The 1,153,433-nt window shown below is 41.8% G+C and overlaps 3 protein-coding genes and 1 pseudogene across 18 annotated transcripts; 2 read left to right on the plus strand and 2 right to left on the minus strand.

The window, feature by feature from the left end:
- The first annotated feature begins 423,577 nt into the window (after window positions 1-423,577).
- Kiaa1217 (KIAA1217 ortholog) lies at window positions 423,578-920,524 on the plus strand. Of its 13 annotated transcripts, none has more exons than XM_036187450.1 (21): window positions 423,578-423,687; window positions 633,686-633,969; window positions 773,147-773,345; window positions 826,067-826,265; window positions 830,006-830,099; window positions 860,244-861,076; window positions 878,680-878,784; window positions 879,289-879,338; window positions 884,753-884,919; window positions 895,803-895,978; window positions 898,982-899,112; window positions 899,616-899,763; window positions 902,705-903,164; window positions 905,997-906,180; window positions 907,939-908,099; window positions 908,703-908,867; window positions 911,378-911,497; window positions 915,544-915,621; window positions 915,734-917,332; window positions 917,808-917,930; window positions 918,673-920,524. In XM_036187450.1, exons 2-21 carry the CDS (start codon window positions 633,856-633,858, stop codon window positions 919,171-919,173), a joined length of 5,607 nt encoding a protein of 1,868 aa, XP_036043343.1. In that variant the 5' UTR covers window positions 423,578-423,687; window positions 633,686-633,855; the 3' UTR covers window positions 919,174-920,524. The 13 variants fall into 13 exon arrangements, with proteins under 13 accessions (XP_036043343.1, XP_036043338.1, XP_036043339.1 ...); XM_036187445.1 differs by lacking the exon at window positions 423,578-423,687 and adding an exon at window positions 455,657-455,914; XM_036187446.1 differs by lacking the exon at window positions 423,578-423,687 and adding an exon at window positions 455,657-455,914 and having other exon boundaries at window positions 902,705-903,131.
- Window positions 920,525-927,959: 7,435 nt separating this feature from the next.
- LOC118584602 lies at window positions 927,960-929,576 on the minus strand (annotated as a pseudogene).
- Window positions 929,577-957,702: 28,126 nt separating this feature from the next.
- Arhgap21 (Rho GTPase activating protein 21) lies at window positions 957,703-1,081,843 on the minus strand. 4 transcript variants are annotated; one of them, XM_036187117.1, is made up of 26 exons: window positions 1,081,324-1,081,843; window positions 1,080,086-1,080,517; window positions 1,027,601-1,027,780; window positions 1,025,432-1,025,456; window positions 1,001,901-1,001,993; window positions 1,000,069-1,000,147; window positions 997,355-997,409; window positions 992,864-992,893; window positions 989,777-991,667; window positions 981,307-981,465; window positions 981,090-981,192; window positions 978,119-978,155; window positions 975,859-975,984; window positions 973,544-973,828; window positions 971,090-971,154; window positions 970,875-971,011; window positions 970,275-970,417; window positions 969,862-970,017; window positions 969,693-969,771; window positions 969,008-969,081; window positions 968,831-968,920; window positions 965,890-966,015; window positions 965,670-965,711; window positions 965,256-965,361; window positions 963,341-963,372; window positions 957,703-960,164 (listed from the first exon to the last, which is right to left on the minus strand). In XM_036187117.1, exons 2-26 carry the CDS (start codon window positions 1,080,164-1,080,166, stop codon window positions 958,488-958,490), a joined length of 5,871 nt encoding a protein of 1,956 aa, XP_036043010.1. In that variant the 5' UTR covers window positions 1,080,167-1,080,517; window positions 1,081,324-1,081,843; the 3' UTR covers window positions 957,703-958,487. The 4 variants fall into 4 exon arrangements, with proteins under 4 accessions (XP_036043010.1, XP_036043011.1, XP_036043012.1 ...); XM_036187118.1 differs by having other exon boundaries at window positions 1,081,320-1,081,843; XM_036187119.1 differs by lacking the exon at window positions 1,081,324-1,081,843 and adding an exon at window positions 1,080,890-1,081,219.
- LOC118584603 (collagen alpha-1(I) chain-like) lies at window positions 1,080,537-1,083,137 on the plus strand. Its single transcript, XM_036188880.1, has 4 exons — window positions 1,080,537-1,080,641; window positions 1,080,928-1,081,204; window positions 1,081,476-1,082,232; window positions 1,082,324-1,083,137. Exons 1-3 carry the CDS (start codon window positions 1,080,537-1,080,539, stop codon window positions 1,082,201-1,082,203), a joined length of 1,110 nt encoding a protein of 369 aa, XP_036044773.1. The 3' UTR covers window positions 1,082,204-1,082,232; window positions 1,082,324-1,083,137.
- Window positions 1,083,138-1,153,433: the final 70,296 nt, after the last annotated feature.

Consider the following 1,153,433-nt stretch of genomic DNA (forward strand, 5'->3'; position numbering starts at 1 on the left):
ATCCTTTTAGGTGGGTGGCCACCAGAGAGTGTGGTCCAGGTTTAGGGTGAGTCACCTTACAAGATCCAATCAATAAAATCCCTTACAGGCATGCCCAGCTGCTTGGGTTGTAGCTGATACCAGATATAGCCAAGTTGGCAGCCAAGATCACCAATCACAGGAACTAAGGTCTTATTATTGATGGATAGGAATGGGCGTCCACTGAAAACTGTGGAGGAAGGAGGAGAGTTTCATACAAAGAGAGAGGGCTAGAGAGGTAGTTCAGTGCTTGCATACCATGTGCGGGGCTCTGGTCTCTGATCCTAGCACTGAGAAAAGAAGACTGGGTGAGGAGAGAGAAGGGGGTTGGAGAGGGGAAGAGAAATGGAAGAAATGAGAACTGGGGGTTTGACAAGTGGTGCCTGGGGTGTTAGTGAGCAGGGTAGAGATGTGCATGCCTAATATCGTGCTATTACTTTTCTTGACCTTTTGGAGAGGCAGTAGCAAAGTAGATGGTCCATAGTGTCTTTTAAAGGAGAAAGTATGTGGCATTTTTAGATTCGAAGCCATCAGAGCCCCTAGGGAGGTACATTTCTTTTTCCTGAAGGAGAGAAAAACTGCAGTGAACTGTTTAATTATATCACTTCATGTCAAAAGGGTACTGGGATAAATAATACTGGACTTCTTACTGTATATCTCCTTCCCCTTTCTCCAAGGTCTGCTTGTAGCTGAATCTTCCCATTATCTCAGGTTTCAGCACAGCAGGCTGTAATCTGGGTTTCCTAGGCAACCTCAGTGGTTAAAATCAAAGTGATGACAATACTACCCAGTGATATTTCTCTCCTCTACTCAGACAAACTCTTCTAGGATCTCTAATTTCTCTGTTTGACACACTCCTTAAATATCTCAGTGGCCCTCAGTGGAAGTACAGTGAGTTTCTGTTCTAGCACACACCTCTCAGGTTCCTCACAGAAACCTCTCCTTGTCTGCTGAGCCTCCCATTTGGTGACCTGACTCATTGTTCTCTGATGCCCAGAAGGCATCACACAAGTGACCTGTGGCCATGTCCCACTTTATTCACGCACAGCAGCATGTCACCTTTCAGTCAATCCACATGGGCACTCCTAGAGTTCTCACACATCCAAGGTGCTGTAACAAATACGCAGAAGACCTGTTGTGTGCTTTACCAAGGTGAGGACCGTCTTCTCCCGGTGCCCCTGCATCCTGCATGACTCTCACCTGGGCAGAGTATCACTGCCTTGGGCTCTCAACAAGCATGTGTTCACAGGGCACCAGGAAGCAGGATATACAAGACAATGTTTTCAGTACCACTCTCCCTTTCCAGCTGTCAAGCAATGGATAGTCATAACCTTGAAAAGAGCCAGTGAACTTGAATCCTGGTCTCTGGTTTTGGTCCCAGGCATAAAAGGCCTCTAGAACTCAATTGCTGGGGCCCTCCAGATCCCATGAGACTGTCTGGATCCTAAGATGACTAGCTATAACCCCTTCTGCTCATCTAAGGAAATGACTCAGAATCATGCACTCAATCTGCATCATCTCAGTAGGTCTGTGGCCATCTGCTCAGACTTGGTGAGGAAAGACACCAATTGTGGTTTCGGGCATATGGCTTTTGCTATTAAGCCTTATTGTCTACGTTGTTTAAGATTAAGGAGCTATGGAGGCCATGTAACTGAACACACAGTGAAATACTGTCTAAATTTACATTTCTCCATTGATGCCCAGCTAATGAGATAGATACAAAATGGGTGGCACATGCAGAAAATTGTGGCCACAGACAAAATACAAATTATTTCTGAGCTCATCTATTTTTTTCTTCTTTCTTTCTTCTATGGCTTGTGAGTAGCAGGAATAAATCCAAGAAAAATGCCTAGCTGGTTGTTGTTCTCCCACTAAGTGGAGTGATGTTAACAACTGTCCCATGTTGTCTTTGTACAGAAAAGTGATGAAGAATTTGGTGTCCTCAGTCTGTCCAGATATCTGGGTGGGCTGCTTTTGATGCTCATTACAATTCTTGGGCTTGGCTGATGTAAGACTTTGGGAACAGGGAGAAGTGACTCTTCCCATGGGGATGATTTTCAGGGGGTATACAATAGCAGGCAGAGGTAGAGGTGGAATTTAGAAGCATGCTGCTCTAATCTGCTTCCCACTTTCAGACAGGAGTCCCACATAATCACCTAAGGCATTTTCATATGTCTCAAAGATGTCCCTTGGTTCCATATTCTTATGTCTCTTGGACATTATTATTTGAGAAACACTCTTCAGTTTTTAAAACTCAGTTCACAAAAGCTGGGTGGTGGTGGTGCACAACTTTAGTCCTGGCACTTGGGAGGCAGAAGCAGGTAGATATCTGTGAGTCTGAGGCCAGCCCGGTTACAGAGCAAGTTCCTGTATAAGCTCCAAAGCTACACAGAGAAACCCTGTCTCAAAACAAAAGCAAAAGCAAAACTAAAACCACCCCCCGCCCCGAATCTACTAGTTCTTATTTAGTTCTAGCCTCCAATTGCACATGAACTGGGATGTAAAGGAAAGTGCATGGTGTCAGGAAGATCTGAATGTAAACCCTGGATTTCCTGCATTTCAAATCTGAATTATTTTTCCTTCAGTTTTGAAGTGGAGCTGTAAGGCCTACCCCCTACCCCCAGCATTTTATGCATTAAATGAAGAAACAGGTACGAACCTATAATTCAACAATTGCTCTTGTCCTCTGTGTTATTTTCACAAATTCCTCAAGTCTAAGTCATTTTTTATATCAATCCTGGTGCTTACATCGCTGGTGACAGTGACATCAGCCAAGAAAGAATTTGTTATAATGGAGAAATTCTGCAGAACCCGAGTTCCAGTCCAGGTGGACTGAGATTCAGGAGGTGGAATTATTTGCAACCTGATCTGACTTCAGTGAAAGAGATGGATGAGTCACATTCTACAAATGGCTCAAGATAATGACAAATGAAAATGTTCTGGTTCTTAGCTCAAGCTGATTTAATAATATTTGTACAATAACAACATCAAATTCAAAGTATCTTCCAGCAAATTGGACTTTACACAGAAATCCCCTCTCGGAGGTAAGGTCATCCTCCCTGGAGTCAAATTCTGAGCGATTGCTTTGCGAGCAGCCCGCTCTGAGATGCAGCTTCGGGGCAGTTGAAGTGTCCCACCTCCCAATTCTCATGCACTGCTCTTTCATTGGTCATTTTGATACATCAAGGTGTCTCGGAGAATCATAGAGGAAGCCAGAGTAAGGGATTGCTTCTTTGACTGGTATTAGCTCACCTAATTGCCTAGCTGAGCAAGGGCTCCTGAGGTGAATGGTATTGGGGAAGAAAGAGTCAGGTTGGAGCCCCTAGAGGGGTCTTTTAAATATTTGATTTAATTACTACACACATATGTGTTTCGACCAAATTCACCTACTCAATCCCTCCCCTAACCCCATCACTTTTCTCCTCTCCCTCATTCCTTTTCTCTTCCCCTCCCTCCCTGTTGTAGAATATTATTTTAAGGTGTGTTCCTTTTGTTTATGTTGCATTTGTTTAACTCTGTGAAGCTGTGTTACTGTGCCTGTCTAAAACACCTAATGGTCTAATAAAGATCTGAATGGCCAATAGCAAGGTAGGAGAAAGGATAGGCAGGGCTGGCAGGCAGAGAGAATTTATAGAATGAGAAATCTGGGAGGAGAAGAGCTATAGAAGTAGCCATAGAAGGAGGAGGACTCCAGGGCAGCTACACAGCAAATCACGGAGGAAGAAAGAAAGGTATATGAAAATAGAAAAGAAAAAGCCCAGAGACAAAAGCTAACGGGATAATTTAAGTTAAGAAAGCTGGCAAGAAACAAGCCAAGATAAGGCCGGACATTTATAAGTAAGAATAAGTCTCTGTGTGTGATTTATTTGGGAGCTGGGTGGCAGGCCCCCCAAAAGAACAAAAACAACCAACAGCACCTCCTTGCTTCCTTCCCTTCCTTCTCCCCCTCCCTCCTTTTCCCCACCCCAGTACCCACTGGGTCTACTGTGAAACCATCCAGCTGAGCATGAGTAAACTCACAGAGCCTCCACATCCCTGAAGAAAACTGTCTTTCCCTCCAGTAGTGTCAGTTGTCAGTAGCTCCTCAGCTTCTGGTAGGACTTCATGAGCTCTCCCCGTAGCATGCTGGGATTTTGACTGTGCAGTCTTATACATGCAGTCCCTGTTGCAGTGAGTTCGTGTCCCGTACAGTCATTCATGGCAGGAAATACTGTTTGGCTCCACATCTACTCTCTTGGATCTTATAGTCTTTCTGGCCCCTCTTCTGTGATGATCCCCAAGTCTTAGGGTCTTTCAGAGAAAAGCAGGACACGCAGATGCAAGAAACAGCTGCTAGTGAGGCACAGTTACTACTTGAACTGCCAGGACACAGTGCCCATGTTCCCATCAGTTTGGTGAGAAATTCTCCCTCTCTTCCTCTGTTCTCTCTGTTCTCCCTCTCTCTCTCTCTCTCTCTCTCTCTCTCTCTCTCTCTCTCTCTCTCTCTCTCCCTCTCTCTGTGTTCTCTCTCTCTGTTCTCTCTCTGTTCTCTCCTCTGTGTTCTCTCCTGTTCTCTCTCTCCTCTCTGTTCTCTCTCTCTGTTCTCTCTCTCTGTTTCTCTCTCTCTGTTCTCTCTCTGTTCTCTCTCTCTGTTCTCTCTCTCTGTTCTCTCTCTCCTCTCTGTTTTCTCTCTCTCTCTTCTCTCACTCTGTTCTCTCTCTCTCTCTCTCTCTCTCTCTCTCTCTCTCTCTGTGTGTGTCTGTGTGTGTCTCTCATCTGAGAAGTTCTTGATTTCCTTTATTCCTGAGGAATGTTTTCCTTGGGTCTAAGATTAGAAATCACCAATTCTTCTCTTTAAACAATTTGAAAACAAAATGTTAACACATCATTCAAGCTTCCATGGTGTCGGATATAAAGTCAGGTACCATCTGAATTATTTTCTACCATCTTTTTTCCCCCCTCTGGGATGTTTTCAAGACTCATTTTCAGAACTTTTCATGCTATATTCTGGTATGCTCAGCTTCCCAACTTTGAAGTTTATGTCTTCTCTTAAATTCTTCTGGTGCTATTTGACCCCCACCTTTCCTCTCTTCCTCTGAATGCTCATGCCATGATCTGTGCCTTCTTACACTCCTCCTGGTTTCTGGGGCTTCATTCATTGGCTATGCTCTAAAGACTGGGCAGTGTCTACAGCTTTGTCTTTCCATTTGCTGGTGTGTGTCCCTTCCCTATGCTGATGAGCCAGCCCCCACTTACACCTTTTATTTCTCTTGTATTTTTCAGCTTTAGAGTTTTCGTTTGACTTCTTGTACCATCCAGTTTTTTTTTTTTTAAACGGAATCTTTGCTTATCTTGTTAAAGTTTTCTGTATTTTTTTTTATTGTATTTATATTTTAAAAATCTGTTCTTTGAGGCACTTTTATTTTGGCTGTCTTAAACATCTGCTGATAGCCAGGTGTGGCGGTGCATATGTGTCAGTATTTCCAACATCTTTTTCATGTGTTGGTTCCTATTGATTGTATTTGGCCTTAGGTTTGAGACCTGCTTGCTTTTTGGTGAGCAAGGCAGTATTTTGTACTAAAATCGGGATGTTTGGTTTGTGTTAGAAGGTGCTGTGCTGTGTTTGATGGAACTCTTCCATTTTAGTTGGCAGTTTTTGACACTGTGCTGGCAGAGAGGGAGAGCTTGTGGATTGAACTGCCAGGTGGAGTGGGGTTGGCTATTAGGCTTCTGTTGACACCTGCAGGGGGCACGCCTTGTTCTAGTGGGGCAGGGGAGAGTGTTGCAATTGTGAAAGTGCAGTCAGCCTCTTCCCCACCCAGTCCTGGTGAAATTTCTAACTCTCCATCTCCTCGGCATCCTATGATATTTCTCACCACAGTATATTCTGAGGTTTTATTTATTTATTTTTTGACACAAAGTCTTCATATGCAGTCTTAATATCAGAATCCTCTTGACCCAGCCTCCCAAGTGGTGAGATCATAAGCCACAACTAAAAAGTCATCATTGTATCTAGGCTAAGGCCTTCCTTGTGAACTTTCTAGTTTTGCACTTATACCTTCTTCCCCAGGGGCTAATTATTTCATTTTTTTCCAATGGGGAGATTGTCCCCATGCTCTTCTTCCTCCATGGCAAATTTTCGCAGCTCCAACTATATTTTCTTCCAGCTGTCTTCCACTGTTTTCTATTCCTCCTACTGTTTACCACAACTCACCTACTGTGTGCCTCAATTCTCATTCTTTATTCTTGGACTATACACTTCTATTCCGTTTATTTTCCTCACAGAATTTCATTTTCCAACACAGCATAAATAAGATCAAGTTACAGTGCAGAAAAGCAAGTCTGTGTACCTTGAGCTAAAGTTTCTTCCTGTGCTCCCACCGTGTGTGTGTGTGTGTGTGTGTGTGTGTGTGTGTGTGTGTGTCTCAAGTTTACTGGGAAGGGGTCAATAAGGAACTAGCTGAAGAGCTGATTTTTAATACTAAAATCCATTTCCTCCAAGGAAAGGAAATAGTGCAAAAGCAGTTAGGTCCTATTTCTCTGTCTCAGCCACTTGGTTGGTGTGATGGCAATCAGAAGCTATAAATAGGTCAACTTTGCTAGAAGCATCTTAGAGAAACATCAGTAAATGACTGCTTTGTTTATGGTGTTTTAGAAATTAGCATGCTGCAACAGAGTTTCTTCTTTAATTTCTCTTTGGCAAATATTCTTCCCTGGAAATTGTCACCCCTTTATCACTCTCTTGGATTCTCAGAGGTATCCTTTTAATTAATGCCTGTCTCCCCTCTCCATATACTCTTAGACTCTGGATGGCAAAATGGGATTTAAGTGATTGATTAACAAGTTCTGCTAATGATTTTGATTAGCTCTATTTGTTTTGCATGTAATTATCTTCTCTCAGCAATTAGAATTTAGTCACAGTATTCATACTTGATATAATTTTGGATAAAGATTTCCATAATTAAATTCAGATATATTTATAATTTCCAAGCAATTATAGAACAATTTATCAAAACCTATAGCAATTCTGTATTCTGACACACACAAAAAAAATGTTTTGTTTTAAAATCAGAAGAAGCTGTGGCTCATATAACTGATAACACAAATTGATTATGCTTTTAAAAATCATGTTTCCTGATAAATTATTTGCAGAATAAAAGTGATATTAATATAGGAACAGTAACCTTTTCTTCAGAGAGACTTGGATGGGCTGGCCTTTTGAATTACTGTATTGGATTCATCTATTTTTTGAATCCCAATTACACCATATCTCTTGTCTAGAAAAAAGAGCCTGGTTATCCTCATCTGCCTCTACTCATGGTCTTCAAGAAAACACTGTATTTCTGGGCTACAGTAGCCAGAGACTGTCTAGGAAGGCCTGCCTTTATCCCCTTAGGGGAAATGAAGTGGATATCTGGATTTATTCAGTTCAGCTGCAGAGCCAGGGTTAGTAGGGCTTTAGCTGGTCCATCCTTGACTCTCTGAGCAGCCACAGAGCTCCCAGGTCCTCATTAAGAAAGGCAGAAACACCAGGTGCACAGGCTAGGATGGTTTTGTGGGAAGCATGGTTCCTTCCCTTCAGGGCCAATAAGGCTAATGGATACTTTGGCATGATGTCAGCAAAGTTCTGTGGTATATTGCCCTATAAACTGTTTTCTCTAGCTTCTTCAAGATCATCCTAATGGGCTATGCCTTTCTTTTGGTTAAAAGCCTTTGAAAGAATTGAACTACATATTCCTTTACTCATATTTGCTTATCAATGACACTCCCTTTGGAATTTGATGAAAGCAGTCACTCTAAAATTTTTACACGGTTAATAGTAGATCTTGAGTGATCCAAACAAACTCTCACTGTGACACAAGAGTCCCAGGATCCACATCTGTCCTACAGGGGCACATGTTTGATCTTGTCACCTGGCTCTGGTGAGTGGCACCTTATAATCCGGTAAAGAAGCTGCCACCAGGGGGCCCATCAAAGTCAGCCCTAATATTGCGGTCTCAAGTTTCTACTCTTTTCCACTTGGCTTTCCCACAGTCTCTGCAGCCTGTGACTGCTGATAAGCCCAGTGGGGCTGGAGGTCAACAATGCAGGGAAGGTGTTAATTGTTTAAGGATCAACATGGCTTACCATGTACATCCTCTAGAGTGTGTGTGTGTGTGTGTGTGTGTGTGTGTGTGTGTGTGTAGGGGGGACCCAAACATTGGGGTCTCAGTGGCTGGAACAGGAATGTTCCTTTAGCCAAAACAAACAAACAACAGAGGGTTTGCTGGAGGAAGCTGACAGATTTTACTTATATCCTATTTCTAAACTTTGAATTTCAAAAAGTGATGGAGGAAATCAGCTCTTAGTTACTCGGCAGGATTCCACTCAGCAGAGTCTCTGCTGATGTGACCTCCTCTGAGCGGGATAAACCATGCAGCTGCACTGTGGAGCTCTGGGAACCAGCAGCTTGGATCCATGCTCTGTGGTGTCTGTGTGGGCATGTGGCCTCTTTTATCCTAAATTAAGCTTCTCAACATGGAATTATCCATCCCACACACTGACGCCAGGTAAATGGCTGATTCCTAGTACAAAAACAAGCCCTCCTGGTTGCTGCCTAATCCATCGCCACCACACAAAGTGGGAATCCTTGCTTAGCACTATGTTCTCGGGCTTGGTGCCATACCATTTTTAACTTTAGTGATCCTGTCAAGGAGACCCTGAGGCAATGGGCGTTGCCTATTTCTTTCCTTTCCTTTCTTTCCACAAATGAGTTGGAGTACTTGCTACTTTTTCTGATCATTGGGACAAAATCCCCGACAGACACACTAAAGGGAGAAGAGACGTTTATTTTATTTATTTATTTTTTTCTGGCTCATGATTTCATGAAGTCCAGGCCACATGACAGTGAAGATGTGGTGGTCAACCAGTTCTGCTGTCATGGTTCTTTTGAATCTCTTGGTTCTCATCTTCTTGAAGGCAAGAATTTAGTCCAAAGACATGGCCTGAGCAGAAGTTCATTTAACAAAACCAAACTAAGTGAATACTACAAAGAAGGACTGGAATGGGGGATCCAAGCAGGGATCAGCCCCATAGATTCGATGCTGGAGATTTAAAAGAAAATTTCCTGAACATCTATGAGGTCTGTGGCGTGTTCATGTGGTAAGGGGATCCCTTCCCAAATTGTGGGAGACCAGATTTTCCCTTTTGGCTATTTCTACCCATGATCCTCTAGAAAAAGTCTACAAGAAGTAGGGAGGGGGTTGCCAAGACAACAGTACAGGTAGTATAATAAGGTCAAGTCAGTTGAGGATGCAGATCTTTTGTTAATGTACATGGGTGGGAAGATGCCCTGGTAATTTAGCTTCTGATGTGGTGGGGACACCCTAGTGGCAGCTTAAGGCATGCTTAATAACAAAGGAACACTCTGACCTTCAGAACACACAGTTACTAAGATTCACTGGCAGTTTTCCTCATATCTAGCTCCGTTTTCTGCCTGCTATCCTTGGTAGTCGTGTGAAGTGGAAGTCCCCCACATATGGGCAGATCAGCAATCAGAGAACTGGATCAGAATCAGGACCATGTTATAACTCTCAAAAGGGCCACCCCTAGTGATCCATTTCTACTGGGATCCTGGTGGGTCAAATGATCACATTCACTGTTTTCTTTCTGGTGAGGGAGATTGGCATACAATTTAATTTCTCTAAGATTAATTTTTCTCAGTTGATGATGCAGATCATATTAGTAGCTACCTCCTAGGATTTTTTAAAGAGGATTAAGTGAAATAAAGATCCTAAAATGTTGAACAAATTATCTGTCTCATAGCAAATGTCCTGCTGTTAAAACTGTGATAATTGTTATTAAAAGCTAGATTCCTCATCTCTGTTGGGGAGTATGAATTAGTAGAACCATTTAGACTAAACTGTTGACATGCTAATGTCTTACTTATGTTTGTTCATTTGATTTTTTGATTTAATTATTCTACTTCCAGAAATTTCTTTTGAGGAAACAGGACACAAGGATATATTTACAAGGAATGGATTTTTTTAATAGAGTCAAAAGTGGAAACAATTGAATATTTCACAGTGAAGGAATGGTTAAAATGACTGCTTGTATAGATTTGTGCTGTTCTCAACATTGGTCAGGGAAACCTCTTTTTGCAGTGAATAGTGGTTAATGTAGAGACTCATATCTGGTCAAAATGTCAAGTGTAAGCAACTGTGAGTGATCAGCTATGGATGAATCATCTACATGAACTATCCTCTTGGAGGCTCAGGGCACATTGCAAAAGAGTTGGTGAAAATCTGCAAGAGCTGACAGATGGGAAGGGGACTTCTGGACATGATATGGCTGCTGCACACAGCAGCTCAGCACCTGTGGCTGCTGCACAAAACTTGCACAAAATGAATGGGGACCCTTGGCAGATGAACTATACAGGAGGGAGAATCATTCTTTCTGGGGTAATATGGCTGCTTGTAGGTTGCTTAACCCCAGAAGATGGCCTCACACCTGTGTGTTTATGAGCAACAGTCACTGGACTCAGGGTTATTAATAACAAAGAAAGAGGACATGAAGTCAGAGGGAGGAAGGTGTGGGTACTAAGGAGAGTTGGAGGGAGGTAATGATGAATATGATCAAAATAAACTGTATAAATGTATAAAATTTCAAAGAATAACTCAAATAACTCTCTAGCATTTCATTCAGGACTTACAAAGTATGATAAACAGTAACCATTGATGATCAGAGGGATTGCCTGCACTATGTGTTTTTATTAATTAGTGTGCTTTAAAGTTTTTCTATAGTTAATAATTTAGCCCATTTAGAAACCTCCTGGTATTTATTTCTGACATTTTCTGTCTTTTTTTTTTTTTTTTTTTTTTGGTTTTTCCAGACAGGGTTTCTCCATGTAGTTTTGGTGCCTGTCCTGGATGCTGGATCTCACTCAGTGTAGACCAGACCTTGGCCTTGACCTCACAGAGATCTGCCCCGTTCTGCCTCCTGAATGCTGGGATTAAAGGTGTGCACAACCGCTGCCTGGCCATTTTCTGTCTTGATACATATGATCAAGGAACCATATGACTCTTCCTGACCTCTGTGTGCAGGGGCTCCTCTGAAAGCCAGGACAGCAGCCACCGAGAGTTCAGTTTGGATGAAGACAAGCTCAAGTAGCAAGTTTCAAACTGTCTCTGGAAAATGGTGGCACACAACTTTTCCTCGGCAGTCAAGTCTGCCTTAGCTCTCCATGCCAGTCCAGGTCCTGCCTTTCTGGGGGGTATGTAGGAAAGATTTCTCAGGGGATGTCGTGTCTCATTAAGTTCAGAGGCACAGTTAAAAATGAGTCTTCCTTAGCTCATGCCAGTGCCCACCCAAGGAGTCAGAGTTACTGATGAACAGCAATGGTAGAGATGATTATGCTATTCAGCAAACCAGAAGCTTCTGCTGTTCTATAAATCCAATTTAAATTTCATTAAGAGAGAGAGAAAGGAAGGAGGAAATAGATGCTTGCTCTCAGCTGGAAGGATAGCCATCATTTCAGATTAATTTAGAAGCGGAAGTGAACCTGAGGCACGTAAGTTCAAGCCTTTTTTTTAAAGGTCGAAAATTAGCTGGTCAAGGCCATCTGGCTTTACGTGTAATCATGCATCAAAGATCAGCAAAGCTTGTCAAGGAACAGAGACGCAGATCTGGGCATCATTTCCACACTACGCACAAGGGGCGGGGATGTGGGCCACCAGTGTCACATACCTGCCAAGCTTCTGTGCAACAGGGGTACCCTTCTTCTCCTTTCTGGTTTCCTGAGTTTTCACCTGAAAAGTGAAAGTGGTATAACACTCTGCCCTCCGTCTTTAACAACTCCAAGTCTTTTGTGGGAGTCACTAGTTCCATGTTCAAGCAGGTAGACTTGGTAGATGTGTTTGGCAGACATCTGGCCTCCTCAAGAAATGGGCAGTGGTGCCATGGCTTGTTCAAGGAATGAGAATGAGAGTCGGGTCAGGTTGCACCATACATAGTTTGAATATCTTAAGTTCTCTCTGAAATTCACATACTGAAACTTCCAATTTTCTGTATTAGTTACTTTTCTTGTTGCCTGACGAGAATCAACTTAAGGGGAGAAGGTCTTGTTTTGCCTTGTAGTTTAAGGGACTAACACCTATCATGGTGGGAAAGGAATGGCCACAGGAGGCAAGGGCGTCTGGCCACATTGCATCTATAGTCATTATCTTAGTAACTTTTCTACCACTGTGAAGAGATACCATGCCCAAGGCAATTTTCAAAAGAAACATTTAATGTGGGGATCACATTTCCAGAAAGCAGTAGATCCCATGACCATCATGGCAGGGAGCATGGCAGTAGACAGACAAGATAGACAGGCAGAGTGCTTACATCTTGATTAACAAGCACGAGGCAGAGAGAGATAACTAGTAATGGTGTGTGGTTTTGAAACCTTAAAGCCTAGCCTCAGTGACACATCTGCTCCAACAAGGCCATACCTCCTAATCCTTCTCAAACAGTTCCACAAACTGCAACCAAGTGTTCAAACAGATGTACCTACAGGGGTTATTCTCGTTCCAACCACCACAGTCAGGAAGCAGAGAGTAAACAAGAAATGAGGTTAGGCTATGAAACCTCTCAAGTCCTACCCACAGAGATCCACTTCTTCCAGTGAGGCATATCTTCCTGAAGTTCTCACAACCTTCCTAAATGGGACCCCAAGACCAACCATGAACTGAGTGTTCAAGCACATGAGCCTATGGAGGACATTTTATATCCGAATGATCAGAGTTGTTTTTAGGAATTTAGAGGCTGGAAAAAAGGCTTAGCAGTTAAGGGCACCTTCCTGCTCTTGTAGAGAGCCTGGATTTGATTCTCAGTGCCCACAACTCACAACACAAGCTCACAACTGCTGGAAACCCTAGTTCCAAGGCATCCAACACCCTCTCCTGGCTTCAGAAGGCTACTGCACACATATGTGCCTACAAACTCACTCAAACACGACATAGCTCAATAATTCAAAACAAAACAATAAGAGGTGGTGGTGCTGGTGGTTGGAATGAGAAATGTCTTCCTTAGGCTCAGGCATTTGAACAGTTGGTTGGTTACCAGTTGCTGCTGTTGTTTGGAGAAGTTATGTGCAGCCTTGTTGGGGGAAGTCTGTCACTGGAGGCAGGTTTTGAGAGTTTAAAGTCTTACACCACTTCCAGTTCACCCTGTCTACATTGTGCTTGTGGTGGAGATGTGATCTCTCAGCTTCCTGCTACCATCCCTGCAGCTTGCTGTTATATCTTCCCACCATGGTGGGCTCTTACCCCTCTAGATCTATAAGCCAAAATAAACTCTCGCTTTTCTTACATTGCCTCTTTCATGTACCTTCATGCAGCAATAGAGAACAGTAACTGAAACAGGGGTGACTACTTCAAGAGTGGTGGAGCACTAATAGGGATCTGCAGATAGCAGAGGACTAGAGCTATCCAGGCTCTTTGGCCATTTGACCCTTCTAGCACATAAGGATGGGCATTCAAGGTATTATCTTGGAGGCAGAAATCAGATCTTCACCAGACATTGAACCTGCTGGTGCCTAGCTCTTGGACCTTGCAGCTTCTAGAACTGAGGAATACATTTATATTATTTATATGCTAACCATCTAAGACATTTGACTTGAGTAGCACAAGTGAACAAAGACAGGAAATACTAGAAAGGGTCACTGGGAGGGACACCTGAAGAGAGACTGATAGTGAATCATATGTAAAATAAAAACAGAGAGGGTAGAATCCTTTAAGCAGTGATGGTAGTGGGAGGGTGGGGGGGGAGAGAGGAACAGGAGCAAGAGTGCTAATAAAAATGAAGAGTGTATGAAAAAGCCATACAGAAACCCCCAAATGATCTTGTAACCAGATTGAAGAATTAAAGAAAAAGAATTAGGAGATAGTCTACATGGCTAGAAAATGCAGCTGCAGAAGCTATGGCTTACAAAACAGAAATCCAGTGCCAGGTTGGGACAGATGGGTCAACATATGAGTTGTTGTCCGAGGAGGACCCAGAGGCCCTCCACGCAAACAATATGAGCTCTTTCCACTCTACACCAGAACTAAACTAGAAGACCCTGTTATTAAATATAGCAAACAGTTTGATTATAGGGAAATCAAGTTTGATTGGAACTGGAAATTTCCTCCTAACTGGCTAGCAGTCATAATACCAGAACATGCTATGCAGGATGCTAGGGTACAAAAGGCATCAATAATCTTACCCAGATACTTATTTCTATGAACTGCAATGCCAATTTGCTAAGCAAAGTGTGCCTATCTGTGCAACAGTGGTATGACGGGGAATATAACCAACTACCTTCTGATTGGATTTGAAGTCCAATTTGCCTGAAGGAATCTGTGCCTGATACTATAAAACACATGGCTGAGGAGGTCTTAGACCTCTAGAGTAAACTAGGTTTGTTTTTAGTTAAACTCACAAATACCGCTCTCAGCCTTAGTCAAAGAAGGAAGCATCTCTTTGCAGTACATGGCAGAGAATACAGAAGTTCCATGGCGCCTCAAGGTGATAAGAATAAGAGGTGTTTCAATGCTTACTCTAATAAGATGTAACTTCCCACTAAGGTTCAAGGGACATTGAGGGAGAGGGGGCAGAAAGAATATAAGAGCCAGAAGATAGAAGGGATGTGAAATACCATCCTCTGGGCACAGCATAGCTATTGTAATCATAACATACATTAGCTGTTGATTCCTATGCTGGGCTTATCAACAGTTAATCATGGGTAGAGGATAGACTCACAGGCCCTACTTTTCCTGCTGAACTAGCGGCTACTTTGTAGATTCAGGGAAAAGGGAGTCAATGTCTTTAGTCGCATGTCCACTGGTAAGCCCACCAGGCACCAATGGACACTTCCAAACACATGGTTACCCAGATGACCCTGGTTAAACTCAGTGAGTCGCAAAACAAAAGGAAAAGTCGTGAATGTGGGCGTCTTAGTTGTTTTCTATTGTTGTGATAGAATACCATGACCAATGAAACTTGGAAAAGGGAACATTTAATTGGGTACTTCCTTCCAGTTTCAGAGAGTTAATCCATGATCATCACGGTGGAATACGGGCAGCAGGCACTGGAGCAGTAGCTGAGAGCTCACGTCTGATCCATAAGTTAGAGGAGGCAGAGTAAGACTGGGCCTGGCACAGGCTCTTGAAACCTCAAAGCCCAGTCCCAGTGACTACCTTTTCCAACAAGCCCACATCCACTCCAACTAAGCCACACCTAATCCTTCCCAAACAGTTCCACTAACTGGGGCCCAAGCATTCAAATATATGAGCCTATGGAAGCCATTCTCATTCAGACCTCCACAGTGGGAAAGGGTTTTTAGAAGGAGGAGGGGTCAATGGAAGGGAGATGGGAGAGGATGTGGGGTGAGTATAGTTGAGAATGAATTATATACAAATATACCTATTAGATGGTTAAACTAATTCTCAGCTTACCATCTATATAGATTGATTATAAATATATTTTATAGATTATCAGTATATATTATTGATACAAGTATTGATCACATATCAATGTTTACTGGCTGTTACTTATCATTTATTCCAGTCATCTCCAAACCCAATATTAATCCACATCATTCACTGCCCTAGAGAGAATTAAACATCCTTTTTTTTTTTTTTTTTTTTTTTTTTTACTATACAAGGAAAGGGAAATTGCGGCATTCACAAGAATATGTTATAAGGAGTCCAGCTGTGTATTAAAGCTTGACTATACCTTGACCAGCCCAATGGTCAGTTAAGTGGGAAGCCATCTAACATGGACTATTTGGTGTTACACAGCTTAATATTCAGCTGTGCCTTGTTATGAATTTCTTGTGCTCACAATTCCCATAGAATATGTTTGTGTTTGTGTGTGTGTGTACACTTCCTGCTTGGGCCAGTACTTGGATAAGGTCATGTGGCAAAGCCAAGCAAGCCATAGATGCATAGCTTTGTTTCTTGTGCAAATGAAGCTCAGACCATCCCCTTGCCTCCAGGCCTAGCAGCTCTCCAGAATCAAAAGGTGTTAGAACCTTGACAGATTTTTCATTATCATTCCCCCTGAATATTTCAATTAAAAAAAAAAAACCTTCATGTTTTGCTTGAGTCACTGGAGAAATGAAAGGTAGCATCTAAAGCTGAACACGCTCATATTTTGCATAAATTTAAAGTAGAGCCCTTCTCTGATAAAAGACAGAAACAAGGCCATAGACTAACACCACTCTTAGAAAAATTCATCAGTAGTCCTGTTCCAAGACTGCTTCCAATTATCTCATGTCCTTTTTGGTTTTAAAGGACAAGGCTCTAAATTAGGAACGGTACCTTCCTGTACGAATCAGAACATTAATTGCTGCCATTTTTACATGCTGCTGAAGTGTCTATGTGAGATATGATACACACTTCTACAAGATGTCTGCATGAATTGTACTATCTTTCCTTTGCATCAGTACACTTATTAAATAGATGGTGGTCACTTCATTTATTTTATTAAAACACTATGAAATTATGAGCATTTTATTGGACATATGAAAATCTAACTATACTTTACTTATCAAACAATATATTGAGATATTGAAAGGAAGGGATCAAAAGCCCTTGGAGTTTTCTGCTGCCTTTTAATTCTACTAATAAGGAAAGATTATTATTTTATTTAAATATAAATTTCTGTTACTGAGAGTTTATGTGTAGCCAAAGCCTTCCCCATATCATCAGGTCCAAGAATTTATCTTCCAAGTGATCGATCTTTATTTGGTTTCCTAAAAAAATGTTACATTCCTGCATTCCTTTGATTACTATGGTTTAGAAATTAGCACAGTTGTTGGGTAAGTTACAATAACTCTCACCAAGAGTCAGAGCAAAATGCTACAAAAAAATGCCCTGTGGGTGCTGTGAAGTAGCCAGGAACCCACAGGGATGAAAGAATTAAGTGTTAGTTATGAAGCATGGTTCTCCCATTGGTCAGAACTCCTTTCAGTTTCTGCTGTGGGTTTCAGGGTCAAATTAGCATATGGATCTTGGAAGTAAAGTAAGACTAGATAATGAAAAGATGGTGTAAGCCAGGTTTGATGTGCACATCTGCAAGCTCAGACCTCAGGTAGCTTAGGCAGGACTATTGCAAGCTGGAGGGTAGCCTGGGATGAGCACGACTTTGCTTTGAAACAAACACACAAAAACTAAAACAAAGCCCAACAAGAGAAGGAGAGGAGCAGAAAGTAAGAAAGGAGGCAGGGGAAGGAAGGAATTTAGAAAAAGAAAGGAATGAAGGAACGAAGGAAGGAGGGCGGAAGAAACAAAAGGTGGTGTGTGTACTAAAATTGACATTATATAGACTAAAGAGGAAGGAAACTCACAACAGCACCCATAGAATTACAAGGAGTAATGCTACGTGAAACAAGTCAGCATCAAAAGATAAATGCAATATGAACTCATATTTGTAAATCTAAAAATGTCAATCCCATGGAAAGAGAACTGGTAGATACCAGAGTCTAGGGCTGGGGAGAGAGGATTGAGGTGAAGAAACTCATTGTCTAAAGAGTTAAATTTTTAATGTATACTGTAGGAATTCAGTTTAGTGACCTATTGTACCACGGTGAATAATAATACTTATTTCATAATTGCTAACGTATTTTTAATGTTTTCACCATATACACAAAAAGATAAATTGATAAACTGGGTATATTCATTAGCTTGATTGAATTTTTATATAGTTTCACAGAGATTAGAACGTATTGAACCCCACAAGCATATAAAATTACTGCTTATCAATTAAAAACTGTTTTTTAAAGAGGGGCTGGCAAGATGGCTCAGAGGTTAAGAGCACTTGCTCTTACAGAGGACCTTAGGTTCAGTTTCTAGCACTCACATGGTGGCTCATAAACACCTGTATCTCCAGTTCCAAGGGATCTGATACCCTCCTTTGGCCTCCATGGCTACTGCACACATGTGATTCTCATACATATATGCAGGTAAAACACTCATACACATTAAGTATATAAATAAGTTGTTGTACTTTCAAAAATATTTGAAAGAGGTTGAAGTCTCTAAACTACTTGTGGACAGTGCCCTGGCCAGATCAGTTCAAACAATGCCTTCCATATAGTTCCCATAAGCAATCTATTGGTTGAATGTAATGAATCTCTGCCATAAAGCTGGGTTTACTGAGTCTGCATGTCTTTTTCCCTGTACATACACTTTCATGATGAGTTCAATAAGAATTATACAGTTGCTACATGAATATGGGGTTAAAAATGGGAATTAATGGCATCCGGCTGGAAGAGGTTAGATGTATTGGTTTCATCAAGGGGTGTTCTCACTAATGGGACCAAATTATTTGGATATGCTTAGCTAGGCCCTCAGCTTCACTTCAAAGACTTCAGTGACTCATCTTGCTCTGAATTTTCAAGCTGGCCAACTTCTTTAATGACTGATGCATTCTTTATTTAGACATGCCAATATATTTAATCATTTCATGGTGAAATTCTCCTGGCCAGGGATCCATTCTGTCTCTTTAAAATGATGGTCATCATTCATTAAAATTTTATGAGTATCTTCCATTTGATAGGCTCTGAACCCTGCATGGAGCATGCAGAAGCAAGACAAACAAGCTACACAGGGTCCAAGGGGTGAAACCACAGCAAAACAAGCAAGTGCAGCAATAGGTGAGAGTGTTTCAGGGTGAAAAGCCGCATCACCCCTAGTCTTGGGGTCCCAAGAGATCTTCCAGATGAAAGAGATGCAAATTTGAGGAATGAAAGAGGGGGCAAGGAAGAGTAGACACAAATCCGGTATTCTCGGTAGTGGAAACTTCCTGTATGAAGGACCAGAGGGGCAAGCAGGAGCTCTGATAGAGAGCACAGGTGGTAATAGCTAGTGAGCTTAGCAAGGACCACATCAGGTAGGCGCTTACCGTGCCTGCAGGATAAATGTACTCTTTCCTATAAACAATAGGGGAGATTTTGATGATTTTACACTAATGATGATTTGATTTTTTTTGTTTATTGTTTTTGTGGTGCTGGGGATGGAGCCCAGGGATTTACATGTGTTAAGTATGGGTTATGTGTACTGCTGAGTTTCATCCCAGTACTGACGACTAGTTTGCAGTTCACCAAGATCATGCTGGCTGTGACATGGAGAAGGGATTCAAAAGAGTTATAAAGGGATTATAAAAAGTAAAGGACCATGACCTTTCAAACAAGAATGGATAGTGGGTAGCAACAAGGAAGATGAAGAAAAATGAAGTTTTGAGATGTATTTATGAGAAAGAACAGACGGAACTTGATGCTTAGATGAGAGTGTGAGGTAGAGACAGTATGGAGTAGAAAGTGATTCCAGGGCTGGAGAGATTCCTTGGCGTGTAAAGCATCTGAATAAGAGTGAGAGCCAAAGTTTGGATCATCAGCATCTATGTAAAATCCAGGCATGGTTACCCACCTGTAATCACAGAACTCAGGAGACAGATGTCCCAAGCAAGTTGGCTAGCTAGACTAGTCAAAGTGGCAAGCTCTGAGTTCACGTTAGAGACTTTTGCCTCAGAATATAATGGTGGAGATTGATTGAGAAAGACACTCAACATCAAACTTTAGCTTCCACACATACATACCTACATGAACATGCTGACCCACATACATATGTGCACTCACATGTGAACACATCACACACACACACACACACACACACACACACACACACACACACACACTCTGTATGTTTTGCTGAGCCAGAGCATACCAGGTCAAGATTGGATATGGAGAGAAAATGAATCCAGTTCAAGACATGTTGGTTTTGAAGTTATTTGAATGCATAAGTCCTTAATCCAGGAGAAACATTGGGGCTAGAGAGAAAAGTTTGGAAATGTTATTTTTTAATATTTATTTTATATATATATATAGTGTTCTTCCTGCATGTATTCTTGCAGGCCAGAAGAGAGCCCCAGATCTCATTATAGATGATTGTGACCCACCATGTGGTTGCTGGGAACAAACTCAGGACCTCTGGAAGAGCGACCAGTGCTCTTAACCTCTGAGACATCTCTCCAGTCCCTGGAACTGTTATTATACAGATAGCCTTTGAAGTCATCAGATAAGATGAATTCACTTGGGCAAATTTGAAGAGTGTGAAAAGAGACTAGGATTAAATTCTAGCTAGACAAAGAGAGGACTAAGAGGGAGAAGGAGATGGCTGGGATAAATGGGTCATTCTATCGCCTATCTTTCCTGCCGATCTGGTTTCTAGAGCCATTTTTCTGTCTAAATTTTTAGAACAGCTTCTCTGGATAAACATTGTGAGGCAAGACTTAAAGATTCATGAGACACAGTGAGGAGAAAGTGTGAGAAGGGACTGGGTATCCAATCACCTTGCCACCACCTTGTGATGGGCAGTAGGAAGGTCAGAGTTACTGGAAGTCTCCATGGGGACTTCCCTGTACAGGCTGCAATGACACATCAAATCTTGGACCAGTCTACACACAGAAAGTGTGTGTGTGTGTGTGTGTGTGTGTGTGTGTGTGTGTGTTGGGAAGGGTTCATTGCTTTCCTCTTTCCCAATTTCCATCCCCCACTAATGAAGATAGATAGCTCTGGGTATATTCTGGGTGTATCAGTTATGGCTTAATGATGTGCAACTATCCAATCTGGTTTAAGGAATTGACTTAACACAACATGGAAGCTGGTTAACTGTCTCTGAAAGATGGCCCTATGATCTGATGTAGGCACTTCAAATCCACAAGAAGGGTGGTCTTTAAGATGGTTCATGAACAGATTAGTGGCCACAAGGATGATCTAACCTGTGTGTGTTCTTTTTGCCTATGATCTCCACAAATAGGATGGTCCCATAAAAGCCAAAGGTAGGTTGGTTCAGTAGGCAATTGAGACAGATGTTGCTTCCAGTAGAAAAGCCGTTGATCTACAATGTATGCCAATGTATTGTGTGGCAGATTAATTTCTTCTATCACCCAAACCCCACAGGCATCTCCTCCATAGGCTCTGGGGTTTGAACTCATCTACTATTAATCTCCCCAGTGGTCCTCTTTCCAAAGCTAAATCTTGGGAGCCCTGGACCAGGTGCCAAGTTAACTCTCTCTATTTCTTGTTTCATCTAGCCTTTATAGTGAATGCTTCAGACATATGGTAGGAGAAAAACAGAAACCAGCATGCCTGGAACAATTGTTTGCTTGACCTTTAGCAGCAGCAGGAAAAAGGCAAACGTATCAGAGAATCTGAGGAGGCCAGTGAAACATAGCCCTATGTGAGAAAATTTATCGCATAATGGGACTTTCAGATTTGGAAAGAAAATATTTCAAAACTGGGATGAAAGACCCCACAAGGCTTGTTTTTTGTTGAGCAAGGACACTTAATACTTCTGAGACCTTTCTCTTAAAATTTACTGATGTTCTATGTGTTGAAGTCAGAACCCTTAGGATCATGTTCATGCAATGTCAGGGCACCTCTCACACATGCTCTCTGCTGCTTCTGTGAGAGCTATCAAGTGTTAAATCATTCTAGTAATGTGTTAGATTTTTTTTCCTCCTTTCATTTTAAGGAGAAACAAGTTCCAGATAGAAATGCTCTGTTGCAGAATACCATCAAAGATGGCTAAGTGACAATAATAATGCTTGGCTCAGAGTTAATGAAGTGCCTGCAATCATTTGATTATTGAAAATATGAGTTTATAACAATTTCTCTTTGTTTTGCAGACTGTGCATACACACATTCCTAACATGGGCTTTGCAAAAACACACTAGAAATAATGAAGAGGAGGATGGTCTCTGCTGTTTGGCATTTCCGAAGTAAGGATTTAATGTCAAGGCTGTAGGTCTTCACAGATCCATTTCTGTCACTGAGCAGCTCCTAGTGACTTTCATTCTGAGTTCTCATCTGAGATGGATGACAATAAATAAATACCCTATGGGACAGGGCACTGCTAGGCTGGGCTGTGGATTGTGCTCAACTTTAGCTGTCTGCAGTACCATATACTGCTTTTTCATTCAAAAACTATTATCAGGAAAACAAAACAAAACCCCCCAAAAGATAAAACCCACCAAATCGTAACAAAAATATATTGTATGAAAAAATTGTAATACCCACCCCCTGCCCACAATTGTCAGAATTCATATGAGTCATAGTGATTTGTGATATGAATGATGTGAAATACTGACAATTTATTTAAAAATTGAATGATGTGTGAATGTTCTACTTTATCAATCAAATTTGATATGCCCATATGTAATTACTCATCACACATAATATGGGATTGATGTCACCTAATATTTAGAATATTCTAAATGGTTTTGAACCAACATTATAGTGATGGGATTGGTTCAGTTGGTTCATAAGGTGTATCTGGGTTACTAAGGATTGATTAAAATTTACTTACTAACATTGCTTGAAATAATCTTTTATGTTTCTTTTGTAAATAAAGGGGATTGAACCTAGAGCTATGTGCATACTAGGCAAGCACTCATCCACTGAGCTCTACCCTGATCCCTCTTTTGGACTTTTAAAAAGATATGAGACAGAGCCTCAGGAGGTCTCCTAGTTTGACCTTGAACTCACTCTGTAACCCAGACTGTTCTTGAACTTACAATCCTCCTCCCTCAGCCTCCTTCACCACTGAGATAATAGATCTTGGCCACAAGACTGGGCCCTAATTGAGCAGTATCAAGTGATCAATTTTTCTACTGCTGTGTCTTGTGAAATAAGACAAGTCATGTAATAATCTCAGAAAACCAGAGAGTGGGAATACCATGGGAGACTTGGAAACTGAAGGTTGTTGATGTCTACCCTGTGTCTCAATTTATACATCTTTAAGCACCCTCTAAATGTTAGAAAAGACCCTTTAGATTGACAGCAAATGACTTGACAGAGATAAGGCTCACAGAGTGGACAATGAGCTTTTGTAACCAAAAGTTTACAAAGAAATAGCCTGCATGGCTGAATTCATACTCTCAGTTTTCCATGTGTCTCATTAACACACACACACACACACACACACACACACACACACACACACACACACGCACGCACACACACACACAAATTTCCACCAAACTGGAGCCGCTTGTACATCACTCTTGCTTGCTAGCTCCAGTAAAGGAGACCCAGGGAAAACCCTGTGGGGTTATCACTGATATGCCCAGCTCCGAGCCAATCATGAACGTGGTCGGAGGATAGGAATTAGCCAGCTTACATTGCTGGCTGGCAACTATGCTAACATTTTTGCACTGGGACAAGAAAGCTGAAGAGCAGTTATTTGAGCTTATGGTTTTGGAGGTCTTAGTGCATGGCTGGTTGGCCTTGTATCTGGGCCTACGGTGAGGCCTCATGAAATGGTAGAGTGGCTAGTAGAAAAGATGCTTACCTCATGGGCAGATGGGAAGAAAAATCCAAGAAGAAAGGCATAAGGCCACACCCACATGCAAAGACACTCTCCCATGGCTTCTTTCCACTAGGGTCTACCTCTTATAGATTCTACTACTTGTCATTAGTGCCAGGCCAGAGACCAAGTCTCTTACACATGACACTTTGTGGGATACTGCAGATTCAAATAATAGCAGCAACCCTCGATTTTACCCTCAAATAGGTCTGGTGCTTATCCAGCTCTTGAGTAGGGTGGAGGTGGGCAGGGCTCTAAACCTGTGGATTTTCAAGTGATTAGACTCTCTTTGTTGTTCTCTAGGAATCCTCAGACCTACTTCTGATCATCTGAGCTTATGAAGTGACTTAGGGTGGTAGGAGGTCATTTCAGAAAGGTTAGTGATGTGATTGGAAAGTTGGGACTTTGGACCACAGGGTATCAGCCTGGATTCCAGGAAGAGGGACAGAGAGTTCCTAGATACTGGGTTCAACAATATGAACTATGATTCAGTAGGTCACTCCTATATAAGAAAACTCTAATAAAATCCTGGGTAGCAAAGTTAGGGCAAACTTTCTAGTCGAAAGTCCCTGAATATTGTCACACCTGAATGTTGAGGATGATGAAAGACCTCCCAGTCCTTACCCTATGCTTCTCTGGTTCTAATTTATACACTTCTCTGTAGTAGAACCATTATGAAATGGTTATGTAATGACATTTGCCCAAGGTGTTCAATCATAGTTTCTGACTTGAGGATAGTTATTAGAATTCCTGAATTTGTAGCCAGCAGGTCTGACTTAAGAGAACCCGAGGACCTCCCCCAATCTCAGCCTGAAAGGAGGTCAGATTTGTGGGTACTGCTCCCTTAGACTTTGAAGTTGAATATATCTTTACAGTTGGAAGACTAGCAGTCTTGGGGACTGTGCTCTTAACCTTGAGTTTGCCCAATTCTTATATCACTGATGGGGTGGAGGAAGTGGTTTCTAATGGTAAAAAGGCTGGATAGACAAAGATAAAATACCAAATTAAGCCAAGATAGACGTTCGATACTTATATTGAAGTGGTATTATCTAGAGATCTTTGAAGAAATGCTTCTACAAACCCTTGGCATAGGCAACATGGTGTGTTTCTTTGTCTTTTATTCATGGTGATGGAGACTGGACCCATGGCCTCAGCACATGACGGCCAAGCACTATGACATAGAACTGTATCCCCAACCCAGTACATTGTGTTTCTTCTCTGCCGGCTGGCCATCATAGAAATAAAAGCAATCAGGTTACTAGTTATTGAGAAGGATTCATTTATATGAACTAGGGATTCAACATGAGCATTGCACATACTGCATCTCTGGACTAGATCCTCCAAACCCGTAACATTTACTTCCAAACAGTCTTTAATAACTTGTAATTATATGCCTGCTTGTCTCTGTGTATGGGTACGTGAGAACAAGTGCCTGTGGAAGACAGAAGTGTTGGATCCCTCTGGAGCTGGAGTTGTGAGCTGCCCACCACGGGTGCTAGGAATTGAACTGAAGTCCTCTGCAAAGTCAGTCCACCTTCCTGACCACTGAGACACCTCTCCAGCCTCCTAAACAACCTTTAATTTTTACCCCAAATTGCAGAGCTTCAGAAAGGCCTGTAGAAGGCTTCTTGGTATCAGTTCAGGTAGGACAGTGAGACAAGCAATTGAGCCTGTAGTCACCTTTGCAATAGTATAAGCTGGAGGCCAATATGAGGAAGATGTGCAGGTTGTACCTCTGCTCCATTTCCCGGGAGTAGAGGGGGAGAGGAGGAGGGTAAGGGTGGGTCAGGCAGATGAGCAAATGTGAAAACTCTCTTTCTATTGAAAGACAGTGAACAAAAGTTCTTGAGTTTTATAGAGAGCAAATGGCTTACATTAAACACTGAGTGAGACCAGAGAAAGCTTTGAGTCTCCCTCAGCCTTCACATAGTAAGGTGGTATTGGCTGAGTGCCAGATCAGCATCCCAGGGTACCTTCCTCCGCTAAGACTTCCCATTGGAAGCACCTCTGCTAGGGATATGGCTCTGTAGGAGAGCATGTCCGGCCAGGAGAGGACTTGAGTCCCCAAGCATAGGTGCCACCAGGGAACACATTGCACTGGCTTGTATGGGGCAGAGGGTAGCTGACCCTCTTCTTTGTGAGGCCTTACCAGCTAAAGCCTTTGAAACACAGTAGGTGCTCAGTGAGTTGTTATTGCTATTGAAGGACACATTGGTGGGAGGTAGAGCTGCTAGAGACATGCCACGGGATGTTCTATGGGACGTACTGTTACCAAATGTTGGAGCAGCTGGCACCAAAGTTACTGTGTCCCAGCTATACAACAGCCAGCCAGTTAGCCAGGTCTCCAGTGGTCTGAACACTGAAAATAGAAGAACTGTGAGATGTGGTAGGAAGTTGATAAATGGTGTGGAAAAGAAGAAAAAAACCCTACTGAAATGAACAAATGGTTCTGAGCTGCTTGGGAAGGGCCTGTCTGTGCTGTCTGCAGGACACTGCCACTTTATAACCCACACTCCTGTCAGTAGAAAGCCGATTAGGCTATCGACACCGTCTGCCATTTGGCCTTTAGGCTCATTCATAATGTCATGGTCACAATATGCTGTGTTCCCCTTGGTCAGTTGAAGATATATCCTCCCATCTGCCTGTGGCATCCTCTGGTTTAAGCAGAGGCTCTACCCATGCTGCTCTCCCATCTGTCCTGTCTTTTTGTGCATTTGCCCATGTCAGAGCTAGAACCCACAGGTTCACGCTACAATGTGAGGAGGCCACAGTGCTCAGCATTAACCGTACATGACAAGATTAAAGAGACAATATCTTTAAGCTAGGAAAATCTTATAGGTTAAATGCTTCTTGAAACTATATATTTTTACCTTTTTTTTTGCACATTATTGCCAGGAGGTTGGTTCTTTGAAGTCAGGTGAACAGTCTGATGGAGTGCATTTTTTCCTCTAATGAATTTGTTTTTAAAGAAACAAAGGTTGTATTGAAATGTCTTGAAGAAGCTTCCCAAGAATCCAAGTTATTTAAAACTCACCCATTAAACATCTGAAGAAAAGGTCTATTACAGATTTGTAAAACCGATTAAAAGCTCATTTTTGAAGGATGGAAGGGTTTATCACACAATAATTTCATTGCAGTATATCTCTACAAGTGTCCAGTGTTATAAGCAATTTGCTCCACAAATGGACAAGCATTCATTCCTGTGTATAAGCATGAGTCTATCTTAGATCATATCATCTTTTCATTAGCAGGAGATATGAAGTTGGTGAAGCATTATTGCTTTCCAGCACACAAAACAATGCTGCTACAAAAATCAATCACGTGAGGATTGTCCTAATAGCCCAACAGCTCTGACAGGAGGGAGGAATAGATATAGCTACCCTCCAGTGCACAGCGGAACGGTGAACACTTTGTTAATAGCCCCAGGGTCAATTACACAGGCATATGATTAGATTGGCGGCTGCCAAGCCTCAGTTGGAGCCAATTAGAATTTACCAAAAATGATAAAGGATGAATCCATGAAAACAGCACTAGATTTATGGAGGAAGGCAAACACATCATTGAGCCAAGAATAATCTTGGTGGATGTCCTTTGAAAGAGATTGGTAAGCAGAGAGCCGGATGGTTCTTCCACAGTTGTGGCAATCTGAGTATTTCTCCTGCAGTATTTCAAGCCTTCAGTGCAAGGGAATTAAATTAGTCAGATTTAGTCTATACCACATGAGAGCACAGTTCTGAAAATTGTAGTCATTATTAATTTTGTTCTAGAAGCAGCCTTGCATGAAACATCGAAGTGATTTTTCTTTTCTTTTTGCATTTAAACTACAGGCAAACACCACAGATTGCTACAGATGAATGCTAGTGAATTTTAGGAGATGGCTCAGCCATTTCTTTTAAAGTCAGATATTCAATTGTGAAAGATGTTTGAACAATCTACTGACAGATCTTCATTAGGTTGGTGCAGTCAAGACAAGTTACCACTCCACATAGTTGACACTAATCTTGTTTTTGCAGTCATGATTGGCTTGCTGAGGAAAATCTGCACCCCACAAAGCTCTGACTCTGTCCGAAACAGCACCAAATTGAAACACCATTGGCTTACTCAGCAGCATCCAAACCCACAAAACAAGTAGGTCAGATCAATCTGAGACTCTGTTGCCTCAGTAAATGGATGTGCCCTCTTTAAAGCAAGGGGCAGTGTTCCAACACAATTATTCCTAATGGAACAGCCTGAGAAATTTCCTTCACATGAGGCTGTTGGTCAATCTGGGGAATCTGTGGCAGAATAAATATTCAAGCACTCTTCAGAGATGTATTTTCCTACAAAACATTGGTAACCTATGGACTGTATGCAGCTAACTTTGTTTAAGACAAAGGGGAAAATGATCTCAACCCAGCACAAAACTTGTAAGCGTGCTTTTGCATCCCCGCCCCCTCAGTTCTTTGCAAAGGCATTGATTGCATATGCCAGATGTCCTGAAGCAATAGCCTTGTTTTATGTGTTTACAATAAATTTTATTAAGGGAAAAGTTCCAAGTGACAGATGTCACCAATGAATGTTCTCACCAGTGCAATGAAGACACAGCTCTTAACTATACTATTGTTGGGTAATTGTAAATGAAAGGCCAGTTCTGTTAAAATTTGACAAGACATGATACTTTTGCCATTTAGGAAGAGACTGAATTTCTCAGGTAGAAAGACATATACTTTTACCCACTTCATATCCAAACCTCTTTGAACATAAGATAGTGCTTGAACCTAATAAAAGCTCAAGAGATGTTCAGAATGACTATGGTGAGAATTTTCCTGGGGAGGCATGAACAAATATCTCCTTAGCACAGACAGTTTCCCAATGATAGATCAAAGCAATGATTTCACCAAGGTCCAACTTAGAAAACCAGTAATTGCATTGGGTTACTTTATTTACTGGAAGTATAGGTGAGGAGTGACAGATGCATCACCAGAAAGTCCTCATCAGTAATGGGTAATGACTCACAACAACTGCATACTGGAAGTTTCCTGAATGGCTCACAGGTAGCCCAACAAGTTGGAGACTTGTTCCAGGCAGCTCAGCCATTGAAAAGAAATCTCTTTTCTTCGCAACAGTCCCTACTGTTTATATAACCTTGTGGTGGGAGATGTCTTATGAATCCTGTAATGTTCAGGAGCTTCCTAAGACTTGTGAATTGTTTATTTCCTCAGTCTTTAATGAGCTTTCCTCTGGGATGGGATGCTTCAATTCTGAGGAAAGGCTGCATCACAGTGACTGTGACCTATTTTGCTTTTATGAGATTGTTTTGGTTGACAGAAGGCAAAATTTGGGGTATTTGACATAAGTCATCAGAAATAGTAACAAGCCTTAGATGTGCTTCCAAGAATATACAAGCTTTTAGTGAAAAATTGGAAATTAATTCTTTCTTCTTAAAAATAATTATATCCCTTGCAGGTACAAACTATTAGAGTAGATGCTGTAAGTCACCCTGTGTCAGCTTCTGTATCACCTTACATGGCTTAGGTTATGGGTAGTGCCATCTCTTTTTGATCAACTGTAGATGCCCACTTAGGAGGTCAAACATTGGCAGAATGCTCTAGAAATTCAGTCATTACACCCTCCTAAACACAGAGCATGTGATAAAACTTACTCCATTAGATTGAGTTAGAGGGTATCATCTCTAAGGACATGAAGAATGCCTTTGGGAACTTTTATTTAAGTTATCTCCAACACCTTCTATACAATTTGTGTTTAAAGAAGCCTTTGAGCCACTTAAGGATCATATACTTTTTTCCTCCATTGCTTTTGTTTGGAAACATCAGCACATCATTTTTTTTTGTCTCAGTAGCCACTATTTGTCTACATCAAATATGAATATCTTTCTCTTGGCATCATGTCATTATATGTTAATATTTATTACTGATGATGTATCCCCAGTGCTCCAGTTCGGATAAAAGTATGAGTTTGTTAAGGATTCATGTTAGAAGCTTAGTGCACATGTGTTAATATTAAGATAAGAGGATGGATTTAGTGAGAGGGCCCTTGGTCACTGGGGATACTGTCCTAGGGATAAAGGTAGCCTTTGTGGGTCACCAGTTAGTGACTATAAGAGAGCTGTCCTAGCTTCTGACTCTGCTTCTTATCCTAGCACTTGATATCTCCAGCTCACATATACTCCTTCCATGATACCATCTGCTATGACTATACACAGCCAAGGGAAGTCCTTGTTAGAACCTGCATCTTGTTATTTGGACTTTCAGCTCTTAAACTGTGAGCTAAATAAATCAATTTTCCTTCCAAGTTTCTTATCATCTGGTATTTTGTTCCAGAAACAAGAAATAGAACAATAAACCTATCATCCTACATGTGGCCAATTTCATAGCCTCACTATAGTCATTTCCAAATTTCCAACCCTTTTGATTTTCAGGTACCCATTTAGATGGTGCAAGTGCTCTTATATTTTTGCAGTGATAACTATTTTCTAATGTTTCATATGCATATGAGTATTGAACACATTGAACTGAATACAACAGCCAAGTCTGATTATTCACTGGTATTCAGGGATAATATGGAGATGAATAGTACTGGAAATATCTTTCTGAAGACACACCCTTTCAGATAGCATCTGATGAAATGCTTCAAATTTATCATAGTGTGTTAGGGACAAAAGCAGTTCATTTTCCCAGAGCCTCTTCATCTTGTCATAAAGTCACTAGGACACAATAAGTACATTCATCATGGAGTGATTAGAAAGGTTCACTTTGACATTTCAAGAGAGGATGGTTATAAGCATTCTTTCTTAGAGATGCTGAAGATCAGTGAATGGATCAGCTAGGCCCAAGGAGCTACTAGAAAGTGGTACTTTGTTATCTCCAAAGTTAGACTATTGAATCACACAATTAGAGACCACTTCTCTATATTATAGTTACAATTTTGTTTATATCTTATAAACAAACAGAATTTAAAACCTTTGTGATCCATTGCTTTATGTGGCAGTAAACTTTGCTATTGTTTTATTTTAATTGGAAACATTCCAACAGCTAAGTATAAATAACGTAATATAATAAAAATGTACTTACTTGACCTCTTCAATTATTAATAATTTGCTAATCACTCTTCATTTCTCTAATCTTTCCCCTACAATATTTTAAAGCAGTTACTGCTTCATACATAATACCTCAGGCTTTATTTCTATTAATAAGATCTTTTTCTCACTATATTTGAATTTTTTCTTTGTTTTGTGAATTTTATGCATGTATACAATAAAATATGAATCATATCTTGTCCCAATATCTGGCCCTCATATCTCCCTAAGGGTATTCTCTGCTAATGTCATATCTGTGGTGATATTGTGTTTCCCAAAATATTGTGCACTCTAATAAATTTATCTGGGGTCAGAGAATAGAACAGCCACTAGATATAGAGGCCAAAAAAATGGTGGCACACACGCAATTAATCCTAGCATTCCAGAGGCAGATATCCGTCTGGATCTCTGTGAGTTCAAAGCCACACTAGAAACAGCTAGGCGTGGTAACAAGAGCCTTTAATTCCAGGAATTGATGGCAGGGAGCAGAAAGGTATTTAAGGTGTGAGGACAAGGAACTAGAGGCTGGTTAAGCTTTTAGGCTTTTGAGCAGCACAGTTCAGCTTAGAGGCATCCAGTCTGAGGAAGTATGATCAGCTGAAGAATTGGCAAGGTGAGGTAGCTGTGGCTTGTTCTGCTTCTCTGATCTTTCAGCGTTTACCCCAATACCTGGCTCCAGGTTTGTTTTTATTAATAAGACCATTTAAGATCTGTACTACAGTTTTCTTTTTATTTTGTTTTAATGATTCACTAAGTTCAGTTAGTGCAGCTGAGAAACTTCTTTTGCAATGGGCATCAGGAAATAGAAAGGTGGAACCAACCCAATGCTGAATGTAAAAGTCTGAGTGTCCAGTCAGGCATGATGGCACTCGCCTTTAACCCGAGCACTTAGGAGGCAGAGACAGGCAGATCTCTGTAGCTGGAGACCTTCTCTTCAGTCCCCGCCAAGCCCTGTTAGTCTGACAACCCACTCATAAAATAAACACACAGATGCTTATATTATTTAAACTGCTTGGCCATTAGCTCAGGCCTATCATTAACTAGCTCTTACTCTTATATTCAGCCCATTTCTATTATTCTATAATTTGCCACGTAGCTTGTGGCTTACTGGTACCTTACATCTTCCTTGTCCTGGTGGCCACTGGCAGTGACCCCTTCTCCCTTCCTGTTTTCTCAATTCTCCTCTCTGTTAGTCCCACCTATATTTCCTACCTGGCTACTGGCCAATCAGTGTTTTATTTATACATAGTGATATCCACAGCACTTCCCCATTCTTTTTTTTTTTTCAAAATGGAAGATTTTAACTTTCATATAGTAAAGTTACAGATAACAAAATGGCTATCAAGTAAGGATTACAGTTATAATATCTAGTCTATTTATAATAACTAGCTTATTTGGCAAAATTGAAGAAGATATACTATCTATCTTATATTTGTGAGTCTAAGGTTTTATATCTAACTTATCTTTTATCATAACTAAGGAAAATTGTAACTATCTAGCTTCAACTACATCAAACACCTCAGAAGGATATAATATTACCTGAGAAACAGGAAGTGAGAAGGACACAAGCAACTTTTGGGAGTCTTGGCAACAATAGACAGAGACAGCTGGCAGCCTGGACAGTCATCCAAAGTTCTTTTGTAAAGTTGGGGCATCTGTCTTTAGCCCACAGGGCTAGAGTCTCTCAGTCACTTTTCTCAGTGTTTTGTAGAATGTCTGGCAGTTTCCTCTGCAAAGCAGGAACCTGAAGGACCATTTTGCCAATCAAAGTTCAATGGTCACCTTTCTATGGGTCCTGCATGTCCAGTCAATCAAACAGTCCAGGCAAGAACAGTTTCTTGTCCAAATGGCTATTTTTGTCAAGGTGAAGATAAACTCCATATGGATTGTCTTCGATGCCCATCCTTCTTTTTGAAGTAAATTGGTGCTGCCAGGAGCAGACATGTCTCATTGTCCAGAAACTCTAAATTTTTAAAGTATTTTAAATGCCATATTTTGTAGGTCTTTGAAGTATTTGAAGATTACCTATCTATCTGAAATATACCTATGTATACCTAGAAGACTTAACTAACATGGCTATGAGTATCATAGAGGACTAATTATTAATCTATGTTTTAATTATCCATTACAATATTAAATGAGCTGTACAAACATAATACCTTAAACAGAGTAGAAATATACACACAGTATAACAAAATTAACTTCAAGTTTGTATCAATAAACTAAAATCTATACCAATGTAAAACATTTTAAACAAGTTGTTGCTCTTTAAAAGTAGGTTAAGAAATTTACCCTTTTATCCTATCATATCTATATCATATCTCATTTTCTTTTTTAGAAAGAGATTGTATTTATAATCAACCTGTTTTAAATAAAAGTATTGGTTTTTTTCTGTCCCACACCAGAGGGCTCTTTTGATTTGGGACATAAGAATCTCTTAACCTTCTTCTTCTTCTTCTTCTTTTTTTTTAAATCAATATGTCTGGGTTTAGAGAAGGAGTGAACCAATTCCATTCACAAAGCCAGCTTGATATATTTGGGAAATTGGGCGTAGTTTCTCTTACTACTTCCTGCTCTAGGGAGGTGCTGTATCTTATGGGGATACAAAGAAAATTTTAGGATTATGAAATAGTATGTGAGAGTGTATCGTCTGAGCCAGTTGCCTTGAAACTGTTCTGGATGTTGGATCACCTGGGCCATGGTGTCAGTGGAGACCTTTTAGGGGGTCTTGGCTGGTCGAACCTGATATATTTTAATCTGGAACAAATATATAGCCTCTTGTTTTTTGTGGAAACAAAAACAGAGCCTCCTTTCCAAAGCAACATATCCTTAGATCCAAATTTTGAAGTTAAGGTATCTTTAAAATATACATATTGTTTTATAATCAAATATCTCTCTTTAGTTAAAAATCCCAAAGACAACACAATCCAGATTCTCTGTGTAATATCCATCTTTATGTGGCTTATTTTTATACTACCTTTACTGTCTCTTTAATGACTTTATTTTTAAAAACTATTTGTTTATATAACTGTGAATATATATATACATATATATGTATTTCTCTTTCAAGCCTACGTACATTTTTAAACACATTGTAAAGCATTTAAAGTCTAGTTTCATCTGAATCTGTTTTATTGTGGATCTATTGTTTTAAAGTACAGCATTACTAGGGCTAAAATAGCAGCTTTGGTTGGTGGCTACGCCTACCTCAGCTTCCCAGTATGGTGGTGGTAGTTTACCGCCAGCTCTGGGAGCCACCATCAACTCTTAGAAACACTGGGTCTATGCTTTTATCAAAGCAGCATGGAATGATCTATTAGTATTTTTGGATAATAATTTTTTTATTATCTTGTTTCCTAAGTAGACTTGTCAGTGTCTTAGATATAGACCTTCAGAGTAAAGTTCAGACACATTTCAAATAACCCTCCTCTGCAACATTGCATGTGTAATAGGCTGCGCCCATTTCCCTGGTTCTGGTGTGTTTCTCTATAAGGTTTTGAACACCTAAGTAGGTTACCTGGACAAACTTCCTTGGTTGGTCAGTGACCTAGTTATACACCTACAGCCTTGTGTAATAAACCCTTAATATTTACTATTTGGTTGTATTTTCATTTTTAAAATCCCACTTTTTATGAGATAAATATGTTCTTTTTTTGTCATTAAAGAAAACTTTCATATATAACTTTTATTTCAATAGATTATAGTTATATGCCGAGATTACATTAACACAATTTTCCCATTTGACATGTTTGCATAATTTAATATTCAGTTGTTTGTATGAATCCAAAGTTTAGTACCATGATGTTTTATCATCCATTTCCATTAACTTTTTTCTACCTCTCTGTAAGAGGACATTGTAAAGAAATAGTAATAATGGATATCCTTCCTTAAGTGCTACTTGGTTACCAGCCACAGCCCCAGACTGCCCAGTCCTAGGCTTCCACAGACCAGGATATGAATGTCTGAAGATCGTAGAGTAGTCAGAATATCTGTAAAGTGATGGTCTCTTAGAGGTGATCTCTGTCACCTTCTCCTAAGAAGCCTGAAAGCCACCACCTTTGCAATTTCTACATTGCAGCAAGGTTTCCTCAAGCTAAGTGCTTTCGCTCTGCTGTCTAAACTTGAGGCAATTGCTTATAAAAAAGCCTGAGCTCTTTATGTGACATATTAATGACATCCCAAGAAAGCAGAGAAACCAGCACTCACCATGATTGAAAAATGAAAAATGAATACATATAAACAGGAGTCGGAACAGGGTCGGTGCCATGGGGACATGCTGCTCTTGACCAAGATCATTACAGACAGAGAGCAATAGAGGTGAATAATCCCACAACCATAATAGACTTTTTGCCAGGTAGTAATGTATAGTAATTGACTAATTATAACTTTTTGACTCTTTTTGGTAGTTTGGACTAATTGATATCAATCAAATTTATTTATATACATTTTCTTTTAAAAATATTTTAAAGAGCTTGTTTTTATTTCTAACTGTGTTTATAAACTGGGGTTGTATATGTGAGTACAAGACCTGCAATGTCTAGAAGATGATGTCAGACCCTGTGGAGCTAGAGATATAGGTCATTGTGAACTGCCCCAAACTGGATGCTGAGAACTGAACTCTGGCCTTCTGTAAGGGTCTTATGTGCTCTTAACTGCTGAGCCATCTCTCCAGTCCCTGTACACATTTTCATATCTGAAGGTTCTGTTCTGCCACTGTGAAGGTCAGCTTCTGAGACAGATGATCTAGACCTTCTTGGTGTCAAATGAAGCAGAGATGATGCTAATGCTCCTTACATACCACCTCCCAGGTATGGAGAACAGTTTTTCAAGAATCAACTGCTGTGCTGTACTAGATCACATTCACAAGACAGTCGACTTGAAGACCTCACATGACTGAGCAGCAAAGTCACAATGAACTATGTGATTATTTATATATTCCTTCCTTACCTGCCCACTTTAAACAGGACCATAACAATGGAACTTCTGTCATCTTCAAAGTAATGTGTGATTGTATTTTTGTTATATGATTTTTATCTTTCTGCAAAAAAAAAAAAAAAGTCAAACGCATGTTCCACCAACACATATAGCAAATAATTCAAGTCAGCTCTTTTTCTCTATTTCCCCCAATGTAGAGGAGCAGTCCTGAGGGCTGGGGCATCATAGGTAAGCACCTCCCTGCTTAACTATACTCCCAGCCTGCAAGTGAGCTATCTTTCTGCAGCTATTAAAGTAGTGGGGATTTAGGCTGAAAAGGTTAGACTAAAGCCTCTGAAATTTGCCCAATTTTCTGCTTGCATCAGTGTGGGGACTCAGCTGTGTGTGGAGTTAACAACTCATGCCCGAGTTTCACTGAAAGGAACTTCGGGGATCATGTAGTTTATGTTCTGTCTGGAAGCAAGACCAGCAGGAATTCAATTTCTCAGGGGATTGGCAATGGAGCATCCTTAAAAATAGACTAAGGAGATGCTTTTATTTTTATTTTCACTATGGTTATTCCCCTCTCTACAAGTTCTATATTCATGTTACTCTAGGCATCTATTCTGCCATTTATAAACCATAAAGTTTTCTGTGTCATGATTCTGAAGATGATTTTTAGATTTGTTTCTGTTGTCTTTTTCTGCAGGGCTCCCTATAAAGTATGTCTACAAGAAAAACAAAAATTAGGAGCTGTGAAAAATGAGAAGTGTGTGTGTGTGTGTGTGTGTGTGTGTGTGTGTGTGTGTGTGTGTGTAGGAGAAAATCAGGAGTTTTGAGGTTGCTTTCTTGATTGCTTTCTGGAAATCACCAGTAGCTTTCTTTTGCCCTCCTTTCTTCCTCTTCTTTTGGAGTAGTTCAGTCATTTTATACAATTTTGTTTAGATAAAAGGCATGTAAAACTTTCATATGCAGAGGAAGCTGGGTAATGTTGTAGACAGGTTTCCTTGGGGGCTTGAAGGAGGGTCTCAGAATTACCAGGTTTTGTTTTTTTTTTTTTAACTTTTCCCAGGTTAGCTGCCTAGGAAGGGGAGGCAGGATTTGAGGACATTAAAAGTGATGCACATAGGCAGGGTCTTTCCTACAGAAAACAGTTCATATTGCATTTTGCCACCAAAATGTTCTGTTGTAAACATTTCCTCCGTCCAGAATCTTCTCTTCCCTTTCTTCTTTCCTTTCATTTTTGGTAGGAAGTGGCTGGAGTCTAAGGAGACATGCTGCTGTGTGTCTGAACTTACCTGCTTCCCCAGGGAGGCTAAAAATGCCAGGCACTCATCTCCCCACCAGCTCCTCCAGTGAGGCACGAGAAGGAGTTGGTTTGGTCAAGACAGTGTTCGTAGTGTAGTGAGTGACAGGCAACAGTGTGGTGGGCGGCTCCACTCCCCAGGGCAAGGGTCCCAGAGGCAGCCTTCTGAGTACAGAGTTGGGTAGGGGCATAACAACAGCAGAGGGCCCTCCCACAGGTTTGTGGGACTTCCCCCAAAGTCTTTCCACCTCGATCCCTTTAGACTCCCACCATTCCGAGTGGTTCAGAGCTGGAGACTGGAGAGCTGGCCTCACATCGGCTCTCTCTGAGGTTTAGATGGAGGGGTCTAAAGTGTAGGTCTATATTTGGGGAGGTTCCCGTGTCTATCACCCCCACTCCTCTCATTTCTCTTCCTTTGTCCAAATCAAACCCAAGGAAAGTGATGGGATTACTAATAACTCAGAGAATGGAATGAAATAACATCGTTTCTTTTGCCATGTCATACTTAACACGCTTTCAGCATTGGTGTCTTCCTGTTCTTTCATGGAGACTAGCTCCATGGAACAAGCTCCATGTGTTCTGGGGTCTTCAGCAGCCCTTAGTCACCTTCTCTGACCCCTCCCCCCTTATCAGACCATTGAATCCTTTTTCCCCCTCTTTTTTCTTGGTGGTGAAAACTAGCATTCCAGGACTGGGGACGGCTATTACCTCATCAGGCACTCAGAGACACAGCCTCTGAAAACGAGAATATAATTTATCAGTGTGTTCAATGATTCTGAAAAATTCACATATGCTTGTGTTTCAGCCCCTCTAATGAGAATGTGTCAACTTCAGTTAAATTCTTCTATTCCTATGCCCTCTCCCGACTGAGCTGAAGTGGCTATGTCTCAGAGAGGAGCCTTGACTGCATGGATAGACTCGCTTTACAGAGATACTTTCTCATCCTAAAGGATTTCTGGGTTAGGGACAGAGTCCTCTTTGGTGGCCAGAAACCAGTGTATCATGCCAGAAGGAATATGACAACATTCTAGCATCATTATCCACCACTGGTTTGGGAAGGAAAAGGAAAGGGTCTGTGGCAGTGTCTTGCAGGGTGTGTGATGTAAAGGCATGCAGGACAGGCTGGAGCCAGAGGCCAATGCAGAACAAGATGTCTCATTGTCTAACAGCTCCCAAAGAAAATGGCATTTCTTATAGCTCTCTGCTGAAATGAAGGTCAAAGCTTCTGGTTTGGAGACAGTTTGTGTCCCAGGGGGTGTTGGTGGGGCGGGGGCGGGGGAGAATATTATACAGCCACAGATCCGTGCTGTCCAAGTAGATAGTGACACACATCAACAGGCAAGAATAAGTATTAATGTTCCATGGAAGGAAAAGGGTTCTCATCTGAAACCAGCAAGCATTGTGCTTTCGTATGAAAGAGGAGCCTAAGGATATGAGAGGGGATTTAGTTTGATGCAAACAGCTTTTTCTTTTTTTCCTTTTTCTATCTATATACCCCAGCTGCCTTAAGGGTGAAAAATATGTATGGAATGCCACATAGCAGGAACAGAGTGGAGTCTTCTCCTTAGGTAGCTGAATATGCCCTCAATGGGGGACAGTTGGTGTCTTACTGTGGCAGTGGTGGCAGATGCAAGAGTTCAGAGAAAATGAGGCTCAGTGGCCACTCAGCACTCTGAGAATCTCTTCCGATGTCATGATACTTTGAATGTAAAGCTACGATCTTTTGCCTGGTGCCCTGGGCTGAGATTTTCCTGTTGATTTCTTCTTCATGGGCAATTTACATTTTACAATTTGTGTTGCAGGGACACACACATACACACACACACACACACACACACACACACACACACACACACACACACACACTCTTTATTTTCCTACTTGTTGAATTCCTGTACCACATCTGCCAGTCTCCTAGGAAGATTTTGTAGTCATTTTCTGCTTTTATGGGGACAGCGAGAACCTATGAGTCCTCTTCAGAAAATGAAATGATCTTGTGGCTTACTGGATTAGAACTCCATCTATAGTTTCCTTCCCATTTGCTCCCGTCTTCAAAGGGTGTCGGATTTTGATGACTAGTTCCCAGGGTTTGCTGTTTAGCAATAACCCAAGGAAGTCTGAAGACCGTTGGCAAGTTCTGTAATTACTAATTTTTTTTTTGAGACAACATTTCTCTGTGTATCCCTGGCTGGCTCTATAGACCAGACTGGCCCTGAACTCAGATCTACCTGCCTCTGCCTCTGAGAGCTGGGATTAAATGTGTGTGCTACCATGCCCTGCTAAATGACTAGTGTTTTGACAGCATGCCAGCTACCTACATTTTTATGTCCTAACCCAATGACAGGCTGTTCATAGAAAACCCACTGTGTGCCAAGCACAACACTAGGAGTATTAGCTTTAATGTCTTTCTGGTAAGCCATCTTCCTTTTGATGCTATTGCCCTCGGTTTAAGGATGATGATGAGGGCATTAGTTACATAAATTCTGGACCCCAGCTGCTTCTTGCTCTAAAGCTCTGTTTCTGTTTTGTATCCGAAACTCTGGGAGCATCCTGCTGGCTTTATGAGTTGATTAGTGCATGCTCCTGACGTAGCTTCCTGAGTGCGTTCCCGTCAAGGCAGTAGCATCTTACTCCAGATTTGTAATTGTTACCTGTCCTTCTCAGTCCAGGCTGTTTGGTTCTGTTCTCAGCGGAGCATCAGAGTGGCCCACCGCTGGGGGACAGGCATCACCAGGGATTTTGTGTCACAAGCTGCTGCATGGCACGGGGTGTGCTCCAGCTTCAGAGGAACAACGCGGGTTTGGGTTTGGGCTCTCTTTTTTTTTTTTACCACAGTGAAGGAATGATAACAAGAGCTAACTAATTCATGTTCCGAAGAGTTGCTTGACTCAAAGCCTGAGAAGTGTGTGGATACAGCCCGACATCAGTTTGAATCCATATACTGAAATGTCCAGGAACCACTCAAGTGTGTTAGCCTTCAGCACCCAGAATTATACTGTTCCAGTGAGGAGTTAGTCAACAATCCTTTGAATTTTGAAAATGTTTGCCACAATACTGTCAAATAAAAGAACATGTGCACAAAATGTATGAAACAAGAAATTTAAAATATGGGTAGAGCATACCAACAATTTAGGAAACAATTATAGCATTTAAAAAATTAGATTTCCAAAAATGATCATACACTTTCCCAAAATACAGTCCTTGGGACTAACCCTCCAAATTGTCCCCTGTAAAATAGATGCTAGTGACTGTGGGAGATAGGGAACCTCTCTTTTTTTCTTCGAAGGTTAGAGCAACAATCAGTACTGCAGTAAGAAATCTCAGTTTTCCTTCAGCTTTTTATTTCTCAAAAGTACTTGACCAAGGACTTGCTGACTTTTGTTTTAATGTCTTCTAACATCCTATAGACCAGCCTTTAGGACCCTCTGGGTAGTTAGAATAGTCCCCTTTCATGTGGAATCTTCTGTCAGCGACTGAAAATTCCAATCATGTAGTTGGTTTTTCTGCAGGGCAGAACCTACAAAATGAGCATTTATAGTCGTAGCAAACACACATTTGGGCTGGTTTGCATGTGTTCACCTTCCCACAGACCAGTTTGTAACCTAGTCCCCCTTTCCTGTGGTTCCTGTTTTCAAATTTCAGCTACCTTTGATGAACTCTGGTCTGAAACTATGCAGCAGAAGAACCCAGAAACAAACAATTCATCTATCTTGAAATGTGTGCAGTTGTGAGTAGTATTAGGCTCTTGGACGTCTTGTTCTCTATTGCTTGGGATGTCCAGTGTGCCCATGCTGTACTCCTCACCTTCAGCCATGTAGTACCACCTTGGTTAAGGGACTAGCCATTTTAACCCCACAGTGTCCATGTTCTTATTACTCTCGTTCTATTTGATAATAACCCTAGAGTGCAATGGTACTGATCTGGGCAGATTCAGAAATGCAAAACAGAACTCATGAAGTGCTTCCTTGAAATGAGAAAGTGAGAATTCTTGACTCAAGAAAAACACACCACACGCTGGGGTTGTTAAGGTCTATGCAAGGATGAATCTTCTATCTGTGAAACGGTGCAGAGGGAAAAGAAAAAGACAGACAGCTTCGCAGCCACACCTCACACTGTTCAAGTTACAGCCACAGCACATGGTTAAGTGCTCATGGAAAAGGCACCAAGTTATGTGATTTTGTATTACTGTTGTTTTAGACATCCACTGAGAATCTTCCAATGTAATATAGCAGGAATACAAATGAGAATACTATGATTTGGGTCAGCTTCTCACCCACCCTTGCACTCCCTGAAGTTGGAGAGAGGGATCCAAGGTCAACCATCTTTTTTTCTTATCAAACACAAGAGCCCTGTGTGTGGGTAGTGGTGGTGGTGATGGTGGGATGGAGGAGTAGACTGAGTCTTGGTAAGTTGCTTAGGCTGGCCTGAATTCTTTGTATATCCTAGGCTGGAGCTGACCTTATGACTTCTGTCTCAGCCTCTTGAGTACTGGGATTAGAAGCCTACATTTCTGGCTTCCTATTTACTTTTATAAGGAATTTAGTATGTTTTTTTTTTTCTTTTTTACAAAAGTCACATGTGCACTTTCTTCTTAAATGGGAAAATTCTATGTTTGAGCAATCAGTTTCTTTGCCTTGATTTCTTTAGGTCTATTAAATAAGAAATAAATTTGTGTCTGTTGCAGCCTATTATATTTCTCTCTCTCTCTCTCTCTCTCTCTCTCTCTCTCTCTCTCTCTCTCTCTCTTTGTGTTTAACATGTGTGTGAAGGTACATGTATGTGCATGTATGTGGAAAGCAGAGGTCAACCTTGGGTGTCAAATGTCAAGCACCATCCTCCTTGGTTTCTGAGACAGCTTCTCACACCTCACATCCTCACCTAGAGACTATTGATTATGCCAGGCTGCCTGACCAGAAAGTCCAGGAATCTGCCTGTCTCCACCTTCCCAGTGCTGAGATGACAAGTGTGTAAAACCCTGGGATTATTTTTTATGTAGGTTCTGAAGGTAGGACTTGAGTCTGCATGTTTTCCAGGTAATTACTTAACTGACTGAGCCATTTCCTCAGCATACATTACTTTTTAAAAGACATGACAATTTCATTCCATGTCCTTATAGCTTTCCCATACTCTGTTGTCTCATTCTTTGAACCATCACAATTAGACTATAGACTTTTAAACTTACTATGAGGCTCCTGTGTCAGTTTTCATTAGGACTTTGGCTTCTGTAACAAGCTTCTAAATGGAAAAGGTGACAGGGCAGAGAATAAGGAGGCTCTACTTGTGCACATGTAGAATTTTAAAAATGAGTGTATACCTTTCCATGTCCCTAGAGGCTTCAAGTGGATCAAGATTTCATGTGCTGATGGTCTAGTCTAGTCTTGGCTTCTTACCAGCTTTCTTCTAGGACTTTTCCAAGTATTCAGTAGTGTACCAGGCCTGTGTTATGCTGTCTCTAAAGTGTATTCTCCAACCTGGAGTACTGCACATACTCCCTGTAGAGCTGGCATGGGGACAGGTTATCATGGGGCTTCTTGGTATCTCATTCAGCTTAATGTACTTGGGAGTGAATTTGCTTGTCAGGGAACAATGGATAACAGAAAGAAAAGTCCTCATTAAATTTGGGGTCTAAAAATAGTTGCTTTTAATCACTTCTTAAGATAGAAGCATTCCATCTTACCAATGAACCCATACACGCAGGCAGGCTGACATTTGGTCATCTTCTGATACACTTGCAGTCTATGTAGCTGCTGCCATTCAAAATCAAACAAATCAAGCATGAAAACAATTACCTAGAGAAAATGTATTTTTTCACAAGCCCCTTCCTATAATTCCTAGTATTATTTTTGTTATAGTAAAAATACTTTAGTTTTCAGTTAGATTTTGCTCTGGAGATAGTCATGACCATGTTGTCCTAGCTTATCAGTCAGTGGCAAGTCTTATGATATGCTCATCAATATTCTTCTCAAAGTGCTATCCATGCCTGAGCCTGCTTGCTACCATTTTTACATATAGTCAAGTTGATTAGCCAGCCCCAAGTTCACGTAGACTGCATAACTGAGAGAGAATATAACTTTGCCAATGTCAAGGTTACTGAAACTTGGAATCTCCAACTAAATCAATATTTATATACTACATGGTAGTGTAGGGGAGATATTTGTTACCACTGACTTTCTTATATATGTTGCATAAGTTTGAATTTTGATTGTCAGCTTGATATCAGGGTAGGTGAAACACACCTGTGGGTGTATCTGTTAAGATGCTTCTACAGATAATTAGACCTTGAGAGCTCTTGCCCAATGAATGAGTGAATGAATCCCCTGATAATAGAGTGGCATTCTTGATGTGGCAAATGTAACAGATAAGCCTACCAGGGTAAAGTATGCCACTGAGGGCATGTCCTTAGGGCTATATTTTACACTGGATCTCTTCTATACCCCTGTTTTCTCTTGTTCCTATATTCTAAAAGTAAAGAAGCTGCTTTGTCACATGCTTACACCACACAGAACCAAGTAACTATGGACCCATTGTTCTGAAACCATTGCTCTTAATTAAATCATATCTTCATTTAGTTGTTCCAGCAAGTCATGGTGTCACAAAAATAACTAAAACACTGCTGCAGGGACTCTGAGATGAAATTGTGTCTGTGACACATTTATTAGAGTTTTTGAGATCAACAATTATGGAAGGGAAGAAAAGTTGCCATTGGACAGATGGAGGCATTGGGCAAGATATAGTTGCAATAGTTGATCCAGGAGAAGCTCAGACTCTGGAATGGCCCTTAACAGCATTCTGGTTGCAGCTAGCAGGCCTTCTGTAGACTACTGTATTGACAGACCATCAGATTGGTCAGTCTCAGAAAATACATGACTTTGAGTGAGGGTCAGCAGTTGAGGCAGTTCTAAAGGTTCTGAGAGCTGAGAGCCTTCTGGCAGCAGAGCACCATGCAGCAGGGGACAAGAACATATGACTGAGTGCCCACCATAAAACTCTTCAAGGGGAAACCAGTGTCTGGAACTGCCTGTAGAGGCACAACTGTGTCAGCACAGAATGTCCCACTTTGGAAGAAATATCAGTGGCAATAGCATTGCTTTCCATGACATGGGGATAGGCATGGCATGTCTGTTGCAACATTAACTTGTCTGGAATGTTAGGAAGGACAGTTTTGAACATGGAGAATTTAGTCATGGTGCTTCAGCTTGGCCTTGGTGTTCTGCTGCACTGGGTCTGGACACCTTCCTCAGTAGGATTCTCCCTCTTCTTATCTTGCACCATCCGCTGCTTCCATGACCACAATGCCCCACTTCATCCTCCTGCGTCATCTTCCCCCTCTGTCCCATCAATCCTTTAGAAACATCTAACATTGTTTTATTTTAAATAATATTTTAGTATATGAACATAATTTTAAGATTCACTATATTTCATTTTACCCGTGACGATAGAGTTCTGAGAACAGAGAATGCTGTTGAGTTTTCCCTTCATTCCTGTGAAAGCTGTCAAGTGCAGGACTTACGTGTGAACCACGGGCCTGGAGTTTGGACTTGGCTAAGGCCCTCTTGCTGTACCCACTGGGTGAACAATTAACTCTCTTACATCAGTTTCTTCACCTGCAAAGACAAATAGAAACAGTAATTTTCAGGTGGTTATGAGAGTCAGAATGAGTTATTAGTGACATGTTTAGAACCACACATTTGGCAAACGGCAAGCATTACATAAACATTTTTAGTTTTGTTTTGAGACAGGATCTTACTACATAGCCCTGGCTGTCCTGGAACTCCCTAGGTAGGCTGGCCTCAAACTCACAAGATCTACCTGCTTTTGACTCCTGAGTGCTGGGATTAAAGACATGCACCGCTATGCCTAGCTTTTAAAACATGTTTCTTCTTAGAAACTAATTAAAATTGTCACATGCTCTACATTTATGGCAGTGGGATAAGAAATTTACACTGTTAGTCAGAAACTCGACTAAGACAGATATTTTGTTTTATTTAATCTTCACAAAGCTTTACAATGCACCACTCCTGGTCTTCTTAGAGATGTGTGTCCAGAGTTTAAACTACCTATCATCATAGGCTAGAATCCCAAGCCGAGTCAGCCTGGCTTTGGGGTATTTCTTCCATTTCTGTTTGTCCCTCATTCTCATTCCTGCTGGTGTGATCTCCTCTTGAAGCTGTATGCTGATTTTCCCTTTTCCGATGAGAAAAAAAAAATGATGTTCTCAGAAGTGAGACACACCAGAATCCTTATGTCCCACAAGAACTTATATCCCTCTGAAAATGTTCTTTTCATTTTGTTTCTGCTCATACCTAAAATAGAGTAACAACATAAAAAAATGACCCAGCAATATCATTTACATGATAATTTTCCCATGCTATGAACTTTGTCCCTGAAATAATACTTTTTATGGAAAACAAAAATCAGTCTGCTTTTGTTATATTCTTAGCTGTAAAAATTACTCTTTACAGATGTTATTTGTGTTTAAATTACTCAAGAGCAAATATTTCTATGCAGAAGCAAGTCCCAAACAGAGAAAGTTAATTCATAATAGGTCAAATTTTGATAGTAAAATAGTTTGGTCAGAGATTACCATAACTACAAATTGCTATCTCTGCATGTTTGTTAAAGATGTCAAGTGTAATTAATTTGATGGACCCACAATTCGACACCATCCATTAATGGGATTTGCAGAATACATTCTTGTGTGTTAATTTTCATCAGACCTGCTCTGTAACGATAGCCTTTGTGAAAGTAGCTGTTTCTTTCATTTGTTCAAACCTCAGAAAACCTATTAGGAGAAAGAGACATAACCATTTAATACACATTAGCTTAATTCATCCTCAATACATTTCTATATGGGGATGCTTATTGGTTCCTTTAGTAAAGACCCAGGAAGATTTTGTGTTACACACCATGAGGTCTCAGAAAAAAAAAAAGATCTTTTTGTTGCCTTTTGTGTACAAGACTGTTAATGTATATGTACACACCACATCTTCTTGTACATGTGTATGCAGAGGGTGGGGAAGACAGAAGACAAATAGAAATAATGGAATGAACTTACTGACTACATATTCCCCATCAACACCAGTGGTCAGAACCCTTAAAGGTAGTATATTGTTTGGTCTTGTTCATATTTAATAAGAGAAGAACACCAACTTGAGTAAAACAACAAGGAGCAGAAAGAATTGGAGATGGATACATGTGAAAAAGAATATTCCAGAGAAACATCAATGCTGATCTAAGTCATAATTTGAAAAAGAACCTTGACCTCCAACCCTGTGCCTCTAAGAGCCCCCCCCCCCTTCCTGACACACTGGCCCACTTCCTTCCTTTCTCCAGCCCCACGATTAGCACTTCCTGCTCAAACCCCCAACTCCAGTCTACAGGAGCCATTAGAAGTAGAAGAGTTGGAGATGGTCTCACCACCAATGTTCAGAATGGGCAAGTGAAGGAGGAAGCTGGGTCCCAATGCAATGCAGAAAGCATGTGCATTTCTGATTAACCCACTTTGATCTCTAAATTTATTCCCAATGATTTAATTGTAAAAGTGCTACAAATACTCTCCATTATTTTTGAAAGTAAACTCCAGTAACAATCTGAGAGAGAGAGAGAGAGAGAGAGAGAGAGAGAGAGAGAGAGAGAGAGAGAGTGTTTGTGTGTGTGCATGTATGGACTGGGTCTAAGGACCCAATAGCCACTGAAATAGTTTGTGTAAGAAAGTATCTCACCGGCTTCCTAACAATGAATTAAAAAAAACCCCAAATACCTATATACCTATATCTATATCTATATGAAATTGTGAAAGAATAAATAAAAATATAATATGGGCTTAACTGATGGCTGAAGAAACAGGAAATATATAATTGGAAGAATCTCCGACGTGCCTCCAAATAAGGATATAATGAAAGAGCTGCAGAGATTGTATAAAATGGGGGAGGGTGCTTCATCATTGCGAGATAATGGATTAAGTCACTAAGTATCTGTGAGATAATGGATTAACTCACTAAGTATCTTACAGCTTGAACCTACTGCAGCTTTTCTTACTCCTTAATGCCAATTAACAAACATTTCCCATGAGATACAACACCTAGTAAATATGTGTGTCCATTTGCTAGTTTGTAGCTATACTTTCTCGTGTTGGCACTACATATATGCATGGAATGTCTATTACATTTTCCTGCCACAGAAACCTGTATGATGGTTAATATGTTAAGTCCTAGTTCTCATGTTAAACAGGGAAACACCTGACTTTTTTATATATCTTTCCATTATATTTAACTTTCTTTCTATATTATGGGGACTTGTGCTAAGTGACATTTTTCCATATTTACATTTTTGTATCTTCTTAAGCCTTTAATTTATGTGTAGTCATTATCTAAAGAAAAAATCCTTGCTTACTTTCTTGGCAAGGTAAGGTCACTGAGGAAAAGCTTGCTGTTTCTTTAATATTTCTCTACATAATTGGATCTATTTTAGCAGTGTGAGCTATTGCAGCTATTATGAAATGAACAATGGAGGGTGGCCAATTATTCCAAAGCTGTATTTAATGGCTGCTCACCTTGCACAGATATCTCTCTTCAAAATCAACTGCAATGCAGCATGTATCCCCTGAACCATCTGAGGTAGATGGGCCACCATTACAGCATCCCTCTGAAGTGTAGTATCAGACATCAAGAACCTTGGACCATCTGTCCTGTCATCAAGCTTTTTGGAGTTCTTGGTCAGTTGGATTTTCAGCTGTGAGGTTTTAAATGCAGAATGATGGTTAGGAACTCTATCAAAGCACTTTTGTTAGTAAGTTCTGCTTATAAGCCATTTCTGATACAACCTGCATATTCCGTGTAAATGAATCAAAGGAGCCTCGTAAGTGGCTGAGCAAATAGCCATATGTGTTAGGGGAGCATGCCATAGTAAGAATCTCTGTGGAAGGTGACAATGGTTTTATAATCAAACTCAGTTTTAAGATAGCAAGTGAAAAATTGCCCATGTGGACACTTTGAGTCTAATAAGCCTGCCACTGCCCGCTAAAGCCTCCCAGGCTATGTTACTGATTTTTTTTTTTTATTATTAAGGAAGATAGTCACTTGTGAGAGATGGTTATGTCCAGCATTTTCTTCTTCATGATCCCCACTTTATTAAGTACTGTTTCCTGAATGCATGAGGCCCCTCATCCCTTCTTCATATGCTACTTGCCCATGACCCAGATGCTGACATTTCCTGCCTCATCCCCATGTGTTGAGATGGGCCTTCATTTCTTTCATGGCGAGTTTCCCTCTGATAGAGCCTAGTGTGGTGAGAGATATTCTGATGCAGCTGTTCATAAACTGTGAGATGTTGGATGAAGTGTTTCTCCCCTTGAAGCATCAATACGTTCATGTGTAAAATGGGTGCATCATTAGGGGCACTGAGTAACAGTGATACAGGGTAAGAAGCATAGCATTTTTCAAGTGGCCAATATCATGTCTGGAAAGTTCAGGGGATTAATCATTGAACTGCAGTGTAACTGACTTATCTATCGATCTAAACAAAAGTACCTTTTACTTTAGTGAAAATCTAATGAAAATGTCTAAGCACAATAGAAGGAAATTTAAGTTTTATTTGGAGAAATTAAGGTATGTGAATGGAGTGATAGTATATATATATATATATTTAAAAAGAGTTCACACACTGAAGATTTAAAATCTTCAAGAGTCTATGCAAGTCAATCTTGATAGGCTAATTATCATGTTGACCAGTTGAAATTAAAATGCATACATATAATTATTCAAAAGTATTCAATACCTTCAAAATGGGAAGAAAGGGGAAGGAGATTTGTTTTGTAAAAGTACTTCTACCTTTTGAAAAACTGTATTAACTGATATTGCAACTGATAACTAGACCCAGGAAAAACAGTATTAACTCCCCAAACAGATTCATGTATATCTTGACCTAATTTATGGTAGAGTAGATATTCTATAACAGTCAGGGAAGTTACAATCTCTTTAAATGATTCTGAGACAAGCAGGTATTTAAATGGAAAAACATAAAGATGAACACTTTCTCTCCCCATAAGCAAAATAAATTCCAGGGTAGTCATAAACTAAAATACAAAAAGAAAAAAAAAGCACTTTATATTGTTACAGTTATAATGACTTTGGGCAGGTTTTTAAAATATGATATATAAAAAGGTTGGGGGCAGGGAAATGGCCCAGTGGGCAAAGGCTTTGCCACACAAGTATGGACATTAGTTTAGATCCAGCACTCAGCCTAGCCAAATCAATGACGTCGGGGTTCTGTGAGAGATCCTATCTCAAAGAATGGTGTGGAGAGTGACTGAGAAAGATACCCAATGTTAGCCTTTAGCTTCCACACACATGTGCATATACATATGAACATACATGTATAACACACATACACAGAGGCAATAAATGCTATAACTATGTTCAACTTAAGCCAGCTTATGAAAAGACTCTATTAAGAATGAGCATGAACACCTGGAGCTCCACCTGGGGCCTGGCTGAGGATCTCTGCGTCCACTTCCATCAGTTATTGGATGAGAGTTCCAAGACGACTGTTAGGGTGTTTGGCCATCTGATCACCAGACTAGGTCAGATCAGGCTTTCTCTCGACCATTGCCAGCAGACTACAGAGGATATATCATTGTGGATTTCTGGGGAACTCTCAAGCACTCTGCCTATTCCTGGTCTCATGTGGTCTTCATTTATCATGGTCTGTTATTCCTCATTCTCCCTTTCTGTTCTTGATCCAGCTGGGATCTCCTGCTCCCCTAAGCTTTCTTTCCCTCAAATCTTGCCCTTCATTACTCCCACTGTCGTCCAGGTTGTTCATGTAGATCTCATCCATTTCTCTGTCATTGGGTGATCCTTGGGTCTTTCCTAGGGTCCCGTTTTCTAGGTAGTCTCCCTGGAGTTGTGTAGCAGTCTAGTCATCTTTGTTTTACATCTAGTATCCTCCTCAGAGGAGGGTCTGCAAGAGCGTGAATTGTTGAATCCAAGATTGCAAAAAGCACAGGGACAAATAGCCAAACAAATGGAAGCACATGAATTATGAACCAAAGGCTGTGGATCCCCCAGCTGGATCAGGCCCTCTGGATAAGTGAGACCATTGAATAGCTTGATCTGTTTGGGAGGCATCCAGTCTGTGGGACCAAGATCTGTCCTTAGTGCATGAGCTGGCTGTTTGAAACCTTGGGCTTACACATGGACACTTTGCTCAGTCTGGAAGGAGGTGAAAGGACCTGCCTGTACTGAATCTACCAGGTTTAAATGAATCCCCAGGGGTGCCTTGATCCTGGAGGACATGGGAATGGAGGGGAGGGGCTGGGGGGAAGGTGGGGGTGGGGGCGGGGGGGGGGAGGACAGGGGAACCCATGACTGATGTATAAAATTTAAAACACATAATAAAGAAAAAATTATTTATTAAGAAAAGGATGAGCATGAAAATACAGAATACAAAAATAAGGTACTTGCAACATTACTAAGAAACTTATACCCACGAATCAATATTAAAAAGATAATCTAACATAAATTTCACAAGATGGAAGGCCAAAAAACCAATAGGAATATGTGAAGATGCTCATTGTCATCAAGGGTTAGGAAATTCAAGCTTATATTGCACAAGGATCCCAGTATAGATTGGCACAAAAGAAACAAAAAACAAAGAACTTGGCATCAAGCCTTGGCTGAGATGTGAAGTATGAGACCTCACATCCACTGTTGGAGGGAGTAGAAATTAGTACATTCATTTTGGAAAACAATGAATAGTTCCCCATAAGATTGAAGCTTAGCAAAGTTAATGACAGCAAAATCCCACCTCCAGGTCCTAACGAAGTGAAGTATTTGTATGTTGGGAGGCACAGAGAAGAATGCTCTAAATGGAATTTTGTCAACAGTCTTAAATTGGAAGCAAATCAACTACCTACCAACAGCAAAGCAGCCATAGCATTAAGTGGATGGATAAATTGTGGCAGGTTAGTGTGCTGAGATTTTTACAGTGATTTAAAGACGTGCTTTTCACAAGCTTCAGAAATGAGACATGAGTTAAATGAAGCAAGGCACAAAAGAACACATACAATATATTTTTAATTATAATTAAGCTGAAAAAAACAGGAGAAACTGCACTTTACAAGTGATGACACCTCAAAGAGAAACTAAGGAAGCTAGAATAGGGCCACAGTGAAAATCTGGGCAGTGGTTCCTTAGAGAGGAAGAGAACTTACATGAGAAGAGACATGGTGAGGACATTTAGGGAGTTACCAGTATTCCATTTATAACTTCAATACTGGTTACAAGCATATTTGCTTATACTCACACATTTCTCTGTATATTTGAGTGATTTGTATTTCCCTGTTTGTACTGACCAAGTTTGAAAAAAAAAAAATACACCCACCAGAACAGGAATCATGTTGGTATGATCTCAGATTCCAAAATAAAGCAGAGAATTACTACCCAGCCTCTGTGCTTTGAACATGAAGCCAATGTCATGCTGACATCTTGAACAGCCTTCCAGGTGATATTGACAAGCACTATTTAATGTTCAATAATACAGGAACTTATCCAAACGAAGTGCTTGCTATGTTCTAGCCCGCCCCCGTGCAACCCTGTAGGGCAAGCATCACTGATCCATTTGTAAGTGAGGGCAACATTCATTCCTGAGTGATCCCAAGTGAAACCTTGCTCTGATTGTGTGAGTGGCAGGGATGGATTCCAGCCAGCATGATTCAGATGAGCTGTCCAGTTGGCTTTCTGCTTCACCATCCAGTTTTCCTTGTTGCTTACTGATTAGACATGGCCACCAACAGCAAGATGTTGAACATTCCAGATGACTACTGTGCAGGAAAGTCTCTAGAGCATGGAATTCATTCATCCTTAAGATATTTATGGGATAAGTCCTAGGTTGGGCTTTCTGATTACAAAAAGGAAAAGAAAAGCCCTTCCCTCATGGAGCATCTGACCTGAGAGAGGTAAATAGACAAACACAACCAGTAGCTTAGGGGTGTCACACAAAGGAAAGAGGACAGAGGTTTGACACTGACTTTCAAACTACCACGATTCCAGTTTTTCCTTTGCTATCTTAGAAGGTGCAGTTCTTCTTGGTACCCAACTTCCTGCCCTCTTCCCTCATCTTTTCTCCTCTGCTCCATCTTTGGTCATTTCCTCCAGGCTCTCTACCTAGAACATACTTACCTTCTAGTGTCTGGTCCATGTACATCATTTTCTGTAAGTCTCCAGCTGCTTCCACAAGGAAGTGAGCACACCTTATTTGATATCCTTCCAAATTTTATTTATGCCGCTTTTGGAGCCCATTGAAGAGTTAGGCTTGTGTTATAATTATTTATGTGCTTGCTTTATCTTCTGTGATAGAGTGCAAACTCCTTCAGCCCAGTGACCATGATTGATTTTGGTTTGTGCTCATCACAAAGGCTAAGGAATGCTCTCAGAGCACACAGCACTGCTGAGTACAGGTCTACAAATGAGGGGAGCTGAGAGGTATTTGGCAGCTACCTGCCAAACCTTTGGTGATAGGATGAATCTTTTAAAGCAAATGTATCATGAATTTTGTGACAAGAAGAATAAATATAGAGAGAATGTGTGGCTTGGTGTGTATGAGTACCTTCTCTTCAAGTGTTAGGATCTGAGTTTCAATCAGTAGCATCCTGTAACTCCAGCATCAGGTGCCTGAGACAGGTTTGGATCCCAAGAGTTTACTAGCTAGCCAGTCAAGCCAAAATGACCACCTTCTGACTCAGTGAGAGACCCAATCTCAAGACAATATGGTGGAAAGCAATAGAGAAAGACACCTGGAGTGCTTTGTGTACACTATCATGGACACTCATGGGAATGTAATATACACATGCGCGCGCGCACACACACACACACACACACACAACTCATAGCTCACAACATTTAACATCTATGACTTATTATAGTGGAGATAAAGACTTTGACATGTGCCTCTTGATGTAGTCTAACATGTTCTGAAATCTGCCGTCAGCAGTATTATGACATTTAGAACACAATAGATAAAAAAATACAGTTTACTTCTTATCATTCACAACTGTTTTATGTTTGCTTAGTGATCTTGAAGAACATCATTAAAATTCTTCCAATATCTTCAATTGGCAATTTTCTCTATTTGGGTTTCTTGATAGACTTTTTGGTATTTCTTTATGATAGCCTTTTCTCTATTGGAAAATTTTCTAGCCTCTACAGATTGAATGAAAATCTTTGAAAGGTTGATGACTTTTAAAAACCTCTCCTTGAAAGTACTTTTTAAAAAAAGATTAATGATAAATGACTCCCAGGGAGCTCAATTGTGTAGTAAGTCAGAACCTTAATTTAAAACTCTCAAGTTAACCACCTCAGAGGTGTCCATCCACACAAGTGGGAAACAGAGAAGATGTGGTTCTGATGTAGGTCAAAGACAGACTAGCTCTACCTTAGTTTGCTACTTCCTCCATGGTACCCAGGACAGCTAACACATTCTCCCTGTGGCCATTGGCATTTCCTCTGAGGTTTATCTTTGATTTTCTTATCTCCTCAGCCTCCTGATCTACAGAGCTGTTGCTGACGCTGTTTCTGGAGACACAGCTAGTGTACCTTGTTTGTGGAAAGGACCATGGCTGACTACAGCCTTGGCATTCCCAGGCTCTGGGACTCAAATGGATCAAGGGAGAGGTTTTCAGAACCACTGTCACTCTGGTGACTGTCCTTGCAGAAAAGGTATGGGATCCTTTGAACACATTCTCTCTGTGAGTTCCTGCTGCTTTGATCCAACAACGATACAGTTTCAAAGCTGCTCATTCTAATACATCTGTTTGTAAATGTCCACCAGTAATAACAGAAAAGCACTGATTTCAGGAAATCAACACTATTAAGCAATGCTCTTATATTTTCCCCTTTTTTTTCTGACACTACAGAGGATCATCTTGTAACACCCCACCATGACAGGTAATCTTGCCTGTCACCCTGACTGGTTAAGAAGACCCTCTATTAGTAACACACTGCTGGATATGTTTGGGAGATACTTAGATCACAAGACTGCTGATCTAATGATTAGATTAATTCCTGATGCATTCATATTATGATAGTGTTGTTGGAAAATGGTGAAAAGCATCTGGGACTTAGCTGGAGGAAGTAGGCCACTGGGATAGTGTCTATAAGAGGCTGGATCTTTTCCTGCCACTTCCTGAGTTTGGGTTCACAATAGAGTGGCATATTCCTCTACCATATACTCCTTCACTTCAGTCATCTGTGCAGGTGGTGAGGACAAGTAGTTGGACCTCCCAGACCGAGCCACATAAGTCCCTCTCCATTAAGTATTTTTCTTAGAATTCCAGGCCTCATGATAGAGAAGCAATTAATCTTCTCACATAGATGGTTACCTAGGATGACTCTGCCATGACATACTTGTTGCTTTCTTTCTCTGCTGCTGAATCTAATACCATTTTCTCTGTGTGTTCTTGTTTCTCTCTGTGTCGCTCTACTTTCGCTTTGCCTAGGCTGCTGCTAGCCCCCTGTGTAGGTGTCATACACAAAGTCTCTAAGGAAGGGAATCTAGTCAAGGCCCACCAGTCACTGTTCTGGGTGGAGTGCTGCTGGCCAGCCAAGAAAGCTCTGTGGAGTTGAGTGCTTGACTCTCTGGCTTAGCCACCTATGGCCAGGAGGGCAGCTCAGGGAAGAGGGTTTGGTATGGAAATGGCCATGACATGACAGCCACAGTCAGGGGATTTGCATGACAGTTGAGTTGCTCTCTCCTCACAGCTATTCATCTTTGGGTCATTGCCAGGCTTTAGTTGAAAATCTTGTTTTCTCCCTTTTTTACATGGCTCTCCATTTCAAATTTTCTCCCTCCCTTCAGTTACAGGGAGATGATTTCCACACTAAACACTCAAGAGTCCCTACTGCCTAACCTACAGTTACAAGTAAAACAACATAGCATGCATTTAGCCTACTCTATGTCAAGAAAGCCAATATAAAATTTGGGGACAAATTGGCACATCTGAACGAATCCTCTTTACTTGTCAAATGCTTCCCAGAAGCCTTAGGGATGGTCCCTTTGCCTCCTCTCCCAGCTGGGAAATTTTAGTTATAGAATCAACTCAACTGGAAGTTAAAACAAAATTGTCCCAGACTCCTTCATTATAGAATCTCTAGGTATTTTTTTCCAAATTGCAACCATAGTGTCCAAAAGGACATGCCTTGGGATACTTTAGAAAACAAAGTTAGTTGTGCTTGGGTCTCACTACACCCCTGTGGAACAAAGAACAGAACTCTGCCAGCAGGCTCTCAGAGGCCTGTTAGAATTGGCTCACCATTTCAGAGGGTTCCAGGCTGTCTGCCATGGTAAGGAAGGCAGCATGGAACAACTCAGTTCATGACAGGGGAAGCACGTGGTGGACATTGTTCACATCACAGAAGACCAGGAAGCATAGAGTACGGGTGGAACCTGGAGCCAGGCTATCATCTTTGAAGGCCTGTCCCTAAGTGTACATGTCATCAGCCAGTCCTTATGCCCTAAAGAATCCACAGCCTCTCCAAACTGTACTGTCAGCTGAGGCACACAACCTACTTGAGACATTTCAGAAGCAAACTACAACATATAATAAATAGTTGGTAGATCCTGACACAGTCTCTAAGAGGAGCTTCCATTTATGGTTTTTGCACTTATAGGAGCTAGTTTTTTTTTTTTTTTTTTTAATTTACAAAGGCATATGTTAGCAATTACATTTTGTGGATGAGAAGCTGAAATTCACAGGAATTGTGACCTGCATGGAGGTCAAAGACCAGTAGTTATTATTAAGGGGATTTACATCAAGGCTCCATGGCCCCGATCTCTGCCTTTCTGCAGATTTATTGTCAAGGCAGTGAAGACAGCTGAGAGGGAAGGAAGTATTAGTGCTTCAGGGCTCTATGACCTTGCACACCAGTGGACACTTGGAAAACTGGAGGCCCCTGCCTGTTAGGTACATCACATACATCACCCAGTGCTGCTCAGTTGCTGGATTGTCTGATAAGAAGTGAGAGGCAAATTACTAAAGAAGTTAGGTGCTTGCTAAAAATTGCACTTATCTTACTTGATAGCTCTTCTTTTGAAAGAGCAGGATCTTAGGGGTTGGGAGATGAACACAGTGGTAGAGTGTTTGCTTAGCATGCATGAAAACCCCAGGTTTGCTCCTCAGCAAAGAAAAGAAAATTAATTCTTTTCAAAAGGCAGGATCTACTTGATGGATTTCACGAGAAATATCCAAACCTCACTGATGTATAGTGAAGAGCCAGCAGAAAGTTGCCAAGCACGGAACAGAGGCAGCTAATTTTGAAGTTTTGTTATCATCTGCAAAACCAGAGGGGTGTTTACAGGAAGCATTGCTTAGTGTGTAAAAATAAGTTTTTAAATAATTAAGACAAATGCTAAAAACAGCTAGGCAATAAACCCATCTTAATATTTTACTGTAGTAGTTTCCGAACGTGACTTATGTGCAGACTGTGTCCTAATTTGGAGTCTCAGAATCTCTGAGCTCACCTTGCAGATCACTTATCAAAATTAAATGGTGACTACTCCTAAGCACACTAATTTTTCAGAGGCTGCAAAAGGAATGATAATCAGAGAAATCAACGCTGTGCCTCTTCTGAATGAATTCTCCCTGGAATATGCTGTCACCTGTGTATTTGTTGTAGTAGTCATGAGACAACAAAAATTTTATTTGAGATGATGTAGTGAAAAATTTGGGATGAATAATAAGAAAATAAGGGTTTTAGCTTTTCACTGTGGGATGTGGTCCTCTTGGGGAAGAGGTAAAAGCTCCAAGTAGTTAATTATTGATTAGGTTGCAGCAGGATTGTGAGGATGGTGATTCAGCAAGAAGCGACCCAGTGCTTCCTAAGGCTGTTTAAGCACATTATAAAGCCTGCTTACTTCTAAAATCATCTCAGAGACCGTGCAGGTGAAACATTACTGTCTGTCATTAAACATTGAATTTCAATTCCACCACAACTAATTATGCCCCAGGTAATTTCTCTTAAAATATACATTATCTGAGTGTCTGCTCAGAAGGAAGGGTTTTTTTCTCTTGATGTACCAAGATCTTATTTGTGTGGGGCTGTAACACTGAATCCAGAAAAGGAGCTGTCTTTTGAGTTCTCTTGATGAGAGCTTTAAGTCACTTAGACACGAATGCCATTCAGTAGATATCAACATGGGGACTTATACCAGTTTGCTTGGGTATGTTCGGTTAATGTTTTTATGTGTTTCCCATGTGGCTACAGGTAAGTGGGTCAACTTACATCAGATTCGGTAGATTCATACCCTTCTTCTACTTACAGCCGAGGATTCCTCTGGTTATCTTGTGATAGCTTGAGGACCACTGGCATTAGTCACTCATGGGGCCTGTGACTTCACTGACATGTATTCAACTATAAAGGAATACCTGTTGTGTTTCTGGAACAATATCTGCACTTATTTTCAAATACATTTTATTGTTTCTCCATGGTGGAAGGGTTTAATTTTCAATCTAATATTCAAGGACCTTGATGATCATTATATACAAGTTTATGAGGTGATTTGAGTATAACTTAGTACTGAGCATGACACATCTGAGAATGGAATTTTTGTTGTGAAAGGTCCTCTATAGAGAAGCTGACTGAAATCACAGTTCCTGCTATGGTTTGGGTAAGTGTTCCCAAAACCCACGTGTGAAAGGTTGTTCTTCAGTTTCAGATGCCATTGCATAGTAATAGTACCTTTATGAGGTGGGAGCTTCATGGGAGATCTAAGGTCACTTAGATGGGGCTTGTGGGAGTCTGTTTTCTTTCTCCTTCTTTCCATTCACATCTCAGGTGCCATAGGTGAGCAGCTTGGCTGCCTCGTGCATTCCCCACCATGATGTGCTATCTTTCCATAGGCAAGGTGATAGAGATGACCAACCATGGACTGAATCCTCCAAAGCCAAGACCCATCTCTTCATGAGCCGACCCATTCCTCCATGAGCTTACCCATCCCTCCATGAACTGACCCATCTCTCTAAGAGTTGACCCATCCCCCCATGAAATGACCCATCTCTTTAAGAGCTGACTCATTCCCCCATGAGATGACCCTTCTCTCCATGAGATGACCCATCTTTCCATGAGCTTACCCTTCCCTCCATGAACTGATTCCCTCAGATATTTGTTATAGCATCTACTCTAAGAATTCATCTTTCCTGGGATTTTTTCTATTGTGAGGTACAAAAAAAATGGCATTTTAAACATTCTGCAAGCTCATCTATTTGGGATTTTTAAAATTTGCTTGTTTTGTCTATACCAATCAGTTCTATTTGAAAGAACTCAAATTTAGAAATTTATGTGAAATAAATGATAACCTGAGAGCAATTGGCTTAAAGTTAAAAAAAATTTAGATCATTAACAATAATTGATAGTGAAAGGAAATAAATTCAAACATTTCTCAAGGCAATAGGCCTGGCTGATAAGTTCTGCAAAACCCTTAAGTAATAGATAATTACTGTTACTGAAGAGAATTTAAACCAAGCAGAACTCTTTCTTTTACTTTATTTAGCTAGCAAAACCCCAAAGATAGGCATGGCAAGAAAGAAAAATAACCCAGTTTGAAAGTATAGATGCAAGTACATAGTACATAAATAAAATATTAATAAATCAATCCTAGTGATATATTAAAAATACATGATGAGCAAATCATCTTCATCTTATGAACTGAAAGGTGATTTGGCATTTTGCTTCCTATTCATGGAATTTACTGCATTAACAAATGAGAAGATAGATTAAACTGAATCTTCCATCGTAATTATTAAAACACTCTTTATAGACCAAGAATAGACGAGAACTGACTCAAACCCCCACAGTCAATCTGAATGTGAGACAATAAAAATGTTTCCAATGTCACTATTCAAAAGGCAAGAACAACCTCTCACTGCCACTAGGAAATGTTTTATAAAGGCTCAAAGTATTGGAATAAATCAAGAAAACATTACATAAATAATCAGGAAAACTATTAGAACTTGCAAGAGAATTAACAACTGTCCTAGGGACTATGACCACACAGAAAAGATAGCAAGCACTATGACCAGTTAGAGAGGAAGAAGATGAAAGGACATTATTCGAAATTAGCAACTGTGCTTTAAACACTAATATGAAGTGAATTATGAATAAACTAAAAAAAATGGCAGGATGTAAGTCAAAATGCGTGTATGCAGTATGTGCTTACCTATGTGTGTGTATGTATGTGTGTGTATATGGTGTACATACAATCAGTCATCCATAACTGGGGTTGCCACATTACAGATAGGTTAACTGTGGATTGAGAATATTTTTTTTAGAGAACTACCTTTATACTGAACATATGCACAATTTATTTTCTAGTCATTGTTTCCTAAGCAATACACAATAACGATAAAACTGACATTTACATAGATGTGGGCATTTCATGTAATCTAAAGATGACTTACAGTAGATATTCAATATGATTGAGGTGTCAAATTTGTCTTAAATTTATGGATCATTTCAAAACTATTGTAAGTAAAAGTTTACTATCTTAGTAAACATTTCCATCAGCATTTTAGCTAAAACAGTGCAGAAAATGAACAACAATGGTAAAAATGTTCCTGAGAAAGACAAGAACAAGGGAAACACACATTGAGTCTGTAATAAAATATTAATAAAAGGATATGACATTGGCACAGATGACCACAAGAGTCGGTGAAACTCGATAGTCCTACTGCCGTTGCCTCTGCGCATGGGGATCTGCGTTTTGCCACAGGTGGTCTTTCTTGTTGGAGGTGAAGGACACACAATTAAGTAAATGTTTTCTGGACAGTTTCCCATATTTGTGAATAGAATGAGTCGGCGGTCACTGTGAAGCTGACACAATTACAAGAGGAAGGCATAGGTCAAAGCAATGGCATTCTAGAGAGGTAGCCTGTTGCTGTAAAAATAGGAAGACACAATGATGAAAAAAAAGATAAATTATCAGAAGAAAGCACACGTTTAAAATACTAAGTGAAGAAGGCCTGCCTAGAAACAGGAATTATAGAAGTATAAAATTCAATTGAGGTTACATTAAATTAATAAATAAATATATACATGTGTGTGTGTGTATGTGTGTGTGTGTATGTGTGTGTGTGTGTGTGTGTGTGTAAGTGTGTGTGTGTGTAAGTGTGTGTGTGTGTTTATGGCAGCATAAGAGGAATTAAGATGCAGTAATAAGATTGAGAAAATGCTTGAAATATATTTTACAAGCAAAAATGAGTATCCAGAACATACAGATAAATAAGATAAAATTCAAAATAACTGAAGGATATGAACAAGCAACTCAGACATATGGACAGATGAAAATGTCCTTAATTGCACAAGTGATGAGGAAAATTCAGACTAAAGCTTTAAAATAGATTTTTAATCATTCAACCATCAAAAGTAGAAAGAACACCAACCCCAAATTTCTGTTGAGAATGGAAGAAACCACACCTCCCTATAAATGCTGTTTGCTTTGGATCTGTGCATTCTCTTTATAGGATTCAAATTTTCAGAAACACTTATACATACATCTTGGGACTTATACACAGAGATGCTTGACCAATTGCCTTTGTTTCTGTTCCTGTAGTTGTGATAAAATCCCCTATCCAGGACAACTGAAGAAAGAAAAACTTTATTTGGCTGATGGTTCTAAGAACATCCCATCACAGCAGGGACATAACTGCCATGGGGTCTTGAAAAACTGGTCACATCCCATCTCTAGTCAGGGGCAGAGAGCGGTTGATTAGCACAAGCACGCTAGGGCCCTGGCTTGCTTTACAATCTGATGGTTCAGAATGCAAACCCAGGGAATGATGCCTCCCACTTTTAGGCTGGATCTTCACACATCAGTTAACATAATCAAGACATTTCCCCCAACAGACCAGCTTAATCCAGACAGTTCCTGTGGAGACTCCTTTCCCAGGTGATTCTAGATTGTGTCATATCAACAATTACAACCAGCCATCCCAGCAATATTTCATAGCACAGAAAGTTGGAGTGATGCAAATCTTCAACAAAATGTGGCATTTGTCATTTTGTATAATATAATGTAGCCTTTAAAATAGCAACGATAGAAAATCACATAGCCACAAAGCCCATAGCTAAAACACTCCATTGGTAAATCAGTCCACACATGAATATATGTAAATAGCTATGTGTGTTTGCATGGATGTAAATTCACAGAAAAGAATTGACAGGATTCAGGAAGTATAGCCAACAGAGGCTGTCATAAGTAGACAAGAGAAAAGAAGGATTCTGATATTTCCTAAATGTACCTTTATTTCATGTCACTTTTTATAAGGAGTATACACTGATATTATTCTAGTAGTAAAAACTATAAAATCACACAGAATAGAGCATTTTAGTTGTACCTAATAGTCCCAAATAGCCATGAACTGCCACCTCCCCCTCTCTAAGTTCAGTCAGTAAGTACTGCTGACTACCTGGTGGGTGAAGTCACATGATCCAGCTGAGCACTGAGGTACAAGAAGCCCCCAAGAGGAATGGTAGATGCAGCCTGGAGAAGATACTCCCCAAGCACACCTCACTGCAGACCTGTATCTGCATTGTATCAAAATGGTAAATAAGGAGCTCATAAATCAACAAGGCAGAAAATTAAATGAAAAAAATAAAGAGCAGAATCACATCTAGGATGGGAAAGGACCTGTAAAACCCACTCCTCAGAAGAAACCACAAATGTTGCCAAAATTAAACTTTTTCAGAACTGTGGAAATTCACCAATGGTTTTTCCTGATCCAAGGAACATCTGAAAAAAAAAAAAAAAAAGCAGCTGCATTTTGGAAACAACAGTGAGCTTTGTGACATTTTAACTTGCCCTACCCCTTCACCCCAGCTCCATAGTAGCCTTGAAAATTAACAGCCTTGTAACCATGGTAACTGAGAACCAGCAGCCTGGCAGAACCAAGCTGGAGCAGCTCCCAAACCTCTGTCCCCAGGGAATCAAAACAACTTGACCTGTCTGACCACTGGTGTCCAAGCTGCATTCTCAGGGTTCATCTCTATTTGACCTGACTCAGAGTCTGCTCCATGTGTTCAGCTTGTCTCAAGGGTGTTTGTCAACAACGATCAGTTGAACTTGTTTGATACTGGCGGTACCTGGAGTGGGTACACAAGCTGGAGTACTCAGAAGGCTGATTAAAAGACTTCAAGGAAATTCACACAATGAATCTACAGGCAGCTTGGAAAGCTCTTATATAATCTAGAGCATCTAGAATGCCGTGTGTGTGTGTGTGTGTGTGTGTGTGTGTGTGTGTGTGTGTGTGTGTGTGTAGCATGGTTGCACACATGCTCAGTGAAGACCTGAACAGACCTCACACCACTGCCTCTGATTTACACTGAGGCCCTGTCCAAACAGGAAGTGAGGTCTGAGGCACAGTGATACCCTGCTGAAGCACTGGAGATGTACTGGAGCCACATGTACAGAACCCTCTGGTGAAGGCCAGGAAGCTGGTTCGTTCACAGTACTTAAGAAGATATCCATTCCATCATTAGGACACTCAGCACAGGCCTTAGTGGCTACATGATAACAAATGTGGGCTTACAGAACCAGGCCCAAAAAGCTGTTAAGTAAACAGTTACCAACAACCACCAGCAAAGTGATAAGCTGTGTGGGTTGGGGTGGTTTGCTTTTCTGAATAGCACCATGCTTTTGTTTTAAGCATCAGTTTTTCAGCAAAAACTGTAAATGAAAACAGAAACAAGAAAAGTGTGGCTTATATACAGGAGGACGAGAGCAAACAATAGTAATGGACACTGTGCTAGCTTGTCAACTTGACACAAGCTAGGGTCATCTGGGAAGAAGGAATCTCGATCAAGAAAATGCCTCCATAGCATTGGCCCATAGTCCATAAGGCACATTCTAGATTTATGACTGATGTGGGAGGGCCCAGCTCACTTCAGGCAATGCCATGGGCTGGTGGTTCTAGGTGTTGTAAGAAAGCAGGCTGAGCAAGCCACGGGAAGCAAACTATTAAGCAGCGGGAAGCAAACTATTAAGCAGCATTCCTCCACGGCGTAAACTCAGTTCTTGCTTCCAGATTCTTTCCCTGTTTGAGTTCCTGATTTGACTTCTGTTAGCAATGGATTGTTAGCTGGATGTGAAAGATGAAATAAACCCTTTTCTTCTCCAAGTTACTTTTGGTCATGGTATTTTATCACAGCAATAGAAACCCTAACTAAGACAGTAGCTGAGAAAGCCCAGAAGTTAGATATAATATGCAAACATTTAAAGTCATCTATTAAATATGTTCAAAGAGTTCAATGAAATCATGTCTAAAGAATTCAAGGAGCTAGGTATGCTGGCCCATGCCTGCAATCATAACACATGTGGGGCAGAAGCAGGAGGATGACAAGTTTGAGGCTAACTTGGCCTATATAGTGAGTCTAAGACAAGCCTGGGCCACATAGAGAGAGTTCTTTTCGCAGAGCTAAAATTCAATGGCTTAAGTGTAGCTAAGTGGTAGGTCACACTTGCCTATCATGGAGAGGGCCTTGAGTTAGATTCCTAGTACTGCATAGAAGTTAAAGAAGAGGAGGAGGAGGAGGAGGAGGAGAGAAGAATTTAAGGAATGAATTGGAATGATATTACACCAAATATAAAAGATTACTAGAAATAGAAACTATAATTAATAATAGAAAGTCTGGAACTGAAAAGTAAAAAATAATTCAGCAGGTTGGCTCAGCAGAAAAATCTGAGGTATCAGAGGAAAAGAAAATTATGGAGCCCCAAACCAGATCAATTGAAATTATCCAATCTGAGGAAGAGAACAGTATAAACCCAAATAAACAGGTACTTAGATTTCTTTTAATTGAAACCATCAACATACGAACACATGCATTTTATACCAAAAGTGCTCCAGAAGGATGATAGAAAGAGCTGGGATGCAAAACATTAAAAAAATAACAGTGAATGGAAAATACCAAATTTTTATGAAAATATTAGTTGGTATTTATGAGAAGCTTAGGAAATTCCAAATAGGAAAAGCTCAGAGATCCCAACATAACATTTAGCAGTTAAAATTCAGAGAAAATCTTGAAAGAGTAAGGAGAAAGCATGAGTGACCCAGCACATACAATGGGATCCCATTAACATTAACTGTGGACTTCATACCTCAGACTATGGCTTATAGATGTCAGTGGGATGGCTTACTCAATTACTAAAAACATTGTCAACATGAAGTCTTAAACAAGGGTATCTATCCTCCAAAAATTAAATCAAAATCGAGACATTTCCAGATAGGCAAAATCTGAGAGAATTTGCCACTGCTATACCTGCCTAGAGACATTCTCAGGCTGAAATGAACACACACTGGACACATTCATATAGAAATAGAGAACACCAATCAAGGTATTTATTTAGGAAGGTATGAAAGCCAACATCAACAGAGTTTTGTTTGTGTATGTTTCTTCTGCTCTATAGTTAATCAACGACCACATAAAGTAGTTGAGAAATGGCTGATGGACTCACAGTGTCTAGAAATGCAATTTGTTTGACTACAGTCACGTGAAAGGAGAAGCTGTGGAACTGTGTTGGGTGGGTTTTCCTGTCCTTTTCAAATAAGTTAATGCCAATAAATCAGACCCTAAAATAATAACAAAGATATAGCAAAAACAGTAAGCTAGAGTTGTCATATAATCCAACAACTTTTCTCCTAGGTACATAACACCCAAAGGAACTGAAAACATGTTCATAAAAAGCTTATATACAAATGTAGAGAATGCACAGAAGAGGAAATAATGTAAATGACCATAATAATGAATTAAGAAGGCTGCAATATCTCCCTATAATGGAATACTATTCAATAATAAAAAAGAATGAGATACTAATACATGCTGCAATATGAATGAACCTTGAAAACATGATTAGTGAAAACACTAGTTGCTAAAGGTTATGTCTTGCATGGTTTAATTTGAAATATGCACAGACTAAAAGTGAATTGATAATGTCCAGGGGTTCAGGTGAGTACAGGAAGATAAGGAATGAGTTTTTAGTGGAATATGATTTCTCTGGGGATCAAAACAATGTTCTGAAATTAGATAATGGTACACCTTCTAATAAACTAAAGCCCAACATATTTACACTTTAGTGGGTGACGTTTACAGTGCATGAGTTATATCTCAATAAAGCTGTGCTTCGAAAAAGAAATGGGCAAAAGGTTTCACAGGTGCTTTATAAAAGAGCACATATAAATGGCAGTACACTTATGAAAACATGCTGTGTGTGTGTCATTAGTCATGAGAAAATGAAAACCACCACACACCCACCAGGATGGCTAAAATTAACAATACCCACTTTGGTAACTGCATGAAGCAACTGAGACTCTCATATGAGCCTGGTAGGATTGGAAGATGGTACAGACACTCAGAAGAAAAGTTAGCAATGTATCCTAAAGCCAAAATGATTCCTGCCTCCAGATCCAGAAATTCCACTCCAAAGTGTATACCCAACAGAAATGAATGGAAACAATTATAAAAAGATATGTACAAAAGTAATCATTATAGGTTCAATAATAATAGTAAGAACAAAATCCAGAACCTTACCCCAACCAGAGAATGGAAAAATATATGGTAGTATATTCATGCTCTTGAGTCCTGTTAGTTATGAAATATGCATATATCTAAAAGGCCCTTAAGACACATATTCAAGATCAACCTACTACAGATCTATATCTCTAAAATTTGAAGAAATGTTGGTTAAAATATTTTGGGTATTACCCTTGAGGTGGTAGTAGTAAGGGCTGATGGGAAGCATCCTAGTTTGCTTGTTGTTTACCTAATGAAACACTGACCAAAACCAACTTAAGGATGGAAGGGTATATTTGACTCACAGGTTACAGTCAATCATCAATGGCAGCTAAAGCAGGAGCTCCAGATCAGAACCAGGCGGCAGGAACTGAAGCTGAGGCCACAGAGGAGCTTTTCTTTCAGGCTTGCTTTGCTGGCTTGCTCAGACACCTTTGTAAGACACCCCAGGCCCACCTGCCTGGGGATGGTACCCCCCACAGTGGGCTGGGCCCTCCTAAATCAAGTAGCAATGAAGAAAATGCCACTCAGACATCCCCACGGGCTAATCTGAAGGAGACAATTCCTTGGTTGAGGTTCCCACTTCCCAGGTAACTCTATTTGGTATTCAGTTAACAAAACTAACCACCATGGGTTGCTAGCCTATGTTTGCTCTGGACCTATGAAAATAAAGATTATTAAATTAGTTGATGATCATTTAATTCTAAATATTCATAAAACCAAATTATGGTCATTTATGGGATCCATGTTTCACATAAATTTTGACTTTTCTAATTTCCAGGGGTTTTTTTTTAGCTATCATTTAATTATTAATTTTTACTTATTTGCATTTGAGTCAGAAAGTATGGTCCATGTGGAATCTATTCTCAGAAGTCTGCTGTATATTTGTTTATGGACCTGTGTGACCAACATTTATTCATTAATATTTGTCTATGCTTAAAGTTAGTATGCATTATGCATCTCTTGCAAGTAGTGCTCTCTGTCCACGAGGCTAAACTTGTTAAATGTGGGCTTTAATATTTTTATCCTTTACAGCTTTTCACTTGCCAGATCTCTGTATGATTGAGAGATACTCTGAAACTGATACTATAATGGTAGGATTATTTATACTTAGAGTTCCCCAATTTTCACTTGAACTCAAGCACTCCTTCTTCAAAGTCATGCTCATTAATCCTAAGGCTGTCTCATTGCTCATATTGGTATGGTATAATAAAACTCATTTTCTTCTTTGGCCCATCCCTTTTATTGAGCGTGGAGGATAATTTCAAACTTGCAATAGAGTTGTAAAGACAGCACATTGGCTCTGATGACCACTTCTTCAGATTGCTCATTAAGAAGGCTCCACATCCATCTTCACCCTTTCTTCCCTCTCTTTTTATTTGTGGGGTGCCTTCTTTGAAAAGAAGGGATCAGGGTGGAAGAATATGGGAAGAAAGGGGATAAACCCATATTCCTTTTATTATTAATCTGGTGATCTGGTATATATTTCCTTTTCTTTTTTCTTCCTTTTTTATTTGAGGCAAGACCAAAAATTTCTATAAAGCTCAGACTAATCTTAAGTTCTTAATTCTCCTGAGTGCTGAGATTATAGAAATGTCCACCATACCTGGTTTATATGTAATATATATATATATATATATATATATATATATATATATATATATATATCACTGAAGTTTTGTTAGACTAATGTTTAAGTGTAAAGTATACCCCACATTAAGACTTAATATACAGCATCTTATTTACCCCTTCCACCCTAGGGTGTATTTTTTCCTTTGTACAATTCTCCCCTCCCCCCACCACCCAGTTAGGGTCTCCTCGTGTATCCCCAACTGGCCTAAAAACTCACAGAGATCTGCCTACCTCTGCCTCCCAAGTGCTGGGATTAAAGGAGTGCCCCACCATGCCCAGCCATGAGCTATTCTTTTCCTTCCTTGCCTTCTTCCACATGACAACTTTGGAGGTTAAATGGTCATTTATCTATTGAGCTCTACCCATGGCTCAGTTTTGTTCTCTTAGAAAATGAAAGTGACAAGAACCATGTGTAGTAGTTAATTCTACATCATTGTGATCAAAACTCCTACAAGATCATCTTAATAGAGGAGGATTTATCTTGACTCGTGGTTTCAGAGGATTTAGCCCACCACTGTGGGGAGAGAATAAGAAAGCACAGGAGTTAACACTATGGTGTCTAGGAAGTGCAGTGAAGAGGGGTACTAAAACAACCAGGGCAAGACAAGACCTCTAAGAACACTCCCTCAGTGGCTTACTTCTCCCAAGACCCCACCTTTTATCTTTAATACTTCCTAGTAATATATCATGTTACCAAAGGACTAGTCCATTCACCTGGTCAGAGCCTCTGTAATCTAAAATTCTTTGGAAATGTCCAGCATCTCTACAGGAGTATTTTTGCTTATCTCTCAGGCAATTCTCAGTCTAATCAAGTTGACAATCAAGATTAATGCTCACAGCAGGGTTTGACACATTGACAAGATATTTGTGGCTAGTGTTAACACCAGGTGTGGGTTGATGTAAGCCTGTAGAAAATAGTAGAGTGCAGATAAACACTGCAGCTAGTGTATACTTGTTTGCTGTAGGAAAATCACCACCTGTATGATGGGAGAAGTGTGTCATTCCTCCCAATTAGAGTACTATAAAAGATTGGCAAAGTATGGATGCTACACCTCTATGTGTTAAAGTAACCCAGACTCTTTGACTGCTCTGTCCTAAATCCCATGTGAGTGACAGGGCTGAAGAAGGGGAGTGTTGGGTAAATGCTGGCATATGCAATAGAATAAAGATGCTATGCCAATTACATATGTTTCATATTCTTAAGCTAAGGAGACATAGTACATTTAAAGGCCAAATGAATCTCCTGAGTCTAACTGCCAACTCATGTCCACAATTGAGTCACTCACCTCCATGGTGCTTGACTCTTCTTACTTGCAAGAATCTCTTCATTAAGAACAGTAGACCTTGCACGTAGCGGCTGTTAATATAACACTTATTTTATTGACAGTTTTTGGATGTTGTCTGTCAGAAGGCCGTTCATCTCTTTGCTCTACTACATCATTCTAAAGAAGCTAGAATCACTCATAAATCCAGAGCTGAGCAGTGCCATGCAGCTCGCTATGATACCCGAGGCAAATGACTTAACCCCTCAGTTGGAATGGGGCTGGAGGATCCTGCTCCTTCCCCTTCTCTCTAAGGTGCCATCACATGGGACATTCAAATAGGTTCTTTCTAAGAAGAGTCAGCACTGTGCACTCTCCCCCTGCATCTCAGCTTCTCTCAATTGCTTTCTTCCTTGAGATTACAAAAACATTTTAATGAACTAAACAACAATGTGTAAAAAGACTTTACGGAGAAGACCATTTCATAATGTGCTGTACAATTTTATACTATGGTGTCTATAGGAGTGAGGCAGATGTATGAATAAATTAAGTCTACTAGATTACACTAGGAAATGGTAGAGACTGTGGGGAATGAATTAATAAAGTATACTGGATCACACTAGAGAATGGTGGAGGCTGTGGGGAATGAATGAATGAAGTGTACTGGATCACACTATGAACTGGTAGTGACTATGAGGGAATGCATGGATGAAGTGTACTGGATCACACTGTGAACTGGTGGGGACTGTGAGGAATGAATTAATAAAGTCTATTGTATTACACTAGAGGATGGTGGGGACCATATGAATGAAGCCTACTGGATCACACTGTGAAGTGGTGGGGACTGTGAGGAAATGAATTAATAAAGTCTACTGGATCACACTAGAGAATAGTGGAGCCTTTGAAGAGAAAGAAACCTGCTCTGAGGGAGTCGCCCCTTCCATGCTCTGGCCAATTGCTGCCATGAGTAGTAATGTATGTCCAGAGCAGCTAGACAGTTTTCTGGTTTTCCTCCAAAAGACATAAATAAGGGCTGGCTTCAGTTAGATCTTAAACCTATTTCAGATTTTGTTTCAGAAGTTCACTGCATGTGAACAAGCCATCCCAAACTGTTCCCCTCAGCTCCTGCACACTGCCTTACAGGCTGTGCGTGATATTCGCCTTATTCTCTTGTCTGTGATTAAGTAAGTATAGCAGGCTCCAGATTTGAATTCTCATCTTTCTCATCTAAAATATCATTGTTATTAGCTACTTTTCTGTACTAACAATAAACAAAATTCAATAGTAAGAGTTTTAGTTCAGTAAGGGTGACATTCAATTAATAGGCAATCATTTGTCTGAGAGTTAGTCTATTGTGGAGTATTTAGTAGTCTTTATTTTGTGAAAAATGGTGGTAAAACATGATGCATCTTTAGAAGCTTATTGGAAAGTGGAATAATGAATACTAAAGAATAATAACATAGGAATAAGTTTACGATAATAGCACATACAAGAGACTTAGAGAATGGACAGATCCAATGACTCAGACTTCCAGAAGCTTGTGTATGTGTAGTTCCTGAACACAGCTGAATCCCACTTCTTTCTTTGTGTAGAGATGACATCTATTTGATCTTTCCCTACAGCAGGTTGTGGGGACGATGGACATACGCAATAAATCAGGCCTTGGTGCCATCTGGTAAAATGAAAACAGTTATGCAGATCCCCACTTCCAGGACAGCCGTTGGACATAAGGAAACCTGTGACTTCAGTGTTCAGCTCAGAGTAAGATGGGTAAAAATACAATTGGGTAAATGTAGGTGCTGAGAAAGACATCTCCTAAAAGATGAGACAAAAACATGGGAGGTAGCTCAGTGGGTAAATTGCTTGCTGGGCAAACAGGAGGATCCAAGTTTGGATCCCTAGCAATCATATAAAACCTGGGCATGGTGGTACACACCTTTAACCACTGCACTGGGGAGGAGAGAAGGCAGGTCTCTAAAGCTCATGGTCAGCCCATCTAGCCAAATTGGTGAGCTCCACATTCAGTGAGAGACCTTGTCTCAAAAATAAAGTGGAGAGTGATTGAGGAGGACATCCAACCTCAACTTCTGGGTTCCACATGTGCATTCATGGATGCATGTACACACACACACACACACACACACACACACACACACACACACACACACTGAGAAATAGCACAAGGCTGATAATGAATTTGTTTCGCAATTAGAAGGAAAGGAGCTTATGCCCATCAGATTTGAAAGTTTTATTTTTATTTTTTTATTATTATGTGTTTTAATTTTATACATCAGCCATGGGTTCCCCTGTCCTTCCCCCTCCCACCCCACCCCTACCTTCCCCCCAGCCCCTCCCCTCCATTCCCATGTCCTCCAGGACCAAGACACCCCTGGGGACTCAAGTTATATAGAGAATGTTCTTGAAAATAGGAAATGGCTGAGTTTCATTTCTCAAAATATTAGTGGATGAAGAGATGTGTGCTAATTCTTGGGTTCCATATTTATAGCATGGTATACATGCTAGTACATGTGGCAATGAAATAACTCTACTTAAATGACTGTATTCATTTCCTAGTATGGCTATAATAAAAGTATCAGAAACTGTGTGCTTTAAAACAGAAATTCATTCTCTCACAGCTCAAAAGACGAAAGATTGCAAGCTGTACCAGTGTTGTGTTACGCCTCCAGGCTATGGGGAGGAGCCCTTCCTTGTCCCTTGTCCCCTTTCTTGTCCTACAGGTTCATCACCCCCATCTATGCCCTGTCTTCATGTGGACTCCTCCTTCCTGAGGACCTGTGATTTCAGATCTTTCTTTCCTTCCAGGGAGGGCTGCCATTACATTCACGGTCCACCCGATTTAGGGTGAACTCCTGTTCACTCAGCTATCTTCACAGGCAGGATTTTCATGTCTCAGGACCACACATTCCACAGCACCCAAGGTTAGAATAGATATGTTTGTGGGAGTGGTTATAATGGAGCCCACAATGGATGTAGCTTGCACAACTATATAAAAGGCTCATGAAAGTGAAATAAAAATTGAGTTTCCAAAGGGCTTCTGTTATATGAAAAATGGACACAGCCATGAGTGGGGCTCAAGTCGAAGCATCCATAGAACATAAGGGGAACAATGGTTACAGAGCTGAAAGATTTCTTCAAAATGCCTCATTTTACACATGAAAAAATATCTTTTATTTCATAGAAGTTTAATTTAGAGATACACTGTCAACTTTTTCCTTTTGTTATAGCCAGTAAGACAATTTCTGAGTCCAAGGTCTTAATATTCATCAGTATTACTTTATGGTTTTTATATTTTAATTTTTGTGTGAGTCACAATTCAAAGTACTAATTAATATTCACTATTTAATTAGCTCATTATTCATATGCCAACTATAAGTGCCATAGTAGTTTTCAAACTACTTCAATTTATATATATATTATATATATAGTATGTGTATGTGCAGGTGTGTGTGTGTGTGTGTGTGTGTGTGTGTCTGTGTGTGAATCTGTGTCGTATGTGTACAGGCGCCTGCAGAGGCCAGAAGAGACCATCTGTCCATTTTGTGTCTCCGGCACTTAGCTGATCTCTGACCTTTTATTCTCCGCATGTTTGTTTCCTTTGTTCTCTCCTACATCTTTCACCCCAGCTTTCCTGGTCTTATTTTTGGTAATTTCAGAATTATGTAACATAAAGTCTTAACTTTTGTTTTAATTTTTGTGGGAAATTCCATAGAAGCTTCCATTAATGTCTTTTTGTTGATTATATTAGTTTTTATTCTTTTAAATAGATTCTTTATATTACAAAAGAACATAATCTCCTATTCCTTAGTTTACTGAGGCTTTTTTTGTCCATAAAAAGTGAATAAGAATTTTATCAAATAAAGTTGTGGTGGTCATCAATATGTTTGATTTTTCTTACTAAACACAGTTGAATAGTTAATTATATAAGTGGATTTGTAAATTAGCCTCACTCATGAATGATTGGAAATAATTGAAGTTTAGATTGATGAGACATGGGTGAGCAACATTAGTTCTTTATTTGTTCAAGTGTACTTCTTGTTCTTAACTTTAACTTGTTAATGTAAATAAATGAAGCAATAATAATTTTAAATTTACTAGGGGGCATTTCAAATTTTCCCTTCTTTTATCATTACACAGGTAATGAATGACTTTTCAAACCTTCCATGACTAGAGAGAGATCTTGTTTCAAATTATATAAGTATATAGCTTTTCGTTTTCATTATTATTATTATTATTATTATTATTATAGTTTATTTCTTGCTATAATTTTTATCATAACAAATTTGTTGGGCTTCTGAGTCAATTCTAATATTTTTATAATTCTGTAGATGGAAATTTCTCTGGTCCTGCCTTGCCCCATGGTTCAGACAAATCTCTCCCACCTGAGGTCCCACAGCCACTTATAAAATAATCACTCAGAGGCTTAATATTAATTACAAACTGTATGGCTCAAGCTTCTTGCTAGCTAGCTCTTATAACTTAACTCAACCCATTTCTATTAGTCTATTTCTTGTCATGTGGCTTCGTGGCTTACAGGTACTTTCACATCTTACTTCTCCTGGCGGCAGCTCACAGCATCTCTCCCGCCATGTTGGGGTCAGGTAAAGTGAGAAATCCATGGGAGTCTGCTTAAGGAGTATTAAGGGAATTTATTAGGATATAAAATTGAGGAAATACATGAATACATGAATACAGAACAGAGTAGACAGCTGAAGTCGTCTTCTGATCTGACAGGGAGCAAATCTACCTGGCACTTCAGTCACACTAGGAAGCAGTAAGCAGGGAGAAGGGACCTTGTGACCTCTCTCCCTTTCCTTTTAAGAGGTCACATACAACATCAAGAAGCACTGCCTCCTTTGGGCCTGTATCACCCAAGGTCATGGCGTGGGGAGCAAATACCACTACATACTTCCTAGAAAAATCTCTTTCTACTTTACACCCTGTTTCTTTTGCTCCTTGGATTTGCTGAATGGATTAAATTTCTTTGATCCTTTTCTCTAGTGATTTGAAAGTTACACAATCAATTGCCATTTTACTGATGATTTTCTTTACATTAGCAAACAATTTAAACTTAAATTTTTGTTTCATATTCAAGAAAAAAATCCATGCTGTCCACATCATCTCTCCCTTTTTGCAAAGGTAAAAGCCAGCATGTGTTATGGTTTCTTTCTCCAGTACTTCTCCTTTCCCTTTAGATCCTTTATATGGGAGTTTACAGCTGTTCTTATGAAGTCTTTAGATTTTCATCTCAGTAGCTCCAGTATTTTTGAAATTCTCTTCTTTTACTTTTCATTTCTCAGTGTTTATAATTGCTTTATTCTTACAGTCAGAATAAAGCATTATTTTAAAATTCACTGTCTTTGATGTCATCCAGTAATACAGGATATTATTCTGACTGTAAATGTTTAATTGTTATACGTAAAACTGAAGCCTTTTTTTTTGTCATATTCAGCTCTCATCCTAATGTCTTCTGAAGAGGCTATTACTATTATGAATTTGGCACAAATTATTATGTAACTTCCCCTTAAAGGACTGAACAATATAAGTTGTAGGATTTTAATGGCAATATAAATTGACTTTGTTCTTTTAAACAATGTATACCATAGTATAAATATATCATAATTTATTCAATGATTTCTTATTTTTAGACATGTAAGTTATTACTATTGTATATATTACAAACAATATTTCATGTCCCATTTCCTGTTCTCAGGAAAGTATTTCTTTGGATTATATATCAGTTATATACCTTTATTTCAGTGTATAAACAGTAGTGCATGTTTTCTAAACAAAAAAGGATTTAGTAAAGAAATAAAATTTTGATAAAACCATTAGAAATGTTGGAGATGTGGAAGCCAAGGTATTCTGTTGGAATTTCAGCTTCTATTTCAACTGTTGAAGTGGTCCCAGGAGCAAGTGTCTGCTACAGCCACTGCTGGCAGAGTTATAGCCTCTACCACTAGCCATTTCTAGAAGCCAGATGACTGGATGGTGAATAGCAATGCTTGGCCACTGCAAACCCCCTTTCAGGTTAGAGTTTCTCATTTCCCTGCATTGTTGCAGAGGGAGGTGTGTGCCTCCCTTCTACTTCAGAAACAGCTCGTGGAAATACAACTACTTTATGTCCAAATTTATGTCCTGATACCTAGCAGCAAGAGATTATGAGAAATGGAGTTTTAACTTCTTAATATTTCCAAGGAGAAAAATAATGAGGTTGAGAGAGTCAAATTACCCATTGCAGAATGCCTTTCTGGACTCAGTGTCCGCAGCCAGGTTTTTGCACACATGAAACTTTCTAGAAAGCCATGGCAACAAGTTACTTCCACTTAAGCATGGAGCATCCTCAACTTTCCCAAAGAAAAGTCCTAAGTCCCATCAAATGCTGTATCCACACCTACAAGGCTCACTCCTTTTCTAGGCTAGCCATAAACTTACCTTAATGTCTGTAACTCTAAAACTAAATAATATAAAGCGACTACCACCTTAGATAAACAATGAAAAATAAAAGGGAAAATTCATTCATTCAAATATGTCCAAGCAAGACATAAAAACATGTGTAGCTACTATCATAATTCTACTCTTGCAACGGACTATAAAACCGTAGTTCTCTTTGCACATCACCAATCTTGTGAATCAGTTTCCCCTCCAGTCACAATTTATTGTGTATCTGAACACAATAGGTTCCCATCTTGGTGAAAGTAAAGTCTAAAACAAGAAGAGCAGAGACATAAAAGAGTAGCAATTCATTACCTGCAACAGGTAAGGACAGTGTGGAAGTTATTTCTAAAGCAATGCTCTCCTCAAACAAGGAAAGCATGAGGATTTTATTCTGGGAGATTATACATATTTCTATAGGAGTTGCTCCATTCATGAGCATGCTCAGTTAAGGAGAACACTTGTGAACATGCTCAGTTTAAAGTCAACTTAAGAGGAAAAGGTAACAGACATATCTGGGGACATGCTTACCTCAAAGTCATGAGCTCATGATTAAAAAGTTAAAATAGTGGACAGGAATTCCTCTGGGCATGTTTAGCTTGTATCCTAAAGTATTAAATAAACAAAACATAAAAAACAACAACAACAAAAAAGCTGGGTGGTGGTGGCTCTCACCTTTAATCCCAGCACTTGGGAGGCAGAGGCAGGCGGATCTTTGTGAGTTCAAGGCCAGCCTGGTCTACAGAGCGAGATCCAGGAAAGGCACAAAACTACACAGAGAAACCCTGTCTCAAAAAACCAAAAAAAAAATAAAAATAAAAAAATAAAAAAATAAAGGGCATCTTCAAGGTCCAATAATATTTTGTTTGTCCCAGAAAGTGCCTGACTTATTTAGTAGCTAACAAATGGTCAGACTTGTGTTACTGCAGCAATTCAAGCCTTCACTCCACACACTCTGATGTTTTGCAGGCTAATCATGGATTTGGACCTCTGAAAACATGAGCAGAGATAAATCCTTCCTTCTTCTAAGTTGTTCTATCAGGTATCTGTCACAGCAGTAGGAATTATGACTAAAACAGACACAAAAATACATAAGACATGACTATTCCTCATTGCCACTTTCTTCTCCAGTAGTAAACATTAGCATCAGATTCGCTTCCAAAACACACACATACATGCATGCCCATATCTATATTCTGTACTATAGTGATTTGTTAGCATTTTTACTAAGAGGAGTATTAATGTACACTTGTGATAGTTTGTGTTCATTGCCAACTGGATGGGATCTAGAATTACCTAGGAGACAAGCCTCCAGAAACACCCATGAGGGATTATCTAGATTAAGGTCAACTTTTGAGAATGCCTATGAGAAACTCTATTGTCCTTTTGACTATTAGCCCAGCCTGTAATGGCTGAGCCATCCCTTCAGCACCTGGAATTCTCTTGATTAAGGTTAATTGATGTGGGAATGCTAGGACCACTACCTGGGTGGGAATTCTGGGATATTTTAAATGGAGAAAACTGATGAACATTAGCATTTGTCTTTCTCTGCTTCTTTTTGGGGGGGTTATGGATGGAAGAACTGGATCTTATTATATAGCCCTGACTGACCCAGAACTTGCTATAAATACCAGGCTGGTTTCAAGTTCACAGAGATCCTCCTGCTTCTGCCCTTCAAGTGCTAGCATTAAAGGAGTACACCAGTGCCTGCGCTGTTTGTGGCCTACTGTTTCAAGCTCCTCTTGCCTTAATCTTATTGCCATAATGCTGTTGCACTGTGAATGGAAATAAACCCTTTCTCCCCTGAATTGCTTTTGCTGGCTATTTTCTTACAACTGAAAAAGAACTTAAAAGGACAGTTGACCCTTTGTCTTTAATAATGCATTTCTCAGGTATCCCAGTTAGATCATCCTCTTCTTTGGAATAGTGGTTGGAATAGTTCCAACACCTTAATATCCAGCATGATTCATGGACAAGAGGCAAGCCAAACATGGAGGCCCCTTAATGTGAGCACTGGAAAGCTGTGTGTCCAACAGAGTTGGAAAATAGACTTGCTTTCACATGTTAGTGCTGAGTTGTTTTAGAAAACAATTATTTTTTTAAAAAAAATTACTATTTATTTATTTAGAGGAAGGAAAGGAAGTGTAGTGTGTTCATGAGTGTAGTTTGTGTACTAGTAGTCCTTAATAAAATGCTAAATGAAATTTTTAAAGGAATACAGCCACATATAACATATATAACACTAAATTCCCTTTAGTTTTGTCTTCAAAGAAATGATGATCTTAATAATGATATCCTTTTAAAATATGTACTTTAAAAATGTTATGTATGTGAGTGTTTACCACATATAAGTGTGTGTACCATGTACATGCCTGGTCCCATAGGAGGCCAGAAGATGATGAGAGATCCCTTGTAACTAGAATTTTATTTAGTTGTGTCCTGCCATGTACAAGCTGGAATCTGAACTCAGGTCCTCTGCAAGAGCAGCAAGTGCTTTTAACCACTGAGTCATCTTTCTAGCCCCCACAATGGTATTTTTATGGAACACATGAGCAGGTAGTTGTGCACACACATGCATACACACACACACACACACACACACTCATACTCTCACACACATTCTCTCTCTCTCTCTCTCTGTCACACACACACACACACAAACACACACACACACACACACACACACACACACACACACACACACGCACACACGCACGCACACACACACACCAAGTTCTACTGCTTAGGTTAGAGAGACTTACTCAGTTTGTAATAGGTTCAAGTTTCTTAGTCACTGAAGCATTGCATCGTCAATTTTCATTTATTTTTATTTCACTTGGAGGTGGATTGGTTCCAAACTTACCAAGTCACACATTTAAAATAATTAAAAGTTTCATATTACAAGAGAAAAATACTCTTTCCTCCACCTTGGACTGTGTCCTTCTCTACACTCATTGATCAGCCTAATACTGAAAAATAATAAGCCAAATGGCATTTCACATCTAACTTGCTTATCTTAAACATCCAAGGTACAGCTTAGGCTTATATCCAAGCTCTTGTTCCTGGGGTTCAACTCTTAGGAGGGGACACTGAATTAACTTAAGAGCTTTAAAAATTACCCTACAAATAATATTTACATATTTGTAGTCTCTTAAAAGGGTACCATGTTAGAAACATGCCCGAATACAAACAGGTAAATCGGGCAGTATGGCTAGGTAAATGGAGAGATGAGCTTGGCTCTAGAGAACACACACTCAAGGACAGTAGGTGATGCTGCTAGTTTGAATGAGGTCAAAGGAGCCTATGGATTCTTTCCTGTAGACTGTTCCTCCTGTATCCCTTCACTTCCCATATTCATATATTACACCTGCAGATGAGCTGTGCTCATATACTTATTTCTTGAAATCTAGGTGACAGAGATTCCAGAAGTCTATTCTTAAAGAATAAAAGTGTAGACATTTTGTAGAGGTGGGAAACTCGTGGCTGGAAATACTTTACTCTTAACATGAAATGGAGAGACTATTGATGATGTCAGAAAATTCCTTTCTTCTATCCCCAAACCCACACTGCATTGCTTTTAGAGAGCAAAGAGAGTCTGGAAAGAATGTGTTCTGATGAACTGATGAGACCCTAGAGAGACAGAGGCCTCTGAGCTAAGCGAAGTGCCCAGGCTCACAGCCAGTGAATGGCAGGGCTAGAGTCTCCAGGCTCTCTTCCTCTAGTCCTGACATTAATGAAGTGTATTCCAAATGATCAGCAATGACCATAAACTTGATTGATACATGGGTTCAGAATATGCATTCTATTAAGTGGTGACATTCTAGGTCTCCTAAGGATTCTCTTTGAACAAAACAATCAAGTCATACAGCAAAGGTCTTAACTAGGGTAAACTTGAGTAGAGCTGAATATATTTGATTTTTAAAAAATGTTTTCTTTCTGTGATTTCCCTTGTAACATATTCTATAATAATAATGTGTGGTCAAACATCCAAGCATTCACTCTGCTGCATGATAATCTGATGCTCTGGGTACAATAAAATGTTTCATCAAAGACAATTAGGAGTTTATTATAGTTTATCTGAAAAATAGTGACTGGGGAGATGGCTCAGTTGGTAAAATGCTTGCCTTGCAGCATTAGAACCCGTGTTTGGTCTCCAGAACCTCCAGCAAAAAGCTTTGTGTGCTGGTCCTTGCTTATCCTGGCACAGGAGGGGTGGGAATAGAATCCCTGGGGCCCACAAGCCTGGCCTATTTAATAAGCTCCACACCAAGGGGAGACTCTGTCTCAAAAAACAAGGCGGGCAGTACTTGAGGAACAATACCTGAGGTTGAACTCTGGTCTCCATACACATGTACACACACATACCTGTGTATCTAAAACATGTGCAAATACACATACATGAACATTCAAATACACACGAAATTGGAAATCTGTAATAATCTTGAAAGTGAGATAATGGCTGCATCTATATTCATGGAGTTGTTTGTATTATGCATGCTGAGGTTTGGAATGATTAGAATATTGGAAGTAAAACAATTTCCTTGAAGATATATTGTCCCATTTTCTCACCTATATCTCTCCATGTTCTTCCACTGTACTTAGAAAAAAGACAACAGTAACTTGCTGGTACACTAATTACCACATGAAGATAAATATTGGTGTTAAGGACTTCGTGTTTGTTTGTAGCAAAACCAAAAGTTTTGGTTCTGGAAATGAATTTTCACATATTAATATGCATAGAAGGCCAGAGTTAATACTGGTACATAGAAACAGTGATTGCATCATATTGTGCTGGGAGCCAGAGACATGAGGAACTTCAGACTTTCAGAGAGATAAGATATTCCACAAACTGAGCAGTGTCTCCAAGAGAATTTTGCTCATCAATGGGAATGCTTTGACATTTGCGAATCTAACCCAGCTAATATACTGGCTACAGGATGCCTGAAGAGTAGCTAGTACTAACTGGATTTTCATTTTCACAAATTTGAGTTAAAATTCCATGCATCACTGGATCTTTTTATTGATCCACAAAGCTCACAGAAGGGTCCAAACTTTTGATATTACTATATGAACTTGTCATCTACAAATGTGGCAAGCATATGTGATCCCTGGGTCACAGGTTGGGCCTTCCTGTAAGAACAGTGAATCATAGTGCATAGATGAAGTTGTGATCAGCATGGTAAGGAGTATAGACTGTCTGGTTGCAAAGAAAGACTAATAGAATGGTGGATGATGTAAGGTCCCATGGTAACATGGGAAAGGTTAGAAACACAGCTGGAGCTTATGACTGGGGCTAAAGGGAAGGAAGTCAGGATGTGTGTGAAATAAATATTCATTTATAAAGGGAAGGGATGTGTTAGAAGTCTTAACAGGCAGCTTTAATTTTCTCCAAGTAGCAATTGATGGAGTACCTACCAAATAGAGAGTGGAAGATAAGCAGGGTGCTTGGGAGATGTGAAAGAGAAGCAGGATTTGTTTGAAACGACCATCTGGGGACTGACCAGTGATAAGTTAAAGAATTTTCTAGTAGCAAGACTCAGGTTATAGCTAGAATTGGAGACTAGGGCTCTGAGAAGGTGCTAAAATACAGCTCTAGAAATTTCTTTGAGTATGAAATCAGAGAAGGTGGATCCTTAGCAAATTCAGAAATTGGGCATCCCAAACAGTCATTGCAAAATCCTGGTGTAAGCAAACAGGGAACCAGTGTCGGAGAAGCTCAGATAATCAATGAACTTCAGTAAAAGACTCAGAGAAGTAAATTATGTTTTTGTTCAAGAGTAGAAATGAGTTGAAGGCCCCAGAGGCACAATAGTGACTGCAAGATCCAGAGACAGACCATGGTAAAAACAAAATCAACATATGGTCATGAGAAATGGGGTACTATAGAGAACATCTATATTAATGACAATTGATATGGCAAGATCTGGGAAAGGGATCAGGCCCATGAGCCAGGTGTTATGAATGAATAGAAGGAACTAGGAGAACCTCAAAGGGATTGCAAAGGAGAAGGAAGACGTGTTACAGTAAGAAGGCATTAACACTAAAAAGAACACTTGTGTGTGTGTGTGTATTGGGGATGGTTATATTTGTGTGGTATATGTATATGACATATGTACACATGGATACACGCATACATACACACATTCACACACACATACATTCACACACACACACACACACACACACACACACACACACACACACACCAGAGGAGGCTATTGGGTATCCTCTCTATCACTCTCTGCTTTTTCCCTTGAGATAGGGTCTGTCATTGAAACTAGAGTTAGGCTGGTGGCCATCAAGCTCCAGAGATCTTCTTGTCTCTACCCAACCCCCTTCTACAGCACTGGGGTTACAGGCACACATGTAGCCAAGCACAGCTTGTTCATGTGGGTGCTGGGGATTTGAACTCTGATCCTCATACTCGTGCGGTAAGTTCTCTTACCTAGTGAGCTACCTGTCTAGGTCTCCAGAGTGTGTTTTTTACAGAAGACAGAAATAATGTCAGCTGTACCTCCTTTCCCTTAACAACACTGGTGAGAGATTCAGTGTCCAGTGATGGAAGGATATGGAGTGGGTATTCAGTGACTAAATTAATGATATCACAGGGCTCCTTCACTGGGTTTTGTTGTACCCAGAGTCCCTCAAAGACCATCAAGAGACCAAATCTGATGCAAAAGCAAAGAGTCTTTGTATTGCAAGTTACCTTAGGCCTGTCTGTCCATCTGACGCAGCAACAGAGCAGGAGAGACCCTGAGTAGCAATGGGGCAGGGGCTTTATAGAGGTAAAGCAGGGAAGTGGGTGTCTGGGGTCTACAGACTACATAGGAACAGACTCAGGACTGGTTTATGCGAGTGTCAATCATGTTAGTAACTTTTAATTGGCTAGGGTTAATTGGGGGTTACAGTTATCCATTTTGGAGCAGGCCTGGACAAGTCACAGGCTTTGTCCTTGAGCTGCTGTGGAGGGTGGCTGACTGACTGTGGGGGCTGCCTCAGTGGCCCAGGCTTAGTGTGTCCTATCTCCCTGTCCCTGCTGGCAGAGGCATTGGTGATTAATTGTCTTTTGTTCATGGTCCTCCCAGAAATTGCTTGCTCAAGTCTCAGGAAGCTGAAATTGAAGTCTAATCTCTGAGAGCAGCCTGTTAGGGCATCTACTTGGTTCTTTCACTTTTGAGGTCCAGAAACCTCTAAATTATATGGCAATGAAAACAGCCATGGGAGAGAAAAAAGACAAGACAGGGACACAAACGAGGTTTTTATATGCTGAGAAGTTCACTTACATGATGCCTGGCCATTTTGATGACTTCAGGAAGGACCTAAGTGGGGAACCAATGTTGGACCTTTCAAATCTCTTACCAGTTAGATGGGGTTAAACATCCCCCAGTGTGAAATGATTGGATCTGGAAGTTTTTCCTCATTTAGAAAATGGCTATTAAAAGAGGTTTGTGGTCTGCTTTTTGGACCATCTTTAGAAGCAGGATAAATTCTCAGTGGGCTGGGAGAATCATATGTGTGTGCCTACCTAAGAGAGAAGAATAAATTATCCTATCTTACAAGTGCTTTTATATTCCAGCGCTTCTGTGAATCTAAGCCAAATTAGCTCAGATTCTCATGCATTATAAACATGGCAGGATGTCATTACAACGTTTTGTGAGAATTCAGAGTAACATATTTTATAAACCTTAAATCAGAGAATGTGGTCCAGCCATAGATGTTTTCTAATATCTAAATTGAATAATATAGAATTGTGTTTGATTAATCATCGACTGTACTGCCTTCATAGAGTAGGATGGAATAAATTTAAAATGGGATTGGCTTGGAAAAATCTAAGATATATGACCGCTGTACTTGTGAGTGGGGATAATTTGCCAGGTGGGTATTTCAGTAACTGTGCCTTTTTGATATATTAAACATATTCTGATCTAGGGCAGAGAAAGGCCAGTGAAATTCCTATGGAGTTATCCACATCCAAGAAATGAAAGCTATAACTCTAACTGGATAATTTAGACTTGTCTTCTCTACTTTCAGATTCTTTGGTTTTACAGCAGTTTCTTTTTTCCCTCAACTGCTTAGAAACACATTATCTTACTTAAAATGAGAAACCCATTGGGAATAAGCTGCCTCTATTTCCAGCACTGTAACTCAAGCAGAGTCTTTCATTATCCAAGTGAGAAAGAAGTCTTAGCAGACTTGGACACAGCTAATCGTGTTCCTGTGAGAGCTGTATGACTCTGCACATTAGAAAGCTATATGAGCATTGTCTAGCTAGGCATCAACATGCTTTTAGGGGTTTGTCAGTAGTGTGCTGGCCCAAAGTAGAAAGAATAAAACCACCCATTCAAGTTGCCACATCTTTACTTATTCTTTCTGAAATTCCTGCAGACACTTCAAGAACTGCTGCCTCCTTGGTGACAATTTATTTTTGTAAGAAAAGAATCTCACAATTCAGTTCAGGTTTGTTGTACAGCTGTAAAACAAAATCAACCAACTAATCTAGAAAAATCTTGGTATTTATTGGAAAGTGTTAGTTATTTAGCAGCACTCTTACCCTGAGAGGAACACGTCCCAAACACGACAAATCCACAAAAGAGCTGTTTATTAATATAGGATAGGAAGAGACAGACATGACAGGCCTGTGTGAAACACACATGTGAATGAGAAGAGGAGAGAGAGGAGAGAGACCTGTGCAAAATGGCGCCGGCTTTTTAAAGAGTGGGCTGCGCATGCGTACAGGAACGCATGTGGCTACTCCACGAATGCATGTAGATTACATGGCCACGCACTCTTTACGCAACCATGTAAAGCCACGGAGTCCCAGTCCCGCCAGATGTTTGACCCAGAAATGGTTATTTTGAACTGGAAATAACTAGGTGGTCCACCGGGCAAGCCCAACCATGTGGACATGTGATTTCCTATCATTCCTGACTTATTTTCTCTTAAAAAAAAAGAAAAAAAGTGTGCATGAGTGGGTATTGGGTGCCGTTTCTCTCAAAGACTGCTTCAGGCTGAATGGTGGATGTTGATTGATTCTTGGGGGGAGATGGGGAAGCTGCCTCCTGAAGTCCTGGGATGAAGTCCTGCAGCTGTGTCCATCCTTCATGGTGTGGCTGGTCCTGGGATGAAGTTCTGTCATGCCTTGTTCTGCAGCTGTCTGTCCTTCATGGTGTGTCTGGGAACCTTCTGTCTGACAGGACACTGGTAACATAAAAGCTTAGAGAAAACACTCATTATTATTTTATTTTTGGAGTTGACACTTATCTGAGGTAGATCTGGCCTGTCCGGATGGAGACATGTTAAAAAGGTGGCTGTGGTGTTTTAGTACTCTGCTTAATTTTTATCTGAGACAAGCCTTATTTAAGGTAGTTTATTTAAGGAACCTGTTTGTTTTGTTAGTTTAGCATTTAGGAAACACAGGTGAGCACGTTGCTGAGTATTGAACAGTGATAGATTGTTATATCCTTACCTCCTGGATATTTTGATGGTCCCTTTTGCTGATGGTCCCTTTTGCCTCTGGCCCTGTGTGGCCCTAGTTGGGAAAGGAAGGGGTGATACCTTATTCCTCTGGAATTGGTGACAAGGCAGTGGATCCTGGTGCCCTCTGGAGCTTGAGAGTGCAAGAGAACTTATTTTTTTGAATTAGGGACAAGGCAAAGATCATGGCCCTGTCTGTATGCACATGAGAAACACAGGCAGTAACCTTAAAGTGAGACAATGAGCTCTTAGTTGGAAATCTTTCTCCTTAAGTAACTCTGAAAGTACAATTAAATCTGGCTGTCCTCTGTTCCCGACAATAGAAAGTAGTGACATCCTAAAACTCCCAGGACTGAGTCAATGGCTCTGGTGTCCAGTAGGAAAAGAAACTGATCGCTTCCCTGCTGAGTTCTGGGTTCCCTGCTGTGTCTGTAGCCAAGCCTAGATTTGCTGGAGGTCTTAGCTTGATGTACCCATGCATCTTGGCGCCTGGGGGCAGTCAGCTGACTGGTTGTCTTTCTAGGCAACACTTTTAACAAGGCTGTTGGTGGCCTGGCAGGGCATTTGCTAGCCCATGGCCTTTTTCACTTAAAACAGGGACCCAACAGCTTTCAGGAGTCAGCTAGTGCCAGCACTTGGCAATTTTGTTTTCAGGCTTTTATCTCTTCCCTGGAACACCTTAAATGCCACAGATGACTCTTTTGCCCGTGGGGTCAGGATCCTTGCTCTCCAGATACTTAACTTTTAGCTGGGAACAAGAGGTGGATTTTATCTGTGTCCTGAATTTTTTCCTGACGATTGCTGTCTTAAGGACAGCTTTTGGAAGATCTGCCAGTAGGCAGACTGTAAACCGAACCTTTTGAAAGACTTGCCTGAGGCTATAAGCTTTTTTTGTGGGGGGGGGCTTAGGAGCCATCCTGATTATTGTAAACTTAATTGTTTAGATCTCAGCTGCTTTTAGACCTGTCTGTGCTTCTCAAGGCAGTTTGAGAATGAGTGGGTGGAGTCAAGGTGAGTTAGGGTCTTATAAACCGCCTGAGCCCATGCATTTGAGCCCGCCCATCGCCGATGTGGAAGTCAGACAGAAAAGGTTACACGTGGCTGACGCAGAAGTGGGAAAGGAAAGAAAGGGTTTAGAGCTTTAGCAGAAAGCTTGGAGATGAAGCAACTCTTATTTTCCCATTTGCTGGCTGAAGAACCTGCTACACTGTTATGTGGTTAGGTTTACCGGTACTGCAAAGCTGTTAAGTGGCCAGATTTTCCGGTACCTGCCCCATCCGCCAATGTAAGTGGGTGGTATCCGCCCTTTGTCCCAATGCTGTAGCTGAGTGGAAAATAAAAAAATGAAAAAAAAACAAACAAACTGGGATCAGACTTCAACTCAGGCATCCTAAGAATGAAGTAAGATCGAAGATCAGCTCAAGTCCCCCTCCCCCTACCCCCCCCCCCCTTCTTCATCAAGGGATGGGAAGAGCTGCGACTTCACTGCCATTGGTCCACCTGGTAGACCCCAGATGCCATTCTTGCTCCTTCTCATAGGGAGCAAAAATGTGCCTGCCTTGCCAGCACAGCCTGAGGACAACCCCCAGGATTGTCTGTAGCAAACATATAGCTCAGATTTCAGCCATTAGAACAGCAGACTCACTGTGAAAAATCGTGGTGGTATCAGTAGTGGAAAGCTGTACTTCTCATGGCTGGCCACCACCTGCGGCGGCCAGCTGGAGGTGTGTGCTGGTTGGCGGAAGAATCATAAGCCATGGTTACCTTTCTAGAGCTTTATTGAGAGAGAGAAAGCTAAGATAAAGAGCAACTCTTTCCATTTGCCTGTTCACTGGCCAAATTAGATAATTCCCGTAAAAGATTGGGATTTTTTGTTATTTTCTAAAGCATACTTGGGCCATCTCTCAGTACTGAGATGGATAAGCTTAGGAATCTTTAAGTAGAGCTTCAAGAAGACAGCCTAAGGGAGAGGAAGTACTGATCAGGTTCGAAGCCTTATTTCCCAAGTCTGCAGCAGAGAGGCAGAAAAATAAAAAAACAAACGTGATCGGGAGCCAAGACCTCCCAGAGACCGAGGATGGATCTCGGGCACAAGCCTGCCAGCTGAGAAGCAGGGGCCCACTGTGTGAAGCAAGGACTCCCCAGGAGTCCTTAACTTCCAGCCACCATGTTGAGCACGGAAAAACGTGCCAGCTTCACACAGCCCCAGGACACACCCGACGGTGGTGGTCCTATCTCGAAAAATATCTCAAGCTGCAGACATGGGAGATGGCTGGAAATTTAGGCCTGCGATAGGGGCCGACCATGGCCAGTGAAGACCGTGGCCGGGGGTTCCCCCAGTTTCAAGAATAACCAGCGAGGCGCCACACAACGGTCGTTCTCAGATTCAGGAAACCATTTATGCTAGCCGAAAAGGGGAAAACTCACCAATCAGAGGAGCGGTGTTGCATGCAGATTTGTGCAACCAGGCGAATGGACAGTGGTCTGTCGTGTACAGAGCAGAGTCCCTGGTCTGTGTGGAGCAGAGTCCCTGGTTCCTGGGTTTCTGGGCGCAGGGCGTCCGGCAGCACCCATTCCATCACAGCACCAATGTTAGTTATTTTGGCGCTCTTACCCTGCGAGGAACACATCCTGAACACAACAAGACCACAGAAGAGTTTTTATTAAAAGAGGATAGAGAATGTGACAGGCCTGTGTAAAACACACACGTGGTTAAGGAGACAAGAAGAGGAAGAGAGGAGAGAGACCTGTCCAAAATGGCGCCAGCTTTTTAAAGAGTGGGCTGCGCATGCGTACAGGAACACATGTGGCTACTCCACACATGCACTTAGATTACGTGGCCACGTGCGCTTTATGCAACCATGTAAAGCCACAGAGTCCCAGTCCTGCCAGATGTTTGACCTGGAAATGGCTATTTTGAACTGGAAATAACTAGGAGGTCTGCTGGGCAAACCCAACCGTGTGGACATGTTGTGATTTCCTATCAGAAAGTCCATGAGGTGAAGATTTGTAGGTCAAAAGGTCAGGTGAAAACTCTTAACTGGTGATATAATGAGTATCACCTACTAGATATGGTCAAGATCTTTCCATGTTGCAGAAGCTTCTTGATGGTGTTTTCTAAAGTTGGTGGACATGAAGAATGGCAGTTAAGAGCTATGGTTCAGGGTTCCTGACTATGAAGACATTATGAAATTCACAGAACTCATACAAATACCCCACGTTAATGACACTTTAGTCTATTTTCCTCAGAAACACTGTTAAATTCTCCACCAAGGTATTTATTGTATGTATGAGTATATAATGATGCCATTGAGAAGGAGAAATCTCAGTTTAGAGAGTGAGAGAACAAAGGCCATAAAACAGGGTGGCATCTTTAAAGTTTGGAAAGAATGGGGCTGGAGAGATGGCTCAGTAGGTAAGAGTACTTGCTATGCAACCACGAGGACTTGAGTTCAAATCCTTGGCACCCATATAAAAGCTCGGCATGGTCACACATGTGTGTACCCTCAGCACTGAGCAGAGAGTCTCATAGATAGAGCCCCAAAGCATGCCAACCAGCTAGCCTATGCCACACAGTGAGCTTCAGATTTAGGAACACCTCATCTCAAGAGAGTAAAGTTTAGAGTGACAGAAGAATATACATGATGTCATGTTCTGACCTCTATATGCATCACATGGAAGTGTGCACAGACATCTATAAGAACAGACACAACACACACATACATATTAAACACATACACTCACTCCCAACCCCACAAGACTATAAAGCAGAGTCCTAGGTGACCTCAGTGGGGCCCTCCCAGAAGTCTTCCAAGAACCCCTCAGGCACTTGGGACAGCTATCTTGGCAGGGGCATGGTTGCTGGGACTCTTTCCACAGCTCTTGCTCTGCAGCTAATAAGTGCTTTGGGTAGAGCCTTTGAAAAGCTTATGGAAAGTGGGCATTTAGTCTTCATCTTTCAAACCTTCACTTCAAATATGCCTGTGTCAGCAGCATTAAAAACCCACAAACTCCACTAATTGCTCTCCATTGCCAAATTTGGTTCATACTACTAGTCAAAAAGTTCATGGCCAATGGCAGCTAACTACAGTTTCCTATGGAATTCTACTTCCTGCTTTGAATATGTTAAGCCTACAACCATTCTAGTTTTGTTTTTATCTCTCCTGGACCAATATTCATGGCTTTCTACTTCATCTGTCATTCTCCCTGGGTCAACTTGGTTATGCTAATCTTTCCTACTTTTCAACTGAGCAACAAATTTAGCTCATCTGACTTAGTCTAATACAAGAGTTTCCATAAAGTCCTGAGAAACTCTGCATTTTCTGTGTTAGATGTGGTGGAAAGGGAGACTGGGTGTGGGAGGGGTTCACCCAATTTCAATGTCGTTGTATATTATCATCATATTTTTGCTTCTAATGCTTTGACTTTTGTGGCTAGAAAGCATAGTCTTTGCCTTGCCTTCCCACCAGAAGGAACGGAATCTTATTTCATATGCAATTTAAGAATCTAGTAATGGGCTTCCAACTCAGAAAATACTTACTGAAGGGGCAACAGAGTTAGAATCCTCTTCCACCCTCCCAAACCCTCACAGGTCACACTGTTTAGCAACATGCTCTCCCTGCCTTCTCTGAGGCTTGAGATGACTTGTCAGGTGCTTAGTCATCAGTATCACCTGTATAAACCCCAGAGGAAAAAAGAAAGCTGAGAAGCCTCCCGGGGGGCGGGGGGGTCCAGAGCAACCCATAATGGATTAGGCACATCCTTCAGCCTTCTTCCTGTGTCCCATTTTCACCTCAAAGGGACAAAATCACCATGCAACCCAAGAATGAAGGCTTCAGATAGAATGGATGGAGTCCTTTAGACGATTCTAGATCCCACTCTTTTCTCTGGGAGCACTTTTTAAAAAAATAAAAATAAAAGCCCCAGGAGAAACACTGACGGAAAATCCTAAAGTCCCTGTCTGAAGCACCTACTACTTACTCCAAGCCTTCAGTTGGAGTGAACCTCTCCAGAAGCTGCCCTCAGACCTGCACTCCTTCCTTCCCATCTGACCCTGGTCAGATGCTCTTTGTTTCTATTGCTGTGATGAAACACCAAGGCCAAAAAGCAAGTTGGGGAGGAAAGGGTTTATTTGGCTTACACTTCCATATTGCTGTTCATTACTGAAGGAAGTCAGGACAGGAACTCAAACACGGCAAGGACCAAGAGGCAGGAGCTGATGCAGAGGCCACGGAGGAGGTGCTACTTACTGGCTTGCACAACCTTCTTCTCATAGAACCCAGGACCATCAGTCTAGGGATAGCATCAATCACTAATTAATAAAATGCCTTACAGCTGGATCTTATGGAGGCATTTTCTCAACTGAGGTCCCTCCTTTCAGATAACTCTAGCTTGTGTCAAGTTGACATAAGACCAGCCAGCACACACGCCAAATGTCACCTCCCTGCTTACAGATGTTGTCACAGGTGTTTTACCCACAACTGTGCCTCAGATCTGCTCTGTTTGCCAATAGTTTCCATCTCTCCGTTTGACCTAGAAAATCCTCAGATCTGCCAAAATCCTGCCACTACACCTATTTTTCTAGAACTCTCATATTGAATGCATGAGACCCTGATGTGGATGGGCTGGTCCATGCCACATGATAAAGACTCTGGGCAAGCCATACCACGTATCTTGAAACTATGTCAGACAGAGAAGATAGCAATCAAACACAGACAAGATGTCATCAGAGGATGGCATTTATAAGTTCTTTTTATGTATTAGACTTCACATGCTCTGACTCATTTTGATTTCCTCCCAGCATTCTGAGGCAAATGTCATCAGGTGTATTTGCAGGAACAAAGACAGGCATGAGTCCTGTGGTGAGCAAGGCTCATACTGTTAAGTTCCAATCAAGGGACCTCTTGCTCTTAGTGGCTGCCTCAGCTGTAAGGCACCCCTCACTTCCAAGGAGAGAGCTAAGGGGGACTCATCTTTCTCTGGTGTACCTGGCAAGAGTTAAGCATTGGTAAAAATCCTGTCCAATACTACTAAAATCAATATTAATAATAATGCATTATTGTTGGAAGCACATTTTCTGATGTTCATTTTCTTTTTATTTTTCTTTTTATTGTATTTTTAAAATTTTATAATTTAATTTAATTTTACATATCAGCCACAAATTCCTCTGTCCTCCCTCCTCCCTCCCCACTTGCTCTCTCTCCCCATCCCACTTCCCACCTCCTCCAAGGTCAAGACTCCCCTGGGGATTCAGCTCAACCTGGTAGATTCAGTCCAGGCAGATCCAGTCCCCTCCTCCCAGGCTGAGCAAAGTGTCCCTGCATAGGCCCCAGGTTCCAAACAGCCAGCTCATGCACTAAGGACAGGTCCAGGTCCCACTGCCTGGGTGCCTCCCAAACAGTTCAAGCTAATCAACTGTCTCACTTATCCAGAGGGCCATGCCAGTTGGGGGCTCCTCAGCTATTGGTTCATAGTTCATCTGTTTCCACTAGTTTGGCTATTTGTCCCTGTGCTTTTTCCAATCATGGTCTCAACAATTCTCAATCATACAATCCCTCCTCTTTCTCGCTGATTGGACTTCTGGAGCTCCACCTGGGGCCTGGCCAAGGATCTCTGCATCCACTTCCATCAGTCATTGGATGAGAGTTCTAGCATGACAGTTAGGGTGTTTGGCCATCCGGATCACTAGAGGAGGTCAGTTTGGGCTTTCTCTTGACCTTTGCCAGTCGTTGATTGTGGAGGTATCTTTGTGGATTTCTGGGGACCTCTCTAGCACTTTGCTTCTTCCTATTCCCATGGGGTCTTCATCTATCATGGTCTCTTTATTTTTTGTTTTCAGTACGTCCTGACCACAGTTGTCCCTCCCTTCACTCCTCCCAGTAACCAACTCACCTCCCCACCTCCATTGTTATCCACTCCTCCTCCATTTTGACTCCTTGACTGAAAGCCTTTGGACATTCTCTTGATGCCCTGGCTGTCTTAGGCAAAATGACCACCAAGGGCCAGTGAAAATAGCTCAGCAGGTAAAGACACTGGGTTACAAGAGCCTGGCAACCCAAGTTTGATCTCCAAAACCCACATAAAGGTGGAAGGAGAGAAACAGCTTTACAAAGCTGTGCTCTGACCTCTTCATACATGCATGCATACTCACTCAACACACACTCACACAAACACATATAATAATAAAATAACATTTAAAACAAGGACTGTCAGTCAAGCAGCCACCTGAATCATCCTTTTGCCAACACCCACTATTTGGAACTCTGCATGAGCACCTTGGGGAAGCTACATAATGATCAGAATTGTTTGTTCCAGCTCCTGGGGGAACACAGCCCCTGCTACAACTGCTTTATTTCAGCTCCTGCAGGTATAGCCCCAGCTATAAGGGCTTTAAGATGATTGTGCCTGATTTTCCCTGCAACCATTTCCACCTAGGCAAGATAGGACATATCCCCTGGTGGCCTAGCAGGACTATTATGACAGGTACAAAAGGAAAAGTGCCAGGACTAGTGTCAGCACCAAATGAATGTTGGCTGTAATTTGTGCAAGGAACCATTTTCTGGCTACCTAAGCAGGCTGTGCGGCTCATGGACTGAACTGACTAAGAGACACCCTCTTACGCTACTTCCCTCTATGAACCTTAGATCCAATGCAAGACTTCTCAGAGCTGGACATTTTATAAACCTATCTGTCTGTCTGTCTGTCTATGTCTTTCTCTGTCTGTCTACCTATCTATGTATCTATCTATCCTATCTGTCTATCCTATCTATCTATCTGTCTGTCTGTCTGTCTATCTATCCTATCTGTCTATCCTATCTATCTATCTATCTATCTATCTATCTATCTATCTATCTATCTATCTCTCTATCATCTATATAATCTGTCTATCTATCTATCTATCTATCTATCTATCTATCTATCTATCTATCTATCCATCCATCCATCCATCCATCCATCCATCCATCCATCCATCCCTGTTATTCGCTTTTGTGGTATGGGTAGCAGAATGGCAGTGGCAGTGATGATGGAATGGCCAGCAGGCCAGGCCACTAAAGTAGCTGCTCTGACAGTTCCAGAAGTGGTAGAATGGCCTGACAAGGAGCCAACAGCAGCTGAAGCAGCAGCAAAAGTTTAGTAGCTGCCTCCTGAAGGGGTCACAATCACCATGGAAACAAGATGCAGCAGAACAGCTTATGGGAGTGACCAGAGCAGGAACAAGAGGGATGACAGAGGTAGAGAGAGATGAGAGAGGACAGAAGGATAGAAGTCTGCATAGGGCCAGAGGTCATAAACTGAAGGCCTTGGTACTTGGAAGCGTTCCAGAGAACTGTCGTGTCTTCAGAACCAAGGATCTCAGATACTCTAGGCTTAGTACCTGTGAAACAGGCCTTTGCCAAGGACTGAGAAACCCCTATACATAGGCCCAGAAGCTAGAGCTAAGGGCTTACATAAGAGCTGGAACACTTGCTACCACAAAGCTAAGTGGCTCTGGTACTTATATCCTTAAAAAGGGCTTTAACATTAAGAGGGTGCCACCTGTTGCTGCTCCCTCCTGTCTGCTGCCACTGCTCCCTGCTACCGAACATAACACAGAGGGCTATGCAAGCTCCAGAGGCCAGCACTGGAAGAACACTCCTCACATACCCACAGTTTCTGTCCGGGTACAGCCAGCATACCACCAACACCAGGGTGGTCAGCACACAGCATCTGATCATAGGAGGGTAGAAAGGGCTCACAGGGGATGTGGGAGATATGGGGATGTGTTCTAACTCTCCATGGCTCAGATGTCCTCGTCTGTTCATTCACTGGAAGAAAGCAGCACAGGCATGACATCTGTGTGACTCCTGCAATGGATCTTCACACACTAAGGATGTCAGCTAGCCTCACTCATTACAGTGTAAGAAGAGGTATGATGAGTTCTGCGCCTCCATGGCTGCCTCACATTGTTTGTCTAGTCTTGTTAATGGAGATAAGAAAAATAAACTGTGGAATATTTCATACTCTATGCTGTGCTGCAGACTAGCAAAAAGCAACCAAGAACATAATGATGACTTGATGACCTAAAGTCAAGAAAGAAAGGAAAGAAGATAGCTAACTAGTTCAGAGTGCTTCCTAGGAATTTTTTTTACAATGTCTACAATACACAAAAGCAGATGTTACAAAATTTTAGGCACATGTACATATGTGATAAACCTTTTCATCACATGGAAATAAGGTCCTGGAGAGATGCTGAACAGTTAAGAATGCTGCTGTCTTAGTTATTGTTCTATTGCTGTGAAGAGACCCCAGGGCCAAGGTTATGTGTAAAAGAAAGCTTTTGATTAGGGGCTTGCTCGCAGTTTTAGAGGGTTAGTCTTTGATCGTCACGGTGAGGAGTGTAGGTAGGCAAGCCTGCTGCTGGAGTAGTAATTGAGAACTTCATCCTGATCTGCAGGCAGGAGGCAGAGAGAGAAAGAGAGAGATGGGAGCCTTGTGTGGGCTTTTGAAACCTCAAAGCTTATCCCCACTGACATTCCTCCTCCAACAAGGCCACACTTCCTAATCCTTTCTAAACAGTCTACCAACTGGGACCAAACATTCGAGTCTGTGAGCCAGTGGGGGCAATTCCCATTCAAACCACCACAGACTCACATTGTTCTCGCTAAGGACCTGGATTCTGTTCTGAGCACAGAAGTCAGGCAGCTCACAGTCATCTGGGACTGCAGATCCAGGCGGATCTGATACCTCTTGCCTTCACAGACACCTGCAGTCACATGCACATACATGCAGACATATGCACACAGCTACAATTGCAAATGGAGATGAAAGGTGATTAGTATTAAAGTCAGGATGATGGTTATGTTTGGAAATAAAACAGAAACCTATATGATGAATCAGGTAAAGAATTCACACAAAAGTACAGCAGAATTGGTAATAGTTATTCTAGTTCTTATTTGGGGAGGCAGGTTGACATTTGTAAGTAATACGTGGAAACAGAATAGAGCACCCCACAGCAGGTCAAAATGGAAAGGCTGGGTGACAATAACATGTGAGCTACATAACAAGTGGTTGGGCCTTGTTCAACCCTTATATAGTTCAGCAGCTGTCAGTGCTGTTGGTTAATATTGGAGTTTTCAGTATGAACGTGATAAAGGACAACTTGTCACTAGTCAAAGGCTAGACGTGCATTTTTTTTTAAATTTAACTTCTGAATCAGCATAGGTGAGAAGAATAGAAAGAAAAGAATCAAAAGATAAGAAAGAAAAGGATTTAGACAAAAGATACAGAAATAGAATATATGTATGTACATCATGAATTCATAATGAATACTCCAAAATATAGGCCAATAATAATTTTTAAATAGTTTTTTTGATTCATTAATTAATTTTTATGTGTGTGTATGTATATGTGTGTGTTTGCATGGTGTGAATGTGCAGCTAGAGGAACTTGTAGGAGTTGGTTCTCACCTTCTTCCATCATGTGGGTCCTGGGAGTTGAACTTGGGTCCTCAGTATTGGTTGAAAGTGCCCTTATCTACTAGCCCAATAATCTGTTTTTGATGTCGTTGTAGTTTGAATCCCCCTACATAGCCTTTGCAGGTCTGAGTTTATGGCACCTCTCTTCACCAGGCTTATTTGTATTAAACTATCATTATCAAGTCCATGGGCTTGTGCACTAAATGGACCAGAATACAATTAAAAAAAAAAAAACAACAACAAAAAATAACATGCACCAGGATGAAGCAACAGACATTAGAAAGTCAGAAATACTTTGCCTGCAGGGATCTTGAAAATCTTTAGCCCTAGCACCTGTGAAATTCACCTCCCACTAAGCATTCATATGAAGCTTTTTAATATTGGAGCTTCATGAACTTTTGCATAGGGCTGCAGCTATGGGATGCCATTCTGGGAGCTTTTCATAGGACTGCACTCAGTATTGGAGAATCTAAGAGCTGACTTCGCTGAAATCAGAATCAATATTTCCCTGTCTTTGGTGACATTTACTCGGCAATTTCATAATGTCACAACCAAGTTTCTGATACAGACTGAGACTCAACTGTTTGCGGAAACAAATGTACACCCATTACAGTGCTGTGACTGTTTTAAAACCACAAAAATGAATGGAAAAAGAGCCGTAAACTATAGGCATTTTTATTTCATGTCTTCTTTTCAGGAGAATAATGTTAGCAGTCACTCTGAGCTGCAGAGACATGCAGAGCATCTTTCCTTCTCCTGGAGCTAACAGGGCTAGCTCTCTTGTCTAGCGGATTTGAAAATCAGATCGGAGGTTTGGTTTTGTTTTTTTCATGTTGTTCTTTATCTTTCTACTCAAAGTGGCGTTCTTACAGTGCCCATGGCAAGTGGACTTTTAATTGTATTTTTATCAGAGTAAAGCATGTATAGAATTGTTTCCTTTAATTATGACATCTAAGAAGAGCTCGCTGTACCCCTTCCTGTCCCCATGTTCAGTCTTGTAGAAGCATCCTCTTCTTCTGAGATAAGTGCCTCCATCATTGTAAATACTGATTGTTTTTTTCAGTTTTTGACATGGTTGAATTTCTGATATGAAAAATGAGAATGTAAAATTCCCCTAAGATCACCCTACTCCTCAATGTTCACCTTCACCCACCCTCCAAATGTATTTATAAATGTCAATACAATAATTAGTTAGTGTTACAGTTTTGTATATACTTATAATTTTGATAAACTCATTGAGCAATGTTAGGGTTTTGGCTACTTATTTCTGAGAAAAATCTTATTCATAATTTTCTTCTTAAAAGAGACCTCTTTCCCTTGGAGTTGATACTTGTTTCACTTTTATTTTCTTCTTTTAAAAATGTTCCCATTGTGAACTCTTCTCAAACTTTCTAAAAGAGCTCTAGAACCCACACGACTATGACATTTTCTACTTGCAAAACAGCAGGTAACCAGCCTATTCCAGGTTGTTTTCCTTGGTGTGATGACACACAGTTGCTTCCCAAGAAGCAATGACTGAAAATTGGCAAGCAACGCTTCTGAGACCCTGAATGCTGAAAATCATGTTTATATATGTGCATGCTTTGATGGATTCTCTGGGTATGGTTCCAACTCTTCCTCATAGTTCTCAAGGCATTATTCTATCATCTTATTTTATCAGGTTTTCTTTGGGGCCACCAACCAACTCTCAAATAAAGACACAGGGATTTATTATTAGTTGTGAATGCTTGACCCTTAGCTTATGCTTGTTCTATGGTGATGTATTATGTTCTCCAATATACTGTGTCCCCCAGTAAAATTTATCTGAGGATCAGAGGAAAAAGCCAGCCACTATAAGTAAACATAGAAGTCAGGCAATGGTAGTACATGCATTTAATACTGTCACTTGGGATGCAGGGATCTGTCTAGATCACTGGGAGTTCAAGGCCACACTGGATACAGAACCAAGCATGGTGACACATGCCTTTAATCCCAGCACTAACCATAGAGGAATGGAGGTTTGTACAAACAGACAGGAAGTGACAGAGCTGGGAAGGAAGAAGTAGCTGGGCTGAGAGAGCCAATGAGAGAAGAGAACAGAAAGGCATATAGGCATAGAGATATAAGAAGCAGGTCTTTTTGGAGACTGAGGTGTCAGTGAGGTGAGGTGAGGTTAGCATGTGGCTTTTCCTATTTCCCCAATCTCTCAGGTTTTCACTCCTATATCTGTCTCTGGGTTTTTATTTATTAAGACCATTTAGCAATTCTTCTACATTGTCCCACTCACTCTTATAACCTAAATTAACCTGTTTCTCTTCATCTTCATTTTGCCTCAGGGCTTTTTACCTTTCTTTCATACTGTATTTCCTATTTCTCCTGCTCTTTCCATGTCTGTCTGGTTGGTGGCTTCCTGGCTGGCTGGGCCCAGGAATCTTCCTCTCTTTCTCTGTCATTCTCTCCTCTTGAGCCTAGATTCATCTTCCTATTTATTCTCTCTGCCTGCCAGCCCCACCTATTCCTATACTGACTAGCTATTGCCTATTCATCTTTTTATTAAGCCAATTATGTGCCTTAAGCATCAAAGCAACACATCTTTACATCATTGAGCAAATGCAGCATAAACAAATGTAACACATCTTTACCTAATTAAAGTAATATTCCACAATAATTCTCCCTTTTGTCTAAATAAAAAGAAAGGTTTTAACTTTAACATAGTAAGACTATATACAACAAGAACAATTGTCAAGTGAGAATTACATTTACATTATGAAGTCCATTTGTATTTAGCAAATTTAAAGAAATTACTCCATTATTTATCATATCTTGGTGTGTATAAAGTTTTGTGCCTAATTTACCTTCTATCATAACTAAGAAAAAAACTGTAACTAAAGCTATCTAGTCTTCAACTCCATCAAAGATCCCAGAAGAATATATTATCTGAGTAAACAGGGAGTTTATTAAGCGCAAGCCACTTCTAAAACTGTAGAAATTATGGAGATATCTGGCTGCCTGGACAGTTACTCAAGGTTCTTCTACAACATTGGGGCATCCATCTTTGGCCTACAGACCTAGAATATCTGGCAGACTTTTCCATGAAGCAGAAATTTTGAAGAATGACCCTGCCTTGTTTTGGCAAAGTTCAGTAGTTGCTTTCCTTTGTGTTCTGCATGTTCAGTTTGGATGGTATGCTTTCAGCAGTTGAGGCAAGGACAGTTTCTTGCCCAAATGTCTAGCTTTGCCATATTGAAAGCAAACTCTATATGGAGATTCTTCAATGTTCATCATCCTTTTATGAAGTATATTGGTCCTGCCAGGAGCAGACATGTCTCACTGTCAGGAAGAGTCTTAGGTTAACAAAACATTTTAAATGCCATATTCTATAGGTCTTTGAAGTTAGAAGATAATCTATATAAAATATATACATATATATATATATATACATATATATATATATATATATTTAACCTTGAAAACTTATCTAAGTTTGATTACTATATATAACCAACTACTAACCTCCATTTCTTAATTATACATTACATTTTTAAATGAGCTGCATAAGCACAATACCTTAAACAACAGTAGAAATATACATACAGTATAACAAAGTAACTTTAAATTTGTATCAATATACTAAAATCCCCACCAATGTAAAGTATTTGAGGTTAATAGTTGTCTTTTTTAACCTATATTCCTATACCCCCATGAAACGATGATGAACAACCATTACCCAACAAATGACCAAAAGCCATCCACTCCACTCTTGGGAATATGAGTGTTTTGTTCCTTGACTGCTTCCTGTTGTCTGAGGGCAACAGCATCTTTAGGAGACCCTGAGAACATTTAGACAAAGGTCAAATCCCAGGAAAATTAGTTGTAACATTTGTTGTCCAGGCTCAGAACTGTTCTCATGCAGAAGGATCAGTATATACATTACCTGTCTTGTAGTTTTTTCTTTATATCTGTAGTCAAGATTTTCAGGTCTCCTCTAATCAAATCTGATCTCTATTAACCTTGAAGGAATCCATAGTCTTTCATTTCCCATGGAAACAAAAGCATAACCTCTTCCCTAATGCAATACATTTTCTGACTTCCATTTTAAAGTTAAGACATCCCTAAAGCATCAAGATTGGTTTAATTTAGCAATCTCTTTTACAATCTCATGTCTCTCAGCAGCTGTTATTCACTTACCAGCATTCAAAAAATTCAAAATCAATACAACACCATATAGAATATAGACTCTTTGTGTATTTCCCTTCTTTACGTGGCTTTCCCCTTTATATTACTTTAGTCTCTCTTTAAAGATTTTATTATTTTTAAACTATTTATTTTTTCCTATGACTGTCTATACCCATTTTCTTTTCTTTCTTAAGCACCTATGCACATTTCTAAATATCTGTTTAGATGTGTTTTTGGTCTGGACCTGCTTTACTGTGCGCTGTAGTGTTCTCTGATTACATGAACCAAACCAAACCAAACCTCAAACTTGCATATGGCTCTTCACTGGTGGCTGCATCCACCCTGCTCAGGTTAGTGAGATAGGAGCTTTATGCCCCATGGGCCTGGCTGAGAGCTACATTCAGCTGGGAGCTGTGTCTAACCCAGGGAGCTTGAATGTACCACCCCAGCTCTAGGAAGTTGGTGCCCATACTGTGGCAAGTGTTTTGACTTAGCATACTGTTTCTACTTAAAGTGCCAGCAGCTCAAATGCTTGCTGTGTGGCAGAACCTCTTAAAGGAGCTGTAGCTGTTTCTCTCTCTCTCTTTTTCACTTTTCTCAGGCTCTATGTGGAAACTTTGGCCCCACATTGCAACACCAAATGCATCAGGCTTTCTCTTGGGCCACCAACCAGCTCCCAAATCATGACATGGACACATATTAATAGTTACGAATGCTCAGCCTTAGCTTCTGTTCATTTCTTCCTAGCTCTTATAACTTAACCTATTTTTCTTCATCTACCTTTTGCCTTGGAGTTTTTAACCTTTCTTCCATTCTGTATGTCCTTCTCTATGTCTAGCTGGCTGGCAGCTGCCTGGCTAGCTGGCCCCAGGCATCTCCTTCTTTTTCTCCCTCGTTTTCTCTCCTCTCAAGCCTAGATTGCTCCTCCTACTTATTCTCTCTGCCGCCAGCCCTGCCTCTTTCTCCATTGCCTAGCTATTGCCTGCTCAGCTTTTTATTAGATCAGTTGGGTGCCTTAGGCATCAAAGCAACACATCTTCACATCATTGAACAAATGCAGCATAAACAAATGTAACACCTCTTTACCTAATCAAAGAAATATTCCACAACATCTTATGATTTCTAACGTCTTGTATTATGTCATTCTCATTATTTAAATATATACAGCCCTTTCTCTTTGGGAGCTTATGGCTTTAATTAATTTCTGCTATTTTTTATTTTCATTATTGTATGTGTAAGTATATGCATGTGTGTGTGTGTGTGTGTGTGTGTGTGTGTGTGTGTGTGTGCCTATGCCACAGTGTTCATGTGATGCAGAGGACAACGTGCTAGACAAAACTAGTTTTTTCCTTCCACTTTAGGTTCCAGGGATCAAACTCAGGTCATGAGGTTTGTGAGGCAATTTCCTTTCTTCATTGAGCCATCTTGGTGGCCCAGTCCCTGGTATTTTAAATACCCATAATGATACATTGGTTGAGTCTTTCTCATTTATTTTTTTCTGGGTACATAATTTTAATTCTAGAAATTACTTTGTATTTTTATCGTCTAAATATCTCTAGGTAGTTTTTTTTTTTCATTTTTGGTGCACTCTTTATTTGGATGTGGGGTTTTGAATTAATTATGCAATTTTGCAGAATTTTTCTTTATTTTTGGCTTCAGTTCTACTCTCTAGAAAATAAGCCTCACTTTATCTTCTAGCCCTTCTGATACTGTTTATTTTATCTTTGCTATACTTAATTTCCAGACATTTTTAATTGCTTCCTGTTTCTTATTACATTTTTAAAAATGGAATTAATATATTCTCACAGCCCTTTGAGGGTATCAGATGAATGTCTTTAAATTTTCTTCAAGTTGCCGGATGGTGGTGGTGCATGCCTTTAATCCCAGCACTCAGGAGGCAGAGCCAGGTGGATCTCTGTGAGTTCGAGGCCATCCTGGTCTACAGAGTGAGATCCAGGAAAGGCTCAAAGCTACACAGAGAAACCCTGTCTTGAAAAACCAAAAAGAAAAAAAAAAAAAGAAAAAAAAATCTTCAACTTTCTACAGTCTCTCTCCTTTTTTAATTGAATTTTATTCCTTTCACTGTTTGTATTACTCTCCTTGTTTCATGAGTGGCGTTTCCCTTAAAAGTATAAGCTTCTTGGTTGAAACTCAGCTGCAACTAAATAGGAATTTTGAATGTGTATGTGCTCTCAGGACATGACAACATGGGCATCATGCTAGTTTCGTAGTCAAAGCCCAGTTGTTCTAGAACAATTTTCTCAAATGTCAGTGTATGTATATCCTCTCTTCATCCTCCGCTGGTTCTTTTTATATCTCAAGAGAATATTTCTCTAGTCTCTACCCTAGTGAATATGGCTGCTTGCCTACATGCATGGAGCTGAGTCATGGAAAGGGGTAGGTGTTTCAGTAGTTTTTGATTTACATATGGTAGGGCGCACTCCTTGGCATATAGCTTTGTATTGAATCCTGGCAAATGCAGAGTCACAAGCCACCATTATAGTCAAGGAACAGAACATCTCTGTAGTCCCTGGCCTTCCCCCTGCCCTGTTCTAGTTCCCACTCCGTTGTGATAAAACACTCTGAACAAAAGCAAGTTAGCGGCAAGTAGGTTTCATTTCAGCTTACAATTCCAGTTTACAGCATATCATCGAGGGAAGTCAAGGCAGGGATCCAAGGCAGGAATTTGAAGGCAGGCCTGCTTCCTATTCCATACAATGTTATCTCTGACTACAGAACTCACTTCACAACCAAAGAAATACAGCAGGAACCACAGAGAATGCTGCTTGCTAGCTAGCTCACAGCTACCTTCTATTCAGTTAGCTTTCTTACACAGTTCAAGACTACCCACCTAGGGATAGTGCCATCCACAGTGGGCTGGTCCCTCTTACATCAATTAACAATCAAGGTAATCCACTACAAGACTCACCCACAGGCCAATCTGATCTAGACAATTCCTTAATTCTCCTGTCAGATGATTCTAGGTTGTGTCAAATTGACAGTTTAAAATAACCAGGACATTTCTTCATGATGATTTTGGTTTCCAACATTTTATTTGGGTCCTATCTATTTGTCAACAGCTGACCCTGTTACCATCATTCCAGTTTCTCTTTTCTGAATGTCATATGCATGGACTCAGTTGCCCTGTGCTGCTGTATTTGGTTATTTCCCCTCGGCATAGTGCAGTTAAGATTCACCCATCATGCCACATGTATTAGCAGTTCAATCCCTTTCTTCCTTTTTTGCTAAGTAGTATTTTGTTACATTATCAAATACCACACATTCATCTGTTGAAGGGTAAGTGGACTAGTTACAGTCTTTAATGATTATGAATAAGGTTGCTATAAACATTTCAGACAGACTTTGTATGAGGATTTCAATACAGCATTAGGAGAACGATTACTAGATCACTTGGTAAATGTACATAGTCTTAAACTTTGTATGAAAAAAGGCTGTGTCCTTTTAAATTTTTATTAATGCTGTGCTAGAGTTCTAGTTGCAACTAGTTCTTGTGGAAGTTCTGATATTACATTCAGTATTATTACAATGTGTTTCTCCAACTTTGCTCTACGTGTGTGTGTGTGTGTGTGTGTGTGTGTGTGTGTGTTGTATGCATACATGCACATATGTATGTGGTTGTGCAAGCATGCTTATTTGTGTAGCACATGTGGAAGCCAGAGGCTAAAGTTAAGATGTCTTCCTCAATCACATCACCATGTTGTTTTTTGAGACAGTGTCTCTCACTGAACCAGAAACTTGGCTAGACTGGCTGGACAGTGAACTTCAGGATCTTTCCATCTTCACCACTCACAATACTGGGGTCACAGGAGTATGTTGGTGTGCCTGGCTTTTATGTGGGTATTGGGGTTTGAACTTAGGTCCTTATGCATTCACAACAAACACTGTAGCAGTGAGCCTTTTCTCTAGCTCCTGCTTTGCCTTCCATAAATTCTCTTGGTTTCTTTTTGCTTTTCCACAAACATTTTAGAAGCAGTTTGCTTGTGTCTATCAGAACTCTGGGATTTGGGTAAGGATTACTACATGTGAGACTGGATCCTCTTCTAGACATATAGCTAATGGTAGAGGGCATTCGGGTACTACTTCTTAGGGAATCCCTGAAACAGTCAAGAAAAGTTGACACTAGTTGTGAAGCTAGCATGCGTTATCTCACAAATTTTGACTTCAACACTATATCGTCATGACAGCGACCAGTGTAGCACACACTGTTTTTCAAGACATGCCATATCAGCCAGTAAAAAAGAGTTCCCCTGAGAACTATAGGTAACTTTGTTTATTGCTTACAGCCCATCTCAGTTACATTTCAGAAAGAAAATGCCAACTAAGTGGCCTTTCTGAACTGAGAGAGGCAGCTGAAAATCTAGAATGTGAAGAATAGGACACCAGACAGGAGAAGCCCACACAAACAGAACACTGGAGATCTCTTGGGAATATGTTTAATTTTCTACAGAGTTCTGCACTACACATGCATTCAAGAAAACAAGTGAAAAGCCTGCTTGAACAGAGTAGAGTGAATAGTACCTACTGCCACCCGCCAAAATGGAAAATATACTTTGGGAGTACTGGATAGAGAGTCTAAAATTCTTGCACAAGGAGAAAAGACAAATTATCCTTATCTGGAGCACTGTTTGGAACATGTCTGACATATAAGGAAAACCAGATCTAACAAATCAAGTGATTTTTACAATTTAACTGCATTTGAGAAGAAAACTCAAGAAGTGTATGCATACACAAAAATGCCCATGATCAACAAGGCAAAATTCTTAACATCTGATACCCAACAGAAAAGTACAACGTATACAAAGAAATGAGAAAATGTTACTTACAATAAGTAAAATACTTACAATACAACTAGAAATTCCATCACAATGGGACAAGAACTGTAACAGATGTTGGAATTAGCAGAGGAAGACATGAAGAGTTATTATAACAATATCCCAGATGTTCAAAAACTGAGAGAGAGAATTGTATGAACAGTGGTGAATAAATAAAATCTCCACGTTTATGAAAATAAAGCTGAAATACCCTATTAAAGTGTCCATCAGATATGATTATTAGTACATTAGACAGTGTCAAAGAAATAATCAGTGAACTTGATGATGTAGCAATAGAAAGTATGAAAATGTGAAAAAAAGGAGAAAGACAACAAAACAAGATGCAAAAGAAAAAGAGAATCAATCGTTCATGTGTAGGATCATGTCAGCTACCATACATAAAACAGGTCTACAGGAAGAATGGAGTGGATGAGACAGAGAATATTTGAAAATGAACTCAAGACACAAAAGACATGAAGATGATGCACAGGCAGATCTAAATTTTCTAACTATATTAAGAAGAAAAATCTCTTAGAAGAGCTGGATTTTTTTTTTCCAAGACAGGGTTTCTCTGTGTAGCTTTGCACCTTCCCTAGAACTCACTTGGTAGCCCAGGCTGGCCTCAAACTCACAGAGATCCACCTAGCTTTGCCTCCCAAGTGCTGGGATTAAAGGCATGCACCACCACTGTCTGGCAAGAGCTGGATTTTTTAAGAATGATGTTGAGATGGGAGGAAGAAAGACAAAGCCTATAGCCTAGAGGAACAATATAAGCAAGAAGAGGTAGAACAGTATCTCTAAACCACACCAGGAGAAGTTATGAGATAAGAATTGCATATGTAGTGTAAACAACTTTTGAATGCAAATATAAAATAGAGACTTTTTCAGGCATACAAAAGGTAAAAGATTTCATTACCTACAGAGACACACTGTAAGAATTGTTAAAGGATGCCCTTTAGATGGAATAAAAATACCAGGTGGAAATCGGGATAAACACAAATAAATGGAAAGCACTGGAAATAGACTGTGTGTATTTGTGTATACACACACACACACACACACACACACACACACACACGGTTTAAAACTGAAAGAAAGAAATACTATTCTGAGGACAATTATAGTATATATATGAACATCAGATAAACTAGACTACAGAGTAAATAATTTATGCTGGATAAAAAGTATCTTTTAGAAATAAAGATTCAATTCTTTAAGAGACTATTAAAATATCCTCAGTTGTTATTGACAAGTGAGTTTCAAGGGGTCTGGAGAGATGGCTCAACATTTAAGAGCATTTGATGCTCTTGCTGAGGAACCAAGTTTAGTTCCCTGTATCCACATGGCTTACAACTGCCTGTAACACCAGCTCTAGCAGATCAGACACCCTCCTCCGTTCTCTGTGTGTACCCTCACACACATACACATAGACACAGACACACAGACATACATATAAATAGATACAAATAATATTTTTAAAAGAGTTTCAAGATACATAAGGCAAAAAAGCTAATAGGATGCCAAGGAGAATTAGACAAGTCTACAAATGTGGTCATAGAGTTACTACAAATGTGGTCATAGAGTTAAACCTAATTGCTAGGATGAATACATAGAATATCAATAAAGATATAGAATGTTTGAACAACACTATCAACTAACTTGGCTTAACTGATGTTTGTAGAATGCAGTGTTCAAACAGCAGCAGGATTCATATTCTTTTCAAATGCACATGGAACATTTGTCAAACGAGATCATTTTTAGATCATAGAAAAGTCTCAATAACTTCTCTGACTGCAGAGGAATTAAATTAGTAATCCATCACAGAAAATTCTCTAAAAAAAATTCCAGAACATTTGGAAATGATATAACTTTATTTTTAAAAGTTTTTAGAGAGGCAGAAGGTAGGTACCTATTGCTGACATCATGCACTTTGGACACAGGAACCAATGGACCTGAACTGAATCTAACCTGAAAGCCGCCTCCCTGAGGACCAGCTCTCGTGATACCAGAAGATGTGATGCAGCTTCCAAATGAAGGAAGTAACCAGCAGTTCTGCCCAGCTTGGATGCCTATGAATGACAACAATGACCAGCATGGCTCAATAACCCTAAGGGCACAACAGGGCACTTCCTTGGTGCTAACTGATAGCTCTCTAATTTGACTTCAGTGCCACTCAATAGGAGGGAAATAATTTCTGGTTTTGGAGACCTGGCCAACTACTCAGGGCCAGTGAAGTCACAGAACTTGGATAAGGACCGACAACCACCACTTGACTAAACTACCATCATCCCTAACTACAGTCTGAATATCTGTCCTTACTTCCACAGCTAAGTGCAGTCTTCACCCTCATCAAGGAAATTTCTCTTGGCAACAGATGGAGACCATTCCAGAAAACCACAACTGATCAAAATGCAGAGTGGTGGATCCTAGTTCCAACTAATACATCTACAATGCAACTCCTGCACCTAAGGTTGCAGGATCATTGTGAAAACAAAACAAAACAAAACAAAACAAAACAAAACAAAAAATGGGGGAGGGGGGAAAAGATAGTAAGGACAAGGGAAATGGGAAGTTTGCCATGAGATTCTGTCTCCCAGAAACATTGGAGAAGCTACACCTGTGAAGTTTCACCAACATGACTGCCTGAGTGTGAGCTGAACAAGGAAGGCACTAACAGACAAGCTAACATGGAAGGGGAAACGCTCACGAGGCCTCAACCCTACACAAAGAACTAGGGGCAACTAAGGAATGCTGAGGGAGGAAGACATAGTCTTCCCCAGGGAGGAGCACACCAATTGGATGTACAACACTAAATGGTCAGCACCCACCCCGAAAAAAACATGCAAATAATTAACATTATACAGACTGAGATGATTGTATTTATATATCTAGGCATACACACAAATAATTAAAGAAAAAGGGGCCATGAGTTTAAAAGATTACAAGGGTGATTACGTGGGAGAAGTTGGAAGGAGGAGGGAAAAGGAGTAAATGCTGCAATTATATTCTAATCTCAAAAATAAAAAAAAATACAAAAATTCAAGTTACAATTAGTATATATTAAGATTTTTATTAAATTATTTCAATAAAGTTAAGGTTTAAAGTAAAAAATAAAGAAGCTTTAGTTAGGATTAACTTAAAGATCAAAAAGAAATTATAAAATGTTTTTGCTAAATGAAAAATAGAATATGAAAAGTTGTGAGATGCTATTAATGTACAGACTGGAAAAACATTTATAGCACTGAATGTCTGCATTAATATTAAATTACAAAATTTAAATTATTGACCTCAGATCCTACCTTCAGAAACTAATGAAATCAGAGTCAATTAAATTCTGAGTAAACAGAAAACAAGTAATATGGTAGAAAACAAACAGCCGAAAAAAAAGTGACTCAAAGTCTGACCCTTTGAAAAGATTAATACAATTAATAAACTTCTAGACATATTTGTCAGGAACAAAAATGGAAGACACAAATGACCAATATCAGGTATACAATAATCAATGCAGGTACAAGTTCTGCAGATGCAAAATGGATAACAGACACATGTTATGAACAACTTTATGCCAGTATATTAAGCATCTTGGAGAAAATAAATAAATGCTTAGAAATCTCAAAATGCTAGCATTTGTTCAAGAAAAATTATGTGTCTGTTGCAGTAATTGAATATGTAGTCAAATCTTCCCCTAAGAACACTCCAGGTCCATATGATTTCATTGATAAGTCTTATTGAACAGTTAGTAATGAAATAATACAAATTCTTCAGAAACTCTTGCAGAAAGTTATAGCTCATTTGATGTGGATATTACTCTTATACTAAAATAAACAAATATAGTATATAAGGAAAACCATTGAGCAACATCCTTTGTGAATGTACATATAAAATTCTTACCCAAATTTTAGCAAATCAAATCGAATAATATAAAAATAATCATGTTTTTATTCCACTCATGAGTTTTCCACTTTAGAATAGTTGGAGGAATGGCTTCACAGTTAAGATAACTTCCTGTTCTTGCAGAGAACCTGAGTTCAGTTCCCAGTACCCAAATTGGGCAGCTTGTAACCACCCGTAATTCCAGCTCCAGAGGACTTGACTCTGAGTTAATGACACATTCTCTGATGTTCCCTTGTAATGCTGGGTAATAGACTTGACAAGCTTCGGTTCCTGGAACCCACATGAATGATCATGAAAGTAAACAATGGAATCTTAACCATGCCCTTGATTGGTAAAGCAATGTTGGCCATGCCTGCTAATTTTTAGCTCCCACTCACCTTATGTTCTTTCCTACCCTTGGATTCTCATTCTGTGAGTCTTTACTAGTGAGCTGCATCCCATGGATTCAACCTGTAACTTTGGTCTAGTTTTTTATTTATTTATTTTATTTTTTATTTATTTATTTTTTAAATTTTTTTTATGATGTGTTTTAATTTTATACATCAGCCATGGGTTCCCCTGTCTTCCCCCCTCCTGCCCCGACCCCTACCTTTTCCCCAGCCCCTCCCCTCCATTCCCATGTCCTCCAGGACCAAGGCATCCCTGGGGATTCATTTAAACCTGGTGGATTCAGTACAGGCAGATCCTGTCCCCTCCTTCCAGGCTGAGCATGTGTCCCTGTGTAAGCCCAAGGTTCCAAACAGCCAGCTCATGCACTAAGGACAGGTCCTGGTCCCACAGCCTGGGTGCCTCCCAAACAGATCAAGCTATTCAATTGTCTCACTTATCCAGAGGGCCTGATCTAGCTGGGGGCTCCACAGCCGTTGGTTCATAATTCATGTGCTTTCTTTGGATTGGCTATTTGTCCCTGTGCTTTTTGCAATCTTGGATTAAACCATTCACGCTCTTGCAGTCCCTAGTTTTTTTAATCCACTCAGCCAGTCTGTGTCTCTTTGTTGGTGAGTTGAGGCCATGTATGCTTAAGGTTATTATTGAAAGATCTTTACTAATTCCTGAAAATTTGTTAGTTGTTGATGGTTGTATTGTTTGTTCTTCTCCTTTGTCCCTATTAGTATCAGGGATTGGTGGTTTACAGGGCTGGACATTATAGATTCCTTCCCATCGCCTTCATTTATCAATTCATTTCAAGAAATTTATTCTTTCCTGTGTTCTCATGATTGTGAATTTGAATTTTTATGTGGGTGTATTGTTTTCCCTCTTAGGATGTAGAGTGTCATCAAGTGTCTTCTACTGTTACAGCTAGCTGGTCTTGAACTCTGTCGCTTTGAATTTATCTTGAAATGTTCTTATTTCTATGTCCATTGCAAAAGATAGTTTTGCTGTATATAGAAATCTATGTTGGCAGTTATTTACTTGCAGGGCTTAAAATACATCATTCCAGGGACTGAAGAGATGACTCAGTGGTTAAGAGCATACACTGTTCTTGCAAAAGGTCCAAATTTGGTTCCTAGCACCTGTGTTGCATAGCTCACAGCTACCTGTAACTCCAGCTCCAGGCGCACTTGCCCTCACAAATACCCCCACACATAATTTTTAAGATAATAAAAATAAATCCTAAAGAAATATCATTCTGTACTTTCCTGGCATTCAGTGTTGCTAATGAGAAATGTGGTGTTATCTTGATATTGCATTTATAAGTGTGTGTCTTTTCTTATTACATTCATATTATTTTTGGCTTTAATAGGCATCTTGATTTATGTCATGGAGAGGTTCTTCACTGGGTAAGTCTATTTGGTTTCTATGCCTCTTCTATATGCCTCTTGTGTGTGCATGTCTATTCCTTTCCATAGATTTTGGGGATTTTCTTCTATAATTTCGTTGAATAGATCCTCTACCCCTTTCCTTTTTCATATCAGTTCCCTCTTCTTTTCTACAAACTCTGGGGTTTGCTCTCTTTCTGTTGGGTGTTTGGCTGTCTTGGGCGTTGTGGACCTGCCCATTGTTTCCTTTGGATATCTGGTTGTAGCATTCCTTTGATTTTACCCCTTATCCCTGGTCACTTTTCTTGTTTGTTCAAATCCATTGGTGGTGCTTTCTATTGGATTTACTTGACTCATTTAGTCTTTCATTCCAACATTTTTATTTATTTTTCCTCAAAATGATCACCACCTTGTTTTGTTTTCTTCCATATTTGTGACCATCTATTTGGTGTTTTGTCATCAAATTTATTGGTTTTTTTTTTTAATACTGCTAATTTTCCTCTCCAGATCCTGTATGGGATTATTCTGGTTTTTAAAAAAATTATCTTTAAGGACATTGATAATTTATACTAGTAACATTTTAGAATCTTTTTCTGGCATTTTGACCTATTTCAGTGTGTTTGAATTCCAGTAATTGAGCAATTATCTCTTGAAGGATTTGTGATGCCTTTTTCATGTTCTTTGTGTTTCATATTTCAAACATTCATCTGTAGTTTTGGGTATCTCATCTCTTCTATTTGGGGATCTTATTGAGTGGTGTATTCTTGAAGGCTTAATCCCCAGCACCACTCAGAAAGGAAAAAACAAACTGTAATATTTGTACCATCACACTCAACAAGATATAGAAATAGGCTCAAAATTAAGTAATGTCCACTAATATTTCACTAATAACTATAAAATAGAACACTGAAAAACTGATACAGAATAGTCTGGGGGTTGCGATGATTTGAATGAGAATGTCCCTCATAGTCTTGGGCGTTTGAATAGTTGGTCTCCAGTTGGTGGTGCTGTTTGGGAAGGCTTGGGAGGTGTGGTCTTGCTAGAGGAAGTATGTCATTAAAAACAGTCTTTGATAGCCTAAAGACTCATGCTGGTCCAGTTTGTTCTCTCTGCTATGTGCCTACAGTTTGAGGATATGCATCCCAAGCATCCACTATTCCTGCTACTTATAGCCATGTCTCCCTGTCACAAAAGACTCTCATCCCTCTGGAACCAGCAGCCCAAATAAACCCTCCTATAAGTTGCCTTGGTCATGGTATTTTATCATAGCATTAAAAAGTGACTAGTATAAAATTAATATTATTTACATTTACAGTAGATGAATAGTAAATTGAGATAAAAGCAGTAGATAGGAAAAGGAGAAAGTAGAGAAGTAGGTTAAGCAAAGGAAATATATAAATAAAAGGGAAAATGACATAATAAATAAATGAAAAATGAGAAGTGGCATGGAAAATAATGCTACAGAGGGAAAGAAAAAGGAGCAACAAATTAGAAAAAATAAAAGGCAAAATGATTTCCCATCAATTTAAACATTCACCAACAAAATTAGATAAATATAAAAAGGGGGTGAAAGAGCAAAAACGATCAAAAATTGTACAATAAAGTAAAAAATACTACAAACAGTATAGGATGAATAAAAGGAGAAAATGCAGGAGACAAAGAAGTCAATGAGAAAAAGCCAATGACTAGTAATGGGAAAAGTTTAAATAAAATTAAATGAATATATCAAGGGTAATAAAAAGGTGAAAGCATTTCAAAAATAGGATGAAGATATTGCTGAATGTGTAGTAAAATGCAAACAACCAGAAGCTGGGTATCAACCTCAAGGAAAGCCGCCATGGTGGTGGTTTGCCTAACTGTGGCCTCTTGTCTTTCCTTTATCTTACCTGGTATTGGAACCTGAATTGGATGAGTGACTGGTGTCTGTCAGAGTCCTCCTCACTTTAGTAGCTTTCCTTCTTTGAGTACCAGTGTCCTCTGCTGGCCATAATTAGCTTTGCAGTCCTCTGGGCAGGTCGTCTCACCTCAGGATATTTCCAGATCATTCCCCCAACCCCAAGCAGCTAATGTTCTAGCTGGGACAGGGGTTCTCCAAGTGTGTTGAGAGTGTGAGAAACTATCATGGCATTGAGATCTCTACAGATACAAAACCTGTCTTCATACTTTTAAGAGACCTAAGTTCTAAGAATCTTGCTGGAAGGATGAAATTGTGGTTGCCTGTGGACTTTGGATCTTCACAGCCATGATTGACAGGCGAGTCTGTTTAGAGATTGATTCACCCACTGAACTCAGGCTCAGATCTGCCCATACTCCAGGGTTATCTCAGTGGATGCTGTTTGGTCCCAGCAACCAAACCTGGGCCTATCTTTCACTATCACTTCCTACTGCTTGCGTGTCTTGTCAGCATTTGATCCATCCTCTCTCCACATCAATGTCCCAAGGAAGTCCCTCACCTCGAGCCTGTGGTAGATTAAATTTAGGCTTCCTGACTTGATGTTTTTCCCTGTTATCATGTACCCAGGATTAAACACCAGGGTTTTCTCACAGTAGTGCCTGGCCATGGTCCTTAGTCATGTAGAGTGACAAATGAGGTTTCTTTCTAGGTTGACCTGTCTGGTATTGAGAATTACTTGCTGTCTCACCAAAGTTCACACTGAAGTTGAAGCTTGTGAGGGCTGTGGACTTGTCTTGAGGCTAGGACTGACAGTTTTTCCATGTGGTGGGAATCCCACACACACACTAGGGAGTGGCAGGGTACACACACACACACACACACACACACACACACACACACACACACACACGGGAGCAGTAGGGTTGTAGTGGCTTTGGGTTTGGCTTATTTCTTCTGCAGTATGTCACCTGTCTCTTCCTCTGCACTTTTCAGGGACCCTGTCTCTACCTTTGTGATCCTCCAAAGTTCCTTTTCTCTTCTATCTCTTGGGAATAGAGTCTATCTTGTTTTATCCTGACTCTTCTCCTTTACTGGCTCACATGAAGATAGCTCCTCATCTGCCCTCTGCTGAGATCAGGCCATGGCCTGCCCAAAGTTACTGGATTGTGTAAGACTGGCTTTTCAGGCTGTACCTTGCCCAAGAGATTCCATTTTATGAGGAGCTTTTGAGTTTGAGGATAGAGGATGACTCTGCAGCTTAGTGGGCATATAAACAGTGCCATCTGTCCAGCACCACCCACAAGGCACTGACTGATAAATAACTTATTGCTAAAACTAGAAAGGGTGCTACCCTATAAGTTTGTCAGAGTAGACTGGGATGATAGAAGCATATGGGCATAATAAAATCATATCAGCCAAACCAAGTCCAAGAACTTGTCAGATTGTACAAGATTGTGGGATGAGTGTAACACACTCACCTGGGTCCCCTAAGTGGGAGTACATCTCAACTCAACTGTTGTCATCTCAGTACCCAGTGTGCTGTAAACATTGAGAGACCTGCAGGCAGAGGACTCCCGGTGGTCTCAGAGGCCTCAGTTGGCCCTGCCTCTACTCTTGATGCTGCTCTGCTCAAATTGCTGTCCGTTTGTCTGCTCTCCAGCTCTCTGGACCTGCTGTCTGGTCATTTATTTGTCCCGTGCTTTGCCTCTGTGACCTCTCCAGTTCTTCCCCTTACTTCTATAGCTCAGTTCAGCCCTGAGACTCAGCTCAAACCCGTGACCCAACAGCAGCTGGACACAACACCATCAGAATTTGCTCTTATCCCCATGGAGGCTCTGGCGGCATTCTTGTCAGCTTTTCATTTCTGCTAATTCATATCTGTAAGTTTGGAAAGTCTTTGAACTCTGCTGTGGCATCTCTAACCCTTTGTATCTATTCTTTATCTTACATATATACATACATATAGACATTAGATTGATTTACTCTTGAATGTGGAATGTGTGCTGTGGGAGTTAATCTTAGTACATAGGGTTGGAATTACAAAAAAAGAAATCTTCTTCCTCAATTAGCTATCAAGCAAAGTGGGACTAACCAGGAAGTTGATGCTAGAGAAAATGACAGACCTTGTGAATTTATTGTCATTTAATAAACTCTGGCTTTGTGGGAACACACACACACATGTTTGTCTATGTTTCTGACATAGTGTGTTCATGACAGCTTACTTGAAAGATTTTTCTTTTTAAAAAAGACAATTTGTATGACCAATTTATGCTAATATCATGGATGCAGTTTTGATTTCATACTTGAAGATTTATCAGCACAGCTCATCTTATTAGAAACCTAAATGGCATGCATGCATAAGAGTATTTTAGGAAGTATAGAAAAGAGTGTTTCAAAAAAATTCCAAATTCATTCCTGGTTTTCTTTTCTACTTGCTGGATGACTTATCTGCAACATCTATGTATGATGCCACACTTAGGGACAAATTGAATATAACATTTCCCTCTAAGATAAGGAATAAGGCAGAGCTGTCTATTCTTACCAATTCTGTTGAACAAAATATGTCATTTCTGTACAACTAGACATGGAAGAGAAATGAAAGGTATCAGAATCAGAAAGCATTAAGAACTGATTCTGTTCACAGATGACCTGATTTATCATAGGGCAATATCTGATGGACATAAAAGTCACTGAAATTAATAAGTAAGTTTGTAGATGTTGCACGATACAATGTCAAAGTATAAGAGTCAATGTATTTTGATATATTATCAATGAGCCATCATCTTCTAGACTATCGTCACAGAAGCCAGATGTTCTGAAGTTGAAATTAAAATTCATGTCATTTACAATGCATAAAAATTATGAAATATCAGGGATAGATCCAAGCTGTAACATGACATATCTACACACCCCAAAATTAAAAACTACGATGGGAGCAATTTTAAGAGGTCTAAATAAAACAAGGGATGCATTGTGTTCATGGGTCAGAAGACTCAAATTTATTAAGATATCATTTCTCTCCAGTTTGATTTATATATTCAACATAGTTTCAGCTGGAAAAATAAGCCCCAGGACTAACACCACACAGACAATTGGTTGGAGGAGAAATTACAGCTATAGTTATTACCACACTGCATGCCTGTTTTGATGGGTGCTTGACTTTGCAAAGCTGTCAACGCTTCAACCTTCCTTCAACTGTTCCTGATGCCAGCACTGATTCCATTTGTAAAGACTGCTTACAACCACAGCCTTTCTTAGAGGCATACAGTCTTTCCAAGGGTCCTAATTTGTTTCCCTGTTGCTGTGATGAACACCATGATGATCAGCAACTCTGGGGAAGAAAGGGTTTGTTTGGATTACTGCTCATAGTTCATCATTGAGAAGGAAGCCAAGGCAAATTCTCCAGGCAGTACCTTGAAGCAAAACCACAGATGAACACTGCTTACTGACTAGCTTCCCCTGGCTTGACCAGCTACTTTCCTTAGAAAATCCAGGCCCCTCTGCCTAGGGACAGTGCTACCCACAGTGGGCTGGGCTCTCTTGTATCAATCATTAATCAAGTAAGTCCCACAAAAATAGGCCTGCAGGAAAATCTGATGGAGGCATTTCCTCGGTTGAGGTTCCCTCTTCCTTCCCAGGTGACTCAAGTTTGTGACAAGTTGCCAAAAACCTAACCAGCACACCCATTAGTAATATAAATACCCCACACAGAGAATAATTTCTCATTTATCTACCTGTACTCTACTGCCAAAGAGTCTAGGTGCTAGACATGGTGGTACATGCCTTTGCTACAGCCCTGAAGAGGTAGAGGTAATAGGATCATGAGTGTGAGGTCAGCTAGGGTTACTTATCAAGACCCTATCTCAAAACAGCAAGAAGGAAACAAGAGATGAGAATTAGTTCCTTGGTAGACTGCTTGCCTATGATATGCAAGGACTTGATTCACAAAGCTGAGTAATAGAATTTTTTTCTTTTGGGGAAAAAAATAAAACATGGAACTTACTAAAAATGAAAATGGCATTCAAAATTCTGGGCAGCAAGGAATTATGACATGCATCCTGTAGAAACCAAATGTTAAAAATCTTTGATATAAAACAATAAGGCTTAGGTTACATGCTAAAAGAATCTGCTAAATACTAAGTATAGCAGTTCTTTCATTATTCCTCAAGAGAGGAAAATCCTGCGTTTTGATCCATGCTGTCTATCTATTTCCATGTCCTCCAGACTCTCTTGCAAAATCATTCCAAAAATGTGTATGCAAGTCACAATTGGGAAGACAAAATGTAAAAACTAAAACTGAACAAAACAACAGATAGCCTAAGAAACACAAAAATCCTCCATTCATCATCTAAAGATAAACTACCTACTTCCTTTTGCCCTGCCTGCATGGGTTCCCCAAGAGTCACAGAGAAAGGAGAGCAGAGACCACCCAAGGCTAGTACAGGCATACAGGACCCCTCCTTGGAAGTCTCTCAAGAAGTTAGTGCTTGCATTTGGGGCTTTTCCTAGGAAATTTTCTTTTCTTTTTAAATGTGTATTTCTTAAGATTTCAGAGTACCAGAAGAAAATTCAGACATCAGCAGCATTGTTAACACGGCTGCTATAATTGAAGGCATTAGTGGTAGTCTTATGGAGCAAATAAGCAAGGATGTTTTGTGGGAACAGCACATTTCTTCATAGGTGCCTGGAGTTTTTTAAAATCTTTTATGTAGATTTTTGTGGATATAGTCTGAAAATATGCAACCAGTTTCTGTAAGCTACCACAGAGCAGGGATTTAAAAATGATTCTCTCTCTCTCTCTCTCTCTCTCTCTCTCTCTCTCTCTCTCTCTCTCCCCTCTCTCTCCTTCCTCTCTTTCCCCCTTCCTCCTTCCCCTCCCCTTCCCTCCCTCTCATGTACGTATACACACATTTATTAGTTGTTTTTTTTTTTAAATAGTGTCCCACTGTGTGATCCTGGTTGACCCAAAACTTCCTTTATAGACCAAGGTGGCCTTGAACTCAGAGAGCCTCCTGTCTCTGCCTTCAGAGTGCCAGGATTAAAGACTCATGGCAGCACACCCAGCAGTATTTGGTGGATTTATGATTCTACACCACAGTCTATTAAAGGACTTAGTCCTTTACCTCCAGAGCATTTGTCTAAGTCTGTTGCTGCTGGTAAAACAAAGCACCTTGAGTGGACAACTTACAAATAATAAAACTTGATTTGTCACAGCCCTGGAGATCAGGAATTCCAAGAGCAATACACTGGCAGCCACAGTGATTGCTGAGGGCTTCACTTTCCTTCAAAGATATACCTTGCTGATTTCTTCCTTTGTCTACAGGGCAAACAGGTTCTTCAAGTCTTCCATAACTACACAGTTAACACTATTATGTAGAGGATTAAACTTTAACCTGGGTTTGGGGGGGACACATATTGGGACCTTAGTGCATTGCAGTTGCTATGGAAGACTCGGAGGTCCAACCCACCCTACAGAGACCTCTCTATGAAGGCAGGTGGCCTCTACTCCGATCCTGGACTTTACTCCGTTCAGAACTATCCTCTTCCTCCTAGCTCATGGTCATAAGGGAAGTAGAAAAGGATCATTGCTTCTGGTTCCTTGGCAGTGTGGACCCTCCCCAGTCTGCTGACCCCCCTGCCACTGGCCCTGCCCCTTTTGCCTCTGGCCTGTTCCACAGCAGGAAGTTAGCAAAGCTTTGATTGCTACGCTTTGGCTCCCTGACCCAAATGGCCCCACATGATGGCTGCAGCACCGTCCATACCTTAGTAGTTTTGGAAGTGTGTGTGAGAGATTCTCCCATGAGTTCTCAGCTTCTTTCTGGAACTCATGGTTTTCCATCGTCTTGTTTCCTAGGTGGCCTAGGGGACCTGGATGGGAAGTTCTTCCTAACTGTAACTGCTGCTGGCCATGCTCACTCTCCAAAGCATGTGCTCCTCTCTTTAGGTTCCCCTCCCACCAGACCAAATCATTGGTCATCTCAGACATAGCCTGTGCTGCACCGTCCCAGAATGTCTTCCTTGTCTGATTTTCCTGGGTGTTCTTGGCAGGGAATTCCCTACTTCCCATGACACATCACTAATGAGGACAGTAGCAAGGCTAGGGACCTGGGCTTTCAGGAAATAGATCTCTGGGCTTTGCTTAGAGTCTTACCTTTCTTGGCTTGGACTCAAGGCAAGCAGGATGAGAAGGTCATTACCATGACAGACATGTATAGTTCTCAAAATCACCCCTTTCTTGGGAAGGCCCAGCCTCATTACCTCCCCAATTTGGGGGAATGGAGTGAATATATCTATATCTATATCTATATCTATACTCCCCAATTTGGGGGGATGGAGTGAATATATTTATATTTATATTATTTATATTTATATTTGGCCACTTGTGGTTTGTCCTCATCACTGGCTCACTCAGTCTCTACATGAGACCTTGAAAAGGCTAAGGCTATCTCCCAAGGGCCTTTTACCTAAAATTCAGGATTCAAGATTCAAGGCATGATTCACTGAACACACACACACACACACACACACACACACACACACACACACACATGAACACATACACACATACACACACACACGCACATGCATACACACGCGTGCACACACACGCACACGTACACGCACACACTTTGTATGGTAGAAGTGTGACAGCAGCTATCTTCCAGACAATTTTGGCTATTTCTGCTGCAGGGAAAGCCAGGGAAGTCATGCTTGTCCTGCATCAGCTCCCCACACTCCCCCTTCTCCACGCCTGGAGAAATAGTAGCAACTGCTCAGCCACAGTGGAAAGGGATGTTGAACTTGAAGCTGCCAGCTGCTAGGGTAGCATCAACATCAGTGAGCTCTGTTCTCTGTTTGCTGGGAGCTTAGCTAAGAAAGAGCACTCTAGCTTTCCCAATGATTCACGAACATCTGGACATTTCATCACCAGATTCTTAAAATAGAGGGAATCCTGTTTCTTTTACTGACCCTTGACTGGCTGACCACCACACCAGCAGATCTTGAGAAGGCAACAGGTCTACATTGAATCGAAAATCAACCACATCAATACAACTTCTTACAAGCATTTCTCCTCAGCTCTGTTATTTCCTTGACCAGCCATGAACAGAATGTCTTCCAATGGTTTCTTTAGAACTTCAGAAGTTGCTGAAGAATAGCTATGTAAACTAGACATTTTATAAATCATTTTATACTTATTGACATTTCCTGTTTTGTATGGGTGAGTGTGTATGGCACATGTGTGATGTATGCACACACATTTGTGGGGTGAACATACTCCTGTTCATGTGCAGAAGCCAGAGAATGATTTAAGTTTCTGCTCTATCACTCTCCACTGTATTCCTGTAAGACAGGGTCTCCCACTGAACCTGGACCTAGGCTGACAGCCAACAAGCCCCATTGAGCACCCTGTTTCCACCTCTCATAGGGTTAAGGTTGTGGGTACATACGGACACACCAGGATTTTTATGTGGATGGTGAGGATTTGAACTCAGGTCCTCACACTTGTGGGGCAAGCACTCTCACTCATTTCCCTACCCCTGTTTGTGAATAATACAGGCTCTCCCTATGTAGTTTAAGCTGGCCTTAAATTCACTATGTACCTGTCTTAGCATCCTCCCAACCCAACTCTGGAATTACAAGCATGCTCTGCCAAGACCAGCATCTTTCCGTCATTTTAATGGGAACTTCCTGGAAGGCACTTGTTCTCACATTTCTCATTTGCCATGCCCTTTACACACAGATCTGAGCATGAGTTCAAGATAGCTCTTTTTCTTTAAAAGCAACTGCAAGTGAAGACAGACACGGTGATTATTTTGGTGGATTGGATAATGTTTCAGATGATAACATCCTTCAAGGTGAGCTGTGTGTACTGTGAAAATGGATGGGTCTTGCTGTGCTGGAGAGAGCCAGAGTGGAGGTTGCAGAGTGCAGACTCTGAGCCTTTGCTAGGGCTTTGCCTCTGTGGGCCACAGTTCTTCTGGGGAACTCCCTCAGGTATTTCTGCAGCAATGTCAAAAGAATTGTATTACACGGTGCTCCATCCAATTAATCCAGAAGACTGAGCATACTGCTGGAGACAGTGGAATTTTTGACTGCAGAAATCTCTGGCCAACGTTTGCACTCTGGCACATTAAAATAACATGACTGCATTGAAGAAAACCCTGAGGCAAAAGCAAGGAAGGCTAGGAGTTCCCTCTTCTCAGATGGTGTGAGGTTTTCTATTTTATGTAGTACTGATCTTTTGCCATGACATGGTTTCAAATGGCATGAGTATTTTGGCCATGTCACCTATCTTCTCAATGATTTAAGCTGTAGCACAGACTTAATTACCTCAGCCTGTCAAATTCATTGCAGAGAGAGGTCAGCAGCCTTGCTCAGTGCAAAGCAAAATGCATTTATTCACTGAGATTTCAATGATGTCTTTGTTCTTTTCTCGAGTTGTGAAGACAAATCACCGAGAGACAGACAGGGTACTGCTTTCCCAGCAAAGCCAAAGCTCAGGTAGCTGTGATGTTGTCAGCCTGTCAGTCCAATACTCAGAATATAGAGGCAGGTGAACTGGGGGATTGAGACCACCTAGATTACATAGTGAGACCTATTCTTAAAAAAATATCAAGGTTAATTTCTTGATTGCTGTAGAACCAGACAAGGAAAGATCAACTAGCTGTTAACTATGACCATTGGTAGCTACCACTGGGTGCAGCTTGGATTGGTGCCTTTTTACTTCACATCTCCTGGAGGACTGAGTGGCAGTGTGCAGTCTACAAATTGTCCTGGATGTGGGGGAAATTATACATTTCCACTTTCTTGCTCAAGCACCTCGTGGATTCATAGACTTTTAAAGATCCTTAATGTAGGTTGGAATTTGGGGTGGAAAAGGCTGAAAGGAAGATTTCTTAGAATAGTTTGCAATGTGAATACAACTTAAGTACCGCCCTGCCATTTCTGTATTACAGAGGCGGGTGGAGGGAAGCTGCAGGTGCGCCTCTTTGCCAGGATCTATAGTGGCATATTTTTGGAAGACTGTATAATGTAGTGCCCATTATACCATAGGTTTCATGAGATAATTACGAAGCACTAAAGCAAATCAGCATACTAAACTGGTTGAATATGCTAGCATTCTAATTTTGTATAGAGGGTGATTACTGTTATTATTATTTATAGAGTTCAGTAAGTGTACATATACTTTATAAATACGTAGGCAGACAAGCTGCTGTGCCTGGGAGTGCCGAAGTTCTAATCATATGATTTGGACCATGTAAGTGGGAAAAAACCCACCTACTCTGTACAAAAGTGAAAGGAGACGACCTGGAAAAGAGGGGTCAAGAAATAAGCGTTTAGAAAGGAATGCTGCACACTTTCTGTCTTCCTCCCCCCTCACTCCTTTGGGTGATGTAGTGGTGATGACAGGGTTTGCTAAATAGCTCAGGCTAGCCTGGAATTTGCTCTGTAGACCAAGCTGGTTTGAAGTTGAAATCTCCCACCCAAGTGCTGGAATTGCAAATATGTGTTCTGATGCTTGGCTTCCAACAAGTGTTCTTTGAGATCTAGATTGAAGTTGCTTTGTACAAAGCAAGAAGAACCAAATTAGTGTAGTTAAACCCATACTAAACTACTTCCCGAAACTTCCTAAGAATTCTACATTCTTCCTATGAGTTTTGTTTTCCCTGCCTTGCTCGTCTCCAAGGAGTTATGAATCAAAGAGAAGAGAGGGAAAGGGTACTAGTCTGTTCTTTGTGGCAGGAACTGAGCAATGTTCAGAGTCCGTTCTGGCTAGAACTTCTTGGCTTTCATCGGATGGATATGAAAAACAAAAGCTTTGCTGCTTACAGCATTTTCTTCACATATAGGTAAATCTATCCACAGGAACATGCATTATAGAAAAACCACTTACTCTTTAAGGAAATCCTACCAGACTCCAGCAGATAACAATAGCTTGTCTCTTTACTGTTGCTCTTCAGATACATACTGTGAGGATGGTCCATGGATATAGGTCACCATACAAGTCATAGTAGGGCAGATCCAGGGACTGGTTCACTGTGAGTACCCATGTGGAAGTGTATTACCACAAATGAACAAGTGTATATGTAAAGTGCTATGATTTTTAATGTAATGATAACAGGTAACTACAACTTTAACCACAGACTTATTGCCAGGCTGTGTTTGTAGGTAGACTATTGATTATCTAATGGTCTGCTAGTTACTCTGTCTCTCTCTTTGAATGTTCATATATGTGATATATGTATGTAGGTGCACATGTATGTAGGTGCATGTGCACATGGAAGACAGAGGACACAAGTGTCTTCCTCTGTCACTCCCCACTTCATTCCATTGAGACAGGGTCTCTCCATGGGCTGGAAGCTCACCATTTCATCTAGGTTGGCTCGACATTCAGCTCCTGGGATTGACCAATCGTCACCCCACAACCCTGGGGTTACAGGGAGTGTCCACGACTGAATTTTTGTTTGTTTGTGAAACTAGGTCTCATTATGTACTTCGGGCTGTCCCAGAACTCACTGTGTAGACCAGGCTGGCTTCAAATGTATAGAGATCCTCCTGCTTCTGTCTCTCAAGTGCTGGGATTAAAGGCATGCACTGCTGTGCATGGCCCAGGGCTGGCATTTACATGGGTACTGAGGATTTGAACTTAGTCCCCCTGCTTGCATAGCCAGCACTTTTACTCACTGAATCATCTCCTTAGCCCTATAATTACCATTTTAGTATAAAATTTCACTAAATTACTCCAAATGTATTGTGTTATTATGCCAATTTTTAGATTTAGCTTGAGTTGTTATTATATCTTTAAAATTTTAATGCCTCAATTAGGACTTTCACTTCTTAAAAGAAAAGTGGTCACTTAGCATTTTGTCTTAGGGGTTAACTCTATCAGGATTAGAGGCCACTACACAAGTAGTTCAAATATAAAGCTATTCATATACCAAGAAGAATTAAATATTAAGAGCAAACCTGAGTCCTCAGAGAAGTTTTATGAAAAGGCTGGTGCTTTGTATCTTATTTATTATGTTCTAAAAAGAAAAATTTCAACAGATTTTTCTCATGAACTCATGTAACCTCTTTAATTAGATAGATTTACTAAAATCATTTTGATTATAATCTATATGGCATATTTTATCTATTAATATAGAAATACATACACATATACAGATATTCTACATAAACATATATGTTAACAATATGCACAAGCTATATATTAACTGGGTTTCAGGAGAATTATTGGAAGCTAAGTATTATGTAAAAAATATTTATTCTTTTTTCTTCTGTTAAAAAAACCTTGATGTTGGGTTTGGGGGACCTTCGTTTAGTTATCCATTTTCAAGAAAGGGTCTTGTTACATTGCCTAAATTGACCTTGATCTTTTTTTCCCTTTCTTTTTTTTTTTTTTTTTTTTTTGTTGTGGAAGGTGAGAAACTGCATTAAAGACCAAAGGAGATTATTCTTCCCAGGAGAAGGGTTCTAGAAGGATAGAATCAAGAGTCTCTGTAATTTTTCCAGTGTGCATTTGCCAGTTTGGTTTGGGAACCTTAATGAATGTGGTCTATCGTGTATGGAAAGACAGTGGGTTAAAGTTGTATTCCCTAGCCAGTACTAGGTACAATGGTACTGACTCCCTAAGAATTCTTGCTTCTTTGTAAGTACAGTTGCATGTGTTTACATAGGGGTAGAGAGTTCATTCACTATTCAGACCATGTAATGTGCTTGGTACTTGAACTGACTGGGTATTGGTGGTCTGTTCTGGGAGCAGTCACAGAACACTGGATTGTGACTTGCTGAATTTGAACTGTGGCTCCTTTCACACTGGTTAGGGAGAAGCTCAGGGTAAGTTGAGTTGACCTTGTCTGCTAACTTAGCAATAGCTACACCCAGCTGAATGGATGTGCTGCACTCTACACCATGAAAAATGTTTTAGTCCACCCATAGTGTAGGAAATAACAGGATTTCCCTTTTATGGCTGAATTGTATTTCAACATATACATGCTGCTATTTCTTTACCCATTAATCTCTCAATAGACATTTAGATTGTTCCTAAACCATTCCTGTTGTGAAAGATGCTGCAATGAGCATGGAGGAAGTGCAGGCATCTTTATGAGATGCTGAGTTCATCTCCTTCAGCTATGTACCTGGAGGATGAATTGGTGGGTCATATGGTAGTTCTGTTGTTATTAACTTTTAAAATATTTTTCATAGTAACTACATCTAATTACATTCTTACCAACATGGTGCAAGTGTTTCCTTTTTTCTACACAGTTGTTATTGCCTATCTTTTTTTTTTTTTTTAATCATAGCCATCTTAACAAATAGAAGATGATATCTTGTAGTGGTGTTAATTTGCATTTCATTGATAATTAGTGATATTGAGCATCTTGACCCATACTCTCTGGGTTTTTTTTTTAGATTTACTGTTAATTTTTATTTATTTGTTTGTGTTAGTGTGTGTGTGTGTGTGTGTGTGTGTGTGTGTGTGTGTGTTATGTAAGTATGTCCCATGTGTGCAGGTACCCATGGGTGACAGAAGAGGGTGCTTGATCCCTTCCAGCTAGACTTACATTTGGCTGTAAGCAGCACAATGTGGATGCTGGTAACCCAACTTGGGGCCTCTGGAAGATCAGACAACATTCCTAGCTGTAAGATCTCTCTCCAACACACCTTCTGGTCCTTTAAATATGTTTTTTTCTTGGAGAAATGTGTGTTTAGGTCCTTTGCCCATTTTAAAAATTGGGCCATTTGCTTATCTGCTGAATTCTAAAGGCTCTTTATAACTTGGGTAGTAACCCATATTCAACAAGTGTAGTTCATAAATATTTCCCCCAGTCCATGCATTGTCCTTTCTTTCTGTTGATGTTCTTTTGTTGTGCAGAAGCTTTTCATTTTGATGTCACTCCATTTATTGATCTTTGCTTTTGAAACTCAAGCTTTCAGTATGATATCCAGAAAATCATACCGGTCATGGCCAATGTCAAGGAGCCCCATGCTCGGTCCCCTTCTTGGGCCTTCAGACCTCATCTTGAGTCTTCTTTCTACTCTCATCCAGTTTTATGTTGTGTTAAGGGTCGAATTTCCTGATTTTGGTTGTGGATCCAGCTTTCCCAGCACTATTTATTGAGTGTCTGTCTAATTCTTGCCAGTCCTCTTGCTGTGTTTGTGGAGCACTAATTGATGACCTGTGTTTGGATTCCTATCTAGTTCTTGGTTTTACTCCACATGTTTCCTGCTTAAAAGCCAGTACTGTGCTACAAGAAAGATTCATCAGTGTAGTTATACTTTGCTCTTTAGAAACAAGCAGAGAAGCTTTGCTAGAACCCACGCTGGATCCCAAGGAAAGCAAACCAGCACCTACTGGGGGGGAGGGGCTTATAAGCTTGGAAGGAAGACAAATATGCAAAGAACCAATCACATCAACACACACACGTGGTTGTCCTCAAGGTGTGCACAGGATGCAGTGAAAATAAGGGAGGGAACTGTGTGTGTCCATCATGTCAGATGGCCACAATTTGCTGGGGGACATGTTAGCCAGGCTGTTGTAGTAGCTGACAGGGCATCGCTAACTTCCTGTATTCAACACATGCAAACAAAATCATGGCCCAGCGTGGAAGGTTCACAGCTGTCACTTCTCAATTTTGTTTTCAAAGCACAATTTGTCAATGGCTTGCTTATTCCCACACTATTAATCTGAATTAGCATTTTCAGGGAACAGTGACTCCTACTGAGAAATTATGCTTTTGAAATGCACATAGCTAGTATCTGGTTATATAAGTCCTTCCTGGTGTCAGCATGCTTTCAAAATTATACCTTAAAAAAATAGGCCAGTTGCAGAAGAACCTGGAGGCTGATGGCCCCATGTCCTTTCCTGCTGTTCCCTTGTTTGCATTAGAATTACTCTGTATCTTTACACTTTAATTATGCTGTTTGTTTGTGGGCTCCCACCTGTAGTTACTAAGGATATCCTTAATTTTGTCTGATTAGCTATATTTCCAATGTTTAAATGTGGGAGTGTTTAAAATTATTAAACCTAACACAATAGCCAAGGTTCCTAGACTCATTTCTGTTCATTAAACTTCCATTGGAGAGTTGGGATTGGAGCTGCTTTGTGGACGTCTGATCCTACTTCAAAATCTTTAGAAAATTGAATATTTAAAAAAATACTTTTAAACTGAGAAATTTTTTCTCTCCTTTAATTCCCTCTTCCTACCCTTTCTATTGAAATTATTTTAATGAGTATGAGCATAGCAGCGATTAAATGGTGTCTAGATTCAGGAAGGAAGACGCTTGCAGTTAAAATTCACTGCCACTCACCAGGGCAAAAATTGCTGGCTGCAGGAGCAGTCACTGCAGAGCGCTCCTGAGCTGGACGCCAAGAGGCTGGCAGCAGCTCTGGCCTGGGCTGGAGCGCATTGCACATTTCGCTCCCACCGGGAGTCCTCAGGCAGCCAGCATGTATCTCCTAGTTGGCCATTGCAGCCTGGAGGAGTGCGAGAGTCCATGGCAGGCGCGCAAAGGTTGCACTACAAATACTCCAGGAATAACCTCTATCCATCCCAACACCAAGGCGATTTCGGACAAGGAGGAAAGTTAGGTGGCTATGGAACTACCCTTGGAGTGTAAAGTCTTGCAGGGTTGCAAAGACAAACTAGTTTCTCCCTAATGAAGCAAGGGACTCTGGCTCAGCATTCTCACCCTCAGCGACCTTTGATCTAGGACCCAGAGAATGAACTTCGTACTCCTTGCCCTTGACTCCTTTCGCTCAGGGTGCTTTCCACCAGTTTCTAACCACAATTTCCCCAGGTTCACAGAAAGAAGTTCGGTGAGAAACAGAGATGCACTGATTAACTCGGTGAAAATTAGCCACCCCCAAGACTGTAGGGAACTAGCAGCCAGAGCCAAGGCTGACAGTTCCCAACTCTACCCAGACTCTGTTACTGGAGAGTAAGCCACTGTCCCATTATGTTGACTTATCTCTGCCTCCAGAGCAGCCTTTAAAAAAAAGAAAAAGCATCTTGTGCACCCTCCAACTTGGGGTGCTTCCTTTTAAACTCATACTTCTCCCACCGCCTTAATTGCTACCTTAATCTGTTTCTCCTGGTCTCATCCAAACTCAGCCCCAACCGGGAAGCGAGCGCCCCCAGCTGTTCACAGAAGCCCCTCAGCACCGCTTTGCCGGGAGCTCAGATTTCGGATCCAGCTGCGGTTCCTCAGCCCTGCGGGGCACACTCTCGCGTGCACACACGCGCACTCACACTCCCGCGTCCTCGCTCGCGGCACCCCACCCTTCGCCGCTGCTCCTCTGTGGGGCGGGAGGGAGGGTAGGTGACGTCAGGACTGCAGTCCCGAGAAGAGCGGCTGGAGAAGGCTGTGCGCTCCGCTTCGCCCGCCCGCCGAGGATGCTGGAGGCGCACTCGGGCAGCCAGGGCTCCCGCGCGCCTCCCTCTCCTCTGCACCCGCTGTCACGATGCGCGCCCGCGAGGGAGCCTCGCCAACCTCCAGGTGAACTGAAAGTCGTCTCCCCGGGAGGACGGAGAGGGTGCTGCAGTCCTGGCATGCACTGAAACTGCAAGTCGGACAGAAACAACCCCGCCGAGGAGTGGGGCGCGCGGCGCCCATCACAGCATCTCCCGGCTGCTGAAGGTGGTTGAGGCTCAAGCTTGCAGCTAGAACTCCGCTCTGGACCCGGACTCTGAGCACGCTTGCCACTGAGAGACCAGTTTTCTCCTCTTGCGCATTTCGCAGCCGCCGCTGGCGTGGGGAATGTGAGCACGGTGGTGACTCCCGGTCTCCCAGAAACAGCTGCCGGTGGGAGAGCGAGCAGAGGCACGGGGGCGGTAGCCTCGGCCCGAAGTAAGTGCAGCAGAAGTTTGCGTCGGTTCCCCTGTCGCTCCCCCTTAGCGAGTGGGAGGCTTGTCTCCTCCCTCTGGCTCCGGGAAACCCGAAGGGAGACTTTCCAGGAGCCCCTGAGTGGGAAAACGATCCTTTCCAGAGGGGGCAAGCATCAGCAAGGCAAAGGCAAGATGCGGTTCAGATGCTGGGGTGCAAAGGGAAGAGACCTCCAAGTAGGTGGGGTGAAGGAGCAGAGAAGAGCCAGACCCTGGAGATCTCAGAAGGGGAAGGATTTCAGAGGATGGAGGGTGGATGCAGTCACACCTATGCTGGTGACCTTGGTGTGCACCCCAGGAGTGTGGAGCCAGGGGATTAGCTAGAAGTCTGCCTGGCTTTCCACTCTGGCTGTGTTGAAGGGCATGCAATCTGTGATAGCTGGAGGGCTAAGAGAGGAAAAGCTAGTCCCCAAACAGCAAGCTGGTGGGAGGGGATGCCCAGAGGCAGGACCTAGGAGACCAGATCAAACTGTGTGGCTGGGGCCATCTGAGGCGCTCCTGCCACCACATAGGCAACATAAATGGAAGGAGGAACAGGGTGTGACGCTTCTGTCGCCACAGTCGATGATGAGTGCTTCTGAAGCCTCAGTCGCTAGATTCTGAAATTCAGCAGCTTCTCTGAGGGTGACAAGGGACACCGGTGAGATGATGGACAGGAGCAGCTCTGGTTCTCTCGCTCTCTTTGCTAGGCTACTGGTTCCTCTGCCCTAGTATTCTGAGCTCCTGCAGATCTGGGTGGCACCTGGTTTGCTTAAAACAGAGACCCTAGGCATTTTGCTCACTTGCTTTCTGGCGGGATCATCTTCCTTTGGTGCCCTTCTCTCTGACGGAATTCTCCCAAAGATGTTTTAATTCTTTAACAGACCAAACTTCTAAATGGTTAAAAAAAAAAAAAAAAAAAAAAAGTTCAGCAAAACTGAGCCCTCCTGGTCAGGGGCCTGCAGAGGGCGTGCTCAGGGGAATTTGTCCACCTCTTCTTAGGGACTACTACATTAAATATGATCAAATGATTTCAGGAGGTTATCTTCTCTGAGAACATGACTATCTTTACCTAGGAAACCAAAATCCCATTGGATTTGATATTGAAAACAACCCTTTGAGGGGAATTAGGGTAGCGAAAAGCTGATCTCAGTCAGATGGTATTATTATTATTATTATTATTATTATTATTTTAATTCTTTGAAAAGGAACCCAATCATTCACCCAAAACACGTTATGGAGTTAATTCTTTTCCTGGTGTTGCATTGAATGCTAGGCAACAGAAATGACTGATGTACGGTCCCAGCTTACAATTGATAAGGAAAAACTTGGAGAGAAATAGATGTTTCATAATGAGGGGCAGGTGCTGCATTTTTAATCTAGTGACTGACAACCCTGCTTTCTGGCAGTGTGGCCCATTGTCAGCTGGACTGTGCCTTCCTCAAAGGCGGGGACACTATCAATCATCTTTGATACCCAAAGGCTGATATCATGCCAAGTACATATTGGGTCAGTAATAAGTACTACAAATGAATACATTCCTGGATGGACTCTTCATAGTTAGAAGTATCCTAAAGGAAGGACACTTACTGGAGAGCACAAGAAGAGAAAAGACAATGAGCCAGAGGGGGGAGGCAAAAGAGGCAGCTGGAGAGGACAGGAGGAGAAGAAGGTGGGGTCCTGAACAATTGAAGATATCTATTACATACACACACGGGGGCAGGGGTGGAGGGCATACATGTGAATGCACAGGTCCATGTACCTGTGAGCATGTATGCAGAGGCCAGGGCAGGATATCAGATGCCATGCTCTATTACCTTTTGCCTTACTGTCTTGAGACCGGATTTCTCACAGAACCAGAATCAGGTCAGCAAGCTCTCAGGGTTTAGTTATCTCTGCCCCCTAATGCTGGATTACAGAAACACACAGCTATGCCTGGGATTTTATGTGGGTTTGGGGGATTTGAACTCAGGTCCTTACATTTGCAGAACAAGCACTTTTATTCAAGATACATATGTATTTGTTGACAAACAAGTTTTGTTTTCCATTTTCTTGCAGTGGAAATCACCAGCACCCAGCTCAATTCTCTCTCTCTCTCTCTCTCTCTCTCTCTCTCTCTCTCTCTCCTTATAAACAACATTCTTAGAGCAGAGTCTCTGTCACCATGTGGAAGCCAGGTTTAGATGTTATGCTGCTAATATGATTGGGACTTCTTAGAACAGTGGGATAGACTGATAAAAGAGTACAATCATCAAAATAATTCCTTCATGTATCTAATAATATGTGGCTTCTTAATATGCACATTTTTTATTGCTTGTATTTTAAACATGTTTAATTCGAATTTGATTAAAAGATTTAAGCCCATGAAAATTTTACCCATGAAAAGTAAACATGCATCTACAAGACTTTCTTCAATTTAATTAATTCAGCCCATATTTATTATTGCTGACATGCAAATTCCAAGGTGAGTGATGAGTACACCCTCAATTATATTGTTTCTATCAGACAACTAAATTTATATATTTTTTAAATTTATTTTTAATTATGTATATGGGTGTGGGTAAGTACACATGAGTGTATGTGCCCTCAGAGGCCAGAAGAGGGCATCGGATCTCCTGGGGCTGGGATTAGAGATGGTTGTGAGTCTCCTGATGTGTGGATGCTGGGAACTGAACTCAGATTCTCTGCTTACAAAATGAGATGGTTTTATATCTATGATTAAATCAGATATTGAAAATTAGAACATATCAATGTGTAGTCCTCTTACTTTTGGACATAATATTTTGTACTTAATGTTACCAACTTAGTGTGCCAACACTGGAAAGAATTTATAATTAGTGAATAGAAAAACACTCTGTATTTTCCATTATTGAGTATTTTACAGTCATTTTATGCCATTATCAGAGTTCTAGAAAGAACATTGTGGTTGTGGATGATTTATGGGAGTTTAAGAATTTTATGCAAAAAGTTATACTTTAGAAGTAAAGGTAAAAAAAAAAAACTAAAAATGGTAGCTGAAATTTGGGGTTCTTTAACCAATCCCAAGCTATTCCTTCTGCCATGAGCATCCGATCTGCATCATTTTGGGAGCTCTGCTTGTCGAGAGAATGGACACTTAAGCAAGTCTGGCAGTTTTGGCAATGCTTGTGCTCTGGGGGAAAAAGTGCATTTTGTGTAGTTGGGAACAGGAAGACCAGGCTTCCACCATTATGGGATGGTGGATTACCAAGGTCAGAGCCTAACTTGACAGAGGATGCACATTCTGCAGGCTCACACTCTGATGCTTGAGTCCCTTTTGCTGTCCACTCTAGCTATGGGAAAGTATCAGGGATATCTAAGTGCAGTGGACATCTAATGGTTTTGCTCCTCTTGAATTTCTCCACCATTCTTTCCAGATCAAGCGCCCTCCCCGCCCCCAGTTCTAAGGCTGGCACCCGCCAGCCCCTCCCTGAAGCTGCTACTGCATTCTCCAGTTCTTTAGAGCAGCAGAGGGCTTGACCAGAGTCCCATAGCTCCCAGTCTCAATGTAGGCCTGATTTGGGGAACTGCAGAGTAAATAAGGTTTGGGTTGGGCCTCCACAGATCTTTTCAACTTCAAAGAACTCAAGTCACCAAGCAAGAAGGGCTTTCTGAGTCATCTAGTCCAAACCCTTCACCTGACAGAAACTCCAAGTTAGAAAAGTCTTCCTGCTAATCTTCCCATGAGCCGTCATATGATACCCATGGAAGAATGGAGCTGGCATTCAGTTCTGTCATAATGCAGGCTTGTGGCCTCTGGAAGAGGCAACCTTGTTCATGGTATGATCCTGTCTTTCCCCAGCTGTGAAATCATGGGAAAGTTACTTTTAAGTTGCCCAACACCTCTGTTTCTTTATGTAAATGTCTGCCTTACTTTTGTAGGTTGTTATCATACATATAGATATATTTGCATAAGCAGTTATTTATTGTTTCCCTCTAGAGTCTAAAGTCTAGACCACAAATTCAAGGGAAGGAACCAAACATCTCCTTACTCACTGCTTACTCAAGATTCAGCACACTATTTGGCAATAATAGACACCCAGAGCATTTGAATTAATGACTGATGGATGGATAAAAAAATAATGTCAAGGAGATATCACTTAGGTAGAAATGGAATCTAGTCACAAGAGTCACACACTCCTGCAAATTCCAAACCGGAAACCCTGTTCTTTCCTTTGCCACCATCACCTATCCAAGTGATGACAAGAGAGTAGATTCAAACCTTCTTCTCCCACTGAGCCCTCCTACTCTCCTTTGATTCTCGTTTCCTGCACCCCAAACTCTTGGAATCATCCTTGGGCCCTCCTTTATTTTGGGCTAGCTTTCAATCTATTCAGATATTCTGCAGCAGGACCATCAGGATGCACTGCAAACCTGACCGGTTGTCCCCACTCCCCCAACCCAGTGGGCTGGTCCAGGCTTCCATCAGTTCTCATTCCTGCAGCGACTCCCTCACTTCTCTCTCTGTTCCAGCCTTGCATTCCTTCACAGTTAGATTCCTCACAGCCAGACCACCATCACCACCACCACCACAGAGGTCAGGTGACCCCTTTGCCTCCATTTTCCTCTTGCAGTTAAAGAAAAAATCTTCACAGTGAACTACAGGTTCTACACCTTATTTCCCTCCACACTTGTGAGTTCTTCCCCTACCCCGGGAAGCTGCTGGTCTTCCTGCTCCTGTGGTAACCATGCCAACTCCTATCTAAGCACTTTTAAACTTGGTCTTTTTGTCTGGAATACTCTTCCCCAGACACCTTTTTGTCTCACCCCTTCCCACCTTTTCTCCAGTTCAGCTCCTCGGTAAGTTCTCTCTTGACTTCTCTACTTAAAATTGTATCATCTAACTTGTTTCCTTTCCCCACATGTTTCTCAGATAATGTAACCAAAAATATCACGCATTTTATTTCTCTCCTTTAGTGCAAGTTCCGTGAAAGTGAAGATTTTAATCCATTTTGTTCCATTCACATCTCTGATTCCTAGATGTGACATAAATAGATGATCAGGAGGTATTTGTGTAATCAATAGGAATATGATGGTAGGTAGCTCTATTGTGAGGTCTTGTTGAGTGGAAATGAAATGCATTTTGAATGTTTAGTCAAGTCTCCAGAAGAAGGTTGCAGCTGTATATTTTGTCCTTGGATTGAAAGTATCACCTTCTGTCACAATAGCCATAGATGTACTCCTTGGGCAGAGCAAGGGTTTTCTCCTAAGAGTCACATCCTAGTTCTTAACAGCAGTGAAAATGGAAGGCTGGGCCAGTGGCCTCCCGGAGGCTGGAGGTGAGTGCCATAGACAAACTGACAAACTGAATCATAGAGGGATTTTGCAGCATTAGTTCTAGTGGTTGCCTGGACTAAGAATATATGCAAAGTGGACAGAAGAACTAGAAAGAGGGAGGGAAGGGAAGGAGGGAGTGAGAGGGAGAGAGATCTTAAATCAATTGGGTGGCTATGTGAGTTTGTTTTACATAATTTTCCTGTCCCTTGCTCTTGGGTCAGATTTTGCTTTTTTTTTTTTTTTTTTTTTTTTTTTTAAATGTGATTACCTTCTGATACTGGCAAATTTCAACTGGGAGATATAGGGCAACATCAACTAACCAATGAACATTATGTAAAAATAAAAGTAAAATAACATGACCCATACAAATCCATTTTAAAAGCAAGTTAAAGAAAGATTTGTTAATTGTAAAATACTATGCTCCAGCTGTTTAAATGCAGGTGATAGGACATTTTAATGGTCCTACCTGAATATTACAAGCAGTATTTTACTTATGTGTTAAATTTTGGTATCATGTATATTTCCATATAAATTACCACCCCAAAATATACAATTTATTTTTACTAGCTCCAGGCAGTCCTGCTTTAGAAATGGACATAACAGATTTAACCCTGTGGATTTATGATGGGTTTGTTTATTAAAGAAAAAATGTTCTGTTGTGCCCATTTTTCATTCTAGAAATAGAAAGAGAGCCTTGGGTATAGAACTTGTAGGTTGCCAGTTCTGTTCTTAGCATGCCCTGTGACCTGTCCAATTTACATTAGTTTTGAGTCCCCTTTTCTGGAACCAGAAAAAGTTACCACAGCAGCAAAATTAGAACCAACAACCTTGAACTATATTCACTAGAAATTCATTGTGTAGCTGTGAAAGAAATGCCAAAAGAATATATCTTCATGGAAAATAGAGAAAAGGAGGAAGCAAGAGAGATGTAGAGATGGAAAGAGGAAGGAGGGAAGAAAGGAAGGACAAGATGGGGAGATATAGATGCAACGGTGATAGAAACAGAGTCAGAAACACAGAGAGACAGAGACACAGACACAGACAGACACAGACACACATATACACAGACAGACATAAACAGACACATACACAGACAGACACAGATATAGAGGCATAGACACAGAGACACAGACAGACAGACACAGACATAGACAGAGACACAAACACAGACACAGACAGACACAGAGACATAGACAGACACAGACAGACATAGACAGACACAGACAGACACAGGCAGGGATAACTCTATGATAAAAACACAAATTTTCATGGAAACAAAAGCAGGGCTAACTTACCTTTCCAAATAGCTGATCCATCAAACTTCTTCTGCCCAGTTTGCAAGCACATTTTTGTTCTGAACATTTCATATGATGAGTTGTTTAGATTTTTGTCCTTGTAGAAACACTATTACATGTGGAATTTAGGTTCCTAGTTGCCCTATGAAAAGCCCATTCAATTCACTGCTGAGCATTATAATAGTATAGTTTGCTTTATCACAGGGAAAAATAATCTTAATATCTACTTAATAAAGTCTTTATTTTTCCTTCATGTTATTCTATGAATATCTAAGTTGGCATTTTTATCTTTTCCCATTTGTGTGTGTGCATACATGCTTGTATGTGAGTGAGTTTCTGTGCATGTTTGCAAATAGCATGTAAAACTTGAGATTGCTGTCCCCAATCACCCTCAATCATTTTTCCTCCTTATTCAATGAGCCAGGATCTCTTAATAAAGCCCAGAGTTCACCGATATGGTCAGTTTCCCTAGCCTGTTGGCCCTGGGAATCGCCTGGTTCATCCCTCCCAGGCTGGGATTACAGGTAGGTCACCATGACTACTTCACATTCATATGGGTTCTGGAGGTCTAGACTCTGACCCTTATTCTTGTGCAACAAACATTTTAACCACTAAGTTATCCCTCAGCCTTCAGCTGGAATTTTTATAATTTGTCTCTTGATTGAGAACATAAATATGTATGAATACACACACACACACACACACACACACACACACATAAATTGAAATACATGTGTTCTATTAAATAGTCACTGTTGAATAACCTTTACTTGCCACCTTTTAAAATCAAGCAAATAAACAATATTTTAAAAGTGCAAACAGATGTAAAATATATTGAACATTAAAGATGTAGACATAATTGAGAATTTGAATTCTTGAAGAGATGACAGACAGGGTAGTGAATGCCTGTAATCTGACCACTTGGATGCTGAGGCAGGAAGGTCAGGAATTTGTGACTAGCCTTGAGCCTTGATGACAAAGAGGGGGTAAAGTGAGCTGGAAATGAGAGAAAGAGGGAGAGGAAGGAGAGAGAGAGAGAGAGAGAGAGAGAGAGAGAGAGAGAGAGAGAGAGAGAGAGAGAGAAGGAGAAGAAGAGGAGGAGGAGGAGGAGGAGGAGAAGGAGAGGAGGAGGAGGAGGAAGAGGAGAGGAGAAAGAAACCCAAGCAAGACAAGTCCTCCCCATCTATGTCCATCAGTGTGCCCCGTGGATTGCAGGGGGAGTGGGGTGCCCCATTAGCCCTCCCCCTCACAATGTCCTTCTGTATAGGACAGAACAAAGCGCTGAGCTTGCTGGAAAGCTGCTGAGAGTTCTGATCCCAGCCTCAGGCTCGCCGGCACCTAGTACCCCTTTGCAGGAGAGACAAAATAATGACCATTTCCTTTTTTCTTTCCCTTCTTCCATTTTTCCTGTTATCTTTATGGCTTCTCCTCCCTTTTGCCCTCATCCCTCTGTCTTTTGGTCCCCAAATGCCTTCCTGCTAAGTGTGACCAGCCTTCCCCCTAGTGGTGATCTTGAAGCTTTCCCTTCATGCCCTGGCTGATGCCAGGCAGTTGTCCCTCCACCCACAAGCTCTACCCCTGCTGGTTCTAGTGAGGCTCACAGCAGTTTGCACGCATCGGTATATGCAGAGTCTGTTGGCCAGTACTCATGTTCATAGAGCTGGATGGTTCAACTGAGAAGGTCCACCCAATGAGGGTGGGGAACCAGAGAGACCGGGAGAATCTGAAGTTTCCTGTCCCAGCAGGCACAGGCATTGGACCCAGTACTTCTGGAAGCATCTCAGCTTTGACTCATAGCATTCCACCTGCAAATTCCATTGACAAAAAAAAAAAAAAAAATCTGCCTTTTGGTTCCCAGGAAGTGCAAAGGTGAAATTCCCTTGTTTTTCTTTAGCAATGTGTTGACTGCCATAGAAACGGCCTCTTTTGTAGGGCTTGTGCGCTTCTGTGTGGCGATTTCGCCTGTAGACAATTCCAACACCTCAGCTGGCTTGCAAAAGTCTTAAAAATGCAATTCCTGTGAAATTATAGAAACTGGCTCTTGGATTTTACTGTTTTTGTTGTCAACAGTGATTGGAAAGAGGATGAGGCTTCCCTCGGCCTCTTTCACTTGAGTTTTTCCAGGGATGGATTGGCAGGTCAGCAAGCTCGTTCTGTAGAGGGCTGGAGAGTAATGAGCACTTAGACTTTGCAGTCCACATTTGGTTCTGTTACACATTATTTTTCTTTAATTCATTCTTTGCCAATGTAACTGCTACTCTTAGCTAGAGAACAGTACAAAGGCAAACACGAAGGCCAGGATGGAGTCTTACTTTTGGCCTATGGGTCTGGATCTGCTGACCTATGGAATAGTATGGCAGGGTGAAAATCTGAACGTCAGAGGATTCAGAGATTGGGGTGGTGTGTGTGTGTGTGTGTGTGTGTGTGTGTGTGTGTGTGTGTGTGTGTGTGTGTGTGTATGTGTAGGAGAGCACATGTTTCAGAGAGACTATCCAGACCAAATGAGATGACCCTCACCTTAGGACCCTTTTGGGTGAGTGTGTTTTCTGAGGCTATTGTGGAAGATAGGAGGGCACAGAGGGTGACAAGTTGGTGAAGAAGAACATGAACATAGTGAGCCCTTCTCCTTTCCTCCTCTTTTTAAGGCCTTACTGGAGATATATTTCACACAGTGTAAAATCCATCCATGTAAAGAATGAAGTTCAATTATTAAGATGTGTCCATAAGATTGTACAACTATCACATTTCATCTCCCCCAGAAGAAACTCCCACAGCCATTAGCTGTCAGTCACCCATTAGCAGCCAATTGCCATTTCCTTATCTTCTAGCTTTCTAGTCCCCAGGAATATAATTTCTGTGTTTGCAAATGAACCTATGCAGGACACAGCTTATGACTCAAGTCTTAGAACACATGGCCAAGGCTTATTCACAGTATAGCATGTGTGTCTTTATTTCCTTTTATTGCCAAGTCATAGTAGCCTTTTGTACCAATATACAAGAATTTATTTATCCATTGGTCAGTTAGTGTTCTGTATTGTTTCCAGTTGGGACTACAATAAATAATGCTGCAATGAAAATTCACATGCAAGTCTTTGTGTGGCTTCATGTTTTCATTTTTCTGAGTACTCCATACTGAGTGGCGTTTTGGATAAAATGCAATCTATATTTAGTGTTATGATGAGCTGCCGAACTGGCTTCTGAAGCAGCTGGCCAGGTTCCATTTTCTCCACACCCTAGCCAATACTTGTGTCTATTTTTTTAATCATAGGTATTCTAAAGGTTGTGAAGTGGTACCATGTGGTTTTAATACAAATGGCTAATGATGTGAAATATCTTCTCATGTTTATTGGATACTTGCATAACTTTTTGAAGAACTGTTTATTCATTATTCAATTTTAAGTTGGGTAGCCACTTTATTTTTGACCTGTGTTCTTTATCTATTCTCCATTCACATACTTCATCAGAGGAAAATAATTTGTTTCTTTCTTTCTTGTGCTTTGTCATTGCTGATGGTTCAATTTGAAACTCTGAAATTTTGACATTTCTATGAAGTACAGTGTATCTATTTTTACTTTTCTCGAATGTGCAAGAAATCCAATTTGGTTAAGTTATATTCCCATGTTTTCTTCTGAGAGTTTTGTAATTTTAGCTCTTGCTTCATTTAAGTCTATAATCTATTTTGAGTATATATTTTAGAATCTGTTTGTCAGTTCCTGGAAAAAATAGCAAAGGTTTTGGTGTGTTGAATTTGTAGGTTAATTTGAGAGCCATGCTGGGTGTATGTGTATGAGTGTGAGTGTGAGTGTAAGTGTGTGTGTGTGTGTGTGTGTGTGTGTGTGTGTGTGCTGGGAGAGATCATTATAAAACTTTATTGAGGGTAGTGAATGGGAGTAGAGAGTTACATCCATGTCTCTGGCTAAGAAGACAGGAAACAGAGTGCAAAGAGCTTTATAGATATAAATCAGAAAAGGCTAGTGACTGGATGAAGAGATGGAGGCCAGTTCCAATGGCCGTCAGAAAATTGCAACTTGAGACCTCATGAGATGCTGCATGATATCCACCCTGCTGAGATTTTTGCCTTTTCTTTCATTTTTATTAATTCTTTGAGAATTTCATAAATGTATTTTTATCATATTCACCTCCAGGTACTCTGCTTAATTCCTCCCAGATTCTCAACCTGATAACTTTGTATGCTCATTTGTAAAAAATAATCTGTTGGGCAATCATGCCATTTGAACAGTGAGAGTTCTTCCAACAGGTACTGAGATTATTTCCCATTCATTACAATGATCTTTAATTTTTCCCACATTATTAATATTAATGTTATATGTCTTCCATTAATTTTGTTTAACTTATTTCGAGTAGTTTATAGTTTTCATTATAAATTAAATTATTTATTTTTTCATTTTACTTTTGATTGTCCATGCTAATATATAGTTATATAATTGTTTTATGTGTATTACTCTTATACCTTGCAGACTTGCCAAACAATTTTGTTCCTTTTGATAGCTTTTTTCGATTTTAATGGGTTTCCTTATGCAAGATCATATCGATTACATGTTGAGATAGTTTTATTTCTTTCTAAACTGGAATACCACTTCCTCTGTCCTTCTTCCTTATTTTTCTTCTCTTTCCTTGCCTTGCCTTTTCTTCTTTCCTTCTTTCTTTCCTTCCTTCCTTCCTTCCTTCCTTCCTTCCTTCCTTCCCCCTTCCTTCCATATTTCCTCCCTCTCTTTCTTTCTTTTGCCTATTTGCTCCAACTATAACTGGGCTGTAATGAATAGAAATACCAAGAGTAGACATTCTATCTTGCTTCTGACTCTAGAGGACAAAGCATCTGGTCTTTACCCTGAGTATAATATTAGCTGTGATGCCTTCTTTCCAGGTTGAGGATGGACCTTTTCTCTTCCTGACTTGTTCAGTCATTTTATCATGAAGTGGAAATGGAGTTTGTGAAATGCTTTTCTGTGTTTATTGAGATAATCATATGGGCTTTGTTCCTTATCTTATTAATATAGTTTATTACATTAATTGATCTTCTGATATTAAATCAACTTCTATCCTCTGTATAAATCACACTTGGATATGCTTGCAATCCTTTATGTATCTTTCTGTCTTTAACTTGCTGATATTTGTTGTGGGTTTTTGTGTTGCTATTCACAAAGGATATTGCTCTTCAAATTTATTTTCTGCTTCAAGGTTGCATTACTCTTCCTGGAGACATGTGAACAAAGTGTGAACAAATGGTCTGCACTCTATATAGGGCCACAAGGACAGGCTAAAGAAATAATTCTCTCCAAGTCCAGCTTGGTAAAGCAAGAGGTTTAATTGGGGTTACTTAGAAGAGCATGGATGAGGACTTAGAGGAGTATGGGTGACTCAAAATCAGCTCTGTTCCTATAAATCATACCCCAGCATAGAGGATGCTCTCCCAAAGCTATGTAAGTGGAGTCTTCCCTTCAGTTAACATTCTTCCTCCTTTATATTTCAACAACATCCCAAGAGAGCATGTAGCTTGGGCAGGATTTCTTGCTGCTGGGTTGAACTTGGCAGCAGGATAGAGCAAGAGGTTGAAGAATCAGGTGAAGATATGATGACATTCCTTTCATCTATGAGAGTGTTAATACATATAATGTGTGACAGTCTCGTGGGTCATCACAGCTGCTCTGATTTCATGGCCACAGCCATGTCATGCCCAGTGGACAGAGTTTCACAACACTAGAGTATCAGGGTGACAGTGACCTCTCTCCTAGTCTTCATTCTAAACACTACTTTTCCAGCCACTTTAGAAGCGAGCACTGTTATAAGAGGGATTGGAGAGCAGGAAGTGAAGTATTCCTGCTGAATCTTTGACAGTAGAATGAAATAAGGGGGCAGACCCCAAAGACCTTGTAGAGAAGACACAGGACTCCTGACCACATAGACAAGGGTCCATTCCTGGGGTTGACATTGTAAAGGGTTTTGCTCTACTCAGTTTGTTTTATATATCTACTTATTCAGAATGTTTAGGAAGAAATGTTTAAATTAAGAAAATTCCTGTTCTCGGAACATAACAGAAAAAAAAAAAAGGATGAGCAATAGCAGCAGAATCGTTACAAATTCACTAACACAATTACAACTGCAATGTGTATGGTAAGAGGGAGTCTCTTAGTTTTGTGAGAGCCTGCAATATAGAGATCTGGTCAGGTGTTTTGGTGGAAGGAACAGCATACTCAAAGATCGGTCTGTGGGAAGAGGGGTTAACCTCATCAGTGGAGCATAGATAATAGGATTGAAGGGAATGATGGGAAGGAAGAGTCTGAGTGGCTGGCTGTCTAGCTCACGTCCGCACTGCTCTCTTCAGGCCACTGCTCTTCCACTCCTAGATTTCCTTGTATGACTTTATTAATCTCATTTTTGTTCCGAGTTTTCCTTATAGAAGGAAATATCGCTCATTATTTCTCCTCTTTCTATTTTATTTTATTTTATTTTATTTTATTTTATTTTATTTTATTTATTTATTTTTTTGCCTCCATGAGACTCCAAATGGAGTCAGGAGGGAGATGTTAGGAAATTGAGCTATGTAAAAATATTTTTAGGGGAATCATTGAAAGAATCCAGGATGGAAAGGAACTTTGGTGACAGAAAAGGAAGTGTGAGGGTGAGAAGGGACCTGAGTGTACCCTGGTCCAGTCCTCTCATTTTATAGGCAACACATCAAAACTCAGAACTGGCTGGTGACATCCTGATAGCAGGTGGCATCCTGGTCATGCATGAGGTGCAAAACCAAAGCACAACTCTCCTCCCCTCCCCCCCCCCACACCATCCCTCTTCCTCAGGCTGAGCTCTCCCACATGAGAGAAGGGAAGGGAAGGCTGCTAGCAGGCTATGAGGTGGAGGCCGTGGCAGGCACATGCTCAGCAGCTGCAGCTGGTCTCCTAGAGCCTAGCTGGAGAACAGCTAGTGCTGAGAAGACTGAATGGAGAGTAAGAAGCACGTACTTCCTGGAGGTTGGTAATGAGTGGATCCCAAGGGCAATGTGAAGAGTTTGTTTTTAAGGAGGGAGAAAGATGGAATGATATATATGCACAGAAGACAGCTCTTGATAACCAGCAGAGATGGAATAACTGAGGTCAGGGCAGAGATGGGGAGTCCAAGCATGAGCTGCAGCAGGTGGGGCGGGCATGGACAATGGGCCGAGCAGAGCTGCAGCAGACAAGATGTTACCTGCATGATGTTGGTGGGAATGCCAAAAGGAAGTGGAATGTGTCTACACTAGAGAAGGGTCAGGGTGAGTTCTCCTCTAGACAGTTGGGCATTCTGGAAGATGTTGTTGGCACTTTCCTATACTTCTGTGGTGTGCCAAGCTCTCAATAGGAGGAACTGTGACTTATACTCCAGATGTTTTGACTAGATGTTGCTTCATAGCTGTGGCCATGCAATGCCTTGACTATCTTCTTCTAGGTATCTAACTGTAGCCACAGTGGAGCAAATCCACACAGAGAGAAAGACAGCTCAGTGGTAGACAGAGAGATAGCTCAGTGGTAGACAGCCCAAAGACAGCTCAGTGGTAGACTACATGCTTAGCAAGGATGGGGCTTTGGATTTAGTCCACAGCTCCCCACTTATGCCCCCAACCCCCAAATAAAAGTGCATCTTATTTAAATAAGCAAATGTTTTGCCTATTTTTCAAACACTGGCTCAAATACTCCTTCTTTGGTGAAGTTGTCTCATTATTATTATTCACACTCAAATGGCATGCATTTTTACTGTGTCTGTACTATACCTTATACATCATCATTATCCCTGAGATAATGATATCCCTGAGATATGAATCATAGAGAAGTAAAATAATTTACTCAAGGTGACAAAGAGGCACTCTGGCTTGACAAAGCAAACACTGGGTGCTACACTGTTGTCTTTACCAGGGGCTACCTGGGCAGATTTACTAACTTTCTCTTTTGCTTACATTCACAGCCCCACTGCTGGGTAAATGATAGATGCAGAATGAGAGAATAAATGAATGAGCTGGAGGAGGGCTTAAGAAAGGAGCATGGCAGGAGTGGGATGGGGCCTTCTGTTACCATCTGCAAGCCGCACTGTTTCTAGGCCATGGAATCCCTGAGCAGCTTCATAATTCAGGCCAATGCAATATCAAGCTTAGCCGTCACATTATTTAAAATTTTCCATTAATCCTTTGGCATGTTCTAATCAAATAATGCTGTCCTCAGTCGAGCAGATGATGAAGCTTCTGCGCTGGCAAGTATTTTGTTCTTTACCACAGTTGCTTTGTTGTCGCTGAGGACATTTCTGCATCTCATATTGATTTAAATATTCAGTTATGAATGTCATGAAGACAGGTCTTTATGGCTAATGAGGATTGTATTGGCTGTGGGCATGTGGCAATTTGAACAATGCAGCACACACTTGTTAACGGATGAGAATGAATATGGAGACTCATTGATCGACTCATAAGGTTTTTCTGGCCCTGTGCTGATAGAGAGTTGAGGACAACTGAGAGGTGAGATTTTACTGTATTTTAGTGTCAAGTGGTGAAAGTATTTTTGGAAAATTCATTATATTTTGCAGACAGTTCAAGCTGTTTGAACTTTAGCTCAAATGTAGATTTATAGAGATATGCCTAGACTTGGGGAAGAAAACCTGTCTTCTCAAGATCTGAATTCAGAATAGATAACTAATGAAATACTTTATCATGAAATAATCTCTAAGTGGTTTGCCACATACCTAATGAAGTGGGAACAAGGATCTCGGGGACTCCATCACTGTTGCCTTTTTCTTTTTCTGCTGTCTGATCAATAAAGCAAACCAACTGAACAGAATTTCTGGCAAGAAAGAAAATACAGCATTTTTTGTGTGTTTGGTAAAATCTTTAGTGCAGAGCTTTGTCAAAGCTACATTAGAATATATGCTTTACTCTCCATCTAAAGTATGACTCTTAATTTTGCTATTTACCTAAATTTGAGCCTCACTGCTCAGATGTGTTTACAGAGAGAGAAGGTGAAGACAGGGTTTTAGGGCTAACCCTAACCATTTGCCTGAGTGTAAATCAGACTAGAAAGCTAGTTCCAGGAGGCAAGCATGGTAGGCAGATGAGTGTTCCCTAAAGATGGTCATAGCTTAACTCCCAAAGCTGGGAATTTACCTTCCATGAGATAAAGGACTTTGTATGTGCAACTAAGGATTCTGAGGTGGAAAGATTAGTCTTGAGTATGTGATTGAGCACAATATAAACCCAAGAGCCCATGTGAGAGAGAGGCAAGAGAATTCCAATAGGAGATGGAGACTGAGTTCAAGGTGACCCAAAGCCATAAGCCAAGGGATGTGAAACATACTGGAAGCCAGAACAGGCAAGGCAGTAGATTCTCCTTTGAGTTTTTAGATGGAGTGCAACCCTACTGAACCCTTGATTTTCAGCCAGTGAGACTTCTACCTTTCCGAACTACTATGAGTTGAGTATAAAATGTTCTCTACAAGCTGTGAGGCCCACAGTTGGTGTGCTATGTTCAGAGGCTATGGAAATGTTAGGAGGTTGGCCTACCAGGTGGTGTGGGGGTGGGGTAGGGGGGTGGGAGGGTGGTCACTTGGGTTGGGTTCTTGAAATTACCTGTTTCTTTACCTCCTTCTTATGCAATGAGGTGAACAGCATCCTCTTCCACACCTCTGGTCCTGTGACATCCCCCCTAAGTACACTGCAATCCCTAGTGATCATAGATTGAGCTCTCTAAAGCTATGAGTCCAAATAAATTCCCCTGCCCCTTAAGTTGCTCAGGTATTTTGCCACAGCAACACACACACACACACACACACACACACACACACACACACACTAACTAAAAGAACACTAGCTATACAATTGCGTTGTTTAAGGATACCAAGCTAATGGTAATTTGTTATAGCTTTGAAAGAAAATGAACACAAAAGGCCTGGGGACCCAAACAGATGTGCTTACTATAGACAACAAGAAACAAAGGAAACTTCTCAAAATCTGAGCACAGAAGGGCAAAGGAGAAGCAACCACCTTCTGGAAAGCATTGTTGTAGAATATTATTTTAAGATGTGTTACATTTGTTGATGCCATGGAATATTTGTTTAATGATGCACATAGTGTTACATTTTCATTTATGCTGCATTTGTTTAACTCTGTGAAGCTTTGTTACTTTGCCTGTCCAAAACACCTGATTGATCTAATAAAGAGCTGAACTGAACAGCAAATAGCAAGGCAAGAGAAAGAACAGGCAGGGCTGGCAGGCAGGGAGACTAAATAGAAGGAGAAATCTCAGAGAAGATTGAGGAGCAGGATAAGGAAGAGGACTCCAGGGGCTAGCCACCCAGGTACACAGCAAGCCACAGAGTAAGAAGTAAAGAAAAGTATACAGAAATAGAGAAAGGCAAAAGCTCAGTGGCAAAGGGTAGTCAGGCTAATTTAAGTTAAGAAACCGCAAGAAACAAGCTAAGCTAAGGCCTGGTATTTATAAGAAAGAATAAGCCTCCATGTGATTTATTTGAGAGCTGGGTGGCAGACCCCTCAAAGAGCAAAGAGCCAAAAGAGTAAAAAAGAAAAAAAAAAAAACAGCAACAAAACATGGTCCAGCTTATACCATGCTCCAACACAGCAAATCAATCACTGCCCTAACCTTCCTAGGACAGAGTGAGTAAGGAGAGCAAGTTTAGTGAGATAACCCAGTGAGAAGAGGTTTATGACCACCTTGAGAAAATATGAAGTGCAATTATCACACCTAGGTGAGTCTCATCAGGACACCAAAAACTAGATTTCAAGTTTGGTCATCTATTGACACAAGTCTACAGCTGCCATGGGAGAATTTCTAATCCCTTCTTTGTCTGATGAGAGGACTTCTTGGTGGACTCATGTGGGAAACCTCATCATCAAAGGAGAGATATAGTTTCTATGCTATCCTCTCTTGGAAAGCCAAGGGCAAACAGTGTTGGGTACTGACAGTATCAGGCACAAAGGAGAAGAGGAGGTTGGAGCAGATGTTTGCTTCTCTATATAGAGAGTTTAAGAAAAGAAGAAACATAACCATCCCTCTATGCCAGTAGTTCTAAACCTTCTAATGCTACAAGCCTTTAATACAGTTCATGTTATGGTGACCCCCAATGACAAAATTATTTCATTACTACTTCATAACTGTAATTTTGCTAGTGTTATGGATCATAATGTAAATATCGGATATGCAGAATTTCTGATGAAAGGGTCTTTCAACCAAAAGGGGTTAAGAATCCTAGGTTAAGAAATGCTCTTCTGTGCTATTGCTGGTCCTGAGGTCTCTGAACCTGTGGGGACTTCACAGTGGCTCACCCATTCCTGCTTGCCTGGTTTATGTGCATCTTAGGGACCTGTTTAAGTTTCCTCAGAGTGGTATAATGAACTCAGTTCAGAAGAAACAGCAGGTAGATATGAAGCTTAATATTAGTGGATAGGTTTAAAGTGATTAGGTAAAAGTTTATAAACAACACACTAGCTATCAATTTTGAACCTATTTCATGGAAACTTTTTCTTGAAGCATTTAACAAATAATTTAAGACAAATTAATGTTTACCACAAGTATCAGTAACTGTTGGGTTTTATTTTTGTAGAACCTTTGAACTTCTGTGTCTACTGTGAAAAACCACAGCTATGCTATTGTTTCTGCTTTTTAAAATATCAGTTATACATGTCACCATTGCTTGATGATTTATAGCTGTTAATACCATTTAATTAAATAGAACAAAAAAAACCCCTCAGTATGCCAACTTTCTCATTGTTCTCAACCAAGTATATTAAGAAGATTGTGTATTCCTCATTAATTCAAATTGTAACTGCCTTTAAGAATATAGACTTGCCTCTGCTATGTTCAAATCAGTCAAGAGAGAGAGAGTTGGTTGGGGTAGAATGAAGCTTGCAGCCATTTACTTCAGTATGTGGCCTCAGAGGACAGAGATGGGGACAGACAAAAATAAAGGCAGGAGGTCAGGAGGTCAGCAGGCATTTCTAAAACCTGAATGCACTGAAGGAGCTACAGGAAAAAAGAAATCCTCATCCACTATTGATGGGAATATAAATCAGTTCATCCACTATGGAAATCAGTATGAAGGCCCCCAAAAGACTTTAAAGTAGCACTACCATATTATTCAGCTAGTCATTTTTTAGCATGTACCCTCCCTGCCAAAAAAGCTATCTTACTCTGAAGTCACCTACATACCCGTTTATCTTGGTACCATTCAAAATTAGTGCAGTTTTTTTCTATGTTTTGTAGACCATATGCCAAAATCAATAGCTGGTGGGTTTGGTTCCCAGTTGGTACATATTTGAGTTTAAGCACAAGGGATTTTGTATTTACCTTTCTAATGGATTAGTCTAGCCCCTTGCCAGGCTGACTAAACTGGTCCAGAAAGGGGATCCAAATACATTTCTTCTTTAAACCACATGTCAGTGAGCATATCCACTGTCCTTTTCATATACACTAGCTTCATAGGAATGATGATTTTACTAGTGGGGACCATTTACATGTGCTGTGTTCAGTTAATACAGAAGTGCTGTCCCCATGTCACCTAATCTTTAAAGGTTCTGCTTAAATTCTGTGTCTAGGAGCCTGTGTTGATTTGCATAGAGGTATTATTATCATTACTAGCTATACTAGGTTATCTTATCTTCAATAATATAATCCATTAAAATATTTTGGTATCTCTAATGAAGTTCAAGTTACTTCCTACTGCAATATGTGATGTGACTCTAGAAGTTCAAGCATTCTAAAGTAGAGTCAAGTTAAGGCTGGGAGTGAAGCTCAAAACAGTGCCTGCTTAATGTGTGGGAGACCTGGACTTTATCCCCAACACTATGAACACAAAATAAATCAACTCCTTATCAAAGTCAATACTATCTCCAATTCTTGTGCTCTTAGGAAATATAACATATTCTTTTCTCAAATCTACTTTCAAGTCTCAGAATTTGCTTCTGAATTCAAACTTGCACTTATAGAAATAGATGCTCTATACTGATTGGATGTTTCATACTGACTTCATGCTTTATGCCTGCAAGTCTAGAATCACGTTCCCTTCCTCAACTCTGCCCCATTCCCTCACTCCTCCACACCTGCTCTTTATTTATTCTGGAGCTATTGCAACGATAGTTTTCTTATTAACTACCACCAGAGCAGCATCTCCTTTCAGGAGACTTTAGAAGGACTTGGGTGCAAGCAGTTTATTAAGGAATTGTTCTTGGAGGAAACTCAATGAGAACAAGGAAAGCAGGAGAAGGCAAGATAGGAAGCTTGAGAACTCAGGCAGGGTTCTGCCATGGGGAATTTCACTCCATTCTGCAGGTGAGGTCCCATTGTGGATTTAATAGAATCCTTCTTATATAAACACACACACACACACACACACACACACACACACACACACACACACACACCGAGTTCACTTTCCTGTACATGCTATGTGTGCTTTCTCAAGAGTCTCTAATCTTTCCTCCAAATGACCCTTGACTGGAAGTATTCCCCACTCCCCGTTCCTCCTCTTCTGATTTCTGGATGAAAGGAGACAACGTCCATTCCAGCTCTCCCTTTGTGAGGACTTTTCAGCAGCTCTAAGGAGGCTTGCACAGTCCTTCTAGCCCTAGGGTAGTTTCTCTTCTGCTGCCAAGCAAGATGCACAGACTCCTTCTGTATCATTGCCCTGCTGCACTGCATCTGTTGACACGACTGCTCTTCTCTCATGATGGTGGAGCAAAGAGAACGGCTTTTTTCCTCTCTCTGTCAAATATATACTATAAACCAAAGTTACTTTAGCTCATCACCTCCTTACTGTTGAGTGTTATGTGATGGAGATGTAACTATTGTGTCAACTTTACTGTCTCTTTGATGTGGTTGTAAGGTTTTTACCATTATTTTATGATTCACCGTATGGTTGCAGATACGTACCAGAGAGATTTAATAGAAGAATTAAGCCAAACTTGATACTTTGGAGGTTAAAACATGTTCATGTTTCTCACATCTACAAATATGTTCTTTAAAAAATGAGGTAGTATTGAATCTGAAGGAAGTGATGATTGTTGGTCTAAATTTTAAAGTCAAACTTGTCTTAAAAGGAAAGCGAAGTTGGTAACTCCTTAGCTTTTACAGCATTTTATTTGAAATAAATCTTTCTTCATTTATCAAATGAGTGTTAAAAAGTCATGATCCTTAAAAGATGACTTCAGTTTCAAGGGGAATGTTTTGTTCCAATTTGCAAGTTGATGGCTATAGTTCTCCTCACCAATGATAATGAAGCAGACATCAAGGTACAAAATATACAAATAGTGTGCATCAGTCTGGAAGAGTTTTTTAAGTCTTTTATCCCCTAAATAAGCCTTGATGGGAGCATTCTGACTAATATTGTACACAAGAAATGTATACCCATACTTCCATTAGATGAGAACATGTCATTAAAATATATGAACATAATAAACTTGGCAAACAAAAAATGAAATGAAACTATGCTCAGGGCATTTGGAAAGTTTCTCTCTCTGAAATAAATGAACAATGTTTTCATTTAAATCCATCAAAAATGAAGCCCAGCTTTACAATATAGACCTTGATTTCAGATCATTGAATTCTCTTTGCATTGGTTTCTCATGCATACATTTTGTGGCAGTTTTAAGTAGATAAACTCATCAACACAGCTCTCTTTTTCCTAGATTTCTCTCATAATAAGTAAATGTATTATGTTTTAAAAATTGAACTAAACTTATCAATGAATTAAGATGCAAGTTCATTATACATGTTCACTCTACCTGTATTTGTAGATGAACCAGCTCTCTGTTTCCTACAGTAAAATTAAGATTGTTGGAATTCCTCAGTATTGTATTTATAGCTAGCTTCTCCATCTTGGGATTTTTTTCCCTGCTAACTCCATCCAGAGCTGAACTCATGGAGGGCTGCTTGATCTTGTGAACATCAATAGGAAAACTGAGCCAGTTTACTTAGAAGGAATCCTTGGATCTGCATCCATGATTCATATTAAAAGGTATTTCTGTGCACATACCAACAAAGATACACTTACACAGCTTTTTTTCTTCTTCTTATTGTTATATTTGTGCTTTAATTTTACACATCAGCCATGGGTTCCCCTGTCTTCCCCCCTCCCATGCCCATCCCTACCTTCCCTCCGTCCTCTCCCCTCTATTCCCATCTCCTCCAGGGCTAAGACTCCCCTGGGGATTCAATTCAACCTGGTGGATTCAGTACAGGCAGGCCCAGTCCCCTCCTTCCAGGCCTAGTAAAGTATCCCTGTGTAAGCCCAAGGTTCCAAACACCCAGCTCATGCACCAAGGACAGGTCCGGGTCCCACTGACTGGGTGTCTCCCAAACAGTTCAAGCCATTCAACTGTCTCACCTATCCAGAGGGCTCGATCCAGCTGGGGGATCCACAGTCCTTGGTTCACAGTTCATGTGCTTCCATTTGTCTGGCAATTTGTTCCTGTGCTTCCTCCAATCTTGGTCTCAACAATTCATGATCCTACAGTCCCTCTTCTTTCTCGACAATTGGACACCTGGAGATCCACCTGGGGCCTGGCTGACGATCTCTGCATCCACTTCCACCAGTTATTGGATGAGAGTTCCAGCACGACTGTTAGGGAGTTTGACCATCTGATCACCAGACTAGGTCAGATCAGGCTTTCTCTCAACCATTGCCAGTAGTCTACAGTGGATGTATCATTGTGGATTTCTGGGGACCTCTCCAGCACTCTGCCTATTCCTGTTCTCATGGGGTCTTCATTTATCATGGTCTGTTATTCCTTGTTCTCCCTTTCTGTTCTTGATCCAGCTGGGATCTCCTGCTCCCCTAAGCTCTCTTTCCTTCGAACCTTGCCCTTCATTACTCCCACTGTTGTCCAGGTTGTTCATGTAGATCTCATCCATTTCTCTGTCATTAGGCAATCCCTGTGTCTTTCCTAGGGTCCCGTTTTCTAGGTAGCCTCCCTGGAGTTGTGTAGCAGGCTAGTCATCTTTGTTTTACATGTAGTATCCTCCTATGAGTGAGTACATACCATGTTTGTCTTTCTGAGTCTGGGTTACCTCACTCAGGATGTTTTTTTTCTAGATACATCCATTTGCCTGCAAACCTCATGATGTCATTGTTTTTCTCTCCATTGTGTATATGTACCATATTTTCTTTATCCATTCTTCAGTTGAAGGGCATCTAGGTTGTTTCCAGGTTCTGGCTATTACAAACAATGCTGATATGAACATAGCTGAGCAAATGCCCTTGTGGTATGATTGAGCATTCCTTGGGCATATGCCCAAGAGTGCTATAGCTGGGTCTTGGGGGAGATTGATTCCCAATTTTCTAAGGAAGTGCAATATTGATTTCCAAAGTGGCTGTACAAGCTGGCATTCCCACCAGCAGTGGAGGAGAGTTCCCCTTGCTCCACATCCTCTCCAGCATAAGCAGTCTTCTGTGTTTTTTTTATCTTAGCCATTCTTACAGGTGTAAGGTGGTATCTCAGAGTTGTTTTGATTGGCATTTCCTGGATAATTAGGGATGTTGAGCAATTCCTTATGCATCAAATTACCAACACAATTTTTCACAGATCTGGAAAGAATAATACTCAACTTCATATAGAAAAACAAAAAACCCAGGATAGCCAAAAGAATCCTGTATAATAAAACAACCTCTGGAGCCATCACAATCCCCGACCTCAAGCTCTACTATAGAGCTACCGTAATAAAAACAGCTTGGTACTGGCATAAAAACTGACATGTGGACCAATGGAATCGTATTGAAGACCCTGACATTAACCCGCATACCTATGAACATATAATTTTTTGACAAAGAAGCCAAAAATGTACAATGGAAAAAAGAAAGAATCCTCAACAAATGGTGCTGGCATAACTGGATGTCAATGTGTAGAAGGCTGCAAATAGATCCATATCTGTCACCGTGCACAAAACTTAAGTCCAAGTGGATCAAAGACCTCAACATAAATCCAGTTACTCTGAACCTGATAGAAGAGAAAGTAGAAAGAAGTCATGAACGCATTGGCACTGGAGATCACTTTCTAAATATAACACCAGTAGCACAGACACTGAGAGAAACAATCAATCAATGGGACCTGTTGAAACTGAGTAGCTTTTGTAGAGCAAAGGACATGGTCAACAAGACAAAGCGACAGCCTACAGAATGGGAAAAGGTCTTCACCAACCCCACATCTGACAGAGGGCTGATATCCAGAATATATAAAGAACTCAAGAAATTAGACATCAAAATGCCCAAAAGTCCAATTAAGAAATGGGCTATAGAACTAAACAGAGAATTCTCAACAGAGGAAGTTCAAATCACTTACACAGCTTTACTTCTTTAAAGGCACCTTTGAAGAAAAAGAATTGAAATGATAGATTTATTGAGTAGAATTCAGTTTACACAGAGGTTCTTTTCTTTGTCACCATGCACTTTAGGTCCCATTTTCTGTTTTGAATACATTTTGACCCTCCTTTGTATGATGAAATTACTTTTGCCATCACCCCATGTACTGTACACGGCATAGATTTGTGTCTCACTAATCATTTTACAAATACATAGAAATGCATGCTCAATAAACAAGCAAGCAAGCATCATGTTGATGTTTCCTTAAGCCCCTGCTGTAGTGTACTCTTTTCTTCATGGCTGTTCTCCAGGAAGGGGTTGCCTACCCTTGCTATCTTCACTTCTTAACTCTGTGAACTCAAAATTCTTCCAGTATTAAAAATGCTTGGCAGCTCCTATGCTAGTGGACCTTGAGATGAAAGAAGCTGGTTTTGCCCTTGGTATATTTCTTACTTGCAGTGAAGCATGGAGTTGGAAATCGGAAAGTCCGCTAGCTAATAACATTAATGTTTCCTGAGTACTTAATGTGGTTCTGGTAGTACTTCATGCAGCCATCTGAATTATCCAGCATAGCCATGCTTTCAGGTGGGGAATTTTATATTCTGGACCATCTCAGGATTTCATCTCAGAACACTACAGCTCTCATGTCCAATTAGATAAGTCTCTGAGAGCACCCCAAATTTGACTATGCATAAGAACAAAGATTAGAGTTCTTAAAATCCAGTCCTCTCAGAGGTGTGGTTATCAGACATGCCTTTTTATTTTTATTTTTAAAAAAAAAAAAAAGCTTCTTACCATGATACCGAATAGGATTTAAATTAAGAGGGTAAAGATAAATACAATGGAAGCAGAAATGGGGATGGGACAGTCCTGAAATGAAATTAGTATATAAAATTAATTCTACTAGGTCTGTGGAGAAAGTTCGGTTGGTAAAGTACATGTTGTACAGTTATGTGTACCTGAGTCCCATCCCCAGTACCCATAAGAAAAGCCAGGCATGGTAGCATGCCCTTGTAATTCCAGAAATGGAAAGGTAGAGATAGATGGATCATTTGTCTAAGCAAAGTCAGCTGATCTGGCTAAGGAGACCCAGAGCCTCACAGCAGTCATCACAGATGATTCCCTGCCAAGGCCACTGAAGTGTGTGCATCCCTTCAAAATATTTTTACCTGATTGTCTTATTTTTGGAATTGTGTTTTAGTGTCAATAGTATTAAAATTAGGCTTTTCTTTCTTTTATCCTATGTCTTCTTGGCTTCCATGGTCACTTGCTTATTAGTTTACAGTTCAGCAGATACAGAATAAATGTACTTTTTGTTTTCTTTTTCTTGGCTTTAGGTCCTCAACAGAAAATGTAGACAAGACAGTCAAAAGAAGGGTCTTTGAAATAGTCCTTCATCTCAGTGTTTATGAGCATAGTTTTGTTTCTTAGTTTTCCTTTCTGAAAACATACAGTTGTGGCCCATAAGGGTAGCAGAAATATTCACAGGAAATATTTGTTTATAAGCAAGTTTTGTTAAGAGGAAATACCTTATTTGGGGTTTAGCAGCTTGCTTTTCCCTTGCTCAAATAATTATTATTCTTTGCTTCTTTTGTGATGTATTAAAAACTTGAATTGGTTTTAAAATTGCATTCATTTTTAGTTACTGATAAAGCCTTTATCAGGAGAGGGGGGGACATGAGTTGAAAGACATTATAATCAGTCAGATATGGGGAAAGTTTATAGAGATAGAAAGCAAAGTGAAAAACATTCACCAGGGATATGTTTAGTGAAACAAGACAAATGATAAGGGCTCTCTTTGTTCAAATGACTATTTTTATATGGTTTTCTTATGGCAATCTCAATACTCATACAGGGAAGTAACTAATAAACAGTTCTGGACACAGAAGCATATGAGAAGCCATGTGATTGGGAAAGAGAGCAAGAGAAGAATTGAAAACTATCAAAAGGGAAACCAAAAGGCAAAGGCATCCTTTCAGGAAAACTATCATTCAGTTTTTTAAAATGTACACACAAAACAAGTATTTGTATTTTTGATGAGTTAAATATAGAATCATCCTATTCCACTCCTGAATAAATCCTCAAAGAATTATTCAAAATACACATCCATATATAAACAGGTTCACACATATTCATAGTGGAACTAGGAACAATGGCCAAAGAACAGAAACACCTAAGTGTCCATCAGAGAATGAATGAATAGAAAAATGTGACATACTAAAATAATAGAAAATTATTTGGCCATGAAAAAGAATGAGGTACTATATCCTGATGAGTATCACAACTTATAATAGCTGAAGTGGTGAAAGGAGCTTATGAGAATGATTCAGAATCGATAATTCCATAGACACTAAACACAGAGTTGTGGTCACTGGAGATGAAATTGAGGAGAAAAGGCTTATGGGGAGAGGTTTGTCCGGGACTAAAGGGACTAGATAGATTGGCAGTTAAACAGCATTGCAAGAGTGGCCACTTTTATATTCTGTGAAATTAATCTCAATACATAAATAAACACATAAATGTCCAATTAATCAACTCAAAGATTCAAATCCATTTTTTTCAAGACAGAAGAATGAGGAGTGGCTGAGGTAGAAGAGTACCATCGTATTTTCATTTTAAACTTTGAAATAACATTTAACTTAGAGAATTATGTGCATTATGTGACACAGTAAAATTATTTAAAATTTTAAGTGTTGGCTTACTATGATTTTATGATAGTGTATGATAAATAGCAATGAAGCCATACATCCTAGGTGAACATCGGGTAAGACACTAGAATATTGAAGTATAATGAAAGCCCTTTTTTCTATAATAAAACAAGTAATTTTAGCTTTAGGTTGAACTTTTGAGACTAAGTTGAATAGATCGGTGTAACAAATGAGGGCTGGTAGACGATAGAATGAACCAAAGTGCGGACAAGGACAGAGGGCTGTGCACAGGCTTCACCAGAGACAAAGGTGGTGTAGCAGGGATTCAAAAGTCAGTGAGCCCTCCTCAGTTTTTTCTCATTTTCTTCAAACACATTACTTCTCTTTCCTTTTGTTCTGTGGGGGTTGGGACAGGTCTGGGGGATGGAACCACGGGCCTTATGCATGCCAAGCAAGTGAACTACATGAGCTACACCACCAGCTCTTAAATATTATATATGTTATAGAAAAAAGGTCCTGTAGTGTACAAAGCAGTATAAGAAGAGTCTGTCTCGAAGCAGGAAAACCCTCCTAAGTCTTGTGGACAAAAATCCAGTTTGAGCACATTAACTACTTTTAACTTGGAATTGCTCTGTAACATTCATAGGTCAACTATGTGGAAGTGGGTCATGTTCCCCAAGGGATGAAAAATCTGCAATTTTAGGTTTGTCTTAGACAAAATTACAATGAAAAGGTATGCATCCCACTGACAGCTTTTTAACTCATCAAAGACCCTAAGAATACTCTTGCATTAGTGACATTAATAAAAGTGTCTGCCAACCTGATTCTGTAGAAGCCTCTGTAGCCTCTATGTCCTATTTTAATGCCCATTAAAATCATTTTTAGAACATGATATCTGAGGACTTTGTAAAACACCTGGGAAATTAGCCAGTTCCCCTGAGCCACTGCCCTTGAAAAGTCAGGTATGATTCCCAAAGAGACTCTGGGAATTTCCACTTAGCACTGGCTTCCCAGCCTGGTTGTCTCTGTCCAACAACACAAACATCAGACCAAATGGGAGGAGACAAGTTAGGGTTTTCTGCTCCCATATCACTGTAATTCAACATCTCCGAGCTGTTCTGATGGACCTCAACCTTCGAATAGCACCTGAGCAAAAGAATAATCAAAGCACCATAGCCTCTTGAAGTCAGGTCCACAATGAAAAATAACAGCTTTTGTTTCCTCGGTTACAGCACATCGATGTCTGCTGTTGCTTTTGTAATATACTATGCTGCATTTTGTGTGTGTGTGTGTGTGTGTGTGTGTGTGTGTGTGTGTGTGTATTCCTTTTCAGTACTTATAAAGAAATGAATAAAAAACTTAAACATTTTTTTGTCTATATATTTTGTGACTGGCATATTGGATACATAAATTAATCCAAACCAATAAAAGTAATTCAAATGTTCTCTGTGTATGGTTAATCTTCAACATAAATAAGTTCCGAAAATTTCCCCTCACTTAGGAATCATATTTTTTTGCTTCTGAGACAGTGGAAGAAATTAACATAAGCAAAAAAGAAATTAATATGATAAATGAACATGCAGGAGTTTCTAAGAAGTTTAAAAATTTATCTTATCCATTAAATTATGCACAATGGAATTTATATCTACTTACAGATTTTGTATAAATATAAAAAAAATTGTTTGACATTTTTCACCCCTCTCTAAGGTACTTTGATCCTCTTTACCTCCTTGTCACCTGTTCTTTTCCTCCTGTCCCTGATCTCTTCTCCAGTAATCCTTTCTATTCATACATCTTTATTCCCCTAGAGTCCACACATATGTCTTTGCAGTTTGGCTTATTTTGCTTAACATCATGATTCATCTGTTTTCCTGAAAATGAAATGATTTCATTCTTTATGGATGAAAATGCCATAAAGAATGTGTGAATGTGGTACATTTTCTTTACCAACTACTGATTGGCACCGAGTGAGTCAATAACACAATGATACAAATGAGAATGAGGCATCTTATTTTGTTGCTTCTAAAAGCATTTTGTTATTCCAATAAAAGTGTCCATTGGTAATGAATGGGCAAAGAGAATTTGTCATGTAAACTGTGGGAGCCCAGCTGGGAGACTGGCTCCCACATTTATGACAAGGAACTCTTGAGGAAAAAGGGATAAGAGATATTTAGATAGACGGGTAGAGAGGATAGAAACAGAAACACAGGGTAGCCTCGGGAAGGTCTGGATCCTTATCCACCAGGCCCTCCTGTCTCTTCTAAAGGGCTATTTATAGGAATACCAAGGGGTAGAGCCAAAAGACCTCCCACTAGCTCAGCCAAGTGTAGAACCTTCCAGTCACCTAGTAACCATGTACATGGTCAAGCAAGCCTCTAATACAGCTCTGCAGGGTAAAGGAAGCTCAGATCTCACTGGTAAACCTTTGTGGGCCTCTGCAGTAAACACAATGGATACTATTAAGACCTTAAAAAGAAGGATATTTAGACATATGCTATAGCATGGGTAAATCTCGAAAAACACCATGCTAAGTGATGTTAAACACAAAATAACATGCTTCATGATCCCTCCTCTGTGAGGCAACTAGTAGTTAGATTCATAGAGGCAGAAAGTAGAATGGCACCTGGACTTGAGGGAGAGGGAACAGGGTAGCTATGGCAATGGGTACAGAGTTTGGTTTTACTGAATGGGAAGAGTTTTGTGGATGAATGATGAAATAAGTGGTGATGATGTTGGCAATATGATGTGAATGTATTTAGTGCTACTGAACTGAACATTTAAGAGCAATCATCATGGCACATTTTATGTAATGTGCACTTTGCCAAATTTAAAATGTAAAAAATTAATATGTGTAGAATTATGAAATTTTTAATTTTCTTCTATCAGGAACAAATAGTTCAGCAGTAAACGGTGGGGCTTCCTAAAGTCCCCATCCATGCCTGATTGTGGATAGGACCATCCTTGTGCAGACCCATTACAGGTATCCGCATCTGCTACAAGTTTGTGGTTGCTATGGTTTTACCCAGAGATGGCATTTTGCAGCCCTTTCTCTTTTCTTCTAGTTGCATTTTTCTGTAACCTCTTCTAAAGTGTTTCTTGATCCTTACAGGGGATGCTATAGATGTTTTTTGGGAGGCTGAACACTCATCTGTCACTTACTCTTCATACCTTGTGCAGCCATGAGTCTACATTTTCCATTGTTTACTGGAAAGAGATCTTCCTCTGATTAAAGCTAAAGGTGGCATTTGTCTGCAGGGTCCAGAGGAAGGAGAGTCTTAAGCCCTCTAGGGAGAACCCTAAGAGGGAAATAGATGAGATCTTCACGTATTTCTTACCAAAGGCTGTTGGAAACTTCATCTGGCATTCTCATTTCCTAGGGACATCAGTCTTACTGTGCATTGAGAGAACTCCAATAGAACCTCAAATAAACAGTTGTCAAGAATCAGCCTGAGGCTCTTCCAGAGAGATGGTCACTGTCTCCCAGGTGTCTGGCTGCATCCTGATAGGGGCATCCAGGTGTTCTTGATGTGAGGCTGACTCTGCACCTATGGCAGCATCTTGCAGCCTCAGGCCTGAGGACAAAAATCCTGGCTTTCATGCTGCAGGTCACGTCCACCAGCTACTGCTCTGCTCTAAGTGGTCTTACAACAGTGACTGGAATTTTGCCTGAGCTGTGAACCACCTCTCTAACTGAATGAGAGTGTGACTGTATACTTCTATGAAGGGAAGGTGTGTGTCTCTATGGCTAAATATGTACGCCCCCTGGCCCTCTTCTGTAGAAACACCAGCAAGGTATTAATGTTCAAATAAAGTCCACCATGCCTTTTTCCCCTGATAGCACTCATTCCCATGTCATTCAGTGCCTCTACTTGCTCCCAAACACAACAATTAAAAGCAAATGGTTTCAGAAGGTCTGGTCCTGAATCTTGAATCTAGCTTTTCCCTTCCCCCTTGATTCTGCCCATCATGTGTTGGCCTCATCCTCAGCCTAGTTGTAGTATAGGCAAGAGGATTTCTCAAAGTCAGCAGGCATCCTGAATCAACTTCATCAGGGCTAGTTCACACACCCATTCTTAACACAGTCTCTGACCAACATGGTACCAACCTTAAGTTATTATTTGGGGTCAATTGGAAATAAAATGGGTCCATCCTGCTTACCATGACAGCCTTTATGCTTATTGCCAAGCATGCCATGCCCCAAAGCACTGGAGATGTTTCTGTTCCCCAGTGTCCCTGTGCTGGTGGGCTTCTTGATGAAGCCTGGCTTCCTACGGTTCCTACCCTTGTCGTCACTGTGAACGGCTCTTCCCAGACTTTATTACTGTGCTTCTTGCCAGCTCTGTTTTCATTTCTTCTCTGATTATTTAATTATCTGTTGGTTAGCTTTGGGGGCCTTGGGAATGTGGAAAACATTATCTTATTAGAGATTTATATAAGATATTAAAATTAGTCTAATAGTAATGGCACATTGGTCTGTCCTAAGGAAAAGAGCATTATAAGTCTTAATGTATGCAGCTGGCGGCTCCACTCTGTGCTTCTCTCATTTGTCTTTGCACATTTATTGGTTCATTCTCAAATTTCTTGCAAGTCTAGAATGAGTCACTTCTAGTTATATTTGGAGTTATGCAAAATAATGTATAATGTGTCTATGTGTTTCAATGCTATTATGAATTTGAATTTTCCACATTGATTTTTTAAAGAGAGCCTTGCTAAGAAATTTTTATTCTTAGATAAGCTAGCTTTGCAGTTTGCTAACTTTAAAAAAATATTCAAATTCAAATGCAAAATGAGTAGATTGGCAAGCTGAAGCTTTGATGACTGTCATATTTTATAGAAGAATTGAAAATTCCTATGTGATTTTACAAAAGGAAAACCTCTTATTTAAATGTTAGGCTTTGCTATGCTCTTTCTGTATATGATTCTGGTTTTATTACTTTTTAGTTTTTCTTGTGGAATGTTTTACTTGTATCTAATGAGTAAATAATTTTCTACATTTCTTATGCTTAACTTTCAAATAATGAATTGTCTACCCTTTTTCTTTTTCTTTTCTTTTTCTTTTTTGACTATTCACTTTATTCTTCTGAGTCAATTCTCTGTCTACATAGCTTCAATTTCTGCTCTCATACCTTGCTCCTTTTCCCCCCTTTTTTCTCCTTTTTTAATTTATTATATTTGTGTTTTAATTTTACACATTAGCCATGGGTTCCCCTGTCCTCTCCTCTCCCATCCCTGCCCCACCTTCCCCCCCCTTCCCTCCCCTCCATTCCCATCTCCTCCAGGGCCAAGACTCCCCTGGGGATTCAATTCAACCTGGTGGATTCAGTACAGGCAGGTCCCGTCCCCTCCTTCCAGGCTGAGCAAAGTGTCTCTGTGTATGTCCAAGGTTCCAAACAGCCAGCTCATGCTCTAAGGACAGGTCCGGGTCCCACTGCCTGGGTGCCTCCCAAACAGTTCAAGCTATTCAATTGTCTCACTTATGCAGAGGGCCTGATCCAGTTGGGGGCTCACAGCTTTTGGTTCATAATTCATGTGTTTCCATTAGTTTGGCTATTTGTCCCTGTGCTTTTCCAATCTTGGTCTCAACAATTCACACTCTTACAGTCCCTTCTCTTTCTCGACAATTGGACTCCTGGAGATCCACCTGGGGCCTGGCTGAGGATCTCTGCATGAACTTCCATCAGTTATTGGATGAGAGTTCCAGCATGACAGTTAGGGTGTTTGGCCATCTGATCACCAGACTAGGTTAGATCAGGCTTTCTCTCTACCATTGCCAGTAGTCTACAGTGGATGTATCATTGTGGATTTCTGGGGACCTCTCTAGCACTGTGCTTCTTCCTGTTCTCATTTGGTCTTCATTTATCATGGTCTGTTATTCCTTGTTCTCCCTTTCTGTTCTTGATCCAGCTGGGATCTCCTGCTCCCCTAAGCTCTCTTTCCTTCGAACCTTGCCCTTCATTACTCCCACTGTCGTCCAGGTTGTTCATGTAGATCTCATCCATTTCTCTGTCATTGGGTGATCCTTGTGTCTTTCCTAGGGTCCCGTTTTCTAGGTAGCCTCCCTGGAGTTGTGTAGCAGTCTAGTCATCTTTGTTTTACATGTAGTATCCTCCTATGAGTGAGTACATACCATGTTTGTCTTTCTGAGTCTGGGTTACCTCACTCAGGATGTTTTTTTTCTCTAGATACATCCATTTGCCTGCAAACCTCATGATGTCATTGTTTTTCTCTCCATTGTGTATATGTACCAAATTTTCTTTATCCATTCTTCAGTTGAAGGGCATCTAGGTTGTTTCCAGGTTCTGGCTATTACAAACAATGCTGATATGAACATAGCTGAGCAAATGCCCTTGTGGTATGATTGAGCATTCCTTGGGCATATGCCCAAGAGTGCTATAGCTGGGTCTTGGGGGAAATTGATTCCCAATTTTCTAAGGAAGTGCAATATTGATTTCCAAAGTGGCTGGACATGCTTGCATTCCCACCAGCAGTGGAGGAGAGTCCCCCTTGCTCCACATCCTATCCAGCATACGCTGTCTTCTGTGTTTTTTATCTTAGCCATTCTTACAGGTGTAAGGTGGTATCTCAGAGTTGTTTTGATTTGCATTTCCCGGATAATTAAGTATGTTGAGCAATTCCTTAAATGTCTTTCAGTCATTTGAACTTCCTCTGTTGAGAATTCTCTGTTTAGTTCTATAGCCCATTTCTTTATTGTACTGTTGGGCATTTTGATGTTTTATTTTTAAATGTGTATGTGTGTATGCCTCTGTGTGAGTGTGTTCACATGAGTACAGTTGACTTCAGAGGACATAAGAGGGTGTCAGAAACCTGGTAACTGGAATAACAGGGAGTTCAGAACCATCTGGTGCAGGTATCAGGAACTAAACCCTAATCCTCTACCACAGCAGTATCCCTCTTAAATGCTGAGCCATCTTTCCATGCCCCCTTTTAACCTGTTTTTTTTTCTTTTCTTTCTTTCTCTTTCTTTAAGTATTTTCCAAGCTATTTTTTTTTACAATAGTATTACATTTATCAACAGTGGGAGATAAGGCAAGCAAAATTTTGACTGCAGCTTGATTAACTTTGCAGGGTTTCTCTAGTTTTATCCCTAAGTATCCCTAAAGATGGACAAGAATGAAGGCTTTATCTTCTACTTTGAGGGGCTAGACCCAAATAGTTCCAAAAGAGATCAAAGTTTCTTTGAACTGTATGTTTCCACCTTAAAAATCAATGCTAATTTTATATTGTCTTCTATGATGTGTGTATAATTAATGATTATGTCAACTCAATGACATAATTGCTTATCATTGAGTTGACTGATGTGCCATTAAGCCATGCCATGTTTACTTTAAAAACTTGCTTCCTGTCCCCACACATAGGAGCATTTGGGTATTTAATCCATGACCTTGGTCCTATGAGAATTAAATCCTCTTCCTCCAATTCTTCCCACTGCTTAGAACAGCACCCCTCCCCTATGCCCTGTACTTAATGACAGTCTTTTTGCAGAGGTCCCTCCCATGCCTCCTCTCCAGGGCTTCTCTTCCTCCTGTCTTCTGCTAACCCACTTGTCTATCTACAGCAGCCTCTGCCCATGTGGACACTTGCTATCTCACTGTTAGCATCCTGCTACTGCTGCCCACCCCATTCCATGCAGCCAGACTAGAAGCTGCATTCTTTAATAAAACAGTGTAGCAGATTCAGATAGTCCTGGGTACTCATTCTGAGAGAAGGCTCGAAGTGGGGAGCTAGAGGTAGGGATACCAGCTGCTATACAGGAAGCAATAAGGCTTGGGTGATTTGATGTTATTATTGAAGGATTGCTTTGGCTGTGTCTTGAATCATACATTTATTTCTCTTTATTTAAAGATGATTATGTGGGCGAATGTTGATTCATGTGAAATTTCCCAAGTTGATGGTTGCAATCATGCATCAGATTTATGAGAAGACATAATTAAATATAATATAGCAATTAAGCTAGTGTTTCCATCCTTCCAAGCAGCACAAAACCTATTGATATAGAATAATTAATGTCCACCCATGATTAGCATGGCTTCTTTGGCTCACAGCCGTGAATCTTTTTTTTCCTACATTCATGGCTTCTATACTCACTGAACTTTTGACTGAGCATTTTAATGTTAGAAGTACTTGGTTACATCTGTTATAAATTGAATGCTATTGGCTTCCCCAAAATAGTTCTCTAACTCTAAACCCAAATTACAAGCAGCAGTGTGCTAATGGGTCTATGCCACCAGTTCCCACCTAGCTGTGCACTAGTTCCCACCTAGCTGTGCACCAGTTCCCACCTAGCTGTGCACTAGTTCCCACCTAGCTGTGCACCAGTTCCCATTACTTGTTCACCAGTTCCCACTTAGCTGTGCACCAGTTCCCACCTAGCTGTGCACCAGTTCCCACCTAGCTGTGCACCAGTTCCCACCTAGCTGTGCACCAGTTCCCACCTAGCTGTGTACCAGTTCCCACCTAGCTGTGTACCAGTTCCCATTACCTGTTCACCAGTTCCCACCTAGCTGTGCACCAGTTCCCACCTACCTGTGCACCAGTTCCCACCTACCTGTTCACCAGTTCCCACCTACCTGTGTACCAGTTCCCACCTACCTGTGTACCAGTTCCCACCTACCTGTGCACCAGTTCCCACCTACCTGTTCACCAGTTCCCACTACCTGTTCACCAGTTCCCACCTACCTGTTGACCAGTTCCCACCTACCCATTGACCAGTTCCCACCTACCTGTTTACCAGTTCCCACCTACCTGTTTACCAGTTCCTACCTACCTGTGCACCAGTTCCCACCTACCTGTGTACCAGTTCCCACCTACCTGTGCACCAGTTCCCACCTACCTGTTTACCAGTTCCCACTACCTGTTCACCAGTTCCCACTACCTGTTCACCAGTTCCCACCTACCTGTTGACCAGTTCCCACCTACCCGTTGACCAGTTCCCACCTACCTGTTTACCAGTTCCCACCTACCCGTTTACCAGTTCCTACCTACCTGTGCACCAGTTCCCACCTACCTGTGCACCAGTTCCCACCTACCTGTGCACCAGTTCCCACCTACCCATTTACCAGTTGCCAGCTATCTGTTTACCAGTTCCTACCTACCTGTGCACCAGTTCCTACCCACCTGTGCACTAGCTCCCACCTACCTATTCACCAGTTCCCACCTACCTTTCACTGGCTGCCACCTACCCATTCACCAGCTCCCACCTACCTGTTTACTGGCTTCCCACCTATCTTTCCTGCTGCATCAAATGTTGCCTTTCCTCAAATAGCAAGTTCAAATTGATGCAACCTTTAAAAAATTAGTTCTTTGAGGATTTCATACAATAGTTTTTTTTTTAATTATATCTATGTTCTTTCTCCAACTCCTCCTAGATGCACTGCCCTGTTCACTTCTTAACTTGAAAATTATGCTTCGGGCCTTTGTGTTCACTCTTTTCCCACTGAAGAGATGAGCCACTAGGCATAGGAAGAACATGGTGATGTGGCCTTTCTCCCTTCATGGTGTCCACATCCCTATCAATTTTCCCCAGTATAAAATAGTTTTAAATTTACCTTTAATTTTTTCTTGATGTTTGCTCTTCTTCAGTACCAATCTGAGTAAAGTTTCTAGGTGTTTTGGAGACCAGTGAGATTAATCTGTTTGTAAAAGGTATGCCTATCAGGGAGAGGGGTAGAGAGGGGAGGATGGTCACACACAGCCTGGGCATAGTCTAAACTCAATAAGTAGCCAAGCCTGGCCTTGAGCTTCTGGTCAATCTGCTTTACCTCCTAAGCATTGACATTGCAGGTCTACAGCAACCCCTTTTACCTCCTAAGCATTGAGATTGCAGGTATGCAATGCCCCCTCACACAGATATTTTATTTTAGTTTGTGTTTGCTTGTTTGTTCTGTCCATAATATCTCACTACATAACGTTTCCCTAGTTGGTTTTCTGTTGTTTTTCTTTAAATTCAGTAGCAGCCCCTTAAACGACTGCTGTCCTAACAGCAATTGCAACTCTGCAACTACCAGCAGCAGTTCGGCCTCACTGGCCATAGCCAGAAGGAAACTCTGTTCCCTAGGCATAGGTTCTATCATGGCTGCCAAAGGAAACTTTATCTAGATCTTTATCCCTCTATAGAAATCAGGATTTAAAGGTTGGGGTGGGATTCTGCTCATTCAGAGAGGCTGAATAGCAAGTAACTAACCTTCTCTCTTAGCTTGCAGCTCCTGAAAAAACCTGGCATCCTCTGCTCAGCCCTCTTAAGAACCTAGCTACATATGGTTCCTCCCTACCACTTCCTGTTAGTTATTTGCTGACTCAGCATCCTGACCCCAGGTTAATTTTATTTAATCAAAACAAATGTAACATGTCTTTGCATCATTAAACAAATATTGCACAGCATAAACTATTGTAACATGTCTTAAATTAATATTTAATTCCACTGTTATTGGTTATTTTTACTTTTATACTCTTTGTTCTTTGGGGAGCCCACCACCAGCTCCCAAATAAATCACTCACAGAGGCTTATTCTTACTTACAGATGCCCAGCCTTAGCTTGGCTTGTTTCTTGCTAGCTTTTCTTAAATTATCCCATCTACCTTTTACCTCTGGGCTTTTATCTTTCTCTATTTCTGTTTATATTTTCTTTCCTTCTTATTCCATGTCTGGCTGAGTGACTGGGTGGGTAGTCCCTTCTTTTCTCACTCCTTGATACTCTCTTACTTCCTGATCCCTCTTTCTCTTCTTCTATTTATTCTCTCTGCCTGCCAGACCCACCTTTCTCCTGTTTTGCTATTGGACATTCAGCTCTTTATCAGGTGTTTTAGGCAGGCAAAGTAACACAGCTTTACAAAGTTGAAGAAATGCAACACACCTTTGTATCATTAAACAAATGTTCCAGAGCATAAACAAATGTAACACATCTTAAAATAATATTCCACAACATTCAACAACACTTTTCTATTGCTGTGACATGATGCCAACTTATAGAAGGAAGAGTTTTTACTTGTGGTTGAACAGTTTCAGAGAGTGAGTCCATGACCATCATGGCGGGAACGTGGCAGCAGGCTGACAGGCATGGCACTAGAGCAGTAACAGAGAGCTTACATCTTGATTCACAAGCATGAGGCAGAGAGAGCTAAGTAGAAATGGGGGCTTTTGAAACTTCAAGGCCTACCTTCAGTGACAAACCTCATTCAACAAGGCCATGCATCCTAATCTTTCTCAAAAAGTCCTATCAAATGGGGACCAAATATTCAAACATAGGAGTTTATGGAGCTGCTCTTATTCAAACAACACAGAGCTCAAGATGGCATTAAACTCATGATCCGTCTGACTCTGCCTTCCCAGTATGGAAGTTATAGATATATAGCACCTTACCTGGCATGCCTTATATTTAGCATTAGTTTTTCATTTTTATACACTTCATTAAATTTTAAAATAAATATAAAATGTAAATATGCATTCATATTTTCAAATGCTGAAAATTAAAGACAAGGAAAGAATTACTCACTAGTCCATCAAAACCATAATCATTATTTCATTCCATTTATTTTACATAGGCTTCTTTTCAAGAATCCGATGTTATCATAATATACATCCATCTTTATATTCTTTTGTGTTTAGTATTTCCATTTTTTTAAAAAATAAAACCTTGTATTTTATATTTTTTACCAGCTTTAGGCTCACAGCAAATTGGAGGGGCAGGTACAGAGATTTCCCATGGGTCCCCTCGTGAGGATGCATGCCCAGCCTCTCTGCTGTCAGTATCTCTGGCCAGAATGGTGGACCTGCCACAGTTGATGAAGTCGTACTGACACAGCAGCATCACTAAGAATCCGACATCTTATACTGGCTTTCACTCTTTGTGTTGTGTGCCCTGTGGACTTAGAAATGTACAGTGACAGGTACCTGGCATGGGTAGTCATCAAGAGTATTTTCACTGTGTTAAAATTCTTCTGTGTTCTGTCTGTTCATACCTTCTCCTAAACCTAGTTTCTGGCAACCACTAGTCCCTCCCCTCCCCTCCTCTCCCCTCCCCTCCCCTCCCCTTCTCTTCCTTTCTTTATTTTTCCTTGAGATGGGGTCTTGCTGTAAAGCGCAGACCAGGCTTGAGTTCACTGTATACCCCATCTGGCCTCACATTGGAGGTGTTACTCTCGACTTGGCTTCTTCAGTTCTGTAATTATAACATACCTGGCTTTTTTTTTTTCCCCTTACCATTGATTTTTTTTTCCTGATCTCATAATGATACTGAACAGTTTCTTTCATGTAGTGGTACCATAACTGTCATACTATCACACCATAATGTGTTACTTTTTGGTATAAATATAAACAGTATGTGTATATGTATGTAAATATACACATAAAGTATGGTACAAAACACTTGATAGTGACAGGTTTGGGCATTTACTGTTACACTTTTATTGTGACTTAGAGTTACATTTTCTTTATTATTAAAAAGTTAACTGTTAAACAGCCTCAGGCAGTCCCTTAGGTGGGGCTCAGTTGGAGCTGATGGTGCTAAGTATGCTATTGACCCTAAAGATCTCGAAATGGGGCAAGATGCCAAGGCAGACGATAATGGCATTGCTGATCTTTGCCATATGTAGGTCTTTCTTGGGCAGTATAACAGTTTGCTTTCTGTTGCTGTGCTCAATAGCATGACCATTAGAACTTGGAGAGGAAAGGCTTTGTTTGGCTTACACTCCCACATCATAGTCCCTTGTTGATGGAGTAAGTCAGCTCCACAAAAGATCCTGGAAGCAGGAACTATAGCAGAGACCATGGAGGGAGGGATGCACTCCATGGTTTGCTCAGTTTCCTTTTTTTATACCCCAGGACCACCTGTCCATGGGTGACACTGATGGCAATGGGCTGGGACCTCCCACATCAATCAGTAGTGAAGAAAATGCTCCACAAACTTGCCTGCAGACCAGTCTGATGGAGATTTGTTTTCAGTTGAGATTTTCTCTTCCCCAATGACCCTAGCTTGTGTCAAGTTGACCAAATACATATATCCCAGGACAGTCAATGTCTGTCTGTTCCTTGGTAACACAAATGTTTGAAAAGTCAAAATACATGATTTTTAAAAGAGGGGAAAGGTTACAGAATAAGGGTGTAAAGAGAAAATTTTTGCATGGCTCTAATTGTTTAATGTTTTGAGCTATTATTATGGGAGTCAAAACATTTAACGAGTTTATAAAGTTAAAAGTTACATAAGCTAAGGTCTATTTCTTATTAAGGAAAGAAAATTATTTCCCACAGATGTAATGGCCTGACTGTGCCATATTTATGATGTACACAGCTGAGCCTAGTCACATGGGGGCTGTCTCATTCCCTCCCTCTCATTGACTGACCCAGAGCAACCCCCATCCTGCAAGCTCAGGCACAGGCCCTAAACAGATGTACCTTTTGTCTTTTCTGCCATATTTTTACTGTATAATTTTGTTGTCTAATTATGTTAGATATACAAGTACTTTCCATAGTGTAGAAGAATATTATTTTAAGGTGTGTTACTTTTGTTCGTGTTGCATTTGTTTAACTCTGTGAAGCTGTGTTACTGTGCCTATCTAAAATACCTGATGGTCTAATAAAGATCTGAATGGCCAATAGCAAGCAGGAGAAAGGATAGGTTGGGCTGTCAGGTAGAGAGAATATATAGAAGGAGAAATCTAGGAGGAGAGATCTAGGAGCCAGAGAAGGAGGAGGACTTCAGGAGCCAGCCACCCAGCTACACAGCAAGCCACAGAGTAAGAGTAAGATTTACAGAAGTAAGAGAATGGGAAAATCCCAGAGGCAAAAGTTAGATGGGATAATTCAAAGTTAAGAAAAGCTGGCTAGAAACTAAGCCAAGGCAAGGCTGGACACTCATAAGTAATAATAAGCTTCTGTGTGTGCTTCATTTGGGAGCTGGGTGGTGGGCCCCCCAAAAGGGTAAAAGCAACAACAACAACAGAGCCTTACAGTTGCCTAATGCAGTGCAGTGACAGGCTACCCAGGTCTGTAGCACAGGAACAATAGGCCATCCCATGAAGCCCAGCACATGGTAGATTCTGCTATTCAGGTTTGATGAGCATGTTCTGTGGTATTCATACAATGTGAAATTGTCTACTGTCATTCTCAAAAGGTTCCCCTGATTCTAAGTGACATCTGCACACCGTCAGTGCTATGATATTTCCTCCAGGCACAGCTGCTGCTGCACCATTCAGGGAAACGTAAGCTTTTCATATGCCAGAAACTTAACATAACATCTTTATTGTTATAGACTCAAATTTGTGGACAGATTTGTTACCTGCTAATTGTAACTTTGAGGAGATATGTGATGATTTGCTTTGAATATTTTATACAGATAAACATGTACATTAAATTTTTACTTTTCTGAATAAGCTACAAAACAAGATTTATTAGAAGTTGGCTATCAAGATTACAAGGTAAGAACTCTTGATGCTGTTTAAATGTTTTAATAATTTGCTCTTTGATAGTATTCCAGCACATGTTCTATAAGATTTTGAGTGTCTACTTTTAGTCATATGGTAGTTGACATTGGTTTTTAAAAATGTACTAATTTATAGCAACCTACTATCTCAATAACAGCATATTAATTGTGAGGTCAATTATTCTCCATTTTTATTTTCTTGCTGCATTTTTCTTTTCTTTTCTTTTTGTTTTGTTTTTCAAGACAAGGTTTCTCTGTGTTACAGTCCTGGCTATCCTGGAACTCACTCTGTAGACCAGGCTGGCTTCAAACTCACAGAGATTCACTTGCCTCTGCCTCCTGCATGCTGGGATTAAAGGGCATTTTTCTTCTGTGAGTGGTTGAGACAACAATTTCTGTACAATAGGTCTAATACTTTTTATCACATAATTATATGTATTATTGGCCACTGCTTGTCATACTAAATATACATATTGTTTCATTCAAATATTTTTATCATGTAGCACTTAAAGATGTTTAAATAGACATTTAAGTAATGAAATTAATCAGCATTATTGTTATCTCAATTTACTGGAAAAAAAAAATTCTTACCCAGCCAGTGCATGACCTGTAAGCCCTCCTATCCTTCCTTCATTGACAGCATTATTCTTCGGTACTTATCATGGCCATTCAGTTAAGTTTCAAAGTTTTTTCACATTTATTTACTTCCCTTTTTGTTCAGTATTGGTACTGAACAGAGTGCTGAACTGGGTAGAGAGCCTCATGCGGGCTAAGCAAGTGCCTTACCAAGCTTCAGCCCCAACCCCACGTACATTCAATTCTTTTTTTCTTGAGAATTTCAGACATATAGACAGTGTGTTTTGATCAACCCTTTTCTCTCCACCTTCTCCCTGGTGCCCCCACCAGATCTCCTTCCCAACTTTATGTCCTTTTTAAAGAAGAAACACTGAAGTTCTCAAATGTGTTAGTCATGTATTCCATTGCCACTTTCACGTATTATTTTAAAAGTTTCTTTCCTGTTGGAAACCAGATTTTAGGTTCTGATCCTTTCTTATCCTTTGTAGGGTGTGGTTGGTGGTTATGATGAGGCTACAAATTCAACTTTCTTTGCTACATGCACAACTGTCACATCGCCATCTATCGGAGAGTCTCTTCCTTTCCTTGTCTCCAAAGCCCACTGAGCTATTTATTCTGTGTCTGCTCCTGCCTTCTGCTCACCCAGTGGTAAAGCCATTACGAGGCCCCTCTATTTTTTCATCGTTTTCTCAGCCTTTATTTTTTCATAGACACTTTAGATTGAGCTTGCCAATGTTAGTAAGAAGTTCTTCTGAGATTTTCATTGAATTCTCTAGAATGCAAAGATCATTATAAGAAAAACTGGGATCTTTATAAAATTGAGTATCCTGACTCACCAGCATGATATTTTTCTATTTAAATCTTAAATGTGGACCCAAGGAGTTTTACAATTTTTCCACACTTGTCTTGCATATAACCTGATATGTTAATTACTAGACTTTATGCATTGAAGGCAGATAGTGTTTAAATCCTACCAGTGCTACATTAGCATTTAAAGGAATTTAGTCTTTTGTTTTCCTGTTTCCCTTGCCCCTCCCATCCCTGTCCCTGCTGATCATTCTTCTGATAGTTTTAATTCGGAACTTTACAATTACTTTGAAACAAATGCCCTCCCTTTCAATACATGCACATTTTTTATTCTTTGCTGGTTACTATAACTGTAAAAATTAAAATTATTTCTATTTGTGAGAATACTATTTTTCTCACAGTGATTAATATATTTAGTTTGTTATTTCTAAGTTGCTATTTAGCCTCAACATCTACTGACAGTTGTTTTCTAGTGAAGTTCCCCCCATATTTTGAACTCAAGGTTCTATCAATTTCTTGGTTTCCTGGAATATACAGTGAGTGGAATTACATACTAAATAAATATATGTGTATATCCCCTACTAGGTATGTTTATAAGCCTTTTTAATCTTCTAGTTATATTTTTATAATATTACTTTGCAGGTGTAGTCCTTTAACATATATTGTCCTGGCATATGATGAATGGCTCAGAAATATTTGCAAAATATTTGAATTATGAATTGCTCCCTCATGTGTACTATGAGCTGCCTTGTCACTTATTACCAGTGCAGAAAAGATATTAGAAGATTAAAAACTGTTCTTCCAGTTTGCTTAATTTTACTTATTTATTTAAATTTTTAATTTCAATGTTTATGTGTGTATGTTTGTGTATATTTAAGTGCATAAAACAATGTGAAAACATTTATATAGTAAAACAGATAATGTAGTCAAAGGAATTGACATATACATTATTTCACAGTCATCAATTTTCCTTCACTGGCAAGACAAGGGATTTTAAAAATCTACTAAACTTATTTTATTTACATTTGATCTTTGATAATTTTATACATGTATATAATGCATTCTGATTCCTCTTGCCCCACTCTTTCTTACCCCCCACATGTCCCTGTTGAACCCTCCTTATATCTCATTCTCAGCCTCATGACTTTGTTTTGTTTGATGACACGCTAGAGTTAATGGGATCATCTGTGTGACCATGAGTCTGGAACAACCTGGTAGGCCCCTCCTGGGTACACAACAGAAGACAATGACGGCCTTCTCCCCATCACAGTGGCTAACAGTTCAGTTTGAAGAGTTCCCTTAGCCTTAGGTGGTGGGAATGTCTTGTTTGGGGTTGAGCCCTCAACCATCACTTATTATCAGTACCTTGTCAGATATGAGCATCTGCATTTATCACTGCTCACAGCAAAGAGGGGCCTCTTTGATTATGTTGAGAGTAGAATTTAAGACCATATTTTTTTTATTCTTTGAAAATTTCAGATATGTATACAATAAATCTTGGTCATATCTTTCTCCTATTCCCTCCTTCCAAGTCATTCTGAAACATTCTCCAACGAATTTCTCTCCTAACATTATGTCCTCCTTAAAAAAAAACAAAACAAAACAAAGTAATCCACTGCCCATACGTGGAAGAGTATAGGGTCATCCACCAAGGCATGGGCAACATAACAATGGCTACCTGCTCAAGAGGAAAGTGACCCTCCCTTAGCAGCCATCAACTGTCAATAGCCCTTCAGTAGAGACAGGGCTGTGAGAGTCCCACCTCTATGATGGAATTTTTAACTGGCTTGAGCTTGTGCAGGCCTTGTGCAGATAGCCACAGACGCTCTGCCCTGATGTCTGCAGCAGTCATGTCATGTCCAGAGGCCAGCCTCTCACAACACTCCTCCTTGGCCTCCAGCTCCTACATTGTTTCTACCCTTTCTTCCTCAGTGTCCTCTGAGTCTTGTGGAGTGGTTGTTCCATCTGTGTTTGGGAATTCATAGTCACTTATTCTCAACACTCTGGACAGTCAGGAATCTCTACATTAATTATTACCCATTGAAATAAGAGGCTTCTTTTACCAAGGTTGAAAGCATTATGTATCTATGGACAAAAACATAAACATTTAGAAGGCAGTTTGCCAACATGCCCATTTAGCAAAACAATATCAATAGCTTCTCCCCTAGGGGTAATTACTTCCAGAGTCACATATTTTGCCCATGTTTACAGTACCTGGCATGAATTCCCACCTGAAGAAAAGGTTTTAAATCCAATGAAGAGGTCTGTTGGTTACACCCACAGTCTTGCCACAGTTGCCCTAGCGGGTACATCTTATTTAGCAGATTATTATTGTAGTATTTTTTAAAAATCTATTTGCTTTTCATTTAGCAAAAATTCTCAAAACCACACACCATCATTACCTGTAACCTTAGGCATTGTTCTTCAAGTTTTGTTTCTACATATTTGCTACTTAAAATCCTTTGGCCCGCCGGGCAGTGGTGGCGCACTCCTATAATCCCAGTACTCGGGAGGCAGAGGCAGGTGGATCTGTGTGAGTTCGAGGCCAGGCTGGTCTACAGAACTAGTCCAGGACAGGCTCCAAAGCTACAGAGAAACCCTGTCTCAAAACAAAACAAAACAAAACAAAAACAACAACAACAACAAAAATCCTTTGGCCCTCATCACCCCATTCCCTCCCTATGCACCAACCTTGGTAATCATTGTTAGACTCTCTATCTTTATATATTTGACACTTAAAACATCCTTCATGTAAGTGGTCTTATACTATATTTTCTCTTTCTTGTCTAGCTTGTTTAATGTAAATTCCTGGGTAATATTTCTTAATTTATCCATTGATGCATGTATGGTGGTATTGCTTTTTACTCTTAGGCTCTTTTGGAGGGCCCTACCACTCAGCTCCCAAATAAATCACACACAGAGGCTTATCCTTAATTATAAATGCCTGGCCTTAGCTTGGCTTGTTTCTTGCCAGCTTTTCTTAACTTAAATTATCCCACCTACCTTTTGCTGCTGGGCTTTTTCCTTTTATTATTTCTGTATATTTTACTTTCACTCTTACTCTGTGCCTGGCTGTGTACCTGGGTGGCTGGCCCTGAAAGCCTCCTCCTTCTTTGGCTCCTTGATCTTTCTTCCTTTCTTCCCAGATTTTTCCTTATTCTCTCTTCCTGCCAACCCTGCCTATCCTTTTTCCTGCCTTGATATTAGCCATTCAGCTCTTTCTTAGATCATCGGGTGTTTTAGACAGGCAAAGTAACACAGCTTCACAGAGTTAAACAAATATAACATAAACAAAAGTAACATACCTTAAAATAATATTCTACAGTATGATGGGTTGAATTAAAATGGCCCCCACAGGCTTATAGAGAGTGGCACTATAGGAGGTGTGGCCTTGTTGGAGGAAGTGTGTCACTTGGAGTTGGGCTTCAAGATTTCAAAAGTTCAAGCCAGGCCTAGTGGCTCACTATCTCTTCCTGCTGCCTACAGATCCAGATGTAGAACTCTCAGCTACCCTCACTAGTACCATATCTGCCTATATGCCATCGTGCTTCCCACCATGACAATAATGGATTAAACCTTTGAACTGTAAGCCAGCTCCAATTAAATGCTTTCCTTTATAAGAGTTGCTGTAGTCATGGTGTCTCTTCACAGCAATAAAACTCAAACAAAGACAATATTATACTGAACATGTATGTGATGATGTATTTATGAGGTGGTGATGTCATTTAGTACATGTGTATGTGCATTTCCACAAGAGGTAGAGGGATTGATTTGCTGTTTTCCATAATTACCATATCAACTTGTATGCCCACAAACTCTGAGCCAAGGTTTCCTTTTCTTTTTACCCTCATCTGTGCTATCCTCACCCCCACTTCTGTGAGTGGATTACTAAGGATTGAAATCCATAGCACTGTGTGCTCAGCATGTGCTCTATTAATGACCCATATCCTCAGCCTTCTCTTGTCCTTTGGGTGATCCCTATTCTAGTGGATAATTTTAGGACTCATTTATATAACTCTTTAGATTTAAAATTTTATGAGCCTCTATTGAACATTTATTTCTGTTCATTAAATTTCTTAGAAGACATTAACCTATTAATTTATGATCTCATTTATTTTATTGGGTCTGGAATGTTTCATACCATTTTATTTCTGATTATTACCTTATCATCCATGCATTTGTAATTTTATTGGTGTGTTTTCTTTTTGGGGTTGTCGTCCAAATACCTCATGGCCTTGTGCATATTTTACATTATGCTTTTGACCTTTGTCTTAGGAACACTCCTCAAGTTCATTGCCTGCTATTATAAGTGGATTTTCTGAATGCCTGCTGATTTTATTCCAATCACTACATGTTTAATTGTCACCCTGTATTCCAACCACTTCCTGTCTAATATAATAATTCATTACACTGGGCTCAAAATGATAATAATTAATTTTCTTCTATTTCTTTAATTCTGAGATGAAAGTGGCAAAGAATCAATTGGGTTTTTTTAACCATTATATTTTGCTTTTGTTTTTTGGGGAGACAGAATTATAAATTACATGATTGATTATTTCAAAACATGGTACTGATCAAGCACCTTTGAGGTACAGAGAACTGCTTCTGGTGGTAGAGGTACAGCAGCAAATAAAACAGGCAGAAGCACCCCTACTCTCGTGGGTGTTCCATTGTATTGGGGATAGAGGATGCATTTACAAATGACATTTGTGCATGAGATGAGGTGATAACTCAAGAGAAAGAGCAAGTGGGGGAAAGGAGAACGTGTTGTATGGGGTGTACCTTAGCCAATGACTCGGAAGAATTCTTGGCAGAAAAGAATTGGAATTCTGAGCCCTTCTTTTTTGTCCCAATATGTGCTCCCTTTGATCTGTTTGAAAACAAAGGGGAAAAAAAGAACAACATCAAGTTTCACATATGTAGAATTGCGAGGAGTTAATCCCTGAGTATCTGATGTTCATTTGAGGGGTAGTAGATTCTGAGGATCTCCATCTAAATATTTCTCATGCAATGTTGTAGCAAAGCAAAATTTTGAAAGTTATCAGAAAAAATAATTAGTCAAGGAATACTTAGAACTATTTACTGAACTGGCAGAAGATAAAAAGAACTACAAAAAGTTGTATGAGGAGTTCTCAAAAAATATAGAGCTCAGAATTAGTGAAGACTCTCAAATTGGAAGAACCTTTGAAAGCCATTGAGATACTTCACATCTGATTCTGGGGAGGAGATCATTTCTCTCCAGAGCTACTGAATCAGAATGAAGGAAAACCAGCAGCACATCCATTTTATCACAGCTGAGACCAAGAACCAAGTCGCTAACTCAGCCTTTGTACATGGCTAAGTATAATCTATATGATTGAGCCCATTGATGAGTATTGTGTGCCACAGCACATATGGATGGGCTCCAGACATGGAGCTAATCATGAAAGCCCAAGCCCTCAGAGACAGTTCAATGATGGGTTACATGGCAGCAAAGAAACACCTGCAAATAAACACTAACCACTCCAGTATTGAAACTTTAGGGCAAAAGGCAGAGGCTGACAAGAATGACAAGTCTGTGAAAGACCACGTCATCTTGGTGTATGAGCTGCAAGCCTGCCTGTCTTTTTGCTTCAGTCTGAAAGATCACCAGACATGATTACAGGGTGTACAGGATGATCAAGCTTGGTCTAGGTGCTGATGGGGGCGATCCTACTATGGTTGATACTAGTGCTGCTGTAACTGAAGAAATGCCACCCCTGGAAGGAGATGATGCCATACCACACATGGAAGAAGTAAACTAAGCTTTGCCAGAAGACCCACATGTTCAATGCTTTCCTTCATTCCTTCTGATAATATATTTTCCAGGCTTTTTGGTTTATTTTTGTTGTGGGAGCCCACAGAGGTTTCCTAGTGAGAGCTGAGCTTGCTTTACACAGCAGGGCTGCATTAGGGGATGGCTTGACTACATGCATGGTCACCAGGCAGTTGGAGTGTTCTGCATTTGGCTGTGCTGGGTGGAGGTCTTTTGCTCCACCCCTTGGCATTCCTTTAAATAGCCCTTTAGCAGAGACAGAAGGGGATGGTGGGTTTTGAACCAGGCCTTCCTGAGGCTATCCTATGTGTCTGTCTCTCTCTTCTATATTTCTATCTAAATATTTCTCACTTCTCCCTGCTCAAGAGTACCCTGGAGGGAAAAGTGGGAGCTGATCCCTTACATTTTATTAACATTTAAAACACTGTCTGGCATGAACACTATAGGACAGATAACATTTCTTTCTATTTGTGATACTATAATGCTATAGGTTTGATTCAACAGGTTGCTAGAATATTTGTTGTAAGACATAGTGTAACCCACTGTTAACTTTGTGGTCTGAAGTGTTTAGCTATCAAGTTGTATTGCTTAGAAGACCAAATCATTTGTCACTGAAGCATTCTGGGGTGTATCCTGATGTTTAATATGAAAAGATTAAGATGGTTTAAGTTTTGTCTTTAAAAAAATGTCATCTCTTATAGTTAATTCTGCATGTCTTAGAAGTAAGAACACAAGCTGAAACAACTCGACAGAGGAATTCCCCATGTGGCTTGTTTTCTGAAGTGTGGAGAACAAAACCCTAAGCTTCTCTAGGCCTTGTCACTCTGCAAGGATTGTGAATGGAAATACAGTGCCCAATCACATTCTGCTTTAAAAGGTAAATACAGATGAGATGGAAAAAAAATAAATGGGAGAGCAGAGTCAGGAGACCCATGCAGAGGCTGCTATAGTGATCCGTGAAAAAGGTGCTGGTGGTGCTGGGTGGTGGCAGCCCTGAAGAGCCAAGGGATCATCTAGAACTGATAAATTCACTGCAGCACTGGAAGCCAGATAAAAGAGCGAGGGGTTGAGGATCATTTCAAGGCTTATTACCTAAGAACTGAAATGAGATGGCCACCTTCTGATTGGGGGGATGCAAGGGAGGATTAGATTTGGAGAAGATGAGGGGTTCCATTTTTATACCTTAGACTAGTTTCTGAATCATGTGAGAAGAGCCAGTGTTTAAACAATGAGATAAGCGGCTGCCATCAGACCGAGGGTTAATTGGGAGGCACCAGTACATAAATGACCTTAAAAAACCAAGACTCCAGATGACACCAAGTGAGGCAAAGGAGAGAAAAGAAGAACTGTGTTGCTACCTCCACCAGTTCAATTCACTTCTGAGTTTTAGTTGATCCCAATTTCCCCCAAATGTATTGTGAGGCTGCTGTTAGATCTCTTTTGTGGATATGTGTGTATTGACATGTGTTGGGTATTTTGCTTTTGAATGGTGAAGGTACAACTAGTCTGGAATAAGACACACAGGGCAAATGGACAACCCTCACCTCATCACGGTTTCCATCTCAAAGTTGTGTTTTGCCCTAAAGGTAATGTGCAAGTGAGATGGAAATCATCTCATTTGTGTTTTGGGATAATGGAGACATCCATCAAGTTCTACTCTTCTCAATTAGTTATGGATTCACCTGATTTCTTCCATTTGGCTGTCTGAGAATTGGCTCAGTCATGGTCATAAGGGACAGATCAAGTCATCTGAGGCATTCCAGTGGTTAATACAGGGCTCCTTGGACAAGAAAACCTTTTTCTATTAGGACAACTAATTATTATCTATAATCCTAGAATTGGCAGTAACCACTCCATTCCTGTATACAGGAAGCATATTGCAAGAGGAGAGAGCGTTCAGAATTCCTAAACCAGAAAAGTAAGGTCAGAGTGGGACAGCATTGTACTCTAATAACATTCTTTAAGGACACTAGATCCAGCCACACTTGACATCATAAAGTAGTGGCTCTCAATCTGTGGTTCATAACCTCTTTGGGGGGTCAAAAGACCCTTTGACAGGGGTCACCTAAGACCACCAGAAAACACACACCAAGTCCTTCTCACCCTTTGGAATCCACAATAAACTCTGAAAGTTCCCTTGAGTCTACTTAAGAGCCTTTGGGTTCAGCAGGGTGATAATCATGTCATGGAAAGCCTCTTGTCTCAACCTCTTGAATGCTGGAATTATAAGTATGAGCCACCATGCTTCAGTGATTTCTTCTTTAAAACCAGCACCAAATTATTCTATGGTAAATTAATCTTAGGGTCATGGAGGTTGTTTAGGAGATGAGGCAATAGTGGTCCACATGAGCAGTGGTACTGTCTGGACCATCATGGCAGCAACAGGTGTTGAAATAAGTACCAGAAAACTGGAGATGAAACTGGAGGGACCTGCTTATGGAACAGTTGTGGGGTCTGTGAATATAAGAGAAGCTGCAGGTCACATGTAAGTTTTCACCAGAGTAATGTCTTTGTGCCATAGTCTAGAGATGTAGGTTGGAGGAAGACTGTGAAAGAGGTCTGTTTGTATGCCATTGTCTTTATCTGACAGTGGACATCTGAAAGGAAATGTCTGCTATATTGATTGGAGAGGAAGCCAGGGCTTAAGGAATGCATGAAGATGTCATGGCCGTAAGATTAAAACCATGGGGCTAGATGAGAGTGTGGAGAGTACAGAGGAGAAGGTGGAGGCTGTGGTGTAGGAAAATCTAGAGGAGGCTGTAGTTAGAGTTTTCCTGCCTGGCCCAGTCAGGACAAATCTCTCTTACCCGCCAGTCCCATAGTTACTCAGACCCAACCAAGAAAGCACACAGAAACTTAGATTGTTTACAAACTGTATGGCCATGGCAGGCTGCTTGTTATCTACCTTTTCTATCTTAAATTAACCCATTTCTGTTAGTCTATACTTTGCCACATGGCTTGTGGCTTACCAGTGTCTTTACATGTTGCTTTCCATGAATTCTCTTCTCTCTCGCCCCGCCTATACTTCCTGCCTGGCCACTGGCCAATCAGAACTTTATTTACACAGAGCGATATCTACAGCAGGAGGCATTGAGAGGGGTGTGGGAGCCCGTTTTTCGGGTTCCTCATGGCTCTACACAGCAGGTCCGCATAGAGGATGATTAGGACCACAGGACTGAGGGCAGGTGTCTGAAATGGTCTGCACTTGTGCTGGGGGAGGAGGTCTTTTGCCCCACCCTCTTGGCATCTCTATAAATGCTCTGGGGCAGAGACAGGGCCTGCTGGAAAAGGTTCCAGGCCCTCTCGAGGAGGCTATCCTGTATTTTCTATCTGTTTATCTCTGCACTATAAATCCTTCTAATATTTCCTACTGCTCACACTCAAGAAAACTCTGGGGAGCTGTGGGGTTGGTGGGTAAACTCCCCGCAGAATGGCACCATGAATAGGGACTAAAGACAAAAAAGAGGAAAAGAAAAAAATAGGGGACGAAAGAAAAAAGGGGGACAAAAGAAAAAAGGGACTAAAGACAAAGTATTAGGGACTAAAGAAAAAGGAAAATAATAGTTTTATTACAGAGTTTTGGCGAAAGTGTGAGTCAGCCCTGCCAGTGGAAAGAGGCATGCCAGTGTTATGTAATATATATATACATATATATACATATATGTATATATATGTATACACACACACACACACACACACACACACACACACACACACCCATATATATGGAGCAGGGGTTTTATCCTCGAGAGAAAAGGAAAAAGGAAAACAGACTGGAAGGATGTCCGATGCTGCAGCACAAAATTCTCTTCTGTCAATATTTTCTATCTTCTATCCCGTTCTCAATTTCTTTCTGTGAAAAATATAAGGCATACTCTAGGAAAAACTTAGAAGTGTAAGAGTGTGTAGAAAAAATAAGTAAGGCAACTAGACAGAAAAACTCTTTAATTTTCTAACTTTGGGAGCTATGAACGCGAACTGGGGAGAAAAACCTTTCTTTGAGCTTTACCATTAGAAAAAAAAGCTCTTCTTTGAGTTTATGGGGAAAAAAAAGTTTCCTATGGAAGGTTTTGTCCTGGGGACAGCTGAAAGGCTAAGTCCAAGTGGCAGGAGAATGTGATTTCTCCCTGAGGCAAAAATGCGGCTGTAAAAAGCCAAAAAGTTTAAAGTTGGAAAGCTTTAGGAAAAGTTGGTCTTTCTCTTCTGGGGAAAAAAAAAATCTTTCTCTTAAACTAAAAAGCTTTTCTTGAAAAATTTTGGGGGAAAAAAAAACCTCTAAAAAGCCTTAATCTTTCAACTTAACTAAAGCCTTTAACTTTCTCTCTCAGAAGGACACAAATTAGAATCACCTGAAGATACTAGCATGGGAATCGTCTGTGATTAGTTCTAAGGGAAAACAACAAACTTAAGACAGCAAAACCTCTTTAAGTCCTTCCAAGCTTTAAAAATCATCCCTGCAATGCAGGAGGCAGGGACAAGTTCCTAAAAACTTCTACTAAGCTCTGTCTCTTCAAGTTAGTGAAAGACAGTGGGTCAAAGTCCCCTGAGGGAAACGCTGGGAGAGTGTGGGTGAAAAGCTACAGAGCCCAAAGGGCAGAAAACCTTACCTGAGAAAAGCAAACAAGCCAAGCTTTTCGGTTATAGCCGAGCTGAGGCATCAAGGGTTTTGTTTCTGAGTGAGCATATCATTAGGAAATCATCCTAACGCAAAGATCCCCTGAAGCATTGTACTCTCGCTTCTGACCAAAAAACCAGAGGCTACTGGTCAGCATTTCTGAGTTGGAGTGCATTTAAGGGATACTAGGGTTCCTGCAGTTGCAAACTTCCTGAGCACAGAGCTGAGGTAGGAAGGTGCAGGAACAGGGGAAGATTGCTAATGAACAAACAAAGCTAAAGCCCGTGGGAACTGCACAGTTGTCCACTTTCCTACAAGTCCCGGGTTGATAAGTCCACAGCTGCAAAAAGAAATCTGAAAAAGCTTTCCTATCAAAAGAGCTTTCTGGGAAAACAGTAAAGCTGAACTGTGTCTGAAGCAGTTGTGCTGCCGAGTCAGAATGCTGTCTGGGGAAAGAGCCCAGCCAGGGCAGAACAGAACTATCCAGGAGTAAAGCTCTCTTTTCTGTCAGAGAAAGCATCTCTTTGAGAAAAGTTTTGTTTCAACTGACTCTCAGTGAGATGGAGGAGTGTAGCTCTAAAGAGTGATTGACTCTGGCATAAGCTCCATCCTTGAGCACCCAGACAAACACAACCCACTGGGGGACTGGGCCAGGTGAAAGCCTGAGGGGAAAACACCTGTCCTAATGTGAGCTTAGATAAGGCAAAAACCTCCCTTGCTAAGCTTTATTTATAAACACGAACCTCAGACCCCCAAACCAGAAACGGACTAAAAGCCCCTACCTTCAGAAGCAAAAAGGCTGTCGCTGAGGCATTGGGAAATGTTTCTGGGGTAGAAGGGATAAACTGAGACCAAACTGGGAACTGACACTCTGAAGAAACAGAGAAGGGACATAATCCTCCCCAGAAAATGACCTGAAAAAGCTGCTAGAATTTGAGGCAGAGAAAAAAGCCCCTACCTCCAAAGGCAGCTAGCTAGCAGAGGTACAGAGCCGCAAACAGATACCTGAAGCTCTGCATCTGGGTGGGGTGCGGGGGGGGGGGGGGGGGGGAGGGACAAGCAAAACGAGAATAAAATCAGTGGGAGAAACTCTCTCTGAAGGAGCCATAGTAAAGCTCTGTTGTAAAAGTTTGTTTTTCACTGACTGGCTAAGGCAAACACAAGCCCTGAGGAAAGTTGTTATCAGAAATGCCAGCCTCAATGCCAGCTAATAGAGGCAGGTGAGGTTCTGATTTGGGGCCAGTGTCTGATGAAGGAGAGACACCTGTTAAAGCCATCTGAGGAGAGAATAGAAATCTCCCAATGGCCCATAACTGAAAACTTAAAACTCTTGGTTTGAATCCTTTGTTGCAAAAGCAAAAACTTCATAAGCAAGTCTGGTAAAAGTACTGTAAGTTGACTCCAGGACCCAAAAAGAGCTATTTCCAATGGAGTCCATAAGCTAGCTCTTAACAGTGAGCTGATGAAGAGAAATGCATTCTGGGAAATGTAGTTTTTCAGCTAAAGATGACGATACTGTCCAAAAACGTTTCAGCTCAGAATGAAGTTTCATCTTAAAGCAATGCTAGAAAGCTTAATCTTACCTCTTGAGAACTTGGATCAGACAAAAAGCAAACAAGCCACTTTAAAATCCTCAAAACAAGGGAAAGCAGTTTATACACTGAACGTTGTCTTAGATATGAAGAAACTTATGTTGAAATTAGTTCTTTGCCTTTTGAACAAACTGCCTGCAATGAGTAATTCTTTGCAAATCTAATAAGGAGACAAGGAAACAGGCATTCAAAAGGAAATGACTGCTTTACAGATGGGAAACAAACTTCAGAAAATCTAGCCATCTTACAAAAGAGTTGTTTCACCTGAAGAAATCAATGCTAAATATCACAGCTGCTAATATCAGGAGTTAAAGCTAATGGAGTGAAAATACTAAATCCTGAAAATGCTTTTTCTCAGAGTAAGCTAATAAAGGATATTTTCATGAAAGAACATCTATTCTTGACTCCTTTGAATAGTAACAGTTTTGGTGAAAATATAGGAACTAACAATCAAGTCAAAATGTGTCATCAAATTCAAGATGCTATTCCACAAAAGAAAGCTTTCATGCTTTGTGGGCCATATTAGAGCTCACTCCAAACTTCCTGGTCCTTTAGCTGAGGGTAATGCGATGGCTGATAAATTAACAAAGATAGTAGCATTAGCCCAAGTGGAAATGGCTCAACAGTCACAAGCTCTTCATCAAAATAGCAAAAGTTTAAGAAAGCAATTCAATATTACCAAAGAAGCAGCTCATCAAATAGTTAAACGGTGGGGGATATGTCAAGTATTATTTGTTCCTCACCGAGGAGTAAACCCTCGAGGTCTTCTTCCTAATCATCTATGGCAAATGGATGTTGCTCAAATTATAGAATTTGGCAAATTAAAATATGTACATGTGACCATTGACACTTATTCAGGATATTTAATGGCTAGTGCACAACCTGGGGAAGCTACAAAACATGTAATTATGCACTGCTTGAAGTGTTTTTCGTTTATGGGTATACCAAAATTATTAAAACTGATAATGCTTCTGGATATAGTAGTAAGGCATTTCAACAATTTTGTACCCAATGGGAAATTGTACATAAAACAGGTATTCCTTCTCCTCAGGGACAAGGTATTGTGGAAAGGGCTCATAGCAGTCTAAAAATACAACTTCAAAAAAATAAATAAATAAAAATAGAAAAGGAAGAAATTTACCCTCAATCACCACATAATGCATTAAATCATGCTCTTTTTGTTCTGACCTTTTTGAATATGGATGTCCGTGAGCAGTCTGCCGCAGATAGATTTTGGCATAGTGGCATCCAAGTGACTTTTGCTCAAGTGAAATGAAAGATCCCTGCTCGGGATCACGGAAGGGTCCCGATCCTATGTTAATAAGGGGTGGAGGACACGTTTGTGTTTTCACAAGAGGAGAATGAAGCTCGGTGGTTACTAGGGCGTTTGGTAAGGAGCGTGGTGGAGCTAAGGAAGGTCAGCTCCAATGACGGTCCTATAAAGGATCCAGAATGAAAGTGACTCCATTAGTGATTCTGAGGTTCTGTCACTGGAAATAGAGTTCGGAGCTGTGCCACTTTTGGCTTTACTAGCTCCTTTAGAAAAATACTTTATATCACCTAATAGCTGTGCAGTATTTTGCAAAGAGCTTTACAACAGCTAAATACAGTAATTTCACCCTCAGGGTGAAGTGAAGTTTTTCGGTAAAACAAACCAAAAGTACTGCTGTAATAGAAACATTTGTCTGAATTGAAGCACTCAGAGGAGCTATTATGAATCTGGGTGAAGGGACAGCCTCTAGTTAAAAACTGTTTACCCCTGACAGTGTATCTCTGCTGGTTCTGGACCAGCTGAGAGAGCTCGCAACTTTGGGGTGTGGCTTTGTCCAGAGAAGGTTACAGTTCCCTAGCAACTAGTATCACAATTGTATAACGACAACACTCACTAAATCCCAGTGTTGTATAGCAAAGCTGACTGACTATAAACTCTAAACTTTAGAAATGATGTATGTACTTTCTGTCTAGTTAAGAGGCTCTAATAGAGATAGTGATAATTAAGAGTAAGAAGTAAGATGAAAATGAGATATGAGTTTGTAGAAATTATTCTGTCTTGTTAGATCTGTGTTAAGAAATCTTTAGGTGTTTGCTAAGTTAAATATATGCTAATGGTAGCCCTATATAAGTTTGTAAAATAGATCTATAGAGTTCCTTTAAGAATACAAGCTTGCAAGAAGTATCTAAGGTGGTCTTAATAAGCTTGTAAGAAGTAAAGATGCTAGTTATAATGCTGTTTAAGAAATAAGATGGAATGATATAAGCATATAAATAAATAAGAAATATATTTGCTAAAGTAGTTCTACTTATTTACACTCCTTAGTGAAACTATAGATGTTAATGTTATATGTGAGTTTGTAAAAATGTGTAAATGTTGAATGTGAGTTTATGCTTAAGCACATGTTATATGAGTTTGTGAAAAAGTGTAAATATTGAGTGTGAATCTGTGCTTAAAGTACATGGTGAAAGAACCTGAGACACAGAAGGTAGTGTCCTAGTAGACTGCAAAGCAGGCAGTCTGAATGGTTTCAAAAGTTCCAGAAGCCGCTAAGAAGCTGAGAATGGCAGACTCCAGAACCAGCACAACAAGGCATCCGCAGCTGAGATCCATGGAAAATCAACACAATACAGAAAAACCTGAGCTAACATAAAAAACGGTGCGGTTTAGACTACTACTGTAACTAAAAAGATCTCTGAGAAGAAAAGTTGCAGAGATGCTTGTTTGAACTAAATTGTTAACTGCAAAGTTTTGGTTGTAAAACGTCTCTTCATATTTGGAAGTGAAAGCCTGATATCAGAATTTACTTTTTTTAACTTTTTGAACTTAAAATAATGAGATAAAACTACAAAAAGATTTTGGTTATGGATTTCTTCATATTTGGAAGGCAAGTACCAGAATTTATCATTTGAATTTTGGGACTTAAGAAATGAAATGAACAATAGTGATTTCATTGCAACAGGACAATTTTGAGTGATTTCATTGCAACAGGACAATTTTGAGTTTACTAATAGTAATGACCTAGAACTTAGGAACTGTTTTCTGGAATTGAGTTTAAAATGAAACTGTTTAAATGAAGAAATTTATTGTTTCTACCTAGAGTCAAGATGCAATTTTGTGTATGCATATATGCTTTATTAACTGGTGATTCATAAATTGTCTTATGGAACTGTTTATGTAAAATGGAATGACTTTTGGAACTAGTCTTGTGTTGCAAACGGAACTGTTTAAACAGAAAAGTTTGGATCGTCTAGGCTTGAGACTTCGCTTAAAAAATTATAAAGAAAAGGGAGAGTTAATATTCTTTACTCTAATTTTAAAATGTCTTATTTGAGTGGATTAATGTTGTTTTGTTAGTAAGAAATGTAAATGGGTATACTAAGATTACTTTAAAGTGTAAAGAGTTTTATTAAGAAACTACTTTTGGATGTTTTGCTAAGTTTCCAAAGTGTTAGATTGAGAATACTGCATTTCAATATGGGTTTTTAGGAATTGTATAAGTTTGGGTTTTTTCTAACTAGATTTCAGATTTTGTTTAAAAAATTATAAAGAAAAAGAGGAGTTATGAGTGAATTAGGGTTGAATTAAGTTTGCAGAAATTATGTTTAACCTATTGGTATTAATGCACCCTGGTTTTGTGGAGTTAAGGAAATATTTAAGTTTGTGAATAATCAGAAGTTTTTCCTATGTTCGGTTAGCAAGAAATTCAAATGATTCTATTAACAGTTAAAGTTGTAAGACTGAGAAAATTGTTAACTATATATAGCACCATTTATGTTAATTCAAATGGTTCTATAAAGAGTTTGCTTTGAGTTGTAAAATTGGGAGAATTGTGACTATATATAGCAATATTTGTGTTAACCTGTTAATGGTAATGATGAAGTTAAGGGATTCTTTAAGTTTGTGATTGCATTAAGTTTTTGGTTTAAAGAGGGCTTGATGCAGCTAAAGACTGCTGTAGTCACCTTGGAACTAATTCAAAAAATAAATGCCATCTTTATCATCCTCTACTCCCATACTGGGAGGTGTAACAGCTATGGAGATTGCTGTAAGCTATTAATGAGTTTTATATATTATGAAAGGGGGACCTGTGGGAGCCCGTTTTCGGGTTCCTTATGGCTTTACACAGCAAGTCTGCATAGAGGATGTTTAGGGCCACCAGACCTGAGGGCAGGTGTCTGAAATGGTCTGCACTTGGCTGTGCTGGGGGAGGAGGTCTTTTGCTCCACCCACTTGGCGTTTCTATAAATACCCTGGAGCAGAGACAGGGGCCCTCTCAAGGCTATCCTGTATTTTCTTACTGTTTATCTCCACAATATAACTCCTATCTAATATTTCCTGCTGCTCACACTCAAGAAAATTCTGGGGAGCTGTGGGGTTGGTGGGTAAACACCCCACAGAGGGGCTTATCTGGAGAGAGGAAGCAAAATTCTAGAAGAGCATACAGGAGCTTGTGACCACATGCACCAGGAATTTCAGAAGTGGGGTCAGCTGTGTAAACACTGTGGGGGCAGCGAGGAACCACAAGGAACTGCAGGGGCTAGTGTCAGCTATGACCTCCAGGCCAGGGTTTGGAAAAGATGTAAGATGTCTGGAGAGGGGCTCATTCTTGGTCATTTGTTCCTACAATATGCTAACCACTAATGGTGTAGAATGAGCAGCAGCTACCCCACTCCATCATCTCTGCAGCGATGTTAAAGGAGACAAGCTAGATGGCCTTTCACAAAAGGCTACACTGGCAGTACCCAAACTGTGGGGGGGGGCAAGGCAGCAAAGCACAGATTGCTGGGAGGTTCCAGTGAGTTCCATTTGGCATCATCTTCGTGCTACGGTTCATTACAACCAACCCAGGAAACCTGAAAGTTGAGCTAAGAACAAAGTTGAAACTATCTCCTGATGGGTCCCAGATGACAGGTAAAATTTAGGAAATCATGTTTACAGTGGCACTTACCGCCAGCTGGCTCAGGATACCGCCTGACACCGGTTTCCACAATTACCTCAGTTTTCTTGCTGCTTTTGCAGATCACCCCTAAGCTGAGCATGCAGGGTTTGAGAAAACTAACCTGAAGGGGAGAGTTCTGTGGCATTTGAGTCTGACACGTGTTAGGCCTGGAAATTCCCAGAGCAGAGTGGGTAGATCATTGTGACATCACGAGTGAGCTGAGGCCTTTCAGAAGCCATTCAGTGTCATTTGCTGTTAGAAATAAAGGAATCAAAAATAGACAATAGGATTCAAGGATGTGACCACACCCTGCTGTGCTGAGAGCCAAGACCAGGAGTCATCTTGCTCACACACGATATAGTTTGTGTATTTTAGAATTGCTACATTTCAGATTATCTCTCTAAGCCATCCATGGTTGTGAACCTCTGTTAATAAGTTACATTTATAAATGCCAATACTGACATCTGAACAAATATCAGTAGTAAAATTCCCATCTCTCATATTTAGACTCTAAGGACAATTTTAACTGGGCTGATATTTGAATATTTGGTTTGTATGACTTTGTTTTTATATATTCATTTTATTCCCAGAAGAAATAGAAATAGAAATGGGAACACACTCAAGGGAATTATTTCCTTTTCCTGGCAGATGTCAGGAAATACTTCAGGAGAAAAAAGGTAGTATTTGAGATAAGGCTGAAGGATGGATCATTTTCTGGTTTAAAAAAATAGGAGCAAAGCATCTGGAAAGAGAACATGTGGGCAAGAACAAGGCCGCACAGATGTGCCTGGCATGCTTACAGTGAAGGCCATGGCCAAATTGGAAGATGCTAGCCTTGGTATTTAGGGCGTTAAAGACAGATGGGCAGCTGTCCTGGGGCAAGATTGATTGCTGTTTCTATGGTGGCTCTTTCATGTTTTTAGTGTTGGCATGACTTCAAGGGAATATCCAAACTGGGGTTGCTCAGGACTAGAGGTTGACAGACACATAAGTGACCCGATGAGCTGAACTAGGAAATTCTTCAGGTGACATTTCTTTGGCCAAGGAAGTCCAGGAGGAGCCAGTAGTAGGTGGCCAAGGTAGAATTTTCAAGGACAAGCTTTTCTTGATCCCTGTTAACTGAGACGGGGTCACAGCCACAGTGCCTCAGAAAAAGAGATGTAATGCCTCTTCTACTATAGCATTAAGAAATATGTGATGGGTACCATGATGGAAGTAATTATGGATGTCTATGCTAGCACTGTATAATTTCCATTAATATCCACTATTAGGAATTTACCCCATATTGCTCGGAATTCTCCAAATCAATAGAACTGCCAGAGAGAAGTTTATTTTAAGGAACCATCTTATATGATTATAGATCTGGAACAATCCAAACTCTATGTCATGGGTCACCAGGCTGTAGCAGAAGGAAAAAGTTGTCTGCTATGAAAATTCTTGTTGTGGGAAGTTGGACTTTTATGTAATAAGGGTTACAACTGACTGTGTGAGGTTTATTCATATTATGGAAAACTGTCTACTTTATTCAATAGTATTGATTCAAATGTTACTATCCTTCAGAAAACATCCTTGACAGACTCCTTTCAGCAAGTTGTTCTCAATTCTCCACACATATACCCACACACTCATACCCACCCATAGTCTCACACAATAAATATAAATTAATTAATTAAATTTTAAAATAAAAAATAGCCTCACAGAAATTTCTAGACTAATGTCTGATCAAATATCTGTACACCATCATAAAGCCAATTCGATACACAAAATTAACCATCACAAACCCTCAAAGACTGAGCTAGGGAAAGCATAGAATTTTTATTTTTCTCCATCTTTTAGCACTGCTAGTGTCTACAGTTACTGGTAGGGGCAAAGGTACTGGGTAGGTAACAGGTGCTTAAGAAACATTATGCAAATGAAGGAATGATGTAGTAAATATATGAAGCCAACTGCTTGAGTGTGTATTATCTGCCACTTTAGCTATTTCCATTTTAGCTAGGAGGTTTGTGCTAACATAATCGCATATTGAACTGCTCAGCATGTCTAATTCGAGTCCCTACACCATCCCAGGCATAAATTAGACATATTCAGAAACTGGTCATAACAGTCCCAGATTGCTGATTGCCATGGAGACAGTGGCAGTGAATTTCAGTGAATGGTGGTTTCCCACAGTCCATTGCAGCACTCCTGCCCTTGTGAGAACCACTAATGAACAGTCTGAGGAATTTCAGCTTCTTTTTGTTCCATGTACGTTTACGTCACTTTCAGAGAAAGAGAGATGCTATATTTTTCTGATGAGCAAAGCTTGTGGAGTTATTCATAACTCTACCTGGCCTACAGATAATTTGTGGCCTTGGAAAACAAGATTGACAAGTGTGGGAGCACTCTTGGAGCCCACTGTGGTTTGAAAAAAAAAAAGTGATAAATTGAAACCTTGTAAATGGACGGCCAGCTAGCCACAGGGAGGTGGACTGGAGAGGAAGTTTGTCAGGCTGTGGGTGTGAATGCCAAGGGAATAACAGGAAGATCTACTTCTAACTGTCTGCAAGTGAGGGCAGAGAAAGCCAGCCCATGCTTAACTTTCTATTTGCTTTAGACTTCCCATTATTTTGTATGGATGTGAATGATGACTAAGGACAACACTGAATGCCATTCAGCATCTTCTTTGTCTTCCATCAACTCTCATTCCAGGCAGAAGTTTGGGCCTCGCATGTGTGCCTTTTTATTATTTTTAATTTTTATTTACTTTTTATGAGAATGTGTGTATGCATGTTCACATGACTGTGGGCACATGTAAATGTGGGTGTATGTGCATATACATGTTTTTAACATAAGGAGAACAGAGGTAGATACAAGTTATCCTTCTTGATTCTACCTGTCTTGACTTCTATATTGAGTCAGTTTTTACCTTGAACTGGGAGACTGCCAGTTTGGATAACACGGCAAGCCACCTTGCATTGAGGATGTTTCCTCCTCCTAAGTGTTTACAGGGATTATAGGTAGGCCACTGACCTAGTTTAATTTCTTTTGCTGTGACCAAACACTGACCAAAAGCAGCTTAGGGAAGGAAAAGGCCTATTTGGCTTATACTTCCAGGTTACAATACATCATTGAAGAAAGTCAAGGTGAGGACCACGAAGGAAAGTTGCTTGCTGGCTCACTCTACTCTTTGGCCCATGCTCAGCCAATTTTCTTACACAATCCGAGCCCACCTGTCTAGGAATGGTGCTGCCACAGCAGACTGAGTCTTCTCACATAAACCATCCAACAAGACAACCTTTTATAGACAGGACCACAGGCCAGTCTAATCTGAGCAGTTCTTCAGTTGAGACTCTCTCAGATGACTGTGGGCTGTGTCAGCCTGACAGCAGAAGCTGAAGTCAGTTAGGACAGCCACCATATCCACTGGGCATTGATAAATAGGCTGGAAATCCAAACTCTAGTCTTCACACTTGCCCAGGCAAAAGCCTTACCCAGTGTGCCATCCCTCCAGCCCCACATGTGTTTTTCTACCTGATGCAGCCACATCACATGGCTGTTGGGGATGGTTTCCTTCCAGCTGCTGTAGGACAGGAACTCTGGAGATGGCAGCAGAGAAGTAAAACAATGTGTGCCAAGGGGAAATCTGTTCATTTGGAGCAGAGAATGTGAAAGACTATAGGACAAGAGGAAGCCATCTGAAAGGTTGCCAGAAAGCTTTGAAAATACAAGGATGGAAATGGAAACAGTACAGGGCCCTGAGGACCATCTTGACTATCTCATTTGCAAAACACCCAGGAGCATGTGTAGATCTCATCTCCTCAGGTCACAGTGTCATCAGAGGAGCTGGCAAGAAAAAAAACACATCTGCATGTTGAAGAGGAAAGTGGCTGGAAGCAAAACTGCAGAAGCCAGCCCTGGGGAGTTCAAGATCAATGAAGGTAATGAAGATGGAAGAATCAGGGGTGCTTTATCCTAGAATTGGGATAAAAATGGCAAAGCAGTCTTTATTCCCTGATCTGATCTAGGGTGATTGGGGATTTTAGGCCAAAGATAAAGATGGGGGCCAGTAATACAAGTTCAGTCTATACAGAGCAGCTTAAAGGAATACCCCCAACAAAGTGGTTAGAAAGAAACATCTTTGGTAGGGCCAGATAAGCCAGGATGGGGCTCATCATTCTGGCCATGTAGATGGGAGTTAGGAGAGCATGTTCCTCATTGTGAAGGGACTGAGAATAAGTCTCAGAGATCACTCACATGTAGTGGGGGGAAAACTAAGGTGTGTGTGTATTTAAAGGCAGTGTGAAGCTTACAAAGGTATTGGAACATCAAGTCTCCAGTGGATTTCTCCAAAAGCCCATTCCAGAACTGGCTGACTTGTTTTCAGTCACTGGGTCCTCTCTCAGTATCCAGGACTCTAACATGTGGTCTGTCTACCCTCACGCCTCATGTTGTCTTTCACTCAGATTCCTCACATTACAATATAACTAGACCTAGGATCATTTTTTTCTCCATTATGAGGTAGTGGGGATTGAACTCAGTCCGGTACAGGCTGGGCAAACACTCCAGTATAGTCCTCTTACACTGGTTTTGCTACCACCCCTATGAGAGCTACCACCCCTAGGAGTAATTGTGTCTGTTGTATATCTGGATTCCCCAATGAAGTCAAATTTAATCATGGCTAGGGTAAATTCCATTGAGAACTCTAAGCCACGTTGACCAGTTTCTGTATGCAGCACACCCTTGCCATTCTTAGTTGGTTCTCAACATGAAAGCCTCTCCAAATATGGTAGCTTCTTTCTGTAGTCAGGCATATCCTGTGCTTACTTTCCTCTGATTCAGACTCCCACCAAGCCCTCTCTCCAAAACTTCAACATACGGTTTTTGAGGACTACTCTCTAGTAAACTAAAATCTCTTCTTTTGCTGCTTTCTTCTGTAAAGACTCTGTTTATACCTGAAAAATTCATGACTATCAAATTTTTACTTTTTTGGCAAAAAACTTAAGTGAATATTTATGAAGAATTTTTTTTCTGTAGCTAGCATAGCTCCAGCACTAGCAGAAACTCAAGGAACAGTGGATGGATGGATGGAGAATTTGCTAATTTGCCCATGATCTGAGTCTGTAGTTGTGTTTAGGCTCTTTGTTTGTGCTGTGCATATTACTATTTACTCCTCTTCCTCTTCTTGATGTCTCTCTGAGGCTTACACTGCCACTACTGCAGCACTACCAGTAGCTGTCTAACCCCCCTGTTATTTATAACTTGAAAGCTGGGATCTCTGATTTTTGTCAGCCTTCTGCTCCAAATACTGAGTGACTTCCATGTCCAGAAAGGTGATCTGTCCAGCATCCAACCTTTGTGTTCCCTAGACCCCTCACTTGCAGTGAGCTATATTATCTCTTCCTGCAGCATCAAAGTGCTTGCCACTTCTTGGCATGGCCTCACCTGTAACATTGTTGCTTTTGTTAGGATGCATCTCTGCTGTGGATATTGCTGTGTAAACAAAATGCTGATTGGCCAGTAGCCAGGCAGGAAGTATAGGTGGGACAAGCAGAAGAGAGAATTCTGGGATCAGGAAGGCTGAGTCAGGAGATGATGCCAGCTGCTGCCATGAGTACCAACATGTAAGATACTGGTAAGCCATGTGCCATGTGGCAAGGTATAGATTTATAGAAATGGGTTAATTTAAGATAGAAGAACCAGATAGCTAGAAGCCTGAGCCATTAGTGCTCACTTCTTAGCTGTTAGTGTTCCTCAGTATTTAGTTCTTGCTCTTTTTTCTGCACCACCCTGTGCCTTCCTCCCCCACCCTCATAGCTTCATTAATCATTTGCAAAGAGATGTCACTCTGAGAGCTGGACAGACATTTCCCTACTGTGTGGATTTCTCCCAAACTCACCTTGACCTTGCACTCTACCTGTTACTCAAACTATCACTTCTTAACATCTTCCCTAGAACTGCTTTGCCTCCTGTGTTCCTTGTTTTTTTTTTTTTTTTAATTTTCTTTCTTTAAACCCTCTGTCTTGTTTTGACCTCCTCCTTTCAAGTCCCACTCTTAAGATGCACTCTGGCTACCAACATTCATTTCCTGGGTTCTCAGAATCTTTTATTGAATTGTTTTCCAGGCCTCCACTCCTACCTTCCATCCAATTCAATAACCCAACTATTATCTTTCTGAAATGAAAATCTGATCAAGAAATTCTCCTGTTTAAAGCTCATTTCTCTACATTGTGCTAATCAATTCTAAACATGTTGGCTTGGAATACAGAACCCTTTGACACATAGCTCAGCCTTACCTCCTCTGTGCAAACTCTCACCATGCCTCTCTCTCCTCACCTCTAACTTGAAGGCTGTACCTGGCTTTAAAATATACTCATTGAATTAGTGAAAGCCTAATTAAGGGCTTGACAGAGGTTATGACTATCTGAGCATAAATATATGTATGTTACATTAACAGCATCTCATCAAAATGTGGCTGTTTACCTTGTTTTGCATTATCATTGATGGGGTCAAGTGCTTTCTTAGCTTAAAGAAATGCAAAATTCATCAGCAGACATGCACCTGGACCTTCCTCCTTAAGCCATGCTGGCCATGAGGTCCTCTCCACAATACTCTGCATGCTATCCTATGCACTAGAACAGATACATGGTTTGGGAGGTTTACTAAATCACACAATTTAATAATTTAGAACAGTGGCGATAATACATGCCGAAGATTTTAGAAATAGAGACTAAGAATATGTCTTCTGAAGTTTGATTTCTCTACCCAGGATGCATTAAGTCCATTCAGTAGCTCTCTCTTGCTTTCTTACTTCTGCGGCCTCTTGAGCTTTCATTTGGAATGGGAAAATACTTGAATTTTAACCTATTTGATCATGAGTAAAGGGGTTAATTTGTGATGGTAGCAAATGGCCTTGGAAATCAAAATTTCTTTGGTTCAGTAAATCTTGTTACAGAAAGCTGTGAAGATATAAATTTATCCTGTTGGTGTCTACAACTATCTTGAGACATCCCCAGAGGCATCTTGTCAGGTTACCTGACTTAAAGATATCCCTTACTAATTATGAGTAATGTAACCTGGAAAAGAGACTGCTCAGGTTCGAATTTTGAAAATGTTGAGATGAGGGGACGCTGTCAGACTTCTACTATACATTGGTTTAAAATATTTTGGGGAAAGTTATTCTTATAGGCTTGGTATCTTACTATTTATTTTGTTTTATGGTGTTGTGGTGTGTGTGTGTGTGTATGTGCGTATGAATATAGTGAATGTGGAGATCATGAGTTGACCTCCTCAGGACCCATGTTCCTCCTCAGGAGCCATTCACCTTGTTTTAGGGCTTGCTGATTCAGCTAGGCTAACTAGCTAGTAAACTCCAGGGATCCGCTTGGTTTCATCTCCTCAGCCCTGGGTTTTCAAGTGTGAGCAAGCATGCTTGACTTTTTATGTGGGTGCTGATAAGCCTCAGGTCCTATTACTCATGATACCACCTGAGCCATCATTTCAGCTCCTTGTGTTGCTGTTGACAATGGATTCTATGCCTCCCTCTGGAGCCACCAATTTCTCAAGCTAGACTCTAGACAGGGGCAGTGAGTGGTCATTTGTGAGCCCTTGGTACAGCCAATTAGGAATAAATTCTCACACTGGCTCAAATATCCTGTGGTTCATGGTTTAATGTCAAGCCCAAAGCAGTTTTCATTAAAAAGTAAAATGAATTTCACTGTAAACATTTTCATTGATTCCTGGAAACTTAGAGTATTATTAATAAATTGGAAATAAGTTATACAGGAAAAGTGAGCTACTTAATTGAAATACTATTATCGTTGTCTTTATTTTGCTTCCTAAGATTTTATATTTATTTCACTTATGCTTTAGATTCCTTTTTATTTTCCTTTAAATGTTTTAGTCTTTATTAATATACAAAGCAGTGAGCTTAATTACAGCAGTTCCACACGTCTGCAATGTTCTTTTATCGTATTACCCTCCTTCTACACTCTTGTTTTCTTCTCTACCCTCATCCCCTTTGTCCTTTCCTCTTTCCAAATAGTCTCTCTTCTACTTTCATTTTTCTTAATTTCGAAACTATTTTTAACTCTTCAGAATTTGATACAATATATTTTTATCATAGTCACTACAACTCCTTCTCTTAACTCCTCCAAGATCCATCTCCACCTCTCTATCCATCCACATAAATATATATGTTATATATATATATATATATATATATTTGTATTTTCTTGGTGTTGCTCTTATTTGTAGGTATGCAGCCATCTATTAGAATCACACTATTAAGGGAAACTGACTCCCTCCCTCAGAGGTCATCAGCTGTTCTTCAATTATCATTGGGAGCTCATGAATGCTTTCCTGTCCCATGGTAGACTCTTAACTGGATTGATCTTGTGCAGATCTCATGCAGTTCCTATGAGTTCATGAGCACATTCGTCCTGTCATACCCAGAAGACATTGTTTTGCTCTGGTCTTCCCTGTCCTCTGACTCTTACAATCTTTCTGACCCTTCTTCTGGAATGGCAGTTGAGCTTTTGGGTTGGTATATCTTATTTGTGGCCGAACACTCCACTGACACTTACTCTCTGTATTTGAAGCACCTGTGAGTTTTTTGCATTAACCACCATCCATTATACAAAGAAACTTCTTTGGGGTCTGAGAGCTACACTAATCTTCAGGTATAGAAACAGGAATTTATAAGGCAGTTTGATACTATGTCCATTTATCAGGACATAATAGTAGTAGGTTTTCCCTGGGAGCCTCTGGGTTCTGCAGCCATGGGTTATTGGTGATATCTATGTATCATGCACATGTTTCCTTCATGAAGATTATCTTAAGTCCAATCAGAAAGTGGTTTATTACCCCCATAACACTTGTGCCATTATTGCATTCATGGGTATATCTTAACACATCAGTCATTATTGCAGTTCACAGGGCTCACAGCTGAGTAAGACTGATGACTCCCCTATCCCAAGCAGCTATCCTAGAACCTTCCACTACTGTGAAAGCTAGCCAGGAGAGAGGAAGCCTCTTGGTCAGTACCACCTTGATTTCTCCATAACCTGTGAAAATGTGGCATCTTCAGCAGTAGGGTCTTACTATTAAAGTTCTTGTGGGCAATCAAAAGCAATGACAATATATGTTTTAGCAATGCCAAAATACGCTCTTAAAAAAACAAAAAAACAAAAAACAAAAAACAAAAAAAACTTTTTTTTTTTAGCAGAAGTCACAAATAAAGTATTTGTTAGTTAATTTTTCCCCTTCAAGTCATACGGGAAAACTTGTACTTTGAAGTGTACAATAATTGGATACTGAAGAATTACATCTGAAACATTGACTATTTTTAAACACCTTGACATATCTCCAATTAAAATAACCACAAGTGACATTTCTTTTTATTTCCATTAGGTGAGAGTTAAGAAGCATGTTATAATTTCCTGGTATCAGAAAATATTGGGCTTTCTCAATTCCCCTTCGGTGTTGTATTTGAATATGTTTATTTTGAAATAATACTTTCTCTTGTATAAAAACATTAGTTATGGCATGTTACTTGTGAATATAAACATAAACAAGATACATTTTATCAACTGTTAAACATATTTTATTCAGTGCCTTTGGATTAACTTTTCAGAAATAATTTAATCACAAGCCTAAGTAAATGACTCTTGACCAAGGTCTTCTGTGAGCCAGCCCTGTACTGAGCTAATGCACTCTATGGCAATCTCATTTGAATCCTACAAGAGAACAGTGGAGAACTCTCATCCCTGGTTTACCCAGAGGGGAGCTAAGTTTCAAGGAAGCTGAGTCCATACCCAAAGGCCACAAAAAGTGGTAGTTACTAGATTTGGAATATCAGCCTTTTGAGATAAGTGGCAGGTGCTCTGTACATTGGTTCTCTGGTTTTTGTTATTTTAGTTTCAAATTGTATTTATATGGAAGCAATGAGAATATCAATGAAAGAGCTGGAGCTTAAAAATAATGTTAGAGTGGTGTTCTGTTCACAGAATAATACTTATTTCATATATTAAAGACAAAGATGAAAGACCACAACACTTCACATTCACATGGTTACAAGCCTTTCCCTTCTCAGCTTCCTTGGCTCTCACTTGCTTACGTTTATGTATTCCGGCTCCACAAGGCACAGGACTTCCCAGAGCCCATTGGCTCTTGCTGCCTCAGTAGCTTCTCTATGGATCATTCTGGGCTCTAATTCTCCAGCTTAATGACTCTCATTTTCAATGGTAGATCAAATCTTTGTATGAGAAGCATTCTGTGCCTCTTTGAGAAGGGATTTCATATTTGGTAAAGAATGATGTCAATAGATGTATTAATTCAAATAGAGGAACCACAGTGGCCCTGGTTATAATAGAATTTCCTTTGTCATCACTTAGTAGCTATGCAGAAAGATACCATCCTGATGGGCCTGGTGTTCCAGGCCTATAATTCCACCTACTGAAGAGACGGGAAGATCATAAGTTTAAGTCCAGCCTAAGCATTTCAAAAATAAATTTTTTTAAAGATTCAGGATGAATAGCTCAGCAGTGGGCAAGTACAAGGCCCCAGGTTCAGCCCCCGGTACCATAAAAGAACATGTCAGGCAAGCTCAGATATGCATCAGGGGACTGTTTATACCACAAGAATCTCATAATTACTAAGCTAGCTGATAACCAAAATAAATGGAGAGCTTTTCACTGTGACATGCTGTATCTGTTTGGTCAACTTCATCCAAACATTTGCTTGTGAATACAGTTGAAATTTGAATAGCTGTCTATCTGCTTCTTGGTTGATAAAGGCAATAGTTTTAGAAACCAAGCATGTGAACAAAGCAGTATGTTTGGGGCTTTGCATCCGGTGTGTACTTGGTGGACCAAATTCCTGTAATATACTTTAGAATATCTAGTAACAGAACACTCACTGTATTGAGCAAGAAATATCCAGACTTGAACCTTCTAGATGAGTACTGGAGAACAGAATAGGAGTCCATTCAAAGATAGCAAATTCATCATTTTACTTTTTTTCTTTATTTTCCCCAAAATAATATCCCTATTGATTATCTTTGTGTTTCATACAATACACCCTGATCATACTCACTTCCCATTCCTTCCAGGTCCAACCTCCAACCCTTGAACCTTCCCCCTCAAAAAGATTATAAATACACCAAACCCAATTGTGCTGACCACATATCCACTAGAGCATGGTCAAATTCCCAGTGGCCAGCCCCTTAAAGATAATTGAATCCTTCCTCTATCACGGACCAGAGGCCATCAACTGAAGTACTACACTTCAGCGTCTTTGTTACCAACTTCAAGTCCTCTCTTCAATAGCTCCCTATATGGACTTTCTTTCCTTTCCTTCCATCCTTTCCTTCCATCCTTTCCTTCCATCCTTTCCTTCCATCCTTTCCTTCCATCCTTTCCTTCCATCCTTTCCTTCCATCCTTTCCTTCCATCCTTTCCTTCCATCCTTTCCTTCCATCCTTTCCTTCCATCCTTTCCTTCCATCCTTTCCTTCCATCCTTTCCTTCCATCCTTTCCTTCCATCCTTTCCTTCCATCCTTTCCTTCCATCCTTTCCTTCCATCCTTTCCTTCCATCCTTTCCTTCCATCCTTTCCTTCCATCCTTTCCTTCCATCCTTTCCTTCCATCCTTCCCCCCTCTCTCTTTTCCCCCCTCTCTTTCCCCCCTTCTCTTCCCCCCCCTCTCATTTTGGTGGTGGTGGGAAGGCTGCCACAGAAGTTTTCAATGTCTTTCATTCTCAGTTATGAGTCAGTCATCTGCAGTCATCAACACCACTATGAAAGTAGTTTCCTTGCCCACAACAGTCAATGGCAGCAAGGATCGCAGACTTCCACATGGTTTCTGGTGGCAGCATGGACTACAGACATCCACCTGGCCTCCACCAGCATTAAATGATTGAGAATGCTCTGTGTCCATAATCTGAACTAATCTAAATAATTAATCAGCAAAAAATAATTTAAAAAATGTTATAGCGACAGTCCATCTACTATGTCCAAAGTGTCTATCTTTAGAACATAGAGGAAACCACAATGTTAACCTGTTCAGATTCTCACTTTTAAGTCTATCCTTGGAGCCTGACAACTCTAACCCCTTCCTAGGCCTTCTGACAAATTCCTACTTGTCTGAAAGTCTTTTGGGGGCTGAGACTTATCTCTCAGTTCTCCACTACTTTCTGTTTCCTCCTCCCTGTCCTTATTAGAGCTACCTTCTTCATATTGTCTCCTAAACATTACTAATGATGGGCCTTTCTACATATCTTCTCTACCTAGCTGTGAGTGCAAAGGGAGGAGTTGTCAGTCTTTCAACGGAGAATCATCAAGGTCTAATATGCTATCTGACCTTTAAGAGACACCCAAGGACATGCATATATAACTGTATATGCAAAGCATGGTTGCACACAGGTAGCTGTGCTCACTTAGAAGACAGGAAAATGATGCTCACCAGGACACCAAAGAAAGGTGACATCATTTGTGTTCTCAAAGGAAATATAATGGATATCCGCAGTGAACTTTCTAGCACTGTATGCCCCACAGAAGGAATCTCTTTATGCTGAAGTCTTACTAGAACTCAAGGCCTAGTATGTTCTGCCTGGGAACCACTCTGGCATTGTTCCATATAGTCTGGCAGGTAGACAACCTGGTCTTCCTTCTTGTGATTGACCAAAAAAAAAAAAAAAAAATCTTGATACTCTGCTCCTACAGCCTTTGGCAGGATGTGACTTAAGCCAAGGAGTCTTCAGTGTCAAGGATATTGCATGCATAATTCTTCTGCCTATCTCCCTCTCCTACCCCTTTACAGCCCTCACATCCCAGGTAGTCTATCCTCCTCCTAATCTCATCCCTCAGCATTATTTTAATTTTAATTTTTTGTCACAGTGTGTATCCTGATGCCTAGCACTCAACTTGTTAGATTTATAAGTGCTCTTTTCTTACTTTATCATTAATATTTCATCTCCAGGCATCTTCTGAGTGAAGGAATTGAGAGGTTCATTGTGTACTTTGCTGAACTTTTTCTGTTATGGTTACTGCTAATTTTTCCCATTTATGATCCTTAATCAGTTGTATTTAATTGCTGTATTAAGAGGATGGATGAAATCAAAGGAAAAGAAAATTTAAAATACCATTAGAAAATGATTTAAAACCACCAAGTTATCAAAACAATAATTAGATACAAAGTAAATTTCATCATCTCTATAAAACTACAGAGACAAATTATATACTGTGGTGCCATCAAGGCTGACATCATGATCCAGATATCTGCAGCTGTGGTCCCCACACAGGCTCTTCTCTACCCAGCTGCTTCCAGCCATGACCCAGATTCCTTCCAGAGATATGGAAAAAATTTGACAAAAAGTGTAGAAGATATCAGATTCTTACAGTTTGGGAAGAAAAATCAAAATCCCAGAGGTAGCCTAAGAACTCAAATCTATATGTAGAGGAAGAAGGTAACACTCCCCTACCACAGAGAGAGAGAGAGAGAGAGAGAGAGAGAGAGAGCGCACGAGAGCGCGAGCAAGAGCATGGCATGTCCTCTTTTGCCACAAACATGGAGTTAAAGGGTATGGTTTAGTCCTAATTCAGTCACAAAGTGGTCATAATAATTTGTCCATCTCTTGTGTGTGTGTGTGTGTGTGTGTGTGTGTGTGTGTGTGTGTGTGTGTGTGTGTTTTAATTTTGTGTCTATGTGTGAGTGCAGGTATACACAGAATTCAAAAGAGGGCAATGGTCTCCTGGATCTGGAGTTACAGTAGGCTATGAGCTACCTGTTATGAATGTTAGGAACTGAACTTGGGAACACTGGAAACTCTTAACCACAGAGCCATTTTTCTATCCCTTGTCCAAATCTCTTAACTCATGATATCTTCAGTGATCATAAAAGCCCCAATAGCACTAAAATTCCTCAGAAAGTGGCATTTGCAGACACTTTAAAAACTGCAGGATGCTTCTCTATTCACACCATATTCTAAGTGTGAAAAGAATGTCTTTCCGGTGCCACTTGGAGAAAGGAAGCAGAAATTGTTTCCCTGATTTGGCACCACTTTCTCATTATGTTTATTTTTTTATTTGTCCCATATTCTTTGGGGGTGGTTTGTATAGGATGAACTATTTTGATTTATTCTGAACACTGTTCTCCCTTTTCAGGTTTAAAGACATTTTAATTCACTGCCTAGACTCTCATGTATGTCCAATAGCTGGTAGGCATCTCCAGATCAAACTACAAGGGTGAGAAACTGAAGGCCCATTTTGCATGAACTTTTTGCTAGAATTTAGATCTTGAGTGGTCCCCAAAGGCCCATGTGTTAAGGTTTGATTTTGTGGTGGTGGCCTTGGGAGGTGGTGGCCTTTGGAATTTGGTGCCCATTGGGAAGTACGTAGATGAATGGGAGTGTGTCTTTGATGCAGACCATGGGACCCAGTTTCTTCCTCTTTTGATCCTTGACTGAACATAGAAATGGCTGTACTGTAGTACACTATGCCACTTTCTGACTTGTTTGCTCCTTTGTGGGTCAGGTTCCCTTTTAGTTGGGTATCAAGAATGTGAGGTCAAGAACCCTTGTTATGATGACTGCTATAGTGCATGCATGTGACAAGGAAAGAAGCCCTCGGCCCTAGTTAGCTTAACTATCAACTTGACACAGCCTAGAGTCATGCAAGAGGAGACTCTCAATGGAAGAATTGCCTAGATTGGATTGGTCTGTAAGTATGTCTCTGGGGAAGCTGTCTTAATTGTTAATTGATGGCGGGACACCCTAATCCACTATGGGTGGCATGATTCCCTAGAATACTATAGTGTCTTGAATAGAAAGTTCTTTTCCTTCCTTTCTGTTACTTTTCTTTGTTTTGCCACCCAAAGTGGGTATGAAACATAGAATTCAAAGCCCTCACTAGCTGTGCTACTTAATATTTCCTGTTGTCAAACTTCTAAATCTTGTCAGTTATTCAATAATTTTAATTTTTTTCAGATTATTCAAGTGATGAATAATTTAAAGTTGGTGTATTAGTCTGGGTTCTCTAAAGGAACAGAATTTATGGAATGAAAACACACACACACACACACACACACACACACACACACATGGATTTATTAGAGTGGCTTTTAGGCTGTGGTACAGATAGTCCAACAATAGCTGTCTACCAGTGGAAGGTCCAAGAATCCAGTAGTTGTCCAGTCCCTGAGGCTGGAGGTCTCAGCTGGTCTTCAGTCTGTACTGGAATCCTGAAGAAGTAGGCTCTAATGCCAATGAAAGAATGGACCTGCCAGCAACAGTGAGAGCAAACAGGGAAAGAACAAGCTTTCTTTTTCCACATCCTTATATAGGCTGCCAGCAGAAAGTGTGGCTAAGATTAAAAGTGGATCTTCCCACCTCAAAAGAGCTGGAATATAATGGTTATATTAAAAAAAGAATCCCTCACAGGTGTATCCAATCACTTGGGTTTTTGTTAATCCCAGATGTAGTCAAGTTAACAATCAAGAATAGCCATCACAAATCACCCCACCCCTTGTCATCTGGACACACAATCTTATCTTCTTACATCATGCTTAATTTCCAAATGAAAACAATAACTACATCATAATTACACCTAACATGATATATCTATCCCTTGTACAACCACAGACACATTACAAGTTTTAGAATAGATGGCAATGTCTCTTAAGGGACTGCCTTAGTTATTTACTGTTGTTATGATGAAATACCATGACCAAAAGCAAATTGGGAAGGAAAGGGTTTTGAGAGGGGCAGGGTTTACACTTCCATATCACTGTTTATTATTGAAAGGAGTCAGGATAGGAACTTCAGCAGGGCAGGAATCTGAAGGCAGGAGCTGATGTAGAGGTCATGGGAGGGGTACTACTTACCAGCTTGCTTGTCATGGCTTGCTCAGCCTGCTTTCTTATAGAACCAAGACCAGCAGCTTAGGGATGGTACCACCTACAATGGGCTGGGGCCTCCCTCAACAATCACTAATTAAGAAAATGCCCTACAGGCTTGTCTATAGCCCAATCTTATGGAGGCATTTTCTTATTTAAGGTTCCCTCCTCTCAGATGATTTTAGCTTGTTCAAGTTGACATAAAACTATCCAGTACAGGGGACATTCTTTTAGTATCTCGAACTTAAATGTGAAAAACCACTGATAAATTCTTGTAATTGATACTACATTACATGATGAAGAAATTGACAAGAGAATACACAAATATCTGTACAAACACTTAACAAAATATGATAAACACTCATAATTCTCATATCTATAATTGGTCACACAACCTTAGCTGATATCTTAGGGTTTCAATTGCTGTGAAGAGACACCATGACCATGGCAACTCTTATAAAGAAAACATTTATTTGAGGTGGCTCACTTACAGTTTCAGAGGTTCAGTTCATTATCATGATGGGAGCATGATAGTGTGCAGGCAGATGTAGTGCTGGCCACATCTTGGCTAACAGGGAACAGGAAGTTGACTGAGACACTGGACAGTATCCTGAACATACGAAATACCAAAGCCCACTCCCACAGTGACACAATTCCTCTAACAAGACCACACCCACTAAACAAAGCCACACCTCCTAATAGTGTTACTCCCTATGAGATTATGGGGGCCAATTACATTCAAACTGCCACAGCTGGTATTTATAACTGCCTTCCTTCCTTTATTACTCATTCTGTATTACTGCCTTCCTTCCTTTATTACTCATTCTGTATTTCCTCCATCCTCAGAAAGCACTTCAGCATGTCTTGGCTTTATTTTTTCTTTGAGTAACCCATACCTTCATTCCTGAAGGGTCTGTGCCCTCTATCATCCTGCCTGGATTAGGATCTTGTAGTTTCCCATTGACTTTAATCATGGGACACAGTAGTATCAAGAGATACCATAAAGAATTTCCTGTACTCCAGACATAATCTTTCTTATTGGAGAAGCAATCCAATTTCCCCTTGGTAATCTGGATCAATTGCCTTTTCTAACACTGTTATTCCTTTCTTAGCCTGTTGGCTTAAGAGCATCAGAAGGCCAAAGTGTCCAGGGGGGATGTTTGAACTTCCAGTTCAATGAACTGTCTGATGTGTCTCCTACCAGGAGGGTTCCCCATTATAGAACCCAAACTTCTAGGTCAGTAAACTTAAGGTCATGGGAACAGAGGCAAAAATTTTCCTAGTGTGTGATTCGGGGTAATGGTGAGTGCAACTATTCCCCTTTCCACCCCTTTATTCCTGGACCAATGGATTCCAGCTATGGGAGAAACTGTCCCATATATTGGACACTAACTAATTCAAAGCATATATCACCTTCTGGAGAATCCCGCCCCAGCCCTCTAGGCTGCTGTCACAAAATTGGCACTGTAACTGTGTCTTTAAAAGATCATTCCACAAGATGGTGGGAAACATGGCAAGATCAGTAGATTCCATGATTGGGGCCCACTGTCACATTTTCTGGCTTTGGTGTGAATTCCTTGGTCAGAAGCAATACTGTGTAGAATATCATGACAATGAATATGGTATTGTGTAAGTCCATGGATGGTGGTTTTGGCAGAAGCATTATGTAAAGGAAAGGCAAATCCATAATGAGAATAAGTATCTACTCCAGTAAAGACAGAGTTGTCCTTTCCATGGATCTGGTCCAATGTAGGTAACCTGCTACCAGATTACCCCAGGGACTTGTATCTCTCTTGGATTTCAAGCCTGGTTCTTATCCTGTCTTACCATAGGTCAAAACAGCTTCTTTATTTTATTTTAATTTTTGCTTTAAATACAGGGTTTCTTCATATAGTTTTGGTGCCTGTCCTGGGTCTTGCTCTGTACACCAGGCTGGCCTCGAACTCACAAAGATCTGCCTGGCTCTGCCTCCCAAGTGTTGGGATTAAAGGCATAAGCCACCACCACTTGGCTAACAGCTTCTTTATTAGCCAATAGTAGCAACGCATATTGACAGTGTACAGAAAGACATCCCACAGTGAGGGATGACTTCTGTGCACAGAAGGATGCAGCTGAAGTGCATGGGTTAGTGGGGATAAACAAGGGGGAATCCCTGAGAAGCTTGGGATGCCAGGAGAAACCGGAGCTTCAGGTGAGCCTTCACCTCAAATGCACCAGCATCTTTCTGGCCTCAGGGCCTTTATGTCTTTCTGGCTTCACACTTCTAACTCTTCACCTGCCAACTCTACTTGACGTGTTACTTTTCTAAAGAACATTCCCAGAACCCGCAATCCAAAAGTAAATTCTCTCCCTTTTACTCCTTTTTTGTACCCTAGATCTGTTTTTGAATTTCAGAGCATTTGCCACCATTGATCAACATATGTTTATCTCTATCTCAATAGTATTTATGTAACTCTCATCTCTCTTATTGGGCAGAGCTGCCTATGGCCAGCAATCATGTCTGATTTTGTTCATTATTGTATTCCTAAAGTAGTACCAGGCATTGATGAAGTCCCTTGATCTGTTCCTACCTACTCGAAGATACCCAACATTTATTCTATAATACAGGAACAAAGGTATACTGGTGAGCTCTCCGATGAGAAAAGTATAAACTGCAATTTTAAGACTTTAGAAATTATTATTATGATCACTATCAAAAGACATGAATGAATGAAAAAAATGATGGATATGTTCAGGGTTAAATCAAGAATCTTTGACTTTCTCACAAGCTGTCCTGGACTGTGAAGGGTTTGAGGGAAAGGTAGCTACCAAACAATACATGTGCTACCACAACCTTTGTCACAAAATCACGCATCTAGTGAGGACTTAGGATGACAAAGACCAAGCAGATGTAACAGAAAAAAAATATATATTTTACTGTAGGAGTGGGAATGTTGTTACACCATTTTTCTATTCCAACTTTCTCACAGGTTTTGCCATAATAGCCCAAGAGTCTAAGATGCTCCATTTCACAATACCAGAATGCACTTGGCTTTGACATGTGCCATTAGTACATGCCACGGGGACTAGGCTTCTTTATAACTCAATGAACTATAAGCATTTATATCCCAGGTGTTAAAATAAGTAATCAAACTTAAGAAGTGACCAGTCAATGTAGAGTTTCCACTTTTGTTAGTGTTGATGGGGGATATGAGGCCATCTGTCTTCCTATGCTCCAACCACCCTCCTCCTTGGTGGTCTTCATAGATCTACATCTGAGGTTACCAAACTGTGCAGATCCCTTTTCACAAGCTGTTGATTCCTGAGTCACGGTTTTTCCTGCCCATTTGTTTAGGCTTCAGCTGGTTTATGGCTTATGGTTAAAGGGTTCCTTTCAATCTAGGCTCAATTTTTATCACCAGCTTACTGGTAGGTGAAGTTTAGTGAGCTCAGGGTGATGACAAGAGAGTTGACTACCTCCACCTCAACAGGAATATTGAAATATTGCTTCATTGGCCAAAAACAATGAGAAAGTCCTTGGAAGAAAGTGAGTATATTATAACATAAGCCTAAAAAAGTTAATATGCAGTGGTCTTTTGGTGGGGGGGAGGACAGAATAGTTTTCTTTGTATTTGCATTATTGAATCTATCTAGGAACTTGGGCATCTCCTACTTTCCTAGGGGTGAGTGGGATACAGAAATTGCTTCTGTATATCTACTGACTTTATTTCCAGGAGCTTGCTAGAATGAATCCCTCTTCCAAGTGTTTGAGAACTCAGTGGAGTGAGGGAACTGATGGAATTAAGAATGGTATTGGACACAGAACACCAGTCACCTTTTAAGGCTACACATAAAAGGTATTTCCTATTCAGTTTGAGGTAACCCTTTAACATGACCTTATAAATGATGATATTATTAATCCAGGGCCCCTTCTTCTCTTCTGTCAACACTTCTTTCCTCTATACCTTGATGGAACTCCAGTGTTTGGGAGCTGTCAAGAGGTATACTTAGGAAGAGCAGAAACATTATTGTCACCAGGATTAGGATGTAGATTCTACACCTCCTTTAGATCTTCTTAGAGATTGTTTCCACCCAATTTTACTGGCGAGGTAGTTCTGATCAAGGAAGGCTGTCTCCTGATATAAATTACCCAATTATTAGAGTTTCAGCAATGCATACTAGAACTTAATTGTTACTTCTCATACAGTATTCCTGAACCACTTCTCCACTTCCCTGAGCTATATTTTTAATTTGAGGAAAGCAAGTAAAATTTAAATATTAGCATAAGATAGAATTTTGATGCACAGCCCTGCAGAACCTATTACTTTGATATAAGCCATTAATTTGTGCATGAAGCATAGTGGTGCTATTGGTGATATTTTGGGAAGTTTATATTAGATAAGCTGCCTGGCTATGGCAGAGCAGGTACAATAGGGAAGCTCAAGGGCAGAGCACTGTAGGAGTTTATTTCTTGCACCATCTTTGTTCTGGATTGGCAGGTGGTACCAACTAAAGATAGCTAATCATCTCAGCACTGATTTCTTTTACTCCACAGCTCTGCCATTTTTTTTTGAGACAAATTTTCCATCAATGCTACAAATGAGTAAAGGGTGTAAAGTATTGCACACATTTACAGACAAGTTTGTCAATGGCTCACACTTATAACATGACCAAAGTTCAGTCACATGCAAGGGAGCGGAGACAGTGTGCTCATGTGGAAGAGGATGAGGTTCTGTTCATCATTATCTCATCTTCTCTACATTTGTTTTCTCTCTTCCCTTACATTCTCTCTGTTCCTTTACAAAATTGTCTCTTCTTTTTAAACTTCTGAATGTAAAGCTTACCATAGAGCTCAATGTGGGGACTTCAAGAAAGAACGTGAAAATATGCGTCCCATCATGTTTTATGAATTTTAAATCATAATGATGCATTTTTAAAAAGTGTGATTTAAATGTTGGTAAATATTAGTAGAGCTCAGTTGATGTGTAAAAATTGAAAACAAAATGTGCCAGATTTAAACATAACATCCGCTTTGCCACCCTTCTTTGGAAGTGTACAATTTAGATTATGTTTAAATCTGGCACATTTTGTTTTCAATTTTTTACACATCAACTGAGCTCTACTAATATTTACCAACATTTAAATCACACCTTTTAAAAATGCATCATTATGATTATGGTGAATATGGTGAAATGACATGGGAGGTAAAAGTTCACTTCACAGCGAGTGGGGTAGGGACAGAGAGGGAAAAGGATGGAGGGAGAAAGAGGAAGGGAAGGGAAGGGATTCAAAGACATTCCCTCAGTGATGCACATCCTCCAACCAGGCCCCACCTTTAATAACTCATTCAGCTACAAAACCATCAGTGAATTAACCTGTTGGTGAAAGTAGCACCCTTGTAATATCATCTCTCAATAGATGTAAAGACCAAGTCTTCAACACATATGCCCTTCGGGGAGACCTGCAGTGTCATTCCCTAACAGTGCATTTCTATTTAGAATGACAGCCTTGAAAATGAGTTAGAAAACAGGACTCATCAGAGGACTTCAGAAGCGTGTATTACATTGATGATGCTATTGATGCAGACTGGAATGTAAAGAGCAGCTTTGGAGAGAGATGATGTGCTTAGTTTATTGTATCTTGGGCTGAAGGTGTCATTAAGATATCCAGGTGCAGCTGTGCAGCAGAAACTGGGAAAAGAAGTCAAAGCCATATCCCATCTTTAGACATACCCCAACTCCTTAAACTACACATGTGCTGTAGCATGTGAATGTTGACCAACATTTCACACAAAATGAATGACTAACCTAGTTTTCTTTCTGCTGCTGTGATAAACACCATGACCCAAAGCAACTTTGGGAGGAAAGGGTTTATTTGGCTTACACTTCCAGGCTACAATCCATCATTGAGGTAAGTCAAGGCAGGAACTAAAGTATAAGGCATGGGAGAATGCAGCATACTGGCTAGATCAATGCTTTGCTACCAGCTTGCTTTTTTATACAGCCTTGACCCTCTTGCCTAAGGATAGCACCGCCCTCAGTGGGCTGAGCTCTCCTGCATGAATTATGCACTACAGAAATGCCCACAGGCCAATCTAATCCAGGCAGTTCTTCAGTTGAGGTTTCCCCTGTCCATATGGACTCTAGCTTATGTCAAGTTCACAATAAAAACTAACCAGGACAATGATTAACACTAATTACCCCCTCTAACTAAATGGACTAAATGATTATGTTAATTCAAGATTTGAAGCAATTTACTCCTGACTCTCAATTTAAGATTTTAAGGTCTCACATCAAACGAGGCTTCAGGGTGATTCGATTCCTCAACTGAAAGTATCACATTAAATATGGGATAAATCTGCACGTTCATCCTTTGATGTAGCTCATTTGTAGAGCCAGGCATTTCCCTCACAGACTTTCTCCTCTGCTGGTCAGTGCCTTCACTCTGTATTTTATATATTCTTGATTTAAGCCATTTCAGGTTGAAGCTTTGTTAACGTCTATAACCATAAAGCTTAATTATCCCACAGGCATGTCAGATAATGTTATGAAAGCAACATTGAATCAAAATGACTTTCACTGAGTCATATAAAGAACTCCGATGGTTTCTTTCTTCTAAATGATTTATTAAATTATAGGGCAGGTCATGTTCAGAAAATAATCAAATAATAAGCATGGAGAGTATGTTGGAGCCTGCTCCAGTTCTCATGAGACTGTTGGTGATGTTGAACAGTTTTTCTCAAAGATTAATTCAATCAGATCTCGTGAGCCTGTGTTCCTGACAATCAGTTCATGAGTGAGTCTCATGCCTCAAAATGCTCCCAAAGAACTTGTTAACAATGCAGGTTATAACTTTATTTATTCTCAAGGAACATGTCAATGATAAATAAATGAGCTTTGTGCAATAATTAGGAATATATTTATTTGAATTTTTATCAGTTGTAATATTCCTATGCCTGATTCATTACTGCTTTATTCACATATCCATTTAGTGTTTTCATAAAATTCCCTCATGTTAAGCTATTTTTCTGAGATGACAAATGTATATGCTGTAAAAGCCATAATTGGCTCTACATATTACCTGGTACTGTATATCAATAAATTATTCATAATAAAGTGATATAATTTTAAGATATTTTATAGGAAATATTACTAGAAAAAGTGCAGTGTAATGAGTGTATTGAATGGATGACTTCATAGTCTTTATATTTTTTTATAGATATACTTTTTTTCCCCCAAGACTCTGCAATAAGCATTTTATTCCTGTATTTGGAAGAGGGTTACGTATCTTATTTTAGACACACACAAAGTAAATGAGTGTTTGAGGACAGGTGTGGCAAGGCCCCAACTGGCCACATGAAGGCCACATAGATGAGCATTCATATACTTATCACAAGGAAAAGTGGAAAAACAGAGCCTGCCATCCAGCTTTATCACTTTTGCTGATGAAGTATGTCTGCTTGGGGAGCATGGTCTAGGAAGTGGCAGGGGGTGTGGGGGGGAAGCAGAGCATCACACTGGCTTTCTCTGGCCTTAAAGCTGGAAGAAGCATAGCCAAAAGTCAAGCATGTTCTCAGTTTAAATAATCAATCCTGGCTGTTTGGGTCTGATTGTTGCCAAGGTTCTGAATTGTGGATTTGTCCTTTTGTCCTTGACAAAAATCATGGGTCTTTGTGAAGATTTGGTTTAAAGCAGACTGGCTTCTTGGAATGCTTATAGGAGATAAAGGGATTAGTTTTCTGTGAAGGTCACTGCAGGTCATGGGTCAAAGTACTGTTTCTTATTGGTTATGAACTTCATATATGCATGTAATATGTTTTGATCAAACCCACCCCCACCCATTCTCCTCTAGTTCTTTCCTTCTTCCCTTACCACTTTCTCCTCCAAACTTTAAAACACAGTTATTTTATGTCCATGAGTGTTTCACCTGCACATATATCGAAGTATCATGTATGTGCCTGGTGCCTGAAGAGGCCAGAGGAGGGCATCAGATCCCCTTGCAGTGGCGTTATATGATTGTGGCCTGCACCATGTGGATGCCAGTGCACTTATCATTGAACTATCTCTCCAGCTTCCATCCCTTCTCAACTTCCTGTATTGTTTTGAAATCCACTGAACCCACTTAGTGCTGCCCACATGTGCATGGGTATACGGTGTGGGTGACATTCATTTGTATATGTATTCTCTTACAATTCCTGACCTCAAAATCATGCTTGTGAATTGTTGAGCATTCACATGTTTATCATTATCCACTCTCTAGTGGATGAACTGGCATCTTGTCATTATGAACATTTCTGCAAGCCATACCATGCCTATTTGTACAGAATGTGTTTGTTTAAACAACATTCCATGTAGCCTAGGCTGGTTTTAAACTCCCGATCCTCTTACCTCCATTCCCCAGGGACTGGGACTACAGGTGTGTACCACCACCACATCAGGTATGTAGAATCATACATTTTTTTCAGTGTTTCATACTCATATTTTAAAAGTAGTATATCTGCTTTCCATTTTCAAAATCATAAGGTGAGATTTTTGTGGCTCTTGTATTTTTCTTTGAGATCTGGTGTATTGCAACTTGAAAAGCACAATATTACTAAAATTACTAGATACTTCATAGGCCTTTAAGAGCAAGTCTAAATGGTGCTAGTTCAGAATCACATTTATCTTATTTAAAAATTCCTATAAAAACAACAACAAAGATCATGATTTCTCCTTCTGGAGAAATGCAATTTCATTCTCTCACCCTTGTCTCCAGTCTTCATCTGGACCTAGTGGGGATGCAGTACATGACCACAGTGGAATGGGAGCTGTTAGGAGCTGCCTCACATGCTCATTATTCTGGACATGAGCACAAAGACCTCACCCAGTGGGGATATTTCAGGTCAAGGCCAGGTGAATAACAGATGCTTAACCAGAAGTTAAATAGACTTCAAGCCCTAAGATGGACCTTTGCTATTGAGTAATTGTCAGCCTGGTCACTTCGTGTTTATCCTCTTAAGAACTGTGGTGTATAGAATCTTAACATAGTAATCACCCTGTGCATGCTTCCTAGGACTTTGATTAGCTTCCCCTCTACTCCTGATGGTGACTGGTGCACATTAATATGGGTACTAGATGTTTATTTCAAGTAAATACTAGAAAAAATAAAAACAACCATGATAGGGAAAGCACAAAGTTGAGATCCCTTTTAATGTAATCAACTGGGTTCTTTTCGTTTGTTTGTTTCAACTTTAATGTATGCATTTAACATATATAACATGATTTTTTATATAGTCATGCATACTAAAATGGTCACTCATTGCAAAATAGTCAAATTAATAACCCTCATTTCAAAGTCACTTCTGTGTATATGTGAATATATTTGTGTCAATGTAGGCGTGGAGATGGTTATGTGGTTATGTGGTTGTGTGGATGTGGATGGGGTTGTGTGGATGGGGTTGTGTGGATGGGGTTGTGTGGATGGGGTTGGGTGAGTGTGTCGGGGGAGGGATGGGTGAGTGTGTGGGGGGAGGGCTGTGAGTATAACCCATGTGGCAGTTCACAATGGCCTGTAACTCCTCTTCAAGAGGATCTGATGCCTTCTTCTGGCTTCCCCAGCCTCATGTGTGCATGTGGAGCATATATATATTCACACAGGTTCACACATATACAAACAAACAAACAAATAAACAAATAGTAAATACTCAAAAATATCTTTCTTCTTATCTACACAAAACAGTATCTTTCACATGCTATGTATATCTGTACTTGTTCATCCTTCATGATTTCAGCTTTGTATGTATTGATCCATAGCCTCCTCTCTTCTGATTCCCACTCTGAACTTCTGCTAACCTTGGTTCTGTCCTTTGATGCTATATAGTCATCTTTTGTTCTGTTTTAGATTCTGTGAATAGATAAGGATTTGCAGTGTTCATCTTTCCATATCTGGTTTATTCCACTTAAGCAAAGTCACCCGTATCATGACATGTGGTAGGCATTCTTCTTTCTACAGCTGAATGAATGATACTGTTGGTGTATACCACACTTTCTTCAACATTCATCCACACACAGACACTGAAGTTTTTTCCTCATTCTAGGACACATGCTGCCTTTCACAGTGTATGTACCTAGATAGATTTCCACCAGCTGTGTATGAAAGTCTTTCTTCACACACTTGCCAGCTCTGTTTTTCTCTTGACTTTCTAGCACTAGCTAACAGGTGTATGATAATGCTTAAAGTGGTTCTGATTTGCATTTCCCTGGTAATTAAAGATACTGAGCATCTCCTCTTATATCATTTAGCCATCTTCATGTCTTCTTTTGGAGATATCTATTCAGGTCCTTCACCCATTTTTAAATTCTGTTACTTAATATTTTGTACTTGAGTTGCATGGATTTTTAAATTGTGTTTTGTTAACATGTTTTTTGACAATTTCATGTATATGTATAGTATATTCTGGTGACTCTCGCTCCTTTTCCTCTCTCCCACCCACTGCTGTGAATGCCTCTTCTTCCCTCTAAGCCCCTTTCTCACCGTCATGTCTATGTTCTTCTTACGTTTTCTCCCAATATATGAGGTATCATTACATTTGGTTATCTCCTTCACTGTGCAAAATATTTTCAGTTTAACATAATCTCCATTGTCGATTTTTTAAAATTTGGTTGTTGTTAAAAAGTCATGATCAGGGGCTAGATAGATGGCTCAGTGGTTGAATGTACTTACTGCTCCTCTAGAGAACCCCAGTTTAGTTCCCAAAATCCACATCTGGTTGCTCACAACCACCTATAACTCAGCTCTAGGAAGATTCCACACCTTTTTCTTGCCTCTGTGGGCATCTGCACATATATGTACCACATACAGAGACACATAAATAAAAATAAACACATGTGCACACACAGACACATAAATGCAAATAAGTCATCCCCAAGGCCATGGGTTTCTTGTGGTTTCTGGCATTGAATTTAGGTATTTAATGCAATGTGCATTGATTTTTGTGTTTAGAGTAAAATATGACCCAAGTTTTACCATATATGCAGATATCTAGCTTCTCAGGATGACTTTTAGAAAAGATGATCCCACTCAGCCCCTTCATCAAAATCATGCATAGCTGTTTTAATTGCTGTAGCTTTTCAGTTTAATTATAATCAGTAAAACTTCATTTTTTTTCTGCCTCCGCATTTTTTGTGGCTACTTGTGTTGGTGGTTCCACTTGAATTTTAGGATTTCTATTTCTGTCTCAGTGAAGGTGACGTGGGTATTGTGATAGGGATTGCAAAATACTCTGTACACAGCTCTGGATCCTCTCAACTCTTGGAGGTTACTGGGCTTTCTAGTCCATTTCTTTCCATTTGATCACTTGTATCAGTATCTGAGACACTGGTTTTCCTTTTTGAGGTTGTTTTTGTCTAGCTTTGTTATAAAATGATCCTAGACTCATAAAACGTCTTTTGTAATAGTCTCCCTGTTCTTTTGTGAAAAAGGCTAAGAAGGATTGGTATTAATTCTTTTAACTCTTAGGTAGAGTTCAGTTATGGAGCTATCTGGTCCTAGTTTTCTCTCTGTTCTGAGAGTATTTGTTATTATTATTATAGTAGTTGTTCCAATCTCCTCATGGTTACAGGTCTACTCTGGCTTTCTGTTTCTGCCTGAACGAATCCTGGTGGGCAGCATATTTCTGTGAATTTCCATGTTTTCCCTGCGCTCTCCAACTTGTTGTCCTACAATTATTATTAATGAGATTATTAATAAGATATTAATAAGATAATTATTAATGAGATCTCTTATTTATTTTTTTAAGAATTATTTTTTATTTAAATTTTTTTATTCATTTGCCTCTCAACCACAGATTCCACTCTCATCTCTCCTCCCGCCCCTGCCCCACCAGGCTCCCTCCGGCTCCACCCCCATCCCTTCCTCCAAAAGGGTAAAGCCTTACAAGGAAAGTCAGCAAAGCATGGTACATTCAGTTGAGGAAGGACTAAGCACCCCCCCCCCCCCCCCCCTCGCATCAAGGCTGAGAAGAGCATCCCACCATAGGTAGTGGGCTCCAAAAAGCCTGTTCATGCACCAAGGGTAGATCCTGTTCCCACTGTCAGGGGCCCCTCAAACACACCAAACTACACAACTGTCTCCTCTATGCAGAGGTACTAGTCTGGACCCATGCAGGTTCCACAGTTGTCTGTCTAAAGTTCGTGAATTCATATGAGCTTGGTTCGGTTGTCTCTGTAGATTTTCCCATCATGATCTTGACACCCCCCCCCTACCCGCCTTGCTTAATGAGGTCTTTTATATATTTATAGAATCTGCTGCAATGTCTCCCTTTTATTTCTGATTTTATTTATTTGTATACTTGTTCTAATTTTTTCTTTTCTAAATGTTAAATTCCAATTAGTTTTTAATTTGAGTAATATAGTTTACACATGGGGTTGAGCAATATGCACAGCATTTCTATTGAAATGAGTTTTCTCTACTTATTCATTTTAAATTTATTTCTTCTTTTCTCATATATTCTATCCCAAGTGCAGTTCCCCCCCTCCACTACTCTCAGTCCCTCCCCCATCTCCCCCCTCTCCCCATTTCCCTTCAGAAGAGAGCAGGCCTCCCAGGGATAGCATCTGAACAATGGCATTTCAAGTTACAATAAGACTAGACACAAACCCTCATATCAAGGCTGCACAAGGCAACCCAGCAAGAGGAAAAGGTCTCAAAAGCAGGCAAAAGAGTCAGAGACAACCCCCCACTCCCACTGTTAGACGTCTCACAAGAGCACCAAGCTATTCATCTATAACATACATGCAGGGGACTAAGTCTATCCAAGCATTTGTTTGAAAATAGAACAATTCTTTCTTCTATTGATCTTTTTCTTGATCTTTTCATATACTTTTTCCAGAACCTGTTGTGTTCATTTCTATCCTGATTACCATTGTTTTATTTCTTTTAATTTAGATTTAATTTGTGCTTCTCTTGATAGCCTTTTTTCTTTTTGAGGTATGATGCAGGTCTGAGGGTTTTTTCCTACATGGGATTTTTGTTACCATAAATTTGTCTCTTAAAACTACTTGTTCTACATCCCCTAGTTGAATCATTATGCTTTCATTTATGCACATATAGAGATTATTTCTATTTTCTCTCATTGTTTCTTTCACTCATTGGTTATTTGGGGGCATGTTATATGTAAAGATTTGTGAATTTTCCTCTTGTTATCAATTTCTAGTTTAATACCATTGTGGTTGAAATAGGAAACCTGCTAAGGTTTAAATATTCTTAGGTTTGTTAAGACTTACTTTGTGTCTTACAATATGATGAATGCTGTAGGACGTTCTTGAGAAAAATGTGTATCTCTGGTTATTGGACAGAAGTTTCTCTGAATGTCTGTTAGGTTCATTTGGCTAAGTATCCATTGAGTCCAAAGTTTCCTTCTCAGCTTTCTGTCTGGATGATCTTCCCATTGTTGAAAGTGGGGTAATGAAGCCCCCATTCTTATGATATTGCCACCTCTCCTTTCAAACTTGTTAATGTGTATTTCATATGTTAAAGATCAGCATAGGGAGACAAGGCCTATTCCAAATCGAAATTCCAGCAGTAAAGAAGAAAAAAGGGAAAGTGAAGTTGAGCAGACAACAATAATTACACCAAAAACAGTTTGTGAAATGTAAAAATCGATCAGACACAAAAATTGCCTTGAAAAGATTTTCTCTTTTTGCAAAAGATATTGCAACTTATTTGTATAACATGGCAGAGAAAGTGATGACAATTGGTAGTGTTCATAGGTCTCTCAAATGTGCATTTAATGAGTCAATAAATGAGCAAAGAGAAATATAAGCCAAATTGCTATTGGAGTTCTGGGAAGAAAGGAGTTTCCTGTAGTTGTCAGATTCTAGAATGGTATCAGGCATACTTGGCCCAGGCCTTGAAAACATGGAAAACATATATAATGTGACTAAAGGCCAAGAAATCGGAATGAAGGATGGAGAAGAGAGCATTCCAGACATAGGAAGGGATGGAGATCAATGAATAAAGCCCATAACTGATTAACCAAACAACTCAGTTTTGATAGCTCACTGTTAGGACTGTCATGACTCTGTACTATAAATTCTGATACTTCAGACATGTTATTTTAACCTTACCTTGTTTGTGTTAGCTATCTCACAGTCATGAAAACCATCAAATCACCATTTCTACCTCTCCAAGCCTTAAAACTTATTCAGAAGTATCCAAAACAGCATTAGTTAAAACAGTGACATTTAAGTATCATAACTCCAGCTTTATTCATTGAACAAGCAAGGAGACAGGCATAGAGGGAGGTGTGTATTCATTAAGTAAAAGCAGCAAGGGCAGAGATCTCACAGAGTCCTAGTGAAGGACTGGGAAACTTAACCGTGGTAAACCAAAGCCTGAAGGAAGAGCTGCAATCGGCAGGCTCACAAAACCCCAACAGCACCCAGACTGATGCTGGTTTGAAAAGAGGATCTCTCTGTGTTCATTTCTTGTAGAGAAAGAGTATTTTCCAGTCATCAAAGCTTAACCTTTACTGACCATGACAGCTCTGGCCCTGTGCTGCTCACAGGTCCTCTATAGGGAAGGGTGGAGGTGGCAATGGGTAAGGGAAGCCATGTTTTCTGTTTTATAGGCATTTTAAACATGTGAAAGTTTAATACCATGATCTTTTCCTTTAACTTTTTCATTTAACTTTTCCAGCTAGATACTCAAATCAGTTTTGCTTCAAAGCAATTCTGCACAAATTCAAATATAATGTCTTTTTTAACATAGTATAGAAAAAGTATTTCCTCCCTTTTATGTATTAGCTCATAATTCTGAGTGCTTGCCAATCTCTTTGATTCTCTGGGCTGACTTAAAGGAAGGTGTCTCTTGACTTACATGGGGTCAGGATTATAGCCTGATAAATACATTGTAAGGTGAAAATATTAAGTCTACAATGCATTCAAGGGGCTAGAGAGATGGCTCAGTGGCTAAGAGCACTGCCTGTTCTTCCAGAGGCTCTGAGTTTGGTTCCTAGCATCAGTGTAGGGCAGTACATGTGGTATATTCTCCCCCTCCCCTACATACAAATAAACATAATCTTTCAAATAAATAAAATCATTATGTTTAATGCATCAGAAACTATACCTTAACCTAGGCTACTTTAAATTTTTAGTTAGACAACACAACATGATACCATATTACATATTACTAAGAAAAAAATCAAAATGTAGAAATCATTTTTAAACTAGATGAATATTACATTTGTGCTGTCATAAAACTGCAAAGTTTTAAGTTGAGTGACTGTAAGTCAGAGATTATCTACATAGAGTTTGGTAAGTGGAAAGGCCTTTCTTTGACCAAAGAATAAAGGGACATGGGATCCTAAAAGATTAGTGTCATGTAGTTTTAAATAAATATGAATTATCAGCTATGTCTGAAACTAGACTGGGCATTAGAGATGCAAAGCAGGTAAGTATCCTGCTTGACAGTCCCAAGCAGGGCCTCACAATGATGGGCCATGTGAGGAAATATAATGATGCAGACAAGTTCTTACCCACACTTGAGAGTGAAGGGTGATGCTCAGAGAGAGGACATTAGGGTTGAGAGTGTTGTGAAACTGGAGGGAGGGGTAAAGAGGCTCACCCATGAAAGGTAGCAGGACACTCCAGCTGTACTGTAAGTATTTGTGAGAAGACAAGATTAGCAGGAATCTAGCATGTTACCCAAGTGTCAAATCCATGATTACATTTGCACATTATGTGGCTAATGGGCTTTTTTGTCTGATGTTTCTTCTCTACACTGATTGCTGAAACAAGTAATTGTTAAGATATTAATCTATTGTAATCCATTGGGTAGGGTACACTTCAGGATAGATGTGTATGTGTCAGCTGTTAGATGTCTACCATCTAGTCACCAGTAATGCTTCTTTTAAATATCTTTTTTTTTAAATCTGAGAAACATTAATATCCCTTTTCTTAACACTTATAGAAATCCCAGTGGGAGAAGCACATGGTTTCTGTGTTGTTAGAGATCACTATACTCCCAGAACTCGCAAGCCTAGGGTTGCTAAGAAGGCTGACAAATTCCTAATGGGGGATATGGCTTCCCCAAGGTCACTCAGCCTGTTGAGATAAGAGTAGCACACTGCTGCCAGAGTTCTAAATCCCCATCCACTTCCCCAGTCTCGGCCTGCATTTCCAACAGAAACTCTGCAGGGCTCCTCTTGTCCTTCGGCTAGTGTCCACTGTGACATTCTCCTTTGCCTCCCTTCCTCCCTGATGTAGAGCTTACAGTTAATTAATGAAAGGTCATGTGATGGATCGTGACAGACGATTTGCCCTCCAATGGGATTTTGATATGTGTTATTGAGAGTGATTAGGTGTGCACATTTTCAGGAGAGCGGTTTCCTGACAGTGCTCATTTGCATGACGAGTTGTTATGCACATGTCAGCAAGCTCTGTAGAGTAGGACTTCTATAGGACCATAGAGGAACCCAAAAGGACATAGGATAAAGCACCCACATTTTGCCCTGTCGTGACTGAAATTCTCAATGATACATTTAAGATATAGCTAACTGGTTCTTTCTAGTCTTAAGATTTTACCTGAGGCTTCAGATGGTCTTAGAACTCAGTGACCTTCAAAAATGAGCTGCAGGTCACAATGGAACGTTTTTATAAGTCATTCTGCTGAGTGAGAGGTCACTATACTCTCAATTATGGATGCAAAGCAAATCCTTCTTTAAATCTCTATGATTCTTAACAGAACTTTGAGGACAAATGGAATTTTTTCCCCTTATCTCTTTCCCCAATTGTTAAACACATACATATTAGAGTGGGTTATTTTACAGTTTCTATGCAATGGGCCTAGTTAAGGTATTAATATTAGAGGCTTGTGGTCACTATTCTTTAATGTATATTTATTCTCTCATAATTTCATGCATATATAAAATGAACTTTAAGGATTATATTCCCATTATCTTTCTTATCTTCTCCCCCTCCCACCAAACCTCTTCTCCCAACAAGGCCCCTTCCTACAGTCATGTCTTTTCTTATGGCTCACTGCATTTAATTAGTGTTGCTTGCATGAGCACGGCTGGGGGTTATTAGCTGAGGCTGCTGATTCTTACAGCATTGGCAACTTTAGATTTTCTTTTTGACAGGATCTTATATGTCCCATGCTGACCTTGAAATCATCAGGTAGCCAAGGAGGACCTTAAATTTCTGATCCTCCTGCCTCTACCTCTTGAGTGCTGGAATTACAAGTATGGATTGCCACAGACAGTATATGCAGTCCTGGGGAATCATTCTCAGGCTTTGTGTATGCTGAGCTACAATGTCAATCCACAACTTGACTTTGATTTTTACCAACATCTCTTAAAAGGTGATCCTGATTTGGGAGGAGTAGGGGATTGAAGTAGAAGAAGAGAAGAGCAGGGTTATGTAGAGCTCAAATGAGAACAATAAAATAAAATTTAAAATACTTTAAAAATAAATAAAGGAGTAAGTAGAAAGAAAGTAAAAGAAAGTTAAAACTTAAACAGAATGGAGAGAAGAATGTAATAATCCCCCATATACACATCACTCAACCTTCACAATTAACAATATATATCCTGTCTTCAAATTCCACCACTTCCCTCTGGCCCTATTGCATTGTATCCTTTTACAACAAACTAAGATGTCCTGAATTATAAAGAGGATTTAAAAAAGCAGGGGAAGGATTCATATAATAAAACACAAATAACATTATCACAACATTAAAAAGTTAAATTCCTAGCCATCATCAAATAACCAGTCAGCTTCCCAGGTTTGTGAATATTGTTTTATAGTGTGAGTACCACTTTTGAGTAAAAGAAAGTGAGTTTATATCATGGGAGGTGCTCTAGGAAATTCTGGGAATTGTCTCCTAAAATGTAAAATTGCCTCACCAGAAATATTGGAAAATATATTTTTTGTAGTTGAGTTTTACAAGGCCCACGGATGGTTATATCAAGATGTCAATGGTGTTATCAAAGGTGAATATCATATTGAGGGTTAGAATTATAGTGGCCAACTTCAGCAATACTGTGTTGTTCCTCCACCAATAAAAGCTGATTTTTCACTCCTATTATCTAGAGACTGGCTTAATGCAGGATAATTTATGTTTCCAATCTTGTATCTAGGAAGCCAGCTACAAGACTCCCCTTTGATTTGCAATTTGAGCTTCATCTAAACCACATTCTATCTGGGAAAAATATCGATGTCTATGGAAGACTGCATGACCTTCCTCTCTCAAAGTGATGAATGCCCTAGAAATGAATTAAATGGAAACTCTTCTGGTGGTCTTTTTATGATATGTTTTATCTTTACAAACCAGGACACTGGAGGACCAAACAAACAAGTGAACAGGTCCAGTGGGGTCAGCAAAGGACAAAACTTTTTACTCTCTGCTATAGCAATCCAGGATGGCTGCATGTCCATCATGCTTTCCAAGCTAAGCTGTACCTTGGATGCCTACAGAAACTGCTATGTGAGAACTACAGTTGTGTCTGGGCATGGTGATGCAGGACTTTAATCCCAGTACTCAGGAGAGTGAGGCAAGAGGATTCTGAGTTCAAGGCCAACCTAAGTTACCCAGTGAGACCCTGTCTCAAAAATTAAAGAGAGAGACAGAGAGACAGAGAGAGAGAGAGAGAGAGACAGAGAGAGAGAGAGAGAGAGGGAGGGAGGGAGAGGGAGGGAGAAGGAGAGAGAGGGGGAGGGAGGGGAGGGAGAGGAAAGAGAGAGACAGAGGAGAGAGAGACACAAGAGAGAGAAAAGAAAAGACAGTTGGAGAGAAGGCTCAGCTCTTAGAGGTTAGGCTTACAACCAAAAATATAAGGAAAGAAACAAAAGATTTATAGGGAGTTCTTTTGCAATGTGAGGGATATATTTTTATAACCTTAAATAGATCTAGCTCGTTATTATTGAAGCATTACCCCCATTTCCCCTTTTAGCCTTTAAATAAGGATGGATGGGGTGACAACTCTAATCTTTGGCCATTTTGTCACTGTACTTTTGTTCTATAGAATTCTTTCCCCCAGACTGATTTGTTCCATGTCTGAGTCATGTGGGTCATTCTGTTTTTATATGGACTTACAGTTTGTTTCTAGGTTTGGTTATTTTACAGGAAGTAGGACCTGTGTGGGAGGAAGAAGTATATTAACCAGGAAAGGTCATTTATACTCCTGATCTTCTCATGGAAGGACTAAGGGTAGATGTGTGGAGAGTTATTTTCTAGTTATTGGTCAAGTATTTTATTCACATCATTTTCTTGTTCTGCTGTCAGAGACCAGAAGTCTGTTCAACTCATCTTACTATGGTCACAAGGAGACCCTCACCAGAGTGAGGGGGACCTGGAGACCCCATTTCCACTCATGCTCAAGCAGCTCACAGATGGCATTGTTAGGTCACCCCAAGTAGCATCTGTCAAATATGCCTGGTACATTTGCCTATGGCGCACCAAGTCCTAACACTTAATGACCAAGGGTGTCTTTGTGATCCAAGAAACCATATTTCTGTTTGTGTCTTCCTTCACCTTTCCCTCCTCTTACTTTTTTTTTCATTTATGACACATTTTCTTCCTGGATAGTTTTCACTACTGCAACACAAGAAACCATCAGCTACATGGTGAAGGTTTTGCACTGTTAAACACAACCATACTGACCATGTTCTTAGCAACAATGCCTTGGCCATCACTCTGCTGCCTGAAATGTGCTGACAGGTACTAACCATGTACAGTTTTGCACATAAAATGTCTGCGCAGGAGCACCTACCATTTGAAGCCCCGTGATCCTGTGGCAGCCATTGCAGTTTTCTTTCCCTGACCTGCCCCCCAGGCTGGGAACAGACAAGCCCACATAATACCTTAGGCTGCTGGCACAAATCCAACATGGGTAATTTAGGCTTCTCTCGGGAAAAGCTCTTTAAGAGCAGAGGAGATGGCTTTGTTTTGACCTTCCATCCCATGGCTCAAATGCAGTGAAATTAACTTTTAATAGTCATTCATCAAAGCCATTTTGACTATTATTATGAAATCATTGCTTTTCAAAGTATGTAACAGCTGGTTAAGAGGAAAAGGGGGGGATGACACTTTCAAATCTTTTTCGATTTAAACAATATCCTTGCACAGAGCAGACATTTTAGATCTTCTGAAAGTTCACTCCCCATGTCGTATTTAATCCAGTCATTTAGAGAGAACAGTGCCAAAAGAGAGGCACTGTGCCTTCTCAACTATTGCCAAATTCCTCCCTGAAAAGTCTGTTTATTCACTGTCCTTTCAAGCTGGTTGTTACTGCTGACCTCACTGTCACTGCTCAGGAGGAATTCAGTGTTTGGGGAAATACCTTTATGCTTATGGAGTGTTTACTTTGGGTCTAACAATCATTTGTACAATGACTGGACTGAGAAGCTAGGTTGGTTAGGAGGGGAGCTGATAAGCTGCTCAGCTTTCCACCTACTTCTATGTGCGAGGGACTAAGACCACTCTTTTTCACTAAAGATGAATAGGCCTATGGCCTTGCTTATGAAAGCAGAAAATGCCATTTGTTAGTGTTTTCATTTAGCTGACAAAATTGCAGTAATCAGTTTTCAGGGAGGCTTGATATTTGTTAACAGCTGTGAGCATTTCATGTGGAAGACAAGCTCTGGGTTTTCTTCTGTCACGTTTCAGAACAAAATTCTAGGTTTCCTGAAGTAAATCCATTTTTTATGTTAGGGAAGATGGCTGGCTATCTCACCACTCTGTTAAGGGATCTGAGCAGATGTAGTAGTGGTTTTTACCCATGAGCTAGATAGGCATCTCGAAAGACAAATTCTTTTATTTTGTTTTATTTTTACTTGTTTACTTTAAAAATATTTTGTTTGTTGAGAATTTCAACAATTGTTGAAAACTGAATGTATTTTGATAATATTTACCTTCAACTCCTCTCCACACCCCAATTCCAACTTCATTTATGAATTGTTTTTATCCAGGAGCCATCGGCTATCTATAGCTTCTCAGTTAGGTGTGGGGGCACATGAATTCCTTTCTCTTCCATGCTGGAATGTTGACTGGCTTGATTTTGTGCAGACCTTGCTCAGGCAACTGTAGCTAATGTAAGTTTCTGAATGCAGGGGTCCTGCCATTTCCAGAAGACACTGAAAAATCTCCAACCATTAACAGTCTTCAATGTAGCATTTATTTTCTTCTGTTAAAGCATCATGACACAGATTGAGCATGTCCAGAGGCACCTCTTTTCAGCATTTAACCTTACCCTGTGTCCCATGCCCGAAATGCATGTCATCTTTCTTCTTGAACTATGACCTTGACTGAACATTCTTAGAAATAAACTGCTTAAGTACTTTCATCTAAAGATATGCATAAGTTCCTGTAATAAAACCACTGAGCCTAGGAGGGGTCATTCCTTTGGAACAGCTCACTCCTGCTGCAGGCAACACAGCTTTCTCTGCTCTTACTTGGCTGTGCTTGTTTTGGCTTCATGGTCATCAAGATGTGGACCCATTGAATTCAGTTATAGATTGTGCCTGTAACTCAGAGTGATGTTATCGTTGTCTCTGTTGAAAACTGACATGCCTCATGTGCTCTGGAAACTATATTTGTTGTCCTTTATCTAACTATAGCCACCTAAAGATATTCCTATTATAGAATACTGAACTTATAAGAGATTGCACAACTTGTTCAAATACATATAGCTAATCTAATTCGAAAGAATGCTTCACTCCAAAATTTAGGCTCAGATTTCCTGAGTCATGAAACAAGTGTGGGTCACATAAAAGCTTGAACATCCTGTGGCCTTGGCCTCATGAATTGCTGAAGAAGATCAAACTCAAAGGTGACTTGCTACCTGCAGCATTCTGAGAGTTTATGAATCCAGTTCTACAGCCAGCCACTGATCAAGCAGGATGTCCTTTCCCCCCCTTATTTGGCCTTTTTCTTAGAATAATGGTCTTTCGGTATGATATAAAAGACAATTCACCAAAGAGAGGAATCAAAATTTGAAGCAGGAAAGGAAGGTGCTTGACTCCTAAAGCCTGAGAACCAGCATTCCACATTCTATTTGTCAGGTGATTGTAATATCTGCCAAAACCAAGGAAGAGCACAGACTTCTGTTGTATGGGGGATATGGCACAGAACTTCTAGCTTTCTAATCTTCTGGGAGGTGCAGTACTTAGAAAAAACAAAATCACATTCACAGAGGCAGGAGGAACCATCACAGTAGCCATGTGCTGTGTGCTCATCCAGCACCACTTTACACATCACCTATAAGAGCTATCAACCCTTGGAGCTTATAATCCTTCAGGGTACTTTTTAATCTTTTTTATTAAAGTTTATTTTATGTGCATGAAGATATCAGATCTTCTGGATTTGGAGTTACAGACAGCTATAAACTGCCATGTTGGTGCTGGGAATTGAACCTGGGTTCTCAAAGACAACACAAGACAGAATGATAGTTTGAGCAGGTAAATGTGCTTGCCCTGCAAGCCTGGTGACCTGAATTCAGTCCCAGGAAACCACATGGTCAAAGGAGAGTTGGCTACCAGTAGTTGTCCTCTGATCTCCAAATGTGTGCTGTAGCACCTGTGTCCAAACACTGTTCTCTCCATCTCTCCCCCGTCTCTCTATAAGAAATGAAAGAAGAAATGTGTCCCGAATTATGAGATCTAAAGACATTAAATCCCACTTGAATTTAACATTTTTCTCCTAGGAACCAAGTAAAAAAGTTTAAAAGTGACACTAGTTCAAGGCTATCTAGAGGTCTGTGGGTACCCCATGAAAGGAGGGAAGACACTTGGCTTCCTTAGGACTCAGAAATGTGCAAGGAACATTGTCCCAGAAGCTTCTCCTTCTATTGCTTTAATCCCAACAGCCAACAACAGACTCTTTGTAGATAGTCTCCCAAGTAGGATGCTATTTGGCTGAAGTGCATAGTCCGCTGGAAAGAGGAATAAGTTGTCAGAGGGAAGGAGGACCAGATGACAAAGGTCTTTCTGTATTAGTTTCCTAGGGCTGTTGAAACAATAGATCATGTTGTGATGTAAAGAGTAAAAGCATCCTGTCTCATTGTTATGACAGGTAGATGCACACTGTCAAAATGGCTTCTGAGGGTCCCATTATCTCTCCTAGCTTTCAGAGGCATGCTGACCATCTTTGGTCATTCTGGTATGCCTTCTTAGTCCTACAGTTTTTGTCTCTGTGTCCCTGTTTCTCTCTAACTTCTTCTGTGAGGATACTAGTCATGTTAGATTGGGGTCCACCCTAATGACCTCATTTGAACTCAAATACCTTAAAGACATATCTCTAAATAAAGTCAAATTTTGGTGTGCTGGGGGTTAAGGTTTCAACCTGTGAAATTTTGAGAGGAAATATTTAACCTACAACAACCTTAAAAACCAGCAATGGAGTGTAGACTTTGAAGTTAGAATTTTTATTAGGATCATATAAAATAATATTGATGAAAGCACATCACAAACTGTGAAATACAGCACAGATGGGAGCCATTCCTATTGTATTGCTGGGCATTTTATCATTGCTCTGGCTGCTTGCTGCAGGAATCCTCAGATCCGAGAGTATTGGAGAGCAGGCTTCTGCCTATAGGAAGCATGGAGATGTTAAAATCATTCTGCCACCACAGGGTTATGAGGAAAGAAAAAAGCCTGGCTACCTTTAGCAGATCCTTTATGATCAAGACCAATTACTGTGGTTCTGAGTTTCATAGGGAATTTCTGCAGAATACTTATGACTTATGAAGACTCACAGTTGCACTTAAAAGGCCACATAAACTAGGAACGCTCTGCTGAAAGACTCCTCACAGCTGCCATTTTGCTTCAGGGAGTTTGAGGCCCCTCCACTCTTTTTCGGAAACTCAGATTTAAAATACAGAAGAGTTTTATGCATATGTTAGCCCTCCAAGAAATGCCTGCCTAGGGTATAAACAAGATAGGTTCTAAAGTAATTTCTTTCTCTTTGTTTAATATATATATATATATATATTTGCCGCAATTTTGTTTGTGTTGAGATCACCATCGGGCTTCTTCAAAATATCTCGATTGCTTCATTATCTATTTACAGCACAAAAAATTTCCCCATCCCACTCACTCACACTTTCTTAACAATAGAAGTTCTAAATTCATTTAAAGAGGAGGGACAGTATCCTTAAAACAGAACAAGTAGCATAATAGGCAACAAGACACTAATCCATACTCTATGGATTTGTTCATCCCTTTATATATATAATGGATTTATTCTTCTGTGGATTCAAGGTGTTCCACAAAAGACCATAAATTATAGCAGGATTAAATAAACAAAAAAGACACAGGAGCAAGGAGAAAACACACCTGACAACATTATCAAACAAGGAACAGGTTGAAGACTTTGAAATACTGAAGCTGGGCATCACACAGTACTCAACTTCTCAATGCCTATATCCTTTTTCCTGAATCACCTGGTCTTTGTGAGATATTAGTAGTCATGAGCACATACCAGAGTATCTTCTCTGAGTCCTTAACTGCAGAAGATTTCCCCAAGTGGAATCCATAAAAAGGACATTATATGATAGGGACATTGCCATCACTGCCCCGTGTAGTTGGACTTTTGTATCAACCCTTGATGAAGCTCAGCGGCATTCAATCTACATAAAAGCTGCAGAGGTAGGGACTCTTGTTAAAACTGCTTACAGATCCAGAACTTGAGGCTCCTGAAAATAAATAAGGTCACTCAGTTAATAAGTGGTAGAATCAGATATAAAACTCCAGCCATCCAAGTTTGGACTGGCCTGAACCACCTTAAAGACCTTCCCTTGTTAAAGCTCTTTAATAATCTGGTCAAAATCATTAAACTGTGTCTCAAGAAAAATAGGCAACCAGGCATAACACCACATGCACTTGCTAATTTTGCAGTGTTCATTTATTCCTTGAAGTTCTTTCTAATAAATGAAGAGCACCAGCTGTGAAGATTGAAGAATCCAAACTCACTCAGGCATTCTTGGAAAGAGTTCTCTCCTGATGGTTTTGTAAGATGCAGAAGAAATCCATAGGTTATAGCCTAGGACAGAAGGCTGGATATAGACTTGGAAGCTTGCAGATGGTGACAGGCAACTCCATGAGCCTGGGTACCATTCAAGGAAGGCTAGTGCCTTCTCAGGAAACCAAAGGTTGGTTACTCAATGTGGAGTCACTCTCTCTGCTCATATTGTGGAGTAGTTGAGGATGTAGAAATGTCTGTGTCTGCTCCAAAACATAAAAGAGTGATGGGGGCCCTGGTTTTTGTTGTTTTATTTTGTTTTGCTGTTACCTACATAGTCACTTACTTGAGAAATATTGTTCTAGTTCCACACAACAACATTTATACTCAGCCACAATGTTATTTATGCTAGCTATTTTGTTCGTTCGAGACAAGGTCTCACTATGTAGCCTAGAGTGACCTAGAACTCCCAATTCTCCACTTCATCCTGAGTAGTGGGATTGTAATGCTGAAACAGTATACTCAGCTAGTTGTCAGCCAGTTTTCTAATGACATGGATTTGGCAATCATAATCTGGATATCTAATTGGATTGCTATAGTGAGTCAAGTTGATTCATATAATTCTCTAAATGTTGGGAGACACTTGACCCGTGTCATAGTTCCAAAGAAGTCAGTGAAGGAAGGAAGGATCACCGAGGTCACAAGACATGCTTATCAGAAGAGTAGGTTCATAATTGGAGGTACTTATTTATAGTTCTCATAAAAAATGTGATGGACTCAGGAAACTCAGATAGTGATACCCCAGTACCAACCTGGTTCTTTTTGAGCTTGAGGCCCGTATTTTCCCAGCTGTTGAAACATCCACTGGGTTAAGATAATTTCACCCCCTGCCCCAGGCACTGCTATCCATGAAAGTGATTACTTGCTAAGTAAGATTCAGTCTACCCACAGAGTTGGCCTACAAACCATGAGTGCTCAAGGCAAGGGTATAAGGACACAGCCCTCCTAGATGTCAATCTAGGACATCTCCAAGAGACCACCTGATTCCAGCATCTCACAAATTGTTGGAGAATCAGCCAGTGTCTGTCTTATTTTTGTTTTGTTGTTGCATTGCCCTCACAGGGGACTGAGACTAAGAGTACCACACAGGGTCTTGCTCCTGAGACACAGAGTCTCGCACAGACATGTTTTGACTTTAGAGTCTGCTTGTCAAGGAACCTGATCATGACACCTGCTTCCAATATTTTTCTTGCCAATTTTCAATCCATAGAAGACTGTCCTTATTTCATGAAGGAGGCCTGAAATTGCCTCTTAATGTCTAAATCTGTTTTTGTTTTCTCTTACTGCTTTGTGTAAGGGAAATACCTTTAATTATGTCAATAAAGTTATGAACATGCTTTGATGTTATGCAGTGGGTTTGTATAGGCATGTGCACACAGCAGGCAGTGATAGGACAATAACTAAAATCTAGAGGAATGTATATGATTATATCAAATCAAAACCATTATGTATAGATCAATAAAGGAATGGTTAAATATAGAAAAATATAGGTTAAACAAAGACATTTTATCTATAAGAAAATATAGATATGGGTATGTGGAGGAAGACTGAACACAGCATGGACACAGATGTGGATTTTAGCTGTTCTGTGGGAACCAAGGTCTCTTTTCCTCTCTGTTGCTGGTTCCTCTCCTGTATTAGAACAGGCAAAGTGAAATTGTTGGAGTGAGGCTCACAGCAACTGCTGGGATTCTTCAGGGAAGGTTATAATTATATGGCACAGATCCACTGCAGAATCCTGCAGGGCACTGAGTAAATCTTTCTGAGCCCTGTCACTTTGCTTGCTCTTTATGGAGGAGTATGTTAGGAAGTTGGATGACACTTCCTTTTGAACATTTGTTCTCTGTGTGAGTGAGGTAGGAGAAACCACTTATTTAAGTGGTTTACATTCTGTTCACATAATGCCTGACAGCCAGGTTTTTGGAATACAACAGTAGATATCGGATTTTTCACTCAGATAAACTTCTCTGATTATTAAAAAGAGATTGTATGCACATGATAATATAAATATGTGTCTGTGCTTAATGCCTTTATCAGTCTGAATTTGGGTGCAAGTTATCCATTAGAGGGCTGAAGTTTTTCCAGTATCATTCATCTGTTTGTCTGTCAGTCTATTCTTCTGTCTACCTGTCTATCATCTATCTGTCCATCTTTCATCTATCTGTACATATGTGACATATAATAGACAGGTACCTCTATATAATATATACTACATTTGTTGCACATTTACAAGTTACTGCCTCATTTTTACAGGTATCAGTCATATATATGGAACATAGATCACACAAATGTATATATGACCTATATGCATTATGGATTATATTAAAAAGATGGCCAGCTTGAATGGACCACAGTAGACCAGTCCTTTTGTCTGCTGATCCAGTTACCATATTGTGAATGAAATCTCAGTTTGAACTCAAGACTTAAGTCCCTGCAAGAGGGCAATATAGGCAAATATTTTTTGAATATCTTTGATCATATAATCATCTAGAGCTTGCTTTGGGGAATTTTGTAGCTATTGAACCCAAGGATGCTTGAGAATTGGTTGTGGGGTGTGTGTGTGTGTGTGTGTGTGTGTGTGTGTGTGTGTGTGTGTATGAGTAGAGAGGACAGGTTTAAAAGGGTTTGTCCTTGCTGAGTTGATTGTGTTCTTCTGTGCCAGTATTTACAGGGACAGAGTTAATGTATATTAAAAAGCAGTGTGTTCAAATTGAATAATAGATAAGAAATGAATGATAAAATGTAAATGACATTTTTGCATTAAATTGGGTTTGTTTGGGAATAGTAGCCTAGCTAGAGATCCAGACAGTAATTTTTCATTGTTTTCAGCAACTAGAGGCTGAGGGCCTCCTGTTTGTATATTCATAAGCCTACCTTAGGATACATAGCTTTGCATTCTCAAGAACTAGACTGTGAGGAAAAAGGTCTGAAGACAAACATCTGGGTAGTTTTTATGTCCAGATTTCAGAGGCTATTACTTTCCTCTGTTGTTTCTTCTGAAATAATGAATTTTTTTGCCAGCCTTATTGAATCTTCTTAAGTTTGAGCCAAGTGTCTTTGCTCTTCTGAATGAGTTTAATTTACACTGCTACTTTTCCTGTTTGCGGACTCTTTGAAGATTGCAATCAACTCGTTTTCGCCCTCACTGTACATCTCTGAGTTATTGATTCACTGGAGATGTATATAGAAATGAAGCTTATGGGCACAATTCCTTTGCTTCCAGAGCTGCTCATTCTTCCTTTCATTTCTCTGATGCTGCAGCAATTTTAACTCTGCATTCACAGGCTCCTGGCCCATTAGCATCGAGGATTTGTTTAGGCACAATGAACTATATTTCCTTGCTCTAATGAAGCACATAAACTATAACAGCTATCTCCACAGCAGGCTACTCTCCCTAAAGAGGGCTGAGCAAATGTTGCCTTAGAGCAGAGCTAAGCAGAGACTGAATAAAGGTCAAGAACTGGTCTACGCAGGACTGTGGCACTGCCATGAAGCTCAGTGGCTTATCAGTGTGTCAGTGACTTCTGTCTGCACAATAGTACCCTTTTGGCATCTTAGATGGATAGACACTTTCATTCTTCTACTTAATTTTTGTTTGATTTAATGGATTTGTGACCTGGATTATGAGGTGACCTTGCTTAAAAATTCTTTTTTTTTTTTTTTTTATTTTAACCCATGGATTTTGAAAGGATCACAGCTTAGATGAAGGTCACAGAATAGGAATAGTAGAAATAGAAACATGGTCTAGAAGCCACCTCTAAATGAAGTATCTTAAAATTAAAATAACAATGAGAATAGGTATGGAACATTTGAGGCAGAAGTCTTGCGCCACTGTGAGTCTAGTACGGCATCTGGAATTAGGACGTGGCTCTAGGACACTTTTTGGAGCCAGAATTACACCTCATTCTGAAGTGTATGAAGTAGCTTGATAAGGAGATTGGCTTCATGCTTCAAACCATTGGGACCCTATTGAAGACAATGTGTTCAAATTTGTATTCAGAAAAACAGGATGAGGGGTCTGGGATGTAGCTCATTTGGTAGAGTGCTTCGCTAGCATGAACAAAGTCCTACATTCAATCTACAGCATCGCATAAACACAGGGTGACACATGTGTCTAATCTTGGTGATTCCCAACCCTGAGAAGTTGATCAGGGTGAGCAGAAGTTCAAGGTCAGTCTCGGCTATATGGTAAGTTTGGGGCCAGCCTGTGCTACAGGGAACCTTGTCAAAAGGAGAGGAAGAAAAGGAGAGAGGGAGGGGGAAGGAAGAATGAATGGATGGGTAGATGGATGGGTGGATGGGTGGATGGGTGGATGGATGGATGGATGGATGGATGAGTGGATGGGTGGATGGACTGGTGGATGGGTAAAGAAAAGAAAAAGTAATAGGATGGATATGGTTAATCTGGTGTGAAACAACTTTCTAGACTTTCATTTTAATGTGTAGAAATGTTCAAAAATATGAAAGTGAAAATTCCAAGTTCAAAGGCAAGAAATGGAAACCCTCAGCTCTCAAAACTAAAGAGGAATCTCAAGGCCAGGAGAGTGAGCAGGAAATGATGCTCAAGTAGACCAAGAAAAAAGTAGTGCAGATGCAGGCTTTACATGCAGGCAATGGGAATATAAAGCCCACGGGAGGCAGTTTGTGCTTTACTTGCAGATCAACATGCTCCAAATCAGGACTTAAGAAGTACTGGCTAGTCCATGAAGAAGCAAATAAAGTTCAGAGAACTGAGAATGAAGTTTTCCATACCTCTGGGCCTAGTGGGAACAATTACACCAAAAAGAAGTTAAGTCTTCAAGCTCTTACCATAGCAGATGTAACATAGGATTTCCTTACACCAGTATTGAAAAACTACCATCGAAATTGGAATACTCCTCTTACAGAGGCATTTCTAACCATTATGTTGATATTCATTCAAGAAACCTTAGACAGTAACCTCCACTGGAAATGAGCTCAAGCTGGAGATATATAAACCAAATGAGCAAGAATAAAACCTGGAAGTAGAGGACTCAACAAACAGTAGGGTGTGGGTTGTAAGAGCTAGCAGTGAGTGAAAGAAAGTCACAAACATCAATATAGGTTTTCCAAAGGTGTTCCCTGAGCTAAAGCCAAGAAGAAACATGGGCCAATGTAAAACTAGATGAAAGTAAGAGCTTTGAAAGTCAGCAACACACTGTCTAAAATCAGAACTGAGATCACTTAAGTAACAGGGGAAATGGGTTGAGAACTAGCCCCAAAGACAACTAAGTCAATAATTAAAATATTAATTTGAGGAACTGATGGTAAATTCATTATAGAAAACTAAAGATGAAAAGTATATGGAAATTTAGGGGAAATGCCAGCTAATCAAGGGAAATCCATGTATATTTAATGCAAGTTCCAGGTGAGAAAATAATGAAAAAGAAGTGGTATTTAGGGAACAATGGTAAGAAAATTCCAGTCTCTGAGTGTAGTTGGAGACCTTCTCTCCAGGCCCAGCCAAGCCCTGTTAGTCCAACAACCCACTTATAAAATAAACATACAGACACTTATATTATTTAAACTGCTTGGCCATTATTAGCTCAGGCCTACCATTGTCTAGCTCTTACTCTTATATTTAGCCCATTTCTATTAATCTATACTTTGCCACGTGGCTTGTGGCTTACCAATACCTTACATCTTTCTTGTCATGGCAGTGGCTGGCAGTGTCTCTCTGCCCCAGCCTTCCACCTCCCAGAATTCTCTTCTCTCTTGTCCTGCCTATACTTCTTGCTTGGCTACTGGCCAATCATCATTTTATTTATAAAGGGCAATATCCACAGCATCTGAGTTGGGGGCACAGTGAGTATTGAATGTAAGCAGATAATAGAACTGTAAACCTACTCAAAACACATAGCTGTGAAAATGTGGAACCACATCAGCATAAAGAAAAGTTATATGCTTACAGAGGGAAAAACAAGTAAAAATAGCAAAGAAGGGTAGTTAGAAAAACAATACTCTTTAAATCTGTAACAAGATATGGCAGAGAAAGATGAAATACTATCTTCCAAGTGCGGATGGAAAATTGTCATTCTAGAACAATATGCCAGGGTGAGATAAAGGATGGAGATGATTTGTGACTTACACAAGGGGAGCATTTACTACATTGACTCCACAGATGAAATATGTCCACCAGAAATAAGGAAATCATTGCAGACAAGGATGGGGAATGAAGAATTTTGTACAAAGGCAGGCAAGTGAGAATGTACCATTCAAAAATGTCTAGCCAGGCATAGTGTCACACATCTGAAATTCCAGCACTTGGAAGGCTAAGGAAGGATCACAGATCATGGCTTTAGGCCAGTCTGGGATACATAGCATGATCCTGCCTTAAAATAAGCAAAGGGAAACATGACCAATAATGGATCTTTGAAGACTAAAGATCAACACTTAACAGTAATAATATGGGATGTGGGTGAGAGAAGGAGAGAAAATTGTGTCCTGTTGTTGTTAGGAGAATTGGGAGACACTAATTTACTAAAATTCAACTTCAACTTGCATGTGAAATTTGTCAAGGTATGCATTGTGAGAAAATAAATAGAATGCAAACTTTAGCAAAAATAGCATAGAAAAAATTTTTTAAAACTTGCAGTAAACTAATTGAACAAAAGAGGGAGAAGCCAAAAACCATCAAGGCTAATTCAAAACATGAATAGCATAGCAGCAGTAGGCTAGACAGATAAATTTATCCCAGGAACTGTAAACAATTCAAACATATGCTTGGAAAGGCATAACCTTTCTCAGGGATCTATAAATTAGAAAGAATTTAACAAAAAGGTCACCAAATTGGAGTTTGATATAAAAAACTGATTGTAACTATATTCTGTGTAGTGGAAACAGTTGAAAATAAATTTAAAATACTCAATATAAAATAGCAACAAAAATCACGTTCTAAGAACTAATTTTAGTAAGGATTTATTTACACAGAAAAATGCTAAATGTTGTTTACAAAAATTAAAGAACTAGCTAAATTAAAGTCTATATCAAATTTGTGAATTTGAGGACTCAATTTTATTAAGAAAAAGATCTGCCTGTAACATCTATAGAGTCAATGAAATCCAATTAGTTATCCCACCATGTGATTTTAGAGAGATTAACAAATTAAATCCAATACTCATATAAAATAGAAGTGTACAAGGATATCCAAGATAGTCTTAGGGAAGAACAGCCAAGTTTAGAAGTAAGATGGAAAAACTTCACTAATGGGCAGGGACACAGTGGAAAATTCCAGAAGCAGATTCTCCACAACTAGTGGCCTAGTTTGAACAAAGAGGCCACTGTAATCAAGTGCACAAAAGACACGCATTGATTTCTGGGAAAATAATCATGAATGTCTACTGTGTACCAAACTGGATTCTGAACCAATCATATGTCCAGATGGCACAACCAAAATATGTATTTGTTTCCTTTAAAGGTAGATCCTTGCTCTGCAGTCCAGGCTGGTCTTGAGCTCACAATCTACTTGCCTTGACCTTCACATACTAGAATTCCAGGTGTGCTTCATCAAAGAGGCTTGAAAACAATACAAGAGAATACATTCTTCATGATATTTGCAAAGAATATACATATATATATATATATATATATATGTAGATGAATTTCTAAACAGTCTTATTAAATAAGAAACACAGAGCCAAATACAGGGTTGCAAGTTGTAGAGATCAGAGCAATAGCCACCAACTAACCTTAGCTTACCACGTCACCATAGCTTCCCAAGAAAGCCTCTTCCTGTCTAACCTGCGCCTTTATTGCCTTCCTGTTCTGCCTTCACATTGGCTCTAAGCCCAGCCACACTACTTCCTCATCATTCCCTGACTATATAGACCTCCACATCTCTATGGTTGGTACTGGGATTAAAGGCGTGTGTCACCATGCTTGGCTGTGTCCTTGAACACACAGAGACTCTGCCTACCAAGTGATTGGATTAAGGATGTGTGACTTCTGTTTATGGCTATGACCTCTGATCTCCAAGCAAACTTTATTTATTAACATACAAATAAAATATCACATTTCATCACAAATAAAATATCATCACATTATATTATATATAATATATAGGATATATATACATACATACATACATATACTTTTCTTTTTTGGCCACCAGCTCATAAAAATTACATAAAGACTTATTAATTATGAAAGCTAGGCCCAGCTTAGGTTTGTTTCTAACTAACTCTTATAACTTAAATTAACCCATATTTTTAAATTGATGTTCTTCCACACACTCATTACCTCATCTCCATTATGACTATCCTGGTTATTCCATGTCTGGCTGGCAACTCTGCCTTTCTTCTTCCCAGAGCTCTCTCTGTCCAGAAGTCACGCTTGTACCTCCTGCCTAGGTATTGACCATTCAGCTTTTTATTAAACCAATCACAGTGACACATCTTCACACAGTGTAAAGGAATATTCTACAACATATGTATATGTATGTATGTATATATATATATGTGTGTGTGTGTGTGTGTGTGTGTATTATATATATGTATATATAAGAAGAGGTAATGACTTTGAGAGAGTCAGGGAACACAAAAAGAGACAGAGGAAATTACGTAAATACAATACACATGTATGAAATTTTCAAAAATCATTTTAAAGCTTTCAGAGAAGGTTGATACTATAAGGGAGTGTAAAGCCAATAATAAGTGTGAAATACTCATACACATATATTCCTTGAGTGTGTGCAAAAGTTAATATTGCCAGTTTAACTGGATCTGGAATAACCTGGAATACAACCCTCTGGGCATGTATGAAATAGAGTTTCCAAACTGAGTTAATTCAGGTGGGACAGTCTACCCTACATTCTGGGGTTCCAGAATAAATGCAAAAGGACAAAAAGAAAGCAATCTGGGCACCCAGCTTTCATCTCTCTGTGCCTCCTGATGATGAATGCAACATGATCAGTGACCTCATTCTCCTGTTGCCAGGATTTCCCAGCCACAATGGACTGCATCCCAAAACCAAATAAAAGCTTCCTTCCCGAAGTTGCTGTTTTTCAGGTATTTTACCAGTGATGAGAAAAGTAATTAATACAAGAAATAGATACTAGGAGCTGAAATGTGGCTATGATAAGATGCTAGGAACCAAGGTGCTGCTATGATAAATCTGATCGTGTGGGTCATTGTATTTTGCAACTGACTTGGAGCTGCAGTGTAGAGAGACCTTAGATGCTGTAAGCATAACTGAATGCACCACTCTGGTGGAAATTTAGATCAAAATGCCTAGAAAGAAATGTGAAGAGCTGAGGCTTACCTCATTTCAGAGGGGAACAAGGACTCTATTTGAAACTGGGCTACAGGCCAAATATTTGAGTTATAGTCTGGCAAAGAATCTGGCTTCATCCTGCCAGTAAACTGAATTGAGAGCCAATTCAGAAGCAATGGGCTAATTTATTTGGAAGAGGAAATGTCAAGACAAGATAGTAGTCAGGTTGCTTCATGTAATTTCTTGCCTGTATTTGGTACCCATGGCAGTTCATCAGAGAGATGGAAATAGATCCACCTCCTAATCCAGCTATACTACTTTTGGGTATATACCCAAAGGACATTTGCTCAATCATGTTCATTGATGCTCTATTCATAATAGCCAGAAATTGCAAACAACCTAGATGGCTGCCAATGAACAAATGAATAAAGAAGATGTGGTACATTAGTACAATGGAATATTACTCAACCATAAAATGAATAAATCATGAAATTCACAGGAAAATGGATGGAACCAGAAAAAATTCATCCTGAGTGAGGTAAGTCAGATCCAGAAAGGCAAATATGATATGTATTTGCTTATATGATTAATAAGCACTCTACAATCCGTGTAACTGTGTGATTTAGGTAGAGAGCAAGGGACTAGAGGGTAAGGATGGATCTCTCTGGGAAGGGAACATAGAATGGACATTTATGGATGAACTGGGGTAGTGGTAGCTGTAATGAGAAGATAAAAGAGAGAGGGGAACAGTGGAGGGAATATGGAAGGGGACAGATAAAACTAAGGGCCATTTGAGGGTTAGTATGGGAAGATAGTATAGTAGAAGCTTCCTAAAATATACACATACATCAATGGTTTGTAATTCCTTGTTCTCCCTTTCTGTTCTTGATCCAGCTGGGATCTCCTGCTCCCCTTAGCTTTCTTTCCCTCAAACCTTGCCCTTCATTATTCCCACTGTCGTCCAGATTGTTCATGTAGATCTCATCCATTTCTCTGTCATTGGGTGATCCCTGGGTCTTTCCTAGGGTCCCGTTTTCTAGGTAGCCTCCCTGGAGTTGTGTAGCAGGCTAGTCATCTTTGTTTTACATCTAGTATCCTCCTATGAGTGAGTACATACCATGTTTGTCCTTCTGAGTCTGGGTTACCTCACTCAGGATGATTTTTTTCTAGATCCATCCATTTGCCTGCAAACCTCATGATGTCATTGTTTTTCTCTGCTGAGTAGTACTCCATTGTGTATATGTACCATATTTTCTTTATCCATTCTTCAGTTGAAGGGCATCTAGGTTGTTTCCAGGTTCTGGCTATTACAAACAATGCTGATATGAACATAGCTGAGCAAATGCCCCTGAGGTATGATTGAGCATTCCTTGGGTATATGCCCAAGAGAGCTATAGCTGGGTCTTGGGGGAGATGGATTCCCAATTTTCTAAGGAAGCACCATATTGATTTCCAAAGTGGCTATACAAGCTTGCATTCCCACCAGCAGTGGAGGAGAGTTCCCCTTGCTCCACATCCTCTCCAGCATAAGCTGTCTTCTGTGTTTTTGATTTTAGCCATTCTGACAGGTATAAGATGGTATCTCAGAGTCATTTTGATTTGCATTTCCTGGATAATTAGGGATGCTGAGCAATTCCTTACATGTCTTTCAGCCATTTGAGCTTCCTCTGTTGAGAATTCTCTGTTTAGTTCTATAGCCCATTTCAGAACAGGAAAAAGCAAAGTGCTAGAGAGGTCCCCAGAAATCCACAATGATACATCCACTGTAGACTACTGGCAATGGTCGAAAGAAAGCCTGATCTGACCTAGTCTGGTGATCAGATGGCCAAACACCCTAACTGTCATGCTGGAACTCTCATCCAATAACTGATGGAAGTGGATACAGAGATCCTTGGCCAGGCCCCAGGTGGAGCTCCAGGAGTCCAATTGACGAGAAAGAGGAGGGACTATAAGAGTGTGAATTGTTGAGACCAAGATTGGAAAAGCACAGGGACAAATAGCCAAACTAATGGAAACACATGAATTATGAACCAACGGCTGTGGAGCCCCCAACTGGATCAGGCCCTCTGGATAAGTGAGACAATAGAATATCTTGAACTGTTTGGGAGGCATCCAGGCTGTGGGATGGGACCTGTCCTTAGTGAGTGCATGAGCTGGCTGTTTGGAACCTTGGACATACACAGGGACACTTTGCTCAGCCTGGAAGGAGGGGACTGGACCTGCCTGTACTGAATCCACCAGGTTGACTTGAATCCCCAGGGGAGTCTTGGCACTGGAGGAGATAGGAATGGAGGGGAGGGGCTGGGGGGAGGTGGGGGCAGTGGCGGGAGGGGGCAGGATAGGGGAACCCATGGCTGATGTATAAAATTAAAACACAAATATAATAAATAAAAAAAGAGTTTAAATTGGAAAAAATACACACATATATGAAGGCAGCCCAAATGAAATGCTAAATAATGGAGAGGATGTCCAACTGGACATCTTTCATTGCCAAATGAAGCTTCCAAAACCAGGAATGGGTTAGATCTAATTGAGGTTTGGCCAAAGGGGTCCCAGGGGAACCATCTAACAACCCAGGCTATTGCTAAGAGTATAGGTGGCTCTTCACACACTGACAGGAAGACCCTATCCCTGAAGATAACACCCACACAACTCATTGAACACAGAAAAGTTGAGCTGCTGCCTACTGAGAGGCTTAACCCCTGTGACCTAGTATTCATGGTACTTGAAGGTACTCTGCACACAACTGAAGGAAAAAGGTAAACAGCCAGCTCAGCTATAAACCCTACAATCAACATGAATGACCTGCCTGCAAGAAACACTGGTGCAATCGTGACACAAAGCTTACAGAGTAACTGACCAATATCTGACTTGAGCTAAGACCCAGTCCATGAAGTGGGAACCATGGACAATGCTGCTTCAGTGGCCAAGAACCTAAAACTACATAGGGCAGGGACCTTGGGGAAAACCAAATGCTACTATTCTGCTAAAGGAACACAGCAATAAAATGACTCCTAACAAAATTCTTCTATACTTATAAATAAGTGTCTTGCTCAGTCATCATCAGAGAAACTTCCCCCCTGCAGCACATGGGAACAAATACAGGGACCCACAGCCAGACAATATGCAAAGAGTGAGAGACCTCAGAACATTCAGCCCTAATAGGGATGTACCCATCAATTCCCTTCCTTTAGGATTCAGGGAACTCTGCAGAAGAGGGAACAGAAAGAGCCAAAGAGCCAGAGGGGATGGAGGAACCAAGGAATCGAGGCCTTCTAGATATAGCAGGGTTGGCACACATATGAACTCACAGAGACTGTGGCAATATCCATGGGGATATTAAGGGTAGGCTGCATACCCAGCAGCAGACGAGCAGCACAAAACAACCTCAATGGCTCTTTGGAGGTTCTTGTCTCCTAATGTTAAGTTGGGGGGGGGCATTTTGGGTTTTTTATTTATTTGTTTTTCTTCCTTATAAGTCCTTTGCATATGTACTATGATAGGATTCCTGAGTGTACAAACATGTGTATCTCCACATCTATATGTGGTTTTGGTGCTCTCTGCGATGGGGAGGGGCTCCTTTTTTTCTTGTTTGGTTGTTTTGTCATATTCTGATTTCATTGGTTTTTCAAAATTATCTTATTATTTCTAAGGAGAGACAGAAAATGTGTGAATCTAGGTGGGAGTGAGGTAGGAAGGTCCTGGGAAGAGTAGAGGGAGGGGAAACTGTAATCAGAATATATTGTATGAAAAAATCTATTTCCAATAAAAGAAAAAAATAAAGTTGAAGGACACAAAAAAATGTGAAGTTTGGCAGGAAAGGGAGTGTGAGCAAAGTTTCAGAGAGAGGATTGCTTGGGGAGCAATTGAAACTGTTAGAGACAGTATTAACACCATTAAAATGAGCACCTTGTGCTGCCTTAGGAGGATAGAAAATTGCTCCAAGTAAAAGACCCCATCCATTGACCACTCCAATTTGTGAGCTTTCAATGTATTCGAAAGGGGAGAGCCTAAACTGAGAATGCCTTTGAAGGGATTCTTTGATCAAAACAACCATCTAGGGATGTGTTTCCCCAGAGACAGCACATAGAGGCTGCTGCATCTGCGGTCCAGGCTTGACAGGCTGCATCTCAAACCGATGGCAGAATTTGGTGGCACCATTCAATTATTACTGGTTTTACAGGCATGGAATGTTCCAGAGTGAGTGGGTCAAGGAGGCTTGTGCCTAGGCCCTTAAAAACTGCTGCGTAGGGCACTGTGATGGAATTGGATCCTCTGCAAGGAGACCCTTCACAGTCATTGCATGGAACTAGGAAGGTGACACCTGGGAAGATTGGAGACTTCAGGATGTTGGAGATGCCAGGGCCATGTGGTGCCCTTTAAGCAAAACCTCCGGCACAAAGCAGATTTGGGTCAAGAGAGAAGTTATGTGTGATACAGACCGAGGGGATAGAGGACAAGGCTACCCAAGTCCTTTGGAGGCCACAATTCCATCCTGAAGCTCAAATTCTGGACATGGAGCTGCAGGATTTTGTGTTAGCCTTGATGAATGTTTGGTCTCACCTGGGGCCTGTAGTTCTATGCCCACATTCCTCCCTTTTGGAATGGGAATGTTTATTCTGTGCTATTTTATATGTTGCTTTAAAAAAATTGTATGAGTTTGTAGATAAGAGATTGCCTTGATTTCAGGAAACTCAGAGTTTGGACTTTTACATAGTGTTGGAACTGTTAGTGACTCTGGGGACCTTTGAAGTTAAACTGAGTGCATTTTGCATTATGAGCTATCCATAAACCTATAAGGACCAGGGGTGGAAAGTTGTGCCTTTAAAGTGCTATGTTGGGTGTCTAACTGATAAGGGGTGGACTTGTGGCAGTTAATATTGATTTAGGAGATCAACCTCTGGGCATGTCAGTGAGGGAGCTTCTAAATTTAGTTAACTGAGGTAGGAAAGCCAGTACTAAAACTGAGTGGCACCATTCCATAGGCTGGAGTACTGGACTGAATCAAAAGTAGAAAATGAGTTGCGTACCATCTTTCATCTTTCTTTGTTTCTGACTATACATACAGAGTGACCAGCAGCCTCACACTCCCACTATCATGACCTCTCCATCATAATAGACTGTACCCTCAAACTGTAAGCCAAAGTAAACTCGCAGCAATGGAAAGACCCTCATTGTCATGGTAACAAGAAGAGTAATTGATATAGTACATAACATAAAATTGATAAATCATGACAAAGGTAACTCAATAACAACTAGTCAAAAGACTTGAGTAGACACTTTATAAAAGAGGATCAGTGTGACAAATAGGTGTTAAAAGTAGTGTTCAACATTATTCATTGGGGAAATAAAATGAAAGCTATAGTGAGATGTGTGCCCCCCCCACAACTGCTTTTTTAAAAGCCATTGGCAGTGACTATAGGTAGCATTAAATATCTGGAACATGTCACTGGTTGAGGGGAAAAGGTAGAAACCACAAATGTCTCCTAATGCTGCATGGGTACATTCTTAGTAACATAGAAGTTCAGAATGTATGTGTGTATGTATCAAAAGACAAATGTAATAATACTTGTTTGAAGAATCATATACCTCGTCTCCAAACAAGGAATAATCCAAATGTTCATTAATAGTTAAATCAATTGCAATACATAAAAAAGTTGATAATATACAACACAGGCCACAGCAAGAGCTTGTGCAAAGTTAGTAGATTAACTCGTGAAAACTCAGTTTTGAGTCTAGGTTTTTAATACATCAACTTTACTGAGAGGATATTCACGTTCCATACAATTCACTTAAAGTACACAATTAACTTATTTAAAAATGTATTCAGTGGACTACCACAGTCAATCTTAGGATACTTTTATTACCCTCTAAAGGAGTTTCAAGTCTATTGCTACCCTCAATACTGTCCCCATCAACCGTAGACTCCAGCAGTAATTAAATAATTGGCTTGCTGGCTTTGTACACTTGCTAGTTCTGGTTCTTTTGTATGGCGTCACATAGAATGTAGGTATTTGTATCTGGCTTCTTTTTCTTAGCATAATCTACTCATGGTCCAAGTACTGCAAAGCATGCATCAATACTTCATTTCTGCTCATGTCAGAAGTGTTCTTTGGTATAGAGTCACAATGTCATCATGCATTTTGCAGCTGGTATATTAATGTATTAGATATGTATTTCTTATACCCATTCGTTCCTTGATGGGTGAGTTGCTCCTACTTTGGGAATATTATAAATAGTACTGTTGTGAATATTCATGTGTAAGTTGTCCTGTGGACATATGTTTTCAGTTCCTTTGAGGATATACATAGGCGTGGAACTGCTGGGTCATATGGTAACTTCATGTTTAGCAATGTGAAGCGCTTCCAAACTGTTTCCTAAAGTGGCCATACTATTTTACATTACAGCATAAGAAGGGTCCCAGTTCTCTGTGTCCTGTACAACACTTGTTATTTTCTGACTTTCTGAATATAGCAGACTGTGGGGATGGTATGGTGCCACATTGTGGTTTGGGTTTGCAGCTCCCTTACATCCTATCATGTCAAGGATCTTTTCATGTGCATTTGGCCATTTGTGTATCTCATGGTCTTTCACATATTTAAAATGACTTAGTATTTTTTTTTTGTTGTTATTAGGTTGTATTGATTCTTTACCTAATCGCTACACAACTCTCTCATAGGATTTGCACCAATGCCTTCCTACTCAGTTTTCTTTTCTTCTCCTGGTCAAGGCCTATAAGGCAGAGTTGTGATGAAATGTGAGGTTTTGTTGTTGTTGATGATGATGATGATAATTCTTTTAAAGACTTAATTGCCAAATTCAGGATCATGCTCCTTAAGGGTTATTTTTTTCCTTTCTTGCCTTCTTTTTCTCCTTCCTCCCTCCCTCCCTCTCTCCCTCTTCTCCTTCCTTGCCTTTACTTTCACTTCATTCCGTTTCCTGTTCTTCCTGTTCCTTTCCCACCCTCTTTTTTTACAGTCCTCCTTTTGAGCGAGTGTTCACCATGTAACCCAGGCTAGCCTTGATCCTGTAGCCCACTTGCCTGTATCTACTAAGTCCTGTGATGACAGCCAGATACCACCACATAACACTTCCTTGAATTCAAAAAAATTGTCTTAAAATTTACTGCTTTTATAACTTTTGTGTTTGTTTTGTTATATTCCCTATTTTAGGTAGATAGATGGGTGGATGAATAGATGATAGATAGATAGATAGATAGATAGATAGATAGATAGATGTAGATAAATGGATACATCTATAGATAAATGGATATATCTATAGATCATTATCTATAGATCATAATATATATGTGTGTATGTATACATGTATATATGTGGATATATACATATATGCATACATATATACATATAGATACATGCACATATGTATATACATACATATATACATACATACACATACCCATATGTACATACACACACAGACTTGTCTTGTCCCTTTTTCTTCCTATAATTACCTATCTTTAAATAAGACCTCATGGGCTAAGTAGTTAAGAATGGATGATGCTCTTACAGAGGACCTGAGATTGGCTCCTAGCACCCATGTCCAGTAGCCTACAACTACCTGTAGTCCTATCTCCAAGGGAATTTTACATTCTCTTCTGGCCCCCACAACCACTGTATGCACCCGGTACACAGACATACTTGTAAGAAAAAACACTCATGCACATTTAAAAAATAAACAGAAATCTAAAAGTAAAAATAAAACAATAAGATCCTCTTATATAATGATTTGATACTATTTTTCTCAATTGAAATTTTATAGTGAGTATCTCCCTGCATCCTTAAAAACATTTGTAGATGATCATCTAAAATGGCTGTAGGGCCCCTCATTTAACATACACCATAATGTCCTTGTCCCTTTTCATATTTGTGCATGTTTATAAACTGTTTTCAATATTGTGATATTACTAGCAAGGGCTAGCTAGCATTGGTATCAACACACCCACTTCTTTCTCTAGAATTGATGTTAGTTAAAGAGGTAAATAAGCGGTTCAAAGAATTCAGCTTTTTTTCTAGATTTAATGTAAATGGTTTTCCAGAGAGTTGTTTGAATTTGTACTCTCTTCCTGTCTCAGTGTCTTTTCATGTTGCTCTGCTAAGATGCTTAAAAGCAACTAAAAGGAGAATGAGTTTATTCTAACTCAAGGTTCTGGGGCCCAGTCCATCAATATGTCACAGACTTGATGAGAACACCTCCACCTTCTCTGTGTGCAGTTCCCTGTGTGCACGCACAACTCAGTTTGCAGCTACTGGATGCTGTGGGCTCCTAGGAATCTATTTGCTCACCAAAGCTGTCACATTTCCATAATTCCTCAGTGACTTGATACTTCACTTGAAAGGTCATAAAACAATGACCAGCTCATTTTCCAGACACTTTTCAAATGAAGCTTTTAAAAAATTTCTCACAGACATGACTTCTGAGCTAATGGTATTTTATTTTAGGGAGAGACAGGAGTAGTTGCAAAACTGAAGGCAGAAAGAATGTATCTTCCTGTTCTCTACTAGGGGTGACTTCCTTGTGGACAGTGACTGAGTTTATCATTCTGTTAGTAGGTGTGGAAAGCACAGTTCTCTGTGTTCGGTATTGGAACCGAGGTGCTTTCTTCTCTTGGGTGGATCTCAGCTTTATCTCAGTTATACACAAAACACTTAGCATAGCTAAGCACATGCTAGGGCCTCCATAGATGTGAGCTATTTCCTACTGTTTGAATCAGACACTTTCCTCCTTAGTGTGACCAAATAACAACTTAAGGAAAGGTGTATGTTGGCTCAACATTCCAGTCCATCTTGGTGGGAAGGCTTGGTAGAGTTCATGACAGCCAAAGCATGTAGTGAAGACTCCTCGCATCCTGTGAGTCAGGAGGCAGAGAGTTCAAGTCAGAAATGAGGTTAGGCTATAACCCCCAATGGTCTGCCTCCAGTGGTGTATATGCCTCCTACCCAAAGGTTCCACAACCTTCCAAAATAGAGCCACCAGCTGAGGACCACCACATGAGCATTTGGCGGATGGTAGACAGTCAACTCACAACACCTCTTCTCTGAGCCCCTACAAGACAACAACTTTGGATGGCCAATGAGATGGCCATTACAATATTGAATGAATATATGGTAGGAAATGTCCAAAAAGTGTGTATGGAAGAAACCTCCCAGTTCTCCATATTTAACAGTCCATGCATACCTCTCCATTTCAGATGAGCTACCTCACATTTGATGTTTTCCTTGGCTCTTATCCACTTAGGCATCTTTAGTGAGCTTTTACTCTGAAATGAACCAGCATTTGCAGCCTGTCATATTTCCATTCTTGCAGGACATTGCTTTTTAATCATTAACAGATAGTCCTCTAAAAATTCATTTTGAGTCTGACTTCAGGGGAAAAATGATGAAGTGTGAAAGCTCTACTGTTGTTCTGCCCCTCAGCTTTGTTGCTGACTATAAAAAAGGAAAGTTTTAGTGGCTTTTCCAGGTCAGGATTTCATGGTTTAAGTAAACTTCTCAGGCTCAGAAACAACTGTAAAGACATATATGTAGCTGGAGACCTTCTCTCCAGCCCCCGCCAAGCCCTGTCAGTCCTACAACCCACTCATAAAATAAACACACAGATGCTTATATTATTTAAACTGCTTGGCCATTAGTTCAGATCTACCATTGTCTAGCTCTTACTCTTATATTCAGCCCATTTCTATTAATCTATACTTTGCCACGTGGTTTGAGGCTTACCTGTACCTTAAATCTCTCTTGTCATGGCGGCGGCTGGCTGGTCTCTCCTCCACCTTCCTCTTCTCCCAATTCTCCTCTCTCTTAGTCTCACCTATACTTCCTGCCTGGCTACTGACCAATCAGTGTTTTATTTATACAGAGCGATATCCACAGCACATATAAGTGAGAATAAGATAATCTTTTCTCCCCAAATTTGTAATCATAATGAGTAAATGAGATACGAGATTGGAAGGTGCCCCAGGAATAATTTTAAGCCATAAGTATTTATTATTATTATTATCATCATCATCATCAACATTATTATTATTTAGGTTATATCAGCACAATCAAATGTGAAGGGGCCAATACTTAGGCACAATTTGATGTCATTTCTCATTTCCTAAGGTATTAAAGTGAGATAGACTATTCTTTGAGGAGCTTTATGTTTTGAATTTCTCACTTTCATATGTGGAAAAAAAAATAAAGGCACTTCATCAAAATCACCTTATATTAAAAGCAAGTTTTGTTACTCAGTTTACAAATTGTAGCTGCCCCAAATTAACCCTTATAAAAGACTGTATTAATTATCTTCACAAGGCAAAGAAACTGTATACTTGTACTTGTGTGTCTCATGTCTAGTGAGGTGGAGTGTGTTGTAGTTATTATTTATCATTGTTATTGTTTTTGTGTGTATGTGTGTGTGAGAGAGAAAGACAGACATACAGGTGAACAGACAGACAGTACAGTATAGGTGGACATATGCCAAGGCATATGTGTATAGGTAAGAGGATAACATTCATGGGTCAGCTTTCTTCTTCCATCATGATCGGGGAGATCAAACTCTTGCTGCCAGGCTCCCAAGGAGCCATAATACAAGCCCTTGATTGAATTTTAAATGTTATTATCTGAAAGCAAATATGTAAAATCTGAATTAAATTTTAGTTATGAAGTCTTCAATGGAATTGATCATCTTGCTGTTTTGGAAATGTTTTGCTGCATAAGCAGGGTACAATTTAGACCCTTAGTCCATGGGCATGCTCCAAATTTTCCAACTAGTCCCCTTCCTTTGGGTTACTGCTTACAAAACATGTGCTGCCTCCCCAGGAGGTAATTTACATAGAAATTAATAAAAGTTAATGACTTTCAGGAGCTCCTTTTTCCTGTGGAAAGCCATATTTGGAGTTAAATTACATTCCTTAAGCAAAACTGTATGGAAGTTATTTCCTGGCCACTAATAATCACATTTCCTTGAGCTATAAAGGTTTTGTATGCAAGGGTGTATGTGTGTGTGCATACATGGTGTCTTGTGCATGACTGGCATCAAATTCAGGGCCTTGCACATGCTAACTAAGCCTTCTCTCACTAAGGTACATGCTCAGCCACTGCAAAGTTTTGCACAATATTTTGAATGCAGCCCCAAGACATAAATAATTCTTTATCTAATCTTAATTGGAAGAACTAGAGTGACTGAGAAGTCTAAATTTATCTAAAGAGCTCTAGAAAAAGGCCTGCTTTCCTACTTCAATTTGAAGGGCAAGTGGGTAGCTAGGTGGTTGAGGACAGGAGTCATGTTCATCATTTGCTAGGGAGACCTAGGCAGAGCAGTAAAAGTAAGCCCCAAGGAGCATCCGTTATACAACAAAACAGGGTACACAGAGATCCAGGAAAAGAGGCGAAAGAGAGGGATTTGAAAAACCAGGATGACTGCCATTCTCAGTCCACAGCATCCACTGCTATTTCTACTGTCAGGAACTCAACATAAGAACGAGGGCTGAGGAATGCATATAGCAGGAATCTTTGTCTTCAGACATTCCTGCATGGTTGAAAAGTAAAATTTAAAAAGTGCTAGTTCATTCTTCCAAAAGCCGCACTCGGAGGTTGTTGCATACCACTCATTTGAAATGAGTTGGAATGGTTTTAATTGGCACTTACCTGAGAGGCTACCTCACTTTCCATTTCACTAGCTTGCTCAAATGGTGCAGTGAATTACTTCCCGTCAGCAGCTGTAAAAGCATGATAAGACAGGATGATGTATACAAATGATTTCTTCTCCAGAAGAATTCATCCAGAAGAATTGTCAAATTATTTTCAAATGGTTGTAGCTCTTATTGAAACATTGCCAGAGAAGTTTAAAGCCTTTGCTGAATTATGTGACATTGCTACTTGGTAGTTCTATCATAGAATCATGGGGTGTTTGGAGCAGGATGTACTTGAGGGATTGTCTCTTCCACAGTACTTACCTTTTCAAATGAGATAAGAGACCCAGAGCACTTAGGTGTCTTGAGTAAACCAAAGGTAAAAAGCACCTCCAGAGACCGAAAAGATCATAGTCACTTACAATTAAGTGAATGAAAGGAGTGTAAAGAAGTCTTTGTAAGTGACAGACAGGACATGGGAAGTGGAAGCAACAGAAGGGACAAGCTGCTAGACAGGGGGAGTGTCTTGTTGGCATTGGTTACACCATTGAAAATAGGTATAGGCTCATGTAAGCTTTAGGCAGAGATGAACATTTTCTAGGAACTATAGAAATGATCCCTGCAAGTAGAGTTTTGTAAAAATGTCTATATGAATTAAATGGCCACACCATTATTATGATGTATTGGGAAGGATTTAAAGTGACCAACTACATCACAACTGTGATATGGCTCAGTGAGTAAGGGCATCTGCCTCCAAACTTGATGACCTGACTTGGATCTCTGAGACCCACATGATGGAAGGATAGAACAGTCTCCTCCAATTTATCCTCTGACTCCCATGTGCATCCATGGCATGTGATCACACTGCCTCCAAATAAATAAATGTAGTAAGAATTCATTAGATTCAATGTGGAAAATTTGGTTATTTAAGATTCGATTCTTATAGCTTCTGATTTCAAGATGTCCTGTTCCCTCACCAAGAACTACCAGTCACCACCATCTCTGTAGGGATAAGATGTGCATTTCTTTGGCAGATGAGAACCGTGAACCTCCAGTTTCCCCAAAGAATCTTCTTGCTTTCTAGAGCTTGTTTTCCCCCAACACTGGCACCAGGCTCAGCTCGGGAGCGTGGCCTCAGTGGCCCTGGCAAGGGCTTGGCATTTGGCATATGGAAGCATGACTAGAAAACTTGTCAGACTCAAAGAAGTTGGTCGTCTTACTAAGCGCTCTTGGCAAGTGTTGTGACCTGGTGACTCTCTTCTCGGCTTGTGAGGAATTTTCTAATGCCCTGGGATGGCTAGGCTATCAGGGATATCACTAAAAGATGTGACCTTAAAATGATGACCTAATACAATATTACTTACATATAAAATCTTTTAAATCATTGTCATTACACTGCTTCATGTAACCTTATTCATATGCATTATCCTAGCTCCTTGAAAACTTGGGTTATTCGCATACTATTAAAGCAATTTTTAAATTTACAAGAAAAGCAGTCGAAGAACAATTGGGCAGCTATTCTGTGAGAAAGAATGCTGGTTGCATTTCATATCCATTCTCTCTTATCCCAGCAACAGAAGCCAGGTGTGTGTCCACTACGATGGAAGACAGCATTGTTCAGGCCCTTTACAGCATGATGGAGCCACCTGACTAGATTTGGATGAAAGCGATGCGATCAGATTTGTTGTCCAGGAGCTCTAAGAGTACTAACAAAGAAGGATGTAGCCTTTCTTTGTCTCTTGTTTTTTCTGGCTGGATTCAGAGTGGGTATATACAACTATTAGATCCATTTGAACCCAAAGGTAATATGGGAAAAGTAGGGGGCAAAGTGTGGAGGGATAAGGGCTGTTGACACCAGGATGCCCCATGCCATCTTTGGACCCCCATTCTGTAGTTTCCTTTAGTCACAGAAAAAATAAATGTCTTTCTTTTTAAAACCACTATTACCTTTAAATCTCCAGATACACTCTCCTAAATACAACCGTAAACAACACATATCTATAAATCACATTCAAAGCACAACCTATGTAGGAAATTCAATCTACAGATCTTGCTAATAGATGCCCTTTACTAAGTACCTTTCTGATGCACCATACATAGGGCTTAGAATGCTTTTGCATCATCGTATTGAAATTTTGGAATCAGTTTCCAAAATTTGGAATCAGTTTCCTTAGATGCTATATAGAGACTTGAAAAGAATACTGGACAAGAAGTCCAGAAGCCTGAATTCTGTGCCACCTGACTCATTTAGTTGATGGGATGTTCTCCAATTAGCATTCCAATCTGTGTTTCTTCCTCTGTAAAATATGAATTCTGGGCTAAATAGTCTCTATAATTTTGTAAGCACTGAAGGCTGCTTCCTCTGAAAACTGGTTCTGGGTCCTACTGGCATATGCAAATATAGTTGGCTCCCCATATCCGTGGATACCACATCTGTAGAGTCAACTGAGTGCAGACCGGAAATGCTGCTCTTAGAACTGCATCTGCACTAACATGTGCAGGCTATCTTCATGTCATCACTCCCTCAACAACTACTATTTTCAATTCTGTTTGATATTGTAAGTAGTCTAGAGATGATTTCAAGTATGCAAGAGTATGTGTACAGGTTAGATACAAAGCTACCCCATTTTATTTGAAGGATCTGAGACTCTGGTGGTTTGAGTATTCTTAGAATGGAAAGAAACCAATCATATAACCAATCATTCTCAGATACCCAGGGACTTACCAAGTGCTTGGCATATGTAGGCTATTGTCCAGCATTGTATTATATAGTATATGTATGTGTTGCTGAGAGGAGAGCCACTTAACTCATTTTTAAGGAATCTACATTTTAATTGTTTAAACACTGCGACATAGAATTCTGAATGACCTGTGACATTTCACTTGGGTTTACCATGTCTTTTGTACTTAGTGTTCTTTCTTTCATAGAGCCCTGCAGATTCAATTTTACAAAGGCCTGCTTGCTCTATGGCTTATAGTAAGCATTCTTTTTTTAATTCTAATTTTTTTATTTAATGTTACAAAATACAGTTCTACCCCATTTATTCCCCATCTTAGACTAATCTGTTGGCTATGATATTAGCCATGCATTCTTTCCCTACCATTAACTGTGCTCCATCTCTCTTTTAAAGCTGCATATCAGGAGAGCAAATGCAATTGTTCACTGAATGCCTCTGTGTTGAAAGAGTTGATGGGACAATTAAATCAGAATAAGGTTTTCTGGAGGAGCTGAGTTTTGATCTAGAATTTCAAGGAAATGATAAATGTTGGTTGCCAGAGAGTTTGGGAGGGTATCTTTAAAGAGGTAAATTGTGTGTACAGAGGGTATCTTAAATGGAGTAAATGGTGTGTGCAATGACTCTGGGCTGGTTACCATCTAACAAAGCAGATGGAGAAGGTGATGGAAGTGGGTCCAGTGTGAGTATATTGGTTTGTAAACAGCTTTAATAAAGTATCTCAAAAAAGGAAGGAAATGTTATTTCGGCTCAAATTTCAGAGGTTTCAGTCTGTAGTGGGCAGTGCTATGGCTGTGGGCCGGTAGTGAAGCTGAGCATCATGAAGGAAAAGATACTGGAAGCAGAGGTAACTACATCATGGTAGCTGGACAGCAGTGAGTAAAGGGTCCAGGGACAAGTTACACTCTATAAGATGCACTCCCAAGTGGCACACTTCCTTCAAATAGACACCATCTGATACCCCATTCAGTATGCAATCACCCATTGTTAATATGTTGATGAGATTAGCATCTTATAGGCCAGTCGCCTCTCAGTAGCATCACTATCTGGGAATCAAGCCTTCAACAAATAAGCTCTTTGAGGTGACTCATCATATTCAAACTGTAACGGTAGGACTTCAAGCTAGTAGGACCCCAGAGCTTTCCTGCCATTTGGTTTCTCCATGACTTAGTCCTTGATACCAAACAGTCCCCTTAAGACCAGACGTGGGAGTAGCTTATCTAGAAAAGAGATGGGTAAGAATATAACTCTGGGGGAAGTAATCTTAAAGATACAGAGCAAGCTTAGCAGAATTATCACTGTAAGAATGTGCCTCCTTGTGCAAGAGATATTTCCGTTTGCATATTTGGGTTTCATGCTTCATTGTATATTTATGTGGTATGGGTGAGATAAAGTTGCAGGAGGAACTTAGAATTGCCTGACTCTTCAAAGGTAAGTCAGCTATGACTTTCCACTAATAAAGTATCTTCATGGGTTTAATTTTCCTTGCTGCTGTGTCTGTGTGCACATATGCATGCACATGTGTGACAGTTAATGGGAGGAGAATAAATAGGTAGCTGATTTATTGCAAGTGGTGTGTTTACCTGAGTGGATCATCAATGGAATTATCAGAAGTGTGAGAAACGGGAGAAGTCAATATATTTTAAGTATCGACTCCAGTTCCAAATTACACAGCACAGACTTGCAGATTCAGGGTAGTCCCTGACGACCAGTTTGGACGTTGTCACAGTAACAAAACACACAGCCATGTGTTTTGATTGAAGAGTCTATAGAAAGCTGCAAATATAGAAGGCTATTTTCAAACTGCAAATTAAATTTACTAGTAGGCTGTGTTGCTTTCCGGAGGAGGTGTGGAGTCGTCTTTCTGGGCCATCTCCCAGGTGCTCTGCCATCTTGTGCATGGCTGATGAATATACACTATCTATGCAGGCTTGTCATGCATATCCACAAAAGAAATTCCAGAGCACATCTTGAGAAATAGAAGAAGGACACCGCCTTCTCACTGGGCCTATTTTATAGAGCTTACTTCTTAGACTCCTTTCATCCACTCCCTTTCATCTATTCATCCACATGTACACATACAATTGGCATAGATTTGCTTCGCAACAATCATAATATATAAAACCATCACAAAGCTTTGTGTTCTGATGTTTATCTGGTTTCAGCTTTAACTTCTCTTGGTGAGGTATAACCCATGTTATGTGAATCAGTCATTGCTGGGTGCCTGTTCTCCAAAAGGTAGCCCAAGAGGCCTGTGTCATTCTGCACTTCAGAAAATCGGAGAACAGAACATCAACTCATAAGTCACTGCTGAGTTGGGTATTGTTTAAACCCTTGCAACAATTCCACGGCAGCATGACCTTCTCCTGCTATCATCAAGGTGACGTGGGTGTCATTCTTCACATCTCCTGAGATTCCTGCTTCTCTTCAGGCTCCAGAATTTCAGATCATCCATCAGACACCCTAGACAAAAATGGAGGTTGGGGACAGAATGCGTAGCTCAATGAACTTGCCACTCAACTCTCAGATCATTTATTTGGAGACACTACTGTTTTCTTGTCTGGAAAGGAGTACTCGCTTTTTGTCTACAACACTCCAAAGCTACAGTGGGATTATTTTTCAGGTTTCTGGACATTTCTATTTTTGACTCTACAACCTAAAATTTTTGAAAAACTAAACTAAATTTTCTGAGAAACCCAGACCTCAAACGTCCTATCAAGGAAAATTAGAGCTCATATTCCTCATTTTACTTCATCCCTATTGCAGAAAAAAAGACACAAATTTGTATTTGAACAGAGCATCTTAAAAGTATGTTAAAATGAGGGTGGATGTAGGAACAAATTTGAATTTTTTTTTACCAGGATAAAATTGCCAAATTTTAAATTTTATTTTCATTTCTTATTAATCTTTAAGTTCACTTTCCAGGTAAAGGGGGAGTCTCTTATTTTTGTTTTTTGAAATGAGCATACAGAGAAATGAGGTTAACTCTATTTCTTACGTGATTTGTTCTTGTTGGTCCTCTTCCCCTACTCCTTTTTCATGTTTCCCTCCCTTTCTCTTGATGATTGACCCTCTCCTCCCTGTCAGAGTCCCCATTCTGCTTTCATGTCACAAGTATTCCATCAGCCTCCCCTTACCTTAACATTTTTTCTTCCTTACTCATGGTGGCATGCACATGTGCACACAAACACAGATTTAAATTCAAGCTTTGCATATGATAGAAAGCATGCTATCTTGTCTTCCTGAGTACAATGTGTTTCACTTAACATCATGGTTTCCAGTCCTATCCATTTTCCTGCTAATGTCAGAATTACAGTTTTCTTTATGGCTCTACAAAATTCTATTGTCTACATAGAGCACATTTTCTTTATCTGTTTATCTCTTGATGGACACGTAGGCTGGTTCCATACCCTGGCTAATGTGAACAGTACAGCATTAAACATGGATGTGCAGATATCTCCATGGTAGAGTCCTTTGGGTATGTATCCAAGAGTTGAATAACTGGATCATATGCAGTTCGATTCTAACTATTTTTTTTCAGTGACTTTCATTCTGATTTCCATAGTGGCGACACCAGTTTATATTCCTACAGCTGCAAAAGCAGGTTCCTCTCCCCTGTGCATTCCTGCTGGCATTTGTTGTCATTTGTTTTCTTGATAATAGCATGTCTGGTCAGAGTGAGATGGAATCCCAAAGCAGTTTAATTTGCATTTCACCAATGGCTGAAGATGTTGAGTATGTTCTCAAACACCCGTTAGCCATTTGCATTTTATCCTTTGAGAACTGTTTATCCAGGTCAGTAGCCCATTGATTGATTAGATGATTTTGGATTGGGGTGTTTAAATTTCTCATTATTTATATAGTCTCAGTTGATTTTTTCCCTGTTCTGTGGGCTGTCTCTTCCCTCTGATGATTGTTTCTTTTTCTGTGCCAAAAATTTTTAAATTAACATGATCCCATTTGTCAATTCTCATGGTTAACTTTCCCAAGCTATGGATGTCAAATTCAGGAAGTATTTGCTTATGTCAGTATTTTGAAGTGTTTTCCTTAGCAGCTGCAGTATTTCAGGTCTTATGGGAAGGCCTTTGATCCATTTTGAAGTGACTTTTGTGCAGAGTGAGAGATATACATTTCGTTTCAATATTCTGCATGCAGACATCCAATTTTCCTAGCACCATTTGTTAAAAGGGATGTTTTTTTCTCAATATGTATTTTGATATTTTGTCAAATAATAGAATAATTAATAATGATAAGCTGGTTACTGCAGCTGTGTCCTCTAGTCTATTTTTTTTTTGGTACTTGTGTCTATTTTATGATAGTGCCATACCATTTTGATCACTATGGCTCTGTAGCGTGATTTGAGATCAGGTGTTATGACATTTCCAACATTGCTGTTTGCTGAGGATCATTTGTCTGTTTAGGTCTTTCAGTTGTGTTGATGGTGTCATTTTGTGTTACAAGGTGACACTTTCTTTCAGGTCCATTTGACTGATGAGTTGAGTCAACAGGCAGAAACTTGTTTCTCAATCATAGTGCTACCAGCTTCATGTTCCACTTACAGTTTCATTATCTTTTGTCGTATTTTGATAAGGAGGCAGAGAACAGTATGACCCTTGATTACTGGAAAATGAAAGATTTTTCTCTCAAGTCTCCAATAAGGACAGAGGGTATGTTGGACAGGTTTCTGTCACTATCGATTAATGAAGAGGAAAACCTTTTGTGTCACAGTTAGGGAAGTTTCAACCTGATTGGTTGACCCCATTGCATTAGACCTGTTGTCAGGCAGCACATGGCAGAAATGGATGGCAGAGCAAAACCATGCACCTCATGACCAGGATACAAAGAAAGATAGAAAGACATCAAGATACCCAACCCATTCACAAGTAAACCTCCAATAACTAACTTCCTCCCATTGTGCCTCCCTCTTAAAGTTCTTGCCACCCTTCACTTGGCTAAGGATCAAGGTTTTAATAATGCACTTTTAAGGAACACCCAAGAACAAACTCTAACAGGGTAATATTAAAAAGCAAATGAAGACGCTGGGCGGTGGTGGTGCATGCCTTTAATCCCAGCACTCGGGAGGCAGAACCAGGCAGATCCCTGTGAGTTTGAGGCCAGCCTGGGCTACCAAGTGAGTTCCAGGAAAGGCGCAAAGCTACACGGGGAAACCCTGTCTTGAAAAACAAACAAACAAAAACAAAACAAAACAAAACAAAACAAAACAAAAAAAAAGAGCAAACGAAGAGGTTGGATCCTTTAGTTTTCCGAGACTGAGGATGAACAAGGTGCTGACGGTGGAGGGACTTGCCTGAGGCTGAGTTTTCATGGATTGCTAAGTGTATTCTTTCATCTGAAAATACGTTTTAAAAATCAGCATAAGTGCCATATGTAGACATTTAGCTAAAAGATGAGAGACAACCTCTCCTTTTAGATTTAAGGAGGCTCTAACTCATATACTCCCAAATTTAAGTAAGGTTAAATAGAATCCATAATTATATTATTTTCCATTGTTGCTTATTAGGGTTTAAGTATAAGATGCCCCACATAAACTAATATGTGAGCACCAAGGTCCTTGCTGCTGACACTGTCTTGGGAGGTTCTGGAAGCTGGAGGAGTTGGGGGTCTATGTAGAAGAACCGAGTCACTATAAACAGGCATGTGGGACTTTCTGACTTCTTCTTGCCTTCCTCTCTCTGCTGTTTGTCCTCAGCAAGGTGAAGAAGCACCACTGTGCGCTGCTCCTGTTGCAGAGATACCCTGCCCAGGCTCATAAGGCCAAGTGACCATGGGCCGCAGTCTCTGAACATGGGAACCAAAATATGTATTTCCTTCTAAAGATTATTTAGGTCTGACACTCTGTCACAGCAATGAAAGAAATAACAAATACACTGCTGTAGCAAATTACCACAGACTGGGGGATTAAGAATCCATTTATCCTCTCTCAGTCTGTGGGTCAGAAGTTTTACATACTACTATGTGACTCACACAGGTCCTCTGCTGACGGTCTTGGGAGACTAAAATCTAGGTGCTGACAGGACTGGACTCCTTCCCGGGGGTGGTGGGGGCATTTCTCTCCCAAGGTCTGTGAGGTTCTTCCTCGGATTCAGCTCCTGAAGATAGCCATGCTGAGGTCCTAGCTCTGCTCTGCTTGAGCCAGAACCACACTCTGTCAGCTCCCTGAGGCTTGCTTGTTCTTGTCCAAAGCCTCCCAGGCACATAATCCTTTCTAGCTCAGAGCCAGCAAAAGTTGACATCCTTTCCATCCTTATAATCTCTTTGACTTTCTCTTCTGCCTTTAGCTAGAGAAATACACTTATTTTTCAGGGCTCATGAAAGCAGAGTAGGCCCACAGAGCTAATCGAGGAAAACCCTCTTAAAAACCACAGCCTCCACATCTCACAGTGTTTTTACTATGTGAGCCAACAAACTCTTATGGATTATGACATAGCCAGGTCTGCTATGCCTTTCTACTGTGTGAAAATACCTTCTTGTAGAAAAATAAAATATAGAGCCTTTGATTAATGTCTTTTGACGTCAAAACACAATGAATGTACACCTTTTACATTCTATTACAACGTGAAACTATTAAATCAACAAAACAACCTTAAGAAAACAAACAAACAAATAAGTATATAATTTCCAGTAAGTGGCTGGCTGGGATGGATTTGATAAGATAGAAGTGATACAATAAATAGCAGAGAAGGAACTAGAGAGAAAAAAGACAAAGAAGAATGGGGATTATCTATTGGTTACAAAGATTATATAATATAATATCAATAGTATACAGAGGACAAAACAGGTGTATGAATAAAGAAAAAGTCCCATGAGTGAAGATTGATTGATACCTCCCATCATCTAGGATGCGTACCATCATTTACAGTGACATATTTCCTAATTTGTCTAAGATAGTCCTCTTGAATTCTAATTGCCCTGACATAGTTATTATCAGTATCTTGATTTGGACAATGTATTTCATGGCAAATCCTCCATTTATAGGGTTCTGTTTGGAAGGGAGATTAACTATCTGCTTTTGGCACATTTAAGCTGTAGTCTGGAATATGTGAGACCACATGGATTGATCTCAGAATCCTGAAAAATGTGTGAAATTCATTAGGGACTGACTTAGATCTCTAAACCAAGTTTCTAACTCCTGAATCCATTTTGTGTTTCTATTTATCTCTGACATTCACAGCTTGTAAGCTCTGTTAGTGGAACTGGATAATGCCTGTGTTTATTTTTTTTAAGTAATTTTCTTTCTCCACTCTTAATATATCATCACGTAACACATAATTTTAAATGTGACACTTTGCTTTTAGAGGAAGGAAAATGAAAACCCTTTATCTCCTAGATGTTAACTCAAAATATGTTCTCTGTTATTTTTTTCTGCATTAAAATGTCAGGTTTTCCTTATCATTTGGGCCCTCTTTAAATACTTTAGATTCTTAGAAATTGTACCGATAGTTGCATGCTGATAACTCTGTATTGATGGGCACATATAGAAAGCCTTAATAAATGAAATAGCACCTGACCCACAAAAGGTTACCTCTGGCTTTAAAGAACTGTGTATCTGGGTTTGGGTTATTCAGTTACATATAAAGCACTTGACTTGCAGTTATGATGTCAGCAGGGATGTTTATTTCATTATAAGATATGTTCAATTTGGGTTTCACTAAAATTTTCATGCCCTACAGATAATTTATAAACAGTATCTATATTATTCTGGATTGCAGTGCATTTAGGACATAGTGAATGAGGTTGCTAACCAATTTATCACAGATAAAAATGGCCTGTGGTACTCTGGTCTAATGACATGGCAGAGAGGTGAAAATGTCACCTTCACATTTAGGCAGACTATGATTCAACTCCAACTTTGTTCTGAGGTACCATGTGACCTTACAAAATGCTCATTTTTTCTAACAAGTAGTATCTTCATGGATAAAACTATGATACCATTAACAGCCCAAGGATGATGGAAGTATGATGTAGACTAACTTTAATAAGAAATACCCACCAGACATTCTGGTACCCTGAGTTGCAAATTGATGAGTTATCATTGCCTTTCCATGTGGAAATATCATTTAGTGTGTCACCCAAGCCCTTCATCCAACCTTAACCTCAACTAGCTAGAGGAATTTGTCTAAATTTAATATCCTCTTGTATCATTCTAATTAGAGTAGAAATTTTTTTTATTATACCTTCAGGTGTAATAAACTTCACTAAGGGAAGTTTAAGTATTCCATACAATAATTTTCCAAAGCAATAACATAAAATACTTTCTTAAAAGATGAGAAACTTTATGTTTTATGACGTGCCTAGAAACAAGAGCCCTGTTGCATTGGTGTTGATTGGCATTTTGATAGTAAATGCTTCCAGTTCAAAATTCTTACCAGGAAGAATTTAGCATCAGTTACTGTTCTTTAAAACAGTAAAAATATCCTTTATGGTACATTTTTCTCTGGAATAAAGTTTTAACACACCACCTCTACCCCCACCAGCCTTGATTGGTATTAGTGGACACAGACTCCCAAGCATTGGCTGCTTCCTGGTTTATGGCTCGTGCCCATGGCTTTTGTCCATGGTGCTGACAATCAGACTGAGGCACTGGCCATACTTCATGTATTTGTGTGCAAAGGAATGGATCTCTGAGACTGTATCTGTTTCTTGTGCCTTTTCTTGGGCTCTTTTCCCTTTGTTTGTTTCGTCCTATTCCAATGTTTTAGTTTTTATTTTATCTGACTATATTTTATCTTATTATCATCCCTTAGAAGTCTGTTTTCTAATGAGAGGCAGAAATGGGGTGGGTCCAGATGGGAGGGGAGGTGGGGATGAACTGGGATGTAGATGTAACCGTCTTGTTAAATAAGAAACACAGAGCCAATTGCAAAGTTAAAAGCCAAGAGGTCAGAGCAATAGCTGAGAGCTATAAACCTTACCCTTCACTGCTGTTCCTGTCCTTCCCTCGGCAAGAGACCTACTTCCTGTGTTTTTCTCTTTTTTATAGACTTTCTGTTCTGCCTTCTCATTGGTTGTAAACCCAACCACATGACCTCCTCATCACTGCTTGTCTGTACAAACCTCCAGGTCTTCTATGGTTGGTATTGAGATTCAAGGCGTGTGTCTCCATGCTGGCTGTGTCCTTGAACATACAGAGATCCTCCTAGCTCTGCCTCCCAAGTGCTGGAATTAAAGGCGTGCACCACCACACCCAGCTTCTGCTATGGCTTGCTCTGACCCCAAGGCAACTTTATTAACATACAAATAAAATCACATTTCAGTACAAATAAAATATCACCATACTGGGATGAGTAGAGAGAGGGGAAACTGTAATCAGGATATGTTATATGAGAAAAAGAGCTCCTCATTCAGGGCACATAAGAGTATTATTTTTTGTAGCCGTTCTCCTGTTCAGCCTCTAGTGCTTTTAATGACCTTGACCTTGCCAAGTGCCCCACAAGTAATCATGTTACTGTGGGCTGTTTGGTGGTGGTGGTAAGGTTTTTTATGGTGCTCACATGCTCACATGCATTACTAGGGATTGAGGCTAGGTTTTTGAGGATGCTAAGAACTCTACTACCAAACTACATTCTCTAGCTTTTTTAAAGAGCATCAGAGCCGGGCAGTAGTGGTGCATGCCTTTAACCCCAGCACTTGGGAGGCAGAGGCAGGCAGATCACTGTGAGTTTGAGGCCAGCCTGGGCTACAGAGTGAGTTCCAGGATAGGTACCAAAACTACAGAGAGAAACCTGTCTCAAAAAGCAAAAAACAACAACAACAACAAAAAATTATCAGACAAATTCTCTCTAAACTGATTAAGTCGATCTTGAACTTGCTCTTCAGCTCAGGCAGGCCTTGAACTTATGATGCTGGTGCCTCAACTTCCTCAGTGGGTAGGATTACAGGCCTGTGACTCCAAATCCAATGCCCTGATTATTATTTTATACACTATTCTTCAGGATGTTTCTGTGAGAGTAACTAAGAATCACATCCCTGCAGTGGTATCCATGTTATAATTTTTTTTTTTTGCATCCAAATTGTGGTTTTTTTCTCTTAGAGTTATGAAAATAGTACATCTGAGCACCAGCTGAGTAGTGCAGTTGGGGCAGGAGGTAAGCCAGGTCTACCCAGGTGCTCAGTGTCTCCCACACTACAGTTCCTCCTCTATTAGAAACAGTGGGTGGTGATGGAGAGCAACTTACCAAGCTCTTTGGTTCTCCCTCAGCCTTCCAGGGTGAAGTCCAGGGTCTTCTCTGCTTACAAGCTTCCTAGATGGCTATGGCTGCTGTGACTAAAATTCCTGGAATCACAAGTAGAGACACACAGAAGCCCAGTGGCAGGATGGAGCTAGGTGGAAAGTAGGATGGCTGCCATGCTAGCAAAGTTGTTTCCCAGGGAAACCAGGAGGTGTTTGGGAGCAGGAAGCCCCTGAAATAATGAACAATGACTGTTTGCTCACAAGCAGAGAACAGACAGAGAGCATATCAAACAAACGAAGACTCTATGCCAAAGCCAAAGGATTGAGATTGAAACCAGATTGTAAAAGGCTTTCAGTAATTTTAAGCTCATTAACTTTTATTGTTTTTTTTTAAGGGGGTGATAAACTGCTAAGGAACAAGATGTTCCTGGGCCTGAGCACTTTATTTTTCTCCAGGAGTGATGTCAAGCTCTACCAGTTTCCTAAGAACAGTGGTCTTATTGTGTCACATCCAATGTACTAGTGCCTCCATGAAAAAGTCACAACTATCCAGATGTGGACTCATGAACACATCCCTTGACACTACCTTGGCAGGTGGGGTGGGTATACATCCTCTCTCAAGACCCTGGTAGCTTCAGGAGGAAACAGCCGAGTTTGGGGAGATGGGATTGTAAGAGACTGCGACACTCCAGTACATCACAGCCACTGGTTTTATTACACTATACACCTGGCTATGCCTTTTGTGAGAAAGGAAATCTGGAACTCTGATTTTTGTCTAAGGAAAAGTATAAACTGTACGCCAAAATAAAAATTGTTTGAGTGAGAATAACTATTTATTGCTCAGTGGGCACCTGGTCTCACTCGTCCCTAGCTTTGCTCAAGTCCTCATCATGACTCATTTGCTTCCTCACCTGCCCCTTCAAATACGCAACATCACTGCATCATTTTATAGATCATGAGGCTGGTAAATGATAGAGCTGGGATCTGAACTTAGGTATGTGTAGCTATTAGGAATGGAGTGTATATTACCCATGCCAGGCCACTTTGAGAAGGAAAGTGATGTCTGATTGCCCTCACATTTTACATATATATCTCACAGCTTTGTGCATGAGTTGAAGTAAAACAACTTTTTAAAAAATAAATAAATAAAATACCAAGAATAAACAGGAAAAAAAGGTATCTCTCTCTTGTATTGAATATTTTTGTGCATAAGAATTCAAATTCAGGCATAAGAAAGTGAAAAAGTATTCAAGTTGGCATGCTCTGGATCTAGAATTGACCATCAGCTTATTCTGTTTCCAGGAGGGTCTTCAGAACACATGAATGGTGGATCTACACTGACTCTCACTCTGCAAAACAATATTGGAAAGGTGACCATAAATTCAGCTGAGTTATGAAAACATGAAGTATGACTCGCTAGATTGATTCTTTTATCATCTAACCTCCCCTGGGACTTAGGTCATGTTCAGAGTTTGAGCTACATCTGTACCTAGTCATTTAACGGACCCTCAAACCTGGAGAGACAGGGACCTGCATTGTCAACTCTACAGTGCAATATAGAGTCTGCTGTGATTAGTGGAGCTCACTATGTGAGAGGGAAGAACTGTGGACATGATGATTGGGAATCCCAACAATATTTAGTTACTGCATGTTTTCTCCTCTTTATTCAAAATATCTCTTTGTGATTTTACAACTTGATGCATGGTCTGATAGAAAACCCAGCTATCTTTTATTTGTTCACTGGGCATCTAAAGGTTTTCATGTCTAAACTCTTAGCCATCTTTATGACATTTGATACGATTCAGTCATTTCATATTTAAATACTACTTGGCTAAATGTCCTCTGTATACTAGGTGTTACAACTTTATTCTTTTTCTATATGTGGTACTTTCAGATACTAAGGGGTTAACAAAATATTGCACAGTTGTTGGGCATTTCTTTGTATTTATAGGGAAGGTTCAGATTAACATGACCTCTTAGTAAAAGAAAATTAATTGAGCTCATGCTGTGGAGCTAAATAAATCAGCGAGAAGAAAAATAGTGGCGTTTACTAGTGGAAGTAATTAGATCAAAGAATTCTCTGTTGTACTAAGTTGCCCCTGTTTGTTTCTGAATGGCTGCTAATGTTTAATTCTCAGGGCTGCCAGATTCTTACTATTTTGCCAACAACATTTTCTCTGTTCCAAATGTTACTGAAAAGCTAATCGGATGCAGTAATTGATTTAACAACAGAATGACTCAATAGTCACAATCTCCCATGTACCACCCTTGTTTTGTGACTTTGTGTGTCAATTTATAGATCTTAAGACAGCAGGTGTCTTTGCTCCCTTAAAAAAGACTTCTCTGCACTCAAATGCATTTGGGGGTGGAACATTTTACCGAGCAAGCCCTGTGCTGGAGCACAAACACAGTCCTCACTGGTGACCAACTCTCTCTAGAGAGAGCTGAAGCACATGGCAATTCCATGCCTGCTTAAAGTTGCAATAATCAAAATGATTTAGCTTCAGAAAAAAACCATGGCTGAGTCAGGCTTCCTGAGAGCTTGGATACCTGCCTGCTGCTGCGAGAAGGGGTCCAGGGTTGTTCTTTGTGAAGCTCTTTCTCTACTTGAATCATCTGCCTCAGCCTCTAGCCCCCAACTTCAGTGGTCAGGTGTGGTCACATCTCTCCCTGCACAGGCAGATGAAGTATGAAATAGAAGCAAGTTAGAAACTGGTGACAAGGTGGCTCACAGATGGGTAGATGATCGATTAAAGAGAGATGGGTAATAGGGCAGACATACAAGCATGCACATTCACATAGTACACTTCATATCAAAACTAGAAGCATCTTCAACTGTCCATAAGCATGGAATGTGGCTAAGAGTTCATGGAAAGGAAAAAATGGGAGTGTAGAGGGGTTAGGAACCTGTAGAGCTATGAGATAAGCCAACTTGTTTCTAGAACTTGTCTTCTTTACTTATTCTTGATGATTTGTAGCTTCCCCCTAAGCAGCAGAAATGAAACCTCTGTCTCTAGACATGAAAATCAGCTTAAACTGGATTTAAGACCAGATTAAGAACCACAAAATTGAACCAGTAAAACTACTAGAGGAAAATATGGGAAAATCCCTATGAAATTGGTCTGGGTAAGGATTTATTTCTTACAAGCCATGATAATCATGGCGCCCTCTTTGGGTGCTTTTGTGAATTGCAGGATAGTACATAGAACAAAGCAAAACACCTTGCTAACGTCTGTTAGGTTTTTTTTTGTTGTTGTTGTTTGTTTGTTTGTTTTTAAAGATATTACAGAGAATGTCAGTGAACAGTTTGATTAAGAGTTAAGGGGATCAAAGTGTGAATGAGGGGGTGCCGCCCACCACCTTCAGCAGTTCACCAGTCTGAGTGATCTCTGAAACCCTGTCCTTTTGGGGGGTTATGCTTCATATCATGGGCATGATGGTTACATCGCTGGCCATTGGTGATGCTCTGACCTTCCTGGAGCTTGGAGAGGATTGCTGGCGATCTCAAAGCTTTGCTCCTTGCCTACATCTTTCTTTTAATAGAACTCTCATTCTGAAGAAATCCAGAGGCCACCAGCTGCCCGGCTTCTCATTAGCTTACAAAAGAGACTCATTCATCCAGCAATTGCAGGAATTTAAGGAGCTATGTGGGGAAAACCATGAGAAACTAGAACGATCAATTACATATACACTCACACACATATTCTTCCCCCTGTCTGTAGTCTGTCTGTATGTCTCTCTCTCTGTGTCTGTCTCTCTCTTTCCCTCCCATGCACACACATAGACACACAGACACACAGACACACAGACACACAGACACACAGACACACACACACACACACACACACTTTACTTTACTAATATACTCAAATATGCTTATTTTACCAACCTTAGGCATTCTATTCAGGTTCTTCAGTCTACTGTAAAGTGGAGATAATTTTCATACCTGTGTAGTTAGATTTTCCTGCCTGGCCCAGTCAGGACAAATCTCTCTTACCCGCCAGTCCCACAGTTGCTCATACCCAACCAAGAAAGCACACAGAAACTTACATTGTTTAGAAACTGTATGGCCGTGGCAGGCTTGTTATCTGCTTCTTCTATCTTAAATTAACCCATTTCTGTTAGTCTATACTTTGCCACATGACTTGTGGCTTACCAGTGTCTTTACATGTTGCTTTTCATGGCGGCGGTAGGTGGTGTCTCTCTCCAGCCTTCTACTTCCCCGAATTCTCTACTCTCTTGTCCCGCCTATACTTCCTGCCTGGGCACTGGCCAATCAGAACTTTATTTACACAGAGCGATATCCACAGCATACCTGTTTTCTGAGGATTAAATGAGACCATTCAAAGACTGTAACCCAGGCACAGGGAGTGATTTCCATTGACTTAGCTGTCCATCTGGGTGCCCCACTTTCCTCTGTAAGAGCTCAACAGGTAGGAGGGTATCTCTTCTGGTTAGGAAACTTCACAGGGCACCAACCTTGCAGTATGGAGGACTGGGGAACGGACTGAATCCCTACAGAACTGTCGCCTCGTCATCTCCTGGTCCAGTTTAATCCTGTGCTTGCCGGAACTAGAGAGCTCATCTCTAAGTGAGTTTTAAAAATTCCACAGAAGTAAATTTGTTGTAATACCCTAGAATATTTTATTACACAGCAAAGTGTAAGTAACAATTTGTCAATCATATCAAGCTGCAGAAAGGCTGTGAAAGGCAATTTGAGTAGAAAGTGTTCTGTGGCAAGTCACTCCTCTTTGTACATGGCTCAGCTTCCTCGACAGTAAAGGTAAATATTATGTTAAAATCCTCTTTTCTGAGTGGATGAGGAACTGGGAGATGTTCTCAGTCATCTTCTGTCTTAACTTACCAATATGTATTTTATGTGATAGGGTACATTATTTCCATCAATTTTATAACTCTGACATCAGCATACACACTGCTTTTTTTATGCCAGCATGGAAGTCAAAATAAATGAATGTTTCAATGTAGGTAACAGTTTTAGAAATGTCACAATAAAGATGTAAAAATGATTTATAGCCATTAATTTAAAAAAATAACTATCATTCTGAAAAATGTTTCCTGGAGTATAAAAGTTTAATTTTTGAAATAGTATTTTAAAGATATAAATGATTATAACTTAAATTTGTACCTTGTAAATTCTGAGTGTTATGGTTTTGGTGGAGTGTTATGGTCTTGGTATCTGTGTCTCCTCAAGGCTGTGCTGAAATCTTGACCTTCACCTGATAGAATCAGGAGATGGGGCCATAGGGAAGCAGGTCATGAGAATAGACTGCTCATGAATAACATTAGTAACTCTGTAAGAATATGAGGGACTGGGGATACAAACTAGTAGCAGAAGACTTGCCTAGGATGTGCAAAGGCCTGGATCTGCCAAAACTGAAGGTGAGGGCACTGAAGGAGCCCTTCACCCCATCCACTACGATTGGGCACAGCAACAAGGTATTGTCCATGAAACAAGAATATCTGTTGACTCTCTTGAGCTTGAACTTCCCAGAACCCAGAACTGTTTGGAATTAGTTTCTGTTTTGTTTTAAAGATTTATTTACTTCTATTTTATATGCATGAATGTTTGTACAACTATATTTATATGTCCCACATGCGTGTCTGGTGCCCATAGAGGTTGGAAGAAGGTAATAGATCCCATAGAACTGGAACTACGCATGGTTATAAGCCACCATGTGGTGCTGAGAACTAAACCTGTGTCCTGCAGAAGAGCAGCCATTGTTCTTAACTGCTGAGCCAACATTTTAGCCTCCAAGTTCCTGTTGTTTCTAAGCTCCCCAGTCTATTGTATTTTGTTACAGCTCTACAAACAGACCCTGGGGCTAGAAAAACAAGTGGAGCTGTGTTAAGTGGAACATAATATTGTCAAGAGTTGAAATCTATTCCTAATTACTCTTTGTAGTCATGATGAAAAGTAAGCATAGGTTTCCTAAAGAACAACCAGGGGCAAAGAGAAGTGTGGCATGGGTTTGGAAAGTTGCTCTTAAACAAGGCCCCAGGGAACTCATAAGTAACTTGCCTGCGGGTGTATAGAAAAAAGAGACATTAGGCACTTACAAGAATTCAATAGCAAACTATTAAAATTTGTTTTTAAAATTCTAGTAGCAGAAAGTGATGTTATTAAAAAATGTCAGTAGATATTGCTGTGATGCAAGAAACTCTGATGTCACCAGGATAAAGGGAGATTTAAATATTTTTGATCCAAACCATTAAATTAAAAAAACAAAACAAAACAGGTATTATAGTACACATCTGTGATCTTATCCCAGCACTGAAGAGGCTGAGGCATGAGTATTTTGACCTCAGGACCTGTCCAAGCTACAAAAAGGCCCTGGCTCAAAAAAAAAGAGAGAGAAAGAAAGAGAGAGGGGAGAATGTAGTGGGCAGTCATTCCAGCCTTGGCCTGGAAGTTCCAACCCCCATTGAAGCTTTGGGAATGGCCACGCCCACAAGGCAGGGCTGAGGGAGGAAGCTGAAGACCCAGGATTGAGAGGAGAGGTCTCTCTTGGTTCCAGAACCCTGGATGCTGGAGGTAGACAGAGCAGAGCTCTCCAGAGAACACCGCTGGACTGTACCACCCCTTTCCCAGACCCTGCAACCTATCCCTTCATTTGTAAGTTACCCCACAAAATAAGCCTCCCTTTTAACTACATGGAGTGGCCTTAATAATTTCACCAATAGGAGAGAGAAGAGAAAGGAAAAGAGAAGAGAGGAGAGGAGAGGAGAGGAGAGGAGAGGAGAGGAGAGGAGAGAAATGACTGGAAGGGAGGTAGAATGGGAGAGAGAAAGGAATGGAGGGAAGGAAGGAAGGGAGGCAGGGAGGGAGGGAGGGAGGGAGGGAGGGATGGACGGACGGAAGGAGGGATGGAAGGAGGAAGGAGATGGGGGATATTCTTAGGTAGCAAATCTCTCTATACCCCTGAAAAATCACTGTGATTTTGTATATGGAATATGCCAAAATACTTGTATAATACCTTAGACATTAAAAAAAGTTTATTAAGCATGCTTTGAACTTTAGAATTCAGGATGGAATAGATGGAAAATGATTCTTAGAAACTGCAGTGAGTCTTTCCCAAGTGACTGAAGTATTTCAAAAGTCCATCCTGAAGCCTGAATTTTATCTCCATAAAATCATCAAATCCATCTGCAGAATCATTGCAGCTGGTTGAAGTACAGGGGCTGTATTTCAAGGCCCAGAACATCAATCATCAGGAAAGAAGACATAATTTTAGACTAAGGGCTTAGGAATTGAATCATATGGCAGAAAACAATGCCCAGAGCTTGCTACTGCTTTCAGTACCAGGACCCCATGATCGGGAGATGCCAGACCTCAAACATTCCTGTCATACTAGTTGCTTGGGCTTTGCTTGCCCTTCCTTAGTTTTCTAATTTCTGACTATGTATTTTTACTTCTTTCTTTAATAATAATTTAAGTGAGGGGCATGGGGAGATACAACAAGCTGTTTTTGAAAAGCCTAGTATCCTGGCTAGTTTTATGTCTGCTCAATACGTTAGAATAATTTTTGAGAAGAGGAAACCTCAATTGAGAAAATTCTCCCACCAGGTTGGCTTTTGGGCAAACCTGTAGGGTGTTTTCTTGTTTAATGACTGAGATATGTGAGCCGAGGTCACCATAGGAGGTTCTAACCTGAGCTGGTGGTCCTGGTGCTAAAAGAAAACATGATGAGCAAGCAATGAGAGCAAGCCAGTCAGCAGCACTCCTCCATGGCCTCTGTTTCAGTTCCTGCCTCCAGGTTCCTGCCATTTGAGCTCCTGCCCTGACTTCTCTCAGTGATGAGAAATATGAAAAGGAACCAGCAAAAATGGAGAAACAGAGTTCAGTGAAGAAAGAGGAAGGAATGGCATCAAAGAAGATGAATAAAGAAAGCATTTCAAGAGGGGAGAATAGTAAGTCAGAGTAGATATTAACACCAAAAAGACAGCTATGAAAATAACAAAGTATAGATCCTTGGTCACCATCATTAAAACTGAGTAATTTTTTTTTAAAGCTCTTTGAGAATGGGGAACATCTCCTATCATCTAGAATGTATTTGCTCCCAGGAGATGACCACCACTCCACCACCTGCCAGCATCTGCACTAGCACCCAGCAGAGCCGTGGCCTTAGGCATTGATGTTTCTTCCCTTTTACTGACCCAAAGTGATATTTATTTCTTTAAAAGCCTGAATAGGCTTTCCCCTTTTTCTGCTTGATTACATTGGTATTAGCAGTAGGAAAGTATGAATGTGCTCTATCTTCCTGACTGAAATTTCTTTCTTCTACAACTTTATATTCTTCAGTAAATGCTTCCTTTATCCCCTGGCCCTCCCTGGCTTCACCATGAGCAACCTCCAAGGCTGTGGCTTTTGCAGTGACATTCTCAGATGGTGATCCCTTTTCTACCCAACTCCACATGCAGCTGAGCTGGAGGTGGTGCAAATCTTTCAACCTATCATCTTGTCACAAAAAGGCATCTCTCCTTCATTTGTAATCATCGTACTTGGCATGCTTCCATTATATTTCTCATTCTTGTCAAATGTTACACCCTTGGTCACTGTCTTAGCTTGCTTTGTGTTGCTGTGATAAACACCATCACCAAAAAGCAACTTGGGAAGGGCAGGGTTTATTGTTGGAGAATATTATTTTAAGATGTGTTACATTTGTTTATGCTGTGGAACATTTGTTCAATGATGCAAAGGTGTGTTGCATTCTTTTATGTGGCACTTGTTTAATTCTGTGAAGCTGTGTTACTGTGCCTGTCTAAAACACCTGATTGGTCTAATAAAGAGCTAAACAGCCAATAGCTAGGTGGGAGAAAGGATAGATGGGGCTGGCAGACAGAGAGAATAAATAGAAGGAAAAAAAGATATTGAGGAGCAAGAGAAAGAGGAGGACTCCAGGGACAAGCCACATAGCCACACAGCAAGCCATGGAGTAAGAAGTAAAGAAAAATATATAGGATAAAGATAAAAGCCCAGAGGCAAAAGTTAGATGGGATAATTTAAGTTAAGAAAAGCTGGCTAGAAATAAGATAAGCTAAGGCCAGGCATTCAAAAATAACCATGTGTTTATTTGGGAGCTGGGTGGCAGGCCCCCCAAAGAGCCAAAGAGTAAAAGAATTTAAAAAATAGTTTATATCATTTTGCAGCTTGTAGTCCATCATTGAGGGGAGCCAAGGAACCTGGGGGGCAGGATCTGAAGCAGAGCACAGAGGAGTGCTGCTTACTGGCTTGCTCCTCATAGCTTGCTCAGCCTGCTTTCATCTGTAATCTAGGACCAGTAGCTCAGGGATGCCACCACCTACAATGAGCTGAGTTCTTCTACACCAATTATTAAGCAAGCAAGTGCCCCATAGACAAGCCTATAGGTCAGCATAATCGAAGCAATTCCTCAGCTTGTATCAAATTGACAAAAGTTAACCAACACAGTCACCTTCTGTTAAAGTCTGGGTCGTGTATCTCCAAAATTCCTGAATATGCTAAATTCCTTAGGTATGTGATCCAGGACCTCGGTGTATGGAAATGGGATTTTTTTTTAAACAGGGCAATTTAATGAGGACATTGGGGTACCCCTAGTCCTATCTAGCTGGTGTCCTTAGAGAAGGAGGAAGTTGGAACACAGACACAGGATGAGAAAGCCCTGTGACAATGCAGTGAGGTGACCACTCATAAGCTGAGAGGAATGTTGGAAGAGCTCAAGTCTGACAATGCATTGGCCTTGAATTGTCTTGTGGTCTCAACATCTTCTTGGCTACAGTCCTAACCTCTCTCTTTTACAAGAGCTCTGGCTGCTCTATAGAGGCACTTTTCTTCTTTATGAGTCTGATACTTGCAAGGAGGAAGGACCTTATGCTCTGCCATCATCTACATGGGAAGAAAAGATTATTCTTAGATTTCTTGAAGCATCCTCTAGATCATCTCTTTCTAGAAATAGTGAAAGCAAAGTTATCACCTCCCCGGTGGGTATGGTTCTTGTGACTCTCCTCCTCCTCCTCCTCCTCCTCCTCCTCCTCCTCCTCCTCCTCCTCCTCCTCCTTCTTTTTTCTTCTTCCCATTTTACAATTGAGTTTATGATATGGGATCAATCCCATATTACAAAATCTGATGTCTTCCAGCCTGCTGAGTTTTATTGAAAGCATACATGTCCAAATGGGAATTTAAAAAGAAAAACATACTTTTCATTGGTACAAATGAGTTTGAAGGGATCCCAGCTGCTGCAAATACAAGTATCATATTAATTGATGCCTTTCCCCATTTTAACCAATGAAATCTCTAAACCTGAGATGACTAAATCCACTAAACATGGAGTGGTTTCTCTGCCCCTTGACCAGTAGCAGAAATTGATTAATGTTCTATTAATGCCTGTTTAGTGCATCTGGCATGTTATTGATCAGCATTTCCATTTCCAGCGACCCTGTAATTGGGCCCCCTTTTTTGTGTTATGGTGACTATTTCAGTAGGATGGTTGTAGAGGGTGCACATGACACCACTAACTCTCTTCATCCCAGGAAGGGTGTCAGTCAGCTTCTCATTGCTGTTACATCAGAGAAACACCTAAGGGAACAATAACTTGCTTAGGCACATGGCTTCAGAGGTTCCAATCAATGGTCCCTTGGTTCCATTGCTTCTGGACAGACAACATGCAGAGTGCAAGGTGGCTCACCTCATAGTGGTCAAGGAAAAGGGAGAGTGAGAGATGGAGAGAAGGGTAGGGGGAGAGGAAGAGGAGGACAGGGATATGATACACCCTTCAAAGCTTAACTCTAGTGACCCAATTCCTCCCCAGGTAAGAACCTCATCAATGGACTAATAAATTGACGAGTCTCTACATTGAATGTTCTCTTAGTCCATTAATGAGGTTCTTACCTGGGGAATCCACTGTGAGTAAAGACCAGGTCTTCAGTATATGAGTCTAGAGGAACATTCTATTCCAAACTACAAGGTCAATATTTTTCTATGTAATGAAATATAGTATCAAAAGTGATAATGTTGGTTGAGTAAAATAAGTATTGAATAAAGAATTATTTTTTCATATAAGAAGCAACACTGTTGATCTTTTTATAGTGCATTTTAGATCATGAAGATTTATTTGGTATGAGTTATATACTCCCTAATGTCTGATGTTTACAGATCACCTTCAATCTTGAAAGAAATTTGTAGAAACAGACATCATCATTGAGACACTACAAAATACATGGGGTTTCTGAGCTAGAGTTAATAGAAGTAACAGTCTGATTTTTCCTATCGCCTAGCTGGCGGCTACATTTTTGCCAGATTCCACTTGAATAAGCAAGTTTCTGTATTAGTTATCTCTCATGGCTGTGATGGAATGCCCAACAGAGCCACCTAAGGGGTGGGGAGGCAGCTTATGTTGCTTCCTGGTTTTGCAGTGGTCCTCATCCTTACTAAGGTTGTGACCCCTTAGTATAGTTCCTCATGTTGTGGTGATCCCCAACCATAAAATTATTTTCGTTGCTACTTCATAACTATAATTTTGCTACTGTTATGGATTACAGTGTAAATAACTGATATGAAAGATATTTGATATGTGACCCCTTTGAAAGGGTCATTTGACCCCCTAAGGGGTTGTGACCCACAGATTGAGAACTTTAGAGGATTTCAGTCCACAATGGTCAAAATAGCAGCTCAGGTTGTGGTCCCTGGAGCTTTGGCCAGCAATCTGGTCTTCTCATAGAGGCATATGAGAAACAGAGCAGCTTATCCACAGTTGGACATAAGCTTCAGGCTGTCTCCTCTAGGGATGTACTTATGCTAGCCAATGTTCATTTCCAGAAGGTTCCATGGCCTTCAAATTCATGCCATGGAACTGGGGCTTGACCATTCAAAACATGAGCCTGTAGAGGGATCTTTTAGATTCAAACCAGAACATTGTAGACTAAATGTCAATATGCTCTGCTGTCAGATGACCTGCATTCGAGCTGCAGTCTCAGTAGTGACTCTCTCTAAATCTATGTGCCATAGAACTGAACCTCTCTGCATATTCACTTCCTCACAAAACAGTACCTTCTATTTATTATGTATCAGTAGGTATTATGATTCTTAATTTCAAGAAGCAGAAATCAGCTCAAATTAATGAAAACTTAAGGCTTAAATATTCTTTTTAATGGGGTATCTTATAGAAGACAAGGATGTGATTCTAGCTAATCTATGGTTTAGGAACACTCTCTCTTCTTCTCTGTATAACTGATTTACTCCCTCTTGCTGTAGACCAGATTTTCACCCATTCTACTTGGCAGGAGCAATGGCCCCTGCTCACAGCACCCAAGGTCATGTCTATCCTACAGGACAGCTGGATTGCTCTGCAGATTCGCAAAGGTAGACCTAACTGGCTGGGCTTCAGTCAAGCCTTACCTTGGGTCAACTCATTGGTTCAAGAAAAAAAAAAAAAAAGAGTGGTGGTGGGTTGGACAGGTAGAGCCCGTAGGAGGACATAGGAGGACATCATTCATCCTGCCCTGTCACTCTTCACCTTATTCTCTCTAGACAGGGTCTCTCACTGAACCTGGTGCTAGGCTGGCAGCCTGCCAGTCCCATTCATCCTCCTGTCTCAGTCCCCATAACATGGCACCCACAGGGCCATTCTCAGGTTTTTAATGTAGGTTCTGGGGAATCAAACTCAGGTCTGCATGTTTGCACAGAATGCATTCTCTCCCTCTGAGCCATATTCCCCATCTTACCCATTTGCTACCTTTAAATAGTGACCTATTACTTTCCTTCAGTACACTCAAGATACAGCTTCTGTCTGTCACTGAATTCATACATAGATATAATACGTTCTGGTCTCACTCACCACTCATCCTCTCTTATCCCCGCATACCTCCACAACCCCTCTACTCATCCCTGCAAGCCCTCTTCCCACTATCATGTCTTTTGTTTTGTTGTTGGTTTATGTCATATTTTAGTCTGGGTCACCCACATGGACGTGTGTGTGTATCATGTATTCACCAGTCTTAAATAAACCTCAAAATTCAATGCTTCTAAAAACTAATCTAGATTTTTCTGTAACATCCATAATATTCCATCTGCCTAAAAATCATAACATTTCATATTTGAATGAACGGATCACCTTTCATGAACATTGGTAGATCACCCCCTTCTTTACCTCATGTAGCCAAACACTTCCATTTTCTTTTACATTCCAATATGTATATATTGAGTTACCATTAGGAAAGCAACTACTGTCTTCCCTGGAGAGTCACATGATTATACCTTGTATACTATACCTCTGTTACAAAGCAATGACATATTGAGATTGTTTGTGGTTACCACATAATTTAGCTCATCCTGATTAATGTCATAATTTGAATAATGTATTTTTCTTAGTTATTAACTTAATGTCCTCCTCCATCACTAAATTATTAGCTCTATTAATACAGGAATTGTTTTTATTTTTACTGTCTTGTAAAGGACTTAGGTTAGGCTCTCAGATCCCAGGAAATGTGGCTCACAACCACTTGTAACCCCAACTCCAAGGGACCTGATGCCCTCTTTTGGGCTTCACAGGCACCTATGCTTATACATGCACACACACACATACACAAACACACATACACACACACACACACACACACAAATGTGTGCACAATTAAAAATAAAATCTTAAAAATAAAATGTGTTGAATGAATAGATGAAACAGATAATGTAAGCTGATTATTATTGATTATAGTCCTTCATAGCTTAAACAATGGTAGAATAGTTGAGTAAATGACACTTCTTTTGTTGTTTTTGTTTTTCGAGACAGAGTTTCTCTATGTAGCTTTGGTGCCTTTCCTGGAACTCACTCTGTAGAAACTCATTTTGTAGGCTGGCCTCAAACTCATAGAGATCTGCCTGGCTCTGCTTCCTGAGTGATGGGATTAAAGGCATGTGCCACCACCGCCTGGCCTGACACTTTTTAATATATAGTTGATAAGATTTTGTCAATAGAAGACATACACACACCTTTGTGATGGCTAGTTTTTGTATCTGTTTGACATGCTAGCATCTTGGAAGAGGGAAACTCAATTGAGAAAATGCCTCCACTAGACTGGCCTGTAGGGGAATGTGAGACACATACACTGAATTTTTTCACAGTCTTTGTTTAGCCCTCATAAGGAACATTCTGGAAATGTTATCAGGCTCAAAGTCTCAAAAACAAACCATCAAACAAACAAATAAAACAAAGATGAAAACAAACAAAAACCACAGCTGAGCTTGACATCTCACTAACTAATTAACAGCTGTTCTTGCTGCATTTTCCTGTCCAGCTTTCTGGCTGCTTCCCCTCTCATCCCCTCCTAACTCACTCCCAGCTCTGATGACCAAAGGTCTCCTGGTGTGACAGTCCTTGTTTGACCTTCCTCTGCCTTCCCAGAATTCCCCTCTAAACTCCAGCTGCTTGCACACATCATCTGCAGGACAGATAAACTGCAATCTTGCTTCCTCTTGAATCTGAACAACATATAAATCCATCCTTCACAGATTGCTGTGAATGTCTCATTGTGTTCTCAAACCAGGAGGCTATTTTTAAACATAATTTTCAAATTGGACTTCGGAAAATGAGGTGGACCAAATTCTCGCATTTACAACAAATAAGTGCCTGAAAGTCCATCCCATTAAGGAGTTTTTAATTAAAAAGAACAGCCCACAGGTGCCTCATTGTTCAAGCATGCTGGATCATTCAGCAGCCTTTGGGGGAAACAGAATAGTTTGCCCCCATGCTTAACATCTTCTAGACAAAATTAACCCTAGCCCAAGAGCAGGCTGGCCATTAGAGGCTCAGGTAATTTTGTTTGAAATGCTCAGAGTTCCTCAGTTTCATTTCTTTAAGTCTCCCAGAATAGTGTTGGAGGGAGTAATCATGACTTCAATTCTTTTATTTCTTTCTAATGCTGTCATTTTAATCTGAATTTCAAAAAAAAAAAAAATGGCAGCTGACAATGCCACCATAGGGGGAAAGCCAGAAGCAGAAATATAAATGGGGAGGGTAATCTCTCTCCTCACTACTCAACTACATCTTCCTGAAAGAAGAGTTAGTTTATATACCCTTCATGGGCTCAGTCTTACACAGGCCATGTGATTGCCTTCCCTGAGACCAGACAGTACTTTCTCTTAATAAATTATGAGCTCAGATAGTCCTATGCTTTAACTGAGAATGGATTTCAGAAGTCAGTCCCTTTTATTTCTCAGGAAAGCAAAATCTTCTTTGTCCCCTCTTGTGACCGCCCAGTCTAATAGAGTTCATCATCAGGTCACTTTGTGTGTTAGTGGAAGAAGATGAGACCACATAGGAAGCCAGAGATGGATAGGAGCAGGAATCAGATGGCCAATTAACAGAGCACTTGATAGAAGCAGGGTTCTATCATTAATAATGATGATGCTTAGCTGTAATTAAAAGGGTTTATGGATTTTTTTCTTGCCTGTGTACCTCAGAGTAGAGGTCCCTCAGCCTGCCTTAACACCTGCATTTCCTGGAGAATGTGGTCTACATTAAAGATGCTAAAACTAGAGCTCAGGTTGCCCTTCAATAGTAGAGTACTTTCCTAGCATGAATGATGTTTTGGGTTCAAAGCCCAGCACCATTTAAATATAAACACAAAAATAAGAATTCAGGTCCAAGACCCAGGAACCTATAATTATGTTTCTGATGCGTAGCTGATTGTAAGCTAGGCTGTTTCTAATAACACTTAGTAGGATTGTTCTCTACCTTGAGGAAGGAATAATAACTTTTTTGCTAGATCCTCACAAATGATCAGATACAATATATCAGAAAAGAAAACAACTTATATTTATGTGTGTGTGGTTGTATTTACGAAGAAAGCTGCAGATGTGATTGGAAACCTACCAGAAGAAAAGGCTAACCTGAGCATTTATGTCTTGTTAAATGAAGTCAGTTGTCAAGAGGGAGGTGGCACATGTAGGTAGGACAATAGGAATGGGTCCAGAAGTATGGTGAACAGGTATCTTCTTTCTTTTCTTTTTCCTTTGATTGCCCCCTGGCTTCTGTCCCAGCTGTGACTTAATGTTGGCACCTCTCAGTTTCATATTCTGAATGAGACAGAAAGTGAAGGGAATAGAGCAGCGAGGCTTGCTGCACCTCCAAGTGCACGGTCCCTTTGTTAGAACAGCAACCTGGAGTCCGTGGGTAGGAGTGGCTGACTACAGGAACTCTGTGCTCTTCCCCACTCTAATGTTAAGTGTCTCTGGAATTGCTTTATCTTTGGCATTGGTTTTGACAGACAGCTGCTGCAAACTCTATCTTACAACAACAGACACTGAACTTTCTAGAACTTACAGACAATTAAGAGCAACTCTGGATGGGAACTGTCATCAGGATTGACTGACTACTTCTCTAACCCAGAGTGAAATAAATGAACATAGTCAGTGTCATAGCTGAGAAACAATAGTGGCTTCCCCTTCCACCAACCTTGTGCCAAAGGGTCACTGCAGGGAGATAGCAGATAGTTATGACGCCTTTAATACAAAGAACAAGTCAGTGTTTACCCAAGGAAAGGCTATGTGCTTTCTGAAGGACTTCTGACTATATGCAATGATAAGCCTTATAGAAATGGCTTGGTTAGGCTTGTGGAAATATTACTGTTGTTTAAGATGAAGTGTCTGAAATAACTTCCCTGGAACTGTTTCTATCTTAGCAGCTGCTACAAAAGCATCTACCGAGGGTCAGGCTTAGTAGATCTTCCCTGTGAGTTAGAAAATCATCTGAGCCTTCAAAGACATGTGTATTTTCAGTCTGTACTCAGTGGAGAAGTGGCATCTGCAGCCATAATATACATTGTCACTTGTGTGTGATAGGGTGAACAGTAGGGATGCACCCGGCAGCCTCTCCTCTTCTATAAGCTGACCTCTCCTCAGCCTCCTCTGCACTGTGGGAACCTAGCAGGGCCTGCCTTGCCTGCTGCTCTGCTCTCTCTGTTCTCTGTGACTTTCTTGATGCCTTTGAGATAAAGGAATTGTTTTTAATCTTAGTACTAAGCTCTAACTGGCTTTGATGATAAATTTTTTTTTTAATTATACCTCTGGTTTCCTAGGTGATAATTTAAAATCATTACTTTTTGTCTCCAACCTATGTAGAAGCTACTCCATGTCACTTTTGTGCCCCCACCCCTGGCTTTAATGTGATTCCATACTCTAACTCCCTTCTAAGTAGTAGGACACCATTGTCATCTGTAAAAAGCACATCGTGTAATGACAATGTGACACATTATCAGATACTTACAAGAAGACCAAACAGGGATAAATAGGTCAATGAAATAGAATTTTGGAGCTAATGATGGTTATGCTACATATTTTCTTTAACCCTTTATTTGCAGATAACTTAAGCATCTACTTTTTGAAACTATATTTTTTTAATATCCATAATAGATAATTTTTTTATAGAAACACTCAGGAAAAAATTAGGCACTGTTACAGTTTGCTTTCATTTTGCTTTGGGCCAAATAAAAGTCAAGAAACACTGCATTTTTTAAATGTTCTTTTGTACTTTCTCTCCTGGGAAAGGGTACACTGACCCTGTGTCACACAAGAAATCTGGGTCATCAAACATCACGGTACGACACATCTTGTTTAATCACATAGTCATGATGACTAGAAGAAGGAAGTTAGACTCTGAGAAATTTCTACTTGGTTAAAGAATGAAACAAAGAAGCTGCTGTTTTCTAGTGCTGTTTTTCAAGCTCCAAGCAGTGAAGTAGATATGGGCTTTCAAGGATGCTTGTGCCTTAATCACTGGAACTAACCATATTACATGGGAAACCCAATTTTATAGGCATTTTAAGGTTATATTTCTTTAATATCTTCAATTATGACTCTATTTTATTTATTTATTTTTTACAGCACTGGGGATTGAACCTAAGTCCTCAACCATGCTGAGTCCCCAGCTTCCCACAGCTAGTGCAGAAGTAGAAGTAGAGAAAGTTGGACATTTGAAGCAGGAGACAGAAAGTATATGAGGACGCTAAGAGCTTAAGGACTGTAAAGAAGTTCCCAGCTAGCAATCAGCAAGGAAGCAGGACCTTTCTCCTATTCCATGTGGGGATGCATTCTCTCCAACACCAGGAATGAGCTTGTAAATGGATTCTTCACTGAGAACATCTCACCTAGATACATGGTTTTTTGTTTTTCTGGCAAAAGGAGGTCATCAAACATGACTCCCATGTATACAGTACAGCTTTATTACTCTTGGTCTTCATTGTGTATGTTAGCTCTTTGTACTTACTCATTCTACATATCTGTTCTTATTAATCCTCTGCCTATCTTGCCATGTTTTCACCTGTAATGCCTATTCTCGGTTATCAACTTTACTACATACATCTGGGATTAACTAAAAACCCAAGTCACTGGACACACCTGTGAGGGATTTTTTAGTTAATTGGAGCATTTGAAGTAGAAAGACCCACTTTAAATCCATATCACCTGAGGTCAGAAGACCCCCCTCTAATCTGAGCCATACCTTCTCATATATAAAGGACAAGGAAGAACGATGCCTTTGTACTTTACCAACTTGCCCATGCTCTCACTGAAGTCCATTCCTTCACCGGCATTAGAGCTCACTTCTTCAAGATTCTGCTGTACATTGAAGACCAGCTGTGAAATCCAGCCTTATGGACTGAACAACTAAAGGATTCTTGGACTTGCTGTTGGTAGACAGCAATTGATGGACTAGCAGGACCATACCCTGTAAGCCACTCTAAGAACCCCCTCTCATAACCCCCATCTCTCTCTCTCACACACACACACACACATTTCTGCTCCTCTAGAGAAGCAGTTCCCACCGTTTCTAATGCTGCAACCCCTTAATACAGTTCCTCATGCTGTGGTGACCCCCAACCATAAAAATATTTTATTGCTACTTCATAACTGTGTTCTTGGTACTGTTGTAAATAGCAATGTGAATATCTGATATGCAATATATCTGACATGTGACCCCCAGGAAAGGGTCATTCGCGACTCAAAGGTTGAGAACTGGTGCTCTAGAAACCTTCCCCCGACTAACATACCACCCCTCCCATTATCCCTTTTTGTTGTTGTAGTTGCTCTCTGTCGGGTTCCTCTTAATGGCTGGGGCACCACAGCTGAGGAAAATCAATTTACTGGAGGAAGAAATTGTTTGGCTCATAGTTTGATGGCTCTTAAATCCATTGAAGCCAGCCCAACAGGTGTGGCATCCCCACAGTAACTGGGTTACTGAATTGATTGTTTTTAGTGTTCATCTTTTGAGGCTTTGGGCAACTCTTAATGCCTTTGACACTATGCCTCTACATAAATGTGCTTCATCTGTTTGCAGCCCAGCTCCAATAGCTGTAATGTCAACAGTCACTTTCCCTCCTAGTTTCCTTGTCTGTGGCCTGGGGAAAGCGGTCCTAACAACTTGAACTTTGTTGGAGAAGGTTTCAAAGAATAAGTCCTGGCTAAATCCTAGGAATTTTTTTACCCACTAATAGGCTCTGATTCCACTCCTTCCATAGGCAGAAGTTTCCCTGTCCCACCAGGTCCCTTGGCCGTTCAGTCCCAAATAAACACACAGAGGCTTATATTAATTATAAACTGTTTGGCCTATGGCTCAGGCTTATCGTTAACTAGTTCTTACATCTTAAATTAACTCATTTCTATTAATTTATGTTTTGCCACATGGCTTCGTGGTGTCACCTGTGTTCCATTACATTTTCCTCCCCCGGCAGCACTCAGCATCTCCGCTGACTCCAATTTCTTCACCTCCTCTCTCTGCTTGGATTTCCAACCTGGCTCTATTCTGCCTTGACATAGGCCATAGCAGCATCTGTATTAACCAGTGGTAGCAACACATATTCACAGCATACAGAAAGACATCCCACAGCCCTCCTCCATCACCAGCACTCACTCAGTGCTCTGGCTGAATGTGTCTTCACCATAATTCAGCGGTGACCATTGTGACTGTGTTAAGAGGTGGGACCTTACCTCCAGCTTCACAGGAGTAACATTCATTCAGAGAGGTCTCTCAGCACCTAGTAGCTCTTCTCCTCTGCTGTAGGATAGCACAGACTTCATTCTCACTTGCTCCTCATGCCCTCAGCCATGTGGGGATCAGTAAGAAGACTGTCATGGGCACCAGATACCATGACCTGCATGGTGGACATCTGGCTTCCAGAACATGAGAGATAACGTTCTAGTCTATATAAGTTACCCACAGCTGTTGACTTTGTTATTGCTTCACAAAGGTACTAAGACACTGTAGCCTACAATTTCAGAGTCACCCCTGATAATGAAAACTTCAAGGCATTTTTCTGAGTCTCCCTTCCACTCATTCCTCCTGCCCTTGCTCCTTCCCCTGAAGCATGGGCAGAGCAACTCATATGGGACTCTCCTTCACTCACACTCGCTGTGCTGAATTCCTCAACCAGCCACTTCATGGCTTTTTGTACAGTTTTCTTAGAGTCCCTTAATGGTCCTTTGGGAATCTCACTTGTCTGTAGTCTCTATAGCCACAAAAACACTAGTGATAAATACACCTGTTTGTCCTACACCAGCATTAGGGGAAGCATATGTGCTTCCCACATGATCTCGAAGGACTGAAGTAGATATTACTGTCATTCAACTTTATAAATAAGGCAGTGGAAACTCAGAGAATTTAAATAATGTAGAAATCCAGCCATGAATACACATCCCTATAATCCCAGCACTCTGGAGGGTGAGGCAGAAGGATCCTGAGCTAGGTTATATAGGGAGACCTTATGCAGAGATAAAAGGAAAAAAAGCAGTAAAAGGTACTTTTGGTGTTCATATGTGTCATTGACTACAAATACAATTTATTCTCTTTTTTGTTTGTTTTTTGAGACTCTGTGTAACAGCCCTGGCTGTCCTAGAACTTGATTTGTAGACCAAGCTGGCCTCAAAGTCATAGAGATCCACCTGCCTCTGCCTCCCGAGTACTGAGATTAAAGAACACAACTGGCAAATACAACTCGTTCTTAAAAGCTGCCTAATGCTTCCTATTTTACATAACACCGTATCCTGTAACTTACCCAGTTATTATTGAGATACTTCACCAGGATCTCTTTGTAGGGTCAGAGTTCCACAAATGATGCCACAATTTAACTGTTCACTAGGTTTCATTGGGCCATGTCATAACCTTAGCATCTTCTTGCTACCTACCAGCAGTGAGTGAGAGAAGCATCCCATTTTATACTCTTATGAGCTCTTCTTAATTATTGCTGATCCAATGGCTAGATAGGCCATTTTGTACCTTAATTTACATTTCCTCGAATATTCATGGATTTGAGCATCTCTTCCTCTATTTAACCTATAGGACTGTCTTTTGTGAATTACATCTTGAGTATGGAATTACATTTCCCACCCAATCAAAGACTGATGCCTTTGGCTTTTGCTCAATGATTTATAAATTATGGGATTTAACTCTCAGTCTCTCCTGTGACATACTTTTTTCCTTCTGTCATTTATCTTTTTTCCTTGTTTTGGAATTATTTAACATTCTAAATTTTTCTCAAACTTCCTTTTCTAGTAAAAATGCTTTCTCCTGCATAGCTGCAGAGATTCCTGTTTTGCTTAAGGACGCTTGTTTCATTTTTTTTTTAATTTCTTAAACATTTAAATCTTTAATTCATTTAGAATTTATTTTTGTATTTGATGCAGGAGATGAGGACCATTTTTTTCCTCACTGGTGGCAGAAAAGTTTATTAAACTTTATAAAATTTTAATTTAGAAAAGACTAAACCATCCATCTTCCTATGAATTGAACCACTGTGTCACGTCCCAGGTCACCATAGATATTTAGATCATTTTCTGAATTTGCTGCTGATCTGCTTGTCTGTTCCTGAGCTGGCTGGTCTAACTGAGGAAATACTGTAAACTTTGCAGACTGTAACACCTACCAGCAGCTTCTCCGGTTAAATTTCTGTGTCACTTAGGGGAGATACATTACTGTGCTTTCTTGATATTAGATCTTCTCATCTAAATAGAAATTGCTTACTTGCTAAACAAATATCATTATGTGCCTAGTTGTTTCAAGTTCATCAAGGCTGTTTGGTATGGGCAATTTCATCATATTGATTAAAAAGCAACAACATAAAAGTAGAGTGAAAATTTAATAGCTTTGATATTATAACAATTTTTTTTCTTTTGTAGGTAAAGAAATTGTTTCTCACTGTATCTTTTTTTCTTTTTAATGTTTTTGTTATTCTTTGAAATTTTTCACAAAAATCTATTTAGATTATATTTATCTCCATACTCAATTCCTCCCCCTAACTCCTTCCAGATCTACCCCCCACGTCCCTACCCCCTCTTTTTCCCCTTTTCTTCAGTTATGATTGTTAGAGGTATACATACATATAAATAGAAGTCCAAACTGCTGAGCTGATTTATTGTAGATCAGCTGTATATTTTTAGGGATGATCACTTAGTATTGAATAACCAGTTAAGGAGATCAGCCCTGGAAAAAACTGACTCTCCCTTTCTCAGCAGGTCAGTAATTGCCTGTGGCTCTTCATCTAGAGGTGGGACCTTGTGAGGTTTCCCCCAGCCACACAGGCATGTCAGCCAGCAATGTCATTGTTCAGGTTTTATCTAGGCCACCAGATTATGGAGATTTCATGGATGTAGCTTCCCCATCATACACAGAGGCCACAATCTCCCAGCAGATGTCTTGGTCGTCTGGCTCTTGTAATCTTTCCAGCCCCTGTTCCAAGCTGTTCTCTGAGCTGCATGTGTAGGGATTATGTTACAGATGTACCAGCAGGGGCTGTCTTATATTATAGCTGTATCAACTGGGGCTGAATTATATTATAGATGTATCAGCTGGGGCTGGATTATATTATAGATGCATCAGCTGGGGCTGGGTTATATTATAGATGTGTCAACTGGGGCTGGGCATCCACTGATTACTTGTATTCTGCATGTTGGCCGGTCTGTGGCTTTCTGTGATGATCTCCATCTGCTACAAAAAGATTTTTGGATTAGGAGTGAGAGCCATACTACTTCCCCAGGCATAAGAATAAGTTTTTTGAATGCATTCAGAACTTAAGCTGGTTTAAGAAAGTGGCAGTAGGGAGTTCTCTTTTAGGTTCAATGGCCTCCCTAGATATGGGTAGTTGGCTGAGTTTGCAGCATCAGGCATAAATTCCTCCCTACTAAGTGGGCCTTAAATCTAATTAGACAACTGTTGGTTACCCCCAATTTAGAAGATGCTGCTACTACACCTCTGGAAATAACTTAAATATCCTTCCATTGAAGAATGGACATAGAACTTGGAAGAATTGAGTTGGAACTGACCTGGAAGCCTCTTCTTTCAGAATTAGTTCTCATAATACCAAAAAAGGTGCATGTGGGAGAAAAGGTTCCATCCCACTCTGATGCCTGGAAACACAATGACCTGCACAGAAAGATAAGCCTGGAGGTCCAGTAGGGACACTCGTAGCTTAGGGGTAATCAAGAGCTGTCTAGTTGGACTTAAAACCTGCTCATTGGATCTTATTATTTGAGAAAGTGTAGGACTCCCTGCCCTCATGCAAGCCTAGAGGGTAAAGAATACCATTTACCCTGGAGAGTTTTTTCTTCTCTGGACCCTTGGCACTGGCTTGATCTTGCCTTGCACTCTCCTTGGATTTGGAATGAGGGTGACTTGGAGTTCTCTGATGCCTCTCTCCTTTGTCTGCCTACTCCTCTGGTATTCATGGCCCAAGAGAACTATTTTCAGGCCCTTGAATTCTGCATATCCAAAAGCCTCATGCTACTGCAGAGGCAAGCAGTACAGAATTCGTGTCCTTGACACAATCCCAGGAAAGAACCTCCACATATTTTTTTGGCTCTGGCCCATGGGCCACTGCTACCCTTTCTCACCATAGCTCCTGGCCAGATGCTTTTCTCTGTGGCTGGGAAAGTACCCAAATATGTGGCTACTTGGTTAAGCCAGGTTTGGCATGGAGGATTGGAAGATCAACTGAGACACAGGCTGAACAGAACCTCTGAAAAGCTTGTCCTGCTCCAAGGGCATGGTGACCCTCCATTCATATTGGCACTGGGCCTGAGGCTGTAGGAAGAGCGAGCAAGAAATGGATTTGACTAAATATCTGGCTTATCTGTACAGTTCTTTGTACAGAGATTTTTTTATTTTATTTTATTTTTAATTTTCTCCATCTGTTACCAAACCAAGACTCTCCTGGCAGTCAGCCTGGGTCAAGATGCAGTGGCTAGTTTCTTGTTCCATTTAAATGTTGGCATGTTCTAATATCTTGCAGTCTAGCAATTGAGCAAATGAATAGCTGTCAGTTCATTCAAGAAGAATGTTTCTCATTTCTCTTAGGACCTATCTCCTAAAAGCTGTCTGTCTGTCCTTCCTGGCAGTCTCCCAGCTCCCATGCCCGCTATACTGCCACGATGCTTGCAAAAGCTCTTCATTGAAGGTCATGGTTAATTTGAAAAAAAAAAAAATAAGTGATCATTTGCTATCCCGTGTTGAGGCTATACTCATACCTTTTTAAAATAGTATTTGAAAAATTATCTTCCCCGTGGAAAAACTAGAATGTCTTTCTAAATATAGGCTATTTCTAATGTCAAGGTTCTGCCTAAGTAAAAGTGCTGTGGGCACTCTTGTCATTGGAATTAAATGTTCTCTGCTGTAAGAAATCATTTCATAAAATCACAAATTTATCTAAGCAATGGGAAGCCCAGGTTGGCTCTTTTGGTTTGTTTTTTTGTTTGTTTGTTTTGCTTTGCTTTTCATTTTCATAGATGTATTTTCAGTCCCGGGTATATGAATTTGCAGTATAATGTGTGAGCATGGATGTTGGTTTTAGAATGAGTCTTAGATATTTTGAAAATGCAGTATAGCCACCTATCTGTTAAAAGTGGTCCAGCAGCTAAATGAGGAATAGATGACTCTTCCCTGTGGGAAGATAGCATATGTCTTGGTTGAGAAGTTGAGTCATGTTTTGCACTACTAAATTGTTAATCATTTGAATAACTTCAGGCCTGCATGGGGGAAGTAGGAAGTGTCCTGTGAAGTGGGCTCTCGACTCCAGTCAACTGACATGGTTTTTAGTGGGTGACCCAAATGGCACTTGCTGGATGTGTGACCCCCCCCCCAACAATTTATTTATACTCTCTGAGCTTCACTTTGATTGACCACAAAAGGGAAGAAGCTACTAGAAAGAAGTTCTAAGCTGCAGCATGGTGCACACTGGCACGTCTCACTTGGCCGAGAGGGAAATCCTTACTGCTACTAGACATAAAATCTGATGTCTGCAAATGAGCCATGGCTGCAACATGGGCAAGCTTCGCCTTGAGAGGCCATTAATGCCAGTCCACCATCTGATGCTGACATTTGCAGAGGAAGGAAGAAGAAATTTGAATTATGGCTGCAACATCAAATTATATTTAGTACATACAAAAAAACTAACCTTGAGGGCCATAGTTAATGCTATCTATGAACAAGGCATGCTGCTGACACCAGGATCTCAAATGTCTGATGTCATTATTTAAATGCCCATGAAATATTCTCAGGGGTGCTGTTTCCAGTAAGGTCCTGACTACTTGGTTTACTAGCCAGCAAATGATTGCTGATATTTTGTTGATACCTGGTCTCACGTTTAAGGAGCTATTCCTGGGCTGATCTTTCCCTTCTGTTCCCTGTGGCCCACTGCCTTCTCTGCTCCCTCTCACATGCAGAGAGAGGTGGACAGGAGACAGTTAATGACTACATCTAAGTGTAGGAAGGTGTCCAGAGGCAGAGGCATCTCCAGGATGTTTCTGCTCTTCTGATTATTTTGCTGCTCACTGCTTCGCCATGGAGACTGTGGTCTCCCGAGATTTGGGGATTGGATTTTAAATTTCATGTTTTTATATTCTAAATTATATTTTCTGTAAAGTGGAGAAACCTAGTGGAAATGACCATGACATTTTCATCTTTTCACTTACTCTCTCTGTCATCTCAAAGGATTTGAGATGCTAGCATGTGAGCATCTATAGTATACTCACTTGCACTACAATTTGGAACATATATTCCAAGTAAGAGCCTGTCCATGTCTAGCTTCCTTGGCCCTCAGCTAATGGCCACTAGTTCTCAGGCCCTGCCCCTTCAGCCTGCAGCCTATCAGAACCAAGCTTTACAAGGGAGCCTGTCTCTTTGCCCACCTTCCAGCTGCGATGTGCAATAGCAAAACTGCTAACCTTAGGCAGCTTTATGAAGGTACAGGTCACCTCCAGCCCCACCCATGACCCTACAGAAGACAGCAGTTCTGTCCCTGTGCTTGGTTCCTGCTCAAGCCTCTGACAGAACTGCCACTTTGATCTTCGGCCACTGAACAGCCCTCAGCACAGGTCAGTTTCCTCTCTTTGAATAGGACTGCCAGTTATCCTCAATCATTGGCTAGAAGTAACCAAAACATCTTCCCTCTACTACCAACTGCTAGAGTTGATGCATTGATGGCTTTCTGAGTGTGGGAATTGACATGTCAATCACCACTCCCTCCATAGGACTGGTTTTTTTGTTTTATCAAGGCTGTAACCATAGCCTCAGCCTGTTTGGGGGTTTCAATAACTCCTATGAAATCTCAGCAATCAGTAATCATTGCTAGTAGCCCCAGGAACCAAGTAACTGGAAGTGTATAGCCAATGTGCCATTTTGCATTTTCCGTGAAAATAGCAGGTGCTACACATCACCAGTGTGCCAGACTCTGTGCTAAGTACAAGGCATACAAAACAGTGACTCTTGAGTCATGTCCACAAATACCAGTAGCTTCCCTCTTGCCCACAATACCAGTAGCTTCCCTCTTGCCCATATGAGCACATCTTCTCCAGTTTTATTCAGCTTTCCTGAGATGGTTAGGTTACCAAATGATATTTTGTTGGAAACTGCATTTGCCCATTTGAGGAAATCAACCAAGCATGCAGCTCCCCAACTTGGAAGAGTTACTATAAGCATCTGTGGCCACTAACCATTGAAGCAGCAGGTGACTGACAGTGGGGACAGGACATGAACATAGCATGGAAAAGTGAACCATGTAACCTTACAAAAGGCAAAAATGCCATGGGGTCAGATGAAAGGGCAAGAATGTGCCCAGGAGGAAAGTTGACAACAAACATAGATTTCCAAACTTGAGGAGAAACAAGAGTCACCCTTGTATGGTTAGATTTTGATCATTGTTATGTTGGGGTGAGAGAGCACCTGCCACTAATGGAACCCATCTAGACCAAGCACTTACAATACTAAGTAAGCATCTACTATCCACTTTACGTGAATGTTAGAAACATATGCAACAAGTCATGGGCAGTTTCTATAGTCCAGTTATCCTGCTTACTGTTTGCTAGGAGAGATCCTGCTGTGCTCCTTCCTACCTGGAGTTTAGCCAGTGTGGTTCACTTTTGATACCTGAAACCGTGTGGGTGTGTCTGATCATCTGTCCTTGAATTTTCCTTCTCTTTTTATATATTTTATCTTTCCAGAGCAAAGGTGTTGCCTCATTTTATTTACATTTCAAATTCTCTCTCGGGTTGGAGACAACCCTTCAAGCTTATCTCTGCTATTAGCTGGCTCTAAAACTTTAGCTTGTCCATTCCTGACCTTCAATTTCCTCACAATTTTGGAAAAGGGTCTCCTCAAACTTTCTAACACACCTTCTACCTCCAAAATGCTACTACTTTGTACCTGAATTTATCCTCTTCTAGATTCCATAATTTAGGTTAATGTCTCCTTAAACCTGAACTATGTTGTACTTATCTGTGGAAGCATTTGGGGTACTGGGACCCAACTACAACCTGGAAAAACTTTGGGTGGAGTATAAACATCAGATTCTGAAAGGCTCAGTAGTGGATTCCAGTGTGAAGCCAGAAGGAAACAATATTTCTCTTCACAGGAACTGTGGATTTTATTTCGGTGCCTCTACAGTTAGTACTACAAATAATCCAACACACACACACACACACACACACACACACACACACACACACACACATACACGTATACATTTATTTGTTTGTTTGTTTATTTGTCTATTTATTTCTCTTTATAAAGAACAGAGGGCAGGAGCCTGATGAGAGGAAAATAGTCAGAAGGGACAGGAAGAGCACTGTTTTGGGAGGACACTATAAAAGAACTATCAGCCAGACCCAAGGCAGGAGGAGGATCACAAGTTGAAGCCCTTCCTGAGCTACACAATAAGTTCAAGGTCAACCTGGGCAGCCTAGTGAGACCATGTCTAAAAATAGAAAATAAGAAAGAGAATTGACATATTGCTCAATGGCAGAGGGCTTGCATCAGGCCCTGGGTTCCAACACACACACACACACACACACACACACACACACACACACACACCCACCAAAGACCAGGATGTACTCTTTCCAAGCTCTGCTGGTTGAATTCAACATTGCTCAAGAGAAAGTGTGGCTGCTTCCCACTTCAACCAGCATTTCAGTTGTAAGTTTCCACCCTGGAAACTGTCTTCCAATGTCACAGCACACAGTATGAAAGCTTGCTCTGGAGTCAGTATTGCTGGGTGGAACTCTCCCTAAAACTTGGGCCACACGTACATCTGTTAGAAATTTTGCCAGGGGTCTATCGTACACATCTCTTCTTTTCTCTCCCACAATCTGCTGCTTCAGGAAGCATCTTTAGCATGGAGTTGGAATCTATATGCTAAGGCTTTTGTTTTGACTGTAAAAGTTTGGCCTTTATTCCAAAGGAAAGGAAAAGTTCATGACTTAAAGGAACATAGGCTTGGGGCTGAGAGTGCCATGAAATGTCCAGATCTTTTTGACAACAGTCGTGAAGGATGATTTGTCATGGGTTAGGTTTGGAGTGAGAGACAGTCTCACTCCAATTTGGAGTGCTGAGGAAGTGGTTTCTGGGTCCCGCATCTGTCAACAGACACCACACTGCTGCTAGGTAATTTGTTCCCACCAGTTTCTTTTAACCCTTACAAGTTCACCATTAAAAACAAAAACAAACAAACAAAAAAGACCGAGGAAGTGTGGTACAACAGTTTCTTGGGTTCTGCCATCTTCAGCTCACATGTCACTGGCTGCTTCCCTTCAGCTAACAAAGAACCACTGTCCCATTTTCCTCTTTAAGTGAGACAGAACTTTCTGAGACCTTGACAGTGTGTTCACTGGCAGGACAGAGTGCCCACTGCCCTTCTCCCAGCAGGATTAGATCAAAGGACCTAAAACCCCACCCACTTGACCATGCTCCACCGCATTGCTGACTTTAAACTCCTGCAGGCTTTTCTGTCTGCAGGAAGAAAACTTATTCTCTGTGTCCTGATACTGAACATCCATTTATTATTTCTAATTTCTCTAGGTTTCCTCCTTTGGGCCCTGAGTTTAACATCTTCCATCCATGAGCAAAACTCTTCTGACAACAAGCAATACTGACTATGGGGTGAGTGAAACAACGGGATAATCAACATGTTTGTGTTATCAGTGTATCTGCCTTGGTATCTTGAGAAGTTAATAAATTTTTCTGGAAGATTTTTATGATTATATTTATAGATTTAATAAGCCATATTTCTTTTGCTGTGTCAGATCTGCACAATTGTGTCTTTAAGAATCAAAGAGTTAATTCTCTTTGATAGCTTTGGAATAAATCTTCACTGTCATAGACCGTAACATGAGATACAAATTGACACTCAGATATCAAAGGGGCTTTTCAAATCTCTTGTCTTAGTTGGCTGGCATATGTTTTGTTATATGTGGAATGCACCCAGGTTCATAAAAGATTCATCCTATGATGTGGATGCTCACAGGAGTGTTTATGGGCACAGCGAAAACCCTGACATGCAGCCACATCAAGACATTGGTTTTCCACTGTTTCTTGTCAGATTCCTGCAGAGTCACCATGGGAGCCAGATTGTCTGGGGCACACAGTTCAGTGACACCAATAGCTAGCACAGAGAAGTTTCCAGGTAACACAGATGCACACTGTCACAGTGAAGGTGTTTCAATGCCCTCTGCTTTTTCTATCCTTGCAGGAAGGCTCTAATTGAAACAAAAAGACCCACTTAGCCCATGACATTAAAGTGCATCAAGGCAAGAGAAAGTGATGTGTATCAAACTGATCTCCTCTTCACCCTGCACTTTATGCAGGGAAGTGTACCTGTGCACTGTAATGTCATTTAGATCACTAACAAAGCAGGGGAGAGCATAAAACAGAAGTATTCTGACTTTGGATTGGTTAGTCTTTCCTTTTTGCTTAAAACCATCAGACTGCTTTTCTCAGCTCATTTACATAATTTTATTTCTAGAGGGATTGTAGGCTAGCATATACAAGAGTGGATCATGGGTCAGTAAATATTGAGTGAGCATCTACTCTGTTCACATGACAGATTCTCTTTCAGAGTTAGGGCTCTCTTAAGTATACATTCTAAGGGAGGGGCAAAATCAACAAACATGTAAGTGGTTTGTATGTTGTAGCAGTGACAGAGTGCTTATCTAGCATCGGCTCAGTCTCCAGTACTTCCAAACCAAAATCTGAAAGGTTTGTCAGATGATGATGAATGTATTAGAGTCAGATAAGTCCAAAAGCATGGACAAGTCACACAGTGATAAGGGACTGTTAGAACAGGGTGTTCAGAGAAAAACTCCCTGGATGTACAGTACTGGGCAGTAAATGCACAGAACTGAGAGTAAGTAGGCCAGCTATCTCAGAGAAAGTGATGGGGTTTGGATCTAACAGATGTGATAAGCAACAAGACATTCTTGGACTATTTTGGAGATAGAAGCAGTGGGGATTTCTTCCATGTTGAAAGTGGGATGTCAGTGGAAAACATGATTGGAATGATTCCACAGTCATTGGAGTACACATCCAAGGGAAGGAGTTCTCACATACCTAGACAAAGAAGACTATAGTCGGAGAGTTTCTCTCCAGGTGCCACCAAGCTCCCGAGGTCCCACAACCCTCATATAAAATAATCACTCAGACGCTTATATTACTTATAAACTGTATGGCCGTGGCAGGCTTCTTGTTATCTACTTCTTCTATCTTAAATTAACCCATTTCTATTAATCTATACTTTGCTACATGGCTGGTGGCTTACCAGTACCTTACATCTTTCTTGTCATGGTGGAGGCTGGCAGTGTCTCTCTGCCCCAGCCTTCACTTCCCAGCATTCTCCTCCTCCTTGTCCTGCCTACCCTATCCTTCCTGCCTGGCTACTGGCCAATCAGCACTTCATTTATTTTAACCAATCAGAGCAACACATTTGACATACAGAACATCCCACAGCAGAAGTCCTCCAAACCAAGACTAGAGAGAGAAGAACTAGGAATTCTGTATTAGAGCTAGGAAGGTGGAAATAGTTACGAGGCACCCAAATGCAGAAATCAATTGGCAGTTGAATATTCAAGTCTGGAGTCCAGGGGGCATAATCTTTAATGAAGGCATACTGCGGAGGGTATTAGCTCTTGGGCAGCATTCAAGCCTGAGGCTAGATGAGACCAAGTAGGCAGCAAGTCTCCAATGCCTACCTTCTCCCTTAAGAATCCTTTAATTGGAATGCAGTAGGTATCACACATTATATCAATGTGTGCGATTTTAGGAACCTCCCAACATGGTCGTACAACACAAAATAAGTGCATCTACCTTAAACAGTGAATGTGGCTGGAGACAGCAGAAATCATAAGCTAGACTGCAGGGCACCCGAAAGGGTACAGGGATGAATGAGAACCAGACAAGAGAAGAAGCTACAGTGAGGCAGGAAGAAAATAATGAAGAAAAAAAAAAGTTCTGAAATCCAGGTACAGCCTGTTAAAGACAATGGAGTGATTAACTGTATCAAATGTCATGAGCAGTTCCCATCAATGGGGACTGAGAATCGGTCACTTTACTAGTGATGTCTGTGGTGACTTTACAGTAGCAGTGTTAGTGCTTTAATAAGATGGTGGCTGGATGGAGGTGAAAAGAATGGGAAGAGAGGGATTGGTGAGGACCCTGGTAAGTCAGTTCTTTTGGTGGGTTTCTCAGCAAAAGGAAACAGAGAAGAGAGGCTTAGCAGTTGTGTTGGAGATCAGAGGTCTTATTTTTCAAAGTGGGAAACATATTGGTACATGTGCATGCTCTTGGAGAGAATCTAGTATAGTAGGGGCATGAATGACAGAGGAAGAAGAGGAAGAATTGGCTAATGATTATATTGAGCATGGAAAGGCATCATGTGTGCACTCAGGTGTCACTCTATGTGGTATCATGGGGAAGGAAAGGCTTGACACAAGCCATTTGTAAGCAGGTGAATGTCAACATAGAGAAGCTAGAAGACACTGTCTTTGGGACTGCTTCCATTTTCTCTGGGAAGTATGAAGCAAGTTTTCAGATAAAAGAGGGGATAGGAAGTAGGAAAGTAGATACTCAGCAAAGTATGAACTCCATTGCTATTGTTTGGATGTTGAATGGCTTCCAAAAACCCATAAGTTAAAGGAATAATCCCTAAATAGTACTATTGAGGCACAGTGGAGTCTTTCAGGGGTAGGACCTAATGAGAGGTTTTTAGGTCATTTGAGACATGTCGCCCTAAAGGGGGACTATGGAACCCTGGTTTATCCATTTCTCTCTGCTTCCTGCTTTGTGATGGACCAGTTTGCTATGGCCCACATCCCTTTACTGCCCTCTGGTATGCTCACCAACAGGCCAAAGTCATGAAAGACACCAGACACCTTGGACTAGAATCTCTAGAGCCATGAGGTAAATAACCCTTTTTATAAGTCAGTTCTTTGAGCTCCTTGCAGTGGTGACATGAAACTGACTAATATATGCAGAAAAGGAGAATGAGCAATTAAATGGCCACAGAAAGATTTGTACAATTGAAAAGTCAGAGGTCAGAGCTTTGGTGTGCAATCAGCAGCCCTGTGGATGTGTCCCAGCTACATTCAGCTGCTTTCCTGGCACTGAAGACTTGAAGAGTCAGCAGTGGCAAGAGTGGGTTCATGGCTTTTCTGCCAAGTAAATAGAATGAAGGGAAGTGAACCAGAGACCTGAAGCTAAAAACAATGGCAGCCATGACATTTTAGTAATGAGCCTTCCCACACATACTAGCCAGGGGGAGCAAGAGAGAGGATCATGTGCAGTGAGAGGTGGCCGCATTAACTGTGTGGAGGTATGCAGAGGACCATAATGCTGAAGATGCAGTTCTAGTCTTTGCTGTGGCCTGAAACAACTGTCTATTTTGACAGAAAGTAAGCATGTTCATTACCAAAGGCTGATTGCACTTTGAATCTACTTAATTAAGTTTTGACCCATTAAAATTAGTTAAGCTATGCAAAAAAAAGACCATAGCTTTGAGCATTAGTATGCATTCTTTCACTTAAAATTATGAAATGAATATATTAGTGTATAATCTAAAAACAATTAGTGATTGCTAGTCTACATCTCAGTAATTCTTCTCATCTAAAGTAATAAATTGCCAAAGACAGAATTAAGCCATCCCTCTCCTTTGCCATCCCCATGGTTTGGGGAAATGGTGACAGACAGCATAATGCATGTCTCTGCCTATCTTGTAAATCGCTTTAATTTTCCTAAATTGCTGGAAAGGGATTCACTGCAGTTAAGGAACTTTTCAAAATCAAATTGATCAAATTGAATTACCTAAGACAGATGCCAAAGCTACAAAATACTGGGCTTTGATACAATTCTACCTAGCCTACCTGAGATCTTCTGCATGTGAATGGGGAGTTGACACCTGAGACCTGACCTAATAACCTTTCATTCTGACATGTTAAAATTTTATTTGTGTGTAGGAGCAAGTGTTTTGTTTGTTTTCTCCCTCTGTGCTCGTCTTCCGTCTCTATTTTATCCTAATTTTTGGCATAGTTAAACAATTATGGGAGGAGGCCATGAATGGGTGCTGCATACCTGCAGTGGGCCTGACAGACCAAACCAGTGTGGAGTTTAGTCATGGTACCAGCATGGCTGGTTTTAGAAGGCCTTGTAGCGGGTTAACTAAGCCATAGCCAACTGCCTGGCTGATTGATTAGGCTGCAGTCAATTAATTTGTTCTCTATGCCTTTCTTCTACCTGTCTATAAATTCTGTCTGATAGTATTATTGGCTGAAGTTCTCAGAGTCTGCTGTAATTCTAGGGGCTATGGGATTCACAAAGTTTGTTTTGGTTTGATTGTTTGCTCATACAAATTCTCCTGAATATAATTTGTCTAAAGAACTTTCATTTTAGCAGCACCATTAAGATTAAGTTTTAGAATACATTTCAAGCCATAGAAAGCACGGTTGAAAAGCCTCTGGTTTTTAGATGGGATGAATTCCCTGTGCAAAATGTCTGTGTTTGTATGTGATTCTCAGGGGGGAATTTGCACCTTCCATGTTCTTACAGTTCCATTCCCTCACGTGTGACCAGCATATGTTTCAGATTAAATTAAAAGCCTTTACTTTCCTTCTGAAAGTTCTGTGGCCAAGAGGAGCCAAATTATTTTACTTTTTGATGAGATTAGTCCCAAGTCCAAAGAAGCTTCCCTTTGGCCTGCGTGTGATTATGAAGCTAATCCTGGACAGATTGCGCATCAACCCTCTGCCTTGCTATTGGGCTCAATGACAAGCCTATGACCCCAGTACCCTAACACCAGAGCAATGTTGCTTTCTAGTTTAAACTATGGTGAAACAGTGCTAACAACAATCCTTAATTTTCAATATTACACACTCCCGAAAATGTGAAAATCAACATGGGAAATTAAAACATAAATATATGTTACAACAGACTCTTATTTCTACAAAGAACAAAAGTAAATCCCAAGTGTCATTTCACTATCTCTAGAGATAAAGTTTCACTGTTTGGGGTGTGTTTCTTGACTTTGTTCTTTTCTAATTAAATACCTTAGTATTGATGTGTGTTCAGTGTAGGCTAGAGATGCAATGTGATGTGATGAACTATGTGTTCCTCATCGGTAGTGTCAGAACTTTATGCCCCATGTTTTCCCTTAATTTCCATTCAGTCATCAGGAAGTGTAATGTCATTTTCACATGCTCAATTCTACCTTTTATGTAGGTGAAGATCCTAATGTTCCCTTAGCATCCCAGTTTGTACCACTTGTATTGATATATGCTCATCTATTGATTGACTTTCAGTTAGGAAATCAATTGTCATGATCATTTAAAATAAAATCTGAAAATTCGCATTCACTACTCAAAGCAGCAAATGGCTGCTCTTAGGAGTCATCCAGGCTCATGGCTCCTACTAAGTCTCAGTGCTGGGATATCTGCTAGTTCACTTTGAATTTAAGCATGTTTATAAAGCTTGTTCTTTGTGACACATCATAGAGATGGAAAAATATCTTCCACTCCATATGCAAATGAGTTAAAGGATGGAAAACTGTGGCCAATGCCATAATTTTCCAATTAATTGGAAGACACTCCATGAAACCCTGGGCAGAAGTGAGGAGACAGAGCAACTGTTAATTGTGTTGGGAGAGCTGATATTTTTAGAATGGATGTCTCTAGGGATAAGTCATGTCCCTTTTCTTTCCCAATGCTTTGCATTACAGTATTTGTGGCTTTAGTTCATATTCAAGACTTTAAAATCACAAATAAGAGGACCGAAGTCAGGTGTGGATGTATTTTCAGAAGTATGATTGTTTTAAGAGCCAACCAAATCATTCCAGCACATACCACATGCAGTGTTCCCATATATGATGGCTCCCCTAAATGAAAAAGTCTGTAGGAATCTAATGGCGCTGAAAAGTCACCATTGCCCAGGGATGTTGTAGACAGTTCAACATCACAGGGCAGTGCTTTACAATACATCTGATGGTGCTTGTGTAAACAAGCATGTCATGCTACCAGGAGTGTCAAAGTTCAGCATGTACAATAAGTGTATCCCTCTTATTGAAGTATTCACTGTAGATAAGACAGAGCATGTGTCAGCAGCAAGCTTATGCATGGCATGTTTACAAGTCTCTTGATACAGTCAAGAAGCTGTCTGGTAGCTTGACCTATACATCAGGTTTGTGTTAAGTATATTCTAGAATATTTGCCCAGTGACAAGTGCCACTCACAATCCATCTCTCAGGATGTATCTTGGCTGGTAAGCAGTGCTTAACTGTGTCATCCTGTGCTCAACTACAGTCTTTGGGGACAGGGGAAACACTGTGATAAGACATTGCCCAGAGGCTTAAGAGCTGAGCTCTAGGTCTAGTCAATATCCCAAACACTCTTCATCTGAGATCATATAACCTAATGGGAGGGCATGACACTAGATAACTGCTCACATTACCAGCTTGTAAAATTTGCATTGTATTGTATAAAGGTAGGGTATAAGGGAGTTATTTTGGCTGTACACTTTGGGAATTAAATTTAATTAAAAGCAATTTCTTGCACCTAATTGTTGGTTCCCATTTACAAATGAAAAATGTCCATTGATTTTTATAATTGACTAAAACCCATTTTTCAAAGATTAAAATTCGTTCATCCTCCACATTTGCTTATCCTTCCCAATTATTAGCATCCCTGATGAGAGGGGTATATTAAAGTCAATGAACTGTGTTAGCACATCATTGTAGCCTAGAGTTCAGAGTTCATCATAGGTTTTGCGCTCAGTATTACTCTTTCTGTGAATTTCAAAAGTGTGTAATTACATCTATCCACCATTGTTATTTTGTACAGAATAATTTTAATGTCATGTAAGTCTGATACTTGACCTGTTCTTCCCTCCCTCCCTAATAGCTGCTGGTAACCACCATTCTTTTGCCTTTTCTAGAATGCAGAGTTGACATTATACAGTCTTTTATTACTGTATGTTGTCACTTAGTAGTATGAATCTTTTCATACCTTTTCATGACTGGATAACACATTTCTTTTTAGTGCAGAATAATATTCCTTTGTCTGAACATATTATAGTTTACCCACTTACCCACTGATGGACATCTTAGCTGCTTCTGAGATGGCAATTATAAATAGGGATATTACAACACTTCATGCACGTTTTTATATGCTCATAGCTTTTCAACTCCTTTTTAAATACCAAGGACTGTGAAACCTAGATCATATGATGAACATATGTTGACTTTTGTAATAAACAGCCAGACTAGTTGTCTTCCAAAATGATTGCTATTTTGAACTGCCACCAGTCATGAGCAACAGTCCTTATTTCTTGTGGTAATATATTTTGTACCCTAATAAACTCACCTGAAGATCAGAGGACAGAGCCAGCCACTAGATTAGACATAAAAGTCAGGCAGTGGTGGCATACACCCTTAATCCTATCATTCAAGAGGCAGAGATCCATCTGGATCTCTGTGAGTTCAAGGACATACTGGAAACAGAGCCAGGCAGTAGTGGCACACACCTTTAATCTCAGTACTGAGAATCACACATGCCTTTAATCTCAGGAAGTGATGTCTGGGCAGAGAAAGGTATATAAGGTGTGAGGAAACAGGAACTCTCTCTTTAGACTGAGGATTTCGTAGAGGTAAGAACTAGTAGCTGGCTGTTCTGCTTTTCTGACCTTTTAGCTTTCACCCTGATATCTGGCTCTGGGTTTTTTTTTTTTTTTTTTTTTTTTTTATTAAAAACCCATCTAAGATGTGAACAACAGTCATGAGCAGCAGTTCTGGTTTCTCTGTGTCCTCACAGATGCTAGGAATGTTGCTGGCTGTGCCCTGGACTTTGTCCTTTCTTATAGGTACACAGTGCTGTCTCCTTGTTTCATTTGTGTTTCCTTGGTGGCATGTAATGTGGCTGGTATTCCCTTTTATCCATTATTGGAAACCCAGCTCTCTTTCAGAACATTACTCTGAAACCCAAAAATGTACTTTGTAAATTCCCAGATATGTCAACTGTGGAGGCATTCCTACAACATTCATGAGAAGTTTACTGTAATCTTATGACTGTGACTTGGCCTTTCTCAGCACAGCAAGCCAGCAAGTCACAGGCTTGGTTCATGTCTTCCTTGTCTTTTCAACCAACTTAGCCTATAATCCACTGTCAATTCAATAATCTCAATAGCACAATCATTTTTGAAGGTGACCTGTCTCTCACCAGTAGCTAGCCAATATCCATAGAAAAATGAAATTCAGGTGCTGTAATATGTAATCTTTTGTTTCTCAAATTGTCTCACTAATTACCTGCCACAGGCATTGCCACACAGTGGAATTAGTAGACTTATCTCTGTGGGCTCACCCTTCACTGTGGTTCCAGGCAGGTCTTAGTGCCTGAAGTACTAGGTATAACATAGTCTGGCAAGTTCTCCAGCGGATGCTAGAACAGTCACTGGCCTCTCTCTGTAGTTACCCATTATCACCAGCACATCTTTCTCAACTCTTAGCCTGGGTGCCTACCTAGGTAGTCCAACTGCTGTTCTCTCAATCCACACTACTCAGTTCTCGCCCAGCTATGGCTTGAATGGCTGCTTTTAGAAAGAGGCATTGCTAATTCCTCTTGTCAAAGAAACTAAATGTCCTTTGAGGATTATAGATCACAGTGAACTTTAATTTTTTTCGTAAAAATTTTAAGATGTACAAGGTGCCACTTTTGCTATGTATAGTGAGATGAGCACTGTGGTCATGAATCTCTTCACAGTCTCTGTACACATGTGGTAAGAACACATCTGATCTACTTTCTTTGCAACATACAGTATGGTATCATTAATGATAGGTATCAGAGAACAGTGTGGTAAAGGAAGAAAATCACAGGAAAATTCAGTTTGAGTCAAGTTTCCAAGCTGCTCCAGTCAAGTCATTAACCCATGTGCTCCCTCACTCCTCAGTTCTTGGCCTCAGCAACTAGCAAGCAGGATTGCTCCCAGGAGCAGTATACTCCCCCTAGAATTTACTCCTGCTAGTACCTGAACCGACCCTTAGACAACACCTCCGCCTTAGGGCAGCTAAGAGAAACTTCTACATGCAGCCAGTAATGGAGAGTGGGTTTGAAGTTGGGAGGACCCATGCAGGGAGAGTCTGAAGGTTGCAATTCAGAGAACAAATGGGAGCAACTGCTCTTGTCTCCAGCTCTTTCACAGAGTTGACCTTTGTAAACCCAAGATAAGAGCTGCAGTTAGTCATTGTGGCTTCAGCATGTAGCACTTAGGAAGTACCTGATAAATATTTGTGGAGCTGAACTGGACAGAGCCATACACTGTTGGACCAGAGACACATGGTCATCAGCCAATGACTGGGTAGAATTAAGTCATTAATGATGGGTTGATGAGGGGCAAAAAGATGGAAATAAGGCTTTCCTTCTCAGATAACTCTGGCACCTCCCCGTTGGAAGCTGTGTGCTGGTGTAAGCCATGAACACAATCAGTTCTAAACCTAGCTCTCTTTCAGACCATGGACAGAGGAGTGAATAAGTTGTGGTTAGTGAATTATTTGTGGGACCAAAGGTGCCCAGAAGAAATGTTTATTTACCATCACCACTTTAGAGAGGTAAAGTGTTGCAGGCTCTGGGAAATGTACCTCGGTGGGCTTCTAGTTCACCTCTGGGAGTGATGGTGCAGTTAGGGCCTTCTGAGGGGGCTATGAAGTCTGTATTGACGAACATAAACCGCTATGCTGATGTTGGCTTATGTTTACCAGCAGCCCATTCTTCAGGAACAACAGTGAAAAGAAACTAGCCAACAGTGTCCTGACTGCCTTCCTGGTACTCAGGCACCCAGGCATTCCTAACTGCTCACTCTGTAGATGACAAAATAGATGGCTTCACTTTTTCCCTAAATGTGCACATCTTTCAAAGTCTGTTTTCCTCGATGCATTCAAATGGATTGTCACCTCTGCACATAATTCTGACCTTACCAGTGAGTTGCTTAAAAAAAAAAAGAAAGAAAGAAAAAAGAAGTAAGACAGAAAGGAAGAAAGAGAGAATGAGAGAGAGAGAGAAAGAAAGGAAGGAAGGAAGAAAAGAAAAGAAAGAAAGAAAGAAAGAAAGAAAGAAAGAAAGAAAGAAAGAAAGAAAGAAAGAAAGAAGAAAAGGAAAGGAAAAAGGGAAAGGGAAAGGGAAAGGGTAAGGGTAAAGGTCTTTCCTTGGAAGACAAAAACACTGTTTTAAGTGTTCTCAGGTTGCACAAGTAGCTGAAGCAGCCAGCTGCTGGAAGCCTTTGACAGGAGGATATCTGACTGGGAGGACTGAAGGACCTGCTGGGCCTTGGAAAAGGCCATTCATCTAACATACTCACTAGGGTGCAGCAGAGAGAGGTGTTGCTAATCTGTTTTCCACTCTGTAACTGTAACTGTTGTACATTTGTTCTTCTTCATGGCCTAATAAGCTCCATTGAGCATAAACATCCTGCGTTTCCTGGGACTAGTTACTGCTGTTCGGCACCTAGGCTGACCCTGTACCTCGATCATTGTGAGTGGTGCTGTAGGGAGCACGAGCATTCTGTATCTCTGTGGTGTGCTGGCTTGATTCCTGTGAGTATGCATACACAGGGTTGGTGTAGATGGATTATTTGGTATTTCTTGTCCCTAAAAATATGACTTCATAAAATATTAGTAGTTATTAAAGTTCTAGGAACTGGAAATCTTTTTAAATTTGTCCAAGGATGTATAGCTAATATTTTAGTCATGTTGACCTTTGAAATCAAATTCTCCAATGGTTGCAGCTGTAGAGGATGCATTTCCCCATGCCTTATCCTGTGTGTCTAGCCACAATGTAAAATATTTGAGGACTTAAAATTAAACTGCTTCTAGGATCTGGACAGAAGGCTCAGTAGTGGTTAAGAACACTTGCTGATCTTTCAGAGGACAAAAGTTCAGCTTCCAACACCCATTTCAGGCAGCTCACAGCCACCTGTAATTCCAGCTCCAGGGGAATCCAACACCCTCTCCCAGCCTTTGAAGCCACCTGGACTCATATGAGCATATCCACACAATGACATACATGCACACACATATACATAATTAAAAAAAACTTAAATGCTTTTAGCTGTAGCATCATGCTCAAGTCCTGATATAACATACTTCAGTATTTTAATACAACTTGTGCAGATCTCCCACTTACATCCCTTGACAGAATCCTTAGAGCTCTACACCACTGGTACAAATGTGCATGCTATGTAAATGCACTATGTTGTTTAGGAAATACTGTCAAGAAGAAAGTCTCTATGTGTTCAGTGTAGACTCAAGGTGGTTTTTAAACTATTTTTGATCAGTAGTTGTTTTAATTCATTGATAGAGAACATACAGATACAGGGAATCAAATGCATTTGTCAGGGAAATGGACTGAGTCAGGAATCCTAGATTTTACACTTGGGATTGCTGCTATCTGTTTTTCCTACCTTGACCCCTGGAACTTAAGTTTTGGTAACTGTAAAAAAACTAAACAAACAAACAACCCCCCCCCCAAAAAAAAACCTAAAGGATAACAATATGACAGTTTTTCTTAGTGATTGTGTGCAATAAAGTATATCAGAGTATTTCTAAAAGATTTAAGGTATTGCATAAGTGTTTTATGTTTGAAGACAAAAATATAAATGCAGAAAATATGTTATAGAAATGCTAGAGGAGGCACAGTGTTTCTAATGTCTAAATCACACTCTTTGGAAAATGTTCTATTACTGATGCTTTTACAGCAAAGGGTTATAAAAATATAAGAGACGGGAACAAAGAGAAGAAATGGGCACAGCAGCAGGCAGCCATTAGTGTGAGTTAGAATGTGTGTGGACAGAGTGTAAGTGGCCCCCTGTGTGTCATGGGGCGTCAGATCCACAAGCACAGAGGAAAAATGCTGAAGTCCATCTGGGAATACAAAACCAATTCTGAAATGTTTTTAATGGGCAATAATCAGGCTATAAATGCTACTCATCTGTATTTATCTTTCTTATCCTGTATTTTCTTAATTGTTGTTGTTTGTTTGTTTGTTTCAATAAAACTCTAACTTTGGGGCATTTGATCCAATTGCCCTTTGAAAGAACCTGAAGCTGAAACTAACCAAGAGCTAGTGTCCATGACTTAGACTCGTTTCACTTCTGGAAAGTACAAAGAAATACCCAGTTACTGACCGGCCAGTGTATGTTATGGGTCTCACATGATCATGTCTTGTGGTGATGGACATGTGAAATGGCCCCTGCCCCATTGGGTCAGGTATTTAAACACTTGGTCTCAGTTGGTGGCCCTGCTTGGCAAGGTCATGGAGCCCTTAGGAGGTATGGCTTGCCTGGTAGAAGTATGACACCAGAGTGGCCTTTGAGAGTGGACAGCTGTATCTCACTTTCAGTTCCTTCTTGCTGCTCTGTGTTCGGGGCTGAGCTTCCTTGCAGGCTGCCTGCTGCCGTGTCTCTTTCCACATTATGGACTCTCCCTCTGGAGCTGTAAGCCAAAATCAGTTCTGTCTTCTGTAACTTGCTTTTGGTCATAGTGTTTTATCCCAGCAAGAGACAAGTTACTAATACAAGTCTCAGACATTTTTACTACAATTTGGGGAATTTTCTTCATAAGAGGAACAGTCTCTGTTTATGGAAATCAGTTCATAAACTGCCATTTTTTCAAGCAGGAAAAAATCTCCAGGTTACAAAACAGAATGCAATCAGGTTTGGGATTGTTTGGAGAAGCTTCCTAGACATTTCCACCAATGTCTGTTGGGATAGCCAAGCTCGATGCAGGGAATTCCCTCTAAACTCTGAAGCATGATCCAAGGCTGACAGCTGCCCAACTGCCTGACATTGAACCTTGGGATAAGCTTTAAGAATTTACACCCCTCCCACAAAAAAAGGCAAAGAAGAAAGAAAGAACAAAAGAAAGAGTCCAGACAGGAAGCTAGTCCTGTCTGGAGAGAGCCCTCAAAACTGTGATAAAGCTGGACAGTGAGGGCAGTGGTGGTGCACATCTTTGATCCCAGCACTAGGGAGACAGAGGCGGGTGGATCTCTGTAAGTTTGAAGCCAGCCTGGTGTACAGAGTGAGTTCCAGGATAGCCAGGACTATACAGAGAAGCCCTGTCTTGAAAAACCAACAAAACAAAACAACAAACAAACAAACAAACAAACAAAAACTATGATAAAGATGCTGAAGTGTAGCTCTTCACAACTGATGTTTCTAGTGGGGTAAGGGGAATGGGTACTCAGTTTTCTTGAAGAGGGGCTGTCCACTGGAAGTTTGACCATGCTGCAGTGAGTATATGAGCATCACAAATCAGGTTTGGTTGGAGTTTTGTTTTGGGGAATGTGATGGGGTACATTGTACAAAATTCTCAAATAATCAATAAAATATTATATTGCAGGGTGGGGAGAGAATTTAAAATAACTCTGATTTGGCCTCAATCAGTAACCACCGGATAGAATCCTGAGACGGAAGTGGGCATGCTCATGTTCTTGGTTACCTGGGTGGTGTTCTGCACATGTGTGGTGGGATTCTGAACAAAAATCTTACAGGGAGCATGTGCTTAAACTTCTGGCTGCTTCCCCAGGAGCTGGCAGCTCTCTGCTCCTTAGGATCAATCCAACCAGTATTTCAAAGTCTTCAAACTACCTCAAACTTGTTTGACCCCTTTGTCCTCTTAGGTCAGCAGAACTGCTGGACTTAGCTTGGAGGGTGACACCTTTGCCAGAGTCAGGACACTCTCTCTAGATAGAATTCCCAGGGAACTATGGGTCCTGGGTTTCTCTTCTCTGAGTATTGCATTCTTTTGTGTAAAGTTTGTTTTTAAAGTTTATTTATTTTGTTATGTTTTACCTGTATGTATGTCTGGGTACTTCATGTGTGCGGTGCCCACAGAGGCCGGGGAGGAAATTAAACACCCTGGAGTTATAGCTGGTTAGAAGCCAGCATGCAGGTGCTGGGAATTAACCTGGGTCTTCTCAAAGAGTATCCACTTCTCTCAACTGCTGAGCCATCTCTCTAGCCCCAGAACTGCATTCTTAACACTTCCTACTATCCATTACCTAGAAATTATTTTCTCAACTTTTTTTGTCCAGTTGCTATGTTACAAGGTCCACTTAAGTTCCCTAATTTCTTTTCCTATATTCTTTTAATCTTTTTATTTTTTAATCCTCAGGTATTCATTTTCTCATTACATTAAATTTTTTCTACTCTCAGGACTCTTGAATTTTATGCTCATTATTTAGAAATTAATTTTTATTTCATTTTAAGAATGAAAACCACCTTAAAAATGAAAACCACATAAAGAACCCACGTAAAAATAATACTTTGTCAAGATAAATATTTGTGAAGTTTGTAGGATCATCGAAGTTTTTCAGCTCATAAAACTCTGAGAGTCATTTATATGAAATACTTATAAATTTTTATCTAACTATATGCCAGTTTATCTCTCAAATTTATAGCTAGTATTGATATACATAATCCTTCACTTACATGTATATTTATGAGTTTATTCCTTTAGTGACAAAAACAAAAACAAGTACCATTGCTTTACATGTCATTACAATCAGGGAAACAAACAGGTTCCCTTTCCTGAGTTCTCAGTCTCATTGATAAAATAATTTAAAAGCGGACTCAGAAGGATGCTCTGGGACCATTTTGGTAGAGTTTGAGATAAGAACAATAAGATGGGAAGCTGTAAATCTCAGCAGTTCCCAGGAGGATAGAGATGGGGAAGAGGTAGGGAGGGAGAGGACAGAAGGACAGAGGGAGGGAAGGAAAGAGGGAGGGAAAGAGAGAGAGAGGAGAAAGAGGAAAGGAAAGAGGGGAAAATATGACTTTTGGAGAGAGGATCTCAGAGAATCAAGCATGTTCAACAATAGAGGCTGGCAAGTAGCTGCACAAAGGAAGGGGTGGTGGTGCTTTTGTGAAAGACCATAGTGCCAGGGAAAGCATGCTTAGACTTTTGACTACTGTCTGGAAAAAAGAGACAGACAGAAAAAAAAGCATTACACTTTCTAACTTAGAAGTCAGAAACATGGGCAATCTCTTCAGTGCTTCATGGACAGCTCTAAGTGTGTAGACTGGGAGAGGAGCTTCTGGGCAGGATGAGTACATTGTCTTGTTACAGGAATAATTATTCCTCCCCACGCCTTGATGAGTTTTCAGATGAGTGAATTTCCTGAAGGATGATCTCCTGGCAGGGCAGATAACAGCCCTGGCTGGATTAACTCTTCAGTAAGAGAATGATCCTATGTGATGTTCTTATCTTTGGAACAGATCAGAATGTCATGTCTCTACCCAGGCCAAAGGTGGAACTCAGATTCCATTCTTCTGACCAGGAAGAGGTAGCTTTCCTTAATGTGTAGATGTAACCATCTTGTTAAATAAGAAACACAGAGCCAATGCAGAGATGAAAGCCCAAGAGGTCAGAGTAATAGCTAAGAGCTAAAAACCTTACCCTTCACTGCCACTCCTGTCCTTCCCTCATCAAGAGACCTACTTCCTGTGTGTTTGACTTTTTTATAGACATTCTGTTCTGCCTTCTCATTGGTTGTAAACCCAACCACATGATTAATGTGCCTCAACAAGGCTGTAATATATCTACCTTTTCATGTAGTAGTTTAAATACTAAGAGGCAGTTAAGATGTTTCCCTTTCTGATGTTTCCTGGGAACCACAAGGTGGAGTCAAAAGCAATCATAAAGGAAGTGTCTATCTTCAATGGCATCCAAGGGTACTAAGCCCTATCTAAGCCCTAGCTGCCTAACTTTATAATATACACATTTCTAGCTCTTTGTTGTTAAGTGTCTTGAAAGTATATGTTATTCACCTCAATGAACTATTAATCAAACTCTAAAGGGAAAAATCCTAATTAAAGAAAATATAATTTAAAATTTCCTTAATTAGAACATTATCTTCTAAGCATTGCCTTTTAAGTAATATATGGGGAGGTTCCTTTTGTGAGATTGCAGCCAATGTTTAAGCAAGCAATATTTTCATGAGACTTTCCTTTAGTCTTCTTCTTCTAACTAATGGGAATGAAATTATTACAAGAAGCTGGAAAGCTATGTCTAGTTCCCAGGAACATGTGCTTTTGGTTGGGTTTGTGGGATGTCCTGGATAACCAAGTGAATTGTCTTTCATAATATGCTCAGTGTCTCTTTGCCTTGAGACTGAGTCAGCTGACTAACTTTGGCCTCTCAAGTGACAGGAGCAGCCTTTGAATTAGGAGTTATTAATGACAGGCATTAAGCACCAGCTATCACTTCCTCCAGGGAAGAGAAATCTCAGACAATTTGCACAGTGTGCCTTACTTATTGTGGAAAATGTCTTTTCGTAAGCCTACTTGCAAATTTTATTGAAGAGTCACACATTGGAAAGGCTCACTGTTCTCTATTATAAACAAAAGAAATAATGTTTTGGTTAAAATCTTGATAGAATTAATAGAAGAACTTACAATATGATGCCATCACTAAAACATCATGAACTGGTAACAAATGAAATGATATCCTTCCCTCTCCCTCCCAGCTGGTTTACACGACAAAAAACATCACATGGCATTAAAGTCTCTTTAAGATGTAAAAGGACAGCTTCGCATTTCCTGTCCCATTTACAGGATCACTTTTATCTATTTTCCAAATGGCTTTTATGGTTTTTGATAATTCATAATCAATACCCACAAAACTCTGTTAGCATTAGACACATCTTTAGATTTCATTTCAGTTATTAAATGCACTTCTGGATGAGTTTTCCCCCTTCTCTCACCATGATTATTAGCACTCACTCCACCTGATGTCATGACTTCTTCCTGTTCATTTCCCACCCACCCCACCCCCCCCCCCCCCCCACCCCCCCACCCCCCCCACCCCGTCTTCCTCTAGCCTCACCTCCCTCAATGGCATCATCACCTTGTTGTCATGTCTTAGCTTCAGGCCGTGGATGAAGCTCTCACTGCCGACCAGTATAGAGCTACTGTGTTCTTTGTGAAGTCATGGCTGAATTTTACCGTTGGTTCCTTAATGTCTGTGGCAAAAATTACAGTTGGGGGATTTGTTATGATGTGGACTTTTCAGGAATAATTTTACAAACTCATATTTCATTTCTGCATCAGGTTGTTGGAAGAAAGCATCTCTTAGGAGTCTGATGAAATCCATGGGTAACCAACTACAGTGGTGTTTGACTTCTTTAAGATTGAGCTATGTTGTGTTATTAGTTTAACTTTAAAATTTTGGACATTTTTCTTAGATTAATTTTTATTTGATTTTAAAAGTTGAGTCATGTGAAAACAGACCTTTTACAATGATGATATAATTAATGGTGAGTGGTGAGTGATTCACACACTTGAGTCCTGGATATTAGAAGCTCTTAGTGCACACTTAGGAACTCTCAGATTTAAGCTGGCCTCACTCCATTTGGAGACAGCTATAAATGAAAAGCTTTAAAGAGGTACCACTACATTTGCTTAATAATATTTTGGAAATAAATGGTGACCTTCTGAAAGGCCAAACTTACAAAGCTCCCAGTTGTTTGTGCAGTTAAATTCATTTATCAGAGTTTATTTTGGACTGTTTTGTTGATAGAAGTGAGTGCTGATCTGATGCTGCTCCCTAGTAACAGAAACCAGTTTAGAAGTGACTTTGTTAGCTCACCAAACAAGGCATGTGATCTTGACATCCCCATCAATGATTTTTAGTAATCACTTTGTATTATAAATTTAAAAGATCCATTTATCATTTATCTGATAGTCCTGTTTGACTGTCACCATCAAAATCCTCTCTTGGACCAGCAACGTGCTAAAAGAGCAGATTTAGAATCATGTGTGTTGTCCTTAGACCTCCATCCATGCACCATTACATGAGCCCGCCCTCCACCCCCCACCCCCATAAAAAAATTATCTCATTTGAGTTTCCCCTGTTGGTTTGAGTGTTCCCTTTGGTTAGTCTCCGCCCCAGCTCTCCAGTGTTGGTTCCATGCTGAACTATCCCCTGACATTGTTGGTGGTGGATGTTGTAAGAGGTGTTTAGTTAGAGCCTTGAGCTCACCCTTGTGTGGTTCAGGAAGCCTCATTCCTGTCTCTCCAAACCCTCCCTGCTCAAAGAATCTCTGAACAAAGGAAAGGCTCCAAAAGTCCAGTTCCACATTCTTGGCAGCTCTTGTAGATTTTTTCCCCTGAACTTGCCAGCCACTCAAGTCCCCACCTAAGAACTCATTTTGACCATACTTGGTTGGCCACAAACCAGGCTTATGGTGGGCATGTCATCACCCCTTGCCTACAACCTATAAAACTTTCCTGCCCTAGCTTGGATATGCAACTTCTCTGGAGTCTGTCTTGGAGACCAGTGAACCCGCCCAGGAGTTACTTTGCTCTCAAAAGACTTGTTGCTATGCTTTTTCAATTTGGCTTGATCTGGCTTACTGCATCAACAGAGAAACTTAATATGTGTGGCAGAAAATCTATTAAGATGGAGTATCAGGTGTGGCTGAGGTTGTAAACTATACACAGCCTTGGACTCGAGCTGTAGAGGTAGGTGCCTGGAATGTTCACAACCATTTCAGGAGGGTCTCTAGTCAGAGCAGTGGTCACTGTGGGAAATGGAGAGTACTAAGAGCTCCTTGATGTCAGGGGCACTGCATGCTCTGCAGCCATCACTGCAATGGGAATGACAATTGGCCAGTGATTGATTTGTTTTTTACATTTATTCAGTGTGTGTGTGTGTGTGTGTGTGTGTGTGTGTGTGTGTGTGTGTGATACAGATGTGTTGGGCATTGGTGGGAGGACAGGTCACAATCAGTCCAGTCCTTCCACCATGTGGGTCCTGGGGATCAAATGCAAATCCCAAGTTTTGGTAGCAAATGCCTTTACCCATTGACCCATCTCACAGCCCTTAATTTTTGTTTAACATGAGACCAAAGCACTGTTTCCTGTATAACCAAAAGGCCATTCTTTTCCTAAATATTAAGACATTTTTGTGTGTCTACAGTGTATAAAAAGCTCTCAGAATAATCTGATACATTATAATTTTGTTTAATAATAAGTAATTTTTAAATGCTTCCAAAAAGTTTTTCCTGGATCTTTAATTTCCCTTCTTTTACAAGTAGACTCCTATATGGGTTAGGCTCATAATAACTAGAGAGAAAAATTGCCCAGGCGTCTGTGATATGGCTGGTTGCTCTGGTACCAGGACTTAACTACTGCAAGGGAAGACTTAGAAAACAGTGGGTACACACAAGTTCTAGTTTTAAGAAGACAATAGGGAATTGTACTACAAACACAGTGACTTTTCAACCTGAAATTTGATTGCTCTGACTCTGTCATACTGATCTCAACTCTGACATTCACACCAGAGCTTTGTGTCTTGGGCAAAAATGTTTACACATTTATAAGACATGTGCATTATGTATACACAACCATTGAACTACAACACATAGTATTCAATTTGATGATCAGGATGAAGATCAAGATCCCGTGGGTGCCCTGCTGGCGTGGACATCACCTTATCCTGTCATATTACCGTGTTGGTTTCTCTAAGCTTTTGTATGGCACATCTGCAGATGCTTGTGATTCACAGATGTCTTGTTATGCATGTGAATTCTCCTCTAATTTTTAATTTATAGTATTTTTAATTGTCGCAAAATGCGCATATGATACAATTTCCCATCTCAACCACTTTTTTAATGTTGGTATCAAACATGTACATTGTTAGTTACATCACCCTTCTCCAAAACAATGTCATATTTTTCCTTCTTACAAATTGATATCATATCCATTAAACAGTACTTCCTCTTCTCCTCTCTCTTCAGCCCCCAGCAACCTCCTTTCTATGTTCTGCCTTTATAAATATTATTACTCTATGTGCTTTATAAAATAGAACCATGGAAGATTTATTTTTCTGTCATTATTTTATGTGGGATCATGTCCTCAGGTGAATCTCTGTCAGAGCATATGCCAGATCTCCTCCCTCATTGGGAGCTGTGTGCAACTTTCTTTTCATTGAGTCAGTGTTCACTCATGATCTATACCATGTTGATGCATGGAGCTACTGTTGGTTACTTTTTGCTGCTGCCAATCATTCCATTATATAGCCATTCTAGAAGTTATCTGTCCATTCAGGTTTCTATCTGGATTTTTTCCATTGTTGCTTGAATAGCTGGTTGGCTAATGTTGCTGGAGCAACCATGTTCATGTTGTCTTAGTTATAGTGTATATTATTTTCAAGAGTTTTCCTGAAGTATGATGGTCCCCTCAGGGAAAAGCTCTGCATCCTGGTACTGTTTGGGGTGTTTGTGATGGAGCTCCTGACTTTAATTAATCACAAGCCAGAAATAAAATGTGACATAGTTTCAGCCAATAATGAATTCTTCCCCACATCACAGAACACAGAATGTTGAAACATGTAATAACTGAATATTCAAGTAGCTGAAAAAACAAACCCTGAGAAGTTCCTTTTTTTATCCTTTTATTTATTTATTTATTTATTTATTTATTTATTTTTAATTTAATTTAATTTTACATATCAGCCATGGGTTCCCCTGTCCTCCCCTCTCCTGTCCCCAAACCTGCCTTCCCCCCAGCCCCCCCCACTCCCATCTCCTCCAGGGCAAAGACTCCCCTGGGGATTCAGCTTAACCTGGTAGATTCAGTCCAGGCAGGTCCAGTCCCCTCCTTCCAGGCTGAGCAAAGTGTCCCCGCATAAGCCCAAGGTTCCAAACAGCCAGCTCATGCACTAAGGACAGGTCCTGGTCCCAATGCCTGGGTGCCTCCCAAACAGTTCAAGCTATTCAATTGTCTAACTTATCCAGAGGGCCTGATCCAGTTGGGGGCTCCACAGCTTTTGGTTCATAGTTCATGTGTTTCCATTCGTTTGGCTATTTGTCCCTGTACTTTTTCTAATCTTCGTCTCAACAATTCACGCTCTTACAATCCCTCCTCTTTCTCAAAAATTGGACTCCTGGAGCTCCACCTGGGGCCATGGCTGAGGATCTCTGCATCCACTTCCATCAGTTATTGGATGAGAGTTCCAACATGACAGTTAGAGTGTTTGGCCATCTGATCACCAGACTAGGTCAGTTCTTGCTTTCTCTCAACCATTGCCAGTAGTCTACAGTGGAGGTATCTTTGTGGATTTCTGGAGAACTCTCTAGCACTTTGCTTCTTCCTATTCTCATGTGGTCTTCATTTATCATGGTCTGTTATTCCTTGTTCTCCCTTCCTGTTCTTGATCCAACTAGGATCTCCTGCTCTCCTAAACTCTCTTTCTCTTGAACCTTACCCTTCATTACCCCTACTCTCATCTAGGTTGTTCATGTAGATCTCATCCATTTCTCTGTCATTGGGTGATCCCTGTGTCTTTCTTAGGGTCCTGTTTTCTAGGTAGCCTCCCTGGAGTTGTGAGTAGCGGTCTAGTCATCTTTGTTTTACATCTAGTATCCTCCTATGAGTGAGTACATACCATTTTTGTCTTTCTGAGTCTGGGTTACCTTACTCAGGATGATTTTTTTCTAGGGCTATAGAACTAAACAGAGGATTCTTAACAGAGGAAGCTCAAATGGCTGAAGGTCATTTAAGGAACTGCTCAACATCCCTAATTATCTGGGAAATGCAAATCAAAACAACTCTGAGATACCATCTTACACCTGTCAGAATGGATAAGATCAAAAACATTGAAGACAGCTTATGCTGGAGAGGATGTGGAGCAAGGGGAACTCTCCTCCACTGCTGGTGGGAATGCAAGCTTGTACAGCCACTTTGGAAATCAATATGGCGCTTCCTTAGAAAATTGGGAATCAATCTCCCCCAAGACCCAGCTGTAGCACTCTTGGGCATATACCCAAGGAATGCTCAATCATACAAAGACATTTGCTCATCTATGTTCATATCAGCATTGTTTGTAATATCCAGAACCTGGAAACAACCTAGATGCCCTTCAACTGAAGAATGGATAAACAAAATGTGGTATGGAGTACTACTCAGCAGAGAAAAACAATGACATCATGAGAAGTTCCTTTTTAAAAGTGTATTTTGTAACACTCTGTAAAAAGCCTCTTGCCCCACAGTGCCTATAGGCCTATAGTGATCACAGGGAAATGTCCTTGTACCCTCAAATCTCCTCATCCTGGATGGAAATTGCAACTCCCCCTTGGAAATTGTGGTGCAGAAAAGTGTACTTTACAGAGTTTTCATGGACAGTATGCACTTGACCTGTAGCATTTGTAACCATTTGTCTCTAAGTGACTGCTCCTTGGCTTTAGGAAAACTTAAGCATTCTTTTAAATACCAGCTGCCTCATGGAGAGGCACATGTGGGAGATAGTGTGGATGAAGACCCTTGTCTTCAGTTAGATCAAGATTTGATTTAAATTCCAGTTATACCATGTCTAATTGCCACATATTGATATGTTTGGGCTCATCTGCTCTATTCACTCAGCTGCAAAAGAAATCACTAATGCACCTAATAAGTTCCTGTGAGGAGGAAAAAGAAAAAAGCATCATAAAGTTTCTGTGGGAATTAAGTAAAATACATTCTGTGAAAATGCACCTAGGAAGTGTTTAAATTTCCACAACGAGTTCGGCAATTAGTAATTTTATTTTCAAAAATAATGGTTCACTTGGCTTTGGGCCATCTCGTTTTGTTTTTGTTACATGGATTAAATGTTTACTTCGTACTGACTAGAAAAACTTCCCACAGATTATTTCCTTCAGTTGATACTTGCCACAAGTCTGTAAAGCAATTGTAATTATCATCTAACTAAAGTTTAGGGAAAAAAAGCTGAGTGGTTAGTAAGGAGGGAAGTCGGGCGGGGCTGGGCTTCCATTGTCCCCTCTGTCCTGACCATTGTGTTGTACTATCTGTCAAAATAAGCTGGTTAAAGTTCTTTACCACCACCTGGAACTCCACTGGTTTTCAGTCTAACACATCTTCACAATTCTCCTTTGCACAACAAGGGAACTAAAGTCCAAGCCTGACACATCGAGCTCACACTCATGTACAAAGGTTGCAAAGTTCAGCTGTGTTCGAAATAAAACATCCAAGTGCAAAATTTCATTTGTGTCTTAGGACTGAGTCTCTAAGGGATCACACTTCTCTGATTGCAGCTTATCATTCATCAACTACACAGAGTTATGAAGGAGCTGGTGTGTTTTGCATAAGAATCCAGAAGGTAAAATCAAGCATGAAAATACAACTTTAGGCAAATGTATAAAGCTTTGAGTCAATTGATGTGTGGTCTGTGTTAGCATTTCTTTTCTCAGTGTTCTCTCTCTCTCTCTCTCTCTCTCTCTCTCTCTCTCTCTCTCTCTCTCTCTCCGTCTCTATCCTTCCCTCCCTCCTTCCCCCCTCTTTTGCTCTCTTCCTCCCTCCCCCGTGTGTGTGTGTGTGTGTGTGTGTGTGTGTGTGTGTGTGTGTGTGTGTGTGTGTGTGTTGATAATAACCCTCTCACCTATGGCCATGAAATTTCCCAGAGATGGAGCAAGAAGGCTGGCTGGCTGCCAAGCCTCCCCCACTGCTGGAAATACCACACATCATGCTTCACCTCCTGAGGGCCCAGCTGAAGCTCCCTGTTTTGAGATAAAGTACATATCACGAACTTCTGAATATGCAAGAAGGAGGGTGTAGAGGCCATAGCCAGTTCAGAGCAGTACTTTAAATGCAGCATCAGATGGCAGGCAAGGCTGTGCACAGTGCAAACTGGTACCTACCAGCCCAGCTACATCACACAGTACTCACTACAGTTTCATTTTGCTGGGACCAACATGGGGTGTTGCACTAGAACAAGATTAAGCCAAGAGAACAGAGAACCCTAGTAAATCTGCACTCTGGGTGTGGTGACTCAGTGGTCCCTTTTATCTGCGAAAGGGGTCTATAAGCTCAGTTGTCCTCAGGTGCAGGTGGCCCATAGGTTCAAGAGTGCTGTAAAAGGCGAATGTGAGTTTGACAGATTTGCTAAAGACAAACTGAATCACTTGTTTCAGAAAGGGGAAACCTTGGGACCACCAGAGAGGTCGTTAAGGACCAGAGTGAACTCAAGGTATGGTGGAATATTGCTCTGACCCAAAGTCAACTAAACTCCTTTTAACTCCTTTGCACACTTTAAAAAGAATATATGTGTCTTGGGCCAGCAAGATGGCTCAGTAGAAAAGGTACTTGCCAACAAGCCTGACAGTCTGGATTCAATGTCTGGGACTTAAATAATAAAAGGACAGAACAAACTCCCACATGTTACACACACACACACACACACACACACACACACACACACACACACACTCAACTAAATAAGTAAATTAATTTTAAAAATAAAAAAAATACATGTATATAGGAAAATGATATCATTCTTCCACTTCTTATAGTCACATGATTCTTTTTTCTTTTAACAGAGTTAATTTTTACTTTTAATAGTACAGTAAATCTATGTGGCATTTGAGGCACGTAGAAAACATGATTTTATTGCAAAAATCCTCACATTCTAATGCAGATGATCAGAAGAGACTCTATGGCATTAGGCTCTAACATCAAGGACAGCATGCCGGGAGGCTGTACTAAGGTTGTGGGCTAGGAAATGTAGCAGTGTGCAGTACTCCATCTCTACCATTGTCTTAACTCACTGTCCTGTCTATACGCTGATTTTTTTTCTGGTTATCTCCAGGTGCACATTTTTTTTTTAAATTCTCATTTGGTAGCGTATTATTGAATCATTTTCAGTAATTAATGGTTAAATTTGTCTTTTGTGGATAAAGAATTTCTGCAGTAAATAATACAGGTATGATTTTCTGATTTTCTTTTTTTGCTCCCTGCCACATTGAATTCAGTGCATAGCTCAGGCTGGCCTCAAATCAACCCCTATGCCTGAGGGTTTGGATTATAGGTAAGTGCCAACATGCCTTCTTTGGATATAATTTTCACAGTCCTGCATTTTATAGAATTGACTGTTTTCTTAAAGAGTAACAACAGTTCCTAAGATCTTGGGTCCATGAAGACAGAAACAACAGCTCTGTGTCAGGGCAAGTTGGCGGCTCATCAGTAGAGATGGCACAGTCTGAACACTTACTTGTTTTAGTTTTCTCTTTGTTTTTCCACATTTAATTCCAACTGGAGGATATTCTATTGGACTAGATGATTTCTACCTAGATATTTTCTGTCTGATCTTTGATTTACAACTCAAGAAATCCAGCTTCAGACCGGGCAGTGGTGACTCATGCCTTTAATCCCAGCACTCGGGAGGCAGAGGCAGGTGGATCTCTGTGAGTTCGAGGCCAGCCTGGTCTACAAAGCGAGATCCAGGAAAGGCACAAAGCTACACAGAGAAACCCTATCTCGGGGGGGAGGGGGGGGAGAAAGAAATCCAGCTTCAGTCTGCCCAAGCTGCAGGAATCCATAGCATGCTATGGTGTTTTAAGAATTTACAAGCACTTGTTTTTAAATAAAAATTAATGCATAGTGTCTAAAGGGTTAAAGATGTAACATATTGCTGAAGCCATTCTTACCCCATGACTATGCAGTGTAGAGGCTGTACCTGTTGTGTTTAGTGGAGGACTTATTAGGAGGTTCTAGAGGTGAATATGTTGTCTTTAGTTACTGCTCATAATTTCACTCAAGCTTTACCAGAAAATGTACGCAAAAAGTAAATACAAGTCATATTTAGCCCATTACGTAATTTTTATAAATACTGTAAGTTTATTTGGAATTTTGAGTCTTGATAGAACACCATCATGCTTTTAATATCGATCTTACCCATGTGTGACAATTAAATTTGATGTCTATTCACTGAAATTGTTGAAATATTTTATTTTCAATTTTTAACTATATATCATTTCATATTATTTTATAATATTACATTAAGATGGAATAGCATACCATCACATGTAATTTAAGTATTTTTTTCTTTTCTCCTTTTGTGGAAAATAGATTTTTTTTGTCACAAACTCTATCCTGACTATGGTATCCTCTCTCTACTCCCTCTCAGTTCCTCCCCACATGCCCTCCCATCTGGATCCACTCCCTTTCTGTCTTCCCTTAGAAAACAAACAGCTCCTAAGAGATAACAATAAAATAAAATGTTTCAAGATAAAATAAATTCTAATACATTGGAATTGGACAAAACAAACAGAAGGAAAAGGGCCCAAGGAATGTCCTAAGAAACAGAGATGCAGAGACCCACTCATTCACACATTCAGGAATACCATAGAAACACTAACCTGAAATCCATAATATACACACAATTTTGACCTGTAAGATACAAAGGGGGATCTATATAATAAAATAAAAATAAAAATAAAAAATAAGATTAAAATGAAGCCCTGACACAACATTATGAGACAAGGAACCCCCAATGATACCACTGACTTTGTTTTTGTTGGCTGTCTACTGCTGGGCATGGGGCATGCTCCTTAGAGACTCCCTTAGAGAAAACTAAATTATTATATCTAGTCTTATGTTCTCGGTCACCTAAGCAGTGTCAAGTATGGGCTGCATTTGGTGGGGTGGGCCTTCAGTTAAATCATATATTGGTTGGTTACTCCCACAAGCTTTGTGACACCATTGCATTAGCATAGCTTGCAGGCAGGACACAGTATAGATCAAAGGGTTTGTGGCTGGGTTGGTGTTTACATTTCTTTTCTTTCTTTCTTTCTTTCTTTTTTTTTTTTTTTTAAACATGAACAGTACCTTCCTGTAGCAGAGATGCTGGATCGTAGGAGCAAAGGTTCCGTATATAGGTACCAGCTCGACATCTCCATCTTTAATGAGTTGTGTGAGTGTTGTTTTCAGCCAATGGGCCTTGCTGTCAGTTTGTAGAGAGCAACCAATAGTCTTGCAACAGTCTGGGTTGTTTAGGAGTTCCCATGGAACCCCTTTGGTCAAGAACTCAATTAGATGTAACCCAGTCCTGGGACTTGAAGCTTCATTTGGTGATGACATGTCTCTCCTGCTGTTTGGTGATTTCATTTAGTTCCCCTTCATGTATGTATTTATTTTACAAAGCTTCTACTGTATTTGGTTTACATACTATCCATCAAATGGCCCTTAATTTTAGCTGCCTCTCCCCATATTCCTTCCCTCATCCCACCCTCTCTTTCCCCTCCCACTTGATCTTTCCATTCCAGTTCCCCCACTCATCCATAACTATCTATTCTATTTCCCTTTTCTAATGAGATCTGTCTCACCCCCCTTGTCCCTTTCTTTATACCTAACCTCTGGGGGTCTATGGTAGCTTAGTTATCATTGACTTAACAGATGATATGCATGTATAAGCAAATACTTATCACATATATCTTTCTGGATCTGGGTTACCTTACTCAGGATGATTTTTTTATTTATTTCCATCCATTCACCTGAGAATTTCATGTCTTTTTTTAATCACTGAGTAATATTTCATTATGTAAATGTACTACTACATTTTCTTTATCTATTCATCTGTTGAGGGAAATCTAGGTTGTTTCAATTTCTGGCTGTTACAAACAGCACAGCAATGAACATGGTTGAGCAGGTGTTTCGGTGGTATGATGAAAACGTCCTTTGTGTATATGCCCAAGAGTGATATAGCTAGGTCTTGAGGTAGGTAGATTCCCATCTTGCTTAGGAACCACCATACTGATTTCCACAGTGATTGTACAAGTTGGCACTCTCATTAAGAGTGGGTGAGTGTTCTCCTTACTCCACATCCTCACCAGCATGAGCTGTCATTTATTTCATTGATCTTAGTAATTCTGGTGGGTATAAGATGAAATCTCAAAGTAGTTTTGATTTACATTTATCTGATGACTAAGGATGTTGAACATTTCTTTCAGTGTTTCTCAGCCATTTCAGTTTCCTCTTTTGAGAATTCTCTGCTTACATCTGTATCCCATTTTCAATTGTGTTATTTGTTTTCTTGATATCTAACTTCTTGGGTTCTTTATATATTTTGGATAGTAGTCTTTTATCAGATGTGGAGTTGGTAAAAATATTTCCCCACTTCATAGGCTGTCATTTTGTCCAAATGACAGTGTCTTTTGCCTTACAGAAGCTTTTTAGTTTCATGAGGCTTCAATTATCAATTGTTGATCTTAGTGTCTGTGCTAACAGTGTTATGTTCAAAAAGTCTTCTCCTGTGCCAATGAGTTCAAACCTCTTCCCCACTTTCTCTTCTATTAGGTTCAGTGTGCCTAGTTTTAAGCTGAGGTCTTTGATTCATTTGGACTTGAGTTTTGTGCAAGGTGATAAGTATGGATCTATTCACACTCTTCTTTCTACATGCTGCCATCAAGTTTGACCAGCACCATCTGTTTGTTGGAGATGCTGCCTTTTTCCAGAATGTTTTTCTGGCCTCTTTGTCAAAAATCCACTGTTCAAAGGCATGTGTATTTATGTTTGCATCTTAAATTCAATTCCATTAATCAATGTATATGTTTTTGTGTCAATGTCATTGTTTTTGTTACTGTAGCTCTATAGTACAATTTGAGCATAGGGATGGTAGGCCTCAAGCAGTTCTCTTACTATTCAGGATTGTTGTTTTGGTTAACCTGGGCTCTTTGTGCTTCCACATGAAATTGAAAAATTGTCCTTTCAAGATCTGTGGAAAATTGTGTTTGAGTTTTGATGGTGATCATATTGAATCCATAGATTGCTTTTGGTAGGATGACCATTTTTAATATGTTAATTCTATTGATCTATGCATATGGGCAATCTTTCCATCTTCTGATGTCTTCTTCAGCTTCATTCTTCAGTGTCTTGAAGTTTTTATCTTATAAGTCTTTCATTTGTTTGGTTAGATATTTTATAATATCTGAGGATATCCTGGAAGGTGTTGTTTTAATAATTTCTTTCTCAGTCTGTTTATCATCTATATATAAGAGGGTAACTGATTTTTTTTAGTTAATTTTGTATTCAGCTATTTTGCTGAAAGTGTTTATGAGCTGTAGGGATTTCCCAGGGGGATTTTTAGGCTCACTTATTATTCTAACATATCATCTACAAGTAAAGCTACTTTGACTTCTTCCTTTCTGATTTGTATCCCCCTGATCTCCTTCAGTTAATTGTCTTACCATATTGAATAGCTATGGAGAGAATGCAAAACCTTGTCATATACTTAATTTTAGTGGAATGTCTTTGAGTTTCTTTCCATATAGGCTTATATTGGCTCTGGACTTTCTGTAAACTGCCTGTAGCTATAAACTGTATGTTGAGGTACATCCCTTATATCCCCAATCTCTCCAGGACTTGTATCATGAAGTTGTTTTAGATTTTGTCAAAGGCCTTTTCTCCACCTCATGAGACTATCATGTTGTATTTGTCTGTCTTTCAGTGTGTTTCTATGTTGGATTATATTTATTGATTTTCATATGTTGAACCATCCCTGCATCTCTGGGACAAAACCTACTTGATCATGGTGAATGATCTTTGTGATGTGTTCTTGGATTTGGTTTGCAAGTACTTCGTTGAGAATGTTTACATCTATGTTCATAAGGGAAATTGATCTGTAATTTTCTTTCTTTGCTGGGACTTTATGTGGTTTGGTTATCAGGGTAATTGTAGCCTTGTAAAAGGAATTGGGCAATTTTCCTTCTGTTTCTATTTTGTGGAACAATTTGAGGAGTATTGGCATTAACTCTTCTTTGAAAGTCTGGTTGAACTATGTACTAAAACCATCTGGCCCTGGAATTCATTTGTTTGCTTGATTTTTGTTGGTAGACTTTTAATTATGCTTCTATTTCACTAGGGGCTATAGGTTTGTTTAAGTTGCTTATCAAATCTCGATTTAACTTTGGTAAGTGGTATTATCAATAAAATTGTCTATTTATTTCAGATTTTCCAATTGGGTGGAGTACAAGTTTTTAAAGTGTTTCCTTATGATTCTCTGGATTTCTTCAATATCTGCTGTTATGTCTCCCCTTTCATCTCTATTTTTATTTAGATATTCTCTCTCTACTCCTCAGTTAATTTGGATTAGGGTTTGTCAATCCTACTGATTTTCACAAAGAACTAGCTCTTTGTTTCATTGATTCTCTGTAATTTTTTTTTTTCATTTTGTTTTGTTTCTATTCTATTGATTACAGACCTGAGTTTGATTATTTCTTGTCATATACTCCTTTTGGGTATGATTTCTTCTTTTTGTTCTCAAGCTTTCAGGTGTGCTGTTAAGTTGTTAATATGAGATCTCTCCATTTTTTTTTTTTTAATGTAAGTGTTTGGGTGGGAGCTCCACCTCACAGCTCCTCCCCAAACCCACCCCTTCAAAGCCCACCAAAACACAGCTCCTCCCCCAGAGAGGCTCAGGACAACTCCCACAGTGGGTGCACTAGCACATTCCTTCTACTCTGCAGGTTGGGGAATTGTCTGGGAGCACTTCACCCATTAAACCTGGGCTTTTCCTGATTTGGTCTGATTCGGTTTGTTGCAACAGCCGAGAGGCCTTCAGGAGGCCTAAAACTTATCAGTAGGCACTTAAGTGCTATATGAACTTGCCTCTTAGAAAACACTCTAGTCAAAAGCAACTTAGTGGAGAAAAGGTTTATTTGGCTTCTACTTCCAGGTCTCAGCCCATTGCAAGTCAGGGCAGGAATTCAAGCAGGAGCATGAAACAGAAAACGTTGATGAACAAGACTTGCTGGCTCGATCACTCACTCGGGCTCATACTTAGCTAGCTTCTTATATATCCCAAGACTACTTCCTAGGGATAATTCTACCCACAATGGGCCCTCCTCTATCAGAAATATCCTTTCTCATAGCTCTGGAGGAGATTTCTGGAGGTTGGAAAGTCTAGCATCAATATCAACTTTAATATCTGTGATCCCATGGCAGTGCCTTATTACTGTGTCCTACAGCAGAAAGCAGAAGAGAAAAACATCTAGCTGGTATTGGCCTGATCTCTTAAAGGTCCTACCTGTCACCACTGTTGAATTGAGAATTAAATTTCAATATGAGTTTTGGGAGGGAGCATGAACTCTCAAACCATAACAAATGAACATGAATACACATACATATAATCAAACGTATCCTCATCATTCTGTGTTCCTAATCTCTCCATTACTCAATGTGTGTTTAGATTAAGGAGGTGTGAAACGAAATTTGCCTAAACAAGAAGTGAGAAGTTTATTTTATAGATACTTTAGGGGCTTGAGGGAAGAGTGTTTTGTCTTGTGAGACCCAGTCCTCCTAAACTGCCTCAGGTTGACCTGGAGTTCACTGAGCACTCTGAGATGATTTTGAGCTCACAGCTGTCCTCCTGCCTCAGCCCCCTAAGTGCTGACATCATAGGTGCTAGCCACCATGCCCAGCCTTATTTGGGGTTATTATATGTGATTTTAGCATTTTTCCTGGAATAGAGACAGTTGTTTTTTAACTTTGGTTTATACAAGGTAGTCCCAGTCACCAAAAGAATTTTACGAAGCCCCATTTCGTGCTTTCTTACAGAATTATACTTAGGAAAATGGTTGCACACGCTGCTTTGGGAAGCCTAGTGTCTGCAAGACTCTGCCCACAGAATGCATCTGTTTTCATGCCTGGATGTATAGGCAGGCTTCATGCAAGACAATCCACTGTGGGTGTGGTTTCTAGAGATCCCACAGCCATATGGACAGCAGAGAAGGGAGGTCTTGTTGTAGGGCTAATGTAGAAGACTTTCCTCACCCTTGATCCTGGCTAGCTGTGTTCATAATAAATGATTTTTACTGACCACAGCCACTAGGACACAATTCCCAGACATTTTGTAAATGCCTTTGAAGCTGTGTGCAATTTCCTGAGCTAATGTCTTGTCATAGATTGTGAGAAAAAAAAAAAATGCCCTTTTTCAATGACTCAAGTTGTCTTAGGGTTTCCATTGCTGTGAAGAGACACTATAACCACAACAATTCTTATAAAGGAAAACATTTCATTGGGGCTTACAGTTCAGAGGTTTAGTCCATTATCATCATGGTGGGAAATATGGCCGCGTGCAGACAAATATGGTACTGGGGAAGTAGCTGAGAGTTCTACAGCCAGATCAGAAGACAGCAGGAAGAGAGAATAACACTGGGCCTGACTTGAGCATCCGAAACCTCAAAGCCCACACCCAGTGACACACTTCCTCTAACAAAACCATATCTTCTCCAGCAATGCTACACCTCCTAATGGTGCCATTCCCTATGAGCGCATAGGGCCATTCTCATTCAAACAATCACACAAGTGTTTATGCACTGTAGTATCATGTATGCTTCAGTCCACATGAAGCAGTCTGAGTCAGTTTACAGTCTTTTATCGGCATGGAAATTGCTTACTTTTTTTTTTTTTTTTGGTCAGAGCTGAGGACCAAACCCAGGGCCTTGTGCTTGCTAGGCAAGCGCTCTACCACTGAGCTATATCACCATTCTTTTATGACTGTTAAAGCAAAGGCCTAAAGACCTTTGTTGGGATGGTGCTTAGTTGGACTTATTCAGCAAATAGACTGCATCTAGATTTTATGTTCTCTGACCTCTATTCCTCCTTCCTTTCTTCTTTAATAAGTAATTACTGGACTGTGTTAGTTTTATAGGGAAAATGAGCCATTTAAACAGAACTAACCTATCCCCACTTGCCCCCCCCCCCTCTCCCTTTCTATTCATCTATAACTAACCAACTATGTATATGAATATATAGAAAAGAACTTATTGACTGAACATCTATTATGACGAGGATTTTTAGATTGGCTTTCTGATATGAGCTGCGTAGTCCAGCACTGGTTGTCTGCACACAGGAGAGGCTGAGAACTCAGTAGCTGCTCAGTCCACAAGGCTGCATGATTCAGCACTCAAAATCTGGCACTGAAGTCCTAGAGCAGTGGTTTTTCAACCTTCCTAATGCATGACCCTTTAATATAACTCATTGTGTTGTGGTGATCTCTAACCATGAAATTATTTCATTGCTACTTCATTTCTATAATTTTTCTACTGCTACAAATTGTAATGTAAATATCTGATATGCAGGATATCTGATATATGACCTCTGTCAAAGGGTCATTTAACTCTCAAAGGGGTCGTGACCTACAGGTTGAGAACCACTCTAGGTCCTAGAGAATTCCTGCAGTCCCTGGTCTTCAGTTCACACTGGAAGACCAAAGGCTCTAGTTTCTACTGTCAATGAAGGGTAGCAGCTTCAGTGATGGCAATAGTGCAGATGAACATACCAGCGAGAGGCAAAGTTGGTTGATTCAAAAGTAGTACTGCTTTCCCCTAAGACTTTTGTTATATCTGGGCCACTGCTGGAAGATGCTGGCTATTCTGGGTGAGTCTTCTCCCCTCTGTTAATACTTATAGGAAACATGCTCACAGACACACTCAGAGATGTGCCTCTTAGTTGATCCCAGATCCCATAAAGTTGACAACCAAGACTGACCATCACAGATGGCGAGTCCTAGCTGGAGGCCAGGGGTCACCATGGGCAAGCCTCTAAGATTAAGTTTATAGTCTAGTCCCTCGCTCTGAGCTCACTCTCTCCAGGTCTGCTGGGATGTGTGGAGACTCTGACACATATTTCTCCGGCCATGAACTAAGCTCCTTGGCCATTCTATCCTGGGCATGAGGGACTGAAAATCTCAAAACCATGAGCCAAAATGAATCCCCCCCTTTCAGTGTCGATACTGTGGTCGCAGAAACACAGAAGTGACTGATCTAGGCAGGTGAGAAGAAGAAGGCCTCTAAGGAAGCCTCTTTATTGCCCTGAGAATACCATGGGAAAAGGGTCCAGCAGCAACCCTGCTGCAATGTCACATTTACCAGGTGAAGCAAAGTGATGTTCCCTAAGCCAAGGGAGTCCACTCCTAAGAATAGAACACTGTTCGTTGAAAAGAAAGAAAATAGCTTGAAGAGTGGAATCAAACTGGAGGTATGATGAGTGATAACACATATCAAATAGCCCATAGTGTTCCCATTCAGGAAGAGAAAGGATAGCCTGGTTCATCCATATCAGTGCTGTGAGTCTCCACAGGCCTGAGCATTGTATCCTAATGGTGACTTATGGCCCTGAGCTACACAAAGAAGCTGATGAAGAAATGATTCAAGCCCTGGCCCCAGTTCTTAGCATTAAATGCTCAAGCCTGGGAGATTTGAAGACTGTAGCAACCCTGCTGCAATGTCACATTTACCAGGTGAAGGAAAGTGATGCTCCACTTTAACTCAAAGTCTTGGTCTTCAGGGATCTGCCAAAGATTACTGATATGTAGCTTTTCAATACTTAAACCAGGAATGGTCCTGGAATTACAAGGAGATGCCTATCCCTGGTCCAAGCCAAATTTTATAGTCAACCAGCACTTACTTAACCCTAGTATCTACAATGTGCCCGGGGTTCCATCAAGCACTTCTGTGTATCCCTCTGTCTCCATGAATACCAGTTTAAAGGTGAGAATATTGAAGTTAGAAGTGACTGTCTCAAGGTCATGTGTCTGCTAAGTGAAAAGGTAGGATTAAAGTTCTCTGGATCCAGCTTCAGAGGTATTCCTGTCTACAGGAGTTGCTAGCTGTGCTGCTGAAGAAGTCCCCTCGGGTGTCCCTTCAGGTATAGACAGGATCTTCACTTGTGCACAGAAAAGTACTTCTGGAAGAGTCATTGTGAAGCAAACTTGCAAGTTATTAAGAAAAAAGTACACAATCAAGATTTTCAGAGTCCAAGCATTAAGAAAGAAATGTTAAGAAAAATATTGTAACAGTAGCTGCATATGTGGTATGTCTTCTGGAGTTATAGTGGTCAAAGGGTACAAGTCAAGAGCAGGCTCACAGATAAAGCAGAGTTTAAAAACCAAGTAAATACATGAACTGGTTTACTGATTTCTTTAATCCGTAAGAATGTTCTTTTGTAGTGGGATTATAAAATGCTTTGTGTTGCATTGTGGAGACTGACAGACAAGAAAGAGGTGCTGCTGAGATTAAACTTAATGACACAAGGATTTAGGAATAAACTCTGGCCTGAGGCATAGCTGATGAGCAGTTTTCAGCCCTCTTATTTGAGCTATCTCTCAGAAAGGGAGGGTTGTCTCTGTGTGGGCATCTTCTCCATGGTCAGTCAAAATTCTTGACTCTCTGCCAGCAGGAAACATAAACCAGACCTTAGGGAATGGGGTGCTCATTTCTTTTCTCAAGTCTCCTTAATTTTTCCTGTTTTTCTAACCTGACTCATTTCTGTAGACATTTAACTGTCTTCAAAGGACTGAGGCTGACATTGTTCATTCCTGTCACTAGATTTTCCATCAGTTTGAAATGTGAGATGCCACCTAGACCTTCAGTCTCCCTATCATAACCCCAGTCTCCCCATAAGCCCCTGAATCCTTCAAATTGGAAGTGTTCAGTCAGCAGCAGCAGCTTTACAATTTCTGCCATCAAAATGCAAATGACCTGCCCTTCTTGCATTTACTTCCACACATTAGAACAGGCATGGAAGCGAAGGATGTGCCTTCTGTATGTATGCCTGTGTATGGATGCGTGTGTGCACACAGATACAGAGATTTTGTTTTCTGCTTACCTGTTCTCCTTTTCTATCTGCCTCCCAAGCTGGCAATAAATGAAAAGTTTAAGAGAAACAATTCATTTACAGGAATGGCAGGCATCACCCAGTGTTTCAGCAAAGCATTTGATGGCGCTGGCTCTTCTCCACAGTAGGAGTGTCCAATTGATAACAACTCAGGACACTTGATGTAACTCTTCTGTGTTGGATCTTCTGTATTATTGGGTTCTATGGCATAATGACCTCCTTGTCAGTAATCTACCTGGCCCTAGACAGGTAGAGTGAGATATGGTCATAGTAGTTGCTTCAGGCTACAATGAATCAGGGTCAGGAACAGCACAAATAAACCCCTCATCCCAGGTCTGACATGTCTTCCTTGGAGCAGGTATACACCTGTCTAGGAGATATGGATCCTTGGCATGCTTCCCTCCTCATCCTTTTCTCTTCCCACTTGATCCTGGATAGTCTGTCTTAGTTTCTGTGCCATTATTCTGATGTTAAGATAATTGGACAAAAGCAACTTACAAAAGAGAGGCCTTATTTGGCTTACAGTTCTAGAGGGGTACAGTCCATCACAGTGTAGAAGGCATAGTGGCAAGTAGGGAAAGCATGGTGTATCCGTACTCAGGAACCAAAGAGCAAATAGGAAGTGGGGCTAGATTATAAAGCTTCGACCTTTCCCACCTGAACCCCAATGACTCACTTCCTTCAAGGAAGCTCTACCTCCTAAGGATTCCAGAACTTTCCCAAACAGCTCCACCACCTGTGGATGTTCAAACAGCTGCACATATGGGTACATTTCACATCCAAACTACAGCACTGTCCATTCCTTTAACCAACATTAAAGCCCATGGTTCCTTACTCTGAGGAAAGCTTTCAGTAGAGTGGGGGAAATAGTACTCCCCGCTGGAAGGACACAGCTTAAGCTGTAGGTTCTAAACTTCTCACAGGTGCTGTCTGACTTCTTCATTCAGATTTAAAGGAACATTTGATACCATCCATTGAAGAAGGCCTCTAAGTGCCAGAAAGAATAGCTACATCTGGAGGCTGGTATAGCAGGAATCTTAGATGGTCTTATTAATAAAATCAAACCTGAGGTCAGTTATTGGGGTGAATGCTGGAAGATCAGAGAAACAGAACAAGCCACAGCTTCTTCACCTCGCCAGTTCCTCAGCTGATCCTGTTTCCTCAGACTGGAAGCCTCTGAGTCCTCATCCAGAATGAATCTCAGCTGAACTGTGCTGCTCAAAGCCTAAAAGCTTAACCAGCCAAATGCTTCTAGTTTCTGGTCTTCACACCTTATATACCTTTGTACTTTCTACCATCACTCCCTGGGATTAAAGGCTTGCTTTCTAAATTAAAGGCGTGAGTCACCATGCTTGGCTGTATCCTTGAACCAATGGATTTCTGCCTCTGGAATGCTAGGATTAAAGGCGTGTGCTACCACTGCCTATCCTCTATGTTCCATATTGTGGCTGTTCTGTCTCTGGCCCCAGATAAGTTTATTAGGGTGCACAATATTTTGGGGAACACAATACCACCACAGGCTGGAGAGATGGCTCAGTGGGCAAGAGCACCTGCGGCATTTGCAGAGGACTGGGGTTTGATTCCCAGCACCCACATACTGACTCACAGCTGTTGTATGTAACTCCAGTTCCAGGGAATCCAGTGCTCTCTTCTGTCCTTTGCAGGCATCAGGCACGTAAGTGGTGCACAGACATGCATGCAGGCAAAACGCTCCTACACATAAAATAAAATTTAAATTAAAAAAAAAACAGCTGAAGGCCAAAGACAATATTGTTATGGCGCCAGGGCTCCAGTACAGAGACTTATGTGTGCTAACAAGGCACTCTTCCACCCCTAGATCTCAGAATGAAGAGAACGACCTACTGCAGTTCTAACAGGATGAAAGATAATGGTAGCAAGAGTAGCAAGGAGAGAGAGCAGGCATTCAAGCCCCAGCAACGATGCCAGCTTCCCGGGATGTCAAGCATCTTAGTTCCACTTCACTGTCCTTTGTAAATACAGTGACACCATCTGAGCCTGTATGTCAATGATGTTTCCTTTAACATATTAGTTTTTCTCCTGTGTTGCTGGCCTAGCATTCCTAGCAATAGAAAACTAAAACAAGGCTATGTTCATCCATCTATCCTCAGGATAAAGGTTACCCCCTAACCCTCCACCCCTACCACTTGCACTGTCCTTTCATTGACAGTCTGTGGTTTCACAGTGACTTACGATAGCCAGCCAAAGTCTTAATTCAGACCTTCCTTGTACTGTTAAGAATTCCCCAGGGCTGAGCGCTAGCCTCCCTGACTGCAGGACCCTGGCATTTCTCAGAAATTCTTTTGGGTTGGCAATAAAGAAGTTGTCATACTGAATCAATGTCAGGGAGCAGGCATCCTGTGAAACACATGAGTTTATACTGGCAAGGAAGTCTATCACAGTCTGTCAAGGATCGTTTGTGCTTTTGTAGCCAAGTACCTTCCTGTTGCCATAAAAAAAAAAAAAAAAAAGCAAACAAAGGAGAAAAACCTTTTCCCTACTATTAGGCAACCCTGACCATCACCTGTCATATCAATATTCTCTGGGGCTTGTGGTTCTTTGGGGATAAACTTGATGAAGAGTGAAGAGTATGGTGAGATTGATTGATTGGGGGAAAGGAACTGGAAAGGGAAGAATAACTGAGGGGTACCCCAGAGCAACTGGAAAGTTCCTGGCTGGTGAAGTACTAGGAAGGCTGCCAGGGAAATTCCTGGTGCTAAAATAGTACTGGAACTCTGGGTTGGCGGGCACACTGAGAGAAAAAAAAAATCAGCCTCACTCTTTTATTAGACTAATAAAAGCATGGCCTCTCTCCCATTTTTAATAGTGTGTTTGAGTTGGGAGGTAGACAGTCATGTATAGGGAGGCATCTCTGAATCTGGAGAGTGGATTCTGTTTCTTTCATCTTTGACCTGTTGTTCTTACACCTGTGAGGTGGCTCACGTACATCCTTTTGTCCCCTTAACCAGTGTTTATTGGATACTCCTTGGAGCAGACTCTTCTGGGTGCTGGGGATACTCTAGCAATGCTGACACATGGCCTGCACCCAGAGGGCTAGGACTCACTGCTACCCCAGTGTTACTAAGTCGGAGTAGGTGAGATCCAGCTTAGCTAGGGTACTTAGGTGAAGTCTATCCAAGGGAAAGGTCAGTTGGACCAGGATGAAGCATAAGTGGACCCTACATCACCCTTCCACAAAAGGAGCACCCACCCTTGTAGGTGTTAATAACTGACTTTAAGGCAGATGGGGTGTGTTGAGCATACCTCTGTGGTCAGTCACCAATGTACACAACTGCCTTTTCCTCAACCAAGCCTCTCAGCATCAGCACCTATTAAGCCACCAAGACTCTGGTCACATAAAAGAAAGCAATGGCAAGAGTACCCACAGCCCATATCTCCAGATTTTGGAGACATTACAAATAGCTGTGCCATCCTTTATGCTAACAAGCATGGCGAATCTTCTTCTATTTAAATCCATCCAAAGAAGGAGGAAATCATTACCTGCCAGTTAAATGAGTCGGTCACAACACTTGCAATGTAGGAACAGCCCAAATTCCCAAGCCAGTACTATACAGACCAGAAATAATGCCCTCAAGGTAGTGGGAAGATAGGCTCTTGGGCTGAGAACGAAGTTAGAAGATGGGGCTGAAATGCCAGGCTCAAACTGCCTATGATCCAGGCCAGTGTGTACTCAGATATACAGCCTGAGGCTATGGATTCTACAGGGACATTTGAGGGATAAATGTCATTGGTTCTACTTACTAGTTGAAAAGTGACATCTCCCATCAAGAAAGCTTGGAGTAATAAGACAAATAAACAAAACAAACGCCAAAGACAAAGAAGTAAAACCAACTATGGGGCTGGAGAGATGCCTCTGCAGCTAAGAGCACTTCCTTCTCTTCCAGAGGTCCCCAGTTCAGTTTCCAGAACCCCTACTGGGCAGCTCACCACTACCTGTAACTCTGGCTCCAGGAGAGCCAATGCCCAGTAACTATGCACATAGCCCCCAGCCAGATACATACTTAATAATTGAAATAATAAATATTTTTTAAAATTGACCCGACCTGAGACAGGAAGAGAATCTCATAAGAAAACAGAAAAGAGAAAAAAGAGGGACTGAAAGAGAAGGAAAAGAAATAGTTCAAGTGGAGGCTGGAAAGGCTCACTGGGGAATGACTCAAAAATTAGAAGAGTCTGCGTTCAAGAAAGTGGTGGTACCAAGGGGAAAGGAGAGGTGTGTGGACTTGGAAATTAGCGAGATCTCTTGGTTTCTTTTCCTGTTGCTGTGATAAAAATACTCTGACAAAAGCTTGGGGGAAGGATTTGCTTTAGCTCCTGTTAAGAAAATGAAGGCAATGTGTGCTTGTAGAGGCTGGTCACACAGGATTCTCAGTGAGGAACAGAAGTGGGTGAATGCAGGCTGCTGTTCAGTCTGTTGTCTCTGGTACATTCCAGTTCTGCTGCCCATGGAATGGTCCCACCACCAATTAAGATGGGTCTTCTCACATAATGAACATAACCAAAATAATTTTCCAGAGGCATGCCCATCTCCCAGGGGATTCTCTGTCTTTTCAAGTGAACAATTAACATTACCTGACAGACAGGTCATTAACGAAATTGACAAAGTTTGATGAAGTGTTGTTGTTGTTGTTTTAGGATTTAGTTTATGTGTATGATGTTCTATCTGCATGTACACCTGCATGCCAGAAGAGGGCATCAGATCCTATTATAGATCCCTGTAAGCCACCAGGCGGTTGCTAGGACTGAACTCAGGACCCCTGGAAGAGCTGCCAATGCTCTTAACTGCTGAGCCATCTCTCCAGCCCTTGATGAAGTTTTTATAATAACACGATGAAGAAAGCCATAAATCAAGGCACTTTTCAAGTACATTGGTAAAAACAGCAGGTAGGTTTGTGAGAGCAAAGTGGGGGAAATCTCTGCCATGAGCCTCAGACACCATCTGATATTATTCTTAGTCTTTTGTTAATCAGAGCTGGGTGTCTGTTTATACATTCCAAAGGATTAAGCCAATATTCACAGAGATATTAGCTTACATCAGAGGAGGGTAATAAATAGCTATTAAAAGGGTGAAGGATGTCTCAAGAGAACTTGGCTATAGACTTTGTAACATTCCAAACTTTCCACAGTTACTGGAGTTCTATTGGGTGACTCAGCCTTGAGGGAGGTTCGATGGAAGATGCCACTTCTTTTGGGGGGGCTTTGTTCACAGTGTATGATGATGCTACTGGAAATTGGATGACAGTGTGTGAGAACTACTCTGTATTATTTTTGCAACTTCCCTGGAAATCTAAAATAACTACATTTCTTTTAAATTTAGCTCTTAGGAAGATGCCTGTAGGATAGGATGAGATATATATATATATATATATATATATTTTTTTTTTTTTTTCTTAAACAGCAACATTTATTTTTCACAGCTCTCAAGACTCATGATCAAGGTGCTGGGATCAGGTTCTGGTCAAAGCCCTCTTCTTGATTTTTAAGGGGCTTTTTGTTGTGCCCTTGCACAGTGTAGAAATGATGTCTTTTTGTTTATTCTCCTAAGAACACAGATCACGCTCATGATGTTTAATTATCCCTCACTGGCTCCAATGCCTAATCACACTTGGAAGAACAACTTCAGTCATCACAAACATTCAGTCTACATTAATTTGAATTGCCTGTTGACTCTTCAGTAATATATATAGTTGGGTAGAAGGTCCCAGGCTTTGGAGACTGAATGAGACTAACAATAAATCTCTGTAAGTCACAGATGTACCTCAGTATATTGGTGAAAGTAGAGTTCATACTAACCATTGACACAACTTAGAGAAATCCATCCAGGCCAATAAGGACTCTAATTTCTGACCTCAGTCTAGGGACTTGGAAATAGTTATAAGAAAATTATTCACATACCCTGATTATTCTAGAAGGAAAGCTTCTCTCTAGCCTTTGTCCTGGAAGCTAAGTGGTCCTGTTGATAAACATAGCTCTGGTCAGTGCATCTGAGTTTCTGCATGGAACCTTGTTAATCTCTGTTGACCAATAATCCTGTGAGCTGTGTGTATGTATGTATGTGTGTGTGTGTGTGTGTGTGTATATATATATATATATATATATATATATATATATATATATATATATATATATGCTGTTAAGACCAGCTTTACCCACATCTTCTTGTGTGTATATGCAAGTTTTCCTAGGTCTGCCACATCCTACATTGCTCCAGGGATTTACCTAACAGGGGCGGCAGGGAATGAAAAAAAATCCGACACAGAAAAGCTGGGATTTAGTGATGGGGGCTCTTGTATGAAGAAGCTATAGCATGTTTTCAAATACTGTTGTCCTGGGTGGTGGGGTTATTGCATACGGCTTGAAGAAGAAGGTGGTATTATTACATACAGATAAACAAGGAGGCTGGGTTATTATATAGGGCTGAACAAGGTTTAGTTGGTCTCTGGTAGGACCATTCTCTGTGGAAAAACAATCAGACCATAAGCATCCTGGGGGAGAAAGCTGTGGTGGGAATTTTCTGCATGCACTAGCCACATTTACATTTGGATCAGAGGAAGATTTTGCTGTCCTTCTGAACCTCACCCCCGGAAGGCTTTGCTGTTCCCATGAGATTGAGGCACAGGACCTTGATATGGCCATGTCTATGTGAAACAGTATACATTCACTTGGGACTTGACTGCATGCTTAGGTCCTTTTCTTGAAAGGAAATCTCTGGGTCATGAGGTACACACGGTTCATTTTTCACTAGGCTTTGATGCAATTACTTTCAAAGTCATGTTATATGTACCCACCAGAAAAGTCTGAGTCCTTTGGCTCATTGTTGTTGTTGCTGGGTTTTCTTACTGTTTGTGAGCATTATTTTTGAAAGTTATCTCACTGTAGCTGGAGACCTTCTCTCCAGGTCCCACCAAGCCCTGTTAGTCTGACAGCCCACTTATAAAATAAACACACAGATGCTTATATTATTTCAACTGTTTGGCTGTTAGCTCAGGCCTACCGTTGTCTAGCTCTAACTCTTATATTTAGCCCATTTCTATTAATCTATACTTTGCCATGTGGCTCATGGCTTAGTGGTACCTTACATCTTCCTTGTCATGGCAGCGGCTGGCAGTGTCTCCCCTCAGCCTTCCTGTTCCCAGAATCTCTTCTCTGCTTGTCCCGCCTATACTTTCTGCCTGGCTACTGGTCAGTCAGCATTTTATTTACACAGAGCGATATCCATAACATCTCACTGTAAAAACACACTTCCAATTTATCTAGGACTTCATTTACTTCACAGTAATTTTTATATAAAATAATTTAATGTAGAAATTGTATCAACATTTTCCTTGGAAGTTTGTGCTTTCCTCTTAAAAATGAATCCTCTATCCTATGATGGTGAATGCATTTGTGAATTTTGTTTCAAAAATGTTCTCTTCCAATTTGTAGTCAAACCATCTAGAACATACTTCTCTCTGTGCTGTGTATTAAAAAAAAAAGTAAAGTCCGATTCTATCACTTTGCAAATCAATAGCCATTTTTAAAATGTCTGTTTCTGGGCTGGAGAGATATCTCAGCAATAAGGAGTGCTGGCTTCAATTCCACAGGACCTGATGCCCTTTCTGGCCTCTGTGGGGATGTGCACATACGTGGTGCACAGATGTATATGCAGGCAAAGTACCTATGTACATAAAATATTCAAATAAACTTTTTTAAATGTAAATGTCCATTCTTTCACTATTGACTCTTAAAACACTTGTGTCTGTGAGTGGGCGGGCCTGTTCCTAGGGTCACAGTTTCACTCTACTGGGCTGGTCTTCTCTGTTGATAATGCACACAGCTTCAATTGCTAGGAACACACGCTTTCTGCACAGAGAAACAGGGCACTATGGCTCTTTCTTCCAGAATGCAGTGTGTTGTGTAGGCTCTTGAGCTTTGTGGATTATTATCCAAGGCCCTGAGGATAACAGGGTATGTCATTTGTGCCACTTAGCTTCTCTGTCTTCAATATTTGGCAACATCTTATTTGATGTTGGCTATTTTAAAATTTTGGAGTTTTGGTACTAGAAATGGCTGTGGTGTGGTAGAAGGTGGAGGCAGAGGGATACATGGGGGAACATGACAAAGTCACACACGCGCACACACACACACACACACACACACACACACGCACACGCACACGCACGCGCACACACCCCGCCATTCATTGGACCGTGCTGTGGCTTCTTTGTTTCCCTCTCCTCAGCCCCCAGAAGCCTCTACCACATGCAAGCTCTCTACTCACTCCTGCTATCTAATAGGGTGAGAATGAAAGTCTTAAGGAAAAGAATGAGACTCACAGAAGGCTGGGCTGTTGACCTGGCCTTGCAGGGAGGTTTGGGAAGAGTGTGCCCTGTGCATTCACCAGTGGGAAGTTCAACATCATCTCACCATATCACCTGCTTCCTCTGTCAGAGAGAAGGGCTGCTATCATTGGCTAACGTGGGGAAGAAGGGAAAATGCAGATTTAAAAGATAGAAATCTTTTTTAAAGCCATGGTATGTAGCATGAGAGCAGAATTCATGAATGTTATAGATGGGTTTTCAGGCACTTTCTTGGGAGCTTGTTATCAGTATTCTACTTGTCACTTTAAAATATTCAGACTCTGCTTGCAAAGCCACCATCTAGGCTGATGTCAGATTACTTGATCCATTCTAATGACGAAGTTGATAAACATAGCCTGATGGATTGAATAATGTTCCTTGTGAGTGAACTTACACTTGTCTAGTCTCAAATAACTGACAAATAATCCATCTATCAAATTCCAATACTTTTCTGAAGTGAAAGTTTTGAGGAGCACCTGACAGGCATCATGACCATGCTACACATTGTCTGGCCTCTGTGGCTTTCTGGAACTTTGGTGTAAGCCTCCATGATGTATGTGGGTTTTATGTAGACTTATCAAATCTGTACTATGTGGATGCCACCACCAAGTTGTGCTGCCAGCACAAGACAAAGCCGAGCCTCCTTGGACCATGGCTATCCATCCAAGTTCTTGTATTGGGTAAGCAGTTCCTTATGCTGCACTGTGGTTTTTGTTGTCATTTGACTGTTTTGTGAGCAAGGAATTCCTACAAAGCCATATCCTGTTCAACCACTGTTTTCTTGGGTACTCTATTTCCAAATGAATATTTTTCAAATAATTTTTCAGGAGCCTAAACCCTTTAGTGGGTAATACATTGCCCTTGGTTTGTCATTTTTACCATCCTAGTGGAAAATACATGGATTCTCCTTAATTATGATCATTTCTTTAGCAATTATAGCTGCTCTGGCCCTGCCCTTCCTGTCTTCCATTTGTATTCTTAACATTGTCCACATTCCCTTCCTTCCTCATGGTATTAACTTTTCTATTGCTGTGATAAAACATCATGAACAAGGCAACCTAGAGTAGAAAGAGCTTATTTTTGGCTTGCAAGAGTCTATCATGGTGGGGAAAACATAGCAGCAAGCAGCTGGCATGTCTGGAGCACGAAACTGAGAGCTCACATCCTCCATCATGAGGACAAAGCAGACAGAAAACTGGAAGACTTTAAGCTTTCAAAGCCTGACTCTAGTGACATACTTCTTCCAGCAAGGCCACACCTCCTAAACCTCCCCAAGTAGTGCCGCCAACTGGGGACCAAGTGTTCTAATACCAGACCAGCAAACTGACAGAACTACACTTTCACATCATTCTGCTATCTCTTAATATAAATCTGGCAGAGAGCAGTATGCAATAACCACCCATGCTACACCCTGGATGCTATTTGGTCTTGAAATGATTTCCAATAAAATCAGTCCAAAACTTAAATTCAGCCACACTCAAAATTTCAAGACATGCAGACATAAGCAGCCAGAGTGCCAAGCCAAGTTAGATGAACAGCACCAGGAAGCAGACAATAGCCCACCATCCCAGGACACCTGTCTACCTCAGAAGCTCCCTTCCCTACCCCACCCCCAAGAGTCAACCAACACCCACCAAGTCAGCTGGAAGCAGTTTTTCTGGGAGAAATGACACCCCTATTTCTGTTCACCCACTTTTTTACAATAAGCAAAAAGCTTGAAATGTTAGGATTATGCCATCGCTCCAGCTGCATGACTGCACATGCACAGTTCAGGAGCTAAGCAAGGGGTCTTGCATCTTACATCATCTGTATGCTGCATAACTGTGCCAATGCGCACAGCATGGTCACACAATCAGCATATGCATGGCGTAGCTCCATAAGCCCACTTGCACATGTGCATGGGAATCCTTAAAAAGCTGGACACAGACCCCTCCTCTCTGTTCTCTCCCCCCCTCTCTGCTCTCTGCACATGCTTCTTCCCCAGGTCTGGTTCTTTTGTTCCCCCACCACCACCAATAAAGCTCTGATACTGGAGAAAAAAATGTCAAGACATAGACAGAATATAACTTGAATGCTTTCTAGTCCAATTCCTTGCTTTCCTCTGAGACCCCTTAAGCACAGCCTTTACTGTCAGCAGTTTTATTGGGGTTCTGACCTTCCACAGTCCCACCAGAATAGCCTATTAAGCTTTGTTATAGCGTTCTAGGGTCTCTTTAGCCCTTATGTCCAAACTCTTTCACATTCCTCCCCCAAACAAGTCCCAATGGCCTAAGAACCACATGGTCAAGTTTGTCACAGCAATTATTATACTTCTGAGAACCAATTACTACAAACAAACAAACCAAAATGACTTCTGATCCCTACAATAAAATCCTTGACCAGGTTCTAAAGAGAAAAAAGACTTACAAGAGGGTATAGTCCATCATTGTAGGGGAAGAATGGTAGCAGGAGAGACCACCAGCTAGGGTTTTAGGAGCACAAGGTGGCTGTTTACAGCCAATCAGTGGTCAGGGACAGATTGTATTTTTTATTGTTGATTTGCCTTTTGCTTTTCGTCTGAGCAGTTCTCTCATCTTTCCAAGCTACACTCAGTTGGTCCCTTCTCTGCCTTCCTCAGCATCCCTTCCTCTATGGCAAGCTAACACGCTGCTGCTGTGTTTTGTCTTTTACTGCAATGTTTATCTCACCCACCACAGTCTATCCCTTGTTTATTTAATGTGTTGGTGTTAGAGTAGAATAAATACATAACAATTTTCAAATGTAAACACACCTCATACATATCGAAGTATTTCTGAGGCTATTTTGAGTGAGATTGTTTTCCTGATTTTTCTCAGCATGTTCGTTGTTGATATATAGAAAAGCTACTGATTTTTTTTATGTTGATTTTGTATCCTGCTACTTTGCTGAAAGTGTTTATGAATTCCAAGAGATTAGTGATAGCCTTTGGGGTCTCTTAAAGTATAAAATCATATCATTTGCAAATGGGAGTTATCTGACTTTTCTCTTTCCTATCTGTATTCCTTTTATGTCTTTCTTCTGCTTTATTAATAGGAAAGTATTTTTAAGGTTTTAAAGAAGTGATTATTAGAGTTTCTTATTCATGTGTCTTGAACTATATCTGATACCCAGGAGAACTGGATTTGGAGATACTTGTCCCCATCTGCAGATCTTCTTTGTTTTTCTCTTCTTACAGAATATTCGCATGTCAGTTGGAGCCCAAATTTTTATTTATTTTTTTTAGTGATTTGTTTGTGTTAATAATTCCATACTGGCTATCATGCCCAAACTAAGCAGAAAATGGAAGAAGAAAACTCAGCTAAAGACAACACTGCATACAGATGTAAATTCCATGTGCTGAACAGAAGTCTGGCTGGATTAGCTTCCAAACACAGTTAGTCACTTAAAAAGTGACTGTTGTTACTTCTGCTCATTGAGATACCCGGACAGCAGGGCACCCAAAGCACAGACCTCCATTCCTTATTTCTTATGGCATTTTCAGTGTGCGTATTCTGTGACTAGGTTGCGACCAGCCTATTTCCTGGCAAAAATGGGCAGGAAAAGTTGGAAGTGGAGGGTTGGACTGGTGTAGGGTATGTAAGTGAGCAGCTGTGTTTGAAAATTGCAAAGAAATAGGTGGCAATATAAAATGTGGAGCATAGAACTCTATGAGGATAAAGTCATTGGAGGAAACACCACTTTCCAGAGCTTTTCTACCATAGGTGACAGGAAAGATCAGTGAAAGAGATCCAGCCAGTGAGCTCCAAGATAGAAATGCAGAGCTCTCCCCAGCTGTCCAAACAGCTGTGGCTAACAGATGGCATCTGGATCTCTTGCCCCACCTCCCAAGTCCTGACCCACCAGCAAGGGAAGAAGAGGAAGAGGTTCCATTCCTTAAATCTGGGGACCTGTGATTCTCCCTGGCTTCAGGAGTGGTTTCATCACTCAAGTTCTCTGTTTTCAGAATGTAATAATGTATACAGACCTACATGTATGTAAATAATAAGCTAGGTCCTTTGTTTCTCAAATGCATTTAAACAGGGCTCATATTTGTGATAGGCAACATGGTTTTCATCCCATAGATTTTAAGATGGAGAAAAGATGGAACTAATGAGAAATGAGCTTATCTCACGCACATGAAAAAAATGTGAAAAATACCTAGTCACAATGGGTCTTGTCTAATTAATGTCACATGGCTGACCCATGATCTGTCCTTTCAGGAAGCTGTTTCCAGTCATGATGGCCTATGAGTAAGTTCTGTGCCACTGATAGGTCGTGGTCAAGGTCTGTAGGAAATGTCCCTATTCCCATGGTTGCTTCAACAGGAAGGTTACTGTTTTGAGGACTTGTTGCATCTCTCAAGCTGACAATGCTGCTCAGAACAATTCACCCTGCACTCAGTGCTGGCTAGAACACAAACGTTTTATATCTCTTGAGTGGTTACAGTATTGCATCTTTAACAATCAAAGAAAAATGCATACTCCATGTGGGTAACGGGACTTCCCACTTCCCCAGTGATTGTCATTGCATATGTAGCCACATAACCAGAGTTGTGTGTCCCAAGGCTTGATTAGAAACTACCCACACAGGTCTTAAGCAAGTATGTTGGAACCAAAGAAGATAAGGAAATGCAGATTACATCAGGGTCTGAGTGACAAACACAAGTCATAGAAGCACCTGCCACTGTCAGTCTGTGGTGTTGAAAGAATGGGAAATGACCCCTCCCTGCCCCATCATCAGTGTTTGTGGTTATTGGTTGGAATCTGTCTGGATAAAGGTTTATCTCACTGAATAGGAATCCAGGAGTCCCTAACAAGGAAGGTGACAGTCAACACAATTTGATAACTAAGAGTGTTTGAAGCTAAGGTCACAATCTTTGACAAGGTTATTTCTTCCAGCTACAGCTCTTCCCCAAGAAAATCACTAATAGTCATACCTTACTCAACCCTTAATAGATTACATAGACTACTTGATTCAGTCACTCATTTAAGAAGTATTTGCTCAGGCATTCTTAGCCTCTGGGAGCAAATGTCAGTGTTAATTAACTCAAGGCTTTGTTTTAAATTCTGTCCTGTGGGTATTAATTAAGGACAATTAACCTGAATGTAATAGAGCTTCTTTGGGGCTGCAGAGATGGTTCAGTAATTAAGAACACTTAATGTTCTTGCAAAAGACCTGGACTCAGTTCCCAGTACCCCATATTAGGCAGCTTACAACTACCTGTAACTCTGGTGCCAGGAGATCCAAGCCCCTCTTCTGGCCTCTGTGGTACCTGTGCACATATGTACCTATACACACACACACACACACACACACACACACACACACACAGAGAGAGAGAGAGAGAGACAGAGAGACAGAGAGACAGAGAGACAGAGACAGACAGAGAGAGACAGGAAGACAGAGAGACAGAGAGACAAACAGAGAGACAGAGAAAAAATAAAAATAAAAATAAATAAATCTGTAAGGGTGGCTTTTTGCCTGAGTCCTCAAAATTGTGTCCCATTCTTTTGTTCCATGTCTCCTTTCTTTTTGGTCATGTTGTTCCTAAATATGATCTCAAGGAAGAAGTATTGGATTTTTCTTATCTCAGAAGAAGAGAGCTATATGGGATGCACTCTAGAAAGTAAGGGATTTTAAGAAAGACCAATTCAAAAATCAGTCTTCCAGAAGAGTGAAAATGGGAGTCCTGAGAGGCTTTGCCATCGAAATACAAATGTCATTAACCCCAGACTCCAGACCTAGAAACTCTAGACACATGCTCATGATTTTGACCTCAGCTCTCTCCAGTACTTCTGTGAGCACAGTTAACTCCCAATTCTTTCCGACCACACAACTCAGGGAGGAGCTAGCAAGTTTCATTTTGAACCAGCTGTGAAAATGGACATGCATAAATAAGCATTTAATATTTTATTTTCATCTTGGTCAGCCTTTTCCAACCTGTCCTCTCCTTTGGGAAGACCTCTGGCTGGATGAACTGATTACCATGAAATTAATTTCTGACATAATGAAATTTTATTTGAAAGCAATCTGGCCTTATGGGGTGACCACAGAATCCACAAGTCTTCCCCAGAGGTCTTTCAGGTCAACTCATTAAGATGAATCATCTGGACCTAAAAAAGAATAAATATCAACTTTGAAGAGTCTTTGAGGATATTATGATTAGTCCACTCTTTCGTTTGCCTGAAAATAAAAAAGCAAAAGACCAATAGGACAGAAAATGCCAAAACAACACAAAATAAAACAAAAAAAAATTCCACAAAAATACCATTGAGTTCATTTTCTGTTGGCCATCTACTTCTGGGTATGGGGGCTGCCCTGAAACATGGTTGTTATGCCCAGTGAAGACTCCTCCGAAGAAGTTTGATCTTCCCTTTGCCAGTGGGTACCAACTATAGACAGCTTTCTTGCTAGTGGCAGAACACTTTGTTCACTTCCTCCTCTTAGTGCTGGAACCCCCATCAGGCATAAACTCACATAAGTTGTGTGTGTTGCCATAGTCTCTGGAAATTCATATGTGCATCAGTATTGTTGTGTGTCCTTATAGTCATCTGACATCTGAAGAAGCACTACAGATTTCCATAGTGACTGTACTCCACCAGCAATGAATAAATGTTCCCCTTTCTCCACATCCTTGCCAGTATGTGCTGTCATTGGCTGTTCCGACTGGTGCAAGGTCAAATCTCAAAATGGTTTTGATCTGCCTATCTCTGATGACTAAAGATGTTGAACATTTTTTTACATGTTTCTTAGCCATTTGTGTTTGGAGAATTATCTGTTTTGTTTTGTACTCCTTTTTTAATTAGGCTTTTTTTTTTAGTTCTTTATTTATTTTAGATACTAACCCTCTACCAGATGTATAATTGGTAAAAATCTCTTATCATTCCATAGGTTGTCACTGTGTCCAAATAATGGTGTCCTTTGCGATGCAGAAGTGTTTCATCTTCATGAGATTCCATTTATTAATTCTTGGTCTTGGTGCCTACATCATTGGTGTTGTGTTCAGAAAGCCTTTCCCTGTGCCAATGAGTTCAAAGCCATTCCTGACTTTCTTTTCTATCGGATTCAGGGTATTTGGTATTATGTTGAGGTCCTTGGTATATCTGGAGTTGAACTTTGTGCAGGGTGATAAATATATATCTGTTTTCATTCTTCCACATGTGGATGTTCAGATTGACCAGCACCAGTTATTGAAGGTGTTTTCCTTCCTCCAATGTGTATTTCTGGCCTCTTTATCAAAAGTCAGGCATCCATGGGTGTGTGGATTTATGACTGGATCTTAAATTCAATTCCACTGATCAGTCTGGCTTCGTACAAATACCACTTTGTTTTTATTGCTGTAGCTCTGTAGTACAATTTGAAGTCAAGGATGGTGATATCTCTTTCAGTTCTTTTATTATTCGGGATTGTTTTAGCTATCCTGAGTTTTCTGTCTGTGTGTTTCCATAGGAAACTGAACACCTTTTTTTTTCAGTTTATGTGAAGAATTACGTTTGATTTTGATGGGGATTTCATTGAATCAATAGATTGCTTTTGGTAGAATGACCATTTTTACAATAGTAATCTTACTGAGATATAAACATGGGAGACTTTTCCATCTTCCTCCAATATTTCCAAAACCTTAAAGTTTTTATTATACAAGTCTTTTACTTGGTTGGTTAGAATTATCTCAAGGTATGTTTCGAAGGCTATTGTGAAAGGTTCTGCCTCTCTGGTTTTTTTTCTTGGTCTTTTTGTCATTTGTGTATAGAAAGGCTACTGATTTTTGTGAGTTAATTTTGTATCTTGTTACTTTTCTGAAATAGCTTATCTGCTGTAGAAGTTTCTGGTGGTGTTTTTAGAATATTTTATGTATAAAATCATATCATCTTCAAATAATGATACTTTGACTTCTTTCCCATTTGTACCCCTTGATCTCCTTCAGGTGTCTTATTGCTGTATCTTCGAGTGCTGTGTTGAATAGGTATGGAGAGCTGTCTTGTTCCTCATTTTAGTGGGAATGTTGAGTTTCTCTCCATTTAGGTTGATATTGGCTCTGGGCTTACTATAAGTTGCCTTTATTATGCTTATATGTGTCCCTTGTATCCCTAATCTCTCCAGGACTTTTATCATGAAGTTGTGTTGTATTTTGTCAAAGGCCTTTTCTCCACCTAATGAGATGATCATGTTGTATTTTCTCTTCCATATGTTCATGTGGTGGATTATATTTATTAATTTACATATCTTGAACCATCCCAACATCTCTGGGATGAAGCCAATTTAATCATGGTGAATGATATTCTTGATGTGCTCTTGGATTCACTTTGCAAGTATTTCATTGAGAATTTTTCACCTATGTTCATTAGGAATATTGGACTGTAATTTTCTTTTTGTTGGGTCTCTGTGTGCTTTTGCTAGCATAAAAAGAATTAGGAAATTTTTCTTAAGTTTCTAATTTGTGGACTAATTTGAGGAGTATTATGGTTAATTCTTCTTTGAAGATCTTGTAGAAATCTGTGCTGAATCAGTCTGACCCTGAGCTTTTTGCTAATGTTGTTGTTGGGTGACTTTTAATTTCTGCTTCTATTTCACTAGGGGTTGTGTGTCTGTTTAAATTGCTTATCTGGATCTTGATTTAATTTTGGTAAGTTGTATATATTAAAAAATTTGCCCATTTCTTTTAAATTTTTCCAGTCCATATAGCTTTTTTTTTAAAGTGTGTCTTTATAATTCTGTGAATTTTAGAAGTGTCCATTGTAATGTCACCCTTTTCAACTTGAATTTTATTAATTTGAATCTTCTCTCCATCTTCTACTTAATTTGGATCAGAGTACGTCAATCTCGTTAATTTTCTCAAAGAATCAATTCTTCATTTCATTGATTCTTTATATTGTTTAGTTGTTTCTATTTCATTGATTCAGTCCTCAGTTTGATTGTGTGTTGCCATTTACTATTTGGGGTATTATTTCTTCTTGTTGTTCTAGCGCTTTGATATATGTTTCTAAGTTACTAATAAAAAAGCTCTGCAGTTTGTTTGTTTGTTTGTTTAATGTGGGCACTTAGTGCTATGAACTTGCCTCTTAGAACTGTTTCCCATAGGATTGGGTATGTTATGTTTTTCATTTTCATTCAATTCTAAAAGTTTTACTTTTCTTCTTGATTCTGTCTTAACCCATTTTTCATCCAGTAATGAATTGTTCAGTTTCCATGAATTTGTATACATTCTGCTATTGCTAATAACCAGCTTTAATCTGTGGTGTCTGGATAGGACACATGGCATTGTTTTAGTTGAGACTTACTTTGTGTCCAAGTATATGGTCATTTCTGGAGAAAGTTCCATGAACATTTGAGAAGCAAGTATATTCTTTAGTGTTTAGGTAGATTGTTCTGTAGATATCTGGTAGGTTATTGAACTCCAGCAATTTTCCAGTTTTTGTCTGAATGACCTGACTTTTGGCTGGAGTGGAGTATTGAAGTCATCCACTATCAGTGTGTGAGGATGAGTTTGTGATTTTTAACTGCAGTGGTGTTTCTTTTCTGAACTTGGGTATCCTTGCATTTGGTGCATAGATGTTTAGAATTGTGGTGTCCTCTTTGTAGATTTTTTTTTCCTTAAAGAGTTGCAATGTCATTCCCTATCTCCTCTGATTAGCTTTGTTTGAAGTGTATTTTGTTAGATATTAAAATAACTACACCTTTTTGCTTATTTTGTCCATTTGCTTAGAATACCGTTTTCTATTCTTTTTCCCCGAGGTGGTGTCTATCATTGATTTTGTGATGTGTGTGTCTTGAATGCAGCAGGGAAAAATTATCTTGTTCTATAATCTAGTCTGCATCCTTTTTACAGGGGGAACTGAGACCATTAATATGGAGAGTTATCTATGAATCTTGCATGGGACAGACTCTCCACATGCGTGTGATAATTGTGTAGCTTGACCTGTTCATAAGGCCCCTTACAGGGAGACCATGGCCTGTCCCTGGTGCTTAGCTGGCTTTCAGGAGCCTGTTCCCCATGCTGGACTATCTCACTCAGCCTTTGTGCAGGGGGAGGAGCTCAGGCCTACCTCAACTACATGTGCCATGCCCCTTTCTGAGTAGAGATGGCAGAGAAGTGGATGGGGAGGGGAGTAGATTGGAGTGGGGGGAAGAAAGGGAATAGGAGGAAAGGGAAACTGGTTGGCATGTAAAATAAATGAAAAAAATGTTAACTAAATAAAATAAAAATTTAAAAGTAATCAATGAGCAGTGTTTATTAATTTATGTTATTTTGTTGTTTTGCTGTGGGGATTTCCTCCCTCTTCTGATTTGCTGGTCTGGGATTATTTATTACTAGTGTCTTCTTGGGTGTGGTTAACCTCTTCAGACTGAAGTTTTCTTTTAAGTGTTTCTGTAGAGTAGACTACTAGATAAAAGTTGGTAAATTTGGTTTTATGGTGGAATGTTTTTCCTTCTCCATTGATTATGATTGGTCTTTTTACTGGGTATAGTAGTATAGGCTGGCATCTCTAGTCTCTTAGAGCTTGTGGAAAATTTATCCAGGCCCTCCTGGTTTTCAGAGTCTCTATTGAAAAGTCAGGTGTCATTTTAATGGGTCTGCCTTTATATGTGACTTGGTCTTTTGTCCTTGCAATTTTTAATATTCTTTCTTTGTTCTGTTCATTTAGTGTTTTGATTATCATGTATCATGTAGAATTCCTTATATCACCATGTCTAGTTCATGTTGTGTATGCTTCTTGTACCTTGATATGTGCCTCCATCTTTAGATTGGGGGAATGCTCTACTATAGTGTTAAAATATTTTCTGAGCCTTTTTCTATTTTCTTTCCTTGTTATTGTTTTGTTTGTTTTTCCTCTATCCCCATTATGTCTAGATTTTTGTCTTTTCATGGTGTCCCAGATTTCCTAGGCTTTTTGTTTGTTTGTTTGTTTGTTTTTGTTTTTGTTTGTTTCTTTCTTTTTGTACCTGGATTTCTTTTTCAGATTGTTTTTTTGACTGAGGTATCCATTTCTTCTACCTTATCTTCAACAATTGAGATTTTCTTTTCCATGTCCAGTAATTTATTGGTGAGGCTTACCTGTGAAGTTATTGTTTGACATTCTAAATTTTTCATTTCCACTTTTATTTCAGTTCTGGTGTCCCCTAGTGATTCTATTTCTACTTTCATGTCTTGAACCATTTTCATTATTCCATTCCACTGTTTTGTTTGTATTTTCACTGTCTTCATTAAGACATTGCCTCTCTAAGGCCCCTGAACATTATCATAATTGCTATTTGATGACTTTATCTTATGATTCAGCTAAATTACATTTCTCAGGTCCTATTGCAATAGGGTCACTGACTTCTGGAGGAGGCACACTGTCCTGGTTATTCACATTGGTGTGTTTGTGCTGTGATCTAGGCACCTAGAGTTATGCTATTTGGGGTGATTCTTGGTGTAGTTATCTGGCTCCTTCTTTGTTGGGTGGGTGTTCTGCGCTTCACTTGCTGTTGCCCACTATGGATATGGTGTGAGTGCTTCTGCGCATCAGTGAGTAGCATGAAGAAATGGAGATGGTCCTGGAGGGAAGGCTGAAGGAGTTGTGGGAAAGATCTAGTGGATCAGGTCTGCATGAAGAGACAGATTCCCCAGGGAGTGGAGGTGGGGTGGAAAGAGATGACACAGCAAGCAGGCTGCTGCATGGCTAAGTGTAAATCTGGAGAGATCATGATGGGAGACAGAGAGGACAGTGAAAAATGCCTAACTCCTTTCCAGCCCACTGGGAATCCCTGATGAAAAGTGTCTTGTGGATCAGTGCTGACACAAAGAGGTAGAGATGGGCTAGAAGGGAAGGCTGAAAAGGACAGTGGGAAAGAGCTAAGCTGCATCTGCACCAAGAGACAGACCCTAGGGAAGCAAAGTAGGGTGGGGGGAGAGGTTCCTACAGATGAGCCACCATAGGATAAGGGTAAGTCTAGAGATAAGAAATGAAAGGGCTGGGGAGATCCTGGGTCTGCGGCAAGAGGCCTCTCATACTCTACTTAGAAAGCCACTAATGCTGGCATGGGTCCCTCCCGTGTGATTCCTAGAGCTCCTCAAGCTTCAACCTTCAAATACCGTTAGCACATAACTTTAGCATAATGTTTCCAATTCACCAGTTTGCGATATATGCTCAACCTGCAGCAACTGCTTAGCCTAATGATAGTGAAATGACAGAGAACACTCTTTTTTATTATTATTATATTATTTGTTTTTTTAATTGTTAGATGGTTTATTAGGTTTTTAACTTTTTTTCATTTTTTCCTTTTATTGAAAAATAATTCTTTTCTCATCCAATATATCCTGACTATAGTTTCCTCTCCCTCTTCTCCTCTCAGTTCCTCCCCACATACCCTCCCATCTGGATCCACTCCCTTTCTGTTTATCATTAGAAAAGGACAGGCTTCTAGAAGATACCAACCAAACATGCCAAGAGGATGCCCTTCTTAATGTGGACTAGGTCTTGGGTTATGGTCAACTTGCTTCTACCTTAAAACCAAAGTCTCATGTTCTTTATGCATGACTATTTCAGCAACTGGAAAATCTGTCTCTGGTGAGCTGTGTGTGTTGGGATGCCCCTACCCAAGAAGAATTAAGCAGCTGGGTTTTTTTAAGTCACTGAGACAGAAGACCCCTTCACTGATACTGGAGTTTAAAGTGGACAGCATAGGCTCCTGTGGTCCAATTTTCTGATGCAGTGAGGTCACTTGCTTTTTCCCTGGGTCCATCTGCTTGATTGCTTTAGTTTAAGGGTCAAGCACACCCAGGTTGCTTCCTTCTCACACCATTGAGAAGGAATTGCCTTTCTGCTCTCATATAGATGGCTCATGGACAGTGCAAAGATAGAGCTTAAACTTTGCAAGGGAAATAAGGATACAGTCTCCAAAGGTCCAGATAGCTGTTGTTCAAGTTGTACAGTACCATACCTGGAGATGTGGACTTAACATGCTATTTGCTAAGTAGTCAGTGATTTTTTTCTAGAAAAGTGTTCAGAGACACCAAACATGTCCTGAGGCTAGCTACAATGAAGTGCCCATAGCCTCTTCATAACACAAGACCCCTGAATTTGGCTCCTAACACTATTTCTAATTTGTAATTAGCAGAATATTCCTACCTGCCAGGTTCTGATTTGTATGCCTGTGACTTAATAAGAAATGTATATTTGGAGGATTAGAAGGCTGGCTAAGTGGTTAAGAATGCCTTCTCTTCTCTTGAAATAGTGAAGTTCTGTTCCTAAGCCCTTGGTGTGAGGAATACAACTACCTGAAATTCCAACTCCAGAAATCTGATTCCCTTTTCTGTCCTCCATGGGCATTCATACATGTGCACATACACACACACACACACACACACACACACACACACACACACACATAAATAAATAAATCTTTTTTAATAAATACATAGTAAGCCTATCTTCTGCTTCCTGGCAAAAGAGCTTTTAAAACACTTCAAGTCCCCTCACCCCTATGGGTGAGTTTTATGTACAAAGAAAGATGGCTGGTGGCTTCTTAGATAATTTTAAGATGGAGATTGAAATTGCCAAAGTTGATGCCAACCTGATGACTAGACTTTTGGAATTTTGATACATCCAACACTAGGGAGAGATGATGAACTGGAAATTGACTTTAGTCATCAATCATCCAGGGTACAGAGCCTCTATAAAAACCTAAAATTGTGACCATTCTGGAGTGTTGAGAAGCAAAGCACTCTGAGAGAGATGGAAGATCTATACTATGTCCTACATTCCAATTGCACCTTCATCTGACTGCTGGTCCATATTTCTTTTTAATTTATTTTATTTGTATGTACATGCATGTGTGCCTGTGCATGCACATGTGCACTTGTGGAAGTGTGCTTGTCCATGTGGGTGTGTGTGGAGGCCAGAATTTGTCAAGATGGCTTCCTCAATCACTTCTTCAACTTATTTTTTGATAGGATCTCTCACTGAGCCTGGAGTTCACAGTTTTGGCTAGAGTGGATGACCAGTGAACACCCCACCCCCACCCCAGGATTGACCTTTCTGTTTCCCAACACTGGAATCATAGGTACACAATGCCACACCCAACATTTACAGGGGTTCTGGGTATCCGAACTCAGGTCCTTATGCTTGAGTAGCAAACATTTTACCTATGAGCAATGTACCCCAGATCTTCATCTGTGTTCTCTTTACAGTTATTTATGTTGTATAAACCAATGACAGTAAGTTGAGTGCTGCCCTGAGTTCAGTGAGTTGCTATACATGCTAAGCCTTAGGAGGAAGTTCTTGGAACCAGGGAGTTGTAATCAGATCAGAAACGAAGTGGGCAGCCTTGGGAACCAGTGTTGGGACTGGAGTTGGGGCACTATGGTGAATTGAGCCATTAATCTGTAAGGCCTATGATAACTCCAGGCAATGTCAGAATGAAAAGTAAATTCATTCTCATCTCTTTCCACTGTGTTACTTTGGACAGGTTACTGTCTCTAAACTTGATGTTTGAGACTTTTGGGGGGACCAATAAAACACTACCTCTTTTTCTGTAGCACCTTATTAATTGAGAATTGAGGCATAGTAACTAGTCCAAGGAATAGTTAAAGGAACAGCTGGGCTCTGGATAAAGGAGAGTATAGTCTTCACATGCCGACCAAGTGACTGTCCCATGGTGAATCTTAGAACTGCACACCTACACCTCATCCTTGTAGTTGAACTCCATACTTGAAGGGGAGCTGCTTCTCGAGAAGAGGGGGTCAAAATCAGCTCAGAAATGTGGGTTCTTAAGAAAGAGAAGGGGCTGATCAACACATCCCCACTATCTTCTTCCTGCCCCTTAGTCAGACTGAGTGATTTCCCCTCAATAGGAATTGAGAGTAAAGGAGCTGGGAAAAAAAAAAAAAAAAAGATGCCGGTGTCAGATTCCTTTGCTGTGCTAAAAGACATGAAATAAATCACCTTATGGAGAGGAAAGGGTTATTTTGAGCTCAGGGACTCAAAGGGTTAAGTTGATAGTTGTTTGGTGCCCATTCTTTGGGACTGGGCTGACACAGGACATCATAGTGAGAGCATACAGTAGAAGAGGCCTTTTGTGGTATGTGTGTGTTGGGGGGGGGCAGTGATTCAAATCCTCTTCAAAGACATATCTCCAGTGTCACCAACTTATTCTTTTAGGTCTCATCTTCCCAAAGCCCCACTACCTCCAATAGCATTACAGGTTGATAAACTAAGTCTTTAACATCTGGGCCTTTGGGAGATTTCCAGCAGTAGCACTGCCCACAGTGCACTGGGCCCTTCCACATGAATCATTAATCAAGAAAATGGCCCACAGAGATGAGCACAGGCCAATTCAATAGAGACATCTGCTCAGCTGAAATTTCCGCTCGCATAGTGTGTGTCTGGGTTTGTGTCAACCTTACAAAAACTAACCAGTATGGCAGTATTTCCAATCCCCTGTAGCAGAATGTATCATCCGAATCTTCCTGCACATGGAAGGAAGTATTGGAAGTTAGCCTCTGATACTCATTTCTCATCCTTGTCAATGAAGACTATGTGGGCTGAAGAGAATTCCATATTTCAAAACATACTCCCACTCATTAGCCACCACCTGTTTACTGCTCTCAGTTTTTCCCCTCTTTCTGTCAAGGCCTGAATGTATCTCACCCTGTGTTTTTAGGGGGAACAATCTATCTTAATGTACTTAATTGCCTAGATATTTTTGCTATAAATGTCTTTCTAGTCTCAAAATAGTACCGTTTTTTTCTCACCTGGTATTCCTCTAGCAAGTGATAAAGTGTGTGTGTGTGTGTGTGTGTGTGTGTGTGTGTGTGTGTATGTGTGTATGTGTGTATGTGTGTATGTGTATGTAATGGTGAAGTCTTTCCTTTTATAATAAATACTATTGATACATCCTTCTTTAAGATGTAACATGAAATAATCTGAGAATGTTATATAAATCTCTCAGTAAATTGGAGATCTAATTTCAAAGAATCAAAATCAAAATTCATTAAACTATAAAGGAAGGATGATATCGTGCCATGATTCGTTTGTGTGTGATGGGAAGTAATTGTTATGACATCATAAAGAAGGTAAAATGATCATACATTAAACTTTTGGTCAGGTATCTTCAGGATAGGCTTTCTAAGTCCCTATCCTTTCCCAAAATTAATGTTTTCAAATAGTTTTCTGGATTTGAGGGTTGTCCCCTGGTTTGGGCATTGGAGTTCTGTAGCAGATTTACATATAAACAGATGTGCTAGTCAGCCCTCCAAAGACAGTGCGATTCCTTCTCTTAGTTCTGAGAACAGTGTGCGATGAGCCAAGTGTCACATTGAGCATCAGACTTGGGAGGATATTCATATAGAAAGCAGTTGATTTAATGAGAAAAAAATTGTAGGTGTGAACTGAACAGCTCATCATTCTGGGGTGGTCTCTGAGCTCTAGGTCAGAAGGGACACATTGTCCTCACAGTAAGCGCCCCCCACCCCTGGCGCACCCCAAAGGGAGATCCTGGCACAGAATCTTGCTCTCTCTAAAAACATTGCTAAAAAGAGAAAACCAGTTAAGCTGTCTACTTCTTTGGGTTGGCTGACTTTTGTCTTATCATCAGGCAATTCCGTCCCTCTTGGAGACCTTGTGCTTTTGATTTTGTAAGCAAGCCACATTTGAAGCTCCTGTGGAGCCCCATGAGGACACCTGGGGGCCTACTTACATTTTGTTGGGCCATATTCCAGACCTAGTAGTGAAAGCAAAATTGTTTCTGGCTCTTCACGTTGGAAGCAAATAGCAGAATCTAGTGGAAAACATTGCTTTTAAGACCAGCTTTTTGAGAAAGTGGCTTCCCAGAATGGCATTGAATTCTAGTTTTTCCCACCATGGTAGTGCTCTCTCCTCTCCGATCACCTTGCTGTTGTTGTTAGTTTGTTTAAATCCATGCAGCCATTCACTTGATAAGTAGTTGCTGAACACCTGCTATGCAAACATTACTCCAGCCCACGATCGTGTATTAAGCAGAAAATAGCGAGCTCTTTGTCCTCATGGGGCTTGTAACCTCTTGGAGGAGCAAAGCAGTTAAGGAATGGAAGATCACTGAGACACACTTTGACAGTTCTCAACATGTGTCCTGTTCCTACTAGCCTTGGGAGGTGGGCAGTGCTCTGTGCATTTTACAAAGAGACGCTGAGATACCTGAAGCTCCTGGAGTCACACAATTCATAAAGAAGTTGAGCACCTGAAATGCGGCTGCATAATGTTTTCTTCTCCTGCCCATTAGAGGTTTCAGTACTCAGGGTTGATGGAGAGACGTGGTGATAAAGTGAAGTGAAGAGGAAAGAATCGTGGACAGGATCTCTGAGATTTCCTGGACACCATGTCTGAATGACAAGACGAAGATACCAAACATGCAAGGGACAATGAGGACCAAGTCTCCAAGTGAAAATAACAAAGAAGACCCATGTGGAGCCACACATAGTGGCGCACACCCACAATCTTAGGCTCACTCCAGAGGCAAGAGGATAGCAAGTTCAAAGCCCATCTGAGCTATGTGGCAAGTCACTATCTTAAAAATACAACCAAGTACTAATATGGCCAGAAGGAACGAGGTACAAGGCTAAGCCAAGTACAGCTTTGGAAAATCAGAACCAGAGTTTGAATATTTATTATTAATTTCAAAACTGCTATGCAAATCATAAAACAAAATGCATTTTAAAACACAGAAGTTTCTCATTTATCATCAGTTGTTTATAGGATACCTCATCATATTTGTACCCAAAACAAACAAACAGAAACAAAACGTATGCACTAACATGAGTGATTTGGAAATCAACCCCAGAATCTTTAACACTGTCTCTGTCATCTTACAAGTTATTCTTTAAGTTTTTAAAACAAATGTGGCTGGAAGGCCTTGTGTAGGGTGGTAGCGGCTTCCAGTAGCGATACCTGTATTTCTTTTGTTTTAGGCCCCTGCTCTTAACTTTTCAACAAAAGCTTTCTCCTGTTTCAATGTTTCTGAAATTGGTTTGCACCTGTTAATCAAAATGTCTATTTCTATTCTACAGAAAATACCAGGGACTTTCAGAAGTTACCACTTCATTTCTGCAGCTTGCTGGGAAAGGGCAGTATGAGAATAAAGCTACTTATTTATAATCTTAGTAGAATCCAAAGTTAGTGAAATCGATGTTTTTGATGCAGTTATGTGATTCCTTGTCAAGGTGTTAGACATCTGAGAATGTTCTGCCTTTTATTCAATTATACCAGCTCCGTGTGGTTCTCAGTTAGCTCCTGGATACTGGACCTTGTACATTTCTTACCACAGATGGCCTTGATATGGAGCCTGTCCTCCCTTATGGGGGTGCCTCCTGCTGAATGAACCAGCCATTTTTGGAACATTTAGCTCATTGTCTCTTGTTAAAATACAGGACATATAACATGTCTTATGTCTAGTGAGAAAGTCATGGTTATCTAGGGTACCGAAATAGACAATTTAAATATTTTTATAGTTTTCTTCAGTTCTTGTCTTGTGGACAACGTGACACAACCATTTGTGAAGTGGTGGTTTTTCCTAATTTTCATTTTCACATAAAATATGAAATGTAGCATAAATGCATAAACACAACTTCTCAGAGCTCCCATATATCAGTTAATGTCTTAGGAGGAAACAGTTGGCTCACTTAAGCTGAGGACTTGAGAAGCAGCTACCAAAGGGAGCTTTTATAAAATAGTGACCCATGGTGAGATATGGTACAGTTGTCCAGAGCTGGTAGGTGCAAGATCTGTTGCCAACCCTTGGCCTGGAGGAATGAGGGAGTACCAGCTACTGCACTTTGGAGCATGATGGATGAAGAAGACCAGCTGGCAAGAGCTGTGACCACTGGCAAAAAAATGTCACCAGGGAGGAAGCAGGGGAGCAAGCACCTTGGCTTTGGTGTTCTTCATCTTTGCCAGGACCTGGTCTTGGTTGAAGGTCACAGGAAATGGATTCCTTGACACAGCTTCCACCTTCCGAGTACATACAAATTAGAGAAGGATGGAGAAGGCATCTGGAGGAGGAAGCAGATGATATTCATCACAGCTTGTGTGAAAAGCCAAGAGTGGAGCCTGTGTAACTCAAAAATGTAATGGATGAAAATAGCAGCGCTCTCACTTACCCCAAGCAGTTCTCAGTCATTCATCAAGTATCTGCTGAAGGGCTCAGATGTGCCAGGAAAAGTATATGAATTGAGCCAGATTCGCCAAGTCTTTAAAAACAGACAACTTCACAGAATCTTAGAAGCAGTAACTCTTAAAGGATGCAAGCAGTGTGGTCAAGTCAGGAGGCTAAGCACACATCTCTCAAGAAATTTATTCATGGAGAATATTGACTAGTTAATAAAATTTTACACAGAGAAAACTTTTTCAAAGGCTTTTGAGTCCGATCATGAAAATTTATCTGTATAATATTTAGATAGTGATTTTTTTAACATTTTGTTCCATACCATTGACAGATTTGGTTTTTTCCTCTAATCTAGCTTTAATGTTATTAGATATTGTTATGCCTTTGAAATGAGGTAGATCCCCAACAGTTCATGTGTTGAAAGCTTCTGGTATTATTGAGAAATGATTGGCTCATGAGGGTGCTGATGTCATCAATGAGATGATCCAGAGTTTCTAGCTGAATGAGCTGTTAGGAGGTGGAGTCTTATTGGAAGAAGTAGGCCATTGGGAGCATGCCCTGAAAGAATGTATCTTGATGCTAGCCCTTTCCTCTTATTCCCTTTGTCTCTGCTTCCTAGGCACCTGAGGTGAGCAGCTTTCCCCCACACACTCTTGCCATGACATTCTTAGGTCCCAAACCACAAAAACAGATGAGCATGGCAAGAAAGATCCCTCAAACTCTGATCTGTACTAAAACCTTTTCTAAGATCATCTGGCTAGGGTATTTTGTCACCATGGTGAAATGTTAACACAGATGTCACCTCTCTTTAACTAAAAGTAGATATCTATTATCCGTGTTTTTGTGTTCTTTGGTTCTAGTTCTCACAGTTCACTGTAGTCCAAAATTTTTGATTATGAGACAAACTCTTTTGAGAGACAGACTAAACATACAAGGGTTGGGAGAGGGAGTTGAGAAAGAGAGAAAAAATATTCACTTAATGTTCATTACAACATTTTTTTATAATTGTTAACCTCCATGCATGACTGATACATTAAGCTTTATCTATGGTGTGTACATTGTGGGAGCACTGTAGTCCATACAGGGATGAGTTCTAGCTACAGTTTGAGGTCCACACTAGAGTGCTGGGATATGGCCTCCATGGATAAAGGAGACTGTTGCTGAAAGTTTTCCTGTGTCCCGCCTGGTCTGCGGTTGGGACAAATCTTTCCTACTTGCGTCCCCCAAGTAAACACACAGAGGCTTATATTAATTAAAACTGCTTGGCCATTAGCTCACTCTTACTACTGACTAGCTCTTACACTTAAGCTCAGCCCAATTCTGTTCATCTATATGTTGCCACATGTTCCGTGGCTTTACCTGTGTGCCATTACATGCTGCTCCCTGAACGGCCGGCATCTGTTTCCTGACTCAGCCCTCCTCTTTCCAGAATTCTCCTTGTCTGCTTATCCCACCGATACTTCCTACCTTGCTACTGGCCAAACAGTGTTTTGTTAAACCAATATACAAAAGCATTATCCCATTGCAGGAGACCTTTGTAGATGGTACAAACTTTTGCTTTAAAGACATAAAAGTGGTATTTGCATAATTGTGTGTGTTTCTCCAAAGTGTTTTGGCCAAAATTAATCCTTGAAATAATGATGAAGCAGAAAGAAATACATAAAATTGCTTAGAAAAATTAATAAATATGAAGGTAAAAATAGAGCCATTTATAAGCACTGCCCTTGTTTGTGGGTTGTTATAATGATAGGCAAATTAAATACCCTCAGAACCTGTAATAAACAATTAGTTAGCTGATTAGCTGGAGCTATGGGTGCTTAGAATGTATGAGCTGCACAGGCATTCATTAGCATTCCACCATTGCTTATGATTGCCATTATGTTGCCCACTTCACTTCCTTTGTAATAGAATCAGCATATTCTCTGCTGAACACTGAAGAGCGTGTCTGTTTACACACAAACCCATCTTCACATTTTCCCTGCAAGCTGTGTAATGATTTTGGTGCCAAAAATAGATCAAATTTCAGGATATTAAAGGGTATCATTTGAACAGCCTCGGAGGACAATCCTGTCACTGTGAAAAGGAGGAGTTAGTTTCTGGTGTGACTGTACTGCTTTGGGTTCTGCTTCTAGGGACCCAAAGTGGCTTCTGTGAACCAAGCATGTGGTCCTGCTAAGTGGCTCACATCTGCCCCTAGAGTAAAACTCTCTCCTCTCCAGGCCTTCATTTTCATTGTAAAATCGTTGCTCTCATTTTTATTGTTCACTAGGTTTTATTCCAGCTCTGAAATGCCATGGTTTTTCTGCTAACCAAAATATTGTATAGTCCTGGTTTCTTCTCTGGGATAAGATAATCAAAACAAATGCATATAAATTTATCTAGTTTCTAGACAAACATGGTATGCACTCACTCATAAGTGGATACTAACTGTAAAGTAAAGGATAACCAGGCTACAATGCATAGCCCCAGAGAAGCTAGGTAACAAGGAGGGCCCAAAGAGGAATGCATGGATTTCTCTGGGAAGAAGAAATAGATGAGATATCCTGGGTAAACTAGGGGAATGGGGGGAGGGATTAAAAAATTTATCTAGTTTCTAATAAAGTCTGATATAAATATTAACCATAGGGCAAAACTGATGACCCCAGCTATCTGTAACCTTATATTCCTTCCACTTCTTGGTATTATTTTTAGCTAATTAAGTGCTCTGTTCTTAAAAAAATGAGGGAAAAAGCAGAGAAAGCAAAGATAATTTTCTGATGTGAAATTTTTGGCCAGCTCTAAAGGTAAGAGAAAAGGATTGACAAGCAGAGGTAAAAAATGTCCAAGAGTTTATTGCAAATTATTTCACTGACTTCAGGCCAATGTAGATTGACATCTACATGTCAGAATTGTACACCCTCAGACCATGGTGTGTGTGTGGAGGGGGACATAAACAATTTTGAACATCCCTAGAAGACATCTGCCAAAAGGGCATGTTCTTCCCCCATCTGTACTTCCTCAGCATATCCTGTGTTCTAACATGAACTTGCAGGTTTAGTGGACAGTTTACCCTGCACTCTAGATGAACTGATCCCTTAGAGCAAAGCATCTTAGCAACAAGCTGGGTGTCAGGGAAAAACAGTTGGAAATACACATAGTAACAGCAAAGGAAAGCAAGTTTCAGAACCTGGATCTGAGTAACAGATAAAACAAAAGGGAAAGAAGAAATTTGAAATTAATAGAGTAATATTTCTACATCACTAATTGTATATAGTTATTTATTCCACCATGTATTTAAGAATTACATAATATTGTACATGAAAATTTTCTTTAAATGGTTCATTTTTGCTTTAAGTTTTGGTACTTTGAAAGTGAACTACAAACATTTTTTAAATCATTGTTTAAAATGACTGAAGTCTAACCAATGGTCAGTAAATGTCAGGGTCCCAACAGGAGACAGATGGCACACATAAATTAAGACATAACTAGATGGTTAGTAAAGGAATTTATTACAAGGGAGTGTAATTTTAAGATTTTAAGACAGAACCAAAATCATGCTATCCCCAATCCTTTGTCCAAAGGACAACAGGTTCAAGTCTATTAGAATCAGGAACAAGATGGTAAAATAAAGCAAACAGCCATGTGACCTTCTGCCAAGACACAAGGCATCAAGCAGTAGGGATCAGATAAATCAGCTCTTGACTATATTCTTCTCAGCCTTTCCCACCTTCTCCAGGGCTCCACATTTGCTGAATCCAACTGGAAGCTATAAGAATGAGTGCTGCATAGAGACAGAGGCAGGTATTTGGCACCCTAATTTTTTTTTTCTAGACAGGGTTTCCCTGTGTAGCTTTGCGCCTTTCCTGGAACTCACTCTGTAGCCCAGGTTGGCCTCAAACTCACAGAGATCTGCCTGCCTCTGCCTCCCGAGTGCTGGGATTAAAGGCGTGCGCCACCACAGCCTATTGACACCCTAATTTTAATGGATTGAATTTACTTCTTCCCATAGCTGTGTGAACCCTAACCATGGTGGCTGTGAGTATGACCTCACTTAGAAATGAGGTCTTTGTGAATGCCAGCAAGTAAAAATGAAGTTGTGATAGATTATGGTGGGCCCCAAGTTTAGTGACTCATTGTCTATTTATAAGTAGGGGGAATTCTAGGAACAGAAACAAAAAGTACACACAGACAGTGAGCTATATTATCATAAACAGAAATACAACAATCCACCTGTAAGCCAAAGAGTGCCAGAAACCACCATGGGGACCTACCAAAAGCAGGGAATGATTCTTCCCAAGGTGGTTCAGGGGCAGCATGGCCCTGCTGACAGCCAGATTCCAGACTTCTAGCCTCCAGAACTATAAAGGAGCACATTTCCACTATTTTAAGAAACTCAGTTCTTGGTAAAAGTAACACGAAGTATCATGTCATCCAGCACCATTGCCACACTATTGAATTCCTCTTCATCATGTCTTCCAGTTTAAGCAACCATTGCTCCCAATGTAGATCCCAGGGGCTGTAACCATGGGGATGTATGTTGTGAGGAAGGATGGTGCCTACTCAGACGTTTAAAATGGTGTTCAAAGACCCCTGGGCTAGATAATCGTATGGTCTCCCTAACCTGGTTTTCATTTGTCCTTCGAGACTTTACACTGTATTATCCCATACATCAGAACATGCTACCTCAATGTGGGTAACTAGAATCTGAACTCCTTCAAACCCAGTATCACAAGGTTCATATGCTGCTTTCAAAAAGATAAAAACAGCTGCAAGGTGGAGGAATACATTACAAAGGAGCTCATCATATTACGGTATAAGGGTGCTGAGGCTGGAGGATTGTGAGCTTAAAGCCAACAGAACTGTATAGAAAGATCCCCCAGTGTGGTGATATTTTGTTGTACTCTAATAAAATTTGCTTGAAGATCAGAGGACAGAGCTAGCCAGAGGTAGCCACAGAGGTCAGGCAGTGGTGGCACACACCTTTAATCCCAGTACTTCAGAGTCACAAGCCTTTAATCCCAACACTAGGAAGGTTAAGACAGGAAGTGATATGGCTTGGCATATCTGAATGGAATGGCGGAAGTCATAAATCCAGCACAGCTGCTTGACAAAGATCCAGCAAAGTTGAGCCACATGATGGCTGCCATGCCACCTTTGGTTTTCATCTCCACCTGTTACATACTTGAGGCACTTTTAATATTTGTACAATTTGAGGATATTGGGTTGATGGAAAATTCCTTATGAATCATTTATGCCTTCTCCCAGGAATGCTGCTTCTAAGCTTACCCAGGAAAGTCCTGAACATACTCTTCCTCCCCACTTTGAGGGAGCTATCCTTATCTATTTGAAGGTCTTCCTTATGCCTTGGAGGTTGTGACACATAAAGAAGAAGCCAGAGGTCTTTTTATGAGGCTATGAGACATTCTTGAAACATCTGTCCCTCTACTTACACTGACTGGAACAAGATATTCAAAACAAAGTAATTTCACAGAGGTCAACAAGATTCAGTGGGCTAGAGGAATTGTCCACAGTTCAGATTACAAGCCTCTTCCCACTGTACACTCAGACAATTACATGACATACAACTCTGCCCTACATAGAGATACATTGATGAGCAAAGTATGGAGTGGAAAAATTATAAAAGTATGAGATGTTATACTGCTGTGGGAAAGGGGCAGTAGTAGATTATCCTCAAGGGTCTGTGACCTTACCAGCCACTGGTTGTTGACTAGGTTTACAGTACTAGGCATGAATTTCCTTCATTCAGTAAGTCCAATTAGACAGCTGATGGTGTGCCCAAGATAAAAATGACACCACTGAATCCTTGCACACCTTGTGGGACTTGTCATTGTTTCGTTTCATAAGCTTTGCATCAAGGTGAGACTATTGGTTGCTTTCTTCATAGATAGATTGGATGGCATCATGTGTTACTATGAGAGGTATTGCTCAGGGAGAAGCCTTTTGGGTCAGTTTCAACTCAATTCCTCTAAGTATTATGTTCAAAGTATGTGGTTTCTTAAACAATGGGGTCTTACCTTCAGGTTTTGGAAGGCAGCCAAGGACAATGGCAGTAGCCTGTATTGTTTGGGGAGTCTCTTTGATGCCCCTGACCAACAACTCCAAGGGAGATTTCCCATGCCTGGGACTGGGGTTTTTGTTAGATGGTCTATAGTGCTTGAGGGCAGCATTATTACCCCAAGTAGTGTAGCTTCATTCAAATATATATGTATATACATGTAAAGTCATATATGTTATGCATGTGTCTTAGGTAAACATAAATGAATATTTATCTATGGCTTTCTCAAATATGCTTAGTATTATTTATCCTGCTCCTTCACTCTCCCTGTGTGTATTCCCTCTCTACCCCTCCCCAGTAAAATCCCCACACACCTATTTATTCTCATTTCCTCCTTAAAGCACCTGTGAGCAACTCTACCCCCTCAAGAGTACTTCCTCCCAGGCTCTTCTGATTTAACTTGGTTTCGGTTAGTTACACCAGGTTATATACTTACATCTAAAGATTTGGAGGCAGGATCCACAAATAAGAGAGAATATACAACATTTGTCTTTCTGAATCTGGTTCCCTTCAGTGAATGTTATACTCTAGCCCTATTCATTATCTGCAAATTTCTTGGTATCATTTTTCTTTGCAGATAAACAGTATTTCATTGTGTATATTTACCACATTTTTGTCATTTAGCATCAGTTGAAGGACATTTAGGTTGTTTCCATTTTCTAGCTGTTGTGAATAGATCAGCAATGTACATGGCTGAGCAATTATCTGTGGAGGAGGTTATCAAGTCATTTGGGCATATGCCAAGGACTGGTATAGGTGGGTATAGGTATAATGGTAGATCTGTTTTTAGCTCTTGGGGAGTTCTCCACTCTGTTTTCCATAATGGATGACAAATGTGAAATCCCCACAATGAAGGAGGGCTCCCATTTCCCTGCATTTTCTCCTGACTGTTTGTCAGCTGAGTTTTTGTTTGTTTGGTTTTTGACCTTGGCCATTCTGACTGAGGGAAATTGAAATCTCAAAGAAGTTTAACTTGCGTTTCTCTAATTACTAAGGACACTAAATGTTTTGTACTGATATACAAATAAGACAAAAGAGGAAAGTTTCTCTGTTACAGAGAAAACTTCTAGGCACAAGGGCTGAAACAAGATGGGTTGTTGCGATGATATCCAGTACAACGACAGGTATCTGAACAAAGTATAAACCCAAATCATCCCATCACCCTAGCAGCTAAGACTAAGGAAGCATCCTGTGAACAAGTGTAAAAGTGACAGATTTATCCTAACACAATAAAAGACCTTCTCCTCGGATACCAAGACAGTCAGTGAATAATCTGACTGTCTACAGGAACAGAATTCAAAGCCTATTGATGTCAGGTAAAGACATATGTCAGAAAAGAGTCTGGCACATCATAAAAAACGTCATTCACAATGTCAAGTATAATCAAAGTAAAAGGCCTATGAAGAAGCAATAAAATGTGATGAAACCAGGGTAAAATGTAGTATACAGAAATAGTTAATGAGATGTCACACATTTGGGAATTAACAGACAAAGGCTTTTACACAGTTACTGTGCGTGTGATATAAAGGGAAAGTGATACTGAGAAACAAGGGATATCAGAAGAGAAATAAAACTTCAAAACAAGAACATTCCAGGCTTCTCAAATCATTAAAGTATAATGTGTATCTGTCCCTTTCCTTAAGAATTAATTCAACTAGGCCTGCCAATCACCTAGAAAGACAGTCCCACAGGCAACTGCCCCAGAAATTTCAAGAACTGTATAAAGTCCTTTTTCTAATGTAAATCTGAGTAGCATTCAGTCTCAGGGGAACTCCACTCTGTGAAATCCTAGTTCCTGTACCACAGTCTGTAATAAAGTCTACCTTTTCCACTAAGAAAAGGAACTACAGAGAAATTTAGATGTGTAAACAACAATGACAGTTTTATGTCCACTGACTAGACTGAAGACACAATAGGATCTATAAATTTGATTTCAGGTCATCAAAAATTATATGTTATAGGGAGTTGAGATGAGAGAGAGAGAGAGAATAAAAACACATTTGAAGAAATAATAACCTAAACCTTGATATAATAAATAATAAAACCCTTGACTCACCAATGAACAAGTCTGATGATACTAAATTCTAATGAGTCAAATACACACACACACACACACACACACACACACACACACACACACTTTGGTATATTATAGCTGCACTGAGAGAATCTGAGCGTAGGAGACATTGGATACAAACAGCAAGAGGAGCCATGGATGTTAACTTTCCCCATTCCTGTGTATACTACAGTAGTGACCACAGCCAAGTAACACATCAGGAAAAGGAAATGAAATTCATATGTGTTACAAAGGCAAACAAAAAGGGAAAAGTTTTAAGTGTAAATGTTTCTACAGATAATTGTTTAGCAAATCCCAAGAAATGTATAAAATAACTCCTAGAACAACAATCTCATGATACAAAGACAATATGAAAAACCAATCTTATATCCATACAGCAGCGGCACGCACTGTAACATAATATTTTAGATAAGAATGTATAAGAAACATTTTTTTTTCAAAGACAAGGTTTCTCTGTGTAGCCCTGGATTTTTGGAACTGGCTTTTTACACCATACTGGCCTCAACCTCAGAGATCCACCTACCTCTGCCTGCCGAGTGCTGGAATTAAAGGTGTGAGTCACCACCACCCAGCAAGAATAAATTTATTTAAAGATATGAAATGTGTACACACTATAAATTGTAGACTATTGCTGAGATATTTAATAACATATGTAAATATGATCATCTAAATAAATGAAGAAATATACCATAATCATGGATTAACATTGAAGTATATTGTTTCTCTCAAAGTTATCCACAGATTCAGTGTAATTCTGAGCAAAGCTGTAATAGGTAAGCCTTTTTAAAAATAGGACTTGACAAATTGTTTCAAAATTTATATTAAAAAAAAATCAAAGGCTCTAATGCCCTAAAATACGTTAGAATACCTTGAAGAACAAAGCTGTGAGATTCACACTATTAAACATGAAGACTTCTATGAAAACAAAATGACTAAACTAGTAATGAATTTAAAATGATAAGAATGAAGAAAAGAGAAAATAGGACAGAGTGGCTCAGAAATGGGTCAATATTTTATATTCATCTATTTATGTGTAGATATATATTCATTTTTTTTACCAAAATGCTAAATCTTGTTATACAATAAAAAGTTAAATTTTGGCTCCAGCTTCATCTTATGATGAAAAATTAATATTAGATAAAGCTAAAAGTCAAAGCTTAAATTTGAACACATCTATTAGCAAATACAGGTCAGCATCCTTCCAACCTTGGCAAAGACTTGTTTTCAGGAAGGACAACTATGAGAAGTGTAAAATCAAAAGAAGAGACTCCACAAATCAGAGCACATCAAAATCCAAGTTTCTGTTTAGCAGCAGGCAATATACACTGGGAAATGAAACACCATGTCAAGTCAAAGTCATTTGAAATTGTGAAACAAATCACTGAAAATGTTCAGATGGATCCTTAGTAATCCTATAAACAGTGTGAAGCTTTGCTTCTGGCCTTTTCATAAGTAGGTCAACTTATTCATACAGGTCACTTCCTTCTGGTAGAATTGGCCATAAAAACTTCTATAATGAGACTAAAGGAGTGGGTATGCCTTCCTGTAGCAAACAACAAAGTTAAGGAAAGATTTGAAGAGATACTTACTCAAAAGCACACAAATGACTACCAGCATGTCTAAAAGGTGTTCTTCAGAACAGACTCTGGCTGATGTAAAAACTGGATGATGACCAGCACTGGAAAGAGTGGGGATCCATTATATTGCTGCTGGTGAAGAGGCATGTTAGCAAAGTTTGGGAGTTTCCCATAAAGTGTAGTATACCCTTGCTCAAAGGCACAAGATCTATGTCCACCTACAGGAGAGTACACACACATACATACCCACAGAAATCACCCATATAAGGAATCTGTATTAGCTCTATCCATTATGTCCCTAAAATGGAAATTAAAATGAATAAACAAATGGTGATATAGTCATGTAACAGAAAATACAGGAATAAATATGCAATATTAATACCATGAATTGCAAACCATTAAAAAAGGAAGCCAGGACACATACAGAACACAGTACTACTCCAATGGTATAAAATTCAAACAGCCAAACATAATGTTAGTGATGGAAACCAGACTAGCTGCCTATGGGAGGAGATAGGAGTTGAGTCTGAACTTGCTACGTATTTTTTTACATTTCAGCTGAGAGATGCTTACAGGCATGTGCACACTCACCACAATTCCACAGATCTTATATCTAGGATCTGTGCAATGAAATTTTATCTCAGAGAATAGTAGGAATTTTATAGATCATTTTATTATTCAGGCGGTATTTTAAAAATCAAATATATCATAATATAAAATAAATGTTTCATTGGTAGACCTTGGAAGTATTGAGCTCACAATTGTAGTGATAATTAATATCAACAGAAGATTCAGCATGTGGAAAATGAGAGGTCTATTCACAAGGAAAAGTTAGAAAGTCTGTTTTGACTCATGAAGGCCAATTACAACTAAAGGTTGAGTCTATAAATCCCTGCACTTATTTTCAGATCTTCAATAACCTGCAAGCCTGGGTTTTAGTCCCTGAAATACCTTACTATAGAGCTCAGTCTACTGGTTACTACAGTTTGCTAGATAACAATTCCCAACCATTGAATGCATGTTGACCGCACTTGGAACATGAAACATGGTTAAATATTTTAAGCAACTTCCTAACCTTCTGAACTGGCTTCTGACTAAAGAAAAAGTTTGTATGCTGTGTGGTTCTGATGTTCATTTTGTGAAAAATAAAATTTACAGGAGCTATTTGTCCTGTGATAACTAAAATCTATCATAGAAAAAGCATCTCAACTTAAATGAGTTTAGTGTTTCCTTGTTTTTCAGGGTCTCAGACTATGATTCTGTAATTAGATATGTGCTCATCTAAATGTCACACAGAGCTATTGTTGAGGTGAAATTCATCTGTCTAATACAAGAAAATTTTAACAAATAAAATGACATCTTCACCTTCCAGACAAGTTTGTTTTGTTTTTTTTTTTTAACACATGTGTAGAAATGATCATTTCCTGGGGTGTTTAATCATTTACCCTTGTTTGTTATTCTAATACCTACTGACAATGTTGCCATTGACCTAAACAGCCTGTACAGATCTTCCCAAACCTATGAAACTCCATCTTTCTAACAGTAACAGATCTTTTTCACAATACTTTGGTTTGAAAAGAAGAACATTGGAAGGTCATTCTATTTATTCTTGATGGGATTTAAAGATCAAATATGTACAATATGTACAATATGAAGATTAAGCGTATTCAGTCAGTTCAAGTAGAAACTCAGTATGAACAAGGGAAATCAGTCTGTTACTATGTAAGCACATGAATTCTGGTTCAAATCCTAGCTCTCAGCAGTTTGGGGACCATGAACAAGTTATTAAATCTCGTGCTTCTGTCTCTTAGTTGAAAAGGTGGGAATAAAGAGAGTACATATCTCATGGAATTGTGATTAATCACCTTGTCAATCACTTTTTGTTATGATTATACAAGACATAATGGAGGCAAATTGTTAAGTAATACTATATAGAGAAGACTGATGCATTTGGATAGTTTTTAATATTTTGTGGGTTCAAGGTTCTAACCAGTATGACACCCACTTCTCAAACATCGCAGGGACCTGGAAGCAAAACTAGATTTAGAGCAGTTTTTTCTGAGATTTAAAAAGTTGTTGAATACTATGTCCATTTATTTCTAAGCTGGCTTAAAAATTGAGTCCCTATGTATCTCAAAGATCTCCTCCAAATCAAAGGCAAACTTCATGAGGGAAAGATTTGGCTTCCTTTCAGAATTGTCTCATTTTTATTTTATTTTAGTCTCTCCCCAGTATGTATGTGGTGTGTGGTGGTGGTGGTGGTGGTGGTGGGTGTGTGTGTGTGTGTGTGTGTGTGTGTGTGTGTGTGTGTGTTATGTATATGTGCTTTTGTAATCAGGTAGATATGGAGGCTAAAGACTAAACATCAGTATCTTAACTAATTACTTCTCTATCTTAAATTTTAAGGCAGAGTCTTTAAAACACCCTAAAGTTCAGTGTTTTATCTAGGCTGACTGGCAAGCAAGTCCCAGGGATCCTCCTGTCTTCCCTTCCCTGGTGCTGCGATTGCAGGCATGCAATGCCTGCTGACTTTTTAGAGGAGTTTTACAGGTCTGAACTTGGATCCTCACACTTACAATGTGAGCACTTTACTGACCGAGAAATCTTTGTAATCCTTTTATTTTGTTTCTCTTACTTTGAGATAGGGATTTGCTATGTAGCCCAGATTAGCTTTAAACTCAGTATCTTCCTGTTTCTGCCTCCAGAGTGCTATAATGACAGGTGTGCTGTATTACAAGGGGCTTTGTGGTTTTGCTTTGTTGTTTACAGGTGGATTCCAAGTAGCTAGAATAGTATTTGGCATGTGGTCGATACTATATATGTTGACTAAGTGAGTAAAAGAAGGAGTAAGTAAGGAATGAGGGAATTTTTTGAAGGCTACAAATTGTCAAGAGAGGCAGTTCTGATTCTGGCTTAGTCACACCTCACTAGGGCTCTATGGCTCATTGATAAAACATACATATTTTTAGAGTGTTTTTGAATCTCTATATATAGTCTGCTGGATGTTCACAGTTAATATCACAAGTATAAAAGGAACATAAATAAATAATGTAAGTTAGGAAGAGTACATTAGAGAAAATATCTTTCTGACATTTGTAGATAATTTATGGACACATGCTATTTTCTCATGAAGTTTCTTAAGTCTTTTCAAAATTAAGATATTTGTCAAGTTTTGCAAGCTACATGAGCCAATGATAGAAAAATACATATTGAGTTCTGGTAAAAGAAGGAACCATATCAACAAAATAAGCAATGAAGAGAGCTGCTCTCTGAGAAACTCTGAAGCAACTTTGTAAGTCTGATTATTTTCAGTTGATTACTATGTAGTTACATTTCTAGCTTTTGTCAATTCTCCAAGTAATTTATGTTATTTAATCTGTAGATGTGTACAAGACTGTGAGACATGCATATTGAAAATTGTGGCTTTGACAATGGTTACTTGCTTTGTACACAGTAACATTACAAATGCATTAAATTCAGATAACCCAAGAGAAATCACAACTATAAATTTCATTTGCCGGGAAAAAATAGACAACAGCATTTCTTTATTTCTTTTTACCTTTCTAAAATATTTAATCTTTATGATATTGAAGAAAAGACTTCTGTTTTTAAAGCAACCATGGTGGAAGTCATTTATGTAGATGATAATGCAACGCCAGCAATGAAATCTTTATTTTTTTTAAAGAAGTGCATTCAGTTTTATGCATATGAAGTAACTGAGAAAAACAGAGATGAAAGAAATCATAGCTTCTTTAGAATTGAAGCCTTTAAATTTTTTGCTTAGCCATCTTCCGCTGCATTACACATGAGTGAATACTGTGGGGTTTCATTACAACCATGAATCCACATCACAACAGCTAACAGTGTGCAGTTTTTCTCTGTCAGAAGTTCTTCCACAGCCTTACAGTGCTATCTCATTATAAAGTGGTGATTTAGTTATCTCACTCACAAATTAATAAACTGAATGAGAGACATATAGGGGTTGTGGTTTTCAAGAGCCAGTAAGTGGCAAAGGTTTGAACCTGTAATTCCACAACCTTAACTGCCCTTCTGTCACTGTATTGGCCCACACCTTGACCACAATCTGACCTCTGACCTTCAAGTTCAGTTTAGAGTCACCCAGCAGATAGAACAGTCCCCTCTCTCATATTTATGACCACAGCTTTCCAAATGCAAGTTGATACTTGTTCTAATTCACATTCATAAGATTACCAGGGTCTATTTGTTTGTTTGTTTGTGTTTGATGATCACTACACTGAAGAGATGTGAGGGTTTGCTAAATGCTTAATGAGAAGACTACAGCTATAGATACAGTTCAAATGCTGAACGTGGTCTATTTTCCTTAATCATATCATTCATTCATTGGGGATAATGCTAGAAGGATGAATTTCAAGTTAGAGATTAGTATGCATTAATGAAGTAGGCTTGGAGACTGGCATAGGGCTATGCTTGGATCTAATGATGGGATGGGAATAAAGATGTGTGGGTGACAGTGATGGAGATGAAGACAGAGATGAAAATGAAGATGGATAAAGGATGGAGATGAAAATGGGGACAAAGAGAGATGGAGATAGAGGTGAGACTAGAAACTGTGGGGTTTTGAATGAAAAATGTCCACCATGGGTTCATTTATTTGAACATTTGGTTCCTAGTTTGTGGTGCTGTTTGGGGAGGTTATGGACTCTTTAGGAGGTGGAGCCTTGCTGGAGGAACTATATCAGTGGGAAAGGGCTTATGGAGTCTATCACCTTGCCCCACTTCCAGCTCACTCACTCTGCTTCCTTTGTATGGTTGGGATGTGGTCTCTTAGTTTCTTCTTTGGCTGGCTGCTGCCATTCCTCCAAAGCCTTTATGGACTCTCCCTCTGGAACTAGAAGCCCAAATAAACTCTTTCTTCCTTAAATTGCCTTTGATCATAACATTTTGTCACCTCAACAAATGTAACTAGTATAGAGATAGAGGTGGGCATGAGGATGAGGATAAGAGATGGTGACTGATTGAGATGGATATAGAGATTAGAATAGAGATAGATATAAATATGGGGATGGACAGAGATAAAGACCTAGATAATAGGGATGGAGATAGTGTTGGAGACAGGGATGGAGATGAGGAGAGAGGACACTATGAGTCAGTGGTTCTCAACCTTCCTAATGCTGAAACCCTTTAATACAATTCTTCATGTTGCAGTAGGCTCCTCAATAACATTATTTTGTTGCTAGTTCATGAATGTAATTTTGCTGCTGTTATGAATTGTAATATAAATATCTGAGTTTTCTGATAGTCTTAGGTGACCCCTGTAATAGGGTCATTCAACCCCCAAAGGGGTTTCAGCCCACAGGTTGAGAACCACTGTTAAAAATAATTTTATCCTCATCTGCGAATGTTTTATTTGTTTATTGCCTGTTTCACCTTCCTAAAATGAAATATGCATGAAGGCCCTGATTATTTTGTTTCCTTTACTCTTGCATCATCGGAGTCTAGATAACAACCTAATATAAAGTGGGCATAAATCCTGGATGGGTGGATGAATCTATGATGAAGTAAGTATTTTGTATTTGTTATCCTATTCCAGATACTTTCCTAGGTCACATGTCTATAAGAAGAGATACTGCCATTCTTTTTTTCTTTTTTTAATAATCATGCCATCCATCTAGTATGAGAGATAATAAATCAAGAAAAACTCACTTGCTTGGTGTGAAAGTTTACACTACCACCAGAGCAGAAATTCAAGGAGTGCCTTTGGGATGCTACTGTCTTCACACTGCCACAAGAAGGAAAATAGCCCACCCTGGAAGGTTTGGGAACACCTTAGCAGACACCTGAGAGATATCGCATAGCTAGATAAGGAGTAAGGGTGTCCCAGGTGAAGGGACACAGAAAAAGAGGAAGGAGATGAGGATGCATAAATGGTTTGGACAGCACAAAGGAGACTAGTAATATCTACAATTTAGTTTTGAGAAAATGGAAACTCAGAAAAGTATGTAATCTAGGGACACACAAAATCAAGATTGAAATGCAGATTTGACTGCCTCAAATGCCCCATCTTTTCCATTATGCTGTATGTGTGACTCATAGACTAGAATCTCCCAGCATAACAAGAACTCCCCTCCATTCTCTGTAAACACTCCGTGGTGGAGGATTGGCATCTGTTTATCCAGTGCTGTCTACTGAGACAACATGTATCTTACATTTACCTCTTAGCCACCTTGACCATCTTACATAGACTTCATCTATGTCTTTTCTGGCCAAACAAACTACAATTTGCCTAAGTTGTCAATGTTTTTCCACCTCTCTATTAAGCATTTTTATTTAATCACCATCTTTCTGTGCTCTAGATTTTTCTGCCTGCCCTTTACCTCTGTGTTCTCAGCAGGTATCTCATATAACTGGGACATAATGGTCTGCACAGCTGAGAAGAGAAGCACTCTCCCAATCTGCCCTGCAAGCTAATAATGTCCATTGCCCAGGAAATGTCCTCTAACAGATTGTCTCCTTTAGACAATTTAAATTATTGCCATCAACTGGGACCTCAGGATGCTTTTCTATGATAATAACATCACCAAGAATTTACTAAACTCTTCTTAGCCATAGTCTCCCATCTAGTAACGAGGTACCAGGATTTGGAGAATTAGGGTCCCAGCTTTGGCCACACTATGTAAAAGTCCTTAGTCATTTTAAGTCTCAGTTTCCTAATGTGTGCAAAATAGGGATAGCAATAGTGAACCTGCCTATTCCATAACCTGTTTGTGAAGTGTATGTGTATGTCTGTGTGCATGTTCTGTGTATGTGTGTGTGTGTGTGTGTGTGTGTGTGTGTGTGTGTGTGTGTGTGTACACGCACGCATTTGGAAGCCAGAAGTCAACCTCAGGTATTTTACTTGATCACATTGAGATAGCTCTTTCGTTTAACCTGGAGCTCACCATTTCTACTAGATTGGCTGGCCAGCAAGCGCCCAGGGTTCTGCTTATTTCCACACCCCCCATACTGGGGTCATAGGCATGCACCACTATACCCAGTTTTCATGTGGGATCTAGAGATTCAAGCTCAGGTCCTCAGGCTTGTACAGGAAGATCTTTATCCACTGAGCCATCTCGCCAACCCTCATAATGTTATTATGAGGAACAAATGAGATAATATGTGTGACTCCCTTGTGAGCTACAAAGCATAGAACGTAGAAGTTGATAGCATTGTTGTCAAGCACAGATTGAGCTACACATGGGCATTTTCATTTCACTTATCATCCCTACTTCAAGCAAGCATGAAGACTTGTCTGAGATGACATAGAAGCATGTTGCTGATATCAGCCACACCCTCACACCCTCAGGACTGTCTTTATTTGAAAGAGTCAATGCAGAATGGCAACAACCCACAATGTAGAGAATTTGCCTAAGGAGTAATGCCCTTTCTGGACTTCCTCATGGAAAGACAGTTCAAACATTCTATCCTTCTACTAATTGATATCTTAAATATCCCAAAGGTTAATTTTAGAATTTAAAATTAACAGATATAAATGGTTCAGAAGACGTATCAGACGGGAAAGGGATTTTGGTTACTGGCATCAGTCCAGGGTTATAACACAGTGTTGGGATTATAACAGCTAGAGCTGCAGAAGCAATTCAGCTTGAGAACGAACACCCTGTAAGTTTCTCTTTTGTCTGAAAACTAATGCAGGTGAATAAAAATTTTCTTCCATCCAGTGTCTCAGGAATCTAGGCTTCTTCCCACTGGAGCTGTTGATATCTCAGCACATGGCTTTCAGACTTGCCACCTTGAGGGGGAATGTTTGGGTGAAGACGGCAGTGATACATCAGCGTTGAATGTCAAGGTAGCACTCCTCACCCCAACTCATACTCTATTGGTTAGAAACCTAGTATGACTGTCTTCCTTCCAGAGCCTTGGTGATACCACCTTCTTGTGTTGCTAGGATGCAACAGAGAAGCAATAAGGAGCATGAGAGGTCTCTACATCTGGCTCCACCATCATTGAGCTAAATTAGGTTTCTTTGTATATAAAACAAAAGTTTCTCCCCTATGTGGCCATTGTTTGTACATTTCAAACAGTGAACATGAAACACTGAGTATATTCTCTGGTGCTGAATAAGTGTAAAGTTGGTGCTGTGTAATATTGTTTTGTTATTGATGAAGAGCTTGGTCTGATAGCTCTTAGTGGGTAAGACTGTAGCACAAATCTTAAAAGGTCTTATTAATAAAAACCTGGAGCTGGGTAGTGGGGTGAATGCTGGAAGATCAAAGAAGCAGAACAAGCCATAGCCACCTCACCTTGCCAGCTTCTCAGCTGATCCTGTTTCCTCAGACTGGAAGCCTCTGAGTCCCCATCCAAATGGATCTCAGCTGAACTGCTGCTCAAAGCCTAAAAGCTTAACCAGCTCTAGTTTCTGGTCCTCTTGCCTTATATACCTTTCTGCTTCCTGCCATCACTTTCTGGGATTACAGGCTCTTGTTACCATGCCTGGCTGTTTCCAGTGTGGCTTTGAACTCACAGAGATACAGATAGATCTCTGCCTCTGGAATGCTAGGATTAAAGGCGTGTGTGCCACCATTTTCTGGCCTATATATCTAGTGACTGTTCTGTTCTCTGACCCCAGATAAGTTTATTAGGGTGTATAATATTTTGGGGAACACAATATCACCATATAAGACAACACTCCATAACTCCCCTTTGAATTGCTTGGATATTCCTCAGCATAGAACCAGTCTCATTTACAGGAAGCTTTGAGCTTTTCCCAACAACTACTAAAACCCAAGCATCTTATGTCTAAAAACCAATTCCTACTATGATGCCAACTTTCCTGTGATACAAATATATTTTATCCAATGTCCAGATGATGGTACATTTACAGGGTGAGATATCAACTCCTGTAGCTTGTCGTTCACTGAATGAGACAGAGCATCAGGTCTTTTCTCAAGCAAATGAAGCCATCTGGAGCTTTCTTACTACAGTAAGTCAATAGCCAGTAAGGTAAAGCAGATGTACCTGGAAGGCAGAGAAACCCTCAGCTCTGGCCACTGATTCAAGATGTTCAGTGAAAGGAGGGGAGTCTGATTGATCCTCTATGTCCCTCTCATCCATCCTGTGGTTTTGGATTCCATCCTTCTGTGAGGCCAGCATTTGCAATTTTTCTAATCTTATCAAATCAAATATGGAATGGGACCAATTTCCATTCTTCTGCCTTCCCACTGGGAAGGCTGTGAAAGATGAAGTACCAATGAAGGGGTCAAAGGTGACATTTGAGGCAAGCATCCATCAAATGGTGAGTTAGGGCATAGCATAATTGCTTCCAGATTGTATTATGTATTTGGTCTTTGCTAATAGAGAGCTTAGCCATAATCCTCTTACATTGATTAGCCATTATTCCTTTTGTTAGGCCAAGTGATTAAGAATAATTTCTCAGCTTGTTTTATCATAGAAATCTAAGAGATGAAGGCAAGTCCTCTTTTCCCAGGCGCAGCTAAATGGACAGAGACAATCAGAGGGAGTATGAGAGTCCTGGAATCTTTAGATTAGATAGAGAGGGTGGTGAATCAGGAGGAAACACACAGAGAGGGAACATCTTGCCATCTGCACACACACACACACACACACACACACAAACAAACAAACAAACAAACAAAAAATGATGAACTACCTTGATCCCTAAGAGCAGACATTGTGAATTACTATGGAAATATTTTGCAAGCCTCCAGGCAAAAGCACAGACTCAAGGAAGATGTATAACTCTCCAAAACCTTTTGCTGGGTGAATCCATAAAGGGGCTACAACTTTTGAACTCTCTCTAATTGGTCTCTCTGTTAATCTTCCTTCCTAACAGTGAATTTAAAAGTGAAAAGCTTGGATTAAGAGAGAAAGTGGTATTTTGTCTTTGTGTTCTTACATTTTTGACAGACTTACTCCAAATGTGAGAGGGGTGTGTGTGTGTGTGTGTGTGTGTGTGTGTGTGTGTGTGTGTGTGTAGTTCCTGCGACTCTGTACACATACACTTACTCTCTCACACTCCTTCAATGAGTTCTTCCCTTTCCTGTTTTCATCTACATCATTCTCCTTTTGAACAATCTGTACTGGTTTTTGTTTTTTCAGTGCTCAGGGTGAATCCAAGGCTTTTACATTCTAAGCAAGCACTCTATCATTGAGCTTCATTCCAATTCTCCAACTTCATGCTTTTCTCCCCTAAGTCTCTGCCATCACAATCTTCTTTACATACTAAATGACATAGTTAATTTGTAACTCCATAAAATAAACCAATATACCTTCAGAAGAAGGTGTTCACAAGGTGTTTAGTTGCCATATTCTTGGGGTCTAACACCGTCTCAGATGTAAAATATGCTAAGTATTTGTTGAATGGATAAATAAAATAACTTAGTATAGTTATTGCTCTGATTTGGGTATGTGCTAAATTTGTACCCACTCCCTCTAAAGAGCCGTGTCCTGGAAGGTTGTTCACCAGGGGAGTAATAATGAAAGATTAGTAATGGACCTTGAAGAGGTGGTGTTGAATGGAAGATGGCAAAATCATGATTATCCTATGAATAGATCAGTGATGGTCTCCTGGAGTGAGTTGTGTCCTGAAGTAGTTCATTTGTTTCTTGGGCAGTAAGTAGATTATTGCCAAAGAGCAAGGCTGCGGCCCCCCGCCGGCCCCCACCGCCATGGTCTCTTATTTCCTCTTGTTCATATGGACTTTTCTTGCATGCCATTCTACCATATGATGCCAAATTGTAAAATAGAAATCAGATAGGGCTACCTGAGCTAATGGAACCTACATTCCTTATAAAGCAGCAAACCTTGGATTGCTATAAGGGATTGGTTCTAGAATGTGCAACTTATAACAATATCCATGAAACAGCAAGTCTTTCATATAAAAATGGCCTAGTATGTATTCTCTTGTACTCTGAATCACCTACTGATGGTTTATAATAACTCAGACCATGTAAGTGCTATATACTGTATTCTTTAGGGGGAAATAAAGGGAAAGTCTGCCATGTTTAGTGCAGACTCTATTGTGGGACTGATCGCACAGCAGACGTCAGCGACAAGGCAGGTTTCTCTCCCTGGCGGCTGACAGCCACGGCCATTCTACCCCCATGTGTCTGATCTTGTCTACTTATGGTAGCTGCATCTTGTGAAAACAGAAGCCAAGGAAGAAAGATTTGTCATTAACCTAACAGAAAGAATGCTATGTGCCCAACCTTTGTGGTGTTCTGTAAGCTTCTTGTTCCTTTATATGCATGTCCTTCTTTAGATGGGGAAAAATTTCTACTATGATTTAGCTAAATATATTCTCTGGGTTTTTGAGCTGGGTTTCTTCTCCTTCTTCTATTTCTATTATTCTTAGGGTTGGTCTTTTCATGGTGTCCCAGATTTCCAGGATGTTTTGTGTTAGGAATTTTTTAAATTTAACGTTTTCTTTGACTGATGAATCTGTTTCCTCTATCATGTCTTCAGTGACTGAGATTCTGTCTTCCATCTCTTGTATTCTGGGTCACCTAACCCAGCCTTAATACGTTGAGGGGGTCACGATTAGTCTTACTGCAACTTTATATGCGATGTTTTGTTGCTATCAATGGGAGGCCTGCCATTTCCTGAACAGAAACAGAGGAGGAATGGATAGGGGGTGGGCAGTTGGGGACAGAGGTGGGAGGGGACTGAGAGGGGAGGATGGAGGACAAACTGTGGCCAGGATGCAAAATTAATTAATTAATTAATTGATTGATTGATTGATTAAAAGAATTCTGTGTGCACAGATAAAAGAGATGTTAGCTTCCTGCGGTGAAACCAGGGAAATCTCCACATATTGTAAGTATAAGCAAGAGACGCGGAATGGAGGGAGAGCCCTGCCCAATCAAAGTTACTCACTTGGTCAAAGCCATGGCCAGACCGAGGAGTTGGGAGAAATCTCAGAGAGCCCAAAAAGTTGAAGCACATACACAGACAAAAAGGCAATGCTCAATGTCCTGGAGAGGGTGACTGTCAATCCCACAGGGTTTGTAGCAGAATCTTATGGATGAGTGAGAAGAAAAACAGGTAAAAGAAGTTGAAAGCCTGAAATAGACTAACAGTAGAAATGGAAACAAAAGATCCAAGAGCCAGCGCAGACAATGAGGCCCTTTTCTTCATTGAAATCCTGCTCAAGTGTTTTGCCTGCTTGCTTACATTTTGCATAATAAAGAATTTTCACATTTTATTTCACTGAAACTGCCTGTTTGAATTATTCTGTGTGCATTAGGAACCAAAATAACAAATTGGAATTACTATTTGTATTAGTTATTTTTCTATTGCTGAGATTAAAAACAAACAAACAGGGCTGGAGAGATGGCTCAGTGGTTAAGAGCACCAACTGTTCTTCCAGAGGTCCTGAGTTCAATTCCCAGCAACCACATGGTGGCTCACAACCATCTGTAATGAGATCTGGTGCCCTCTTTTGGCCTGCAGTCAAACATCCTGTATACATAATAAATAAATAAATAAATACATACATACATACATACATACATACATACATACATTGAACTTTAAAACAAACAAACAACAACAAAAACTATGGCCAAAAGTAACTAAGAGAAGAGTTTATTTGGGCTTAAATTCAGGCACAGCAGCAGGAACAGGAAACTAAGAAATCACATCCTCAACTGCAATCAGGATACAGAAAGTGAACATGATGTGAGGCTCTAAACTCTCAAAGCCTGCTCCCAGGGAAGAACTTCCTCCAGCAAGGCCACACCTCCTCACAAGATCCCTAAATCGCACCACCAACTGGAAACAAAGTGTTCAGTTGTCTCAGCCTGTGGGTGACATTTTCATTCAAACTACAATAGTCACAATATTTCAACCAGAAAGAGAAACAGGCATGTAAGGACAGCAAAAGCCAAACATAATTTTAAATATGTTATGATGGATAAAAATGGACTAACATAAAGGACCTGGGGACAAAATGTTGATCAGTTGGGGATAAGACATTGCCCTGTGTAGTAGTAGCTCAGTAAAATTGTAAAAGTGAAAACATTCTTTTAAAAAGTTCTCTTTTTTAATTAGTATTCTTGACCTTTAAAAATGTAACAGAAGCCAGGCATAGTGACACATGCCAGTACTGGGGCATCAGAGCAGAGCAGAAGGATCTCTGTGAGTTCAAGATCAGCCAAGTTTACACAGTGAGTGCCAAGCCAGCCATGGCTATATAGTGAGACCCTATCTCCAAATTAATTAATATTAAAGCAAAAATGCAAAAGAGATTTTTTTCTTCCAATAAAAGGTTATCTTAGTGCAGATTATATAGTAGAGACCAGTACAGTAGCTCATTAAAATTGGGAATGTGCTGGGGCTAATGTTTCAGAACCTTATTCTCTATACATTTGTCTACACCAAAGCTCCTCATGGGAGTGTGTGGGATGTAAAGGCCTCACTGGACAGAATTTTTAAAGGACTGCCTCCAACCATCACATCCCAGATCTCCACTGTACCTGATCCCCACATCCACAGTAGCCATCTGGTTGAACCGAGGAGCTGTTCTTATGGAGACAAAATGATAACAGAGAGAAGACAGTGCCACATTTGTTTACTAAAGCTTCCTTGACCACAAGCCAGAAGGCCAAGATGGAATGTAGGCTGGGTGGGATGTAGGCTCAGTGGGATGCAGAATGGGTCAAATATACATTTAACAGCACATTAAAAGAGCAGCTGACTTTGCCCCTTTTGAAACAGCTTTTTCCCATGTCTTGGGGAAGGGTGAAAAAAAAATAGAAAGACTGACTGTGATTGGCTCAGTTGTGAGGGTGAGGAATTTAGACTCGTTCAGACAGCATAAGAAACTTATTGGCCATGGTGCCATGGCCAGGCTGAAGTGCTGCTGAGTACTTCCCATTTCCTGCTGTCTTTCCCCCCTGGTGACTTGACAGACTGCCCCACTCCATGTACTTCCCTCCATGAGACACTTCAGACTGGACATCTCAAATCTAAGAATCTGAAAACTTAGGTGTCCCCATACCCCAGCATGTTTGAACACTGAACTGACAACACAAGTGGAAAAGCCCACCCTTGACCTCACATGACAGGTCACAGCTGTATAGCAGTTTCTATTAAAACCCTCCCTCTTGTGAAGACACGGGACACTGAAAGCTAAGTCAGTCAGCAGAATAGCTGATGTAAGAGCATTGAGTCCTGAAGGGAAGCTCAGCGCTTAAACAACTCCGCAAGTAAAACTGGCCAGATTCACTAAGCCCCTCCCTCCAAGCACATAGAAGCTATAAGGACTGCTGAGGGCCACTCTGACAAGCTGAGCTACCCAGAAAAGGCTCAGAGTAGCCAAGAAGCTTGAAAGAAGCAGAGGCCCGCTGAGCATCCTGGAAGAGGCTCGGAATCATGTAATACCTAGAAGGGTACTCTCCAGCCTGTTGAGCTGCCTACAAGCTGTACAGTGTGCTCTAGGTCTCCAGCTTTTGTGATCTGTTGCCCACACCAGGGTGGCTTTGGTGATGTAGCTGTCTCTGAGTTGTTTCTGCTCCTGTAAGTAAACTATCACCCATACTTGCCTAAGTAATCCCAAGAAAACTCATAGTTTACAATGGTTCATAATATTGCTTCAGGAATTTGGTGGTTCCTTACTTTGGTCTGTTGTCAGTTCCTTATCTGGGGTGAGTAGACATTTGTCCACATCTCCCCAGGAAGAGTGTCCAACAATAGTCAACGCACAAATGTACTACTAACAGCATTGTGTAAAATTTATTCTCAAACTCCATGGATGAGATATGTGTTAAACATAACAAAGTTCATGTTTAGACTTGATCCCTACCCTGAAATAAGTCTTTATATATATAAAAAATATTTGATGTTGCATATGGCAAACTCCAAGAAAGTGCTCTGGGTGAGCTGTCTAAGCTATATCAAGCGTCTGAGACCTGTCAGAGGGTATGTCCAGCCATTCACCGACCTGTGGCTGTCCATGGATGGGCAATCTAGAAGGAAGAGTTCTACTGTTTACTGATACAGCAAACTAGGAATTTCCATTTCCTACAGAAGACCTACAGCCTCAGAATGCTAAGTATTACCAGATAGTTAAGGATGCTAGGTCAGCACAGGGAGAGGGAAGAACATATCCCTTCCCTGGGCCCATGGCAAGAGACAGGTTAACAAAAAAAAGAACAAACTAACTTTGTGTAATTTAAGTTTTACATGACACCAGAGCCTTCAGAAATGACTGAAGAAACACTCAAACTTGTATTTCTGTGCTAAGTTTACTGAGCAGTGGGAAGAAGTGTGATTGGACAGATAGGGGCATGATGATCTAATGGTGATAACCTTAGGGGCTTTGTGGGTTCATATCACCTCAAGACAGAGTTCAAATGGGAGGTCCCAATTTTTCTAGTAGCCAGCTTCATGGAGAAGGGAGATGAGACAGTCACAGGGACCTTCCTACCCCTGCTATTTTCTCCAAGCTCAATGTCCCCTATCTGGAGATAACCCATCAAAACCTACTCATACACATCTTCCTGGTAAGCATTCCCTTCTTATCATAACCCAAAGTGTCTTTTCAAGCATCTTCTATGTATAGTTTGAAATAATAAAGTTGGTCACCCTCCCTACTTCACCCCCTGTCTCCCATACCCTATCTTGGCTTTGGTTAAATGAAAGATCATGTTCTTTCTTTAATGAAATTGGAGCTCACTATTTTCAGTTCAAAACTGAAGTAATATGTATATAGAAAGGGAAATCGCTGGATATAATATTTCTGCGTCTTCTGGATTTTCCTTGCCTTGTTGTTAGATAATGCTCTAGACAATGAGAAGATGACAGTGCGAACTAATATTTCACTGAAGAACTATAAACCAATATTTATGAAAGTTCCAGAAATCTAACCCAGTTTGACACATCCTAACTGATTCATTAAGGCTTAATTTCCCACATAAGTTCAAAATAATCTTATTTAAAAACCCAAACACACTAATATGATTAGAAGTTCATCTTCTGTTTCATGAAACTGTACATTTCATTCTTACATCTTTAGTTTATAATGGCAAAATAAGATTTGGCAGCTGTGACTTTAAGAAGTATATCTAAAGGCAAATAATTGAGAACTTATTATACTTACAACTAGTATCTTGATATTCCTCAGAAATCAAAGTCAGTAAGAGAGGAAATTACACTGTGCCAAAAATGTTCAAATTATATTTTTATGGATTATGAATTGAAAGATATGTACAAAGCCTCCTGAGAATTTCAGAATTTGTATTGGAAGCCATTCTGTGGATTCCGTAAAACACTTCAAAGGTAGAAATTTTTATGGGTCACTAAGGACTTCTGTGGAGCCCCATAAAAGTTCAATTTCCATAAAATATCATGTTAATACATTTCCAGTTTATTTATCTTTGTGCTTTCCTCTAGCTGTAATACAGCAATCACATCACCCTTTACTGTTCATGTTACTGTTGTAGGGTTATCCAAATGCAGATCTGCGGGTTCATGGTATTTCATTTGCCCTTTGAGGACCCTCAATCCAAAAATAATATTAGAAATGGCACCAAGTCACAGGCTGGTGAAGCTCTCAGCCAGCACAGCCATTTGTTAGGAGCAGATCAAAATAGACGTTCAAATATTCCTAAATAAAAAGAATGCACAACCTCTATAATTTCAGGAAGATTGCTCACTGGTTACTACATCCACCTGTGTCTCTGTTTCTCTCCCTGGGTACACTGTGATGTCATTAGCCCACAGAAGTCTAGTTTCTTGTGTATTTTCAGGCCTATAAAATATCTTTGGAATGACCTTCAGAACTTTTTTGTGTGACAAAGAAAATTAAATAGATGTGATTAAGCTTAGGAAAACTGTTCCTTGGTACTCAATGGCAGAAGATGGTACACAGATTGGCTAAAGTTGTCATGACAGAGAATCACCAACAGAATGGATTGAGTAGCATTAACAGGAGGTTGTGGGGCAAGTGCTGGAGGCTGCCAGGTGGGTTCCTTCTGAAGGCTGTGAAGAAAGATGTTCCAAGCCACTGTCTTTGGCTTGCAGGTAGTTGGTCATTGCATTTCAGTTTACTGTCACTCTTCAAAATCTAGGAGGTGATTAACTTATAATGATCTCTCAGTTAAACTTGGCTCATAGTTCATGGTAGTTTCAAGGTCAAGATCATTTGTCCCCATTGTGTTGGAACCCATGGTGCACCATATCACATAAGAAGTGTGCCACAGCAAACCCATCTACATTGCAAACCTGGAAGTAGAGAGAAGAAAAGAAGGGAGCCTCCAGCCCTCAAGAGCACATCCACAGTGGCCTAGACTCTTCCAGTAAGGCCCCACCTCCCAAAGATCACATCATCTCTTAGTAGCACCACACAGGTTTCCTACCTCCAAACTATAGCACTGTCTTCTACTTCTGCCCCTGCACAGTGTTCTCTCCATATAGATCTGTTTCTGTGTTCAAATGTCCTTTTATAAAGGTGACAATTACATTAGTGTTAAGCCTGCTGATCTCATTTTAACTGGATCACTTCTGGAGAGCCTGTCTTTGAATAGGCACATTCTTGAGAGACTGGAGGTGAGGTGAAATGTGAATGCTTGGGCAACTAGTCTACCTATAATGAACATGTGAACGCAACTATCAGATTGAGGGTATTTTTAGACACAACTCTTATGCAGAAGAGAGAAGAGGGAAGGTCCTGAGGTTAGAGTGTCACTTACTTCACGTAATGTCAGTGTCCACATATATTAAACTAAGGAATCTAAGTCTTAAATAATATGTGCCGTGGAAGTAAATAGTCACTAAAATAGATGTGCACTCAAACATAAAAGACTGCCTCATTATTGTTACCTTCCTTCACCATAACTTTCCATAATAATGCCTGTTATATTTATGTTAGCTACATAAAAAGAGTTCTGTTCCTCTGTTTCTATACATTTATCCCTCATTGTTATCTGGAGGGGGTTGTCCCGGAACTCCTATGGATACCAAAATCTGTACATGCTTAAGACCCTTACATGACATAGCATAGTATTGCATAAAAGTTACACACACCATCCTATATGCTTTATCTCTAGATGAATAACTTGTAACAAAATGCAAATACTATATAAAAAGTTTAAATTCTTCCTTGCTTTGTAAATAACAGCAAGAAAAAAGAAGTCTTTACAAGTTCAGAACCCATACAATGTTTTCCTAACTAGCTTTAGTCCTTGGCTGGTAGAATCTAAGAATGTAGACTTGAATGCAGATTATCAACTGTACATAGTGTTTGTGCTCCTCAAGAAACTCTGAATGGAAAGTATTGTGTACTCAACCTGCGACCTGATAATAAAACTAGAGACAGAGGAATGGTTCCTCCCTAACTCCAAGGCATATAACTAATCTGACTCCACGTATGCCTTAAAATTTTGTTTATCATGCCCATGATTGGGTCATGAATTAAGTGGCCTATCTCTGTTGCTCTGGTTTTCCCTTCTGCACAACAGAGAGTGACTAGCCAGTGGGCAGACTTTCATGATTCTTGCAATGGAGTCAGATCAGCACCTCCTCAGCAGAGTCACTAGTTCCTGTGAACCTCAGAGCAGAGAAAGAGGTGGGCACCCCAACTTATATCTTACTTATTTGTACTAATTATTTTTAATAGGAAAAAATTTAGGAAAATAAACAATATCTGAAAGCAAAAGAAAAAGTCATTCAGATCACAGTTAATAAACTTTATTCAAGTTTTAGGCTGAACCACAATGAATCTCACAATATTTAACCTTATCTGAGATACAAAAATAGCCATTTCCTATAATTCAACTTAACTAAAAGAAAGAAGGAATTTGAACTTTATAATGAGGTAGATTATAGTGGGGTTGTTTCTACTGGAAGTAGATGAGCAAAGGCTTCCCCTTGGACCCTCTACTGAAAGGAAAATAAAGTCACAATTTATCAGTCTTGTATCAGATCCTGTCTCACATGGGGATATGTAAATGTTGTGAAAATATATCTGTGATTAGAGCAAACCATAGAACCAGTACAGCCTGAATTACTAATGATATAACTTATAATTTTATAATATCTTTTCAAAGAGATATCAATATATGCCTGGTAGCATGAGCAACTTCAGACCCATCCAGGAAAAGCCTTTCCATGTGTCTCTAGGTATGTGTGTGTGTGTGTGTGTGTGTGTGTGTGTGTGTGTGTGTGTGTGTGTGTGAGACTCACAGATCCTGAGGGTTCATGACCACTGCACATCTTGTAACTAACAGGCCTTCAATTCCTTGGTCAGCCACGGGTAGCAGAATTCATGGTTATGCTGCTTGTCCATATTCTTTGTATTTTGGGTATCTTTTCTTGGTCCCAGCTGAGATCCCCCTAAGATCTGACCTGGATACCAATCAACAACTAGGTGTGGAGAGAATTAACATCACACATGGGCTTACTTCCTGGGCTGTAAGTAAACAGAAATCTGTTATACACAGGAATAATGGTATTAGAAGCTCACAGCATCACTAACCTGAGGTGATTATGCCTGTTGGGGTGCAGGTAGTGAAAGGTAACAGCTGTGAGTAGGCTTTCTAAACAACCCCCCATAGACATCTCTAGTGCAGGGTGGGTTTAGAGTGACCTAGAGTTATAGATGATGTAATTTCTAGTCATCAAAGATGAGGGCAAAAGCACCCTGCTGTGTCCACCATGGGGCCTCTGAAGATTTTGCGAACGTGTCATGACAATGGCTTTTAAAGAGGCCCATTTGTTTTCAGCAAGGGAGGGTAGCAGTGCTCCCATACTTGACACTGATGTCCTATCTGTGACATTGTCTTAGTTGCTGTTCTTGCAGTCAACAAAACGCTGTGACCAAGACAACTTACAAAAGAAAGCATTTAGTGGAGGCTTGAGCTTTCAAAGAATGAGTACATGACCGTCATACATAACAGCATGCAAGCAGGCATGGCCTGGAGCAGAAGCTGGGAGCAGCGGATAAAAAGAGGGGGCTGACTGGGAGTGGTGTGGACTTCAGAAGCCTCAAACCCCACACCCAGTGACATTCCTCCTCCAAAACAGCTACACCTAGTCATTCCCAAATAGTTCCACCAACTGGGGACCACATATTTAAACACATGAGTCTACAGAGGCCGTTCTCACTCCAACCACCAGTTATCATGGCATATTTTGCCACTGGGTTGTCACTGGAGCTCCAGAGGAGGAAGCAGTGGCAGAAGAGACCTCCTGGGTGTTTGGGCTGTGTCTCCTCACTGAACCCTGGGCCACTTTCCCACTGGGATCTGCTCATTTGATTGTCACTGCGGACTGCCAGTCAGGAAAGCTCAGAGACACCATCCCCGTGAAAGCCAAAGAGAAAGAGTACAGGCTGCAATATTGATTCTGGAATTCAGGTGAATTCCAGAATGGGTCTGTGGAGTTGGCATGCAGTACAAGGATGGTTCAATATAATAAAGCTTTAAGCAAAATTCAGTTTGCCTTTTTGTCATATTCGTGAAAAGGCTATTGATATCTACTAAAAATAAGAATACCTAGGATGGTGTGACAGATGCAAGCTATATGGCTCCAGAAGTCTATCCCAAAGAGATGACAAGCACCTTCTAAATGGTTGAAAAAGCAAATGAGAGCTTCAGAAATATGCCTCCTACTAACTCAAAGATCTGAAAGGAAAAATAATTTCTCACAAGAGAAGTATGCCTCGCATGAGAAGAAGAGGGACTTCTTTGTAGAGTAATGGATGAGGATTTTCTGAAGAGTCACTATGGCAGCCAGCTGGAAATGTTCCAGACTTATGTCTGCTGATGAATAGGGTGGGATTTTTATTGGAGACAGAAGCTGCTTGAGAGATGCCCCCATTCTTTCTACTTTCTGTTTAACTTAATTATGAAAAAAAAAAAATGGCCCCAAGACAACCAATGAGCAATGTGTAGATATGTTTCTATGCGCAATATCTATTACGAAGGAGAATAATTTTAAGTATTTCCAGATGTGTAAGTACATGACTTTAGAATTTAGTTACACAAGAGCATAAGTGAGACATGTTAACATCACTAAGGTACTTTGGGAAAGTTGCTGGTTATAAATTGAACATTTAAAACGTAATCATTTTCACAGAACAATCACAAGAGGAAAAACACAATGGAGAAGTAAAGAGATGCCACTTACATGACAAAGACTATTTCCAGCATGCAGACCTGTGTGAAGGGAACCTTGCCAACTCCGTTGGAGGGCTGTTGAAGATAAGTCAGGTAGAGGAAAAACACTTTCTACTTAGGACAAGTCATCACTGAGATACTGATTCTGAAATAAGCACAACCAAAAAAGATATATTTCTAATACCTTAACAAAATAGGCATATACATGATCTTGACCAGGATATATTAGTGAAATTATTAAGGCCACTCCATGTAGTTAAAAGGGAGGTTTATTTTGTGGGGTAGCTTACAAATGAAGGGATAGGTTGCAGGGTCTGGGAAACGTATGGTGCAGTCCGGCGGTGTTCTCTGGAGAACTCTGCTCCGTCTACTCCCAGGGTCCCAGAACCAAGAGCTCCCTCTCCTTTTGATCCTGGGTCTTCAGCATCCTCTCTCAGCCCTGCCTTGTAGGCGTGACCCTTACTGAAGCCTCAGTGGAGGTTGGAACTTCCAGGCTAAGGCTGGAACGGCTACCCACTACAAAAATATTTCTGGAAAAGAAAAATAATGGGAATATTATTGAATATTAAGACATTCTGAAACTATAGTAAATTAAAACATATTAGCAATGAAACCAAAATGATAGATCATCAGAATAGAATAGTCTAGAAATTGATCTGAATTTATAGCATTTTAAAAGGTTGTGTATACTTCAAGTGGAGTTTCAGATAGTAGAGGGAAGGTGGGACAGTTATGACACATTTTTAAGAAATAAATTTAGGTGAGTTTTTGTTCTGCGTGTCAATCCAAATGACTCCAGGGCTGGGATGTAGCTTGGTAGTAGAGTCCTTGCTCACCTGGGCAAAGTCCTGGGTTCCAGCCCTAGGCTACAAATAGCAACAAAAGCCAAAAAGGAAGTACACATGTATAAAGTTTTAAATATAGGGTCTGAAGTTTGATCTCAGTAGTATAGCACTGGCCTAGTGTATGCAAGGTCTTGAGTTGATTTGTAGCATGGTATGCACACACGCATGTGCATATGATTGCACATACAGAGGTTATATAGAACTTTAAGCCAAGAAGAAAACCTTACATTACAGCCTAATTTTTAAAGTTATGTTAATGCATGTTCATGTATATATGTACATGCATGTATAAACACACACATACACATACGCTTTTTGAGATAGGCTCTCATGTAGCCTCGGCTAGCTTCAAATTCAATATGTAACAAAGGTAATGTTGAAACTCCTCACCCTCCAGCTTCTTCATAAACACTAAGATTCCAGGCATGTACCACCAGAACTGGCTTAAATAATAATTTCTTAAAAGACAACAAGAGATGTATTTGTGACATGTAAGTCATTAGGTAAACCTTGTATTTCTTTAATTTCCACAGGAAAAAAAAAATCAACTAAAATACAAGAAGTCCACAGAAAAGGAAATATAAATGGCTAGCATATAAATGGAGTAACACATTCTTCATTAAAAAATTTTTTATTCAAACATAAAATATGTTAAATTTCACTATCAGAATTCTAATTAGCATTGCCAAAGCTGTGGGTAGGCAGGCAGGCTTCCTCCTGCAATAAAGCTAAGAATGTTAGGTGACTTACAAGGATGTGAGGCCACAATAATTCCCTGTAGTGATTGTCCCAAAGGGCTACCGGAGCATAAAAACAGTTTTTAATTAATTAATTAATTAATCTATTTATTTGTGTGTGTGTGTGTGTGTGTGTGTGTGTGTGTGTGTGTGTGTGTGTGTAAAATACTGCAACATCAAATGGCAGGCTCAAAACAGCCCAAATGTCTAATGAGAGCAGCAGTTAAACACACAGTGATGTGATTACAGCCAAGATACCAAAGAGCTGTTTAACTGTGAGCGGAGTTGGTCCGCTCAGTAGGGAGGGCTCTCTGGGAGCACTGGCTCACTTCCTTCTCATTTCCTGGCACATGTAGAATGGCTTTGTGTAATTTGACTTGTAAAAATCACAGTACACTATCCTCATTCTTGTTTTTAACCGCTTCGTTGAGGTGCAGCTCACTCAGTGTGCAGTTCATTCACTCCAACTGTGAGTCGGGGGTTTTGAGACCCTCTCAGAGTTGGGCAGCTATCATTACAATTCATTTCTGTCTCTCAAAATAAATCTTCTACCCACTAACAGATGCTCCCATGGTTACCCTACCTCCCACCCTAGCTTTTGTTTCTATGAATTATTTTATTCTGCCCATTTCGTATAAATTATATCATATGACATAAGATATTTTACTAGTTTCTTTCACTCAGTGTAATGTTTTCAAATCCATTCACAATGTAGAAGGTACATTTATTCTTTGGTGTCAAATAATATCCCACTGGTGAGGGTGCACCATATCTTATGTATTTGCATATTAGTTCATGGAAATTTGCATCTTTCCATAGTTTGACTATCACGATGTTGTGAATATTTATGTGCATGCCCCTAAGAGGATCTGCCTTCCATTTCTTTCAAGTACATACCTGTGAGTGGACTCTTCATCACACGGGCACTCTAAGCTCAGGATTTTGAGTAGTTGCTGAGGTGATTCTAAAGTGGCTGCCACATTTCACAGACCTACCACAGTTGGTGACAGTGATTTCTCTGCCCCTTACCAATATGGGTGAGCATTTGTCCTCATTCCAGAGTGTTTGTGAAGCATTATCACATTGCAGTTTTAATTAGTGTGTGGTGACACCCTTTTCATGTGCTTATTGGCTACTTTTGTATCTTTGGAGAAGTATCTCCTTAGATCTCTGGCTTGTTTTTATACTTGGATTATTTATCATCTTACTATTGAAGTGTAAGAATGTTTTGCATATTGTAGGCAAATCTGCCTTCTTAAGTATATGATTTTCAAATATTCACTCATTCTTGGAGTTTACTTTTTTGCTTTGTCAATGAACTGATTTGCAGCACAAAGGTTTTTAATTTTGTTGAAATCCAATTATTTACTTTTTCTTCTGTGCTTTTGGTGTTGTCACAAAGATGTGATCCAGACTAACCAGATTTTACTTCTCTGTTGTCTTCTTTGCCTTGCTATCAGATTAAGTCTGAATCCATTTCTATGCTTTAGATAAAATATATTATATACATATTAGTCTCTTACATATCATGTAATGCATATATTTCACATTATACATACACACACACACAGAGGTACAGACTGGAATACTATTCAGCTTTTAAGAAGAAGGAAGCCCCCATCATTTGTGATTTAATGGATGGAGCTGGAGGACATTATGTTACATGAAACAAGGCAGGCACAGAAATGTTATCTTACTGTGTGGAATCTTTATCAAAATGTAGGAAGGTTATCAAGAGTAGCAGGTCAGGGTGATCAGGGAAATAGGATGAGCTCAAAGTACAGTCTTAGCTAGACAGTAGGACTGAGTCTGGGAGACACATTGCAGAGCATCGTAGCTATAGTGAATGCACTGTGTGCTTAAAAAATTGCTAAGGAAGCAGATTTTAGATGTGTGGGAAGTGATAAGCCTGTCAATTGGCTTGATTGTGACACTGTATTATTCTTCACACTGTGTGACATAAGTACCTACAGATTTTATCAATTAAAGCCCAGTAATCCTGGGGAAGATATTCTATTTGAATTGAAAAGGCTCAGTTTGAAAGGCTATATGCCTTTACCTGCTTTCCCTTTAAAATTGTGATGTCACTTTGATAGCTGATGTCAATGAATTAAAAAACAATTTTCCCACACGTATTATCTAGATACACAGACAATTAAATGTAGTAGAAAAACAGCATGAGAGAGAGGAATGGATTGGTAAATAATTTGTGTCCCAGTAGTTTTAACTATAGCTGCCATTTACTGAGTGTTTGCTCAGCGCTATGTAGATGATCTCATCCCTAAAGACAGCTACATATCTTCAAGATTAGGAAACTGAGGCTAGAATGATGAGTTATGTCCCCGATGCTATGCTGTTTGCCAAAGGCAGCTGTGGCATCCAAAGCAAGGTCTATCTGTGTGTAACATCCAAAGACTGCTTACAGCCTGGATACAGTTCCCTCTTCACAGAAGAATCCTGGTGAAATTCTATAAAATACTGTATTAGGAAAACAAGGGTATGTAATTTTGCAAATAGATAACAATTATTTCCCTCAGATCAAGGGAGACCAGTTAGCACCACATTCTTAGCTTGCTGGGTGCACTCCAAACCAGCAGCCTGCTCACTTCTGCAAGGCTGTTATCAGTCACCACAGGCAATCAGAGGTAATGGTGGGAAACCATGGCTCACATTGGGAGCCTGCTCACATGTTGTAAGTTTCACGTTAGTCTCAGGCAGCTATTTTTTTCTATAGGACCACTGCCGATTGAGGGCGGAAATATAACTTGAGAAACAAAAAGAACCTTCGCTCTGCCTCTGGGAAGAGGTGCAGCTGCATTCCCACCTGGGTTATTTGTTCAGCCATCTGGACCAAGCCTAGAATTGGATGTCAATCAGCCTCTAAAATACATGAACAATGTTTGAAGCACTGAAAAGAAAGACAATGAACTTGACTGGTGGAGGTTAAACGTGGGTTAATTCCTCTACCCAATGGAAGAGGCATTGTGTTGACTCCGTTTGTGCTTCCTGCCTTCCCCGATCCCCGATAAAAAGATTGAAATAACTAGCTCTTACATTTGAGGCATTTCTTTATTAAGCACATGGCCTAGTGAAGGTTTTATTATCAGTAGAGGTGTAAAGGCGTGTGTAGAAGGACTGGGTTTGACATTAGTGTCTGAAACCCCTAAGATACAGCTTCAGAGCAAAGTCAACACTTTCCAAATCTCAGTCTTCTTGCCTTGAAAATGAAGATGCTGTTGACAGATTGAAGTATCACGTGGAGTTTAAGGGCTTCTGAGTTACTCATGGCAGACTTCAAAGCCTCCTTTCTTTGTCAGTTTGAGCAGATAGCTGGCCTCTCTACACCTCAGCTTTCTCTTCAACAAATGAGCTCTACTACAAAGCATTCCTGAGGATCAAGTAAAATCACACGTAGGAAGTTTATAAAAATTGAACCTGCCTGCTACTATATGCTAACTGCTGCATGAACCATTTTAAAGAAAATATACACAAATATAAATTTTTATTGTCAGTACTATGGCTGATACTATATTAAATACCTCATGTATTACAATTCCTGCCATAACATAAACCCGGGCTTCACTATGTCTCTCTCCCACTTTATAGGTTGAGAGGAGCTATCCCATGGTAGCCAGAATGTAAACAAGGAAACCTTTTGACTCATTTATGTGACTTTTGGTGTAACTGTGTTGTTTTCTTCCACTTGGCAGTTAACGTGAGAGTTTGACTCATTCCTCAAATCCCACAGCAGACAGCACACCTCCCCCTAGGTCAGGGGTTCCCAGAGCAGATGCACACTGATTTTGATGGTCAGGAAGTGGAACTCCAGTTCCGGACTCCTTGCTTGGAAAATGTACATTTTCAATTTAGAAACATCTTAGAAAACAGAGGCAGAGACTGTTTTTATCAGGAGAAACTGGCCCCTCAAACGTTTTTCTGCCAGCTGATTTTACGGCATCCTAGCTCTTCGTGTCTGGCTCCCCATGCTCCTCTCAGACTGGAAGTGAGATCTAGTTTCAGGGAAATGCTTGGCTGGCTCGCTGGCAGGCTGGCAGCAGTACACATTTTATAAAAAGCAAGTATCTGAAATTAAGATGTCAACCTGCTGTCCCAGCACCCGTTTCTTCCAATTTTTACTTTCTACCCTGAAATTAAATTAGAAACACCAGAAGTTCCTCTGCAAGTAAAAGGTAAAAAATAATAATAATACTCACTTCTCAGCTCTGATTTAAAAAGCACAGGTCAATGTATCTTAGACTCCCTTGTATGAGTAAAACAGAACCCAAAGAGAATGGCTTAAATGACTTTCAGGGATGGAAGGGACTTCCTAGGTCAGATGCTGTTGGGCCAAGGAAACGTGAAAGTCAACTTTTCCAAACTACCTGTGAGAGCTCGTTGAATAAACTTGAGACTAAGAGAGTCAAAGCCCCTACAGTGCCACCAAACAAGACACCTTTGCACAGTGTCAGGGTTCTTGAAGCAAGGACTTGTCATTCTTTCTGTTTTCTCTCTACTTTAGAACATGACAGCAAACTCCAGTGACATGCATTATCTGTAGGAAATGACAATGGGACTGTGGTGATTGTACCACTCTCGTGGCAAAGTCCCTTTGTTATATCCAAAAGAAAAATGAGGCAGGGTCGGTTGGCTCATGGAGAAGGAGCTGAGACCAGTCACCCTCCAAAATGAGCCTTATTAAGAGAGAGACACTCCCAACTACGGAGGCCGTGATGAGGTCATGCTGTGAAAGAGACATTAGAAGGGGTAGAGAGGGATTTGTATCAAAGACAACACAATGTCGCTCTTAATAGTGAAGCAAAGGCTTCCTTTTAAAATCTAGAGAGGAGCGTCATCAAGAGTGATGATAAGTCAAAGTAAAAAGAGTAAGAGAGATTGCCACTGGGGACAACATGACTGGGAGACCTGAAAAGGGGAGAGAGTGTGTCAGAGCACAATTGTGTGACCAAGAGAACATCTTCAGAGAAATCTCTGACATGTAGACTTTCCCCCAGAAGGTAGCAAACCTGTCCATGACTCAAAGGCATCAGAGTATTTTCCTGGAGCACAAACTATAAGGAAAAACATTTGTTTGCAAGACCCTGCTACATCTAGAGTTATTAAAGATCAGAACTGCAGGGAATGTATTGCTTGATTTTGTAACTGTTTTGCTTGCTTGTTTGTTTTTAAGGCAGGATTTCTCTGTGTAGTTTTGGTGCCTGTCCTGGATCTTGCTCTGTAGACCAGGCTGGCCTCGAATTCACAGAGATCCACCTGGCTCTGCTTCCCAAGTTCTAGGATTAAAGGCATGCACCACCACTGCCTGGCCTGTAATTTATTTTTTGAGAATTTCATACATATATGCAATTTATTATTATCATGTCCACCTCCCCCAAGCCAAGGATTTGATCTATCAAATCTAGAATGAATTCTGAGGAACCCACCACAACCACCACCACAAGTTCAATGTCAGAGCTAAGTAGAGTCCTATGAATCGACTGATTTCACTTTTAGATACAAAGCTAAAATGAAGATTGGGGAGATAAAGCAAGTTATTCACAGATACCTGGAAGCCATGGCAAAATCAGGGCTAGAAAAGCTCTCATCATTCCAAAGGACTCTTATTCCTATGACTAAGCTGTGGGAATTTACTGAGCAGCAGCTTAGCTGGACACAGACTCTCTCTACAATATTAGAAATGGTCAATTCTCAAATGATCTGCAAAAAAGGAACATGTTGGAGGTAATTTAGGCATGTTAAAATATAATTCATATCAACATGTACGACTTCTATTTATAGGCAGATGACATACCCACACCTATGCCAACATTTTCCCTAGGAACTTGAGTTCTCATAATATTTTTTTATACAAGAAAAGATTCCTAAATAATCAGTACAAATGTAATGAATGCCTCCAGTGTGTGCGAAGCTCTCCTAGGTGCAACAGAGATCAGAGAAAGAAGAAACTGTTAATACAGATTTAAAATAATGAAGGTATGGGGGGTAATTGGGAAGAACATAATGGTTCATTGTCAACTTGACTGGATTTGTAATCACACAGGAGGCATACCTCTGACTTTAGGACACTTCCAGAGAAAACTAAGTAAAGACATCTCTCTGGGTGTAAGTGATACCATCCTATGGACTGAAGTTCTAGACTGATAATAATGAAAAGAAAATGAAAACAGTCAGAGCCCCAGCATCCATCACTCAGCCTCCAAGGTGTGGACACATGAGGCTGGCTGGTTCCTGCTTCTGCTGCCATGCCTTCCCATCTCTGGTGACTGTTTCCCCTCAAACTGTGAGCCAAAATAAAGCTGTATGCTTCCTTATATTCCTTTTATCACATTTGTGGTCTGTGTGATCATAACAGCAAGAAAAGTAACCAATATAGAAAGGAACCCAAATCTCTGGATCCCAAAACATTCTGGATCCTGAATAGTCAATAGCTCTTATGGGGAGACAGGATAAAAGAGTGGATATTTCTTGTTATGTTCTTCTGAAGGCCTAAGGATATTGATCAGCTTATCCTGTTTGAGGTCATAGGTTTCACCAGCAACACTAGAAGAACAAGACAAAACAAAACAAAGGAAAATCAAAGTCCTACTAAAGACAATGTTATCACAGTAACTAGATGGCTTGGACTTTGCATCACTAGCTAAAATACTTTGAGTGTCTGGGAGATGGCTCAGTGGGTTCAACACTTGTTCCACAAGCATGAGAAACAGAGTTTGGATCTGTATAAATATGCACCTTTATAAACGCTGAGTAGGCATGGTGGCGTAGAGTCCCTGCATTCAGGAGATGGAGACAGAACCATGGAGCATGCTGGCTGGCTATACTAGACAAACCAGTGAGCACTGAGCTCACATGAGAGACCTTGCCTCAATACATGAGGTGGAGAACAACTAAGGAAGACACTAGACATCAGCTTTTTAACTCTACACTCATGAGCACACACATGCATCAGCACACATGCAAATATGTACCCATGGGCAATATACACACATACACACATGACTTAGAAGTGGGTGGGGGAGAAATATTTTAGCTCATAGTTCCGAGGGCTCCATTCATGGCTACTTGGCTCTGTGTTTCTGAGGAATACACAGGCAGTGCATCATGATGGTGGGAGTATGAGGAAAAGGAAATTGTTCACCTCATGGTGGCCCAGGGAGCAAACAGACTATAGGAAGGGGGAATGGCAAGATACAGCCCCAAGAACAGCCTATTGCCTCCAGCTAGACCCCATCCCCACCTTTCATATCTCTTAATTGTACCATCACACATTGAATCCATCAAGGAATTCATTCACTAGGCCAAAGCCCTCATTATCAAATTGTCTCTGGAAACACCCTGAGGCGCACTTTACTAAGCTCCAAGGTGCACTTTATTCAAGCCAGTCAGACTGATAGTCAAGATTCTCCATCATAGGAAGTCAAGGGAAGTCTCCTTGTGGCTCAAAACGAAATCTATTCCCCTTTTGTGGATATGCGTTTAAGTCACGCTACAAGAATATGGGTGCAAGGTCATTGGCAGCCAGAGGGATAATAAAGCCCCATATGGTACCAGTTCCCCGGTAGAATAATTGCTAAAAATCAACAATGATTATAACTTTTAGTCCATGAGTCTTCCCTTGCTGAAGATCTTTCTCATTTGTGTTTTATAAGGACATGGGGCAAAGAGTATCCTTGGAAAGTATGTTGTTTCTACTTGTAGCCCTTCTAAGTCTTCTAAGGAGAGTGTGTGGGCTGAGATGTGGCAAGGACTGCAATGTACTTGGAAGAAGAGCCCATTGGAAATGCTTTCAAACTTTCTTAAATTCTATTAACAAGTCCAGTGTCAGCCTCTGTCCTTCGAGTTTTTAGAATGTTATAAATTTATTTAACAGTGAAGCTTATAAAGCACTTTCATCTCCCCACTTAGAGCCAAAGAGAGGGCAAACATTACTTTCATGTTACACATGAAGAGACTCAGCTTCAGAGAGGCGAGGTGACTTGCACAAGGTCGCACAGCTAATAAAAGGTAGAATTAGTTGAGAGGCTAAATCGTCACTGATTCCGTCTGCTGCTCTTTCTGCCTTGCCGTAATGTCCTCAAGTCAGAGAGAAGAAAGGATGAAAGAAGGAAAGATGAAGGGAACAGCTAAAGTGGATGTGTGCTCGGTGGAGTGCCCCAGCCTTTTCAAACCAGGCAAGAAGAGTCTGCTCTATCTTTATATGCTCTAAGGCCCTCACCAGTGTTGTATAAAATGAAAAATGAATGAACACCTATAAAAGATTTCATTGCCCAGCTCTCTGGGGCCACAATTTAAAGGTAATGTTATTTTCTCTATTAATAGCCATTCCCAATGATGTTTCCTTTTTAAATGAATGCAGATGCCAGGTAATTTGAAAGAAGCCAACTAGACCAAGAGGTATAGCTCCGACTGCTCATTCAGCAAACCTGTGATTTAAAAAGAGAGGTTTAGGGATGGTGAAAACCATTGTGGCCTCACTTAGGATCATTTAGATGCACACCAGCCACTATTTAAGAATAACAGCCCCGATTTTGTAGCCTTTGGAAAAATATCACTGCTCCTGATACTTGCAGGATAGGATTCTCCTGTCATAATCTCTCCCTGAGTTTCTCCTCCGCTATTTGCTCTTCAAAACATTTTCTTTGACCATGACTGTTCTTTGTATGGGAGTTGGATAGCACATTCTGCTTGTAAATGCTCCATGATGATCGTCATGGTGATTTGGGGAGAAGAATGGAAACTATCTTAGTCTAAGAACCAAGCTTAATATTCAGGGACTACCTCAAGATCTCATACCTCCAAGGGGCATCTTTATTCTTCAAGAACTGACGCTGCTCCCACCACCACCTCTTAGAGTGGTGGTTCTCAACCTGCCTAATGCTGCAACCCTTTAACACAGTTCCTCATGTGTGGTGACCCTCAACCATAAAGTTATTTTCATTACTACTTCATAACTGTAATTTTGCTACTGTTATGAATCATAATGTAAATATCTATGTTTTCCAATGGTCATAGGTGACCCCTGTGAAAGGGTCCTTTGACACCCCCCCACACACACACACACAAGGGTCGTAACCCACAGGTTGAGAAACACTGCCCTAGAGCCTCAGCCTGACCTCCATAAATCACAACACACCTCCTCCAGACTCCTGGGTTCATGGCTTTTTTTTTTTAATCTTCTGATCAGAGATGTAATTATTTCAGCAAACAGGAAACAAAGGAAATGAGTATGCCTTCTAAGTCACACTGGAAACAGAGTCAGGCGGTGATGGCACACACCTTTAATCCCAGTACTAGGAAGCACACATGCCTTTAATCCCAGGACGCAATATGGCAGGGCACAGAAAGGTATATAAGATGTGAGGAAGCAGGAACTCTGGCTCTTGAGACTGAGGATTTCGTAGAGGAAAGGACTAATGGCAGCAGCAGTTTATCCTTTTGGGTGAGGACTCAGAGGCTTTCAGTTTGAGGAAACAGGATCGGCTCAGGAGTTGGCAAGGTGAGGTTGGCTGTAGCTTCTCTGCTTCTCTGATCTTTCAGCTTTCACCCCAATAGTTGGCTCATGATTTTTTTATTAAAAGACCATCTAAGATTCGAACAACAGTTATTCTGACAAATGGCCTAAATTAGAGTGGACTTCCTCAGTGTGTGAACTATGTCATGGTGAATTCCTGACAGGCCTAGGAAAGAGTTCATTTCATCTTACGACTTACCATCTATCGTCCAGGAAAATCAAGGCAGGAACCTAAAGACAGGAACTGAAGCAGAAGCCATGGGGGAACACCAGTTATTGACTTGCTCCCCTAGCTTGTTCAGCCTGTTGTCTTTTATACCACCTAGGTCCACCTGCCTCAGCATGGCATCTGCTATGGTGAACGGGACCCCCCCACATCCATCACTAATCAAGATAATACCCTGAAGACAGGCTTGCAGGCCAGTCCCAGGAAGGTGATTTCTGAAGTGAGACTCTGTTCCCAAATGACTTTGGCTTGTGTCAAACTGACATTAAACCAGCCAGTACATGTCTGAATGTGCTTTTAAATCACATTATGAAGAATAGAAGGGCTTATAGAATCAAGGATCTCCACATACGCACTATCTCCACTTTCCAGGCACTGGGATTATAGGTGTCCTCACCATGTCTGACATTAATGTACTTAAAAATAATTGTATTGTAAAATAAAGATGCATAAAACCATGAAAGAAATTTTTGTTCTTTCCCTAAGAGGGCCTTCTCTGTCCCTCAAGGGTCATCTTCACCCTGCCACTCCCCAGGCTTCTTCTTCCTTGCCCTAAAGGACACCTTAGTTTAGGATCTAGGCTTCCGACCCTCTCCCTCCAGGACCTGCCTATCCTACAGTTCCTAGATCAGTGGCACAAAAGCCTCCAACTCCCATATACTATGGTAACTCACACCTTTAATCCCAGCACTTGGGAGGCTGGAGCATAAAGATCAGGAATTAGAGTCCAGCCTTGGCTACATAGCAAAGCTGAGACCAGCCTGGGCTACACGAAACGCTGTCTCAGAATGGCAAAACAACAAAAGCTCCCAACTTCATACACCTCTTAGTTTTTAAAAGTCTGACTGATTTTGTTGATTCTCATCTGTCAATCCTTTCTTCTTTCTAGAATCCACTTTTTCTTCATGGTTACACCACCTTCCTCCTCCCCTCTGGTGACAGTGGCATGTACATCCCAAGTTCTCTGATCTTCAAAGAGGCCCATTGTCTTTCCTGTTATGTCCATCTCTTTCAGACAGTAGTGTCCAGTGAGTGACCTTGCCTGACAGTTATCCTTGACAGCGGGAGGCAGAGGTAGAAGAGTCATGAATATGAGGCTAGCCTGGGCTACCTAGCAAGCTCTTGCCTCATAGATAAAGTAAACAGATTTAGAAAAGAATGAATATACATAAATCTATTACAGTGTGCATAGCCCTTTAAAAAGGTACGGTAATGTTGTGAGGGGCTATTAGTGCTAACTGTTAAGCTTCCCTGTCAGAAGACTATGGCAACTGTTAGTGTGCCCAAGGGAGGCATCATCCACATAGCAGCTGCTGGAGACCAGCTCCAGAGATCAGGACTTGAGAAGGGTGGATATCACAGGTGATATGAAGAAGTTACACCAGACAGCATGTAACCTTTTTCTGAGCCTCTAGGAATATTTTATTTTCTACTGCCGCTCGGAAGGCAGTGTATGTATATCTCTTTTCTGTATATCATTTTTTCCTGTCTCTTCCCAGGGCCACAGGGTTTATTTTTTATATCTTACAACAATGATTATATCAGTCTATATTTGCATTTCAAAAGGTATCGAATACATAACAATTTTCCCAACATGAATCAAAACATCCTTACAAAGCCATAATCATAAAATTCAATGATCACAGTTCCTGGAACAAGTAGACAAAGTTTAACTAGGCGGGGAGGCAGGAAAGGGGGGAGAGGCCTTTAATATTTCCTCATGGTCACCATGGCCAGACAGAATCTAAAAGGCTAATTCTTAACTTATAATGAGCAATACTATAATCTATTTTAAACCTTTATACCTATCCTAAGTTATATATCTATGTAATTTCTGTAACACTTTCTTATTTTTATAATCTTCTAGTGATTAACTCATAACGTGAAATTGTATCCTTTTTCTTGATTCTTAGTTTTCAAATTTGCATTTTATAACTATAAAAGCATTAATATCTTCACTACAAAATAAGCAGCAAATGTTCCCAAACTCATTTGTGGGGTTCTTTTTTGTTTTGTTTTGTTTTTTGTACCTTCCAGTCTTGATCTTCATCTCCATCTCCAGGGCCTAATTAGAACCCCCTGTTCAGCCATTTCATCAATAATTAACACTTTCAAAGGTGTAGGTTTTATATTGCTTTTTTTTTTTCAATAAATGTATTCATCTTATTTCCTTTCCCAGACCATCTCAGACCATCAATACTGTGAGGGCAAAACGGAACAAGTCGTGCATCCAAAAACCACTATACAAATGATTTTATTCCTTAAGTAACCACACTAAAGGAGGAAGTGGGACTGTATCCACTCAACCAGAAACTGGAACATTATCACACAGCTTTTTTATCCAAACAACGGTCTCTTTAGCTAAGTTATGAGAACTGGAACTGTGTCACATGGTCTCCTTAGCCAAAGAACAGTCATTCATTCTATTTGGCTAAACGGGGAGTGGCGCCACCAAGCTGCCTCCAGAATTCCGGAAGCAAGAGTAAGGAAATTGCCTACAAAGCCCACTGTTCGATGTACGGAACTTTGTTTCCTTCCTGCGTGGAGCCCAGCTTCAGTGAGCAGGCCCTGCCTTGTTTGTTGTCTGGAGCGAGCGTACTTCCGGGTTCCTATGAGAAGGGTGTGGTTCAGGGGTGAGACATTTGCAAGGCATCACCAAAGGTGGCTATTCTTCCTTTGAGCTTCCTCTCACCATCTCAAAGCCTTGTTTTCCGGAGCTTCCCCATCATTGGATCTATATGAAAAACTGGCTACACCTGGTTGGCCCACCTCTTGCTAGACATTTACTTCTTACTTCCACTCCACTCAATCTGTTGTTAGTCCCCCCATTTTCCTCCTCTCATTTTCAAATGTTAGTTGACGCTTTTCTTCTGCTGCCCTCTCTTCCTATCCATATGCCACGACCCTCTCTCACCCTCTCTCTTCACTCTTCTCTTCCCAGGCTGGGAATCCCTCTGCCTCAGCCTCCTGAGTGCTGGCTTCCTGTGTAACCATGCTGCCACCTCCCCCTAGCTTTCTTGAACTAAAGACCTTATGTTTTGAGACAATGGGTGAGAAATTGGGTACCATGGAAACAGTGTGGCATTCCCCAGGTCTAAGAACTGATAACTTCTGACTGAGACATCCGCATGGTTAATTCCACTCTCACTAGTAGCCTGTATCTCTATCCAGTAACTTTAGTTATAGGATAAACTGTTCAAAGTTTCTTATGGTTCAAAATAAACCCATATTTAAGTAGAGAGAAAGTTTAGGTGATGTGTCCAGGGAGCCTGGAAAAAGAAAACACAATGGTAGGCTCAGATAGAAATGTTTTTAAACTACCAAAGACATTTATCAACCCTATCTCCATGAGATTTGCTTGGGCACCTTTTGAGTTTTCAAGGAGTTTTGGTCAATTCAAACTTCCATCTCAAATTATATTTTTTAGATTATCTTCATTTTAGAGAATACTTCCTGGAAGAATTTCTTTGAAGATATAATAGGTTTGTCTACTCTTGAACCATAGCTTGTGTTTTTAGAAAGCGTCTTCTAAATTCAGAAGAATTTCATCTCCTGGCCATGCTCAGTGAAGACAGATTATCAAACCTCCCTGTGTTTTTTTGCAAATTAAAAAAGCTATTGGTGACCTTTAAATCAAAGGTTAATTTTGATTCTGCAAGATTTTGTCACGGCTGAGAGCACACAGAGGCCATTTTTTCAGAACAGATAATAACTTAATAAGTTTAAAACTCTTATTTCTTACCCTGTAAAAACTTTGACATTCCTTGTCTGTAGTCAGAACATCAGACTTGTTCTTCAGCTTGATGCTCTTTCGTTCTCCCACTGGACATGTGTACCTCCTCCCTCTACACACATGAAGAACATCCCTGCTTGTGGATAGCATCTTCTCTGAAGAGAACATTGAAGAGAATTGTACCTGCCTCTCAGATATTCACCATTGGGTTTGATCATGAAATTTTCAGTTAAGAATGCAAACATACCATCAGCTACATCTTCTCTAAGAAAATTCAATTTGCTGAGTTCAGCTGAGCCTTAAGAAACAGGGATGGATAAAATGATACAAGAACCAAACCCGAGAGAGCAGTGGCGTATGACTTCCAGAAGGAGTGCTGGAGACAGGAACCCTGCAGAGCTGAGGGTCTAACTGCCCACCTGGAATGGCAATGTGCCGTGTCCCTGAATAACTGACATAAATATTGCAGGAAGTCTAACGCAAGCCTATAGTAACAATGGTGCCCCCTGCTCTATGGCACGGTACCATCTTAAAATGGTTTTCTTTTCCCTTGTCTTTCTTTCCTTTATTCTCATTAATCCCAGGAATCCTAACAGGTTGAGGACAAGCTACAATTTATAAAGAAGGAAATTGGGTACCAGGCAAACAGTGCGACATTCCCCAGATCTAATAAGTAGAGGATTCAGCAGCCAGGTTTCCTGGAGTCAGTCTAGGGTCCTTCTTTAGATAGTGATTAATGCCTGTGAGATCTCTTGAGACTTTCTGAACCTTGTGGGTCCTGGTTTATCCCACAAGTCTCTTCACTCTCCTTGGACAAGTGGTGACCTGGAGCCTTTTTTCATCATGGGTGATCAGAGGCACACAAGAGGAGCCAGAGCAAGCAGGGAATATCTCCTAAAGCAGCCATCACCTCCAACCTCCTTCCATTGAATGCCGCTAAGCTAGCACAGGGCCAACAAACTACATATTCTGATGACAGAGACAGTGAAGAATGGAGATGAGAAGAAGAGTCACCTGCAGGCTTCCTTCTGATAAGGAAGCTTATCAACAAAACTGATATGCTGCCTTCCCATCTTCCATGCACCTAGCCCCATTGCCAGCCTGACAAAATTACAGAAGAAGCAGAAGTCAAGTTCAGAAGGCAGTGCTATTTAGGGAGTTCAAGGATGGGAAGCACACAGCAGTCACTTGTTCACAGCAAGTCAGCAGCCCCATGCTGCAAATGATGCCAGGTCACAGGTGAGGGGATGTTCTTCGGTTGAGCCCAGTTGCGTTCTCTGGGAGCACCCTCTAGCACATTGTTCTTATCGTTCCTTTCCATACCACCAGGACACACTTCCTTCTCTGTCATTCTTCATAGCCACCTGGAGAGGGCTATGAAGAGGGCCCTGAAGAGCATCTCCTTCCAGGAAGATGAACATTGCTGTCTACCTTCCTGAAAACTGTTAGTAGTCCTTAAAGCTCCCTCAAATAAGACTGTCAGTGTTTTTCCCAGTACAATTATCTCAAAAATTTTGAAAGCTTTCTATGGACTTCATTCTGGACAATTCCGTGTGCCTAAGTCCTGCCCACCATTTTTCTAGACATGGTGCTCCAAGGACTGAGAGAAGTGCTCAGAGTTGAATGGTCTCCCAGCACCCAAACTCACAGTGATTGCAGAAGCTTCTCCAGCTAAAATTCCCCACTTGGGCCATTCAGATTCTCACAGAGTATAGCGACTCAGCTCTTGCTGTAGGGTTTGGCTTGAGGTTGTGTTGTAATGATAGCCCTGGATGAAGCATCCGAGGCCGTCCTTCACTGGTGATAGTTTTTCACTAGATACTCAACAGTTTCATTCATCCAGCCCACAGGTTGCTCAGCTTTGGGCTTTCTTCCTCTTGCACACTGCCATTTTTAATGCTCTTGTTCTTCTAAGAGTACACAGAAGGAGCAGCTCATTCTATCAACATTTTGCCTCAGAGGCTTCTTGTCAAACACAATTTATTATTGATACTTTCTGTATTCTGAGTACCCACAGAGGACAGTATTGGCAAATGGCTTGTCCATTACATGAGGAGATCACTGTTTGTTTGTTTTTTTTCTTTCTTCTCCGAGGCTTCCTTATTGCCTGCTGATCTCGGGGTCAGTGCTGCTCATTAAATGCCTATTACAGAAGCTTTCTACTTTCGGATACCAGTTTCTGTATTAGTTGGTGCTGGATGCATAACAACCCAAATCAAAGTCTGAGTGACTAAAGCAATCAGTGGGGGGATTTCCCTGCTTTGGATCTGTGTGGTGCAATGCCAGGCTTTCAGCTAGACTCAGATTTCTCCTATTTCATCAACCTCTTTGCATAAGTGTGACACTCAGGTCATATTTGTTCTCATGGTGGATCACAGAAGGAGTGATCAAACAGGCAGAATGCCATGTGGAAGATGCCAAGTCTCCCATTTCCACAGCTGCATGTGTCACTTGGAAGAAAGAGAAATCGGAAATTTTAGATAAAAATAAAGTGCTTTTTAGATGTGTATGTTAAGTTGTAAAAGAATAAAAAAGTAAATATTATAAATGCATATATGAAAATATCATATGCTGCCCTATAAATATGCAGAATCTCATGTCTTATGTCTGTTAAGAACAATTTATATTTCAAAAATAGAAATATTTTATTTCTCCCAAATGTAATTAAGACAAATCATAAAGTTTGTCATGCACCTCCTACAAATTTTTCATGTGCTTATTGGATTTATTCTTTTCGCTGAAGTCTTTAAATAAAATTGATACTCAAAAATTATTCCATTACTTTGAATACTCTTGACCATCTATTGAATGTCCCTCAGGGATAAATGTTTTTTAGTATAAAAGCCAGATTTATAAAGCAGTGCCTGGACTTTTGGGAGGTGTGATAATCTGGTAGGTCTCTTCTAATATGGGTTTTCTGAAGCTATAATGAGAAAATAGAGATATCAAATATCTTGTTGTTTCACATTTATCTAGAGATTCAAAGCTAGCATCCACATAAGAGAGAACATGTAATGTTCATCTTTCTGGATATTGATTACCTACTCACAATGATTATTTCCAATTCCTTCCATTTACCTTCAAATTTCATTCTTTACAGCTTGATAAGAGTCCATTGTGTGTGAGCCACATTTTCATTGCTCATCCATCCATTGATGGACATCTAGGCTGTCTCTATTTCCTGGCTATTGTGAATAGAGCAGCAGTGAACACAGATGAGCACATATCTCTGTAGTAGGATATGATGGAGTCCTTTGGATATATGCCTAGGAGTGGTATTGCTGGACCCTCCATGCCGATTTCCATAGTGGCTGTACCAATTTGTCCTCCCACCATCAGTGAATAAGTGTGCCCCTTTCCCCATATTCTCTTCCCACATTCTCAGAATTCGTTGCCATTTGCTTTTTATTTTATTTTTAAATTATTTTATCTTATATTATAATATAATTGTTACGGACTGAACCACCGTTGTTTGAACCAAACCACCTGAACACCTCTTGGGGGAGGGGGAAAAAGGCACAGAGTTTTGTTGCTCCTCACCTGACTCCCAGTATCTGCATCATTGACTCTGAGCCTTCTCTCCCCCTCCCCCAAGAGGTGTTCAAGCACTTCAGCTGTAACATATAATTACATCATTTCCTCCTTCCTTTCATCCCTCCAAAACCTCCCATATACCCTTCCTCTCTTTCAAATTCATGCCTTCTTTCTTTAATTAATTGCCCTTACATACATATTTGTTAATGTATACACATAAATATTTCCAAATGTACAAATACAACCTGCACAGTTTGCACACTGTCACTTGTATGTAAGTTTTCAGGGTTGGCTATTTGGTATTGGGTAACCAACTGGTGTACTCTTCCTTGGGGAAAACCATTTCTTCTGCTCTCAACATTCCTTAGTTGCCTGTAGTTCTTGTGTAAGGTTGAGGCTTTCTGGCCCTTCCCCCATCCACACTGGCATGTCTATTGTGGTCCGTGTTCAGCTCACATTTGGGCAGTGATATTGGTGAGACTGTGGGTGTGGCTTCTAACATTGCTAGGAGATACCTCTGACAGCAAACTCCCTGTTCTTCTGGCTATTACAGTCTTTCCACCCACTCTTCCTCAATATCTCTGAGCCTTCAGTGTGGGAGTTGTGTTATAGATGTATTTGTTGGGCCTTGGTGTCACTTGCTTTTTTGGTCTTAGCCATTCTGATTGGGATAAGATGAAATCAACTTTCTTTGTAGATGAGAGTCAAAGGAAAAATAACAAACACATATGCAAACTACACAGACTATGGTAAGTGCCACAAAAGAAATAAAATGATAGAATATATTCAGAGTGTAGGCCTTGCTTTATGTTTAATAATATCAAGACACACCTTAAATACATGAGAGACATGTAATTTGTTCATGTGTTTGTTGATTATGGAGTTAGCTGTGGTTTTTTAAGAAGCAATGTGGTTTTTTTAAGTTTCAAAGCATAAGGAAATAAAATTATATTGGGAAAATGACATTGACTCTTAAGAATTTAACATGTGTTCCTTGTCACCATGATTTGTGAATGTGTTATAAAACTTTACAGACTGGTACCATATGGAAATGTCTTGCACAGAGAATCTTGGGAACATGACTTAGTATCTCATACATCATACCTCTCTTGATTATAAAATTCCGATGATTTACTGATATGACTGATTTTAAAAATTCCCATTAACTTTTCTTTCAATTTCTGAACTTTCATATATTTCTTTAACTTGTTGGGGAAAAATTGCCACAATTTTTAGTATATGAAACACACTTCTAACTATTGCAGAGGAAAACTTATATCACCACAACAAAGTAGATTAAGTCTCAGTTTTGTACAAATGTTCACCATTGTGGTAGAGAGATATGTCTTTTCCTTAAACATGATAGATTCATCGCTAAAGCTCCTGTCAATATCAGGAAGGAGGCAAGCAAATTTATTTGCTATAAATGTTATGTGACACTGGGACTTTATAAGAAAATGAAGACCCCCCCAAAAAGAGGTAAACTTGTCTAATTTTTATGTCCTACTTGATAAAGAAAGGGATAGTGATAGAGAAATGTGATAAATAAAGGAGATGGGATCTGATGGTGCTAAGCTAGGAGAAGCAGCGAGGTCATTTGTTCAGATTCTTCTCTCTATGAGTCTTCAGAAAGAATGGCATTCCCTTCAGCTTCGGGAAGGTAACCTTTCAAATGGCAATTTGGTGACCTACTCAGTGGACAAAGAAAAAAAATGTGAGATTACTCTTTTTTCTTCCACTGTGCTCTCAGATTCCTTCAGCTTAAAATATTTAATATGCAAGGTATCTTAAGGTAGAGTAACCTAAACACAATAACCATCACTGATTATAATTCAAACATCTTATCAGAGTTGTAGGAAAGACATGAGTATTGCAGTTGCATTCATCATATAAAATAAAAGGTGTGTGTGTGTGTGTGTGTGTATGTGTGTACAATAGAATTAGATTTCCCTTAAATTTAAAGCTTTTTCCACAGATCACCATGGGAAACACAACATTGTATAAGGAATAGCTCTGAATCAAATGAATCCATTCAATTTGCAAACTTCAAAGTCTGGACTAGTGGCTTGTCCAATGGTTCTACCCACAATGCAGCCATAACCTGGGTTCCTGATCACTTAGTGGAACTGAAAATGTACCAGCTGTGGAAATTTACAGAACTCAACTTTTTGAAATGTGTATCATAAAAGCAGTAGTCCTTCAAACATGTCTTGACTATAGAAAGGCCTACCTTCCTGAGGATGATTACAGATCAGTCCGTCTCCCTAGACTCACCCTTCTATCTTTAGCTGAGACAAAATGAAGATTAATCCATTTGAAGGTATGCCTTTCACACTTTTGTAGGAGAGGAAAAAGTAAAATCTTTTCCTGGTTTATGTCTCATGGATGATGATGCTTCTATAACAAAAGACAGTTTTTGAAGAGAAAAGCAAAACAAATGCAGGGTATCACATGGAAAGGGAGTCTTCAGAAATGCACATCTAAACCTGGCGGAGAGGGGAGGAGGAGAGGGGGGAGAACTAACAGTTGTATGGAAGTACATTTAGACAAGGAGGAGAAGGGGCCAGTTATGAACTGGGATGGGGCTGGGGGATGCTCTGTTCTGATGCTTCTTGACATTTTTTCAACACTTGTCCCTTTTGTATGTAGGGCAGGATACCTGCCTCATGAGGATCTCAAGAGAGATGGAGAGTCCACCCCAAAGCTGCAGTTTTCTTGGTTGCCTTCTGTAGGCAAAGGTCCCACAGTAGTTCTTGTGCCCCATCACTCCAGAGATTGCTGCTCAGGGAAACATTATCCTAGAATGGGAAGAATTGGCTGTCAGAGTTACCTTTAAATGACTGTCAGTTGCTTAAACATTTATATCCTCTTTGTTCTGCAGACCCGAGAAAACTGAATTAGGACTTGGCGAAATCTAATTTTAGTGAACACATGAGTTAACCACAAGTGGCTTAGCCTTCTTAAATCTCTGCCAGTCAGGAAAAGGGGTGTTCACACCTACCTGCCAAGACTATAGCAGGGGCCCAGAAATGACTGGCAAGAGCCTGGTCAATAGAAATGCAAAGCAGGTACTATAAATAGTCATTCTGTCACACACCTACCTAGATGACAGAGGACAAAACTGTGAGAGCAAGTTGATCTCCTGTCACCTCCTTTATTGTGTTGGGTGTAATGACATTCCAAAATGCTCAGGGGTTGAGCATGCTGCACAAGCATTTCCACTGAAATAAATTTATTGGTTAGGAGCCGTAGGGATAAGAATGAGGATCATCTGATTAAATGTATTGTTTCCTAAGCTCAAAGGACATTTCAAAACAAGCATGTGCTGTAAAAACAACCAGGTAGGGAATTGTATGGTTACCTTTTCACCTGTCATTTTCGCTCAAATCAATCATTACCTTCCTAACTCCTCCACCACTGAGGACCTTGGCATCATTTTCTCTCTTCCCAGTAAATAACATCCTTTACCTTTAAATTATTAGTATTAATGATTTGAAATGAAGTTTTGATTCATGTTTGGTCAGGAGAATCCACATTCTTCTCCTCATTCAATTTCTTGAGGTGCCTTTCCCATGTTCTAATTTTAGTTATAAAACAAGAAAAATGAACTAAAATGTAGGATGTCAAGCCCTTCAATGTTTCCTGATTTTTGTTTGTTTGTTTGTTTGTTTTTTGTTTGTTTGTTTGTTTTTCAAGACAGGGTTTCTCTGTGTAGCTTTGCGCCTTTCCTGGAACTCACTCTGTAGTCCAGGCTGGCCTCAAACTCACAAAGATCCACCTGCCTCTGCCTCCCAAGTGCTGGGATTAAAGGTGTGCGCCACCACTGCCTGGCTCTTGATTTTTTTTTTTTTAATCAAAGGAGGGGCACTGGTTTAAAATACAACTCCTGTAAAAGCTCATTCACTATAAGAAGAGTGGCAGAGCTATGGTCAAGTGAAAATATATGGAAACGTATTTTAATAATTTTTAAATTACAACTCTGAGTTTTTTACAAGAGGCCCTAATCAACAAATAAATTACCTGCCTTCTTTTTCTCTTATCAGAGTGTGTTATTGGATGATAAAATGATGCTTAGAGTGAAAGCCAGAGCGATCAAGGAACAGGCTATAGAGGAAGGGGTGTATTTCTAGGCATAGGCTTCTAGAGGTAGATGTGATGGTTTGAATGATAATGAACTTCATAGGCTCACAAGTTTGAATGCTTGGTCTCCAGTTAGTGGAACTGATTGGGAAGGATTAGGAAGGTGTGGCCTTGCAGGAGATATGTCACTGGGGCTGGGCTTTGAGGTTTCAAAAGCCCATGCCAGGCCTGTTTCTCTGTGTGTGTCTGCTGCCTGCTGATCAGGTTGTAAATCTCTCAGCTACTGCTTCAGTGCCACGCCTGTCTGCTTCCCGCCATGATGATCACAAACTAACCCTCTAAAATTGTAAGCAAGCCCTCAATTAAATGCTTTCTTTTATGAGAGCTTCCTTGGTCATGGTGTCTACTCACAATAATAGCAACCCTAACTCAGAGAGTAGAAGCACCTCGGAGAATAATTGAATAGCGTTGATTGGGTTTCTGCTACTGCAAGGAAACACCAGAGGGAATCAGCTCATTAAGGAAAAGGTTTAATTTGGTTCCCAGCTTCAGAGGCTTTAGCCCTCCTTTTCTTCCTTATGCTGAAGGTCTTTGATGGGACAGAACATTGGTGTGGGACACGTGACAAGAGATTTGCTCACTGCCTGGCATTGTAGAAGCACAGAGGGAGATAAGGGGCTGGGGTCTCAATATCACCTTCCAAGGGCATCTGACTTCCTTCCACTAAGCTCCAGCTCCTTGAGGTTCACACAATACCACAGGCTGGGAGCCAAGTATTCAACACATGGAGTAGATTAATGATCCAACCTACAGAACCTCATTCCAAATACCTCATCTTATAAATGGAGTAATAGCAGTCAGGTGAGATAAATTGACAAATAAACAAAACCAAAGGAAAATCAAGATTTCCCAATGTAGAATGACTTCCTTCTCTTGCTCTGCTAAATTAGGTAGAGAACCCAAATTGTCAAGTCTGCAGTCTCGGTTGGTTGGGTCATCACACTAATTGGTCTTTTCTTAATGTCTACCCCAAAGTTGTTATTTGAAAACCCAGTCTCTGTGTCCACAGGAAAATAAAGACCAGACATGGTTCCTTTGGACCAGCTGGCCTGCTTTTAGCAGTTTCGTGCAGAGAAGCCTGTCTTCCTACAATACCGTTTGTGCTGGCTTCTCGGTTCTTTCATGGAGCCCTTCATCTGTTGACTAAGAATCACAGATTTGCATAACTCTGAGGCAAGTGTTTTGGGAAAGTAGAAAAGTGCAAAACCAGGCTTCTAAGGATCTTGCATAGAATTGAGACATATGTCTCAGGCATGGGTAAGATGGGGAGTCATATACCTGCAAGTCTGGTAGAAAACCTAGACATGTCTTCATATTTTCTATATATTTCACATGTAAAATGTGGGTGGCTTCTAAATATAAATATATGGGTAGATTCATATGTATCCAAATGTGTTTACACTTATTAATATGGAAGTATGTCAATATGACAGATATATAAAGGCGAGACAAAGCTGCATTCTATGGAAGAGAATAGTATACATACACACTTGACATTGGTAATAACCACCATATACTCCAGCATCAGATAGAAAAGAATCTGCTGAGAGTAGGGAGATTCATGGCAGGGAATGGTTGGTTGGATATATGTTAGGTGGCCTTGAATAGCTGAATACCAGGCTGAGCCCTTTACACTTATTTATTTACTAGAACAATCTGACTGATAACCATCTGTGGTTGTTTGAATGATAATGGTACCTATAGGCTCATATATTTGAATGCTTGGTCCCCAGTTGGTGGAACTGTTTGGAAAGGATTAGGAGGTGTGGCCTTTTTGGAGGAGCTGTAGCACTGGGGGTGGGCTTTGAGGTTTCAAAAGCCCACACTACTGCCACTTAGTTTCCTCTCTTTGCCTTGTGCTGGTGAATCAGATGTGAGCTCTCAGCTACTGTTCCAGCACCATGCCTGCCTGCGCCCTGCCATGTTCTCCACTGTGATGGTCATGAATTTGAGCCCTCTGGAACCATGAACCCCAAACTTAATGCTTTCTTTAATAAGTTTCCTTGGTCATGGTGTTTTGTTATGGCAAAAGAAAAATAACTCAGACAGTGTCCTGTGACTAAGTAAACTCTTCATGGAGAAAGTAGAGCAGACAAATGGCTTCTTGACCTATTTAAATGACATGAAGCCAAGTCATTCCCAAGATCCCCCTTGGCTTACATTGCTTTTCTAACTCTGAAATATGAAGACTATACTCCAGATGGTAACACAGCAACAGATAGTGTTTGGGTTTTTGTGCCCGTGTGGATTTGTAAGCCTTCCCTTTGTAATTCCCTCATTGTGAAAAGTGCTTTGGCAAATATGGACTCAGAAATACACTCAACAAAGGAAGTCAAGGACTCTCTCAGTCAAGGAAGGAAGTACTGGGTAGGTAAAGTATCTGAAAATGACCCTCACAGAGCCACAGAAAAAATAGAAATGTTGAGGCTTGAACTTTCAGTGTAACAACGTGTCACATGACTGATATATCCTGCCTGTCCCATGATAACCTTGAAAGCTCACAAATGTAGCCTGAGAGGAACAGGAAAATGAGGGGAGAGTGAGCAGACAAACTCACTGAAACATGTCCTTCAGCTGTGCCCTGACTAAGGTTAAGAACCCACCAGGACCAGGTGCTCTTCATAAAATGTGTTTAGCATAAAGCAAAGCCAAGTCCCCTCATTATTGGAAGCTACATGGCACTGTAAGAGGGAACATGCCCAACAATGATGTGAAGGGACCCTTTGCTATCAAAGTATGGAGGAAAAGCCTGATACAAGGCCACCATTTCCCTGCCACTGTGAAGTCAGGGACTCTTTATTGGCTCCTAGAAATGTAATAGGACTGTTTGGTTTGTGGCAGAGTCAAATGGTGTACCCTCTTCTATTGAGCTCAAAATCCTAGCAGGTACATGCATAGAATGCAAGAGGGCAAAGAGAAGCCAGACCAACCTTGCCTACATCACAGGACAATGGAGTAAATGACGTCATCAATGGCCTCATGTCCCCCTGCTTTGCTAGGAGTCACTTTTCTCTGGATGTAGGCCTTGCTTTTATTCCAATATGTCTAAGCTCAGTAAATAGGAAGCCCTAGAGAGCCTGTTAGTATGCCCTCTTCTCTCTTCATCTAGGCATTTTCCAAGCCCATTAATCTCAGTGAGAAATAGCCAATGCCTTTGGAAATGTCATAGTATACTTGGCATTTCAGACTCCCATTCTGGTTTGTCTAGCCGAGGCCCTCTTCTTCTGTATGCTGAGGGTGGCAGGTTTTCTGAGTCTTCCAAATCCTGGTTTGTCTCTTAAGCTTCAGAAGAATCAAGGAATGATTCTGAAATTCAAAGTTGTCCTGTTCTCCCTTGACAGTGTACAGGAGTCTCACCACGCCCCAGCTCATGGGTGAGGGAAAGAGAAGGATGTGTGCATTGCAAGTTAGCCCTGGTCTAACCTGGCAGTGACTATACTGCATTCCTGGTCTGTCAGAGCTGAAGAAAACCTTCATGTTAAAACCATGTCTTGATTGACATCTAAGTCACAAGTTCATTGCTGTTAAAGCTAAACATGACCTCAATGACCTTTGACTTCTCATGTGTTAAGGTGTGTGAGTTTGAGATGGGATTAGATGACTGAGGGTCAAGGGCATCTGGTGCATTGGACACTTCTCTTGTACTGGCATTAGTTCCTAGAGCAACTCCATGCCCTGCATCACTTCCTGTGGAGGTGACTACATTGAAACCCTGACATCCCTCTTGTAAGTCATTTGCCTTCTTCCATGATGCTCAGGTCAATCCCTAGAGAAATGCTACCAATAGGACACTTGAATGTTGAGTAAAATGAGCTTCCATAGTTCTACATTCCCAAACCACTGTGTAAACCAAGCTCACACTCAGGTTGAGACATTTCTGAGCACAGTAAAGCATGATACCACCAGGGGGCAATGTGGAGCTGTGTCCACTAATCATTTCAGTCTTGACCAAAGTAAAATTCAACCCTTAGGACCCTTTCTGTCTTGCAGGAGAGCCTCATTAAATCCCAGAGACACTAGTGTTCTAAGCTGTAGAAGCAGTTAGAAAACCTGGAATCACCACACTCTCCATTGTAGCTTGGATTTCCTCCTCAATCATTACCAAATTCATCTTCACTGAGAGCCTGCTCACATTTCTTTATTTATTGTCTAAAATGGCTATTTCTCAGGGATTTCAAGATCTGAAATACAAATGTTTTATAATTATGTAATGTCCCTGTCCTAAGCTGTAAAATTTTTGAATATTATTTTCTGTTCTTTCAGAACTCTGCCTCTGATCTGTATTATTAATTTTTAAAGGCACCCAGAGCAATGTGCTGCAACAAGGACCGAGTGACACCCACCTGATTTTCCCTTGGTTCTTGCCATTGTATCAAGCCCTTGGAAACAGGGGTACAGAGATAGCTCCAGGATTCTGTGAGCTTACAACCCTCCAGGGACCCTAGGAAATAACAGGGGTGTCAGTGTCCAGGTATCCCTAAAGTCTCCCTAGCAAAGGCCTAGTCAGTTTCAAAAATAGGAACGAGAGACCATAGAATCATTTTGCAAACGAGAACAGCCCTGGGAAGCTGATGTGCTCCTGGTCTTTGCATTTGGGATCAAAGCTTCCAAGTGAATTTTTGGCTTTGCCAGCTCCATCACAGCTGATTCTGGCCTGTTGTGTATACATGACCACAGTGGGGCCATTCAAGTAAGTGACTACCCATTGTTAAGAAAGCATTTTCCTAGGGGCAGTGGTGCCACACACCTTTAATCCCAGCACCCAGGAGGTAGAGGCAGGTGGATCTCTGTGAGTTTGAGGCCAACCTGGGCTACAGAGTGAGTTCGAGGACAGCCAGAGCTGGTACAAAGAGAAACCATTTCAAAACCCCTCTCCCCCCAAAAGAAAGCATTTCCCCTTATGCTGGAATTTTCATAACTTCTTAATATTTTCTTCAGGTGATTTCACAAATGAATGCTACATGAGGGTAGACCCAAGTCAAAAGAGCAACCAGAAGGTTAGAAGAATGTCAAGTGCTTAGACTGAATCAGCAATACAACAAGGATATTATGTTACAAACCAGGTGCCACCTCCTTATCTAATGTGTCTTTATTCTAATTTATTATTGTTAGCTAAACAGAAAAAAGAGAGTCCCCCCTTTTTTTTGGAGAGGTTATGCATGTGTACAAGGTCGGCATTTGCAAACTTGGAATCCTGATCCCTGGTTTGTTAATGACTTTAAGAAAATCACTGAAGCTCTTGTATTTTATTTCTCTTGAGTAAAGTAGAAGCCATAAAATGGACTGTTTCCCTACGATGCTGCAATTAATGTCATGAATGAAAGAAATAGAAATACCTTTCACAAACGCTAATGCTAAACCCCAGCATCAAACCGATAGGGAAAGAGTGGGGTTTCAGGAAGAAAGGGGCAACCTGGGTCTATTATGTAGGAAGAAGACAGTGTCCTGATGTAAAGGACAACACGGTCACCACTCTTCCTCTATAGTCACCATAACATGAAGAGCAGAAATTAAAGTCTGCTTGTTTATTTGTCTGTTTATTGACACAAGGTCTCACTATGTAGCCCTGGCCAGCCTAGAGCCTGCTGTATAGACCAGGCTGGTCTTGAATTCACGGAGATCCTCCTGCCTCTTCCTCTGCTTCTACCTCTCTGCTGAGTGCTAGATAAAGCCATGCACCATCACTCCTTGCAAGCTCATTTATTTTGTAACATGTACTAACAACTGTCACGGTGCCTAGCAGAGTGGCCACTGAGCAAATTATTTGCTAGAATCACAGCGGAGGTATATCGAGCAGTTTGTTTAAAACTGCTAATCGTAAAGCCAGTGTCTTAAAAGGTACATTTACTGTAAAGCTACATATAAAATAACCCCTAAATAGAGGAATTGATACTAACTCATCTTAAATCTCAATTTGTGGCAATATTTTAACATTTTTGAGAGTAGGGCTGGTTGTGGAGACACATGCTGGTAGCATGGACTGAAGAGGCAAAGGCAGAAGGACCACCAGTTTGAGGCGAGTCTGGGCTATCCCTTTAGCAGATAAAGCATCGACCACGCAGACATGAGGACCAGTTTGACTCCCCAGCACCAATGTAAATATCAGATGGGCTTGGCAGCCTGCCTGTAAGTCCCAGCCCGTAGGAGGTAGCGATGGGATCCCCAGAGCAAGCTGTTTAGCACTGCTGGATGAATTGGCAAGCTCTAGGTTCCACATGTAAGGTACAGAGCAATTAAGGAAGACACCGGACAATCTCTGGCCCACTCCATGCACATGCATGTGCTGACACATTTGCAAATACACACATATATGCATGCACAGACACCACACCCATGTACTTATGCCAACAAAATATTTTTTTAAAGAATAGGACTCTGTAAACATGAATTTTAACTTTGGTGTTTGTTATGTCTAGCAGTCAGGTTTTCCCCAACCTTGAGTGCCCAGAAAGTAAAGGAAGTGAGCTACTGCATTAAACTTAACTTAAGTAGCTCACATTGGGAACGGATAATTTCCATTGGGTGGATACTATCCTCATTTACTCTTAAGCACCCAGGATGTTTTAAAATGTGAAGGCTGCAAGAATTGATGCAAATGACTGAAAACTCCAACTACTCCTCAGTAGTGGTTCCTCACTTGGGAGCATTATCTGTTGGGGTTCATTGTCCCCTGAAGCCAAGAGAGAAGGGGACAGGGTGGCTTTCTTTTCTGAAGCCAGTCTCTCCCTTTTATTCTGGAATCTGTTCATGCTAACACCCCTGGAATGTCATTTTAATGATTTCTATTTTATCTTCCATTTTCCTCTTTTCTCTTTCAAACATGAGTAAATTCATTTACATTTTAAAAGAGAGTGGAGAAAGGCCAGAAGGAAGGACATCTGTACAGCAAAATCTTCAAACACGTTCTTCCCCTGGAATCTATCTCCTGTGATCTCTCTGGCTATCATGTACTTTCGGCTCTGACCCTATCCTTGAATTATCTTTCTTTCTCAAAATGTAATTCGTTAAAATCAAATGTTGGTACAGAAAAGAAACCCAGGAGATTATCTATCCGGTCTTTAAAACCTTGGGCATTTGTGGCCATAAATGTTTTCCCCAAAGAATCTGTTTTGAGAGTCCCCTTCCTCTCCTTCCTCACCCTGGGGCCCAGTACCCATGTGAGCATGTGTAAGATTGGCAGAGGATGACAATGTTATCCACTCCTAGAGTGATTCTCTGCATGGTAGACAAGGTGTGAGACCACCGAGAAGAAGCTGTGCCTTGGGATAATCTTCAAGGATTTCCTCACATTCTCTGGTCCTCTAACCATGTTAGATAGTTACGCTCCTTAGTTTCCTGGGACTCTCTGCTCTGGATTTCATTCTAAATAATAGAGGAGAATGAGTTAGCAGGGTCTGACACTTTCAAAGGTCTCAGTGACCTTTTCACCTTTTGTATTCGGACCAACCATGAGCTGTAAGCAGAGAGCTTTGCATTGCTTTGAAAATGCTTTTATTAGCATTTTCAGACAGAGCATAAGGAAGATGCTTAGGAAGATCTGGGGAAGAAAGGTTAATAAGTTGTTTTTTTTTTTTAAGCAAGTGGAAAACTGAATGTAAGTTCCAGAGTTAATGTTTGGCTGTGGTTCTTTGTTTAAACACTGGAAATGTTTCCAAGCAGATAGGGAGGAAATGATAAAGTTACAGTATACTAGTATATTTAGATACCTTTATTTTTTTAAAGATTCCAAACTGAACTTCTTTCCTTGGGATAGTTTTAGATTCATATTTCTAAGACTAGCTCTCTCACTAAAAATAACCATTCATTCCTCCAGCCCGCAAATGCCCAGCAACTGAGAAAGAAACACTGTGTCTGTCGCATCTTAAGATGAGGATGCAGGAGAAATGGGATGCCCAGTGGCATGGATCCTTTATGGTGATTGATGTGTGCAATGCACCACTTTGATTTCTATAGAGAACAGGGTGAAGGCTGTGTGCTTGCCTCAGGTAGTGTTCCTAATTTCGAGAAACAGAAGCTGTCTTGGCCTAGGAGACTGTGGCTCACAGACTACCCATGACTGAGGGTAGCCTTGGGCCACCAACAGAACTAGATTGGCTGTGACAGTGAAGGAGCAGGTACACTTTCCTCTGCTGCCCATCACTACAAGACACTCTCATATTATTACCACCACCTCAGTCCCCAAGTCTTTGGCATCATTCCCTAGGCATTTAAAGTAGAGCCAGGTTAGCTACCTGGACACTGCCCACCAAAGAGACTGAGTAGCTATGTGGGGCAGGAAGAGAAACAGGGTTACACCCTCTCAGCTTCCCTCAATCGGGGGAGGCTGTCGTAGGTCTCTCTGACAATGGAGAGAATTTCCCACTAATGATAAGTAATTCTGAGTAGTGGATCCACCCCCATATTCATTATAGAGGGGGAAATATTAGAATACCCTGGTAATGAAAATTCATGTGCTCTCTGTTGACTTATTAAGATTACTGCAGAGCTCACAGGATTGCGGTAAGCATAGTTAATATCTTCTAATAATCTCTAGTGTTTTGCATTTTTAAAACTCAGTTCAGTAAAAGTACATGTCCTAGCCATTTTCCTATTGCTGTGATAAAATTATCTGACACAAGGAACTTCAGGGAGAAGGGGTTTATTTTGCTCATGGTTGAAGATACTGCCCATCATGCAGGCCAAGTCAGAGTAGCAAGAGTTTAAGCAGCTAACCACATGATGGCCACAGTCCGAAGAAATGAGCAGGAAAAGCATGCTGCCGCCCAGTTCCCTTTCTCCATTTACACAGTCCAGGATCTCATTTAAGAAATGGTGCCATCTATGGTGGGCAGGTCTCCCCCACCTTAATTAACGTAATCAACATAATCCCCCACAGGAGTGCTCAGAGGCCTGTTTCCCATAGAGTCTGTTGACAATTAGCACTAACCATGATGGTGCACTGTTAAGCATTTAATGGCAAGTGTCAAGGGATGCAACATACAGGTTGATGTCTTTTCTAGTTTGCTTTTTGTTGCTGTGATAACCCAGTGGCTCTTAATCTTCCTAATGCTGTGACCCTTTACTACAGTTCCTCATGTTGCGGAATCACAAAATTGTTTTCGCTGCTACTTCATAACTGCAATTTTGCTACTGCTATGAATTGCAATGTAAATATCTGATATGCAGGATATCTGATATGAGAATCCTGTGAAAGGATCATTTGACCCCCAAGGGGGTCATGACCTCACTAGTTGAAAACTACCTCTCTAACCAAAAGCAACTGGAAGAGAAGGGTTTGTTTAGCTTACGCTTCCTGGTCACAATCCATTACTGAAAAATGGTGCTCTTGAGAAGAACGTTGCTGGCTTGCTCATGCTCAGCCTAGAACCATCTAAGAATGGCGCTGCCCACAGTGGGTGGGCCTTCCCACATCTATTATCAATGAAGACAATCTCTCACAGAGATGGCCAGTCTCATCTGGGCAATGCCTCAACTGAGGTCCCTTCTTCCCAGGCGACTCTGGGTTGTGTCTAGTTGACAATACTAACTGACCAGCATGTTGTCACCTCTATGCTGTGTAGTAGTATCCTGGGGGCTCAGCTAACTCTCAAACACCAGAAGACTATACCGCTTTTGCTGTCAAGGCAAAAATATTGGAATTAAAACTTTACCTTATTTATAATTGAAGTAATATAGGTCAGTTGATAGAATATAATCATTCCCAGTCATCTCTGTGTAACAAATGGCGTTACTTACAATACTTTTAAACTGTAGTTATTGTCTTAAGCCCCTAATCATTTATATGTTTGACATGCTTAGCATAATAATGTCTGTCAGAAAGAAGCCATTCAATGAATTTTTGTTGAATGGATGATTTCACTGTGTAACAAGTTTTGCTTTTGGTATGGAAAAAAAAATGACTACAACACAGGTCCTCATTCAAAGAACTCACATTCTAGTGGGGGAAGAAGAAAGCAAGTGCTTCGGTAATACATGATATGCTGTAAGTCATGTGAATAGATCTGACATTTAGACTCATTATCATATGGTGAGCAGTTTACCATACAGATCATAAATATTTATTTAGTGAGGAAGACAACTGAATGGCATGGTGCCCTGTTGTGGCCATCATCATCAGTTCCATGCTGCAGATGAAGAAACTGAGTCTTTGAGTGGTTGGTCAGCTGGCTTGCCCAGACCTGGATAAAGTGCTAATCTAATTACAAGTGTCCTGATGTACAGAGCTAAGGTTGTGTGTGTCCTGGAGAAAAGTTCCTAGACATAAGAAACACAGGTTGACCTAGGCTAGAATGATTTCATTCTGTTGATGTATAAAACACTCTGACCCACTGTTATTTTGGGGAGGAAAGGGTTTGGTTCAGCCTGTGCTTCCAGGTAACAGTCCATCACTGAGGAGGGAAGGATAGCTGCCTCCTTAGAGGATAACTGCTCCCTTGCCTGCTTTCTGGCTTGCTCATTGGCTCATGCTCGGCTGGCTTGCTTATATAGCCAAGAGTCCTCCATCTAGGGATGTTGCTGCCCACAGCAGGCTGGGACTTTCCACATGAATCATCAATCAAGACAATCTCTTACAGACATGGCCACAGGCCAGTCTGATCCGGGCAATCCCTCAGTTGGGACTCCCTCTGTTGACTCTGTGCTGTGTCAAGTTGACAGCTAAAGTGAGCCCAGACAGATGATGTCTAATTCAATCTGGTTGTCTCAGACAGACATTCTTCGTCACTACATGTAGCAGGAATCTTAAAGAGTCTTATTAATAAAATCAAACCTGGAGCAAGGTATTGGGGTGAATGCTGGAAGATCAGAGAAGCAGAAACAAGCCACAGTTTCCTCACCTTGCCAGTTCCTCAGCTGGTCTTGTTTCCTTAGACTGCAAGCTTCTGTGTCCTCATCCCAATGGCTCTCAGCTGATCTGTGCTGCTCCAAAGCCTAAAAGCCTAACCAGCCAAATGCTTAACCAACCAAATGCTTCTAGTTTCTGGTCTTCACGCCTTATATATCTTTTCTTTTTCTGTCGTCACTCCCTGAAGACTCCTTTCTGTGAGTCACCATGCCTGGCTGTTTCCAATGTGGCCTTGAACTCATAGAGATCCACCTGGCTCTGCCTCCCCAGTGCTGGGATTAAAGGCGTGTGCTACTACTGCCTATCTTCATGTTTAATATTATGGCTGTCCTGTTCTCTGACCCCAGATAAATTTACTAGGGTGCACAATATTTTGGGGAACACAATACCACCACAACTACATTCCACTGTTCTCTAGCACAGAGAAACTGGCTCTGGGTTTTACAGAAGAAAACCTGCTGTTCTGAGGCCCTCAAAGCTATGTAGAGACTTTTCAAACACTGGACATTTAAGATGAGGAGTCTGCTAAGTAAGCCAAAAATATAAATGAAGGGGGGTTTTCATGGTCCTTTCAGGGGTGTGGACATTAATTTCTGCATGATGAAAGACATAGGTGTGAGTAGATTTGGGATTTTAGCCCTTACAAGTATGGTCCTTGGTACTTCTCCCAGGGGCTTTGAGTCCGTCTCTTATTCACTCCCATTTTGTCCCCATGTCATCCTTAATCTCACTTGTCCCTGGAACTCAGTGCAGATCAGCTCTAGGTCACATGCTTGTCTAGATTATACCACCACATCTGGCCACTGAGGCATACTATTGAACCAATGAAGAGAGCTTGCCCAGCTGCTAGGCCAGAGTGTTCTTGCTGCTCCAGCCCTCCCTAGTGGGCCAGCCTGATCATCTAGAGATAGGGGACCTCCAACACTGCCAGCTCTCAACATCTCCTTGCCTTCATCAAACCAGCAATGACTAGCAAAAGCCTCAAGTGATTTATTTAGTAGGAACTATGTTTTTCAATCCTCCCATTTTCATTCTTTTTAAACAATTTGGGTGGGTGGTGGTATTTGGTTGGTTGGTTTTCCTGAAATAGTGTCTCATGGCTCAAGACTGGCCTCAAACTCACATGTAGCTGAAGATGATCTTGAGCTCCTGATCCTCTGGCCTGGGATTATAGTCATACCTAGATCTTAAATAGCGTTCATTTAACTCTGAATATTATTTGCTATTTAACACCTAGGAAAACTCTTGTGTTTTCTTCTTATATTTTTATCTGCTTCGTTGAACAAAGTTATATTCCTCAAAGGAGAAAAGGGGGGTCAATAGCCAATGAATCAGGAAAGATTATGTTATAAAAATAGATGAGCTTAGATGTCCATCAATAGATGCATAGACTACAGAAAATGTTGCCTATATTCATGATAGGGTTTTGTTACACTGTACGGATGAATGAAATTATGTCAGTTTTAAGACATTGAATGAAACTAGAGACCAACAGATAAGTGTATGACAAGAAAGTAAAAATGGGAATATTTGAGAAGAGAAGGGGCTATTGGGAGGAAAGGTGGGAAAGAAGAGGGTAAAGGATGGCTGAAGCTATGTGATACGTTTGAATAAATATATTATGAAACTCATTAACTGTTTAATTAACACATACTAATACAATTTTTAAAGGTGAATTTTATGATTGCTTTCCCCATAAAGATTTTGCTGTCATGAGATAACTCTCTGATGACTGGCTTGTCATGCTGAATTCTGAAATATCAGTAATTTGCAATAAAAATTTTCACTTATTCATACTTGGTGGCTGCATGGTCCTTTTATTTCAATGTTGTCTGGTTTGTCAGTAATAATTTGGAGTTCAGATGACTTGTTAATATGTATCAAGTAAACATTCTCTTCCTCAATCTCATAAACTGAATAACAATATCCAAACTAATTCAGGGCCCTTTAATTTTTTTAAGAGAAAAGATTTTTCAGTTTAAACCAAGTGCTTTACGTGAACTCATTTTTTTAAATAGCTGCAGACTGCACGTTTCTATTCATCTATGATAACACACATTATAACACAGCCTTTTGTGGACTTCTACTTGGCCATTTTCAGTAACAGAACCAAAGTTACTCATTTGTGTAAAAGGAACAAAAACTATATTGGAAAATTATTGTGCTTTTCAATTCCATGGCTCAATGAGTCTGAAGTCTCTGGAATCAACCTACAGAATTGTATTATAAACGTAATTAAGCAGTGGATTATTATTATTAATTACTTCCCAATAAGTCCCAGTAACAAGAAAATAATTAAAGCATGTATTTCCCTGTCCTGTTCCACAGTGCCTGCTGTGTACACACACAGTTCATATGCTTCCTCATGTGTGACATGTTCACAGTGCTCTTCTCTCACACAGTGGTTTAAGAAAGTGGGGAACAGAGGAGTATAAGATCAAGAGGGAGCAAAAGACACCCATACCAATCTTTGGAACAGAATGGAATTGGGCCAGTCCAGAGGGGAAGCAAGTAGAGCTGTGAACTGTGGACCTGGTGCAATCTAGATCCTGTGTGGAATCATGGGAGGGGGGAGTGGACAGAGCCAATTACAAAACTTCAGAGGAAAAACAAGAGGAAGGATAGCTTGGGAATAACTTGTCTCAGGCAGTAGACTTCCGCATAATTTCTAACTGTTACCAACACAAACACACAGTAGCTGCTTAGAGATTTGGGGTTGAGATCAGGCTCCAGACTTACAATGTGACTTTGAACAATGTGTTTAATCTCCATGAGTTCAGTCAGCTGCAAAATGACCCTAACATTGTCTACCCAGTAGGGTTACAGCAAGAATTCTCTAATACAACGGGTGGGAAGCAATGCCTGCAAAATCGTCTAGTTGCTGTCATATTGTTGATGTGTATTTTTCCTCTTAAGTCTCTGTGTGTACATTTCTGTGTTTTCATTTGTGTATAAATGTTCATGTGTCTGAGTGTGGTGCTAGTGTGCCACAATGCACATGTAGAAGTTAAGAGACAACTTCATATGTTCGTCCTGGCCCCTCTACCTTGTTTGAGACAGTGTCTTATATTCACTGCTGCTTAAGACAGATGAGCTGGCCCATAAGCATCCTGAGATTCTCCTGTCTCTTGTCTCCCATCTTACTATACGAGCACTAGGACTACAGATGTGCCCTACTTTATGTACGTTCTGTGGATCTGGACTCAGGTCCCTGTGATTATGTAGCAAGTGCTCTGCACACTGAGCCATCTCTCTAGCCCTCCATATGTAATTTTCAATTACCCACCAACCCCCAGTTAGTTAGGGATCACCAGATTTGACCCTGGTGAATTTTACTACAAAGATACCTGAAAAATAGATTGTGACTAGTCCAACACTAAATTGAAGCAAATAGGTGTATTTTAAATATTTTATTGAACATCACTCATTGTCATAGCCAGTGGGTACATGGATATGTAGTAAATTAAAAGACACCAGAATTTGAAGCCAGATCAACTTCATATCCTGGGTCCATGACTCACCAAGAACATAGTTTGTTGAATCTGGATTGTAGCTGGAGACCTTCTCTCCAGCCCCCGCCAAGCCCTGTTGGTCGACAGCCTACTTATAAAACAAACACACAGACGTTTATATTATTTAAACTGCTTGGCCATTAGCTCAGGCCTACCATTGACTAGCTCTTACTCTTATATTCAGCCCATTTTTATTAATCTATACTTCTCCTGGCGGCTGTTGGCAGGCCTCTCTGCCTCAGCCTTCCACTTCCCAGAATTCTCTTCTCTACTTGTCCCACCTACACTTCCTGCCTGGCTACTGGCCAATCAGTATTTTATTTATACAGAGTGATATCCACAACACTGGATAGTCTACTCTAGTTTGGATCTGGAGTGTCCTTCAAAGGCCCACATGTTAAAGGTTGATTCCCAGCCAATGGCACTGTTGGGAGGTGGTGGGAAATTAAATATTTGTGGGAGTGGGTTCCCTTGAAGGAAATATTGGGATCTCAGCTCCTTCTTTTCTCTCTCTATTATTTCCTGGCTGCTGTGAAGTCAACAGGCTTCCTCAGCCACCCTCTCCCACTGTGCCACACAATACTACCACAAACCCAAAGCAAGCAGCCATAAACTGAAACTGTAAGCCAAGATAAACCTTTCCTCTTTGTAAGCTGATTATCTCAGGTATTTTCTCACACTAATGGAAAACTGGCTCAGTTAAGCCAAAGAGAGAATCAAATTAGGTAAGAGTCTGTAGAGCAAAGCGTTAGGAGTGGATCCAATCCAAAAACATTGTCTACACATAGGAAATTCATGAAAGGGTAAGTTAAAATATCTTTAAAAGAAGCAAGCAAAAAAGTATATGCATACAATCTCAAATGAAGTGGTCATAGAAATCACAGTAGAAGCTTGAGTGAAGACTGGGAAAGCTGAGGGGTTTATTCTCGACCTTCCAGCCTCTCTATGCTTTATTTTATTGGTGATGAAGCTAAGGCCAGGGGTTAGTGGCTCAGAGACACAGACCTCAGGCTCCCTGGCATCTGGATCATTCATCTCTCCTTATTTAGACATTGTGTATAGAAGACCATTTTGTTGCCAAAGTCATACTTTAAAAAAATAACTAATTGTGGATTTAATGATTAAATTAATAATTGCTTGAACTCAGTACAATAACTAATCTGAAATCCATGGACTAGCCCATGTCTTAAAAGCTTGAGTCAAAACCCAATGGTGTTTTGCAAAATATTTTGAAATATGGTCAGTGGCATCTTTCATAGTCTTATCCACCATTTCTTTCCCCTTGAAATGTGTTTTTTGGGACCCTGAGAGGGATTTATAGCAACAAATGTCCATGAGGGAAACACTGCTCTTCTAAACAGCAGGCCTGCTCTGTGTGTACCAGGTTCACTGTCATCAGCTAAATCATTGCAGCTTCCAGTCGCTTGGAGGTTACTGACGGTAGGGAAGAATGGATGTCAGCTTCAGTTTTCTGGGGCTTCTCAGTGATCCTGGGTCCTCCCTACACAAATGTGCCTGTCACCCTCAGCCATCATTTTAAACTGTTTGAACCTGGGCAATTCTGTTTAGGCTTCATTCATTGTGCTGGGCAAGTCATGTTTGCCAGTGGTCCAGCCTCTGAACCTGTCCACAATCTCATGTCATTTCCCACTTAGCCTAGGTCATCATAGGATACAGTATCTCTGTGTGCCAGGATCTCTGGGGGACAGTCACAGGGGAATCAGCTTCTCTGTGTCTCTTCTGATCCTCAATCAGCCCTTTCCTATTTCCCCTTGCCCTCAACTCTGGAAACCTGCATTGTTTCCATGGTTGGTCTAATTTGGTGGGTTTGCCTTGCCTTGTGGTATCCCGCTCCTGTTTTGGTTAAAAACAAATGATGGGAAACTTCCAGTTAAGAGCACTAAGTTGAATAGCTGTGTGGAGGTCTGTGTGTGATTTCAATATGTCCTGCCCTACATATCAGCATTTTATTCTTTGCTCTTCCTTTTTCTCAGTCAGTCTGGGACTCTAAAATTTGCTTAGCAGTTATAAACAGTTACACTATTGTTTGTATCTTACAGATGGAAATGTTGGGATCCTAAGTTTCTAGCTGACTATACTGTATCCCAGAGACAACGGTAGGACCACAGCCCAGAGCTCCTGAAAGTTGCCCTCAAAGGATTGTACTGCTTACAATCTGTCAACCCCTCCCCTTCCTTGTTTTCCTCTTTGGTAAGTCCTGTTTTTTTACTGAATCATGAAATGAGTGAATGAATTATGAGGCAAAGCTATATTTGTAGAAAGAGGCTTCTGTAAATTTTCCCTGAGCCCAGGGAACAAAACGTCTAAGTTGAACCATGCAGCTTTCTTATACACATTTCTTCTGAGATGCAGCTGTATATTGCTTTATCTGTTATTTATTGGTTATGTAGACAGCAGTATGAGCAGATGTGCTATTTTCCAAGATGCATATCGTGTTCATTGATGTTGATATGCCTGTCTTTGTGTTCAGACTCTGGCTTGAAGACATCATAACCACCATAGAATAAGAAAATATCCAAAGACCACACTTTCTTTGTCTAAATTGATCTTCATGGATGGCCTTGGATATCTAGATGAGAAATTGCCCTAGTGATGTTCCAACTATAGGCAGATTCATTCAGCCTCAGTTTTTTTTTTTTTTTTTTTTACCACAAATCCACCAGTTCAATATATTGGACCCAGAGAAAGGTAGCAAAGAGAACAGATCTTACCATGGTATTATTTTTATTTAACTTGGTTCTTGGTTTAGTGTCTATCTTAGCTACTTTTGCATAATGGTACCCCCAAATCCCTGAGAGAACAACTTAAAGGAGGAGGAGTTTGGGGGTTCACAGTTTCAGAGTGTTTATTCCCTAGTCACTTAGCTTTGTGTATTTGTTCAGAGCATCACGGCAGCAGGATAGATGACAGAAGACACATGTTCATTTCACAGTGGACAGAAACAGAAAAAAAGGAGAAAGAGCCAGGGACAAGACTCCCCCAAAATCTGGCCTCACTGACCTATTTCTTTTAGGCAGGCTCCACCTCCTAAGGCTTTCCTAACCTCCCCCAAACAGCACCACCTGCTAGGAGCCGAGAGTTCCAAACAATAGCCTGTGGGGGACATTCCATGTTGAAACCTGGACCAATAGTCAGACACATCATAGAGCCAGCACACCTGAGAGAAGGCAGGACCTAGGTATGAAGTTTTGAGTATCAAGGGGAGGAAGCTATCAACCTGCCCTTCAGCAACTGCAGAAGCAAGAACTTACAGCTTCCAGGTCATTATCAGCTCTGAGATAGGAAGTTCCCTAGGTCATGAGGCTTAGAAAACAGTGTCTGAAAGGAGGGAACCAGAGTCCGCTTCAACTCATCTGAGCAACTGCCTGGCTGGCGGACTTGATCAGAAGGAAGCCATGTGAACACTGGACTCTGAGTACTGAAGCCTAGAGTGGCTGGTTCCGTTCACTCCACCAGAAGCCGCCAGACCCCAGAAATGGAGTCAAGAGGCTTCTTCACTCCTGTGATTTACTCTGATTTCCTTTGTGCACATATGGACTCTATTTTCTCCTGTCTTTATAAATATTGTTGTGACTGTCTCTGCCAAGCTACCTTTCTCACCCCAGGGGAAAGCCAAGGACCAGACACCCCTACCCTTCCTCCCACCCCCTTCCAACTCGACACACTGTAAGGGGTGGGAGCAATTTGGCCAGTCAAAGTGATGTGTGTATTTGAGTGTTTGAAGAGCCAGGCTAAGCTCAGAGTCAGGGGCCTTCCATAAATAACGCGTGTCCCTCTCTGTGTGTGGTTGGGATGGAATGCCTTTCTCTTTAGAGTTGTACAAGTATCAAAGATCAAAGAGTCAACCATTTCTGGATGTGCTGCTCATTGCAAAGCCCCTGTTCTCTGGGGGAGGATTCTGGCAAAGGCACCAGTCATTCTCTCTGGGGACTCTTTGCTGGTGGTTGGGCTTGGAGGAGGCTCAAAGAACTTACAACTTAAGGGACTTTTCGAAAAATACAGATGAAAATTCACTTTCGAAGGCAAGTGAAAACTGGCATCTTTGGGGGTATGGAATGTGGTAGGAGGGATAAGGAAGTAAAGAAATTGCCCCATTACCACACGGAATGTGGTTCAAGACTAACCGGAGGTGGAAGAGTAACCTGTGTAATTTACTCACCAGTGAGCAGGCATTAGAGGCAGCCTTTGATAAGCAGAGCAGAACATGCACAGGGATTTGGTTTTTTAACCCCAAACTAGTTAATGTCCTTGAAAAACAGGCTTTGAACTAGTTTGCTAGGATATGGAAAAAAAAAGTGTGCCTCAAATCTCAGGATTGTAGACAATCACAATGCACAAAATAATAGTTACTCTCTATGCCCTGTCTGCTGTGTGCCACATACCATGCAGTCACAAGGCATCTTTAATCCTCACAGCTGTGCACAAGGGGGACTTGTTATCCTGTCTTACACATAGGATGACAGGCTCCACACAGTTGAAATGCTTGACTCAAGGTCACATTGTTATTGAATACAAAGTCCAGTATTTGAACAGAGCTCTGGAATGGAGAAGATGTGACTAGCACTTAGCCTGTGGTTACCCCTTCTGGCTTTTGCTGCAGTTTCTGGCCTGGGTTGTGGAAGCCAATGGAGCCCTTTTGCCTTCTCAGCTTGCAGCAGCAGCCCATGATCGCTGGGATTCAGACTGAACTAGATGGTCCTAAGCCCAGCGTGCCTGGCTCCTCTTGTACTAGCCCACATGGGCATGCTGTGGCTTGTTAACCTGCTTCATGTCACAGGCAGGTTTTCGAGTGTAAAATGTGTCCTAAACATTGTGATAAAGAAACCATGTTAGGGGGCTGGAGAGATAGCTCAGTGGTTAAAAGAACTAGCTACTATTTCAGGGGACTCAAGTTCTATTCCTAGCACCTATATGGTAGTTCGTGACCATCTGTAACTCTGGCCCTAGGGAATCTGATGCCATCTTCTGGCTTCTGTGGGCACCAGGTATGAACACGGATCACAGATATATGTGCAGCCAAACATTCATTCACATAAAATGAATTTTAAATTTAAATAAAGGAAGTATGTCAAGGTAAATACTTGACAAGACTATTATCTCTGAAAGGACCCTTGTCAGACTCTGTGGAATTCGTGCGCAACATGTGAAGTCCTTTCATTGAACACTCAAAACACTTAACATGTATTCCTGCGTGGGTGGCCTGTTCCTGTGGCCATCTGGGGCAGTCAGACCTAGTCACTCATATCCTGTACAGCACAGTACATAAGCGGGTATTTCATCTGCTGCTCTTTGCATTGAGTTAGAAACCAATGTCTGTGAGTGACTCCGGCACATACTTGGCAAAGACGGCCATGACACCATTTCCTGAACTATGTTAATGAGAATCATGTCTTAGCTCCCCATTCCTTACACTATCTTCATTTTAGTAAAAACCTGAATGGCATGAGCCTTTCACAGAAAGCAAGCAGTGCAGTATAAAGGATGTAGTGATTAGAGTCAGTACCGGGTCAATGGATGTGTGGTCTCCAGAGCTTTTGTCCTTGTTGTAGATAAGACTTGAATCCAAAGGATGCCAGGAGACCAAATGTTTAAGATGATCAGAAAACCACAGCCACCTAAAAATGTCACCTTCTTTTGGCACTTAACCCCCCTCCATGTTCCTTTTTTTTTTCTTTAAGTTTGTAAAGGTCAGAAATAGAAGCAGAGAGGCAGTAGATTCTCTCTTTTTATACTGATTTAATAGCAATTGAGAGCATCATCAAAATCCTGTGGATCTTCCGCCTCCAAATCTTCTCAAAAGGTTTCACACATGCAGTGTAAGGAACTGTGAGTCAGCCTTCCCTCTCCTAACTTTAAGCTTCGAAGAAATCAGCTGCCAGGTGCTGCATATGTTCTCAGCTCTGTGACAGGAAGAAAACACATTTACTGAAAAGCAATGGAAACTTTAAAAACCAGTTGCACTTTGCTAACTTCTCTTCTTCTCTGTCTGGTGCCTGGAGGATGTTTCTGGCCCTGGATAAGTACTCTCCCAGGGGTAGCCACTCCAACTGGTGATGGAGGGGGAGCATGGGACATGCTGACTGACCAATAGGTAAGATTCGGATACAGAAATAATGAAGCTGTAAGCAGCCACTTCTTAAAGGTAAAGCCCAGAGATTCTGGTTCCATTTGCTTTAGGCCTGTAATTTCCCCTGCAATTAGAAGATGGTGTGCAGCTGTGGAGACATGGCCTCTAGTACAGTGAACCACTTGGCAAAGGAACGGGGCCAGGTAGAGAAGAATAACAAAACCAGAAATTATAGTGTTGCCCTTAGATGCATAACTTCATGCAATAGATGAGATCTCTGGAATGTTACAAGGCTGTTTTCGTCTGGGAAATTGTCTTCTGCAAAGCATCAAGAGTCACCTCGTGTCCTAGGGATAGACTGCTGGGAGGTACTGTTTAAACCATGTTAACATTGTGGAAACAAGAGTCAAACAAGGTGTGTGTCTCTCTTGAAGCAAAAGAAATCACTTACAGGATGGGCAAAATGCAGCTTGACATGGTGGTGTGCTGAGGAGTGAGTGGTGTTCAACTCTCTCCATGACGTTTTGTGCACCTTCACCTCTTGATCGTGGAGTTCTGCTCTTCAGTGGTGGCTGTTTGGTTGTTGAGTTGGATTGTCAATTTGGATGTTTTTGTTTATTAAATGTTGTAAGTAAAGTTGATGTGATAGCTGTGGTAGACTCAGCTACAAAACAGAAGCTTTTCTAACCCTCTATTCCCTACCCACCCACCCAGTAACATCTATCTTCCCTAGGTTTTCTAGTGTGGAATTGATGGTGACATTTAATTTGTCCAAAGAGTTAGAGAGAGAGAGAGAGAGAGAGAGAGAGAGAGAGAGAGAGAGAGAGAAGATTTAACATTTAACAGAACCAAAAGTCAACCTGAAAACCACTTTAAAGCTGATTTCCATTTCATGATCTCACAAAGAACTAAGGTATGTCTACAAAAGGTGTGTCTGTCACACTGTGCCATGAGTCCTTGTCAAATGAATTGTGTTGACTCACTGAGAATATTTCAGGCTCCTCTGTCATGGAGGACTTGAAAGTGCAAGTTTTAAAGTCTCTCTCTCTCTCTCTCTCTCTCTCTCTCTCTCTCTCTCTCTCTCTCTCTCTCCATATATATATATAAAGCCCAAAGAGAAAATCAAGCCCGATAAACCTCAGAATTTGGCTCCATGTCAAACCTTACAAGTTGAAATCCCAGGTTGTTCCTCCAGAGGCACCTGACAGCCACATCTCCAATCCTGTTCACATTAGTCACAGCCCTGCCCTGATCCTACTGGAACAGCCCACAAGCAAATGCCAAACAAGTACCTTTTTGCATAAAACTATGGTACAGAATAAAGGGAAGGCAAGGGGGGGGGGGATTCCCCAGTCCCAGAAAATCACACTGTTTGATGGTAAGATAGAAGTCTCTCCCTCTAGGATAACTGGGTAAAACTCTCCCTTGTGCCTTTGAATGAGAGATTTCCCCTGAACACAATGCTGATGACCTAAGTTTAGTTGCAGCCCTAGAGCCCAGTGATTAAAGAAAAGCCGAGGCTTTCAAGGGAAGCTGGGCTGTAATGCCTAGTATGATAAACTGTAATTCAGAAACATCCTGTAGAGACAAGAAAAGTCAAGGTTTTAAGTAGAGCTTTAACAAAGGTTCAGTGTCATCTGGATTAAGCTGGAACATACTAAAAAAAATTTTTTTTTATTACCAGTTACATCCTTACCCCATAGTATTTTTATTATTTAAATAATATTGATCTTCATTATCTTTGGATTCCCCATTTACAAATTTACATTCTCATTAAAATATATGTACAGTCTCCAAGTCAGTAGTAATGGTGCTTTTGCAGACATTCAAAAACTAACACAGGGCTGCAGTAAATTTGAATTACACAAAGCACACTATAAACACATGTTCTTTTCATGGTCCTTGTAGTCCCACACTTTTTCTTTTGTTCTTTTTTTCTGCATTTTTCTATATATTTTGATGTTTTCATAACGTAAAATGGAGCCCAGTGGGCTCAACTGGCCCAAGTGTCCCTGTGTGAAAGGGGGCAGTGGTGGGACCTATGGAGAAAGCATATGGGTTTGTTGAGGTTTGTTGAGGCATAAATGACAGTGCTTTTAGGTATGAGATCAATGTTAGTGAATCAACTACACATGGTAAGTAAGGGATCATTAAAGAGAACTAGGCACCATATTATGTATTGATTAGTAGTCAAAAACACCACCCAACACTTTTAAGAACTCTATCTCTTCTTAAGGCAATCATTCAAGATTCACTAATTCAGTCTTCCTATTCCTGATAGAAAACATAACTATGGTAGCTAATGAAAATGCACTGTGTTTGTCTAACAGGTCTGTGCTGTCTGGTTATTTCCAGGATATTTCTAGATAGTTTTCACCCTTGCACTGACATACAATTCAGAAACAACCTGCTATGCTGAGGACCACGTTTTAAATAATGAGATGGTAGGTGGCCTGGATCTGAATCACATGGGTCTTAGACAAAAGGCAGAGAAAAGAGGATGTTCTGGAAGGTAGAGGGGACAATTGGCCATAAGCCCTGAGGGAGCCGCCCTGTGAGACAGAAGATGGAGCTATGGGAAGAAGCTGGGGAAAGGAAGCAGAAGTGGAGGGGAATGAGTGTTTATGTTAACAATGTTAGACAGTGGGTTATGGTGTGGACTATTATGTGTGAAACACCATGTGTTGTATGTTCTTGAGAGTTGGCAGAAAAGATACCGATATATTCCACTGAGTTGACTGACATCCTTTTTGTGTAAATTGAGTCTGTTCATTTGTTTTTCTTGCTCATGTAAGGTCATGCCTCTTTACTTCATGGCTGCTCTGGTCAGAACATGTGTGTGTGTGTGTGTGTGTGTGTGTGTGTGTGTGTGTGTGTGTGTGAATTAATATAGTTGATCTTCAACTGGAAACACTTGCATGTACTTATGTCAGTAGAACTTAACAACTTACTTAGTATGCGATGCATAGAGAGATTTTTACTGGCCAATGTAGAGAAGCTATGTGTTCTCATATTCATGCATAAGGTAATTTGTTTTATAGGTAGAAAATAGAATTTGAAGCTTGAAATAAACAAATCATTGCTTTAAACAGTGTAGGGAAAAGGATGCAACTTCAGAAATAATTGCTGTTTCTATGCAGTTCCTTGTTGGAAACAATAACCTAAAAAGGAAACTCTTCTGTCATTAGCTTGTGATGTGAGGAAATTAGAAAGTATAAATAGAGAACCCAAGCAGTGGAGAGAATTTCCCATAATGCCATGTGGACATGATAAATTGTACCATTTTGTCACTTAATGGTATATGAGATCACTATAGACTCTAACTCATGAGCTTCATTTAGAAACCTCAAATCTGGTGGGAAAATGTTTTTAGTATCTCAGGAAAGATTCTGAAAACTTCACAAAAAATAAGTGTTTGTGAAATATGGCCAAGTTATCTCTTCACACATGAAAAATGTTCTATATCTTCCTAGGAGTTAAATTCATTTTGTGAAGTGGAGATTTCTCAAAGCAATGTTAAAACCATGTTGGATCACTGCTGAGAAGCAACAGCCATGCCATCTTGTGTGGATTTTTAATGAAACAAAAATAGTTATGTAATTTTTAGTTACCTCAGAAGGTGGTGCACAGGTGAGTGTATTGCCCGTGAAGTCAGAGGAGAGAGCTGCAGCCCCTGGAGCTAATGTTGCTTGTGATGTGGGTGCTGCAAACTGAACTCTGGTCTCTGGAGGAGCAACAAAGCCTCTAACCACCAATCCCTCTCTCCAGCCCCACAAAATAAAGCACATAGGGAGGAGCATAACACAAAAGTTCATAGACTTTCTTAGTACTGGCTATTGTAATAATATTGCTGCTATAATGAATAGTGACCCCGAAATAGCATATATTAGCAATTATCAAAGTTGTCCTGAACCAAGTATCTTCATTTATTTATTTATTTGTTTGTTTGTTTATTGCTTATAAACTTCTTGTTCTTGTTTGTTGCTTTATTTTTTTTCTTTTTCTATGGGTGTATTTTCTGCATGTCTGTCTGTGCACCATCTACATATAGTACCTGTGGAAGCTAGTAAAGGGCATTGGCTTTTCTGGAATTTTAGACAGTTGTGAACCCAATGTGGGTACTGGGGAACAAATGTAGCTCCTCCGGAAGAGCAGCCAGTGCTCTTAACAACTGAGCCATCTCTCCAGTCCCAATTTAGAAATTCTTAGAGCCAGCAAAGTTAAAGACAAAAAGTGACACCAACGGAGATTTTTAGAGGCTAGAGTGTAATTTTCTAGGCTCTCCAGACTGCATTCTTAAGTGAGCGAGACTGCTCGGACTTCTCCATGTCATTAGTCAGCAACTAAAGCCAGCTGCTATCAGAGCCGCTTGGAACAACAAAGATGACTTTATTGCTGATAAAGAAGTTGGGTCATGGTTGGGTGGTCCTTTGGGATTCTTTACAGTTTCTTTGATCTTGTGACTTGTGAAGTTTTCGTGGCAAAAGAGAGCTTGTATGGCAGTTAGGAACACTTGCAGTCTGGAAGGTGTGTTAGAAAAATGTTTTCTACCTGTTTGCATGGAAAAACAAAAACAAACTGTCTTTTCGGTTCTCAAAGATAAAGGTTTAAACTTCTCAGGATGCTCCACTGATTCTTTGCTATTTTTAATTAAATTTGCTATTGATAATTGCACCGTGTATGTGTACATGAAGAGTACTGACCACTCTGACCCGCCATCCGCTTCCACATCCCTTCTGCCCCTGACTACTCTCTTCTCTACAAACTCTGTCCACAAATTCATGTCTATTCTTTTTGTTTTGTGAACCATTGAGTTTAACTAGGCCATCTGTGTGATCATGGCTTTGTGACGTCACTCCTGGGATGAATCCCATTGCCTCACTGTGAGCAGCAGCTTAGGTCACCAGTACCCCCGAGAGTCAGGCTGACTGTTTCAACGTGTAACAGGCAGAACCAGATAACTTGATGTGGAACCGAAGGTGAAAGCCACATCAAGAGTCTGGTCAACAAAAGCAACAAAAAGGCATGGAGAAGCATGCTGTTCTGCACCTGGAGGCGTGGTCCTGTTTAGATAAGCATGGGGCAAGCAAGAAGAATAGAAAGAGAGCTTTGAAGGGAAAGACTTCTAGAAAACTCTGTACCTGTACCAGAATGACCTAAGGTAGGAAGCTCCAAGCCAAGCGGTGAATGAAAAGGCTTAGCCATGCTCCCAGTGAACACACAGAAGGTGGAAGCGCCATGCACCACAGCTTGAGGTATGTGAGTAGACCCTCTGCCCAGGCATTGGCTGACCACTGAGCCAAGCTGTCACAAGAGTGATCACCTAGCAAGCCAGACTGGAAGCATAATTTAAGGTATAAGACTGAACACAAATTTTAGTAACTGCACAAAACAGGAGACAGTTTCTGTAGATTAATTCCAGCAACTTTTCTTACAAGGATTCAGTTCACAATTACAACATTATATTATGTAACATGTCAGTTTTCAACAAAACACTTCAAAAAATGCAAAACAAAACCAGAAATGTGTACCCAATACCTATGTTCAAGGAAAAAGAGTAGCCCATAGCAGCTGGCTCTCAGATGGGGCCAGGTTTTTAGAACATCAATCCCCTCTGTTAGAATTATGTTCCCCTAAAGACAGTGAAAGTATATGATAAATTAAAGGAGTATGACGGGGGATGAACCAGTCACAAAAGTTTGTTAATAAAAAAACAAAAAACTATATCAAAAAAATCAATCATCTATACAGATAGTTCCAATAAAGAATGCATACCAAATATTGTTGTGAAAGTCTAAACAAATACAAGATTAATACAGAGAAGTCAGTTATTTACTGATATGCCAGCAATAAATAATCAAATTTTATTATTAAGAACACACATCATAGTAACACCAAAACAGCAATACTTCAGTTATAAATTCTAAATGTATACATGGAGAAACTGATAATTTAATGGAATATCTGAATAACCAGAAAGCCATACCATGTTCATGGATTGGAGACTCAGTAGTGACAGTTTTTCCCAAATGTATCTGCAGATGCAATGCACTTACAATCAGAATCCCAGCAAGTCATTTAGTGGTGATTGACAAGTTGATTTATAAAGTCTACACAAAAGGCAGAAGACCCCTGTTACCAATGAAACAAATGTGGAGAGAAAAGAACAAAACCAGAGGACTGGAACAATTCAACCTGGACACTTACACATGTGAAGCTATGGTAAACAGGAGAGTGGGGGTTGGTGGGGAATGGCTGATCAGCAGAAAAGGAGGATGAGTAGCATGAAACTGTCCAGATAGGATCAACTGTTTTTTGTCAAAGGAACATGGGTGACCCGGTGGGAGAAAGGCTAGTCTTTTTAACACACACACACACACACACACACACACACACTCAATCTTAGACAGAGACCTTAAACTTTTCACAAAAATCAACTTGAAATGGAACTTAGAACTACACATAAAACCCCAAACTATAAAACTGCTAGAAGACAACACAAATGAAAATATTTTAATCATTTGATATTTAATCCTAAAAAATTAAAATCATGTAAGATATAAGACTAAAAGCAAAAATCATGAAAGAATAGAAAAGTACCTGTCAGATTTCATTACTATTAAAGACTTCTGGTCTTTGGAAGACTCTGTCAAGGGAATGAAAAGTGAGTCAAATACTAGGAGAAAATATTGGAAAACATTTAGCTGATGAAGACTCACATCTAAAATACAGGAAGAGTACTTGACAAGTGTTAATATAAGGAGTCTCTCCAGTTTGGAAAACTCTGGAATATGACCTTAGAGCCTGGGTCATTTGGGACAAAGAGGGGTACAAATATCTAGAAAGATGGGGACACGATATTTAGTTTAATCTTTTGTTTTTTAGTTTGAGACAAGGCCTCACTACGTGGTCTAGGCTGGCCTACAGCTCTTTCCATATCTCAAGCCAGCTTCACACCCACAATTCTCTTGCCTTCACCTCCTTAATGCTGGAATTTCAAGTGTGTAGCACCACATTTGGAAGAGGACTAAATATTTCGATATTAAATTCCCCTTTACAGGTGCCAAACCAACAGGGAGATGCTCAGAGAAATGACCTGCAGGGGAGGAACGAAGTCAGGTGATGCACAGAGTGGAATGCAGAGAAGCATGGACAGTCAGAGAGATACTTAGAAATGAGACAGAGGTGCCAGCTAGAGATACCCAGCACAGGCCACCCCCTTACCTGTCACTCACTTGTTCTACTGGACCAGCCCTGCCTTTCTGGCTAGGTTAAAGACATGGGCCCAGGAGTCAGTGCCACAGTCTGTCCCAGCTCCTTCCCTAGCCTAGTGGGGACTGGCTTTGGGGGCAAGTCTGAGCCATGGGAGAAAAGAAGCACTGCAGCCTCCTCTGTCTGGTTAACCTCTATCCTGCTACCCCATGAGCCCCTAACCATACCTGAAGAACTCCCAAATCCTGAGACAGGACAATTTGACTCCAACTTCCTGCCTGACTCTCCTGTTGTGAGTGCGTGTTGTCTATTACCTGGAAGCTTATTCTATCCAACTGTGCACCATGACCCTACACCCTGCAAAAAAGCATTATTTATAAAAGATAGAAAAAGAAAGAAAGAGGGAATGAAGAAGGGAGGGAGGGAAGAAGGAAGTGAGGTAGGGAAGGAGGGAGAAGCTAGCTTAAAACTCAGCAAAAGCAAAACAACCATCCTGATTTAAAATGCCTGTAAGGCTGAAGAGATGGGCCAGGGGTTAAAAGCACTTGCTTCTCTTCCAGAGGACCAGAGTTCAATTTTCAGCACCTACATTGGTGGCTCAAAGCTGCCTCTAACACCAGCTCCAGAGGATCTGATGCCTTCTTCTATCTTCTGTTATCACCTGCACACATGCAACACACACACACACACACATACACACACACACACACACACACACTACATGTAAATAAAAATAATTGTTTAAAATGGGCTTAAAAGATCTAAACCAATACCTCTTCTAAGAGGACACATGAATAGTAACAGAAACATGAAGTTCACATTTCTCCTTAGGAAATTGCAAATCAAAACAAGAAATTATTCTATACATCCTAGAATGCCTAAGACCCAAGCGCGGACCAGAACAACTGGCAGCCAGAAGGGGGTGTGGCCGAAGCTCTCATTCACTGTTGGAGTGAACACAGAAATAGTAGACCACTTCTGAAAGTGGCTCAGCAATTCTTCACAAAGTTAAACCCAAACTCACCGTGCCATCCGGCACTCACTTCACAGTGCTTTCCCAACCAGATTGGTGATGTATGTCCACACAAAAGCCTGCCCATAAAGGTTTATGGAGCTTTTTCAAAGTTGTCAAAATTGAGAAGAACCAAGATGTCCTTCAATAGTTCAACAGATAAGAAAACTACCCTAGGTCCATATACTGAGATAGTACTCAAAGTTAAAGAGAAGTAGCTGTCAAGCCATAGAAAGACATGAAGGAAACCTAAATGTATATTGCAATGTGAAAGATGAAAGGTATAAGGGTGTGTGTGTGAGTGTGTGTGTGTGTGAGTGTATGTGTGTGTGTGTGTTGGGTTTGTTTCAGTTATTTTGAGACAGGGTTTCTCTCTTTATAGTCCAGGCTGTCTTCAAACTCATGGCAGTTCTGTTTCAGGCTCCCAAGTGCTGTAATTATAGGCATATACCACAATGCCCAGCAAAAGAAGACAGTGTGAAAAAGGTTATGAATGTAGTCTATAGAGTACAAATCACTCTATAATGCATAAAACAGGAAAATGCTAACAAGTTAAGTTATTTCCAGATAGGACAAAGTGGGGAGAGAAAGTAAGTAGGTGTAGCATGTAGTTTTTAGAACAGCAACACTGGTCTGCTCTGTATTCTGGTGGTAGACACATGACATGCAGTGTTAAAATGTGTAGACCTGCACAACACAGAGGGTAAACCTGAACATAGACTCTGGGTTTCAACTGATATTGAGAGTAATATGTCAGTATCATTTCATCGATTTTAATAACCAGGTCATTCTGACACACTATGTTAATAATAAGAGGGTATTTGAGAGAGGACAGGAAGCATGTGCAAGTCTTTGAACTTTCTGCACAAATTTTTTTCTAACCCAAAAGTAGTTCTTAAAAGGAAACTGTTAAAAAATATATTCTCACAGAATTCTTCATAAGAAACAGTAAGAAGGTGGGAGGCTGGAGAGATGGCTCAGTGGTTGAGAGCACTGGCTGTTTTTGTAGAGGATCCAGGTTTGATTCCCAGCACCAACATGGCAGCTCACAACTGTCTATATCTCCAGTGCCAATACATCCAATGATGCCCTCTTCTGGCCTCCATAGGTACCATGCATGCCTGTGGTCTACAAACACAAGCAGACAAAACACCAATACACATAAAATAAAAACATAAACAAAAAATAGAAAACAAAAATAAAGTATTTTTGTCTTTTTCATGCTCATAGATAGGAAGAATTAATGTCAAGAGAAATGACATGTTACTGACAGTGGTCTATAGATTCAACATAATCCCCACCAAAGTTCCAATGAAATTCTTATAAAAACTAAAATGAAGTGCTAAAATTGATAAGAAAACATGAAAGACCTTGAATAACCAAAGCAATCCTAAGCAGAAAGAACAATGCTAATAGTATCACAATGGCTGGCCTCAAACTATGCTCTAAGGCTATAGTGACAGAGGGCATGATTTGGGCACGGAAACAGACATACAGGACGATTGAATGGAACAGAGGGCCCCAAAATAAACCCACACAGCAAGAGCCATCTAATTTTCAACAAATATGTCTTCTTAGTAACTTTTCTCATTCCATAATACTTCATAAAGGAAACTTAAGAAAGTAGGAATGATTTTAGTTCACAGCTTGAGAGTACAATACATCACAGCTGGAAAGCCATGACAGCAGGTGCATGAGGCAGCTGGTCGCTTGTGTCCGACCATGTCTGTCCGTCATCAGGAGTCCTTCTCTTCCATCTGGGATCCAAGCCAGTGGATTGGTGGTGCTGGCATCCTGAGTAAGTCTTCCTTCTTTGGGTAGTCCCCTTGGAAACACCCTCATGGACACGCCCCCTTGGGGAGGAGCTTGTTTCCAAATGCAGCCAAGGTGACAAGAAGAATGGATGACTATGGGTTTGAAAACGAACAATGGGAAAACAGACAGCCTCTTCAACAAGTGGTGCTGGGAAAGCTGGATTTTCACATTCAGAGGTTTGAAATTTGATCCATATCTCTTACCTTGAACAAAAATCACTTCAAAAGGGACCTTAATATAAGGCCTAACATGATGAAACTCCTAAGAGAAAACACTTTAAAATACAGACATGGGTAAGAACTTTCTGAAAATGACCCCAATAGCACAGGAAATAACTCCAAGAGTTGACAAATGAGGTTGCATATTAAAAAAAAAAAAAAAAAAAAAAAAAAAAAAAAAAAAAAAAAAAAACCTGCAAAGCAAAAGAAATTGTCACCAGTGTAAAAAGAAAGCCTATAGAATGGGTGTGGTGATATTGTGCTCCCCAATATGTTGTGCACCCTAATAAACTTACCTGGAGGTCAGAGAACAGAACAGCCACTAGATATCTAGATATAGAGGCCAGAAAATGGTGGCGCACACAAATCTTTAATCCTAACACTCAGGAGGCAGAGATCTGTCTGGATCTCTGTGAGTTCAAAGCCACACTGGAAACAACAGGGCATGGTGACACATGCCTTTAATCCCAGGAAGTGATGGGAGGAAGCAGAAAGGTATAAAAAGTGTGAGGACCAGGAACTAGAGACTGGTTAAGCTTTTAGCCTTTTAGTAGCAGTTCAGCTGAGATTCATTCTGAATGAAGACTCAGAGGCTTCCAGTCTGAGGAAACAAGATCCGCTAAGAAGTTGGCGAGGTGAGGTTAGTGGTGGCCTGTTTTGTCTCTCTGATCTTTCAGCGTTTGCCCCAATACCTGGCTCCAGGTTTGTTTTTTATTAATAAGACCTTTTAAGATTCGTGTTACCAATGGGAGAAAGAAATCTTTGTCAGCTGTACTTGATAGTTAATGTCTAGAGTAAATAAAGAGCTGTGCAAATTGAGCTCACAAAGAAATCCAGATCTTCTGATCAATAAATGGGCTATTGAACTGAAAAATCAGTTCTGGGAAGGAAAAAAGCAAATGGCCAATAAATAGTTGAAAAGTGCTCAACAGCCTTAACCATCATAAAATTCAAATTCAAACCACTTTGGGATTCCATCTCACCTGTCAGAATGAATAACATCAAGAGAAAAAAAATGACACATATACTGACCAGGGTGTGGAGAAAGAGGAAAACATATTCACTGCTGGTGAGATGTAAACAGACGCAGCCCTTATGGACATCACCATGGAGACTTCTCATTAAGCCAAAAGTGGAACTGCCATAAGATGCAGCTACACCACTCCTAGGAATATACTCAAGAGATTTGAGTCCTACCACACAGTGCTGCATAGCCATGATTTTTTCCCCTGCACAATTCAGAATAGCAATGACATGGAATCAGCCAGCCTAAGATGTCTATCAACAGATGAATGGTTTTAAAAAATGTGTTAGATATACACAGTGGGATTTTGTTCAGCCATAAAGAAAAATGATATGGCATTTGTAGGGACACAGATAGATCTGAAAGTCCTTATGTTAAGTAAAATAAGCCAGACTCAGAGAGATAGATATGGCATGTTATATTCTCTCTCATGCAGATCATAGACTTTAATTTTTATGTGTGTATGTGGGTATGATAGGGGAAGGAAAATCTGAAATCAAAATGTGGAGGGTAAGAGAATACACATGATATGAAAGCAGAAAGGTTCTGTTGGAGGAAGAGAGAGACCTAGCAGGAAGGGGTAAGGGGTGGCGGGGATGGGAGGAATGAGAAAATGAATATACAAAGTATATATTAAAATGCTGTAATGAAAACTTTGTATGCTGTCAAGAAAGTAATATCAATAAAAGAAAGTATTTTGTTCTAAAATAATTGACACCAACTGAAATGTGGATTCAAAGGAGGAAGTGATAAGTTTTAACACAATATATGCATACAGAAATTCAAGACTGCAGAATTTTTTCTTAATTTCTATAAAAATCCAGAAAGTGTTAATGGAACATTATAGTGTTGTGTTTATACTTGTACATTTGTGTATATAATGTCATATATGTGTTATGTGTACACATATGTGTTTATATAAGATAACATTGATTTTTTTATGGAAAAAATATGAGTACTAACACAGAGTGGGGACAAATGAAGCTGTATGGAAGTAAAAGCAGAATTAGATCAGTACTAAAACTAAGTAGATTGTATAAAACTAAGTTTACTAGTGCAGACCCTGAGGGCTGGGTGGTGGTGGCACACGCCTTTAACCCCAGCACTTGAGAGGTAGAGGCAGGTGAATCTCTTTGAGTTCGAGTCCAGCCTGGTCTACAAAGTGAGATCCAGGACAACCAATGCTACACACACACACACACACACACACACACACACACACACACACACAAAACAAAACATCTGGAAAGATCAAAATAAATGAAACAACAACAAAAAGACAAATTGTGCAGACCCTGGAATAAGCTGTAAGAAAATAACTAAAACATAACAAAGTAATTAATAATGGTATGCATAGATTTATTAGGCTCTAACAAGATAATAAAGAAAAATAGGGAAAAAGTGAAACATTTAGAAAACAAATGACAGGCATAAACATAAGTCTATTAATGAGCATACTAAATATGTATAAACTAAGCTGAATAAATGTAGCTGAATATTTGGGTGCATCTGAATGTGGACCTAGTTTTCATATCTCTTAAAATTCTAGAAGTACAATTGCCCCATCATAAGGTAACTGTATAAAATTATACAAGAGAATGTTGACACTCCTTTCCAAGGTGGTTGGATCGTCTTTCATCAGTGATACATGAGCAATCTATTTGCTCTACGCTTTCAGAGAACTTGGTGTTGTAAGTATTTATGACTTCAACCATTCTCATGGGGCTTTAATTTGCATTATCTTAATGAGGAATAAGTAGAATATCCAGTATTTATTTGAATTTCTAAGTTTTGCTTAATGAATTAGCTGTCAAATATCCTACCTGTCTATCATTAAGATGGTATCTGCAAGGTGGTTGCTTTGGTTATATAACAAAGGACTTTTATCATATTTATAAGTTCTCTTTTATTCCTAGATTACTAGAAGATTTAATTGTGAAAGAGTGTTGAATATAGTTGAATTTTTTTATCTTCTTCCTACTAAAACAATAGTAATTTCTTTCTTTGCCAGGGTCTTCTGTGTCACAGGCTAGCCTCAAACTCAGTGTGTAGCCAAGGAGTTTCTCGTCCTCCTGCCTTCATCTCCTGGGTACTGGGAATAAAGGCATGTAGCACCCTGCCCACCTTATGTGGTTCTGGCCATCCCACATAGAGCACCAACTGAGGTAAATCTACAGCAGTTGATTCTTCTTTTGTATGTATTTGTAGGGTTCCATGTTACAATTGAAACATAAACACAGTGTGTGATATTCAAATTGCAGTTCTTAGCATTTCCTTATCCATCTGTCATTTATTTGTGTTGAAAAACTGAACTCCAGTATTCTAATAAGATTTATGTAAATAGATTTGTAGACCACAGTTTCTCTGTTGTGCTATGGAACACTGGAATTTACTTTCTCATTGTTTTAACACCTGGCTGCCCTTCCATACCAGTGAGCACTGTCCTACTTCCTACTCAATAGAATCGACTACTTACCTAGCTTTGGTCTTTGCCTGGATATTATACTTACTATAATGGTTTCTGGTTCCATGCTGCCTCAAATCATGGGGTTTCATTCTTATGTAATCCGGTTTCATAGAATGAGGTAAAATGCTCCCTTCCTTCTGTCTTGAAAGAACATTGATAGGATTTGTGTGATATTTCCCAGATTGAGGTCAGGAGATGGATTTACCAATGAAGCTACTTTAACCTGGAGATTCCATCTTCTTGATGTTTTTGATCATTAATTCAATCTCTTCACTTTATTTATTTATTTATATATTTATTCATTTATTTATAGATACTCTCTTACCATGTGTCATGGTTAGCTTCAGCTGTCAACTTGACACAACCCATAGTCACTTGGGAAGAGGAAACTTCAGCTAAGGCATTACCTCCGTAAGATGTAGCTCAGGTTGGCTTAGAACTTGTGATCCTTCTGCCTCTGCCTCACAAGTGCAAGGATCACAGGCATGCAGTACTACTCCGAGCCAGAAGGAAGGCTCAGCTCATTTTACAGCTATTGCCTGTATCTAATACAACAAGCTTTAAACCAATTGGTATATTTTCACTATGTTGTTTGGCTGATTAATATAAAGTTTATAACAGTTCCTTCATGTTGTGGTATCTTTGTTCATTCCCAACATAAACTGTGCCATTACTCTTCTTTCTCACTTGTCTTACTGCATCTTGAACATTTTATTGATCCTTCCATGTAACTAGAATTAGGCTGCACTGATGTTTTTCTCCATTACTTTCTCTTATCTATTTCATTGTTTTTTGTTCCATATTGCTTTATGCTTATTTGTTTGGGTTTTGTTTGTTTGTTTGATTTTTGGCACTGTGCAGCATCCTGCACAGCCTGGGTTCCAGAACCCTTGCTAGGGGCAGCATGGGAATGAAGAAAAGACAGACACACAGACACACTTACAGTGAAGCTGGGATCAGGTGAGGTTCTCTAACCCACACCACCTCCACAACCTGGAACCCCAGCGTCCTTAATAGGTACATCATAGAGGGTGTGGGGGAGGCAGGCAGTTGCTAGCTGCTGGGAAGGAGATCTCAGTAGGTGAGCAATCTCTCAAGATGTAAACATCCTAGAGGAAAAAGTCGCAGTTGCTAGTCTTTGCACACACTGTTCAATCATCCATAAGCACTCAGACTTGGACTCCTGAGGAAAGCTTTGCCATCTCTTTGAGCCTGGCCCATATGGGTAATGGCTTTGCCAACTTACCATGAGCCAGCTAGTCTTGGAATCCTCCACAGGCCATGCCTGTTTCAAAACACACACTCACTCAGGACTTCACTCACTCAGGGATTCCTCTGCTCCCTGTAGCACAGGGGAATCAAATCCCAGGCCTTGCATGTAACAGGCAAATAATTCACCTCTTAACGATATCCTCAGCCCTTGCCTATTTTATTTTGAGCCTAGATAGACTTCAAATTTGCAGTCCTCCTGCCTCAGCCTGTCAAATTGTTGGAATTACATGTATGTGGCATCATACCCAGCTGACATATAGTTTATACTTAATTTCTTTTTAAAGTTGAAGCTTACATTATGATGGGAGACATAGGTGTTGTCTAAACTAGACATTTTACATAATGTCACCTCATCCATGCTGTCCCTCACCCTTAAGTTTCAGAAGCATCTGCCTGATTTCTATAGACAATGGTTTTTATTTTATTCTATTCAAACCACTTATGATTTTGTGTGTTTCTCCTTTGCCAGGGCAAGAGTGGCATTTAGACAATGGTTGCTTAACTTCCAAATATTTTTACATTGTTCAAGCATCTTCCTGTTATTGGTTGCTAACATGAGTCCATTAACCAGAGAAGATTCTCCATGTTTCTTCTACCTCTAGGCAGTTGTTCCTCTTGGCATTTTGTCCTGTAAGTTACATATTAATAATCTCTTAGAACTATGAACTCTATCTTCTCATCTCTGAATTGACCACCAAGCTCTACTGAGGTGTCCCCTCCTACACTATGTCCTGGAAACTCCAGCCAGTAACCTGGAGCTATGATTGAGCTTAATTCATTTTTTAATCCTCTGAGCAATCATTGTGCTGCACATCATACAGTGTCTGAGAACAATCATTTCACATACTGTGTCTCTTTTCCTAGACCATAAGGAGGGAGAGTAATTGTCCTCCCTTTACTCAGCCATTGCCCGCAAGCAAGTTGAGAACTAAGTCAATTGTGTTCCCTTAAATAGCAAGGAATAGAAAATACATTAAAATTTGCCATTTTCTGTAGTGGAAAGCATATCAGTCACCCATAAATATATTTTACAAAAGATGTAAAGTATATAGGAATCATGAAAAATGATTTTAAAAAACTACTTAATACAAAAACTGGAAGAAAAATATGTCTCCCACAATGTACTCATTCATGTTGATTGTAAAATCTTTGTGCTTGTATACACATGCAGAGTGAAAATGAGTTGTGCTGTGTCAGACTCTACTATCTAGGAATTGTAATAGCACAATGAATCCCAGGCTGAAGCCCAAAGTCTACGTCACAGAAGAATAAATACAGCACTTGTCATTCCATGGCCTTTATATAGGGGTTTTGAAGGAAAATTGAAGTACATACAGACATTTGTGAAGCTATGAAGAAATTAAAGAGAGTAACTGGAGGATGTGCACATCAGGGTTCAGGTGGAAGTCCCTAGACAATCTCAGGACTTCAGTGTGTTATTTAGATGCGGTCAGATGTATGCTGGGTGATGTGACTGTAGAGTATGATTTCCAAAGAGTACAAGTGGGTCCTTTGTGTTCTCTTTATGCTTATATTTACCTTACATCCCTTTTTGGTTTGCTGTATTTCAAATATTTTTAAAAGTTTCTGAGGAGTGTCCCAAAAGCTGAATCATTATTTGTGGCCTAAAAATAGTTTTCTATTCCATAAAAAAAGTATTTTGTTTTACATTTTAAATTTTCATGCTGTGAAATGAACTTGTTTTCACCTAAGAAATGTTTCAAGTTATAAATACCTCCATGAAGATACTTTCCAGAAAGCTGGCTTTTAGTGGATTAGAACTAGGGATCTCCTGAGGACATGTAGATGTGCCCAGAAAACAGGAAGACAGAGGAAGCTGAGGGAGCTAAATGACATTAAAATATAATGGACAAGAAACTTCTACTTCAGAATTTCCCTAGTTGCTTGCCATGCTTACTTTTTTTTGGGGGGGGGGTGGAGTGGGGTCTGTGAATTCTTGTAAGGAAACAAAGAATCTAATTGTCCAAATCATATAACCTCAGATCAAAGATGCAGGCTTCTCAATGGAAGATCTTCAGGTCCTCAACTGCTTATCAACTTTAAAAAAAATGTGTACAAAGGGGAGTGTCAAGCTAAACTGCAAGCTGCTTGTTTGCTTACATAAACATCGATGTAGCCTCATTTGTGAACATGAGTCTGCAGAGACAAGTGGGCTGTGTACTCGACTAACATGTGCTGTGAACTAGTACTTGATCCCTGAAGAGCATCCAGGGACTGGAATAAACTTGGTTTTGTTCATAGAGATAAGTGCAGGGTGCTCATTGGCTCTTTAGCTTCTCAGTTAGGAAAAATGGAACACTACAGTTCAGGAGTTTCTAGAATCATAACTCAGGGCAAATTTTGTAAAGTTGAGGTCCAAAGGAGGTGAGGGGGAAAGTCTCTTTCTCCTTTCAAAAAGAATTTAACAAATCTCCCCAAAGACAGAAGTCTTCACAAAATGCCATGCCAAGGCCAGGGAAATAAGGGACTAGGAAATGAGTTCTGGGAAGTCATTTTCAGGCGGTAGAGTTCAACTATAGAGCATGCATGGTGGTTACTTCAACTGCTAGCTTGACTAGATTGGGAGCCAACTGGGAGATCATGAGAGCATGACTTTGGGTGTGTCTGTGAGGGCATTTCCAGGAGTCCTGACTAACAAGGGAAGAACATCCCTAAATGATGTGGCACCATCCCATAGGATGAGGACCTGTACAGAATAAAAGGGAAGAATCCATTACTGCAGACATGCCTCTCTTTACATCTCATCCTCCCCATATGAACCCTTCTCTACCATATGCTTCCTACCGTGAGGGACAGAAACCTCTGAAACCATGAACATAAATAAATCTCTCTTCCTTAAGACATCTCCCTCTGATATCCTGTCTCACAAAGGAGCCATGACTAGCACAGTTGACGGAATAAGTGAGAGAAATAATTTGAAGCAAGACATTTTATTTGGATCATGATTTGGGGGGCTTTGTCCCTGTGGCATAGAGAGGAACATGACTAATCATGACCATGCCTATGATTGTATCTTCATGCTGCAGGCCCCAGAAAGTTATTTTCAAAGACTGCATGAGGCTGTTTGATCTTTAGGTAATCTATGACCATTAGAGGGTTAGTGTGTGTGAGGCCTGTTACAGTTCGGGAGAGAGGGAAGCCAGTTTCCAAACAAAAAGATTGGGATCAACTCTGGGGCATTGTTAAAGTATGACAAGGCAAGAAGACATGCTGAGATGTCCCAGCAGCCATAGTAAGGCCTCAGGAGGAGAGTCACAGCATGCCTCTGGTGGTTCAGTGACAGTGGTACAGTGACGGACAAGTTCTCTTCTTGTAGTGGTGATATGGTACTGGTAGCCAAGCCCAATGACGTAAGTTCAATCCCACATGAGGAAGGAGCGATACGCCAATAAAATAACCACAGTTAACTACACATATGCTCTGCCACTGAGCTACACTCCAGGTCTGAAAATATTTTTCCTTTATGTGTGCGTGTGCGCGCGCGCACACACACACACACACACACACACACACACACACACACACACACACACACACATATGCAGGTTGGAAGACAACTTGTAGGAGTAAGTTCTATCCTTCCACCATGTGGGTCCCAGGGATTAAAGCAATATTATCAAGCTTGGCAACAAGCACCTTTGTCCAGCAAGTTATCTCTCTGGCCATCAGAAAACTTTTTATTGTGATGAAATATATGTAACATCAAACTTATTGTTTTGTCCATTCTAAAGTACACAGTTCCATGGCATTAAGTCTTCTGATTGTCTAACCATCTCTATCTTTCATCTATCTTGAGAATATTTCATTTTCTTCAACCAAGAGACTCCATGTTTCCGCTCCTGCCCCTGGAGACCCATTATACTTTCTTCCCTGTGAATCTGTCTACTTTAGTTACCTTAAATTACATAGAACCACATAGTATTTGGATGTTTGGTGGCTAAGTTATCCCATTTAGAATGCCATCAAGATCATTCAGATTTCAACATATGTCTGAACTTCTATCTCTTTAAGGCCAATAATATTTCATTATGTACATGGGATGCATACATATACATTTACTTTTCTTTATCCAATCATCTCTCATTGAATTCTTGGAATCCACATACATTTTGGATATTTTAATAACATCACTGTGTACATGCACGCCCAACTATTGATTTTAGGCCCTGCTTTTTCTTGAGTACAGATGCAGCAATGGAACTCCTAAATGACATCAGCTTTATGCATAATGTGTTGGGTAGCCACCACATCACTTTCCTTGCAGCTGCGCCATTTCACATTCCTCCCATCAACACACAAGTCTTCCAATTTTTATACTTCCTCCCATCTCTCATCACTTTTGGTTTTGTGTTGGCAGTTTTTTCAAGGCATCAATCCTACTGAGTGTGAAGTGGCGCTCATTACAATGTTGAGTTGTGGTTCCGTAAAAATGATGGTGGATATTGAGCGGTTGCTTATGTGTTTATGAGCCTTGAACAACTGTAAAGATTCATGATTTCATATTCCAAGAATAGAGCCATTTCTTAATTTCCTTCTTTTGTTGTATGTTTGGCTTCACTTACATATAGTGTATATGGAGTTTCAATAGGACACAAGGAAGATGTGACCCTTCACCATGCTTCAAACATTCACGCTGAGCTTGAGGATGGAGCAGGTGCATGATTTTCAACATGTTGAATGGACATAATCCTCCCTTGTTCTTGGTCAGTAAACACAAGGCTTTCCTCAAAAGCTGAACACAATCCCAGCTTTCTTCCGTTTTCCTCGTTCACTCCTGAATTTACCATTCTCCTCTCCATCATTAAGTTAGAGCATCTAAAAACCTGTGGAACCTAGAAAGGAATCCCACTGGAGCTACAGAAAGCAGCAGGTTATTTGCTCCCTTATGACTTGTGCTTGAACTAAATGTCATCCTGCATTTCAACAGATGTCTGTGAGTCAGAAAATGACTTCTTCTTAGTTCTTTAGTTCTATAGTTTAAGATTCAGCTCTTACTCACCTACAATTCTCAGTGTGTTCAATATTTTATAGTTAAAAGCAAGCGACTGTCACCTCTCTACGTTACCATGAGAGAAGAAGTAAGCTCGGCATTAGAGGGCTAGAGGACTGCTTGCTCCCTTTAAGTCCCTACATTGTGTTTCTCATTAGGGGGATTTAAAGTAGGGGCAAAATTTCATCACCTTTGCCTCTTTTGCATTTTCAAGTGTGTAAAAGGTCATACTGCTTGGTTAGGTTCAGAGATTTATTTAAACCTCACCTGGATACAGTTATCACTACTAGTAAGCAATGGTGACTCAATGCATTGTTTACAGATGACTGTGTTTAATTTATACTGTCAATTACACCTGAACACACCAGCCTAAGAACTAGTGTATCATTACATCAGTATCTACTCTGAAAACATAAAATTTTGACTTGTACTCAAAGCTAATGAATTCTTCAAATGACATATGGGAAACTGACTGTGATTCCAGAGTTTCAGCCCCATCACAACCTGGCCAGCTAACACGTTTTTGTACAACTTTCTAGGTGGCTTCTAGCTCTGCCTGTTGGTTCAGATAAGTCATTCAGTCTTCTATGTATGGGAGGGTTTTGCAATAAAAGGAAAGAAAAAAAAAAAAAAACACCTTCTTGGCATTGACAATTTGTAGCAGAATGAAGCACATCCTAAATCATTTTCAGATTCCTCTACAGTATAGAAGCACAGATGGGTGACATCATGGTGGAAAGCAACTTTTGTTGAAATCATTAAAAGTGTTTTTGAAAGGATTCTTAGAAATTGGAGTGGTTAAATCAAGAAGTCTTCATGCCACATTTAACTCGGAAGTCAAGGAATCTGAACTCACTAGCCTTTGGCTTTTAGCTAAGAAACAAGAAATGTTGCAAGATAAGCTCAGTCCATAGATCAATAGCCAGTGCTCCAAAAGGTTTCCCTACAGAACTGAATAATTATATATTAATGAATTGCCAAAACATGCTGTAATCCAGATAGCCGAAGAACTGACCATTGCCCTTGCTGCCACTGTTCGGGAGTTAAGTTAGATTCAGCATTGGCTATTTGAGGAACTCACCTCAAGCAACTGAATGATACAATGTCCAAATTTTAGGATGATGTAAATTTGAGGAATTGTTCATAGCTAGGCTGAGAGTCAGAACACAAAAATTCAGCCAACCCAAGAGTGAGGCCAAGAATCCATCTTGCAGGCAGTGTTCATGGAGACAGGAATCTGAATGAAATTCCAAAATGGTTGTAATTGGCTATTACAGATTGGAACTCAGCAAACAACAGATGTATCTGTCCAGCTGTGTTTTTGTAAATAAAGTTTTATTGGGACACAGCCTTGCTCATTAGTTTACATTTTGTCTCTGACTATCTCCATGTGCCAATAGCAAAGCTCAGTTGTTAAACAGAAGTCATTCTGTTCAGAAGGATTAAAATATCTACTCTATGTCCCTTTATAAAAAAGATTTGCTGAGTCTTGCCACAGTACATTCTGCTAATGGAAAAACTGATATAAGGCTAAAGCAAAATAGGAAATCAGTATTTTATAACCATTATAATTATTCCCTTTGATTCAGTGTAACATTGACATTTTTATCGTTTTAAAAGTGCCTTCATATTCATTGTCTCATTTGAATGTTGAAACAATCCCTTGATATATGAGGAGAAATACTACAGAACCGTCTTCCGGGTGATCCAGCTCTGAGAGCTGAAATGATTTCTCAAGGGTGTCATGACAAGTCTTCATGTTCTTCTAGCAGGATGCATTTAGAAACATGCTGCCTACTTGTTTCCCTTGACAGCTCAGCAAACAAGGTCAGAAGGCCAGGGAAGGGCAAAGGTCAAGAAGCTCCAGAGAGGCCCATGTGTGTTCCTTGTGCATGGCAGCAACCCTTTGTCTCCCTTCCATAGGAAGCTGCCTTCCACATGGCTGTTCTGCCATCTGTTCCTGTGCACAGGGGGTTTTCTTCCATACAGGGGCTGCTGGGTTCATCTGTCACAACCTGTGTCCCACCTGGGGACTCATCTATAGGGTCTGTCACACAGGATTCAAGGAGGAAGACACTTCCCAGGTCACTGCTGTAACTGAACAGGCACTCAATGTCTCAGAACATGGGTACAATTAAAGACAGATATTTTGACTTACACAGACGACAGGTTCTTGGATGAGATGGTCTGAGTTCAAATCCCAGCTCTAGCATATATTATCTGTGAATTCTTTGTGAGTTTCTAGACCTCTGAATGCTTCAATTGACTCAGCTATAACATGAGTCTAGTAATAGTACTACCTCTCAGGATAGAGATGAATGACATAGGACAGAATGGGTGTCAGCATTTGTCACTAGTGATCACTGCTGTCCACACCTACTGCGACTGATAGCATTTGCACCCTGGGAGGCACCTTTATGAATTTCCTCAAGGAACGTGATATCTTCACATCCAAGAGTAGTCATGAGTTACCTGTCATTTCTCATCCAAAAGACATTTTTAAGATTGGGAAGAAGGTAGAATCCTGGAAAGTCCACTCCATAGACCTGCAGCAGCACACACAACTTGGAAGATACTAGTGGTCTTGGCTTTAGAGGCACATGGCAATGCCTTGGGAAGGTGATTCTCAGCCAGTTTAGTCACAAGCCCATGGGGAAAAGGCTAGTTCAAGAACCCTCATCATGTGATTATTTCCTTGAAGAAATAAGGAGTATTTGTTTATAAATGATCTTAGCTTCCATGCTTCAAATAAGAGAAAATTGACTTGAAGTAGATCAGAGGAATTTAAGTTAGCTAAGTAAATGGGCCAGTAAAAATGGAACCAACCAAACCAACCAACCAACCAAACAAGGCAACTTGTGCCTTCAGGATTTGGAAAACAGACTCGATTAGACAAGCAGAGAGCAACTCTGAGCAAGGTTTGAGTGAACCCAAACACACAGGAGCCACTGAGAGCCAAATGCCAGAACCCGTCAGGCATGGTGTTCCACAGACCAAATCCAGGAGCGGTCACAGAGGTCAGAGGTCAGAGGCCAGGAAGAGAGTTAAGGGGAGCAGTAACCAGATTTGCTCAAGCTACAGTTTTGAATATCATGTTCTCTCTTTTCATTAGAAATCATAGGAAAACAATGGAATTCCCAACGTAGTATGTGAGGCTGGGCCATCTAGTTATGAAAAGTTCAAGGTGCAGGTTGGTCTGAAGATGAGGGAGAGAAGGGAAGGCAATGAGCCATTCGATTGTAGTGGATATGGTGGCACAAGCCTGTAATTTTTGAACTCAGGAGAGGAGGAAGTTTGGGAGTTCATGTCAGCTTGCTATATTAATAAGACCCCATCTCAAAATAAACAAAAACTCAATAACAATGATAAAAGTAGCTTGGGACAATGTCCTCATGCCAGCAAAAGTATCAGTTATGAGTTTGGGTAAACGATAATTCAAAAGAGGAGAAACCTTTGCCTACCTTGCTGACCAGGCCACTGGTGAGCAGAGGTAGTAACAGTGACATTTGGAGATCAGAGAGCCCTGGAGGACAGAGGTTGTCCCCAGCACAGGCAGACTTGATGTTGTCTTAAAGGAAAGGCTGGGTTAGGATTGGACCATTGTGGGGAGATACTATCACCAGAGGCAAAAGTAAAGCCCTCGAGTTGAGAGGAAGGTGCAACTATGCCTGGTTGGCTGGGAGTTGTTAGGATCAGGAGCAGATGGCAGGTTATTTGTTGAACTTAGGAGAGAAATTGTCCATGTAGATTAAAGCAGTGTTTCCAGAAAAGTTCACAGGAGTGTGGTGATTCCTGGAATGTGACAGTGTTTGTTCTAGAGAGCTGTTCTTCCTCTTGGGTCTCACAATTCAAGATTTTTTTTTTTTTGATCCAGTGGCAGCTTTGTTATCTTTATATTCAAACTAATAATAAAATAGCATAGACTCTACAACCGCCCCCTTTCCCTTTTTGCTTGAGTGCTAGGAAGCTCACAAACAAACTTCTACGTCTCTGCTCTCAATTATTAATTATTCTTTATTTTAACTTCACACAATTAATCCTAATAGCGTATTATTTTGCCAACCAATTTAAGTACTTTTAAGAATTAAGTTTTTTTTCTTGAGTCAAACCTCTCATATTCTGTCTTCCTTTTGTGTGATGGTTTCAGGCACATTTGGTGCTAGCTGACCAAGCAAATGCTTCTAGGTCAGCTCTTTTCTTTGTCTAAAACAAAAATATTCCACGCTACATGGACTCCGGCTACATGGTGGCCTAAGAGTTTGATATGCCTTAAGTGACAGTGTCTCAGGAAACTTCCAGTGAGTGGAGAAGAAAATGAATGAACCACGTGCTGCTTCCAGGCCTGTACCTTCTGCATAAGCCAGCTTCCTCCTAAGATGCACAAATGTTAGTGCAGACAGGCAAGTCTACTTTTTGAGTGATGGGGTAATGTGTTTACCTCAAGTATTACAGCTCAAACCAAGCATGGCCCAAAAATAAATGGACAAGTTGATGAGCAATGTGTGTTTGATGTTCTCAGACAGATTCACCACACAGCTTGTGAAGGGCAGATAGTGTCTACAAAAAAAAAAAAAAAGAAACAAACAGAGCCACCGAAGTGCAGCAACATCAGTGGTCAGGAATGGTCCTTTGAGGACCTTCACATAGGCATGCAGGCTGGAGTATCTCCCAGGGCCCCCTGAATAAGAGACATGCCTGCAAATTGCTTTTGTGAGGGTCTGGAAACCTAGCTTGGGCCTTGCCTGAAATTTTACTCCACTGATCTAAGGTAAAGCTCAGATACGTTCCATTTTAGAAATTTCCAGATAATTCTATAACCTCTCAGGGCCTAGAGACAGTTGTACCAGCAACAATGACCCAGGTATCCCAACATTCAGCTCATATTTTATATATTGTATTTTATATAAGTGTACATATATGTATTATTTAGTCTACATGAATGTATATTATATAGTTGACTATATGGATCTATAATATATATTAATAAATATATTATGCATATCCTACTATATACCTAATTATTGGATGAACATAATATATTATGTACATCTGTGTGTATATATTTGGATCTCCCAGTGAGTGACATGTATTTTATATGTACATTCATAGACACAGACATTGTCTGTATATACATACATGCAAGTACATGTATATGTATAGTTAGTTATATATGTATCTAATAATATATATATATATATATATACACACATATATACACACACATATATAAAAAAAAAACACAAGAGTCTCTCATTGGTTGTTTCTCTGGAGTACACTAGTATAGTCCCCACATCTTCCAGTGGCCTATTTCATAATCATTGTTGATTTTTTTTCTGTCTTTTATAAGCTGGTCTGGTATAGGGCATTTAACCACCAACCCCACAGCTCCCCAGAGTTTTCTTGAGTGTGAGCAGCAGGAAATATTAGATAGAAGGATTTAGATTATGGAGATAAACAGATAGAAAATAAAGGATAGCATCGAGAGGGCCTGGGACCTATTCCAATGGGCCCCGACTGTCTCTACCCCAAGGTATTTATAGAGACTCCAAGGGGTGGAGCAAAAGACCTCCCCCCAGCACAGCCAAGTGCAAACCATCTCAGACTCCTGCACTCAGGCCTGTGGTCCTAACCATCCTCTCTATGTGGGCCTGCTGGGTAAAGCCACGAGGAACCTGAAAACAGGCTTCTACAGTGTGGTTATCCCAGGCCCTGTTGGCAGAGACAGGCATGCTACACCCATATACAATGTGATCCCTGCTAAATGCCTCACCCACTGGGTAGGAAAACCACCTGTTTTAGATGGCATCAGGATTCAGTTACACTTCTTTCCTGGCATGGATCCCTCACTGGCTTGCCAGGCTCCAGTGCATTGCCAGGTCCCATAGGCTTAGCAGCCATGGTGTCTGTACCCACTTGGGACCAAGCTGTACTGCTGGTGCTCATCTCTTTTAAAATGAAAACCTGGATGGTGATCCTTCAGTGTGTTAGTTCACTCAGCTGGTGAGCTGCAGCCTGGGAGGCTCGAGGCTCGGATCCCCTGTGCTCAGCAGTCTACAAAGTAGCCAAAGTTAATTTCTTTGTCAAATTTTTTATTCCTAAAAGAGACTGCTAGAAAGATCCTAGAAAGGAAGGAGCCTGAGGCAGCTTGAGGAGACATGGCTTTGGAAAAGATGGAGACACCTCCTTGCAGCTGCAGTTGAAGCCTGGCCTGGCTGAGTTTTAAGAGGGAGGGGTGGGGGGGGTCACTTAAGTTTTATGCTTTCTAATTTAATGATGCAGTGGAATTTGGGAAGGCACTGGCTGGTCGTCTTCACAGGTTGCTTTTCTCATTAAGGGCTACTCCTAGCTTCTCTGGGTTTTATTGGTCTGAAATCATGAATGGGATCCCACTATGGACCTTCAGTTCTAGTCAGGATTTAAGCTTGTGACTCGTGACTTTTAGGACTGGGCCAGGTTTGTTAAGTAGTGTTAAAGTCGGGAACTTTTTGGACAGATGGGGTAGAAGAAGTAGGGGTGGTGTGTGTGTGTGTGTGCGCGCGCGCGCACATGTGCATGTGTGTATTGATTACTACCATTACCAGATGAAGGGCAGGTTTGTTATCTGAGGCAATCTGTATTACCTCCCTAGTAAATCAAAACTGTTCCAGCTTTATGAATTAAATGCTGGAAATGGTTTTTTCTCATGGTAGGTGCACATGTAAAATTCTGAGCTAAATATTCCAGTTGATCCCAAAATGTACATTCCTCCTGGCCTCTAATTCTCCCCTGATATAGTGCTAAGTAGTTGTGCATTTATCAGGGCATTTGCTAGCGAAGGGCCATTATATGGTCACAGATTCCCACAACCCTTTATAGTTCTTAGAGTGTTTAGTATAGTTTCTCCCTGAGGGAACACAGAATAATTGAGCTTGGAAACAGCTTAACCCCAAGTAGTAAAAATCACTGACATGGGAAATGAGGAGGGAAAGGGTTACCCTTAGTGGGGAAGGGGCTCCGTGCTTCTAGTGGGCTCTGTGTGTTTAATTGTCAAAAAGGACTGTTTTCGCCTAAGGAAAGTTGACCTGTGAATACACGTGATTTTTTCATGTTACTTTCAGCCTTTCAGAAGGCTAAGTAATTACAGCTACTCACTAGAAGAAACTCCAGCTCTTTTAAAGGTAAAATAACATAGTCCCAGATTTTCATACTCACACAGATGCACACACACACACACACACACACACACACACACACACACACACACGAGAGAGAGAGAGAGAGAGAGAGAGAGAGAGAGAGAGAGAGAGAGCATGCATACACATATACCCCACACTCCCTTATCCAGACATGCAGCTCTCCTCCCATCAATTCTGGGTGCCGCAAAGCAGCCCCAAGAGGTATGGAAAATGTAGTCTCTGGCTTTCTCTTTTCCATGGTCCTTTCATGTTCTGTAAACAGGAGAGGTGGTTCTGTAGGTGGACATTCATTGCACAGTCCACCCTTGGACTATAATCTAGAAATGTGCTAGGACAAGGAAATATTTGCTTGAAGGAATGCCTGGAAACTCACCACGGCATGAGCTCCATAGTCCTATAAACCTTCCATCTGGCTCACTTTCACAAACTGTACCTGAGTGGGTGGGGCTGTATTTATAGTCATTTTCCATTTCTAGCTGTCCAGTGTCTAGTCTGAACGTGCTGGGGACTTCTCTGGGTGAGTGTGTCTGTATGCGTATTTCACATTCCCTGTTGCAGAATCTGCAGGTTCCTGGAGTTAGCGCATTTCCCACTGCAACTGCTTCCTTCATCTTTGAAGCACGTTTCCATTCCACAGGTCCAGTGTATGGGCAGTGTGGCAGCAGGATGCCTTTGTTTCAGAAAAAAAAAAAAAAAAACAACAAGCAAACAAAAAACAAGAGTCCATGCAGCCCAGCCCAGCACTTTCTATCCAGCTGAACTCCACATTGTCGCTGGCTGTTGAGAAGTGAAACTCACAGGATCATTTTTTAGAATTTGCTGCCCCAGCAGGTACCATTCTAGAGCGGGTCTTTTTTTGTTTTGTTTTGTTTTTGTTCGGGGGGGGGGGGGGGGTTTTTTGGTTTTTTGGTTTTGTTTTTCCTGCCGTTTAAAATGTCCAAATCCTCCCGCTCGGCTAAATCCTTCCTTACTAACGCAGCTTCTAAGCTGCCGTCCTCTAAGAAGGATGACTTAAGCAGCAAGCCGAAGAAAAGCAGCCTAGGTGAGAAGCCGGAGAGAACGGGAAGCGAAGGAAACTTGGGGAAGCAGCAGCAGGTGCAGGCAGCGGCAACACCAGCTCAGAGGAAGACAGCGGCTCCCAAAGGTAAGGCTGCAGTCAGCGGCTGACCTCTAGTGTGCCTAGAAACTTCCTGCTTCCAGGTAACTGATAGAGATATGGCATGGACGCAGCTCGGTGCTTAGCTGTGTTCGTGTGCATGCACCCCTGTCCTAGTAGGCTGTAAAATAACCAGTCATTAGGACGGTAGAAGTGGCAGTGCTTTAATTAATTAAAGAATGATGTGAGAAAAGCTGGGAAGGGGGGTGTCGTTTCTCTTTCAGATGAGAGCTTATTTTTGCATTCTGTACTCTTGGATAATCTGATCATATCTGCATAAAATGTCTTACTGTTGGTTTATCCACATGGAAAGAAATAGAAAAAGGTCTCCTAAAGTCGTGTCATTAATTAGCTGAGGAAATTTTGCAGGTTTCATTATTGGTAGTCTCTGTTTAAAACGATGCTTCTCAGAAATGCCAATCTAACAATGAATTTCTCTAAGTGAGGAAAAACTTCCTGCTAATCTTGTTACCTGGATGAGCCTTCTCCAGTACATGTTAGAATGTGTCCCTCAGCAAGAAGACTGTTGAATATTTGACCTGGAATTGAAAAACGCTGAACTACTGAGAACTTTTACTTCAGTGTTGATAATCACAGAGGGCAATTAAATTGTATTTTAAAAATCTAATACCAGTTTCTCCCACTTTACCGAGAACTGTACATTAAATCTCTAAGAAGTATTTTATGGTGCTTATTTCAATATGAGCTCTTGTCCAACAATGTAATAACTTCGTCCTGGAAGAAGAAGTTTATATTTTATATAAAAAAAATTCATTTTATAATTTCAATCCTGGCTCTCCTGTTTAAAAACTATTGGAAAGACTCTACAATAATACATTCTTGCGCTGTATGCTATTTCAAAGATGCAAATATCATTCTGGGAATAAATTTGTTTTTCCTTACCTTTGCTGTTGTTTTGTCCATTTGTATATAAAAACTGGGACAAAAAGACTTTGTGAAAAGTTGTCCATCAAATGAACACAGAAAAACTTTAAAAGCATCAATAGAAGTTGTTGAAGAGACTGAATTATGGCTGTCTTAAAAAGGAAACCTTGCTGTGGTGATATCCATAAGTACTCAATGAAAAGGGATATCAGCCTTCCCCACCTATAGAATGCTCGCACATTCACAGTGTAGACAGCTGTGTCCACTCCACATAGGCAGGAAGACCTTCACACAGAGTCTAAGCCAGGTGCTTGCTCCAATCATTGATCATGCTGAGCCTCTGCTGGCCAAATTGAGGGTATACCTGAACAGACTTTATGGGTGAAAATAATGTTTGATAGAGGATGTTTGGGGGGCTTTAGCAAAAGCCATTAAAACCAAGAATCTTTATCACAGTACAAGATCAATGTAGATAATGACATTTTGCAAAATAAATAAACTAGAGGAAGAATATAAATTAATAAAGTCATATTTCTTTTGTACCTCTCTGGGAGGAAAAGGAAAGCTAACACTTAAGAATTTTGAAGTTAGTAATACATAGTGGTGCACACCTTTAATCCCAGCACTTGGGAGGCAGAGGCAGGTGGATCTTTATGAGTTTGAGGCCAGCCTGATCTACAGAGTGATTTCAAGCACAGCCAGGACTGTTACACAGAGAAACCTTGTCTCAAAAGAGAGAGAGAGAGAGAGAGAGAGAGAGAGAGAGAGAGAGAGAGAGAGAGAGAAATTGAGAATTTTGAAGTTGACAGCAAGACAGAAACACATTGTTAGAATATACATTTTTCTTTACTTTTAATCAGAATTCTTTTCAAATCAATCCCTTTATCCTAGTTAATGTTATTCATTGTTGCAATGAAACACCATGACCAAAAGCAAGTTGGGGAGGAAAGGGTTTATTTGGCTTATACCTCTATGTGGTAGTCCATCACTGAAGGAAGCCAAAGCAAGAACCTGGAGGCAGAAGCTGATGCAGATGCCATGAAGGGGTACTGCTTACTGGCTTGCTCTCCATGGCTTGCTCCGCCTGCTTTCCTATAGTACCCAGGACCACTAGTGCAACCCCACCCACAATTATCCTACAGGCTTGCCTATAGCCCAATCAGATGGAAGCATTTTCTCAATTGAGATTCCCTCTTCTCCAATGACTATACCTTGTGTCATGTTGACATCAAATTAGCCAGCACACCTTCATATCATATAATATCCATAGGAACTTCTAGTTGTTGGAGAGGTAAAGAAAGTCGGTATTATAGCAGAACTATATTGTGTTTTCATTGACGTGTGTGTCATGTGATTAAGAAATCCAAGGCAAAGGGGAGGTGTGGGGGTACTGTAGGAGAGATGTAAATAAATAAATAAATAAATGGATAGACAAATAAATGGATAGGTAAATAAATGGATAGATAGATAGATAAATAGATAGATAAATGAATGAATGAATGAATAAATGAATGAATGAATGAATGAATAAAGTAGGAGAGATCCCAGGCCAGGGAGATGGCTCATGGGAAGGGTGCTTCCCACCAAGCCTGGTGTCTTCAGCTTTGCCTCTGCCCCTGCCAGGGACCCACATAGTAGAAAGAGAAAACGATCTCACATAAATTTTCCTCTGACCTCCACACTTCTTCTGTGATACACAACACATACATACATACATACATACATACATACATACATACATACACACACACACACACACACACACACACACACACCATAGATTGATGTATGTGAGGATGGATGGATAGATAGATAGATAGATAGATAGATAGATAGATAGATAGATAGGTGTAGAACAGGAAAAGAAATCCTGGGTCTGGAAGCACAGCCCAGTGATAAAGCATTGGCCTGGAATGTGAGGCCCTGGATAAAATCTCTAGCACTATGCAAAAAGAAAAAAAGCCCAGGCCACACATAGTGGTACATGCCTATAATTCCAGCACTTGGGAGGCAGAAGGATTGTTGCAATTTTGAAGCAGGCTAGGAATACCCTGTCACAAAGAAGTGAACAGCAATCCAGTGATGTCAGACATACCATTGGGATTGAGTTTGAGTTGAGCTATGGCCTTGTGGTCCTCACGGAGAATTGGTTTTACACTTTAGGAAGTTAATTGTGCCATGAGTATGCCTTGGTCTTTGTCACACGTCTGCTCTTTTGTTACTCATGTGCATTCTTTATTTTTTAAAGTCTGTGTCTCATTTAGTGTATTTCACAGATTACAGCAGGACCTCACCTTCATCTGCTTCCAAGGTCCCCTCCCTTCTAGTTTAATGTTATAATCTGTGCTTTTATTTCACATTTAAATGTGGGTGTCACGTGTTGTTATCATAACTAGGTCTTCCATAGTTTATCTACCGACCAGTTCTAAACACTGGAAATGAATGCAGTACATAACTAAAATGACCTCGTAAATATTTTCATGGCAAATGCAAGACACCTGATATTGTCATTGCCTCTGGTGGCTTTGAAAATCTTAGTCGTCTTCTCTGTGGGGCATTTCCAATTTCTCCAAGGAAAGAAACACCTTTCTGTCCCCAATGTGTTTCTCAGTTTCCTTCAGCCGTTTTGCCTGCTTTTTCCTGTCCTGTTTCTAGAACATTGAACAGGTATCTCTTTGCTCCATTTTGCTGAATTGCAATCCCCAGAAACATGAGAAAAGCCAAATGGGAAGAAAATGTTCTGTGTGTTTGCATGTCCCAACTATCTTTATTCTTTTAATGTCCCCGTGATATTTTGAGTGGGTATGGGTCTCTAGATTGAATCAATAGCCCTACATCACTCACATATTCATAGTTTTCTTTGAAGGTAATGTTTTCACTCTTTCCTTCAAAGCTTTCAGGATCTCCTCTTCATCCTTGATGTTTCAGACCTTCACTGAAGTATTTGAAGGCATCAGGTTTTTTTGTCCACTTTGACTGGATCTTCAATGGGTTCTTTCAAGTTCCAGAGTGCCCTCAGCCCAGATTAGCCTAGAAATCTTAGTTGATTTATCTGTCTCTTTGCTCTTTTTCTCTCTGTGAACCTCTAGGAGTCAGCTGCTGTCCTGTGATGTTTATCTTTACTTACATTTTTTAAATTCATATTTTATCTTTTGGATCTTCTTGATTTTGTTTTCCAACTCCTCTACTATGTAATTGTGCTGGGAATTCCTCAAGAGTTTTTGTCACTCTAATTTTGAGACCACAATACATAGCATTACTTTACTTGCATAAGCAGTGTCACTTAACATAGTTATCATTGCCTAGTCTACTTTGAGGGTACTATGAAAGGATGGACCTCATCACTGGGATGCTGCTATGCTTTTCATTCCTAATCAGTGATCCAAGCTGATCCCTGGGGGTGGGGGCAGAGCAAGGCCACCAATGTCCCTTAGGACCATAGCATTCATAAGGTTCTCCCAAGGAACTTCCGCCATGATGAAAAGTCACCAAATGGAAGCTGAGTGTTGGTGTGCCCTGATACAGGCTAGGTTTTTCCAGTTCAGGATATGAGTCAGTGTCTGAGACTGTGGTGTCTCTTCCTGAGCGGTGTTGCCTTCTTCTGCCTAGATATATCCCCCCTAGATAGCACCATTCTGGTTTCATTAATTAATTGGTTTATATTTATTCATATGGTTCTCAAATTGAGCCCAGGGCCAGATAATGCTAAGTAAGTAATCTATCACTGAGCTGTACTTCAGCCTTGATTTATTATGTTATTATAATTATCATTTATTAATGTATATGTAGGCAGCATGATGTGGGAGAGCATATATGCCATGGCACACGTGTGGAAATCAGAGGACTACACTGTGGAGTCAGTTCTCCCATTAACCTTTACATGGGTTCCAAGGATCAAACTCATTGTTACCAGGTTCCTGCAGCAAGCACTTTAGCCACAGAGCCATCCCATTAGGCCCAGCTCTTGACTTTACATTTGTTTGTCCCTCAGCTATTTAAAATAAAGAAAATCATTCTTAAAAATAGACCTGGGCCAGGCAGTGGTGGCACATGCCTTTAATCCCAGCACTCAAGAGGCAGAGGCAGGCAGATCTCTGTGAGTTCGAGGCCAGCCTGGGCTACCAAGTGAGTTCCAGGAAAAGTACAAAGCTACACAGAGAAATCCTGTCTTGAAGAAACAAAAACAAAAAAAACAAAACAAAAAAAACAACAAAAAAGACCACACGCAATAGACCTGGATATCAACAAGGCTGGTTTGAAGAAATAGCTTCCCTCCTCTCGTGCATTTGCTGTGATGAAAAAGATGGTCATGGTGACATCTAATCTCTTGAGTTCTGTGGTGTGGCTGGCACAACTGTAAGTTCTACGGTGTGGCCAGCACAACTGTAAGCAGCCTTGGGAGTCTATTAGCGCACTTACTTTGCAGACTGGGGAATTGAAACAGAAAGTTTGAGGCAGTTTCCCAAAACTATTAACCAGGAAGTCATAGAGCCAGAATTATAATTTCATGGGTTTTTTAATTAAAATGTAATTATATTATTTTCCCCTTTCTCTCCTCCCTCCAACTCTTCACATGTATCCTCCCTCATTCCCCCTCAAATTCACGGCCTCCTTTTCCTTAGCTATTGTTGTTACATATATATCTATATGCCAAAATATACAAATACAACATGCTGAGTTCATTTACTGTTGCTTGTCTGCATAGGATTTCAGGGCAATCCACTTGGTCCTGGATAACCAATTCGGGGGTCATCCCTATGGATGACTAATTCTTCCTCTCTCATCGGTCATTAGTTGTCTGTAGTTCTTTCATTAGGGGTGGGGCCCCATAAGATTTCTCCTTTGTCCAATAGCGTGTCTATCGGTGCTGTCTCTGTTCAGGTCTTGTTTAGGAAGCTGTATTGTTGAAGTATTATGAGTGTAACTCCCCTGTCATTTCTAGGATGAAATGACATAGTTTCCCAGCAGACTTCCTAGACCTCTGGCTCTTACAGTGTTTCTACCTCCCTCATCTCAACTGTTCCCTGAGCCTTAGGTATGAAGGTTGTGTTGTGGATGTATTATGGGGCCTGGGCACAACCAGTTGTTCTCTTTATAGTGATCTGTGTGGCGTTTGGTATTGGTCTCTGTCTATTGTAAAGAGAAACTTCTTTGCTGGAAGGTGAGAGCTGTATTTATTTGTAGACATAAGGATGTGCACTTAAAATGCAGTTAGGAACTAATTCCGTAAGTTTTATCTCCTGATCCTCTACTCTAAAGCACCTTTCTATACTGAGCAAGCATCTGCTGACTGAAGAAATGGACAAAGCTAGCCAAACTTGGTGACTGTTCAGTCTGCTCCCTGAAAAAGAAAAACCTCTAGTGACATTCTACAACTCAACACAAGCTCTTCTGAGGCAGACATGGAGGTGCACTCCCATAAGGCATCTACGACAGAGGCTAAGGATGGAGAACTACACTCAGGGGCAGCCTGGGAGACAGAAAACTAGACAAGAAAGGAGATGGGCCTCTGGGTGGAGCCATTTTTATTTCTTATCTAGCATGTATCTTTCTTAGACAAAACCAAGAAATGGGAAAGGAAGCAAACTAGTTTCAGTGACCGACTGTGTCACAATCTGTAAATACTACCCTAACATGGAAAATGCTGTTATAGACATGGCCACCACTATCTTAATGCCTGCGTTCATGCTCACAGAGGAACACACAAACTCTCTCTCTCTCTCTCTCTCTCTCTCTCTCTCTCTCTCTCTCTCTCTCTCTCTCTCTGTGTGTGTGTGTGTGTGTGTCTGTGTCTGTGTCTGTGTCTGTGTCTGTGTCTATGTCTGTGTGTCTGTGTGTCTGTCTGTTTGTCTTTCTCTCTATCCATACAAGTCAAAAAATTCTTTTCCCATTACACATGACCTAATGAGCCAAATACAAGCCTGTAGGCCCCAAATCACTCACCTCTAATTCTGTCCTGACACAAGCCTCCCTCTGTGGCCTGGAGCAAGGCAGTTACCCTTCCTGGCTGAGTTTTGTTGTCCATTAAAGAATAATAATATGTGGTCTCTGGGAAGAGGATCGGTGTGGATGAATGACTTGGTTAATGTGTGTCTGGTGTTTTCAAGAGTCCGTGCCCCACATAAGTAATCAAAGTCAAGTACAATGAAGTCTCTGTTTATCTCCAAATACAGAAGAAGGTAAAGGCTTACACTCTCACAGTATTATGCATGTACCTATGCCAGATACACTCTATTATAATTCCCAGGTCACATGCCCTGTACTGTTATTTATGGCCAAGAGGTAACCTCATATGCCCTTGTTTACCAGAGGACCTACTGATTTTAATTGCCTGTGGAAGCCTGGAGCCTAAAGTTGCCCACTTCCAATAGTCAAAAATATTAGTAACCATAACACAAAAATGTCTTCATTTTCTCTAGGAGGGTATGAATTCATTCTGAATTCTACTACTGGTTGTGATGATGTTAGACCCTGGCACAGTGGAATAGTGGGGACCGCAGTCCTTGCTTCAGGGAGGCAGACCCTCGGATGGATGTACTGGTTTTACTGTGTTTTCTGCTAACATGATAATAATAATAGGAAGCAATGGTCCACTGGTAGGACCCATACTTTGTCTAGTATTGTCTAGAAGTGACACATTTGTACTGCATTTATACTTAGCATGTCCATTTCTTTCTCTGGTTGCCTTTGGGATCAATTTCACCCAATATTTAAGAAGAGCTAATATCAAGAGGACTGTTTTTAATTCAATAAAGCAATGGTAACTCACGTTCCAACCTACTCATTCATAGTTTTGGCTCATCACCAATGCCAATGAGTTCAGATTCCTTCATCGAGCATCTGTGCAGGCCAATAAACTTCTCTTCATCCTATTAAAATGTGCATGACTTCCTCTGCATGGTTATTTTACAAAAGAAAATTCAACCTTTTGAATGCTTCTTTCCAGTTACTTCAAGCCAACTTTTCTCTAACTAAATATAGTAAGAGATATGACTGTGAATATTTAAAATAACTTTTACATCTGGAGTTCTCTTTATTTTCCTCAACCAACCATACATATGCTTCTAGGATCTGTGAAAAGCAAGAGTGGGTTTGTACTGAGATATATATATATATATAATTTGCCTCCTTGATTTTCTTAGCATTCACTGAAGGAGTTTGAAATCACGTCCTTTTGTTTGTTTGTTTGTTTGTTTGGATTTTTGTTTGTTTGGTTGGTTGGTTGGTTTTTTTGAGACAGGGTTTCTCTGTGTAGTTTTGCACCTTTTTCCTGGAACTCACTTGGTAGCCCAGGCTAGCCTCGAACTCACAGAGATCCACCTGGCTCTGCCTCCCAAGTGCTGGGATTAAAGGCTTGTGTCACCACCACCCGGTGAAATCACACCTTAAAGTTAATCTGGGAATGTCTTTGTTTAATGTAGACTAGTCTACATAGTGTATAGAGATCAATAACTCACAGGTATAAATAACACCTTCACAATGAAAGAATTAATCTCTCCCTTTAGAAAAATACAGAAAAGGCTAGAGTTAGTTCTTTTTGTCTTCTAAGTCAGTGCTTCCATCTGCCCATACAACCTAAGTGAGAAAGACAAAAGCCCCTAGATGCCTCCAGGTTGCCTTGCAAATCTTCCCTTTCCCAGTTGATCTTAGATATACACTGTCTCTTGTGCTGTGTGACCTACTAGCTCTCTGTTTTTACTTGATTATCTCAAGCCTAGAAGATCTGGCATTGATCAAGCCATGCCTGTAAAGATCCTTGCCCTATTTATGCTAAAAAAAAAAAAAAAAAAAAAAAAAATTACAACCAGTGTCTCCTATTGTGTTCATAAACAAAGCTTTGCTCTTGGTTACTCTCAGGGGACTAAATAAATAAGTTTCTCCCTTCAAAAAACTAAAAAGGAAATATGACTTTCTGTTTCTGTTTTAATTAGAGTTTTGAACAAAAGCAACAAATTAAAAACTTTAAAAGACACTCTTTTCTAAAATCTGTAGTATTCAGAACTGGAAAGATGGCTCAGCAGTTAAAAGTATGATCTGTTCCTCCAGAGAATCTGGGTTCAGTTCCCAATAGGGTGCAAACCATCTATAGCTCCAGTTCCAGGGGATCTGACACCTTTTTCTGGACCCCTCAAGCACCAGGCGTACAAATGGTTCATATACACGCATGGAGCCAAAACACCCATACACATAAAATAAATTACCTTTTTTAACTTAAAGTTTGTGTTGTTCACTAACCCCAAAACATGGGTTAGTGGTCCGGTGATTTTTTCCTCTGTAAGACCTTTAAGAGATTATATAAAAACACAGATTTCTTTCCCAATTCTAATGAAATATTTTACTACCCAAGCTACATTTTCATCTTGATTCCTTGTACTGTTTTAATTTTGCATGAAGTTATATATTAATATGAATTAATATATATTAATTCAACCTTAAGTTTTCAGTTCTAATGAGCCACTTTACCTTCAAAATACTTTTATTTCATTAGATTCATTTATGCAACCACAATGTGGACACCTGAAAAATAACCAAAATTAATATAGATGAAAGGACAGAAAAGATATTGTCACTTTGTTTGGGGATATATTTATAACAATTCTTCTAAGCAAAGAAATCGTCACCTTCTATGTTTTTGAAAACACTTTTATCTAACTTGGTGACTTGGGAGCAGATGATTGTGCCTCTGCCTGTCTGTCTGCCTATCAGACCCTCCTTTCTGTAACTGCATAAGGCCAGTCTTAGCTCATTGCCAGGTGTGGGCTGAGGCAGTGTCTGGGAATGTGGAAGGATAGGGGAAGCAGCAGCCTTCTTCTTAATGATGCTGATCCGCCAGGTTAACTATCAGGTTTCCTGAGTTAATAATTTCCAGTCTTCAGTTTGGCCAGAAGTTCACCTGTGTGGGTTTTTTTTTACCCCTTTTTAATGAGAAGGCAACAGAAACTTCGCCTGAGTTCAGGTTGTTTTGTTTTTCATGTTTCCAAAATATAAAATTATATTAGCAAAGTGAATTATAGGGAGCTATAAGTAAATTAGGATTCTCTTCTTATATAGAAAAATTTTGGTTAGAAGTATCTGTTAGGAATACATATTTTTTCCTTTTTATATTTATTGATAATTCATATTATAAACATAGTAAACAAGTTAGATTTCAAAGGAAGTTAATTACTAACATATTCACATTACAAAGATGCTTGTAACTGACTGATAGCTTATATGCATTATGAATATATAATATACAGGTATATGGTATTTGACATATCCATTGTATAGAAATATGCTTAAAATTTTCCATTTTAATATATGCTAGACATGCATTTGCTAGATATTTCTCAAGCTAATTTTTAAATATTTAATACTAGTATTTTTTTAAAGATATAATCCCTGTAAGGTCTTTACCCATTCAAGAACCAAACCATAACTGAACATCTACTTTATATCTGGTATTGTGCTGAATTCTGGAAGTTTAAAGCAAAAACAATGTTTTTGCTCTGGGGGATTGAATTTGATCCTTTTCTCCTTGCTGGGCCAGCATATCTGACAAAAGCTATACAAGGAAGTTTGTATTGTGGTTTGATGAGCGACAGTCTGTTGTGTTAAGGAAAACATGGCTGCATGGGCAGCTCTCACCAGAGGAGGTGGGATTGTCTACCTGAATACATTACATGGACACACCTCCTAAGAGCACCCATCACTTCCCCACACAGAGTCACCATGACCCTGCACATGAGCCTGTGGGAACATTTTGCCATCAAACCCAACAATGCCTGAATTACCTGTATTATACAGATATTGAAATAAAACCTTGCAATGTATTTATGTACAAAATAATGAATGTATGAAAGAAGCTGATCAGGCCATTTGGCCCAGGGAACAAGAATCTGGCGGGTTGGAGGAGAATGGATGCATCATCAAAGACCATGCTGCATTGAGGACAAGGCACAGCAGACCACGGTGGCAGAAGCCAGAGGGAAAGAAATTGTTTGAGAAACAGTGGAGGGAAGGACAGGTTTTCTGAAATGATTTCAAGAGAAAACTATGCTAAGCTCCTTGTCGCATCAGTGAGTATTTACTGGCTCACTTCTGTGGACCACGTACCCTTCCTGGCTTTGAGATGCAGGCCGTGATAAATGGCGGCTGAGGTCTCATGGGGCATAGTCAGTGGGAGAGTTCCTTGTCTCACTGTGTGACCAAATGCCTGAGACCAAATGGGATATAGTCCATTGTGGCTGGACAGTCGTGTGGACTGGAGGGTAAAGGAGCTGTCACATTAACGTCTGCAGTCAGGAATCAGAGATATATTAATGCTGGTGCTCAGCTCACTTTCCCCTTTTTATTCAGCCAAGGGCCAGCCCCTCGGATGATACTGCCCATATTCAAGATGAGGCTTTATTCCTCAGTTACATTTTTTCTGGACACAGCCTAATAGACACACCCAGAGGTATGTTTCCATGGTAACTCTAAATCCAGTCAAGTTGATCATGAAAATTAACTGCCACTGCCATGCTCAATGACAAAAACTAAATGAGGAAAAATGATAAAGGAACTGAGAAAGTAAAAAAAAAAAAATCTGTTTTTAAAATTCCTGTTGTATGGCTCGTAAGGATTCACAGAGAAGTGTCAGATATGAAGTGAATCTAGAGATCATAGCAGGGTTTGCAGTGAGAAATACATGGATAAGCATTGAAATTACAAGGTTGGATGGACACCTAGAGGGATAGAAAATATAGAAAACAGAGTGTGGTCCCTGGCTGAGGTGATTAAGTGACCTAAGACTCTGGGGCATTCCCATATAAAAGGGTCAAAGCAGAGAGAAACCTTAAATATTAAGCCTCATGTACACCAACCTGAGAATTTTCATTTAAAACTAAGGCCAGGTATTCTAAGCATCCCATCACAAATAGATGCATCCAGACCCCTTGGTTGTTGCAAACAAATACTCCACAGAAGGATTTTTTTCTTTGAAAAATATTCAAATTATGTGTGTGTTATATGTTTCTGTATCTCCACCTGCATGTAGTGCCTATGGAAGCCAAAAGAGGGAGTCAGATACCCTGAAACTGGAGTTACAGGTAGCTGTGAGCTCTTCCACATGGGTGCTGGGAATGGAACTTGAGACCTCTGGAAGAAGGGTACTCACTCTTAACTGCTAAGCTACCTCTCTAGCCCCGAAGTTTTTTGTTTTTTTTGTTTTTTGTTTTTTGTTTTTTTTAATTTTAGGTGGTGTTAAGTCTTGTTATCTGGACTATATAGTTGATGTTTTGTTTATTTAATTTGAAATTATTTTTAACTGAATTACCATCACAATTAAAACATCTCCCACCATTTTCAAAGTATAGCTTCAAATAACAACAAAAACCCCATTATTTATTGCTAGAGTGCCCTTTCTACACCCAGAGACCCAGCAAAGGGGAGGTATTAAGAAACATTCGCCTTCCTTCTAATCTCCTTTGTGATTTCATAATTGCACCATATAATTGTTTTATATCATTTGTTAGTGTTTATTTACCTTCATCTGTTCCTAAGAGTCATTTTCTGATTTTGACTTTGAACTTGTTTTTAAGGTGAGGACTGATTTGCTTCTTCAATTTTGAGCACAATACAATGCCATCTTTTATTTTATGATGAGACCTCTATTTACATTGTAGTGATTTGAGAAGAGGCATCTTGAATATTTAACGATGCTACACTAGGAAAATCTCTGTTCTATTTATGCCCTACTTAGTAAAGTTATTTTGCAAAGGTTTTTGAATAGCTATAACCAGAAGAATTATCAACAAATCATAATGGAAATTGTACATAATAGAGAATGCCTTCCCAGAGGACCAAAGCTAAAAACACTGAATTTCTTAAAAATACCACAAATACTTTTTGTAATGCGTGGCTGTTCTGGCAGGAAAGAGACAAATTCCTCTGAGGCAAACACAAGAAGGCTTCAATATAGGGAAATTCAGCAAAACCCAGAACCGTTACTAGCATCTTGGTAGTGGACTCTATCAAGCCTTGCTGCCTGGGAAATTTTAATAGGTACATTTGGAGGGTAAGAACTACCTATTGAGGCATAGCAGGAGCCATGGCACAATCAGAGGAAGAATAAAAAGCCTACCCAGCAGAGGTAGACTTTGAAGAAAACCATTGATTTAGCCTGAGCTGTACATACAGAAGAGCGGAAGAAAGGAGTATGTCAACCACCTGCCTTTACTCACACGGCATGATGGCTAATCTTCAATGTCAGGGTAATGACTGAGTATCCCATTGGAACATACCTCTGTGTGTGTCTTTGGGGTATTTCCAGAGAGGTTTAATTCAAGAGGGATGATCCACGTTGAACGTGGGTGACATTTATTCCAGGGTCTGTGGTCCCAGACTGAAGAAAAAGAAGGCTGAGGCCAGAGAGATGGCTCAGGGGATGAAGTGGTTGTTGTTGATGTATATCAGAATTTCATATAAAGCCAGACATGGTGGTGCATGCTTGTCATCCCAAGTCTAGATGGCAGAGACAGACAGACGACAACCTAGCCCAATTCACAAGCCCCATGTGCAACTGAGGGACCTAGCTCAAAACCTAAGGCTCCTAAGGATGACATCTGAGTCTCACTCTGGCCTTCACAAGGACATGCATAAATGCACCTGCACACACATGCGAAGATGCACACAAATGACAACTGAAAAGAAGAGGGCACCCCGAGCACCAGCAATTATCTTCCTGCTTCCCTGACTCCCCATCTTGATGGGCTGAGCACACTAAAGGGCAAAATAAGTGCTTCCCCCATTAAGTTGCACCTGACCAAGTATTTTTTCACAATAACGAAAAAGGAGGCAATGTGTACTGCCCCACAGACTAAAAATGTATAATTTAAAGGTGGATGGATAAAAACCAAAAGCCAAGTGTCCAAAATGCTGCCTAATCCCTCCCAATTGGCAGTGTCCAAAACCACTTAGAAGCAAAAATTATAAGTCATCTCTGAGAGAATTTACTTTAGGTGGCATCTAAGCATTCCCCCACACAAAAGTCTGAAGACATGCACACAGTAAACGTTTGGTAAGCACATAAAGAAATCAGTGACCATATGCAGGGTCAGGAAAGAGAGAAAAAAACACTGCTGCATCAGATTTGAATACATTATTGATATTGGAATATATGACATTTATACACTGAGGGGACAGATTCTAGCAACAATGACCTGTCGTGTTTTAAATATATATTTCCTAGTAATGAAAAAATATAATTAATAACTAAAAGAAACTCAATAGATTTGTTAAGTGCCAGACGAAATATAGTAAGAAAAATCTGATAATCTATGACTTTAAAAAATTTATTGCTATTGTGATATAACATGAAGCCTACCTGTAACAGAACTTTTTGTGTATATAACATGAGACTTATCCTGACCTCATATGTGTATGATGCAGATTGTTGACCATGGGATTATGCTCTACCACATATCTCTCAGATTTCTTCATCTTGTGTATCTGAAATGTTTTAACCATTATTTAGCTATTTGTCATTTCTCCCTCTATTCAACCCAAGACAGCTATCATTCTACTTTTTCTCCTATGAATACAATAATTTAAAAGATTTCTTTTTATTTCATATGTATATTTGTTTGCCTGAATGTATGTATGTGTACCATGTGTCCACAGAGGCCAGACCCTGGAACTGTAATTGCAGAAAGTTGTGAGTCACATCATGATTGTTGCTAACTGGATCCAGGTCCTATGCAAGAGCATCAAGTGCTCTTCACTCCTGACAAATCTCTCCAATCCCAAGTTTAACCATTTAGACATCTCATATAAGTTAAGTGATTTCATATTTATCTTTCATAACTGGCTTGTTTTATTAAGCCCAGGGTCTTCAAAGTTCACTTATGTTATCACATATTTTAGGTAATATTTTATTGGGCTTTGATTTGCATATTTCTGATAATTAGTAACATTAGACATCATTTCACATATCTATTGGCCATCTGTATATTTTCTTTGGAGTCATGTTTACTGAAGTTCTTAATGATTTCTTAGTCATATCAACAGGTTTTTTTGTTTGGATTATTGATTATTTTGGTTTGGGTTATTTGGGCTATTGTAGGAGCTCTTTATATATTTTAAAATTAATTCTTTATCAGATACACAGCTTATTGATTCCTTCTCACTGCTGTGAGAAAATGCCTGACTGTCACACCTTCAGAAATTGTTCTAACCCTAAGCCCTAACATCTAACTCTAAGCCTAACCATTATTTTGGCTCACAGCTTGATGGTGTAATCTGTCATAGGGATAGGAGCGGAAAGGCAGCTGCAGCATAAGGCAGCTAGTTAAGTAGTGTTTATACTCAGGAGAGGTGGGCTGGGGAGAAGAACGCCGGTGCTCTTCCAACTTTCTACTTTTTATTCAGTCTTGGCCCTGCCTATAGAATTGTGATGCTCACATTCAGAGTGGGTCTCTGAACCTCTTTAACCCAGAAGGAAGACTCTCATAGACATATCTAGAGTTTTGGGGGTTTTTTTCTGGTAATTATAAATCCTGTCATGATATTAACCACCAGAAGTCCTTTTACCAACTTTATACCCTAATACAGTAGTTCTCACCCTATGGGCTTCAGCCTCTTTGGCGGTTAAACAACCTTTTCACAGACATTGCATATCATATATCTTGCATATCAGATATTTACTTTTATAATTCACAACAGAAGCAAAATTACAGTTATGAAATAGCAATGAAATAATTTTATGGTTGGTTACTATGAAATAATCCCCTTGTACACTGTAAAGATTTGTTACTTGAATTGGTTTAATAAAATACTGGTTGACCAGTAGCCAGGCAGGAATTATAGGCAGAACAACCAAACTAGGAGAATGATGGGAAGAAGAAGCGTGGAGTCAGGGAGACACCAGCTAGCTGCTGAGGAAGTAGGATGTGTAGAAAATGAGGTAATAAGCCATGAGCCATGTGGCAAAGCATAGATAAGAAATATGGGTTAATTTAAATGTAAGAGTTAGGTAGTAACAAGTCTGAGCTATTGGCTGAGCATTTATAAGTAATATTAAGTCACCAAGTCAGGTATTTGGGAAGTAACTGCCTGCTATTTGGGAGTAGGCAGTTAAGAAAACTCTGCCTACAGTTCGAGGGTCACCATAACATGAGGAACTGTATTAAAGGGTTGAGAACCACTGCCCTAACACATCACTGTTGAATCATAACCTGCCCCTATTCCTTAGAAACAATCTTGAAATACAAAATACATTCATTCCAACTTCAAATTTTCTCCATAGCAGAGACCCAAGAGTGTTCAAAAGTCTAAAGTCTCCCCTGAGACTCAAGGCAATCTTTTGAATGAGAGGCCTAATAAAATCAAGAAACATGTTACATATTTGGTGTCCGAACTTAGAAAACAAAATCTCAGATCAGATTCATAGAAAGGAACAGACATCAAATTACCCTTCATAATGAGCTTCATTAGGAGAGAGAACCTCATAATCATGGTCCTCTATGATTGGATTTTGAAGTGGGAGACAATTAAAGGAAATGACTACCATGTGACCACATTGCTGATGAGAGAGATAGACCCTTGAGTTTCCTGAATAGTAGTAGAGATATAGCATCATGGCATGGGCAGCCATAATGGGGCCTTGAAGGGAGCTAGTGCCTTCCCTTTAAACCCTGCAGAAGGGGTTTATGACTCTTATAAGTTGCTGGTAGTGGGAGGAATATTCCACATTACATAACCTGGTCTGGTTACAAAGTCACAATGAAGGAAGGCACAAGGCAGCATGTGGAAGAGGCAGAGTTTGCTTTTCCAGCTAGTCCTCAGTGCCCTAACAGTCATACTATATGCCTATGAGTTGTTTGTCCTAAGGGATAGACTGTAGGGGAGATTGGCCTGATTTGTGGAAGAGAGAAAGAGGCAGCTAGAGGGTCTGTAATCTAATTCTTCCAATATATAATGGCACAGACTAAACAGTCCTTCAACAGGGAAGGAGCGTACACCAAAGCAAGACCTAAACCTAGTAGAGCAAACACCCAATTCTGTGGCTCCATGTCCAGCATCTAAGGCTCATAACTGGAATCATGTGGGCTCCAAAGGCCATGGCCACCCTCATCCTCCAGTCTGTCACTCACAGCACATGTGACCTTCTGCTTGGGTCAGCAGCAGCTTTCCTCTGCTGAGCTCTATAGTTCTGGCAACTCCAACATTCTGGAGTCTCCAGTGCAATTTAGCCTTCACTTTTTGAGTGTCATACAATGGTTTCACAGGGGCTCCTTACAAGGAATCCAGCACATTGCCTGCTCTTGGCAGCTTTCTGGAACCTCGGTGCAAGGCTTTACAACTTCTTTGTTTTGCATCATTGCTCCTACAAAACCAGTACGTGTGGATGCTGATGTCAAGAGCTGCTATCTGGCCAGATCAGGAGACAATGATAGCAGCTTCTGTGTGCCTGAGACCGACCCTAGGGAAATGCTTCTCTAGATGACTGGTTTAGAGTAGAGAATCTCTGTGGCGGGTGGTGACATTATCACTTTATCGCATCTCCTTTTATATTAATTTGCATTTTCCTAAGTTGGAGCCTTCCATAAAGGGGCTTCTGCTTTCTGGGTGCTTTTCTTCCAGACCCAGTGCCCAGCTTCTCTGTAGTCATACTAGTCTCTAACCATTATAGCTGCTTTCAACTCACAAAACTAGAGATTTTTCATATCTTTCTGCTATACTTGTCAATTTTCATGTGTGTGTGTGTGTGTGTGTGTGTGTATACATATGTACATGTGTGTACACATATGTTTGTGCATGTGAAGGCCATTGTCATTCCTTGGGAACCATCTATCCTGTTTTCTGAGAGAAGGATCAGGGGCCCATCAGGTAGACTTCACCAGTTAACTAGTTGGCCACTGAAATTCCCATCTTTACCTTCACCAGTGCTGGGATCACAAGTATATGCAAACATGCCCAATTTTTCCTCCACCCCTAGTTTGCAGAGGGTTTTGATTTTGTCCAATGCTTTTTCTGATTCTTTGCTGCTTGTATTTTAGTGTCATTATTCTATCAATGTGCTATATCATAGTGATTGATTTCCTTATTTTCTACCATCCCTGCAATCCAGAGAAAAATCTCATTTGGACATTGTGCATGATCCTTTAATGCTGTGAATTTAGTGTGCTGAGATTTTGTTGAAGATTTTGACATCTATGCTTCTGAGGACTGTTGGTATATATCAACTCCTCCTCCGAATTCTCCCCCTTTCTACCTCCTATTCCCCCTCATCTTCCTCCCTCCTCCTTGTCCTGCTCCTTCCCCTCTTACTCCTCTTTGTACTATCCTTGTCTCATATTCATATATGGGTAATGTTAGCCTTGTAAAATGAGTTTGGAAATATCCCTCCCTCTTCAGTTTTTCAGAAGAGTTTGTGTGGTTGATGGTAATTCTTTAAATGTTCAATACAATTTACTGTGAAACCACTGCGTCTTGATGTTTGATTAGAAATGTTTTGATTATCAATTCAACACCCTTAATATGTTTAAGTATACCCAGAATTTCATCTCTGCATCACTAGTTCCAGTAGATTGCATGTTTCTGGGAGTTTATCCATTTCTTCTAGGTTATCTAGATTTGTTGACACATTATTTATTTATTTTATTTCTACATAAATAATTTCATTTTTTTCTTTTACTGAAAATAGATTATTTTCTCATACAATGTATCTCCACCTCCCCTCCCCTCTGGACCCACTCCCTTTCTGTCTCTCATTAGAAAAGAACAGGCTTCTAAAAGATAACAAAACATTGTAGTTAGAGTCTTCCTGCCTGGCCCACAGTCAGGACAAATCTCTCTTACCCACCAGTCCCACAGTCGCTCAGACCCAACCAAGTAAGCATACAGAAACTTATATTGCTTACAAACTGTATGGCCGTGGCAGGCTTCTTGTTATCTACTTCTTCTATCTTAAATTAACCCATTTCTGTTAGTCTATACTTTGCCACATGTCTTGTGGCTTACCAGTGTCTTTACATGTTGCTTTTCATGGCGGCGGCTGGCGGTGTCTCTCCCCAGCCTTCTACTTCCCAGAATTCTCTTCTCTCTTGTCCTGCCTATACTTCCTGCCTGGCCACTGGCCAATCAGAACTTTATTTACACAGAGCGATATCCACAGCACTTCCCCTTTTCTTTTGTTTTTAAGGAAGGTTTTAACTTTTACATAGTACAATTACATATAACAAAACAATTATCAAGCAAGAATTACAGTTACAATATTAAAGAAGATATCCTATCTGTCTTATATTTGTGAGTCTAAGGTTTTATATCTAACTTATCTTTTATCATAACTGAGGAAATTGTAACTATCTAGGCTTCAACCACATCAAAGACCTCAGAAGGATATAATATTACTTGAGAACTGGGAGAAGGATGCAAGCATTTTTCGGGAGTCTTGCAAGAGTAGACAGAGACAGCTGGCAGCCTGGACAGTCACCTAATGTTCCTTTGTAAAGTTGGGGCATTTGTCTTCAGCCCACAGGGCTAGAGTCTCTCGGTTACTTCTCTCAATGTCCTGTAGAATGTCTGGCAGTTTCCTCTGTGAAGCAGGAACCTGAAGGACCATTTTGTCAATCAAAGTTTAGTGGTCACCTTTCTATGGGTCCTGCATGTCCAGTAGATCAAGCAGTCCAGGCAAGAACAGTTTCTTGCCCAAATGGCTATTTTTGCCAAGGTGAAGATAAGATATGAAGTGTCTTCAATGCCTATCCTCCTCTCTGAAGTAAATCGGTGCTGCCAGGAGCAGACATGTCTCACTGTCCAGAAAGTCTAAATTTTTAAAGTATTTTAAATGCCATATTCTGTAGGTCTTTGAAGTATTTGAAGATTACCTATCTATCTGAAATATCTCTATGTATATCTAGAAGACTAACTAACATGGCTACGAGTATGACTATCATAGATGACTAATCATTAATCTATTTTTAATTATCCATTTCAATTTAAAATGAGCTATACAAACATAATACCTTAAACATGATTAGAAATATACACACAGTATAACAAAATTAACTTTAAGTTTGTATCAATAGACTAAAATCTATGCCAATGTCAAACATTTTAAATGAGTTGTTGCTCTTTTAGAAGTAAGTTCATTAATTTACTCTTTCATCCTATTATATCTATACCATATCCCCTTTTTATCTTTAGAAAGAGATTGCATTTATAATCAACCTGTTTTAAATAAAATAGTGGTTTTTCTGTCCCACACCAGAGGGCTCTTCTGATTTGGGTCACAAGAAGCTCTTAACCTTTTATTTTAACAATGTGCCTGGGTTTAGAGAAGGAGTGAGCCAATTCCATCTCCAAAGCCAGCTGGGAATTTGGGTGTAGTTTTTCTTACTACTTCCTGCTGGAGGGGGGCGCTGTATCTTATGGGGACACAAAGAAAATTTTAGGATTATGGAGTCGTCTGTGAGGGTGAACCTCTGAGCCAGTTGCCTTGAAACCATTCTGGATGTTGGATCATCTGGGCCATAGTATCATCGGAGACCTTTCAGGTGGTCTTGGCTGATCAAACCTGATGTATCTTAATCTGGAACAAATCCACAGCCTCTGGTTTTCTATGGAAACAAAAGCAGAGACTCTTTTCCAAAGCAACATATCCTTATATCCAAATTTTGAAGTCAAGGTACCTTTAAAATTTGCATATTTGTTTAACTCAACAGCTTTTACAATCAAATCTTTCTCTGCAGTTAAAAATCCCAAAGACAAGGCAAAACAGATTCTCTGTGTAATATTCATCTTTGTAAGACTGAAATGCCTCTGTGGCTGCTGGCTCCACCCACCTCAGCTTCCCAACATGGCGGTGGTACAGTTTACCGCCAGCTCTGGGTCTGGAGCCATGTGTACCATCAACTATCAGGAGCAGTTCTATCAAAGCAGTGCATAGCCCAGAAACTCTTCTTTTTTTTTTTTTTTTTTTTTTTTTTTTTAACTCCAAAAGGCTAAATCCACCATGCAGTAGAGCAAAGTGCTGCTTGTAGATTCCTCATTCCCGCCACACTGCAGGTCAGACGTACACGCCAGGAACCCGCCACAGTAGCTCAAACCAGCAGGCTGCCACTAACTTGAGAGAGACAACTAGGAAGCTGTTTTTAGTTCCGTTTTAGAATCTTTTTTCTCAGGTTTTAGGTAGAAATTCTTGCCAACACGTTGGACACCATTTGTAGTTAGAGTATTCCTGCCTGGCCCACAGTCAGGACAAATCTCTCTTACCCACCAGTCCCACAGTCGCTCAGACCCAACCAAGAAAGCACACAAAAACTTATATTGCTTACAAACTATATGGCTGTGGCAGGCTTCTTGTTATCTACTTCTTCTATCTTAAATTAACCCATTTCTGTTAGTCTATACTTTGCCACATGTCTTGTGGCTTACCAGTGTCTTTACATGTTGCTTTTCATGGCGGCGGCTGGCGGTGTCTCTCCCCAGCCTTCTACTTCCCAGAATTCTCTTCTCTCTTGTCCTGCCTATACTTCCTGCCTGGCCACTGGCCAATCAGAACTTTATTTACACAGAGCGATATCCACAGCAAAACATGACAAAATAAAATACACTAAGATGAAGCAAAAAATATCATTCTGAAGTTGGGCATAGCAACCCAACAGGAAGAAAAGGGTCCCATGATCCATGTGTACTCACAGTCAGGAATCTTATAAAAATACTAAGCTAATAGCTATAATATATGCACAAAGGGCCTGGTGCAGGCCCTTGTAGGCCCTGTGCTTGCTGCTTCAGTCTCTGGGAGCTTGTATGTGCCTTGCTTAGTTGATTCAGAAGGCCTTGTTCTCCTGGTGTTCTCCATCCCCCCTGGCTCTTACAATCTGTCCACCTCTTCTGAGGGATTCTCTGAGCTCTGAGGGTAGGGATTTGACGGAGAACCCCAATTTAGATTCTCTCTTTGTGTGTCTATATAATGTCTGGCTGTAGGCCTCTGCCTATTTTCCCATCTGTGGTTCTCTGCATTTGTTCCGGCAAATTGCTCCCCTCAGCTCTCAGAAGCCTCTCTGATAATGACTGGATAAAGCACTGATTTATGAGTATAGCAGAATATCATTAGGAATCATTTTATTGATTATTTTTTAAAGGCCTGTAGTGATTGGTTTTAACCTAGGTCTCTGGGCTATCTAGTCTCTGGTTCTTGGTTACCTAAGCAGTGTTGGAAATGGATTCCTTCTTGTGGAGTGAGCCTTAAGTCAAATCAGACATTGGTTGGCTACTCCTACAAGTTCTGTACCACCATTACCCTAGCGTATCTTGTGGGCAGGACAGATTGTAGGTGAAAAGTTTTGTTGCTGAGTTGGTGTCCCCATTTTTCTTTAGTTCTGTCTCGACCCATTTTCCATTCAGTAGAGAGTTGTTCAATTTCCATGGGCTTGTAAGCTCTCTGTTGTTTCTGTTGTTGTTGATATCTAGCTTTAATCTGTGGTGGTCTATTAGGATACAGGGAGTTATTTTAATTTTCTTGTTCTGTTGAGACTTGCTTTGTGTTTGAGTATGTGGTCAATTTTGGACAAAGTTCTGTGAGGTGCTGAGAAGAAGGTATAATCTTTTGTGTTTGGGTGAAATTTTCTGGAAACATCTATTAGGTCCATTTGGTTTATAAAATCTGCTAACTCTAGTATTTCTCTGTTTAGATTTTTTCTGGATGTCCTGTCCATTGGTGAAAGTAGATTGTTGAAGTCTCCCAGTATCATGTGTAAGGGGCAATACATGATTTAAGCTATAGTGCTGTTTCTTTTACAAACTTGGGTTCTCTTGTGTTTGGGGCATATATGTTAAGAATTGAAATGTCATCTTGGTGGATTTTTCCTTTTATGAATATGTAGTGTCCTTCTCCATCTCTTTGGAATTGTTTTGGTTTGAAGTCTACTTTGTTAGATATTAAAATGGCCCACTCACTTCTTAATGTCCATTTGCTTGGAATATGTTTCTCCAAGCCTTTACCCTAAGATAATGTCTATCCTTGATGTTGAGGTGTGTTTCTTGTATGCAGCAGGATGGATACTATTTCAAATCCATTCTGTTAGTCTGTGTCTTTTTATTGAGGAATTGAAACCACTGATATTGAGAGATATCAATGACTAATAATTATTGATTCCTTTTCTGATATGGGACAAGTGCTGTGGGATGTTCTGTATGCTCTGAATGTGTTGCTCTGATTGGTTAATAAATAAAGTGCTGATTGGCCAGTAGCCAGGTAGTAAGTATAGGTGGGACAAAGAGAGAGGAGAATTATGAGAAGTAGAAGGCTGAGTCAGAAGACATAGCTGCCAGCTGCCACCATGAGAAGCAACATGTAAGATACCAGTAAGCCACAAGCCACATGGCAAGGTATAGATTTATAGAAATTGGTTAACTTAAGATAGAAGAACTAGATAGCAAGAAGCCTGCCATGGCCATACAGTTTATAAGTAATATAAGGTTTTGAGTGATTATTTTATAAGTGGGCTATGGTACTGCGGGGGCTTGGTGGGACCTGGAGAGAAACTCTAGCTACATCTTTTATTTTGTTGTTGTTAGGGGTGAAGGTCATGGTGGTGTGTATGAGTGTGTGTGTGTGTGTGTTCCCCTTCTTTTGGTTTTGCTGATGTGAGATTATCTATTTCCTGTGTTTTCACGAGTGATGTTAACCTCTTTAGGTTGGAGTTTTCCTTCTAGCATCTTCCATAGGGCTGGATTTGTAGATAGTGTTTAAATTTGATTTTATCATGGAGTATCTTATTTTCTCAATCTAAAGTGACTGAAAGTTTTGCTGGGTATGGTAGTCTAGGCTGGCATCTGTAGTCTCTTAGAGTCTATAGCACATCTGTCCATGCCCTTCTGGCTTTTAGAGTCTTCATTGAGAAGTCAGGTGTAGTTCCAATAGGTCTGCTTTTATATGTACTTGGTCTTTTCCCTTACAGCTTTTAATATTCTTTCTTCATTCTTTTTGTTTGTTTGTTTGTTTGTTTGTTTTTCGAGACAGGGTTTCTCTGTGTAGCTTTGCACCTTTCCTGGAACTCACTTGGTAGCCCAGGCTGGCCTCAAACTCACAGAGATCTGCCTGGCTCTGCCTCTCAAGTGCTGGGATTAAAGGTGTGCACCACCACTGCCTGGCTATTTTTTTATTTTTATTGCTTTTGTTTTTTTCAAGACAGGGTCTCTTTGTGCAGCCTTGGCTGTCCTAGAACTCACTGTGTAGACCAGGCTGGCCTTGAACTATATCCTGAATGCTGTCTCTTTCTTCATTTTGTATGTTTAGTATTTTGATTATTATGTGTTGAGGGATCTTTCTTTTCTGGTCCAATCTATTTGGTGTTCTGTATACTTCTTCTACCATTCTAGGCATTTCTTTCTTTAGGTTAGGAAAATTTTCCTTTATAATTTTGTTGAAGACTTTTTCTGGGTCTTTGAGCTAGGTTTCTTCTCCTTCCTTTATACCTATTATTCTTAGATTTGGTCTTTTCATAATGTCCCAGGCTTCCTGGGTGTTTTGTGTCCCAAGTTTTCCTGCTAGTTTTTTGGACTTAACATTTTCTTTGACTGATGTAAACATTCTTTAAGCATATCCTGAGATTCTCTCTTCTATGTCTTGTATTCTGCTGGTGAAGCTTGCCAATGTTGTTTCTGTTCACATTCCTAAATTTTTCACTTCCAGAATCCCCTCAGTTTGTGTTTTCTTTATTGATTCTATTTCTATTATCAGGTCTTGAACAGTTTTACTAGTTTCCTTCTACTGTTTCTATGTGTTCTCTTGGATTTCTTTAAAAGATTATTCATTTCCTGTAGTATTTTGTTTGTATTTTCCTAGATTTCTTTAAAGGATATATTCATTTCCTTTTTAAGGACCTCTATTGTTTTACACAGTTGGTTTTAAGGTCTTTTTCTTGTGCTTGTGCCGTGATAGGATAGCTAGGCTCTAAGTGAAGACCTTTTGTCCTGGCTGTTATTGATTGATTTTTTTTTAACACTAGTGTCTAGACATCAGGGCTTAGTATGATTATATAGGTGCTGATTTCCAGATTCGTCTTTGTTGGGTGAGTGTTTGTTCCTTGGTTTCTGTTTCCTCTCTGGATTTTTGGACAGTGTGATGGCCATGTGTTGCCTGTTTTCCTGGCTTGCTCAACTGGTGTGTTCACAAGGAATGTCTACTGGTGTTGGAGTCTGGGATAAAGGGGGAGTTGGTGGTGGGAAGGTTGGATGAGGTCTTTGTGATCCATTGCAGATGGGATCAGAGAAGGGGAGACCACAGCAGGTTCCCAGCTACAAAGTAGGAAATAAGAGCATGGGGTGGGGGGTGAGGAGTGGATCTCAAGCAGTAAGAGAGGTATGGATCTGCCTTCAGCCTATTTGTTGGCCTGGGAGGAGCAGCCCTTGGGTTAGCAGGGAATACCTGCTGGAGTTGGGGTCTAGGACAAAGCAACAAATGGGAGAGGAAGATTAGAAGTAGATCACCTGTGAGATCCACAGGAGATGGGAGCAGGGGGAAGGGAAGGCTGCCACAAGTGTGGTGCTACAGATTTGGGGGTGAGACTAGGGGATTGGGTCTGGGGGAACAGAGAGAAAGAAGGTCTGTGGGCAACCTACCTGGTTTTCTAGCAGGCATGGCCTGTGGTTTAGCAGGGTGTGCCTGCTGGAGTTGGGGTCTGGAACAAACCAACAAGTCAGGGAGGGAGATGAGGAGAGGAGTGTCTGTGGCAATGCTTCTCCACCTGTGGGTCGCAACCACTTCAAATCCCATATCAGAGGTTTACGTGATGACTCACAGCAGTTGCAAAATTACAGCTATGAAGTAACAACAAATTAATTTTATGGTTTGGGGTCACCACAACATGAGGAACTGTTGAGGGTTACAGCATTAGGAAGGTTGAGAACTACTGGTCTGTGAGAGCCACAGGAGAATGGGCAGTGGGGAAGGAAGGCTGTATCTGGTGTTCTGTTGGAGTGCTAAGGAGGAGACTGAGGGATTGGGTCTAGGAGGAACAGAGACAGAGCAGACAGTCTGTGGGCAGCCTACCTGGATTTCTGGCAGGCCCATAATTATTTATAGTAGTCTTTATCCTTCTTATTCTCTTGTGACATCACCTAGTTTTCCTCTTTATGATTTTTGTTTATTTTGAAATTCAAGTATAAGTGTATTATATCTCCCCTTCCCTTTCTTCCCTTCAACCCCTTCTATGTCCCCCTTATTTTCTAACTTTTTCTTAGTCTAACTAATGTTTTGTCACCTTCATTTTTTAAAAACCCCAAACAAACAAAACAGAAATGGAGATGGGAAAGGACTTGTAGATGGGATTGGGGGTGGTGGAGGTGGAAGGAAGATTACAGAGGGTTAGCATGTCATACATGTATGAGTAAATATGAGAGAATGTACTTACAATTGTCTCATTGTCTTGGTAAATTACCTCTTTAGTGATTACATAATGTTGTCCTTTGCCTTGAGTGAGGTGTGTTTGTTTGGTGTACTTTAATATTTTTCTTCAGGCCAGCGGTTGGGGTTGTTGGTTTTTATGCGGCGGTACAATGTTATTCATTAAGCAGCGTTGTTACTGTGAGAAAGAGCCATGAGGCACAACAAAACCCACTATCAGAGTTTTATTAGGAGAAGGAGAAGGGAAGGACAGAAGAGAATGTGATCAGGCCTGTGGAAGACATGTGCAAGGAGGCGGGGAGAGGAAGGAGTCTGTAACCTGTTAGTAGTTATGCGGCGCTAGGAACACGTCCCGAACAGGACAGAACCACGGGAGAGTTTTCTTAAAGAGGATAGAGGTGACAGGCCTGGGTGAAACACACGTGAGGAGAGAGAGAGACAGAGAGAGACTGAGAGCCTCGCGCAAGATGGCGCCGGCTTTTTAAAGGTTGGGCCGCGCATGCGTACAGGGACTCCTGTGAGTACTCCACGCATGCGTGTAGATTACATGGCTGCGCGCGCGCTTTACGCAACCACGTAAGTCCACAGAGTCCCGGTCCCGCGAGATGTCTGACCCGGAGATGGCTATTCTACACCGGAAATAGTTAGGCGGTCTGCCGGGCAAGCCCAACCGTGTAATTGTCTATCATAACCTGCTTTATATGCATTCCCCTGCACATGCACATACAGGCTTATGGAGCAACACCACATATGTGCATAGATTACATGATCACGCTGCATGCAGTACACAGGTTATGTAGGACAAAAAGCCCTGGAATGACTAAGCATCTGAACAGCGCATGTGCAGACTTGTAGCTGAGGGAGTGGCCAGTAATTCTAAGAAGGGGCACATATGCTATGATGTACATGTGGAGATTAAAGGACAATTTGTGTGAGTCAGTTCTCTCTCTGAATCAGGTGGGTTCTGGGAATCAAACTCAGGTCATCAGGCTTGCCAGCAAGCTCTATTTCCTGCTGAGTCATCTCCAGGGCCCTTGAATGAAGTTTTTTTGGGAGGGTGGGGTTGTTTGTTTGTGTTTGTTTTTATGGAAATTTGCTTTGTCCGACTGAATATAATCATCATCTTTGGCTCCTACTGTCCATATGGACCATTTTCAAACTTTCACTTTCAGCTTATGTATGTTCTTAAATCTCTTTTAGATGGTATGTTGCTGGGCCTTGAAGTTTCTGTTGTAGCCTATTCAGACTATCTTCATCTTGTGATTGGGGGTTAACCATCTACATTTGAGATGGTTTTCCATTAGCTTTGTGGTTCTTTTGCCTTTCTTGCTCTTACTTTGTGTTTCCTGGCTTTTGGATTGAAATAATCTGATAACTTTCTGTCTTTCGTCTGTGTACTCTCTAATCTCTGTGGACGTTTTGTTTGATACTTACCATGAGCCCTTTGAAAGTATCTTACGGTTGTTATGGTCTATTTTAATTTTAACTTTAATCACATACAAGAACTATACTGGTTTTTGTGTATGTTTGGGGGGGGGGTGTTGTTGTTGTTGTTTTGTGATGCATAGGAGTTGGGGGGTGGGGGCAGTTGTTTTGTTTTTGAGACAGGTTCTCACTATGTATCCCTGGCTGACCTGGAACACACTTTTAATTCCAACCCAATCTTTAGGCTATTGATATTATAGTATGTACCTTCTTATACTATATATTCAAAACACATTTGGTGATCATCCCATAGTACTGCCACCTCCAAAATGCTGGGGTCTTCTGCTGCAACTGGGCTACACTTTCACCTACTGGTACTATCAGAATTTTTAGGTCCAGCCTTTTAATTTCCTTCCCAGGGGCCCAGGAGAGACGCTACCAATAGTGAAGAAATGAATCTAGATACACCAAGCTCTTTGTTTACTTTATTCCTCTATGACAAAACTCTCTTCAGGTCCATCCTGAAGTTCCTTGATGTACCTACTTTTTCTCTCTCCTCACAGCCCTAGTGATATCTAAGCCCTTATGCTTTTGATCTCATCTTTGTCCCCTGTTCCTTCATCCTCCATCTTTTCTTCCTCTTCTCCTCTCCTGATCAGATTCACCTACAATCTACAAGAAACTTTTCCTTGCTCCTCACTCCTCAGCCTGAGCCATTCTGCCTTACCATCTCCATCTACAGAATCTCTGCCTTTTTCTCTTCTCTTCAGCCAAGCGACTGGGGGGGGGGGGGGGGGGGGGGGGGGGGGGGTGGGGAGTGGTGTCTGGAATTCAGCTCCAGTCCTTACTGCACCTGGTTATGCAAAAAGCCCTATTGTCCTCAGTCAGTCTCTCTTCAGTGCCCCTAGACCTGAAGGAAGGGGATGGTCTGAGCCTTATTTGCACAAGAAACAAAGCTATGCATCTACAGCCTCACCTGTCTGCCTGTCTCCTAGGCTCGGCAGGGGAGTTAGTTATCTAGCAGGTCTGAGAAGCTGAATTGTTTGCCAAATGGCCTAGTAGTATATGGGCCAGCAAGAATTTCATAGTAGAAGACAGCTGAAATATTAAAAACTGAATAACACCAAATATTCCCTGATAGATGGCTTCCTCTAGAAAAAAGTGCCTTGAAATTTCTTGGTATGGTTTTCATACACAGTTGAATCTCTATAATATATTCTTGCGGGCCACAAGACGGTATATCACCCTCATAGGCTCTCTTCATGTTACCAAGCCTCAACGTTTCTCTATGACCCCCTTCAACCCTGTGGCTTCCACTGCCACGCTGGCTGCACCTTTAACGGTGGCCTCTCCCAGCCTCTCACAGTACCAAGCCTCAGATGCTCTCTATATCCACTTCATGCCTTCAACACCAGTACCATGTGGGTGACTCTTATACTACCAAGTTCGGCTGCCAGCACGAGGTACAATGGAGGTTGCCTCTATAACACAGGTTCTGGGTGCTGGCTCTTAGAAGACATTTTTCAAAAGATTTCACCTCAGGAATGTGGGTCTCATTAATCACCGCTAATTTCTCAGCTCTCCTTGATCAGCGTCATTGTCCCAGTAAGACAAAGATTTACTTTAAGAATTCTAGTATCTTGTTAATCACAGCTGATTCTTCAGTTCTAGCTGAACAGACACCACAGATTTGTCCCACAAAGACCTGGTAGAATCTTTAAACTTCCCTCTGAAATATCACAAGCCTCCATAGTATGCACTGCTCGCAAAATTCTTATTTTCGAAGCTCCTTCAGAACAGCTTAGTGAGTAGCTTTTCCAGCCTCAAAACACAATCCTCCCCAAAACAACATGGTTAGGGCTTTCACTGCAATACCCCACTTCTGGTACCAACTTAGAGCTGGGCATGGTGGCATATATGTTTAATCCCAGCACTCAGGAAGCAGGTAGATCTCTGTGAGTTCAATGTGTGTGTGTGTCTGTGTGTGTGTGTGTGTGTGTGTGTGTGTGTGTGTGTGTGTGTGTGTGTGTGTGTGTGTGTGTAATTATGAAAACCTGTGCACGAACAGTATTTTAAATTTTAAATCAGTGGGTTTTTTTGTTTTGCTTTTATTTTAAATCAGTGATTCATTGAGTCTGGAGCTGAAGAACCCATGATATGGGTAGCTGCACATGTGTTGTGCTTTCCAACCTTTACCAATGAGTTCCATTTTCTTGTAGTCATGTTGTTGTGTGGTATCCTTTTGTTTCAAGTTGAAGGCCTCACTTTAGTGTTTCTCTTAATACAAATCTAGTAATGAATTTTCCAAGCTTTTGGGTGTCCTGAAAAGTCTTGTCCTCTCCCAGGTTTTTGAAGAGCATTTTTTTTAAATCAGGAACAATAACTTTGGTTAGTCATTGTTTTCTCTTTCATGCTTTTAGTATTTGATGCCAGTCCTCTGTCTTGCCCATGATGTTTCCATTAAAACTACACCAATAATCTTATGAAAGTTCTTATGTATGTGAAAAGCCATTTTCCTATCCTGCTTTCAAAATTCTTTTTCCCTTGACTTTGGACTTTGACTGTACTGTGTCTTGTATCTTTTTCTTTAGGTTCATATTATTTTAAGTCTTTGGATTTCCCGGATCCAGATATGATTTATTTCCCCAAATTTAAGCAGCTTATCATTGGTTCTTTGAATAAGCATTCTCATCCTTTCTTTCCTCTGTATGGCATGTTCATAGCACCTTTTATGGCCCCCTTGACTAGACGAGTTGAACTCCCTTTCCTTAGAGTTGCCTGGTTCACTTGAGCTTGTTCCCGTCTACTGTTGGGCAGCTCTTTTAAATAAACCACAAGTAATATTCAATTCTAAAATTTCTGTTTAGTTCTGTCTTAAATGTTCAATCTTTGTTGAGATTCTCACTCTGTGAACTACTCTCTTGAGGTCTGTTTAGTGACTTTTCTTTGCTGGGAAGAGACACCATGACCAAAGCAATTTATAGAAGAAAGCATTTTATTAGGGGTTTATGTACATTTTCAGAGGGTGAGTCCATGACCCCATGACTGGGAACATGGAAGCGGGCAAGCAAATATGGTACTGGAGCAGCAGCTGAGAGCTACATGTTGAGAAAACAACCATGAGGCAGAAAGAGTGAGACAGCTGCAAGGGAATAGGTATCATGGTTTTTAAAACCCCAAAGCCTACTCACAGTGACATACTTCTTCCAGCAAGGCCACACCTCCTAATTCTTCTCAAACAAGTCCACCAACTGGGAATCAAACATTCAAATATATTAGCCTATAGAGATCATTCTCATTCAAACTACCACACTTGATCATTGGCCATTTGATGATTACTTTCAATTCTATATCAGGCAATACAGAGAGCCCCATTTTATTAGAATTGATACTGGAGTTTTATATTGTTCATTTGTTTGGATCATGTCTCCCTATTTCTTTTTTTTTTTCTTGATTCCATTAGTATGTACACATTCAGAAAACCTACCACTTCTCTGAGTCTTCATAAACAAGATACACACAGGAAAAGACTGAGGAAAAAAATCTAAGACTGAGAAAAAAAATTCAGTTCAGACAACTGTCTTTGTTCTCATGACCCATGAGTACTACAGGATGGGTGAGGCAAAAAACAGAATCTTATGTAGCACCATAACATTTGTCTGTCCAATTCTTTTCTCCCCAAGAAGAAGCTAAGAACTTATTTTTATTTTGAATTTCTCTCTTTATTCCATGGCGAACTGTGGTGGTACCTATATGATAGTTCAAATTGCCACAATTATTTTCTGTAGCCCATGGAGGTCTAGCATGTTATGGTTATTATCAGTACTCAGAGGCAGGTGAGACAGAGACCAATCTATTGGCAAATGGAAGAGTTGGGACCTGAGGGTGGAGCTCAACTGCTTATCTCCTTGTAGAACAGCAAGAACTGGAACCTTCTCTCAGTTGTCTAGCTCTGTGCTGGGGATGAAGATCATGGTCCAGACACAGCATCCCTAATTTCACTACCAACTTCCGTTTGGCTACCTTTGTGTAATTCAGTGTAAAGAGGCCTTTACGTTACTTTCTACATACTTGACAAACAGAGTTCATCTGCTTATTGCTATTGACTCATTGTGCCTATGGGGGAGGCGGTGTCCAGGAAGGGGTTTCAGCGCTTCCAACTCCACCATATTGCTAAGGTCAATCCAAGATAGGCTTTTGAAATCCCTGAGAATATAAGACGAAAAGAAGAGTAGTGGGAACTAGGAAGGCCTTTGGAGACAAGCACAGCAGAGGGAGAAGGCCCAATATATGTCTAACCGGATGTCAGGAAGAAGACAGTGCAGAAACTATGAAAGATATTGAAAGATAACGAAAGAGAATATTACAGAATTGATTTTAAAAAGTATCAACATCCTTTAGATAGCATAAATCTCAATAATTCCCAAGAAAGATACACCAAAAACAATGAATCAAACAAAAAAAAAAACCCATACTTCAATACATAATGATAATATATGATTAATTTTCATACCAATATGGACAGATATCAAACAATAGTTAATAGCTTTTTACCTATAACTATTTCTACTAAATTGTGTTGCCTTTGGACATGCCTTGATATAATTAGTTGATATATAAATTAGTTATTGATTCTGTGATAATTGAACCAAATATATCTGAGAAGAGTGTGGTTCTCTTACCTTGCCTTCTAACACAAAACCTGGGAATCAAAACTCACAGCTGGTCATGGTGGTTCGGTCTGTAATCTCAGCACTCAGGAGGATGAGACAGAAGAGCTGTATGTTCAAGACCAGCCTGGACTATATTGTGCTACACTTTCTCAAAGAAGAAAAGAAAAAACTCTCAAAGCCAAGTTTTACTAGCTATAATCAATTTTTGTGTTATAGGGACAGGGGTAGACTAGACTATTCTTGCTAATTTAATCAGTTTTGCAAAACTGTTTTCAAGTCACTTCATTTGTATATTATCAGTTCAAAGAAAGGTTGAAAAGGGGGAAAAACACTCAGAGAATAATATGCAAATGGACAAAAGAAAAGCAAGTTCTGAATGACCATTTTATATTCTGAATGTATCGCTGGAAGCTTTTCATTGGGATTCTGAGTGTTCAGGTTTCTTGGATAATATCATAGATGTGCTAAGATTTTTAAAGGGTGTTTATATATTCATTATTTTTTAATATTCATGAAAGCATATATACTGAATAAATCACCATATCTGTTAGCATACCTAATGATACCAATTAAAAGGAACATTTCAGCTTCATTATTAATTATTAAATAATTAAAGGGAATTAAATCCTTCCATATAGATAATCCTCAATTACTGGAGGAATTTAAAGCTTGCTTATTTTTACCTGTCCACCTAAATAGCTAAAGACCCTAAAACTGTACAGATGGTTATGTGAGCACAGCCAGAAATGGAGAAAACACTGAGGTTTCCAGCCTTATTTGGGTGGTTATATTTTCTTTTACCCTTCACTAGGAAGGGTCTGTGAAGTCAACGCACTTGACATTGGCTTTCGCTTGACCCTGGTTCTCAGCTCTTCTCTTCCCTGCAATCAAGAAAAAAAAATTAACTCTTTCTTTCCAACTGAATATTTAATTAAAGCACCACCATGCTAGTCATTGCTGGTTCTGAAACACATATGGGAAGTCACATCTTTTCTCCTGGAGGCTGGTAAGTCAAGCGGTGAGTCACAGAGAACCCTCAACTCATGTGGGCTTCCACAGGATAGAGTGTTTTGTATGCCAAGGTGACTATGTCATCAGTGACCAGATGACAGTAACAAATCGTGACTGCAGCAGTGACCCTAAAAAGCACCGTTGCCTGTCACTGTCAGCAGCAAGAAGCAAGATCACAATGTTGTAGGAGGACTGAGGAAGCCTAGTACCAAGGGAAAGAGAGGGAATAATTTTAAAATGTATTTGAAAAATAACAAGAAAAGTAGAATATTGATTTTCTTATCTTAACCTTAGAATTCAATATGCATAATTGTTCAATAAGAAATCATTTATCAGCATTTTTTTTAATGAATCTTACTGAAAACAGAAAAGAAAGGTGTATATTCTATTTTTAAAATGAATATCCCATTCAGGGCAGAAGGATGTCTTGAGAAGCCCCAATTTAGTGCAGATGCCCTACAACTAAGATGGACCAATTAATCAGGGAAGAAGAAATAATACAGTATTATTGCTTTCTGATATGTGAAGATATAGCTGCCTTAGGAATCCATCAGGTTTCTATGCTGAGGTAAGTGAGGGGCCTGCTCTAGGTGGGAGCCAACTTCTTTGGATTCCCCCATTTCTTCTTGTTCTGAAGTTTAGGAGGAAGTGTGTACTATAGACAGCAGGAGGAAAATGCCAACATCAGCAAAGAAAATCCACATCAGCTTCTCTCCCCATCAGGCAGTCCATATAAAGGTTTTTTAAAATCTAACTTAAAAACTGTTTTCTGTCGCATGGACATTTTCCTCTTTTAGATATAATACAGTCTTTCCTTTCCTTTCATAGGTTTCTCTATAACAATATGTTGGTGAAAAACACTTTTATTTGTCATAAAAATGTCAAAAAAAATCAAACAGAAAAAGGAAGACCAGGGAGAGGTGCATGACATTTCTCTGAGGGTCAATGTCTTCCTTCTCTTTTCCTTCTAGTATCTAGATTTTTTTTGTCTTCCTCCTCATCTAATACTATAGTGCCCCACGCCTTCCCGTCTGTTTTTTCCTCACTCTCTGATCCTGATGTGGATTTAGGAGATTGAATTGAAATCGTCCTTCATCCTCTGCTCCTTATAATATTTCTCTCTCTCTCTCTCTCTCTCTCTCTCTCTCTCTCTCTCTCTCTCTCTCTCTCTCTGTCTCTCTGTCTCTCTCTCTCTCTCTCTCTCTCTCTCTCTCTCTGTCTCTCTCTCTCTCTGTGTCTCTCTCTCTCTCTCTCTGTCTCTCTCTCTCTCTCTCTCTCTCCCACACACACACACACACACACATGCACATATACATAACACACTCACAGACACACCAGACACACATATATACATCTTCCTCATATGTACAGTGCAGCCCCAAATTCCAAAATAGGCATTTCCTTCTCTGCATTAAAGCAGACCTCCCTGTAAGAACATAAACTATTCTGGAAGACATTATTCTAAATCATGATGCTTTCTAAACAGTGTGAATCAATTTTACAACTCTTTAAGAGGTATTTTAAGTGGGAGTTGTTACTAAGATGTCATACTATAGCCAAGGAAAGGTTGGATGCAAGGAATCTCAGGTGATCCCTGTGCTTCCCATCTGGTATTCAAATGTAGCCATTGTCTTAGCGTACTTTTACATCTGGTAAAAAGGACTTGGTACCAATATTTTAAGCATGTATTTTGAGTTTATCTTCCCAGTGTTTTTTTCTTCTCCATTTTATTCAGTGAGTCGTCTGAACAGTGGAGGTCTTTGATCTAATTACTCAGTATTGATGATATTCTCCCTCTATGATTTCCCTAATGGCTAAAAAATAAGAACTAAGAAGGGGAGGTAGGGGGGACAGAGGTTGGAATGTAAAATGAAAAAAATAATAATAATTAAAAAAGTAACCGAACATCATTAAAAAATTTTTGGTTCTTTGGTTCTTTTCCCAAATCTAAAATCATTTCATCCATTCTTATTATAATGTTTATTAACTAACCCTAGTTAGTTTTGTTTTTGTTTTTTCATTCTGAGAGGTCACTACTAAAGACAGTCTATCCTTTAAAAGAAATCTTGGATTTTCTTTCTGCTATTTGAAGCAGATAGAGTTGTTTTCCATAATGAGTCATTTGTGAGGCATGGGGTCCCCAGAAGTTATGACCTACCATATGGGACTAACCAATACTTTTTTCCGTGCTGTTTGGGATACTCTCAGACTAACATGGTCAGCGCATGAATTCCACGGGGTCCCTTCCCTGCTGGCTAAATGTCAGTACCAAGTGGTTATGCTTCATTTACTACTGATCACCCAGCATTGCTGCTGTGAGAACATACTACTTTTAAAAAAGTGGCGAGAGATGCTGGAACCACCTAGGACCTGGTAGTGTAGCTCACATTCTGTGTGGTAGCTATGAAGAAGAGTTACTTACTCTTGGGCTTTCTTCCTAGGGTTACTCTTGAAAACCCAGCTAGTTCTTCTCCATGTTTCTAGAGCTTGGAACTCAAGATCTCAGGGTGATGGTAGGTGGCTCCTGTATTTCATGAGACTCCCTGAGCCTGCTCCATGGATATCCTGGGAATCACATCCATTTCCATGTGCACAGGTTTCTTTCTTTCAGTTGACCCAACAACCACATCTACCACAAGGAAATTGGCATGCAGGAAATCTAGGGCTTTACACAAATTCTGTCTGAACCACAAAGCTCCCATAATGCACTGCTTATTCAACAGCTACTTCTTATCATTCTCTCTCTCTGAGCAGAATAATAATCTCTACTTACCTTAGAAAATAAGTGGTGTGATGCTACAGATCCCTTAATGGTATTACAGTGTCAGGGAAAGGCACTAAAATAAGCCAATTTAAATATAAATAAGGTATGATTATTCTCATTCCTTTGAAATATTGAAGCATACTTCCTATAAAAGCTCTTTGGTCAGCCCTGGCTAAGAAATTGTCCATTTCATGAAACAACATTTTTATGTATCTAGAAAATTGGCCATTGCAAATAGGGAGGGACAGCCCTCATGATAGTTATAGATAGCATTTGGGATCAGGCTGCAGACTTAGTCTGAATCTCTGTGACTTGCAACCATGGCTCCTGTAGAAATATTTGTATCCCTAATGCCAATGCCCAAGAGAACTGAAATACTAAAACAACAGATAGTCCTTCTGAAAATTTGGGATCAGAGCTGAGTCTGTACGGATTTAAATCAGAATGCCCTGAGTATCCAGGTTTATCATAGCACATGACTGATCATATCTGAGCTACTTCAGATGAGTTTCTGTTGCAACCAAATTACTCCTAATCAAAACATCCTGATTTCCAAGGCTTCATTGTCCTCTGCCATTTTTTCAATATTTATCTATGTAGTTATTTAGTGTGTTTGTATGTGCATGCATGCACATGCTCAGGTGTGCCTGTGGAAGTCAGAGGACCACTCCTGGGTTCTCTCCTTCAGTCTTGTTGAGACAGGGTCTCTTGTTTCTGCTCCTGTACTGCATACTGTGGCCAAGCTAGCCTGCAGGCTTCTAGACAGTTCTCCAATGTCGGCTCCCATCTCGCTCTAAGAGTGATGGGCTTACAAAGGATTGCTACTTCATCTGACTATCTTATGTGGGTTCTGGGGATCATCCTCACCGGTGGTTTTACCTGCTGAGCCTTCTTGCTGGCCTCCCTCCTCCATTGGTTTTTTTTTTGTTTGTTTGTTTTGTTTTGTTTTGTTTTTGTTTTTTTTTGCTGGGGGAGATGGTGTCTAATAGATGTGTCCAGTCTAGAGAAATCTCAGTAGAGTGTGGGGGAAGAGAAGGTCATCACAGAGCCTGGTGACACCAGAAGCATTCATTTGTTTATACACTAAGTCAATGTCTGTCTTTGGTTTATTTGAGAGGATGGAAGGAAAAGAAGGAACATATTGTCCTTGGCATGACTAGCTCTGTAGAGAAGTACATCTGTTTTCCCAAGTCATTAATGGATTCTCCCGGAAACAGTCAGTCCTTTCTCAAACATTAGGTTAGCAGTCCTGATTAGAATCTGCCTCAACTACCCATGAAGCTAGATACATCCCCTGTGATTTATTATTTCTATAAAACACCACTAATTATCATTAAGAAGAAAGGCTCATTGCAAATTTAAGATTCTAAAAGAAGCAACAATTTAATTTCTTTCAACTTTGCACAGTGATTTCAACGAGTCTGAGGGTATTTGACTTAATGTGTAAATAAAAATTATTTCTAAATAGCACATTAGCTTGATATGTATATTTGGAGCATGGAAATGGTCTTCAAGGAGCAGCTTGTTCTTTGAGGCAAGCAAATTAAACATTCCTATAATCTTATAGCACTAAAGCTTAGCAAGATCATTCTTCTCATGGAAAACACAATAGTTAACTTCATCTTAAGACTTGTCAATTGTTTTTAAACTAGTGCAGCCTACAATACAGAGATTATTGCATTTGGGGATCAATAGAACAGTGATTAGGGAGAAAATCCTGTCTTAAAGCTTTCTACATGTTTCTTAGGGTTTCATATTTCAGCTGACTCAGAAGCTAATTTTTTTAAGAGGCTGGCGGGAAATAACTGTGTTGTGGATGAGCTGACATTTCTCCTGAATGTTTGATAAAGCTATGAAGTTTATGCCATCCTTTCAATTCAAAAACAGACGAGGGTGCCCAGATCATTCCTCCCGATTATTTATTTGCTGTTCATAAAGGCTAGAGACTAGGATAGAGAGCCCTGGCTAGCATTTTAAATAGAGATCTTAGATGGCTACTATAATGTCAAATCTGCAGGAATGTCTAATGAGGACATGCCATGGAAGTGTCAGTAAACAACCAAGGCAGACATTTTGTTCATGTTCTGTAAGAGAGAGAGATAAAAGCTGGGTTGAGAGGCTGGCCACAGCACTGGGACTAGCTCCCATTGAGGACCTTGAGACAGCCTGACTCAACCAGGCATTCACATTTCAAAGGAACTCCTTCCTGGTTTTTCCCTGTGCTTCCTGTAGACCACTGCTTTCACTTCTTGTCTTTTATTTTTATTTATTTATTTTGACAGTGTCTATATAGTCCTGGCTGTAACTGTCTGTGTACTCCAGGTCACCCTCATACTCACAGAAATCTGCCTCCACACGCTGCAATTAAAGGCATGTGCCACCACACCCAGCTCCCCCCTCATATTTAAGCTAAGCCTTATAAATGCTCTTGTGCATTCTATCACAAGCACAAAAACCATGGCAGTTGTTTTGGAGCATGTGGGAAACAGCCCACATTCACATGTCCCTTCCTGTAAAAGCTGAAAACTCACCCAGCTGGGTCCAAGGGGCATTTTGATTTCATAAGGTCAAGTCTACAGTAGACCTGACTTTGGCAGATGCACTAGCCATTTAAATGGGATTCAGTGTGGCACGGGTTACCAGAGTTCACAAGGGAAGATGAAATGAAGAAGCTTTCTGTTGTCAAAGGCCATGGTGCTTTACTCCACTTGCCATTTGGTGAAGATGACTGATGGGGCTGTGGATAACTTCACTGCTAAGGAATTCACTGTGCTGCTCCGGGCACCAGCTGGGCCATTGTACTAATTCTCCTTGAGTTTCAACAACTTTTAGTGTCTGTTATTTGCTTGGCATCTTTGCTGCCTTCTTGTAATGTTCCATCTTATACAGAGTAAAGGATGTATGAGAAGCCCAAGTTCTGTAGAGGAGAGGGGCAGTAGGAACAGAGCCTACCTCTAACTGCTCTGTATTGCTGCTTCTGGCTCCACAGACAGCCATATTCTCTAGCTACCTCCTCCTGTACATAGAGGGCACATGGCATATGAAGATTTTGTGTAGTCACTGTATAAAAAAGTAAGGACATAATACTCTAAGGTATGGTTGTAGGGCAGGTTTTTATTGTAGATATCAGGGAGAGGACAGCCAGAGGCATCTGGAAGAGTCTAGAGCAGGGAGAGAATGTAGAGGATTGAATATGGCCAGTAGACTTAACTGGGCCATGAGAGGACAGAGAGGGGGGAAGAAAAGGACAGGAAAAGGACCGAGAGAGATGGCCAAGAGAGAGACAGAGCCAAGAGAGAGCCATGGCCAAAATAGCAGGGTTATATAAGAATGAGAAGCTGGCAAAGGGGAGGAAGCCTGTGAGCTGGAGAAGTTTAGGGTAGGGGTGGGGTGAGAAGAGCTGAGAGGAGCTAGGGATACTGAGTGATCCTAGAGGTCAGTGTGCACTTTGGTATGCTAATAGGCATCACAGTTAGCCATTTGTCCTGAGTTTCTTTTGGACCTGACAGTCACCTTGCCCAAATTCAAATACAAACCTATGGTTCACTGTTTGTCCAACCTCTGGATGATTGTTTCAACTTGCTAGGCCCTGATTTTGTGTATGTGTGTGTGGGGGGGTGGGGGATGCAATTAAATAAAACAACAGAAAACACTTAATAATTGCTAGTCCATGTCCTGCCTTGAGCTTTGGAGTGATCTGTTAGTTTTTGTAGAGCCTGGGAAAGAATTGTATTATTTTCTCATCACAGTGATTAAATCCCTGACAGAATAGCTTGAGGGGGGAGGGGCTTATTTTGGTTCATGGTTTCAGAGTGCTCAGCCCAAAGGTGTCTGCCCTGTGCACTTGGGAAGAAAATGCCGGCAGTGGGGACATGTGTCAGTCAGATGGAGGGGCAGAGAGGACCTAATGCCCTCAGCTGGCTTTCTCCTTTCCTGTCTTTCATTCTGTGGAGCACCTCTGCCTAGGGGATTGTACCACTCACACTGAGGGGGTGTTTGCCTTCCTTAGTCACTCCTCTCTAGAAATGCCCTCCTGGACATACCCAGACTAGTGTACCTTAACCAATCAATCTCCTAGGTGATTCTAAAGTGAATTAGTTTGGCAATGAATATTAAACTCTATATCACAGAATTGATCTATTTTTCATGCATAGAGTCTTTTTTTTTTTTTCCAAAAGAAAATTGTCAAATTATATCTCAGGGTAATCCCAGGATCTACAAAAGCTAACAGAGTTCTTCTCACCCCACCCCTACCCTAACTATTTCTTCCATCTCCTCCAGGTCTTTGCCCAGAATGTCATTTTGCAGCTGGCCTTCCCTTGGCGCCCAGTTTTAAATAGCAAATGCCTCTGCACAAGCACTTCCTGTCTACTTCCTCTGGGTTGGTTTCTCCCACAGTGCATAGCATTATTTATGACATTATTTGACCTTAAGTTTGCTTTGCTTTACTCTGGTATTTTGTTGTAATGCCCCCCTTGCTCTAACCTATATGCCACCATCCATGGATTTTTATCGATTTTCTTTCCCTCTCTATCCCCAGCAGCCAAATGGTGCTTGGTACCAATAGGCACTTAATGCAAGTCACTAAAACCCAGTAGAGTGGCCCTAAAAGAAGCCACAACAAAGGAATGCTTTTTCCAGGACTGCCTCTGCCTCTGGCAGTTGAGCAAATCAAGCAGTTCCTATTGCTTCTGACAGGATTTCAAACTTGGGTAGCCTCCCCCCATTTTGAGAGTTACAGATGTGCATTCGTTATCAGACTGATATTACCCTGAATATTTTAATGTCAACAAAGGCCTTTGAATGATTGTTGTCCTAATTATTTCCTGTATTCCTTTTGGAAGATTCCTTGTGCAGCAGATTTTAACTAAGGAGCATTTCTAGATTGATTTCTGTTGCTGTTGTGCTTATAAGAGTCCTGAATTTCATCAATGATGTGGACAAAGTAAACTTGGAACAAATCCTAAATTTCAAATTTTCTGACTAATCTTTCATGCACGTCATAATTGGCTTTACTAGGGGGTGAATGTTTTTAAGATAGATATGCCAAATGTTAATGAAGGGGAGAAGAGAGAATGAGGAATACCATTGCAAACTCAAATACACAAATTAGTCCTAAAAATAGAAGTTTCTTTTCAGCAGGAATGAAGGAAGACAGAAGGAGATATCAAAACCAACACAGTTTAATCTTTGCTTCAAGTTTCCCAGAATGGATTTACAGGCTAAGCAAGACCCCAAGGTTGTGACTTCTTAAGCCTGGGCTTCCTCTGTGGGTTCAGTATGAACTGTGGTATCATTTGTCTAGGCACTGAGAGTTGACTTGCTATAGGATGGTATAACAGCCCTCCCCAGAAGATGTGGCCTTAGTCATCCTTATTCTCCTAATTGTCCAGTGAGGCTGGATTGATGCTTCCATCCAATTTGAAGGCTTGTGTGTAATATTTGTGTTATCCAAATTCAGCAAATCTATCCAAATGGTGCTTACTCAGCGGGCAAAGAAATGTTTAGTAACAACCAGGGTGGAAGGAAGAATCTGAATGAGTTGGAAGCCTTAAATCAATATAAAAGATGTAGTTTGGAGGCTAGATAGATTACTCAGTGCTTAAGAGCATTTTCTGTTCTTACAGAGGACCCACATTTGGTTCATTCACCCACATGGTGGCTCACAACCATCTGTAACTCCAGTTCCTGGAGATCCAACATCCTGTTCTGGCTTCTTGAAGCACCAGGCATGCATGTGGTATACATACATATGCAGGCAAAACATTTATATGTATAAAATTAAAGTAAATATGACTATTCCAAAAAAGAAAATTAGAATTTCATTACTTTGAAAGATTTGTAGTGACAGGGTCATATCAAATAGTGGCCTGATGGAAACTATTTCTAAGTTGACACCTCTATGAGAATGGTCTGTTTCTAGTGGATCAACTTGAGCTGCTTCTCAAGTGAGAGTTGTCGAAAGCTAATTGGATAGTTTGCTTAGGAAGTGTCCTCCCAAAGACTCATGTGTTGAAAGCTTGCCCTCCAACTCAGTGGATTTCAGAGGTGGGGTTTAGAAGAAGCGATTGGAGCATGAGAGTTCTGACCCCATCCATGGATTAATACAACCATGGCTTCACTATTTGATGGTGATGAAAATGTGGCAGGTGGAACCTCATTGAAGGGAGTAGGTCCTTGGAAACATGTACTTGGGAGCTATGTCTTGTCCCCAGACCCTTCTGCTTTCTCTTGCTCTGCCACGCTGTCAGCTCTGTGAACCCAGAAGCTTTGTCCCATCACACACTTCACCACAGCTTTAGAACAATGAAGCAGAATACCACAAACTTAAACTTCTGATTCTGTGAACTACAATCAATCTTTTCATCTTTTAAAGTTGGGACCCAGAGCTAAAGCTTAGAGGGGGCATGGACACAAGCCCCATTCCTGACCCAGAATCCATCTCCAATTGATAACCACTCTCAATGAGAAATTAGTTTTCTCCAACAGAGTCTCCCTGGGTGTACAAAACTCTTAACAAAAACTAACTCTTGGAGGTTGTCTCATAATGCTTTTCCAGGCTTTTTTTCCCAGGTCTTTTGCCTATACACTATGGTTTCTGGTTTTGTGTTTCTATGGGATTTCTGTATGTGTATCTCTGCAGTGTTTGTGTTTTTTGTGCTTTTTTTTTTTTTTACTCTTTTCTTCAGTTTGTTTTGTCCTATTCTAATTTGTCTGTTTTTCTTATTTGATTTTATTATTTTTTAGGTGCCTATTTGTTTTCTAACAAGAGAAGGAAAAGGGATGTGGATCTGGATGGGAGTGGAGGTAGAGAGAATCAGAGAGGAGTTGGGAAGGAGAAACTAGAATCAGAACATATTGTATGAAACACACCTATTTTCAATAAAAGAAAAATAGAAAAAGATGTTTTTCTTAGGCATTTGATCATGACAACAGAATGTAAGGATCCTTCTAAATTGTATTACATTCATTGGTTCTCTAAGGATTTGAGTTAAATTTTATATACTCCCCCAATGTTTTAACTAAAGGCATGCAAATTCATGAGCTTCTTGCATCCTGCTTCTCTTTGGTTACCCCAGGTTCTCTCTACACGAGCAGTGCTTGGAAAGCATATTTAAAGGATTGGATTCGTGTCAGACTAGCATTGCAAAGGGTGTATCACCCACCCTCCTTCCCACTAGTTGGCCCCACTTTACTCCCTAAAAGAGACATGGCCTTATTCCCAACTGCTCATTTACTCACACAATGCTATTTACAGAAAGTGTTTGGATAACCTAGGCCATGCATGAGCTCATTCTGTCACAACAGTCTCTTTGCTCATGGTGACAGATTTCAGCACTCTTCCCATTTCCACTTCCACTTCAGGGAGTCCAGTGTTGTATATTATTCTTGGATGCAGAAGAGTTATTGAGAGGGTATTGGGAAGACAGTAATCCACTATCCACACTGGAAATGTCCTGCTCAGAGTGGATACCTGATATCACAGGATGGTAAACTAGAAAGTCAGGGATGCTGGTGCGTGCAGGGCTGTCTTCCAACCAGGCTCTGGTAGTCATTTCCACACCCATGTTTCTCTAAGTCTTTAGTTTACCACATCCCGACCACTCTACTTTCACCTTCCTCTCCCCAGCCTCCATAAAGAGATGCTGCTCATTTGCTGGGGCCCCGTAGCTTAGAGGCTTTTCCAAGTACATCACTCAACTTTCCAAACAGCTACCCTTTCCTTCGCTGGATTACCAATGACTCACACCACAGTGGATCACAGCTGTCTTCTTGGGGCCCCTCAAAACAGCATTTGTAGGGAGGGGTAGGCCATGAGCATGTTGTGTGGGAGGACTGGTGTCCATTCCACAGGGATCTCAGTCCCTAGCAGAGTGCTTTTCAGAAGAAGTGGATCAGAGCCCAAAATCAAAGAGTAGCATTCTAATTGCAGACCTGCTACCTAACATTCTTAGCCCTCGGGATAACAGGACTCTCTCTTCTAAAACGACCTTCTCAAAGGGGCATCATATGTAACACAACGGAGAGAATGAGAGCCAAAGATCATTAAAACTCATAGACTATTTCAGTATTTGCTGCCCAGGTTTCTGCCTACAGAATCCTTTTCTTTTTCTGTCAGACGTAAGACCTTCTCAAAGCCTTTTCCAAAACTGAAAAATTATGTTTCTGACTTAAAACCCCTAGTGATACTAAGATGAGATTGCTACAGGCCGCTCCTCTGTACAGAGCTATTCCACAAAGCATTTATGTGTTCCTATACATTTTTAGAGTATTAGATCTGAAATCCCATAGCTAAGTGTGTTATTATCTGTCCTGGAACAAATTGCTCTGCAAGGTGTCAGTGTGAGGTGTTATGGAGCCTGAGCGACTGGCTAGTCATTTCAGATATTTCCCTGAAAGTCTTGAAACTATACACAACTTCCTAAATAAGACACAGCCTCATCATTGTGGTTAACATAGATGGAGGTTTTATTTTATGTCACTGTTTTTGCAACCATGTTTTTAAAAGATACAAGGAAAACCTATAGTCTGTTTTGCTCATTAATGAGTCAGAGGAAATTCACAAGTGCCTCTAATTATTAGGGGTCATGTCAGGATCGCTACCAAGGAAACATGTTTATGTTATCAAGCTAGTTAAAAAATCCCCAAATGTTCAACATTAAGGGAATTTTCATGACCATGTCACTGGCCCCCAAGTCTTGTTTGTATACACAGGGCTTATGGCTTACGGACTCTTGGGTGCTCCAGGTGGTTAGTGTCACACGAGATCAAATTTGAACAGTACAAAGGTGTTTTTGTAGAAAATGAGGTAAAGCATACTTCTGGGATAAACATTAACAAACTGCTACACTTGTACTTTTACTACTTTTCCTCAGCAAATGCCTCAGCATTACTGAACAAGCAAAACCAGCATGTCCATGATGTCATTGTGAGGCAGTGGGTGGGGGTCAAGGAGTCTGAAAGGGCTGAGCTAATCCACTGTCCCAGAAGAAGCCAAATGAAGGTCAGATCCAGCCTTCGCAAGGTTCACCCGTTGAAATACAGGAGCCGCTTCCTTACAAAAGCCAGTGTTCCATCCTTCTCAGACACTGTCTATCTGTCTCCCCACATCCTGCTCTTTCCCTCACCTTTAATCTCCCCCTGCCACCCTTCTCCTTCCCGCCATCATTAAACACACGTACGCATCTCTTGTCTTTGACATGCACACCTCCCTAAACCTCACAGCTACCTCCAGCTGGAGCTCGGCTTACAAATCAGCTGAAATACTCTGAAGCCTTGCTTCAAATACTGTATCTACTGCCTCGCCTCCTCCTTATGTCTTAACCCTCTCTGCTCCTGTTTCTACCATATCATTTTACCAAACTACTACAGTCATCAAGAGGCTAATGGTTGCATGGGGGAAACATGGCTCCCAGCCATCCCACCCCCAAGAGAAAGGAATTTTCTTATATTTAGGCTAAACCCACTTGCAAATATTTTAATAGCTCCCTTCATGATCAACAAAAACAGACAATAGCCAACTTGGTCATCAGTCTCAGGATGGACAAATTGTGGTATGACCACACAACGAAACACCATTCAATCACAAAAGGCAATGAACTGTTGACTTATGCAATAGCAAGAATGATTTTCAAATATTTTTCTTGAAGTGGAAGAGCCCAGTCCAAAATGTTATATATTGCATATTTATATATATGGTGGGGTAGGGAGAGGTACTAGCTATGAGAAACATATCACCAGACATAACTATAGTGGATTAGCATAAAGAAATCCAGGGTGATAGAATGTAGTAGAAAATATATGACTCTGTCAGAACCTAAAGTATTCTGTAGTGAAGAGTGGATTTATTTATATACAATGTCTTCAAAGCATCACCAAGGCTGGGAGTCATGGCCCGTTGTGAGAGTACTTCTTCAGCATGTAAAGCCTTGTGGTCAACCCTCAGCACTTCAAAATACAAATAAGCCAGGATGCAAAGGGACCTCAGAACAAGATACCAACTAAGAAAACTTTTGATGAATGTGTTGGCAGTTTTATGTCAACTTGACACAAGCTAAAATCATTTGAGAGGAGGGAGCCTCAATTGAGAAAATTCCTCCATAAGATTAGGCTACAGTCAAGCCTGTAGAGCATTTTCTTATTAGTGATTCATGGGAAAGGCCCAGCACATTGTGGGTGGTGCCATCCCTGGGCTGGTGGTCATGGGTTCTATAAGAAAGCAGACAAGCAAGCCATCAGGAGCAAGCCAGTAAGTGGTATCCCTCCATGGCCCTCTGCATCACCCCCTGCCTGCAGGATCCTGCCCTGTTTGAATTGCTGACCTCACTGCTTTTGATGATGAACTATTACATGGAACTCTGGGTTGAAATAAACCCTTTCCTTTCCAAGTTGCTTTTTGTCATGGTGTTTCATCGCAGCAGTGGGAATCCTAAGACAACAAATTATTGTAATGGCCATCAATGAGTCACTAATCCACAGCTTGCTTTCCTGCACTCAGTGCAAGATCATGCCCACACACCCATCCTGACCCACTTAGCATAGATTCTCCTCTGAGTTTTCTCAATACCATATTGTCCTTTCCTTTGCAAGCTCTTTGTTGTCTACTCAACCTTTCCACAGTGTTGTTCCTTGAGGCTTGGGTCTGGGCCATAACCACTGTCTCTTCTACCCCTGTCCCATGGTCTCAGTTACCAAATGGATCATTTAATGCCAAGTTTATGTCTCACACTGGTACCTCTCAGGAATTCCAGAATGACATGTACTCCTGTTGTGGGACCCAAGTCTGGCTGCTCACCATACAGCAGGCCAACCACCTTGTGGCAAGGTTCTGTAGCAAGGCAACTTTACCCCAAAATCCAGCTCAGTGAGAAGTCCTTCTTGACAGGAACTAATTTAAGGGAGGTTTAGATAGACAAAAATGGCTTTCCTGGAACAGCTGGCGCTGTCTCACAGCAGCTGGGCCAGATGTTATGTATTTGACCCTAATCTCTTGGTCAGGAGATGCTTTTCGATTCTGCAGAACTTACTTCTTTGGGCTATTATTGGCACTGGTTAGTTTGACCACATGAAGTTACATATTACACAATGGACAGGTGAGAAAGAGCAGAGCTCAGAGCCTTCTCACTGATTTCCAAGTTCACAGTAATGAAGTAAAACTGCTCTAATGCTCAGCTTCACTTGGCCCTCTCTGAAGTATCTGTTGGACTGCAGCATCCTAAGTGAAACTCTGAGTTTCAGTCTCTCTTCTGATCTTTGTTTTCTGAGGTCCAAAGCAGTCTCCTCTGTTGTTTGTGATGGAAGCTTGAACATCCAAATATTCCTGTATGCCCTTCCCTCTGCCTCACTCCTCTGGTGAAGACCACTAAATTTCCTCCTCTCTTGAATCCGGAGGAGTCTCTTTTCCTTTTCTGTTCATGTCCCGCCACCACCATTGTCTCTTACCTACACAGCCCTCCCATTTTCTCACCCAGAGGTCTTTTCTTCAAACTACATTTTACAGTTTTTGAAACCCAATGGATTATTGCATTCCTCCCCTTCAAACCTGCTGTGATTCCCTGCAGCTTTTATAATAAAACCCAAATTCCTCAGCACTTCCTACTAGGCTTGTCCCAGTCTGGCCCCTGGTGACCTTCCTGCCTCTGACCTCCCCTGGGCTTCACCATCTCTGCCTGAATCTGAGTCTTTCCCACACCATGCCCCTTAAGGATGCTGCCTCTGAAGTGTCATTTGGGGGGAACCCTCCTAAGAACCCAGACATTAAGTTGGTTTCCCTTGTGAAGTGTGTGTGTGTGTGTGTGTGTGTGTGTGTGTGTGTGTGTGTGTGTGTGTATGTGTGTGTCTGTGTACCTGTATGTGAAAGGTTTCCATACCCTGATATTAAGACCCCCCTGCCAATGCAGTATTCCAAATCAAACCAAGTTATGAGTTTAAAGTTTAGGTTTAATGAATAAAATGCTCCCAGATGATTTTTCAGCTCCCAGAGAGGAGGCAGGGAGAAAAGACTGGAAAACCACATGGCCATTCTCTAGGGGGCTGTTTATATGCCCTGTAGGTATGGTCTTGAGCACCTATGGGGGAAGAGCTACCCTTTGGTGGGTTTTCTGACATGAGGCAGGGTTTGGAGAGAGAGATGAGGGGGCCTGAAGTGGAGCTTCCTCCTGAACAGTACGTGTGCATGCATGGAGAAGCCAGAGGTTAATGTCAGGCATCTTATTCAATCCCTTTTCATCTTTTTCTTCTTCTTTTATGGATGGAGGGACAGCAGGTGTTGAAACAGGGTTTTGCGGTGTAGCCCTGCCTGACAAGGCTGGCCTCAAACTCACAGAGATCAGCGTGCCTCTGCCTCCAAAGTTCTGGGATTAAAGGTGGCACCAACCCCCCCCCCCTTTTTTGAGACAGGGTCTCTCACTGAGCCTAGACTTACTGACCCAGCTAAACTGGCTAGCCACCAAGCCCCAGGAAACCTCCTGTCTCTGCCCTCACTGTGCTGGGATGGCAGACACTATACTCTGCTTTGCTGGCTTTTACAAGAGTGTGGGGACCTCTCTCTATTGGTTAACACTTTACTAACTGAGCTGTCACCCCAACTTATAACAAACTTTAATAGATCTCCTTTCTGAACGTTGGTCTTTAATATCAACTCTCTTCTCTACAAGGCATGGAGAAAATAGGTCTGGCTTATTTGCTTCTGTCTCTCTTGAGCCAAGGATGACGTACAGTGCACCAAAAACATTGAATTACTATCTAATAGGAGGACATACAAATGAAGGTGACGAGTTATTTATGGAGTTTAGTGCATCGTGTGAAGATTATGGTGAGCTATGAAAGGCACCAGTGTGTAAGTAAAGGGGAACCTGCGTGAACTCGGCAATCCCGTGCAGTAGACATCAAGGAATCCTTTTAAATATAAAGACTATAATGTAATAGATCAGACATTGTGTCAGGAGCCGTGAGGTTTGCATTAGAATAGGGACACAAGCACGGGCAAGAGGATATTCCAGGACTCGATAGCTAATTGCAATGAGAAGGATGAAGGGGAAACAAGTATTCTGAAATTGGAATCTAGTCTTAAAAAGTGAAGTAAGGATAGGATAGCTGGGCTTCAAGGAGAGCTGACGATGGCTGGTTTAACCAGATCAGCACAGGATGGCAAGGCACGCGAAGGTTTCCAAGTGCTGCGAAGAAACAGCAGTTGTCTTTCAAAGATTTTCTGCATACCTTTTCTAAATCAGGGCCATCTGCGAGAACTCTGATGAAATTGTGATTCCTGGAGCTCATTTGCTCCACAGGTGGTCTCCTTTCCTTTAGGCAGAATTGTGCTGAAGTCAGACTTCTATCCACATGCAGCCCTGGCCAGGCTGCCTCTGAGCAGTACCCAGACTGCTTCAGGAACTGCCTAGAACTGGAAGCTGCAGGCCTCTGTCTTCTGGAAAGGGACACACTCTCCCCTGTTTGCTTCCCTCCAACTTCCACCAGTCTTTGGCAAGGTGATCTGGAAAGGGGGACAATTAACCCTCCGACAATAGGCAAGCTTGTGTGTGTGTGCAAGATAGGCACCCAGCACACTCATGTTTCTGAGGTAAGGAAAATAGCAGATGTTTTTATAAAACAGGTTGAGAATGCCTCACAAGGTGGACTGGAACAGATTCAAAAGAACTGTGGCTTCCTCTTAGCAGCTAAGAATCTCATCTGTAGGAGCATCGATGTCAGTCCAGCTCCAGGGGGATCAGCTGCCTTTGCCCTCCTCAGGCACCTGCTCTCACATGCACATACTCACATAGAGGTGCATGGAAGTACACATAAATAAAAGGAATTTAACCGGCACATTAAGGGAGACAACTGCTTGACATCTCAAAAGCTAAAAGGAGAAATAAAGAGTGGCTTTAGATTACAAAGTACAGAAATGAAGAATGTTAGAAATAGAGAATTGAGGTATCTTAGTTAGGGTTTCTATTGCTGCAAAGAGACACCATGACCCATGGCAATTCTTATAAAGGAAAGCATTTATTGAGGGTAGTTTATAGTTTCAGAGGTTTAGTCCATTACCATCATGGCAGGAAGCATGGTGGCATTTAGGCAGACATAGTGCTGGAGAAGGAGCTGAAAGTTCTACCTCTGGATCCACAGGCAACAGGAAGTGAATGGTCCCATTGGGTGTGGCTTGAGCATATATGAGACCTCAAAGCCCACAGTGACACACTTCCTCCAACAAGGCCACACCTCCCAATAAGGCTACTCCCTATGGGCCAAGCATTTGAACACATGAGTCTATGGGGACCATACCTATTCAAACCATCACATGAGGTTTGCAAACTGAGCTTGGGCATATAGTACAGTGATAGAGCCCTTGCCTAGCATGTACAAGTCCCTCAGTTTGATCCCCAGTACCACCACTACCACCACCACCACCACCAAAAGACCACTACCAACATAGTAACAAAAGCCACATAGGGAAGACACCAGGGCTATTGAATACCAGAAGCCACCAAGGCCTGTTTCTGGTCTGTGAAATAGAGTAGGGTCTGTCCAGCTTTATCTACACAGACATGAGGCCTTTAACCACTAAAGCCCAGACACTACACAGCAGGACCTTTGCCAGCCACTTTCCAGCCACTCTAGAAGCATGGTAGTTTCTCCAAGCTCTGGGAACAGACGCCGGGTAGTTTTAAAGGGCGCTGCATGAGGCCATCATCCTTGCCCAGACCCATACTACTAGACTATGGGAAAGATAACAAATTATAATTCTCACTTGAGAGAGAAGGGAAGGTGGAGGGAGGCAGAGAGAAAGGGAGAGAGAAAAAGAGGTTTCTAGCAGAGGTACTTGATTTTGCCAGGTTCATGTTGGACAGAACTCCAGGGGAGATTTAACCCACTCCTGGTATTGGGGAATGGCTCTAGAAAGCCCCCTCTAATTCTGCTCCTAAGGCTTAGGATTGTTCCCAGAAGGAAGGCAGCTGGTCTTGTGTTATCCCTCAGGAGGTGGATGGAGTACAGTTGCATCAAACACCACCTCCATTGTCTGCCCACAAAAGGAGTCTGGATTCAGTTTTCCTGTGCTTTGCCTGGCATTGCATGCTAGGTGACAAGGGTGTGCCAGCAACTGCTGCTAATCCCTGTGGCCTTCAGACAAGGCCTTCATTCATCTCCCTGGTCCCCCTCTCCTAGTCTCGAGACTGCTTTCAACCTCAAGTCTTTGTTTCTGACATCAGTGATCTTCAGGGTTTTTGGTTGTGTTCACCTCACTATGGAACAGGGGTCTGAGACCGCTTATTATGAATCATTACGACCGTAGCAAGCCCAGAGTTGTTATTCCACTTGGTCAATAACTCTGAGCATAGCAAGCTGCACATCGGTTTTACTGCTGAAGAATAAAAGGGTTTCCTCGCCTTTGAAGGCCCTGTGGGTATAGGTTCTAATGGTGCCCAGAGAGGCTGCTCCTAACTCTTAGAGCTCAGTCTGTGGGACTGCAATGCACTTGGGGTGAAATTATTATGAAAGAATGATGGCAAGATCAACACAGCCAATCATGTCCCGAATCACAACACTCTCAGGTCTGTCTGCTGGCCCCCAACCACCCCTCTAAGTGGGGTGAGTTTCTGCCTGGTGCCTTATGTAAGACAGGCACTTAATACACTGAGTGCAGATTGCTTTTAGCAAGGTTGTCATTTCCCTTTGTGTGCTGGCCCAGTTTGGAGAGCTGTCTAAGGCCAGAGATAGTAACCCTTCCCTTTCCTGACCACTTTGCAAGTGTGTCGGTTCATAAGCAAGGCTCTTGAAAAGCTCCACCAGTAATGGATTCCTTATTATTTGCATCTAAATTATCCTGTGTGTTTTGCTTCTGCACACTTTCATCTTGTTTTTAGGGAAAATGGTTTATTGTTTTTAACATTTACTCACAAGATGAAAATTAAAAAGCTCAGGAATATAGTCCAGTTATTAAATGACTTCTAGATGCAGGTGAAGGTTGAGTTCAAGCAACCTGGGATTGGATGCTTAGAAACGGGAACAACACAGGTGCTTTACTGAATTTTGATTCCTGGCCACAAATATTCCCGAAGGTTTTTATGATTTCCTTTCTTACTTTAATTTAAAAAATATATTTAGTATGATTGAGTCTGTATACATGGTGAGGGGTGGGCAGGCACACTGTGGTACAGATGTGATGGTTAGAGGACAATTTTGTGGAGCTGGTTCTTTCTTTCAGCCCCTTTGTGGGCTCTGGAAATTGAGCTCAGGTCACAAAGCTTGTGCAGGAAGCACCTTTACCCTCCCAAACATCTCACCAGCTCCCTTTTCCTTTTAAAAGGTATATTGTTCGTGTGACTGTTGCTTAAACAAACTAAAACAATGATGCATGATTTGTCCCAGCAAACCAAATGACAGTAACGGTCAAGGGTGGAATACAGTGCTGGCTTGGTGAGAACAGAACCTCTGAGTTAGCGTGTGTTGTGCAAAGCACCAGACGTGGGGCCTCCTGAGAAGCTTGTGAAGACAGCTATTCTGTGTTGCCTTGAGAATGAGCTGTAACAGGCACGCTTGTGATTTTGAACGAGTGGGTTTATTAAGCACATAGCAAGCCAAACTAAAATAATAAACAATAAGGGATGGATGGATGGATGCATGCATGCATGCATGCATGGTTAGAGAGATAGCAAAACATCATCAAATTGGGTGCTCAAAAAAATCCAGCAAGAATTCACTGGGTAAGCCCCAATTGAAGCAGTCCACAGAGGTTAGGATAGAGAGAATCCCAGGCAGATCAATTTCCCCTTGGGGGAAGCTTTCAAGTAAAAGAATAAATAACCCCAGGAAGGTAATAGCACCACACTGGAGGCTTATAGACATCTATTAGAAACCATCTGGAGAAGCCCTGGGAAGGCAGTCAGCTGGAGTTTCTGCACAGATGCCCAGGTAGAGCAGAATGTCCCCTCTGAGGACACCTCCACATAAAAGAACAAATAGCAACACAGAGAAATGACATTACCAGACCAGGTCTACTGTCATCCCTGAGAACCTGCCCAGGACAGCTGAGGCAGGCATTCAGCTGGGCTGACTGGTTGAGCCTTCTCTCCATGGATGAACTTCTGATGGCTGAGCTGCTGGCTCCTCTTTCCTGCCTCAGGCACTTGTGAATCATGGCATAAGCAACTCCAGCATCTCTTGCAAATGCTTCTCCTTTGGCCTGTTCTCAAGGACATAGGGTTTTCACTCTTCAGCTTTTCTGCTATCCTCTTCCCTCTGTGTCGCAGCTGGGAACAGCCCATCCCCAGACTAGGGGTGTCCTTAAAGGACACTGAGGAAAAACATGTCTAGGTCTGAAATTGGGGTAGAGGGAGCCCCACTTCCACACGTCTTCCCAGTGAGTTCAAACAAGAATGACAATTTACCCATATAATGTACATTACAAGAGGGCACCTGACATTGGCTTAAGACCATAGATTCTTTTTTATCCAATGATTATTACTGGGGTTTTATAATGTGTTAATCAATTATTCATGAAATTATCAGCAAGCTTAAATAATGTAAATTAAATTTTTAAAATTAGTTCTAAGGTGTTGGTGCCTGCTTACAAAATATCCAGGCCACCACTTCTGCTCGTGAAGATCTTTACTCAGCTGAATGCTTAAGTCAAGAATTTGAATGTGACCTTTTAAATATTTGTGAGTTTCCTTTATTCATGCTTTGTTTCTACAATTGGGGTTATTGCACCTGGAGTTGATGACAAGTTAAATTGAAAACTATATTCTTTAAGACATTCTGCAGACATTTAATGATTCAAATATCTGATACAAATATTCTGCTAGACTGGATGACATTGCCACTGTTCGGGTGGGAGCTCCACCTCAACCCCTAGCACCCTGGCATGCCTGTCCCAAAGAGTCTGGAATGTTTGGTTGGAGATGAGGGGGATCTTTCAACAGATTCCTTCCAAACATTCCAGACTCTTTGGGTATAGGGATGCCAGGGTGCCAGGGGTTGAGGTGGAGCTCCCACCAAACAGCTACATTTAGACAATGTTGTCCAGAGTAATCCCAGGATGGTTAGCCTAGGGTTTTCCCCTGGAAGTTTAAGTGCTGTCAGCAGAGCTTATTGGGCTGTCGTCATAAGGAGCTGGGAAGTGTAGAGCTGAGATTAGTGCAGACTGTAGAGATGTGGTCCAGTGGGTCTCTCAGGGAAACAGGGACCTCAGCATCCATTGGGTTAGAGGCTGTTTGTGTGATGTTTTGGCAAAGAATCTGACTACATTTTGTCAATGTTCTGAGAACTTTTCTGAGGCTAAATTAAAAAGTAATGGACTGATTTCTTTGGTGGAGGAAATCCCAAGACATAATATTGAATCTGTGGCATGGTTGTTACTGATTTTCCTTTTGCAGATTTACAGTGAAAACAAGCTTGTGGGGCAGAAAATAAATATATGTAAAATGTGCAGTTTGGAGAGGAAAACAGAAAGTCAAGCTTAATATTACAGTTAAGGCATGTATTGGAAGAGAGCTGTAGTGAATAGTTAAGATTAGTGCCATGAAGTACTGGAATAATGGGAGTGTGCCCTCAGGAAAAGGCCCCAGTCAGCTAAGCTTTCAAATGGTGAAAGGCAAAGGTCTAAGGAGTTTTCTCTTCCCCCAAACAACAACATACAAAAGCTCCTGCAAATGTGATTCTGGAGGGCCAGGGTCCATCCCAACCTGGCAGCCATACTGAGCACTGTCATCCATGGAGAACTGGTTTTGGAGGCATGAAAAATGCAAGAGAGAAGGGGCTATGGATCTGTCCTCCACCATTTCAGAGAACTGCTGAAGCCAGGCAAAGTATGACTGTGATAGAGTCTGTGAGAAGGACCTGAGGGGTGAAGAAACCATTGTGTAAAGTTATGGAAAGAAGTCTGGATTGCAATGGTAAAACAAAGTTACCAGAAATGCCAGTGCCATGAGATGTCTGCCAAGGAGAGCTTCATATAGGGAGTGGAACCAGCCCAGGAGAAAGACTTATGGTTCAGACAAAAAGGCTGGTAGAGGACAGAGCTGTCTAAGCCCATTTTCAAATTTGGTGCTAAGGTTACAGATGTGCACATGATGCCCAGCTGTGGTCTTCATGCTTGTACACAAGCCTTCTGAACTGCTGACACTATCTCTTTGTTGTTGTTGGGTTTGTTTGTTTGTTTGTTTGTTTGTTTGTTTGTTTGTTTTTTGAGACATAATCTCTTACTGGTATGGAGCTCACCAAGTAGGCTAGGCTGTCTGGCAGGGATCTTTCTTTCAACTTTCCCAACACTAGGATTACAAGCAAGTATCACCATGCCCAGCTTTTATACATGGGTTCTGGGCTTTGAACTCAGGTCTTCTTGCTTCCATGGCAAGTAACTTACCAACTGCAGCCTCTCATCTGCTTTCTATGGATAATAAAGTCAATGAACAAAGAGAACACAATAGATATCTCTGAATTCTCCAGAAACCAATATTGCCACGTCACCAAGTTTTACTTGATATAAGTTGATACAAACTTTCTTCTATCTGAATGTGACCCCTAAATAAAAGGTAGATGGAGCCCTAGACAATGTCCAAAGACAATGATGAGGGAGATTGGAGAGAGAGAAACCTTTCTCAAAGCAGGCTAATGGTTACGTTTCATTCCTCCATACATGTAGTATGCATGTGTGTAAACAAGTGTGTATGTGCATGTGAGTGCACATGCTGTGGAGGCTTGAGGCTGATATCAGGTGTCTTTCTCAATCACTCTCTACCATATTCACTGAGGTCCTGTCTCTCATTTGAACCTAGACTATACCAACATGGTTAATCTGGCTTGTTTGCTCTTCCTGGAAATACCCTGCCGCTGCCTGGAGAACCTGACTTACAGGAGGGGCTGGCCATACATACCAGGGTCACGGGGATCACCCTTATACGTGAGGACAAGGATTTTATCCTCTGAGTCATCTCCCCTGTCCCGACTCTGTCCTTTTAACTGACGTCCAAGATACAGGATCAGTACAATGAGTGACAGCCAAAACAAGCCCCAAACTGCCGCAGGGGTGTTTTAAGTATTTATTATCACAGGTGGAAAGGCATTAACTCTTTTGTCTAACTTGGGTGGGAGGGATAACTATCTTGTCCTGTATGTTCATTGATTTTATTAACTTTCCAGTGCACTTGAGGTCTCCATTTTCATTTGTATATTTGACTTCACTGGATGTATTATTGAGGAGTGTTTACATTATCCTCTGCCTTACGGTTTTTGCATGGTTCCTACCATCTGCCAGTAATTCTCTGTGGATTGCTTGTGCTAGAGAAAAGAAAGGACATGACAAATAGACAGAAACTGGAGGGTGAGGTAGGAATGAGGCCGTGGGGACCTGGGTCCAACAGGAATCCCAGATGGACACTCAAAATAAAAAGAGGGAAAAATGTTTAGGTGTGAACGACAGATGATCAAAGAAAAAGAATGATCCAGGAATAATTTAAAAACAAAAACAACTAACCAGAAACACAAATATATAGGGCACATAAAAAGGTCAGGAAGGACTGAGTAACTATCACAGAGATCCCAGACACTGGATAAAGGATTTGGCTTGAGATTTACTTGGAATTGATGAAACTGGAAATAAAAATTCTGTTTGAATGTTGCTGGTAAGTCAGTTTGTTTTGCTTAGGAGGACTGTTTTCATTCACACATTTTGACATAGCCATCAAGTACCGAAGAGATGAGCATCGGGTCTTGGGACAGATTTTATCATGTTTCTATAAAGTGACGGGTCCTGCCTCACCTGGGCGTTGTTGACAGGCCAGCTGTTCCACTGTCACATGAAGACTGGCTGTTGCTGCAGGTGATCAGAGATTTCCCTTGTCCACGTGAAAGAATTCTTAAGTCAAGTTCTTAATTTTTATATTAAAAGTTTTTGAGTGTGTGCTTTGTGGGTGCATGTTGTGCACAGCGCCCACAGAGGTCAGAAGAGGGCAATGCATCCCCTGGATGTTACAAGAAGTTGATCCATACATGGGTGCTGGGAACTAAACTTTATAAGAGCAATATGCACTCAAAACCGCTGAGCTGCCTCTTCAGCCCTAGCCAGAAAAATTTTAAGATCTGTCTTTTGAAAGAGTTTGTGTGAACTATTAATAACTGCTGTAACTGAACAATAAAAACATAGCAATTTAAGTTATGACATTCCTTTCATGGTATAATAAATTTTTGCAATTATGTGGCCAGAGCTTTTTTCCATGTAAACCTATGGCTCTTGTTCTTTCTGTGTGCCTAAAAAAACAAACAAACAAAAAAACCCAATTTCAGATATTTTTGTCTTAATTTTTCTAACTAAAGCAAATGGATTATATGTCCTTGTTGAGATGTGTTGTGAGAAATATTTCATTAGCAAATATGAGATACTGCCAAGTAGCAAAATAGCCTAAGTTTTAAGAGCCCACTCTGCCAGGACTGTTTCTGCATTATAAATTTGAATGTTTAAGTTGTATGGGGAAAATGCAGATTTTTCTCCCTCTGCACAAAGATTGAAAATGAGATGGGACAATATCTGGCCACCAAAATCGATTTTAGAATCATTTCAGGTATGATATATTTTAGTAATGATTGCTGTATGAGTTCTTGTACTGTAAATATTCAAATTCCATCTACATCTTTACACTAATCTTCAATGGCACATTAACACATACAAAGAGCAGTATGTTCTGTGGTTTGTTTATGCTGATAGTTATTTTTGATGTTCATTGCTTAGCACAAAATACCATTCTTGTGCGTTATGAGAACATAAACTTCATTGCTGTCTCATTACCACACCAAAGCCAAGTATGAGCTAGAACACAGCACTCTGTATGAATCTCCCAAAGATGGGCTATGGGTAACCCAACTGATTGTGTATAGTTTAGTTGTTGAAATAAAAAGGGACTAGTACTTGAGTGTTGGGATTTTCTTTTGGTAAGATATGCACAGTGAAAATCGATAAAATAATTCTGATGGAATGGCTTCTTATCTAGTACAATGTAATAATCTTCTCTTCTACTCATGAAAATGATCTCTCTACCCTAAGGCTATATTTTTGTAGTGTCACTTTACATATTCGTGTTTTGGAGAAAAATATCTGTTCCTTCAGATTTAAAGAACCAGATCTTATTGAACTAGGGGGAGAATGTACTGAAAATCACTTAAATCATTGTTTGATTTGTGAAACATGAAGCATCCTGCCAAGGATGAGTGAAGAGTGTTGGTTTCAATGACTTTGCCTGGCTTTTTGTGTCTGTACAGACATGAGTCCTTTACTGATATTACTAAGGAAATGTCTGTGGCCAAAGCCTGAGGGGTGTGTTTATGGAACACATTTTTATGGGAGGAGAGTTTTCAAAAAGATATTTTATTTGAGTAATTATGGGTAATTTCCTGTAAGTTTAAGATCGGCTGGGAATAAAATGTTGGAAGAAAATAAAATGCCACATACATGTAATGGTGTCATGAATGACAGAGCATGGCTGAAGAGAAGACAAAGTGTAGCCACAAGTCAGATGACTGCTAAGCCTCTTGGACGTAGTACTTGGTGAGTTCGAAGGCAGGGTACAGACAGATGCAAGGGCAACTTATCTGCCCTCCATCTCAAACCCATGTTTTCTTGCTAGCTTTTTGTGGTGATTTGAATAGGAATAGTTCCCAGAGGCTCATATACTGAAATGTTTGGTCATTACAGAGTGGTGCTACTTAACGGCGATTAGGAGGTGCTGCCTAGTTGGAGGAAGAGTTGTCCCTGCGGGTGGGCTCCGGGGTTTCAGAAGCCAAAGCCAGGCTCGGCTACTCTCCATTACTATATCTGTCTGCATGCCACTGTGCTCCCCGGAATGAACTAAAGCCCTGAACTGTAAGCCAGCCCCAATGAAATGTTTTTCTTTGTAAGAGTTGCCGTGGTCGTGGTGTCTATTCACAGCAATAGAACACTGACTCAGATATCTTTGAAAAAACAGGATTTCCCCCTATATAGCTCAACCTGACCTTGAACTTATGGCAGTCTTCCCGTCTCAGCCTCCAAAATACTGGGATTATAGCTGTCCTTCTAGATCATCAGCTGGACCTATGGAAGTATTCAGATTCCAGAAGAAAAGAGTTTTTTCAAAACTACCTCTTCTTTCCTCATACAAAGACTTGCCCTGCTAAAGTCACAGCCACCTGTTCACTGTACCTGACATAGGGCCTTAGAATCATGGATCCCTTATCTGCACTAGGCATGCATAAGATATAAGGAAGAAGATGCCCCATCCTCTGAGTTTACCTCACATGGGTGAATAAAACATTTCAAAAGTAACACTACAGTGGAATCAGTCCCTACACCGTTGCAGCAGACACAGGTCCCATCTCTGTAAAATCTGTCTCAAACGTTCTGTCCCTTGATACCCATGGAAGTCCCACCCAGCACTCATCCCTCGCTTTGATCTCATGCCCTCTCTCAGCATTCCATTCTCAACAACAAGGCTAGAGAAATCCCTTTAGAAAAACATGCCCCAGCACACATTCCTTTGCTTAGACTCTTGCCTTGCCCTTGGAAAATGCCCAAACCTGTTTCTCTTTCCAGAGAACAGCACTCACCAGCAAGTCTCTGCATAGCACTTACCATTCCCCAGGGCTTGCCCACTAAGTCACACCAGAGGATCCTCTGCTTTGGGGAATGGGCCATGTTGCTTCCAGCCTTTGCTTTTCAACTAAAATCTCCTAGCTCACTGCATAGTCAGCTCTGTTTCAGCTTCCAAAATTCATCTAAAATGCTTCAGGAATGATCTTCTAACCACCAGCTTAACACCCTCATTGCTGCCCAGTTCCTGTGCTTCTTAGCAGCTTGGCTTATTTCTTCCAGGGACTTATCACAATCTAAAACTATCTGTGCGTGTCTGTGTTGGTCTAGTGCCCAAGAGGTCAGAGGTTTTGCCTATTTAATTGGATCTTTTACACCAGGTTCAGCACAGTGCCTGGCACGTAGTCTCAACGCAAGAAATATTTACTGATGAACTGATCTACTGTAGATAAGTGGAGGAAAAGAGAGCTACATTCATGGGATCCAGGAAGTTAAGTCAGCATTCATCATTAGGGTTAAGGGAATTACACTTGAAAACTAAGCACTGTTTAGATAACTGTGAAGTTTGGGGAAACTCAAGCATAGAATTCAAGGCAGTCATCAAATCAAGCAAGTCAGCTCTTTTGGAAAATATGCAGACTGGCTTTGGGGTGAAAAGGCTAAGGCAGACACTGTCCAGCAGCATAGATAACCTCATGCTTGCTTTCCGGTTGTTCTGGGACTGCACTCTTCCTGTCCACATACTCTGTGTTTTCAGAGCCAGATCACTAAGAGGAGTACCATGCCTTTCTCCAGCAGCCCTGGTAGCACCAGGATGGCTCCCTGCTTCTCCTCTGCACGTCCTAGCCATGAGGGGGCATGTATTGGTAAAGCTGTTTGTCTTTCAGCCTGACTTCTAGGCTGGGGTGCAGTGATCAACCACCTAGATTCCTCAGGCTTGCCCAGAGTCAGGTCCTTGAGCGTTACAATCAGGAGAAGTCAAAGTAACCATGTAACCTTTCCATGGAGATCAGAAAGAAGGTACACAGTATCCTTACTTTAGTTCCAGGTCTTCATCTCCCACTGCCGGGTCCCTTCCATGTTCATACACTGATTTTGTACAGGTCCTCACAATACTTCCATTGATGCTTCTCTGGGGATTCTCATGAGCTCAGCTCTGCTATACCAGCTCCCCTCCAGGACATCTGGGTTCTTCTTCGGTCAGCCTACATTACCACCTGATAGGTTTTATCTCCTGGGAATTTGAGATTCCCCAATCCTTTGACCAAGCCTCCAGAAAACCCTCTTGCCAAATTTACCTAGGACTAGTGGGGAAATAACTCCTGACTTACCACTGTCCTTCAATAGGGCTATACCACACTTCTGACTATATAGCTCAGAAAAAAAAGTAAACTAATTCAGTAGTTTTCTAGTGGCTCTCTGACATATTAAGGAGAAATCTATAAGATGTTTGTAGAAAGAGCCAGACAGTAAAATACTGGGGCTTTGTGAATCATGCTGTCTCTGTTGTGACCAGACAGCTCTGTTATTGTAGCACAAAAAGCAGCTAAAGATAATACAGAAGAAATGGGCATGCATATTTTTTAATAAAACTTTATTTATAATATAGGTAGTGGGCCTCATGCAGTCTAGGATCTACATTTGTGAATGTCTGGTATAGCATATTCTTCTAGGCAATTTTGTTTTTTGTGTGTGTGTGTGTGTGTGTTGCATGTGTATATGGATGTTCACATGTGTGTGGATATGTGTGCATGTGTCTGCCTGTGTGTTGTGAGTAGGCCTGAGGTTAATGCCAGGTATCTTCCTATATTACTCTCTACCTTATATATTGAGACAGTTCTGTCTCTAAACTTGGAGCTCACTGCTTCAGCTAGTCTGGCCAGCCAGCTTGTTCTAGGGAATTCTCTGTTTGCTTTGTGAGTACTGGGATGACATGTGAGCACCACACCCACCCGGCTCTTAAGTGGAATATGGGGGTGGGTCCTCATGCTTCATATAGCGAACACTTTACCTGCTGAGCCATCTAACGCTGCCTTTCCAGACAATCTTTGTTCAGGCTACAAAGGTTTCCATAGAACTCATCATGGAAACAGGCCATAATTCTCCATACAACATACACCCTTCCTTCATCCCATCCATCTCTACCTCTTTCATTACTTGTTCTGTCACTCAACCGGAATTTAGAAAACTGGACCACACAACAATAAATTACTCCACTAAGACATTGACCAGGAAAGAAAGATCACATGGTTTTCAAAAGCCTTTTCAAAATTGTCTATTTGTGTGTGCACACTGGAGGTCAGAGGATAACCTAGTGTTGGTCCTCAACCCTTCACCTCATTTGAGGCAAGATTGCTATATTGTTTGCCACTGTACTGAATATTCCAGCAGATTTGCCGAAGAACTCCCTGGGATTCTGTCTCCACCCCATATTACTCTGTAGGAGAACCAGGATTATGGATACACACACCAGTGTCTGTTTTTTACATGAATTCTGGGGATCTAAACTCTGATCATCAGGCTTTCATGGCAGGCACTTTCACCCATCTTGCCAGCCCATAATACTTCCTTCCTTCTGGAGGACTATTCAACACAGTTGGCAGCATGAAAAGTGGGTATGGATTTAAGGGTTGAGTTAGGGTAATTGAAATTAATACATGGTTGATGCTTTGTCAAGAGGCTTGTTAAATTAACAAAGGAAAGCCTCCTGTGATGGGCCATAGTGTCCTCATACTTAGTAATGGGGAAGGAAGAAACCAAAAATAATGGACTTGTGTTTCAATCTAACAAGCACCAATCTGTGGGCCAGTATGGTGATATTTTATTTGTGCTGAAATGTGATTTTACTTGTATGTTAATAAAGTTGCCTGGGGGGTCAGAGTAAGCCATTTAGTAGAAGTCTGGCAGTGGTGGCACATGCCCTTAATCTGATCACATGGTAGGCAGAGTCTCTGTGTGTTCAAGGACACAGCCAAGCGGTGACCTGAACCTTTAATCTCAGTATGAACCATAGAGACATGGAGGTCTGTATAGACAGGCAGTGATGAGGAAGTCATGTGGTTGGCTTTACAGCCAATGAGAAGGCAGAACAGAAAGGCAATAAAAAGACAGGACACAGGAAGAAGGTCTCTCTCTCTCAGGGGAAGGACAGCAGCGAGTGGTAAGATAAGGTGGTCTTAGGTCTTGGCTACTGTTCGATCTCTGAGCTTTTAGCTCTTTATTTGGCTCTGTGTTTCTTATTTAATAAGACAGTTTAGAATTACATCTACAGGCTGGACTCCATGGCTGTGAGCACTAGCCTCCATTCTTGCTTCTCATTGGATAATGATCTAGGGCCAACCATTGTCTTCAGAACCTATTTTAAAACATACTGCTTTTAGAATATGCTTTCACAGGAAGAAAGAAAACCTGGGTGACATATAAAATAATTTCAACATGTGTGTACCTGAACGTTGATATCAGGAAAGAAATGTGGAAGTGAAGATGAAGAGGCAGGGTGGACAGGCTTAGGAAGGAGGACTCTACGATCCAAAGTTATCTGGTCCTAGAGAAGAGATGACATTGAAACAGGGATATTGACAAGCAGGGTGTTCAAAGAGTGTTGACCTGCTTCCTGCAACGTCATCAGTGTTGAGGGAGTTACCTCAGATGGCAAGGTTCGGTTTGAGCGTGAGGCAGCACATGTGGTCTCCGTGCTGAGCTCAGAAAACAAGAGCTTCACAAGTCAACTCCACACCCCCCCCCCCCCCGAATTTGTGCCTCTGCAGGGAGTCCTCAGCAGGAAATCCTCCATCTGTTTTCCTTTACTAGCGGAACTTTTGACGATGAGTTCATTTCTCCTCAAACATCCTTGTGGTGCTGTAACAGAACGAGGCTGAGTGATGAGAAATGTCACCGGGAAGACAAGAGGAGGCTTCAGAAGCAGACAGCAGGGCCAGTGACACTTCCGAATCTGAGTCTGAGACAGGGTGCAGTCATCCTTGGACGCTTATGTTTTGATTGTTGCCCCCTTTCCTTTGCTATTACCCCACCCCATTTTAAGGGCATTCTTATTTTTTATTGCTTCTTAATATTTTGGCTGTTTGGAGAAATAAATACAAAAGGAAGACTTCTCAAAGACTTGTCCTGTGGATTTCCAGTGTATACCGTGTGGTCTAAAGGATTATAGCTAGCTTAGTCTTTCTTTATGAACAAAAGAGCCTAATTTGAAATTCAAGATTACTTTAAAATTATCACTGCAAGTAAGTACTTTGTTTTTCTCTTTTCCTTCCTTTAATCCCTTAATATGAAGCGTCTTTTGCATATTGTTATCTCAATGAAGCTATCAGTTCAACTATAAATATAAGTAAAGCGATTTGCCAGCCCATAAATTAATTACAAGAGTCAACACAGAATTTTCTGCTCTTGGTACCATTTAGCAGGTAATGTGTATAGGCATGCTTATGTTTTCGTGTCGGGAATTATTTAATTTTGTTAACGTTGCAAGTGAATATCTTTTGGCTCATTTCCTCCAGTAATATAAACTATATTTTAAATTAGAAATAAGGAAGGGGGGAAAACTCTCCTGAAGACTGCATTGTTGTCCTAGCAAGCATATCAAACTGTTGACTTTTCAGGAAGGTTTGGACAGATTTGCTGAAGGATAGGTAAATCCAGGGAGTGAAATGATCTGAAGCTGGGACATTCGTGGACTCTTGAAAATGCCATACAGTCACTTGGCAGGTGCTGGAAGGAATCGCTCTAGCCTGTACCAAACAACGGAGAACTGAAACATTGATAGCTTCCAGGCTTTCTCAGTTTCCTGTGGTTACAGTATTAAGTGTGTGTGTAGGGGTGTGGGGTGGGGAGGGTAATAAGGCAGCTTCTCAAGACTCCAGAAATCTAGAGCTGTGACTCCCATCCAGCTGGATGTGGTTAAATGGTACATAGACCACCTTGGGATCTAGAAGTGGCTGAGAAGCCCTACTCCCTCCCAGACTCCTGCCTTCCAACCATCCACCCTCATTGCTCTGTTCTATGCAGCTGTCAGTTTTTCCCAGTGTCCTTTGGGGAAGATGACAGCTGCTTGTGCTGCCTGGTGGAGATCTGGGCTGTCTTTGTTTCTCCTGTTTCCCAAGGTCCTTATTCTACCACCAAACCCTCAGCAATTCCCCATTTTTCTCCAAACTAACTGGCTTAGAAGAGAGCATTTAAAAAGGGAAAAACCATGATAGTCGAACCACACCTCTGTTACCCTTCCTTACACCCTCTGCTAGCATTTGAATGTCCTCTGCCTCCCCCTCTAAGAAACAGTTCCTGTTCCTCCTGTTTCCTCAGAGCCAAATGCTCTCAAAACCAGCCTGGTTACTGTTTAAGCCCTTCAGCTAGAGATCATTATCTGCCAGGCCATCTGCTATTTCTCCTCAGTAGAGTGCATCGTTCTGTTTCTATGACTGCCCTTTAACTCTCCCTCTCCATGGTGGGGTAGCAGCTCAGGGGGTGGTCCTAGGTCAAAGGCTTGTTGTGAGCAATAGGAATCTGTGGCCCACTTTTGTGTGCCAATGGTATAACCGTGGTTGGCCACTAACCAACGCTTAGAGGAGGTAGACAGTCATCTGGGAGCTGTGAGAAATGACACAGAGCGAATGTGTTCTTTGCCATGCCACATGGTTGCTGCTTTCAAACAAATTACCTGCTTTCTGGTTTACTCGTGTTTAAGGGTTTGCACTGGCTTTTATGAGGCACAGGCACAGCCAGTAGCCCCTTTCTGGATGTCAGGTCTGCATCAGCTGTGGCAGTATTGATGGAAGGGTGGGGTGGGGTTGTAGCTTAGTTGTAGAGCAGTTGCCTAGCATAGGCCAGGCATGGGTCTCACTCTGAGCAGCACCAAGAAAAAAATGTAAAGTATTCTCTACTTACTGTGCTCCTTGGTCACCAGGTGAGAAAACACTCATTGGATGGTTTTTTTCCTGTTGTATTTACCAGAGAAGTTGGGGTTGGCTTTAAATCTCACTAAAAAAAGAACTTAAAAACGGTCTCAAAAGGAAGTTCAATGACAATTTTATTAGACTTTGAGAGGAAAAACTCCAGAGCAGGCAAGCTGGAAATCTCAGCAGTTGCCTGGAAAAGAAAGACAGAGAGGAGGAAGATAGTCACATCTCTCTTAGAGTCTGAGAGAGCAGAAATGGTCAGCATTGGAAGTTGGTATGGTGCTACATGGCAGAGGGGTGGGGGAAGAGCTTCAGGGAAAAAGTCAGAAAGCCTACGGTGTCCGGAAAGGTGTGCATAGACTCTGGCCAGCATTCCAGTGAGATAAAGAAAAGGAAAAGCAAGAACACACCCAGTGCCAGGCAAACCTTGGATCTGAGTTCCCCAAGCCCACCCAGCTTTTCTCTTAAGCGCTAGGGGTACAAACTGAGGCTTGCCCAGAAACACTACCCTCTGAGCCATCTCTCCAGCCTTTTACCCACTAGATGTGTTCTCTCCACTTGCATCCTGTTATCTACTTCCTGAATGGGGACACTATTAGGCTTCAATGGAAATTGTATTGCTGGATTTCAAAAGACACCAAGCCATCTTGTGCAGCTTTCCTTATTAAAGCAAGTGTTTTGTTCTGAACAGCTCCTTTATAAACATTCAGTGGACCAGCCATATCCTATGCAGCAGGAGATGATGAAATGATCATATCAAGTGATTATTGACTGCCATCGGTTGTTGGGTGATATGCTGATATTCAGTAATGCTCATGGCATGCCTGCCTTCACTCAGTCATATTTGAACAGATGAAGAACAATCTATCTTAGAATATTCCCATTGACTCCCATCCTGCATTCCTTCTGCATTTGGCTCCGTGGTTTCTGTCATTCAGTCTAGCCACTAAGGCTGTATACCGTCTCCCCTCCTTCCTGTATTATCAGTTCACAGATAGTCTTTCATAAAATGTGGAGCAGAGAACAGGTAGCAGCCAGGGATAGGGTGAAGATGGGAGAATTGAGACTTGAATGAGGTTGTGTCCCACATGTTGGAAGTGGCTTTTAGTCATCTCAGCCCTGCATCAGTACAGTACTTATGGAAAGTATGGCTTCACCCCACACCCACCCTGTGTTTCTGTGCTGCATTTTCTACAGGGTTCTGTGGATAGTTAGCCCTTGTTGACTAACAGCGCCTTAATTCTTAGAAGAAAACAGCACATTAGTGGACAAATGTGTTGAGTTGTTTGCATTGGGCTGGGTTTTCCTTGTGACCAAATAAGACTTTTAGAGGATGGAATGAAGTCTTTCAAATTAATAAAGGAAAGAGTTGGTTTTTCTGTTTTTCTGTCATGAAATATATTAAGGGACTTTTACTATACCATCACTTATATAGAGTTTATTGATATGTGACAAATAATGGTGAGCAAGCATTCAAGAAAACAATCAACAAGTGAATGACTAAAGAGATAAGTTCCCAGACCTGGGGCTGGAAGTCACTGGGCAATCATTGGCAGAAGTGGCAGCGTTCTGAGTTTTCACATTGCTCCTGATCTGGATTGGCCACTTGGATTTCCCATTGCCAGCTCAAAGGCGATTTCTTGAGCACCCATAGGGTACTACTTTTCAAGTGGCGCATTATTCCATCAGAGGACAAATTTACTACCTCAGGGTGAAGTACAAATTTGACAGATGACCTCCAAGGAGAGAGACTAGATAACCTCAGAAGTACTACCCTTTCCCAACTTTTGGTTCTCAATGGCAATTAGAACCAGAATACTTCTGTCATACCCTTACTTAGTATAGGACAATAGTGAAACCAATATGATAAAAGTTATTCACTAATCAAGAATCAGCTGCAGAACTAAAGCCAACACAAGGATTAGTTTTACCTTTTACGTTTTAAAAATATTACTGTTTTTGTAGTGATTTGTAAAAAATGAAGACATGTCCCATAATCATACAATCACGTTCTTCCTTTATCTTTTTATAAAAAATATTTTAATGCATCTAAAACCATATCATAATTATCTACAAACCAACTACCAAGTTTAAATGTTTATTTTCCCATCTTTAGTTCATATCACTTATAAATTAAAATGAAGCTCATTACAACCTCAGCTGAAACACTGCTCTCCATTGCTCTTTGCCCTCTCTCCTAACATAGTTATTGTCTTGGCTCAGCTGAGCGTGGATGTGTGTGTTTGTGTTTGTGCTTATAGTCTTGTTTTGTGCTCACACTTTAAAATACACAAAACATCGCTCATATCCTTCTGTAACTTCTTCAAACTCAGCACTGTTTCAGGTATTATCCATGCTGGTACATAGGTGTCTAGCTGTTTATTATAACAGCAGGATGATTTCACATTGTGGAAATAACTCAAGGTTGATTTATTCATTTTCCTACTGGAAGGACTTTGGACTGTTTTCATGTAAAGCTATGCTTTGAAGATCTATAGATGTATCTTTTTATGCATTGCTAAAATTTCTTTTTTGTTGTGTTTTGTTTGGGGGCAGGGTCTCATGTAGCCTAGGCTCACCTCAAACTTGCTATGTAGTGAAGGATTGACTCTGAGTTCCTAATACCCTGCTTCTGCCTCCTGATAGGGATGGGATAGGGGTACAGTTGCTGGGATGACAGATGTATACTGTCATACTTGATTTATATGGTGCTGATGATTCAAATTTAGGACTTCATGTATGATGGACAGACACTGTGCCAACTTGGCTACATCCTCAGCCTCATGTTCCAAAATCTCTTGAGAGAATCACTTGAGTTGTTCCTGAGATGGAATGATTGACTTATAAAGAATATGCATCTTTATCTTCCTAGAGACACTGCCCTATGGTCTGTAATGGTCTGTAATGTCCAGCTATGAACAAGGTTGAGTAGTAACTTAAAAACCTAATTGGAGATAAGAATCACCCAAGACATATAAAAATCACTAGTGCTCACATCTGGCCCTATCTTCAGGATGGGGCCTGAGAATAGTGTTTAAGTTCCTCAGGTGGTTCTAATGCATAGTTGGTTTATCTTCTCCCCTCCCATCTTCTCCAACACTAAGTGTTATCAGACACTCTTTTTTGTTACTCTCATAGATGTAAGGGTTTTCTGATCACTAGTAAGGCCAATGCTTTTAGAATGCTATTAAACATTTAAGTTATATGTTAGAGGTGATAAAAGGCCCACAATGGGTTATTAAAAGATGACAAATCCTAGTATATGGGAGGTAAAAGCAGCAGGATCAGGAGTTGAAGACTAGCTTTGGGCTAGATGAAACCATGTGTTAAAAGCAGTAAAATATACATATATGTAGTTGTAGTTTTGTTTTATTCATTTTAAATTATGTCAGTGTAGTTTGTAGATGTTCTTTTTATTAATGTTCTAGAGATTAGCTCTGAAGAAGCAGGCACATATCTACCCTTAGTGAATAACATAGTTCTAATGTATTTGTGATGCTTTTTATCACAGAGAAGTTAGTGTTTGGAAGAAGTCAATCAATATTTCCTTTTATGATATGTGATTCAGGAAATAGTAATATGTATGTGATGCATATAATTTAATAAATTACCTTTCTATGTTTTCTTTCAAAAGTTTTACAATTACTTTTTAATCAATAAGATATTTAATCTATCCTGTAATTCATATTTCTACATTGTATGATGTTTTTGTAATTTTTCATATGAATAGTCAATTACCCCAGTATAATTCATTCATTCACTAGTCTGCCCTATTTCTAACCATGCTCACTCCTTATTTACTTTGTAACATACGTAGATTATTTAATATTTTACACAAATAATCTCAATGTATAGATAATGTGAGTTCTGTTCATTCTTCTGTAGTTCTTATCTTTTTCTATTTTTCTCATTTTATTATTAGACTCTTTGAGCCAACATTAGATAGCAGTATTGTCTTATTCCAGGTTTTATATAATGTACCCCTGGCTTTTTACAGCTGGAAGCAGTATTTCCTTGGTGGTTCATTGTAAGATATAGTTTACCTTGTTAAGAAAGTTTCCTTCTATTACTTGTTCATTAAAATGTTTTATCAAGGAGCTATTTTGAATTTTGCCATGCCCTTTCTTCTCATTTATTGAAATGGATGGTCTCTTAGTGGATTCATTGGTGGGTTATATTAATAAATTTTCAGAATTTAAACCATTCTATTCTGCAATAACTCTAACTTGATTACAGGGTTTTTTTTTAATGCTCATTCTAAATTTGGTTTGCTGGCGTCTTCCTTAGACTTTTATATTCATAACTGAAACTGGCATGTAATTTTTCTTGCTCATTTTGCATCATTTCTTTTACCTCATGAAAATGAGTTGGAAAATATAATCAGTTCATTCTGCTCTGTGGAATTTTTTTTACAGTTAGAATTACCTTCACTTTGAAAGCTGAACAAACTTGCCTGAAAGCTCCAGGTCTGCTCAATCTATGTGGCTGTGAATAGACTTTAGCCAACGATCCCATTTTTCTCCTGGTCAGTCCAAGTTTTCTATTTCTTCTTGAATAATCATACATTATGTCTGCAGCAAATTGATCATTCTGCCTGGATTTTTCATGGGCGCAAAGCTCTTCTTGATATTCACCTTTTAAAAATCTTCCTCATCTATACCTGTCACCTTTCTTCACACAGACACAGCTTTCTCTTTTAAAGTCAGTCTTGTGAGAACTTTATTAGTTTTTCTTACCTTTAAAAGGACTTTGGCTTTTCTAGACCCATCAATGAATAGCAAATACCTGAAGAGTCGGGCAAACTTTCAGCTGAGTGTGCTGTTCTACACCAGCAGGTGTTTCCTCACATGCCATGAGGTACCCCACTTATTCTTGTTGCTTGTTCTGCCTTTGAGGGCTGTCCTGTTGGCTGTTGCTTCTGTGAGTCCTTGCCTCTTGTCTCTGTTGCTTTTCAGACCAGTTGGCCTTGCTCTTCATCCCTCTCCTTATAATGTAGCTCTCTGTGGATCGTCTCTTCTAACTCTGAGGAGTTATAATGAAGCACCTCTGGGACATATCCAGGCATATATCTTGGAATATTCCCCCTTCAAAATTCTACCATTGTTCAGGATTTCCTATTAGGCACTAATTTTTGCTCATTTCATACTTTCCGTTCCTCCCTTTTATCTCCCACCTCCCCCCACCCGTGTGTGTGTGTGTGTGTGTGTGTGTGTGTGTGTGTGTGTGTGTGTACCACCCTCCCATCACTTGATTGTTGATCCAGGGAAGCACTGTGCAGCCAAGGCTCACCTCAAAACTTGAGCTCTTCCTTCCTGTGTTTCCTGAGTGCTGGGATTACATACCACCACAACTCTTAGATACACTTATCCCCTTGCCTTACTGTGCTGTGTTTCAGCAGAGCATTAATACTAGCTTTGGCGCTGTCTTAACAGCTGTTTCCTCCATCCACCAACTTTTTCACTCAGTTGCTCGTTTCGTTTCTAGTCTGTCTCCATATTATTTTAACACTGTATTTTTCTTTTCCTACAGTTTTTGTTCTTTTTTTGTCTTAGTCATTTTAAATGTAGGTTAAACAATCTTTTAGGTGTCAAGTGCTATATACAATTTCTGGTTGATTGTGTTCTCTGTGGGATTAATGATATGGGATTCTGAACTCATCTTCTGTAGGATATATACTGTGTAAAACTAGATAGAGTAGGTATAGCCAGCTCCTCGGAGACATTTTCCTTCCATTTTTAAAATTTATATCACAGATGAATCCTTAGGTTATTTTTTTAACTTGTGTTTCCTGGACCACACACAGTCTGCTTATTAACTCTGAGTGGACACTTTCTCTTCTCTTGGCAGCTTCCAGGAGACAGGAGTGCCATTAGCATGTCCATTTGCTCTGATTCTTTTCCATGCTTCATTTAGAAGGGTGCATGTGTGTGTGTGTGTGTGTGTGTGTGTGTGTGTGTGCGTGTGTGTGTGTGCCAGAGAACAACGTCAGGTGTTGTACCGTAGGAGCTATCCTCCCTGCTTTTTGAGCCAGTGTCTCTCACTGGGACTCACTAATGCAGCTGCCTGGCCATCAGCAGACCCAAGAATCTGCTTGTGTCCGCCTCCCCAGTGTTGGTATCCCAAGTGTGCTTCCGTTTTCAATGTCTCACATGGGTCCTTGGGGTAGAACTCCTACCTTCCTGCTTCAAGGGCAGGACTTTACCAAGTCATGGTCCCAGACCTGAACCTTTTTCCTATTTTTTTTTAATTTTTTCCTCTTTAGACAAGATCTCACTCTGTAGCTCAAGCTAACCTCAAACACCCAGCAATTTTCTTGCCTCAACCTCCCAATTACTGGGATGTAGACATGCGTCACCACACTCAGCTCTGTGGGACTTTCAGCTGTCCCCCACTCCTGTGTAGAGTTCAGACTGAAGCTTCTCTGTCACCAAGACTGTCAGTACCTAACTGCAAATCAGTGTGGTTGTTTCTTAGTTCATTTTTTTTTTAATTGCGGTAGATTTCTTATTTTTTTTATTTTATTTTTATTTTTGTGTCTGTGTTATGCCATGTGTGTGCAGAGAACCACAGAGGGCAGAAGAGGGTGTCAGATGCCCTGGAGCTGGAATTACCGACAGTTGTGAGCTGTCCTGTGTGAGTGCTGGGAACCCAGTTCTGGGCCTCCTGAAGAATACCAAGAGCTCCTAACTGCTGAGCCTTCTCTCAGGCCCCACTGTTCCTTTTTTGATCTCTATGTCTCATGTCTCCTCTCTCTGCTGCTTGGAGATGCAAACCTAGCAATGGATTTGAAAGAATAATGTCTTTTTTATCCGTTATTTCTAAGTGTTTATAGCGAGGAAGTTTTCAGACTTTCTTACGGGGAAAAAATGTAGAACAAGAACTTGAGCTTTGGCTTTTTTTGACATGATTTCTTTTTTTTAGAATCTAAGAAGTTCACAAATCATATTTTCTGTGCACTTTTCTTGCTAGCTTCTGTAGAAATGCAGACTTTCCAAAAACCAGCTTGAAAATTATTAAACTAATATAACCCTGAAGTACTGCTATATAACCTCTGAGGAGGTACATTCCTTTGAACCTCTGCAATAAAGCCCACTGTGCTGAGAATTATGGGGTGGGGTTTAGGGAAGGGCTGTGCCCTACTTAGAGAAAAGTTTCATGGAGCGGACTGCAGAGACACAGATAATATTTTCTGAAACAATGCAAATAGGTTTTGCTGTTCCTTAGCAGACTAGGACATACTCTCAAAGGGGCTGTTAAGGTGGCTTAGGGTATTACTCAGTGGTATGACACTTGGCTAGCCTGCATGGGTCCCTGATTTCAGTTCTCAGCACTACCCAAAAACCAGAGGGTTTTAATTAAAAAACAAACAAACAAACAAACAAACCACATTTCTTTCTATTCCTAGAATTTCACAGTTTTCCTACTACCTTGCAACATTTTACTAACAAATATTACAGAACGTGTATAGTTTCAAGCCAAGTCTTGGGCAACAGGCTATATAATTGCTGTTAATGCATCCAATCTCTACCATTTATCATAGCTCCCGAGAAATCTAGGTTGCTGTAGCCAGCCTGTTTTTCTTGTTGATATTCCTCTAATAATTTTTGTGACATCTCAAAATTATTAATCACCAATTATGTTACATTTTCTATTTATTCATTTGTTTTAGAGATGGGATCTTGTATATCCCAGGCTGCCTCAAACTATCTGTGTAGTTGAAGATGACATCAAACTTCTGATGCTCCTGCCCCCATCTCACTAGTGCTAGACTTATAGACATATACCACCATGTTGTTTTATTCAGTGCTAGGGATTGAACCCAGAATTTTGTGCATGGTAGACAAGTTGTCTATCAACAGGGCTATACTTCCAGCTTATTTCACTTTTCACCAGTAAAATATGATGTGTAGCAAACAAAATAACATTTGCAGGGCTAGAGAGGATCTGCTTTTCCAGAAGACCTAGGTCCGATTCCCAGCACCCAAACAGCAGCTCACAACTGCCTGTAACTCCAATTCTAGGGGATCTGATATGGTCTTTTGTTCTCCTCAGGTATCAGGCATGCATGTGGTGCACAGACATACATGCAGGCAAAACACCTATACATATAACAATCAACTAATTTTCAATTAAAGTAATTGTTGAGTTTAAAGGTTATTGAAAACTGTCTAAACATGATTTTTTTTTTTACAATGTACACCATGGGAAGTTTTATTACCTCCAGTGCAATAATTTTAAGCCATCTCCTAAAACTTTCTCCTAAAATTCTCTTTGAAAGCAACAAGTTAGTAATAAGTCAGTTGTGAGACACAATTGAAATCAAAACACAAGATTCATATAAAAATAACAAATACTCTTTCTGCATACAGTATCCAAAGTTATTTCCAAAGTCCCAGCCTGTTATTTTAGATTAAATATCTAAAACAAATCATTACAAAAACAAATCCATTCCTTTGTTGACTTTCTCTCTGTGTGTGCTGGAATTGAGGTGGGGTCAGTTGTCAGCTGTATGAAGGGAGGCCAGACGCTGATCTCGTGATTTTCTTCATTAAGAATTACCGTTTCCAGCCCTTGTCAGTGGTTTCCAATGGCAATAATCCCTCACCAAACAGTTGTTACTCTAGATCCTAAGTGGTTTGCCAGAATGTTAACCTCAACTCGACCCCTCATCATTGCAAGGAAGGGTCTACATAGGTCAGTAACCATTTCTAGAAAATTATCGAGTCTGGGCTGCATCCTGGATTGTGTCACTTGCTATAAAAATAATTATAATGTTTGTCATTTAAAATAGTTGGGATCAGCAAGGATAATGAAAAAGTTTAAATCCTTATCCTTCGGAATGAAAAGGAGGGGTTTTCAGAGAGTGCTGATTTCAAACTTTTCAGGCTGCTTTTGTTGCATCTGTCAGAATCTACACAACTCACTGATGTGTAGCTTGGCATGTCCTGGCAACTCACTCATCCATGTGATACTCAAAAGTGGCGTCTAGGCCTCTACATGTGCTGTGGCAAAGCCCTTATTTCTCTGACCAAGTTTTTAATTGGTGACTGTGGCTAATGAGCGTGAAGTCCTGGGAGAAACGGATCATAGGCTTGCACTGCCCATTAAGGATGAGCAGCAAGCACAAGGATTTAAGGGCTCACATTTGGACCAAAAGCTGGGGCTGGAGACTCAAGGTGAACAGTAACAATTTTATTTTCACCTTCATCAACTATGTTAATAATGCCTAGCTACATCGCCCCCCATTGTTAGTGATGATACCTGTGCTGTCATTACCAAGACCTACTCTGACCTTGACTATTAAAGGACAATCATTTGTCAAGAATCCCAGTTAACCTTGCTTTAGTTAAAGTGCAGTCTCTTCCTTCAACAAAGAACTCATTCCCTCTTTTTGCAGGGTAGCTATCCTAGTCTTCCCTGGGTCACGTGGGAGGAAGTAAGTGCTGGAGGTGGGCCACACCAAGCTGGTGAGAAACATACAACCCCCACCGTGCACAGAAAATGCGGAGGCAGACAGTTCTGCAGAGAGTTTGTTGTTTGGAGCTTAATTTATGTTTTCAATTAGAGGCCTTGCTGCAGTGTGGTAGAGGAGTAGGTAGGGATAATAAAGGAGATACAGGACAAAGAACTGGCAGTCTTTTCTTCTTATGTGTTTTTATTTAGTCAGGAATGTTAGATGAATAATGTCATTGAAATCAGCACCTACTGGAGTGAGGGGGAAGGGTGGCCCTCATTATCCAAGATGTCATCATTAATGTTTTAAAGGACATGCATAGGTACTATTTGGCCTTTGGTGCTTTATAGATTTCATAATTCTGAATCACGGGTGTGTGAATATGTTTTTGGGAAAAATAATTTAAATGTCTTTAACGTATATGATCAGTTTTTCATTCTGAAACTGTTACGTTCACAGGGCTTTTCTTCACTTGCATTGTTAGTCTTGACTTTAAATAGCCCTCCAGGTACCATGTGACTTGAGCATCTCTATCTAATCCTGCATATGTCTGCATCCTGCCATCTTATTGTTCTTATCTATCTCCCTTTCTGAATGGCTTCCTTTATCCATTCCTAGAAAGTTAATTTGGACTACTTTCATCCTATCCAGATGGACCATGTGGCCTTCAGTATCTCAGAAGTTGTATTCTTTCCCCTTGTATGGCCTTTCACTGGCTAATTCTTCTTGTGATGAAGAGTTACGTGTCTCTCAGGACTGAAGGCCCCGTAGTCTCTGCCCATCTGCCCTGTCCTTGCTTCCCAGTGACTCCCACTGCCTCTTCCTCCTTTTTACTAAGAGCAATGAGCCGTGGACTCTGAAAAGCATTAGGAGCTTGTTAATCACTCTTCCCCACGTCTTTCTATCCACCTTGCTTCCTCCCTCTGTGTATGAGTTATAAGTCAACCTTTTCATGAAAACTAACTGATTGAGGCTATTGGGTTATTTGAAGTTCTATTAGATTCAAAGATACGATCAACTCTCGTTTCCTAAATAAGAACATGTGACTGCCGACCACTAGGAAGGCAACGTTTCATTATTTTCCTAGAACCAGATTAATGGTTATTTAATTGATTGAGGCAGTGGTGAGGTTTTGTATCCTATATACCTTATTTAGATCCATACAGCCTTAATTTGTATAATTTGTACCATAGTGGTTAATGGAAGTGGTGGTACCCAACTTCTCTATGTAAAAATGAGCTTCCAGAAAACAGTCTCATGCATAGCGTTGGCAGAATATTATGGAGTCCCTAACAGTTGAAAACTATGAAGAAATTAGTACCTGAGCAACCAACCAATCATAGAGAAGTCATCCAGCCATGTATGCAAATCATAGCAGCATCTATTAGCATCACCTTCTCCTGTGCCCGAGGACTAACACACAGTAAGTTCTCCATGGTATCAAACTTCACATAGCCAGAAGGTGTTTTCATTTCCACATGATTGATCACCATCATCAACCTTTGCAGCTCTGTAAAATTCCCAGCAATTTTTTGGTTACCTCAAAATTCCAAAAGTTACCATAAATCAATGCAGCAATTGATGGACATGACTCTTTAAACCCTGCCTTTTAATCTAGGGATAAAGCCTCCAACTTCCCTTGCCTAAAAGATAAAAGTTAAAGGTGGCCAAGAATGATGGGACAGCCATAATAGTTCATGGAGGAACAAAATATATGTGTTCAGTTACAGCATGAGTGATTCTGTTTAAATATAAAGGAAAATGTCATTTTTCTTATGCATAGTTCAGTGTTATTGAATAATGGAACAGATAAATGCAGAAAATATAAAATTGCATTCCTGTATTTTATTAAAAGTCGGATTAACATCCAAGGTTCAAAATGCACTTGGAGACTATTTTAAGGTCTGTGGATCTAGGATTTTCTATTCACTAATAATAGTTTGTCTGTTTTTTATTACTTTGTGGGGTCTTTTTTTTAAAGATATTTTTATCTTTAGAACACTGAAGGAAAGATGTGCAAATTCCATCTCCTTCACCAGAGACATTTACCAATCCTGTGTTATTTAAAGGGCAAATGGACCTATTATGGTGAAAACCTAGAGAGAATGCCAGAGCAAGCACAGTATAGAGAACACATTTTCACAGGAAATAAGTCCAAGGCTTCTAATTGAATTTGCATGGTTGAATGAACTTGTCTTGCTCCTATTCCAGAAATACAGCCTACCACATCCTGAACTACAATCCTACAGAAAAGCAGCCAAGTCCCCACACTGGCATTCCACAAGGGTGCCTACTCCCCACCTTCACACCAATGATATTTTTTAGTTAAAATGAATTTTGAGCCTACAGAGCTGAGGAAAAAAACTTCTCTGTGTTTCTTTTAGCTAAGATAAAATTGCTTAACCTAAAAAGAGGATGTGCCTTAGCTTTTCAGTGAGTGTGTGAACTGCCAGAGGAAAAAGTAGACCGTATTTCTTGACTTGAGCACATATACCTCAGGTGTTTTCTCATAGGGGTTAAGGGACAGGATCGTGAGAAAATGTGTTTAGTTTGCTTTCAGAAGTGCATTACTAGACTCTAGTGCTCTGTATTTCTAAGCACCACGGTAATGACAATATCTGTCCCAGTGACGTCTCATTATAAAGATGTGAGTATGACTGTCAACACAGTCTAGTGTGTGAGGATGAGCACTCATCCAATTACAATGTGATTTTTAGGTCCACCTCCCCTCCACATTTACTCCTCCAGTGGGGGAAAGCCATGGCAGACTCTCCAGGAGGTTTCTTGGAGCCACAGTTGGACCTGGTATAGTCACTTCTCCCATTCTGTGGACAGGAACTTAATTCTTAGCCTTACCTAACTCCAAGGGATGCTGAGTTATGAAATCTAGCTTCCAGTAAAACAGAAAGGAAATAGAATAGATGACTATAGAGAGGTCCATTGTGTAGCTGAGGTCCTAGACTCTAGGATATGACAACTATAGAGAGGTCCAGGGCATCATCCATAGTTTTGAACGGAGGATAATCAAAAGTGTGAGACAGTAGCTCTGTGGTTGGTCCATTACAGGGAGCTCTAGCTCTGTATTGCCTATTGGGATGCATGCTCAGTTTTGGATGCTATGAGGAATATTAGATGAGCCTGCCATCTTCTGCAACCTCAGGCACAGTACACAGTCTACAAGAGGAGCACCCCCTTTCATATCTGTTCTGTAACTGGATAACAAGGTATTTAACTGGAATTTTTAACTGAGTCTCTTGGTTCTGACAGATAGGAAATTCCAAAATGAGGTAATGCAGATCAAGGTGCCAGTTTCAAAGGGAAATGAAGAATGGGTTCTATCGACTTAAAAACTTTCTCAGCCACAAAGAAGCATAAAAGGCCCCTAAGGGAACATTGAGAGAGCTTTGTACAGGTTTCTACCTTTTTAATGTTGAGTTTTCCATTGTCATCCCTATGGAGGAGGGTTGGATAACCTGTCTGCTTTAAAATCTAGCATGCCGGAGGCCAGCAGTTCTTTTTGAGGAACTGGATTTGGAAGATGTAGGCTGATGTTTAAATATGACAAATGCAGAAGTGACACTCCATGCCTATCAGTTTGTTTAGACAGCCACAGTGAAGGGACATTGCTGCTAATAGGAACTCAGCCTGCCCCTCAACAGTGGTTCCCAAAAGGATGAAGGTGCGTCTAACCCAGAGACTAAATGACACCCCAGCAGAGCAAAGCTGGAGGGGACCCCAGATCACTGGGAGATGGGAGAAAAGCAGCCAGCTGTGTCACAGGAATCCCCAAGTGAAAAGAGCAGACCATCCAAAGGATTCACAAAAAGGTCCCCAGAGAGAGGGAATCCACTGTAAATTTATGAATCTGTTAGCCTCAAAAGATTTCTGGGCCCTCTGCTCTTTCTTCCTGACAACCTGGGATGGAGATTGGTAAGAGGCCTCAGTGAAGGAAGGACAGGAGCAGTGAGAAGCCAGGCGGGGTCTCCACACTGAAGGCAGCAGCTTGCCTGCTGAAGACAGTGGGGGCATGTTAGCTTTGAGTGATGTCTTGCTGATGACATTGGGTTGAGCTATGAATTTCTCATTGAGGCTGTTTTGCGGCCTACTGTGAATACGGAATTTTTTCTTAAGCAGGAGCTATCAGAAAAATCACAATTTTGTGCCTGAATTTTCATTCAGAGCAAAAGGCAGAGTTGAACCCTCTGAAGGACAGTGACAGTCACGATTTTTTTAAATCTTTTATGACTATAACATAATGTTCCTGATTTGTTCAATGTACTGTTTACATTTGAATCTGGCAAAGTTCTCCCAGACGAAGTACAAATGAGGTGCTTTAAGAATTAAAGGGGGGAAAGTGGAATGGAAACGTGCAGAAGGAAAGCAAGAAGGGCCAACCTAACAGATAAAGAGATTTGGATCAGAGAGATCTGGGGGTGGGCTGGGGAGCGCAGGTGGCTGATGGAGCGCTGTTCCAGGCATTTCTCACAGAACAAACACTGAGGAGCTAGAAAAACACGGCAGATGCATAAAGAATAGCAATTAGTTCTATTTGGTTAAAGCCGAGCATCGAGTGGTACTGGAAGGTGGGGAAGTGTGTGCTTCCGGCTGGGTCAGGGACTGAGCAGATAACCAGGGCAAGAATAAAACCCATGGAGCTCAGCCGACCTTCCTGGTAGGTGGTTAAATGCCTGCTTTACAGTGCCCGGTGAGGTGTGGGTCATTAATTTTTATCCAGAGCAGGTTGGTACCCAAGGAGGAGGAGAATGTGATGAAGAGTGAAGGACAGTAGGCTGCTGATGGTAACCTCAGCAGGGATGATTGTAGGTGACGTATTTAGCCGAAGTAGGCTTGGGAGTCAAATGTGTATGAAGATGAGAGGCTTCATTTCAGATAGACACAACAATATTGCAACTGCTGTGGTGAGCAAGTGATGATAGTCTATGCCAGCTGATGCTTGAATTGTGGTCCCTGTCTCAGGGAAGCATTCTAGAGAGAAAGCGAGGAAGCCGAAGCAGAGGTTCTTGGGCTACTATCAGTAGGATTTGGGGGAAGGCTTTGGGTCCCATAGAGCTTAAGGGAATAAACACCCACGCTGTATGGAATTTGAGTCTTCTAGTTTGGCAGGACTGAGTCTGGGACAGGGCAGGGCTGTTTGTGGGTCACAAGTCCTCTGTATGTAAAACACTCCAGAAAGTAGAGATCAAATGGTTAATGGGAAGGAGATGTACAAGCCCAAGACTTCAATGTCCTTCCAATGATATCACCAGCTTCGAGAAGGAACAGCACCCTACAAGGGGACAAACCTAATGGCTCATACAGCCCACAGTGGTGAGGGCTGATAAGGTAACACAGCTCAGACAGCACAGAGGGCAGGGATCCCTGCCTGATGTCAGAAAGGAGTGCTGAGAGGTGGGAGGCAGGCTGCATTCCCAGCTCTGCTGAGATGCTTCCTTAAGCCTTAGTTTCTCCATCCATCAAGTGGGCTTCAAGTGACACATCATGTACCAATACGCTGTAATCTGTTAAAAATTCAACCAGATGCGAAAGAGTGTGTGTGTGTGTCTGTGTGTGTGTGTGTATCTGTGTGTGTGTGTCTGTGTGTGTCTCTCTCTGTGTATATGTGTCTTTGAGTAGACAGTACAGAGATATTTTAGCATCCTCATGAAAAAAGATGAAGTGGTAACCCTTTCCAGCTTCCTAAACAGTCCCTGGCTTAGGATGTCTCAACTTCATGACGATGTAAAGCAGCACGTGCATCCAGCAGAATTCATCCACCTAGCTTCCTGTTTGGAGTTTTTTATGCTGAGAATTGATGCATGGAACTGCAACTCCATCCCCTCATCCTTTGATTTTTGACTTTGGATCTTTCCCTGGGATAGCTCCCTGTGGTCCAGTCTTAATGCTACTTATTGTTAGTGGCAGATAACTGTATCCCCCAGTCAACAATGAGATCATGGGGGGAAGCCACTAGTATTCTGCAGTGTACTGCCTTGCTAAGATCCAATCCTTCCATTATTTGCTAGACTAGAGGGATTCTGTGATTTTTCCATCAGATACTTGTAGTTTCTGTTGAGTTTAACAAAACATAACCCCAGCAGCCCCGGTGTAAATCCATTAGCCTCTGTATCCATGCTGGACACAATTTTTGTACATTTGACATTTTGGTAATTCTTTCCAGGGAGCTGAAGTTACAAATAGGAAGGAAGCTTGGAGTATGAGATTCCCACATGTGAGTAAGAACACATAGGAGTGAAGAAGAGCTGTCTACAAGAGGGGAATAAATGTAAGCAAAGAGATATTTTCCAATAGCAACAGGAATCTGTTCATCATAACAGTAAAGAATGCATGCCTCTCTGCAAGCTTTGGGAATATACATGTATTCTTTTTGTTGTAGTTGCTCAAGTCCCTACACACACTGAGTAATTCATGTTTGGAAGGAGAGTTCTGAGTCATCAAGAAATGGGTAAATTTTATCCAGAAGGCTCTATTTTAAAAGAGGCATGGGGAAAAAAAAATTTAAAGTTCTACTCAGAATTATAATTTATAAAATGGGGGTTGAGAGCCTGGAGAGATGGCTCAGGGCTTAGAAGCACTTGCTTCTTTTCCAGAGAAGTCAAATTTGGTTCCTAGAACCCACCTGAGTTGACTTACAACCACCTGTAACTCTAGTTCCAAGGGACTCAAAACCCTCTTCTGGCCTCCATGACACCTGTACACATTGTACCATACAGTCACACACACACACACACACACACACACACACACACACACACACACACACACACACACGTGCACGTGTGTGTGTGTGTGTGTGTGTGTGTGTAAATCTTTTTGAAAATAGGAACATACCAAGGATGTGAGAATTCATTGTTTGAACATTCATCTCCCTATATATCTTGTGTCTGTCCAAGTATTCTGTTGTTTGACTTTCTTTTCAGACTGCCAGCTCACAGATAACAGCACAGAGACGTATTATTAATTATGGAAAGTTGGCCTTAGCTTAAGGTTGTTCCTAACTAGTTCTTACAACTTAATTAACCCATATTTTTAAATCTATGTTCTTCTACGAAGATCATTAGCTCAACTGTCCATCTGCTTTCCCCATGTCTGGCTGGTGATTCAGCCTTTCTTCTTCCCAGAGTTTTCTCTCTGCCTGGAAGTCCCTCTTTTTTTTTCTTTATTATTATGTGTTTTAAATTTTATACATCAGCCATGGGTTCCCCTGTCCTCTCCCCTCCCGCCCCCAGCCCCACCCTCGCCCCGGTCCCTCCCCTCCATTCCCATGTCCTCCAGGATCAAGGCACCCCTGGGGCTTCATTTAAACCTGGTGGATTCAGAACAGGCAGGTCCTGTCACCTTCTTCCAGACTGAGCAAAGTGTCCCTGTGTAAGCCCAAGGTTTCAAACAGCCAGCTCCTGCACTAAGGACAGATCCTAGTCCCACAGACTGGGTGCCTCCCAAGCAGATTAAGCTATTCAGTTGTCTCACTTATCCCTCTTAGACTCTCCTGCCTAGCTATTGGCCATTCAGCTTTTTATTACATCAACCACAGCAATACATCTTCACACAGTGAACAAATTTCCCACAATAGAGTTCTTACCATAGTAACAGGACCATTAAATATGAAGAATGTTTCAAAGGAAGGGACAGACAGATCAAAATATAGCAAATGAATAGACTTCTTGGGAGGCTGTAAACTCACACTGATGATCCTGTCTTTTTAGAGTGTAGTTTTGATTACTATTACTAGTCTTTGTGACCTTTATAGTGATTATAAATACAAAGCATCAGCTTCCTTACTGTGGAGTCTCATCTGATTGTTTGCAAAGAAAACACCCAGCATCAATAATAGCATATTCTGTGCCTAGTCCTCCCACCAACAGTGGCTGAGAGCTTAACTAGCCCTACACCACATCGGAGAGGAACTGACCTGCGTGATCCTTGGAACTGGCTCAGAGCATAGCTAAACTGCCATATTATTCACAAAGCTTGTTCATTTTGATGACCCATGGACGTCCTAAGCCTACCCCCAAAGGTCAAAACATCAGAAACACTAAAAAGATGTTCCAGTGTTCCATAATCTCCAGTGTAAGTATGCAAAGTAGAACATCAAACATGTCTTCAATGATGGAGACACCAAAAATAAGATAACCCCAAGCTGACTGTGGTAGTGCATACCTGTAATCCCAACACTCAGGAAGCAAAGGCAGGAAGATCATGAGTTTGGGACTATCCTAAACAACATAGTGAGGTGCTGTCTCAAAAATACTAAACTAGGAAAAAAAAAACTGATAAAATGGCAATAAGATAATTCCTTGGTAGGGGATAGTATTTTTGTAACATGTAAGTTCTGATATATTTATTTTAAACACAGCATGAAATCACATTTGAGAAAGCATTTATAATCATTAATCCATTTTCAAAAGTAAAAATATCCCTGGCCTAATCATCACTATGGTGCAAGTACCAAGGTGCCTACAGATTGCAGAACCTCAGATTGCCTTCACTGCTACCAGCAGGCCCCACAGCTCTCCCTGCTGCAGGCACCCAGGCGTGGCAATGGCTGAATCCCACAGAGACCAAATGCCCGCATGCCTGTGTCTTGTCACTTAGAGAAAGCCAGCTGCCTGGGCTGTGGCAGAGCATCCCTGGGCCTCAGGAGAGTATCTCCCCTGATGATTCCAAGCAGAGACTTGACACTTTACAAACGGCATTTTCTTGTGCCTCACTGCATCTTCTTTGGAAGATAACACAATATTTGAGCAATGTTACTTTTCTTGAGACTCCTGGCATCATTAAGGTGGGCGAAGAGCCAGCGATTTTTGCTGAAACTTTGTTTTTAAACTGTTGAGACCTGAGTTTATCTTTTTGCCTGCATTTTAAAAAGTGGAGCCAAATTGTATTATTAAATAAACCATTACAAGTCATTTATAACTCAACCAGGTTATTCCAAGCCCAAACTTGAAGACAGTAAAAAATGAGGTTGTATTTGCAAGGTTCCAGAATCACAGATATCCCATTCATCCCGAACACTAAGTATTAAGACCTGATTATCTGTTTATTCTCTTTTCAACTGACATCATCTTATTAAAAACCTTCCTCACCTACACAATCTTAAAAACCGAGGAATTGATGTCAGGGTAAAGGATGTTGTTTTTTGTTTAAATTATTATGAACTAAGTAACACCCTTAATAGATCAATTATTCAAAGTACAAATGAGAAGGCATTTAAAAACATAAAGGGAATACGTGTTATATAGTTTTAAAAGTAGGAAAGAATTTAGAAGGACCCCCACAGATGCTGTAAAGAAAGAACAGCAGAGAGAACCCTGGCTCCGCCTCTGCCACCCGTGGCTTCTAGCTGCACTGCGCTTTGCTTGCTTTGTATTTTACTGTTTTGGTTTATTTTTCTGAGACAAGAGCTCACTGTGTAGACCAGGCTGACCCTAAATTTGTAATCTTCTCGCCTTTGCCTCCCATGTGCTGAGATTTTAGGCATGTATGCCTCAGGGTTTGTTTTCCTAACATACTTGCTGCTGTATGTATAATTATAAATGAAAATTTAAATGAAATACCCTCATGTTATTATAAACTGTTTATAGACACAATGTTAATGGCTGTATAGGTTTCCATAACATGGGTGATCCATAATTACTTAGCTAATTTCCTGTGGTTGTATGTTTCCATCTCTTCTATTTATGTAAAGCACATAGTTCATTTTGTCCTCTCCTCACATTCGGAATTAGTTCTTGGAGTATAGTCCTAGAATTTTCATGAATTAAGATGGGATTCTATTTCTAAGAAACTTTACACATATTATAAATTCAGCATCTAAAGGTGTTTTAAACTGCCATAGTTTTGTACCACAAGCATGAATGCCATAATAGTTTAACCCTTTCAAAGCCGAATGTGATATACTGTTCTGATTTGAATGTACACTGTTACTAATGTTGAACATTTTCCTAGCTGTTCATGAGGAAAGAAACACTGGTTTATGTCCTTCATCTGTTTATTTATACAGGCGCTAAATGTTTTCCTAAAATCTATACGGCCACTTTGTCACTACTATCTAATCTTTGGCCCATTTGTAGACTTTTTCAAAATATTCCTTATGTTTTTGCTTCATCTTATTTATCTGTAAAGTTTTGCTACTTTTAATATACCAAATAATGACTGTTAAGCTTAGGAAATTCTCCCACTTATCTATTGTGTGGTTGTGTGGTGTGGTGTGTGTGGGTGTGGGTGTCCCATCTCACCACAGGACTTCTGGAATTACGGATGTTTGCCACCCTGCTTAGCTTTTTACATGGGTCACATGGGTCCAACCCAAGTCACCAAGCTTGCACTTCTGGTGCTTTTACCCACTGTGCCATCTCTCTTGCTTGGAAAACCTCTTCTTTAAAGAGTGCATATTATTAGCCAATAGCACGGTACATACTTTAATCCCAGCACATGGGAGGCAGATGCAGGCAGATCTCTGTGAGCTCAAGACTAGGCTGGTCTACAGAGTGAGTTCCAGAATAGCCAGGGCTACATGTTCAAAAGAACAACAACAGTAATAACAATAACAACAGAATGAAGAGTTGATATCATTTACTCATGCTTGTCCAGTTCAGTGACTGCTTCTGTTTTTAGCATATATCTATTGGGAATCTGGCTTTTGCATATGATCTAAGTTGCTCCTTCCCTCACAAGTCAAGCAGTTTTCCCCAATTTGTTTTGTCCTTGTTGGATCATGATATTTCCTTAATTATATATTACTTATCATATCTAACAGATTTTGTTTTGGAATTCTCTATGCTGTCCTATTCATCTATGCATCATTTTACAGCAATGCTGAAATATTTGAATTATTATACCTTGATAGTATGCCTTACTACAGTCTGAGCATTCCATCTTTATTCTCTTTCAATGTTTTTTTCAGGAGTTAGCTTATGTAAGAAGATAGGCCTTGGGGTTGGGACTATAGCCCAGTGTCTAGCAATTATCTAGCATGCCTGCTATGAGTTCTGAGTTCTGTACACACACACACACACACACACACACACACACACACACACACACACACACAGATGCTCACCACATGTCCTAAAGACTCTAAGCTACCTGAACTAATATGTTGGCGTATTCACTGACTGACTATAGAATCTCGGGGACCTTACATGTTTCATATTTGCCTCACAGGTTTAGTAAGAGGCTCACAGAAAGTGATGTGTATATAAGTTACTAAAGATAGTGTTTGACATCCAGTAAGTAATGATGAATACAAGCTCTTCTAACTCAAAGTGATAATCACACTGTCTCCTTTCCTACATCAATATCTCACCTCCATGGCATGTCTTATGCACTGTCCAGAACTTCTAAAACAACTTTAAATAATAGTAGTGCATGGCCCCAGACAGAATGAACAAAGCAGCTGTTGAAGACTAAAAGTCCTCTGGGATGGAACATCAGAATCCAAGTGTGCCATCAAAATGGCAGTGAGCTTATTTAGTTTGTGAGCTCCAGCACCTCTTCCCCTGAGCTCAACAGAGCTTGTAACTGGAAAGTGGGCATTAGTGCACAAAGGCCACTAATATCAGAATTCCCCTATTTCTGGCCAAACAACAAAAAAAGAGCTGGGTCTGTGTTTTATTTTATTTTATTTTATTTTATTTTATTTTATTTTATTTTATTTTATTTTATTTTATTTTATATCTTATCATATAGCTCAGGCTGGCCCCAAATTTACAGTATTCCTTTGCATTAATTTTTTAAAAGATTTCCAAGTGTTGAAATCACAGACCTGTCCCACCATATCCAAACTGAAATGAGTTTTTTTTTTTTAACTTGGAAAAAATTTCCATATATTTGACACAGAAATCATCAAATGGAAGTATACAATGTTGACAGGAGACAGTGCATTTATAATTTATAACCCCAAATGTATTTATAAATTATAAATGGAAAGATCTCAAATGAAATTATGAAGATTCACCAAAGTCATTTAATCTGTCAATTTCTCATTCATTTTTATATCTTAATAATATTCCATTGTATGAATATGCCACATTTTATTTCTCTCCAGTGTTTGATGAATATTTGAGTTGTTTTAACTTTTTGACTATTAGCAATACACTGCTGTAAACCTTCATGGACACATTTTATAGGTGCGTATTTTCAGTACTTTGTGGATATATGTCTAAGGGTAGTGCTGTTGAGTCACAGAGTAACAGTGCTTTACATTTTGACCCAGCACCAGACTGTTTTGCCAAGTTGGCACACCATTTTACAATCCCACTAGATCCTTCTGTTTTCAAGGCTCTGGTTTTTGTACAAAAGCATTCAATCATCTGTCATACCAAACCAGGAAAAGTAAGCTATAGTTCAGAGCTGTTCTATTCCATTTACTGTGCAAAGCTCTTCTCTGGTGTTTGTAAATCCCAGCCCTTGTGTTCCTGTGTATTCTCTGTCTTCTGTCAGTGTTCACTTTCTCCACCATGTTCAAACACACTAGAATCTCACTGCAGCCAATGCTTTGAAGCCCTTCCCTAATGAACAACCTTGACTCATCCCTTAGACCCTCCGTATCACCAGAGATAAAACAATCGTTTATGATGCACCACCACGTGATGAGGTAAACATCGTGCCTCTTCTGAAATGAGTTTCTTAAAGCTCAGAGGAAACATTTCTCTTTCCTTTTCTATTTCTCTGTATTTTTTTTACTTCAACCCCCCAAATAGTCTCATAGTGGCACTAATAGCAGTGGGGACAATGAGAATCCAAAACTGAAGACAGAATTCTTCTCCCTGGGGAAAAGAACCTTGCTTATAGGACGCTGGCAGAAGTACCTGTCTGTCTGTCAGTTTTCCTCACTCTGTCTTCCCACTACTTATCCCTGAACATGATCATCTCAGGAAGTAGCTGTAGCAACAAAATCCTAGATTTCTTGGGAAGTCTCAAGGAACTAAAAAGTACCATGTCCCAGAAATGGTGCAGAGAAAAAGAGCTTAGAAAAACAACCACTCAGTTCACGAACTCCTAGGATCATTCCCTAATATATATACAGAGTACATAATATCTGAGCTTATCTAACATGCACTGGCCATAAAGAATTGAACTATATTAAAGACAACCACAACAGGACCATGGAAGACATTCAAAGGTATATGAAATACAGGTTGACTTAGACCTGTAAAGTCTCAGACAATTCAATTTTCAGTGTACTAACAACCCAGAGGCTTGTTGGGGTGGGCAGCTTGTAACCAATCCAGTCTTCTCCTGGCAAATAACAAAGATCAGTTTCAAAAGGACCAAGTTCTCATAACAGCATTCAAAACATCTGAACCCAATACAAAATTCTTTGGTACATAAAGAAGTAAGAAAATCTTCATTCATCAGGCAAAAGACAATCAACGAACAATAACACTGTGCTGACAGTTTGGAAGAATTTAAGTTTATTATACAAATGTTCCACATAAGCCCAAGTTTTTGAAACAAATGGGAATGTAAGAGGAAAATCTCCAAACATGAATATAAAATGTTTATAAAATCAAAGAAGACTTGAGAGAATTTTTAAATATTTTGAACTGAAAAAAATTTAAAAACCCTCAAATTTCTGATATTTTGCTTAAAAGAATGTTGAAATGGAAATTCTTGGCATGATATACTTATGTCCAAAAAGATAAAAAAAAGTCCGTCAATAATTTAATCTTCTAATTCAAGAAACTGCAAAGCAAACTGGAGAGATGGCTCAACAGTTAAGAGCACTTGCTGAGCAATCTCAGGTCTGGAGTTTGGATCCCAGGACTCTCATAGAAGCCAATTGTCTGGTGAATATGTATAACCTCAGCTAGGAGGTGTGTGTACATAGAAGGATGGCGGAGGCCTGATGACTTCTAGCTTATCTGAGAGAACATGGGCCCCAGCTTCAGAGAGAGACCCTCCTTTGACTTCAGCCCTACCCATACATACAAACATATGCATGCATACAAAAATATCCCCTCGCCTCAATCTCCAGAGGTGTGGGGTTACAGCTGCAAACCACTTTGCTTGGCTTGACAACCAACCTTTCACAAATATTTAACCACTGACTGAAGGTTCCACAAGACAAAGTATAGATTACCTTTGATGTGAAAGACATGACATAATGCTAATTTGTCCATGGATGATATCGGAGACAGATCTGACATGGCTTTCCATTGGCAGCAGCCTCTGTCACCGGTTCCACCAACCCTGTCTGCTCCTTGGCCCGCAGGTAGTCTGATTCTTTGATCATCCAAGTGCAATGAGACTTTTTGGCTGCCAGCTTTTGGACCCCCCAGGAAGAAGGCTTGATACTGTCTAGAGGAATAAGCACATGTGTCCTGCAGAAGAAGACTATAAAAGACAGGTAGGCTATTTGGAAAAGTGGTAGTTCTCATGCAATTATTCCTTGATGGATCACTAAGATGTGAAGCTATTGCTTTATAATTTGGGATCTTTTTCCAAATGTGAGATGATTATGTTATTAATAAATTATGCTTTGGGACTATGTGGTTTTCCTTTTATAGACTGTCAGTGTTGTAGAATAACCTGACTTTCAAACACTGATCAATCCTGGAATTTCCAGGAAAAAATAATTTATAGTAAACATAATAAATACCTGAATGAATCCAGGGGAAACAAAGGCTATTGTGTGTGCTCATTCTTTACTATTCACGCTGTTCAGTCAGTGCCCCTAAGCACCCAGGAATACAGTCCCTCACCAGAGAACAGAAATCACATTTATTAAAGAATACTATGGGAACAGGAGAGCTGGCTAAAAGGATCAGAGTACTGGCTGCTCTTCCAGAGGACCCACTGTAGTCTCTGCACCTACATAGTGGCTCACAATCATCTGTACCTCAGGTTCCAGATGACCTGAGGCTTTCTTTGACCTACACAGCTACCAGATACATATGTGATACACAGACATACTTGCAGACAAAATGCATATACATTAAAATAAATAACATTTTAAAAGGAATACATGAAATAAAAAATAAATGTTCATTAAAAAACAAAGATAGTTCAATGAAAAAAAGAAGTAATATCTTCCATGAACACAGACATCAGAATTATCAATAAAATAATAGCAAATATAACACATGCCATACAACATGGTGATTTTTATTCTGAGAATTCCAGGATTGATCAGTGTTTGAAAGATTATTCTACAATATTGACAGTCTATAAAAGGAAAACCACATAGTCCCAAAGCATAATACAGGGAAGGTTTTGGCAAAATTCAGTTCCATTCCTCACAATTTGGGAATAGAAGGAGACCTTCTCAGACTAATAGACAGCATTTCCAAGCATCCTTCAGCTAACTGCTTGATAGTGAATGACTGGAAGCCTTCCCCTGAGATCAGGAGCAAGGCAGTGCTGTCCACTCCCATCAGCTGCATTCTAGATAATACTGAGTGGGTGGAACAAGGCTAAGGAGATAGCTCAGTTGGCCACTTGCCACACAAACCTGATGACTTGAGTTCTATCCCCAGAAACGCATATAAAATTCCAGATGCTGTGGTGCTCATCTTTAATTCCAGCACTTCTATGATGATATGGGAAACTGTAAAAACATAAAAATAAAATGTCCCAAAGAATCTACACAACCACCCTAGAACTAAGCAAGATTACAGACGACAAAGCTAGGAATCAGAAGTCGTAGCTACAGGGCTAGAGTGATAGCTCAGTGGTTAAGGGCTGCTCTTTGAAGGACCTGGGATCAATTTCCAGGACCTACATAGTGGCTCACAACAATCTATAAAGCCAGTCCTAGGGGATCCAATGTCCTCTTCTGGCCTCCTTGGGCATCAGACATGCATATGGTCCACAGACAGACAGACAGACAGACAGACAGACACACACACACACACACACACACACACACACACACTCACATATATGTGTATATATATGTATTTTTTTTTTGATGAACCAAAGTATTTATTTGGTTTAATCACAGGAATGTGGGTGAGGGATACATAGAGGAGCATAGATGTTTCAAAAGTAGCTATGTCACTGAAAAGCCCACCCCAGCATGACTAATAATGCAGAAAAAGCTGTTATCTTGGAGTGCTCTACATAACTTGCAGGTCAGAAAGTATCTTCTCAGCAGGCATTACTGGGGTGGAAAAGGCCTTGTGGATCTGCTAAGTTTTAGGGACTTTTTGAGACTTTTGAGTTGTTTAGTGTTTGAGTCTTAATGAGCCTCTTTAGTTCTTGAGTTTTAAAGAGCTTTCCTCAAGGATGGCATGTTTTAACTCCAGGAAATTGTCATCTCATTGCTTAAACTGGAAAGCAATTGCTTTGGCAGTGCTGAGCTCAAACCCAGGGCCTTGAGCATGGCAGGCAAGTGTTTTGCCACTAAACTTAATATCCTAATATGTTTACTGTGGGATCACATTAAAGAACTTTTAAAACAAAGCACTACATCTTGGCAGAACAGTGGTGACCACATATATATGTCTAGCACCAAGTAGTAGTAAATAGATATTTTAAATATAATTTTCAATAGTTTCAAAGAAATGAAATTCTTAGCTCCAAGGAGTCAGGGATATAAACTTAATCTTCTCCCTCAATTTTTTCTTTTTAACCCATTTGCTCTGAAAAGATTCATTTTTCACTTTCTATCTACTGTATATATCTAAAGTTAATATCTTATTGAAATACTTATGATTCTAAATTTTTACTTAAATCCTATGCCCAAAGGATGAATATTCCCTCAAAGAAACCAATCCATTCTTTTCTTTTCCAAGAAATGTTTCCAAGAAAATGCTTGTTTTCCAAGAAATCAGAATGATCCCTAGAGCATAAATGCTAGTCCTGGCCATGAGTGCTGAATCACCCTGAGTCAAAGACCTCAGAGGAGGCCAGACATCCCACCCAACAAGTCCCCTAGCTAGGAACATCCTCATGTGCCTCACAGCAGCCTTGTCAATGAAGGCTTTAGTCCAGAGTCAAGACAGAAAGTCATCTCCTTTCTTTAAAGACAGAAGTTGACTCCCATCCCTATCCCCTTATCCTCCAAAACCTCCAATCTATACACAGGCAATCTCATGCAACACAGTGGGAATTTTAGATTTTGAATGTGCCTTTCCACAGAAATTCTCTGTGTGTCTTTCTGGTGACAAACTCCTTGCCAGGCATCATCACCAGTTGGATAAAGTGTGTTGATTTCTTCTCAACCCTCAGATGACTGCAGTCAAGCAGAGTCAGCTAATGACTCCTAAGTGTCTCCACAGAATTCTGAGCCAGGCGCTGGTGGAAGAGCTGTGCACTTCTGCCCTTCAGCCACTGTTCTGTAGCTAACATTATCTGGGGCTACTCAAACATGATGTCAAAAAGAGCAGGGTGATAATTGTATCCAGTCTCTGCCTTTGATCACTTGGAAGGAGTCAGATCAACATAAATGCATCTTACAAGCTTGTAGAACTATTACATGTGTTTATAAGATATACTTATGATTGGCTCAAACTTGGAATTGAGTAACCCATAGAAACTATGTTAACAGGGCCAGTGAGCTGACTCAGCAGGTAAAGATGTTTGCCTCCAAGACTGACAACATGAGTTTGATCCCTGGTACCCAATGAAGGAGAGCACCAACTCCCACAAATTGTCCTCTGACCTCTACATGCACATCACAATCCCCTCCCCTGACCAACAAATAAATAATTTAAACTGCAAAAAAAATCATGCTAATATAAGTAATGATCAGATGTATAAGCTGTCATCTGAGGTCTGATTAAGCCACAGGATAACTGACCTATAGGACCTCAGCATCACATGTAACCTCATTCACTAATGAATTATAGCTTCATATGTGAAATAGTAGGCACACATCTATTGGCCAGGCAGCTAGAGAGGGGGACCCTTCACCATCTCAGTGATTTATCCAGTGGGCAGATTTTGTTCATATACAGATATTAGTATAGCAGAACTGATTTTCAAGGTTCCCAATACCCACATAGAGTGGCTCAGAACTTCCTGCAGCTCCAAGTCCAGGGGATTCAACACCGTCTTTTAGCACCTGTGGGTACCTATATCCATGTGGCATATACACATAGACACAAAAATAAATAAATAAAATGAAATAAAAGGTAAAGAGAAACGGGTAAAGCTAATTTCAATAATATATTTATTTGACCCAGTTGCTCAGGGCTAAATGCCTTGATTTAAAATTTAATCCCCAATATAAAGTGATTGGGATGTATGACCTTTGGAGGATGATTAAGTTATGGATGATTAAGTCATGGATGGGATTTGTGCCCTTATACCGGAGATCTTACTTGTCACCTTTGCCGTATAAGGATCCAACAAAAGGACAGCATCAATAAATCTGGAAGCAAGCTATCACTGAACACCGAATCTACCTGTTTCCTGATGTTGGACTCTAGTCTTTCAAGTGCAAGGAATCAGGTGTTTATAGGTCACATGATCCCAAACAAACCAGACACTACTATCTGAAAACAGTTTAGCCCACGTGTAATTAATATAAAGAGTGTTAATGAGACAGTCTCTGCTCCTTTCCTCCTGCTAAATCTTCAAAATCACTTTTAAAAATTATTTTATACTTACAGTACCATTTAATCTGAACATTAAGTTTTCAGCAAAGAGGGGTTGGAAAGATGGCTCAGCAGTTGAGAACTTCCTGCTCTTATAGAAGACCTGGGTTCAGTTCCCAGCACCTACATTGCAGCTCACAACCATCTGTATCTCTAGTTCCAGACTACCCAACACCTACTTCTGTTTTCTCTAGTCTCCTGCATACACGTGGCATGTGTAAACTCATACAGGCATTTACACATACACATAAATAATAAATCAAAGGGGCTAAGAGAGATGACTCAATGGTTAAAAGGACTGGGTGCTCTTCCAGAAATCAGAGTCAATTCCCAGCACCCACATGGTGACTTATAACGGTCTGTAACTTCAGCCCAAGGGATGCAAAGCCCCCTTATGGCCTCTGTGGGCACCAGGCATAAACCTTGTACACATATACTTGCAGGCAAAACACCCATACACATAAAGTTAAAAATGTTTTAAATCTTTTTTTTTTAAGTTTTTAAAGACTTTTTTTAAAAAGAAAACTTTGTTTTAAAGTTTTCAGCAATGATACCAAATATATGTTTAGAGGTCATAAAATTCACAATTGAAAAAGTAAATTCACATTTTCAAGCTGTTCTGAACATACCAAAGGTTATTAAAAAGGAAAAATCCTTACAGCAATTACATTTAGTAGAGTTTATTTGAGCAAAGAAAAACTAAAAGCAACAAAACAGAAACCACAACTTAAAAACTGGGCAGTTCCCCAAACCAAAACAAGCTCTGAGAAATGCAACCAATGCTCAGACCAGACAACATCAATAGGAAAATGGGGAAACAGTTTGAAAAACCACTCGACTCCAGTCTAGTCAACCCATGTCAGCTAAACAAGTCTTAAGAAATGAGTTGACTATAGCTTCATTAGTTCATTGGCTATGCAGTCTGTAATAGCCTATGAAAGTGCCCTGTCAAGGGCGAAACTCTTCATTACTTCAAACTGTTGGGTCCAGAGCTGGGTGGCCATTCCAAACCTCTTGCCTCATACAAAGCTTTATTTAACCGAGTTTTACCTTAGCAAGTTAATGATACATGGAATTTTAAGCTAAGTTTATAAATTGGGAGACTTTTCATGAGAAGAGCTATTGCAAATCAGTTACCTGTGGCTGTTTAGGGGGGGACTAGATGACTCAGAGCGCTTACGGTGGTATTGAGATATGGGCGAAACAGTCTAGAAACAAAGCAGGAACAGAGGTCCCACAGGAGAGCCAGACAAGGAGTGAAATGGACAAAGGCAATGGATGCTGTTCTCATACAGACAGCAGGGCAGAAGGGGCCAGTCAACCTTAAACACTTGAGAATCTGACAAGAAGCCAGCTTGGCATGCCAGGGTATCACTTGAACAAGAATTATTACTGAGGACTATCGCCATCATCCTTTGGATTTTATACCAGTTACTTTTAAAAAGTCTGAGTGCTGTTCTTGATACTAAAAAGCCATAATATATATCAGGAAAAGAAAAGGAATTTGTTAGCAGTGCCAAAGACCCAAATTGCAGTGATCCGTAACAGGGGAAAACATTAATCCTCGTCATTCTGAAACAGTTTTCTTACACCATTAAAAAGTAGGTCAGATAGAACAACTCGCAGTGAGCAGTACCCTGGTTATCTCTGGTAGACACTGAGAAGGAGAACTCCCGGGTGAAGGAATTTTAAAGTAGAGAAATTGGAGGGGAGAGCAGTAACAGCACGGAAGTCATGCTCACATAGACAGCCCAGCCTTTCCGGATGCAGCTGCCGGGAGCTGTGGATCTGCCAGCTTTCTAACCTGTGTCCAGTTCTCCCAGACTTGTGCCTCACCATTTGGAGACTCTGCTATCTTCTCTTTCTGCTAACTCTGCAGCTGTAGCATAGTCATCAGCTAGCCTTCCCAAAGTGCCCCGATTTAGTGTCACTAAGAACCAGGCTTTGGCTGGTTCAGCCATGGCTTCTGAGAAGGGCACCCTTGTTGACATGCCTGCCCTCTACCTATGCTGGCAACAAGTCTTGCAGGCTGAAGCTGCTGACTCCTGACAAAATGTCTCTGTCCGGGACAACATGAGCCTGTGTTGCCAAACATCTAACTTAGAGAATTACTGGACTTTTTAGAGGGGAATTCTGGGAAGGGCAGGCCTTCTACCAGGCAAGTGATTCTGTCAACTTAAGGCTGACATGGCATTATGAAAACTAAACACGTGTTCATTAGCTGTGAAATTGGACTGAAAATCTATATAATCTAGATATTAGTGTGAGAATAAAAAGAGCCTATCAGTAGAGGAGTAGATTTTTAAAGAATTTTTGCTTATATTCACCCACTTCAATTTTGAATTGTTTTTTTCAATGTCAGGAGCTCAGTTTTCAAAGCTTTATTCTCATTTTGCCAATCATTTAAGACAACTTTGTGATTCAGAAGACTTCAATGGATTAATATTAAAAAAACAAATCAAGAAAATATTTACATAACTTTTTTAAAGCAAAAGATACTAAGGAAAAATTAATGCAGGTGAGTCCCACCCATGGTCAAAAGGATGTGCATTTTGTTTTAGTTTTAAAATCTCTTATTTCATGTATTCATTTTGTGTGTGCACATGTGTATATGTAAAGGCACATAAATATCACAACAAGCATGTGGAAGTCGGGCAGGGGACAGCTTTGTAGAAGTCAGTTTTCTTGTCTACCACGTGGGTCCTAGGGACCAAACTCAGGTCATTAGGCTTGGCAGCAAACACCTCTGCTTACTGAGCCATCATGCCAGGCAAGGGTGTGCATTTTGGTATGTTTACAAACCACACAGCTACTCTGTCTCCATGCTTCCACAGTTGGCCGCCAAGAGAACAGAAACAATAGTTAGGAACTGAAAGTGTGAGTATAAATTCCCACCGAGGAAGCAATGCAATTGTGACTTTTTATAGTAAGAAACGAAGAGATGCTGGTCAGGGACCACCGGGTTAGAGCAGGATGTGTAAACAGTGTCCTTGGTGAACAGATAGGAAGGACATAGTGTATTTTAAAAACAATGCCTTTTTACAGACGCCAGTTGACATGGCAGGATTTGGAACACAATAGCAACTCCAGGATCTTCAGGCCAGTTTCCTACAAAGCTTCTATTTTTAGGTGCTTTCCGCTTACTTCTTCCTTAGGTTCTCCTAGTCCGCCTTTTGGGGTGCCAGGTCCTCGGTGAATCTGCTGTTTCTAGTGGCTCCACTGCTCTCTTCCCTTGCTCAGACTCTTTGTAATTCCCATGTCCTACTTCTCTTCCCAGCTTTCCAAGTCTAGACAGAGTCACTTCCAGCAGACCCAATGGGTTTGGAAACAGGGAACTTATGTGAGTCAATGACTGCCATCTTCTTTGAGTTTTCATTAGAGAGCAAAGGATACTTTGGAATTGGATGTAGTGAATCAGAGATGGAAATTTTAGACTGCTCCATGTGAAGTTGCACAGAGAAAGAAGGCAAACATGGCTCCATACATGCTAAATCTGAGCATCTGATTCCAAGAGCATATGCCTCCTGTTTCTTTTCTTTTCTTTCTTTTTTAGAGTCAGGGTGGAAACAGGGTTTTTCTGTGTAGTCCTGGCTGTTCTGGAACTTGCTCTGTAGACCAGGCTGGCCTCTAAACCACAGAGATCTGCCTGCCTCTGCTTCCCAAGTGCTGGGATTAATGACGTGTACCACCACCCCCTGGCTGAACCTACTGCTCTTCAACCTCCAACCCATCGATAGCAGTTTACACCAACAGGTCTGGATTGCTCAGAAATCAGAAATATAAGTGTAAGCAGCTTGGTCAAGCATAATGTGGTATGTTCTTCCAAGTCCTATTCATTGTAATTTACCCTGTTGGTAGACACGTTCAGACACTGAATGTGTAACTGTAGTCAGATGCTTACATTATAAAATTAAGTGAGTACACATACCTCTTTTATAAGAGTTAGTCTGGCAGTCAATCTGAAACATTCGTTTTCTATAAAAGCTGGTGTGTGTTTTATTATTTATTACAATACTAGTGGTTTAACATATTTATCACCAGATGAAATTAGCCTTGCTAGAAAAATGCCTGTGGTTTCTTGTTATCTTCATACAAGACATTAAAGTCAACACTTTGGAATGTAGCTGACCTCAAGTCAAATACTGACCCAGTCATTTAAGAGTGCCCCCTGTAGGCAATCACCCTTACTTTGTCTCTTCAGTCTAACTAATGAAGCTAATAATGGGGCATTTGCCTGGATAAATTGTTACTGGACTTGGTAACCAATGTTACCACAGTATTAACACACCTCTTTCCTGCTGATAATGTATGGAGGCAGGAGGTTCCTGAGTTCAAGGTCATCTCATGCTCAAAGCAAGCTGGAGGGCAGCCTATCTCAAAAGCAACAGCAATTAGAAAGCCCCTACCAATAAAAAGATAGTGATTTAAAAAATAAAAGTAGACTATGCCCCATGATTTATGCATGATCAATTAATTGCATTCTGAGACCATTGCCAACATTGTGTATATGTACATGTACAAAGCTGGGGGAAAACAGACAAAATAGTGCTATTGATACAAAAGTTAAAAGTTGAAATAAAAGTATAATCACAAAAACAAGTTGAGAAAGGCAAAGCCTAAATAGAAATTAGCTATTAACAGAGGAACCAGCGTTTAGCTTTGCTTCTTTCCTAAAATATTGAGCATTTCACTGGCAAAGGAGAGTCTGCTCGTAGTAAGAGTTGGTTACTACTGGTCACACTTACAAGTGCCCAGTTAGGAAAAATGTGCTGTCCAGGCGTAACAGAAACTATGGGAGTCCAGTCCCTTGATAGTCCTCTCCCAGAGTCCAGGAAGAATCTACAACCAGCTGATAATTAATCTTTGATGATAGGAAATGAATCTATGTACACAAAACTCTTTAGTCTATATACTTAATTCTTCTAAGTCAGTTCTCTGTCTGCACAGCTCCTATTCTACGCTCATGCCTAGCTCCTTTCTTACCTGATATATCTCTATATTAATCTGCTGTTCCCTCTATGTTCTATTTTAATTCTCTCATCTTAGTTCTACCCCATCTAGGTTTTCATTCATCCAGTTCTTTCCCATCTTAGCTCCTCTCTCATCTCCTTCTCTCTCATCTTGTTCTTCCCCATCTGGCTCTTCCTCATCTTCCATCTTGTTCCTCTAGTCCTCTCTTCTAGCCCTAGTTCTTACTCATCTCAGCTCATTTCTCTCCAATTCTTACCCATCTAGTTCCTCCATTCTCTTTTCTCTTCTCTCAGTTTATTTATTCTCTCATATTATTTATTCTCTCAGTTCTAAGTCTCTCGGGAATCCAGCTATAAACCCAAGCAATAGCAATCCTCTCATAGAGCAAGGTCGCCAGGCTTGAATTCTTACAGGGTCATAAAGGCAGGTAAGAATTTTCCTCAGGCAGTGACCACCAGACTTTCTTTTACAACCCAATAGAGAGCTAATGATTGGTTAGTATATCAAGAAGGGAATTCATGTGCTCAATCTATATTCCTAGAAGTGGTTAGGTAAGAAATCAGGAGTCTATTAGTAAGGCTGTAAGGAAGGAGGGTCTCACCCTAAGTTACACAAGAAATAAAGCTATCCCTCTGACCTAGGAGACAGGTATTGTTTCATTTGGACTTGGATACTTAAATCTATTCTTAGAGAATACAGAGGTATCTCTGATAAGGTTCTTTCATCCCTCTGGGGATGGTCCTGGCCAGGTGCTGCCAATGACAATAACTACAGGGAGGCTTGAACTGGGGTTCTGGCTGTGCATAGCTCTCAGCACACAGGTTATCTAAATATTCCTTTATTGAGGTTCTGTTTCAAAAACTTACGTGTCAAAGAGAAAGTGCTTGGGAATCATGTGGTATAATCTCACACTCTAGATGTGGGTAGATCTTCTCAAGATTACATGCTGTTGCTTGCAAATTCCAGTGTATCTAGAAACCAGGTAGGGCTCTAATTATTTGTTGTTGTTATTGTTGTTGTTGCATAATACTGGGAGCCCAAGTGCAACAGTGCATGCTGGGAAGTCAGAGGACAACTCCGCCAAGTCAGTTCCACCTGTCCACGGGTCCCAGGCTTGTGTGGCATGAGCCTGTACTTGCTGAACTATCTCACTCACCTGCAACCAAAGGGAGCTTATTTTAGAAAAGAAAAGACAAATGTTTACACATTCTCAGAGATCCTAGTTCCAAATCAAAATTCAGGTAACTTGGTCTGGGTGAGGCCCCAGGATTTACAGTGTCCGTTACTCTGCTAGTAGTTTTGGGGTGCACAGATAACAGCTTCTCCAGCTGATGAATGTGGAGCACGCTGCTCCTTTATCCCAGATATGAGAGACACAAACCCACTTTCTTTTGATATTTTGACATTTTCATAATTTTTTGCAGCTTCATGGGGATGAGGAAGGGTAAGAACACATAGTCACAATTTCCCTAAATGTATTTTGTATTGTTGGGAAAGAAATTTTCTAGTCTTTGTACTGGTGATGCATAAAGAACCTCTCCTAACTATGAAATATCCACCCTGGGAATAATTTGAAGGGAGTTTTAGCAATGACATTATCCTACAGATGAGCTATGTCTAAATAGCAGGAAAATGGCCATCTATACGTCAGAGATCTATGGTGAGCAAAACCATTTTCATTTGAAAAGGAACTTTCTGCTCTGTACATCAGATTTTATTTTGGATTGTATATTTTCTAAAACAAAAAAGGCTATTAAACTTATTATGTGTATTGACAAATTCTGGTTTTAAAATACATAGCATGGCATCAATGGAGTACTTGGCTAGAGTAGAAGGAATAAGGCCCTAATTCCATCCCTAGCCCTGCAAAAGACCGTATAAAAGGGCTATGTAAACCAGGAGTGGTTGTGCATGCTTTTAATCCCAGCACTTGGGCAGCAGAAGCCTACAGATCTCAGTGAGTTCAAGCCCAGCCTGGGCTACAGAGTAAGTTTCAGGACAGTCAGGCCTCCATAGTGAGACCCTCTCTCAAAAAAGGGAAATGGGAGGGAAGGATATTATATATTATCATATATCATATTTCTATAAAATTTGGGCTACAAAGTGAAACTCTGCCTCAAAAAGGGATATTATTTTAAATATTAAGTCACTTTTGAGTATATAAATCCTAAAGAGCTCCAGAATTTTTTCCCATATTTACTAAAAGTAAGTTGCCTTTTCATAAAAACCATATATGGAATATTTATCCCTCAAGGAGTTTTTTTTTTTTTCTTTTGCCTCTTGGCTTTAAATTTCTGAAACTATTTTGCATTCTTAATGACAGCATTCATTCCTATGAATAGATTTCACATTTTTTTTTTCTTGCACAAATTTGAACTGGGATTTACAGAACACGTATGCAGGACTGGGCTGAAATGCTGTCTCTGCTGCTGATCCCTCACATTTGAATAGAAAGGCTTGGGGTTTTGTTTTTTAAGCTAAAAAAAATAAAGTTAAAAGTATCATCCCATTTGCTTATATTTAGTCATTCTGAGAAACACTATCAACTATCCAGATAAAAAATAGTTTCATGGAAACTCTAGCAAGGTTTCTGTTTTTATAGATAGATAACTTTGTCCTGTATTAAGTGAGAATTCCAGAGCTTTGCACAGACTCTCCGTAATGTCTCACCTCTTCTTCCCCCCAGGAATCACAGTTAAAGTTTCCTGGGTTTTACAGAAATATAGCTTGCATGATCTGATATCAGCATCAGTTTGTGAAGGGCATAGTTTCTCTTCAAAAGCAGTTTTGTTTTTTTTTAACTTCAGAAAATCGAAGCAGTTTGTTTAGAAAGCAAGTACTGAATTTTGTGTGTGTTCATTTGAAGCATCCAAAGATAAGAGGAAAATTATGGGCAATTTTTTATTTTTTAATGGATGTGAAAGAAACTGGATTTTCCTCAACTATCTGTAAGCATTTTATAGACAGCAGTAAGGTTTTGTTATTCAGTGTGTTCCTATGTTGGAAAGTGCTACACCAAGGATTGATTTAAGGGTGGTCAAGGCTTACTCTCATATCTCCAGGGATTAGTGATATTCTAGATATTCTAGAGAATATTGGCTACTGAAAGGCTGTTTCAAAGCCATCTTTTCATCCCATTGCTTTTAGAAATTATGCCTCTCTTTCTTTTACTCCTGTTTTAGACTCTTGCTTTTTAGGGTTAGAAAAAAAATTTTTTTAATGGCTTAGAGGGAGAGGAGCTAATAACAACCAATTAGTTAAGCAATAAAACAGCCAGGTGCGTGTCGGTATCAGGCATGGCTGAGGGGATCCCTACTCATGGGGTCTTACTTCCATCTCTGGATCCAGGTATCTTTCTAGTTTGTATAGCTTCATTCTCAGCAGCTGAATGATTGGATAGAGCTGAAGTAGGCAGTCCTGGCAAATCCCAGTTCAGACCTGAATTGAAAAGCTATGTTCTCCAAAGCAACCAGGAATAAAATCAGCCTGAGGGTGAGACATAGAAGGTAGGAGAAGAGGGGTTCAGCCTGGGCTGCAAGAAGAGAAAGCTAAGGGGCAGGGGGGGTGGTGGTGAGGGGCAGGCACATGTGTCAGGAGCTGAGTATAGAAGGGTAACCATGGCCAAAGTAGCAAGGTGCATCTGAGTCACTGGCTAGAACTAAATGCAGATGTCACACTTCCTCATTGCGTTCTTTGTTTAATTTTGATGGTAGATGGTGTTTAAGAGGAGCTCACCAAACTGACTACAATAATGTCACAGCAGTCTAGGCTTCGCTGATGGAGTTTTACATATTTGTTCTCACCGACTGTCTGTGAAACCTTAGCATTAGAAGCTACCATATCTGTGTCAAAAATAACAAGACTGAGAGGGCTTGAAAATGAAAAGAGCTGGTGTGCTGATAGCCACTTACAGCCCCAGCACCTGAGAGGGGAAGACAGAAAGATAGTAAGTTCCAGGCCAACCTGGGCTAAAACAAGAAATGAGACCCCAGGTTAAAGGAAGGAGAGGGGAGGAATGAAAAAGAGTCTAAATTCAAACTTGGAGAAGAGATTTTCATGGAGTTCCTTCATTGGGTCCACTGGGTCACTAGTATGTACCAAGCATACGTCTTCAGTCAGGTACCAAGACTGATGCCGGAAGCATGTCCCAAGGACATTGAACCGGATATACATACAGAGTACCACAGAATCTGTGTGTGTGTGTGTGTGTGTGTGTGTGTGTGTGTGTGTGTGTGTGAGAGAGAGAGAGAGAGAGAGAGAGAGAGAGAGAGAGAGAATTGATGCATAAGAATTTAGGGAGGTTTAGGAGAAGCTGGCTATCTTTATCTGATGACCAGACATGTCTGCCTTTCTCCCTCTTAAATTCCTCCATCAGTTGTACTGAGTGTAACTCTGAGGGTCTCTTGCTATGTATTTCTGGCTCTGTGCATAATTTAAAAACAAACAAACAAACAAAAATCCCATATCCCTTTAAAACAGACCCAGGAGAAGGATTTAACCCATTACTCTAATTTATAGGTTAGGGAACTCCAGACCAGAAGAGATGTGTGTGAACTCACTTATACAACTAGCAGTGACAATGTTGAGACTTGAATTTGACCTAATTCCAAATCCCATGTTAGTTCCATACTAACCCCAGCTGTTAAACTTCATGTGCAAATGTCTAAATAGACATCTTTGCTCTTACCAAAACAACTGAGGTTCATGGCCACGGACCTAGCATTTTAGTTAGAAATTTTTTCCTCCTTTTCCCCCTTCCTCTTTTTTTTTTTTTTTTTTTTTTTTTTTTTTTTTTTTTTTTTTGAGACAGGGTTTCTCTGTGTAGCTTTGCACCTTTCCTGGAACTCACTTGGTAGCCCATGCTGGCCTCAAACTCACAGAGATCCACCTGGCTCTGCCTCCTGAGTGCTGGGATTAAAGGCGTGTGCCACCACCGTGCGGCTTCTTTTTGTTTTCTACCATCTCAAGAATCGTTTCGTTCTTAATGTGAGCAATAATATCTACCTGTCTGTCTGTCTCTCTATCTGTCTTTCTGTCTACCTGTAAGCCGTTAGTGTCTGGTTTTATCCTGGTGGCATGTATTCAAACTCAGCTTTAGTTGGTATATGTTTTCTATGGTAGTGGGTGCAAGCCATGTTGTGAATATCCAAATAGGGAATGGGTGCCCATCCCGGCCTGTTTCCTTCCTCTTCATTTACTGACTAAGAACTCAGCCTTGTAAACACATGTCCCTCTGAACCAGTCTGTAAAATATTTGCCATATGTCCAAGTTGAGTTAATGAATGACTAAGCACTGTCGTTTGTGAAATAACGTTTTCTATCCCTCCAGGATGAAGCACACAGAGGCAGGGATAGCTTCAGGAGTGGTGAAAATTGTCCCTGCCGTGAGATGTCTAATCCCTTGACATCCTGCAGAGAATTCTAAGGCCAAACATATCACACTCTTTCATCTATTGTCCAACACCTAAACAAACTTTACCGTCTGTCCTTTCTGGTCCCTAAGAAAAATCCAAAGTTCTCTCTGCAAAGAAAGATGGTATTGATTTATTTTCAAACCAGCACTAAATCTTTTAACAAAGGAAGGAGACTTGGAGGTCTTAGATTTTAGTTCTCATTAAAAGCAAACTGTTCCTAGAAACTGTGGAATGCTAGCAAAATTCTTTAATAATGTATAAATAAATCTCAAGTGACTAATGGAGAAAGGGAACAAAATTCACTCACTCTAGAGTTAAGAATAAATCTAAAGACAGTTATGACAAAAAAACAAAAACCCTATTGCATGTCCACAAGGCAGGCTTATTCTGAAGAGTCTGCTAGGCATAAATCCATGGTTCCTGAGCTGCAAGGCCTACTGTTGATTCCTGAACTGTTAGCCATAAGTCAGTCTGCCCCTCCAGGGTCATTTATTCTTTCTACCATGAAGTCTGGCTGTGGGGCTGTCTGGTTCACTCGGGTAGATTGGCTACAGCTGTCTTGGAAGCCAACTTGCTTTCACACAACATTGAGAGTTGCAAATTCCTACCCCCCAGGATCCACCAACAGCTGAAAGAGAAGTCAGGAAGGGAGTCATTTATGCTTTTGGAGGTAAGAATTCCATTTATGGTCTTGTGTATCTGGAATCTTATTCCTCATGTTTCTAGAAACACATAGCCCTAAACACTGGAAGTAATGAAAACACATTCTATGTTTCCATGCTTCTCCATTCCATACTTTAGAGCTTTATTCATTATATCTAACTTGATCTTATTTCAGTTTGGTTTTAGGACTAAAGTCATAGAAACATACAGAATTTCTAGAGACCCAGAGATTCAGGTTCAAGTGACTCCTTATAACCTAATCAAGACTGCTATGAGTTGAATGGGCTACCCTGGCCTGTGTGTGACTCCAACTTCTCCCGATTCATTTAAGTTTTCAGTGCTAGGGATCAAGCTCAGGGCTAGGTAGCTAAGCTGCATGGTAGGTAAGCCCTCTACCATTGACCTCTATCCCCAGCCATATCTCATTAAATGTATTTTTATCTGACCACAGGAACAGAAGGAGTCGGGCTATGAAAGCAGCTGACCTATGTGTTAGTAGTGGGCTAGTGACTTCCTTAGTGTCGTGACACAAAACTTCCTGCTTGGGCTTAGTTTATCAGTTTTGTCCTGAAGATATTCCTTACTTCCTGGCTTACTGGCAGGATTAAATGAAATACTATTAAATTGCATAGTATGTTGGCTGATGATGGAATTTATATGAAATACGTAAAGTTGTAGATGACTTTCTAAACAGTCTTAGTAAATAAGAAACACAGAGTCAAATACAGAGGTAATAGCCAAAGAGATCAGAGAACTATGGCTACCTTATCTTACCACCTTACCGCCATCACTTCCCCAAGAGAGAGCTTCTTCCTGTGTGACTTGTGTTTTTATTGCTTTCCTGTTCTGCCTTCTCATTGGCTCTAAGCCCAGCCACATGACTTCGTCGTCACTTCCTGTCTATACAGACCTCCAGGTCTCTATGGTTGGTACTGGGACTAAAGGCACATGTCACCATGTTTGACTATGTCCTTGATCACACAGACTCTGCCTGCCATGTGATCAGATTAAGGGTGTGTGTTACCACCACCTGACTTCTGTTTCTGGCTCACTATGACCTCTGATCTCCAGGCAAACTTTATTTATTAACATACAAATAAAATCACATTTCAGTGCAATTAAAATATCACCACATAAAGTACTCAAATTCCTAGAGGAAAAGTAGAAGGGTGGTGACCATGGGCTAGGGAGGAGGGAGTGGCAAGTTCATGTTTAACATATCTGGAGTTTCAGTTTCCCAAGGAGGGGAAAGATTCTGCAGCTGGAGGACAGAGATAGATGCACATCAATCTGAAAGCAGTCAGTGCTGATGAACCATGTGCTGGAGAGCAGAGGGCCAACACAACAACCCCAGGGCATCTTCGAAGGTTCTTTGTCTCATAATGTTGAGTCAGGACATTCTCTTCTAACCTTACAGGCCCTTTGTGTATATAATATGGCTTCTGGTTTTGTGTTTCTATGGAATTCCTGTGTGTGCAAACACATGTGTCTCTACATCTACTTGTATTTCTTGCACTTTGTCTTTGGTTCTTTTTTTTTTTTTCAGTTTGTTTGGTCCTCTTCAAAGTTGTTTGTTTTTGTTTTCTCTAATTATATTTTATTTTCTTATTAGTCCTTAGATGCCTGTTTTGTTGTTGTTGTTGTTTTGTTTTGTTTTGTTTTTTTAAGGAGAGACACAAATGTTGTGGATCTAGATGGGAAGGGAGAAGGGAGAAATAGGGGGAGGGGAAAATGTAATCAAAATATATTATATAAAAAAATTTTCAGTAAATAGATAAATAATGGTTACAATGGTAAATTTTATGGTAAATGTATTTTATTATTGTAATAATGATGAAAACGCAAAGTGCTCTGCCAACCACTGGGCCTCTGTTCCTCACCTCCCTTCTTGCTGTGGACAGTCACTAGAGACCTGATCAGAGTTCATGCAACTCTCAAGGAGGTGGGCTGCTCATACAGACCCACACAACCCTAAGCAGTGGGACCAGACTCACTACTCAGAGTCATATGACCAGTTTATCAGAAGTGGCGAGCACTCAGAGAACTCAATCCCATCATATGGCACATAAGAAAACAGATGTGGGGACTCAGTGGTCTGACTGATGTGGCAGAGCCAATCAGCACTTGAGCTGGAACCAAACTCCACAAGTACTATCTCCTGGTGCAGTTTGCTGGCCCAGAAGTCTTGGATATGTGTTATCTTTGGTACTCACCTGGTGCCCTGTGGCCTCACACTGGGCCAGGGACTTCTATACTCTGATGAAGTAACTTGAGGGTCTGGCTGTAAAACAACCTCCGGAAGTGTAAGCCAAAACAAGACTTCTCTACTATATTTCTACTTTTTTTTTTTCTTTTTTCCAGAGCTGAGGACCAAACCCAGGGCCTTGCTTGTGCTTGCTAGGCAAGCACTCTACCACTGAGCCAAATCCCCAACCCCGACTTCTCTACTTTAAATTACTTCCTCAGGTATTTGCCACAGCAACCAAAAGTCTGTGCCATTGTACATGAGGGACATAAACGTCTGAGAATTTGAGTATTAGCTGATATCTGAGAACCAATATCCCACAAATGAGGGGATGTTGTACACACTTGTACCACATTCTGTGTCATTTGTTTAGCTGCTGATTTATATTTGGCTTGTTTTCCATAGTCTATTACAAATAAAATCTATATGGATATTCATGCAAAGTTTTTGTACAGACATAGAATCCATACTAAACAAATGGGGTTGCAACTTTGACACTGAGGTTTTATCATTCTTGAAGAGACTGATTCTCTCAAAGCTAGCCAATACCCAGAGATGTCAAGACTCTTCTGGAAGCAGAGTTTTCATATGGGATGCTAACCAGTCCCGAGCCCATCCCTCCTAATGCTTCTTTTATCTGGTTCTTATGCTTCTTCATTTATCCACCTCCTTGAATCAGGTCAGGTCCAGATACCAGGCATCCAGGGGAAAGTTCTCACTTCAGAGAACTAACCCAAATTAGCCACCCCTGCACCTGCTTATTCTTCCCATAAACCACTTGACCATCTTGTCCTCTCCAGCTCTTTGTCACCTGATGGTCCCTGATGCTTCTTCATGTGACCCTTCCACATGGCATACTATGCCTCTTGTGGCTAGGAAACCATGAATAAAACTTCTTCATCTGCGGCAGTCACTCTGAATCTACACGCCTCTCATTCCGGGTTAAAACAAATGCCAGGAACATTCTAAAATGCTTCTGCTTTCTAAGCAAATCCTAGCCTTGCAATTCTGCATCAGATGGGGGAGGTATGTTTAAGTGTCATCCAAGGCACTTACAGAATTTTCAGTCTCAGTAAAAACAAACGAGAACCCAGTGCTCTCTGCCTACTTGCTGTCCCTTTAAATCCAGCTCTTCCAGGTTATGGTCTTATTGCAATGCTCTCTGCATACACCTAACAAACAATTGTGTTAGAGTCTTTGTGTTTCAATTTTCTGTGCCTGTTTCTCCTTTATGTCTGTACAAATAGTTTGCATATTTTCTAAAAAGCTGAGATGTTAGTATTCTTATTGCTAAATTTTGATAACTTTTTTATGTATTCTGGATATGTCTGTTGGCAGGCATATGGTTTACAGAAATTCCTGTTCCAGTCTCTGGCTTACTTCTCCCACTTCCTCTCCCTCTCAATTACTCTCCAGTTTTGTTTCTTCTTCCCCTTTTTATCATTTGTGTTTTTGTTTATTTGTTGTTGTTTTTTGTTTATTTGCTTGTTTTAGGCAAGGTCTCCTATAGCCAAGGCTGTCCTCAAAGTCACTATGTAGTTGAGGCTGACTTTGAACTTCTGACACTCCTGACTTAGTCATCCAAGTGTTGGGATGACAAGTATTCTTTTTGCTCTCTTATAAGTGTCTTTGGGCCGGGCAATGGTGGTGCACACCTTTAATCCCAGTACTCAAGAGGCAGAGGTGGGTAGATCTCTATGAGATGGAGGCCTGGTTTACAAAGTGGGTTCCAGGACAGTCAGGGCTATACAGAAAAACCCAGTCTCAAATAAATAAATAAATAAATAAATAAATAAATAAATAGATAGATAGATAGATAAATAGATAGATAAATGAATGAATGAATGAATGAATGAATGAATGAATGAAAAAAGAAGTGTCTTTTGGAGAGTATACGTTTTTTAACATTTATATGTCAGGGGCTGGTGGCATATGTGCATGAGTACAGGTACCCAAGGCAAGTAGAAGTGTCAGGTACCCTGGAGCTGGAGTTACAGGCAGCAGGGAGCTGGCCAACATGGATGCTGGAAACAGAACTTGGGTCCTCTGCAAGAGTATTATGTGCTCTTAATCACTGAAGCATTTCTCAAGACTCAACAGTTTGGTTATAATATAGCCAATTTTGTCAGTTTGTTCTTTTATAGATTCTAATTTTTCCATCATGTTTAAGAAAGACATCTTTGCCTGACCCAAGGTCATGAAGATTTTCTACTCTGTTTTCTGGTGAAAGCTTTATGATTTTAAATTTTATATGTAGGCCTATGATGCATGTAGGGTTGTTAGTTGTTTTTAAATCTGCTACACAATAAAGATTGGAATTTATTTGTTGTTATTTTTTCCTTTTCGCATATGTATGTCCAATTGTTACAGAACCATTGGTTAAAACCACTGATCTTTCCACAGAGTTTCCTTTGTTCTTTTGTTAAAGGTCTATATAGAGTCTCTTTCTAGACTCTCTTCCATTCCACTGATTTGTTTGCCTTTCTGCTAATTCCACACTATGTTAACCATATAACTAAAAATCTATATAACTATTGACATGTAATAAGTCATGCACTCAGGTAGTGTTGGTCCTCCAGCCTTGTCATCTGCCCAAGCTGTGTGGATTCTGAAGGTCCTCTCCATTTAACTAGCATCATTTTCTACAAAGACACCTTCTGGGATGCTGACAGGAACATAGCACGGTGGAGAAAGGTGATATCTTACTAATACTGACTCTTCCACCCTGAGAACTTGTTATATAGCTCTATAAATTTTAAGCCTTCTGCAACTTTTGAGGTTTTCAGTGTACATCTGTTACAAATGCAACGTGCCCTAACATGTTTCAAAAAAAGTTTTGTGTGTGCATGTGTGTGAGACTGCATATATACATGTGTTTATGGATATGCAAATTCAGAGGTCAACATTGGGTATTGTTCCTCAGGTGCCACCTACCTCTGTTTTGAGACAGGCTCTGTCACTGCTGGAATCCACTAAAATGTAGAGCACCTGCCTCTGCCTCCCCAGCAACTAAAGTTGTGAGAGCACCACACCACATCTGAAGTTCTTCATGGGTTCTGGCTCAGACTTGGGTTCTCATGCATGCAAGTCAAGCACTTTGCTGGCTGAGCCATTCCCCTAACCCAAGTGTTTGAAATTCTTGAAATGGGATTCTTTTCTGCACTAATTTTCAATTGGGGAAAAAGCCTTGTTGCTTTTAACTTGGGTGTTCTATTTCCATTGAGAACATGGAAACAAGGCTTCCCCATCTACTTTTGTCCCCTATCTCTCTGAAGAACCTCTACAAATGAGTTGTCAAACCAAATGCTCCAAGTCCTGTAATGAAGCTAAGGGTTGAGTCCCAGTTCTCGGGAGCTAACCTTGGTGTCCTCCTTTGCAGGGCAGCTCAGCAAACCCAGCATATGAGAGACACAAATTTCTGGGGCTTGCAAGGATTCTTCAGGAATATGCAATGGGAATAAATTAGGAGAATTTTCTGCACTTTCTTTCTTTGCTCTGGCTAAAATTGAAATATTAAAGTGATAGTCCCCAAGGGGTTTGAATTTAATGGCATGAAATAAGAGCCCCTTTCCCAGTCTAGAAATTCTTATTTAAAATGTCAGCTATCCTATTATTCTTTCTGGAATGCTTTTTAGTTGTCTATCGGTAAACATTTCCAAGAGCAAACCACCCCACCTGGAGTTCTAATAAGCAGTAAGTGAGTGTTTCTGCCTCCCCAAAAATAGCTGTTGTCTGGAGAAGTGTCCTGGTCTAAATTTAGCTGGGTCGCACCCCACTGTGTTCCATAAAACTCTTATTGTCTAGGAGCCCTGAAGAAATATGTTCTGGTAAATTCCCCCAGCATAAAATAGTTTTTTGTTTTTTTTTTTAAAGTGAACAAATTAATACTTCTGAGAACGTTTGCATTTTAGAAGAACATAACTCTAATGCAGACATATCATTAACAGTGAATTTCAGGCATTGTAGGAGGGAGCAAAATGCCTCCCATCACCCCCTCTAATCTCATCATCAATCATGCCTAGAAGATCTGGTCTGACCTTCACCTCTGACTGTGTGTAGGCTGAGCCCTCCAGCTCCTGAAATATGTCACTGATATACAGAAGGCTTTTCTGGCTCCTGTTCTCAACTGTGTAACAGTGAAACATGGAATTCTGTCTTAACTTTCCCTACTGGGATAGCTCAGAAGAGAACATGTCAGGCTAAGTAACGGGAAGTTCATGTCCAGGTTAGGTTGACATTGTTACAATTATACAAGCCCTTCTTCCCCAAGTCATCATTGGCATGATTGGATAATATTTGATAATATTAATTAAGGCCCCACTGTTCCCAGCCTTGAATGTCTCTTGTATCAGAGACTCAAGCTGTGGCACTAAGGACACCCACAGCAACAGACAGAGCACAGAGTGGAGCTCAGCTCTACTACTGTGTGGAGCTTGATGGAGAAAGAAGGAGGATGAAAACACTAAGCCACACAATAATTCCAGACAGGCCTTGTCAGGCCAGTGAGCTCAAACTGAGCAGGGAAAAGGGAAAGACACATTATCTAACAGAGAAAGTGTCTCCAGGGCTAGGACTTCTTTAAGGCACATGGCATACCGTAACTCAAGCATTTCAGAGTACACATAGTCCCAGAATGGGCTTAAGTAAATATTAAATTTAGATTCTCTAATAACCTTTCCTACCAAATCTGGAATGAACTTGTAACAAGATGAGGAAAGCAGCCTCTGGTAATTTCTAGTTTTCCAAAAGCATGAGAAACCGAAGCAAGATGCTGTGCGTGCCTAAAGACTACCTGGAGATATGTCCTCTTTTTACTCTTTCTGTGGATGTCACACTGCTGGCATGCTTTTCATCCTGGATCTCCAACAGAAGCTTGACACCCAGACATAATGCTCAGGGTGGGCTACAAGGAGGCATTAGCACTGGGCAGAGCCACCTTCTGCCCTCTTCATCTCTGTGGCAACAGCTGTGCTTAAACAGGTCCTTGAGCAGACAAGACAACTATTTGCCCAATATTTGAGGAATTAACACAAGGGATACTGTCTGTTACATAGTATTTATCATTGTTTGGAAAGAAGCATGATGCTCATATTAGTTTTCTATTCCTATACAAAATATTACCCCCCAAATAGCATTTTAGGTAATAAATACTTTACTATCTCTTAAGTTTCCTGGGGCAATGCATCTTTGAGGCAGCTTAGCTGAGTGGTCAGGGCAGGGTCTTCTTCTGTGGGGTTTCTATTGGCTAGAACTCTGGTTACAAGTCAGTGCAGAATCTGCTTCCAAGTTCACACATGAGTGTTGGCAAGCCTGAGATTTTGCTGGCTCTTGGTTAAGAATCTCCCCTCCTCAGCTTTCTTCCTAGGCTATTTAAGTAACCTCTCAACATGGCAGCTGCTTTGCTCAGAAAGCATGGTCCAAGAGAAAGAGATCAATACGGTAGCCACAGTTATTCATAACCTGCCCTGGGAGTAATAAACCATTGTATTAATGCAGACTACATTACCTTACTGTTAGTATAACAAAATACCCAACCAAAATAACTCAAGTGAGGAAAGATACATTTTGCTCCACAGTTTCAGGAGGTTTCCTGTCAGGGAAGCATGATGAAGCAGATCACCATGGCAATAGAAGCCTGTGGAGAAAGCTATTCATGTGGCTGAGGATGTGGAAGCAAAGACAGACTGGAAGTGGGCAGAGAAAATACACCCCTAAGAACCTAGCTCCAGTAACTTGCTTCCTACAGCTAAGCCCACCTCCAGAACCTTGCAAAATAGGACCACCAATAGGGAATCAAGGATCTAAAGCAGAAGACTGTGGAAGACATTTCAAGGTCAAGCCATAGCACAGACCAACCATGTGAGACTGAAATATTAGGAGGCAAGGATTATTGGAAGCCATCTTGATGCCTAGCTATCACAACATTTCTAATTTAATAGTGCCAGCAGTGGGTTAATATAATATAATATGTACTGAAGAACACTTGTTAACTTAGAGGCACCACAACAACTTGACAAAACCTGCGAGTTGGGAATAAAGAAATTTAGATTCAAATTCACCTCTGGCAATCGAGAATGCTGCATGACCTAGAATGTTGCCTTGCCATTTTGACACCCATTATCTCTGTAAAATGAGAGTTTGGTTATAAATGATCTCAAAGATATTACTCAGATCTAAAATGGTGTGCCACAAAGAAAAATGTTATTTCAGGCACGAATGTTATGAAAGCAATTTTGTTTAACAAAATAAGTAATCTTCTGATGAGATTTCCCCTGTTATTTGAACTAAAGAAATAGTACCCTAGAGTTTTCTTGAACCTTATTTCATTTCTCATCATTATTTGTACTTTATTCTAGTAAGCCTCAAAATAACACCTTTTTATTTGTGTAATGCTTTAAGGAATGATACACAAATTTACATGTTCAAGTGAATTTATCTATGAACTTCATTAAGAAGGTACCTGGCCTGGGAAACCTTCTGAGTCTGTGCTCCCATTGTTAGTAGCTGATTGCTACATGGTAGTAATTTGGTCAGAGCTATGGTAGCCTTCAGATAAGGACACTCCTGGCACATGACTCAAATATATGAGTGAAGATGCTCCCTCTTGTCTTAAAGCCCTAATCTTAAATAAGTAGCCATAGCGGCCTAACAAATACCAGGTAGACTCCCAGTAGAACTAACAGTGAAGCTCTCTAATTCATGGGAGCAAGAAGAGTGCATGGGAATATATCCTGGAAGTTTTAGCGGTTAATATGACAAGTAGGAAAACCATCCATGTGTTTACCATTCGGTTTCTTCAACAAGCCACATGCCTTTGCCTTTTTCCTACCAGGGCATCATTCAGATTCAAACCAGTGATCATCCATTTAGATAAGCCTTTTCCAGCCACCAATCCTGAGACACACACACACATACACACACACACACACACACACACACACACACACACACACACACACTACGAGTGTCTCTATCACACCCTAATGCAATATCTTTCTAGCATAGCTGTTTAAAGGGCTCACCTTCTAAGTAGTGCAAGCTGTCTGGGAAAGGAAGCCCTGTTATCCTGGTTACTGTCACATTCCCAGTACCTGAATTAGTCCCTAGGTGGAGGGACCACTTAATATCTATTGCATGGCTAGATGAATGATCAGTCTGGGAAGGCTTATGGTTTCATGGAGATGAGTTTCAGGAGACATTGGGTAGCAGTATAAAGGGATATCAAATGGGCCTGTTTCCTGTTCCCTTGAATCAGCAACTAGGGACTAAGTCTGAGAACAAAGAGGCTCTGTCTATCCCCATAATGGATATAATCCCCCACAATTGGAAGCAGGCCTTCTCTTAGGGATGTCAAAGGAATAGATCCTGTGTAAGAACTAACACTGTGCCCAGCATGGGAAGAAAAGGACAAGCTGGCCTTTCTGGAGTGTATAAATGTTGTGCTCACTATGATGGGGCATGCTGTTCTTTGAGGACAAGATGAGTGCCTTTAAGGAAGATGCTACTGAAGAGAAGATAAATAGGAGAGACTAGTGCCTTGTTCCCCATCCGGAGGTCTCCTCAGGTAGCACAGGCCAGCATTTAGTCCTGTGTTTTGTTAGCCTGTGGAAAGGAAATGGGAGAAAGATGGTGGAGCTAAGCAGAGAGAACTTTCTCTAGAGTCAAATGTGCTTCCATTGCATGAGGTGGTAAGGATGAAGAGATTCCTGCCTGGATCATAGGCAGGTGAGTGCCTTCTGCAGAGTTCTCTACCAGCAGACAGGGCTCTAAAGTTTGTGAGAAGATGTGTGCATTCATGTGTGAGTATGAGAAACTACTGCCTGTAGGATGGAGCTGGGAAGGGTGAATAGGTACATGGTCTCAATCTTCAGTCATATAGCCCATTTATACTCCTGAAATGGAATAATTTGAAAAGAGAAGAAAGAAATCTGTTTCTCTCCCTGGCAGGCTAAGACCAAGGGGCTGCATCTAGCGAGGGCTTTTTTGCTCCCTATAATGTGGAATGAGAAGAGAGTGGGAGCCTGCAAACCCTCAACTCTGTCTGTCACCTGATACAGCCACCAATGCTCTCATGGAGGCCCCATCTTCATGACCTTATCTAATCTCTGTTGCCTCCTGTCTTAGGGTTTTTATTACTGTGAAGAGACACCATGACCACAGCAGCTCTTATAAAGGGAAAACATTTAATTGGGGGTAGCTGGCTGACAGTTTCAGAGGTTCAGTCCATTATCATCATGGCAGGGAGAATGGCCGTGTGTTGGCAGATGCAGTTCTGGCTATATCTTGGCTTGCAAAGAACAGGAAGTCAACTGGCACACTGGGTGATATCCTGAGCCTAGGAAACCTCAAAGCCCATCCCCACAGTGACACACTTCCTCCAACAGGGCCACACCCACTCTAACAAAGCCACACCTCCTTACAGTGCCATTCCCTATGAGATGATGGGGGCCAAATACATTCAAACTCCCACACCTCCCATTTCACCATCTTCAAATAGTATCAATATACTAACTAATCTGTGGCTTAAGTTTCAAATGTAAACGTTGGGATGCACACTCAAACATCTGGGGATCAGATGGACTGACTCTACATTGCCAGACAAAACATTGAGTCAGCTTCTAAGAGCCACATTTTGATGCCTGTCACAAGTAGATGCTAAGAGCTAATCTGTGTTAACACAAGACACAAAGAAAGTTGGTCAAAGAAAACATACCTAATCCTTCCTCTCTGTCCTAAACTCATGGAAAAGGCAGATCTAATAGGGGAGGAGATGTTCTGAGGCAGATGCCTGTCCTCATAAAATGGCCCTTGAGTCACACCCATATGCTCCAGGTGAGGGAAGGGGAATGAAAGTAAGTTAGATTTGAGTTTGAAAGGGTGGGTTGGTGAGTTGCTGTCTGGGTCCTCTGCCACAGCTGCTCAGTGATGAGATTACAGGTGTGCCCCATCCCACCTGGCTCCATGGGTTTGCAGTTGTAAGCCATCATACACTTTTTATAAATGAAGGTAAGCAGAATTTGTAAGGTCGAGTTCACATGTTGTTAAGAGACAGGTGAAAGTTATGTGAGTCGACATGGTTGAAGGCAATGCCGGGAAAGAGAGCCATACCCACTTCCTCTTTCTGGTACTAAATTGGAGCTATCTAATAACTTGGACAGGCAGTTCAGTAGACTTTTAGTTAGTGAGATCTCAGGTATTTGGGGGTTTTGGAGGGGGTCCAGATGCTGCTGGTTTTATCAGGAATATGTTAACAGAGCAATTTATGAAAGTCCAAGACTCAAAGCACACCCTAAGGACTGAAGGCCCTTCCTTCCCCTGCATTTAAGCAATTATTACTCTGGTAATCCCTACCTTATCCCTGAGGAGTTCAGAAAGAAGAAAGCTAAAACTTATTAACTTATTTTTGAAAAATCACTTTCCTATAACTTCGATTGAGACTGAAAAATATCGCTCCTCCTTCTTTCTTTCCTTGACCAAGGGTCATCAGAAAAAAAAAAAAAAACCTCTGTCCCACTTCTCACAGCAAGTATATGTCCTGGTCCCAGAAAGGTATCTCCTGTGGCTGCCAAAGCCAGTTCCAGGGAAGTCTGACTAAAATCCATGCTGGGAATAACTCTAGTCATAGACAGGGAATGTGGGTCAGTGATGGAGAGCTTGCCTAGCTGTGCCATGCCCTGGGTTTGAGCCCAACAACTTGGAAAAGAAAGAAAATAACAACCCCACTCAGAAGAAATACATTTTAGTTGTTAATAAACAGAAGATGCTTAGAAATGAATGATGACTAGATAAGCTAACCACAGAACTTTGGGTTTCTAATATTCCTCTTTTATACATTTCTTTTTCAAATTACTTTGTGGGGGGGGGGGCGTTTGCTTGCATGTATGTCTGTAAATATATATGGTGTTCAAGGAGGCCAGAAGGAAGCATCAGATACCCTGGAACTGGAGTTACAGATAGTTGTGAGCTGCCATGCAGGCCACATAGGTGCTGGGAATTGAACCCAGGTTCTCTGGAAGAGCAGCAGGTGCTTTTAACTGTTGAGCCATCTCTGTAGCCCTTAACCATTTCTTGAATAGCTACAGAAAACAGAAACAAGCAAAGAATTTCATTTATTTTCTTTTTCATTTTTGTTTTTTAATCTATCTAACACACACACCTGTCTAATATCTGTAAGTATAATTTTTCTGTTCTTAATTTCTCTTCATTGGGATGACACAAGAAACTTCCAAGACCAAAAATAAAGATTCAGGGAGTCCGTGCAAGACTTAAATGGTATCTCTTTTGATGATTCCCACTTCTGGGTAGAGGGTGGGAGGGTCCTGTGTTCAGAAGGCTTCTGAGGAGCACTGTGGTCAGGACTTTGGTGAAGGGAATTGCAATGGATCAATAAAGTTCTGAAACCCACAGTAGCTTTAGGATGACACAACAGTTGCCTGCCCTCTTGCATGCTTGTGTGTAAGATTTTTCTACTCTGGAAGAATCTCCATTCTCAGGTTGCTGCTGTACCCGAACCCTGGTGTCACTAGGTTTATATACTATAGATACATAAAATTATATGCCTTGAATTAATATTCATGATGATAATAAAATTCAAGGCCATCAACTTGCATGCCTTCTCAATGCAAGGTAACATGAAGATATAGAGAAATACCTGCCAATCTCAGAGTTTACTTTCAAGGAAGGAAGTATACATTTTCAGATGAAAATAATGAATCTCAAGAAAAGCAGGAAGTTGTCTGAAGACCCAGGTGGTGAGAGAAAAACAAAACAAAACTGCAGTTTCTGCCTGATAAAGCGAGAAGGGAAGAAAAAATGACCTAGCCAATTTATCATGGGATTTCCTGGCATTCCCTGAAAGAGACAAAGGGACTGCCCTGTTTTCCTCCACTCACAGACACCAGGCTCAGCTCTCAGCAGCTGCAGGCTGACATTATCAATGTTCACATGTGTTAAACTCAGGGGATGCTGGATTAGCAATGTTCACACATGTTAACCTTGGGGATGCTGGCTGTTACACATCACTCACCTCTCTGTTCCTCAAGAAATTGTTTTCCTTCTTTAAGGAAAACAAGGACCCCACAGTCTCAAGAGGCCATTTTTCATCTGGGTCATCAGTGCCTCTGAAGGTGTGCTACACATTCCCTCTGGGATGCCAAGCCCTCAATCAAGGTGCTGGAAGAGTGTGGCTCACAATGATGAATAAGTCTGATTCTGGCTGCTTAGTCTGGGCTCCAGTCAGGATGGCTGCTCTGGTGAGCTGAGCTGACTCCTTCAAGGAGAGAATCAGCCACATCTTCAAGAGCACTCTGTATTTCTATGCTCTGAAGTATTTATTCCATTTGTCTTTAGTCTTGATATTACCAAGTGTATTAAAACTCAGAGATTAGGTTCCAGTAAATATGTCATCACTTCTGGTCATAATTACTGACCCCCGATTTCTAAGATCGCAATGATCTGGCCCCTGCTTGCCCTTCCTGACCAAAGTTCTGTTACTGTCCTCTCATTCCCCTAAGCTAGTCTTGGTGGCTTCCTTGGCGCTCTGCATATTTCCCAAACACATTCGACTTCAAGATAGTCATGTATTGTTCTTCCTTCAACCTGGAATATGTTTCTTTTGGTAGTTTTTCCTGAGGTACCCAGAGCAACATCAGGGACAACTTCCGTGGTTAGATGGCTTCTCACTGCCGTAATAGATACCTGGGATAGATGACTTAAAAAGAGCAAAGGTTTATGATGGCTAAGGTAACAGAGGTTCCCATCCTTGATCAGGTGGCTCAGTCTCTTTGGGTCTATTGACGACACACCCTGACGGAAGCACATAGCAAAGAAGTATGCTCACTTCACAGAAGGAAAGTGAGAGAACAGAAAACAACAGACCTCCACAAGCCCCTTTGATGGCAGACACAAGTGACTTAAAATCTGCTAAGCCCTGCTTCCTCATAATAGTGTCAAGTTAGGGATTGAGCCCTTCAACACAGAGCCTCTGGGAACCACTCTGTACCTCTCCCCTCATCCCACGCCTCCCCACTTTTGAAGTAGTAATGCCTTCACTCTTTGGCCCTTATCCAGCTTCATTTTCCTCTTGAAAATCCATTCTTTACTGTTTTCTATGCCACGACAAGGCTGTTGTGATAATTAGCTCCATTCAAAATTTCTAGGAATTCATCAGTAGTGAATAAAAATAAGTCACTGGCTTAGTTAGCTTTCTGTAACCATAACAAATACCTGTTATGGGTGATTTGTAAGGAAAAGAAATATATTTAGCTCACACTTCTGGAATCTGGGGAATCCACAACCATGGTGTGGGGCTCTTCGCTGGGGAGGGGCTTTTCACTGCATCATAAAATGGAGGGCATCAGAGGATGAGGCAGATGTGCTAGATCAAGTCCCTCTTCCTCTTCTTGTAAAGACACTAATGCCATCTGAGGACTCCATCTTCACGATTACATCTAATTCAATTAATGCCTTAAGTTTCTTACACATCAGCTTTGGGAGAGGGACTCAGTGAAACCCTAGTAATCACGATCAATAAATGAATTATGAATTTAGAAAAGCTGGGGCCAAATTCCATGAACACATCTGCCAGATTATACTGTTTAACCTGTTCTTGATTCACCATGCTAGCATCTTTATGGCCAGTAGATGTCATATGTTTCTGAGACTCTACCAAAGGAAAGATTTCCAAGATATAGATGGGTCCTGGTCTAACCTTAGTCACCATCCTGTTTCCATGGCACCCCAGGTAAAGCTGCTTCTGAATCTGATTAACTTATCGGAATTAAGTACTTTAAAGTCTCATTTAGCTGGGGAGATGGCTCAGTGGGGGTAGAATGCCTTGCGCATAAGCTTAAGGACCTGACTTTGGACCTCTGGAATCTGTTTTTAAAATGTTGGGTGCAGTGGCATGCTTCTGTAACCTCAGAACTAGGGGTGCAAAGGCAGGTGGATCCTAGGATGAGAGGGTTTCTGGTTTGTCATTCTATCTAAATTGGTAATCTTTAGGTTCAATGAAATCTCCAGCCTCAAAAAGTAATGTGGAAAGTGATGTGGAAGACAACTAACATAGACTTTTAGCATTGAACATCTGCATACATGAATGCACACACTAACACACAATCATAAAATAGGTCTAAAAAAGAAAAAGAAGAAATCTAACTTATCTCAATTATTCCTTTTGAAGATGATTAATGCTCAAAAAGCTGAAAGGAATTTTTCTAAGACAAGCTATATTTAAGAGCAATATTTGATATAATATAATGTATATATACATCTCCATCTCCATCTCTCTCTCTCTCTCTCTCTCTCTCTCTCTCTCTCTCTCTCTCTCTCTCTCTCCCTCTCTCCTAACCATGAAATGTACATTTTTATTCTAGCCAGATGTGATTGTTTGGGTATGCCATGCTTTATGCAAAAAAATCTAGATTAAATTAAGAATCACACTTTCCAATACTGGCTTTTTTTTTTCTTTCCTAAATACAGCAATACAAGAGACTCTATCTTATAGTCAATATTTTGCAGCATTTCTTGTACACAGCTTGGTGGCAAACACAGAGGACAAAGACATAAGCAGACTGACTCCTGAAAAAGAGGAGGTGGCATTCCCAGGAGACACTGGCCTTTGTGTTTAGTGAATGAATCTTTTTCAGGTATATCTGAGTCTCATGGGTAAGAATCAGACCCCTTCCTAACTGTCCCCAAGTTCACTGTGCAGAATTTGCCTCATTTGGTGACTCCATTATTTTGCTGGCTGTGAACTATGGAGTCAGTGGGCTTTGCAGGCATCTACTGCCTGGAACTGCTCCAAGGGAAACACTGTGGCCATTTCCATCCTCCAATGGTCTGGTGATAGGCACTTAGTAAATAAGTCTAAGCTCCATGCTGTTGAGAGGACAAAGGCAGTGGTGAATGGCTAGGGTGGTCAAAAGTCCCTTTGCATAGCTGATTGTTCTCTTGAGACAGAGTATCACTACATGGTCCAGGAAGGCCCAGAAGCTGCCAGCCTCCCCACTTTGTTTCTGGAGTACTGGGGTTACATGTGCCAGGCTCAGGGCTCTTTGTTTATATATGAACCACTTCTCTGACTGGTGTCAAACTGATATCATACATCTCTATTCCTAGTGAATGGGAGTTTTACATATCTAAACGGATGCCCTATAAACCTGAGAAAAACTTACCATGCATTGGAAGTGAGAAAACAACAAAACAGCATGCTTTGTAGCCATAAGGTGTCCCCAGAACTGGCTCCTCAGGAAAGAGAGCCCATGTTTGCCAAGTGCTCTGACTGAAATACTCTAGAAGAGGTCTCTGATGGGCAGTATTCTGCCCCATAGTACCTACTGGAAAGAAAAGTTGCAATGTAGCTTTCTAAACACTGGCTTTTCTCTGAATGGCATCAGCAAAACCGAGCTTTACCAACTTGATATTCAGGAGAGTTAAATGCGTAGACTGGCTTAGACTGGGTGGATCAGTCTGCCAACAGCAAACAGATGTCAATCACATAAACACTCAGTGACACCAAGTAGGAATTACTCAGAGTTCCACCATCTTTCTTATCACCATCATCCCCTTCACCTCTGTTCATGAAGTGAATTTTTAACATCAAAATACTTACCAATAACAAGAAAAGTTGCAGGAAATACTTGCATCAAAATTATTTGACACTCAGGGTCATAGATAGGGTGGTAGGAAGACTGATACTCTACATTTTCCCAAGGACTTCATGAGTTGTTTTTAAGTGATTTTTATTGTTTTATTTGTAAAAGAGACTCTCAACATATATCAAAACTGAGCTTTGTGTGAAAAAAAAAATCACTGAAGACATAATTAAAATGACAAGCACAGAGCTAAGCATTGTGAAAGCTTCCTGCAACCTAGGAAAAGTGGGCTGGATCCCAGGCATTATTTCAGGAGCTGCTAGCATCATGATATTGTCTATACTGATGTTTTTTATTTATTTGTTTGTTTGTTTGTTTGTTTTGCCGAGACAGGGATAGTTAGTTATCTCCATATTACCAAGGAGGAAACTGAGGCCCAGAGAGGCAGTAAACTGCTTGCTGGAAGAGCCAAACTTGAAGCCCCCAAACCACAGGCTGCTGCACAAAGTGTGTAGTTCACAAAAGGCTCTTGTAGATGAATAGTCTTATTAAATAAGAAACACAGAGCCAAATGCAAAGTTAAAAGCCAAGAGGTCAGAGCAATAGGTAAGAGCTGATGAAATTCTTTCTTACACTTTCTGCCGCTGCTGTCCTTCCTTCAGCAAGTGACCTACTTCCTATGTCTGTCCTTTTTATTGACTTTCTGTTCTGCCTTCTCATTGGTTGTAAACACAACCACATGACCTCCTTCCTCTTCACTGCCTGTCTGTACAGACCTCCAAGTTCTATGGTTGATATTGAGATTAAAGGCGCGTATCGCCATGCTGGCTGTATTCTTGAACACACAGAGATCCACCTAGCTCTGCCTCCCAAGTGCTGGGATTAAAGGCGTGCACCACCACCACCTAGCTTCTGCTATGGCTTCCTATTAGCTCTGACTCCCAGGCAATTTTATTTATTAACATACAAATAAAATCGCATTTCAGTACAAATAAAATATCACCATAGGCTCTACAGAAAAGAACTGAATAAATTCAAACCCTGGCTGGGTGTTGGTTCATTTGTTTGCCTCACTGCCTCACTCACCTTAGCTGGTAATCCTTCTATCTCAGTGCCCTGGGTGCTGGATTACAGGCCTATACCACCATGCTAGGCAAGAAACCAAGTTTCCATTAAGATAGCAACCCTGTGAGTGAGATCTCATGGTTTCTTCTGTCTTTCCCTAAAGTGGTGAAAGAGGAGGACAATCTTAAAAAGGAATGCTGTCAAATCATTGGTGGGACCTAGATGAACTGTCTTCTACCACGACCATGGAAAGGTGTTCTTTTACTTCTAGATTCAGAGAGGCAGAGCTGTATGGAGCTTAACATCACAGACCTGGACACCAAACTCTTTACATGCAGGGCCTGACCCCTGTGCACATGAGTAAATGACCTTGGGAGACTAGTTAGCCCTTCTGAGCCTCTACTTTATTCCTTGTAGAACTGAGATGATAGCCACCTCCACCCCTAATAAGCCATCCATCATGCAGATTAAACAAATTAATGGTTTCCAGTGGTTAAAACACAATTAGCACATATAGATGCTACAGAATTGTTGGCTAGTGCTAGTGTCTACATGACAATAGACATTGTTTTAGGCCTGAGGCCCATGCTGCTTATGACTCTGCTGTGGTGGTATTGTGTCCCCCAAACTATTGTGCACCCTAATAAACTTATCAGGGGTCAGAGAACAGAACAGCCACTAGATACACAGGCTAGAAAATGGTAGCACTCACGCCTTTAATCCTAGCATTCCAGAGGCAGAAATCCTTCTGGATTTCTGTGAGTTCAAGGCCACATTGGAAACAGCCAGGCATGGTGACATACACCTTTAATCCCAGGAAATGAGGACAGAAAGCAGAAAGGTATATAAGGCATGAAAACCAGGAACTAGGCTGGTTAAGCATTCAGGCTTTCTAGAAGCAGAGAAGACAGGATCAGCTGAGGAACTGGCAACATGAGGAAGTTGTGTATGCTTCTCTGATCTTCCAGCATTCACCCCAATACCTGCCTCAGGTTTGTTTTTATTAATTAGACCTGTTAAGATTCCTGCTACACTCTACCACTTCATAAAACCAAACTCATGATTCCATGAAAATAAATAGATAGTTTATTCCTGTAGGTGTCTGGGATCTACTATGATTTTGATCTCAGGTGGTCCTCAAAAGTCCACATGTTAAAGGCTACATCCCAGCATGGCACCATTGAGAGGTGGTAGACACTTTAAGCTGTCTTAAAGGATCTATGGAGTGAGAGTGGTCTCAGGCAACTGGCAATGTATCCATGAAAGGGATTGTGGGACCCTGTCCTTTCTTCCTCTGCTTTTATTTACTGGCCTCTGAGAAGTGGCCTTTGTTCAGCTATATACTCCTACTGTGAAGTTCTGTCCCTGAAGCAACCAGTGATAGATTGAAAGCCCCAAAGCCACAAGCCAAAACAAACCTGTTCCCCAAATCAATCGATTGTCTCTGTTACTTGTTACCAAGCAACAGAAAGCTGACTAACACAGCCTTTATTTATTGGCTTCCATTTTCCACCTTTGCTAGTACCATATCCCATTGATAACACCATCACCTTCCTGGCTTCTTCTTCAACTGTGGCTCTTTTCTTTGATCCTTGCCCAAAATAGTGAGTTTCAATAAAGTAACAAAGTGATTGACAGAGGCTTTCCACTCAAAGGTTACCAAAATAACCTAGGAGTTCCAAGTAATTGGTTCAATCCTCCATCTGAAGGATGGTTCAACTCAATCACATTGAAATCTTTCATAGGCACTCGAAGCAGACACCTGATTATAAAACTGGAATTTTCTCTAGATAATTCTAGAATTTAAAAGGCTCACAATACTGCCTGACCTGTAGAAAATAATAAATATCAACTTGTTATTAACATTGACTCAATAATGTCAGTGTCAATTTTAGTAGAGTGACCCAAAAACTTTGCTCCCCTGTCTCCTGAGCCAGAAACTGCAGAAAAGAAAGTCCACACTGAGAGGATACCTAGGCTCTCACTCATGCTAGGCAAGTATTCTACTGCTGGGCCACATCCCTAGCCCATGCTTCCTTCTAAATATCCAGATTCCAGAGTTTGGTCTGTGTCCTAGTTTGCTTTCTGTTTATTTGATAAAACTCTAAGCATGAGCATATTGGAGATGAAAGGGTTTATTTCATCTTACACTTCCAGGTGACAGCCCATCATCTAGGGAAGTCAGAGCAGGAACCTAGAGGGAGAAACTGAATTGGAGACCAAATGAAGAATCGTGTTGACTACCTTGTGCCCTCTAAGCTTACTCATACAGCCCAAGTCTACCTGCCCTGGGATGGTACTTCCCACAAGCTAAACTAAGGCCATACTGACACAGAGTGGACACTACTCATATGTCATCTGTTTCCCTATAATAAGAAAATTTTAACACTATAAACACAGAGGAGCAAATGGCTCTATGAAAACGAGAGAAGGACTAGGGTTATATGGCCACAAGCCATGAAAGCCAGGGCTACTACCAGCTGGAACTAGCAAGGGAACATCTTTTCCCTAGATATGGACACTTGAGAGCAAGTTTGGTTCTGTTATAGACACCTTCAATGTGAGGCCCACAGGTCACATGCATCTCAAGATAGCCATGAATGAGATCCTGTATGTTTGTAGATAGCAAGATCCTAGGGAAATGTCAAAGGCTGACAGCCCTGTATGACCTGACTTCTCTCCGGAGCAGTGGAAGAATAAATCCCTCTTGTTTTGAGCTGCCAAATTTATGGAGTTTTGTTACAGCAGCCCTTGGAAATTAATATAGGGACTATAGATATTTTGACCTGTGCTTTATGTAAGTCTGTGCAAGAAGGTATTCAAAAATACACAAGTATCTACAAGGCTGGCATTTGAAAAAAAAATCTTAACTCAGAAAAATACCCAAGTGGAAATCAATGCCTATATTTATTTTTTTCTGCCAAGTAATTATAAACACACTTGAGGTGGTGGGGGAGGCTAGCTCCCCTTGATTTCCAGTGAATAGTGTTGATGAGTCAGGACTATTATATCTCTCAGAAAATACTCAGTAAAAAGCAAAATCTGAGAGTTGTGTTTACCAAAGTGATACCATATGTTGGTTGATTAACAAGTTGTCAGAATATTAGAAGTTCTTGGCTGATTGCAAGAAGGAGCATCTGTTAGCTGAATCCTTTATCTGATGTGTGCACACATTACTGCCAGGCTTGGCTTGTTTCCTAAGTACCAGATATAGATTCCTGCAGTTTAGCCTTCAGAGGGGAATGCTGCTGTGTTGCTGGAGTGTGGGATGTTTGTTCTGAGAAACACAAAGGTGAAGCCAGATAAAGGAAATCAAGTGCACACTTTAGAGTTTTTGTATCATTACAAACTGCTTAGTTGGTGTGACTGTAGTTATCTTCTATGCCCAATGTTTACTTAGATATCACTGAAGGAGAGGGGGAAATGCCTTGTAGAACTAGATGTTCATTACCTATTGCTAAAATCTGAGTGCTATGTTTTTCTAAAGAGACTTACAGATTACAAATGCCTTCATCATAGACTCAAATAATCTTATAAAGATGGCAAGGAATCTTATGTCCATCTCACAAATGAAGACTGTAGCAGGGGCTGCTGGGAGCTCTGTGATAGAATCCTGATGTGGAAGTCCCTGGGTTTTGTCCCCAGCCTGAAAATGAGAGGTGGGGAGAGAGGTCACTCAACTGAGTTGAGAAAAATCCATCTGACTTTCATAAAATGAGGTCATGAAGCCAGGACTTTTCAGCTCCATCCCTTGACCACCTGCAGATATCTTTAATAGAAAGGGATGATTGTGGAAGCCATGAGGAGAAATTCGGGAGATTTCTTTCATAACACTTTACCATTTGTGTTTATAGTATCACTGCTGCGACCAAATAGCAGAGAAAACCAACTGGAAGGGAGGAGAGGGCTTACCATTGTCTCAACCGTTTGGTCCACTGCCAGGGTGTGGCAGGGTGGAGCAGTTCACACCATGGTGGCCCATAAACAGAGGTCAGGATGGTATAGACCAGGAACACAGGCTCCAGGGAAACCTTCTCACCATCCCTCTGACTCCGTGGAGTTGTGTCCTTCCTTCAGTGAGTTGATCCCTTCCCACGGCTCAGCAAAACACACGAAATCAGGGAGAGAGAAGGGGACTCACTCTCTTCTTGTGTTATTTAAATTTAAAACAGATATGCATTTCCCTTCTCCATTTTTGTTTGAAGTTTCTCAGTACTCATAATGGTAGAATTAAATATCTCTCTGATATACATCACTTTTTTTTTCTTCTTGGTTGTTGTTCTATATTTTTACAACATAGAAGAAGGCTGTGTTGTAGAGAAACGTTGTTTCAGAGACATGGAACATATGAGGAAAAATGGAGCATTTCCTCTTAATCTTAGGCCTATATTTAAAGCACAACTCGGGTGTTTACATTGGGTGTCTCCTTTCTTTCTTCCTCTTTGTTTAATGGAGGGGGCTGGGAATCTTTTCTTCTCCCCTCTTACATCTAGTATCTGGGGTGAGTGAATTAAACTGATAAAAGAGAAAGGATTTATTTCCTGTGCAAGTAGAAGTGATCTCAAAAGAAACAAAAGCCTCCCAAAGCAGCTAGGCCTTGGAGACTTTGTATTACTTTACCAATGTGACAAGACAAGGTAAAGGGATTTGGACTTCACTGGGCTCTGAGGCCTGAGAGCACTAACACATGAAAGAAGCTAATGGGAGATGTGGGCTATGTGGAAGATTGTTCCACAGACTACCTCCCCCGCATGATGTGGGAACAGACAAGGACACTCTCACAGAGGGAGAGTCAAACCTTGCACTGGGCAGGGGAGTGAGGAGACCTCCTCCTGGATCTATTATTTCTCTGCCTTTACCTCAAAATAACCATTGCATTACAGTGCCCTGTTGGGGGTGGCATCTCTGATCCTCTACAGAAATTCTGGGGATCTCTGCAGTCAGACCCTTTCCTGACTTCCCATCCTTATCCTCAAACCAGTGGACTCTGAGCCTTCTCTGCAGGGCTCCCTCTTCCTCTCCACTTTCCTTCCTGTGAACTCATCTTCCCACATGTCTGCATGTGAGTCTATTTCCTGCTCCTCATCTTCTTTCCAACAATACCCAGCCTCTAACACCAGCCCAACTTGACTTTCCCATCTGAGCATTTCCCCTCCAGCTCCCTCAGACAGTTCCTTCTAAATATTTGAGGTTCTCACCTTGACAACCTATCATTTTGCCCTGTATTTCTCTGTAGCTGTTTTAACAGCATTGCAGGTCTGTTGTGGTAGTTAATGCCTCACAGCTTGTTCCATCTTGTCTCTTGAACTTGTTCTCTGTGTTTCCTTGTATCTATCTCTACATCCTGGAATATTGCCTCATGAAGTTCAAGGCAAGGACAGTCTCAGTAAACACCCCACCCAAAGTTGTGGTAGAAAAGGTAGCCAGATGCCAATGACCATGGATCTGGTAACTTGGCTTCCTTGGTGGCCCCTCTGCACAGTGAAGTTTGTGGACAGTGACATAGATAGCATAGGTCTTTCCTCCCTCCCTCCCTCCCTCCCTCCCTCCCTCCCTTCCTTCCTTCCTTCCTTCCTTCATTCATTCACACACAGCAGCACATTAGTGCTATTAAGTGACCAGAACTGATAAACCATGTGGTTCAGGAAGACACAGTCCCTATTGTCTTGGAAATTCTAGTGGGGTTTGGAAAATGGACAGTGAAGAAACTTTCAAAGTCTGGATGTATGTTACGAAGTGAAGAGTCATAGAGCAACTCATGTGGCAAGGGTCCACGTGAGTGAGAACTTCCCTGAAGATATGGATTTGGGACCTGTCGTGGTTAATAACTTAACAGACTCTAGAATCTGCTCAGAGATAGTACGTTCGGCATACCTGTGGGGTATTAAAGTGATTGTATTAATTGAGGTGGGAAGATGTGTCATCTACAGTGGGCGGTGCTATTTCCCTGGATGAGGTCGTGGAAAGGAAAGTGGGCAGCATATAGTCACTGCTCTCTGCTTCCTTTCTTCCTCCTTTCTTCCTTCCTTTCTTCCTTTCTTCCTTCCTTTCTTTCTTTCTTTCTTTTTTTTTTTTTTTTTTTTTTTTTTTTTTTTTTTTTTTTTTTTTTGACTGTGTCTCTCTGTGTAACAGTCTAACAGTCTATCCAGGAACTCACTTTGTAGACCAGGCTGGTCTCAAACTCACAGAGATCCCCCTGCCTCTGCCTCCCAAGTGCTGAGATTAAAGAAATGGACCACCACTGCCCGGTTGCTTTCTGCTTCTTGGTTGTAGACATGAGGTGACCAACATCCTTGACTTCCCCACGGTGATGAACTGTACCTTGAACTGTGAGCTAAAAACAAGTGGTTTCTCCCTAAAGTTGCTTCTATGAGAGTATGCTATGAACTCAACAGCAAGGTATGCTGGGCATGGTGGATCATGCCTTTAATCCCAGTGTTCCAGGAGGCAGGTGGATCTCTGGGAGTTTGAGGCTAACTTGGTCTGCATAATGAGTTCCAGAACAGCCAGGGCTACATAGAGAGACCCTGTCTCAAAAAACCAAAACAACAAAAAAAGAAACTAAGACAGGACACAGGGAAGAGGAAGGCCTGACTAGGAGATGGGAAGGAGGAAGGAAAGAGAGGCTGAGGGAATAATATGCACAAAGACTCCAAAGTTGGAAAGAATGTGGCCTGCCCAGTGTTTTCTTTTGTTTTGATCCTTCTCTGTGTTTAGAAGAGAAAGAGTATGATATGTGTATGTACATGATGTGTATGATGTGTGTGTGTGTGCGTGCGCGCGTACTGGCATAAGCATATCACAACATGCATGTAGAGGTCAGAGGACATCCTTGAGCATTGCTCCCAGCATTCCACTTTGAAGCAGTGTCTCTCTTATTGTTTGCCTCTATATTGCATGCACCAGATGAGCTGGGTCGACAGCTTCTGGGGATTCTCCTGTCTTTGCCTCCCATACCACAGTAGGGACACTAGGATTACAGACATCTATTATGATGTCTGCTTTATGTGGGTTCTGGGTATTCAGACTCAGCAAATGCAGCAAGTATTTTTACCCACCAAGTCATCTCCTAAAGTCTTTTTACTGTTACTATAACAAAATAACTGAGTCTAAGTCATTTAAAAAGAATAGAAGCTTAACAGAGATGTGGTACCTGCCTATACAGGAAACACTGTCCCCAGTCTGAGCAGAAGGATCATTAGTTTGAGGCTAGCCTGAGCTAAACAGTGAGATCTCATCTCAGAAGAAAAGAATTTGATTATTTGGCTCATGGCTCTAGATGCTGGGTTGTCTAAGAGCACAGCACTGACATTTGCTCATCATCTGGTGAGGCCCTTCTTGTCTCATCTGCACATGGAAGAGGGGGTCACATGGCAAGACAGAAAATGTATTAATTCAGGTCTCTCATAGCACTGTCATTGGTGTCTTGGGGCCCCAACTCATCTAAGTGTGACTAACCCCCAAATGCCATGCCTCTAAATACCACCCACATAGGAACTTGAGAGTTATGTTTCCAGCATATGAGCTGGTGGGGTACACAGTCAACCCACAGCAGACAGAGAACAAGTCAACATGACTCCAGCCTACAGGGTGAAGGGATCTGATGAGGAGGAAGAGCTAGCATGGAGCTCACAGCCTGATCATGCAGGATCTTGGGGCTGGCTTAAGGGGGTTGGAACTTTTCCTATGGTTGACGGGAAGCCATCCCAGCAGAACATGGTCAGTTTTATAGTTCAGATCATGTCTGCTCCAGAATGGAGTAAGAGTGAACCTGAACCCAGAGAGACTACCTGGGAGGCTTTTTTTTCCCAAGAAGGAAAAAGATGATTTGGTCCAGGTTAATGGTGGCAGGATGGATTTGAGTAGAATGGTATTTGGAAGAGAAATGAGGTGTGGAATTTTGTTGTAATTGTATTTGTCATGTTTTAGTTATATTTATCATTATTATTGCATATGTGCATTTGTGTATACACTGGTGTGTGAATGACGTGGCATGTGTGTGGAGGACAACTTTGAGGAGTTAGTTCTCTTTCCACCACAGATTCCAGAGATCAAACTCAGGTCATCAGACTCATGAGGCAGTGTTTTTACACACTGAATGATGTCATCAGCCTTTGATTTCCGTCTGATGACAGTGGGCAGAGCCATTAATCACTGAGAGAATTATGGTATAAGGACACAATGGAGTTCAGCCTCTTATACACAGATTTTGAAGAACTAGGAAACATCTAGGTGGAACGTGGCATGTGATCTTTTGTATTTCTCATGGATATGAGAGGCAGAATTTAGGACTTGGGAGACATGGGACTGTCAATGTGGATCTGTCCATCAAACTATTTGTCCATCAGAGGGCTATCTGTGTGTCTCCTTTCTTACTCAATGCTTAGTGATAAGCCAAACTTACCAGTCCTTGTATGTTTTAAATGTATACATGTATATTTTTAGTTTGTTTTTGTTTTTAATTGGGTTCTTATTATGTACCCCAAGCTGGCCTGGAACTTACCCCAGCCTGGCTTCAAACTCATGATTCTCCTGTCTCTGGCTCCTGACTGCTGAAATTATAGGTGAGTACATGGTGAAATTACATATTATATATACTACAGTTCTGTGGCATGTGTCTGTATGTGTGAGTGTCTATTCACAGCCACATACACACACTTGTGCATGTACGTGTATGGGTGCAAGTGTGTGTGTGTGTGTGTATGTATGTGTGTGTGTATGTGTGTGTGTATGTGTGTGTGTATGCGTGTGTGTATGTGTGTGTGTATGTGTGTGTGTATGTGTGTGTGTATGTATGGTGTGTGTGTGTGTGTGTGTGTCTGTGTGTGTCTGTGTCTGTGTGTCTGTGTGTCTGTGTGTCTGTGTGTGCATTTGGAGGCCAATGGCCAGACACTAACCATGAATGTCATTCCTTAGGCTCTACCCTTCTTGGATTTTTGTCATCGTTGTTTTGATTTTTTTTGTTCTTGTTTTTATTTTATTTATCTATCTATCTATCTATCTATCTATCTATCTATTTATTTATTTTGTGAGCTGAGGATCGAACCCAGGGCCTTGCGCTTGCTAGGCAAGCACTCTACCACTGAGCTAAATCCCCAACCCTATTTTTATTTTTTTACTGAAAAAAATTTATATAGTATATTCTGATCATAGCTTCCCCTCCCTCATCTCCTCCCAGATCATCGCCACCCATCCAACTCCATACCTTCTCTCTATTTCTGTCTCTCTGTCTCTGTCTCTCTGTCTCAAACAATAAAAAACAAACAAACCAGAATAAAACAAAGCAAACAGACAAAAGGAAAAAAACAAAACAAAGAGAAAACATGAGAAACACAAACACAGAGATACATACACACACAGCCTATGAAAACACAATATCAAAAATCATATTTGTTGACCAAAAGACAAGCAAGGTTAAAAAATCCCCAAACAAAGCACTATGAGAGAAAACATCTCCAAAAATACCATTGAGTTCATTTTGTGTTGGCCGTCAACTGCTGGACATGAGGCCTCCCTTAAGTGTGATTTTTTATACCCAGTGAGACACCATTGAAGAAAACTAATTTTTCTTTTGCAAGCAGTTGTCAGTTGGAGATAGCTTCTGAGTTACCATCTTGCTGTTTTCAACCAGGTCTCTCACAGGCCTGGAGTTCACCCAGAGGACCCCAAAGCTAACTGGACAGAAAACCCCAAGGATCCACTTGTCACCATCTCCCAGTACTAGGATCAGTGATATGCCAAGCTTATCACTCTCTGTATGTTTTGTTTATATTATATATACGTTTTAATTTGTATGTTAATTTGTATCTATATAATTTGTTTTAGTTTTAAATTGGGGTTTCACTATATACCCCAAGATGGGCTGGAGCTTGTGTGTGTGAGTGTTTTGCCTGCATATAAGTACGTGCATTACATTTATATCCAGTGCCCTCAGAGGTCAGAAGAGAACATTGCATCACTTGGGACTGGAGTTACAGATAGTTTTGTGCCACCATAAGGGTACTAGGAACCAAATCCAGGTCCTCTGTGAGAGCAGAAGGTGCTCTTAACCACTGATCCATCTCTCCAACTGTGTATCTGGCTTCTTTTAGGTGGGTTCCAGGTACTGAACTCAGGTCCCCATGCTTGCAAGACAAGCAATCTGCCAACTGAGATATCTTCCCGGGCACCAGGTCTCTTGTTTTCTAATCCATCTTCAAGGCTGTCTCTGTTACACAACAAGGTTCTGATGGTTCTGTTCACTTTGCTTTCATTTTGTTTGAGCAGATCGGGTCAGTGTGGCTCCTCTGCCTATTTGTATGTCTTTCCTTTGAGGATACTGTGGGTGCATACATTCTGTATTTTGTAAACAGTTTGCATTTTTAAATGTAGTACACTAATCAAGTGTGGGGGAGCTCAGAGATGCTCAAAGATCCATAAGAGAACAGGAAAGACAGGGAGACAAGGACATTTAGTGGACCTTTAATGTTACAGTGTTCTTAGGAAAATGCAAGTCTGCTGAGAGGTTTTTAGTTGATTTTGGAGACCCAGTCAGTCTCTGAGGAACTGCTATGCTGGTTATATGACGTTGACTTGTCACAGAGCGCTTCCAAGAATGGGGGGGGGGGGGGGTCTATAGAAAACCAGGCCAACTTCCCTTCCTCTGAATTTCTTTCCCCTCTTTCTATTTACCATAGCTTCTTGTTCATCTTCAGGATAGAGAAGTGATTTTTTTTAAATGTGGGACTAAATTACTCTGCATCTTTTTGAAATTTTATTTATTTTACATATAAGGATGTTTTGTTTGCATGTATGTCTGTGCATGCCTGGCTATGCCTTGCCAGAAGAGGGTGTCAGATTCCCTGAAACTGGAAATATGAGTGGCAGTGAGCTACCATGTAGGTGCTGGGGATCAAACCCAGGTCCTCTGGAAGAGGAGTCAGTAACCTTAACAACTGCACCATCCTCCATCCCACCACCCTGTGTCTTTTTCTTTTTTTAATATTACTTCAAGCCAAGGTCTTACATAGTAGCCCAGGCTGGCCTTGAATTTTCTATGTAGCCCAGGCTGGGCCTTAAAGCCTCAAAACCCCTGCTTTTGATGTTCCCCATAGGCTTGGGCATTTGAACACTCGATCCCCAGTTGGTGGTGCTGTTTGGGGAGATTTAAGTAGTGTGGCCTTTCTAGAACTATGTCATGGGGTAGGGGGCAGGAGGGGTCACTCTGAGAGTAAAAAGCCTTACCTACTTGCAGTTTGCTCTCTCTGCTTGTGGTTAAAGGTCTGAACTCTCACCTTCCTGCTCCTGGCGCATGCCTGCAGCTTGCTGCCATGCTTACTTTCCATAACGAACTCTGGACCCTCCGAAACAAACTCTCCTTTCCAAATGTTGCCTTGACAGAGGTGTTCCATCACAGGAGCTGAATGATCATTAGTACAGTCCCCAAGTGCTGGGGTCAAAGACGTGAGGCACCATGCCCAGCTCTGTGTCTTAAAGATCATCCCCCTGGTCATTGTTCTCTACATTCTTGAGAATCCCATCAGAGGCTTTATAACCAGCATGATGATGGATAGAGAAGTAAGTTCTTTGACTGTTCTCATCCATTCCAGTGTGAGGTGGCTATCTGTACAATTCCTTGGCAAGTTTCAGCTGCCCTCTGCTTAGTTCTGCTCAGCAGCAGGGTTCTCTCTCTCTCTCTCTCTCTCTCTCTCTCTCTCTCTCTCTCTCTCTCTCTCTCTCTCGTCTAGCAATCAGCCAGTTCCTTTCCTTTTACCAAATCCAATTAGACAGAGAATCTTTCCTATTGTGAAGCAAAATGAACCTGCTCCCTAATACAGCTTTGTACCCCGCAGTCAGCCAGGATAGGTCAGTCTAGTCTACATCCTGTATGGCAGCTTTTCAAATCTGTTAAGACAACTGCCACACCTCTTCAAAATTTCTCCTCTGCAGACTAAATATCCTCAGGTCTCTAAGATGCATTTCCTATAAGACAGAGAGAGCGGTTTCTTCTTTCTTCATCATCTGCTCTGGATCCCCAAATAGCAGACACTCTTCATTGAGTGATACCATACTGAGCAGTACTGTACACGGCAGGACAGTTGTTTCCAGTGTTCGCCTGTGGGTTTATTTTTTCTAACAAACACTTTACTTTTCAGTAAACAGCAGTGAGTGTAGACTTGAGGATTTGGGCTGTTTCATGGCTCTGAGTCATTCCTGGGTAGATGGGGTCTTTATAACACAATTGGTTTATCATATGTGGAACTTGAAGTGTGCTAAATCCCAGTGAAATTGCTGGGTAATAAATAGGAAGGGTTTTCAGTTCTAGAAGGGTATGAATAAAATAAAATGGTAATATTTTTCTCTTTTTTGTTCATTATATGGTAGTTATACCTTAATCTGCTTTTAGAACTAGCTACAGGAACAGATGTTCACTTTAGATGATGTTGTGGGTTTTTTTTTCCTTTTTTCTTTTTTTTAGTACACCTAGCAAAGTTCTTTACATAAAGAGGTGTTCTGAAAACCCAGAACATTTTTCTAATGCAAAGGAATGACACATCACTTTCAGGTTGTTATCTGCTTTGCCTAAGCACCTTCCAAGATGGCAGTCCTTCATCATGTGTTGGAGAAGGTTTTCCAGGAATCCTACCTCAAGAAATGTCCACCACCAATTGCTGACCAACAACAGGCTTTCTGATAAGATGGAGAGGCCACCGATCCATAGAGTGGGGCTCAGAGATGTGGAAGAATTTGTCTTGTCCCTGGAGTTATTATGAGCAAACACATGAGATTAGAATTTTTCTCTGCCCTATTTACCTTCATTGATTTTTTTTTTTCCATTTTGGCTCTATGAGAAGTCATTGAAGCCACAAGGACACCACAAACATACTTGTGAATCCCTCTCTTGGTTATACAATACTACCTGTAGGATATGATAGCACTACCTGTCACTAATATGCTCCTACTTTTGATGTTTGGCTGTTGTTTGGGTTTTGTTTGTTTATTAGGACAGTGACTCCCTGTGGAGCTAAGGCTTTGCTAGAACTCACTATATTGCCTAAGCTGACATTAAACTCATGGGCCTTCTGCCACTATCTCCTCAGTGCTGGGATCACAGATGTGCACTACCACCCCTGGTTAGTTTCTGTACTTCAGGAGAAAAAGAGATGTCGGGCTGAAATCTCTCTCTTGGATCCTTTGCAAAATCTCGATTTGGAATCAATCAAACAGAACATCTTGGGAGGAGGCTCCAGGTGCGAGCTCTTCTTCCCCATGATCTCAAAGGAGGACAGTCCTTGCCTAAGGTGAACTCCTGAGATCCACACTTACCTAACGATAGAAACGCAGGCAAATGCAACTCACCCCCAGACTTGAATAATACTGATTCTCTAAGGAGAAGTGCTCCCATCCAACCCTGAAGGCTAATTTCAGCTGAGTTGAGTTGTAGGTACACATCTAGACACACCACTCTGGTTTTCTGCTTAGCTGATCAGGGTTAGATCAGTATTCTTCCAGACATTCCCCACACATATACATCCTCCTCCCCAGGCCTTAAGCCCTTCCTTTGTGGTAGCTATTATTTTACTATTTTTAACGTATTTTAATAAGTCATCTGTGTTACACAGCTTCCAGCCATTGTAGAAAATGCCAAGCAATTTTAAAAGAGGAAAAATGTTTGGGGTGTTTAATTTTTATTTTATGTACCAGTAGTGTAGGTGAGCCACAGCATGCATGCGGAAGTCAGAGGACAACTTTCAGGTGTCAGTTCTTTCCTTCAACCTGGAGTCCTGGGAATTGAATTGAATTCAGAGTGCCAGGCTTATACAAGCACTTTTACCTGATGAATCATCTTCCCAGCCCCATTTATTTGTTCAAGAGACGGTTTCTTCCTACGTAGCTCAGGCTAGCCTAAAATTGCTACTGGCCTTGAATTCACACTCTTCCTGTCTCAGCCTTCTTAAGTGCTGGTATTATAGTTATACCACCCTATCTTTCTAAAAGGCTTCTTTTTTTCTCATAACTCCAAAGGATTTTGTCCACAGTCTCATGATTTGGAGTCTGTGGTAAGATTGGGACCATGTGGCAGAAGAAGCTAGTCATCTTAGAGCATCCAGGAAGCCAAAGAAAGTGGAAGAAGAAGAGCCCAGGTCCACTACCCCCTTCAAGGGTTCTCCCTCCCACAGTAGCCCTCACTAAGCCTTATCTCCAAAATATTCCATCAGTTCTGGATCTCCATAGCCCAGGGACCATGGGCCCAACACACGGTCCTTACTCAGTCTCTATCCTGATGCACAGATTCAAGTCTTCCATTTCCACAAAACTTATTGAATTATTTTTGCATATAATTCTCTTCCATTTACTTGACTTTCTCCAGAGATTTCTCTGCTTAGAAGATTAGTCACTTTCGTTTTCTTTGCCTATATTTATAGCTAATTATTCTTCTTATCCCAGTTTATTTGTTTATATAGCGTTTGTCTGTCTGTCTGTCTGTCTGTCTGTCTGTGTGTGTGTGTGTGTAAGGGTGGGTTCTCACCTTCCACCTTCAGACATAGATTCTTTGAAGTTCACTGCGGCACACCAGCCAGGTGGCCAGCTACCTTCCAGAGATTCTGCTGTCTCTGCCTCCCACCTCTTGGAGGAGCACTGGACTACAGGTGCCTGCCACTGCGTCTGGCTTCCTGTGGGTTCTGGGGACCTGAACTCAGGTCCTCACACTCGGATGGCGAGTGGCACTCACTGTGTAGTCACCAGCTGGCTGGCAAGTGCATTTCAATAAGCTTCTTCTCCTGTGCAGTCCACGACTTGCTCTGTCCTCAGCATCATCACTTCTGCTCCCCTGGTCTTCCAGGGTCTCCCCCTTTTAGGATGGCTTTGTTCAAGACCTTTGAGAGTCTCCTCATATGCCTGGTCAGCTAGCCATTATCCTTAGAAGCTGTTCATGGGAAGTTTCTGAAACCTCATAGGATTCGATTTGGTTTTCCTAACCTAAGTTTCAAGGCTCATTTCTTACCTTATCACAGGTCCCTAAGCCCCTGACTCACTATTTTCTTTTTGGTATTTGCTCATATCAGCTTTGTGCCTGACTAAGCTAATGGTTCCTTAGGGTTTCTCCTTATTCCAACTCCCAGGTCATCATGTCCTCAATTTTCTAGCATTTTGCTTCTGGAGACTCACTGGCTTCTCTCTTTCCTCTTCCCTTCAGTATTTAATAAGTTCTGTCTTTTTAAACCATTTCCATCTAGTTATAAACTACCATAACTCCACAAGAAAAAAATTTGCATATTCAGGGACACAATCCCAAGAGAGCTGACTTCATGTCTGCAATTTGTTTGAAGTCCAACACTTTATCTTAAAAAAATAAGAGGCAATATTTTAATTCAATTATATAATATACAGATTTGTTTTGACTATGTTTAATGTGCTTTACACAACTTAGCTGTTCAGTTACTTGGTTCTTTCATTCCACTTCTAATCTTTGCATAAATTTGAGGCCCCAAAATAATGAGGAGGTTTTGGGTACTCTCTAGCATGCCATTGGAGATTCTCGGAAGAGTAAGGATCACAGCCATGAATAAATCTTGAGTTACCAAGGGCCCCTCATTTGCATCTGTGACTCTCTGGCCTCTGGTACAATGGTCATTGCATACTTGGCATAGGCTAATTGTGTGTGGAATTAAGTGTAACTGAAGTTGCAAGCTTTTGTTCTTCATGAGTTCTATAGGCCACTATTTATTTTAGCTTATCATTAGTGCCATTCTAACTAAAACTGGATTGTTCGTTACTGAAAGAAAGATGCAGGTTGGATCCCAAGGACTCAAATAAAGGGCCAACAAGATGGCTTGACAGGTCAAGTTATTTACTATGCAAGCCTGCCCAATGGGTGAAGTCACCCAGAATCAACCTAAAGGAGGGAGGAGAAGACCTACTCCATGGAGCTGCCTTCTCATTCCACATGCATGCCCACACTCATGTATACATCATGCATTCACATATACATTCACAAAATAAAAAATTTAAACATAAAGAAAATGAATCAAATAGAGTCATCCCTCCATATCCCTGGGATTGTTGGTTGCAAGACCCCTGTGGATACTAAAACCCAGAGATGCTCAAGTCCCTTCTCTAAAATGGCCTAATATTGGCAGAAAATCTCTGCATTCCCCCATCATCTGTAGATTTCTTATAACACTCATACAATTTCAGCACTTTGTAAATAGCTATTATACTTTGTGGTTTAGGGAATAAAGACAGCTTTTTTAAGTCTGTGCATGTCCCCGTGTCCCGTCCCCCCCCCCTGGTATTTTCTACCAACAATTAGGAAAATCTGGAGAAGGAGAAGTCATGACTATGGAGGACCAGCTGTATATGTAACAATGTGGTTATACCTTACCAGGAGGCAATGCTGTAAATGGCATTCCCTGGTCATTCTATAACAGTCAAGTTCATCCCCCTCTTCTGTCACCTGAAGATGCTAATAAGCACTGGACTCTTGAGAGGAATCAAGGAAGCCAATGATGTCACCCATGAAAACACTGAATACACCACACACACAAAGGGTACACTCCTGAATGGGCAACTGCCCTTACTAATAAAGGCTTGGCTGAAAAAGTAGAGGAAGTACAGAATGAGCCCAAAGATTCTTTTTAAAATGCTTTGAGGTACTGACAAGAGGGCTGAGAGGTTAAAAGTACTTGCTCCTCTTGTAGAAGACCTGAGTTTGGTTCCTAGCACCTACATTGGTGGCTCACAACCACCTGAAACTCCAGCTTCAGGGAATCCAACTTCCTCTTCTGGCCTTCATGGGTACCCACACATATGTGCCAGACACACGAACACACCACATACATATAAATAAGAAGTCAGGGCCGGGTGGTTGTGGTGCACGCCTTTAATCCCAACACTCTGGAGGCAGAGGCAAGCAGATCTCTATGAGTTCAAAGCCAGCTGGGTTAAAGAGTGAGTTCCAGGAAAGGCTTCAAAGCTGCACAGAGAAACCCTGTCTCAAAAAAAAAAAAAAAAAAAAAAAAAAAAGAAGTCAATCATTAAAAAGTAAATATACTTTGAAAATATAACCCAGGGACTGGGGAACTGCTTTAGATACTAATTAGCTATCTTGGTATAAAGCTCCATAATTCCCATAACTAATACAATAAAATATTTCCTTTCTCCCTCTCCTTCTCCATACACACGTACCCTCATACCCTCATAGTGGAGAAAAAGTAGTTGCTTTGCTTTATCTACTACAAGGGTCCTAGATGATAGCTCTATACACAGATAAAGCATAACAAATTCCTCAAAGCAAACTGCTCCACAATATGGGGTCTTTAGAAATGGAGCCTCAGACACCCAGGGAAAAGTGGGAGTTCTGAAGTTTAGGGTAGGCAGTTGATTAGATGCAGGACTGGACAGTGTGTGTGATCTGACTGCAACATGTAAGGGAACCAGCAAGGCTGGGCTGTTCAGATTCTCCTTAGCTCTCTCTACATTCTTTTCCTTTGTGCAAGGCAATACTCTTGTCACATGGAGATCTCTGAGCTTTTTCAGGAATAGCATGTCAGAGAACCCTTTGTGGCAAACTCTCACAGAAAGGCTGGGAACAATCTGTCTCTTCTAAGGTGCCATATTTAGCGGTATCAGTTCTGGGTCTGGTACCCTCAAATACTAAAGCAGCAAACAGACAAGTTTGCTGAAAGATCCCACATTCCAGCCATTTTTTTCTCACTTCTACTCCAGGAACTTCTCTGAATGGTCTAGCACACACGAGGAACTAGCCCCGGGTCATCCTGGGCTGGGAGCTGCCCTGTGGAATACAGTTTTGTACATTTTCTAGGCTTTAGATACTAACTGCAGGCTTTTTCCTTCACAGAGCAGCAAACACAGGGCATCCAGAAGGCTCTCCTGCCCACGTATCCCCCCATATGTCCTGGGAGAGCCCAGAGCTATCTAGGAACTCCAGAATTAGAACACACTATTGAGGATATCATGTCTGGGGTAGACAGGCTGCTGGCTGGTTATTTTCTCAGCACTTTGGCACCTTCTCCAGGAAGTGCCAACCAGAATGTTCTGGTTAACCCCCATATGGAGAGATTATAGGAAATCAGTGAAGAAGCCATTAACTGTCCAGTGCTCTGATGAGCAAGTAACTTCATGGAGACAAAGGAGATAACAAAGGCACAGACTTGACATGCTGTCCTATTAACATGCCATCATCTCACACCACAGAATCCACCTTTTTAAAAATGTGGTTCTACCGAGTTTTCTTTGGGATTAAAAGAACTGCATTTTACCCTGTTAATCTGGTCAGGAGTAGGAAATATTTCATGGGCAGAATGGAAAAGATCTACTTTCAAGAGAGTTCATCATGGTGTTTAAGGTCTTGAAGGTCTTCTCAATTTTTATTTATTATTGTGTGGCATGTGATGTGTGTGAACATGGGCATGTGTGTACCTTGGCATGCATGTGGAAGTCAGAAGACAACTTTTTTAATTGAATTCAACTTGTCGGGGCACCCTTAGCTGGTGAGCCATCTCAGCTGGCCCTGATTTTGGAAATCTTGCAGGGCCAGGGGTACAGTTTGATGTACAACACTGTGTTACTTCCTTAGGATAAGAAATAAATGAATGAGGAGAGAGAGAGAGAGAGAGAGAGAGAGAGAGAGAGAGAGAGAGAGAGATCCAGATGAGCATCAGAGATAGAGATGGTAGTTCTGTAGAAAAAGATTTATTTTCCTCATTTGATACTAGGCTTGTGGCTGAGGCTTCCATAACAAAAGACAGATTAAAAAGAGAGTTACATCACAAACTGATGTAATACAGAGTTCATAGACACCTATAAAAATAAAGACCTAAAGACAGGAGTCACTTGGTGGGTTTTTATGTTTTAAGTGGATAAAGTGGGTAGAAGTCTGAGTAAAGAAAAGATGGGGTCTGGTCTGATGGAAATGAACTTGGGAACCTGGTGTTTATTCTTTCTGCTCTGTGTCCCTGTGTCTTCAGATCAAAGGACATTCCTTGTTTCTGGGAATTGTGGAGGCATCTCTCGCATGAGGGTATTCTGTCTTGTTTTAGGAGAGAAGGACGTGGAAGGTGAGCTACCTTCCTGCTTCATCCTCAGGGCTATGATACCACATTTGGAGTATGTCTTGAACCCCATCAAGAGTCTCTATGGCTTGACTTTCCAGCATCATCCTCACAGGCTAACTGCTTCCTGTCCATTCAGGAGCCTGGACTGTAAGACAAGAACATCTGGGATAGATGACAGGGAGCCAAGGAGAACCGTCTAACCTGAGCTAAAGGTCACATACAGATGGCGGGTAGCAAAGTCCCTAACAGACTGGAGACAAAAAAGGACCAGTGGGACAAAAATGGGTATTTGTGACCAGAGTAATATTTAAAGTGACTACAGGGCATGCTCAATGAAAATGGCTCAGAATCATCCATGCTAAATTCCCTAGGTAACTTAATTCTCCAGAAAAGCCTACTGCTCTGGATTTATGGGTCCTGCAGACTTAGCTGGAGAAAAAACATATCACGAAGAAGTAGGTGTCTGATGCAAAAGTCTTAATACAAATGTCCACTTTAAACATCTGTTTGGCAGAGCATCGCTCTGTGATCCAAATGCTGGAGCCCTGTGAAGACAATAGGGCCTGCACCGTAGTATCTGTGGCCATCTGTCTTGCCTGTTTATCAATACAGCATCCGTGGCTGCTGTATCTTCCTGGTGGTCAGACCAGATAATGCTCGTCTTCCTTTATCTGCAGGAGAGAACTCTTGAAATTGTCGCTATCTCACCTGAGCAAAAGAGATAGCTTCAAATGCTTTTCCCTGGGGAAGGAAGTGAGCTGCCGTACACAGCCCTCAGTGTTCATCAAGACAGCTCTATCTGTGCCAGCAAGGCAGGAGCAAGGCTCTCAGCTCCTAACATTTGACAGGTGAGGGCAGATTCAGATCTTAGCTCACTAGATATGTTTCCCCTTCAATCTTTTTCTAAATTTATCATCATAATAATTATATTATAGTGATAATATACTCATATTCATTTTTATCCTTTTTTCCAATATAAAAAATCACTGTCATATATCTTTATTTATTGATTTTAAAGTAATATAGGACTAGAGGGGCTTGGTGATACAGGGCATGCAAAAAGCTCTGGGTTCTATCTCAGCATAATAATATTAATAGTAATAATAATGACAATTCACAGTAGCCAAGACAGTAGTTTCTAGGCTCCACAGCCAGATGATGAATCCAGATTCTACTTCTAGCTACTGCCCTTCCACTTTGTTAATGTTTTACTTTTTTATGACTGTGTGTGTGTTTGATGTACATGTGTGCACATGAAGGCATGCCTGTGTCACAGCACATATGTGGCAGTCACAAGACAACTTTCAGAAGTCATTCCCCTCTTTTCACTGTACATCTGTGGGATTGAACTCAGGTCATTGGGTTTGCACAACACTTTTACCCACTGAGTCCCGTGACCAGACTTCTCCCATTCTTCTCCCATGAGCAACCTTTGTCAGGATGGAGTATGATAAATGCATCTTCTTCACAGTGCCATCATAGGACTGAAAACTATTTGCAGTGCTCTGTACATACCGTGCTGGAGTTTGTGGATCAAGAGAGCACACAGTTGTAACACAGCTTTCCCTACCTGAGAGGCAAATGAGTGGGGAAGGCAGAAAGAGATATAGACATCCCTGTCGGCAGCTTAGGGTTAAGGCAGCCACAGGTTTGTAGTAATCCGTTTTCCATCTCTATGAAATAATATGTGAGAAAAATCAACTTAAGAAGACAGTTTGGCTGGGTGTGGTGATGCCTGTTTTTAATGAGGCAGAGGCCAGACCTGTCTCTAAAATAAAGGTCCTACTGTGGTTCACATTTTCAGAGGTTGCTCTAGGCAAACATCATGACAAAGAACGTACTTTGGACCAAGCTGCTCACTTTGTGGCAGCTGTACAGTAGAGAGAAAAGGAGAAAGACAGAGAGAGGAGAATGGAGAGGAGAATGGAAGGGGCCAAGGTCTCAACATCATAAGATGTACCAACTACCTAGCCTCCTCCTCCTAGGCTCCACCTTCAAAAGATCCTTGCACCTCCCAACAGAACCCTGGGCTGCTGTCCAAGCCCTTAGCCTGTGGGCCTCTGCAGCATGTTTGAGGTGCACACCTAGCAGAGCTGCTCCCAGAATTAGGCCCCCAGCTCCACTAATTCCAGTTATAGCAGGACTGCTACAGTCCTCCCAACCTGTGTACCCAGAGAGGAGAGGAGAGCAGGGAAGGGCATCTCCTGTTGCTCTCTAGCAACGATTAAGCAGTGGGAATGGATGATCAGATGGGTGAAGGAAGTCTGGAAAGACAAAGAAGGGGAAATACTTTCCTGCCAAGGTGATGGATCAATTAATGATTATTAAACAGTAGCCATTTCATGCCTGTGTAGTTAATGTGGGTCACAGCATGAGTTCAGCAATGACTTCTGGAGGAAACCTGCTCTGATGTTTTGTTGTTGGTGTTGTTTGGGGCTTGGTCGTTTGATTGGTTTTTGAGATTAGGACTTACTATCTATCCCAGGCTGGTCTCAAACTCACAGAGACCCAGCTGCTTCTGACTCCCAAGTGCTGGGATTAAAGACAGGCACTACCACAATGGGCTGATTTGGGGTTTTTATTAAAAAGCACCACAAGGAGAAGCAAGGTGGTTCCATGGATAAAGTCACTGGGCACCTGCCTAATGGCCTGAGTTCAGTCCCTGGAACCCACATGGTGGAAGAAGGGCCATTAAATATACCGAATTGTCTTATGAACATGCTTGTACACACACACATGCACACACACACACACACATACATATATAATAAAATTAGTTTTAAAAATGTCACCTTTAGGAGATGATAAATAATTTGTCAAACCTCCTGTGAACATCTTCCCAGCCTTGGCCTCCTACACATTTACAAACAAGGTCTCTTTCTGCTCACTGGGTCTTCAGCATGGGCAGCCTGTGCTTTTTGCTCTGTTTTGTACACCTTTCTCTTCTCTCCAGATGGACAACAAATCCTGAAGCCGATCCCTCCAAAGCCTCAGTTCCCGGACTATTGTTCTGGATTCTGTGGTATGTTCTGCCACTGCAGAAGGCACAGGAAGACATTGGATGCCTCTTAGGAAAACCAGAGGTTAAGTGGCAGCCAACATGGTCCACATTTCTCCCCCACCCCCCAAAACCAGTCAATGTCCCATTCATTCAACAAGCAATGTCTTGGCAAGCATAGGTCTCAAACTGAAAGACAAAACAAGCATGGTTCTTCTCCTCTCTGTTCCCCCTCTTACGAGGCCCTATGAGTAGGCTAGCCCTAGGGAAAGCCAGGTACTCTCTCCCAGAACTCTCTCCTCAGGCTGGTCTGGGTGCTCCTGTCTGTCTCTTGCTACCACAAGCCTGGAAGAGGAAAGAATCCCCAGTCACCAGGTCAAAGTGCCATGTTTTGCTACCTTGGACGCTACTTGCAGAGGCCATTAAGCAGCCAGCTCAAGAGCCTTACCCTGTTTCATTGGAACCCCAAGCCAATTCCACCAATTCCTTCCAAGATGGCTTTGTCCCTGTGAACGGCCAAAGAATCCAGAACCTGAGGCTCTTATGGATGAGGCAGAAGGGTACAGACACACTCTCTGGGTGTCTGTCAGGGAGCCTTTTTCCAGAACATGGGCAAAAACAGCAAGGAAGTTCAGATCAGAAGACACGGCAGAGCTCAGAAGGTGACAGGGTGGTAGGCTCGTAGAACAGTCCTTAGGCCAGAAGGCCTCCATGGCTGCCTACTTTTTAGGGAGCTAGAAGAGTATGTGGGAGGCTCACTGATGAGGGAGAAGTGAGATAACATCTTCTGGTCTCTGTTTTCACAAGGAACTGGGTTTTATTGACTCTGTAGAGATATGTTTGTTTATTTACTCACTTATTTGTTTGGAGGTTGCTGGGGATGAAACTCAGGGCCTCCTGCACACTGTGTTCTCTACCCAGAGCTACAAGTTCTACCACAGAGCTATGCTCCCACACCCACGCTGAAGAATTCTGTTCTATCAGTATGTTTGTTGTATCTCTTCTATGCTTATATCTATGTAGGTATAGTGGAATGGGTAGGGGGTCAGGGAGAATAACAAAAGCAACCTAGGCTCTGTCTTCCCAGGCATCGGGGTCTAGTACAGGAGTTGCCAATCTTGTTTTCCCTCCAATATGTTTGAACATCTAGAATGGTCCCATCTCACACATGCTTCTCATCCATCCCTGTCTTAGGTTTTCTGTTACTGTGAAGAGACACCATGACCACAGCAACTCTTATGAAGGAAAACATATCCCTGGGGCTGGCTTACAGTTCAGAGGTTTAGTCCATTATCATCATGGCGGGAAGCATAGTGCTAGAGAGGTAGCTGAGAATTCTATATCCAGATCCACAGGCAGCAGGAAGAAAGAGACACTGGGCCGAGCTTGAGCATTTCAAACCCCAAAGCCTACCCACAGTGACGTACTTCTTCCAACAAGGCCACACCTCCTAATGCCACTGTCTAAGCATCCAAATATGAATCTATGGGGGGACATTCTTACTCAAACGACCACAGCCCCTTTCTTTCTGTTCCTGTTGGGAATCAGCAGCCTCATACCCCACACATACTTCCCTGGAGTGCCAAAAAGGCTGTGACACATACTATGTCACACAGCCACTGGAAGCATTAATGAACAGGCAGGGAAGAAACTCCCAAGCCAGACCTTGGATAATGAGTAGGGTAACTGAATGAGTAATTGGTAAAGAAAATAGCCCAAGCATGGGAGATGGAGAAAGCCACACCAAGGGAGTGGACCTGGTCCACTTGAAGAGCAAGTGTCTTAGTGCCTCATGTAAGTCAGATGTTCAGAACAACAGTAAAAATGACCTTTCAAGCTGGATGTGGTGGCACTTATCTGTATTCCCAGCACCAAGGAGGCAAAGGGCTCTCAAGTTTTGAATCTATCCTGAGGATGCAAGGAGAGTTCAAGCTAGCCCATGTCTCAAGAAACCAAGCCAGACCAACAAACAAAAGACAAATTGCCCCCAAATTGAAGTGTCTATATATTAAAATGCATTTACTATCTTCCTGAAATTTGTACTTAATTTGGCATCTTGTACTTTAAACTCTGGCAATCCTACTTGAAAGATGTATATGCATCTGATCAACATGTCTGGCCACAGAGTGCATGCATCTGATCAAAATGCCTAGCCACAGGGTGCATGCATCTGATCAACATGTCTGTCTACACATGAATATATGTGGTGCTCAAAATCCCAGGCCATGGGTTGGAAACTCATGGCATCCTGGTATTACACAGAGGCTGCTCTGCAGTGTTCAGCATTTGGGGACTTCTGAATATCCTTTAGTTTTGCTTTAAATTATAACATTTGTTTTAAAAGTCGCTGCCCAAAGTGAGTATTTCAGATTGCCCAAGGGAGAAATCATACTCCCATTCCCTGACAAGAATTGTGAATTATTTATTAAAAGAAGCTGAGGCTCTCACCTCCTCACTAGCACAAAGGAAGTTCATACCCAGAAGGGCAATTCTGTCTTCCAGAGAACGGCTCCTGACTCTCCTGCCCTCTAGTGGCTGAATGTGAATACATCTATTTGAATGCCTGCTCCTCTGTGGCCTTTGGCTCTCCATTGCTGTAACTGCAATAACTGAAGTAATTAAGGATACAGAACATGGAGGCCCAGGCCAATCCTAAGTCTGAAAGGCAGGCTGAGAGTGTGGAGGTACAGGAGTGAGGTGCAAATGCTCTGCTATTTCTTGAGGCTCCAGGACTCAGCTGGGAGAGTCTGGCTCAGACCCCAAGGATTAAATCTACCCACATTTTGCTTGTATTAATTGTATACAACAAGTCTTTCTGGAGTGCCTATAACATGTCAGTCACTGTACAGGAAGCAGAACACTGCACCTGACCCATTTCTCTGTAGCTGAGAGTTAAACCAAGGTTTGCACCAAAGGCAAATGGAACCCATGTCTAGGCATGAGTATTGTTAGAACTACCTGAAAGGAATGCTCTTCTAGTTAAGCTATGATTTTCCAGCCATGTACTTACTTTATAACTGACCATATGTGGTTTCATCATCTTTCTGATAAATGGCCATTGGACTTCTTGACAGTAATCAATCACAACTGCATGCATTACAAAGCTAATATTATGTGACATGCTCTGAGTCATTCCTGACCTAAGCACAGAAGAGCATTGTGGATGTTGAATTTTTCCCCTTTTTCTGGAATTTGAAATGCTGAGTGGCTGATGTTGAGGGAACCAGCAGAAACCCATTAGAACACTATTGTTAAAGTTTTCCTGCCTGGCCCAGTCAGGACAAATCTCTCTCACTGGCCAGTCCCACAGTCGCTCAGACCTAACCAAGTAAATACACAGAAACTTATATTGCTTACAAACTGTATGGCCGTGGCAGGCTTCTTGTTATCTACTTCTTCTACCTTAAATTAACCCATTCCTGTTAGTCTATACTTTGCCACATGTCTTGTGGCCTACCAGTGTCTTTACATGTTGCTTCTCATGGCGGTGGCTGGCGGTGTCTCCTCCAGCCTTCTACTTCCCAGAATTCTCTTCTCTCTTGTCCCACCTATACTTCCTGCCTGGCCACTGGCCAATCAGAACTTTATTTACACAGAGCGATATCCACAGCACTACACTGAATCTGTTTGGGGAAAACTAGACCTATTTGGGGTGAGACTAACCACACTAATTGGGTCAAAACTCACATGGTAAGCTGGGCAGTGGTGATACACGCCTTTAATTCCAGCACTTGGGAGGCACAGACATGCAGATCTCTGTGGGTTCGAGGTCAACCTGGTCTATAGAGCAAGTTCCAGGACAGTCAGGGTGACACAGAGAAATCCTGACTTGAAAAACCAAACCACCACCACCAAAACCCTCATATTGTAAACTGGGGAGATGGCTTATTAGGTTAAATACTTTCTGTAAGCATGAAGACCTAAGTTGGGATTCCCCAGCACCCATGTAAAAGACTGGGTTAGTACTGTGCATGCCTATAATTCCAGTGCAGGGGGGGCAGAGACAAGTAGGTACTGGGATCAGACTAGCCAACAAATCTACTGAAACAGTGAGCTCCCGGTTCAGTGACAGACCCTATCTCAAATAAATAAGGTAGAGAGCAATAAAGGAAGACACATAACGTGACCTCCAATCTCCATATCTGCATACTGGTGAGCTCACCTGCATACTCACAGGCATTCCTGGAGCTTGCGTGGACCGCTGACCCACAACCCGAGGCTGCTCAGCTGAGCCTGGCTTCTGGAACCTGAGTTTTACTAATTCCTGGAGCTGGCTAATTTCACTTTTCAGTGGTTTTCAAATCTGTGCTGCATTCTCTTGATCCTCACGACCGGTTTAGTTCATGTTCCCACGTCTTCCCTCGTCAGCTTCTCTCAATCCATTCTCCATGGGCACTAACCTAAAATATAGCTCGGATCATGCTGCCGCCGTATTTTTCTTCTGGTTCTGACTTCATCGTGTCTACAGGACAGGCAGGGTTTTTGCATGTTGACTGATGGCCCTATTCACTCATCACCCCTCCCATCACATAACGTGTTGGGATCTTGCAGATGCTCAGAATAGTTTTGTGGGTTATTAAATAAATATCTGGATGCATAAATCTACGCCTTTGCTTCATTCCTTGTGAGTTTTCCCCTTGCTGTACCAGGTAGCACTGAGGTGACTAAATCCCATTCTAAACACGTTTACAAGCGGAGCTGACCAGTTTTAACAACCTTGTTGCCAGTGAGTAATGTGTTTATCAGGTATCAGTCTTCCTGCCCTTCCCTCCCCCATCTCTCTCTCTCAATTGTTTAGCTTTCTCTGGCTAGGTCTCCGCTGGTGCTCAGGGTGGACTTAATTGGATTTTGACCTCAACATAGAAAAGAAATGCCTTTGTTACAAAGGCCCATTGTTCCAGCTTTGGAAAGATTACTAATGGGGTAAGGGTGAGGGATCTCCAGTCTGTCTTGGCTGGCAGATGCTTCCACGGCAGGACTAAGTCTGTAAGTGTTCCCACTGTCCTAACTGGCCTCACTGACACTCGGCATGCCTCATCCAGATCTATTCTGGATATCTCCCTTATGCTCAGATTACCAAGGCCAGAACATTTTATTTTCAGGAGCTTCCGACATTGAAGAGTGCCAGTGTTGATTCCCAATGAAGTAGTGAAGGAAGAGCGGTTCACTCGGGTGTGTAGCAGGAGGATGAATCTTAAGGGATCTTGCTGTTCCATCCAGTCATGTCACAGTCACTTTGACCCAGTAGCTTTAGTCACGTGTCTGCATCCTTCTTAAGGATTTTTGGATGACCGTGTTCCTTTCTTATGGCCATGACTGACTGAAGAGTTTGCATTGTTCTATTATTCATTGTTCTATGGCACTCTGTACCAGGCACAGCTCTCCCTTGGTTCTCACAGTGCCCTCTGAGTTAGGTACTGCTGCTGTTGCCACTCTAGAGATGGGAAAGCTGGCGTGTCTAACCCAATACTGGACACGTGTAGCGGTAGAGCAGGAGCTTGGGAGTCAGTACCTATGTTTACTTATGGGGAAACATTAGCAGCTCATGACTGGAAGTCTGTTGCTCCTCAGCATTCCGGGTAGGCTCCACTTAGGATCTACAGAGCCTCAAGAACCAACTTAACTCTAAATATACACCTTAAAGAACTGAAATCGCCAGGTGGTGGTGGTGCACGCCTGTAATCCCAGCACTCGGGAGGCAGAGGCTGGTGGATCTCTGTGAGTTTGAGGCCAGCCTGGTCTACAGAGCTAGTCCAGGACAGGCTCCAAAGCTACAGAGAAACCCTTATCTCAATAAAACCAAAAACAACAACAACAACAACAACAACAACTTGAATCAGCACACCGCACACCACAGAGGTATGTCCACAACTCATGAAATCAGCCTAAGTGCCCATCTACAGATGAACTGATAAAGAAAATATGTTGTACATTCACAGTGGAGTTCTGTCCAACCTCAGAGAACATTTATAGGAAAATGGGTGAACTATTGAACAAAACACATCAGATTCAGAAAGACAAATATGAAGGGCTGGGGAGATGACTCAGAGGATAAAATGCTTGCCACACAGATGAGGACCTGGTTTGATTCCAAAAACCTATGAGAAGTACATAACGATACATGTCTCTGATTCCAACCCTGAGGAGGCAGAGGCCAGAGGACTGCTGGGGTTTGCTCCCCAGCCACTGTGGGCACATCAGCCAGCTCCAGGTTCAGGGAGAGAACCTATCTCAAAAAATCATGGGATGAAGGACAGAGGAGGATACTCAGCATGGACCTCTGCCCCACCCCCACCCCTGCAAAGCAAGCATGTGCACCTGCACACAAATATGTACACACACAAAGATACACAAGGACAGACATAGTAAGGGTGCTGTCATATGCAGAATCTAGATTTGAAACAAACAAACAAACCATGAAGGTAAAGGGGGGGGGGACTATTTTGGGAACTAGAGAGCAGCCAGATCCACCTGGGGATGGAAATAAGAGAGGCTGATGAAAGAGGACTTAGTATGACTGAAATAGTTATATGTTTTATGAAACAGGATGGTCTAAAGCCATACCACCCTGAACATGCCTAGTCTTGTCTGAACATATCAGGTTGAAAACCATTATTTTGAGTAATTAATATACAATAATTAAATAAAAGTGACCCAGCTGAAGCCTTATATACTTGGGCAGTGTAGGAGTCACAGGTAGAACCCAGCTAGTGAGGCATAGGTGATCCTCTGTTCCTTCCATTACAGCTGAAGCAAGAGAGGGAAGAGCCCCACATGTGTTAGCTTTCCTTACCACCAGGGCCTTTAAAAGTAAGAATTAAAATTAATTTTTATCTACGAGGCCTCAGAGTGTATCTAGCTGGGTTTATCTACACATGCGAACCCATGTTCAGAGAGGTTGAAGAACCAAGGATTACCCATCCAATCTCACCTGGTCAAGTGCAATCATGTCGATGGTTGTGCAAACATTTGGAAACTGGTCATTTTGTTTTCTGCCTCTGCTTTTATCTTTATTTGTGGGTTCTTTGTTTGTTTGTTTGGTTGGTTGGGTTTTTTTGTTTTTTGTTTTTGTTTTGTTTTGTTTTGGGTTTTTTGTTTGTGTGTGTGTGTGTGTGTGTGTGTGTGTGTGTGTGTGTCCATCATCTGGGTAAGTCAGGGCAGGAGCTTGGAGGCAAGAGCTGATGCAGAGGCTATGGAGGAACATCGCTTACTGGCTGGCTCCTCATGGCTTGTCTGGCCTGCTTTCTTATACAACTCAGAATCTCCTGCCCACAGTGAGCTGTGCCTTCCCACATCAATTATCAATTTAAAAAATGCTTCACAGGTTTACTTATAGGCAATCTTACAGAAGCATTTTCTTATTTCATATTCCTCCTTCTGAAATATGTCTAGGTTTGTGTCAAGTTGACAAGAGCCAAATAAGACAGTTGTCAACTTGACTCATCTGGGGACAAGGAACCTTAACTGAGGAATGGTTCCCATCAGATTGGCCTGTGGGCATATCTGTGGGGCATTTTCTTAATTAATAATTGCTGTGCACCTGCATAACCCACCTCGGTGGGGCCACCCCCAGGAGCTGGACCTCAGCGGTTTAAAAAGCTAGATGAACCAAGCATGGTGGTACATACCTTTAATTCCCCCCCCACACTCCAGAAACAAAGGCAGGCTAATCTCTGTGAGTTCAAGGCCAGCCTGGTTTACATAGTGAGTTGCTAGACAACCTATGCTACTTAGCAAGACCTTGTCCTGGTGGGGAGGAAGGAGGGAAGGCAGATGAGAAAGCTAAGGAAGCAATCTTGTAAACAGTATTTCTCTGTGGTGACATATTGTGTACCCTAATAAAATTTGCCTGAAGATAAGAGAACAGAACAGCCACTAGATTAAACATAGAAGCCAGATAGTGGTGGCACACATCTTTAACCCTTGCACTTGGGAGGCAGAGATTCGTCTGGATCTCTGTGAGTTCAAAGCCACCCTGGACTACATGAGATTGATTCAATCTAGGAGAGAAATAGAGCCAGGCAGTGGTGGCACACACCTTTAATCCCAGCACTAGAGAGGTTGAGAAAGGATGTGATATGGTGGGCAGAGAAAGGTATATAATAAGGCATGAGGAGTCAGGAACTAAAGTCTTTCAGCTGAGGAAAACTTTTCAGGCCCAGGAGTCCTAGAGGTAAGATGTGGTTTGTTCCTTTGTCTCTCTGATCTTTCAGCATTTACCCCAATATCTGGCACCAGGATTTTTTATTATAATACCATTTAGCAATTTGAGTTACATTTCTCCATGGCTCTATGGTCTCCTGCCTTGAGTCCCCAGCCTTGCTTCCCTTAATGATGGATTATAAACTGTGAATCAAATAAAAGCTTTCTCTCCAAATTGCTGTTGGTTTTGTTGTTGTTGTTGTTGTTGTTTTGTTTGTTTGTTTGTTTGTTTTCTGTTTTTTGAGACAGGGTTTCTCTGTGTGGTTTTGGTGCCTGTCCTGGATCTTGCTCTGTAGACCAGGCTGGCCTTGAACTCACAGAAACCTGCCTGACTCTGCCTCCCAAGTGCTGGGATTAAAGGCATGAGTTATCACAGCCTGGCATTGGTCAGTGTTTTATTACAGCAATAGAGAAGTGAACTAGATTAGTCCATTTGGTTTTAATTTTTATTACATTTACTTAGTTAGTTGGGAGGATCTATCCTATACTGCTCATGTATGGAAGTCAGAACAATTTCTAGGAGCTGTGTGTCACAAAGATTGGATTCAAGCTGTGATACTCTTAGACAGTAATGAGGCAGGGTCTCATGTAGCCCAGGCTGGTCTCAAACCCTCCATGGCTATGAACTTCTGGTCTTTCTGCCTCCACTGCCCAAGCGCTAGCATTGCATCACTCAGTGTACACCACTGGGCCCAGCTCCACTTCATTGCCTTTTGATTTTGTGGCTCACCAGGCCAAATGTTAGAAATGAATTTTATCATTTTGTCAGATGCCGGCTTGCTAGTCGGTATAATTTCATTGTCGTAATGACGTAAGCTTGTATTTGATGAATGAACTTTTACTTGGGCAAATATTTGCACCAAGGTGGGCAGGTGGCTGAGTTTGCTCTTCCTTCTAAGTACTTGGAAAGGGGAAGAAGGGCAGGCAAGGGGTGCTGCTCATGACTTTCAGCAGACATATAGTACCTCACTTTCTCTGCTGCTCTTTTTCCCCTTTCAATATAGCCTCCATTGTGCTAGCACATCACTTTTATTAAAGGCAGAGCACCTGCATAGCATGTGCAGGACCTTCCGTTCTCCCTCCATTGACTCCAAACCAGGCAAGCAAACTAAATAAGCAGTAAAGTACAGAACGGTTTGATTAATTTGTCATATTATACTAGATATAACTTAGGTGCTAGAACCTTCAAAATTGGGCCTCACTGCATTTATGTCTTCTGGTCATCTCTGGCCACATCCCACCACGGATTTTTTAAAATTACCATCAGCCCTGAAGGAGCTGCCTCCACCCCTCATCCCCCAACCTTCATGTTCTTTAGCCATTGCACTTGGGGCTCCCTGGACTTGGCATGTTCTTCCCTGTAAGGCAACCACCAAATTCCTGGTGGTTTTGAGGCCAGGTTTCTTGTTCTTCCATAATGTGGTCGCCCGTTCTTCCCTGCTCCTTGTTGACATCGATTATTGGCCTCTCCCTTCTCTAACTTAGTGCATGTAGCCATCGTTTCTTTAGTTGCTTATTCTCACCACTCCTTCCTGACTCCATCGTGCAAAAGTGAAACGAAACAGCCAGGATCTATGTGCACTGTGTGACTTTTCTTGGTGAGCCAGGAACAACTGTCTGTTCACCCCAGAGAGGGCACCCTCAACAGACCAAAGACAGAATCCCATTCCAGTCTAGCTTGGTGAACAAACATGTTTCTTGGGGCTGTTGACAGGGGAATGGGTGACTCAAAGGCAGCCACATCACCAAAAAGCCCTCCCTGGTCTGGGTGATAACACATCAAAGTTGTACCCCTGAGCTTCCGGGCCAATTGCATGTGGCTGTATTGGAGCATTGCTGCCCCAGTAATTGGTACTGTTTTACAACCTTGGGAAGAAGTCTTGTGTGTCTTGTAACTTTCTGAGTGTCTGAGCCTTTGAAGTTTCATTCACTTCTTAAATTGCAGAAACCTCCTTAAGGACTAAATGTCTCCGCGTGTGCCAATACTTGTGGTCAGAGCTGGGATTAAAGGTGGCTAAAGCTGTCACTGCCTGTACACCTCATAGTGCCCTAAAAAAGAGTCATAAATAAGGAAGTATCACTCAGTGTGAGAAATGTTCACAAATCTGCAGCTTCCCTTACCAGTGTCATCTGATGACATCTTGGTACTCACCACTGGCCAACTAGTATTCAATATGTTTTTGCAAAAAAAAGTTGCCTTGGTTTGAATGTTTTGTCCCCATCAAAACTCCTGTTGAGGCTTGGTCCCAGTATCATCGTTTTGAGAGGTAGCAGGAATCTTCAGATATCTTCAGATATACAGATGGGGACCTCATGGGTTCACTGATGCATTTTCCTGGGAGTGAGGTACTGATTCTCTGAGTGTCCTCAGCTTTCCTTCTTCCCCTCTCATGAACAGACTTCTCTTGCCCACATATCCTCTATCCCATCTGCTCTTCTGCCCTGAATGGAGTAGCACATGGCCTTCACCATGAGCCTAACAGATGTCATGCCTGTTCTATTAAATTTGCAAAACTCTGAGCAAAAAATAACCTCTTTATTTATAAAGACCCAATCTTGCATATTCTATTATAGGGACAGAAAAGGGATTAAGATAGAAGGTATGTGTGACTGAGTAGTATAATGTGATGGTTTGAAAGAAAATGCCCCCCAAAAAGGCACTGTGAGGAGGTGTGGCCTTGCTGGAGTGGGTGTGGCCTTGTTAGAGGAAGTGTGTCACTGTGGAGGTGGGCTCTGAGGTCTCATATATGTTCGAGCCACACCCAGTTAGGCAGACCACTTCCTGTTGCCTGTGAGGCAAGATGTATGAACTCTCAGCTCCTTCTCCAGCACCATGTCTGCCTGTACTGCTTTGCTTCCAGCCACGACAATAATGGACTGAACCTTTCGACTGTAAGCAAGTCACCACACTTAAATGTTTTCTTTATAAGAGTTGCCGTGGGGGGCTGGAGAGATGGCTCTTCCAGAGGACCCAGGTTCATTTCCCAGCACCCACATGGCAGCTCACAACTGTCTATAACACAACTGTCTGTAACTCCAGTTTCCTGGGATCTGATATCTTCATGCCAATGCACATAAAATAAAGTTAAATAAATTATTTTTTTTTAAAAAAACAAGAGTTGCTGTGCTCATGGTGTCTCTTCACAGCAACAGAAAAACCAAACTAAGACAGTTAAATTGTCACCTTTGGCATTCTAGTACATTCCAGATTGTGATGCATTAAGCAATTTTAAGAATCACACAAACAAAATGTTTTACTTTTTCTTTTCCTTTTGTGATGAGGAGTAAATGTCTGACCGCATTCACATTAACCTCATATTCTACCAGTGAGCTATACCCCACCTCAACATTTTGCTTTATTATTTTTAAATTTCATTCCATTGATAGTTTTTGAGGCAGTCTCGCTCTGTATCCCAGACTGACTTGGGACTCACTTCATATAGCTTAGGCTGTCCTTGAACCCATGGCAATCTTCCTGCCTTAGCTTCCTAAGCTAGGATTACAGGCAGGAGCCATCACACTAGCTACTTTTTTATAAATTTACATATCTACCAATTCTGAATAAAAATACATAACTGTTATCCGACACCCATAGTTCAACAGTATTAAAACAAAACCTGAATGTTCTTAGTGAGTTGGTATAAGGTCAGTAATGATATAAAGGCCAGCAATTTGATGAGAGGAGACAGTAAGCTGCAGTTTGGGGAATAATAACCAAAGCAAGGTGATTTTCACTGTTTCCTTACTTACATTTCCCTCTTCCTGGGTTTAGTCTGCATATATTTGCTTACGTCTAGTGTTTGGAAGCTTCTTGAAGTCAACGATTTGATTCTTAAAAACCTGCGCTCAAAGGTGATTTTAAGCTATTGAATAGAAATCTCTGGAGAGTTATGATAAAGAACACCGAGGTGTGTGTGTGTGTGTGTGTGTGTGTGTGTGTGTGTGTGTGTGTAGATGTAACAGTCTTATTAAATAAGAAACACAGAGCCAAATGCAGAGTTAAAAGCTCAAGAGGTCAGAGCAGTAGCTAAGAGCTGAGACTAAAACCCTTTCTTACCCCTCTGCTGTCAGTCCCCTCTGAAAGAGACCTACTTCCTGTGTATCTGTCTTTTTATTGACTTTCTGTTCTGCCTTCTCATTGGTTGTAAACCCAACCACATGATCGCTTTGTCACTGCCTGTCTATACAGACCTCTAGGTCTTCTTCTATGGTTGGTATTGAGATTAAAGGCATGTGTCTCCATGCTGGTGGTGTCCTTGAACACACAGAGATCCACCTGTCATGTGATCGGGATTAAGGGCGTGTGCTAGCACTGCTATGGCTTGCTATTAGCTCTGACCCCCAGGTAACTTTATTTATTAACATACAAATAAAATGACATTTCAGCACAAATAAAATATCACTGTGTGTGTGTGTGTGTGTGTGTGTGTGTGTGTGTGTGTGTGTGTGATGAAGCAGTCCAAATTTAATGTTTTCTTTTATAAGCAATCCATGAAGTCTGCCCTTGGATTTCCCATTTTACACAGATGTGAGCTGTTTAGGTAATACAGGATAGATATGCCCAGAGCTGGGGTTATTATTTGTGTGCAAACATGAGAAAGGTGGGGAGTGGTGTCCTAAGCCCTGAGCAGATGCACTGCTGTGGCTCTCGGGGTAGAGCAGTAGCTGCAGAAGCTGCCAGCAGTTCTGGGTGACTTCTCCAGCCCAGCTCTCTCCACCTGCTGCTTCCCAGGCAGTACTCTGTTGATCTCTGTGTCCTCCAGACCTACTTCTGCATAACCTATAACTGCCTCTGTGCCTCTGGGGAGTCAGGGCTGGCGGAGAGACAGCAATTCAGGCTACTTTATTGGGACTTTTTCTAGCTTAGTACCAAAGTTTTCACATTCTGGCAACACTCAAAGTTCCAGAGTTGGGGACCATTGGCTCCTCTGTCTACATCCTGTTCCTTGACATTTCATGTCCAGATTCTATCAGAGAGAAAGAGGGAAGAGCAGGCTGCCAGGGCTCAGGCAGTGTCAGTCAGTATAGTGACCCTGCTGACTGGACCAGGAAAGGCTATTGCTTCATGAAGAGGGGCACGGGCCCAGGCAATTCCTCTTTCCACCATGGAGTAAACTCAGGTCCAAGCCTGGCAGCAAGTGTCATTACTCACTGAGCCATACTGCCCACCTGACTTTCGCCTTTTCTCATGTCATTCTTTCCACTTCTAGGAATTTAATCTTGCTGAGTTAAGGAAGCTCCTGAGATGGTGTTATGCACACTGCGGCTCCCCCTGTAGTTTAAGTGTTTTATTCCACAAATTCTGGCACAGTTGGAATTTGGTAAGGTTTGCAAAAGAGGATATTTAAAAGAAAAACAGCAGAAGTTGGAAACGGAAGAATTTTAAGTTCTAGTGGTGTGTGGGAACCTGAAATTCACCTTACCTTAGTCTGCAAAGCTGAGTGACTGAAGGATTTGTATGTGATGTTCTGGGAATGAGTCCTTCCGAACAAAGACTGTTTCTCTCGTGGGCAGTGTAGAGTAAGGACCTCCCTCTCGGTGCTGTGGGCCGGGATGCAGAAAAAAGTAAAATTCCTGTTGAGTGGACTCTAACTATTGTGAGCATGGCAGACATGACTCTGGCAGGCCTTGCCCTTCTCCCCCATCCCCTCTGCTTTGCTAAAAACCATTAGATTACACTCTCAAAGCTAGCCCTCAAGGTCCGTTCCCTTATTTGGCCACTTCCTCCTCCCGAGGCTGACTACCAAGGTCCAACTATGGAAGTATTGAAGTCCAGCAATCAGAAGCCCCCTTTGGCTCACCTAATTAACCTATCCAATTAAAATTAAACACCTCATCCTAATGGGGTTTCCCCTTGTACCTTTATAAACTGTCATTTGCCTATGGCCATGTCTGGCTCCTCTCTGTGCAGAGGCAGTCCTGTGTCCCCTTGGGACAAATACCCCTGCTCCCTTTCCCTGTCCCCTTCCCCTTCTCCCTTGTCCTCTATCTGCCATCTCTGTCCCTTATCCCTGCCCTCTGTCCCTCTGGGACAAATAAATCTCCTTTGTGCTGAGAACTTGGTCTTGGGGTGTCTTATGCTGAACACTTGTCCTTCTAACTGTCGATACTAACTTCTGAGGCCCATGACTGTTTTCAAAAGTTGTAAGAAATGTGAGGATGCAGATTTGGAGTCCCCTGAGTCCTTGAGTGACTCCAGGTGCTCAAACACCCAAACCCCTTGAGCACTGGAGCTTATGAACTCTCTAGCGCACAACCCAGCTACAGGCTTGTTGTGTGACAAAACTTTCCCTGGGGAGACACAACACACATGTTCACTCACCTCAGGTAGGGAACCCATGACAGACCAAGGTATGGATAACACCAAAGTCCAACTTTGTGAACTTTGAGTTTTATTGGGGTTATTTGCAGGAGAATGTATGAGGGGTTTCTTATGGGAACAGAAATGACTCAAAGACAGCTAGCTATATTACCAAGGCCTACCACAACCTGAACGACAGCTCACAGAAGCTGGGAGCCTGGAGCATACTATACAGCCTGCAGGCAGCTCTGTAGGTTGGAGAATGTCCTTTCCAGGTGACTCAGTTGGTTTAAACCTCTTTGAGGCAGCTGGGCTGGTGTCTGCTTCTTCCAGGCAGCTGGGCTGGCCCAAGAGTCTTCTTTGCAACTGGCTTGTCTGAGATTCTTCTTTGAAGCTTGACTGCTCTTCTGTGAGGGACTCTCAGGGTTCTATTGCTTACTCTGGCAGGGAGGGCCTAGTAAATCTGGTCAGTTTCAGGGACTTCCTAAAGCTCTTTTGAAGTGTTTACCTTCCTGCATAAGGAGCTTCCCTGCAGGATGGAATGTTTGAATCTGGGAGGAAACTGTTACCAGCAAAGCCTCTTTGGGTCTTGGTAGCCCCTTACCTTCTTGATGAGAGGGTGACTTCTCCAGACATCCAGGGGTTGGAAAGGGAAGGCTGATCCTTTGCTGGGATTCTTTCATGCTCTGTAGTCCAAGTCTCCCTTCAGGTTGGAGAATGTTGGGCAGAGGTGTGCTTCCCTGGTAGCACTCCAGGCAGCAGAACCTGAGCCCTGTGCAGGGTTCCAGCCCAGCCCCCTCAGGAACAAAGCCGTGGAGATCACTCCTTGAAGCTGATGCAGAGTGAAAGGATTCATCTAGTACGGAGGCATGCTGTGTGTTTCAGTTTCTCCCAGCCTAGGAGGGATTCACCCAAAGCTACCTGAGTCCCCTGCCTTGCAGGGAATGGAATGAAAGGAGCTGGAATTCTTTAGGCAGGGGTCAAGGAGTACAAAGGTTGCTGAGGGGAATGTAAGGGACATCTCCCTGGGCTTCACCAGGACCCCAGGAATTCCTCTCTCTGATTTCTTGTGGTGACACCCAGAGCCTTTGCTCGGCCACCCCGACCTCATCAGGCAACCCTTCTCTGCAACTTAAACTGCTTCACTTGCCCAAAAGCTGTGTCCGAACAGCCTGCTCAAGGGCTCTTTCCTTTGTCTGACCTCTTCTTGGCCCCACCCTCCTCTTCTGAAGACTAGTTCATTTTGTTTCCAGCGATGGATAAGCAAGCTCTCTTGCCCTTACTAATTCTTGACTTTCTGCTCACAAAGAATTAGAGTAACTGAGGGGTCACGTGGAGCAAAGTCCGTGAGAAACGAGGACATAAGCTCCCCAGCCCTGTGGCTGAGTAAGAGCCTGCAGACGGAGAGCAGAGTCAGAACCAGACTGGTGAATTTATTAAGCCTTTGTTTGCCAAGTGGTAGGTTAAGGCAATAGAGAAGTGAACCACATTGTGACTCAGCCTCCTGGCTATGTGCTGGCTTCCCGCTTTGCTCTTGCCCTCTCTACAACAGTCTGGAGTGTGGGAATTTAGGGAGGCTTAGGGGCAGAAAATGAATCTGGAAAAACCATTTCCACCAGATACTCACTGTAAGGCTGATCGCAGCATCAATTGCTTGGGTCTGTGCAAGTTTACACATTGTGGTGAATTCTGCTCTGAAAGTTCAGGAACTCCAGAACGTGGTGCACAGCTTGGCTCACTCCGGGGTAAACGCCGTAAGCACTGTAATTATCACTTCAAAGTTGCCACCTGGGATCCAGACTTGGTTTGTGGTGACCAAGCAGCAGGGCTGAGACCACACGACAGCCCTGCAGAGCTGTACCTCCCAATAGAGAGTAGATGAAAGGAACCCCATTTAGAAAAATGGACACCAGTCATGTGCTTCAGGAGCCCAGGGGATCCGTGTGTAACTCCATGTTACGTAACTGTGCAATGAATGTGTGTGGAGGACGTTCCCAGCCATCTGAACAGGAAAAGCACATGCTGGGGGACTCTTGAACCTCAGTTCTTAAATGGCAGGGTTCCGGGATTTCCAGGCCTTCCTGTAATGGAAGATCAGAGGTCATGCTGGAGCTATGTGGCTACTGCTTGAAATATAGCTCTGAGGAGGGTCCTACGTTTGCTTTCATTAGCGCTTAAAATTCGTCCACAGGGTGTTTGGTAGAAGCCCAAATCTCTTTTTTATGAGCCCTTCACATTTGGAAACCTGAAGAATACATGGGGCTTATCTTAGATCACATGCAGGTGGCCATCTGTGCTGGTGTCCTGGTGACAGTCCCGGTTACTAATTGTCCAGCTCCAATTGTTAATAGTGCCTCCTTTCCTTCTCCAGGTGCTCTGCTTTATACTTCAATATAAGGTCACTGGGGCACCTGACAGCTTGCTGTCAAACGAGTGTGGGAGAAGAGGCCATGCTTCTTCCCCACCAAGTGTGGTTCATCAGTGTTTGCCCAGTTGTTAAATGCCTGTTCCTTCTGACATACAGATGACACATGCCATCAGAACTGGGAAGCTAGACACTTAGCCAACTGGAAGCCTCCCTTTCAAACATCTTTGTTGACTGTTTTTTTCACTTTGTTTTGACTCAGTTATCAACGCTTTTAAAAGGTCCACTTAAGGACATTAAGCAAGCATTAATTATTTCTTTTGTGTCCAGATGTAAAATTACTTTAAACTATCTTGCTTTTAGCAAGAATTAAAAAATAAAATAAAATAAAATAAACATATATCAAAGTAATTCCACTTAGGCTTGGTTCTAGCCAAATTTCTCTCTGAGAAATTTACATAAAAGAAGTGGATGTGTTTTCCCACTGCCCTGTAATTAAATAGGCCTGTAACAAACCATCCATAATTGTGATTAATTCCCATCTTAGCAGATCTCATACAAATGCCATTTTTAAAAGCAGCATTCCAGTTCTGTAATTGGTTGGCTATGACCGAAAAATCACCTTTGTCTTCCTGTACTTCTCTTGTTTGGGGCCTCTGTGGACACCTAGATGGGCCAGAGGATACTCCTCCACCCTACCTAGACCCTGGGCTCAAGGCAGTCCAAGGAGCCCCTCACCTGCCCATATGCCCCAGCTGCTTCAGCTTTTCTCTTTGTTTTAAATGACAATTTTTTTGTGTACATGTAAGCTTATTATAAGTCCAAATCCCGACATATAAGAAAGGCTTGCACCTTCGCTGGATTACAGAAGTGGGGTTGGAAGTTTAGCCCCCAGTACCATTATTGTGACTCCCTAGATGACTAGAAAAAAATCAAATTTAAGTTCTTGCTTTCCCAGCAAATTCTGAAGTACAGGGATAGGCAGATTGGACAGTGATAGCAAATTTTAAAGCCAGAAATTAAATTTTAAAAGCACAGTATACTTCTAGTTCAGAGTTGCTGCTGGAACCAAGGCCACCTCTCTAGTACCTGGGGTGACAACAGTGGCATTTTTCATGAAGATCTGAGTGCCAAGTTGAAGCAGATCGCAGAATACAGCTACTGTTTCTTCTGAGAAACTTGACAGTGAGCGGGAAGTTCTTAGCAAGGTCAGTGCGCCTGGGGAGAGATGTGTGACTAGCAGGCACAGTGGCATGAATGGGGCCTTGGCAAAATATTTCCAGTTCCTGTTCTTAAACAACAAAAGTCCAATGACTCACAGAAGCTCCGCCTGTAATTGCCAGAATCTGGTCACGTGGGAGAACACGTCCCCATCAGTGCGTGTATAGATCACAGTCCTTGATGATGCCGGCTCACTGTCTTTCTTATTGGCTTGTTTGTTCAATGCGTTCCACAGAACATCTGGACTATCCACAGAGGGAGCAGCAGCCTGCTTTTCCCTTGAGAGAGAAGCCAAAGCAGCTGGGGCACATGGGCAGTTGACGGGTTCCTTGTGCTCCTTAGAGTCTCAGAGTCTGAATAGAGTGGAAAAGCATCCTCCAGCCCATCTAGGTATCCACAGAGGCCCACAGATGGTTCTGTTGCTTTGTGCACAGCACCACGGGGGTGGGGGGTGGGGGTGGTGGTGGGGTGGTGGTGGTGGCAGCACCCCTGTCTACAAATCATTCTTTCCTACCTGCATGGAACTGAAGGGAAGGGTCCTGTTGGCTGACTGCACTGGCCTGCGGTTATATCCTCTAGATTTGTTCCTGTGTTGTGTCAAGTGACAGACAGGAGCTGCTAAGAGGGGGACTGTTCCCACAGGCCCTCAGCTTCCTAGTTCAGCAATCCTTGCTCCATTGGCACTGATAACTTGAAAACTTACAGCAGCCATAGAAGACTTAAGGCGGTTGGAGAGATGGTTCGGCAGTTAAGAATACTTACTATACAGTTATGAAGACCCGAGTTTGTGTCCCAGCACCGCATAACAAGGTGGGCCTCCTGTGCTTGCCTGTAAAGCCCAGTTTCTAGGAGGACAGAGACAGGAGGCTCACTGGGGTCAGCTGACTGGCAACCTAGTCAAAACACAGGAGCTCTCGCTTTCGAGAGAGACCTGACTCAATGGGAATAAGGCATGATAGAAGAGGACAGCAAATGCCTCTTCTGGTCTTCAGGTATACATAGGCTTGCACACTCACTCACATATCCAAACTCTTATATATACACACAGGAAGACAATCAGAACAATATAACCTGAGACCGGAACACAGGAGACTCTTCTTAACTTAGAAACTTTTTTTTGGGGTGCTGCCATTCAAACCCTGGGCCTTGAACAGCCTAGGCGATGTTCTATCACTGAGCTCCCCTCAGACTTAGTGTGCTCCTTAAAACAGGGTTTTGCTCCATTGCTCAGGAAGGCCTTAAACTCACTCTGTACCCCAAGCAAGCCTTGAATTTGCCATCCTCCTGTCTCAGTAATGGAGATTATAGTCCTGTATTACCAGGTGTGTCGTCCTTTATGAATATTTGTACCAATATAAATGGCCAGGATTATGGGAATAGCCGTGCTCAATGACTTCCTCCGATAGGTAAGATCACAGGGTATTGCAGGGTCACAGAAGCTTCTGGTTGTTTGCTGTGTAAGCCCACTCCTTGGGCCTGAAAAGGTGGCTCAGTGGGCTCAACTGTTAAGGGGACTTGTTGCCCTTCAGGGAATCTAGGTTTCTCTCTCTCAACACACACATGGCGCCTCACAACCATCTAACACCAGTGCCCTCTTCTGGCCTTTGCGCACACTGCACCACAGTGGTGCACATGCATCTGTACACAAAACACCCATACACATAAAACAGACATAAATCTTTAAATATAAAATGAACCCATTGTCTGTATTCCCTCTGCTAGAGCACTGCTTGTGTTTTCTACAAGACCTCCACCTCTTGGTTTTCCAGAAAAATCCTCTCAGGAATTGAGGGGCTCTTCTTCCCCGAGCATGGATATCACCTTTACCTCAACTGGTGGCATGCTCTTTTTTCTTTTACAGTCTTCTGTATATTTATGTTCGAAATGGCCAGAATATGTCCCTTCTGCTGCCAAGACACACAGGTGACCCAAGGTCATAATCCAGCCCAGCGGCCAGCCAGCCATTTTTCTGCACACATTCCAGTTCTAAATCAATGTCCAGTCCTGCTTGAATGGACTGTAAATTGGGTCAAGGTATGCCGGCAGGATGACCATTGTCCTCTCCCCCTGAGATGACATGGGGCCACAGATTAAAATGTCATACCTTCTCTATTAGCTACTGGGTTCTTTTCAGATCTCTAAAAGAGGGAGGGGGGGGCAAATGTTGCTTAGATTATTTTCCCATCCTTTTTGTGTGGACATTGTGCCTCCTATTTTCACTTCCTGGGAAATTTGCCAGCTTTCCAAGGACTGGGTAGTGAACAAAATAAATATTTGTAGGTAGTTTAAAAGGAGAACAAGTTTGTCGGATGTAATTCTGCCCATCCAAAGAAAAGCATTTTAATTACCTTTCAGATGTTTTTAAGTAATTAACTTGAGCGACTCAGAAGGTCGATTTACTAGGTGGCTTTTCAGATTTGTGATCAAGAGGAGTGTGTGTGTGTGTGTGTGTGTGTGTGTGTGTGTGTGTGTGTGTGTCTGTATTGGGGGGAGGAAAGGGGTCCAAAAAGGTGAAGGTGCGTGAGTAAAAAACAAAACAAAACAAGGGTTTTAAATCCAGGGGTTAAAGTCCTGGTAAGGAAGTGATTGAAGTCGACCAAAGAAAATTACAATACTTCTTTATAGATGCTAATTAGTCCCCTACAGAGCTGGTGTGTAAAGCGTTTATTTCACAACATTTAGCATATACTTACCTTTAAAAAAGAAAGAAAAAAAAAACTTTTAAAGAGATTTCACATAACTTTGGGGGATTCAGCCGTCCGCTGCTTATTCCTCAGCCTATCTGGGGGGCCTATTGGGCTCCTGAGATTCAAGAGGGCTGGGCCTGGCTTGCAACAGCAGTTCCTGTCCCTACTCCAGAGTGAAGTGTTTGCCTCGCCCGGGGAAACCCGGCAGGCAGCGTCCTGGGTCAGCAGAGCCGTCACCTGTTGGGCGGCAGAGGCGGGGACAGCCGCCGCCTCCAGGGCACAGCCCCCAGTCCCGGCGACAGCAGGCGGGTGGCGGACGCTCCGGGACCCGGGCCGAGAGAGGCCGGGCGCTGGAATGCGGTCTTCCCGGGCGAGGGAGACTTTGCACCGGAGTGGAGACTAGTTGGGGTGGGGTTTCGCCGGTCCCCTCCGCCCCACCCCCCGGGCCCCCTTCCAAGCGCTTTCCGCGAGCTTCCCGAACTGCGCTCTGAAGTTTCCAGAGTGAGGAGCCTGGGCGGCCGGCAGGGACAATGGAAGAAAGCGAAGGCCAGAAATGTGAGCCGAACCTGCCTCCCTCCAGAGACAGCAGACAGATGCCCCGTAAGTAACAGTGCTCAAAGATGGAGTTACACGCACGCTGCTTAGAACTGGAGACCCGGAGCCTGGCGCCACGGACATTCTATTTCTTGGGGTGTGTGTGTGGGCGGGGGTGGGGGGGGTGCGTTTTCAAACTAAGCCCAGAGCTGTGGTTTCTTAGCTCTGCTTTATCTGTGGCAAGATCTTCCTAGCCGGGGAAGAAGTGGTGCATGGTGTCAAACTGGTCGAACAGTGAGCAAGCAGTTTGTGCGGGATCCCTAAGCAATGACAAATGAATCGCCCGGTAGCAATTTGATAATTTCCCAGGGCTTCCAGGAGGCTCTGAAAGGCAATTTTGCGCCTACGTCCAGGGCGCAGCGGTTCCATTCATTGGTTAGGAGTTTCCATGGGGGCAACTTCTTGCAGGATACAAAGTTTTGCAGCGCTTTAGAGTTAAATTGGAGTTTAAGGATGTTTTTGTTTTGCAGATCCTAATGGCAGGGGAGTACTTGAGCATCTGGATGATAGATAGAACTCTGGAGCTTTCTGTTTAAATGTAAAAGTTGGGAGTTCTTAAAACAGCTTTCCTGTATTTTCTCCAGGCAGTTTCTTTTTTACATTGTGTTTATAATAGACTTGTCTTTTCCGTAGGGAATTTCCAGAACCTTCTATAGTTCCAAATAAATCTTGCCGGGAGGGTGGGTGGTTGCAGACTGGGATGCTGACGCCCATCAGCCCCTCTCACTGTGTAGGCTGACCGGGCACCTACCACACAATCTTGAACCGCCCCCGCCCTACCCGTCCAGGTTCATGCAGGGGCCAGTTAGTAACACAAAGATGTGCAGGAGTGCCCCGAGCTGTGCACGGCAGCGCGTGGGAGTGGGGATTGTGCACAAGGGAAAAGGTGTGTGTGTTTTAAAATGAAAAAAAGGAAGTAGCACATGACTCATCCACACTGAAAATGCAAAACCAAGCCAGACAGAAGAAAATGCAATCAGGAGAGAGAAATCCCCCAGTGAACTGAAAAGGAAGCCCGGCTCCTAAAGGCTCAGTGAATCCCTGAGCCTTGGGGCGTCAGTCCACTTGTCTGATGAGCGTCACAGCATTTAATCTCAGTTTGAGGGTCCCGGGGTTGGTGGCGTCCAGCCTAAGACCCCCAACTCACTCTCTTTTGATAGGACGGATCTTCCTACAGGAACTCAACCTCTAGGCCTGTCCTGAAAGAAACGACCAAGATTCTAGAAGGGGCAATTAGAACAGGAGCAAGTTAAGAACCAACTCTGAAGCAACCGGAGTAATTCATTGATATTTCCGAGGTTGGGGTGGTCAAATGCCTCACTTCGCTTACTCATCCACTCCATGAATATTGAACTTTTGTTGCAGAGCAGTCACTGTGCCCGCCACTGGGGATCCAGCGATGCAAAACACAGACTGAAAAATACTCCCCTTCATTGGATTGATGTTCTAAGGGCCAAACTGGGGTGGGGTGGGGGCAGAGGCAGACAATGAACAAATAAGCAAAAATCCAGGAGCATGTTAGATGGCTGGGGTTAGTAAATAAAAACGCGGAGTGCCGGAGCTAACCTCGAGATTCAGAGAAACAATGAGTAACTTTTAAAGCATAAGTATGTCTTAAATATCACGTGGGATAGACTTACACTAAAAATATTTTTTATGCTCCCAAGCTTCATATTTTACTGAAGATCCTTTGTTTTATCTGGTGATCCCGTTAGCTAAAAATGAGGCTCTAGGGGGGAACAGGGAAGAACAAGGGAGTGGGGATGAAGTCCTAAGGAATATCAGAGAACATCTCACTGAGGTGACTCTTGAGCTGAGTTGACAGTAAACCAAACCCACAGCCTAACAGGCAAGAGCAGGAACCTGAGAGGCCGATGGGCGGGAAAAGGGTTGAGAGGTCACCCGGGCCAGATTCTGTAGGGCTTGTGGAACTGCAGGGAGGTCTTTGGCTCTTACTTCTCGGGAGGTGAGGCGCCGCTAGCAAATGGAGCTTGCCTTTTCTTTAATGAAATTAATTTTAATTAATTTGCAACCCTGGGAGTGAACCTAGAGTCTTGAGCATCTTAGGCAAGAGCTCTCTACCAGGGATTTTAGCAGGTACTTAGTGGGCTGGGGTGTTGTGTGGCCCTTAACCCAAGTGGACTGGGGGAAGGGCAGAGAGGCCTGTTAAGGAGGCTTCTGAAGGTAGCCAGGCAAGAAAACCAGCCCATGCTGCTTTAGGCTAGATGGAGATAAGCAGCGGGCGATAAGAAGAAAGCAGATTCCTGATGCACACTGAATGCAAAGCCAAAGGAATCTGCTAAGATCAGATGGAGTGTTGAATAGAAAAGAGGGCTCTGAGACACCTTCAAAATATTTGATCCAGGTGGCTGGAAAGATGGAGTTGCCTTTACCTCAGGAGGAAAGCATTTAAGAGGAATAGATGAGGGGGAGGGGCCGGTTTGGGTTAGGGAAGCCGAATTTCCTTAGGCTGTGTGAGGATTGAGAAAAGTATCAGGCATCTATCGATTCAGGTATTGGTCAGTGGGTTGCCAGGAGCACTGGAGACTGTGACTGCCTCTATGCTGAAGGACCCAGGCACCTAAGAGCTAAGGTTGTACTTAGGCACTCAAGAACTGACAGGTTAGGAATACTGGGTGAGGGAGATGAGAAAATAAGAAAAGGAGGGTAAGAGTCCCAGTTAGAATTTCAAGATTTGATTCTGGCTGATTCACGTGTGCTCCACTGGGATGTGTGTGGCTTTCTTAGGATGAGCCGAAGGAGCGGCGTCTCCGAGGCCAACATCACCTGTAGTGCCACGTGTGCACATCTGCTAGTGTGCTCTGCTTTATGTCTGCATATGTGTCTGTTCCACCCAGTTACAATGTGGGGTTCCTGAGCCAGGACATGTCTCACTCACCTGTGTACTCCCAACATCTCATGGAGTGCTAGCCTCATAGAGGGATACTTAACAATTGCTTAACAATTAGACAGAAGGCTCACGATGCCACCCCAGGGACTTTGTTTTATCAGGCGACTGTATACAAGGAGACTTTGGGTGATCATGTAACTCATTGTTCAAACCCGGACGCCTTTGAGAATAAAAGAGAACTCTATAAATAATTTCACTGGGCAACAGTTGTAACTCGGAGCTGTGTAAGAAAGGTGGCATATGGTCATCTCAAGAATACTGGGAACAGTGACGTCACCATGGCTTATGGGCTTCCTAATTTTTTACTGCCCCTGGTGTCTTTTATCTCGGAGGATTTATATGACTCTGGATATATACCGTTAAAAAAAGAGGAATATAAATCAAACATTTACTGGTACTAAATCATAAAGAAGCGTATTTTGAAACAACCCTTTGGAACTGAAGAGATGGCTCAGTGGTTAAGATCATCTGTTGCTCGCTCTTCCAGAGGACTTAAGTTTGGTTTCTAGCGCCCATGCTGAGAAGCTCACAACTGCCTGTAGTTCTTATTCCAAGGAATCCAGGAGTATCCTCTTCTGGACTCTGAGCAACTGTATTCATGTGCACAGATACATAGTTAAAATTAAAAATAAAATATTTAAATGAACATTTTAAACACACCGATTAGCTGTAAAAGAAAGTTCTTTGTTTTTGTTTGTTTGTTTGTTTTTGTTTTTTGTTTTTTGTTTTTGAGAAAGGGTCTTACTATTTAGCTCTGACTAGGTTGGAACTCCTTATAGAGACCAAGCTGGCCCAAAACTCACAGGGATCTGCATGCCACTGTGTTGGAATTGGGACTAAATGCATGTGCTACCATGGCTGGCAAAGTGTGTATGTGTGTGTAAAATCTGATCATTTATTAAAGATGAAAACAAATTTTCACACTAACATGAATGTGCTTGTTTATTTTTATATAAGGATTTAAATCTTGGCTGAATATTTGATACAGTAAGAACATCTTTAAAACTTTTCAGTGTTGATAGTTTGATTTTATAATACTGCTGAGAGTATCACTCATATAAACATGTAGTACAAATGTCAAAAATATGTTTAAAGCCCTTTCAGAAATTGTGGAAATTCTGTCCCAATTCCAAGTCAATATTTGCTGAATGATTTTAAAAAAATGAATTTCAAGTCAGTATCTCAAACAGCAATCTTTAAAAAAAAATCGCACATTCCAAGATCATCAACGTTGAAGATGCACTAACTTGATACTTACATGCTAAAGGCTGACAGCAGGGAGCTATTGAAGTCCTTACTTTCCATAATTAAACCACTCTTTTTCTATAAGATTGAAAATTTTGCAGGCATAGTGACAGCATTGAAATTCAAAAGATATAGTAATTGCATCCGAGCCTCAGTGTTTCCAGAAGCCTTTGCTGGCAAGTGGTGCCATGGTGGCAGATGCCACATAAAGCATGCATGGTGTGTGTTCAGAACCAAGGATCCTGTGAAACAAAATGCAACGCGCTCGAGCGCTGCCAGAAACCTCTCAGATTCATGAAAGCTTGATTTTTGTGTGTTTTGTTTTTACTCATGTAGCCCAGGCTGGCCTAGAACTCTGTAAGTGGCTGAGGATGACCTTGAACTCCTGATCCTCCTGTCTCTCCCTCCCAAATGCTGTCATTACAGGTGTGCAACCATCATATCTGGTTTTACAAGTGTTGTTGGTGTACTTTTCAGTTTGTATTTTATGTGTATGTGTGTGTGTGCCTGAGTCTATGAACCACTTGTACCATGTGTGTGCCTGGTACCTGGGAAGGTCAAAAACAGGGTTTGGAATCCCCTGGAATCGGGGTCAGAAGCATGTGTGAGTGGCCATGTGGCTGCCGAGAGTCAAACCCAGCCTCTGTGAGAGTAGAATGCTCTTAACCTGTAAGCTGCATCTTCAGCTCCTGATTATACATACATGGTTTTGAATTAATATGATGTTTGGTGCAGGTTTGGAAATCCTTCACTGTTGCTAATTTTTTTTTTTTTTTTACAGCTTCCATATTTAGTTCTGTGATCCCCCATAGGTGCACAGTGTAAGAAGCTGTGTGCATTTGACAGAGAAGGCATTTGGTAGATATTGGTGGACTTCATTTGAGATGAGGTCTCATGCAGCCCAGGCTGGCTTTGAACTAATGTAGCTGAGGCTGGACTTGAACTCCTCTGACTCCTGCCATGTGCTGAGTTATAGGTGTACATCATCATGCCTGGCTGTTGGTAGAATTTGAATCTGTGTCTTGTTTCCTTTGGAGGCCATGGGCTCCTAGTATGATCTCCTAGTATGATCCTTGGGATGTTGCCCACAGCATGAGCTCCTGTTCTGGCTTTTAAGAGCTTCTTGAGCCTGGCGGTGGTGGTGCACGCCTTTAATCCCAGCACTCGAGAGGCAGAGCCAGGCGGATCTCTTGTGAGTTTGAGGCCAGCTTGGTCTACCAAGTGAGTTCCAGGAAAGGCGCAAAGCTACACAGAGAAACCCTGTCTCGAAAAACCAAAAAAAAAAAAAAAAAAAAAAAGAGGTTCTTGAAAACTCTGTGCAGGGGTCCATCCTCCTGCTTGCCTCTTCTGGCCACTGACCAGCAGCCTCCCATGGAGTACTAGCCTAGGGAATGACAGATATTCAGTCTGTGCTCTGAAACAGCCCAGCCAGTTTCTATCCTCATATTGTCTTTCACTCTTCACAGCACTACCTGACACTCAGATTGTGTATTAGTTTGTTGACTGTCTCGAATCATCATGTGGATGCCCCTGCTCGGCGAGAGATACAATCTATCTTGATCACTGCTCCCCCAGCCTCTTACTCCCTCTCAGTGTTTGGAACAGGCATTTTATCAATATTTGTGTGAATGACCAGTTACTCAGTCAGTTACCATGAATCAACACATCACAAGAATGATTTCTGGACTGGGGAGCAAGCTGTTCTGTTTTGTACAAAGTCTATGCCAGGAATTATTTTTATCCTTGACTTTATTTTTTAAGAAATGTATGATGTGTAGGAGTGCTTGCCTGCATATGTGTCTGGGCTCCACTTGCCTACCTAGTGCCCACAGAGGCCAGAAGAGGGCAAGGATCCCCTGGAACTGGAGTTACGGGATAGTTCTAGCTGCCCTGTGAGCTGCCGTGTGGATACTAGGAATTGAACCTGGGAAGAGCAGCCAATGTTCTTAGCTCCTGAACTCTCTCTTCAACTCCCCCCATTTATGATGATGATGATGATGATGATGATGATGATGATGATGATGATATGCATATGTGAGTGTGGGTGTGCCTTTCCAGAGTGTGGAGGTCAGAGGACAACCTTGTGGAGTGGGTTTTCTCCTTCCACCTTTATACAGTTTCCAGGAATTGATCTCAGGTGCTCCGGCTTGCAGCACTTTACCCTCTGAGCTGCCTTGCCAGCCCACCGACTTCAATTTTCAAAGTCTTTTAGAGGGAAGCAATGGCCTTGTTTCACTGTAATTCCTGTGCAAGTTTGTCTATGGTAATGATCTTTGTAATATTGACAAGAGAACTGGAAAACTGAGGGGCACTGAACTGAGCGTCCAGTGAGCACGCATGTTATTCAGGCTCAGTATTGTTGGTGGCTTTATTTGGTCCGGGTCTATTTCCTGGTCACACACAGTAGAATCTGATGCTCCTGAACGGCTTGATCTCTTGGGTGGCCCTTCTGTCCTATCAGCACTCTATCCCTTTGGAGGCTTCTCCTGGATCCTTTGCATTTGTCTAGCCAAAGAATAAAGGCAGAAACCCTGTAAAATTATTAAGGAGGCCCAGGGGCCACAGCTGAGGGTATTGCTGCTATTTCTGCCCATGGAATTAGTACAAGGTCCCAGTTAGTTGGAGGGTACAGGAAGTGAGCCTATGTGAGCATGCAGGGGATGTGTCCATTCCAATGCGTAGAGCAGAGGTTGGCACAGTGCACCCAAAGGCTTCACAACTGGGCAGCAACTCCCTGAACACAAGGGCTCTCTGGCAGGTTTGGAAAGCTTCATCTTTCCTAGTGTGATGGCACACTGGCTGTAATCCCAGCATTTAGACAGCTGAGTCAAGAGGTCAGCAAGTTTGAGTCCGGTCTGGACTACATAGATACTTTATTTAAAACAAAACAAAACAAAACAAAAAACCCTAAGCTAACCACTATAAGATGTGAGGAAGAACTAGAGATATGGTTTAGTAGGTAAAATGCTTGATTCACAAGCATGAGGACCTGATGTAGGGTCCCCAGAACTCCTGCAAAAAGTTTAAATGTGGTGGCATTTGCCCTTCATCAAAGCTCTGGGATGTGGAGACTGGAGGGTCCCCCAGGTTTGCTGACAGCCAGACTAACAGATTTGATGATCTTCCATTTTTCTGCCTCATAACAGTGAGCATGGTAAAGGAAGACACCTTAACATCCATCTCTGGCCTCCACACAAGCATATACAAACACTCACATTCACATACACAAGTGTGTATACACCACATGCAAACACACACAAAGAAGTATATGAACTACCTAATATGTAGCAGGGTGTGTGTGTGTGTGTGTGTGTGTGTGTGTGTGTGTGTGTGTGTGTTGGTTATTTGAGACAAAATTTTGTGCTCTATTACACAGTAGCCCCAGCTGACCTGGAATTCACTATGTAGCTCAGGCTCGCTTTGAACTCCTACCTCAGCCTTCTGAGTGTTGAGATGATAGGTGTGAGCCACTGGACTCCCTAACCTTGATCAAGGAATACATTCTCAGAGAAATTTAGTTCAATGGTAGAGTGCATATTTAGCATGTATGTACAAGACTCTGGATTTAATTTTCAGTACAAATATAAAAATCAAATAAGATAAAACAAAACAAATATCCCAGAAAGATAACTGCACTGCTGCTGGTTCGCAGCAGGTTGTGGAGTGCCCCAATGATGCGAAGCCCCAAATCCCTTACTGTGTGTCATCTGACTTAGCCAGAGTAATCCAAACATGGCAAAGACACCAGCTCCCCCAGTCCAGCTGGTTGCCTATCTGCACAGGTTACTGTATGCATGGCTCCTTCATGATGCGTGGCTTCCTATACCCCTCTGCCTTTTTGTATTTGCCCTCCCTGGACCCTGTCTATGTTTCATGTCCAGGATGTGGACACATCCCAGCTGGAGTTCCCAGGTCTCTGTGGAGCAGCTCTTTGGCCTGCTTGCCCTCCTCCTGCCCACGTCTGCTCTGGAGAATGTTGAAGGGCTCCTTTCCCATTGGAAGGTCTTGTTTGCTCTTTGCCCTGCTGGAAGTGGGCTCCCTGGAAGAGCTTGGGAGGGGCAGGAAGAGGAAACAGGGCAGCCTTTCAGCTTTGCTGAGCCTTGTCTTCAGGCTACAACTTCACTACTTTGTTAGACAAGGATTCCCAGAATAGCAAACAGCCAGACACACCCATATTTACATCTTAGCACCAAAGTTCTTTCCAAACAAGAAGTAGAACTGCCCTTCTGTTTGGCAGCCTGAGAGTGCACCCTTGTGCTTTTCTTTACTCATGTGGAGAATGAGGAATTGGCCCACTTAGGTGTGACATGGTGACTGGAATCGTGGCAAAATGGACTTTGCCTGTTCCTTCTCTTGTTTCTGGGTGCCCTGACATGGGTTTTAGGCTCAGCTAAAAGGCTGCATTCTCTCCACATGGCTACAATAGTCCAGATGTCAGTTCTCCTTCAAGTGTGTGGCTGGCAGCTTCCAAGAGCAGAGGAAAAGGCCTACGTAACTATGAGGAGGGTGAAATGGTTTGTGTGGACAGTATTGGCTTGTTCAGGTGCTGGTGCCCGGTGCTGGGACAGAGGCAGATGGGACCGATGGGGCAGTGGGTGAGGGTGATAAGACAAAGGTGGCCTGCATAAGCTCTTCTTCTTGCTAACTGCGGGGACTGTTTCCATTCCTTTTCTCCATGGCATGTTCAACCTTGTTAGGCAACTGGAGACATTATTGAAAAATCCACAGGAATGTGAAAGAAATAGAAAACCAGTGTAAAGTTGATGCAACCTTCCCCATGAGAAGTATCAGGAAAGGGTGAGAGTGTAAAGTCCAGGCAGTGGGATGATGGAGAGGCTAATGTCTACTATAAGGTGACAGTGACCTCAAGACCCTACTTCTACCTGGCTTCCCAAGAAAGTGGGAGACACCATAGTCTGCAAGGCTAAAGTGTTCCTGCTGTTCTTGGCCTGCTCTACTGATCCCTGGATGGAGCAGCCCAGCTCCTGAAGGTCTATGAGTCCAGCAGAGTGTCTTCCTCCTGTCTGAGTGGTCACACATGACTGTTTATCCGTAAGGCTGAATGTAGAGGTGTGTATGTTTCCAGCCCATGTAAAGAAAGAGCCTTGCCAGAGATTCAGACTTGATCATTAAGCTAGCTGTCCTGAATAATTTTTACATGGATTATTTTAATGTAGTTGAAAGCAGTCTTGAAAAGCCACAGGGCTCTAGCGTGTATATACAACAATTTTGGCTAATACAAAATACATGTATAGCACACACACACACACACACACACACACACACACACACACAATGAAGCTGAGCATCTTCATGGTATGTGCTTCTTGGCCTAAGATATGACCTTTCTGCTCTTAGCTTTGTTTTTTTGTTGTGGTCTTGTGGCTCTGACCCAGAGCCTTGCATATCCTAGAGTTTCATCTCTAAGCTGCATCCCCGGCCCTGCGTTCTGCTCTATGTAATAGACTCTGTTACTCCTCTATTATTAGGGAAGATATGCTAAAAGAGGAAACTGTGGTACAAATTAAAGACATTATTACTTAGTAAAGATTATTCTTACTAAATAAATAAAACTATACTAATCCCTCAATATCTTTTTAACCAAATCTCTGTCTTCTCCCTCTTTAAGCTCACTGCTGAAACTAGTGAAGTTAATAGTAACTAATTGGACTGTTTTCCTCCCTTCCATCATCAATGTCTGATGGAGATGCTGTCATGAGCTAAATAATGAGAAGTGGGGTATACACAAAAAGAGGTGCTCTCAGGACACACATTCTCAGGAAGATGAGAACAGGAAAACTAGCCAGAGATGACATATTTTCCATTCCTTGCCAGTGGGACTCTACCCTTGGACATCTTCTGTATGCAGAGGTCTCCAGGCAAAAGAGGGGTAACAGTGTTAGGGTGTTGGTGCCCTTGCTTTTAGGGAGCTGATTAATGCCTAAACTATGGAGACCTGCTGCTTAAAAAAAATTACTAAACAAAAACCAAACAAATAAGTAAATAAAAATTATAAGGCTGAGCGGTGGTGGCACGTTGGCGTCAGTGCACGCCTTTAATCCCAGCATTCGGCAGGCAGAGGCAGGCAGATCTCTGTGAGTTCCAGGCAAGCCTGGCCTACATAGTGAGTTCCAGAACAGCCAAGGCTACATAGAGAAACCCTGTCTCGAAAAAACAAACAAACAAACAAACAAAACAAAACAATTGCTGTTAGCGGTGGGAGGTATAGTGCGCATGTGCCTGTGGAGGTCAGGGAACAACAAGTTGCAGGAGTCGATTTTCTTACTCTGCTGTGTGAGTGCTGGGGCTGGAACTCACGCCATCAGGCTTATTGGCAAATTCCTTAACCCATTGAAACTATTTTTCTAGAAAGGCTGTGAGGGTTGGGCATGATGGTCCCCGTACTTGGGAGGCTGAGGCAGGAGGATCTCTGTGAGTTCAAGGCCAGCCTGGTCAACAGAGCAAGCTCCAGGCCGGTCAGGGCTACATAGTGAGACAAAAACTCAATGAAATGAACAAAAAACTGTTAAGATCTGTGTTCTTGAATCCTTGCAGCTTCTCAATGTTTGTTACTTTCATCCCCTTTCTTAAAAGAAAAAAGGGGTAAGGAGGACCTTTGTACACCCTTTGAACCCTAAGCATTAACCTTGTAAGTCCTTGTTGAGCTGCTCTAAGGATAAGCTACTGTGGCTCTGAAAGGCCAGCGTGGAAGCAGTCTACCTAGGTCAAAGCCATCAAAACATACCCATGGCTCTTCCCTCGCTCTGTGTGTTTTAGATGAAGTCATTTCTGGGAAAATGTGGCTTAACCTTTGCCTTACGGCTCCCCGACTATTACCTCCCGTGGTGCTCCCCTTGCCTAGCTTACTAGAATGGAGAAATGAAACTTTCCAGGGGTTCACTGGCGCCAGCTGTCTTCTGAGGGGTCTACATCTGTCTTCTTCTTGGTGCTGAACCACACATGTCAGAACCATCTTCATATTATAAAAATTCTAAAATCCTGTTAGTAGGTTGTAACTATAATGGAAAGTATACAAATAGTTAGAATTACTGGGGTTCACTCTGCCGTAATTACAGACACAGGGGCAGTTACCTGCAAACAACTAGTGTGGCCAAGCTTTCTTTTTTGTTTTTTTGTTTGTTTGTTTTTTTGTTTTTTTATAAAAAGATTGATTTATTTATTATGTATACAGTGAGTGTTCAGCCTGCAGACAAGAAGAGGGCACCAGATCTCTCATTGTAGATGGTTGTGAGCCACCATGTGGTTGCTGGGAATTGAACTCAGGACCTCTGGAAGAACAGCCAGTGCTCTTAACCTCTGAGCCATCTCTCCAGCCCCAAGCTTTCTTATTTGTAACAAACTCAATGACAGAAAGAATTAAAAAACATTTGCTACAGCATCTATAGTACTTTTTTTTTTCAAATTTCTTCCGATTGTAGATTTTTTTTTCTTATTCTTGCCAAAAAAAAAAAAAAGAACAACAGCAAAATAAATTCTGTTAAGTTACATTGATTCATTAGCAACTGCCACATACCCCCTTGGTGTTCTACAAATGAGACTACTGTGAAATAATTAATTGTGAATTGTACTGTCGTTCTTCATCTTGCAGAACAAGGGAAAAGCAATCTTCATGTAACGTCCCTGGAAGATGCAGCATGCCGCCGGCCCAAGGAACGCCTCTCTAATGGAAACACCCGGGCTCAGGTTTCCAAGCCTGCCCGAAATATCCCACGGAGACACACGCTAGGTGGGCCCCGAAGTTCCAAAGAGATCCTGGGGATGCAAACGTCTGAGATGGACAGGAAGAGAGAGGCTTTCCTGGAACATCTCAAGCAGAAGTACCCCCACCATGCCACAGCAATTATGGGCCACCAGGAGAGGCTGAGGGACCAGGTAGGAACACACTGTCAGTTTTCCTGGTCTTGCTCATTCATTAAAAAAATATTTCTAAAAGTTTATAAATTTATTCATGTGTGTGTACATAGAAGTATCTTTGTGAGTGTCTGTGGCACATTTGTATGGGTAGATGCAATCCTATGCATGTGCACAGAGGCCAGAAGGGGGCGTCAGGGATCCTCGGCTATTATTCTGCACTCATTCTGAGGAATGGTCTCTTCCTGAACCTGGGGCTTGCATTTTCTCAACTAGACTGGCAGTCTGCAAGCCCAAGTGATCCTTCAGTCTGTGCCCCCTCAGAGCTGAGGTTATAGGCATGCACAGGGCACTGAGCCATCCCACCAGCCCACCCAATCTGCTTTGTTGTTGTTGAGCTTAGAACCCATAGCTTTGTTTATGCTAGGAAAACATCCCTACAAAGCTCACTCATTGTTTTCTTTCTTTTTTTAAAAAAATTATTATTATTATTATTATATTACTAGTACTAATTATTATTATTTTGATTTTTGTTTGTTTGAGATGGGTTTTACTGTGTAGTCTTGGCTGGCTTTAAACTCTTTATGTAGCTCAGACTGGCCTTAAACTTACAGAGTTCTGCCTGCTTCTGCCTCACAAGAGCTGGGATTAAAGTCATGAGCCACCGTGCCCAGCCTATTATTACTGTTTGTATTTATTTGCGTATGTGTGTGCCTGGGTTTATGCATACTGCCTGCATGCAGGAACTTACAGAGACCAGAGAGGACAGGTGTGAGCTGCTGTATGGGTGCTGAGAACCACACCTGGATCCTGTCCACGAGCAGTCCAACATTCTTAGCCCCTGAGCCATCTTTCTAGCCCTCACAGCTCATTGTTTTAAACGAGCAAGATGACTTTGGGGTTCAAAGTGACAAGATGGCTTAGTGTTGCTGCCATGCAGTTGTCCCTGATTTCCAGCTTAGCTACCGAAAAGGTTTGATGTGAGAGCTGAGAGCACTGTCCTCCTAACCAGTAGAGCAAGAGAACAGGGAGTCTGACCCAAGAAGAAGGCTCACACACCACGCAGTTCTCCGAAAAGGAGCTTTTGTTTTTAACCACAAATGCATCTAATGCACGGGGCATGCAGGATCTGGTTTTCTGAGAGAGACATGGTGCAAATGCAATCCATCCCGAGAGCACTTAAGTGCCTGGCGCAGTAGATGAGTGAATGAATGAATGAACACAAAAATCTGTAAGTATCTGCCAAGGCAAAATAGAGCATCCAAGAATAGACTTGTGACAAGCTTCTTTTCTTCAAGCTGACATCAGGCTGTGTGCTGCTGTTCTTTTTGAGTCTTCCATAGAAATCACGGATGTTTTCTTTTACATCCTTTGCTTTCTGCTGTCTTCAGCTACCCGTTTTCTCCGGTTATCTCGACAGCCACACAGCTATCACCCAACTGTGGCGCAGGGTATTATTGTTCCTGGGCTGTGTGCAATTACTTTTTAGCAGACTGAGCAGGTTTGTGGTCACAGGAGATGTGCGGCTTCCTCTGAGGCCCTCACTTGCCTCTTATCAGATTGACCTTTGAGGTTGGAGACTGTAGTGAAGGAAGCAGGGAATGCTCAGCCTGTATTCCAAGTGGGTGGGGGGCAGGTAGGGGGAGGACTCTACTGACTTGCTGACTCCACGGACTAAGACAGGCTCAAGGTTTGCAGTCTTCTGTCTTGCCAGTTAGTGGCCACAGTTTCGTCTAAGTCACTCAGCTTTTGGTTGTTCATAGAAATGGGTACTAGCCTCATCTGGTACAATTTCAATCCACAGTTCATTCCTTTTCTCCCTTAAGTGGAACGTTCTTGAAAGGATTCTATCTGAATGCCTGAAGTTGTGAAATGTGCTTTCTTTTTCACATTTGCTTATTTTTTTTTTTCCTTCACATTGCAAAAAGGCAGACTGTAGCCTGCAGAGGGGAAATGGGAAACCTCCTTGATAAAGATGGACCTATGACCCACTCCTGTGTAATTAAGAAGGGCTACCTTTCCTTTGAAGGAGGACTGCAGCATCCCTGTGCATTTGAGCAATGGGATATGTGCTTTCTTCTCTTTATGTCACTGTTTTGGGAAATACAATTTTTGATACAAAACTACTCGTATGGACATAACTTAAACTTGGTTATAATTACACAGCAAGGAGACACTGGGATTTGAACAAAAAAAGTGTGAACTGGGAATCCTTGTTTATTCCACTATCCTAAATGATGGAAGTCATGGCTGGTCAGTCTGTTTTTTTTTTTTGTTGTTCTTGTTGTTATCGTTACTTGTTTGTTTCTTAGACAGGGTCTCACCGTGCAGTCCTGGCTAGCCTGAAACCCCTTATATAACCAGGCTGGTCTTGAACTCACAGGGATCCCTCTGCTTCCTGAGCCACCATGCCAGGCCCAGGGCTTGTAGGTTTAGAGTAGTTACTTGTGACATTCAAGGGACACTTGAGGGGAATGGAGATAAGGACAGAAAAAGATAAAAATTCCTGCTAAATGGGAAGGGAGGTGGGTTAGTGGCCTCAGGTACTGATCTCCTCTTCCCAATGACACCTCTGCCGGAGTTGCAAGGTGACCTAGCAGCTGCTCTCTCCTGATGTGAAGGAATGCCAAGTTCTGTGTCCGCCTCATTTGTATCCCATGCTGGTGGTCTAAAAGGCAGAGATTTTGAAGGCCACATCTGTGTGTGCTCGGTCTGCTGCTGAGGTTCTGTGACTCCATCCCACCCAGCCTAGTAGACCACAGAGAAGCCTCGGAGGGTCTTGGGAAATTCCTACAAACACTACCTCATCTTCTGACTTTGCATTCCTTGTCTCCCACCACCCGATTGCACTCTTCCTGCCATCCTTTGTTCATGACCTTCTGATTGTGGATTCTCCTGGGGGGAAGTCAAATAACACCATCTGATGCGCATCTCCAGACTCCGAGACTCTTAAATACCAGCTGTTCCTTTGTGGGCTGTGTTCCTGGCTGCCTCTCCAGCATGGTTGAGAGGAAGAGAGAGTACCAAGTCAAAAATGATGCATCTGGCATTGTATATGATAGCTTGGGAGTAGGAAAATCTAGGAATCTTCTAATTCCTTGGTATCAAAAACAATGAAAAGAAAAATGTGCCCCTGCTTCAAAGTCTTACTTTAAGTGCTGGAATAGTCCTAGTAGAGAATTTTAAATTTAAGTTTAATTTTTAAAAATTTATTTTCTCGTGTGTGTGTGTGTGTGTGTGTGTGTGTGTGTGTGTGTGCATACAAGTGTGGAGATCAGAGATAAACTTTGTGGAGTTAGGCATTTCCTTCTACCTCTGTATGGGTTCCTGGTAGAGAAGTTAGGTTGCTAAATTTGTGTGGCAAGCACCTTTACTGGATGAGCCATCTCCCTGGCCGTGCATTTGAGTTTTTAAAACCATGAATGCATTTTCTTGACTTTCAACTATTAAAAAGCTGAGAGATTGCCTTAATGTCCCTCAAAGTCCTTAAAGTATGCAGGTGACTGCTTTGTAGCATAATGTGTATTTGTGTAAGAGTGGCTCCACTCATTTCTGCCTCCCTCTACATCTTAGGCCTTTTCAAACAACTACTTATTTACTTAGTTATTTGTATGTGTACATACACACAAGGGTATGTGAGTGTGCAAGCATATGTGTGGGGGTGCCAGGACAACTTGGAGGAGCTGGTTCTCACCTCCACTTTCTTGAGGCATGCTTCTGGGCAGTTCTCCCGATTATACTGTGATTATAGGTGCTTGCCACCATGTCAGACTTTTTATGTGGTTGCAGGAGTCACTTGCACTTTGACACCCCCTCCACCCCCCCACCCCCACCCCTGCCATCTCCAGGCCCTCCTGGGCTTTTTTCATTGTGCAGGGCCTTTAGACAGGAGGTTCCATTGCCTGGCTGTGGAGGGTGGAGTATGGTTGGAATGCAGCCTTCACTATAGGCTAATTGTGAGATTTGGCACTGATGACATATCTTTCTCAGTCAAAGCTTAGTGAGATCGAGATCCTAGCACCAAGCAAGAGCTGTTGAGAGCGTCTTGCTTCCCATGGCAACTCTTAGCATCGCTCTATTCCGGATCATGGCCACCTGCGTATTTTGAGGACTTTGTTTGAAATCCTTGTTTCTTTCTAGCAGGAATGTTTCTGTGTTGGAAGAGGTTTGTTTATTTTCCCATTATCAGTGAACAATTGTAGTATATTTCTGAGCTTACGTTTTTAAACTCTGACTGGCTCTCCTGCTTACACTTTCTGAAAGCCAAGGTTGTAGTCATACATCATGACATACCTGGCTGAAACTCGGACTTGTCTTGCATTAAAATAATCAATTCAGTGGCTGGAGAGAAGGCTCTCAGCAGTAATAGTGCTGGCTGCTCTTGCAGAGGAGCTGAGTTTGATTCCCAGCACCCACCTGTAGGCTGACAACCCTACACCAAAGGACATAGAGAATCTTGAGATTGAGGGCCCTAGAAATGACCAGTGTGATTCAGTCTGGAGCATAGGTGTGCAGTCATTCACAAACATCAGGTGGCCTTCCTGTTTGTTGCTGGTTAGGGATTCTTATTGGTTGTTTGCTTGTATGTTCACCCGTTCTTAGAGTCAATCAATCAGATGGTTAATTATTATGGCATTTTACACAAAGGGTAAATCCCAGTATCTGCCTGCCAAGACAAATTTTTTTAGTGGGAAAAGTGTGAACTTTGAGGTCTGATGTGAGTTTATGGATGCTGAGACACTCTTAGCCACATGATTGTGGGTGAGTCAGTCATGTCCTTGAGGCTTTTCTTAACCATAGACCAAGGCAAACAATGCTGTGGTGGTGAGTACAGGATGAGGTCATTCAGCCCCATTGCTGTAGATGTTGAATATATGTCTGAACCCTTCTTGGTAAGGAAAAGATAGCAATAGTTAAGGAATTTCTAAATTGTAACCATCCAGCCTAGTACCCAGTCTGTTGACAGAGGAAAGAAAGTTTCAAATTGGGGGAAAAAAAATCTCTGGTTATTAAAAATAAAATGACTAGTCTGATCTTTGAATATGCTAATAAGCAGAGTGAATGAATCTGGGTTGATGTTTTAGTAAACAGTGCTCTATTGCTCTAAAGAGACACTATGACCATGGCAACTCTTATAAAAGAAAACATTTCGTTAGGGCTGGCTTACAGTCTCAGAGGTTTAGTCCATTGTCATCATGGTGGGGAGAATGGCAGCGTGCAGCAGACCCAGTGCTGGAGAATAGCTGGGTGTCCTACATCTGGATTTACAGGCAGCAGGAAGAGAGAAAGCCACAGGGCTGGGCTTGGGCTTTTAAACTCCACCAAGCCTGCCTCCAGTGACACTTTCTCCAACAAGGCCACACCTCCTAATCCTTTCAAATAGTGCCACTTTCTGGTGACCAAGCATTCATATCTATGAGCCTATTGGGGCCATTCTTATTCAAACCACCATAACTGAGAAATTTCAGGCAGGTAGATGTGGAATGAGCGTTCATTGTTGGGACAGGGTTGTTTCTAAGTGACAGAGGGCTTGCCTGGTCTGAATGAGGTTGAATAACTAGCAATGTGCTAAAGATGAGAAAGAAGAGAAGACAAAGAAACACTGACTGTTTGCAAAGCCAGTTTGACCCACACGTTTAACATTTAGGGTCTTGTGTTTTATGATAACTGCATTTGGAAATGGTGCCATGCACCTTAAAAAGCCGTGAATGGAAGGAGCTGTTAGCAGGAAGAATTTCACACTGGAGATCAGAATTTGAATGTAGTCTCAGAAGGGTGAGGGAGTCCTGTTTTCCATTCATCAGATCCCCAGGGTCTCACCTGTGGCAAGGATCCTGATTAGATGATGTTTTTCTGGAGTAGGGAGGACCTGAGAGATGATGTTGAGACAAGAATGGAGGTGGCTACCTTATGACCAACCTAAGAAAGGTGAAGGTGGCCTTCAGAGAAGAACGTCAGTGGATGTAAGGAGAGGGAAGCCAGCAGAAAGTGTGGATAATTAGACCTGGGCCAGGGTATGGAATTAGACTACAGGCAAAGTTTAAACATCAGCTTTTAGCACTGTTTGAGAGGGATGAGGATATGGGCTTGGTAGCAGCCTTAGTGTCCAGACAGACTGACGGTGATAAGGTCCAGGGTGGCAGCTGTGGTCTGGAACGTCACCAGAAGTACACGTTGACACACCAGACATTAGGAAGGACACTGAGAACAGTGACTGACTGGAGGAAGACAAAGGTACTTCTGTCATAGATTCACCCGCAATAGATCCAAGACCTGATTTCAGAAGCTGGGAATGGTGGCACATACCTTTAATCCCAGCACTTGAGAGCCAGAGGAAGACAGATCTCACTGAATTCAAGTCTACATAATGAGTTCCAGGAAAGCCAGGCCTACACAGAGACCCTGTCTCAACCACCCTCCACCCCCCCAAAAAAGAAAAGACCTGGTTTCAGGTTTCATTCTATTATTCAGCCTGTACAAGGCCCTTCAGCAAGTCACCGAGATGTCTGCGATTCTTAGAAACATTTAGAGACTAGGGAACTGAGAAATGGCTGAGTTGGTGATGATATGCCTGCTGTACAAGCTTGAGGACCTGAGTTTGGATCCCCTGCACACACACAGACAGCAGAGCATGGGCTCTGTCAAACAAGGGCTCGGTGAGGAGCAGATGTGGAGATAGGAGGAGCCAATCAGTCCTTTCAGGTACTGAGCTCCAGGCTCAGTGAGTGACTCTGTCTCAAAACATACAGGAAGATACCCAGAATCAGTCTCCCCCCAACACGCACACATAAACATACTCACAGACACTACACACACAGTCGCACAAAAAAAAAAGAAAGGAGGAAAAAAGGGAGTTTAAAGGTATTATTATTATTGGTAATAGTGAGAGGACAGAACTGACGTCATGGTGTCAGCTCTCGGGGGTCTGTTGCTGGTGATGGGCTGGGTGGGGAAGCATCAAGTCTGGAGCTGGTGTTTGGACGGCATCTGGAAGCATCTCTTTACAGCCTCTCAGACCTGCTCCCCCACAGCCTACTGTGACCTCACTTTGCCTTCTCTGTGTTCTTTCTCTGACTTCCCAGTTCTCTTATCTGTGGTTTACCAGGGGCACCCACAAGCCTGTCTTTGTGTGAGGGTGAATCTGAGCCTTGCATGGTCTATGGGATGGACCTTTGAACTGAGGGGTTGATTCTAGAGAGAGTGTGGGGCAAATATCAGCAGGCATTGCCCTGCCAATTCTTGCACCAAAGAAGTATTTTTGCACAAATGAGTGTGCAATGATTTGGTTGCATGAGCATTTATTGGCATTACTCCTAGGTCAGTGATACTGCTCAGCCAGCATGAGGATGCTGAAGGCCGAGTGGGTGTGGTAACGACTGGAAATGGGGTGTGAGAGAAACCGATGGCCCAAATGTGCTGTGAGAGTGGTGAGCTTATCCTTTATTTTGTGTCCACCTTGTTTCCCACCTGCTCTGTTTCTTTGTTCCTCCCTTTCTCTGTTTTCAAATATTTCAATGGAAGCAGAATACTCTCCTGTGCAAAAGCATGCTAAATATAAAATGTGTGAGGAGTGTTACTGTTTAAAGTCAGGCATGTACAACTCCCACCCCCTGACCCTTTCTCCCATTACTCCATGAAACATCTGTATTTCCTTCTAGTTCATAACAGTAAGATAAACTAGTAGAGAGCAAATATTTTCATGCTTTCTCTCAGGTGTATTTTTTCAAGAATCAGTTTACATTTTCTTTTCTGATAACCTGTCTTATTGTTTTTAGTCTCTTTCTTAAATAATATCCTTTCCTAGTTTTTAAGAATGAGCTTGTCTTTTATAATGTCTTTAAATGGGCTTAATTTTTAAAGAGCTTTAATTTTGTGTATATGACTGTTTTGCCTGCATGTATGTATTTGGAACATGTTCCCATGGATGTCAGAAGAGGGTGTTAGAGCCCCTGGAACTGGAATTACAGATGATTGTGAGCCAATATGTGTGTACTCAGAACCCCAGCTTCTCTTCAAGAGCAACAAGTGCCCTTAATCACTGATCCATCACCCCGCCCCAAGATTAATTTTTTTTTTTTTTTTTCCGAGACAGGGTTTCTCTGTGTAGCTTTGCGCCTTTCCTGGATCTCGCTTTGGAGACCAGGCTGGCCTCAAACTCACAGAGATCCGCCTGGCTCTGCCTCCCGAGTGCTGGGATTAAAGGCGTGCGCCACCACCACCCGGCCTTAATTTTTAATAGTATTTTCATGTATTTTTGTTTGTTTATTGTGTGTATATGTGTGTGCATCATGGTGTATATGTAGAGGTCAGAAAACAAATTGTACAAGCCAGTTTTCTCCTTCTGCCATGTGTGTTCCATGGATCAAACTCAGGGTCAAGTGTTGGCGTCAGATGCCTTTTCCCATGAGTTCATCTCACCAGCCCAAAATGAGTTTAAATTTAATGTTTCTCTCTGCAGCCCTGGCTAGTCTGGGATTCGCTTTGTAACCCAGGCTGCCTTCAAGCTTGTAGGGATCCTTATGCTTCTGCCTGCTTATTGCTAAGATGATAGGCATGCCCCACCATGCCCAGAGTCAGTGTGGATTTTGATAGGAGAGTTTATATGTTAACATCAAGCATAACCATTATCACTTTCCATTTTCATTTGATCACGAATCTGTCTGGTCATCTCTGATGACAAATGGCTCCTGCTAAGTCAAACCTGACAGGTACTTCAGTTAGGTGTTGTTGCCAAGCTTGATTTGAAATGGCAGGAGGCAGCTCCAGGAGAAATGACTTAGACATCTAGAGGCCCACGAGAACCGGATCCTAGGCCCAGAAAACCAGACTGTGCACGTGCAGCCGGGAGCTATGAGATCCCTCCGTCAGGGTTCTGTGGAACAAGAGAAGAAACGGTAAAACACTCTTTCTTCAGGGGAGCTCAGCCTTTGCTCTTTAAGCCTTCCACTGATTGAATTATGGAAGGTAATCTCCTTTACTCATACCCTAATGACTGTTGTGAGTCACATCTGAGAAAAATTCCTTCCCCGCAAAATCTAGACGGGTGTTTCATGGGACACCTGGGCACCTCAGCTTAGCCCATGGCAACACAAAATTAACTGTCCCCCTAGTACCATTAAGCAATAGTCAAATGAGAATGGGTGATTCTAAAAGAAATCGATGGCATCCAATAACAGCCTGAGGATCAAGGTCTGCTGGGATGGGCTCCACCATTTCCTTTTGAAGTTCAAATGCTGTTTTTCTTTTGATAACACTGAATATGTCCTTATTTCTTTTAGTGGCTACCAGTTTTTCCTTGGACAGGGTAGCAGAGATTTCTAGAGGAACTGGTGTTGTTTCATTAGGCCTTATCTTCATCTTTGGGAACTGTTGGCCCTGGGGTTCTGAGGGCTGAGTTATGATGTATTAACCCTGCTCTGTGCTGTCCAGGCTGGCTTGCATACAGCCCAGAGCTAGAGCAATGCCTTCCCTCTGCCCAGCCACTGTTGCTGACGCTCCTTCCTTCTTAGACTCTCTCTGGCTGGACAATCCCAGAACCCCAAACATCTCTTTACTCAGGCTATCTGGAGGATCCATAGAATGTCTGTTTGCTCTTTGAAGTTAGTTACAGAAGAACTCCACTTGGCCTGACTTAATTTGGTCAGCATTTTCATAACCCCCGCTGGGAGTGGATTTATGAAGCTAGGGATAATGCTGCCTGTAGTTAAGCACAGGCATTCTGGAGTCAAATCTTGGGGTCAAATCTTGGGCCCACCCAGATTTATATCGAGACGCCAACACTTCGTTTCTGTGGAAGACCCAGCCAACCTGATTTCTTTGAGCCTATCTATAGGGAAGATGGGAATGAGGTCCTTCTGGTATCACACTGTGTCTGTGAATCTTAAAGAGGGTGAGGATTGATTATTTTAACAAGGAAAGTATTTACTGAAGTACATTTTGCTAAATGACAGTTCCTGAGTCGTGGGTAAGAAACCTCTTTTAGCAGACACTTGTATTAGTTCGTTTTTCAGAGGCTTTATTTCTGAGAGCATTTCTGTGACAACATAGATTTGTTGAAACAAATTCAAGAGTATTATTTGCTCTCCTGAGTCAATTCTAGATGCCTGTGTTAAAAACGAAACAGTCAATTGCATTAGTTGTTTTAGGGTTTTGTTTTTTTTTTTAGTTTTTTGAGACAGAGTTTCTCTGTGTAGTTTTGGTGCTTGTCCTGAATCCCGCTCTGCAGACCAGGCTGGCCCCGAACTCACAGAGTTCTGCCTCCTGAGTGCTGGGATTCAAGGCATGTGCCACCACCACCGGGCTGCATTCGTTATTTTTCTCCTCATTCCCACCGAGTGCCCGGAATAAGAACCTACGTGAAGATTCCTTTTGGTTCATGGGTTGCAGCACGGTCCATGGTGGTGGGGAAGGCATGCGTGCTGGATCCGCTGTGGTGGCAGAAACAGCGGCTGTTCCTTGGTGTTCTGGCAGACCAAGGAGGAAGGAAGGGGACGGAGAGACCGAAGCATAACTTTTAGTGTCAGACCTCCAGGCACCAGTTACCAACTTCCCCCAGCTAGGCGTGACCTCCTGATGGTGCCAGGGCCCCCCAACAGCATCACCTGCTGGAGACAACCCTTCTAACACACAAGCCTGTAGGAGACCTTTTACATACAAACCTTTACATTTTCTTTTGTGCCTGAACTTGGTTACTGGTTTAGTAAGATCACAATACTATCTGTTAAAGTGGTAGGCAGCTCTGGGCTTTCCTCATGTGGGGACTGGAGAGAAGTCCTTACTGGCCGGGCCACCTCTAATCAAGTCTTGGCACCTGTGCCAGCCCTCATGGGTTGTCCTTATTGCTAAGATTGCTGGTGCATGAAACTAGCCCGCACTAAATCAGCCAAGGTTCCCACATCCCATAATGATGTCATCCCCAGCATTTACCTCTGCTTGTCTGCCTGTGAATGGGTTAATCCTGGCTTTTGCCTCCGACTTATTTTTGTAATTATCCCCATGTGCCTTTCACATGCTGATTTTTTTGAATCTCTTTTCCAAGCTTGAAGTGAGTAAGCAAAAGCTGAGATACTGTCATTTCCTAAATAAGCCAAAGGGAAGATTTGGCCCATTATAACCACTCTGCCTGCTGAATCTGCGTTCACATGCTCCTCTCTAATGGAACTTTGAGGAATAACTGTAATTGAATAGTGCCTCTACTCCATCTGCAGATTCCACCAAATCAAACCCAGAGATGGTTCTGTCTTGGTTTTGTTTATCTCACGTTGTGTTTGTGCCCCATTGGGTAAAGCGTAAATGCTGGTTTCATCTGGATGTATTTTCACCTCACAGAGGCAGTAAGTGACTCTCTGACAGCCTTGCCTCCCAGGAGGATTCCCACCCGAGCTGCCATATTAAACCCGGCTAGTTCCTGGTTCCCTTCAAAGGTAATGTCCCATCTGTGGGCTGTGCCCTGGGGCAATGCAGAACTCAGAATTGTCAGTGGATGGGATCCAAAGCCCTTTTTGTTCCTCAACAGAAAGAGATGTTCTGAGTGTCTGAAGGCCATGCTTTGCTCTCCGCAGAAGACAGCATGAGCTCGGCATGTTGTAAAGGTTAGCACTTGCTCTCTGGCCTTGGAAGGCAGGTGCTGCTGCGCCTTCTGCAGTTTGCTGCAGGATGCTAGCGAGTTAGAGCAGGTGGAGCCTGCAGCACTGCTGCATCCAGCACGGTAGTATTGTGTCTGATCCCATTCAGCCTCACTGAAACCCTTTGTACTGTGGCACCTGACAGCCAATGGTCCGTAAACTCCTGTAGATTTGGACCAAGTTTCTGGTTCCTGGAGCTCAGCCATTTTTAACCTTGAGAAGATATGGTTTCTGTACCACGTTTGGTAGTGGAAAGAAAGAATGATGAATTCAGCATTATAACCAAGATGATTTGGGGACAAATTCACCAGAAGTGTGTCCAAATCTTTTGGTAGCCAGTGAAGAATGCATTAAAAAGAGGGGGGGGGGGGGAGAGATAGCTGGATGGGTAGGAGTGTTTGCTGATCTTAGGACTCGGGACCAATTCCTAGCACCCACATGGTGGCTGTCTTTTCTCCAACTCCAAGGGATCCGATGCTGTCTTCTGGATTCCGCAGGCTGTGGCCACACATGTGGTACACATATAGATAGACAAGCAAGCAAAGAACTCATACACAAAATTAAAAATAACTTAAATCTTTTTAAAATTTGAGATAGTGAAAATTGTGTAAGTGCATAAAAGCTTGAATGTCCTTTAGAATGTGTCCCTCCAAATCCCAAAATAGATGTTCAGTGCTAATCCACAAACTGGGAGACACGCACATGAATGCTAGGAAAGAGTTAAAAGTTTCCACACCTCCTCCCACCACCTCTGTAGCCACAGGCCACTGGAAATGCACACAGCTGCACATGCACACACAGACACATGCACTCAGGTAAGGAACCTGTTTTGCGAGTTTTCCCGGTTAAAAGTAGGTAGGGGGTTGGTGGGAGAGCAGAGCTGGGAAGCCTTACCAGTTTAGATTGAAGATTTTTCAAAACCTGAGTTTTCAGAGTAAATTTACCCGGCGGGGAGAGGCACGCATGTGCCACTGTGATTTTTTTCCCCCTCTTCCACTGATTAAGTGCATTGTTAGACAGGGAGGGGCAGATTAACGAATGCCTATAATTTTGATCATTGTTTTCTGCAAAACAGCTCAGGCTTTGAAAACGAAGCCACCGTTCTTGGCTATGTTGCTGCCAACAGCACAAATTACACCATGTAAAGATCCCAAGCCCCTCTGAAAAGGTTTCATTAATGAACAATTTCGGATGATTGTTTAAGTCTTTGCTTGACAGGTAACGTTGGCATGTAGGCAGGTGGGGTTAGGGTTTCCATGGAGATTTATGATGTCATGCTTGAAAGAGCATGTCAAGACAGCCAGTTTAACAAGTAGTTACTCAAAAAGTCCTATAGGCTACAAGTAGGCTTTATGCAAATGAGGAGAGTTTCACTGGGAAAAACTGCGAAAGAAAACAGCAGAGCCATGGAGGGGGGTTTACCTGACAGCTCGGAAGGAGGATGACCGGACAGTCCACTAGAAAAGGAAAGTTTCAGAAGATGGACTAGAAATTCTCCTTTCACTGCCACCCCACCTGTGGAGTGCTCAGTACAGGTAAATACACGGTTTTCTTTTTTCTTTGTTTGTTTTTTTAATTCCAATTATTGCCAAAAGATTATTTGGCGACACTATGGTCTGCTCTGAGCATTGTTCTCTTGGCAGGAAGAATGGAGTCTATAAGCGTGGCTTTTCCCACGCGGAGTGTTCCAGCTTCTGGCCTGTTTTAAGGGCTTTTTGTTGTTGTTATTGAATGAACTGAGATTTTTGAATAGAGCTGAAAAACAAATGATGTATTATGAATGCATTATGCTGATTGTGCCAATGAATAATGCTGTAAGAACACCACAGATAAGGATTTACAGGATGGCTGAGAATTGAGATACTATATGCATTTGTTGATTGTTTCCAGATGCCGTGTGTGTGTGTGTGTGTGTGTGTGTGTGTGTGTGTGTGTGTGTATCTGAAGCTAAGACCCAGGTAATTCTGGATTTTCATTTTGTAAATTATGAAAAATACAATCTTTGTAACATCTCAGAAATAAAATCGGAATCAAATTACAAATAGGAGCACTTTTGTGTTCAAGTGTACCCTCATGTTTTTTTATAAAAATGTTTTCTAGGACTAGAAAACAGTAACTGTGCTGGGCTCATTAGTTTGTAGACTTTTAAGAAAATAGTCATGAATAGCAAGAGGGCAGATGAAGGTTTTGTGGAAGAAGAGGGAAATAATGATAGTTCAAAAGCTTGCTTCTGAACAGAAACCTGGTCCCTGGGCAGTGGGGGCAGGTGGACAGCCCTGTAAGCCATTGGCTGTAGCAGCCCCTCAGGTGGCCGGAATCAGGAGTTAGCCAAAAGGTGTGTTAACTGTTCTGTGAGTAGTCAGGCTCTCCCTCTTTAAGAGAGCACAGAGAAAACTCATTTGTCTTTCCTATAAAGCATGGGATTAAAACCTGAGCTCAAGCTACCTGGAATAAGGGAACCTGGAACTTCTGGGACAAAAGACTATTTAGAAGCTAATGGTAGGCTTTAAAATGTTTTGAATATGTAAGCAAGGAATCTGAAATCTTGCAGTCTGAGAATGTGGATTAGCACCAGAATTGGCCCTCAGTGAAACTGTTGTTAGCAGCTAGTGTGGAGGGAGACCGAGGAGACTGGTTTCCTCTCGGGCTAGCTGTGTGACTTGGGGAAAGTAAATCCATACCCTTAAGCCTTAGTTTTCACCTTCAGACAGCGAGGGGGACAGCCATGGTGTTGTGGAACAACTCTAAGCTGTGGTGCTGCACATATTATGGGCTGCTTTTAGTTAGGAGGCACAAGACGTTTGTGTGATTGGGAAGAGTTGTTTTTTCCCTCATCTTTTCTATCCTTCTCCTCATGTCATTACAACAGCCAAGTAAAGACTTGCAGAGTCCGTGGCTCGGGCCTTACAGATGAGCCATCTATGACTCAAGAGATGAAGGGCAAGAGCAGTCTACACTTCCGGAGATCCGGATTGTTCTTGTGTTAGCGAATATAGAGAAAAATAATTCATCATCAAAATAACTCCTAAGCAGCAGCAAAGCATGTTTGTCAAATATATATATAATTAATTTATACACTTATATAGATATAAATTAATAGTGTTTGTGCTACTTGTAGAGAGAGCTGATTGTAGTCACATGAATTTACTTTTTTTTTTTGTTTTTCGAGGCAAGGTTTCTTTGTGTAGCTTTGGAGGCTGTCCTAGGTCTCTCTGTAGACCAGGCTGGCCTCGAACTCACAGAGATCCACCTGGCTCTGCCTCCCAAATGCTGGGATTAAAGACTTGTGCCACCACCGCCCAGCATGAATTTACTTTTTACTGATAACATGCTCATCGGAGCTCAGGCTACTGTAAACAAATTTTGAAATTGCATCCACCTCACACTTTTCTGGCCCACAGGAAGAATCATGTGGGGGTGCTACAGTGATTGTTGAAGTGGGAACCAAGTCACCCAGGAAGTCCTCATGGTCCAAAAGTTCCAGGCAGTGGCTCTTTACTTGCTTTTGATTCCAGACTTTGCCAGCTCCTCCCTAGTCTCCATCCCAGATGTGTGAGACTAGACCATGGTTCTAGTCTACATTGTTCGAGTGGGAGAGGACAATCTGTTTTTCATTGTGTTATTTTTAGCAGTGGCACATTTTATTATTTGTTGTTGTTTGTTTGTTTGTTTGAGGCAGGACCTGGCATGTAGCCCCCAGTATCCTTGAACTCACTCACTATATAGCCTTAGCTGGTCTCTGTCTCTCTCTATCCGTCTCTCGGGTGCTGAGATTACAGGTGTGTGCAGTATCAGGCTCTTGAGTAACAACAGCGCATATCATCAGGGGAAAGAGTCTGGTAGTCCTGGGTTTTCCTAAGCACTTTCCAAAGTTCCAGGTTTTCAGAGCTGCCCAGATTTGAAGCTGTGGGAGAGGCCTCTGGCAGGAGCTTGGGTGGGCTCTCTTGATCCTTGGGTGGCTCTGACATCTGAGCTGCTGAAGCCCTGACTGTACTCACTGCTAGATTAATGCCAGAGGTCAGAGGAACCCTGCTTCCTGGCTGACTCCAGCTTCCAGCCCCATGTGGGGACCTGAGGAAAATCTCTTAGGTTATTTTATCTCCAGAGACAATCTACAAGGCCCAAAGTAAATCTTCATTTCATAAGAGAGTTAACCACCCAGAGGTTTGCCACAGGGTAGAGAGTTCGCCTGGCATGAAATCCACCAGCAACAGGGATCCAAACCTTCAGATAGGCTTAGAATCACTAATGAATAGCCGTTTTCTTTTAACTGGCAAACCTCACGGTCCCTCTGCACTCTGTTACACTTAATTGTTGTGATTGAACCTATATTGGGTAAGTAAACAGTGATTGCATACTGCAGCTTGGAACATGGCAGTGTTTGGTGGAAGGTTCAAAGCCGGAGAGAGTGGAGTCTAGGTGCTTGGAATCAAATCCCACCTCCGTTACTTACCTGTTGCACAGACTTTCAGTTGGGCATTCATTTGCTAGTCAGAGCAACTGCATTTTAACTTCTTTTAACCTGTGGCTTGGACTCAGGCCCTCCCTCGTGTTGGGCAAGCACTGTATCACTGACTGATGTCCCCAACCTGAGGTCTTGAGTTTTAAAAGTCTCTTAGCAAAGGAGTTACTGGTCTTACATATTGTTTTATTGCCCTATAAATCTTTCATTTCTTTCTTTCTTTTAAAATGAATACACTGGAATGCCCTAAAAAAAAAAAAACAAAAAAAAAAAACCTGTAACTGGAAGTTCTTGGTGGCTGACTGTGGAGGAGATAGCAGAGACACAGAGACAGTTCTGTGTAGGAGGACAAGGCTATTGCAGATGCTGATTACAGTACAGGCCCTTTTTATGTTATTTACTGCTGCACTTTGTTAGAAGCACCCAAGTTGACGGTGTGTGTGTAAACTCCTGTGCATGCATTTGTTAGCTGTTGACCCTGAGCCTCATTTGTACTGGGCAAGCCGTCTACTACTGTGCAGCACAATCAGTCCCAAGCACCCATGTTCTGAAGCTATTGGAGAGTAATTTCTAGATTTTTAAAAATTGTTTTGTTTTATTTTATTTTGAGATAGGGTCCATCTCTGTAGCCCAGGCTGGTCTCAAACTCATGATCTTCTTACATGTTGGGATTAGAGGCACATATCACCATGGCTGATTTCTCCAAAACCTCTTTGTTTCAGAGACACTCATCACTCATCATGAGAAAGCCCTGTCATGAGAGGTGACTTGGCCATGGCTTGTCCTGCTTGTGGGTGGCCACTGACAGCAGAGTTGGGAAAGAGGAACTAGAAAGTAGTACTCACTGGTGCCTCATCAAACTGTGCTCTTAGGTTCTTCAACTGTTTTACAGGATGCAAACCTTCCAGAGGGGACCAAAGTTGGGACATATTTTTATTGTACATTGTAAAACATAAGACCTGTGATTTTGAGGACCACTTCTTATTTTAATGTGAATTTCCCCATAGGTCTTTACAAAATCAATTGCCTATTCATAACCCCCCTGACTTTCACATTTAACCTGTAACTGGATGAAAGGAAATATGGGTGGATAGATTTTCGTTTTTCTCCCTGATAGAGGCATAAGATTTAAGTGTGTCTCTCTTCTCTTTCCTCCTCTTCTGCCCCTACTGTCCCCCCCCCCTTTTTTTTTGCATTCTTGAATGAGACCTAGGTTCTCAAACATCCTAGGCAAGTTTACACCACTGAGCCCACCTGTAGTCTCAAGACTATTGCTATGAGATACCTAATCTCTTTCCTCTTGCTATCCATAACGAATGGAATAAATCCTTCTTGGTTTATGACAGCTGTGTGGCCTCAGAAAACTGGAGACCTTTGGAGCTGTGGGCTGTGGCAGGAAGAATAAAATCAGGACAACCTTGGTAGTGACAAAGCAAGGGTCCTGGACTGGCTTTTTCCTGGTGACAGGAATCTCTGCTGTATTTGCTTCAGAAAAGAGACTAAATTCACAAGAGAATGAGAGCTGAGATCCCTGGCTATGCGACTTTTAAGAACAAATGTAAAATGTTACCATATAGAGAAATCTGCGTCCTGAGCTCTCCTGGAAAGGAACATACAGCTCAGTTTATGGGACCTATGAGTTCTGCTAGCCCAGAGTCCAGTGGGTGTTGGGATCTAAGGCTCTTTTCTCTGTGCATCATGGTGGGACATTGCATGACTTTACCATTGCATAGTCATTGTACCTCCCATTCCTGGTTGGTCCCAATTAAGTAACAGATGTGATACTGTGCTTCCCATTCTTAGTTCCTTTAAGATTAACAAATGCAGATAGTCACATTGTCTCCATTAAACTGATGGCAGGCCTCCTTAGGACTGTTGGCCTGCCCTGTATCCTGCTTGGATCACACAGGATGGAGAAAGCAAAGATCCTATCAGGACGACGTCTGTAAAGCCATGTGGTACTTGGGATCCTTCAGAGGCGACTGGCTTTGGCCATTCTCCTGCTGCTCAGCAGTGAAGCAGGCTGCTGCCTCAGTTGCACCTGGAGTAGCTAGAGAGCAGTCTGATAGTCCCATGGTCCTTTTCTCCCTTCAATGTTGAAGTGTGGGAACAGCACTCTGGGCATCAGGGGGATGCCACATCCCATTTTCCGAGTAGTTGTTAGGAAGGTAAACCATAGCTGTCATTTGGCTTTCTGTCCCATGGAAGAAAATTTGTTGTGTAATTGTCTCTTTGAATTTTGCACTAAGGAACTTGCATGGATTCCCTCTTCCAGTGGTATTATTGTTTAATTCCTTTCTTATATTAAGTTTTGTGACTACTGAAGAAAGTACCTCAACTGATTGCCTCATGAAGGACAATTTTCAGTCTCTTTGTGCAGTGTAGGTCCATGTATGTATGCCTGTGTGTGTGTGTGTGTGTGTGTGTGTGTGTGTGTGTGTGTTTGTATGCATGAGTGTGTATGTGTCCAGGTGTGTATGAGTGTATATATCCATGTGTCTATGAGTGTGTATGTTGTGTTTTTTGGTTTTTGGGTTTGTTTTTGTGTGTGTGTGTGTGTGTGTGTGTGTGTGTGTGTTTGTATGCATGAGTGTGTATGTGTCCAGGTGTGTGTGGGTGTATATATCCATGTGTCTATGAGTGTGTATGTTGTGTTTTGTGTGTGTGTGTGTGTGTGTATGTGTGTGTGTGTATGTGTGTGTAAGTAAGACTATGCATAGCATAAAATGTCTTCAAACAGTTCTGTTTTAACAGCAGTTATTGGAATGGTCCCATATCTTGACCTGACCCTTTTCAAATTGCATTTAAATTCCTGCCCTTTTGTTCCCCTGGTGAGTACTGTGCAATGACCCTCCTTGTATCTATAAACATATCAGCACCTCTAAGGGACAAACTTCTGGAAGTCAAATCAGAGTACTAGTGAAAGATGTCACCCAAATATCTTTAAGAAACACTGGTTAGTATTGTGGACAGGGATATCACAGGGAATGCTACATCACTTTCATATGATCCAGTCACTGTGTTCATAACATGATAGAAACCCTAGATGTAGATGTGAACACATGGCCAAATTTGGCTAAATAAGTACTGCACAATACTGGCATCATGGGTATGATTCCATCGATATTAGAAAGAGTGGGCCACATTTTTATTGAAAAAACATGTAGCCAGGTGGTGGTGTCTCACGCACATGGAAGGCAGAGGCAGACGGATGTCTGTGAGTTCAAGGCCAGTCTAAGGATAGTCAGGGCAACACAGAGAAATTCTTTCTCAAAAAACCAAAAAGAAAAAGAAAAAGGATGTACAGTTTCTGTGTACTTATCTACAAATGTCTAGATCAATCACCAATGAATCAGAAAGAGGAACCAGCAGGATAGTGAGAATGGAAGTTTTTGATTACTTTACTGTTTAGATTTTTGTCACATGCAGGCAATGCTTTGACTTTAAAGAAGAGTTGTCATGGACTCTAGCCTGTGTTCTCAGGAAGGAGGGCAGTAGACTAGCAGATGGACTAAGACAATGGCCTCATCTCCGCCCCAGGCAACCCCTGTTGCTTGTGCAAGGAAGGAGTGCTTTTTTTCTTTTTTCTTTGTGGGAGCAATCACTCTTGACCTCAGGTTGCAGTATCTCAAATTTACTTAGTCTTGATCCCTCCTTTCTAAACAGATACTAGTTTGGCTGAAATATTTTTAAGCAATCTGAATTTCTCAGCAAAAGCAGCCAATGCATCTTTGTAGAGTTGAACACCTTTTGGCCATCACACAAGGCATTTGCTCCATAACCAAATCCCATAACTTTGAAGGTGTTTTCTTGATTTCGTTTGGTTTTGAGCTAGGGGTCTCATTGTATAGCTATTGTGTTAGGGCTTTTAATTTCATGGTTGATCTTTCTGTCACAGCTTCCCAAGTACTGAGATTATAGGGGTGCACCCCCCCCACCCAATTGGTATTTATTTAGGTTTTCATGGGTAGGCTCTGGTTATACAACAAAAATTCAGCTTCCTAAACAAAGTTCCATCTTAAAACACAGCATATTGCAATTTACAAACTGTACTACAGCTTTTCTGTTCAGAGCAAGAGAAGCCAGTGATAAAAGGCACACCCTCAGAGAATGTCCTGTTCAGAAAAACTCAAAAGAAGCACTACGTTGTATAGTCCCAACACACCAAGGAAACTTTGGATGTCGTGATTTGAAGATTCAAACTCTTTTTTTTTCCTGGATTTTCAAGACAGGATTTTCTGTATAGTTTTGGCACCTTTCCTGGAACTCACTCTGTAGCCCATGCTGGCCTCGAACTCACAGAGATCTGCCTGCTTTTGCCTCCCTTGTGCTGGGATTAAAGGCGTGCGCCACCACTGCCTGGCATAGTACCAACTCTTTAAGACAGGTATGCAGAATCTGTCCAGCCCTCGGTGGGATTGATTTGTGGGTCCTGTTAGCACAAACAAGCGCTGTTTTCACAGTAACTGCGTTTCCTCCCTTCCTCAGTTACTGCGTGTGAAACTCCGTTATCCAGAGACATCACGGTTCTGCAGCTAATGGCAGATGCATCTCAATGCCGTATTTCACATCGGTACACAGGCTTGCCATTAGTCAGCTAACCCAGAAAGAATCATGAGAAATAGCTCAGTTTAGCAGAAAAAGAGGAAGGTCATGGCTGTGATGTGCAAATCCAGGGAAAGCCATAATTGAAGCAATTCCATTAAAGAGAATATAATTACTGTTGCCCTGGGAGGAGCTAGGTGACTTCTAAGCCAAATACAGTTTTTATAAATCATTAGAAAAATGGGCTAAGCTTCCCATATTGTGGCATAGATAGTGGTATTTTCTTCCTCCAAATATTAAATATCATAGGTTTAAAAATATTTTAAAATCATTTATTTTGTGGAGGTGGGCACACCTGTGACGTGGTAGAACTTGTGAAATTCAAAGGACAGCTTTTGGAGAGTTGTTTATCTTCTACTGTGTAAGTTCCAGAGGTTGAACTTGGGTCATCTGTCTTGGCCACAAGTCCCTTTGCCAGCTCAGCCACTTGCCAGCCCACCATAGAGTTTTTATGGCACATAGACACACACAAATCAAATTTCTTTATGCATTCCAACTCAATCTAATCCAATTCAATTAAACTTTTTATGGTATATATCTAGGGATCACTGCAACACGTCACTACATGTCAGAAACATCACACAATTATGTCTACTAAAATTATTATTTTTTAAATATAGAAACATCCATGTGTATGAATAGATACATATAGGGCCATCGAGATTTTTGACACAGCAGTGAAGTCGCTTGTCACCGAGCTTGATGACCTGGAACCTGTATGGTAGGTTGAGAGAACATTCTCCGGCAGTTGTCCTCTGATCTCTGCACGTACACTGTAGCGCTTCGCCCTACCCCCCCCCACACACACATACATGCAGCACACACCGTGGCACAAATTAAAATAAAACCTTTTAAAAAGAGATATGTGTAAAAATGGTACCAAGACTGAGAATAAGGGAGAGTCTTGATTCCAAAGGAAAAGGAATTGGTTTTGGTTTTCCACACAGGGTTTCTCTGTGTAACACCTCTGGCTGACCTGGAACTCTCTCTATAGAACAGAATGGCCTCAAACTCACTGATATCTGCCTGCCTCTGCCTCTGAGTGCTGAGATTAAAGGCGTGGTCAACCACTACCACCGGACATGAGTGGGGATTTGAACTCAGCGATTTTAACTTCACACCCGTGGCATCATTCTGAGATTCCCTAAGGCGTATGCTGTGAGAAGTGGTTTGTTGAGGAGGTCATATTTCAGATGCTGTAGTCAGCCAAAAAGATTTACCTCGGGCCTCCCAGGTGCAGGGTCTTCTCTCTCCTCCTATTTCAACAACCAAGGGGTGGGGAACTAGGTGGGAAGAGACACTTGAAGTCAGTCAGGCTTGTGAGGAATGTCAGATGCAACTGTGAAGCAACTCTTCCCAGCATAGAGTGCTCTGTGGACAGGTCTGCAGAGTTCCAAGAGCACTGCTCCTTGCTCAGTGCCCCCAGCCCCTCCCCCACCCACGCTTTCTGTTTCCTTGTAGGATTTCAGAAGTGCTCACTGGAATGGAAGAGACAAATTAGGCAACTTCCATAGCCAGAAATAAGACTGGATGGGACAAGGCTGGCCTGGGACCAGGGTCTCTAGGAAAGCCTTTGTAAAGATCTTGGCAAGTTTCCATAAAATACTAAAACTTGGTAGGGTGTGTCAGAGCGGAGAGTGACCACGTGGCGCCTACATGCGTGAGGGCCTGGATTCCATCTCTATCACTGTAAAGCCAAAAAAAAAAAAAAAAAAACGAGTCAAAATTAAAATCACTAAAACTTTGCAGAATCAGGTGGTTTTGACCCTAAAATAAAATTTTTTATACCCCAAGGATGAAAACAACAACAAAACAAAACCCCCCAAATATATAAACATATAATCAACAAATCTGGGGCTTAACTTCTTTGTTAGAAAATGTGCAAGAGTCAAGTTAAAACAAGGCACAGATTTTGGGGTTCATACAGAGCTCCACTTTGCCCTACACCTACCTGTCTTGCTCACCTGCCTGACTCTGCTCTGAATACTGACCATAACCAAAATTTATGTCACATTTTTCCTGGAAGCATTGTGCTGGGGTGGAAGGAATCTCACCTCTGTCGTTGGACAGACTTAGTTTGAGTTCTGGTGGTACCGCTTGGTATTTGAGTGGTCTTAAGCAGATCATGCTCTGCACAAGCATCTGTTTCTCCTGTGTGGCAAGAGCATCTAGATTCAAGGTGTGAGGAGTACTTAGCCCAGTACCTGACACGTGGTGGGAGCTCGGTATCTGGCAGTAGCTCTACTGGAAACATCCCATGACATTTTATGAAGAACAATGGCTTTTTGCCCAATGTCTCAGTTATTGTGAGGTTGTTCTGGGTGGGAGGGGCCCTTGAGCTGCTATAGGAATCGCCCTAGCTTCTTGGAGTAGGAATCTGAAGCTTGGGGCATTCACCAGTCCATGATTGTTCAGTTTCTTGAAGACTAACAGGTCCAAAATGAGTGGTTTTCCACTAACAAACAAAAAAAGGGTCCTGGGAATTGGTCTGGGTGTTTAATCTTGTATATTATTTTCTTTTTGTTATTTGTTTTAGAAACAGGGCCTCTGTGGTGGGTATTGTGTTCCCTGAAATATTGTGTGTTCCCCGAAATAAACATATCTGGGGTCAGAGAACAGACAGCTACTAGAACAAAGCCAAAAATGGTGGCTAGAAAATGGGAAGAGTAAGCCATAGCAGAAGTTGGGTGGTGGTGGTACATGCCTTTAATCACAGCACTTGGGGGACAGAGCTAGCCGGATCTCTGAGTTCAAGGCCACTTTAGAAACAGCTAAGCTTGGTGACCCACGCCTTTAATCCCAGAAATCCAACCTTTAATCCCAGGGAGTGGGGGCAGAAAGAGAAAGGTATATAAGGCGTGAGGACCAGGAACTAGAGGAGTAAAGCATGTAGTTAGTTAAGCATTTGGTTAAGCATTTTGGCTGGATAAGCATTTAGGTTTTGGAGCAGCACAGTTCAGCTGAGAGCCATTGGGATGAGGACTCAGAAGCTTCCAGCCTGAGGAAACAGGATCACCTGAGGAACTAGCAAGGTGAGATAGCTGTGGCTTGTTCTGTGTCTCTGATCTTCCAGCAATCACCCCAATAACTGGCCTCGGGTTTGTTTTTGTTAAGATTCATGCTACAGGCCTCACTATGTAACCTTGGTGGAACTCAAGACGTAGACCAGGCTGGTCTCGAACTCATAGAGATCTGCCTGCTTCTGCCTCCCAAGTACTGATATTAAAGGTGTGTGCCACTGTGCCATCTTTATGCTAACGGCAATGGCCTTCTTCTCACACTTAATAAGTCACCTGTTTGCCATGCATGGGTACTGTCCATCACTTTGATCATTCACTGTGGGCCAGAAACATGTCACTTAAGGAAGAGGGTCTACTGTGTAGAGAATTTTAGATCCATATAAATGCCATGAAGGAAAAAAAAGAGGGCTACATGGGAAGAAGCCATCCTAGAAAATAATGAAGCTTAGCTTTTTAAGGAGGAAGAACATACAGGGTAGAGATCCCAAGGCACAGAGGGACTTCTTTGTTGAATAACTCAAGTGACCCGGGCATGGTGGCTGCAGTTCCGAGCAGCATTTGGGGCTCTGGAATGTTTTCTTCCTGTCGCACAGAAGTGGTATAGCCAGAGCGTGAGAATGGTTTATATTTTTAGCATTTGTTCAAACATTTATGGTACAGAGAGCCACCTAGGCAGGGGATACTGATTGACACTAAGTCCTTCTCCATCAGTGCAGCTATCCTCAAAGGAACACTGTAGAAGTCTGAAACATACTAGAGAGCCCCAAAACCAGCACTTCACAGAGTCCTGGGGATCTGTCAGCAATCTGTGCCTCTGGGTCCCATGCCTGGTATTCAGAAGCACAGTTCCACAGTCTGCCATCAACCCAAAGGGGCAAATGTTATTTCTGTTCTATTTTCCCTGCTTCTAAACACATTCAGAAAGTGCACTGGGGTTTCTGAAGTGTTTCCTTTTGACCACAAAACAAGGTACCCAGGGGTGCAAGGTAGCCAGCATGAAAAGTACACATCACGGGATGTGATGATGTCTGAAACAAGATACATGCACATTAGGTTCCTGGTTCAGGGTTGTTACTGTGACATGATAGTACCCCTGACCTTTGACTTATCATCTGCTCTCAACAGAAAAAGAGAAACCAGTAATATATGTTTCAGAGAATTTGTTGAAGCTTTTCCTGCAACCTGGCTCAGACGAGGTACTTAATGCACTCTGGGGAGGTTGGCAAAAAATCAAAACAACAATAGCAACAAGAAAACAAAAAACAAACAAACAAACAAAACACAAAACAGGCGTGTAGAGTGGCTTTTGTTTTTGATTTTTGTTTTGCTCTGACATCAAATCTAGGACCTCAACATGCTCAGTCACTGCTCCTAGCCCTGGTCTGTCACCATTTCGAAGTCCCACTGACACCTTCCACTCTGGGGCTTATCCAGTTTGGACTTGTTTGTGTAAATTAATGGCAAGCCCATGAGGTAGCATTCAACTCCTGTACTTTACAGACAAGGAAGTGGGCTTTGGAGAAATGATATGGTCTGGATTAGTCTTGCCCATAGGGGCCAGAGAAGGATCTGAAAGTGGGTTTATATGGCTCTTCAGAGACCATGACAGTAGCCAGGTGAGGTGGCTGATATAGGCCATCCCATCTGAAGCCTAGGATGGGAGTAGGGAAGTCCCTGGGTGGTTTTTCAAACATTGGAATGTCAATAGTTTATTCAGCTCTTTATATGAACATTTGATATGGTTATTGCTGAAGCTCCAAATTGATGAGGCAATTGGCCCAAACACCTGCATTGAAACCAGTTGGCAATCCAGGCTTTGTCATTTGATGGTGATTTATACAAAGCTCTGCCTCCAGTCCCACTGCCTGTATGCATGAACTGTCCCAGCATATACCGAGGAGCTAGAAATGGTTCCTGCCCACGCAAGCTCCAGTTTTCTTTAATGGCTGGTATGTGGGTGGAGCTTCTTCGGCCTAGTGAAATGTATGTTAAAGAGACACATTCTTGCTGGGATTTTTGGTGTCCATATCCGCATTTCGTAAAACTCCGCCCACAGTGCATTTGCATAGCAGTGAGAAAACCAGTATTTTCTATCTGTGAATGAATCACTCCCAATCCTGAGCCTGCCTGTCTCTGTCTGTCTGTCTGTCTGTCTGTCTATGGGTTGTGGCGGGCCAGCTAACTGGAAGAATGGACTAGGCTACAGTCCAGCTGCACTTGGAAAGGGCAGGACCTGTCACTCATGGGCCGGACCCTTTTTCTGCTCAGAGAAATCTCAGGTCTGGCTGATGGCTATAGCTGACCCTGGACATGGAGTCTTCAGCCTGCTCTCCACGGGAAAGGCCAAGGAGGGAAACAGGCCTGGGTTATTTCTGCTGTCGGGGGTCCCACGGCGAAGCAAGCAGGAGACAGGTACACACGTCTATGATTCTAGGGGTTGTCTCTCTTCCCAGGTGTCTGTAAACTGCTGTGTCATATTTCTGATTCCTGGCCAGTTTGTCCTGAGGGGGAGCCAGGAAGGGCCAGAGGTCGGTCATATGGTCATTTTTTAAAATTATAGTTCTCAGGTCCACCTTGATTGTTCTCAGCTCTTCATCTTGTTTAATAATAGCTAAATTGCTTTTCTTTGTTCTGAAAAATTTTTTTTCTTAATTTTCTACGTGAAAGTAGGAAGCCTTCCTCTTGATTATATTGAAATGTTTCTTTGTAACTAAAGCATAATCATTGTGGCTCACCTTGCTGGACTCTGAGGTCACACCTGTGGGCACCTGGTTTAGAAATGCCAAGTACATGTGGGAAACTGAGTGCTGTTGCTCAGCACTTGGTGGCTCTCGTCTACAAATCCCAGTGTTTAGGCTGAGCATTCAAGGCCAGCCTGGGATACTGACTGAGACTCGGCCTCAAAAAAAGCAAAAAATGAAAAACAAACAAAGCCACCTCCACGCCAGTTTTCTCAGAACCAAGAGATGCACCTCTCTTTCTTGTCTTGCTTTGGTTCTCGTCTGTGTGCCTGTTAGCTCTGTTGTTTTTGGGGTGGCAGGGATGGAGCCCAGAGCCTTGTGGGAGCTAAGCAAAGAGCTCTACCACTGTGCTGCACCCCAGCCTGTGAGTTTCTCAAAGCTTACACAGCTAATTCTGAACTGGGCTGCCTCACCTCTGCAAAGGGAAGATGAAGCCTGGGCATGCTCCGTCTTGTTCCTGCCTGACTTAGAACCCCTATTGATCTGGGCAGGAGCCCTGCAATCTTGAGAGACTGGGCAGGAGAAGCCTCGAGGCTCCACAGTACTGGGGAAGTTGATCAGCTTTTTGACACAGTGGAGGCAGAGGAGGGACTTTGTGGAAGCCCAGGCAGAGAACAAGTAAAACTTCAAAACAAGATCCATTTGATGTATGGCTAATCTGTTATTTTATGGATCTGTCTCCTGACTGCCAGGATTATGCTCTGGGATGAAACATCATAAAATAGGGATAGTTGCCAGGTCTGATATGGGAATGAAGTAAAGGGGCCAGAAAGTTTTCTGAGGGAACGGACCAACTGTAGTTCCCACAAGCCTGAGTATGCATATGTGTGTGTGTGTGTGTGTGTGTGTGTGTGTGTGTGTGTGTGTGTGTGTATGTGTGTGTGTGTTGGAACATTCCAATGTTCAGTTCAGACTATGTGCTGCTGCTGCTGCTGCTGCTGGCAGTGTTGAAGTCAATTCCTTGGCTCAGTATACTTTGTTCAGACAGTCTTTGGCCAAGATGGTTCCAAGAATAAGGAAGTGGGGCAAAATAGAGAATGTTGGGTCTGTGAAGAGTGACCAAACAACAAGACAGGTGATGGGCCATAAGTAAGGAAGTAGACGTTACTTGTTTGTAGTAAAAGGAGGCCAAAGGCCTGGGGACTTGGAAAGGTTGAAAAGACATTTTGACCTGGGGGTGGGGTGGTATGGGGAATGTAAGAGCACATAAATGAATAACTCGGACTATGATGGACTGAGTGATTTGAAGGAGTGTGGTCATAGCTCTGGGACCTCGTGGCTGTCTGAAATGCACACTGACTACCCTGTGGCTTTGTTGTTAAGAGGTTTGGTGGCTTACTCTGGGCCAGGGTTGATTCTTGAAGGACTGGATTAGTTACTAGGGAAGCCCGTCACTGTGAAGGTCGGTCTCTCCTCTCTCCTACATGTACACACTTGCTCTTCTGCTTTCCACTGTGTTGAAGCAGCAGGAGGCCCTCCCTGGCCGTGTTCTGACTTTTTCCATCTTCTAGAACATGAACCAAAATGAACCTTGCTCTTGCTCCGTGTGCAACCTAGTTAATTCTTCTAAGTCTTGATCTGATTATCAGCTCCAGTCAAACATACCTCAGAGAATCACAGGACTCAGGAGACTAAAGGTTAACCAGGTCAGCCCCAAAGGCTAGAGGGGATTCCCAAGGCCGGGTAGCTCCAAGGTCTTCTCCAGGGACTCAGAAGAAGTTACAGATGTAGAATTGGGGGTCTGGCTTCCAAGGGGCACCTTATGCCACTAGTTCATGACTTTCTTGAGGAAGGCAGATGATCATGGACAGGGGGCTTGCACGTCCACCCTGATGTGTGTCTTGTTTAATTAACAGTATTCTATAAACTGGAATTCTAGTTTCTGATTCAGGTCCCAGCTCCTCACTCCTTTCTGTCCCTTCAAAAAGCCCCCAGAAACTGAGTTGTATCCTCTATTAACTAGAACCTATACAATACTATTTTTAATTTAAAAACATTGAAATTATGAATCTCTGTGTATCTGTGTATGTGAGGCCAGGTGCCTGAGAAGGACAGGGGATCTCCTGGAGCTGGAGTTTCAGGCAGTTGTGAGCTGCCCACCATGAGTGCTAGGAACCAGACTCGGGACCTCTCCATGTGCAGAGCACGCTCTTAACCACGGAGCCATCTCTCCAGCCCCTGTGCACTAGTATTTGAAGGTCTCTGATAAGTAGTGTAGCCATTGCAAGTGTTATATAGCGACAGATTCTCAGTCAGGAAAGCAGTGTTCAACAATTACACCTTTATTTGTATGTTTTAATCACTGGCTTTGGATATGTTAGGCAAGCAGCATTCCTCCAGACTTCACCCCATCCTTGGTCTTTTGAGACAAGGTTTCACTATGCAGCACAGACTGGTCTTAGACATGCAGTCCTCCTGCTTCCTAGGTACTGAATTGACAGGCGTGCCCTCCCATATCCAGTAAAAGAGACAGTGTTATAGTTGACTGGTTAGTGTGGCCTCCAAACCCTAAAAGAAGAGGTGCACACACAGGGACGTACACACGTGCTCATGTTCTCCAAGTAACAGAGGATCTTTGAAGTCCTGATTGGCTTTCAGAATCAGGGCTAACCGTGGCATGAGGTCAAGGAAGAGAGTGAAAAGGTGAGTTTGTAAAGGTCTCAGGCTGAGGCTCAGGGCCCAGGTGTCCAGGAGTAGTGTGTGGCGCCCCTGTGACAGGGAGGTGCAATTCCCGGCATTCCTTGGCTTAGATGTCATTGTGTCAGTGGACTGCAGATGTCTATCAACTCTGTGTCACCTGATACCTTTTCCCTGCAAGCTGTTCTGCCTCCCAGCCCAGGGCTCCAGGGAAGCTCTGAAGATGAAGAACCGAGACAGACTGGGGCCAGGGATAAACTTGCTTAAAGTAACCAGGAAATTTAAAAATAATAATAATAATAATAATAATAATAATAATAATAATAATGGGTGGTGTCTGTGTAAGAAGATTTGTCCCCAAGTAGGGAGGAGAGTGTCCCCAAGTCACACTCTCAGGGCTTCTTAGAGGTTTTCTACATAACTTGAAATTACCCAGACAGGAATGTCTTCGGAATACTTGTGACCGACTATGAGCTGTGCTCAGGGGTCCTTTCTGTGAAGTGCTAGAGCAGTGGTTCTCAGCCTGTGGGTCGAGACCCCTTTGGGGGGGGGATCAAACAACCCTTCCACAGAGTCAAATATCAGACATTCTGCATATCAGATATTTACGTTAAGATTCATAACAGTAGCAAAATTACAGTTATGAGGTAGCCATGAAATAATTTCAAGGTTGGGGGTCACCACATGAGGAACTGTATTAAAGGGGTGCAGCATTAGGAAGGTTGAGAAGCACTGGGCTAGAACCTGGAACTGAACCTTGTGTTTCCGCCACATCTACACCCTGGGAGCCTGAGCAGGCTCGAAGGTGACAAGCTCACTGGAGGACTGTGGACCTCTCTGGCTTGCTACTCCCAGATGGAGAAAGGGAAGGAATGAAGGAGAATCAAAGAAGCTTCCACCTCCTCTCAGGGCCTGTTGAGTCCAACCCCCAACACACACACACACACACACACACACACACACACACACACACACACACGCACACACACAGGCACACGCGTGCACACACAGGCACACATGCATGCACTCACGCGCACACACACCAGACTATGCCCTCCACTATGCTTTGGCTCAGTTGCTCTCAAGAGCTCATATGTCTCCATTAGGGATTTTCCCATGGCTTAAAATTTCAGCCCCCCTGATTTCCCTGTGATAGGGCCTCCCCTGTGTTTGCCTTTCTCACCTTGTAAAGAAAACACAGGGCGTTAGTCTTCAGTTGTGAGGGTGTGAGGAAAGGAGATGATTGAATACAAGTATTCTCACTGTAAAGCCCTTAGCTTGGTTGTTTGTGTGTGAGTGCATGCGTGCATGCGTGCGGACAGCTAGAAATGTCAAGCCCAGAGTTGTGTCTCTTTGTAGGATTAGGAAGGGGCACAAGTGAATAGCTGTGCTTCAGGCAGCCATTTCAGGCTTGTTCCCTAGAAAAAGACTCAGAGCAATTGGGAAGCCCTCCACCTAGGACAGAACCCTAGGAATGGACTCCATAGCTAGTTGAAACTGGAATGTGCTGAAGTCTGTGTTTGTATTGTGGAATAGTTACACCCCAGAAAGCATATTCTAGAAGACAGTCTTGAACTATTAAATAGTCTTCTAACAACTTTATCTGGACTATAAATGACCCTTTGTACATTTGACAAAAATGACTAATCCTGGAGTGTTGTTATTGACCTTGCATACCTGTTCTGTTTGTGAATTGAACATGCCTATTCCTTACCCCATTGATGGGACACTCAAAGGGGGAAGGGAGGATAATAATGGATTCACAGTAGCAGAGGTGGAGGGTCAAAGGCTTCTTTGTAGAAGGGGGCTAGTTTCAGAGTTGCAGGTGTGTTTAATGCCAAGGCCACAGATTTGCACCAGCAGCCCTGTGCTAGAATGCACATCCTAACACAAATCAACGATGTTCCGACCGTTTGCCTTCTGAGATAGGCATGTGGAATTTGGCATCAGCCTTCAAGGTTGTCTGGCAAGTGCATTTTGAGTGTGTAATTGAAGGAACCTACTGGACTGATTTTTCCATTGTTCTTATGAAAAGTGGGTCCTGAGTTCTATTCTGGATTTAGTGAGAACTGAATGAGTACTTTTCTCGCAGGCTTTAATGCTTTGGCAGTGGCATCCTCTACAGAAAGCTCTGGAATGCTGATGCTGCATGGAAAAGATACTTGCCTGAGTTAACCATGGGAAATTCTAAATTTAGATACTTGAGCAAATCTTTGCAGCAACTGAGCCAAGGCATGGTGGCAGACTGCTTTGGCATTTCGGACCCAGTTATTGGCATACACGAGAAGAAAGACCCTCCTCTCTGCCTGTGAGTGGAGAAAAAGAAATTTTGATATGTAGCTACCATTATGCTATATTACCCAGTTACAAAACATACAGCGAATTTGCACATGCACACACACACACACACACACACACACACAGAGATAGTACCAATACATCCATGTCGCAGTGTCTAATCCCATCATCATTACATCATTATAGAGGATTTAGGGAGGAAAGCAATGATGCAAGGGAGAAAGAAATGGCCAAAATAGAGGAACTGGGGTCTGGATTTTTTGGGCAGAAGTATGCAGTTGTGCTGAGTATTCAGATACTCCACCTGCCCATGGGGACCACACAGGGAGAAAATGGTTCAAGAGAGAGTGTGGGTAATCAAGCATGGGTGTGGGCATGTGTCGCCAGTCAGGTGAGTAAGTCATAGTCTGTTTAGTAATATTTTCAGGAGTCCCAGTTTGGGGGCTAGGTGAGGCAGGAGACTACAAGCACTGTAAGTCACTTCATCATCGAAGTTGAGGGACAAGGTCCACCCACCCTCCTAAGAAAGTGCCCCTATTAGGAAGACCCTGGTGTCTTTCTCTGATGTGATTTGGTGCTGCCTCTGAGGTCATCTGTAGCAATCTTCATGCTCCTCCATTCTGGACTTGGGCTGCTTCCTAGAGTTTGTGGATATAAATACACCCAGGAGATTAGCATCTCGTCATAAACTTCTTAATTGTGCTTCTGCAGTTGTAGGGCGGCTACTCTGTCTTGGGACTTCTCCTGGCAGAGTCTGTGGTGGTGGCTCAGATTTGGAAGTGTACAAAAGGCTAGACCACTGGGGGCAATGCTTGTGAGCAATGTGGGACATGCTTGCTATACCAGCCCACTGGGTTGTCGTCTACCTGGGTTTTAACCCTCCTACAGGAAAGCCCCGGTGTCTCGTGTCTCCCAGAAGAGACAATGGGTTCTTGGATGCCTAACATCACTGTCCCTCAGTCCTTCCTTAACCTCTCAATGCTTAGTTAGCTGCTTGCCTCTGCTGTGTGTTAGGACATTAACCAATGATGCATTTTGATTGTTGGAGTTGAAGGACTTATTCCTGTTACTGGTACTGTTACAGATGGGTCTCACTTGGGTGACAGAGTTAGTTTCCTTTCAGTGTATGGATAGCTTCTAACATTTTTATTATGGAAAACAAATACATGTAAATAAACATATACATATATATATATATATATTCGTAATGGTTTAGGAAGAGAATTTAAGCTTTGTTGAGGCAGTTATAGATTTGGTACTGGATATTACAAAATTACTCACTGATATCCATGGGAGTCTGGCTCTAGGGCCCCACACATACAAAATCCGAAGACACTCCAGTCACTGATATTAAAAGGTGCAACATTTCCCTAGAACCGACACTCACCGTCTCATACGCTTTGAATCATCTCCAGATTACTCATAATACATTATGCAAGGTAAATTCTGTGTAAATAGGACTCCTTTCATGTTTTATTTGAGGGAATCATGAGACAAAAATAGTTTTTGCATGTTCAGTACAGATGCAACACCTTTTTCTGAATATTTCTGAAATGCCATTGGTTAAACTCATGAGTGTGGAACCCACAGATTCAGAACCCATGGCTGTAGAGGGCCTACTGTACTTTGTCAGTTATGAACCCCAAATCCATACAAGTACATGGTCATTTTTCTTACTCTGCTCTAATGTGGCTGAGAGCAGAGTATATATAATAAAAGTCAAGACTGGTCCAAATCATATTTTTGTAGTATATCTGAAATGTGCAGAGGGACAGGAGAAAGACATGTGTTAAAAGGAGCCGGTGAATGCACACCCACTGTTGAGTAGAGAGGAGGTGGGTAAGGATGACAGGAGACAGCTGCAGATTGGGTGTGAACAGATGATAGGTGAAGTCCCCCAGAGTATGCTGACCAGTAGGACTTGCTTGTACAGAAGTATGCAAGGAAGGAAAGAAAGCCACGCTTATGCACAAAGGGACTGTCACAGACATTCCAGGAAGCCACTGAGCTGAGAGAGATGGCACGTTTCCTTCTGAGGTTCGCTGCAGAGCGTAGCTACAGCAGGGCCCTGCTCTGTAAAAACAACAGAGGGATTCAGAGAGAACAGGAAAGGAAATGCCCGAAACAGGGTTTTGTTGTTGTTGTTGTTTTCTTGAGACAAGGTCTCACTATGTAGCACTGCCTCTGGAATGCACTTCTGAGTGTTGGAATTAAAAGTTTGAACCCCCACAAACAACCCTAAAACAACAACAATAATAAGTTCTTTTTTTAATGTGCAGTGTTTGCCTCTGTGAGTTTATGTGCATCACCTGCATGTAGGAATTGAGAAAGCCAGAAGAGGGTGGAGGATTCCCTGAAACTGGAGTTAAACTGTTGTGAACCATCATGTGGGTGCTGGGAACCAAAGTCCTCTGTAAGAGCAATAAACTCCCTTAACCACTGAGCCATTCCTTCGGCCAATTGAGACAGCTTTTTATGATAACCAACATTCTTTTTTTCTTTTTGCACTAATCTGTCTGTCTGTCTGTCTGTGTGTCTGTCTCTATCTGTCTGTCTATCTATCTGTCTATCTATCTATCTATCTATCTATCTATCTATCTATCTATCTATGTGGGGGGGATCAGAGAAGAACTTCTGAGAGTTGCTTTTTTCCTTCCACCAGGGTTTGAACTCATGTACTCAAGCTTTTCAGCAAGCGCCTTTACCCACTGAGGCATCTCACCGGCCCAGTCAACACTTTTCTAACATTAATTAGGCAAGAATCTATTACCATGTTGGTCATGACCTTCATCAGTTACCTGTACTTGAGGAGTTTATACTTTGAACCATATGTGATGGTTATATTGATTTTACACTTGGCTTCAAGTTCACGGATGTTTATTTCAGATGAAATGAAAATCAGCTGAATTGATGCCCCTGTGTATGTCTGGTCCTTTAAAGAGTGCCAAATCTTTTGTAGCTGACAACCTTGTGACCATCCTCCTCATATTGGTTCACACTGTTTAATCCCGTGATATTGGCATGCTCTGTTGCCTGTAGAGATTCCAGTTGCTTCCTTGGCTTTCTTTCTCAGCTCATGCCTTTATTCAAGACAAAGTCTGAAAGAGGGCTCTAATTTCCTAAGGCAACGCTGAGTTAGTAGAGTAGGAAACTGGGCAACCAGCCCAATCCCTCACATCATCTTGTTTGTTTCTGAAAAAGAGTCTCCCTAAACATCCTAGGTTACCCTCAAAGCTTCCACCCTTCTGCTGCTGAGTGCTGGGATACAGGCATGCACCACCTCCCCCAATGAAGACTGACTGTATTTTAATTTGCTCAATTTTTTTCACCATGTATTTTGATCATGCTCATTCCCCTCCCCAAACTGATCATTTTTTTTATTGTTTTTCATCTTTTGTCCATGTTGCTATCATTTTGCTCCTTTTGACTATGACTCCCGATCAACTCTCTCTGAAGCTTGGTGACAGGGGTCAAAAGACTCCTGCCAGGAAGGCGTCTTGACCATCTTACCAGCTGTAATCAGAGGTGAAAGAGTTGGAGTGGAAATTTATCAGGCTTGATAAGATGGGGGCTGAATTATTCATAACATTAGGCCTTTGCTTTTCTCTGGGAAAAATGGAATGAATTTTTATTAAAAACCCACTAAGAGCCAGACATTCACACAGCTGTTGGGAGGGTACAGATTAATAAAGGGCATTTATATTCTCAAGGAGCTCCAGTTTACCCGGTCAATGGCATACACAGAACCAGTAAGATGAATGTTCTGCCAGCCACATGTGGAATGCTTTATCTGAACCCAGAGGAGCAGAGTTCTCCCAAGGTGCAAAGGCGTTTAGAGCAAAGTGGGTATTTGAATCAATCTTTAAAGAGTGTTAGAATGCTAATAACACTATGTTGGCTTTTCTAAAAAGTCTTTATTTTTGTAGTTGATGCCCAGTAAGAGTCATGACACTTTTCACAGAGTAAAGGGGCCAGTTGAAGGATGTATACTGTCTTCTCAGCCAGGCATGCTGTTGGTTGAGAAGAGACTTGCCATTCTGTGTGCACTTCTGCCTGGCTGCCTGCCACCATGCGGTACATGGGTCTGGATTTTTCATAAATGACATTTCCTATTACCTTAAGTTTAATTAAAGAGATGATGTGCTTTCTGGTTACCCTGTAATTGACAGTGGTAACCACCCCTTTAACTCTGAGTTCCTGCCCTACAGCTCACATCTACAGCAGTTAGTTAATCATCTGTACACTCAGCCTCACAGTTGCTTCAGGAGTTGCTCCTTATTTATCGCAATGATGGGGATCAAACCCAGGACTTTTGCACGCTAGGCAGGTGCTGTGGCACTCAGCTGCACCCTATCCTGACGAACTTCTGTTCAGAAAAAATAAAATTGGTGAACAGGAAAGGACTCGGGGTAAATCATCACTCCCAGTTTCATTTGAATAGAAAGGTCATACTTACTTATGTTGGATTTTCAAAACAATAATGATTCCCCATGCACTTTATGTTGCATTTGAAATGGGCATAGAGCTGTGCTTTATTTTCTCCCAGCCAATTAACTTGCTGACCTCCTTCCAAGGTTTGTCCATTTAAAAAAGGATTGCTAAAACAGTCATTAAGAAAGCATATAGCAAGTGAATGCTTTGGCAGAGACATGAAGGCTAATGTCTGGACCCAAGCACTCCTTCGCCCAGGGCTTATCACTTAGAAAGCAGGAGTGGTGCTGGCTTTGCTCTGGGACCAGGAGTCTTTGGTCTCTCTTATGTGCAGCCCTGATGATAGAATAGGTTTGGTTTTTCTCTAGAAAGCTTATGAAGTTGAGTATGATGGTTCATGCATCCAGCTCTTTGGAGTCAGAGGCAAGCACGTTACAAGTTCCCAGCTAGCTTAGGCAGCAAAGAGTTCCAGATCAGCCTCGGCTGCACACGGAGACTCTGTCTTTAACAAAGAATGGAGGAAGGAAAAAGAAGAGCTGCAATCTGTCCACATAATGCAGATAATTGGTATCACGTATCATGCCTTTTCCATACCTAAGGATGGAGGAGTTGGTTCTGTGTAAAATACTTGAAGCTTCCATGTCTGTGTTTGGAAAAGATAGTGAGAGAGCTTCATGTCTCATCTCTCTTCCTCATCCCATCAGCTGGAGGAAATCACTGCTTACATGAATATGGAAAAGCTACCTGCATCATGAGAGTGGGTAGTGGGCTATGGAAACAGAACTCAGGACAGGGTGCTAATTCTGGTTGTGAGCCCACCCAAGTCACCAGTCTGTTCTTCTTCTCTGACTGTGGAGTAAAGGTGTTAGAGATGCAAAATTCTGAACACATCCCTTGATTTCAAATAGAGGATAATTGATTTTTAATCTTGCTCTTAGAAAATCACATTGTGGCTGGGTGGTGGTGGCACATGCCTTTAATCCCAGCACTCGGGAAGCAGAGGCAGGTGGATCTGTGTGAGTTCAAGGCCAGCCTGGTCTACAGAGCAAGATCCAGGAAAAGTGCAAAGCTACACAGAGAAACCCTGTCTCAAAAAACCAAAACAGAAAAAAAAGAAAAGAAAAGAATATCACATTGTGAATAATTACTCAAGACTAAAACTCAAGGTTGTTGATGTAAAGTAACAGTTTTGGTCATTGAACACAGGATAGTCACGTGAATTCTGACATAGGTTTCTGATGCTCACCTGATTATCTGGTCTCAAGAACACTGATCTTGTGGGCTGTTAGATCAAATAATTACATGCCATCCCTTCATCAGCATAAAGGCAATTTATGTGTATACATCCCACTAATATAAATCACTAAATTGAACAAATAATGACATCTTATTTTCAACTTTTGGCTAATTAGCAAGCATGAAAAATAAATGTGATGGATTATGCCACTTCACATAGCTTATTTTTGAAATATAGCTTATATTTCTTTCTTTTGATGGTACTCAAGAGTAATCCTGCCATGTGCCTCCAAACTCACATGCAAGACAATATTTCTTTGTAATATATACCACACCCTATGCCTTTCTGTTTGTTCTGCCGAAGGGAAATGGGGGAGATTGCCAGATTTCTGTAGAATTACAGGGTTTTCAGATCATCATGGAGAAAATTACTGAGATTCAATGTCATTGGGAAAAAGCATATTCTTAATTTGCCTGTAATTTCTCTTTTAATGGGTACTTTGGCTCCATTTTCAAAGCACACTCAAAGCTTTCTTTCCCAATTTGGCATCAGAATTATTTATTTAAATGCCTTTAATTTTAGGATTATTTTCTCTTTTGATTGACACAAAGTATATCATTCCAGAAGGGAAAATATCAACACATATTTGAATAAGGAACTTAATAATACTGAGTTTTATAATCACCTACCTAGAAGTGGAGGTTAGTGGTTGTAAGTACCAGGGAAACCACTCCCTATAACCAACACACTGGGAATTTTGAGATTTTGGGTCACGAGTGCTAGTTTCAGTTCTCAGTATAACTATTTATTACTTTTCCCTAAGAGAGCAGGGACTAGGAATGATGAGCTTGTACTCGTGGGTCTTCTAACTAACATCTCCCCTGCGTACCATTTGTTCTAGCTCAGGGTGTTGCTTTGGGCTTCAACATATTCAAATGAGGACGGTTTCATTCTAATCTGACCCAGCCTTCAACAAGATAAAATAGCCCCTATTGAGAGGTGCATGACCTTACTTCTGTTTTAAGCTGGTCATAGGGAGCACAAAAAGATCAAGGCCCATGGGGAGGCTCACTAGACCTGGGCCTCTGATTAGAGGAGCTCTGAGCTGAGGAGACAACTGACATCCCATCCCCACCCTTCTGTGAGTGCCTCCTGCCTCCTCACGTCTCTCTGCATGATCAACACCCATTTTCTACAGATGGCAGTATGTTTAGAGAATGAAATCAGATGAGGACAGTTACCAGGAAAATCACTTAGTAATGCCAGTGCCCGGACTAGGAGCTAGCAGGGCTCAGAACATGGCTGGGGAAGCACCTGACTTGCTGTGTGGCCTTAGCCTCTGAGCTGTTTCCTAGACTGGACCATCATACCTACTGCAGAAGTGTTCACGTGGCATATATAACTGAGTAATGTCTGAAGTTTCTTTCAACTCTAAGATGTCTCTTCCAAGCCATCAATTGTAAAAGTAATGTGTTCTGGGCTGGAGAGATGCTTTTGCAGCTAAGAGCATTGGCTGTTCTTCCAGGGGACCCAGGTTCAATTTCCAGCACCTACACAGCTCCTTATTATCTTTAACTTCAGTTCCAAGGGGTCTGATGCCTTCTAGTCTCTACAGGTATCAGACATGCAGGCAAAACACCCATACACTCATACACACACCCACCCCCCCCACAATTGTGTTATTACCCACACATTCTAAAGAGCTATATCTGCACCAAGCAAACCAGCTTGTCACTCACTGATGGGAATAAAATACAGAGGCTACATTTTACCCAAAATGGATACAGGTATTCTAGATGTACTCCAACCAAACTAAGTTAGCTGTTAAGAAGTAGCAAGTTTGAAGCTAGGCAGTGGTGGTACTAGGGAGGCAAGGGCAGGCAGATCTCTGTGATTTGGAGGCCAGCTGGTCTATAGAGCTAGTTCCAGGATGGCCAAGGCCACACAGAGAACCCTGTCTCAACAAACAAACAAACAAACAAACAAAAGCAGCAGGTTTGTTTAATGACTGTCTCTGCCAGCTTTTATAAATTGCTTTTCAGGGTGGTGTTAGCGACACTTGTCAAATGTCTGCAGAGGTCTGCTGTCACCCACACTAGTGATCCTCATGAAATAAGTCAGATCACAGAGTTCTTTCTTACCCTTATGAGTTATTTGCCTGGAGGCAAGATTCTTTCTTTTTCTTCTAAATGCAGGCTAGAATAAAGTCTTCTTTGAAAAGTCTTAATGAAAAGAGCAAACACAAGGACAGCATCCACCCGTTCTTTCTCTGGTGTCTGCAGCCTGAGAATGAAGGCTCAAGACAGTTAGCACAATGTCAAAGGACTCCCACTGCAGAAAAGTCAACGCCCTACTGTCCGCAGACACTCATCCCGCCGGCTGTTTATGGAGAGCAGACTTTGAGAATAAAAAGATATTAAGGAATTAATTAACGCTCTAGGAGTTGTTTTAACCACACTAAGTCTATGCTGAGAAGCTGGCATTTTATACACGAAATGCTCTTCAGTTTGCCCAACTCAGTGGAGACTCAGAAAGGGGAAGAGTTTTGTTTAGAGACTTATGAAGTTCCCCATGGCTACTCAGGGAACCAGATCCTTTATTAACATTTGCAATGTGTGAGTACAGAAGGATCTTTAAATAATGAGCATCTACTAAAGGAGTCTTGTAAGAGGTAAAATGTATCTTTATTACGTGGCCTTCATTGTGATTTTTCAGGCCTCCTTCATGGGGCACTCAGCCAGAAGACACAGTAAGATCTGCCTTGTCTTACTCTTCTCTCAACCCAGGGATGGTTCCATAGACGAGTTTCTTTGCTACTCTCTGTCTCAGTTTGAGATCATGAATAGGATTCCCAAACATAGAAATGTAAGATCTGGGGCCCAGCCAGGGCAGATGTCTGCTGTGATGAATTTTCCAGTGTCGTATCTGTATTGGTTACTTTTACATTGCTATGACCAAACTACCCGGCAGGATAATAAGGGGGAAAATGATTTGTTCTTGTTCATAAGTTCAGAGGGATCAGGCCAGGGCTGCCTTGTCTCACATACTTGTGCAGAGCATCATGGTGGCAGAAGAGTGTGGAGAAACAGCCTTTTCACTTCTTAGGGGACCGGAAGTCATGAGAAGTGGCAAAGCCGGAAGGGAATAGGGTAAGATGCAGTCTCAAGGGCACCACCCTCCAACTGGGCCCAATATCCTACACTTCACCACTTTCAACCTTTTCCACTATAAACACCATAATACTATGAGCCATCAAGGGATTCATTCATTAAGTCAGAGCCCTTGTAGTCTCTGGAAATGCCTTCCTTCACAGACACATCTAGATGTGGTGGTATTGTGTTCCTCGAAATATCATGCACGCTAATAAACTTATCTGGGGTCAGAGACAGAACAGCCACAACATTAAACATAGAGGTTAGGCAGTGGTAGCACATGCCTTTAATCTTAGTATTCCAGAGGCAGAGATCCACCGGGATCTCTGTGTGTTCAAGGATACAGCCAAGCATGGTGACTCATGCCTTTAATCCCAGAAAGTGAGTCTTTAATCCCAGGGAGTGATGGTAGAAAGCAGAAAGGTATATAAGGTGTGAAGACCAGAAATTAGAAGAATTTGGCTGGTTAAGCCTTTAGGCTTTGAGCAGCACAGTTCAGCTGAGATTCATTTGGATGAGGACTCAGAGGCTTCCAGTCTGAAGAAACAGGATCAGCTGAGGAACTGGCAAGGTGACGTAGCTGTGGCTTGTTCTGTTTCTCTGATCTTCCAGCATTCACCCCAATAACTGGCCTCAGGTTTGTTCTTATTAATAAGACCTGTTAAGACTCCTGCTACATCTAGACATGTGTTCCACTATTCAAAGGCATCCATTAATCCAATCAGAATTAACTACCACAATGCCAATGAATTATACATGCATCCATCAACCCCAAACACAACTCAAACCCAATAAAAACCATATGCTCGTGATTCACAGCCTATATATTACTAGACTAATTATTAACTGTATACACACGGGAATGATTTGAAAACTGATACTTATTTTCAGATTGGCCCACTATTATTGGATAACTTTGGAGATAATGAGTGCTTTTTATTTTTGGCAGTAAGCACTATCCTACAACTTGAATCTAGCTTTCTAAATTCGATTAGCTTTCTAGTGTCTCTCCTATTATATTCCTCTTCCACCTTTATAAAGAACAGGATCTGGAGAACATTGACAATGTGCCTCAGGCAGGAAAACTGCCTTGCTCCTAAGTTAAAGATTAACATTTTGTATTGCTTAGATGAAGATCAGATCTGCAGTGTGAGCTTCCTGGAATCTCCGTGTGTGTGTGTGTGTGTGTGTGTGTGTGTGTGTGTGTGTGTGTGTGTGTGTGTAGATGAGTCTGAATTTGAGGATGGAAGGCCCCCGTGAATATGGTCCCCAGAGAAGCCATCATTTTGTTGAAATCTATTTTGGAAATGACAAAAATAGATGATTTCTTTTTTAAAGGTGTAGTGTATGTTATTTCTAAGACATACACAATGATTTTGTCTATGTGATGGCCGTTTTGATTGTCAACTTGACTACGTCTGAAATTAACTAAACACTCAACTAACTGGCACACTTGCGAAGGATTTTTGGTTAACTGAATCCTTTGAGGTAGGAAGACGCACCTGAAATGCAGATCCTCTGCGGTAGGAAGACCCACCCTAAATCTATCTCACACCTCATAGCAGCCCACATAAAGGACAAGGAAGAGTGAAGCAAGCAGCTATGCCTTTCCTGCTCCCATTCTCTCCACAAAGTCCACTCCTTCACTGGTGTTAAAACCTACTTCTTCTGGATTTCGGTGTGTAGCTGAGACATCCAGACTCATGGACTGAAAAACGACCGGATAGGTAGATGGCCATTGTTGAACTAGTGGATCACAGCCTGTAAGCCATTCTAATAAATCTCATATATATATATATATGTATGTATATATGTATATATATATATATATATATATATATATATATATGTATGTATATATATATGTATGCATGTATATATATGTATGTATATATATATGTATTCTATCAGTTCTAGAGAACCCTGATTAATACAGTATATACTGTCTCAAAAAAATAATCACAACTTGTAAAGGACACAGAAGTTCTGCCTGGCTGTGCTTCCAGCACAAGCCCCATGATTTCAAATTATTGGTTCTTTAAGATCTGAAAAAGTAAATAGTAAGAAGAGATGAGCTGACTACATGAACTGTCCTCTGCTGTTTAACTATTAATCCTGTTTCACATGTTCACATATCTTTATCCTAACGTGAAAGTATATTCAGTTCTCACTATTATCAGCAGTTACATTTTATTCTGCATAATGATGCATCAGTTACTCTTCTCATTGCTGTGATCAAATACCTGGCAAAAGCAAGTTAAAAATAGCTCTGCTTTGGCTCACAGTTCGAGGGTACAGTCTCTGTCATGGTGGGGAAGGCATGGTGGCCCAGAGTCAGGAACCAGAGAGGGGAGAATGTTGGTACTGTTTGCTTTCTCTTTTTCATTTAACTTAGGGCTCCTGCTCAGGGGCCGGTGCTGTCCACATTTAGAGTGGGTCTTCCACTTCATCCAACCTAGTCTAGAAACACCACCACAGACATGCTGAGAGTTTGATTTCTAAGGGATTCTAGAACCTGTCAAGCTGACAACATTAATCCACATGCTGAGATAGGGAATATTAACGTTTAGTAAGCATTAACTTTCTCCGCTATTAGATTTCTGCTCACAGTATTCTTGCCAGCTGATTAACAATAGCACACTTTTGTATGTGGGTGTGTTTCTATTTAAAGACACCTTCTGTAACAAATACCATCCATTCATGTGTTCTGAGCTCAGCAACCAACTATACTGTAACTCATGCTTGAATGACGCTTATCCAACATTTATATTTTCTCTGTAGGCACACCACAGCCTCCTGTACTTAAGAACACTAGACAGCCCTTCTGCACACTGCTCAAGGGCCAGTTTAAACAGCAAAATCATCAAAAAGAAAACACAAAAGACAAACAGCAGGCTCTAAATAGACCGTGAAAAGAATGTTTCCTCAGACTTAACCGGGAAGGCAGAGTGCTGTTGAATTGGACTCTACCTAGGAACATGCTTGTGGGGTAACGCAGGTTGTTCACTATTCTGTTCAAGTCCATGGATATTGAGGTGGGGGCTGCATATACTGTTTAGCAAGTAGGGAAACTTAGAGAATCTGCAATGGTGATAACTGGCTGTTTCCTCTATATTTTTTTTCTTATGAAGCTTTTGCAGGGAAGATGATGCTCCTAGCTGTGTTGACTGCCAACCTCTCTGCAATCTTATTGAAGACAGAAAATTTTAAAGTATTAGTAATATTTCCTTTATGGGCAGGCTACAGTACGGTCCTTAAAGATGCTTCTCCACTATTAGTTGGGTTTTTGTTATTGTTTGTTTTGAGACAGGGTCTCACTATGCAGTCCTGGTTGGCCTAAAACTAGCTGTATAGACCTGGCTGGCCTCAAACTCAGCGATCCGCCTGCCTGTGTCTCCTGAGTACTGAGATTAGAGGTGCGTGTCACCACATCTAGCTACATGATCAGGTCTTAAAACATATTCCTTCTAAAGCAGAACCTCCTTATTCAAGCCTGTCTTGGATGTGACAGAGTTGAGATGAGTAATGGCTGAGGAGCTAATTGCTACTCCAGGCGTGGCCATTTCTTTTTCTGCCCAGGGCCTCTCAGAATGTAGAAGACGAGTTTCATTTAATTTGTAAACTCCAATGCTTGAGGCTGTTGGTTTTGCTATTATTTAGAGAAGTATATGGGAGCGGGGTACAAGATCATTAGAAATAATATTACTGCTTCATGTCATTCTACATGCTGTTAGTAGTCAGAAGGGAGGGCAGCAGTGGTATTTGACTGTTTGTTGATCAGCCATTGTGTTGATATAGAACGTAACCCAGGAGCAAGGAGGGGCTCTGGTGATGGTGAAGCTTTACTCTCCTTTAGGAAAGGAAGGACTTTTCAGAAATGCAAAAGGCAAAACATTCTGTCTTGTTCTGCTCACTTCAAGAGCATTTGATACTTCCCTACAAAAAGCTGCTGAAGGGACTCCTGAAGAAATCTAGGTTGGAGTTTTCCTAAAAGTATTTTATTTTATCAAGTGAGAGAGAGAGAGAGAGAGAGAGAGAGAGAGAGAACATAAATACAGAATTCAGAGGGCAGCTTTGTGGGAGGTGATTCTCTCCACATTGTTTGAGGCAGAGTCTCTCTTGTTTCTGTTGCTGTGCTGCGTATTAGCATGGGAGCTTTCCTGTTGATTATCTTGCCTGCCTCCATCTCAGGATAGGAAAACTAGGATTACAGCTGCTTGCCACAGCATCAGGCTTTTATATGTGGGTTCTGGGAACCAAATCCAGATAGTTAGGCCTGGACAATAAGTGCTTCAGCTCCTATAATGTTATCATTTTTAAATTTTTTGCTTTATGTTTATGGTGTTTTGCCTACATGAATATCTGTGCACCAAGTACATTCCTGTTACCCATGGAGGCCCAGAAAAGAATGTATATTCCTTGTAACTCCTCTGAGTTACAGACAGTTGTGAGCTGTCATGTGGGTGCTGGGGGTTGAATCTGGCTTCTCTAGAAGAGCAGTCGGTGCTCTTAACCACTGAGCCATCTGTCTAGCCGAGCCCCATCTCCCAAACTTTTAAGCCAACATAAAATATTCCATGCTTTTAGAATCTCACCTCTAGTTTTGTAGGTTGAAATTTTTTTAGGCTTAAAGTCTCACTCTGTTGCTCAGGCTGGCCTTGAACCCACTATATGCCCTAGCATGTGACCTGTGATCCTCCACTTAGGATTATAGGTATGTGCTTCCATGGGAACTCATGTAAGTGGAAAAGTCTTACCTTTTTCCAACCTGGTCTTAACTCTAACCTAATAGAAGATGGTAGCTTTTCAATGATGCAACCCTGTCAGTTCTCAGCCTGGACATGTCAGTCTAGATAAAAAGGCATGTTCTGTATTGCTGATCAGCTCACTCATGTCTCTAGGGTGGTCCCTGCCATGGCTCTAGGACTCAGGGGATTGGTGGCAGGCAATCTCATAAATGCAGCAGGAAATCTCATAAATGCAGTCTAGGTGATGCCGCTCGCACTGGGGAACTTGTGCAAAGGAAGACAGGCCAACTGTCAGCCAGATCTTCCCTTGTCTCTTCTCTGACTTGCCTGAACAAGCATCCGAGGCAAATGGCACATCCACAGGACACCAGTAATAAATACTTCTGGCAGCTGTCTAGGGAACTTATCCTCTTGCATCAGAAAGCAGACCCACTGGCTTCTTCTTGGGATGCTCCAGTGTGTTGATGCTGTGAATGCATCCCTTCTGTTCTGGAAGCCTGTTGAGGGGTGGTCTTCACTGCTCTGAGAAGCTGTCTTGGGATAAGATGCTTCAGGCTATAGTAATGCCACCTCTTAACCACTGAGGAAACATGGCGAGGAGGAGAAGCAGAGTTTTGATAAGGCCTCTGGGATGGGCTATTATGTCCACAAAGAAGAACATTCTTATGAATGCTCTCATGAGAGCAGAGGTGTACAAAGTCAAACTAACTGCTGGCTTTTGGAAAGCCTTCATTTGATTGGAAGATGAATAGGAGTACTCTCCGAAGTCCACCTCACAGCACTCTTGTGGGTGTGTGCTGGCTCCAGAGAGAGGGAGAGACTGCAGTGTGATGAGCAGGAACTTTGAAGGCACACGAATCTGGTCTTGAATTCACTATGAGCTCTGTGACTTAGAGAAAGCTATTTAATCCCCCTGACCTTTGTCTGTGAAATGTCCCAAAATAGCACACAGCTTGCAGTGTTGTGTGGATAAGAGAGGATCTGTTCAAAGGCATCTGGCAGGTTGCAGCCACACAGTAGACATTAGATAAGTGGAACTCCCCTAGCTAGATTCATGTCGTTGCCCCATTCAACAGATGTGTGGGGACTCTACTGTGGATATTAAGTCGGGCAATGGGAGGAGGATGAAAGGAACAGGAGAAATTTAGGTCTAGTGGGGACTGTACATAAACAGGTTGTTCAAAGAGACCAGAAGTTCTGTGATCCAGGAAGAGGCTGGTGACATGTGAACAGACAGAAATGGGTCCTAAGCCACACTACAGAGCCAAGGAGCTCTCCACATATGACCGACAAGTTCAACAGGCAAGGGGAACAGGCATCCAGGCACACGGCAAAGCATACATGAAAGCTCAGAGGAGGGGTCAGATCTCTAGTAGAAGGGACCAAAGCTAAAGGGACCAGTACTATTTAGTTTCCTCATTGCTGTGAACAGACTTCTGAACAAACAAACCAAGGAGGGATTATTTGGGCTCAGTTGTTTGAACAGGTATAGTCTGTACCTGCTTCGTCCCAGGCGCTTGGGCAGAATATCGTGGTGGCAGGAATCTGTGGTAGAGGAGGTGGTTCACTCCATGGTGGATCGGCAGAGAAGAGTGCTTGTGTTGTGCTTGCTTTAGAAAAAAACAAAACAAAACAAAACAAAAAAACAAATAACGCTCTTTCTGTCACCAGCCTTTTGCCAACTGCATTCCAGATGGGTATTCAATTAGTCCTCTCTGGATGAATGCTCACAAGTACAACCAGGAGCGTGTCTTATCATTTTCCCAGGTGATTCTGAATCCAGCCATGTGGACAATGAAGCTGGACCACTATAGCATCCGTCTAAGTGAGACAGACATTACTCTGGAGAATTTTGAAACTGGCCTCGCAGGATATAGGGTTGGATACCTTGACGTGCCTCATGCGTCTCTTATTTTCTGCAGGAGAACAAGAAGAGCTCTGTTCTGCTGATGAATATAGCTATTTTCAGTAACAGTTCTCTCCAGTGACATAGAAGATACTTTAAACTGCTATGGCTTAGCAGCAAACATGCAGCAATCACAATTAACATTTATAATGCCTGGCAATGTGTACAGCTCTCCATCTTGCTGAGGTTTCCTGCACAATAGTGGGGAGAATGGGCCCTCTGTATACACCAAGGAGCCTTCTCCTGGTGTCCTGTTTAACCACACATTTTGGAACCTGTGCTACAGTCCCTACATCAAATCAAGAAAGGCAACACAAAAATGATCTAAAATGCATAGGGGAACCAGAGTCTGCCTTAGAAAAATATACTCATTATTTTTAAATTGCATTGCTATTTGAGACACTTTATTTAAAGCAGTTTCTGCAGAGGAAATTGGTTCAGACTTAATGATCTATATCTTATGGAAAGCAAAGAATAGAAATTGAATGTCAGGTCCAACATACACTGTAACTTCTTAGCAAGGTGAGTCAGGCTAGGAGGGCCTGCATTACCCAAGCCCAAATTCCCAGCTGTGCCTCAACAGACAAGCTCATGGTGTCTCCACATAAAAAGACTTAAAAATCTTGTTAATTTATACCAAGTGCTTTGAGTGTGGAATTGGAGATTAATGAAGAGGTTGGAAATTACCAAGTGCTCTGCATTTATTAGTTCCAGGACTGTATGGGCTATGCCCACTTCCTTTTTAAAAAAATGTTAATTTATTTTCATTTCAGTGAATGTGTGTGTGTATATGGGGGGGGGGGGGGGGATGTGTGTGTGAGCATGTGCACAAGAGTGCAGGTGCCTGAAGAGATCAAAGATGTTGGAGAAGCTGAAGCTAGAGTTACAGCCAGTTGTGAGCTGCCCGACCTGGGTGCTGGGAACTAAACTCTGGTCCTCTGGAAGAGCAGTATGTGCTTCTAACCATTGAGTCATCCGTCCAGCCCTAGATGTAAACTTTCATAACTTCAGGTGGCTCAACCACCCCCACACCCCTGCTTAAATGGAACTGTGAGCTTCTTAGCATTTTCTAGAAAAATCTATGCCCTTCTTGTCATTTTATCTATCTATCTATCTATCTATCTATCTATCTATCTATCTATCTATCTATTTTTGGTGTTAGTAGGAGAAACTTTTATGTTCTGTTGTTTGAGGAAAATACTCAAGGTTCAGAAAAATGTGTTCTGATTCCAAGGGTCACTATCCTTGTAGTTGATATTGTCAGGTTTTATGAAGTGTCTTCAATACTCATTTTTAGGTTCTTATTTATTCTGGATCAAAGAGTTGGAAAAATATGTCATTCTCAAGAAATAATCCATGCGAACCTTTTTTTTATAATTTTCAGCATGTTATCTGAGTAGATATATGTTTAGTTGAAAATAGCATCTCTGGGAACAGTCTAATGTTTTGAGTTTGTCAACATTTCAAGAACATGGTCTCAAGTCATCAAGTAATATAAATTTTGCCTTTATTAATCCTCTAAAACTAAAACCACAAACTTCATCTGTTTCATCCCCCCTTTAAGGTATGTATTTATTTTATTTTTAAAAATTATTTTTGAGATTATATTATAGTTACATCATTTCCCCTATCCCTGTTCTCCCTCCAGATGCCCCCATGTACCCTTTCTTGCTCTCTCTCAAATTCATTGTCTCTTTTTTCATTAATTGTTGTTACATACGTACATGCAAGTGTGTATGTGTGAGTGTTCCTGAATACATGACTACAACCTGCTCAGTCTGTATAACATTACTTGCATGTATATGTTATTAGGACTGACCATTTAGTATTGGGTAACAAATTGGTGTCTTCTTTGAGAATACTATTTCTCCTGCTGTCAGTATTCCTTAGTGGCCTGTAGTTTTTTAGGTTATTGTTGAGGGCTCATGGGCTTTCTCCTGTCCACATCAGTATGTCTATTGTAGTCCTTGTTTAGGTCATCTTAAGCAGCCATGTTAGTGAGATTTCATGAGTGTACCTTCTGGCATTTCTGGTAGACACAATCTCAATGAATTCCCCATTCCTCTGGCTTCTAACAATCCTTGTGCCCACTCTTCTGCAGTGATCCCTGAGCTTTAGGTGTGGGAGTTGTTTTATCAAAGTAGCCTTCGGGACTGGGCTTGACAGCTCTGCATTTTGATTGGCTGTGGTTTTCTGTAATAGTCTCCATCTGTCACAAAGAGAAGTCTCTTTAATGAGGGGTGAGGCCTACACTTATCTGTGAATACAAGAACAAATACTTAAAATATAGTTAAGGATTGTGCTGTTTTAGTGAAGTGGCTACTGTAGGTTCTCCTCCAAGATCCATGACTTTACTAGCTCTGGGTAGTTGGCTAGATTTCCAGTACCAGGCCTGATTTCCTTCTTGTTGAATAACTCTTAAGTCCAATTAGAGAAACATTGGATTACATGCCACTACTGCCCAGTTAGGATTATCACGCCATGCTGGTCATTGTGGTTCATAGGAGTCATAGCTGGGTAAGATTGTGGGTTGCTTCCTTTGGAAGCTTGCATGTCACCTTCTAGTACCATGAAAGCTAGTCCTCAGGGAAGCAGCTTTCAGGTCAGATCCTGCTTAAAGGCTTCTGGGGCCTGTGTCTGAGGCAATGGGAACTTTCCTTCCAACTCTAGAGGCAACCAAGGGCAATAGCAATAGTCTATAAGATGTTGGGAGTCTCGTGGACAACCATGACCAACAACTCAAGAGAGGGCTTCTCATACCTGGTGTGGGGTTTTTCTGAGTTGGTCTTCAGCTCTTGGAAGGAACATTGTCAGCTGAGATGGGAAAATTTCGTTTAAACTATATACTTACATTTACACACTGGCTTGCCTGTATTACAGGTATTTTTAAGTAGATAGTTAATAGTATGTTGTTGTTGTTTTTTTATAACTTTTTCAGACATCTTTCTTGTTACTTTACCCTCCTTCCATGGTCTTTTTTAACTTCCCTGCTTTATGCAGTTACTCCAGAATATATACTCATATCCAAAGATTTGGAGCTCAAAGCCTCAAATGAGAAAGAATGTGCTAAGTTTGTCTTTCTGGATCTGAGTCACCTCATTCAAAATGATCTTCCTAGTTCCATTCATTTGCCTGGCTAGAACCTGTGGAAAGATGTGCAGATCTAGCTGGGTATAGAAGTTGGATGTGGGTGTCTCAACTCTTCTTTATTGCTGCTCAGCAAGCCCCCACCTCAGAGGCTGTCTTCAGTAGTAAATGCCAACTTGCCTGGTCAGAACACCTTTGGGAATTATTTTGATTCTACACTCTCACACCTGAGTGGTCAGTGGCAGTAGGTTATGGTCAACTACACACCATTATTTATTTCATCCAGTTATACAATGTCCCAGTTGGCTAGGTAGCATGCTACAATTATGTCCATTTATTCCAGAAAGCATTAATTAAGCTCTTCATTTCTAGAGCACCCTCTAGCCAATAGAAATTCTGTGTTAAATAATCTCTCCCTTTTAAGTATTTACTACGGCAGGTAATTTTCTGGTCCCCTGGTTTCACTCCTTCAGATATATGGTTGTGGCATAACAGAAGCCAAGATGGTTCTTAGCTGTTCACACATAGCTGGTGGTTGGCTACTGTAAAGCATGATGCTAGCTCAAGCTAGGACATTTGTGCTAGAAAATCCGGATTGAATCAAAGAATAAAGATTTTTGAACCAACTAGTCCAAGCAGCTGGATACTCCTTGCAAGGTGATCAGGCTCTTCTCACAAGGCATGTTTTATAGCGCTGTGTGCATAAAAATTCTCTTCATCAGCAGCCACCTAGATCCTTGTTGTGAAATGGGAACTGGTAGAATACTGATAACTGTGAAGGCACCACCGAGGCAGAGCCTCATCAGATGAATGTGCTTTGAGTTGCTTCAGCTAATGGGGATGTTTAAAAAACAGGGCAGGGATTCATTATTCTTATGCGTTCTCCTTTGGGTGTCATGTAGCTTATATTTAGTACATGTTACTCGATCCCTAGAGGGGGAAAACATAGATTCCATTTGGGCTGTGGTAGAATCATGAGCCCAGTAGCATCCTTTACTTCAAAGGCCATCGTTAATGGCTTCTCACTAGTAATTGTCTTTAATATATTACTGTAAAATTTACGGTATCACTTGTGAAGAGATTCCCATGTTCCTGATTAATGACCACATGGAAAATTTTTCTATGTAGTAAAATGCTTTCATTAAAAGGCCTGTGGATTTTTTTTTTTTGAAGTGAGCATCTGAGAAAGATATTATAAGCCAAAGGTTGATGAAGTCTGCATATTAAATATAACTAGCAATTAAAATATTTATTTTATCACAATTAAAAAGAGTAATGAAATTAAAACACACCATTAAGAATCTGTGATTTATGTGGAAACCTTTGTAACTAAAAGTAATAAATACAAAATAGAAAGAAATTACCAATTAACTCAAGGGTAACACTTTTTTGCTTCTTTTTACAGTGGCAAACAGAGAAAAAAATACACCCTAAGAATATCTTTGCAGTTCTAGAAGTGAAAATAATATTGCTAGTGAACAGAATGAGAATGGTGTGAGATGCTGGGTGTGTTCTGGCTCTTCAGTGGCTGCAGCCAAGTTGTTCTAAGATCTCCTACCACTTGGACTCCTACGTTAGTGCTTTTTCTCTTCAAATTATTTGTAAATTCATGGACTTCAGGACTCAGTGAAGGCTTGTTTGTTGAACATATGTCTTTTTGAAATAAGATGACCATGTGATCACTATCCTTTTCTTGAGCATCAAGTGCTCGACAAAACGGCAGTGGAAAAGCAAATGCAAAACAATGGCTGCCTGTCTAGGGCTGTCTGGGGTTTCCGGCATTGCGGGAGATGAATGATGTCGGTCGGTGAAGAAGAGCGGAAGGGTTCCAGAGTAAGGTATTCACTCACCACTAATTAAAACTCTCCTTAGACGCTAGGTGGTGAAGGGCTTATCCACAAGCTAACAAAATATTTCAATCCAACAGTACAGCTACTTTTAATTCTTCAACTGAAGATGGGTATTTTTTTTTCCTATTTAAGAAAACAAAATTATAAAATACTTAGAATATTTTGGGTTTATATTCAAATAATATAACCTCAATATGTGTAAAAACCAGTATTCCTTTGGTTAGTGTTCTGATAACCTTACTTGAGTGAGGACCAGAATACCAGCAGGCAGTATTTAGTGGGAAGTAGTGTGATTCTCAAGATTTCACTTATGACTTAAACAAACTTTTCAGCCAGATATGGTAGTAGACACCTATGATCTTAGCACTCATGGGACCAAGACAGAATCATGGCAAGTTTGAGGTCACCTGGGCTACATAGTAAGGTCTAAGCCATGGTTGGCTACCTGTCTCAAGATATAAATAATTAACAAATACTAGAACAATTTCAGATTTGCAGATGAATTGTGAAGATAATTAGAATTCCCTTCTACCCCATATAGTTTCTGTCTGTTGTGAGATCTCTGCCAGAGAAAATGACTTGGACGTGGTTCCAAGCCAATAGAAAGTCTTTATTAGCCTGCTGAAGACAACTCTGGGTGTTCAGGACCCCAGTGCAGTCCTGAGCCTTTCTCAGGGTGAGCTTTTAAGCACAAATACCATATCCTGGATTGACACACCCCAGTTAGCAAGAACAATTAGCTAGAAGCAGAACTGCAGAAGCTAAAAAACAAGGTTCATAGATTTAAGGACTTTGCCAAAACTATGGCTGTTGATGGATTAGGTCTTTGTTCTCACTTAGCAGGTGTTGCTGGCCCAAATGGAACTTCCATCATGACATCAGTTGTGCTATAGTCTGGGTGCCTGTAACATGTTCTCTATCAGTCACATCTTACATTAGCTTTGTGCCTGTGTTGTTGTTAGTAAGCCAGTGTTGACATGTCCTAGTCATTTAGTCCACAGTTTTTACTTGTCTGTGTCATAGGAGCCGTTCCATATCCTTCCCTATGTTGTGTTTGGTCACCATTATCTCCTTTTGGTCGTGAGAGCTTCTCAGACATTTCTTACTTCTAATGGCCTTGATGATTTGGAGATGTGCTGATAAGGTGTACCTTAACTGATACAGGTCCAGGTTTCTCTCATTTTATTTTTTCTCATGTGTGTGTGTGTGTGTGTGTGTGTGTGTGTGTGTGTGTGTGTGATGTGTATGCATGAATGATGACTCAAGCATGCCACAACACACATGGGGAAGTTAGAGGACAATTTTTGGGGAGGTTCTTTCCTCGTGTAGTAGGGTTGGGGACCCACTTAAGGTTTGTCGGACTTGCGCAGCAAGCACTTTTACCCACATCTCATCCACCTGATTTTTTGTGCGTTTGTTTTAAAATTATGATTAAACTAGGGTGTGTATGGGGGAAGAAAGTCTCCAGAAATAAAGATCCATTCCCGTCATTTCAAAGGTACAAAATCAGTGTGGTTTGTCACTGTTGAGACTAGCCAGTATCACCTGAATGGGGGGAGTGTTGGGTTCCTGCTAAGAATGTTACTTACCCTCATCTTTTTCTTGTTGACTAAGAACTGGACAAGGGCTGGAGAGATGGCTCAGAGGTTAAGAGCACCGACTGCTCTTCCAGAGGTCCTGAGTTCAATTCTCAGCACCCACATGGTGGCTCACAACCATCTGTAATGAGATCTGGCACCCTCTTCTGTGTACATAATAAATAAATAAATTTAAAAAAGAACTAGACAAATGTCCACCAAAGTGGCAGCTGCCCCCCTTGACCTTCCCAGCAGCATCAAATAAGGGGTTTTGTCCATCAGTCTGTTCTTTATTTGCCTGCTCAGATTTTCGCCACTCTAGTAAATGCCCCCGCGGTATCTCCCTGTTTTAAATTGCAAATGAGGTCCGTGACAGACTACCATGCGCCACCTGAGCTCACTCTCCATCTTCAGGCACCCTTTGCTGAGCTGTCCCTTCTGATCTCTTGCCCATTTGTAAAACTGGGTTTATCTTATTTCATCATAAGCCCCCTCTCTATATAACCTCACTCCTTTCTCACAGCCAGAATATTTTGCAAATTTTAAAAGACCTTAAGTGTCATCATTGTCTTAATTTTACAGATTTTTTTTTTCCTTTTAGACCAGCACCCTACTTTTTGATGTCAGTCTGCCTGACAACTCCACTGGGAGGTACTGTCACAGATTTAATTTTACATAACTAGGCAGAAGGTTCCAAGGACCTCACCCCTTAACATCCTCATCCTTTCCTGGCTCTGACACTGCAAGTATGGGAGTCCTCCAGAGACTTCTTATAATTTTCATTGTCTAACAGAGAGATACAAAAGCTTAGCTTTACGTAATTTCATTTTACTCCAGACCCTCCATGCTGAGACTCTGTTTTTACACTCTCTCCCCAAAGCTTTCTGTCCTTTCCAGGAAGAGAGATACTTGATAAACAAAAATGCCCACGCCCTCTCACCTCGGCTAGCTGGCGGTAATTGGAAGGCCACCTGGTCAGCCTGTTTGGTTCACTTTAAATTACAAGATGAGGATTGTAATTAAGTTGGATTCAACTAAATAACATGAAACTCCCGATGTGTGCTTTTGGATCTGAGTTTGGCAGTGTCCTGCCCTTGGCTTCTCAGGAGCTTTTCTTACTTCTGTTGTATGAGGATGTTGAGGTCAGTCAGAGCTTTTGTGAGTCAAAACCAGCCACAGTCATATGTGAGAAGATTTAGGCCAACAATTGGAGTTTTTAATTACAGGAAATAATCACGGACTACTTGGAGACTCAATTAAAAATGTTTTTCTTTTTCCTGTTGGAGGAAGATTGCCTTTATATTTTGAACTCCAGCTCATTTATAAGAAATACTATGTTCTCTCCTACTTACTTTCATTCTGGGCTCTACAGCTTCCTGCTGGGGATATCAAAATCGATTTTCTTGGAATCAAAGAAATTGGTTAATAGAATTTCTGTATCCTGCCAATAGAAGTGACTTAATATTTTAAGAGAATATTGGCTTTGCTTGTGGTTTGACTGAACTGGATCTCTGCTGACCTCTGCTCATCCCACTCCATACATATCTGTCTGTGACCCATGATTTCCTTAAATTTTGCTGGTTGGGGATTAGTAAAATAAAGCCATAATTCAATTCTCCGAACTGTTTCAAACTCAAGTGAAGGAGACAATGTTACTTAAGATGAAGAGGTTTTGTTTTTCTTTATAAACATTGTTTATTCAATTCGTTATATTCTTCCAGAGGGGCAAGGGGGAACCGGCAGTTTTGGAAGGACATTTTAGGTCAATCCTAACCTAGAAAGTCTGAAGAAGACTTGCATTGGCACAACGTGGTTCTGCGGCTGGAACTGAGCAAGCTCTTGATATTCTTTCAGTATAGGATATTGAACCCAGGGCCTCACACATGCTCGGCAAGTGTTTGACCAACCAGCCCTATTCCAGCCCTGTTTTAGTGTTTCGTTTTGAGATCAGGCTTCACTAAGTTGCCCAAGCTGGCCTTGAACTCACTGCCTGTCATCCAGGTAGATCTGAACTTGAGGTCCTCCTCCTTCACCTCCTGAGTAAATGAGATTACCAGCCAGTACCATCATGACAAGTTCTAAATTTTATTTTTAACTGAAAAGTATAGTGGTTTTAAAAATTATTAATTAATAACATAGTTAGACATGATATGTAGGATCCCGTTCCATAAGTTCCTCTAATTACTTGTTTTTTATGATCTCTTGTTCATTTAAAGAATATGGTGTGAGTTGGGCTAAAAATACAATTGTCTTTCTTCCTGTATATTATCTTAATTTGAAAATATCAAAGTTTATCATCAAGTATATTCCTTTTGTGTTATTTTGTTTTTTTAAGACAGGGTTTCTCTGGGTAACAGCCCTGGCTGCCCTGGAACTTGTTTTGTAGACCAGGCTGGCCTCAAACTCATAGAGATCCACCTGCTTCTACTTCCCAAGTACTGTGCTTAAAGGTGTGTGCCACTATTGCCGAGCTAGTACATTCCTATTTTGTAGGGTTGTAGACTAAGATATGCAATGTTTCATGGAAGTAGCATGCTGAGAAGTCAGCAAACCAGGACTTCTCTAGTAAGGAAATTTGAACCTAATCCTCTGGCAAATGAGGCAGTTAGTTTTCTTGTCCCTGTAATAAATACCCGGGAAAGGCTACCTAAAGGAGAGAAGGATTTTTCTTGGCTCATAGTCTTAGAGGGTTCAGTGCATGGTTGTTTGGTTAGTGTGCTTCGGCAGAACATCATGTGAACTCATGGCCAAAAAACTGTCCTTCATGGTGGACAGGAAGCAGCAGGGAAGGAGGGAACTAAGCCTCATGCACAACCCTGAAAAGCCCTTCACCAATAGTCTGCTTCCTCTAGCTAGATCTACATTCTAACGTTTCCAGACCCTCCCCCAAATAGTGGCATCACCTGGGGACTGAGGGTTCAATACATGCCCCTCTAAGAAGGATATTTTTTATATCTAAATGTCAGAAGAAGCAGCTGAAAGATTCTAAATAGGTAAGTGACATGATCAGATTTGCATTTTAGGCAAGTCCAGGGGGAAGGTTTGAGTTCTAGTTGACTGCAAGCTGCAATGAGGCATTACTTTTCACTTATGTACTGTATATAAACTAACAGTAAGTCTTTAAAGTGAGCTTCTTGCCATCACAGTTGGATTCAGCAACCAGGAGGTCATGCAGCCTGGGGAAGTGAGGCAGAGATTGATTAGCAGGTCCAGAAGGCAAGTGAGAATATGGATCCTCCTTCTGGAAGCTTCACTGTGAAAGGAAGGAGCTAAGTGCAGAAGATTTGAAGACCCTGGGGCATGGAGAGAGTCCGTGGGTGGATTTGCTGTCAGGACAAGAACTAGGAGGAGGTAGGATGGAAACAGCTTTTCCATCATTAGTGACAGAAGCCTGGGGTAAGGGTGCTCATGCAGTGGGAGGAAACCAGAGAAGCCTTTGCCTGTCTTTGCATTTTCCAATGAAGATCTTTCACTAGCAATGACAGAAGAGGCTGGTGAGGAGCAAGGCTGGAAGAGAGCAGTAAAAGTTAATGTGAGTGTGTGGAAGAAGGGAAGAGAATGTCACCTGGACCCTATGTCTTCGCACTGGACAGAAGGGGGGCCAAGTACACAGAGTGCTGTGTAGTAAAACACTGATCCTCAGCACAATGCTAGAAGAGAAGGATCCTGGACTAATGGGGATGGAGACCTGACCAGTGAGTAGGGCTGGAGGGTAGAGTGACTGAAGGTCTTTGAATGGTTTGGAGATGACAGATAGATGTGTCACTTGGAGGAGACCAAACAAAGACTGGCTAAGGTAGAGCTGAAAGGTTTATGATCAGAAGCCAGGCTAACACAGTAGGAAATCTCAGACACTGACTTGCAGTCCCAAGGCTCCTTGAGTGTGGGGAGGAGGGCAGGCAAGAGTCTTGGAGAGCCAGAGGCCTAAAACTGGAAACAAGGGTCTCAAGGGCATTAAGCCCCTTCGCAAAGTCATAGAAATCCCAAATCAACTGTGAACAATGGGTCATTGTTGGAACAGGAGTAAGGATTAGGGTAAGAGAGTGTGCTCTTCACAGAAGAAAGCTCCTTACCACATTCAGAACATTACCAGAAACTCCAAAAATCAGATTTTAATCCCAGTTGCTTTCAATGGAGTTTAGGATTTTGGGTATATCAGCCCTAGAAATATCACCTGTTACCCATCTCCAGATGAGGTTCCTACAGGTTCTAAAACAAGAACTTATTTTCCCCCTTCTTTGCTGAGTTTCATCTTCCCACAGAAATTCCAACATTAAAAACAACTTTATCAAAGTGTAATATGACTAGATCGCTCTGAAGACTTTTCAGGTGGGTGTCATTAAGATAAGTCTAATAGGGCTGGGCAATTATCCTCTTGTTTCAGAGAGTTTTCCATCTGCTCCCTGTAATTGAGTTGGTCTAGATGTGGTCACTGGAATTTGGATCTTGGATGGTTTCCAAGGCCCATGATTTTGGGACTTGGTTCCCAGTCTATAATCTTCTTGCAAGGGAATGGAACCTCTAGAGGTGTGGCCAAGAAGAAAGAAGTTAGGTCACCAGACACCTGTCCTCATGATAGTGCACCCTCCTATTCTCTTCTGGCCACAGTGAGATGAGTCTCTTGGTCTGCCACTCACTCCTCAGCACAATGTATTGCCTTGCTACAAACCCCTAGGCAGTGTGGTCAGTGACCATAGACTGAGGTCTCTAAAACTGTGAGTCAAATGTACTGATTTATTCCAGATAACAGAAACAGTTAGGATTGTACTTAAAGACTTCCATCAGAACAGGTTTTGGTCAACTGCCCTGTCCATTATGTCCCACCACAGGGGGACATAATTTTACTTTTATACCCTATACAGGGAGGGGGTTTCCACAATGTGTTTCTCTTGAGCACTTTATAAATTAGTTTATTATTTAAGTAGAAGGGATATTTTAAAAAACTATCATTTCACATGAACACCCTGCAACTTTCAAAGAAAGACTAGACCCTTAAATAAAATGAAATGACATAGGCAGGCTTTTGTTTAGTGTTCAAAAGTTCAATAACACTTGTTATGAGTTCTCCAGCTTTTTACACAAAGCTGCTTGGGAGAGGGTCTCAGAGTTTGTTTTGCCTTTTCCTTTTTTTTTTTTTTAAATGGTTTTTTGAGACAAGGTTTTGTTGTAAAGCCTTGGCTGTCCTGGAACTAGCTCTGTAGACAAAGCTGGCCTCAAACTCACAGAGATCTGTCTGTCTCTGCCTCCCAAGTGCTGGGATTAAAGGCGTGTGCCACCACCGCCCGACCTGTTTGAGGGTTTTCTAATCAGCAAAGGCTTGCTGTATTATTACAGGAGACATGGCTAAGGCAATAAAATATAGCGAAATGGTTTCAAATTGGGCTGAATTATTATGATGGAATGATAAAGTTGCTGTCTTGAAATGAGAGTTAACATGTCATTACAGTTTGCTGTGGAAGTTGTTTAGCTGGTTAACAGCTTTAAAAGATGGGCCTGGAACTGAATTGGATTGGTTTGAGACCAAACCTGAGACTCAGTATCACCAATTATTTTCTTCTGTTTTCACCCTCTACCCATCCAGTTGCCCTGGTTAGTGGTCGCTGAGCCTTCCTGAAGATGCTCGTGGTTCGAGATCTAAAGGAAACCTTCTCACTTACTCAGAAGAATGATCTGTTTCCTTTAACTGTAACAGGGGAGGAAGGGAGTGGGCATTTCTACACTCCATCTACAGTTAAATGTTTCCTCGTACCATTTTAAAAGCCTGCTGTAAGCGTGGGAGGTGGACCTGGAAGGAGTTGAGGGGAAAGTGGGATGTTAATATGACCAAAATATATTGTATGCATTATGAAACTCTCAAAGAATTAATACAAATATTATGTGTATTTTTTAAAAGCCTCATGTAATTTGCCTGGGTTATTTGTGTTACACATTAGATTTACCACGGAATTACATTTATAGTTAATGTGGTGACTCCAGATACGGGGAACTCATTGCACTGCTGTTTGCATGAGTAAAAACACTAAGGTGTGCTTGAGATTGACAGTTCTGAGAGACCCTAACACTGGATAGCGCAGCCCGAGGGATGGAAGGAGTGGAGGAACTTCATACACGTTGCATTCTCTTCTCTGTAAACTGATTTTTTTTTTTTTAATTTTCATCTCACTGAATTTCAAAGATAGATTCTTTCCCCTGGAACTGTGTCTCTGGTGTGAACCATACTAAACATGCTGCCATGGTTTGGAGTAAAGGTTAATACACTCAGACTATCTCTTCCAAGAATGAAAGGTCAGCATTTGTGTAGGCATTGCTCATTAACAGCAAACTAAAATCTTCAGTGGATGGACTTGGTGAGACAGCTCAGCGGGTCGAAGCACCTGTGACCTGGGTTTTATCCCTGGGACCCACAGTGACGCTCTGTGGTGTGTATACACTTGCACTCACACATACACATGTCAACAGTAAGTGAAATCTCAAGTGTCTGAAGTGAAAACCAAATGTGTCTTTCAGTTATTTTTCTACATAACCTAGATGACCTTCCAAGAGTGCTGTAGCTTCTAATTAACATATCAGCTTTTCTCAGTCACTTAAAGAAGTTCCCCCAGCCTTGTCAGTGTAGGAAAAGGTAGACATTTTCTTATTCACAGTAAAGCCAAGTAGAGGAGATCTGGGTGTAGATGTTTCCATATATTTTTCTCATCATAGCTACATGCTTATCTCTAGAGCAGGCCTTCCTTTCTCCTCTGGATTATTTCAGTGGCCTCTTTATTGGTCTGAAGACCTCTCCTTTCTCTTCCTTCCCCATGTCAGCCTGTCCCTTCCATTGCTCTGAGGAGAGTTCTGAGTCTCCAATACTCAAATCAGGATGTTCAGAACTGAGAACATCCTGATTTGAGTATTGAGGTGCTTCTCCAGTGGCTCTCAGGCCAGTGTCTCAAGCCAGGCTCCCAGCATTCTTTCTTCTCACTTCTGCCGTCATCCTCCATTTCCATGGAGTCCTCTCTCTTCTCACTTTTGCCGTCATCCTCCATTTACATGGACTCCTCTCTTCACTTGAGCATGCCACTCTTTTCTTTTTTTAAAGATTTATTTATTTATTTATTTATTATGTATACGGCATGTATGACTGCAGGCCAGAAGACAGCATCAGATTCCATTGCAGATGGCTGTGAGCCACCATGTGGTTGCTGGGAATTGAACTCAAGACCTCTGGAAGAGCAGTCAGTGCTCTTAACCTCTGAGCCATCGCTCCAGCCTGAGCATGCCACTCTTTAGTTAAGTTCCCCTTTGTCACTGATCCCTTTCCAGGCACATCCTCTGTCCTCCTCTCTGTCTTGCTATACACCTAAGCCTGGAGTCTCTAAGAAGTCAGCCTCCATGTCGCCTTTGTCACGCTACCTTCCCAGATAGCTCATCGTCCTCTGGCTTGACAGTAATTCTTTGGTCTTGAATAGCACTTTCCGTCTGGTATTATTGTATATTTTGTTGTGTGTTCATTATTTTTTTTACAGTGCTAGAGATTGAACCCAGAGCCCTGCACATATTAGTCAAGCTTTCTTCCATGGTGCTACAGCCGGGCTTACATAGGCTCTGTTTGGTTTGGAGGGGATGCATTGCCTTACTGAGTTCTATGAAGTCAGGGTCCAAGCTTACTTCTTTTGCTCCCTAAAGTGTTGTTGTTCTTTATGATGCTGTCTGCTGACAACAGTACTGTGTCACTTAAAACTTCATGAAGGAGGGAGATTCCCTTTCCCTATGAAGGGTCCCTGTTTAGTCTGTTGACATGACTGACAGCAGACAGATTAACTGTCAAAATCCAAAGTAATGTGCCCTTGAGCATGAAAGTCTTTCAAAAATATGAAACTCAATAGACTCTTCACAGGGAAGAGGGGAGTGGAGATGGGGATAGGTGATTTCAAACGTTAATAAAGGATATTTTTAGGAAGTTTAATGAGCCCCCAAAGAGTAGATAGACAATAGCTTGTAAGTAGGCCTAAATTAAGCGGACCTGACAAACAGACAAGAAAAAGCTCTGACATCTGTCTGGGTTTGGTAGTACCCCATAGTGTTTATTCCTTCAGCGTGAACTTAAATCTTTACTGACATGAAGTTCTGTGGAAGGGAGTGATGGTCACTGTGTTCACTTTGGAGGTAAGGGAACTTTAGAGAGAGAGACCCACTCTGGGTCAAAACCGGAGGTCAGAAGATCTCTGGTTCTGAGGACAACAGGAAAGGCTTTCTTTTGTTCAAAGTACTCATCATGCTAACGTTTGGGGGCCTCATTTTCTGAGTGCCAACATTAGAAATTCAATTAGAAATACTCCCAGCCTCCATCCTAGACTAGCTGAGCCAGAATTCAGCCTCCACAAAGCTCCCAGGTGATTGCAGTTCATAGGAATCCAAAGTGTGTGTGCATATCACAAAGACCTCCTGTGTAGAAGGGACCCTGCATGTCTACTAAATGACTAATAATCAATTACTAACGAATGAATTACATTGAGATTGTTCTCTGAGTTAGAACATTACCTCATAATCATCCAGACAGAAAATCATTTTCCTGTAAGCATTTTCAGTTTCAGAAAACTGTAGCCCACTTCTTTGCCTTTAATATCCCTGGTGTGTTACTTTCTGGTCACCTTGGTAGGGTTTGTTGTCATGTTCATGAAAGCTCTTTTGACATGAACAAGTATAGAGAGAAACCTGTTAATTGTTTCTAGTTGTAGATTATGAGCATAGCCCACCACGGTCTCACCTGAGAGTAAACACGTGTGTGTCTCATTTTATTATTGTCTCAGCTGTGGTATTTGGGACTAAGGGGCAAAGAAGATGTAAAGGTTAGGAGGATGTTCTCTGTCACCGTGTCAAAAGCTGGCTATTCCAGCTCACATATCCTTGCTAATAACCACAAAAGGAGATGACAGTGTAGCACACCGAGATTTTCAAAACAGGAGAATTTGACATCGAAGTCTTCTTAGCTGTCTGGGAATGAAACGCACAGGGGAAGTGTGGAATGTAAGGCAGTGGACCTGCCTCGGCCTAGATGATGCCCGAGGAAAGTGCCAGCCATTGCACTGCACTCTGGGAATTTGTAGGGTCACTTTGCTTGTAACAGTAATTAGAATGGTGACATTTTGTTTGCACAGGCCAGAGACACAAGAGGTTCTGCAAGGCATAGAGTAGTTTTTCACATTATAAAGATCTGAACTGTCCATGTGAAGCCATGACTTCAGAGTGTTTGGCCAAGCATTTTGGTGATAGAAAACTCTATTATTAATAGAATTTTATTTACATATATATGCGCATAAACAAACATACATGTACATACTAGTGAAAAGCCAAAAAAGGGAACTTCTTACAATTGTAGCAAGGGACAAAGAGACCTAGTATATCTTCTGTATATTTTTATGAAACAAAAAACATGTTAAAAATTGTTGAATTTCCCAAGGATGCAGCTACCATAAACATGGGTGTTTACAGTTTTTGTCTTTTTTTTTTTTTTTAAAGAACTTTATATGTTCACTTTTATTTCAAAATAAACACGCCTCTACATGTGTAGCTACAGAATTCACACTGATTCTACTTACAGGTGTAAGATTTTCATCTGAAAATGTTTGGTTTTTATTTGTTCTGAGACAGGGTCTTACCATGGAGCTATGGTTGGTGGGGAACTTACTTACATAGTCCAGACTGGCCTCAAACTAAAGAATTCCTGGCTTCTGTCTTCCAGGTGCTAAAATATAGGTATATGCCACAAGACTGGTTTGTCTTCTTGTGTCATCTGATGTACTTAAACCTGAGAAGTTGCATACTGAAACATATCTTGTGTATTTACATTTTTATCTTTTAGTTTTTCTTTATGTATGCATGTATTTTGAGGCAGGGTCTCAAACTCAGTAGGGTGACCTTCAACTCTTGATCCTGCTTCCACTTCCTAAGTGCTAGGATTACAGGTGTGTGCTACAATATACCTCTTTTATTCTTTATACAACAGAATATTATAGCAATTTTTTTAAAAATTGAAGTGTGATGAGGCAATTTTATTTTTCTTTTAATTAACTATGTCTCAGGACATAGAGAGGCACTGGTGCCGAAGGTTTGCAAACGATCTACTTAGACAGCCTCATTAGTTCTTGTCAAAAGCTACAGGGTAAAGACTTCAGTTTAATGAATGTAAGAATTAGGAAGAATCATATGCCATGAGGCAAAACACTGAGGGGGAAGTGTAGCTGGATTTCTCCTTTGTACAGATAGTTCCCAAATAATGACACTAAGACTTATTATTGATTATGAAAGCTTGGCCTGTAGCTTAGGCTTGTTCCTAACTAGCTTTTACCTTAAGTTAACCCACTTACATTAATCTATGTTCTATCACAGGGTATCTCCTGTTTCCTCTCTGTGTCTCCTGGCATCTCCCACATGCCTAGATTCTCCTCCCAGTCTCTCTCTCTCTGCCCGGAAGTTCTGACCATACCTCATACCTATCTATTGGCTGTTCAGCTCTTCATTACACCAATCACAGCAATACATCTTCGCACAGAGTACAGATATCCCACAACAGAGAAACTTGGTTCAGGTGGCTGCAGCGGGAACTCACAGTAATATGTAGTGCTCGGTCTTGGGGGTCAATACACACCAGCATCAGACACTCTTCTTGCCACTTTCTACCGTGTGGCCTCTGTGACTGTCCTGATTCTTGCCTCTGCTGTCCTGTCATGGTAAGAATGGACATTAGAGATAGTGCTTTTGAAGCACCTGGCATAAGATGCAAAAAGGCTAGAAATCATAAATTATATAATAACCTAATGTTGTGTAGCTCTTTGGAAATGAAAAATGAAGACACTATCTCATTGGCTACTCCAGATGTTGATGGAGTTTTCCATGATTCTAAGGGCTAGGTTTTGGATGTAGGTCCCCAGATCCAGGCACACACTTTTAGTTTTCATGTGTATTTGTTTGTGGCTGCGGGGATATGTAGGGAGGGAATGTATGTTTGTTGTCATGGGCATGTTCTTGCCGCAGTGTACATGTAGAAGCCAGAGGAAAATTTTCAGAAGTTGATTAGTTAGCTTTTGCACCAGTGTGACCACAGTGCCTAACAGAAGCAGCTGAAGGGAATCTGCACTCATTCTGACTCCTTGTTGTTGGTAGTTTCCATCCATCATAGTGCATAAGGCATAGCACAGCACTTCAGTTCCTGGGTATGGGAGCATGTAGTGAGAGGCTTCTTACATCAAAGAGGACCAGGAAGAAGAGAATGACATCAGGAACCAGGAGGGGATCTAACCATCAGTAACCTGCTTTGTCAGCCAGACCCTTCCTGCTAAAGGGCCTACATAACAGCCTCTGAAAATAGCACCCCCAGTTGGGGAACAAGCCTGCAGATTAGGAGCCTGTGGGGGACAGTTTGGATTCAAGCCTTAAAAAGGAGTAAAAGTGGCTGTCAACATTGCCTGTTGGCAGCTGGAAGATTCCTCTTGCTATTCACTGAGATGCGAGGAGGGGTTGAGGATGGGCCAAGTTGAGGGACAAACTCCAACTGGGTTTTGGATTTGGTTATTTGAAGCCTTTGTTGGATTTTCAAGGCTGTTGGCTATAAGTCTCTCTTGCTAAATATGAGTTCCTGGATGTAAGGTCATGCCTTGACCATCTTCATGTTCTTGCATTAGTTTGCAGAGAGCCCAGCCCATAAGATAACTAATACTTGGGGTTTGCATATGTGGGGTTCAGATTTACTTGTGTGGGGCTTTGTGAAGGGGTATACACGTTCACTTGTGTTTTCATAATCCAATCTGTAAAGCAGAGTAAAGATACTTGGGGAAAGATGCTGTATGGGACGTTTTAGAAATGGGTTGGGCCTGATGTTGATGGGAGGTTTAAAGTGAAAAGAGTAGAGAGTGCTCAGACCATATATAAGTAAATTAGCATAAACCACCATTCTCAAGTCCCTTGCTTCTCACACCTTATTTGGTTGTCTTATCAGCTGCTTCTGTGGCTTCAGCTCTGGGACTTCTCCATACATAGTCTTCTTTCATTGTGAACAAAAGCATTCCATTCTGTCATTGCTTCATCATCCCCTATGTTATACCCTCACCAATGGTACAGAAAAGCCCTGAACTCCCCTTCTTCTTCTTTTTCTTTTTTTTTTTTTTTTGCATGGGAGTTTGCTTGAGATCCACTTGAAACTCTAATATTTGCCTTGAAGAACTTCCCAATAGTTCTACCTAAAAGGTGGGAGAAGGCTTCTTCAAGAATATCCTACTGTGGAGTCTGTGATGACGAAGGCTCTTGGCAGAATAAGTCCTGGGGCTTCTGGAGCGGCAGGTGTGTCATTTGGAACATGTCTTCATAAAGACGGGGAAGGGAGCTACGGCACAGTAGAAGAGAATTGAGAAGCAGGAAATCAAGGTCCTTATGGGTTAAGCAAGAGAAAATAGATGTGAGGAACATTGAAATTTCAGGGCCTCTGAATGCAATAGAGATATTTGAATTGGGAGGAAAAATGAGGTTTTGAACTGTCATATGGAGAATGGATGGGAAGTTGGCAAGATTTTTGATGTTACAGATAAAAGATGACAGTCCTACAAGGTTTCTAGAGCAATGACTGGCACACATTCAGTGCTATGTGGATGTTTAAAACGAGATTGAATGAGTGAGAGCAGAAGCATTTGCCACGGGGAGGAGAGTGTAAACTTGGAGAGGCTTCTTACCCGGACGATTACAACATCTGCTTCGATGAAAGGTGATGTCAGTGGAGGAGCAGGTGTGGTGAGGTAGGTGAAGGTTGAAACAGGGACACAGTTGTGTCTGCACATGTCATCTTTGTGGTGCCCAAGGGTTATCCATTAGGCAGCTGGAAATATGGCTCTTGGGCTTAGCAGAGAGTTAAGCTTCATAAGTATTTAGATAAGAATGTAAGAATCACTCACCAGAGAAAATAAAGCAAGTAAAAGGAAAATGGTCAGATATAGAAACCAGTGGAGACAGGAGGATCAGATGTTGCACAAATCCTAATTGGTGAACCAATGCTGAAAAATTAGAGAGACAAAGGAACAATCCACTAGAGAGACTTCTCACCACTACTCAATCCTCAGGCTAAAGGGAGGCTAGATCCTGTCTCCACAAATTCTCAAACTGAATGCCTCTGATTCCTTAGCTGAAAGGGCTCAGAATTCTTGTCTCCTCCTGCCTTATATTCCTCCCTCTGCTCACCCATATCACTTCCTGTCTTCCTAGTGCTGGGATTAAAGACATGTGATTCCCAGGTACTGGGATTAAAGGTGTGTGCCATCACTTTGTGGCTCTGTTTCTCTTTTAGACTGGATTAATCTTGTGTAGTCCAGGGTGGATTTGAACTCAGAGAGATCCAGATGGATCTCTGCCTCCTGAGTACTAGAATTAAAGATATATGCCCCCACTGCCTGGCCTCTATGTTTGATCTAGTGGCTATCTTTGCCCTCTGATCTTCAGGCAAACTTTGTTAAGAGTACAAACAAAATAGCACCACAATCAGAAGTTCAAAGTCATCTTCAGCTACAGAGCAAGCTTGAGACCAGCCTGGGCTACAGGAGACCCTGTCTCAAAAAACAAACCAACCAAATAATAACAACCAACAAACAAAGCATGGAAAACATAAGATCTACTCCCTAATACCGGGAATATTAGAATTGAAAGCAGAGAGAGAGAGAGACAGAGAGAGACAGAGAGAGAAAGAGAGAGAGAGATCCATGTATGGTGGATTTAGTATCGTATTAACATTTCTTGGCTATCCTAGTGGTAAAAAGTATATTTTTTATTAAAGAGGGTATAACTATGATCATTTTTTAGATAATGCCAAACTGTCCATGAACATATCCTAACAAGGTGTGTACTCTCAGTACACCTACCACAACCAGCTTTCGAAGTCTCTCAGGGTTCAGGATGACTGTGTGCTCTGACTCCCCCACATCTCGAGTAACTGCAGCTTTGGGCACCATTGTTTTGTTATTAGAAAACAACAACTGTGGGTCAAGATGTCGGAATACTCAGCTCCTTCTCCAGTACCATGGCTGCCTGCATGCTGCTGTGTGTCCTGTCATGACGATAACAGACTAAACCTCCGAACTGATGTCCACCACTCCCAGACCTTCCAATCCAATTTAGTCCAATCAAATTAACTTCCATACTTTTAAGACTCTCAAGCCAAAGTATTGAATACCTATAATTAAAGATCAGAAAAGTTGATATGGTGGTTCATACCTGCAATCCTAGCACCGGGGAGGCTGAGGCAGGATGGCCATGAGTCCCAGAGCAGCCTGGGAGACACAGTGAGACAATGTCTGGCAAAATCTACAACAAAAAAGAACCAAGTAGCAAGTCTCTGAGCAGCCTACGTGGTGCTCATGATGAAGGAAACAGTGGCCTTACCAGAGCCTCCTGGCTGGCCTGGAACTCCCAGAGATCTGCATGCCCCCGCCTCAAGTGATGGGATTAAAGGTGTGTGCCACATACCTAGGAGAAACAAGATTTATAACACAGTTGGAAGAAAGTAATTTTCTCTCCACTTGGAGGAATTTAATAGAAAGAGACTGGAGGATCAGAGAACAACCAAAATGCTTGAACCATTTCCTGGGTCCCCACAAACCCAGTCAAAGGACACATAGAATACCCTCAATGTGACTGGGGAAGGCAACCGGGACGAGGGGCCAAGTGTGCAGAGTGGAGCTCTACGTTCAGCAGTCAGTGCTTGAGAGCACTTGCTTTCTCTTGAAGAGATCCTGAGTTCTCTTCCCAACTCCTGTGTTGGGCACCTTTAACTCCAAACCAGGAGACCTGAAACCCTTCTCCTGGCCTCTGTGGGAACCTGTATCTATGCGGCATACAGATATATACACATAAAAAATAAATAAATCTGAAGAAAACAAGCAAAAACAACAGTTAGTGGTATTTGGGACTTGGGGGATCTTTAGGAGATAAAGTCAAGTGTTATTTTATCACACACACACACATACACACACACACACACACACACACACACACACACCCTAACCAAATATCTGCTTTTTTTCCCTTTGCTATCTCAGAACAATAATAAATTTAACTCTCTCAACGTTAAGGGCCTTCAGCATGGTATTCTAAGCTACCTCCCTGGACACTTGATGTATCTTAGTGACAGTCTTTTAATGGGAGCCGTTCTTTGAAGCCATAGGCAAGGCTGTGAGCACATGGCATACCTGCATGGGAAATTGTGTGTGCAGTGGCAGCATCTTCTATGAGACAAAATAACTGGGCTCTAGTCCTGAACCCTGAAGCCAGGTGTCCCCTTTCACTTCCTGTTCTGTTGGTCTTTGGTCAAGGGACATCTTGTCTTCCAGAACTCGGAATGTGAGGTTTCTGTTCTTGCCAATTTAAGTGTCTAGTGTCTGTCTGCTTTTCACCTGGTCATGAGCTTCAAGGGTCCCCGCCTCATGATCACATGATCTCACACTCCTCATAGCCTTTGTTCACTCAGGCAGCGGAAGTGTGACAGCCCTTAACTGTGATGCTTGAACATTGATTTCCCTGGTTCTCGCATTCTTAGACTTTAACTATGTAATTGCCAGCCACCAGCTTTCATTATCAGTTGCATTCATAAAGATCTTCATGTGTTTGTTCCCTCGTCATGGGTCTTAAGTTCTGATCATGGGTCTATTTCCTCAATAATATTAGGTCAACTTACAGGTTTTTAAGTTCTTCACACATTTCCTGGTTGAAACGTCATCATCTGGAATAGAAGGTCTCCTTTTTCTACTTTTCCATGCACTAGGTGGAGCTGCTGCTGCTGCTCCTCCTCCTCCTCCTCCTCCTCCTCCTCCTCCTCCTCCTCCATTATTTTACCTTATTTTTTTGAGGTAAGGTTCTACCATGTAATCAGGCAAGCCCCGAACTTACTGTGTAGCCTGTGCTGGCCTTGAACTTGGAACAATCTCCTTGCTGTCTTTTGTTGCTGGGATTACAGGTGTGACTAAGCCCCTTCTCGAGGGACATTTTGTTACAAAGCTTGTGTTAATAAAGAAGGAAGGACCGAGGGTGGGCGTTATTAATTACTGAAAGACGTGGCTGCTGGTGGTGTTATTTCCCGTCAAGCCTCCCCCTGACAGAGCTGGCAGAGTGCTAACGTAATGCAGGGACGTGGAAACCGCCTTCACATTAAGTCTCTCCTCCTGCTCTTGAGACAGAGTGGAATACATCTCCTGGCACACGAGAGCTGCCATGCTGCCTCACTTCAGAGCAAACACTTGTGCAGTAATTAACACTCATTCGTTACTGGGGGATCGATCTCAAGTCACTAGCTGAGTCATCATGTCATTGCCTAAGCTGTAGAGAGCTTGTGATTTCTGAAGCTGCATTTATCTGACGTTTAAAATTGTAAAGGAAAATATAGCCCAGGAGCGCAGGATACAATGAATTGATTTTTCTTGCCTGTCCCTGCATATAAAAGTTGTTTGGCTCCCATGCTCTTTATTGCTAAGCGGTATGAGGAGCCTTTCTTTTCTCTTTTCAGCTTTCTGAGCTCCACTTCCTCAGCCTCTCCCCAGTCCTGTCCCTTCTCGGCCTCCTCTGCTAACTGATAGCACATGTGTTTCTGAATGGAACCTGGAAGAGGAATGTGTATGGCCGTCATATGGAAATACCATTCCAAATTCCATATGCTGTGAGATAATACACTGGCTAGACCATCAGAAGTCACCCCAGAAAGGGGAATTTGGATTGGAAAAGAATCAAAGAAATGTGAGGCTACTAGAGTTGACTGCAGTTAAGCAGTAATAGGTAGTCTGGACAATTGGATGAAGGCCAGGTTCAAGATCACGAGTGATCCCCTATCCGTTAAGACAGAGATGCGGTTGATTGGAGAAGAGGGTGAGCCATCCACTTTCTTACGGTATAATCTAAACATAAGCCTCAGGCTTTGTCTTTTGCTTTCTGAAAGGGACAAAGATATACCGAGTCCAGCCAGGAAACCTTGGGTTTACCCATCATGAACAGTCATACTTCTTCCTTCCCCTTTGTCCTTTTCACTTCGAAAAGAAGTTCTTGAAATAAGTTCTTCATTGCACCCGGTAAAATAAATGTCAGCTGATATCCATGACCCCTTCACTTCTTTGTCCACTCCAGCTGATACAATGCAGCAGGACATAGATTTGGGATGAACATGGAGAATGCTGGTGAACAGAGCAAATGTTGAGTGCAAATGATTCTAGTCTGAAGAAAAAGTGATGGCGGCGCATGCCTCTAATCCCAGCACTCAGGAAGCAGAGGCAGGCTGATCTCTGTGAGTTAAGACCAGCCTGGGCTACAGAGGGAGTTCCAGGACAGCCAAGGCTGTTACACAGAGAAACCCTGTCTCAGGGGGAAAAAAAAGAAAAAGAAAGGAAGAAAAAGAAAAAGTGCCATGATATGAGCATGGGGATTTCAAAAGTAGATTCCATGGAACTGTAGAATATTGCAAATTACATGCATGCATCTGTAATCTGGCAAATGATACTCAGTGGCTGTGAAACCTACAGCACACATTTGCATTCTGAAGTCTCTGCAAAGATCTGCCATGAAGATAAGCTTGTTGACTCGTATTTCTCATGGCCTTTGATGGTAGAATACTGTACATTACACCCACTTATATCCCAGATACTCCAGAACCTCTTTGTGGCCACACCAGTAGAGACTTACAAAGTCACCATATGCTTGAGCACAGGTGACCTAGGCCAGAAGCATGATTTGCCATGTAGTGTGAAATCCTGATTCAAATTGAACAATTCTGATCCCTTCTTTCTTTGCCTGCAAGACGAGGACCATGTACATCTCCAAAATGTGGGGACTGAGGTGGATAAGGAAGGTAAAACATTTCTGTGGGCCCAGCACCAGGTGCATGTCACCTCTTTGCTTGCTTTTACCTTCTTTCTTTGCATTTGTTAGCACCACACTGCTAGCCACAAAGAGAGGGAACAGCCTGCTGGCCCTAATCTTCATGATCAGCAAAGACAACTTTTATTTGCACTTGTAAACGGAATGACCTTTAAAAGTCAAACACGCTGCTTTCTCAAAGGAAATGCATGACAGAGAGCTCATGCATTCGCATCCTGGAGTGAGTCCCACAGTTACATACAGTGATCAGCATTTTCCAGACCACAGAAGCATGTGTGCGCATCCATGTGTGTGTCTGCATGCATATAATTTGCAATGGCCTACAGTTCCATGGAATAGACTTTTGAAATCCCCATGCTCATAGCATGGCACTTTTTCTTAAAACTAGAATTTGTTACACTCAGTGTTTCCTCTACTCATTAACATGCCCCATGTTTTCTTGACACCATTGAAATTTATCCAAAGTGTGTGTCATGCTGGACATTGTGTCAGATATAGGGGACAAAGAAGTGAAGGGGTTATGGCATCTGCCAAGTACAATGAAGAACTTATGTCAGGACATTCTTTGTCATTTCTTGATCTTGCTATCTCCTACACACTGTCACTGTCACTTTTCTGTTTTCCTGGGCTCTGCTGGGGTCTTCTAAATCTGATATGAACAGAGAAGTCTTAGGAAATTGTATGTTAGTTTGCCTTTCCCTACAGTATTCCTGGGAATAAAATACCTAGATGGAGGAGATTATGAGAGAAAAAGGTCTGTTTGGGCTCAGAGTTTTAGAAGGTCCAGTCTCGAGACACTCCTCTCCTCATTATTTGGCTGAGTGAGATGATGGAGCAAATCTGCTTACATCATGAGCCATGGAGCAGAGAGAAGAGCAAAGGACTGAAAGACCTACCACTCAGGCCTACCTCTCAAAGCCTCCTCCAGCACTTCCCGATAGCATCATCCTGGGGACCTCTGGAGGTCATGTCACATCCGAACTGAAGCATGTCCTTTAACAGCCTACTAACAAGTGGCTGTCTAACAACACCATATGTCAAGAATAATGGCCGCTAGGGTTCCTTCTGCTTTTGGCGTATACCAGGCACTCCTTATGTGTATAACTCATTTAATCTACACAGAGGCCCACCATAATGTGTACTCTTCTCTCAACTATCAGAGGAGCTTAGGAGTTTAGGCTTTAGGAGCAATTTGTCTGAGACCCTTGGCTGGTGAAAGGTGACCAAGACTCAGCTATAAGGCTAATGTAATGCCAGTAAACAGGGACATGGATGGGCTGATCCTAGGAAAGCCACTTGGTGGAGCACCTTGAAGTTTCTGTTTTCTCATCAGATTAAGATGAACAGTCCTCAGTTTTCAGAAGATGAAAGGTATGCATTGCAAAGTTGTATTTCTTCAATAGGTGCTCTCCTCTCCCACTGCCTTGTTTTGGAGGGGGATCAACAGAAACCAGCCCCTTTTCGTTAAGCTGTGAAGGGAAGTGACATTTTGAGGAAAATGGGTGGGTCTAGAAAGTGTAATATTAAGCAAAGTGGCCCAAACTCAGAAAGACAAAAGCCACATGTTCTCTTTCACATACAGATCCTAGTTTGCAGTGTGACACGTGTCTGTAAGAGTGGGTAAAGCATACCCAAGAGAGGGTAAAAATCGGTGATGAGGTAGGACACGGTGGACCAAAGGATACCTGTGATGGAAAGGAGAAGAGGGACTGGAAAAGCAGTTATAGGAGGGACCAGGGGGACAGGGGAATGGAATCATGGGAGAATAAACTAAAGCATACATTATTAAAAAAGCATGTCACATGGTATCTAATGCCTTGTACACTCATTTTAAAAAATTAAACAAAAAAGTCAACCCCTTTGATGAAAAGGGTCACATAGAACTGAATTTGCCAAATATTCAAATGTTACTTTTCCTCTAAATATGTAAATCTGAAACAAGAATCCCCTTGGTGTCAAAAACACTTATTCCCCAGTGTCAGGAACAGCTGATGTGGGCCCCAGGTTCCCTGGGTCATCAGTAATTTCCCTAAGCCTAGAGCTTAGCACTCTGCCCCATACTTGACGCAGCCTGGGGTCAGAAGTAAGCCTGGGCCTGTGCCTTTGACAGCTGGGAGAATGATTGACACTGATGGGTGTGTGGAGAGTTAGGACGGGAACCTTTATTCCCCACCACCCTGCTGATGTTTAAGAAGCTCTAGGCAGTGAGTGAATTGGAATCAGTTGGACTAATATCTGAGGGTTACCTCTTACCGTGTATAAAGGCATCCGTTAGTAAATGCCAGTGGTAGCCAGCAGATAGCGGGGAACATGCTGTGACTGTCTGGGAGTTGCTAGGGATCCAGCGACGGAGAGGGGAAGATGCTGGGAGCCATGACTGATCTGTTCTCTCATCAGGCAGTAATGCCGACCAGAGTCTCCGTAGCCTGTGGTCTCAGCTCTGGTAACTTTCCACCTTAGTACCCGAGGCCATCACCTTCATCTTGGCAGTACTGGGTGCTGAACTTGATTTTTCTTTTAAGGGTTCCAGTATTCCATGAACACATGCATATGGGTGTAGAAGCGGCCCATTTGTATCTGGCAGGGCCTGTTCTAGGGAAACACGGGAAGCTCTCTTCTTTCTTCTGTAGTTGAAAAGAAGTGCAGCTAGGATGAATGAGCAGGCGCTTTCCCCGGAACCAGAAAAACTTGGGACTCGGCAGATGGCACCTGAACTTCGTCTAGAAAGGGGGACAGGAGAAAGCGCAGAAGTGGAGGTACCATTTTTGTTTGGTTTCGTTTCGAAGACTCACTAACCCATGGCGCCAGGCAGACGGTTCAGCTGGCTAAGCGCTTGCCATGCAAGCATGAGGACCTGAGTGGATCCCCAGCACCCACGGAATAGTCAGGGACCATGTCACACATGTGTAACCCCAGTGTGCTGGGGAAGCGGGGTGAGCTGAGAACAGTGAACCTCTGGAGGTCACTGGCCAATCTACCATCAGTGAGCTCCAGGTTCAGGAAAAGGCCCTGTCTCAAAAAAACAAAGTGGAGAGACATTGAAGACAACCCATGTTTACCTCTGGCTTCCACGTGCACATGTACCCCCAAAACATGTGTACACATATACAACAAAGCGCGCGCGCCCACCCACACACACACACACACACACACACACACACACACAAAGACTCACAACCCTATGAGTACTTTGTTGTTGTTTTGTTTTGTCTCCAAGGTAAGTGTCTTACTATGTAGCTCTGGCTGTCCTGGAGCTCACATTGTAGACCAGACTGGACTTGAACTCACAGAGATCCGTTTGCCTCTGCTTTCAAGTGCTGGGATTAAAGGCGTGCGCCACCACCGCCTGATGACCCTGGACCCTGCTTGAGCTTGAACCTGGTTCTCTTCTCCGTGCCAGAAATGAGTGTCTGTAGACATGAGGTGACATGAAGAAAGCAGCTGCTCCTGGCAGCACAGTTTGCTTGAGGAATTCCGTCCTCCACCTCCTCCTCTCCCTCCTCCTCCTCCAGCAAGGATGGTGCTCCTCCAGAGGGGCATATTGTTCACTCAAGATGCTTTCTCATTCTCTGAGGCTCAAGGCCCAAATGCCAGGAGAGGAGTCCAGCTGAGTGTCATTCAGGAAAACAGATATAAATAGACAGGGCCAGAGGCTGAATGTGGTTGTTTTTTGTTTTTTTTGTTTTTTTTCTGTGGGAAGGTTACTGACAGGCCTTTTGCCCAGGCTGATTTCAAATTCCTAGGCTCAAGTAGCTAGGACTCCTTGTGTACACCACTTTGTTCAACTCACATCTTAAAAGATAATTATCTAAAACATGATTCTGTAATGTCAAAATTGATGAAGGATGCTTAGGTTTCATAACGCTGAAGGGAAGACGTGCCACCGTTTCTCCTAGTTAACCTCTTGGTGAAAACCCGCATAGGGGTAAGGCGTACTGTGTAGATTTGCTGCTGTCTTCAGAGAGCTGGGACAGTAGACTCTGCAGTGTCTCTTTGAAGTCCTGGTTGTCAGCAGAGGTAAAAGTGGAGTTGTATTTTCATTTGTTGGGGAACATTGACATAACACCTGACAAATGCTCTGGCTGGCAGGCTTGGGGAAGAGTGGCCGCTGATTAAACGTTCTTACTTCTGAGTGAGCAGCGAGGCTGTGATCAGAAGAGCCCATTACGTTGAACACGAGGCCCATCAACACATCCCAATTAGGAGGAAAGTGAGTGCGGCTGTGAAAATATCAGTGGGCTGTGTTGTTAAAGCTGTCTGGGTTTGGAGCCAAATGGGGCTGTTCGGGATGCAGCAGCTCTGAAGCCCTTGTGTATTTTCGTGTGGGATGCCCTCCTACAGAGGAGGATGCTTTCAGATAATGACTGTTTTTGCTTCTTTGGAATGCCACCTGCCTAAATGTGTTGATTTGGACTGCTTATAGATTGCACGAAGCCAGCAGAACTGCCTTGTGAGAAATGATGGTTTGGATGGATTCCATTCTTGGATTCCCTGGCAAGTCAGTGTTGCAACTAACTATCACCAAGGCACAGGTCATAGACCATGATAGGAGAGCTGGCTAGTTTGTCTCCATGGCTGTTAGTTTGTAACTGTGGCTGTGGTTTTTGATGATGTCCTTCCTGAGGGCAATGGACTCAGCCTTATTTAGTTCTGAAAGAGACAACTTGATCATCAGCAAGAGAGCTTCAAAAATTATTTTTACCACAATTGAAAAAGTAAGTTTTGGGGATGGAGCAATGCCTCAGTGGTTTATAGCACTTGTTGCTCTTACAGAGAAATGGAGTTCAGTTCCCCACACCCACATGGTGTCTGACAGCCATCATAACTCCAGAGATAGGGCATCCAAAGCCCTCTTCTGACTTCTAGAAACACCAGGCATGCTGCAGATATATACATGCAGGCAAAATATTCTCTCTCTCTCTCTCTCTCTCTCTCTCTCTCTCTCTCTCTCTCACACACACACACACACACACACACAGAGAGAGAGAGAGAGAGAGAGAGAGAGAGAGAGAGAGAGAGAGAGAGAGATCTAGAAAATGAGTTCTTATTGCTTGTCTTTAACGTTCATCCAGTTACTGTATGTGTTTCTGTTTTCTGGAGGATGATGCTCACCGCTGTGGACCCTGCAAGGAAAGAGGCACAATTCTCACTAATCATACAAATGGTGATTGTCTGTTGTCCTGTTGTAGAGTCCTCCCTTGTACCCAAGAAGCCTGTCCAGGAGGACTTAACTTCACCCACCCCATCCATCTACCAGAAAACCCGCCAATGGGCTCTCCACTTTATGATGTTTCCACATGCAGTATCTGCTGGTGGGAAGGATTGCCATCTGGTCTGTTGCCAGAATAGTCAAGTATTTTACAATCTCACTGGAGAGATGGTTCAGAGGTTAAGAGCACTTGCTGTTCTTACAGAGAACCTGAGTTCAGTTCCCAGCACTCACATGGCAGCTAATCACCACTTGTAACTCCAGTTCCAGAAGACCTGACACCCTCTTCAGCACTGAACACATATGGCACGCATACATACAGGCCAGAAAATCACACATAAAACTAAAGTAAAAAATCTTTTTTAAAATTTGCGATCATGAACAGTAAAATTTGTATCAGTTCACACTTAACAAATTTTGTTAAATATGATAATTTTAACTTTAAATCACTTAATTGGGGACTGGATAGATGTTTATCTTAATGTTATGTAATAATGAGGCATCAAAAGAGTATATATAAAAGATATCTGATATAATGAAGATCATAAGGATTATCATTACTTATTGAGCCAAAACCCCTTTCTTCTGCCTAACTAAAGGTCTTGGTGGGAGCCCAGCCTAAAGTGCTTTCTATTAGAGCATACATACATACATACATACACACACACACACATACATACACACATACACACACACACACACGCACACGCACACCCACACGCACACGCACATGCACATGGCGTGGGAAGCACCAGGATTCTATGCTCCACTTCAGGTGATGTATGTCCCCTTACAGACACACCACAATCTAGGCTGTTCATTAGTTACTCAGTCATGAGGTTGGAATCAACTGTACAAGACAAATTGACAGCAGTGTGTGTGTGTGTGTGTGTGTGTGTGTGTGTGTGTGTGTGTTAAGGTACTAACTATCCCTCCCAGTTTGGCACTGTGATGGTTTAAAAGAGAACTATCCCCCATAGGTTGAAGTGTTTGAATACTTGGTCCCCACTTGGTGGTGCTGTTTGAGACAGTTAAGCAACTGTTAGGAAGTATAGCACTAGACAGGTGTGTGTGTGTGTGTGTTTGTAGTTTGTACCCTCATCCTATTTGCAGCAGTTTTCTCTTTCCTTCCTGCATACAGATACAAACAGGGGAACTGACAGGAACTTCCTGCCCAGGCCACCTGCTATGTCCCCTGCCATTATGGACTCTCCCTCTATAACCATGAACATAAATAAACTCTTCCTTCTATAAGTTGCCTTAGTCTTGGTCTTTTAATCACAGCAACAAAAGGTAACTAAAGCAGGCACTGCAGGGGTGGAAGTAATGGGAGGGGAGTCTTTTGCTTTGAAACTGGGAAAGTCCTGGGCAAACCTGGGTGAGTTGACACCCTGTGTGAGACAGTGGGCCTGCCCAAACAATTCCGTATTACATTTCAGTATGTTAAGCTGTCCACCTTTTGATTGTTTTCAGACACATTGACTTGTTGCCCAGTACTCTCATCCTTGATTCATCCACACTGTCAGCTCTTGATAGCTTTTAACATGCTCCTGCTAGGAAGAAACACAAAAATGTCTATAGAAAAAGCATAGTCCACTGTCCACAGGCTGGCACTTTGGTGTTTAGTACTTGATGAAATGCTTCTGGGTTAGATGATAGGACACTTAGACCCCATGACTTTCCTGGGGTCTCCTATCAACAAAGGGGTATCATATTTTTATCAGCAGAAGAAAGTCCTCCCAGCTAAAATCTAAAAACAATATCTATTTCCAAGCAAAGATTGGATGTCTACATCCTTTCCTGTTCCAGCATTCTGTGGTCTTCTGTTGAGAGTTGCTAATTCTCCAAAGGCTGTGGAGGGAATGAATCTAAAGAAAACTGCCTGCTCAAGAGGAGAGGAGAGAAAGAGAGAGAGAGAGAGCTGTGTGGTCCTTTTATTTTTAGTAAATGTGTTAGAAAAATCAAGTTATGTTTATTCTGAGCATCTAAGGGACCAGTGAGATTGTGTAGTCTGGAAAATGGTGGAATTATAAATTATTATACATGTCTGCTGGTTGGGGAAATTTATATGCCAAAAACTACCACATGTAAGCTGACCTATAGATTTTCATTAGTTCACTGGCCAAAAGTATATACATTGGCTGAAGAGAATAAACCAGAAAGTATGTCTCAGAGAAGTAGAAATGCATTAAACTGCTATTCTTTTGTGAGTGTGTCTTTCTGTTAGATTTCTTGTTTATCCTAACACACCCACCCCTTTTCTAAGTTCATGTATCTATTGTGGCATTCATTGTAAATCATAGTGTAGACTATTTTCTTGTTAAAGACACTCAAATTTTGGTACCTTCCAGCTTCTAGTACCAACCAAATTCTGACGTTTACCCCTCTGAGATTTCACTTGTTTTTTAGACTTGATTTGTTTGTTTGTTTTTGAGGCAAGATCTCTCTACATAGTCCTGGAACTCAGTATATAGTCCAGGCTGGCCTCAAACTCACAGATGTCGCCTGCCTTCACCTTCTGAGTGCTGGGATTAAAGGCATGTGACAGTACACACAGCTTGACTTTTGTTTTCTGTAGGATGCTCTTTTCCTCCGGACTGCCCACCCTGTCCTCTGATGCATAGATGCCTGACTGGGGACCAGCATTCACTGACTGGGGATGGGGACTTCAGTAGATGAGATGACAGACCCACCACTTGTTTTGAATAACAAGGGCCCCCCCTGGAGAGTGGAAAATCATGTTGCCTCAGTATCTCAGGAGTGCAGCTACAAAAGCACTGCAATGCATGATGGAACAGTGTCTTCAGGCAATGCAGCTGATATTGCTCACAATGAAGTAATGGCGGAAACCGCTTCCAGTAGTTTCCAGCTTAATTATGAGAAAGGAGCAAAACACAGAAAGATGCAATCAAAATTGACATTTTTCACAGTGATATGGAGGTGTCTTTGACTAAAGCATGCACATATTTTCCCAGAAAATATATATACTGGGGTGGCTCCCCCTAATATGTCCCACCTTTGTTTTCTGTGATATAGTATTACATTTGTGTTTTAAGCCGCCTGCAACTCTGCTATTTGGGTAATGTGGGCTCCTAGACAGAGGCAGCTCACGTTAGTTACTGTGAAAATCTACCCACCTCAAGGATCATTTTATGTTTACATATTTATATTTTTTGCAGTGTAAGATCTTAGCTTGTGTGTGGTAAATGCTCTACCACTGAACTACACACTAGGGCCTTGAGGCTCTTTTTAATGAAATGTCTGCCTCAAAAATGTTTTAGTGGAGGTTGGGTTTTGCTGTTCTTGTAGTAAACAATGATTTTATTTACTTTTATTCTTTATTGAAATAATTCTTTTCATAGAGTGTAGTCTTGATTTTGTTTCCTTCTCCATTTCCTCCCAGATGTTCCCCACTTCCCTACCATCTCATGTTATGCCTTCTTTCATTCTTCCCCTAGAAAACAAATAGACAAACAAAACAAACAAACCAGAATATAAAGAGGAAAAAGGAAGGAAGAAAAGCACCAGAGCAGTTTTCTTTGTGAGTACTTATCAATTAGAGGTAGCTTGATGGAATCTGGAGATGGGACTCACAGCCTGGCACCCACTGCAAAATCACTTTGCCACTGAGTAACAGTCCCTGCTCTAGAGGTACTGTGTGGTTGATATAGTGTGCACCCCAATAAACTTACTGGGGGTCAGAGAACAGAACACCCACTATATTAAACATAAGTTTAGGGAATCCTAGAATTCAGGAGGGAGAGATCCATCTGGATCTCTGGGAATTCAAAGCCACACTGGAAACAGCCAGGCATGGTGACACACACCTTTAATCCCAGGCAGTGATGGAAGGAAGCAGAAGGGTATATAAGGCATGAGGACCAGAAACTAGAGGCTTTTTTAAGCTTTTAGCTTTTAGCAGCAGTTCAGCTGAGATCCATTCAGGTGAGGACTCAGAGGCTTCCAGTTTGAGGAAACAGATCAGCTGAGAAGTTGACGAGATGAGGTTAGCTGTGGCTTGTTCTATCTCTCTTTTTCAGAATTTACTCCAATACCTGGCTTCTGGGTTTGTTTTTATTAATAAGACCTTTTGAAATTCGTGTTGTAGTACTATCTTATAATGTTGTTACTTCCAAGTCAAATTCCTTTATCCAATGGGCTCGTTTGTCGCCATGCTGGGGATCCTAACTTTAATGACTTTTTCTAGGAATAGTAGAAGTTAAAAATAAATGCTTTCTACTGAAAACTTCATAAACCTATGCTTTGTGGTAAGAGCTTTTAGGCAATGTTCAATTTTATTATTATATTAACATTAGATGTAAGTAAAGTCATAATATTTCCCTTGAAAAAAGGATCCTCAGGGGAGAGGTTAATGAGGAGGATGGGAGGCAAGAGTAAGGATCTGAACAAAGAACATGAGTTCATATTTATGAACTAATAACTTAGTGGATACTTAAAAATATAACCACATGAATTCAAGGGAAAGTAAATACTGGATACTATCATCGGTCAACTTGGCCAGATCTTGGTATTTAGATATTTGGTCAAATGTCAATCTACAGAGTCTCCCTGTGTAGCCCCTGCTGGCCTTGAACACATGGACCCTCCTTGGTGGGATTGCCTATGTGTGCTGCCCAAGCTTGCTTGTAAAGGTATTTTCTAGATGATTGGTACTTAGATTTTGAGCAAAACAGATTACCCTCCACTCTCCATACTGTGGATGAGCCTTATCCAGTCACTTGCTAGAGGTCCTTCTTAAGGAGGCTGGAATTCTGCCACTGGATTGAATTTGGACTTGATACTCAGCAGACCTCTTTTCTAGGGTCTTTGTCCTATCTGGTTCTCTGGAGCATCATGGCTAACACATCATTAAATTGATATGGATACCTGTTGAGCACTCTACAAGGTCTCAAGCTCTGGTAGTATCACACACAGACATGTGTGTGTGTGTGTGTGTGAGAGAGAGAGAGAGAGAGAGAGAGAGAGAGAGAGAGAGAGAGAGAGAGAGAAGGAAGGAAGGAAGGAAGGAAGGGAAGACAGAGACAGAGTGTGTGTGTAACTGTATATGTATGTGTGAGAGAGAGTGTGTGTGTGTGAGAGAGAAAAAGAGAGAGAAAGGGAGAGGCAGAGACAGAGAGTGAAAGAGTGTGTGTATGTGAGTTAAAGTGTATGAGTGAGTGTGTGTGAGAGTTTGCATGTGTGTGTGTGTGTGTGTGTGTGTGTTGTTTACATTACAACAACCTCTATAGCCCCCCTTTTGCAAAGGTGATATGATCCCAAAATACAGATGACCCAATTTTGAGACCATTGCCTTAAGCTAGGAGTATTGATGCACTTCCCCTCAAAAGTTTCAAATACAGGACAATGCCTTGGTGAGGTTGCTGTGGCACCCCAGCACAGCTGGGCACACAGTTTTGTATCCAGGAATACATTAGTGTCAGTAGTCACAGGAAGTCAATGAGGTGAGAGTCCGGGGGCTTTGGAGAGCTCACTCTACAGAGTTTATGGAAGGAGCAACATTAGCACCATAAACTTTGAGAGAGATTCTGAAGGAAGCCCGGACAGAGAGACAGGTGGACGCAGTGTCTGAAGTTGGGTGAATGCCAAGTGCGTTCACAACTGGGAAGTGAGTTTGGTTTATGAAAGGGGGAGGTGTATCTGAAGGTTCAAATTGAGGAGTTAGCACAGTGGGACAATGTGAGTAGTTTCAATCTTGTCTCTCTTTTCTCAAAAAAATTTTATTTTTTTAGTGTGTATATCTTCATTATATAGTTTTTAAAACATGTGCATTTGCAACCATGAAAACAATAGCTTTCTATTCTGTGGCTTAGCTCCACTAATCCCACACTCACCTACACCATGAGAACGCAAGGGAAACAGTGTTAGAGCGAGGCCTGAAGAGGTGTGATAAAATATTGCCATGTGTACTTCTCTTTATGTATTTTATTTCATTTGTGTGTTGGCATGTGTGTGCATGCATGTATGTGCATGCCACCTGTGCATGGAGGTTCAAGGACAACTTTCAGGAGTGGGAGTGGGTTCTCTCCTTCCCCTTGTTGAGTCATGGTCTTCATGTTTCTGCTGAGCTGTGTACTCCTGCTCCCAAGCTTTTGAATGATCACCTCATCTCTTCACATCTCAGAGCGTGAGTGCCGGGATTGTAGATCCAAGGGCTCTCATCTGGCCTTTTTTATGTGTTTCTGGGATGCAGCTCTGGTCATCAGGATGGGTGGCAAGTGCATGTCTCCACTGAGTGTCTCCCCAGCCCTGCTTGCTCTATTTCATGGAGATCTTGTTTTAGAGTTGGGGAACATAGAGATGAAGAAGGTTTGTGTAGACCATTAAGAAAGTACACAGAAGGCCACATATGCCCAGAACAAGGGACAGGAAAAACTCAGGGGCTGGAGTGGACCCTAGTGGAAGGCATGAGAACTGCGCAGGCTCTCACTGAAGAACAGGTGAGCCTTAGTACTCTGAACAATAGTTGCAGCAACCAGACACAAAAGAGGCCTTAACCGATGGTGTGTGTCCAGAACCATCATTTCAAGAAGCCAACTTTAAGGTCCTGAGCCTTTGCCGGAGCAACGCAAATCTCTTGGCATTTACTGAAATTAATTTCCCTGCAAGAAAATTCACATATCCAGCTTTATTAACTGAACATTTGAATAGAGTGTTTCTAGGAGATAAGTAAAGCCCAGATTAATGATACAGCAGTGTGACAAAATGGAAATGTGGTATCATCATGCTTATCAAACCCTAGAGTGTTTACAATTACTCCGTAGCTTGTAACTGGGGTTTCATCAGGTAAAAGCAGCAATTCCCAACACACCCTGCACTGGAATCAGTGAGCTTGTATCTCATACAAAACACTACTTGGTGCCTATTACACTTTTATTTGGGAGTTGAAAATAAAGAAGGAAAGCATGCTACTTTAAGTCTTCAAGAAGGTTATGTTTTTAATTCCATCCCACTGAAAAGGCAAACAAATCTGTAATTACACTTCATGTGTGGAGATCTGTAGAGGAAAAATAAATTGCTACCTATCTACCCCACAGCCACAAATCAGTCTTCAAATGACTAATCACACACGAAAATTGTATGCTTGATGCTGATTGCTTTCTCTTTGGTCTGTTGTGAACAATTAAAAATGTGGATCGTAGACTGGCTGGGCTGTTTTTGAAGGATGACCCAAAGTCATTTTTTAAATTTCTCCTTATCCTGGCTTGAGCATTCCATTCCTGTTCATCTAAAGTGTTATCTTCAGGAGGAGCACAGTAGACTGTGAATACTATCTCTAGGCAGTCTTGTTACTACCACAACATCTGTCCTTTGATATGGTCACCATAGCTGCCTGATGGTGGTAGGGGCATAGTCAATTTTACCATGTGGAAACAAAGCAGCTTTGAGCACTGGTCGCCATGTATTGATCCAGTGGCACCGAGGGCCCCAACAGCCACAGCACTGGATCTCTGCTTTCTTAGTCTCACCTGTAGTAGTACAGCGTGTGTCTAGTCTAGCAGATATAAGGACAGCGATATCCTGTGATCCCGCTTTTCCACTTCCCATAAATGCACAAAAGAATTGCAAGCAGGACTGGAAGTGATGTCCATATACCCATGTCCAGAGAAGTGTTATTCGAGAGAGTCAAGTAATGGAAGCCACAGTGAGGTCATAGGTATGAAAATGGATGAGAAGTTGTGGAAGGGGAGCTTGGCCTATGCTCAACCACACAGATGAGCCATGGGGACAGTAGGCTAAGTGAAATAAGCCAGCCACAGAAAAGACGGTGTATTATTCCATTTATAGCAGTAATAGATCCACAGAGACCGGGAGTAAAGGGCTGGTGCAGGGCACTGAGGAAGGTAAAATGAAGAGCTGTTGACAGAGAAGTATTTCAATTGGCTGTAGATAGTGGCCCATGTCACACACATAGCAATGTGACTGTACCAAATGACACGGAGATGAATCGAAAAATGGTTGACATGGTAAATTTTATAGTGTGTATGTTTTACTGGTGTTTTTTAAAGTACTACAGAAGAAAAATGAACTGTATCACAGAAGTTCAACTCAGGTTGATTAGCAGCCTCGTCCAAGCTAGACCAACTCTGATCTCAAGTATGGAGTGATCTTTGGCTAGACCCAAGTGGTCTATGGGGGTACCTGGGAGCTGGGAAGAGAAGGACAATCCATAGAGCAGTGTTGCAGACACCAGCAAGGAAGCCGGCCCTGCACAAACTGGACCAAGCGACTGTTCTGTAGACAGATAGACGTTTTAGACACCATAAGTGACTTGAGCACACAGGGCAGAGCTATCCTCAAATCACCTTTGTCTGGTTGTCCTTGGAAGTACTCAAAGTGAGTGGGCGTTTGTTAGACCTTCCAGGTATTGTGTGACAGTTGATTCCAGAGAGTTCTAAGGACAGTGGACACCAACTACTTATAGTGCAGAGAAGACAGGAGCAGGCTCAGGAAACTATGACCTAGCCTTCTGTGGCTGAATGTAATGGAAGATTAGGGGAGCAGTTTAGTAGTGAAGTGTTTAAGGAACTGTTCCCTTTTATATTTGAGGAAGTATGGGCTTGCCTTTATTCTTCTTATGTTTTTAAAGACCTGGCCTCTGCTCATCCAAGGGTATCTTACTGAACGATGAACCCAAAAGTTCTCTAGATAATCAATAAGCATACCTCAGCAGCTCACATGGTAAAGGCAAAACTCAGGGTATTTGAAGACACCTTCTCGTGCAGTAAGCCATCCTGCAAAGGCTCCATTCCTTTTCAGTGTGTGTGTGTGTGTGTGTGTGTGTGTGTGTGTGTGTGTGTGTGTGTGTGTGTAAATACAGGCATGCTAGTGACATGGCATATGTATAAGACAATAACAGAGGACAATGCTGGGCCCTGACCTTCCACTTGAGACAGAGTTTCTTGGGTTTTGCTCCTGCGTTTGACAGGCTAGCTGGCTGACAACTCCTTGGGATTCTCTTGATTCTACCTCTCACCTCAACTCCAGGAGCATGGGGATTGCTCTCCTGTGCCCATTTTTATGTAGGTTTTAGAGATCAGGTTAGGTCCTCATGTGTACACAGTAAGCATGTTGCCCACTGAGCCATCTCCCCAGGTCTCTGATTGCCCTTTGGCAGAGTGTGGTGGGAATCCACAGCGAACTCAGAGCGCTCCTGTCCGCATGACCTCTGCTCTTAGGTACAGTCCTTTATTTGTGAAGTACACAGCATAAACAGCCCAATCAGCCCTCTGGCTTTGGCTACTGGCATCCTGTCTGCTTTATAATGTCACTGTGACAAACAGCTGGGCTAGGAAGGAGAAAGGTATCGATCGAATCTTTCTCTTTGGAAGAAAAATTTGTGTGGCATTTAGATTGCCCTCAACTCAGATGGAATTTGAAGGAAATGGCAGTGTGGTGATGTTATATGTGAATATGGCTTAAGTTCAGAGAGTTTTTATATTTCTTTGAGTACCTGAAACTTAGTGTACTCTAGTTAGTATTGAAATAATGAACAAAAGTTTTCTAAATATCAAAGGAGTAATAATAGTTATCACAACAAAAATCTGTAGTTAGTGTTAGATTTTTAGGCTAAGAACTGGCTGCAAATACAGAGAAGAAATAGGCATAAAAGCTGAGCCTAGGGTGGGAGTTTTATTAAGGACGCTTAGATGTTTATCGACTGTATACCTCATTAGTGGTTTGGGGATCCTGCTTCTCTAGTTACCTCCCTACAGTCTCACAGACCCTGTCTTTTAGAAAGGTAGTGTTGCTACTTGCTGTATGCCATCATGTCAAGTCTTGCAGACCGGTACTCCTCTCGACTTAATTCTTGGCTAGAAGCCCAAGACTGTCATGGTTTTACAACATTGTTTATGGGTGCTTCTTCTTGGAAGAGCCTTCCCGCCTTAGGTTTCTCATGAACCTGACTTTTCAGACACTGCAGAACTTGAGTCTAAAGAGGTCTAAGCATGTGGCTGTCAAGGCATTGGTTGGCTGCCACCATCTTCAACTTGAAATGATCCTTTCCACTCAGGAACAGTACCAAGGCCACCTGGAAATGAGCAGGAAGTTTGAATTGAAGTCGGGATTTTGACTTGTCTTCAGTTAATCCTTCTTCATTACAGGCACCAGGGGCAATGTTTCACGAGTCCTTCGGTGGCTATGTTTTATGTTACAGGCTTTCTTTGTCCTTGCAGGTATGGAGCTTGGCTCTGATTTCAAGGAGCTGAGGCAGGCTGCAACAGTCAGCTCTCTCAGTGTTTCGAGTTATAGATCAATTCAGACCCATTTAGAGAAGCAGGAGATTAGGAAGATGCATGTGTATGGTCTCTGTGTAGGCATATAGGCCTATAACAGAAGATGTCTTAGTCCTCACTCTCTACTCCAGAGAGTTTGCAGGAGAAGACGGCCTTTGGCCTCCTCCTCACAGCTGTCTTTTGTCACCGTACAGATTGGGATCTCCCCTACCTCTCCTGCAAGCCCAAGGAAGCACAGCCAGTTGACTTTGTATTTCATGGATAGATACATGTGTCTGGGCTAGCTGTACTATATCTGAACATTATGCTCCAGGAGCAGGCTGTAGGAAACAGAACAGATTGTGAGTCAAAAAGGCTTTAAGCAGGTAACCCTCAAGGTTGAGCAATTTGCACATGAGTGTGCAGGGATGGGTTGATGTGTTGGTGTCAGAAGGGCCAGGAGGGGGCAAAATGAAGAAATTGCATTGGCCTGTTTCTGTCATAAATTCAGATTTGGTGCTTTATATTCTTTCTAGACAGGGCCATTTTCTTGTATAATTTTGAGTTCTTTGGATTAGATTCTATTGCACTAGCCCTGGAATCCTTGTTGCCTTAATCCAGAGTTCATAGGATGATTTGAGGTGATGGAGAGTGGCATATACACTTGTCCATTCTGGCTGACTGCATTATAGATTTCTGCTTTAGCCAAGACCACATGCTCACAGGTAGCACCATCCACAGGGGCTGGGCCCTTTGGTATCAATTAGCCATAAAAAAAGACCCCCCCAGACATGCCCACAGAAGACCCCTCTTATGGAGTAATTCCTCAATCAAGGTTCTCTCTTCCTAGGTATGTCAAGCTGACAACAAAGATTAGCTATTGTAGTTGTGTTATCACAAATAGACATACGCTTTCTAAACAAGATGTCTACTAAACAAATGTTTGCCACTTTCTCGTTCTTGTAATTACAAATAGAAAGCCCCCAATGAAATGCTCTGTTTTGTAAGAGTTACCTTAGTCAAGGTGTCACTTCACAGCACTAGACCAGTGGCTACAGTGACTGAGACACAGCTGGTCATCCAGAAAGTAAATCAAAACCGAGTATTTTATGCTGTCATTTGGAAACACCAAGAAAGAATAAGTCAGTGGGAGCAAGGCCAAAATGGAATGCCAAAAACATTTCCAATACAGGTGACAATTTGTCTCCTTTCTCTGCTGGAATCATTGAGCATCATTTACAACCATCAGCCAGTTCACATCTTTCTGGTCCCTAGATACCACCAAGACACCATTCTACCACCAACCATGCTTTAGTCTATGCCTAGGGTTTTGAAGGACAGTGTTGATTCAAACATTGTCACGTATTAGATTTTTTCTTTTACTTTTATTATTATTGTTGCTTATAATAATAATTACTAATTATTATTACTCTTAGGATTTGAACCCTTAGGCTTACACATACTAGGCAAGCATTGTACTGCTGGGCTAGTACATTAGATATTAATGAGATTTTGCTATTTCATTAATTATCTGAAAGTGCCTTTTCGGTGTTCATTCATTTAAGGGAGCAATTCACTGAGTCCTACTGCTTACATGTGGTGATGCCTGTCCAATACTCTTTGAGAACTGTAGTTCTTTTCTTTTCTTTTTTGAGACAGAATTTCTCTGTGTAGCTCTGTCTGTCTTGGAACTTGTTCTGTAGACCAGACTGGCCTTGAACTCATAGAGATGTAGTTTTCTGTGGTGATATTGTGTTCCCCAATATATTGTGAACACTAATAAATTTATCTGGGGTCAGAGAACAGAACAGTCGCTAGATAGACATAGAGGCCAGAAAATGGTGGCACTCACACCTTTAATCCTAGCATTCTGAAGGCAGAGATCCATCTGAATCTCTGTGAGTTCAAAGCCACACTAGAAACAGCCAGGCATGGTGCCACACGCCTTTAATCCCAGGGGGCAGAAAGATATATAAGGTGTGAGGACCGGGAACTAGGCTTTTGGTTTAGGCTTTTGAGCAGCAGTTCAGCTGAGATCCATTCAGATGAGGACACAGAGGCTTCCAGTTTGAGGAAACGAGATCAGCTGAGGAATTGGCGAGCTGAGGTTAGCTGTGGCTGGTTCTGTTTCTCTGATCTTCCAGCATTCACCCCAATACCTGGCTTCAGGTTTGATTTTATTAATAAGACCTTTTAAGGTACATGCTACACTTTTCTTCTTACTTCCATTCACTGTCAAGGAAATAGAGAAGCAAGGTTTGTGTAACTTGCCCAGATTGCAGCTAACAAATGGCAGAGCCTGGACTCAAACTCAATCTAGAGAACATGTCTTAGAGTTTCCATTGCTGTGATCAGACACCATGACCAAGAGCAACTTGGAGAGGAAAGGGTTTATTTCAGCTTCGACTTCTGCATCCAAGTCCACAGCAACTCAGGACAGGAACACAAGACAAAACATGGAGGTGGGAGGAGCTGAAGCAGAGGTCATTGAGGAACACTGCTTACTGGGCTTGCCCATGATTGTTCAGCATGCTTGCTTGCTCATTTATTCATTCATTCATTCATTCATTCATTCATTCATTCATTCATTCATTCATTGTTTGTTTGAGACAGGGTTTCTCTGTGTAGCTTTGCGCCTTTCCTGGAACTCACTTGGTAGCCCAGGCTGGCCTCGAACTCACAGAGATCCACCTGGCTCTGCCTCCCGAGTGCTGGGATTAAAGGCATGTGCCACCACCTTCCGGCTGCTTGTTTATTTTTTATTTTTTGTTTTTGAGACAGGGTTTTTCTATGTAGCTCTGGCTGTCCTGGAACTCACTTTGTAGAATAGGCTGGCCTCAGACTCACAGAGATCTGCCTGCTTCTGTCTCTCAAGTGCTGAGATTAAAGGCATGCACCACCACTGTCCAGCTTTTGCCTGCTTTCTTATAGCATCCAACTCCCCCACCCCAGGTGTGACACAGCCTATGTATCTTTCCACATAAATCATCGAACAGGAAAATGCCCCACAGTCTTGCCTACAGTCAATCTGATGGAGGTATCTTCTCAATTCAGATTCCCCTTTCCCAGATGAAACTAAGCTTATGTCCAGTTGACAAAAATCCAGGACAATGTGTGATCTTTAATTTGTACCCTTCTGGGCACAAGGTTCTTGTCTCGCTCCTACAATCATGGGATCCCTCTTGCAGAGGTTGAAAGAGACTGATAGAGCTTTGTGTGGGACCGTGCAACTTCCAGACTGGGGCCCAGGCTGTTCACTACTGGAGATAGGGGTGTGCTTGCTTTTCATTTCTTCAATAAATGACTAACAGATACTTTAAGTTTTCAAATTGTCAAAACAGTGCTCTTTTTTGGCCTAGAGTGCTCTTCCAAGCAGCATAACTCATGTAAATCTTTATCTCAGAATTTTTGAAACTCACACTTATATTTCCTATTTATAGCTTCTTTTAGGATCCGTTGGGTTCTATATACGAAACAGGTCCCAGTGATCTTGGCATATTAGCTGGAATCCCTAATTTATTAACTGGTTTTCTTCCATGGGATAGAAATCTCTGTCCAGCTAAGAGTATTGCTCCAGTTTTCAAAACTGATGCCATAATTTTATGTATGCCACTGGTAGCTTTCTTAATTATACCTTCCTGTATTTATATCATAGTCTTTCAATTATCTATCAGCTATCTGTTTGTCTATCTATTGTCCATTATAATTGTAATTAGAGAAAAAATAGGTAGATAGAGAATCCCACATCTACGCATTTAACTAGCCCGAGACTCATTAAAAAATATTTAGAAAAAAGAAATTGTCTGTGTTGAAAATATGGAGCCTATGCTTTTGTCATTATTCCTTAAATTAAACGATATAGTAACTGTTAAGTTGGCACTTACACTGTCTTAGTTACTGTAAAGCCCTAGACAGGATTTGTGTGTGTGTAGGAGGGTGCTCCTACTTATTGGCAGCTGCAGCATTTCAGGTTTTGGTCCCTGCAGGGGTGTGTAGGTCCTGAAACTTAACCCTCCACTGATAGTGAGGGATAATGAATCAGTATTTCCTGGTATACTTGGTGCTTGGGGGAAAATACAAGTTATTAGCACATATTTAATTTAAAAAATTTTCCTTTGAGTATAACTCTATATACACCCCCTTTGCCCCAGAACCAAAGGGGGAAAGTAAGTTGCCCTTCAAAGCCAGCACCTCTCACCAGCTTTTCCTTTGTAGACCTAAGGGCGGTGGTGCCCATGGGATATTGAGTTTGAAGGGCCAGTATTTAGTAAACCAAATGTTGTGGAGCTGCCTTGAGTCTGGATGTTGTTATCTGTTAGGTAGGACTGAGAATAAATATCTTACCAGGTTTAATGATGTTTAGATAAAATCATACCAATTCTTGATATTGTGCCAGCCTCCTACTACAGATGTTCTATAAGAGTTAGTTACTGTTGGATATGAAGGGGTTGACCTAAGGAATATGAATAGTTAGCAGATAGATCTAAGAAAGGTATAAGGAAAAACACTATTTGGAGTGTTGCCTAAACTACAGGAAATAAGGGGCAAAGGAGGGCTAAGAAATCTCTATTTGTGGCTTATTGATGTAAAACTTACCCAAGAATTCAAAGGTGTGGCCTGTTTAAGACTAGGTAAGGTCCGGCAGTGGTGGTGCATGCCCTTAATCCCAGCACTCTGGAGGGAGAGGCAGGCAGATCTCTGTGAGTTTGAGGCCAGCCTGGGCTACAGAGTGAGTTCCAGGAAAGGATCCAAAGCTACACAGAGAAAGCCTGTCTCAATGCCCTGCCTAAAAAAAAAAAAAAAAAAAAAAAATTAAAATGAAATAAAATAAACTAGGTAGGAACTTAAAAAGCCTTTGTAAAAGTCTATTTTTACCTTTCAGAGGACATGCCAGGGAATCAGCAGGCAGATAGTTTGCAGGTTTCAGAATAAAATTTTAGACAAAGCAAAGGGAACCTTTCCAAGGACTTCTGATGTAATCTCTCATTTATGAGAAGCTGTTGAGCAGGCTTCTGGAACATGTGATCAAGCTGTAAAGATGGACGGCATCAGGATCCTGGTATCTTCTTGTGCCTTACAGAATCAAATACCCTTGGGGTTTTTATTTCTAGTGCTGGGAATTGAACTGGGGACACTTGCACACTGAGCAAATGTGCATTTTGCATGTTGAGCAACACTCTCTGCCCTAATAGAAGTATTTTAAAGGAGAAAAAAAAAAAGCAGTTGTTAGGATGCTGTCTTATCCCAAAGTCAATATTAGAATTGTAGGGGTTGGGTGAGTATTTTATTGTGAAATATATTAGTGTTTTCTGGGCTCTCCAAAGGCTCTGAATCAGCAGTATTCGCCAGTTGAATTGATGAAAGCAGCTCTTAGGTGTTTTAGGAGGAAGCCATCAATGCAGAGATTGGATAGAAAAAGACATGGGGATCCAGCAGTACAGATGGTGCCTTAATGAAATTCCAGTTCGGGAAACAAGAAAAGGCTATTCTAATTAAGGTAGGGAAGGTAGGAGGAAAGCCAGCAGCCTGAACAAAGAGCTGACATGGGAACAAGAAGGCTGCTGCAAGGCAGAGGAGTGACAGGAAGTCAGGTAGGACTACCAAGTCTGGGAAGTCAGCAGCTCCAGCAGGAAATGAGAAAGGCCTTCATCACACATTAAGGCAAGCACTCTTTCTTTGCATACATCAGCAGCGTGAGCACAGGGAAATCTCCTTTCTCTGTTGAGTAGAGGAGGAGACTGGTTTTTAGATGACGTCAGTGGGTCACATTGTCTGTTTTTAACCTCAAAGCAAAATTTCTAGTTTTAAAGGGGTCTGAGTAGGAGCTGGAAGAGTGAATGAAATGGTCAGAAGAGCTGACCGAAGGCTGTTTTAAAGAACTTTTGTTAGAATCCATAGACACGGATGGCTTATCTACTAGGATGCTGATACTGGTTTTGAATGATGGCATCATAGGGCACAAGTTGCAGAGAGAACACACACCTTAGAAAAGAGAAATGTGGCATTTAGACGGAACATGAGTGAAGGATGACCTCTAAAGCGCACAGCAAACATTTTAGGGCCTAGAAGAAAATTTGATGGTAGTGGAGGAAGGGTAGCAGATATTCAATCCAATGAACAAAACAGAATTAATCTGGAAATACCTTACAGGCTGGGTGGGAGGTGGCAGGTGGTGGTCTGAGAGAGCAAACCCTGCCTGACTAATGCAGCCTCTGAGTGATGGAATGGTAGCCATAGATTGAGAGGAAGTGAAAACTGCCATCTAGTTTGATTTGAGGACCCCTTGTCAGACTTTGAAGAAATGATTACCTTTCATGGTGCAACTCTGTGAGGAGCACGCCTCACTGGGGCACACTGGTAGCACGTTTGATTAGGGATTTGTAGTCACGGTGGAGTATGTAAAAAAATTTATATCAGTAAATGTTCTGAAGTGACCAGTACTAGAAAAAGGACTCGTTTAAAATGCCTAGTGAGCAGCAAGTTGTGTAACAGTAGATGCCTAGATTGGAGGCAGGGGTGGGAGGGGTCTTTAGATCAATGTGGTCATTTAGAGATGTGATTGAAAACAGAGTAGAGAATGATGTCCAGAGTAGAGGGTAGGGAACACCAAGACAACACTTATTCTTCTTTGTGAGAGTAATAATGACAAATCCATGCTTCAGAGATAGACATTTGGTGGTTAGCTGATACTAGCATCATCTCCACCCCTACTCCCCACCACCAGTTCTGGGTGAGTTTTGAAGCCTATCAAGCTGGTCTTTAAGTGTAGACCTTGTCCATATGAAGGTAGAGTAAGGAGCCACACTGTACTGAGTTCCTATTGTAGCCTTAGGAGAGTAGAAACCCACTCTTTGCTTCACACATCAAGGAGGATGGGAGCCATTGGGAAGGCTGTGGGATGGTTTACAAGTTGGGAAAAACAAGGCTTCCAGGCCAAGCAAAACTTGAACTCAGTGTGGAAAAATGTTGAGCGATAAGTTATTATTGTTAATAATAAATGCATATTGGCCACAGCTGTTCTGTATTTCTTTTGAGGACAAGTGAAGAGGGCCAAAGCTTAACAGAATGAGGAATAGATTGAAAAGACGATAGTGTAACTGATACTAAGTACTGAGATAAGTCAGGGGCCGAGTGTGTCTCCTTCCAAGAATCTTTGAAATTACGACCAGTTGTGTGTATATAGAAGAAACACATATTCTACATTTATCAATGTAGACTGAAGTTGCCCTCAGATATAAAATGGGGAGGAGTCCTCTTAGCCCTTTCAACCATGTGTCAAAATATAAGAGCCTCAGGGAGATGACTTAGATATTAAGGGCCTGCCACACAAACATGAGGACCTGTGTTCTAGTTCACAGCACCTACATAAAAGTTGGGTGACAAGTTAAGCCTCTGTAACTCCAGTGCTAGGGGATGCTGAGACAAGTGGATCTCTGGAACACCTTGGCTGACTAGCCCAGCTGACTCAATGAACTCCAGGGACAGACTTTGTCTCAAAGCACGAAGTAAAGATTGATGGAGAAAGCTGCCCAACATCAACCTCTGGTCTCTGAGTGCATATATATGGGCAAGTGTACTGGCACACACATGTCTACATACACACATGTTAACCTAGACATAATACTACATACACAAATTTGTTTGAGGGACTGGGCTTCTGTCAGACAGTTTTAATAGGCATGTCCTCTTTCACTACAACTGTATGTTCAGCTCTCCTCTAATTGCTGTTTTACTCCCTCACAGCTGTGTTTACAGGTTTTCATTCTCCATTTTTGCTTGACTAGCACTCTCCTTGATACCTCTAAAGTTTGTCAATGGATCTTGTGTATCCTGTTCTCCACTGTAACTTCAGAACCCCAAAGCAGAGATTTAATATTTGGGGAATGAATGATGAATGTTAAGCTGTGGGCTTAGAAGAACATAATCGTGGAGGCTACAGTGTCACTAAAATGTATTTCCCAGTCTTTGTTAGCTAAGTCTTCCTACTATGGGAAACCTGTGTTATTTGAACCAAGAAACATCATCCCTAATCATGTTCTTTTAAAGTACAAATAGTATCCACACAACCGCTTGAATATGGATGCTCATAACAGCTCCATGATAGGAAAAAAAATGTCTAAGAGATGCTGTGTTTGATTAACAAAGTGTGGAATTTCTGAGCATCATAGGACACACTACAATGTGGATGAGTCCTGAAAACACCACCGGATAAAGCAGTCCAGTCACAGAGGACCGCCTCTTACGTTTTAATTTACATGGCATGCCCAGAGAAGGCAAATCCATGGAGACGGGAAGTACATTGGGTTTTGTCAATGGCTGCAGAGATGAATTGGCTGGAAGAGGAACTGCTAGTGGAGATGGTATGATAAATGTGTTCTAAGGTAGACTGCCAACATGGGGTCAGACTGAAAACATTGGACTGTGGGCTATAAATGACTTCACTCTTGAGGCACCTGGTAAGAGTCAAGCAGGAAAAAGAAAGAGTATGCTGTTCAAACACTACAAAATTATTCCTGCTGAGGATAGAGAAATGGCTTAGTGGTTTAGACCAGTTGCTGCTCTTGCCCAGGATCTGAATTTGGTTTCCAGCACACAGGCTGGGTTCACTGCTTAGAGTTCCAGCTCCAGGGAACTGGATGCCCTCTTCTGGCCTCAAGAGGCACTGCACTCACATACCAATGCTACACACAGAGGGACACATACACGTAATTTAAAAAAAAAAAAATTACTTGCCATTTTTACCTTTGGCTGATGGTACTTAAGACAAACACATTTTCTACAAGGGGAGTCTCTGAGAGTGTTACTCTTTCTCTTTAGACCGGGTGCACAGCTTGTCTTACCAGGGTCTTGAGTGCATGTTTCTGAGTCTTGCCCTTCACAACATGAACCTGAGAACTGTGAGCTCCAACCCAGACCATGCTATGAGGGCCACAGATGTGTACTGAGCTATTTATATTTAGACACAAACATCTAGAAGATTTTGTTTACTTAAAGGGTACATACTATCGTGAGGTTATCAGAGATGCTTGATTTTTTTTAAAACAGAGGCTTTAAATTTAAAAAATTCAAATTTAAGCCTAAAAAAATTCAAGTTAATTTTTCAGTGAGGATGAACACTACACAGTGGAGACAAGAAGGCTCTTGTCTCAAAGGTCAGGAGAGTGAGAAGGCAGTCTACACCATGAGAAAGTATTTCCAAATTGTTTATCTCTAAAGGGAACAGTGTTTCAAATGTACAGAGAACTGCAAATAACAAATTTAAAAACACAACTGAAAATTGGTAAAGGGCCAATTGATAGAGAATAGACAGACTTTTCTCTATCAAAAATATTCAAATGGCCATAAAGCACATGGAAGCCTGACACCACCCCAGCAGTATAGAGACGTCACACTGCAGGTGGAGAAATGAGAAATGAATATTGTTGGTTATTGTGTAGGGCTGCATGGCTGATGCAAAGTCATGCACTGCAGCTGCAGTGTATTTCTGGTAATTCCTGGTATGTACTCAAGAGAAATCAAACCCTAGGCTTGAAAAACTATCTATACACATGGCCCAACCAATCACAGCAGCTACCAGGCAGAAGCAACCCAAATATGAACTAATAAATGAAGGAACAAAAGGGGATATAAGCTTATAATAGCATATTAAGCAGCCATTAATAAGGAAGATGATTTTGACATGTGGTACAATGTGAAGGAACCTTCAAGACATTGTGTCAAGTGAAATAAGCCGATCACAAGAGGATTAATACTAAATAATTATATTTAGATGAGGTTCCTAAAGTACTCAAATAATTCACGGACACAGGAAGTTGAACACAGATTACTAGGGGTAGAGGGAGCAGGGATGGGAGAGATGTGGTCACCATGTTCTGATTTTACAGGATGAGAAGTTCTGTGGGAGAAGGTGTTTGCTCATCAGAGTGAGGGTGTACTTAGAAATGGTTAAAGTGGTCAGTTTTATGTGATGTATTTAATTTTCATTTTCAAAAGAGATTTATTTTTATGCATGTGCAGAAGCCAGGGGGCATCTGGGATCCTCCTCTTTCAATCTCAGCAATTCCTTTGAGGGTCTCTCCCTGAACCTGGGGACTCAGCTTTCTCAGGTAGGCTGGAAACCAACAAGCACCGTTAGTTACATCACTGACCTCTATGGCTCTTAGTGTCCTTTCCTGATGGCACCAGTCAGAGGGTGGGTTGCAATTTAGTGTGAGCACAAATGTAGAGGTTAGTTAAGTAACTTCATATGGCACACTGAGAAACTTTAGGGTCACAGTTGCTCCCACACTCCTGAGACTTTTAGTGTTTTCTGCGGTTTAAATTGCATTTAGGAGCCATGATCACTGAGAGATGCCTTTGAGCCTGAGCCACTTTAGTGCCCCTTAGGAGCCAAAATGGAAGTCTGTATCCCCATTTTCCTCAAATTCTCTCTCATATTCTTCATTGCTTCTCAGAATAATATGTTCATTGCATAGAACAATGGTTCTCAACTTGTGGGTTGAGACCCCTTTAGGGACCAAATGACCCTTTCACAGGGGTCACCTAACACCATCAGAAAAGCAAAGATATTTACATTATGATTCATAACAGTAGCAAAATTACAGTTATGAAGTAGCAATAAAAATAGTTTTATGGTTGAGGGTCACCCCAACATGAGGAACTGTATTAAAGGCTTGAAATGTTAGGAAGGTTGAGAACCACTGACTTAGAGATTGGTCATAGCTACATCTAATTCCAACCACGCTGCGAGGCTAAGCGAGGCTGTGTGGTGCTATGCTGGAGAAAAGATCTATCTGGGTAGCTCTGGGCTCCATGTCATTTGTGATCAGGGAAGGTACAGCTGGAAGAACTGTCCGATGTGGTCCCTTTCCTTAGAGACTGAATCTGATGCTGCCATCATGTCTATGCTCCTGGTCAGCACTGCTAAAGCCCCCCTTCTCTTGCCATCTCTTCCCTCAACCCCTCCTCCCCTCCCATCTGCCCCTGGAGCATCCATGACAGGGCTAAAGTCAGACAATGCTCCCTTGAACCAGACATAGTGAATCGTTGTGATGTTCACTGCTGAGAGTTGTGTGTGTGTGTGTGTGTGTGTGTGTGTGTGTGTGTGTGTGTGTGTAGTTGGAGAGGAAGGAGGGAGTGAGGTGTGTGTGTGTGTGTGTGTGTGTGTGTGTGTGTGTGTGTGTGTAAGTGATTCTGTGCTCCCAGTCCTAAGACATGTAGACCGTCTTCTATTTTTGCTCCATTCTTTCTGTTCTCTCCTCCTCAGGAATATTGAATCATACTCAGTAAGCTGTCAAGTCCGCAGGGATTAAAGCTCTGCTTATCCCTATCTGAGTCCTGTCAAAGTAGTCATCGCTGCAGACAAGGAAAACCAAGAAATGCATTCTCCCCGGATGAAGTAGGACTCAGTGCCCCAGCTTGCAAGGGAATGTTTCTAAAAATGTCTTCTCAGAAGCATTTCCCAGGTGTCTGTAATAGGGTTCCCTTTCCCGGGCCTCGGCATGTCAGCAAGATCTGTACAGGCTAGCGTCGAGAATCCAAAAAGCCAAGATTTAAAATGCTCCAAAATCTGAAACTTTTTGCATGTTCGACATGACACCACACGTGGAGAATTCCACACCTCATCTCAGAGTGAGTCACAGTCTAAATGAAAGTCCAATTGAATAAAAGAGTTAGTTACCTGCAGGTTTCCTATATAAGGCATATATGAAGCTAAGTAGAGTTTATGTTCCAGCTCGGGTTCTTGTCCAAAGCAGTCTCATGTGTAAGCCAATATTTTTAAAAATCCAAAACGTTTCTGTGGCCAGGAATTTCAGAACAGGGTGCTCCGCCTGCAAGAAGTCCAACTTTGTTGTGACTGTTCAGGAGGTCATTGGAGAACTGTTAACATGATTCATTCTAGTCCCTGCAACAAAAGACAACTCCATAAGCTTTGTCAGCCAAGCCAGATGTACTGTTCAGCCCTGTCTGGAACTGAGATCTCCTGCTCTCCTTCAGATGGAGTCATAATGTTTAATTACTTTCACTTCTATGTAAGCACAGCTACTGTCCCTCAGTGTTCAAGGGATGGTGGATCCAGGGACCCACTGAGGATCCCAAAATCTGTGATGCACAAGTCCCTTCTGTAAGATGGCACAGGACTTCCCATGCCTTTGTACCCACTTCTGCTACTTTAACTCCTCTCTGGATTACTGAGGAAACTCAGATGCTGTCGGCAATTGTTATAGGCGAGTGTTTAGAAAATATGATAAGAATACTCTCTGGAGTACAGTCATTCCTTTCTCTTTTTTCTTTCCATGTCTCCCATCTGTGGATGATGGTCTGCGGGTATAAAGGACTCAACCACATACATAGCATCTCTCCTTTCTGAGCATGCTTTCCTGGGAAAGCTTCATAAAGCCGGTGAGGGTGGGGAGAAGTGTACCTCTTTTTATACTGTCCTTTTGTGCCCTATAGCTCCTTTGATGCTTATTTTCACAAATTGAGCTTGTAATGTAATTTCCTCAGTGTGGTTCACTGTCTCAGTCATGCAAATGACTTTTAGGAGATCTGTGATTTCCCACTGGCTTTGCTGGCTGCAAACTGGTGGCCTCAGATAAGGCATTTAATCTTGCATGATTCTGTTTTTGTAAATATGAGTTAGGGGTTGAAGTAGATGGTCTCAAAATTCCTTTAACATAAACATTGTGGAACTGAATGAAAAAAAAATAGTTGTATAGGCTGGTAATATCTTTATTGGTTCCTAAAGTGTCATCCATTATACAAATTGTTTGGAAGAAGTGTGATATACAGACCTTGGGCAGATATTTACAATTGTACAGAGCCCACCACACTGCCCTTGCTAGCATGAAATCATTCTTGAAGGCAGAATATTATGGCCTTTGCATCCAGTAGCTTGGTTTGGAGAAGTACAGTCCTCTATAAACTGTAGTAGCTGGTGAGCACTGTGTACAAATATATTGCAGGGCCACTGTCACAGAACACAGCAGACACATTGGGAGTGGCTCAAAGGTGGGAAAGCCACCACTGAAAATCAAATGATTATCGTTAAACCGAAGCATTACCACAATGACAAAGATTTGCCTCACATGACTAATCAATTTAAGGGAAGAAAACAGAAAAGATAGTAGCTGACAGCAAATCCAGAATCATTTTTTTTTTTTTTTTTTGAGCTGAGGATTGAACCCAGGACCTTGCGCTTGCTAGGCAAGCCCTCTACCACTGAGCTAAATCCCCAACCCCCAGAATCATTTTGTAATCAAAGTTTTAAAATGAAATTAAATGTACCATACATGAAAAACATCTTCATACATGAGAGAAAACTGTACATACATCCACTTAAAAAATTAAGGTTTTACCTCAGGTCTCAGTTCTTTAAAAACTTAGCTGTGATTGATAGTTTCTTTGGCTAGCATCTCCCCAAATGGCACATGCTTATTCAAGTAGATAGATGTATGCACATTGGTGTAGATTATGTGCACTTACTTTGTGCTCTGATCTTGAATCTTCAAATTATTCCATATCAACTCACACAAGCTCACAGGTCTTAATGGCTGCATTGATTATCGCTATGTACCTTACAAAATGAGTGGTGGTTTTTCTCTTTCCCACCTTTCTTAACCTGAGACTCCTGTAGTATGTCTTTATTCTTGGAAAGGCAAGGTGCTTTATGTGTGATAGTTTGTTTATGTATCTCACTGGGACTTTCCCCTAGCTCTTCTACATAGAGGGTCAATTTCTAAAAGTAGAATTCATTGAATGTTTACAGATTTTTACGGGGACAGTTGTAGCAGTGTGGACATCTGCACAGCATACGATGTTAGCTCATTATTACCTACCCAGGGCTGTCAAAATTTTGTGTTTGTTTTTTTTTTAAGAGTTATTTTGTGTGTATGAGTGTTTCACCTGCATGTGTGTGTGTGTGTGTAGGAGTAGTACCCACAGAAGCCAGAAGAAGGCACTGGTTCTCCTGGAACTGGAGTTATTGGTGGTTATCTGCCACATGTGGATGCTGGGGATCCAGCCCAGGTCCTCTACAAGAACAGCCAATGCTCTTAACTGATGAGCCATCCCTCTAGCCCAAAATTTTAGGCTTTTCTCCCTTAATGAAGGAAGAAAAGTAGCTCATTGTTTTAACTTATGTGTTTAAAATCATTGATGTTAAGTCATGTTTTCTTCATACACCTTAGACCACATAGTCAGTTTTCTGTATGTATAAAGTTTCAGTTTATGTTTTTGCCCATTTTTTAATTGGATGATAAAACCATTTCGTATACTGAGAAATTAATTTTCTACATACTTAATGTGACTGTGTCTTTGATTTGTCTCTCCACTTTTGTTTAAAAAGAATATTTTTTACAGCAATTTAAAGATATATGATTAAATCGGAAGTCTTTCCTGTTCTTCCTTTGAAGTTATGCTTTTATTAAATTCCACTTATAAAAATTCCCCATTCCAATGTGACATATATGAAACTTGCCTTCTATTATAGTGCACTGAGTGTCTTTGGCTGTAGTATTTAATCTACTTGAACTTAATATTAAAGGAAGGAGTTTGATGGGGAACCAGTCAATGGTATCATCACCAATGAATAAATAATTCACCTCTTCCTCACTGATGCCACACACAGCTAGCCACATCTTGCAGGTCAATTTCTGACCTCTATATGCCTCTGTCCTATACTCTCCTTCTTTAATTCCAACATGTTTAAGTTACTGCAGTTTCATTCTATTTTTTATTTTTATTAGGAATTTTAATTAAAAAGTAATTACATTATTTCCCCCTTCTCTGTCCCCCCAATCCCACATGCCTCCTCCCTTATCCCCTTCCAAATTGATGTCCTTTTTTGATTATTATTGTTGTTACATGTGTATACATATGTGTGTGTGTACGTGTGTGTGGGCACATGCGCACACACACATAAAAGTGCATAAATGCCACCCAGTGAGGCAGTTTAGTGTGGTTTCAGGACTGACCACATGTATTGGATAACCAGTTAGCGAGTTCTTCCCTGGGAGAGGCTAACTCTCCCTCTGTCGATAGTCATTAGCTGCCTATAGTTCTTTGTCGAGAGTTGGGACCCTGTGAGATTTCCCTCTTCTGTATTAGTATGTCTTCTTGAGTCATGTTTTGGCAGCTGTATTGTTGAAGAATCACAGGTAAAAAAAAAAAAAAGCTTCCCTGTCTTTTCTAGGAGACACAACCTCACAGCAGACTTGCTGGCCCTCTGCTCTTACACTCTTTCTGCCTCCTCTTCTGTGATGTTCTCTGAGACTTAGATGCAGGAGTTCTGTGGTGGGGTGTGCCCACTGGGCTGGGGTCCATACAATAACCCATTTATGTCTGTATTGTGACCTGCTGGTGTTTCCTATAATGTCTCTGATGCATTGATGAGCGGGTTGGAGCTGTGCATACCTGTGGGCATAAGGATAATTCTTAGAATGCAGTTACACACATCTATAGTTCTTTGAAAATTTCATACATTGTATTGTGATCATAGTTACCCCCCCCCCCCCGACCCACCTCTCCCCATTCTGTACCCACTCAACTTTGCATCCTCTTTTTCTTTTAAACCCATCCAGCTTGGTGTAGAACTGCTTCTGTGTTCCCGGATGTGTCCATCCACTGGAGTCTGTTCTTACGGCGTGTCATGCCCTTGGCTGCTTGTCCTTCCCCTAGCTGCTATCAATTACCAGTGTTGCTGCCATAATTGATAGATTACAGTGATCCTTGTGGATCGAGCTAGGGAGGAGCACTCTGCTTCTGCTCCCTTCACTATTTGGAGCTCTTTGTGAATGCGCTTCTGTTTCCATGTTCTCCACTAACATCAGAACTATTTGTAACACGAAATCTAAGTGGTCTTTTAATAAAGTACCTCGAGCCAGATATTGCTGTAAATGCTGAAAGATCAGAGAGACAAAGGAACAAGCCACTGCCACATCTCACCTCTAGGACTTCTCTTCCTGAAAAGGTTCTCCAGCTGAAAAGCTTTAAGTTCCTGTCTCCTCAAGCCTGATAGACCTTTCTCTGTCCAGCCATCACTTCCTTCCTAGTTCTGGGATTAATGGCCTGTGTGCTTCCCAAATACTAATATTAAAGGTGAGATCTCAAGTGCTGGGATTAAAGGCGTGTGACTGCTAAGTACTGGGATTAAATGTATGTGCCACCACTACCTGGCTCTCTTTCTCTCCTAGCCTGAGTCAATCTCATGTAATCCAGGGTGGCTTTGAACTCACAGAAATCCAAATGGATCTTTGCCCTCCTGAGTGGTTGGATTAAAGGTGTGTGCCAACATTGCCTGGCCTCTATGTTTAATCTAGTGGCTTGTTCTGTCCTCTGATCTTCAGGCAAATTTTATTAAGGTACACAATATATCACCACATTACCCCTTTTGTGTCTAAAATAATAAAAGAAGGTAATAACTAGTATATTACCACAACTTTTGGCAACAACCATCAAAAAATAATCTTTTCCCATTATATTGGGTATGAGCAAAACTAAAAATAGATATGATTTAAAAATACCATCTAGAATGATATTTCAGATGTCTTCTCTAGAACTTTCATTTCTGGGGTAACATTCTATAAATACAGCATCGTTGAGCCTGTTCACACACATATTTGTAGGCAGTCAACCAGAAAATGTTAGTATTTGCTTGTGCTGTGACTTACCAGTTCACGGCTGGCTCATTGCAGAGTTTGAGTTGCCTGGTCTGGCTGATTTTATAGAAATGGCTGAGGTCTTGTGCCAGTGAGAGACACTCTCTGAGGTAAATCCTACTGAGCAGGAAGCTGAAGTTGGGGGTGGATTCCAAGAGACAATTCTGACCCTCTAGTTGGAGAATGTACAAAATACAACCTTTCTTTAGCTAATAATATTAAAAGTGAAGGGATCTTCCTTGAGTGAGTTGGACATTTTCCAACAGAAGATGAGATTTTAATAACAGAAACATATCTTTTCAGTTTACTCAGATCGGTACTTAAACAGGGTCTGACGACAGCCCTGCTGTGAAATCTCCTTATTTGTACATGTTAGAGTGCAAAGGAAAGGCTTTACTATTTATATGGAGAAAAAATAAATGAGATTCCTCTCCACCTTCCATATGTTTAATGGGAGGATTGTGTCTTGGCTTCTAATTTTAAACTGAGGATGAAGCTAGGGAGCTGGTACGATTCAGATCCACATTACCTCAGAACGACCTGCATTCTCTCCCCAAGAACCCAGTATCCGCTGTCAAGGTGGTGAATCCCCTGCAAACTCATGGGACAGTTGGCATGCTTCTTTTCACTTAAAAACAGGAGAGGTGGGTGGTTGTCTCAGTCTCTAGCCAGAGAAGCAGTGCGGCATCATTACCAAAAGGTGAACACCGGGGACTGGAGAGATGATCCAGTGGTTAAGAATATTTGTTACTCTTTCAGAGGATGTGAGTTCAGATCCAAGCACCCACATCAGGTGGCTCCCAACCACCTGTGTCTCCAGGTCCGGGGACCTGATGTCCTCTTGTGGCCTCTACAGGCACCTGTACTCATATAACATCCACCTGTACTCACATAACATATATGCATGCAGACACAGACATATACATAACTAGAATTCAATCTTTTTTAGAGAGGTGTATACTATACATTCTATTATCTTAGTTCCAATATTAGAAAATTTTCAATCCAACTAACTTGAGATAGCAAGTGTGATGACTAGCACAATTAATATTGAAAATACACATCTGCTCCCATCCTACAATGCATGGCTATGAGGAATAGTGGCAGATGGTACATGGGGGGCAGCTGTAGATTTTGGCTCGTCTTCCCCTCAGCACAGAGCAAAGATGTGACCACTTTACAGCAATGGGATAACATTGTCTGTGCAGAGTGCTTTTCACAAATAGAAAGGGATGCAGGGAGAGCAAGCTTGCCAAAGGGCATCTGTACCAACGTTGGAGGTAAGGGCACGGGTACATACCTCAAAGAAGAATGAAGATATGGGGAACATACCAGAGGGACCACAGAATAAATGAGATGTGCCCAAGATCTTTATTCAAACTTGATCGAGTCCAGAGTCATTCCTCTCTAGAGAGAGATGTTAGGATAAGGCTTAGTGTTGTCTAAATGTGCAAGCAAGAAGTTGCCCCTGCACACACACAAAGAATATTCTGAGAACATTTTTCCTTTCTAGTGCTTCCTATTTATTTAGATTCTTTGTAGAGAAACTCCAGCTGGGTGTGTTCTCTTCTCTGCACTTTTCCTGTTCCTCTGCCGCCTTATTTACTTACATTAATTGTTCACAGTGTGCTTTTTAATGGAGGTAAAATGCACATAACATGAAATTTACCATCTTAACTATTTAAAGTTTATGCTTCAGTGGTGAGAGAGAGAGAGAGAGAGAGAGAGAGAGAGAGAGAGAGAAAGAGAGAGAGAGAGAGAGAACATATTTGTTTATACAGGACTAGCAATTGATGTCAGGATATATCCTCTTCTGTTTCTTTCTACCTTATTTTTAAAACAAAGTCTCTTGTTGAACCCAAAGTTCACCATTTTGGCTAGACTGTCTGGCCAGAGAGCCCCAGATCTGCCTGTCTCTGCTCCCCCATCACTGAAGTTTCAGGTATGTGCCACCACCTCTGGGTTTCTACTTGCGCTCAGATCCTCTTGCTTGTACGGTAAGCACTTACCTGCTGAGCCATCTCCCCTACCTTAAAACATTGCAACATGGGAGCTCTGTATCCATTTAACCATAGCCCAGACCCCAAACCTGTCCATCAGTGTTTAATTTTCTATTAACTCTGTGTTTGACTACTTCAGACAATTCATGCAAGTGAAATAACAGGGTATTGGATTTTGTATGTGTGACTGCTTATTTCGCTTAGCACAATTCCCTTAAGACTCATCATCCATTTTGTGGAGCATATCAGAATCCATTCCCTTTAAAGGCACAATAATACTCCATTGTATGGTTACATTAGTTACTTTTGCATTGCTGTAACAAAATATGTGGCCAAAATACATTAAATGAATGATTTAATTTTGACTCAGAGTTTAAGGAGGTTAAGTCCATCGTCGCTTGGCCCTGTGTGCTTGGACAGAACATCATGATTGGAGGTGCATATGGTAGAGAGCTCTTCACTTCATGACTGATCTGGAAGCAGAGGCCACAGTGGGAAGGGGCCAGGGATCGTTCTCCACCAGTAACCTACTTCCTCCAGCTAAGCCCAACTTTTCAACCTTCCCACAACCACTCAAAATAGTGCAACAGCTGGGGCTCTCACATTCAAAATATGAGCTCTTGAGGACATTTCCGATGCAAGCCACATATTATGGCTACTTTGTTTACTGATCATTCAATGGGCATGTGGGCATACTGTCTTTGTCCACTAGACAACAAACTATACAGAATGTGAATAACTACAAAGTCGCCTCACTGAGAGTGAGGGTATATAGTGGGAGTGTAAATAATTGCTTTAGAAATATATTGCAGTGATTGATGGCAAACCCCTACACCTCCTCATTTCAGTTTAGACGGCTGCAGAATCCATGAAAGAAGCCCAAAGACTAAGGTGGCAGTGAACCCCTGAGGGGAGGGTGCCTGCTGGTCCTGAAACCCAAGCTGTGGATTTGTTTCCTCATGCACAGTGTGTGATCTCTCTCACCAGCCCTGTTTAAAGGCTTTGCTAGAAAACATGAAGAGGTTGGAGAACGGGACTGGAAGGGGGCACTTAAACTTCTGACATTCCTTTTTCCTGCTCTACTTTCCTTCTATGGCACATTTCTCAGGGCCAGGGGTGGAGGCAATAAAAACTTGGTGCATTTGTTTTTATGAATATGCTGGCTCTGGCCACTCTCAGCTGTGGGTGTGTAGATAAGCATTTACTTGGGATTTTGCCATGGGGGAAGAAAAACATAAGGCTTACATCACCACTTTTACTTTTTAAATTATTTTATTTTCATAGTTAGGGATTACTCTGTTGGCCCTCGAGAAGAGAATGAAAAAAAAAATATGCTAAGATAAAGCTCAGAGTAGTAATTAAAACAGGATGCATACATTAAAGAGTACAGCACTTTTCATGTCAGGCTGTTGGTTTGTTTGTTTGTTTTTCTAGACAGGGTTTCTCTGATAGACAGTCCTGACTATCCTGGAACTCACTTTGTAAACCAAACCAGACTGGCCTCAAACTCACAGGGACCCTCCTGGCTCTGCTGGAATTACAGGCATGCCTCACCACAGCCTAGCTGTGTTTGTTTTTGTTGTTTTGTTTTGTTTTGTTTGTTTGTTTTAAAGAAATGCTTTGAGAAGTTCTTTTCCAGCTTTAATGAAGTACATAATTGAGTAAAAACTGTATGCAGTACATTCTGGGTATAAAGCATGAGGTTTGATATGTGAGTACAGTGTGACATAATTGCCATAGCCAAGTTAATTACCAAATCCTTCACCTTCACCATTATCCTGCTTTGCATTTTGACCTGAAAGAACAATATGGCATCCATATCCAAATGCCATTGGAAGCTATTTCTTACTTTAAGAAAACTGCTGAAAATTACTGAAAAGTAGTTACTGACCTGGTGAACTAACAAGTCATTTATATCCTAAAAGGACTACCAGGAACCTTGCTTCTCAAATACAAAGCACACTAGTTTGTTTCCATATGTACACAATAGACTCAACCTGCTTTACAACTGTGAAAAGTTAGTTGACCATTAACTAGAAATGAATATTAGAGCCTCAGTGTAAGCCTACCATATAATTAATTAGGAAATGAAAGATATAATTCCATTAAAGCTTGCTTGACTTCTGTCTGATTTCAGGAGCAGCCCCGATGTAAAAGCTGATTGATACATGCATATAGCTAGTGTCCACAGTCACGACTGGGAGATTCAGTGGTTTTAACACATCATAGCTAGCATCATGTAGTAAGTAGGCCCATTCATTGACTCCAGTTATATAGCTACAGCAGGCATTATATTCCTTTTATCTTATCTTATTTCTGGTTTAAGAAATCTTTTTAGTTTTGTTGTTGTTTTTGTTTGGTTTGGTTTGGTAGAAAATTGTCTTTTTACTGGGACATTAGTGAGATGCTGAGGCCAAGATGATAGGTACACTGTACACATTAGGAAGTTGTATCTCCTGAAATCCAAGTTCAGAGTGGATCTCAAGAAGAAACAATTTTCACGCTCATTCTACAAGTGATGATTTCAGTTTTAAAAAAAAACAAAAAACAAAAAACAAAAAACAAAACCAAAAACATACCGACTTAGGAGATAAATGTGGGGTCCCAGCAAAGAGTGGCTGGTGCTTTGAGCTTGTCACCAGTCCTACAGTATATAGACCTATGCTTGCAGAAAGAGCTGAAATCTATCAGCTGCTGCATTGGTTATAATACATGCACAGTAATCTAGTGATCCTGTTAACATAAGACCTTTATCTTTGGAGGAAAAATTATGAAGGCCAGATGTAGGTAGTGTGAAATCCAACCTCCACCTCCAGCTGTCATCCCCTCTGTCCTGTGTTCTCTGAAAAGATGTTTGGATGGAGGCGGAGGAATGAGAAAAGCACTGGGATGTGCTGAGTGCTGACCCCATGTGCCACACCCTCCAAGCCAGTGCCCTTTGCAAAATGCCTCTTGTGACAGGCCACCTTGATACTCACCAAATCATAGAGAGGAAAGAAGTCTTAGAATGTGCTCATTTATGGTGGAGGCATGGTGAACATTGGGGTGTGTGTGTGCCAACAACAAACATCCAGTAAGGAACGCCAGCCACATGCTGGGTGCCCATGAAGAGAGCATTGTGGAGAAACAAGATGCAGAATGGTTTATCTTCCTGAAAGGAATCTCTCCTGAGTGGAAGTGGCTGGTGGGTCTACATGCAGGCCTGGTCTTCAAGAAAGGTGATATTCAAACTCCAGTGAAATGCTCATGTTCTCTGGAATGCCTGGAGCTCACAGGGCAGGGAAGGAGAAAGGAGAAACACTTGAGGTCTGACTAGAATATCCAGTCCCCGAGTGAAAGCAGGGACAAAATAAAATGAGAGATTAAAGTGGGAGTGCTATGTGGCTGTTCTTTATCCCTTGCAAAGGTGTTAAAAATTGTGTGTTTTATTCTCTGCACCCCAAGTAATTTTTTAAAGAGAGAAAAAACAGTACTCTTAAGGTAATGCTTAAGCATTACCTTTTGGCTTTAGACCCCAGAGCCTCTAAAACTAAAAGAAACACGTCTATATGATCCTGGTGACCCAGGTGCAGACCACTGAGAACAGCAGTGAAGGACAGCGCCTATCTGTGTCATGCAATTAATTCCACAGTGGCTAGAGTTTTTGTGACAGGGACAGGGGCGGGGTATGATTTACAGTGAACTAACCCAGAGGGTAGATGGCTGTGGCTTTTATTATATGTTTTAGTGCTCTCAATATTATAGGAGATCTATCTTTTCTATTTGAGTCTTTTAAAAAAAAAAAAAAAAACTCTTGTGTTGCTTATCTTTTTGGGGTGGGGAAGGGAAAATGTATCTTCATGATTAGTTCAAAGTATCCAAACCATAAAAATAATTGTATAAAACTATTCTTTTAGAGAAGACATCTCTGGGAAGACACAATAAACATCTTTACCTGTCAGCAGTTGACTTTGAAATAGATTGTGTATCCCCTGTAGTCTAGAACCTTGGGGTTGTTCTTGCTAGCCTATGATTTGATGATAGAACCAAAGACACTTGCATTAAACAGACTGGCCCCAGTGATCCTCTTCCTACTTGAAGGAGGTGTATGCAAAGCAGGTAGGCTACAAAGTGGAGGGATGAGTTGTCGGAGTAGGGGAGAGAACAGTAACATCTTGATCATGAGTGTTATCTTCATGGTTGATCATACCTAATGGGCCGTTGCATCTTAACCCTCAATTTTGGGAAGAGTGACTATGTGGCTTATGAATTGATTGTTGGCATCTAATGTTTAAAATTTTCCAATGGGATTTCCTTTTTTCCCCCCTCTAAGTGTATTTTCATCCTTGCTCTGGGCTTTTTTTCATTTCCTGAGATACTACTGGTCTTTGTGACCTTTCCAGCCCATCCAAAATAGGCATGCAAATGTCTTCACTGGCCTCTCCACAGTGTGAGTGTGTGGTGATGTGTGGAGAGTGAACAGTCTGATCCTCATGTTCACTGTGAATGAGGAAGTTCAAATCTTGAGGAAATGGAGCTGGAGAAGCAGGGAGAGCACAGGTCTGCTCTCCCTCTGGGGCTAGGGAAAAAATTCAGGACAAGTTAGATAGCTGGATTTTGTCAGTTATTTCTGTTCTAGACTTCTTTTCCTGTTCCTTGTTAATGTTCCCTTGAAAGATACTATCACTACACTTAGTACCAGTGGCATCTACTTATCCAGGGTGCCAGGCCACTTTATGTCTTTCACATTTTTGTATGGTTCTGGGGGGATCTAACACAGAATCTCCCACATCCCACTGAGCTATCCAGTCCAGATGTATCTCCGGCTTCCTGTAGAGTCTATAGGTGTAGCATGCCGGATGCTGAGATATCAGAAGCAAAGAGGCTCCTAGTCCTCATGACTTCACTCATGGGTCGCTGCCATGCCTGCTCACAGGTATGGCCCTCCCCCGTGATGAATGTAAAGATTGGAGTCTACACATGAAGTGAAGTAGCACCATGGGGAATTGGCCAGGGGCACATAGCCTCTTCCAAGTGCTCTCATGGAGGACTGCTTGCCCATCTAGATTGTTCTCTTATATCCTATCTCCCTGTCCCTGAATGGCCACATTGACCTTGATCCTTGCACCCAGTTGAGACCTGCTTCCCTGTCTGCCGCACTCCTGGAGTTGGACGTGAGAGGCTGTCAATAAATTCATCCAGGTGTGCCCTGGACCACAGGCTCACTGCTGGTATTTTTAGCTGACAAAGGGCTGTACTGAGAGAGAAGAGTGAGCCTGACCCATGAAGACTGGGCCTGAGGCTGTGACAAATGTCTCTACCTTCTGCATGAAACAATCATAGGTTATATAATATCCTTGTATTTATGTGAAATGAATTAATTACATGGTGTATGTATACTCTAGATATAAACTTAAAAACATTTCCTTATCCTTTTTATAAATGGGTGTAGTGATCTATTATAGATTATGGTGCATAAGGTGCCACCATTTTATTAAATGTATTTTTCTGCCCACTAATCAAATGCTCTGTTCAAACCTTACTCTCCACTCTGCATTTCAAAGGTCTTTGTTTACATCTCAAAACCAAGTCCAAAAAGAAAAATCTGTGTCAGACTAGGAGTGGATGGAATCAAGGTTATTCTTACTCAACAACCTTGCCTGGAAAGAAGAGGGAGTTACTGTTCCCAAACACAGGAACTGTGCTGTGTTTATCTGATAACATACAAGGGTGATTTATTAGCTTAGTGAGAGAAGTAGGAGGTCATCATGCTACTTGGTAAATTAGGAGAGAGGCCAGGCAGGCACCACAAGGAAAGAGACTGCATGCCAGACATCTCTAAAAGTTAAATTACTGAGGAGCATGTATTGTGAGTGACCTCCTCAGCTTTGTCCTAAACTCCGATGCCCTGGAGTACTAACTAACCCAAGTGGGGAATGGGACTTTGTAGAACTTTGGGGATTGATGGGCAGCAGCTGTCCAGGTCCTTGAGGGGTTCCCTAAGGCAGTGCTGAAGGATGACAAGAATGTTGTGGTCTCCCCCAAATCCTTTAAGTAACTCTTTCTCCCTCTATACCTGTTTCAGACCCTAGTAACTTCCTGGAACTGATAGAAGAAGATGAGCTAGGTGTCTGTGTACAGACTGGCTTCAGAGCATCCAGAGGACCCATCTGGATGTGACTCCCCCTTTGCCCACTGAACTTAGGCTTCTCTCACCCTCATTGCACCCAAAAACTGTGACCCATTTCCCTTTCCTTCCAATACCTTCCAGCACCCTGCCTGCTCCTTGTCCCAAGCCTGGCAGATGTTTCAGACAGACATGCCAGTAGAATAACCATATTCAAATACATTTCCCTTTTAGGTTTGCTTTGTTTTGTTTGCAGTTGCTGGGATTCTGGGATTTTTGGTCCCCATGACATTCCACGATAATTGCTTCTCTGTTTTCTTTTTCCCTTCTCCTGAAAGGGTTCTTGATAATCTTCTTACATGTTTTTTGAATGTCTTTTGATCACCTTGCACAGTACCCTGTGCATCACTGGTGAGATGTGGCTGCCCCCACCCCGTGGATAAAATCAGCCAGAGTAAATTTGGAATGCTGCTCAAGGGCTCCCTCTCTCTCCCTCCCCTCTCCCCTCCCTCTCCCCCCCTCTTCTCTCCCCCTCCCCCTCCTCTCTCCTCTCCCTTTCCCTCCCTCTCTTCTCCCTCTCTCCCCTCCCTCTCCCCCTCCCCTCTCCCTTCCCTTCCCCCTCCCCTCTCCCCCTTCTCCCCCCTCTTCTCTCTCCCTCCCTCTCCCCCTCCCCTCTCCCCTCCCTTCCCCCCTCCCCTCTCCCCCCTCTCCCCCTTCCCCTCTCTCCTCTCTCTCCCTCCCTCTCCCCCCTCCCCTGTCCCCTCCCTCTCTCTCCCCCTCCCTCCCTCTCTTCCCCCCCTCCCCTCTTCCCTCCCCTCTCCCCTCCCTCTCCCTCCCTCCTATGTCCCCTCCCTCTCCCCCTCCCCTCCCCCCTCTCCCTTGTCCCCTCCCTCTCCTCTCCCCCCTCCCCTGTCCCCTCCCTCTCCCCCCTCCCCTGTTCCCTCCCTCTCCCCCCTCTCCTCTCCCCTCTCCCCACCCCCTTCCACTTTTACCACTTGACCCTCAGGTTTGCACAGCCAGGCCAGAGGCTGCTTGCTTACTTAAAGGCTATGTTTTCAACCTTCTGCTCTTGGTATTTGCTAGCAATTAGCAAAGCATGTTTAGAATTGAATTGTTATAGAGGCGCATTCCACTGCAGTTCCCTGTAATTAGAAGGATAAGCTCTCAAGTTCTTCAAGAACTCTGAGAATGCAGTCTTCTGGTTGAAAAGGATTGAACCCTGTATTGTTCTGTGAATAAAGACCGAGACTAGAGTTCACTCAGCGAGCAGAATACACTAATTCCACACTGTGATTTCAATGTCATATTTTATAGTTTCTTGTTATCGTTTCATGCTTAGATTATCATCCTAAAACGTAATATTAAAAATGATTTGTGGGCCAGGAAGCTAGCTAGCTCAATTGCTAAAGTATTTGCCAGGCGAATATAAAGACATGAGTTCCATCCCAGAACTCATATTTAAAAAGGCAGGGCAAGGCGGTACATACTTGTGATTCCAGAGCTGGGGAGGTAGCATTAGATCCCTAGGGCTTGATGGCTAGCCAGCCTAGAGCCAGGTTGATGAGCTAGAGGCCAATGAGAGGTCCTGACTCAAAGAAAAAGTGTGTGGCTCCCGAGGAATGATTCTTTAGACTGACTTTCTGCCCCAGCCCCTACACCAGCACACATGAGAACCCATATGAACACAACACATGAACATAAATGCACACACAACTGCACTTATCTACCCATACATGCATACACTCAAACATCCACAATTTGTGGGCTACAGGTGTAGCCCACCTGCCTAGTGTACAGAGCCCTGGCTTCTATGCAAAATAACAATAGCAGTTTGTAACTATGGCCTCAGTTGTGTAGTGTTTTTAACGGTGGTGGTGATAGCAGTTTAATGCCAGCTTATCCATTGATGTAAGAAACTGTCACTCTTACTTGATTGCTATTAGAAATGATATGGGCATACGCCTTTAATCCCAGCACTTGGGAGGCAGAGGCAGGCGGATCTCTGTGAGTTCGAGGCCAGCCTGGTCTACCAAGTGAGTTCCAGGAAAGGCGCAAACCTACACAGAGAAACCCTGTCTTGAAAAACCAAAAAAAAAAGAAAAAAAAAGAAAAAGAAGAGAAGAAGTGATATGGAACTGGAACTCTCCAGAATAACCTTTTTAGAAGAAGGCATTTCCCCCCCCCCAGTCAAACAATAGATTTTACAGAACAACTTTTCTCCAAAATAATATAGCTGGCTCTGAAGTCTATAAGCCAGAAAATAGAGAGGAAGGCTGAGCCCTGGTGCTTTTGTGGCTCTAGTATAAAGTCCAATGTTGGGTGAAATAACTTGTTCAGTGTGAGAAACTAATGGGTGCTGAGCCTAGGCCTTGCGCTCATGTCTTATATTCAGGCTTGTCTTAAGTTCTTACTGGGATAAAACACCATGACCAAAAGCAGTATGGGAAGGGAAGAGTTTATTTCTTCTTATAATTCTCTGGCCATAATCCATCATGGAGGTAAATCAGGGCAGGAACTGAAGGCAGGAACCTGAAGGCAGGAACTGATGCAGAAGTCGAAGGAATACATACTGCTTACTGACTTGCTCCTCATGGTTTGCTCAGCTTGCCTTCTTATACAACCCAGGACCGTCTGCCCAGGAATGGCACAGTGCACTGTGAGCTGGGTCCTTCCATGTCAGTCATGTATCAAGACACTACCTCACAGACTTGCCTACAGGCCAATCTTCTGGGGGTATTTTTCACAATTAGGTTTGTGTTGAGTTGACAAAAGCCAACCAGCATAAAAGTCTTTCTATATACAAGGACATGAAGCTTTGCAGAGAGCAGATCTAACTCGAGCCTTCTCTTCCATTGATGGTGACTCCTGGGACCACCCAGGAACTCCCATTTTGGGAGGCAATTAATAATGTAAAGCTAAATTTTGCCTTAAAGATTTCATCCAGCTCTTCATTTGAATCCCTGAGCAACTCTGGAACTAGAAACATGCCTGAGTCACATTAAGCTCAGGTGTCTGATTCTTATCCTGGTGGTCTGTCCCTCAGTCCCATTTGTACAACCACCAGCCATAGTGAGAGTTGGCACAGCAGACCTGGGATGAAGTCCAGCATTTCAGCTGGTACCCATGTCTGAGGTCCTGATACTTCAATACAACCTGCTAAGGATCTTCAAGCCTCTGGAGTTTGGACCTGTTTCCCAAGGGAAGAAAGGAGAAGTCAGGATCCAGGCATTAGCCCACCTCTCCTCCCTGTTAAAAGGCCGCCTTAGGCAGGCCTCCAGTGTGAGAGGCAGGTCCTGAAGCAAAGCCTTCTGGGATTATGGCCCCAGCTGGTGTGAGCCCTTGCCTTCTGCCATGCTTACATCCTCAGAAATAGGAGCTATTGAACCAAAGCTGGAATGTATTCCAAAACTTTTGAAATAATGAAAGGGGTTTGGAAGCTCTTCCCACTTCCTGCCCCCTTTGGGGGTTCCGAGTCTTTTTATTTAAGTTTCACGTTCTGTAGGAGGAGGTTTTGGTAAAAATTGAAAAGAAGCCTTGCCAAGCAGAAATTCCTTCATACAGAATTTCCCTCCTTTTGAGAAGGTACAAGAGCATCCGAGACAGTAAAAGACAGGAGTCAGCTGGGGGTGGGGTGGGGCAAGGATAGATCAGAACAGTCTTGGATTATTATTAATGGTGAGGTTCTCCTGAGTGTTGGGCTGGGTCCAGGTCTCTGGAGCTTGTAGGCCTTCTTAGGCTGTGGGCACCACTGCCTGGGACACACATCTAAAGTTCTAAGACCTACTAGGTAGCTTATTATCAAGAAGTAGGCCTCCAAACCAAGCAGGCCACATGCCTTATGGTTTTACTGCTGTGAAGAGACACCATGACCACAGCAACTCTTACAAAGGAAAACATTTCACTGGGGCTGGCTTACAGTTCAGAGGTTTAGTCCACTATCCTCATGGCCGGAAACATGGAGGTATGCAGGCAGACATGGTGCTGGAGAGGTCGCCGAGCATTCTGCATCTGGATCTGCAGGCAGCCAGAAATAAAAAACTGTGAGCCACTAAGCCTGGCTTGAGCTTCTAAGCCCTTGAAGCCCACCCTCTAGTGACACACTTCCTCCAACAAAGTCATTCCCACTCCAACAAGGCCATACCTCCTCATAGTGCCAGTCCCTATGAGCCTCTTGGGCCTTTGTTTGTTTGGTTTTTTGAAGCAGTATTTCTCTGTGTAACAGCCCTGGCTGTCCTGGAACTTGCTCTGTAGACCAGGCTGGCCTTGAACTCACCAGAGATCTGCCTTCCTCTGCCTCCTGAGTGCTGGGATTAAAGGTGTGCACCACCACCACCCAGCAGGGGAGCCATTTTTCTTCAGACCACCACACCACATCTGAGGCCCAGCACCTCCTTCCAGCTCTGTAGTCCTTCATCCTGTAAGGGAGAAGGGAGTACTGAAGAGGCCTCTGCTTCTGTGATGGTCACGGTGTGAAGAATGGGGACTTGGGAAGGAGGCGGGGAGGAAGCAAGCATGCAGATGGCCTTTATTATATCACTAATTTCTGTGTCACTGTGATGAAGTGTCCAAGACAAGCTACTCTCTGAAAAGATTGACTTAGCTCGGTTTGGAGGGTTCAGGGAATGGTGTCTGCGTCAGCAGAGTGCTGGGTAGACCTCATAGCAGGGGGCGGGAGCCTGAGTTGACTGTAATGGTCACATCTTTTTATTTTTTTAATATATTTATTTATTTATTTTCCATTTTACATACCAACCCCAGTTCCCCCTCCTTCTCCTTCTCCCTCCTCCTCACCTCCCTCCCACTCTATCCCCATCCACTACTCAGAGTGGGTAAGGCCTCCCATGGGAGTCAACAAAGTCTGGCATACCAAGTTGAAGGAGAGCAGGGTATCCCACCACAGGGAATGGGCTCCAAAATGTCAGTTCATGTACCTGGGATAAGTTCTGGTCCCTGCTGCCAGGGACCCCACAAACAGATCAAGCCACATAGCTGTCACCCACATTCAGCGGGCCTAGTTCGGTCCCATGCAGGTTCTCGAGCTGTCAGTCCAGAGTCAGCGAGCTCCAACTAGCACCGGTCAGCTGTCTCTGTGGGTTTCCCCATCATGATCTTGACCCCCTCTTCTTCACATCTTCAGTCTGTCCATAGAGAGAAAGAGTGAAGCCAAACACAGGCTTTGGTGGCAATCTCCATGACAGAACCATCCAGGTGTCCCCTGAGAACTTCCTTCCAGAGGACTTCCTGTTGGAAGCACCTCCCTGATGGCCCACTGATGTCCCAGGAGGCACCACCTCCCAGTGGTTCCTCCATCTCTACATTGCATGATACCACCCTAAAGACCAAGTGATGGATCACAATGCGCCCTCCACTGACAGACAGTCCACTCCCAAGCCACAGCTTATATGTGTGGCAAGTAATGTTTGAGCTGGACATCCCGTGGCCACAGGCTACAACTGTGTGAGGCATTTCTTTGCGAGCGGTTCTAGGAATATCTGTCTCCTTTGCAGAAATGACTTGAGCAGACTCCTCCAGACACGGTATAAAACACTGGGCCAGAACACTTCCACCTCTGCTGGCTTCTGTTCCTCGGCTGCTAGTGGGGAAATGTGGAGGCTTAGGAAAGGACTCCTGTGGTAGTTAGTCATTGCACTGTTTGATCCTAATACTGTCTTTCCTTTGCATGAGAATCTTAGCTGTTTCAATTCTCTCCTAAATATGGTCTGAGTCTTCTAGTTTGAGAGAGTAGATATTGTGAAACAGAATTGGAAGTGAGTGGCAGGTGAATATTACAATACTGAGCCGCTTCTATAGCACTGACCATCCATCAGAACAATGGCCGTGTGTGTGTGTGTGTGTGTGTGTGTGTGTGTGTGTGTGTGTGTGTTGGACATCATGAAAACTGGCTTAGCTCTAGCCTATGTTCTGTGTATTTACTTTTTGCTTTGTGGTGCAATCATTTTTTCCCCCTCCAAGCTGTAGCAATTAATAGAAATCATTGTATTACCCTTCAAACCCACTGCATTGGATGCCAGTGATGTATTGTAAGCTAAGGCATTGTTTTCCTAGGACAACATAACACACACACACACACACACACACACACACACACACACACATACACAAACCTACACCTCCTCACCCCATGAAGGAAACCCATGACAGACCAAAGCAATGGTTGTACCAAAGTGAACCACTTGGTGAACCACTGAGTTTGTGTTGGGGTTCCTTGAAGGAGTATGGGCGAGGGGCTACCCACAGGAGCAGGGGTGACTCAAAACGCTGCATCCCACAAAGCCCTCCCCAGCATGAATGAGGACTCTCTGCACAGCTTGTAGACAGCAGGTCAGGTCCAAGAGCTCTCAGAGAGGCTTCTCCTACAAAGCCCAGGAGGGGCCCTCCAGAATCTTCCAGATTCCAGCTATGCCAGAGTGTGACCTTTTGTTTACCCCACGAGTCTCCTGAGCCTCTTCTTTCAATTCAGAAGAAATTGCCATGCAGCAGGTGTATATGGGATTCATTTGTTTTGAAAACAGCCAAGCGGGGCTCCCTGCTTGGACTGCTGCTTCTGAGGTCCCCAGGCACTGCCCATTGCTTACTACAGGCGACATTCTTGTGCTCTTACTGAGCCTCATGTGCCCTGCCCTGGTGTTTGCCTAAGGGATGTGATCTCATTTCATACAACACACTGTAACATCAGTTCTCACACCGCTGTGCCTTCTGCCGAGGAAACCGCACACGGAAGATGCCCCATGGAATGGGCACGGTACTTAAACTTCGTGTTGACACCAAGGCGCACACTTCCTTGCTCCTGTCTCTTACACAAACAGTAGTTGCAGCCAGCATCCCATGTTCACTGTAGGATTGCTTCTGCTCCTGGGATTCCTCAGGAAAGGAAGAATTCTTAGGACAATCTGCTCCACGCGCGCCCTCCTGCATTTCGTTAGAAGCTGCCCTGCCCCCACTTGCCCTTTAGAGATAAACAACAATTTTGACGTCAATTATAAGTATTAGCTTGACTTATTGAATGTCATGGAGGAAATGATTTTGTTCCACTTTCACTGTTTGAAACATGGAGAGTAATTTTATTATATAATTGGATTCCTCCGTGGAGTAATTTTTTTTTTTTTTTACATCAAAGAACCTGAATTGGCTTTGATGATCCGTCACCGATGGACTGTGTGTCCTCAGGGTAGAGTGGTTTCTAAGGTGACTTCCCCGACATTTGCTTGTGTTGTGCTCTGTAGTTTTGTGTCACAGTGACCAGGCTGACTCATTGGTGGCCACTCTGCACGCTGGATTAGACTTGCAGTAATCCCCGCTCCGTTCTGTCATTGCTGTTCAGTTTACAAGTGGTCAGCTGACTGCAGTGTCCTCACAGACTGGTCATCCGCAGCCAGAGTGAGTCTGAGCAAGGGACTCTGAAGCATAGGGGAAAGGACAAAGATTGACACAGAGCCACCAGTGGGGAGGGTGTCCTGTCTCCTCCAGTGTCTGGGGTGTCAGCTGGGCCCTTCCATCATACAGGACACTGTGGAACTTGCCAAGCTCAGGGCGCCCTCTCGTGGTGTAATGCTCCGTAGCCAATGAGAGAAGCCAATAGGTAGCTGAGAAGTCATGGGAAAGCTGTGATCTTACTGCTCCCAAATGATGAACCCTCATATTCTCTTTCTATTAAAGGAAATATCTCTATTCTCTTTTCTTTTAATATCATATCCTATGGGATTTAAATTTAATGTCTTTTTTAATTACAAGAGTAGTTGTGTAATCTATAAAGAATTAAGTTAGGAATTAGTACAGTCCTACAACCCACAGGCTATCCCTATTAGCATTCAGTGTGTCCTCTGCTCTCTCTCTTTTTTTTAATAGGCTTATAGACTCAAAACTGCAAGCGGTTGTTATGGCTTTTTTTTTTGTTTTTTTTTTTTTTTTTTTTTTTTTTTTTTTTGTTTGTTTGTTTGTTTTTTTTGAGATAGGGTTTCTCTGTATAACAGCCCTAGCTGAGATTAAAAGCATGAATGACCACTGCCCAACTTTCTGGCATGGTTTTATCTACTTAGTTAAATGTGGAAACTTCTTGTTTTGTTTATAGGTGTAGCTTTGCTGTGTAGACCAAGCTTCCTCAAATTTGTGATCCTCCCATCTCAACCTCAGAGTACTGAGATCATGGGTGTACATTGCCATGCCCAGCCATGTGTGAGTGCCTTCGTTGGCGTCTGTTTTCATTGGCCCTGGCATGAGTACACCCCCATGTTCACAGGACACTGTGCAGGCTCCCTTAGGTTATGGTTATTTCCTTAGAGTTAATCACTGTAAACACACTTGCTGAATTTTAAAGACTTTTAATAGTCATCATCTGTTATTAAAGCGTGTGTCAACAATATAATTTGAATGATCTATTTTTATTGTATGTGTGTAGGTATTTCACTGGCATAAATCTGTCACCACAAGTGTGCAGTGATTGATGAGGCCAGAAGACAGCGTCAGGTACCCTGGAACTGGAGTTACAGACAGTTAATAGTTGCCATGTAGGTGCTGGAAGAACAGTCAGTGCTTTTAACTGCTGGGTCATCTTTCCAGTCCATTGGCAATATCATTTTTTTTAAAGATTTGTTTTTATTTTATGTCCATGCATTTGTGTGTGTGAATGCCATTTGCATGTGATTACTCACAGAGAGCAGAGAGGGCATCAGATACCCTGGAGCTGGAGTTACAGGAGGTAGGAGTTGAGCGTGGAGTTTTAGATCCCTCTGCTTCATCTAAATCTTTCAATAACCATCACTGTCCATTGCTCTTCCCAGTTTTCAGGTGAGGAAAGTCAAGTTGGGAGATAATTAAATAGCTGTTATGTGTCTTCAAAAGCAGGGAGAGGGCTGAAGAGAGGGCTCAGCAGGCTGTTCTTCCAGAGGTTCAATTCCCAGCAACCATGTGGTGGCTCACAACCATCTGTAATGAGATCTGGCGCCCTCTTCTGGCCTGCAGTCATACATGCTGTATACATAATACATATATATATTTTTTTAAAGCAAGGAGACAGTGAAAACAACATTTTCTGTTCTTTGAAATTCAAACTGAGTGAAAAGTTGTAGTGAAAATCTTCACTGTAAATTCAAGAACAAGTACATGAACCACAAGAGAGGAGAAGAGAAAGCCTGCTTCCGTGTTCTGTGCTCAGTAAGACAGATGCCTCCGCGAGGCTCTGGCCATTGGGCTCTTCTCTGTGATGGTGACAGGGACAAGTCAGTGTTCATGGAGGACCCATCACAGACATGTCTTCCCTGGATCATAACATGTTTTTATAATTGCATTTTATTTCACCACAGTTTGCTAAGTGGCTCCCAAGTCATCAGAAGTTGACTCTGGGTAAAGTCATATCAGAAAATCTTTAATTTCTGAAGAAAACCAAGAACTTAACCTTTAAGTTAAATGTTAACTTTTCAAATTCTAACCGTCTGCCATTTCTCGCTGCTATCCCTAAACACCTGTGTGTTGCTTCTGCCCCATTCACACTGTGGGATAGTTAGACATCTTACTGAAAACTCGGAAGTGGGTAGAGCTAAGGAAAATTCCATATCACCCATCACTTGTGCTATGGGCAGCACTGTGTGTTGTTCATTTCTGGAAAAAGATCTCAGGAATCTGAATCCTTCAGTACAACAGAAACACCTAGTGATTATTTTTGCCATTTCATTCTGATAGCTGTTCAATTTTTTGTTAATGGTGTTTGAAAAAAATTAGCTTCCTGATTAATGTTTACAGTATTATTGTTTTGCCACTCCAGTTGTTGCCTTGAAGTGATGAGTGGGTCTTTGACAATCAAGAAGTTTAATCAAACTAGCTTCTTTGAAGGCCAGCAAGATGGGCAGCAGGTCAGGGTGCTTGCCACAGAACCCGATGGCGTGAATTTAATCGAGGAACCTACATGGTAGAAGGAGAGAGCTGACTCTTCTAAGTTGCCCTCTGACCTCTACAAGCAGCCACGGCCTGTGTGTGTGTCTTCCCACAGGAAATAAATAAACAAAATTAGTTGTTTCCTTGCCACTTCTTAGTGTTTGGAAACTTGTTTATTTTCTAGTTAGAGCCATATACCAGCCTCTAAGTTCTCCCTGTTCAGTTTGAGTGGCATATAGGAGGAATCCGATTAAATCTCTGCTTCTTTTCTTGTTGGGCTTAAAAGTGCCCCCCCACCCCCATGGAACCCACTGGGAGGTAAACAGTTTTCTGTGAGTTTCCCTTGTATGAAAACCCTCCATGGTGAGGCGCTCATGATTGAGGCAGGGTCTTATTATGCTTTAAGAACTTGTCCCCAACTTGAGAGCCTCCAGAGTGCTAGGTAGGACTGACTGTAGGATGCACAGTATGTCCAGCTGCAGACTCCAAGTTCCTCCTCCTTTGGATCCATGGACCTTCTAGAATGGGCTTCCTGCCCTCTAGAAACTCTGAGTCTTTCCCTTGTCTACTGGTGGGAAACCTTAATAGTTTCTGTGTTTCCTTGTCTCCTCCTTACTCCTCAAAGCCAAGCTAAGAATGAACCAGGAGAGTAAGATTGGCTCCAGAATGTGGAGCCACCTCACCATACACACACACACACACACCACCACCAACACCAACACCACCACCACCAACACCACCACCACACCACACCACCACCACCACCACACCACCACCACCACCACCACCACCACCACCACCACCACCACACCACCACCACCACCACCACCACACCACACCACCACCACCACACCACACCACCACCACCACCACCACCACCACACCACCACCACCACCACCACCACCACCACCACACCACCACACCACCACCACCACCACCACCACCACACCACACCACCACCACCACCACCACCACCACCACCACCACCACACCACACCACCACCACTACCACCACCACCACCACGACCACCACCACCACACCACCGCCACCACCACACCACCACCACACCACCACCACCACCACCCCACCACCACCACACCACACCACCACCACACCACACCACCACCACACCACACCACCATCACCACCACCACACCACCACCATACCACACCACCACCACACCACCACCATACCACCATACCACACCACCACCACCACCACCCCACCACACCACCACCCCCCTTTTGACTCACGATGATATTTACCTTGACTGTTGCTTTGTTGACTTCATTTCCCCCAACTATTTCTTTCATTGTTGTAGGTCCCCCTGATGTTGGGGGCTTTTTGGCCCCTTGTCTCCCTCCCATTCTAGGTTGACTCTGTAGGGCTGAAGTCTCCTCTCTGCTGTGAGATATTGCTCTCCTTCACCTCGTAACACAGAGTGTGAGTTTATGTAGCCTTTGCCTCTGTCTAACTACAGCAGCTCTTCAAATCTATCATCCTATTTCCATCTTGCACGTTTTTTTTACCATGCTCCTCTAGGGCTTTATTATTTGTGGTCTGCCTCAAGATATTTCTTTCCTAGTTGATGAAGCCTGTAAACTCTGCAGTGAGACTCAGAGGGCCCTACAGCAACCCTCTTAGTTCTGGGAAGAATATATTCATTGGAAAAGGGGCTTTTATGAGGTCAGGCTAGCAGATAGTTCTTCAAATGGTGTTGCTATTTGTTCCTTGTGAAGGCCCTAAGAAGTTCTTTTACTGGTTGTAACCCCTAAGAGAATTCTGGGTAGAATATTTTAACACAGTTATTGTCAGGAAATGACTTGACTTGGCTTTTAAGCATAGCCTTCTGTATTCAAAGGTTCTTTTTCTTCTTATGGTCTATAGCTGATGTGTGTGGTCCTAAATGACATGGAGTTACACAGACATAAATGCATACAGTGATGTATATATTGTGTGTATAAAGTGGTAATATGGATCATATATACAGTGGTATGTGTTTAGTTTTGTGTTTTGCTTGTTTTGTTTTGTTTTGTTTTTTTGAGACAGGGTTTCTCTGTGTAACCTTGGCTCTCCTAGAACTCACTTTGTAGGCTGGCCTTCAGAGATATGCCTGCCTCTGCCTTGAGTGCTGGGATTAAAGGCATGTACCACCACCTCCTGGCTGTGTTTGGTTATTACACTCAATTTTAGCCAAAATGAATTTCTAAGAAGCTATTTATTTATCTAATTTTTGAGACCTGTATAGCACTAAGCATGAACTCATGATCCTTCTGCCTCAGCCTTCCAAATGCTGGGATTATAGGCATTTATCAACACTCCAGATTATAATTGATTTTAGAGACCCTGTATGTTAGTAGTCTGCATGGATATAGTTGAATTTGTGACCAATCCTACACACAAGGAGAACACTTCATTGACTGACTTGAGATATAAGAAGTGATCATTCTTGTGTTAGGATTATACAGATTTCCTGTTTCAAAACACACAAAGAATTTTCTATCTTACATCATTTAAAAAGATTTGTTTTTCTTTTTATTTGGGTGCAAATCTGTGTGTGTGTGTGTGTGTGTGTGTGTGTGTGTGTTCGCGCGCGCGCATATGCACATGCACACATGTGTATGGGTTAAGGGTATGCACACAGGTGAATGTAGGTACCCATGGAGTCCAGAAGAGGACCCTGGGCCTCCTGAAGCTGCCTAGCGTTACAGGGGGTTGTGATCTGTGCTGGGAATTGAACTCAGGTCCTCTGGAAGAGCAGCATTCACTCTTACTGCTGAGCTATCTCTCCTATCACTCTAGTTCAGGCTTTTAAAAAATGAAGGCATCTAAAAATAGATCCGTAGCATCAAAGAAAATTGAGCAAATTAAGCACTGGCACCCTCAGTTCGCCTGCAAACAGAAGGCGGCTCCAGGGCCACTGGGTTCAAGTATTAGCACTCAGGCTTTGGATTAAATGCTGATCATCTGTTCCTGCCTATATTCATAGTGGCCGTGGCGTTCTAGGTGGCAGGGTGCAGACAGAGGGCACCGTACACAGGATGCTTAGAAAGACAAACCCAAAGGCTGTAGACCCAGGGGCCAGTGCTAATTTTCATGGTGGCTTCTGTCCTGTCACCAGCCTGCTTTCTGACTCAGCAAGGTGTTGCATTGGTTGGGCAGGCTCTGCCAAGTCCTCCATACCCTGTGACTGAGGGTCAGTGGGACATATTCGCAGGTAACACAAGTGGAGTCAAGCGCACCTGTGTCGGGGTATTTGAGGCGACCTCTGGCAGTTAGGACTTGCTTCCAACATTGTCTTGAAAAATAAATGGCTGGACTTGCCTCTGTCTCTTCTTTCTCTTGGGAGGGATAACTGTGCTACATGATGATGATGATAATGATGATGATGATGATGATGATGATGATGATGAAGCTTATGAAGGACTGGATGGTACCTTTGGGCAGCCTCCCCCTTTCCTCTTCCTGTTTTCACTCTCTTTCTCTTTCTCTCCCCTGGTCACAGGCTTTGCAGTGCATGCTGGTATCTCTCCAGGCAGAACTTGACATTCAAAGGTACTTGATGAAAATCGAGGCATCTCAGCGAGTTAGTACTCCGCCTTCCCTTTTTCTGCACTGGGCTGCACTTCCTTTGTGCCCTTGTCACACAACAGCTCGTGGTGTTCTGATTGCTGTGACCCACTAAACCCAATTGCCTGTGTTTTCCCATTTACCCCGAGCACTGATTCAAAACTACCCGGATCATGTGTGCAGCACTGGGGACCTTGTGCATCGTTGGCAATGCTGAGAGTGGGTATCGTTAGAACGAGCATTAACTGCATGCTTGCCTCACAATAATGTATTTTCCACAAATTGGTTTGTAGCATGTGTGGTAATGCAGAAGGCCAGGGTCTCTGCATGGTTTTTGAAAGATGGCCTTCCCTAGTGAGACCCTCACCACCAGCTGGCAAGCCAGAGGCCTCCTCTTGGAAGTAAACCAGAGTCTTTTACTCTTCTAACTCTGGATTCACATGAGTGACCTGATTCAGAGCCCTCACCTCCATATTGGCTCCAGGTGATTTGACTGACCCACGTTTCCATATAGCAATGACGGGAGCATGTGTGTTGTCCTAGAACTTGCCATTCTCAATGCTGTCCCCCAGGAGGGAAGGTGTGCTGGGATTTCCCATTTTGCAAATGGAAAGACTGATACACAGATTATATAACTTGCATGAGGTTACACTGCTAGTTAATGGCAGAGCTGCAGTTTGCCTCCAGGCTGTCTAGCAGTCAATCGTTGACTTAGTGTTGTTATTTGTTTACCTTTAAACTCAAGGCCCTCTGCTTTATACTTTAGATTGTTCAGACTCCAAGAGATGGGAACATCCCCGGTCATTTGGCTCAGTGTTGGATAGCTGTGCCAACTAAAGCTGTGTGGCACATACCCACCCACATCCTTTCTGTCCCCCAAACATGGGATTATTTATTTCCCCATTGTCTCCTGAATATGCGCACATCAGAACCACCACCCTTTACTGTGAGACCCCAAATGCAAAGGCTCAGGAAGTGTTGTCTCACTGTCTAGCTATCTGCCTGTCAACAAGGGTGACCCTTCCTTCTTGGTCAGTGTCAGTAACAGTGCTGACCTCTTCACCCTCCCTTTTTAGATAATGGCCCCTTTGATCTTCTGTTTGGAACAAGCAGCTCAAATTAGAAAGTTCTTGCTCCAATTGACAGACTTAAAAGTTAAATTTGGGACCAGGCCTCATGGCACAGCCCTTCAATCTCAGCACTCTAGCGCCAGAGGCAGGTGAGTTTGAGGCCGACCAGGTCTTAGTGCTACATAGTAAGACCCTGTCTTAAAACAGTTGAACTTGGGCTTCACATACCCAAAACCACCATTGTCATAACCCACAGCTGTCCAGTTCTGACAGGTGTTTATCCTTAGTTTCTTTCTATGAGTTCTCAACTGTTTTCATGTTCCCATAGTGAATTTTAGAGTGCATGCAAAAGAGAGGCCTCCACCACATCCTCACACATGTGTTACACAGAACCGAGCCTCAGAGAGAGGAAAAGGATGCCTCGATGAGCTCTTTCCTGACGCTCTACACACTGCCCTTAACTGCTTTTCCAATTTTCAGAATTTAGAGTTGATGCTGTGGTGTGGGTGCCCCCCCCCCCCCCCCCGTCATAAACAGTGCAGAGTCTGGGATTCCATTCCATGCTTTTTTGGGAAGAGGGTAATGGGAACAGGAACCCAGGCTCTTGCTAACTCTGTACTGTCTCCATTTTTCTTTCTTTTTTCTTTATGTTTAAAAGAAAGAAATCCTCTGTTCTTCCTTCCTTCCTTCCTTCCTTCCTTCCTTCCTTCCTTCCTCCCTCCCTCCCTCCCTCCCTCCCTCTCTTTCTTTTCTATTCTTTCTTATTTGACATAGAGTCTTATTCTGTAGCCCTGGATGACCTGGAACTTACTATGTAGACCAGGTGAGCCTCAAACTCAAAAAGATCCAGGCACTTGTCTCTGTCTCCTGAGGGCTAGGATTAAAGATGTCCGCTACCACACCCAACTCTTTTCTCTCTTTTTAGCTTATCAATGAATCACTGGTTATCCGAGGCCTCTTTCAAATTTTTTTCTTTTCTATATTGTTGAATTATAGATAAGGTACAACTACAGTGGTGGTTTTTGGAGATTTCCCACTGTAGTGGCAAGCAGATTAAGGTTGAAAATTGAAGGTATTTGTTCGCCCCTTCAGTGAATAACTCAGGTCCTCTGCGACATGAAGTTCTCTATTTTAAAATCAGAAGTAGCCATTTTCCAGTCTAGCAGTATGGGCACAATAAGCCATTGGTGTGTCCTTCTAATCCCTATGGGGTCCCATGAGCTATGGGATGACCCCTTATGGTAGGAAGCTGAGCTGAGCTGCCCTGAAACTCTGAGAGAGCAGTATAGAGAAAGGCAGTTCAATGCTTTGTGGAGCTCGTGCTTCACAAATGCTGTCCTGTGAGTTCTAAATCACTCTCCTTGCCCTAACAATATCAAGTAAATATTCTGATTATCTCCATTGTGTACTTTGTGTGGTCTGGGGAATGGAACCCAATGGCATATCCAGGCTATGCAAGCCAATCCTTGGCCACCGAGATACACCCCCCACCCCATCATGTCATTTAACTGAGAACTGAGGTTCAAAAAGGTTTCTAATGTCTCACTAATATGTAGCATTGTTGGAATTAGTCTGTGTTCCACAAAACAGTATGAGCAAAACACGAAGCTTTCATATTCTTAATCTTGTCTTTTGTCTGATTCTCCAGACCCTGGTATTTAATAACATAACAGAGCTACAAACAAAACAAACAAACAAAAGGAACAGTTTTCCAGAAAGATAGTTGAAACTCCCATAAAGTGAATTTAGTGGTTGTTTTGCTTTTGGTTGGTTTATTTTTTTTAAGGTTTTTTTTTTTTTTTAATTTGGGGGAGCTTTGTTTTATTTTTGTTAATTGAAACTCATTGCAGTAAAATTGAGCATGCAGTGGTCATGGTGGTGGTGGTAGGGGTGAGTGAGTATGAGCGTGGGCTTGGGTGTAGGTAGGTGTGCAGTGTTAAGTTTGTAAGTAACAGCAACACTCTTCCTGGGATGTTTGGAGAGGGTCTGGCCACAAGTACTAATGGCCTGGTGGCCTCCAACAACTCCCTGAGGCCATGTCCACTGTGGAGCTGTAAGAACAAGTTCCCAGGACACTGTCACTGTCTGTGCCTTCCCTACAGTTGGACCATTGCTACTAGGAAATAAAGCCAAGTTGGTTCCACAAGAATACAATTCATCTTTAGGACTCCACCCTTGGCCTAAGGCCTCACATCCTCCCCAAAAATATTAACCTAGGCTGCGGGGGGTGGGGGGGGGGGGTGGTTGGGGGCAGGGTGGTGTCTAAAAAGGCCTTTGCTAGGAGGCTTCTAAGGTGAGTCTTCAGCACAGATTGTATTCTATTTAGAATTTCAAAGCCTGCAAGCAGGACCCTCTCTTTTCATCCCAAGAGTAACAGCAATCCCCACCGACACCTTTCATCCAGAGCCTTTTCAAGCGCATCCCTGTCTCTGAATTCTAGGCATCTGCAGCTGTGTTCCTGAGCAGCCAGGGAGGACCTGGGAGCCTCTGTGGCTTGTTCAAGCCCTCACTTATTTGTTATGCATACACTGCTTGTTTCACTTGGAGGGAGGAAAGGGATACAGTAATTGATTAGAGGCAATATGCAGTGAAGGCAAGCTTTACCAAAGGAAGAGCAGAGTCACAAATGGCCATCCAGTGACTGGCTGGAAATCAAGTTCAGCTGTTCCTTCCTAACATGCTGGATTTTACAAAATTCTTCTTCTATGACAAGGAAATACTCTATTCATGCTTCAGGAGGCAAAGGTTTTCTTACTTTAAAACCTGAAAGAAACACTGTTGTTTCCCTTCTTCCTAAAACAGACAGGGTTGGATGTCATAGGCAGGGTGGGCAAGCAGACGGTAGTGGTTCACCTGACCTTTCCCGTTGTATCTGAAATAGAAGCAGTACAGAACAGCCTCGCTTGTGAACATCTGAAATGATGAGGGTCTGAGTTGGTGAGATCCAGATGTGGAACTGGCTGATGACTTCACTTGCAAATGTAGTGGATAGATACTTGGTGAGGATGAGGAAAGCTGGGCCTCAGGGGCTTTAAGTAGCTCTGACCTCAGGGTAGCTCTGTGGAGAAATCAGAAATCTAGTCTAAGAGTCACTGCAGAAGGGTCTATGTCTTGCCACAAGTGTGCAGTAGGCAGGTTGACATCTGATCCTGGCAGTCAGGATAGCTCTCCTGCATTCTAACCAGGTGAGGTGCCTATGGCATGTCCAGTCTGCAGTGCAATAGACTTGAGCAGCAACCAAGGAAGCATGAACAACTTAATGGAAAAAAAAAATACATAAATATAAAACATTGCTAAAATGCCAAACTCACCTGGAGCCAAGCTTGAAGGGCTCAGTTAAGGCAGTGACATCAGAACTAAGGACTTGGAATTCTGTCTATAAGGTGACGTGCCACGTACATATCCAGAATGGCCTTGTTGGCTTTGGTTCCTCTCTCTTGGCTGTATCTAGTTTGGAACTGAAAAGCCATTGCAGCTCTGGTTCCTGCCAATTTTGCATGGCATGAAAATGAGAATGTACTTCCCTTCCTGGGTTTTCCCTCGTGCCGTGTGCCCTCATTAGGGTACACCTCTGAGGACAAGCTCTCTGCCTGAAATCCAGCTGTAGAGTAGCTGGGGAAGCCGGGAGTGGGTCTGAGCAGGCCAGCGATGATCACCAGTCCTTCTGGATCCTAAGTGCCCCAGGGAAGTCTTCCCTTCCCTCATTATGTTCCTCGTAACTGTCTGGCTTGTTCATTAATCCTCTGATTTATGAAAGCAATCATTCCTGATTTGGAGAAATGGAGAAAACATGTTACCCATAATGCTAACACTGGAAGAAAACCAATGTTAATATTTAGTATGTGACTTTTATTTCCTACATTGTACAAGAAACGTTCCCTGTAAACACCTTTGCTATGCTTAGTATTCCAGACTGGAGTTTGTTAATTGCCTTGTAAATTGTTTCTAGACTCACTAATTCGGTTAAGGATGGAATGTGTTCACATCTGTACCCACAAACCCACAATGGGAGCTATCATTTTTCTTCCTTTAAAGAACAACAAAAGACTTCTTAAAATGACATCTATTTGTGTGTGTGTGTGTGTGTGTGTGTGTGTGTGTGTGCATGTGTGTGTGTTGTGTTCAAGCACATGTGTTGATACATGTGTGAAGGTCAGAGGACAATTTGCAGAAGTCTGTTCCCTCTTTCTATCATGTAAATCTGAGGATTGAACTCATATCATCATAGTTGGTAGCCAAGTGCCTTTCACTTACTGAGACAGTAGTCCTCAACCTGTGGATTGTGACCCCCTTGGGGGTCAAATATCAGATATCCTGCATATCAGATATCTACATTACAATTCATAACAGTAGCAAAATTAAAGTTAAGATGTAGCAATGAAAATAATTTTATAGTAGGGGCTCACCACAGCATGAGGAACTGTATTATAGGGTTGCAGCATCAGGAAGGTTGAAACCCACTACATTAAGCCATCTTTGGGGCTCCACATTTTTCTTAATCTTTCTAAATCAAATTAATCTTGGCTTGGCTTCAACCTATTGAGAAATATTCTCATTATATTCAGGGGAGGCACTGTGCCCTTGGTTGGAGTCTTAAAGAAATTTTGGGAGCCCAGTTAGTCTGTTAAAGCTGGGTAAGGGCTCCATACTATGTGATTGCAGCTACATGGGACATATTTGTTAAACTTCCAGACTGAGCACTCAAGCGTACCATATACCTGTCTTCCATCAGGAGTCTTTTTTGCAAATGGAAGCCAGGTCTCCCCAACTTAAAGAACACGTCAGTGTCATCATCAGTGACTCTGGACTGTCATTCTCTCCTTGGTCCTGGAAGATCATCCATTCCCTTCTTCATACTGTATTAGTAACCTCCATGTCCTCCAGTTTCATTTTCAGACATTTACCTTTCAAAAGACGGAACTAGCCCACAAAGGATGCTCTGTGGACATCATGTCTGCAGCCTGGTATTCTGTCCAGGCGTATCAAAACCCTGCTACAGCAGGCAGGTGACGTTTATAGATGACAGTGTCATAGTACATTGTCAAAAGGTTGGGCAGCTCTGTTTAAAGGACAAGGACAGAGAGCCCTTTGTACTAGAGCTGTCCTGTCATCCGCTTCCTGGTTTCTGTAGGAAGGGACTTGCAGGGCCAGAGCAGAAGGCCCCACCCACCCTTGTTTGTGACCACAGTCAACTTGTTGCATGCACAGATGTCTGTGGTGGCTCTGGGCAGACTGTCTCTGGGCAGTGAGCAGTTGGCACTTCAGCCCGCACATCCCTCTGGTTTGATAATGAAATAGTGCACACAAGAGGGGAGATGTAAAAAGAGAAGATGCTTGTACTTTGCTCCACTGCTGAATCGTCAGATTTCACTCCAGACCAAACATGGATGTTTTCACAGGTGAAAAACATGAATAATGTCTGGGCACTCTGGGTGGAAGAGGGAGGAAAGTATTGATATACTAGCCTTGAGGAAACAGGGTATGGCAGAGTTTATCAGGGAAAATTCATCAAAATAAATCCTAGAGAAAAACCGTTAACCTCTGTCCAAACAAAAGAATGGAAATACTGATTTTCAGAGCTCAAGGAAAGGTAGTCAAGGAATGTCAGAGAAGTTGGAAGTTGGCATTCAGATAAAGGCTTGAACTTAAGTTCCCATCTTTCGATAGGGCCTGGAAGTTCTACGTTGCTGGAAACCTGTCATGTGTCCTGACTCCCTATAGGAAACATCTAGGAAGACACCAGGCACTCCATCTTGCGTGGGTTTATGCCTTGCTCTTGATTGACAATAGGACTCTTTTTTTTTATAAGATTTATTTATTTATTACATATACAGAAGAGGGATGCCAGATCTCATTACAGATGGTTGTGAGCCACCATGTGGTTGCTGGGAATTGAACTCAGGACCTCTGGAAGAGCAGTAGATGCTCTTAACCTCTGAGCCATCACTCCAGCCCCTGACAGTAGGACTCTTTAGTGCCTATGCCCATCTTTTATAATGAAAACAAAAGCTGGTTAATTGGCCTCCACCACCATTTCCCTGAGTCTTTAAAGCTGAGACCATCTGACAATTTCAAGATTGTTCTGGAACCGCACTTTTTTCTGACATTTATATTGCAGTTGTCATGCCCACCGATGTGCTCATTGTGTCCCCCACCTCAGCCGTCATCACAACGATGGTGCCGAGGAAACCCAAGTGGTACTGGCCAAGAGTCACAGAGGCTGTGGGAAGCAGCAGGAAGCCATAGGATGCTCAGGGCTGGCTGCTCCCAAAGGGCACCTGGCTGTGGGTCCCAGAACTCAGTTGAGAATGCCAGGTGTCTGGCCCGGAGGGCAAGGACCTCAGTGGATGCTGCCACCCACCCAGGGTGGGTGTCTGTAAGGACAGGGCCCCAGGAAGTCCAGTGTGCTTTACAGAACTCTGTATCTTCCTTCCCATCTCCAGAAGAAAGGAGCGAGAATGGGAGGCAGCTGATCACACTGTGGACTGTGGAAAGGAGTCTGTACACTAACTGAGCCTTGGGCAGGCCATCCCTAGTAACTGAATTTCCTTCAAAGATGAAGTGTTGCTGGAGCAAGGACGAAAAAGAAAAACTAATGTCCATGCTTGACTCATTACACGATAATCTCTTACTTTGTTCCTAGCGACTAGATGTTCTCTTCAGTTCAAGTGAGAATTCTGAGTTGAGAGTTTCTCAAGTGCAAGGTGTCTGATTCAGCGAAGGAGGCCATTAATGAGCACCAGGAATGAGTCATTCTGAATACATTTGCATTGTGTTTCCCAGTTCTCTGTGGCAAACTGGGCATCCATCAGGATGAAGGAAAAGTTCATTAAGGCAAGATTGATTTTTCTTTTCAAAACAGACTGCGATCTGAATACTTTGGCTAACCAGACATCCCGCTGTTCCCGACAATTAGCATATTATATAAAGCTTCGTTTCAGGTTTGTTTTTCTGGACCTCAGCATTTCAGTTTAGAGTTTAAAATGTCTGAAAATGAGAATGAAAAAACATTGATGATTATATCTTTGATTTCCTTTCCTCTTTGGCTACAGTGTTCAAATGCAACAGCATCTCTCTCTCACTCTCTCTCTCTCTCTCTCTCTCTCTCTCTCTCTCTCTCTCTCTCTCTCCCGTCTCTCCTGTCTCTCTCTCTCTCTCTCTCTCTCTCTCTCTCTCTCTCTCTCTCTCTCTCCTGTCTCTCCTGTCTCTCTCTCTCTCTCTCTCTCTCTCTCTCTCTCTCTCTCACACACACACACACACACACACACACACACACACACACACACGCACGCACGCACAGCACACTAAGTACACTAAGCACAAATATGACATCCTAGTAAAAGTGGCGGATGTTTGCAGTGCATTCACACTGACCAGCAGGTGCAGCAGTCAGTGCTGTGACAGCAAGGAGACCTTAGCATGGCCTAGCAACGTGTTTGTACAGAGCAGGTACAGTAGAATCAACAATATATAGGATGTCTCGGTAAGCTAACACCCCCCACCCACCCCCCGCCACCGCCATGACATCACTCTTTCTTCTTTGTGGTATGTATACTTTAGAGTTATGACTTTTTTTTTTTTTTTTTGGCCAAAAAGGGATTTTAAATAGCATTACATGAGCCAACTGTTACCCAATGAAGGTTATATGTTGGTCAGTTCTTGGTAGAAGGTGACCCAGAGCCAGCATCTCTGTGTCCTGGTTAAGTAACTCAACAATGAGATTCAGATCTATAAACCTACATACTGGGTTTGGGTTTCTTCATTCACTAGCAGTTCAGTGTACATAGCTTAGGCACTATTTCATTAAATGGTAAGTGTGCTTACAAAAGGACAATGATGGTTAAATGAGATTACCAGGGATGAGCCATCTGGTCCAGGGCAACAGGAACCTGAGATGACAGTTCCCTCCCCTCCTTCCCCATCATTAGGAAGAAAAATGCCTGGAAATTTAGTCTAAGAGAGAGTTATAGGTGAAGACACCAGAGAAAGCCATATGGATCCCCTTAGTCACTGCTCAGTGAGACAAAGTCCTCTTTAAGGAAGAGAACACTTTAGAAAGGGTAGTGGGTTGAGTGACTTCACTAGACAGACCACCCTGTTCTCTCATTTGTGTTTGGAGGGTTGAGGCACCTGATGGATGGGGAAGTCTGGATAAAGCTGTAACGGAATGGCAGGGACATTGTTGTCCTGGGTCACCAGCCAGGGTTATGGACTCTTGAGTGTTGCTCAGGTGGCCCAGAGAGTGTTACCATCATCCTCTGCTTCTTCTGCAGCTGGGGGTAGCTCTCAGTTCTACAACAGAGGATGCAGAGTGCATGCTGGATGACCCAGGATCCAAAAAAGCCTTCATCTTAAGCAAAATGAGGCCACAATCTTAAATCCTGTAGTCTGTCTCCCTTTTAGGAAACACTAAAATACACACACACACACACACACCCTTTTGTGTGTACATGTATATGTTTATGAGTGTACACATGGGTTCCTGTACATATGGAGGCCAGAGGTCAACATCGGGTGTTTTCTTCAGTTGCTATCTACCTTGGTTTTGTTGAGATAGGGTCTCTCACTGAACCTGAAGCTTCTGAAGCTCACCAGCTAGTTGGCCAGGCAAGTTACCAGGATCCTCCTGTCTCTACCTCCCCAGGGCTAAGATGAAGGGTGTGTACCACTGTGCCAGCTTTTACATGAGTTCTAGGGAACTCAGGTCCAAGTGTCTGTGCAGTGAGCACATTCCCAGCTGAGCCATCTCCCCAGGCCCTATGCCCTTCCTATAGTTATAATGATACTGTGAGTAATATGGGGGTTGAGTTTGTTTTGTATAGTTCTGGGGTTTAACCCCAGGCCATGCATGCTGCCTCTGAGCGGTAAAGCGGGATCTCTTTTGACTGTTGTTTTCATTGCCTCAGACTTTGCAAACCTAAGCAGTGTTCCTCTATATTTTAACCCCTCGAGTTGGCTTGATGCTGTTTGCTGAGTCTCCAGGGAATTAAGTGCTTTCCCTGGCTGCTACTCATGTTAGGAATCCGAGTAGCACAGCAACCTGGGGGTGGGGGAGTTTGGGGAGCCAACTACTAGACTTGGTGTTGGACAGTGACCATTTGCTAATGAGGCGTAGACTCTTCTGGAAACAGTGAAAGAACAAAACTGGAACTAAGGGCCAAACTAGTTGTAAGCCTCAGACCCCCTACACTGCCCCCCCACGGCCCCTACCCCCCAATCTCCTCCCCCTCCCCCAGCTGCCAGCTTGGGCAATGGGCCTGAGGCTCTCATCTGTGATCCACTAGGAGTCTGTGTTATCCCTTCTCTATGTGCTCAGCTGCATCACTTTCCTGGCCTGTTCATACTCATAGAGTAAATTCTCTGGCTCTGGGCTGGTTTCTGAGGAAAGGAATTTGATTGGTTTAGTCATGTGTAGGTGGCTATTGATTGGTCCAGTTGGAGGAGAGGGTTCACAGCCACCAGGCCTCTGCCATACTCAAAGCTCTAACTTTCCCCATCCGCCTTTAGTTTTTATTTTTTAATATTGTGGTAGTGAGGATAAATCCCAGAGCCTTAGGTATGCTTGGTGAGGCATTCAGCCACTGATCTGCCCTGAACACTACCATCTCTTCAAGTCTGCAGTTCTCTCTGGCCCTCACAGTGGCATGCTGAAGATGACCTTGAACTTCTGAGTCTTCTGCTTCCACCTCCCAAGTGCTAAGTAGTGTGACCAAGTCCACTTTATGCAGTGTTGGGGAGTGAACCCATAATTTTCTGTGTACAAGGCATGCCCTGTCTCCAGCTCTTGGTTATGCAGTTCTAGGCCCTTAAGATATACCTTATATGCTGGGTACAGGCTAAGTAGCACATTGTTTTCAATGTATCAAATCCTGGGGTATCTAATACCAGTGCCAACCATTTCTGTTATCTCAGCAGTGAGCTAGCGGCTGAGGGGAGGGTGCAGTGTTTGAGGAGATTGCTAATGCGCAGGGGTAGTTTTCAACAAGAAACTGAGTGACATAAAAATCAAGAGAAGTATACCTTTAGAACCAAAGAGTTTATATATAAGAAGCTAGAAAAAATATCAGCCTTTTCATCTCTATTTTTATATTTACTTACTACTGTGATGACCCTGAACAAGAAATAGAGATTTGATGTTTCATTTTCTTCAAGGATTATTGCCTATTGCAATGGAAAATACTAACTCATCACATGCAGCGTGCCATCCTCTGCTAGGATGGCCACAGCGGAGGCAATAAATGCAGCTGCATCGCTTAAAGGAATATTGGGTTTTGCTATTTTGCTAGGCTAAATGAGTCTCTCCTCTTCACCTCCCCACCTCTCTGGTTAGAACACATCTAGCATGAGATTCTGCTTAGTATAACTTGGAAGCTCTGCCCTTAGTGACCATAGCCACTTGTCCAAGTCCTGGTGAGGTAGACAAGTGAGATTTAGGGCTATTTCCCTGGTTGGATGATATGCTTGGTCTGATCTCAGACTGGGGACGGGGTGGGGGGGGGGAGGTTGTCATGAAGAGTATCAGTTCCCCATAATAGAAGCCAACTTCATAAAAAGTAAATTGGGAAATAATCTGCTTTGGAAACTTGCATATGAAAACAAACTTAAAGGGGCAATTTGCCTGTTAATGGCATTATTTCTGGCTCGAATCTTGGTTCATAATCTCATTGGCTTGTAATGGCTGAGTTTCATTTGGTTATGCAGGCATCTCTGGAAGGCACATCCCTGGGGGTCACAGGAGGGAAAGAATTTGTGTTTCCTTCTTTGGGAGAGTCCTGTGAGGTGTTGTGAAGTGTGGCTGTCTGGGTAATGCAATGGGAAAGAGACTATGCCATCTTTCCAAGGGTCCTCTGGTCCTATCACATATAATTGTGCCATCACTCAAGGATCGATAGCTAAGTTGTGAAGCAGGAAAGGCAACATAGTTTTCTCTTGATTTTAAAGAGAAGTAAAGAGACACAAGAAGTGTCTCTTGATTTAAAAAAAAAAAATCATAAAAAGTTTCTAGCTATCCCCAGAAGAACATGAACAAGCTCAGATCACTGGATAGCAAAGTTCCAGATCGCTGTACAGATCACACTCCCGGGAAGCCTCAGTGCCTTAGTTAAGTGCCTGGTGAACTGGCATTCTCAGGCAGCATGCAGAAATCAAGGGATGGAATAAGCCAACAAGTCTGGCTCCTGGGGATGGCCTGGACCCCACTGCCACCCCACCAGTTCCTTTGGCATCTTAGTTAGAGCAAAGGCACCTGCATGGTCCTTGTAGATCACTTTGCTTCCCAGAAGGTGCCTGGAGCCATGTGATGCAGGTCAGCATTGGCCAGGGGAAATGGGAAGGTTGAGACACTATGCCCATTTCTCACAGTTCCCCAAGTTCCCTAGCTCCTCCTCCTCTCTGCCCTAGGCCCTGTGTTATCTCCAGTCTCTATACAGCAGCCCCAGTAATCTAGAAAAACACCTTTATCCTGCTTTTACCCACATGCCTCTGCTTCTTCCACTAGTCTTGGATGGCACACTTCCTTCTATTGCCCCACCCCCTTCTCTTTTGTTTTTGTCAAGACAGGGTTGTACTGTGTACCCCTGGCTGTCCTGGATCACACTATATAGACCAAGCTGCCCTCAAACTCAGAGATCCAACTGTCTCTGCCTCCCAAGCGCTGGGAGTAAAGGCGTGCACCACCACACCCAGCCTTCTCCCTTCTCTTTAACGCATGTCTCCTTCTGGATTATAAGTACCATGAAGAAGGAAGTCATGTCTGTTTGCTGTATCATTCATTCTAGCCTTAGTCCCAAGCAGAGTGTCTGGAGCATAGTGGAGCTCTAATGGGTATTCACTGAAATATGAATGAATGTACCACACAATTCCCATTTATACTTCTATCATAATTCTCTTGGGTTATTAAATCAGGTGCTGTTTGACATCTCCCAGTGCTGACCATCCTTCTGATTTCTGGACAGTACTTACTCACTAATAGATAATGAGCATTCGACATACTTACTCCCTAGCATACCAGTCTAAACAGATAATTCACAGGGAAATTCAATTAGGCAGTGTGTGGGTGGGGTTATCAGCTGTCTTCGGATTAGAAGAGAAGATAAAAAAAACAAAGCTAGACAACTTACTAAGGGTCTTCTGTCTCAGAACAGAAATATTCAGCAATGTTATTAATATCTCCCTCAGAGCGTTAGCTTAGTGAATTTTTAAGCACATTTTTTGTTTGTTTTGTTCATTGTTTTGATTTGATTGCTTGTTGGTTTGTTTTGTTTTGTTTTTCAAGACAGGGATTCTCTGTGTAGCCCTAGCTCTTGTGGAATACCCTCCCTCCATAGCCCAGGCTGGCCTCCAACTCAGAGATCTGCCTGCCTCTGCCTTCTAAGTGCTCAGATTAAGCCATCATGCCTAGGAAAGATTGATTTCATTTACTTAATTCGCATGTATGAGTGTGTGCCTGCATGTGTATCTGTGTTTGCACCTTTTGCATACCTGATACTTGTAGAGGGAGGCCCCTGGAACTGGACTTAGAGGTGGTTGTGTGCTGCTGTGTGGTCTTGAGAACTGAACCTGGGTCCTTTGGAATAGCTGCCATTGACTCTTACTGACCTTGAGCCATTTCCCCAGCCCCTGGAATCAGGTCTTTATAGACTACTGTGAAGAACTGATTGTGTCCGGTTTACCCTGGTGCGAGCCCGGTATCTACACTGGACACCTAGAAATATGTGCAGGCTCAGCTCTTGTGCTTTAATAGTGAGACTCTGGCCAAGGTAACAGTTCTCCATCATTCTTTCCATAGGGCAGGCTTCTCCCCAACCTCCTTGAAATGGCATTTATGGGGTAGATGTCCAGTGACCACAATTCTTTTGTTTGGTTGGATTTTTTTGTTGTTGTTAGTTGGTTTTTTTTTTTTCAAGACAGGGTTTCTCTGTATAACAGACTGGCCTCAAACTCACTGAGATTCACCTGCCTCTGCCTCCTGAGTACTGGAATCAAAGGCGTGCGCCACCATTCCCCACAGACCACAATTCTTAATAGAATCATTGAGGACATTTTTTCCCCCAGGAATTTACTGACTCCGAGCATAATCCTTCTGGTGGTTTTCTTTCTGGTCACAGCTAGTATTGGAAATATTATGGCAATAATAAATACATTAATAATAATAATAATAATAATAATAATAATAATAATAATAACGCTTTTTAAAAAATGTCTCTTGCAGACAAAAAGCCCCAAGCTATCCCACAGTCCTCAACCTCCCAATCTGGGGGATCCGCTCGAGCATTTGTCGGAGACATCTGGTGACTCTTTGGAAGCCATGTCTGAGGGGGAAGTACCAAGCCCTTTCGCTAGAGGAAGTCGGACTCGAGCGAGCCTTCCCGTGGTGAGGTCAACCAACCAAACGAAAGAGAGATCCCTGGGTAAGCTTCAAAAGGCGGTTTCACCTGCCCCTTTCTAACTGCGTGTGCATGTTTTTATATTTCGGAACATTTGCCCCTGGACCCAGGTAGCAACTTAATCATACTCTGCAAACGCTGACCCTAGAAAACTTCGCAGATTTAACATTATGATAACTTCCCATCCCTGACAATTACCTGAGATAATTGGTGCCTAAGGAAGAAAGGTTTATTTGGGTTCACTCTTTCAGTCCAGTAGTCTCAACCTTCCTAATGCTGTGACCCTTTAATTCCTCATGTTGTGGTGACCACCCCACCCCACCCCAACCATAAAATTATTTTCATTGCTCCTTCACAACTGCATTTTGCTACTGTTATGAATCATAATGTAAATATCTGGTATGCAAGATACCTGACATGTGATTCCCCCAATGGGGTTGTGACCCACAGGTTGAGAACCACTGCGTTCATTGGTCCATGTTTGGCTGGCTCTGTTGCTTTGCTTTGGGGCCTGTGGGAAGGCAGTGATTCCAAAGCTGCTTACCTCTCGGCTGCCAGGAAGCAGGAAGGAGGCCTGCGTTTCTCTATCTATTGCCTTATTCCTATGAGCAGAATAGACATGCTGAAGCATGTGGTAGAACAGACATATGGCTAGGGTGCAGATGGGGAAAGGAAGGGCCAAGGGTCTCCAGTGATCTTTCTTCTACTTGGCAACACTGTCTCTGGATGCCATCACCTCCTAGGAATGCTGCAAGTTGGTTAAAAAAAGTCCTTTACCTATAGCCTTTGTGGAGAAATTTAAGATCTTAACTAAAAGGAACATCAGATTGGGCTGGTTAGTTTTATGTCAACTTGACAAAAGCTGGAATCATTGGAGAAGAGGAAGTCTCAATTAAGAAAAATGCCTCCATAAAAATCAGGCTGTAGGCAAGACTGTAGGGCAGGTTCTTAATTAGTGATTGATGTGGGAGGGCTCAGCCCATTATGAGTGCTGCCATCCCTGGGCTGATGGTCCTGGGTTCTATAAGGAAATAAGCTGAGATAATCTTGTAGAGCAAGCCAGTAAGCAGCACCCCTCCGTGGCCTCTGCATCAGCTCCTGCCTCCAGCTTCCTGCCCTGCTTGAGTTCCTGTCTTGACATCCTTCACTGATGAACAGTGATATGGATGTGTGAGCCAAACCAACCCTTTCCTTCCCAAGTTGCTTTGGTCATGTGTTTCATCCCAGCAATAGTACCCCCTAACTAGGACATGAGTGTTACACATTTGCTAAGGAATCGCCTGAAGTCCAGGCTGTTTCTGAATTGTCTAGGATTAGCAACATTAGTTATGACATTGCTAGTACTTGCTAGTGTTGATGGACAGTGGAATACCAAGAGGTATTGCCTTTACCACAGTTATATCCGGCCCCCCATCTGGGCCCCCGAATTTGGGGTTCACTTTCTATTTTCTTTTGACCTCCTTGCCTGGGGCACTGGTGTTTCGCAAGCCTCACTTGCCATGTTAAGGGTTTCACATAATGCTTGTGTTTGCAGTAAGAGGGGACAGGAAATGGATGAATATAAAAGACAACTGAATTCTGCCATGTAAAACCTAGCAAACTGTTGCTAGAAGATTATGGAGATCGGTGTAAGCTGACACCTCAATTTTGTTTCCTTGTTGCGGAGAGCAAGCAGAGAAACTGGGTTCAGAATGCATTCTAGCTGTTCAAACTAACCTCAGGCAAAACAGAACAAGGCTAGTGTTCCCTGTGTGGTTTCAGACACTACCCTAGCTACCTGAAAAGGCACATTGTATTAAAGGTGCATTATAATGAAAACATTTAAAAGTGCTTATATTATCAACACTATTAATATTCTTTTACTTTCACCCAGTCATTCTTATTGTTATTTAGTATTGTTATCATTGCTTGTGTGTATGTGTGTGTAGGATATATGTGTAAGTTCTGGTGCCCACATGCCATGGCATGCACGAGGAGATCAGAAGATAACTTTCCTGAGCCCGTTCTCTTTTTCTACCTTGTTTTAAAGGCAGGATCTCTCTTATTGTTTCCACTGGGCTGTGCTCCAGGCTAGCCTATGAGTGTCTGGACAAGCCCTCAGCTCTCTGTAGGGGTTCTGGGGTTACAGATATGTGCACAGCATGGGGGTTTTATGTGGGTTCTGAGAATCACACTCAGACCATCAGGCTTGCCTGGCAAGTACTTTTCTCTACCCGCTCAGCCATCTCTCTAGCCCTTTATTGTTTATTTCAATTGTACACATATACAAAGTACAGTAGGAGTGTGCTAATACATGTAAATGGTGCATTATGATCAAGTAAGGACACCTACCATTTTATCATTTTGTCTCTAATTAAATCTTAAATTAGGATCTGATAATTCTGTGTGCTTTGTGATGTTTTGTCCCAAGTACACAATGGGTCCTGATTGCATCGGGGTAATTAATATTTCTGTTGTCTCCATATCACCGTCTTGAGTTTGTTGCTTTCGAGTCTTTTCCTTCTTAGTATTCATAAAACATAATTGTTATTGTGAAATACAGACTGTTGTTTGCGGCTCTACACTCTATGCTGGTGAGAGGCCCTGCTGACCTCTACATTCATCCGATCTTAGTTAGTGTCTGCGCTACTGCAGCAAGCACCCTGTATCATATTTCACACTACAATGGAGCTGGCTGTGATCATGCACACCAGAAATCCCAGTACTTGGGAGTCTAAGGCGGGAAGATTTTGAGTTGGAGGCCAGTGTGTGTTCCATAGTGAATTTGAGGCCAGCTTGAACCTCACAGCAAGACCCTGCCTCAAGAACCAACCAAACAAAAAAACTTTCCTGTCCTGTTTTCATTTGCAGATACTTGTTCTTGTTTTGCAGATAAGACAAGAAGGGGTGTGTGTGTGTGTGTGTGTGTGTGTGTGTGTGTGTGTGTGTCACAGAGTCAGGAAGTACAAACCCTACATCCCATTACAATAACGTCTCTAGGACTCCCAGAGGCTGGCCTACAACTTGGGAGCACACTGCTCAGGCCAGAGTGAAGATGTCAGGCAGGGCCTTCCTATAGCCACCAGCCTGCAGCTGTCACCTGCATCAAAGAGCCTTGTGACTTCTTAGCCACAGTCACCCTTGAGGCAGAAGCCAGGCTGGGAGTGGAATTTCTCCTTTGTGCTTTGCAGGAAATGGTGTTTGGGGGGGGGGGGGGGGGGAGGTGGTTAGGGTCAGGTCTCTGTGAAGGTTGCCCCTGCTTTGCCAAATAAAGTAAAGATAAGAAGCTCCTATGTGCCTTCCCCCATCCCTGGGAACCTGAGCCTGCTGGATAATGGACCCTTTGTCTTCAAGGGAGGAATTTCCTCTGGCTGCCTCACAGCTGGCCTTGCAGGTGGATACCTGCCCAGCACAGGAACCCAGCCTCCGGTAGAGAGAGAAGAGCTAGGAAGCGGTGACAAGAAATTACTGAGGGGACATTTCTGGTTGGCTGCGCTTCTGCAAAGTGCTCAGCCTGAATTTAAAGCCAATCTTGCTGTAAAGTGCCTATAAACACATAGTCACAGCAAATTAAGGCTATTCAGTATTCGAGAGGTTCAATTCAGTTACCTCAATAAGGGGCATTTAACTTGTGAATTTTTCAACTTCCGGAGAGGAACAAAGGAACACAGGGACAGGAGATGAGAACATGAAAAGTTTGCCAAAAGGGAGGCTACCTGTGGCTTTAGATAATGAGGGTGTTGAACCAGCAATGTTACTGCTGCCCTTGAGTGCCTCCTTGTGGCCAACTTGGGAATTTCTCTGGGATGCACCTGGTGCCCAGGGAGCAATTGGCTAGGGTTGATGAGGCCATGGAATGAAGGGGAAAATGTGAGTCACCAGGAGTCTACAAACACAATCTCCTTTTCAAGGCTATTACTCGGCCTTGCCTTTAAGGAAATCCCCTTATGCCTGATCATATTTAACTCAGACACACAGAGGACTGGTCCCCAGACACCCCTTCTCCAGTGCCACAAACAGTTAGTCGTGCAGCTATGAACCCGCCAAAACTCAGAGGTATGACCTTGTAAACCCACTGTTGGTTCCGTTTGAAAGCCCTGTGTCTTTGGGTATCTCTATGTTGTCATTTTGTTCTGAGTTGAGAATTTTAATATAGCCCCTGAATATATCCTCATCTAGATCAGTGGTTCTCAGCCTGTGGGTCGTGACCATCAGAAAACACACATTTCCCATGGTCTTAAGAACTGAGACACCGCTAAGTAGCAAACTCACAGTTATGAAGTAACAACGAAAATAATTTTGTGGTTGAGGTCACCACACCATGAGGAGCTGTATTAAAGGGTCGCAACATTAGGAAGGCTGAGAATCACTGCTCTAGATGTATCCATTGACCTTGACCTTTATTTATAATTTTGATCATTTGCTCATCATAGACTTCTCTTCCCCACCCCCCCCCCCCCCACTTAATCAAGAACTTTAGGCCAGGAATGATGATACAGCTGACAGGCTACCCCTGCTGTGCCATTATCACCTGCAGCCCCTAGCTGGCACTAGAGCTCACTCTTACTGTTATACATATTATGAGGTTAGACATGCAACGAGGAACCACCATTGTAATGTAAAGTATTTTCTGTGCCTCAAAGATCTTCTGCATTCTGCCCATTTATCCTTCATTCCCCACTAACTTCCGACCACAAGTGAGCGTTCCTTTTACCATTGGAGTATTTGTATCTTTTCTAGAATGTCTGACAGTTAGTGAGACTGTTTGGTGTTGTGAAATATTAATTGAAGATGTGTTACATTCATTTATGTTATGGAATATTTATGTAATGATGCAAAGATGTGTTGGATTCTTTTATGTTGCATTTGTTTAACTCTGTGAAGCTGTGTTACTTTGCCTGTCTAAAACACCTGATTGGTCTAATAAAGAGCTGAATGGCCAATAGCTCGGCAGGAGAGGGCTGGCAGGCAGAGAGAATAAATAGGATCGAGAAAAGAAGGGTCCAGCCACACAGCCTCACAGCCAGACACAGAATAAGAAGGAAAGAAAAGATATACAGAAATAAGGAAAGGTGGAAGCCCAGAAGCAAAAGGTAGATGGGATAATTTAAGTTAAGAAAATCTGGCAAGATACAAGTCCAACTAAGGCCAGGCATTCATAAGTAATAATGTCTCCATGTGTATTTATTTGGGAGCTGGGTGGCGGGCCCCCAAAGAGCAAAGAGTAAAAACAACTAGTTTGGCCCTTTTAGATTGACAGCTTAGTAGTACACATTTAAGTTTCTCCCATTTCTTTTGGTGACTAAAGTTCATTTCCTTTTAGCACTGAACAATATTCCATCATCTAGATCTGTCAGTTTGTCTGTTCACCCTCTCAAAGGCATCTTGGTTGATTTCAAGTGTGAATGGTTATGAATAACACTTCGGAGAAAAATCTGTGTGTAGATTTCTTTGAGTAAATTCCAGATAACAGGATTACGGATTATATGGGAAGTTTTGTTGTTGTTGTTGTTGTTGTTGTTGTTGTTGTTGTTGTTGTTTGTTTGTTTGTTTAAATTCAGCTTCATTGTGATCCCTTTAAGGGGCAGGGGTAACTCTGCCAAGATTCACTTTTATGTCTGTGTGTATACACATATGTACGTGAGTGCAGTTGCCTACAGAGGCCAGAAGAGGAGGTCAGATACTCAGGGCTGAAACTGTCACTGGAAACCAAATCCAGGTCCTCTGCGAGAGCAGGATGCTCTTTCAACTGCTGAGCCATCTCTCCAGCTCCCACTCCATCTTTACTTTGAGTTTCCAAAACATTAGATCAAAGTATTACTTACAGTAATTCCTGGGGTATTTGTAGAGACCCTGACCTATGCACTAGAGGCTGTAACTCAGAGATTTTATACCGTTGCCTCCCCAGATGTCACCCAGGAATGTGAGATACCGTTGCTGCCTGCCCCTGGCCACAGAGCATGGAATGGGACGCTGTCCTGCTTACTCTTCCATTGCTATGACAAAATACTATGACCAAAGGCAACTTACACAAGGAAGAGTGTATTTTGGCTTCTGGTTCCAGAGGGAGAATCTATAATGGCAGAGGGCCACGGCAGCAGGGAGCCCGAATAGGAAACCAAGAGGTCACATCTCAACCGCACACAGGAAGCAGAGAGTAACCTGGAAGTGGGAGAGACTATACACTTTCAGAGCCTACCCCTAGCTATACACTTCCTTCAGCAAAGCTCAACATTCTAGTTCTAAAAGTTCCATAACCTCCCCAAGCAGCTGGAGACCACCAACTGGGGACTGAGTGATCCAGTACAGGAGCCCTCAAGGGGTGGGGATGGCCAATGCTTTTCACTCAAAATTCCACAGGCTGAGTGGGGAAACCTGTTCTGGCTTACACTTCTATATGTAGCACAATTTGTCACTCTGGTCCTTCTCAGGCTGTGCTATATGGAGGCTTGGCACCCTGACGGTGGAGTCTGAACTGGATAGACCTCAAACTCCACCCCTCAAATGGAGAAGAGGAAGCCTTCACACATTTGCTTGAAGAGAAAACTACCAAGTTTATAATTATTCTATATGAATAATCTTTGGTTTCTATCGCTTCTGTGTATTTCCAGAGTGGGAGGAATTTTGAGGGGTTAACCATGGCCCATTCTGCCAGGGGCTCCTAGCAAATGTATTTGGAGAGGAATTGAAAGCAATAAGACATACATGACATACATAAGTGCATGTGTGTGTATTAACTATGTATGTTCAGGTAGCCATAAATGTAAGCTCTTCTTTGTATTTGCTAGTTCTGAGTCCTCTGATAGAGCCATCTTCACACCAGAATTCTTACAGGACTGTGGGTGTAGCTCAGTAGTATAGTATTTGTCTAACATGTCCAAGGCCCTAGGTTCAATCCCAGCCCTAAAATAAGAGCCTTTGAAAAAACTGAATTGTATCTATGCTAACTGTGCACAGCCTTTCTTTTCCTTATCACCATTCTCTAAACAGTACAATAATTATTTAGGTAGATTTTAAGTTCTGTTAGATATTCAGACCAATCTAGAGATGTCTGCAAGTCGGGGGATGTGTGTGCATTATATGCAGCTACTATGAGATTATTCATAAGGGATTAGAGCATCCGGACTGTGGTGTCTCGTGAGATCTGGGCTGTAGTCCCCTGTAGATGCTGAGGGATGAAGGATGAGAACTTCTCATTTGAGAGAGCCAGACACAGCCAGATGCTGCTAAGCCAGGCCCTTCCTAATGCTGAGGCTGGCAGAGCGGCAGCGACAAGGAAGAAATGTACCCAGGATCTCTGATTTATTGCACATCCAGGTGCCCATGTCCTCATCCCACCTCCCTTCCATCAGGTGCGGTGTTCCAAACCTCCTCCTGCCATCTCAGTAAACACTCCATGAAGTACCCCACACAACTGACGCCATTTCCCCTTGACCCTTTTCGGTGGAAAGAGAGAGGTTTAAGAGAAAGTCAGTCTTCCCAAATGTGAAAACCACTTTCCAGTAGAGTTGTTTTTTAAATCATTTCCATGAAAAATCACCCCCACTGATATTAGGTCTGCAGGCTTAATGATGGAGTAGTGTCCTTTTAATCATGGTGCCTGTCTGGAATGCAGCCTCAAGTAGGGCTGGTGTCTGGCTGCTCCTTTGTTGGCCTTCGGGGAAAGGGTAGCCACAAGATGTTCCCACCCCTCTGTGCGCCCTCAGGAATTTGCAAATGAAACTCATGAAAACAAGAACAACAGCAACAACTTCCTTCTGATGCAGCCAGGTTTTGGAGGGTTGGCCACACTCCAAAGGCACAGCCTTAGAGAAGCCCTGGCTAAGCAGTTCAGCAGAGGTCTTGTGTTGTAGAATATTATTTTAAGGTGTGTTACTTTTGTTCATGTTGCACTTGTTTAACCCTATGAAGCTGTGTTGCTGTGCCTGTCTAAAACACCTGATGGTCTAAAAAGGAGCTGAACAGCTAATAGCAAGGCAGGAGAAAGAATAGGCAGAGCTTGGCAGACAGAGAATAAATAGAAGGAGAAATCTAGGAGGAGAAGGAAGAAGTAGCCAGAGAAGGAGGAGGACTCCAAGGACTAGTCGCCCAGCTGCACAGCCAGCCATGGAGTAAGACACAAAGAAAGGTATACAGGAAGAGAAAAGGAAAAGCCCAGAGGCAAAAGGTAGACATGGATAATTTAAGTTAAGAAAAGCTGGCAAGAAACAAGCCAAGCTAAGGCCGGACATTCATAATTAAGAATAAGCCTCTGTGTGTAATTTATTTGGGTGCTGGGTGGCGGGCCTCCAAAGAGGCAAAGAGTAAGGAAACAACCAACAACTGTCCTGCCATGTTTGTAAACAGACTAAAAAGGCAAAAACTTTTTGTTTGTTGTTTTTTCGAGACAGGGTTTCTCTGTGTAGTTTTGGTGCCTGTCCTGGATCTCGCTCTGTAGACCAGGCTGACCTCAAACTCACAGAGATCCGTCTGGCTCTGCCTCCTGAGTTCTGGGATTAAAGGTGTGTGCTACGCCCGCTGCTGCCGCCCAGCTGCTGCCACCCAGCTGCAAAAACAATTTTAAACAATGTGGAAGGGTTTAGGTCAGATGAAGGACCAAATGCACCTCAAGGGGGTGGATGGCTGAGTTTGTGGATGTTCTTGTACTCCAGAGCATTGATTTTGATGGTGATCACTCCCTGCAGGGATTTAAGGAAAAGAGGCCCGTGGCCGTCAGAGCCATGCTGCCCTGGGTACCTGCAGGACTGGGTAGCAGGTGAAAGCAGAGGGTTGAGAAACACCCACCTCCATTGGTCTGAGTCTTCTGCTTTGTTTGAAGCAAAGACAAGTCTTTGTTGCTCACTACTGTACATACCATACATACCAGCTAGCCTTCAAGCGATGGGGTTCTCCTCTGCTTCCCATCTCCCCATGAGAGCACTGGAATTATATAGATGTATACTACTGCCTACAGCCTTTCCATGGGTCCTGGGGATTTGAATTCAGATCCTCACACTTGCATGACTAGTGATTTGCCCACTGAGCTATCACCTTGGAGCCAAATATATATAGCATTTTGTTTTGTTTTGTTTGTTTGTTTGTTTTTCAGAGCTGAGGACCAAACCCAGGGCAAGGCAAGCACTCTACCACTGAGCTAAATCCCCAACCCAAGTATATCATTTTTGACCTTTGTTTTCCCACGTTCTGTAGGTGATCGCCATGCAGTGTCATGCTGGGCTGGAGAGATGGCTCAGCGGTTCAGAGCACATGCTGTTCTCTTTTCAGAAGAGCAGCTGCAGTTCCCAACATGGATGGGCACCCCAGTACTTGTTTACACCCCTCACACAGAAACATGTGAATTACACGTAATTAAAAATAATACACATTTAAAAGCAATGAAATGCTGTAAAAACAGAAAATTTAAAAAGAGGGCTTTTGGGCAGATTGATAGGTTTGGATATATCTTTAATCATTTTAGGGCACCATTAAAGCAAGTCTCGGAGTGTTTCCTGCAGCGTCAGGTTTAGTGTCCTGGCCTGATTGGCTTGGTTGGTGGCTATGGTGAGGGTATCAGTCATACACTCCTCCCAGCTTCCCAGTCTGTGCCTGCTCTGTTACTGAGGCTGGAAAGTGGGCTGTCCCAGCACACTGTGCATACTTGGATCTGCGTGGTGGGTAGCACAGTAGCTGAGCATGGTTTCAGGTTTCCTTAGAACCCCCTACCAGTGTCCCCATACATTTACTGGCATGGTTGGGAGTCCATGTACAGGGCTACCATTTTTATAGCACTGAGGATCTGGTGTGGCCAGGTACTGTGACAGTACTGGCAGTTCCTGATAGAACCAGGATGGCCTTAGAGTAGCACCTGCCTGGGGTGACCGGTTGTTTTGGCAGATTCAGCTGTAGCCAGGTTCTACTGAGAAAATCGAATTCAGCGTTACTGTAAGCCATTAATATGCCTGTACTGGCCTCAAACTAGCAAAAGATTCGGTTGTTTGCACTTGCGTGCTGACTGGTTTTTCTCTAGTTACATATTGTGTTGCTATAGCAACTTCATTGCAGGAACTGTGAAAGTACTGTTAGGTACAGACTGATTCCATCTAGAGGCAGGTTCGTGAACTGCAAGTGGGTTCAGTAGCAGTTGAAGGGGCTTACAGAAACTGCAGTTTCATGAATTGAGCTAAGGCTAAATAAAATATAAAGTAAAATAAGGTAATTAAAATAAAGTGAAAATCTACACACAGCCTAAGACACATTAAATAGACTGGGATATGTACCAAGAAGAAATGAAAGAGAAGTTATAAAGTGACATATTTCCTCTCTAAAACAAGCTGCTTTAAATGAACACAAATAGTGGCTCTTTCTCAACCCGAACTGGGATATCTTTGTCGAAACTTTCCCTTTATGGCTTGGGGATCGATGCAGATGAGGAGGCAGAAAGAGTGTCAGAACCAGGATGACTCCAAGAAACAGCATCTTCCAGACACAGCAGAGCTGATGCCCATTTGGACTCAGAGTCTGTAATATCATGCACAAGACCTATATGGGTGCCATTTAGACATAAGCCCAGCACAGAGAAGAAATGGTAGACACAAAGCCCCACCCCTAAGAATCTATTTGTAATCTAGACCTGCTGGGAAAGGGAAAATTGTTTTTTCTCCAAGTGTCCTTGGGCATATAAACCACACTCCAGGCCAGGCCCTATACCCAGGAGGAACTGGCCAACACAAAATGGACTCTGGTTTGTTTGGGGTTTTTTGTACCCTTTTTGATTTGTGTTATTGTTTTGCTTGTTTGATTTTTTTTATTTTTTGTTTTGGAGAGAGAGAATATGAAATTATGTGGGGAAAATCTGGGAGGAGTTGGGAGAGGAAAGAATATGATCAAAATATATTGTATGAAAGAGTTTCAAAGAAAAACGTTGTGTTGGGTCTTGGTTTTCTTACAGTTGATAAAAGGAATATCCTGAAAGGCTTTTATAAACTGAATCAATCTTTTATAAAATGTGGATTTGGGCCCTGCAGTTCATTTCAGACAGGACTGTTTCAGAACTGTCATCCATGATGATATAAGAGGTTTAGCCCATCTCTGCTGTGTGAGCTAATATTTTTACATATGAGATGAACGAAACATGGAAAAGTTTCTGCAAATGACCCACTTGCACCCAGTTCAACTCCAGGAATGCTTGTAAGAAACTGCACAGTTACGTGATGCATTTGTTCTTAAACAGCCAAGACATGGCGGCACTTGAGAGGCAGAGGCAGAAGCATCTCTTTTGTGAGTTCTAGGTCAGCCATGGCTACACAGTGAGGCTTTGTCTCAAAGAAAATACAATTAGATATCATTAGAAATCTCAAGCTGTTAAAGTCCTTGGGTTGAAACCCTAGAATCGATGTTTCAGATTTCAAAGTAATTATTCAGTCAGCATAGACCTGGTTCTAGGCCTTCTGTAATTTGAATGTGCAATATCCCCACAGAAGCACCTGTGTTTGGACATGTGATTTTCTGCTGTTGGTGCTAATTGGGAAGTTTGTGAAATCTTTAGAAGATGGAAGAAATGGGTCCCTGGAGGCATGGCTGAGGCTTCATAGCCCTGCCTCTACCCCGCCCCCTGACACACACACACACACACACACACACACACACACTGCCTCCTGTGTGTGATTCACTGTGACTGACCAGCTTTCTGCCTCTGCTGGCATGCTTTTTCTGCCATGATGGACTATCTCCTTCAGGAACTATAAACCATGACAAACCTTTTCACTCTTAAGTTGCCTTAAGAGTGTCTTATCACACCAACAGTAAAGAAACCAAGACCATGTCTTTTACCAAGGTCTTCTATGGTAGCTTTGTAAGCAAAGTATGCTGGGAAATGCAGTGACCATGGTGAACAGTTTTGGTTGATGCCAGGGGTGTGAGCCCTCCTTTAGAATGCCAGTGGGCCACAAATGAGGGGCATGTTAGCCATGAGCATTGAGAAGGCTCCTGGGGAAGACTCAGGTCGCCTGTGTTATTTTTTTGCCTTTGCAGCTAGGGTGTTGGTAAGCCTGGATTGTAGGTCACCGTTTTATAAAGTTTACATGAAACTTTTCAGTGTTGAAGATGGAGGCACAGGATTGAAATAAATGAAAAGTGACAGATTTCCAAACTTTTTAGGGGGGAAAAAATCCTTCCAGGACCTTCCAGGAGGTCAGTATGAAATACTCCTTCTTCTGTATCACAGCCAGGAAGCCCCATCCTAGCCCAGATCCCTGCCCATGTTTTTTGTTTTTTGTTTGTTTTCTGATGTGAAAAATATTCTCTTAAAACAGAATCCTCCAGTTTCAAAGACAACATGGAAGCCAGCAATGCAAATGTTTTACGTTATTTATACTTCTATATCCAAAATAGATTTGACTTGACTTAATCAAAAACAATAAAATTATAAGAACCATTTAAACAAGTACTTTCTCCAAGTAGCAGTTGAATGTAATACGTGTGCCAGGAAATTAAGATCAGCATAATTGCTGGAACTTTAACCAAGATGAAAAAGCAGACAAAAGGAGAAATGTGGTGAGCTAAATCGAGTTCATCATTTCAGAAAAGTTCTGCCCGCTCATTAGGGTAAAAGCATTTTAAAGCATTACGATAAAAAATAACAATAATATGTTAATGTTCTTGACATCCCTTTATGCGGTAGTTGTATTTCAGTGATTTCTTTGAAAAGTTTGTTTGTTTGTTTTTTATGAAAGGGTTTTATGCTAAAAATTGAAGCTCAAATGACATGATATATCACACTGTCCAAAAGGTGTGACTTGGGGGCTATAGGTTTCTGGGGAATCTCATTTGATGACTCAAGAGTCATGTAGAAGCTGATTGGTGCTGGGCTATCAGTATGAATTGCTGTATCAGGGAAAGGCACTCCAGTTGGAGAACAATACTTTGGAGACATGTTCCTGTTGAATTCCAGTGTGTCAAAAGAAAGTGAAAAAGGGAATCTCTCTGTTGAGACAGAGTCTTGTGTCTCAGGCTGACCTTGCACTTACATGGAGGATAACCTTAAACTCCATATCTTGAGATTACAGGCGTGTGCCACCATACATTTTGACTATATTTTTTGGTGTTGTTTTTTATTTTTAATTATTTATTTTGTTTGTTTGAGACAGGGTTTCTCTGTATAGCTTTGAAGCCTTTCCTGGAACTCATTCTGTAGCCCAGGCTGGCCTCAAACTCACAGAGATCCGCCTGCCTCTGCCTCCTAAGTGCTAGCTAGTATTATAGGCATGCACCACTGCCATCTGGCTTTGGTTTTGTTTCTGCGGACATGTGTATCTGTGCCCCACATATGTGCAGTACCCTAGGAGGCCACAAGAGGGTGGTGGACCAGTTTAATGGGACACAAGTTAGCAGAGGGTTGTGAGCCACTATGTAGATGCTGAGAATTGAAACCCAGTCCTCTGGAAAACCAACCAGTGCTCTTTACCACTGGACTATCTCTAGTCCCTTGAATATGTTCTAAGAATACCGACAGCAAGCCTCAGTTCCCTTCACTGGTGGCATTGGCAGTATCTAGATTAAGATGTTATATTTAATCCCAGCTCTCAGTGGGCAGAGGCAGGTGGATCTCTGTTGAGTTCAAGGTCAGCCTGGTCTACAGAGTGAGTTCTAGGACAGCCAGGGCTCCACAGAGAAACCCTGTCTTGAACCTCCCCGCCCAACACCCCACCCCCCAAAAAGATGTTGTATTCTCAGCTGCTCTGCAATGGTCTAGGTAGAGTAAGAGACATGAGTGAATGTTCATGGAATCCTCACAGAGGGAGAGTCAGCTCTTTGGTTCCCTTCGCTTCCCTTCGCCAGGGCAGCTCGATCCGAACTGCAGTCACTGCTCATTATCTTCCTGAATGCAAGATTAATTGTAGCTGCTTCTTTCCATTAAAAAATTATCTTCGTTTGTCCTTGCCAATTTCACACATGTCTATAATGCACTCTGCTTATTCTCTCCTCCCACTCGCATGCTAATCCCTCTCTCAGATTCACGACTTCTGATTTGGTTTTGTGACCCAATTCATTTAACCAGAGCCAGTCTGTGTGTATGGCCATCAAATTGGAACTATACATTGGGCCCTGGTGGCATCAATAGTGCACACATTTTTTTCTTTTAATGAAAAGTTCCTTCTCAAGCTCCTTTGTTTTCTGAAAGCTGGCTTTCAAATGAGACCTTTTATGTTCTTCTAACTCCGTAAGAGTTTCCACATGTACTTTCACACTAGCTTAAAGACTATTTATTCTGTGCAATACTAGAAATACCGCTGTGCTGCGTGCCTGCCTTATGTCACACACCCCAGCAGATCCTCCTCCTCGAGGCTCTCATCCTGGCAGTGGCATCCAGCAGGCTGCCAGGTGACACCAGGAAACAGCTTTTTGGCAGGTTCTCATATTTCAGGTGGTGTGCTAAGAACACAGGAAGGCACACGTTCCGCATGACTGCGGAGTCCATGTGTGTCTCCATAAGCAAAGGGGCTGCTGAAGGTCTCTGGTCTACTTTCCATTCAGATTTTTTTCCAGTGAGCATCGTGGTGTGGAATTGAGATGAAACAGGCCTTGGGTCTGGAGCCAAGGTCCTGTCTGGAGATTTTAGAGGGTGAGATTTCCATCTAGCATAGCTGCTTTTGAGCACAACAGCAGGTGGGTCCCCAAGCATCACATGACCCTTTTACTTTCTTGAGACTTAGGAGCTGTTGTAGGTGGAGTTAGATCCTCCCTCCCCCTTCCAGTTTTTCTGACTTAGGTCCTGTCCCCCAGAACGTCAGAACGTGACTGTCTTTGGAGTCAAAATCTATGAAGAAGTAGGTAAGTTAGAATGAGGCTATAAAGGTGGGTCCTAGTCCAGTATGACTGGCGTCTTCCTCAGAAGAGCAAAATGGGATGTGGCTATCTTCAGAGTCAAGACTCTAGGAAGAAAGGGGGAGAAGGCAGCCATTTCTGATCCAAAGGAGAAGGGAAGCAGAGCTGGTCTTGAACTATGCGAAGATATATTTCTGCAGTTCAAGCTCCACAGTTTGCTCTTTGGAGCAGAAGCTAACAGGGCTCAGGCCAGTCTCTCCTGCCTGCCCCCTCTCCTCAACAGCCCAGAGTTTCCATAAGCATAGTGTCTCTTTCTTCCAGACACTGAGATTATGCTTGTTGAGCGTTCCCCTTGTTTCCGACCCAGCTTCTCCCACGCTTGCAGAATGCCTCAGCCTGGTGTTTCAATGCAGCCCAGGAAAACGACAAGCCTCAGCTGCAGACTCCTTGCATTCCCACTTTTCCTTTGGCAGTTCCCAGGCTCCAGCCTCAAGCTCAGCAAGCACACGTTGGCATCCACATGACTCAACTGTGTCCCATCAGGGCAAGCCCTTGTTTTCATCCTGTCGGGTTTTGAGTTCTCAATAGTTAGAAAATGTCATTAAAAATTATATTCCCTCCAACTTTTCCACTTTCAAACTTTCCTGAGGTGTTAATTGGCTTTAAGACATCTCTGGCTAAATGTCTTCCAGTAATATAAAGTAATAGTAAAAATACATTTTTCTGTCCATGTCTCTCCCAAGTTTTGCCCACTCTCAATTTTCCCCCTCCATTCGTGTCTTTTATATTAAGAGTCTGCCTGCTTTCTGGCACCGTGAAAGGTGCCATGGTGAGTTATTTAAAAAAATATATATGAAATCTGGTTCTTGTATTTAAAGAATTTTTGGCATAACTGAAGACACATGTAAGGACTGACTTTAAAATATACACAGAGCAGAGACTTTGCAGATGAAGTTCTGCTTACACTCAGCGGTACGGGTCTCCCTGCTGCTCCAGCCTGCAGCCCTACAGCAACCTGCCCGTGATGCACTCTGCCTGAGTGCCCTCCCCCTTAACAGTGGACTCTCCTTCACTCCCTTCAGACCCCTGCTCATCAGACCCCACACCCACTCTCTTCCCTACCCTACCCTGCTTTCAAGAGCTTACTCAGGATCTTCTGCTTACAGCACTCACTCTGAACTTCAGCAGGCCAGTTGTGACCTGGTCTCCTGAATTTCTTTCCCTTCCCTTTTTCCTTTCCCTCCCTCCCTCCCTCCCTCCCTCCCTCCCTCCCTTTTTAAAAATAGGGTCTTGCTGTCCACCTTGGGGCACCTTTAAATTCACATTCCTCCTGTTTCAGCTGCCCCCCCCCACCCCCGCCCTTCATGGTGTTCCAAGGGTGTACCACTGTGACTGGTTCTCCTCAGTTTCCCAGTCAGAGATCTGGTTGGATTGCAGTGTTTGTTTGTTGTTTGGTCTAGGGCCCCAGAACAGCTCCAAGGCTGTCCTAAGTGTGCATGCCCTTGTGAAAACTGTTTTTACAACCACACACGAGGGCCTGTTGGTCAGGCCCTCTAGAGGATGAGAAAGTGTTCTTTTACTTGGGTGAGACAATAGTGAGGACTCCTGTGGAGGTGTCCAAAGGCCTAACTTGGATCATGATCTTCACCTGAAGTCCCTCCAGCACACATGACTAGTGCCGTCCTTGTGAGGCCGAGGGCTGTATCCTGTAAGAGCCTGGAAGATGTCCTGGCCCACTGTCTCTCTGTATCCTCCAAGAGCCTGGAAGATGCCCTGGCCCACTGTCTCTCTGTATCCTGTAAGAGCCTGGAAGATGCCCTGCCTCACTGTCTCTCTGTATCCTCTAAGAGCCTGGAAGATGCCCTGGCCCACTGTCTCTCTGTATCCTGTAAGAGCCTGGAAGATGTCCTGGCCCACTGTCTCTCTGTGTCCTCTAAGAGCCTGGAAGATGTCCTGGCCCACTGTCTCTCTGTATGCTCTAAGAGCCTGGAAGATGCCCTGCCTCACTGTCTCTCTGTATCCTGTAAGAGCCTGGAAGATGTCCTGGCCCACTGTCTCTCTGTATCCTGTAAGAGCCTGGAAGATGTCCTGGCCCACTGTCTCTCTGTATCCTCTAAGAGTCTGGAAGATGTCCTGGCCCACTGTCTCTCTGTATCCTCTAAGAGTCTGGAAGATGTCCTGGCCCACTGTCTCTCTTGGCTGTGCCTATTTTTGGCCCCTGCCTGACCTCTGAACCATCTTTTCCTGCCACTTTCAGTCTGCTGATAGATGGACTTAGAAGTGTGCTTGACTTGACATCTCCAAGTTCTTTGGACCCTAGGTGGCTGACTTTCTCATATAACTTCAGTACTTTGCACACACCCAGTTTAACTAATTTAAGGATTTCCCATGTCAGCATCATGTCTCTGCTCTGCCCCAGGAGAAGACTGGCCCAGTTCTGGTCACTTCCCATCTCTACACGGATACTATTCATGGTACAGATGAGACAGAGGAAAAGCAGGTGAAGTGGGCTATCTCTATGAGACAGGGACCCATGCTTTGACTTGACAACCAATCCCTTACATGATTTCACAGCTTAGTACTTCCTGCTCCTTTCATCCCTCCTTAGAGGCCCGGGAATGCATGAGCCACACCCCCTCCCAAAGGTGGATAGAATCTGAGAAATGAGACACCAGCATTTGATCTCTGGCTTCCACACACATCACAAAATCACACATGACTAAACACACACACACACACACACACACACACACACACACACCCCTACACACACCTAGTCCCTGTAATATACACAGAGCTCTGGAGAGGAAGGTAGAGAAATCATATTTTAAGAAATTCATATTAATTCTGTGACACTGGGAGGACTAGGTACCTTTGGCAACAATCAACAGAAGAGCCCAAACCATCTGATTTTCTGGAACTTCTGTTGGATTAAGCAGAGAATATATAAATATGTAATAGATGTGTAATCCTGTGAAAGACATGTAAGGTAAAGGTTACGGAGACTGTTAGAAAGAGGGGCAGGGAGGGACAGTGGAAAGGAGCACTTGAATCATGACCTGGACCACATGAAGATGTAAGCCACACAGAGATCTGGAGAGAAAATTCCAGGTTGAGGAAAGACAGCGCAGTGGCCCTAAGCAGGAGCATACTTGGAGCACTCAAGTAACAGTGGGAGCATCACTGGCTGGAGTCTTGCAGTAAGGAGCTGGGAGGTGGGAATTTGGTCGGAGAGATAATGGAATGGATGGCAGCAAATTGGACTGGTCACAGCTAACTGGGCTCCCACTGGCCATACTGGGAGGGGAATGGCTCCGTCACAGGCTGTGAATGCTTGCTTCCCTTCAAAGCTGTTCTGATCACCAGGTTTATAATAGACCAAAGAAGCATGGACACAAGTTGGGGGAGCAAGGAGTCTTAGAATCCTCCAGAGAGAAGAGGGTGTTAGCTGTGGAACTAGGAAGAAAACTTTGACTTACATATGCAGTTTGAAGTGTATTCCTGCTATGTAGCACTTCGTGCTAGAACATAGCATATATGTAAAATACTAACCCAGAACGTGCATGCAGATGGCTCCCTAGTGGCTGACACCTACTTCCCATTGCTCTGCTGGCAGTGTCACATATGTTGAGCAGGAAAGCTAGGATTGCAGCCCAAGTGTCCTATCTCCATTGCCCATCTTTATTTTATGTATTATTATTATTGTTGTTACTATTATTTTCTGTCCATATGTGTGTAGCAGGGCATGTACATGCCATGGCACACATGTGGAGTTTAGAGGACAACAGTGGAGGTGATTTCCTTCTGCCTTCTTGTGGGTTCCAAGGATTGAACTCTGGTTGTCAGGCTTACAGGCAAGCACCTTTACGTGCTGAGCCATCTGGTCAGCACAAGCCTCACTCTTAGCGACTGTAGGAAAAGCACAAAAGAGAAAGAGGTAAATTCTAGTTTGGATGACTTAGAGAGTCTTAATGAAAAGTAACATTATGTCTAGGTCTTTCAGGAATCTATAGAATCTGACAGTTTGAAAGGGGGTTGAGTATCTCTTTAGAACAGTAGCTGTACTGAAAAGCTGCCTTAAATAATATATGAATAGCTGACAGTTGAATGTTCCGAGGCTGAGCTGGGATGTACCAGGATATATCTGTCTACAGTAGTTATTCAACTCCGTTCTCTGCCATTCTTCCTCATGGCTATAGCTTGCCTCTCTACCATCCCAATAGAGACTACACGGGATAAGGGAAGCAGATCGTGTAATGAATGTCAAGGGCAGCTGGTCCAGGTTCCAGCATTTACCTGGTGTGTGACTTGGGGCACCTTGACCTATCTGAGCTTCTCCTCTAAACACTTATCTCATGGGGTAGTTGTAAAGACCAATGAGCCCCTATTTGTAATGGTCTTAATCCGGGGGAGGTGTATAGTGAGCAGTTTATCTATTAGTTGATGGTTGCTTGTTCACCTAAGTCATACCAAAAGGGTACAGTATCCACTGCATCTGCTTTCTAAGCCAGGACATTATAAACTCCATTTAGAAACACTGTCCTTACATGAGAATTGTTCGTCAGGACAGTTCCTGTTTAACTTCTTTTGCCTTCAAAATTGAAGAGGCTACCTTGCTGCCTTCCACATCCATCAGGGTCCGCCATTTGACTTTCACATTGTCTTTTACTTTCTAAGTTTTTAGGCTGTTTTGTAATAATTCACATTTTTGTTGACTGGTTTTTCAGTTTTTATTCTCATTAGTAGCACGGCCCTTAAGTTAGAGGCTGTACTGTTTCTGGAAGGTTCTCTGTGGAGGCCACTTGCTCCACTCATGATATTCCTTCTCTCGATGAGTATTAGACTCCATCTCTAAACTCTAATGTCTACTTCATGTTCTGTTGGATTCTGGACTCCCCTATCTTTTCAATTCATCAGCTTGAAAAGGATGACTCACGCATTCCAGCAAGGAGAGAGTTGATGTTGAGGTGAATAGAGACGGTGCTTCAGAAAATGTAGTTATGCTGGCAGAGCAGAATGATGTTTTTTAAAGATTTACTTACTCATATAATAATGTGCACTGGTGTTTTGACTATATGTATGCTGTATGAGGGTGTCAGATCCTCTGGAACTGGAGTTACAGAAAATCGTGAGCTGCTATGTAGGGGCTGGGAATTGAACCCAGGACTTCTGGAAGAGCAGCAAGTGCTCTTAAACGCTGAGCCATCTCTCCAGCCCCAAGTAGACTGATCTTAAGGTGATTTTTAGCAATGTAGTTATGCAATAGTACCTTTGGTTACTACAAACAAGTAGAAGCCCAGGATAAATCTAATAAGCCAGAGTTAAAACACATAGGTTTAAAAGGAAGGAAAGAAAACCCCCAGCTTCTAGAAGTGAAAAAGAATGACTATTGGGTGTGAGTGTTTCAGAAAGGAATACCAGGCTTCCTGGACAGGGCTCTCAGGCTTACAGCACAATAAGCAAATGAAGAGAAAAATCAACCAAAGTAGATGATCATCTAATAAAATGAGGTGGGAGTGAGGATGGTGTGCACACAGCCCGGGGAGACAGTGAGGGTGGTGTGCACACAGTCCCGGGAGACAGTGAGGGTGGTGTGCACACAGTCCAGAGAGACAGTGAGGATGGTGTGCACATAGTCCGGGGAGACAGTGAGGATGGAGTGCACACAGTCCCGGGAGACAGTGAGGGTGGTATGCACACAGTCCAGGGAGACAGTGAGGATGGTGTGCACACAGCCCGGGGAGACAGTGAGGATGGAGTGCACACAGTCCAGGGAGACAGTGAGGATGGTGTGCACACAGCCCGGGGAGACAGTGAGGATGGTGTGCACATAGTCCAGGGAGACAGTGAGGATGGTGTGCACACAGTCCGGGGAGACAGTGAGGATGGTGTGCACACAGCCTGGGGAGACTGCCAAGATGGTGGCCTTGAATCAGGACATTGGGACAAAAGAAAGAGAACTGCCTGAGAGGAACAACCACTCCAGATAGCCGTGCTCTGCACAGCTTCCGGATTAACCCATCTCGGGTGACAGGGAACGAAGGGACAGACGGGAAATCCGGGAACAGGTGGGCTCTGCTTACTCCGAGGGGGGCCCCAGCTAGACCCCAGAACCTCAGTGCATTGATACGTTATACATCTGAACTGAGGAGGCAGGTGTATTGTATGCAGCTGAACAAGTGGCAACTTCAGCTAATCTCAGAGGGAGGCCTCTGTAGGAGAGCAGTCTCCCACTGCAGTCACCCAGAGGAGGAAACTGTGGGTGATAGCTTCTCCATTGTTCAACATTTCACCTTTGGAACAGAGGAAGACTGTGTCTTAGCTCTGAGCCTCACCACCATGCTGGTCATCAGACCACCCGGGGAAGGCTTTGCACTTCCGTGTGTCTGAGGCATTGAGGTCCTGGTTATGGCTGTGCCCATTTCAACAATATGCGTTCACTCAGAACTTCATCTGCTCCCCACGTAGATAGGAGATATACAGAAGGATACTGCCTAAAATCGCACTATCCACATTATGAGGAATCCTGGGCTTTATTAGTCAGGCTAAACTAGGTAATGCCGCAGTAACAACCCACAAACATCAGTGGCACTTACCATGACTAGTGTTTATTTCTTGCTCAAGTTGCATGTGCAAGGCAGGGTGGCTGGAGTTCTTTCCTGTCATAGCCGCTCCGGGCTCTAGGCTGATGACAGCTCCATGTCAATACACCAGGGACACGAAGTTAAGGAATCATATAAAACTTGCCTAGCTTTTAAACCTTCACAGGAGTGACACTTATGTTTAAAGAAGTCATCAGGTCACACTAACGTCAAGGGGATAAAGCCCTAGCATGTTTGTGAACAATACTAGTGACAATTACACTAGCCCTACAAATCAACGTCAATATTATCAAGATTATTCAATTAGAGAGAAAAATATATTCAAGAAGAATATAAATAAAAGGACAACTTACAATCTAAGGAGAAAGAGACAGAAAATGAAGGAGCAATTCCAAAACAGGGTGAAATAATTAAGACCATGTGTGTTTAGTAGGAATTCAGTGGGGCTGGAGAAACTTGGAGAAAAATAATGGAAAAGAACATAGATGTGGATTTTTTTTTTCAGAATTGAAGATGAAAGGGGATACAAAGTCACAAGTAAGATTTAAAGAGAGAGAGAGAGAGAGAAAGGAAGGAGGGAGGGAGGGAGGAAGGAAAGAAAGGAAGGAAGGAAGGAAGGAAGGAAGAAAGAAAGAAAGAAAGAAAGAAAGAAAGAAAGAAAGAAAGAAAGAAAGAAAGAAAGAAAGAAGAAAAGGAATGCAGTGCGGCGGCTCACTAAGGACAAGCCACAGAACTTCAGCAATGAGAAGAAGAGAGGAATGGTCGGTGCCCACAAAGAGAAGATGCGAAGTCAGAAAGTTGTGCAGTCATACATCAACATGCGGAGGGAACGATCACTATCAGCCAGTTTGGGTTTGGGTTTTTTGTTTCTTTTGAATGAGTAAAGCATAAGCCATTTTTAGGTAAACTAGGCTGGAATGTTTACATCCGTCGATTTGCTGGAAGAGCTAGTAACATGTACTCCACACAAAACCCTTAATGAAAAATTAGCAAGCCAAACACATCAGTGCTTAAAACCAGTAACACGGTAAAACCAGATGGAGTTAGTTTAGGTATGGAAGGCTGGGTTCAATATTAAATCAATTTAGGTAATTTGTCATCTGAACAGGCAAACAAATCATGTGATTCTATGAATGGCCACATAAAAATCCAATACCACTTTATGACATTAAAAAAAATCTTGTTGAGCATATATACAAGGCCTTGGCTTCATCTTCCCCACTAAAAACTTGCAAATAAGCAAACACACACTCACAACAAAAAGCTCCCAGCACAGTAGGAATCGACGTGAACCTCAGAAAGAGCTTATATAAGACCCCTGCAGCCTGCCAGCTGTTACGAAGCCATTCCTGCGAGGGGCCCCGCCAACCATGCCCAGCCTCACTCTTGTTACTGAGTGTAACTTTGGACACGCTTGCCAGTGCCATAGGCAGGGTAAAGCAATAAAGGCACGCAGTTTGGAAAGAAGACGTAAAGCTGCCTCTGGTTTCAGAAAACATTGCCTACCAGAAAATCTCCAAGAATGTGAAAAAGCCAGAGGCAAACCAAGCCCTCTCAGGGTTTCAAGGGAGTTCAGCAGGGGCGTCGGTCAGCGGAGCAGACCCAGAACCAACTGCACTTTTGTGCTGAGAACAGGCAGATTCCAGGCCAAATGGAAACCACCACTATTTATAATCTCCCGAAGGAGAAGGAAGTGCTTAAGGACAGACACTCAGAAGGCAGATGGGATCTGTAAGCCAAAAGTGATGCTACTGAAGGAAATCAGACCTAATAATTGACGAAACATATTTTATTCATGAATTGGAAGACTCAGCCAAATAAAGCTGTCAGTTCTTCTTGAACACCATCCTTCTAGGCTTAAAACAGTTACTATTAACATCACAGTCAGGTTCTCTGTAGATATAAACAAGCCTGAGACTATTGTCACAAAAGAATGAGGTAGAAAGAATCATCCTAGGTGATTTTTTAAGGCTTTCTGCAGTGCTACAGGAGTCAAGCTTAGGTGGTGGTATTGGTGCAGAGACATATGCAGGTATTGGTGAAACAGAGCCGAGAACCTGGCAACACACACTCATATGCATACATACTCATGCATACACACCCATACACCCACACACTCATGCACACACACATGCATTCATACACAGGGCAGGAGGATGTTCATCTAGTTTTGGATGAAGCTGCAAAGGTAACTCAATGAAGGGGGGAAAAGGCTTTTTCCAACAAATGGCAGGGGAACAATGGTGTATTCATAGCTCTGAAGGAAAATGTCCCAACTTAGATCTCTTACTTTCTATATAAACTAACTTTTAAAAAGGTCATGGACTCAAAAGTTAAGATTATAACAGTTTAGATAGAAAAGTAGTAGATGGGAGCTGGAGAAATGTCACAAAACACTGAGGATGAACTAGTGCTATACAATATTATTTTAAGGTGTTTTACTTTTGTTTATGTTGCATTTGTTTAACTCTGTGAAGCTGTGTGACTTTGCCTGTCTAAAACACCTGATCTGCCAATAAAGAGCTTAACGGCCAATGGCAAGGCAGGAGAAAGGCTAGGCGGGGCTGGCAGGCAGAGAGGATATATAGAGGAAGAAAAGAGATGGAGGAGTGAAAAGAGGAGGAGCCAGAAAAGGAGGAGGACTCCAGGGGCCAGCCACCCAGCTACACAGCAAGCCACAGAGTAAGAGTAAGATTTACAGAAGAGAACAGGAAAAGCCCAGAGGAAAAAAGGTAGATGGGATACTTTAAGGAAAGCTGGCAGGAAACTAAGCCAAGCTTCCTCTGCTGCTTCCTTCTCCTCCCAGATTTCTCCTTCTATACGTTCTCTCTGCCTGCCAGCCCTGCCTATCCTTTCTCCTGCCTTGCCATTGGCCATTCAGTTCTTTATCAGACCATCAGGTGTTTTAGACAGGCAAAGCAACACAGCTTCACAGAGTTAAACAAATGCAACATAAACAGAAGGAACACACCTTGAAATAATATTTCCCAACACTTCTCTTGCTCTTGCTCTTGCTCCCATCAATGAGGTTTACGAGCTTCATTCACCACATGCTCCCTTGTTGTAATGTTCTGCTTCACCACAGGCCCCCAAACTATGAGCTGCTGGCCTATAGAAAGCCATAGGTAGATAGATACCTCCAACACAGAGAGCTAAAATAAACCTTTCCCTTTTAAGGTAATCACCGCAAACATTTTGTTATACTGACAGAAAGTTAATATGTAATGTTGTTTCTATTTTAAGAGTTCTTAGATGTGACACCAATATGAGCTGTAAAAGGGAAATCTGGTGAGTTAAATCTAACTTTTTTTAAATGCCCTCTCAAAAGGATGAGAAAACAAGCTACAGACCAAGAGAATTTTTTGTTAACCACATATATAATGAAGGACCAGAATTCAGACTATATAAAGAACTCTTAAAACTTGATACTAGCATATGCCTATAATCCTAGCACTCAGGAAGCTGAGGCAAGAGGATTGTCCTAAGTCTGAGGCCAGTCTCGAAGATATAGTGACTTCCAGGCTAGTTTGGGTTACAGATAAGATCCCATCTCAAAACAAACAGATAAACAAAAATCCCCAAGCGACAACAAAACACTCTTATTTTAAAAATCCAATTAGAAATTGGATGAAATATAGAGACATCCCACTAAAGAGTAGGTATATATGATAAATAACCATGTGATGGCCAGCATCATTAGTCTTTAGAAGAATGTAAATTAGGGTCCAGTGTGATGCCACTATTGAATAGTTAAATAAAAAAATACCAATGCTGGATAATCATGGTAAAGATTAAGAGAATAGGCCCACCCACCCCTTGCTGATAAGAATGTAAGATAACACAGCCAGTCTGGTAAATAACTTTATAATTCCTTTAAAACTGAAAGTAGACCCATCAATTGTCATCCTTAGCCTTTATCTCAGAGAAAGGAAAACTTCATCCAGAATCTTGTGTAGAAACGTTTAGACCAGCTTCCGTTGAAGTAGCTGAAAGATAAAAGCTACCTGCATATCTTTCAGTGAATGGGTGGAGGATGTTGCCCTTATACCACACAATATCATTCAGCAATAGAGAGAAATACTGATGTATGTAACACCTTGGGTATGCCTCAAGAGGATTGTCCTTTTGAATTAAAGCCGATCTCAAAGGATTGACCATTCCATTTATATGTAACACTCAAGAAACTACACTGAAGAGCTGGGCATTCCTTTCCATGCTGATAGCAATCATATAAAAAATGGCAAGTATCCAAGTATCCACTGGATTGTCTGCAAGAAATGGCAAGCACTGATCTCTGACCATATGGATGAATCTTATTGTTAAGTTGACTGAATCAACATGTGTCTAAATCTACAAAGCACACCTCAGGTGTGCCTGTGCAGGGATTTCCAGAAAAAATTAACCATAGTGGAAAAGATGCTTGAATGTGGGCAGCACTGTGCTAAAAAAGGAGAAAGCCTGCTACCACAGACTCGCTCTGACCCTCACCCCACTCCTGGCTGCCGTGATGTCAGCTGTTCTCTGTCCTGTCCTCACCATAATATACTGAAACCTCCGGAATCAAGAACCCAAGTCCGTCCTCCCTCCCTCCCTTCCTTCTCTAAGTTTCTTTGCTTAAGTATTCTTTCACCACAATAGCAGTCTGCCTAATGCAGTGATGAGGGACTGGAAGGCCAAGGATTCTGTGTATGCCCAGGGGAAATGGCATAGGAAGAATGGTATGGTGGGCAGACTGCCACAATTCTAGAGAAAGGGTAAAACTCCAATGAGGATGTGTTGAGATTGAATGGGTTGAGCCATCCATGGGTCTGGAGGTTGCTGGCTGTCTGGTCATGTAAGCATTTGGGGCTGGGAGGCGTGACAGGAGAGACAGCCAAGAGACCCATGCCGAGGGTCACTGCTCAACGATGAAGATCACACACATTGAAGTCATCATTTCCTTTAGGTGTTGTACTTGGTCTTTGGGGGAGGAGAAAACTAAAACCGTTTACAACCCCACCCCCTTTGAGGAATCATTGTGCTAAAAAAGAAAATCCAAAGAGATGAGAAACTTTAGCACTCCCCAGGGGGTTTAGGGAGTGGGGGGTGGGAGTTAATATTCTCTGTGGGTCAAGCCAGAATAACTTGGTTTGGCGACTGTGCCACAATTGTACAATTGAGGGGAAGATGATAAAGAAGACATGAGTCCTCCCTGTACTCCCACCCACAACTTTCTTCTTAAGAATGTTTCAGAATAAACAACTGAAACTCTTCTTCACTAGAAGGAAGGAGTAGAATGAATGGAGTGATGGTGAGGGAATGATTCTGGGAAACTGAGAAGAAGATGGATTTTAACGCATCATATACTGAGGTCAAGTGTGAAGCCAAACTATCCGACAGAAACAAAGAGAAGTTACAGAGGGAAGCATGGTGGCAATCCTTCTCCCCAGGCGCGGTGGTGCGCGTCTGTAATCCCAGCATTCAGTGAGCAGAGGCAGGTGGATCTCTAAGTTGGAGGCCAGCCTTGACCACATACAGAATTCCAGGACAGCCAGGGCTGCACAGTGAGAGCCTGTCCTAAACAACACTGACATGCATACTCTTGAGCCAATGATTTTATGATAGCGAGCAGAAGAACGTTCAAAGCAGCCGATATCATTGACTGGGCACTGGTTCAGGTGTGGAGACTTACTGCTACCACAGTTCCTTTATCGTTCTTCCAGGACATGGGCTTATCCTTTTCTCGTTGGTGAGTAGCAGAGGCCTGACGGGGTGGATTAGTCCCGGTCAGAGTCCTGTGCTGTGAAGGGTTGAGGCTAGGGCTGTCTGACTCCCATTCTCATGCTCCTTAACCCTCACTGTAGAGCCTCCTGGACCTGTCAGGAAGGTGGAGTTTACAGGATGCAATGGGCATCTTTTTGGTTTCTCAAGACAGGGTTTCTCAGTGTCACAGCTCTGGCTGATCTGGGATTCACCTGATAGACCAGGCTGGCCTTGAACTCACAGAGATCCACCTGTCTCTGTCTCCCTTGTGTTGGAAATAAAGGTGTGCACTCCCACACCTGGCCACAATGGGACTCTTTTTTTTAAACCACAGGTAGAACCAATAGCATCCACAACTTCCTTTGCATTTAATGCACTTCATTGGCCACAGTATGAGCACAGCACCCCAAACCAAAGCTTATATACCTGTTCTTGTCAGCTTACACTTTAAATGGCTGTCACGAAGCTGTGTGCCCCAGGAGCCCAGCCTTCAGCTCTCTGGGTTATCTGGGTAATCGATGGGCATCCACACATTGGGTGTGTGCCCAATAAAGCTATGAACACGAAATCACATTTTAAAAGAAATCTTATTCTGTATTCAGTGGGAAACTGGAGGTGTGACTTTTGAAGATCAGAGAAAAACACCAATTTATTGATTTCCCATTTGTAAACCTTGTTTTTGTTTCTTCTGATGTTAAGATGATCTTGGACCCTGAATATGCCAAGGTTCATGCTTAGCATCCTCAAATACCTTTTAGTGTGGATTAAATAGCTAAAACCTTGATGGCATTGCAAAGAGAGAGCTCTTTGTCTTGCCTGCAACACGGTACAACCAAACTTTCTATTTCCACACTCGTAAAAGATTGCCTGCCCCATCTGCTGTGCCTAAGATGGCTATAGAGAACACACTTGGAAAAATACTTAAGATGTGCTCCTTTTGGAAGTTAGAGTTCTAAATCAAGTGTTTTGTTGAAAGAGCCTCACCTTCCTGGATGTGTCCAGATTTCAGGAAGCTCTGAAGTCAGTCCACACAGCATTAAACACAGGGCAGCTGTACAGGAGGAGCACCCGAGCGCTGCCAGGCTCTGCGGGCAGCCTGGAGATGGAGTGTGCCCAGCTCTTACACAATAGTTTCAGCAGCTCCCACAACAAAAGCACCTGTTGCAGGGTGAGCTCACAGCCCACTATAAAAACCTCAGGGACGCTCTGGTCCTGGCTCTGCTGGGAGGGCCAGAAGCTAGTCAGAGAGCCTGGGTAACTCTCATCCTTGCTAATCTCCAGTTTCCTGGTCCATAAAACCCTGAGCCAGGAGAGTCTGAGAGCAATCTTGGCATGGTAGACATGACAGTGAATCACAGGGTCTCCCAGCAATATTTTATCAATCCTGATGATAACAAAGGGACCTGCTTATCCATTTTGTGTCAGTATAAAAAGTAAATGGTTTTTGGCTGTAATGAAACGGAAGATATTGCCAAGAAAAGATTCACCAAACCCAAGGCAGGTGCCTTCATACTCTGAAATGCTCTTGTCTGCCTTTTCCAAAGAATTGCCTATAGCAGTGGTTCTCAACCCTCCTAATGCGGGGACCCTTTAATACAGCTCCTCATGTTGTGGTGACCCCCAGCCATTAAATTATTTCATTGCTACTTCATAACTGTAATTTTGGTACTGTCATGAATTGTAAATATCTGATGTGTAGGATATCTGGTGTGTCACCCTGGTGAAAGGGTTGTTTGACCTTCCTGAAAGCGACCCACAGCACTGGCTTTCCCTAAAGGCTCCTGTGTTGAATGCTTGCTCTCCAGCTGGTGGTGCTCTTCTGGGGAATTTATAGAACCTTTGGGACATGCATTCTAAGTGAAGGCTGTAGGCCATTAAAAGCTAGGCTTTGAGGGTTTATACCTCACTTCTGCTTCCTGTTCAGGTGTTTCCTGTGCACAACTGTCCTGTCACTCCAACCACTTCCTGTTCAGCTCTCTGTTTCCTGTGCACAACTGCCCTGTCACTCCAACCACTTCCTGTTCAGCTCTCTGTTTCCTGTGCACAACTGCCCTGTCACTCCAACCACTTTCTGTTCAGCTCTCTGTTTCCTGTGCACAACTGTCCTGTCACTCCAACTATTTCCTGTTCAGTTCTGTTTCCTGTGCACAACTGCCCTGTCACTCCAACCACTTCCTGTTCAGCTGTCCATTTTCTGTACAGAGCTGCCCGACCTGCCATGCCTTCCCCACCACATACTCTCTAAACCATGAGCCAAAGTAAAGCTCTAACTTAAGTCGCTTCTCTCAAGAATTTTGTCACAGCAGTAAGGAAAGTAAGTAACACAAGGACCGTCCTCAACACCCTTAACTCACCAATGACATGGCCATGGCTCTTGGTTAGTTTTTATTGTCAACTTGGCACAACCTAAAGTCACCTGGGAGAAAGAACCCTCTGTTGAAGCATTATCTCTATCAGAGTGGCCTAGGGGGTGTCTGTGACATTATCTTCATTGCTAATTGATGTAAGAGAACCCAGCTCATCATGCGCAGTCCATCCCAGGCAGGTTTGTCCTCAGCTTTATAAGAGAGCAAGCCATTAAGCGATGTTCCTCCATGGTCTCTGCTTCAGTTCCTGCCTGAGCTCCTGCCCTGACTTCCCTCACTGATGGATTGTGACCTGGAGGTAGAAGCCAAATAAATCCTCTCCTCCCTAGATTGCCTTTGGCCATGGTGTTTATCACAGCCACAGAAAGCAAACTAGAACACCGAGGCTGTAGACATCAGTCACTACTTTATCCAAGCGACCCCATGAAGGTGGCTCCATTAAAAAGTGATTAATTGTGCTCAGAACAAGAGATAGCAAAGGTTGCTTCTGCAAGTTTGTTTGTGGCCAAAAGTTTTAAATTTATAAAAAGGTCAACATATGACGCGTTTCTCAATTTTAGACTTACTTTGAACAAAGTAGTTATACCCTCGGCTCTCCTCCTTTTACCTGCCCCCTCCTCCTCTCCTTTTCTTTCCTTTCCTCCTCATCCTCCCCCTCAGTTTGTTTTTTTTTCCTTTTTTGCTCACATTTTTTTCCATAAAATATATTTTGGTCATGCCCCCCCCCCCCCCCCCCCCCCCCCCCCCGCAAGTTTTATGAGACACTGTCTCATCTAGGCCAGCCTTGGAACTATGGTCTTTCTTCCTCAGCCTCCCAAGTATTAGGACTGCAGATGTGTCTGGCTTATTCTTTCTTTCCTACATCAGCTTGAAGGAGCCATATGTGTAGAGCTAACAACATAGGCTCTGAGGTCAGGATGCCAGCATCACATCCCCACTTTACCATCTCCCACTGTGTGTCGCTGCCCAGCTGTTAACTAATTATTCTCGCCTCCCCTCCTCATCGGTAAAGCAATGTGTGGGCAGAACTTGCCTCACAGTGCTCCCGTGAGGCTTAAATTAGTTAATTTATACTGCAGTGTAATGTCTGAACTACAGTAACTGCTACAGGAATGGAGTGGTGTCATTACAGACTCACAGAGAGCCACAGTGGGTGCCCTTAAACTATACCCAGAACCTGGGTATTTTTTCCCTTCTCTCCATTCACGAGGCCAGGACTATCTAGTAATCTACAAGGTCAAGACCTTGCTTTTTATCTTGGTACCAACAATCCTCAGAAAGAGGCCAAGGTGCTTATTCGAACTCCCAGGTCACTTCGCAGGAATTCTCTGTTCAAAACATGACACAGACCATCAACAGGGCATGACAGCCAAGTCAGCATTGTACAAGCCCAGGTTCTGCGTGGCTTTGTCATCTGTCGACCCTGCCTCAGCCCCAGCCCTTGACGTCTAAGCAGTCCTTTGAACAGCCCAATGTAGAGCTAGCAATCTCAGGCCCTTTGAACTTTGTTTCCTTTGCCTGAGATAGTTCTGGGAACCCTAGAGAGAAGAGCAGCTTTCCCTCATCTGGTCTTATTTGTGTCATTTTAGCCGAAGAGAGCTACTCTGGGAAATACCCTTTCCGGTAACCTTATCCCTAGCCTGCCTGATTTCCCTACTGCACACTGGTGACTGCCAGGCACACTGTCTCATCATTTGTTTATTAACATGATGCCTGTCTCCTCCCTCTGACAAGCAGGAGTGTCCAGAAGAGTAGCCACCTCATTGAGTTCACTGTTGTTTCACAAGATCCTTGTGGGGTTGATGCCCACTAACAAATTGTGTTCCATAAACTAGTGAGTTACAGTGGATGGGAGAACAGTTGTTCCTGGACCTTACATGCCCTATCTTAATTAATCCCAGGAAGTAAGAGTCACAAGAGGACATTGATTCTCTTGACTCTATCATCCCCAAGAGGCCAATTCTCAGGCCCACCCAGCCCAACCCCATTTTGCTGTGTGTCAGGTGTTACTGTTCTGTTTGATTAGTGAAGCTTGGTGTGATACCTGACTGCATGTACTCATTTCTAATTGATTTTCAAATGTCTCACTATGTAGCCCAAGCTTGGCTAGAACTCACTATGTAGAACAGGCTAGCTTCAAACTTACAATTACCCTCCTGTCTGTACCTTCTGAGTGCTAAGATGACAAATGTATGCCACCATGCTTATTTACATAATGTACTCTTTTGAACATTTTACGTGTGTGCAGCTCCTGTAGAGGCCAAAAGAAGGCACTGGATTCCCTGGAACTAGAGTTACACACAGTTGTGAGCTATCATGTGGGTGCTGAGAATTGAACCTGGGTCCTCTAGGAGAGCAGCCAGTGCCCTTAACTGTTGAGCCTTCTCTCCAGCATGAAAATAGGAACAATGCAAATAAATCTCATGATATTTTTTTTCCTTTTTCCTTTTCTTTTGGTTTTTTTGAGACAAGGTTTCTCCGTGTAGCTGTCCTAGAACTCACTCTGTAGACCAGGCTGGCCTTGAACTCGGAGATCCGCCTGCCTCTGCCTCCCAAGTGCTGGGATTAAAGGCGTGCACCATCATCACCACCTGGCATGGAATTACGTTTGATGAAAGAATCCAGGCTGGGAGTATGTCGTGTATGATTTCGTTTATGTAAATCAAGGAAATGAAACCTAATCCACAGTGACAGTAAGCAGACTCGTGTTTGCTCAGGGAGGTGACAGACCCATGGCAAAGGTCCTGAGGGACCTTAGGGGGCAGTGCTGATGATTGTCATTTGTGATGGTTTCATGGATTTATGACTAGGTCTAAATTTCCCAAATTGAAGCCAGATGTGGTGGCACACCCCTGTAATCCCAACACTCTGAAGGATGAGGCTGGAGGATTGTGGGTTCAAGGCCAAGCTAGGCTACATATTGAACCCGTCTCCCTCCAAACAATGGCAGTGAAGTAAACTTGTCAAATTGTACTCCGTAAGTATATGGCATTGAGAGAGAGAGAGGGGGGGGGGGGGGGGGAGGGAGAGTGTGTGTGTGTGTGTGTGTGTGTAATTTTGCTCAATAAAGCTGTTTTGAACAGGTGGGGAAAAGATAACTTGCCCAAGGTCACACTGACAGTTTCTGGTGTCCCTTTCCATTTCCTGCATTGCCCACTAGGTGATTAATGAAGCTTGGGTTTTTAACATTAATGACTTCCTATTTATTTATGTATCCTTGGTGTGGAAGGGAAACTCTGCATTTGTGGTGGGGAGGTGTACTAACCCACTTTCTAAATTTGGTTCCTTGAGTTCAAATCAAAATCAAGTAGACAGAAGTAATTGGGTGGTGTCTGTGGGCTCGCAATGGGATTGCCGGCCCACAGAACTTTCAGATGCGCACATGGAGAGAATTAAACGTCTTGACCAAGGTCATTGAGAACAGCAGCTTTGGCACAGGATTCAGACTCGGGACAGCCTGTCTTTTGTCTTTCAACATGAAAGGCACAGTGTTCTTTCTTTCTTTCTCTTTTTTTAATCCCGTACTTGAGATCAAGCCCAGGGCCTGCCATACCCTAGCAGATACTCCACCAAAAGCCTCCACACACCCAGCCCTCCTTCTGCCATTCCTTTCTGGCAAACTATAACTCCCTCCCCAATAGTTTCTAAAATACCTGTTTCTCACACGTTTTTGTGCACGTCTTCCTTTTTCTCTCATGTGAGGGGGCCTTCTAGATGCTTCCTGGCACCTAGGACCCATTGTTAATCTCTCCCCCAGTTCTCCCTGGGAAGCCAGATCAGCAGTACTTTGTGTCATAGTAAACTGTGTGTGTCAGGTTAAGGCTGGAATCTCAACTCTTTTAGTAGGCCACAATTCACTGGATACATGTGTTCCTTATAATGCAGCCATTCCTCGGGCAATTGTTTTACCATTAAATGGCAACCTTAGAAATCTATTGCTATGTGCTACTGAATACCTGCCTAATGGCCATTGACACAAAGACATTCAGAGGAGTCAGCCTTGGGTAGACCAAATAAAACAAATCCACTCTCAATGAAAACAAACTTTCTGAGATGCCTGAGGTCAGTTTTAAATTTTTATTTTTGTGATTATAATGTAAATACATCACTTCTCACTTCTCTTTCTTTCCTCCAATGTCTCCCATATACCCCTCCTTTTTAATTCGATAGCTCTTTTACCCACTAGATTTCAATGCATCAGTCCTTCCTCTCTATGGTTCTTGTATTCCCAAGTCCTTTGGCCTATTCATTCATTACTAGGATTTAAGTGTGCTTTTTTATGCTAATTGCTATTAAAGGAGTGCCTTTAGTGCATTCTTTTATAATATTAATATTACTCCTAGGTTTTCTATTCTGAAAAGTTGTGTGTATGTGCATATTTTCATGTATGTTTATGTGTTTATGTTTACAAATCTGCGTACCACTGTGTATACACATACATACACACAATTATTCCTCTGTTACTGTAGGCTCTGCATCTATGGATTCACTCAACCACAGGTCAGAAATATTTAGGAAAATAAAAAAGTTTGTATTGTGAGTGAAAAAAAAGGATTAAAAGGAGGATTGAGAGAGAAGAAGGTTTATTGTAGATATAAGGCAGAATACAGGCAGAGGCCGAGACATCTGAGAAACCTGACTGCTCCTAGGTATGATGGAAGAGAAGGTCTATTGTAGATATGAGGGAGAGCATAGTTATAGACATCTGGAAAGGTCCAGACTGAATATGACAGGCTGACTAAATTGGACCATGTGAGGAGAGGAGGGAGTGGACTAGGGAAGGGAGAGGGGAACCAGGAACAGTAGCCAAGAGAACAAGAGGCTAAAAGGGTAAAGGGGGGCACATAACCAAAATGGCGGTGTCTATAGGGAAGAGCAAGAGAGGAAGGGCAGTCCAACCCCAGGCTGGAGAAGTTTGGGGTAGAGGCAGGGTATGCCAGCCAGGAGGACCCTGTAACAGCGACTGAGGGATGCTGGAAGAACCTGGGGTCCAGATTCCACTTTGATATGTTAACAGGCACCTCAACCATTTGTCCTGGGTTTGAGACCCAACACACTGAACAAATGCTATAGACTTTTCTTGTCATTAACAGTTTATTCAGTATTTACATTGTATTAGGTGTCACAATGAATCTCAATGTGAGTTAAGGTATAATAGACATTGTGCAGGCTATTGGAGATTATTTCAACATTTTATAGAAGGGATTTGAGCATCCAAGGATTTCATTATCCATAGGGTTCCTGGAACTGATACCCAATGGGAAGTGAAAACATGAAACTAAACCCCAGTGTCTGTTTTTTTCCCCCCCATGATTTCATTACATATAAAATGATCACTAGCATGTGACTTTGGCTGGAGCTAGGGACATTAGTTTGTTTTTGTTGTTTCTAATTTTGAAGCCTACAGACTATTAGCAAGAAGTTGCTAAAGGAAATGGACACTTGATTGAGGTCAAAGCTACCACTAAGTTCCCCAAGGTAACATGCCTAATTAAACAAGAGGAGGCATGGCCAAGGGGCATTAGTCATGTCTGCATGAGAAAAGCTGCGTGGCCAGATGGAGCACTGTGACCGAACATTGTTCGTGTCTACACAATTCCAAGACAAAGATACCGTGCTATCGTTATGTTGGCTGTAACTCTCCAGTTTGATTATCCCAATCCCACAAAAATGTCTGCTAGAGAAAAAAATCTGAGTAACCTAAAAACATCTTGACTGCTGCTGATACATTTAAGTCCTTCGTCCTCTGACTTGCTTGTTCGTCTTTGGGAATCATGTGGAACAGTTTTGATTTTGGATTACCCAAGGTTCCAAGTGACTTACTAAACCCCCCTCCAGCTCCTGTGCCATGGTGACAGGTTGGAAAGTGATGGTACTGGCTGCAGATATTCCTGTCATTTCCCCTTAGACATGGTCACTCAGCCTTTCAATGCCAGCATTGTCCAGAAGCAGCTCTAGTCAAGGTCATGGGTGACCTTCATGTGTTAATTGGTGCTCTGACACAACATCTCTTTACTGGCAAGGCCCCCCCCCCCCATTCTTAAGACATGATTCTCTTAGCTCTGGACACCTCCTGCTTTCTCAGTGATTCCCTGGCCATTCCTTGTCAGTCCCTATGCTAGTTTCTTCTCATAGTCTCACTCACAGAAAATGACTTTACCCCAGACTTCATGGCTTCTCGCTACTACTGCCATGTGTGACCTGATCTAGTTCTTCGGTGCCAAGCACCAACGATAGGACAGAGCCCTCTCTCTCTGTATACTTCCCTTGAGATTCATAGTAGTATTTGAAGTCGTTTACTTGACTTTCAAAGTTAATGGGTCCAAAATGAATTTCTGATCCCTTCCATCAAAATCTATGCCTCTCAGGTTGGGATCTGCCTGAAATTGGGCAGACGGTATTGTCCATTGCCAGTTGCTTGTGTTGAGCCTTCACCATTATTCTTGAGTCCTCTTTTGATCTCATTTTACCCAGCCTAGAGGAAGTCCTATTCAATCTACCTTCGAGATATAGTCTATCAGCAGAGTTTTTGGTTTTTTTGAGACAAGGATTCTATGTGTAACAGCTTTGGCTGTCCTGGAACTTGCTTTGTAGACCAGGCTAGGCTCAAACTCACAGAGATCCACCTGCCTCTGCCTCCTGAGTACTGGGATCATGTGCCACCACTCCCGGCTCGATCAGCATCTTTACTGAATACATATAGACTCTTCTTGTTGTCACTATTCCCTAAACTATATAGTATCACAGCTGCTTCTGTAGCATTGACACTGTAGTGCATGTTAAAAGTAATCTAGAGATGACTTAAAGTATTCAGGAGGGTACACGTGGGTGATATGCAAATACTGCATTGTTTTGTAAAAGGGATGTGAGCATCTCTATATTTTGGCATGGTGGGGACCAGGGGGGTCCTGGAACTGATTCTCATGACACTACAAGGCCACCACTGGGTAGCCAGAAATGTGACCACTTCTCACCCTCTTTCCTGTTCTCACCCATCCTAATCTCTCTTCAGGTTTTGCTTAGCCTTCTGTGGTTCCTTAGTGCTAGCCCTCACCCCTCTAAGTGAGCATTTACCAACGCTATTCTAATAAGCAGGGCCATCTTGCCTTGCCTCTCCGCACAATCCCGCCAGCCTCCCAGCTACATCAATAGTACCTGCATTGATCCATATAGATGGATCAGTAATACCATCATCTGTATGATCTACCACTTGTGGCTTTGCTGGCCTCACACCAGTCTGCTCATCATTTCTCCTCTGCCTCCAGACGATGTAGCTCTCTGTAGATAGAGTTTTCCTGCCTGGCCCACAGTCAGGACAAATCTCTCTCACCCCCCCAGTCCCACAGTCGCTCAGACCCAACCAAGTAAGCACACAGAGACTTATATTGTTTACAAACTGTATGGCTGTGGCAGGCTTCTTGTTATCTAGTTCTTCTATCTTAAATTAACCCATTTCTATTAATCTATACTTTGCCATGTGGCTCGTGGCTTACCAGTACCTTACATCTTGCTTGTCATGGCGGCGACTGGCAGTGATGGCTGGATCAGCTCTCTGCTGCTCCTGGTGCTCATCAGACAAACTTCTACTTGAGAAACTTTCTGTTCCTTTTGCCTGAACTGTTGGCCCTCCAGATATCTGTGAGCCTGCTCCCACACTTTCCCCAAACATCTTTGTCTCTGCAGAACATCGAACTCCTGTGAGTCAAATAGCAATCCACCCCCTCGGGCCTGCTGCTCGCCCTCTCCCACACACCCATTTTACTTTCCCCCTACTAGTTGACACACTCCACACTTCTTTATGAGTTTATTATCTCTTGTGTAGCAATGCACCTTAACGACTCCAAGCTGACTACTTTATTATCAGCCCTGAGGACACGGTGTGGTGTGTGTAGGCACTCAGTCTCCCTAGAGTGAATCCAGTCCGTCTGTGATCACACACAACACTTGGGTAAAATGGATGCAGTGCCCCTTTATAGTTGTGAAGCAGATCCCAAGTTTTACCCACAATTCTCTCTTGCTAGAGAATTTATTAAAGGATGGCTAAAATCCTAGCTCAGCCGGCTCGCCCTTGGTTGTTTTCACGCATGTCAGCACACTGTATAGTTGAGTTAACCTGTTCTGGGGAACACGAACACAGGCTATTATTCTCTCCTTTGTTCTGTTTGTGATATAAGCAGTGTGTTTTTACAGGAGCAGAATGGCTGTTGTAGATGATAAGGCTAGGTGATGCACTGAGCCCAAAAGTGACAAGTTTGGGGTAATCCTGTCTGTCCCATTTTGCTGGAGCCCGGGGCGGCCGGACCACTTGTTGAATGCATGTTGTATTCAAGACAGCACAATGCAGTGACTTTGCCTGATAAATTCCTTAGGCAGCAGGGCATCTGGAGGTACCTGTGGGCCTGATCAATCTTTTCCAGTGCTTTTATGAAAGTAGGAATGTGCACAAAGGTCATTTAGATCTTGAGGCATTTAGAAGGGACTTGTGTTTCTGAACAGTGATTTATGATGAATCTGGAAGCAAAGGCTGTGTGTTTTCCAGGCAGTGTGGACAGAAATCCTAGCAGCTTGGTCGGTGTCAGGTCCTTCCTCCCAGACTCCCTCCTCTAGAGCTGCTCCAAGGGGGCCCACATGATTCAGCTGCCCTCAGACACTCATTCTTTATTGTGATCCTGTGGTTGACATCAGAAGCTTCTCTTAAAAGGCATTGTGAGACTTCAAAGGAAGATGGAGAGGAGAAATAGTCATGTGTGGGTCTCTTAAATGCCTCTTTAGAAAGTAACAAAGAGGGAGTAAGATGTAAAAAAAAAAAAAAAAAAAAGACAGAAATCCTTGGGTGGCATGATGGGGGGGGGGTGTGGGTCTTGAGAAAGCAGATTCAAGTGAGATTTGTCGAGCTCAGCCCTCGAGGTTTATGCCACAAAAACAAGCTCTATCAGGTTGGACTTTCCTTAGAAGCCCCACGTGTTAGAAGCTGGTCAGTTTGGGAGAGAGAATGTCTTTCTGAACCCTCCTTCACCTGGACCTCACATGCTTTTAAGTAAGAAGTGGCCCACATAGGTCCACCTTTCAAAATGTAGTGGATTTGCCTCCCAATCCCTTTGTCCCTCCCCTGCTAGGACAGTCCACTCCAGGAATGAACACTTCACCAAACCTTGTTCTTTCTCATTATGCTACCACATGCTCACACATCCACGGCTGGGATCTTGGGTGCCCATCCCAGGCCTCAGCTAATCCATGAGCTAAGCCTTAGCTCTCCCAAGCCACTTAGTTCCTCTGGTCAGGACCAAGAGTACATTCCAGTTCTCCTGCTGGGACAGGGTGGGGAAGGGGGTAAGGACAGAAGGTTCACATGGGGCTGCCAGAACATCCACTCCCTCTGGTGGCTTGAGGACAGAGGAGGAGCCCTGCTGGGAGCAGAAGGCAGGACCCCAGGGTTGGGAAGTGGGTGGAGAGCCAGGAAGAGAATGGACTTGCTCTAGAGGCCAGAGACCTGTCACTGTCCACGGCAGGCTGGAGTCTGGCAGGGTCTGGCTGGGAGTGCCCACAAGACAGCTGTGAACTTTTATAATAGCCCTAGAAAATACTATGGAAAGCCCAGGGGGATCAGTAAGAGACCAAACGACAGGATGATTACCAGAGAAGAGCCATGGGGAACAATTTTAGGTATAAAATAGTTAACAAAGTCAGTGACATATAAAAGGTGGCACACTGTTAGTAGTTCATTTGGATTCACCTTTGGTTCTGGCACAAAAGCAAACCTGATCAGATCTGCAGTGAGTGAGCTATGGTACTCTACTCCATCAGGAACACTTAACAAGTGAACTGTTGATGGCATAAGGCCACAGCTTTGTGATGGCCAGCAGGTGAAGATCTTGCTGTTCTTAGCTCTGGCTGAAATTTCTGAGCACCCAAGTCCTAGTGTGTGACACACCAATCAGCTGCCCTGGGCAGCATACAGTACTTGCATACCTTCTGTCTGTGTAGTTTTTAATTTATTTATTTATTTTTTATTTTATGTTCATTGGTGTTTGCCTGCATGTGTCTCTGTGAGGGTGTCAGATCTTCGAGTTACAGACAGTTGTTAGTGGTCATGTGGGTGCTGGGAATTGAACCCAGGTCCTCTGGAAGAGCAGTCAGTGCTCTTAATCACTAAGCTATCTCTCCAGCCTCGTCAATGTAGTTTTAAAGGTTTAAGACTGGCTAGCAAACTGTAAGAGAAAAATCTATTCCCTCTTCATGCTTTGGCAAATATAACCTTCATAATGTCCGGATCATAATATAAAGGCAGGTTTGATTTTAGAGTTCTCTGAACCATGAGCACAAAGCTAGCTCATCTGATTGAGAAGTTCCACCCGCTGACATCTCAGCCTGCGACAATGATGCCAAGGTCACCTGCCTCCCTCTGGTTCAGCATCCAGTCTGGTTCTGCTTCGCATGGCAGCTGGGAAGACTACTCTACAACAGCCATGCCACCTCACTCCACAGTACCAAGAATTTCTTTGCCCGTGTTGGCAGCTTGGGAACATAGGTCCTCCTCCAGACACCTGTGTCACATAGTATGACCCTTACTATTCCATCAGGATTGACGCACATCAGTCTTCCCCTTCTCTTAGGTCAAATCCAAAGCTTTAGGAAGTTGATCTTTCCTATGCATGTGGGCATTGGATGGGTTATATCTTTTCCTGGCTCATGAACAATATGGCAACTCTGTGGGTTTTTGTTTTTGTTGTTGTTGTTTTTTGTTTCTTTTAAAAGCTTCAAAATGAAGGCCAGAGACCTAAGGATTTCCCCAAACTGCTCACATTCTTTCTCCCCTCTGGAAAGTATTTTGAGACTAGCCTTCAAACTTGTAAAAAAAGCTGAGAAAGAAGTGCCCAGAGAGGAACAATTGCCTAGAATGAACCACACCCTCCAGGCTAACTGCCTTTCCAAATTTTATTGCTCATCTAGTAGAACATCTAATAGATCTGTGGAGCTGAAAAACAAGGAGTACCCTATGAATGTTCCTGACTATCTGTCAGTAGCAGCATATGACAGTGTTGGCCTCATATTGGGGCCCTCCCCTTTAGGCCCGGTGATAGAGACAGGTGCACACTAAGGCTTAAGAGTGGCAAAGGCCAGCCACTCAAAGAGAATTGTAACTGCTGCCCACAAGTCCTTCTTTGATGTGCTAGACAGGACATGCATGCTTTTGTTGAGACTCATAGGCAAGGAGGACAAGAATTACTTGGACCCTGGGGCCTGGAGATGGAAACTGAAACACAGCCATGACAAAGGAACCAATGTGTCAAGCCTAGGACTAAGATTGAGGAAAGGTAGGAAGAGATGGCCCAAAGCACAAGACACTTTGCGGTCCAAGCAGCCCATATTTGTGCCTTTTTAAAATAAGCTTGAGCCTTGCATGGTAACACTGGGCTATAGTATCAGCTACAGGAAGTCTGAGACAAGAGGGTCACTTGAACCCAGGGGTTTAAGGCTTGACCACAGTCACAAAACAACAACAGAATATTTTTAATTCAAAAAGTAAGAGGAGGTTGGGCTGGGCAGATGGCTCAGTTGTTAAGATCACTTTCTGTTCTTAGAGGAGACCTGGGTTCAGTTCCCAGCACCCACATGTCCACTGACCTATAACTCTGGTTCCAGGGATCTGATGCTCTCTTCTGGTCTCCATAGGTCCCTGCAAGCATATGGTGCACATAAATTCACATAGTGTGTACACACACACACACACACACACACACACACACACACACACACGCACAAGAATAAAAATAAATAGTAAGAGTAGGTGAATATAACCGCATTACATCATACATATGTATTATATTGTCAAAATTAAAAATAATAAAAATAAGCTTGAAAAAGTAGGATGTCAGTTCTATGACATAGACTTCCAAGGTGCAACTCCACTGACTGACATATACTGGTAGTGGTTTTTTTGTTTTTGTTTTTGTTTTTTATCAGAAAAGAGCTTTATCTCTTTGCTATTAGCATGATTTGTGGTGTATTGAGGCCCCCTAACCCCTTGTGGCCTGAAAGCTTCCTCCAGAAGCTCTTGGTGAGGTCAACTTTTGTTCCTGTGTTGATATGTGCATACCTCTCTACTCAAACTTGAGAGACAAGCAAGCCATACATTTCCCGGAAGAATTCTTTCTCCAAAAGTAGAAAATAAAAGAATTCTAAGATAATCAATTTATGACACCACCTATTGGCAGTTTTTTTTTTTTTTTTTAAATCTCCATTTGGTGTTACAAAAACAACTAGCATTGCATAGTAGAAACTTTTCTAAGTTAGTTTCATGTGCAATGATTATTGGTTATTACTATGTGAAATCCTGTTGTTCTACAAAGGAGATTTCAGATAGTTTTGATTTCTTACTAGTGGCCAAGATCTTGTGTGTATTAATTATTTTTCTCATCATTGTGACCAAATACCAGAGAGAAATGGCTTATAGGAGGTTAAATTCCTTTAGCTCATGGTTTCGTGGCCTCCATAGCTTGATCAGAGCAGTATGCTGGCATGGGCACAAGGTGGAAAATGTTCTTACCTTAGGTCAGCCAGGAAACAGAGAGCAAAGAAGCTTCTGGTGTAGCAGGCACACTCTGTTCCAAGCCACGCCCCTGGGCTCTGCCTCCACCTTAGCTTCCAGAAACCTCCCCAAGCAGTGCCACCAGCTCGGGAGCAAATGAGTGTTCAACACATGGACCTGTAGGGGGACACTCTAGCAAACCATAACAGTGCTTACATTTGCTTACATTTGTGAGAGAGAAGACAGTACAGGACGCACACATCTCCTCAGGAAGCTTGTAGAGCCGGAGTCTGATGCTAAGAGAACCTGCATCGGAGCTGCTCTGTACATTTGTTGTTGTTGTGATTGTTCATTATTTTATGTAATTATTACTGGGCGTCTTTCCTTCCTTTCCCTCCTTTTTTCTTGGATCTTGGGGTTTTTTGTTGTTGTTGTTGGTGGTGGTGGTGGTTTGTTTTTGTTTTTGTTTTCTTCAAAGGATCTAATTCTTCCTTTTGTGACTGTTGTTTTTTGTTTGCTACTGTGGAACTTCAGGACCTTTGTTTTATCACTAGCCAAAGAAAATGTCCAGAATCCCAGGCTGCACCCAGGTTTTAATTCCTCAGTCATGTCTGCATGATCTGTGAGGAAAGGCTATTTAAAAAGCGTTGCCATCATTATTATCAACATTATCTTGAAAATTGCCCCTTGTTGTTGTTGTTGTTGTTGTTGTTGTTGTTGTTATTTTGGGTTTTTGGTTTTTTTTGGAGACAGGCCCTCACTATATAGTCCTGCCTGCCCTGTAACTTACCGTGTAGACCAGGTTAGTGTTAAACTAACAGTGATCCACTTGCCTGTGCTTTCTGAATGCTGGAATTAAAGGTGTTGCACCATGCCCAGATTGGATTTTTAAGTTTTTTAAATTTTATTTTATATATTTTAATTTTATTTGCCGGCATGTATTTCTATGTAACCTTAGCTTACCTGAGACTTGGAGGCCAGAAGAGGGTATCAGATACCCTGGATCTAGAGTTACACAGATGGTTGTCAGTGCCACGGTGGTGCTTGGAATGAAGCCTGGTTCCCCTATTAGAACAGCTGGCTTTCACAACCATTAAGCCATCTCTTGAGTCCCATTTTGATAATTTCCTTAAAAATGGTCTCTTCTAAAGAGAAGAGGGATTCTATGAGCAAGGGGCATCAAGATCATGATGGGAAAACCTACAGAGACACCCAAACCAAGCTAAGGGAACTCATGAACTTTAGACCAACAGCTGTGGAGCCTGCATGGGACTGGACTAGGCCCTCTGCATAAGCGAGACAGCTGTGTAGCTTGGTCTGTTTAAGGGGCCCCCTGGCAGTTGGATCAGGTCCATCCCTGGTACAGAAGCTGGCTTTTTGGAGCCCACTACTTACGGTGGGACACCATGCACAGCCTTAATGCAAGAATAAGGAAGGGCTTGGACCTGCCTCAACTGAATGTACCAGACTCTGCTGACTCCTCATGGGAGGCCTTATCTTGGCAGAGGAGGGAATGGGCGTGGGTTGGGGGGAAGATTGGGGGGAGGTGGGAGGAGGGAAGAGAGGGAGATCTGTGGTTAGTATGTAAAATGAATAAAAAAATCTTAATTAAAAAATAGAAAAACAAAAAAATGGTTTCTTCTTAGTATCTTAAATTGGAAAAATATAGAAAATAACAATATAGTAGACATTGTCAAAAATAAACAGATCTGTTTATCAGTGAAGAGATGGCATAGCATGATGGATGAGGTCATTAACTGAGTCTCCCAAAGCTTCTCTATGAAATGAGAACATTGTAAAGATTAAATGAGTTGATATTTGGGAAGGGTATAGGTCAATGTCCAACACATAACAAGTGATGTATAAGGTTGTATCAATTTTTATGAAGAAAAAGTTATTTCTATAACTCAGACCTCTTAATTAACAAACATTTTAAAAGAGGTAGCATGATGTAAACCCACATATCCTTTCATATCCCAGAGCTAACCAATAGCTAGAGGGTATAGCTGCCATGCAAATTTTGGTGAATCTGCTGTGTTTATATGTACTCACAAGCAAGAGTATGATTATGTGTTCAGTGTCACATTCTACTAAGTGTGACTGTATGCATTGTTTTTTAGTCTCCATGGCCACCCAGCTTTATGTTGCTGAAATATATAGCTCTGGGAACAGACATGATTCCCCTTCCTTGTAATGGCTGTCCAATATTCCACTGTGTGAATACACCACTAAGAACAAACACATGCAAATGGAGCTACAGTGGGCTTTCCTGGAACATGTTTGTGAGGTTTTGTCTGTGACGGACAGCAAAAACACAGCCAAGAACAGGATACAAATCTTAACTCTCTCCAAAGGAGTGGATCAATGTCCTCTCTCACTGCCCGATTTCTCATACTCTCACCATCACTTGAGGCATTTAGATTCCCTGGCTTTCCCTGTATGATGGAGATAAAATAGTATGTTTTCATTTCAAACCATATTTTTAATTATAGTGAATGTTTTAGTGTGTGTTGGCCTGGGGAGTTTCTTCTCCATTGACTTGCTTGTTTATTTTCATTTTGGATGTCTATTACTATCCATTTTCTATTCTGCTATTTTCTTCAGGTGGGTGGTTTTGTTTTTTGTTTTGTTTTTGTTTTGTTTTGTTTTTGGTTTTGTTTTGTTTTGTTTTGTTTTGTTTGAGCTGAGGATTGAACCCAGGGCCTTGTGCTTGCTAGGCACGCTCTCTACCACTGAGCTAAATCCCTGGCCCCTATTCTGCTATTTTCTTGTTGATTCATAAATATCTTCTTTCAGGATGTGGTTTGTTTTCTTTGTTTACAGTGTCCTCTATCAAGTACTCGTTTTAATATGGGATAATAAAACAATATCTTCCTCTGTGTTTTATTTTTCTTTTAAAGGCCCTTTCTGTCAGTATACTAGAATGCACCTTCCTGTGTTACTGCCCTTTAAAAGTTTCATAGTTTTTCCTCACATACAGATCTCAAACCTAACAGGAATTTTTTCTGCTTATGGCATGAGAAAGTGATATATTTTACTTTTGCAGTATGGAAAACCAATTTTTCTGGGACTATTTATTGAATCGACATTCCTCCATGGGTTTTAGAACCACTCCTATCACGTTTCAGGCCTTCATAAAAACCTGTCTCTCCCTGGGTTCTGCTTCCTTCCATAATCTTATTTGTACTGTGCCAAAGACTACAGTGTCTCAGTGGTGTTGATTCAGGGTGGAGCGAGCCTTCCTGCTTATCAGTGTTCCCCAGAATTGCCAGTGCTATTATAAATGGCAGGTTCTATTTAACACTGTTTATTCCCTCTTTTTCTAGCATCTGGGCTGCTGTTTGATTTTGAACTGTTCTAGCATCATTCATCCGCATTGAGTCCTCACGAACTCCTGCAGTGGGCTGCCATTCTCCTCATTCTCTTTAGGACCCTCTCCAACCTTCTCCACCCCTTTGCTGCCCCGTTCGGGACTGGGGACCTTTCGTTTCTCTTTCTTGCATTAACTGTGCTAGTTTGCTCTTCCAATAGAGAAAGCACACACACCAAATAACCCAAATTTAAAGATAGGGCTTTTTAATATTTTATTATTGAACATTAAGCTTATTTGGAATTTTTTTTTCTTTTGGCAGATATACTTAAGAAAATCAACTCTAGTCTTAAACTATTTTTAAAGTTCTAAGTGTACTATATTTCTCTTAGCCTTTATCTATATCCATTATGATTATGATTATTTTGTATGCTCAAGATTGCACAAGAGAGCTGGCACACAGTAGGAGCTTGTCTAGTAAATAAAGCCAATTCTTCAGTATCTATGATGTCCCTCTAAGTACATATTTTTTGTAAATTTTTAATAATAAGCACTTCTTAAGGATACTTAGATGTATTAACTATAATTCAGTCTCACTTGTCTTAAATTGCAATTTCTTCTCCATACTGCTGTCCACTTACATTCCACCAACTCTACTGAGAGATCTGATGTAATCAGACAACCTTGGTTGATCTCTTCTGCCTTAAGAAATGACCCACTTAACCAAGAAGGTGTTATTCTCTTGGACATTCTCTTTGAATGTGAGCAAGCTGTCCTGAAAGGTGATTAAACCAAACCTTGTTTTATAAGGGCTATGCAGAAGAGTATAAAGGAGTTGGAGTGGACCCTTTGAGCACTTTTAGTATTTTAATATATAGCAATCAAATAGATAAACTTGACAAGAACTAATGAAAGCAAGATTCAGGCCCCACAATGAATGCTCACTTTCATAGCAAGCTTTATTCTTAAAGAGGCCCCCCAAATTTTTGTTAAGTTTTAAAGTTTGTACAACTTCCCTATCAAGGTAATTAACTTTTATAAATTTGGTTCCTTTCCATTTTGCTTTATGCTCTGTCACTTAACAAAAATGCGTCCTGCTCATTGCCATAAGCTGTTAGAAATTTTGTAAAACATCAGTGTCCCAGTGAATAGATTGATTTATTGAGTCAATTCATCAAATCAAACCCCATGGTTGGACATTCTCCCTTATCCATATTGTTCAGATAATTTAAGTTCTCTGGTAAAGACATCTTTGTGTCTAAATGTGCAGAGTTGGAATTTTAAATTAAAACTGCGTATTTTGTGAATATTGAATGTATATTTACAAAGAGCCTTTCCAAGAGAAGTATGAGAATATCTTTCTAATTTTTCTCAGTACTGATGATTTTATTGTAAATCGCTTTGCCAATTTTATACATGTTAAAAACGATCTTTCTGTTTTTATTTTAATAATTTCCCTGATTTGAAAGCATATTTTCCCTTCAGAAGTTACTACAGGAGCTCTTCATATATTCACAAACATTGGCCTTTTGCCACTGGTGATGTGTGTAATGATTTGTGGTTTGCATAATCTCAAAGTGGATTTGGAGAAACTGGGGAACTTAGATCATTTGTAATTGCTGCATCACCTGCCTGTGGAGAATGCCTTCCAGGAGTAATGTGTTGTCATTCCAGGAAAAAAAGCATGTATCAGTGGAACACAACCACTGTACAGGGAGAATCGAATTCATTTAAAGTAAATATATTTGAGCATCTATGAAGCACTTCACACTGTATTATATGTTACCATCTGGTGAGCGAAACTGGCTTGTACACAAGCAACTGTAGTGAAAAAGTGAGAGCCATGCCTGCAATTTCAATAAAACACATCGTAAGCATGTATGTGAAGAAAGCAAATTCCTCAACACATAATGAAGTTCTGATGGAGGTGTGGTTAGGGACTGTAATGGTTGATCTTGAATGTCGGTTTCCTTAGATTGAAAAGTGCCTGGGAGATTAGTAAAGCATGTTGTGTCTAGGAGGGTGATTTCAGAGAGGACTGATGAATGTGGGAAACACTATTCTGTACATAGGCTGGGGGTCTGGTTAGCATAAAAGGAAGACAGAGGAAGCCTGCCATCACACATTCTCTCTGCTTCCTCACTGTCACAAGGTAAGCTGCTTGGCTCAGACATGCTTTCCTTGCTACAGTAAACTGAAACCTCAGAAGTTGTGAACCAAAATAGATTTGTCTCATTTTAAGTTGTTTTTCTCAGGTATTTATCACCATGGCAATAATTCTGATTAATTAACATAGAGAAGGAAGCATGTTCAAAGGAGATATATGTACGTGTGAAGCTAAGTATGGACAAGAAGGCTGTTATAAGCTGATGGCCCAATGTACTGAATGTTCATGGCGGTGTGTCCAGTATCACTCACAGTGCCTGGGAAGGTGGGATGACTTGAGTCTAGGTCCAGGAGGCTGAGGTCACTCTGTGAAAATCCTTAGATACTTCATTACAGTAAGGAATATATGAGCTGCCCTTCATTCTGGGACCAACACCAAGGTTCAGAAGGGTAAAGATATATCCCTGACACAGGAATGGCCTGCCAAAAGCACTTTGTTTTGTTGTGACTTAGATAAAATCCCACAATGCTTTTGCAAAGCCATTGAGGTAGAAGCAATCTCAGTTGTCTAGGTTGTTTGAAGGAGGACTCCAAATATGCTGAGGTTCATTTTAGAACCCTGGCATGACTTTCTGAGCTCCCTCCTTCCCTATCACCTCTCAGCCCAGTCCTTGTAATATGGAATTTCCTTCCATGTGTCTGCATTCCCTTCAGTTAGGTTAAAGATGGAACTTCTTTCCCAACTGTCCTCAACTTGTTCTTCAAGCCACATGGTCATTCGAAAAAATGTAAGGCCCGCTCAGATCACTTGATGACAAAGACTGGATGGACAGACTGAATGTAGACTTTCAGAAGCAGTGTGCTTCCACGGCGGCAGGCTCTTCAAAATGGAATTGTATGTGAGTCTTAGTTATGGGCTGTAACTTCAAGGCAAGCCACTTGGATCTTCTGAGCTTCTATTAATATTTCCATACCAGGAGATTGGGTCATAGTAACACTTGGACAAAAATGTTGTCTGATAGGATGGAATCTGTGCCCCATGACTGGCATGCAATGGATATCCCATAAATGCGTTTCAATTACCCTCTTCTCCATGCAAAATGAGATTATGCCCTACAGACATCCTTGGTGTACCTGGAGCAGGTTCATCCTCCATGGTCTTGCTGAAGTCATGTGGGTTTTAGTTTATCACTGTGCCATTAAAATACCATCATATATTAAGATAATTCCTTCTGAATTTAAGAATCTTTAAAAACCTTTCCAGAATCAATTGTAAAAACACCATCCCCCTCGGTTTGCAAAGGCACCATCCCCATCCTCTCTGGACTGTCACGTTCTATAACTGGACATGTGTACCCAGCTGGCAGCTGCACCAGCCAGACCTGAGGTCACTGGAGTTTAGACCCAATTTGTTTCCACTCAGATTCTTTCAATTCTATTTCAAGCACACACACACATACAGAATGCAGATGTGGCGATGAAAACCAGGCCTGTTGGGGTGGCAAGGCTATAATATTGAGCTGCTGCCAGGCAGTTCTGTAGAGGCCTCACCTGGAGACTGTTGCAGGCCCAGTCTTCAGGAATGGTTGTAGCCTTTTCATATGGTATAAGCTAATCCCTGGGACAATCACCATAATTCTCATTTGGAGCAAAACATTCCACAGTCTGTGATCAGACAGGCCTGAAAGATTTTCTCTGCACTCTAAGGAATTTGTAACCTCATAGGCACACAGGAGAACTCCCTCCCTGAGGATCTGACATGGGATGGCCAGAAAGGCGTAACAGAATTGCTTGGGACAAGGAAACAATTTATAAGCGAGATCCCACGAGACTAAGTACATCACCTAGAAAAAACTTTACAGCTCATATAGTCCCTTACCCAAAGTCCCTTTTAGATGACTAAATATATATTAATTGATGCAGTGTATGTTTATTAAGAAGCTTCAATAGAGATGGTTCAGCTGTGGAATGCTTAGTGCCCTTGAAGCAGAGATAGGGAATCTCCAGAGCAAGATGGCTACCGAGGCTAGTTATATCATAGAGCTCTGGGTTTAATTCTGAGGCCCTGCCTCAGTGAGTAAGGTAGAAGAACGGTCAAGGATGACTCCCCACACAACACACACACACACACACACACACACACACACACACACATCTATCCATACACACAAGAAAGTTGGGAGAAGAAGAGGACCTATGATAACATTAAGTACTTTGAAGATATAAAGAACAATGACAAAAAAAAATCCTCTAAACATTCTCTCCTCTTGAGGCTGGTGTGAGGGTTTAGTGGTTATGAGAGTTTGCCACTTTTCCAGAGGACCCAGGTTCAGTTTCCATCACCCATATGGCTCCTCACAGCCACTGATATCTCCAGTTCCAGGTAATCTGTGCCTTCTTTTGATCTCCATGGGCTTCTGCATATACATTGTGTACATAAACTCACCCAGGTACATATATCTATACCTAAAAATATATAATAAATATTTTAGAAAATATTCTCTTGAAACTTATTCTAGCTAAAAGATCAAAGTAAATACCTTTCCAGAATCAGGTATGAAAACACCATTCCCCTCGGTTTGCAAAGGCACCATCCCCATCCTCTCTGGACTGTCACGTTCTATAACTGGACATGTGTAGCCAGCTGGCAGCTGCACCAGCCAGACCCGAGGTCCAGAATTAAGATGGAAGTTTGTAGCACATGGTGAGAAAAGTTAAGAAGTCAAAAGAAAACAAGGATAGGATATAAAACAATAGGGAAAGGGTGTAGGGATTCTAGGCGAAGTATCTGAGAAGATGGCTTTAATAGAGAGCTGGCTGATGATGTGGAGGGGGAGAAACCTACATGGGAAGTATATTCCACTGGAATTTCTTAAGTGCTGCTCTTATCCTTTGGCCCCTGGTTGATATTAAGGAAGACAACGTCTTTCAGATGCCTGGTCCTTCCTCTGTGACTTTCCCCCACCTCTGCGAGCTTTCAGGGCCCGTCACCTTCCATGTACCAGGGACAAGCCTGAGTACGTTGGGCATTTCACGTCCCTTTTCAGTCTGCAGTCTCATAAATCTTAGTTTGCGAGAGTGAAAACACAACTTAGAGTCTATCTTTTGAAACTGTCTTTGCTTTTCCTGCCTTTTGTTTTTTAACCCAATCTTTTTTTCTAGGAAAGTAGATGCCTGATAAAAAGTCTCAAGTGCTCTCTTCTTTAATGTTAAAAGCTTTCAGAAGGTGTCTGAAATGCTTAGAAGTCTGTTAGTATGACAGCAGGAGGTACAGTCATTCATTCCTGATGGCAGATGTTCATACCCGGTGACTGACATGACTCTTTCATGGAATCTGAGGGTCTCTTCCTCTGGGCCACTAGCTTTCTAAGGAAGTTCCTCTGGTTCCTACAGTAGGGTGCCATCCCCTAGCTCGGTCCTGTAAGCCTGATCAGCCATAATCTAATCTTGGCTAAGCTCTTCAAACTTGTAAAATGGACAGACACAGTGAGGAATTCCTTGGTTGAGTGGAGAAGGAAGGATAGACACATCTTTTCCATTGGGAAAAAATGAAGTTGAGTCAAGCCTCATCCTTTTAGCTCTGTATGCCCTTGTTCAAAAGGAGCCTGGCACTCATGGGTTTCTTTGGTTCTACTCACTTTGTAATGAATTCTTCCCTTGAAGATTTCGGTGTTGGTTTTCTCTCCTGTCTCTTACCGTCTCTCCTTTTTATTCTTTGTTGTGTGCTTTTTCTTACCTCCCTGCCACTTCAGTGGACTTTCTGGAGGACGTGTTTGCTAGACGAGATGCCGTAGTTAACTGAAAGCCAGCTGTTCCCTTTTCCATCTCTGCCCACTAATATTTCCCTGGTGGTACTAGTCTACTCCCCAGTGACTTCTCACAAATACGTAAACACCAGAATCCAGATGCAATCTCAACGTCTTTGATTTAACATTTCAATTATCCATGTCCAAACAGCTGGTGAAGACGTGTGGTTTTTTTGTTTTTTGTTTGATTTTTCTGTTGCTATGATAAAATACCCTGACAAAAAAACAGCTAGGGGAGAAAGGGTTCATTTTGGCTCACTGTTCCAGAGGGATAGAGTCCACCATGGTGAAAGAAAACATGGCAACAGGCAAGAAAAGCGTGGCAGCAAGAGCATGAAGCTGAGTGATCACATTTCATCTGCACACAACAAAAAAAGAGAAGAGTAAATGGGGGTCTTCTATAAACCCCCAAAGCCTGCCTCCAGGGATGTACTTCCTCCAGCAAGGTTCCATCTCCTAACGGCATCATAACTTAACCAAACAGTGCCCCTGGCTGGGGAACAAGTGTGCTAACATATGAAGCCATTGGGGACATTTGATATTCAAACCACAGTAGCAAGCATGGTAGCCTGAGACTGCTCCTACAGTCATTTACTGGCTAGGACTCTCCAATTGTAGCAGTGCTTGGTGGGGGCATGTCCTTTCTCTTACATGGCTGGGGAGTTCACGGCCAAGATGTTCATCCAGCGTTCCTAGCTGCACGAGGGTGCATTGCCGAGCTGTTGGATAGGGCTCCCGTTCTTCTACATTTGACCTCTTTCCAAGCATAGCTTGGAGTCCTCAAATTTAGGTTCAGTTAGGGAACATTGTCAAACCTTGCTCATCAAGAAGAAAAATCCAGTGTGCTAGCAAATGTCAGGTCGTCATTTTGCACCACATTGACTAATATCTCATTGGCCAAAACAAGACATATGCTACCCCCCTTGGAACTCTGACATTCAGTGATGGTATCTGTGGTAACCAACTTGTCCCATTTTTATTTGGAATGTCAAGGTGCCAGCCTCCTGAGGGGAGTTTAATATGATATAAACATCCAATAGCTATAGGAAAACCACAGAAATGTGCTATTTCCACTTGAAGTGTTTCTGAATGAACTACTAAGACAAGCTCTGGACCTTATGCATTGCTATTATGATAATGTCTCCAGTTAATGAACCACATGCTAAAAATAACCCTGCAGGGTCAGAGTCCTAAATATACCTTCTGAGGACATTCTGTATTGCTTTTTGCTATAGGCAACAAGGTTAGATCCTTGTCCTTTTGATTCTAAAACAATGGGGAAATGGCCTGGCTAACACCTGCCCAAAGAATAAAACCAGGTACTTACGTGATAACCAGATAATGCATTTTGTGGAAGCTCCAAATGAGTGCCCCCCATTCCTTGCTTTTCAAGTTTGTTCTGAACATCTATACCTGCAGTAGGGTAGAAGTGGCTTAGCTTCTGATTCACATCCCATGCTTCTTGATCTGCAAGCCGATAACTGAAGATTCTTTTGCACGCAGGTGTTCTCTACCTCCAGTATGGAGATGAAACCAAACAGCTGCGGATGCCGAATGAAATCACAAGCGCAGACACGATCCGTGCCCTCTTTGTAAGTGCCTTTCCACAGCAGCTCACCATGAAAATGCTGGAGTCGCCTAGTGTTGCCATCTACATCAAAGACGAGAGCAGAAATGTCTATTATGAGTTAAATGATGTGAGGTAAGTCATTTGGGGGCATTGTCTGAGGTAGTAGTTTTGGGGTATTTGTTTAATTTATTTTGAGGGTCTTTGGCCACCATTTGGATGTCTAGAGTTTGTGCTCAGTCTGAATTTTTCCTCATCCTGATGGAGAAAGCCCAGTCATTACATTTGGCAAGACCTGCTGCACACAGATGGGAATCCACCCTCTAGTTGCCTAAAGTTCAATACAAAGATGTGGACAACTTTCTTCCACGCAGACCTTTGGATGTGTTACTAGCTCTGTCTGTACTTTATCACAGCTGAAAGGAATGTAAGAAATGACCCAGGACTGCATTTTATCTGAAGTTCAAGGACACTAAAGCCCAGAGATGGGATAAGAAATACCAAGAGCTAAAGGCTTACTTAAGACTGAAATTTTCAAACTCCCTCACAAAGTGCCCTTTCTCCCATGACAGAACCTGTAGGTGTGTTCAGTAATGAGCCTACTGGGTCTTCGCTTGTGCCTCACAAGTTTGAAATAAAAACTAGACTCAGTGCCCACCGAAGATGCTGAGAAGCAGTCTCACATTCCATTTCTAAAGGAGTCATCTTTTACCCAAGGGTGTCACTGGCCAATGGACTTTCTCCAGGAAACCCAGTTGGACAGATTAACAGGGATCCAAGCATCAAGGAGACAAAAGTCTTGTCACTAACTGTAGTGGTGTTGTTGATGGAACAACACATGAAGAGACCCTTCTGATCTGTCCCAGCCAAACAACTGGAGGAACAGGATTTAGATTCACATAAACAGGCAGTTGCTGGTCCAGCCCCTAAATGGTTTAGAAGTCAAATGTTAATCTAGCTCTTTTGTTGTATGGAACCAGGAACTCAGGTGTACCAAAATTAGGGTATTATTCAAGAGCATACAGCCAATTAAACCTGAAACACACACACACACACACACACACACACACACATATCCTGGATGTTCAAATGCTTAGTCCAAAGCATGAAGGGTACAACTCAGGTTTTCTGGTCACTACCCCTGGGAATAGCAGGCTCCCCATTTCTTCATCATGGAAATAATGAGTAACACTTTGTAAAACTGTGCCTGCCGAACACGGGTGCCAGCTGATTCGTATCTAACAGCAATCCCAGATGACGTACAGAGACGGGTGCCGAGGTGTCTGAGTAATTTGGGGCTTTCAGAATTTGACACATGCCCCACGCCTTAGGTGCTACATCTGCTAGGTGACTTCCTGCTTTTGGAAAACAGGTTTAAATATTTACGATAACTGAAAAGCCATGCTTATTTTTTAGATACATTATTAATCACCATTTTTTAAATTTACAAAACATAAACTTAAACTGGAGGTAATCTCATTATATTCCAAATATATACCTGTAATAATATAAAGCCATGTGGTATTTTTACATGGACAGACCTCTTTGCAGCGATCCCCTTGTATTTCCACATTCACGGGTAAGGCGTCGGGGGACAATAATAGTGACTAACTGTGAAAAGTAAGCAAATCCTTGATTGCAGACCCGAAGGCTGTCAGGAGGCCATTGGGAGTGACTGGACCGCGCCCACTTCCCACCTACAGAAACATTTGCATATTGCTATAAGTTACCATTTTCTAAAGCCTTTTCTGAGTCCTCCAGTATGGCTCCGTGGGCTTGGTTTTGCATTCTGTGGAAATGTCAGGAGGGGACATGGAAAGAGCCAAGGAGGAAAAAAGCCATGGTTCTCCTCAATGGAAACAGTTGATAAAACAACTGAAAGCAACCCATGTTGAAAGAGGCACTTTTTAAGCACTGGTCACTGGAGGGCACAGCTAAGAAAGGAGCGCCTGCCTGCCAGGTCCGGGAGCTGGGTCTTAGTCCATGCCCCACCCCCACCCCAGATGCACACGCGCGCTTCCACACAAACACACACACAGCCGAATAATTCTCAGAAATATTAGTGTGTTGTTTGGTTTTTATTGCAATAATGATAACTTGTTGGCACTTAGTCTACTATTCTCTCTCCCTGAGTTGCTTTTGGTTTCTTTAATTGAAATGTGAAAAAGAGCCTAAAAGTGTCCAGGATAAAATATTTTTGTTTGGTGAATGTAATGTTTACCTTAAATGATCATGTATATCCTCCCATAGTACCATTTAATTTTTAGCTTTTGTACATAAGATGTTTGGATTATAGTTAAGTTTAACAGTGGAAATTTTTACCACAAATGTTATATAATACATTAAAAAAAGAATACAGGTAGATGTTAAGTAAAGACAATGGCTTTAATTTTCTGAAGTTATAAAATTCCACTTTATGCCTTTCCATGTTCTAGAAGCCAGAGCCTATTTGCTAACCATTTGACTAGTTCATTATTGTGCTGGCTTCATACATTTTCCTCAGGGAGGTACTGCAGAGAGTTCAGGTCAGGCTGCTGTTTGAAATGTCATGATAATGCAGTCTGGCCTTTTACTGTTGGCTCATCTTGGATGAATATGTTTCTAAATTACTCACAAACCAAGCTCATATATTTTAAATACATTTACAATCGCAGTAAGCCTTTCTCATGGCGAGTGAGATTTCCAGTTTCGGCACATGGCACACGTGATGTCTGCTAGCCAGAGGCTGGGCTCCTTTCATGAACCGCCACATCCTTACTCCTGACTCTCTCCTCCAAATTAACCTAGCCCCTGTTGATAACAAAAGCTCCCTGCTCCCCTGATCTCACTTCTAATGAGCTACTTGAAACAGGAAGCAGCCACGCAAGCTAGGACTAGTTGGTGCTTCAAAGCAATGACTGGCGGATATTTAGAGAGAAACATGACTCCTCCAAGAATCCTGCACTTCCTTTAAAGCACAAACATAACCTAAGGATCCTGGTGCTTGTGGTCAACCCACTCAATGCAAGTACACCTACAAGAACACCGTCTACCTGCCCACTCTCCCTCGGCTCCAGCCAGCATTGGATGGAACCTCAGTGTAGATGAGCTAGAGGGGCCACAGAACAACCTGAGGAGAGAGAAGGGCCACTCTCATGTGATTTGAAGGTAGGCTTTGAGCAGGATGCAGAACCCCTGTCTTCTTCAGCAGTTGGCTTTCTTGGCGCTAACAACTGGGATCGAAATCAAAGACGACTCTATGTGCTACTTTTCCTTTGTGTTTCAATTTGTATGGAGAAAAGTATTTTTTAAAATGCACTGTAGGAGGACAAAAATACATTGTTAAATATACTGAGTTTGGTCTCTTATGATATATTTTCTACATTCTGCATACATTTCGTTTCCTGTGCTGAGCATGTCTAAAAGCAAAAAAAAAAAAAAAAAAAAAAATCATTGTTATGTGTACATTCATTAGATAAGGAGCAAACCAGGTGTTTAGGCAAAGTAAACAATTAAATATTTAAATATTAACCAAAGCTCTTTGAAGTAATGTAAATATTGGTGTTTTACTGCCTTCAGGGGTGTTCGTTTTCCACACTCTGAAGCCTGAAAGCAAGTTCTTATTACCTGATATTTATGGGTGGGCATTAATACTGCAAGAATAACATGTTCCCTAGGAATGAGACGAGGGAAGAAAAGCCAGAGTCATTTTTCTTCTTCTTTTCCTTATTTATCTTTGCCCATTTTGTGGTGAAAGGACTTTTTGTCTGGTTCATGGTAGATGACCGCCGGAGTGTCTGTCTGTGTGTTTTGCCTGATGCTTAAGGATAGGGAGAGGAAATGGCCAGAATCAGGCTCCTTTCGTCTGCCATAGTGATGGATGTGTTTGATTCCAGGAATATCCAAGACAGATCCCTTCTCAAAGTGTACAACAAGGATCCTTCACATGCCTTTAACCACATGGCCAAAGCTGTGAACGGAGATGTGAGGGTGAGTACTGCTGTTCCACTTCTGACCGTATTCCCGCTCTCTCTTCTTCTCACACCCCACTACCATCCCACTGCCACATTTCCCGGGACCACGTGACTTGTCTCGTGGGTGACTCATTGTTTGGTCATTGGTAAAACAGTAAGATTTCCTGGTCATTTGGAGCAAAGGGAGTAGAATGGGGCTGGTTCTGACTTCTTTCCCTTAGCCTGGATCTCGGTTCTCAGTTTTATTCACTTACTTGTTTGTTTTAGTGGTGCTCAGGGTGGAATGCAGTGTCTCTCAAATACTAGCCCTTTCACTGGGCTTTTCTGTACCCTCAACCCCAAGCACAGAGTTTAGATAAATCTTTACTCTGAAGGTCTCCTAGGTATCTTGACTACCTTCCATCTCGGTAGCCTTGGTCCATAATGCATCAGCTTAGCTAGAGAATCTGCTGCAATGTTTTCACTCAGTAAAAGCAAAGAAACAAACAAAATGCACACGTTGCGTGGAAAAGCAATTCTTGTTCCCACCACAGCCGTTTCAGGTCCCAACATCCTCCTGCAGCTGCTCACCTGCTAACTCAGGGCTGTTTGCTCTTAATAGTAAGTACCACCAAATCTTCTCGGGACCATGTTAAGGGCAGAAGATTTGGAAGCTGAACTCTCTAGATTTAGGCCATCTTGGGAGATTACCTCAATATTTCTAATGCTCAGGGATGTTTGGAAGGAAAAAATACAGGAAAAGTATATGAGAAGTGTCTGAGAATCACATTAATGCCAGTCCACCGGGAAGGGCTGTGTCTACCTTAGATATAGGTGGGGAATAAAAAAGTCAATTTCTCAAAGTACACCCCTTCCCCAACACATATACAGTGTGTACAAGGACTAGAGTTCAACTTTAAAAAAATGCTTCTTATTGTTAACGAAACTAGGCATTATTTCCTACTGGACTTTCAGTGAATGGGTGGCACTCGGCTTCCTCACACTGTGCATGTGTTTCTTCTTGCTGCTATAACAAATGATGGCACATTTAGTGTATTAAAACAACACAGATTTACAGCCTTACGTGTCTAGAGAAGTCTTACCAGTCTAAATAAGGACTGGCCAGTCAAACCAAATTCTTTTCTAAAGGGTCAGTGTGTATGTGTGTGTGTGTGTATGTGTGTGTGTGTGTGTGTGTGTCCTATTTTCTGGAAGTTACCTATATTGATTTGCAACCCTATTTTCAATCCCAATAAAATGACATCCCTCTGGCCTTGCTTTCACTGTCAAATCTCCCATCTTCTTTTGTCCACTTTTAAAGACTCTTGCAGTTCCTGTGGATCTACCAATAGTCTGGGAAATCCCCCTACTTTCAGGGAAGGTAATAGCAGCCTCAGTGTCCCTTTCCCTTGTAACCTAACATCACATGTGCAGAGCATTAGGGTGCAGAATCTATGGGGACCACAGCTCTTTCTTCCACATGGGGTATGTGGATTTAAAACCAAGAAAGGGGTCAGGAGAGCCAATTGAGGGCTCTTGAAGAATTTCCGTGAAATTCTAAATTGTATAATGTGAGTCAAGTCACAGTTGGACCAGAACCCACCGTTTTGAAGGCAAAGACCTATTATGTCCTCAACTGCTTTTTTTCCCCGTTTCTTTTATTTCGTGTGTAAAATACTATGCGATTCAAACTAAAAGGCTACAATGCTACTTCAGAAAAGTCTAGAATTTTGAGATTTGTTCTTGGTCAGCTATACTTTAAATGCAAGCCGGAGCCGTATTGAAGACAATGGGCCGTGCCATTAATGGAGCCTAAGTGGACATTATGAGACCCTGGCTTGTATAACTGACTCTGCTGTGCTCTGCCTGGGGAAATGCTAAACATCTTTAGTTTGGATGTGCCCAGCCTTCCTTCCACCTGCAGTTCTTCCGTATTCTCTCTCTGTTACACAGAGCCCTTCCTCAGACAGGTGCTCCACAGTTGTTTCTGGGAGCCCTGTGTGTGGCTGAGGAAGACACCTGGTTTAACTCTTAAGCAGATGTGGCGCCTACACAGGACCTACGGCAGGGGACCAGAAACATCAAATATTAACCACATGCGTGTAACCTATTAAGATGTGGAGGCTTTGCTCTGGACTCCAACTAAAGCCTTTCAGCTTTTGCTTGTGGGTAAAACATGAGCGATTCTTTCTGGATTGTTCACAGCCCACTTCAGATAATGTGTGTGTGTGTGTGTGTGTGTGTGTGTGTGTGTGTGTGTGTGTGTGTGTGTGTGAGTGAGAGAGAGAGAGAGAGAGAGAGAGAGAGAGAGAGAGAGAGAGAGAGAGAGAGAAACTCAAATGTCCTTCAAATGAAGGACAACAAATTTTCATAGTATAGTTAGCAGAAAAGTCCTTGTATTTTAGTAAAGATTACTCAGAAATAAGAAAAATAGAAGACTCTTTGAGAACCATCTAGGTCTGATCATGTCTGAAGTTTATAACTTAGACCCTTTACCTAGATTCCAAAACCTTGAAGATGTGGAAATCTTTTAGCCCCATCTTCGGGCTCTGGTTTCTTCTCTCCCAGTGAGTACAGTTGCACTGCTAAGGAAAAAAGGCTAACAATTTTGCTAAGCCTTGCCTGTATACAGTCCAGCTGTAAAACTCCACTGCTGGTGGGGAAGAGCAGAACAGGAACAGAGCAAGCATCAGTTGTTAGCATAGACTCAGACTAAACCAAGCTGCACTGTGGGCCAAAGCACACTGTGCCCTCCTGTGTGTTGGCCCTGTGAGTGTAGCCATGAAAGAATGCCTTGGTAACCATTCATAGGCATCAGTCATAGCAGCTCTGTGCCTGATGTCATAAGATTTCGCTCACCAGCCTCCAGAGACAGCCCCAGCCAGACCTCCGGGCTGCCCACTCTTCCCAATAAACATGCATATGAAAAAGGTATGTATTGGAACGAGCAGAGGAACCATCATCGCAATGCCTGGATTCTGCAATGACTTCTGAGATTTTCCTTAAACAAGGACTTTAATACCTTGCCTTTGAGTCAGAAGAAATGCAAGACTATGGATCTGCAATTTACAGGCAGTTTTCCAGAGCGGTTTTATGGTAAGAGTAGTGTTGCCCAGGAAGCAAGTTAGACCAAAGTATTAACTCTGAGGTTATGGGCCTTGAGTGTGCATGGAATTTATGTGGGGAAGCAGGCATCTAGTTTTTCACTTAACATCTAGCTGAGGCCTCCGTGTCTAATGAGACTTGTTCTTCTTGGCTGGAACTGAACATACCTAACTGGACTCCTGAGTATACTGATTTTTTCCACATGGGTGTAAAGCACCCCGATCTAATTTAGTCACATGGCTTTTGTTCCTTACATCAGGTAGGTTTGATAATTCAATTCCCAGGGGCACTGGTCCCACCATATGGACAGGCCCTTCTGAATAAACCATGTGTGCTCATTCATACATTCTATATACCTCAAAGCTCACCCGTTCAGTCTTGTGGCTGTCAAAGGGAACTTTTGGCTTCCTATTCACTAAACCTGTTGGTTATCTTACCATGTGGGGCTTCCTTTTTCTTGTGTGCATTGATATTATTTCCCGAGAGTCTCTGCTGTCGTGGTGAAATGCTCTCAGCCTACTGTGAATCTTACTCGTGTGTCTTTAATTTTTCCCTTGAATGCAGGCAACTGCCAGATTTGCATTTAGGACACACTCCCCAGGAGTAACCTTGCATCTTAAATTAATGACCAGCCGGAGGCAGTTACTGCTTCCCAGTTGTTTTCTGTTTGAGCTTTGTGTTTGACCATGAGGAATGGTGTCCTTAGACACCAAGAGCTTCCATCCCACACCATAACTAAATTCCTTGCCTCCATGCAGCACAGCCTAGCTTCCTTAGTTTAGTTCCATAGACCTTTCCATCACTCCCCAATGGTGTCAGTGTGTTCTGTCAGGAGTTACGCATTTTGAGCTTTTTAGGCTTTTTTTTTTTTTTTTGTCTTTCTGTTTCTTTGGATTCATTCTTTTAGCTTGACCTTGACTTTGTGATTTTTATCGCATCATTGCTTTAACTACTGTTGAAAAACTATAATCCCTGTGAATGGACATTGAAATGTATTTCTAGATCTTCTTTCTATAATTCCAACCCCAAGTGGGTAACGTCTAAGTCAGTGTTTCTCAACCTTCCTAATGCTTACTTTAATAGAGTTCTTCATGTTGCAGTGACCCCCAAACATAATATTATTTTTGTTGCCATTTCATAAGTGTTGTTTTGCTACTGTTTTGAGTCATAATGTAAACATCTGTTATGTGACCCCTGTGAAAAGGTCATTCGACCCTCCCCCAGAAGATTGTGACCCACAGATTGAGAACCACTGTTCTAAGCTGTTATTTTCACATTTGGTTTCTTACAGTATTTCTAATTATACTATTGAAGACAAACGTCCTTGATTCTATATCTTTGAAGGATGGAGTGGCCTGTGTTTGTGTGTACTCATACTGCATGTTCACCCATGGAGGTGCAGGCAACAGAGCAGGAGAGATTTGAAAACCTTGAGTTTGTGGCTGGAGAAATGGCTCAGTGATTTAGAGCAAGTACTGCTCTCACAGAGGACCTGAGTTCAGTTCTACCATCTCTGATAGATTATAGCCAGTTGTAACTCCAACTTCAGGGAATCAGACTTCCTCTTCTGGCCTCCTCAGGTACTGCATCCTTGTGCTCAAACCTACACACAGACATACAAACCTGCACATAATTAAAAAATAAAAACATTTTTAATTGAGTTATTAACCTCTCTGACACCTGCCCTTCAAAATATTCAGCCATTCACTAGCCCTTCTCCATGTCATTCACGAAGTCTCTCACAGACAACCCTTTGGCGCCTGGACTAATATTCCTGTAAGTGCTAACTCATGAGCTTTTATTAGGCACTTGCAAGTATAATTTTATTTAATCCTCAAGACAAACTGATGAGTCAGATATTGGTGTAGTCTACATATTTATAGCTACTGTTTTGTGTCATGCAGTTGCTTAGCTAGAGAAAGGGGGCTGCTATTGCGTGGGGAGGCTAGTTTCCTAGTCAAGGTGCATAGCTCACCTCTACTGATTTAGCTACAGTGCTCATCATTTTGCATCTTCTCACTTCTTACTTCCCACGTCAACTTTTTTCCCTGTTCTTGGGGTCTGGAGTCCCCTGTGTCTCCTCATGTGTCTGCCTGCTAGGGATATATGGAACACTCACAGTGTTCCCCAAAGGCTTGTGTGTCAGAAGCGTGGCCTGCGATGTCATGGTAGGAAGAGGTGGATTATTAGGGGGTCTAGTGAAAAGTGATTGGGTCCTGAGGGAACCAACTCAAAAGGGGATTCATTTAGTTCCCAAAACTTGATTAGTTATGGCAGTCATGGTTATCATAAAGTGAGGCCACTCACATGCCAGGTACCTTCTTCACATGACCATTTCCTTGTCTGCTCTTTTGCCAGAGTGTTGAGTAGGTTCACCCTTACTGTTCACCTATACCATGCTATCTGGATTTCCTTCCCGACGGAATGGGGGAGGGGGGTGGGGGGTAACAACAACAAATCCCCAACCCCTTAGGTATTTTCTTATAGCAACATAAAATGAACTAAGACCTCTCTTTTAACATTAATGGGCAGTCAGCTCATTCCTTCCTCCAAGGAACTACCAGCCTATAAAAGCATGGGAGTGGGTGCTGTGATTTTTAAGGCTATGCTAGAGGGCTGTGTGTAGATCTTGAAGAGAATGGACCAACTATAAACAACATCTTTAAAGCTGTTTGGAAAGTTTTAACATGTATTAGGCATCAGAAGATATTAAGAGATAACTGACAACTATATGGGTTAGAATAACAGGTTGATGGTTTTAAAAAAATGAAACATACTAAATAAAGTATTTACATGTTAAGTGACACGGTGAGTGGAGTTTTCTTTAAAACACTCCAGCAATGGGAAGAGAGAAAGAAAGTAGTAGAGGAAACAGCATTGAAAAACGTAAAAAGGTAATGGGGCTCTTTTTTTTTTTTTCTAATTTTTTTTTTTTTATGTTTTAAAGTTTCCACAGTAAAATGTTTAAAAAGTAATTAAAAGTAAAAACTGCTTTTAGGGCCTAAATGGAAGACCGCCTGCTGCGGAAGGCTTCCAGAGTGCTCAGTGTAATCCCATCGTCCATCTGAGGAGCAGGCACACACGTTCTCTTGTCCTGTTCTAACCCTTTAAGTCGTATTCACCTTATCGTGGAGCTGGTGCGTCTTTTAAAGGCATGGATCATGCTACGCTCACCTCCATGTCTCCCTGAAAGCCAGTGTGGCATCCCGAGGGATGGCCGATGTGGGGTGCAGTCATAGCCCGGAACAAGGAGTACCACAGTGCCACAGATGTCGTGATGTTCGCTTCCCGTCCTTAGTGAGGACCCACTGTAAAAATATCCTGTCTCATTCCCAAGAATAGTTCCCTTCTCCTGGTTTATTTTTGTCATGTGGACACTTGGAGGCTTGTACATGATCATTTTCCCTCTTTGTTGCTACTCGAAAGCTTAGAATTACATTTGCGGCCCACCCACAGCAAGAGTGCAGCCACTTGCTTGCAGGCTCTAGTTTGTGTGTTGGCTTTGTTCCTGGCGCCCCCTTGAATGTCCCTGCTTTTCTTCTACCTCTTGTCATATATTCCACTCAGCTTTTTTTTCTTACAGGATTATAATAATTCATGTGAACTGTATTAGTTTCTTTGCAGAATCTGTCCAGACATAAATAGTATTTTCGGTGTGCCTTTGTTCCTGATGAAAGATCATAGGCCTTCCCATGTCTGTGCTGCAGCAGCATGGGAAAGTACTTTATATTGTAATGAAATGAAGTCACCAACTCTGCAAAAGAGGTATGCTGAGTCCATTTTTTTCAGATGATAAAACTGAGGCTCAAGAAGCCTTCCCTCGGCCCCCAGAGCTGGCACACACCAAGAAGCCTCCCCTCGGCCCCCAGAGCTGGCACACACCAAGAAGCCTCCCCTCGGCCCCCAGAGCTGGCACATATCAGCCACAGATCTGAGCCCACTTCTTGCAGCTTCTTCATATGGAGCCTAAACTTTCCTTCCTTGATATTTACATAGAAGTTTTATATGTTATAAAATAGGTTACTATTCCTAGTAAGATGTCCAAACACACAGAATATTTTTATTTTCTTACTTTATTGTTTGCTTTGTTTCTTGACACGGTTGGATAACCACTCCATGGTGTCGTCTTTTTTTCACTCTGTCCCATCCTGTTCTCTGACAATGAAACAAAAGATAACAGCAAAGAGAAACAAGGAAGGGAGGGAAGAGAGAGTTCCACAAGGAGGAAGAGGAGGAGATGGAGGAGGTGACCAGGCTGCAGATTTCTTGTGTCTCTTGTGTCCTGGTTGAGGTGAAAGTTTTTGGATTTGAGAGGAGCCGAATAACACTGTAGGAATGGAAGAGAAGAGAATGCCATTGAGATGGAAGTATCAGAAAACACGCCTGAGCTTCGGTGTTTTGTTTGTGGTCTCTCCCCTTGCCATCAGCCCCTCTCTCTGTTCAGTGGCAGTGCTATTAGAAACTCGGGTTCCTGATTCACTTCCTCTGTGCCTGGCACCTTGTTCAGTGTTTTGACTATAGTTACTCTTACTTAATTTGTCATAACACACTAAGAGAGGGATTCCTTTGATCCCCTCGAAAGGAAGAGCTGAGGTTGAGCAGAGTTAGTCAGGCAGCTAGTACCACCCAGGTAATGGAGACGGAGCTGGATGCAGAGCTAGGCAGAACTCAAGAGCTGACTTCTTGATCACTTCTGTGGTCAGCGCCATGTCCCTCCATCATCAGTGCCCATGGGTCACCTCCACATCTGCATGCTGTCATCTCCTGAAGACCTAGCTCAGAAGTCCCTGTCTTCATCAAACCTTTCGTTCCCCTTCCCTTCTCTTCATCACTGTCCTTTCTTAGAATGTCCATGGTTTCCCCTTCACCCCTACTCTTGTAGCCTGCTCTTCTCTCTTGCTTAGGTTGTGGTTTTAGATGCACTCTTCTAAGCTCTACATTCTGTAGAGAGCAGGTCCCCATGTCATTCATCTTCAGAGTCCCTGTGGCGCTCTCAGTATCTCATCCTGCATAGATTCTGACTAAATGCAGACGTGGAAAATATTACTTAGGTCAGCATTTCCCTGTCGAACTTTCTGGTAATGCTTTATTTACTAAAGTCAATACAATGGTCTGTAAATGAGGCTGCTGGTGGTTTGCAGCCCATTCCCAGTGAGAAACAAGAATGCCTACTTGGCTTCCTGTGTTCTCCCTTCCATCATGTAATATGACAGCGGTTCTTTTCCCTGGAGTTAACGATGAGAATAACAGTGATGGGGAAGTCTGGTTTCCTCAGGTACAGTGATGGCGCCGAATGCACATTTGTCAGCCTTTTTCCCTCTTGAAAGAGTGAGTTCCAGGAGCTGCACTCTCCTGTGGTGGAAGGTAAGCTAGCTCCCCAGTACAAAACCTACATAAGATACCATGTGTGGCTGTACACACAATTCCTGAGGACAAAAACTGCCTTGAACTGGAGTGGGTTATTGCCATTTCAAATATCTTCAAACTTATAAACTAAGCATTATGGTTTTACAGCAGTGAACATCACCCCACTAGTATCAAATGTCACAGAACTCCCCCCCCAATCCTGTGGACCAGCTTTTTCTACCAGTCATGCTTCCTCCCAATCCTGAATCTGTAATGGTAAGCCAGGCAGATGTTGAAACCCCTGCTTTCAGACCTGGCCACCCAGGAATCAGAACAGCCAATGATCAATGCCAATATCGACATCTGTCATTTTTTCTCATCAGCTCCAGGCTGCAGGAAGCTTTCCCTGCACTCTATCATTGTTTGCATCAGTGAGCGCTATGGGTCTTGGTTATGAGCAAGGAGCTCCAGGGTGCCCCTTTTACCTGTGCCTTTAGGATGACTGTGTCACAGCTGACAAGGAATTACTCTCACTGTGGTGACTAACCAGCCCGCACATTTTCATGCAGGTCTGTCCAGCCCTTACTTCTCCCCTCCATGCTCTCAGGTTTTCATTTTTTTTTTTTTTTTTTTTTTTCAGAAGCAGGAGAGGAACCCGCAGAGCAGACAGGCAGCATCCAACTGATGCAGATCTCATTTTCCCTGCTGTGTGGCCACTTGTTTTTCCTTACACTTTTTTTTGTCATTGAGAGGTTATGACAACATGAGCCATATTGTATTTATAAACATCACGTGTTTCCTTGATCTGGCTGCAGTTTCTGCCAGACAGCACACAGGGAAGAAACGTTTCTAGTTGGCTCAGCATTAGTTTTCGTTATGCTGATTTCCGGAACAGGAGAATCGCATTCCTGCCCAGCTTTAACTTTCATAGAGTAGAAGTAATACCTCTGAATGTCCGTGAAATAGTTTTAACAAGGGTGGATATTGCTCCTTTAAACCACATGTTTTGACTAAAAGCTTCCTTCTGTAAGAAAGCAAAGCCTAGCATTTAGTCACCATGAAGAGGGACGGGGCTGGAAGCATTCGACAGATGGATGGGTGGTTCTGAGGTCTCTGTGCGCCTAGAAAGTTTCCTCTAGAAAAGAACAGACCACGGAAGATGAAAGGTAAGATCTGCCTTTACAACAGAATGCAGTCCTTCGAGACTCCTCTGCCTGGCTCTGGCACGGACTGCATCCTTCCTTTTCTTGTTTTATGTCTCATGTATTCACGCGAGTGAGGAACTAGAGTTGGAGGTTTTGTATGAACTTCTTGCATACTGCTTTGACAGCAATCTTGTTGCTACCGGAATGAATCTGTTTTTAAAGATTGCCCCTTTAATTCCACTGGGCTGTCTCTGATCTACAGATCCGTGAGCCTGTTTTTGTTTAATCTTGTATTTTAGGAAAGGCTTTGAAGCGTCAGTGCAGTGTGCCTGAACAGGGTTCGTTCATTTATGGGTTTGTGGCCGTCGTCTGCATTTTCATAAAGATATCTTTCATTTGGTTCTGAGATCAGTAGAGAAAATTTAAGAGGAATGAGAGAAAACTGTGTGTGGTTTATAGTGTTCTGGGAAGTGACTGAATTATTTTTCCTGTGAAATTCATCTTAAATTGTTAAATTATTTTAGTGTGGAAAAAAATAGGAAAATATCAATGTAAGCTTGAGGAACAATTGTCCTGTTTTTAAACAGCCTGTTATATGAAACTTAATGATTGCCTGAAAGTCTTTGACAAAAATCGTGTTTATTTGTGACATTGGCTCTGTGTGAAATCCCATTATAAAGTACTTTTAAATGAATTTAATGAGGGGCATGCCCTCATAAGCCCATCAGCTTCCTGTTAAAGGAACACATGCATGGATTTGCAGGTCCATCCTGTAGTGTATTAATCCCCGTTTGAGGATGATTTAAGGACATTTTAGGACATTGTTATCCAATATGATCTTCATTCCATGTATCATTTCATGTAGCCATCATGGTAATCCTATGACATAAGTACTATGATACCCATTTTAAGATTGGGAAACTGAGGCTGAGAATGATAAAGTAACAAGATCACACACTAGTAAGTAGCAGAGTTGAGATTTAAACCCAGGCTTTCTCTCCAGCGCCTCTGTGTCTGTCTTACACTGCACAGCCTCACCAATGACTGAGAATTTCAGGCCTAGGGCCAGTGCAGATCATTTACCTTGGGAATAGTTGTAATGTCATATCTACTCAGCACCAAGATATTATTCTGTACTGTAGTGGGTTTTGTTTTTGTTTTATTGGGAGTCTCTTGTTTATTTGGTTTTTGTAAATTGGGAGCCTTCAAAGCCTGAGACTGCATTGAGCTGATGTTTATGTTTACCCCAGAACTGGGTTACAAGTTAAGGTGACATGAAGGCAGTCAGCACCAGATAGAGTGGTGGTGGTAATAAAAATAAATAATAAAAATAAATAAATAAATAAAAACACCTTGCATGAGCAGCTGCTTCTGTTGCAGGCTTTTATTGCTTCTTTTCCACAAATGCTAAGTTGTGGGGTGGGGGTGGGGCATACACACACAAACTGTGTGTGTCGGACAGAGTAGGGAGTGCATTTGTGAGCTTGATAATGGATTTGAGAGAGTCTTTACAAGATTCTGCTCCAGGTGCCTTCCCACTGCTCTTTCAGAAGGGGGCAGGAGGAATGCTGAAGAATATTGGTGTTCTGGAGTTAGGGCTGCAGGCTTCCTTAACCTTTCCAGTGCTCTGCCTAGCCCCTCCGGAAGATTCAGACAGCAGAAAATATCCTGGTGATTTGTTATGCAAAGTTCTCACCAGGGATGCATCGGCTCACATGATACAGGATTGAGTTTCAGGATCAAGGCAGCCTGCCTCCAACCCCATTACAGCAAATTATGAAAATTTCAAAATGAAGCTCCTTTTGTAAATTAATATATGCTAATGACTATGTTGTCGTTGTTTTGAAATCCAAGGTTGGTCAAACAACCCACCCACCTAAATATCACTTGAAGCAGCTTCGCTTCTCTGATGCTCGGTAGCCCCCACCCATCTGAAGCCTCCACTACAGAGAGCAGGGAAACTTTTGCCACGCCCCCCTGCCTCTCATATCCAAGCCCCACCCCCTTTCTTTGATGTTAGCAGAAGTGGCCTTTGACTAGGAGCATGCATCCTTGTCTTCCAGCTGTAAGCCTCCTTCTCACAGGTTGTTCTCTGGCTCCACTGTTCACTATTCCATGTTCTTTGTGGGTTTCCACAGTCCCAACTAGGCCAGGTTATTTCTTGTGGTATTATCAGCCCAGGCTTCCTAGGTCTGGCATTCTGCTCTAAGGCATGCTGACCATTTTCTGTGCCTTTCCCAAGAGATCTCAGGTGAGTGTGCTGTTTTCATATACACTTGGGTGTAGAGAGAATAATGTGTTAATAATGTGTTTCTTCTTGGCTGTTTGGAACCTTGGGCTTACACAGGGACACATGCTCAGCCTGGAAGGAGGGGACAGGACCTGCCTGTACTGAATCCACCAGGTTTAAATGAGTCCCCAAGAGTGTCTTGGTCCTGGAGGACATGGGAATGGAGGGGAGGGGCTGGGGGGAAGGTGGGGGCGGGAGCGGGAGGGGGGAGGACAGGGGAACCCATGGCTGATGTATAAAATTAAAACACATAATAATAATAATAATAATAATAATAATAATAATAATAATAATAAAAGAAAAAATAAAGCAGAAAAAAATAATATGTTTCTTCTTTTTTTTTTTTTGGAGTGGGGGATTTTCGAGAAAGGGTTTCTCTGTGTAACAGTCCTGGCTGACCTGGAACTCACTTTTGTCTACCAGGCTGGCCTCAAACTCATAGATTCACCTGGCTCTGCTTCCTAAGTGCTGGGATTAAAGGTGTGCGCCACCACCGCCGGGTATGTGTTTCTTCTTAAGGTCCATGTCACCTGTGGTGACATTTCTTTCCACAGTGCTTTTCCCCACGGGGTAGCAGCTTCTTGGCTGATGTATAATTTTCAGGAGCAAGATATGTTCCATCTGCTTTTGAGGAAATGCTCCTTTAGATTCACGACTCAGGAAACATACACGACTTGGGTAGTTGGTGTTCCTTCCCTCAATAACTAAGCCTGACTAATTTGACATCTTCGGGCTCAAGAGCTAGAAATGGGGTCTTCAACATCACCTTTTGTAAACCATTCACCTGGAAATTCAGATCCAAGAATTGGAGAGATTTGGTCAGGTTTACAAACCAAAGAAGGAATGGAAAATAGTACTGGAGCCCAAGCTGCCCACCCCAGACCAGCCCATTATCCTCATCCACTGCTGCACTGTGCTGACCTTTGCTATGATTCTCATCCCTCTGGGTCTCATCTGGTGTGTGAGTGTGTGTGTGTGTGTGTGTGTGTGTGTGTGTGTGTGTGTGTGTGTGTGTGGAGAGAGAGAGAGAGAGAGAGAGAGAGAGAGAGAGAGAGAGAGAGAGAGAGAGATACACAATGGAGACAGAGGCTCACTGTTTAATATAAGCTGGCCTTGAAGTTACTATGTAGCCAAGATTGTCCTCCAACTCATATGTTCTTTCCATGTCCAGCTTCCCAGCTGTTTTCTTGGTGGGCCTGGGAAGACTGTAAACCTCACAGCATCCATGGCTATATCTGGTACAGCTTGGCTTCATTTATTCTCCAGAAAGCAGCCCACATCTCTCTTGTTGATTATCTTACTAAAAAATGAACCAGAGATCCTGTCAGAGCTAGGGTTCATTAATTGGAAATGCATGGGCCTGCACCAAAAATAGATGTTGAACTAACCAAATTGAGATTACCCTGTATTTTTATGGAAGGGGAATAGGTCATCAAGTCAATAGAGAAACAGCAGCTGCTTCAAATTATGAGATGCATTGAATAAATCAAAAATCACTGGCTTTAGCAGTGTCTGTAGTGGTGCGGCAGCATCCTTAATTGTCCATTTCTCTGTCGCAGCAGGTCTTGCCTGCAGTCATTTGTGTGCAAAGTTGTCCTCTCCTGACACCACTGGTTTTTAGGTGACACAGGGACAAGGGAGTTTTATATCCTTTAGTTTTTGTAGTTTTGGAATGGGGTTCTCACTATGTATCCCATGCTGGCCTCAATGGCTAGTACTACAGATGTGTGCTGCTACACCTGCCTTAAATTTTAGTCATTGTATAATATTACCTTTAATGATTAAAAAAAAAAAAAAGATTTGTAAGACCGAGGGCCTAGGAACTAATGAGTATTGTTGTTTTAGTCACAGTTAAGCAGTTAAGGGTCAGTTTAAAACCAATTTAAAGAAAATTATTAACTGAGCGATACAGTTCAGCTGGAGTAGGGTTAGAGCCTCAAAGGCGATCTTGTCTTGTGACCGCAGAGTTGATCCCATGGACTGAAACTTCAGGATGATGTCTAAGCTGGGGGGTCAGGGAAGGTGTCATTGCTAGGGATTGTAGACAGCTGAAAAGAATGAATCATTTTGTTGTCAAAATCCCATCTAATTCCACTTGAAGAATTCTCAAGACTCCAGCATCTTCTCATTCCCACCAAGGAGGAGGCACTTGTGAAGTCATTTTGTGCAGTTGTGTTTCCTTGAGGCCTCTCCTAATAAAAGGTGTAACTATCCAGGACTTCATTGAAGCCATTGGACAGGCAGCACTGAATCATGCCACATTCCTAAAGCATGAACACTGTGCTTGATTCATCTGCTAGGTCCAGGTCCACACATGCACTTGATTTCATTCTTTTTTCCTTTCCTTTTCCTGCAACATCAAAGGTCATGGCTTGCCATGTCGTTTTCACCCTTTGGAACCCATTACTTCTCATTTGCCCTTAATGGTGTAGGGAGAACTGCCAAACACAGCCGTAGACAGCAGGAAGTCAAAACACATTCACAGTGGAAAAATTCAATCGTGGACCTGATGTGTGTTTCTCATGAAACACTCCACCACGTAATCAGAGCTGGATACCTTCATTTAAGATGAACATGTAGGACTGTGTTTCATGCTGACCTCCAAGGAGAGACATTGATTACAACATTCTGAAGATGGTTGGCACCATGTGCTTGTGAGTGAAGGAACATTCTAGATGCATCTCCAAAAGTAGATAGTGTTTTTGCTTTCCTTTAAAAGCGAGTCTAAAAATATATTTCCTAGCAGCTGTTTAACAGCAAAACAAGAAGGAAAAAGGACCCTCCCTGTTGCAGATTAATTTACTTAACAGATATCTACAGGGTCAGACCCCATCACTTCAGAAATCTGCTGAAGATTTCACTGTGTATATTTAGACCAAGGAGCCTATTAGCTTGTGATCTAAGAGAACCTCTGTATTCTCATAAAAATGAGAAATGTGGCAGTATTGGCAACCAAGGCTATAATTATGTTAATGTAGCCATTTTAAGACTAAAATATGTTGTTTTAAAATGTTTCTGTATTTTCATTATTCATAACAATGATCTGAAGAAATTTAAGAAAATGCTAGTGAGTTCCTATTCTGTATCACCTTGAGACTAGGGCATAAAAATAAGTCAAATGTGGAACTTTTGAGTCACAATTTTTATTAAAAGATAGGCACTCACCAGATGGTAGTGGCACATGTCTTTAATCCCAGCACAGGAGGGAGAGGCAGGCAGATCCCTGTGAGTTCAAGGCCAGCCTGGTCTACAGAGCAGGACAGCCAGCACTACTGAAAGAAACCTTGTCTCAAAAGAAAAAAAAAAAAAAAAGGAGATATATAAAATGTATCTTCACAATATAAAAATTGACCTCGTGAAAATTTAGGTTTTTACAGTGTGGACTGAACCCAGGACCTTATGTATTTTATGCAATCATGTTTCCACTCAGTTACATCCCCAGTCCTCTTTTTACATTTTGAGACTAAGTTGCCCGGACTGGCCTTTATCTGGCTTCATACTTGAACTTTCCATCTTCCTGCCTCAGACTCCTGAGTAGCTGGGATTACAAACTGGTGCTACCAGCCCCAGGCCCGTTATATTTTTATGTTTTAAATATTTGTACAGTGAGTATATGTGCGAAGCCAACTAATCGTGATGTCCAGTAACAAAATGTGTCCATTTTCTTTGGATCTATACTTTTTGCTATACATAGAAACAATAATTAATGTAAAAATGCTAGCTCATATCATTTGTACAAAACAGTGGGTCTCATAATGGCATTTTCACACATGAGCACAGTAAAACTTAATCACCCAATCCAAAATTTAATGTTGAGCAATAGTAAGAGATTTTTTTTTATTTTTTATTTATTTATTTTTTGTGTGAAGGGCTGTTCTAAGGTACCCAGCTGTTTGTTACCAATGTGAATACATGACAGGCCAAGGTGGATTGTGAATAATTGGTGAAATTCTGAGAATATACAAATTAGTTTGAGCTAATTGACTCAGCATCCTCCTTACCAACATCAGAACACAGATGACCAATGGCATCTGTGTCAGTTAGTTCCACCACGGAGACAGATATCTAGAAAAACAGAAGAGAGGTTTTAACCTGGCTCACATTTTCAGCTCTTAGTCCGTGGTCAGCTGGCTCCATTGTTTCTGGGCTTATTATAAAGAAGAACAATCTGGCAGCAGTTGTGGTAGAGGAGAGCTGTTCAGTTCTGGAAGGAAACCTTGAAGCAGACAACAGCAGAGAAAGCAGTTTAGGGCAGTGCATAGCCCTCAAGGACATACCCAAAACTACGGCACCTCTGAAAAAATCCACCCCTTCCACGAATGCCGTTAGATTTAAACCTGCCAATGGATTAATCCACTGTATACATTGCCTGCATTCTGAATTGCCATTCATTCATTCATTCATTCATGAGTTTTTCTGTTTCACCAAGAGAAGATATTGTTTTCCCATGAATACATTCAAGTGAATATTATCCATTTTATACACTGTGTCTTGCTTCACAATTCACTAGGAGCCCATGAATATTTGTTGGTGACATTAAAAATAATGCAAGTTTTTGAATGCATTTCTATACCTCAGATAATGTAATGATTTAGTTCATTTCCTATTCATGGCCCAAGAAGGGTAAGCACAGGAGGCATTTCTGGAATAACATAGCTGTGCAATTAAAGACTTGGGGAAACTCTGCCAGGGCCACGGTGAAGTTTGGGAAGCCATGATGGATAAGAGATTCCTGGGGAAATCTAGCCTGCTTAGCCATAACTCTGTGGTTCTACCACACTCCACTTCCTTCCTTGAACACCATGATGGGGAGGGGCTACAATTGCTAAGGTTGATTAAACCCTTTTAAAATTTGGAAGGGGGATAGGGAGTTAATTGTATATGTCAGTATACCAGAGCAGAGGCCATCAGCATGGAGCCAATATCTCAGTATCCTGATTTTAAGAAACTCCATCTTTTTGTTGACTTATATCTTCCTATCCTTCCTGGGAGAAATTTTGCCCAATGTTGTTTTTAAGGAAAGGAAAGAAAGTAAAGAACATACACACAAACACACACACACACACACACACACACACACACACATACACACACACACACACACACACACACACACACACATATACCCCTGAAAAGAGGGAGAGACTGAATGTTGGGTTGAGCAGTGGGAGAAAGTAAGTTGTTTTGGTTCAAGCTGCAGTTTATCTTAAAGTGAACGCACAAGCTCTTGGTGCCAGTGTGGGACTTTGAAAAGTGCTTCATAGATCCCAGCACCTTTTCTTCATGTGGGTTACAACATGTGAGACTGAGAGTCTCTCTTTTTAGAGCACAACATTGGCAAGAGCAACTCGACATTGTCACCCCCCTTCCATGGTGTGACCATTTTGTCACATGGAGCATGATGTCTCTCCAGGAAGTCTCTGAGCTGCTAACTAACCATTTGGTTTCTTATGACTTCCTTGGTTTCCAGAATTCAGAGCTTCACGTAAGAGTGTTCTGGTGTATGTTCTTGGAACTTGGAGAAGCAGGTCTAGTGATTGAGGTGGAGACTTTTTCTTTCTGGATCAGCCTGGTGGCAAAGGGAGGATGATAGCTGGTTCAACTCCTCCATCTGCTGGAGCAGGGCAGGGCAGAACAGGGCTGGGCAAGGCATGGGCAGAGATGCTGCCAAGCTCAGCCTCAGGGCATGCATGACTCCCAAACTGGTTGTCTTTGAGGCTGTTATTTATCCAAATAAGGCAAGGCAGTGGTTTTGCTAACTGGCTCAGATTTCTGAGCCATGCTCATTGGCTGGCTAACTTGATATTTGAACTGCAAACACAAAGGTATGCCTTTGAAATGGAGCACTTTTGTGGGGTTCACGGATCTCCTGGAGTCTTTGTTTGGAAGACTTGCCCCTACGGTTTTAGAGAATGTGAATACAGTTGGTTTGTTTGACCCCTCTCTTCTGGAACAAGCAGCAGAAATGCCTTTGTTCAGATATCTCTGCACTTGATTTTGCACCAAAATAACACTCAATCTCAGACCTTTCTAAGGTCAGACCCAAACACTGATCTCTAGATTTTGTACTGCAAGATTCCTCTGGCATATTCTAGATTCTGGGCCTGGCCTTTGCCTTTGGATGAGCCACTTGAAGTTCTGGGTCAGTTTGTTCATCTGGAAAATGGATGTGGTGGTTACATGATAAGAATAATTAGGGATTCCATGAGATAAGTCTGGAAAGCAATTAATAAGAGGAAATCTAGAAAAACATTCCTTTCCTTTTCCATGTCCAACTTGTGGCAAATGTCATTGAACATGTTTAAGTTTTTACTACTAGATAAGTCATGGCCGGTTGTGATTGTGATTGCCACCCACAGCTTACGTTCAGAAAGCTCTCATTCTTCCGGTCCTGGGTTGTCTAGTGCCCTCATTTAAGTGGTTCTTTCTGGATCCTCTTTGGCACACATATGCGCATGCTTCACTTTCTCTTCTAAACTGTGCCTTCCTCAAAGATTGGGGATTATGTACTGTTTGTTTTGTTTTGATTTTGATTTGTTTTTTTTTTTCTGACAGGATCTCACTATATGGCTCTGGCTGTCCTAGAACTCATGTAGACCAGGCAGGCTCTCCTTGAACTCACAGAGATCTGCCTGACTCTGCCTCCTGAGTATTGGGATCAAAGACTTGTGCCACTATGCCCAGTGAGGGCTATGTCTTAACAGATCCCTTCTCCCTCATCAGTTGTAAACCTGGATTTATCACAGATAGTAGCTACTCAATAAACTCTCCATGAATTCACAGAATCATATTTTTGGAGTAGGTATTATAGGAAGACCTATTTAAAGATTAAGAAACTCATGCTAAGTCCTGAACTGGAGTGTTGATTCAGTGATTCACTCAAGAGTGGTGTTGGTTGCCCTCCATCCTTCTACACTGATGGTTTTATTTTTAAAAATTATTATTATTATTATTATTATTATTATTATTATTATTATTATTATTATTGGTGTATTGTGCATAGAGACATTTGCATGCCATGGCCCATGGGTAGATAACTCCTGAAAGTTGGCTCTCTCCTTCTACTGTGAACTCTGGGGACTGAAATCAGGTTATCAGGCTCATGAGCCAAGTGTTTCTACCTACTGAGACATCTTGCCAGCCTGTCTGCACTGATTTTTGAGAGCCACATTTGGAGGTCATTCAAGAATAATAATCTGGTCCAAATACTTGCAGGTGTTTTTGTATTCTTTGTCTCAGACTCCAACTAAAACCCAGGAACACAGATGGGGTTTCAAGGGCATATCCTTTACAGGTATAAAGTTGGAATGTCTCTGAAAGAACTGAGAAAGTGCCACTTTTTCAGGTGTGACACAGCATCTATTGCCAGTCTTACCCAGAAGCATCCTCCTACCTTGGATGCCCATAGAACACAGCATCTATTGCCAGTCTTACCCAGAAGCATCCTCCTACCTTGGATGCCCATAGAACACAGCATCTATTGCCAGTCTTACCCAGAAGCATCCTCCTACCTTGGATGCCCATTGAAGTGTCTGACACTGGAAGCTACTTTTAAGAGCAGAACAGAAAAACCTTCTGAATCAAAGGTAAATTGCCACAAGGGCTGTTCTGACGTGAAACCCCACTGTCGTTTCACATTTATTTGCTGAGAGTTTGGATTTGGTGACTTGTAAAATATTGTCCTGCGGTGTCATCCCCTGGGACTTGACTCTTTTACACTCCTTTCTTCTCCTGACACATTAGCCAGTGTTCAGTTATGGATAAAAAACGATGGCTCAGCAAAGCCATCATCACCCACAGCAGACTGTTTAAAATGAGCCCTACAGTGCAGCTCACCTTACGTTGTTTGTTCTGTTAAAGCTGTAATGGGACCAGCATGTGTCCCCCGAGGATAAGAGGAGGGGCTGCTAAGTGACCATTTGGTTTCCAAGTTCTATCATTCATCCATACATCTACCATCATTTTTCTCTAATGGGCCCTGAAAACTCTGTCTCTCTAATCTACAGTTGTAGTGATTACAATTCTATATAAATCGTTATGAACTCATTTGGTAAGTTTAGACTTGCTATGTCATCAAGCCAAAATATGCACGTCTTAATTCTCACACTGTTGTAATCATCCTAAAGCTATTTGCTATGGGATCTAAGTTTCTTCAGTCAGAACATGGTCAGTTTCTGTATTGAAAGTAAGGCTGGACATAGGGTCAACAGAAGGGGCCTGTGTCTCTATCACTGGTTAATGCATTTTTGAGATATATGGCCCCCATTAACATAACTGGAGTCATGGTGCTCAGATTTTAATCAGATAAACCCCAGGTATTTTAGTGCATAAGTGATCTGGCATCTGTGTACACACACACACACACACACACACACACACACACACACATCCATGTATAATATTTGTGTTCAGTTTCTCTTCCCATGATTTCAGCTCCCAAAGGTCAACTTTAGTTTTTCTAAAACTAAATCAATAGAAATTCAACAAATAGGGGCTGGCTTAGCATTTAAGAACACTTGGCTGCTCTTCCAGAGGTCTTGAGTTCAATTCCCAGCAACCACGGGGTGGCTCACAACCATCTGTAATGGAATCAGATTCCTCCTGGTGTGCATGAGGACAAAGCACTCATATACATAAATAACTAATCTTTAAAAAAAGAAATTCAACAAATATTTTATAAGTTGTAAGTAACTTTTAATATAATTTGTTGTTATAATTATCCCAAATATGTTATTGTTGTTGATCTCTTTGGGGAATGTGTAAGGAAGGGACAATGTAGTATATACAATATTCTGTACTATCTGCAGTTTTAAGCGTCTAGTTATGTGTTAGAACTTATCTCCTACAGATGAATATGACTAAGGTACTACTAGCTACTACATGTATTGTACTTGCTACATGATGTTGAACAAGGTTCTTAACTTCCTACATGCCATTCCCTAACCATTCAAAAACAGTAGTATTTGCCTTATGTATCTCACTGGGTTCTGGAGTCCATAAAATAAAGTAATAGCTGAAAGCACTTGTATAGTACAAAACTACTAAATGATTATCATATGTATTTGCTCGTGGGCGCATTTAAATTCCTTTCACAATAAGAGGCATTATAACTTGATAATGCAATATATTATACGTTTAAAGTATGTGTTAATAATTAAATAGGCATTTCAATAGCTGTCCCTCAAAGGAAATAGTGTAAGCCACTGAGTTGAGCATCTCGGTAATATAACAGCAGCAAATCTAGAAGTTCTAAAGGGAATCCGAGCACAAAAGAACTTTGTCCATGCAGAAGTTTGGGTGGATGTGCAGAGCGGAGAGGGAGTTGTTTGTTCCATCTGTTGCAAATGTTTGTACGAAGATATGATTTGACTAACTGTGGCCACTGCAGATACAGAAGGAGTTGTCCTTGGCCCACGATAACACGGGGAGTAGCCCCGTGGAAGGAAGATCAAGTATCCATGGGAGGGGAGTTTTTCTTTACCTACCCTGCAGCTCTGCCCTCTCACTGGTTGTGCCTTGGAAGTTAGATGATATACTTAACATTGCTTCTCTATTCTGCCCCAGCCCAAGCATCTTTCATCACGGTTAGGCACAGGGCCGGTCCTCCAGATCAGTTGGTGTGGAGTCCAACTAGAGTTCTTCATGTCAAACTATTTCCGGGAATAACACTCACGTTAAATATAGGCATAAACTAACCGCTGACTGGATCATCTCTTTACTGAGAATCCAATAATTTTGGCAACAGCCTGTCTGTCTCATGTCTGGGAGACAGTCCATTTATGAGCAAATGAGACATTAATAGATTAATAAGACCTTACAAATGACCATCCTTGCAATTTTAATATAAACAAGATGAGTTTGAAATAGTTCCAGTATAACAATAATTTCCTTTCCTGATACCACGTTTATGTCTATAGACACATTGGAGTTTCTCTTTACATGTGTATTCTTTAAATTGATAATGAAGGAGAAAGAAGAGTTAGGAGTAAAATCTTATAATGCTATTGGCCTTCCTAGAGGATAAACATGGTCTCCTACTGAGGTAGTACTGGATATTTCCTGGCAAGGCCTTTTTTTTTTTTTTTTTTTTTTGGTTTTTCGAGACAGGGTTTCTCTGTGTAGCTTTGCGCCTTTCCTGGAACTCACTTGGTAGCCCAGGCTGGCCTCGAACTCACAGAGATCTGCCTGCCTCTGCCTCCCGAGTGCTGGGATTAAAGCCATGCGCCACTACCGCCCAGCAAGGCCTTTCTCAATGCTAACCTGAAAGAAAGAAATTGCTTCCTCTTCTGCAGCCTTACTTAGTCCAGCAGAAGGAGATGGGAAGTGAACAACCATCTTACAAAGGCTGTTTATGGAAGTGTAGACAAGACTGAGAACAACCTGATGATCAAACTAGACTAGGAGATGCCAGCAGTTGGCTGGACTTGGGCTAGTGAGAAGGAGCTAAGAGGCCCTCTGAAGACTATGAGCCACTCAATGGCTCTATGTACAGCACCAGGACATTTTTTCCCCCGGAAGTGTATGGTTCATTAGCCACTTCTCTTTTGAAGCCTTGGATAGTAAACCCTTCTCTCCTCTCTGGGATCAGCTTCCTGCTTACTGCAGAGCATTTAACTCACCCTGATTCACCACAGTACTGGGCTGCCTTTCAAACCCTTGACAGTGAATTACTGCCCCGGTAATGATGAAGCCATGCATGCACTGTGTGGAGTGCCCTGCAGCACTCTGAAAGTGAAAGGAAATGGTTCTGAAGTAGCAGGAAGGAAGTGATGGGAGAGGTAAGCCAGACTGCCTCCCACATGGTAGTGGGGTCAACAGAAGCCACCACCTTTTAAGGTGGCTATCATGAAATAATATGTTGATTATGACATGATGCGCTCCACTAGAGAGCACTGAGGGTTTGTTGCTTCTGTTTTGGGGTGGGAATGGCATGTCCTTGTCACTCTGCGTACAGCCCTTCAGAAAAAGCGGCCCTACACATTAAGACACCAGGGCAATCACTCAGAGAGCCATGCAGTGCCCTATGCCATGAAACAAAGACATTGGAGGTGCCATGGGGCTGGTTGTGGCTTCCACAGACAATGAAGGCCAACCTCTATGTTCCCCTTCCTGGAAAGCCCTTCTGTGACCCAACAAAACCTGCCAAATGTATGCCAGATGCCTGGGAGCTAAGAGCGTGTGCTTCCCGTAGCCCGGTGAGAAATAACAAATCCTTGCTGATTAGATTAAAAAATCAAAACATGGGTTTTCAAATCCCTTCTCCCCTTTCCCAACCTCTTAGGTGGCATCTGTTACAACCACTTCATCAAAATATTGTTTCTAATGGGACATCTTAGGAGGGTGGTGGTGTCGTGGGCACCATTTTCCCCTCCCTTAATAACCACGAGTGATTTGGGGTAGTAAAGAGTTCCTTTGGTGAGTTCGCAACGCTGACTGCATTTGGACTTCAGAGACGTCACGGAATTCTTTTGGTCAGCAAGAACAACCTCTGACAGCCTGAAAATGTTTTTAAAAATGCGCAGGCAGCCATGAGTGTGGTAGCGGGGTGTGGCTTAAAGCCAGCCCAGTGTCGGAGGTTTCTTGTTTCAGGATTCCCAGCTGGGTGTTGTATTGTCCCTCAGGGCTCAGAGAACAGGGCGGGAGTGACTACACAGTGCTTCTGTGAGCCAAGGGAAGCCTTGGCTTTTGCCTCACTCACCTTTTGTGAGCCAGGTGTTGACACCTGTCCTCCAGTGAGCCACTTCTGGTGGACACACATACCCCTTCTTGTTCCTATCTCCCTGGAAGAGCAGGCTCCACAGTCTCTTCCCCAGGGGATGCCTCTGGAGAACCTCTGGCTTTCTCTTCCGTGTTGCCAAGGGTGGGGCTGCCAGGAGCTGCTTGCCTTTCTCAGATCTCTTCTTTCAGCAGCTGCGTCTGGCCTTCTCTTTGCCCTCAGCATTTCAGCTGGGTTTTCCAGAACTATAGCCATTGCCGGCCCCATGCTGCAGAGCGCTGATAGCTCAGCCTGGTTAAACTGGCTGGTTAATTAGTAGACAGCCTCTTTTCCCTCCCTCTTGTTTTCCCTCAGGTACCACAAACTTAGGGAAGAGGTGTTTCCTTTACTTGCCAATAACGAGACTTCAAAAGTCTAGCAGAAAAATCGAAATTGTGGGCTGAGCCAGATCATTTTCCTTTTCTTTCTTCCTTCCTTCCTTCCTTCCTTCCTTCCTTCCTTCCTTCCTTTCCTTCTTTCTTTCTTTTCTTTCTTTCTTTCTTTCTTTCTTTCTTTCTTTCTTTCTTTCTTTCTTTCTTTCTTTCTTTCTTTTCTTTCTTTTTTTCCAGCACCCATAACAGGAAACTGGTACAAGAGGTGGTCCTGGGGGTAACTATCCCGGTTCTCTGCTGGCTTTGCTTCTTAGTGGTTGGCTCTTGGTCTGCTCTAGGGATCATCTTTGCCCTATGTCGATTCTGTTTGGTAATGTTGCTTTTATGGTTAACCCGTTTACTCAGGGCTCTCAGTGTTGATCTCCTGCCTTCCTTGCTCTGTGTTTCCCTGTAAGCAATTGTTGAAGGATTGAGTCACCCACACAGTAGCCTGTGGTTGGATGTGAGCTGAGGTTATTCAGTGACTAATTTCCAAGGGGAGGAGAATTGGCTTATCATGGGGAGAGCTACTTTTTATCCATGCCTGTGGCAGCTCCGCTCTGAAGAACAGGCAAAACAAACTGGTCTTCACTGGGGAGCATTTTAGGACCTGAGCGCCCTTGTGGTGGCTTGGACTCTGAAGAGAAAATAGTTGTCTGGATTACCCAAGTGAGGGCCTGAGGATTCAGATGAGGATCTCAAACAAAGGAGTAGCATAGCCCGGCACGGAGCCAATGGGCTTTTTCACGGCGTCAGTTACACAGGTGGTTCCCTCATACAAAAGTAAGTGGCTTTTATTCTTTGAGGATGAAAACATTTCTAAGGACGCTTTTCTATTTTCTCTGGTTACTTTGTTATGTGGTCTGATGGAGGAGGCCACGTACAGATTCTAGACTCGGAAGGGTGGGGCTTGAAATAGAGTAAGCTGAACATAATATTCCCTCCCCACAAAGTGTATCTATGTGTGTTGTAAATGCTTCAGAAAGAGACATGATTATGTGAACATTTCCGCAAAAGATGGTAAGTGAACATTTTTCTTATGCTAGATTTTCTTTTCCAGAAACGTTTAAAGATGTTCCTTCTTGTCTTACTTTCAAGAAACTTCCAACTGAGTGATACTTGCCTTGTCTTAGAATACTTAGATAAATGAAATCCAGCTCTGTGTATCGCCGCCTAACTCAAACATAATTTGAACTGACCCTTAGTATTTTCTGGTTGATGGAAGAATGGGGTGGATTCTTGAACTGGGTGCTGTGAGAAAGAACAGCAACATGCTACTCAGGGCACCTTGGTGATGAGACTGTGTAAAACACCTCCCTGTTTACCAGACCCAGAAGGACTCCAACAACCAAGACACAGTAGGGATTTGGGTAATAGTAGAGAGAGGAAAGTACCATACTAAGCCATGAGTGAGGAAGAATAGCCCTGCTTCCTGCATTGCTGGATGGTTGGACATTTCTGTGCCCCAGCCTGTGCAGACAAATAAATACTTGACTTGAATTCTGATAAGGGAGTAGAAAGATGTATGCAGGCCCTCTTTTTATTTCTGTAAATGAAATTCTGCAGTTGACATACAGTTGTGGATGTTAAATTCCCTGTAGAGAAAGCTTCAGTGATGGGCGTAGCTACTTTTCACTTGCCGAGAGGAATGAGGTGCTGAAGGGCCATCAGGGTGTGTGGGAAACCACTGCAGTCCTGCGTGCATGTGTGTCTTCCTCTCTTACCTTGTAAAGTAGGTCTAATCTTCTCCTAGACCTGACTGTGGGCATTTGTGTAAGAAAAGCTCGTTCATATTTAATGTCAAGTCTTTGTCAGCAAGACAGTCAAAAACTTAAAAACCACAACCAAGTCAGACTGTAGACGCCTAAAACTAGGACATTAAAGCCATAGAAAGGCACTAGCTTGAGTGCCAAAGGTTGTTCTAAATGGCAAACTATAACACTTATCTGCCCCACAGCCAGTCAAACAAGTATCTTGTGAAGTCAGTAAAGTCTCTTTTTTAAAAATCAGCATGAGGTTCCTTCCTCATCTCTCAGTTCTACTACAAGATCCTGGGTGAGCTGCCGTCAGCTGGACTCAGGCATTTACTGTATGAACTGGAGTCATCTCATGTAGATCTGAAAGCCATGTTTTCCCACAGCTTAATGGGATTATCATGTCATCCTCTCCTGGGGCTCTATTTAGAGCAGGAGGTGAAATGATCAGGGTGCTTTTTAAAGCTCAGTCTTGGAAAATCAGACACAGCCTGGCAAAACAACATGGACATTTTGCCAGAGGCTTTGACTATGCCACTAGTATTGATGGAGACATTCAACCTCAGATTAACTGTTCTGTCATAATTGAATGTTGGTGGCTAACTCAGTGGTTCATTCAGTGGCCCCATTGGACCATGGCAAGATTATTTTGAAGTGGAAAGGTCAGGGATGATACCCAGCATGGTCAGCAAGTATGTGATGCTGATGGCTAGAGCTAGGAGATCCATCCTCACTCGTGGAGGTTCTGTATTGATTAGCCCTTGACCAAGACAGGCATTGACTATTCGGTATTTTGACTGACACCCGCATTCTTCACATGAATGCACAACACAATGTATCAGAATTGTTCTTAACTGATTTATTCAGAATATATCCATTCGTGCCACCAGAAACTCTAAAGATTTTTTTTTTAATGAGTCTTTTGGTATTTCACTTTAAAAGACACTTATAAAATATAACTCTTAACTATGTCTTTTCATATCACAAAACATTTTAAAATTCCTATTCAAATGCCTCTACTGTGTTAAAAAATACATGTCTATATTTTCATTAATTAAACTTAATTTTACATTTTCCTTTCATCAATATTATTTATTTATCTTAACAGTTCTCTACTGTTCAGAATCTTGCTCACACTTTTAACTCTCTTAAAAGAAAATTGGATATTTCTACCATCACCAGCTGGGCTGGGAACCCCAAAATCTAGATGTTACCTAGAGATAGATAAGAAAGCCAGGAAAACAGAGACGGCCCTGGTTAAAGCAGTTGCTGGTCCCAAGTGGCTTCTAGACATTTTTCATCTTGTTTACCTTTGTAATTCCTAACAATAATGCAACAGAACTTTCAGTGTGTCCATTTGTCTTGGGCAATGTGTGATGTACTTCACATAGTGGCCTTTTTGAATCAATGCGATGTAGTGAGTTTATCTTGAATTTTTTTTTTTTATGGGGGGAGAGAAGAGGTTGGTTATTGTATTGTGTATTATGATTGTTTAGGGCATTTGGTCAGATACTCATTGCCAGCTGAGCTAGCCCCTCTCAGGTTTTATGACCTATAAAGAATATCTTTTTTTATTAAGCCCTGAATTATGCAAGAAAATGGGAAAGGTGTTTGTAAGGATTTGTGTTAGTTTTGCAAACATCTCATTCCATGGTTGTTTCAACCATTCTGGAGAATTAATCAGGTATACTGCCCCACACTTTGGGTGGGGTCCTTCTGGGCTACTGAACTGCACACCTGAATTATACATGTGTCAGTTGAGCAGAAAGCAGTCTCATATGGCAGGAACATTGGGACACTTGGAATCCAGGATAAGGTATGGGACATAAAGGTAAGGACACTAGAGAGAGTTTGAAAATACCACAGTCGGATTTGGAAGAGGGAGAACAGATTACCTTGGAGGGACGTGAACTCCATGTGTGTGTTGAAGAGGGTAGTGAGATAAACTATGATTGGAAGTCAGGAACCTGTTCCCTCTGGGGTCTCCAGAATCACCCAGGTCCTTAGGGAGTCAAGAGGCCAATTCAGTGATCGCTTAGGATACAGCCTCAAAGCATTCCATTGAGTTGTTGACTATCTGTAACTATTTCACATTTTTAATTGGTCACTGTTTATGTAAAATCCACTATAATACATAGAAGTCTCTGATCCTATCAAGGATTCTGCACCATTGGATGCCAAGCATAAGATAAGAAGCTGTGGAAGACTGATTGGCTCTTGCTCTGGATTCCCACGGAGGAGATGTGGGAAAGTACTCACCTTCTCAGTGGGAGGAACCAGAAAGCTTGTTTGGAGCTGTATCCCAATGCCTGGCTCTTAGGAAGGTCTTAATAAAGGTTGTTCCCTAAACAAATTTATGTGGTGATGGATCAGTTTCTTTTATTCAAGGCCTGGACTCTGTTTCCTGTTCAACCTACCCTCCTCCCACCATGGGTCCTTCAGGTGCACATTCTGGTTCCTCCTTATTTAAGCCACCTCTCTCTCCCATGACCCTATCACAGCTACCCTCCAACCATTGACACCTACTGTGGGATGTCAGTCTGTATGCTGTGAATATGTATTGCCCTGATTCGTTGACAAATAAAATGCTGATTGGGCAGTAGCCAGGCAGGAAATATAGGTGGGGCAAGCAGACAAGGAGAATTCTGAGAAGAGGAAGGGCTGAGTCAGGAGTCGCCAGCCAGACACAGAGGAGGCAAGATGACCAGGCAGAACTGAGAAAAGGTACCAAGCCACGTGGCTAAACATAGATAAGAATTATGGGTTAATTTAAGTGTAAGAGCTAGTCAGTAATAAGCCTGAGCTAATGGCCAAGGAGTTATAATTAATATAAGCTTCTGAGTGGTTATTTTATAAGAAGGTCACAAGACTACAGGGGCCTGGCAGGACCAGAGAAACTTTCCAACTCCAGACACCCTTCTGTCATCTCTTGGAAGTCAGGATAAGGGACTGTGGTTTCCTTTCCCTCTCCCTCATGGACAAGGGAGAATCTCAATGGGCATTTCCCTCTGGGGCCTTGACCAAATCACCAGTGTATCAAATGATCATAGCCTGGATTTATTTGTAATTTTTTATTCTAGCCTTGCGAAACACAATAGTGTGACTGCAAAGTACAAATTCATTTCTCCCCTTTCCTCATTAACTTGATTCTCCTATCTCTGTTTCTCTTTGAAGATGCATTTGTCAAAGAGCCATGGGCATCCTTCCCTCTTCTGGACCATGTGATGTAACAGCCTGAATATCTAAGCTACCTAGCCCAAAGCTCCAGCTTCTAGTAGCCTGCTACCCAGTCCCATCACTCCTCAAGTGATGTCCCATCACCCATCACCACCTTATGGGGGCACAGAGGCTGTGCCATTAGGACTTTCCACTGTGTCCCCACCATGCTTCAGATGCCATCTCTTCCACAATGAGTTTACCTATCCTCTCCCTGTTAACCCCTTTCTTCCCCTAATGGTTGAGCTGTCTTTACATAGGCTCAAATAAAGAAGTGATGAGTGAATTGAACCTCATTCATACTTCTCTCAGGGATCCACTTCATCTTTCTAGCCATGTCCTACATAGCATTAGCTTGGAAAAGTAGGAAAGTATTTATTAGTTATTTGCCAGGGCTAACTGTAGGAAAATGTACCCAACACAGGTTTTGGAAAACATAATTTTAGAACCATGTATACATTAGCCTTCCATTTATTAAGTGGCTGTAAGAAGCTGTGGCCTCAATATTTAGACCATGGCACTATGTTGTTGTTGCTGGGTATATGTCAGTTTTTTGAGGTTGCTACAACAAATTACTAGAGTCTTGGAGTTGTGGGATGGGGTACAGTGGTGAAGTGTTTGCCTAAGCGATGGAAGCTATGGATTTGAACTCCAACACTACAAAACAAGCAAACAAAATCTTTTAGGCTTTAAAAGCCATGAATTTATTCTTGTATAGAGGTTGGGTTGGTTCTCTAACATGAGTTTCATGGTCCAGTAGCAACCTGTAGGCAGGACCATGCTTTGGTTGGTGCTCTGAGGAAGAATGCATTTCCTGGTCTTGTGCAGTTGCAATCCTTGGCTCCTGGCTCCCCTTTACCTCCCAAGTCAGCAGCATAGCACCTTCTAGCCTTTCCGTCCTTGATTGCTTCTACCATTGCAGCTCCCCTGCCCCTCAACAAGCCTGACTTCCTTGTTTCCCTGTTGTCTACATAAAACCTTTTTGATTGCATTGAGCACATCTGGATAATGCCTGTCCCCTTAGGGTCCATTACTTGGTTGCACCTGTAAAGCCCCTTTTGCCAATGAGGGGACAAATACTCGGGTTCCATTCATTTGGTGTGAGTGTCTGGTATGAAGGAATTCACCTTGTCACATTGAGAATCCTCCAAAAACATGATTATCTAAGTATATTTTTTGATTCCTTGCTTTATTTCCAGATGCAGAGAGAAATTGTTTATGCAAGAGGAGATGGCCTTGTAGCCCCCAGACCTGGATCCACGGCTCACACACCACATGCAATTCCAAACTCCCCACCATCCACTCCAGTGCCCCATTCCTTGCCTCCCTCCCCATCCAGAATTCCTTACGGAGGCAGCCGTCCCATGGCTATTCCTGGCAACGCCACCATCCCCAGGGACAGACTCTCTAGCCTGCCAGTCTCCAGATCCATCTCCCCAAGCCCGAGCGCCATTTTGGAAAGAAGAGATGTCAAGCCCGACGAAGACATGAGCAGCAAAAACCTAGTTATGTTCAGAAATGAGGGTTTCTATGCTGACCCTTACCTCTATCATGAGGGACGCATGAGCATAGCCTCGTCCCATGGTGGCCACCCACTGGATGTCCCAGATCATGTCATTGCATATCACCGCACTGCGATCCGGTCAGCAAGTGCTTACTGTAACCCTTCCTTGCAAGCAGAAATGCATATGGAGCAGTCATTATACAGACAGAAGTCAAGGAAATACCCCGACAGCCATTTGCCTACCTTGGGCTCCAAAACGCCCCCAGCCTCTCCGCACCGGGTGGGTGACCTGAGAATGATAGACATGCACCCTCATCTTAACGCACACGGAGCCCCTCACACCTTGCAGCCAGACCGGGCCTCACCCAGTCGCCAGTCCTTCAAAAAGGAGCCCGGCACCCTGGTGTATATCGAAAAGCCACGGAACACTCCAGGATTATCCGGCCTTGTAGACCTGGGGCCTCCTCTAGTTGAGAAACAAGTTTTTGCTTACAGCACTGCTACGATCCCCAAAGACAGAGAAACCAGGTAAGGCATAGGGGTGGCCGAGGGTGGTCTGTGCCTGTGTGTTGCTGAAAACCCCTTATGAGATCCCAAGTAGGGAACAAAATTCTGAGCCTCAGAGGAACTGGCCCTTCCCTGCAGAGTTCCTGAATGAGCGGGGTCAGGTCATTGAGGCCCACTAGTGACCATGTGAAAGGAGAAAGAGGTACCACAAAGACTACCAGCCCTTCTCATCCCTAGACCCTGGTCCTCACAGCATTGTTATTATTGGGAAGAAAATGTTGATTAACAGAAACTGTGCAGACAATGGATGGAGGATCATAACAATTGTCTGTCACAGAAAATGAATAGTGGTTTAACTGTTGGTCACAGCCATTCATGTTCCACCTATAGAATGCAATTTCATTTTCTCATCTAGTTTTGGAAAAATGCAAAGAATGAGTTTGCATGAGCATGGACTGTTTGGATTTAATACTCGTTCAGGAGTGGAACTGGAATGGGAAGAGTTTTCTAGTGAATAAAACACTCTGGGTATTCAAGTGTGCGTGTGTGTGTGTGTGTGTGTGTGTGTGTGTGTGTGTGTGTGGTATGTGTATATGCCAGTATTCAAATTTTATACCCTGAATGTATCTTGAAAACCCTCCAAAATCTGTAAAGTGATCATTGAAAAGCAAATTTTCATAGGAGAAAGTTCCCTAGCCTGAATTTATTAAACTGAATAAAAACAATTATAGTCATAAAGTTTAGCAGAGAAATTGAAGCAAAAAGGGCAACTTATCTGTTTCACATAGGTTCCAAAAGAATAAATACAAGAATCAGATACTAAGTTGCTCGGAAGCTGCTTAGAACTTCCATTCCTCACTAAAAATGGTTCCATTGCACGTGATTATATAACCCTATGAGAAGTCCAGACTTGTCTTCTTCACTTACTGTTTTCACACTCAAATCAGTCCAAAGCCCTGTTGCCTCGAGCAGAATTTGATCAAGTGAGGCCGTCCCTATTTGTTCAGTCATAAAGAATCTCACAGCACTGAGATTTCAGGAGACTGGAACAGGAATGAGCCTGAACGTTTTGGAGTTATTAATGCAAGAACAAAAATCTGACTCTCACCACTGGTAAAACAGAGACTGGCTGACTGGCTTGAGAACGTAGAACTAAAAATGGTGGCGCTCAGAGCTAGTGCTGAGCACACTCACTCAGCAGATATGGTGACAGATGCGTCCTCTGAAATGGTCTGTGAGGTGCAGGACGGGAAATGGAGTGTCATCAGGAGGATGAGAATTAGAAGCACAAAGAGTTAGTGAAGGAAATGATTTACAGAAGAATCCACTTCCAAGGATAGAAGGCTGAGAACCAGAATCTGTTCTCTCTACCTTTCCACCACTACTCCATGGGTGCCTTGAGGGGAGCAGAGAACCCAAAGCCTGATTTATCACCATCACATGCCACTGTTCCCATGCTAGGTTCTGGGTCCATTTGGTCAACAGAGGTGTTATCCTCTGTATTAGTTATTTTTGTGATGCTGTGGTAAAATACAATGACTGAAAGCACCTTATAAAAGAAGGAGTTTGTTTTAGCTTATGCCTACAGAGGGCTGGATGTTCCTAATGGTGGGGGGAAAGTGGTAGCAGGAGGCTAGAGCAGGAAGCTGGAGCAGGATGTTGAGAGATCACGTCTTTAACTGAACACAGGAAGCGGTGTGAGAGCTGGAAGTGGGGCGAGTCTATAAACTCTCAAATCCCATCCCCCAGCACCCCCTTTCTACCTCCTACAGGATTCCTAAACTCCTCAGACAGTGCTGCCAACTGAGGACCCAGTATTCAGGCACATAGGGGCTCTTCTCCTTCAAACCACCACATCCTCCTTCCCACAGTGTGGTGTCATTGATGCAGATGCCATAGGTACTCAGCCCACAGAGCCACTTAGTCCCATTTGTCAAGAGATTTGGTAGTGGGTGTGGTGGGGCGCTCTGTAGTCCCAGCGCTCAAGACACTGAGGTCTGGGGATTGCTGCAAGGTCAAAGTCAGCCCGTGAAACCCTGGATTAAAAATCCAATCAAGCAAACAAGCAACCGCAAAAACCACAGCCTTTGAGGATGTGTTGCGGTTCCATGTGCGGCTTCCTGACCAACGCCTTAAAGGATACTCCCTCTCCATTCGCCAGTGCTCCTGTTAGATTTTTTCACTCTCGTGTAAAAGGACAGGCCAACCTCAATGACTTCATGTTTTTCAAATCTCAAAAACAAGCCCATAGATTTCTTCTTTACATGTTATAAAACATTTGTATACCATTCAAGTTATGTTATATCTAGAATCGAAAATATCAGAAAAATTAACTAGGAAAGATAAGTGCTCACCTAAGACACAGTGTCATTGTCACCACTGTGTTATGACAGATGACAGTGATGCTGTAATTTTACATTTTCATGTTCCCGCCTTCGCCAAATGTGAAATTACAAAAGAATTTTATTCCAAACATCCTGCCTCGGTGACTCCTGATTTGATAATTAACTTATCTTCAGAGGCTACAGCTGGAGTGCTTGCGTGTTTGTGGGCAGGTTAGTACTGTACACACACATTCTTCCACAGATCTTACACTATGCACATACATATATAACACATATCAGACATGTAAATACATATATGTACATGCACGTACTCTTATGCACACTGCAGACATATATGCATATGCAGCAGAGATAGATATAAGCACAGGCACCCCACGGGGCACCTGTTCACATATACCACATAGACATATACAGACACACAAAAATACCACAGACATATATGCTCTAAACACACACATTCATGTGTACACACTGTCCCAGTTAGATTCTGTGGTAAACACCATGACCAAAAGCCCCGTGGGGAGGAAAGGGTTTATTTCCTCTTACACTCCCAGGTCATAGTCCATCACTGAGGAAATCAGAGCAGACACTGAAGGCAGGAACCTGAAGGTAAAAATAAAGCAGAGACCACGGAGGAGCGCTGCTCACAGAACTGACCAGGGGCTGGGCCGTCCCACATCAACCACTAATCCAGAACATGCCCCACAGGCTTGTACACAGGCCACTAGAATGGAGACATTTTCTCTTATATTTTTGGTTGTGAGTCTCGCCTTTAATAGCAGAGCCCTCTCTCCAGCCCTCTCTACCCAGATGACCCTGGCTTACGTCATGTTGAAACAACAACAACAAAAAAACAAACTAACCAGCACACACAGAATACAGGCACACACATCCACATCCACATTCATTCATACAAACATGCACACCATACAAGTGCGCATGTATTGATACATGCACCACAGACCTTCACAGCCACATACAACATCTGCATTTTGAGCCTCTACTAATGAAACGTACCTTTCCTGTCCTCACTGATTCAGCCTAGACGCAACACATTCGTAAATAATGACTCAGCTGAAACACAACACATGCACAACTGTTATGTACAGGGGCCTCTTTGAAACGAGCACTGCAATTAGTATCCTCCATGTATCATGGGCTAGAACTGTCAGAACAGCTGCTAACATACGTACTTGCCTTACCCCATGTTGCAGAGACAGAAACTGAGGAACAGGGATGTTAAGTTGATTTTGTAAAATCAACAGCACTATAAAATGACTCAGCCTTGTAAGGGGCCTGTACCTTTTGCCAGGCATGTTGGCAAACGCCTGTAATCCCAATACCAGAGAGTCTAAGACAGGAGGATTCAAGGTCAAGACCAGCCCCACTACATAGTGAGACCCTATCTTAAATAATGTGGATACAGCTCAGTATTAGAGTCCTTGCTTAGCATGTGAAAGGCTCTGGGTTCCATCCCCATTTTGAGGAAGAAAGAGGAAGGAGGAAATACAGTATTCATGGGGTGCATAATCTACTGTAGTAGCCATGGGTAATAGACAGCAGTGCACCCACCTTCCCACAGCAGAGGAGTAGAGAGAAGTGAATTCTGAACCAGAATGCTTCAAAAATCGATTTAGGACTGGATGCTAAGTAATTGCTCCCAAAGGACATTCACAATCATAAACATGGCAGAATTTGCATAATTATACTGCTAAATATATGCGTGCCATTTAAAGTATAAGTGCCCTCGCTGGTATATTAGCACAATTACATAGAAATGGGAAAAGGAGAGAATGTTCTTGGTAGAATTTATTTTTTTAAAAAAGTGCATCTGAATACTATGTCAAAGGGGGAAAAATGCAAAAAACAAACACCAGGAACAATTACCAAAGTGCAAAATTATATGCTTTAGTCTCGCTTAGCTCATGACGTTATTTTAGAAATATTTGATCTGGATAGTCTTTTAAAGCGTGTTCAGCCCCCTGAAAGTCTAACTTCATGAGTATGGGGTATAAAATGCCAAGCCAATTTCTGTTGCCGTTTCATAATATCAAGAGCAAATAAATGAGAGTGCTTTTTCTTTGTGAGTCTCAAAGTGAGATTTTACATTTAAATGAGAGCTGACAAAACACGGGGACCAGAGCTGCGGGAAGCTGTGCTTCCTCCTGAGCCCTACTGGACTCCCCTGAGATTCCTAAGAGCACTTCAGTGTAACAGCTAAAATAGCTGCAGGACATTAGAAATCAGCGAAGAATCCTTCCTTTCCGAGTGTGCTAGGAGAGGTCCATCGGCAGCTCGTCTGAAGGAACATGGTTCTGTAACAGCTCTGTTGACAGAGAAATGAAGCGCTAAACACTGAGTCGTTTAATCTCGATTCTTATACTCAGTCATGTGCCTCATTCTCCTGGAGCCAGCATCTCTCTCTCTCTCTCTCTCTCTCTCTCTCTCTCTCTCTCAAGACCCTTCAGTAAATATCTGATAAAGGTCAGCATAAATGGTGTAATCTATCTGATGGTGGTGTTCTCCTTCCACGGACTCCATGGGTGTTGAATTTTCTCATAAGTCTTCTTGTATCTGAGCTTCTAGAAGAAAGATCACCTTGCTTATTTTGGTGGCTTTGCCTAGACAACCCCTTCGGCTGGGACTCCAAAAAGGAAAAATGGGTTCAAGCAGCTGTAAGAGACTTGTGAGCGAGACTATGTGGGACAGATGGTTAGAGCATGAGGCTCTTTCTCCCCTTGGCTATCAGATCACTTCATTAAACAGCATCATTACATCTGACCATGTCGCATAAAACAGAAGAACTGTAAAACTCGAGGGCATTTGTGTTTTTACTATTTTCTATTTGTAGTTTGGATCATATAATCGAAAGCATCTTTCTAGAAATAACACTCAATTTAAAGGTGCTCACTGCAGAGTCGCTAATGGCCATTCCTCCAAATGCATAACAGAATCCTTCAAGTGGGGTATGAGTCTTCATGCTCAGTGAACTGGAGCTGAGATCCCATTTTAACGTTGTTCTGCAGCCAGAGCAGGTAAGTTTGTCAGAGTAGCTAAGAGTTACACTAGGGGGCAAAGTCTAGCCCTTTCTGTGCCCCGAGTCTAAAGAAAGAGACCTCACATGGCACCTGGTTAGGATTTCTTAGGCACTAGGCTTGAAGAACAAGCCCAGAAATTGTATGCTGTCCTATAAGGACAACGAAGCTGTCTCCTAACATTGTCGAGTAGCCACCCCACCCCCAAGATCGAAGCCCCCATCAGGACACTCTGCTCTTGGGAAAATATAGGCTTTTCCTAAAACCAAATGAACCTGACAAGCAGCTGGGCAACAGGCATAAAATACAGATTATAACCATCATCACTTAGTTCTGCCCTTTACCTTCTGGAAAAGCAGTATCTTAGTCTATTTGGTCAGTTTGGTGGGAGTATACATTTCTAAAAGAGGATCTCTCTATATATCCAGACTGGCCTCAAACTCCAGACCCTCTTGCCTCAGGCTTCCAGATGCAGGGTTTATAAACTTGTGCTACCAAGCCAGGCTAAGGGTGCATGATGATAGAACTCAATGTTGCTCCCATCAGCTCAAGTTCTTTGCCCACCAACTGCTTATGGGGAGGCATTAAATTCTAGACTTCAAAGTCTGCCTAGGTTCAAACTAATTCCCACTTGTCAGCAGTCGGTTCATTGATGCATTAGTGGAATCCTACTCCATCTCCATTTACTCCTGTGTAAAATGGAGACAAGAACTCCACACAGGTTTCATGAGAAAGTGTCTAAGAGTACCTGCTTTGAGCAAACCACTCTGTCCTAGGGTAGGGGCATGGGGGATGGAGGAATAGAGGAAGAGAGAAAAACAGCTGCCTGAAGGGGCAGGCTGACATTTTTTAATATAATAGCACAGAACATCAAAGGTAGAATTGGGGGGCAGCAGATAAAACCTAGTGTGAGCACAGAATGGAATTGACTCAGAAGATAATGAGCAGCAAAGCCACTAGCAAGTCTGAGTTTTGGGAAAATCATCAAGGTTGTTCATCCCAAAGCCTGGGGACAGAAAGACAAGGCAGGCTGAGGGCATCCTTTCACGATTCCCCTGAACCTGAGCAGTGTGCTTGATGGCAGAGTCCCCTCCTCAGGTGTGACGGGATTGCCAGCTCTTGTGATGCCTGACCAACTGGGTGCTTGTCTGAGTTGCTTTCCCACGGAGCTCTAATTGTGGATCAATGGATGTTTATTGAGGTCCTCTTAACACATTTGGCTAAGAACTGGATGCTTTGCTGGACACAGAGAGGAGCTTAGATGTGGTTCTCATACACAAGGACCATAAACTTTGAAGACAATCATAAAACATTCAGAGCTTAATATATGCATCTAAGCTGGGCTCTGGTTATGTGCAGCAGTCCTGGTTCTGAAAGGTACTCTGTACCCATCTGGGAAGAACACCTGCCATAGCGTTTGGGGTTTGCTTTGGCTTTGGGGATACTTGGGAGATATTTTCCTGTCTTCTTGAGGGTGACAGAGTCTCCTGGCAAAGTAGGGGATGGGAGGGCATGTCCAGCCCAGCACCTCTCTGAGCTCCATGGGGTAGATCTCTTTCCAGTGTTTCAGCATCCAGCTGGGAAGTTAGGACACGTTTTTCCTTGTAAACAATGTGGAGCAGTAGGGGTAATAACACGCTTGAGGGTAAAGAAGCTTCTGTGGGCCAGCTGGAAACCCAACCGCCACTTACTCCAAGTCCTAAACAATGAAAGTACAAGCAAACTTTTCAATTACAACCCTGCCATAATTGGGGGGAATGCTTGTACATAATTAATTCCAAAGCAGTGATACAGATTGTAATTGCTAAGAATTCAGAACAGGAGCACTTTCCTAAGTCGGACCCATCTGGGAGCTCTGTGATAATCCTCAGATGGTCTGGAATTGATGGTCTGCATATAATGAAATAAAAAGAAGGCCAACTGGTCTTTAGCCAAAACTGACTATATTTCTACCATTTTAGTACCTATAAAATGACATCATGATAGAATGTTTTGCCAGTCTAAGAAATCAAGTAAGTGCCAATACACTGAATTATTACTACATTCCCAGGAATTTAAGCTCATGGGTAAGGGATACTTGGTAGCCACGCAACAGACTGCTAAACTCAGGCTTCAGGTATCTAATAACCATGTTTGACCACCTAACTGATTTACAAGGATAGCCCTCCCCATATTTACCCCAAAGATACGCTGTGCAAAATACCAGGGAATGACTGCCGTCAAGTCTGAGCTACTTTAAACAAACCAACTTCTCCAAAGGAAAAGCTGTCACCTGTCGCTAATTAGAGCCAATTAAAACAAGGCAGTATTTCTGTTGAATATTCAAGAGGCGCTGTCAATCAGAAGTCTTGAATCTGTCACAGGGAAGGAAACCAGAGTTGCCCAAACAATTTAACAGTTAGATACTTCCTTCTCCTCACCAGCCAGAATCTCTCCAGGAAGTCAAGGCTTAGGGACAACTCCAGCCATGAAGCTGTAGAAATTAGCATGACTGGTCCCAGCCCGAAAACAGGGCTCATCTAAGTAACCAAGGCTCTTATGATGCCCACACCATACCTTAGCGTCTGTTATAATCCATTGTCTCTCCAACTGATGGTCAAGTAGATGATATTTATCCTTACTTAAACTCTAGGCTTTATATTTCATGAATGATGTGATTCAAAACTACTGCTAAGTCTAAGTATTAATTCCAACTTTACAAAAATGGTAGGTCTTTAAAAAAAAAAAAGATCAGTATTTCCCCCTGTACTGTTGTGAGCCAAATCATATCTTCCTTGTCCGCCCTCAGAGCTAAAGGGAATTTGGAGGCCTCTGTTCTGAAGCCTGACTTTACAGAAGATAAAAGGAGACCCAATCCAGAGTGTGTCGAGTGGAGCCATTCCAGTTAAATGGCGTCTCTACACCACACTGCCTCGAGACTGTTTGTCTTTTAGTGGAGGTAGTAGGTCCCTACCTCCTCCATCACTCACAAGCAACCAGAAAGGTGACAGTCAATAAGAACATAAGAGAGGGCACAGAGTCATCGTTTTTGTTTTGGTTTTTCTGACCCAGCCTTGAGTCATTGTATTTCGTTGGAGTGAACACTAGGATTTTACAGCTAAAGGAGGTAGGAGCCGGGTACAGGAAGCACTCCTGTAATCCCAGCAGCTCAGGAGGCTGAGGCAGGGAGAGCAGAAGTTGAGATCAACGTAGACAATGTCATAAGATCCTGTCAAAGAAAAGGTGGATCTTTTTTTTTTTTTTTTTTGGAATTCACTTGGTAGCCCAGGCTGGCCTCAAACTCACAGATATCTGCCTGGCTCTGCCTCCTGAGTGCTGGGATTAAAGGCGTGCACCACCACCGCCCGGCGGATCTTATTTTCACCACCACCCAAGGACCATCTCTCCATAGCTTCTGACACTGTCCGTCAGTTGAAGATAAATTATGTTCCATAACAGAAATGAACAGCTATTCCTACCAGTTTGTACCTGTATTAAAAAAAAAAAAAAATGAGATACCACTCCAGAGCATGAATATTGAAGAGCACCCTCAGGGAAGAGAAAGAAAATCCAAAATTGATGATTTCATGTTGGCTTGCTCTGGGGTGTGGTAGCTGTCAGAGCCAACAGGAAATGAAACGCTTCACCCCGGGCTGTGTGTCACCACAGCAGGAAAGCCATGGCTATGTACTCTACAGGGCAATTAGCCTTGTTTCTTGAAGAAACCTCAGTGTGTGCTTTAATATAGAGAGGTCATACTCATCATGGGTTCTGTGCAGTTCTAAGGAAAATAGGTGTGACCCAGAAAGTGCTCTCATCAACAAGAACCTTATGGGCATAAAAGCATGAAGCTTTTATCTAGTTATGCTGGCCACCCAGAGCCAAGAGACAATGGTGGCCTGTCACTGACTTGGAGCTATTTTCAGGTCCCCACTAGTACAGCCTGCTCAGAAAGCGAACTATGAAATAGATTAACTACTGGGAGTGATTCCCGGCTGCTTTTACTGTGCTGGGAAGAACCCATCCGGCGTCAGAAACAATGCACCTTGGGAGCCCTGGCCTGGGTGTGTCTGAGCTTTGACCCACTTGCCTGACTTGACACACCCTTCTTTTTTTTTTTTTTTTCCTCCTTATGTCAGGATCACTGAACCAGAATGGAGAGAATTATGAGGGCTGAATAAGTTCCTCCTAACTGAGAAACCATTCAATTCTAGGATCCTGACTCCAGCTGTATTTCAGATGTGATCTTTCCAGGCAGTGGATGAGACCAAAGGCAACCCTGTGAACAATGCCAGAGCCTTTGGGCCCTGGAACCTCTGAGTGTTGAGACTTCAGCTTCGTGTGCCCTTTCTGTCACTGTAACAAAATACCTAAGACATGTCGCTTACTAAGAGGAAGGGCTCATGGATCATGGTTCAGAGATTTCAGTCCGCATTTACTTGGCGCTGTCACCTTGAGCCTGTGGCTGCAGTTTTATCAAGGTGGGAGTGTGTGGCAGAAGAGCCCTCTGCATTTCATGGCAGCCAGGAAGTAAGATGGGCCAAGGTCATGTATCCCCATCATGGGCATACTCACTATGACCTAGCCTCCTTCCAATGGATACCATTCCTAAAGTTTCCACTCCCCCAGTTGTGCCATAGGCTAGGGACGAATCCTTTAACACAGCAGCTGTTAGAAGACATTAGAGAGCCAAACTCAAGCAGACCTTTGGTACCCCCTATCATGAACTCTACTGCATGTGTGCTGGTCTCTGGGTCTAAACTTGGTAGAGACTCATCTACTTTGAAGATGTGCATTTGTGGTTGCACCTGCCTGGTGCTTGCTGCCACTGAAGAGCCGCCTGACTGGCTCCACTCCAGCCTCAGGACTTCACCCAAATGCCATCAGCTGAGAGAGGCTGTTCTTGACTGTCATGTGGTTTTCTAAGCTGGCTCCTGACTCCAAGTCTGTCTACTTCGGGCTGTTCTCGGCCATGGGCTCCAATTAAAATGGAAGTCCCTGAATGTCCTCACCTCAGCTATCATCACATTTATAGTCAGAGCTAAAGGCCCTTAAAGTGACCCATATCTGGGGAGAGGGCACTTTTCAGCTAGACTGGGGCCAGTCTGCTTTACCATGTGGTCCTTACATAGTGACCAGTGGCTCCCTTTCATTCCAAAAAGTTTACTCGTTTACAAGTAAATGATAGGATTCGCTCTCCCTGTGGGACCTGAAAAAGGCCACCCCTGCATTGGTTCATCTTACCCTCTCTTCCTTCACACCACTGTAAACACAGTAGCTCCTCAACTACCCCTTAATCCTGCCAGGTGTCCAGGCATGTCTTGACTCATCCTCCCCCCCCCCCCCAGTGTGTGTGTGTGTGTGTGTGTGTGTGTGTGTGTGTGTGTGTGTGTGTGTGTAAAACCTTACTTCTGTGTCTTCGTTCCCTAGAACGCTGCCTAGCCCAATAAATGTTGATTGAATTTGTAGAGGAAAGAAAAGTCACACGTATGTAAGTCAGAACCCAAATCTAGATCAATTCTCTGTCCGTGTTTTTGCTGGAATTGTTTTAGTTGGCTTGCTATTGCTCCACTCACTGTAGCGCCCACATTAGAACTGTTAGTCTGTGAGCCCCACCCATTCCTTCCCACTTGTGTGTTTGGTTCATGTGTCAGCTCTTAGGAAGGGTTGTATTTCTAGTTGACTTCTTTCTGGTCATCCAGGAGCTCTTTGTGGACGGTGCCAAGGACAGAAGCACACCACAGAATCCTAGTTTGGGTGTGACTCCCTGTGTCACCCTCCAGGCCATCTGAAGCCTGAGACCAAGAGAAGAACACTCCTGTGCCATGATTCCCCATTTCCTGTCATGGTACCTACACCCAAAGTCATTGTCAAGGTGAACTTGAAGTTGATAATCAGCCTCTTCCATGACCTTAAGAAAAACAAACAGTATCGGTTTCGAGTCTGCGAAAGACCAAGAACTAGAGAGAATGACACCAACTTTGGCATTTCCTCCTCACTGTAGACTTTCATTCCCTCTGAGTCTCAGAATGTATATAAATAGCTTCTTACCCTCATCCATAAATGGGGCTCCAGTCTGGCTTTCAAGCCAGACTCCTCCACATATGTTTATATTTTTGTGCATCATAGTGTAAGGTGCAGGGCTCAGGTGCAGCTTGGTGGTAGAGCACCTTAGCAGGCTCTGGGTTCAATCCTGGGTGTTGTAACAGCAATAGTAAGAGTGTCAAATGCAGTGCATCTTAGGTAAATGCCTTTGGCTTAGCCACTGCATTTTATCTGGCTTGGGAAAACATGACTGCCTAGTGAGATGATGCCTCATCCTATCTCCTTGAAACCAACAGAAAATGACACTGTAAGATGTCATTGTAAGGCTGTTAAAGATGTAAAATGGCATTATAAGATTGTGTCACGGGGGCCATTTCTTCAGACAGTCGGGAAGCAAAGCCAGCCTAGCATGGGGTCCAGAAGACTGATGGAGAGTCTTGACAAGATGGAAGGGATGGGTGCTGTAGCACTTACTCAAGGCACTCTTACGGTTTGGATCTGAAAAGCTCCCCAAAGACAATTGTTGAGGACTTGGTCTGTAGTGTTGTTGGAAGTGATGGAACCTTAAGGAGTTGGGCCCAAAGAGAGAAGTTATGTTATTTAAGGCATACCATACCTTGAAGGGACTATCAAGGATCCTTACCCCTTCCCTTCCTCTCCACCTAGGCCTGACCTCATCTTCCTAGCCATCATGCCACTGCAGAGGGCTCCTCCAGCACATGTGTCCCATCATGGGATATTGGACCACCACAGGCCATAGCAACAGGGCCAGTGTATTCAGTCTGAACTTCAGAAAACGTAAGGAACAATACAAACAAAAAAAACCCAGGAACCGTCCAGACAGTGATGATGGCCGACAGCAAGGAAAAAAGGCCAAGATACAGAGAAGGGGCTAGTCTATATGAACGAAGGAACTGAAAAGAGTGCAAGACCAGTTTGCTTAAAGAGGATTTTGGAGTTTCAGGTCTAGACAGTAAAAACATTCTCAGTTGGACCCTGAAGTCAGAATGTTAACAGGAAACATGTTTAAGAGTCTGTAATTTCAGGCTTTTACATGGATTGTCTGTATGGATCTTAAAACTACAAAAGATGCAATAAGGCTATGATTTTAATATGAAATGACGTCCGCCCCATCTGTTTGAACACTTGGTCCCCAGCTGGTGGCGCAGTTTGGGGAAGCTCTGAACCATTAGGAAACAAGACCAGGCTGGAGGACATGAGTTGCCGTGGGATGAAGTTGTTGTTGGCCTCCTGTCCATCCCACTCTGTCAGGAGGTGTGGAGTCCAGAGATGTGTTCCCACCACCATGAGTTCTGTGGGCCTTTCTCACACCATGGACTGTACTTTCTCAAACCATGAAATGTAATAAATCACCTCTCTTTGAAATTGCTTCTTGTCAGGGATTTAGTCACAGCAATGTGACAACTAACACGGGTATGTGACAGAAAAGGCAGCTTCCTGTGCCGGGATACCCACATACCAGTCAGAGGTGCCTGACTTTGGAAGACAACTTAAGACAAGTAATTCTTTTTGTTTTGCTTTTTTTTTTTTCTTTTTTGTCATCTTTTTTTTTTAATTGAAAATAGTTTTTTCATAAACTATATTCCAATTATGGTTGCCCCTCCCCCAACGCCTCTCACGCCCTCCCAAATAATTTTCAATTCAGAAGTAGGGGACATGTTGAGATGGCTGAAGCCACAGTAGGGTGGACAGAGTATGCCTAGTCTTCCTGCTCACTCCAGAGGCAGAGAGCAGATGGATAATAGACTCCACCTGCCAACTCCATCCGTATCCCCTCAGCAAGTCCAGATGCTTCAGTGAGAAGTTAAGATTCTACGGAGAGCTGGGAACCACTGTGTCCAGGAGGATAACTTAGGCCAGAAACGGAAAGCTCATTGATTAGTTCCCCAATGACAGCAAGGAGGAACAACAACACATCATGAAAGATTATCATCAGAAGTGAATCACTAGTACTCTTAGTACTAGGGATCACTTAGTACTCTTAGAATAGCAGTCTCGGTATTTGTAGTTGTTACTCACTGCCTTATGCAGCTATTTTTAATGATGGGGAACTGGCTACGGAGGGCTGAATTTCTAATGGCCATTAGCTTGCCTGACTGGTTTCAACTAGCTCCTCTGTATCTTTCTTGTATCTTTAAAAACATATTCTTTGGGGGCTGGGGAGATAGCTCAGGTCATTTACCACACAAACATGCAGACCTGAGTTCAGATCCCCAGCACACAAATAAGAACAGGTAGCATGCCTCTGTAACCCCATCATTGGGGATGTGGAAACAGGTGGGTCCCTGAAGGGCCTTAGCCACCAGCCTAACTGAATGAATGAACTCCTAGGTCATTGAGAGACTCAAAAAATAAGGTGGAGAGTGACTTTAGAAGATAGATACTTAGAGCATCAACCTCTGGCTTCCATATACATGCACACAAATATCTACATGTGCAGGCTCATGCATGCTTGCACATATCCTTTGGGATTCACCATAAAGAATTTCTGGTCTTCACCTGGTATGGTACTAGTTTGATTCCTAATTGGTATTAATTTTCTTAACTATACAAAGATAAGAAACTAATCCAGGCTCAAAGAGGCCTCCTTCAGGACAAAGACATGTCCATAATCCAAAGAGGATAAAGGTGAAACTTGAGTCAAAAGTCACATAAATGAATTCATTGACTAAAACTATTCCCTCAACCATAAAAGGTTTTCTTTTCTCTGCTCCAAAGGCAGTGGGGGCCACCCTCTAGCAATATGGTGTCTCTTCACCTGCACACACAGACCCAGGACAGGGAGGAATGCCAGCAAAATCAGCGACTGATTGATGCTGGGAATAGCACTTTCCCCAAATTTGCCCTGTATTTTTAATTCATGTTGTATTTGGGCCTCAAGAAAGATTTGTGTGGCCAAGCTGATGTATAGCACTAAATGACTAGTTAACCATCCCTACTAATCATAAATATGGTTTATGGAATGGTATAAAAGGTTTATGAAATCATTTTTGAGCCATCTTTTCGACAGTAATTATACCAGCCCATAATACCTTAAACCAAGTGAAATTGGCAAGAATTAGCCTAAGCATCCTTAATATTCTGATGGTTATCACACAGAATTGCCAGTGCAGCCAAATGACAGGGTTGTGTTTGATTTCTCTTCTTTTGCTGCATTTCTCTTATTTTTTTCCTCTGTTCCCATTAAACATACTTCATAACATTTCATCACGGGAGAAGGCTGCATAAGTTTCCAGTGGCTGTAATTTAGTTAAGCCATAAAATTGTTTCCAGATTACCAACCATGAAATGGAAAGACAATCTTATTTATGAATTTATAAATCAGATAATCTCCCTCAAATGAATCCTGAAACCAGAAACGCTTTGATGCTTAAGTATGAAGGGAAAAGTTTTTTTCTCATTACCATGTGTCAAAAGAATTGTATTTTCATGAAGTGGTTTGGGCTAAGACATTGGCGCATACTCTTGTGGTCAGTGTGCTGTCCATCTCTGCTGTTCACCACTGCCTCCACTACAGTGGGGTGGGAGGGAATTGTGGCCCCTGGACGCTTGGTTCAAGGGATGGTGTCAAAAAAGCTGCTGGCAGCATCTGTCTGGTGTCTTCTCCCTGGTGGCCCTGTTGATGCCATAGCCTGGAAGAGGCCACCCAGGGAGTATTCATGTCTTAACTCATGATTTCTAAGTATAGAACCAAGCATGTAGATACCCGGATCACACATAGGGATTTTGCTCCAAGCATCTAAACTGTCATCCCAGGCTGTTCTACACTTGTGTTGGTATGAGCCCTGAAGAATCAGGCAGTGGGGGAAAGTGAAGAATTGTCGTTCACTATTTGCATCCCAAAACCACTATGGAGGGGAAGGGCAGTGGAGAAGCCTATCTCCCCTGATCCAAAGAAAATTCTAGGAAGCCCTATGGGGCCTTCATGGATCCAACCCAGCCTCTGTTGTGATGCTTTGTAATTCCATCCACAGTGATGTTCCAGTTAAAGATGGTCCTATGTCCAGGGTGTTGTGTTTGTCTTTTTAATGCTGCTGCCACGTCCTCTTGTAAGACAGGGTAGTGAATACTTTGACCAACAAGAGCCCTGCTAGAACATTGATTTATCCCTGATCCGCACCTCCTCCATAGCCATTGTGACAGTGACAGTGATCTGCACTGCCTCCATGTCCAGTGTGACAGTGCCACTGGATCTGCACTGCCTCCATGTCCAGTGTGACAGTGACAGTGGATCTGCACTGCCTCCATAGCCAGTGTGGCAGTGACAGTGGATCTGCACTGCCTCCATAGCCAGTGTGATGGTGCCAGTGATCTGCACTGCCTCCATAGCCAGTGTGGCAGTGACAGTGGACCTGCACTGCCTCCATAGCCAGTGTGGCAGTGACAGTGATCTGCACTGCCTCCATAGCCAGTGTGGCAGTGACAGTGGATCTGTACTTCCTTATAGCTGTTGTGACAGTGACAGTGATCTGCACTGCTTCCATGTCCAATGTGACAGTGCCGAGATGTCTTCTTGTCCTTTTCCTCTAAGCAGATTCTTGTTTATTCCTTGTAGCTGTGCACATGTGCACATTGCATTTCTCTCCATCTTCTGTGCAATGAATGACAGGGCTAAACAACTTTCACTCTGTACTGGCATTGCTCCCAAAGAACTAGTTTCCCAAGTGTTTGTGTCCATCTGTGTCTCCTACATGGCAGACACGGTGGCTAATCACTACCCTTATCACTTCTGAGATGACACTATGGCTTACCAATAACCATGGGCTTTCTGGCAAGTTTTTACTAACCTGATTTCATTATTAGAAATGTTTACTAAACTCTGTTTCTTAACCTGTTGATACTTTTATGGTAAAGAGGAAGCTAAGTACACAAGGGTGCCTGAAAAATGCTTCAGTTCAGACATTGACATCCACTACTGTACCTGGACATATGAGCAGTCAGTCTGTGGAGATAGATGTGTGTCCATACTTGGCATTTGAGATTATCTCTCCCCCAGTAGAACAGAGGTCATACTGTTCAGACGTATATCACTGGGTAGGGCTGCTTGCATTTTGCACCGGGAACTACTCACACTGCATGACATACATGCAAGAAACCTCGTCATAGCTGCTCTGCCAGTTTAAAGGGAAGAAAGCCCATGGACTCAACAAGTCAGAAGCTAGTGATTGCAAAGTTAAACTTCATAACTGAGAAGGCATTAAAGATTTCTGCTCAAAGGCAAGACTCAAGGCCTTAAAAGCTCAAGGATGTTCCTGATTACCACAAAGTCAGGAGACAGATGTCCTGTCTTCCCATGAGCCCAGCCTTACCAGTTGTGTTTCTGTGGTGAAAGGATGGATTGCTACTCTATCTTCACAGAGTATCAGATAAAATGTTGGTTTACACTGGAGAGCCACAGTGTGTGTATGTATGGGTGTGCTGTTTGTAGAATAGGAATCACCATCACATGGTCTAAGATGCAGGGAGGCAAGCCTGTTTCAAATACCTACTGTAGTATCACAGAGCCCTGAAGAGAAAGGTACAGTACCTGTCCATAGGCAGTAACTAGGGGGATTTTTATTAGTGTGTTCATGATTGAGTTGTTGAGTATATTTTTCTTCTTTGATCCTGTAAAAATCCTCCAGGCTAAGGCCTCTACACCATTAAACTGAGCATCATCTACTTCCAAACTCATATTGATTTCAATTGCATTCTCCATGGTGTTGACAGGAGACACTTGTTTGTCTGCCCTTGGGCTATGAAACAAGTATAACTACACACACAACAAATATCTCCATCATTCACACCAAAATCAGCCTGCAGCTTCCCAGCTGCGAAGAGCAGCCTTGAGGCATGCATGAATGCAGGGCCTGGCCCAGATGATAACCAGTCCCACTGGGGTCTTCTCTCATGCAATGTAAACAACAAAATCGGGCACGAAGACTGAAAACACATGCTGTGTGAACATCGGAGGAAGATGCTGTTTTCTGAGTGGCCTCTCTGGCCTATGTATTATCTTTTTTTGTGAGGTCACAGCCTCCTCTCTCCACTCTTACCAATGAATCTTGGCCTCAGCCAAGGATCTTCAGTTCTCCAGGTTTGAGTAGACTTTGGCAGCCTGTTGGGTGGTACCTCTTATAGCCCTCAGGTGGATCATTCACCTAGAAGAACCCGTGTGAAAGTCAACGGCGCTTTAACAAACAATTCTCTTGTTTTGCAGAGAGAGGATGCAAGCCATGGAGAAGCAGATTGCCAGTCTCACTGGCCTTGTTCAGTCTGCGCTTTTTAAAGGGCCCATTACAAGTAGTAGCAAAGAGGCGTCTAGGTAAAAAAAAAGAAGCAAGCCATGCAGGAAAAATCAACCTGCTTCTCCTTAATCATTGCAGCCATTCATTCACTGAAACTCATTTCTTTGTGATCATTATAGGGCTGACATGTTTACATCTTTATAATCATGGTGTGGGGGTTGTTCTTTTGGTTTTGTCTTTCTTCTAGTCATTCTTGGACAAAGGTAACACTTTGGCCCAAGAAGGGACACAGGGCTTCCCGGTGCATGTGGCTTCACAGACCACTTGCCCCACAGTGCCTGTTACTGCCATCCATATGTGTCCACATCCGCCACCATCTGAGCAATCACTGCGTGCCCAGCTGCATCTGCCTGTGTCAGCCCACATGGGGGAAGCCTTTCCCATCCCGGACAGTCATGGAGCTGATGGCAAACACCTTCATTGCTTAATCCATCACTGCTAAGTCTTAAGAATAGAAGGGTCAAGGAAAGACAGTAGCACTTTGAAAACTGTAGATGTGACTCTCCTTTTCTTTCTTTCAGTGAGAAGATGATGAAAACCACAGCCAACAGGAACCAAGCAGAAGGTGCAGGTCAGTGTTCCCAGGAGCTCGGGGGGCATGAGTTTCAGTCAGCTCCGGCTGGCTTCACAAGTTCTCTGTGTTTCTCCAAGTCAATTGGTATGATTCTGAGGTGTCCTAAAGAACTCCATTGCTACTGCAGTGCAAAAATTATTACCTTCACTCACTCATATGACCTTACTTCTGTTCCAGGCACTGGTGTGCAGAGTGGATATGGTAAATATAAATCACAGTGCCACCTGCCTAGAACTTCAAATCCACAGAGAAGTTGAAAATACATGTAGGTTGAGTATCAAGAATTATGGGATAAAACTTTACCCAGCAGGGCCTTGCCTGTATTGAAAGCATCCCCTGGAAAGGTGATGGAGCAGTACAAGGGTACCTAGAACTTAGGGAAGGGAAAGAGGAGAGGATCCTTCCAGGTGGAGGCAACTTGCGCAGTCCCTTAACTGTAAAGTAAGGCCATTGGGAGATTGCACTCTGAGGAAGAACATTAGCCTGGGTGTAATAGGCGAATGGACAAGAGTGAATGGGAAGAAGTAACCACTTATGTAAGTCTAAATAGGGAAAGAGAATGAAAGACCGTGATTCGGGGCTTTCCTTTTAAATGTTAATGTCCCCTGAAGGAGGACTGACTCTGTCACCAGCGTAACTTCCTGGTATCAGCACATCTGTGTGGTGACAGCCGGATCCTGGGGTCTCCAGGCAGGCCTCCCTGCAGAAGATGCTGTCTTCCTGCCCACTGGGTTAGAAACAGATCATGGCAGGAGCATGCTCACATGCTGAGGCTAGACAGAAGCAAACAGCCCATTGTATGAAACCCCTAATTTGGGGGAACCACATCTTCTAGTTTCACGCAGCACAGGAATGTGGATAGGATTAGGAACATAGGTTTGACATCCCCACCCCTACCCCTGGCTCCACTTGGGCTGAGCAAAGCCCAGCACTCAGTTCTAAGGGATACTTCTCCAGCATCCCACTAAAAAAAAATCAGTCAGTGGCCTGGGCTGAACCCAGACAGTTATTTCATGGAAATCACTAAACTTGACTTCAGAGCAATTGCCAGTTTGCTCTGGGGACATGTGTTCCCTCATCTTCTTATTTATTATGAACTTAAGGGAATAAAATGAAACTACTCACACTAAAGCTTTTGGTGCCTCTGGAATCCATTCTGGAAATGATGAGTGTCCTGTACATCAGTCCACTCAAGATGGCCATGCTGGTTTGTAGGCTCTGATGCTCTCTCGATTTCTGTAGAGTAATAAATAATAAGGAAACATTTGGGAGTGATTCCTGTATGCCTGGCACTGTTCGTGCATTAGCTCATTAATGTCTATCCCCAAGGGGTAGTTATCGTTTTTATTTCCCTGTCCCACATAAGGAAGTGGAACACACATCCACACACATGTGACATACAGTCCACATACCTCCTATTTGATCTTATCCTTTCATGTTAGGATACACAAGTCCCTTGAAAGATACACAGGTGGTTTGATTTCTTCAGTCTGAACTTTTTGAAAAATGTCTCTCTTGAACAGGGCAGAAGAGACAAGTGTAGTTTCTTTGGCCATGTTTCCAAGTGTGATCAGAGATTGTTGGGGACAGACGGTGGTAGTGGTCATGTGTTTTTTGAAAAACATTGGCAATGACTTTGGTAGTGTGAATGATTTTCATTTCCGAGTCTCTGGCCAGTTTGGTCTTTCTTTTTCTAATGAATGTATCTAATGAAGGCTAGATACTGCCCACAGTGGGTTAGTTGCCATAGCAGCCAGTACAGTGCACAAAATACAGTAATTCTTTTATAATCCTAGGAAGTCAACCATAAGAAAGTGGTTTTATCCCTGTGTATAGACAAATAACCGGCTTATATAGAAGCCAAGGAACTCATTTGGCCAAAGGTCAACACAAGTGAAGTCCAGACTTCCTGGTTACCTTAGAAATGTGTAATTTACTGTAGACATGAGGGAACAGAGGACATCTCTCACTTCTGAGACATACCATGTGAGTTACATTGTTTCTTGTCTCAGTTAGCACACCTAAACCCTGTGGAGAAGACGTTGCCATCTGTATCTTATGGAGAGAAACAGACTCACAGTGAGTTAAGATGTTCAGAGTCCCCCAGCTAATGACTGTCAGTCTTCCTACATCTCACACCAGTACTAGCTCTGTCACAACAAGGTACATTAAGCTCACATCACATGTATGCTTGTTAAAATTCGTATTAGGATCTAACTAACCAAGGGCCAGTGAGGTGTTTCAATAGGTAAAGGTACTTGTGCAAGCCTGGCAACCTCAATCCCCAGGACCCACCAAAAGGTAGAAGGGGAGAACAGACTCCAGAATTGTACTCTGACCTGTAACTGTATGCTGTGTCATGTACACACACACACACACACACACACACACACACACACACACACACGAGGAGAAGATTATAATGACTATAATTTTAAGATTCTGGGGACAAACTGTATGTTGTCTCTTCTTGCTAGACTTGGCAAGAAACTGAATGTGACTACCCATTGGTGGGTGTGACATACCAACTCCAGGGCTTGTGACTCCAGTGTGAATGGGGACCCACTTGGAGTCCTCAGCAACTAGATCTTCTCCATCCTGAGTCTGCATTTCAGGGCCCTGGCTATAGATCCTTGCTGGCTGTTGGTCACCCCCGGTGCTCTGTTCTTGCTGAGATTCTGGATGGAGATGGGGAAGATGGTCCTTTCTACCATTCTGCTCAGAGAATTCAGCCAAGGGCAGTAAGGTTCACTCTTTGCCAGACATTGGGCTAAGCAGTTACAAGCATCTTAGCTTAGCTCACAGGGTAGCACCAGTACCCATCTAAGCAAGTACAGAAAGAACATGGTTAAGCACTTGCTTGCCCAAGATCATACATGGCAAAGTAGATAGTGAGAACGCCTTGGCCTAAATATTGAAGTAGATAATAGTAGCCTTGGCTAAAATCACATGGCTAGAGACAGGCGGCAGTTTTGCAGGGGAGGTGAGAGGAGATAATGAACTGTATCTGCTTGTAGGAGAGGCTGGGGGTGACCTGAGGCCATTGGTATGTGGCGTCTGGGGAGGGAGGTGTGGGGAGCTGGACAGGTGGTAGGAGAGGACGGAATTGCCCCTGATGCCATGGCCAATGAGAAGAGCAGGCCTCGGAGAGCAGACAGCTGGGTCTCAAAGGCTGCCAGAGGGAGGATTTGGAGAAGAGACAGACTGATGAAGATGGAGCATCAGAGAGAAAAGAAGTCAAGGGAGAGACATTTCAGTGTAACAGGAAAGGAGAGAAGTGACTGGCAGCCCAATGGCATGCTAGTTGAAGTCACTCCCTGGAGAGTGGCCATAGCTGGCCCCTTTATGAGCAACCGTGTCAGTGAATTGGTGGAACTAAAGACCACATGCAATAGAACCAGATGTTATTGGAAAAGATGGATTCTTAAATACTAGAGACTCCAGAAAGAAACTGGTTTCTGAAAATGTTTTTGAAGCCTGATGTCAGCATTCAGCTATAACAAAAACATGCAGACTGGGGGCTGGGTTCTTTAAGAGTTGGCCCGGCAGATAAAGGTGCTTCTTGTGCAGACCTGGAAACCCAAGATTGATCCCAGAACCCACTGAAAGCTGGAAGGTGGGAATCAACATGTACGTACACACACACACACACACACACACACACACACACACACAAATAATAATAATAATAATAATAATAATAATAATAATAATAATAATAATAAATAAGATTGGTGAGGTAAGCTGATACCCTTACAAGGTGAAGAAGAATGGGCTTTCATTTGGCTGAGGAACTGCCAGGACAGACTGACGTTTACAGTGTCATTTTAACAGAGAGGTATCATCATGGCAGTTCCCAGTTTCATTGACTATACAGGTGATGTGTGGTGTAATGCCAGGAGTCTTCTTATGCCTGTACACATGCATCTTTGCCTACAGGCAAGGCATAAGCTGTCTGATTCAAAAGTGACAACTTGGAACTGATAGCTGTTCCCTGTCAGAATACCTGACCTTGGAAGACACTAAGTTAATTATGACACACTGCTGTATCAAGAGATGTCACTGGATGTTCTTTTCCTTTGTACCTCACAGTGGAAAATAGTCTTTTCAACAGCTGCACAGATGGCAAACATTGACTTTCCTGAAGGTTACTTTGATCTGTGTGTAAGGGACAGGGACATGTATAAGTTTTTCAAGTCCTGACTGGTGATGGTGTAAACAACTGCTAAGGCTTATAGAATAGCCCAAAGTGGTGTGTGTGTGTGTGTGTGTGTGTGTGTGTGTGTGTGTGAGAGAGAGAGAGAGAGAGAGAGAGAGAGAGAGAGAGAGAGAGAGAGAGAGAGAAATTGATTGATGATTCAGCATTTACTCTGGGACCTGTTCCATATTTTTGCACTCTCTTTAAAAGCCTGAACCATCTAGTAAAGGTCCTTTAAACCTTGCTGGCTCTGTAAGTCATACATCAGCTCAGGACCCTCCCCAATGGGCTCACAAAATGTACGAATCTTATGTAAGTTGAACCAAAGACAGAGACTGTGGCAGCTGGAGAAGACCTGAGGAGTTTTCCCTCTCTAATTCAGCCCCTTTAGAGTTGGAAGCAGAGCCCGAGCCTGAGTACTCCACCACGAACTGTGTGCCCAGCCTAGACATTACTTTCCATTGCTTTTTGGGTTTGATTCCTTTCCTGAAGAATCGTTAAGTAAAGTCCTGTTTTCTTACTAAGAGTGATAATGCACAGAAATCTTACTTCTTTCTGATTTAGAAACCTGTGAGGACTAAGCCAAGTGTACCCTCTTTTGATTAGTTTCCCATCTCCAGCATATCCCATGTCCATCTGCCAGCAGGGGACAGTCACACAGCATGCTCTGGGAAGGCCCAGAAATTAAATCCTCCCCTACTTCAGAATGACAGATATATATACTGTACAGATTTTAAAAATCTAAAATTTAGCAATAAGATTACTGGAATACCAGCAGCCAGAAAGGCTGTTAATATTTTGTCCTGTATACTTTTCAGCTTTTGTCTATGAAACCTTGTGTAATTAAAGAAAAAGAAAAAGGAAGGTGGAAAAATCCCAGCATAGGGGGATGGAGAGGGAGGGAGGGACGGACGGACAGAGGGACGGAGGGAGGGGAAATGGATAGAAACAGGAGCTGGCAGCAGCATTGACGTAGCCTCCTTGACATGACCTCATGCTTACAGTACCGCTCTGCCATCTCATGACAGAGAAGCTTCTAGAACATGATGGGTACACACTGTAGCTCTTAGCATCCTGTGACCTATTGTTTTCCTTAATTAATTTGTAGTCGTCGTGTGGAGATAGGCCTCACAGCTCAGGTGCTGTCTGCATTCTAAGGCCTCTGCTGGTTTTGTTTTGGTTTTTTTAATTTTGTTATTTTTTTTCCTCACAGGAACTGTCCATGTTTCTGCTGGGAAGAGTCTGGGCACTTTGGAGTCCCCACTGCCCCCCAGCCAACCCCTGCCTGCCGGCACCTCATCCATCCACATGAGCCTGCTTGACATGAGGCGGAACGTGGCTGAGCTCAGACTCCAGCTCCAGCAAATGAGGCAGCTCCAGGTACTTCTCACAGATGTGTCCCCTATCTTAGTGGCTCTTGATCTGGTTTCTCTCTTCCTGCATAGCTCCAGCCTGCTGCAACTTCCCTGGGCCCCCTTGACCTACTCTCCCTAGGAGCTAATTGAAGGTCCTACACATGTAATCATAACGGCACAGCTTCCTTGTTTCCCTGCAAGCCTGGTCTAGAACCTTCCTCTATAACTATAGCCAGTGTATGACAACTTCCTTTGACAGTAAGTGCTTTACATTGAGAGAAGGAACCTTACCAACCAAGGCTGCCAGCTCTCAGTGTGGTGGAAGCCCATCTCTCCTCCTCAGGAAACAGTTCCCCTTCCTCCTCAAGAACTATGAGTTTAGCGTAGAAGATGAATTAATAAGGGTGGAAAAAAAAAAAGCTACTGTGGATGATGTGTTGAGAACAGAACATGCGCATTTTATCTGGGTGGTATGTTCCAGGTTTCCTTTGTCCTTTTCATCACCGAGGGTTATATGAGCTATAGGGGATCAAAGGGAAGGCAAAAATACCCCTTCCCACCCTAGATCTTGGTCAGCAAACACTGTTAGTCTGACAAAGTGGGATATTCCATCTCCTGGCTTGAGTCCAGGAGTTGGGAGGCACAACACGGCATGAGGTCACCTGTTTGCCTCCGGCACAGCCTCACCCTCCCTGCCTTTGACAAGGACTTGGACACGGAGGGCACAGTTCTAGCTCGGGCTTTATGGAGACATCTCTTTGGCCTCCTTTAAGAAGCTCATAATCCAAATATTGTTAAAAGTTGAACACACCCAGGAGCTGGGACAGCCACATGGGCGGGGCTCCTCTGTAGCTAGTGGAAGCAATGCCCAGGTGATGAGGTAGAGGCAGGAAAGGACTTTGAACCACAGTTCCTTCTGCACCCCAGTGGCATAAACCCAACCTGTTTCACCACCTAATTAAAGCTAAGAATGTGCTTTCCCACCACTAGTGTCCAGCAGTGGGACAGAGGGGAGGGGCAGCCAGAGCCAGGTGTGGGGAGTCCTACTCAGATCTCTAATCCTAGCACTGGGAGGCAGGAAGATCATGAGTTTGAGGCCAGCCTACTACATGATAAGATCCTGTTCCCCAAACCACCTCTCCTACTTTCAATTAAAATTAAAATGTAAAATAAGGGCAGCTGGTTTGGAAGACCTCCTCTGAGACCCTGGAGTACATGGTGAGGGTTGATAAAACAGCCCACACTGCTTAGTGCTCAGACACCACCATCCACCACTCTGTCTCTGTCCTAGACACCTGGGACATTTGGTGCATCTTTATTTACATCACCTCTGAATCATGGCATCTATGAAAATCCATCTCGGATGGACCTCCCTTTGCCTTGCAAAAAAAAAAAAAAAATTTTTTTTTCATTTTAAGTGTATGGGGTGGACATACATGTGTATGTGTGTGTGGTGTATGCATGTAAGTGTGCAGGTGTGTGCCCATGCACCTGTGTGGGCAGTGGTCAGAAGAGGACCTTGGGGTTCTTCCTCTGTTGCTCTTCATTGCCTTGCTTTGCAGCATGGTCTCTTACTGAAGCAAAGATTGCTGTTTCAGCTAGGCTGGCTGGCCATTGAGCACCTGGGATCGACCTGTCCTGTCCTCCAGTGCTGAGATCACAGGACTGTGCAGCCATGCCCTGTTTTTTATATAAATGCTAGCCATTCAAACTCGGATCCTCATACTTGTACAGCAAGTACTCTTGTGCACTGAGCCATCTCTCTGCAAAGAAGGGAGAGGAAGGGGGCGGGGGGTGGGGGGATGAGAATAAAAATGAATTGGTTTTTGCAATGAAGTGCACTGTCTCTGTCAGTGGTTGGAATGACAGAGTAGAATGTTTTCAGTCTTCAGTGCCCTAACAATGAGGGACAAATGAAGCAAGGAGGGACAAAGGAATCAGCCCCTTTAAAAAGTAGCTGTCACTCAGTTTCAGCCATACCTATCCCTGTGAACTTAGACTCCATGTTTCTGGATGTTTTCAGTACTCCCAGAAAATCTGGAAATAAGGTTTGATATAAAACACCTCCATTTTCAAGTGCTTTGGTGCTCCCAAGGCCAAAGGACAGGCATGTAGGTCAGACACCACCTGTCACTTCCCAATTTCTTTCCCAGTTTGTCTGGAGTCTGCCCCTGTAAGCAGAGTTTTTCTGTCCCAGGAGTTACTCCCAAATAACCACAAGAGACTTAAATTAACTATAAATGTTCGACTGATAGCTTAGGCTTGTCTTCAGCCAGCTCTTACAACTTAACCCATTTCTATTCATCTATGTGCTGCCCCAAGGCTTGTTTACCTCATGTATGAACTTCCCACGTGGCTTCTTCTGTGTCTGGCTCTCGACTCCCCAGACTCTGCCCTTCTTCCCAGAATTTTCTCTGCACCCAAAATCCTGACTAGCTATCAGCCAATCAGCTTTTTATTAACAATGAGAGCAATACATATTTTCAATGTACAGAAGGATTATTCCACAGCATGCCCCCTCCTCATACTGCAGCTGACTTTTAGCTCCACCTGCTGGCTGTTTGGAAATTGTGTTCCTGATTGGACACCCCTTATCCAGTCCCACGTTGTAGTGCCCCCCCCCACTGCAAACTGAATCTATCATTTCTATAGTAGGCCCTAACTGCTCTCCAAAGTGAGCAACTGTTGGTTGGGGGACATGGGTGGCATTGCTTTATCATGAGCACAGTTGCCTTAGTTACTTCATAAGCATTTAAGACACATTTATTACTGTGGGTATGTTACCTCCTTGGCTGGTACATGGCCTTGTTTGGTTCTGGGATAGTTGGAAGAGATCTCCTACCACCTACCACCCCTGTCAACTCAGAAACCTACGTCAGGACAGTGTAAAATTGTCCGTTTCTTAACAAGAAAGTTCTTGACCAAGGTTTAGCAATACTAGCCTCACCCTGTGGGTTTCTTTATCCCTGTAGAACCGCTCGACTTCATTGGTTCTCTCTGGTGCAGATGAAAATGAGCAATGCACTCTTGGGCTTCAATGTGTTAGCAGTTTCCAGGGTGGACACAGGGAGGAAGATGCGTGCTTTGTTTCTTAACTGGCTGCCCCTTGCCTCATCTCTGCTCCAGTCTTTGTATTCTCAGTGTCCCAGGCTCCCCTCCTCCATGAACTTCTGTCTTTTCAGCCAAGGGAGTCTATTTAATACAAGAACAATTGAGAATAATTAAGCTGTGGCAGCGCTGATCCTCCTTCAGCACCTGTATTATCCTGCACCCAATATAAAATGCACCTCCAGAGTGGTTATGAATCCAGTAATAGAGCTATCATTAGAGACACACAGAACTCGCTAGAAGAGTCTCAAAAGAACAAAAATTGAATTAGAAATTCCAGTGTTCTTTGAGCTGTGTTATAAAATAGTGAAACTGAATGAACCCTTTTGAGTTTGGCAGCGTGCTCCAGTAATTAGATAATTAAATCATTGATAAGCCCTAGGCTGTAGCAGATCATCATATGTGAACATTTCATTTCCAGAAGTGATAGATGCTTCTCAGGAATAAAAATATGAAGTAGACACAAGGAGTGGTTAGATGGGGGAAATGACGTCAATGAGGCCATTGAGATAACCAAGTCCCTCTCCATGTGGTTCACTGTCTTCCAATTTCATATGAGTTACCAGTAGACAAGACATGCTCCACCCACTGGAGCCACCTTGAGGGTCCTTCACAAAGGTACTGAGTCACCCAGCCAGTCTGACTTCATTGGTATGGACTGACAGGTAGGCTAGTAGTTCTAGAATATTGCAGGGTGAGAATTACTGCTTTCATGTTATTCTGAATGCTCAATCCAGTGAGAAGCCAGGATTAGTCAGCTCTCACAAATGCTAAAATGGATGAGAATGAGTACACCACTGCTCTGTAAGCCCTGAAGGAGATGGTAACTTAAACTGTGCTCATCAACTGTGGCTCCTCTGCTTCATCAGATTTGCTACAAGCCACAAGCTGAAGGAATATTTCCACTGCTGTGTTCTAACTCCCAAGTAACCTCTAGGTCCACAAAGACGGTAACAAAGAACTCTGTAACTCAACAAATGTTCTCTTCAACAGTTGATGATCTCTGTCCATTACTTTTCCTAATGTGATTTATAAATAATAAACCATTTTTTTCTAATGGTGAATAATTCCTTTCCTATAGAATGTCCCAGTGCGTAGATGTTTTTTTCTTTCCAGAAGAATTCCAGATCCACAGAGATGACTGTACTTCTGTCTCTCTTGCTGAATTGAGGAGTAAAAAAATGTATTTCTGGAAGAAAACAAGTTCTGTGGAGATCACAGTTGGGACTTCACCAAATCAAAAGAATGGATACATTCTACTGTTCCAACTCACAATTTTTTTTAGCCCTCTATCTCTTTATCCAGCTTCCTGATAAGTAAAAAACAAAAACAAACAAAAAAAATCAGGTTATTATGAACTTAGTGTTACAATTTTAAGGTTTCTTGGAATCTGCTGTTTTTCCTCTGGTGAGGGAGGATCAACATTAAAGAAGAGGCTACAGTTCCCAGAGTCTAGGATCCACCCTGACATAATTCAACAGTTATCTTAATGTATCTTTTATGCCGGAGTCTTTTATTTTCTGATGACCAAAATTATAGTCAGGAGAATGTGTGTCCCAGAGGAAAGCACACCAAAATTTGGCCCTTGTAGGACAGACTGCCTTTTCCACCAAAGCAGAAATGATAAATGGAACTGATACAAGAGTTGACAGTTAAGTTGCTGAACAGTTTGCCAAACTCCAGTCAGATCTACAGACAGGAGACTAAGATGCTAAGACAACACCCAGATGACATGTGTCCACAAGCAGGCAGTGTTTGTTTTGTTCCCTGAAGCCTTGGGGGATGTTATGTAGGTGGTTAGGAGTCATTCTGGGGTCTGGTTTTCAATCCCAAACTCCCTGATTTGTGGTATAACTACTGCTCAGTGTTCTGGGCAGACTGCAGCAGCTGGTCCATTTTGCCAGCTGGCCATGTTGTCAAGGATCATTTCACCTACCACGTCAGGGATGAGCTTAGAAGGTGCAGGGCTATTTTGAGGCAGTTAGATTTAAACAGTTTCCTACATTATTCATGAAGTTGACATGGATAACTCACTTGGCCCAATTAAAGATTTAATGGCCAAGAACATTCTAAGTATGCTTATAAAACCATCACAGGCATTTTCAATAAATTGTGTTTCTAGCTAAGAGGGAATAGTTGCAGCTCCACTCACCATCCCATTGTTGACAGCTAGAGAACTGGAAACTATGAGCATGATTTGTAGACACTGGACAACAGAGAACTTGGGCCTGGGTTGCTCAGAAGGATGGAGATAAAGGAGACAAATCCCCAGTTGACCCATGCATCTGCCTGGAGGTACTCTCCACATGTAATGCAGAAACTTGGGCAGTCCTGTAATCATCTTCTGGACAAGGGGGTAAAATCACAGTTCAGAGAGCTGAAGCAGCAGGCACTTGTGGAATGGAGTGCCAAGTAGAAGATGTTTCTGTACTGAAAGGACTATGTTCATCTGTGGGCTAGCTATTGGGTAATAAACCAAGTATGTGTAGGATGAACAGACCTCTAGGCCAAGTAAAGACCATGTGGGTAAACCAGCAAGCCAAAATCTTCCTAGAGACCACCCAGGCCTGGAGCAGTTCAAGTTTTCACAAGCAAAAATGAAGAGGCCATATTGGGTACCTCAGCAATAAGTACAGACTAGAAAAGGGCTATATTCCAATAAAGTAGCCCTAGTGTGAAGATTACCCTAGATTCTCTCTACAAAAAAAAGTTAAAAATAATCCTCTCAGTAACAAAATGAGCCACACATAACTGGCCTGTTGGAGAATACCCAAAATCTATAAGGAAAACAATGAAAGCTAATACTCCATGCCCAACATCCAATCAAAAACTACAAAACAATGAATGATGGTTAATAATATGTATTAATATATATTAATAATCATATATATATATGATCTATGAAAACTCAGCCACTGGAAGCCAACCAGAAGTGATGGAGATAATGACATCAGTAGCAAAGACTTTGAAAAGCCATTCAAATTATTCTCAAGGATTTAGAACAAAGCATGAACCAATGCTACAAGAGATTAAGGGTAGAGCTTTGGATAGTTAAAACAAAAAGCAGTATCTGGATAGACTTAAAAGAAAGCCAAAGAAAGCAATAGAAAACAACAACAGACCATTTGAGAGTCAAGAAGAAATGACACTAAAATTCAGTGACCCGTGGAGCAGCATTAAAGCGTCAGTGGGGAAGGAAACTATTACAAGAGAGAGGGTGCAAGTTTTCCAAATTTGATGCAGGTTCTAAATCCACAGACTAAAGAGCCTAGTGAACATCCAGGCTAGTACTCTAAAAGGAAACCACAGCAATGGATGTTGGGAACAGATTGATAGAAAACAAGGGTTAATAGGAAAGGCGGACAAAAAGGGGAGAAGCATTTTCTACAAGGAAACATAAATCAGAATTAATACTCACTTCTCATCAGAAACAAAACAAGACAGAAAACAGTTTAATGTCATCTTCAAAGGCCCAAAAGGGAGAAATCAGTAAGGGAGGATGCTTAGTACCCAGCTCTTCTCATGAAGTCAGTATCACCCTGTCCTAGTTAGCTTTTTATTGTCGTGATAAACATGACCAAAGGCAATCTGGAGGGGAAGGCTTCATTTGGCTTCTATGTCCCAATCACAGTCGTCATGAAGGGAAGTCCAAGCAGCAACTGAAGCCGAGGCCGTGGAGAGGTGCTTCTCACCGGCTTGCCCAGCCTGCTTTCTCAAACCAAGGCCCACCAGCCCAGGGGTGACCCTGCTCACAGTGGGTGAGGCCCTCCCACATCAATCGTTAATCAAGAAAATGGCACACAGGCCAATCTGATAATGATCTGAAGGATCTTCAATTCATCAATTGAAGTTCACTGTACCCAGATGACTCTAGCTTGTGTCAAGTTGACAAAACCTAACCAGCACACACCCTAAGAACAAAATCAAAGGGAGGAGAGTCACAGTAGTAACCCTTGCAAAAAATAAAGGTCTCAAACCCTTAACAAAAGAATAGCCACGATGTTCAGTAATGTATTAAAAGATAATTATCTCATGTATACCAGAGTTCTTTAGATAGAATAGAAATATAAGTTGGCATATTCGACCCTATCAACTGAATAAAAAAGGCATAGCCTCTCAGTAAATGCAAGAGAAGCATGCTGGAACTCACTGTCAGTGACACCAACACTCTGCAGTGTCCAGAGAGAAAGAACCTTCCTCAGCCCATAGGAAATGGTATTGCTAGTGAAACCCCATACATCGGCCCAGTAAAAGCAAGAGCCTGGCGGAAGGAAGTCAACTGTCACTTTATTTAACACTGTACTGAATATCTTATTGAGCGCAGCAAGGCTAGCAAAGGAAATACAGGTGTGCAGCAGGAAAAAACAAAGTGTACCTGTCTCTCCAACAAACAATACGATTGCCTGTGAGATTGAAAGGGGTCTACAAGAGTGCTGTTAGAAATAAGTGACTTTAGCAAGGTCACCAGGATTAAGTCAAAATGTAAAACATTTAGTAAGTCCATACAAGGGAATGTCACTTGGCCATAAAAAGAATGAACTGCTGAACTACCATTGCTGAAATCTCAAAAGCTCCAGGCTGGGCTGGGGGTGTAGCTCATGGGTAGACCAGTTGCCTAGTACATGCAGGACCCAGAGTTCAATCTCAGTGCTGGGGCTGGGAGTACTGAATAAAAGAAGCCAGATACAATGGGCAATGTGGGATTCCATGTGCATGATGTTCCAGGACAGGAGGAAGTATTCTGTGAGGACAGAAGCATGGGTGGCTTCCTTGGGCTAGAGGTTGCAAACTTGAGGGATTGTGAAAGAAATATTTGGAATGACAAGAAAATGTCTCTCTTTTTAGTGGTGTTTAGTGGTGGACACATTTGTGGACTCATGGAGCAGTGTCTTAATGTGAACGTGTATATCTTACTGTTTGTAGACTGTTCCTTCACAGTGTTGATGGGCTTTCATCAACTTAAAAGCAAATAGACCCATACCCATGCTCTCAGATACAGAGATGGACTAAGACAGACACATCTCTGGATCAAAGTCTTGCCCTTGCTTCCTGTTTGCACTCTGCTTAGATGAACCAGGGTGTTCTCATGGCCAGGAGATAATGGCAGCCACAGAGCAGGGTAGCTGAGGAGAGGGTAGGGAAGTAGACTAAGCATTGGCTAGCTTGGCCTTTCTCCCTTCAGCAATTGCTCCTCACAGTGCCATAAAGTTCCCTTTCCATCCCCTCAGCTGAATCCCAGGAAGTCTCACTTCAGTGTTACATGGAATTGTCTGTCCATAGCTGTGCCAGAAATGTGACATGTGCCAGAAAGTATGCCTAGAGCAAGACTCTTGTCTGGATAGAAGAGCAGTTTGGGAATCAGGATAAAATGACCTGTTTCTAACACTGATGGAGCTTCAACTGCTAAATGAGCCTGAGCAAGTCACATGACCTCTTGAGGAGGGGGTTCTGTTTCCTACTTTCAACTTTCAACGTGAAGGCCCTCCCAGCAATAATTCCTATTTGATAGCCATTTTAATGTCTACTGTAATGAGACTGCAGTGTTACTTGTTTCTTTGTGGTGTGGCCAGGAGGGTTATGGCTGAGGGCTGTTTCCTAGCTCTTGGCACAGTGATATCATCTCTCTTTTCATGGGCCCCTTTCTTAGACCATGACACTGTCCCTGGTGGCAAAACACAATCACTCAGGAGGTCAAAAAATTCCCAGTGCTCAGTTTGCATCCCAGTTAAATGAGATGCTTCTCTCACAAGCACCTAGGCATCCATAACCCTTACAAATATTTAATGGAGTACCTTTGTGCCTTACAAATCCATCTCCACTCATAGTACTTCCTCATCCCAGACAGAGCTCTGTGGAGCTTGCTCCATAGCCCTGAATTTGAACACAGCTTTTCATAGAAGGCAGTGAAACTGTTGATGTTTCATTGACCTATACAGTGTTGATCATAGATCTGCCTCTGCAGCACAGGCTGAGACCAAGGCTCACCTGAGCCAGGGGTCACTCCCTAATTCAACCACTTAGAGAACAATTCTGGGTTTTCCACTGCTCCTTGTTATCAAGATGGCTGCTTAAGTTCATTTGTTGGAAAGATGTTATCAGATCCTTTTTCTAGAGTAGAAATGAACAAGGCAGTGGAAAGACCACTTCAGGAGGTGGAAATAGCAGGTACAAGGTCACTGTGGCAGAAAGGAGCTCAGTAAGTCAGAAGGACCAAAGGGTGTTGGTGTGGGCATAGGGAGTGGAGGAGGCATACCTGAGAAGAGACCAGATCCTCAGGAAGGGCTGTCTCAAGGAAGGACAGGACAGAGCTGTAGACAGCAAAAGAGGCACGTGACTGCTACGCACTGACTGACTTTAGAAGCACAAGGAAAGGACATTCATTAGCAAAGCTCTGTGAACATGACTGTGAGTCATAGAGGTCACCAAGAGTGGCACACTTTTATTTGGCTCCCCCCCAGATCAACAACAGGCTCCACCCCCTGGTTTCTGCTCTCTGATAAACAATGGCTGGTATGTACGCAGAGTTAGGATTTTACCAGACGCTATCCTAAACATTTTTTTCATTGTCTCACTAAATCACCACAACCAACCAAAAGCACTGTCCTGTTACCACACTTCCTTATTAATAGTCATGGAAACTAGTAACATTCATGGCCATAGTCCTTTTAGCTGGTAATCACCATGCAGAATCTTGTACTGCAGTTGGAATTCAATGGTGCCTTTGCATGTGGCCCAGTTTATTCTTTACTTGGGTAATGGAGACCATAACGAGGCTTTGAACAAGTGGTACTATGGTCAAACTATACTTCCCTTTGGTGTGAAGATGACAACAGGGTCCCCACTCCTGTGAGGTGATACTATGTAGTGGAGAAGGGTCCCGAAAACAATTGAAAGTCTCTCTGGTGTTTAGGGGCACTTAGGGATAATGTAAGGAATATAGTGTTGCTGCTGGGGCTGATGAAAGGCGTCTTCTTCATGGACATATGAAAGCCTATCATTGCCCTGCCCCAAGGGTGCAAGCGTTGACAAGTGTCTTAGAAAGCCTAGCAAAAACTTGCCTGCTGTATGCTCCATGAGATGAAAAATCAGAGAGTTCTGGAAACTATGAAAATTGTGGTCTTAGATACACATGCAGTCTTTGTCAAATCCAATGAAAATAGTAAATTCTCAAGAACCTTGGTCTCCGGCCTCATTATCACTGTCACCATCAGTACTGAGTGTCACATGGTAGGGAGCTATGATTCCATGGAGCCAAGCAAACCAGAGAGTACAGCTTCACTTTAAAAGACATTGTGAAAAATTCCTGTCGAGCCAATGGTTGGTACGTATTCATGAGAGCCTCAGAGTAGCTCTGCCAAGGAAAGCAGATCCCACATCATCAGAGAAAAGTGAAATGGAGAGCAATGGGATGCCTCGAGTCTCTGTGGGCAAACGATGGAGGGTTGATTGATCCACTTGGCTTCCAACACTCTAGCGCTCTTGGCTCCTCTCGGTAAAATCCTGTCCATCAGAGTGTATGCCTCGTGTGTGAGAGACAGTAGCCAAGAAGCAGAAAAGCTGCTCCCTTTTTCATAGACACAAAAACTCAAGTTCAGCTGTCATTGGCTAGCTAACACTCAGCTGTTCCTTGAGGAAGCGACGCTGTATACAGTCTTTGCTTTCTTCTCTTTCTTACCAAACTAAAGATTCAGCTGGGGTTTTTCTCTGAGCCCACTTTCTGAAGACAGCAGGGCTTTCTTTCAGTCTTCGCGGCGGCAGACAGGCGAAAGCCAATGGAAGCTGATTTCTTTTGTTCGACAGCTGCAGAACCAGGAGATTCTGAGGGCAATGATGAAGAAGGCCGAGCTGGAAATCAGTAGCAAAGTCAAGGAGACCATGAAGAGACTGGAGGATCCGGTACAACGGCAGCGCACCCTGGTGGAGCAAGAGAGGCAGAAGTATCTTCATGAAGAAGAGAGGATTGGCAAAAAGTTGTGGTGAGTGCTGGTCACCTCGGAAGAAAAACTGCCCTGGTCACAGGGTGCTCTTCTTAGTGGGTATTTTTCTCCCTCTCTTTACTGAGCCCCTACTGTGTGTGCCAGAGATCTGCTGACCCTGGTATCTGTGATTCCAAGTGTCCCTCCATCAAAGCCTGAGAAACTCTACAGTCTCCATGGCAACATGTCTCTTCATCAGGAAAGTGTGGGACATTTTTAGAGAAGGGAAGCAAGAGCATTGGCAGGAAAATTGGGTCCAAGGTGCTAATGACCTCTCGTGTCTGAAGTGTGTCATTCCTATCTGCATGGCGCCCTCCATGGACCATACTCCTGCTTTAGAGGCCTGCTGGGTGCCTGGATGGGCTGTGCTTGCCAAGACTGGAGGATCATGGGAACTCACAGTAGAACAAGAGAACCAACTCCAGAAGTGTCCTCTGACTTCCACACGTGTGCCTTGCACTCTTAGTCCCACACCATGTACACACAGCACTAATTTAAAATTTATGAGATACCTCCTTTTAATGATGTCATAAAGGTCCCTTCTATCTTAAATAGACACAGACTAGGATAACTTGGTGGGTCTGTATGGCAGGAGAACAGGGCTTGGGAAAGATGAGTGGAAACTCTGGACCACTGAAGAAGCCATGGCTACCCTTCTCTGCCCCACCCTTCCTTTCCCCGTTCCTTCTAAGCACCAGAAAAGAAATACTCTCATATAGCCTATTAGGTGAGATGAGAGAGAGGTGAATTGGGGTTTGAAAGAATAGAGACAAATTGAGTCAAGATCCTTCATGCTTTTCTACATGGATACAATGTACTTCTGTTGCAGGAGAATTGTTCATACGGCCACTCCACTGTGCCAATAAAGAAAGCCATCTTGAATCAAAGGATGGAGTCAACAATTGACTGACCAGGATTAGCCACAGAGTTGTTAGAGGACTGAGGAGGTCTAATAAAGAGGGACAGGAAAAGACAAGAGGGAATTTCCAGGAATGGTCATGCATTGGGAAAATGTGGAGAGAGGGTCAACCAACAGACCTCTAATAAGAGTCAGATTAAGTTCATTTTAACAAACAATGTGCTTCTTTTTACAAAGGCAGAATCAAAAGCAACTTAAGTTAATGCTATAATCCCTAGCCCCCATGGATATCTGATGTTTTTCAGCAAAGCCCATTGATGATTTTCAAAAGATGGTCTGCACTCATTTTTAAATGCATTGTCTCTTTTACAATCGTTGAATTAATAAAAGTGACCTTCGGTGCTTTAAATGGAAATCGCAAGCACATGAGCTGACAGAACAGCGGTGTCAGGGGTTCTGAGCTGCACAGCAAAGGGAGGCAGAGTTTGGAGGTCTTCCGATTGCGGCATCACGGTGTCCAGGGGCAGGCAGACTGTGCAAGAGAAAGTTGAATAGGATTTTATTTTGGTAGAATGGCTTTGGGTCAAGCAATATCTCCTTGGAGGAGTATTTGCATACTGACCAGCATATGGGAGGTTGATGGGACTGGAATAGCACTAGGCTCCTAGCTTCAAAGGGCTTTATGGAAGCCTGAAGGATTGGCTAGAGTATAGTCACAAAGATGATCATATTAGAGGTCTCACAAGGGGTGGCCCAGTTCCCACCTCAAGAAGCAGCCACTGTATGTGTCCTGTGGATATGCTTACATAATGCCAGGCATGTTTCACAAATGCAGACACAGAGAAGCCAAGGTGATGACCCTAAATGGATCATCGTTTCTGAACTGTTTATATCAGAATGGCTGGCATCACCAACTCCTCCATCTCCCTGCTCAGAAGAGGTCAAATTTGTTGTGTGTGACTCCATCTTTACTGAATGTATACTCTGCCCTGCTGGATTCACTCATATCCTTAGCTATCCTCCAGCTCCCTTAGAGGAAAGGGGCCACGTCACCTCCTCAGTGGTCATCCTCTGCCTGCTCCACTAGGGCTCCAGGATGTAGAGTTGACATTCATTCGCTGCCACCTAGTGGTCATATGTTTCTCAGCAAACTATCCTCACTAATCTTTAAGAAAAGCTTTCTCTTGAATTTGCAGGCAAATTGAAAGGATACAAACACATAGGGATCGAGTAAAGAGGCCTGGGCAGATTGTTTTTGTTTTCTCAAATGGAAGAATGTAACTTAGCTCTGTTGGAATTGGTATCTGTCACACACACACACACACACACACACACACACACACACACACACACACCAGAAATCAGATGTCTAACTAAGTGCTTAGCCATAAGAAGAGAGGCAATCATTATTGGTGGGACAACCAGATATGCCTGAGGTTATCTATTAAGGAATTTTGAGGGCAGTTTTGTTCTCTCCCAAGGACAGTTGACAATATCAAGAGACATTCACATGTCACAAATTACTGGATTTGGGGTCACTTGCTATTGGCGCTCAACAGGTAGAGGCCAAGGATGTAGCTAAACATCCTTAGTGCACAAGACAGCCCTGCACTAAAACAGAAATTATTTGGTCCAAAATGTCAGATACCGAAGTTGAGATACCTGGTAGTCTGATTTCACTGCGCTGTAGCAGTGGCTCACGGCACCCCTTCACATCGCCTGCTTCCATCACTCCCTTTCTTACACTGTCCACTCCTTTCTTCCCTCTCTTTTTCTCTCCCTCCCTTCCTGGTCACCAAGGGCTGGCATGAATACCACTGAAAATTAACAATATCTTCAGCAAGCCACAAGCCACTCCCCCACCACACACACACACACACACACACACACACACACACACACACACACACACCTGGCCAACCAGGGCCTCCAATGGCAGGCACAGGAGACCTTTCCTGTAGCTGCCTTATACCTCTATGCAATGTTCCAAAGCAAACTACCATTTTATGTGCTCCTCCCCCGCCTCCATGGAAGCCTTAGGTGGGGCTGGGACGCAACAGAAAATGGGGAATGCCCTGCTCCTGCACCAGTCCTTTCTGAGACCCTCCATGCTCACTTCCTCTACTATCTGACCCCCCTCACAGTGAGCTGGAGGACTTCGTTGAGGACTTGAAGAAGGACTCTTCATCCGCTGGCCGAGTGGTGACTCTGAAAGACGTGGAGGATGGAGCGTTCCTCCTTCGCCAAGTGGGAGAAGCGGTGGCCACTCTCAAAGGCGAGTCGTCTGCTGGGAGGGAAGTTGGAAGTGTGTTTCCTGGGATGTTTAAGAATCTTTCAACTGTGCGCCTGTCGTCTCATAGTTGAGACCAGCGCAGGGAAACAGTGAAGCCTTATTTCAAATAAATAGATAAACAAACAATCTTTCAGATAGTGACAGATTCATGCAGGGCTTCCTAAAGGGCCCTAATAGAGGGTGCTGAAGACGGAAATTGAATGATCCCATTAAAACTGGCTGTTCACTTTCACTGGACCTTACAGACATAACACTCCTGAAAACGAACCTAACTTTCAGTTGACCTTGTCTGTAATATACAGGGAATGGGTCTAGAGGGTCTGTGACCTTCTCCAAGGTCACTTGGTCTGACCCTCTGTGATCTTAACCCACTTGCTTCCCACATGTGTTGACATGGCGTTCTGTGCTGCCCTAGGCCGCAGGAGTGGGATGGGTGTGGTTACTCTGCTGCTTAGTCTACAACTCACCGCTGGTTTGGCCTGTAGGAGAGTTTCCAACCTTGCAAAACAAGATGCGTGCTGTCTTGCGCATAGAGGTCGAGGCGGTGAGGTTCCTGAAGGAAGAGCCACACAAGCTGGACAGCCTCCTGAAGCGAGTGAGCAGCATGACGGGAGTCCTGACAGTGCTGCGGAGGTGACTGTTGGGGCCCTGCTGGGGTGGCTGAGGAGGAGGGCTGAAAGGCTGGTGTGCGGTTCCTGGGCTCTAGGTTCCTGCCCTTCCCCAAGGGCATCGTGACTTACCACCCCTTATTTATGGCATCCCAAGGAGCACCCACAACTCCTTCAGCCCCTAAACATTTATTGCACTGTGGCTGGAGGGTCTAATTCCTGAGTGTAGACTTTTGCATCGGACCCACCATAGGCTTTTAAATTATTAGTCATGTGCTGGGCTTAATGGAAGTGTGTGCTCCTGGGTTTGATGCCCACTACTATGAAATTAATGGATTTAAAATTAGATAAGTAAATAGTTTTTTTTTTAAAATAAATGTAACATTTTGCAGGTGAAGCACAAATTAAAGTATTCTTTTAGCCTCTTTCACCTTTGGGGCATAGGAGACTAGTTAGAAAAACTGAGTCAAGTGTTTATCTACTGAAAGAGTATCTGAGAACATGCTGGTACCACCCAGGAAAGAAGATTAGCATGCTTGAGTGGACCTGCTCATCAAAGATCATTACTGTGAAGAAAGAGCCAGAGAAATCATTGCCTGAATGATCAATGAAAAAATTCTAGAATCATCATACCTAGTGAAAACGTGCTTACAGAGGTTGGGATATAGCTCAGTGGTAGAACACTTGCCTAGGATACATTCAACTGTGAACAACAACACTACAAAAAAAAAAGAAGAGAGGAAGGAAGGAAGGAAGGAAGGAAGGAAGGAAGGAAGGAAGGAAGGAAGGAAGGAAGGAAGGAGAGAGGGAAAAGAAAGAGTAGTTCCCAGGCAGAAATAATATGTCAGAAACTTTGTAAGAATTTTCTTCCCTGACCATAATCACTCTATCAGATTTAGAAGAGAATTATATTGTATATATAGTTAACTTTAAGATGGATAACTAGTCATAAGAAGCAGGTTTGATTTTTCTAACAATAACCAACCTCAATAAGATACCTCTCCAAAGCAAGTGTATAGTCAACTGCAGAAATACCAAATGCCAAAGGAATTCGAAGTCCACATAGACCATCCAGCAAGGAGCTGTACTGTGTTACTCTTTCCCATGAGTTCATTCATTTTCTCTTACCAAGTGAACTCTTTCCTCCACTACAATAAAGACCAGTTAAAGTACTTCTTCAGTAAGCTATTGCCCAAGTGTGAGAGCCCATGAAGTCTAAACTAGGCCAACCTCATTCAAGGAAAACAGTAGACTGGCAGGAAGCAATGGCCCTTCTCTCTTCTCTCCGGAAACCAGTTAAAAGATGTTCTTACACCCAGAACTGGGTGATTAAGCTCAGTATTTGTCTTAGAAGCAGTGAATACAGGTCTTGAAGAAGATGAGATCATGTGCTTTGAATATTCAGTGACTTGGAGACTAAGTAGCCTATACTAGGTAAACTAAAAAGCAGAAGAAACACAGAGGTGAGTAGTGGAGGAAATTCAGGGAACTTGGTGTCTTTCGTTAAAGTCAGAGAAAAAGAGAAAGCATTCTAATAAGAAGAGATTGCAAAACTAATGAAAGTGTGGGGATCAAGTCCTCTGTTTGACATTTCTTGATATATAACTTTACAGTGTTAACCCAAACAGGCGCTCCTTATAGAAGACACTGTCTTTGTCTTTGTTTTTTCAAGACAGGGTTTCTCTGTGCAGCGCTGGCTGTCCTGGAACTCACTCTGTAAACCAGGCTGGCCTCGAACTCAGATCCACCTGCCTCTGCCTCCCGAGTGCTGGGATTAAAGTCATGCATCCCCATCACCCAGCTGTTAAGAAGGCACCATCTTTATTGCCATCATTGCATTCTACAAAAGTACCTGAGACTCAAAATGCCAATGTCCCTGGCATTCTAGAACATGTTAGAACTGATACTCAGACACAGGGTGTGTACTTCCAGAGACCACCATCTTTTCCAGTGCAGTCCAGGTGAAAATAGACACATAACTTTGAATGACTCCCAAAGAACCAGGGAAGGTGGCACATGCTTATAACCCCGGCCCTCTGGAGGATCACAAGTTCAAGGTCAGCATGAGCTACACAGACTTTGTCTCCAAACCCAAGCACATGGATATAAATCAGTTGTAGAACATTTCCATAGCATGTTCAGGAGAATGGGGAACAAAACACACCTCAATTTAGAGTCACAGTTGGCCTTGAATTTGATAGACTTGTTTGATTCCATGTAAAGGAAAAATAGCAATAAGGTATAGGGAAAAGAAAGCAATAAGGTGAGAGATAGGTTGACATGGCTCACAATCCAAGAAGGGTTTGGAGGCTTCTAGAAGCTTCTGAGTGAGAATTGAGTGTATTTGAGGGCTTCACAGGCCAAGTTCAGGTGGAGGAGTGAACATTGATAAACATGGGTTCACTTTCATTTACCACCACCAAGCAGTGAGGGACTAGTTTCAGTCTGGGTACAGCAGTGTTATCATAAGAGAGACCGTCTCCTGGGACTGATGGCATGGCTCACTATGTAAGGGCACTTGCCACAAAGCATAAGGACCTGAGTTCAAATCCCTAGAACCCATGTAGTGCCAGATACAGTAGCATGAGTATACTTATGACCAGATGGGAGGTAGAGACAGGCAAGTCTCCAAAAGCTCACAGGCCATGCTGGCATTGATGACCATGCTGGCATCCATAGCAGCAATGTAATCCAGCCTCAGTTTCCACAAGGTGGAAAGTAAGGACTGAGAGTCCACAGATTATCCTCTGATCTCCATGTGGCCCCTGGCACGTGTGTGTGAGGACGGACACACATACATACACCAAATCTTTTGAATAACTACAAAAACCCATATGGCTTTGGCGCATTGCCAGGGTAACCCTCACCCCTGAGCTACTCCTGAGTTCTTTAATATTCTCCCCTAAACTGATACTGATGCATAGCATTCATCCCCATTTAACACTGCCGTGCATGGTTTCTCCTAGGCATGTCACTGATGGGCTCCTGAAAGGCACAGATGCAGCCCAAGCTGCCCAGTATGTCGCCATGGAGAAGGCCACAGCTGCAGAGGTCCTGAAGCATCAGGAGGAGACAGTCCATGTGCCTGGGCAGCCCCTCCACAGCAGCACAGGAGGTCCTGGTGATGTGAAGTCAGAAGTGGTACCGCTGTCCACCATGACGGTTCACCATGTACAGAGCTCCCCTGTGGTCATGCAACCTTCCCAGCACTCCTCAGCCTTGCTGAACCCAGCCCAGAACTTGCCCGGAGGGACTGGTTCCCATACAGCCAGCCCCACAACAGTCAAACAGGAAATAACCTCTACACCGCAGTCGGCTCCAGGTCCCCAGTCCCCTCAAACCCCGATGAATGGTTCCTCCATGCAGAGTTTATTCATTGAGGAAATCCATAGTGTGAGTGCCAAGAACAGGGCAGTGTCCATTGAGGTAGAGTCCTATTTCCATTTCTCACAACCCCATGCTCTTTCCTGCAGGGAGTTTATATTCTGACTGTTGTATATTTAAATGCCAATGTATGAATATTATTGTGCACATAAATGAATAGGACTGAATTCATATGAATGTAATATGAATCAGAGATATAGTGTGGCTAAAGATAGTTTTTTATAGATATTTAGGGGGTTTGTTGTTGTCTGTTTTTAGATTTTTCTAGAAACAGAATACAGGAGTAGAGTTGAGGGAAAGGTCACCAGGTGTGAGGATGACCCCTAACCTGGAGGAAGATGGGTCAGAGGTGTGCTGGTAAACCTGATAGGAAACATCTGCCAGCTCCTACAGCAGCTGATCTGGGATCTCACATGCTCACCTGAGGTGGCGGAATGTACGCTTATGAGAAATGAGGCAGTAAGTTTTCTGAGCCAGGGCACGTGGAGACGCCACGCTAAAGGCGAGCTTGGAGAGGGTTTGCCTCCCATCCTGAAGTCACTAGAACCTGGGTAAGCAGAGAAGGCACAGCTTGTTTTCTGTTGCTGTGATAAACACCATGACCAAAAGCAACTTGGGGAAGAAAGGGTTTATTTGGCTTCCATATACTGGGTCACAGTCCACTGAAGAAAGTCAAGGAAGGAACTCAAAGCAAAAACCCAGAGCAGGAACTGAAGCAGAGACCATGGAGGAGCACTGCTTACTGGCTTCTTCCCCATGGTTTGCTCTACCTGCTTTCTTCTAGACCCCCAGGACCTCTAGCCCAGGGCTGGCACAGTCCCCAGTGGCCTGAGCCTTTCCATAGCAATTGTTAATCAAGAAAACACCCTACACACTTGCCTACAGGCAATGTGATGGAGGCGGTTTCTCAACTGAGGGTGCTCTTCCCAGATAACTCTTGTGTCAAGTTGACAACCTAACCAGGACAAGATGCTGAGGAGGGCATCCTGGGCTAGAGCAAAGCTGGAAAAGAAGGAAGGCTGTGAGTAAACCAGTGTATCTGGTCGTGTGGTGATCTGGGAGCACTTGGAGGCCAGTACAAGGTCCCTGGAGTGTGATTTAGAGATATTTGAGAACATGGAAAGTCTGAACATGGTATCTCTAGAGAATCCAGAATCGATTGAAGTGGTGGGTCTGGAATTGAGGGAGCCAATGGGAAGTTATGGTAGTAGTCTAGGAATGGAAATGAAGCAGTGGCCGTGGTAGGGAACGCCTATATTGTAGTAGTTGAAAGGCTAACTCGGGAACGTTGTGAGTTGGAGGGCAGCCTGGGCTGCACAGTAAGATGCTGGTGTGGGACAAGGTCAACAAAGCATTGACTCAGCATATGCTGCTTCCTGAGTTCCCTGACACTGAAAAAATAAGTCAAATGCCATTAAAAAAAAAAAAAGGCATATTATTTTGAATATATTTTGCTTCACTCTCCCCTAATCCCAGAGCCTTTCCTCCACTCTGTCCCTAGCAACCTGGTCATAGCCACCCTCACCCGTCTTACATGTCACCAAGTGATAACTCCAGGTGTGTTGGGATTACCTCTTAAAGCTGCCATAGCCACAGTCGTGTGGCCTCTAGACAAGGGGAAGTTTCCACAAATGCAGTGTCTGTTCCCTGACCCATGTCACTTATTTCAAAATTGCTTATTGAGGAAGGGATGGGAGGTGACGGGTAGAAGATGACTCTATCCCCAGTGCTGGGGGTGGGGGTGGGGCATGTGTATTTCCTTACTTAAAGGGTGTCAGTGTGACAGCACTTTTATTTTATAAACATCTACTAAAAACCTCGTAGGCACAATTATCAATAAGATGTGTGCATTTCACGTTGTAAAAGGACGTTGTCTCTGAAATGCCCTGTGAATGGGTAGGGAGGCCCAGGGCCTTTCTGTTACCTGGGCCATTGACAAATCAGGTATGTTTTAGCCATTCGCTGATCCTTACTGTCTCCCATAGACTCTGGGTCAGCGGTGAGCGAGGCTCTTGCCTGTGGATGGCTCACCAAGTATAAGCCAGGTGGTCAGCACCAGTGGATGGCTCACCGAGTATAAGCCAGGTGGTCAGCACCAGTGGATGGCTCACCAAGTATATGCCAGGTGGTTAGCACCAGGAAGGAAAACACAGGAGAATGGTGGTGGTGGTGGTGGTGGTGAAAGGGGGCTTCTGTTTGTTTTCAAAATACTTGAATGTGTGTCTATGATGAAACTTGATCACACTGTAGACAATCTAAAACAATACCCTCCCCATTTTATAAGTAGGAAAAGGATGACCAAGAGGTCCCATAGTGTCTTGAGCAGAATTAGAATTGAGGCAAAGAATTTTTTTAGCCTTAATTTATTTTTTGCAGCTGATGCATAAAAACATAAAATTGTACATATGAATAGAGTACCATATGATATTTCAATATGTGAGTGCATTGTAAAATCAGGACATAGGTTCTCAATGTGGTTCTTAGTGAGTGAGTGGGTTTGGGTTTCTGTTTGTCTAAACATTCCTTTTGCAATGAAAGCTGAATTTAGAAAACAAAGTTTAGTAGTAGAAAACACCTTTGAAAGCAACATCCATACCAATTTTATACTTGACAGAAGTATATCGTGAATGATTGTCAAGGGGTAGGTTTGAGCTTCTGAGATAGCTTTTCTGTGGATGAGTGTCACAGGGCTGACGCAGCCTGATGGGTCTGGGTAGTGTGGCAGACATAAGGCAGCAGGCAGCCTCAGATGGACCAGAGCATCATCTCATCAACACTAACTGTGCTATGCCCCTCCGACACTTCAGTATGAAATCTCTAACCTAAATCTTCTCTCTAGTTTTTAAACTCTCTACAATTGTTATTTTCCTTCAGAAAGCAGAAAGAAAATGGGAAGAAAAAAGGCAAAATCTGGAACACTATAACGGGAAAGAGTTTGAGAAGCTACTGGAAGAAGCTCAGGCCAACATCATGAAGTCAATCCCAAACCTGGAGATGCCGCCAGCTTCCGGCCCAGTGCCAAAAGCCGAAGCCTCGGTGGACAAGCTAGAGCTGTCAGGTGAGGGCCGGCCCACATCAGGCCTTGCAGAGATGTGCAGGCTCACTGGCTTCAAATCAGAAGTGGTCACACATATAAGCTCCTGTGGGACAACAAGACCATGTCTCACTTTCTGAAGAATCTCTGTGGCTCAGCAGGCAATGTCACTCATCACCAAGCCTGACAACTTGAGTTCATCCCCAAACCGAAGCAGTAGAAGGGGAGAACCAATCCTGAAGGTTGTCTTCTGACTTCTAGGTACAGGCCATAGATAACACTCCCACACACATGCACAATACAATCTCTACAAAAGGAATGTCTCAAGGACGTCAAGACATTGGAGGAGTCATTCTCCAAAGCTGGCTTTTCTCCTCAGGTCTCTGGAGAGAATGTCTGATTCACCTCATGACACGTCTACCTTGTATAACTGCCTCCCCTATTACTAACCTTCTCACAGTCTGTTGGTCTTTCATATGATTCTCATAATTTTTCCTTATTTATGCACCACAAATATAGCACACATTTTGTAAAGATGTCTCATTTTCACTTTTTACCTTCAGATTAAAAAATTCTCAGTGGGCGGTGGTAGTGCATGCCTTTAATCCCAGCACTTGGGAGGTAGGGGCAGGTGGATCTCCGACTTTGAGGACAGCCAGGGCTACACAGAGAAACCCTGTCTCAAGAAACCAAAAGTAAATAAAAATTAAAAAAAAGTCCTGCATAAATTATTCAGCTACCAACGTGAATGTTTTCATTTAGTATATTGCTATTTCCTACTTAAAAAACAAAACAAACAAACAAACAAAAAAACACTATCAGAAATAGTTCACTAATGTACAGGCCACCCAGAATGTATATCAGTAACTGTAAATTCTGGTTTCTGTCAGTGTGTGTGTGTGTGTGTGTGTGTGTGTGTGAGTGTGTGTGTGTGTGTGATAGAGAGAGAGAGAGAGAGATGTCATTGTATGCATTTATGCTTTTTGTTTTGTTGTTTTCTTTTGTTTCTTTGAGACAGGGTTTCTCTGTGTAGCTTTGTAACCTTTCCTGGAACTCACTCTGTAGCCCAGGCTGGCCTCGAACTCACAGAGATCCTCCTGCCTCTGCCTCCCAAGTGCTGGGATTAAAGGTATGCACCACCACTGCCTGGCTGCATTTATGCATCTTTACTAGTGAACAAAAGCCTATATACAAGGTCTTCTTTCTTTTTGTTTTTCAAGACAGGGTTTCTCTGTAGCTTTGGAGCCTGTCCTGGAACTTGCTCTGTAGACCAGGCTGGCCTCGAACTCACAGAGATCTGCCTGTCTCTGCCTCCCAGGTGCTGGGATTTGTCCCCATTTCCTCTCTACCTCTCCCCTCTTTAGCTATTCCCAGAGCTGTGTCAATTCTTATGGATATACTGTTTCAGGCTGGGGTTGGAGGCTTCGGAAGCCTGGCAAAGGGCTCTTACCTCTAGTTGCCCAGTTTTTTCACTTTTCTGGTGCCCCCCTAGTTTTTGTATAGACCAAGAAATTCATTTAATAATAAATCTCATAGTTAGCATTGGAGTCACAATAAGTATGTTATATGTAGTATGTAAGAGATGAGAGAACTGAGTCAGCAGGAAGGGAGGTCACACATGCAGGGGCTTTCTGGGAGTTAAGTTCAGTTTGTTGGCAAGGCTGTATTCTTAATCATTTGTCTATGGCAAGAAGAGAGAGCTTGTACGTCAAATTGCATTGCGTTTGCATACAGATATATCTTGAAAAGAGATTATCTTTGAAATGGCATACTCTCTTCCAGAAGATTCTCCAAATTCAGAGCAGGAGTTGGACAAGCTAGGGGGAAAGTCACCCCCTCCTCCGCCCCCACCCCCTCGGAGAAGCTACCTTCCTGGGTCAGGACTCACCACCACAAGGTCTGGCGATGTGGTCTACACCGGCAGAAAGGAGAGCATGTCTAAGGTCGGATGGGTTGAGTCCTGGCAAACTGGTTTCTGGGTGCAGACATCTGGGTACAGACAGTTCTATCTGTCTGAACATAAGAAAAAGAAAAAGAAAAAAAAAGAGTAGTGATTCAACTCATCTAGATCTCCAAAAAGTGCCTCAGATGGAAAATGTCAGCCAGTGCTATTGGACTACAGCCTGATGTGACTTTTAATGGGACACTATGAAATGCAGATCACCAGCCACTTTCCCTGGTGGGATATCAGTAGACTAGAGTGAGGGTCTTACCAAGCAGACATAGCTGTGGGTGTTTGTATAAAAAGCTGTTACTTGAGCTGACACTTAGCTTGGAAAGCCTTGTCCCTTGTGCTAAATGAAAAAAATACAATTTCCAATTGGAAATGCAATGTGGGGAAGGCCTTTTGTAAATGTGGGGGATTTACAATTTCATAATTCTTCATTCACTCACCAACGTGACAGCTTATGTAAACAAGCCCAAACTAAATGCAAGGAAAGAAAACAGCCTTTTGGCAAGAAGAGCCAGAGCTAAAGAGGCCTTGAGAATCTATGTGTCTAACCTGAGGGTCTTACACCAATATCTGTGGTTTGAATCCCCTATAGGTGAGCAGTGAAGACCCTGGGCCAACCCCACAGACTAGAGCCACAAAATGTCCCACAGAGGAGCCAGCCTCAGCCTGGGCCCCATCCCCACCTCCAGTCCCTGCCGCTTCCTCCAAGGATGAGGAGGAAGAAGAAGAAGGAGACAAAATCATGGCGGAACTCCAGGTATGTAGCTGAGGTGACTCCTGGCCTTTGGCATCTGGGCTTCTCAGGCTGTGGAGCCCACAGGTTTCTCAGCTGGACAAAGCTAGTAAAGGGTGCTGGAGCCAGCACATGTTAGTTGTATCTTAATCCTGACCTCCAGTTTTCCAAGATGAGAGCCAGCCATTTCTCTGGGCACCCAGAAGATGTGTGGATAGAGACCACTTTTAAAACAATTCTGTAAAGTTTACATAGAAAAATCAGTAACAGACCTCCCTAGATCTAGATGATAGGAATATTCTATTTTTTTCCATTTCCTTGACCTATTAGAGAATATTTTATATATATATATATATATATATATATATATATATATATATATATATATATATATATTTAATTACACAAACTCTCTGCTAGGACTGAGAATGGATTGCAGGGTATATACCCAAGACCCTCCCACGTTCTTGTCCTGAAGTGACTCTTCCCTACAAGCATGTCCTGAGAACTCTCATTAGATACATACATAATTCCTAGACCAAACACTGGACCTTTTTTGCCATCTTTTCACCACCGTCCATGTGGTTTGGTACAGACAGTAACTCTAATTCCTTCACACGGAATGGCGAAAACTTTAAACCGTGTCAATTTTGTGATACGAGTCTACCCTGGTTTTCATGGTATCCATGGTAATATCTGCCAAAATCAAGCTCCTTGCATCCATCTTAAAAGGCAAATGGGACTGCTGAGTGTTCTGGGGGTGGCGGGGTGAACCCTTTGAATCCAAGCTCACAGATTGTTCTGGGTCAAGCCCTCCGCCAAGCAGACCTTCATGCATCCTTAGAATGGTCAGAAACTTACTGATAGGAAACAGATTTATAGTTAGTAACCATTAGACGTTTGAATGTTCCAATCTTAGCACTCCAGTAGAAACCGTATATTTGTCATAGGCACTTCTAACTTCTATGCAAGATGACCATTTAGAGCCCTATGTCTTAGGTGTCTTCTATGATGATCCCTTTCCAGGAAGTGGGGTATCTGGTATCTAGCTTCTTGTTCTGCAAGTGGTTATTTATAATAGAGACTGAAATTGTCTAGCTCTGTAGGTCTAGTTAGTTTGTCTGTGTGTGCTCTTAAGTCAAACCCCAGGAACGACAAAGAGACTCTTCAGTCCCCTCTAAGGGCAGTTTCCATTAAATAGTGTCCTGTGTTCAGGTGAGTAGGCATCAGAAGAAAATCCAGGTGTGGAAATATAACATCTAACAGCTCAAAGGACATAGCAGATGGTCTCAATAGACAGGCCTGTAGATAAGTCAAGCATATCTGGGACAAACCAGGATTCCCTTCCTAAGGAGTAGATAGCATGGAGGACAAAGATGGCTAAAACAGAGACAAGCATCGAAGGCAGAAGAGAGTCCCTCTTGTCAGCTCTGTCCAGATGTTAGGACAGATGCTAGAATGCTCACTTGGCAAAGTCACAAATTCTTCTTTCTGCCTACTGAAGTATTTCCAGATGTCAACATTTGACATACAGAGAATATTAGGCAATTATTTAAGATTATTCATTTCATTGAGTTCTTTTTAATGCTAACTGCACATTAGAATTACTGGAGCATTTGTGTGGAAAATGCCCACAACCCAGAGATTCTTTTCTACTAGTTCTCTTGAGTGAGGCCTGGTAGCACTGGTGGTTGGTTGTGTTGGCTGCTTATTGCATAGCCATGAGGACTGCTGATGCTAAGCAGTCCTGGACTCAGAGCTGTCAGCTGTCCTCCACAGTTCAGTGTCAAGAGACTCTCCTGATGTCCCCAACCCCGTCATCTGACAGACAGAAGCAGTACTGCTGATCTTTTATCTACGAACTAGTCTCGATTCGCATGGCCTTATTCACATGAGCCAGCTGCTGACCCCACAGTTATATCCAGAGCTCAGCAGCTCCTTGGCCATTCAGGACCAGGTGGTGCTAAAAAGCATTCATTGCTTGGAAATGAGCAATAGAGCAGAGTAGGATCTGTGACTGTTTCAGAGAATAAACAGGTATGCATTATTACTTTTTAAGTTTAAAATGTCATGTGAGTTTTCTTCCTATAATCTTAGTAAAGCTGATAAGAAATGAAGAACATAAAGATGTCTTTTCATCTTTTCTTGATTTGTTTATATATTTACCAACATGGAAAGGTCAAGACAAAAAATGACATTAAGTCAAATCAGGTGCACCTGAGAGCATTTTTTCCCCTTTGATGTTAGATATTGAGCCCAGAGTTTCGTCTGCCAAGCATGTATGTGTCACTGAGCCACACCTCCAACCCAAGAGTATTAATAGTCTTTAGGGCCCTGTCCATTTCATCTTTATAAAGAAGCTTTTGCTTAGAGCTCAGACAGAAGCCTGCTTGAGGCCCTATGGGATGTAGGATTTCAGGATGCTGCCTCCTAGCATCAGGACCAGGGCTGGGGACCCCATGTCTTTGGATTCCTGCCTCTTTTCTGCTCCATACACTCAGACCCCTGTTAACTTCAGTATTTTAATTCCTTAGGCATTCCAGAAGTGTTCCTTTATGGATGTAAATCCAAACAGTCATGCTGAGCAGTCCCGAGCTGACAGCCACCTTAAAGACACTAGGCCAGGCGCCACAGTCCCTCCCAAGGAGAAGAAGGTAACACGTGGTAGCTATCTGTTTAACCACACAGTCAGACAGCCCTGCCCTGCCCTGCTCTGCTACTAACACGGCACTCTTGCACTTGACCTCCTGCACCTGGCCTTCCCACAGTGCTCTCTCCCTCTTCTTTTTAGACCAATAGAGATACAGGTTAGAGCGAGACTACAAATATCTGGCTCAGGTTTCCAAAGTGAGCATTGTTCCCTGTGAACACCACGCAATAGCACAGGCAAAAGTAACACAATGGCTTCCCCACGTAGAGAATGTGTACCTTCCGAGAGTTTTAGACCAATCATTAGAAACAACAACAACAAAAACCCAGAAATACTAACAAGTAAATTCAAGTTTTTCTCATTTTCAAACTATCTCATGGAAGTTCAGAATCATGGAGACATACCTGTATACACACTGAAGTATGCCAAACAGGATCCGTGCAAATCATTGCCGATTTTTGAGGTATATCTTTCAAAATTAGTAAGGATAGCTTTAACGCTAAAATAATATACTTGTGACTTCGAAGAGGAGTCTATGCTGTGTAGCAAAGCATCCATCCATGCTGAGGAGATAGCTGTGGGCACCAGCGTCTGAGCTACAGTGTGAGGATGGATCTAGAGCACTTGGGACTTGGGGGCTTAGAGCCACCTCACCTTAATTAAGGGCAAAAAGTTTAACCAATTCAAGTTCTAACATTTCCCACCAGGAAACTTACATTTCAGAATGGAGGGACACTACTTTATTTTAAATAAAGAGAAACAATAGTAACAAAAAAAGCTGTGAAGTGGCCTTCTGTCTATTCCACCTGGACCCTTGGCTTTTATAAAAGCAAACTCAGTGAGGTAGATGTATCAGACTGCAGAGGGCAAATCTAACAGCCTTCAAGGGACCTGCTCTGCCCTGGCCCACCACCATCAAAGAGCCCTGATGTGAAGTGATCTGCCCCCAGTAGACAGGTGAAACTGTCAGCAGGCAGAGGGTGTCTTTCTACACTAGCAGGTTATTAGACAATGACAGGCAAGCTGTCTCATGCAGAACACTAAACCCATGAAATCACCCCAGAAACAAGTTGCTTGTTCAGTGTGTGGAACTTTCCTATATGGCTTTATTACTACTAATTTGTAGAAGGCCTCTGGCAGGGCCTGGCATGTTGTATTTGGACCAATGTGACCATTCTAGAACACTAACTGGAAACTTCATACCTCCCAAAGGTCCCCTCTGATGACTGTCTCATTGCAGACTTATTCTAATTGACTCTGATGTTGCATTGGGTTCTTGTCTGACAGTCTGAAGTTCACACCTGTTGATAGCAGATTGGAAGCAGTTTGCTATGGGAATGCCAGTGGTTCATTGTTGAGCACCCAACACTGAGTTTGTAGGTTAGGTACTCATTTTGGATCATAAACTCAGTAGATGAATCACTTCCTAATAGCCAGAACTATCAGTCTTAACCCCCCCCCCCCCAGTTTTTGTCTTTATTAACCTCTTTGTGGCCTATTCATCTGCCCTTCCTTAACTTAAATGTTTTCTCCATTGTTTTTCCTTCTACCCTCATGAAGCTCCAGCCTGGCACTCCACATTTATAGTTTCCTCATGACTGGGTCTCTATTCCGTTTATTATTCATTCACATGGAGCATGCTTCCCTAGCCATTTACGTCATCCAAATCACTGGGCTCATAAGCAAATATTAAAGAAGGTTGATTGCCTTTCAGGCAAAATTGTGACTAAGAAATCACTGTCAATTTCCATGGCAACTATGACCAAGTTTCCCTGAAGTTCATGCGCTTGCTTTGATACATTTATTCCCTTTTGTGTCTAGCCTATTGATTAAATACAATTGTCCATGTGAAATCTAAACTAGTCTTCAGCTTAGTTACTTGCTGCTGGAGTAGTCCCACTACTGAATTGTATTCGAATATACATATTACAGAGTGAGACTGGAAATATTTAATAGTGGCTATGGTGTGGCCCTTACCAACCAGTGCAGATGCCAACCCCACCACTTCCCCTGCCTCCCCCACCCCCAGTAAATGGGCCTGGCAGGGGACTTGAGTTTACACATATGCAATCCTTTCTTTGATTCAGAGAGTCAACTTTTACTTGGGTCCTAGTGAAATATACTAGTTGCATGTTTGGAACTGAAACGTTGGGCTGGATCCTCATTTAATATTCTCCTTAAAATCTTTTATGTGCTAAATCAGTTGCTTTATAATCTGAATTTCAAATCCCACAGAAAAACTCACATTCTCTTGCAGCAGCAGAACTGCCCCTGTCTGGAGAAACTCCAGGGGGTGGCTGGTGGCGAGTGCACCTCGTTCTTGGTCACTAATGGTGTTCCGTGTGGTTCATGCTGACTGTGTTGTTTGTGTTATTCCTTAATGTGTGTGACTATTCCTTCCACTCTAAACCAGGACAGTCGTGTTAACTTTGGCACAGCCTGCGGTTATTGTGCTTTGTGATATTGTCATTGCTTTAACCAAACAGCCATCATTGGGACTGTATGTCACCTTGTGACAGATATCACTTCCTCTTGGCGTTCTACAGCTAGAAAGGCCAGCAGCAGTACCCTGTGAGGAGAAGGTATCCTAAAATTAGGGATACACAGGGCCTGGGGCTACTCATACAGCCAGGCTAGAACACAGTGCCCTTAGACGAAATACTCTTATTACGTGGATCCTCACTGCCTGCCGTTGGGTCTTCAACCCTGAATCTTAGTGAGACTCCCCCATGAACATCTTTACATCTTAAAATATAGAGAATAAAAGCTGCATCATAAAATGCAGGGAATTAAAACTGACTAGGACATCACAGCCGCCATCTTTGTTTTCTTTTTAGATTACAGTCACACACCATGTAACATAATGTTTTGGTGAGCAATGGACCACGTCTACAGTGGTGGCTCATCCATTGAGATCCTAACTGACAGCAGTCAGTTACATCTTACTGTTGTGCTGAGGTGTTTTGTGGTGGTCTACACAGGTCTACTTGATGCTGATGTATGAAAGAGAAAGTTCCCTTCCCTGCCTGATGGGATAAGGATCCTAAAAGCTGTCACTAGTCTATAAAATTTTCTTTATTTTTCATCAGTGTCTTAGAGTAGACTTCTAGTTATGTGAAAACCAAAAGTCACCGTAACACAGTAGGCTGGGCTACACAGACAGCAGCTTCATGTGCTGGTCTGTTGAGTCTGTCACTAGCATCCTGAGGCCAAGCACAATGGTAGCCTCAACATCTGGTGAATGTGAGCACACGCTCAGATGCTTGCACAACAGAATCACTCTGTGACACATTTGTCAGGACGTGTCTCTGTTATTGAGGACTACATGGCTGCAAACTGGGAAGTATTATCACTGCAAATGTAGATGTAATCCTCGGGGCTGTTAATTAATTTGAAGGTTATTTGAACACATTAATAACCTGCAAAGACATTTTCATCCTGTCACTGGGCCATGGAAGAAAAATGTTTTTTATCCCAGAGTATGACAACCAACCCAAACAGAACTCCTTATGGACTGATATCCATAAAAGAATTGGAAGGGACATTTTAAAACTCTGCTCTTGTTCCTCAGTTTATAGGCAAAACAAAACCAAAACCTGAGGTACAGAGATGTGAAATAAAGGATGTGTCCAAAGTCACATCAGTAAGAGGCAGATGTCTATCAGAATACTAATTGCTGCTTGCCCCACCACCAACCCAGTGTGCCTCCTACAGTTCTGGTTTTAGAGTCTGCTGAGATCACAGACAGTTAGGCATTGAAAAGACATTGTTAATGGCTCCACTTATCCTCTTCCCTGCCCCCCACCTAAAATTGGGAACACTTGAAATATTCTACTAATGGAGACTTTCGTCTTATATGAATACAGGGCAGTTTTGGAGGTTGGAGAACTAAGCAGTCCCAGGTAAACAGAGCTGTAGGGTTCGGGTTGCTGGGTAACACATGAGCTTCAGGCCGCACGCATGTTTGGAAATGTAATTGAACGATAGTTATAGTCCACTTTGGGGAGCATGTGGTTTTGTGGAGTAACATGTCCTACACTATTCTACCAGAATTTGGAATTTTTCCCTGAAGATGTACGAAAATCTGATGTTGAATGTGAAAATGGCCCCCAAGTGGAATCTCAGAAGGTGAGTTTGCCGTATCTGGGTGCCAACTGATGCTATGCAGTTTAATTTCCTTCCCTTGCAGATCCTTTTCTGATTAATGTGTGTGGTTTCCTTTCTCCACTTTGCCTCTCAGGTTACTGCAGGGGCTCTGAGACCTAGTGGCCCTCCCAAGTGGGAAAGAACAGTGGTGACTAGTGGGCCTGACCCATCAAGAACACCAGAATGTAGAGGTGACACCTTCATGGAGGACAATTCCACACCCAATAAGAATCTATTCAGAGACAGTAGAAATTATTCCCAGAAAAATGTGCCTAAGGTCAATTTCCATTTCACTGGCATGAATTCATTGGAAGGTGAACTCAGCCAAGGGCCTAAGGTCTCGGGACTACAGTGTGTTATTCCTGACACCGACAATCAAAAGTTGAATTATGGAAAGACAAGAGAGGCAGACCGACAAGGACAGGAAAATACAGATAAGAGTCACATTCCTCCCCCACCTAGATCAGCAGAATTAAGTATTCATGAGGCCAAAACACAAGATCACGATGTTCTCATGACAGACCTTGGCCAAGTTGTCCTGAGATCCAAGGTGGGTAGGCATGCTAACATGAACACTATTGAGGATGGAGAGTCAACTCCAAGTTCTCCCAGTGAGGAACACACAGCCACTGATAATATCGCCTTCATGATCACCAAAAATGCTGTGCAGGTTCTGTCCAGTGGGGAGGTCCATGACATTGTGAGCCAAAAGGGACAAGATGTACAGACAGTCAATATTGATGCAAGAAAAGAGACAACCTCTCAGCAAGAAGGGACTGAAGCTGAAGAGCCAGTCATGTGTCTAGACAAGAAGCCAGTTATCATCATTTTTGATGAACCCATGGACATCCGATCTGCGTATAAGAGACTTTCAACTATCTTTGAGGAATGTGATGAGGAACTAGAGAGAATGATGACAGAGGAAAAGATCGAGGAGGAGGAAGAGGAGGAAGATGGAGACGCTGGAGTCCAGCCTTCTTCCCAAATGTCTCATAAGCAGGTTGACTCGGGAAGTGGTGGGAGGGGACAAAAGGCAGAGACACAATCACGACCCAACTCCCTTGCAGCAGAGAGTCAAACTCCAGGAAAGCAGGAAGTTCATAAAGCTGAGCAGAGAAAGCTTAGCTCTGAAGATTCTCCAGACTCGGGAAACAAGAGTGACATGGCTGATGACCAGTTTGAAAGCCCCAAGAAAAAGTTTAAGTTCAAATTCCCTAAAAAGCAACTTGCTGCTCTTACTCAGGCAATCCGCACAGGAACGAAAACGGGAAAGAAAACCCTGCAGGTGGTGGTCTATGAGGAAGAGGAAGAGGATGGCACTTTGAAACAGCACAAAGAGGCCAAGAGGTTTGAAATCACCAGGTCACAGCCTGAAGATGCCCCAAAAACCATGGCTAGGAGACAAGAACAGCCTGGTCTCGAAGGCACATCTCCAACTTCAAGGACGGATGAAATTAGGAAAAATACTTACAAAACGCTGGACAGCCTGGAGCAGACCATAAGGCAACTTGAAAATACAATCAGTGAAATGAGCCCCAGGGCCCTAGTTGACACCCCGTGTTCTTCCAACAGAGATTGTGGTGCAAGCTCGCCCCACATAGCCCAAGAGGTCTCTCCCCGGTCCTTGCTAGTTCTGGATGAAGTGCCCCCTGCCCCAGAGCCCCCCACGTCCATATCTTCAGCTTCACGTAAGGTATCTTGGTCTGTAGAAAGTGGAAAGATCCAGCTGCTTCTTAAGCCTGTCATAATCACAGTAGCAAAAGGTGTCTCGTGATTTAATCGCTTCCTTTCAGGTGGCTCGCGTTTTTGTCTATTCGTCATGTACCCGTCTCTCCTCCCTTCTCCGTCGCCTTCCAAAAACAACGGCAACAAATGTCTAACAGCTAATCAATTCTGTTTGTGCCTCTGTTGCTGATTGGTGTTGGGTCCATAGAAGGAAGCTGGGTCAGCCGTGTGCTGTTGGTACTCACATTAAAATCCAATTGATCAGTAGTGAGCTGTTGATTCTGTTTGATTCTTCTGATTAACCCAGTTGGTGTCTCCTGGGTCTGTCCTGCATGTAGGGCGCTAGCTTTTCACTTGATCTTCTCTGCATATAGTGGGGCAGTCTCCGTAACAATCCACTCACCTTCTTCTCTTTGTCTCCCCTCTCACTGGTCCTTCCACAGGGCTCCATCACCACCTCACAGACAAGTCGGATGCCAGTCCCCATGAGTTCTAAGAACAGACCTGGAAGCCTGGATAAGCCCAGCAAACAATCCAAACTCCAGGATCCCCGCCAATACCGCCAGGTAGTTTTACCTTAAACCAAATTTTGGATGGACACTATTGCAGTTAAGAAGCCAGTCGCTGACTTAGTTTATACCAAATACTGTGTTTTCTGTGTGAGGTATCATTTCCATAGACATCTTGGATCTGGGGGCATGAAGAAAGTCTAAAAAGAACCTCTGTTAAACTTTTCACCACACTCTTGCATGCTTACAATAAAACATCTTTTCCTTTGTGACTCCAAATCTTAACTGTTAACACATGGTGCCAAGCCAGTGGTGGTTTCTTTGGTGAATGTAATGCTTCCTCCAAACCTCTTGGGACACAGAGACAAACCAACCTGTCGTGACTGCTCTTAAGTCACCACTACTAACGTCTGTGTTGACTGCATTGCTTTAAAATCCCATTAGCTCTCCCACATTAGAAGCACATTCACACTCCCCCCCCACTCCCTCCCCCCCCCACTCCCCCCCTACCCCCCCCCCCCCCCGTCACAATCCCCATGCATGGCTGACTGGCACTGGGGATGCCCATGGAATGTGTGATGTGTGGTCTTTCTTTTCTGTCCTTTCAGTACCTCCTTTGCTATGTGCATGGGGTGGTTTCCTCCAGGTCCAGATAAGCACAAAACTTAGCTCAGGCCTCGGACTGTATGTTGTTTTTCTGTGGCTGAATGATTCTCAGAAGGGCTGTGTTGCCAGGCCCTGTGTGTTGATCATGTTTCCAGCTTTCTGACAGAATGTCTCCCGCCATCTTTGTTTGCAGGCTAACGGAAGTGCTAAGAAAGCTAGTGGGGATTGTAAGCCTCCTTCCCCCTCCTTCCCTGCCTCTAAGATTCCAGCCCTCTCTCCCAGCTCTGGGAAAAGCACTTCCCTATCCTCTGCTAGTGGCGACAGCTCTAACCTCCCCAGTGCACCTGCTACTAAACCATCGATGGCTTCTACCCCTCTCAGCCCCCAAGCAGGACGGTCCACTCACTCCGCCTCCCTCATCCCTTCTGTCTCTAATGGCTCCTTAAAGTTTCAGAGCCCGCCTCATGCAGGTAAAGGCCATCACCTTTCATTTGCACTGCAGACTCAAAATGGCCGAGCTGCCCCTACTTCCTCTTCCTCCTCCTCCTCCCCTCCCTCCCCTGCCTCTCCCACCTCCCTGAATCAAGGTGCCAGGGGCGTCAGGACCATCCATACTCCTAGCCTCGCCAGCTACAAAGCACAGAACGGAAGTTCAAGCAAAGCCACCCCATCCACAGCAAAGGAAACTTCTTAAAGGCCAGATCCTATTAGGCACAAGATGGAATTACATTCTTGTTTTTAACTTTTAGCAGTCTGGAACAACTGTTTTCACAAGAGAATGTTCCATATTGTTGTGCTGATCAAGGCTTCATGCAAAGTATGTGCTAAATACTGAGTTCATAGATTGCAGTAAAGCTTGTTTTTTCTACTCTGTGGCTGTTGTACTTACATAGTGTTTACTGTCTAGACTCAATACCTATTAAATGAAGAAAGCATGTGCTATCAAAACAAAGAGAGTATGGTAAGAGTGAAGAGATGTGTGGGACAAGCTGTACTCCGCATGTAAAACATGTATGATTCCAGAATTTTAGTATGTTTTGTATAAAACTATTTTTCATTACAGAGACTAGAGGTGAACAGAGAGAGATACACACATGTGACTATATAAATTGTAAAGCATATATTATGATATTTTCTTTTATTTTAGTGTTATTTAGCTTTATTACAGATTTCTATTTTTGTCAAAACTTCATGGTTCCTTTCAAGATCTTTTTTGCCAGAACATTTTGATACTACAGCGTTGTACATTTGAAAGTAGCATGCTAGACCCTAAGCCAGTGAGCTCCCACAGCCCATAGGAAGGAAGTCAGCAAACCCTTGCACTGCCATCGAAAGTATGTATGATAATTTGCTAGCCCAAGCAAGTCTGTTTTCTTTTTCTTTGCTTTTGTTTTTATTTTCTTCTTCCTTTTTTCTTAAAAAGCAAAACAAAAAACAAGAATTAGTGTTCAGTAGTGATTTTTGTTGCGATGTCTAACCCCTTTTTACGTTTTCCTAGACCTGGTGATACACATGCCATTACAATGTGGATTTTAAAAACGTACACTCCTGTACGGTTCTGTACACTGAGGAACTTTTGTAAATATATAAATATAAATAGACATCAAAATACTGTGTGTGATAGCACATAGGGTAGTTTCCCCACACCAAAGTTCATTTTTATGCATGCTTTAAGAGTCTATATCGGGATGGGCAGAAACGGGACTACCCATACATTTTTAAAGAGCTCCAAGTTTGCACAGCTTGAGGGGTTTTGTAAATAACTGTTATTTGTATAACACAGCCATGTAACATACAGAACTGTAAGCAGAGACCTTGCAAACTAAATAAAGGGCTGCATGCTTATTATTTTTTGTACCTTGTCATTGTAACTAGCTACTTCCTAGTCAAAGAGCATGTAAGTATCGCCACAGGGTCTCGGCTTTGAGGGCGTTCTGAGTAACGTGTAGCCACATCCACTTATACAGTGGTGTTCTCTGAAAGCTCGGAGTAGCTAAGGATGAGTTCCTAATAAACTAATTGACAGTGTGGTTGTCTGAACTTAATTTCCGGTCTCACTCTTCTCTAAGGGCTTCTTAGAGATTTGGCTAACAGAAAATAAACCTGGGTACAAGTTTGCATATTCATTCATCAAAGGTGCTTTTTGGTGCTTTCTTGATTTTTTTTTTTTTTTATTTCTAGTAAAAGTAAAAAGAAGATGTCTTCATCACTGAGTTTGGGATGGGTTTTTGGTTGTCTTGTTTGGTTTTTTTTTTCTTCAGTTCCCAATTTTTAATTTTTTTAAATTATTATTTTATGTATATGGAAATTCTGCTTGGATGTGTTCATTCCTGCTACCTATGGTCAGAAGAGTTTTGTTGTTGGGTCCCCTGACACTGGAGTTGCATTTGATTGTGAGTCTCCGGGTGGGTGCTGGAATCAAACCTGGGGCCTCTGGAAGAGCAGCCGGTGCTCTCAACCACTGACCCATCTCTCCAGCCTGGAGTTCTCCACTTTGAAGAGAATTATTGTTGGTCTAAGGGAAATGTACGTGCGGCAGAGCACGTTTTCATTTACAAAGAATGGAAAGAAGACGGAGGAGAGGACTCAGTAAAGTGCTCATCCTGAGAGCGTGAGGATTCTGAGTCTGATTCCCAGAACCCACAAAAACAGCTGAGCAGATTGGCTTGCCCTTGTATTCCAGCACTGGAGTGAGACAGCTAGATCCGTGGCTGGCCAGCCAGTCTAGCCTAACCATTGAGTTCCAGGCCAGGAACAGCACTCAAGATTGACCTCTGGCTATTACATACATAAATATAGACAGACAGACAGACACAGACACAGACACAGACACACACAGACACACACACACACACACACACACACACACACACACACACACAAATTGACAAAGAGTTATTAATAATAAAAATTCGCAGATTCCATAAACAATCTTAGGAGCCGGCTCATCGTTATTTTTCACATCAAAAAATATTTCATTTGTTGGTTAGATGTAAAGATGTGTCCCCAAGCTTCAGGCTTCCTGAACATCATGACTTTCCTCAGAAATACCCTCTGAGACCCCTATCCACAACAGTCCTGACAGCCACATGTTCAGTAGCACTTAGGGAAGTGTTTCAGTAAACATGATTGCAGCATTCCCATCCCATCCAGCAGTTCCATAAGCTCCACAAGAGTTCCTAAACAATACCAGCTACTAGAATTATAATTGTTCTGTGTGACTAACAGCTAGCTAATTCATGCTGGTCTACTTGGTCCTGTTTATGGCCATGCTGGGAATGTTTGCTTAAACACCTAAGCAGCCGGTTGGGGCTCAGTTTGACATCAGACTTCCCAGAGCTCTGGCAGAGTCCTGCAGCTCATGGTCCCTTTGAGCTAGTGTCAGATGGGCAAGTACAGATTCCCTGGGCTAGAGACCTCTCAAGCTGACCCAAACCAGCTTGCTGCCTGCCTCTTCCAAACATCCAGCAGAGTGTGTGTCGGGTGGGGTGGAGCGGGGGAGTTCCTTTGCTGGGGAACAGAGTCCAGGTATACATAGGCTGCCCATAACCATGCTTAGCAAAACAGCAGCAGGCAGGAATGTGTTGGCTCAACACTCATTTCTAAGTCTGACATAATCTGAGACCCACTTTTGCTCAGTCAGTCACCTTTAGCTGAGTTAAGATCCCCTCCTCTTTGGGTTGGCTCCTCATCTCACTGACCACAAACCCATTTTCAGCTGCTAACCACAATCAAACCTAATGATTAGCACCCCAGACCAAATGATTTCTACTTCACATGAGTTTTCTTTAAACCAACCAGTCTCTGAAAGGCCACGGAGTATGCATGAGGACCTTAATAAAGGCGTGGCCCCCAGGTCCTCTTGCACTTGCTACCTGCTGGCTGAACTTTGTTCTGTGACCAGCTCACCATCACCCTGGCCCCACACCCATCAGCACCCAAAGAGCCTTAAAGAGTAAATTGCTTCTCTTTCCTGTATTTTGTGCTTACGTTCTTGTCGCCTTGCATGTGCCTATGCACCCAAACCGAACAGGGCCTGGCTGGTTTAAGGGCACTCCAGTATAAAGATCTCAAGGCTAGAATGGAATCCATACAATGAAGGTCACAGCCACACCTTGGTTATTTTAACATCTAAAGTGGGTGAAGGGTAGCAGCAAGAGCAGCTGGCTTCTCGGGTTTGTTAAATTACAAATGGATATTTGCTTAAGGATCATTTATGACAGGCTCCAAAACTATGCAGAAAAACCTTGTCTCGAAAAACAAAAACAAAAAAAAATCATTTATGGTTGTCATTAATCTAATAAACCTCTACAATCTGACAAAGATTCTTAGAAATAAGCTTCATGGACCCAGTGAGATGGCTCATCTGGGAAAGATGTCATGAAAACCCTAATGCCTTGAGTTCAATACTCACTGCAGGTATAAAGATGGAAGGAGCAAACTAAATCAACAAAAATTGTCCCCTGACCTCGGCCATGTGCTGCATGGCCTTTTCCCACTTGCTGAACAATACACAGCTCCGCTGAAGCAGTTTTTGGGGGCTAGGGGACTGGGAGGGTGTGGCACTGTGACCTGAGACCTTACTGCTATTTCCTGGTTGTACAAATTTGAGCAAAGTTTGGTTTTCTTATCTATTGACACAGTGTAGTGATGGGATTTAACTCTTTGGACTGTGGGATTAAATAGGATACAATTAAGACGGAGCCTAACACATCCCAAGTACTAAGAAAAGGTTAGGCTTATCGTTCACACAATTTCAATGACAACTGTGGCACTGTTTGGCCCCCAAGAAGTTTCTAGTCTAATCAGGAGGTGGGGGTGAATCCCAGGGAGGCAAGGCAGGCAGTCATCCTAACAGATGCTGCAAGTTCTTCTCTGTGGCTTCACGGAGTTGGTGCCATTTGGCCCTCTTGAGAACAGTACGGAACTCTAACATACTATACTGTCTGGGCCTCAAAGGACCTGCTTGATTGGCACCTTGCCCATGACCAGAATCCTGGCACAGACATGGAGAAATACTGATACTCAGAATCATGGCTGCAAGAAAGTAATTCTACAAAGTTAAATTCTCAGGGTGGGGGTTCCCAGCTCAGTCCGCTCTGCACCCCCAGTATTGCCCATCTTAACACCAAGGAAGGGGACCCAGCCACTGGGCTCCGGAGCAGGTTACATAATCCTTCTTTCAGCCAGGTTTGTAGGTAAACACCCCTTTTCCTGGATGTTCCTACAGGGCTAACTAGCTTCCTTGATACTCTATGCTAATACACCAGAGCAACCCAACAGCCTTTGGGAGGACACAGAAGATGGAGAAACAGTATCAGCCAATATCATGGAAGCTAGTGTATGTATGGTGACAATAACACCAGCTAGGAAAAGGGCTCTAGCCAGATCCACCATCCAGCCCTGAATCTGCACTGCAGAGTGGATGACAAATGTGTCCAAGCTATTTACTTTGAAGTATGACATTGTCATCCACAATGAGTATACTCGAGAACTGTGTGACTGAGTCAAAAATACATAAAACTCTCATAATGTTTTGAGTGGGTTTACAGTAATGTGTTGGGCCACACTCTTGGGTCCTGCCACAAACAACAGTTCATGCTGCCCAGCTTAGAAGCAGAAGCTCACTTGACAGTCCGAAATTAGCAGGGTTAAGCTGTACTCCACACATTCTGCCCAAAAAGACAGAGACACTATGCTGCATACCTTAAATTCACACAAAAATGCTTAAGGTTTAATTGCCTGAGCTTTCCAGGGATTCCTCAGACCGTGAGTATGTGAACACAGCAGCAGTAATGGCCATCTGTTGTCTATTATAAGGCAGGCAGGATGTGACAGGGGCTTAGGTCCACTGCTTTTCCAACCTCGCCAGGGATTCCTTCCACCAACTCCCTCCCCATCTCACAGTGCCCAGGCTGAGGCCTGAAAGTTGCAGACGGAGTGGGGGAGGAGCTTGGCTGTTTTGCATGGGGAGGGATTGCTCATGGTGCCTCTTGGGTAGGCGTGCTATTGACAGGTGTTTTCCATTCCTTGATCAAACAAACCAGCACACTGAAGAAAAGTGGCAGGGGTTATGAGGTTTCAAGTTTGAGCATCTTCCCCTTCAGAAGAAGGGCAGCTGGCAAGACTCTGGTCACCAGGCTGACATTGCCATCAGCTGTGAATTGTTGGGAGAGAAATGAGCTGGATTCAAATCTGGGCTCACAACACAGCTCTTCCCAAAGCCCCATGTCAGCACTGAAACTCCAGGGTGCTGGGCAGGGACCTCTTGCCAGGACTGGTCCTTTCTGCTGTACCCAACATCACCATCACCAGGTCCTTTCCAACCTGGGAATTCTCAGGCTGGTTGCGGTCATCTGGTGAAGTACTGTTGGTAAGTGCCTCCCGGAAGGGATTCTGGGGTCTTGGCTTGGAAACTTGCCAGCTACAAATTTGTGAAGGGGCTTCACTACAGGTCCCCAGATAGTCTTTGAAATGAGAGAAGGAATCTTAATTCTGTTGCACGTAAGTTCCCCTTTTAAACTGTTTTATGAGGTGAAATCCTTAGGGGCGTATCTATCCACTCACTGGTGTAATACAGTCCCTGGCCCGATGTCTGTGTCACATGTCACAGGCAGAACTCAGCCTCAAATGAAAACGCATTCAGACCAGGACTCAGACTCAAACGTTGTGAATGCCACGTGTTGTGACTTTTTTTGCAAAGAGTTTAAAGGGTCAAACAAAACAAATGCCAGTCCCCTTGTTTTCACACAGCACAGGAGACTAGATTGCTCAAAGGTGAAATGAATTTGGTCTCTGGTATCTGGTAATTACGAACACGGTTTCCATTTCTTAACTGTCCAGCGGATGGCAGCATAGTCTTACGAGGCAGGGACCGTTCTGAAGCGGGCTTCTAGCAGCTCTGACTCACTCAATACCGCTTTTACCTTCACTGCTGACAAGAAAACGTTCTCCCGGATCCTCCAAGTTGCCCCTGTGTGGAGTCCTGCTTTACTCCTCTAATTCTTCATTAAGCCTATATCATAGTATGCTCTTGTCATAAAGCCTGAGAAAATTGATAGCAACAGAAATCCAGGCCCTGGGCACCTGTGAGAGGGGCGCTGGGAAGCTGAGGAAAGGTGAGTTGGAACCAGGATAGTACCTGCCATCAACACCCTTGCCAGGCTGCCAGGACAGTGAGAGGCAACCCCAGAAGTGGCAAAACCCAAGAAAGCCTGGTACAAGATACAAGAGGCTCAGGGAGCAGCTTCTCGAAGCTGGCTGCATTGCCCTCCTAGAGTCTGTGAAATGTTGACATGTGGACCTGCCAAGGCTTGGGTTCTCAGAAGGGATGGGGATGAGGTGTCTTCTCAACCCCCCAGGTCACTCTTAAAAGGACACCAGGGCTGAAAAGCCAGGGCAAATACAGATGTCCTTGCTGCCACACTGGTTCCCACAGGAAGGACTTGGCTCAGCTATCATTTGGGGATATTTGTGCACACCCCACCTCCAGCTTCTCAACTGTGTTATTTTACTTATTTACTTAGAAGCTGGGACTCCATATATAGCCCAGGCTGTCATCAGACTCGTGTCTTCCAGCCCCCAGAGTGCCCTGATTGCAGCTGGAGTGTCACCATGTTCCGCCCAACTTTAGAGAGTCACAATGTATAAACACCTTATGTATCTCACGCTTGCTGCCTTTGAGAGCTGGCTTGGGTTTTTGCTACACCTGGTGCTTTCTTTGTGATGCCGTTCATAGCATTCAGGTGCCTTTGCAGGTGAAATTAAGACCTGGCCTTATGAAGGTACAGACCTGGGTCCTGCTTGGTCTCCAGAATGTTCCCAGTACTAAAGTGAGGCATGTTCAATGTGTTGGTAATGTTAGTGGTAAGCAGCATCGTAATGATGTGCCCCATGCGGTGCCTCCCTGTTTCTGTGTATCATGGTATGCATGTGTAGAACAAAGGGCATCCTAACCCTAATGAGAGGGGCTCCTGCAGATGTGGTATAGGATAAGGGAGAAAGCAGGGGAGCCTGTCTTGGCTGTAATAGTGTGGTTCTGGTCAGGAGGGGGACACACAGTTCCTCTGGTCATCAGGTTAACAGTGCAGGTGACACAAGGCTGAAAGCCAAATCCTCAGCCCATCCCTTGATCCAGAAAGGGTGGGCTCTTCCCACCAGCCCCTTTTCTTTGTCTCAACACCACCTAACGCAGGCTGGGCCCATCACAGATTTCTCTATAGGCTCTCCTACAAGTTCAAGGAGGCCCTGTCAAGTATAGACATCTCTGCCAATCTCAGAGAGGAGGCACTGAACAAAGCCGTGGAAACCCCAGAGATCACAGATCTAACTTTTCAAAGGCCCACAGGACCAGGTTCAAGATAGGAAGGACACCAGGCAAGCTGCTTGTTCCCTTGCACTTGACTGTGTAAGAACTGGTTCTTTCCTCTAGCCAGTCCCTTCTAGTAAAGGAACTGGGACCACAAACCAGGGATTCTCCTGGCCGTAGACTCCCAAACCCTAGAGATGGGGTCCTCTGACAGCTGCAGCTAGGCAAGGGGAACACACCCCACCCCAGAGCAGCTTCTAGCCACACTCCAGGTTAACATAAAAATAACTTGTGCAAACCTAGCTCTCGAGCCACAAGGCCCATGCCCTTGAAGAGCCATGCTAAACTCTGACCCTAATGTTCACAAGAACTCAGTAAGACAGTGTCAGACATGGCTACATGTGACCTTAGTCAGAGTACACCACTTGAATACTGGATCAAAAGGAACAACCAAAGAAAAGGAAACTTGTTTAGGGAATGGTTCCTTTCAAAGGTGGACTCTTATCTTTGTGAGACAAAAGGGCCATGCCATGCTGAACCAGTCTCCCAGTTAGGAGGTGCGAAAGCCCACCTCTGCTCTGACGTGGGTTCTGGCTTGGTGGCCCAACTCAGCTAAGCCTCCCATTCAAGAATAAAAGCAAGCCCATAGAAAGACCTTGCTCTGCTCTGTGCCCTTGCTGCCCAGCTAAGGCAGGGGGTGCAAGACTCCCTGGGCTCCATGCCTGGCGTGCAGGCCAACTCAGTTCCCCACCGTCTACCACCCATGCTCTTCCTTTGGGACTCCAGCCATGGTCAAACATGATGCTGGAAAGCAGAGTCCACACCAGGGACCCCGGCAGTGCAGACATTCTGAGGTCAGTAGGTTGCAGCATCAAGTTACATTCTAAGTAAAATAGCTAGAGGGTAAACACTCCAATGCCAATTTGTTTTCAAAAGGGCTCTGTGTTATCCTATGGTTTGCCTTTTTTTCTTTGTAATCGTACAGCCTTTGAAAATTACATAAGTTATAATGATCTGATACTATCAATAGCCATTCAGAGAGGAAAAAAAAAGTTCCCTCCCTCCCAACAACCATCCAGGGGAAATTCAAAAGTCTTTACTAGAGACCAGTTCACCATGGCCTCTACCCTGGTAGAAACAAAAAGCAAAAAGATGAGGAGAAAACAAATTGACTAGGAGGTGTGTTGCCAGTGTCTCTCAGGAGTGCGGCCCTGGCTGCTGCCTGGGGTGGTGAAAGGCAGAGCCTGCAGCATGCAGTATGGTAGCTGGGAGGTCTCACCCCGGCACATCTTCCTCACCCACCCCCCCACCCCACCCCGACCCTCCGCAGCCCTGCTTAGGTGAAAATCCTTCAGCAGGGTTCTTCTCTGCTGCTCTGCTATGTGCATTTGGTTTCCCAAGTCCCCTCTGTCATAGCTGTCCGCATGCTCAACTTTCCGCACAAGGTTTTCAATCTCAGCCTCCAGCTGAGCCTGCTGGTATTCAAACACCTTCTTCCTGGACCCAGACTCCATGTAGTTCGCATATGGATAGGGGTATTGCAGGGTGTATGGACACTTGGCCAACAGCTTAGCAGCATTCTGCAGGTACTTCCAGTTCCCAGATTGTTCATAACCCTCTCTTGAATCTTCTCATGACTCTTGATGGTATGTGTGTGCCTCTAGCTGCAAACTTTTGTCGTGGTTTTCCCACCTCTCAAAGTAGAACAAGTACTTCTTGAGGGCCTCCCTGGCCTGGGCTTGCTGGCTCTGGTTGACAATGTCGGGATTCTCCTTGTACCGACTCCACTCATAGTACTCACTGCCATGTGTCTTCCAATCTCCTAGACACATCCAGCAGAAGCTGTGCTTACACTTGGAGCATTGCATGTGATTGTAGCCTCCGTTCTTCTTAATACAGATGCTGTACTTGGGACAGTCTTTAGTGTGAACAATCATGTAGTCAGCCGTTTCCAAGTCATCTGCACAGTTGGTGAGCCATTTCTGGATTGTGGCACAGTCTGTGGGGGCATCTGTTGACACTTGAAACAGAAGCCCTCATTACGTCAATTGCACTGCGCTCAGCAAGCTCTAGGCTCCTGCACCCAAATAACCATGGGGCAGTCTGCACCAGGGCACAGCTGGAGCTGGTAACGACTCTCCACATAGTCCCTAAAGAGAGAGCACCTGTATTTATCTCTTAATTCTTCATTGGGAAGCAAGGGAAATACAAAGTCCTCTGGTGTTCAGAGTGGACAGTCCTGAGCCATACTTGAGACTCCTACACCAACACTGTCCTTGACAAGTACTGAGCAATGCTGCTCCCAGCAGCTTCAGCAAAACTGATGTTGGCAAGGCAGAGAGAGCAGGTTTTCCTTCTGCCCAAACTGCATACTCACTGCACAGTGGCAAGGGGGATGGGCTGTGGGGACGTGTTTTGATGGATTAGGCTGAACTTGCGCATCAACAAGCAGCTGAGTTGAATTAGACCTGTACCAAAATCTCTGAGATTGGCCAGTGGAAATTAACTAATATAAGTTTTGCAACTGAATGAGATACCTTTAAGACAGAGGCTAAGCTTGTCATATGCTCACGAAGGGCACCCTCAGACTCCTTATAGGTCAAGCAAGTGAACTGGTACTCTTCGGAATCAAAAGCATCAGCCCCCTGCTGCTCCACATCACTGGCTACTCCCACACAGTAGTCCTCTATGTCCCCAGGGTCCTCTTCCTCTTCTTCCTCTTCCTCACAGTTTGGGTCATAGTCCTTTTCATTGCTGTCAGACCCCTGGCTGTTCATGTCCACGAACATCTTAACATCCAGCCAAGTTGCAGATCAAGGAATCAGTTGCTTTTTTCCCCCTCCCCCCAACTTTATCGCTTTCTCAAATGCATTAGTGTTTTTGTCTTCTGCAACTTTTTAACATCTTACCTGAAGGTATCACTCAAACAATGTTTCATATGATTTCCATCCGGAGCCACGGACCTACAGCCATAGAGCCCAGGTCCACCAGAGGAGGTCAAGCCAGGCCAAAAGAGTCTGATAGGAGCGCAGCGGCAGCGGGGGCGGCAGGTGTAAGTAAACATTTTCAAAGTACAGAAATGAAGTCTATATACAACAGAAGAGGAACCAAGAGCAGGACCTGCTGCAAATCCTTCAGCGTCATGGTGTTCTGCTGTTGGGTGACATGCCTTGTTTCTTACAATTCACAATGGGCGGAGCCTACACTATTAGGGAAAGGTTGCTTAGGTACTGCCCCCTGGTGCTCGTGCCTGGAACTTCAAGCACCTCGCCCTTAAGATTCTCAACTTCACTGCAGCTTTTGCTGTACCTATTCAGCTTTTGAGCCTCGGACACAGGATGAAAGTATGAGGCAGGTGACACTTGTCTTTCTCCAAGATCACCCTCTGTAGAAGACTCACTCCCTCCTATCGTTCCTATGAAGTACAGAAAGACAGGGCATTAATGTTCCCTCCAAGTCCTTTAGGCCTTCAGGCACAGGGTGACACTTAAAAGGCCAAGTCTCTGGTAATGAAATCCTAAGGGGCAGAGGTCAGCTGCAAGGTGGAATCCCAGGAAAAGCAATTCCTTCGTGGGCAGGAATTGTGCAGGAAATGTGACCCAGGTCCTTCACCCACTGTGTGGTTAGTTCTGCTCATGATGAGCTTGCTGATCTCTTGTGCATACCTGCAGAATTTCCAGAAGTTTTCTTGCCCATTGCAGGGAATGGCTAGAAAGTGTAAACTCCCATGTTCAAAAACAACAACAACAAAAGTGTGCCACAGAAGGTAGAGATAAAACTCAGTGGCAGAGCACTTGCCTAGCATTTTTGAGGCCCTGGGTTTAATCCTAAATGTTTAATCCTAAATTTAATCCACACATACACTCGTCCACATGCACTTGAGTGTGCACCCAAACGCAAATATGCCACAGGAACTGAGGGGCTTGACCAGGAGAGCTAAGCCAAGCAATGATTTTACTTGGAAATACTAGTTAGTAAGCAGACAGACAGGTGGTGGTGGTGGCACACACTTTTGATCCCAATGCTAGGGAAGCAGAGGCAGGTGGATCTCTGAGTTCAAGACCAGCCCGTTCTAGTGAGTTCCAGGACAGCCAGGGATAAACACACAGAAACCCTGTCTTGAAAAACGATACAGATAGATAGGTAGATAGGTAGGTAGGTAGGTAGGTAGATAATAAACACAATGAGCAGACAGTGATGTAATCTATCTACATTTGGCAAAGCTTCGGCAGAGTCCAGCTGACTCTCTTAGCCTGAACAGTGTTTTCCACTTGGGTATCTGAGTCTATTAGACTGCCGTGGCTGTCATCATACCTAAGATGACTAGGGGGATGACTGTGTTTTTGCTCATGGTATCAGAGGTCTCACAGTCCCTGGCTCCGCTGCTTCTGGGTCCATGATGACACAGAACTTCAGGGCAGCAGGAGTGAGTAGAGAAAGTCTGTCAGAAAGTAGCAAGAGAGAAGAGATAGAACTGGGGAGAACTTCTGAACCCATACCTTCCTCTCTAGCTCCACCTCCTTAAGCCTCCCCAACCTCCTAAAACAATGTCACCAGCTGGGATCCAAATGTTCAAAACATGAACCTCTGGGGGACATTTTGTTTTTGAACCCTAGCAGCATGACATGAAATCCTGAGAGGCCCCTGGCAGCTCATTCAGAAGTCCTGAGCTTTCCCTAGAAGTGACAAGGCTAAGTCCCTCCTCTAATGTCATTTGTGCAATTGGCATTTGGGATCTGAGGACAAGTTGAAGTGTATCCCTGTCAGGCCTCCACCTGCTAGATTCAACAGGCCATGCCATTTGCACTTAAAGGTGAACTCACTGGAGACCTAAGGTTTGCTGCTCTTTGCTGTCTGTCTGTCCCACCCAGCTCTGACAACTACTGCTCCAGATTCTGTCTCCATGCAGGAATGAAGCACACTGCCTTCTGAGTGTCAAAGCTCTCACGGTAAGGGTGGCCCTTGCTCTCCCAGAAGCCATCTCCAACAAAGGATGCATGCTACCAAAACTGAAGAAATTGTCTCCACTGACCAATAATTTTCCCGTTTCACCAGCCCAGACCCTTAGGGGCATTTAGTGATCCCTGGAGAGACTGTAGGTCCTTTGGCTGTCATCTGCTCAGTAGGGCTTTCTGGTTTCCTAAATTCCCTGAATGACTCAAGGACACAGAATATTAAGGGGGAGGAGGACAGGGGAAAACAGATGTTCTGATTTACTTGAAAATGTGTTGGGCTTTCACATCTACCTGGCTCTGAGAGCTTGTGTGTGTGTGTGTGTGTGTGTGTGTGTGTGTGTGTGTGTGTGTGTGTGTGTTTCTTTTTTTTCTTATTTCCCCCCCCCCCCCCCCCCCCCCCGAGACTGGGTTTCTCTGTGTAGCTTTGTGCCTTTTCTGGAACTCACTTGGTAGCCCAGGCTGGCCTCGAACTCACAGAGATCTGCCTGCCTCTGCCTCCCCAGTGCTGAGATTAAAGGCATGTGCCACACCACTGCCTAGCGTTTTTGTTTGTTTTGAGAAGCTCTCTGACATTGGTCCACAGAAGGTACAAGTGGCATGGTACCTGCAGGCCACTAACTCTGACAGCACTTGTAATTTGAGCTCTGGGTGAAGCGGGGAGGGTGTGTGTGTGTGGGGGGGGGTGTACTGAAGCCTCTGGCCTCCACCAGCCCTGGCATTCTTGTAAACATACCCACGCAGAGACATAGACACAATTAAAAATAAGGTAAATAATTAAAAAAAAAAAACAAAAAAAAACAGCCTCAATGAGATGGTATGGAACAAAGTGGTCTTGGGTCAGGGCTTTCCAAAGTGATTAGGTCATGACAATTGAGTTCTCCTGAGTAGAATTAGCACCCACATACAATAGACTCCAGAGAGCACCTTCTTCCCCACACAATGACCTTGGTGTGGATCCAGTGAGCCAGCCCTCACCCTCAAGTTTGACAAAGGTTTCATCTCGGACTTCCTCCATGCAGCACTGTGAAATATAAACTCTGTGGTCTATAGCCCACCTGGGCTATGGCAGCTCACCTCAATAGTCATCGTGGTCAAAGACAACTGAGCATGCGTGGTAAAATCCAACACAGCCATAGGAGTAGAGTCATTTTAGAACTGGCTCCACTTGATATGATGGGTCTTTGAGTAAAACTTCCATGACGTGTAGCCTATGCGTGAACCCACAAAATGTAAGTTTATAGCTCATTGTCTACTAAGTTGGGAGTGACTCCCAGAAAAATGAAACAGAAAATGGTTCCTTCACACTGTTCCCCAAACGTGACCCCACATTTTTTTGAATGACTGGATACTGTGTTTTGCTTTTCTCTTCTCTCAGTTGTAGCTGTGAGGTAAAGCCAACATGGTGTTGGTATATGAAGTTTGATCTTGTTGACTGGCCTTGGTCAAGTTGGCATGACTCCGATCTTTGGATACCATGGTATATGTTTCACGTGTACTTTTGGTGCACAGGTGGCTGTGTTTTGGGGTCTATGTTAGAGGTTGTCAGTCCATTGACTTTTCTAAGAGGCAGCACCTGTTCACACTCTGGCATGGGCGGGTCCAGTTGCTCCGCAGATGAGCATTGGGTATTTCCAGTACTTTACTTTAGCCGTGCTGGTGGCTGTGATGCCCCTCCATCACCAGCATGCACGTCACTTGTTCTTTTTGTGTGTCTTGTGTTTGTTATCTGTTCTTGTGAAACAAATAGCCACAGACTTTGTGGTTTAAAACCACAAAGCTTCTAAGAACCTGGAGTGCAGAAGTGGTTTAGCAGGGAGCATGGGATCAGGATTTGGCGGACTGAAGTATCAATTGGGATTGGATCTGGCCTAAAATCTGAACCTGGTGATTCTGCTCTGCATCCAGGTTCAGTGGTTGTTTAAGACTCAGTTTTTTGCAGGCTGTTGGCCATGGCTGTCTTCACTTCCTTGACACATGCTCTTCCCAGCACAGCCATGGCCTCATCCAAGCTAGCAAGTGGGCACAGGGAGGCACCCAAGTGACAGAGCATGAGCATAGCATGCTGCAGTCCCTGGACTGACCTCAAGCCCACCAAAATAGAAAGGTGAAAAAAAGAAAAATCCAGCAAGGGATAGTGTGGGCTAGCACCACAGAAGGTGAAATTTTACCTAATCTATTGGAGATAAGACCCCACCCCACCCACAACATTGAGGTAGTGTGTTGCTTACAAACAAGTTTCTCCAGGAGTGAGGATTAGATGAGGCAGTGAATACTGTTAGGTGGGGACAACAGGGGCCACCCTAAATCACTCCACTGTATGCTCTGTTTTAATATCTTTCTTTCCCATCCCTTCCCACCCCTTCTTCTCCAAGCTCTGTTCTGCTTTCATTCACAATAACCAAGTTTTTAGTGTTCTCAAATTTTTGTGTAAATGGAGTTATAGACTGTGATTCTTAGTCTGGCTTCTTCCACCCTAACTGGGCTCCATGCATGTTATTGTGTGGATCAGTAGTTTAGTTCTTCATATGACCAAATAGTATCTCATTGCAGGGATATGCTGTGATTAGTTATCTATTACCCATTGGTAGACAAAGGAGTTCTTTGCTGTGGATATCGCTCTGTGTAAATAAAGTTCTGATTGGCCAGTGGCCAGGCAGGAAGTATAGGCGGGACAAGAGAGAAGAGAATTCTGGGAAGTAGAAGGCTGGGGAGACACTGCCAGCCGCCGCCATGAAAAGCAACATGTAAAGACACCGGTAAGCCACAAGCCATGTGGCAAAGTATAGACTAACAGAAATGGGTTAATTTAAGATAGAAAAAGTAGATAACAAGAAGCCTGCCACAGCCATACAGTTTGTAAGCAATGTAAGTTTCTGTGTGCTTTCTTGGTTGGGTCTGAGCGACTGTGGGATTGGCAGGTGAGAGAGATTTGTCCTGACTGGGCCAGGCAGGAAAACTCTAACTACAAATGGCGCCCAACGTGTTCGCAAGAATTTCCACCTAAAATCCGAGAAAAAAGATTCTAAGACGGAGCTAAAAACAGCTTCCTAATTGTCACTCACAAGTTAGTGGCAGCCTGACGGTTTGAGCTACTATGGCGGGTTTCTGGCGTGTGTGTCTGACCTGCAGTGTGGCGGGAATGAGGAATCTACAAGCGACACTTTACTCTGCTGCGTGGTAGATTTAGCCTTTGCTAGTTAAAAAAAAAAAGAAAGAAAGAAAGAAAGAAAGAAAGAAAGAAAGAAAGAAAGAAAGAAAGAAAGAAAAGAAAGTTTCTGGGCTATGCGCTGCTTTGATAGAACTGCTTCTGATAGTTGATGGTACACATGGCTCCAGACCCAGAGCTGGCAGTAAATTGTACCGCCACCATGTTGGGAAGCAGAGGTGGGCGGAGTCAGCAGCCACAGCAGTGTTTCAGTCTTACAAAGATGGATATTACACAGAGAATCTGGTTTGTCTTGTCTTTGGGATTTTTAACTGCAGAAAAAGATTTGATCATAAAAGCTGTTGAGTTAAACATATATGTAAAGTTTGAAGGCACCTTGACTTCAAAATTTGGATATAAGGATATGTTGCTTTGGAAAGGAGTCTCTGCTTTTGTTTCCACAGAAAGCTAGAGGCTGTGGATTTGTTCCAGATTAAGATATATCAGGTTTGATCAGCCAAGACCACCTGAAAGGTCTCCGATGACACCATGGCCCAGATGATCCAACATCCAGAATGGTTTCAAGGCAACTGGCTCAGAGGTTCACCCTGATGGACTACTCCATAATCCTAAAATTTTCTTTGTGTCCCCATAAGATGCAGCGCCCCTTTCCAGCAGGAAGTAGTAAGAGAAACTACGCCCACATTCCCAAAATTATCAAGCTGGCTTTGGAGATGGAATTGGCTCACTCCTTCTCTAAACCCAGACATATTGCTAAAAGAAAAGGTTAAGAGATTCTTGTGTCCCAAATCAGAAGAGCCCTCTGGTGTGGGACAGAGAAAAAAACCAATATTTTTCTTTAAAGCAGGTTGATTATAAATGCTATCTCTTTCTAAAGAAAAAAGGGGGATATGATATAGATATAATAGGATGAAAGAGTAGATTAGGGAACTTACTTCTAAAGAGCAACAACTCATTTAAAATGTTTTACATTGGTATAGATTTTAGTCTATTGATAGAAACTTAAAGTTAATTTTGTTATACTGTGTGTATATTTCTACTCTTGTTTAAGGTATTATGTTTGTATAGCTCATTTAAAATTGTAATGGATAATTAAAAATAGATTAATAATTAATCATCTGTGATAATCATCCTCATAGCCATGTTAGTTAAGTCTTCTGGGTATACATAGAGATATTTCAGATAGATAGGTAATCTTCAAATACTTCAAAGACCTTCAGAATATGGCATTTAAACTATTTTTAAAATTTAGACTTTCTGGACAGTGAGACATGTCTGCTCCTGGCAGCACCGATTTACTTCAGAGAGGAGAATGGGCATTGAAGACACTTCATATGGAGTTTATCTTCACCTTGGCAAAAATAGCCATTTGGGCAAGAAACTGTTCTTGCCTGGACTGCTTGATCAACTGGACATGCAGGACCCATAGAAAGGTGACCACTAAACTTTGCTTGACAAAATGGTCCTTCAGGTTCCTGCTTTGCAGAGGAAATGGCCAGACATTCTACAGGACACTGAGAGAAGTGACCAAGAGACTCTAGCCCTGTGGGCTGAAGACAGATGCCCCAACTTTACAAAGGAACATTAGGTGACTGTCCAGGCTGCCAGCTGTCTCTGCCTACTCTTGCAAGACTCCCGAAAGTTGCTTGCATCCTTCTCCCGGTTCTCAGGTAATATTATATCCTTCTCAGGTCTTTGATGTGGTTGAAGACTAGATAGTTGTAATTTCCTCAGTTATGATACAAGATAAGTTAGATATAAAACCTTAGACTCACAAATATAAGATAGGATATTTTCTTTAATATTGTAACTGTAATTCTTGCTTGATAATTGTTTTGTTATATGTAATTGTACTATGTAAAAGTTAAAACCTTCCTTAAAAAAAAAAAGAAAAGGGGAAGTGCTGTGGATATCGCTCTGTGTAAATAAAGTTCTGATTGGCCAGTGGCCAGGCAGGAAGTATAGGCGGGACAAGAGAGAAGAGAATTCTGGGAAGTAGAAGGCTGGGGAGACACTGCCAGCCGCTGCCATGAAAAGCAACATGTAAAGACACCGGTAAGCCACAAGCCATGTGGCAAAGTATAGACTAACAGAAATGGGTTAATTTAAGATAGAAAAGGTAGATAACAAGAAGCCTGCCACAGCCATACAGTCTGTAAGCAATATAAGTTTCTGTGTGCTTTCTTGGTTGGGTCTGAGCGACTGTGGGATTGGCGGGTGAGAGAGATTTGTCCTGACTGGGCCAGGCAGGAAAATTCTAACTACAGTTCTTTCCTGATTTGAGTTTGACAAGCCAAGTTACTATGGATGTATATAGAGAAGTCTCTTCATGGACATACCTTATCACTCCTCCTGGGCAAATACCGAGATGAGCCCTGCCTGCATCATTCAGGAATGCCTATTTAGCTTTTGAAGGAGGCTCCAGACAGCTTTTCTGAATGGTGCATTGTGTGTTCACATCAGCAGGACTGTGGGTGGCCCTGCCCCTCCACAGCCTCATCAATCCTCGACACGGTCCATCATCTGAATTTCAGCTATGTTCAGGAGTATAGAGAGGTCGATCTCCATCCATTTCATTTTATTTGCCTGTTGGTTTGCTCTCTATTGTTGTGATAAATGCCATGACCAAAAGCAAGTTGAGGAGAAAGGGGTTTGTTTATACAGCTTGCAATTGTTATCCATCATGAAGGGAAATCAGGGCAGGAACTGAAGCAGAGACCATGGAGGAATGCTGCATACTGGCTTGTTCCCCATGGCTTGCTCAGCTACCTTTCTTATACATCCCAGGACCACCTATCCAGGGACAGATCCGTCCACAGTGGGCTGGGCCCTCCAATATCAACTACTAATCTAGAAAATGCCCCACAGACTTGCTTACAAGCCAATTTGATGGAGGCCTTTTTGTTAGGGACCAAGATTTCAGGAACCAAACATGAACCATGGAAAGTACTAGCTAAGCCAGAGAATAAACCCACCGCCTTCCCCCCTCCCCCAGGGCAGTAACACCTGTTTGCTAACTGGAGGCTCCCAAAGATAAGAACATTCCACAGTCAGGTGCCATGGCAACCGAATGTAAAGAGCACTCCATGGTCAGGTAGCCTAGCAACAGAACAAATGGCCCCTGACCAGTCACCTTAGCAGACTTCCTGCAGTTGCATGACCTGCATGTCTCCCACGCACTGCACGCCTTCCACGTCCCTTCCCCTTCCCACCTTCCTGCCCCTTCCCCTCTTATGCTATATAAGCCATGTGGAGGAAAATAAAGTTTGGCGGCTTGATCAGAATACTGTCTTGCTGTCCGTCTTTTTGTGTCGCCCTGTCCTTTCATTTGCTCCCACAGGTGGGTAGCCCCGTTGACACCCCGCTGGCCGGGGCATCTGGCGCCCAACGTGTGGCTTGACCCTCGCCTCGCCTCTTCGGGAGTCCTTCTCCAGGAAAGTCCAGACGTCTGGTGGAGATTTGAAGCGATCGCCCGTCGAGACCACCCGACTCAGTGTCCTGGTGATCTGGAGGCAAGCGGGAAGGACGAGGTGAGTCTGAGCTATAGACTTCACCCTGGGACAGGGAACTTCTCAGGACTTGTTCCTAAAGGGCGTTAAAAATGCCCTCCAGACAAGAGGGATAAGGGTTCGTAAAACAAGGACTTCATAAAATTCTTTAGTCACTTAGAGGATTGTTGTAACTGTTTTCCCCAAGAAGGGACTATTAATGAAAAATGCTGAAAAAAGAGAAGGCAGCCAGCGGCTCTGGCAGGGTGTGAGTCCTACGGTGTTTGTGAGTGTGCGTTTGTGTGTGTGTGTGTGTGTGTGTGTGTGTCATTTGCGGCATGTGCGGCGTGTGTGGTGTGTGTGCGTGCACGGTGAGAGGTGGAGGGCGGGCGGAGAGAGCTGGGAGGGTAGAGGAATGAGAGCCTGGCCTCTCCGTGGCTCCTTTGCCTAGGCAGAAAGAGCCGAGCCTTCCCGAGCGCTCCGTTAAAACGGCGTGGCCGCTAAAATGGCATGGCTGCAGCGGCAGCAGCGGTGGCCGCGGCGTCTGGTCGGTGGTGAAGTGAATCTGCTGAACTCGCCACCCTCTGTTTTTACATCTGCCCTGGCCATCATCGGCCTTTCAAGTTTCTCCACAAATGTGGGGGAACCGGAGAGCTTTTTTGCAAGTCCTGGGGATGTGAAACTATGGCAATACCTATTGGCACCCCTCTTCTTCTTGGGATTTTATTACTGTTACCAGTAATTATTCCATTGGACATAGTAATACTTATCATGGCACCCCTGACTGTTCCTCCTGGTGCCACCCCCTTAAAGTTACCTTCACCAAGGCTGGGAAGGCTCATTCAGCCTGGGAGGCTAGCCTCATTTGGGGCTTTCGCCTATATTAGTAAGGAAGAGATACAGGCATCATTTATCATTAAACTTTTAAAACAGCCTGTTAATTCCCCTAACCCTGTTGCCATGGGCCCCAACCCTCTTCTTGGCAACAATAATTTTCTTACAACCAATATATCTCAGACATCCATGGGTTTTTCTCCCACGTTCCCACCTCCCCCACCAACTACCAAAGATATGATTACCACCCTTATCGCAAAAACCTACCAGGTACTTAATACCTCCAAGCCTGATTTGGTTGACTCCTGCTGGCTTTGCTATCATTCTGCCCCACCATTTTATGAAGGAGTGGCTGTTGATTTAGATTTCTCCCTAACCACTGACCCACATGATTGTCGCTGGCAACAGCCACCCACGTCTCGCCTTACACTCTCCCAAGTTATGGGCTCAGGCCGCTGCCTTGTCACTCGAGGCGCTACCATTCCCCCTGTTTATCAACCACTTTGCAATGTCACAGACAACCTAAGCACTTCCCTTAAGTCTGGATATCTTCTCCTTGCCAATGATACTTGGTGGGCCTGTACTGATGGCCTAACACCATGCATTTCTCTTCATTTAAATAATCCCTCTGCCCCCTTATTTTGCATATTGGTTCAGCTTATCCCTAGGCTAACCTATTATTCTCCAGATCAATTCTCCGGATGATGGGAAGAGAAGACTCTGGCAGAGACAGCTGCCCTCGCACCCCCCCATCGCTTGAAAAGGTAGCCTGTGACTGCAGTCACTTTAGCCGTCCTCCTGGGAGTGGGGGCTGCAGGGGCCGGTATGGGCATAGCCTCCCTGGTCTTATCTAATCAACATTATTCAGAGCTTAGAATTTCCATAGATGAAGATATAGTGCAGCTCGAGCGAGGCATTTCCACCCTTGAATCCTCCCTCACCTCCCTTTCAGAGGTGGTCCTCCAAAACCACCGAGGGCTAGACCTCCTCTTTTTACAGCAAGGAGGCCTCTGTGCTGCTCTTAAGGAAGAGTGTTGCTTCTATACTGATCACACAGAAGTAGCGAGAGATAGCATGGCTAAGGTCTGTGAAGGCTTAGAGAAGCACAAAAAAGAGAGGGGTCAAGAGCTAGGCTGGTTCCAAAATTGGTTCTCTACATCTCCCTGGCTAACCACCCTCCTGCCGTCCCTCCTGGGACCCTTGGTTGGCCTCATTCTTGTCTTGACATTCGGCCATTGGGCTTTGTCTCGACTAACTCAATTTGTGTGCAGTCAGCTGGCTGAACTTCAGGCAAAACAAATTCAGGTTCATTACCATCGCCTAGACCTCCGTGAATGTGGTCTTGATGAACTAGATACAGACTCCATATCAGCACAGACCCCTCTGCCCAGGGGAGGATGCACCTGTGCCTGAGAGCTGGAGCCCACTGCCTAGGGGATTGAGGGTGCAGCTGGGACTGCAGAAGGCAGGGAGACAAAAGTGCTCTACCATCCTGGGTGCCTTGGATGACATACTCTATTGCATGGTGGTTATGCAGACCCTATATTCTTCCCTCCCGGATTAAAACCCGCCCCCTATAAAAAAACTGCATCGTTCCAGCTTCCTTCGGGACATGTGGGGACGCCTACATGAACCGACCGATTAACAATGGAACTTTTATCAGGGATGGAGCCTCTGTCCCCCCCCCCCCCCATCACGGCGAAACATTTGGGCCTCCTTTCTTTGTTTTGCTATATGTATAGAAGGGGGAGATGTTAGGGACCAAGATTTTAGGAACCAAACATGAACCATGGAAAGTCCTAGCTAAGCCAGAGAATAAGTCATAAACCCACCACCTACCCCCCTCCCCCAGGGCAGTAACACCTGTTTGCTAACTGGAGGCTCCCAAAGATAAGAACATTCCACAGTCAGGTGCCATGGCAACCGAATGTAAAGAGCATTCCATGGTCAGGTAGCCTAGCAACAGAACAAATGGCCCTGACCAGTCACCTTAGCAGACTTCCTGCAGTTGCATGACCTGCATGTCTCCCACGCACTGCACGCCTTCCACATCCCTTCCCCTTCCCGCCTTCCTGCCCCTTCCCCTCTTATGCTATATAAGCCATGTGGAGGAAAATAAAGTTTGGCGGCTTGATCAGAATACTGTCTTGCTGTCTGTCTTTTCGTGTCCCCTGTCTCTCATTCGTTCCCACAGGTGGGTGGCTCTTTTGAAACCCTGCTGGCCGGGGCACCTTTTCTCAATGGAGGCTCTTCTTCCTAGATGGCTCTAGCTTGGGTCAAGCTGACAGAAAAATATCAAGTCAGTTAGTTACCAATGAAGAGAGAATCCCTGGTGTACTTATTTGCAGCCCATTTATCCCTTTTGCACGTAGAGATTTTATTTGGAAAGTGCTACTTCCCCTTTGTAGACACAAAGGCCACTCACTGACTCAGCAAAGCAAGCTCCCTAAAGCACGTCAGAAGTAACTCTCTTGGAGCCCTTACTGCGACCACTTTGCACACCGCATAGAACAACTATGGCATTTTCTTGACTGTCATGTTTGGCCCTATCTACCTCCCACCCCCACTTTCATTACCTTACTGTCGTCCACCCTTAGATCCCTGTGTGTATCCCCAGCTGTCCCTCTACTACTTCCAAGTCCTCTTTTTTCTTCTAGTTTTCTCATGAGAGGAAACAGTGCACAAGATTTGTCTGAGTCTGGTTTATTTCCTGTAGGTGACCTTTAGCTGCATCTGCTTTTCGTGTGTGTGTGTGTGTGTGTGTGTGTGTGTGTGTGTGTGTGGGGGGGGTTGATTTTGTTCTTTGTGACTGAATAATACTCCACTGTGAGTATATAGCATAGTTCTTACCTCTTCATCTATTACTAGACACCTAAGCTGGCCATATCGCTAAGGTATCATGAGCAATGTCATAATAAACATAGTATGGAGTTGTCTCTATCATATGCTGGCTTGGATTCCCTTGAGTACACTCAGGATCGATGTAACTAGATCACAATAGTAGTTCTTATTTATTTTAATGCATATGGGTATTTTGCCTTCATGTATGTCCATGCACTATGTGAGTGTGGTGCCGGCAGAGACGAGACAAGGGCATTGGATCCCTTGGAACTGGAGTTACAGATGGTTGGGAGCCTCCATGTAGGTGCTGGGAATTGAATCTGGGTCCTCTAGACGAGCAGCCAGTGCTTTTAACTGCTGAAGCATCTCTGCAGCCCCTATTTTTAGTTGTTTGTTTGGTTGGTTTCTTAGGAATTTCTACTCGGTTCTGCATGGTAAATGGACTGATTTACATTCCCAGCAGCAGTGTCTACGTGTTCTTCTCTCACAATCTCACCAACATTTGTTGCTGTTTATTTTCTTGAGAGCCATCTGCCTGCTATGGTATAGTATTTGCATTTCCCTAACAGCTAGAGATGTTCCACATGTTTTCATATTCTGGCCATTTGCGCTACTTTAAAATTCTTAAATTACATTTATTGACTGAATTATTCTTTGGTTGTTGAGTAGTTAAGTACTTTGGATCTTCTTGATGTTGGCCTGTTGTCAAATAAATGAATAGCTAACTATAATTTCCTTCCTTCTGGAGGTTGTGTCTTCATTCTGTCTATTGTTTCCTTGGCTGTGCAGAAACCCTTTCACTTGAGATTAACCTAAGTGTTAATCCTCGTTTTCATTCACTAAACCACTGGAGGAGTCCTATTCAGGAAACCACTGCTTGCCAACATCTTCAAGTGTTTCCCCTACATTCTCTGCTAGAAATGTTCAAGTTGCAGGTCTTACGATAAGGTCTTAGATCCACTTTAAGTTGATTTCCATACATACGGGGTGAGATACGTATTGGGACATCTAGTTTTCCCAGCACCATTCATTAAAGATGCTGTCCATTCTTCAATATTTGCATCCAATATTCTCTGCTCCAGCTTCAGTCTCTTTGCTCCACAAATCTGGATACAGCCACCCAGTGTGGCTGTGGGGTCCTGGCTTCATGGTGTGTTTGATCACTCTTTTACTCAGGATTGCTTTGACTATTTGGGGTTATTTGGACTTCTATATGAATTTTAGGATGTTGTTTTTTTAATTCTGTGGCAAATGTTGTGGGACAGCCTTGGATCTGACTGCTTTCTTCAGTGTGCTCATTTTACCAGCATCCCATTTTCTCTATCCATAAATACTGGGGTCCCTTCTCTTTTCTATGGTTCTCAATTTCTCCAGGGTTTTGAAGGTTTCCCTGTAGGGAACTTTACCTCCTCAGTTAGTTTCACTCCTGTTTTTGCCTGTTCATCTGGGTTTTGAAGCTATTTCAAGTTGTACCACTTTCCTTATTTCTTTCTCTGTGGGCTCCATATTGGTATAGAAGAAAGCTGTTGACTTTTGCATGCTGATTTTGTTTCCTGGTACTTTGCTGAATTTTTATCAGATATGAGACTTTTAGGACCGTTATTAGAGTTTTCTGAGTATAGAATCATATCTTGTTAAAAAAAGAATAATTTGGCTTATTTCTTTTCTATTATTTCTTATCCCTTTCATTTCTGTGATTGCCCTGGCTAAGTCCTCAAGTACTATATTAAAGAAAAGGGGGTAGCAGTAGACAGACCCTCTTGTCTTGCTCCTTATTTTAGAAAAATGCTTCACCTTTCTGCATTTAGTATGACATTGGCTGTAGACTTGTTGTATACTGTCTTTATTATATTAAGAGATGGCTCCTATTGAGTTCATTGATGGTTTTATAATGAAGGGTTATTGAGGTTTATCAAAAGTTCTTTCTATATTTTCAGATGGTCCTTGGTTTCTGTTTGTGCTATATATGGCTATTGATTTGCAAACGTCAAATCATCCTTGGTTAATTTGGCTAAAGGTTGATTTTACTTTCCTTTTGTTGTTGAGACAATTACAATGGCCAAAAGGAGAGGTGTGTGTGTGTGTGTGTGTGTGTGAATGTGTGTGTGTGTGTGAATGTGTGTGTGCGTGAATGTGTGTGTGTGTGAATGTGTGTGAGAATGTGTGTGTGTGAGAATGTGTGTGTGTGAGAATGTGTGTGTGTGAGAATGTGTGTGTGTGAGAATGTGTGAGTGTGTGTGCGTGAATGTGTGTGTGTGAGTGTGTGTGTGTGAATGTGTGTGTGTGTGTGTGGATGTGTGTGTGAATGTGTGTGTGTGTGTGTGTGTGTGTGTGTGTGTGTGTGTGTGTGTGTGTGTGTGTGTGCCACAGCACAGACAGAGATCAGAGGACAACCTGCTTGAGCCATCTCTCTCTCTTACTATGTGCATCCCAGGGATCAAATTCAGGCCACCAGGTCTGGCAGCAAGTGCCTTTCCCTGCTGAGCTGCATAACCAGTTTAACTTGGTCACTTTTAACAATTAATCACTTAGATTCATTCTTCTTTCCCAAATAGAATTGGTATTTCCAATCATCCCTTCTTTGTTCCTGTTGTCAGTGGTGAAACTTTTCAAGATTTTGCCATTAAGTCCAAGATTTCACGGTAAACAATCTCTATACAATTATATTGTTGTAAAAACATACTAAATTCCTAGTATGGTCTTTGTTTTCCTTCTCATTCATAAATAGGTACTAAATTATATTAAAGTGGTAGAGCACTTGCCTCTCATGCATGAATGCCTAGGTTCAATCCCCAGTATTGCCAAATAAAACAAATATGATCATGTGATTATGTGTGGTCCCCTCCCCCTTTTCTGCATATAGGATTTATTCTAGTTAACTTTGTCAACTTGACACAGCCTAGAGTCATCATCTGAGAGGAAATCCTTAATTAAGGAATTGCCTAGGTAAGATTGACTTGTGGGCATGTCTATAGATTTTCTTGGTTATTAATACAGAAGAGCCCAACCCACTGTGGGCGGTACCATCCCTAGGCAGGTAATCTTGGACTGCATAAGAAAGCTAGGTATGTTGGATCCTGAGAGTCAGCCAGCAAGTTTCTTCCATGGATCTTGGCTTTAGGTTCCTGCCTAAAGTTCTTGCTCTGTCTTCCCTCCATGACAGACTGTGACAGCTGCTTTTAGTCAGTGTTTTATATCAGCAACAGAAAGCAAACTGGAACTGGGTTCTCTTAAGTATCTTCTGGAGTGTTGGCTTAAAAGTCATGAATTGCTTTAGTTTATGCATGTTTGGGAATGTCTTTATTTCTCCATGGATTTTAAGAGATAATTTTGCTGGATATGGTAATCTTAGTTGGAAGTTCTTCACTTTCAAGGTTTAAAATATGTAATTTGTGATTTCTTGGCTTGGAGGGGTTTTGCTAGGCAGTCTGATGATATTCTGGTGGGGTTGCTCTTGTAAGTGAAGTGAAGTTTTCCTCTTACTGAATTTAATCCTATTTCTTTGTTCTGTAGCCTGATCATCTGAACTACAATGTGCGCTGGAGAGGTTCTTTTCTGGCCATGTCCATTTGAGGTTCTAAGTGCCTCTTGTACCTGGATATCCATTTCTTTGCCCAGATTTGGGGAATGCTCTGTTACAATTTCCTTGAATAGATTTTGGGTTTTATCTCAGCTTCTTCTTCTACTTACTGATTCTTGCATTTGGTCTCTTGATCATGACTCAGTCCTCAACAGTTGTGAATGTTTTTTCTTGACTGATTTCTGTTGTTGTCCAACAATTGTGTACTGTCCGCAGCGGAACTCAGTTCCTGCCCTCAAAGACATCTAAAGCCAGCAAGAAAGGTTGAGTAGCATCTAGACACATGCTCAGGATTCTGGCAAGAATGTTTAGAGCTGAGTAGCAAGGTCAGAGAGAGAGAGACCTAGGAAAGCTACCCAAGGAAACAAAGCCAGCCAAAGACAATTGTGTGATTTATCCAGAGCCGTGGTTCTCATGACCTCTTTGGGAGTCACATATTAGATATTCTGCATATCAGATATTTTTCTGATGATTCCTAATAGTAGCAAAATCGGTGTTATGAAGTAGTAGCAATGACATAATTTTATGGTTGGGGGTCACCACAACATGAGGAACCGTATTAAAGGGTTGCAACATTAGGAAAGTTGAGAGCTACTGATGTAGGGTGAAGCACGTTAGGAAAAGTGGAGCTATTAAAATAAGTGCTTTTCATAGAAAGCAACCAATTAGTAACTTTCTTTGCTTGGGAAATACTCTATCAAAGGTCTGAATTATGGTGGGGCAGGAGTTAACAAGGCAGAGGGTGGTTCTTCTGTGGTCTCTTGTGGCATTTGGTTGAATGTGTGGATATACTTCTACCTGGCACACAGCCTCACCTTTTCTGCCCATTGTTTTTACCACCACCTGTGCAAAATCTAAATGCATTGCTGGCTGATGCATAATGCTCAGCAGAGAGAAGTGTCTGCAGGAGTTAGGCACCATTCCCCTGGCTGGGGATAGCCCACTTCTTTTGCCACGTGTTTTTTTCTGTGTTTGTTTCTGGTGCTCGGGCTTGAAGACAGGCCCTTAAGAGGCTGGACAAGTGGTTCACCACACCGCTGTATCCCAGTCATCATCAGGTGCTTCTGGGAAAGCAGAGCCATTGAGGAAAAGTGACAGGATCATCTTCACACTCCTGATAGTTTCTGTTTTGTCTTTGAGAGAGGCTCTCACTGTATATCCCACGCTAGACTCAAACTTGTGGGATATACAGAGAGAGCTTCAGCCTCCTGAGTGCTGGTATTACAGATGTCAGGCACAAAAGTTGTTTGTTTGTTTTTTTTTAATTTGTTGAAACTATAGACCAAGATTCTGAAAAATCAGCTCAGTGCCATCTCAATATCAGTCACACCAAAGTCAAACATTCTGACAAATGACCCTATCCTTGGAACAGCAATTCTGAGCGGCTTTCACTCTGTGCTTCCCTACCCCCTACTCTGCAAAGGCTATACTGTCCAACTTTGTCAACTTCTAGAACAGTGGGTCGCAACCCTTTGAAGGGCAAACGACCCTTTCAGAGTGGTTGTATACCGGATATCATGCATATCAGATATTTACATTACAATTCATAACAGTAGCAAAATTATAGTTATGAAGCAGCAATAAAGTTTTATTGTTGAAGATCACAACATGAGTAACAGTATGAAAGGGTTTCAGCATTAGGAAAGTTGAGAACCTCTGTTCTAGAGGAAATGCCACCCTGAAAGTTTCTTTGAATAAGGAGAACCCAGTCTCCTCAGGGGAAGAGCTAAGTAGTCCAGCTGATGAATGATCTTGTGCCCATGTGAGTCAGTAGGCTCTGGGCCTACCCAACATGCATGCTGATCCTATCTTAGTGTTGGCTGACAAAGCCCATGGAATGAAATGGCTTTCTGCTAGACCATCTTCTGCTGAGGAATTAGCATAGAAAAGAGCAAGCATTGCCTTGAGGAGGTCTTGCTTCACCCCAGACCTCCAGTCTTCATAATGGGAAGTGGCAGCTATGACCTACGGTAAGAGTAGTGCAGAGGATGGAGGAGTGGCTGTGGAAGTCAGTATATGATGTCACTAATATCAGACGCTTCCAGAAGTTTAGTCACTCCCAAAAATGCTAGACAGGCTGGGTTAAGTGGAATCCAGCCCACATCTATACAGCCAGTGTTGGCAGCAAGAAAGCTTTGGAGAACCAAATGAGAACCCTAGAATGCAACAACTGAATGACAGCACTGGACACCCTTCAGATGTTTACAGGCTTGGAAAACTATCATAGGATGAATCTAAAGGCAGCCTGAAATGATTCCTAGTTCAAGGCTTGATCATCAGCCAATCTTTTGAGCAGTGACTGGATCATGAGACTTCTGCCATCATCAGTGGGCTGATCCATTGATAAGGCACAGCTGGAAGGATTAGGAGGAGGTAGGGTCTAGTTGCAGGAAGGTCAGAGTGAGAGAGAGTGAGAGAGAGAGAGAGCACATGAGCGCTTTCTGCCCTGAAGTGAGCAGTTTATTCTGCTGGGCCCTTCTGTCATAGTATACCACTTCATCAGAGGCCTCTGCAAAGATGGAGCCAAGTTCAGGCTAAAACATCTGCAACCATAAGCCAGAGCAAATCTTTTCTCATTTAAGTTATTCCTCTTAGGTGTCCATATCAAACCAAATGAAAGGTATTAACACATACATTTTGGCCACTATTCAGAAAAATTTATCTCCTGTGTGTGTGTGTGTGTGTGTGTGTGTGTGTGTGTGTGTGTCTCGCGCGCACGCACAGGCATGAATAGAGGTCAGAGGACAACCTGTGGGACTTTGTGGGTCCTAGGGATTGAACTTGGGTTATCAGGCTTGGAGACAAGTACTGCTAGGCTGCCTCACTGGTTGTTTAAAGATAATAATTAACATGAATCACAATGTTTGAATTTCAGATAGGAACCAAAGATCTGTAGGATCATAACAAGTATGGTTTAAAGTGTCTAGGACTTTAATTAGCAGAAAATTAAATTGTACATGAATCAATGCATGTCTCCAGAAGCAGGTTAACATCTCTGAACTCTTATCCTAAGGTCAGCTGGCCTATGAGAAACTGAGGCTGATTATGAAAATGGCTCAAGCCAACAATTAAAAGCACATTTAAGTCACATAGTAAGAAAAGGTGTTTAAATAATCTTAGTTTTATATGTTCTCAGTTTTCTTGATACACTTCTCCAGTAAATTCTCTCATTTTGGAAAAATCTTATTTCTAAGTAAGAACATATGTCTTAAATCCTCAAGTGACTAGATTTTATTCAGATAATAATGCTAACCTGATGTTCCCATTTTCCCATATTCCTAAATTTTCTAAGCTCTAAAGTTCAGATGTTTCTGTTCCTAGCCATACAGACTTGGAAAAATGACTGACCCTTTGCCCACGTGACCTCATCTAAAGCCCCATATGTCTCTCTCACCCAGGACTATGGACAGCTGCACACAACAGAAGCCCAAAGCAGGAAAGGCTGAAGCAAGAGAGAGATCTGTTCCTCTCCTGTGTGCATGCAGCTGAGAGTTAGGGCTATTTGAGGTGGCAGTCCATGGTACATGAACTTAGGGGCCGCTATGCAAGCCTTTCAAACTGAGGTTGTATAATGTTCCAGAGCCTTGGACTGTGGTCAGCCTATGCCAAGGGGAAACTGAGTCCAGGCTCACGTGGCTGCCTTTCTAGGAACTGGTGGGAAGTCCACTTCCTGTGAGCAGCCAACAAGAACTCAGTCCGTGGCCACAGCTGGCTGTCTGGAGGCTGAGACATGCATTGAAGTTTGTCAGGTTGACTAGGGCATTATTCATCTGAATACAATCTAGTCACCTGAAGATTTTCAATGTGATGCTTCTTAGAAATAAGATTTTTCCAAAGTGAGAGAACCTGCTGGTGAGGCACACAAGGAAAACCAAAGACACAGGATATAGAATAGACATTAACAATCCTTTTTCCTCATTACTCAGCACAAGGAAAACAACCAGAACTCTACGCCAATTTGATTAAGTCACATTGAGAATTCAAGGGGCTAATGCGAATCCAACACTGAAGTCAGAACCTGCCACACTGCATAGTCTCACACTGTGCTAGCTGCGATCACAAGACAAGAAGCAGCGGTGACAAGTGTTCAGCTTAGGGAAATGTGAGCATCAGAAACCCCCTCTTAATTGTTCCTTCCTACAGCTCTCCTTAGACTGGAGGAGAATTTATTCCTAGACGGATCCTTAGAGACCGGGTTTGGGCCTGGGAGGCCGAAAGTCTGCCCTCTCTATTCAAAGAGATTTCAGTCAAGCTGAGAGTCAGGGTAGAGCTTTGGGGAGCAACAAACATTGCAATAGTGGCAGTGGGGAGGAGCCGGAGGGGCGGAGGGAACTGGAAACGGGCACGTGCTTTCTGAGGGGTGGGTACTTGAGACAGGCAGAACTTCTGGCTTTAGCATAGTTTGGCTTATTTTAATGTGACATCTTTTTATTCACTCTGAACACTGTCTTATGGCCACAGGCAAGCCATCAGTCTGCTGAGACCACATGAGACAGAAAATAATGAGATACGGGATGGGTTGGAAAAGCAATCAGCCGTAGCTGGAGGCGTGCTACAAAGTTATAAGACCAGCTGATACAATGTTGTAAGATCCACGTTACTCAGGGAAAGACATCCAGGGCGGAGCTTACTAAGGCTGAGCTGGCAGCGGTCCTCAGCATGCTGCCCCCTCTCAGCTGGACCAGGAGATAGACTCACTGCTGTGACTGCGGAGTTTTTGTTTGCATGGTGTCTGCCATGCTGGAGCTGGAGGGATGGAAAGATTACTAGTTTCCAATGTTTAAAAACTAACTGCACTAGAAGCCTGGCAGTGGTGGTGCACACCTTTAATCCCAGCACTCAGGAGGTGCAGCCAGGTAGATCTCTGTGAGTTTGAGGCCAGCCTGGTCTACAGAGCAAATCTAGGACAGCCAGGGCAACAGAGAGAAACCCTGTCTCAAAGAACAAAATAAAACAAACAAACAAAAAATATACTAGAAATATCAGCCCCCATTTAAAAATGACACTGAGCTGAAATGTGTTGGCCCGTGCCTGTAAGCTCAGCACTGAGAAGTAGAGGCAGGAGGATTAGGAGTTCATGGCTATCCTCATCTACTGAGTGAGTTGGAGGCCAACCTGGGTTATGTGAGACCCTGACTCAAAACCAACAAAGTTGCATCGCCCTGAGGCTGGCACACAGGAAGGGCCTGGTCTGAGGTTGTTTTGTTTTTCTGCTACTAAATATCTACTTACTCCATGAAATCCACTAGCATGAAAGAGATTATTTTCCTCACCTCTACTTTGACTGGGGACAAATTCCTTTAATTTCCCCAAAGTGGGGCTGGGAAATGTCTGCCCGTCAATAATCAACCCTGAAGGACCACTGGGGTCTATAACCAAAGCCAGGGTTTTCCTCATTATCCTGCAGCTAAAGAGTCCTTTGGGGCTATATTAGGTCTTCAGAGCAAATTGCTTATGGAAAATGGGGAGGAAATTATGAGATATTTCTCCTAAGAATTTATGAGCAGGATAAATTTAGAATGTTATAAAGATGTCAATATACCATTAAGGAAACTTTAACGCTGGCTTCAAGACATCTTGGCCAAAACGAACAGACAACGAACAATTTATAAATTAAGGCTCTCTCTGGCTTCTTGAGAGCAATGAGAGGCTGGGTTTTGAAGGAGGCAACAATGTTTAGCCTAAAAATACAGATGCTTATAGCCAAGGTTAGTAGTTTCTTGTAACAAATTAACTGCAGAAGAATGAAATGTTAACAGTCAACTGGCTTCACAGCAGCTCTGCACAGCTTTAGTTATTGATAAACTCTTTGGTTCTTAATGTAAACATTCCTTAAAAAAAAAATCTTTCCTGGGAATCCTATATGATTGTGGGTTGCTGTCAACCTCATGCTGATTTCCCAGGTCACAGGATCAATTGTTCATTCAAATGCCTGCATAAATCCTCCTTACTGTTGGCCTGCAGAAACAGCCTCTGGGTATCTTCAGACATAGGAAAGGACAAACATCAATTGGGTACACTGAACTTGATATGGTATGACAAATACCATATTACAAATGTTGATCATGGTAAAAGCGGAAACTGGGCATGTGCTTCAGGAGAAAACAGTCTCCACCAGCACAGTGAGATAAAACAATCAGGCCCACTAGAGCTGGGTTACGTCAGTAACAACACCACACACAAACTATGGGAGGAATTGTTACTCCCCTCAGGATCCATGGGGAAACTCACCTCTTCTGCAAAAGGCAGTGTTTAGATTTGTAGGCAAGTAGTCTGCTTCTGGGTTTCATGCTAAGATAAAATTGTTTCACTTTACAAAAGGCTGTAAATATGACAAGTGGTATTTCAAAGTTGATGAGGTCATTTTGAAAAAGGTGTTATTTTTAGAGAAAGACTAAGTGAAATTTGAAACTTTCTCAACAGATTCAACTGCAGATTAGACAGAGCTAAAAGTGAAGCAGTGGGGTGGAAAGGAACGGTGAGGAAGCTAGGCAGAGGGCAGCACAGGGAGAATTCAGGATCAAGAGAGGAATGTGGAAGAGAGGGACTCCATTCAACACATCTTTAAGGCATTCTTGGAGGAGATGACAGAGCGTAAGGAGGGGAAGGAGACACTGGAAAGCACAGAACTGATTAAGGTACTAAAGCCACAGAAGTCTCAGCAGGATAATGAAATGAAATCCCACACACTGCACCAAAGCCTCAGAATGCTGACAGAGAGAAGCTCTTAAAAGGCAGTCACTTTCAGACTGCAGAGTCGGTACAGCAACACCAGAGACAATGGCATCTCCACATGAAGAGAAAATAGTGCTTCAACCTGCTACTGCTCCTCCAGCAATGCAGCACTTTCAAGAGTGAGAAGCAAAATAATTCCACCAAAAGATACATAGAAGCTGTGGCTACTTATGACCAATGATTTCCACTGAAGGAACTTCTAAACGTCATAATTCAGGTCAAAAATGATCTTAGAGTATCAGCCAACATTACTAGTAACAGTGGTCAGTGACATGTCAGTAAGTGAATCTCAGTACTGGCCTAACTGTACCAAAAAGGAACATTGTCCATTTCATGGAGTAAAAAATAAAAACAAACTTCTGGAAGACGTTACGATAGTTGGAGGGGAGCAGCTGACACAGGCTTACCCTTGCATGTCTGTATTGCTTGAGAGCAAAGCTCAACTATTGAGGAAATTTCTTGTTAGTATGCACATTATTACATTTTACATTTTAAAATTGATTTTGTTAGCTTTAAGTGTGTGTATGTGTGTGTGTGTGTACATATGCATGTGAGTCCAAGTGCCCAAAGGGACCAAAGGAGGGCATCAGATGCCCCTGGAGCTCAAGTTACAGGTATTTGTGAGCCAGCCTATATGGGTGTTGAGACCCCAACACAGGTCCTTTTCGAGAGCAGTACACAATCACTGAGCAGTGTCTCCAGTCCCAAATATTGCATTTTCTAGATTACTAAAAGGACAGAAATCGGAGAAGGGAAAGGGCAAAACCCCAATCCAAGTGAAAATAAAAGGTGAGGGAAAAGTAATAAAAATAGCCAGTGGATAGATGATGGAACAATATAAATGTACAGTAGATGGATGAAGTCTGATCACTGAGGTTGAAAGACCCTTTGAGGACTTAAACAACCTAACAGAACATAAGGGAATGCAGCTATTTGTCAGGATAATAGAGAAAGGTTAAAGATTAAAGAATGGAAAACAAACAGACCAAGGATGGAAATTACACAAACCAGAACAAGGCTAATTTCACTGAACGAATGTAAGATCAAGTCAACATAGACTTGAACCCAGTAGAAAAAGATCAGAGTTGACTCATGCAATCCCAAGTGGTGTTAGCTGACCAGGAAGGCACGGCAATTGAAAACTTATAAAAGGAAATCAATAAAAAAACAAACCACCAGCAAGAAGTGCCATGTTCTGCATGGCTCCAGGAATTGATTTAATAGGTGTCATTATTATATACAGCTGAACAGAGCAGGTTTAGCTAATCTAAGCAGGAGCAGTCTCTGTAGGGAAGCCATCTTCAGGCTGTAAACATCTTTGGGGAGGGGGTGGGGGAGCTACAATGGACATTTTCTGCACACACTGTTAACATTCACAATTAGACCTGGGGAAGGCTTTGCCACCCTGACAGGGATGAGGCCCATTAGGACCCTTGACATGGCTGTACCCAGTGTTAACAACACACTGTCACAAGGGACTTCACTGCCTCCTCCAGAAAAGGAAAGAACTGGGGGTGGTAACCATGAAGGCTACACATTCTACCATAATGAATTTAGGAAAATATTGCAAAATGATACACTATAAAAAATGCACATTTTTGGACATTTAAAAACATTTCTAAACTCATCTGTCAAAAAAAATCATGAGATTATAAAAACACTTGGAATTAAAACTTGGTTGACAGCTTAAAAACATTAGGAAATTATAAACTTTATTGGATTTGAAGAGACTAAAAATATAGTAAATGAACTCAACCATCCAACTTGAGAAAATAAGAACAAAAACCATTCCTCCAATCGAAGGGAACAAGCTAAAGGTAACGTACTGAATTAGGAAACTCACAGGCAAGTCGACAGCAGCTGTGGTGGCCTGGCTTAGAAGAAATGGGAAGGAAAACTTCCCCATCAAGATTTATAAAGTGTGTACTATGAGCAGGGACTGGAGGAAAGCACAGAGAAGACACTGAGCCCCAGACAGTCCTGCATATGACAGAAGACAGAATATGACGGCAGATCAGCGGAAAATGGCATATTCAGCCCTGGGAATTGGCACCCCGGGGCAAAAACCATTATTAGTCCTCATCACCTGCTCTTCAAAATCATACAACTTACATCAAAATCCTTTGAAAATGTTATCATGGGCCAGCAAACTGGTCAACAAATAAAGGTGCTTGCTACCAAGCCCGAGGACCCCAATCCATTTCTCTGCACCCGTGAACCAGCTTCTGAAAGCTGTCCTCTGACCTCTACACCTGTACTATGGCACATCTGTACCCATGCTCACACGATAATAAAGAAATGGAACCTTGAAAAACATTTAAAGAGACAAACCTAGTGTTACCCAATGCTATGGTCTGAGAATGCTGTCTGTGTGTCCATGCTTTGGAGGCATGGTCCTTGGTGTAGCATTGCTGTGGTAGTTGATATTTTCAACAAGGGTCTTTACCCACTGTGCCATCTCACCCACCAGAGGTGTCTAATAGAAAGTTAACTAGGTCAAGGTGCATCACCCTCAGAAGATAAGAAAGATGGTCTTAAGAAGTGACTTCTTCAAGCTGTTTGCTGTAAAGTGAAGTCAGCTCTCATGTTTGGCCCCTTCTGCATATGGCCAATGTCCTCCCTACCTCTCTGGCATGATGTAACCTAGCATGTATAGTGAGCCTTCCCAGTATGCTACAAACATGTTCTTAGTCCTCCAGAATTATGAGTTAAATAGACATCTTTATGAAGTATTCAGCCTCAGGCATTTTTCTGTGCCAATACAAATCAAACCAACAGGCAATAAATTATATAGTGATTCAACTTGAAAAAAAAAATGTTGGCTGGGCATGATGGCACATGACTTTAATCCTAGCACTTGAGAGGCAGATCTCTGAATGTGGGAATAGCCTGGTCTATATAAGGAATCCAAGCTAGCCAAGGCTAAAAACTTTTGTGTATATGTGCATATTCAGATCTTCAATCATTCTATATTAGTAACTTCACTAAATGTAACCAGATTGTATGTTCCAACTACAGACTACACTTGAAAAACCTATATGCCCGTGTAAGATATAAGCACCAACATACAAACTAAAAAAGACTGAGAGCAAAGGGATGAAAAAGATCTATTATACCAGTGCAGCTCTATGGATGTAATGGAAATAACTGAAAACAAAGAGCTTTGGTAGAGATCAGGACTTTCTACATGGATGAAAAGCTTAATCCACCACAATAGACATACCAGCTCTTATGTTTACTTAGTAATCAAATCTCAGAACATAAAGTTGATAGACACAGATCCACAGTTGTAAACTCTTATCACCTCCTAGCCAGGTTCTGAATAATCAGGTAGGAAGCAGATCCAAAAAGAAAGTAGTAAGCCAGACATGGTGGTGCATGCCTTAAATCCCAGCAGTGAGGCAGTAGCAGGTTCAAGCCCAGACTGGTCTAGAGTGAGTTCCAGGACAGCCAGGGATACACAAGTGAAACTCTGTCTTGAAAAACCAAAAGAAAGTAATAAACTTGACCTCATTTATCCAATAAAAGCCCAGTAATGACACCAATATCCTTCTCAAGTAGCAAAGGAACTTTTTTCTTTTTTTAAAACAGGGCTAGTGGGATGACTCACAGGGTTGAGATGCTTGCACACAGATCTGATACCCTGAGTTCAACCCTGAATCCTAAGGGGAGGCAAGAGTGATTCCCGAGAATTGTCCTTTGACCCCCAGGAGTGCCAAAGGCATGTGGGCCATGGCTTGTGCATGCCTGTTCGTGTGCACACACATACACACATAATAAATTTTAAAGCAATGTATGAATTCAAAATTTGTCTAATTTTTGAATGGTTCAAAGCCAAGCTCTGTTCAGTGACCATGTAGATGGTTGACAGTAATCAACAAACAAAGCCTTCAGTTTGGAAATAAAGCTGATCCACATGGAAATAACATACAGGTTTGGGCAAAACAAACTCAGGATGGAAACCAAAAAACGTTTAAGATTTTCTTTATTATATTTTGATGTGTGTGTACACACATGTGGGGATCATTTCTCTCCTTCCACTATGTAGGTTTCAGGGATGGAACTCAGGTTCTTGGGCTTGGGGCCAGACACCCCTATCCACTGACCCATCTTCCTGGCCAATATGTTTAAGTTAATAATAAAAATAAGAGTCCAAAGGTCTAAAATGCATATATTAGAAAAGGAAAGAATGAAATCCTGGAAAAATCAACAATCTAAGCAATTACATTAAGGATTTTAAAAATACACAACCAACTAAATCCAAAAACATAATTAATTCAAGGGCAGATTGAAATACAATCATTTGATCCTTGAACCAGACTATCAAAACGCCTAAAAGATTGTTGTGACAGTTTAAATAATATGTATTTACTTTTGCTATGTAAACTACACAAAAAGGTTTTCTCTAGACTGTTACTGACAGCATATTCTGTTTAAGGAAAATCACATCCAGCCTGGCACAGAGGCAGACAGCTACAGTCTCAGCACTGGGAAGGGAGAGGCAGGGGGATCTCTGTGTATTCCAGGCCAGACTGGTCTACAGAGTAAGTTCTAGGACAGCCAGGGCTGCAGAGAGAAACCATGTCTAAAACAAGAAAGAAAATCCATCACCGATGGCAGTTACTCATGGCATTGCCTCCCCTGTGCCCCCTGCGGCCACACCTACCAGAGTCGAGTCTGATGACTACATTTCTGGAATGTAGCTGTGCCAAAGCATTTGCATACTGATTATGCAAATTCCTTTCCTATAATCAGGGAATGTAGCCCCTGTGTTATGTTGAATATAAAGTTACATAAATACAGAATTTTGTTTTATGATACGGGAGAATTTTTTCCATAAAAAAGGGTTTCAGGTCTGACAACATTGAGAATCTGTGGCTCCAGTGGCTTTCACGGTCATCAAATCTTAACACGTTTAGATTTTATGGAAGCATTATTTATAACATGCTACACGGGAAAGCACTGATGTCACTGTTTATATGAGGAGCTAACCCAGAAGTTACATAGTCTAACACACTACGTATCTGGGGAGTAGATATGGAAGAACCCTTAAAGCCTTTGCTGAGCATCCCACAACAGCCTTCACTTAATGCTCCTCAAGTAAGGGTGAGTGACATGCACGGCGGTAGCTAGAGCTCCTAGGAACTAGCTCTGCACAGTGAGGCCGCCATCAGGGTTCCCAAGAGGTCATTCCCAGTCACAGCAAAGAGGAGGAAAGGTGAGAGGACTCTGTAAACACAGAGGCTAATTTTTCAATGACAGGGCTAGACAGTATATGAATGGGCAACATTTTAAAATAGAGAAAGCTGCCAACAGTGCCAAGTTCACCAAAACAATTTTTATTTCCAGTGTTTAATTGGGTATGCACACAGGCATGACACAGGTTTGGATTTAAGTCCTCATGCAGAATTATATTCTTTTCAGTAAGAAGCCAGTTCCATCCAGGATCCACTATCTACACACCTATGTTACAACATTTATATCAAATCTGGTATCTGAAGAAAAGATACACATAGAATATGTTCATTTAAGTTATTATGTATTTTACAGAAAGATTAAAAATTCAAGTCACACAAAACTCAAAAACTGTATTAAAAGTTTGAATATAAAACTCAGATCCACCTGGAATGACTAAAGAATGGAAGTTTGTATCCACCTGTGTTAAAACTGGTAAATGTAATGAAATTTGTTACGGATAAACGCATTCATTTATTCAATGTAAGTTATCTAATTTCAACAATATGGCACCCTAAAAAATCAAATGTACTTTTATCATGAGGCACTTTTGTTAGTGAGGAACCAAAAGAACAATTCTGCTGCATGAGCCAGCGATTTTTCTTCAGTAATTTGGGGAATATACTATGTAGTAAGTTGCAACAAACACCTTGCTTATTTGTATACAACTATCTGATATACTTTTAAATATATATGTGTGTTCTTCTGGCTGTAGTAATGCACTGTAAAGCTATTTCACAGTGCAAAGTGGTGAATCCAGCCCAAACCAAGGCTGCACAATAACAATTCTGGTACAAGAAAAATATTTACAGAGTTACTGGACTGTGTAACAGTAGCTTTTTCTTGCTAGAGTGGATATACCCAGCTTAAAGACAGGGAGGAGACTCTGCTTTAGTGCCGGGACTTGCAGACAGTTTGTGAGGGTGGGTGTTGGCTGCAGAACTAGCATTTTGGCTCACGTTCTGGAAGCTTCCCCCATTTATTTGGTCAGGTGACTGTGGTGGTGTGGAGAGAGGGGGCCTGCTGGTTGAAGCCAAGGTGCCGGCATCACCCCTGCCTTCAGGCTGCTGAGGGAGTGGTGCATGGGTGCTGGCAGGTGTTCCCAGCACACTGGGGCTCTCGGCCTGTGACTCACGACCTTCGCCTCGGCTCAGGTCGGAGGCGCTGGTGCGGATGCGCTCCCTGGCGAGCCAGTCTGAGATGGAGAGGTCCTGGGCCAAGCACTTGGGTTTTAACCGATTCACCGCTGAAAGTTCGGACTCTTTGTCTGCATTCTGTTCGTGCGCTTTCCAGAAACTCAGGACGCTGATTTCAGCAGCATCTCTGTGGCCTCCAAGTGTGTGTCTGCGTTTGATGTTTTTTCTTTTCCCCGTCTCGGCAGTAGGTTTTTGATTCCCAACTCCGAACATGTCGTCAGCGGGTGCTCTAGGTCTCAGTTTTAAGCGATCTGCTATTTTTGTTTTCCAAGTGGCCTCCTGCTTTTCGGATTCACTTCTGCTGGGTGTCAGGAGGCTCCCTGTCGACTTGCCCTTCTTCATGACGTCAAACACTTTGGCCAGGGCAGGAGTTTCTTTCTCGGTCCTGGTGTCTCCGGGGATCCCACTGTCTGACTTGAAGCGAGCAGACTTCTTCCTGGACAGCGTGTCACATTCGATGAGCCTGTGGGAGCTGAACTGCTGCTTACGGCTGTCTAAACTCGGGGTGAGGCTTCCCTCGGTGCAGCTGGCTTCACTCCCTTCCGAGTTCCTGCGGCTCACCCTGGCAACCTCCTGTAGCTTCCCTCGGAACAGCCGGTCTGAAGTCAGGGCGGTAGGGAACACCGGGAACTCGCTCTCACTGTCCGTCTCCACCGGCCTCCCTTCACTCACCAGCTCGCTCCTCTCGTCATCAGCCTCGTCCCCCTTGCTCTCTGCCACTGACTGCACCTCGGGGCTCAGACGGCTGGAGTCCAGGCTGGTCAAGTAGGTAGCTGATGATGTGGTAGAATAATCCGAGGTGATGGTGCTGGCATTGGTCAGAAACTCACTGTGCTTGGTTTCTGGACTGGTTGATTGTTTAGTGGAGGACCTGGCCAGTGAAGCCTGGGAAGACAGGCTAAGGAGAGTACCCGAGTCAGACCCTGTTTCTTCGCAGTGGGGCTTCTGTGTCAGAAGTGATCTGGGGCTCTCCTTCAGCACCGCCAGGCGACAGCTGAGAGTTGGTGACTTGTTGCGTTTGGAGCTGTGTGGTGGGGAAGGTTCTTCGGATGGCGTCTTCTTCTCCTCCTTTGCTGCACCCGTGTCTTTCTTGGCATTACTGTCTTTGCCAAGGACATTCCTCTGCTTTCTGCCTGATGTCTCCCCTTCTCTTTTGGACTCCTCTTTAATTTCACTGTGACTCTGTTCCACATTCTCCTTCTTAAAAAACACACTGTCCAGCTCATCTTCAGAGCTGCTGGGCTGGGCTTTCTCTTTGGGCTTTTTCCTCTTACGACTAGCAGCTGCGAAGATGGAGGACACAAGCAGTTCCCTGCTATACTGATCCTTCCCCGATCCCCAAGAGCCCTAGGGAACAAGCAGAAAAACGAGGTTATGAACCTGTCTAGGGCCTTGTCAGGGCTGAGACAGGGTTCCCTGTGTAGCTTTGCGCCTTTCCTGGCACTCACTCTGTAGACCAGGCTGGCCTCGAACTCACAGAGATCCGCCTGCCTCTGCCTCCCGAGTGCTGGGATTAAAGGCGTGCGCCACCACCACCCGGCTTCAGCTGTTTCTTAAAGAACTAGAGTCTACCAGATGCATCCACAACACAGTCTGTTTCTTTTTTAACACTCCCTTTTGAACTTGGATCAATGTTTTTTATTTACTCACCAGTCCCATTTCTTGCCACATCATAACAGATACATCTCTCTTTCAGGGAAAAGACTTCACACTTAGGGATCCCGAGGTTTCCCAATTATTATTACTTTCCCCATTGGTGTTCCCTACATCCATAATGCTCAATGCTCAAATACCCTCACTTCCTTTATAAGTGGAAAAGCTAAACAGTATTCTGCCAGGTGTGATGCTGCACACCTATAATCACACCACTCAGGAGGCTGCCAGGAAGAGGACAAGTTCCAAGGCTACCCCAACTACACAGTGGACTCTTGTCTCAAACATCCAAAAGGGAAAATAGGTAAACACCATTCTGATTAGTATTCAGACATGATTAAGCTTGCATGGCTGGATTCAATTTTCTAATTGTAGACAGTATATGGTACAGGCACTGTACCTGAGGCACTCATTCAGCTAAGGGGAGTCTGGCTCCCATTAGCTCACCAAGACTGGCTCTTCAGGGATTTGCCTTGGGGAAATCAGGTTAGTAAAGGCTTCATTCATCTCATGTAACAGCAAAATAGAAAATTTCATGACATAAGGTTACTCAAAAAGTTGTAAATCCTTGCCACAAAATGCTCCAATACAGCTATTTTAAGAGTCACTTGCCTATGTATTGGGAATTCTTGATGACAACTATTTAGTTTGTTCAGAATGTTTGCCCACTAAGTAATTGGTTGGGGGGCAGGTGAATAAGTCCTTGTTTTTAGAACACAATCTTCAGTCAAGAGAGTCTAGCTGAAGGCATGTGGAGTAATGGACCTGAGTATCTCTCTATTAAAAAAAAAAAAAAAGATCAAATAAGCTAGACTGCTCTCCTAAGTTCTTTTGAAAGGCGGCTGTTCTATTAAAAAGGAAAAATCACAGGTCAGTAGGCTTGCGCTTTTATACGTTTACAAAGGATTTCTGAACCCAGGGCATTCCTATGGGTTGCTCCCCTTTCCTCCATGTCTTCCTTAACACTGGGGGACCATGGCTGAAACTGGGCTGAGTGGGGAAACTGGTCTCCTGTCCCCCAGCTTGCTCTGCAGGGCACAGAGAAGGGATGAGTTAGTTCATTTTCACATCTCAAGTTTACTGTTCATAAAAGAAGCACCTGGAATATATCATCTTTAAAATTCTCTAATTCTGTGTGTTGGGGAAAATGAGTCTGCTTTTCTACAATTTGGAAACAGTGAAAATTCAAGTATCTGTTACAGGCATAGTACAAAACAATGGAAGAAGATGAACATAAAGGGAAAGGGGATGTATGTCTAGTGAGAGGGAATAGGAATTTCAAGCACGTCTTTGTAATTTAAAGCTTATCATTTATAGTTGGATACAGTGATGCACTTGGGATGCTGAGGCTGGAAGAGTATGTGTCCCAGGTTAGCTTGGACTACATTGTGAAACCCTGCTTCAAACAAAATTCTGGCAAAAGAGGTTTGGGAAGTGTTCTAGATCTAGAAAGACTAGGGAGGCAGGACAATTGAGTGTAAGCAAAGATTTCTGGTTATTCCTGAACAGGGGGTTAATAGATTACTCTGGTAATTGGGAAAATTTGCATAAAAACTACATTCTATGTTTCATGTGTTAGTACTTGACTATGATGATTAGACTGTGGTTATGAGGAGAATGTTCTTGTTTGTGGGAGACAGGGTGTCATCTGTACTATAATTAGCTAAGTCTATGTGTGTGTGCATGATGCGAGTATACACACACACACACACACACACACACACACACACAAATTTACCAGCCAATGAATTTAAGGTAAAAGGCTTGTAAATATGTTTAAACAAACAAAAAAATCCCAGTGGATGTGCTGATCAGTTTTAATTGTGAACTTGGCAGAGTGTAGAGTCACCTGAAAAGGTAGTCTCATTAGAGGGGTTGCTCAGATAAAACTGTACTATGGGCAAGTGTGTGTGGGAGCAGTTTTGATTTCTGAGTTTCTATGGTTCGGACACTATGGGCAGCACCATATTTAGGCAGATGGTTCTGGCTGTATAAGAAAGCTAGCTAAAAGCATAAGCCCTTGAGCAAGCTAGCAGTGTTCCTCTGTGGCTTCTGCTTCATGTTCCTGACTTGGGTTCCTGCCCTAACCTCCCTCAATGATGGACTATGACCTGAAGGTAGGGGTGAGAGAAACTCTCACCTCCTTCAAGCTGCGTTAGGTCATGCATGGTATTTGTCATAGCAACAGAAAGAAACTCGGAGAGTTGGTGAGAAGTGACTTGGTGGACAAATAAATCACCAGCCAACCTGAGTTCAATCCTTGGACTCACGGAGTAGAGAGAAGCAATCCAGTACATTGTCCTCTTACCTCTGTATGTGCAGTATGGTATGCACACATGCTTGAAAACTATTACTCTGGCACCTTTCCATGCATGGAAATCCTTTTTAAAATTACTTTTATCTCTCATTCCTCATAGATTCACAGAGCCACTCCATAACTGTCTTTTCTTTTTTTTTTAAATGACCCATTGAGATCAATTTGTGCTGGAATGGTGTGTGTGTGTGTGTGTGTGTGTGTGTGTGTGTGTGTGTGTTGAGACAGAGTATCACTGTAATAGCAATGCCCAGGCTAGAATGGGTTACCTGTCTCGGGCCTATGCCATTATCTCGGTTTCTGCTGATTCTTTATTCCATTCTCCCTGCTTTTATGTTAGTACATTTTTGACAATGTAAACAAGCCAATGTTGTCTGTATCATGGTAAACTGTTCCACAACTGCGATCTTCCAGCTCACAATCTTGTATTTCCCAGGCTTCTTCTATTCCAAATTAACTTCTCCGCACACTGGACTTTACTGCTCTGGCTCCAGTATGGGCTACAACTCATGCAAAGACAGTGGGGAGTGTTTCCAGACTGTTCAAAGCAACTCACCTTAGATTTTGTTGAGTCACTAGTGGCTGAATCTGTGGGAAGTAAATAAAATGTGGTTAGCGGGAGCCAAGCTTCACCACTTCCAACAAACAATGCCCAACTTATGAAGAGGACAGGCACAGAACAAAATGTGAAAGCAGAACTCAAAACAATAGAACACAGTGGATAGTCAGAGCTCACAAAGATGCAAGCCGCACCACAGAAAGCCACCGCCATGAAAGGATGCTGTGAATTGTAGGCAGAACCAGCTCAATGATAGGAATGGCAAAGGAGCCCTGTGCTAAACAAAAACAAAAACACTAGTGTTTATTTTTCTAAAGAGTAGATCTAGCAATAAAGAAGCTTGAAGACCTTTAAAAATGATGTGCCGCATCTTGTATCTGAAACTGATACACAATGCAGGACTTTCCAGACTGCCGGCTGCCCTAGCTACAAATCGAAACACTCACACTGGTGTATGTTGATTTTTGTCAGACCGTCAGATTGGAATTTGTATAGGATATCCCGGATAGGAGTGGATGCGATGGAGGCATTAGGGTGACCTTGCTTCCGGGTCACTTTTGGTTTTGTTAGAGGATGCTCATTTTTGTGCTCGACCCCAGTTTCACATCCGTGCAGTCAGGGATCCTTTTGGTTAGTTTGGTTAAATTGCTACCAGGTTTGTAAGTATCTATTAACAAATGCTATTATGGAAATGGAAAATGGAGACCATAATTTTGCTGTCTGGCAAAAACTCAGATTATACAATTATAAAGAGGGTAGGAAGGGGCCAGCGTAATGAAGAATAAATATCAATTTTAGAATTTTATCTTTGAACTTTTGGAAAAATTATTTTCAAAATTAATGAGCTGGGCCCCGTGCCACGCCCCTTTCAACACATGGCTAAATGCTTTATGACTTTAAGAACCGGAGGACCATACCATGCTATTTCTCCTCAGGGTCCGCTTCAGAAATAACAAGAGACAGCAGAAAAACTTTTAAGAGAGTAGTAGTGATCTGTTTACAATATTCTTAAGAGAGACATTACACCACAGATCAGCTTTGTTTGCATTTACAAGAACCGGGGGTTTCTGCAGACAAGGCAGCTACAGTGTGGACAGCAGTCCTCCTTCTTCCTACAGTTCCAGCTGTCCATCAGGGACATCACAGAATCCACTAGTGACATTACCGTGTGATAGACTCCTCCCACTTCGCCTGTGCAACATCATATAGATTTGCCTGTGTCAGTAAGTGCTGAAAAAACCCTTTAGAGCTAAAACAAGAACTAGAGACAAAGGGAGAAGAACATTGTGTAAAACAGCATGCCAGATTAGCGCAACAGTTTGGCAGGAGACGTTTTCATCAAGAGCCTATTAAATACTGATACTTCACCGAGCATTAGGGTGGTAATAGGAGAGAGAAGAAAATCAAGGTCAAGAAGAGTGACTTTGACTGCGACGTCTCTAGTGACAGAGGACACACTGGATTGAGAAGGGCAGCTCAGAATGTCTAGCATGCTGCTCTCACAGAACTGGCCCCAAACAAGAACTATGCATTCAGTCTAACCATACTTTCTGCCATCACAGCAACCACATATTCAGCAGCATTTATCTGTTTTACCTTGTGATGACTATTACATGGAAACTGTGAATTCAAAACAAAACAAAACAAAACAGTGGTTTGCATGCTCCTTGTTCCCATCTTTCCATTCTGACAAACATCACAACTCCATGCACTGTCAATGGCATAATCACTGGAAGGGAAGTGAGGTCAATCAGAAAAGGCAGGTCGCAGCTTTTATTAGTAGAAAGGAAAAAGAGGAAGGAGAAGAAAAAAAAAAACTCAATAGTGGATTGTTACTTATGGCTGGTTTTCTGGTTCATGTTATAAGAATGTCAAATAACCTAGAGGTCAGTACTGCCCACACAAGAGTTACCTGATACATCTCCAGGGAGCACGCCTGTCCTTCCAATGTTGGTGAGCAAATGATCTATGTTTGGTACTGGCTGGGAGTCTACTGTGCTCTCCTCCTGCACTGCTGTCTATGGTTAACAAACAAAGAGCTCTTCACCATCTCTTCAAAGACAACTTTCAAACAACATTTAGTAAGATACATTCATCTATGGAGCATAAGCGTGGCTTCGCATTGATGTGACTGGACGTCACTAATGGTAAAGTAGGCGCCACAGTTACAGTCTTATCAGCTCAGCAACTGAGGCACGAGAGGCCTGCTTCCGGGGTGCGAGGCTGACAATAACACACAAAGCAGAAGATCAAGACTGTCGGGGCATCAAGAAGGAGCCTGTGTCCCACATGAGAACAGCTGAGCACGCGCGCTGACGATACTTACGAGAGGTTCTTCAGCACCCTCTTCTGTGAAAAACCAGTCATGCTAAAATTTAAAATAAAAAGGTGAGAATAATTAAAGAATCCTCTAAGTGCACTTCTATCTTGGGGAACGGCACAGAAAGAAGGGGAATGCCACAGAGGGGAAAGTAGCAGCAGCTCCTGTCCTACCAGCTGTCAGCGGGAGGAGAGACCTCTCAGGAGGAGATGCAGTGGGAACTTACGTGCTGGATGAGAGTCTCTACGATTTTGTACTGGTCTGGCATGTGCGTGACCATGTGGGTCATGTTGTCTTCGGATGTTCTCACTAGAGTTGGACCAAAAACGATTGCTAGGTTTCTTGGTTCCATCTGAAGGAAAGGAAGAAAGTGGAAAATTAGATTAAACCTCCATGGTGGGTCTGGAATTTTGTTGCTGAAATTTATTTCTGGAAAGTTCTTTTTGATGAAAAAATACAAAAAATGGATGAAGAAAAGTAAATTCTTTCCAGTTAGGGCTTTCATGAGCAAATCCTCAAATGATAATAGACAATGGCTAATTGGTATTTCTGTTTTCCCAAGAAGCCTTAAATTAGTTTTAAACCAAATTAATTGCTTTTAGTTAACAAAGATGGATTGGGTGGGGAAAGGAAAAAGTAAAATTAAAGAATAAAAAACTCTGTCTCTTGAGAATTGGAGGGGGAAAGGACTTGGAAATACATGGCAAGGTTCCAGATTCTTCTGTGTCATACATCAAAATCACTAACAGGGGAAAACAAGTCTGGAAATATCTTTCTTGATGAACTCTCACCTCATCCAAATCTCCTGAAGTCCTGGGCTTAGGCTGGCTGGCTGCCTTCTTAGCATGATGTTCGGTTTGCATGCTACTGCCATACTGTTCTGAATTTGTTTAATTATGACTGTCACAGGCATGGATCCTGTTGTCTTTTATATGACGCTGAGCTTAAGGTTTGGTTGAAGTTGCTAAATAACTTTAACCAACCTTAAAATTCACGGGGGTAAATGAATCATTCAGGACCCCACATTACTAGGTTATGTGGGAGGAGGCACTGACATGTGCATGTAGTTTTCCAGACAAGGAGCCTACAGCTGCTCTCCTCAACTGAAGCAAACGTCACCCATCTTGTATGCAGTGTTATATGTGCGATTATACCACTTGAAGAAAAATAAATTCTCATTGAAATTAGGATTTTCCTAGAATACTAGACCATAAAAGGATGTGGGCTCTGGCATGTTTGTGTCTCCTTCTGGAATATTCAGTTATTTTATCTAACCCCTGTGCTGGGAAGAGTGGCCCAAAGGCAAAAACCCACCACATCAAATGCTTCATGTAAGTCTTCAGACTAATGACATACTTTAATATTTATGTACAGAGACGGGTTTGTCCTAAGTGAGTACCTTTTAGCTAGCTCCTACATATACGATGACACCTAAAGTTGCTTGTTGGTTTTTTTTTTTTTTGGGGGGGGGTTAATTGTTTGAATTTAAGTTCCAAAAACTGAGGTTAAAAAAAAGGTCAAGGAAATAAAGTACCATATTGTCTTCAAGAGTCACTATTAATCCAATAAAAACTTCAAGAAGCCAAGTGTGGTGGTCTACGCCTATGGCTCTAGTATTGGCAGGAGGATGAAGTGTCTAAGGACACCACAACCTCCATAGCTGAGTTCAAGGCCAGCCAAGCTAATGGAGAGCCTTCTCAAAAACAAAAAAACCAAACAACAACAACAAAAACCTATAAATAAGTAAGACTTTAAGACAGAATTGATTTCTAAAAGAAAAAACTGAGCCAGGTGTGGTGGCTCATGCTTTTAAAATTCTAGCACTCAGGAGGCAGAGATAGGATTTCTGAGTTTGAGGCTAGAGTCTATACAGCAAATTCCAGGACAGCTACATAGAGACCCCATTTCAAAACAAAAAGAACAACAAAAAAAGAAATTGTACAGCACAGACACCTGCTAATTGATCCAGTTCTGAGGCTATGGTGAATGGGATTGTTTCCCCGGTTTCTTCCTTAGTATGTCTGACACTGGTACACAGGAAGGTTACTGAATTTTGTATTATGCCACTTTGCTGAACGTGTTTAGCCATGTTAAGTGTTCTCTAAGGAATCTGGCACTCTTTTCAAGAAACATTAGCATCCAGCAAAACTGAAATATGCCATCCTTCAGGGATAATCAACTATAAAATATTATATTGGGAAAACTCTGGCTTTTTTGAAGATAGCTCATTAACTGATGTTTTAGGGTTTGGTCCCCCCCCCCCTTTTTTTTTTCTTTAAACCTTTCACAATTGTCTCAACTGAAGACAAAGAGCATGTGGACGGTGCTGAGGCAATGCTGTAGTCTTCAACTGCAAGTAACAGGGTGATGATGAGTTCATGAGCCAATCCTGTACCACTGAGCTCTGTCTCTCTCAGGCAGAAAATAGTCTTAGGGGTGTTAGCAATACTCTTTAGCTTTCTCTTTCATTTTTTCCTCCATAAATCAACAGGATCATCACAGAACTTTAAAGAATGACCTGAGTTAGAAGAAGAATCATTTGCAACCTCCTGATATAATGGACTTGGGCAATAATCATTCACTGACTAAGCAAAAGGATGAAAAATTAAAACTAAACTGGACCAGTGAAATACAACGTGAATCTTACCTAGCTATTTCAACAAATAACTGTAAAGACATTTGAAAAACAATTGATCAAGAAAACCTGAACATGAACTGAGTATTTGATGGTACTTAGGCCAGCTAACTGTGGGTGTGTGGTGAAATGGTACTGGAAGGAAGAGAGGCACCATGCCTGTTCAACAGGAAACTAAAGGAGACATTACTTTTCAGTGTGTGGCGTCTGCTACCCTTGGGCTAGTTTACCAAGCACATATGCCACCTACTTAAGGTAGTAGCATAAAGCTAAAAACAAAATTCTGACTCTTCCATTTTTCTTGCTGGATGAATGTAAAATGAAACATTTCTAATGAAATGCCCCTTCACAAGAGTGACAACTGCTGTTTGTGGAGCCTTTGCTTTTGAGTGATCTGAAGGACCCAGCCAGTCCAGTCTGATGCATTCTTAGGCTCTGTGAACAAAAGGCCTTCCTTTGAGTACTCAGCACAGAGCAATGAAGGCTAACCCTCAAACTGAGGCAGTAATTCAACAGGCTGTTCCTTACGCACCTTATTTTTTTCTGAATTTTCTGCCACCGTCTTCAGATGAGCCGAAAGAAACTTAAGTGTTTCGTAATGATGTTCAGGCAGATCATGGATCTGAAACATATTATTTTCAGAATGAATTTAAATGCTGTATTTGAATTGCACACCGACCCCCCCCCCCCAATAAAAAGGAATACCTACTAGTCTTTTTAATGTCCTCAGCCGATCGAGAGGGTCTTCCTTACGATTGGCCTCAATAAAGTCGGCATATTTATCTGGCAGCCACAGGAAAAGAGAACAAGTTAAACTGCTCAGGTGAACTGTAGTCTCCCCTTCCCTTCAGGGCTTAACTTTAAACCACAACTTAAAATGTGTAAGATTTTTGTCTATTTTGAAATATAAATCTCTGAAATTTATATGCTAGAGATGGTTTTTAATGATCTCCAAGCCTTTCCAACAAACAGAGGAGAGTTCTCTCAATGGGACTTCTTTGAAATTACTGCCTAGCATTTATTCAGCCTGCCCATTATCCCCACCTCACAACAGTATCTTTTAACAGGGTCTTTTAACTACACCTATGTCCAAATAATTTTGACTGAAACAATAATAACATTTTTAGCTTGATAATAAACATGGTCAATATAGATCTTATTTTCACTTTACTGAAGTGTATCAACTTTTGGCAAATGATTTTTCACCAAAATTTATGAAGACTACAAATGAACAGAACCAGTTCTTAATTATGCTTTTCATTAAATTTAGACCTGAGATAAATGCCATTTCCTTCACCTCTCGTATTGTCTTCCTTGTTTGATTTATTAAGCCCTGGTTTCCAGAACAGGCTGTGAGCCTGCTCCTCTGGCATGGTCTGTGGGAGCTAACTCACCATTTGTGAAGAGAGGCTCAGGGAGCTTCCTGAAGAAGGATTTTAGTAAACTGCTTATCACATTCAGATCTCGCCATTTCTGGATATGCAAAACAGAAATATAGTATTTTTGTGGTCAATATTATGAAAGGGAAAAAAAGATCAGTTATTCAAACAGAAATGAACTTACATCATCTTGTATATCAATGTCAGCCATCCCCTTGTTGAGCTCTTCCTGCATGCTTGAAATGGCTGCGTTGTTCCCAGGAACTCTGTAAATACCTGTATATTCAAGACCCCTTTCTTCAACTAATTTGCAGCATATGTCAACGATTAATGGAATATACTGCAAAACAAGAAACCAGCATTTTATTTAACACAGTACAGAAGTTTGAAATGAATTCCTACTGACCATTTCTGATTAGATCACTACTCTAGTTCAGAGTTAATATGTTAGATAAAAAGTTAAAAGATACCAAGTACTCAACCCACAGTCATACTAAGGCAGACTAGGTGAGCAGGCAGCCACTTTTTCTAAAGGGCTGTGAACTCAGGCGCTGCTATGACAGCCATTGACTAGTCCAGATGGTTGGGATCTCCTACCCGGTTGGTGTGGGCAGGTGGGCAGTCATCCAGCCTAACTCCGAAGGTCCCTGTGGCAGCTGGCTTTTTCTCAAATGTCTTCCTCACAATGCTTGGAATGCCTCTTCTCCAAGTGCCTTTGTCTTTGGGTGGACTGGTATCATCTTTTGATTGTTATTAAAAATAAAATGACATTACAAAACAGGGAAACAAGACTAATTCCTCAACGCTTTCATTAACTACAGTCTTATAAAACAGTCTACATATAGCACATTATTCTCTTCCTACTCTGTTATGCCTCTGACCCGTCCATGTAACTTATCAGATCACACTTCTTCACCCTTTCAGAAAGCATCAGAACCAGTGTGTCCTTGCCTTTGTCTTACAATGATACATCTGGCCATTCACATCTGTAAAGATGTGACTGTGGGCTCTCCTTCCCTTTCTCTTGATCAGAGACAGATGCCTTGGGCCTCACCGTAAGGAAAAGGCCCAATGAGCTTGTACCATGTTTACCATGAGCTTCAAGCTGGCTGACCCCGAGTCTGCTGGTAAAAAATCACATCATGAAGCAGCAACACACACTGCCACCCCAACTTAAACCATGTTACAGTCAGTTACCTCTGCTGAGAAGCTTCCTCTCTGACTCCTCCTTTGGAGAATGTGGGCTTTGAGTCTTTGGCTCTGATTTAGCCCCAAGCAAAGTCTGCCTGATGCTCAGACTCTGGCGAGGTGTTTTTGGCAACTGTTCTGTTTTGCTGATGGAAGAAATGAATACTTCTTAACAACTGCATATTTGACATCTAAATTAACCCTAGGCATGGTGGGATTCTCACCTCATCAGACTGTTATATTCTTTGATTCTTCGACTAATTAGATCTCTGTTGGTAACTCCAGTGTCCTACAGAATGAGCAGAGTAATGTTAGAAAATATGTTATCAGCTTATTAGAGGCAGAGGGTGACCCCTGGGTTTGAAGCTTGCTATTTTATCAGTTTGTTTAATAATACAAATGCTATGACTTATTCTTAGTGGAGCGGTCACCATGTGGCATATGGTCCAAGTGCCTCCTACCCCTGCAAGTGAGTTTGCTGTGTATTTTCTGTATATATGCAACATCTAGGATAGTTTTTAAGTAACAATGATTCAGTATGTACTGAATTAATATGCTACATAAAATGCATGATTGGGGAGCACAAAGCCAGCTTCTCTAATACCAGAACAAATGATCAGCATTCACTAATAACACCATTGAGTCAAAGATGGAAAAATACACCAGAATTTATTAGTGACTAACTTGTAGGAATAGTGAATTAGGAGTCAGATGGCATCAAGAAGGGCAGATCATCAAGGACCTGCTTTGACCTATGCCCCAAGGTGAACCCAGAGCTTAGCAAACAGGAATAACTCTATTTGTAGCAATTGCAATTATACACTACCATGTGTATAAATGCAACATTTTTATATTTGTATAATCTGCAAACATTTTTAAAAATAGGTCTTATTTTGAGTGTAATGAAATGCATGTAGCCACACAGGCAGGAATGAAGGTACTTGAAGAGACTGTGCTCTTTTTGGCTGTCAAATTATTGAAACAATGGTTCTCAAAAAGTTGGAATTTTCCCAGGAATCTCATGCCCAAAGAAGGAAAGCCTAACATTGTGCTTCATGTCAGTAAGAGGGGGCACATCTCCCAGAAAGATTTCACTCAGTTTTATAACTTGTCAAACCTGAGCCACAATGGTGATGGGCAGGAACACACCCTGATCAGGACTGCTTAGCTATGCACGCCTTTCTAGCCTCTATTTAAACCTAACCCTCATGCAGGATTCCCAAGGATGGACTGGAGGCCACTGGACCTTTGTTCCTCTTCCCAACGTACCTACATTGAATGAATCTCTTCTCTGCTTGTCACTATTACTGTGCCTAGGCTTAGGAAGACAAATTGCACATGTTTTCTTTTCCTATGCAGACCATAGATTTTTAATTTTCATATGTGTGCATATGTGAGTCTGGGTACAGATCATGGAATTAGAAACAGAACGATGAGTAGGAAAAAAGGAGGAGATAAAAAGGCAAGAGAATACATGTGACATGAAAGTGGAATGCAGGCTACTTGCAGAAAGAAGGGGACCAGGAAGCTTTGGGAGAGAGATCAACGAAAGATATAGCTGGGCAGTGGTAGTGCACGCCTTTAATTCCAGCACTCGGGAAGCACAGGCAGGCAGATTTCTTGAGTTCGAGGCCAGCCTGGTCTATAGAGTGAGTTCCAGGACAGTCAGGGCTACATAGAGAAACCTTGTCTTGGGGGGAAAAGAAAGAAAGAAAATGCCATAATGTACCCTATTAATTTGTATACTGATGCTGAAATCAGCTGACACTTTGCAGTGAGCAGCTAGAGCGCAAAGGCAAGGCAGCCCAGGGAAGCTGTCCTCACGGTGTGAGCCTTTCGGTGTAAACTGAATAATGAAAATTAACAGAGAAGATCTTATGTTGGGCTGCACAGCTGATGCAGGCGTTCATGAGTTCTGTGAGCAATGGGCACCAAGAGCATGAACAATGTGAAGGAACCTGTGTTAATGAGATGTGGGACTGAGGGGTTGAACAGAAGTTTGACCTCCATTGTACTGGAAAATACCTTGACTACTAAAATTCTTACTGCAAAAGCAACTCCTTGATGGTAGAGGCCAGAGACCCTCAAAAGTGTAAAGCATTATTTCTTACTAAAATGAACAAACAAATTGGCTTATAACATGATTTTTTCATAAAACATGCTTCCTTAGAAACCCATGAACATACCTATTCAATTCCATAAAAAAAAATCATTACTTTTACATAGCAACTTGTTTTTGTAAATGTTTTTACTGTAGCATAACCTACAACAATACTAATTTCAATATCCAAGATAGGCTTGTAATAATTTGTCAAAAAGGTTCCTGCAGGTTCTATGCCCTATGTAAGAAACTGAAGCACCCACAGACACTGATGTCCACAGACACTGGTGTCCACAGAGCGTGTCCCGACCTTCCTCAGAGATACCAGGGACAACACTAATGATCAGAAGGTAACATGGGCGCTTGCCTGTGGTTTGTTGTGTCTGAAAGACATGAAGAATATGAATATCCCATTTTTCTTGTTCAGTAATAGTACTTTTTCAATAAGTAAAACTAATGCAGATATACTTGTTTTTCTTTTTAATGACTGAAAATAGTGTATCTTACTTTTTATAAAAGTCTATCCAATGCCTTTTAATAAGTGTCAATTTTCACCCACATCCTTCTTAAAACATACCTCTTCATTTAGGTTGCTACTTTCCTGGATAGTCTTGATCCATGCTAACATGTCGTCTCTGTCTTCAGCCTGGAACAGGCATTCACAGTCGGAAGTGGTAAGTCGGAACACATTCCTCCTCTTGGTCTCACTGTACGAGATGTCTATCAGGCAAGCATTGACACTGATGGGCTGCTCTTCCTCCGATGGTGTTGTCTGCTCTCTTCTGTCTTTGTACAAGTAAAGTGAATGGCCCCGAAGAACAACATACATCTGTTTCCACGGCCTAATGCTGCCACCAACACGCTAGAAAACAGTAAGTGGTCTGTGAATGTGCAATACAAGGCTAGACCTCTGTGATGGGATCAGGACTAAGTAATGCCTTTCAGATGCATACTTATGTACCCGGTATAGTAGATGCCTCATTTATTTGAATACACAAGAAGAGTGAGAAGAAAGAAAAAATGTCAGGTTAGCTCAGTGGGAAAAGGAGTCTGCTGCCAAGCCTGATATGAGTTCTATCCAAGAGACTGACAGTACAAGAGAACTGATCCCACACACTGTCTTCTGACCTCCGCATGCTTGCCATGGCATAAAGACAATTACCTGATAGACACAGATAAATTTAAAAAGGGTAGCTGGGCATGATGACTCATGTCCCAGCATACAGGAGGCAAAGGCTCTGAGCGTGAGGACAACCTAGTCTACTTAGCAAGTTCCATGCTACACGGTGAGATCCTATCTAAATAAATAAATAATTTAAGTGTAGTGCTTTTTCAAAACAATAAAGTTGGCCCTGGTGGTATGGGTGCCAGTTTGCCAGCCCCAAAGGCTTGAGAGCAGGAGAACTGGCCCTGCCACTTGATGCCTGATACAATGGGTGAGCTAGCCAAGGCAGTACTGAAGAGCTCACCCTGGGGGTAATGATGAGGGAAATCTGGCAGGCTGACCAACTCAGCTTCCGCCCGGGCCCAGAACCAGGGCTATGAGTTGACCCACCCCAACATCCACCTCATCTATGATCTGCTGGAGCATGTGAAAGGGCCAGACCTGCAAATCCAAAGGTGTAGGATCTCCATGTAGCAGGGCAACAGCAGATTATCCAAGAGCAGTCCCAGTATGGATAGCGTAGCAGAAGCTAGAGACCTGGAACCAGACCTAGGACTTTTTGCAGTGAACGCTTACTTGTAAGTAAAGTTATGGACTAAAGGGTAGACTGTGTGACTCACTGTGTTGTGTCACACTACGGCATCCACACTAAGATTTTTCTTTCCTTTTCTCTTAAGTTTATTAGGATAGGGGAGTTGCAAGGGGGTAGAGGGTGGATACAAAGGTATCAGGGAGATGAATAGGATCCAGATGCGTGATGTGAAATCCACAAAGAATCAATAAAAAGTTAAAAAAAAGTAGTACTTTTTAAAAAAGTCACACATATACCAATTAGGAAATGTATCTGCACCAAATTCAGATGGGAAGATAAAAACGAACAACTAAACCCAATAAAATACATGCTACAGAAATGCATTTAAAGTAGGCATTAACAGTTTGCTTTAAAAAAAATAACAATCATATGAACACAAAAGTAGTAAAGAAATTTTCATAATTAAAAGAAAGAAATCCATTAATATTCTTTTTTTCCATCTGGTGCTAGGGGATTGAATCCAGAGTATTGCTCAAGTGCTCTACCACTGAGCTGTATCTCTGGCCAGAGAAAAACTAACAACCAAAACCAACCAAAGGAAAAACAAAAAAAAAACCCCATAATACAAGTAAACATCAAGTTTCAGAACAGGGATATGATAAATACCCCAGAAGGAGTGTTCCCAAAACGACATGTACTGGTGGGATGACATCATCAAAGTCATCAGCTTCGCGTGGTAAAGCAGGCGTGTCCATACCCAAGCATGTCTGCAACTTCACTAAAGTAACTCTTATGCAAAGATTTGATGTGTTGGGTTCTACTTACTGAAGCACATGTTGATACCATTATACTCATTTACATAATTCAGTTGATAAAATAAAATGAAACAAAAAAAGGAAATTGAAAAGAACTAGGCTAAATATTTTTAATGACTGATAAGGAGAACTGTTATTTAGTGACAACCAATCCTGGTAAATAAAAGCGGGCTCCTCCGTAGACCCCGATTTCCTGTTCACACTGGCACACTGTAAGGAAGTATACTTCACTGCGGTTGGTGTTCAAGATGAGAAGCAGAAAACTACCCCACTGACCAGATTTTCCCTTCTTAGGAATGCCCAGGCGCCTCACAACTGCACATATGCGTTTTTCCTCTCAGGCCTCGGTTCTGATGTCACATGACTAAGAAAGCGCCTACCTTGCCCTTGTCTGTGACGAGGGGTCGGAACTGCAGCCAGCCTTCTTTGACAGCATCACTGAAGACCTCGGAGGAAGATCCCTTTCTGGATCCAGAGTCTTCCGATGACTTCTGGCTGTCTGTGATCTACAGAATGGGCCAAGAAAGCAGTACAATGTCAGCTTTTCTTTTTGTAAGTATTTATATGTGGGAACTGTGTTGGCAAATGTCATATTTAATGTTCTAAGTAAAACACTGTGGAAAGTTCTGGGGTTAGAAATCACCCTTAGAAACACTTCTAGTCTTTTTTTAAGGTGAACTGGCTTCATTGTTTTTCAAAAGCCATCAACATAATAGTCTGACTTCCCTGGTCTCATGGAGTCACACTTTGACAGGAAAAGATAATGGGCTGGACATGGATGCATGCACACATGTGCATGCACACACAAACACACGCAGATGGACAGTTGGGATGACAAACAAGGAGCCAGGTCTTGCGGTCCACCTGTGTAACCTCAGCTCTCAGGAGTCTGCAGTAGGAGGGTCTCAAGGTGTACAAATAACGAATCTATGTCTAGACGACAGAGTTTGGGACCAGCCTGGCGTACAGAGTGAGTTCAGAGCTGGCCTATTCCACACAATGAAATCCTGCTTTAAAACAAAATGAAATGAGCCATTTGTGATGTGTACTTCTGGAGAAGGAGCACAGGGAGACTGGAGACTAAATGGCTGAACTGTGGGACCACAGCAATGCCTCTCACAGTGAAGAAGCCAGCCATAACACATCAGAGAGATGGAAAGTTCAGGAAGAAACAGGAACACAGATTTATCATGTTAATAATTTACAGTCCATGGAAGTGCAAGAGCTAAGGAAAGGGTATTCTGGCCCTTTGTCTGTGGTGGAAAGGGGAAGGAAAACCTGAAAGTGATGAAGGAGATCACCCTGTTCCATGGAGCATGGTTTCTAAAGAGACAAGCATGAAGAGACAAGGAACTGGAGAGAACAGGACTGAGGCCGTAAGTGAGATGCGGAGGAATGAAACACTCAGGCAATGGCTCAGAGACACAGTAGACCAGCTGACTTCTGAGAGTGAGACCGGAAACAGTGTGGCTTGAGCAAAGGGAGAACAGAAGTGGAATTAATGAGATGCAGAGAAGGGAGAAAGCATCTCAGGATAATCAAGAGCTATTCGGACCCAGAGCTGCTTACTAACCATGTGGACGAAGATGTCAGGTGAGGTAGCGGCTTACATGAGCCAAGGCCAGCAAACAGACTCTGTGAAGCCTCTGAATTAATCAACAAGGAAACCAGTGTACAGAAACGGGTTGAAGCTAGCTGTAGGCATTCCAAAATTTTAACTGCAGAAGACCCAGCAAAAGAGACTCAGATGTACTCTTAGAAGTCAAGGGGAGAGCTGATGAAGTACGAGCAGCAAGTGGAGGGACTTCACCACGGGGGCAGGCCTTGTGTGACTATTCCTGAAAAGTTGCATTCAGTTAAAAACCCAAGTCACCAGCCTCTGTGAAGCTGAGTGTCACTAGCAACCTTGGCACACTGACCTATGACTCTCGTGTGTGAACTGAGGGGGAGAGACTGTGTACATGGTTCTCAAGAAGATTTAGTATAACAAGCACAAAACAGGAGTAGTAAAGAGAGACACAGATTCCAGGAGTTTTCTATTTAACAAAGACAGAAGATGATGTCTGCATGACAGGAACACACACGGGGAAGACTGCCTTTACAGAAGAGGGCGGGGCTGGAGAGAGCGACTGCCCATGCGCACCACAGAAGTCTGTGTACGGCTGGCTTCTGGCAGGGCTATGTTCCAAGCTCAAAGACTTTAAGGAAAGAACGACACAGACACAGCCATTTCTCGGGGCGGGAAATAAGAACAGTCCTGTCCAGTCATTCCGAAGTTTTCAGTGAAGTACAAGGAAGGGTAAAAGAGACAATCCAGATGTGGCTACAAGCAGCAGGTATATTTTGAGTAAAGAAAAGAAAACACAGGACTGCTGGGCAGTTTGATTTAGGCCTTGAGTTGTTAATGAGAAAAATCAGCCCAATGATTATAAGACATTACATACTTGCATGAATAAATGTTTTTAATTTCTAAACATTTCCATCATCTTTCAAATGCAGTGGACACGGATTAAAAAGTTACACCATTTAAATACAAAATATGCAAAAGAGAAAATACTTTTCTTTGCCAGGCTAAAATAAACTAAGGTAAACAAAGCATTTATCATTTACTTGGTATCTTAAAAAATATTAAATACTGACCTTGATTCCCTTCAGGCTAGACACGTGCTTAAAGGACCTGTTGGGAAAGTATATAAATATGTGTAATAAATATAAAAAAAAAAAACTCTTGATGTAAGAATTGACTACTACAACTAAATTTTCATTAACGAGTTGACATTTCATCCTTACCATATGATCGATATGTTCATTGTTCAATGTAAGTAAGAACAGCTAAGTTATAAATATATACATTTTCAATTCATTGATAGCAGCTTTCTTAGCTTTAATTTGCCTGGTCAGCTGTTTCTGCCTATTCTGCTTCAAGTGAGCAACTTTTAAGAAAATATTTCTTTGTTTCAAAGGGAAAGCTACTTGAGCTAACCACTGAGCTTTTTATCTATAGCTGGTAGGCAACCACAGCTCATCTGTCCTTTGCAGCTAGTGAAAACCCTGGGCTTTGAATGCAGCAGTCAGCCAGCTGTCAGGTGACGCCAGCCACACCCTGTGCCCTCCACCTGTAGGAGGCAGGTCTTCTCGGGACAGATAAGCACTAGGGGAACCTGGAAGGTGAAGAACACAAGGTTGTTCCTTCAAGAGAAGGAATGCAAAACCTGTTTTCTGCCCAGAAGACTGAAGCAGATGTGCTTTCTAGTCTGCTGACCTTTGTACTCTCTGTGAAGTCTGAGACTTTCTGGCACTGGACCCTCCCTCCTCTAGACCCTTGTAAACTTGTTTTTCTCAGTCAATCTATAGAACCTACCCTTATGGAAGGTGTCCTATTGTACTTTAACAAAGAGTTTCAATGTATTCACTTCCCACCTTTCTTTAGCTTACTTTGTTTCTCAAAGAGATTTATGAATGTTTTGTGTGCTGGCAGGATAGAGTTGATTATCATCAGAAAAGTTTTCACTCAATTGTGCTGTGCTTAAACATGCCTAAAATAAACTACTTGGAGTCAGACTCCAAAAGTCTGAAACAACAGTGGCCACTGAGTCATGCTGAACGAGACTTCTTGCCTATGGATCATCTATCTCTCTGCAGGCCCATGAAGGCCAGAGACACCCCTCTTAACCCACTCCTGTGCACACTCATCCACTCACACTCAGGATGATTTCCAGAAGGGGAGAAACAAAGGCTGTCTTTAGAAGACAGGTCTGTATTAATTCCTCAAAATAATTAAAGATGTGACTAAATATATCATAGTTCTCTCAAAACCCACCTCAAACAAGAAGATAACAAGAAACAGGTATACAATCGCCATCCTGAAAAGTACCAGGAGACACTGAAACTGTTTAACCAGTAGAAAGAAAGGGTAAACCCCGGAGAGGGCCTGCCTCACAATTTATGCCCACTTCTGGGAACAAATACGGTAACATTAATGTAAGGATTCTGTCCTTAATTACGTCATCAGCCTGCCGCGGCGGCCTAGCCTAAAAAGCGGACTTGCTCTCTCTGTGCACCATCTCTCCCCTTTTCCGCACTCTCTCTTCCCTCCGCGTGTGGTTTCTCTGTTTCTTTGTTTGTTTGTTTCTCTCCCTCCCTCCCTTCTTCCCTCCCTCCCAATAAAGCTCTAAAAGGTAACTATGGCCCATGATTCTTCTGTGACTCCTCCAGCACTCTCCTCCGTCAGCATGGCTGCCACGGGCGGCCAGCCATGAGCAGCACCGCCCCTTAACCAACAATTAGCCTCATGTTATTTTGTCTATCTATAGTGTCTAGCTTTCAATAAAAAATAGCAGTGGTAATAATAAAGACAAAAGAACTCAGTTTCAAGATAATGGGAGATTTAAAACCAGACACAGAAATGAGTTGGACACTGGAATTATCAAAGAATCAATGCAAAATATACTAAGTGCTCTCAAGAAAAGGTAAAGACGGATGTGTACAAAGAAGAACAGCTGAAGGCAATAGAGAGGACACCATTAGTGGCACAATTCAAATCCCATCAGTTCACTGTCCTCAGAGATCAAAGCCAACCCCCTCCCCCATTCACTCATGGGACACAAGGTGGAGCTGTGACACACTCACAGGCCACTACGGAACCCCAGTGAGGGGAGACATTTTCTTCCTGAGTGTGGCCACTGGTAAGGTGTTCATGCTACGGTAAATAACTCCACACATGCTCACGCAAGCTTCCCTAACTGAACTCAGTGGGACACACGGACAGAGACATGGAAGAAGAGTGGGGTCTAGTTGAGAGGGAATTTAGCAGGAGGTGGAGGGAACAAGAGAAGGCAACGGGGCATTAATATTGTCTAAGACACTGGGCATGTAGTAAGTAATGAGGAAACACAAAGTGCTGCCATTTTGAAGAAAGCTGTGCACAGCCTGTGTGGGGAGGAGCCTGGGATATGACAGTGACTGACAGGTTTTAGTGAAAAGCTCAAACAGCTCACATATCCAACCTGGTATCATTAGGACGATTCCTACCGAGCTGGAACACTGTACCCTGGCCGTATCTCACAGGAACCACTCTTAAGTGACTAGTCCTAGAAGAACTAATTGAATTAGAATGTAAATGGATATCTGATGAAAGTATAAGAGTATTAAACAAGGTGACATAAGAACTGGTCACTGATAAAAGGTTCAGTGCTGTCAACATTTCCTAAACTAACCTATGAACCAGACAGTCTGTCAATGAAAATATACCCATGAAAAAGAACTAGAAAATCATGTTGGAAGGTTCAAGTAATAAAATAAAAATAACCAGCAGAATTTTGAAAGAACACATCATAATGATGAGTAATAGCCCTACCTCATTATAAAGACATTATAAAACCACTATAAATAGCTACAAGTCTGGGGGAGGAAAAGCATCTTAAATCTGTAACATATAAAAGCATATTGCTATATATCAATAAAAGTATAACTTCTAAAATCAAAGGGATGTTACTTTGATACTATTTGATTTGCATTTCTAATGCCAAAGTTAAGAGACAACCTTAAAAGCTAAACTCATAATGAACACCATTCATACACAAATATTTAAAATAATACATCTGAGACTTACAATTTTGCATCTTCTCTATAATCATCCAGCCCTTCATCATAGGATTTTGATCTTTCTGTCTTTGAGTTGTGCTGGCCATCCAAGCTGGGAGGTCCAACAGATTCTGCAATTAAAACCCAGCATTCAGACTTTTCAAGTGGTTTTCCAGATTCTTTGGTGAAAAGATCAGTTTGCCATGCATTGTGAGGTTTGGTGTGCAGGTTCACTTTAAACGTACCTTGGTCATGGGAGAGCTGACGTCGAATCAAAGGAGCAGAAGTTGCGAGGCTGGGAGGAAGTGTTGCTATGGAGGGGACCTGGGAGGTGGAGGCCGAGATGACGGCGGACGCAGGGATGTGTGCCATGTCATGATCAATGCTTGGACTGGTTGGTTCATCTGGAAAGAAGGAAAACAATGACTGAAACCCTGAAAACTTCCTAGTCGACTGTTGTTTCTAAAAGGGCCAACAAAGGTTTTAGCAGCTAACAAACCACCAATAAATGACGTAGTTGTCGATTAAAATTCACCTTACCCAACCACTACTCTAGTGATGCCAACCAGTAAGTCTGAAAAGACAAGAAAATGAGTAATCTTTCTCAAGCATGTGTAAATGAAAACAAGCTTATCAAAATGTGTAGGTATTCTTAACCCAAATGCGCCAAAGCATATAATCAGACACTTTATGAAAAATGGACTTTCCTTGCAAGTCCATTCATCCACCCCTGGCACAAGTCTTTCGTTTTGTAGGAAGATAACGTAGCCCAGTTTGTAACAGCCAGAAGTGGTGCACTACCAGGACATTCTGATCTATTTGGCATTTTTATGTAAATCACAAAAGGCCCTGTCTTTCCCAGACAGGTGTCAGTCATGACTTTGCCATTAGCTTTGTGCAGACGGACTTGTGGACGGGAAATTTTGTGCTGAGTTTTCCCCTTCTCGAAGTCTGTCACTATCTGTCAAACAAATCTGTATGCTTGCATGACAGCTAACGTTAATGGTGCTTATTATGTGCTAGTACGTGTAAATGGTTTACATATCCTACTTCCAGCAAAACAAATGAAACCCTCAAACATATGACTTTACAGACTAAGAGAGCAAGACAGCAGAATTCAATGATGTCATCTGAACGCAGCCTCGACTAGTCCTGCTTGGCACCTGTCTTCCATTAGTGAGCTATAACTTCATTCTAAATTCTTACTCTTGTAAAAACATCAATGATTTAAATTCTAATATTTTAGGACAAATATAATTTAATAAGAGGCCAGAACTATAAAGCATACGATTAGATGTTCCATAATGGAATCCTTTACAAAGAAACTATAATAATACAAAACAAAAATGTGATTATTTGGTTCAGAAGGTCACATACTAATTCTGTGCAAATTCTAGCAATCTATCATTTTAATGATAAAGAATTTTAGCAATAAGACTGACAAACCCTTAGTCACACTAAAAGAAAATAAGAGAAAGCCCAGTCAAGAGGTGACAATGCCATTACAGCAGAAAAGAAGTTTTTAGTTTTTTGTTTGCAGATGGCATGATCATTGTGATGATTAATATTCCACTGTTAACTTGATTAGACTTGGAATCATCACAGAAACACACTCTCTGGGTATGTCTGTGGTGGTATTTCCAGAAAGATGTAACTAAAGAGGGAAGACCCAGCTTATATGTGGGCAGCACAACTGATGGGAGGTATCTCAGACTGAATAAAGAAAACACCTGAGTACCAGCTTCTCTCTCTCTCTCTCTCTCTCTCTCTCTCTCTCTCTCTCTCTCTCTCTCTCTCTGCTTCCCCACTGCAGATACAAAGTGACCAGCTGTCATGAAGACTCCATCAAAAAACTATTACGATGTAGGTTGGGGATGTAGCTCAGTTGATAACGTGCTTGCCTAACATTCATGAAGGCCTAGGTTGGATCTCTAGCTCTTCTTGAAATCAGGCATGGTGGCACACATCTCTAATCCCAGCACCGAGGAGATAAAGGCAGGAGAATTAGAAGTTCAAGGCCATTCCCAGCCATTCTAGCTCATCCAGGGTTCCTTCGGAGTCCCTATCTTGGAAATAAAACTCAAGAATCACAATAAAAACTGTTGTTACATTATTACAAGTAAATAATGATGTTGTTATTATTGCACTGTAGGATATAAAAATAGCAATCAACATACAAAACTGAGCAGCATTTTTTCTATATAGTAACAGTAGCTTTTGGGCTATCTAAAAAGTCATGAAAATAATCCCACACAGAATCTTGAAAAAAAAAAAATGAAAGCAGCAAGTGATCACTGTACAGAAATCATAAAGCACTGATAAAAGAATTCAAGGAACAAATAACTATAAAGATGCCTTCTGCTCATGGATGGTTAGAATAAAGAGTTTAAATGTCCATGCCGCCCAAGCAATCTACAGATTTGATGTGATCACTCCCTATCAAAATATTGACAAGCTTCACAGGTGAGACCCTCCCATTTATAGCCAAATGACCAGGTGCCAAGACCACACAACGAGAGATGGGCTGCTGTGGAATAATCCTTCTGTGCACTGTGCAAATATATGTCACTATGATTGGTTTAACAAACAAGCTGACTGGCCAATAGCTGAACAGAATAAACTTAGGACAGGAAAGTTAGCCAAACTGAGAACGATGGGATGAGGAAGGGTGGAGTCAGAGGAGTCACCAGCCAGATGCAGAGGGAGCAGGAGATGAACGTGCCATGCTAATAAAGGTACCACCAAGTGGCAAAGCATAAATAGAAATACAGGTTAATTTAAAATGTAAGAGCCAGTTAGTAATAAGCCTGAGCTATTGGCCAAGCAAATAAGTAATATTAAGCCTCTATGTGGTAATTTGAAAGTGGCTCCCAAGATGGGGAAACTCTGTCTACAATGGGTGGTTTCTTTAAGATGCAGTTGCTGGAAAAATGTATCAACACCCAGAATAAATCAGACCCTTTCTATATACAACAGCCAATTCAAATGGATGGCAGACTTAGAGGTAAGACCTGCATGTACAAAACTATAAGGATTTGTTTCTTTCAATGAGCTGTCAAAAGAGTAGGTAACAAATGCAAAAACAGACAAGTGGGATTATATCAAAATCAAAAGGAAATAACCCAGTCAAAAGAACATATAAAATGATAGAAAATATTCACAAACTATACATCTGACAAGGGCTCAAGGTGTCCAGAATATTTAAGAATTCCATAGCTGCCATCATTCCCAAAATAAACTGATTTTAGAATGAGTAGAAGATCAGAATAGAAACCCCCTTTTCTAAGAAGACATGCATACTCTGCCAGAGGCCCATGAACAAACACCAGCAGGAAACACACCACAACTGCTCTGCGCTATCACTCACTCCAGCCATTGGCCAGACGATGAGGGTACCAAGTGTTGGCAATGATGTGCAGGGTAATCCTCACACGCTGTTAACAGTATGAAGGTTCTTCAGAGTCAAAAGCAGCAATCCCACTCCTAGGTATATACCCAAGAGAAGTGACATCGGTATGTTGGAGAGACATCTGAATTCCCAGGTATACCACACAGCTATTCACAAGAGTCAACATGGAATCAACTTAAGTGCCCACAGTTGGGTCCAAGACACAAATAAAATGTGGAATATACAGACAACCAAACACCATGAAATGATTTTTCTTCTTCTTTTTTTAATAAAAAGTATCATTTGCAATGTAAGCAAACCTGGGGGGGGGGGTGGATGTGGTGGTGTTTTGCTAACTGAAGTCAGGAGGGGAAAGTCAATTGACGTATTATTTCACATGCATGTGGTTCCCAGAGGCTAGAGAAGGGGCACAGAGTTAAGAGGTTGGCCAACACGTACCAAGTTTGAGCTACACAGGAGGAATAAATACTGGAATTTTACAGCACCACTGGGAAATCACTGACCACAAATTATGTGTTCAAAATAGTTAGAAGAGGTTTTGAATGCACATACCATAAGGAAATAATAAATGTAGGAGATGGAAATGCTAATCACCACATTTGGTTACTGTACAATGTATATGATTAAATATCACCTTATATCCCATAAGCATTTACAACTGTCAATGAAACAAGAGGGCCAGGCATCATGGCACATGTGGTGTTCAATCCCAGAAATTAGGAGACAGGCTCTCTGTGATTCTGAGGCCAGCTTGGTGTACATAGTGAGTTCCAGGAGAGCCAGGGTTATCTAGTGACACCCTTTCTTGAAGAGAGAGAGAGAGAGAGAGAGAGAGAGAGAGAGAGAGAGAGAGAAGTAAGAAAAGAAAGTAGGAAGGAAGGGTGGAAGGAAGGAAGGAAGGAAGGAAGGGAGGGTGGAAGGAAGGAAGGAAGGGTGGAAGGAAGGAAGGAAGGAAGGAAGGGTGGAAGGAAGGAAGGAAGGGTGGAAGGAAGGGTGGAAGGAAGGAAGGAAGGAAGAAAGGAAGGGAGGGTGGAAGAAAGGAAGGAAGGAAGGAAGGAAGGAAGGAAGGAAGGAAGGAAGGGGATGAAATGAAATAGGACTAAAGAGAAGGTTCGTGGTTAAGAGTACTGGATGCTCTTCAAGAGGAACCAGTTTCTATTCCCAGTGCCCCATGGCAGGTCACAGCCATCTGTAACCAGGTCCAGGGGATCTGATGCTTTTCTCTGGCTTCTGCAGGCACTGCACACATGTGCTACACAGACATACATGAAGGCAAAAAAAAAAAAAAAAACCCATACACATAAATGTCTTTTTAAAATGGGATTGTGAAGAATTTGATGTTTTCTACACCCTAGGCCAATTTACCTCTCCTCTTAGTACCTGTTACAGTAGGATGAGATGGGGTGGGCCTTCAGCTTTCTAAAACAAACTGAGCTGTGACACAGCCATTTAAAAAGCCATTCTAATACAGCAAACACCATTTCTTTTTATTTAAATCAACAGAGGTGAGTAAGAAGAGATAGAAAGCTCTGTTTCTCATTTTTACTGAGACAGGTCTGTGTTGCCCAAGCTGGCCTTGGCTTCTTGGTTCAAGCAGCCATCCTGCCTCCTGAGTACCTGCTGCTACAGCTTACTCAGTCTGCATTCTACAAATGGTTAATCGTTTTGCATCTTCTATTTGCCTACAAATGAATCTGAAGATGTACTCAAGACTTATGTAGCCTTGTAAGTATATGTATGTGTGTAACAGATTTGCAAACTACTGCTAATAACTAATATTCTTGATTTAAAAAAGGAAATGTTGAATTTTTTCTCCACTGGTTGTAGTATAAGGTTAATGATACATGTTAAATGTGTAATATAATGTAGGTGGGTTTTCTTCCTGTGAAATAATAGTTCTCAACCTTCCTCATGCTACAACCCTTTAATATAGTTCCTCATGTTGTGTGAACCCCCAGCCATCAAATTATTTTTGTTGCTACTTCATAACTAATTTTGCTACTGTTATAAATGTAAATACATTGATATGGGACCTCTGTGAGAGGGTCGCTTGACCCCCAAAGCAGTTATGATGCACAGGTTGAAAACCACAGCTAAATTAGTGAACTGGCCCTACACTGACATTTTTGGGAAAGACAAGGCACCTGGTATTTGAGAGCACTAATCTATAATGTTTTCAAGTAACAAAAAACATTATTAAAGTAAGAGGATCTCTGGGTTTGATGGCACAAAAGCAAGCCTTAATTCTGTTCCTTGTTACTTCACATTTGTATGATGTAGCACAAAACAGATCAGCATACGCCAAAATGTGGCTTTTGTACACTAACCCCATAGACAATCTACACAGAGGAATGGACTAGCAAATATTTCTAAGACATCACACTAAACCTAGGAAGTTCATAGCGTCTAGTACTGTATTAAGGACTTGAATAGTACTATAGTAAAACAGACAAAAACTTGTTTTCCCATGCAAGCTAACACTTTTCAGTTTCTTTGGCTGCTGAATTGTTTCTCAGTAACACAACCTAATCTGTGTTTTTGGAAAGCCCTTTAAGAACATTGCATACATTCTCTTCTCTCTACTTGGATCTTGTTATCTAACCTACTATCCCTAGAATATGAAATTATATAACCAATCAGTAATGAAAAACACATACGATAGCATTTAAAGCTGGGCAGTAAGGAAGGACTGAGGTTTTTTGAATTAGTAAAGGACATAGAAGCTCTGCAACTCCTACTTAACATGACAAGGTCTTTGGAATTTAGTGATTCAATAAAGGATTTTTAATCAAAAAGTCAAAAGCATCACAAGGAAAAGGGTAAATACATGAAGTAAAAAGAAAGCTTATTTTCTAAAAAAACAGATGAATACTAAAATTATATTCCTTTCAGTGTCTTTTACTTCAAGCAGCAGTAAATAGTATAAAAGCTGGAATGTGCTGTAAAAAAACTCAGGAGATGCCGAGCTGCCCACCTCACATGTGATAGACAGTTTCCACCGGAAGAAAACAAAGACCGTCAGGCATCTCATCCTCCACTCCTGGTGTAGTGTAACCAGCACCACAGAGACCACAGGCCACATGTGAAGTAGGTAAGTGGGCTTTAAGTGCTCTGTTATGCTGTGTAACTTCCGGAAGTGCCTAAAACAGATGTGCTTATTTGTAGGAATTATGAGACAGGCTTTATTAAGTACTCAAAATCAATGAAGGGAGTTACTGAGTACTTTTGTTCTTTTTCAAAAAGACTGATGTTTTGTTTTGTTTTTTGAGACAGTGTTTCTCTGTGTAGCTCTGGCTGTCCTAAAACTCACTCTGCAGACCAGGCTAGCCTCAAACTCAGAGATCTGCCTGCCTCTGCCTCCTGAGTGTTGGGATTATTTAAAGGTGTGCATCACCACCACCCAGCTTGACTTTTGTTTTGTATGGGCACCAATGTGAGTCTACATCATACATGTGCAGATACCATGGAGGACACTTGGTGTGGGTGAACTGGGAATTAAACTCAGATCCTCTGGAAGAGCAGGAAGCACTTTCAACTGCTGAGCCATCTCTCTAGACCTGAACATTTTATTCTTATGAATATGGTCTGTTTTCATTAATCTGCTTATATAAAGAATTATATAGATAACTATTCTAGATTTTAGTTAATGGCTGCTTTTTAATAAAATAGTTGATTTTCATTTTATCTCTGCACTTCATAGGATTAGAAAGATTCAATATTAACAATAATAGCCAGCACTTAAAAAAAAAACCCTATTCTATGTCATCTTATTCTAACATTCCCATTATGCAGAAAGAAAATGTAATGCTGTCATTCTGGTGAGATCCTAGAGGCCTGTGAAATGTAGCTTCAGGTTGTAGGATTTTAAAACACACACACACACACACACACACACACACACACACTCACTAACACCATTAGTCCTCAGTTACCTATGTAGATGAGGTATTAAATTCTATGTACAACAGGAACTATTCAGTAGGCTTGGCAGTAAGGATACAAACAGGCAGGTGGGTATAATTTTGGCTTAAAAACACTCCTCACAATGACAATATCCTATTTATAAAAATTTGACACTATGTAGACTCTTCCTTTCAGGCTGATTTGGATACTGCCATCTGACAGTTCAATTGTCCAACAGCTTAAAGTTTCTCTAGAAAGGAAAAAGTAAGAAACTAATGAACATTCATCTCTAAGAGCTTTTCACAAACTTGTAAGAGGAGGCATTGGTGGTAAAGCAAGGCCCCTGTACACACAGATGCATGGTCCTGCTGGGGAGGTCTTTCTGTATGATGTGAATGTGTTGCTCTGATTGATTGATAGATAAATAAAATTCTGATTGGCCAATAGCCAGACAGGAAGTATAGTTTAGGCAGGATAAGCAGAGAGGAGAATTCTGGGAAGTGGAAGGCTGAGTCACGAGATGCTGTCAGCTGCCACCACCATGAGAAGCAAGATGTGAAGACAGAACTGGGAAAAGTACTAAGCCACATGGCTAAACATAAATAAGAATTATGGGTTAATTTAAGTGTAAGATCTAGCTAGCAAGAAGCCTCAATCATTAGGCAAACAGTTTTAATTAATATAAGTATCTGTATGTTTACTTGGGTCTGAGTGGCTGCGGCCACATGGTCCCTCTTTACAATGTGCTTCATAGAGAACAGTGCCCTTGGAGTGTTTCTGATGCTGAATCTAGCTAACATAGAGCCCTCATTTCTTAGTGCCTTTAGGGAAGTAGTTAGTTCTCTATACTCTAGACTTCTCCTTTATAAAAATGAAGACATTATTAAGTATATCTATCATAACCATGCTTGTAGATTATGTCTTAGGACTGCATAGTAATTATGACATAATTCCTTTCCTTTCTTTCTTTTCCCTCCATTTTTCTATACATTTTGTCATCACCACAAAGTATCATTCAGCTACTATTTTAACAACTATTTGCTGTATGAGTGCCTCTTTCCTCCAAGCGGTGTTCTAGGCATAGGGAATGATGACATGACTTTAAAATTCCAGCACTCTTACAGTATACGCTCTACTTTGACAGAGAGATGTGCAATTAAAAGTACAAACGCAGTCTGCCTGGATCACATCTGTGGATACATGGGATAAGCAGCTCTTTTAGATACAATGCAGGAAAGCCTGAGTAGGCGGTGAAATACAGCACGAAAATCACTAAGTAAACAACACTTAAAATGCTTCAAAAGCACAGTTTAAGACACCTATGTCTATGGAATATAAATCCCACTTTTCTGAACACACTTTTTACATAGTCGACACTGTGCAGTGCCTCTGAATGAGCTCACCTATAAATGGGATGGAAGCCAGGGAATCACCAGGCGGACTGGTGCTTGAAGCCTTCCTCTCCTCCATCCTTTTTATGTGGACCTCTCTGCGAGCATCATTTGGCAGCCAGCAGGTAGTGTCTGACCCGGTTTCCTGGTCGTTCACTGCCAAGATGTAAGACTGATGTCTTAAAGGCTGTGGCGTCTGGCGACCAGATGGAGGTTTTTCTCTTAGGATGACAGACTCTTTATTATCTAGCACATCTGGCTGCTGAATGTCAGCCTCCTGTAAGTTTAAATCTCCATTCCTCGGACTGGCAGATAATTCTAAGTCTGAGGTTCCCAAGTTCTCACTGAGCTGAGGGCCGGTCTTAGCAGAAGTTCCGGGTAAACATGGGGACATCTCAGTCCCCAGCTGGTGATTGAGGGTGTTTTCCGGTCTGAACCATGTCTGCTGACTCAGTGGACCGTGTTGATGTAGATGATTGACTGGCCTTTGGTCTTTTGTGGAAACCAGTGAGTGCTGGCTGAAGGATGGTTTTGAGACTGGAGTAGAAGGTGCTTTCAGAGAATTACTTCGGACTTTCACAAGTGGGGACCTGTCTTGTGAAACACCCCTAGGCAGTGACACCGCACTCGCAGTTGTAAAGTTTCTGTTGGGATGTGGCTGTCTTAGGTCTGGTGGGACTTTTTTAGACTGTGAGACAGGTTGCACCCCTCTACCGCTCAGTCGCCTGTTATCAGAATTAACAACAGGGGCCACAGTCAGAGCTGAACCTCGGAAAGGCTTGTGAACTTCTTGCTGCCTGGGTCTTTCATAAATACCTCGTCTATCATCTTGCTCAGTGAAGCCACTCCACTTATACGTCTGTTTTCGTTCCCCGTTTGAGTCGGGCATTTGACCTTCAGAACTGATGCCGGCTGTGGTCTCACCCTGTCCCTCGATGTAATCCCATGAACGAGTTCTGTGATTACTAAAACTAACCGGTGGGGAGGTCAGCGCTCCTTGAGATGCGCTTCTCGGGCAATACTTCATCAGCACAGAATCTTCCAGTCTTTCCTGAGATACACTGCGCTGCCGGATCTGAACAGACTGGGGCACTCGATCATGAGAGGTGCTTCGACGTCGTACCTGCAAAGTAGTGCGGGTGGGTACCACCTGGTTATAGTCTGCTGCACTCTGAGATGCAGCTCGTAAGCTGTCCAACCTTTCTTGAATTGTCCGACAACCTATGTGCAATCTCCTATTATCAATGTATTCTTTGTAAGTCTTATAATTTTTCCAGTCTATGTGCTGATGGGAATTTGGGGAATAGTGATTGACAGACACAGAAGGAGAATCCACAGCCTGAGGTCTGCTACTTGAGACTCCTTCTGAATGTCCACTGTAATTTCCAGATTTAAGTAAAATTCCAGAAGGTTCCAACACTCTGGAGCCTGGGGTCTGATGACTCAGATGGGCAGTGGGAACTGATGATGGCGACGTGGTTCTTGATGCTGCTTTTGAAGAGGCCTGCTCATTTACACCATACCTTACTTCTTCAGTTCTATGCGAAGGACCTGAATGGTTGTTTCTATTGGATAGCAAGTCTACAACCTTCTCAGAAGGCACAATGACAGTCCTCACACTTTCATTGCAAACACACACTGCTGTGTTTGACTTTGCAACATCTGTTGGTGATGGAGGCACTTGGATTTCCATTCTGTAGGCCCTGCCAGGTTGTGTCAGGACTGGTGTACTGGTTTGCTGTTTGTTCGGTAATGAGTCTGGAGGAGACGTGTCAACTGGCTGTGCCGCAGCTGAAGGAGTGGACTGCAGCCAGGGATAGCAAACCGGCGGAGGCTCGGGGATGTTACGGGCATTACCACTGTAAGCTTCATTGCCTTTCAGGTAGGCATCTTGAGAGTACGCCTGTACGAAATCAGAGAGAGGTGTCACAAATAACTGTCATGTCTGTAGTCCACTGTGTGACTAAACAAGCCCTACCTAATCCTGAAGGATGCTTACTATGGCATGCATGCAAAGCTCAGCACAGGGTACATTCTCAAGAATTATTCTTAGAGAAATTGAATAAACTGTAGAACGTGCCATACACACAATCATTAATTTTTCCAGAAGGTTCACGAGACATATAATATTGCCCCTAACCAACCAGACATAGCATGCTATTTCTAAAATCTTTCCATTTAAGCTTTAAGATCTTTCAGCAATCAACAGGTTAAATGATTGTCTAATAAATCCCAGCAAAAGAAGATTCTTAATGTTTACAATAGAAGAAAGTAAAAATATTAGAATGTTATTTAAGGCAGTAATACTATAACAAGTAAAACATTTACTGAAATGGTTTGCCAATTAACTATAAAGAATTAAAAGAAATAACCCATCTTGAAAAATTAAGCCCCTAAATAGCTATGCAAATTGTTTTCATATTTAAAGTCAATGAATGTGCATGTTTAAGTAATTAAGTAGCACATACTAAAAGCAAAAAAAATAGGAAAAAGATAATTCATCTTTCTGAATGTAAACTTATTTTAAGCTAAGCAAACATTACTTTATAAATCGGTCTCTTATTTAAGACATTTCAATTACTAACAAGCATTCATGCAGCTCTTATTTTTTAAAAGATTTATAAAATTATCTAGCAATGCTTTTGAAAATTTAAGAACTGAAATTAATTAGAAAGATTCCACACCAACAGAGCTCATGGATGCCACACGGGACTATGCTCAGCTCCAAGGCAGTTAGGTGTGGTGTCTATCACCCCTGATCAAATACACTTAACTCCTGGCTAGGAGCACATCCTACCTCCACACTACACAGCCCATAAAGCTTAAGTGCAGCTACCAAATAACAGCAAAGGATTAGGGAGAGGGAGAGGGTGAAATGCTTAAAAAATACAGATGCAGAGAAATACGCTTTAATGCTACTTACAGAGGGTACAAACAAAAACATAAAGATAGAAGAGGAAGGAAAACCATTTATCACATACACTCTCTGCAAATTAGTATGATTAAGCAAACTTACAATTTTTAATAGTTTGGCTTGTTACAAATCTCTATGAAACACAACTTAAAAAAACAAGGAAATGGCTACTGTGCGTCTCTTACCAGCGCTGTGGCATCCTTTGTAAATTGTAGCTAGCAGAAAATAGGAAAACACAGTAGAAGCTGCTTACTGATATAAAGACAGAAGCATGTTGTCATATTGATTCTGGAAACAGCAAGCTAAAAATACATCTACACTGATTTCTCTGGAAGGTACCAAGAGAGGTAAAGGGCAGTGTAGCATAAGAATAACTTCAGTATCCACCTGAGCATCTCATTCTCCAGCTCTTATCTGTTCTTACTGGATCTGTCACCTACTCTTGGAAGGAGAATACATCTGGTGGCACGTTTCCCTGACAGATGTGTCCTCCAGTATGCACTGCTGTCTGATAATGTGCTTCCCTTCAACGCGGGCAGCATCGCTGCCTCTCTTCTCCCTTGAGCTCCTTCGTCTCTGCTTCCAGAAAACCAAAGGAATGCTCTATTATGCATTTAAAACAGTGCAACCTCCTCCTTCCCTGGTAGATCAGAGCTTAACCACAAGCTGTCAGCTGACTGCAGAACACTGCACCGTCTGACTGCAGGAAACAACTGCTTGGTTTAAAGTAGATTTTTCACTCCAAAATTAAGATCTTTCAACACAATGTCTTTTGTAGTGTTTTATTCATTCATGAAATAACTATCAACTAGATACAAAAGTATCACTTTCAGAGTATAACTTGAGTGGGAATGAGTGTTATAGATCATAGTCTGGAATGGAGTGAGAAATCAAAGCTAAAACTATAAACACACAATACATACCATAATATTTTTATAGCATAAACACTGTCAATCTGAACATGAGGTGTGCATCTTGGGTATGTACCTAGACACAAGCCTAGCTTTTTCATGCTGATTATGTCCATGTCACTGCTTTTCTGTCTGTCTGTCTGTCTGTCTCTCTCTCTCTCTCTCTCTCTCTCTCTCACACACACACACACACACACACACACACACACACACACACACACACACAAAATAGTCTAAGCACTGTGGACTGTCTTGCAGTATTTCCTGTGGTGGGTTTGTGTAATTTCACAAACCCTGGAAAGGAGGGCAGGTCCCTACAGCCAGCAATGTCAGGGAAGCTGGTGAGCTTTGGCAAACTTCTACGGAACTAGAACACATTGTACTTGAAGAGAACATACACATATTTATTCCCCACAGGTTTTACCCAAGCTTGGAAAGGCCATTCTGTAATAATTTAACAGTAACTCATTTATTCAAGTTTGAGGAACATTACCTATAAAATACTTTAAATTTTTGTATTCTTCAGATATAACTACAATTTCTATACAGAAATTCTAGACACTAAATTTGGGAACAAATGGTCTCCCCAATTAACTACCCATGGAGAAATCAACAGTATTCCTAAGGTGACTGGTAGAGTAACTCAGGGGTGTAGATGGCAATCCCAGGAAGTATAAATACATGGCACAAACTAGTCCCAAGGAATGCTGGGGAAGCAAGTTAGAAACAGACAATTCACAACTGCAAAATGTTTTTTCTCCTATGACATCTAAAGAATGCTTTGGGCTCCATAAAGAAGTATTCATAAGACAGGTCATTTGGATGGGATCAGAATATACACTTTTTTTTTTTTTTAGGCAAATGAACACTGAGTATAAAGACATGATTTTACATTCTGGGAGAGAACTGATAATTATAACTTCCTCAAACCATAACTATGTTGTACACTCCTCTTGTGTGCTTGGTTACACAGCACCAATCTTTCAACGAGTAATCATGGTCCGACACATCAATGTTTTAAGTACCCATCAGGGAACCTTTAAATTATCAGTAGGCACCAATTAAATGGCACAAAATACCCCTTAAGCAAATTATGTTCTTATATAAGGAGATCAATTTATATTCTTTTATGATGATATTAAATCATACTGTATGAAAAAAATTTATCTGAAATTTTATGGTCACTGCTATCAACATCATTAAGAATGGTTTATTTAGCTACTCTTAATTTTATTTTTCTTTTTAAATCCAAATGGATTCTTCAAAATTAAAAACAAATTTAAACTCAATGTAAGTACTTATGTATGGCCTCAAGGTCCCTTTTGAAATAGTTAAGCCCCAGGATTTATACTAAAACAGTATATTTCTATGTAAGGTTAAAACAAAAACCAACCTTTTATTCTCTTTGCATATTTATAATAGCTCTAAAAATGATGCTTGTGGGTCTGAATGAAAATGGCTCCCATAGGCCCATGGGGAGAGGCATTATTAGGAAGTATGGCTGTTGGAGGAAATGTCACTGGGGTGGACTTTGACGTTTCCAAAGCCTGAGTCAGGCCGAGTGTCACTCTTTCTTCCTGCTGCCTGCTGATCCAGATGTAGAACCCTCAGCTACTCTCCAGCACCATGTCTGCCTGTGTGCTGCCATGCTCACACATGATGATGATGGACTAAACCTCTAAACTGTAAGCAAGCCCCAATTAAATATTTTCTATGAGAGCTGCCATGGTGTCTCATCACAGCAACAGAAATCCTAAGACAATGCTTGTCTATAATCCTATAAAATTATGCTTCAGAAGAGAAGTAGCCATATCCTGCTGTCCTTCATAGAACAATGCACATTATGATTAATCCTAAGTTATACATGCACCCTTTTGATTTCCTAACGATTTGAAATGAGAGTTAAGGCTGGGTATAAAGATGGAGTTTTCTTTTATCATTAATGCTTTTGAATTTATGATTGAAGTAATTTTAAAAATACATTTTAAGAGTAAATTTTAGATTTCACCACAGTCTTTGTTGCTGAGCCTAGACCTGTATGTCCATGCCACCTTATGTTTGGAATGCTTTGCACTTTATTTTTATTGTAGACTTGCTGTAAAGAATTATACAGCAGATAGGCCTAGCTTTCCTCTGATGATTTTTGTTTGTTTGTTTGGTTTTTATTGTTTGGATTTTTGTTTGTTTGTTTGACACAGGGTTTCTCTGTGTAACATCCTTGGCTGCCCTGGAACTCACAGAGATCTGCTATCTCTGCCTGTAGAGTGCTGGTATAAAAGGCATGTACCATTATGCCCAGCCCTCCTCTGATCGTATTAGAAAGCTGTTGTCATGGTTGCAAGAAGTCGTTTGCTATCCTTCATCTATCACACAGCAGAAGTCTGCATTCAACTCCAAACTTAGAAATTTAGGACAATACCAGCCACACTGTTCCCCCAGTCCCTGCTGCTGGCCAGGAAAAGTAACTAAAGCTCCTGACAACTCAGCTCTGGAGTCGTCTATCTTCAAGTCTTCAGATTGCAGATTTACTGAATTCACAGAGCAGCACCCTGCAGCACTGGTGTCGACGGAGCATTGAGGAAATCAATCCTCCACTTCTAGTCCAAGGATCATTCTCGCTCACAGATAACGTTCTGCCCCTGCGCTGTACCTATACCTTTCCGGTTGAGTCTCCAGCCCCTATCACATACTTAGGAAGAACATTCTGTGGTCAACAGTGAGTCATTCCTAAATAAAGCCAGCATGCCTTGAGGACACTTGGGATTGATCTCCATGAATTTCAGCTAATTCAGATTTTATATGTCAGCAAATAAGATGAACCATTAGGGTGTCTTTACTGACTTTTTTGATTAAAAACAAAAAACTACTGTTTAGGAGCTTTTGGGCTACATTCAAACTACCTTCCCTGTTCTGTTGAATTTAGCTGTAAGTAAAAAGCAAGTCACTGGGAAAATCATCACCACTTCCTGTATGCCAGTCACCTGCATGAACATGAAGTGTCACAGATCTACCGACTCCACTGAAAACATCACTTGAAATTTATATTTTTATTTTCCTTTTACCTTAAGTAATATTTATTTACACTTGGGTGTTAAATATTCCATTAAATATACTTCTTTCTAACAATCAGGAAAATGTTTTAGACTGAATGTTCACGTTTGTACCCACACTGTTTCATTTCCTCAAGTGTATTTCCTACTAAGCTCTAGAGTCCATTCACAATGAACACTTCTAAAGTAATGAGTCGGCACTATTAAAGCTGCAGGGTTAACTTAAAACGGTAACAGTTATGAGAAAATTTAGCAACTACTTTCTTAAAACTTCTATTCACATATTAAAAAACAAGAATTCTAATTCCTAAGGATACGCATATACACTTTGACCTTGGGGTCAAAGGACAACAACGCAACTTAGCTTAACTGCTCAGGAATTTCATCCTAAATGGTAACATCAACAGTCTACTGTGAAATTAGAGGCTGGGGAATTAGCTCAATGGTAGAGAGATTGACTAGGAAGCCCAAGGTCCTGGGTTCAGCTCTCAGCTCCAGAGGAGTTCATGGTAGAATTATAAAACAGTCCTGTGTCACTTAATTCCAAATGACAGACAACAGTCTCTATTATAAAATGTACAGAAATCCAAATTCTGCTAAGCGGATCGGGAGGTTGTTTTGTGCTGGAATCTTTTTTTTAATGCAATTCCCTTTCCTTTCAAAATCATCTTAATATTCATGTCTATAAAACAATTTCTATTTGGAGAAAACTTACCACTTGGAGAATATCTTCATCCTTTGGCATAACACTGAGCTCCAGTGTGGTGTCACTGAAATTGAGCACAACACTGTCAGGGGAGGTGGGAGGCGGGAGGCTGAGCAGCAAACTGTGACCCAGAATGCTTTGCTCAGGAAAATTTTTAAATCATTACTTTCAAAACAAACCATATGAAAAACGCTGTTGGTACAGAGGTAAGTGACATACAAAAAAGGGCATCCCCACATAAGTTTGCATAGTTCATAATCAAGTGAGCTGTCTTTATAATGTGTCCCCAATTCAGAAATAAAAAGTGTTAATAGATAATTTTAGGACAAAACTTATAAGAATATCTAAGTATGATTCTTTATTGCTTATTTAAGCCATAAGACAAATTCTAGGTTTTTATTATCAACTTAAAATTTATTAACACGAAATAACTAAAAACTCTTCTAGCAACTTCCTTGTTTTGATGTTTTAAGTTTGGGGGACTGAACTATAGCTTGCTATACCCGAGTCCCTCAAATTTAACATTTTAAGCAGATTTAAACTTCCTAACTTTGAAAATTCCATCTTAACCTCAGGAGTGATGAACATCAGTTCACCAAAACCTCTACTAGAATCATTTTGATTTTGATTTTCAGTATCATATCAACTATTTGTTTTATCCCTAAGATTTAATCTTAGAACACTATAGGTACAGCTTAAAGATTTTCATGATGGCACTGCAGATTTTTGTTAGCTGTGATGGAAACGGTTCCCTGGGTCCCAGGGCAGTGGAAGCCCATCTGCCAGGCCCTGGTTTGATCTGCAGCACATGAAAGAAACAGGAGGAGGAAGGAGGAAAACTGAACTGAACCCTGTGACCTGGCCTGGATTCATACTTAGATATATTAAGGATAGTGGCACTATCTCAGTCTAACAATTATCCTAGCTTCCCCTTAATACCCTCAGAGACTAATAAATAATCCCAACCTAAAAAGGAAAAAAGTTCAGAATCCAATAATTTGTCTGTGTCTGTTTAGGTTGATAAATTTCAGGAGGCTGGGGAACCAATAAGCCACAGGTGCAAACACATCTAACAACACAGGGAAGCCCCTGCACTTCAACATTTCAGGTGTCTGGAAACACCTACGATGTCCAGAAGTCCCCTGCAGTGAAGCCCTACATGAGCACACTGCAGCAGCCCATGGCTTTCAGCTGTTTGGCCCACTGCTACAACTTTCTGAAAGAAAGCAACATCATAAACAGCTTTTCACTCATTATCCAATGGCTTGTGGCTGAAATTCTAAGACTATCGTTCTCATGTTACTCTGTAAGATCAGCGCCCATAAGAGAGGAATTATGTGGATTTGGGGAAAACGAGATTAGGTTATATATGGGTATGCTGGTGTAGTTGTGTATGGTGTAGTGGCATGGTAGTGATCCTGGTTACTAGAAAGGAAGAATGTGCGCATCTCTCCTGCTGCCTCTGCAGGAGCTTTGCTCCATCACCTACATTCCATTCAGGACTTGGCTACTCTAGGAATTTCATTAAGTATTAAAACATCAAATAGAATAATCTGAGATCAATTAATCATGATCATGTCATTTCACTGTAAAAACATCACAATGCATTAGGACATTAGTATAAATAATTAAACTATGGCACACAAACTGCTGTAGACATAGCTAGAGATCCTTGATAAAAGCCGTAGGATGGTAGGGAGACAGCACAAAGTGCTTGCTGAGTGGATCTGCAGAACCCAGCTAAAAATTCCAGGTGTGGTGGCCCGAGCTTGTAATTCCAGTGTGTGTGTGTGTGTGTGTGTGTGTGTGTGTGTGTGTGTGTGTGTGGTCGGGGGGTAGCTCTAGCCATTCAGTTTAATCTATTTGGTGAGGTCCAGGGAATGAGACTCTGTCTCAAACGAGATGGTGGATAGTATTCCTGAGGATACCCCAGGTTGTCTTTGACTGAAACACACATGTACAAATCTTACCTTTTAGAAAATAAAGAATTTAAAATGAGTTATAAACAGGTGAATAAAGCTAAGAGGAACCATTTGATAATCTAAAAGTTATGGATTTGAATTGGGGAAGAACCTCTTAGAACAGAGATAGATATGATAGCATATGGTTTGATAGAAATGCAATATTGTAACCTCCTTGACTTTGGATTAAAAAAATGTTATTTAAAATTTTCTAAGTGTGTGGGTGAAAGAAAGTAAAACTAAATGGCCTTTGTGGTCCTACAGATCCTTATTCTATGAATATGTATTTACCTTTAGAGCTCAAAATTCTATTCTGTAGAATACAGGCAAATGGATTTAAAAAGAATATCTTGCTAAGATTGTTAAAACAAATGAAGGACTATAAGCCATTGGTTTTATTCAGTAAGACTGTTAGGTAAAATATATTAAAAATATGCATCTCAGTAAGATCTTTTTTAGAAGACCAAGTGTGCATTTATTTCTGTATTTATTTTACACAAATTATATATTTGTCACTTCAAATCAAAGTGGAAAACTCATAATAAAAATATAACTGTACTCTCAAACCCCGAAGGATTTTACATTGTAAATGTTACAAATTTGCAAGCCCACTAAGCAATCAGTGGGCTAATGCTTGGCAACCCCAGATGCATTATCCACAGAATGTCACCCCACTGACACTTTATAGGAGCACAGTATTGTATGAAACCTACCTGCTCTATAGGGTTTTAACCAAAATTAATCAGTTTTCAAGAATCTTACCTGTTCTGAATGAGAGCAATTACTTGGGAATAGGTCTTTCCTATGACACTTTCTCCATTGACTTTTATAATACGGTCACCTTCAAGAATAATTACAAAGAATAATTAAAAGAAAGGAAGAAAGAAAGAAAGAGAGAGAGAGAGAAAGGAAAGAAGAAAAGGAAAAGAGGGAGGGGAGTTGGAGGGAGGGGAAAAAATGAAGAAAAATAAATAAAACAACACATTAGGAATGCCCCCCCCCCCCCAAGACAGGGTTTCTCTGTAGCTTTGAAGTCTGTCCTGGACTAGCTCTGTAGACCAGGCTGGCCTCGAACTCACAGAGATCCACTTGCCTCCCGAGTACTGGGATTACAGGCATGTGCCACCACCGCCTGGCCATACATTAGGAACTCTTGAAAGACTTCACTTTGAGTAACTGTGAAGTAAAGCAGAGACTGCTCCCACCTCTTTACTGTTTTGGTGGTGCTAGGATGAAGCCATTCACTGCCTGAACTCCACCCCAGACCCAATATGCCCTTATTTTTAAAATATATGTGCATATTTTTTAAGTGCCTGTTACAAAAAGAAATCTACCTGTTGCTGCACCCAACTTCTCATAAAGTATAGCAATGTTCTAAGAAAGAATTCTGATGCCGATGTACTTAACTGCAATGGTATTACCCCATGTGAGTTCTGCTCTTTTCCTGTTTCCCATCAACTGGAAAGACCTGCAGAATTACCAGCTACTCCTTCACTTGCCCACCAGGTTTCCAATGCTGACTGTGAACATTTGAACAGTATTATCTGATTTTATCCACTGATTTGTTTTACAGTGTTCTTCCAATCTATATGTCTTGTTAATTGATGAGAGTACTATAAAACTTAAATATAGATGTATGTATTTTCTTTTACTTTGTATCTATTAATTTACTCTTCATTTTAATGGGGGAAAATACTGGATTACTAAGAAAATCAGGAATTAGAAAGGCAGAAAAGGGACAAAAGACAGAGGAATGGGAAATTTTTTGTGTGCTTATCACATCATCTCCAACTTATTTTCTCAAAATTGTGACACTTGGAATATGACAGGTGATACCTTCTAATGGAATTCCTTATGTGTAGATACTAATATATATATGTATATTAATCATATTAAAATAAGGACTACTTTAAATATGATAAGGATAATTACAATGCATCCTGGTAAATCTTAGTAGTGGTACTCACTACTTATTTGTAGCTGAAAATACACTTTATTCAAAGGGGACTAAAAGAAATTTACAGAGGCTGTCGATTTCTATTTTAAATTGTTTTATGCATAAAACAATAAAAATATTCTAAAGTATTTGCTAATCTTTAATCTTGAGTTAATTTTATTAAAATCAAAAACCAAATTAACAGGATATAGTAGCCATCAGCTATTAATGTACCTCAGTAGACCACTTCCACTGATACCCGGAAATGAAGAGACTAACAAGTACTATGGAAAATTCAGCTGTCTGTATGCTACCTGCCTGACCAGGCACTTCCAGACTTGGAGGACAAAGATCATCTCAGTTACACTAAAGAAGTATCTGCATCAGTTTGTCATCTGTAATCCTTTTGTCAAGTCAATGGTAAGTTTAAGAGAGACTGCAAGTGTGTGTCTTAACTAGAAGTGCTCATACTTCATCAAGTGTCATTCTTCTGTCTGTTCAGCACATCCATGAAATTCAAGAAAGACATAACTCATCTCAGAAACAGTGTAACAGATGTGAAGAGACAGAAGTACATAGAAGAATAGAAAAGGTAACAATACAATAGAAAATGTGAAGAAAAAGTAAAGTGACTTGACGAGGCACGGCTGACTAGCACCTGTGCATAATCCAGCCTCAGAGGCAGGCCCTCCTTCCTTCACTTGCTTAACAAATATGGTATCCATCGGCTCCAGTCGGTTTCTTTGCTTTCCTAGGAAAGAAAAAAAAAGCCCAAGGCATGGTTTTACTTTACAGTACTTTAATAAAACTCCCACACATAAAATAAGAGTAGAGACTGTTCATAAAGTATTTAAACACAACCTGAATTAGGATATGAACATGAGACTGTAAGGATTTTCATTAAATGAGCATTTATTTGATTCTTTCAGAACACAATGACAACCAAATTGATGGTTTCCATTTATTGGGCATATTCTGCACATTCACGATGACATTATATGCCATGCATACCTCACAGCTCCTAATTCCCATAGGTAATAAATAAATGACCACTAGAGCAAAAAGAGGACCAAAGTCTTCAAGGGATTAAAGATCTTTGAAGGTCACAGAACTAACAAATGCCAAAGCTTGTTACACAGCAATGCCCAGGCTACTGCTTTCTAATACTGAACTGTGCTAAACACTGAAGACATTCCTTTCTTCTAAGAGTTGATGGAGAAAAAGAGACATAAATCAATGACAAGATAATATAAAAGTCAGTTAAAGACATATACAATGCAATGGTGACAACAAGAAGATCACCAACCTGGATAGTCAGTGTTTGGTTTGAAAGAAAACAGCCCCCAAAGGGAGTGGCAGTGTTAGGAGATGTGGCCTTATTGGAGGAAGTATGTCACTGTTGGGGGTGGACTTTAAGGTCCCTTTTGTTCAAGCTTCGCTCAGTGTGACAGTCTACTTCCTGTTGCCTGCAAGATGTAGGACTCTCAGCTTCAGCACCACATCTGCCTGCATGCGGACATGCTCCCTGACATAATGATAATGGACTGAATCTCTGAAACTGTAAGCAGCCACCTCAATTAAATGTTTTCTTTATAAGAGTTGCCGTGGTCATGGTGTCTGTTCATAGCAATAAAAACCCTAAGACAGTCAGTATTTCACAAGCTGTGGTCCACAGACCCACCTGCAGGGAAACCCAGACTTATGAAAAATGAATGCTCTAGAGTCCAAACAGAATTTTATTTTGTTAACACATTTCCCAGTGACCCTAATACTAGACCGTAAGAATAATAGTTTCCATGAAACAGATGTCAAGGAAAGAACAGAGAAGAGAAAACGGGTCGGCTGAGTGATAAACACCATGATGAGCACTGTCGAATGCAAAGAGAACAAAACAATAAAAATCCCACAATTTTCAAGGTCCAGACCAGTGTGGATCAGCACCACTGGGGGCTGTGAGAAATGAGGGTCTGTAGACTGGCTCCAGACATTCAAGTTAGTGTCCAAACTTGAGAACCACTGAAGTAGAAGACGCAGACATTTACAGAAGAATGGAACTGAGTAACAAGGCATGGGGGAGAAGAGGGTGCCACATATGAGAATCCTCAATTATTTTTTTAAGATGTATTTATTTATTATGTACACAGTGTTCCACCTGCACATGTGCCTGCATGCCAGAAGAGGGCACCAGATCTTACTATAGATGGTCATGATTGATGATGTGGGTGCTGAAAACTGAACTCAGGTCTTCTGGAAGAGCAGTCAGTGCTCTTAACCTCTGAGCCAACTCTCTAGCCTGAGAATCCTTGATTATTGCCACCTGACAACTGAATACTATCATGTGTAGACAAAGGAGGCTCAAAGACAGTTCTCAATAACAGAGCATCAACTGGTTGCTCCTGTTCACACCTAGATCTGAAATCTGAAAGAAGCCCTCTAAAGCAGTGATTGATCACTCAACTACCTAAGCCACACTACTATAGTAGCAACGGTTTATGTTTCAGAAGTCAGTAGGCATGGGCTCAATTCCCTTCTCACTTCAGATCAAACAACATCAGGTACATTCAGGGTGCTATGGCCACAGACACCTTTCTCACTTGAAATTTTCCGTTCTTAACGTGTTCACAGAAAGTCTTACTACAAAAATTGCATATTTGCTGTGTCAAATAAGCTAATGAACAGGGGGAAAAATCATTTTTCCTGATAGCCACAACACCCAGAACAATGGTTGGCACAGAGCTGGCTTCTAATAAACAATTACTAAGTTGATGAATAAACGTATTATTAGTTTAACTCTCACAAGCTTTGGAAATAGGCATTGTGATCCAAAGACTGTCATCTGACTGAGCAAGAATGAGGAACTAAGCATTTGGCAAAGGTGGAGTAGAGGTCTGCATCCAGGTATGAATTCAAATGTGGCACCTCAGCAACTGATGTTAATCCAGTTGTCCAGCTTTATTGACACAAGCCCACTTACAATTACAGCCATGAGCCTAACATTTTGTCAGTGACAAACCATATACAATAGTGACTATACCATATAGCACTAGATCTAGCTACATTTTTTTACTGTTTTCTCTTTGTAGTGCTGGGATGGTATCGTATCTCCAAGTGATTTTTACATAACTTGCTTACATGTGCAGGTGTGCTCATTTGTGATGTGGCAGCAACAGTAATTTTGCCTACCTGACAAAGCTGCTGTGAGGATTAACATAAAGATATTAAATACATATGACTATACTCTTTTTATTATCAACCATGCTTACAGACAAGATTTACCCACAGATCAAGACAAGCCCTTCGAGAAGACATCAACTTTGTATCCCTACAGGTAATTAGAAAACACGGGCTGAGAAATTATCCATTAGACTCAACTGTCATATTAGAAGGAAGCTGAAGAGCACAGTCCAAAGAAAACAGAAAGGAAAGAGAAGAGGACATAAAGGAACAAGCACAAAATGTTCCAATATCCCTGTTGTGAACTAGATTCCCATTTCCAAAGAGACTGGTGGCCTAGACTGAAGTATGATATCTTTAGAGTCAAGAAAGATGACTTAAATCTATAATGAACTTCTTTGGAGAATGATCAAGTTGAAATAGCCTGCAGTATTTAGATTACCTAAAATTTTTAAGCATAAAGCATACAGAGCAAACAGATTATAAAGAAACAACCTTTGTCCTACACACTGCCATGCTCCCCACCATGATGATAATGGACTGAACCTCTGAAGTTGTAAGCGAGCCACCCCAATTAAATGTTTTCCTTGGAAGAGTTGCTATGGTCATGGTGTCTTTTCACAGCAACAGAAATCTTAACTAAGACAGTCAGTTACAAAAAAGACCCTGAAAGACCCACAGAGTAACAGAACAACCAGGGAATCCTATAGTTCCAGAACAAAGTAAATGTACTACAGTCAGACTGATAAATTATTATTGTCACATATACACAATATGTATACACTTATATTCACATTGTCCCAGAAATATAGCAAACAAAAGCAAATAAATAAATAAATGTGATTATATCAAACTAAAATGTTTCTGCATAGAAACAGGAAATGATCGTCACAGTCAAGAGATATCCCACAGAACAAGAGAAAATACTGTAAATTACACACCTGAAAAAAGTTGATATTCAAAATATTAAGGAACTATAAAAACTCAACAGCAAAAAAAAAAAAAAGAAAGAAAGAAAGAAAAGAAAAAGAAAAAAAATCAACCCAATAAAAAATGGGCAACAGATGTAAATAGATACTTCTCAGCAGACATACAGGTGGTCAACATATAGTGGAAAAAACTGTTCCATGTTACTAAGTAGCAAAGAGCTAGAACTTCATTCCAGGCACAGTGGCTACCATGAGAAAGACAAAAGTAACAAGTGCTGGCAAGCTCTGAAAAAGGGGAGCACTGTGCCCTGGTGGCAATGGGAAGGGATACAGCTGTTTTAGGGTTTCTACAGCTGTGATAAAACACCATGGCCAAAAGCAACTTGGGAGGGAAGGGTTTCCTTCAGCTTACGACTCTCAGGTCACACTGCTGATGACAGCATACTCCTATCACTGGGGAAGGGCAAGGCAAGAACTGGAGCAGAGGCCAAGGAGGAGCGCTACTGACTGGCTTGCTCACTCTGGCTTCCTCAGCTGCTTCCTTACACAACTCAGGGCCACCTGTCCAAAGCTGGCACCATCCACAGTGGGCTGGGCTCTTCCACATCAATCATTAATCAAGAAAATGCCAGGCAGAATTAACATTATGGAGGCATTTTCTCAATTAACAGTCCCTCTTCCAAGAGGATGTAGTTGATCTGAAGAGGGAGCGGAAAACTGGGGGAGGTGTGAATTAACAGGGGAGAGTGGGAGACAGAGAAGGAGGGAAGAGAGTAAAATTAATAGTAAGGATATCAGAAAAATATAATAGAGTCTTACTATTGTCTATCTACTTGAAAATATCGATAGTACATCTAAGTCTGAATACACACATAACATACATTGTTTAACTGAAATTATCCCATCTGGGCTGATAATGCTCCCCTCAAGAGCCACAGACTATTTAACAAAAACAATATCACCAAACAGGAGAAGCCCTCTTAGGTGTTATTGGTCAAGGCTGTCCAACAGAGTCCCAAAAAATTATAGGCTATTGCTGTTGCCTTCAGGTGCTTCCAAGAGGTGGAGGTTAGGTCATTACTGCTAAGTCACCATGCACTGAATTTGACTCATGAAATATGAACATATGGCTGAGCAGATCTACTATCAACTCATGAAACTGAACATATAGCTGAGCAGATCCACTATTAACTCATGAAATATGAATATATTGCTGAGCAGATCCAATATTAAACATGAAATATGAACATATGGCTGAGCAGATCCACTATTAACTCATGAAATATGAATATATGGCTGAGCAGATCCACTATTAACTCAAGAAACTGAACATATAGCTGAGCAGCTCCACTATTAACTAATTGAATTTGAATATTTGGCTAAGCAGATCCACTATTAACTCATGAAACTGAATATATAGCTGAGCAGATCCACTATTAACTCCCTGAATTTGAATATCTGGGCAGATCATTTTCCACCCAGAGAACCTGAGCTGGACCTAACCTGAATGTCTCCTCCCTAGGGACTAGCTCTCATGATACCAAAATGTGTCACACAAGCTTCCAAAGGGGAGGAAGCAACCAACAGTCTTACCCACTTATGTATGATGCCTATGAACCACAACAGCCAGCATGGCATGATAACCCTAGGTGCAATAGTGGCGTGTGGACCTTGGCAGCTATCAACAGCTCTCTAATTGTGCTCAACAAGAGGGAAGTCACGCCTGATACTGGAAATCTAGCCAACTACCTGGGGCTAATGAAGTTACAGATTTTTGGAAAACCTGTAATTGCCACTTTACTAAGTAGGCATAATCCCTAACTACATATTAAATATTTATCCTTATAACTACAGATAAGGGTAGTCCTCACCCTTCATCAAGGAAACTTCTCTTTGCAACTGATGGAGATCATTACATAAAATTACAGCTGATCAGGATGCAGAGCTCTGAAGCTCAGTTCCAACGGATACATATGAAAGAGGAACTCCTACAGCTAAGGCTTGGGGATTACTGCCAAAGAGGGGCAGAAAGATTGTACAAGCCAGAGAACACGATGTGTGCTGTGAGACTGTGTCTCCTAGAAAAGTCAGACAGTTATACCCATGAAGTCACATGGATGCGAAAGCCTAAACATGACTTGATAGACATGCTAGTGTGGAAGCGGGGAACTCATGAGTCCTCAATCACTGACAAAGGAATTACAGGCTACTAAGGAATGCTTGAAAGTGGGAGAACTTTCCTCATGAAAAGCCACCCAGTTGGTTACCCAACACCAAACAGTCAGTCTTGGGAACATTCACACAAGAAACATAGTATGGCCTGAGCAGGTTGTATTTATAGATTCAAGAATACACACACACACACACACACACACACACACACACACACACACACAACAGTAACAACTACTACTACCAAAGAAAAAGAATCCATGAATTTGAGTGAGGTAGGAAGGTGGGTATATAGGAGATGTTAAAGGGGGGAAAGAGAAAGGGAAAAAGGTTGTAATTATATCATTTAAAATAAAAAATAAAAAAATGTTATCTGTAAGGTTTAATTTGTAAAATAAATCTGAATTCCTTTTATGTACTAATTTTCTTCACATGATTTTTAACTATAAAGAAAATTTAAGACAGGGAATTTGCAAAAGAGCTCACTGGTTGTTCTTTCAAGGGAACAATGGAGCCTCTAGAATTGTCTGATCCTACTGAAATATGAACTTCTTTACTAGGTTTTTTTCAACACTAAGATCAATTACAAATAGTAAATAACTGTTATACATATAAATGCAAATTAACTGAGACTAATAAATTGTAGTAGACTATTTTGGTCAATGAGTAAAAAAACACAGACAGAAAAAAAAGGAGTCCCTCTTCCCAAATGACTCCGGCATGTGTTAAGTTGACATAAAACTAACCAACACAACCATTATGGAAAACAGTATAAAGCTTCTTCAAATAAATGACTGAATGAATGACTGAATGATTGAATGAATGAATTAAAAATCCATGAGACCCAGCAAGCCCATTGCTGGTTATACAGCCAAAGGAAATGGGGTCAGTGGAAGAGGTACCCATGCTTCGTGTCTACTGTACCAATGACTCCAGCTCTGTAGCTCAAGTTGCCCAGGAATGCACTGTCACCAAGTGGATCTCAAACTCACAGCAATCCTCCTGTCTCAGACTCTGAAGGCTGGGATTTCAGGCATGAGTCACCACATCTAGTTATAAAAGCCATCTTAAAAACCTAAAAAAGACATACTATCTAACATTAAAATATGCATGTAACTCTGGGCAGCGGTGGCAACACGCCTTTAATCCCAGCACTCTTGGAGGCAAAACCACATGGTTCTCATGAGTTCGAGGCCAGCCTGGTCTACAGAGCGAGATCCAGGACAGACACCAAAACTACACTGAGAAACCCTGTTTGGAAAAACAAACAAACAAAAAAGCATGTATCACACAATCAAACACTATAGCTGATTTGTTAGCCTCTTTTTCTTCTTTTGTGGTAAGGGCAAAAACAAATGAGGAAAATACTAATTTATTAAAACAAGGTGTTCTCCAAATTCTATTCAACATGTTCATTTTCAGAATGCTAGTTAGTACATTCAAGTTTTACCTCCCAATCTGCAGACCTGACAACTTTAAGAGTTCCTGATCTCAAGTTATAATAATCTCGGAATGGAATTTGGGGTGGGACTTGTCATGATTCAATCACAATTACATACACTAGAAACAAATATGTACTCCCTTTATACATGCTGACCTTTAAATAATGGAGTAAAAAAACCTTTTTAAAAACTTAAAAAGCAGACTATGTTCGAACGTACTCATGTTAAACTTTTTCAAATCAGATACATCTAGGTCTTTACAACTTTTTGCCATGGAAAAGTTTCATATACTCAGAACCAGAGAGGCTAACAGCACGAAGCCCCAGGAGCCTATCTAAAGAGCTATGAAAATCTTGCTCCATTTAAGTCCACTCATATATCCTTCTACAGCATTCTAAATTAAATCCCAGATGTCAATTCATTCATAAACACTGTAAACACTTTGGCAGGCACAGCTAAAAGGTAAGAATGTTAGTTATTAACTTACAGGCAAATCAGCAGAATGCTCCAGTGGGTCTCCACAGTACAGAGTACTCTGCACAGTTTCTCACATATGCTGAGCACAAACCAATCTTTTATCTTCTCAAATATCTACATAACCTTAAGGACTGACACAACTCCCAAAGCCATGAGACAAATACAAAAAAGTCTCACATGTGAAAATCACAAGACAGAGTTAAGTTTATTAGCAAGTTACGCATCCTGTGGATCTGCTCAGCTATACATTAAAATTTCACAGTTTAATAGTGGATCTGCTCAGTTATAGATTCAAATTCAGTGAGTTAATAGATCTGCTCAGCTATATATTCAAATTTCATGGTTTAACAGTGGATCTGTTCAGTTATAGGTTCAAATTCAGTGAGTCAACAGTAGTTCTGCTCAGTTATAGATTCATATTTCATGAGTTAATAGTGGATCTGCTCAGCTATATATTCAAATTCCATGAGTTTACAGTAAATTTTCTCAGTTGTATGTTAAAATTCAGTGAGTTTATCGCCAATGTGCTCAGCTATATTTTCAAATTCTCTGCATTTATAGAAGAGAAAACATGCCATGTGAAAATCTCAAGTGCACAGAATGGTACCTGGCATGTAACAGATGTTCAAAGAATACCTTCTGTCTAATTCAAAATGTCACCCTGGAAAATGCCTACAGTAAAACAGCCTGAGGCATTTCTGAGGTTTGTCTCCTGTCCTGATCTGCACAGGGACAGGGCGGGCAATTGAGAGTAGTGTAAGTGTAACACCACTAGGTGTCAGGCAGGAATCAAAAAATGCTGGTGGTGTAGCTAGGCAAACTGGGAGCACGTTATCACCCAACAAGATCTACCGAGTCTCATATCGCTTCTTTTATTATGAAGGAAACAGCCCCACGATTGCCTTCAGAGTATTTGAAGTTCACATGTTAGACTTTTCCATAAGTTTTAGAGTTTCATTCGTTGTGTACCATGCCTTTAAGTCACAGCCCTGTCCTTCTTGCTGTGCCAGTTGTGATTTCTCTGACCACCCATATTGTTACAGCACTCTAAATCACAAGCAACAACTCTCCATCTCTGAACTTACCACGATTCAACCTCTCGACCAACCATCTTGTCAAGACCTTCCTTTGTGCTCTTTACCCATCAAGACCGCCAGCTGCCCTCGGGACATCTTTCTAAGATCACTTATGGACCCACATTTCAACAAAACCTACCAGCAGCTTCAACCCCTTTTCTCCCTTGACCTTTCAAAGTACACAATTTGCCCATCTAGCTACAGAGAACTTAGCCACACACCGACCAGTTCTGCCCCCAGTTCTTGGCACTTAATGCCACTGAGAGAAGCTGAGCCACACAGTGAACTGCTTCCTAAGTTCAAGCAAGTTCCTAACAATGCTCAGGAAAGGCTCCTGCTGTATTCCAAGCCCTGTTCCCTCAAGGCTGCTCTTCCAAACTTAGGGTGATTCTGACCTGCTCTCCCTGCGGCACGGTCACACTGGATCTGTCTCCTGTCTCCTGCACTTCTGCTGCGCTGGCCTCATTTTTTTTTTTCTTTTTAATGCTCAGTTTTCATTTTGAGGGGTTTTTCTCCTGTGCCCTGTCTCAAGTAAGGACTTAGTCCTCACAGCCTTCTTCAGGGCCTTGGTCCACAGCTACCACTTCTCGTGGATGGGCTTCAGTCTGCTGTACATGATCCCCGAGAAGTCCCCGTTCTCTCCCTTCCACGGTGTGCTTCTGGTGCTGTCTGTGCTCACTGATCTTCACTCACGTGTATGCAGGCGTTTCTGACATGAACCAACACCCCAGGACAGGCATACAGACTCACCGCCATGTCATGGCTGTCCCTGGGCATGCACTGATGCTCTAACATTCCAATTCATGAATACCTGCTTTCCTCCTCCTCTGCCAACTCTACTGTTCTCTGGAACTTCCCTAATTTGTTATTTGTTGGAAAGTATCCTTTTGGCCACTGTCCTAATACAGCCTCTACTACCAATGAAAGGTTTTCACTGATACCCTAAAATTACCACCCCTTAATTAACGAAGTGCCAATGCTGGCTGTCCTCAGATCTTTCTTCTCCTTATTCTGATGTCTTTCTGACTATTCTGACTCTGGCCATCTATCACTGGACGTTACCTTCCCTGGTCCCATCTTTACCCTGTCGTTCCATGCTCTCTGGATGGTTTCATTATGCCCAGGACCTAATTTTAGCATATCTGTTGCTGCTGACTAAATGGTCGGTCCTCCTCAAGAACTCCAAACTAGGTGCTCTAGTAGTCATCAGAAAAGCACCTTATCCCAAACTGAACCCCACTCCCTGGGGACAGGAAGATGCTTCTTCCCCTTTGGCATCCTTTGACTAATGGAGTTTTCATCCATTCAATCTTACTCAACCTAGAAAAGCTAAGCATGACTCTCCACGTATCAGTAACCCACAACTAATACACACTATCCACCCCTCCCCGCCACTTCCCCCGACAAGTTAGGCAAAGACAACTTGGCAACGTCTCAGACATTTCTTCTCAGACATTTCTTCTGATATGCTGTTTTCCCTTCCTTCTTATTAAGTTTCCTTTGTCCATCAACAATCTTAACAAATGTTCCACCTAAGCACCCTTCCCTGGGTGAAAATGATTTATTTTGCCACAGTCTTGTAACAATTGTACACACGTTCTTTCTGTATTTTAAGTATTATTCTGTATTTTCATCTTCTAACAGAGTACAAGTTTCTTGAAATCAGAGTGTCATATGTGTGGGTGTGAATGTTTCCAATAAATGCATGACAGAAACTATTCTGAGTTTGAAGGTAGAAAAAAAGAAGCAGAAGCAGAAATCCTTGCTCTTCATTTCAGCTGAGGGGAGAAAAGGGCAGTGAAGAAATTAGCGGGAGGCCATGCCATGGAGAACACCATACAGAAAGAAAAGGGCAGAGAGCTTGAAAGGCAAGGCTGTTTTCATTAAACGGTCGAGGAAGTCCACTGTATCAGGTGACATGTGATCAACACTCTGAGGGAAGGGAGGTTAGAGGCCACGTTGCTTCCTTCCACGCAATCAGCTTAGTTTCTGGCTCACGGTCCAGACTGAACAGATGTTTGCTAAGTGAATGAAAAAAACAAGAAATGAATGTCTTAGTTTAATGTACTCAGCATTTAGCTGCATGTATTTCTGTCATGATTTTATGCCAAAGATGAGTAGTTATGTGCTACACGTCAAAGGCAGGGACTGTAATTCCCACAATTAACTTTTATGAAGTTAGGAATCCAATACTTTCTATGTAGGCTAGCTGGAAAACAATTAGAAATAAGAACGGGGTAAACCAGCAGGGTGGTGTCTGTGAGCCAGGTCACAAGTTATCAGCAGCTAGGAAAGGACAGCTCAAAATCCCCTAATTATAGGACTGCCCAAGGTGACGCTCCTAAGAGAGCAATCTGCAGAGCAGAGAGCCGTGCTGCAGAGCCTGGTCAGACTCTGCGTGAACTTCTCCTTTTACAGTTACATCCCTCTGCCCAATACCTCCGATTAGCTCTCTGAAGCCATCTTGCATGGTGAATAAAGCGTTTAGAATTCTTAGAGATTTAGAAATCACATCTGATTTATTGACCGCCAAGTTAACTTCATGAATTATCTTTCTCAAGTCTTAAAGTCTACTCCTAGAAAGTGGATTTCTGATATCTACTTTAATCCAGCTGAATTTCCTTCATCATAGATTGCTATTCATTATTATTATTAAGTAATATCAAGCCTTCTTTTAAATTTCTCACCTATCAGTTTATTTTACAGAGTGTGTCCAAATTTCTACGTAAGCCCAAGACCGCCCTATTTTTATTATTTTCTCACGCACACACTTAGTTATTTGAAATGTGGTTTCTAAATCACAACATGCCACTAACCCTTGAGTTACAAAGACCTGGGGAGTAAGAAGGGGGACACAGAACTGTTTTCTTCCCCAGTAGCAGATGCAGACTGCCATGCTAACCTCTGCAGCAGACAACAGTTACTCAGCAACAGCACCACGGTAACCATGACAACAGGTGCCACCATCCTCCCCTTTAGTCAACAGTCGCTGGTGCATATTAGCTCCTACTATGTACCAGGTACCCGCTCACTGAGAATTCAGCCATCTGGGGCATTTCCTATCCGTCACAATCTTTGCTCTGAGAAGAACATGCAGAAATCGTTTCAAAAACACATTGATAGCTAAGTGGAGTGGATCTGGAGTCAGTCCCTGACTTGGTAGGCTGAGAATGGAGAATCACTTGAGCCCAGGAGTTCCAGAGTGTCAAGTCAACATAAAGAGACCCTGTTTCTTTACAAGAATCGAGGGAGGGAGGAAAAGAGGAAAGGAGAGAAGCACGAGGAGGGAGGAGGGGTGCCTAACTGCACAACTGTTCACTCTGCATCATCCATCTCAGGACCAATTTTTGCTTCTTACTTCTTAGTATCAAACCCGAGCTAGCGGCGCAGCTCCTCTGGACAGGTAAACCAAGGGGCAGGAATTCCCTCCTGATTTACCAAACATCAACAACCAGCAGGTTGTCTCCATGAGCAGGGATTTGCCAGTGTATTATTAATGAACGTATCTTCAATCTTCGACTAATTGTGAAACACTTCTTATAAAGTAGCCCTTCAAAAAAATTGAAACTGGCTATCACTTTTCCATTAGCTTCATTTCCAGCAAAACCATGAAAATCTAGTCATATTTATTTTTTTAAATGAAAATATTTAACAGAGACCCCAGAATGAACCATAGACTGATGAGACGTGAGAAGGAACGATGTCCAATCTCAAGAAGCTCCCCTGACCCCACCAGATATCAGATCATCAGCCACTATGCTGTTAGGAAATGGCTGAGCATTAAAGATATAGAGAAAAACCTTAAGAGCATGTGTGTGTGTGTGTGTGTGTGTGTGTGTGTGTGTGTGGTGTGTGTGTGCGTGTGGTGTGTGTCTGTGTGTGCCTGTGTCTGTGTTGTGCATGTGCCTGTGTCTGTGTTGTGTGTGCATAGGTAGGTCTGTGTGTTTACCTCCAAATATGTATGACCATATCATGATGTCTTAGTAGAAACAGCAGAAGCCAAGTAAGACTAGAGTTGTATCTCCAAGATTACTGAAGACTGTACAGAGCAAAAATGGGGGGAAAATAAAGGAATTTCATTAAATAAAAACTGAATTTCAACACAGCACAAAATGACATGTACGCAGTAGGGCGATAAGTAGAGTTACTAAGCTAACTATTAAAGGAATGAAAACAGCTGGGGGGGTGGCGCACACCTTTAATCCCAGCACTGGGGGGCAGAGTCACGTGGATCTCTGTGAGTTCGAGGCCAGCGTGGTCTAGAGTGAGTTCCAGAACAGGCACCAAAACTACACAGAGAAACCCTGTCTCAGAAAAAAAAAAAAAAAAAGCCACAAACACCCCCACCACCACCACACACACACACCTGCCACACAGCCTGGTCTACAGAGTGAGTTCCAGGACAGCCAAAAATACACAGAGAAACTCTGTCTACCCCCCCCCCCCCAAAAAAAAAGAAAAAGAAAATACATTATTTAGTATATCAAGTAGAAAGCATGAAGGAGAAATGGCTTTTTCAATCTCAAAAAAGGAATTTATAAGTAAGTCTGAATGAGCAGATTCTTACAACAAACATTAAACAAAGGGCTGGAGAGAGAATTCAGCAGTTGAGAACACTGGCTGTCCAGAGGACAGGGGTTCGATTCCCAGCACCTACATGGCAGCTCATACCATCTGTAACTCTAGTCTCAGGGGATCTGATGACCTCTTCCATCCTCTGAGCATATCAGCATGAAAGTGGTACACAGACATACAGGCAGGCAAAACAAACATTCATACACATCATACATACATACATACACATGTGTAAAAGTTTAAACAAAAAATGAAAATTTTCATTATCTATAAAGACATAAAAGTTCCTAAATACATATAGCTTGCTAGCTGGCTTCATGGTCAACTCTTTCTCCCATGGACCACTACAGGAAAGCTAGACAAGGCAAAGAGCCTCACAGACTCCAAAGGCTGGGGGTGGGGGGAAGCAAGGTGTAAAGGGCCAGGCAACAAAGGCAGCCTGCAAAGCATCTAATGCCTTCAGCTGGGATGGAGACAAAGAGGTCTGCCTGTCAAGCACGAAGATGCTGTGCTCACATTGCCCCACAGGCAGCAGCTCCCAGCCATCAGATCCACTGCCAGGTCCACACTAAGCCAGCATTTCCCCACTGCTGCCCAAAGCAGAGTTCTTGAAGAAGATAGCTCCCACTGCTTGCTGGCCTAGCTGAGACTTCCTTAGATGCAAACTGAATCTGAGGCTTCTCCTAACAAATCTTCCCTTCACTTTTCTCCCTTAGGGCCAGATTTGTATCACACCATCCTTTCCCAGTCCTCTTCAGTTATTCATCATAATCGTTTACCCTACTAACTCTTTTGCATGAGTCATCCCATCTTGCTAGCTGCTGTTGCTCGGTGTCTGCTAATCACAATGCAGTCACTGAGCAGAGAAGCAAGAATCTTCAAGTAGAAAATCAAACAAAGCTAATAATGATAAGTGATGGGGGGGTGTGTTTTTGTATGCTGTGAAAATATGTTGTTCTGATTGGTTGATAAATAAAGCTGTTTGGCCATTGGTGAGGCAGAATAGGGTTAGGCAGGACATTCTAAATAGACAGGAGAAAGTTGAAAGGCAGAACAGAGAGGATGCTGCCATCACCACCATGAGAAGCAAGATGTAAAGTTATCAGTGAGCCATAAACCACGTGGCAAAGTATAGATTTATAGAAATGGGTTAATTTAAGATGTAAGATCTAGTTAGCGAGAAGCCTGAGCCAGTAGGCCATACAGTTCGTAATTAATATAAGCCTCTATGTGTTCATTTGGGTCTGAGCGGCTGTGGGACCACAAGGATGAGGGAGCTGGTAGACACAGGAAAACCTTCAGTTACAGACAAGCACAACAGTATGAACACGCTTGGTTCGGTTTGGCAACACAAGGCTGGTTTAACATCTAAAAATCCAATCAATATACATTCACTACATCAAAAGATGAACAGAGAAGAAGCAAAGGACTATTCCAAAACAATGCAGACTGACTAATCTACAATCTTCAACATGCCAAGGATTTTGTTTTGTTTTAGGGGTTTTTGTTTGTTTGCTTGCTTACTTTCTTTTTTGAGATTGGGTCCTGGAATAACTCAGAGACACACCTGCCTCTGTCTCCAGAAGGGAAGTGTTCTTAAACATTTTAATTTTCTAAGTAATATATACACAACAAAAACTCTAGCAACTGAAAACCAAATTCTAAAAGTTTTATAAAACTACATAATAAATAAAACTAGCCAGGATTTTTTTCTTTTTCTTTTTTTCTGTCTATGGGTTTAATCTGGAACCTCATGCATGCTGGCTTAGTGACAAAGCACCGAGTTAGTTATCCCTCAATCCGAGCAAGGTATCCTGAACAAATGGGGGAATATGCCGCCACCGCGGGAGAACCGCTTGTCAGGCCACAGCAATCAAAAACAGTATTGTCTTGATGCAAATAAAATGACCAATGGAACAGAACAACATGGATGATGTGTGTCTGAAAAGAATCAGATAGGAAATATTGGGGGCTTTGTAAACACCTATGGTCTCTGTCTTGTTCTTTTCTTCTTAAAAAAAATACATTCTCCATTTGGAAGCTATGTAATAACAAGCCACGAGCCAACTCCCAGGATAGGGCAAAGTCCAGGACAGACCAACACCGTGACAGACAACTTTATGAGTGAGGTGGTTTCCACTACACAGTAATTGAAAAGGGACAGACTTTACACTAAACACTCTGGAAATCAAAATAAATATCATAAGAAAAAACTCAGCTCAAACCATACACCAAGACAATAAAGACAGGCAAACTGCAGTTTTGATTGTGACCAATGAAACAAAAGGCACCTTAGAAATACCACAGTGGAGCACTTCCTGTCCAGAGTATAACAAAATTCTTAAAGAGAACTCAAAGCTTTTATTAAAGACAAAATATCACCCATTCAGACTGCATTAAAATAAGAAACTTAACAGAATTAGTAAGAATTTGGAAAGCAAGATCAATAGACATCCACTATACATAATGTAGCCAACAAATTCCTCACTTGAAATACTTAAAATCATGCCTACAAATTCATAATTCAAATGGACTTGAGCTTTTAAAAAGTAATCAGCTTGTCTTCTGGGAAACGTAAATTAAAGCTACAACCCGTGCGACTGTGCATGACAACTACAGTGACCAAGTCTGTTAAAAGATTAGCACACAGCACAGGTGACACCACAGCAAGTGTGCCTGCTAGTGTGCAGGCTGGTCTGACCACACTGGACACCAGCAGGAACCTGTGCCTGTCCCTATGCCTCAGCAACGCCACTCCTACATATGCATGCCTTTGGATTCAAAGCAGGTAAAAGAAGGTCCCTAGCCGTGCTGTTCAAAACATTCCTACACTACCGTCTATAGCCGGCAGGGAGCACAAACTGTACATATTCTTTAAATTGTCTACTGAGATATAATTGTAACTTACAACTAAGATAAAATGCTGCAAGTGCAAGGTTCAATTATCTTAACAAATGTATATCCTAGATAAGCACCAGCATAATCTGAATATAGTATTCCCTCAGGCTGAAGACACTGCTCTATCTAGGGAACTTGCCAAAAACCATGGTTTCTCCAAGCAGCACTGAAAAAAAGGATCTTTGTTTTCTCCCCAGTCATTCAAAACCAGCATGCATGAGTTAGGTCTGTCTTTCCTGTAAGTCTGTATGAGTAGAGTCAGAGTATATACTTTTTTTATGCTTGTTTTTTTCACTCACTGAAATGCTTTAACAACATGGGTAATAAACTAAAAAGTAGATGATCTAAATACTATTCAAAACACTTGTTCGTCAGCTGCACTATCAGGAGAATGAAGAGATAGGATGGCCAATAAGAGAATAAAATTTTTCTTGTTTTAACCCCTCCTCTAAAAAAGGGTAAAAATAAGAAAAATCTCGAACATGCAGAGCCTACAAACTGAGAAAAAAATAAATGCCAACCACACATTAAGAGTGTAGGATCCACATATAAAGAGCTATTACAGCTGAAGAACAAAACCACAAGCACATTGTAAAAATGGGCAACAAGGGCTGGAGAGAGGGCTCGGTGGTTAAGAGGGCTGGCTGCTCTTCCAGAGGACATGGGTTCGGTTCCCAGCAACCACATGGTGGCTCACAACCTGTAACTCTAGTTTCAGGAATCCAACAGCCTGATCTGACTTCCTCAAGTACCAGGAACAAACACGGTGCACAGACATACATGCAGGTAACACACTCATATACATACAATAACAAAACGATAATTAAAAAATAAATAATGAGCAATGGACATCAACAGATATTTCTCCAAATAGGTTACACAAATGGCCAATAAGCACACAGAAAGTTATTACTCAAAAGCATTAATCAGTTAAAGAAATGCAAATCAAACCACAATGAAATTTCACTTCATACCCATTAGGTTGGCTCTAATACAAAAACAGAAAATAATACTTGTTGGAAAGAATACAGAGAAATGGTGACCCTCCTGCATTGCATAGACATATGGAAATGCTGAAGCCATTGTAGAAAAGAGTGTGACCCAGCAACCAACTCCTGGGTATCCATCCAAAGAAGTGAGAACATGGACATATATGTTAATAGTGACACCCACCACAACAGCCATAAGGATTATTAAGTCTACTTGTCCAACAATGGGCAAATGGATGAACAGTGTGTGTGTGTGTGTGTGTGTTTGTGTTTGTGTGTGTGTGTGTGTGTGTGTGCAGAGAAAGATACAGATATGAAATAGTATTCTAACCATAAAAAGTTAAGTGCTAATATATATTATATAGAGATGAACCTCTCACATGCCTTTCATTCTGTATCCACCTGCCACTGACTTGTTAGTTTGAAAGTGGTAAATTTTATTATAATTAATGACGAAAAATTGTTCTCAAGCCAGGCATGGTAGTGTACGCCTTTAATCCTAGCACTGAGGAGGCAGAGACAAGAGGATTTCTGTGAGTTCAAGGCCACTCTGGTCTATACAGTACCAAGCTATATAAGGAGAATTTGTTAAAAAAAGAAAAACTTTTCAAGATTCACCCGTTTCTGTGTGTGTTCCACCATATACCACAATTTACCTATTTATATGTCAATGAATATTTTGGTCAAATTCAGTGTTTATTTTGAAAAGACAGTTATATTTCTATAGAAATACTTTTTGCTCACTTCTAATTTATTTCAGGTCCATACCTAGGACTTCGCTTATCTCATAAAGAAAAATGACAAAAACATTCCACACCAAAAACAACTGAACCAAAATGAAAAGCAAATTCAGACATTAAGATAATAAATATGGGGAGGGACTGGGAATAGAGGAGGGAGGGGAAACTGAGGTTGGGCTGTAAAATAAATAAATAAATTTAAAGAAATAAGGGGAAAAGGGATAAGCAGAGGCTCAACAAGCAAAAGCCAGCAACAAGCTAGCCTGTAAAAATGAGGAAAATTAAAGAATGTGTGTGAAATACTATATTGTGCAAGACAAACCACATGTGAAGCTGAACAAGCGATCCGTTAGTAGCGTGTACAATTCAAGAGAACATATGACCCTCTTTCTTCTACACTTTCAAGCGTGAATTCCACAAAAGTTAAGCTCTGAGATCAGGCCAACACAGAAACTGAGAGAAAACATCAGAACCCAGTTACTCTACCTCTTGCTAATGACTTAAATGTCATGTCTCGATTACATCAACTAAGAATTAAAGAGTGAAGCAATGAATTAATACCTATCCAGTCAAGTTCATTAAAAACAACCCAATTAACATGTATCCTACAGGGTTCAGCTAAGGCCTCCACCGAGCTCAGTTAGAATGCTGCATTTGAAAAGAAATGTAAACGTATTTCTCATGCTCACCACCAAATCTCTGGCTACTGACTAGCTCAGAAGAAAAACTTCCTGCAACACAATTTTAGGTCCACATTTTAGCTACGCTATTCTGAAAGAATGTGTTTTCAGCAAATTAATGGAAATACTAGCACAAATAGACTGCATTTTCTCAGCTGTATAAGCCTTCTTTTCATCACTAAAAATGCATTTCCCTGAAGCACACTTGTTTCTGAATGGAGCACCAAGGTACATCTGCATTGAATGATTAACTGGTCCAATCCAATTCCCTCTCTGGGGAGTGAGAAGTAGCGCTAGAGAGAATGCATGGTGAAGGCTGGACTTGTACAAAGTGAAAGCTCATGGACACAGAGTCCAACTGAGATTTCCTAGACGAACTCCCATTGGCCTTAAATCCAAGGGCTTTGGCTGTGGTGGTTCCAACTCAAAGGTGCTAATGCTGAGTCGCTCTAGCACGCCGAGTGTCAGCAGCAAATGACTTCCTTTGCATGAGGCCTGTCCTGGGCCTTGTTACTCTTGGAGCACACTAGTACAGACTACAGAGCTACTCAGTCAGAAATAACCAAATCACAAATGTCACAACTGAGACACCCCATTATTAACACGCTAGAACAATGGATCAAAGAAAAGGAAGTAATAGCAACAGCCAATCTTATTCTCACATGATTATGAGTATTTACTCCAAGATTTTAAAGGTCATTTGTCCAAAACAGCTATTCTTTCCAAAATAGTATATGGTCTTTCTTGTATTACATCACTGTACAGAAAATTCAAGAATGAAAACTATTTTTTGGTTCATCTTGTTTTTCAAGACAGGGTTTCCCTACGTAACATCCTGGCTGTCCTGAAACTAGCTCTGTAGACCAGGCTGGCCTTGAACTCAGAGCTTTGTATGTCTCTGCCTCCTGAGGAGTGCTGGGATTAAAGGCGTATGCCACCAATGCCCAGCTGAAAAATAATGTTTGAAAACATAAAATAACACCCAAGTACGGGATGTTAAAAAAAAAAAAAAAAAAGCTGGGTAATAGAATTATTAGAAAATTAAACGCCAAAAGAAATTTTACTAAATGGCCAACAGGAAAAATATCAAACATAGATTTTAGTTGCTTGACAGAATGGTGGCACTCACGCAGGGTCTCTTAGGCATTAGAATACAATTCTAGCAGTTCCTCTTCTCCAGTGGGGCCACATTTCATCTCTGATCACTACACTGGAGGCTGGGATTCTATTATACTGAACACAACTCACACGAAAGTTTCGTAATCTCAACAGACTTGGAAACACACAAATAAAAATCATAACATCCCATTGAATTCAAACAGAGAATAATATACAAGCTGCCTCTGATGAGAGTGCACTCAAAAAAAAAACAAAAAAAAAAAACACGGCATCTATTAGTCACTGTTCAGGAGCCGGAAGTGTTTAGTACGGAATATATCCAAAGGACAGCTAGCTCAGCTGCAATGCTGTTACTCTGCTTAGGCTGAGAGGGCTTTGTGCAGGTGTGAGCACACTTGGGAGGACACACACAGGCCTGGAAGGTGGAAGTATGACCAGGCAGGCAGGCCACTGGAAACTCCTCAGGCTCAGGGGATTTCTTTTAGGTCCATAGCTAACAGCTGTTCAGAATGTCGTAGTGAGTATAATTTCCTTCTAGAAGGTATTTAGGGCTCCCTCACCTTAATGTGAATTTTTTATCTTTAGCTGTTCACAAATAGGAAACAAGTTTCCTTGATCTTAGCCTTTTCCATGTAGGCTTCCCAGGGTCAATATCAAAACACACTATATATTTACCTAATAACTCTCGGCCCTAAATGCGAGAACATTTTTTTTTTTTTTGAAGTAAAATACTTGTAAAAACAAAATTAAAGAAATCAGGAATAATACTTTAAAATAAGTCCACAAATGTAAGTTTAAAAACAAAACTAAGAACTTAAAGAGTACGTGAGAGAATGGATTTGAAAAGTCCAGCTCTGCCACTCACTGGCCATGTGATCTGCATGAGCTATTTTAGTTGTTTTATCTACAAAAGAAGACTATCACCTCATCCTCATGGTGAACAGACCCTAACACACTCTCTGATGTCTGGTTGGATTACGCGTTCCAGTGCCCGCTGATGGCACACTCCCTCGCCCTCCCCAAACCAAGCAGTGCTCTTCCGAAGTGTGTGTCTAGTGTATAACAGACTGGCCTCTTTAGATGTCCCAAGTTCTCCTTAGGGACAAAAGGGCCACACCTTCTGGACTTTCTAAGTTACTTCTTACTGGTAGGACGTTCAGAGCCCTCTGGCCTCACCTGTGAAATACCAGCAGGCATGCTGAGATAACCAACTAGTCCACAGGCATTCCAGTGTGCCTGAGGCACAATGTTTCTCCAGCCTGAGAAACCCCTTAAAGCAGTAGTTCTCAACCTGTGGGGTGTGAACCCTTTGGGGGTCAAACGACCCTTTCACAAGGGCTGCCTAAGACCATCCGCACATCAGATATTTACATTATGATTTATACCAGAAGAAAAATTACAGTTATAAAGTAGCAACCAAAATAATAATAATAATAATAATAATAATAATAATAATAATAATAATGGGGGTGGGGGACTCAAGATTGGTTTCTCTGTGTAGCCTTGGCTCTATAAACCAGGCTGGCCTCACTGTATTAGTGAACTGCAGCATTAGGAAGGTGGAAAACCACAGCTTTAAAGGAACTGCATCCTGGGGATGTAAATTCATTGGAAAAATAGCCATTTGGAGCAACATTGCGGAAGCATTCTCTTTGTTTTCCAGAGCAGGGACCTATAAGATGCTCTGTCCTCAGACTTCAATGCAAACAAGATGGTATTTTGTTTTGTTTTGTTTTTGTTTCAGGTGATGTGTATCCCTAACTATTACTATTCTAACTTGACACTTTGGCTGTTAGGAAGCTTAAAAGCAAACTCAGCTTTTTTCTAATAATGACATTGGACCCACAGCACAAATTTATGTACACTTTATCTTCTGTCAATCAAATTAATGTTTTTACCCCAAATGTGTCAGTGTCTTTGAGAATTTCACCAGTTTGGATCATATGACCCCCTCATACTCTGCCCAGAACTACACCCCTTTTCCTGCTCCTCCCACCCCCCCACAGTGCCCTTCTTTTCATTAACTTACTCCTGTTTACTCACAGCACGTATTTCTGCATGTGGACAAACACGTTTTGAATGAGAGTAGGTATAAAATGGATAGATTATCCTTTATCTGCATGTTCCTATGCCTCTCAAGTTTCTTTCTCTAATACCTGGCCCCTCGAGGTGTTTATGTTTATTCTTCCCACTTGAAGCACGCAACTATATCCAATTAGTTCAACAGGCCGTGGCAGACACACAGCACCCCCACACAGCTCTCTGGCTATATTTTTCTAGATTTATTAAGCATGCATTTCCCTTGTAACAAGCAAGACATTCTAGATTCTGTGTGTGCCATATCTGCCTCAGCACACCAGCCTGGGACATGATGGGAAGATGACAGAGAACTCAAATGCCCTTTGCTCATCCCGGGGCTTGTTCTGTCAGCTGCCTGTTTCTGTCCCAGCAGGAGCATTTGGAACTCATCCTAAACCTCGTGTGGAACAGATGGAGACACGAGAGCTCCAGCTTGCACAGGTGACATCTATGATGCTTCCTACATGACAATAATGAAAGAAATGATTTCCTTTTCATGTTCACCCTAAACACGATAATTCTAGGACCCCAAAGCAGGTTGGCTAGATACAGACAACAAAGACACAGTAAGGCTATGTGGGAGAGATTCAAATAAAACTACTCAGCCAAAAAAAAAAAGGAAAGGAAAGAAAAAAGAGTAATACTGTTAGTACCCATACATACATTAAAAAAAATAGTGAGGCAAAAACACAGAAAGAATATTCTATTGTTATACTTGACAAGAAATTCCATAAAATGCAAAACTCTATATTGACAAGAAGCCAAATGAGTTACAACAGAATACATAGGAACTTTCCCAAATGATGGAATACTTACTTTTTAAATCATAGCTTAATGGGAATGGAAGATTCATGGGTTACACATTTACTAAATCTCACACAACATTACACTTATAATTGGTGCAAATGTGGTATTATTGGTAAAAGCACATTGGTAAGAAGACAACATCAGACAAAACCAAGTGACTAAACAATTCTACAAAACAAAAACTGGCAGATTCACGAGATACAAAAAGAATGAAGGGAAGACAGACTAGGGGACTTTAAGGAAGTATCACAACTGAGTGCAAAATGGGATTCTAGAACACCACCAACAAAACCAACAAGACTAGTGGAAAACTCGATGACATTAAACGCCTGTAGCTAATGTACTAACACCTCATCAATGTCAATTTCTTAGTTTTGCTCACTGTATCACAGTTATGGATATTTAAGAAGCAAGCATCAGGTCCCCTGGAGTTAGAAAAATGCACCTCTGAGCACTGGATGTGGGTCTGGGAACCGAATTCAGGTTCTTCAGAAGAGCGGCAACTACTTTTACCTGGTGAGCCATCTCTCCAGCCCCAGAAATAAAGTTTTTATGAATCTATTCTATTTCATGTGAACTTACCTCATTAAAGTTGATTGAAAATTATCAAATCAGAATTATTAAGAAATAATTCCTTTTCAGCCTGGATCTTTTATGAAGGTCCTTAAGTGCATTTAAGTTCAGAAAAAGAGCAGAAGGAAGAAGAACCCCGAAGGCACCTTGATGAAACAATACGCTCCTGCCCAGAAAGGAGCACTAAGTTTACAAAGGCCCTGGGACTTAAGTCAAAACCCTCCACACAGTGTCCTTAGAAGTGTGCTGCATAAACATGGAAAGGGTTAGTGTTCAAATGTTACCACTCCAGAGAAGGAATTCACAAAGCCCTGACATGACAACAAAGGACATTCAACTCCCATGATTCTCACACTTCAAAGCTGCTCTACATGTGAACTCAATTCAATTAATACAACCTCCCAACCATGAGAATGCACAGGGGAATGTTTAGAGAAGTATGAAGATTTTATGGCATACCTCCTCTGTTTCCATTTTCTTCATCCTACAAAATAAAACAAAATACACATTTGAGCACCAACAGTAAACTCTTATCTGACCACAGCTGAACTTCAAGCAAGTTCCTGGTCTATAATTAATACCAATTAGAATCTTTCTAAGCACCTTTGTCAGAAGGGTGGAGTTTTCACAAGAAAAAAAGGCTGTGAGTGAAGCCAAGTTAGGGGCAAGAAATCAACTGAGTTCTGAAAAGTGGCATGAGGGTGGGGTACGTCATGGAGGTATTTAGGTGAGGCAGCACACAAGCAGTTGGAGAGGTGAGGCTGGACTGAGAGCCGGGGGTCATTATTTACTGTATTGCAGTGACCTTCAGTGAGCTCTCAGTGGCCATGACAGCACACAGAGCTAATCGCTCCACGTTCAAGTTCTTGTACTCATTTGGAAGTTCATCTGTTTGCTGTCTTTAGGCTCTCGCTGCCATGCTGCCTATGTCTAGCTGAGAAGTTAGATAGGCAACTTTAAAAAACTTGTATGAAAACACATCAAGGCGAGTGCTTGCTGAGCCTTTGACTGAATCAAAGCTACCATGCATTGTAGAAAGGAAAACGGAGCTTGGCTGAAGGCTGGTGATTTATTACATAACTCTTGACCTTTAGTTTGGCTGCCCAAATGTTGTTTTTCTTCTTCTGGTTATAAGCTCTGTTCTGAGACTAATCGGTTGCCAGCTAAGTGACATAATAGAGACATTGTTTTTAATCAACTGTACACTTTCTAAAACTATATAACACTAAAAATATTTTAAATTCTCTTAAGGCTGGGAGTATAGCTCAGTGATGCAGTGCTCACCTAGCAAGTGTCATGTGTAAGGCCCTAGGTCTACTACTACTACTACACACACACACACACACACACACACACACACACACACACAGAGTCTTTGAGTGAATTGATAAAATTTCAATATTAAAGTGGAAAATACTCCAGTATGTATTTCCCAGGGAAAGCATAAAAAGACAGACCTACGTGCATGAACATCTGCGCCAAAGCCCAGCCTCACATGGCTATCCCGTGTATTAATGTCTATCAGCTCCCATTCCAAATGTATCACAGTCATCACACAACCTGTGACAAGGCGCTGCTGTTGTCCCCAAGTGCTGTGCTCAAGGTCACAGAGCTAATGTGGAACAGAGATGGGGTCAGACCCAGGTTCTTTAGACTCCACAAACACCTTCTAATACAGATATATTTTTAACCTGTGTTAAGCAAGTTATTTTACAGAAATTATATTATTTACATGCTCCTTGTGATCTAAACATAACAGACAAAAATTACACAGCCCTAACCTGTATATCTAGTGAAAATGTAAGTAATATTATCAGAGCTTTTTAAGATCAATAGATTCTTAAAGTAGCTAGACAGTAGCTGTACAGACATTTTAGGAAACCTGACGAACAAATTCTAATTCCAACAGCAGAAATTATTCATAACCTTTAAAAGATATTCAGTGCCTTTCAAAGGTTAGTCTACAATATAGTTTCCTGGAAAGAGGTGTTTAGGGAAAAAGAAGTGAGGGTCAAGGAGTCGTGGGCACACCTGTAATTGCAGCTTTGTGGAGACTTAACTCAGTTTTCATGTCTGTTAGATGGGACTAATACCAACCACTTGCTCCACATCTCTGCTGTGGATGAAGTAAGCTAACACTAATAATGGTGGTAAAGAACAGTGAGTCCACACGCCAGCTGCAGCTAAAATCACCACACACTGACCCTTTCCGACAGGAGTGCTCTCTACTGAAGCACAGTCATGCAGTTTACCCTGACCACCATGCTTTAAGATTCTGACTCAGCACCATATGATGCATCCAAATGTTGGCAGCTTCTGTTCTTAAGTTTCTATAACCACCAGTGTATTGTAACCAGCGACTGGCAGAGTCTGCCCAGAGAAGACAGAATCTGTCTAGACAGCAGGGGAGTTACAGATCTCAAAGAGTAAAATGAAGCTAGAAGTCTCTGAAAAATAGATCTACAGTTTAGAATCAGTGTATTTCGGAAATTAAAATTTTTGTTATAGGTTTAAAAAATACATAAAAAGATTTTTAAATGCAAATTTACTACTTATTTTCAGATAGAAAGGAGGAAAGGGGGGAAGGTGAGAAAGGGAAGAAGCCCAGAGGAGATGGAATTCTCTTACCTTATATGAAAACTGAATTGCAGACTCTGGGGGATAAACGATGAAGTGTCTTAATGTAAAACCGAATCCTTGAGATGTTCTCTTCAACATAACTGTTTTGGGACCTGGCCAGGAGAACGGTTCATCTTCAGATGGTGACATGGTTTCACTTTGTTCTTTTCCATCTTTATTTTTTGACACCTGAAGTGTAAAGATATGTAACACTTAACTACAGAACACAACATACTTAATTTTAAAAAATTTTTATGTACAAACATAATACCTGAGTATAAGCATGAACTTGGTGGAGAAGATGTATATTTGTTGATAGAGTTAGATGCATTACAATCGCCAAAACCAAAAAGATGTGCATATATGTGTGTGTGTGTGTGTGTGTGTGTGTGTGTGTGTGTGTGTATGGTGTGTGCACATGTGTAGGCACCTCTACATGCATGCTAAGGCCAGAGAGTGTCTGGTGTCTTCTACCACTCTCTGCCTTATGTCCTTTGAGACAGGGTCTCTTGCTGAGCCTGGAGTTTGGGGTGTTTGGCTAGGTTAGGCTGGCAGGCAACAAGCTCCAGCAATTCTCCTCTACGTGACCAACTCATTGATGGTGTTACAGGTATATGCAGAATCTCTCCTAACTTATCAAATGGATGCTGGGATCTAAACTCTGGTCCTTAAGGTTGCACAGCAATGCTCTTAACCGCTGAGCCATCTCTCCACCCCCACCCCCAAACTAAAACTATGAAAAAAACTATATTGTGCGAAATTAATGAGCAAGAGAGAATTCTTGAAAATTATTGGCACAATAATCAAAACAAAAAATGTCATAGTAGGCATGGAAGATGATACTAAGGAAATCCCACAATACACAAAGGGTGAAGAGGAGAAACAATGGAAGGGATGCAGAACTCTCAGCAAGGAAGGAGACTAAGCCTTTCAATGCAACAAATACTAAAAAAAAACAGCAGAAAAGCCTCAGTTCTAAGCCCAAATTCCATATGCACAGAGATCACAATCCTTCCAAGATTCTGGATTTTGAAGTCCCTTGACCTCTGCTCTTCAGCCTTTGCCTGACCAAGACTAAAAATCCTTTACAGATTAAAATCAAAGACACCCCCCCCAATTCAGTACTTCATTCCCTTTTGTGCCCTAAGTCTTAATCCTTACACTGTGCCTCACCAACCCCAACTCCTCACACTCTAGAACAACATTAATTTACTCCCTATCTTTGATCCTTCAAAACTCCTCACTGTCACCTGACTAGTCCAGGAGGAATCATCAGTGCCCACTGAGAACTTTAGCCTTTCCAGGTAAACACAGGAAGAAAGAAACGAGCGAGCTGGTGGTGTTCACTTTAACATCAGGACCACTAACCTCCGGTGACCCTACAGTGGTCAGTCAGATACATAACATCCTGTATCCTTATCCTAAGCAGCTATTTCACCCCTTCTCCCTCATCCTCACAGGAGTCAATGTCCCTATCGATAGGCTTTCACAGTGAGAAAATAGAGATACACAGAGAATGTATTCCCGACATGTACCTACCCACTGTGCTCATGTTTCCCTGTCCTCTCATGATAACACACTGGAGTGTGTAAGACCTCACAGCTTTGTAATGGCCCCATCTCCTACATTCTCTAAGACTTCCATCATGAAGGTATGTTGGATTCTGTCAAGGCTTTTTTCTTCATTAACTGAGATGATCGTGGGACTTTTGTAAGTTCATTTATATAGTTTATGACATTTATTGCCATGAATGTGTTGAACCATCCTTACATTTTTAGGAATAAAGCCAACTTGGTCATAGTGTATAATCTTTGGGATGGATGTCTGTTTTCTGTTTGCATGCATTTTTCAGTCTATAGTCATCATGGATATGGGCCTGTAGTTTTCTTTTTCTGTTGTGCCTTTACTAGTTTTGGTATGAGGATGATACAGGCTTCTTAGAAGGGTTTGGGAGTTCTCCTTTCCTTACAATATTCCCTTTTCCCTTATAATATCTTCAATTTCTTTGGTGTCTGTGTAGTATTTCCCCATTCATTTCTGATTCCATTAATATGGATCCTCTCTTTCTTTCTTTTGGTTAGTTGGGCCAAGGATCTATCAATCACGCTTATCTTCTCAAAGAACCAGCTCTTAGAATGGTTGATTCTTTGCATTATTTTCTTTGTTTCTATGTCATTGACTTCTGCACTGATTTTTACTATTTCTTGACATTAACTAGGCTTGGATTTGGTTTGTTCTTGATTTTCCAGATTTCTGAGTTGCATCATTAAGTCACTTATTTGTGATTTTTTTTTTAATGTAACTGCTTAGAGTTATAAATTTTTCTCATAAGACTGCTTTCAGTGAGTCCTAGAGGTTTTGTTGTATTGTATTTTTGTTTTTCATTTAGTTCCAGATAAATTTTTGTTTCTTTCTTAGACTCACTCATCATTCAGATTAATCTCCATGAGTCTGTACATTTATTAGATATTTGTTTGCTACCAATTTTAAGTTTTATTGCACTGTGGTCAGACAAGGCACAGCAGTGATTTAAGTTTGTTTTGTTTACTTTGTAAAGATTTGCTTTGTGTCCCAGGATGTGATCTATTTCAGAAAAGCTTCCATGTGCTGCTGGGTAGAATGTGTATTCTTTGGTGTTTGTGTGGAATATTCTGTGGATCTGTTAAATCTACTTGATGTATGATGTCAATTAATCCTGGTGCATCTATTTTTGTCCAGATGACCTGTCTTTTAGAGAAAGTGGAGTATTCAAATCACCTATTATTAATGGATTAATCTTTATCTTTAGTTCCCTTGATTAGAATGAAGTTTTAGTTTTCATGTGAAGTCTAGTCTGTCAGATATTAGGATAAGAAGGCCTGTTTGCTTCCTGGCCTGACTGATTGGAGTGTTTTTGTCCATCCTTTCACTCTGAGGTGGTACCCATCTTTAAAACAGATGTTTCTTGTAGACAACAGATAGGTAGATTTTGGTTCTTGATCCATCCAGTCAGTCTGTGTCTTTTGAATGGAGAATTGAGGACATTAATCTTTAAAGTTGTTACTACAATGTTGTCACGTGTGTTAATTGTGGTCATCGTGTTGCTGACGTCTGGTGCTGTTTGTGCTCTCGGTGGTGCTCTGTGGCTTAGTAAAGCTCTGAACGTCTCTCCCCAGTCTCCTCTGCACTCGTTCTTCTCTCTAGCCTGAAATAATACCTCCTATCTCTTCTTATTTTGGTTTTTGGCTATAAAATCATTTTAGGCTGTTTATGCCATGGAAAGTTTTTCTTTCTCCTTGAATTAAGGCAGATAGTTTTGTAGGTTTATTAGTCCAGACTGGTTGTAGTGGTCTTTTAGGACTTAGAATGCACTGTTCCAGGCTCTTCTGACTTTAAAATGTTCCATCTGAAAATCAGATGTTATCTTGATGGGTTTTCCTTTATGTATCGTGTGCGTGTGTGTGTGTGTGTGTGTGTGTGTGTGTGTGTGTGTTTCTCTTGAAGCTTTCAATATACTTTTCTTTGTTCTGCATACTTACTGTTTTAACTATGATATACCATAGGGATTTTCTTTTCTGGTCTTGTCTATTTGGTGTTCTGTGCACTTCTTGCATCTGTATGGGTATGTCTTCCTTAGTTTAGGGAAGTTTTCTTCTATCGTTTTATTGAAGATCTGATTTATATCATTGATTTGAGATTCTTCTCCTTCATCTGTGCCTGTAATTCAAAGGTTTGGCTTTCTTCGTGGTGTTTCACATTTAATTTTTAATTTGTTTTCTTCAGATTCCTTGTTCATTTAGTCTATATCCTTTACCTTGTCTACTTGTAAAGTTTTCCTTTGAGTTTTCTAGTTGAGTTACTGAGTTTTTTAATCCTATCTTCAATTCAGCTTCAGTCTTCCTCAGTGTTTCTATCCCTTACTGAATTTTGTTCTCGGGTCCTGGATTGTTTTCATCATGTCCATCAGCCTTGTCTGTGTTTATTGGGCGTCACTTAGACATTTATTTTCCTTAAGTTCTTTCTCCCTAATTTCATGGAGTTGTTTCTTTGTGTCTTCTTTAAATTCCTTGAAGTTTATGATTGTTCTTTTAATTTCTGTGCCCTGGGGTTCTTCTAGGTAATTCTCGTTGGCAAACATTTCTATAGACTACACTGTTGGGTTTTGAAGAGAAGATACTGGCTTGATCTTTCATATTTTTTTGATGGTATCTGGGCACATGGACTTCTTTTGTTAGTTTTAAATCTTATATGGACAGAGTAGGTTGTGGCAGAAGAGAGGATCTGTCAGGGGAACAGGCTAGACCCTGGAGAACATGGGAGATCTGGGTGAGTGGAAAGGTTAGATGTGGTGCCAGAGGGACCGGTGGGTGATGGCAGGCAGGGAGGGTCCTGGTAGGAGCCTCGAGGTGTGCTGCAGTGCAGGTAGGAGTGGCTGGACTAGTGGGACCTCGTGTAGACCGGGTTAGACCCAGGAGAAGAATGTGGGGGATCTGGCTGGTTTGGCTGCTGCAGAGGTTGGATCCAGCATGAGAGGGTCGACTGACAGTGGGCTCACGTCCCAGAGAGGCGCAGTGCACCCAGCAGGCTTCTTACAGGCTGAGGTGCCAGTAACCCCACCCCCTCAGTGAACCCACTAACTTCTTTAAACTCTTTTCTCTGGGTGACTTCATTTAGTCTCATGTGCTCAACATCAAATAGGTATCTATTGTCCAAGCATACCTCCAATTCAATAGGTAACTGACTGAGTTGTTAATAAAATTTTGTTTTAAATTGTAATGAAGCTCCTTCCAGCAATTTGAAAATTGTCACCTTCATCCAATAGCAAATACTTAGAAATGCTGACTCTCCTTTCCTATTATCTTCTCTTAGCAAGTCTATTTCTACAATATGAAGGTGAGAGGATAAGACAGACACATTACCCAGCCAAGCTTGTAGTAAGGCAATGTAACAAAGTAATTGGAATGTGAAAGTAATATGCAATGTAAAAAAAAGTCATGGTATGTTCACATAGCAGCAATCAACAACTGAAATTTGACAATTAAAAAGATGTATCAACCAGGCTATAAGCATGGCTTGGTAGTTAAGAGCATGTACTGCTCTTGCAGAGGACCTAAATTTGGTTTCTATCATCCATGTTGGACAGCTCACAACTGCCTATAATTCCAGCTCCAGGGATCCTATACCTCTGAAGAGGGTGTGATCATTTGCATACACCTACACACAAACACATATGCATAAAAAACCAGACCTATCAACTAAAATGCCACTGAACTTTGAGATAACACAACATTTGCAAGACCTAAAACTGAAGGTTCAAGTCTAAAAACACCTGAAAGAATATCCACATAAATGGAGAACATTTGTGATTGGAAGATTTGGAGTTGTTACCATACTAACTCTAGATTTATCTATAGATATATATTTGTATATTGATTCAAAGCAATCCCAGTCAAGATCTCAGAACACTTTTACATGAAGACATACTATTTCAAAATAGTATTTCACCGTAGCATGCTAAGAATCTAACTCTGAGAAAGACATTTCCTATACCTATGTTCCATTTTCAAAAAAATGGATTTCATCAAAATTTGTTGTTTGAAATATGTAAGAGAATGGAGACAATTTGTTGAAAATGGAAATTATCTATAAATAAAGTCTCATCAAGAACTGACGTATAGAACATAAAAATGAGTCTAGAAATCCAGTAAATTTTTTTTTTTAAATTGGGCAGAAGATCAGAGCATGCCTTACTAAAGAAGCTACGAAATAGTCAACATTGTAAGTGATCAGGAAATTCACACTGGACTACAATGGAACATCAAGACCTATTTACTGTAAAGACCAGCCTGTGCTGGGTATGAAGCAACTGGACCTCTCACACACTGTTAATGGAAATCTAAATAGTACAAATATTTTGCAAAACAATCTTATGGCTTCATAAACAGTAAAATATGTGTCTTTCCTGTGACATGGCCATTTGCTCAAGAGAAACTCAGATTTTTTTTTATGTCAGTATAAAAACTTACACAGAATTGTTCACAGCAGCTTCATTTATTATAAACTGAAAAATATCTTAAAGGTTTCGAAACAAAGATGAACTGTGATACATTAATACTTAGCAATGAAATGAACTCTGTCTATGTAAGTATCTATTAATTAAGTTAAAGAACCTAGACCAATAGAGTACTTACTTCATAAGTAATAAGTGAATTCCATTCACAAAAGACCTAATAAATTTCTACAATTGAGTCTATATTGTCAGGAAGTAGATAGCAGTCACCCTGATGGACAGAGGAGATATAAAGAGGGGCAGGGGGAGTAAGGATGCTTACTACCCTGATCATGTAACATTTTTACATGTATAATTAATTATAACAACTTAAATATGTGCAGTTGATTACATGACAAACATAGCTCCTAAAGAGATTTAAACAAAGTAAGATGCAATGGAACAAATGCCATGAACTCAAGGTCATGGTTGTTCTGGGAAAGAAGAATGTGAAAGAGAAAGAAAAGGCTGAAATCTAGAAGATACATGAGCTCCTTCAACTGCATTGGTGATGGAATTAAGACCAATGGACAGTCCCTAAGAGTTTAGTACAACATATTAATGTATATTATCCTATTATTTATAATATCAAATATAGATATTCAAAGGTAACTATAATTTAACATTGCAAAATAATAACCCAGTAACTGTTTTCCACCTACCCTCATTCCTTAAGAATACAAAAGTCTATTGATTCTGCCTTGACATTTTAGTTTCCAGGGTAACCTAGGGAGAGGAGAACATAGGACAATAACTGATCAATTTTGTTAGCCTCAGTTCCTTTCTTTAGTGAGGGTCAGGGGGCTGCATTGTGGTGCAGATCAAATAAATGGCTTGTTTCAGAATGTGGTTATCACCTTCCTGGCTGTTCAGGATGTCAGAGAGCAATGTAGTTTGCAGTTTGCCTCTGTAGAACATCACCGTGACTGGCTCCCCTCTGATTCTTAGTCTAGTTCAGTGTAGCAGCCTAACTTAACTTACATAGTGGTCTCTTATATATATTTTTATGTTCCCCTGTCCTCTAGAAACCCTCAAATCCAAGAAGGAGAGCAATTAATTTCTAATATACAAAGTCTCTGCAGGTGACTTCAGAGTTCTTCACTCAAAAAGCTAAGGACAGGGGGGAAAAAGGCTAGCTGGTCATTCAAGATCTGGTTTCTTCTACTACTGACCTCTGGCCCCATGTTCTTCCAGAGCTCTTACTTGCTTTGATGCCCTTTTCTAACTGCATTTGACACATAAGTATGTGATTTAAAACTACCAAGAAAAGTAAAATTGAAAAGAGAATTGGAAAAGTTGCTGTATTCTATGGTGTTTATTCCTACTATCATTTTAGACATGGTGGCAGGGACATGAGAGATGACCTGTTGTGATCCTAATTTGCATTTCCCTAATGGCTAATGATAAGGAACACCTTCTTCGTGTATTTAGTTATATAATTTTCACAAATAAAAGACCCTCCAAGTTTTAGTATAAGTGAACTCTTTCATGTTACACATGAGCACATGGAGGCCAACTTGTGAAATGATTTGTCCACAGTGAGAATGGCGAAATCTGAGCAAGAATTAAAACCATGGTTCTAAAATGGACAAGGTAACCCCAGCACTGGAGGTGGGAGAAGGGGCCAATGCAGGAAGACTGAATTTGAGGCCAATCTCGGATACAGAGCAGGATCTTATGTCAAGAATCCTTCAAAACCAAACAAAAGATTCCTGATTGCCAGGCTAGGAGACGTTCTGTGTCAGCGTCTCTCATTATCTCTTCTACCTTGTAAGCTGTGTGTATTTTTGTTCTTCAGTCTAAGTTAGGATCTTTTAAAATCCTTTTGGACTCTAATTTTAACACTTCAAAACTGACCTGTGCATTAAATTCACATCAAAAATACTCTTTTGATAGCCTCCCAACCCAGATATATCCAGTTTGTTTTCAATCACACAGGAACCTCTACTAGGTACGGCTCCTCCTCCTAAGTCTCTTACTGGCCTTGTTATATCTTCTTCACTGCGTTCTTTCCACAAAAGAAAAGACGGGTAAGCGTAAGCAATTTCACTTTGCCCTCCACAAACTGATTTTTTTTTAACAGCACATAGCTCAGTTGTTTCAATTATTCCATCACCCAGAAGAACACATCCAAGCCTTTCTGGTCTCTGACCTTTCCCCTGTAGGAAAGAAGGGAAGGTTACATTTTCATTGGCCTATATACAAAGAAGAGATAAAAAGAAACATACATGAGTGCCTCTTCACTCCTACATACCCACGGAGCCTTTGATCTTCTGGATTTAGTAACAAGGGCAAACTGTGGGCTATGAGGAAAGAAGACTCATAGATCCCTCCAGTTAAGAAGACTCTGATCTGCATCTCCCTGTACATTTCACTTCCCAACCACGAGTGCCCATTACCTAAGAGTGAAAGAAGGTAAGAAATGGCTGGATATCAGATTAAATTCCTGTGGACTAAGAACTGCCATTCCATTCCCTTAAATGACTTTATAATAAGGTCATTTGATTGAACAAAAGCTCAAAATTAAAAGAAACTAAAGGATAACAAACAGCTCTATAAAAATTAGAGTAACTAGACAAAGCAAAGAAGGCTGAGATAGAGTATAAGGGGGAAACACCAATCAGAAGATATGAAAGTCATTGTTTAAAAAAAAACAAAATGGGAAATGGCATGAAGGAACTTTCTAGAACAATGGGAAAGCTCTGAAGGATTGTGGTAAACATTTCACACAAGTAAATTTGCCACAAATCAATGAAATGCATGCTCACAGTGGGTGAATTTTTTTTTAATCGCTGCAGTGACTGCTTAGGGTAAAGTGTTTGCCTAGAACATGGAAGGCTCCAGGGTCAGTGACAGAAGAAGAGCAGAGGCGGGAGGGAGAGATAGGCTGTCCTCCAAGTGAATTCGACAAGACAAATGCTGACACACAGTAAGGTACACATGTCTCCTTCTACAGTTGCCTGTACTTAACGTATAATGAAATCAGCTTCCTAGCACATCCCAGGATGGGTTCCTGAGAAAGCATTTCTGCATTCTATTTGTCGAAAGAGGCCCTCACATAAATTCTACAAGTCCTACTGCCAAGACTATTCTCTGGTACCTCTTACATAGGTCATACAGTGACTTAAAGACAGAGTCTACTTAAAGGGCCAGATCTTCTTCACGGTCATCCAAACTCTTTTGATGATTTTACTTGCTAAGAAAACACAAAACACTGGTTTTCTTTTATGTCTTTGTATTATTAACTTTATGGTTGCAACTTTCATCTGGCTCAAAGTTATTTGGTTGTTGTTTCTAGGATAAGGCATAGGGGAACATGGGACTCTGAACTCTTTGATCTAGACCCTTGGTTTATAGCTGAGACTGTGGTCGGTAAGCTGCTGAAAGCATGCCTGTGCCTTGACTGACTAGCTCTGAGGATGATATGTAAGGTGTATCACTAATTAAAAACCAACATCTTCCACTATCTAAACCTTTTTGAGTATTTATATGACAGCAGAAGTAGAAAACTCCCTACTTCACGTAACAGGTCTTGGGGAAACCAGAAAGCACTAGGGATACTGCACTTCAGATGCTGGCAAGATATATGCATACACAGTGTTAGATCTCATGCACAAACACACCAACAAATTCATTAAATACACTCGAGCCCAAGCACTTTGGATAAGGAATAGTCAGACTACATAAACAACAACACCATATGCCTGTTTGTGTCATTATTACCTACTATTTCAAAGATATATATTTTTTGACAGGGTCTCATGTAGCCCAAGCTGGCCTTGAATTTGCTATGCCCCAGAGGATGACTTTAAACCCCTGATCCTCTACCTCCCAAGTGCTGAGACTATAGACAAGCATTAACATCCCTGAGTTTTTTAATGAGTTGAAAGTATGTAATACTTAAAATGGTACCTTGCAAAGTAAATAATAAATTTCTTTTGTAAAATAAAATCACAAGTGTCACTAAACACAGAAAAAGTTTATTGGAAAAAAATGTATTAAACATTCACTGTTCAGATACTGAGATCAAGTGTAAAATATAATTTTGTCTAAGAAAAACAAAGCCTGAATATCTATACTTTCATTGATTTTTTTTTTTTTTTCCAGTTTTGGAGACTGACCCTCATGGCCTCACTCTAAGACTGAGTCAACAATGCCAGCCAAAATCTTGCATATCCTGAGTATGATAGAAGTGGATTTACAGTGGGGAGTAATTTCTCAAAACTAGACAGCTAGTAAGTAAGTGATGAGCTAGCCCACCATCTCTGATGCACACCATTAGCAGAAATGAAATAATAATATGTTGTTGAAAAATTAGATATAGCTTATTTCTACACTAATTTCTCTAAAGTCATGTCAGAGAAATAATCTGGGGTTTTGAATTGAAGGGTTTTTTGTTTGTTTGTTTGCTTGCTTGCTTGCTTGCTTGCTTGCTTGCTTGCTTGCTTTTTGGTCTATCAGTTTAGGTTAGCTAAAAAACTCTTAAATATAATCTGGATATGCCAAGTGTGTTTGAAATCCTTACCATGCGGCTTGCTGGTAAATCCTTTCCCCCCCCCCTAATTTAAAATCTTTTTTTGTGTGATTGTTAGTTTATATGGGGTGGTGGGGAGAAAGTTTGTGTGTGTGTGTGTGTGTGTGTGTGTGTGTGTGTGTGTGTAGGGGGGAGCGAGTGCCATAGAGGAAAGTGAGTCCTGCAAGTGGACAGCCTTGGGTGACATTCTTTAGATCCCATCCATTGTTTTTGAGGCAGGGTCCTTTCATTGGTCTGGAAGGACAGGGTCCTTTCATTGGTCACCTGGCAAGACTGGCTAGCCAGAGAGCCCTCAGGAGACTCCACCTGTCTCTGCCTCCCCAGAGCTGGGATTATGGATATTCAATACCGTGCCGGTTTTTGACATGGTTCTAGGAATCAAATTCAGATCTTCATCCTTGCACTTTACCACTGAGCTCTCTCCAGCCCTAAAAACATGTTTGCCAATCCAGGTGGAAAACAAGGACACCTGCTTTGATAGGATGTATCTTGCTGTACCTGCACATATTTTTCTAAATAGTGACTCTAACTCTCAGCACAGTTAATATAACAAAAGAAATGACCTCATAGCTTGGAGCTGGAAGACCCAGGTAACTTCTGCCTGTAATACTGCAAAGGAAACCCTTGGAGTCAGTATTCTTACAAACAGCTCAAGCTAAAGTTTATCATTTCGGTAAACATTTGTTTGTAGAGTTAGACCCTAAAGTAACCTGTAAGCCCCACCTGCCCAAAGGTCAAGTAACTTCCTGGAATGCTGGGAGTTGTAGTTCTTGAGCTGTAGTTCTCAACAAAGCCTCATGGGAAAGCATGGTGGCCTATAGGTGTTGTCCATATAAGCCCCAACAACATTTGCCTCCGGGCCACTCACCTGGAAAGTTTCCAGGAGTGGTCCTGACCAAATCCCATCTTGGTCAGTACTTAACATTTTAATAAACAGCTTGCTGAACTTGATCAAAATGATGGAACTGGTTTTTCTCTGGTGAATCTCAGGGTTAACGGTAGCACCACTCCTGCAGCTCACTCGGGAAGCTGCCTTGCTGCGTCATTCCTGCAGAGCTTCTGCTCCCTCATGCTGTCTCCCTCCAGCTGCCCTTCCAGCCAGCTTCTGCTTCTTACTGAATTTATAACCTAAACAGCTCCCCTTCTCTCACCTCCCCATGTGTCTCCCTGCTCTCTCTTTCTGTTTTTAGATCCCAACTTTTCAAAGAGATTCCTAAATCATCACTTTATACTTCATTTATATAATAGCAAAAGAAACCAAAAATGCATCAAGGTTACGAAGCATCCAGGAATGCTTCACAAGTAGGTTAGCTCTGACTACCGGCAGACGTTGAAAGTTCTCATGAAATTACATACAATCTTACAACAACATTATCATCTCACAGAATAACAAGAGGGTGTCTGTCATGTCATCTGGTATGTCTCGTGAACAACAGTCCCCCAGACTGTTTTCTAGGCATATTCTCTGTGTTGTTTTATTGGTAGTAATGACATAGTCCAATTAAGTGTTCTTATCTTCCTTGGTCTCCTTGTAACAAACAATACATATCTTCATGATAACAGGGACAATTGTCTTTCTAAAAGAGAAAGTTCCGCTGGCCAGATGGCTCAGTAGGCAGTGTTTGCCACAAAAGCCCTGTGACCTGAATTCCAGCCTAGGAACCCAAGTAAATGTACACAGAAAGAACCAACTCCACAAAATTGTCTTCTGACCTCAACATGTATGTTTCCCTTCTCTCTTCAATCACAGATACATAATGAAAAATACATAAAAATTTTTAAAAAGTGAAAGTAAAGGATAGTTTTCAAAATTGTGCCTGGAACAAAAATTTTCACCTGTCCTCTGGCATTTGTATTTATGATTTAAAAGAATTTCTCTCACCAGGCAGTGGTGGCACACGCCTCTAATCCCAGCACTCAGGAGGCAGAGACAGGCGAATCTCTGTGAGTTTGAGACGAGCCTGTTCTACAGTAAGTTCCAGGACAGCCAAGACTAAGGGGAGAAACCCTAGGGGGTAGGGGTAAGGATGGGGGTAAGGGTGGAGGTAGGGGTGGGGGTAGGGGTTCCTCTCTCCTTCCGAAATACAAATGACTGCATCTGCAATATGTCTGCAGGCACTTCTTTATCATCTTCTAGCACTGCTTCTGTTATTAACAATACTCATTAAAGGGAGGATGCAAGGACATGAGGCTTAGGTGCTCCACCACCAAAGGGGGGGGGCTCTTATGGAAGAAGACTACATTATATTTATCCATTCTCCAGTAAATGGAAATGGGGGTGTCCAGTTATTTCACTAATAAAATTTTAAATGTTCCTTGGAACATCTGTCTGTAGGGATATTTACACAGTATTTTTTAAGCTTCTTACACATGCTTAACAGTATTTTTCTATCTTTTTCATGACCTTGGCTGGTGTAGAGTGTCTCAGTATACTATTAAGATGGAGTGAATTTGAAACACTAGGTCACCAAGAGCTACTGCAGTGTGGTCTGTTCTACCCTCTTCCACCCAGGCAGGCACAAGAGAAGGATGTCACTTCTCTCTGGAATCTGTGGGATTGCTCAGAATTTTATTCAAAGTTTTACTCAAACTCTCCTTAATACTGCATCAAAAGAAGTTGAAATTGCCCACTATTATTTTTAAAATGGTTTATGACTTAAACTTTTAACAAAACAAAAAAAGGTATTTTGAATAATGTAAGCACACTAAGGGGCTGTCTCCTAAGGAACCAAAGGCCCTAATTCTACTTATAAAAGACAGTGTTTCTACTTAAAGATATGTTACTACAAGAAAAATTCAAACATTAATCATGATTAAACACAAGGACATGGGAGACCGGAAGTTCAATGAACAGCTGCTACTAGAACATTGTGAAAAAGAAAATTATTTTCATTGAGATGTATACTTCAGGTATTTATTTAAAAAAAATTAAGCAACTTAGAAACAAAATTTTCAAACTAAATGTCAGAAATAAAAATTTTCTAGAAATTTTGGTTCCAGGTCTAACACATAGAGGTATCAGTAACTGGCTTCAAGTGGGTTGTGAGGAGAAACAAAAGAGGAGGAGGAGACGAAGGAGGAAGAGGTGGCCACAAGAATGTGAGTAAAATACGCTGTATACATGTACAGAATTGCCAGCGAACAAGTTGGTTTTCAATCCTAAGAATGTATCACTTTGATTGCTGACTATCTAAGCATACTAGGGACAGGTTTACAATGGATAATGACTTACTTAGTTGTTAAGGAGCACCAACTAGTGTGACCAGATCTAATGCGTGTTTAAAACAGGAAAAAACAATCTGGTAACACAATTTTAGGCATTCATTGACTTCTTCCTCAACAAATCATGTTGTGGCACTGTATTAGTAAGTACTAGCTTTTCTGCTCAATTGCTTTTCCTTCCCTACCTTCTGACAAACGTGCAACTTCCTAACGGCAGGGAGAAGTCTAAAGATAAAGAGAGGAGAGTCAACCACATTTGGCACAGGCCAACAGTGATGACACACCACAGCACTAAATCAGTGTAGACATCCGCAGTTTACTACCATTTCTGCTGGCACAAGTAGTTCCACCCTTACTTTTAAAGCCTCACCAACTGCACTGAGCATTTATAGTCCATCTGATATGAATTCACAACATTCCCCCACAGTTGGGCATGCCCAGCGGACCTAGACACTTCCACCTGATTATTTCCGGTTCAAAATAGTCATTTCCAGGTCAAAATGTCTCATGTGACTAGGACCCCATGGCTTTATGTGGTTGCATAAAGCGCACTGGCTCAGCCATGTGATCAATGCGCATGCCTGGAGTAGCCACATGGGTTCCTGTACGCATGAGCAGCCCACCCTTTATAAGCTGGCGCCATGTTCCCTGGCCTCACTCTTTCCCTTGACCACGTGTGTTTTCCACAGGCCTGTTCACGTCTGTCTCTTTCTTTCCTATCATGATAAAAACTCTTGTTAGTGGATTTGTCGTGTTTCGAGACGTTTTCTCACAGGGTAAGAGCACCAAATAACTAACACCATCACCTTGAAGCATGCTACCCAAACCTGGCACCATAATTTTACTTTCATTCTCTTTTATTTATTTATTTTGTTTGGGGGGGAGGTTTCAAGACAGGGTTTCTCTGTGTAGCTTCTCCTTTTCTGGATCCTGGATCTCGCTCTGTAGACCAGGCTGGCCTTGAACTCAAAGATCCACCTGGCTCTGCCTCCTGAGTGATGGGATTAAAGGTGTGCGCCACTGCCTGGATACTTTCATTCTTTATTTGCTTCTGTTTCCTAAGTACTTCCTAACCATGACATACATAACAGAATGATAATGTTTTATAATAACTGATTTAAACATGCCATCCTGCGGGGAAGCTCTTTAAATAGGCAGGTAAACAACTCAAAATAGCTTCAGGAAGTCCCTAAAACTGACCAGAGTCACTAGGCTCCTCCTTGCCAGAGTAAGCCATAGAAGTTTTGTCCCTCTCAGACTAAAGGAAGCTGAGCTGCAAAGAAGACTCTCATATGGGAACCGAGGTGCCAAGCAGACCCAGGGAAGCTGAGCTGCAGTGCAGTCTGGCAGAGAGAAAAGCTGCACAGACTCTGAGACCAGCTCAGCTGCCTGGAGGAGGTTTAGACCAGCATCACTTGGAAAGGTCACTCTCCGACCTGGTGAGCTGCCTGCAGACTGTGCAGTGTGCTCCAGGTTCCCATTTGTGAGCTGTCACCATGCTGGGGTGGGCCTTGGTGATGCAGCTATCTTTGAGTCATTTCTGCTCCTGCAGGTAACCTCAATAAAACTCATGGGTTCACTAAGTTGAACTTGGGTGGTATCCTGACTTTGGTCTGTCATGGGCTCCCTACCAGGGGTGAGCAAACCTGGGTTTTCTCCCCAGGAAAAATTTTGTCCACAAGTGCAGTTCAGCCAACAACCCTGTTCTTTTCTAACTACAACACTGTGATACACTATCCTCTCCATTATGAAGTTAGCCTCCTCCTAAAATACCTTTCTAAGAGACTTTCAAATTATAAAGAAACAACATTCAATATCCAAAGTATTGCTCTGCTAAGGATTTCTGAAGAAGTCACCTCAGTATCTAAAGTTCAGTTAATCTTCTCATGAATAATGCTCTTCAAAAGCAAAGCTCTCCCTCTCTGGACTTACATGCCCGCTCCCCGCCCCCAATCTCTCCTTGACCCTAATTACAATAACAAATTGAAATTGGAACTAGTGAAATGTTCAGGGGCTAGGTATGTGACTCAGCAGTAAAGCACTTTCCAAGCATGAGTCAAGCCCTGAGTTCTAGCTCCAGAATAATAATAAACAAACCAATGTCCAACAGCAACCAAAAAGAATGATTATGACTGAGCTACTAAAGTCATGAGTGTGAAACATTTTCAGAGTATGAGAAGATGCCCAATGTGTAATGCTAAAGAAAATAAGATATAAAACTTCACAATATAATCAAAATTATTTTAACTTCCCTATACCTCCCCCTCCCCCACCCAGGCTTTTACTGTTCTGCTGAGCAATCTCAGGACTTTGTATATAATAAACATGAACAGAGGCCTGGCACCTTTCACCCCAAATATAGTATTAAGACACTGTAATATCACCTGGGTGTGGCAGTGTGTGCCTTTAATCCCAGCATTCAGAAGGCAGAGGCAGGTGGATCTCTATGAGTTCTAGGCCAGCCTGGTGGATACTGTGAGTTTCAGGCTAGGCAAGGCTACAGAGAGAAACCTTGTTGCAAAAAGAAACACACACACACACACACACACACACACAGAGTTTTATCAACTTAACAGTGGACTCATTAGCTAACAGTGTAAAGATTATATATAATTTCACAGAAACTTACAGCCAAAGGAAACTTGGAGATGAAATAAGCCAGCTCGGTCATTTGGCATCTTCAAAACATCAGTCTGGTGAGATGACTCATCAGGTGAAGATGATTGTCCTGTAGTGGGTAGCCATCCCAGCATTGGCCTGGAAGTTCCAACCCCCATTGAGGCTTCAGTAATGGTCACGCCCACAAGGCGGGGCTGAGGGAGGAAGCTGAAGACCCAGGATCGAGAGGAGAGGTCTCTCTTGGTTCTGGGACCCTGGACGCTGGAGGTAGACCGAGCAGAGTTCTCCAGAGAACACCGCCGGACTGCGCCATACCTTTACCAGACCCTACAACCTATCCCTTCATTTGTAAGTTACCCTACAAAATAAACCTCCCTTTTAACTACGTGGAGTGGCCTTAATAATTTCACCAATATTGTCCTGCACACCTGATGAGTTGGACCCCTGGAACGCACTGTGGAAGAAGAGAACCAACTCCCAAAGCTGTCCTCTGCCTTTCACATCATGTGCCACAGCTACACATACTCATGTATAACGTACAGACACACACATATACTCATGCTAATAATAAATAATACTTTTTTAATTTATAAAGCATAACATTGAAACCTCAAGCAAATGGCCTAACACTTTGCAAATATGGGGATTCAAACTATATCTTAGGGTCCAGCTTCAGTTGGGCAGACCAGAAGACAGTATGGTCAAAGGGTCAGGACTAAGAGAACACAGCACAGAGCAGGTGCTGACATGGCTTTCACGTGTGTAAAAGCATAGTTCTCTCAGAGTCCATTAGAACAATCATTCATTTACCAACTGGTGTTGAAGGAAAGTTGATTTCCAGAACAGCAAGAGCATCCTGACACATACGACACCACCAAGCCAGGTGATTATGTTTCAATTAGGGTCTTATTTCATAACCCAGGCTGGCCTTGAACTCAGAATAGTCTGTCTCAGTATTAGAAGAGAGAAGACTGAAGGTGCCTGCCCATGCCCAGCACTGACTGCTAAGTCTTGAGGGTGGGTTTTCTTTTTCTTCCCCTCCCCCTCCATGAATGATGGAAACAGAAACTACACAGAGCTCTTGGGAGAGAGGCAGGGAGCATAGATGGAGCTCAGCAACCCTACCTGCTTCCTTAGAAGCTCTGACCGCTAGAACCCCCAGAATCCGAGATCTGCTTCAACCAACCTACTACACACACACACACACACACACACACACACACACACACACACACACACACACACACACAGTGACTCACTAATGGTCTCATAGCTAACTAGCTGCACAGCCTGGACTACAGCTGAAGTTTCCAGTCTCCTGAACTGGAACTTCCCCAGTAAACCACATCATTAACAAGACTATCTCAGCAAAACAAGGAGACAGCTAGTGGATGACATTCCATTTTTCTTAGGAGACAGATAATAAATGTTCATTAAAGATAAAAATAAGCAAAGGGGGAAATAACTGAACTTATCTACCATTCCCTCTAGCCCTATTTTGTTTGCTGTTGCTATGATAAACGCTATGACCAAAAGCAACTTGGAAAGGAAAGGGTTTCTTTCATCTTCCAACACCCAGGTCAATCCATCACTGTGGAAATTCAGGGCAGGAGGAGACAGGAATTAAAGCAGAAGCCATGGAGGAATGCTGCTCACTGGCTTGCTCCCCAGGGGCTTGCTCAGCCTGCTTTCTTATACAAACCCAGGGCACCACAGAGTGGGCTGTGCCCTCCTATATCAATCATTAATCAAGAATTAGTAAGAAAATATCCTAAAGACATGTCCACAGGCCAATCTGATGGAGGCAATTCCTCAATTGAGGTTCTCTGTTAAGTTGATTAAAAAAAAAAAAAAAAAAAAACTAACCTCTTTAGAGAAAATTAAGTCAAAATTTTGTTATATGCGTATACTCCCACACACTTTTCATATGAAAATATACTTTAAAGAAATTTCTTTTAACTTGCTTTTTTACTTATATGTCTCTTTCCATGTAAACATATATGTCTATATTATCTTTAAAACTCTACTATTTCATCACATGAATAAAACATACTTTGTTCATTTGAACTTTTTTTTAATTGGATATATACACTGTTCACTTTTTTTTTCTTTTTGGTACAGATTTCTGTGTAGTCCTGGCTGTCCTGAACTCACTCTGTAGACCAAGCTGGCCTCAAATTCAGAGATCCATCTGCCTCTACCTCCCAAGTGTTGGGATTAAAGGTGTATACCACCACAATGGGCCACATTCACTATCTTTTTTTAAAGATTGTTTTCTTTTTAAAGAGTGTGTGTATGTGTATCTGTCTGTGGCTTTGTGCACATTAGTGCTGGTGCCTGCACAGCTCAGAAGAGGGTAAAGGATCCCCTAAAACTGGAGTTTGAGCTGCCCTACCTCCATGCTGGAAACTAAATTCTGTTCCTCTTCAAGAGCAGGAAGCCATGTCTCTAACCTGGTCATTTTTATACTACCACTACACTTCTCTTACTATTATTAACTACTACCTGTTTGTAGGCTAGTGTCTGTCAAAACCGTGAGAATCACATGAGGGTAAAGTCCTGAGAACAGGCTTCTTGTTACTATATTATCATTTTATTTGTTTTTCATTTCAAAGTTTCAAAGCGCTAAATATAAAATAGAGAACAAACCCATCCACAGCAGGACATTATTGTATTTCAATTAGCACTGGGATTTTCTTAAGTTTTACAAATACGCTAAAATGAAAAAGGTTTTCACTGACTTAATTTTTTGTTTCACTACTAGCAAACCTAAGCACCTTAAACTCTTCCTAGATATAAATATAAACAACATAAGTAGCAGAAAAGAATGAACAGTCTCTCCAAAGAGAAAAGCATGTGGTTCATTGAAATTCAGAATGCAGTTCAAATTGACAGGAATGTCTTAAATCCCGGTAGCAGAAAACAAAACAAAACAAAATCCCTGAGGGCTGGAAAGGGCTGCAGATACACAGAGGTTATCACCAAAGATAGCAGACCTTTGGGTTCACAGAGGAGATAATGCCCTAACCAAGGTAGGCTGTAACTGTTTTATAATCTGATTAGTCACAGCACTGGGATGCACCCTAAATGGGTAGAACCAGCAGAATGGGTTGACCTTGGAGCAGTTAACTAAAAATGCAAGGTTCCCTGGGGGGAGACACACCTTTAGATGGAGCAGAGGCTGAAGTTTCTTTCCTTCTTTCCTTCTTTCTTTCTTTTTCTTTCTTCCTTCTGTCTTTTTTGTGCACACGCATGTGTACGCATATGTGTGTGTGTGCACATGCATGTGCACATATGTTTGTGTATGTGCAAGCATTCATGTCCTGTGTGAGGTAGGTATGTCCTGTGCGTGGTACATATGTGAGCACAAGTATGGAGGCCTGAAAGTGATGTCAGGTGTCTTCTCCAATTGTCTGCACCTTTATAAATTGAGGCAAGATGTCTCATCTGAACATGGTGATCACCAGTCTGGCTGTCTCTCCTAGTGCACTGGGCTTAGAGACAGGCAGCTATGCCGCACCTGGCATTACATGGGTTCTGGGACCTAAATTCTGGCCCTCATGTTTCACGACAAGTGCCTCATCCACTGAGCCAATCCCCAAGATTCCTACTGTCCCACTTCCACTGTAGAAATACACAATTCCTTCCTGAACTTTCAAAGGTTATTTTAGGGTCAAACTCACTAACAACTCAGCCAAGTAAAACGTTCCAAATGCAGGACATATTTATTTTACAATTGGGTCATGAAAAAGCTATAATTAAATATCGAGAAAGTATTTTAAACACATTTGAGCACTGTGGGGAAGCTTGATATTTAAGAGAACCTTGACTTAAATCTTTTAGAAAGCACTGAAGGGTTTCAACAATTCTACAATACAACTGCCTTTCAATGTACTGTGTTTCTAGAAATGACATTATAGAACAGATTGTTTTAATAGATTACAAAGACAAATGCTTCCAAAACCCAGAAGTGACCCAACAATCATCAAGAAGTAAAGATATAGAAATTGGAAACTCAGAAACAATCTATAAGGTGAAGATGTTAAGATCAAATTAGGGCCTTGTGCATGCTGACCAAGTAAGTGTTCCACATACAACCTAATCCATCACAACTTTTAAGAAAGTTGCGTATTACACAAGGAATACTTTCAGGTGTCTTAAAGTTTGTATCAAACTTGTGAAAATACAAATGCACACAAATTAGGAAGCTAAAAGAAGCATGCATTATTCACGGTAAACAGCCAATGATGGGTAGCACTGTTCTGCTTTGCTCATGAGCAGATGCTCCTGGGTGCATTGAAGGCCATGGGGCAAGTCTTGAAATACTGGTCAGTCAGGACATCTCCCAAACCAATGCTAGATTTTTGTTGATGTTGATATGCTATTCTTGTCCATGTTTGAGAGATGCTGGATATGGTACTGGGAGACAGGGACATACTAGTCATTAACATGAGTCCTAAAGCACTTGTAAGGTACATGTAGAAAGGCTTTACAGTTAGATATCAAAATGAACCTGTGTTCAGAAGAGTAACCTACAGGTAAATTGGGTTTAAATAATTAAAAAAAATTGTTTCTTCTTGTGAAAGAAGAACAAGAGTCTTCTTACAATGTATTTTTTGTTGTTGTTGTTGTTGTTGTTGTTGTTGTTTTTAGACAGGATCTTATATAATCCAGGTTGGCCAGGAACTGGCTGGGATTGAGAATGACCTGGAACTCCTGATCCTCCTGCTTTGCCTGTGGAGTGTTGTATTATAGGCCTGGGTGGATCATCCCAGTTTAACACAGTACTAGGGTTGAACCAGAGCATCCAGCATGATAGGCATTCTATCAGCTCACCTGCATCTCCAACTAATGTTATTTTTTTGAAAGTTGATTTTCATTCATATGTGTGTGTGTGTGTGTGTGTGTGTGTGTGTGTGTGTGTGTGTAGGCCAGAGCAAAAAACCCTGTGTGCACCTCTTTTGGGGGAAGGTCTACCTTTGATCTAGAATTCACTTATCAGGTGAGACTGGCTGGCCAATGAGCCTCAGAGACCTGCCTCCACAGCACCAGGATTACAAGTGTGCACATCATGCCCATTTTCATGCGGATTCTGAGAACTCAAACCAGGTCTTCATGCTTTTGAAACAAGCACTTTACCAAGTGAGCCAGCTCCCAACCCTAGTTGATTTCTAACAATGCTAATTCAGCTAATTCACACTTTGGATCTATTCTCTTGAAAACTCTTTATATCCAAAATAGATACTGTCTGTGTAAATAGTTAATATTAGTTAATGTTTGGTTATTCAGTTCTTATAAACTGCTGAAAAATATACAAAGTCTTATAATTCATTATTAACCTGTTTTGTTTACTCAAATAGAGACTACTAAAAGAAAGAAAAAATTAGATAACATTATTCCACTATATGAGTTTTTAACACTGTATTCCAAGAAATTAGGTAATTTATTTTATTCTATTTTTAGCCATGGTCATATTATATAGTCCGGGCTGGCGAAGACTGTCTATCTTCTTAACTCAATCTCTTGAATGCTAGAATCACAAGTATGCACCGCCACACCTGGTTTTAACAAAATATTTTGACTGGTTCCTATGATTTGTAGTAAGATGAACATAAACGCCAACTCCATCCTATTCAGAACAGGACCTGAGAGCGGCTTGAAGGAAGCCACAGACTGGTGTCATGCTGTTTAGACTTTCGGAATGTTCCCATCAGTCCCAGCTGATGAAAGAGCTTCCTTTGCCAAAACTGTGTAGTGCAAACAATGTTTTATGCAAAGCACTTGCATGCTTTCTAGAACTCTAGAATTTTGGTATATTCTAGGCCCAAGGTGACCCAACTCTCACCTTGGGTGAGTCTCCCTGGTGCCCTGCTCTTTCCCAGGCACTGTGACAGCCTGTTGCTGGAGCAATTAAGCACATCCTGCGTGACTTCATCAAGGGAGGACTCTTGGAAGCCTGTGTGTGCTTTCCACTGACCTTTGTCCCAGCTGCCTTTTCCTTTTCTCTTTGCTGATCTGCTTTGTGTCCCTTCACTGTGACAGATCTAGCAGAGCTGAGTCCATCAGATGCAGATCTGTGAGCCGCCGCCTCACAAACCAAGGGATTGGGGGATGATTTCCAACACATTCCCCAACTCTGCAATGGACTCTAATCAATCTCCCCACCTCCTGGCATTCCTGTCTACGTGCGAACCCCTCCCTTGAGTGTGGGCTGGACCTAGTGATTAGCTCCTGAAGAACAGGATTCCATAAAAGTGATGGAATGTCCCTGCCAAGGTTAAATTCCAAAACACGGGAATCACTGTCTTGTCCACCCTCTGCCTCTTCTCCCTTACATCCTCTTATGAAACAGGTTACCGTGTTGTACACTACACTCTCTCTGGAAAGGCTCATGTGGCACAAAACACAAAATTGAAGGTGCCTTCCACTCAACAGCCTTCTTAAAAACCAAAGCTTACTACACAGGAAAGGGAATATTGGGAGGTGTCCTAGAAAGATGACTCTTGCTGTTCTTGCCAAGGACCTGAGTTTGGTTCCTAACACCCACATGACAGCGCATAGCCATCCATAACACCAGTTCCAGGGACTCCGATACCTTCTTCTGGCCTCCATGGGTACCAGGCATACATGAGATTTACACACATACATACACCCACATTAAAAATAAAAATGTACTTCTTTGTAAAAGATGTATTTAAATAAAATGAAATTATCTCTTTCAAAAAAGAAAAGAAAAAAGACCTCATGCGCTCAGCTCCATGGCCTCTGAAGAACTGAAGTCTACCATCAACAACAGGATCCTTCCCCAGGTGAACCAAGAGCCTGGCAGAATGAGTATGTTGTGACCGATGCTGCCCACAACCCTAGGAAAGTATGCTTCTATTTCTACCCTATGAAGAAACTGAGATCATAATGCTCTTTTGGCCATTAAGTTGCAGGGGTAATCTGCTACTCAGTAATAGATAACTAACATTCTACCATGTACACAAGCCAAACTCAGATAGTATCTCTGAAGCAATGGCTTCCAGACAGTGATCAGCCGATGACAAGGAGAGTGAGCCCTCAGAGGGCAAAGGGAGCCTAGGACCACCCTTGCTTCTACACAGTTTGTAAGACTTCAGCACAGGGAAAGGAAATCCAGGCAGCGAAGACTGAGTTCACAGGGCTGAACCAGAGAGAGAGAGAGATCAGGGGATTTTACCCCAGAAGCCCAGTCCTAAGAAGCCAGGGTTAGTCTGCCAGAAGGAAGGACCTCTTAAAAGGATGGATGGCCAGTCCCTGAAAAGCACACAGGACCAGGAACACAGCCTGTTCCCACCAGTGAGAAGAGAACACGCAGTCAGTAATGGTGCACCAAGCAAAACACTTAGGGTATTGCCCACTAACGGGGTGGATCCACTCCCCACTGAAAGTGATCTGGTCCACCCAATAAAGGTTAGAAACACAGCCAACAAGACGAAGAGGAAACTCTTGCTCCCCAAGAACTGCAGGGCCTGTATCCACTGCTGTATGAGACCTGCTAGCTATAGAGTGGTAGGGACAGTATAGCAAATGGGAGGCTCACAGACACCACCAGGCAGGGTGCTAGAACTGCTGTGGCTGACCATGATGCTCAGGAACTGGACATCCAGGACTAAGCCAATGCATCAGAAAAGAAAAGAAAACAGCTAGCAGGGATCTGCAGAGGGGTCAGAGGACACTCCATTCACCAGGGCAGCAGCACCAGTTTGCCAAGATGCTGCATGCTCTCTCTCTCCAAGTCAGCACTGAGAATGAAGATACAGCATTGTGACAGAGCAAGCGGGGTGGCATCATCTCAGGAAGCAGCAGGGGCCCAACAGTGGCATTTAACCTTCATTACAAGATGAATTCAGGATTGAGTGTCCCAGTGAGAATGGTACCAAAGGGCCCGAGTCAGAAATGATAGAGAAGAGTAATAAAACATTGTTCCTAAATGTGACCCAACCTCAGCTGCCACTTGCCTCCAAAGAGTGGGAAAATGTCCCAGGAGAGGCAAATCTCACCAAGCTAAAGGACTGCTGTGAGGAGGGTTGTTAGGGGTCGGCCACAGGGAGATGGGTGGTGACATTGTCACGTGCACTGTGAGGAAAGGAAAATAAAGGAGTGCATGTAGAAAGATGGAAAGAAGTGAGAAGGAGCGCCTGTCTTTGCGACCCATCCATCTTTTCTCTCCCCTGTTCTGATTACTGACTCAGGCCAAACCTTCTCTCGTACTCCGCCAACTGTGCATCAGTGTTTAAACACATTACTTCTTAGACATTCTGAGTGTGGCTTTATGGCTCCTAACTTAAAGCCTAATGAGTGGCTGAGCCCAATTTTCTCTAACTAAGAGAAAATACAGTATAAGACAGACACATACTGCCCTTGGAGAAAGACACTCTCAGGCCTCTTGCTGATGAAGTTAACAGAGCCCATGGCTGCTGCATTTGCTTGTGATTGCATAACCGCAGGAAAATCAAGTGCTGCATTCTTTAATGCACCCAGTGAAGTTCATTCTAAGACCTTTCCCAGTTATTCTCTGAACCCAAGGCCACTTGGAGAAGTAACATCAACTATGACTTAACCATTAACCATGGTACAAAGCACAATTAAAGTGTCATTTCTCAAACATACAGCAGTATGTAAATCATATCTTATTTTGTTAGAATTAAGAATCCTTGGAAATCACCAAGTTAGTTTAACAGGCAGTACAATCTGTATTCACAACACTCTGCTGAGTCTGACTGTCAAAACATCCTGCTTTGCATCATGGCGGCTGTGGGAACCTGGGCAGGGGCTTGAACCTCCCACGCATTAGTTTCCGCCTGCGCAAAAGCAGGAATGTGACAGTTACACCATCACCGTGGGGTTATCAGAAGTACTGAATGAGGTTCCATATCTGAAATGCCTGCCATCTATTTTTAGTCACTCTGAAAATGCTGGACTAAAATTCCTCGTGGCCTTTTTCATCATTGCGCGGGCTGCCTATGACAGGCTCACCTCAGAGCTAATGGCGGAACAGTGCTCCCTCCTCCTCCTCCTCCTCCTCCTCCTCCTGAGATCAGGAATGTGAGAACTTCAGTCCTGAGTCTGGGGCTAACAGCCCTTAAACACCACTGGCTAAACACACAGCTGGCTCCGCTTGGACTTCTCTTAACAGTGATGAAGAGACCTCTGTTCTCCCACCCCCACGTCACCTGATCTCATCTCCAAGTCCTACCTGTGTTCATCCTAGATCTGTCCCACTCACTAGTGTGTGTCTCATATGCTACTTCCAGCTGATGTCACCTGCGCATCTTAAGAAGGCCATTTGTATGGAAGTGAGCAACAAACAGAATGAGCAGACAGTAGACTCCACATGCATACACACAAAGCTATAAACAGAGCTGTCCTGGGAGTAAGGAGTATAGCCCATTTACAGCACTGTGTCCATTAGGAAACAAAACCTTCAGGGTCTTTGCCAAAAGTCCCTCTGAGGTCCCTAGCTGATTAAAGTAGTAATAATTAAATGTCTTCTATGTTAGTGAAATACAAAACATGAAAAACTGAGGTTACTGGTTTTCTTGGAGGAGTATATTAGATTTGGGGGTAGGGAGGGTACTGGTACTGGTACTAGGTGGGTAGCCCAAGCAGACCACAAACTTCCAGTAGCTGAAAATGACTATGACCTCCTGATGCTCTTGCCTCCACCTCACAAGTGCTGAAATTACAAGCATGTGCTGCAACAGCCAGTTTATGCAGCACTGGTGATCTAACCCAGGACTCCTGCTGGCTGCTAAGCAAGCACTCTGTCAACTGAGCATAGCCCTGGCCTTGAAGTATACTCAGTAATTTATTACAGCAAAGATACAGAAGCAGGGGGTCTTAGTTAGGGTTTCTATTGCTGTGAAGAAACACCAGAACCACAGCGCCTCTTGTACAGGAAAACAATTAGTTGGGGCTGGCTTACAGTTCAGAAGTTTAGTTCGTTATCATCATGGGGGGCGGGGCAATGACAGCATGCAGGCAGACATGGTGCTGCATCCACAGCAGCAGGAAGAGACAGTGAGCCACTCAGCCTAGCTTGAGCTTCTGAGACCTCCAAGCCCACCCCAGTGGCACACTGCCACCAACAAGGCCACACCTCCTAATAGTGCCACTCCCTGCAGTCCTATGTGAGTCATTTTCATTAAAGCCACCAGAGGGACTAGAGAAATGCTAGTCAACAAAGTGCTAGCCACACAAGCACAAGGGCCTGAGTTCAATCCCCAGATCCCACACAAAAGTGCCAGGCATGGTGGCCTGTGCTTTAAATCCCAGCGCTGGAGAGTCAGAGAGAGGCAGATCCCTGGGGCTCAGTGGATAGTCAACCTAGCCTAATCAGAGAACCTCAGCCCCTATCACTAAAAGGCCTAGGAGCCTGGAGCGGTGGTGCACACCTTTAATCCCAGTACTCTGTAGGCAGAGGCAGATGGATCTCTATGAGTTCAAGGCCAGCCTGGTCTACATAGCCAGTTCCAGAACAGCCAGGGCCACATAGAGACCTTGTCTCAAAAACAAAGAAAAACAACTCTAGTGGATGCTACCTAAGGAATGGCACCTAAGGTTGTCCTCTGGTCTCCACATGCATGCACACATGCACATACAGATGCGCACACACTTGTATACAGACACACCTGAAAACATACAAAGAAGCAATTTAAATGCCCAACAAATGTATTTAAAATATATAATTTTCTAGCTAGAATATTAGTTATTAAAAACAAAGCCACAAGGACTAGTGAGATGGCTCGGCAGTCCCTGTTGTGTTTGCTGAGTACCTAAATTTAGTTCCCAGCAACTACATAGGGCTGCTCACAACCACCTTTAACTCCAGCTCCGGGAGAATCCCACATCCTCTCCTGGCCTCCATGAACACCTGCACTCAACATGTTCACACACACACACACACACACACACACACACACACAAACCTTTAAAATGGGGGTAGGGGTGGAGTGAGAGGTGTTCATAATATGACTCCAGTTTGTAAAAAACTATGAACTACTCAAAACATTCAAAAGCACTTGGGAAACACTGGTCATATAATAACCAAATATTAGTAGGAGTGACAGCTGAATGATTGGAATGTATAAATCAATTTTAACTTATAGTTCTCATTTTGTACGTGATCATTCAACTTACATGTAATTTTAATTTCCGATATCAATTTCATGTGGTATGACCTTTATGCACACTTGTCTCAAGCTAGAATACATTAACAATAACAATAAGCACACATCAAATATAACGTGCCAGGCACTGTGCTAAACGCTGAACCAAGCGCCCTGGTTTTAACCTTCACGGTCATCCCTGATGTCCACACTATTCGAGGTACACAAAGTTAGCAGCATAGGGCCATCAAGAACCATCGTTACCTCTGCCTTAGGTATTCTTGGACACTAAACTTGGCATCCTAATCTACTATCCTGTCTCCCTACAGCAGTGAGAAATGCAACAACTAACATGACCTTGATCAGAATTCTCAGTGTGCCACACCGACCAGCACTGTGCCCCATGGTGGCACTTCCTGATTCCTAGTTTATCATTCCTTCATCTCAAATTTGTTTCCCTTTTTCACGCACCATTTCATTTACTCGCCTCCTTCCTCATCCTCTGCACGCCTACCCTAACAATACCACATGCTTTATCCAGCAACATTCTTGGGCACAGCTTAGCTTCAGTGGTGGAATCAAGGGGACCAAGTGCTATCCTGAGTCTACCATAAATCACAAGTTGCACACTGGAAGCCTAGAGCCACATCTGCCCACCATATGTCTTTGCTTCAGACCCTACTGTTCTGAAAGTTTTTAATAAGTCATCAATGTTTAAAAGATATGGTAAGTTCACACACAAATCTAAAAATTTAGCTTCTTTTAAAATAAAGTATCTTGAGGGACTAGAGACATGGCTTAGAAGTTAACAGCACTTGTTGCTTTTGCAAAGGACCTGGGCTCAGTTCCCAGCACCCACACAGTGGCTCACAACCATCCACGACTCCAGTTCCAGGGAATCCAACCCTGTTGTGGAATATTACTTTAACTTTGTAAGGATGTTTTTACATTTGTTTATGTTGCAGAATGTTACTCTAACTATGTAAAAGTGTGTTACATTTGTTTCTGCTGTATTTGTTTAACTATAGAAAGATGTGTTACATGTGTTTCACCTTGCCTGCCTAAGGCACCTGATTGTTCTAATAAAAAACTTAATGGCCAATAGCTAAGCAGTAGAGGGATAGGCAAGGCAGGCAGGAAGGCAGAAAGAATTTTGTAGGAGGAATCTAGGCTCAAAAAAGAAGAGAACAAGGAGGAAAGAGAGAGAAGCCCAGAGCCTGCCAGCCAGGCAGCTGCCAGACAGACAGACATGAAGGAAGTAGGAGAGTAGAATGTATAGAATGAAAGAAAGGTGTAAAAGCCCTGAGGCAAAACATAGATGAAGAGAAACGGATTAAAATAAGTCATAAGAGCTAGTGGGACAAGCCTAAACTACAGCCAAGCATTCATAATTAATAATAAGTCTCTGTGTCATGATTTGGGGGCTGGCAACCCAAGAAAGCCTGCTACACAAGCCCTCCCTCTTCTGAGCTCTGCCAGCACCAGCAATGTGTGTTATACACATACACACATGGAGGCAGAATCTGCCACCACCAGGTCTGGCAGAGGAGCTGTCTCCGAGAGCTTGCTCTCCGGTTATCTGTGGTCTCTAACACCTGTCTCTATGCAGGTCTCTTCACTCTTTCAAGCTCAGGCTAGCCTTGAACTCCTGATCCTCTTGCCTCTGCATCCAAGTGCTGGGATGACAGGTATGTGCCATCACACCCAACCAGTCTCTTTGCTCTTTCTTTACTCCTTTCATACTTCGATTGTCTGGCCTTAAAGGTGACTTCTACTAAATACATTTAAGTAGTCAGGCAGTGGTGGCACACACCTGTCATCCCAGCACTGGAGAGGCAGAGGTAGGCGATCTCTGAGTTCAAGGCTAGTCTGGACTACAGAGTGAGTTCCAAGACAGCCAAAACTACAAAGAGAAACCCAGCAAACAAAATACTTTTAAGTAATGGCATCAAAATCACAAGAGATGGTGTCCTGTGCCATTTTACTTCTGCTACATTCTGCAAATTCTCTGAGAGATGCTACTAGCTAAATGGCCAATAAGATGGAAACCACAGGAAGGGCAGCAACAGCAGCTCTAGCAACAGTCAGGCCAAGGCACAAAGTCCTCAGTATCAGCAGCTGCATCTACTCATCCTGGGGCACCTATGGTACTATTAACACTCCTCTGGGGTTAGCCATGACCAAGTAGCTTCAGACTTTAAACAAGAAAGTTTCCTTAGTAATAGTTATGGAGCAAGTATAAAGCCCAGAGCTCAAGTTTCAGCTTCATTTGGCTCCTGATATCATGAATTTTAAATGATAAGATGATTGCAGTATCTTCCTTTATTCTCTTAGTAGCCGTGTAAAACCCATATTTTTATGGTAATGTAAATGCATTAGGGAGAGTACTAGAAAGTGCACTGAGGGATCAATCTTAGCCTGGAAGAAACAGAACCTAATTGACTTTCTCTATTTCTAATTTTTCCGATTTATTGGTCTATTGCATCCATGCTAAACTATGGAACTATTTTCCAGGCCAGGAAAAACAGGACATAGAAAAGAACTGAGACCCGAATGTCCTGCTTGGAACGAATTTCAAGTCTTCCAACCTAGGAAGCTTGTGTCTGGCCTGCAGAAGAACTGAGACACAACTAGGGTGTGGCTGGGTCTTCTGTGTTTTCAAAGCCATTAGGCTGAGCATGTGCAACGTGATTTACGACTTACTGAAGCACTCTTTACCTGCTAAGAGCGTTGATGGGTTGCACAGGAATGATCGGTCTGCTTCTTAGAGAACACTCAAGAGTGGAGAGCTATTCTAAGAAATATGCAGAGCAAGTTTTCTCTACTGCAAAACAATAGTTTTCATAAAAGCCTGGCTCGTAACACGGAAAGTTCAGAAAGGAACTTCATTCAATACCACTGTGAAAGAAATAGAACCATATTTTTTGGTAAATAAAAAGCTTGCTAAAAGGTAGCTCATGCCAAACTCCTACTACCTTAACACAATCCTAAACTCTTTGGGAAAGCTGTGATGTTCGCCGACTTTTACAACTGTATTGTTTTCATATTCATTAGTTTTGTGTTAAGTAATTCATGCCCACCTCCCCTCCCCCACCACATAAGGCTCTACAAACAGCATCATCTGTACTACTTTAGTGAACTGAAGTCTCTCAGAGTAATTCGGATCATCAGATTTACCATACGCCATGTGAAAAAATATAATTAATCAAAAAGTATCAAAAGACAACTGCAACAAGGCGACATTCTCACGTCAAGCGTCCAACATTTCCACTCTGCTCTACAGTCACAGCAGCCTCTAATTAAAAAGCAACAACATGCACCCATCAGACAAACCTGGCCGCTCCACGCACAGTACAGATTGCAGAGTAAACCCCAGTTGTGGTTGAGCATGCAGTCCAGCAGCCTGAACTGGGCCATGTCTGCTCTAGCGCAGTCTTCTTCATCCTCTGACTCAGCTTTTGTCAGCACGCAGCGCTCCCTCTGCAGTCAAGTGCTCACAGAGGCTCTTTCCCCCCACCCCTCCAGTCAGAGCAGCGTCAGGAGCTGGCCAAGCTGCATCACCCTCCCAAACACTAGGATATTATTACATCACGCAGGAATGCCTGTCTCACAGCAGTCTCGGTCTGTGTTTAGCATCACTTTGGTTTTTGCTGTCTTCTTTTGGGGAATTGTGAGCTGGCATTTACTTGGTCAATAAAAGCACTGCTTGGGAAAGTGGTGCAATCAACTAACCATACTATCTATCTACATTCCACAGCAAACCAACTCCAACCCAGGAATGGCTCTACTCATCCTTCTTAATCTCTCAGCGGAACCTCACACTGCTAACACCTTCCATTATCTCTCACCCCAGGTAGAACATGAGCACTTGTGCAGTATTTCCCTAACTCCCTGCCCAGCAAGAGGCCAGGTAGGAAGTGAGAAGCAGGGGTTCAAGTCCCACGGACTCAGCTTCCTCAATGGCTGCCTGCTAGAAGTGCAACAAGGAGCTCCAAATGAACTCCAAATCATGTTTGTAAAATGAGTAACACCTGCACGGGCCTTTTAGCATGAACAACCATACCAAGATTAAAAGAGAATGGCACCTAATCATTCTTATTAATATGCCTAAGGCTGGTTTCCCTTCTTATCTAAGTTAGAATTCTCTCCTTGACCCACTTCTCCTTTCTTATGCTCTCCCTAGATGATGTCATCCTCCAGGCTCCTGACTATGAATTACTTTCAACCCTCTCCAGTGCCACCCTTTCTCCAAAGCCCCAATTTGCATGACTGAGCCCTTGCTAAGCCTGGGTACCTAGATGCCTTGCACTCCATGGCCCAAACAGAGCTCATTATCTTCCCTCTCCCAACCTCCCAGCACCAATAATCTCCTAATCTACATAACGACCGACCGGGCAATTCAAGCCCTTGGTTACCAAAACAGCAATCATCCTAGAGTCCCTTCTCTCTACCCAGCTACCAAATCTGTCACTTGTAAAATACTGTCCCTTTCTTACTCCATGGCCTCCTGCTGAATTAGACTCCCAGAAACTTTCTCCTAGGTTGGTCTCTCAACCACTCTGTCACACCTCTCTGAATCTTACTCCACAGGATTAACAATAGAATATTTTAAAGCAAAGTTAAACACGGGACTACACAGGCTCCTTCACTTCCACAGATGCTTTCTGTAAGGATACAGCACCATTTCGAAAGGCATGTTCCCACTTCTTCTACAGGACACGGAATGTGAATGAGAATTTCGTTAAAACAATCACTGGTTGGTCAAATACGCTTGCTTCCAAACTGCATAAACTCGGAAAGGAGATGATAAAACTCAAAAGAAGAAAAAGACATAAAACCAGAAGTGAACAGGAAGCTAGAGGAGACACAGGAGGATGTGGTAAGCACTGAAAACAGGAGGGTAGTTTCACTGTATGCACAGCACAGACTCTTAAGAATCCCAGGGAAGCAGAAAGAAGAACATGTAAAGGAGTTAATTCATTATGCTTTCCTGAAATAAACATTGGAAATTGAAAGAGAATGCCCTCAGATTGGCCATCACCTCATGACGAAACTGGAGCCATGGTGGTGATCGGAACAGGAAACGGCTCCTCCCATCAGTATTGCATTGGAACACTTGGTCCTCACCTGGGGGTGCTGTCTGGGGAGGTTGTGAACAAAGCTTTGAGAGATGGACTCTGAATGGAAGACTGCATCACTGGAGGCTGTGAAGGTTTATATCCGGGCCTCCCTTCCAGTTTGTTTTCTGCTTAGTGTTTTTAGTGAAATTGCTCAGCGTCTGGCACTAGCTCTCTGCTGCCATACCTCCACCACCATCGTGGACTCCCTGCCATGAACTATAAACCAAAATAAACTCTTTCCTCCTTAAGTCACTTTTGGTCACAGTGTTTTATAACAGCAATGAAAAATGACCAATATAGCCTAACTGAGGCAGAAAGAGCAAAGTACTAATGGGGATAAAATTAAATGGCCATTTGACTTTTCCCCAACAAAAATAAACCTGCAGCATCAGATTTAAGACATTTTCAGAAAGAAAATGAGTCTGGGAACAACTGCCCAGGCTAGAGCTTTCCATCGTGATATCCACAAACAACTTGTAAGAACCCCAGGAATTCCGTGTCCTAGGACTTTCCCACAGAACCTATCAGAAAACAAACTCTAGACAATCAAAATTACTAAAGCAACCAGGTGTGGTGACTCACATTTGTAATTAAGAGCATGACTCCCAGGCCAGCCTGGGCTACATAGTAAATCACAGGCCAGTGTTGGCTACAAAGAAGGGCAACATGTCAAAAACAAAAAAAACAAGGGTAAGGGAAATAGAGATGGATATTAAACACTGAGCTATTTTAGAATTAACACTAAGTGAGAGTTAAAAGGGGAAAGTGGACCTGTAATTCCTGATAGTTTGACAAGGCAGATATAAACAACTTGAAAAGAGAAGGGGAGTGGAGAAGGGCAGTAGAGAAAGAATAGGGGAAAATTATAACTTCTCAGTAATGACATTCATCAGGCACTACTTTTTTCCCCAGATTGTTGTGTATGTTGTTTGAGATACACTTAAATGAGTACTCTGGGGTAAAGAGGAACAAAATGTAATTCCAAAGAAGTTAAACAACACTCCTAACCCTGCCAAGTGTGGTGGCGCACGCCTTTAATCCCAGCACTCGGAGGCAGAAGCAAGGGATCTCTGTGAGTTCAAGGCCAGCCCGGTCTACACAGTGAGTTCCAGACCAGCCCAGTCTACACAGTGAGTTCCAGGACAGCCAGGGCTACACAGTGAGTTCCAGACCAGCCTGGTCTACACAGTGAGTTCCAGGACAGCCAGGGCTACACAGTGAGACCCTGTCTCAAACAACACCACCCTCCGAACTCTGAATTTGAAAGGAAAATAGCATGACTTATACTGTCTCATTATCTTAAAAAAAAAAAAAAAAAAATACAGCAAATAGGCCTATAGCTTAATAGCAATATTATTACCACTGTCCTGGTTTGAATAAGTATAGAGGGTTAATTACAGGACATGAGTGTGGATGTTTGTGTGAAAAGCCTCAGAGTCAATTCATTAGGAATGAACATCTCTAACAGGAAGTGAGGTCTTGAAATACTGTGTCCGCTCAAAGATACCAGGACATGCTGAAACAATGACTGATTCCAGATCTCAGGCTGTAATAGCATATAAAATTGAACTAGAAAATTAAAAAAAACCTTCAGTGATAATTGGGGTTGTGTCTAAAGGATTTAGGAGAAAACTAAAAAAGGTCACCGGTGACCAAAAAAATCAAAGTGTAATAAGCTTTGAAAGATACAATGTGCTCACATCTACCTGTTAATGATGGATCAACTGGCAGGCAATACCCACACATTCATATCATCTCTAAGGTAATCAAGACCAATTTGTTTACCAAAAAAAAGGATAAACAAAAGTCAAAGTATCATGTGACTATTAGATAGGTTTTCTAAAACAACTGTCAATCTGTATCTGTAATTACATATTGACTATTCTAAATTTCAAATAGCCCTGAAAGTGAAAACATTCTTTAACATATTGGTAGTAAAGCCTCACCTAAGCTGAACACAGGCTCTAAGTCTGTGTTTATTCCATGAAGTGCAAACACTCACACAGTCCACAGCCAGAATCTGCATCATCTAACACTTCCAAGACCTGAGAACTTCTGAACGCTGAACATAGGGAGTTACAGATCTACTCAATACCAAAACTAAGGTAGATGACAGCAGGAGTCCAGAGGGAGAGAAAGCATATAAGTAAAGGAAGAAAAGCCACCAAAAGCAAGACTGTCCACCTTGGGACTGTGGAATAATCCTTCTGTACACTGTGTGAATACGTCACTGCTACTGGTTTAACAAACAAGCTAACTGACTAGTAGCTGAACAGGATAAAGTTAGGCCGGAAACCCAAACTGAGAACGATGGGATGAGGATGGGCGGAGTCAGAGGAGTCACCAGCAAGACGCAGAGGGAGCAGATGAACGTGCCATGCCAATAAAGGTACATGGCAGAGCGCAAATAAGGAATATGGGTTAACTTAAAATATAAGAGCTAGTTAATAATAAGCCTGAACTACCGGACGAGCATTTATAATTTATACTAGGCCTCTAAGTGATTATTTGGGAGCAGGTGGTCAAGACAGGAAAACGTCGCCTACAAGACTGGAAAAATATTTTCTACCTGAGGTCAGTGAGGTCAGAAAAAGGCTTCTCAGGCAGTGCACTCTGAGGCAGGCCTGACGAAAGTGCAGGATTTACATAGATGAGAAGACATGAGAAAGGTATTTCAGCACAATGAACATGAACAGACATGACAGACTTCAGATGTCTCATGAGTTCAAGGAACCACGGATATGCCACTTGCTACAAAGACAAGATGGAGAGCTCTAAGGACGAAGCTAGTTTAGGTCAGATTCATCCTCAACACAGGCTTTCTGTGTGGCTTTGGCCATGTTAATTAAGCTCTCTGAACCTGAGTTTCCACCTTGAAAACACATACAGTCATACATACCTTCCTGGAATGCTGTGAGTGTTGAAATATTCAGTGAGTGTTAATGCTCTTTCTTCAGCACTATAAAATTATCTAAAACATTCTTTGTCTCACAGCATACTTCTAGGAAACAGATACTACAGTCTAGAGCTTACAGAGAACTCACCAGCACTCTCAGACTAAACGAACACAGCTAACAAATGTCAACAGCATCAATGTCTACAGTACAGTAAGAACGAGTACTAAAAGGTTTGAACACTCAAAACTGAAAACAGATGCAATTACATACTGCATGTTAGAAAGCAGACCAACTACTAGTTTCTTTTGATGTACACATTCATAGGCAAAAAAACCAAAACAAAACAAAACCAAGGCATAAGCTATATGGCTATTTATCAACAGCCCCTATCACCCTTCACAAAGACTTAATTCCCTAGGGGCTGGAAAGGCAGCTTATTGTTTAAGAGTTCTTCCTGCTCTTCCAGACACCTAACCATGTAGACAGCTCACAACAGTTTAACTCCAGCTCCAGGGGATCCAACGCCCTCTTCTGGCTTCCTCAACACCTGCACCCATTTGGCATACACACACACACACACACACACACACACACACACACACACACATTTTTTAAAAGTCTTTAATGTAATTACTTCAACTATTTAAAATCTGTTCTCATAGGCTATATTTTTACCTGAAGACAAAACAATCTAACTAGTATCCCATCCTGCTAAAAGCTTAAGTAACTTGGCAAGCAAGCTTCTAAAACTGTGCAAAACTAACCAGACAGAAATAAATTTATTTTTAATGACTGTGTCTGTTCCACTTACAGAAAAGTAAAACAGCCACTCATAAGTCCCCAGCAGATTGCAGGTTATAAACTAGCAGTGAAATGAGATGGGCAGAAATAAAGTTAAGTAAATGAATAAACAAACCGAAATTTATTAAAATAATAAAAATGGAGACATCTCGGATTTAACTCACTAGAAAGGAAAAACTCGAAAAAATACTATCATTAATATCACAGTTTCTCAGTCCTCAAAACACTCCCTGTGAGAACTAACAGATGATCCAGGTTGAGGAAAAAACAAGTGAGCAAACACACACCAGTGGCTTACTGCTCCTAGACACTAGGTGTTTTGAAAAAGTCAGATATTGGATGTAGACTATAGCAGAGATTCCTTGCACAGTGCCCTCATGAGCCAAAAACAGGTCTGAGCTGGAATGGAACGCAGCAAAGACTTGTTCAGACACTAAAGCCCGTTCCCTGCATCATCACTGGAAGACGTGACAATGAAAATCTCATTCAGAAATTAATGTACGTATTACCGCATATTTAACAGGAGTTCTCTTTCATGGATTTCCGGCTTGCTCTGGACATCAGTCATTCTCTCCCATTGCTCCTGTCATGTTGTCCTCTCTGCCTGCAACTGTCACCAGGTCTACTCCCGGAAGAAAACAGGAATTCAAACAGATACTTGTGTGCTATGTTCACAATGGTGCTATTCACAGCCTAAGAAACCATACACAAGTGAATGCATAAAACTACACCATGTTCCCACAGCAGGATGCTGCTCACCATAGAAGGAAATGGAGTTCTGACATGTCACACAGCGTGGGTGAAGCACGAAAGCACTGTGCTAAGTGGAGTAGCCAGACAGGAAGAGACGAATGCTATGTGACTGCAAAGGACTGGCAAACGGGTAACCCTGAAACAGAGCAGAGGTGGCCAGGGGCCGCGGAGAGTGGGCAGGGTTTCACTCTAGTGTGACAAAAACACCCTGGGATAAAGAATGACATTTACATAAAATCATGAATATTCTTAGTGTAGCCAGTTAGGCACTTACAAATGGTTCAAGTATGTTTTACAGTCTATACAGTCACATGTAGTTCCTGAGCCCCTGTTTATTTGATTCTCCAAGGTCATGCACCTATGCCATTCACACACACTTGAAGATGCAAACATTCCCATTACCCTGGAAGTTTCCTGTGTGCCTCCTCGTGATGCTCTGGCCTTCAGGCACAAAAACAAACTCAGTTTTGCTTTCTATCAACAAGTAACCGTTATGCAGTCATAGTGTTGGGCCCTGCTGTCTGTCTGTCTGCTTCTTCTGTTCAGGCTATTTTCCTACCCATCCATCCTCTGTGGTTGTGTAACCACACACAATGCTTGATCTGTTTTCCTATGATGGACAGTTGAGTTGCTTCCAGTCTCCCCTGAGCAAGCCCTTATGAACACTCCTGTGGGCATTTGTTTTATTTCCCTGGGGGCATTATCCAAGAATAAAAATTCTGGGTCATACGGTAGATATCTGATGTCATTTATAGGAAGCTACCAAATCTTTGGTCTAAGTGTGCCGTTTTAGAGGGCAGTCGGCAGTCACCACAATCTCTTGTTACCAAACTTTTTTCTTTTCAAATATATTTTGCTGGGGTGTTAATTCCCAGAATGCACAATTCATCTTGGCAAATATATGTATACACATAACCATAATACCACACAAGGCTACCCCAGGTTCCTTGGGGCCTCCGCAATCCATCTTCCCACCAACAGTGCACTCTCCACCACTAGAAGTTATTTTCTCCAGTTCTAGGATTCCCTGTAAGTGGAAGTGTGTGTGTGTGTGTGTGTGTGTGTGTGTGTGAATTGTGTTTGTGTGTGTGTGTGTGTGAATTGTGTGTGTATGTGTGTGTGTGTGTGTGTGCATGTGTGTGTGTGTGAATTGTGTGTGTGTATGTGTGTGTGTGTGTGTGTGTGTGTGTGTGTGTGTGTGTGTGGATGGATGGATGATGGATGGATACGTATATATGTATAAATGTATATAAGTGTGTATATATAATAAGAGTGTGTACATATATACACTCTTTCTCATCTAGTTTTTCTTTTTGAGACACATCTATATGGTTGCAAATATCAGCTCATTCTAAGTGCTGAATGGTACTCTACTATTTAATACATTAAAATCTATTTTCTGATTCATCTGTTGGTAGACACATGGGCTATTTCATATTTGAAGATGTTATCTGTTAAGAATATAAACAGCAGCTGGGTGATGGTGGTGCTCACCTTTAATCCCAACACTTGAGAGGCAGAGGCAGGCGGATCTCTGTGAGTTCGAGGCCAGCCTGGTCTACAAAGCAAGTTCCAGGACAGCCAGGACTGTTAAACAAACAAAAAAAAGGGGGCAGGGCGGGGCGAAGAAGAGACAAGTGCTACATGCCTGTAAATTCAGACTGTGAGAGGCTGGGGCAGAAGGACTATCGTGAGTTCAAGGCTATCCTGGTATCCCAGGCAATGTAGCAAGTAGTAAGTGAACCAGGGCTATTACATAGCAAGACTCTGTTTCAAAATAACAAAAATAATTAGCTGGAGTGGGCTACATAGTGAATGAGTGCCTGAATTTCTGACAGTTGCCAAAATGTCTTCCTCCACGGCTATGTCATCATGTCAGCTACAGCATGTGAAGAGTTCAGTTGCTCCTCACTGACCAATACTTGGTATTCTGACTTCTAATTCTGGCCATTCTAATGGGGAGATGGTAAGTAGCCAAAACTTTCATATTTTGAATATACAAAGTTGCTGCACAAAATCCTCTATTCCTATGTGGTAGTAGTGGCTAACTGGAAAACGAAACTTAAAAGTAAATAGCAATTGGGCTGGAGAGATGGCTCAGTAGTTAAGAGCACTGGCTGCTCTCCTAGAGGCTCAGGGTTCAATTCCTAACACCCACATGGCAGTTCACAACTGTCTGTAACTCCAGTTCCAGGGCCTCTGATACCCTCACACAGACATACATACAAACAAAAAAAACATAAAATAAAAATAACTTTAAAAAAATAGATTCTGCAAACCTCTCCTCCCCATCTGTGGTCTCAAAAAATATTTATCTGTCATCTGTCTGTCTGTCTATCTATCTATCTATCTTGGTTTATGGAGACAAAGTTTCTCCATCTATCTATCTATCTATCTATCTTGGTTTATGGAGACAAAGTTTCTCCATGTAGCCCATCTATCTATCTATCTTGGTTTATGGAGACAAAGTTTCTTCATGTAGCCCTGGCTATCCTAGAACTCACTCTATAAACCAGGCTGGCATCGAACTCAGAGAGATCTGCCTGCCTCTGACTCCCAAGTGCTGGGATTAATGGCGTGTGGTACCACGTGCAGCCAGAAAACACTTTCTTAATGGCATTTTGCAAGAACAGACATTTTCTATTTTGATAAAGAAGAAGTAGTCACTATTATTCTCTTCTAGCTAATACTTTTGTCATTTCCCAGAATCTTTGCCAATTCTATCACTTTACTGAAGCTTTAATAATCTGCTTTTATTTCACATCAGTGATCAATGCATTAACTTTTCTGTCCAATGAGACATAAAAAGGGGTGCTCTTTTTTTTCTGTATGTATTTCCACTTGTTGAAAACACTATCCTTTCCCCACTGTGTTTGGATGGATGGAGAACGGATGGACAAATGGGTCTCCCAACTCTCTTTCATTCTTGCATACATCAAGATTATATTGATTCTACTCTGTCTTGATTTCCACGGCTTTCAGTCAACATGATACTGTGAGCCTTTCAACTTGGTATTTTTTCAGTATAGCTTGAGTAACTGTTTGTCCTTTGCATTCCTACATACGTTTTAGAATCAACTTATTTAGTTCTCTTTTAAAAAGCCAGGTATAGTAAAACACACTTATAGTCCGAGCAGACACAGGTGGATCTCTGAGTGAGAGGCTGGCCTGGTCTACAGAGTGAGTGCTGGAATACACAGGGCTATGTAGAGAGACCTTGTCTCAAAAAACAAGCCAACAACAACCAAAAGCCTGCTAGAATTCTAACTGTAACTAAATGGAATCTAACTCTCAGTTTAGTCCCCTTCAAACATTAGATAAAGCTCACTTCCAAGTCTCATTTTCCAGCTGCTGTTAGCATATAGAAATAAAGCCTACCACACAGCCACTTTGCATCCCTAACTTTGAAACTATTACTAGCTGGTTCTAGTAGGCATTTGGGGTGCATCCCTTATAGTTTTCAATGTGCATAAATGCATTCTATCTGAGAAGTGACTGATCCCTCTTTTCTCCTTCCTTCCTTCTAGTTCCTCTGTTGACTTACACACTAGGTAAGTCTGCAGCGCTACCCTGAATATAAACACTCATGATTACAAAGTATGACAGCTGTTTTTCCTTATAGATAGATGCTATGCTCTTCACCAAATTCAGCAAATTTCATTATAGTGCCAGTTTTCTGACTTACATTGTCAAATACTTTGCATCTACTGAGATGATTATATGAACTCTATCGTTTTGTTACTAATTCATTTTTGACAATAAACTTTCATTTCTAGAATAACTCAAATTGACTTGTGGCATATTACCCTTTTCACAGTATATTGCCCTTTTCACTTCATTCCTAGATCTGATTTGCTAATATTCTTAAATTCATTTAAACATGACAGTTGTTAATACAAATTCCTTTTCTTACATTTTTATCTGGAAGGCCTACAATGGCCTCACAAAATGGAGATCAGAAAAGTTCTCTCTACCTGTTTTTTGAGTTTGTAAAAAATTGGTTTATAGAATCTTTTCTTTCTTAAATATGTGGCATGTTTAATATATAAGATATATAGGTATATAGATATATACCTTAAATATACCAATGTACCAAATGAATTCAGAGCCTTCTATTTGCAAAGGTTTATGATTTCACATACAATTGCTTTAACACATGACACTGTGAAGATGTCTTAATTTCTCCTTGTGTCCATTTCAGTAATTTGTCCCTCCTAAGGAACGTGACCATTTCATTTGCCAAGTTCATTGACATAAATTAATTCATGAAATTCTCTTTTTTATTATCTATATAGGCTCTGAACAATGACCTCCATTTTATTCATAAAATTATACTCTATCCTTCTTAGTTAATATACAAAATAACTTCAAAGTTGAAATCCTATTAAGAGACTAAGAGTTCTATTTAGTCTCTGGTCAATTAAGAGCCAGCTAGAAAAGATATACCATTTTCCTGTCAATGCTAGCCTAACACTTCAGCACAGCATGGGGCGTGCACTTTCTAAGCCCTGTTTGGAGGAATCATTGCGCTCTCCAAATGCGCACACATATTATAGGCCATTAAATAACTGTCTACCTTCTTCTCAAAATACTGGTTAATCGAAACATATTATTTGAATAATCTGCTTGAAAGTCAAAATTAGAAATGATGATTACAGAGCCCAAAGGCTGTCAAGAGTGACGGCAGCAATCAAAGGCCAAACAGAAACAAATGATTCTTAGGTTCTCCCTGAGCTGGGGGAGAATCTGTATTCCTACATGCCTAGAGCAGACACATTTCTGGTAGCCAAAAACTATGGTTCTGTCATCACCTAAAGATAGTTTGGGTCATATGTCCTAAGGAAGGCTCTCACCAAACGTCCAACCTAATTGCTCCTATCAGTCTTGGTCTTAGTCACGTGACCTCCTGGCTAAGGCATCAGTGGGACTCTAGGCAGCAAAGACCTGTGAGTCACAGCTAACAGTCACAATTCTGAACTATTTGGGCATCTAAGCACCACAACCTTGTATGAAGCTATCCCTGAGCACTTTTTTAAACAGCTTCATTTAAAAGTCAACCAGAAAAGCTAGGGTTTTCTATTAATTCTCAGTAGTAAGAGAAATTTGTTCACTACTTCCATCCATCCATCAATATATTCATACCTGCTTTTGATTGTCTCTTGGCAAACAGAGCTGCTGAAAGACTGAGTCTAAGCTAAACTTTGCTTCTGAGAAGAGCTGCACCCTCCTAGATGCAATCACAGTCAAAGACATCAATTTCTCAAAAGCTCTTAATCCTTAAACATGCTCTCCACTGCTCTCCTTTGAGATGCCTATCAACCCTGATTACATTTTCTCCATTTGGGAACGGGTCTCACTCTGCCAGAGCCTCTTTGTCAGTGGCTGTACGCCTTCTCCTTCACATTCGCTGTCTTCAAGAAACTCTACTTCTTTTTCAGAATTGCAACTGGACACTGCAATTAGTTTGCATTGTGCTTGCATCATATTATCCAATGGCAGCCACTGTGAGTCAGACTGAAAGACCAGACTGACTCAAAGGACAGAATCAGAAGAGCTGCTGGCTGGAGGGAAATGGGGATGGATTTACAGGGGACATTATCTCACTAATGAACACTTCATTATCGAAGATTTATGTTGTAATGATTTCTGTCACTCACAATGTGTACTCAATGTGTACGCAGGAACAGAGCTGTGTGTGCATGTGCATGCATGTATAATGTGTGCATGTGGGTGTGCATATATATTCTTCCACTACAATTTTTTCTGTTCTTGCTAAAAAATTAGTAAAAACAGCTGCTTGCAATTTATTTTTAAGTACAGCCTTGTGCAAATGAAACCAAATAAATTACTTTTATAATAAAGAAAAAAAAACTAACAGTTGTAGCTGAGCCAAAAAGCAGAATTCCACCACTTTAAAATGTTTCCTTTAATTAAGGGACAGCAGATATTTTTCAAGAGTACACTAGCTATCACTTACACCTGTTGAATTTTAACATGTGTTTTGTTTTGCTGCCTTGAGCCCCTGGGTTCAACTTATGCACATGCCTCAGCTTCCAAGCTAGCTGCAGCTAGAGATGTGCACCACCATGCCTGGCTCTCCTGACAGCTTCCTGTGTCTAGAAAGATATCACTTCAGGAGAGCAACAACATGGACATAATGCTTGACTGCCAAAGAAGAGGCTACAATATGATTTCAATCTTGCAGATTAACTAAGTTTATGGCCGCTTGAATCTTCCTGGAAGGGTCTGTGAATATGATCTAGAGTTATGCTGTTCTCAAACCGGGATGATCATTGGGATACCACAAACCCACTCAATAACACAGCACAAACAAAGGTTTGGGAGAATCCCAGGGTTTTCTATTCATTACATTGATGATTATAGACTAGAAATCTGTAGTTCAAAGTTACTCAAATGATCACCGCAACACTGACTGAAACCCTACCAAGGCAGAAGCAGCCACTAGAACATCTCTACCTGAAGGTCACCCTACCTCTGCCAAGAAAATATATTTAATTTCTGGTCTATTAGAATTGCCCCATCTACCTAGGATCATCATCTAGTTCTACCTTCACACAGAAATGAATTGAATCGTACGTAGTTCCACATTACAGACTTTGAAATTCCCTTTGGCCTATAATATGTAGGTTTCTTGTCCTCCATTTACAATTTGGGTATGGTCCATCCATAAAACCTATGGACAAAGACATATGCCTATGATACATTATGAAATGATTTTTTTAAAAAAAATATATAGTACAAATATGAAATTTTTTAAATTAAAAAAGCAAAAACAAATTTCTATTCATGATCCACTATATTTCACTAAATCAAAGTTGTGGCCCATGCTCCACAGTGGAAATAACCCTGGAAGAAACTGCTGGCACTGGGAGAAAGAATGTTCTAGGAAATGATGGGCCTCCTCTCAAAATGCTCCGGTACCTCAGGTACTGGAGTCCCCAGTACTTCAAGGATTAAAGAACAAACTGGAATGTCAAGGAAGAAATCCAGGACAGGAGCTCAGCCCATAACTTCAGCAATGCTCACCAGAACATGCAAGAGTACACCTGGAGACAATTCTAGGCTCTCTATTTTCCTGTCTTCAAACCTGTTGAGAAGAAGGAAGGAAGGAAGGAAGGAAGGAAGGAAGGAAGGAAGGAAGGAAGGAAGGAGCAATGTCCTAAAAGCTTTTTAATAAAGATCCATTTAAAAAATGGGTGCCCCAAGCATTTCCTTCCCTCACCTCACATACCAATCCCTACTATTTCCAGAAGCCAATATTCAGAGGCCAGAAAGTAGGCTTCACACAGCTTATCTTCAATACAGAACCTTGATATATACCAGGAGATATTGGTATAACCAAACACTTTACCTGAAGCTATTTTTTAAAGTGCCTGTAAGTCCAAGATCATACAAGATAATGATATCCAGAAGAAATTTCCAAATGTACTAAACCCATCTGATATCGAATAATCAACATGTTATTAGGAATTTAAGTCCTCATAAGCTATGTTAGTAATGAACGCAGTGAAAAGAAGGCCTGGAAGTTAAGACACTGTGTGCTCATTAGGTTGTAAGAAGGACAGAAAATGCCTGGCACGACCCATAGCTGCACCAGATGTCCATCCAGGGCTGAGATAAGCAACAGGGCAAAAAGCAGTAAGTAACCAGGCCAGAATCCAAACATACCCAATAGCAAACAGAAGGCCGGAGAGCAGCCAGATACTTGAAAGTAAATAAAAGTCTTTAACTTAGCCTTCTTTATAGTAAGGGCCAACAGTTTGCTCTGGTGGTCTAACTATGTTCCCATAAATAAACACTCAGAAATACTAAGTTTAAGTTTTAAACCTATTCTTTTAATCCTAACTAAAGAGAATGGAATTTTTTATATTAACTAGAAAACAAACAAAATTCTATCGTGGGAAGTGTTTGAAGCTACAGTACAGTATATCCATTTCTCTCTCAGATTTATATAAAATTTACTGTGTGTGTGTGTGTGTGTGTGTGTGAGAGAGAGAGAGAGGGGGGGGGAGAGGGAGAGAGAGAGAGAGGGATGGAGGGTGCACATGCAGAGATAAGAAAACAACCCTGGAGAATCAGTTTTCTCCTTCCACCACGGGCTACAGGCTTTGAGTCCAGGCTGCAGGCTTACCTGGCAAGTGCCTTTACCACAGGGCCATCTTTCAGGCCTACTTTCAGACTACCTGAATAGCATAAATGCTGTCTTCCATTATTTCATTGTGAAATAAACTATTTTGTATAGTACTCAGTTTGATGAGACTATGGTTTATAGTTTGACCACTTCAAACTGTAAAATTATTTTCATAAAAATAATCCAAAATGGAGCTCTTGCGTCTCCATGGCCAAGTTGACTGGATTTAGAATCACCATGGGAACATGCTGTGGTATGTTCATGAGGATGTTCCCCGAAAACTAAATTGAGGAAGGACTGACTCTAGGTGTAACCACTGCATGAGCTGGAGTCCTAGAGGATAAAACTGAGACAAGCTGAGCACTGGCAGTCATCCCTGAGTTCCCGTCTGCAGATAGATACAGCGTGGCCAGCACCTTCTCTCTTTTGCACAATGCTGTTCCTCCCACGATGGACTAGATCCTGGTGAACTCTAAGCCAAAATAAACCTATCCTTCCTGAGGCTACTTCATGTCAGGTGTTTCATTGCAGAAACTATAAAAGTAACTTACACAAAGCCTTTCTACTCCAAAGACTACACAGAAGGCTATTTTATAATAGTTCACACATTTAATTCCTTAAGGTCAATTAAAAGCAGATAAATACTAGGACAGTCTTTAACTACAGTAACCTTTCATTTTAGTAATCTAATCACATCAACCAGAAAGAAACACAAGTGCTTACCATATGGTCCTTCTGTAACAGAAAATAGCTGTGTTCAGGAACAGCATCTGTGCATCCATCAACACTAGCGCTGCCCATCCTTAAATCAGCGAGCATGTTGCTAATAGAACAAGACGACAAAGCTCTCCACGGTGCAAAGAACAAAAGAGAGAGAGAGTACTACCTTTGTTGTAGATTACCTGACCCATAGCTGCTCAAATTAAAACCATGAAATCAAAGCACAACAGACTTCAAAATGTGTTAAAAGAAATGAATGCTAAGGAATACTAATAATTTATGGGGAATTTTCTTTATTGGTGGCTCTTCTCTAGTGAGAGATCTTGCTTAATACACTCAAATCCAGACTCACACAGGATGCCCCAAGTGACAGGCGCTTCTGCTACTGAACTGCTCTCAATCCTGGCAGGCTTCACTTCCACTCCTAATTCTAGAGAGATTTCGGCAGAATGGTATTCTGGCTTTGGATCTATTTATATGGAGGAAGACTTAAAATTAAGTAATGGTGTTGTCTTATATCATACCTAGGTAGAATCAATCCCAGGACTTCCCAGAACAAAGCATATGCCTCTGAAAGGCTGTTCATGTATTGCTTTGAGTATGGGTTTGCTAGAAATCAGAATTTCACAAGACTGATACAACTTACTTTAAAAATCAGTAAATAACAGTTTGGAATTTAAAAGGATAAACTCATCTCTGTACTCTCATCGAAGTTAACACCTGTTAAATTTGCATGATTGTTACATTAAAAACAAAAATAGAAAATAAGTGTCGGTCACATGCTAGAGAATCATTTCACTAAGGAAACAATGTAAATATAGGCATATTACTTTTTTTTAAGTGCTGGGGTTCAACCCAGAGCCACATGCATGCTAGGTAAAGCACTCTAGCCCCTGGTCTATTACCTTCTCATACACTTTTACCACACATCACTTTAATTACCCTTCTACTAGCCTGTCATCAAACCCAGTGGTGCAAATTATTTCCTCCATTCGTACTACATATCGTCCTGGTTACTGTAACTTGGTAACCAACTTCCCCAAGGTAAGAAAGATACAGAGGAAAAAAAAGAAAGAAAGAAAACAACAACAAAACATGACTCCAACATGCCAGCAGCAATCTTGACGGAAATGGAAATGGAAGGGAATTTAAGAGGAGACCTCCTGAAAAACAAGCACTTCCTACTCCACGGTTAACACACTGTATTTCCCTATAACATGCCTGAGAACAAACTCCTCCACACTGTGGAATTTCCCGTCTTCAGTCATCTAAGAAATATACTATAACACAAAGAACACATGAACACAACAGCCAAACTCTGCACTCAGAACCTTTATATTCTATGTCTCCAAAAAGAAAAAAGTCAAATCATCTAGCCAGTGGACATGGGTGACGTGGAGGGCTGGTGTCCACTCACCTGGGTCGGTGGCAGGGCTTCGTCCAGAGAACAGCCTGTCCACACAAACGGGAGACCAGAGCAAGCCGGAGCAAGCTGTGAGGAGATGGGAAGAGCACGGCAGGGCGGGGGACAGGAATGGGAGGCTGGAGGCCACAGAAGAGCAGAAGTCTGGGAAAGCCAGGAGAAAGTGAGAGAAAGAGTAACCGGAAGTGAGGGCAGAAAGGCGAAAAGCCCTGAAGGTCACGGGAAGAACTCTGCCCTTTGGTTTTTAAGGAAGAGAAAGGCCACAAAAGGAGTCTGAGTGAAAAAGGACATGCTGTGATTTGTAAAGGCTCTGCTCTGCTTACAGCAGGGAGAGAAACATCAGCTTACAAGCTGAGACCCCAATCAAGCAAATATATATGTCATATATACGCTGAAAGAGAGACACCAATCGTTCCAGAGCCTGCAGAGATGAGGCATGTGATGAGCATGCCCAGAAGGGGCAAATGGGGAAGGTGAGCAGCAGGAGGCAGAGAAGCTCCAGTCTGGCTCCAAGTGCAGATGGATTCTGAGTAGTCAGGTCCATAGGATGTGGGCATCTGAATTCAATAGAGAAAGGGGTCAAAACCATGAAATGTAGGAGGAAATGTAGAGGGTCAAACTGAGTCCTCAGATGTTCATAGGTAAGAAAGTTGAAGAAACTTTAAGGACGGTGAAGGAAGGAACCGTGAGGCGGAGTAACCGAGATAAGCATCAGTGTACTAGAATCTCAGTGACCAGTCAATGAAATGTAAAGCCCTGCCAGTGTGTTCATTCATGTATTCAACAAACACTGGGCCTTTATTACGTGTCTGACACTGGAAATAAACATGATCTGTGCTCTTATGTCGGCTGAAGTCCAAAGAAGACAGAGATGGCCAGAGCTGTAAGCGCTTGTTCCCAATAAAGAACAGTGTGTTTTGGACTAACGCACTAGGGGCAAACTAATCAGTTTTGGAGACTCTGGGAGAAGAAAAGCCTGGAGGGCTAAGTGAAAATCAGATAAAGGAGGCAGCCGTGGGGAGACGTGGGGACGCCAGAGGAGAGAGGCTGCAAGGTCAAAGAGACACCTGTGAGGAGGTGAAAAGGTAACAGGCCTTGTCTGCCCCAAGTCCCACAAGTTCAATTACAGGGGTATAGAAAGAGCCGAGAAAGGTGAAAGGTGACCCTGACTACTGAAGTCACTTAAGACTAAGCTCTGGAAGAAGACAGAGACAAGCTGGGCTACTGGGAAGCTCCTGGAGAAACCTGTTTCTGTGGTTCAGAGAGGAAGTGACCTCAGCTCAGGTAGTGGCAGCAGCAATGTGGAGTGGAGGAGACTGGACAGAACTTAGATACCAGACATGAAGCTAGTCAAGACAACCGCCTAGTTTTTCACAGAGACCATCCACGGCGGTGGCACTGCCCACTGAGAGCAAACAGCACGCAGACAGAAAGGCTGGTGGCAGGGCTAAGTCTGTCAAGTCTGCATTGCTTGTGGGGTATTCGGAACCACTGCTCAGAACCAAACAAAGTGGTTATGTGGGTCTAGGAGACAACCACAAAATCTGGGATAGAGTTGTAGACGGAGAATCACTTATATTATCAAGTCCCAGGAAACCATAAAATAAAGCCTGGGAATGAAAGCTGAGGGTAAGACTGGAAAGAGATTGGCTCCGGCTTAATCCAATATGAAATGGGCAGACAGTAAAAGATCTTATAGAAAAAGGAGGAGGAGGGCAGAGAGAGGTTGAGATGGAACAAGGGAATCTGGGACAAAAAGAAAATGAGCACTATTATAAAAGACAACCAAAGCAAGACTTCACACAACTTCCTACTCAGAAAAATCATCTTATCGTAGTGTTTACACTATTCTATTATCAACGAGCAAAGAGTTTTCATCAGCCACAAATACATCATGGTTACAGGATAATCTCAGGCTAAGTTTAAAAAAGGCAAGACACAGAGTGAACTAATGAAATTAACAATAACAATTAAGTTTTTAATAATGAAGTTGCTAAAATTTTCATTACTATTAGAATACTAGGGGCTACAGACTAAAAGGTGAAATTAGTGTTTAAAATGAAGGAAAGGGAAAATCAATGCAACTGTTCAGTTTTCTAGTTAAAAAAAAAAAGCAAGCTAAACCTTGAATACTAAAACTAAGTAATATGTAAGGGAAATGATCTTATCACAGGAGTCCATGTAATACAAAATAGCAAGCCCAAGTTTTACACACACACACCACAGCTCAGGGTGACTAAAATCATTACTAAAAAGTGCATCTTTAAAGCCCATCTAGAGGCTCTAGCCTTTCTTTCATCCCACCACTTGGAAGGCTGACACAGGATGACTGCTTGGAGCTGGAGGCCAGCCTGGGCTACACAGTAGGCCCTACAGGAAGAGAGGGGGGAAGGGAAGGGAAGGAGAAAGACATTTTAGAGGCACCGAGTAAGTCCACGTAAGACAGTAAGAACACAATTACTACGGTTCTTACTGTGTCTAAGACTCTGAATTATCATATGAGAGCAATCGGTTATCTGCTTTTTCAGTCCTCCAATATAGTCCTGAGGAAGGGTGCCTAAATGAACATACTTATCATCACAAGTGGATTCCATCATTTAGTAGGAACATGAAATTTCTGCTGTAAGCAAAGCAACTGACCTTAGCCACAGAACATGGAATGAGCTACTTAGATAAGGCATGAAAGAAATTCCAATTAAATTACCAAATTGGTTTCTTCTGTCTCACAAAGTTAGGCATTTTGGTCAACTAGCAAACAGCATTACAACCAAGACATATGTATTTATTTCCTGGTTAGTTAAAGATATACATCAATTTACTATTCAAACACATTCAGGAATATAGCTACTGTTTCTCCTTTTTGTTCCTTTTTCTTTTTAATTGAAGAATGAAAGTATTACAGAATAGAGTATGTCCAATAAAACTAAAAACAAATATTGAGTATGGTGTTCAATGACAAAAACTTATCAAACCAAACTACAGCAACTCCCTTTCTAGTATTCAGAAATATCCAGAAGCTGTAAGCAGCATTTGAGAGAAACCCACATCACAGCAAAGTGCAAGCAATAATCACAGTTCCCCTCACTTCCCACCTGCTGGTTTGAAAAGGCTTCCTGAAGCACAAAGAATCTAAGACTATTCTTTAAAAAGCAAAAACATATTAATTTAATACCAAATTCAAGTACTCTTTAAATGAGCAAAATACAGACAATATGGTTTCCTCATTCCCAACTAGAAACAATATAGCCACACAAGCAAAAAAAAAAAAAAAAAAAGCCAAGATGAAAACGAATTTCGAAGCTCTTAAATATATATACATATCCATAGCTATGTATATATACACATATATGCATATACATATATACGTGTGTGTATATATACATACACACATACATACTGCCGCTGTCAATAAAAGCCAGTATGCAACTAACTGGAAGTACACAATGCTTTACAGACAAGTACAAGGTGTGTCTAAATTCTTGGTCTGAGAGCAAGTCTTAAACAATAACAACACATACACACACGGATATTATCAAGTAAACGTTAGTTCTAGCAAACACAATGCAAGCAGTATGCTAATTAAAGTGTTCACAAGACAATGACAAATAAGGCTTTCGGACTACAGCATGTATCATTACGTAACTACAATACCCATTAAGCAATCACCAGGTTGTAGGTAGGTCTTCCAAAAGGCGTCATTATGGTTTACTGGATCAGAGGATTGTGGTGTCAGACTTAATCATGCTTTACCTGCAAGCAGGTGTTTACTGATACCCAAAAGTAGAATGCCTATTCTTGATGTAAACCTGAGGCTCCGACCAATAAACTATGCGGTAACACACAGAATGTCCCCTCTGCACAAACTTTCTATTCCCACACAAAGTTAACCATCTGAAGCATGTTTTCTGCATGCTTTATGGACCAAAATTTAACTGACTAAATGCCCAAATTCACATGCTTAGAAATAATCATGTTCCAAAGACCAAGAAGTGAAAATTTATAACAGAGGCAAAGGAAACAGTGAGCTAGTGAGGGCTCACTGGAGATGTTATTATTGTCATCGCTGACATCTTAATAAAGACACAGGCACCGCAAACATAAAGTTTAAAGAATAACAACGTTCGGGCCCTTACCAATCAAATTAGAGAAACTATACAAAACAAAGCACAATAGCCCCAATATAGAAATAAACTCCACATACACCAATTCTCATACAAGGAGAATAAAAAGGCAGAAGACAACAGGGCATGTGGATGCCATAAATGGATAAATTTTCTACAAATTCTGTTTGTCTGTTAGTCAATTAAAAAAAAAAAAAAAAAAAAAAAAAGAACAATTAGGAAACCTGGAGTAACTTCTTCCCAGCTAACCGTGCCCTGAACTGTAGTGCAAGCCACCTGACACCCAGAGCAGCCCCCAGAACTGCGGAGCAGTCTAAGGGCCCAGAGAACATAAATAAAAGAACAGCAAAGTCGGGAGATTTTTAGGAGGTTAGAATTTCAACACTCCAGGCGCTTTCCAAGACTGAGCCTAAACTGTCGTCGGTGGGAAGGCTTCCTTCGATTCCCACCCAAAGCTGCTCTGGGCACGACTAGCTAGGATCCTCTCCCATCAGAGTCACAAACATTGGCTTCCAGGAGCAGCAAAGCGCACCATCTGCCCTCTCCACTGGGGATGTCACACACACACACACACACACACACACACACACACACACACACACACGTTACATAAAGCCACCCCCCACTACCCCCGAGCAGCTCCATCTCCGAAACACTGAAAGAAAAAATGGATGCTGCACTGTCTGTTCTCAGGCTTCTCAGCCTTCAGGAATGGAAGGACGCCCCTGCCCGGAAGGGTAACCAAGAAGTGGCCATGTAAGACATTGAGAGGCTCGTTCCTGCTAATTAATCACTTCAAGTCGCTAGAAACAAAAAAGTAGGGCAGGTTTCACCTCCCTCCTGGCCAACCGGGACGCTGCCACCAAGCAGCTGAACGCCCCCTCCAAGCCCCCTCGTGAGGCCCGGCGGCAGACGACCCCACTCACTTGGGACGCTCACAGACATTAGCCACCGCCCAGCTAGCTGGCTTACCTCACAAGCAGAGGCGGCCCCACAGGCCTTGAGTTTGTCACCATCTCCCTCAGGCAGACCAGTCCAATGTGTGGCCATCATTTCATTTCACGCTGTAAAGGGACAAATCCTTTGGAGTCCACATTGGAGAGGTGCCGCCACACACCAAAAGGGGACCAATTCCACAGCAGGTTCTGGGGCGATCGATGCAGGGTAGGGACTGGTCAAACAACGTGCCAGATAAGAAAGATTTGCTGGAAGCCCCTTCAAATGTCCTCTTCCACAGACTTCGCCCTCTTCATTTCTCCAGACTTAAAGCATAGGGGCGACAGGTTTCCCTGGCAGGCCGGGTGGAGGCCAAGTGCAGCGAGGTCTACTTCCAAGCGGCGCTACTCGGAGGCCAGAGAAAAATCCTAGTTGGGCTGCTCTGGCGACAGCTTTCGGAGATCCTTCCTAGAACAGGGAGAAGTTAATGAAGGACGTGAACTTTCCCCAGGCGCCGATCTTTAGCCTTGCCCACAAGTCCAGACCAAGTTCCCCCTCTCCCACAATCCGAAGGATTACTCAGTCCACCAAGGTGAACCCCGCAAAGGAAAGAAACAATCCTCGCACGCAACACATTTTTTTTTAAAAAGCCTAAACATGGGGAAGAGAATGAGAAAGCGAGACCTCAGAACTGCCCCGGGTGGCTGTGTCAAACACGCCCGGCTGCTATGAAGCCTTCAAGAAAAAAAAAAAAATTCCTGGTTCAAGTGCATTTTAATTGCTGCATTTCCTGGGCAGTGCCGAGGCAGTGTGCGCATTCTGCAGCACCCGGATACCTACTCTTAAGTGAAGTTTTTCTCCGCACCGCACCGGGTTAGACTCGCAGACGCCCTCCAACTCCCCAACAAACAAACAAAAAGCCAGCTCCGACCCGGGCGGGCGTGGGCTCGGCGGCGTCTGCGGCGGCCGCCCCGGCCGCGGGTGACTCCGGCCGCCCGTGGCAGCCTGCCCTGCGCCCCGGCCCGCGCCCCCGAGAAGGCGGCTGTTTTCCTTGGCCCGCGGCGGGGCTGGGTGGGGAGGCGTGCGGCCGCGGCTGGGACGCGGCGCCGCTCCCGCTCCAGCTCCCGGGCATGCTTTGGGAGAGCCGCGGCCCCGGCAACTCTTAGCTCGCCGCTGCAGCCCCCCCCCCCCACCCCCCCCCACCCCCGACCCCGGCTCGCCCTCCCGGGTGGCCACCTGAAGAAGGCAAAGCGCAAAGCAAACCACCCACCTACCACTATTTCCTCCGCCCCTTCCTGAGGCGGGTCGCCGGCGCGGGCTCCCGGGAAGCGCGGCCCAGGCGCGTGCGGGTAGCTAGGGCTCCTCCGCTCGGCGGCTCGGCCCGCGGCGGGGCGCGCTAGGCCGCGGCTCGGTTAATATTCATGAGGCGCCGCCCCTCCTCCGCGGCCCGCCGGACCCCGGCGCCCGCCGCCCGCCTTTGTGCCCCGGCCTCGTTCGCTGCGCACACGCGGGCGCGGCCTCCGCGGGCCCGCGCCTCAGCCCCAGGCGCTGAGAAAGACGGCCACGCCACGGAGGACGCGGGCTAGAGGTCCGCTCTCAGGCTCAGCCGCGACCTGCCCCGGCCGGCCCCGGGCTCTCGGCGCCGCGGGAGGGCGTGGGGCGGGGAGGCGGCCGCCGGACTCTCCCCTCGCCTGGCCGGGCCGGCCGGGGCCCCCCGCTCCCGCGATCGCCGAACGCGAGACTGTCCGGGCCAGCGGGCGCGCGAGCTGCTTCCCGGGGGCGGACTGCTCGCGCCTTCCTTCTGGATCCACCTCCTCCCACCCCACCTCCTTCCCCTCCCCTCCCGGGGGACGCTCGGGGGCGAGGAGTTTTCGGTCTGCAGTCACCCGGCCCGGGAAGCCAAGCTGGAGGAGGAAGACGGGCCAGGACAGGGGTGGTGCTCGCCAGGCCCCCCGAAACCTGGACACCCGCGAGCCCTCTAGTCCCCGCACCCCCGAAGGCGGCCGCTTCCAGAGCGCCGCTCCAGCTGGCACAGCCCTGCAGCTGTCTGCAGGACCGAGGGTCCCGGGCCGCGGGGACAGGTCTTGGGGGACGGCGGCCCCTTTTCTGCAGCGGGTGGGGCTAGAGGCTACGGGATGTGGGGCTTCCAGATAAGGGAGTGTCCCCGTCCGCCCCACTGCAAGGTAGCTTCCTGCGGTAAGCGGGGACCCGGTGGTGGCGGCTACGTGTCGTTCCGATTTTTTGTAGTTGCTATTTTTTTTTTTTAACCTGCAGAGCGGCAGAGCGATTAGGCGCGGCTAGCGGAACCGAGCGGCGGCTGTGCTATCCCCCACACTCCCATCACCGCGGGCCAGCCGCCTGCACGGCGGCCGCTGCTGCACACCCCACTCCCGGGCCTGCACTCAGACCCCAACGGCTAGCTCCGCCCTGTTGCGCCTCACAACATCTCCCGCTGCAAACCGCCCAATCCGGAGACGCTGCGAGAGAATGCGAGCCAATCAGAGGCTACCGGCTCAGGCCCTCTGCCCCGCCCCCCAGCCTCCCCTTCCCACCCCCACCCCTTCTCGGGAGGTGGCTCACCGGCTCTGATCCTTACAGGAGCATCTAGCTGCGGCGGCGGCGCTTGGCACCTTGTCACCGTCGTCCTCTCCTCCTCTTATGCACACCCCTCCTCCTCCCGGTCTCTGTCCTCCTGCTGATACTGTTGAGGGTTATTTTGATCCTCACTTCGGCAGAGGACTGCCAGCTTTTGTGTCTGATCAACTGTCACCACCATCCTGAGAGAACAGAACAAAAACAAGACACTGTGGGACGTGTGTTACCTTTTTCTTCTTGGCTACAATTATCTTCTGAAGACTCCTCCCCGTTCCACACCCACCGCCTAGGGTCCTGTTTCTTTTCCAGGTTTAAAGCACTCTGGAGCTGGTGGAGATCCTGAACCTTAGGTTATAGCCCCTTACAACGAAAGAATTTACAACCAAACCCTCACACTTAGAGGAGGGAAATTAACTAGATAATTTTCAGTAGCCATGAGATATGCAAGGTCTGACCGTCCGTAACCAAAATAGTTAGCCAATAGCCAAGGATGAAAAAGGAAGTGAGGGAGGAAGGGAGAGAGGGAGGGAGGGAGGAGGGAGGGACGGAGGGAGGGAGGGTGGGAGGGAGGGAAGGAAGGAAGGAAGGAAGGAAGGAAGGAAGGAAGGAAGGAAGGAAGAGAAAATTAAAAGCTTACTACTTGGTAATTTACTCCGTAGCAGCCTACTGTTCTATAGCAGGTCTAGTTCTATCCTGATACTGGATAAATCAATAAAAACTGAATAAAAATATAACATTCGAGCGGTTTGTCTCTAGTGAGCTTAGAGAATAAGAGGAGATGGGCAAAAGTTCACATCCTCAGCTTACAGGTGCAGATGTGCATACGTAGCATAACTGAGTGCCTAACAGCTGGAGATAGCCAGAAGTTTTGCAGAAGACCTTTAAAAATGTTGGTTTGGGAAAGGGGTTTCCATTTGGTACTAGAGAATGAAAGGTTGGCCATGAAAGGAAATGACATTCATTGTGGAAATACTGGGAAGGAACATACTCTACAGATGCGACATTTCTGTCAAAGGAAGTAATATATGAGAACCAAGATTATATCCAGCGGTCAGAGAGATGGATGGCTCAGCAGTTAAGAGAGTTTGGTTCCTAGTACCCACACCAGCCATCTCACCTATAACTCCAGCTCCGGGAGAACACAACACCTCTGTCTACTCACTGCGCACGCACACGCGCGCTCACACACACATACACATGCACGCACATACACATAATTAAAAATAAAATGTTTTTAAAATATTATACTCTATCTTCTTCATTTTTCATGTAACTCGAGGCAAATTCTTGTTTGTATGTAAGTACTAGAGCTAATGAGTTACCATCTCCTTCGCTCTATCTCCTGGTAGGGACTACTCTAAGAGTTATATGTACATCTTCTGAGATTGCTATATGATGGAGGCAGGAGTCAAACCCAGAGAGTCTGCTTCCAGAATCCATTCTTTTATGTACAGCTGTATACTACCTCAAACATCCTTTTCAATGATAATAACCATCTTAGCTAACATTAACTTACTATGTGCTAGTTTTTATGGTCTGTAAGTGCCAATTTAATCCTATTCCTAGGACAGGTATGATCGTGGTGTCCCAAAAATGTGAGAATGCTTTTCATAACTTTATAAGTTAGTTACATCATATGTGGCTTGTATCAGCTACAAGCTGGATGGAGAAGATTGTGTGGCTAGGATCTGGGAAACACGCTTCTGGTCCCTCCACTAGAATCTGTGAGGATAACAGTATTTTTGTTGGGCTGAGAACATCAGGTGAAATCACAGCTAGAAAGGAACTTTGAAAATATGAAAACATTATGTTGGTTATTAAAATATTAAAGTATGCTGAGCAGTGGGGGATCATTCCTTTAATCCCAGCACTTGGGAGGCAGAGGCAGGCGGATCTCTGTGAGTTTGAGGCCAGCCTGGTCTGCAGAGCTAGTTCCAGGACAAACAGGGCTATGCAGAGAAACCCTGTCTCAAATAAATAAATAAATAAATAATAAGAAAATAAAAAATTAAAGTACCAAATCGTTGTGTATTAACTATTAAGCCACTAAGGTACTGTCAAGCAAGACTTCCTCTTGTTCCCCCCCCCCCCCCCAGAATGTCATTCTTTCACTGACACTTACTGGGAACACAATAGCCAGTTAAGAGTTAGGTCTTTTCCTGTCTAAAGACGTGAGAAATAGTAATCTCTAAATAAATGATTCTTCCCTCATTTAGATTCCTTCTGTATAACAAAAGGGCACAGGTACCCTGGCTCATCCGGAAAGTGACAACCAACACCAGTCACTCACCTCCACGCCACAGGCTCATAGAGTAAGGGGTACAGGATGCAAGCCCATGGAATTCTCAGCTGCCCATCTTGGTGTTTCACTCATTAACACCTCCACCAGAGGGAGGGCAAGGGAAAGGAAACCCAGCCAAGCTTCAATCATGTGGCTACTTGTTAAAAGCTCTCCTGAGATATTTGGTGAAACAATGTTGGGGGGCAGGGGAGTCGTAACTTAGAGGGCACGGGAATGAACTATATGACAAGTTTCATGGATTTCATGGTTGATACCTGGACACTTGTTTATCCCAGGTCTCTTGGATAAGTGATAACCAACAGTAATTCTAGCTTTGTTTACTTGAGAAATCAATCTTTTCCTCCCCACAGCATGTGTAATGTGTGATTTCCTATCATCTAACTTGAAAGAGTTTCAAAAATCACTATATTATCAACTAGAAGGCCAACTCATAAACTATAATTCTTGCAGTTCGAGCAAGACTTTTTTTTTTAAAGATGGCAACCATATCCTCAAAATATAAATTTTGGCTTTGTGGACAGCATAATAACACTGTTTGGTGACCCATTATCAGGGAAAAATGTCAAAGCCAGAAATAGAACCACGATGTCCTGGCCTGGTCTGGTCTGAGGTCATTCTGTGACAATCTATGGATGATTTCTACTCTGAATACAGAAGCTGGCAAGTCTAAGAGGCACAAGTGTTTGCCAGAGAATTCCACGAGTGAAATTTGTAATGCTGTGTGAAGAAGCCCTTGCAAAATTATGTGTCTGAGATATTTGAGCCCAAATGCCATCAGAGGAGCAACTTCCTTTTTAATGAGGAAAACACTGTGTGCTTTATTTCTTACTCATACAATTTCAAGGGGGATATGATATCTACTAATATTTCCTTGAAAAGACACTTTCCTGTTAAATAGCTACAGAAATCTCGCCTCACTCACAAGGCATTTAACTGTTGTAATCAAGAGACGGGAGTGATTCTCCAAGGGAAGGAAATCCTAGGGCCCTTCATCACAACCCTTTCAAACAAATACTGTAAATTATTTACTAGTTTAATGTTCTGCATTTGCTAAATATATTATTTCTTATTCACGTTACAGATGATCTAGTTTTTACCATTAATTTCTGAATTTGAAATTTAGTCTTTAGTTTCTAGTATACAGTGACCAGCAAAAAGTTAAATACTAATTTTGAATAATTTATTTGCTCTCAGCTTATTTTTCCCCCAATTCTGTAATAGAATACTAGTATTCATTTTAAAGCTTTAATTCAGATTCCCATAATACCTGCCACATCTTTGGCCCACAGAAATCAGTACTCAATTACTCAACAAATAAATAATCAAGGTGATATTGTTATGATTGTTATTATTTGTAGTTCTAAGGTCCGAACCCACGGCCTCACATACACTAAGCAAGTGTTCCACCACTGAGTCTGTATCACTATTATTGATAAATGGTTTTATCTCAAATTCCTTGCTGATCACTAATTATCCAGATCACAGTGCATATGGCTGGAGAGAATAAATTCAAAGATGTATCCATAAAGAGAACAGGGACCATGTTCCTCAAAGCTCCACACACGCCAGGTTTTAGCTCTTACCTAACTTCATCTCTGATGACTGACTATTTGAGCTCATCCTAACACCATCCTAAAACCTAGTATCACTTGCATTGGGTGGTAGAAAATCTCAGCTCACAGTTTATCCAGAATCACATATCCAACATTTTCTTCTGAATTCAAACGGTGTTTCAGCAGTCGATTTTGTGTTATTCTAATGTAGTGCTACAATGAATCAGCATCATTAAAAAGAGTTTATTTCTGCATTTTAAGAATAATAGAAACTAAATACATTTATGCACAGCTTTTATTTTGTCCTAGGAATCGTGACTTTCATTTAGAAATATTCTATTTAAAAAAATATACGAGACCAGTTTTTAAAAATGTTTCTACCCACTCACCTAAATCTGAACTGGAACATGCTGTGCAAACACTGTGCACTCTGGGTGGAAACCCACGTTACAGTAGAAGTGAAGTGTGTTTTCTCATCTTGGAAGAGAGGGCTACGTTCCAGCTGGTCTATTCTAACTAGGAGACTGCCAGCAGTTGAATTTTTTAATATGGTAGGCCCAATCCAAAGTAACCCAAGTTTTTCATTGTAATTAAAAAAAGAAAGATTTTTTTAAAAAAAAATGGTCCTAACAGTTCCTTTCACCATCATGGGCAGAAGTAGGAAAGACATCCTTGCGTTAGTGAAACTCTGGTTGTCTTCCCATACTCCGTAGCCCCATAGATTAGATTCTCTTATTCCTAAAATTGCCTGCATTCCTTATTGATCCAAAAGTCAACTAACTAAAGAGTCTTCCTTCAGATAGAAACACGTTACAGAGTAATATGTGGCAATTCACGTGTGGATTTAAGAAGGATAGAGTGAGGCTTGTATAACTTTCCCCCTAAAGATTATTTCAATTATATATAAACATATAATTGGTTTTGTTTTCTTTGCACAAGAGAGATAAGGTCTATTATGTAGCGCTAGCTGTAGACCAGGGTAGCCTTAAACTCAGAGATCCATCTGCCTCTACCTCCCAAGTGCTGTGATTAAAGGCAGCTCAATTATATTTTAATTTCTAAAAGATTCACAAACAAAAAATAAACATTCAGACTATGCAGAGCTGACTTCATATCATTCAAATTCATTGTCTGGCCGTCTTCCAAAAGCTCCTTATTGATTAAATCCAACAGGAATCGTGAGATGCTCAGAGATATTTCATCTACTCTGAGGTCTGTTTATACACAAATGAAAAGGCAGCGTGGGAGTCCAAATGGAGGGCAGATATGCTGGCTTTTAATCACAGCACTAAGGAAGACTTGGACCATTAAGACCAAGACAAGTCCAAGGCCAACTTGGAGGGCTACTTAGCGAGTTCCACAAATACCTGGGCTGCTTTTTTTTTTTTTTAATTGATGGAAACCTTTTTACATTGTCATTGTGGGGATGAAGGTAAAATAAAGGAGCATGCAGTTTTCCTTTCCTGGATGCCTGAGGATCTGACCTGACCATCATCAATGGTAACAGGTTTGTGATCAATCTCTTCAAAGGAAACGAATGGTCATCAGTTTCTCTCACTCTGAGAAGGTAATGGTTCCTAAGACAAAAAGTGCAGGGGAGTGATCCAAAACATACAAGACTATACCCGGTGTTGTTTTTTGCACTGGTCCAGAACTCAGTTTAGAGGTGGCAAAACAAGTGACATTGGCATTGATGATTCCTTGCATTGTGCAAAGAAAACGAAGCCCACACAGCCTTGCAAGACATGCCCTGAACGAGAGAAAAATGGACCTCGAGAAAAGGCGTACAGAGTGTAAAAGCAGGCTCATGAAGTCAGGACTGCAGCTGGGCAAACAGCAGGAGCAGAAATTCTGCAGTGGCTGCATCTGCAGTGATGGGGCAGGTTTATCAAAAGACTAATAAACTGTAACAACTTCAAAAACAGAGTATATTCTTCTTACAAGAGAGAAAAGAATATATTATGGAAGAAAATTAACTCCAGTCACTGAAGAAAAGTAGATAAATATTTTATACCTTAGTGGAAATGATATATTAAAAGTGAATGAAGAGGGGTTGGGGATTTAGCTCAGTGGTAGAGTGTTCGCCTAGCAAGCTGAAGGCCCTAGGTTCGATCTCAGCTCCAAAAATATTAAATAAAAAAAGTGAATGAAGAATAAAAAAAGCACTAGGAGAGCTGAGAGACTATGTCCACAGGGAAGAAGCATACCATTATGGAGGTCAAGAGTGACTTAGCAATAGGGGTAAGAAATATCTGGTAGAATGCAGTGTAGTTGAATGAGAGGCTTTTAGTATGTGGGAACATTGGTCTGGTTGTTTTCCATGTGAAACCCAAAGGAAAAGAAGAGATGCAAAGTGAATAGGCTAGAGATTAAAATCATGCCAGAGGATCAAGCAAAAAGATTGTGAATTCAAGACCGGCCTGAGCCAGGCAGTGGTGGCTCAGGCCTTTAATCCCAGCATTCAGGAGGCAGAGCCCGGGGGAATCTCTGTGAGTTCGAGGCCAGCCTGGTCTACAGGTCTACAGAGCAAGTTCCAAGACAGCCAGGGCAGTTACATGGAGAAACCCTGTCTGGGGTTGGGAGTCGGGGAGCAGCCTGAATGACAGTCAGTTCTGGAGAATTGGGAAACAAAAGAGAAGGAGCGGGAGGTACTGTGTGACAAAACTTTTCCTGGGGAGAATCCCACACATCTACTCACCCCACATGGGAAAGCCACAACAGACCAAAATATAAATGCCTCCAAAATCCAACTTGGTAAAACCAATGAGTTTTACTGAGGTTACTTACAGGAGTGTAGGTGAGGGGTCGCTTACAGAAGCAGGAATGACTCAAAGACAGCTGTATCACCAAGGCTGCATCACTCCAGCATGGTGACAGCTCACAAAAGCTGGGAACCTGGAGCATACTGCACAGCCTGCAGGCAGCTTAACAGGTTGGTGAGTGTCCCTTCCCAGTGACTCATTTGGCCTAAACCTCTTCCAGGCAGCTGGTCTGGTCTCAGAGTCTTCTTTGCATTTTGGCTTGCCTAAAAGTGGTCTTTGCAGCTTTTCTTCACTCCTCTGAGAGGGACTCTGAGCATCTGTTGTTTACTCTAGCAGGGAGGGGCTCTAGTGAATCTGGTCAGTTTCAGGGACTTCCTGAAGCTATTTTGAATAGCTTACCTTCCTGTAAACTATTTAAGGTACTTTCCTGCATGATAGAATGTTTCAGTCTCAGAGGAATCTATTCACAACAGGTGACAAAAATAAATACAAGGAATAAATGATGAAAGTATAATTTAGAGAAATAAATATCTCTGACAAAGAGTTTGCATTAACAAAACTAAAAACCTTTTCAGAGGTAAAATGGACTTAGAGCTGAGTGTCCCCCAGTATCTGTACTGTCCTCATTTCACTGGGGCAACAAGTTAGGCTTTATTTCCTAGCCTTCCTCCCAAGTGTGGCCATCTGATTACATGAAACATGAATGACTGCGGGTCACTCCAGAATTCTACCCTTAAAGGGGTCCCTGACTTCACAATGTTTCAAGATAGGTTGTCAGGTTTAGCATAGAAAAGTAAAAGGCCAGGGTTAGAGTTCAGACTCATTGGGCAGAACCCTTGCCTGGCATGCAGTGCTCTGGTTCCATCTCCAGTGCTACATAGAACTGGCCGTGGTGGCACAGCCAGTGATGCTGGTACTTTGGAAGGTGGAAAAGGGAGAATCAGGCTCACTATCATCCTTGAACATAAGTTTTAAGACCAGTCTATGTTACATGAAACCCTGTCTCAGTCATGAATTATGTATAAATGGCACCCAGTTCCATTTTATTTTCAAATAAAGAGCAAATAAAAATGTAGTCTAGGGGGTTGGAGAGATGGCTCAGTGGTTAAGACTGCTGCTCTTCTAGAGGTCCTGAGTTCAATTCCCAGCAACCACATGGTGGCTCACAACCATCTGTAATGAGATCTGGTGCCCTTTTCTGTATACATAATAAAAAAATAAACCTTAAAAAAAAAAAGAAAAAGAAAAACATTTTTAAAAAAATGTAGTCTAGATAGTGCTGGGCAGTGTTAACACAAGCCTTTAATCCCAGCATTCAGAAGGCAGAGGCAAGCCAATTTCTGAGTTCAAGGCCAGCCTTGTCTACAGAGTGAATTCCAGGACAGCCAGAGCTACACAGAGAAACCTTGTCTCAAAAAACCAAAAACAAATAAACAACAAAAAAAAAAATGTAATATGGATTTCAAAAAATAATTTTCTAGAATAAACCTGATGTAATAACTGAAATAGAATAAATTCATTTGTTCTTTATTGGAAATTTATATGGAGTTGGGTGTCCAATATTTTGTCTGTGGACCCTCTCAGAGATAGTGAGAACTGTAATTAAATGCTTGCGAAGGGTGAGCTTAATGACCTGAGTTCATCTGCTGGAATTCCTGCTAGAAGGAAAGAACATACTCTCAAAGTTGTCCTCTGACCTTCACATATAATAGTGGCCTGCATGCACTAGTAATAAATAAAATAAAATAAGGCTTGGCAAACAATAGAACTTCCTGCCTTTTACAGGAAGGAAGACCTCATTTGCAGCATTGATAATCATGGCAGCCCTATGGCAGTAAGTAGATAGGTGCATCAGTCCTTTTGAACGTCAGAGTCTAACATATTTTCTATCTCGTTTTTTTTTCAGAAACAAACAAAACTACTGACCTTTAACTGGAAGAAGAAGGGTGACTGGCTGCAGAATTCTCAATATTAATTAATATGGAAGGAGTTTTGAAGAAAAAAAAGAAAAGAAAATGACTCAAAAGATCAAAACCATGTAGCTGTTTCACATTTAAAAGCAATACAAAAACATTTTGAGCATGGAAATTCAGGAACTAAATCACTCTCCCGCAAAGGAATGATATGTGACAGTGTGATTTACGAATGGATTCCATTACATAAATGAGGATTGGTGGTGACAATGGTCACCTGTGGTCATCACTGTGCTATTACAGAGTGCAGATACTATAAATCTTGAGAAGAAAATCACTGTAAAAAAAAAAAAAAAGGTAGTACTAATACTACAATAGCATACTATGACAGAACAAAAACAGGGATGTTTGGGAGATGGGAGAAGGTGGAGAATGTCAATGATGTGGATTTCCTCACTGGTTACAAGGAAGGGTGAAAAGGCCATTAAGTTATTTGAGCTGTTGTAAATTCTAATGACTAAATACTTAGACATAAAGTGAAGAGGCCAACCACAGACTCACGAGACATAATCAACTCAAAGAGATTTGTATTCTGATGTGGAAAGAGCTCCCAGAGACCAGTAAGTAAAATAGAAAAAACCAATAGTTCACAAAAGAGAAAATACCTCTTTTTCATGCCACAGTGGTCAGGATAATGCCAATCAAAAGGATGAGGCCATCTGAAACCCACCGCACTGTGTGAGTGAGGAAAGCGCTGATTTCACAGCCTGTGGGCAATTCAATGTCATCACAAAGCAATGCTGGTTGCTCAGGCCCCTATTCCAAACTGTCTGCAAAATCTGAGGCCACTGATCTCCACCTTGATATTCCCAGCAAAGGGTCTCCAATGTGAGATGTCCCAATCTGCTTTCCCCACATAAGTGGCAATTCTGTCCCTTCAGTTGCTTCAAATCCACATCTTATGAGGTTCCCCAAACCCCTCTTTCTCTCTTGGCCCACAACCACATCAGTCAGCTCTGACTTTGAATTATACCCAGTACCTGTCGCCTCCACACCTGTCACCCTAACCCCAGCCAAGCCATCTCTCACCTGGACTAAACAGACAACCTCTAATTAGTCTTCTGACTTCTGCCCTTATCTTTACCAGAATCCACAGGAGCCAGGGGAAACTTGAGAACCCAAGTCAGATCATGACACTTCCTTGCTTAAAATCCTGTCATGGCTTCCCATTTTTGTTAAGATACAAAGTCTAAATCCTCCCAATAACTTACACTAGCTCTCCTGGTCAACCTCCAGGATACACCCATCTGCTCACTGTCATTCCTCAAGCACTGGGGGCTTGCTCCCACCACAACTTCAGCTCACCTACTGTTCACACCTGCCATGCCCCCAGACTGGAGCAGGCTTCCCTCACACAGCCAAGGGGCCTCATCATTCCATTGAGGCTCTTTAAAGAGGTCTTATTGACCACTCTACTTAAGATGGCACCTTAGCTACCTCCCCCGGTCCCACCTCAGCCCTGCAGATAGTTCTCTGTCCACCTGTATTAGATTCCAGTAATTGTAACAGGTACCTTAGGTGGGCAGCAGAAAATGAGGGAATGGCTTGTTCAGGCTCATGGCTCCATGGTCCGTGTTGATCAGGTATTTGACTGTGGTGTCATCGTGCATTGTGGTGAGGAGTATGTGATGGAGGCTCTTCATGTCATAGTGGGCAAGAAGGATAAAAAGAGGCTGGGGTGCCAATATCCCCTTCAAGATCACTCCCTCAGTGACCTAACTTCCTTCCGTAGGTCTCGTGTCCAGACAGTACCACCAAGAGAATATGCACCTTTGGAGAACAGTTAAGATCCAAACTATAATACTGCCCTTTGGGTTTCAGTCTCTCAAAGCATTCATCGTTACCTGGTGTTGTGTATTTATTTTTTCTTCTTAGACAGTAAGCCTCAGAAGAGCTGGGAGAAGTTCTCTTTTATGGATTGCTATCTCCTCAGTGCCTCCCACAGATTCTGGTTTGTACAAGATACTTAACAGACCATGTGTTGAAAACTGAATGAATAACCACTTCTGGGGGAAAAGGGGGCTTGTAAATATAATGGATGAAAAGTTGAGCATTCTTAAATCTTATTACCAAAAAGTCATGCTTCTGCATATTCATCCAACAAAATGTATCTTCTCTATGTAAGCAGATGTGTATGAAATATCCTCTTCTATATAAGTTCTCCTTCTGTAGGAAATATGGATAAAACCAACTTTATTTAGGCAATACAAGTTGAATTATCAATCAAAGTCAATAAAGATTATAATATATATATCAATTTATAATAAAACGAATCCTGAATGTGAATGGAAATTGCCAAAGTGTGAGTTGATTTATAATATATATTTGTCACATAGTATGTTTGAACACACACATTCATTAAAAGTACAAAAATCTGGGCTGGAGAGATGGCTCAGAGGTTAAGGGCACCAACTGCTCTTCCAGAGGTCCTGAGTTCAATTCCCAGCAACCACATGGTGGCTCACAACCATCTATAATGAGATCTGGCGCCCTCTTCTGTATACATAATAAATAAGTAAATCTAAAAAAACAAAAAGTACAAAAATCATGGGCAGATTCATATTGGCTTCAAACAGGAAGAGGAAAGGTTTTAAAAAAAAAGACAAAAACAAGGAGGAATAGGAAACAGGGCATGTCTATGAGGAAGCTTCTAGGTTTGGTTAACTGAAAACAGAAGACCCGTCCTAAACATGGGCAACACGATCCCATGAGTTGATGTCCAAGTGAGCTGAGCACCAACTCATTTGGTGTCTCCTGACTGTAGACACAATATGGCCATCCACTCAAGCTCTTACTCAAGGACACCATCATGACGCATGGTGGCCTGACTGTGAGCCAAGATAAAACTTTCCCCCCTTAAGTGACTTCTGTCACAGCAAAAAAGGTGACTAATTCAGAAAACTGGTCCAGAGGAGTCTGGCCATGGCTGAGATAAACCTAACCATGTATGTAGTGCTTAGGCTTGAGGAACTGGTTTGTGGGAAGAAGGTGGAAGGGTTTGTATATTTTTCATATCTTTGCCAAAAATCAGGTGGTTATCATTATGTGGGCTTGTATTTGGGTTCTTGATTCTCTCCCATTAATATTTGGGTCTGTTTCTGTTGCCTGTCCCATGCTGGTTTCCTTTTTTGTTTGTTTGTTTGCTTATTTGTTTTTGTGTGTTTGTTTGGTTTTTCAAGACAGGGTTTCTCTGTGTAATGGTCCTGGCTGTCCTGGGACTCGTTTTGTAGACCAGGCTGACCTCAAATTTATAGAAATCTGCCTGCCTCTGCTTTCAGAGTGCTGGGTTAAAGGTGTGTCACCACTGCCAGGCTCCCATGCTGTTTTCATTACTATGGCTCTGTATTGCAACTATAAATCAGATGTTATCGTATCAGCAATATTCTTTTTACTCAGAATTGCTTTGGCTAGCCAGGCTCTTCGTTGCTTCCATATGAATTTAAAGGGTTGTTGTTTTTCTTTTTCTTTTCTTTTTTTCTATTTTTGTGCAAAACGGTGTTGAGATTATAATGGGGACTGATGGCTTTTGGTTGAATTGCTGTTCTTCAAATATTAATTCTCCCGTGAGTATAAGATCTTCCTCTTTCCAGTGTCTTCCTTGGGTTCTTCTCTTAGCAGGTCTTTCTCTTCCTCGATTGGGTTTATTCCAGGGTGTTTTTTAATTTGGTTTTCTTCAAAGGCTTTTGTAAATAGGATTGCTTCCCTGATTTCTTTCTCAGATGTTTGTCAGTGGTGTCTAGGAAGGCTACTGGTTTTCTCACACTAGCTGCGTATCCTCCACTTGGCTGAAAGTGCTTAGCAACTCTAAGAGTTTCCACTGGGGACTTGAGAGTCTCTTATGTGATGGCTCACTGTGGTTTTAATTTGTATTTCCTCATGGTTGTTGATGCAGAACCTTTTCTCGCATGCTCACCTATATATACATGCATTGTTTATGAAATGTGGATTTTTAATCACTATATATTATGTATTATCTATGATGCCTGCAGCTCTACATTTTATTTAAAAGTAGCCGAAGGAAAAGGTGGTTAGGTCAGGTTCTGCTCACATGTTCCAAGTGTTGCTATAACCACGTCTGATTTTGCAAACTTAGGCACCCTCTCTTGTTTTCTTAATTTCTCCAGTATTGAACACAGACATAACTCCTATTGTGTTTGGAGATTTTATTTTTTTATTTTTGAGTTAAGACTCTTGGGTAGATCAAGCCACAGACTCCCTGTGCAACTGATGGAGGACAACCTGGGACTCCTGGTTCTCTTCCCTACGCTCCTAAGTGCTGGAACTACTAGCATGTGCCACCTCACCTTTTGTCTTGAGGATTGAATGAGCTAACCCATGCAAAGAACTTTAAAGCACAATGTTAAATTTGCATTATTATGTAGAATGCATGTGGTTCATAATTTCACAAAACTTTAAAATTTGCTTCACTTAGAGGGATTTAAACTAAAATACATAAGATGATTTTTATGCCCAGTTATCCTGCTTTTTGACCCAGGGCATAGTTAGTGCCATACCTTATGGGACTGGGCTTTTTCCATGCAGTTCCTAGCTGTTCGTGGATAGGGAAGGTTCTCTTCATTCCTGACAAATGCTTGATAAACTTTCCAGTCTGAAACTGCCAGGAATTCTGCAACTCACAGGGTCTTAGGAGATTTGATTCAGATTCCTGAAGGCCTAAACGTGTGCAAGGCACGCCTTTTTCCCATGCCATACTCCTTTCATCATTTTAAGGAGTGAGAAGAGAGTTTGGATCATCCACGCCAAGCCAAAGCTATGTACCGGGCCTAGTCGTATTTAAGGTTCTTTTAAGGTTTGCAGTAAGTTAATATTTTCAGCATATACAAAATATGTATTTTAATTAAAAATTTCATAACTTTGTATTTACTTTGTTTATTTATTTACTCATGTGTGTGTGTGTTTTCAGCCTCAAATTTATATGTTATTAAACTATGCCCTTCAATCATAAGAATGAAGAAGGGGTGGGCGGTGGTGGCGCACGCCTTTCATCCCAGCTCTCGGGAGGCAGAGTCAGGCAGATCTCTGTGCGTTCGAGGCCAGCCTGGGCTACAGAGGGAGATCCAGGACAGGCTCCAAAGCTACAGAGAGAAACCCTGTCTTGAAAACCAAAAGCAAAAACAAACAAACAAACAAAGAATGAAGAAGGTTCTTCCACCAGGGACAAGGCAAGAATAATGAAACCATGAGTGACGCAAGAACCACCTACAGCAGTGGTTCTTAACCTTTGTGTTGTGTTCCCTTTGAGGGGTGGGTGGCGTTGAGTGACCCTTTCACAGGGGTCGCCTAAACCCATCTGCACATCAGACATTTACATTAGAATTTATAAACAATAGCAAAAGTACAGTTATGAAGTAGCAACAAAAATAATCTTATGGCTGGGGGTCACCACACATGAGGGACTATATTAAGGAGTCGCAGCTTTGATGAAAGAGGAAGAGTCAACAACAGCAAAGAAACAATGGGAAAATCTTCAATCTCAGAAGGGCTCCGACATTCCACATTATGCTGGGCTACAATGTCCTTGAGATTTTTTTTTCTTTAATTTATATTCGAAAGTGCTATCATGTGGATCTAGTTACATGTCTGTTAATTTTCATTTCTACTTAGTATTAAATGGGAGATAACAACACTGTTTTAGGTCACAAACACAGTTATATATCAAATGAGCCAAAACCACAATTATTATATAAGTTATAATCATTTGAGAGGGAATTTCTGTAATCTGATTTCTTGGCATGGTGCTTTTGTTTTTATTTGTGAGCTGTTTTGGGTAGAGGATGACTCTCAGCTGGCACAGAACAGAATCCTTTGGTCTTCTCAGATGTCTCTTTACCACAATAACTCAGAGTGAGCACAAACTGAAATACTGAATAAAAGTATAGAATTGTTTTCTATAAGCCTCTTAAATTGTCATTCAATTAACCTGACATTTTGCATTTAGTCCTTAAAACAAATAATATTTGTAACAGACATACATACAGATATTACTATGCTGATTAAAGACTAAAAACAATGGCCAAAAAAAGGAGGCTGCTTCTAAAGAATGAAGCCATTTGAAAATTATTTTAGTGTTAGGTAAATTGGCTTGAAGAATTGAACAGATAAAATTTTTAAAATAGAGTTTCCAACCTCTGAAGAAGGGATCAATGGTGCATCTTGAGGACAGAGGGACTCAATCTGTAAACAATGAGTTCCATTATCTACAAGGGCAGAAGAACAAGAAGCTTTTATCATTGTGTAAACAAAATTTTACAAATTATGAGGTTGATATGGTAAAACATTGAGTTAGTTCCCCAAACACAAAAATTTATATTGCTTTCATCTTACTTTTCTTAGTGATGCATCTGCAAGAAAGCTCTTGAGGAGACCATGAGATTAGTGGACAAAGGAGATCCTTGCTGAGCACATACCATGAACAATCAGATTGGCCCAAGTATCTGTCAATCAAAACTGAGTGCTGTGGGCTCAGCCTCTTGCCTGTCCTGCTTATGATAATATAAGCTGCAGGGACTGGTGACTACTGGTTACAAACATGGCCTCAATCCTCGCTATTCCTCCTATTTCTGTCCTTTCCAACGTGACCTTGAGGTTTTCATGGTTAGGAGATGATTTCAATGTTTTTGTCGATTGCATTTAGGCTGCTTGTTGCTTTTTCTGCCAAAGGAAGTAACAGTGTGCCAATTCTGAGCTTAAGCTTTAAGAAGTCCCATGTGGCTACTAGAGAGACAACTCGGTGGTTAAGATCATGTACTAGTCCTGCAGAGGACCTGAGTTCAGTTCCCTATACACACCTTGGGATGCTTACAATCTCTGTCTGTTGCTTCTAGGCTTTTCCTTGAACAAGCCTGATGCTGGATGAGACTCCACAAAGGAGATCAATTGCACCAGCTGTAACCATACTAGATCAGGAGTCTGCTACCTTTCCATCAGCTGACTAATAGTAGCCTAGCCAAGATCTGCTAAGCATGGTTCAAATCAGCCATGCCATCAGCAGTCCTGCAGACTAGGGAACTAAATAAGCACCCAGTATAAATGGTAATTCATATTGGGGTAGTTTGTTACAGAGCAATGGATAAGCAACTCATGAAATAAGTATCTTCCAAATAGTCCGTTTCAAGGAAAAGTAAGGCAAAACTTCTTTTAGAGTAGTATTCAATTTTCACCATCCTTTCACATTAGAGTGCTTCTCTATTTTTGTTTTGCTTATTGCCTTGTGCTAGAAATGGAACTCATAGCTTTTATGTGCTAGGTTTTCTACTCTTGATCTATATGCCTAATCCTTGGCTTTCTGAAAACGGGTCTCACTGAAAGCTCATTCAAACTGGCAATCCTCTTGCCTCTACCCTCTCGTTAAAGGCCTGCGCATCATCAAGCCTGGCTTTCTGAATAGTTCCTAATGAACAGTCTGCATATGCTTCACTCACTGTTATGTCCTTTGATTTCTCTGCAATTCCCACTAAAATGTCCTTTGCTCAGAAGACTCTAGTCCTTTTCATTGCCAAGAAGGGAGTTAATGAGAGGTAAAGCCGAGAAGAGAAGTAGGGGTGAGAATGCTCAGGACCTTTTTACAAATACCAAACTAAAGAGTTTGGACTATATTTAGTAGACAGTTAGGTGTCACTAAAGGTTCTGAAGCATGTGATTGAAGGAATGCCATCACCAAGGTCTCTCCGTGGAGATTAGTCACGTAGAAGCAAAGGAGGAGGAAGAATCCAGGCCTGGAGCCAAGAACAGAGAGGGTCACAGAGACCTGCCGCAGAGTATAGCAATAGCTCTGTCTGTGTATGAGCCTGCCTTAAGGTTCAAGAGTGGAAATGGAAGAGAAGCATGTGCAGTTGGAATCCATCCGACTGTGGTCTCATAGGTTGTAAACACAGTGTGGGGAGGGAAAGTATCAGATACGTTGATTTTGAAGTTCTAGATCCACCAGCTAATTGGCAAGCTGAGCCTGGCTGTCTAGACAAGCTCAGAACTAAGTGAATATATACATATGTTGTTTTGTTTTAACATGTACCCTCCCTTGTTGAAGCAAGCTTCCCCTTTCAGGAATACTTTTCTAATTTGATTCTTGGCTCTTCTTCTCTGAATAGTCATTTCAAAACAACAACAACAACAAAACCAGAAACCACCAAAATTGAAATGGTACTGCATGAACTCAGAAAAGGTTGCTTGTAGGATATGTCGGCACTTTATGTTTCCCTATCCATGAATAGATGTTCTTTCCAGCACTTTGTCTTAGTGTGTTGCTTGGGGTGGAGTTTTATAATTTTTTTAATGTTATATTTTTCAGACTTACTTAATGTTGTATGAGTATTTTGATTGCATGTATGTCTGTGAACTATTTGTGTACCTGGTGCTTGCAGAGGTCAGAAGAGGGCATCAGATCCCCTGAACTTGGAGTGATAGACAGTTGTGTGCCTGCCATGTGGGTGCTGGGAACTAAACTCAGGTCCTTTACAAGAATAATAAGTGCTCTTACCTGCTGAGCCATCTCTACAGCCCCCGCGTTACAATTTTTAATGTCATTCTTACATAGTGCTTTTATGCCGTGTAGCTCAGGCGGGTCTTGAACTCACAGTAATCTTCTTGCCTCAAGCCTTTTGAGCACTGGTGTTACAGGTGTATACATCCATACCCAACTCCCTCCCTCCCTTCCTTCTTTCCTTACTTTTACACTTTATTTGTGTGTGTGTGTGTGTGTGTGTGTGTGTGTGTGTGTGTGTGTGTATGCAAGTATGTGTGTCTACTATAACACACATGTGGATGTCAGAGCACAGCTCTCAGGAGTTGGTTCTCTCTTTCCACCATGTGAGTTCCAGGGATCAAACTCAGATCTTGGCATCACACACTTTTGCTCACTAAGCCCTTTTGCCTACCCCCTGCCTTTATTTAATCTTATTCTTAGGTGTTTTATAACTCATTCTGATTTGTGATTGAAATTCTTGCCTGTATGTTTTTGAACTATTTCTTTATATGCAGAAAAATTATTAGTTTTGCATATTTGTTTAATAAATAGCATTGAATTCTCTACCCCGCTCCCCAGCTTCTTTCTCCTTTCTGATTCATGCATCAGTCCCTTTTCTTGACCTATTTCATGACTGAAAGGCCCTGAGTAATCCTAAATAGAAGCAATGATCAGGTACAGAAACACTGCATTTTATATTTGGTTCCTCTTTCTTTTTTATTACTTTTGAGGTATGTGTGTTTATTTGTTTGTTATTTTGAAGTGTATCTAGGTAGCCCAGGCTGTCCTTGAACTCAGGATCTTCCTGCCTCTGCCTCCACAGTGTTGGGATTATAGACTGTTATCATGTGAAGCCAGATATTATATTTTCTTAATTCTTGCATATTTGGGAAATTCATTCTGTTGTTTTCAAACACAAACAACTTTAACTCTGGGGTTTGTTGTTGTTGTTGTTTTGATTTTGCATTTTAAAATGTTCTTATTTTATCTACTTTGCTTTCCAAATTACCTGTACTCTTTTTCTCTTTCATGATGCTCTTCTTCAAATCTTTTTCTTTTTCTCTCTTTTAATGATCTTATTCATGGAGAGAGCATCTTCTGGCATTCTAGTAAAGATGTCAGTAAGATTCCTGAAATTCTTCAGAGCTCTGTAGAGATCATTCCTTTCCACTGGCTTCATACTACATTTTCATAGACTATTATTCTTGGGTTATTCTGAGAGAGATAGAATCTCTCTGTCTGTCTGTCTGTCTGTGTGGTGCTAGAACTGAACTTAGAGCCAGCCTTCTGTCTCCTGGGTAAATGACTAAATGACTTTGTGACCCTGAATCAATACCCCCATCACCCAGAGCACTTTTCCTTGTGGATACCATAAAGAAAGCTTCAGCCACTTTGAGGCTTATTTTATTAATAGAAGTGGTAGTAATTATAATGCTGATAATAATGTATGCAAAACCGGCTAGCAAAGAGTAAATCCTGTTATATATTTTGTGTTGTTTTGGTTGTCATCATTTTTACCATTTTTACCTTCTGTTAACTGACACATAGCCTCTGTCTGTGACCAATTCCAAGCATGTATTTTATCCTGTTGCTCCATGAAGCAATAATACAGTATTACACTGAACTCCACCAGGTTCAAAGGTCATGAATCCTTGGCAGGGAGAGAGTTAAGGTCTGGAAAATCTTACTGTTGGACCTAGGATAGCCACTGAGGGTTGCATAAGTCTTTGTCAGCCCCGAGTTGTTCTGCAGGTGTTTTGCTATGTTGACACAGCCCCCACTTGCTCTGTTTTATTTATTGCCTTTTCTTTGGGAAGAAGTCGTAGAGAAAACAGGACTCAGGCCAACTATTATTTATCTGTTTAGCAGTTGACCTTCTGAAGAAAGTAGAAAGAAGCCAGCAGTTGGGATGAGATGCACGGATGAATGAAACATACCCACCTTCCAAACAGACTGAGAAGCGTAAGGAAGATGGCTGAAGGAGAAGAATTTGTACCGGAGACACTCTGGAGCCCCTGAAAATGTAGAGGGAAGGGTGAAAGGCAAGTCAATTCATTTTAATAAAGTAAATTGTTAAAGTCCAGACATGCTAAAAGCTCTGCAAAAAGAGACACAGAGAAGCCAAACATGGTGCTTAACTGCAAAGGAAACAAGTAACTCTAACACAAAGCAAGCCCTACAAAACACCGATGGCCCTCGTGGCGTCTCGTGAAATCTTGTTCTTGAAGACAGCATCTAGTGAGTCCAGTGAAAACAGTTCTGAAGAAAAATTTAACTGATCTGGGAAGAAATAAAGGTTTGGGGAAACATCAATAGCTTCTGTCCAGCTGTCTGTCCCTGTGTCTGCGGAAGGACATGAAGGCTGGGCATATAGGGGATAGTCTTCTTTCTGATATGAAAGGCATATTTGTGTCCCATGGAATGAGAGGTATGCATGGCATGAGAGCAAGACCCAAGGTCACGGCAGGGCTGGCAGTGAGCTCTGCTCCTCCGTGGGGATCATAGAAGGCTGGCTACTTACATCCGTGGCTTGTGTGGCTCACCCCCAGGGGCTTAATTATTATTAAGGCCCACTTGTTTTCCATTTTTACTGGTCCCTCCCGTTGTGTGGCACTTCAGTGTGGTCTTGAGTCCATCAATCTCACCCGGTGTTGTAGCCGCATTTGTTTTGGGTTTTCTCTCAACTTTTAACTCTTAGGTGAAGAAATGGCTCAGAAATACATCACTTTTTATAAACACCTGCATTTTAACTTTAGCGAAACAAGATGCATAGTGCCATCTAGAGTAAAAATCAAAAACCAGCTTTTAAAAAATTATTAAATGCATACTTATTTATGAAATATTTGTTTAGCACTAAGAAACAGAATACAGAAAATACAGTCATCATCTGTCTTAGTGACTTTTCTGTTGCTTTGACACTGTGGCCAACTTATAAAACTTATCAAAGAAAGTGTTTAATTGGGTTTATGGTTTCAGAGTGTTAGAGTCCACGAGGGCAAAGCAAAGGCATGCAGCTGAGAGCTCACATATTAATCCACCAGCAGCAGGCACAGAGAGCACACTGGGAAACACATGAGTTCTTGAAACCTCAAAGCCCACCTGTGGTGGTGACACAACCTCCTTTAACAAATTCTTCCTTGACTGTTCCACCAATGGAGATCAACTATTCAAATCTATGAGCCCATTATCATTCAAACTGCACATCTCACTCCCTGGCCTCTATAGGCTTGTGAACATATCATAATGCAAAATGCATTTGGTCCAGTTTCTAAAGCCCCCATAGTCTTTGAGTCTCAATGCTGTTTAAAAGTCCAAAGTTTCTTCTGAGACTCAAAGCAATCCCTTAACTGTCACCCCTGCAAAAATCAAAAGGCCACTACATACTTCCAACACACAATGACACAGACTGCACATTACCTTTCCAAAAGCCAGGGATGAGGGAATATCCAGAAAGTACTGAATGAACACAAGATCAAAGCCCAGCAAGGAAAACTCTGAATTCTGTAGCCCTGCATCCAGTGTCATGGGGATTAGATGGTCCTTCCCTTCCGGCTTTATTGCCTTCAACAAACTTCTCTCTCTTGGTCTGGCTCCATCCCCTGTCTGCAACTCTCCCTGGCAGACATTCCAAGGCTCTGGAACCTCCAACATCTTGGGTTCTCCAATCTGTCCAGGTTTTACCTTCACAGCTTTATGCAATGGCCTCTCCAGCCTTCCATGCAGGGATTCCCCTCCCATATGCCTGGCCTCTGAGGCTTTCCTTAATGTCAGAAGAAGATTCCACAACCCCTTTATTCATATGTCCTTCATGACTTTGACTAAAAATGTGGGGTATACCCTGGCACCCTTAAATTAGATTTATGAAAGCTTTGATTTGTCATTGCTTTTTAGGAGCAAAAAATTCCTTAGGCCTCCTCTTTTCACTAGTTGGAAGCTTAGCCCAGTGAAGTCTTGCCCTGGGGGCATCCCTACCTTTGTCCCAATGTAGCTTAGGCTTGATTTCATCTCTTTCAACACAAGCCTTGACTCCAACATTAAATTTCCCAGTGCTCCTTTTCTTTTAAACCATGTATTTTGTATACTTTTGCTCCACATTCTTTCTTTTTTTTTTTTACGTTAACAACCTGCATTAGAGTGATTACTGATAACCATACAATGAAGTCAATATTAGGCTGTCTTGAAATCTCCTCTGCCAAAGAAAGTAGTTCACTACTTTTCAATCTAGACACAAGAAAATTCTTAGGACAAGTGCAGAAGGCAGCCACATTCTGTGCCAAAATATCAGAAGAATGGTTTCTAGTAGAGTTACTAATATTATTCTCATCTGAAATCTCTTGAGCTGGGCCTCCCCAGTCCACATAGCTCTCAGCACTTCTGTCTTCTTACATCCTGTAACTTAAGCACTGCTTAGAGCACTCAACCCAGCCCAGTTCCTAGTCCAAAGCCTCAACGTCTTCCACGTTGTTCCAAGAAACAGCATGCCTAGTTCCTGTCGTGGATATAGCTACTTCTTGGTACCAATTTCTGTCTCAGTTTCTTTTCTATTGTTGTGAAGAAACACCATCACCAAGGCAACATATAAAAGAAAGTGTTTATTGTGCCTACAGTTTCAGTGGTTAGAGTCCATGATGACAGAGCAAAAGCATGCTAGCAGGAAGAGCTGAGAATTCACACCTTGATCCATAAGCACGAGGCAGACAGAGAACACACTGGTAATGCTGGGAGTCTTTTGAAACCTCAAAGCCCACCCCCCAGTGACCACCTCCTCCAACAAGGCCATACCTCCTATCTTTCCCAAATGGTACCATCAAACACTACACTTGGGAAGAAGGAACTTCCATTGAGGAATTACACTGTGGAATAGTCCTTCTGTGCACTGTAAGAATGTGTTGCTTTTGGTGTTAATAAAAAAAAATCTCAGGATTTTTAGGGTGGAGAGAATGCTGGGAAGAAGAAGGGTGGAGTCTCAGGAGAAGTAAGGAGAAGCAAGACGAACGGGCCTTGTTGAAAGGAGGTAAAGCCACATAGAAGAGGGTAAATAAGAATTGTGAGTTAATTTAAAATGTAAGAGTTAGCTAATAACCAGCCTGAGCTATCATCTGAGAATTTATAATTAATAATAAGCCTTTGAGTGGTATTTGCGAGTGGCTGCCAAGACACAGAGAAACTCTGCCTACAGAATTATCTCCAAGAGATTAGTCTGTGGGGTATTATCTTGATTGGTAATTGACATGGGAGGACCCATCCTACTGTGAGCAATGCCATAGCTTAGAGGTGGTCGTGGGTTGTGTAGAATGTAGAATAAGTAAGACATTAAAAGCAATTGAGTAAGCAGCATTCCTCACTTGAGTTCCTGCTCTGGTTTTTAATGTTGGGAAGTGATCACGATGTGTAAGCCAAATAAACCCTTTCTTTCCCAAGTTAGTTTTGTTTACTATTTTATCACAGCAATAGAAAGCAAACTAAAGCAGTTACTGCCTTCTTTAACCTACTGTACTGTTGTTTTTTTAATTTACCAATACTATGTATACATTAGTAGTTCTTTTATTAACCACTTAGTAATATTCCATTATATGACTACGCCATGATGTGTGTAAATATTCAACTGTTAACATATATTTCCTTTTTTTCAGTATGGGACTATTATGAATAAAGTCAAATACTGCTACATATATTCTTGTACAAATATTTTGTTATATATATGCTGTAGTTCTCTGAATAAATACCTAGAAGAATTATCACATCATAAAGTATGCATATGTTTAGCTTTATATAAAATCTTATAGCTTTTCAAAGTGACATATAATATTCTGCTTCTATGAGAGTTCTGTTAGGTCTATAGCCATATCAACATTTGATACTGTCAGTTTTATTTTATGTGTGTGTGTGTGTGTGTGTTCACATGCACGATCATGAATACATACATGAGTTCATACAGGCCAGAGAACAACCTCCAAAGTTGCTCCTCCTCATGTGCTGTCCTCCTTGTTTTTATAAGATTTATTGATCTGACACTCACTAACTAAGCTAGGTATACTGGCTAGTTTTATGTCAACTTGACACAACCTATAGTCATCTGAGAGGAAGGAACTTCAACTGAGTAAACCATTTGTTGGAAAAACTGTTGTGGAATATTATTTTAAGATGTATTACATTTGTTTATGCTGTGGAACATTTGTTAATGATGGAACAATGTGCTGCATTCTTTTATGTTGCATTTGTTTAACTTTGTGAAGCTGTGTTACTGTGCCTGTCTAAAACATCTGATTGGTCTAGTAAAGAACTGAATGGCCAGTAGTGAAGCAGGAGAAAGGATAGGCAGGGCTAGCAGGCAGAGAAAATAAGTAGAAGGAGAAATCTGGGAAAAGGGGACCAAGGAAGAAGCAAGAAAAAAAGCAAGAGACACCAAGGAGCAAGAAAAGAAGGGGCCAGACACCCAGCCAGCCACAGAGCAAGAGTGAGAGCAAGATTACAGAAGTAAGGAAAAGGAAGAGCCCAGAGGCAAAGGGTAGATGGGATAATTGGAAGTTAAGGAAAGCTGGCTAGAAACAAGCCAAGCTAAGGCCGGGCATTTATAAGTAATAATAAGTCTCCATGTGATTTATTTGGAGCAGGGTGGTGGATTCCCCAAAGAGTCAAAGAGTTAACAACAACAACAACAACAACAACAACAACAACAAACAATGTTTTGGCATACCAACATGGGCCATACTTCCATGTAAGTCCTGAGAAAGCTAAAAAAGAAAAAGAAAAAAGAAAAAGGATATAGCTCCTTTAAGAGGCACTGCTGTTCAGCTGACAGGGCAGCACTAAATAAAAACAGCAAGCTAAGTAAAAAATGCTTGTAGCAACACAGGTACTAGTTTCCTACAGCAAGGAAGGTTTAATTCAGTTCTTGGTCATGAACCTCCAACTGGGCTGTGAGCTGTAGGCTTGGCTTTCTTGACCTGAGAGGCAGGTGGAGCCAGCCACCAAAGCAGTGTAGAGGTCATAACCTCACCACTTCAGGGTTTTTTGCTCATGCAGACAAAAAAGGCTGAAAGATATTCTGTAAAAGAGATCCAGACAGAAAAACTTCTAAACAAGTTCCGTGTGTTTTACAATGTATGTAGCCTTAAGAAAGAAAGAATATGGGTATAGACAGTCATAGAAAGAAATAAATAGTTAAAAAATAGTAAAGTCAAGTCTTTAAAGAAAGAGTAAAAGTAATGTAAAATTTTAAAAAGCCACATGTAGCAATTGAAAATACACAGAGAATCTGGATCCTGTATGTTACTGTGTTGATTTTGAATTTTTTGAATGCTGATGAGCAAAAGAAAGCTACCAAGAGACATAGGATTGTGAACAGGACTGCCAAATTGGGCCAACCTAGATACCTTAGTGATGTGGAATAATCCTTCTGTACACTGTGAATATGCATTGCTCTCATTGGTTAATAAAAAGCTGACAGGCTGGTACTGGGCAGGAAGTATAGGCTGGACAGTCAGACACGGAGGGTGTTGGGAGGAGAAAGCGTAGAGTCAGAAGAGATGCCAGCCATCCATCAAGCAAGTAGGATGTGTAGAAAATGAAATAACATGCTACAAGCCATGTGGCAAAGCATAAATAGAAATACGAGTTAATGTAAATGTAAGAGTTAGCTAGTAACAAGCCTGAAATATTGCCTGATCATTTATAAATAATATTAAGTCTCTGTGTGGTAATTTGGAAGCAGCTGCCTTGATGGAGAACAGGTGGTCAGGACAGGAAAACTTCTGATAACACTTTAGGGTTATCTTAACTTTAAAAAGGAAGTCAGAAAATATATTTGTCAAATGGAAGTTTAAAATGCTTTGGAGAAGAGATTTTGCTTTTGCTTCCACAAGAAATGAGAGGCCTTGTTAACATGGACCAGGTTTGATCAAGGAAGACCTCCTGAAACTTGACAGGTGATATCTACCAACAAAGGTTATAGCTGGTTTTCCCCAGGACTTGACCATTATCTCAAATTTTCTCAGGAAACCTTAAAGATGACTTTGTCTACAGACAACAGGATGTAGTCTAGAGGAAACAATGTCTATATTCCCAAGAATTGGGTTGTGGGAGGCTTTTGGTTATTTGGTGGGTCATGGATGTTTGTTATATGTAAGGGAATATAGGAATATAAGGTAAAAAGACCACTATTAATCTCAGATATTTTGCATTGTCATGGATTTTGGTATATTGATACAAATTTAAAGTTAATTTTGTTACAAAACACATTCCGGCCAGGCGGTGGTGGTGCACGCCTTTAATCCCAGCACTCAGGAGGCAAAGCCAGGTGGATCTCCGTGAGTTCGAGGCCAACCTGGGCTACCACGTGAGCTCCAGAAAAGGCTCAAAGCTACACAGAGAAACCCTGTCTCGAAAAACCAAAAACCAAACAAACAAAAAAACAAAACAATCAAAAATAACACAAACATTCCTTTGTTTCATTAAATTACATTAAGACCATTGTGAAATTTATTTACTTTTCTTTGTAATGTTGACCTATTTCTGAACTCTGTTCTATAAATTCTAAAGGATAGACTATTATGTCATTTGTGAACAAGTTTTTTTAATATGATATTTTTCATTTATTCTTTAAGAATTTTATATTTGTATATACTATGTAATACAATGCATCCTGATCCTATTCATACCCTTTTATGCTCCTCCAAAACCTCCTGGATCCCTTTTCCATATTTCCCTCCCAACTTCCCAACCTTTTTTTTTTAACATAGGGTATCACTATGTAGACAAGTCTGGCCTGGAGATCAAAGGCCTGCCTCTGCCTCCCATTTGCTAGGGTTACAGATGTGCACCACCACATCCAGCCTTTCAAGACATTAAAAAAAAAAAGCCACAAAACCCCACAGAGTCCAATTAGTGCTGCCCATATGCCCATGGGTGTGGGACCATCCATTGATGCCATGGAAACCCACCAGGGCCCACACTCCTGAGGAACACTGATTCTTCCTGCCCTCAACAGCCTTCAACAGCAAAAAACATCCCTCGGCTAGGGGTGGGTACTTTGAAGCCACTCCCCCAAAGTGATTTTCAATAGCTGCTGTGGGTTCATGATGGAAAAAGCCCTGCCATGATGTGCTGGTTAGATTTATGTCAACTTGATACAAGTCATCTGAGAGGAGGAAACCTCAACTGAGAAGATGCCTACATAAGATCAGGTTGTGGGCCAGCCTGTAGATGTAGATTATTTTCTTAATTAATGATTGAATGAGGAGGGCCCAGCCTATTATGGGTCGTGCCATCCCTGGGCAGGTGGTCCTGGGTTCTATAAGAAAATGGGCTTATGTGGAGCAAGCCAGTAAGCAGCACTCCTCCATGTCCTCAATATCAGCTCCTGCCTCCAGGATCCTGCCCTGTTTGAGTTCCTGTCCTGATGAAGTTTGAGTTCCTGCCCTGTATGAGTGCCTGTTCCTTTTTTGACAATGAACGGTGATACATAAGTGTAAGCCAAATAAATCCTTCCCTCTCCCACTTGCGTAGTGGTCATGGTGTTTAGCCACAGCAATACTAACCCTAACTAAGACACACATCCAGAAGACATTTCCACAGCAGTCCTCCCAAGTCTTTGGCTTTTATAATCTTTCTGCATCCTTCTTCTGTGATGTATCTACAAGGTTCTATTTGTTCCTTTTCAATCCAGATGCTTGCCCCCACCCTTGAACAGGTTATAAACTACAGTATGATACTAAATAGCATTTTATTTTGTCAACAAGTTTATATCGCCTAACACTTGAAACGTAGGTGAAATATGCTTTTTCTTTCTTCATCTTTGACCTTGATTAAATACATAAGAATTCTCTTACTTTTTACCATTATTACCTCAATGCCATATGCAAAACCACCTAAGATTAACAGCATTTTTATGAGTGCACTATTGTCAGGACTTGAGTGTGAAATGTCTTCCACAATCTTGTATGTTCAGACCCTTGGTCTCCAGGTTGTGCTTCTATTTGGGGAGGTCATAGAACCTTTGGCAATAGTGACTCTTTAGGAGCAGGCCATGAAAATTGAACTCATCCTTATTATCTCAAGTTCCCAGATACACCAAGATATAAATAGTTCTCTCTTATAGAATCCCAACACCAAGAACTCTGCCATGCCTTCCCTGCACTGGGTTTCCTTTCTCTCTTGTGTTTTTTTCCGAAGATGTTTTGTCTCACTGATAAGGAATGAAACCAACACAACTCTAATGCCAAAAAACCCAGAGGAGCAGGTCCAGGACTCCAAGGTTGTCAGATACTCACCCTGGAAGGTACAGGCTGCAGTAAGGAATACATGAAAGACACAGAGAAGTCTGTCTTCTTGATTTACATTCCCATCCTTAACAAAGGAGAGGGACATTGAAGATGGTTAAGCTGATGGTTATGGCCACCTCCTTAAATAAAGAGCTAAGATGTGCCAATGTGTGCTGTTATCAGCTTCAGAAACTTCTAGACAAACAAACAGAAGTATGAACAAGTCCATAACTGCTCTACTTGTGGAACTGTGGTTAGAATCTGTGAGTGGACTACTGGGCCTACTGATTTCTCTAATGGGCAGTTTCTACAAAGAAAGAACTAACTCAACCATAATCCAAGATCATTAAAATGCTTTCTATTAGTCTAAAGAGACTGGTTCATTTACTTCAGAGAAGAGGCACAGTGATTATCCTGGAAGGCCTAGTGTTTACACCCCCCCAAAGAGGCAGCCACTTTGAATGGGAGAAAACTCTCTCTAACACAGTTAATAAAGGTGAGGGCATGTTAGGACATGTATGCTTGCTTGGCTATTGGCTCTCACTCCAAGCATAACACTAACACTGAAGTTTGGGGTGGACAGGTTCTTCTTTGAGGATCCCTGGCTGGATATGCTGATCCCTTTCACACTGAGGCTCAAATTTATTTTATAAATTGATACCACTTTTCAGAGGAAAACAAGGACAAATTTAAGAGCATTTCCATGGATATTCCCTGTCCTTTGCCAAAAAGTAATGAGACAGGCTTCTCTAGGCTTGGTTCCATTTTGGGCAAATTGCAAATATGTGACATTTTAGGAATCTTGGGCTGCTTTCCTCTTCACACCCATTTAATCACAGTTTAGAGACTGGGAGTTGATGGAATAAAGTAGTTCTGTCCCTTCACTGCAGTTCTGTTTCTGGGATTTTGTAGCAACGATGCTTTCAGAAGGGGATGGAAAAAATAAACCTTAGCAGCTCAGAGGCCAGATGACTTGAAGCTGGCTCGGACACTCTGGACTCATCTCCATGACTTTTTCAATTTTATTTTATTTTATTTTTTAAAGCTATAAACAGACCTGTGTGGGTTCTTCTTCTGTATATTTGTATCTGAGGCAGAACCAGGTTGGGGTATTTCTCATGGTATTAATTTACTTAACCTTTAGAAATGTAATGGGACAGCCAGACTCCATGATTAATAAAACCCAAAAACCACAACTGGAAACCAGTAGATCTGTTGACTATCAATGCCTTTTCTTCCCTTCGAAGTGAAACAGAGTAGAATTATGTTTCACCTTAAACTGCATCCTCTAGGCTGTATGAGAGCTTTAGAAAAGGAAGATGTAGATCCAGAGGTCTTGAGTTGTGTGGTAGTTACCACGTGAACATGCATGGTAGATGCCAGAGTGAGACAGTGATGGTTTACAGAATTAGCCAAATGTGTACAGAGGCATAGCTGGGAACTTCTAGTCACTGATGTCACTACACTACGGAGACTAGGTTGACTTTGAACTTGCGCTGGTACCCCTACTTCTCTTCCTCAAATATTGAGATTACGAGAGTGGAACATCACACCTGGCTTTTTTCCCTTGGTATTTTTAATTTATTGACTTTAAAAATTCAATCATAATAAACCTATGATATTTACACCAAGACACGTATCTTTTTAAAATATATGTAACATTCAAAATACATTATGGATGCTTACTAAGTTGGAATGTAGTGGTTAATTTTGGAGTGCCTTTACATGACCATGGAGTAGAGAAACTTAATTCAGGCTCTGCTAATGCCAGAGCTTTCTCATCTAGAGTGGCCTTTTAATATATCTACTGGAGGTATTACAATATCTGACCTCAAATTTTACTATAGGAAAATGGTCATAAATATAGCCTAGGACTGGCATAAAAATAGATAAGAAGACCAGATAGGGAGCCCAGAAAGAAAGTGACAAAGCTATGCCCATTTAATGTTTGATAAAGGCAAAAACATAGATTGGAAAAAAAGCCTGTTCAACAAATGGTGTTTGCAAACTGCATTTCTGCCTTCAGGAGAATGAAATTAGTTTCTTATCTTTCACTTTGTAAAAAAACATATTCAAAATGGATCAAAGACTTTAAAAACCTGCAACTTTTAGAAGAAAACAAGACATACCTTTAAGATCTTGGGGTAGGCAAGGGCATAGGCACTGACTTCAAACACCAACAGGTGGGACTACGTGAAAACCAAACATTTCTGGACAGGAAACACTCAGCAGAACAAAGCAACAGTCTACAGAATGTGAGAAGACCTCCACCAGTGACACTTCAGACAAAGGGCTAACACCCAGGATTTACAAAGACTCTCAGAAAGTAAATACCAAGGAAATAAAACTGCCAATTGACAAATAGGCTAAGGAACTGAATAGGCAGTATTCAAAACAAGAAACACATATGGCCAATAACTATTTTTTCTTTAATTTCAATATCTCTACCCACTAGGGAAATGCAAATTAAAACTACTTTGAAATTCTACCTCACCCCAGTCAGAATGACTGTTGTTCACAAATCTGACAACAAATGTTGGAAATGATGCAGATAGGAAAGAACCCTTATTAACTGGGAGTTGGATTCCAAATTAATGCAGTCATTATAGAAATCAGTTTGGAGAGTTCTCAAAAAATTAAAATTAGAACTACCATTTGACCCAACTGCTGCACTTCTGGGTATATACCCAAGAACTCCATACCTTATAATAGGTTTTCATGCTTATTCTCCTTTATTCACTATAGCAAGGATAAGGAACCAAACTAGTTGTTTATCAACAGATGAATGGGCAATGAAAATTTTATATATGTATTATATTTATATATATGATACCACTCAGCTCTAAAGGAAACAAATTAGAAATTTTCAGGAAAATGGATGGACTTAAAATGCATATTAATCAAGGTCACAGAATCTCAGAAGAAACTTACATTCTCCCTCATGTATGGAATTTAGCCAATAAATGTATTGTATTTACATATGTAAACAAATGTACATCTAGATACAGTATAACATGAATGCAGACATATGTAAACAAATGTACATGTAGATACAATAAAACATGAATGCATAAATATGTAAACAAATGTACATGTAGATACAGTATAACATGAATGCATAAATATGTAAACAAATGTACATATAGATATAGTATAATATGAATGCAGACATATGTAAGCAAATGTACATGTAGACACAGTACAACATGAGTGCAGAAATATGTAAACAAATGTACATGTAGATACAGTACAACACAAATGCAGGCAGTGAACGCTAGTCATGAAAGAGGGTATAAAGCTAATTGTTTTTCTAGTCCTAACTCTGTTGTCGATTTTTTGGTTTTGATGGTAGATAAGCTCATAAAAATATATTTGATAGTCAAAGTGTAAAATCCAACATGAAGCTCTGCAGCCTCTGTTGTGAATGGCTACTAACTGTATAGAAGTTCATTGAGTTATAGAGTCTTGGGGTCTGGTTAATTTCAGTGTGTGATGTTTTTTAGTTTGCATTTTTTAAATAACAAGGTTTTAAAATAATTTTTATGTATTTTAAAAATAATATTTCCTTAGACTTTGCTTTTAGAAAAAACAATATGAATGGAGGGCAGAGGCCATAGTTTTAAGAACCCCACTAGTCTCTATCCTTCCTGATTTTTGCTTTAAGTATGCTGAGATTTGGAGGGATGAGATCATAATTACAGTGAAGTTGATTCTGGTTTTGCTTTGTCAAAAGTCCTGGCTAAAGTCAAGGAGAACAATGTTTCTCTGTTGCCGTAAGAATTACTGAAATGGACATCATCAAATTTAGGTCAGTGATGTGGACATCATTAAATTTGTGTCAGCAAGGCATAATGATAGATGGTGAAGCTTTTTTTTAATTTTTTTTTTTTTTTTTTTTTTAAGATAGGGTTTCTCTGTGTAGCGCGGCCTGTCCTAGAACTCACTCTGCAGACCAGTCTGGCCTCGAACACAGAAATATGCCTGCCTCTACCTCCTGAGTGAGGGGATTAAAGGCATACACAACCACTGCTCAGTCAGTGAAGCTTCTTTATTTTCATTGATTTATTTTTTATTTTTAATTATGTGTATGCTTGCGCATATGTGTGTAGGTACATGCACATGAGTGCAGGTGTCCACAGAGGCTTGAAGATGTCAGATTCTTTGGTGCTGAAGTTACTAGCAGTTATGATCTACCTGACATGGGTGCTGGTAACTGTGGTCCTTCAGCCTCAGTGAAACGTCTGAGATGCAAGTTTCTTTAATCATCTCAAAGGAAAATTCGTGATCTTCTATACTCAGGGAGATGCGAACACTGTTGCCACTATAAAGGGAGTGGACCTCAGCATAAAGCTGGGCCATTGAGAAGAGGAGAAATTTAAAGATGTCACTCACATTGACAATCAGCACTAACCAACACCATACATAAAGTCTTTAATAACTTTTTTTCCACTTGTGGTATTGAGTCCAGGGACTTGCATTCATCCAGTAAGCACTGTATCATGTGACTACATCCCCAGCCCTCTAAGGTTCTTTGTAGACTGAGTTAGAGCATGAATGTAAAGAACTCAACATCAAGTCTTATCTGTAGTCAATTTTTAATGGCTGGTAGCTAATGTTGTTGTTGAAAACAGTCATACCTGCCCAGATGTTGTCTATCCCTCAGCATCTAGACATGCACACATCTGACTGAGTAGACCAATGACAGATTGCTGAATGTGGTCACACTGAATTAGAAAGAACAGAATATGGCTTCATAAGGATAAATTAAATCCATGTTATCAAATCACCAGGAAAATAGAGAGAAGATAGAACAAAGACTTCCTAGTTCAAGATCCAGGTCACTACATACATTCATGAAGCCCACCCTTCCTTCCTTCTTTCCTCCCTCCCTCCTTCCCTCTCTCCTTTCCTTCCTTCCTTCCTTCCTTCCTTCCTTCCTTCCTTCCTTCCTTCCTTCCTTCCTCTCTCTCTCCCTCCTTCTCCCCCACTTTCCTATATTTTTCAAATTGCCTTGCATTGTCTATCCAATTTAAGGGAGAAAATTAATCAATATTGGTAACTTATAGGAAATCCCAGGGCTAGAGCTGAAGCTCAGTGAGAGGGCATTCACTTCACATGTGTGAGACCCTGGGTTCAATCCCTGGTCCAGGGAGAGAAAGAAAACTCGGTTTGTTTTTCTATTGCAGTTTTACAGTAACAAATTAATATTTTCCAGACTTTTACCCTCATGGTTGACTCTGGTTTCAAGTATAGGAAATCTGGCTGTAGTGGTGCCTGACTATAATTTTAGCACTTAGGAAGTCGAGGCAGAAAGACTGTCAGTTCAAGGCCAGCCTGGACTACATAGTGAGACCCTGTCAAAATCTTAAAGAAAGGAAGGAAGAAGAGGAAGGGAGAGAGGGTAGGAGGGAGGAAAAGAGAGAGAAAGAAACTTTTGTTTTCATTATTAAATTAATTTTCTATATCATAGCTATTTCTAAGAGAATTTAAAAATTGAAGTACTTATTTTGTTTGCATTTTCTATTTATTTTTAAAAAGTTATTTTATTAATTAAATGTGTTCTTAGATAATTTCTTATGTCTACTCTTACCCTGCACTTCTGTTTTCCTGCCATTTTTTCCTATTATGCCACTTCCCTACAAACCTCTCTCTCTCTCTCTCTCTCTCTCCTCAAGTTCATGTCTGGTTTGTTTTATGACTGAGTTTAACCATTATGTCTGTGTATCACTGCTTTGGTACTATCCAGTGGAGACCAGTAGACTCAATAGTGAGCATACAAAAAGAGACAGCGATTCCCCTGTCCTAGAATCTGTCAATAGTTCAGAGGGAAAGGATAGGGCCTCTTGAACACCCATCCATGGCTGACTGTTGATGGGGTCAGTCTTGTGTGCGCCCAGTGTAGGTAAGAATGTTAGTGATTGCCAAGCTTGTATTGAGCTTAGGAGGTAGCATTTCATAGCCCTTTGACCCTCGCTTCTGGTTCTTCCACACTTCCCATCCATTTCCTGAAATGGTCCCTGAGCCTTAGAGGGGACGATGAAAATGTCTTGTTTTGGGATGAGACCACCACTACCACTTCATCTCAACTTCTTGGGTAGCCATGAATCTCTTTATTCTCTGCCATTTGCTGCAAGGAGAGGTTCTCTGATAGAGGCTGGGGGATGGCTTGTATTTATTGGTACAAGCTTACACATTTAGAAGGCAGTTTGATGCTATGTCAATTTAATTAAAAAATAGTGACAAGTTCTTCCATCTGGGCCTACACCCTCCCCAGACCTGAATTATCAGCTGAGTTTTCAGTACCATCCATTTCCTTCTGAAAATGACAGAGGGGGAAGACACTCCTTTTTCTTGAGCTAATCATAATGAATTATCACGGAGGGCAGAATTGTTATATAATACTGCTATGGGGTCATGGGTTTTTCCTCATTACTTTCCTGTCTCGACTATGGGCCCTTGTTTAACAGCTTTCAGAATGGAGCAAATGGTACAAGGAAATAGTACTTGTGGACTTGGTACCGAGCTGGTCTATCTTTGAGCCCAGGAGACAGGACAGTAGCAACAGTTTATTACTCAGAACACACTCTGTGTTCCATTTCTGCCAAAGCAAGACTCCCAGAAGCATGTCAATGCCTCCTGGCAGACCACTACAGAGCCCTCTTAGCTGGCGATGATACTTTTTATTAGATGGATGTTCCTATCAGGTGGCCACTTGTACATTATGCTTGGAATCAGAATAACAGAGTCCAGTGCACTTGAGTTACTTTTGCATTATGCTGCTGTGACATGGATTGACTTCAAGAGTTCTCAAAGTTATTGCATAAAATTAACTTTGAAATTAGATTTATCTGTTTGACAGTGACCCTTTGATCTGAATTCTCCATCTCAAACCATAGCTCCTATTTTAAGGGGCCCACCAGAGCCCCTAAAACAGGCTCTGATGCTTTCTCCCTCTTGATCAGACATGTACAGGCCACTTGCTGTTTTGAAATAAATGTTTGTGAGTGACTAGAATATGTTCTTGTGGATTTCATGTTGCTTCCCTTTACATGGGTAGTTTGGGAGGCCACACATTTCCCCAAACCAGTGTGCACCATTTTTTTTTTATATATATATCAACAGACTGGTTTCAACAAACATTTTTACAAACAATGTTTAGATTTTGAAGATAACTCACCCAAAATAGTTAGCATACTGAAGAAGTATGTTTCACCTGCTCTCATGGTTAAATTAGCTTTGAGAAGTTAGGATGGAACAAATGGTGGATTTCAGCACTACCTATGGGAAATGTCGCCTAAGTTCCATAAAAGTAGATCATTCATTTTCAGAATATAACCCATGTGGAAGTTGGGGTACTTCATACATTTCAACCAGCATTGATGTCTGAACTCTAGCATCTACTTAAACATTGTTCAACATAAATAGAATAAGTAACAGGTTCTAAAACAATGTATAAAAACTTCTAAATATAGCCTATGCCTGCAGATGAAGGACTATCAGACCTACTGGGGAAGGCATTCTAGAACTGATAGGCAAAAGTAGTATCTTACCAGAGAAATAAATGCTAAGGCTGATGCATGCCTAAGAAAGACGCAGTGCATCAAGATTAACTGTATGATCCATCCTCCTTTTTCACTTTGAAAGCATGAAGAGATCCAGTAGTGAGTCATAACTGTTACTTCCAAGCTAGATCAATTTTGAAGGGAGCCTATTGCTGAGACTAGCTGATGGATGTCATGTGTAATGGGAAACATTTGCTTTCTGGCTAGTTCAGGCCATTTAGGTAGACAGTAATGAGTTGCAGCTGAAGGGTGGGGACCCGCTAAAAAGAACTATACTTTCTCTTTGCCAAATATAATGAATAAAGTATGTATTCCAACTACTCCACTATTGATAGTCATTCAAGAAAGATTTTTGTGATGTGACTATTTCTCAGAAAATAAAATCATTGGAGAGGATTATTGCAGCTCAATAAACAGTATGGAACCAAAGGAAAAATAATCAAGATTCATCACCATAGAAACATAGGACAGAAATTAAAACAAAGGATAACTATGACCTAAGTACAAGAATGTCAGTGTATGATAAACTCCATGCTAATTAGGATGGAATGGTTCATGTTGTAGTTACAGATGCACCCTGAATTTCAGAGGCTTGAGACAGCAAGGGCTTATTTTGTGCTTCAAGGAGGCAGTGTGGTCCTTTGTCTCTGGTATTTTTGTAACCAACAGGGGACCCACAGCACCTAGCACCAACAATGATAGTCTTCCAGCTATTAAGAGTCACATATTATTTTATTATTGTTGTTATTATTATTAGCTAGCATACAAAATAATAGGTTTCATTGTGACATTTTCACAGATGTGTATCATTGTACTTTGCCAATATTTGTACCTTAATATTAACCTTGTACCCTTCCTTCCTCTTCCCCCAAAATACATATGTCATATATTGTATAGATTCCACGTATGAGAGAAAACATGCACTATTTGTCTTCTTGAGTCTGGCCTGTTTATCTCAACATCATGATCACCATTTCCACCCTTTTTAAGAAAAAAATGAAAGAGACAGGTAGGCTGCAAGGAAGCTCCTAAGCTAGGTGTGTCAACGTGGCACTTTGGTGGCTGAGGCAGGTGACATAAAAGCTGTTCTCAGTAAGTGTTTGCTAACTGTATCAATGAGTGACTCGTGTAGGATGAATCTGGAAGTTGTAGTAGCATCAACAAACAGGTACCTTTGCAGATTACCGTGCTATTGACATATGGCCTGGGCTGATGAATCCCAGTAGAGGAACATGAGAGGGGCCTTTAGCAACTCCACTTCAAAGCTCAAGGCAATTAGCTGTTGGCAACTAGCTAGAGGAGACACGAACAAGCCAGCAGCAGGGAGTATGATGAGTTATGGGCAGGTAGGTATATGGAAGGTATCCCCATTTGCTGCTCTGCAGAGGCACTGCTGGAGACACCAGCATTTCTCCCTCATGAGGGCTGGCACCGTGCAGTCCATGTGCCAGGGAAGTCAAACAGTCTCGCATGAAGGGCAGCATGTTGATGGTGGTCTGTGCCAGCACAAGGAAACAGTGCTGCCTTTGAGAGACACAAAGAGCCACTGTCCCTGCCTCTTTCTCATCTCCAAAAACTGTTCGAGTCCAAAACTCTTGGTGGTGATAACAATGGCTCCTGGGAGAGCGAGCAGAAGGCTCCGGATGTGTCACCTGTAGAATTGTAGTCAAAACCAATCAACAGAGCAGGGCCTGAAAGATTAGGGCCACCCAGCCTCCTGATTTGCCTGGGCTGTAATTGGAAAGAAAAATAAGCTCCATCAAAAAACAGAATGTCCTTTCTCCTAGCATCTGTGTGTTCTGAACTGCTCTGTTCTCATCCACAGAGTGAGTCAGGTGCTGTGTGCCAGGATGTTCTCTTGGTGATGTCTACCCACATGCTAGCGTTTTCCACAATGTACTTCTGAATCTGGTTAATGTACAAGCCCTGGGAATTATTTAAGAAGAGAGTGAGTGAGCATCTATAAATGAGTTCTACACTACAAAGGAGAGGAGGTTGGAATGGCTGACACCTGGGTTCTTTTCCAGGATCTGCAATTAGGAAGTCACATAATTCATTTAGTCTGTGGTCACTGGTGGCCACAGACCTAAATGGCTTAAATGTGCCCAGCACTGCTACAGGTTCAAGTACAGAAAACAAGCACTATTGGGAGAGAAAGCTAAATGCATAGAATTGCTGTTAAGGAAATTGACTTATCAAGCCTACACCGGGTACTTGCTGGGTCCAGCACTAGCCGAGGCAAAGAGAGCTCACATTGTTTTCAAATGAGCGTGAAAACAGACACTCCCTCAAGATAAGTAACAAGATGGAGTCAGGACGGTGGAACTGGGGTGGCAACAGTGAGGTAGAAAGAACCAACTCTGTCTGGAAGCTTTAGGGTGAGTTAGCTGAGAGGAGGGCATGGAGGGAAGTCATCTCAGGTGGCAGGGAGAGCAAATGTAGACCAGGAGCTACCTGCAGAGAGCTGGGAGATGATGGTGGGCTTGGAGAGCTGCAGCCACTTCCTTGGTGTCAAAGCCTTTCAAGCACTAGAGACGGGTCCCAGACCTAGGTGGTGACTAGACTACGAAGAAACTCCCCAGTCATGGAGGACAGGGGTCAGAGCTCAGCAAGGGAAGAAATCAGGAGGCTGGACTTTCTAGTCTCAGCCCAGGAGCCTTTATCCACACACAGCAGAAGAGTTACTCACTAGCCCCTATCACCAATGCAACAGGCATCTCAGAGACACAGGGGGATGCCCTTGCCTCCATCCCCTGCTGAACACTAGGAAATCAGCCTTCTGTCTGCAGATTCCTCATCTGTAGATCTAACCAATTATGGATGGAAGACATTTTTAAAAATCTGAACATATACAGATGCTTTTCTTGCATAATTGTACAAATAATATGAAATGATAAAATGTAGAAACCATTTCTGCTTTATCAGGTTTTATAAGCAACCTAAAGATGACTTGAAATATACAGAAAGACATAGGTAAATTATATGCAAATATCATTTTGTTTTTTTATAAGAGAGTTGATAGATGTTGGTATTCTCAAGAGGTCCTGGAACCATTCTGGTAGATATTAATGGACAAATCTCTGTAAGACACTGAAAAGGTGCCCAGGAATATGGGTGAGAAATTCCCAATAGGGTCTGAAGTTAATTTCCTGGTAACTCAGGGGATTATGACTCAGAGAATGTGTGATGTTTTTCTTAAAAATTATATATATATATATATATATATATATATATATATATATATATCCAATGACATGTATGTATAGTATGTATATACTATATATGTATACATAGGTCATGCACATACACTATATGTGTACATATAGGACAACATATATAGATTATGTATCCATATTATATAAGCATATATGTGTATGTATTGCATATACATACTAGAATATATGCCATTGCTTATATATACACATATATACACAAGCACACTATACATGCATGTTATTGTAGATATATATGTGTGTACATACATATATACCTACAATACATACATGTGATGGCTATTTTTTGGTTGTCAACTTGATTATATCTGGAATTAACTAAAAAAGTGGCTAGGTACTGGTGAGGGATGTTTTCCTTAATTAAATCATTTGAAGTGGGAAGAGCCATTTTTATTTATTTACTTACTTGTTTTAAAGATTTTTTTTATTTTATGTGTATGTCTCTTTTGTCTGCATGTATGTCTGCACATCAGAAGAGGGCATCGTATCCCATGGGACTAGTTAAAGACGTTTGTGAGCTGCCTTGTTGGTGCTGGGAATTGAGCTCAGGACCTCTGGAAAAGCAGCTAGTGCTCTCAAGCACTAAGCCATCCCTCTAGCCCCAGAAAGACCCACTCTTTTGGTGGTGGGGGCAGTTGAAACAGGGTTTCATTGTGTAATAGCTTTGGCTGTCCTGGAACTTACTCTGTAGACCAGGCTGGCCTCGAACTCATAGAGGTCTGCCTGCCTCTGCCTCCCAAGCACTGGGATCAAAGATGTGTACCACCATCACTTCTAATCTGGATCTTCTGAGGTGGAAAGACCCATCTTTAATCTGGGCCGCACCTTCTCATGGCAGCTTATATAAATGACATGGAAGAAGGAAGCTTGCTCTCACTTTCACTGGCAAGTCTATTCCTTCACTTCATTAGAGCCTACTGCTTTGGGATTCTGGCATATGCTGAAGACCAATCCAGACATCTAGCCTCGTGGACTAATAATTACAGGATTCTTGGACCTTCCATTGGTAGACAGCCATTGTTAGATTAACTGGACCATCACCTGTAAGCTGTTCTAATAAATTCCTTATACATATACATATACATATGTGTGTGTGTGTGTGTGTGTGTGTGTGTGTGTGTGTGTGTATTCATTCTGTAACTATAAGTTCTGTTTCTCTAGAGAACCCTGACTAATACATACATGTAAAAGAAAACATACAAACATATACATACACACACTTTTATAATAGGATTTGTGGTTTGGGATTTATTCAATTAGATGTATCATTTCCTTTAGGCCTCATGATGATCTTGTATATGGACTATTATTATCCTCCCCATTTTCAGAGAGGGAGGGAGGCTTATTTTGGCTCTTGTTTGAAGAAATATGGTGCAGAAGGCATGGTGGCAGGTGCTTCTAGGGCTGCTGGTTCTATATATAACAACTGTTTCCCACATCTCAGTAGACCAGGAAACAGAAAAAGGGGAAAGCCCGTGCTCAGCTGGATTCCTCCATTTTCTCTTTGTAGTCAGTTTGGGACTTTCACGGGTTGGTGCCATCTACATTCAGGGTGAGTTCTCTGTCTTTAGTGAACCCCCTAATGGAATGCTTTCACAGATGTACCCAGAGGTATGTCTCCTATGTGATTCTGAATCCATTGAAGTTGACAGTGAAGATGAATCATCAAAAGGCCACATCTTATTAACGCACACCCAAACAAATCACTTTAAAATTATAATGTTCCAAGCTGGGCAGTGGTCGTACACACTTTAATGCCAGCATCCAGGAGGCAGAGGCAGGCAGATCTCTGTGAGTTCAAAGTCAGCCTGGTCTACAAAGAGGATGAATTCCAGGACAGCCAGGGCTCTGTTACACAGAGAAGACCTGTCTCAGAAAAATGAAAACAAAAGCCTGTAACATTCCACCCCCCACCCCTCCTACCCCCCCCACCCCCTGCCCCTCCCCCCCAGTCCTCAAAGGCTCATAGTCATCTCATAATGCAAGAAGCACTTCGTGCATTGGAAGAATCCCCAGTCTGAACAGTTTTATCAATGTCCAAAAGCTCCAACAGTGAACAAGTGTAAATTAAAAATTAAGTCATATACTTCCAATATACAGTGGCAGAGTGAACGTACCCACGGGGAGACATAGGAATGTGGCAAGCATAGGTTAAAAATGAGAGATCAATGCCAGCAGGCTGACCCTGTAGCTTCCCATCCAGTATCTCTGCCTGGGCTCCACCAACCTCAGGTAGGTAGCCCTCCCCATGAAGCTCTGTTCCCTTGGTTGTATGTAGCCTCTCTGCTCAGTCTATCCTACTGCATGCCTGCAGCTTCCCTCAAAAGACACCCATGTTTCCAGTATTTCTTTTCTTTTCTTTTCTATCTTTCTTTCTTTCTTTCATTTTTTTTTTTTTTTTTTTTTGGATAGGGTTTCTTTCTGGCTGTTCTGGAACTCACTCTGCAGACTGGTCTCGAACTCAGAGATCCACCTGTCCCTGCTCCTGAGTGCTGGGATTAAAGGCATGCACTACCACCACTTGGCTATTTCTAATTTTTTATGGTCTCCATCGAAATTCAGGATTTTCCTTCAAAGTTCCATGTACAGTCCACTCAGGACTTCCATGAAGGGAGTATGGCATTGCTGCAATGTCACGGGTCCTCAGTGGCTTGCTGTTGCCAGCCTCCATGACTCTCTCACTTGCATGCCTACAAAAGCAGTGCTCTGTGGCTATCACCAGAAAGTTCTGCAGCTATCTCAAATATAACCTGCTCACTTTGCACTACAGTGGCATTAGCCTCCTTGTGCCTTTATAGATGAGTCTAGGCAAACACTTCCCTAGACAACTTTCAAACAGGACACCCAAAGTTTCTTCTTTTTCGAGTTTGTTTCTTTTAAATCAATTTCCTGATTACACCCTGGGGGGCAGGGACTCTTCATGGGTATATCTTCCCATACAGACACCTTTCCTATTGTGTAGTTGAACTTTCTTGGACCTCCAGTGCACAAATAACAACACAGAGACTTCATATTAATTATAAAATCTTGGCCTTTAGCTTATGCTTGTCCTCAACTAACTCTTATAACTCAAATTAACCTGCTCCTATTAATCTACGTTTTGCCATGTGGCTCAGTTACCTCTACTCTGTACCATATGTCTGACCTCTTCAGTGTCTCCCTAGTTCTCTTTTGTGCCTAGATTCTAACCCCAAGTTCCTCTCTTTCCCTGGAAGTCCCACCTATTCTCTCCTGCCTAGCTATTGACTACTCAGCTCTTTATTAAGCCAATCACAAGGTGCCTTGGGCTGAGACACATCTTTACAGTGTACAAAAAGGTTATCCCACAACACCATTGTCCTTGTAGGAAGTCAGAGGTTTCTCTGTATTGGTGTCGATCTACTTAACAATTATAGTCACTTGTTCTGAAACTGTCCTGCCCTAAACTCAACTATGGTCATTTTTTCACATTCCCACACTCTACTTTCTGATCTCTCTCATTCAGCTGGATGAATACAGTAAGTAAAAACCACATTACAGCCTAAATGCTATGCTGTCTTGAAATTATGTCGGTCTAACAAGCTAGTCCATTGCCTCTGAATTCAGCCTCATTCAGGTTTTCAGGAAATAGATAGAACATGATTCTTTGCCAGAGTATAGCATGAATGGCCTCTGGCCCCATTCCCAGTAGAATCCTGTTCCCCTCAGAAACCTAATGAGCTCAGCCTCCACTCTACATTTCTATCTGCTTTCTTGCCTTCCAGGCTCAGGGCAGCATGGCCCACTAAACTCTGCTTGCAAGATGCTAGGACTTCTCTAGGCCACAGCTCCAATCCTGACCCATTCCTTCCGCAAGCTGGCTCTAAAGGCCTGGGAATCTTAGTTAGGGGATCATAACAACAACCCCACTTCTCTCCACCAGTTTTCTGTATTGGTTACTCAAACAAACAGCAACAACAACAAAAACAAGACTAAACAACAAACAAACCCAAACAAAAGACCATCTGACCCAATACCCTGCAAGAAGCAGCTTGCCGGAGGAGTGGCAGAGAACGCATGGTGCTAGGCAGCAGAGTGGAGGCAGGGGTGCAGCCGTTCTGTGGATAAGAGAGCAGAGCACACGAGGATGCACGCCTGTATCCATTCTACAGTAATTAAAACTGAAGATTACATAAAGAACGAGAACAAACACCAACAGTGTCAAACACCTCATTTCATAACTGAGGCAACTACTATTTGGAGAGGAGTGTGGGAGCTTGGCTTTGTCGGCCTGGGATCCTGATCCTCCCCTCTGCCTCCCTAGTGGTGAGATTTCAGGTGTGCCGCCTCCTCCACCGCCACCACCACCGCCACCACCCAGCTCCAACTCGTCATTTTTCAACCTTAATACCACTATCATTTCCCCCTTTCAAAAGGCAATTACAGTAGAAAGGTGAAGTAAAATTTTATTTTTAGTGCTTAAACTTGAACCCAGATATGTTTTACCACTGAGCTGTATACTTAGCCCAAATAGTGCTCATTGCTTTTGTTTTTAATAAAAGTTTGTTTTAATAAAAGGCTGGCCCTAGACTGGGCTCAAACAACCCTACTGACTCAGCCTCCTAAGTAGTTGGGACTACAGCTGCTTGAACCTTTAATTATAGTCTAAGCTGGTAGGCATGCCTGGTGTACCTGCCTGAATCTAACAGGGTGTGTTAATTGCTTTTATTATCAATGTGATCAAATACCAGACAAGAATCAATTTAAGTAAAGGGTTTATTTGGGCTTATAGTCCGTGGGGATACAAGGTCCACTGGTGGGAGTGTGAGGTGGCTGGCCACATGCTGTCCACAGTCAAGAAGCAGAGAAGCTGGTGTTTTCTTTTCCAGGTTATTCAACTCGTCGTTGGTGCTATGCGTCTTCCCTCTGCAGTGGACCCTTTCCGGAAACACCCACCGACACACCCAGAGGCATGTTTCCATGGTGATTCTAAATCCAGTCAAGTTGTCAATCAAGATTAACCATCACAGGGGTTAACCTGTTCTTGAAATGTCTCGTGCCCCAATGTTCATAATAACAGCAGTCAATAAGGAGGAGGGAGCCTTCTCGAAGGATAGCTGCTGTTTCTGCTGCTGCAGCAGCAAGGAAGGAACCTAAGGGCATTAGCCTAAGAACAATGCCAGCGAAACCACTACCTGAAACAGTGGCTTGAGCTAGCTGGTGGTCCAGGGGCATCCCAGTTCTTCGCAGACTGTTCAGCCATGCTCTAAACCTTCTCTTGTGTTATGGAAGAAACCACTGTTTCTAAGAGCTCGGGTCCTGCCAAGAGCTCTCACCCCTGTAATCTCACTTAATTGTAATGAGAATACTGGGGGTAGGTGTTTCCCACTTCACCAGACAGGAAATTGAAGATCAAGGCGTTTAAGCTCTTGCTAGTCCCAGAGAGCCCCAAGTCGGGAGGGCTAGGATTAAAAAGCTGGTCTTCTCTGGGCCTCACACACGTTTGCCTTGGCTCTTGGCCCTTCATTCACCCCCCTCCTGCCCTTCCTCTAACTTGGTCGTTTGTTACCACCACTAAAATGAGCGAGCAAGGGAAATACAATTCGAAAGAAAAAGGTGTGAAATAACTGTTCTCTGAGTAAAAAGAAATGAGGAATTGGACCTCACAGGGCTGAGCAGCAGCAGCTCTGGGTCCTGTTTCTGGGGTCAAGTGCAAAAGCAGTTTGATCCACTGCTGTTCGGGAGCGAAAGGGAGGAGAGAAGCTGGCGGCACTTCCTAGGGACTGCTGATGGGTGGTGTGTGTGTGTGTGTGTGTGTGTGTGTGTGTGTGTGTGTGTGTGTGTGTGTGTGTGTGTTACTCAGGGAGCTAAGTCTGAACATGAGGACCTGAGGACCGGTTCCTTTGTCGCCCATCTGCTGCTGTGAATCCTGTTTGTGTTGCCGACAACTGCCGCGGAAGTGTTTCATTTCATTTATTTATTGTTCATGTCCCTCCAGCTTCCAAAGATCAGGCATAGAAGTGAGGCTTTAAAAAACATTTTTTTTTCCATACACAAGATTCTTATCTTAACGACTTGGTTTTGCTGAAACGTGTGTTTAAAAATCATGGAACTAATATAACCGCAAGTCGGGAGGGTCAGACTTCTGCTTGTCTCTAAAATTCAAATATTTGGATGGGACACAGAGGTCTGATGCCAAGGACATGCTGATCCGCGACGGAGGGGCTCAAACACCAGAGTCCCAGTCCCATCCCGACTGTCGCGGGGATGCTCTGTTTAATCTCTTTCATCTGCCTCGCAGCTTCCAAAGCCACAATTATTTTGAAACCACACAAGGGGCTGGTAGCGTGAAGCCTGCTCCCTGAGAGTGGTTGGCGGCTGGGCCCAGAGATCCCCGCGGACTCTTTGTTTGGTGAGCACAGGATTCTCTCTGGCCAGCTGAAGGCCTTTTCTTTGTGTCCTGATTGACAGACATGAATTAAATATCACCCCACTGGGCTCTCTGATTGGTGAATGATGACGTACCACAAGAATGTCTTGGGAAAATGGCGTTTCATGATGGGGGGGGAGGGGAGGGCATGAGACCCGAAAGGCAGGGCTTTTCCAGCTAATCCTGAACTTGACAAAATAGACCTTGAATCTGAGCTCTGTGGGTTTTTCTTTTTTCTTTTTCTTTTTTTTTTTTTTTTATTTATTTTTTTTTTTTTAATTTTGGATGGTTCTGCTTTGTTCAGGCTCTTGAAATGGTTGATCCTGGACTGGCCTAAGAGAGGATGGAAGAAAATTTAGGAGAGAGAAAAGGGTTGCTTCCCTTGTCTGCTGTTTCTGCAGATGCGCTTTCTGGTTCTGTTCTCAGGCGGGTCTGCCATTGTCCCTGAGGCGCCCCCAACCCCAATTTATCAGCCATGCAATTAGTATTCCCAGGGGCAATTCTCTCTGCTACAAAGTCCACACTGCTCCCAGCACACCCTGCACAGCCCTGGGCAGAATCAGCTCTGCACACACAATGGTCTGGCTTTGAACAAGGAGAAACACTGGAGTGAGAATACTCAAAATGAAGTGGGAGGGCAAAGAAAGCCATTGCAGGACTGTAGCAGCTTGTAATCGGCTAGATGAAGAGAATGAGAGCATGATGACCTGAGCAAGGGTATTATTCAGTCTAGGAGCCAGTAAGGGCTTTAGGAGTGTGCAAAATAACATGGCTTAGCTGACTTCATTTTGGTCACTCCCTCCCCGCCCCCAAAGACAACAAACGAAAATGGGGTTTGAGATAGAAGCATGACTTGAGGACCAGAATTTCAGACCAACCTGGGCAACAAATCGAGACCCCCATCTCGGAAACAAAACAAAAGGTGAAAAATTTTAAAGAGCATAAATGAAGGCTGGAGAGATAGTCCAGTTACTCAAATCATGAAGACACGGGTATGATCTCCACAACTCACACTGAAAAAATGCCAGATGTGAACGTTCAAGTTTGCAATGCTGGAGAGTCTGAGACAAACAGGTCCTTGAAGCTCACTGGCTAGCCAGCTTTTTTTAACTTTAGACAAAAAAGGGGAAATGTGGTAATATTGTGTTCCCCAAAATATTGTGGACCCTAGTAAACTTATCTGGGGTCAGAGAACAGAACAGCCACTAGATATAGAGGCCAGAAAATGGTGGCACACACCTTTAATCCTAGCATTCCAGAGGCAGAGATCTGCCTGGATCTCTGTGAGTTTAAAGTCACACTGGAAACAGCCAGGCATGGTGACTCATGCCTTTATTCCTCAGAAGTGATGACAGGAAGCAGAAGGTATATAAAGCATGGTTAAGCTTTTAGGATTTTGAGCAGCACAGTTCAGCTGAGATTCATTCTGGATGAGGACTCCGAAGCTTCCTGTCTGGGGAAACAGGATCAGCTGAGGAGTTGGCAAGGTGAGGTGGCTGTGGCTTGTTCTGCTTCTCTGGTCTTCCAGTGTTGACCCCAGTACCTGGCTCCAGGTTTGTCTTTATTAATAAGACTCTTTAAGATTCATGCTACAAGCCAGCCTCGCCGTCTTGATGATCTCTAGGCCAGTGAGAGTCTCTGTCTCCCCACAAAATGATGGACAGTGCCGGAGGACTGATATCTAAGGTTATCCTCTGGCCTCAACCTGTGTGTGTGTGTGTGTGTGTGTGTGTGTATGTGTGCATACATACCTCCCCCACAGTATACTCACAAGCTTCAGCTGAGAGTAGCCAGCTAAATTTTATGTTTTGTGAACGATGTTTTCTTGTGCATCTAACTTGTACTTGGGTGTGAAATCACGCTGTGCTCCTTAGCCTGCCAGACAGACAGACAGACGATACTGATAGAAGACAACAGGAGCGCAAATCTCTTGCCCAGCTTTCAATAAATACTCCTGCTGTTTGGCCTTCCAATGTGATGCAAAAATTCCTCTCATAAGTTGAGAACAAGGGAGAAGCATTTAAATGTTGACTGGACTTGAACGGTAAAGGAGATGATGCATTGTTCCCATGAAAAGTTTGCTTAGCTAGGCAGGGAGAGGCTTCTTAATAGGTCTAAAAGGGTAGCATCAGCATTAGGCTGGGGACTAGGGAGAGGCCCATAACCCTCAGCTAGAACAACTTATAGGGCTTGCGCAGATGAACGGGATGATTTTGTCCAGGGAAGAGCAGAAAGTGTAATCCAAGTGCAGCAGCCACAGGCAAACAGGGAATGGTGAGGTGTGTTAAAATTGAGAAGAACACAGAGTGCTCTAGAGGTCAACTTGAGAATAGCCAGAACTGTGGAAGACAATTTGGCCAGTATGTTGGGACCACTGGATGAGAAGGATGCCTGAGCCCAGAAGTCCCTTCTGTCTTAAAGCTGATTTGGAGACATACCCAAACTGGGAGGTGTTGGGACCCAGGGATGCAGTCAGGTAAGTGGGGGTGACGGAGAAGGGACATATGGGGACACAGAACTATGGAGCCAACCACCTACTATTTGACTGCCAGAGGTGCATCTTTCTTCTGGGGGGAGAGTGAGAGTGTTTGTGTTCATGTAAATTGTAATCTGGATGATGTCCTTATTCAACTGCATAGTTGGAGCGAACTGTTGGTAGTGAGTGATGGGGCTGGATGTTACTGCGGTAGTTCTAGCTCCAGGGAGCCTTCCTACATGGGAAGGAAATGGGAGAAAAACAAACCTACTTTTCCAGGAGACCAGCCTTTGCTGAGCAGCAGCATGGTGCAACCTACGATCTCTCCTCCATTTCTTTTCTTTCCTGAAGCACACCCTGTTGCTGGGGTGCTTTATTTAGCTCTGTGGGTTTTTGTTTGTTTGTTTTCTGCTGTTTTTGTTTTTCCCTCATGAATTCAACAAATTCAGTCCCAATGTCTTGGGTTTGATTACTGCCATGAAATGCCACAGAAGGGAACAGGATTATTCATTGTAAGAGAAGGTGTCTGGGCAAGAATTGAACACACTTGTTTGCAAGGGCCAAGCCTAACTCTATAGGGATTAGGAAGCAGGGGCTTTCAGGAGGCAAGAGGATCTAGATGTATTTTGAATGTGTCTCTTAAGTACTCGTAGGATATGTTTGCCGCTGAGTGTCACAGTGTTAGCAATGGAACCTGTTTCCAGGGATGGGGCAGCATAAAGTCTTTATATTATTGGGGACACTGTTCTTGGAAAGGATAAAAGTAGATTTTGTGGGACTTTCAGTTCTCATGACATCAAGCCTCTTGAAGATTGACAATGTGATCTTCCCTTCTCAAAAGTACTCTTAACATTATGCTTTCATTTGCAATGAGGCCATTCCCAGAGCCCAACATGCTGGTATCATGTCTCCCCCCCACCCCTTTTTAAAAGTGTTTGGGTTTTTTTTTTTAAGACAAGGTTTCACTTAATAGTCCTGGCTGTCCTGAAACTCACCATGTAAAGCAGGTTGGCCTTGTATTCACAGAGATCTGCCTGCCTCTGCCTCTGCCTCTTGAGTGCTGGGATTATAGTCATGTATCACCATACTCAACCCTGGTAACCTACCCTTAAATCTCCAGACAACAAACTAACTAAAGCTTTTTTTTCTTTATAAAGTTATCCAGCCTCAGGCATTTTATTATAGCAATTAAAAAAAAAAGAGATGAATACATGAGGACCAAGCCCTCATAAATATTAATATTCTTTTTTGTTTTGTTTTCAAGACAGGGTTTCTCTGTGTAGCTTTGCGCCTTTCCTCGAACTCACTCTGTAGACCAGGCTGTCCTCCAACTCTCAAAGATCCACCTGGCTCTGCATCTTGAGTGCTGGGATTCAAGGTATGTACCACCACCACCCAGCTCAAATATTAATATTCTTACAAAAGATTACTGAGGGAGCACCCTTGCCCCTGCTGTCACAAAAGAACACCACCAGAAGGGGCTATGTATAACCAGGACATATGCCCTGAATCTGCAGCACCGTAACCTGGGACTTTCTAGCTGCTGTAACTATGAGATAAATTGTGTTGGTAATAAACCATTAGATTCATAGTACTTTCTTATAGCCACCCTAATGGACTATAATGATTAATTACCCCTTTAATATTCCTATCAGAGAATATAGTCATATTCTGAATGTTGGGGTCAGTTCTTCAACATCTGAATTTGAGAGAAGAGAGAATTCAGCCTATTATATGATGTCATGTTATAGGGGCCTGAACACATTTGCCTAAGAGTCCATGACAGTGGTAGAATAGTCAACATAAAAAGATGTACCAATGGGGCTAGGGAGATGGCTTAGGGGATAAAGTGCTGGCCATTCAAGCATGAGGACTAGAGTTTGGACCTCCAGCCTCTATGTAATCCCAGTCCATGGGAGGCAGAGATGGGATATCTAGAGCAAGCTGGCTAGCGAAATAGGCAAGCTATAATTCTACTGAGTGAGTTCTGGACAGTCTTTAGTGGACTATAATGCATTATACATAATTAAAATTCAACAACCTGTTCAGTATAAATTAATAGAGTGCTAGTCATGACACAAATATGACATTCCTTCCCAGTCTGATAGCTTATTTACCAACTTGAACCCTCCAGCACTAGGTGCTAAGGCTGCTTGCTGCCTTGAGTGTGAAACAGTTCTCCAGGGCCGGAGGGACAAATGCTGGAAGAACTCTTCATGAGCTTCTAGAGAAGACACAAGCTTCAAGAGAAGAAAGTAGGCTGCCCCAGATGAGATGGGGAGTTCTCATTTCAAGTCCAGTCCAGATACAGCCAAAGACTCCTGTTTGGTACATGGGCCTCCTCCATGAAGGTTTATGGAAAGGTGAGGCTGTGAGTGGAATGTGAGCCTCGCCCCAGAGGATTCCAGTGCTGATTTGTTGGTTATGGCTGCTGAAGACCAACTCTCTCTCTCAGCATACTTCTTTCTTAGCTAGTAGTGCATCACGGTCCTAGCAGCCATGAACTTGTTCTCTGTAAGCAGTACCTTCAAGTCAACCCACAACTCAGTAGGAAAGGCAAGGTTGTGGGTAAAGGCCAGAAGAGTTGAAGAATGGAATCCTGTAATATCGAAATCACAAGGTCAGGAGGAGTCTTCATGATAGTAAAGTATGCATAACATAACATTTGCCATTTAAGGGGCTGGAGAGAGTATTCAGTGGTTAAAAGCATTTCCCACTCTTCCAGGGACCAGAGTTCAGTCTCTAGTACCCATATCAGTTGCCTCATGACCACGTGTGACTCTGGTTCTATGGGATCCAACACCGTTTTCTGGCCCCAAAGGGTACCTTCACATCAGTGGCACACACGCCCGCATGTGCGCACACGCACGCACACGCAGCCACATGCCATTTAACTGTGTTTTAAGTATACACTTTTGTGGTATCAAGTTCATTCACAGGGGAAGGGAGGTGGCTCAGTAGGTAAGAGTGCTTGTCATGTAAGCATGAGGACCTGGGTTCAGACCCCCAGCATCCATGTTAAAAGCCAGCTGTTATGGAATTTTCCTTTACAGTGTATGAAGATGTGTCACTGTGATTGGTTTAATAAAAGGCTAAATGGCCAGTAGCTAGGCAGGAGGTGTAGGTGGGACTTCTAGACAGAAAGAACTTTGGGAAGAAGAAAGTCGGGGCTGACAGCTGGATGCAGAAGGAATAAGACATGCAAGAGGAGAGGTAAAAGCTACAAGCCACATGGTAGCAAGTAAATTAATAGAAATTGGTTAATTAAGTTAGAAGAGCTAGTGGGACAAGCCTAAGCTAAAGGCCAAGCTTTTATAATAAGTCTCTGTGTCATGATTTGGGGGCTGGTGGTCTAAAAAAAAGCCTGCTACCCTCAGCTGTGGCCACATGCGCCTGTAACTCCAGAGCTGGGAGACAGAGACAGAAGGGTCCCTGGAACTACTGCCTGCTAGCCTTGATGGACAGCAGCATGCTCTTCATTCTGTGAGAGATGCTGCCTCAAGGGAATAAGGTGTAGGTCAGGAGTAGAAGAGGACCATCTGCTGGCCTTCACAGGTGTACACTCAGGACTGTGTACCTACAAATACAAATAGACACACACTGATGCACAACTAACATGACCATCTGTAGAACTATTTCAACTTCTCCAGTTGAAACTCTGTAGCTATTAAACACTGTTTCCCCACTCTCCCAGGGCCCTGCCCCAAGGCAAATGTCATTGTCTTTCCATCCCTATGAATAATATGTAAGTGGAATCATTTAATGTTTGACATTTTGTGACTAGTTCATCTCATTTCCTATAACATCTCGAGGAGTAATTCCTATTGTGGCATGTGTCAGAAGTTCCATGCTTTGACAGAACAATACTACATTGTGTGTGTAACCACAGGCTGTCCATCTATTCATCCACCAGTGGCTACTTGGGGTGCTTCTGCCTCTTGGTTATGTGAATAGTGCTTTTATATAATAGATGCACACATATTCATTCAACTCAACTCCCTACTTACAATTTGCAGTGTGTGTGTGTGTGTGTGTGTGTGTGTGTGTGTGTGTGTGTGCTTATATGAAGAAATGGGATTACTGAATGCCTGATTCTGAAAGCCAGGCTTCTTTGCTGGTCTTTAAGCCCAGGAGAGTAATAAGAACAAATAAGCACTCACTGAGTCCTGGAATTGAGGACACACCCGGAAGAGGAAGTTGGATAACAAGATCCAAGTACAGGGAAGGAATCTGAGCTGGCATTCTGACTCCAGCCTTCTCTAATGCTGTTGATTGGGAAGTGTTTCTGCTTTTTGTTCCTGTGTGCCTGTCTACTCACAGCTCTATGCCCCCCCATCTGCACCATGCTCTAAGCTAAAGGTTATTTAGACATGTATCTTCTCTGTCCTACTAGATAATGAACTTCTTTAGGCAGGAGCTCTGCTTCAAATCCCTCAGGAGTCCCAATAGCACCTAGTACTGTCTCTGGAGCATGGCTTGAAGTTCATAAATATTTACTAAACAGATGAACCCGACAGAAAACATTAGAAAAACAGACCTGCTTACTCATTTCCTGGAGTTCTTCGGGGAAGGCACTATGCTCATGTGGACTTACATGTATTAATAGTAGCTGCATAATCAGAGGAAGTAATAATATCATTGTGAAAAATAAAGCAAAACATCTGAAGTACAGACAACTATGGGCCCTCTGGAATGGCCTCTGTTTTAGATGTTAAGGATCATCTGAAAAGAGCTTTGGGACAAGGTTAGCAGAAGAATAAAGTTCAGAAAGCTGTTGGGCGAGAAGCCCATGAATGAACTACTATTTAGTTTGGAGACAAGACCATGAAGGCAGAAAGCAGATATTTGAAAGGCATTCTTAAGGAAAAGGAAGGAGACTTGACAGGCTCTAATGACGGGCCTGGGACAAACGGGCTTAGGGGCAAAGAGGCAAGAGTCTATATGAGGGCTTACAAATGTGAGCTTTCAGCAACAGAGTGGTCGGTCTGTTGCCATAGGGTGTTTCCTATAGACAGTACAAAGTGAAATGCAGATCAGATCCCAAAGAACCTTAGTGTGACCATTGTATTTTTCCCCACCAAGTCTCCTAGCAGTTTTCTCTTAAAAAAAAAAAAAAAAAAAAAAAAAGTTCTAGTCTCTAGTCTCAAGGACACAACATCCTCTCTTACCCCTCTGAGGGTATTAATGCAAGGCTCTCAAAAAAAAAAAAGAAAAACCTTCTGCTCACTCTTTGGGATATTAGCTTTACTCAGAGATTGACTGTTCTCAGCTGTGAGCTCATATTCATCGTGAAGTCTCCTTGCAGCCTGTCTGTGATCACTTTACCTGCTTCCCAGCCTTCTCAAGCACAGCTGGGTCTGCCTTGTCAGACCGTGCTCACCAGTCTCTCTGGTATGAGGATTCTCCATTTACACTCTAGATAGTCCGAAGGCACCAGCCTTAGTTTTTTCTTCCTTCCTATTGCTGTGACAAACACCATGTCCAAAAGCAACTTGGGAAGGAATGGGTTTGTTGGCTTACAGGTTCCAGTTTACCATCAGGGGAAGCCAACAAGGAACTCAGGCAGGAACTTGGAAGTAGGATCTGAATCCAAGCCAATGGAGGAACACTGCTTATTGGCTTTCTCTCCATGCTTTGCTCAGTTAGATTTCTTATATCACCCAGGATCACCTGCCCAAGAATAGTCCTACCCACAGTGGGCTGGGCCTTTGCACAGGTTTGCCTACAGACCAATCTTGGGGACATTTTCTCATTTGGGGTTCCCTATTCTCAAATGACTCCACATTGTGTGAAGTGGACAAAAAACTAACCAACAAAATACTCTTCATAAGTTTACAATCACCCTGACCTCCTGAGGATAGCCACCTCTGTTTGTTAAGTAGAGGCCAGAGGTTACCCCATGTGATGTTTCTAACGTACTTCAGAAATCATCAATCCCTAATTTTTTTCTATGGGTTCCCTTCTTGCTCACACTGCCACCCACAACTTGCGGATAGAGGCTCAGAGCAATCCAGACTGAGCCCTCCTTTCTCCAACAGGCCTTTGCTATTTGTAAAGACATAAGACTCTAAATGAGAGAACTGTAAACCTGTAGATATCATCTCTTTACCAACGGAGTAGACTGTCTGAAGAACACTGTGGAGTTTTGAAAAGAGCTTCTTCTATTGATTCAATCCTGCCTGCCTGTCTTCTCTTCCTGAGGAATTCATTCTTTCTGACCCACAAGAGTATGTTTTGCCATGCTCCAGCTCTGTTACAAGGTTATCATTTTAAACACATAATCTCTTCTGTCAGCTTTAGACATCTGTGCCCAGTTAGCCATCTTAATCTAATCCCCTGTCCCTTCCAATTCTAAGTGTTATAACTCTATAAGTACAAGGCAGAAGGCAAACAGAAAACACAGTCAATAAGTGAGCTCATTTAAAAGCCATGCTTTTTTTTCTATTACAGCACAGAGATGAAATCCAAGGTTGTTCATGATATCAACATCATTCACCATGATATCAAGCTCTTCCCACATTTGGAATATATGTAGCATATACACCTATGCAATATAACTGTTATAAATAGATATGCATGGATATAACACAATTATTATATACATGAGCATAAGGATAAACTCTCCAAATCACCTTGACTGTCTCTTGAATTCTCTTCCAAATTGCCATGTGATTATTTCAGTAACAAAGCCAATCACAGCCTACTGGTCACCTTCCTCCTCTTGGGATGTTGGTTTTTCTCATTTTGTATAATGAATGATCTTTGCAAGTGTTGCAGACACACCATCAGGGAGCCCCAGATGCCTGCTAAAGTAAACTAATTTTCATTCTTCTTAAAATAACTCATGAATGTATTTTTAGAAATCTAATCGTATTTCCAAGATGCTTTTGTAAAAGATTTATCTTATTTTTATTTGTGTGCATGTCTGTGCATGTGTGTATAAGAGCATGTGTGGCATTGGTTCCTCTGGCACTGGAGTTACAGGTGGTAGGGAGCCACCTGGCATTGTCCTCTGGGAGAGCAGCAAGTGCTTTTAACCGCAGATCCATCTCTCCACCTCCTCACAGTTCTTTTTAAGAAAAGGAGTAATCCAGTTGTTCAGTAGGCTGAGGTAGGAGCATGGCTCCGCCCAGGAGTTCCAGGCCAGCAATGAAGTGAGATGCTGTCATATCAAAGAACATTCAAGTTAAGAAAGCAGAGAATTCTTCTCAGCCTTTATTCTGTTCTCAAATCCTATCTAGTCCATCATACTTTCCTTTGACATTTTTCTCCATAATTAAATTAATTAGAACATTTTTTTTTTGGAGACCAAGTCTCACTCTACACTATAGGCTGGCTTTAAACACATGATCCTCTTGCTTTGGCCTCTGGATTGCTGGGATTACAGATGTGTTCTACCATGAGTGGCTCTTCTGTCTTGATTTTATTTTCTTGCAAAGCTGGGGACCAAATCCATGGACTCATCTTACAGCATGTACTCTATCTCTGATCTACATCTTTAGTCTTTTCTTCTTCTATAATTTAAAATAATGTGCTTTAACCTCCATTTGGACTTATTATTTTTGAAATTTAAAGACCTATTGTCATGTATGAGGTTATGACATTCTCTCATCACTGCTCTCCCTACTTCCCACTCTTCCTAGTTGACACAGTACTTTGGGGGTAAATCAGTAGAGTTTATATTACAAAGACTATGGAAATTATTGGTTTTTTTTACTTAAGGTAAACAGCATAACATAATTATGTTTCATTTTTTGTTCACAGTTTCAAAGTGTTCCTAGAATTATTAACCCCAATATCTTTTTCTTAGCTTGTACAACCACCAACATTGATTGTTCTTATAGCTCTGTAGTATGCCCTTTGGTTCCGTCCACCCTAAAGTCAAGTATATCAGGGTTTGCTGTTGTTGCTTGTCTAAATCTGAGCACTCTTCCCCTGGATGCTTTCCTCAGCATTGTGTAATAGAGACCGATTCCTGGCCACGCTTCCTCCACAGCTGACATTCAGAAGAGCCTCTACTTCCTTCCATTTATAGATCTCCTCAGTTTTCAAAGAGCCATAGTCAACATTTTTTTCCTAAAACTAGAGTCTATGAAAGGTAAAATATTGAGCATTTTAACATCTAAAATGATGTTATATTTACACTTGGTTAAAATTGGCTCTGTCTAAAAATCTGAATTTTTGAAAAAGTTCCCTTAAATCTTTCTAGAGATAAAAAAGCAGTGCGTTATTGTTATTATTCCGTTATTGGAACCAGTGTTGTTTTAATTCCTGATACTTTTGGTGTGAACTAATTTTTCTCCCTATAAGTTTTAGAATGCTTTTTATTGTGTCTGTTTCTTTGTTTCTTTGCAATGTTTATTCCTTAACCCACAATTACTACAGGTTTGGGAAGCACAGAAGGTGAAACCCCAGATGAGAGACTATGGACCCGTATTTTCAGTTTATGCCTCTAACACCCCACAACCTCCCAAGTTTCTCGCAATCCTAAAAGCTATGGCTTTCTAGCTCTCTCCCCCTCTGCCCCCCTCCTGCCCCTGTGTGTGTGTGTGTGTGTGTGTGTGTGTGTGTGTGTGTGTGTGTGTAAAACTCTTTTTTCTATTTTGTTCCTCTTTGTAGACAGAATTTAGGGCTTCCATTCTGAGTGCTATCTCATCCATCTTTTCTGCCCCTTTCTTTTTTTGTTTTCTTAAGAGATTTTGGGGCTGGAGAGATGGCTCCATAGTTAAGCACACTGGCTGCTCTTCCTAAGGACCCAGGTTCAATTCCCTGCACCCACATGGCAGCTCACAACAGTCTGTAACTCCAGCTCTAGGGGATCCAACACACTCACAAAGACATACAGTCAGGCAAAACACCAATATAGATTTTTTATAAAAAATCACCCGGGGGTGGTGGTGGTGAATACCCTTAACTCTATCATTCAGGAGGCAGAGGCAGACTGATCTCTATGGGTTTGAGGACAGCCTGGTCTACAGAGTGAGTTCCAGGGCAGCCAGGGCTATACAGAGAAACCCTGACTTGGGGTGAGGGCGGAGGATCATTTTACAAAAGACATGTTAGCATATCGTTCATTTGATATTTCAAACTTTTATTTTTTATTTCTGATATTTTATTAGGTTTATGTGTTAAACCCATCATATGTAATGAAACTCTAAAGGGCTCTCAAAGTGAGTCTTTGAAGCTAGAGATGGCCATCATTTTCTGCCCAAGGAATTTTGCAGGGTCACACATCAGAACCAGGGAATGAACTGGAGCATACAATTTCTCTTTTCTTTATAAGTTTAACTCCCTCCTTCTGGCAGAAAATCATGCAAACAATACGGACTCTAGACTTCTCTTCTAGCTTAAGGTCCAAGCCTCTACTGAAGTCTCCATTTCTCCTTGGTTGATAAGAAATAAATATTTATTATTTACATACCTGGGCTGACAAGAAATATAAATCTATGAGTTGCTTCAGGTGACTGCTTATAAATCTGATCTGGAATCTAAATCACCTGTGTTTGTAATCTGTCTACATTACCTGTTAGATATATGACCTTGTACAAGACACTAGATCTCCCATGTCTTCTTTCTATGCCTCAAACTGTGAAATGGGAACACAATAAAAACTGGCTCTTGAGGACACATTAAAACAAAATAATGCTTATCCATTTTAAGTAGTATGGGTGCTTATCATGATTATTGCTGTTACATTAAGTGACACATTGTTGGAATGTTACTTTGGTTTTCAGTAAGTCCATTGTAGGCAAAACAAAACAGAACAGCTGGGGTCATAGATATTGATGGTATACTAGACGAGTAGCTTATTCTTTAGTAACTAGGCTTCAAGTAGAACATAAAGGACTTTTCTAAAGATGTATACGTAGTCAGTATTTGCAGGGTGACGTTGTAGTTTGCCTAACAAAGCCCCACTCTCTACATGAGCACAGGATGGGTCAAGAGCCTTACATGAATACACGGCATCCCCACATTTCCTCTTCCTTGTCTTCAGGAAGTCCTCTTTCTCATCTGGTTCCTTTTCTATAAATAGATGAGAAACGCTTGGGAGGATGGAACTAATGTGGGGTTGGGTGAGAAACCCTGTTCTGGCTGACCTGCCATACTCAACCCTTGCCCAACAGTGAGGGCAGGTAGAGAGCATAGGGTGGGATGGGGGTGGAGGAGGTGGGACCTGCACCCCAGGGAAGAGGTCAGTGAGCACCAGCAGACACACAGTTGCCCTAACCTTAACTTCTCTCCCAAAGCAGGACCTGTGATGTTCTGTAAAGATCAGCAGACCCAAAGTTTTCTGAGTTCTAGTATAAAGCAGAGTGAGTGTATGTAAGATTTGGCATAACCTGGAGTCTACTCTCATTTCTTTCTTATTCCTTCCCTGTTCTTTTCTAATTACAGATAATTACAAGTCCACAGATACATCTCCAGCTTCTGGTAACAAGATGGATCCGGTCCAGGCCACACTAGAATGCACAGGCCCTGGGAAGATTATACAGTAGATTACATGGAGACATGGAGATTATACTCTTCACTGTGGGAGGAGCTACAGAAAGGAGGATTTTCAGGGCTGTCTTAAATGACCCCTGATAATGGCTTGTTTGCTCGGCAATTGAATACCAGGCTTCTGCTTTACATTTAACATTATTTACTAAGCCCTAGCCAGTGTCCTGTGTAGTATAGAGGATATAAAGGAAGGATAAAAGACTATAATTTTTCAAAAGGATCCCCCCTCCCCCCATGCCCTAAATAATACAGAACTGAACCAATTTACAGATCTTGGTCTGGAAGTTTGTTGAGTTCAGAGGAGGAAGGGAGCCCGATGCTGAGTTTGCATACCTGCACTGCAGAGCTTAGGATTTGATGGCACCGTTTTCACGCGCCTGCAGCTGACTGGGGTTGGGGAGGTACCTGTCAGTGTGAGGCAGGATCGGGAGGCTTCTGGGAATGCACACCGACTTGTCTTCAGGAGCCAAATGCTTTCAGAACTCAGCGCTGTTTCGGTAAAGGGTTGTTTTCTCATCCTCTTGGGAAAACAAAACATAAAGGCAGAGTGGCAGCAGATACAACTTCTTCTTAGAACATCCTCCGTCTCAGCCTCAGCTGCCTGTGGATTTTCACTCTAGAGACTTGCTGGAAGCAGGGCCTCAGTTTTGTAGTATACGTCTTCTCTGGAGCACAGAGTCTTTTCTTGTCTGCGCCCCCCACCCTGCACCCCATGCCATTTTGCTCAGAGGGGAGGAGACCACTGCTTTAGACATCATTGAAATACTCAGCCCCTCTATATATTTGTCATCACCTAACTTCATGTTCTCTGAAGCTATGACTAAAACGGTGATGAATGGAACTGGAGGCCATTTATCAGCCATGACTTTTTCCCACCCTTTTGACCGTATAGGAATTAGAATGCAGGCTTTTCCATGCTCGATTCTGCTTTTTTCTTCCACATGTACACTTGGCTCTGGTGTTATCCACAGTAATACTGTGTCCACTTAATTTGATTGGGTATTCTCCCATACTAGAACATCCCTAGTTTGTATTTCACACATAAACGAGTCCATACTTTCTTGGTCCTGGCACATTCTTCTGTCACAGTACCTCTGGGACTCATGTATGGTAGATATTTCTGAGAGATGCCTAGTTGGTGTTTCCTGTGGTTCTGCCTATAAATCCTTAAAGTGTTGGCTATATGCTCTCCTGCTTTGGCTCTCTTGGAAATGTCACCTTGGAACTTGCGACAAGACACTCAGCAAAGGCACTGACCCTTGGATGCTCTCGTGAGCTGGTGTTGCCTGCTGCTGTTGGAGCCACTGGCCAGCACTGAATGTGTTGCTATGGCAGAGCTGCTGTGCCAACATCACACTGAGCCAGCCAAAGCATGCTGATGGGCCTGCCAATGGAGCTGGCTGCCCACAGGGTGCATTCTCTCACTCCTTCTGGGCAACTACCACCGGAGTGGGTGCTGGTCTGTTGGCTGTAACTGCTTGCCATCAGGGTATATCTAATCTTACTCTCCAGGCCAACGAAGTGTTGCTATATACTCCATAGGTTCCATAGAGAGCATCCCATGCTAATGGAGAGCAGTCTCACTTAGACTTGCCTCCTTCTCTTTCCCAGGGAAGCTTGCTCCCTGAGGATGAACTGGAAGGAACGGCTTTGTTCTATCCTGTGCTGCTAGAGCCTATCACAGTGAGAGTGATGTTGAACTGAACAGCTGGATAATTTCCTAGGGGGGCTGCCGTTCCTCAAAGCATCAGTCTACTTCCAAATCTCCTTCCTAATTCCAGCCATAAACAGTTCATGAACCTATTTCATTGCAAGGATTTATAGTAGTGTGGTTAATAAAGGACATTCAAGAATAAAAATCAATTTCATTAGGATAAAATGATATGAGGGGGATGGAATAGAGAAAAAAAAACAGGCTATCCCATCTCCACATATTAAACAGTGCTTTTCTTGTGTATTTTAGTAAATGGAAATGAGCATTAAATGGCCTAGACACATGGTCAGATGCATGTAAAAATGGCATGATGTTTTCGTTTCAAACGTTACTATTTAAAGTCTGCTGGAAGTGACAGCCCCAGCAGTTACTTAAGCTTATGTTGCAAATTATTGAATGGTATCCTTAAGACAAGTGAGAAAGTGATCAGCTTTTTAAATTTCTATTTTTGAGTGGGTCACAGGGAGTGTGAACAAAATGTTTAAGGATCTCCAATGTAGATTTTTGTAAATATGCTTTGAAGAACTGATTATTTCCTGTGAATGGGTTTCACATTTTATTTTATAAATTTGCTTAAACTTGTTTTCCACTGGAAAACTTAAAAGAATCTTAGAGAAGTAAGTTAAATCAGGCTACGAATGGTGGTGGATGCCTGTCATTGTAGCACTTGAAGGTAGAGGCAGGAGAATGAGACCCAGGCCCCCAAACAAAACAAACTGAGCAGTAAGTTCTAATAATTTAGTCTGTCCTTGTCTTTGTCATTGTTCTATTGCTGTGAACAGACACCATGACTGAGGCAACTCTTAGGGAAGAGACGATTTCATTGGGGGCTTGCTCACAGTCTCAGAGGTTTAGTCCATTGTCATCATGCTGGGGAGCATGGTGGTATGCATGGTGCTGGAGAAGTAGCATCCTAATCCATAGGCAGAGAGATTTTAGGCCTGGCAAGGCCTTTAGAACCTCAAAGTCCATCCTCAGTGACAAACTTCTTCCTCCAACAAGGCCACACCTCTTAATTCTTTCAAAGAGTTGCACTCCCTGGTGATTATGCATTTAAATATATGAGCCTAGGGAGCTATTCTTGCTCAAATCACCACAACCTTTCTTCCCTTTATTTTTCTGATTTCTTTTCAAGACAGTTTCTCTGTGTAGCCCTGGCTGTCCTGCAGCTCTCTTTGTAGACCAGGCTGACCTTGAACTCACACATCTGCATGCCTCAGCTTCCTATGCTGGGATCAAAGGCAGGAGCCACCACTGCCTCACCCCTCCTTCCTTTTATATGTAGTTCAGTCACCTGCTCTGGGGACACTCAAGAAGCGGGTCCCTCGGAGAAACCATCTCAGCACCTTTACTTTAAAGCCAAACCCAATCTTATTCTCTACTGCCTCCTCCTCTTCTGCTCTATTAAAACTAAGTGGCAGAACCCAGGATTGCTTGGTAAGGAGTCTGGGTAGAAAGGGAGCACAATTGGCCCTCTATATGGCTTTCTTCATTGCCTCTCCAAACGCCAAAGATCAAGGGAAACTTGATTATCAAGAGAAGTCTTTCCTAACTAGAAAAGCAACTACTAAAGAAGGTGGCTCATGGGAATGTACTTCCCACAACCATCCTTACACTTTGCATTGCTGGTGGTCAGAATGAGCAGTGTTCAGGTCTGCAGGTGGACAGGCACTTTGAACAAAACTGTAGAGAATTGGAGCCTTTAGGATCTGTGGCCAAAGACAGCAAACTCTTCAGAAGGAGTTACCATCAGTGGGTCACTTATACTGACATCAGAAAAAAACTGAATAAAGCCTTTAATGTCTATGTGCTGTGAGGAAGCTGATCATATGCCCTAGAAAGGCCTCAGACCATGAGAAGATGCTTGGGAGTCAGTGAAGTTCATTTATACCTCACCCTGGTCATGAACACCAGTCATGTTTAAAATGAAGAAAAGAAGTCTGCATCTATATGTTCATACTCCCCCAAGTGACATTTTTAGTGATGTCTTCTACAAATTTACTGCCAAATTTTTAAAAGGTGTGACTCGGACTTGGAGGCAGAGCCAGGTGGATCTCTGTGAGTTTGAAGCTAGCCTGGTCTACAGATCGAGATCCAGGACAGGTCCAAAGCTATGCAGAGAAACCCTGTCTCAGAAAAAAAAAAAAAGTGTGACTCTTAAATATTTTATCCTGATGAGAATACACTCACAGGTGACATGTACACATAGATTATAGGTATACATACACATATATGTCTTGTGGCTAGTGTTTCTACCCAGACAAAATACCAAGAAGACAACCAAAAGGCTGTCCTTCTTGGCTTTCTATTGCTGTGGTAGACACCATCATCAAAAGCAACTTGAGGATGGAAGGGTTCATCTCACCTTACACTTCTGCCCCACATCATCACGGGGAGCCAAGGCAGGAGCTCCAGCAGGGCAGGAACCCAGAGTCAGGGTCTGAAGCAGAGGCCATGGAGGAACGATGTTTACTGGAAACTTTGCTTTCCATGGCTTGCTCAGATTGTTTTTTTATATAAACAAGGACCACCTGCTGAGGGGGGCACTGCCCTCCCTAGTCACTCATTAATCAAGAAGCATGCCCTGAGATTGAGGTTGTGCCTCCAGGCCAGTCTGATGGAGACAATTCCTCAGCTTAAGTTCCTTCTTTCCAGATGACTAGCTTATGTCAAATTGATAAAAAACAAAACAAACAAACCCCAAAAAACCACACACACACACACACACACACACACACACACACACACACACACACACAAAACAAACAAACAAACAAACAAACAAACAAAAGACTAAAAATCTAACCACCACTGTGCTGACCATGGTGGCTCCCAGACTCAGACTCCAGTCCGTGGTCATTTTACTCTGTAGCTTCTGGCCTCATGTGTGTTGAGGCAGAATATCCCAGCAGGGAGCATGTGGTAAGCAAAGGAGCTTACCTGATGGTGAATCCGAGGCAGAAAGAGCAATGTAGAAGGGACCAGCAACCAGATCTATCCTTCAAAGAGATGCCTCAGTGGCCTTCAGTCAGCCTCTCCTTCCTAATAGCTCATGAATAAAGTTAGTGCCTTCATGATCTGATCACCTCTCAGTCAACCGCCAGCTGGGGACCAAGCAGTCAATGCCTGAGTCTTTTGAGGAGACACTTCATATCTTGTGTGTAACAACCACCAATTATTCAGATTCCCTTACTTGACAACTGAAACTGAGGGCATGGTGCCTAAGGAGAAATCCCCAGTGTTCCCAAGGCAGCTATTGCTAATCCATTGCCTTAGGCTCATCCACAGAGGTGATAGCTGTTGGTTGTTCTGTGAACTCATGGCCTTGTATTCCTGGACACACATTTCAAGCCCTGGGAATCATCATCTCCTGTTCTATGATTTAAATGTGAGGCTCTTGCTGGAGGGGCTGAAGAAAATGTGGAAAGGGACCAATGGGTCCCAGAGATACACTACAGACTAGGTTTCTGGCTAGGATGGTGTCAAATAACCAGGTAGGGTATCCTCTAGATGCTGTTCATGCAGGGATACCATGTGGCCCCAGAGATGGTGGCACCAAGAGTACCTTGTGCAGTAAACTCTGCTGCCTTAGGCCAAAGCCACACCTGGCCAAGTGGGCATCCCCATTACCTGCTTCGGGTCAGAAAGTTGTGAATAAAGAGTGTACAGATTGGAAACAGCTTCCCCTGAAGTCTCACCTCTGAGTATCCTAGGGTTACGTATAGCACAGAGATCTTCTATTTACTTGTTGTTCTTGGCTAAGTAGAAGAAGGAATGTTGGAAAGCGCAGGACATTCCCAGAGAAAAGCAGGGCCCTGCCGTGGTATGTGGCTCACAAAGTTCCTTTCTGAGTGCATTCCACAGCCCAGAAACTGGCCCGGGCACAAGTGTTCACAGCTGCATGTAGGATGTTGCAGAGGACACAATGGCTGCTGTGTGTGCTAGCGGACAAACATTCCCACACAGGCCCGTGCCTGGGAAACAATGGGGAAACAAATAGTCAGCCACACAATGCATTCATTTCCTGCAGTAACAGTGGGCTTCACTGGCCAGCTCCACCTGACCAAGAGACCCTTCACTGGGGATGATGATTTCAGAAGCCCACTTTCTATGGGAGTGAAAGACGTGCCTAGAAAGAGACAGGGGAAGTGATTGGGTTTTTTTTTCTTTTCTTTTCTTCCTTTTTTTCTGCCGCACAAGATATAATTAAAACCATATTTTTTAATGCCCATATAAAATTATGTGGTAAAAATACTGTAGAGATGTTAGAAGCCATTTCAATTTTAAGTCTTTCTGACACTAAATGGTAATGATTCACCATCATTGATTAAAAAAAAAAAAAAAACCTAGCAGGAGGAATCCCAGGCTTCCGAGTTGCTCAGCGAGTTGCTGGCTGCTCCATGATTCTCCTCCTTGCCCTGACTGGGTTTCTATGGTCATGTGGGTGAGGGGCCAGTGGAGAACTGATACAGAAGAGACTCCCTAATATAATAATGCTAACAAGCATCTGCTGAGCACTTGTGTCCCCAGCCTGGTGGTGATTCCCAGACTCTTCATAAGAACCCTGTGAGTGGGTACCATTATCAGTCCCCAGTGACTTAGCCAGACTCACACCACAAGAGCCGTATGAAATACACACCCGAGCCTCCCAGGAAAGCACTTTGTTGAGGAGCATTCCACTAGTGTGGGTGACTCATCCTGAGTCTGTGATGAAATGGCCATTAGAGAGTTCTAGAGTTGCCATAGGACAGGAAAGAAGTCTCTAAGAGTCTTGTCAGGTGTCCTTTTAAGAGTTAGTCTGAGATGAGACTGCACTGGGACTTGTGGTCCCAACAAACCTGCCTTACTCCAAGACAAACCCTCCAGAAAGTCATGTGCTGAGGGAGCTCTGACGGGCCAACTCATCACATTGTTGTCATCTCCTGGACAGCTAACAAGCATCAAGAACATTCTAGATGTTGGGGGAGTCTTGGAGTGGTCCAACAGTGACAGTGGGAAGAGAGAAGGTAGGATGCAGGGAGCATCGCAGGCACAGAAATGGTGCTTTGGAGTGGGAACTGTCTCGGGAAGCTGAGGAACATGAATCGCTGTGTCCTGACTAATACCACCCATGGGGGTTTATAATGGAGCCAGGATTCAAAATGAGGTCTACACTGTGTCTTCCTGAAAGAGCAAACCCAGTGAGTGCCATTCTTTACCATGGGGGTACATTTAAAATCTAAGCTCCTGAGGTGTGAACTTGCCTAAATTACTGAGAGTCCCAGTGTCTCCCAATGCCTGTGGTTGGCAGGGAAGTATTGGGGAAAATACCAATGATAAGATTCCTCCCATTCTGAAGCTCGCATTTAAACCTGGGGGTACCCAGCAGACACAAGCCTGCACTGATGGGTATGACGCAGACCTTTCCCTTGTGACTCTGGTGTAAGTGTAAGAACAGAGAAAAACTGACTTCCGGGATCATCTACCTGGGATGGTTAACTCAGAAGCACACAAAGAGCCCTGTGAATCTGGAGAAAGTGAAAAGCATCCAAAATACCATTCATGCCAGAGGTCAAGGCAGCAGCCAGGGAGGACCCTGATCACAGTCAGCAAACTGGTCTGTGTGGCTGGGCTGTAGACCGTGTACCAACAAGCAATGAGAATGACCTCATGAAGACAAATCAACTTTTACAACATTCCTGTCATACCTGAAGGTAGGGACTGTCTGTCATTTGAGACACTGAAGAATCTACCCTGGTTTGATAGGTAAGGGATGAGGCTAGTTCTCGGCAAAACAAAGAAATTCCTTGCTTGCTTTCCCAGAAGACCATAGTTAGCTACCACCAGTGATCCTGAGGCTGTTAACTGAGAGACATAAATCAGTGCTGGAGGATGAGCTAGTTCTACTGAATTCCAGGCATGATGCTGGGCTTCAAAGACATGAACAGTACACTTTTTTTTTTTTTTAAACAAATATGTTTTGTCACATTAGTCCTAGAAGGAAACCTACGTTTTCAATATTGCTGAAACTCTTTCCAGGAGCAGTAAATAATCAATTCATGTTTCATGCACGTTTAAAAGAGCAAATAGTTGGTGGTCTTATTCTGCCCTGCTACCAACTTGAGGAGAGAAATAGGCATCCATTTATTGGTCTTCTCACTCTGTTGGCTAGGAGCCCAGCAGACTTGCTGTTGCCTTACCAGCATGTAGACATGGCATCAGTCAGCTTTCCATTGCTGTGGGGAAACACCTAAGAAAACTAAGAAGAGAAAAGGATTGTTTAGGGTCATGGTTTCAGAGTGTCATTCCCTGGTCACTTGGCCCTTGCCTTGGACCTGGGCTTACAACATTCATTATGGTGGTAGTGGCAGCTTACTTCAGGGCAGGGCAGGAAGAGAGAAGTGACCTATGACCCAATATCCTCACTCAGGAGTATGACCCTGAAGACCTAACTTTATCCAAGTAGACCCCCACCTCATATAGGTTCTTCTACCTCCTAATAGCACTGTAGACTGGGGACCAAATCTCTGGCACATGAGCTTTTGGAGAAACATTTAAGATTACACCATAACAGTGTACAATGGTGTTATATGGTTATTGGACTTCATTTGACTTGTTGAGACAGGGTCTCACTATGTAGCCCTGACTGACTTTAAGATTTCAGTCCTCTGCCCAGCCTTCTTAATATTGGGATTATAGGCATATATAACCACAACAGCCAACTGTACTGTAGTCATTGTGAACATCACCAGCTAACTTTGGCATACCAGATCAGGCCAACCTCAGCTAGTTCTTATCTGCACAAGTTATAGGCAAGGACTGCTGGAGCAGAGGAAGTTGTGGATCCAAGATAGTTCAAAGGGGACTTGAGCAAGGAAAGTGTTTGTATTAGGGTAGGAATAAAAAGTGTCTGACTGGTTCAGGGTGGCCTGTAACTTGTCATCCACCCACCTTGGCCTTCCTAGCCAAGGTGGGATTATATATCGGTGTGGGCCACCATGTCTGGTGCCAAGGTCTACATTTTGATAAGAAAGCTACTCCATCTTTGTTGAAAGGCAGAATGAACACAACTGCCTGCTTCAAGCCAGGCTAGTAAGTCAGTTTTTCAAATAAATCGATTCAATTGTATCAAAGCATGTATTGGGTGCTTACTATGCGTATCTTTGAAGAATGTTGATATTCTTTTCCTAAGGAGCAGTTCTTACCATCAGATGGCTGAAATTCAGAAATTGTTAAATTTAGAAATGGTTATATGTTGTTTTTTCTTTATTGCTATCCCTTTGTTTTTCTTCCACATCAGCTTGGCTATGCTGTGGGAAGACAGATGATGCCCTGGGTAAGGACATGTTTATGGCCTGCAGTGTCTTCAGTGGGACGAGAGTACCCAAGGAACACTCAGGATACTATCAAACCAGGTTTAGAGGTGGTGAACAGACAAGCTTCCCATCTGCCTCTCTCCCTCTCTCTGTGGCAGTTTGCGGTCAGGCTAATTTGGGAACTCCCAGTCCCAGACATGGCTTTCACGACCTGCACAAGGGATTATGTGTCTGGAGCTCTTGATCCTGATCATGGTAGAAGTCAAGGAAGATTGGAAGACATGGGGCTGGGGGGATAGCTTATTGGGTAAAAATGCTTTGTATGCAAGTATGAGGACCTGAGTTTGAATCCCCAGGATACACATAAAAGCCAGATAGGTAGCATATCTGTAATACCAGCACTCCTGCTGGGAGATAAGAAGCAGAAACAAGAGAATCCCTGGAAGCTCATGAGTCAGCTAGCCTGATACATGCAGCAGAAAATCAACAAAGAGACCCTGCCTCAAAACAGTTGGAAGGTAAGGCTGACCTAGGATTGTCCTTTAACTTCTGCAAGAGTGCCATAGCACACACTCACATTCCCATACACACACACACACACACACACACACACACACACACACACACACACAGACAGAGAGAGAGAGAGAGAGAGAGAGAGAGAGAGAGAGAGAGAGAGAGAAGAGAGCTTTGCAGAGTAGCAGCTTCTCTGCTATGAGGAAAAATGAATGAACTCAAGTTCAAGAGAGCTGGAGACAGCCAACAAATCTAGGCTTCTCCTGGGATAGCTAAACTTCAGTGTTCCCAAACTAGTCAACTTTAGCACTGGTACAGAGAGCCTGCCAGTCCTTACATTCCATAAAGCTTTGTGAGCAGGCTGCAGACTGAACTCAGAAGGCTCTGGACAAGTGGGAGGATGTGCAGGGAGGGGCAGAGGAAAGGATGCATTGGTGATGTCAATAGGATGGGTTTGATGACTGGAGAAATACAAGGAAAACACTAACACACTGCTTGACACTTCTTAACAGTGATTAATAAGTATTGGGTGTTTGGTGATTTTGAGCAACCTAGTACACATTTGTTGAATGATCAAAGGAAGAATTTTTTTTTTTTTTCTTATTTCCTCTTCCTTTCCTTCCCTTTTTCCTTCCTTCCCTCCTTTCTTTTTTCCTTTTATTTTTCTCTTTCTTTCTTTTCTTTTCTCTTTCTTTTTTTTTTTTGACAAGGTCTCACTATATTGCCCAGGCTGGCCTTGAACTCACAGAGATCTGTTTGCTTCTGCCTCCCAAGTGCTGAGACTAAAGATATGCACCACCATGCTTGGTCTAAGAACATGTCCTGCATCTTCTCTGGCACTGGGTATATAGCTTCCAATTCCAAACAACTCCAGTATCTTGGGCTGGAAGATACCTCAGACAGTAAAGTGCTTGTTGACAAGCCTAAGGACCTAAGTTCGATCCCTAGGATGGATTTTTAAAAAAAAAAAATCCAGACATGAGAGGATGATACATGCTTATAATCCCAATTCTGGGGAGACAGAAATAGCAGGGTCCTTGGGGTTTGCTGGCCAGTCAGCCTCATCAGTTGGTGAGCCTCCAGGCTGGTGAAAAACTGTCTGAAAAACAAAACAAAACAAAACAAAACAGGGGTAGTGCCTAAGGAATTACACAGGTTGTCCTGTGACCCCTTATATACACACATGGACATGTACAAATATGAACACATACCTCCATACCTCATAAAAACAATGTGTCAATACCAATCAATATCAGTATCTATTCAGTATCTATCTATCCATCTATCTATCTATCTATCTATCTATCTATCTATATCTATCTATCTATCTATCTATCTATTATCTATATCTATCTATCTATTATCTATATCTACCTATCTATCTATCTATCTATCTATCCATCCATCCATCCATCCATCCACCCACCCACCCACCTATCTATCTATCTATCTATCTATCTATCTATCTATCTATCTATCTATCCATCTATCAACCTACCTCTTTAATCTTCTAGTTTTGGGAGTCAGAAATCCAAAGCATTTTTCATAAAGCTAAGAACTAAACTGTCAGGAGAGCTATGTTCCTGTCAGAAGCTCAGTGTGGAACTTTCCTCTTCGACTTGCCTTTCCCAGCTTGTTTAGACCACTTGCATTTCCTGGCTCATGTGCCCTTCCTTCATCTTCAAAGCTGGTCATGCCACATCCTCGAGTAGCTCTGCTGCTGAGTCTGACACCCTCTTCCATCATCTTTGTCTTCCCTTGCCCCTTCTCCGACCCTCCCTGTCATAAGGACCTCTGTGTGAACACACTGGGCCAATCTAGACAAAAGAGGAGAACCCCCTCATCTCAGAAACCTTAGCTTCAACCACCAGAAAATCTCTTTCTGCTGGGTGCAGCAGCAGCAGTACTACCTGGGAGTGGGGGTGTGGACCATTATCCTCACTACCACATTAGGAATGAAAGAACAGCAGGCCGAACCCGGACTTCCTTCCAGGGCCTCTGCTCACCATGTGGCTTTACCTAATGGCTCTCATACTGAAAAATACTCTGGACCCCATAGAAATCCCAAGGATGAGCCGGGCAGTGGTGGCGCATGCCTTTAATCCCAGCACTTGGGCCAAGGCAGAGCCAGGCGGATCTCTGTGAATTTGAGGCCAGCCTGGGCTACTGAGTGAGTTCCAGGAAAGGTGCAAAACAGAGAAACCCTGTCTCAAAAAACAAAAAACAAAATTCCAAGGATGTTTGATTCTGCAATGGGCATTTCCAAATGTTGATGGCAGTTTAGCAGCTTTGACTCAGTGACAAGGACAGTTCGAGACAAGGTATCCCAGGACAGCTCTTGATCTTTGCTTCTTTGTCCCATATTAATTATAGGCATCTTAAAGTTTGTTGTTTTACCAATACCTGTGTTTTATTAATTGTTTATGCCGTGAAGCAACACAGTGAGAACGTTTTGTGTGTCTGGGTTTCCAGAGAAGTACAGTTAGAGTAAGTGAAGTGAGAACTAGGGAGGAGTCACTGATACCCAGATTGGGTATCAGTGGTGTAGAAATCGGAAGTTCAGAGTCCTGGTTTTGGCATTTCACTTCTTTGCTTCTCACTGGTAAAGGAGGGTGGAGACTGTTGACTCCTGACTGTTTATAGGCTTGGGTGTGGTGGTGAGATTAAAATTCTTGGTACTGGAGAGTTGGCTTAGCAGTTACCAATTATCCTTGCAGAGAGATTCAGTCCCTAGCACCCACATGGCAGTTCACAACCATCTGCAACTCAGTTCCAGGGGATCTGACACCATCTTCTGACCTCTGTGGGCCTCACACACACAGTGCACATACACACATGCAGTCAAAAACACTTAAAACACACATATCTAAAGACCTCTACAAAACTGTTCTTGTTCCCCTGTGAGGAGACACACTTTCCTTCCTGTTGTGGGCAGGGTTGTTTCTGAGATTGAGACACTGGCCTAGTAAGGGCAGAAAATCTCTCCTAGGGTTTCTACTCTGTGTGGAAATTACATAACAAGACATTTTGGTTTCTTTAATACAAACTGAAACTTCTTTTAAAAAGTTTAAGATTATAATCAGTTCAAAGATGATTGCCAAAACAATTTGTACTTTTTAAAAAAGCCCATCTGTTCATATTAAAACAGCTCCACAACTGTTTTAACTATAATTTGAATAAGAGTGACTTCAAAAGCCCAAATTCTGTATTTTTATGTCAAAACCCTGGTGTGTTTGTCAGCTTCTCACTACTTTACCAAAATGCCTGAGACAACAAGCTTATAAAGAGAAAAGGTTTATTCTGGGTTCAGTTTTGGAAGTTTCAATCAGTTGATCCTTGTGGTGGAGCAAGGCACCAAGGAAGCAGGGGGTAGGCAGGGAAGGAGTGAGGGAGGAAAGGAGAGAGAAAGAGGATCCCACAGTTCCTTGGTATGCCCAATTATCCAAAGCCTCTCAAGGGCTTCCAGAACCTTCCATTAGTAACAACGTAAGAAACATGCCTTCAGGACATGAGCCTTTGGGAGACATTTCAGAATCAAACTGTATAACCTTCCCTAGACATGCTTGTTAATTGTTTAAAATATTTTGTGAAATGTAAGAATTGAGATAAAAAGAATACTCAGAGAAAAATAATAGGAAAGGCCAGAATGAAGCATTTACATATAACCACAGATTTGTATTTTTTTAAACAAAGACTTTACTTATCTCACTTAATCCTACACCAATACTGGGAGGTAGGAATTAGCTCCATTGAGTTGAAACCATTGGGTTC

The sequence above is a fragment of the Onychomys torridus genome, chromosome 5 (genome assembly GCF_903995425.1).
Source record: "Onychomys torridus chromosome 5, mOncTor1.1, whole genome shotgun sequence".
Taxonomy (NCBI): Eukaryota; Metazoa; Chordata; class Mammalia; order Rodentia; family Cricetidae; genus Onychomys; species Onychomys torridus.

Bases quoted from the DNA above. Each gene is read 5' to 3' on its own strand.
- Kiaa1217 (XM_036187445.1), top strand. From the start codon at position 455,704: ATGTCCAAATCCTCCCGCTCGGCTAAATCCTTCCTTACTAACGCAGCT. The intron at 773,346-826,066 runs GTAAGCTTCAAA...TTTTGCACGCAG, and splicing joins AACGAAAGAGAGATCCCTGG to GTGTTCTCTACCTCCAGTAT. The intron at 899,113-899,615 runs GCGAGTCGTCTG...TTTGGCCTGTAG, and splicing joins AGCGGTGGCCACTCTCAAAG to GAGAGTTTCCAACCTTGCAA.
- Arhgap21 (XM_036187117.1), bottom strand. From the start codon at position 1,080,166: ATGATGGCCACACATTGGACTGGTCTGCCTGAGGGAGATGGTGACAAA. The intron at 1,025,457-1,027,600 runs GTAAGAGAATTC...TTTATTTTGTAG, and splicing joins CAATTCAGTTTTCATATAAG to GATGAAGAAAATGGAAACAG. The intron at 1,000,148-1,001,900 runs GTGCTAGTCAGC...TTATTCTTGAAG, and splicing joins TGAGGCTGGATTATGCACAG to GTGACCGTATTATAAAAGTC.
- LOC118584603 (XM_036188880.1), top strand. From the start codon at position 1,080,537: ATGAAGGACGTGAACTTTCCCCAGGCGCCGATCTTTAGCCTTGCCCAC. The intron at 1,080,642-1,080,927 runs GTGAACCCCGCA...GCACCGGGTTAG, and splicing joins GGATTACTCAGTCCACCAAG to ACTCGCAGACGCCCTCCAAC. The intron at 1,081,205-1,081,475 runs GCAACTCTTAGC...AATATTCATGAG, and splicing joins TTGGGAGAGCCGCGGCCCCG to GCGCCGCCCCTCCTCCGCGG.